Source organism: Sus scrofa, chromosome 13, assembly GCF_054392235.1.
Source record: "Sus scrofa isolate SSC_HxYL_T2T_F1_AM1 chromosome 13, Sscrofa_HxYL_maternal_Yorkshire_Landrace_v2.0, whole genome shotgun sequence".
In the NCBI taxonomy this organism is placed as follows: Eukaryota; Metazoa; Chordata; class Mammalia; order Artiodactyla; family Suidae; genus Sus; species Sus scrofa.
Window position 1 is genome coordinate 59,484,808 of NC_139395.1, and position 928,887 is coordinate 60,413,694.

The 928,887-nt window shown below is 40.4% G+C and overlaps 6 protein-coding genes and 1 long non-coding RNA gene across 29 annotated transcripts; 4 read left to right on the forward strand and 3 right to left on the reverse strand.

The window, feature by feature from the left end:
• Nucleotides 1-660: 660 nt before the first annotated feature.
• LOC106505628 (uncharacterized) lies at nucleotides 661-180,082 on the reverse strand. 3 transcript variants are annotated; one of them, XR_001300230.3, is made up of 6 exons: nucleotides 179,944-180,082; nucleotides 177,832-177,951; nucleotides 170,837-170,928; nucleotides 162,039-162,281; nucleotides 128,446-128,649; nucleotides 3,569-3,687 (listed from the first exon to the last, which is right to left on the reverse strand). It is a non-coding gene; the product is annotated as an uncharacterized LOC106505628 (long non-coding RNA). The 3 variants fall into 3 exon arrangements; XR_014823446.1 differs by lacking the exon at nucleotides 162,039-162,281 and adding an exon at nucleotides 21,363-21,419 and having other exon boundaries at nucleotides 3,615-3,687; XR_014823445.1 differs by lacking the exon at nucleotides 162,039-162,281 and having other exon boundaries at nucleotides 661-3,687.
• Nucleotides 180,083-180,235: 153 nt separating this feature from the next.
• Nucleotides 180,236-504,167, forward strand: SYNPR (synaptoporin). 2 transcript variants are annotated; one of them, XM_084988846.1, is made up of 7 exons: nucleotides 180,236-180,451; nucleotides 180,567-180,632; nucleotides 382,865-382,989; nucleotides 453,636-453,834; nucleotides 497,329-497,520; nucleotides 502,198-502,826; nucleotides 503,114-504,167. In XM_084988846.1, the coding sequence occupies exons 1-6, from the start codon at nucleotides 180,434-180,436 to the stop codon at nucleotides 502,453-502,455; spliced, it is 858 nt and encodes a 285-aa protein (XP_084844972.1). In that variant the 5' UTR covers nucleotides 180,236-180,433; the 3' UTR covers nucleotides 502,456-502,826; nucleotides 503,114-504,167. The 2 variants fall into 2 exon arrangements, with proteins under 2 accessions (XP_084844972.1, XP_084844973.1); XM_084988847.1 differs by lacking the exons at nucleotides 180,236-180,451; nucleotides 180,567-180,632 and adding an exon at nucleotides 336,961-337,115.
• A 22,582-nt stretch (nucleotides 504,168-526,749) lies between these two features.
• On the forward strand, nucleotides 526,750-539,955 carry SNTN (sentan, cilia apical structure protein). Its single transcript, XM_003132294.5, has 4 exons — nucleotides 526,750-526,876; nucleotides 529,657-529,691; nucleotides 534,914-535,053; nucleotides 538,973-539,955. Exons 1-4 carry the CDS (start codon nucleotides 526,767-526,769, stop codon nucleotides 539,129-539,131), a joined length of 444 nt encoding a protein of 147 aa, XP_003132342.1. The 5' UTR covers nucleotides 526,750-526,766; the 3' UTR covers nucleotides 539,132-539,955.
• Nucleotides 539,956-549,718: 9,763 nt separating this feature from the next.
• C13H3orf49 (chromosome 13 C3orf49 homolog) lies at nucleotides 549,719-676,968 on the forward strand. 3 transcript variants are annotated; one of them, XM_084988855.1, is made up of 5 exons: nucleotides 549,719-549,794; nucleotides 667,347-667,669; nucleotides 671,031-671,155; nucleotides 673,538-673,651; nucleotides 674,107-676,968. In XM_084988855.1, the coding sequence occupies exons 2-5, from the start codon at nucleotides 667,426-667,428 to the stop codon at nucleotides 674,302-674,304; spliced, it is 681 nt and encodes a 226-aa protein (XP_084844981.1). In that variant the 5' UTR covers nucleotides 549,719-549,794; nucleotides 667,347-667,425; the 3' UTR covers nucleotides 674,305-676,968. The 3 variants fall into 3 exon arrangements, with proteins under 3 accessions (XP_084844981.1, XP_084844982.1, XP_013837299.2); XM_084988856.1 differs by lacking the exon at nucleotides 549,719-549,794 and adding an exon at nucleotides 598,749-598,895; XM_013981845.3 differs by lacking the exon at nucleotides 549,719-549,794 and adding an exon at nucleotides 662,538-662,894.
• THOC7 (THO complex subunit 7) lies at nucleotides 675,252-695,532 on the reverse strand. 10 transcript variants are annotated; one of them, XM_084988858.1, is made up of 10 exons: nucleotides 695,493-695,532; nucleotides 692,511-692,725; nucleotides 690,703-690,823; nucleotides 682,809-682,926; nucleotides 681,355-681,482; nucleotides 680,965-681,051; nucleotides 678,443-678,500; nucleotides 676,423-676,489; nucleotides 676,270-676,339; nucleotides 675,252-675,585 (listed from the first exon to the last, which is right to left on the reverse strand). In XM_084988858.1, the coding sequence occupies exons 3-10, from the start codon at nucleotides 690,806-690,808 to the stop codon at nucleotides 675,518-675,520; spliced, it is 702 nt and encodes a 233-aa protein (XP_084844984.1). In that variant the 5' UTR covers nucleotides 690,809-690,823; nucleotides 692,511-692,725; nucleotides 695,493-695,532; the 3' UTR covers nucleotides 675,252-675,517. The 10 variants fall into 10 exon arrangements, with proteins under 10 accessions (XP_084844984.1, XP_084844983.1, XP_084844985.1 ...); XM_084988857.1 differs by having other exon boundaries at nucleotides 695,344-695,532; XM_084988859.1 differs by lacking the exon at nucleotides 695,493-695,532 and adding an exon at nucleotides 692,058-692,124.
• Nucleotides 695,533-695,805: 273 nt separating this feature from the next.
• On the forward strand, nucleotides 695,806-837,677 carry ATXN7 (ataxin 7). Of its 9 annotated transcripts, none has more exons than XM_005669703.4 (13): nucleotides 695,806-695,846; nucleotides 730,675-730,773; nucleotides 741,074-741,385; nucleotides 741,613-741,681; nucleotides 786,516-786,620; nucleotides 815,356-815,605; nucleotides 817,661-817,920; nucleotides 818,439-818,521; nucleotides 823,211-823,476; nucleotides 824,994-825,192; nucleotides 825,535-825,656; nucleotides 830,182-831,157; nucleotides 833,609-837,677. In XM_005669703.4, exons 3-13 carry the CDS (start codon nucleotides 741,085-741,087, stop codon nucleotides 833,624-833,626), a joined length of 2,649 nt encoding a protein of 882 aa, XP_005669760.2. In that variant the 5' UTR covers nucleotides 695,806-695,846; nucleotides 730,675-730,773; nucleotides 741,074-741,084; the 3' UTR covers nucleotides 833,627-837,677. The 9 variants fall into 9 exon arrangements, with proteins under 9 accessions (XP_005669760.2, XP_084844976.1, XP_084844979.1 ...); XM_084988850.1 differs by having other exon boundaries at nucleotides 831,880-836,346; XM_084988853.1 differs by lacking the exons at nucleotides 695,806-695,846; nucleotides 730,675-730,773 and adding an exon at nucleotides 740,613-740,704.
• An 8,155-nt stretch (nucleotides 837,678-845,832) lies between these two features.
• PSMD6 (proteasome 26S subunit, non-ATPase 6) lies at nucleotides 845,833-866,730 on the reverse strand. The gene is made up of 8 exons (XM_021069182.2): nucleotides 866,503-866,730; nucleotides 865,595-865,800; nucleotides 861,955-862,100; nucleotides 861,463-861,682; nucleotides 861,229-861,337; nucleotides 850,316-850,484; nucleotides 846,186-846,263; nucleotides 845,833-846,038 (listed from the first exon to the last, which is right to left on the reverse strand). The coding sequence occupies exons 1-8, from the start codon at nucleotides 866,645-866,647 to the stop codon at nucleotides 845,942-845,944; spliced, it is 1,170 nt and encodes a 389-aa protein (XP_020924841.2). The 5' UTR covers nucleotides 866,648-866,730; the 3' UTR covers nucleotides 845,833-845,941.
• Between the last annotated feature and the right edge of the window lie 62,157 nt (nucleotides 866,731-928,887).

Sequence of the window (928,887 nt, forward strand, 5' to 3'; positions counted from 1 at the left end):
GTTTTACCCCAGCCACCTTCATTGATGTATTTTACCTCAGTGAACTTTGCACTTGCTCATGTTTTTGGCTCCAGGCCCAGATCAACCTTGATCACTTTTCTGGCTCTGTTCTGGTTCTGGCAAAAACAAGATGCTCCATTTGATAGAATAGGGAATTTTAACTCTAAGTCTCCATCGAATTTGCCCAGCTATGTGACCAGGGACATTGTGCATACTTTTTATGAGTTTCTTAAATGCAAGCAAAGGTGTTTTATTAGTGTTAAGATGCCCAGAATTTATAACAGTACCTGATATCTAGTAGGTATCTAAGAAGTACTTGTCCTTTTTAACTCTTAAAAACTTTGAAATAATGATTAAGAAAAAAGAATGTCTTCCTTGTATACACTAGAAGAATCCTTTGATGTATAGACATTCTTGCCACCATGTAATTCCACTTTATGGTAGAAGCATGAGAAAAAGTGAAAGAGAGAGCAAGCAGAAGGGAGAGACTGATTGAATGGCTGAGCAGATTATGTGTTGCTTTGGGAAGTATTTTGTTTTTGTTTTTAAAACAAGCTTAGGGCGCAAGTGATAACTTAGAATATAAAAGCTGTCACTGAGAAAGGTGATCCAATATAATTTTTCTCAAGATTTCAAATCAATGTATTAAGTCTGATTATGAAATTAAACCAGTGAGATTTTATTTGGTGTTTGGTAGTGTAATCAATTATTTCACATGAACAATCAGAATTGTTTTTTTTTCTTCCATTACATCAAATACATTGTTTATACAACTACATTATTTTCTCCTTTTATTGTTTTAAGATCTCATTGTATGTTTAAAATTTTTTTCCCAGTCGCATGTTAAAAGTAATAATAGTTGCCATACGTTCAAGCAGTGAGTGCTTACTGTATACAAGACTTAGTGCCTAGTATGTAGTAAATATATGGTAGGTAGTTATTAATGTAAAACAAATGAATTCAAGACCAGTAGGGAAATGGGCTCTTGACCCTTCAACACAGACATGAATGAATACTTAGGTGGTATAGCACAGGGGAAGATAACTGGGCACTAGAATCAAATCATCCTAGATTTGAATCCTGATTTTGCCACTCGCTGATTGTCTTTTCAGGCCACCTTCTTAACTTTCTTAAAATAGGAGAATCAATCCTACCCCCTCTAGGTTAAGATTTTTTTTTCAAGTCATGCACGTTAAACCCTTAGTTCAGTGCCTGGCACAGTGTGAAAGCTCATTTGGCATTTGCTGTTGTTATTAATCTCTCAACTATTTTTCAGTGATGTTGCATTAAAAATTACCTAATTCAACGATGTACAAAAATAAACAATTTTTCTTGCCTGTGGGCCTGAGAGTCAGCTGGAGTGGTTCTGTGTTGAGCTGTAGGTTGACTTTTTTGACTCACTTGAGGGTGTGGGTTGGGTTCAGTTCTGATCATCTTCCCCGATCAGTGCCTACCTGGGGATGTTCCTCTTACAATGAATGGCAGGAGCACAAGAGGGAAAAACCAAAGCATGCTAACATAGGAGATACCAATTCCACATCCATATATTATTGGACAAAAGGAGTCACATGGTCAGGCCCAAAGTCAGTGGGCCGAGAATCATTCTGCTTAAGGTAGGAAAGAAAATATTTGCTGAAAATAATCTCATCTACCACCATTTGGAAACTTGGCATCCAAGTAAAATAGCATTTTCTGTAAGTGTCCACCTATCTTAACTGCATTTTGCTTCACAGTGACACTACCACCCCTTCTGTACCACAAATATACATTCTATGTCTTTCTCCCATGTGTTAATGGGATTTGGTTATTTTGAATTAATTCACACCAAAGCAATAGGAATAATAATGTGTTGCCTCTTCTCTGGGGTATTTGTACTTTAAAGAAAATATTCTGCAAGGAGAATGGGTAGCCCCCAGGAGTAAAGGAGTGGTGCTGCTATGTTTTGATGCTAGGGTACCAGGATGTAGGGACAGAGAGGCTCTGTGGATCAGTGAGACCCAAGGCAGCATGGGAAGGCAGAGCACTAGATCCAGCAAAGATGGACTGCTAGAAAGCTATTCTTCTGCAGTGTTGCCAAGAGGTAAAGTGCTTACTAGTAAATTTCCTTCTAGCTAAATCTCCTGGGTTTCTTGGGCTGAGAGGAGTCCTTGAGAGGAATATTTATTTGACAACTTCTGGTTTCTTATTTAATTGGAGCCGCATATCTTCTCTAAGGCCATTTATAAGTTGTACCATGCTCTACCGATACAAATTCTATCCAGAGACAAGATCTGTGTTGGAGTTAGCATTTATAACTTTCTATTTCTATTATAAATTTGGGAGAATATGTTCCATGAGAATTAATGGGAAATTCTTGCCACCAAATAGCTGTCATATGTTAGTACTCTTATTAATGTATTAATCATAATATAAACTTTACTGTGAATGTCTTTCTTTCTTTCTTTCTTTTTGCGGGAGGGGGGGTGCACACCTGTGGCACATGGAAGTTCCCAGGCTAGGGGTCAAATGGGAGCTGTAGCTGCCAGTCTATACCACAGCCATGGCAACACCAGATCCCAGCCACATCCACAACCTGCACCTTAACTCGCTGAGTGTGAACCAGTATTCTCATGGACACTATGTCAGGTTCTTAACCTGCTGAGTCACAATGGAAACTCCCAAGATATGTTTTAATTCTTTTACTGAGAATTATCTTATTTTTTATTAAAGTATAGTTGATTTATCCCAGGACATTTTAAAGCTACCTCTCTGAAGAAGACAGAAAACCATGAGACTTTTACCTTTTATGCTCAGTCTCCATTTCAGCAACTCCAGTGTGTTTCCTGGGAAACCCTACATTATCATTATGGGATGATGGCTTCAGTGAGCTGAACTATTTAATTGGTCTTGTATTAACCCTGAAGTTCTAATAAGTCACTCAGAGGATTATATAATTCATGTACAGCATTCTGTAGCTCATTTATGTTTTAAATTACTTTTGTTGCAGACATTAATATGTTTTAGTCTTTGTCACAAAGCTGGATGGTATTTCAGCGACATTTCCTTCTAAAAGTTTACTATTTTACTCCCCAGTTATTTGTCAACTCTGCATTAGATCCTGGGTATATGCAGATTTAGTATTTCAGTTATTTGTAAGTGTTCCTGACGGTCGATACTCCAAAGGAATTTTTAACTTTTCTAGGACACAAATAGGAGTTGTGTAGGGCCCAAGTCACCTAGCTGGTACATGAAGCTTGCTGAACACTCAGCATATATATTCAAAGGTGTTTGGCTGTTTTGTATGCATTGTTGCAGAAGCAATTGCTTTCCTAATGTAATTATTTTAAAGCTTTTTTTTTTAAGTAGCTAATGTATATTGAGCATTTATGAGATACCAGATGCTTAAAGGAGTATTTAAAATGAATTGTTATGTAGAGATATTGTCATTACACCATTTTCCAGGTAAGGAAACAAGGCTTATGAAAGAGAGGTCTTGTTAAATTTACACAGTTCTGAGTGGTGGATCCTGCATTTGAACCTGGAAAGTGAAACTGCAGAGCCCAACTCCTTGCCTACCTCCCCCTTTCAGCATATATGGTAGACATTCAGAGGTTTACAAAATTGGGAGTTCTTACCTGGAAATTACATGTACTGAAGACGTCAAAGGGGAGATGTTATATTCAGCAGTGAGTCAGATCTCTACTTTCTCTATTAGGAAAATAAGAAAAAGTGATTTGTGAAATTGTTTCAGTGGGTGCCCTAGCCAGTATTTATTCTAATGGGTTCGTAAATTACTTTAGTTGAATATTTATAGAATCATCCAAGACCAAGGGGATTATTTATAGTTTCTCACTTATGCTTTCCCATTTTGTGGGGGGAAGTGTAATTCCAAGAGACATATTTGAGAATTTGGTGGTTTTCAAAGGTCTTGGAATATACCCCAATGGACTATCGATGGCTATTGTATTACCATCATTATATTTTGTTTTTATGCAATAATATTTACCTGCCCAAGGTGAATATAAATGTAAAATAACACACAGAATGTAACATCAAATTCCTAGCACATAGCAACTGGTCATTTATTGGAACTCTTAGAGTCAAAGTTTGTGCCTCAAACTTGAGTTTTTGAGGCACCATATGCAGAGGTAGAACAGACTGGCAGGTTGCCCTGTGTTTAGCATTTGGAGGGATAAGTAAAAAATTGTGAGGCTTCATAGCTTGGGGACAAAAGACAGTTACTGGTAAGAAGGGATGTCTTCCACAACTGATGCCTTTCCAAAAAATTCTCATGATGCTGTGATAAATTATTAAGGCTATCAAAATATAAAGGAAGCTGTTTGGACAAGACAGAAAAATAGCAAGACCCATGAAATAGTGAGACCAAAACTCTAATTTTTTTTTTTAGAAACTTGTTGTCTCATTAATCAATTATCAATATCTCTAGCCTTAGCCCTTTCAAAGTTTCCAGTACCTAATGTTGTTTTAGGGGAATGATTTCTCCCCCATTGTGTGCCATTTTGGTGGAACTGTCACTCCACGTACATTGCTCTCTCCTTGCCAAGAAGTGGACCTGTAACACAAGCTGGACAAATTTTCTTTCTTTCCTTGTGTTCTGAAATTTTAATGACAGACATAGCAAGAAGGCAGCAAAAACCATTGGAGGTGGTTCATTTCAGCTCTGGTGGATGATAAGTCTGTCAGTTTGGTTTTTTTTTTTTTTTTTTTTGTCTTTTGTCTTTTTGTTGTTGTTGTTGTTGTTGCTATTTCTTGGGCCGCTCCTGCGGCATATGGAGGTTCCCAGGCTAGGGGTCAAATCGGAGCTGTAGCCTCTGGCCTACGCCAGAGCCACAGCAACGCGGGATCCGAGCCGTGTCTGCAACCTACACCACAGCTCACGGCAACGCTGGATCGTTAACCCACTGAGCAAGGGCAGGGATCGAACCTGCAACCTCATGGTTCCTAGTCGGATTCGTTAACCACTGCGCCACGACGGGAACTCCCTGTCAGTTTGTTTTTATTGTCACAATTCTCAGAGCATCATGGGTTCCTGGGAGCCTTTTCTCTGACTACTTCTTCCCTTAAATATGGACATTTCCCCCAGAACTTCCAATGAGTTACTTTTGTGCTCAAGTTAGATAGGCCCAATTAATTTCTGTTCCTTGCAAACTAAAAATCCTAACTGAAATAGTTGTGTTTTTTGTTTTTTTTTTTTTTGTTTTTTTTTTACAATTATGTAGAAGGGATTTAATGACATAGTTTTGGGAAATATTTAGTAAATGGTTTTCAGAAGAGGAGCACTATTTGAAATTCTCAGAAACAAAAATATGGCACGATTGCTTTCAGGAGCTTTTCAACTGTACATTTTCTTCCACATCCCAATGGACATCAGACCTGTGGAACTGAAAACTAATTTCTAAACTGATCTCTCCCTGGTGGTTCTAGTAAGGACAGAAACAGATATTCCGAATGTTTGTATGAAAGAGCTCTCTGAACCACTTCCCTGCTGTATACATACATACATATATATTTATGCTCCAAACTTCTTCTTGGAATACTGATTTTATTTCCTTACTTATGTGTTTATTCATTCAACAAGTACTTTTCTTTTTCTCTTCACATCAGGGAACAAAGCATGCTGTTATTGCTTATTCTCAGATTCTTTTAAAAGCCCATGAATCAATTGGGGGATGGGGGTAACCAAATAGAACACAAAATAGGATGATCTCTATGGCCACTGGATTGCCAAAAATACACATTCTGCAATTATCATCAGAATGACTTGTTACCATTTGAAAGTAGATGAAGAACGGAGATGCCAGTTATTCAGCCACATTCAAATCCCAAGAAATAGTTTTCTATCCATTCAATTTTGAGTAAATCTTTGGGTCTGGCTGGGTTTTGCTCAGTTTTTTCCACTCCTTCCTAGTTTCTATTCTGCCAAATATCTAATCATGCTCAGATGCATTCTGCATAATAAACTCTTTGCATTTTTCAGTGACTGTTTTTAATACAATACCCTTTAATATCAGTCTGTTCCTTCCCCACTTCCTTCTTTGGAATAACTAGCTTGATTTGGGCTGAATGCTTTTTTTCAGGGTTAATGGCAAAAGTACTAGTTAAGAGTAATACGGTTTTCACCTTCTACTTGATAGCTATTGGCATGCATGCTAGTGTCTGTATCAGATATTAAGGACTTTGTTGCAATTTAAGACTTGGTTGGTTCTGTCAGATATCTGTCTGGGACCTTTCCCTTGATGGAATCTGTCAGCATTTAATAACTCTATCAACAATGAAGCACAGCACAGGTATTGTACTAACAGGTTACATAGGTGTTTGCTTTGGACTTCCCAAGACAATGACTCTGCCTTAAGGAACAGATGGCTGCCAGTTTATAAGGGAGGTGATCTCAGCAAACAGTCAAGGAATAGGGGAAAAGCTGATGAAGGAAACTCACCTTAGCCAGTTTCTAGTACGGACAACTAGAGCTTCATAGTTTTGGGGGATTCTGAAAGACAGTATAGGACAATGGAATGCTCCAGTGAAGAAGAAGGAAGCTGGGGTATGTATTTACCAACTCCCCAGATAACACTGGTCAAGGGCAGCCCTAAGGGCACTCAGCTTCCAGTCTTCCACCTGGACACATGTGGGTGAAGTGTGCTTCCAAGAGCCAGACAAAAACCCCTCAGACAGAGACTCAGGTATTGACAGTAAGCAGCCTTTGATGTGAAGAAATTGGTACTATGGGCAGGGCACCTAAAGCATCATTTATCCACCTTGCAAATTGCAACACAAAGGAAGTAGGGGTGGATGCTTTATGAAAAGATCAGATTAGACACTGCTTATGCAGTATTCTTTGAAGAGAAAGTCATTCTTATGCCAAGGTTTCTGTTTTTCCAGAGATATATAGAGATTTCTACCTTCTAGACATACAGCATTAAAGAATAATTCATTGGGGTTAATTAAGCCAGCAGGACTCTGTATCATCTTCATCAGAATTTCCCAAGAATGCTTTATAAAAATTCAGATTCCTAGGTTTTAACTCTAGACTGGCAATCAAATCTCTGGGGGTCGGAGGACAGAAAGAAGCTCCAAGAAATATTTGCGAATTCCTCCAATTTGAAAATATCTGAGTATTTGCCCTTTGCCTGATAATCTTAACATCTTAAAATAAAAATACTGCTTTTTTTCATTATAATATTAATGCACACTCAAATCTGTGTAAGTCATCTCTGTCTTATTTCACCTCTACATCTGCAGTGCTTACCTAGCACAGGCTTGTCACATAGTGAATGCTCAATAGGTACTAGTCAAATAAGTGAATGCTTATTATAGAATCTAGAATGCAAGCATTCTTGGTGATTGAATGACTCACACCGTAGTGTGAATAAATTTGTCAACTCTTTTCCTCTAAGGAAGGATGAACAGATGCAATAATAGAACACTGGGAACCAGAGGGAAGGCACTGATAAAAATGGAATAAGGATCAGACTTCCAGCTACAAGATGATCCATCTGCACAAAGAGGATACAGTTAGCACCTGACATGTTTGCCTGCCCAATGTCCATTACTTTGCCATTGGATACATCACCATAATATTCCTTTGGGAAAACACTCCTCCCCTGTGCACAGCCCATAGTGCTTGTGAAAGCATGACTCAGATGTGGCCAGTCATCTTATTTCATCTTCAGGCTCACAGGGAAGGATCTGTGGTTCAATTGGTATCAATTAGAGGTTAGTCCAAATAAGAAATTAAAGAGGATTCTTAAATTCATGGAGAGAGAAGATAAATACCTGTTAGCTTTGCTCAAATGGTTGAATATAGGTCTATACCATCTTTACCATCGCATGGGGAAATGGTGCTTAAGAATGAAACCAAATGAGTAAGAAGGAAAACCAAGAATTGGAGACAGACTCACAAGAACACTATTGGGGTTCCTGGATACAGCCATGTCTGAAGCTCCTGTAACTGGCATGACTTGCCACTTACAGGAGCCAGTGTTGGTTATATTTTTGTCACCTGAAACAAAAAGAGTCCCAAATGTAAAAAAAGATTGAGATTAACTGACATCCAAGGAAGATCACCAGGTTGTCATTGAACATCTACAGTTGTCTCAAAGAAGTGGGCCTGAACCCCTGCTCTCCTAGTTCCTACCTGAGCGAAATTTAGCTGTTGCCTAAAGTTTCTAATCCTCAATTTATTCTTATAGAGAACTTGGAATATAATGTACCTCATGGTGTTGTGAGGGTTATATACATTAAGAATAACCATGAAGATGAAATGGTAGAGTTATTCATTAAAGTTCCTTCAGATGAATTTCCTTCACTTGTAGGGCATCCTTGCCACCACCACTTAGCTAAGAAAGTCCTCTTGATAATTCCGAAAGCCTCCATTAAATAGTATTGCTCATGGATTAAGGCATGCTACATACAGTGGGTAAATTTTCAAAGGGTGTTCAAGATATTGGACAATGTTTTCTCCTCATTGCCAAGTAATTTGTGACTATCAGGGAATATTTTGGCCTCTTGAATGGTGTTTGATCTTCTACATGATGTAAAAGGGAAAGTGTGAAGTTGAAGATTATTATAGACTGTATTTTCCAAAGATTGATATAACACTATCTCCCATTCCAGGTTTTGTTTAGCACTGTGACCTTGCTTCTGCCCATCAAGAGGTAGAAGGTAATTCCCCTTCCCTTAAACCTGGGCATTTCTTAGTGATCCACTTTTGTCACAGAATACAAAGGAAGTGACACCAAAAATGAGTCTGAAGACCTAGGTGAATGCTTGTTCTCCAGATGCTCCTATTTGGGATAATACTTATATAACTGAGCTGCCATGCTATGAGATTCCCAAAGCACATAGAAAGTCCACTTGTAGGGAGAGTCCATGGCCTCTTTGAGTCATTCTGACCCAAGTGACAGGCATGTGAGTGAATACACTTCTTGATGAATCCAGGCTCTAGACAATACAAATATAGTTCGCTCCTAGCCTCAATGTATCTTCAGCTAGGGGTGTATTTGTTCTAAGCACAGAAGAGGTATTCGTATTATGCCTTTTTGAATTCCTGACTTAGAACTTGTTATTGTTTCACACAACTAAAATTTGAGATGTTTTCTAATCATTAGCAATAGATAACTAGAACACATGGGAAAGCCTAGCTATCAAGGAACATCCCTCAGCCTTGAAGACATGATGATATTTATTGGACCAAAACTCTGTCAAACAGGACATACATATACTGGCAAAATGTAAACAACCAAATGGAAAACAAACCAACAAAACCCATCAGAACAAAACTCAGAACATTAGGTTACTAGAATTGGAAGTACATTTGATCATCAACCAGAACTATCTCATTTATAGAGGAGTATACCACCCCAAGTGTTGGTGTTGTAATGTTCAGGAGCCAAGACATAAACATCTATACATATAAGAATGTATACAATGTATAAAAATCTATACATACAAGAATGAGATAACTAATAAGGTAACATACTATCACTGGAGTCTGAGGTCAGCCAGACCTGGGCTCAAATCTCTTTACTCCAACCCTACTAGTTGAGTGATCTTTTACAAATTTTTTTAATCATCTTAAGGCTCAGTTTCCCCTATATGCAAGACAGAGGGACAAATATTTTCTTCATAGATGTATTATATTAAATAAGACAAAGCTGCACTTGGTATATTGCCTGGTAATAATAAACATTCCATGTCTTAATTATCACTGTTATAATAACTGTGTTGAATATTGTGTTCGAAGCCACTTGCAAATTATTTTTAATTGGATAAATCTGACATACAATATTGTATAAATTTAACGTATACAGCATGTTACTTTCATACACTTATATTGTAATGTGGTTACTGTAACAATGAAATTTAACACATCGCATGTTTAGAGTAGTATTATCATCTATATTCAATATACTGTGCATTAGATCTCAATACCTCACTAAGTGCCTAAGATTGTACTCTCAAATACCATTCAGTCTTATCTCCCTAGCCCTCATCTCTGGTTAACCACCATTTTACTCTCTTGTTTTTGCTGTTGTTGTTGCTTTGTTTCGTGGGGGGTTTTTTTGGTTTTTTTTTTTTTTTTTTTGGCTTTTTAGGGCCGCACCTGCAGCATATGGAAATTCCCAGGCTACAGGTCAAACTGGAACTGCAGCTGCCTGCCTACACCACAGCTAGAGCAATGTGAGATCCAAGCTGTGTCTGCACCCTACACTGCAGCTCACGGCAATGGCGAATCCTTAACCCAATGAGTGAGGCCAGGGATAGAACCCACACCATCATGGATACTAGTCAGGTTCATAACCTGCTAAGCCAGTATGGGAACTCCCTGTTTTGTGGTTTTTTTTTTTAGTTTCCATAAATAGGTGATATCCTACTGTACTTACTTGTCTCTTTGCCTGACTTATCTCACTCAGCATAATGTACTCAAGGTCCATCCAGGTAGTTGCACATGGCAAGATACCCTCTTTTCTCATGGCTGAAAAATCTTCCACTATGTATATACATACTCGGTTTTTTTTGTATGTTTTGTCTTTTTGAGGGCCCCACCCAAGACATGTGGTGGTTCCCAGGCTAGGGGTCAGATCCGAGCTGTGTCTGCGACATACACCACAGCTCACGGCAACACCAGACCCTTAATGCACTGAGCAGGGCCAGGGATCGAACCCGTAACCTCATGGATCCTAGTCTGATTTGTTTCCACTGCATCACGATGGGAACTCCTTGTTTTTTTTTTTTTTTTTTTAAACTTTATACCTTATTTTTATTTTTTTCCTTTTTTTTCTTTTCTTTTTTTAAATTGTTATTTCCCAATACAATTTTTTCCTACTGTACAGCATGGTGACTCAGTTATATGTACATGTATACATTCTTTTTTCTCACATTACCATGCTCAATCATAAGTGAACAGACATAGTTCCCAGTGCTACACAGCAGGATCTCATGGTTAATCCATTCCAAAGGCAATAGTTGGCATCCATTAACCCCAAGCTCCCAATCCATCCCACTCCCTCCCCCTCCCTCTTGGCAACCACAAATCTATTCTCCAAGTCCATGAGTTTCTTTTCTGTGGAAAGGTTCCTTTGTGCCATCTATTAGATTCCAGATATAAGTGATAGTATATGGTGTTTGTCTTTCTCTCTCTGACTTACTTCACTCAGGATGAGAGTCTCTAGTTCCATTCATGTTGATGCAAATGGCATTATGTCATTCTTTTTTATGGCTGAGTAGTATTCCATTATGTATATATACACCACATCTTCCTATTCCAATCATCTGTTGATGGATGTTTGGGTTGTTTCCATGTCTTTGCTATTGTGAAGAGTGGTGCAATGAACATGCAGGTGCAGGTGTCTTTTTTAAGGAATGTTTTGTCTGGATATATGCCCAAGAGTGGGATTGCTGGGTCATATGGTAGTTCTATGTACAGTTTTCTAAGGTGCCTCCATACTGTTCTCCATAGTGGTTGTACCAGCTTACATTCCCACCAACAGTGCTAGAGGGTTCCCTTTTCTCCACACCCTCTCTAGCATTTATTATTTGTGGACTTATTAATGATGGCCATTCTGACTGGTATGAGGTGGTATCTCATGGTAGTTTTGATTTGCATTTCTCTAATAATCAGGGATGTTGAGTGTTTTTTCATGTTCTTGTTGGCCATCTATATGTCTTCCTTGGAGAATAGTCTATTCAGGTCTTTTGCCCATTTTTCAATTCGGTTGTTGGATTTTTTTGCTGTTGAGTTGTATAAGTTGCTTGTATATTTTAGAGATTAAGCCCTTGTCAGTTGCATCATTTGGAATTATTTTTTTTAAATCCATTCATGTATTGATCCATTTTGGGCTGTTTCCATTCTTGGCTATTGTGAATCATGCTGTGATAAACAGGGGAATGCATCTATCTAGTCAAACTCCCCTTTTGATTTCCTTTGGATACTTACCCAGTATGGAATTTCTGGATTCTAAAACATAAGCTAACTTTCAATAAAGATGATAATAATATTCTATGGTGGAAACCAGAATAAGAATTCTAGTTAATATTCATTAATATGCACAATCCATGAACTAGATCAAGGTTCCTTTTAAGAATTGCCTCCCTTAATGATCACAACAACATTGTGAATCAGCTACCAGTATATCTCATTTAAGAGAAAGAAATTGAGGAATTTAAAGTATAGGTACTGTGTTCCAGGTCACACAGTGATTAAGTGGTAATCAGACGGCAGAGCAGTAGCTCTTAATCACCATGCCATATTGTGTTTCCCTGTTGGATACATTTCCTTTGAGTTTTTAAATGAGGAGCCCTCTTTTAGGTCAAGCCACCACCATATTACACTACCAGCATGGTCCATGGCACTACAGAAACATGAGGTCTCTTGGAGTTACCGCACTGAGATGCAGAACAGGTAACTGCCCTAATGTATATGCAATGGAGTCACTGAAAGAAAGGGAGACATAACTCAACAGGGAATGAAGACAGGTTCATTGTGGTTCCCCATGGGTGATTCAGCACTTTCAAGGTCAATTTAATATGGAAAATATTGCCAATTCCTATTCATTGAAGACCTGATGCCTGATGCCAAAATCACTTAAATGACTCAGGAAACTCTGTCCTTATCATTTTGCACTGAATATACCTTTTAAGGGTGGGACTGGTGTTTTGCTTTGAATTTTGGCAGGCTGGCAAACATCTCAAATGTTTTCTGAATGATCCTTAGCTTATAGTGCACTTCCTGTCCCATAGGTGTAGCACTAAAAAAAAAAAAAAAAATATTCACTAGATTCTCCCTGCTCAAAGAGTGATCCATGGACCAGCAGGATCAGTATCTCCTTGGGATTTGCTAGCCATGCAGAATTTCAAGGCCCAACCCCACATCTATTAACTCAGAATTTGCGTTTTAATATGATAAATGTGTATATTAATCATGTAAGTTAGTATGAAAACCACTTTCTAGACCCATATTTATTGAAAACTTCCTCTGTGTCACCTATTTTTCTAAGCTTGAAATAAACAGAAATTTTCTGAATTCATGGGGGGAAATGTCTAAGAATCAAGTAAAAAAAAAAAACTCTTGTGCTTACTAATTTTTAATAAGAAAGTAAGAGTAGATGAGGTTTTCTGGGAACCTTGCCCTTTATTAGCATGAGGGACAAGACTACTCCAAAGATCTGAGACCTAAATGAATGGAAGAGGTGAATGTGTAAAGATAAGAGAGAGGGATACTAAGGCAGAGAACAAAGCATGTGCTGTCAGGAGGTAAGAATGAGCCTGAAGTGTCTGGAGAATGGAAGGAAGGTCAGAGTAGTGAGTGACAGAAAAAGACAGGAGACAGGTCATTCATTCAACAAACAGTTACTAAGAACAAAGGCAGTGCTAGGAACTGTCCTAGGTGCTGGAGATATTCTTGTCCACAAAACCAACGTTCCATTCTAAAGTTCTTATTCTAGTGACTGAACCAGATAAGTGACAAATGTGACAGAAACCAAAGAAGGATCTGGTGGTAGGAAGTTATAGAAGGGGTTTTATCTTAGGGGAGGGGGTGGCAAATTATGGAACATGGGCCAAATTCAGATGGCCACCTGCTTTTATAAACAAAAATTTTATTGTAATACAGGTCCTTCTCATGAATGTATACATGTTCTACAGATGCTATCATACAACCATGGAGAAGTTGAGTAGTTATCACAGAGATAATATGGTTTCCAAAGTCTAATATATTTACTATCTGGATGTTCACAGAAAAAGTCTTTCTTAAAAGATAGAGTGTCTGGGGGTAGGGTGAGAGGATGGCTCTCTGGGAAAGCAATGATTGAGCAAAAAAAATAGGCAAGACCCACATGACATAGGGTCATTTATTTTTTATTTTATGAAAGTATAGTTGACTTACAATGTTATGTTAGCTTCTGGTGTATAGCTAAGTGATTGAGTCAAACATACATGTAATTGTTTTCATTTGCTAATCCCAAACTCCCTATGCATCCCTCTTCCACCCCTCCCTCTTGGCAACCACATTTGTTCTCTATATCTGTGAGTCTGTTTCTGTTTCATAGATAACTCATTTGTATCATATTGTAGATTCCACATCTAAGTGATATCATATAGTATTTGTCTTTCTCTTTCTGGCTTACTTCACTTAGTATGATAAGTTCTAGTTCCATCCATGTTGCTGTGAGTGGTATTATTTCATTCTTTTTTATGGCTAAGTAGTATTCCATTGCATATATGTGCCACATCTTCTTTCTCCATTCATTTGTTGATGGACATTTAGTTTTTTTCCATGTCTTGGCTATTTTAAATAGTGCTACAGTGAACATAAGGGTATGTGTCTCTTTTTGAATTATAGTTTTGTGAAGATATATGCCTAGGGGTGGGATTGCTGGATCATATGGCAATTCCATTTTTAATTTTTTTGAGGCCTCTCCATACTGTTTTCCACAATGGCTGCATCGATTTACATTCCGTGGGTTCACACAGGGCCTTTTAGACCATAGTGAGGAATTTAGGTTTTAAGTGTCATAAAATATCATTGTATAGTTTTAACTAGGGGGTAAAATAATTTACTTTTTTAAAAGCTTGCTAGCAGAACATAGGGTTCAAAACTTTAGCTGAGTTTCTGCCAGATTTTAGTCAACAAAGGCACCTGGTGTTGACAGCTGAACTGTTTTCCCTTTGATCTTGGCTCTATCTAGCTTAGGTGGATTTTTGGCCAGACTAAGAACCACAGGATGTTTAATGCAGAGGAGATGTCCCCTTTCCCACCCTTGTGTTTTCTAACAGCATTATGATTACTAGGGCTTTGTACAATTTCCTTGTGAATGACTGACTGGGAACAATTCTTTGAAAGGGATGTAGTAATTTACCCCCATTGCCTGTCTACAGGGGAACAAAGCTGCCCTTATTTTTAGCTTAATGCCATGATTACTTTTGAATGTCTTGGCTGCCTTTATTCATTCATCTATTCAACAAATATTTATCAAGTGCCTATTATGGACAAGGCCGTGCATTTGGCAGGGTAGATGAAAGCCCTACCTTAGAAAGGTCTTATTTAGTGTTGCCAAAAAGCCTGAAGAGGCAGATGTAGGAGAAATTTCCAGGCGACTATACTATTCGAAGGAATGAAAGAAATACGGCCTCTCTAAAAGGATTAGGGCTTTTATATTAAAAAGAGAAGGTTGAAAGGGGATGTAATTGGAGCCATTCCAATCCTGAAGGGCATGGATGCCTTTAACAAAGCCAGAGATATTAAAATGAGGGTCACACAACAGGATAAGATGTTAAGAGTTCCTATACCTGACTTTTATGTAGCACTTAGAACTTTTCAGGTACTGGAAAAAGGAATTGACTGATTTAATCTTCATCATAATTTTTAGTAAGATCATTATTTTAAGAATGAGGAAACAGAGAGCATAAGTAACTTCCAAGCTCACACAGCTTATAGTGGGGGAGCCAGGATTAGAAACCAGAGGTATTGGACCCTCAAGCTAATATGGAATGTTTCTCATTCATTTCTTCATATTCTTGGAATTACTGCGAGATTCAAGAAAAAGTTTGGAGAACAAGGGGCATGGAATGGAAATACTCTATCTTTACTTTTTAAAGCTGATTGTCAGGAAGACAGCTATCTCTCCTAGAGCTTTCTTCTTGTCCCTTTAACAGGAAATGAATGCCGGCCTATGGTGGAAATCTTTATAAGGTGTGGCAAAGAGAATGTAGCTACATTATGAATCACTCTAATCTCTGGCTTGGAATTGACAATCCTGAAATTCCTCATATAGATCCAGCCTAAAGGTAATCAGAGGGTACATGCTGACTCTAAGTTTATTTATTTGCAAAAGATAATGTATAAAAACATTAATAGATGTGACGAAGAAAGCTTGAGAAGCTAATGAGTAACAATGCTAGTTAAAATGTGTTGAATGTTCAATGTGAGGTCAGTTTGTGCTAAACATATTATGCACATGATGTATAATGATCTTATGAGTTAATTATTACTGTTAAGCCTGTTTCATACATGAAGGAATTGAAAATTAGAGATGTTAATCTTGTGTTAGGTGACAGAATCAGGACTTTTTGTGCTTCTAAATGTAAACAAAGTTTATATATGCACTCTATGAGACTAGTGTCATTTTCTCTGTTGCTAACTGCATATTATATCCAAAGACATATGCCAAAGTGAATTTTTAATCTTTAGTTCAACTGACCTGCTAGATTCTTGGCATGTTGGTCAAGAAAGACCATAAATGAAGCTGGTAATCTTTCTGATGTGCAATTTCTGATCAATAGCTCCTGAGAGCCTTTCAGCTGTGAACTGGAGCCATGCTGACCTTTCTATCAATGACTTGGGAAATGAGTCAGCCTGAATTACACTCCAGAGGAGGCAATGCCCATTTCAACTCCAGATAAAGCAAGACATAAATAGGGAAAAGCAGCTTGATAAATTCCAGCCATACCATTTCTGTTAGCGATGAGTCACGTTAAAGACCACAGGGAGAGAAGAGGCAGAGCCTTTCATGGCTTTGCAATAAAGAAACCACTGTTAAATCCACTTCTGTGGCCTCCTTTTATCAGGGCTTTATGCTATTGACATAGTGATGGATTTGCACTGATTGGCTGATTGATCTATCCATTTATTTATCCATCCAACAAATATTAAGTGTGTTTTCTAAATTAATATTCCATTTCATCAGGTCAGTGTCCCCAAAAGTGTGGTTCTCAGATCAGTAGCATCAGCATCACCTGGAAATTTGTTAAAAAATATAAACTCTCAGGTCCAACCTGGACAATCAGAAGCTGAGGGTAGGCTCCAGAAAATTGTGTTTTAATCAAAACCTGCCTGTGATAGATGCTAAATTATTGATCTATGCAACTCCTATGCTGTAAAGACTCATTCTTCCAGTCTTGACTGGATCCCTTGAAGGCAGGACCCTGCTTCTCTAAATCCTTGCTGGGTCTCTAGGGCTCAGTGCAAACTAAGCATATTCTGTTCTCTTAAAACCTCTTACTGAATGGATGAATGAACAAAGGTCCAGAGCTACATATGTGCAAGGAACCTTTTTTTTTCCTCCAGTCAAATTTCATGACTTGTGGACAAGAGACTCAAAAGTAGAAAGTGGGAAGGACTTAGGCAAGATCAAGAAAAGTCCCAAGGGTCCCAGGGTCCCAGGTACTAACTTAATGCCAATGCACAAAGGATATAGTTGATGTATTCCTTACCCTTCCTTCCTTCTGCAGTTTGACACAGTGACCTAGGTCTCCTTCAGGGAAAATCATCAAGACATATAAACCTCAGAATAAGTATATATGTCATGATTTATGATTCTATTAAGAGCTCTGACATGGGAGCTGCTGGCCATCTGCTTGCCATTCATCTATACTGAGAACAGAGTGAGAAGGGATACACTTTATATAGAACAAGAGAAAATAATCTTAGAGAAGACAAACTATTTCCCAACAATGAAAAAAGTAGCATGCATTCTTCACAAATTTCTCATTCATTCACTCAACTGAGTAAATATTTCCTGAGCATCTACTATGAGCCAGACACTGTGCAAGGTGCTGGAGATACAATGAGATAAAGAATCACAACAATTGATTAGCTGCAATGGAACTACATGCTATCAAGGAAAATTATATCATTCTGTGAAAGTTTTTAATCTGGGCATCTAAATACTTCTGGAAAGATTTGGAAGGTCTGACCTGAAAAGTAACAGATAGCCTGGGACCTGGAGGGTGAAAAGGAATTAGTGAAATAATGAGCATCCTAATCTCGGAAATATTTTAAGTATTCTTGTTGAAATAGTTTATCTAGGTTACAGAGGAGGTAGAAGCAGAAGGGAATTTGTGCCCAAAGGTGAAGCCATTGGCAAATTCCCAGGGCCCTATGCCACCTGAGTATTTATACTTTCTGGTTCTAGCAGTGAGAGGCAGTAGGAACTCAAGGCAGGATTCAGGCCAAGGTTAGATGTCTACTATTTTTTGATAAAGGCAAACCTTGGAATAATGACCATGGCCAAATAATCAATAGCCAGTTTCTTAAAAGACAGAGCGAGCTGTGAAAGATAAAGATGATTGGCTTTGACTTTCTCTGTCAGCTGGTGTCTTGCTTATCAGGAGAGCCCGAGGACAAAGATATGAGCAAGGAGATGGGTTTGGGGAAATGCAAAGTCTCGATTCTGCAGAGACATTTCTTGCTTGGTTATTTATTTGATTCTTTCAGAGCAAGAGTGTTTAAAGAGGCAAAGGAAATCATAAATGGAATAGAGTCTAATTTTCACACACTGCTTGCAAAAGACAGACCAAGAGAAAGAGGATTATCATAATTTGTGCTCAAGAAAGCACGTGCTGTTGACTGGGAATAGGACTCTCCCACTGGGAGTAGAATGCTCCTTATGCCAGCTACCACTGAAACATCATGTGGTTTCTAGAACACTGGTGCCAGCAACTCAGCCCATTTTTCTACTAATTCTGTTACACCTGGGGCCAAATGGTACCCAATACAATCCTAGGTGATTAATATCTGTTGCAATTGAGCCTGCCTGTAATGTGGTCATGTCCTGGGTACTAGCACTGTAATTATTCAGGAAGGTCATGGGGCTATTTCTTGCAGCTATAATTGGTGATGACTTCACCTTTTAACAACAGCAGTGTGTCTAGGTCAATCTTACTGTCAAGTGGCAGGCTAAAGTTAAGGGACACGAAAACATTTAGGCTTTTGGACAATAGCCTCTTCCTCTTTGTATCCTGTGTTCTTAGAACAATGATTGACAGTTTGGAGCCACAGTGTTAGGGAGAGGAAGACTTGTGAGGGTGGATCTAGAGAGGGAAGGAATAAAGGGAGAGTAGAAACCTGATCTGAGCTCTAGATAGATGGTTTTCAACTGGATACATATTAGACTCGTTGAGAGTTTCTGTGTGTTTTAACATTTACTGAATATAAGAAGCATAAATAGAACTGTCCACATCAATAGTATACAGCTTGATGAACACATATTAAGAAACATAGTATCAGCAGCATCTCAGAAGCTCCTCCTTTGCCCCTTTCCAGTCATTCATTACCCCCGTCCAAGGGGAAATGCTTTCTAGACTTCCAATGCCATAGAAGAGTTTTGATTGTTTTGGAACATACATATTGGAATAATCATACTCTGCTTTCTGGCTTCTTTCACTCAGCATTATATGTGTGATTTCTCCATACTGTGTGGTATTCATATGCTCATTTTCATTGTTTATTGTGTTCCTTTATGTGACTATAGCGTTTATCTCATCTTCATGGGCAATTGGTTCCTTTTCTGTTTTTGGCTATTGAGAGTAGTACTGCTGTGAACATTTTTGGATATATGTCTTTTTGGTGTACATACAGGGGCATTGCTTCTGGGATGTATTTCTATTAGGAGTGAAATTTCTAGGTCATAGGGCATGTATAAGTTTAGCTTTAACAGATATTGCCAAGCAATTTTCCAAAGTGATGGTACCACTATACATGCCCATCTGTAGTATAAAAATTTCTGGTTACGCCTCAGCTTCATCTACACTTAGTTTTGAATACCTTTGTTATTTTTACCTCTTTGGTGCATATGTAGTCATATTCCTTGATAGCATTTGGTGCACTTCCCTGATGATTAATGAAATTGAGTACCTTTTCCTGTGTGTACTGATCAGTTATATAATCCCTGTTTCAAAGTTACTGCTTTAGTCTTTTGCCCAATTTCCTACTGTGTTTTTTGTCTTTCTCTCTGATTTGTGGGAGTTCTTAATAGATTCTGGATAGGAGTCGGTGATGGATTTATATATTCTATTTTTTTGCTTTTTAGGGACACACTTGTGGCATATGGAAGTTCCCAGGCTAGGGGCTGAATCAGAGCTGCAGCTGCTGACCTATACCATGGCCACAGCAATACCAGATCCTTAATTCACTGAGGGAGGCCAGGGATTGAACCCACACCCTCATGGATACTAGTTGGGTTCATTACCGCTGAAGCACGATGGGAATTCCAGGATTTATGTATTTTAAATATATTCATCCCATAAACTTTCTTAATGCTGTGTTTTGATGTACAGAGTTCTTAATTTTAATATAATCTGATTTATCCTACTTTTCTTGATGGGTAGTGCTTTTAGTGTCAAAATTTTTATCTATTTCATGGTCATAATTTTTTCCTTTTCTCTTTTCAAAGTTTTATTATTTCAGTTTTTATTTATTTATTTTTGCTTTTTTGGGGCCACACCTGTGGCATATGGAGGTTCTCAGGCTAGGGCAGAATCAAAGCTATAGCTTCCAGCCTACACCACAGCCACAGCAACACCAGATCCAAACCTCTTCTGCGACCTACACCACAGCTCGTGGCAACACTGGATCCTTAACACACTGAGCAAGGCCAGGGATCCAGCCTGCATTGTCATGGGTCCTAGTCAGGTTCGTTAACCGCTGAGCCACAAAGGGAACTCCCTACTTTAGTTTCTTTAAATTTAGATACGAAATTCAGTTGGAATCAGCATTTGCATATAGTGTGAAATAGAGAGTCAAGATACTTTTTCCCCCCATTTGGATATATAGTTGATCCAGCTTCCTTTATCTTTTCCAACACACTAGTCTTCCTTTGTTTAAATCAGGTGACCATATATATGTTGGTCTATTTCTGGATTCCTTTTTGTTCCATCTTTCTATTTGTGTATCCTTGTACCAATAACACCTTGTCTTAACCTCCGATAAGAGTTATGGGAGTTTAAGCCATAGGGTCTTGTACTTCAAGATCGCCAAGTGTAACCCAGACTTTTCATTGATTTTAGCATCAACTATCCAACTTCGGTGCAAAAAATCTGTTGTGATTTTGATTGGGATTGTCTTGAATATGTCAATCAGTTTGGGAAAATTGATAAATTTGGAAAATTGGTCTTCATATTCATGTACATGGTATATTATGGTTTCTTGTACAGCATTTTATAATTTTCAGTAGTAAATAATCTTACACATCTTAGGTTAGATTTATTCTTTAGTGTTTGATACATGTTGATGCTATTGAACATGGTACCTGGGCAGCTTTTAAACAATGCTGAGCATAGTCTTCCCTGTCCTGAGATGCTGATATAATTCATCTGGGATGGATGAGGCCCCAGTCTTAGTGTCCTAATACACATCCAAGTTTGAGAACCTATCCTCTAGGTCTAAACCTTTGCCTGCTTTCAGCAAATTAACCAACCCTTTGAGTCATCACTTCATTATCTGAAAACATGTAATAAGAGTATTTTCCTCTCAAGGTCAAGAGTGTTCTGTGTTTACAATTCAATGCTGAATGTGAAACCAAGAAGCATAGTATTTGACCTAGGTGTTTTATTTTTAAAAGATAAGTGACAAGATTAATTTTACTTACAAAATACAGGAAAAAGCACAGTAATCTAAAGTTGATTTGATCACATTCTCCTGGGGCCTATGAAGAGAGTAAAAATAGTCATCATCAAGGAAATGTGATTCTTCTCCTGACTCATAGGAGTGTCCTCCACTATTTCATTGAGAACTGTTCACTCTCTCTTTCACAATAGTTCTAACAGGCTTAGTGATCTGGATTCCCAGACTTCAGCACAAGAGAAGAGGCAAGAAGAATAGACCAGAAGGCAAAACCACCACACCAGGCCATCAGAGGAAGTTACAGAAATAGTAAAGATAGGTGAGCTCCAAAGGACAGAAGGGTGGAGCTATTTAGTGTAAGTTAAGGGAAAAATGAGTCAGGAACACTGGATTTTGTTATGCACAGTTCTGTAACATTATTATTTAAAGCCCAAATCAGCACAAAAAATGCTATAGGTTTTTAGGATGGTAGGGAAGCGGGTAACAAATTTTTAAAAATCTTCAAAAACAATGACTAAGGTGAGATTTTTGGCACCTCTGCTATCTGAAAATATACTTAAATGATGTTGCTTTTCTTTTTAAAATATCAGATAAATTGTATTTTCCTTTATCACCTCTCTAAGGGTAAAGAGGTAAGTCCTCTTGAACTTTTCTCATTTCATTCCACCTTATGAGCAAATAGTATTACTTACCACCTGCACAGATTTGCCAGGGAGGAGGTGAAGGAAGAGGCACCTGTGAAGTCTTTCCTTGATGAGTGAATGTCCCAGATTTAGCTCTTTGCTTTATGACCTTATTTGTCTTTTAGTTAGTTTAGAGCTAATAGTTTCAATCTCGCCTGACTCACACATTTGATTTCCCTATGTTGTCCTTGGAAGCAAATTTAGAAGCAGAATATTTCCATGGGAATCCAAATTATTTCTCCCTGGAGTTACACTGCTCCAGTGTCTGCTCCAAAACCTCTGTACCAAATCCTAAAATAGAATGATCGATACTGCTTTTTATCTGTGAAATTAGACCTAGGAGACCATTGTTCAGCACCAAAGAATCCAGAGAACATGTTTACTCACACTGAGACATGAACCCCAGATAAGTGTCCTCCAAACATTTGGGGAGAGCCCAGGGATCTGGATGACAGATGTTACCATCTGCCTGCAAGCAAGCCAAAACATCTATAGGAGCCAGACTTTTGAGCACTTCTCTACCTGAACTCAGCAAACATTCATTCAGTCAACAAACAATTCTTCAGGTGTCTGCTCTGTATCTGCTGCTATTACCTGGTCCACAAGAGCATGTTCTGACCTACAGGCTTAGACTCTGGGTCCCCAACAACTTGCCATATTGTTACTGAGTATCCCAGGGCAATTTAGTCAGCATTGGAGCTGCTCTATTTTCTGTGAGAAAGATGTCTAATGTATTAGGGGAGTGGAAATATGGTTCCTCAAAAGATATATTCAGCTGGTAATTTGAGGTGGCCAGTGGTATACTATCGAAGGCCGCCTGGGTTTGTGACAATAAGCAAGACTTTGGGGCTTGGTTTCTGGGTTCACGTCTCAACTCTCTACCACCTACAAGCTATGCAATTGTGGGCACATTGCTAACTTTCTTTGCTTCTCGGTTTCCTCATCTATAAAATGGGGATAACTTGAATACCTTCCTCATAGTTGGTTGCTAAAATTATTGAGTTAACATCTGTAAAGCACTTTTGCAAGCAGCTGGTTCTTAATAAGCTGTTCCATCTAGTGGCAAGGGTGTGAGAGTGGAAATGGAAGTGATATGCCCTGGGGGTGGAGAGAAGTTTGGGATCCATGACATTATTTACAACTTCTGATGTTTGGTGATAAAAAACAGACTCATTTTAGTCTAGCTTATTATTCTTTCAAAATTTCCCACAGACAATGCACCCCCTTATTGCCTGTACCTGGGGCAAAGTGCTCCTCACCTGACTCCCTCCCTGTTCACTGGATATGCTAGGTCCCATGTTTCCATTTAAGGAAATACCCCTCTCCATATTACTCAAAGTCTTTGACTTTTAAATTATAAGCAGGCATCAATACATATAAGGGATTTGCTTGAATTGCTACCACTAAACATTTTCTATGTGTCAGTTTCTTTTTTTTTTAAGGTTTTTTTTTCTATTATAGTTGATTTACATTGTTCTGTCAATTCAGTTTCTTTATAGGCTATATTTCACCTAGATGTCACATGAATTTTATGAGGCAGATTATTTATAATCCCCATGTTACAGATGAGGAAACTAAAGTGTCATGAAGTAGTATTTCTCCACCTTGGTACCACTGGCTTTTAGGGCTGGATAATCTTTTTCGGGGGTTGCATGCCCTGGTCATTGGAGAATATTTACCAGCATCTCTGGACTCTATACATTCGATGCCAGGTTGTGACAGGCTTTCCATTGTGAAAACTGAAAATGTCTCCCAATTTTCTACCAAAAGCCTCTAGCTTGTAGTGGAGTAATAAACCCTTCTCCCTCACCATCACCCTAGTAAGGAAATATTTCCATGGAAGATAATTTCTGGATCTTCTACCAGCTAGTAAGTTGCAGAATTAGGATTTAGATCCAGGCTGTGTTAACCATTATGTAGTAGTACTCTTCTGACCACTGTGCTCTGACATGGGAGTCACTGAGGCAAACACAGCACACTCGAGTCCTGGCTGGAACTGCACCCTGCTTACATAATGAAGAGAGAGCAAGAGCATCTCCAGGGAAGGCACTGGTCCCCCTATGGCTAGAGGTGTGGGGAATCTCTCCAAGCAGCCAACACAGGGCAACTTACCTCTACGCACCCCTCTCATACCACAGCAGAAGGAACCCTTCCCCCCGCTCCCGGTGCAGTTCAGATAACTGTAGTGGGTTGGCCAGGTGCCATATCATGTATACACTTTGAGCAGAGATAAGAGGGTGCTCCTTACACTAGGAAAGATATTCCTACGTAAGATTATGAGCCCAGCACAAGGTAAGAGGGCTCTTTATTTCTCAGTAAGGAAATGTCCCAGACTGAAGCCCATTCCTATGTGGCCTAGTGGGGATCCAAAGATGGCACTTAAGAGCCTGTCTTTCCCAACAATTACATTCTCATCCAGTGCAGTGTTTCTCAAAGTGAGGTCCAGAGGAGACTGGCGGCATCGACATTACTTGCTAACATGATAGAAGTGGAAGTTCTTGCCCCCCCACTCCTAAATGTGTGGAATTAAAAGTTTTGAGGGTCAGACCCAAACCTGAGTGATTCTGAAACATGCTGAGGTTTGAGAAGCACTGGTGTAATTCAGTGGTACTCAACCCAGGCTTCACACTAGAATTACATGAGGAGCTTTCAAAAAACACTATGCCCAGACCTCAATCAAGAAGAGCTCATTAGAATCCCTGGCTCTGAATACAGACAATCAAGATATATTATGTTTTTGTTTGTTTGGATCTTAAGCTCTTCATGGTAATTATATTGTGCAGCCCAGGTTGAGGGTCAATGGCCTAGTGGAAAAAGTGTTGACTATTCAGAGACTAGGGGTTCCAATTTCTGTGTGACTTATCTTACCCTATCTGGACAGCAATTACCTAATCTTTAAAATCAAGGTGCTAGATCAGGTACTTCTTGCATTTTCTGGCTCACATTCCTAAGTACTCAACTCCTTGTATCAATTCATTGGTATTTTAAATGATTTATTGCTTCCATCTATAGTGAGCCTGGATAAAACTCTTACATTTTGTGTGACCTGATTTTTTTCATCTATAAACCAGATAGAAGTACTGGTGTTGATAAAAGAGTACATGACTTGGAAAGAGAGAATTCTGACCAAGAAAGTGCAAGTAAGGTAAGCCTTCTTGCTCTGTGGTTGATATTCAGCAACCAAAAGAATTATGAGCAGGTGGCCTGGGACATTTATGTTTGCCTGAATTGCCTTGATGTGGGCACCACTACAGCTGGAGCTGTGCCACCCAGAAGGCTCAGAGATGATTCAAAAAAACACAAACCTCTTCTGTGGGCAATATGGCTAGATTTAGACTATTCTGGACTGACTGAGACACTGTGGGCAGAGCCAATAGCTAGAATTCTGGTAAGGGGAGCCGATAAGAGAGCCTTTAATAGAGATGCCATGCCTTGGTCTCTAAAAGGCTGACATTTTTTTCTAACCAACCTGGTTAAAGTTTCTTACTTTTGTCATTTGTCCCCTGCCCTCTGTTCTTCTTTCTCAGGATATCCATGGAGTAAAAAATTGTACCAAGTCAATACCAAAACAAAGAGCTATAAGAAAGCCATTTTATTGTAGTCTTTTTGAGAAGGAATAGAGAAAGAAAAAAAATAGAAAAACCTCACCAAAAAAAGTGGAGGAAAAAATGCCTTCTGGGGAATCACCTGACTTGTTCATCTCTTTCTTTAGACAGAAGAATAACCTGATATAATTTCCTTATACACTATTAAAGGAAATTGATCCCCGACAATGGAATAGTCAGTAGAAACTCTCTAGAATCAATGCCCAAACTTCTGAGTATGAAAATCTCCTGGGAAGCTTGCTAAAATAGGGAAGTCTCAGCCTTTGCCAGCAATTCAGTTTTAATAAGTGCTTGAAGGTTTCTAATGCCAGGGTAAGGACCACATCTCTAGAAATACTTTTCTGTGGAACTTTTATCATTGAAGTTATTATATTACATCATATTACATTTTATCATTTAAGTTATTAATTATATTACACTATTATTGTAAATGACCCACAATTTCCATCTATATGACACTGGATAAAATGCTTCTACTTTTGTGTCTTGGTTTTCTTGTCTGGGAACTGGACAGAAATATTCAGGTTGGTAAAAGAGCATATGACTTGGTGAGAGAGAATTGCAATTCTTTTGGCCTTTCTCCTTTATGAGACCATATGATATTTTATAAAAGAAACTAGAGCCTAGTTCTGGAAGACAGCTGGCACTTAAGACATGTTTGTTAAATGAATTGATGCATTCTAACAAGTATAAATAAATAAAAATGATGGGATGACAGAAACCTCAGAGAACTTTTTCCCCCTTGCCTTAAATAACTTATAAGATTTGCAAATTTTATTAGAATTTCTAGGCCACTTATTTTAGCATCCCACCCTCCTAGAATAATTTCCAAGTAGTAAACTCAGATCAATACTATCCTTTACCTTCGAAAAATCTATAGTTTTTACTGATTAGAGTGATAGAAAATTATTAATAGTTTTGACCTGATCATGTATTAACAGAAGTCAAAATCTCAGAGTTGGATTTCTAAGGCCAGAAAATTCTTCTCAGCCCACACATCACCGGGCAGCCAATTATACATTTTTTTTCCTTGCTTTGAAATGAGTGATTTAAAAAGCAACAGTGGTTGAAAATCTTCTCTCTCGTTGCTTTATCTCAACCTTTTAACTCTACCATGTAAAAGACTTAGTTCCATTTTTCTTTTTTATACTAGTAGAACTTAAAAGTTCATGTATGGAGTACTACTGAGTAATAAGGAATTACTATTGATACAACAACTTGGGTGCATCTTAAAACTAAAGTTTAAAATTCCAGTCTCAAAAGTTACTTATGTTCAGTTCATATACAGAGCATAAAAAATTAATAAACAGAAACCTCAGTTACACCAGAATTGGGTGGTCAGAAGAGGGAAATCTCCTGCATCACAGGAAAAAGAAAGGGTTCGTCTTTTTGCCTGGCAAGAGCTCAAACAAGGAGAGACTGCTCCAACTTAGCTAATGAGAAACCATTCCACTTTGAACTCTCAATTCCACCAGTGGATTCTGTGTTTGCTATAGCCCTCCCAGCTTCCTTTCACCCTCTTTAAAAGAATTTTCTCTTTGTTGGGTGGGGTAATTGGGTGGGGAACTTGCATGTGACTCCTCATGAATACAGACCTCGAATTGCAAATTTTCACTGATCCCAAATAAGCCCATTTTCGCTGGGGAAACAACTGGCAGTCTATTTGTTTTAGGTCAACAACAGCCTTCTTGAAATGACAAAATTATTAAGATGGAGAGCATGAAGAGGGAAAGGGAAGGAGGTGGCTATGACTATAAAAACGTAGCATGAAAGACCTTTATGATTAACAGTTCTATATCTTGACTGTGGTGGTAATTATATGAATATACTTAAGATATAATTGCACAGAAGTAACTACACACACACACACACCAAACTGATGAAATCACAATGAAATCTGTGGACAGTGCTAATATTAATTTCATGGTTGTGATATTATACTATAGTTACCTAAGATGTCACTATTAGGGGGAACTTGAGGGAAGAATATATGGGATCTCTGTATTATTTCATACAACTCTATGAATTCTCAAAAGTGCCTCAAAATGTTTTTTCCAAAGTACATTTGTATTTTGTATGTCTATGTAGACACACAAACATATTAAAACTATTTACATATCCATCTTAAGAAAGCAGATCATTATTCCTTTGATCACCCCACTGGCCCTTTTTCTGATGCCAATTTCCCTTTCTCACCTCCAAAAGGAAACACTATCCTGAATTTTTTGTTTATAATTATCTTGCTTTTCTTTATAATGTTAACACATGTATATAAAAGGCTATATCAGTACTGGCTGCAGTAACAAACACCTGGATATAACCCAAATACCCATCAAAAAGAAATTAACTAATGTTTTAGTCAATTAATACAAAGGAAAAATCAACATGATTGAAATAAACTAGTCAGATGAGTCAGCAAGAGTGAATCTTAAAAACATAATTTTGACAAGGAAACAAGTAGAAAAAAATACATCTAGTAAGAACCAATTTATACAAAGTATTAAACCTACTTGAAGCCAAACTGTATTGTTTAGGGTAAACCATATTACTATTTTACTTTGTAAACTAAACTATCAAAAACCCTAAGGCTTTGGGGGAATGTGGGAGAATTTCTTCAATTGTGTACAGGATCATCACAGCGGTACCATATAAATGACCTTTAGAATATTCTTTTGGTGACCCTGGTTCCCTTTTAGACTCTGCTTCAATTCTCTGATGAATGATTTGAAGTGAAAATGGTGTAATTTCCTCCATTTCTGGGAAGTCATTTGAAAGACGGTTCTGGCTGCCACTTGAAAATTTCTTTACTGGTTCCAGAATAATAAAAGATCATCTGAATTTCATCTTCTTGGAATACGTGAAGAGAAGCCCATTATTTTGCAGAATTGCTGAGAACCTTTGTAACCCATCATGTGGTTAATGTAAATGCTCAGATGCAAGTGAGCATGGGCTAGGGAGTACAGGTGCTAATACAGATTGGTGCAATTTTTAAAAACTCACCAGTTTGTTTTTCTTTAGTATCAGCCTTTTCCTCTGTGAACACACATTTATATAGCTATGGCTATTCGGATGATTCATGATTTAACAGCATACTAAGAGCCCCTATAACTTTCCAGGTACGGTTCTAAGGACTTCACCTATGTTGAGTTGCTTAATCCTCACAACAACACTGTGGGGGAAACTGAGGCACAAGGGATTAGAGAATCTCTTCAAGACCACATGGCTGGCCTGAGACATATCTAGGATGCCATCCCAGCAGTCCACATTCACAATAACCACAGGTAACCCTTGCTACAAAACTGAAAACATATATATTTGTGTGTTTAATGCACAGACATATATCAGAAGAGACAATGGAAAAGGTCAGTCAGTCTAAATGGTGGAAAACCTGAAATATATATATATGATACATGTGGAAGTTCCCAGGTCAGGGATCGAATCTGAGCCACAGCTGCCACCTATGCCACAGCTGTGGCTATGCTGGATTCTTACCTACTGTGCCATAGCTGAAACTCCATAAACCCAATTTTTAGCACACATGGCTTTGTCATTCTTTAGCTCAATAAACTCATTAAGTAGTATTTATGGAGATAAAACAGGAAGTGTTGCGAACTAGGACTGTTTTCTTTTATGTTAGCCTCTGGCATACGTTGGTCTTTAAATTTCACCACATAACCACACACACACACACACAATTGACCCTTAATAATCTCAGGGAAAAATCTCCAGTGAACATGTGTTAGAAGGAGCAATGGTGGTCGGGCATCTTTATTTTTAATATTCCCCCCACCTTCCCACAAGCTTACTTCCTATCTCCCACCCCCCTTTCTCCTCCTCTCCCAGTTAACACTTAAGCTCAGCCAGGCTTAAGAATGCTGCATTGCTTAACTGCTTTCTCAAAGAGAGATCCTTGAATTACCAGAACCCAAGTCATCTAAGGTACTTGTTAAAAAATACAGTCACAGGCCTCGTGACTCAGAATCTCTTACAGATGCACACATTTGAGCATCCCTCTTTTAAAATAAGCACCATCTTCAGATGTGAAGGTGTGGTGAGAAACAGTCCCCAGCTGTGAGCAGAGTGTACAGTAATTGTAACAAAGACATTTTCTTAATTCCAACTGAGGCTGATTATTTTCTATGTTTTTAGACTTGAGAATCTAATCTAATCTATTTTAGACTTGAGAATCTGAAATGCCTGCTATTTCCCTATACAAGGTTCTCTTAATTGATTTGTCTTTCTCACACTAACTGTCAGGTATTATATATTCTCTATTTATTCAGCCTCTGGTAGATATTTACTGAGCATCGTACTGTGGTGCCAGGGCTGTTTCAGGTGCTGGGCATAGAATCCAGTGAAACACAGGAAGGCTGCTTGCTTCTCTTGTGTGGGTCTGCTCTGTAGATGTGTGGGAAAAAGTACATAATAAATGCTGTGATATTAGGTTTTGGTAACTATATGATGAAAAGTATCTTAATAGAATGAGAGGGAAAGTTACTAGTACAAGAGGGGATAGTTGCTGTTCTGGAGTCAGCTCCTGCTTGCCTGCCAGAGCTGCTGGTTACATTTGCAGGAGCTTTTTGGGCTGGTTGTTAAATGCAGCCTTTATTAAAATTTAAATTAAAATTAAGTAAACTGAATTGAAAGTAAAAGCAGTAAGTAGTCAAAACTTCATTTCCTAATGACTGCATTGCACCTCTTGTACCCAAGGGTTATGAAAAGTGTTCTTTCTTCCTAACTGCACCTTCAGGGAGGCGTGTTGGCAGCCTGAATCAGGTCATGGTGGGAGTGTGTATGCCACAGAAATTGGCAGAGGCTACAAATCAGGGCTTGGTTTATGGTTTTGTTGATTGTCTAAACTTAAAGTTATGCAGAGAATATTGATAGTACTTATTAAGCTGAAAAGCATCTTGTATCATAGCTGTTTCAAAAACAATCTTTCAGTATTTGGAAACTCTTATCCAATTCCACATTTTCTATTGACCAGGACATCAGTATTTCCTAGCCCACTCCCAAACACAAACTCCCCCAAATTCAGAATGGGTTATTGAGAACCCAAACCAGAATATCTGCTTTGAGGCATCCCCACTATCAGCTTCATAGGCTGAATCTGACAGAGCACAGTGCTGACCTCAACATGGCTTGGGTTCTTTCCCATTCCTGCTCTCAGTCAAATCTTCAGCTTGGAGACTCCACCACTCTCTCAAGTGCCTCCTGGAGATGGCTTTGATTGAACAAGCCTGAAACCATCCCTCAAGAATGCTACGGCTTGACCTATGATATTGAGCCACCATGTGGCTTCCACTCATGTTCTATTATCAGGTTTTTTTTCCAGCTGCTCTCAGTCATATTTTTCAGTGAAGCTTTTTAAAAACCTCTGTGCCCAGAAAAAAAAAAATAAATAATGAAGACAAGTCTCTGTGCCCAGGAGTGCTAATTATAACACAGGAAATCAAGACATAGAAACTAAGGTCTCTATTTTCTGAGTTATTCAGGTTGGGTTTTTAGACAAGCTGTGTTCATGTACAAGTTCAAGATCATTCTAATGGCAGGATTTAGTGGGATCTATTTAGAATCTGGGTTCAGAAAATAGGGCCATTCTGAACTAAAACCATCAGGAATGGTTTAAATATGGATTTGAAGAAAATCAGAGCTTCGATCTGGATTTGCCTCCCTTTATAGGAGGTAATTATACAGGAAAGAGGTTCAAGGAAGAGAAACCAGAGGCAGTGGGTGGGAGAGGTCAAAAACACGATGTGTGCTGGAGGGGCTGTGGGATAAGGGAAACCAGGAGTAGTTCTTGTTCTTCTCTTTTTCTTTGCCTTCCCACCCTGTCCTTCTTTTCTTATCTTGCCTTTCTGCTTCCTCGAGGCAGCAAACATGGGAGATTATGGTTAGAATTCACTTACTTTTCATCTCACTTCAACTGCCATGAGCATCAAATTCAGAGATACATCCCAATTTGGGCCCTTCCATTTCTGGACTGTGTGACCTTATGGGTGTTTAGAGGTTTTTTGTTTTTCGTGCGGTTTTTTTTGTTTGTTTTTTGCTGTTGTTTTTTGCCTCTTTGGGGTTTTTTTTTAGTTTTATTTTTTATTTTTTTTTAATTTCCCCATACGTTATTTTTTTTTCTACCGTATAGCATGGTGACCCAGTTACTCATACATGTATACATTCTTTTTTCTCAAAGACATGGAAACAACCCCAATGTCCATCAACAGATGAATGGATTAAGAAGATGTGGTATATATACACAATGGAATACTACTCAGCCATTAAGAAGAACAAAATAATCCCATTTGCAGCAATATGGATGGAACTAGAGACTCATACTGAGTGAAGTAAGTCAGAAAGAGAAAGACAAATACCATGTGATATCACTTATATCTCGAATCTAATTTATGGCAGGCACAATGAACCTTTCCACAGAAAAGAAAACCATGGACTTGGAGAATAGACTTGTGGTTGCCAAGGGGGAGGGTGAATGGAGTGGGATGGATTGGGAGCTTGGGGTTAATAGATGTTTTGTGCCTCTTTGAATCTCAGATAACTCATCTATAAATGGGGATTAAGAAGACTCCTTGCAGAGTTGGAAGGATTCATGTTACGACTGTCTATCACATTATGTCTGTCAAGGCTAACAGACAGTGGCCACAAATGTCAACTTTTCTACAATAGCCTTTCCTATGAGATATATTTATCTATGAATTTATTGCTGGAGGTTACTTTGCTCCTGCAACCTTTCTGTTTAGCTATGCTGTTCCCAAGTCTTACTCATCTTGGTTTCTTTGGTGTAGAATCTGCTACATAATTGATAGAGGGCCAGTTGACATTTGATGTATAAATGAATGAATGCATGGATGGAGAAAGGACCAGCCTGAGCTCTTGTTTCTCTAAAAAAGATCTAAGGTAAGACTGTGTATCACTTTGCTTCCTTTTGGTTCCAGTTAACACTTTGTATTTTTTTTTCCACTGTAAGATCACAGCAGGCCTTGATCACTATTCCTGATCTAACATTGCAAGCGTGGCTTCCAGGACACTGGCTAGGAGAAAACAGCAGAATTTGGCTTTGAGTTCCAGGAACAAAGGAGTTGCAAACATTGTTCTAACAGTATTTTATGACATTATTTTACCATTGTATGCTGTTTCCTACATCCTTGCTGCTACATATTGCTTGAAAGTGTCTAAAAAAGGTACTGTAAAGGGAAAAATGAAAAGATGTGTCTCCTATAAAGACTTAGAACAGGGGGTGGGGGTGGGGGTGGGAAAGGGAGAAGATATGGAATAAGGCAACTTGGGCAAGAGACAATAAGAATAAAAAAGAAAAAGAAAGAACATTATAGTAGTGGGGATAAAGGAGAAACATGTGGAAAATGTTCCTTTGTCAACTCTTAGAATGTCAGGTCCCTAAGGGAGGTTCTGAATTCTTTTTGTTTGAATGTTAGGAAGAGACTTAATTTCATTCTCATCAAGAAGGCCAGATGACAGAATTCTCAGGGTTGTAAGGAACCACATGCTCAAATGGTGCAACCACAAACAGTGATTGAGTCTTCTCCTCTGAATCACTGCCTAATAGGAATGTAAGCTGAACTTGATTGCCACCAAAGGTATGAAACTCACTACATACAGTAGAGGCTCATTTCCTACTTGCTCAACCCTGTGCTTATCTGAAATCTATTTCTCTGGAGTTTCTGCACACTCATCTCATATGCAAGCTCCAATTCCTCCTACTGGATGACCTTTGGAAAGTTATATGATCTGAGTTTACTTTCTTCAACTATAAGACTAGTATAATACTATTTAGTTCATCCAGATGTGCTAAACATTAATGAAAAACAATGCATTTACAACAAGTGTCCTAAAGGCCTTCCATGGTTTATTAATTGTGTTTTCCAGGTTTCTCCCCAATCTGAAAGCCTTTTGGTCCTATCATCCTTTAAAATCCTTCCCAGTTCTCAGATTCCATCAAAATTATTTGTGATCTTTCCCCCCATACCTAATCTTTGCATCACCCACACAAAGAACTTATGGAGTTTTAAGAATGTGAAAGGATGCAGTTGACCTGATCTGTGAATTCAGATTCCCAGCTATTAAGTTAAAGGTCTGAGAACTGCTTTGTCCCCTGTGATAGGGATCCCAAAATTCACAGAAACCCCAAGATCCTTTAGATAAGCTACCAATGATTCCAGGGAAATATATAGAGTGGAATCTCTTTGCTAAAAAGCAGAAGTGCTTTAAATTACAAACCAGTCTGGAGTATCCTGCCTCTTTCTTCAGTCTCTCACTGCCCTTCAATGAGTTTGTGAACCAGGAAGGTCTATCAGACTCACATAAACAAATTAACACCAAGAAAGAATGTACAGTCAGCCCTCCTTATCAGCAGGTTCTGCATCCATGGAGTACATCAGCCACAGCTGTAAAATAGCTATTTCCCAATTCAAGAAATTTCAAAAAGCAAAACTTGAAGTTGCCATATCTCAGCAATTTGTATATAGTATTCACACTCAAATAGGTATTGAAAATAATATAGAGACCATTTAAATTACAGGAAAGGATTTCATAGATTATATACAAATACTAGACTACTTTATATAAGGGACTTGGGACTCCACGGATTCTGGTATTTTTGGGGTCCTGGAACCCATCTCTCCATGGATACCAAGGGATGACTGCATCTACACAGTGGATAAATATGCTTATTTCCTCACATACCCTATGATTATTAAATAGAAAGAACTTAGAACGATGCTCAGCTCAATTAATGTTAAGATTGTGCTCACTGTCATGAAAACATTCTTTCCTGATGTTTTCATCATTTTCAATTTTTTCCCAGTGGTTATCTACAATGTAATTAAAAATGGACTATGTGCTTTTTCCTCTAATATCACACACCTCAAATCTCTGCCTTCAAAATCTCAAATCTTCCCCATGTTTTTCATTCTGATTCTAACGTCTTTCTCTTTCCTTATCACCTGTCAGTATCCTCCCCAGCCTTCAACGTCCGTATCATATAAGGAGACCTAACTGTTTTTGTCTTTTTTTAACCCTCAACTGCATAATCTATCTGTTCATCCTCTGACTCCCTAATAGCATTCAGAACATCTCTTTCTGAATTACAGTCACTTGCATTCTTGGTTTAGGATGGAACAGCAGTTGACCCTGGAACAATTCTGGGGTTGGGGTGATGACCTCCTCACAGTCAAAACTCCATGTCTAACTTTGCCGTCAGCCCTCTGTGTGGCAGCTGAGCACCTTGTATTCAACAACTGAAGATCATGTAGTACCACAGTAAGTATGCATTGAAAAAGATTCCACATATAAGTGGGCCTGTGCAGTCCAAACCCATGTCATTTAAAGGTCAACTGTATTAGAACACAGCTTATTTAACTAGGAGGAATGTGCCTCTTTCATAGCTGCACCCCCAGTAGTGCCCAGCACTCCAGGGACATAGTAGGTATCAAATAAACTACTGTGAAATTAAAGAGGCTAGATGCTAATGAGGTACAATCATCTAAAGTACCTTTATATACAACTGGTTGTTTATTAAAAAGAAACTAGTTAAGTAGGCATATCATCATGAAAGGTGGTTTACCACCCCTTTAGCAGTGTATGTCGTCTTTAGGGACTTTCTGCAAAGCATAGCCTCCCTTAATAATCATATTTGAGGTTGCCTTTATGGAAATTTATATCCTAGAAGATAGATTTATGCTTCTCTGGCTTCCCCAGGCTCACAAACCATACCACCCCCTCCTCTTTGTTGGTTTTGGGACATTTGCATCAAATAATCCCAGACAGTGGTGGTTTACCACAAAGAAGTCAATGAAAGCCGCTTTTGATAACAATAAGAATTCCTTGCTTGGTCATGTAAATGTTGAATTTATAAAGTGGTTTCACAGATGTTACTGCACACTTTCAAATGCCATCTGAAAAGACTGAAAACTGTGGTTAAAAAAAAAAAAGATCAACAAAGTTTTCCGTTTCTGTTGATATATTGGATAACACCGAGTTAGGTGTTTTTAGGAGCTTCTCGGCTAATATGGTCCATCCAACAGGAGCTACAAATCCCAGAACCCAGTGGCATCCCAAGTTGCACTAGAGTTCTATCCATTTAAGCACTTGCCCTGAACCCCAAGTGTGTACTCATCCTTCGGCTGAGATGAATGATCAAGTGCAGCTAAAGAGTTATCAGGCAACGTAAATACCTAATGACTGATACTCATTCCTGAAAGCCAGAGGTGGGGATCATATCTATTCCAGCCCTAAAATATGCTTTTTCAGGTCAATCTCCCAGGTCAAAATTGTTTTTGTAGTAGTAGCTGACACATGGTCCTTTTCTGAAAAGCCCAAAAGGGACCTCAGGGATTTATGGCTAGAAGTTCAGACTGGAAAGCCCCCTCAGTTCTTTTCAGTTCTATTGTCTGATGATTTGCCATTTTCCACTAGGTCCCACTATGATCTGCCGTGGCTTGAGAGATTGCCATTGAATCAATACTCACATCATAGTGTTTCAGGCTGCAGTTTCTACAGTATGGGAGGAAGGAGGCTCAGGATGGTTATTAAGCCCCCAGGAAGGGAGGAAGATATGGAGAAGAGAGGTATAATTTGTGGAACCAGGAGCCTTCTGGCCTCCAGAGTGGTGGACAAAACCCTTGCTACCTTCGTATTAAGATGTGCTTTCTATGGATTATGTAATTCTGAGGGGATAAATAAAAGGCCCACCATAATATACCTTTTATTTCTCTGTCAAATTGACCCACTTCAAAAAAAATGTTACAAAAGGAGCCTTTAAGTATATTAGCGATGTTTTATTTCTTATGTTGCGGAATGAGTACCATAGTTTTCTTTGGATTCTATTTTCTATCTTGTGCTACATCTTAAATGTCACAAAATGTATTTTAAAAGGGCAGAGAAAAAAAATCCAATTTATGCCATTCTATAGATGGCTAATAGATGGTTGATTAGTGATGTTACAATATTTTTCCCTTACACATAAATACCACTTCTGGTGATATGGACCCAGCATGGGGGAGGTAGGAGAAATAAAGAAATAAATAATTCATGTGAAAATAAGGTTTCCATCTAGTAATGGAGGCACAGTGACAAGATGCAAAGAAAGGCTTATCTTTCAGCCTTGTGCTAGGGTCCCCATTGCTGGAGCACACTGTCTGAAGAACAGTGTAAAATGTCAATGTAAACAATTACATATATACATATATCGATCATTGTTGTTCAGAATCATATACTGTATTTCTTATACTAAAAGCCTCCATACATTGGGGGAGTCTGGTCTTTCCCTGGCTGTAAAGGAGCCCTGCTAGTGACTTTTCCAGTGCAGAGGAAAAGTGAAAAAATGTTCTAGTTTCACACCAAATGGGCCATGGAAATCAGTTCTTAGAGCTTTCCTGTCTCTTCTAAGGACTCAAAGGCAATGAAATCTGTGACTCTGTTGAGTGGAGACTCCTTCAGGACTTTACGCATAATTTATATATTTTAATGATGGCTAAAGTTGATTAAACCTTCCTTCTGTTCCTAAGCTCCTTACCTATATTATCTCATTTAATTTTTCCAGCAGCCCTATGTGATAGAGACTATGATCAAACCCACTGTACTGAAGAGGACATCGAGGCTAAGAAAGGTTAAGTAACTTGTCAAAAGTTCTCCTATTACTAGTTTTCTGAGCTAGTATTTAACCTGAAGACTAATTTCAAAGCCTACATGCTGCAACAATTTGGCATCCCATCCTCATTATGAGCCATCAGAAGGCTCTGACTGACTTCTTGACTCTGGTACAGGGATGGAGGGCTCCAGACTGGCCTGAGCACAATCAGGGGTCTCTACTAACCCCTGTTATTTCAGCTTTAGCTGTGTTCCTAAGACTTATCCACATTAATCTAGAAGCTAAGTGTCATTTACTAATATGATTCCTCAACTGTATGCCTGAAATCCAGCCATTTTGTAAGTACCTGGCTAGATGTAAGAGAATGGAATAGAAGTTCTCACTGTTGTGTGATTTGATAAACCATTTTATAACATTTCTTAAGACTTTTCAGCTATATTTTGATTTTAGCAATAAGCATAAGGAGAGAGGAAGGGAAAGCATTTCAGTCATCCAATATTAAAAGGATGCATCACTTTGGGATATGTAATTCTTACCCAAGTGTCACTTTGTAAAACTCAAATGTCCTTGGGTAGGAGGAATAACAGGAGTAATTGATATCAAGGTAAGTCTAACAGAATAGTTTCATATCTGGGCTGTGGAATCATACAACTCTGGGTACAGACGCAGCTTTCTCCTAATTGATGGTTAGTGTAGAAAGAAGATGGATAAAACAATTCAAACCATCTGGTAACTAATAAGGCAAAGCAGTTGCCCTATTAGTAATTAGATGGGTACTGTCCAGACCCATCATCATTTTCTAAAATGCAAGCAATAAAAAAAATTTAATAACTTTAAATTGAGATCAGTTCCATCTTAGGCAGGGTAGGCTCCAAGCTGAAAATGATTTCATGGTGATCCAGGTTCTCTTTCTACTTCTCTTGGCTTCTTTTGTGCCCTGTTGGCCCTTCTAAGATGCACTTTCCTAATGGAGTGACAAGATGTCTAAGTCCAGCCTTACATTCAGTTTCAAGTTTGCAACTGGAATGCCTTCTTTTTTTTTTTTTTTTTCCAGAGCAAAAACTAACTGGAGTTAAGTTTTGATTAAAGATATTGGCTTGGCCTAAGTTATATCCCCATTTCTCCAGCAATCACTCAGGTTAAGAAGATAGGGGGCCTCAGGAGCTAGGTCTGTGCCTAGCTTTCCCACAAATCATGTCATGTCAGCAGAGGGGAGGTGGTTTTCTAGAGACAGTTGGAGTATTTCACTAAAAATGTGGGTTGATGAATTGTAGGCAGAAAAACAAAATTCTACACATACACTTTTTCTTTAGAAAGATCTGTGCACTACTGGATACAAATAGGGTTCATTCCCTCACTGGGGAAGAATATACATTCTTCCAAAAGGGAGGTCTGACACCACCTGATGGATGGATCTGCTGCTTTCCAGGCTGTTCTGAGCTCTGCTGTAGCTGCTGATTTGAAATGACCCTTCTTGCATAACAATTACACCTGGCACCCTTGCTTGAGAGCATGAGGGGGAATTTCTTCATCCTTTCTTAAAGATACAATTGTTTCTGACAACCAGTGTCATCTGCAGTGACAGATGTCACTTCTGACTCTCATTCACAGCAGACAGCTGAGCTCAAGGAGACTGCTAGCCTTTGATGATGGTATTAATTCTTACCTAGAAAAGCCATAATACTGAAATGTTTAGGTTTGAGGGATTTTCTTAGTAAAATATATACTAGGGCAAGGGCTTCTGAAGCAATTGCACACAACCCATGTACTTCCCCTAACACCAGCCATCACTTGATATTCAATTTATTTGTTCAAATACACTATCATGTTAATAGATGCAAACTACTGCATTTGGAGTGGATAAGCAATGAGATTCTGCTGTATAGCCCAGGGAACTCTATCCAGTCACTTGCGATAGAACATGATGGAGGATACTGTGAAAAAAAGTATATATATATGCATATATATGTGCACACATATATATATATATAAAAGTATATATATATGCATATATATGTGCACACACACATATATATATAAAAGTATATATATGCATATATATGTGCACACATATATATATATAAAAGTATATATATATGCATATATATGTGCATACATATATATGTATGACTGGGTCACTTCGCTGTGTAGTAGAAATTAACAGAACACTGTAAGTCAACTAAAATGGAAAAAATAACAGTCATAAAATGAAAAATTTATATACTACAATGCAAACTCCAAGAGGGGCAGACTTTGGGTCTTGTTGTTTGCTTTGTCTTTTGTGGCTCTTTGCAACTAGCACAATCTGGGCAGGTAGTAGAAGTTTAAAAATAAAATATGTTGAATACTTCAATTAATAACTGAATATAGGAATTTTAAAAGACGTTTGGCACTCATGTGGGTATATATTTTGTATGTGTGTGTATGGATATAGATATAGAAAGAGGTAGGTATTAAAATGTGACTGTGGTCTTTCATTTTCATCCATTCTTCATATGGGAAATTGAGGTATATTTATTAGGGAATTTGTATAAAACCCAAGAGGAAATTAATGCCATGGCTGTAACACAGATTATTTTAACACTATTGAAGTCTCTTATGGAAATTACTCAGCTGGCTCAAATATCTTCCATTTTTACAGTGTTTTCCAATCCATTTATACCTTAGGCCATTCAACATATACTCACTACAGAATTACTGTTTGAGACATGTTTACATTCTTATTTTGAGGCCAAACTTCACAACTAGCAGTTATTACTCCTCAAAGGACAAAAAGAGACTCAGCAGGTAATGTGACTTGTCCATAAGCAAAAAGAGACAATGGCAGCTAAGAATCACAATGAATTTTTCTAACCCTAGGTCCCATGCTTGTCTCCACTGGGAAATGGTACTTTGTAATCTACTCACTATGGGGTCTTACTGCCCCCTTTGCATCTCAGAAACGCTCCTCTGCCTAGTGAACATGTTGTCTGACATGCCCGTTTACTGAGCTTTGATGATGCATGGTTATAGAACAAGAGCAGTCAGGCACATTATTTTCCACAATTATGACTGATGCTGGAACTCAGTCTAGACTTGCTGTTGATTCCTCATCCATTCTTTTCAGACTCAAGTTAATGAAATGGAATATAAAACTAAAGGTCACAATAAGCACAATTCTCTTTGGGTCTTGAGATCTCTGAGTCACACTTTTTCAATGGTAGATCTGCAGGCAGAATCACAAGTCTTGATTTTGATCAGCTCATCAAAAATAAGGATAGGCAAATAATTTTTCAGTACAAGAAGGATCAGATTTCTCTGTCTATATACTCACTGGAGCTTTTTTTTTTTTCTATGCTAATGTGACAACCCTTGGGTGTCTGACTTAAGATTATAAAGAAAAATATTATTTTTGGACTCTGTGCTCCCTTTAATTTCCAAATTTTCTTAAATGTGTATGTTTTGAAGTTTTAAATCATGAATGATAGAAATAATATTGATAGTGACATGGATAAATAACTATCATTTCTTGAATCTATCTAGTATCTCCCTTCCAATGAGGTCAAGAAATTACCATGACCTATTTTATTGTTCATATATTTTGCTTATGTCCTGTGTGAACAAATTAGAGTATAGGAAGTCTGATAAAATTTCAAAAGAAGGTATTTTAGAGCCAGAGGCATGTCCCTAGATTTCTATCACTTCCATTCCACCAGACTGCTGGTTTTGGTTACACATTTTTGAATACAAGAAGCAGAGTCTTAATGAAGACAATTCAAATAAGCTAGGTGGTGAATTACCATAGGGATATTTTTGAAAGATAATAAATGAGACAGCAAAGATTACATGTAACCTCTAAGGCTTAAATACTTTGCTTTTTTTTTTTTCTATTTTTCATGAGACAGGGGTCTTTTTATTTATCACTGTATCCACAGTGCGCAGAGAACAATCAATGTTAAAGTCTCAACACATACTTAAATAATAAAAACAGTAATATGAATAAAAAAAGGTCCTATTGATTACTTACTAAGTGCCAGTTACTATGCTAAGACCCTTACATGGATTATTTATCTTTTACAACAATCCAATGAAGCTGGCTAGTACTATGTTATCCTGCTTTATAGATGAGAAAATGGCAACATAGTGAATTTTAAGTCACTAACTCAAGATTACAAAGTTAGTAGGCACAGGAACTGAGCTGAGAATATAGGCCTACAGGGAGCCAGGGCCCCTATTATGACTAGTAGAATCCAAACACAAGAACTGCTAGAAACAATCTAGGCCTGGTGAAAAACAGAATTTGAATACCAAGTATTATTTCAGAACTTATTTCTCTCTCTCTCATGGACCACATGGTCTTCTGGTATTTTTGCTAATTTTACGCTTCTTTTAGAAACAGAAAGACCTAACTTGCTTCTTCTTTCCCTCATCTGAATTTGCTTCCTGTGTTTCATGACTTCTGCTTCCTTACAGATTCTGCAGCTTCATAGCTTGGAGTTACCATGATTCTTGCCTCAGGGGACTAAATTCTACCTCAGAGGACTAAATCTACCTTATACTTCCATCTTAAAAAAAGAAAAAAAAAAACTAGTTAATACTTTCTGCTATTGCCAATAATCTTGGTTCTGGCTGCTGTTAAAAAATCTCCATAGACAAACAGTTTACAGACAATAGACTTTTCTATCTCATGGTCCAGGAGGCTGAAGGCAGAGTGCCAGCATGATTAGGCTCTGGTGTGAACCTCCTTAGGAGGGATGACTGACTTCTTGCTGTAGCCTCAGGTGGTGGGAAGAGGTAGTCAAGCAAGTTGCCTTGTGATGCTTATAAGGGCACTAATCCCATTCAAGAGGGGTGTGTCCTCATAACCTTATCTAGTCCTAATTGTCTCCCAAAGAACCCACCTTCTAATACCATCACATGGGGAGGGGGAGGGTTAAATTTTATATTATTTTGAGGGGTCATAGATATTCAGTCCCTAACATCAACCATCTCATTTCTTTAAGAGTTTTCTAATTAAAACTTGTGAGAGCAAGAATCCAGTTAGCCCAACCCACTGGCTGCCTTTACATCCAGCTCCTAACCCAGGGCCACTGGCTGGGGTTTGGGCAGAGGACGCACCATCCTTGGAGTAGAACTGATTCAATGCTTCTCTAGAGTTAGAGGGCTGTCTAGACGTTTCTATGTCTCTAAGACATTGTCCTTCTGGGAGCTTCATCAGTTTGAACTCTTTTTAACCAAACGTGATTTTTAAAAAAATATACCAATGACAAAACAGTTGAAAAATAAAACCAAGTATTTATACTTGCTTCAGAGTATAGCAGTGTTAGCAAGTACCAACATCTTTCTTTTGCTCTTGCCTAGCTTGCCTCTCTGTCACTGCCACTCATTCTCACATAAAATCCTTCAACCTATAGCCTCATACAGTGGAGGCTCAAAGCCTACGTTTTTACATGTCTAAGTTTAGCAAAAAGATAAACTATGCCTCAACCTTTCAACAAGACACAAGCCCTAGCCAAATGAACCCAGACTGTGTCTTAATAGCTCATACTGGGTTATGTGCTCAGTCCTGATGCCAACTCAGTGGTTAGGAAGAGCATGGAAATGATGAAATACTCAAATAGGTCAGTTTGAGTAACTTGCTAGCAATGAGTTAAAGCCAGTACCATGTGAATATGGTGACTCAAAGTGGATCAGGGGGATTATTCAGAAGGAAATGGGGAGCTGCCTTCAAGAAAAGACTGAGCAGTGTTGGGCCTGCAGATTTTCCAAGTACAGCTTAAGATGATATACTGAGTTTTGAAGCTGGAAGGGAAGTGGTAACAGTCCATGCTTTGCATTCTAGGTCACTAGTAGCCTCATCATGACTGAACTCAGGAGAAAGCAAGAAAATGCAGCTTTTCCCATACAATCTTGGCTCTAAGGGCTGTAGCAAGACTTCTAGTTAAGAGTTTAGTAGAATGACAGCTCCTCAGCAGAAATTAATCCATGAGCTTACTTCACAACCCCCCACTGCTACAAAAAGTCCCAGTTTCCTCCCCTCCCAAAGAAGGTTGGATGGGTGTGGCTACCTGCTACAGGAAGAAACAGTCCTTTAAAGGAAGAATTTTAAACCTCATAGGAAGTAAAGATGGAAGAACTGAAGGTTGAGGTATGAAAAAAGGCAGACCATCTGTAAAAAAAAAAAATTTTTTTTTAATTTTGGTTTCATCCTTGATTGGTTGTGTGACCTCATGTAAAATACTTAATTTGGGGCATCAATTTCTTCATCTAAAAGATGATGGAATTGGATAGTTGCTCTACTTATGTTTGGGTTTCATCTGTCCTTCCTAATAGCTTCTTACAATGGAAACTTATTCAATTGCTTTTAGAGCTCTCTCGTTTACTAATACAGGCACTGGAAAACTATATATTCCATGCTAAGCACTACTTTTGCTGAGTCCCATTAATTTTGATTTATTGCATTTTCATTTTACCTCATTTCAAAATATATTTTAATTCCCCCTGTGGTTTGCATTTTGATCCGTGATTATAAAACTGTTCTTTAATTTCCAGATATTTAAGTATTTTCTAGACATCTCATTGTTAATAGCTTCTAACAATATGGTTGTGGTAAGAGAATTTCAATCTTATGATTGGGTCATAAAATAAGTCTCTATATATTTTACATGAATGTGCCTTGTGCATTTGAAAATCGTATTTACTCTGAAACTGTTGGTATATTGTTTAATAAGTATTTATTAGATAAAGTTGGTAGACAGAATTGTTCAGATTTTCTCTACGCTTGCTGGGCTCTTATTTATTTGGTAAGTGTTCTATTAATTGGTGAAACAGAATTGTCTATTTTTTCTTTAGTTCTGTAAGATTTTACTTTGAATACTTTAAACCTTGAAATTGGATGCATATACACATTTAGGACACTTATGACTTTTTGATGAGTTGACCCCTTTAAATTAGGTCATTTGCCCTCTGATGTCTGGTAATACTTTCTCTTGAAATCTACCTTGTCTGACATTAATGTAGTCCTTACATCTTATGCTAAATGTTTGCTAGACTTTTTCCATTCTTATATTTTCAACCTGTGTCATCATATTTAAAGTGATGCTTCTTCTAACATCATTTCAAAAATCCTCTCTGGCAATCCTTTTAATTTTTAATTGAAAAACATGATCTATTTACATTTTGTGTAATTTTGATATAGTTGGGTTTAAGTCTATCCTCTTGGTTTGTTTTTTCTATTTTACCCATCTGTTTGTTTCTTATTCCTGTCTTTGGGTGAATAGAAATGGTTTTACAATTTTATTTCTTTAAAAAAATTTTTTAGTTTTGTATCTTTATGTATTTTTTCAGTGATAGCTCTAGAAGTCAAGATGCTCATTTTCTTTTTATTGTTATTTCCCTAAAACCATTTTTTTCCCCACTGTACAGCATGTGGACCCAGTTACATAGACATGTATACATACTTTTTTCTCCCATTGTCATGCTCCATTATAAGTATCTAGACATAGTTCTCAGTGCTACACAACAAGATCTCATTACTAATCCATTCCAAAAGCAATAGTTTGCATCTGTTAACCCCATGCTCCCAATCCATCCCACTCCCTCCCCCTCGGCAACCACAAGTCTATTCTCCAAGTCCATGAGTTTCGTTTCTGTGGAAAGATTTCTTTGTGCTGTATATGCAGATATGAGTGATATCATATGGTATTTGTCTTTCTCTCTCTGACTTACTTCACTCAGGATAAGAGTCTCTAGTTCCATCCATGTTGCTGCAAATGGCATTATTTTGTTCTCTTTTATGGCTGAGTAGTATCCAATTGTGTGTATATATCACATCTTCCTCATCCAATAGTCTGGCGATGGACATTTGTGTTGTTTCCATGTCTTGGCTATTGTGAATAGAGCTGCAATGAACATGCAGGTGAATATGTCTTTTTTAAGGAATGTTTTGTCTGGATATATGCCCAAGAGTGGGATTGCTGGATCATATGATAGTTTTATGTATAGATCTCTAAGGTACCTCCATACTGTTCTCCATAGTGGTTGTACCAGCTTACATTCCCACCAACAGTACAGGAGGGTTCCTTTTCTCCACACTCCCTCCAGCACTTATTTGTGGACTTATTAATGATGGCCATTCTAACTGGTGTGAGGTGGTATCTCATGGTAGTTTTGACTTGCATTTCTCTAATTATCAGGGATGTTGAGCATTTTTTCATGTGCTTATTGGCCATCTGTACATCTGCTTTGGAAAAATCTCTAAAATATACAAACAGCTTACACAACTCAACAGCCAAAAAGACAAAAACCCAATGGAAAAGTGGGCAAAAGACCTGAAATAGACATTTTTCCAAAGATGCTCATTTTTAACTTAGTACTATCAACCTTCAAATTCTATGGATCTACGTCATGGTATAGTGTGTTACAACAGTACAATTCCATTTCTACCTCTCATCTTTTGTATTCTTGTTTTCATATCTTGCTTTTGCACATTTTCTAAGCCCCACAGAATACTGTTATTCTTTCTTCTTTTAAAGAGTCAATTAAAAAATGTATTGCTACAGATATACAAGTAATAAAAAGGTCTTTACATTTACCTACATATTTAGTCTTTCTGATGTGCTCCACTCCTTCCCTATGATTCAGGCTTCCTTCTGATATCATTTCTTTTTAGCTGGAAGAATTTCTTTTAGACTTCTTATCATATAGGCACACTGAAAATGAATTCTCAACTTTTACATGTATTAAAATGTCTTTATTTTGCCTCAATTTTTCAAGAGTATTTTTTTTTCCAGTCTTTCTGCCTTTTCTAGGGCCGCTCCCTCAGCATATGGAGGTTCCCAGGCTAGGGGTCTAATCAGAGCTATAGATGCCAGCCTACAGCAGGGACACAGCAACTCAGGATCCGAGCTGAGTCTGTGACCTACATCATAGCTCACAGCAACACTGGATCCTTAACCCACTGAGCAAGGCCAGGGACTGAACCCACAACCTCATGTTCCCTAGTCAGATTCGTTAACCACTGTGCCACGACGGGAGCTCCCTGAAGAGTACTTTCATCAAACATAGTAGTCTATCTTGACTGTTTCATCTTTCAGTACTTCAAAGACAGTATTTTATTGTCTTCTGTCTCTCTTCTTTCTGAGAGGAAGTCACCTATCATTTGTATTATTCTTCATCAATATGTATTATTTATCTCCCTTTGGCTTCTTTAAAAAACTTATTTTCCTTTGTACTGCTACACCTGCAGCATATGGAAGTTCCCAGACAAAAGGTTGAGCCAGAACTGCCACTGACCCCTAAGCCACAGCCACAGCAATACCAAATCAGAACCTGATCTGGGACTTATGCTGCAGCTTGCAGCAGTGTTAGATGCTTAATCCACTGAGCGAGGACAGGGATGGAACATGCCTCCTTATGAAGACTACTATGTCCGTAGTCTGCAGCTTCAAGAAGACTATGGACTCATAACCCACTGAGCCACAGTAAGACCTCGTTAAGTATTTTTTGGTCTTTTTTAGCAGTTTGACCTCTCTGTCTAGTTAAGGTTTTTTTTGGTCTTTTTTAGCAGTTTGACCTCTCTGTCTAATAATGGCTTCCTTTTGATTTATCCTGCTAAATAGATGCGTGAGTTGATAGTCATCAATATTCAAATATTTTTCTGTACTGTTCTCTTCCTCCTTCTCTTTCTCTCTTTCTCTGCCTCTCCCCCTTTTCCTTCCTCTCTTTAGGTTTCAGCTTGGATAACTTTTCTTAGCCTATATTCAAGCTCCCTTCATTTATTGTGCTTAGTTTTCTGTTAAACCCATCAAGTGAATTTTCTACTTCTGATAATTTTTTAAAATTTTTCTAGCATTTAAATTTGGTTCTTTTTATAGTGTCTGCTAAAATTCCCATCTGTTCACACATATTGTCCACCATTTCTTGTAGATATTTATTATTTTAAACTCCCTGTCTTATATTATGAACATTTGCATCCTTTCTCTATTGATTATTTCTTATTGACCATGCTTTTCTTTAAAAGCCTCAAAAAATTGTTTTATTGTCCTACATACTGTGTGTAAAAGACCAGAAGAGATGCAAGTAAATATTATTTGTTCCCTGGAAAAGGTATGTTCCTTATACTGTGGAGCTAATAATGTTAGCAGCTGAGTCCATCTAATCCATATTTAGCCTAGACACAACTTCAGTTAGATTAAGTTCACTTGAAGGACTTCCCTTCAGAAAGACTCGTAATCTGAGCCCTGGTAAGGCTTCCTGGATCTCTCTCTGTGTTACAGCCTCTCCTAGCATTTTGGTCTCTGGGAAGTTCTCCTTGCTCTCAGTACTGCATTCTTAGGCAATTTCTCTTGGCCCTCCTTCCCCACCCTCAGCCTTTGGAGGGCCACTAAAGTACAATCTGTTCAGAGTCTGGGATCCCTTGAAAGAATTTCTATCAGCTCTCCTGAACTACTCCCAGTGTTCAGCCTCACACCTCTGAGCATTCAGTGCAAGCCTGTGGGAAAGAGCTGATGAATGGGTGCAGAACTTCTCCACAGTTGAAGCTTCTTAGGATTCTCATCTCTCCTGCCAGCTCACACACAGCCATTAAAAGTTTGTTAAATGTTTGGCTGGTTTATCCTAATCTATGTTTGAACAGGTTCTTCTCCCCAGCACTCACCCCCACCCCCCTGCCCAAGTTCTACCACGGATGAAATAACTATTTGTTCTCTTCTCTCTTAGGAAGGTCTTATCACTTCCTGGAATTTAGTTCATTAAATTTCCTTGCACCCTCAGTGCTATGTAGCTTATCCAAGAAGTCCCTTTAGGGTCATTTTACTGATAGCTTTTAAATTCTGAAGACACTGGAAATCTGAATAAGCTGTTGGAGACAAGGTGAGTATTATATATCCATACAATCAGAAATTGTCTCCTTTTTCCCCTTTTGGGTAATTTTTTAATAGTTGAATAACAGACTCAATTAACAACACAGCAGCCAATGCCAAGAAAAAAAAATTAAAAAGGTGATGTAAGATAGCATACCAATAGTCGCTTATGATGATCCCAAGCTAGGACTCAGAATGCTGAAGCATATCATGTTCTTTTGCTGATTTATTTTTGTTGCTATTGTTGTCTCCTTATAACAAATACTGTTTCATTTGAGTGAAAAAAGTCTTCATGATATGACAGATGATGAGATGGTTACTTTGGCTTTTAGCAAATGCTTAGAAGGTAAATCTAAGCTACATTCTGTAGAGAGGAAGTAACTGACTTCATAGCAAGTAGTAAGGTCATCAGTGGAGACAGTGTCCCTGCTGAGTCTCCTCACTAGGGCTCTAGTTATTTTGAAACTGTTGTGATATTGATGCAGAGGAAAGAAACAGAAAATACTTTGTACTTCAAAGAAGTGAAAGACAGAAGCTTGACTTAGGTCTCAGCCTTTTAGTAAAGCACTGTCCCTTGCTTATTCAAGAGCTCTTGCCTCTTGGCATGCTAGGTCCAACTAAAGTCCCTAATACTATGTCCCATTAATTAAGTCACCCAGTTCACACAGATATAAACGAGATTCTGCTTACTTTCCAAAAACCTCAGCTTCCTAGCACGTTCTTACATCTCTCAATTTTGGCCTTTTATAGTATAAACAGTTAGGGCCCTAGAAAATCTATTAAATCATCTACAAGGGCAAATGAATGACATTAAGTACAAGGTGAGTTTGCAGTGGAATTGATTATTTCTTCAGCTGGTATCATGGAAATCTACTGAGTCTCTACTGCACTCATGAAAAACAGATCATGTTTGACAAATGTGGCTGGATATTTTTATACACTTCCTTTATTGCCTGATAAGTAGGAGTGAAGGAAGTGGGATTTCTCTGAATATTTGTAAGGTGCATGACATTGAACCCATCAGTGGAATGATATCTAACCCTAGCAATTCTTCTTTCTTGGAAGAGTGGAAATCATCTAGCACAGGGCTTAGGAAAATAGGCTTTGAAATTAGACTTCCTGGGTTTGTGTCTTGACTGTACCATTTATTTGGGCAAATGTCTATACCTCAATTTCCCCAGGGAATAGAAGCATTTACTATCTGTCTGCCTCTTGTCATTCTCTTAAACACAGTGGTATTTGTATAGATTTCTGCACATAGCTTGGCTCGCAATTGCCAAGTGGTAACAAATTATAATATATGCTAAGTGGTAATTATAATACATGAAAATTTGATCCATGATAGAAGGCTTCAAGAAAACCCAATAGCAAGTAAAGACTCTGGAGGGCTTTCTCCAACTGTATTTGTATACGCAAGTTATTCTAGCCTGGAGGTCTGAATGGCTATTTTTTCTCCCAGTACAACTGACTAGTAGACAAGAGAATCACTTGCTCAAAATCTTTTTGTTCAACTTTGCAACGCATGATAGATTTAGCAGGACTGTATTGTGTGCTATTCTATTTTTCCCCCCACAATTCAATATTAAATAGAATTTGTACCTAGAGGGAAAGGAGGATGAGAGAAATTCATCTGCATGTTGAGGTGAAACTATGTGGAATTCAAAATGTTACTGTGGATAACTGAGAGCTGAATGTCTAAAAGTACAGGAAATGGGAGACTAAGTCAAGTGCCTGTTATTTATTTATTTATTTATTTATTTTGTCTTTTTGCTATTTCTTGGGCCGCTCGCGCGGCATATGGAGGTTCCCATGCTAGGGGTCGAATCAGAGCTGTAGCCACTGGCCTACGCTAGAGCCACAGCAACTCAGGATCCAAGCCACGTCTGCAGCCTACACCACAGCTCTCCGCAACACCAGATCGTTAACCCACTGAGCAAGGGCAGGGACCGAACCCGCAACCTCATGGTTCCTGCGCCACGATGGGAACCCCTAAGTGCCTGTTATTTTTAAAATGGCCTCACAAAGATCTCGGCTCCCAAATCTAATATTTATGCCTAAACTCAGGTGGAAATATTTCCCATGTTTAATAGTAATGAATCTTACATAATCATGCCAAATAGAGTATAAAAGTACAATTATTAATCTTATCTCTGGTAACTTAAATATTTCCTTATTCCCTTCCCAGTACCAAAGAAAAAGGCAAAAGGCAGAAAAAATAGTGCTGAAGATAACCCAAGAGGGTGAATTAAGACAACGTGGATTCAAACCTTGGCTTTGCCTCTTTGTAGATGCCAAGTCTCAGATTCCCCAATGAAAAAACCAAAGTAGTGATTACCTCACTGGGTTCTTGTGAGTTTAAAGGAGATGTAACATGATGTGTTTTATACATGTGACTCATCCTATCACTACAGAAAAGATTAAGCTTCTAGATGCTCCGTCTTGAGGCTGAAGACGCATGATGGTTCAGATGTGGCCGGGTGTGATTGTGGGCCATAAATTACACTTTCAAAGGTGGCTCCATCCATCTTACTACTTTCACCCATTTACCCATAAAGGCCATCACTTGGCAGCTACTCAAGAGAAGTAAAAAATCCAATTTGGAGGCAAGTGATGAGGTAGCATTCCCTACAGGTGTTCTTTCCTAAATTCAGATTGAGTACACAGCTCTGTGTAAGGGCTTCAAAACTTGCAAGATATCATGACCCTCAATGCCAGGATAAAATAGTGCCAAACCACTGACAGCTGGTTTGGCTGAGTCAAGCATATTGATCAGCGAAGGTCATTGAGATGCATCATGGGAGCTGCTGTAGGGGAAGAGAATCATTGTCTCCAGAGGCATCAAGTCAGCTACAATGTCCCTTTCCTTCCATCCTGGGTGCCAGGACCACTAACATGGATCAAGAGGCTGCTTGCAGCAAATACCTATGCTCAAGGCATTTCACTCTGTGAGCCCTTTTGTGGTTCCTCATCATTTCTGTACAACTCCTTATTTCAATAGGGAAAAGTTGGAAATACTGGCTCTATTCTGCTAATTACATAAAAAGTTAGATGCCTATAATGATAGAGTGGTCTTAACACTCATCTGTCTCAATTATCATTGTCCTTCTCTCGGCTTCACCCAAAGTTTAAAATGGGGGTTGTTTTTAAAATTTGTTCATCCCATACATACTCTTATCCATGTATAGGGACCACTATTCAATTCATCATGCCCATTATATCAATAAGAATAATAAGGACCAAAAAGCAAAAGGAAATTTGCTCAGATCACATCACTATTCAGTAGTTGAGCAAAACTGGAGTTCCTTGATTGTAAACAATAGCAATACAATGTAGTGACTTAAGTAATAGACACATAGACAAGTATGAACTGAAGGGAGAGCTGAAGACCTAGGCATTGGGAGAAATATGAACATGTATCTTCAGTGGTCTTGGTGGCAGGAATTCATTGGTAGTCTCTCCAGGATTTCTCCATCAGGTCATTTAGACTCAGCCACTTCATGCATGTGGTTGTCTAAGAGTCACACTCCTGGAGGGAGAGACTTAATTTGTCATCAATTCTCAGGTCCTTTACCTAAGCAGTGGTCAAGGACTCTGGATCCAGAGGTTGACTTTCCACTAGAATCACACAGTGACAGAGTCAGGGGAAATCACTAAGGGATACTGAGAAAACAGAATGAAAAACATAATATTCCCGAAACACGTGTATACCGCATATTTAAAATAAAGGCAAACTCTTTTCATGAGACAAAGCAATTTAAAAATAAATAAGTCTTAACTTTCCAGAAAGCTGAACAACAAACACTTTTTTATACAAAATGGTTTCTTTTGAGTAGTTTCAGTTTGATGGATGATGACCAAGGCCCTTGGGGCTGCCTCCAGCTTTTCTTCCTGGGATATAGCCCTGTTTCTGTATTGGGAGTAAAAGAAATTTGCTGTTCTGGGGCTTAATCTCCATTGAGAGAATGACCCAGACATGGTGAGGAAAGGCATCTGGTGTATAATACCCTACCTCTCAATGTTCATTTCAATCACTTGGAAAATCTTACTTGCAGGATTTTTCAAAGCTGTATTAATCATATGTTGGACATAGCAAAGAACTCCTGAAGTACAACCATCACCCCAGGGAAAAAACACATTGCCCAAGGACAAGGAAGACTGAGTTTCAGTTCTGTCTCTGACATTTGCTGACTTGGACAAGGCTGCTTTACCTTCCTTGACCTTAAGGCTTTTTTAACCTATAAAAGAAAGATGTTGAAATAGACACTTTCTCAAGAATTGGTAGAACGAATAAATGTGAAAATGGATAAATGTTTTAGAACTTAATAAAACTAAACTCCACACCATGAATGAGCCTTAATTTAATTCTTTTAAAACAAGTATAGGACATGCAGAAATAGAGAAGACAGACATTAGTCAAAATTACTTTAATTGTATCTTTGTTCTGGCTCCAAGTTGTCTTTGTATGAAAATTGTCACTGAGATATTATGACCACTATCATCAGCCCTGTGATGAAGGTGTGATTGTTTGGATGCCTGAGAACTCGTGGATGTTCCTTCCTGAGCTCAAAGTCATTTGGTGGACACAACTGGAGAACTAAGACACCAAAGGGTTTGCCACCCACCCCACCTCGGACCCCCATTTTTAATACTTCATCAAGAGCAGAAATTTGGGGCAATAAAGCATTGGATAAATTCCATTCTCCTCTTAATGGAAACATTAAACAGCAAGTAAGTGTAATTTTTGAACAAAGAATTTTTAGAAGGGTCTTGCAAGTATTACACATTTCATTTCCTTTTTATATCTAATTTAATTTCTTTGGTGTGGACAAGACAGTTTAACAGCCATACTTTGTTAACTTTATTCCTATTCCTTGCAGGCAAAGAGAAAATTAACCACATCAGATGTCAGTAGCTCCACAGAGAGCTTCCTCGAATAATCCAGGCACTCTGCTGGACTCTAAATATAGAGTCCGGATCTTTGCTCTCAAGAAGCCCACAGATGGTGGGGTTGGGAGAGGAGTTTCTTTCCACTCTCCAGTCAATGCATAGTCTATAGGTGTGAGCAATACCTAACTGTGAGGTTGGCTAAAAGCCAAATTTACTTGTGCAGAAGTAAGCCCAGGAAGAACCCCAAGATCTGTTTTGTCTGCTGTCTATCAGGTTAGGTAAGAGGGGAATCAGGTAGAGGAGATGGATTCATTGCAAGTTCTTTGTTACCTCTCTAAATAATCTGCAACTCTAAGGATTTTCCCTGCCCCTGTTCTAGCAGAAGAAAGAAACCAAAAATAGCCAAATGCTCAGACTTATCTGCCACTTTGATATTATTAGACTCCAGGGAGTAGATGTCTCTCATTATTATAAGAGAATTATGACTGGTTCTGTGAACCACAGACAACCTTATCTCCATCTTCATTCTCCCAGGCAGTTATGTTGAACATGTAAATAGTCCCCCTGCTGTGATCATTAGTGCAGCTGGCCAGAGATGCTCTATTTTCAAGATGCTGATTCAAGAATATAGGAGCATCAGGAGCAACGCACCAGGTAAGTCCTCCCCAGTGGCAGGTGCTGGTTCAGTTTGTGAAAACTGTGGGCCTTTGGTTAGGTCAAGGCTCATGTGGAACACTGTCTTCATTAATGTTTATATTCTGTGACAATTAACAGATGCCCCCTTGAATTAGCTGAAACAGGAAGGGGGTCATAGCACAATGATCCAGCATATCAAGCATTTTAGGGAACACTGGTGCTAATTATAGTCTGACCTCTAACGAGGCTGGGCTGAGAAATCAGCACCTACTCTCTGTCTTTGTGAGGCCATATGGTCCCTCATTTCCCCTTATTTCTGCACCTCAGCTTCATTTTTCCCCTTTCCAATACTCCTGGCTCCATCTCTGCACATGTGGCAATAGATGCCTGTGCCTCGACTTCTTCATTTACCCGCCCTTGACATTCACATGTCAAGCAGTAAGTGGAGACTCAAACTCTCATATCTTTGACTCCAAATCCCCAGGACCAGCTAAGTTGGCCCATACTCTCCACTTAGGATCAAATCAGGAATTAGGACTCCTAAAGCCCAAAGATGGACCCCCAGGAAACTCAAGCCTTGCATGAAGAACCACTTACTGAGCAAGATAGCAAGCCCTTCATGTGCATCATCTTTGCCTGAAACTCACAGAAACCCTATGAAGAGCTATGATCTTATTTTAACAAAGCAGACTAAGAAATTTGCCCAGGATCATACACTTTAATGGCAGAAATGGAATTTAAACCCAGTTCTCTTCAACTTCAAAATCGTCTCTTTACCACAGTCCTCTCCTGCTCCAAACAGGGCTTCTACAATTTAAACCAGCTTCAAATCACCCAGAAGGTTCATTGAAACCCAGATTTCTAGGCCATGTACCTGGAGATTCTGATTCTGGAGGTCTAGCAATGGGCTCAAGAATTCACATTTCTAACAAGCTCTCCTAGGAAGCTGATATTACTGGTTGAGACCCACACTCTGAGCAGCACTGATGGTTTAAGCTATCAAGAAATGAACCTTCTCATGAACTGACAAATCTCCAAGTTGTAATAATACCCTAGAAATATCCAGCGTAAACCAAGTTCTCATGACTTCATTTATGTGCTTTGTTTAACCCCAGTGTTTTATACATTCTGGTTTTCATACATGGTTCTAAGAAATAAAATTCTGTCTGACATAGGGACTCTTGGAGTTCTGGAAATATATGCACTACATCATCTTTGGAGGTCATTGTGCAAGTTACCCTTTCTCCTTTTTCCTGTTAGCCCTCCACTCAAAAAAAAAAAAAAAAAAGTCACTCTGAAACTCTTCACAGAAATAATTCTGAATCACACTGCCCAAGTGGGAGATGGCAGAGACCAGTCACTTGAACTAGGATGAATAGCAACTTTGCTCTTCTCACCCACAATTTTAAAAAGTTCTTTGTATATAGTACTAAATATGAACTAACAGCTACTACATGTCATGGGTGAATCTCACACACACATCATTGAAAAAAAAAAAAAGCCAAACATGATAATATACATGCTGCACAGTTCCATTTATACAAAGTTACAAAATAGGCCAAACTCAAGAGTTCCTTTTGTGGCTCAGCAGAAATTAAACTAACTAGTATAGTACCCATGAGGACTCAGGTTCGATCTCTGGCCTCATGCAGTGGGTTAAGGATCTGGCACTGCCGTGAGCTGTGTGTAGGTTGCAGACACAGCTCGGATCTGAAGTTACTGTGGCTGTGGTGTAGGCCGGCAGTTATAGCTCCTATTTGACTCCTAGCTTGGGAACCCCATTTGCCATGGGTGCAGCCCTAAAAAAAAAAAAACAAAAAATAAATATAAAATAGAATAGGCCAAAATCATCCATAGGGATGGAAATCAGGATAGTGGTTGCTCCTGGTGCAGGGTTTCCAACTGCAGGGTATGGGGTGGGGTTGGGGATGGGAGGATGGGAATGACCTGTTTCTTGACCTGGATGCTTGTCACATGGCCAAGTTTAGTTTGTGGAAATTTATCAACTTTCACATGTGTGAATGGACCACTTTTTTTGTACATATATTATCTTTTAGGATAGAGGTTCAGAGGTAAAACAAAACTCATTTGTAGGAAAGCAGAAATGTAAACCTTTGAGATCTTTATCACAACTGTGCTCAACTTACACACCAAGAATAAGCCTGAATGGAAACACTCCAAAATGTTAACTGTGGCTGACTCTGAGTAGTGAAAATGTGCTTGAATTTTATTTTTTTATTAATTTATCCATGAATCATGTAAATTTTTGGCAATATATATGTTATATTAATGCATACATTTTAAACTAAGCTGTAAAACTAAGTTTTTATTCAGATGCTTTTATTTAAAAACACAAATCAATTTTATTAAAGTAGAAGTAGAGGACCCAGTCCCAACAAATTCAGAAAAAAAGAAACACGTGTCTACAAAGGCCTATTTAATATAAATGTCAAAACAAAAATGTGTCATGGGATTTGAGGGACCTTGACTTTATGCTTCATAAATGTTATTTCCCAAGGGCTGCTCCCAGCTTCTATTGGCATTTGTAAAGCAAGATTCGTGAGGCAAAGGCATTTAGTAAGTGAGGAAATGATCATTTCATGAGGTTTCCAAAACAGAATATGAGCATCCAAGGACCCAGTGATAAACAGAGTGATGAATGAGATTTTAGACCCAGGCTCAGGGATGCTCAAACTCTAGGAAATCCACCTCATGTTCTTTAGGACTTTTAATATTTGTGACAGTAATAAAATAGAATAAAAATATCAATGTCTGTGATCAGAATTTTAAAAGCATTCTTTCATTTCTCCTTGAAGCTCTAGAAAAGTGAAGCTTTTCAAAGAAGTGACACTTTTTTCTGTTAGCTCAACATTTTTGACCAAAGGAGCAATAAAAGCTTCTTGAAAGTTTAAGAGAGAAAAGGAATGGTGGTGTGACCCTCTATTCTGGTCTCTCAATATTCCCTGTGGTTTCTCCAGCATGGAAACATCAAACACATGAAGAAAGAGGAAGAGCCATTGGGAAAGAGGCCAGTGCTAAGTTGACTGGCCAGGTGCGCATTACTTTGCTGCATTTTGGAGAAAAATTAAAGTCTTCATGGGTACACACACTTCCCCTAAAAATAAAGAGCTAACCCCTAAATTGACAAAGAGTTAACCAATGATCTGTATATACTATGTACACTCACAGTTATGAAGCAGTAGCTGTGATGTATACATGAGAAGTGGCACAGTGTACCATTAAAAGCATAGCCTCTGGGATTAGTCTCCTTGAGTTTCAATTTTCCTATATATGTGACTCTGAGAAAATGACCGGAATCTCAGCTTCCTCAGCCTAATGTGTGAGTAGTTTTTATTTCTTCCTTACTGGGTGTTTATGAGGATTATGAACAATTGCCCATGTGCCAGTTATTAATGTAGTGCCTCTCAGCTCCCAGATCACCCTTCAGTACTTGCTCTGGAACAATGGATGGAATTTTTAAGCATTTCTCCTTTAAAAGGAGCACAGCATTAAGCTTTCTCAGTAGAGAGACATTGTCAGGAGGAAAAGGGCTTTCCTGCTGGTACAAAGGTTGCCATGTCAGTCATTGGTATGAATGGGAGAACATCTGCTAGGGCTCTGCCCCTATGGTGAGCCTGGAAGGTGGGTTTCTCAGTGCCCTGGCAGCCCTAGTCAGTCTCACCTTCATGGCCCTTTCAACAGGACACTGACATCTAGACCTCCTGCCCACACCACCTCCTGCAAGCTTGGGTGCGTCCAGTTACAATCTTCACTCCACCCTGCCCCAAGAGTTGCCTCCAGCTTGCCCAGCAGCTGTGGACCAGCTCTGGCCCAAGAAACCGGGGAAATTTCATACCATTTAGTGAACGGCACTTGTACCTTCTCCAGTGAGGTTTGAACCCCAGCCTTGGGAAGTGGGCCAAATTTGTCCTTTTTTAGCTACTTTCCCTTAGCTCTCCTACCACATACAGTTATTTTTTTTAAAATCTTATAGTTATTTTTATCATAGGAATCAGTAACCTTTCCTGTAAACCACATAGTGATTTAAACCAAGGAACCTCAGGATCAACAAAAACAGGCCCAAAGCCCAGGGTAGCCAGTGGCCTGTTTTAAACATAGCCTATAATCTAAAAATGACTTTTATATTTTTAAAGAGTTGGGTAAAGAACAGGAAGAAGAAAAGGGAAGACCCCATGATGAAATTCCCTGCTTTCAAGGGATGTTGAACCTCTCCCATGTACATCTCTCTCTCTGTTCTGTGTGACCCACGGATGAAACTCTATTCTCTTTTCCTATTTCCATGAAATAACTCTTGGGGTCTCAGTAAGCATGGAGGACGTGCCCAACTCTGAACCCTACCGTGGTTGTTACTCAAAGGCAGATTGGTTGTACATTTTCTCATTAAGTGTTATCTTTCTTAAGCTCCCCAGTGGCAAATTAGCTAAGTTTGAAGAGTTATTATTCTATACAAGACATCATGGATGCTTTGGGATTATGATGTAACCTAGAAATATTAACCCCTTGATGTGGCCTACAGTCTTGGCAGTTTCCCTTAGCTACCCAATGTTTGAATTAAGTACATAAAAATGGTAGTAGTTCATTATTGAATATTCATTAGATGCTAAACACTGTACTATGTCCATGATATATACATTTTCCCTTTCAATCCTCAGGAGTATCCTACCAGGTAGGTATTATCATCATCTCCATATTATAGTTGAGGAAAATGAGGTTTGGATGGGTTAAATAATGTACCTAAAGACAAAGCTAGTACATGGCAAAGCCAATGTAAACCTCAGTGTGCATGAATTCAAAACCACTATTACTTTCATAATGAAGTAAGGTCCCACTCATTTAGATGCCACTAAATGAAAGTTTGAGGTAATTATTCCATATTCAGCAATTCATGACTTCTTATTTACACACTGCATTCAACACTGTTCTAATCAGCCTCTGTGTCTGGAATAAAAATGGTCTGGTCCATTCCATTTTAATTCAATCCATTAGAAGATTCATATGGCCCCTGATGTATTTTAGTTCCCAGGAGGTGAAAAAAAGATAAACATTTTCTGCCCTCAGTGAAGTCAGAAGTCTATGAAGGGATTTTGGTCTTTATCTTCTTGGAATCTGTTATTCCTCATTCCTCCTCTGTAGTTTGTGGAAGCTGGACTAGTGAAGGGATGAAGGAAGACTCTCAACTAAAGCATTATTGAGTCAACAATTCAAGGCTTGATGTGTTATTGGTAAAGAAGCAAACAGATCTCCCTTGCTCATGTGGGGATAGAAGCTATGGCTCCTGCCTCCTTAATACTGCCAACATTTTACAGGCAAAGACAGCCTTAGATAATTACACTATCATCAACACTTTCTTTGGGATATAATTAGAGAGGATGAACCTTGTTTTTCAGGGGACACTGCCATGCACCCATCCACAGAAATATTTGAGTTGTAAAGACCTCTCTCAGGACACAGCTGGTTAGTCAATACATTAAAACTAACCCAAGCTGGGCCAATCAGATTTTATCTTCCCTAGAATTTTTGTCCCCCAATTCTGTCCTTGTGAGTGGCTGAACCAGTAATAATTAAATTTGGGGGCTGTGGGGTGGTCATAAATTTGTATGTTAGAAGGAACAAATAAAATCTGTCTCCATGTAGAAGACAAAGAATACTGGCATGAAAAGGAAAACAGCCATGATAAATACAGAGAAAGTCATGAAAATGTTTCCATTTCTGGTTCCAGGATGGTTTCATACATTCTGGTCATAATTCCCAAGTCTTTGCTTTATTCTCAGAATAAGTTCCCATTCTTGGTATAAGCTAGCCAAGAAACCAGAACTGGTTTCTGTCACTTGTCATCACTGACCCTTAACTAGGTCAGAGACAAAGCTTTATCTTTCCCAGAGCTGCTGTGTACAGTGGGTCACTGCAAAATACAAGGGGGTGATGGTCACACCATAGGTTGTATTATATAACCATATACAATAGATCCTAATCTTCAAAATCACTGTAACCTTGAGCAACACATTTCCTGTGTTCAACTCAATGCATCAAGTATTGAGTCACATTTCTAAGGCAGAGATGGCACCAGGCAGAGGATACAAAGATTAACAATAAAATAGTCACAACCTAGGAAAGCAAATGAATGAAACACAATCCCAACATAACATGTTATAAATGATAGAGGAGCATGTCAGAGAAGCAAATCACTAACTTCCTTCTGGAGATAAGAGGGAGGCTTAATACAGAAGGGATATACAGGCCAAGTTCCAGGCAGCGGGAATAGCAACCATGTGAGTTGAGTAGCAGTGTATGTTTGCAAGAAGTAGGGATGGTTTACAGTGGCTGAAGGACAGTAAGGCATGGGGCAGAGCTGGAGGGAGGAGCATGGGTCAAATCACAAGGAGCTGAGTCCCTCGAACTAAGCAGCTTGTACTTTTAGGCTGCAGACTAAGGTTTCTCATATTTTAATAACATACAGTTCATCTAGGAATCTTGCTAGAAGGTAGATTTTGATTCAGTACCTCTGGGGAGTCTGTATGTTTAACGAGCTGGGTAGTGATGCCAGTGCAGCTAGTCCAAAGAGTCTCTGAGTAACAAAGATGGAAGCAAATGAGTCACTGAGAGTCATGAAGCAGGAACAATATGGAATTCCAGCAAGATCCCCCTGATATGCTAGTGTGGTTCTATCAGGCCTAGAAGGTGGGGAAGACTTAGGCAGGGGACCAGTTATGAAGACATTTCAAGATCCCCATGAGAAATGTCGAGAAGAGCAATTTATTGTGTCAGCTTGAGTGAAATGTCCTACAGAGCAATAAAAAGTCGTTCCCTTCCTCATTTTCTGGATCAATGCTACAGAATAATGAAGACTTTAAATTTATATTCTTAAATAGTACAATATGTTTGCTCAGTGTTTATTTTTGTATGCACTGCATTCTTAAACCAATTTCAAAATCATTTTCCTCTTAATGTGCAAAATCAATTCTACTCATGATCAAATAATTGGCAATCAAATGGTCCTTTCAAGTGGGCTAGATTTGGTGCTAAAATAGTTTGTAATAAAACGAATTTTTTTTGCAAGGAAATGGAGGGCACCGTCATTTTAAGTAGGCTTTAAGTGCAGCAGAAGTGAGGTGGCACCTTGGTTTGAAGAAAAAAAACAAAAAACAAAAAACAAACAGAAACAGATCATGGCGGAAGAGAGCAGACTTGCGGTTCCTGGTGAGAAAAGGGAGGGAGTGGGATAGATGAGAATTTGGGGGGGTTTTTGGATGCAAACTCTTATATTTGGAATGGACAAGCAATGGAACCTACTGTACAGCACAGGGAAGTATATGTTATTGAGTCACTTTACTAAGAGACCTTTAAACACTGTAAATCAATGATACTTTAATAATAATTCTAAAAAAACATTTAAAAGAATTACCTGGGGGCATTTATTCAAAATGCATTATCTTCCCCCATCTCTCGCCTTCCCTTATCCCCTTCCCCCCCACCCCTGCACCCCCTACCCCTCCCTAGCATGTGGAAATTCCCAGGGCCAGGAATCAAATCTTAGCCACAGCTTTGACCTACATCACAGCTGGATTCTTTTAATCCACTGTGCCTGGCCAGGGGTTGAACCCATGTGTCAGCAGGAACCTGACCCGCTGCAGAGACAACATCTGATCCTTAACCCATTGTGCTACAGCAGCCTTATTTTGAGTATCTCATATGGGCTCAGGCACCCACATTTTAAACCAGCACCTCCAAGAGAATCCGGTGCAGGTGAAATACCCCAGAAAAATTAAATACCAATCTAGCTCATTTTGGCAAAAACCAATTGCCTTCCTATAATATGTTGTCATTACCTACTGCTGAATAGTACCACCAAACACAGAAGATGATCCCTTCCTCCAAAAGGTTAGATATTCTTATGAGTTAAGTCATCAGGAGGTTTCATGTTATCTTTACCCAACATCCTTATTTCCACACCATGCTTAAAAAAACACTGGTATCTGGCAAGAGCCATACTGCAAAACTGTCGTTAACCCAAAAGTAATTTCAAAGTGTTCTAATACTCATTGTTCCCTTTGATTCTCTGAAAGAGGTAATGCAACTCCACACTTCCAGGTTTGTGTAGAAAACTTTAGAGATAGTATGGATCTTGCTTAGCATCATATTGCTGGTCAGGAGAAGAAAAACTGCAGCAGAACTTTTTCTTACCTTCAAAACAAGTAAATCTAGCAATCAGAAAATTGTTATGGTCAGCTGCCCCTCTAGGCATCCAAGAAGAGCTGAGGTTCTCAACCCCGGGTGACATCAAAATCACACTATGCGCTTTTTAAAATCGTGATGCCAAAACCGCACTCCAGACTCAGGTGGCAAACAGGCATCAGTATTAAGCTCCCCGTGTGGGGTGACTCCAATGTGCAGCCGCGTTTAGGAAGCCTTGATGTGGAACCTCTGCCAGAGGAGGCTTTGTTGCGGCACTAAAGAAGCTTCATCTCCAGGGAATCTCCATTTCCACACAGACTGCTTACAAAGATGGGTATTTAAATTTATATTCATGTTTTGGATTTATTTTTCTCAAAGAAGGCTCTTTGTGTTAGTTTGGGTCCTCTCAGATGTGGGTATCAAGAGAGTTTATTGAAGAGGACAAAGGGGAGAGAAAGCAGGAGTAGGTTGGGGGGGGTTAAATTGCAATTCAGGTGTGATACCTATGGAGAGAAAGAAGGAAAAATTGGGCTTGGGTAGGAAGAGCTTCAGAACATAGTAAAGTTCTAAGAAAGCCTTTGCCAAGCCAAGGCTCCTTGAACAAGTTTACTCCATGGAGGCATGCAGCACAAGCAGAACTGGTAGGGCTTATAATGTCTCTTGTGCTCAGTCATTGGCTGTTCGGAACAGCTGGAGGGAAGACGACCTCAGCAAGGATGTCAGGAGGTCTAAAGGTGCTGCGAAGCCCGGCAGAAGTTTATCTCTTCAAGGTGAAAGTGCGTGGTGCATCTCCATGGATACCACCCACTCATCTATAGGAGGCTTTGCCCCAAATCTAGACCTGCCCCTTCCTCTGGAGTCACGGCTGGGTTGGGGAAGGAGGAAATGCATTCAAGAGCGCTATGGTTAACTTTGACAATTTCCAGTGGTAATTCACAGGCCACATGTACAACTTCAATTTTTCTTTTAATTCGCCAGAAAGCTTGGCTGTGATATGCTAGTGTTTTCTCTCAAGTGAATAAATACCCCCAAGCGGTGATCAATCTGCCAGGCTACTGTTTTCAGGGACCTACCATTAAGGAAAACAGGTGAAACTTGGATTTATTCATTCAGTTAGTCACACAAGGATTTTCATTAAGTGCTTTTCTGTATGCCAAACACTACGGGATGCATAGAGTTCTGGATTCAAGGTCTGGATCCTATTTTCATGAAGCTTCTATTTTAGTGAGGGGAGCTAGATCAAAATCCAGGGGGAATGAGTAAGTAAATAAAATGATGACAGCCTGTAACAAGTGTTTAAGGACATGAAGTACCTTGATAGAGAGGAACCAGATTGGGTGCTATCTCAGATAAGCTTGTTAGACAAAGTTTCACTGAAGTAGGGGCCATTTAAATGGAGACTTGAACTTTGGGAATCAGAGTAGGGTGAGCAGAGGGGGGCTGTTCTAGGTAGAAAGGAACTCTTAGTTTATTCTAAGTGTTATTCTCAATCTAGTGTGCCCAGGGCACATTGAGCAATGGGAACCCTGGCACAGAATGAGTTTAGAGAGGTGAGAAGTCATACAGACCTTATGGGCTATGGCAGGGATTTTGAATTCGATTTTGTTTTGTTTGTTTTGTTTGTTTGTTTGTTTGTTTTATTTTCCCACTGTACAGCAAGGGGGTCAGGTTATCCTTACATGTATACATTACAATTACAGTTTTTCCCCCACCCTTTCTTCTGTTGCAACATGAGTATCTAGACATAGTTCTCAATGCTATTCAGCAGGATCTCCTTGTAAATCTATTCTAAGTTGTGTCTGATAAGCCCAAGCTCCCGATCCCTCCCACTCCCTCCGAATTCGATTTTGAATGTAAGGTAAGTCACAGCAGGAGTTAAAGCAATATGCCAGAGTCATTGGGAAGGATGGTTACAAGATCTAATACATGCTTTACAGGGATTACTTTGGCAGCCCTGTGAGAACAGACAAGGGGGTAGGAGGAAGAGGAAAGACCAGCTAGACTGAATCTTAACATCCGGTGTCAGGTAGATGCCAGGAGGAGAAAGGGGCATATTAAATGCTTCCAAGGATCATTTTTCTCTACAGTGTCTTGGTATCTTCATGAACATCATCAAGGGTTAAAATCTAATACCTATGAGTTCATATTCAAAATTAAAAATACTTCCTTCCCATCATTATGTTGTAAGCTTATTATTTTCATCTTGATTCATTTATTAGCTGTTTGTAATAAATGTCACTTTACATTGCAGTATTTGTAATTGCTTGTGTTATTTCCAGAGCTCTGTCTCAAACAGAAAAATAATTTATTGAGCTCCTGCTATATGCCAGGCACTGTTATATAGACACACAGATAGGTAGTTAGCTATCTTTTCAGATGAGGAAAATTAGGCTTAAACAGTTGAGAACATGGCCAAGATCACACAATTTAAATGATACAGAGCTAGGACTGACACCCTTGTCTGTCAGTTTTCAAAAGCTTGCGGGTTGTTGTTTTTCTTTTTACAGCCATGCCTGCAGCATATGAAAGTTCCCAGGCTAGAGGTCAAATCGGAGCTACAGCTGCCAGCTTACACCACAGCCACAGCAATACAAGGTCTGAGCCACCTCTGTGACCTACTCCTCAGCTTGCAGCATCCCTGGATCCTTAGCTCACTGAGCAAAGCCAGAGATTGAAGCCGCATTCTCACAGAGACACATCCTTAACCTGATGAGTCACAACAGGAACTTCTCAAAATCTTGTTTTGAACCACTAAATATATGGCCCAAAGATCATGCTGTATCCATTTTTCTTCTCTTGAACTATAGAAAGGAGAGATTTTCATGTCAATACAGAAGTCGCACAACTCTTTAAAGGATTTCTCTGCCCAAAATCTGGTTCTGCGTGTGTTAGGAAAAGTCACACTTAGTGGGTGTGAGATGTTTTGTCTCCATAAACTGGAATTCACCCATCTTTCTTGCTGATCTTACCAAACAATGGACGACTTCTGAACCCCAGTCAACATCCCTAGAATTATCCCTCAGTATCTCACTTGTGAAATGTGACCTGCTTAGAATTTACATGAAACACTTCCCAGAGCTATATTCATTTCAAACATGGTTGTTTACTTAAAACATGTTTTATCTTATTCTCTAAGTAAAACCATTTCCCTAAACACACCTTGTACTTACATGGGGCATCACAGTTTGCCAAACACTTTTGTTTTCTATCTTCCGATTTTTTAGGGGCAGCTAAGACAGGTGATAATCCTCTTTTTAACAGATGAGGAAATTGACTCAAAGAGGTGAAGTGATTCTTTCAAAACAGATTCTATATTTAAGAAGGGCAGGGATAGGAGAAGGACCTGGGCATTAAGATTTCAACACTTTTAGAAATATTAAATGAGGTTAGAAAAGGCCCTAAGCTATTATTATTTAGGGTAAGTTGGTCCTACAAATAAATTTATGCCTACATCAAGACGGACTCCTGGGCAAAGAGCTGGCTGGTGAAAAGTATTTAAGTATCTGCAAGAATGGTACAAGTAACATAAATGTGAGTCTTTTCTATGCTTAGCAGCTCCTGACAATATTACTATATTGATTTCCTGTCACTGTTTCCATCCCTTGCTCCTTTCATTCACAGCTGGCCTCTGTCAAGGATTCTTTTCCTCCCAAGAATTAAAATTCTATTCTGTTCAAAACCAGCTTGAATCAAATATAACTATGAGAGGTGCCTTATGGACAATACAGAGGCCATGCTGATGCTTTAATCTGCAATAGAACACAGGAGGAGCTGAGGAATGTTTGGGCTGCAAAAACAAAACAAAACAACAGAGTCAGAGAGGGTCATAAACTCATTCTGCAAATAATGGAAGGGATCTCATCGAGAAGTGGAACCAAGCCTAGTCAGTAAAGCCTAAAAGATGGAATCAAAAGCAACGAGTAGAAATCACTATATTTGCACACCTATTCAGCAAACTCTGAAAGGAAAGGAGAATGTACATGAAGTAACCTTTCAATCTAGTTTTAGGATTCATGGAAGGTTTTCCTGAGGAAGGGACACTAAATTGAGACCTGAAAGATGCCTTCATCGCAGCCAGATGAACCAATGGGATAAGCATTTCAAGCAGAGGGAACAGTAAAGGGGGAAAGAATTTGGTACATTCAAGGACCTGAAAGGAAGCCAATAGCCTAAGGAGAAGAGGAGACACTTGTAGAGCAAATTGAAACAGAGCAGGAGCCAGACCATGGAGATAGGCTGTGAGAGCAAATCGATTTTAGCTGAATGTAAACAATACAATTCTGTCACTCAGATCTGTCCCCATGTGAACTGGGCTCCTGAGGAACAAGGGTGGGCGAGAGGCTGGGTGAACCTCACAGAGAACGCTGGTTAAAGAAATGAAGCAGGAAACAGGGAAGAAGGGAGGGGGGAGGACTGGATTGCACGGCGTGTTGGGTCTCTTCCAATGCTGAGGGTCTGCAATTCTGTTATTCCAACAAGTGTGTGATGTAGCCCTTCTAATTTCTTACGAATTTCAAGGTTGCTAATCTTTTTACATTTAAGTTTGACATGCAACAAACCTTGGGCAAAAACAAAAGTGAGGGGGAGGAGATATATACAAGGTGGGAGGTGAAGAGGTATAAATGGTATGAGGAAGATCAGAGACTTGAGGTCAATGCTCTTAACTTGGGGGCCGAATTTCAATTATGAGATACAGGACTTACAGTATCACAGTTTGGTGGCTGAGAAAATGGACTCTTGTCTGTTTCCTATTGTATCCCCATACCTAGTGGGGCCTATCTGCTGAATGAATAAATGAATTTAAGTCTCTGTTATGGCGGTGTGCTCACAGCTGCCCCTGGTTTTTATAAAATGTTGATAACTCAAATTCTACTCATAAATTTCCAGCCATGCCTGAGAGAGGCAGAGGGAAAGAAGAGTTCATCAGCACTTAAGTGTAATCCACCCATAAAGCCTTCATTCCCAGGGAAGAAAAATCAGCCATCCTCCCTTTTCATGTTTCCCCGAGGCTCAGCTCCGGTCATTTCTCTTTCCCTTCAAGGCTACCTGTGATATTCATTTGACCTGATTTCTTCTGTACAGTGTGGCAGCTGATGATTAGGAGGCTTGTCCCTGGCTGCATTTAAGGGGCTGGCTGAAACTCTCTCTATGGAGATCCCTACTTTCAATGTGAACCGTCACCCACTTTATTGGCTCGGAGGGTAGACTGTCATTGGCAAGGTCAGCTGCAGTCACAGAGCTCTGTGCCAAGTGTCAAGACCAAGGAAGAAAATCTGGGAAAGGGAACAGTACCTGGGAGCACACACCCTAGTGTCTCCTGTTCTGGGTCAGGCATTCCAGCAAGATCTCTGCGTCAAACAGAGCTCCTACAAATGGCCAGTTAAGAGCAAGACTGACAGCCCAGTGAATATTAGGATATGGAAAGGCAGTCTTCTCTGATGGTGTGGGTTCCCAGAGGCTCCCTGTGTCCCCTGGTTTCAGTTTGGGCTCTTTGCAGGATGAGGACACAGGTAATGACATTCCCTTGTACTTACAGGGGGAGAGATCATAGCAATGCTGTGCAAAGTGGCCTGGAGCCAGAGCCAGCTCGTGGCTCTTCTTTATTAATTGCTTCAGTGGTGCCAGGCACATATATCATATGGGAGTGTGGTGAACACTGTGACGAGCCACCCAGATCCCCCTTCAAGCTGTTGCTGCAGCTGTTGTAAGTGCTTTTGGCAGACAGCATTCTCTCATCAGCCTCTTTAGGAATGCCTCTGCTGCAGAGAGCTGCCTTCCAAAGGTCATCAGCCTCCCTCAGTGACTCACCACCAATGACAGGTCAAGGTGAGCCTATCAAGGTTGGACCATGGCAGCTCTGTGTGGGGTCGGCCAAGGCTGTCATTGGACCACTTCCCTCTTCCCAATCCTGCATCCTTCCCCTCCCTTCAACATGTGTTTGTCCTAAACACCCTCAAAAAAATGTACTACATTGTCTCAGATTCTACTTCAAGGAGAAACCAATCCATGGCCATACTGAAGGATAAAAATGATTGACTGACATGCAATTTTTCTCTGCCTTGCTTTTCCCATGCCCACCAAAAAGGGTCCTGGACTTGCCCACTTAGTTTCTTGTATCTTCACCTACTGAAGTCAGGCCCACCTTCACCATAAACAGAACAAGGAAGAAGCACATGGGAAGAAAGAGAAATGAGAGGATCCGAGGTTCTGCCTGCTCACCAAGTGTTAGGTAAGGGTGGACAACCTCCCCCCACCCCGATCACATTCATTTTGCCTAATGTACAGTAAGCCAAAATTCTGAGACACTAGGCTTTTCGCAAGCGAGAAGATGGGAGAACAAACCTCAAAGCTGCCTGCTGCCCCTGGCCATGCTCCTTTCCAAGGAAAGGGGCTGAGCGTTATGTATGAGATGAATAAAGCAGCAAGGTGGTCTGAGGTGTGGGGAGGATGGGGAAGGGGACTGGAAAAAGGTGCTAGAATCCTTGTTCTGCACAGGTGTAACTAGGCTACAGGCCTCTGCATGCACAATTGGAGGCTCTCAATGCCATCTGAGAGTGTAGTTTTTGGCCCTCTGATGTCAAAAGGCCACCAAGTGGACACTCATGCATGCCCAGTTGGAGGGCTAGTGATCCTATCCAGTCTTAACCGGCTCAGCTAGAACTAAACACAGGTGACTCCAAGTTCTAGGAAAACAATTCAAACATCTTATCTTCTCGGTTGCACGCAGCTTGGAACACATACAGGCTTTTGAACCAACAACTAATAAGAGCTTGATAAGTCAAGGCAGATGAAATGGATTTGACTAATGATTACCCATGATTTCATTATCTCCATTTTATAAAGAAACTGAGGTCAGAGACGCTGCATTCTAGGATCCATTTTTGCTTCTATATGACCCTGAACTATTCTTTTAACTTTCTTTGATCTTGTGATTGAAAGACAAATATTAAATGCCAAAAACTCAAGGAAATGAACTACACATTGAAGTCCTTTAACCATTCTAAGATCTCCAGTTCTTTACAGAATTAAGTTTTTTCCCATATTATGTATGATTATGATATTAATAAGGTAGTTGAAAAGTTTACTTTTCTACATGAACCAATGCCTACATTACATAATTGGAACATCTCTAGTACCTTGTGAAATATCCAGGGATATAATGATTTCCCTGTTTTACATTTGGAGAAGCTCAAGCTCAGGGAAATTAAGTTCTTAGTGCAAATATACTGACTTAATTTTAGATCCCAAACACAGACTCACATCTCCTAAAACTTCTTCCACTAAGAGTGATTCTCTTTAGTTCTGTGTCCTTGTAATGAGCTGGAGGAAAGGAGGCAGGGCACAACCTTTTGAACAATGACTTTGCCATAGAAGATATGACAGAAAAGTGGCCTGAACCTACTAGCCCAAGGTGGAAGACTGGACGTCCAGTAGACTTTAAGCCTCATTATTCACTCATTGTCATACATTACCATGCTAATTGACACACCCACAGGCTTCAGGACAGTTCTGAGCCTGACCCTGAAAACCCAAAAAGTGGGCAGTGGCCTAATTCCTGGAAATCCCCACCCCTTCCCCAAGATAGTTAGACCATTCTTCCCACTCATTAGCCTACGAAATTATCAAACCCATAAAAACAAACTGTCCCATATTTCAGGACTGCTCTCCCTTCCGAGATGCACCACATTCTGTTTATACAATGTGTTCATTTTGCCATGGCTTGCTTCTAAATTCTTTCCTGAACAAAACCAAGGACCCTCATTTGGTGGTCTAATCCAGGGACTCACCCAGACCTGAGACATCATGTACATCCATGGTATGTACTCTCGTACCCGTTTTCCTGCAATAGTGTTCCTTAATCTATTTCTGAATAACAAGTTACCTGAACAATTAGTGGTTTACAGTAACAAACACTTGTCATTTCCCACAGTATCTAAGGGTCAGAGAGAAAGGTGGCCATCAGCTTATAGGCTGGTCCTTCAGTCATAAAGGCTTGACTGGAACTGGAGAACTTGCTTCCAACTCTCGGCTTCAGTTCTTCACCCCATGGACCTTTCCATATGCTTGCTCGAGCGTCTTCACATGGCAGCTGAACTCTCTCCCTGACACCCCCCAAAAAAAAGCTCAATCAAGAGGGGAGACAAGAGGAAACTGCAGTGCCTTTTATGACTTAGCTCAGAAGTCAAACACCACTTATCTCCCACATCTATTCATTTTCGGTGATTAATTAAGTCCAATCTACATTCAAGAGGAGTGGAATTAAGCTTTAAATCTTTAAAGGAGGAGTGACAAGAAATTTGTGGACACACATTAAAACCACCAGTCCTGCTCTTTGGTTGACTTAAACATTGCCTCCTAAGGGGGACAGTGTTGTTCCCCCAGGAAATTCAAGCCAGCACAAAGAACCAGATTGCCAAAATTTTACTGCATGACAAGTTTTCTCAGGTGTCACATTAGGTGACAGTGTGGTAGCTCTTTATTCCTTGGCCAGGGTTGGCTTTTAAAAAAAATTCTAATAATACAGTGATAATAATGCAATGGTGAAGATCTGATAGCCCAGGATCCATTCCTCTTTCTTCTAACTTTACTTGGGAACCCCCCATTCACCTCTCCCAGTCCAAGTGGAACTGGTGATTCAAATCCACTTCCTTTGGGTCTGAAGATGGTCATGTGACCTGGGCCTGGCCCTGAGCATATCCCACTACCCTGGCCACAGCGACTGGTTCTGGGACAGGCACAGAAATTATGTGGGTCTGGTGATAGTCAATCCCCAGATTTTCTTGCAACTACTGGAAGAAATTTTCCTCCTGCACGATTCTTAGGCTCCTTCCATCACATGGGCAGTTTGTTTGAAAGTGAGGTTAGCACCAAGGAGAAATGGTGTGAAGACATGGAAGGAGACTCTTAGTAATGTCATTACTTGCATCTAGAAATCAGCATGGTATTTGTCTTTCTCTTTCTGACTTAATTCACTCGGTATAAGAGTCTCTAGTTTGGGGGCGGGGGAGTAGGATGGATTGGGAGCTTGGGGTTAAAAGATACAGACTATTGCCTTTGGAATGGATTAGCAATGAGATCCTGCTGTGTAGCACTGAAAACTGTCTAGTCACTTATGACAGAGCATGATAATGTGAGAAAAAAGAATGTATTCATGTATGTGTAACTGGGTCACCATGCTGTACAGTAGAAAAAAAAAATAATGTATTGGGGAAATGAAAAAAATCAGCATGATTCAGGTCATGAAGCCAACAAAATTCCAATTTTTTTTTTTAGCTGCAGTCAAAGGGTCCTAATATACTAAGTAATAATATCTATCTCTTGGGTGTTTATAATATACCCAGTACACCTGCTAAGAGCTAAATATCATTCATTTCTCAAATAACATTTTGAGGGAGATACCATGATTCTCTCCTAGGCTCAGTGAAGGTGAAAATGTGTCCTTGGTCACCCTTCAAGGAATAAAGACATCTGAATTTGAAGGAAAAATTTTGCAGCTAGGTAGCTGAGCCACACTCCTAGCACTCCTGACTACTCTTACTGGAGATTTTTAAATATTTACTAAACCAATTAGTTAGGTGAGAGTAGTAATTACAACTGATCACTCAGAGCCTGGGGCTATGCTAAACTTGCCATTCAATCCTCATGTTGACTTTAGGATGGAAATACTGCCATGCTCTTTAACAGACAGGAAACAAACCTGAGGGCCAGTTTAGCTCTATGTCCAAGGTTACACAGCTGGCAGGGGGAGCTGGGATATGTCCCAGATATATCTAAGGAGAAGCCACACATATTCACTTTATTATCAGTAATGATTTAAGAGGTAATAGACTCCATGGGGTATTTCAAAAAACAAAACAAAACAAACAAACAAACAAACCACCAGAGACCAATTCAAGATTTTTTAAAAAATATTTTCTCTCCTTATGTGAGGGAGACCAACACATCTTGGTTCCCCCAGGACTTTCTCATTCTAAAAAAGGGAAGTTAGGCTGGTCTCCCTCCCTCCCTTTCACAAGCAGTGGCAAATGGGAAGACTAGGATATTTGTCCTTGGCTGGCAGGCAGAAAAGAGAATTGGGGCTGGGGACTCCTTGCCACCCAGTTCCCAGAGAGAACAGACCTCATCTCAGGATTGAGGAAAGAAACCAGGAGAAGCCTGCTGTCTTTGCAACTCATCCATGAGCAAAGCTTGGAAGACTGGAGCTGGGGGTGTTCCAGCTGAAGATGCCCTGAGCATCTGTTCTCATGTGCCCTGAGCCTAGAAGATATGCTTTAGTTAATCAGAACTCTCAGTCCCAGAAGGAAGTGGCCTTTGTCAATAAAGGCATCTTGTAACATGGGAAGCTCTCTTTGGAGCAGCTGAGGGTAGTAGGCAGCAAGCAGGTCAAGGAGTCAGGTGTCAGGTTTGCTGTTGCTTGGCCACACCTCCTTTGTTACTTCTGGGTCTTGGCTTCCCTCCCAAAATGCTATGGGTAGTGACTACCTTAGTGTTTTGCAATGCCTAAGAATATGTTAACATACGAAAACATTTTGTATGTTGAAGTGTTCCTGAATATAAAGGATGCTGCTAATGTTAATGTTTTTTTTTACATCACATCTTGAAATAACTATCTTTCTGGCTTAGGTTTTCATTTTTTAAGGCTGTACCTGCAGCATCCAGAAGTTCCCAGGTTAGGAGTCCAGCCTATGCCACAGCACAGCAATGTAGGATCCGAACTGATTCTACAACCTACACGGCAGCTTGCAGCAATACCTGATCCTTTACCCACTGAGCAAGGCCAGGTATGGAACCCGCATCCTCATGGACACCATGTCTGGTTCTTAACCCACTGAGCCACAATGAGAACTCTGGAGTTTTCATTTCTGTTTTAACTATTCACCCTGCTGAAAGATTCTATTCAGAGACAGCATTTACCAACAGCTCTAGGTGATAGTCAAGGATGGCCTCCCAAAGATGTTCATGTTAATTTCTCACTTGTGATTATGTAATGTTACACAGCAAAGTGAATTAAATTGGCAGATGAAATTTAAGTTGGTAATCAGCTGACATCAACAAGGATCCTCAAATGTGGAAGGGAGAGGTGGCAGAGTCAGTATCAGAGTGATACTCTAAAATGACAAAAATGTGACCAGCTACTGTTGGATTTGAAGATGGAGGAAGGGGTTACCGCCAAGGAATGTGGGGAGCCTCTAGAAGGTGAAGAAAGCAATAAAATGGACTCTCTCTAGAGCCTTCAGAAGGCAATGCAGCTTTGTTGACACCTTGCTTTTAGCTCAGTAAGACCCATTTTAGACTTCTGACCCCCACAACGGTAAGATAATAAATCTGTGTTGTTTTAAGCCAGTCAGTTTGTGATAATATGTTATAGCAGCAATATAAAATAAAAGCACTCTAAAACCAAGATAATCCAGCAAGAAATAGTCATAGGATTGTCACATGAAGGGAAACAGCTACTCTCTGGGAGGTGGATTATTTGCTCATGTTTCTCTGGGCAGCCTGACAGTGAGCCTTTTAAGAACTTAAGACATGGCATTTGATGGATGCATCTGCAGTATCTCCCTGGGTTGTTGTAATCCACAGGAAGACAAAGAGGTGGAGCCTTTGGAGGTGAAACTTGGTCAAAACAATTGCCCATCACACTTCTAGTGTATGCTTCCAAAGTCATCTAAACTGCTCTTGGCTCCCCTCTCTACTTTTATTGGAATCAGTGTTTGAGGATAAATGACAAGCCAGCTGGTGTTTCTTGGGGGTTGGTTTTTAATGTGGTATTTTTTTTTCATTCTAAGGAAGAGGCAGTCTAGCAAAATAGCAGAGGGGCTGGAATTTGCAATTAGACTGACAAGGTTTAAATTGTGCCCCTACCACTTAAACGCTGTGTGACCTTGTGCAAGTTATACAACATCCTCAAGTCCTGTTTTCTCATTGACAAAAGTGAGCTGATAAGAGTAGCTCCCTGAAGACATAGGAATGTCAAACAGAATAATGAAGGTAAAGAGTTTTGGATGGTACCTGCCTCGTGATAAATTCTCCAGAAATGTTAACCATTACCATCCATTGCCTATCTCTGATCTGAAAGAAATAAAGGAAAGAATGAAAGCAGCCCAGCTCTTGGAGTATGCTGCAGGATATAGAGGCTGAGGGTAGAGCCCAGAAAATCAAGGGATCTGTGCACAAACTGACTCAGCTGTTGGCAGATCTTTGCATGGTGGCTGACTCAGTCCCGATGAAAGCTTGTTCACTCTGCCAGTCTTCCCAGGCACCTTAAAACCTGTATTTAGAGGCAGTCAACAAGATGTGTGTATACAGTAAGTATTCATCAAAACTCATTTGCAGCCCTGGATGCTAGTTTAGCTGAGTGTATATTACTGAAGGCCTTTATGGCCTTAACAGGATCCAAAGGTTCTATTTGGAGTTGACATAATTCAGTGGGCAGGATGAGGGCTTGGGAGTCAAACAGACCTAAATTCAAATCCTGGCTCTGCCACTTTCCAGCTGCCCCTTTTTCTTAATCAATGGAAGGGAGATACTGTTATCTTTCACTAAAAACTTTAGGGTGAAATGTGATATGCAAATCAAAGGCTTCAACAGTGTGAGGTAGTCCTTGGACTTAGTGTATTACTGGTATAGATCATTTGGGTTCAGAAGATTTGACTAGCACTAGCCCCATTACATAATAGGACTTTGGGGAAATCCTAAACCAATTCCAAGATTGTTTCTCCTTCTGTACAAAGAGGTAATAAAAAGGGATACATGTACTCTTATGTAGCTGTTATGTTTGGCAAAAGAACAAGGCTTGTATATAAAAATCTTTTGAGTCAATTAGAATATTAATTTTCCTGGTTGTGCAAAAAGCCCCTGATGTCCCCATCACCCTGCCCCAGCAAATGGCACATTCACAACTGAGTTGTGTTAAGGTGGTGCGATGTTAGCACTTAGATCCTCTTGGATAATGCCCCATGGGATTTAGTTCAGTAGAGGCAGGAAGGGAAGGTGACATGAGGTAGGAAGAGGGTGCAGACAACAGACAATTGATAGCCTTCCATGTAACAAGCAGGATTGTTTCTGGATTCTAGTAGTAGAGCAGGGGACATCAGCATAAATAACATAAAAGCTAGAATATATAAGAAACTGAGCAGGAATTAAGCTTGTAGGGGCCAGGCACTAAGGCAGTCACTTTCCACAAATAATCCCAGTTTATCTACCTAACCACTTTATAGACTAGAAATCACTTTTCTCATCTTTTAAGCACAGGAATTTGAGGCCCAGACAGGTTAAGAAAACCAGCTAAGATCACCCAGAAGGCCAAGAGCTGACCCAGGATCTGGGTCCAGATACGTTCGGGCCCCAAAACTGGTATTCTTTCCATACATTCCACACTGTATCCTTAAAGTCCGAGTGTGATGATTCCATGACTCTTCTGATATCACGTCAGATCAGACACGAGCAGGATCCAATGCATAAAAAGCATGCCTAAACCATTCAATCAGTGGGCTTCAGGGGACAGATTTGAAACCTTCGATCCTGTGGGTGCATTGCAATAGGCTCAGAATTGCTCGTTTACCCGGTTTCATTGATTGTGGTGTACAAATATTGACATACTTCTCATATACCTTTTCCCAAGGTATCTTCTATAATTATTATTAATAAAACCTGTAACTACCACAATTAAACTGCAAATTCACAAACTGCTACATTGAAGATTTACTGAAGGCTTTTTGTTAACCAGGCACCAGTTAAGTGCCATTTTAAAAAAACTATCTTTTTAAATACTTAAAATGCTCTTTTGAACTAGAGACTACTATTATTATTTATTTTTTAGCGAAGAGGAAACAAAGGCTTCAAGGGGTTAATTATCATTTTGAAAAAAAGTTATATTCTAAAATGTACTTTGGAATTCCTTAATGAAGTTGAACTGTTTATTTACTGTAGGACTTCTCAGAGCCTTGAATGGACTCTTGAGAATCTCCAAGAAAGGGACACTTACTCATTCTGTGATTGCTGACTGTACTTGACACAGATTGCTTTCTCTATTGGACATTTCTTTGACTGCCCTTCTACTACTAGCTTGTCTGCTCTGAGAATCAGGTCTCATGCATTCTACTCATGCCAAGTCTTATCTGATCATCTTGCAAAATCATGATTTTTTTTTTCTTTTTCAGAAGCTCTTCTTGTTTATGGACTCTGAGAGGGATGGAGGCAAGTGTGAACTGCTTTTTATAGAGAATTGAGTCACTGATCATTTGGACTTAACATATGAGACAGTGGCTGTTTCCTCAAGAGCTGCAGAGTTTAGTTCTGAAACAAGGAGATGAAGTCAGCTTTCCATTTTGCACTGAAGAAGTCCTAGTGGATAGAAATAAATGAGAAAAATGGGTTTGCAAAGGAAAGTACATGATGTTCTGGAAAGCTTAAACCTGGAGGAAAATTGTAGGCATGTGTGGTTTCTTTATCCATTCTTAATTTACTTTACTTGCTATTTATCAAATAGCTAGGCATAGTATGAAAAATAAAAGGAGTGTGTGGGTTCTCTGCCCTCCAAGATCTTTTGATTCTAAGTTTACATGCAAAAAGCAGGACAACAGGAACAATGTTTTATTTAAATTATTCCCACATTTTGATATATTTCTAATTAATGTAAAAATCACTTCCTTATAAATCAGATATGGCTCTATGTAAAAATCACTTCCTTATAATCACTTATTTATGTAAAGTCAACTTCCTCCTTTTGAAAATTACCCAAAATTTCAAGGAACACAGAAATATAAACCCTGTTTTGGATTAAACCATGTTTAATTAAATATTTAACTCCCAAACCATACCATGTGAAGACAAAAGGCAGTAGTAGGCACGGTAAATGGCCAAGCAGAGTATCATTTATTCAGACGGCAGATTGTACTGAGTCTTTTCATGAGTAACATCATGAAAGCTCTGGAATGGAAGGCCTTTGATTTTTCAGATTGTGGCAGTCAGCTGTGACTGAAAACAAGGACTTATTTTTCAAAGTCACTTTAAGGAGGAATTGGACCTGCAGGTCCCAAGACCTCTATGACCCTTCACAAGATGCAAAGAATCATCCCTGATGGAAATAAATTGAAGAGATTTCAGAATTGGGATCCCAGGCACAGAGAACTAAGTGAAAGCCGCCTTGGTACAATTAGGTCCACAGCCCCATACCTCTGTCTGAAGGTCTATCATGAAGGTTAATGCCTGCCCAAGCCTTAGCCCCCAACTTAAGATTGGGGCATCTTTCCATGGAGAAGCTGAACCTACACCCCAGCCCCTATCCCCATAAATGGTCTGCTTGGAAATCCAAAAATCCCAAGGAATATCCAGCTGGCCATGAAAATTAAAATGAGCTCATCACGTAATAAGTCCCAATCATACCTGTGAACTTGTCATTCATCTTTTTAATACCTAATTCAAAAACTGAACAGTCAAGAATCAAATATTTGAGAGAAGTCATTGATCTGGAAGGTAAACAAAGGCAGTATGAAGAAAGAAAGCCTGAAAAAAAAAAATCTTCAAATAAGACAGTGCATCTATAAAATAAGAGGTGCCTATAAAAATGGAAAAATTTCTTGGAAACAAACAACTTGATAGTGGAAAAAAATGTAGATTACAGGTAGAAAAGATATATACAAAGAAATCTCATCCAAAAAGTAAAATAATAAAAATGGCAACAAATGAAAGATGGACACCTGGAGGTAAACAATAAGAAAATGCAAAGCTCTATCAAGTAAGCTCATTACTTGGTTAGTTAGAGTTTAGGAGTAAAGAATTGAGAACATAGGAATATCCTGGTTTGGGATCCCTCAGAAGCCAAAATTTAGATACAGGTTAGAGCTTAAATCATTTGGGAGGTGATCTCAGGAACAATAGAGTTGTAGGACAGCGACAACTAATAGGAAGGAAAGAAAGCAAATAAAGTATGTATTACCAAGCCAGTTACTATGATAGGCAATGGGAACTCAATCCAGGTGGGTGAGGCTGGGTCATAGTTTATAAGACACTTGAGAGTTATCAAAACAAGGGCAAGGAGGCTGGCATATTAATCTACCACACCTTATAACTATGCCACTGTTTGAGGGTAGCTCCAGGGATATTTGGCTTGCTCACATGTAATCCAAATGTGCTTCCATGGTCAGAAAGATGAAAAGAATCACTCGTGAATAAAGTCACAGAGATTCACAACAGGTAGCTGTGTACTTTTTCTAGGGATACTGCAACAAAAATCCGTGAAACTGGGTGCTTTAATGCAACAGATATTTATTTCCTCACCATTTGGGAGGCCAGAATTTCAAGAACAAGCAGCGGGCAGGACTGGCTCCCTCTGAAGGCTGGGGAGAAACCATTCTGTACCTCTCCCCTAGCTTCAGTTGGTGTTGACAACCCTAGGCAATTCTAGTCTTATAGCCACATCACCCCTTTCTTGCCTCCATTGTTGTATTTGTCACTTCTGTGTCTCTGGATGGTCCTTTGCTCTTCTTGTAAGGACACTGGTCACTCGATTTAGGGCTGACTTCAACTTAGTAAGATTGCCTCTAATTCCTTAACTAACTCCATCTACCAAGATTTTATCTCCAAATAAGATCGCATTCCGAAGTTACAGGTAGACATGAATTCAGAGGTTACGCTATCCCAGTTACTATAGTAATCCTTTTGTATGGAGGCAAATGCTGAGAGGATCTGGACAGAGAAATAGCATCATATGCTACAAAAATAAAGAATGCTGCTTACTTTGGAGTAAAACACACCTAGGTTTTAATCTCAGGGGAAGAAAAAGCAGTTTATATTAAGTTGGGTGAAATGACTGGACATCTGATTATTTCTTCATATTTTTAAAGTAATTTAGTATCATTCCATTCAACAAGGATTTTTACCACAGAATATGCCTTCTACTGTGAGGACCAGAGAAAATATTCTGCCATAGTTTTGAGAATGAGGACACGTACAATGTAGAAGGACAACATGGACATATATGAGACATTTAAAGGGCAGTGCAAAGCAACTGGCAATAAAGTGAACAATTAAAGCATAGACTTCACTGCCTAAAGTTTGGACAGTAGAAGAAAATGAAAAAATTTTCAGGACCGGAAAACATAAGTCCCTAGATTGGAGTGCCCCATTAGGTACCCATCACAATGGAGACAAAGAGACCTATGCTAAGGTGTCATCATGACCTTTCAGGAGACCAGGGATTAAAAAAGACAACCACCAAATTCTCCAGAAAGGGCAGAGGTACACTTCATACATTAAAAAAAAAAAAATCAAAATGGCATCAGTGAGAGTTTAGAAATAAAGAATAGTTTCCAAATTGTGGCGATTTTATTTTCCACTTTGATTTCTATGCCTGCTAAACTATCACTTACGTATAAGGATAAAGGGGGCATGGTGAAGAGACTTTTCAGACTTTCATATTTCCAAATATTCCCTTCACTGTACCTTTTTCCTTTGTTTCAGCAAAATCCAAGAATGGACTAAGCCAGAGGAATGGAATCTAGAGAAGAGGATCTCCAAACCCAGGTTAAGGGAATTTCCAGAATGTTAGCTAAGAGAGATCGTAGGGTGCCCTTTGCACTAGAGAGATGGTGGTGTAGATTAGAGACAGAACACAAGGAGAAAGTTTTGATAGTTTGTTGGAGACCTAAGATTTTAAGTTTCTCACTGGAAAAAGAAAAAGGAATTGAAAAGTATTTAAGTTATTACAAGAGGTGGAAAGATTTCATTGATTTACATAAAAGTCAGCAATAGAAAGCAGTCGGTTTTCACTCCAGGTGAGACAAAGTGGTTTAAGAGATTAAATGTAATGATGGCACACTACTTCATTTGGCAATGAGAAATATTTACATAGTCATAATAATAAAAGCACTGGTGTGCAGTTCATCAAAAATTTGTGATATCATTATAGTGAAAGGGGTAGAGGTAAGGGAAATGGAATGTAATAGAACTAACATCCTATCTCTAAAATGGAAGTGCATGGATAATGTCAAAATTTGAGACTCCAAGAAGCTCAGGCATATTTTTAAGAAATCTAGGGAAATAACCAGAAAAAAAAATAGCTGAAGAGTTTTAAGTACTTGTCCCTGAGGAGATCAAGAGCCAGTGAATGTGCCTTGGGGGTGTCGAGTATGTCCTGGTGATTTGGGGTTTCAGGTTTTTTTTGAGTTCAAGATTTCTCCAGCTCTTCTTCCAACTCTGTGAGCTGCCTTGGTTTCCTTCATTGTCACGTAGTCCAAAAAATAATTCCCTTTCAGTAAATCCACTTTGTATTGAGATTCTGTAGCAACTAAAGAGTCCAGGTTATTACAGGAAAGATGTGGATCCCATTAATGGATATAACCTGGTGACTCCCTTTAAAAGATTAGCTCTGATCCATGTCTGATGTACAAGTTCTCATTAAGATAAATCAACCAAACCCTCATTATGACATGAGCTTAACCATCCTCTTCATCTTTCCAGGCTTCCCTCCCATTACTCCCAGTTTCATGTCATGCTCTATATGTACGAAACACTTTCAGTTCCCTATGCCTTCTACCCCAACATTCCCCCTGACCAGCACTCTCTCACCAACACACTTTCTCTATAACATCTTTGCTTTTTACATCTGGTTAATTTTTTTTTAATTTCCCATTTTTTTTTCTACTGTACAGCATGGTGACCCAGTTATTATTCTTCAAGACTTAGCTTAACGGTCTACTACTTCAGCCTTCTGATTTAGCAGGTTGGCCTTAACATTCCTCAACTACACAGCTCAGTGTTAGCCCTTCAAACACTATGTTGTAATTCTGAGATTCTACCTCCATACCTCCCTTTAGACAAGAAGCTACCTAAAGATTACATCAGTGTGTTAGTTGTCTTTGTACCCTTAGCACTCATAGTGGTTTGTTCAATAAATGTATATTGAACTAACCAACATAGCTTATGTCCACATGAACAAAAATAAAGGTGATTATCTTGGTGTTTCGATGCATAAAAAAACCATCTCGAATGTGGTAGCTTAAAACAGTAACTTTTTTTTATGATTCTAACGTTCAAGCATGGCAATCAAGTACCACTTGTCACCATTTATGTGGTGTTGTCCTGAGCTCAGAATTTGGCAAGAGCTGGAACATATAAGATTTGTCATTTGCCTGGTGCCTCAGTTGGGATGGTAGTAGTTGGCTGGGGCGGACTAGAACACCCCCCATACACGTATTATTTAGTAGTATCACCTGAGCTCCTTGAGATGGGAACTAGATCCCCAAAAAAGGACAAAAGTGAAAGGTGCTAGTCATTTTAAGGACACATTGTCCGAAATTCACAGAGCCCCTTCTGTTACATTCTATCAGTCAAAGTAATTTGCAGGCCCAGCTCAGATTCAAGGAGGGAGAGTATGTCCCACCTCTAGGTGGGAGAACTGACATGACAAGGCTGGAGGAAATTGTGGGCATTCATCTTTACACACAATCTACATGTGATAACACAATCATTACAGGTAACCTCAAACCAGGTTAATTCCATGCTTACACTTTTGAACTAAAATATTTTTGTGGATTGGATTATCCCTAGAAAAATCAGGAAGTGTGATGGGGAGGAGGCACATTGTTTTGCACATGTGAATATAATGTCAAAGGTAAAAATAAATGATTCAATTCTGATATTTGAACAGCCACAAAGAACCTAGTGCTAATGTTAAACTTCATTAAAAATCACCTAGGTGAATTATATGTCTATTTTCCCTTAACACATACAACATTGTAAATTAACGATACTTCAAAATAGACTTAAAAATTACTTAGATGATATTTCTGAAAATATTTACTATCTTCAGCCAAAATGTAAAATAATGTTCATGTTTAAAATAATCCATTTTATGTAGTCATTCTTTCCTAGGACATTCTTTTGTACATTAATGCTTTTGATAATATAGAACTCTCATACATTAATGAATGGATACACCTGCATTTTAGACATGTCCATTACACTAATTAAAATCTAGTATGGCTGCAGCTTTTAATTACTTTTCATCATTGCTACAGTCAATGAAGCTAGCTTTATTACCCACTGTTGCCTCACTTGTAATAAATCTTTGTAAAACCTGAATAAGAGTTTTCAATTCTGAAATTCCAAGAGACAGGCTTTTCTGTCTAGCTTTGCTTGGAGCAGAGTGCACAAATGAGCTTTATTTACTTGTTACCTGAAAAGACGAACAATGCAAATAAGACCAAATAGGATTTGGGCTTTTTCCTATCTCTACTTGAATATCCTTTTCTTGTAGTTTATTGTCTTTTTCTTTCTTTGTTGGTAACAATTTACCATGTAGGAGAGATGAGTCAAGGCATTGATGGAGGCTTAAGAAAACTAGAGGAAAAATCAGGAATCTTGGATTCCAGTTTTCTTTCTGCCATGTACTAGCTGTTCTTAAGCCTTTAGCAAGTCCCTTCAACAAAGTGAACCTAATTTTCCCAGTTGTATCAAAGAAATCAGCTCATTTTTTCTACTTTCCTCACAAATAAGAAAAACAGTGAAAGGGCTTTACAAATTATAGCTGTCTAAGCAGATGGGAGGAAACCCTTTGGTGAAACCATAAATGAAACAGTACAAACCATCAAAAATCAAAGGTAGATTTGGTTCTTATTTACTCACTTAATATTTATTGTCTAGTATGTGCTAGGCACTGTGTTCATGGCTAGAGATTAATGGTAAATCAGACAAGTGAGTTTCCCCATCTTTGTGGAATCTATAGCCTTACAGGGGAAACATACGTTAAACAAGTAAGCAAATAGTATCTCTGTAAATGCTAGAAAGGAGAGGAACAGGACCCTGAGAAGGAAATAGAGAACTGAGTCAGTAAACCTTCCTGGTATGGGAAATAAAGCTTAGAGAGTGGGATGGAGTCATATCAGCAGATAAAGGGGCACATAGACAGGTCCCAAGCAATCTATCCAATTCAGTGAAGACTAGGAATTCTAGAAGATCCTTAACAGAGAGAGGGAATGCACATGAGGTAAGAAACTTGTAAACCATGAAGGGCTTTGGCTTTGATTCTAAGAGCCATATAAAGTGACTGAAGGCTTTTAAGCATGAGAACAATCAGGTATTATGCTTTACAAAAATCTCTTTTACCATTGGGTTTTAAGTATCAAGAAGGAAAAATGGGAGCTAATGCAAAGAGCCTGAAAAGTGATGATAATACCTTACCTTGGGGGCTAGCAGTATAAACAGTGGAGATGAGATGAACTCAATGTAGACATTGGAGGTAAACCGACACGATTCATTCATAGAATAATTATAATTAGGAAGAGAAAAAGAAGACTCCAAGATTTCTGGCTTGACCAATTGAAAGGGTGGTTCTGATGGAAATGAGGAAGCTGGAACAAATTTGTAAAGGAAATAAAAATATACCAGCATTGTGCCATGTTAAAATGGACAAAACTATAATTCAAAAAGACACATGCACCCCTATGTTCATTGCAGCACTATTCACAATAGTGAAGACATGGAAACAACCCTAAATGTCCATCGACATGATGAAAAGATGTGGTATGTATGCACAATGGGATACTACTCAGCCATAAAAAAGAACAAAATAATGGCATTTGCAGCAACATGGATGCAATTAGAGATTCTCATACTAAGTGAAGTCAGAGAGAGAAATACAAATACCATTGATATCACTTACATGTGGAATCAAATATGGCACAAATGAACCTATCTACAAAACAGAAACAGACTGACAGAACAGACTTGCGGTTGCAAAGGGGGAGGGAAAGAGAGTGGGATAGATGGGGAGCTTGAGGTTAGTAGATGCAGACTATTACATTTAAAATGGATAATGAGCTTCTATGGTACAGTACAGGGAACTACACCCAATCTCTTGGGGTAGAATATGGTGGAACATAGTATGAGAAAAAAAGTGTATGTGTGACTGGGTCACCATACTGTAGAGCAGAAATTGGCACAATATTGTAAATCAACTATAATTTAAAAAATTTTAAAGAGATTGACATTTAAATGGAGCTATGAAGAAGGCAGCTGGCTAGAGAAAAATTAAAGTCATGCTTCCAAATACCCTCTGGCATAGACTGGGTAAAGAGCCACCAACCCAAGCCACTGCTCTGGTGCCAAGCTTTATCATACCATGCCTGTGACTGGCTGGGCAAGTGGTTTTATTTTCAAGCTTTTCCCATATCCTTCTGAATAGCCCTATTTCATTTGCCAGAACTATCTGTATACCACTGACCAGAAGGGAGGACATAGTTTTCAGACAGATGAAGGTCACCCTTCATCAATCAACTGGTGGATCTTCTGCTTTTCTTTTTCTTTAACGCATTTTTCAAAACCTAAGAATACTGTGTTAAGAAGTGGTAGAATATAGTTATTAGTTTTCCAGGCCTGGGGTCAGTTCTACCAAATACCTAGCTTCAAGCAGAGGCATGCAACACAGTTGTCAAACATACTCCCCCCATTTGGCCTATTCAGTCTACCTAGTGCGGTAGAATGTAATTTTAACTTTCTGCATTTCTCCATCTATAGTTGCTGCTTTCTAGTCTTATTTTGTGATTAAGGTAAAGGAAGTTGATTCAACTGGAATACTTTATTGCTTTCCATCTTTTTCTTCTAATACATAAAACTAGAACTCTCCTATTCTGATACTGCCCATGACTTAAGTGAGGAAATATTGTCCCTGATAGGACTCTTGTAAGGAGCCATTCTAGACTTAAATCCAAGTATCCATACTTATAAACTCAGTGACCTTCAGTTTGTTGCATGAAGGTCTTAGTTTTCCCATTTGTTCAATGGTGTTAAGTACCTTACACCAAGTAAATGAAATGCATAGATCATCTTTAGACAAAGCTTTACACAGTGTTAGGGATTTGTGGTTGTTATTCGTAGATGGAGCCTAAAGCACTGATTAGTCTTGGAGCTGCACATTCCAGGGTCTTAGAGGAGTCCTGGTGAGGAACATAAGCTTATCAGATTGACAACTATCTGATAAGCTTATGTTCAACTGAGTAATGTGAAAGTACATAGTTATGTTGATGGAAGTGACGATGACCTGAGCAGGCACTGTGAAGGAGGTTTGTTTTTCACAGGAGTCTAGTTTCTGTAAGTTTTATTATAGCTTCTTCCAATGATCTGAGCTTGAGGCACTCTCCATTCCCAAGAAGGCATTGGGTATCATGAAGTCAGTATTATTTCCCTGTATCCTACATACTGGATTGGTGTCCAAGCTTACCATCTTACCTGGTAGGCCACACCCAGGAGAGGTGAGGTTAGGTTTGTTGGGGGTGAAGAAGAGAAAAATCTCGATACTTAAAGGTTATAGAAAGCAATGATCAACAAAGAAAGGAGGTGTGAATTGTAGCATACTGTATTTAGAGACAGTCAAATGCTGCTATAAATGACTTTCTTTGGATGTTTGAGTATGCCTTACTTTTATCTAGTGATTTTCCATACATAAAACTTTTTTGTCTTTCATCTTTTTAGGGCTGCACCCACGGCATGTGGAAGTTCCCAGGCTATGGGTCCAATTGGAGCTGTAGCCGCCAGCTTACACCACTGCCACAGCAACGCCATTCTGAGCCACGTCTGTGACCTACACCACAGCTCACAGCAATGCTAGATCCTTAACCCACTGAACAAGGCCAGGGATCAAACCTGCAACCTCATGGTTCCTAGTTGCATTCGTTTCCACTGCGCCACGACAGGAACTCCCATACATAACACTTTTATTGATATGCGATCCTCAACCATTTTACAAATATTGAAAAAGCACCCATTTCAGCTCTGCTAGCTTGGCAGGGAAAATTGGGGAAACTGAGTTTCACAAGGAGACAGGATTTGCTTATTGGTATCAGGTCTATTCAGAGCTCTTGTTTGGTTTCACCCTCGGGAGGTATTTCTAATGCTTTTGGGTTTAGGAGAAATGGAAAACAGTTGACCCTCAGAATTCAAAATTACCATTTCTGTTTTTGACTATTTGTGAACAACCTGAAGCTCCCTAATTTGTAGCGTGTGTGCATATATTTTCATTTTACTGAGGCATGAGTCTGAATTGCTACAAGACTGTTGTGTGGGAGTGTGCGTACTGTACATCTGTTGTTTTTGCCTGCCTGGCACCTATTCTCCATTCTTCAGTGAGAAAGCTTGAGTTTCCTTTGGAACACTGTGCTCATTGCCCTGGTGGGACTGTCCATCAGGGAACCGGAGAAGGGCATGTGATCAAAGCTCAATCAGCTCGATTCTCTTTTCTAGAAATTTGAAATCTGAAATAATATAGGATTGAAGGGAACTGAGGAAGATCTAACCCTGTGATAATATCCTGTCTATCCACTTCTGTTATTTTGAGTGGGGGTCAAATTTTTTTAAACCAGCTAGTAATTATATTGGGATTTGTGGGGCCTAATGTTTCATTGTGCTCAGTATTTCCTTTATACTCTGATCTCCCCTCTTACCCTTCCAAGGAAATTCCTTTTTGTCTTTCATGTTGGCAGAGTCAGTTTCTATAGCTTGCACCAAAGAACTTGACTGACATAAAGTGAGTCTTTTGGCTAAAGAATGAAATCTAGCTGGCTGGCCAACATCCACATACCAGTGAGGCTTTCTCTTCATGCCTCCTACTAGTGTATGGAATAACAATTGAGAAGAATAAGAGCATCTTAGTAAAAGGGCTAGGCCTGTTGATATAAGCAAAAAAAAAAAAAGTCTTCGAAAAAGAACAGTGCTTTCTCAGACATGTAGGTAAGTTTTAAAACAAACCATTAAATTTGTCAGGGCTCAATTCTGACTTGAATACAAACTTTATAATTCAAGAAGACATGATGGATTTAACACATTATTTTAGTAGTAGTTCCCAAGAGAATTTTTAAGTAATCAGAAAAATTTTAATGTTAAAAAGTAACACCTTTTTAAAAAAATATTAAAAGTCAGGCTTACATGTGGGATAGGTTCATCTTAGGAATCCTGAGCTTTCCACGTTGGAAGATGGTAAGTCTATACAAAGCTTTTTACATCCTCGATCTGGGGTTATGCGATGGTCTCAGAGTATATTCTTCCAAGTGACAAGATTTTCACTTTTGTCAATATTTCTCTTTCTATTTTAACAATAACAAAAAACTATTGTTGGACATCCTATTTAGATGGAACAGGGAAAAAAAGTTAAGTTTTTTCACAGTCCTGCATTAGAAGGACTATAAAGTGAGCACTGTTTCTGCCTTTAAATATTTGTCCATCTAGCAGAGATGAGAACATGACCCACCCAGGAAACTGGGAGTAGTGGTCTCATCAATTCAACATCAGAATCACTCAAGAGTTCTCTAATAGTGCTAAACTGAGGGATCCACTAAAACTGGCTTTACTTCAAGAAGCATCAAAATCCTAGCATTCTAGTTCCTTCATTTCCCACAGGAAACCAGAAGGTGCAGGGGGCTAAGTAACGTGGTCAGGGGTCTTTCTTCCGACTGTGGCATCAGTACATGAGAAGTTAGTGTTCCTAATTTCTAAGTAATTTAGTGACTCGCTCAATCTCACAATAATCCTATGAAAGAGATACTATGATGGTTTCTATTTTGTACAGGAGGAGAAAGGAACTCACTGCAATGTTAAGTAAGTTGTCCAAGGTCATACAACTAGAAGAGGTAAAGCCAGATTTCAAACACAGGCTGTGTGGTCCTGCATTGCATTCTTGAAAACATCTATTCTGATACCAAGAGGGTAAGTAACAGTATATTATGCTGTGACTGGACACAGTCAATTTTAAGATGGAGGAGAGTCTATTGAATATAGTTTTCCTTGTAACAATATTGTCTACTTGGATTGCAGTCTATTAAGTTAATTGTATAGATACTATCAAGTGTGAGATACTCTACCAGGTGTTTTGCTGACACTATAGTTGATTATTGCAGCAACACTGCAAAGCAAGTACTATTTTCCTTTGAGAGGAGGAACATGGACTGGTTTGTCCAAAAACACTTTAATCAGTTGAGAACCCAAGTTCAAACTGAGCTCTAGCTGTTCCTAAAGTCTGTGTCCTTTGTTGCCTTCCAAATCTAAGACTTTGGCTTCTTTAGTGCTATTTTCCAACTTACTGAGAAGGTTCTATCCCTCCTTCCTCATGCCTATAATCAGAAAGGAGTTGCATATTCTTGTTCAAAATATATCCTATTCTAGCCAAGTAGTTCAGCCCGTCAAGGTTCCCCATACCCAAATTAACCAGTATTTGGAATGGAAATCAGACAACAAACCCCAGTGTACTGGATTGAAAATTACAACCTAGCTGGGCTGGTGGCTGAAAGACTAATGTGAGACATGTAGATAATAAACAGTGCAGGTTTTGGACAGGAAAGCATGGCATTAAATAATTGCAGCCAGTGAAAGTGGAATGTGGGGCCAAGTCTATGCAGCTATTTATGAAACTGAGAAATGGAATATTGATGTTTCGTACCAGTGCAGAGAGCTTTCTGGTTAATTACATTCCTGGATGAAGCCAGAGAAAAATATGATACTTACATTTTTCAGGGAACAAAATAATTTTCCTCACTCACTGGGAAATCAGTTAACTCTGTAACTCACCTACTGTCTATGAAACTCGGAACAGCATGCTATTGAGTGTGGAACACTGAACCCGTGGCCTTGGTTATGTCCTACTTTTACTACAGATTTACTGAGCACTTGCTATGTGCCAGGCCAAGATCCTTCTCAGAGCTCAGTTAGCTGAACAGCCACAGTGACAAGACCTGTGAAAATGACTAGGTTAAGATCCCATTCCCTCTCCCATCAATCACTACCTTACCCAGGTTTGTTTTTCATAGTGTTCATCACTACTGAAAATTCTTTATTTATTTGCATTTGTGCCTACTGTTTGTCTCTTCAGGTAGAATGTAGGCACCACTAAAGCAAGCTTTTGCTTTTTGCTCTGTTCCCAATATTTAGAACACTGTCTGGCCTGTAAGAGACCTCAGTGCTGAATGCAGTGGAGGAAATAGAGGAAGAGGTGGTGCAATTTATCCAGAGTGGGCTGGAGAAGGCACTGGGGGGGACAATGTTTTGAGCAGAACCTTGGAAGATACATTGGGGTTTATCTATGGAGGAGCAGGTTATGAGCACTGAGGGGAAAAGGCAAGGTAGAAAGAAATAGGTGGATGCAGGAAAATGCATGACATGTTTAGGCAGTGAGGATGCAAAGGCTGGGTCCAAGAGAGCAACTGTAAGTGATATATAGCAGTGGCAAGATGATGCCATATACAACATAGAGATACAATGCAATATGTTCATCTCCATTCACTTGCCCCCAGCTGGCTGGGACCCACTGACTTCCCTTAGCCCTCTTTAGTTCCCAAAAGTACTTTCTCAAAGAAGCCTTCAGCACCTTTGGCTGGGCTCTAGGATACTAACTAAGCCCACAGTTCTCTTTAGCCATCTCCATTCTATCTCCTTCAAACTTGGACACATTAACTTGCTCCACCAGTCATACGGTTCTAGCAAAAGAATTTTTAATTGACACTCCCAGTGGCAGAGATTAAATAAATTGCTTTTGATGGTGAAGATTTTATTAACCTAAGATAATTAAGCCGTGTTTGAATAGATATGAAGCAGCATAAGTGCTTTCCAAATATGTCATAATCTATAATGTGTCACTTTGTAGCTTGCACTCTTTTTGCTTTTTCACTAGCACTGCTGTTTGAATGAGTGCCAAGCTGCTTAGTTTAAACTCTTCGTTGCAATTAACAGAAAGCAACAAAAGCTCAAACTATAAAAGGAGAAATTATTGAGAGAACACTGTGTTATCCATGGGACTCCAAGGCAGCTGGGCCTCTCAAATGACTTGAAAAAGAAATTTGAAACAGGCAGTTTTTAATCTCTTCATCTCTCTCTCTCACTCCCTGTCCCTCATTCTCTTTCTGTCTTTGCCTCTGGCTCTGTCTCCTTCTGTCCATATTTCTTCCTGTGTTGCTCCCTTTTCTCTCTCTCACTATCATTCTCTCCCTCTCTCACTATTCTCCCTTCTACTGGCTTTCTTTGCTGTTCCACGTTCCTGGCTAAGCCTTCCTCACACCTCTCCAGATTCTACTTTCTCCATGTAAGAGGCCAGCTCAGATGACTAATTCCCAAATTGCTCAGATTTCAAAATCCATAGAAAGTGGGAGCTAGTTAGTCCAGCTTGAGTTAGGTATCATCCATGGTCCAATCAACCATGAACAGGGAAAGTCACAGGATACAAATACGCCTAGGGAGCAGGTGTGCAGCCGTCCTTTGGGATAGTAAGGTAAAGGGTTTTTCAGGCAAATGGTATTGCTCAGAGTTGAGCATACATGCACAGAGTATGGATGAAACTTGATAGCTCTATTGTTAATTTAATGTTAGCTGATCCAGAAAGCATGGTGAGAAATATAAGGAATTTCAGCACTTCATGTAGAGTGATTCATCTCTAAGAAAGGTGATCAGACTCTGCCAACGACACGGCATTTACAGAGTTGTAAATCTTAGGCCACCAAAAGCCTAAGAAGCGGATTCATGCAACCCATTGTTGTTTTAGGGGGGACACAAGTACCCATTAGCTGATAGGCATATGCCCATGCCTAACAGTGCCTATTTGCAAAGTGGTTTCTTTTCTGTCCTTGCCTTGTTCGTCTGTGAAATGAGACAGGTAGATGTGACAGTCTGAGCTGCCTTAAGCTCTGCCTTAATTCCCAGTGGAGGCAGAAGAGGCCCCACGAAGTCTGGGCTGCTCTCGAAAGGAGCTGCCTGCCTAATCACAGCTCACATATAGCCTTGTGGCTGTGAGGCCCTCTGAATTCTCCTCAAAGCCATTACAGCTGAACTCAGGATCCTACTTTTTTTTTTCCTCTAGGTAGTCTATTATTAGATCTGCCGACTTTGCAGCTCCTGTCAGATGTCTGCTTCTCAAAGCAGACATTTTTCCGACTTGGAGCCAAACCTCTGAGCTCCCAGGGACTGCGGTTACCTTTGTCATCTCTAGGCAAAGCTTGGAATGCATGCGGGCCTCTGAGCAGGGGCTCCTGGGGCCTCTCCCCCAGCTGTTAACCACGGAGGGAGGTCCTGCATCAAGGCACCCAGCTCTCTTCTGTGGGAGCTGTCAGCATGAGAACCCTACCACTGCAGGCAAAGTCCAGGGCCATGAGGCTCAGATGGAGTGTAAATGATTTTACCTGGAAATGACAGAATTATTCAAGTGGGGCTGTGATTATGCTTAGATTCATCTGGGCACTTGGTAGAGGGTGTAAAAATAATGAAAGAGCAAGGGAGCTGCTGTCAGTCAGAAGGTTTCTTTAGTTCATTTCTCTCCTGTGGGAAATGGGATCTTCTTTCACTCACTCACTGAGCCCCGAGTATGTTCCAGAGTTTTTATATTCACCCAGCGCTCTGCTGGATATGGAGGAAACAGGAATGTGGACACAGGGCTCAGCCTCCAAAAAGGGAAGATGGACTGGCTAACACATCAACATCAGTCCAGGGCTGTGGCCAGAGTGTCTGTATTCCTTCATCTTCCCGAGCTATTTATTTCCACTTACGACTTCTCCTGGAGCCCAAACGGCACCTGCCTGAGAGGCTAAGGTGGTGGCGGTGGTGACAGATCTGATGAGCTTTTCTGGATTTAGATTTCATGAAGTATTTAGGCTTGACTAAGAAGGTGGTAGGGATTTCACAGATGGAAATCAGAGAGGCATTCCAGTGCAGGAACTAGCATCAGCGAAGGACAAGGTGTGTTTGAGGGAGCAAGTGGCTAGGGCAAGACCCATTCGTTACGGTACTGTACTCCACAATCTCTTTCCTGGCTTACCATTTGTTGAACATGAAATGATTGACCATGTATTTAGCATAAATTAAGACAAATACTACAGATACATAAAAATATACCACTCCAATCCTCACTGCATCAGTCAGGCTTCCCCACTCTATATCATAAAGCCACTCTGGCCCATTCAAGTAGAATTAAAATTTATTAAATTTATTAAATGATATTACAAAGCTCAGATAATCACTGGGAAAAATGCTCAAAACCAAGCCACAGCACTGATGCCAGGAAGATGGTGCAGGTGCCTGTACTGGGCACACACATACTACAGCTTGTCTCATAGACACCCCTAGAGCTCATTTAACATGGGATATTGCCTCCATCACTGTCACTGAAAGCGCCAATAGCTGCCATGGCTGTAGAGTCAGATCAGCTCTACTTCATACCAGTATTTCCACATTCAAGTCTGGAGTAGCCCATCTTATTCATGGAATCTAAGCCAGTGCCTGTGTCCCAGCTGTAAGGAAGGCTGGGAAAGCCAGGCTCTAGTGCCTTCAGATCCCCCTGGGAAAAGACTTGCCATGAGGCAGGTGACTCCATCAGTCACAAGAATGGATTTTAGATGCTATGTAACAACAAAATAGTGACACATGTTCCTCTGTAAGGGTGTGTTCTGTGCACAAGCTTGTTTAAAAAAAAAAAGATGCTGAATCTGACTCCAGCACACTCAGAAAACCCACACATGTAGCCCACAAATTTGTTCACCTCTACAAACATGTTTTGCTTGGCTTACATAGTTGTTTCATTTGTTCATTTTTTTTTTAATTTGTACCATATTCTTCAAATGTGTTATTTTTACATAAAGACCTAAATTTCCTTGTGGCACCATGACTTGTCTTCTAATTCAGTAACAGTTAAACATAAGCAAGTCACGGTTACCATTTGGTTTTTCCACACTCTTCACCCCTCTCTACTGTAGTCCCTTCAGGCCACTTAACTCATTCTATTAACTGCCTGCCTAGTAGGCATTGGAGTAAAAATGCTAATATTATTCATACCTTTCTGAAATTTGGTGCTTTTACTTAATAATGGATTTTTGCTAGTTTCAAGGTGTAATATTTTAAGCTACTTAACTGTATTTAGTGTCCTATGTATTCAGCTTTTTTCTTTCTTTTTTTTTTTTTTTTTTTTTTTTTTTTTGTCTTTTTGCCATTTTCTTGGGCCGCTCTCTTGGCATATGGACGTTCCCAGGCTAGGGGTCGAATCGGAGCCGTAGCCACCGGCCTAAGCCACAGCCACGCCCACACCAGATCCGAGCCACGTCTTCAATTTAAACCACAGCTCACGGCAATGTCAGATCCTTCACCCACTGAGCAAGGCCAGGAATCGAACACACAACTTCATGGTTCCTAGTCGGATTTGTTAATCACCAAGCCACGATAGGAATGCCACTTTTTAATTTATTTCACTCATGTTTTAGAGTTTTTAGCGTACAAGTCTTTCACCTCCTGGGTTAAATTTAATCTAAGCATTTTCTTGTTTTGGTGTCATTGAAAACGGAATTGTTGTCTATTTTTCTGATTGTTTTTAGTATATAGAAATGCAACTCACTTTTATATGTTGATTTTTATCTTGCAACTTTACAGAATTCAATGATTTACTTCTAACAGTTTTTGGGTAGCCTCTAGGGTTTTCTACATGTAAGATTATGTCATCTGTGAACAGAGATAATTTTTCTTATTTGGATGATTTTTACTTCCTTTTCTGATGTAATTGCTCTGGCTAGGACTTCTAGTACCATGTCAATTAGAAGTGGTGAGAGTGGGCATCCTTGCCTTGTTCCTAATCCTAGAGGGAACATGTACACCATGGGCTATAATGATTGCTCTGTACTTTCCATGCATGGACTTTACTTTGTTGAGGAAAAGTCTTTCTATGTCTAGTTTGTTTAAAGACTTTCACATGAAAAGGTGAATTTTGTTAAAGGCTTCTTCTGCATCTATTGATATAATTATATGATTTCATCCTTCGTTTTCTTAATGTGTTGAGTCAAATTAATTGGTTTTCATATGTTGAACAACTCATGCATTCCAGAGATAAATCTCACTTAATCATGTTGTATGATCCTATTAATACGCTGTTAAACTTGGTTTCCGAGTATTTTGCTGAGGATTTCTGACATCTATCTACATTAGATAGATCTACATCTAGAGATAATGGCCTTAGTTTTCTTTACTTGTAGTGTTCTTGTCTTGCTTTAGTGTCAGGGTAATACTGGGCTCATAAAATGAGTTTCAAAGCAAATTCCCTCTTTTCAATTTTTGGAAGGATTTGGTGTTAATTCTTCTTTAAATGTTTGGCAGAATTCACCAATGAAGCCATTTGGCCCTGGGCTTTTATTTAGGAGGTTACTAATTCAATCTTCTTGCTTGTCATTGATCTGCTGAGATTTTCTATTTTATCGATTCAGTCTCAGTAGGGTTTATGTTTCTAGAAATTTATTCACAAATGTGTTGGTGGATAGATGTCCACAGCAGAGCCTATGATCCTTTTTATTTCTGTGGCATCAGTTGTAATGCTTCCTAATTTTTATTTTGACTCTTCATTTCCCTTCATCTAATTAAGCACTTATCAATGTTGTTTCTTTAAAAACCCAGCTCTTAGCTGATTTTTCTGTTTTTCCATTTCTTTTGTTCTCATTTTCATTCTCTCTTTCTACTAAAATTTTCAATAAAATCTTAAAATGTGGAGGGGAAACTTCATAATGATAGTTAAGGTTTGTTTTTTTTTTTAAATATGAAAACAAGATCACAGGTAACAAAAGCAAATAGGCAAATGGGACCACATCAAGCTATAATCCACCTGCATAGCAAAGGAAGCAATAAATGGAGTGGAAATGCAACCTATAGAAAGCGAGAGAATATTTCCTAACCATTTATCTGGTAAGGGATTAAAAGCAAAAAAAATTAGGAACTCCTATAATACCATAGCACCAACTCACTTTAAAAATTAGCAAAGGACTTAACAGACATTTCTCTTAAAAAAAAAAACAAACACACACATACAAATGGCCAATATAAGTTCCCTCACTAATCAGGGAAATGCAAAGTGAAACTGTACTTGTTAATATGGCATTTATCAAAAACCAAAAGATATTAAGTATTAGTGAGGATGTAGAGAAATTGGAATTCTTGTACAAAGTTGGTGGGAATGTAAAATGTTATGCTCACTATAGAAAAAAATATTTAGGTTCCTTGAATTAAAAATAGCACTACCATACTCTCCAGCCAATTCCACTTCTGGGTATATAGAATTGAAATCAGGATCTTGAACAGTGATTGGCACTTGCATGTTCATTGTAGCATTATTTGCAATAGCCTAAACATAGAAATAACCTATGTAGGTTGTTTAGCCCATTAACAGATGACTGGATAGAAAAAAATGCTATATATATATATACACACACACACAATGGAATATTATTAGCCTCAAAAAATAAAGAAATCCTGCCATACGTGACAACATAGATGGATGGATCACATTATGCTAGGTAAAATTAGTCACAGCAGGACAAATACTGTATAGTTCCGCCTATATGAAGTATCTAAAATAGTTAAATTCATAGAGACAAAATAGAGAGGTAGTGGTTGCTGGGACTATGGGGAGGGGGCTAGAGGAATTGTATTTCAATCAGCCATCAAGACTTAGATGAACTAAAATCAGTTCTAGAGATATGCAATATTACAATACTGTGCCTGTAATTTGCTGTGCTGTGAAAATGTTAGGGAGATTTAATTATTTTTATTTTTTCCATTATTTTTGGTTTACAGTATTCTGTCAATTTCTACTGTACATGTTAGGGAGATCTTGAGTTAAGTATTCTTCCTACAATAAAAAAATCCATTTTCCCCCAAGGAAATAAAGAAGGATTTATTGTGACTTTCTACCACTCTGAAGAATTCTTGGAAGCCAAAGGCCCCATAGCCTTATGAATACTATTCTTCTAAGAAATCAAGGTATTCTTCCGGGAGGTACAGTGCCTGCTCTCTTTGACAGAAAGCAGAGCCTTCTGGATCTTCCAGGTTTTCCAAAGGTCCAGGAAGAAAGAGAAGAGCTGGGCTGAGTCTCCCCAGAGACCTTCTAGTTGTCTTTGAATTCAGGCCAGTGGCGCTTCCCCTTTGGCCTGGCTGTCAAGGAGGGCAGTTGTACCCTCATGGCATCTTCAGAGCCTGAGTTCTGAGCAGAATGATCCTCGGGTCTGCTTCAGGCTATTATTCCAAAAGACTGTGCCTTGAGGAAATACAAACGCTGCTCAGAAGCTCCATCCCCCCTACTCCTTGGGGCATCCTGAATACAAACTGATTTTTAGGCAGGGATAGGCCTCTGGCTAGAAAGGAAGGCAGCCCTGGAGTCAGAACACCAGACGTGGGTCCCTGCTCTGATAGTGTGACCCTTGCCAAGTCTCATAGCCAGTCTGGGTTTTAGTCACTTTCCTTGCATAGGAAATAGGTAATCGGCCCATGTCCTGGGCTTTACCATTGCTGGATTTTGATTTTAAGCAGAAGTGAGTTTAAATTCCTACTTCAACACCCTTATAACTTGGGAAAGTTCTATATAAACAAAATGCTTTTGTCTACTTGCTATTTCAGGTTTAAACAATTGAATGGACTTTCCACTAAATTTGGATTTTAAGTTAGCTGGATGGTCCAACTTACGATTTAAGTCAGATCACATGACCAGATGTGGATACTCTATATCCAAGGTAAGAAATGACAAGGAAGGCACACTGACTGGTTATGGTGCTCCAGACACCACATGAGGCACTCGGCATGCAGTATCTCTTATTTTCCACCAGTGTTAGGAGGTATGTACTATCATTACCTATCCTTTACAGAGAAAGTAGTAGCAAGAGAGATTTATTTAACCCTGGGGAAAACAGGTAGTTAAGTATCTAAATCCCTTAGCATTGTGCTTGGGAACTGGTAGTCATTGTTACTAAAGTTGCTTGGTAAGCAACTGATTCTAATATCATAGAAGACATAAAATAGCAGCTGTCTGTGCAAAGGACTATGTTAGAGATAATGGTTTTGTGCAGATTCATAGAAGACTTTACATAAGAAAAGATGTCTGACACTGAGCCCAGAGGAATAAGTGGAATTTTCCTATGAAGACAGTTATGCATAGAGGAGGGTGTTGTGGAAGCAATGAGAATAGCAAAGGCAGATATAGCAAGATCTAAGAACACAGGAAGGGCCTGGGGAACCTCAAGTGATCGCAGGTTGCCAAGCCGGGGAGGAAAAGCAGGAGCCCAGCCTGGAATGATAGCACGTCTCCCACAAAGGGGAAAATCTGAAATTTATCTTATGGGTTAGTTAACCTCTAGCCGCATGGCAAACATTTGTGTGTGTACTAAAGCTATTTTCTCTTAAATTTTTACTTATCAACATTTAAAAATCTGACTTTTTTCAGCCAAGAATCTCAATTTCCAGATTCAACCCCCCCACATACACTGGACTCTTTGACCATATTGATTCTCCCTTCAGCGTGGCAATGTCATTTGAACCTGAAAGCCACTGTCACCTGTAGACTGTTCATTACAATCCCCACTGTTCCCAGCTGCTGCACTTAGAAGACACCTTTCTTTTACCTCACCCTCCTGTTCATTTCTTGTGGGCATATGAATTGGCCACCACAGCCCTGGGAAATGTGGAGTAACAATCATCTAAAAATGACTATGTACTTACTGTCTTCCCCTTTGTTAGATCAAAGAAATGTATCAATCACTGTTGTCTCCTTTAAGGTCCCATCACTCTAGGGCTGGGCTGCCCAATATGGTAGCCACTTGCCACATGTAACTATTCAAAATAAATCTTAGTTTCTCAGTCATACTAGCTACACTTCAAGTGCTCAGTGACCATATGACTACCATATTGCATTGCACAGATACACAAGTTACCCTCATGACAGAAAGTTCCATTGGACAGCACTGCTCTAGATACCAGCCAGGGCTCACACACATGAAGCAGACAGAAAAAAATGCAACACAAAACACCAACCAATTGGCTTGAATCGTGCTAAAGAGGATGGAAAAAGGCAGAAATTCTCATGTCCCCTAACACAAATGAAGCATGGTAAAGGAGGTAGACTGAGAGTGGGAAGGATGAGACTGGAAGAGAGAGTATAGGATATGAAGGATATGAGGGGATTCTGTTAGGAATGCTTTGGCAGCAAATCACAGGATATAAGAGTTAGGGTTAGGGTTATGCTAAGTGAGGTTGGCTTTTCCTACACAACACAACTGGCACTGGTTCAGAGACCTAATGATGTCAGGTCCAGGATTGCCAGTGTTGTATGTCCTAGGTGGCCTTCCCTTAACTAGCAGAAGTGGAATGTTTGAGATCTAGCCTTCATGTCTTCAATAAAAATAGGACAAATGAGGAAGAAAGGTATGCTGGCAGAACATACCCCCCTTCCAATGAATATACATATTCATCGACCAGAATGGGACCCTATCATGGCACATAGTAGAGGCTCTTACAGCTTCTAGTACAGGAAATTAAGGCCAAAGAGAGCTGTTACTGGCATTTCAGTAAAGCCATCTGCCATAGCAAGGGGTCAGGGGGATGGGGTGGAAGAGGCAATGGGCTGAAACCCTGAGATTTGGGTTCTAACTGTCACTATCAACTAGCCATGTAAGATTTGGAAAATCTTATTTATGAGCCTCCCAAATCTCATCCCTTTATGATATCTAAGGGCTCCTTTCAGGAGGCCAATAGTCCATGGTATCATGAGATCCGTGAAACCATCCTTTCATCCTTAAGTAGAACATAAAACAAAGACCAGCTGAGAAAGGATGTTGTGTGTCCTAGGTGGAAACTGGAATGAAGGCCTAAAAGAAGGTGTCTGCATGACTCATTGGCCCACCCAGTCCCAGACCTGCAGTCTCTACTTTGTAGGACCTCCACAGGTCAAACCACCAAGCCCATGAAGTGGTTGGCTTTCCAAGGAGAAAGAGCCCCGAGGAGAAAGTTAGATTTTTGTACCATGATTTCAACTGCCATCCCACACCTATAGAACTCAGCCCATGACCCCTGCCTATAAAACCTGATTCTCCCCCAGCCACAGTTCCTGTCAGGATAGGGCTCTGAGTTCCTCTTTTTCAGGGCTCCTGGCCACTCTGGTGGTCAATAAATCTTGCTTGAGAGCTCACTGCTCCAGCACTCTAACAACTTACTGTTAATCAGGGAGTAGATAGTATTAGCTTTCTCTGCTGTAACAAGACATCAGATTCAGGGAAGTCAAAAACACCAATTCTTATTACCTTAAAGTTCTGCAAAAGTCTAATACAGGTCTTCCTGGACTAAAATCAATATGTTGGCAGGGATGCTTTCTTTCTGCAATCTCTAGGAGAGAATCCATTTCCTTGCCCTTCCAACTACAGGTTGCCCTCATTCTTTGGCTCATGGCCACTTCCCTCATCTTTAAAGCCAACAACTTTGCATCTCTCTGTGCCTTTCTTCTGTACTCACTTCTTCCTACTTTCTTCTCTTTACTCCCTATTTTTCTTTGAAGGATCTTTGTGATTATGATGGGCCCATCCAAATCATCCAGCATCACATCCCCTTCTAAAAATTTATCTGATTAGCCACCTTAATTCCATCTGCCACCTTAGTTCCTCCTTTCCAAATAACCTAACATTTTTACAGGTTCTCAGAATTAGGATGTAAACATCTTCGGGGAGTGAGGAACACATTCTGCCTGCCACACAGACTTCAGCACAAACCAGTTGGATATCAATCCAGAAATTCCACTTTTAAGAATTACTCAATAATATAATGGGCTATGTGCATTGCACCTTATCATGTAGATTTTATAATAGCAGAAATTCAGGAAGAAAAGCAATGTCCATGAAAAGGCTGATGGCCAAAAAAATTATATTCCATGTGTAGGCTGGAAAATTGTGCAATCTTATCTATTGCTACAAATGTTATCTATAATGTAGGCAAAAAAGCAGATTATAGATTATATGGTATTAGCCCATTAATACTAAATCTATGGGCACACAATGTACATATTTTCATACATCAAAAGACTATGGTAGATTATTTGAAAACAGTAGGTTTGAGATGCAAAGAGATTATAACTCGCTATTTTTAGAATGATTATATATATATATATATATATATATTCAGAGGAATAAGTATGTCCTTTAAAGAGGAAAAACAATGATGTTTAAAAAAATTCTTTATCACTCCTGAATTATTCACCAGTAGATATTTCTTACAGAAATCTCCCTTTTTATTTGCAAGTCAAACAATAGGGTCTAAATGAAAAACAGATTACACTGCTGGGAGCCATTGTATGTGTGTCCGCATTCAAAAATTACATACAGATCATTGGTTGTTTGTGCCATTTTAACTGTCTTCACTCTTCTATGTTTTTAAATCATCTTTCAAATGCTGTTCCCTTTGTTAATCTAATACATAGATGCTCATTACACCCAGAATCTTGGATTTCATTTGTTCATTTCTCACCCATGAGACAGACTAAATCTGAAATCTTAGGCAACATGGTATTTTGATTTCCAGGTGTCTTCAGAGGGATGTGTTTACCACCTCAACAACCAAAATGTAGCAAGGGCCTACTACATGCTAGTCTTTGATGCTGTCACTTCTGGTTCACGTGAGATCTTCTTTAATTCTTTCCTTTTAAACCTCTACTCTGTGAGTTAGTTTGCACGCATTTCCTTTTCCAACAGTACATGCCTTAATTAAATTAGCATTTCCCAAGTTGTGTGTCTTGGAACTAATGTTCCCTGTAGTGTATAAGTATTGTAAAGATAATTTTTTCCTCCAAAATTTCTCTAATACACGTGCATTTCTCAGGCATGTGCATTTAAATATATCATAAGAGAGGTAACTAACTTGGAAAATGGTGTGCCATTCTTGAGATCACAACATGAAAGGCTACATCCAATTCATCAATGCTACTAAAAAAAAAAAAATGATGCTTGAGATACACTTACCAGTTCACCCTAGAGTGGTATACCACCCTATTAAAGACCTCTGGCATCTGTTATGTATCTTATGAATATTCTTGCAAGATTATATTATATATTAAGCAGAATAGTCAAACATTAATGGTTTCTTGCCAGTTACTTCATCTGTACATCTTACTCTAATCCTATCATGAATTATAATTCATAAGCATGAGGCACCATCAATCCATTATGGTTTTAAAAGAAGTGTTATGGTCAAATAATTCTAGAATTGTTGGCTATAAGAGGTGTCAAGTTCAAGCAGGATGGTGATATCTATGTACATGGAAGTCACTGAGACATTCTCACAATACACCACATGGGTGCTCAAGCCTGAGCAACCTGGCCACACCTGGGCAGCCTCTGGTGACATACAGATGCTCATATTGTAGATCAATTCTAATAAATGTCAATGTTCTACGGAAGGAATCTAGGAACCTGTATTGCTCAAGATCTCTATAAATATTCTTCTGCACTATGTCCACAGACCTGGTTTATAATCCATGAGTATATTCCATTTTGTTAATTTTTATAAAAGAAATTACTCAAGATGAAAATAAATTTAGCTCTTTACCTATTTGAATGGTATAGCAAACCAATGAAGTCTCACAAGGGCACAAGTAAAAATGCAGCTCTTTTTGTAATGTACAATAAATGGTTATTGCTATTACAGCAAGTTTAATACCTGTTCTTGAATGGTACAGCCTACAACTCAGGTCTTAATCAAATTCTGTTTAAATTACCAAGGCAGTTGAAATGCATCCTTCTCAACAACAAAGAAGGAATTAATTATGGAATATAATCTTGGTTTGCTTTTTTAAGTACAACCCCTTTAAAAAGTGGTTTGGCCATGTGTACCAAGAATCTTAAAAATGTTTATTTGCAGCAATAATTTTTACTGCTAAGAAGATCCCTGAGGAAATAATCGGAGAAGAGGACAATGTATTTAAATGAAGTGACTTCATTTGTACTATCACAAAATGTGAAGTAACCAAAATGTGTAAGTATAGGGGACTGTTTTAAGAAATGATCCCATGTACACATGATAATGTTATGCAACCATTGCAATATTTGTAACATATTTGGTGCTAAGAGAGAAATGCTGTACAACCCAATACTGAAGCAGAAGTTTCAATACTCCAAGGATGCCACAGCTGTCAATTTTGGTAGACATAAGATGTCCAAAAGGGGGCTGGATTTTGTTTATGCAGGAAGGGGGCATGTATTAGAAAAATGCAGAGGGACGTGAGGAAGCAAAGTTATGAGGTGAGTAGAGCATCCACAGAGGCCACCCTCCACCCCATCCTACTCCACACACACACACACACACACACACACACACACACACACACCCCTGAAGGTCAAGACTAGAGTTTCTCAGCCTTTGGCTACACATTGGAATCACAGTAGAAATCCTGATGCTCAGGCTCTCTCAAGCCCATCATATTGGAATTTCTAGGAGTCAGGACTTAGGTATCTATGTTTAAGCTCACCAAGAACTGAACATATAGCCAAGTTATAAACATGATTAGAGACAGTTAACAGGAGGATTACCCTTGTGCATCACGATGAAAGGGAGTTAACAGGAGGATTACCCTTGTGCATCACGATGAAAGGGAGTTAAGTCACAGTACCTCGCATTCCTTTTTTCCCCTCCATCTTCCTTATCTACCAGTAGAGCTTTGGCAAAGTCCTCTAAAACCTTCAGTGAAGAACTACTTAAACTTTCCTCACACTTAGTCCCAGGAAAGATGGAAAGGAAGGAGGCATACTGTGGTCTTCCCCCTTTAAAAGTTCCTGCCTCATTAACAGTGGACTAGATGATCCAGGCCCATCTTCCTGCAGTCCCCTCTTAAAGACAGCTAGAGATACACACCAGGGGTTCAGACAAGCTTCCAATTTCAGCCTGCCATGGAGGCTACAGCAGCACTGAGCAGTAATCTACATATTTCTTATCATGTTAGCATATTTATAGGAATGAATCTGTAGTCTCAGTGTTGGTTCTAAGCACACACGAGCTTAGAATTACACATTTTAAACTCTAGGATAGTATATTCACCTTCCCCTTTGCTTTTAGTCTAAGAAAGTTATTTGTCATCAGGAAAAATGACCCTGATATCAGTACAAAGAGATACTGCCCAAATACCTCAGCAACAAAAATGGAGAGAAAAAAAATTAAAAAACTGAAACTAAAAATGATAAGGATGGTTTTCCTCAATTAAGATTTGCAAACTGGCATCCCCAAGCCATACCTAACCAAGAATTGTGTTAAGCTCACACTTATTTACCAAAAGCCTAAATCTGAATCCCTTTAAAAGGGGTGTGCCATCTTCAGCTCATCCCATGCCAGTCTGTATTCCTATACCACGGCCACTTGATGCACACCTGTCACATGATTGGCCTCCACAGTCTGAGTGATTCATTACTGCTAACTCTGTTTCTTGGTGTTTTCAATTCTGGGTTCTCTACAAAGGCTGACATGGAACACATCAGTGTTGCAGAGATTCCAGCCAGGAACCACCTTCTCTATCCTCTCTTTGAAGGATCTTGGACACAAACTCAGATAAAACTGTGAATCACTGGCCAATGTCACTGAGAAACAGTTTTCCAGTTCCACAGAAACTAACCCAAACTAATTACAGGATTCAGCAGGGACAGGGCCTGTGGCTCCATCTGACATCACTCCATCAGAGCACCAGCTGCTGAATTGTTTTTTGGCTACAAAGAGGTGAGCAGTGTTATCATCAACCACCTCGCAGCAGGACTGAGACATTGGGATTGGGGGCGCTGACCCCTTGCAAGGGTGAGCCATCTAACCCACCTTTTCCTTTTGCACAGAGGACCACAGTGAAAAGGCATCTCCCTCTGTTTAAGTGACCCAAGAGTTTGTAACTGTTCGCTCTGCTTTCAGAAAGCCCATAGAAAGGAAACAAATCTGCACTTTATTTGCTCTTTGTTTGATAAATAGAATTCAATATGATGTGGTTTACATTATCGCCCCACAGACCCCAGAGCATTGATCTACACACAAAAAGAATCTGACAAATGTTAGCTCCAATAAATGAATGAAGGAACCTATCCTTAGCCTAGCCTATGGAGTCAAGTATCCAGAACTCAAAGCAATATCTAAAATTTTCTGCAACTGCTACAAACAAAATCTGCTATAAACAAAGCTGTTTCGAGGAGAGTTTCTTTTTTTTTAAATTAAAAGATGTTGGGAAAGATTTTTAGAGGAAGGAGCATCTGAGCAGCAGCTGGAAGGATAAGGAAGATGCACCCATCAGCAGGAATAGAAAAGGATAGACTATTCTGACACAGAAGCAAAAGCCAAAGGAAATTGCTTTGTCATTAAAGAGAATCCACTTCAAGTGGAAACCAAAACTAAGTAAATTCAGGGAAATTTGATTAGAAATTCCTCAAAAATGAAATAAAAATTTATAAAAGTTTAATTTGCATTTTACAATGCATGTATTATAACCAAGGCAGTATGCTAAGTCTTAAGGGATCAAGACTGGGGTCTGTGTGTGCAATACTTTTGACACAAATGTACGACACTATGAAATGATTGACTTCTTTCACTTTCTATTTGACTTTTAAGGTCATGTAACATCATCACTACAGAGACTCTGACACATACCCAGGTGCTAAGGATCCCTTGTAGTTGACTTTGGCTAGAATACAAGATGTACCTTGAGATATTGTGAGTAACAAGAATGGCTAGGCTGAATGGGGCCTTGGACACTGGAATGAACAAGTGGGACTTAAATTAATGGACAATAGGAAGCCCATGACCATGTCTGAACATGAAAGTTAACAAAGCTCTCCTTCAGGAAGATATGCCTGGCAGTGCTAGGGAGGATGAGTTGCAGTGGAGACTAGAGGTGTATAGACAATCAGGAGGCTGATATCATCCATCAGCACTTGTGTTGCCTTACAGCATGTTTGTCTACAGGGAAAGGCAAAGATCCCTCGTTCATCAACGATCTCTGTCCTCCTTTGACTTCCACTGCAATTGATGGTGATGCATACCTTCATTTATCTTTGTAGGATGAGAGACATTTTTCAGAGCCATTTGCATGTTTTAAACAGCCCACACAGAGATGAATGTGATTGGCAATTTGGAACATATTGTCTTTCTTCGGCTCCAGAATCAGGCCTGAGGGAAGAAGGGTTAAGTAAGAAGCAAAACAGCTCCCCCTCACCCTTTCTCACTTCTTTGAAAACACGAAATTAATTTTTCATCTTGTGATGTTTACTTGAGAAGGCAAAATGAAAAGGCTAGACTTTTTTTAGGTTTAAGAAGCAATGGAGTCCCTGACATTAAGAAGAGCTGAATATAGAGCTGTTGTTTTTTTAAACATCTTTCTAAAGCCATTTATTTAATACAACTGTAAACATTTCAGAGCCTCAAATGAAGTCACATCAGTGAGGTGCTTTTCTCAGAATGTTACAGGCAAATCCCTTCCACCTATGGTACTTTTAAAAATGTGAATACATCCACATTTCCCCTTTATTCTCTCTTTTACAGCTCCCCAATCCTCAAATACACACACACAGAAGTGCATACTCTTTCACTAAATAAGGCATCTATTCCAGGAAGAGGATAAATGGAGGTTCAGTAGATGAAAATTAACACCTTCTACTACAAATTCTCTCACAAGTTCTGAACATGAGTACTTAGCCACCCATGAACCAGGAATGGATTTCCCAAGTAAATATTAACAATGACAGCAAGGGGACAACAGGGCAACAGGACAATGTCTCCCCCTTGAAATAAAGGTTTTAAAAGGTGTTGCTAACAAGTAGAAGGGCTTCACATCTTTGGTCCATCTCTCACTTTCTAAAGCTTCCTGGGCTAGAGACTTTGCAAGTTTTTGTTACTCTTCACTGGCTTATATCCTGAGCTTCTCTCCTATCAAAACTGAAGCCTTATGAAAACCAGGAAAATCCTAAATTTGAACATAAAGATGATTTCTTTTAATCAGGTACTTTATCCTCAAGTCTCAGCGACTCTTTCCTGGCAGGATGATGACAGCAGGAAGCACATTTCCTCTCCCCTATCAGGCAGACAGTAAATGTACTGAGCCCTTGGTGTGTGCTGGCAATGCTCTAGCCATGAATGAGGCAGAGAGGTTCCTGCTCTCAAAACATTAACTTTCCTGGAGGAGGAGAAGAAAACAAATAAGCAATAAATTCCATGACTGCTAAAAGCCAGGAGGAGAGAAAAGTACGAGCTACTTTCCACCAGGTCTGCTGGGTCGACCTCCCCGAGGAGGTGACACAAGTTGAGTTGGACTTAAAACATACACATTTCGACTTGAATTCCCATTTGAACTCAAAGTCGGGTTGAGCACATTGATTAAGGTTTAGTTTTCCCAAGACAAAAACCCTTCTTTTCAAAAATTGGTATTTAAATTCTGCGACCACAAAGGTCCTTCCTTTTCACCTTCACGGAATGGAACTATCAGATTTCTGGGCTTTCACAAAACTCTTGAGTATGAGACTCTTTCCAGGTTTACATAAAAGGTTAAATAAACTTTGTGGGGTTTATCATCCCCATATGATGGATGAGGAAATAATTCAGAAAAGTTGAATGAGTGGCCAAAGCTGGTACGTGCCAATAGGTAAGAAGAACCTTGGTGGCTTGGTACAGTATTTTTTAAAGGCTCTATAGGTTATTAAATTCTGATAATGTATTAGTTCTCTAATGCTGCATAACAAATCACCCTAAATTTAGCAATTTAAAACAAACATGATCTCATGGTTTCTCTGAGGCAAGGCCTTTGACTTGGGGTCTCTCACAAAGCTGTCACAGTATCAGTGGGGCTGTAGTCACTTGAATGCTTAACTGGAGGAGGACCTGTTTCCATTACTATTTACGCATTGGTTGGCAGGTCTCATGGGACACTGGCCAGAGCTACCAACTCCTTCTGTTGGGAACCTCTCCGTAGGGCTACTTTTGACATCACAGCCTGCTTTTCCCAGAGCCAAGACTCAGGGAGAAAGATAGAAACTGAAGTTTAGGAGCCCAGGCAAGTCATATGTCCCTTCACTTCGGCCACATTCTATCACTAGATCTGAGTCACTTAGTCTAGACCACACCTAAGAGGAAGGGATTACACAAAGGCGCAGGAACAAGGAGGGGTGCTTGGGAACTGTTTTAGAGGCTGCCTACCAAAAACAGTTATTTTGAAAGTAGTACAGTCAAAATAAATTTTTCATTAGACAGCTATTTAAAAACTCAGTATTAGGAGTTCCCATCGTGGCTCATTGGAAACAAATCTGACTAGTATCCACGAGGACACAGGTTTGATCCCTGGCCTTGATCAGTGGGTTAAGGATCCTGTGTTGCCATGAGCCGTGGTGTAGGTCGAAGATGCAGTGTGGATCTGGTATTGCTGTGGTTGTGGCCTATGCCAGCATCTACAGCTCTGATTTGACCCCTAGCCTGGGAACCTCCATATACCGCAGATGTGGCCCTAAAAAGACAAAAAAATCAAATAAAAATAAAATTTAATAAAAATTCAGTATTGTATTTTGGAGTACATGATTAGATTGAATTGCTTATCAAACTAATGATTAGAGATTAAAAATATCATTAAAATAGAAAAAACCTAAGTCTATAATCATGCTAACCTGAAATTGAAAAATCCACAGACAGATGAAACTTAAAACATGCACATCTCCATTTTATTATACTCAATTTAATACCAAAACAGAGCCATCTATCCATTAATGTCAATTTGAATTTTATAGGTTGTGTTGGATGCCCTTTTTTGTAAACTTCATAGCAATACTTCAGAGCAGGTTCTGAGATTAGCCTTGTTCGACTGAGGGGAGGGACATAGGTACTGAGATAAGGCAACTTGCTCAAGATCAAGAGCAAGTAAGAGCTAGTATTTAAACAAGAAATCTGACTCCAGAGCCCATACTCTCTTAATTTTGGTGAGAACCTGAGCTTGTAAGGAAAATGAACATTTTAATTAACATAGGTTGCCAGCTCACTTGTAAACGGATTACACCACACCTATTAAGACAAGATGAAATGGCTGAAAATTAGGTGCACTCAATTCCACTTCCATTTCCCTTCAAATGGCACCCACTTTGCATGAGCAAATAATTAAGCTAAAGGAACATCTGACCGTACACTTAAGCACACGTCCAAACACTGACTTATTCAACCACCCATCCATCCACCCACCCATTCATTCTTCCAACATTTCTAGCTCATCTGCCTTAAATCCTTATTTCAAACACTGCAGCCAGTAACACTCTGGTCTCAGTAGTCGTATCTACTTGTTCTATTGTAAATTTTTTAAATAAACTTTAAAAAATATATAAGTACTTCCTTTGACTTTAATTTGTTGTAAAATGGAAGCCTTTTATGTGTAAGTTTATTTTTTCTCCAAATATACTTCAAAATAAACTCACAGGTGTTTAAATTTAAAAAAAAAAAAAGATTAGGGGGTTTTACTTATTCCTACGATTGCCAAGCCTTGGCATTCAATCTGTCCCTGACCCGAAATGTTTTAAGAGAGGAACAGATGTGACCCTTTAAGGACCTTCCCCCACTTAGAACAGAAGGGGCCAAGTACCTGGATCCAAAGACCTAGCTTATCCTGAGGCTCTGGGGAGAGGTAATGTTGGGGGAGGTGGGGGTGGGGAGAAGGACTCTTTCCCTCCCCCACTCACCTGCCCTTTGGCTCTGTTCAATTGACTGGTTTGAAATGAGATTGCTTTCCTGAACACCTGTGGGACCAGCCTTGAGTCAATATTTGATATTCATTAACTAATAAACAGCTGGAGACGGGTAAATCTTTTCTGTGAGGGCTGCTTTCTGAGCTTGCAAAATCAATACCCTCCCCTTGCTAGTTCCCCTTGTAGCAGCTGCATTTGGCTCCCTCCTAAACATTCCCTATAAGGTGTGGACATTGCTGCCCACATGGATGTTGTCTCCTGCCAGGCTGGGGCCTCTGACATGTGTGTATTTGGGGTATCTGTGTGCATGAAAACAAAAGGAAGGTTGGCCACTCAGATCTCTAACAGCAAGAGTTCTTCCCACATAGTCTCCCTTCTTTTCCTTTAGTTGTCTGTTCTGACTTTTCAATTCCTCTCCCCATTCTTTCTTCAACCTTTTCCACTCTTGTTCCAGCCTTCCTTATCTTCATCTCTCTCCTGCCTTTCTCAGTCTGCTTCATTCAGTATAGATTTCTTAAGTAATCTGTTTCAGGTCCATCCTTATGGAGGACATTATTTAGTTCAGCGGGAAGAGGTACTAGTTAAAATGATCCCTTAGTTATAATGACTGCAGTGGTGGGGAGGGGTTTGAGTTGTTACAGAATATTAAGTCATGTTCATAGACACTTGTCTTCCATATAGACAATTGCTCCAAAAAAGTTTTATTTCCTTCTCCAAGTTTATAAAATTATTTTCTTACCACCCCTTTGCCGCTAAGCCAGTGTGACAATTATTTGTGAATTATAACAGGTTTGAGAAATATTTCTTTAGGCCCTGCCTTTTTCCTCACAGATGGACTTGGGCACTTTTGCTCTTTATCCCTCATTCACAGGGCTCCATAGAATAATTTTAGTGGCAAAGCTTTCCTAGGCTTTAAGAAAAGCCATTCAGTGTGCTATTTTCAAGTGTGTTAGAGCTACTGCTTGCTGCTACTTAAATATTCTTAGGGTGCCCTCTTCTGTTTCCTTGCAGTAATAGTACAGATTATCACCTTGTTTTAGGCTGAAAAGTCAGATGCCATTATTCTGTAGACATGGAGGCAAGTAGGGTGGTGGTGCCATCCACTCAGCTGGCATCTTGAAGATGCTGAGACTGGACTGGATGTGTAATAGCGAAGAACAAATATGACACATAAGGAAAAACAAAGCAATAGAACCTTTATATTCCATTGATTTGTTTCACGTTAGTCACTAAAAGGGATGTTGCCTGTAGCTTGAAGCACAATGGTCCATTCTCCAGGAACTGCACCTCCTTAGCTTATAGAAAACATCCTGACCAGGCCCACTTGAGAATGGCTACAGGGAAAGAAGAAATTAACACATCCCCTTCTTGAAGTCTGGCCTGAACCAGAAAATACTTGCAACAACTTATCTCCTTCTTCACTTTACCTCCTCAGCTTCCCCTTTTTGTTCCATTAAAAAAAAAAAAGCCTCCAAATTTGGGCAAGATGGTTCTTTGGGACACTAGTCCCTCTTCTCAGTCTGCTGGCCTTCTGAATAAAGTCACTATTCCTTATCCTAACACTTTTTTTAATGATTTTTATTTTTTCCATTATAGCTGATTTACAGTGTTCTGTCAATTTTCTACTGTACAGCAAGGTGACTGAGTCACACATACATTTTTTTCTCACATTATCATGCTCCATCATGAGTGACTAGATATACTTCCCAGTGCTCTACAGCAGGTTCTCATTACAAACTATTCCTTTTGGAATGGATAAGCATCTATTAATTCTAAATTCCCAGTCCATTTTGATTAACCTGTCATGTGAGCAGTAGGAGCTTGGACTTCATAACAGTCTACACAGTTGTCAGATCATAATATTGTCAAAATTCTCTACCAAGTATTTTTGGTCTTTCCTATAAACTCATAATTTGGTCAGGAAAGAAATGTTATCATGATTCGTTACTATAAGTGAAAAGGTAAGAGAAAATCTTTCCCCCCACTTATGGACCCTCCTAAGTGAGAATTACAGTTGATCCTTGAGCAAAGTGAGTTTGAATTGTGCAGGTTCCCTTACATGCAATCCTCCCCCTCCCAAAGTCAACACTATATATAGTATTACACTATCTGCAACTGGTTCAGTCAGTGAACGTACAACTGTGGACTTGGAGGAACCTCAGATACCAGGTCAGACTATAGTTTATAATTGAATTTTCCACTACGTGCAGTGTTGGCACCCCCAACCTTTGCCTTTTTCCAGGGTCAACTGTATTTTCCACTTGTTTAAGCTATGCGTAGCTGAGTATTTTCTCTCCTTTTTTGAGACCCTTTGATTGCAAGCAATTTAAACCAACTAAATTTAGTTTGAGCAAAATGAGGCAAATTATTATAAGGTACAAGGGTACCTCACAGAGCCTAGAGACCACAGGGCCTTGGGCAGAGCCTGTAACTTGGAAGAGCTGAGTCATCAAGACTGATGTTCCAATTGCCCCCATTTCTCACTCAGCTTCCATCTTTTTCTTTCCACTGTCTCATTTTCTGTGCTACTTCCAATATGCATGTCTGAGACCAACACTCTTTTCATCCAAGTCAAATTATTGAGAGACAGAATCAGACTGCCCCTGTTTGAGTCAGGTGTCTAGCTGCGGACAAGTACGGCAAGAGGTGGATGGTGATGCACAAGAAACAGGGAAGTCACTCCTACAGGCAGTTCCTGGCAAGAGTTCTTGGGAAGATGCCCCTGCAACTGATGCCTGAGGAAACTGAACAACAGACCATGAAAGCCAGAGTTGGGCTTGAGTATATTCTGTGCCTTGGGGAACTTCTAAAGCTAATGACCCAGCCCCTCCTGTTACAAGTGGCAATGCCCTGATCACTGGGGCCACTCAAGGCATGGCAAAAAGGATGTACTTTTCAGTCAGCAGCTATAAACCAAATATCCGAGGTCACCTGGGACCCTCTGAAGTTCCAAGTCTGGGAAGATCCCGGAAACATCACTGACAACTGAAATAGAGCTTTTATTGTGGGCTTACTTCTTCCCAAATGTTATTTATTATTATTATTATTACAGCAATGCAATAGTTTTCACCACCCTCAAACTCTATGGAAAGGTGACAAACTGAAATCCCCTCTAGTTTCTTACCCCATCACAGGAGACCATGAATGGTATCTGAAAATATATTACACTAAAATATTTTCCCAGAAATTACACAAAATTGTACATACAAAATATGTAAGAGCTGGAGGTGCATGAAGTGACATCCTTTTTTTTTTTAAATAATTTTTTTATTTTCCCATTGTACAACAAGGGGGTCAGGTTATCCTTTTTTTTTTTTAAAACCAGTTCAGTCACTTGCAGAGTTTGTGCGCACACAAGCACACACAGGTGAGACAAGATTTCCCTTTTCTACCTTGAAATTATATAGACATGTTTAGATTTAGTTGAGAAATATGGGGAATGGTCTCTAGTCCTCCATTCCCCAGGTTCCTTCTCCTGGTTCTCTCAGCTTTCATTGTGGTAAGTTTGAGATTGAGATTTTCAGCAACTCTGAACTCTAAGCCCTGGCCCATCTCCCTGGGGCCTTGATTTATGAAGCTTTCTCCTTTCCTAGTTCTGTGACCTATTGGCTGTTCAGGGCGGGATGCAGCTCCCTACCATTCCTAGAACTACTTAATGCTTTAATTTTGCTACATTCCAGAAAATATGCTTTATTTCTCAAATAGAGCCTTTCCATATGATGTCCCTCCCCAAAAACCCCCTTGCTGTAAAAACTAACTTTGCCTACAAGGTCTTTTGAAGGAAGCTGCCTTTTAATGAATCACAGAAATAGGTAATTAAACTCCACACAATCTGTCTTTACTGAAACCTCTGACATTTATCTATTATTTCTTGAATGTCATGTAATTACTTCAATCTATAGTTTTATGTTAATTATAACCACCACTTTTGAAAGTCTCTTATAATCCAGACACTATGCGAAGTTCTTGGCCTTCCTTAGTTTTGATCCTTACAATTTACAGAAGCAGAAACAAGTTCATTTACCAAGGTTTTAGAGTTGTGCTAACAGAAATATCATGTGAGTCACAAAATTTCAGATTGTGATTTTTTAACTTCAAAATTTAAATTTCATAGGCAATTTAAAATTTTCTAAAGCCATATTAAAAAGTGTATTTTAACTCAATACATCCAAAAGATTGGTATTTAAACATCAATGTAAAAATTTAGTTTTTTGTACCAAGTTCAGAATATGCTGTGTGTATTTCACTTATAGTACATCTTAATTTAGACTAGGTGTAAAAAATGCATTTAGATAGTTCTGCCTCAACATCACTAACCATCAAGTTAAACACAAGTCAAGACCACAATTATACACACAATACTTGTTAGAATGGCTATAATCAAAAAAAAAAATGAAATGCCAAATGTTGGCAAGGATGTGAAGAAAGGGGGAATTCTTGTACACTGTTGGTAGGAATTTAAATTGGTGCAGCTACTATAAAAAAGAGTAACCGAGGTTCCTTAGAAAATTAAAAATAGAATTACCAGCAATCCCACTTGTGAAGCAAACAAAACCACTAACTCAAAAAGATGTCTGCACTCCCGTGTTCACTTATAACAGTGAACATGCTTTATAACAGCCAAAATATGGAAGCAACCTAAGTGTCTATCAACAGATGAACAGATAGAGAAAATGTGTTATGTATACATATACACAATGGAGTATTATTCAGCCATAAAAAGTAAATCTTGCTATTTATGATAGCATAATGCCCTTCAGATCCATTCATAAGTGAAATAGAAGATAATGCATGATCTCACTTATATGTGGAATCTTAAAAAGCAACAGAACAAAGAACTCATACATACAAAGAACAGGTTTTTAGTTGCCAGAGGTAATGGATGAGGGGTGGACAAAGTGAGTGAAGGTGGTCACAAGATATCAGAAAGCTGCTAAGGGAGATTTTAAAATTTCTCATCACAAGAGAAACATTTTAACTATGTGTGGGCATGAATGTTAAACTTATTGTGATCATTTTACAATAATTACAAATGCCAAATCACATTGCACACTTGATGTTATATCAATTCTGAATCTAATAGATATTCTGCCTCATGCTTAGCTCAGTAGCATTTTTCAGTCTTTGCTTTTGTTTCTGTATGACTAGGAGAAGAAGACAACATTCTTGGCATTTTAGCAGAAGGAAATATATAGACAGCACAGAATAATAGAGATGTAATGTTACTTCTACCTCAGGTTGATTCCTATTATTTAACTCTTGAGTTTGAGTCATTAGCACACGTTTAATTGGGCGGCTTTATAGATTTGTCTCATACCTGACCCCTAAATTTGGGTCTTGTTTTCTTTCTTTCATTTATTCTCGAAGAGTTCCAGCCAAGAGGCTAATCTTTTGCTGTTAGTTTTTCTGATCTTTCTAACAAGGGGCATTTGTGGTGAAGGCCTGGCAGAGTCTAGAAGTGTAGGCAGTTGTGGAGGATAGGTTTACTCCTGCTGGTATGTTTGATATCTGGAATCTGAATCCCAGACCAGCAGAGTGGGTTAAGGACTTGGCATCACCACAGCTATGGTGTTGGTCACAGATGCAGCTCGGACTTGACCTCTGGACAAGGAACTTCCATGTCACAGGTGCAGCAAGTTCAAAATTTTTTAGATACCAAAAAATGTCATTGAGAAATGCTAGTAATTTCAGCTGTCATACCAGCCAATTGTCTGGGACAAAGACAAAAACTTCCCAGTGGTTACATGGCTAAGTGTCTTAGTTTAGCTCTAGAAGACAAGCTGGCAATTGAGCTAACATAAGCATGCTTCACAAAATTCACACTTCGTGTATGACAGCTGGAGAGCAAGGACTCCAATGTAGTGTATGTTTCTTGATGGCTAGAAAGGGTTCTTCAGATTTGTCCAGTCCTACTGAGAGTCACTATCACTTCCTGACTGTTTTAATGGAGGAGGAGGATTTACCAGAGAGGAGGATTTTTTGTTTCTGTCCTCAAACATTCAGTTCCTTTATATATTCTGGAACATTGGAAAGGCTGAAACTCTGATTACAAGTCAATCAAGCTTGACCTTCAGTGTCTCAAAAAAACAAAAAAACAAACAAAACCAGGAATAGAAAAACACTAACAGCAATAAGTGATGGCATTTATTAAACACATACTTGGTTGATACTGTGTAGAGCACTATTTTTTTATTACCTTACTCCAAAATTCCATAAATTTAGTAATATTATTCCTTTCTACAGATGAGAAAACTCAAATGCACAGAGGTTAAACAGCTTAAGGCGGCACAGCTAGTATGTGGCACAGCTGGGACTGGAACAGTCGTATTTGATGCCAAACGTATGCTATTAAGCACTACATTTAATTGGGTCTTGGGTCTGCCCATTATCCCCAGGATTCTACTTGCAGGCAATAGTGGAACTGATATGGCCCATATGCTGAACTGAATACTTTTTCTTAAGTTCTTTTTCAGGGACATTGGTAGTTTCCACTATGGCATTCTGTGGAGTTCATTTACTGTCAACTCATTTTTTTTCCCCAATACATTGCTTTAATGATATTGTATTTAACTCTAGATATTGCAGACTCTGGGTTAAACATTCCAGGTTACATGTGCACAAGAACTCTTTAGATATGCAGCTGCCATCTAATTTTGAAGCTAACTTGGATTGAATGCTCAAGTTCAAAGAAGTCAGAGACAGGAAGGGGAAGGGTACTTGCTGAGAGCTTTGATGTGCCAGCAACTAAGATGATGCTTTGTAAAGTCTCAGTTGCTTTCTCTAAATTGAGTAAATACTATTACTCTTATTTTACATAGAGGGAAACTGAAGCCCAGAATGAATGTATCCAAGGTCCCTTAGCAAGTTAAGTAGTGGGACCATGATTTAGACTCTTGTCGCATTTAAGTTTTTCAGTCTCCCCCTATACTGGACTGCTGCCTCAAGTGGAGATAAAATACTAACTTCTCCAAACTATTTATTGCCAGGGAAATGGCAGCTCCCCAAGCATTTTCAAAGATTCAATTGCTTTCTGAGATGAGAAAACATTAGGAACTGGATGTGCTTTTACGTTTGGCCCAGGTGGGCTGATACCAAAGTGCTATTAACAGAAGCAGCAAAATGGGCCGGTAGGAGGCAGATAGAACAAGTAATGTGTCCAGGTAGTTATCACTCCTATTGAATCTAGAAGAAATTCCATCTGCAAGTATGTTGTGTGTGTGCATTAGGTTCTAAGTAGCTACTCAAAGGAGAAAACTGCATAGAGCCAAAATTCTTCTTAATTCCTGAGAAACAAGAGGTTACTAACAGTTGTCTCAGGCTCCCTTAGCCTGGCTACACTCCCGTATGTTGATCAAATCACTCTCTCTTCAGTGGACTACAAGGTGCAGACACTGGTTTGTGTGAAGGGCCCATGCTGCATGAACAGTGCTTCTCTCTGTGGGTCTGTAAGGCGTGCATACTAGGACAGACGCCTGTACGTGGTCTCCCAGTCAAAGGTCAGGCTAGGGCAGAACCATCCCAGCCACAGGGTCACCATCTTCCTTTCTGCTGTGGCACAGCCTGTCTGAAAGGCTGTTGCTTAGGTGCTGAAGTGGGAATGCAAAACGTATCTGTGTGGGGCAGCAGCAATGGCAGGATGAGCTGATACTGACTTCCATAAATGCATTAATAAGGATTTTTAGCAGCCTGGATGGTAGAAAAAGCAGAGACAGCAAAACATGACATTCCTCTCTTAAAGAGGTGGTATTGATTGGGAGATACTTTCTATCTGCAAGCAGAGATTACAGAAGGGATGGAGAAAGAAAGCAAAAGCAGATACTTTTAGAGTCATTTCCTGAATAACTCCTTCACTAACAATGGAAAACCTATAATGAGTATGTTGTCAAAGGGGCTATTGTATGTTAAATTCACTTATGTGGTACATGGATTAACTAGAACATAACTTCATAGGGTGTTTTGGTTTTTGTTTTAATTGGTCTTTACTATTTGCACAATTTTCATCCCCATTTTGTTGGTTTATTGAATTAATTAGCATCACTCAGAAGGTTGTGTGCTATTGAGATTCTTGAGTTAGATTGGTTTTCTGGTGATCTTTATACTAGCTGTTTACCTCAGGGCCAAAGGCTATTAACGATTTTTTTTCCCCCTCTTTAAAGTCCCAGAAGATATTTCCAGAAAAGGTAGGCTGGGAATAAACACCTCTGGGCTCCTTCCTGACGTGCTGTCTTATCAGCTGTGTGGCTTTCTTTGGTGCCATCTGACTCTCCATGCCTTCATTTGAGCAAAATGAGCATTTTGTACCAGATGATTCCTAGGATCCTTTCCAGGTATTGTCAGTCTTGATTACAATAGCCAACATTTTCAAATTTGAGGCTATCCATTTCCAATTTCATTTGGAGATGCTATCTGAAAAAGCATCACAGTTCCTTTTGTTTAGACTCCCCCCCCACACACACACGCTTGTTGAATTGCTTGAGGGCCAATCCCTCAAATGAGGCTCAGATGGAAGAGAACAAGGGGGATTTGAACTTTACGGATTTAAGCATTTACGCGCCAGCAGGCCAGGTACTCGGGGCAGAGAATAGTAGTATGACAAGCCTTAAACCCAGGATTGGGTAGAATTTCCTGGCTTCACAAGTGGGTTGAGAGCATCAAACTATTTCTAAAAACCTTTCTGCATTCCCAAAAGTGAAGTTTTTAGTGTGTTAACAGGCAGTCTCACCTATTTCTGATTTTAGCTTAGCCCAAGGGCATTTCATGATCAGACATATTTGGGAATTGGAGTTAAATTCTTCCTTTACTGCAGGACTTTCCAGAGACTTCAACACATTAATACACATTTTAACTCCACAGGCAAGAACCACCACTAGGAAAACAGGATTTCCAACTCTTTTTGGACCACAGGACGTTTCCTAAAATGTGTTTCTCAGAACTAGTGTTCCAAGGAGCACAGTTGGGCAACATTGTTTTCAGTGGTCCAGTATTAGCAAGGACAGATACCTTGATTCCCATCATCTGAAGTAGCTGGAAAAAACTGATTAATTTGGGTGGCTGTTTTGAAATATCAGTGATCTGCAGTGCTGGCTAACTATTCTCATAGCTTCCAATGCATTTACTGAAGAAATTCAGCTGACCAGAAAAGCAGTCTGGTCTGCTCACACAGTACTCAGTCAATATTGCCTTGTGGCTTCAAACATTTAACTCCCCATTGTTCTTAAAAGAGAAAAACCTCTGACAAGACCTTCCAAGGTCCTGTGCGGTCTGGGCTGATCTGTGCTCCAACTGGATTTGATACCAGTCTTACTTCCCATGCTAGTTTCCTAGGGCTGCCATGACAAATTACAACTGGGAGGCTTTCAACAACCTAGATTTATTCTCTCAGTTCTGGAAGCCGCACATCTGAAATCAAAGTGTTGCAGGGCCATGCACCCCCTGAAGCCTGCAGGGAGCTCTTCCTTGGAGGAAGGAAAAGCTTTTCCACTTTGTGGGGTGTTCAGGTGTCCCTTGCCTCATGGCAGCAAAACTCCAACCTCTGCCTCTTTCTCCACATGGCTATTTTCCCCGTGTGTCTCTTTCCTCATAATTAACCCAATCACATTGGGTTAACCAACAACCCTACTCCTAATATGACATCTTAGCCAGTTACCTCTGCAATCACTGCTTCCAGATAAGGTCACATTTTGAGGTCTCAAGGGTTAGGACGTCAGCATGTTTTGGGGAACACGTTCAACCCCAAAAACTTTGCTGTGTCCCTCCCCGTTAGGAGTCCTCATCACCTTCCTAATTACCTGTCTCCTCCACACATCCTAACCCCAAGACCTGTACAAAAACACTTCTCCTGGCTAGTCTTCAACTGGTGTCCCTTGCCACTCTTTCACAGGCTCCTTTCTCCCCATTTCCTAGCATCTCACACTACTGTCCATAGCGTTTTACCTCACAATTTTCCATTGTGCCCGCAACTATTGTCTTCACATCATCTTCCTCACCTTCCTTCCTTATAGAAGGGAGGCTGTGACAGTTTTGCATCCAGGTGTTTCCCTGTCACTGAGCATAATTCCTGGTACAGCTCAGTGAAAACTGTGCCTTAGTATTTGTACAGTAACATTTAAATAGACGAATCACTAAAATGGGACCCTTTCTGAACAGACATTTCAGAAAGAAGTCTCTTCCACCTTCTCACTACCACCTAGTGCCTAAAATAGAAGAAACAAATACTCCCTGGGGTGGCACATTCCTCCTTCCTCATGGTGGGGTGAAGGTGAGGGTGCCTCTGCAATGCTGGGGTTGCTGTAAGCTCCTGTCATTGTTCAGGTTCACTCCTACCAAACAATGAAGTGATGGGCACATTTCTGTGTGAGAGCAAGCTCCCTTCTATAGCCTCTTTGTGGAGCCTGTTTGTTCTTCCTTTGACAGGTGCTTGAAAAGAAAAATTATCATTTTCATTCAATCTCTGAGGAATGAGGAGCTCTGATGGCAAAGCTGGCTTAATATTCACAGCCCCAGATGAGCAATAGCTCTGTTACCAGCCTGGTAGGTGTATGTAACATGCTGTCTACCTTCGTTAGAAGCTCCTCATCTGAAATGAGACGTTGCACATCCTTTCATGGGATGATTGGATAACTCTGGCCACAAGCCCCAGGAGCATATTAAATACGGTGGAGAAAATCCACTGGGAAAGTTTAGTTCCGGAATAAGGGTTTGATGGTTCTCTGGGTGGTTGAGAAAGTTTATAGCGAGGAGATGATTCCCTAGAAACAAATGCTTTTTTTCCCCCTCTTCTCCCTTCTACTTAACACGCTTCTCAAATTCTTCACTCCTGTTCCTTTAAGAAGAATTTCCTCTACAGACTCAGGTTTATTAAACAGAAGCCCATTTACAAGTGAATCACCTAGTCAGAGCATGTACAAGTCTTCTTTTCTCCTTAGGCTGCCTGAAGTAGGGAAGGATCCGATCTATGAGTTCTATGGGGGATTCTGTTTCCTAAAATGTAATGAATAGTTGAAAAGCTCCAAGAATTCTTCAGTGAATAAATTCATCCCAACAGAAAAAAAAACCACAATATTTAGATTTTATGTGATTTATCATTAAAGATTATACTTTGGGAGATTAAACTTCAAATGAAACAAAGACACATTTAAATTTAGATTCAAAAAGGAATTAAAAGTGATGGACAGAGCAATCACTTTACACAAGGAAAGGCATGATGTGAGAGGAGCAGGACATATAGACCTCTGATCCTGATCATAGCTGATGCCAAGGTAAGTAGGCACCTGACCTGAGCAGAGCCAATCAGATTCTCTATTCTAGAAATTTAGTGTTGAGAATGAGAATTAGGAGTCACGTCTAGGGCTGTGGCTGGATTGGCTTTATGAGTATCATCTTGTTCTAACTGTAGTAGAGAAGTAGAGGAAACCATGCTGCAGAAGAACAGAGATGAAGACAGCATGCACCAGGCCTTCAGGGAGAATGAGAGAGATTAGTTACCAATTTTCTATTTCAGGTGCCAGGTCCTGTGGGCAAAGTACGGTGTTTTCCGATTAAAGAATGACATTCAGGTTTTGTATTCTTAACCTCATAACCCAGGTTTTTGTTAGTGAAAGTGAAGAATTTACTGACTGATGAATGAGGTAGGGAGGATGAAGACTCAACCCATCTCATTGTGCTTATTCAATGGTGTGTACCAGGACACATGATGAGTCTTCAACTCAGTTTTCCTAATGCGTTCTTCTGATTTCACCAGTCATAATTTGATAACACTAATTCTCTTAAAAGTATATTTGAAATTAGGAACCAGAGCAGGTGGATTTAATCTTTAACTTGACAAATTTATGGCATCAAAGGGAAAAATGACTCATCGGCAGTATTTGTCACTAACAAGATTGAACAACAAGCATTCTTGAGTGCCTTTTATGTACTATGTCTATTATATGAATTTATCTGAAATAAGCCATTTTTGTATCCTAAAAAAAAAAAAAAATTACAGGATACGCATAACAATGTCGTGTGAATCTTGCTGATCTACAGGTAAAACTCTTAAAAAACAGTTTATCAGGGAGTTCCCGTCGTGGCGCAGTGGTTAACGAATCCAGCTAGGAACCATGAGGTTGCGGGTTCGGTCCCTGGCCTTGCTCAGTGGGTTAACGATCCGGCGTTGCATGAGCTGTGGTGTAGGTCGCAGACGCGGCTCGGAAGCCGCATTGCTGTGGCTCTGGTGTAGGCCGGTGGCTACAGCTCCGATTCGACCCTAGCCTGGGAACCTCCATATGCCGCGGGAGCGGCCCAAGAAATAGCAAGACAAAAAAAAAATAGTTTATCAGAAAGGAAAACAGAGACTATGATTGAAAAGCAAGTCATCCTCTGGTCTCTTTAATCCTAATATCAGAAAATGTATCTGTAATTACAGCCTGCAGCATTTTAGAAACCAAGAAAAAATTTCTATTCAAAAGCCCACCATTCAAGCATGATTAACTTTAATGGATCTAAAATACCCTGAAACCTCAAAGGCCCTTCTCCACAGCTCTACCCAGGCAAGATGCCCATTGTCCGTTATTTGGGCAATTCCAAGTTGTTAACTGAGCAGGACCATGAAAGGCCATCCCGGAATAGACTCCCCTCATTGCCATGTCCTCTGCCTGCCTCTTGTCGGTAGATAAAACTAGAGCCTCCTAGGTCTCGCCTCGGTTCCAAAAAGTAAATTTCAGAGAAAGAAAATGCAGGAAAAAAAAAAAAAAGCTTAGCCAATAAACAAAGTCAAGGATTATAGATAATATTCTGAGCCCAGTCCTTCTCTCCAGGTGGCAGAAGTCCCCACAAACACTTAGAACCTCAGACCAGAATGTTGATGTTGACTCCCAATTACCTCAAAATCAATCAAAATAAAGTCCATAAGCTCATCATCAACCTTGAAATTCCCCTCCCTTCACCCATCTTCTATAACATTTCTCCGAGAGAGTTCAGGGGAATTTGTAAGTTTTAAGCACCAGCTGCCCTGGAAGCTTTGCTTGGCGCCCTGCAATCAACACTGCACTTGCCTTCAGCACAACCAGGTGTCAGTAGACTTCAATGCACATGGGCAAGCAGACTCAAGCTGGGTTGGTAACAATTGTTGGTACTGAAAGAGTACTTAAGATATTGGGTTAGAGATGCCAAGATAGAAGTGTTCGAGTTTTATACAAAGTCATCCACTTTCACATAAACATTTGTTTCCAGAGTACAGCGTTTGTCTTAATTATCCTCATACCTTCAGTGATACCATTCTTTGAATTAAAATTGCAGCCAAGTAGACACCACACTAGGAGCTCATCAGAGCAAAATTGGCATGGGGTTTAAATCACTTGGGAAAGATGATCCTTAGCCAATTTATCGCCAGAGTTGGTCTAAGGAAAGATGTGGCTTTCTGACACTTAACCCAGGATTTCCCTAATGCTAGTCAAATCCGACACAAGAGGAGTTATTTTTCACTCTTGCGGACATATGGTCTCCTAATGATGCTTCATTAGTTAAAAAGGGCATCATCTGTTTTGTCTTCCAGAATCAAGGTCTTGTCTGGGCATTTTTAAACATATATTTCCACGAAACTCCTAAGTGTTTGGGGGCTACTTAGTACTGATTCTTATAGATAGGACCAGCATTTCTCAAAAGTCCTGTGAAATGTTCTGCTGAAAAAGTATTTTCTACCCAAGTTTGGCAAGTCCTGCAAAGGCTATTTCCCTTATGGAGGATTTTTTTTTTTTTTTTTTTTTTTTGTCATTTTGCCATTTCTTAGGCCGCTCCCGCGGCATATGGAGGTTCCCAGGCTAGGGGTCTAATCGGAGCTGTAGCCACTGGCCTACGCCAGAGCCACAGCAACGCCGGATCGTTAACCCACTGAGCAAGGCCAGGGAGTGAACCCGCAACCTCGTGGTTCCTAGTCGGATTCATTAACCACTGCGCCACGACGGAAACTCCTATTTCCCTTATGGAGGATTTTAAGTACACAAGGGACTTCGTCATTCCTAGTTATTCTTTATATACCTGGACTTAGTCTAGGATTGGTATATGGTACTTTAGTGAGAAATATAGATTCAATAGTAAATTGTGCAAGAAATCCTTCAGTAATGAAATATTTACCTTCATTTAGCCTATTTCCCCCAAAGTTTTGACCAAAGAACTTTGTACAGGAACACCGTAATAGAAGAGGAACAGAAGACCACATTAAACTGCTTCCCTCATTCTCTGGAGTATATATTCTACTACTTTAGCCCTGAATACCAAGAGTTCAACATTAGAGAAATGTTGCTTGGGCCCAAAGAGCTCCATTTAAATTCCTTTAAGAATGTTCCCATTCCATGGTGCTGGGTTAGTTATGACTTTTACCCATTGTAGCGAAGTTTGCTTTCAGCTCAGAAACTTGAAAATAACCAGAGCTAAGACTGGTAAACTAAAAGTAACTGAATGTGACGTTTTGCAGTAGCCTTGGGATCTAGCCTACGTGAGCAAGAAGAAAGGTTATGCTTCCCTTGAAGCACAGGTGGCTCAAATAAGCTTGCAATCCATTTCTACCCTTTCACCTTGAAAGCTCATGCTTCTCCTTTCTCTTAGCATTAAAGTCTAAATCAATCCTACCCCTAATAAAGATGATTCTCCAGGATAGTCTGCCATCTCCTCGGATGGCTGGCTTTCTGAGTGGAGTTGCTGTTCCTTGCCAGAACCCCTTGTATCTCTTGACTTACTCGCCTGACCTGTAGCTAGCAGCAGAGGCCTGGACTCTATCACACTATGTATTACATTCACAGACCACAATTTGATAATGATAGTGGCTCCATCCTTCTCTTAATATTCACCTTAATTCCTTCAATAAGAGTTTTAAAGAAACTTACAAACTCAGCTATTTAAAAATAGACATCCGGAATGGAAATCTACTTAGCATTTTCTATTTCAAAGGTCAATGAAACGTAAGCAATGAGACAAAGAAAATGGTTAAGCCCTTTTGCCCCAGAACCACCTATGTCACAAGTTCTAGACACCTACTACAGATGTTTGAGTAGTTTACGGGTCCAGCTTAAAACAAAATACCACTTGGGACAGCTTCTCATAGTCTTACAGGCCTGTCATCCTCAAGACCCCGTTAGTACTAACTTCTCCCTTGCTAGGGGGTTTAGCTACCTTGCTTTCCTTTGGCTCCCCTAGCACATTCTGTTCCTTCTCACCTGAGGGTCTTCAGCCAGCTGCCTTAGTAATCATCTTCCCTCTCTTTCACCTAGGTAATTTTTCCTCAATCTTCAGAAATGGGTTCAGGCATCATCACCCACGAAAGAATTCCTGGGTCTCTCATCTTATAACATCCTCCGCTTCCTAACCCCTGTAGGTTTCATCACATTTTTATCAAATAATGGGGTAATTATTAGCTTAATGGCTATCTTTCTCTATGGACTGGAAGTTCCCCAAGACATAGATGGTGTTGATCTTGTTCAGTACTTCCTGAAGTCCTGTATTTGATGGATATTCATATTTGTTTAGATTTTGCAATTAAATGCAATTTAGAGAATTCCATAGAACCTATGTGAACTAACAAGTATTTTTTTTCCCCCTCCTTAAACAGGACATTGTTTTTACTAAGAGTGAATAGTCAGCGCACAGTCAATTGTGGAATCCACTGGAGTATTTAATAAGAGTGTTAGTTTTATGTAATCAAAATAGACCTTCAGTTCAATTGTACCTGATTCACGAATGAAAATAATCATTTTCATTAGTTATCTCTGGCCAGCATTGGTTAAGTACTTGAATTCAGCTGCAAATGCTCTGGGTGCTAAGAATAATGAGAAGACTGTTTTTAGTGACCCCTTTCCTCCAAAAATAGGTATTCTAAGCCAAAAGCGAACTCATGATAATTAGGACTGATTAGGGCCTAAAAAGTTTCATACTACTAAAGTGAAATACTGTTGACCAAAGTGGTTTTTACAAGTCCTGTCCTTTGAATTTCCTTTTTTCTCTATTTCAGGATTCCGCAAGGTTATTCTCGCTCATGTTCAATGCAAGCAAGGTCGATTTGGTGGCTCTGGGTTTCTACAAACCTTATTCTCTTGCCCTTCCCTTTTTAGTCATTTTTCACAATCACCGTTCTTGCCCTTTTAAACAATTCATAAGGCTGAACAACAGGAGAATGGCTGAAGACAGGAGGTAAGACCACTTAATTTGGGTCAAAAAAAAAAAAAAACACCTATTTTGATTTTCTATAAGCAGTTTCTTCCCTTTCTTCCACCTTTTTTCTCTACATCTTTCCTTTGTATTTTCTTAAATACCTAATGGTTATTTTTAGTTGGTACCTCCTACTCTTCTGTGGGTTTTCAAGTGCCTGTATGCCTAACCCATGTTCCTATCAAAAGCTCGATGTTAAGACATGATCAACAATTCATTAAACCAGGATTTTGTTTATATTTGTCAGATCCCACATAAGATTTTCTCTTCACGATTAAACAAAAATAAAAATTTACAGCTTTCACAATTAAAAAGAATTTGTCAATAGGTCATAGGAAGCTTAAGAGATGCAATGAGGGAAAAAGTGCTACCTCACAGAAGTCAAAATCCCAACAGGTTGAGGAGAACTAGTTTTGCACTGGAAACTCTCCCATCATTAGATTCACCCTTAGAATTTGGACAATCTTCAAAGTCACTTAGTACTGTAAATTTCAGTGTTTTTAAAGCAGTGAAACCCATTTTTTGGGCACGGAATTATGATAAGTGACAAACTGGAGCTGCTTGGGTTGACTGAGGGTGTGGGATTTCTAACCTGCCCGTTTTCCTTCCTCTTCCACTCCCATCCCCTCAGTGAAGTTCAGGGCCCATTTTGAAAGCCACTGACCTAATTTTAATCATTGCTGTAGGTGAACATCACTTTTGGTAACCTTTTTGACATCCTCACGTGTGCTTCCCTGATGCCTAAAACTCAGTAAGTAACATTCTTATTGCCATCCTTCAACCTCTTCCCCAAAATCTCAGCTCATTAGTTTCAGTTTAGGCTAGTTGGAAGAGTATCACCGTGCCTTCTGTAACTTCTCATTTTCCTCTAAGGAAAGCTGAGCTTCTAGTTTTTTGCAGAAAGAGTATTCTGTTGAATCCCTTCAAGCCCTGTCTCTCTCTCCACAGATTAACTCTGCTCTTTTGCTATCTTTAGCTGCATTCTGCCTTGGTAGAGAACCGCGACCCTTAAAAGTCTAAGCAATTTTCAATTTTGTTGAAAAAAATTAGCCTGTATTTGAGCTTCCCCTCAGTACGGAAGCAGTTTCATCTTGTTCTGCCACCCTCAGCAAGCCAAAGGGCTAAAACCCAAAACTTTCTAGTAAAAAGAAAGTTTCCAAGAAAGACGAAAGAAGAAGAAACTTCACCCCCACCCTGTAAGAGCCGCAGCCTGGGAAGAGGCGGCATTTATAGGATGCAGAGTAAATCAGCTGGGCGGTCTGAGGGGTGCGGAGAGTGGGGGCGTGGAAAAAGGTGATTGGGAAAAGGTGCTAGAATCATTGTTCTGCGCAGGCGTAACTTGACCACAGGTTTCTGCCTGCGCAACAGGAGATGCTCAGCACCACCAGAGGGTAGAGTATTCAGCCTTCTGACGTCAAAAAGTCGCCCAGCTGACACTGATGCATGCTCAGTTGGAGTCAGTGGGCCTATTTGGGCCTAGCTGGCTCAGCTAGGTCTAGACACAGGTGACTCGAGGATCCTGAAAAACAACTCAGGTAATGTCTTATAGTTTAGGCTCTAGGCGGCCTGGAGGAGAAACAAGGCTTCTGTAGGAACAATGAAAACGACCTTGATGAGTGAAGGCAGGTTTCAGGTGAAATGGATATAACTAATGCCTACCCACGCTCTCATCAGGGTCTTAAATGAAAGTACTCTGCTCAGAGGTCAGGGTTTAGAAAGTAATTTGAATCTTTCTTTCATTGGGGATTTATGAACACAGACTCAATATGTGTTGTGATCTTGAAAGGACACACTGTTAAATTTGAATTTCATTTTATTTGGGGTGGATTGCCCATCCCAATCCAAAAGTATTTTTTAAACTGCTCAGGATAGGAGGATCCCTAAGGAATTGGAAATCCATGTCTTTTCTGAGGAAATCTCAGATATGTCAATCCTTAGGTCTCCCTTTTTATCACTCATTTCCTATTTAGCATCTTTATCACTCCAGTTATTTCTTTGTGGTTAGTTTTTCCCTAATTAGTTTTAAAATTCTCAAGGGCAGGGCCATGTCTTATACTCACTGGAGGGCTGAGCAAACTGTAGAGATGAAAAATTATAAAAACTCCCTAGTTGATAATTCTGTCCTCTAGTAGTTACTATGATGCATGCTGAGGTTATGCTGTCTGTATTTCTCCATTATTCTCTGCAGACTCTTACTTATTTCTTTAATACATAGGCCAAAAGGGGATAGGTTAAAGTATGGAAGCTAATATTTACTCACCTAGTGTGTGCCACATTTTAACACACGTGCTTTGTGTTTTACGTCATTATATCCTTCCAACAATTCTGAAATGTCAGAATTGTAATTGTAACCTTTCTTTAACAGATGGAAGTTAGCACTGGAATCCAATCTTGTTAGAATTCAATGACCATACCTTTGTCTCCAACCTACAATGACCCCTGGGATCCCATAAAAAGTACCCCCAAATCCTTTGCTCTTTGCATCTTGAGAGAGTAAAACTTAGTTCTAAGGACTCTGTTGTTGAAAGATGTTTTTCCTTGAGTGAAACAAGGGGCCAGAAAGGATCCCAGCTGAAAGCTTGTGTTCCCCAAAATGTGTTAACAAAACACAAGTTCTTCAAAATGTGTTAACAAAACACAAATAAAGGTATTATTTTAAGAGTGATTTTGTGTGTAAATAAGTTTGGGTATTGCTGGGTTAAACAACATTAAACTGACTTTTTGGAACTTTTATTAATTCATTCTATAAATATTTATAGAGTACCTGGCACGGTATTATTTGCTAGAATATAGACACCAGTCCTGTTCTCATGAAACTTATGGTCCAGTGGGGGTGACCTATGTCTGTCAAGGAAGATATTTATTTAAAATTTTGGCATGTCCAAAAAATTGAAATTTGGCCAGTGTGTCCAGAGCACCAAAAAGGAGAAAGACAGCATGGAGTCAGCAGAGGTGGGAAGTCCTCACATTACACTGGGCTTTAAACTTCAGAGAGTTTGCTTTTTGTTATACTTAAACCAGAAAAGCCTCTGAAGGGTTTTAAGTGGATACACAATTTAACGTCTTTTAATAGTCACTTGGCTGCTGTGTGGCAATGTAAGTGACTAAAATGGAAGTTCTACAAGGACAGGGCTTAATCTGTCTTATTTGCTGCTTTCGTCAAAGTGGGTCAGTGTCTGGTACCATAACTGGTGTCCACTAAACATTTCTGGAATAAATATGTATTTTGGAAGAGAGCAAGAGTGACTAGAAATCCCATAAGACAGGTATTGTCATAGTCTCGGTTAGAGGTTATGGAGCCTTTACATCAAGATTATGATGAGGAAGAAGAAAAGTCAATGAAATTAAGGACAATTTAGGGGTTTTCTTTCTTTTTTTTGTTGTTGTTGTTGTTGTTTTTGCCACACCCATGGCATATGGAAGTTCCTGGGCCCTGGAGAGAATCTGAGCCACAGCTGTGGCAAGCCAGATCCTTAACCTATCTCCAAGGACTACTTTGGAGAAAGTAATATTAGGACTTCCTGGTGGATTTGACGCTAGAGTTAAACAGGAAGAAAGCGCCAAGAATAATTGAAATATCAAGTAGCTAATAAGTGATGGGTTGATGATTAGGTTATTGTCTCTCAGCTTGCAGGCTGCTCTTCTACATGCTGCCATGTTGTTCTGGGGCTGGACTCTGCAAACCACCTTTCTGCTTTCCCAGCTTCTCCCTGTCAAGCTCTGCCAAGAATGAGTGTGACAAAGACTCTGAAAGCAGGGAGAAGAGCCTGGGTCCTTTCTGGTCACTTTCTGTAAGCTTTCTGCTCCCATGAACGGAGCTCCAGCCTCATCTTCCTCACTCAGGAGAAGCTCTTCCCTCCCAGAGAAGAAGCTAACCCAGTGCAATTTTAAGACACCACAAAACCATCCCCACTGCCCTCCTCTCAGACACACCAGCACTACCAGCCATTCCCACCTCAGGTGTCTGAGCTTCAACTCTAATTTTAATTGACTCTGACCTTTTCTCTTTGTTCTCCAGCTGGTGGCTCTTCCTTCAGTTGCCACTTCCGTAATAACTCAGTGTTCTGTGGTCCTTTTCCATGATCTGGTTAACAACTTTATACTTTATAGGCTCCCAGGAGACTGGAAGAAGGCCTCCTTCCCAGGAATGTGGCCATTCGAAGCTGGGCAGCAAGACACAACGGCTCACGGGAAACAACTGCCTGCAAAGATTAAGCACCTGTAAAGATTAACTGCCCCCTGGATGCCACTTGCTGTTGTTGCACTTCTCTGGTTGTGAGACTCGGACTCCAGCCATCTTATTGTTCTGATTTTTCCCTTCCCCTATAATCTTCCCTGCCACAATCACTAGATCATGGGACTCAACCCCACGCCCCTTCCCAAATTGCATAACCTTCCTTTCATTGTCCTTGCCATGAGTTCCCACCATAGACCCACGCCATGGAGTCCCACCATGATCCTTTATAAGACAAAATTCTCCTCACAGTCAGGGCTGACCCTATCTTGAGCTCAGCCCATCTGTTTCTGATGCCTCAATAAATCTCTCTTGCTTTACTGACTTGGCCTAGTGCACTCCTCCTTTGGTGAACCTAACGATACCTAGCTAACATGCTTTATATTTGAACAATTATCTGTTCAAATCCCTAGTGTGGTTCCTCTTCCCACTGGACCCTGTTCAATGCACTTGGCTTCCAATTTGATTGCATGGAGTATGAGAAAGAATGGAAGATACCCAAATCGAATGCAGAAAGTGAAGAATGTGGATTTAAATATCTTAACTTTGAAGGCCTGAGATAGCCGCAAGTGGTGATGCCAAGCAGGCACTTGGGTAAATAAGTTTAGTGTTCTAAGGAGAAAGTTAAACTTGACATATAATTTGGGAACTCAAGACTTTAGATGGTATTTAAATCCATAGGATGGGATGATTTCACCTAGAAAGATAATGTAAAGAGACAAAGTAATTTGAGATAGAGAAGAAAATGGAGCCCTAGGGCTGGGGTAGCTATTCAATATGCTTATATACATTGTGAATCAGCACTTGCTATGAGAGAGAATCTAATGTATTTGAGGAAACCTTGGTTTAATCTCCCCTTCAGGCATGCAAGGGACGATGCAGGGGAAGGCAGTCTGATGAGCAGCCAGGCCTTGCGGGGGGGGGGCGGTTTCCTCTGGACCACTGAGAACATGTTCCTCATTGCAGGCTACGTTGGACCAACAGGCATTCCTGACCCAGATGCTTAAGGGCAGCCTCCCAGGAAAGGAGACCAGGGAAAAGAATTGTTCCTGCAATCTATGAAGATATGTTGCTCTCAGCTGCAAGAGCTGATCTGCTGGCTGCATAATGTTACCCTCGACTTGACTCCCCCCAAGTTCAGTTTTACAGGTCTCAGTCTTCTCTGCAGCTTCTGGGGCAATTTAAGAAAGATACAGATGAACACCAGTCCCTGACAGTGTCTCACAGGAAGGGGAGATTCCCCTTCAGTGCCTGGTGGATAAGGCCCTAGTGTTAAAAGATATCACTGGGAGGAACTCAAAGCAGCCTAGTGAGCTTGAGAGCTGTGCAGATGGTCTGCATGACTATCTGGGCCTCTTTGGTCAGGCTGGCTGGCTGTAGCCTCATTCCTGACAACATGCTGGTGGCACAAAAGAGTGCAGATGTGAGAGGGTTTTAGCCTGTCATCATCTCCTCAGGAAGAGAGGTAACCTGGCAGCTAAAGCCTGGCTGGCAGGAAAAAAACTTTCAGGGAATCCTTGCCAGGGCCATTTAACACTGAAATCAAAGGGGAAACTCACCCGTAATGCACTAACTTTAAAATGCCTTTCCCTTTCCTGAAGTTAGGGCTATTGAATTCCTCTTTTTCATTTAAAATGAAACCCTCCAAACTGAAAAAGTAGCTCCTGTGTCGTACATTTTATGATCCTAAGCAAAGCACAAAGCAGCTAGGAGATAACAAGATGGGCAGCGGGAAGGACAATCTCAGCCCTGCACCTGTGACGCTGCCCTTCCCCATGTGGAAGTCAGTAGAGTTCTCGGGCTAAAGGCGCTGGCTCTTAGGTCAGCAAAACCAGATTTCAGTCCTGGCATTATCGTTTGGTAGCTGTAGAGCATTAGGAAAGTTTGCCTCTTCTGAGTTTCAGTTTCCTTGATCATAAAACAGAAATAAGAATTTGTACCTTACAGTGCTGTAGGGATAACAAAATTAAGTAACATCTCTAAAGCATTCAGCACAGAGCCCAGCTCATTGTTGATGATCAACAACTGGCAGCTGATGGGAGTAGTTTCCTCCAGGGTGCTGAGCAGCCATATAAACTTCTTTATTAATGGTAATTGCATGTCAAGTTTGTGCCATTTTAGAGAAAACCTTTTAAGCAAAATATTTTTCGTAATAAAGGGACTAGCAATGAATAGCTGGGAGCAAGGCCTTGGCTTTCTAGATGAAAGAGGTCAACTCCTGATTTGGTGTACTTCAAAGTTCCAGATGATTCATGGCTCAGCCAGACCCCAAAGAAAGGAGATAAATGGCAGTACCTAATAATAGAACAGTATCATGAAAATTTAGAAAGACTGATCCAGAAGAGGTAAGAACTGCTGCTATGCCTTGAGTTTGAGAACAAGGGTCTGTCTATTTTAAAATGATCCTCATCCCTTAGACGATGCCTCCTGACTTCCTTCCTCTGAGTTTAAAATCAAATGGTAAGGTGGAATTTATTGGTAGTTTAAAAGAGACCAATCATTTTTTATCTTGATGAGCAAAGAGCATTTCAAAATAAATGCTGGAAAGTTTCCGTTGCATTGGGTAGTGAAAACCCTGTAAAAGGCTACCCTAGATTTAGGCATTGATAACAACTCCCAAATGTCAGTGGTTTAACATGTTAACGTGTATTTCTTGTTGACTCAACCTGCTGTGGATAAAGTACTCCTTCAGGCTGCTGTACTCCACACAGTGACTCAGTGATCTTGGGTCCCTACCTTCTCAAACCCAGGCTCCATACCATGCCTCCAGGACAGAGAAGAGGCTCCAGAATGACACATGGAGGTTTGAGCCTAGAAGGAACACAGATGCCCTCTGCCCCACTTCATTGGCCAATATTGGTCACATCACCCTGCCTAACGACCAGGTGGTTAGGAAGTGTGTTCTGTGGCAAAGAAGGCAAGGAATTCAATGACACAAGCAGACCCTAGTAACACCTGCTGGAGACCCTGAGGTCATTCTGGACACCAGTTTCCAGTCTGTAAAACCTACTCATGTATGAATTTATCTAACATTTCTTGGAAAGCAACTCTGTTCTAGGCCCTGAATGGGGAGATTTTGACTGCTTGGCCCCTTGAATTCTTTGCTGTGTTTTGGAGTTTTCCACCCGATGGATTCATTGGGGAGGTGGGTGTGGTACCACCAGTGGTGGCATCTCATCACATGTGGCGGCCATGGCAGTGTTCTCACAAGGCTGCTACCGTGATTCTGGCCAAGGCTCTGGGCCCACTTGTTCCTGCCTGTTTTCCAAGCCTTGTTTTCCAGTCTTCTGATAATTCTATGAGTCAACAAATAGTCTTTCAGGAGTTCCCGTCGTGGCGCAGTGGTTAACGAATCCGACTAGGAACCATGAGGTTGCGGGTTCGGTCCCTGCCCTTGCTCAGTGGGTTAACAATCCGGTGTTGCCGTGAGCTGTGGTGTAGGTTGCAGACGCGGCTCGGATCCCACGTTGCTGTGGCTCTGGCGTAGGCCGGTGGCTACAGCTCCGATTGGACCCCTAGCCTGGGAACCTCCATATGCCACAGGAGCGGCCCAAGAAATAGCAACAACAACAACAACAAAAGACAAAAAAAAAAAAATAGTCTTTCAGAAAGTTCTTTCTAAAAATAAATCATTTAGAGTTGGTCTCTGTTGCTTACATCTAAGAACTCGACAGGCATAACCATGTTACTGGTACTCTGCCAGGAGACTGTCCACCTATAAGGACTCTCTCCTCTATACTCCCATAAAATGTCATTTTCTTTTTCTTCATTCTGTGGTGGTATTATGTATACAATGATTCTCCTCCACTACTGTAGGTTGAGTTCCCTAGGAGCAGAATTCATGTCTAAATATGTGAATTTTTGTACATCCCATAATACTTATCAAGGTGCCTTGTCTGTGGTAGCTGTCTGACATTTTTTTTTTTTAAGTAGATGGATTTTCTTTACTTCAAAAAATAGGTAAGGTATCATTCTTGACCTCAAAGATTCTGCTAGGGATCATTCTCGACCTCAAAGATTCTGTTAGGGAAGCCAGATGTGGAAATTAATTATAATTTGGTTCAATTAAAGGAAATGAGTGTCCTCTATAAGAGTATGGTAGAAGATGTGACTGATTTTTACCGGGAGGTTAGGAAAAAAATAAGTTCAGTAGAACAGAAGACAGTTGAACCAAGTAATACTTTTTAGGCAAAAAAAGATGGAATAAAGGAAAGGCCTGGTTTTTCAAAAGGAGGCATGAAAGTTCTTGAAAGTTTAAGAAACTTCAGGTGGTCTGGTATGGCCACAGTGTGGTCTTCAGAGCACTGTAGGAGTGTGTGGCCTGACACATAATGAAGGACAAGGCTGTGGGTCCTTGAAAACTACACCAAGGACTTCGAGCTTTATTCTCTAAGCAAAGCAGAATACTGAAGACACTGAGGAGGGAGGATGATATGGTATTATGACCCATACCATCACCCCAAGAAGTCTAAGCCTTTGGTGGCCATGCCCTTCTCAGGCTATGCACTTCCTGAGTGCACCCCAGATTGAGCAATGGGGTGCCAAGAGGCTCTCCAGGTATGCTGCTTCATTGTCCCCATCGTGTGCAAGCCCTACGGCTTCCTGATAAACAGAGTGACTCCCTTGCCAAGACCGTGATGATTGTTCTTCCTACTGCTCCCCTGGCATGATGATTCTGCAGTTCCCATACTGTAGCCATAACTTTTGCACAGACACTTTCACTATATCCTTTGGCAGAAGAGTCCCCTTTGGGAACTAGACCTTTAAACCCACAAAACCCAGAGATGGGAGCATATGAAGCATAATTTCCCCAACTGTTTCACTGAGAGTGGCACCCGCATGTTCATTGCAGCACTCTTCACAATAGCCAAGACAGGGAATCAACCCAAATGTCCACTGATAGATGATTGGATTAGGAACAGGTGGTATATATACACACAATGGAATACTACTCGGCCATAAAAAAGAACAAAATAATGCCATTTGCAGCCACATGGATGGAACTAGAGACTCTCATCCTCAGTGAAGTAAGTCAGAAAGAGAAAGGCAAATACCATATGACATCACTTATATCTGGAATCTAATAGATGGCATGAAGGAAACTTTCCACAGAAACGAAAATCATGGACTTGGAGAATAGACTTGTGGTTGCCAAGGGGGAAGGGGAGGGAGTAGGAGGGACTGGGAGCTTGGGGTAAATAGATGCAGAATGTAGCCTTTGGTATGTATTATCAATGGGATCCTGCTGTATAGCACAGGGAACTCTGTCTAGTCAATTATGATGGAACATGTAATGTGAGAAAAGAATGTACACATGTACGTGTAACTGGGTCACCATGCTGTGCAGTAGAAAAAAATATATATATAAAGAAATAAAAATAAAATTAAAAAGCCATAAAAAAGGAGAGTGACAGAAGCAAGGGATCCAAGTATTATATGTGTCATAGAGCATCAATTAAGTGTCACTCACTGGACACTTAGAGTGTACCCTGTGATGTGGACGATGGCGGCTCATCATTGAGAAGATGGTTTTTTGAGGTGCCACCTCTACTCTGCCTTCTATAGGCCACTCCCTGGCTCTGCACAATAGCAGCTTGTGGGTGATGCAGCATGAAATATGACTACTGGCTATCTATGCTCCACTTACCAAAGGTGAAGGGATACTCAGAGCCATTTGATCTAGCTTTAGACTCCCATTTTAGCATCTATTTTTCAGACCACCCTGGCACTAAGTCTTGAAAGTTTGGCTCTCTGAGAAAAGTCTTCAATAGTGATTAACATGCAAGAGGTTTATTAGGGAGTATTTGAGGGGATCAATACCTTTGAAAGGGAAGGGAAGGGGAGGGAAAGAAAGTACCAAAGTTGGAAAGTGAGAGAGGAGTTGGGCTATGACACAGGCTCAGCAAAAGCCTCATCCATCCCCACGGTAACTCTGAATTTGGAAGAGTCCTCTAAAGTTGTTCCCTATGGGGAAGGGATGTGGCTGGGATTTCCACCGCTGTGTCTCGTAGATATTGCATGTGGGCTGCCTGAGAAACAGGAAACAATGGCTTTGGGAACAATGGCTCTCTTCAAATAAGGCAATCCTTTAAGTCTAAGAAGTGAACACTGTCACTTAATCTTTCTAAAAGGAAAATAGACCTTTCCCTTTGAAAAGGAAGGTCTGGGACGTCTGTACCATGTGGGATGAGTAAGGAAGAAATGGATGACAAAATCAGAGATAGAATTTTACACAAAATTACTTTTGGCATCTTGAAACAAAAACCGGACAACTGCCACTTAACCAAATATAGGTGTATTTTTATCACAATAGGAAAAAACCTAGAGGTAGGCGGTTCCAAGCTGGTATCACATTTCATGCTAGCAAGGCCTCAAAATACTTTTATCTTATATCTTTATCTTACATCAAGCATGTAGGCTTTATCCGCAGGGCCATGAAACAGTCACTTTCGCTGTGGCTGTTACCTTCCTAATCAAGGCAGGAAGAAGACAGGTGAAAGGTAAAAGCCCCATATGAGCTGAATTTGTCCTTTTCTAAAATGATGGGGAGGAAAGCTTTCCCAGAAGGACCCTACCAAAGGTCATCTCGTTATATTTCAATAGCCAGTAATGGGTTATCTGGCTACTTCTAACCCACATGGATTCAAGGAGTTCTGAGTTTGTGACTGAGCTCATGCTGTCACTTACAGCATCAGATTTCTGTGCATAAGAAAGACAAGTACATCGATGTGGTATGAGATGGCACTAGATAGTCAAGCGGTGTTGTCTGCCATGGGCAGGCAGACACCAGACCATATAGGACCTTGCTATCCACAGGAAGGCATTTGGATTTTATTCTAAATGCAATAGGCAGTCATCAAAGGGTTTTAGGGAAGAGTGCATGATTTAATTTATTCAGGCAGCTGGGTACAGAAGGGTTACTGAGAGGGAGAGAGGAAGAGTGGAGGCCGGCTAGGAGCCTGTTGTCTTAGGTCAAGAGGGAGATGAGATGGATCATGTGAGGAGGGTGGGCAGCAGTGCACATGGGGTTTATGAAGAGTCTCTGAACTATAACAGCTAACTGCCACCTTGGCTACAAAAACCCATTCTGCTTAGAATCCTCCTACATGTGAGCAGAGAAGATCCTGATAGGTAAACAGGGGACCAATGTGATCTCCCTTTAACAGAACCTGTGCTCTGGGAGCTGGAAGCTAGCCTAAGCCATCATGTCATCCTTACCTTCAGGTTGATAAGGGATCATTATCTTCATTTTACAGATAAGGCAACTGAGGCTGCAAGTGACCAGACCGCCCTCTTTCACTAATGACTAAAGGCAATTAATTGAGTTCCTCTACCTTTCTCCTTAGTTTCATTTCTCCTTTATTTTCTCCTCATTTTACTACGCTCTCAAGATTTCCAGGTGTCTTCTTAAGTATCTTTTTATGGGTTAAACTCTGACTGAAAACATTTACAAATAGCAAAGAGGAGAGAACTCCCTGGTAGCCTTATAAGTATAGAAAATACGGTTTCTGGAAGTTTGTCTGCAAATAAATAAATAAATAAAAATAGGCCATCTGGCGCCACCAAGTGGCTACTTCAGAAGTTGCATAAGAAAAAGTAAAATCTGTGTCCTGCCCACCTGAGACCCTTGGAAGGACACAAGGTAATAAATGGTTGACATAAATCCTGGAGTGATGTTACTTCATGAGCTTCTCTGAACCCTGGGATTCTCTCATGCAGATTGGGAGGAGAGGAAATAGTCTTTATAAGCTGGGGGAAAGAATCATTGCTTCAGATCTTTCCTTGACTTGACATATTCTTATCTCCACATAATGAATGAGTCCCAGAGAGTTTCTATGATATATCCAAGGCCCTATAGCTGGTAAGCAGGAAAACTGGGACTTGATCACTTCCTTCTGGTTGTTTGTCCAGGATTATGACAACCATCAGTCACTGTTACATATAGACAACAGTGTACAGAAGGAATCGTGTCCTTTTTATTTTTTGTTAAAATAGAGTTGATTTGCAATATTGTGTCCAATTCTGTTGTACAGCAAAGTGACCCAGTCATTCATGTATATATATACATTCTTTTTCTCATATTATCTCCCATCATGTTCTATCACAAGAGATTGGATATAGTTCCTTGTGCTATTCAGTAGGACCTCATTGCTTATCCATTCTAAATGTAATAGTTTGCATCTACTAACCCCAAAACTCGTTGCCCATCCTACTCTCTCACCCCCCTCCCCCTTGACAACCACAAGTCTGTTCTCCATATCTGTGAGTCTGTTTCTGTTTTGTAGATACGTTCACTTGTGACATATTTTAGATTCCACATATAAGTGCTATCACATGGTATTTGTCTTTCTCTTTCAGACTCACTTTACTTAGTACCACATCTTCTTCTTTTTTTTGTTGACTCATTAGTGGTTTTTTATTTTTTTTTATTTTTTTATTATTATTATTTTCCCACTGTACAGCAAGGGGATCAAGTTATCCTTACATGTATACATTACAATTACATTTTTTTCCCCACCCTTTGTTCTGTTGCAACATGAGTATCTAGACATAGTTCTCAATGCTATTCAGCAGGATCTCCTTGTAAATCTATTCTAAGTTGTGTCTGATAACCCCAAGCTCCCGATCCCTCCCACTCCCTCCCACTCCCATCAGGCAGCCACAAGTCTTTTCTCCAAGTCCATGATTTTCTTTTCTGAGGAGATGTTCATTTGTGCTGGATATTAGATTCCAGTTATAAGTGATATCATATGGTATTTGTCTTTGTCTTTGTCTTTCTGGCTCATTTCGCTCAGTATGAGATTCTCTAGTTCCATCCATGTTGCTGCAAATGGCATTATGTCATTCTTTTTTATGGCTGAGTAGTATTCCATTGTGTATATACACCACATCTTCCGAATCCAATCATCTCTCAATGGACATTTGGGTTGTTTCCATGTCCTGGCTATTGTGAATAGGGCTGCAATGAACATGCAGGTGCATGTGTCTCTTTTAAGTAGAGTTTTGTCCAGATAGATGCCCAAGAGTGGGATTGCAGAGTCATATGGAAGGTCTATGTATAGATTTCTAAGGTATCTCCAAACTGTTCTCCATAGTGGCTGTACCAGTTTACATTCCCACCAGCAGTGCAGGAGGGTTCCCTTTTCTCCACAGCCCCTCCAGCACTTGTTATTTGTGGACTTATTAATGATGGCCATTCTGACTGGTGTGAGGTGGTATCTCATGGTAGTTTTGATTTGCATTTCTCTTATAATCAGCGATGTTGAGCATTTTTTCATGTGTTTGTTGGCCATCTGTATATCTTCCTTGGAGAAATGTGTCTTCAGGTCTTTTCGCCCATTTTTCCATTGATTGATTGGCTTTTTTGCTGTTGAGTTGTATAAGTTGTTTCTATATTCTAGAGATTAAGCCATTGTCGGTTGCATCATTTGAAACTATTTTCTCCCATTCTGAAAGTTGTCTTTTTGTTTTCTTTTGGGTTTCCTTTGCTGTGCAAAAGCTTTTCAGTTTGATGAGGTCCCATGGGTTTATTTTTGCTCTAATTTCTATTGCTTTGGGAGATTGACCTGAGAAAATATTCATGATGTTGATGTCAGAGAGTGTTTTGCCTATGTTTTCTTCTAGGAGTTTGATGGTGTCCTGTCGTATATTTAAGTCTTTCAGCCATTTGGAGTTTATTTTTGTGCATGGTGTGAGGGTGTGTTCTAGTTTCATTGCTTTGCATGCAGCTGTCCAGGTTTCCCAGCAATGCTTGCTGAATAGACTTTCTTTTTCCCATTTGATGTTCTTGCCTCCCTTGTCAAAGATTAATTGACCATAGGTGTCTGGGTTTACTTCCGGATTCTCTATTCTGTTCCATTGGTCTGTCTGTCTGTTTTGATACCAGTACCACACTGTTTTGATGACTGTGGCTTTGTAGTATTTCTTGAAGTCTGGGAGGGTTATGCCTCCTGCTTGGTTTTTGTTTCTCAGGATTGCTTTGGCAATTCTGGGTCTTTTGTGGTTCCATATAAATTTTTGGATTGTTTGTTGTAGTTCTGTTGAAAAATGTTATGGGTAATTTGATAGGGATTGCTTTGAATCTCTAGATTGCTTTGGGTAGTATGGCCATTTTTACAATATTGATTTTTCCAATCCAGAAGCATGGAATATCTTTCTATTTCTTTACATCTTCTTTGATTTCTTTGATTAAAGTTTTATAGTTCTCGGCATATAGGTCCTTTACCTCCTTGGTCAGGTGTATTCCGAGGTATTTGATTTTGTGAGGTGCAATTTTAAAAGGTATCGTATTTTTGTATTCCTTTTCTAATATTTCATTGCTGGTATACAGAAATGCAACTGACTTCTGAATGTTAATCTTATATCCTGCTACTTTGCTGAATTTATTAATCAGTTCAAGTAGTTTTTGGGTTGAGTCCTTCAGGTTTTCTATGTATAGGATCATGTCATCTGCATACAGTGTACCACATCTTCTTAACCCATTCATCTGTCAGTGGACACTCAGGTTGTTTACATATCTTGGCTATTGTGAATAGTGCTGCAATGTATAGCAGCTATGGATGGTGAGGAGTCATACACTATCAATTATAAAATCTGTCTTGACTATAGGTGATGTATAAAGATTAGAACTTCTCTGACTTGACTCCTGTATCACTTACTGGCATTCTTTAATAATTAGTAACCTCTACATGATGGGATTTCATCAAATGTATTTTGAATGAAGGGATAAATGAGTTTCCTTTCTTTTCCATACAAAGTAGCTGGAGTGCAAACAAACCATGTCCTAAGCCATTCTACAGATGGTCATGTACCCAGAATATGATTCAACTATTTTCCCATTGGACTTGACTAATAGGCATTTCCTTGACATAGGACAATAACTATGGAAATATGATGATTATAATGTTTGATTCCAAGAAATCAGCCATAAGTTTTCTACATCAGTTTAGTCCCTCAAATTTTCAAGTTGTTAGATGATGTCAACTGATGCTACAGAAAATATAAGTCTGAACAGTTTTATAAGCATGGGATCAACCATCAGAATCCTGTTATCATCTCAGTAGCTTAACATTTAAGAAAGCCTGTTCAGTGATTAGCAGGAGATGTGATAATGAGATCTTAGCTACTCGCTCTCAATTCTGACTTAATCCCACAAGGACCACCAATGGGCCTTAGGATTGCATCATCTCTTCTTTTAACCTCAGAGCCTTTATCTTCCTTCAAAGAAAATTCTGCTGAACTTATAACTCTTTATCCCATACTTATGTCTGTTTAGAGTTCTCTGCTTTCATTATACCAGAAAACAGGGTAGCATGGTAGAAATAGGTGTATCTGAATGCTGGTATTGCCACCTTATGGATTTGTGGCCTCAGGCAAAAACCTCAACCTTTCTGACTTTTGTTTTCATCAGCTACAAATTAGGGGTACTTGTACTTAATTTTCAGAGACACTGAAAGATTAGAGCTGCATCAAGTACTGAACACAGCATCTGATGTACACACACACACATTATATACTAAATAAATGGGTGCAATTCAATCACTATTATTACTATTACTGTTGCAATTTTTCCACAGTGTAGAAATTTAAACTGTATTAATAGGGGAAATCTGCATAGATGTGTGACCATCAAAGAAGCAACTGAACTTCTAGTATCTGTTTTTTGGAGAGTGTACATTTAGTTCAAGTACCGATGCATTCAGTAGAACTTTCACTTGAATTAGTTTAAGTTAATTACATTCATAATTGATCATGACAGAATCTATGTGCTTTTGTAAACCAGTCATATGTTTACCAGTAAGATACAGTGATTCAGTCCCAAGTCAATGCTTATGGAGTACATGAGTGCTCAGATCCTTTGTGATGATGCAACAGTCTTCTATGAGTCCACGGTCCCTGAAGGGCCTCCCTGATCTGGTCTAATCCTCTCAGTTTATAATCAAAGCTACTATGGATTAGAGGTGTGAAATGGCTTATGCATGGTCACATGGTGGGTCCATTTCAGAACCAGAAACTGGACCCACGAATCTACAGCCTTTATCATATATTGATTCTGCCATCCTAAAGTCCCCAAACTTCAATTTTTCTTGCATAACACCTTCAAAATTCTTCCCATATCTGTTTATAACTACTAATATTATTCACTGAATACTTTTATTCAAATCAGATTCAAGGTTGCTCCTAAGAAATACCCATAAAAATCACTGGTTTTTAGATACTTGTTTTTTTCCCAAAAAACTTGTTGAATTGGTGTGAAACTTTTAAAATTTATAAAAACGTATTCATGGAGTTCCCCCTCTGGCTCAGTGGGTTAAGGCCTGGAGTTGTCTCTGAAGCAGCTTGGGTTGCTGCTGAGGCTTGGATTGAATCCCTGACCCAGGAACATCCATATGCTGTGGGTGCACCCCCCAAAAATGTATTCATGTACCATCTTGCATCATCTCAGATACTGCCAGTGGTAACCCAGTACATACGCAGCCCTAGACCTCACAGCCTCCCGGAGTAGGAATTTAAGTGTTTCTCTTTCCTTCTAGGGCTTTTCTTTCCCTTCTTGCACATTTCAGTGAGCAATCTGGACAATCTTATAAAGATGGAGCTTTAAACTACAGTGAATTAAGGCACATGCCTTGATGTTCCAGAAATGTAATTTAAGATGTATCTGAGGGAACTATATTCAAAATCCTATGATAAACCATAATGGAAAAGAATATATTAAAAAGAATATATATATATGCATATATATATATATATATATATATATATATACACACACACACACACATACACATACACAAGAAACCACTCTGCTGTACAGCAGAAATTAACACAACATTGTAAATCAACTATACCTCAATAATTAAAAAAAAAAGATATATCTGAAATAACACCTGTCTCTAATGTGAATATGCACTGCCTGTCTAGGTTCTGGTCCTTTTAATATATTTGCTATTCATGCTTTCTGTTTTCAGAGATTCTGAAGGAAGGATTCCAGTCTACTACAGTAAATAGAGCATGAAAATCAGGTCTGGCTTGAATTTTATCCTAGACATTAACCCTATCTCAGCTTTTGTAGGCTCTTCTTCCTGGCCAAAGTGTGGCCAAAAATTAGCCTTTCTTCCCACTTGTCAAGAACACCTTAACTTTAAAGAGATGATAGATTCATCATATTTTAACTCTTTTTTTGGATTTTTCTAAAATTATAGCCAATTTACAATGTTGTGCCAATTTCTACCCATACATGTTTCTTTTTTTAATCATGGCATGGTGACCCAGTTATACATACATGTATACATTCTTTTTTCTCACATTAAGTGTTCCATCATAAGTGACTAGACAGAGTTCTCAGTGCTACATAGCAGGATCCCATTGCTAATTCATCCTTAAGGCTACATTCCGCATTTACCCCTAGCTCCCACTCTCCCACTCCCTCCCCTTCCCCCTTGGCAACAACAGGTCTATTCTCCAAGTCCATGATTTTCGTTTCTGTGGAAAGGTTCCTTTGTGCCATATATTAGATTACAGATATAAGTTATATCATATGGTATTTGTCTTTCTCTTTCTGATTTACTTCACTCAGAATGAGAGTCTCTAGTTCCATCCATGTTGCTGCAAATGGCATTATTTTGTTCCTTTTTATGGCTGAGTAGTATTCCATTGTGTGTATATATACCACCTGTTCCTAATCCAATCATCTATCAGTGGACATTTGGGTTGATTCCCTGTCTTGGCTATTGTGAAGAGTGCTGCAATGAACATGTGGGTGCATGTGTCTCTTTTAAGTAGAGTTTTGTCCGGATATATCCCCAAGAGTGGGATTGCTGGGTCATATGGTAGTTCTGAATAGATTTCTAAGATACCTCCATACTGTTCTCCATAGTGGCTGTACCAGCTTACATTCCCACCAACAGTGCAAGAGGGTTCCCTTTTCTCCACACCCCCTCCAGCACTTGTTATTTGTAGACTTATTAATGATGGCCTTTCTGACTGGTGTGAGCTGGTATCTCATAGTAGTTTTGATTTGCTTTTCTCTAATAATCAGTGATGTTGAGCATTGTTTCAAATGCTTGTTGGCCATCTGTTTGTCTTCCTTGGAGAAATGTCTCTTCAGTCCTTTGAACATTTTTCAATTGGGTTGTTGGCTTTTTTGCTGTTGAGTTGTATAAGTTGTTTGTATATTTTAGAGATTAGGCCCTTGTCAGTTGTATCATTTGAAACTATTTTCTCCCATTCTGTAAGTTATCTTTTTGTTTTCTTTTTGGCATGTTTCAATTTTAAATGGGATTCTGCACATAAATTTTCACTGGATACATTTCTATGCTGCCATCCTAGTGGCTATATATAAATCAAGCATAGGATAGCAGAGTGGTGAAGTACAGGCACCTGTAATCTCACTGCCTGGATTATAAGGACTCGTCTACTTCCAGTTTTTTGTATTAGTTCTTAGTCCATGTGAATCTCAATTTCATCATCTGTAAAATGGGATGAAATAATAATAATAACAACTACCTCATAAGGCTGTTATGAGAGATAAATAAGGTCCTATGGAAAAACCTCTTAACCCATTGCTTGACACTAGGAGTTTAGTGAATTTACTTTCTTCTATAACAGTGAGGCTGGTTTACACCTTGGGAAATTGGAGTTTTATGGCCCATGTTTTATATAAATGGGATGCTCAGGAGATACCATTTTAAAGGGCATGAAATGACTGGTGGTTTCCCATTAAAAAGGGGAAAATGTTAGGTTACTGACTCATGACTCCTTCTTATACCCCAATCAAGTTCCTAAGCTTCCATCTCAGGAAATTACTTCCATCCCAACATGGATGTAATAAATACTATTGCTACTCCCTCATGAGGATAATGCATTGTTGGGCTGGCCACACACTAGAACCTAGATTGAAAGTGTCAGCATCCTTCTAAGAAAAGGCCATTTTTTTCTTTTAGCAGATCTTAAGGGTGAGAACCATGCCAAAAATAAGCACATGTCTTCACCAGACACTAAGCTGTTCAGTGAAGCAAATGTCAGGGGGAAAAAAAAAAGAAGAGAAAGTTCAGCCCTTTTGCACAGATTTCTTTACCAAAGCCAAGATCACTTAAAATATAAACTGGCTGATTTACTGGAGCATTTACACCTGTTTGCCTTATTTGACAAGATGAACTAACTAGGCTCACTCTCTGTTGTCCTTTTAAACCCTAATACATTTTGTCCTTACTTGGAAGCTGTGTTGCCACCATTAAGAAAACAACATAATCATGTGCACAAGATGAAAAGGCAGAAGTCAAAGAGTTAGAACTCAGAGCTGGTTCAATCTACTGGGGAAAAAAAAAAGAAAAAGAAAAAGAGAGGTGGGGAGCTACCTCTACAGAAGATATGCCAGATTTATGAAGTCATTAAGCAGGGTTACTTCACACAGCTCTCAAAGCTGCTTCAATGAATATTTCTGACTCTTACTGGAACTATAGCTCAAGTTACTAAATATTCAATAATGCATTATTCCTTTTTCCATCGTCAGCACCCCCAAAATTATCTAAACTTTTTATAACATGACTTATAGAAATGATGGTCAGGCAATTTGGGGTCTATTCCTAACTCTACCACTAAGTGTAGAAGCCGTAAGGGAGTTTCTTCCCGGGTCTCATGTCCCTTATTTGTCTAAAATAGAGAAGGTATTATTGCTAACATCCTGTAACTGCATCACCCAGAATGACAAGGCATTAGCAACTGAGGAAATATTTCAGTGTAAGCACGTCATTGATTAAACTAGAAAAAACAAACAAGCAAAGGGGGAAAGATTCATTTAAGCCACAGTTTAGATTCGACATATAAGTGCTATCATATGGCATGTCTTTCTTTTTCTGACTTACTTCACTTAATATGAGAATCTCTAGTTGCATCCGTGTTGCTGCAAAATGGCATTATTTCATTTGTTTTTATGGCTGAGTAGTATTCCACTGAATAGCACAGAGAACTATATCCAGTTTCTTGGGATAGACCACAATGGAAGATAATATAAGAAAAGGAATGTATATATATGTATGACTAGGTCAATTTGCTGTACAGCAGAAATTGACACAACAATGTAAATCAACTATACTTTGATAAAAAAAATGTTTTAAACCCTCTGATTCTCAAAAAAACCAAAACAAATAAAAATACACAATGTAAACAAGTTTTGTTCAAAACTTAAATTTTTGATATACTACCCTCTAGTGGAGACTGGAACCAACTTTGCTAATTTCACCTGAAAGGACAGTCATAGGACAGGAGTAAGGACAGTTTTGTTTAAACTGTAATCATTTACAGTCTTCCTCAAAGTGTAATCCAAAGTCCCAGGGCCTCAGAATTAACCCAGCTTTTCAGAGTCCACTCAAGACCAACTAATCCAGGCTCTTTGAGGATAGTAGGTTCTAAGAATCTGCATGGCTAAGAGAAAACTCAGCTGATTCCTAAATCCACTGGAATTTGAAAAACAGTGTCCTGGCCCCCAAGAGGCCTGGTATGGATGTGAGCATGATCATAAACCTAGTGTGTAGTTAGAAAGCAAATCTCTAAACCTTGAGGAGAGATACAAATGCAAATCTTCTTTTCTTCAAATAAGTAGAAAGTAAATACACCATCAGTCCCCTGTCAACTCCAAGATAAGGGCCATGTTCCTTACACAGCACACAAAGCCCTTCATGACCTAGATCCTACCTCCCCAGCCACCAGCCCCTGGTGCTTCTCTTACGCTTTTCCTCTGCCCCATATTGATACCACTGCCACCATCAAATTCCACTGAGAACTTTTAAATCCCTAAAAAAATCTGTGCAACTGATTCTGCATTTTTAAACATGCTCTTCACTCTATATGGAATAGGCCTTCCTCCAACTTAAGTTTGATTGGAATTATCATGTCATTTTTACTTATCATTAAGCAAACTGGAAAGGATAACACTGCATGAAATTGAGATCATTGTTGTTCTGCAGGCTGCATTTATTCTGTCTGATTTCCATACCCCACTTTTTCCAAGTATTTGCTGTGCAGAGAGCCTATAAGCAATGTTGCCAGTGGCCATGGCCATCCCCTTTCCAATCATATGGCTGTCTCAAGCCCCTTTCTTTTTTACCTAAGTTTAGAATACTTAAGAAATAGATCCTGGGCAAGTGTAAGATCAAAATATCAACATTATTTCTGAAAAAAGCTTGGTTGGAGACTGTAGCTAGATATTTGGGTGCCTTTGGAGGAAAGGTTTATGATGACAGAATAGATGTCCTAACCAAGAACTCCTACCCTGCATAGTTTTGGGGTGAAGATGGGAGAAAAGGAATGATACTCTGCTGTTTCAGTCTTTTAGTAGTTTAGCTCTCTCCAGTTTATAAAAAGAATGAGAGTTGCCTCCAGGAAGGCCCAGCTCTATAGAAACTCTGCAGCTGCCCCTCGTTGGAATTGCTAAATGAGAAGAGTACTTTCTAAGCTCTGAAATGTATTTTTCAATATCTATTCAAATGATGACTTGCCTGTAGTCAGAGTTCTTGTTAACAGCATGCAGTATGTTCTGCTCTGGGCCAGCCAGCTGGCTTGTGCTGATCACTTGTTTCTCATAAAAGGTGTTGTTTTGGGACACGTTACTGGTGATAGGTAAATGCAGTAGTAAAAATTTCAATTATGAACGTGATAGTGAAAGGCTATTTCCTTTCTTTTTTTTTTTCTTTTTTTTTTAATTTCCTTTCTTAACAAAGTTTCTATTGATGTAATTGTAGGTTCACATGTAACTACAAGAAATAAAGAGCAATCCCTATAACACTTTACCTTGTTGTTTCTTCAGTCTGTTTTCTGAATGGGGTGAATTCTACTGTGCCCTCAAGTTCATCACATTTATCCTCTGTCATCTCCACTCTTGGGCCTATCCTGTGAATGATGCATTGGTGGTGATGTATTTTTGAGTTCTATAATTTCCATTTGTCATTTTTTAATAATTGTATTTCCTTGCCGAAACTTTCTATTTTTCCATGTGTTTCAAGAGAATTTGTGTTTGATTGCAAAATCATTTGTATGATGACTGCTTTGAAATTCCCATCAGATAATTCCAACATTTGATTTATGTCAGTGGATGTTGCCATCCGTACATCAGTTGTCTTCTTTCCTTCAAATTGTGGTTTTCTTGGTTCTTAACATGACATGATTTCAAGTTGCACTGTAGACATTTTGTCTGTTATGTTAGGAGACTGTAGGTCCTGCCTACATCTTCCATTTTAACCAGCAGTCACCTGTTTAGGTGTCACTTACTGGTCTTGGCTTACTTTGTGGGCTGTGGTTTCCATGACAGTTTAATTTTGAAAGTCTTTGTGGTATTATTCTGGTCTGCTTGGGTTATGCATGATGTTGCCAGCGAGACTCCTAATCCATTTGGGGAAGAATGACCCTACTTGGGCTACCTTGTCTTGTTAGGTCAGATTTGGGATACGGTGGGTCCAGGTCATCTGCCCCTGTTGGATGACACTGTGCCACTATCCTGTTCTGTAAGTCCTGAGGAAACCCACTCACCTTCAGGTTTACTCACAACCTTTCAGCATGCTCCTCTGTCATCTCTTACGCCGTTCCCAGGGTTTATACAGGGTTTATATTTCTGTGTCGTAAGAAGGAACAGAGGGAAACTCATCTACACTATCTTGCCCTGACCCAAAGTCATTCCATTTCATCTTAAAGAAGAAAAAAGCCTCAATTTAAAAAATAATTCAATCTTTTTTTTCTGAATCAATTTGCATCTGCCATAGGGAAGGGGCAGCATTAATTAGCCTTTTTAGTTTTGCTCCTTTTTCTCCTCAGCAGTTCATTATTTTTCCATGACCCATCTCCCCTCACCTGACCCCCATGACCCCTCCAAACTGCAGAGGTATAATTTTGGAGGGATTTTTAAACGTAAGAAACCAGTATCAGGAAACATTGCCTCCATGTTAGGTTAAATACAAAGGGAGGTAGAAAATAGGGAGGTTTAAGTACCAGCAGGTTTTTTTTTTTTTTGTACCAGCAGTTTCTGTAGTACTATTAAATGAATTCTGTGATTTCAAATAAGAAGAGATCTGACATTTTTTTCATTTAATTTTAATGACTGACGGAGCTTATATGTTTCAACATTCTTAGAGGTTATTTGTATTTAATATGGATCAAAGTGAAACAAAACGGGGCCCTAAGGGCATAATTTCAGAGAATGAAGAAATAAGGATGTTATTTCCTAACAGTGAGTTCTGAAGTGCAGTAGAGGATAATGCGGTATATTCTCATCTTGGAGGAAGCTGGAGTATCTTTAAAGACTGGATTCTAAAATTATCATTGCTCGGCTATGGGTTTTTTGTTTTTTTGTTTTTTCTATTTCTTTTTATGGCCGCACCTGAGGCATATGGAAGTTCCCAGGCCAGGGACTGAATCTGAGCTGCACTGCAACCAAAGTTGTGGCAGTTGGATTCTTAACTCACTGTGCCACAGTGGGAACTCCTTCTTTGTGATGTTTTTAATCATAATATTTCATTTATTTTGGACTTTCAAAAAGTTTAGAGTTAAGATTTTTAGGTGCGATTAAAACCAAGTTTGAGCAATATTGTTTTAGAGAATGAAGTGACACAAATTCCATTTTCCTCTGGGGTAAACCACTAATTAGGCTGGAAAGTACACGCTCTTACCCACTGAGTATAAGCTGTTGTAGCTGTTTTCCAGCTCTCTCTATAGATGTGAACTCAGCATGTCTTTGCTGACATTTTCATCTAACACTCTGGCACTGCTCCTTCAAAACCCACCTTCCCTCTCCCTTGACTGGGATAGTGTGACAGGTGTTAAAGAGCCATCTTACCATTGTCAAGCAAAGGTTTAATGCTTAAAAGACTTATGAGATATAAAAGGTTGTGAGGTGGACTGAGGTGCTCGACAACTTCTTTCCTTTCTTTCTGTTCCTATCGGGCTAAGGGAGATTCAGTTTAATGAGGTGGGGTCATATGTGAGATGGGGCAGGTGTCTGATCTACCTCTCTTTTATTCCTTTACATCTTACCTCTTCACCCCTCATGAGTTGTTTGTTTCACTATTTTTTTTTAAATACAAGACACATCAAGGCCATAACATACAAAGCAATCAATCAACATGGCAAGAGAAGAACTGACATATTTAGCAGAATAATAATGTTCAGCGGGACTTCCTGCTGTGGCACAATGGGATTGGTGGCATCTCTGCAGCGCCAGGATGCAGGTTTGATCTCTAGCCCAGCACAGTGGGCTAAGGGATCCATCATTGCCACAGATGCATTGTAAGTTGCAACTGCAGCTTGCATCTGATCCCTGGCCTGGGAACTTCATATGCTACGGGGCAGCGAAAAAAGAAAAAAAATATTGTTCAATGTACTTTAAAAACTTAGCTCTTTTGTATTTTTCACTTTTTGTTTTAGAAGCATTCATCCCATTTTAACAGGGCTCATCTCCATATTACACACTCTAGGGGAAAAACAAATGCTTTCCCTCACCAGCTAGATAATGTCAAAGGCAGTTTTTCCTTCACTCGTGGAAAGAGAAAAAACTTTTCCTTCAGCTTATGATTTGTGCTCTGGATGTATGGTCCCCTAAAATCCAGAAGGAAAAAAAGAAGAGACAGGTCTTTTGTACAGAGGGATAAGGAAGGTGTGGAAGTGTGTCTGGAGGTAGGGAATGAGGTGACTAATAAATACAAATGATCTCATACTGGGACACTTGTTTCAGAAGACATTGTCTCAACCTATCACGTGCCCAGTGAGTGAGCCAAGGTGAGGAGGATCACTGTAAAGGACACATTAAAAAGCCCATGACCCACAATGTATTGGCTTCACTGCCAGTCACTCAGTACAGCCTTCGTATGAGAATTTCCCATAATTTGTAATATACGCCATGCAGCCTGTGCCAGTTGGGACTCCAGTTTGTACCAAAAAGAACCCTGTTTAGTGCATACCAGCACATCACCAGCAAACTCCCCTGCCCTGGTAGCAACCCATTATACTATAAGACTTTATACTGTTTCCATCTGATGAATCCCTTGCAAGCACCTCAGACAATGCCATGGAAATTCTCAAAGACCAAGCTTCTAAAGCACAACAGTGATGAGTAAGGCCCCTATTAACTCATATATGGTTCAGTCTGAAGATGTTAAAAAACTCTAGGGTCTCTTACCAAACCTTCATCAAGAGTGAAGATGGTGAATATGTACCATTTTGGGGGTTTTTTTTGGTATCTTTAACATATATTCATCGCCTGTTACATTTCCATGTCTAAACATGATATGCTGCTTTTATCTCTGCACATGTAAGTGCTGAAGAACACAACTCACAGAAATAAAGTTCTACATTTGAAGATAAGGAAAAAAACAGAGTGAAGCTTAAAGGTTGTTTCCTTCCTAACATAAATAATCCATAAACATTTGAATTATTAACATTTGGAAGGTGAAAAACAATACAAAATATGTGTTCCATATAACCACACCAGAAGTGTCATATCATGTTAAGTTCCTCAGTTATGTTTATGGTTATTTTGTGTTTGCAGTGAGAAAAGTAGAAACTTGTGGAGTTTTTAACCAAATCTCCGGTTTTTCACTGCCCAACCAGATTGATGTAAAGAAGTTATGCAGGAGTTCCCGTCGTGGATCAGCGGAAACGAATCTGACTAGGAACATGAGGTTGCGGGTTCAATCCCAGGTCTCGCTCAGTAGGTTAAGGATCCAGCATTGCCGTGAGCTGTGGTGCAGGTAGCAGATGTGGCTTGGATCTGGCGTTGCTGTGGCTGTGGCATAGGCCGGCAGCTACAGCTTCGATTGGACCCCTAGCCTGGGAACATCCATATGCCACAGGTGTGGCCCTCAAAAAGACAAAAAGACCAAAAAAAAGAAGTTATGCAACAAAATATTTTGAGTTAAATGAGGACAGTGAGTCCTTTCCAAATATTCCTACACCACAAAAGCTGGCCTTCTGTATCAATAATAGATAGGCCTTTAAGTATTTCAAACCAAAGGAATCTAATACAAGGGATTGCTTGCTCAGATGATGGCAGAGCTGAGGAACTAAACAGTACTATGACACAATGCTGCATCTAGCAAAAGCAAGGAAGCAATTACCAACCTAGGGCTGGAGTGAGAAAAGCAGGGGGTGATTGTATAGAGCTCAGGAGTCAGGGTCCCTGGTGGGGACTGAGGCCGTGGAGGGCGGGAACATCCTCCAAGAACTGCAGCCACACAGGTATTGCAGCGACTACTGGACATGCCACCAGAAACTAAACAGAGTAGGGGATATCCTGGCTTTTCTTCATCTCATACTCTCCACGCTTCCACCCAGAGCTTTCCATTAGCTAAACCCATCTAAAAGCAGAAGGTAAGAGAGCCTGGGAAATGCGGTGTTCTCCAATGTAAAACTGCAGAGACAAGGGCAGAGGAGTGCAATGGGACAGCAGGCAGGCCTTTCCTCCCTGTCCTCTGCTGTAGCTCCTCTCTGAAGTAGCCAGATAATAGAATCTCATACATATTTCTTGAGTTTTCAGATGCTAAAATCACCACCAAATGGAAGAAATTAACTATTTGATGGTCTTGAGCCTGTAGCCCCTCAGACCTATTGGTGCCTAAGGATTGATTAAAGTTAACCCCTGGGACACTGCCTTGTTATCTCACCATCAACCAGTCAGAGAATTGTGCACAAGCTGATCACATACCCTGTGACCCCCTTCCTCCCCTGGCCTTTAAAAATGCTTCGCTGAAACCCTTCGGGGAGTTTGGGTTTGGGGGAGTATGAACAACAATCTCCTTGCATGGCCCACCCCTGCAATAAACCTTCCTCTGCTCCAAACTCTGACATTTTGGTATGATTTGGCCTCGTTGTGTGTCAGGCGCCATGAACTTTTGGTCACTAGCCAATGGGTATGAGAACAAAAGCCAAGTGATGAGCACAGCTCACCTCTAGCTAATGAATTCATGGTAGTTGCTTCAATAGCTTTCAGAATAAGGGCAGACTGTGGAGTATCAGAGGTCTGTCTGTTCAATATCTGCCCTGCTCTCTAACTCTCCCATCTCTTAGCTGGCTAGTCAATGTTGCCTTAAAAATATACACAATGGAGGAGTTCTCGTCGTGGTGCAGGGGTTAATGAATCCGACTAGGAACCATGAGGTTGCGGATTCGATCCTTGCCCTTGCTCAGTGGGTTAACGATCTGGTAACTGGCGTTGCCGTGAGCTGTGGTGTAGGTCGCAGACGTGGCTTGGATCCCGCGTTGCTGTGGCTCTGGCGTAGGCTGGTGGCTACAGCTCCGATTAGACCCCTAGCCTGGGAACCTCCATATGCCATGGGAGCGGCCCAAGAAATGGCAAAAAAGACAAAAAAAAAAAAATACACAATGGAGTATTATTCAAACATAAAAAAAGAACAAAATAATGCCATTTTCACCAACATGGATGGAACTAGAGATTCTCATACTAAGTAAAGTAAGTCAGAAAGACAAATACCATATGATATCACTTATATCTGGAATTTAATATATGGCACAAATGAATGTTTCCATAGAAAATAAAATCATGGACATGGAGAACAGACTTGTGGTTGCCAAGAGGGAGGGGAGGGGCGGAGGAGGGAGTGGGATGGACTAGGAATTTGGGGTTAATAGATGCAGACTATGGACTTTGGAATGGATAAGCAATGAAATCCTGCTGTGTAGCACTGGGAACTATATCTAGTAACTTATGATGGAGCATGATAATGTGAGAAAAAAGAATGTATACATGTATGTGTGACTGAGTCACCTTGCTGTACAGTAGAAAATTGACAGAACACTATAAACCAGCTATAATGAAAAAATAAAAATCATTATAAAATTTTTAAAATGGCCACCTTCATTGTGGCACCTGCATTTTGTGTATGAATGACTAATAGACTCTTCTTTTGTGCAGAGTCATTGCTTCCTTCCAATCAGAGTCCTGTTCTACAAGCTCTACAAATGGGAACTTCATTTAAGACCATCCATCTATTGAGCTTTTTGTCATACATATAGCCTCTCAAAGCTGCTATGCCTGGAGGCTAATAGTGGAATGTAAAAATAGCTTTTCCTGTTGGAACGGCTTTTCTTATTTGTATTCTAAGTAACTCATTTAGGCAGACATGAGATGCTCCTCTTATTTGCATTTATTTTGCCCACAGAAGATTTATGGTTCACATGCCTGATCAGCTTCAAAGAAATAATCAAAATACGAATTGCTTGAACTTTAAAGGCAGGCACTCAGAAAACCTAGGAGAAGGAAAAGAAATTAGGGCACATTTGAAACATAAATGAAAGCAGTTTTTGCCATGGTTATCTTCAGCTAATATCTCCAAAGCACAAATAGAACAGAATTTTGAGAATTACTTACTTCACAGCAACCTCATCCTTTCTGAAATTTTATTTTTGACTAAATGCACCAGAAAAGATATCAATGGTAAAACTCCATTTTCACGTGGGGTATATAACCAGAAACTATCACATGATTTTTCTGGAATTCCATTTAAGCAGTAACTGGTTGTCATCTTTACCCTCAAAAGAAAAGACTTTGAATGAAGAATATGCTATTAAACAAATGTAAGGAATGTTGTTTTTATTTAAAGGATATCATTGGCTATAATATTACATTTTAGCCAAAATATCTTTTTGCTCATCTTCTCTTAGCTTTGATAGAAATGAATGGTTTAACAAAATATCACGGTATTAATCTGGTGGACATTTTTGGTGACAGAATATATACTACTTTTGTTGGTGATTCGCTTAACTGTTAACTAATCAGTCCAGAATTGAGGTAAATTTTATAAACTGTCCAAGTTTCTACAAACTTTAGTGCTATCATTAGGCAATGATTTTGACTTTGAACAGCCTGTGATTATACATTCTCTATTTAATATTCAGTGCATACAGTTATTATCACTTGATCACTGATGTAAGAAAGATTGTTGAGTGTGTGTGTGTGTGTGTGTGCATGCGTGTGTGTGTGTGTGTGTGTGTGTGTGTGTGTGTGTTTCATAAAGAACATTAGCACCCTCTTCTGGATGATTTTTGAGGCTGTAACAAAAATATTCTAACAATCTTTTTTCCTTTCCTAACAATGAACAGCTTGAATATTCATTAAATTTGCTCCTGATTAAAGCACAACCTCTGAGTAATTTAATTATACTGTATATTTCAGAAACACTGGTAAGTGCTCGAGTCAAAAAACACTTCACTGCTAAATGTTACCCAGTGGGAATAAGTGTTAGCTTATGAAAAGGAAAAAAATGCTGCTTCTACATTTCTTAGAATGAGTATTTCCAGTGATTTAAATATACAGAGCTATGCAAGGAGGGAGGGAACACAAGGACAGACAAGGAGAGCAGACATTCTTCTCCCAGCTGCCAGTTCTTGAAAAAAATGGATGCCCTTGCATGCTTTAATACCAGCCACTGACACAATTAAATATTCTTTTCTTCAACTGGATTTTTAAAAGAAAATCAGACACCTTTTAAAGTCAAACTTCCTGGAGTTCCCCAGCTGCTCCTGATAAATACCGTATGAGGATGATGTTGGAGGTGTTACTGAACATGTTTGATTCATTCATTCATTCACTCACTTGCTCCTGCTACAAACAACTCAGTGAGCATCTCCTGCGTGCCAGGTACTCTTTCAGGTACTGGAGATACAGGGAACAGATCCACGTTCCTGACCTCACAGAGATAACACTTCTAGTGAAGAAAGATGGATACAACGCAGAACCATGTACATAATATGTCCAATGATAAATCCTATGTAGAAAAATGAGGCAGGGTGAAGGGGAGAAGGAGTGTGGGTGGGCACCTGGTGGGTATTTTATACAAAGTGGCTGGAAAAGTCCTCGCTGATAAGGTGATATCTGAGCAGAGACTTGAGGTCAGTGAAAGTATAAACCTCCTGGATATTTAGGGAAAGAGAATTCCAGGTGGAAGGAAGAGCATGGGCAAGCCCTCTGAGGTTGCACCTTAATTCCCTATAACTATTCCAAATGCTGTATAGGGGCTCAGCGTATTACAAAGTTAAGAGCCTGCTTGACTTTTGGAATTCAAAAACTTGGATAACAGTCTGTATATTAGCACCTGACAAATGATCTGAAATCTCCGAGCTTTTATTTTCTAATCTATAAAATGGAAATGTATGCAATTTCCTCCTGCCCAGTGTTAACTGTAAAGGCCATGTGAGAGTGTAGACAAAGAGATTAAAATTGTAATTGGCATTGTATGATGTTCAATAAATGATTGCTATGACAAGGGGAAAAATACTTCCCAGGGACACTTGAATTTTTTGCAACATTTATGTATTAATATGAATCCTGGATGTGGAAGTGGAACTATCTTCTAAATACTAGTCTCAAATTATAGCATGAGCAGCGATGTTCCTTCTTCTCTGTGGTCCTGGACAACCTGTTTTCCCTTTATGAACCTTAGGTTTTGCAAAATGAGGAAATTAAATAAAACTGGTCACTTAACTGTAAAGTCTTCACGTAGCATGAGAGCTAGAATTCCTGTTTTTAAAATCCCTGAATATGAAATTTTGTATTTACTTCTGATAAGGATAAGGAGGAACCCAAACATCAGGCTTGCATGGGGCTGAATTCTGAAACATGGAAATTTGGTGGCTAAAGCCACTGGCTGTGGAGCGTGACAATCAGGCCAAGGTGATACCCCAAAAGGTCGTTTGGTTTACATTTACCTTGAGAGCAATACTTTCCTGAAATTCTTGTCTTCCTGAGATAGTTTCAAAGGGATCCATCATCCAGGTCTAAGTCCAGCACTTGGACTATTTCTGGGCCCCTTTCACAGGGTTAATTCTCCTTCCAACCTTTCTTTCCAAATCCCATTGCTTCCCTTTCACCCTATTAAAGAAAAGCCATTTTCCCAAGCTTTTTCCATGATGAATCAGCCTAAAATGGTTAAATGGAAGGTCACCAGACCGGGGGTGGAGCTGACAAAAAGGAGAAGGCAGAAGAGGAAGGAGTCTATCTCAAGCCAGGTCTATGAGGAAAATGTGGCCCAAAATGAGGTGAGGACTCAAGCACCTAGTCTATTCCTTATAAGGCATCTTTCCCTGTGTTTGAAAAACTGTCTAAGGGTCATATAGCTCAGGCTGCTCTATCCATCCTTATAATCTTTAAATGGGATTAAACAGAACTAGGTAGAGCAGTGAAGGGAGAGCTAACTGCCCAGAGGCAAAGTAATATACAGAGGAGCCTTGGCATGGCCAGCTATTAAGTAGCAGTTCCACCAAAGTCTATTCCAAGAAATGCCACAGCTCATATTTAAAATTTCCTTGCTTTTCCCTTGCAGAATATATCAGAACTCTGAACCTGCTAATGCTGATTCTGCCCCTTACTTGGATGTTGACTTTGGGCAAGTTTTCCAACGTCTCAGAGTATCAAGCTGTATTTGTAAAGTGGGGGTAATAATAATTTCCTAGCAGTGTTGCTGGCACATAGTATATTTCAGGACATGACAGCAATTATTATCAGGATAAAGGGAAGTGTGGTTGTTGTAAGGAGTTGCTCAGACTGTCAGGTGCTTTCTAGCTGGAAGACAGGATGCTAACTTGGGTAAGATATGGGTAAGTATGAAACAGAAAACAGAAGAAATGGACAAGGAGAAGATCTGAAGAGGAAGAAGCCAGATATTGTAGATGTTACATGATTAAGATGTTGAAAAAATAATTATGCAGTTGGCAATCAGTCCTTGTTCATTTCTCCTAAAGTTCTTATGTATCTTCTTTTATTTAGCTTTTCTGTATAATTCTCACTGAGAGAAAAATTTACTATAATGGAAACTCTTTGAGGCAGTGACAACGTGAGACATTTGAAATGGATGATCTGAAACACTTGAATTGAGACCCAAACCCACTGTGCTAATTAGTTATTGGAATCTTCGTGTAATTACTGCTATCATGTGACCACTGGACCAAATGCCATTTCGATGAGTCCTAGCTCTGTGTTTGCAGAGTGGAGATATTATAACATTGTTGAAGCATAATAATTACCTCTGAGCAGGTGACTCAGTTTCTCACCTTCAGTTTTATTTTATTGTTCCTAATCCTATTTAACACTTATTCGGTTGTTGTCAAATGCAGTAAAGACTGGAAAGCAGTTGCCTTAAAATTTTATACAATCTTCCTCCCAAAACAAAAAAATCAATCAATATGTAACTTTTGAGAAAAACTCCATTTATATAACTTTAGGGTTAGTTAAAGCCATCTTTTCATGTTAATAAGCAATTGAGGGAAGATGAAGTATAAAAAGCTGAATCATCTGTAAGAATATGCTTAATCTCTCTTTTAATTAAAGACATGGGGAATCAGAAAATCAAGAGACAAAACTTTCAGCTATTACTTTGGAAACTAAATATGTGATAAAAATCTAGTGGATGACGCTATGGAGAAACAGGTATTTCTATACAAGATTGTGGTCTTGTAACGTTCTGGAGGGGAGACGTGGTGATGTCCATTAATATTTACAATATACTTGCCCTTGACCTTTTTTTCCAGGAATTCAGTGCAAGGATTTTTACTGTTAATATTTGCATATAAATTTTCAAGCTATCTGGGCAAAGATGTTTATTGTAGCTGGTAACAGTGACAACATACGGAAACAACATAAATCACTACCTATAAAGAGTCATAAACAGGATATATACACATATATAACAGTTGGTAATTTCAGCTGTTTGGGGAGGGCTATTTGCTTGAATTCCATTTCTGTCTGGTGTACCACATGCCTTCCTTCAGGGGGCAAAGGGCAGAGGAGAATGCAAATATTGAATAAGTAGAAAATATTTGGCTTTGGAGTTTCAAAAGCCTAGACCCTGATATTTAGAAGTTTGTGCAGAGAATAAGGAAACTTACCTACGTGCCCTGGTAAATAAAAACTTCCTAGCTTGGGAGAAGTGAGGGAGTCAGAGGGGAGTATATACATGCATACACATACCCTGGAAAGGGGCCTCCATTGGAGGCTGAATCCAGAGGTGGGAAGTAACACAAGCTACAGGTTATTTTGCTGAGTCTGTGAGAAAATAGAATGTGCTCCTAAGATGCCTAGAAATGACCATACCCTCACCTCTTTCCTCCCAATTTTGAGTATCCTGACATATTGTTAAAAGGGTAGGAAAGGAATGGCTATGTGGTGTGACTAAAAGATAGGTCTGAGAAAGCTGGCAAGATTTCCACCACATCACAGCATGGCACAGTAATCCCTTGTGTCTGAAAGGGACATGACACACAAAGGAGAACTGAGGATCTAATGGGACTAGAGTAGGAGCCGGGGATGGTCACTGGAGAGCTACGTGGATCAGGAAGGGAGGACTGGATGGGACAAATATATCCTGGCATCTGTCAGCATGGAAAGACAACAACCAAGAACAAGATCCTGCAGGCATGACCTCTGTTCTACATAAGCCTCAAGGAACTCAGCTAAATGCCAGGCCTGGAATTGGCAGAGATTAAGTTCTGACCACCAGAGGGAATAGAATCCTAAGATAAAACTAAGACGAATTAAGGAAAAATAAAGATAATTGAATGTCTTCCTTGCCTGAGTTAGTGGGATGAGAGAGTCTCACTCCACATACCATGAAGTAATGTGTATCTATCATAAATAATGAGGCAAAGATATATGCTCCGATGTGAAAGATTTGCAAGATAAATTTTAAATTAAAAAAGGCGAGAGAAATAATTTGAGTAGTGTGCATTTCATTTGAATAAAAATGCTGTATGTTCTAAATGTTGCCAGGATATGGAAGAAATGATTAACTGTGACTCCCTCTAGAGAGTGTAACTCGTCATCTGAAACCACTTTATAGAGATTTCTTTTAAACCAAAAGCTTATATTATTTTACAATACATATTTATCATATGTAATAAAATCATTTTCCTTATGCCCTGTTTTGTGATCCATTACATTTAATTAGAATACCATTTATGTGTAGCATTTATTTCAATAATTTCAGAATAAAGGCTGAAAATATGTGTCCTAAATATCTTTTGATAAAGCTGCCAAAGAGAATTCATTTGGTTTCCTTTTTCAGTGAGAAGGGGGTGTAGTATGGTGCCTTAAAGGAAAACTTCCCTCTATCATTTCTGAAAAAGTGGATATGCAACTTTTCTAACCATAAAGCGATAGAAAACTTTCCTAAAAATATGTCAACAACCAGAATAAAGATGTATGATTTGAAAAATTGGACAAAGTCATACATTTTCATACATTCTAGCATATGGTAAAATATGCAGGTAACAAACACTGAGCATATCATCAAAATTTATATATGCCGATAAAGAATGGATCCTTTAAAGACATCCTGTAGTTATTCAAAGCCACAGCAAACATTCATTAAGCCATTTTTTTCTTTTTGGAATTGCTCTCAAGTTTATGGCATGATGTTCTGACTGTCCTAGCAGATGCCAAATCATCATCCTTTAAGGATCAATTTTAATTTAAATTTTAATAGTGGTCAAAAGCCATTTAGAGTGAAGTATGGTGAATAAAGCAGTCACTCTATTTATTTATTTATTTATTTTTAAGTATTTTCTTTTTTTTCCCACTGTCCCGCATGGGGACTAAGCTACACATACATGTATACATAGTTTTTCCTCCCATTGTTGTGCTGCGATGTAAGTATCTAGACATAGTTCTCAGTGCTACACAACAGGATCTCATTGTAAATCCATTCCAAGAGCAATAGTCTGCATCCGTTAATCCCAAACTCCCAATCCCTCCCACTCCCTCCCTCTCTCCCCGGGCAGCCACAAGTCTATTCTCCAAGTCTATGATTTTGTTTTCTGTGGAAACGTTCATTTGTGCTGTATATTAGATTCCACTTATAAGTGATATCATATGGTATTTGTCTTTGTCTTTCTGACTTATTTCACTCAGTATGAGAGTCTCTAGTTCTATCCATGTTGCTGCAAATGGCATTAAGTTGTTCTTTTTTATGGCTGAGTACTATTCCATTGTGTATATATACCACATCTTCCTAATCCATTCATCTCTCGATGGACATTTGGGTTGTTTCCATGCCTTGGCTATTGTGAAGAGTGCTACAATAAACATGTTGGGTGCATGTGTCTTTTTCGGGAAAGTTTTGTCCGGATAGATGCCCAAGAGTGGGATTGCGGGGTCATATGGTACTTCTATGTATAGATTTCTAAGGTATCTCCAAACTGTTCTCCATAGTGATTATACCAGCTTACATTCCCACCAGCAGTGCAGGAGGGTTCCCTTTTCTCCACACCCCCTCCAGCACTTATTATTTGTGGACTTATTAATGATGGCCATTCTGACTGGTGTGAGGTGGTATCTCATGGTAGTTTTGATTTGCATTTCTCTAGTAATCAGTGATATGGAGCATTTTTTCATGTGCTTGGTGGCCATCTGTATATCTTCCTTGGAGAAATATCTCTTCAGGTCTTTTGCCCATTTTCTATTGATTGATTGGCTTTTTTGGTGTTGAGTTGTATAAGTTGTTTGTATATTCTAGACATTAAGCCCTTGTCAGTTGCATATTTGAAACTATTTTCTCCCATTCTGTAAGTTGTCTTTTTGTTTTCTTTATGGTTTCCTTTGCACATCACATCATGAACTTGATGTGAGAGAATGTTTTGCCTATGTTCTCTTCCAGGAGTTTGATGGTGTCTTGTCATTTAAGTCTTTCAGCCATTTTGAGTTTATTTTTGTGCATGGTGTGAGGGTGTGTTCTAATTTCACTGCTTTGCATGCAGCTGTCCAGGTTTCCCAGCAATTATTGCTCAATAGACTTTCTTTTTCTCATTTTATGCTCTTTCCTCCTTTTTCAAAGATTAATTGACCATAGGTGTCTGAGTTTCTTTCTGGGTTATCTATACTGTTCCATTGGTCTGTATGTCTGTTTTGGTACCAGTACCACACTGTTTTGATGACTGTGGCTTTGTAATATTGCTTGAAGTCTAGAATAGTTATGCCTCCTGCTTGGTTTTTGTTTCTCAGGATTGCTGTGGCAATTCTGGGTCTTTTGTGGTTCCATATAAATTTTTGGATTGTTTCTTCTAGTTCTGTGAAAAATGTCATGGGTAATTTGATAGGGATTGCATTGAATCTCTAGATTGCTTTGAGTAGTATGGCCATTCTTACAATATTAATTTTTCCAACCCAGGAGCATGGAATATCTTTCCATTTCTTTACATCTTCTTTAATTTCCTTGATTAATGTTTTCTAGTTCTCAGCATATAAGTCTTTCACCTCTGTGGTCAGGTGTATTCCCTGGTATTTGATTTTTGGGGGTGCAATTTTAAGAGGTATTGTATTTTTGTATTCCTTTTCTAATATTTCATTGTTAGTATACACAAATGCAGTAGTCACTCAATTTAGATAGCAAAATTTACAGTAAAAGAAAAGCATCATATAGGAGTTCCTGCCATGATGCATTGGGTTAAAAAATCTAACTACAGTGGCTCAGGTCACTGCAGAGGTACAGGTTCAACCCCTGGCCCAGCTCAGTGGATTAAAGGATCTGGTGTTGGCACAACTGCAGTGTAGGTCACAGTTGTGGCTTCCACAACTATGGCAACTGTGGCTTGGACTCAATCTCTGGCCCATATGCCATGGGTGCGGCCATAAAAAGAAAGAAAAAGGTGTGGTATAATTACAAAACAACATGATTGTTCTATAAGCTCTGAAAGAAACAATGCCTATTCCTCAAAGAAACTTGACTGTTTTAAAAAATACAGCATCATTTGAATTATGTTGCCTTCCTAATAAACTACTTTAAATTAACTTTGATGAATAAATTTTAACCTGTCTGCTAAAAACCAACCTAATGACTTATAGTAACATTCTGTTTATTATCATTGTTTTAAAATATGAGAGTACAAGATTTTTTAAGCTATATGTCTAAATACTTTAGATCAACATTTAAACTGGGTCATTAAACCAATTTAGTAGTTGCAACCAATATTAAAAATATAGACGAGGAAATACCAGAATGCCACAAGTATAGTCGACGTAAGTATGACTTTATCAAATTATTTCAGTAATATATTTTTAGTCAAGCATTCCTTATTCAGCAAAAATTTATTGGGCAAACACTCTACACCTGTCAGCCATTTGGACCACCACCTGGTATTCTCTCACCTAGATGTGTCTAACTTCTTTCAGCCTTAACATTCTCTGGAATAATGAATTCCAAGTTTAATTGCATTTTGAAAATTTTTCCAGAAAATATTTTTAAGTGATTACTGTGTGCTAGAACTTTATGTGCACTTTACTATAGTATCTCATTTAATCTTTGTTCTAGTTAAAATTGCTGCATAAAATACCATTCTAAAACACAGTGGGTTAAAACAACAATAATCACTTACCTAGTTCACAAACTTTGAGCTAAGTCAGCAATCAATAGAAAAGGCTTATGTCTGTTCCATGTTGTATCAGTTGGGGCAGCTTCACTGGGGTTGGAGAATCTGCTTCTAGTATGTGTTAATGCATGGCTGGCAAGTTGGTGCTGGCTGTCAGGTGGGAACTCAGTCATGGAAAAAGGCAAGGAGACCCCATGCCTCTCCCTGGTTTCTAGGATTTCTTCTCACCATGGTTGGATGGATGAGTTCCTAGAAAAAGCATCCCCAGCGATAGTAGGTTTCTTTTTTTTAGGTTGTGCATATATATTTTTTATTAGAGCATAGTTGATTTACAATGTTGTGTCAATTTCTGCTGTACACATAATGACCCAGTCATGTCTATGTGTATATCTATATATACATTCTTTTTCTCATACTATCTTCCATCATGTTCTACCCCAAGAGATTGGATATAGTAGCTCCTGGCACTGTATAGTAGGATCTCACTGCTTATCCATTCTAAATGTAATAGGTTGCATTACCAACCCTAAACTCCTAGTCCATCCCCACCCCCAAATTCCCAACCACAGATCTGTTCTCCATGTGCCTGAGTTTGTTTCTGTTTTGCAGATAGAATCATGTGTGCCATCTTAAGATAGCTAGTTTCTTAAACATCCAGAACCTGACACCATGCATTCCATTCATGAAGTAACCATAAAGCCCAGATTAAGTAGGAGGAGACACTGACTCTACTCCATGATGCAAGAAGTGTCAAAAAATTGGGGAACCATGACTCAAACTGCCACATCTTCAAATAGCCACATAAGGTGTATTTTCTATTGATACATCCCAATCTTACAGACAAGGCAGCTGACACAAAGAGATACTTAGTAATTTTCCCCAAAGTCACACAGCTTTTACAGGTCACCTAAGCCCTGGGCCTAGGTCTTTCTGTCTCCAAAGCCAGGCTCTTGTGACTCTGCTATTCTTCTGATTAGTGCATATAAAACTCTACATTGTTCATAATTTATAGCCAGGATTTGTTGTTTCAGGGTAAAAGCCAATAAGTGCCATAAATTGAGAAAAGTATGAGTAAGGATTTACTGATAGTAGATAAAAAGACGAAAGAGCTTAGTAATCTGTGAAAGAAATACAAAAAGGTTGGAAGACACACAATCAAGATAATGCTTGAATTTAAGCAAAATAGTAGTACACGAGAAAGTCATTCTTGACTTATTAACCTTTTTGAAAAAAACTATTCCAGATGGAGATAAACATGTTCCTCAAGTATGCAATGAAATTCTTTTAGCCTTTAAGAAGAAAAGTGCTCTAAATGAAAAGTACTTTTATTATCAGCCAAAACAACCCCTATCAACATTGCAGGAGTATGGGTGATTTTTTTCCTTATGTCTCCAGAACTAAATACTAAATAGGGTCTAGTATTCTTTTTTTCTGTGATGTTAGCTGTAAGTGGTTCTTAGATATTCAACACGAAACTCAGTTCTACCCTTTGAGGTTAACCCTTGCTCTCTAACACAAAATATAAAAATATTTAAAATTCAGAAGAGTGCGAAACACACCATTGGCTTGTTGAAAGAACAAATTTCTTCCTAGAAGGAAAACAGAGGAGCCATTCAAATTCATAGAAATAATTTAAATGTGTTTTCAAGTGTTCAGGATATAGTGGCAGTTTGGTTTCCAGTGGCATTCTTTAACTTCAAAAGGTGTGCTTTCTGCTTTAAAAAAAAAAAAAATGGAAGGACTACTTTTATTTTTCAGGCAGCAATAAAAATCTTAACTTCCATGATGTTCAATACACTAACATGTGGAGAAGCTGACAGTGCTTTTGATCACTATTTTCACACCGCATTTGCACTGCTGGGACAACGCCTGTTGTATTCACTCTTGTAACCCCAATACCTAGTATTGTGTTTGGGTTAAGACATTTGATAAACAATTGCTGAATGAATGAGACATTTCATTTGTTTTAAGAAACAATATTTAGGAGTCCCCATCGTGGCACAGCAGAAACGAATCCATCTAGGAACCATGAGGTTACATTCAATCCCTGGCCTCATTCAGTAGGTTAAGGATCTGGCGTTGCTGTGAGCTGTGGTGTAGGTTGCAGATGAGGCTCGGGTCTGGTGTTGCTGAGGCTCCGGCCTGGGAACCTGCACATGCTGTGGGTGTGCCCCCCCCCCCAAAAAAAAGGAAAAAAGAGATAATATTTAGTCATAGTCCATGTACATTTCATGGGTTGAATGAGTTTGATCAGTATGTAAAAATACATTTTTACCTTGCTTCCCTTAATAGTTAAAGAGCAGCAGGCATATTAGAGACCATCTCTTTTAAACGTTTGTTACAAATAAAGAAATTGGGCCTAGAATCAGAGAACCTAGCAAACCTGGCCAAAGTTCATGGATGCTGCTGAGAGTCAAACCAGGCAGACCCCCATCCAAGTGGACAAGGACTTCGCTACCCTCATTATCAATATGAAAGGGAAATGCAACTGCCCTTTACAGACCAAACATGCACCCGTGTTCCCCCAGATGAGGTTTAGCTTGGAAAAGAGAATTGATCACATAAATGAATTCAAGCATTTGTAATTTCTTTTTTCTCCTTAAAACATTAGCTTTGTTATTATTTTCACTATCTTTACATCACTTTTTTTTAGTACATTCAAATGTTGAAAAGACCACGGTTGTGTTTATTACCATAGTGCCTGTTACCCAGTAAGTTAATAGGAAGAAAACAAATATAAAGCTGTGTTGTTAGAACACCTCCAGGAGTCTCACTTGTTCCATATACTGGTTATACATATGGAGACTGGCTTTCCTACTCTGCTCAAGAGGCAAGATGCCTAGGAACCATGAAGATGGTTGCATTTCTTTTAAAATCAGTGGGAAAAAAAAGAAAAATAATCCAGATTGGATGTTATTCATCCTTACACCAAGAGAAGCACAAGTGTTTTAATGTTTTTATAGAGAAAGCGCTCATGAAGGCAAAACTTCTGAGGGCCCATTGGAAATCATGATGTGGCCCTTGGCTCTCTGGGGTGCTTTAAGAATGGATGATGCTACAGAAGTGCACTGAGCTCATTGAAAATCTACAGACCATGGTGAGAGTGGGCATCCTTGTGTTGTTCCAGATTTTAGTGGGAAAACTTTCACTTTTCTCTATTGAGTATTATGCTGGCTGTGGGTTTGTCACAAATGGCTTTGATTATGTTAAGATATGTTCCCTCTAAACCCACCTTAGTAAGAGTTTTTACCATGAATGGATGTTGGAGTTTATCAAATGCTTTCCCTGCATCTATTGAGATGATCATGTGGTTTTTGACTTTTCTTTTGTTAGCATGGTATTGATTTATTTGCATATGTTGAACCATCCTTATGAAACTGGGATGAATGCCACTTTGTTGTGGTGTATGATCTTATTTATATGTTGTTGGATTCGGTTGGCTAAAATTTTGCTGAGAATTTTTATGTCTATATTCATCAAAGATATTGGCCTCAGGTTTTCTTTTTTGGTGGTATCTTTACTCGGTTTTGGTATTACAGTGATGTATTAGGGTATTAGAATGTCTTTGGGAGTGTTTCTTCTTCAACATTTTGGAAAAGTTTAAGGAGGACGGGTATAAGTTTCTCTTTGTATGTTTGGTAGAATTCATCTGTGAAGCCATCTAGTCCTGGACTTTTATTTGTAGGGAGTGTTTTTATTACATATTCAATTTCATTTCTAGTAATAGGTCTGTTCAGTTGATCTATTTATTCTTGATTCAGTTTTGACAGGCTCTAGGTCTCTAGAAAGTTTTCTATTTCTTCTAGGTTGTCAAATTCACTGGCATACATTTCAACATAGTATTGGAAGTCCTAGCCAGAGCAATGAGACAAACAAAAGAAATAAAAGGTATCCAAATTGGAACAGAAGAGGTAAAATTGTCACTGTATGCAAATGACATGATACCATACATACATAAAACCCTAAGTACTCAACTCAAAAAATACTCGAACTGATCAAAAAATTCAGCAAAGTAGCAGGATATAAGATTAACATTCAGAAATCAGTTGCATTTCTGTATACGAACAATGAAATATTAGAAAAGGAATACAAAAATACAGTACCTTTTAAAATTGCACCCCCAAAAATCAAATACCGGGGAATACACCTGACCACAGAGGTGAAAGACTTATATGCTGAGAACTAGAAAACATTAATCAAGGAAATTAAAGAAGATGTAAAGAAATGGAAAGACATTCCATGCTCCTGGGTTGGAAAAATTAATATTGTAAAAATGGCCATACTACCCAAAGCAATCTAAAGATTCAATGCAATCCCTATCAAATTACCCATGACATTTTTCATAGAACTAGAACATACAATCCAAAAAAAAATTATATGGAACCACAAAAGACCCAGAATTGCCAAAGCAATTCCAAGGAACAAAAACTAAGCAGGAGGCATAACTCTCTCAGACTTCAGGCAATATTACAAAGCACAGTAATCAAGACACTGTGGTACTGGTATCAAAACAGACATACAGACCAATGGAACAGTATAGATAACCCAGAAAGAAACCCAGACACCTATGGTCAATTAATCTTTGACAAAGGAGGCAAGAATTTAAAAGGGGGAAAAGACAGTCGTTTCAGCAAGTGGGGCTGGGAAAACTGGACAGTTGCATGTAAATCAATGAAACTGGAACACACCCTCACATCACACGCAAATATAAACTCAAAATAGCTTAAAGACTTAAATGTAAGTAAGACACCATCAAACTCCTGGAACAGAACATAGGCAAAACATTCTCTGACATCAACCATACAAATGTTTTCTCAAAGTAACAGAAATAAAAGCAAAAATAAACCAATGGGACCTAATCAAACTGAAAAGCTTTTGCACAGCAAAGGAAACCAAAAAGAAAACAAAAAGACAACTTACAGAATGGGAGAAAATAGTTTCAAATGATGCAACTGATAAGTGCTTAATGTCTAGAATATACAAACAACTTACACAACTCAATGGCAAAAAAGCCAACAACCCAACTGAAAAATGGGCAAAAGACCTGAAGAGACATTGAACAGACACATGAAAAAATGCTCCATATCACTGATTATTAGAGAAATGCAAATCAAAACTACCATGAGATACCATCTCACACCAGTCAGATTGGCTATCATTAATAAGTCCACAAACAACAAATGCCAGAGAGGGTGTGGAGAAAAGGAAACCCTCCTGCACTGTTGGTGGGACTGTAAGCTGGTACAACCACTATGGAGAACAATATGGAGGTACCTTAGAAATCTATACGTAGAACTACCATATGACCCAGCAATTCCACTCTTGGGCATATATCTGGACAAAACTTTCCTTAAAAAAGACATATGCACCCGCATGTTCATTGCAGCTCTATTCACAATAGCCAAGACATGGAAACAACCCAAATGTCCATGGACAGACGATTGGATTAGGAAGATGTGGTACATATACACCAAGGAATACTACTCAGCCATAAAAAGAACAAAATAATGCCATTTGCAGCACCATGGATGGAACTAAAGACTCTCATAGTGAGTGAAGGAAGCCAGAAAGAGAAAGACAAATGCCATATGATATCACTTATATCTGGAATCTAATATACAGCACAAATGAACATTTCCACAGGAAAGAAAATCATGGACTTGCAGAATAGACTTGTGGTTGCCAAGGGGGAAAGGGAGGACATGGGGTGGTTGGGGAGCTTGGGGTTAATAGATACAAACTATTGCCTTTGGAATGGATTAGCAATGAGATCCTGCTGTGTAGCACTGGGAGCTCTGTGTAGTCACTTATGATGGAGCATGATAATGTGCGAAAATAGAATGTGCACATGTATGTGTAACTGGGTCACCATGCTGTCCAGTAGGAAAAAAAAAAAAACGGTATTGGGGAAATAACTATCAAAAAAAAAAAAGAAAAGAAATATCTTGGGTTAGCAAATGGTGAAGTCAAAGTCAGTGGCAGAAACTGTGAGGGATCTGTTCTCTCAAAGTTTGTTGAGGAAAAGGATTCATAAGTTTTTCCCATGGACTATCTATCTCTGAGCTACATTTAAAGGAGCTGTTGTGCACTTTCCTGGGATATTAATGGGCCTGAAGGGACTGCCAGGCTCCTAAGCAGCTGCAGCAGGAGTAGGTTACCAGTTGAGGCCAGAGCACATGCCTCAGTTCAAAGGGGGCCAGGAGACTGGTTCCCCACCAGGGATTGAGAGTGTCATTATAAAGGGAAATCTTTCAGGCTGACAGAATAAAGCCAGTTTACAACAATGTTAGTCAACTAACAGCTTTCCTGCACCAATGACCCCTGTTTGCTTCTGTCAGAAAGCTGTTAACAAGGGGGAGGAGAAGCCACGAAAAGGAAGAAGAAGCAAACCACAGTATCCTCCAGCACGTATAGGCTTCCTACCTGCATGAGGTCCTGACTGCTGCATCCGAGAGGAGTTAACTTTTACTCTATTTTGACATTTTGATTACTATATGGGAGTGGAAATTCCACATGTCAGAATCAAGACAATTTTAAATGACCATACAACATTTTATTAAAAGAGCAATCCAGTCATGCCTGAGGCTTGCTGAAGGGGCCTGAGGGAACTCTCCTCCCCACCCCCTGCATCAAATAAATGTTAAAGAGATCTTGAGAAACAAAACAAAACAAAACCTGGCAATTTGTTCAGTGTCATCCATTTCAGCAAAAGTATTCTGAAATAGTTAATCAGTTCAGAAATGGTTTCACAAATTGAGATTTCCTGTCACTTGAATATTCATTATTTCACCGTGTGGAATAATCATTCTTCATGTAATAAACAAACAGATAAAATGAGCACAGAATTTAATGCATGATTTTACACACCAAGCCATAAATGAGGGGAAAGAGTCTCCAAGAGAATTAATATAAAAAGGAAGGTGCCTCTTTTTATAAAGTCAATGATGACACAACATCCAGGCAGCAAAAGAAGAGGGCTGGGTGAAACTAAGCAAATCCCTATTTCATGTTGTAGGCTGCCAATCACATCAATCAATCCGTTCTTGATAAACACAAGACATGTGTTTGACTGTGATCACTTCTGTTTATATAAAAATATTCATGGAAAATATAGAAATATTTTGAAAGTTTAGGGAACTTTAATATAGAGGGGAATTGTGGAATTGTTTATCACTGAAAGTGCATATCCCAAATATACATTTTTTGGAAATATCTTTACTCTTTCAATCCTAGAAATTTCTTTCAACTTCTAAGTAATTTTATTTGTATGAAATACATGTGAAAAGATTTTTCAAATAACTTTAATAAAAATAAATAACTGAAATTCATTTATTTATTTAAGTATCTTGTGTACATCTACTCCAATTACAAAATATGCACAAATTGTTTTCCTAATAATATGAAGATATGATTTGCCTATGAATAAGGAAATTAATGAATGATGGATTTTCCTCACAAATGCTTGACCATGGAAAGGTAGGTTTTAAGAGTTCTAGTTGAAATGAATATTCACACAACTGCTTTTAAAACATGAAAACTCATCTTAGGATTGATATAATAGCCATTCCTTTATGGTTCATTTTTGAAGTTATTATTTCTAATGATCATTTCTCTGATACAAAGGGTGTTAAAAATATCTGCTGACGGGAACACTGCTAGAAAGCCTTTTGTAAGGAACATCTTCAATAAAAAATATCAATTACTTCCCTTCACAGAAGTGATATTCTAAGTCTATCCCATCTTATTCAATACTGTCCCATTCAAACCCACTTTGTAGCCTTCTACCTTTACTGGTCACCTAATAGGTACTGGACACTAAGCTTAGTAATAAATGTGCTACAAATATGAGGAATCCTTATTTTCTACCTTTAAGGAGATCATTTATTCATCTAACAAACATTGGGTGTGAGCCTATTATGCTACAGATTTCCTATGGGAGTTGGAGATACAGTTAGCAGAAATGTGGCCAAGGTTCTGTCCATGTGAAGCTTACACAGTATAGTAGGAAGGTAAATACTGAAAAAGTTAAATCTAAGCATAGTTGTTACACAGAAGTACTGGATGCGTTATGACAGCACATGACAGGGGCACCTAACTCATCTGCAATATTAGGTCAGGCTGTTATGTGGACAGCAGGCACTAAATTATAATATCTGTAGGAGTTCCCGCACAGTGGGTTAAGTCTATGGCATTGAGGCAGCTATGGCATAGGGTGTGGCTACAGCTCATATTTGATACCTGGCCTGGGGAACATCCATATGCCATGGATGCAACTGAAAAAGAAAAAAAAAATACATAAATAAAATAACTGGAATAAATCCAGAGGATTATAAGTGCTAAAAGAAACATTCCAGGGAGTTCTCATGGCTCAGTGGTAGTGAACCCGACTAGTATCCATGAGGACACGGGTCCGATCCCTGGGCTCACTCAGTGGGTTAAGGATCTGGTTTTGCTGTGAGCTGTGGTGTAGGTCACAGACACAGCTTGGATCTGGAATGGCTGTGGCTGTGGCAGAGGCTACCAGCTGCAGCTCCGATTTGACCCCTAGCCTATAAATTTCTATATGCCATGGGTGTGGCCCTAAAAAAAAAGACAAAAAAAAAAAAAAAGAAAGAAACATTCCAAAGTACAAGGAACAATGAGGTAAGAGTGACCAGTTCTAATTGGTATATGACTAAAGAAAGCAGAAATCTGGAAGCCTACCCAGATGCCATTTGAATACAGCAATGAAAGATATTTTTTCAGGGAAGAGTTTAAACCCTCAAAACAAACTTCAAAACGTAATGGCATGAACAAAGTACTACCTTTAGCTCAAATGACGCTATCATCCTCCAGACATGACTTTCATCTTTGGCTCCAAAGTAGCTGCTCCTGCTCCTGTCATCACATATGTATCCTAGCCAGCAGAAAGAGAGAAGGGAAGTAGACCGTATGAAATAACAAGGAAGAGTAACCATAATAAAATGTAAAGTGAAAAATGTAGGTTGTGTAATAATCTATATGGTATTATTTCTGTAAAATATAGCATATATACTATTTGAAATATATAACATGTGTATATTATATTGGGGGATATATACACATATAATATATGTATGTATATTTCCTGAATAGAAGAATATTCTATTCCAAATATATCTCTATTCAGGAAATTGCATGTTCCTTTGGGCAATGGAAGTAGCAGGTAGAAAGAAGGCATTTCTACCTTAAATAGCTCTATATTATTCAAAATTTTATATGTATTACTCTGAAAATAGCTCTAAAATAAAGGATACCAGAAGAGTTAATGTGCTTATATTTCTCCCCATAAACACAAATACACATAACTTACACATTAAACCAAAAAGCATTACTTTTAATTAACTTTATATAGTAATAAAAGCCATCAGAGAAAATACACTTTTCTCTTGGTTAGTTTAAAGATCATGCTAAGGAAAAAGTAATCCAACATTCATTCCATTGAATGAAGAATTTCATAAACATGCTCCATTTCTTATTCTACCATTGAGCATAATAGGTCCCCAGCTAGAGAAATAATAGTACTAAGCAGTGACTAACTTTTTTTTTGACTTCAGGATGTCAACTTAGGATTGCTAGATCTATCATATTTTAAAATTAAGACTTCATTTTTTAGAGCAGTTTTAGGTTCATAGCAAAATTGAGCAGAAGGCAGAGAGATTTCTCATACATGCCGTGGCCCCACACATGCATAGCCTCCCCCACTATCAGCTTTCACTGATGCATCTATACTCACACATCATAATCACCAAATGTCCATAGTTTACATTACGGTCACTCTTGATGTTGTATATTATACGGGCTTGGAAAATGTATAATTACATGTATCCATCATCACAGTATGATCCAGAGTATTTTCATTGCCTTAAAAATCCTCTGAGTGCTGCCCATTCACCCCTCCCTCTACCCTAATGTCTGGAAACTACTGCTGTTTTTACTATCTCTACAGCTTTGCCTTTTCTAGATTGTCATATAGCTGGAATCATACATTATGCAGACTTCTCAGGTTGGCTTCCAATATTTAAATATACATTTAAAGTTCCTCTACATCTTTTCATGAATTAATAGCTCAGTTTTCCTAGGCAAGCATATTCCTATCACCTCATTAGTATTTAACTTCCTTAACACTAAGGTAAAACAAGATTTCCTTTGGATATCTTGAAAATAATGAGAACAGTGCTTTTCTTGGGAATAAATGATGTTCCAAATATCATTAGTAGTAAGACTGAAACTAAAAGGACATAGAAAGATTGAGAATGTGGAATACATAGGAATAAACTTAACCAAGGAGGTGAAAGACTTCCTCAGTTAAAATTATAAAATGCTGATGAAAGAAATTAAAGAAGACTCAAATAATTGGAAGGACATCCATATTCGTGGATTAGAATCCTTAATAAGTTTAAAAATGTCCATAGCACCCGAAGTAATCAATCTACAACCACTGCAATCCCTATCAAGTTCCCACAGCATTTTTCACAGAAAGAGAAAAAAAAAACCCTTAAAACTCATAAGGAACCACAAAGACATTAAATAACCAAAATAACCTTTAGAAAGAAGAACAAAGCTGAAGGTATCATGCTTCCTGATTTCAAAACACTTAAAAATTAAAGCATTAAAAAGAGTTGGTGCCCACATAAAGACCGACACAGACCAACAATACAAAAGCCCAGAAACAAACGCAGTTGCATATATGTTTAACTAATCTTCAGCAAGATTGCCAGGGTTACATAATCAGGAAAGGACAGTCTCGTCAGCAAAAGGTGTTGAGGGGATTGGATACCCATGTGTTCTTACCACAATTAAAAAAAAAAAAAAAAAGGATGAAGGCGTTCCCGTCATGGCGCAGTGGTTAATGAATCTGACTAGGAGCCATGAGGCTGCAGGTTCAATCCCCGGCCTTTCTCAGTGGGTTAAGGATCTGGCATTTCCATGAGCTGTGGTGTAGGTTGCAGATGCGGCTCGGATCTGGTATTGCTGTGGCTCTGGTATAGGCTGGCATCTACAGCTCCGATTAGATCCCTAGCCTGGGAACCTCCATACGCCGCAGGAAGCAGCCCTAGAAAAGACAAAAAAAAAAGGATGAAAATGTGGGTGATCAGCTCCCTGATATTTAATTAGTCAATGGTATTGGTAACTAAATAAAAGATTCATCAGTATCTCCAATTTCCAGTTGTGGTCTGAGAGGTACATATTTTACATTCTATATAATTAGAAGGTACAAAATGTAAATTCAAACTCTTAAGAATGACTGGATTCAAACTTGGCTTCACTGCCATTTAGTTGTATGAACTTGGGCAAGCCATTCATTTGTCCATGTTTCAGCTTCATTATTTGTGAAATCATAACTAACCCCTAGTTTATAAGGAGCTTATCACACTACCTGGTACATACAGGTTCTCAACAGAAGTAACTTACCATGACTCTGTTGATGATATCTGCTGACCATGGTTTGGAGAAAGGATTCTTTCATTTTTCTGTCTCCCCTCCCTCTTTCTTTTTTTCTTCTCTCCTTTGTCTCTTTTAAGTGTTTTTTTTTTTTTTTAACCTGCATTCTATTTCTGGAAAAGAGCCTATGTAATTGTATCTTTCTTCTGGGTATTATTTGCCAAGCAGGTGTAAAAGTGTAGTGCAATATAATTTAGTAAAACCTAATTTTAGGTATTGGATTTGTACTTCTCTCTGTGTGAGCAGATCCAGCAGGGTCCTCACAGAATTGTCAAGCTGTGTGAAAGAGTACATGATCATGAAGGGCCAAAGGAGTCAATTTTCTAATGTCTCATATTTGACTTAATTTGTTTTTTTTTTTTTTTACTTAAAGGTAAGAATAGGAAGGAATAAGTAAACGAGTTCTCATAATTTCTGAACAAGTAAGGTTTCCTTTTGCCTCATTAAGAGCAGATGCAAAAACCATTTTGTCACAGTGCAACACAGGGTCTAAAGGCCATCTGGAGAATTTAATAAAATGGAAAGTCGGTAAAATTTGGATTACATACTTTTACTAAAGATGTGAAAGAATAGATCTGATCTTTCCTGTCTTCATCGTGAAATAAGAATATAATTATTAGAGACTGCAAATACTGCCAAGAAAAGTATTTTTAAGAAAAATCATAAAAATTCCTGCCAAAGTTCTACTTATAAACATCAAAGAAATAAAAAACTTTAATATTAAATTGCTTTTTTTAGGAAGTATATCAGGAAACCTCCCCCTGAAAATGTTTTAAGAATGACCCAATATTCTTACCAACCAGAAAGAAAGAAGCATTTTGGGGAAAATAAATCAGATTTCCAAAAAGAAGGCAACAAAGAGAAGCAAACACATGATTTTCCCAAAGTGTTTATTGTAAGTGGTGGTTGAATGATAACCACTACTTGGGGTCCAAATACCATACACCATCTCCTTATCACTGGGGTAGGTTCTATTTCTTGGCCTTTTAGTAGCTTTCTGTATTAGGTTCTTCTGAATGCTTCACTTGTGTTAACTCATTTACTGTTACAAAGTGATGTGGGTGGTATAGTTATTAACCCCATTTTACAGATAGGAAAACAGAGTGACAAGATTTTAAGTGACTTTTTTGCTTAAGGTCACACAACTAGGAAGTGATAAGGCCAGAATGTGATGAACTCAGTCCATCTGATTCTAGAACTTGTGTCATTATTTCTCATGCTGGACTCTTGCCTGGGGAAGAAGACTTTAGGCAAGGTGTGCCCATTCCTTGGGCTCCATTTAACTCATGTAAAAAGGGTAGTGAGCGGTATGGGATTAACTCAGTGCTGTTATGATCCATGAATCTGTGAAAACAGGGAAGTGATCCAAGGAGAACGTCAAAAATGACAAGCATTTTGGAAAAACAAAGCTAATGATGAAAGACAAAAATAACAGAATGATCGAGCCTTTGAGAAGGGAGAGTATATTTGTAATTATGTTCATGGAATAACAGCATAGTAATAATAGTAGTAGTAGCAGCAGACAATGGTGCCCATCTTTTTATTTCTCCAGAGAAATTTTGTTTATGTTTCAGCAAGAAAAATATTTTTGCCTAAAGCTTGTGACAGTTTCAGATTTGCACAGGAAACTGCATATCATCTTTTTCTTGGAAAGTTATGAGGGTGCAAGAAAAATCATGACTCTGCTGTTTACCATCCATAAAATTTCAGCTGAGATTTTTAATTTCTCTGAGCCTGTGTTTTCTTCCATACAAGGCAAGAAACAGTAGTACATACTTACATGGTTGATGAAGATATTAAATGAGTTATGTCCAGAGAGGTGCTTAGTATTCTGTCCAGGATCTACTTACCACTTAAATACATTGCAAGGGTCATTATTGTGATTACTGTTACTATTTTCCCTGGGGTCAGTGATGAATCCCTTGACATGAGTTTTGGACCTCTAATGTGCATAGATTAAAGCCTGGTCATATTTGCACATATATCTTTTGTTTAAAACAAAGATATAAATAGCAAAATATTTTGCAACTTGAATTTACATTAGCCATCCACATTTGAAGTTTTTTTTATCAATTCTGATTGTCAATTAACAATGATCCTATTTGAATGCTAAAAATTCCATAGAAAACCTATAGAATCTTTTTTTTTTTTTTTTTTGGATAAAGTTTCAAACCAAACACACATCCTTCCATGTTTTATTGCAGCCATTTAAGACTGAAACAGAGATAAACATGGCTTCACTTCATCAGTGGGTTGATAGATAATGCTACATGTATTGTAAAATCAGAGTTCTTAATGTTTCCTCACCATTTCCTGTCCTGTGTACCAGTGGCCCCATGCAAACCAAGCACACAAACGAATATTACACAGATGTGCTATTGGCCTTTGCTTTCGTGCTTACCAGTTAAGAGTTGGAAAGATCAGGTTAGCAGCAGAGGATGAAATAGATAACATTTTTCATGACTTCCACTCATTACTTATTTTCGGTAATTTTTTTTTTGGCTGCACCTGTGACATGTGGAAGTTTCCAGGCCAGGGATCGAACCCACACCACGGTTGCAACCTGTGCCACAGCTGTGGCAACAGTTGATCCTTAACCTGCTGCAGCACAAGGGAACTTTCCTTATTTTCGGTATTTTAAATAACACTAACATATGGGTGGTATTTCCTCCTGTATTAAGTTGCTATGGATAAAATTTTAAATCACTTTTTCCTTTTTGCCACAAGAGACATAGGAAGATGAAACCCAGGTATGTTATTTCCTGAGATGGAGATTTAATTTGCCTGAATAACTCAAGTTCAAGTCCATCTACAGCAGCTTGGTACTTTTTTTTTTTTTTATTTGATTCAAGGTTAACCCTTTTTGAGATTCAAAATGTTTTTTTGAAATTTTGTTTATTTGCTTGTCTTACCAAATATTGAGTGTGAACAAATTCGGTTGATAGCATATCCCACTACAAGTTAAGCCCAGTGAAGGCAGGTATTTTGTCAAGCTGTTTATAGTTTACAGAACAACACTAACTCATAATTGGCTTAAAGTCCTTACTTGTTGAATGAGTAAGTCAAGGTTTCTCAATCTTGGCAACTATGGACATTTCCATATGATTCTTTGTTGTGGGCAGCTGCCCTCTGCATTGTAAGATATTGAACAACATCCTTGCCTCTACCCTCTAGATGACAATAGTTGCCAGGAGTACCCCCTCCCTGTTGTGACAACTTAAAATATCTCCAATTCTTGGCAAATATCTCCTGGGGGAGGGAAAGGTCCACATTGCACTTTATTGAAAACCACTGCAGTAAATGAATGTATTGCCTTCACATGTCAAAGGAAATCTTCATAACTCTAAGTGCCTGGCCAAAAATGAAAGAACATGGAAGCTATCTGATTTACATAAGCAATAGAGGCCACTAAAATGGATCATTTATTCTCCATTAAAGTTAACAAGGTTGTTGAATAATTTCAATATATTTGTTAGAGCAAGAGGGAAATTATCTTTCCTTATCATGGGGCAGAAGACGAATCACCCACTCCCCAAGGTCTACAGCATCCCTCCTATCTCTCCCAACCTAGTTCTTTAAGGAACTTAATGTTGTATCCAGGTCTGAATATAAAGGTTCTAGCCCCAAAGTCTATGGAGCATTCAACATTGCAAATGGGATATGGAACTCTGGGTTATTTTGGTGATGCAGCTGTTGGCAGCTCATACATTTCTGGAACGTGAAAAGCATCCTCTGACAATGTGCAATTGTTGTCTAAGCAACTACAGTGCCACTTGCTACAATTCTGGGTTCCTATACATGTGTTTGGAAGACTTGGAAAATGTGCCACCATATTAGCAAGAAGGAATGTTGGGTGTGAAGAGAGGCCTGGGGAAATAGGCTCAGTAATCACACTTCGTCCTCTCCAAGTTCTCAGCTCAAATGAAATGCAAGTGGGTGGTATTTTAATGAAATCTACCTCTCTGTCTCAAGAGATACAAATGTTTAGCTGACCTTGGTCAAGTTACTGAGCCTTTCTAACCTGTATATGCTGTCCATAAAAGAGGGGATGGCTGTGATGTTTAAAATGATGTACTCAAAACACCTAGCACAGTGCTTGGCATGCAGCGAGAACTGAATTGATATAGCTATTATGATCATTATCATCATGATCAAACATTTGCAGGAGGTGTTATACCTCATAAGCTAGTTGACTATGATGGAAAGAGCAAGGATGCAAGGACAATGAAGTCATACAGACTCAGAGTGGAATCTTGGCTCAGCCAATTAACAAGCTGTGGGAACTCTTGTAACAATCAGTTTAGGTTATGTTGTACTGTAGTAACAGAAGACTTACACATCTCAGTTGCTTACAACTCCAAATGCATTTCTTGCTCAGGTGCAGGTCAGTTAAGATCCAGTTGCGGCTCTGCTCCACATCACTCTTATTCCAGGATCCAGGGGGTGAGAGTAGCCTCTGTGTAATACATTGTATTAGTCGTGGTAGAAGGAAATCAACAAGATGGCAAATCATGAAGGGGTTCTTAAAACTTCTGCCCAGAAATGTATTTATCACATCTGCCCACTCCCACTGGCCAAAGCAAGTAACATGGAAACTCCCAAGTTCAAAAGGGCAAGGAAATACAGTGGAGGGCACTGCAGAGAATGACAAGATGGTGCCACAATCGACCATACCTGTGATGTGGGCCTCCGAGCCTTTGTCTTTGCTTCCACAGAAGCATGAGCAGTTAAAAAGTTAACTAATACACATGGGGAGATTATGATGTGCTGGACTCTGCCCAAGATATGTTATCTACCAAATCTCACCGGGTCCTCAATAACAACCATCTAAATGGAAACTGTTGGCTGAATTTTAGAGATTTAAAAAAAAACCCTGAGGTTAAGTAACGTCACACACAAAATCACACACAAAGATTTGCAGGAAACATGCACACACACACACACACACACACAAAGTATTTGTAGTTGCATAATGGCTTATTTTTGAAACAAGTTGTTTCTAATTGTTTTAGACTCGATCTGCATGTAGGAAGAGCAGGAGGAACAAAACTGGCTAGCTGCAGATGGTGCAATGAGCCCTTTGGAGTTCTGACTCACTAACTTTCCAGTTTTTTCTCCAACACAATCCATGGGCAGGGGACATCTACACTGGGTCCTCTTTCTTTACCAAGTTTTGGCCTGCTGCCTCCCCTTCTCAGACTCCAAACTATTCATTTCTACCTTTCTCCTCAACTCCTGAATATTAGTCATCAACCCCCTCCAATTCCAAACCTTTTTGGCAGATCTTTGTGGTAAACAGATGGGCTATCTGTGTTGCTGGGAGACCACTTCGTAATGGAATTCTGTCCAAAGGGACTAAAAAGAAAGGGGACCTATCAGCTCTATGAGGAGCATTGAAGACTCCTCCTCCCCTTCCTTTCCTTTTTTTTTTTTTTTTTTTTTTTGTCTTTTTTTAGGGCTGCACCTAAGGCATATGGAGGTTCCCAGGCTAGGGGTCGAATTGGAGCTACAGCTGCCAGCCTACACCAAAGCCACAGGAATGGGGATCCAAGCCACATCTACCACCCACACCACAGCTCACGGTGCTCAGGGTGATGTCGGATCCTTAACCCACTGAGCAAGGCCAGGGATTGAACCCACATCCTCAAGGATACTAGTTGGGATGGTTACCACTGAGCCATAATAAAAACTCCCTGTCCTGACTATTTTGAATTCAACTCTGGCTTCATTCTCTGCACCTCCCTTCCATGGCCCTCTACTCCCTCATCTCTAAAATGAGAATCTTAGTACTACAGACCCATCTGGGATTTGTGAACATTTAATGAAGTAATGTTATAAAGCCTTTAACACAATTTGTGATTCATGGAAAGAAAACTGTTTTGTCGTTATATATTATTTCTGGTAAGGTTAGCAGACTAAGGGAGGAAAAGAGTATGAGTTGGGGGAGTGGCGCTCAGTCCTATTTATGATGGATTTGAGGAGGGGGGCTTCATTTGAGGACTCTATCTTAGGCAAAGGATCTTGGTAGAAACAGCATGAGTTTTACAGGAACTTGCATTCCAAACCTTGTTTAGCCTCATGAGCTAGCTGTGTTACCTAGGCTAACTTTGCCTCACTAAGTCTAGTTTCTACTTTTAAGAATGGCATAAAAATACGCCCCTGACCTCATACAGTAGCCATGCGGATTACCTGTCTGGCACACTGTCTCCTATTTTCACAATTCATTCCTCTCCCCTCACCTCTAGCCCCTTTCCCTCCGACCTGGCCCTCTGCTTACTGCTGAGGGAATGGGCAGTGTTTATCCTGTTCCCTGATGTGTCCCAGTACACCTGGAGAACGTTCCAAGAAGGCTCAGGGAATGACCAAGTCATCAGTCTTTCTTTGGTGGTCAGAAGTCACCAGAACGCACACACCTCCTTACGAGGGGTATGGGCTGCCTCTCTCTTACCTGAAACCCCCGTATGCAGGCAAGGAAGCATCTTGCTGAAGGTGCCAGCCAGCTTACCTCAAACCTACAGGCCCCAAATTACCCTGGAGCCTGAGGGCACCGAGCGCGCTGGACGACTCGGCCCCAAGGTCGCGCTTCCGCCTCGCCCACCTCCTGGCCCTCCCCTCCGGACCTCGCAGCTGGCCAATTGAAGCCTCGCCTGGGCAGTTGCGCGGGCTTCCCTCCCACCCCCACCCCCACCCCCACCCCCACCCCGCCCGCCTACCGCTCCCCCGCCCCTCCCACCCTTGCTGCTGTGCTCGCTGCACCCGCGCGCAGGCTTTTGGAGCCCATCGTTCGGGAGCCCGCACCTGGCACCCAGCTCTCCCCCGCCTCGCTCCTCCGGCTTTTCCCGAAAGAAGGCTTCTAGTCCTAGGGACAAGGACAGCGGTGGCCCTCGAACTTCATTTTCCCAGGCACCGCTGGGCGAGAAGCCCGAGCAAGACGAGCTATGGACCCCGTGAGTCAGGTAGGACCGACTGGGAGGCGCGGGTAATGCTGCGGGACCCCGGGGCTCCGGATGACGTTCCTCCAGCCCCTTCTTCACGCTGTGTCTTCCTCTCTCTTGCCTCCTTGGTCCACAGCTGGCCTCAGCAGGCACCTTCCGGGCGCTGAAGGAACCCCTTGCCTTCCTGCGAGCCCTGGAATTGGTGAGTAGTGATGTGTGTGCGGGGAGGCGAAAGAGAGAGCGAACCAGCAGGTGAGGAGAGGTCGGGTGGGGTGCTCCCTGCTCGGTTCCTCTCCAAGCGTGGGATTCAAGCCGCTTCCTTCAAGCCTCCCCACTGCCCAGGTTCCAGTCCGGGGTTGAGGGACAGGACGAAGGGACCTGGCTTGGAGGCGGGAGCTTGGTTTTGCACGGGCTTAGACGAGGTGTCTTCTCACTTCGGCGGCTTGCAGACGCTCAGGGGCTGTGGAAAGGAGCCTCCTGGGGAGACGAGGACGGGAGCAGATGGAGGAGCTGTCCTGGGCTTTGGCTGCTCACCTGGCTTTCCGCGGGGGTGAGGACCTGGGGGTGAGCAGAGTAGCGGGGAGGACTTGGCCAAAAGTCAGAAAGTTGGTCCGCACTCGGGGCAGCCCTCCGCCCCTCCTGCGACGCTGGAAGCGCTTCGCCGCTGCAGCTCCGGCAAGAGAAGCTGCGAGGCTGTGAAAGATGCTGTTATAGAGAACGGGAGTCCTTCCTCCCATCTTAGTTTCTTCACTCTGGCCACTCCTCGAGGGCTTTTCTGATTTCTCCACGAAGAACCTCCTAGACTTCTCTGTGGAGCTTTCTTCAGCGACTGGGCTTTAGGAAGTTGTAGTACTCTTCTGTTTTGTTCCCTTAAAATACAACTTGATAGTCCCAACGCAACTTATCTTTTGGCAGAAGAGTGAAGCGCAGAAACAGTTACCCAGGGGGTCACACAGAAATGTTAGTGTTGCTGGCTTGGATGATGGTTATTCGGAGTGAAATCTGTGGGTCACACATTCTCTCTTGCTAGGAGCTCTGAAAGGCAAGTGAATCTATCTGAACAGAAAGTTCAGAGCCCGTCATATAGCATTAATCACAGGTCCTATCACTGACTAGCTGGGAAATTATGTAAGAGCCTGTTCTGTCCTCCCAGATCTCAGCTCCAAGGGCCAGGATCCTGCTTTGGCAGCAAAACCGTGGTACATGCTTACTTGGATGGTCTACAGGGTAGTCATATTTGGCTTGTTTGTAAACTGCATAAAAATGCATGAATCTATCAGCTGGGCATACATTAGGGCAACGTTTGGAGGGCTGGGACTAGTGGTTCTGGTATGGCTATTCTAAAACTGTTTTTGTCACAGCAAAGTTAAAGCAAGCGGGACTCAAAGTCCAGGCAGCTTTAAGTTGACTTTCTCAGAGTTCTTTCTGCATTCATTCATTTAGCTGTTCAATAAACATTCTTTGTGGAAGAGTGATTTTTTTGTTGTTGTTTTTGTTTTTTTCTTAAAGTAATAGCTCCATTGTCAAGCCATTGCCTCTCAAAACCAAGTTCAAAGACCTGACATCATTTCTGATATAATCTCTTATTGTTTCACATTGTCATTGTCGCTGTCCTACTGTCATTGTCACTTACCTGAAATATTAGTTGGTATTCCCTTCAGTCCTGTTGCAGTGTTTTTTCATGTCACTCCCCATACACAGCCTCTATGATCGTATTTTGAAGTGTGGTAAACCTGGATGAATTTTTTTAAAATGCAGATTTTGGAAATCAAATTAAAATATTGTGAAGGTGGGTGCCTGGGAATCTGCATTTTAAACAAGCTCCCAGGATAAGTTGTATACACATTAAATTTGGATAACCAGCACCCTAAGCTTCATAAAGTCCCTCCAAAACAGCAAAGCACTTCTTACCTTAATGCTCTTGTTATTCCTGTTTATACTATATGGAGCACCCTCACAGCTCAAACTGAGAACAAATGTTTGCTTTTTAACCTCAGCTTAAATATTACCTCCTCACTGAAAATTGTGCTCATATTTGCTCCTTCCCCTTTCCTCTACCCCAAACTGACTGATTCACCCCATTCTTTGGGCTTCTGTTACAGTTACATCTTAACCATTCACTCATGAGAATGTATCACACTGCCTTATAGTTGTTTTTTTCTTGATGTGTATGTGTGTAAATGAGAGAGAACTTATTACATTAAAACTTTTTTTTTAAATCAAAGTATAGTTGATTTCCTTTCTTTCTTCTGAGGCTCTGAGGAAGAAAGGTTTTGCTTGTAAATCAGTTGTTAGGCCATTGTTTGTGGGAAAGAACCTGAAAAAAGGGACCAGAATAACCTTAAAAGATAAGTTAGTTGATCACTGCCTTTGGAAAGAGCTGAGGTCGAGAGATGAAAGCAGGGAGATAGGTGGTTTGAGAAAGTTTATCAAAGTGGAGAAAGGGAAAGAAAATACCTTTTCTGTGCATCCAATAGGTGAAGAGTTCCTCTCAGGTATTTGTTTTCTGTGAGAGATAGTGACAGTGAGAGAGTTTTAGCTCTTCAGTGGCAGGAAATGTGTTCTGTTTGTAGTCCCCACAAGTGTCTTTCATGGTTCTTGGTAAACAGTAAGTGATCAGCAAAAAGTGTAAATTGAGCACAACAAAGCACTAATAACACCCTAGTTTCTCCTGTTCTGTGGGGCAGCAGCTTTGAAGTTGGTAGTCTTTAAAGTCTTGGAACTGCAGTCCTTTTATATTTTCAGTATTCATATGCAGAAGTAAAAGTGTGTGTAAAGGTCTATGTTTAAGGTTATTTACTGTGACATCCTTTGTAGAGGATGCAACTGGAAACAATTAGTAAGTCCATTAGTAGGAAAATTGTTAACATATGATTCAGGCATGCTGTGAAATATTATACTGCCTTTAAAAAGATGGGTTAAATTAATATGCCTTGACCTGGGGTTCAGCATATATAATTATGTTTGATAAAACTAAATGCAGAAAAATGCATTTCATTCTTTGTGTTTGATGAAAGTGTTATGTGGAAGAAAGTGGTTTTCATTCAGCACATGGAAAAAGTGAGCAATCAGATTTCAGAGAAATGGATTGTATACAATATTTTTTTTTTTTTTGTCTTTTTGCCATTTCTTGGGCTGCTCCTGTGGCATATGGAGGTTCCCAGGCTAGGGGTCCAATCGGAGCTGTAGCCACCAGCCTATGCCAGAGCCACAGCAATGTGGGATCCGAGCCGCATATGCAACCTACACCACAGCTCACGGCAACGCCAGATCCTTTAACCCACTGAGCAAGGGCAGGGACCGAACCCGCAACCTCATGGTTCTTAGTCGGATTCATTAACCACTGCGCCACGACGGGAACTCCCTGTATACAATATTTTTGAAAAAAGAAAATACAGGTTTTTTTTGTGTGTGTGTGTATGTGTGATTTGTATAGAGATGTATATATCTCTGAACTGTTGAAATTGATTTTTTCCCAAAGGGTATAATTTGAGGTTCAGTGGGGAGAGGAGAGGGTGAAGAAAAGCTGTGGTCCTCAGGAACAATCATAGGCATATCACTTGCCCACAGTTTGTGCACATGAGTAATTATGTTAAAAAATTCACATTTGAAATGATTTCCTATGGATGGACCACATGAAGCAGTATTACTTCTAAAGACATCCACCACTTTGAGATTTATTGCCTTGGGGGGAAAATGCATTTTATTGATGTGTTCTTTGCTTAGGAAGGGCTTATGGATATAGTAGATTTAAAGTTTAAAAACATATAAAAGTCAAGCCTTCAAGGAAAAGCTTTAGGCAGTTTCAAAGACCTTGAGGCAAAACTTCCAAATCCTTAATCTCTACTTAAATGAGGTCGGGGACTTTTCATTATCTTTTCCATCAAACTCAGAATTCAGGAAATAGTGCTGACTCAGGTGGTCTGTTTCATTTATTCCCTGATGATAAAAAAAGGTCTAGAAAAGTGTCTTAAACCATCATTTTTAAATGTAAAACATTTTTTAGATTGAATTTACCCTGTTCTTCAGACTAAGTTGGTAGAGTCCTGCCTTCCACTGATGGTTCTTATTTTGCTCCTTCAATTCTTTGCCAGTAGAACTTTAGCCTACTTTTTTTTTTTTAATTTTTTTGTTAATGCAGTCTTTCTGCTCTCTATTATTTACAAGGCCCTGGATTTGCACATGTGGATTTAGGTGTAGTGGAAGGTAGGGGCCCCAACAGTTTCACATTGTCCAGGACTAGAATTAGTGCAGATGTAAGGGCATCAGAGAAACTTCATCTCCCCCAAATGCTGTTTTCTTGGCTGGCAGGTCCAGATTCTGTCCCTCCAGAATGAACTGCTGGGGCAACTTGCTTGATTACTCTAGTTTCTATTCTTTGACCTCCATCTCCTATTTTGCTATGCCATTTCTGCTACAACCCATGGGTTCCATATCCCCATTCTGCCTTCCCTGTCTGCCTTCCCACAGGAGGCCAGCTAATCCAAAGATGTTGGATGTCTGATGTAGGAAGTATAGAGCTATTTGATTTCAGTGGAGGCACTTGCTTCCATAGTCTTGACTCTGGAATATAAATTCTGATCTATGTTTTCCAGACATCATACTGCCTGCTTGATATTAATGGTGTTTCTTTTTTTAATGGCATTTCTGATCATGTTATTGATAATCACACAGTAAGCATGTTTATAATATATAATATAATGTAATATAGTATAGTTATCATTTTAAATCCTTAAGCAGAGAACTAACAGTAGTGACCTCTGTCATGCAGACTTCATGTGAGGCCTTATATTGCAGTGTTTTCTATGCATCATTGTGTTGAATCTGTATGACTAACTTTCCCATTTCACCATGAAATTCAGGGGATGTTAATAACTCATCAAGGACAAAACGGTAGGAAATGGCAAAGCCAAGATTTGAGCGTTCTCACTCCAAACTGTATTCTCTTAAATGCTACACTCTTCTGCTTCCTTCGATGTGGCGCACACCTGCTGTACCTTATCCCTAATCCTCAGAGAAACGTTAAAAGGCAGATGCTATCCTATTTTGCAGTGTTTATCTCACCCACTCTATATTCTTGAGGCCTTTTCTGAAAATGCCAGGGAGTGTTTATATTTAGAGACTAACTCATCAGACATCAGTTGTCTTTGACATTGCTTTTTCTTTTGATTATTAATTAACCGAGGTAGAGTAGGTTCTAATTAAAAATCAGTGTCTTTTCACGAAAAAAATATGTAGAAAAAGACTTTGATCATAAAGCCAGTAAGTTTTATTTTATGGTCTCTTTTTTGCTTTTCTTAAAAATACCTGTTCATGAGTCAGACAAGTCTTTTTTTTTTTTTCTAAGTAAACAAGACAGGAATTATATATAACTAGTTTAAATTATGAGCAGAAACCTGCCATTGAGGATCTGATGTAATTTCAAAGCTACATTAATTTGTATTTAATTATAACTTTCTAGCCACTCAGTTAGTGACAGAAATCATAGGCAACTGGGACATAAATCAATACATAGACTTTTCATAAAAGAGCAACTCCCCAGGGGGCTAATGCATTTGTCAGTTAATGCTTTTCTGAGCTTTATTAAGGCAGTTGGTATTTGGCCCCACAAGTACCAAAGATATGTAAAAACACTGTTTATAGATTTGGAATTGATTTTATTTTTTTCACTTCCTTGGTGACCTTGGACAGTTATTTAACTTTATTAGGTATCATTTTTCTCATCTGTAAAATGGAGTAGGATAATAGTTCTTACTTCAAAGTGTTGCCATAAATGATTTAATCCAATAAACCGCCTTTTTACAGTGCCTGAGCTATGAAAAGTGCTCAACAAACTATTTTGAATATGATAATGATGGTAAATAATAAATTGCAGGGACTTTGTTCTCAGGAATTTTTTTGTTGAGTTGTGAGGAGACTGTTTTCCTCATCTTTCTGAAATCATAATTCATAGACATTGCTTATTCTTGAAAGAGTTACATGTATCCAACTGAATTCTCCAGGGTATAGACAAAGGTACTTATAGACTCAACCATGGCCACTTACTAACCACATGCTAATACCCATGTACACCTGGTTCTTGGGAGTCACCTAGACAAAAATAGGATAAGAACCCTGTGCTAATATTATAAGACAAAAATAATAAAAAGTCTCTAAGGAATAGATCTACAGAACCACAGCTTTCCTTTGATTCTTCATTTCTGCAGGTGTATCTTTGATCTTGGCTGTATTTGCAATTATTCTCGTTCATTCTGTTAGCTTGGCCATCCTCTGAGAATCTCACTTCCTCATTGAATTTTGGAGACAACAACTCTTGCCTACTGTCTCACTGTTTTGGAAATTTTAAGTAAGAACAATCATGTGAAACAATTTGTAAACTATTTAATGTTCTCCAAAAGTAGAAGAGAATTGTGGTCATGATGATGACAAAGGAGTAGTTTTTTTTTCCCAATCTAGGTGACTCTGGATGTCATAAAATAATTGAGTGAAAATTAAGGTGTGACGTGATCTTTGCTTCACCATCCATTCTCCAGTCTCTGCCCCAGTCTCTTTGGTCTCTTTGGAACCCACAAGAGAGAATGATGCTACCACCTCAAGATGATGCATCATCAAAACTTGGAGGAAGTCCACCCTCAACCCTTTTAGCTCTCATACTAAAAGCCTATTTCCTGCTCTGTACACCTTTCACATCTCTGAGGTTTTTGAGGGGCCTGGTGATGGGTTCTTGCTGGTTGATGGACTTCCACACATGCCCCCTCCTCTCACTCTCCTTTTCACCCAACCCCTTTTAGCTGGCAAATTCCTCTCTTTTCAGGTGCCAGATTAGATGTTACTTCTTTTGGGAGGGCCTCTCTGAGTAGGGAGGGCCCAGTAGATGAATCAGCCTCCTGATGACTCTCAGAGCACATTCTTTAATGACTTTTCTACATTTTAGCACCTCACCCAGACTAAAGGCTCTATGAAAACAGAGATCTTGTTTGTGTTGCCCATCAGTCCATTCTAAGTACCTAACACAGTGCTTAATACACGGTAGGAACATCTCCAGGGGCATTCTTAAGTACCAGCAAAACACCTAGGCGGTAGGTGCTTAGCAAGTGTTGGTTGAAGGAAGTTGGGGGAGAAAGGAGGGAAGAGAGTGAGTAGAGAATGAAGAAGTGAATCCACGAGAACACATTGGATGGGGTTTCAATTACTTTTTGTGATCTCCATTGTGAAGAGGAATATTGGGGACTCCCATAGAAACAAGGGTACTTGTTAGTAGCTGTTAGTCTTGATGGTAGAGGAGAGTAAGTCACAGGGACTGATTCAGCTGTCAAGGAAAGAGGGCAGCTGTAGATGTATCCACTGCCCAGCAAGGGAGGAGAACTCAGGGAAATAAAAGTGTGAGGTTGGAACAGGCCCAGGCCTCAGGTCTTGGGTTCAAGGCAAACCCTAGCAGGAGTGCAGCCAGTATTGTGCCTTGGCCACTGTCCCACAGCCCTCTTTGCTTGTTGCCTTTCTGCTGCCCTTGGAGCTTATTCTTTCTGTGATTCTAATCTCCTAAGAGAAGGAGTATGATTGGTTTATTGGGTAAATTTTTCAGAGTGGACACAACTGTCAGCCCCAGGCCATATCTGGCTGTGGATGGGCTGCCCTAAGCCAAAGGTCCCCTGCAAGTCCTGTCACTAGTGGCCTGAATCAAAAGGATCATGAGATTGAAAACATGCCCCTGGACTTCTTTTTCAGCTGGAGCCATGGGACAATTCTTCAAGTCCTGGGCACTTTAGGCCCAAGGAGAGTTTTACCTGTCTGGTGGATGGATGAATAAGGAAGCACTATAAAACTTCTCCAGAACAAGACATTATGTCTTTGAGATTTGGAGAGCAGCATTCCTAGAATTCTCTCTGTTGAGGGGCCATTGGTGGGTCCATACTGATGATGTTATCTTGGTCTGTGCCTTTGCCCTGTCAGCATGGGGTTCTACCAGCTTGTAAAAGCCTCTTCGTGAAGCAAACATGGGGGTTTTTCCCTAGTGTTGGGACAGCCCATCTGTGAAGGAAAACGTGTTCCCCCCAAGCCACATGCACATCATCTTTGTTCATATATTGGTAGGTTAATTCAACACTGACACTTAATGTTAGAACACTATGTTAATTAGTACATCAGTTTATTAATGTGGTAGAAAGGAGAAAAGCATGAATGGATGGGGTTTGGGGGCTTGTTTTTAACTTAATATTCCTATGCCAATTAATTTTTTTTTTTCTTTTTTGGCTGCCCTGCAGCACATCGAGTTCCTAGGCTGGTGATAAAATCTGAGCCACAGCTGTGACCTACTCCACAACTGTGGCAATGCAGAGACAACTCCAATCCCATTGTACCACAGTGGGAATTTATATGTTTTTTTATCCTGAACGTTTATTTGTGGGAGAGTCATTGGCTTCCAGTGACTCAGTGGTCTGATGTGTCCTGTTTGTTTCAGGAAGGGGAGAGGAAGATTGGTTGAAAAGCAAGAATCACAGGAAAAATCTGGAAGGTAGCATGGAAATTAAAGTGTCATGGGCTTTGGAATGATCCCTTTGCTAAAATTCTGGCTTTTCTTTCTAGCCGTGAAGCACTGAGCATATTACATAGTCATGCTAATCTCAGGTCTAAGGTCATCAAATGAAGATTATAAGATTCATGTCTTTGGGTTGCTGTATGCGTTAAGTAAGATAGGGTTTATAAAACCCCCAGTAGAGCTTCCTTTATTCTGAGGCTCCCTAACTGTCACTAAGGAAAAGTTTGTTAAAGACAATGGTATGCCATCTAGAAATACAATTAAGCACTTCTAAAATTTCTAGGAGGGTATAAACATAAAGTTTGCTCAATGTGTTTTTGTCGTATCATTTTTCTATTATTATCTCTCTATTGGGAGAACATTCATTATGAGATGACCAGAAAATATACACAAGTGGGGAGCTCCCATCATGGCACAGTGGTTAATGAATCTGACTAGGAACCATGAAGTGAGGTTGCGGGTTCGATCCCTGGCCTTGCTCAGTGGGTTAAGGATCCGGCGTTGCCGTGAGCTGTGGTGTAGGTTGCAAACCCGGATGGGATCCCGTGTTGCTCTGGCTGTAGTGTAGGCTGGCAGCTGTAGCTCCAACTGGACCCCTAGCCTGGGAACCTCCATATGCCATAGCTGCGGCCCTATAAAGACAAAAAGACAAAAAACAAACAAAAAAACCCACAAGTAGTGGTAACACTTATATACAAAGACAGGCACTTAACCTAAGTACAATACGTGTGTTATTTCACTTTAAAAATTTTGAAGGACCAAATAATAACCTCCTCTAATATATGAAGAAACTGAGGCCTGGAGAGATCAAAAAACTTTCTTAAAAATCATGCAGAGAGTATGTGAGAGAGCTAGGACTTGAACCTAGGAAACTGGATACCAGACTCCTTAATCTTAATCATTTTACCTCCCATTAATAGCGATCATTCATTACTTCCAAATCTTGAAATTAAATGATTTTCCCAATGGAAACAGTGGGGACACTGTACATAGTTCCTTCTTAAAGTCATGTCTTCTTATTCCTAATCAGGTCCCCTTTCTACCATCTCATGCTATCAGAGCATAAAGCAAAATTTAGATGCTCAGCCCCATAATGACTAAAGATGTGCAGATCTTCTCAGGGACTTTTTTACTTCTCAAAAATACTCCTAATCCCTGAGGAAATTCTACTGATCGGTGTATATTTTCTAGCAAAATCTTTGTTCACTGGTCCACTACATAATGAAATTCAGGTTCAGGAATGTGTTGTTGAAAATTGCCTGTAAATTTTCTATAGAATTCAGAAAGGATCTGGGTATTTAGCAAGATTATGAACACATAAATTCATTTTGGATGCCTGATAAATTACTTGAGTCAAACATATTCATCATCATGGATGCAAGAAGAGCAAATCAGTTTTGTCTGCCCATTGTGTGTGTGTGTATGTGTATGTGTGTGTGTGTGAGAGAGAGAGAGAGAAAAGGAGAGAGAGAGAGAGAGAGAAAGAGAGAGAGAACAAGCACTGCCCTTCTTTGGATTTGTTTCTTTGAAGGATTTGTGTGCCAAATAAGAAGACATACCCCCTGTGGTTTTAACAAGAAGTGCTCACACATCCATCTGGTCTGCCATGAAACTGCCTGGCTCCTCGTTCATGCCCTTAATTCACCTGCTAGCTTTGCCTGCACCTGATAGACAGTTGGCAGTACCTTTGGGATCCTTCCTGAAGCTGCAATCCAGAAGAACTGAGAAGGTAGAAGGGTTAGATTAGAAGAAAGAGTGAAAACAGAAAGTTACCAGGCACAAACCCATCATCTGAATGAAGAATGGAGATCCTGGGAGATATTTAAACTAGAAAAGGGACTGTCTTGATGAGTAGAGATGGTGATTATGATTTAGAGTGATGGCTTTAGAGCCACACAAGCCTGGGTTCAAGCATAGACCTTGGGTGTGTTTAAGGGCAAAGCATCTTCACTAAGTCTCAAGTTCCTCAGGGATTTTACTCACTTAAAAGATACGTTTACATGGTGAAAATGAATTCATGACTGAAAAACCTTTGACAAACCCTTTACGTCCCTAACATTCAACTTCTTCAACTGTAAAATGAGGATAATATCCATAACACAGATTTGTGAAATCAAATGAGCTAACTTTCTGTATGAAAGTTCCCATCAGAGGGCCCAATACATACTGAACATTCCTAAATCTAGAAACTTAAAGCTCAGTTATCTGGGAGATCTTTACTATAGGAGCAATGCCTGATGTATTACCTTTAATTTGCATCTATAGCTACAGTTGTTTGAGGAAAGGAAGAAGGCGTATTTCAGGAAGAAGGCATATTTCAATGTTTCATAAAACCATACTGTATATAATATCTTTTTTCATCACAATCACATCACAGATTCTATTTATGAAGCAACTGAAAACAAAACATGATTCTATGTATTTGAAATCTGTTTTAGAAGACATGCTTCATTGGTTAAAAAAAAGTGGGGGGGAGTTCCCATTGTGGCACAGTGGAAATGAATCCACCTGGTATCCATGAGGATGAGGGTTCTATCCCTGGTCTTGCTTAGTGGGTTAAGGATCTGGCATTGCCACGAGTTGTGATGTAGCTTGCAGACTTGGCTCGGATTCAGCGTTGCTGTGGCTGTGGTGTAGGCTGGCAGCTGTAGCTCCAATTTGACTCCTAGCCCGGGAACTTCCATATGCTGCAGGTGTGGCCTTAAAAAGCAAGAAGAAAAAAAAAAACCCCACCAAAGAATATATGTGAAATTGTTTGTGGCATTAAACTCCAGATATTCCAGGGAAAATAATGTGTTTATTGGCAAGAATAATAAATTTGAAATGTAGATACTGTTTGTACCTTTTATTGTTATTTTAAATTGCTGGCTGCTTTTTGTTTTCTTTTTAATGCCTGGCTTTATTCACTCCATTTCCCTCTTTTGGTAACAGAAAGAATACTTAGGTTTGACTCTCAGCTCCACCAGTGTCAAGCTATGTGACCTTGGGCACATTATTTGACCTCTCTGGTTCATATTTACAAGAGCAAAATTAATAGTAATTAGCAGGAAGAATTATTGTGTTGGTTAAACGAGATGACATTTGCAAAAGTGATGGCTCATAGCAAGCACTCAGCACATGCTTATTTTTCGTCTTTTCCCTAAGATATGTTTTAGTGCCAATGTAAATTTCTCAAGATTTTGTGAAATTTTAAAAATTTCACAAGGGTCTTTTTTCCTCTGGATGTTCCTAAGTGTTCTTCCTGTCTCTCTCTTTGTCTCTGTCTGTCTGTCTCTCTCCCCCCACCCCACCCCCCATATGAATTCTTTTTACTAGAGGCCATAAAGACCTGGAACATAACCCATATGAATTCGAATGGGACTGTTCAATTTGGTGTGTGTGGCTGGCAAGGAAAGAATGATTAGACTGGATTGTCAAGTCCTAGATCAGTGTCCCAGACACTTTGGAGCCCCAGGCTGTCCACAGGCTTTGGGAAGGTGACCATGAATTTGTGAAGCTTTTCTGAAAGGAATAACATACTTGTTTATTTTAAAGAAAGACAAAGCCCCCATAAATAGTGGGAGTTCACTAAATGGCTGTAAATAAATGAGCTCTTGTTATGTGCCAGGCTGTCCTAAATCAGTGCTGTGTACATTATACACACGATGTCATTCAAACCTCACAGTGACCTCACTTGCCCAAAGCTACAGAGCTGATAGGTGACCAAGGCAAGATTTTAGGCCACGTCTGTCTGACTTCCTGCCTCTCCCACTCCTGCCGTGACCCAAACATACTAAGCATGTTTGTATTTGGGAGTGCATTTCTTTTGACTTGCTATTTACAGCCACTTTTATTCATAAGTTATTTGTTTAGTAATTGAAAAATCACAAAAATATAAGCAAAAGCTGATAACTAAAAATTACCTTATCCTTCTACTGAGAGAGAATGAAAGTTAATATTTTGAAAAATATTCTTTCAGACATTTTAATGTTGATGTACCTTTTCTTTCCTGAAAACAAAACAAAACAAAAAAAACCCATGATGTTCAATTGCTAGGGCTGCCATATCATAGTACCTCAAACTGGGTAGCTTTAACCACAGAAATTTACAGTCTCATAGTCCTGGAGACCAGAAGTCTGAGATCAAGGTGTGGCAGTGTTGGGTCCTTCTGTAGGCCATGAAGGGTGTTCTGTTCTGTACCTTTCTCCTAGCCTCGGGGGCTTTGCTGTCAATCTTTGTGTTCTTTAATTTGTAGATGATACATCACCTGAAATTCTGCCTCTGTCTTCACATGGTTTTCTCCCTATGTGCATATTTATGTCCAAATTCCCCCCTCTGTACGCACAGGTCACATTAGATTAGCACCCACCCAACTCAAGTATGGCTTCATCTTAACTAATTACATCTGCAGTGACCCTCTTCCCAAATAAGGTCATATTCTTAAGTACTAAAGGTATGGATTTCAACATAAGAATCTTGGAGGCACACAGTTTAACCCATAACAAATGAGTTCTTAGAATAGGCACATTTTGTCATCTGCTTCGTTCTCTTTAATGTATTATGAGTGTGTTACCATGCTACTAGTTAAAATTTCTTTCTCCATAATTTTGATGGCTATATGTTATTACACTATATGCCTATATTAGAAATTATGTAACTAATCTCAACTTTTAGTAGTTTTAAAAATGTATGTTATTTTTAAAACCTGCAAAGAACCCCTTCTGAAGTGTTAAGTATACCTCTGTTATAGTTTACTTAGTGTCTAGATGTAGAATTTCTGGTTCAAAAGGTTATGCATTTTTAAGCTATTTGAAACAAATATCAAATTGTCCTCAAATGAGGTGGTCCCACTGTGGGCATTACCAGTTAAAATATTTTCCATTTTCATAAACAAACATGAGATCTTGATTAAATTTGTACTTTTTAAATTTTGTGGTGAGATTGTGTATTTTTTTCATAAGATGGTTTATATTCTTCTTTTCATTTGGAAACATTTTAATGGACAGAATGGATTTGTAAAGCAATAGCTGAGGCTGCCAAACTCATGATGCTGTTCACATGGACTTTTACATAAGCTGCTGCCTTCATCTTTCTAGGTCACTGTACTACTCCACTATTTGGAAATTATTTACATTACTATACTCTGACTTGGTTAGAGACAAATACTGAGCTATCCTTTCTCTGAATCATGATATTAAATAGATGTATGTGATTTTTGGAATACCAGAGTTAACTTCTGTGTCATGAACCTTGAATAATAGAAATAAATTTATAATGTAAATTTAACCATCCAATTTGCATTTCTTTACATTTTAATAATACGCTTATTTATTACAAGTAACATCATTGTTTTACCTTAAATTATACTCTTAAGTGTTGGTCATACTCAGTACCTTTCTGAAACGTGCAGCTCATGTATATGTATGTTAAGTAACTCATGGATACAAATTAATGCCACACCTTTTTTGAGGCACTTGGAACTTTAATAATTCTTCTGAGGGAAAGGCAGGAGTGGATGAGATGTTATTGCTTCATTTGAAGCATACCTGGCTTGTGATTACGGAAGGCTCTATCAATGAAATAAAACAAATTCAGCAGCTGCCTGATGCCAAGGGCATTTCCGCTCTCTCGGATGACATTCTTGACCACACTTGCTATTAACAGAGATAACATTATGGACGTATTCTGCCTCTGCCTCACATATGGCTATTTTGGGCCACCTTGGCCTCTTTGTGAATTAAAATAACAGTTGTTAACATTTATTATATACTTATATACTTCTGAGCTCCAGGCTCTGTGAAATGCTTTCAACAAGGATGCCATTTAATTCTGGCAACTGTATTACAATGCATGCATCATTATTTCCTCATCTTTAGGGCAAAGAATCTGAAGATTAGGAAAATAAGTTTAAGTGGGTATCGTTTAAATGTGTGCAGTTGCTAACAGAAGAGCTAAAATTTGAATCCAGGTCTTCAGTGCTTCAAAAAGATCCAATGTGCTTATTAAGCCATCAGCTGTAGAGGAAGAAGAGTTCCATTTTCTCCCAGACACCAGATCCATATGGGAAGAACAATCCCAGCCCACCAGGTTGCCATTTATAGCCCAAAGTGAACCCAGATGAGGGGAAAGCCCAAGCATTTAGCCAGACAAATGGTATCCATGGGGCAAAATCCACCAATGTAGCAATTTGACTAAAGCTATTTATTTATCTCAGTTAGGTGGAGAATTCTGTTATGGGCTAGCAGAGCAAAATTTTTGAGTTCTCTTTGCAGTTCAATGGCAAGTACATTTTTTAAAAAATTGTTTCTTATGAGTTCACTTGATAAAACAATAAATGAAAGAAAGGATGGTTTTGATTTGCTTTGAATTGCAAAAGCAATTCTGATTTGTAGATCTCAGAACCACAGTGGCCAAAGGCAAATGATGGAAAATACTCAGAAAGAACAAGGGACCGGTTGCTCCCTACCATATCATTTTGTCAATAACTTCTCTGCCACCCTTTCACCGACCCACATCTGCTTGTAAAAATGCAAAGATCCTTGCACTTATAAACCTTTTGTTTTATTGACTTGTTTTAGGTGACATTCAGTTTCCTCTGCCATATTGATTAGCCTGCCTTTGAAGAACCTGGGGAACATGCCCAAGGCCATCTGGTTGGTAAATGTTTGGGGCAAGAATGCAAACCAGGTCTGCTGGGGGCCAGGCAAATAATGTATAAGGAAGCAAGAAGCAGGCTCCCACAATGGGCAACAGCGGCAGCCAGAGATATTGGCATTTCTGTCTACAGAAGCAGCTTCATCCACTCCAGCCAGTTGTTGCTGAGCAGGAGCATAGGCCCAAAGTGTCTAGATATTTACACTTTTCTTCAGAAAATAGCAATAAGGATTTCGGTGCTATTCTTGCGAGGTTTTAATGTTGGAAATGTCTTCCATTTTTCAAACACAGTGAGGCCCATTCTTTGCAAAATACACAAAGCATCATTTCCTTCTGGATGTAGCCCACAGTCTCCAGCTTATTCCCACCTTACCACAGCATCCTGGCCCCCCTGGAGGCTTTGTCTCCGTGCCCCCCCCCCCGCCAAGGACCCAGCCCAGTTCCTCTTGCACAGAAAGTTCTCAGGAGCCATTTGGCTGATGCATGGATGGATGGGAACTTTGGTGTTCAGAAATTAACCCTAGCTTGGTTTTTGAAATGATAGAATTAGTAAGTTCAAGAGTTCTTTTACCTTCCTCCAGATAAAATTTAAAAAATTTTCACTAATGTCTAGGAAGCATAAAAATATAGGGATTATGTCTTGGGCCAAAACCATAATGTGAATGGAGGCAGTGGCTCCTAGTAGCGACCAGGGTAAGTTAGTGACACAGCTCTGGGTACCAGACAATGCACTGAGAAGACCTGAACTTCTCAGTTAATCAGTGTAACCTCAAATAATTCTGTTCCTAAACAGTGTGGTTTAATTGTTGTTTAAAGAATCAATGAATAAAGAATCCTGATGAGGGAGGATTCTAAATATTTACTTAGAATATGACTGTCCAAGAGAATATTCTGCATGCAGTGTTCTGAATATTCTGTAGTATTCTAAATAGAACATTATATTCTTCACTGTCTGTTACAGTAGTCCCTAGCCACATGTGGCTATTGATCACTTGGAATTGAGCAACCAAATTTTTAATTTATGAGTAATTTAAATGTAAAGAGCTAGGGGTTACCATATTGGATAGCATGTGTGCAAAGAATTAGCCCATCTATCTGTTTGGCAAGGGCAAGATGCTAAACTTCAGTAAAAAACTTAAAAGGGACTGGCTGCTATGTAACAGAAAATATTCATCGTGGCTCTGTTCTTTTTTTTTTTCACTTTTTAAAAAAAATTTATTATAGTTGATTTAGTGTTTCATCAATTTGTGTGTGTATATATATATATATATACATATATATATATATATATACACACACACACACACATTCTTTTCCTCACATTATCTTCCATCATGTTCCATTACAAGTGAATGGATATAGTTCCCTGTGCTGTACAGCAGGATCTCACTGCTTATCCACTCCGAATGCAATAGTTTGCAACTACTAACCAGAGCCAGGAATCCCTAAATTCTAGAAGAGAAACAAGCAATTCATGTTTTTTTTAGTCCTACTGCCTATATTTTATTTTGAGTTAAATATAGTTGATTTACAACATTGTGCCAATTTCTGCTGTATGGCAAAGTGACCCACGTGACTCTGTTCTTTAAAACATTAATTTTTACATTTATTTTGCAACACACCTCATGCAGTTGGTGGCAGGGAGGTTTTCAAGCCAACTTCCAGAAATTTATCAGACCCTGAATCTCCCAAACTTTACCAACTCTTTAGTATGCTTTTTACACATTTTATATATATGTTTATATGTTTATGAACTTTATACATTTGTACATAAATTTTAGAGCTTGAAATAAAAAGATAAACAAGTAGCCTTTTCTGTTTGTATCCTGATATGAACAAGATGACAGTTGTTAAAGTTTGTACTAATTTGTTAGCACAAGAATATCTCATAATAGTAGTTACTGTTTTGTTTTAATGGCTGCATCGTGGCACACAGAAGTTCCTGGGATAAGGGATTGAATCCAAGACGCAGCTTCGAATTATGCCACAATGTGGCAATGCTGGATCCTTTGACCCACTGCATCAGGCCAGGGATTGAAGCCTCTGCAGCAACCTGAGCCACTGCAGTTGGATTCTTTTTTTTTTTTTTTTTTTTTTTTTTTTTTTTTTCAGACTGGTGGAGCAGTTGGATTCTTAACCCATTGCCCCACAGCAGGAACTCCAGTAGTTACTGTTTTTTAATGAGGATTGCATTTTATTCATTCAGGAAGCAGACTAAAAGCAACACAGATTGCTCGTTATTATATAATGCAGATAAATTAATTTCTTCGAGGTTTAGTTATCAAGAAATCATGGTGAGACATTTATTCTATGATTAGCAATGTAGTCTGGTAATGTTTTGACAGTGGCCGTATGAGCGTATCATTAGCATGCAAATGTACATTTAAGAGAAATAGGAGCATGGTAATCAGATTATGAGAGCAACAGTGATGCAGATGCATCATGATTGTGGTGTCAGCCATCTGAACAAGACCTGGGAATGAGTAATTGCATGTGTCTCATACCCTTCTCTCCTCTATTTGTCACCCATAGAGAGTATGGGATTTTAGAGATGGCCCAAGTGTTTTAGTTTTGTAGTGTCTTTGGGGTCCCTTGAAAGCAATACCAAATTCAAAAATGGCATATCTGAGGGCAATTAACTGGGAAGTGATGCCAGACAGCAGGAACGAGGGACCAGGGAAGTGAAATCGGGATGGGAAGGCGGCATAACCAATATAAGAGTACATTATGGAGTTGTTCATCCCTGGGGGACACTGTTGCTCAAACTTATAGGGCTTCCTGAGCAGGCAGCCTCAGGCAGTACCTGTCAGAACTATCTTGGGAACAAAAGGGTGAAATAGTAATCTTTGGGCTCCAATTCCCCATTACACAAGGGTAGCCTCATGGAAGTTAACTCCTGTGTTAGTTTGAGTTCTTCCAAAGCAAACTCTTAGGTAAGGATGATAGTTTATTTGGCAATTAATTCTAGCAAACAGTGGTAAGGGAGTGGAGAAATGAGACAGGGAATGGAAGGCAGTAGGTAATACATTATTTAAAATGTTACCACCATTGGCAAGCAGGTTAATTCCAGTGAGAGACCCTGGGTACTAGTGTGGAACACTCATTGGCTGAAATTGTCACCTGGCTACTTCTAGGAATACTGGGAAATGTAGTTTTTAGCTGTCCGTGCTATTCCCTCCAATAGAACTGCTGTTAAAGAAGAAAGAGAGAGCGGATCTTAGGGAGTTACCAGTTTCTAACACAAATGTTTTTCAGATAGTTGATGAACTCCCCATTTCGCTTTGGCTGAATTTATTTATTTATTTTAAAAATTCATTCTGATCCTTATCAGAGATCATTAAGCAGAAATCATTTGGTTGCAAGGAAAAGGAACCCATTGAAACTGGCTGAGGGAAAAAATAGGATATGTTGGAAAGTATCTGGTTCTCAGAAGGCAGAACAATTGGTCAGACTTCATGAGAGAGAGGAAGATGGAAGGGGGAGCTGGGAGTTGGGAAATTCATGAAGAGTTTTCCACCATCTTGAAGGGCTCTTGTTTCATCTGCCGTTTGCTTCTCTTAGTGTTCTGACTCCATTTCCTTGACTTTTACTGTAAATATCTTGCTCTACTTTTTGTGTTCAAGAAAGACCACCTCTGCCCCTAGCCCAATTCTAACCTCACAGTGTGAGCAGCCAATATTGCTGCTCTGGGCACAAAGTCTCAAGAGTCAGAGAGCAGCTGACTCAACCTCCACTGTGGTGTGGTTCCAGATCTGGGGAGAGGAACAGGACCACAGAGTATACAGAGGCTAGCTAGTGTTGGAGGGAGGGAGAGTCTTCTAGAAGGAGCAATGGGGAGCAGGGAGAAAATGGTTACTATCTCCACTCCCTGACAGTGACTTTTTCAAGTATGAGAAAATGCAACATTTATAAGAAAGCAGAGTCCCAAGGCAGTTGGTAATCTTTGCTGAATCACAAACTCCCAGGAGAATGGTGGTAGGCATTCCCCAGTAATTGAGAAACTAGCCCAAATGAGGTATCTCTGTGGGTGGTGACCACCACTTAGATGTTGGAGACACTCATCTTAAGACTATCTCCTATGCAGGGGTGTGAGGCACTTGCATGTTTTGAACATAGCATTGTTGAATTCATTAATCAGTAGAGGTGCTTGGTATTAAAATTAGCAGCAAATGATGAGTGTCCTTGATTGCAGACTTGGGATGTGTTTTTCACTTGTGCTCAAGAGTGATTTGAATATGTTTTTGATAACTGTTCCAAGTTTCCCTGCCAGTTTTGGAAGAACTCTTCACAGAGCTGGTTGGGGTACCAAAATGGGGAGTAGAAGGAGGGACTAGAACTCACCTCTAAGTGATGCCTTGCAAATGGTACTTTGACAGTTTTATAAAATTTGTTAACCAGAACCTCCTTTTATTTTTTAATTTTTTTTCAGAACCTCCTTTTAAAATGCTACTTATGTTCTGAGTTATAAATGTGAATTCTAGAAGGCACATTGTGTCTGTGTCTTTCTCTCTCTCCATCCATCATGCATCCATCTGTCCATCTGCCTTCATCCTAAGGTAATGTCAACATGAGTCTGCAGATTTAAATGCTTTGGTTTAAAGAAAAAGGGCATGGACTCGGTATTCACTAGGAGTACAAAGGACTGGGTCCCTTACCTCTGGCTGGCATCACATCTTTGAGCAGCCCCTTCTCTGGCTCTCTCCTCCTTCCCTCTCCTTTCCTGGAGAGCACTTCCCCAGGAACTCCAGAACAATCAGATGTCTATCTCAGGCTCTGCCTCTAGGGAACCTGTTCAAAGATAAACATGTTACTGTGGTTAGACCCTGTTTTTTAAAAAGCATATTGGCAAGGGAGCTGTCGAGGGTTGGAAATAGTTTAAGCGCAGTGAAATACGATTTAGTGAAAAGAGAACTGGTTTGAGAATCCATGCTTCAATCTCTGTTCCCCCATGTGACCTTAAACAAGTCACTTTCTGACCTCCACACCCTCATTGGAAAAATAGGAGTGTGAATTGATCTTTCCTGCACCATCTCCTACTAATCTGGTGTTGTGTAGACATAGCCCTTTATTTCAGTAGTGTTACCATGTCAAGTTGGAGAAAGAAATCCAGATATTTAGATAATGCCGTGAATAACTTTTAGATAGGAAATGTGCTTATTAGCATAATACCTAGTGTAGAGTAGGCCTTCAAAAAGTGTTAGGCATTTTGAGCAATTATTTTTAAATATTTATACTTAAAATGGGATACTTTGTAACTGTTGTAACTGTTGGCTAAGATAGCTCAAGCTGTAGGACAACATCTAAAAAAGGTTTCATTACAAGGATTTAGCTAATTTTTTTTTAAGTTGGATTGGTACAGAAGAGATAGCTAGAGGACATGGTTTACCATCTCACATTGAGTTTTATGCATATACCAATGTTCACTAGCTTGATAAATTTATTTTGGTACTGAAGTGTATCAACAATTAAAATTTCCTACAGTCTTCCTTCACCAAAGTAAATGATTTTCTGTCCTGAGGCTGTGATATGAATCTTCCGGAGATGGCATATTTTAATGTAGACAGTTCTTCCAAGTTTATTGCAATAGGCTTATGCTTAAATACGTATGATTTAAGGAGGAAAGCAAAACTATTTTAGAAAATTCTTCATAGAAACTTAGCAGTAACTAGCAGATGGATGCTGATGAAATGAATTTGTGTCACTTTTTGACACCTCTGGATTTTTTAATGTCCCCATCTTGTTTTCTGTAGGGGCTGCTCATCTGTCATTTGTCTCATGAATTAATTTCACTCTATTATTAAAGGTTACTATAAGCTTCACCGAAATATATGTTCATTGAGGATATATGTAATTCACCTCTACAATTCCATTACCAAGAGCTGGGCCTGTTTCACAGTGGGCACCCAGATGTTTCCTAAATGAATGGATGTATGAATAAAATAATTAGTTGTTTTCCCACCTTGAATGCCATTCCTCATCATTGTCCCTTGTCTCATCATTTTCTCCCCTGTTGAAATTTTACCCACCCTTCTAGAACCATCTCAGATTCTTAGATCATTCTTCTTCCTTATTTGAACTTTCATGAAAGACATTTCTTCTGTTTGGGAGACTCATGGTTTTCCTTTGTGTCTGAATGAGTTAGGCTGGTGCTTCCCAACCAAAACTAGCCTTTGCAGGAGGAATCTCTTCATATTGTTATTCAGACATAATAACATTATATCCAAATACACAGGTCTTTAAGTTTGTGGAACAGAATTAAATCTTTTTGGGCCTGACCCCAAGTTCATTATTCAGTCCTCTGCACCACTTTATTTCAATGGTCTTCAGATTATCTAGTTGTATTTTATATTCTTAAGTATAATAAAAATTTTAACATATTGTTTTTCATTATTGAAAGCATCAACAATAGTCACCAACCACCTTGAATAAATGTGCATAATTTATCATATTTTCTTTAAATTTTCCCTTAAGATAAATTTTTCTACATATAACAGTCATCATCATAAACGTAGAAAGTGAGTACAGTAATGAATTCACTTTCAAAAATTTATATTTTCAGAGGTGAAGTTCAGGTATAAAACATTGTAAAACATTCATATAGAAATACTGGCTTTGGAAATATTCTATCCCGTAATTCTGAACTCAGAAAAAAAATCTGAGAACAAAATGCTGTGCATCACGTTATCACTTATCACAAGCATCGTGGCTATTGTCATGGTTCCCTGTGTACCAAGTATCCAATTCAAGCAAGATGATGTAGAGGGAGGAAGGCCTGAATTTGTTCATCAAGACCTTGATTCTGGGTCCTGACTCTACCACGCACTAGCTATTAAGATCCTGGATGAACCACTTCTGTGTATGAGCCGTGCCTGCTAATTTCCCAGTTTTTGGAGATCAAATAGTATGTGAGCCATGTGTGTGATTATGCGTACTAAACTCTATACACACAGAAGGTAATTTATCCTGTGGAGTCAGACAGATTCATGTTCAAGTTTGAGCTCAATTGCTTCTGAGTGTAGGGAAGGTTTTTGATTTTGATCTTATCTGTAAAATTGAGAGTAATACACTTACCTCATGTATTTATTGTGACCATAACATTTTCAAATACATGTACAGTACTTAGGATAAGTACTCAACAAAGGCTAGCTACCAAAGAGTAATGAAAAAGCACTGAGTGAAGACTTTAGTTTGTTCTATTCCCCCTTTTAAAAAATCAGTTTTCCCTTCACAATCATGATCATTTGGACTCTGCCAGAAATTTGGGGTGAGGTTTTGAAAAAAGCTACATCATTGTTTGGTGTTATCTGGTCATCTCCCATAAAGCAGAATGGTCCCTTTGAGTTTTTCCAAGAGAAAGCTGAATTATCTGGAGACATTGGCCATCATGATCTGCTGTGAGGGTTAAGGGCCATAGGGTTCATAGCCCATTGAGATCCTATATAGTTAATGAACCTCTCCCAGTAATTCTGGGCAGCTGAGGAGCAAAAGTATATGGTTGCCAAGGGCTATAGAACTGATCCAACACAAAACCTGAACCAACTGAAATACTACATGAATTCTCCAATAAGTGCTTTTTTTAAGCATTAAAACTTATAAGAATAAAGTATTTTAAAGAAATATTCTGAGAGGCAGTTCTCTTAATTTTATTTTGTAGAATTATTGATAGCTATAATTTTTATAAAAGATGTAAAGAGTGTTTAAGTAGCTAAATATTAATAACAGCTTTAATATAAAATTTGTTGTGCAAATGAACTTAGATGCTGTGTTCAATATAGATTAGCAGGTTTTTTCTTTCTTTTCCACTATGGTTTATCTTAGGATATTGACCATAGTTCCCTGTGCTATTCAGTAGAATCTTGTTGGTTATCTTCCTCATTTATTAGAGCTTACATTTGCTAGCCCCAACCTCCCAGGCCAAACCTCCCCCAAACCCCTCTCCCTTGGCAACCACAAGTCTCTCCTCCACATCTGTGAGTCTGTTTCTGTTTCATAGATAGGTTCATTTGTGTCATATTTTAGATTCCACATATAAGTGATATCATATATGTCCTCTTTCTGACTTACTTCACTTAGTAAGATCATCTCTAGGTCCACCCATGTTGCTGCAAATGGCATTATTTCATTCCTTTTTTTGACTGAGTTGTACCCATTGTGTGTATATATACCACATTTTCTTTTTTTTAATTAACTTTTTTTACCTTTTTTTCCTACTGTACAGTATGCTGACCCAATTGCATATACATGTATACATTCTTTTTTTCACATTACCATGCTCCATCATAAGTGACAAGAGAGAGTTCCCATTGCTACAAAGCAGGATCTCATTGCTAATCCATTCCAAAGGCAATAGTCTGCATCTATTCACCCCAAGCTCCCAATCCATCCCACTCCATCCCCCTCCCCCTTGGCAACCACAAGTATATTCTCCAAATCCATGATTTTCTTTTCTGTGGAAAGGTTCCTTTGTGTCACATGTTAGATTCCAGATATAAGTGATATCATATGGTATTTGTCTTTCTCGTACTGACTTACTTCACTCAGTATGAGAATCTCTAGTTCCATCCATGGTGCTGCAAATGGCATCATTTTGTTCTTTTTATGGCTGAGTAGTATTCCAGTGTGTATATACACCACATCTTCCTGATCCAATCATCTGTCAATGGGCATTTGGGTTGTTTCCATGTCTTGGCTATTGTGAAGAGTGCTGCAATGAACATGCGGGTGCATGTGTCTTTTTTAAAGAAAATTTTGTCCAGATATATGCCCAAGAGTGGGAATGCTGTGTCGTATATGTATAGTTTTCTGAGGTACCTCCATATTGTTCTCCATAGTGGTTGTACCAGCTCACATTCCCACCAACAGTGCAAGAGGGTTCTCTTTTCTCCACACCCCCTCCAGCATTTGTTCTTTGTGGACCTATTAATGATGACCATTCTGACTGGTGTGAGGTGGTATCTCATGGTAGTTTTGATTTGCATTTCTCTAATAATCAGGGATGTCGAGCATTTTCTCATGTGCTTGTTGGCCATCTGTATATCTTCTTTGGAGAATTGTCTATTCAGGTCTTTTGCTCATTTTTCCATTGGGTGATTTGCTTTTTTGGTGTTGAGATGTAGAAGTTGTTTGTATACTCTAGAGATTAAGCCCTTGTCGGTTGCATCATTTGAAACTATTTTCTCCCATTCTGTAAGTTGTCTTTTGGGGTCTTTTTTATGGTTTCCTTTGCTGTGCAAAAGCTTTTCAGTTTGATTAGGTCCCATTGGTTTATTTTTGCTTCTATTTCTGTTGTTTTGGGAGACTGACCTGAGCAAACATTTGCAAGGTTGATGTCACAGAATGTTTTGCCTATGTTCTGTTCCAGGAGTTTGATGGTGTCCTGTCTTCTATTTAAGTCTTTCAGCCATTTTGAGTTTATTTTCGTGCATGGTGCGGGGGTGTGTTCTAGTTTCATTATTTGCATGCCCCTGTCTAGGTAACCTAGCAATACTTGCTGAAAAGACTATCTTTTTCCCATTTTATGTTCTTGCCTCCTTTGTCCAAGATTAATTGACCATAGGCGTCTGGGTTCATTTCTGGGTTCTCTATTCTGTTCCATTGGTCAGTATGTCTGTTTTGGTACCAATACCATTTTCTTTATCCTTTCATCTTTCAATGGACATTTAGGTTGTTTTTGTCTTGGCTATTGTGAATAATGTTCCTATGAATGTAGAGATACATGTGTCTTTTTGAATTAAGGTTTTTTCCAGATGTATGCCCACAAGTGAGATAGCTAGATTATATGGTAGTTCAATATTTAGTTTTCTGAGGAACTTCCATACTGTTTTTCATAGTGGTTGTACAAATTTACATTCCCACCAGCAGCGTAACAAGATTTCTTTTTCTCCATACCCTCTCCAGCATTTCTTCTTTGTAGACTTATTATGATGGCCATTCTGACTGGTGTGGGGTGGTACCTCATTGTAGCTTTGATTTGCATTTCTCTAATAATTAGCGATGTTGAGCATCTTTTCACTTACTGATTGCCCATCTGCATTTTTTTTTTTTTGAGAAATGTCTATTTAGGTCTTCTGCCCATCTCCAATGAGTGCCTTTGACGGTTTTTTGCTCCCATCCTTATTCTAGGACTGTTCAAGAAACCTGTTCACTCCACAGTGATAACATTTGAATGGCAAATTTTCTTGGAACAAGTAACAGCTGAATTAATTTTATATTGTAAATGACTGCTAGCAGATCCTTTTCTGCAAATGAGTTGTCTTATAAGGGAAAGCTTTTGGGAATGAAGGGGACAAAGAAAGTATCACTGATACCAGTCCAGCTCCTAAAAAAGTAAGTAAGACCCTTGGTCACCTTGAGAATCAAGTGAGAAAAGTAAGCGCACGCACGCGCGCATGTGTGTGTGTATGTGTGTAAGACATTTTAAATTGATGGTCATTTGGGAGTTCCCATTGTGGCTCAGTGGTTAACAAATCCGACTAGGAACCATGAGGTTGCGGGTTCAATCCCTAGCCTTGCTCAGTGGATTAAGGATCCAGCATTGCCATGAGCTGTGGTGTAGGTTGCAGATGCGGCTCGGATCCCGCGTTGCTGTGGCTCTGGCGTAGGCCGGTGGCTACAGCTCCAATTCGACCCCTAGCCTGGGAACCTCCATATGCTCCGGGAGCGGCCCAAGAAATGGCAAAAAAACAAACAAACAAATAAATAAATAAATGGTAATTTGAATGTGGCTTTTCTCTGTAAATAATATCAGAATTGGTAAGGTCAAAGGAGAGTCCAGACTGGAGGAATTGCCTAACTTAGAAAGGAATTGATCCTCCAAATTCCAGGACACGCTACAACTTTTCATTTATTGAGAAAATATTTTGTCTTTCTTTCAGAGCCTCCCAGTTGGAACTCTATGATTTAAAAATATTACAAGTGAGAACTGTTTGAATGACTCATACAAAATATTCAACATTTTCTTCTTCTTGGGACTATAAGTATCACAATCTCCCCTTCACCTTTTTTTTTCAATAAAAACATTGTGTGTGTCTCACTGGAAGAAAAGGAGAGGATTTGTAATGAAGGGTTGGCCTTTCTGGAAATTAAATTTATAGTAGTTAATTTTACTAATTAAGCTTAATATAAAATGTAGAATTGTATTGTTCAGTGGTAAGACAAACTAGTATCTTAGAAAATAGGATTTTGTATGGTAATTTTTATTAAATGCTTCTTGTGAAGAAGACTACGAGTGATGACAAGAGTTTTACACAAGTTAAGGATCAGACAGTTCTGGCTTGCTGTCCTGATTCTGCCATGTTACCTGTAGAAAAAAGGGGAGGGTTATATTCTTTTGGAGCCTCAGTTTTCAGATAAAGACAATGGACCCAGTTTAGGAATGACATGGTGTACTTTCTGGTCTCAGAGATGGTTCCCAGTGGCCCCACCTCCTGGTATTCACACCTTTGTGTAGTGCCCTCCCACACTCAGCTGAGTTGGTCTGCCCAGTGGAGAGGCCCAGGAGATGGGAAACTGAATCCTCCAGCCAATAGCCAGAGAGGAGAAGGGGCCTGCAAGCAGTCACATGAATGACCTTGAAAGTGGATTCTCTCCTGGCCAGAGTTGAGCCTGGAGATGCCAGTAGCCCAAGTTGACAGTTTGACTGTGATCTCCTGTCTGGTACCACCAGCTCAGCATTCCTGGGTTCCTGATCGCAGAAATTCTGTGAAATAGTAAATATTTGTTATTTTTAGTAGCTCATTTTTTTAAAGCTAATTTGCTCTTCATTGGTTGAAAACCAAATTTGCATGACGACAGGAAGAAGAGTATTCTTTATACTCTAAAAAATTGAAAGCTTGCTGAACATTTACATAGGAAGTATACGAGATTTGCGTTTTAGATTTTTTTTTCCATACTTAAACCCTATGTTTTCTGCCAGTTCTCAAACTATATTGTGATAAATAAACACCCGGTGAACTTGTTTAAAACATATACACCTAGGCTTCACTACCAATCATTCTGACTTAAAGAATCACAGGCAGAGCTTAGGCATCTTTCATTTAAACAAGCACCTACACACCACCTCTCAGAAGCTCTGCCCTTGTCAAATAGAGCCGTTACCCTTAGAACCAGTTCCGGTCCTTCTTGCATATCTTAGGATAACACCCCATCCCAGTTTGCCAAATACTTTCTCTTGAAAGTGCTCTGTCCCAGGTGATCCCTCATTTGTGGGCACACTGTGATGATTGGTCATTTAGCAGCTTCCCACACCAGCATCTATAGCTGGAGTGCCCTCATCACCCCAGTCTCTGCACCTCTGCCTGCCAAGGTCTCACCCAGCATTCAAGGCCCTGTTCAAATGCTGTGTCTCCATCCCAGATGACTTCTCAGATTCCCCTCTTTTATTCTGAGAGCTTTTAGATTCTCAAAGCATGTTTCCTTTTACAGTATCTTAGAAAAGGAACATTTGTACCTTCTTTATCCTTTGTAAATTCCTGGAGGCAAGGCCTGCTGTCTTATTCATCTCATAATTGAATGTCAGGCTCCTTGATTTGAAGTGTTGATTCAAGATCAGTTGCCAGATTGCTGAGGCCCTGAGGAGCAAACCTTTAGGGCAGGTGACAAAACATCTCTCTTTAGTGAGGTTTCTCAATATGCTCCCTTTCAGTATGTTTGAATTTAGAGAAATCCTCTATTTCTCACTCTGGCAACAGTAAATAGGCTGCCATTATGAAGAAAATGCTGCATCAAGGCAGGTGAGTTCTTCCTAACACCTGATAGTTCCTCACTGGCAGAGCTGACTGACATGTTCCTAGGGCCTTCCACTTATATCCGGCCTCTGCCTACCAGATGTGTCAATGATGAAAAACAATATAAAATTAGTTCGTAGATGGCCCATTAAGATTTGCCAGGGAGTTCATTATAATAATAAAGATCAAAGTAGGGAACTCAGCATGCTTAATTATGACTTCAAAATGCAAAGAAATCCATTCCAGCTCTCTCTTCTCTCATCCTTGAAAAGGATGAAGTTCTCTCTGCCCAGTTTCAGATGGATTCCATTCAAAAGGAAGACTGTGCTTGGGGGATAGGTGGTTTTAATCAAAGGTTCGATGTCTACTCTGTTTTGGCTGGAGGAAGGCAGGTTCATTCAGTTGATCCAGGGAAGGGAGGAAGGCTTTTCTTTTCAACTGTCGTCATTTTTATTGTGCTTGCTCTCCCAAAGTGTACAGTTTTCACTCTCCAGAGAAGTGAAGGCAGAATAACTGGAGGACATTTCTGGGCCATAGTAATAATAATAATTGTTGTAAATTGAATACTGAGTTCTAGGACCTTTGCTATGTGAAAGCATCTCTTTTGGGTGAGGTTTTTCATGGTCCCTTTGTGAATTTAAAGTAACTTTGTGCTTTATTCAGTGGTAGATAGGGCATTTTCCAACCTAGTTTTCCCAATAATACAAAGGAGGCAGTACCATTATTGTCTCCATTTTACAGATGAGGAAATAGAGGCTTGAGGTTCAGTGATTCACCCAGAGTCACACATAAGTTACATAATAGACCAGGATTCAGACCCACACAGACTTCCTTCCAAACCCAAGTTCATAACGACTGCATTACGTTCCCCACCACCCTCACCACTTTCTTAAAAAAGAGAGTTCTAATGAAACAATTTTCTTTTTGAAAAATCATTTCAAAAATGGTTACTCGGACATTAACAAAGTGCCAAGATCACTTCCTTCATTCCTTAATATATGTTTGTCTCCCCAGATGTTGTGTACTGATTATTCATATTTTCTCATTGATTGATGTATAACTTCAAAAATGCTTAATTCTCTTTTCTCTTTGCTCTTTAATTAGCAGCTTCCTCAACCTGAGCTGGAAGTTTTGTGTTCTTTCCTTCTTCCTCTGTCTTCTCCTCACCTCAGCCTTTCTGCCAACTAGTTTTTTTAAGTTGAAGGAATTCTTTATAGTTCAGATAATCAGCCCTCAATTTACATGTTCTGTAAATTTTGGTTTTTATGTATTAAATTGTCTTAGAAAGAGGTCACACATTGAGATGAAGTGAGACATCCAGTGGTGATAAGACTCCTAGGGGATGTCTACTTAGAAAGTTCACTTTCAAGAAAAAAAAGCTAGACTCTGGTCTAATTGCTGTTGAGGGACTAATAAAGATCTGATATCAGACTTGAGAAGGATATAGTTCATGGCTCACAGTAGGGAAAAATAATAAATAAGGGTTTTTACTGTAGGAAAAGACTTCGAAGGACAAAGAAAAAAGGAAGATTATCTTCAATAATACTAGGAAATATTAAGGAAGAGGAAGAACAAGGGCCTGAATATCATTAAATATATGAAATAGTGGAATTAAGTCCTTCATTTTGCTTTGGCATTGAAGTTGAGTGATAAAAAGGAACGTGACCTTTTTTTGTAATGTTTTTTAATTATTGTAACTTCTCACTGTAGTTTAAATGTAGCCTGTAAGACATTCCAGGACAAGGAATGTGTCTAATCAGTGCTGATATCCTTAGCATAGAATGATTCCAACACATAGCAGGCATTCGATGAATATATCCATAATAAAATTTTATTTACTTACATGTTTTGTTCCCTAACATTTTATTGAGATATAATTGACATATAATAAAACATATTGTTACCATTTCCACTGTTTCTCATTCCTGTGGATGGATCCACATTTCCATCTGCTATCATTCCTCTTCTGTATGACGTTCTTTAACATTTTTTTATGCTGTGTCTGCTGATGATAAATGTTCTCAGCTTGATTATGTCTGAAAGAGTCTTTATATAATTTTTTGTTTTGAAGACATTTTTGCTGGGTATGAAATTCTAGGTTGTGAGTTTCTTGCTTTCCATATTTTAAAGATGTTTATCCACCATCTTCTCACTTGTTTTGCTACTAACAAGACATTTTCTGTAATTCTTATCTTCACCCCTCTGTACATAATGTGTTTTTTTTTTCTTCCTGGCTGCATTTAAAAGTTTTCTCTTTATCATGTGTTTTGAGAAGCTTAATTGTGATATACTTTAGTGTTAGTTTCTTTCCTGTTTATTGTGCTTAGAAATTCATTAAGCCTCGGAGTTCCCATAGTGGAGCAGTGGTTAACGAATCCGACTAAGAACCATGAGGTTGCGGGTTTGATCCCTGGCCTTGCTCAGAGGGTTAAGGATCCAGCATTGCCATGAACTGTGGTGTATGTTGCAGATGCGGCTCAGATCCCACGTTGCTGTGGCTCTGGCGTCAGGCGGGTGTCTACAGCTCCAATTCAACCCCTAGCCTGGGAACCTCCATATGCTGCGGGAGCTGCCCAAGAAATGGCAAAAAAAAACCCAAAAAACAAACAAACAAAAAAAAGAAATTCACTAAGCCTCTTGGGTTCGTGGGTTTATAGTTTTCATCAAATTTGCAAAAAAAAATTTTTTTTTTTTGTCTTTTTGCCTTTTCTTGAGCTGCTCCCGTGGCATATGGAGGTTCCCAGGCTAGGGGTCGAATCAGAGCTGTAGCCACCGGATTTTTTTAATCTTCCATGCCTTTATTCAACTTCTTGAACATCTGTAATATAATTATAACTGTTGTAATATCCTTGTGTGCTAATTCTAATATCTATGTTACTTCCAAGTCAATTTCAATTGATTTTTCTTCTCATTAAGGTCTGTATTTTCCCCTTTGCATGCCTGTTAATTTTTGCATGGCTACCAAATATTTTGATTCTTACTTATATGATGCTGTACTTCAAAAATTTCTACGAATATTATTGAGCTTTATTTTGGCAGGTGGTTAATTTACTTGGAAACAGGTTAGTCCTTTTAGGTCTTGCTTTTAGGATTTGTTAGTTAGGACCAGAGGGGTGTTTGATCTAGAGCTAATTAATCCCCACCACTGAGATGAGAGCCTTATGAGTCCTCTACATGATGCCTAAGAATTAAACCCTTTTCATTCCAGCCATTGGGCCCAGGCACAGTTACTGGCCCTGTATGAACATCATGTACTCTTCCCTCTAACCTTTCAGGTGGTCCTCTCCCCAGCAGTGGGCAGCTTCTCCCATGTGTGCACTGACCGGTAGCTGCTAAATACTCAAGGAGAGCCCTCTGTGGGTTTTCCTCTGTCTCACCCTCTCTTAAGCGTCCTACTCTGCAAACTATAGAGGCTTTAGTCTCCTAGACTCTTATATGCAGTGTGTATGTGTGGACTCCAAGTGCTGGATGGATTCTTCTGGCTTTCTGCCTGGGATGGGATTTGCGTGACAGTAGACTGTATCTTAAAGTCCTGTTCTGTGTACCCACTCCCTATCTTTTAGGTCTTCTCTGCTGAGTGAATGTTTTCTCCACTAGAGACCCAGTACCCAGCTGGGTTTGGGGGGAGCTCCTTCCTTTACCCCACACCTTCCACCTCCAGGTACACACCCCAGCTTCCCCTACTTCCCACCATCCCACACTGTCTTCTTTTTCCCTTGGTGCCATTGAGACAGAATCAGCCTCACCTCTCTCTCCATCAGTCTCTTTTTCATCTGGTTTCTTCACAGAAGATATCAACTTTGAGAGGAATATGGATTCTCATTGTTTTAAGCAGTTAAAAAAATAAATAAATCTGCTTATAAAAAGGAGAGTTTATTGACTTAGAAGCCCAGAGTTAGAACTGGGTTTATGTTAGAAGTTCAATTTTTCATCTTTAACAACTTTAACTTTCAAAAAATGGAAACTTCATAATTTTAACTTCACAGTTTTTTCTGTCTCTCAGCTCTGCTTTCGCCTACATTGGCTCTACTCTCAGATTCTTTTTTTTTTTTCAGCCATATATTCTTTTTCAGATTCTTTTTCATTATGTTTTTTTTTTCAAGATATTTAGTATAGTTTCCTGTGCTGTACAGTGGGACCTTGCTTTTTATCTACTATTGGCTAATCCCAAACTCCTAATTTATCCCTCCCTCCACCTTTCCCCTTTAGTAACCATAAATTTGCTTTCTCTGTCAGACAAATTCTTGCTCATGTCAAGATGGCCGTGGCAGCACCAACCTATGCTTTCTCAAGTCCAGCCCAATGGAAAAAAAAGGTCTATTGTTGTTCTAAGTTCTTCAAAAAAGTTTCACACCACTATTGGCTCTAACAGGCTCACATACCCAACACAGAGCCAACACTTGGGCTTTTGCAGAGTGCAGGCTGGCTTAAGCCTTAGAACCAGCAGGGAAGCCTTACCCTGAACCACCTGACATGAAGATTAGGAGGGCTCATTGCCCAGGACAACTCAGGAAGGGGCCAGTGGAACAGGCTCTGACCATGACACTGTCTTGCTCCCAGTGCCTGAGTAAACACGTTCAGACCAGTGTGGGAGAGGGGCTTCTGCTGAGCTGTTCCCTGCCCTACCTTGCTACTGAAAGCCAGCCAGAATGCACATATGTGTTATTCCATGCAGGTGTCCTCCCCACATTCTGCTGAAACTCAGATGGATAAAGTTGAGTGTGCACGAGTCAACAGAAGCCAAGAGAAGGTGGTAGTATTTTTGTTGTTTGTTGCTTCATTTAAAAAAAAAAATCTTTTTGCTTTTTTTGTGATTTTAATTAACTTCTGGTTTTCCCTGTAACATCTTACTCTAAGAAGACATGTAATTTAAGAAATGTAATTATATTGATAAAAGAAGCTCAGTTGTCACTTGGAGAAATTTTTTTCTGTGCCCATGAGAAGACTGGCTGACAGTGGGAAAATGACAGTGAAAAAAATCTCCTGATTGACTTTTCCATAGAACTGCTCAATGTGGTATGTGTAGAAATAAGTAATCTCAAAGATAAAAGCAGGTAATCCACTTTAAAGTTGTGTATATGTGTGTGTGAACAAATATATAAACACACACACACACACACACACACACACACAATTTAATACTCTGTCTAAACTTAATATAGGAAGGACCCTTGTGTTGGAGTTAGGAACCCTGGGATGTATCCATCTCTGCAGATCAATCCTTTAAGACATAAAAAAAAAATCGGAGTTCCTGTCGTGGCACAGTTATTAATGAATCCGACTAGGAACCACGAGGTTGCGGGTTCGATCTCTGGCCTTGCTCAGCGGGTTAAGGATCCAGCATTGCCATGAGCTGTGGTGTAGGTCGCAGACACGGCTTGGATCCCGCGTTGCTGTGGCTCTGGTGTAGGCCGGTGGCTACAGCTCCAATTAGACCCCTAGCCTGGGAATCTGCATATGCCACGGAAGCAGCCCTAGAAAAGACAAAAAGACAAAAAAAAAAAAAAATCTTCCTCCTGGCCTCAGTTTTCTCATTTTTTAAAGGAGAAGGTAGGAAATAAATCTAACATTGAAATAAGTCACACAAAATAATTCAAACAACAAAGGATAAAGTATTCATCACAATCACTCACTCTATAGGTAGATAGTGTTTGATGTATTGGTGATGTTCCATCTGGGATTTTCATTGCCTGTGTGCCCAAAGATACATGCATATGATTTTACGTAAGTAAGATTGACTATGTTTGCTCTTCTGTAACGTGCTGGTCAAAGACTTAATTTGCTGCTATTAAAACTATAAATTCACAGCCTTCTACTAGCTGGGATCTAGGTGCTGCCCAACAAATTCTCTGTTTCCTTAGTCAGCTCTCTTCCTCCTCCCTGCTGTTTTTCAAAGGGACTGTTTTGAACTGGGCCATATTCAAGCTTCCCCTACATCCATCTTTCTCTTCCCACCAGCACATGCACTCATTTCCTACTTTCAGAAAAGACAGAAACCCTTTCATTCAACTTCTTGCAGTAAAACCTACTTATATAAATGACCTGTGTTAATGCACATCCTTTTATCATTCCTTCCTGAAAGAAGTCCTGCTCATGACCGTCCTGTCCACCTGTGTCCTGGACCCCTGCCTCTTCCAGCATGGCATAGCCCCATCCAAGTCTGTTGTACTGAGCTCCCTGAAGGTCTTCACTCGAGGGCCACTAACCTCATCTTAGTTCTTTGAGCAGACTAACCTCTTTCCAGTCTTAGGACTCATTCTTGTCCCTGTTCCTGGAATGCTCTTTCTTCCACTCACACCAGAGCTGGCCACTTCCCACCTTTCAGATTTCCTTTTGGATATCCTTCCTTTGCAAATGCTTCCCGACAGTCTCGGTAGATGTCTCTTCATCTTGATAGATTTTCCATCAGCTCCACGCTTGTTTCTTTCACAGCACTGATCACAGGAGACATTATTGGATTGTTGGTTTGTTTCTTTGTTCATCGTCTTTCTCTCTCACAAAGTTACAAACTTCATAAAGGCATAAACTCTGTTTTTATGACCAGGGCATACTCAGGGCCAAGCAGAGTACCAAAAAGTATTGCCATTATTGAATGAATGAATGGACAAATATCTTCCTAACTTGGGGAACATTTTACTTGAAGAAAAGTTGACCTGATGTTTTATCTAGGCTAATCTTGTAAGTATTTAGAGATTAAATTTGGTGGTATAACCCCAATTCTTCATGATTCTAATCCAGGTCTTCTTGAAATGTATGCACTGTTTTCTTATAACCAATTGAATTGTTACATACAAGTTCATGTGAAAAATAAGATGTGAATAGACATTTTAATATGTTATATGAATTTAGTGCTTTCCCTTACTTGTATGATGAGAAATTAATATGGAAGTGTTTCCATATGAAATTGCCTTTATTTCATGGATATAACACTGGAGAGTTCTGACATAAGACTCTGCAGAGTCAAAACTTATAGTTTATTCAAGAGGTCATAAATAGCATATTTTCCCAGACATGAATCTCGAATTTAGAAAATTAATTCTGTAGGGCCATGCATTTGCTGGTCTATTGAAGTCAATTAAAAAAAATGTATTTGAAAGACACTTATTTATCTACACAATGTTCCCCGAAAAATACTGGCACATAATTTAGTCACTAAATAAGAAATGAATACATTTCCTTTTGACTTAAATTTTTGTTAACAATGGCTGACCTAGCACAGTAATGCCATACTCACTCCTGGCAATTACTGGTTTTATAGAAGAATTACAGAAAAGATAAATGATTATGTCATCTACATCTCCTGTGAAGAAAATTTAGCTTGTACTGAAATAACCTTTATTATAGAAAACATATTTGCATCATTTAAAAAATTATATTAGGAGTTCCCATAGTGGCTCAGTGGTTAACGAATCTGACTAGCATCCATGAGGATGCCGTTCGATCCCTGGCCTTGCTCAGTGGGTTAAGAATCTGGTGTTTTCATGAGCAGTGGTGTAGGTCACAGACATAGCTTGGATCCTGTGTTGCTGGGGCAGTGATGCAGGCCAGTAGCTACAGCTCCAGTTTAACCCCTAGCCTGGGAAACTCCATATGCCGCAGGTGCAGTCCTAAAAAAGCACTAAAATAAAATATAAATTAAAAATTACATTGAGATATAGTGGATGTACAATATTATATGTTACAGTTTTACAATTCACAATTTTTAAAGGTTATATTCCATTTATAGTCATTCTAAAATATCGGCATATATGCCCTATATTGTACAATATATTCTGTAGCTTATTTTATACATGCTAACATTTTTTAATTTATATGACAGCTTTTTTATGATTACCCAAATGACACTTTGCTGTTAAAGTTTGGAAAATATAGAAAAACAGAAAGCAGAAAATAAGCCTCCCTCATAATTATAACACCCAAAGATAATGCCTGATTTTAGATATACTATGTATACATGTTCTACATGATTAGAATTATGCTGTAAGTATTTTTATAGCCTTTTTTCACATATTTTGAAAAATTTTTTATCATGTGGAATTCTCATAAAAGATTACTTTTGCTAATGGCATAGTATCATAACGTATTGCTGTATCATAATTTTAATCAGTCACTAATTATAGGAAAATTAGGTTTTAATTTTTGCTTTTTTATAAATAACGCTATAGTGAACATCTTAAGATATACGTCTTTATGCATTTTTTATTATTTCTGATTATAAATTCTTAAAGTGGAGTTAATGAGTCATTGGAAAGTCGCAACAACTAGGCTTAGTCACTAAAAAGTATGTCAAGGTAAAACAGAAGGAAGAGAATCCAAACTCATGTATGGTCACCATATATTTTAAAAATATTCCTATTTCTTCTGGCAGCTGCTTGCAGACTAAACTGAAGAAAAATATATTCAAACCTTCTAGTGGGGCACATTTTGTAATAAAGGCACATTTTATAATACAGAGAACTTTGGGGTCTAAACTTCTGGACCAGAAAGGCAGAGTCCAGGGAGAGCTCCCTGCTCTGTGTCCACTGAACTGATCGAATTACCTGGCATGTAGCAGTAAGTTAAGAGATGTCTAATCCAATGATTGAGTGAATGAACCATTATTCCTGCCAGAGAACTTTTAGACTCTAAGAGCTCATCCGTACACTTCAGGAATTGTAATTACCAATTTTTTACTGACTTCCTGCGTGGAAATGACATCACTCTGAGAAACAGATATACATTTGAATTGAAGCTTTGTGCTTCACTCTGTGACCTTGTTTCAGTTTCCTCCTCTGTAAAATGAGGATGCAGTATTTGGTTTCCCAGAAGTTCCTGCCCTTCAAAGAAAGTGTAATCCAAAATCTCTTCTCTCTTCCTCTCCTTTGATTAAATCAGTTATTAATTTTGAAAACCAGAAGCATGAACAGTGCTAGGAAACATGTGTCATGGAAAAGTCAGGAGAACTAAGGGCTTTGGTTACATAAGCATGATGGCTATAGATTGGATTCTTAACCCAAAATAACCTAATTACTTAGACTGCAGTTTTGAAGGTTATACTCCTTGGAAAATTTTCACTTATGAAAAGATTTTATGTATTTTGAACTTATTTTTTAATATCAATATTCTTTAGTCTTTTCATTTTGTCAAAAGTAGAACTGCGAGGGGCTTAGTCCATTCCTGACCTGTGAATACAGTAGCACTCTTCTTTATTATCATGGTATACAGTTAAAACATATTTTATTATAGAAAAATGTGGGTCCTGGAGAAAAGTTCAAAGAGGAGAGTGTAGTTTTTGCTCTCCCTAATCTTCCTACATTGAAAATTGTGAGAGTCGGGGTTTCTATAAGAATCCATTTACCTTTCTAGAATACATTAATGTGACGACTATAATGATGATTATGAAAGCCAAGTAGTACGTGGGCACAGAGAAAGGAGAATTTAATTTGAGCCCCCAAATGTCCCATGGTGTGTGTGTCCAGATCTCCTGTGAATTTGCTGGTTTCTTAAAAATGAGGAATATGCTTTATCTTCTCTGTCCTAATACACAATTCATTGCTTAGCACCTAGTAGGTCCTTATTCTTCACTGTCACCTAGGGCAGGAGAAACTTCTCTGCCCCTCTTATAGGGAAAAGAGTTTAAATTTCTAGCCCTGTGTATATGCACAGAAGTTTTCTGTGTGCTTATGCACGTGTCTCCACGTGGGCAGCCAGTCTGAACACAAAGAAAACTCTTGAATAAAATCAGCTGAAGGCCTCCTTGTGATGCCCATTAGAAAGCGCCCAATGAGCCCTCTGAAGTTTCCCTGACAGGAGTCAGCTGAAAAGCAGCCCTGTCAGGCTGGCTGCCAGGGAATTAGCAGTTTTCAGCTCGGAGGAGGTTGAACTTGTGCTTGTCCCTGCCACCAAGGGAGTCCACTGTTGTTACTCTCCTGTTAGGTTTGCAACAGACAGCAGTCAGTGGGGAGAGGTGTTGCCTTACAATGTCCTGCTTGGCCAGGATGCTAGGAAAGATTTTTAATGGGGAATTGTTTGACACTTGACAGTGGTTGGAAAAACACACAGCAATTATCTGCATCCATTGCTTAGAGGCATGTAGGGTTCCCATGATGTCATCCATAAACATTTGTCACGTTATTTCATTTGTAAAGTATAGCATAGACACTGAAGATGTGAACACATACAAACAGCATATGGGGACAGACTTTTGAGTGCCACATGTGGACTAGTTACTGTGGTAGGTACTTTCCTTTCTCTAATTCATTGATTTTCCATAGATTTTCAGGTAAGTGGTGGTATCTCCACTTTCCAGCTGAGGAAACAAAGCCCTAGAAAGGGCAGGCACTCTCTTGAGGTCACACAGTTTGAAGTGGATAAAAGAGCACTTGGATCCCATCTGCCTGGTCCCCCAAGATCTGCATGCTGGACCATTGACCTATTCTGCCTCCACAAATATACATTTATTTTTAAGTATTACATTACTGATCATATACAGGCTTTTTTATATAGGTCTTTAACCCTCACCATGACTCTGTGAGTTAGGTGACTCTGTTCACCCTTTTACAAAGGACAAACTAAAGTGCTAAGAACCTAGTCACTTTCCCATGACACTCAGACTTTCAGGGTTAGATCTGTGTGGGGCCAAATACCAGACCCTTTTCACTCAATCTCAACATCTCCCCTGCCCTTGAGAAGCTCAACGAAGTTCTACTGTATAGTGCAAGGAACTATATCCAGTTTCTTGGGAGAGACCATGATGGAAGATAATGTAAGACACGGAATGTATGTATATGTATGACTGGGTTACTCTTCTGTACAGCAGAAATTGGAACAACATTATAAATCAACTATTCTTAAATAAATATAAAATAAAAAAAGTTCTTCACGGAGATGAATATACACAGATGTAAAGAGATTTACAAGTCCCCATCCAAATATCTGCTCCGTAAGAGTGATCTCTTGTGGAAGAGCTTGCAGAGTCCCAGGAAGGGCCATCTGTTTATAGGGCATTTCTCCTGCATAATCATCCCTTTAAGGGGCAGGGAGAGGCCATTCACTGGGGATTATCCAGTAAGAGCTTCCTCAGGTAGGCGCTGCAAAGAAAGGAATGGAAGATAAGACCTTAAACCTCAAAGAGGCCTTCTTTTCAGAATTCAGGAAGTGCTCAGATGGAAGGGGTAGTTTATGTACATCAGTAGAATTCAAAGTAGCGGGACTCTAGCTGCAGAGTGACTGTGACATTCGTCAGGGCAGACCTTTTGACACTGGTTCCTTTTGAAGCAACAGCAGAGCTTGTGAATTCTTAGCAAGCTTTCTCTTGAGGGCAGAATGTTCAAAAAATGACTCCAGAGGAAATAACAAAGGACCAAATGGAATATTATAGATTTGACCCATGGATTTTTCTTTTTACCTCATGGTTTCATTTCCTAAACTTGTGGGTCCTTTGGAGAAACAGATGGGAACTGGTAGGAATGTAGTCAGTTCCACAGGCATTTACTGAACTCCTACTGTGGAGATGATAGAAAGATGAGTAGATTGAGTCTCTCTCCTTGAACTTGTTAGTAATTGAGATAAAATATACACAGTTTAGTGATGACTTTAAAAAAAAAAAGCTCAACCTAAATGTCGAGAGTTATATTTTATTACTGGATCTTAGTGAGGACTATGGCGAGGAGACAGCCTCTCAGGTAGCTCTGAGGAACTGCTCCAAAGAGGTCAGGCAGGAGAGAGCCAGGATATGTAGGAGTTTTTCCTGAAAAAAAAACACTTGTAATTGAACATCAAAAGATTAATGCTAATCACAAAAATCAAACATCTCAAATAAATGATTTTAGTACTTTTCTATGAATGGGAAGATGCAAGAGTCTGGGCTCATTGAAATGATTGTTTTGATATGCATCATAAAAACCTAGAGCCAGTATCCTGTTTTTCTCCATCCTGAATTCCCTTTAGGGTGCACCATCAGGGCGGCTGCAGTGGCTGATGGCTTCATGTTAGGAATGGCAGGCGGCATTCTTTGTCCATATCAGAAAGCCTCCGTTATCTTGGAGTAATTTATTCCTGAGAAGTTATTTCCTACTAAGGCACCAATAAAAGCTTCTTGGAGGAGGAAAAATTTGAGTATTTGTTTTATTTTTTTTATGCCAGGGCACCCATAGCATACGGGAGTTCCCAAGGTGGGGATTGAATCCAAGCTGCAGCTGTGGCAATGCCAGATCCTTTAACCCACTCCACCAGGCTGGGGATCAAACCTGCACCTGTGCAAAAACCTGAACCACTGCAGTCAAGTTCTTAACCCATTGCGCCACAGTGGGAGCCCCAACATTTGAGTATTTGATCTGGATTTAAAGACCATAGGGCCTGGTAAATTATAAATAGAAAGCTCATTCTAGAATAGGGGAAAAAATCAAAAGGCGAGAGTGAAAGAATGTACATTCAAAGAGAGTATATTAAAGCAAGCTCAAAGTATGACAAGAAATAATGCTTGACTTTTCCTCAGCACTTACTTTGTTCCAAGAATTATGTTAAGTTTTTCACATGCATTCTTTCATTTAATATTCACAACCTCCCCATGAGACAAGTATTATTATTTCCATTTTACTGAGGAGGATAATGAAGCCCAGAAACAGTAAGTAATTTGCTCAGGTCACACAGCAAGTAGCAGAGTCATCATTTAAGCAATATGATTGTAAAATCCTGATGTTTAAACTCTTAACAGTATACTGCCTCAGGAGTTCCCATTGTGGCACAGCAGAAATGAATCCAACTAGTATCCATGAGGATGGAGGTTCGATCCCTGGTCTCACTCAGTGGGTCAGGGATCTGGCATTGCTCTGAGCTCTGGTGTAGGTCGCAGTTGTGGCTCAGACCCCGAGCTTCTATGGCTGTAGTGTAGGCCAGCAGCTGTAGCTCTGATTTGACCCCTAGCCTGGGAACTTCCATATGCCATGGGTGTGGCCCTAAAAAGGAAAAAAACAAACAAACAAAAATAGTCCTATAATTGAGGCTGGAATATTGGCCAATAGCAATAATAATTAATATAAAAATAATATAAAAATTAATAGAATTATTGTAACTATCACTTGACTCCAGTGAATATTTTAAGAGTAAAGAAAATATTTTACTGGGCAAATTACTTTGATCTGACTTACTCCCTACACTAGTTGTATATCATTAATCACATTTTTTCTCTTTCTTTCTTAAATGGCCACACCCGTAGCATATGGAAGTGCCTGGGCTAAAGGTCGAATTGGAGCTGTAGCTGCCAGCCTACACCACAGCAACAGCAACACTGGATCTGAGCCACATCTGCTGCCTATGCTGCAGCTTGTGGCATCACTGGACCGGATCCTTAACCCATTGAGCAAAGTCAGGATCAAACCTGCATCCTCACAGACCCTATATCGGGTTCTTATCCTGCTGATCCACAGTGGGAACTCCAGATCTCATCTGAGAGAGTAACTAACTTGATAAAAGAACGTTAATGAAGTAATAGATCTCAGCTTTGAATCAGTGTCAGTGCCCTTAACTGTTACATTGCATTGCTTCCCAAGACTAGAACCAGATGTTAAGATCCTTGAATTCTAAGCCAGGAAGTTTGCATTTCTACTGGAGACAATATGGAAATATTAAACATTTGTGAGCTGGAAGGTGATATGCCTTGGTCTCGACTTTTGGATGATTAACCTGGAACTGGTACATAGAATGGAGTGTCAGAGCAGAGGGAGAAGTTATAGGATCTATTGCAAGGGTCCATGCAAGAGGTCCAATCCAGGAGAGATTGTGAACCAGGCAATTGCTCCTGAGAGCTCAATAAAGACCCTTGGGTTGGAAGCAGGAAAGTATATGGTATTCAGTTTATGAACGGTTTATGAATGATTAGGCTGCTCTTTTGGTGCCTTGAAATCTAGATCTCTTGCTAGAGACAGAGGCTGCCTATAGTGAATCAGCTGGCCAGGCAGCCTTTGGGGCTAGCAGCTATTTAGTATGGAGAGAACCTGGAGCTTTGATTATCAGACACTGGGGTACAGCTGCAGCCACCCAGATTTAGCCTAGCCAGATGGTGATGGGTAACTGGCTGTTCTCCACAGACCTCGGGAGAGAGCACAACAAATATCACAAGTGAGAGGCACATGGCTCCCCATGGACTCAGAAAACTTGCATTGTGCTTTTCTGATTCTCTTAAGGTATTTTCTTCCCATGTTATCTCAGTTACATGAATTCAGGTTGATAATGGTGAGGAATGTTTTACACAAATTAGATTTTTTAATAAGGCCATCTGGTGGGTTGTTCATATTTATATCCTAATATCCTTCGAAAGTCCTTCTAGGAGGTTAGAAGCTGAAATATTATCTGCTTGTACAGTATTAGTAGAAACTATTTATAGCATAGCAGAACAGCCATTGTAATTACAACTTAATTCTTGGGTGACAAGAGACAGGATGTTAATTAGATCTTTCAGATAGTAGTAATGACCACTTACTTATACCAGGCATTTTTCTCACATGTGATAGATATGAATTCTCAGCATCACTCAGTTGGGGGTATACAAGAAACATAACTTTAACAGCTTCTTTAATAAAGCAGTTTGAGCTCACAGTCTACCTAGTGGTCAGAACATCATCCACCTACTTTGAAGAAAGGTGTGATTCAGAAGTGTGTTAGTTGGTCCAGGTTTGGAATTCAATCATGTTCAAAATCATCCTCCCTTCTATTTATTCCTCCTTTTGACCCAGTGAGGGTACTAAGCTCAGGAGATCTTACTCAGGTGCCAACCTGGTGACAGTTGGAAGTGGGTGTCCATTTATTCATCCAGACCTGCAGGCCTACAGTCAATGTAATTCATTTAGCCAGCTCTTGATGCACCTGCAAACAGAAACTAGAAATCTACTAGTTCTGTCTGGACCCCATTAGACTCCTGGCTCAGATCACCTAGTGAGGTGAAATTCAGCCCTCCCATTATTCCCAGTGCAAACTATCCACATCACTGGCATTTGACCACTATCCTCAGCCAACTACCATTTCTCCCTCCAGACCCATGAGAAATTTTGCATGTCCTGTCCCCACAATAGCCTAGAGCTCTGGAAGTCTTGGGGCTACAAAAGGAGCTGCTTTTTATCTCCAAATCTCTTTGTGTGGGAAGCTGAGACACTGTCATTTTTATTCAGTGGTCTACTTCTGAGGAATCCAGCCCCAGGACAAATGGTGACTGGTGCCTCTCCATTTGAAGGGGGATGAGGTAGGAAGAGAAAAAGAAAAGATGAGTAATGGAATTCTGTTGTGGTGCAGTGGAAACGAATCTGACTAGGAACCATGAGGCTGCAGGTTCTATCCCTGGCCTTGCTCAGTGGGTTAAGGATCCAGCATTGCCCTGAACTATGGTGTAGGTTGCAGATGCAGCTCGGATCTGGCATTGCTGTGGCTCTGGCGTAGGCCAGCAGCTGTAGCTCCGATTAGAACCCTAGCCTGGGAGTTTCCATATGCCACGGGAGCTACCCTAAAAAAAAGGCAAAAATAAATAAATAAATAAAGGCGTCCCATTGTGGCGCAGCGGAAACAAATCTGACTAGGAACCATGAGATTTCAGGTTCCATCCCTGACCTTACTCAGTGGGTTAAGGATCCAGCATTGCTGTGAGCTGCAGTGTACGTCGCAGACGTGGCTTGGATCTGGCATTGCTGTGGCTGTTGTGTAGGCTGGCAGCTACAGCTCTGATTCGACCCCTAGCCTGGGAGCCTCCATGTGCCATGGGTTTGGCCCTAAAAAAAAAAAGAAGGGATGGGTAAATATTTCAAATGATGATTCTGTCATGCATGTGTGATCTTAAATCTCCACAGGACTTCTGGGTAGTAGGACCCATAACCTTAATGAGAAAAATGAGTCTTAGGAAAGTTAAGGCACATATGAGAGATCCCACTGAAGCCAGGAGACGTACAGACAGATCTGTTTGGACAGACCTGTCTGATGGCAAACAGTGAGCTCTTACTCATCACTCTACAGACAGCAGCTGAGGCTGGCTTATGAGACGTCTCTTAGAATTTACCTCCTAGGGTACATACTGGGACTGTTGTATGAACCAAATGACCTTGTGATAGAAAGGCTTTCTTCTTACATTGTCAAACATTAGGAGCAATAGTTAAGCCATGTCACTATTGTGAAAGTCTCCTTCATACAAATGGGATTATGCTGACATTCCAAAGGACATCACCTTTCTTGGGGATTTTCAAAGGAACTTCAGAGAGTCATTGATTGGGATTTCTCTTTGTTTACTCCAGATCATTGAGTGGCCAATCTTGTCATAAATGTGACATGCTGGCATGATGAAACTGAAAGCCTGGAAGCCTAGTTTCTGGTCCTTAGCCTTCAGTTTCTCACAGTGAAGCCCTGAAACCTGTGTCTTTTTCATCCCCCACCAGTGTCTCTCTCTGTTAAATAGCACCAAGAAAGGGAGTTGTGGTTGTTACTAACTTTGAGATCTTCAGAAGAAGGCAGAAGTTCGTGGCCGGAATTGGACTCGGTAATTCATGGAAGTAATTGAAGGGTTGTGCTTGTACTCTTCCAAGTATACACTGGGCTGGTTTTTAGAGGTGTGATATGGAAATATCTTGGATTAAAATGGCCATCAAATCCATTTCCTCACTCCCAAATGTTACCAAAATGAAGAGTGATATTTTCCCAATCCATTAGAAGACTAAATTCCTTGTAGAAATAAAATGAACCACTGACATTTTATTCTTAGCATTTTTTTTTCAGTGACTAGATATGTATTAATTACTAGCTGTGTTAAAGTTGCAATCATTTGTGCAAATTGGGAAAGAAAAAATAGCCACTGGCTATGATAAGTGGAGATAAATATATACACTATAAAAGGAAACGTGCCCCCACCAAAATGACTAAAATGAACAAAGCAATACCAAGTGATAACAAGGATATGAAAGAATGTACATCAGTTTACCTTCCCAATGCTGGTTGAGAATGTAAATTTATGTAATTTTGGATAACTAGTAGTACGAAATAAAATAAATATATAGGTAGATCGATGTGGAATGTATGTTCAAAATGTCATATATATGTAATTGTATGATATATGCATTTATTATATATTATTAATATTATTATATGTAGTGTAACTTATATAGCCAAGCAATCTTAGAAGTGAAGAGAGTAACTAACTTTGCTGGGAAAAGGGTAGGATGAAATTTCTGGGGTTCTGATAATATTCTTTTTGTTGATCTAGGAACTGAATAAATAGATGTATTCAGTCTGTAAAAATGCATTGAGCTCCTTTGCAGTTTTCTGTATGTATGTAACGTGTCCAGAAATTTGCTTTGAAAAAGGTAGTGTGTGAAAAGGACCAGGAGAGGCCCAGATGGAAAAGCAGGACCAGCTAAATATTGTTAACAAATTATTTGGATATAAATTACAAAATGTTATTCAAATGTAGAGTATCGTGTATGTGGGATCTAAAATAGATTTTAGTGGGCCTATCACTCAGTTTTAACATGACTTTTAAGAAAGTCTACAAATCTTACATCTGTCACAAGACCAGTTATATCATTCAGGATACTCCATACTAAGCTGTAAAAAAAAGTACACATCCTCAGGAAAAGTATGATATAAGCAGAGAGTTCCTTCTCACTTTTCCCTTTATCCTCAAGTTCTAGAAGCTCAAAGCCTCCTCTCCCTCTCTACATCTGTCTAAAATCTTTCTATTCAGGCTGCACATTTCACAATTAAGTGACCTGTTTAGCATTCCTAGCCCGAGTCAGTTCATTTCATATCAAATGAAACTGGTCTATATTTAAAAGGAGGAATTCATAATGTCCCAGCATGATCTAAAAACTTAATCACTGGGTTGAGAGCGCCCAGCCCCCGGTTCCCCTAACATGCCTTTTCTCTCTGGCTTTGACTCACAATCATGTGTTTTTAAAATGGACAAGAGGATGAGCATAAAAGCAAAATTGCTGGTGACTAAGAATAGTAGCCAGCGATCCTGGGAAGAAGGCAGTGCTCCAGGGCTTAGCAGGAAAGCTGTGGAGGCTTGTGCACTGTGGTCATGCAAGCCAGCATATGACTGGAGGATTGATGTGACCTCTGAAGAACCGAAATCCCCAGAGCTGGTGTCTGAATCCTCTATGATTAGATAAACTTGCCATGTTTGTTAGTGGCTTATGTGTAGATAGGAATATTATATGGTTTTACTTTCTTTCTACTTTTTACTTATTATGAAGTTCATGAGAGGTCAGGATCTGTTTTCCCAAATTTACTGCTGCGTCTCCATTTATCAAATAAGATGTACTGTAGTAACTTCACGTTGTATTTATTATCTGAATGACTTGAATACAGTCTGTAAGTCAAAGTGAACCTGAGGATTATCTCAGCTATCCTAGTTTTGGAAAATTGGGCTGGTGCTTAGGTCCTTAGTGCAAAGGTAATAGTTATTATCATTGAGCCTGGAAAAGTAAAGTACCTACTCAAGCAGATAAATGGAATACTTGGACTTTGCAGCAAACTGACTCCAGAGCACCTGATTCACAGTCAAGGGTTACTTATATATTAAAAATAATAGCTAATAACAATGAAAGTTTATGACTCAGCCACTGATCACTTAACCTGCATTATAATTTAATTACCATGATAACCCAAAGGGGTAGCTACTTTTCTTAGACCTATTTTACAGGTGAAAAAACTGAGGCATGGAGAGGTAACTTGCCCCAAATGGTGTAGTTTTTAGTAGTCAAGCCAGGATTTGAACCTAGGATCTAAAATAGGTTAATATATCTACAGCAGTCTAATCTTTTAACTGACCTGTTTGCTAACCTTTACCCTAGTCATCATGATGGAGTAATTTGGAAGAAAATGGAATGAATTTGTACTTAATCCAAATTATTTCTTGAATCAGATAAAATCTCCAAATGTAATGCAGTACATTTCTTGAGAAGAGGACAGTACTGCTTAATGACTGGTAAAGATCACATGTCTTAGGACCATCTTGATTTACCTTGGGGCCTTGAGCAATTCACAGAGTTCCTTTTCACTCACTAAAGTGTCTGTGCCCAGTAGACTATGTGGTTACCCTGTGAACATATTTGTCTCTACCAAAAATGCCCAAACTTCTCAAAGCTCAGGTGTCTAGGAGTTCCCACTGTGGTACAGCAGGTTATGGATCTGACATTGTCTCTGCAGCAGCATAAGTTGCTGCTGAGGCATGGGTTCAGTCCCCGGCTGGGCTGCACAGAGAGTTGAGGATCCAGCATTGCTGCAGCTGTGGCATAGGTTAAAACTGTGGCTTGAATTTTATCCCTGACCTGGGAACTTCCATATGCCATGGGTGTTGGGGAAAAAAAAAAAAAAAAAGCTCAGGTGTTTAGAATAGAGGCTACATCAATGAAGAGACTGGTTTCTTCATCTGACCCAGGACTTTCAGAATCAAGACCAGGCTGCTGCTTGACTACAAACGAGCTGTCCAGGCACCTCTGGATTTTATGCACAAAGGTGATCCCTGATTGGCCAAGTAGCCTCCTATCTTACTTTTCCCTTATTAGAGCAGTGAAGTAACAGCACAGTCTTCTGAAGTTGGATGGCATTCAGGGGGATATGTAACACCGTGTTCCCAGGGCTCTGGGCATCTGGGCAGAGATTTTAGCATCAGTTTGGACTTGCTAGGCTGAGAGAATCCTGTGATCTGACACGTGTTGGCTCAGCTGTTCCCGGTGTTGTCCAGAAGCTCTGTGACCCTTTCTGGGCTTTAAAGTGCTTCTCAGACCTCAGGAGCCTTTTATCCAACCCATGTACCCTACGGAAAAGCAGTCCTGGGGCCCTGTCCTTGCTGGCAGGACTGGTCAGTCTCCTCTGGTCCTTTGGGTATGTTCTTCTGAAATATACGACTTCAGGGACAGACCTTTGCATAAGAGTTAAATACCCCTCCCATGTGAGTGATGTCTCTTCTAATTGTAAATGGTAAAAGCATTGGTTGAACTGGCTTAGGCAAAACAAACAGACACACAAACAAATCCATTCTGTGTCTTGGTTCAGATTCCTGCATGAGATATGGCTAGTTACAGGATTTCAAGTGATGTCTTTGGAATCTATCTCTTTATTTCCAACTCCTGGCTGTTTTTCCCTGTGTTTGTAGATGTGCAGCCACAGTGATCAGAAGCAGGTCCAAGCTTCCATGATTCTTCATGCTTGAGACCTGAGAAAGACCACTTCTCTCTGCATGCATTTCAGCCCTTAAATAAGTGCTCTAACCAAACTGGGGATGAAGGAGGAGACAGTTAACACTTAAAAAGTTTTTATATGCTAGTTGCAGTTTAATGCTTCATTTATATATGTTAGTTGATTTAATCTCTCCACTGGCCCTATGAGAGAGGAATTAGTATTATTATCTATATTTTATAGATAAGGAAACTGAGCTACAGACAAACTAGGTAATTTGTTCAAGGACATATAGCTTGTTATTGGTGAGTGGATATTTTAACCCAGTCTTACTGTGGAGCTCATGCCCTTGACTCTACACTGTATCTTAAGACAATTAATGAGTAGTTCCACCATATGAGGAAGACACATTTTTCTAAAATAAGACTTTTCATTCAGACAAATAAATTAATAGTGATAGAGGTCACTAATGTTGTTCTATAGACCTAGATCATACTTGTGTGGGTCACTGAACTCTCTCTGATTCTTCATCCTCATTGTAAGGAAGGTATTGGTCTAGATAAGGGTGTGAAATACACAACGCCCATACCACAACACTCTTATGCCCATAATGTACCCAAGGCAGACCCTGCTAATCTTCCATCACATCATTTGTCCCTTAGATCTGGATGCAGCCTTAGGATCCTTCTCAACACACTAATCCAGGCAGCCTTATTAACTGGATATAGTTTACACGTGAAAATGAAACCTGTTGCCATTCTAAGATCGAAAGATCTCTACAGGCATTTCCAAGGCTTACATTTCAGAATTCTTCTAAGGCAGCTGAGGCAGTCAGAAAGGCTTTTAGATCACAAAGCATAATCATGAGAGTTTATTAGATGCTCCTGAGAAAGGATTCCTAAGAATCCTTCAAGAGTTCTCTAACTTCTGCTTCAGTTCATCCTGATGAAGTGTTTGGTTTGTTCCATTCTTTTCTTCCTCTTCCAAGAAATGGTGATAACATACCACAAACCTCTCTTGTTATATTCTCTCATGTGTTTACCCCCACTCTCTGAAGTGCTTTCCATCAGAACTCCTGAGACAAGCCAGCAGTTGCAAATGGGCCTGGGCCTCAAAAATAAACCCATGCACATATTTTTACCTGGGGAGCTTGAAAAAAATTCTTTAGAGGGCCTTAGCCTGTTCTCAGTAGCCCTGGGTAGTACACTCTCCCACTTTATGAGAAAATTGAAACTCCAAGAGATAAAAGACTTTTCTAAAGTTATACAACTGGAAGTAACCAACTTGAGTCCTAGATCTCAGGCTTCTTGCAACAAATCTACACATGTCTATTGAGCTTTTACAACCCAGGCTGCGTGCTAAAAGCTGAGGGTTTGGAAGAGGCTTAAGCCAGTGTTGTCTCTCCTGGCAGGTATTTTCTATTTGGCAAGATGGAACAAATATAAAACACTGATGAGATAAAAAGTAAGTGGTCTCAGACAGTGAAAGACAAACATCATAATGATATCACTTATATGTAGAATCTACTAAAAGGATCCAAAGAATGTATTTGCAGAACAGAAACAGATTCACAGACTTTGAAAAACTTATGGTTACCAAGGGGGTCAGGTTGGTGTGGAGGGCATGGACTGGGGGTTTGGGATTGACATGTGCACCCTGTGGTATATGGAATGATTGGCCAACAGGGACCTGCTCTATAGCACAGGGAACTCTACCTAATATTCTATGATACTCTATGTGGAAAAAGAATCTGAGAGAATGGATATGTGTATATGTATAACTGAATCATTTTGTTGTATGCAGAAATTATCACAACATTGTAAATCAACTATACTTCAATAAAACTTTTAAAAAATGAAAAATAAAATACAGAGACTCTTTCCCTCCAAACAAAAAAGCAGTGTTCTATGAGTCCTGAAATTCCCTTTAGCTAGTGTGTAGTCTCAAGGGTAGTGCTTTCAACCTCTCTGGGATGCATTCCCTTTCAAAACGTGTCTAGCATATAGATCTGGAGTAAAAAGTTTCAAAAGAAGCAAGACCTGTGGGAGGAAGGGAAGAAGATGGTTAAGTCTTTTCATTGCTTTCTCTTGCTCATTCTTCTGACTCATCCTTTACATGAAGCTCTAACCTCACTTCCACAGGAAAGTGTTCCCTGATGGCCACATCTCACTCCTGCACTCAGATTTGGTCCCCCTCCTGCCCAAGTGGCTTTGTCCAGCTCCTATGTTAGACTTAAGTAAGTGGCCGTTAAGCAATCTGTCTCTCACCTGGAGTGTAAACTCCACGGGGGTTAAAATACATCTGTCCCTTCTCCTTGTGTCTTCAGGATTTAGTTCAGTACTTGGTGCATAGTATCCCTTCAGTATATGTATTAAGGAAAGAAAAGAGGGAAGGAGGAAAAAAGAGAAGTATATACACCTTAGATCTTAACCTTAATAATAATTCAAAATGAGACTAAAATTCACTGAGCCCTTATGAGGTCCCAGAGTGTTTCTCTCATTTCTGTAGGATATAGGTTTTATCCTCCCTATTTTATAAATAAGAGATCATGAAACTGAGAGGGTAGAAAAAGGTGTTCTATGCATATGGAAATCAAAAGAAAGCTATTTTATCATATCAGATAAAATAGACTTTAAAATAAAGACTGTTACAAGGGAAGTTCCCTCATGGCTCAGCAGATTAAGGATCAGGCACTGTCACTCCCCTGGCTCTGGTTACAGCTAGCTATGATGTGGGTGGGTTCAATCCTTGGCCTGAAAATTTATGCATGCCATGGGTGCAGCAAAAACAAACAAACAAACAAAATGTTTCAAGAGACAAAGAGGGAAACTATATACTGATCAAGGAATCATCCAGAAAGAAGATACAGCAATTAAAAATACATATGAACCCAACATAGGAGCACCACAATATATAAGGCAAATGCTAACAGCCGTAAAAGGAGAAATCAACAGTAAAAAAGAGATCAAAGCCCAGAAAGGTTTCATAACTCACAAAGTCACCCCATTATCAGGCAATGCATAAGAGGATTTGAACTCAGTCTGTCCAACTCCAAGGTTCATTCTGGGGTGTGTATCATTCAAGAACAGAGTTTCTCAACATTGGCTCTATTGATGTTTTGGGGCACATAATCCTTTATTGTCAAGACTCCTTTGTGTGCTGTTGGATGTTTAGCAGCATCCCTGGACTCTACTCACAAGTGCCAGGAGCACCTTTCCCTATCGCTATTTCCAAAAATGTTTCCAGCCCAGGCCACATGTCTCCTGAAGGACAAAAATCATGCCTAGAGATTTTATTCATGCCTTAGAGTAATAAGCCACATCCTAAAAATAGCTGATTAAAACTCATAATTTCTCAAACCATATTTTTTCCTAATCCTTAAGTTTATCTTAACCTTCCTTGGTTGAATTCAAATTAAGGAAACTTTCAAATCCTAGTAAACTCTTTTTTGGTTACACTCTCTCTTTGGACTTTTTAGAAACTTGACAATTAGTAAGTTCCTACTAACCCCCAGCCCAGCCTGGTGTCATCTTTGAATCTGAACAGCAAAGAGAATAGCCTCAGTTTCAAGGGAAGCCAAACGTAAAAGTGATGGTTCAGATTGAAATGAGGCATTTCTGCTTTGCTACCTCTTTTTCATTCATAGCAGTCACCAGTCCAAAGACAGTTATAAAATTAAAGGTGTAACTAAATTTTGTCTTTTCTATCCAACTCATTTTTATAGGTTAATTCACATTCAGTGCAAAGGGGAATTTTTTTTAAAAGCTGAAATGTTTCATTAAGATTTTCTAAACAAACTCTTTAGAATGACACGATGGTCTATAATAATAGGGAAATTGGTGACACCTGGTGGTGGACCACATAAAACTTCTTAGAGTTTAAAGAGGGGGTTTTATTAATTTTTTTAAAAGAATACTCTGTGCTCTTTCATTCGAGTACTGTAAAGTATTTTTGGCTCACAGCTGTTTTAATGGGCAGAGAAAATGGGTTGGCTGTGGAATTCAGAACAGCTAACACATTTTTTCTTCTGGCATGTAAGAACCATGTGCAGGCAGGGACAGGAGGTAGAGGCCAATCCATGTGCTTATAAAATCTCCATCAGGAACTGGCTTTCTCTCTTACAATTAGAAAGTTAAGCTTGGGTCCTTATAGAATGTGGTCTACCTGGAAAGGCTATGGCTTGGACATAGTTGCTGCAAGGGAGAGTCTGGTGAGATGGGAGATCAGTGCCATTTGGCTGGTGTGGCAAAGGATGTAGTCAAGAGAGGCCAGGTTGGTACACATAACAGGCATTTATCACAGCTGCCTTTCACTACCTGCTCTGCTAAAGTTCAACCTGGAATTTCTAGGCAGTTGTCTCAACGGAGTGTGTGTGTGTGTGTAGATGATGGTGCTTAGAGATGCCCTTCAATAGTCACAGGCCCTCAGAGTGAAAGCTGACTGCCTCAGAGGTAAATGCTTCTCTTGTTTTTACAGACGCATTGTGTAGATTTGAATCCTGGGCTGATCCATAATGCTATTTCCCTGCAGTCAACCCTGACTCAGACTCTTGCTAATGTTTGTGTCCTTTGACTCCTTGTAGCTGCTGAAATTAGTTCCACTAGAAGATGCCTAGAAATCCTGCTACTGGAAGAGAGTTTTTATGTGGAACAGGGACAGAGCTGCCAGGAAGGGCCCTGCCTTAATATCTGGGATATAAAGCCAGCTGAGAAATAGTCCTGTATTTGGGGGTACAAAGTCCCCGGGAGACGGTGGTCATGTCAGTGTTGGGTTTGGTGCTATAGGGAGAGAGAACACTAAGTGCAACTGGTCATGAAGGAGGGCTGGGCCAGTGGAACTCACCATACCTGGAAGTGCACAAAGTTTCCACCTTCCATGAGTTTGGTTGACCCCTGTATCCTAGGAGTGGTCTTGCCTTAGGGAAACTGTTCATCTGAGGGCTTCTTCTGACCTCAGTAGCCTTGACCCAGGTTCTCTCTTGACTCACAAAACTTCCTCACCTTCCTGACCTTGTACCTTCTTTGGGGCCATTGTTCTCTGCAAACCCTTCTCTTGCTTGTCTCCTAGGCTTTTTTAAAGGCCTCTGTCCTGACCGCACTCAAGTTCCTGATAGCTTCTTAACGTCTCATTTATCATCAAGCAGAAATATTGGAAACAACCTAAATGTCTGACCATTAGAATTTGGTTAAATATATCGTGGAATAATATACAACAACAAGAAGTGATGACATAGGAAATTCTTTTAAAATATATTCACAATTATTTAGTAAGGCAGAAAAAAAAAAAGATGATAAAAGAGTATACATAATATACTCCAGTGGCCACAGCCACATCTTGCTACTTTGAGATGACACCAGAAATTGTCCCAGGAAAGTACTGAATAAAGGGGTTGAGGGGGCCTGGCTTCACCTAATAGGATTCCAAATACACAAAACACACATATACCCACACAAAATGGAGTAAAATACTGATGAAATATTCACCAAAATGTTAACAGTGATCACCTCCAGGTATTCATAAACATTTAATATTTTATAACCTAAAAAATGTATTTATAAAATCTAGCCTCAAGGCAGTCTAGTGCAGAAATAATAGTCTTTTCAACAAATGGTGCTGGAGCAACTGGATATTTATGCAAAAAAAAAAAAAAGAGAGAGAGAAAGAAACTAGCACTGAGTTTTACCTTTCACAAAACTCAAGTCAAAATGAATCAGAGACCTAAATGTAAGATGCAAAATTATTCAACTTCAGAAAGAGGACATAGGAGAAAGTCTAAATGATCCTGGGTTTAGTGATGACTTTTTAGATCCAACTCCAAAAACATGATGTGCAAAAGAAAAAAAAATGAAAAATTGGATTTTATTAAAATTAAAAACTTCTGTGAAAGGTACTGTTAAGAAAATGAAACGACAAGTCACAAATTAGGAGAAAATATTTGTAGAACATATATCTTATCAAGGACTTAATTGTATCCAAAATACATTTTTTTAAAAAATCTTAAAATTTGACAATAACAGAACAACTCAATTGAAGAGTATATAGACATGTAGCTTAGGAAGATTGTAGATGGAAAATGAACATATGAAAAGATGCTCAACATCAGATGTCATTAGAGAATTGCAAATTAAAACAACACTCAGATACCACTACATACTGTTAGAATGGCTAAAATGTAAAACACTGATAATACCAAATGCCAGTAAGGATGTGGAGCAACAGGAACTCTTATTAATTGATGGTAAGAATGCAAAATAATACAGCCACTCTGGAAGGCATTCTCTAATTATAATCTGTATTCTGGAAAACAGTTTGTCAATCTTTTACAAAGCTAAACTTAGCATCCTATGTGATGAAGCAAGTTTCCCCTAGATATTTATTCACATGAGTTGAAAACTTATATATACACAAAATATGGTCCACAAATGGTTATACACCTTATTCACAATGCTAAATACTGGAAGAAACCAAGATATCCATCAGTAGTTGGATGAATAAGCAAACTGTGGTACTTCTAAACACTGGAATATTATTAATAAAAATTAAATGAACTATAAAGCCATGGGAAACATGGAGGAACTTTAAATATATATTGCTAAGTGAAAGAAGCTAATCTCAAGAGGCTAATTTTTGTGTGATTCTAATTATCTGACATTATAGGGAAGACAAAACCATGGAAATAATAAAATGATCAGTGGTTTCCAGGGCTTCTAGAATGATGAAGGAAGGGAAGAATGAATAGGTGAATCTTAAGGGATGTTTAGAGCATAAAACTATTCTGTGTGATACTGTAATGGTATATATATGACCACATGCATTTGACAAAACCCACAGAATGTACAACTCAAAGAGTGAATCCTAGTGTAAACTATGGACTCTAGTTAATAACATTGTATCAATACTGATTTACCAGTTTTAATAAGTGTATCACAGCAATGCAAGATATTGGTAATTGGGCAGTATGTTGGTTTTTTAAATTGTCCTTAAAATTTTTTTAAATCATCCTTTTCCAACTTACTGAAATGCTAACTTCATCACATAGTAAGCTTTCTTATATACAAAAACTGATATTACTGAATGGGAAAATAGACAAATCCAGAATTACAACTGGGGACTTCAGCACCCTGCCCAGCAATTGATAGTACTACTAGATTAAACATCAGCAAGGATATAAAATATAAGATATATCTTATAAGGATATAAGAACAATGCCATTAATCACCGGGATCCAGGTGACCTTTATAGAGCACTTACTTGGTATTCATAAGACAATCAACACAATAACAGCAGAATACACATTCTTATCATGCACTGATGGGACATTCTTCAAGATAGACCATATTCTAGGTCATAAAACAAACTTCAGTGTATTTTAAGGAATTGAAATCATACAAAGTATGTTCTCTGACTCTAATGGAAATGTATTTTATGGTGGAGGGAGGGAACACATGTAAACCTAAAACTGCTCTAAGAAATAATTGTTCATTTATTTAAAAAGAAATCTGACCTCCAGTAAAGCCTTGAAAACTCTCTTCTGACCTTTGGACTCATGCAAACCAATCTGGCTTCTCATCCACTCACTACCCTGTGATAAGTGCTCATGAGAAGGCAAGCCATAGTGGTGGGAAGTCTAAATGTCTAGTCCTCTCAAAATAACCAAAGGAAGAACCTGGGGATGGGGTTGCCTGGCGTTCTTGGTCATCTCTTCTTGTCTTTTTCTGGACATCTTCAAATAATGAGTCAAGGTGAAGGTGATAGAGTAAATCTCCAGTTAGGACGTATGGCTGCCTTTGGACTCATATGCCTTCTGAATTGTTTTCAGATGTGCATATGTGAGTTTATCATTGTTAACCGCCTGAGATAAGAGCCATTAAGGAACCTTGGAAGAGATCCTCACATGAGGGTCACAGACACATGTAGTGTTATTAATTCTGTTTATGCTTGAGAAAAACTGTGGCTCAGGGAGTCTGAGTAGTTTGGCCAAGGACACACAACTGGTGATCACACACAGGGACCCTGCAGAGACCAGAAATCACAGTCTCTGCTCTGTTAAGGCGGGACTTCCACAAAAAGGGCCATTTCAGCATCCAGCAGTCCTACTACATGACAGCTCCTTTCTGGCTTCCCTTGCCTCCTTCAACTCTTACTCTACATTGAAGCTCCATCACTGCCCAGAGTAGGCTGACCTCACCAGTGAATGTTAGGATACTTTCCTCTCTACCCCTAAAGAGACCTTACTGATGATTTAAGGTCAGGCAGAGACAGTCTCTCTTCTGAATCCTTGCCTCATGTTTTTGCTTTTAATTCCCTGAAGATGATGACTTTTCTTGGTTATCTGATATGATGTCAGGTGCTTGGGTAGTACTCAATAACTTCTAATGAATTAATGAATGATACTTTTATCAAAACAGTTATTTCATGCTAACATGTCATTGTCACTTTTAGTAAGCACATTTTTATGAAGCATGTACTAATCCCAGGGAACCATGAATGAGTATACAGCAGTCAATATGACAGGTGACATCCCTGCTTGCTATCTCCTGGAGAGACAGACAGTAAGCAAATAACAACATTTGTAGTATGTTTAATTTTTTAATTGAATTTTTATTCAGATAATTGTAGATTCACATGCAGGTATAAGAAATATATATCCCAGATGTTAATATTGCAGGGTCTATATTGTTCCAGAATCCAGCTGTCTTCTAGTAGCAGGATTATAGTACACTGTCACAGCCAGGATGGTGACATTGGTACAGTCCACCTGTCTTTTTAAGAATTCCTCAGTTTTACTTGTGTGTGTGTGTGTGTGTGTGTGTGTGTGTGCATGTGTGAGAGAGAGAGAGCACATGTGTGTCTATTTCTGTACAATTTTGTCATACGTATGCTTGTGTATCTACCACTACATTCAAGAAAGAGAACAGTTCCATCACCACAAGGATCCCTTGTGTTGCCTTTTCTAACCACCTTCCTCTCCCACCTTGTCCTGAAACCTTGTGCAACCAGTGTTAATGTCCTCCTTTTCTATAATTTTGTCCTTTTTAAGAATGTTATATAAATAGAATCTTACAGGATGTAATCTTTGGGGTCTGGTTTTCTTTACTCAGGGTAATTCCCTTCAGATTTATCCAAGTTACACTGTGTACCAATATTCAGTTCTTTAAGGAGTTCCCTGGTGGTTCAGCAGGTTAAAGAACTGGCATTGTCACTCCTGTGGCTCAGGTTTGTTCCCTGACCTGGAACTTACACATGCCATGGGTGTGGCCAAAAAAAAAAAAAAAAAAAAACCCATATTCAGTCCTTCTAATTGTTGAGTAGTAAGCCATGGAATAGATGGAGGACATTTGTCTAAGAATTCACTCACGGAAGAATATCAAGACTGTTTTTGATTCATAGCTTTCAGCAATGAAACACAATTTCAGGAAACACCCATATACCTACCACCTAAATTCTACCATTAATTTTTCAATTCATAGACTTTATTTTTAGAGGAATATTAGATTTACTGAAGAAATAGCCAGTGTAGAGTACACATATACCCCTTCTCCTCTATACAGTTCCCCCTATTAGTCATATCTTGCATTCATGTGGTAACTTTGTTGCAACTAATAAACATAAATTGATATATTATTAACTAAAGTCTATAGTTCACATTAGGGTTCACCCTGTGTTGTAGTTCTATGGCTTTTGTCAAATGTTCAGTGTCATGTATACCCCTTTATAGTATCATACAAAATAGTTCCAGCACCTTAAAAATCCTCTGTGCTCCACCTGTTCATCCCTCCCTTCCTCCCACTTGGGATCCCTGACAATTACTGACCTTTTTTACTGTCTCTGTAGTTTAGCCTTCTCTAGAATGTCATATAGGTGAAATCATACAATATGTACTCTCATCAAACTGGCTTCTTTCACTCTGCAGTATACATTTAAGGTTCTTCCATGTCTTTTGTCACTTACTAGCTCCTTTCTTTTTTATTGGTGAATAATATTCCATTCTTTGGCATTTCCACAGTTTGTTTATCCATTCAACTCCTGAAAGACGACTTGGTTTCTTGAATTTCTGGCAATAATGAATGAGGTTGCTCTAAACAATTGCGGGTGGGGTGGTTTTTGTGTGAACGTGTATTTCAACTCATTTGAGTGATACCTGGGGGCACAATTTCTGGATTAGATGGTAGAGTGGGTTCAGCTTTGTGAGGAACTGCTCAGCTGTGTACAGAGTAACTTTACCATTTTGCATTCCCACTGTTGCTCCACTGCCTCATCAGCATTTGGTGTTGTCAGTATTTGAATTTTAACAACTTGGCTAAATTTATAATTTCCTAGTGATATTTGATGTTAAGCACCTTTTCATATGCCTTTTTTTGCTGTCTGTATGTCTTCCTTGGCAAGATGTCTTTTCAAACCTTTGCCCATTTTTAAGGTTATTTGGTTTTTTTATTGTTGAATTTTCAGAATTCTTTATATATCTTGTATACAAGTTCTTTTGTTTATCTTTTGAAAGTGATTTTTATTTTTTTCATTATAATTTGTTTATAGTGTTCTGTCAATTTTCTACTGTACAGCAAAGTGACGCAGTCACACACATATATACATTCTCTTTCTCACATTAGCTTCCATCATGCTCCTTCACAAGTGACTAGATATAGTTCCCTGTGCTATACAGCAGGATCTCATTGCTTATCCACTCCAAATGCAATAGTTTGCATCTACTAACCCCATACTCCCAGTCCATCCCACTCACTCCTCCTCCCCCTTGGCAACCACAAGTCTGTGTTCCATGTCCATGAGTTTCTCTTCTGTGGAAAGGTTCATTTATGCCATTTATTAGATTCCAGATATAAGTGATAGCATATGGTATTTGTCTTTCTCTTTCTGACTTACTTCACTCAGTATAAGAGTCTCTAGTTCCATCCATGTTGCTGCAAATGGCATTATTTTGTTCTTTTTATGGCTGAGTAGTATCCCATTGTGTATGGATAACACATCTTCCTAATCCAATCGTCTGTCGATGGACATTTGGGTTGTTTCCATGTCTTGGCTATTGTGAATAGTGCTGCAATGAACATATGGGTACATGTGTCTTTTTCAAGGAAAGTTTTGTCCAGATATATGCCCAAGAGCGAAATTGCTGGGTCATGTGGTAGTTCTATATATAGTTTTCTGAGGTACCTCCATACTGTTTTCCATAGTGGTTGCTGGGAAAATTGGACAGCCACATGTAAATCAGTGAAACTGGAACACACCCTCATACCATGCGCAAAAATAAACTCAGAATGGCTTAAAGACTTAAATGTAAGATAGACACTCTCAAACTCCTAGAAGAGAACATAAGCAAAACATTCTCTGATATCAACCATACAAATGTTTTCTTAGGTCAGTCTCCCTAGGCAACATAAATAAAAACAAAAATAAATCAATGGGACCTAATCAAACTGATAAGCTTTTGCACTGTGAAGAAAACCATTAAAAAAAAAAAAAAAAGACAGTCTAGGGAATGGGAGAAAATTTCAAATGATGCAACTGATGAGGGCTTAATCTCTAAAATATATAAACAACTCAACAGCAAAAAAAAAAAAACCCAACAACCCAATTGAAAAATGGGCAAAAGACCTGAATAGACATTTCTCCAAAGAAGATATACAGATAGCCAACAAGCACAAGAAAAAATACTCAACATCACTAATTATTAGAGATAATAGAATTAGAGATAATTTTGAAATGCAATCAAAACTACTATGAGGTACCACCTCACACCTGTCAGAATGGCCATCATTAACAAGTCCATAAATAACAAATGCTGAAAGCGTGTGAAGAAAAGGAGCCCCTCCTATACTGTTGATGGGAATGTAAATTGGATATAAGTTCTTTAACACATATGTATTTTGGAAATATTTTCTCCCATTCTGTGGCATGCTTTTTCATTTTATTAAATAGTATTTCACAGAGCTAACATTTTTAAACTTTAATCAAGTCCAATTTATCAATTATTTTCTTTCATGGATTGTGTTTTTGGTGTTTTGTCTAAGAAGTTTTACCAAATCCAAGATCACCTAGATTTTCTCTTGTCTTCTAGAAGTATTATAGTTTTGCATTTTATATTTAGACATATGCTTCATTCCAAGTTAATTTTGTGAAAGTTCTAAGGTGCACATTTAGATTTTTGTTTTGTTTGGTTTGGTTTTTGCTTATGGGTATTTGTTCCAGCAAGATTTGTTGAAAATGCTATTCTTTCTCCATTGAATTGCCTTTGCTCCTTTGTCAAAAGCAGTTGATTCTTGATGCAGATGTTCTTCTGGTCTAGTCATCTATTCTTTCTCCTATGCCACACAGCATTGATTATTGTAGGTGTTTTTTACCAACTTGAAGAAGTTCCTCTTTAATCTTAGTTTGCCTAGAGTTTTTAAATCATGAATGGCTCCTCTCAAGTTGTATATATAAAAAAAAAATCATGAGGCTCTTGGATTTTGTCAGATGCTTTCTCTGCATAGATTGCTATAATCATGCAATTTGATGTGTTTAGTTTGTTGATGCGGTAAGTCACATTGCTTGAATTTTGAATAATGAACCAAATTTGCACACCTAGCATAAATTCCAGGTACATACTTGGTCGTGACTAGTGACCAAGTAGTGATCGGGTATACATTTGGTCATGGTGTATAATTCTTTATTTACATTGTTGGACAAAGTTTGCTATTGTTTTGTCGAAGACTTTATGCATAAATTCAAGAAATATTGGTCTGCAGTTTTAATTCTGTGATGTCTTTGTCTGCTTTTTGTATCAGGGTGATGCTGGTCTCATAAAATAAGTTGAAAGTGTTCCTTTCTTTTCTATTTTCCTGAAGAGATTGTGTAAAATTGGTGTTAATTATTTTTTAAATGTCTGGTAGAATTTCTAGGAAAACCATCTGGGACTAGGATTTCTTTATTGGAAGCTCTTTAATTACAAATTCAATTTCTTTAATGGTTATAGCACTATCCAGATTGTTTATTTCATGTTGACTGAGTTTTGGTACTTTATTGTTTTGGAGAACCAGTCCATTTCTTCTAAGCTCTAGAATTTATGAGTACAAAGTTATTTGTCATATGCCCTTATTATTCTTTCGCATGTGCTTTTAAATAATGATAAGTATCATAAAAAAAAAAAAAACAAGGATGATAAGGGAAGGCCTCTCTAAGGAGGTGATAGGTGAGCTGAGATCTGAAGGAACCAGCCTCAGATAATTGAAGAAAGCATTCCAGGCAGAGGGAGACATCAGCACAAAGAAACAGAAAAACACCTGGAGCAGGAAAAGCAATAAGGAGAGAGTTGGAGTTGAACCTGGAGAGGACGGGGGTTAGACAGCATGGTGGCCTTGGGTCATGGGAAACTCTAAGTTGCTATTGTAGGTGAAGGGGGCATCATTGCATGGCTTAAAGCAGGAAAAACCATGCCTGAATGTATATTGATAAAAGGTCGCTGTGCCTGCTCTGTAGAGAATGGATGGTAGGAGAATCACAAATCAGAAGACAGGTATGAAACATTGGTGATTTTGTCTCCAAGATGATGGTGGCTTGGCTCCCAGGGGCAGCAGTGGGAGACAGAGCAGGAACATGGTTTGAAAGTACCATTTCTTTCACTCTTTGCCCAACAGGCCTGAATTCCTTCTCCTAAGGGCTAGGATCAGCCATACCCTTTTTGTTGTTCTTCCAGCCCAGTTACCTTTGTTCAGACCATCTAAGGTTTGTGAAATTTAAATAAAGTTCAGACTATCAAAAATCATCTCAGCTATATTTTGGCTTTTCTTCTTAGTCCATTCAAGCTGGTGGCACAAACATACCATACACTGGGTGGCTGATAAATGATAGAAATTTATTTCTCCTACTTCTGAAGTCTGGGAGATCCAAGATCAAGGAACAGGCAGATCTGCTGTCTGGTGAGGGTCAACTTCACGGCTGATAGAGGACCACCTTCTTGCTGTGTCCTCACAAGGGGTCTCTTTTTTAAGGTCATTAATCCCATTCAGAACCTTTTCACTTCCCAAAGACCCCACCTCCAAATACCATCACATTGGAGATTAGGATCTAACCTATGAATTTGGGTGGGGACAACACAGACATTCATCTGTAGTTCAGACCATCTAAATCCATGAAGTTTAAATAAATTTGAGACAGTCAAAAATCAGGACAGCAGTATTTTGGCTTCTCTTCCACCATGTAAATCACGCTAAAAATTTTTGTCTAGGCGCATGATTCACAGCCTCACGTTAGAGGGTTTCTTGAAAAGGCTTCAGCCATTTGTTTTGTCAGAGGTTCAGGCCATTGTTCAGCGTTGAGAGATAACAGGAATACAGTTTAATGTGCTACAGATGTCTGGGACGGTGACTCAGGCTCCTGGCAGAAATCCAAGTCAGGAAACCTGCTGTTGCAATTCGTATTCTTCTTCGTGTCAGTGCCGGAAACAGCCCGCGCTGTAATTGCAGAGTTTATAGTGATGTAAATGCAGCCAAACCCCAAGTGAAGCCTCACAGATGTACATCATTAGGAAAGCTCTCAGCCTGTCTTCTCTGCTGTTCAGAGGCGATTCATTTGCAATCAACTTCAAAGACTCTGTGGACGGGAAGAATGTTCTCTCATGCTGTCGAGCTCACTTGAAAATCTGCCCTCCTGACACTTTGATAAAAGGTAATAACCTAGCTTCTTGTGTTCATAGAATGTGCTTATAATAACAAGCCTGGTATTTTTAAAAAGACCCCAAGTATCTTTAAATAACGGAATACATCATTTTTCATTTGAGCCAATTGTCTGCAGCCCCTCCCTTCTCCTTACTTATTTTCTGGTTAGTAAGGAGGCAGACCCTTGAGCACACAAGTCAGAAAGCCCTGGGTCCTTATTTTAAAAGCTCTATTTCCTAATATGAAAGTCCAAAAAAAAATTTTTTTTGGTCAACTTCAGCGTATAAACTTTTTTGGGGGGGTCTTTTTTTAGGGCCGCACCCGCGGCATATGGCTAGGGTGTGACTCCTAGGCTAGGGGTCTAATCGGAGCTGTAGCTGCCAGCGTATGCCACGGCCACAGAAATGCCAGGTCTGAGCAGCCTCTGCGACCTACACCACAGCTCACAGCAATGACAGATCCTTAACCCACTGAGCAAGGCCAGGGATCAAACCCACAACCTTGTGGTTCCTAGTTGGATTCTTTTCCACTGGGCCATGACAGGAACTCATAAACTTTTTGAAATAGAAAATCGTTATATGTAATTGTAATATTAAATATGCATATTATATATCAATATTTAGCTTTTCTCCTTTTTTAATATATTAAGATCCCAGTGGGAAGTAGGTGCACAAGCAAAGACAGTTCATTACTAAGGGGGTGTTAATGAGTGTAGCTGGGTCTGGAGGGCCACCTTGGGGGTCAGTTGCCTGGGAGTGTGTAGTAGCAGAGAAGTTTTTATCATAAGCCCACAGGGATGCAGGAGGAGGCACAAGTGGGAAAAAGGAGCTGTCATGGGAGATTGGTGACCTCCAGTGAGGGGGATAGCTTGGTTGAGATACGCTTACAGGAAGTGAGACTGAGGAATCCCTCACTCTCCCCCTCCTCCCCATCCTCTGATCTTTTGCTAGGCTCCCATTGGCTGAACCTAACCCAAACTGAAGCCCAAGGGAACCCGCAGATGTTCCTCTACCTAGATCACCTCCCAGGGAAAGGGTAGGGGAGAGAAGGGTGGGAAGGGGATCTGGAGGGACAAATTCATATGTTTTTAAAAGATTTATGTCCTCACATATTAATTTTGAAATATTGCCTATGTCAACTATAGAATTTCCTCAAACTATTTTATTTGAACTCTCTTCATGCATCAGTTTTGTTTTCATCACTAGAACCATCTTTGAGTCACCTAATACAGTTTTAAGAAATCTTCACTTTTTAAATAAAGAACTTCTAAATCTTTCTGTGATCCTATTACTGGAATCTTGACCTGTCTCAAATAGACTTTCATGTATTATTATTTATTTCATTCTTCATATAGACACATGTTTATATACTCTGCTATATTACTACTCACTATTTTACTTTTTTTTTTTTTTTTTTGCCATTTCTTGGGCCCCTCTCACGGCATATGGAGGTTCCCAGGCTAGAGGCCCAATCGGAGCTGTAGCCACCGACCTACGCCAGAGCCACAGCAACGCAGGATCCAAGCCGTGTTTGTGACCTACACCACAGCTCACGGCAACGCAGGATCGTTAACCCACTGAGCAAGGGCAGGGACCGAACCCGCAACCTCATGGTTCCTAGTTGGATTCATTAACCACTGCACCACGATGGGAACTCCCACTCACTATCTTACTTCTAAAAATGATTTTAAGAGATTATTTTTAATGCTATTTGTTCTTTGCTCCTAAGAGGTCTTATTAATAGAAAGTATGACGAAATACATATTAAATTTCTTTGTTTCTCCTTTGACCAATTCTATCAGCTTGCCTTAATAAGTGTCCAAAAGTAGGATTGATAGAGGTCACTTCAGAAATGTTGTGCCACTGGAAAATATATAATTGGGGAGGTTTTGTAATGATATAAATGTAAAGCTATTCCTTTTTTCTTCAGAAATCATTTTGTGAAGGGAAACATTGTTTTTCTCAGACATACACTATGCTAAAACTCTAGACCTCAGTTCCCTCATCTGTAGAATAAGAATAATACTAGTTCTTACCTCAGAGAATTCCTGAGAAAAACCAGCACAATGTAATTAACATAAAACTGAGGATATAGTAAGTGCCCAAGTCATTTGGTTTATGTTAATTATTTATCTGTAAGGTTTCTCAGTGGCCCTACATAATCCACAGGCAAAGGGGGTTGCTCAAAATGAGGCAGGTCCTTTTGTTCTCAAGCCAGCAGAAAAAAGTCCAAGCAGAGCAGATTCAACAATAGTATACTGAGAGAAGGAATTGGATGTGTGTAAAATTTAGGCAGAGGATAAACAGGTCTTCATAAACAACCTGTAATCATCCAGGAAGTAGCCTGCCTCCTACCTGAACTCAAACTGGAAATACTGGAATTTATTCACAGCAACCAAATACAAATATTTTTCAACTACACATTTGCGTTTCATTATTGTTAAATCAGGCCTTTAATCTACTACATACTAGTCTGAATAAGAATAATCATCAATAATCTTCAGTAATTTTCTTTAAAGATAGTTCTTTAAAGAAATGGATTATGGGAGTTCCCCTTGTGGCTCAGCAAGTTAAGAGCCTAATTAGTATCCATGAGGATGCGGGTTCGATCCCTGGCCTCGCTCAGTGAGCTGAGGATCTGGCAACTCCCTTTGCCTGGTAAATGGCAGAGCATGGGTGAATCAGTGGTACAGGTCTTGGGTACCAAATGATGCTGTCTTGACTTCCTTTTGATATTGTCTTTTAGTTTCATTTTGGTTCTTTTTCTTGTCTTTCTCATAAAGGTATAATGCAGAAAATTGGAATAACCCATGGAGTTTGTCCAATTATATTTAAGCTAATCAAAGCTTAAATGTAAGCCATTCTTAATACCCTGGCATTATATTTCTAACAGGCAGGTCTTTTGTGGTCCCTTCATACTGAAACTAATAAAAAAAAGCTAATGTGTCATGATTTTCCATTTCAGTGTCTCTTCCACATCATTGTAGGAAAGAAATCTCAATTATCAGAAGACACCTTCCATAATTACAATTATACTTAGTATGTCCAAATATTAAGGGGAAGGGAAAATATGTAGGTCAGTTCTCTTCTACACACACATGTGCATGCACGCACACACACACACACACACACACACGCACACACGCGCACTTATTAACTTCTGGGTAGAGACAGAGATTTTTCCTTACAACAAGGATCTCTATCATCCTAGCTTCTCACATTCCCTAAATCCACTCTAAGGTTTGTGCTGGGAATAGGAGACAAGGAATAGGGGAGTTCTGTCTTGTTCATGGTTTTTGTTTTTGTTTTGTTTTTTTGGCAAATGAGTACTTCAGAATATATCATGATAGAAGCTATATTGCTAAAGGTGTGTGTGTGCACACACGTGTGCATGAATACCTGTGCACACTTGTGCACACATGCTTTGGGATGAAGAGGAGAGAGATGTTGCACCACTGTGCACAGCATCCCAAAGGCATTAGGCAAAAGTGTAAAGTCACATGCCTCAGGGTCCAGGCAGGTCACAGCCTGCAGGAAAGCAGACTGGCCATTGGAAATCCATCACTGTGCTCAGTGGAAATGACACATGCCCTCCATGCTGACATCACAGTCAGAAGCATGCATGTGTGCGTATCAGAGACAGGCACACTATGGCAATTTGGAGAGCCCTTGCCTCTCCTGATAGTTTAACAAGCAAATTAGGGGCTGAAGCATGTCTATAGCTTGGATCTGCCTCAGAGACCATCAGACCTCTCATCAAGGCACAGCTGCTCCTTTTACCAATGAGGAATTTGACCCCCACTGTGGTTACCTAAGGCATATCCTCATGCTCTTGGCTACCTGCCCCATATGAGACATTTTGGTTCCTTCTTGCATATTTTCCCCTCTCCTGTGTAGTCCTGATTGTTTCCTAGATTGTCTTAAAGTGACCAGTTATCCCTCATCTTTGTTGGTTTTACAGGAAGAAATATGCTCAGTGTCTCAAAGGCCAGAATTCTGAGTGATCCACTCACTTGGTCTTGGTGAATTTTTTTTTAAGTTTTATTGAAGTATAGTTAATTTGCAAGGTTGTGATCATTTCTGCTGAACAACAAAGTGACCCAGTCACACATACATACATGTCCATTCTCACTCAGAATCTTTTCCCATATAGATTATCACAGAATACGGGTAGAGTTGTCTGTGCTATACAGCCCAAACAGATAGGCACCACGCATACTGCTTGTTTATTTATGGCAGGTCTTACTCTTTTCATCTGCTTACTTCTGGTTTCAGGAGTAACAGGACGCTCTGTGCCTAATGTATTTGACAGTTTGAGTCCAAACTGCAATATTACATACTTCCAGTAGAGGGCAGGTGTGCTTTTCAAATCACAAGTGTGAGTGTGCAGTAGCTGGGAAATCATTTCAGCTGGCTTTCCCCTAATGCGCCAAGAAAAAAAGAATTCTTGGTTATTTGTTGCTTTGAAGAAATTTAGGCTAGGTTTTTCTTAGCTGAGAGAATTTAAAGTAGAAACATTGGCTTTTTTTTTTTTTTACCTTTTTTTTCCTACTATACAGCGTGGTGACCCAGTTACACATACATGTATACATTCTTTTTTCTCACATTATCATGTTCTATCATAAGTGATTGGACATAGTTCCCAGTGCTACACAGCAGGATCTCATGGATAATCCATTCTGAAGGTAATAGTCTGCATTTTTTTTTCCGTCTCAGGCAATAGAAATTAAATTTGGGGGCAGTGAATGATACACTGAGAAATATTACCTGAGATGACAGATTTCTAAATGTAAATGTGACATTTGGTTTTGTTAATCCCAGGCTGGTTTGGGAGTAAAATCATATGTAGCATAGTGTTCAAAGATTTTTTGATATTCGTGGATGCCTTTATTCAACAATAACTTGAACTAAGAACTTGCTGTGTGATAAGTAAAGTATATCCATTTCTAGAAACTGGGCATACTGCAGAGACAAGAAAAAGCTCCTCCATGAGGTCACAGAATTTACCTTATAAGTAGCAATGAAGTAAAATAAGCGACTACTTAGTAAGGAGAATCTAGTTGCATCAATATTGCTGCAGATGACATTATTTATTCTTTTTTTTAACCACTGAGTAGTATTCCATTGTGAATTAAGTCAGAAAGGGAAAGAAAAATACCATATGATATCACTTATCTGTGGAATCTAAAATATGGCACAAAAATGAACCTTTCTACAAAACAGAAACAGATTCACAGACATGGAGAACAGACTTGTGGTTGCCAAGGGGAAGGGGAGGGAGTGGAATGGACAGGGAGCTTGGGGTTAGTAGATGCAAACTATTACACTTAGAATGGATAAGCAGTGAGACCCTATTGCACAGGGAACTATATCCAATCTCTTGGGATAGGACATGATGGAAGATGGTGTGAGAAAAATAATGTATATATATGTATGACTGGCTAATTATGCTATTCAACAGAAATTGACAGAACACTCTAAATTGACTATATTATACCAAACAAACAAAAAGTCCCAAATAAGTGACCGAATGAATGATAACTGATTGGGATACTACTAACTGCTAAGAAGCTATATTAGCGAGTATGGAGGCTGAGGGGCAGTGTGGTGCAGGTAGTGTGAAAAGTGTTTTCTCACAAGGTGATATTAGAGCTGACCCTAATGAAAAGCAGGAGTCAGCCATGCAAACACCTGGGGGAGGGCATTCCAGATAGAGGGGACAGCAAGGAAGAAAATCCTGAGGTGGAAACCAGAGAAGGAATGCCAGTGAAACTGGAGTGAGGTGAGCTAGGAGAAGAGAGGATGAAATATACTGAAAGAGGTGGTGAGCAACCTTTCACCAAGATGTGCAGGCATTGTCAAGGAGCTGTAGTTTGCCCCATAAAATTAGAGACTTTTAGTATTATCCATCCCATTGTTCTCAAAAGTGACAAAAGAGTCTCCTGAAGAGCTTGTCACATAGGAGGTCTGCTGGAAATTCTTTTTTTTAATTTTTTAAAATTTTTTTCCCACTGTACAGCAAGGGGATCAAGTTATCCTTACATGTATACATTACAATTACATTTTTCCCCCACCCTTTCTTCTGTTGCAACATGAGTATCTAGACATAGTTCTCAATGCTATTCAGCAGGATCTCCTTGTAAATCTATTCTAAGTTGTGTCTGATAACCCCAAGCTCCCGATCCCTCCCACTCCCTCCCTCTCCCTCCCTCTTCCATCAGGCAGCCACAAGTCTATTTTCCAGGTCCATGATTTTCTTTTCTGAGGAGATGTTCATTTGTGCTGGATATTAGATTCCAGTTATAAGTGATCATATGGTATTTGTCTTTGTCTTTCTGGCTCATTTCACTCAGGATGAGATTCTCTAGTTCCATCCATGTTGCTGCAAATGGCATTATGTCATTCTTTTTGGTGGCTGAGTAGTATTCCATTGTGTATATATACCACCTCTTCCGAATCCAATCGTCTGTCATTGGTTGGACATTTGGGTTGTTTCCATGTCCTGGCCATTGTGAATAGTGCTGCAATGAACATGCGGGTGCATGTGTCTCTGTTAAGTAGAGTTTTGTCCGGATAGATGCCCAAGAGTGGGATTGCGGGGTCATATGATAGTTCTATGTATAGATTTCTAAGGTATCTCCATACTGTTCTCCATAGTGGCTGTACCAGTTTACATTCTCACCAACAGTGCAGGAGGGTTCCCTTTTCTCCACAGCCCCTCCAGCACTTGTTATTTGTGGACTTATTAATGATGGCCATTCTGACTGGTGTGAGGTGGTATCTCATGGTAGTTTTGATTTGCATTTCTCTTATAATCAGCGATGTGGAGCATTTTTTCATGTGTTTGTTGGCCATCTGTATATCTTCTTTGGAGAAATGTCTATTCAGATCTTTTGCCCATTTTTCCATTGATTGATTGTTTTTTTTGCTGCTGAGTTGTATAAGTTGCTTATATATTCTAGAGATTAAGCCCTTGTCGGTTGCATCATTTGAAACTATTTTCTCCCATTCTGAAAGTTGTCTTTTTGTTTTCTTTTTGGTTTCCTTTGCTGTGCAAAAGCTTTTCAGTTTGATGAGGTCCCATGGGTTTATTTTTGCTCTAATTTCTATTGCTTTGGGAGATTGACCTGAGAAAATATTCATGATGTTGATGTCAGAGAGTGTTTTGCCTATGTTCTGTTCCAGGAGCTTGATGGTGTCCTGTCATATATTTAAGTCTTTCAGCCATTTGGAGTTTATTTTTGTGCATGGTGTGAGGGTGTGTTCTAGTTTCATTGCTTTGCATGCAGCTGTCCAGGTTTCCCAGCAGTGCTTGCTGAATAGACTTTCTTTTTCCCATTTTATGTTCTTGCCTCTCTTGTCAAAGATTAATTGACCATAGGTGTCTGGATTTATTTCTGGGTTCTCTATTCTGTTCCATTGGTCTGTCTGTCTGTTTTGATACCAGTACCACACTGTTTTGATGACTGTGGCTTTGTAGTATTTCTTGAAGTCTGGGAGAGTTATGCCTCCTGCTTGGTTTTTGTTTCTCAGGATTGCTTTGGCGATTCTGGGTCTTTCGTGGTTCCATATAAATGTTTGGATTGTTTGTTCTAGTTCTGTGAAAAATGTCCTGGGTAATTTGATAGGGATTGCATTGAATCTGTAGATTGCTTTGGGTAGTATGGCCATTTTTACAATATTGATTTTTCCAATCCAGGAGCATGGAATATCTTTCCATTTCTTTACATCTTCTTTGATTTCTTCGATTAAAGTTTTATAGTTCTCGGCATATAGGTCCTTTACCTCCTTGGTCAGGTGTATTCCGAGGTATTTGATTTTGTGAGGTGCAATTTTAAAAGGTATCGTATTTTTGTATTCCTTTTCTAATGTTTCATTGCTGGTATACAGAAATGCAACTGACTTCTGAATGTTAATCTTATATCCTGCTACTTTGCTGAATTTATTAATCAGTTCAAGGAGTTCTGGGGTTGACTCCTTCGGGTTTTCTATGTATAGTATCATGTCATCTGCATACAGTGACAGATTTTTATCTCTTCTCTTCCTATATGGATGCCTTTTATTTCTTTTGTTCGTCTAATTGCTGTGGCTAGGACTTCCAAAACTATGTTGAAGAGCAGTGGTGAGAGTGGGCATCCCTGTCTTGTTCCAGATTTGAGTGAGAAGGCTTTCAGTTTTTCCCCATTGAGTATTATTTTTGCTGTGGGTTTATCATAAATGGCTTTGATTATATTCTGGAATGTTCCCTCTATACCCACTTTGGCGAGGGTCTTGATCATGAATGGATGTTGGACTTCGTCAAATACTTTTTCTGCGTCTATTGAGATGATCATATGATTTTTGACTTTTTTTTTTTGTTAATGTGGTGTATGATGTTGATTGATTTGCATATGTTGAACCACCCTTTTGAACCTGGAATGAACCCTACCTGGTCATGGTGTATAATTTTTTTGATGTGTTTTTGGATTCGATTGGCTAAGATTTTGTTGAGAATTTTTGCATCTATATTCATCAATGATATTGGGTGATAGTTTTCTTTTTTGGTGGTATCTCTGTCTGGTTTTGGAATGAGGGTGATGGTGGCATCATAGAATGTCTTTGGGAGTATTCCTTCTTCTTCAATCTTTTGAAAGAGTTTAAGGAGGATGGGCACCAATTCCTCTTTATATGTTTGATAGAATTCACCTGTGAAGCCATCTGGTCCTGGACTTTTATTTGTAGGGAGTGATTTTATGACCTCTTCAATTTCATTTCTAGTGATCGGTCTGTTCAGTTGGTCTGTTTCTGCTTGATTCAGTTTTGGCAGGCTGTAAGATTCTAGAAAATTGTCCATTTCTTCCAGATTTTCAAACTTGTTGCCGTATAGTTGTTCATAGTTTTCTCTTATGGTTTTTTGTATTTCTTCAGTATCCATTGTGATTTCTCCTTTTTCATTTATAATTTTGTTTATTTGGGTATTTGGGTTCTTTCTCTCCTCTTTTTAGTGAGTCTGGCCAGGGGTTTGTCAATTTTGTTCACCTTTTCAAAGAACCAGCTCTTGGTTTTATTAATTTTCTCTATTGTTTTTTGAATCTCTATTTTATTGATTTCTTCTTTGATCTTTATAATTTCCTTCCTTCTGCTGACTTTAGGTCTTTTTTGTTCTTCTTTTTCTAATTCATTTAGGTGGAGGGTTAAGTTGTCAATTTGGGATCTTTCTTCTTTTTTGAGAAAGGCGTGTATTGCTATAAATTTACCTCTGTGTACTGCTTTCGCAGCATCCCACAGATTTTGAGAGGTTGTGTCTTCATTATCATTTGTTTCAAGGTAGTTTTTAATTTCCTTCTTGATTTCACCATTGACCCATTGGTTTTTTAGTAGCATGTTGTTTAGTCTCCATGTAGTAGGTTTTTTCTCTTTGCTTTTCCCATGGTTGATTTCTAATTTCATGGCATTGTGGTCAGAGAAGATACTTGAGATAATTTCTATGCTCCTAAATTTATTGAGATTCGCTTTGTGTCCCAATATGTGGTTGATTCTTGAGAATGTTCCATGAGCATTTGAGAAGAATGTGTATTCTGATTTTTTTGGATGTAGTGTCCTGAAGATATCAATGAAGTCTAACTTTTCTATTGTTTCCTTTAGGATCTCTGTTGCTTTATTGGTTTTCTGTCTAGAGGATCTGTCCATTGATGTGAGGGGAGTATTAAGGTCTCCTACCATGATTGTATTCTCATCAATATCTCCCTTTATGTCTGTTAATATTTGGTGTATGTATCTGGGTGCTCCTATATTTGGGGCATATATGTTGATGATAGTAACATCCTCTCCTTGGATGGATCCCTTAATCATTAAGTAGTGTCCTTCTTTGTCTTTCTTTATGCCTTTTGTTTTAAAGTCTGTTTTGTCTGATATGAGCGTTGTGACTCCTGCTTTTCTGTCATGTCTATTGGCGTGAAATATTTTTCCCCACCCTTTCACTTTCAATCTATATGTATCCTTTGTCCTAAGGTGAGTTTCTTGTAGGCAGCATATTGAGGGTTTTTGCCTTTTTATCCACTCAGCCACTCTGTGTCTTTTGATTGGGGCATTCAGCCCATTGACATTTAAGGTGATAATTGATAGATGATTATTTATTGCCATTTTGAACCTCGTGTTCCAGTTGATTCTATGGTTCTCCATTCTTCCTTTTTTTTTTTTTTTTTTTTTGGTTGGATGGTCTCCTGTTATTATCTGCTTGAGTGTTTTTTTTGTTTTTTTTTTTCATTTTTTGCGAATGCAATATTTGGTTTTGGCTTGTGATTGCCCTGTTTTTTAAGTATGCTAACCCCTTCCTATAATTGTGTGTTTTAGCCTGATGGTCCTGTAGGTTCAAACACTTCATTACTATATTAAAATTAAGAAGAGAAACATACAAACAAACAAACAATAAGGGTTATTTATTTCCTAACATTCCTTGCCCACATTTTATGATTTTGATGACTCTTTTTTTTTCTTTTTAATTTTATTTTGTTTGAAGCATGTTCATGATTAAATCTGTATGCTGGCTTATTTGAGTGACTGCTCTCTGATTGTGGTTTCCTCAGTCCTAGTTCTTCCTCTTCTTATTTTTTTTTCCTTTTCTTTTTTCTTCCCTTTCCTTCCTTTCTTTTTGGTTTAGAGAAGCCTTTTCAGTATTTCTTTTAGCCTGGGTTTTCTGTTGCTGTATTCTTTTACTTTTTGTTTGTTGGAAAAAATTTTTATTTCCCCTTCTATTTTAAATGATATTCTTGCTGGATAGAATATTCTAGGTTGCATATTTTTTCCTTTTATCACTTTAAATATCTCTTGCCATTCCCTCCTGGCCTGTAGTGTTTCTGTAGAGAAATCAGCTGATAATCTTATGGGGGTTCCCTTGTAGGTAACATTCTGCTTTTCTCTTGCTGCTTTTAGGATCCTCTCTTTATCACTAACTTTTGCCATTTTTATTATGATGTGTCTTGGTGTGGGTCTATTTGGGTTCAATTTGTTTGGGGCCCTCTGTGCTTCCTGTATCTTGAACTCAGTGTCCTTTAGATTTGGGAAGTTTTCAGCGATAATTTCTTCAAATATATTTTCCATCCCCTTATCTTTTTCTACTCCTTCTGGAATTCCTATTATGCATAGATTGGCCCACTTTATATTATCCCATAGGTCTCTTATATTGCTTTCCAGTTTTTTGATTCGGTTTTCTGTCTGCTGACTGATTGGGTGATTTCCATTATTCTATCTTCCATATCACTGATTCGTTCTGCATTATTCATTCTGGTTTTTACTGCCGTTAGTTCAGTTTGTATCTCTGCAAATGGATGTTCTAGTTTTTCTTGGCTCCTCCTTATATTTTTTAGTTCCTTTCTTAGGGTATCTGCATTACTGTTGATATCTTCTCTTAATTCCTTCAGTATTTTCACTATTTCTCTTTTGAACTCCAGGTCTGTCAGACTGCAGAGATCTGTTTCATTGTTGACTGTTTTAGGTGAGTTCTCCTGTTGGTTTGACTGGGGGTGGTTTCTCAGCTTCTTCATCTTGGTTGTTGTTTTCTTTTTCCTGAGGGAGTTGTACTCTCCGTGAGCAGGCAGTGTTTGCCTTGTCACTGCCGTGGAATGTTTCCTGAGGGCTGGCATTGTTGGTCAGTCTTTTTTGAGGCAGTGTGGCTTTTACGGAGTGTTGATGGGGCTAACAGGGTCTCTTTGAAACAAAGGAGGACTTCCTGAGAGCAAACAGGACTGGGAGGTCCACCCCACGATGGTAGCAGATTTCACTTGGTCATGCAGAGCTTGCTCTGGTGTTTTTAGGCTGTGGGGTTCTTGAAGGGTGTTGGAGGTGTTGGGCAGCTGTTCCTCAGGTGTTCAGCACCCCCTGAGGGCTGGAGCAGCTATCTGGGTCACTGAGAACCCAAGAGGCTCTTCCCTAAGGCAGCCCAATTCAGAAGGATGGTCTGAGAATGTAGGCAGATCTTTTCACAGTCTGGCCAATCTTGTTGTAGGTTTTCTGGGCTGCAGGGGGTCCTGCGGAGAGCTGGCAGTCCTTTGCAGCTGTTCCGCGAGAGTGTGGCTCCCCCCGAGGTCTGGAGCAGCTAGCTGGGCCGCTGAAAACCCAAGATGCTCTTCCCCAGGGCAGCCCGACTCAGAAAGACTGTCCAAGAATTAGGCAGATCTTTTCATGGCCTGGCCAGACTTGTTGTAGCTTTTCTGGGGTGCCGGGGGTCCTGCCGGGAGCTGGCAGTCCTGTGCCATTGTTCCGCGGAAGTACGGCTCCTCCTGAGACCTGGAGCGGCTAGCTGGGCCACCGCGAAGCCAGGAGGCTCCTCCCCAGGGCAGCCTGACTCAGAATGACCCTCCGAGAATTAGGCAGATCTTTTCACGGCCTGTCCAGGCTTGTTGTAGCTTTTCTGGGCTGCAGGGGTTCCTGCCTGGAACTGGCAGTCCTATGCAGCTGATCCCCGTGAGCTCGGCACCCCCCTGAGGGCTTTGGCGGCTAGCTGTGCTGCTGCAAACCCAAGAGGCTTTTCCCCAGGGCAGGCCGACTCGAAAACACTGTCCAAGAATTAGGCAGATCTTTTCACGGCCTGGCTAGGCTTGTTCTAGCTTTTCTAGGCTGCAGGCCTTTTCTCAGGGGCTGGTGGTGTTTGGTGCTGCTCTGTGGGGTATAGCCCCTCCAAAGGGCAAGCAGGCCTGTGCAGGGACAGCCCCTGTGGTGGTAGACTTCAGGCAATTGTTGAGGCCAGCCCTCCCGGATGGCAGGCAGCCCCAGGTCCAGCGAGTGGGTAGGGGGTGGCGGGGGTGGGGGAAAGGGATGCACTGGGAAGCACAGCTTTCTGCTAGCTAGCTGGCCTGTAAGCTTGCTGTGGAGTGGGGAGTATTCTATGGGGACCCACCCCTTCTTCTCTCCCCTCCCCAGCACAGGTGCAGACCAGGCTCTTCTCCCAGGTTCCCTCTGATGTGGCTTTCTACTTCCCCGCCCCTAGATTATTGCTCCCTTCCTCTGTGACAGCTTTGTTTTCTAGTCTCCCAGGCAGTCTCTGCCCCGTCAAACTTGACAGACTGGTTTCTAGACCTCCCAAGCAGTCTCTGCTCCGCCCCACCCCCCCAGCCCTTTCCTGGGGACTAACCTCCAGAGCCGAGGTCTCAGTGCCCAGCCACCACCCAGGCGTCTCAATTTTTGGTGACTGTGCCTGTAGTTTAGATGATCCGTTCAGTTGTTCTCGATCTGCTTTTCAGAACTCCAACTTACTGCTATACTCTTCTCTGCATCTGGAGATTCCTCCGTTTCATTGGATCTTTCCTCTGGTAGGTGAGTTTCCAGGGTGCAGGATCCCTTTCTCCTCCTCCGTTCCCTTTCGGGAGCGCCCGTCCAGCTCAGATTCACCTTCTCTCACTCTCCTCTTTTCTCTTGTTTTGCCTAGTAATGTCACGAACTTCTTGCCGTTATTAGAGTTTAGGTTCTTCTGCCAGCGATTGGTTGCTGTTCTGTGTGAGTCATTTATCCTGTAGATGTGTTTTTTTTTGGTTGTGTTTGTGGGAGAGGGCGAGCGTGTCCACCTACTCTTCTGCCATCTTGTCTCCTCCAGTGGAAATTCTGATTTAGAGGTGTAAGTTGAGCCCTGTGGATCTGTATCTTCAAGCTCCATGGCTTAGAGATGCAAGGGGTCCATGGACCATATTTTAAAAAAATAGTGAACTTATCGGTTAGGGTTCTAAGGTTGCAAGCAACAGATTTCAACCTAGCTAAGTGAAGTAAAGAGAGAATTTATGGAAGGCATCTGGGGAGCTAATGGAACAAGGGAAAGTTGATAAACAAGACCCAAAGATGCTCTAGGGAGCTAGATGTGCAGAAAAAAAAAATGGGGTATCTTTTCAAGGCAGTATAATGTAGTGTTCAACTCCAGCCCAGGTTCTCTGCCTCCCAGTGCAGACTATTTATTCTTTCATAGTTATTAAGCATCTCCCAAGGGCCAGGCAGTGTGCTAGGCTCTGGTGATGCAGTGATAACAAGAGGGGCCTGAATCATTGTGCCCTTTCAGAATACATCTTCCTTTTTTTAATGTATTAACTCCTTTAATCCTCACAACAGCTCTGTGGATGACTGTCTTTATCACTACCCCCTGTAAAACCGTATTGTTCTTTCTCCATATACATTTATTTGTTAATTGAGGAAACACTTATTAACACCTACTGTACACAAAGTGCTGTGGGTAAAATAGAAATCCACAAAATAGTCTTCATGGTAAGGAAACATATGATTAGGGGAGAAAAGCACCCATAGAACTCAGAGGGGTAAGAGGTTGTTATCAACCCACAGGAGTTGAGATGTCCTGGGAAGAAACTGATTGTCCTTATTCATCTTCCTTGACAGTGAGGGAGACTTGCTGGGGCTGCCTAGAATTAGGCATGCCGTGGGCTCCCTGCTAAGGCGGGACCTCTGATGTTGGCCTTGGGCCTCCTGTGGTTTCAGCAGCACATTCTGGACTTATTTGACATTGATGACAGATTACAGAGTCCTTGCTCATGCAGCCCTGGAGATTTGGGATCATGATGTGGCCAGATCAGTAGGATGATTCAGGCCCTCCGCCATCCCCCTCCTGCCTGACTCACTGATGACTCCAGCCCTCCTCGTTTCAGCTCTACTCGAAGCAAACCCTCCACTTGTAAAAGCTTTCCATCACACTAAGCTGTTAGTGCAGCCAGCTAGGGGGCTGAAGCAGGCTTCCTAATGCTGTGGGTGGTGCTGTGATAGGATTCCAGGAACAGGCATTTCCTTAGCCTGGGGAGAGCTAATTTTTTGTGTGAATTTTTATGCACAAAGCTAGAGTGTTGTCAGATCCTCGTTTTTTTCACTTCTTTGCTCTTCATGCTTTGTGTGATATTTAGAAAGACCATCTGAAACTTGCAATTTGAAGGGTTTGACTTTCTTAGAAGGTTCTTTGTGTGAAAGGAAGGACACAGATTCTGAAGTTAGGCTGCCTGGGTTCCAGTCTTAGCTCTGACACTTACTGGCTACAAGAAGTTAGGCAAGTCCTCATTTGAAAATGAACTCTAATAATAATAACCATCTTAATAGAGTGCACAAGTTAGCAGTTGCCACAAAAGTGCTATGTAGCAGGGTAGCAGACCACCCTGCTACCCAGAGGTTGAGTTATCTAATAAGAATCAGGGGAGATCAGTGGATCAGGCTGATCTAAGATCAGCTCGGCTGGTTCCACACTGCAGGTTAGGGTTTGCTACACATGGCCCTCATCTACCTTGGACCAACAGATTAGCAGCAGATATACTTCTTATGGGGGTGGCAAAGCCATAAAAAGACGAACATGAGGCCTCTTAAGACACAGGCTTGGATTGCCCCACTGTTACTTCTTCCCTGTCCTGGTGACCAAAGCAAGTCACATGGCAAAACCCCAAGTCAAAAGGCAGAGAAATATATTCTTCCCCTTTAGTAAAAAGAACTGCCAAGTTCTATAGCAAAGGGAGTGGCTACACGGAGGAGTGAAGAATAGAGATAAATAATTCATATAATACATAATGTTATTGTGGGAATTAAATAATGTGTGTTAAGTGCTTCGATGCCCGACACATAGTGAACACTGTATCATTATTCTTTTTAAAATGTCTTTTCAGTCTAGAAAAATTTGCAGGTATGATCATGAGCATCTTGAGACAGATTGGAGCCTGCCTTATAAACGATGGACATGCATGTTATAATAACCACCATCAATATTTGTTGAGTGTTTTTGTATTCATTATGTAATGTGACCTTCACAGCAAAGCTGGGGAGTGGGTTTGACTTTGTCTGTTGTAAGTAAGGTGACAAAAGCTCACAAAAGCAGATTTATGGGACAGGAGATCCTAGGATTTCACCTGAGGTTTGTCTAGCTTCAAAGCCTGCTGCAGGCCTGAGACCAGCATCTACTGAAGGCCAGAGCCCCCCCACTTCCCAGATCATTCGGATTTCCAGAGCTAAGATACTGCCATTGGCCATAGCTTTGCCACTGATTGCATGTCCCATTTCCTCCCCCGCACCACTTCTCTGTCCATCCTACACTCATCAGCCAAGGCGATTCTTTAAAAATGCAAGTTTGGGGAGTTCTTTTGTGGCTCAGCAGTTAATGAACCCTGCTAGTAACCATGAGGATGTGGGTTCAGTCCCTGACCTCACACAGTGGTATAAGGATCCAGCGTTAGCTATAAGCTGTGGTGCAGATTGCAAATGTAGCTCAGATCTGGTATTGCTGTAGCTGTGGTGTAGGCTGGGAGCTACAGCTCTGATTCGACCTCTAGCCTGGGAACTTCCATATGCCAGCCATAAAAAGAGAAAAAAAAAATTCAGGTTTGACCATGCTACCCACCTGCATAGAATTTAAACAAGGCACTACTACTTTCAGAAATATTAAGATTCTTAACATCCCCTCAAAGACCCTGATGTTCCAGGGCCTGCTTCCCTTTGCATCCTCCATCCTTCCAGCCTCTCTGGGTCTGGGTGCTCTTGCCTCCCCAGCCCTTGACCAGCCCCCTTCCCTGGCACACAGACCTCTGCAGATGTTCTTCCCCACCCCTGGGCCTCTGTCTCCCTCTTTCCCTGGCTCTCCACCTGGTCAGCTTGCACTCATCTCCATGTATAAGCTGGAAGACTACTTCCTCAGGGAGACACCCCGTTCTCCCCGAAGGTCAGCTCCTGATTACCTGCTTTCTCTTAGGCCTGCGCACTTGCCTTAACAGCACTTGCCAAAGCTGTAACTCTCAGTTGGTAATTGCATGATTCTGAATATCTGTGAAACTCACATCTCTGTTTTAGGGTCTTTAGGACAGGTTTGAGGTGGCTCGTCTGCCTGGGATCTTCTCCAAATGCCCCCTGGCCTTGGGTCTCCTTCCTACTTCTCTTTGGTCTCGGCTCAAGCCCATCTCCTTAAGGAGTAGGACACAGCATTGTTAGTTATGTGAAGCCCCATCCTTCTCTTCTCTAGTGCTTTGCACACTCAGAACTGTTGTATTCATTGTCTGCCTTTTGTAGAAATCCATAAGCTCCATAAATTTAGCAGTGACCACTGTGCTCATTGATATTCCTAGCAGCTAGTGAGGAAGCTTGATTAAACTTGTGTACCCAAACCTCACTGGAATCACAAGGCATCAAGAGTGTGTTCATCACCCTGGCCATCTTGGCTAACTTCTGTGGCACCTTTGGAACTTTGTTCAAGGAACACAACAAACGCATGGCATTTATTAAACACTTACTACGTGTTAAATACTATGCCACATGCTTTACAAACAACATCTCATTTAATCCTCAGAATAACCCTCTTAAGGTTTTGTTAACATTATCTCTATTGCCAGTGGGGGAATAAAACTAGAAAGACAGATGAAACCATTTGTTCAAGGTCAGTAGGAAGTGGTGTCTTCCTTGAATCTCCAAGACTGAGTGAATGCCTTCCTAGTTTCACTGTGCTCCCAAAGGACTCATGACATTTGTCATTGTCATTATTGCCCTGTCTTATGAGACTTTGAGAGCCAGTGTCTCACTCCTCGTATTTTTTTCTTTTTTTTTAATTTTAAATGATTTTTATTTTTTTCATTGTAGTTCATTTACAGTGTTCTGTCAATTTGTACTGTATAGCATAGGTATCCAATCAAACATATATTTTCTTTTTCTCACATTGTCCTCCATCATATTCCATCACAAGTTATCAGATATAGTTCCCTGTGCTATACAGCAAGATCTTATTGTTTATCTACTTCAAATGCAATAGTTTGCATCTGTTAACCCCAGACTCGCAGTCCATCCCACTCCTCCCCCCCTCCTCCTCCCCCTCCCCCTCGGCAACCACAAGTCTGTTCTCCAAGTATATGAGTTTCTTTTCTGTGTAAAGTTTCATTTGTGCTGTATATTAGATTCCAAATAGAAGTGATATCATACGGTATTTGTCTTTCTCTTTCTGATTCACTTTGCTTAGTATGAGAGTTCACTCTTTCTTGTTCCTGTGTCTGCGTATTGGATACCCAATTCATGTTCACAGAATATGAGATATATGTGTCCTGAAACAAACCCATAAGCAGTTTTAGAAAGGGAAAAAGAAGGATTTCCCCAATAGATTAAGAAAAAATGAAAGAAAGTGATGAAATCAGTAGATGTAAGCAAAGCAGAAGTAACAATATCTAATTGAGTTGTAGTAAGAGTGAAATGATTTAACATGTTACCACGTGCTTAAAATAGTGCTTCTGACTTTTAAAAGTACCCTGCAAGTAGTGATCGTCATTATACAAATGTTTATGATGTGGCCTAGACATCAGTGCCATGTTTCTCATATCTCTGGCAGGGTTTAGATCCTTGTCTTAGCTCTGCTGCTGGTTGCGCCTGGAGGGTGAGCAGACCCAGCTCTACTGCTTCCCCAGGGATGGGATTTCCTATCTGAACTCCAAAGATCCCTCCCACATTAGATGGCCTCTTATCAGCCTCTCTGGAATCTGCATTTGTACTCTGGAGCCTGGCATTGCTGGTTTCTGGCTGAGCTAGCATGGTAACCAGGTACCTTGACATTAGGACTTCTGAAGTCTAAAAGTCTAACATAAAATTCCTCTAATACCATTTAATGTCCTTCTATTAATTTTTTTATGATACTAAGCATGCTTAATGCCTTCTCTTCTCTTTTGTATTAAGAAAGTCAGGAGTTCTCGTTGTGGCTCAGCAGGTTGTGAACCTGACTAGTATCCTTGATGATGGGGTTCGATCCCTGGACTCCTTCAGTGAGTTGAGGATCTGGCATTGCTATGAGCTGTGGTATAGGTCACAGATACGGCTCGGATCCTGCATTGCTGTGACTGTGGTGTAGGCTGGCAGCTGCAGCTCTGACTCCACTAGCCTGGGAACCTCCAGGCTCAGTGGGTTATGAACCTGACTAGTATCCATGAAGATGGGGTTCAATTCCTGGCTGTACCTCAATGTGCCACAGGTACAGCCCTAAAGGAAAAAACAAAGAAGTTCAAATATTTTCCATGTTTTTATTCAAAACATACACATTCAACTGCTGTATACCAGGCACTGTGCTGGGCTCTGGGAAGCAGAGGAATGAACATGAGATTCACCCTTCTCCTTCTAGGCCCGATGAGAGGCTAACCTTCAATAAGGAACACATAGAACCTTATCTTCCACTTCATGTAGATGAATCTTATCAGATTCTCCCAGCAAGAGAGTGTACCCGCCTCTGAGTATTTGAAAGTGAATTGAATGTCTGCACAGTAGTAGCTTTCTCCCTCCCAACAGCTCTCCTGTTAGGAAAATTCACCCCAAAGTTAGGTTGTTCGCACTTTGCGACAGAGACTCAATGTAAATCACAGTGTGCTACAAAAAAAGAAAAGAAAGACAAAGCAAACTCCCTGTTGCTTTGAGATGCCTCTGAGATTTCAGGTTGGCAATTGCTGGCTCTCCCAGAAAGATGCTCTTTTCTGTGTGTAGTCGTGCCCCTCTCTGGCACCCCCTCACCACTGAGAAGTCACTTTGAACAGCACTGTTGGCTTGAAGCCTTTGAAGACTTCTTGCTAAGGAGACTATGCAGGCAGCAGCTATGTGATCTTTCTGATTTCGGAGAGGTAGCTATCTTACAGACACACCTGGCTTCAAGTCCCAGCTCTTTGGGATTGTCTTTGTGATTTTTGTCCAGTTTTTTTACATCTCTGAACTTGTCTCCATATTTGCAGAATGAGGATGATAATAATACTATATGCATCAAGGTCTTTGGTTGCAAGCGAGAGAAACTTATTTTGGTAAATATAAGGGGACACAAGGTGGAAAATGTTTTTGAAGATTATGCAGTAACTTGTAAATACTAAGTGAAAATACAAAGAAGCAGACTCAAAGAATGAGAATTAAGCAGCCCTGGGAATTTATGAATTAGGAATTAAGAACTAGTCTCATCAGATTCTCAAAGATGAGTGTGAAAATCTCTACCTAGAGTTACGACAGGCATCTTAAAGTTAATATTTATAAAATAAAACTTGATTATTCCACCAAATCCTGGAAATCCCTATTTTTGTAACCATACCCTCTTTCATCCAGTTACTTTAGCCAAAAATCTTACAGACATCTTTGCTATCTTCTACTCCTACCTCACATCCAGTTCATCAGCAAACATTTTTTAGTCATGCCTTCAACCTATATACCTGATTCTAACTGCTTCTCACCTCCCCTGCATCAACCACAGACCAAGAAGTGCCCCTATTTTAACTGGACCCTTTGCAATGATTTTCTTTTCTCTTCTTCCAGTTTCATTTCTTGCTCCTGCTCCAGTTCTGTTCCACACCAAGCAGTCAGATTAATTATTCTAAAAACAAAATCAAAACATGTAACGTATCCTTTAAACTCTAACGACTTTCCATTTTATTAAAAATAAAATCCAATGTCTTGATTTTGGCCTGTAAGACCCAGCATCATCCAGATATTGGCCTCATCTCCATCCTCACTGTGTAGCTTCCTTCCCCTTTGCTTGGCACGTTAGCCTCCCTCCGTATTCATTGAATAGACTATGACTTCAACCAATCTTGAGTCAATGTATTTGAACAAAAATTCCAGAAAGTTCTAATAATCAAAGCTTGAATTTGCCACATGTGGGCAACTATTTAAATAGCATTTACATTGTATTTACAACTATTTACATAGAATTTACATTCTATTAGGTATTATAATCATCTAGAGATGATTTAAAGCATGCAGCATCTTAGGTTATATGCAAATATTACATCATTTCATATGAGACTTGAGCATGTATGGATTTTGGCAAGAAGGTCTAGAGGGAGGTAGCCTGGAACCAATCTCCTGTGGATTCAGAGTCACGGCTGTATACTGATTCTACTTTCTGAAATCTGTTCCTTTTAGTCCTTTTGCTCTATAGCTCAGCCTCTTATTAGACAATTAATAAGACAAAATTTCTAAAAAATTGCTCTATACCTTCTAAAAAATTGCTCTATACCTTCAGCCTCTTATTAGACAAGTAATAAGACAAAATTTCATAGAGAGTCAAAGCCATTATCTGAACGATTCCTGAGGAAAGTGACTGTTAACACCATTGTAATTCCCTGAATTCCAAATAGTTCCCTGAATATGGAGACTCCATAGTAGTATGACACAAGGATTTCTGCAATGTTCATATGCAACTAACCTGCATTGTAGCAAATACAATGTTTGGTTTTTAATATCATTTGGAGTAATGTTCTTGTGTACTTAGCTATTGGAAGCAAGCATCATTTTTCATAATTATTACTTGTTTTATTGCTATCTGCTGCTGAAAATTCAAAGCTTTTCCCCTTTACAGGATCTATATTATAGGAGGAAATATTAGCTCTTTGATGTTTAGCTATTTAGGCATTTTCTTCTAAAGAAGATCAGAGAGATAGTAATAATAATAATAAATTCTTATGTTTACTCATTTTCTCCTTCGAGTGTTAAAAAATGATAAGCAGGGAGTTTCCATTGTGGTGCAGTGAAACAAATCCAACTGGTGTCCATGAGGATGTGGGTTTGATCCCTGGCCTCGATTAGCAGGTGAGGATCTGGCGTTGCTGTGAGCTGTGGTGTAGGTCACAGACAAGGCTGGGATCCTGCGTTACTGTTTCTCTGACATAGGCTGGCAGCTGTAGCTCCAAATCGACCCCAAGCCTGGGAACTTCCAAAAAATAGAAATAAAAAAGATAAGCCTGACCAACCCCATTTTTCCTATCTTTTGAATATGAATTCTGGGACCATGGAAGTTTCTGAGATTTTACCACTGACTATCACTAGTAGGTGACTGAAGAGTGAAGCAAATTCAGTTCTTTTGAAACCATAGCTTAGAGACAGATGAGGTGTTCCTGATTTGGCTGCTGAAATACATAGGCATGGGTTGTTGTTCTTACACTGATTCTCTCTGTGATCTTAGGCAAGTCACTTTCCCTTTCTGAGCCTCCTTTTCCTCATCCAGAAGGTAGAAATGATGGCTAACTCATGGGCTATTGTAGAGTTTAAGCAAAATGAGCTGTAATCATTTAGTCATTTATTTACTTATTCATGTAAGTATTATTTGAACCCCACTTGGTGCCAGGTAATGTCGAGGTACTTAGAACACAGCCCTGAATTAAGACAGTCTTTACTTTGACTGGTAGGTAACAATGAAAGTGCTTCAAGGCTCACATAATAATATTTCCTTTTGTCTTTTTTTCAACTAACTTCCTTTATAGTATCATTGCTTGCACCAGTTTTGAAAACTGTGCATGGTAATGAAGGAGAGCATTAAGTATTAAAAGAAATTTGTCACTACCACATTGTTACTACTCTTGGTCTATTATCCCTGAAGAAGCAAGTTCTCTGATTTGGAGGGATGGAAAATGTTAACTAATACTACTGGTTAATAATAATATTGAGGAGTTCCCATCATGGCGCAGTGGTTAACGAATCCGACTAGGAACCATGAGGTTGCGAGTTCGGTCCCTGCCCTTGTTCAGTGGGTTAACGATCTGGCATTGCCGAGAGCTGTGGCGTAGGTCGCAGACACAGCTCAGATCCCGTGTTGCTGTGGCTCTGGCATAGGCCAGTGGCTACAGCTCCGATTCGACCCCTAGCCTGGGAACCTCCATATGCCATGGTAGCAGCCCAAAGAAATAGCACAAAGACAAAATAATAATAATAATAATAATAATATTGGAGTAACCATCTGCAAAAGTTTTCCCACTCTCAGATCCTGTTCTTTTTTTTCCGTTTTCTCTGTCACAAAGAAATCCACTGCTAAGTATATTGCAGTATATGAGTGAGTCCATTTGTCTATTCTAGATGAATTGTACTTTTGTGCAAGGTATTATGTGAGTTTCCCAATTTGGATATTAGTGAAAGTTTGTAAAAAGCAGGTGGGAAAGGTATGTAGATAGTATGACTTATGGATTCAGGATCTTCGTGTCAATCCAGTGCCAAATTTTAGGACAGATAATCAAATAGATAGTAGATGAGGAGATACCAAAGGAAAAAAGTAAACTAGAAGTATCAACTTCAGTGCCTCTTTAAAAATTTAAGATTATATTAAAAAAATTTGAACATATCTCAATGTAAATAAGGTATTTGGATAAGTCACTCAAGAAATCCTTGTTAGGTTGGGTAATAGAGACAGTAAATTCTGAATCAATCGAACGGTCAAGCATAAGCTGTGGATTAAAAGCGACCAGTCCAGATGATCTCTGTCCTTGGTCCTGACCCATTCACTGCCACTGATGACTTGTATTAAAACCTCAAGGAGTGGTTCCCAAACATTTGAATTACTTGGGGCACATGGGGAAAATAGGGCTGCTTGGATCTAATGTTGGAGATTTTGATTCTGTGGGCATGAGATGTTCTTCTTTAAAGAAGTTACCTTCATCAGTCTTGTAAATAACATTAAATTGGCGGATAAATCAATATATTAGGTGGCTAAATTATAATCTCAAGTGACCTGAATAAACTGAAACAAGGTCTGAGTTTAATGAAATGATGTTTTAAACAATAAGGGTAAATGTAAAGGCTTACTTTGGAGGGTCTGGAAAACCATCTGTACGGGACATGAAGGGGAGTGTGAAAGCTTAAGATCAGTCACTGCAAAAAATATTTAGATATTTAGCTGACTGCAAAGTACACATATGCCACCAGAGGGCTTTGGCTTCCAACCCCACAAATGTGAGCTGAAGCACAAGATATTTGCCAGAGGACGAGAGTTCAACTGTACAATTTATAATTGATTTCACAGGTTCCAACAAATGACACCCTGTAGGTTCAACAACCAGAATGCCTTCGAGAAATAGAATTTAGAGTTTGGAATGATCTGTAGCCATCTAGTCCAGAGTTATTCACACAGAGTTCTATGGACCTCAGAATCCTATAGGGAGGCTTCCTGACTAAGGGTTGAAGGGGGCCTCTGGGATGGGGGGACAATTGGTGGAGCTCAACACTCCTGCCCCAAATGGAGCTTCAGCCCAGGTAGTTATGCTAGTATCTCCTTTATACTTTAGGTATCCAAATAGAGATTTGTGTAAGAAATTTAATTTTAAATTTTATTAAAATTTAACAAGAGGAAATAAAGCTGAAGAATTCCTGAAAAGTATGTCACCCTTAATATTTGCTGTCAAAAATATCGCCAGGGTATATTTTCTCCAAAAGATTCTCAAAGAGGAAAGAAACACACATAGTGCTCTTTCCATTAATTTGAGGGAAAGCTGTTACCCAGGGGAAAACAAAAAGCCTCTATCTAGCTAGCTAGCGAGCTCCTGGTCAAAATTATTATTTTATTACATTTTCTATTCAGCTGAAAATCAATGCAAACATTTTGACCCTTGGTACCACTTCAGGATGCTGGGTCTATAATAGGAATACGCCTCATTTTCTGATTATTTCTCACATAAACCTGGTGAGCAAATGATCTGTGGGAAGCTTTTGATGTTCTATTCCCTGATTTCCTTTGTTGCAGCAATAGCTCTTTGCTATTTTAAATGATACTGAACATTGTCTGTATAATTCATAAATATTTGCATTTAGTAATTATATCAGTAAAAGATTTGGAAGACAATTATGCTGAATCCATTTTATTTTCTGCAAAAGAGGCAGAATCTTAATTAGTTTTACTTTTGGCACTCATTACCCCATATATAATCTCTGATTATGTATTGAATTCAAGTAGAATTTAAATCTTTTCAAGACTTTCCTGGGATAAAATTGAGGGTTTTCTTTTCTCCCTATAGGTTTCTTTTTCTTCTAAAATGCTAATTTTATCTGGGGGTGGGGTGAGAAAAGAAATGTTTATTGTCTTGCATAAATTTAGACAATCTTTATCGCTACAATTATAGGGCAAGGAGAGTAACTTCACCATGCTATGAAAGGAAAAAGGCCAAGTATGATATAAACCAAAGAAGTTCTCTCTCAGAAACTTCTGGATCAAATTTTTAAGTAAAGAGTGTGCACCTTTCAGAGCTTCCAGTGTGGTGCAAGGGGATCAGTGGCGACTCTGCAGTACCAGGATGTAGGTTCGATCCCTGGCCCAGCACAATGGATGAAAGGATCTGGTGTTGCCACAGCTGCAGCCTAAATCACCACTGTGGCTCAGATCTGATCCCTGGCCTGGGAGCTCCATATGCCACTGGGCAGCCAAAAGAGAAAAAAACAAAAACAAACAAACAAACAAAAAAAAACTGTGCATTTTTCTAGATAACATTGTCACCCGGTAGTTCATTCATTGTCATTCACTTAGCAAGGGTTTATTGTGCTTTCTCTGTGCTATTTGATTCTGTTAAGAAAATGAAGTAAATAGAAGACACAGTTCCTTCTTGTTTGGCAGCTCATCAGTCTAGTAAATAGGATATGGATGCACCTGTAACAAACTTAGTTTTACAGCCTCTATCCAGGAGTTATAATGAGTAATGCAGAGGAAGAGTCATAGGACCATCAGTTGAACTTACCTCTATGCCAGGCACTGTAACTGGCCTATATTATCATATTCACTCCTTACAACGCTGCATTTTGAAAACAAAAAACACCCAAGTCACAGAGTAGTTAAGAAACTTACCCTATTGTTAACACAGCAAGTTTACAGAGTGAGGATTGGATGAGATACTCAACAGTAAGCAGTAATAACCACAGTGCCTGACACACGAAGTGCTTCTTGAGCATCAGCTTGTAGAGCAGGTAGTATCATGGCAGAAGTAGTAGTATGTGCCAGGGTCCTTCCTACCAGCTCCATGAGTTCATTACCTGTTTTGATCCTCATATTTCTGTTGAGAAATGGGCCCTGTGAGGGTAAATGATTTTCTTGAAGACACCAAGCATGGAAATGGTGAAGCAGGAATTCACATATGTTCTTTTTGTCCAGGCTTACCAGCTCTGGAGTTTGGATTTTGTTTTTCAGAGAAGAGTATCCTTATTGAAGTATTTCTGCAAGGAGTGACAGCAACAACAGTGGTAGATAAAGGCTACGGTTGCAGTGATGTTCTGGAGAGACAGGGTGGTGAAGGTCAAAGAAGGTAGAAATTATAGGATCAGTTTGGAGATGATCACATCCATTCAGGGGTGATAAAATTGATGTCATGAAAAGCAAGCTGTTGGTTTTGAGAGCAACAAATAGTCAAAAGAATATCTGGGCCTGAGTGATATGTAGAAGGAAGGATTTATGGAAATTAATGACAGGCTGTGAGGCATGAAAAGGAGAGTTTGCCTTGACCAAGAGCAGGTGCAAGGCTGAGGGCTGTATCTCTTTCTGTCACCTGGTATCTGCATTGCTGAGCAGTGTGTGCCTCCCATCAGGGGCTCTCTAAACACTTGTGATACATTCATGAATGACCAAGCTCATACTAGGCTTCAAGCCTGAGCATCCTGCACCGAAGCAGAGAAAGTACAGGAAAGGACACTGGTTGAGGTAAACAAGGAATGTGAATTTGCAGATGCTAAGCTTGAGGTAAAGTAATTGCAGGTGCAGAGCCAAGCACTGAATATAAGAAACTCAAGTTCAGAGCAAGTTTAGGTCTGGAGATGTCACTTCAGGGCCACCCATGTAGAAGGTGATGGTTGACATTAAAAGGGCAGAGTTTTCTTAAGGAAAGTGAGAACAGAGCAGGTCAAAAGAGTAAGGAGCCCTTTGGTGTGGAAAGTCATCATCCCAAAAGAAGGAATTTATTTCCAAAAGGAGGTGGTGACAACAGTGCCCAGTCCTGCTGAATGAACTGGGGGAAGTAGAATGGAGAGATGGTCTTAAAATTTAGCCAAAGGACTTTATCAAAAAGTTCAGAAAGAGCCATTTTATTTATACAGTGTTGTTTCAAGTCAGATTGCAAAAACTTGCTATGGTGAGCATAGTGCAGTAAAAGATGACCACCCGTTGGTAAATATTCAAATCAGACCTGATCCAGGGGGGTTTCTTAGAGTTGAGTAAGACATTTTATGTGTGGATGTGGTTTATTTTCAAGATTAGGAAAAGTAAATCATCCATGCTTATAGTCTGTGTTGTGGGCTGAATCTTTTCCCCAAAAAAATATGCATGTTGAAGTCCCAACCCCCAGTAACTCAGAATGTAACTGAATTTGGAAATAAGGTCTTTAAAGAGGTGATTGAATTAAATTGAGCCATTAGGATGGGATCCAAACTCAGTATGACTGGCGTCCTTATAAGAAGAGAAATACTCCAAGGGTGTGTGTGGGACAGAGTGTGACCATGTGAAGAGGCAGTAAGCCAAGGGGAGAGGCCTCAGGAGAAACCAACAGTGCTCACATGTTGTCTTGGACTTCTAACCTCCAGAAATGTAAGAAAGTCAACTTCTGTTGTTTAACCCACCCCTTCCCCCCCAGGCTGTGGCATTCTATCATGGCAGCCAGAGCTAAGGCTGCCATTGTTGGGGTGAGAGTTAGTGTGAAAAGAGGGACAGGCAGTGGATAGATGGAAAATAACTGTGTGCACACAAAAACAGTATAAAGTTCGTTAAGATGTTGAGGTAGGTTCCCTCTTTGCCCACTTTCTGGAGAGTCTTTATCCAAAAATAGGTGTTGGATTTTGTCAAAAGTTTTTTCTGCATATGTTGAGATGATCATATGGCTTGTATTTTTAAGTTTGTTGATGTGGTGTATCAGACTGATTTATTTGTGGATATTGAAGAATCCTTGCATCTCTGGGATGCACTTGATCATGGTGTAGGATCCTTTTAATATATAGTTGGATTTGGTTTGCTAATATTTTGTTGAAGATTTCTGCATCTATGTTCATCAGTGATATTGGTCTTTAATTTTCTTTTTTTGTGTGGCATCCTTGTCTTGTTTTGTTATTAGGGTGATGGTGGCCTCATAAATAAGTTTGGGAGTGTTTCTTCCTCTGCAATTTTTTGGAAGAGTTTTAGAAGAATAATAACTCTTCTAAACTCTTCTCTGAATGTTTGATAGAATTCATCTATGCAGCCATTGCATGCTGGACTTCTGTTTTGTGGAAGTTTTAAATCACATTTTCAATTTCAGTACCTTTGATCTATTCATATTTTTAATATGGGAAAAAGAATATATTATACTTTTTATTAGAATATATATCAACTATATACTCTATATATCAACTATATTCTAATAAAAAATGAAAAAAATTAAAAAAGAAAATTATATCTCAAAGTAGATATTAAATATATGAATATGATATATTGAAAAAATCAGTTAAGAAAATAAAACAATTAAGTGCTGATTGCTGAATAACATAGACTATGTGATATTTCTTGATCACTTAATTTTCTTAAAACATATTAACTATTGTCTTCTTCTACTGAACACACCAATTTGTTCCTTTGATGTTTGGAACCTGATATTCAAACTCCTTGAAGTCTGATCTCTTTTTCTATTCTGTGGCCTTTTTTGGCTGTTGTTATTTAATTTATTACTACCTATGAATGACAGAGGTGTTGCTCTCAAGGCCTTCCATGTCATTTTTTAATGTGATCATAATTGGGATATTCATCAGTCATCTAATACCATTTTTTACTTGTAGCTTAAGCATTTTCAGACTCCTTTCTTGTTTCATTATCATTGTATGAAATTCTGAGATTGATTTAAGCCATGGTAGATGAAGCAGATTTTCCTTCCCCACCCACAGTATCCAAAGATTCAGAATCTCCAAGCTTGTCCAAGTCCTTTTCTCATCCCAGGACCATTTGTCATGGATGAATTCTTTCTCGCTTATTTGAATCTTACTTTCTAAAGCAGAGAATAAAATTCACAAGTGATTTGTGTGGCACCATCCTTGTGGATCAACCATATTCTTTCTGTTTTGTTAAAGCCTATATAATCAGCAAATGGCCGGATATAGAGGGATGGAGGAGCAGTGTACAAATGATGCACTTGTAGATGTCAGCATTAAGTGGATGTGTTAATGCTCCATTATTCTCCAAGCTCTCTGTCCCATGGGAGAAGCTTTCCCCAAATCTAGCCCAAGATTAGAACTGTGATATTTTAGAATATTTGGCAAGATTTCATTTAGGAAAACCAGGCCCTTGAGAGTGTCCTGAAAGGATTGACTCTGTCTATATCTGGGATTTCTTTAATCTTTTGACCATCCTTTAAGTAGGTTTTTTTTTTTTAATTTTAAACATATTGATAAGTTGTCTGGTGCACCAGTAAGAATCTATTGGACATTTTCTTTTAATATAACTTCATAATCTTCTGTAGAAGTCTGAATACAGAATTTGTGCTCCTCTGCAGTATTATCCTGGAACTCAACTGTGTCCATCTCACCTTGGGATGGTTAAAGTGGACCAGTACCACACGGCTTTTTATATATGATTTGTGGGCATAACTGAAAGTTTCTGGATCAAAGGCAAAACTGTAGGATGTATCTCTTAGCATGTTTGGGATTTAAAAATAAGAGGAATTTTTCAAATTTTATGTTTTATACTATGAGGTTGAACTTTGAATTCATGAGGGACAACCTTGTAAAAATTCAGTGCTGAGCAGTTGCCGTCGTGGCGCAGTGGTTAACGAATCCAACTAGGAACCATGAGGTTGCGGGTTCGGTCCCTGCCCTTGCTCAGTGGGTTAACGATCCGGCGTTGCCGTGAGCTATGGTGTAGGTTGCAGACGCGGCTCGGATCCCACGTTGCTGTGGCTCTGGCGTAGGCCAGTGGCTACAGCTCCGATTCAACCCCTAGCCTGGGAACCTCCACATGCCGCAGGAGCGGCCCAAGAAATAGCAACAACAACAACAACAACAAAAGACAAAAAAGACAAAAAAAAAAATTCAGTGCTGAGTTCAAGAATCCTATATGATAGAGTACATTAAGAAGCTAAGAAAATATCCTCCAAGCCCTGTTATTGAATTAGAATTTAAATAATCCCATTTTTGTTATATAATTAAATCACTTTTTTAAGATTTTATTATTATTATTATTATTATTATTATTATTATTGTCTGTTTAGGGCCACACCCATGGCATATGGAAGTTTCCAGGCTAGGGGTCAAGTTGGAGCTGTAGCCTCTGGCCTACACCACCGCCACAGCAATGCCAGATCCAAGACCTACACCACAGCTCATGGCAACAACAGATCCTTAACCCACTTCATGAGGCCAGGGATGGCACCTGTGTCCTCATGGATCCTAGTCAGATTTGTTTCCCCTGAGCCATGACAGGAACTCCTTAAAGCACTTTTAGACCCTGAGTCTTCAAGTCCTTCAAATCCATTTATACTTACATGATATTTTGGTTATAGTTTTTATAAATGGAAGTGCCTACCATTAGTTTTTGCTGAGGCCTTAAGTTTACAGTTAAAGTACGTTCTACACAGGCTCCCTGAAGTGCTATTTAATATCAGTATAGTGATTTCATTGGGTACTGCTTAAAAAATATTATCTGGATGTCAGTGTGTCCAAAACTATCTCCAGCCCTGACCTGCCGTTGACACCCATACTTGAATATATAATGCTCCATCAGACACGTCTACTTGGATGTCTCAAGGCATCTAGAAATTAGCATGTCTAAAAAAGGAACTCTTGGCTTTCCACCTTAAAACCTGCTCCATCAGAATTCTTCTCCTGCCAAGAAAGAGCACCACTAACTACCCGACTGAGCAGCCCCAAACCTGAGTCGACCTTGGTTTCTTTCCTTATCTCTCCCTGACTTTTCAGATCCATCATTAAATGCTGTCAATAGCATCTTTTGGATATCTCAAATTCATCTGCTTCTCTTCATCGTTTTTGCTCCTACTCTAGTCCAAGTTGTCACCATCTTTCAAGAGGGTTCCTGTAATAGTCTTCTTTTAAAATTTTTTGTGTTTCAGATTTTTATAGATTATACTCCATTTATAGTTATTGTAAAATATTAGCTATATTTCCTGCACTGTGCAATATATACTTATAGCTTGTTTATTATGTACAGAGTACTTTGTACTTTTTAATCCTCTACCCTTATCTGCCCTATCCCTGCATTAGTTTTCTTTTTTTCTTTTTTTTTTTTTTTTTTTGTCTTTTGTCTTTTTGTCTGTTGTTGTTGTTGTTGCTGTTGTTGCTACTTCTTGGGCCGCTCCCGCGGCACATGGAGGTTCCCAGGCTAGGGGTCAAATCGGAGCTGTAGCCACCGGCCTACGCCAGAGCCACAGCAACTCGGGATCCGAGCCGCGTCTGCGACCTACACCACAGCTCACGGCAACGCCAGATCGTTAACCCACTGAGCAAGGGCAGGGACCGAACCCGCAACCTCATGGTTCCTAGTCGGATTCGTTAACCACTGCGCCACGACGGGAACTCCTGCATTAGTTTTCTAACTCGGACCTTCTTCTAGTCTTGCCCTTCTAAAATCCACTCCCTTTACAACTGCAGGAACAATCTTGTTACTGTGTAAATCAGTTCACATCACTTTCCAGTGAAACCTTTTATGGTTTCTCCTTAACTTTAGAATAAAATACACACTATCATGGCCTGCAAGGCCCTGCATGATATGGCCACTTGCCCATCTCTCAACCTCATTATACACCACTCTCTCTACCTTAGTCACTGTTCTCCCATCACCTTGAGCTATTTTTGTAAATAAACAAGACATCCCATGCCATTGCCTTTGCACTTGCTGAATCTCAGCCCAAAACAGTGCCCTGCCTACCATTCCCCTTCCCTTTCATCTCTTCGTATGTTGAGTTCTTTCTCCTCATTCAGGCTTTAGCTCAGGTACCAAGTTATGGGAGTGACCTTTCTTGATCATCTCATCTAAAGTAGCTACATACATTCCCCTCTGTTTCTATCTATCACATCCCTTATGTTTGATTACTGTCTGAAATTCTTTCCTTTTTTATTGACTTCCTCCTCCTCTATAATGTACACTTTACAAAAAAAAAAAGACCATACATTTGTTATTTGCTATTATATTCCTAGTGCATCAAACAGCTCCTGGAACATAATAAATGCTTCGGTGCAGAGTCATGTCAGTATTGTATTTTTACTTTAGTGTTTTCCACAAAGCCATGCCTTAGATTAATTTCTCTCTTTATCTTTCCCTCTTAAACATCCCACTTTACCAATTACAGCTTACTTAGCTCTGTATGTGTTGAGGTGATAGTTTTATTTTGAAATTCTTAATAGAAAGGTTAAAGAAAAAACAGGAGTACAGTATGTTGATTGAGCTTATAGATTCTGATGCAGTATAAGTGTAATTTATGAGACACAGCTGCTGTTAAATGACTTAAACATTTATTTAGCAAAGGGCACATGAAAAATAAACATTTAATCACCAGAAAAATGTTTTCTTACTGATATAACCCAATAAAATGTGGCATTTTATTTCCAACTTTTTAGCCAGTGGTTCTACAATTTCCTGAAGCTTAAACAAAGTTAACAATTCCAGGTTTAAAAGGCAACTGGCTCTTAAGTTAGAAGTCATTTTCAGGTAAGAAAAGAAGTCTTATCTTATAAGTATAATTATCAGATTTAAGTGAAACTGACAGCCTGGAAAGGTACAATAAAATAGCTTCAGGACAATAGCAGATTTCAGTAGAGTAATGCCAACCTATCATCTTTAATGAAATCATGTACTTTGACTTAAAGTCTTTGTTTAGTGTACTATAAAATAAAATGAAAAAAAATTTTTTGAAGAATCAAATAGCAAGGATGAAGCAAACCAAGTGTGATACACTTTAGATGCTTTAAGAAACCCTGCTCATGAAGTCACAATGCTCCAGAAAATTGGAATCTATGTTTTTAAACAAAACATTGATTACATGGTTTTATACTTAGCAGAGCACTGTAGAGTTATTATTCAGAATGTTTCATGATTTTTTTTCCTCTTACTGACAAGTTGAATCCTTAATAAACAAGTATAGTGGAATTTGGTGGAATATAGGAAACTTGGACTGTCAGGATAAATAGACACAAAATATTAAAAGATCAACTTCACTAAGAAGTCCCATTATATTGCTTCAGAAAGTAAAGAATAAAAATTTCAGGCTAGGAGTTCCCATTGTGGCGCAGTGGTTAACGAATCCGACTAGGAACCATGAGTTTGTGGGTTCTATCCCTGGCCTTGCTCAGTGGGTTAAGGATCCAGCATTGCCATGAGCTGTGGTGTGGATCACAGGCTCAGCTCAGATCCTGTGTTGCTGTGGCTTTGGCATACGCCAGTGGCTACAGCTCCAATTCGACCCCTAGCCTGGGAACCTCCATATGCCGTGGGAGCGGCCCTAGAAAAGGCAAAAAGAAAAAAAAAAATTTCATGCTATAATTCTGTAGAGTTGACCTGTGGATCCATATTGCATTTGCTATGAGAACATAAAATCAAATATTTTATAAAGAAAAATTATGCAGTATAATAAAATATTTTCAAAAATCTCATATGTATTTTTGTATATAAATTATAGATATTTGTAATATTAGTATTATAACTTGGTTTCAAATATAATATTTCATGATGTGACATGATGTTATTCAAAGCCATAGCATTAAATAACCTTAAATCATATAGTGGAAAAATATTCATTTTCAAATTCTTTCTCTCTTTCAAACTTTTATGGGATTTTCCACTGTGGAGCAATGAGTTAAGGATCTGTCTTTGTCTATGGTGGAGTGGATTCTATCCCTGGCCCAGCACAGTGGCTTAAGGATTTGGGGTTTCGGAGTTCCTGTCGTGGCGCAGTGGTTAACAAATCCGACTAGGAACCATGAGGTTGCAGGTTCGATCCCTGGCCTTACTCACTGGGTTAAGGATCCAGCATTGCCATGAGCTGTGGTGTAGGTTGCAGATGCGGCTTGGATCCCGCATTGCTGTGGCTCTGGTGTAGGCTGGTGGCTACAGCTCCGATTAGACCCCTAGCCTGGGAATCTCCATATGCCACAGGAGTGGCCCTAGAAAAGGCAAAAAGACAAAACAAAACAAACAAAAAGGATTCGGGGTTTCTACAGCTGTAGCACAGACTGCAGTTGGGGTTCAGATTTGATCCCTGGCCAAGAACTTCCATATGTTGTGGGTGTGGCAAAAAAGCTATTATGGAATTTTGCAAGCACACACCAAACAGAGAATAGTATATTCGCATACTTATTGCCCAAGTTTATATCTCTTGCTAAATTTAAGAAATTTCCAGCCCTAATTCTTTTAAGTACTTCTAAGAACTATCCTCTTTATCCTTTCCTTCTGGGACTCCAGTGACGTGAGTGTTATATCTTTTGTTTGAGCCCTACAAATCCTTGAGGCTCTGTTCAATCTAGCAAGACAGAAAACCTTTTAGACAATAGCTATTCCACACCAGTCAAGCCCCACTGAAAACAACTGGGGCCCCCACCTTCCCCCCAACTAGCCAAGGTCAAGTGGGAAGAGGAGAGTTCCAAATCCACCAGGCTGTAATGAGGAACCCTAACCACCTGCTTCTCACCCCCTACCAGAGTGACAGAGAAGGCTGTGTAGGTGGGCAGGTCTTTCCTGCCTGTTGGGTGGTAAAAAAAGCCCCACCCCATCCACAGAGTAGCAGAAGACCACCTAGGGTGCCTGGATTTCCATGCCTGCTGGAGTGCTTTGGGAAGAAGCCTGGTAGAATCAGAAATTCCTAGTGGCAGTGTGTCCACACCCTACTCCTGTGGTGTCAGTGGAGAGAAGAGTAGCAAGACACTCCTCCCCAAGCCAGGGAGGATCATTAGAGACCTGTGCCGAAGCAGGCTTTCCCACTCCCAGCAACACTAACACAAGTCCCTTCTGTTCCTTAGCTGTTAGTGGAGGTAGGTGAGGAGCCTGGACTTCTTTCCCACCAGGCAATAATGAAATGAGGCAGCATTCCCGGCCACTCCACCCCAGCCCAGCAGTGTCAGAGGAAGCCAGTTAAAGTAGAGATTTGGAGTATCATGATACTAGACTCTATCTATTCTTTTCATGGTCCTTTGTCTAAATAGAATAGCTTTGTTGTTGTTGTTGTTGTTGTTGTTTTGTTTGTTTGTTTGTTTTTTGTCTGTACCCATTGGTATTTTCAGGGAGCTGGTTGCCTCATCTCCATGTTTGGGGTATAACAGGCAAAAAGCAAACCCAGGGAACTCACTGCCATGTTGTTTCTTCAGTTCCAAGCTCCCTAGACAGCCCGACCTTCTCCTTCTCCCCTTTCATAGTTGTCCTATGTCTGATTGCCATATAATTTCCAGGGTTTGTACTTAGCCAGAAAAATAATGAAAAAAGTGCCTCCTCCCAGCTTTACTCAGGCTGGTTTTTATGTCCTCACCCCTTCCCCTTCTCCTGCCATTTACTTGTTGGAAAAAAGGAGTGTTTTTATTTTTTGTTTGTTTTGAAGAATGTCCAGCATTCTGGATTGCTGTATTTTTATGTATCCCTTAATAGGTTCTTCCATTTCCTGTGTTTCCATAAGCTGCCAATTAGAACCAGAGACTTGATTAACTGCGGCTTTCATTCTTTAGGCAGATATTTTATAGATGGTGCTGTGACCCTCACACCAGGAGATGCTAAACATCTGGACCTCCCACTTTCAGGGAGGTACAGATTATCAGAGAACTAAGGAGTTGTGGCCTTACTCATCCATTATATAGTTTCCTATCAACTTCCTCTGATGGCGTTCACATTCACCTCTCTTTTGGTTCTAAAAAAATTGCCTGCCTTTCACCCAACCACATTCTGAACTAATTGAGAATAAAATTGAGGACTACGAAGCATGTGGCAGCCATTGAAGGGTTGAATTGGGAAAAAATAACATAGCTTGGGACTTATTAGCTCCCAAGAGAAAAGAGTGGATCTGAACCAAGACTTTACCTTTTCCTGCTCACATTCATTAAGCAGATAAGTCAGTCCAGCCCTTCTGAAGCAGCATGAGCAAAGGGATGGAAGAGGCCATCAGTTGCCCTAATAGGACTCCTGCCATATACACTGATAGCAGCCCTCCCTACAATACCAAGAAGTGTACCTTGGCTTCCTGTCTCATCTCTAGCAGTTCAATTGGCAGCTGCAATATAGTTTTACTAAAGGTTAGTAAAATGTTTGTCTTTTACAGATGACTTCTATTTATATCACAAGATACCAACTTTTAATTTTGGGAGTGATATGGGATTTCTTTTGAAAAGATATTAAAACAAAAACATGGGGAGTTCCCGTCGTGGCGCAGTGGTTAATGAATCCAACTAGGAACCGTGAGGTTGCGGGTTCGGTCCCTGCCCTTGCTCAGTGGGTTAACGATCCAGCGTTGCTGTGTAGGTTGCAGACGTGGCTCAGATCCCGCATTGCTGTGGCTCTGGCGTAGGCCGGTGGCTACAGCTCCGATTAGACCCCTAGCCTGGGAACCTCCATATGCCACGGGAGTGGCCCAAAGAAATAGCAAAAAGACAAAAAAAAAAAAAAAAGAAGTCATTTAAAGAATATAAAAAAATGGAGAATAGTATGGTGAAATACTGCTGTGACAATAATTGTCACTAAGCTTTATGTAAATGCTTAATATTTGTGAAACCCAGATTAAATATCTAATGGCATTGTATTGATGTGGACACACAGAGAGGAAAAAATGCCTTATCTAAAACATTTCAAGGCAATCATTGCTGGATGTGAACTCCAGTTACCTAAAGCCTTCTTGGCTGCTCCTTTCTGGCTCTGCTTTTTCCTGAAAGTGCTAAGAAGATTGTGTGACCTCTGCACTAGAGGCTGAGAACATTTGGTTGCAGCCCTGCAAAAGCAGTGCCTGGGTCTCTCCTATTTATTGCTATATTCCCAGCACCTGGTGGAACGTGCAGCCCATAGTGAGTGTTTAATAAACATTCCTAAAATGTGTTGGATACTAATTTATATCCTGCAAAATTTTATCTTTTACTTCTAAATAGAGTATCCTTTGTTGAGATTCAATTAAGGTCAATTTCTGACCTCCTTTCCTCCTCCAAAGTCTGTTTATGACATGATCTTTGCCAGACCAAAATGTGTGATTTCAGGTTTCCTGTATCTTAACTAGTCAGGAAAAAGTCTTATAACTCCTTAACCCTGATCAGAGTTTGTCCTAGAAAGGACATGAATAATACATCCTAAGATAGACAGATGCAAATGGTAAAAATAACCCCTCATTATAATGCTAGAATGTTTAAGCATTTGGCAGAGTTTTGATTTTAAGCCTTTCAATCAGTATTTTTCCAGTTTATTGAAGTATGATTGACAAATAAAAATGGTAGGTATATAGGTTGTACATGTGATTGTTATAAGTGTAATACATAGTGATTTAATATACACATGTATTGTGAAATGATTACCATAATCAGGAAAATGAACACACCCATTACCTCACATAGTTAGCTTTTCCTTGCAAACTTCAGGTATGCAATAGAGTATTAACAGTAGTCATGATGTTGTACATTAGATCTTCAGAGCTTATTCTTCTTATAACTGAAAGTTCGTACTCTTTGACCAAATTCTCCCCATTTCACCCACCTCTAAGCCTCTGGAAACCACCATTCTACTCTCTGCTTCTATGTGTTCAACTTCTCCACATTCCACATGTAAGCGAGATCACACAGCATTTGTCTCTTGGTGTCTGGCTTGTTTCACTTAGCATAATGTCCTCCAGATTCACGTATGTTGTTGCAAATGTCAGGATTTCCTTCTTTTTATGGATGAATGATATTCCATTATTAATATATTTAGATATATTTGTGTGTGTATATATGTGAAATGTAGTGTATACATATATATATATATATATATGTATCAAATTTTCTTTATTCACTCCTATGTTGATGGACACTTTGGTTCTTTCCATATCTTGGCTATTGTAGCATCATGGTGAATAATTCAACAGTGAACACAGGAATGCATATATCTCTCTGAGATACAGATTTCATTTTCTTTCGATATACACTCAGAAGTGGGATTGATAGATCATACGGCACTTCCATGTTTAATTTCTTGAGGAACCTCCGTACTGTTTTCCATAATGGCTGTACCAATTTACACTCTCACCCATAATGTAGAAAGGTTTGTTTTTCTCCACATCCCACCCAGCACTCGTTACCTTTTGTCTTTTTTGGTAATAGTTGTCCTAACAGATGTAAGGTGACATCTCCCTGTGGTTTTGATCTCCATTTCCTTGGTGATTAGTGATGTTGAACACCTTTTCATGTACTTGTTGACCATTTGTGTATCTTCTTTGGGGAAAAAAATCTCTATTCAGGTCCTTTGCCCATTTTTTAATTGGGTTATTACTGTTATTTTTATTTTTTATTTATTTTTTTTTTTGCTATTGAGTTTAGGAATTCCTTATATATTTTCCATGTAAATTCCTTATCTCATGTATCATTTACAAATATTTTTTCTCATTCATTAGGATGCTTTTTCATTTTTGTTGGTTATTTCCTTTGCTGTGCAGAAGTTTTTCAGTTTCATGTAGTTCCACTTGTTTATTTTTGTTTTTGTTGCTTGTCCTTTGGATATCATATCTAAAACAGTCATTACCGAGACCAATTTCAAGAATATTTTCCCCTATATTTTCTTTCAGGAGTTTTACCATTTCGGGTCTTACATTTAAGTTTTCAATCCATCTTGAGTTTTTTTGTTTTCTTTTTTTTTTTTAATATGAAAATAGGAATCCAGTTTAAATTCCTTTGTTTGTGCAGTTACAGTTTCCCCAGCACCAATTATTGAAGAGCCTACACTTTCTTCATTGGATGTTTTTGGTGCCTGTGTCACAATTTGTGGACTGTATATGCATGGGCTTATTTCTGGGTTCTTGATTCTGTTCCATTGGTATGTGAGTGTGTTTTTATGCCTGTATCATACAGTTTTGATGACCATAGCTTTATAATGCAATTTTAAATATTGTATAAATAATGAAGAGAGATGCCTCCATGTCATTAATATTTATAAATAGAAATTTATAGAGTTTCTATGTGCGTAGAGTGTGCTAAGTGCTTGCTAGTGATTTTTCTCACTCGAACATCGTAAAACTCTATGAGTTAGTTGCTGTTGTTATCTCCTTTTCTAAAAGAGATCAAGGGTTACAGGTATTAAGTAACTTGTCAGGTGAAGCATAGCTACTGCCCTTGAGACTGGATTCAATTTCAGATCTTCCTAACCGGAAAGAAGAGCTCTTAACCTCCACTCACACTTGTCCTTGGAATGACAATTATTTAGAAGGCATTCTTGAGGTGCAAAGACTAGCAAGATTTAGATTTGAAAGGACCCCTGGCCCCAGCTCTCATACTTACAGCTTTATGACTTGATGCAACCACTTCCTCCTCAGTGTTTGCATTCTACTGATACCTCTTGTACTATTATTTACTTAGTATGTACTTGATCCTCTTCTTTGAGTAGATGACTCTGAAGGTCAATACAGTGAAGAAAACAGTATTACTAAAATTTTCCTAAATACTGCCCAAAGCTTTGATGGTGACAACCATGTCCTTCCCCCATCCTTCCATTGCCTTTCCTCCCCTCCTCTCTCCTTCCCTTTCTTGTTTGGAGGTTGCCAGTAAGTATTATGGAAGTGTAAAGGCTGTGCTGAGACCAAACTGAGACTCTCTCCTGGGTGTAATAAGGAATACTGAAAAATAATTGAAAAGAAAGTAATTTTTTGATGGTGTGGATTCATCATATAACATTGTGTGTCATCATGTAATATCACCTCTCATTCTAAGTGTGTGCCCCACAGTTTGAGAATAACTGGCTTAAACTCTTTGCAGATTTTTGTCAGAATCAAATGAAAGCACAGAAATGAAATCACTCAGTAAAGTGGAAATTTCTTTTACCCCTCTTTCCTTCATTTTGGAAGAAATAGCAACTCATAATCTTATTCTTAACATTTAATAGTACCTCTGGTTCTTCTGTCTGTATATTTTTCCAAAAATCATCTATGAAATGTTTTCAAATGAGGTAGTGGCTGAGGACTGTGAGTATATAGTTAGACTTTCTATGAGACCAAGTGGAAGAAAACCCTCCATTCAAGTTCAGGGAAACATGTATTTATACTGTTTACTCTGTGAATGATGGAGTCAATCAGCATCTGTTTTGAAGCACATGCTATATGTAAGTCACTCTACAGAGAAGAACCAAATATGGTTCTTAACCTCACAGACCTAAAAGTTTTGCATAGACCAATAAAGTTGAGAGACTCAAAAACGAACATTAGCCTTATCAAGATCATGTAGGTTGAATGCCAAATTATACCTTGGGGATTGTAACTAGGTAGAAGGTCATTCACGTTTATTTCATCTTGCTTAACACCTACTGGGTCCCTGTAATGCATCCGGTCTATGGTTCATAGTAATTATTTTGGTAGCACACAGGTAATATATGCAGAGTACTTATGACAAATGAGGCTCCATGGGGGATGCCCTCACACATTTATCATAATCATCTGTTACTCATCCTTACTTTATATGTAAAAACTGGAGGCACAGAGTGTACGTATGCTAAGTGGCTAAACGGCATTTGAACCCTGTTTTAATTGACCCCATGGCTTCTGCCTTAGCTGCTGAGCCTGATTGTCTCATCCCCAAAATAAAGAAAGAAATTTCTTCTACCCTGTAGGAATCCACATGTTCCATTGCCGCCTGCCATCTTCGAAGGCATGGGGCAGTGCTGAGTTCTGGAGTAATGACAAGGTGTCTGCCTTCTTCGTTAACAAGCTTTGTTTGAATCTTTTCGATGGCATTCTTAATGTTCCTGAAACCTGCTTTGTGTTTGTTTAATTATAATATAGTCTGGCACTTTGACATTTAATTTTCTTGTTTGGTTGTAATTATCTTCTATGAGAGTAAGAGAAGAGTTGGATTATATTTACTTCCTTTCTTCCTTTTTTTTTTTTTTCTTTTTCCTTAACATGCAAATCTGACTGTGACTCACTGTGTTCCAATGAGCCTCTTTTCTGGGTGACTGACCTGGGTTCAGCCTTCAGGGACGGGGCTGTACAGCCAGCCAGAGTCAGCCATCTGGGAACTGGGAGCTGATCTTGCAGGACGCAGCATGGTGCTGCCCCAGGTCAGCATATCAGGCAGGCTGTGTCACAGAGTACACTGTCAGTATCCACAACTGATGGTGAGCCTTGGGCCACAAGAGAACCTCGACAAGACAGTGGGGACCCTGCCAAGTGACCTCTTCTCTTCTATCCACATAATTAAGATTTTTCAAAAGAAATGGTCTTGTCCCTCAAGAATCCCATTTTGCTGGGGTCAGGTTGTATTTGGCCTGGTAGACCACTTAAGAAATCAGGACAGTTCTTTAATAGATCGTGCAGTACTGCATAGAGCAAAACAAACGTCTTCCACTCACACAGTGTGTATGCTTTCTTAATGATTTGACCTGATCCCCGCAGCAGCCCCATAAGAAAGGGTTTCCTCTAATTTAGTTATTTGCATACCACTTTTACAATTTTTATTATATCTGTGTACTACTTTTTATCCAAGTAGGTGACTTTATATTTTTCTTTCAATCACTATTTTTTTAAATAAATATAAACTTATGTACCACATAGTTATGTTATAACTCCAAAATACTTAGAAAGAAAAGTACAAATCTGTGATTTTCTCATAGATGGGCTTCACATCTCTTAACCTTTAGAAATTTCCATCAACAAGTTCAAGTTAATGATCTCTAAATGCCACCAGTCATTGCAGCCCCCACTTCTTTCCATACTTAAGTTTCCCACTCTGGAGTTCCCATAGTGGTGCAGCGGAAATGAATCTGACTAGGAACCATGAGATTGCGGGTTCGATCCCTGGCCTCGGTTAGTGGGTTAAGGATCTAGCATTGCCGTGAGCTGTGGTATAGGTTGCAGACATGGCTCAGATCCAGTGTTGCTGTGGCTGTGGCGTAGGCTGGAAGCAAAAGTTTCTCACTCTGTAAAGAGAACTCTAGCATCACTATGACCATATGTGATTAGAACAACTTTGAATATATTCTCCTAAGTGTTTCTCATCCATCCAGGCTCCTGTTCACTAGCCTGGTTTCAGGGGGTAGAGTAAGACAGAGTGAGAGAATACAGGAACACAGTCTTAGTCAAAGAGGCCAAGATTACCAAAAAGCTGGGCTAAAAGGAGGAACAGAGGAAAAGAAGAAGAAAGACTCATGGGGTGGGGGCTCCTGCAGGAGATCGAGGGGTTTGAAGTGAGAAGTACAGAAGCATCTGTGGGGTGTGAGAGATTGAGGGGTGGGAAACAGCTTGGGGCTCTCCTGCTGTGTGTAAAAGGTTGGGTTTCCTGGGAAGCCGACCATGAGTCTGAGACTAATACTCAGGACATTTATCAGAGAGGACTTGGATCAACACCTGGCAAGAGGAAGCAGGATGAAGCAGAGGAAGAGGATGAGCCACAATGTGGTCATAGAAAGGCTTCAGCTGAGCCTGCAGGATTCTGAAGACAGGATGACCCTTCAGACCTGCCCACATCCCCCGTCAGCCATTGAATGTGGGTTGTCTCAGGAAGAGAGAGAGGACTCTGGGCAAGGTGGCCCTCTTCCTCTGAGGCCATCTCTGAAGGGGCTGAGAGCTGGGTGCTGCCCACTGGGCACTGAAAGCTGGCAGCATGACCCACAGCTTGGGTGATATTTCCCTTCTTCCTGAAGGAGTCCCTGGGGTCATATCACAGCATCTACCACATCATGTATTATAAACTTATCTCCATTTAAGGTTCAGGTTAAGTTTGGAGTTACTTTTTAAGCTATATGTGTATTTTTTAATGGTGTCTTTAAACAGTGACTCTGCAGAGACTGAGCCCATGAGGTCCCAGGAGTTAGAAGATTTATACCCAGAAACTTAATATTAGGTTCCCAAAGCTATTAAATGATACCTGCTCACACAAATTCCTATAAGTAGAAAAGAGGTGGGTAGGGAGATGTTTTATTTTATTTTAATAAAACAATTGTCCTGACCTCTGAAATTAGATATTTTTGGCATTTGCATGAGGAGATTTAGAATGTTGGCTACAACTGGGCTTTTATTTTTATCAACTTATGTTCAGCAACAGTAAGAGTGGTGATTTCTTGGATTTTCTGTCAGAGAAGTTGGAAATAAAAGAATATGTTTTATTGAGCACCTTGGTACACAGCAGGTTGAGAAACATTGCCTTAAATTGATGGACTGTGTGTTTGGACTCCCTTTTCAGACAAGGTTTTTTGTTTTTATTTTTGTTTTGCTCCAGATAACCAAAATGTACCTTAAGCATAAAAAAAGAAAAAGAAAAATTTTAGGTTTATCATGACTGGGACCCAGTCCAAATTATGTAACAGGTTGGCTCCATTCTCAGGCAGCCTTTCCTTAAGATGGTTGTCGATGGTCTTGGACTTACATGCTCCAAAGTACTAAACAGAGAGTGTGTTTCCTACCAATGGTTCCACCCAATGCTGTGGGACTGATGCTCTTTGGATCTGATTGGCTTATTTCAGTCATGTGCCCATCCCTGAACCAATCACAGTGGCTGAGGGGTAGGGTATCCTCATTGGCCAGGTGGATGTGATGTGCCACTCTGCAGCCAGGACATCCCATCAGCCTGTCTGGAACCTTGTGGATTGAGAATTCAGTTGGGGTGATTCCAAAAGGAAAATCAGTATGCTGTCGGTGAAAAAAGGGGTATGTAAATGCCAGTCAGATAAAAACACCTAACATCAACTATCCTTTCAGACCAAAGTGAAAATTCTGCCTCTGCTGCTTTTATTTGGTAAACTACATCAATTATTTTCCCCACTGTTGTACTATATAAAATGGGGCTGATAACCCTGATTTGGCAGGATTAGTTTATCAGTAGTTGTTGTATACATAAAAGCTCTTTGGAACATAGGAGGTGCTCACTAATTAAGAACTATAATTGTAGTTAATAGCAAGCACACTCTTGGCTCTATTCTGATGTTTCCACAAGTATTATCTCGCTTTCCATTAGGAACCTATGAAAGCTGTCAATTTGGACCAAGCACTAAAGACACCTACCTTTTCATAGGATAGTTAATGTTGTCCCAGCACCATGGAGAGAAAAATACATGATATCTCAGCAGTTTCTACCCTGCACACAAATTGGCAACTGGGAAATAGTTCTTTCTCTAAAGATCATGATCAACAAATGTGTTTTGTAGCCCACTTTTGAATTTTAATCAAAAGATTGAACAGAACTAGATAGAATATCAGGCAGGCCTTTCTCTTGATGGTGCATTTAACAAATCAGTGCAGCAAGAATACATTCTTCAAATGGTACCCAGGTGGCTTTAAATACATCAAAGGCAGGAAACTTGGAAAAGGATGAATGAGTGTGAAATTCAAGTGCGATGGGGTTTGATGTAACTGAAAGGTTAGAGATAAATGAGACTGTATACCTCAAAGAGAGGGATCTGGGCTGCTCCCTGAAAGAGAATATGGTATTATTGGTGATTGCTTTCTAAGGACACCTATCTCATTTGCCATTGTGGGAATACAATGTCAATGCTGACGGCACTGTGGGAAAGGAAATAGAGCAGTGTTAGGGCCAGACAGTCATGGGCAAGCATCCTGTTGGGTGAACTTGGGCAAAATGTTCTAATGCCCTGGATCTCCGGGTCCTCATCCCTTCACATGTTCCTAGTGATGGTCTGCCTCCAGCCTGTTTTTTTTTTTTTTTTTTTAACTCTCTTAAAAGTGCACCCCACCTCGGGGCCTTCTCTCACATTATTTCCTCTGCCTGGAATGCTCATCTCTTAACTTCTCCTTGCTGCTCATCCAAGCCCTCCTCCTCCTCCTCCTTGGAAGTTCTCCATGCTCCCTGGGTCTCCTGATGCCTCCAGGGTTCAATGTACCCTTCCAGAGCCCTCTGCCCTCTTTCTTCTATTTCCTCTTAGACTGTCAGCCTGTGAAGCTCAGTGTCGTATCTAATATATTCCCAGGTATGTGCTCAATGCCAGGGACAGTGCTGGGCCAAAGTAAGTCCTCACTATTTTTTGAATGGATTAAGTAATTATCATTTAAATTAGATATACTGAATTTCATCACAACTTGTCTGCTTCTATTAATAAACTTTTGGTCTGTTTATGGGAGAAAATATCAAGAATGGCTCTTCCTAGAATTCTCTCCATCTCTTTTGAGCACCATAGCTAAGCCAGGAAATGGTCTAAAGGAGCTCCTACCTGCTCCCCGCTTCCTTCCCTGGGGCCCATCCTCGGCCACTGCAGACTCTGCCTCACTGTGACATGGGAAGTCCATAAAACTGGCACCGGTGGGTCTTGTGATTCTCTGTTTCATAGCGGCTTTTTTTTTTTTTTTTTTTTGGCTTCCTGAGGATATTTGTATCTGTTAGTCATTTAGGTGTTGGCCATCTACTGAGTACCACTTTGCACCTCTCCCAGAATGGGGGAATCTGGCCTCGAGTTTGTATGAGTCTGAAAAATTATCTTTCTGAATGTCAGTACTATCAATATTACCACAAACATCCACTACCATTTATTGAGGACTTACTATGTGGTGCTTACAATGTTAAGGCAATAATAATAATTTCTAACACTTATGAGAATTTGTGTCATATACACACACTATATATACATATAAAAATATATACACATTATATATATAAATATACATATAAATAAGATGTGTATATCATATATATTCGTTTAAATCTGAGAATTAAATTAACCTTATGAAGGGGGACCAAGTGTAATCTCTCATACAGATGAGAAAAGTGAGGCAAAAATTTAGTAAGTAGGAAATCACAGGAAGATAGTAGCTGAGCTGTGATATGAACCCAGATAGATGGGTTCAGAGTCTGCTTGAACTCCTATGCTAACCTCATTTCAGAGTTGAGGAAACTAAACTTTTTATGTACCTGACATCTCACAGCTAGAAAATAGAGGCAAAAGTAGTAATTCAGGTGTGCCCGACTTTGGTGGTCCTTGACAACCACGTCTATTGCCCTTTCCTAAGCTGTGTTGCCTCTTTTTAGACATGAGTGATGAGCAGAGGTTTCTAAGTGTGAGCTTAGATTAGAAGTAATCTCCAACTCCATTAGGACTGGCAACTCTATTCCCTAACTCAAATGCACTATCAATAATTAATATTTGTGTAATGATAAATTTATCATGGAGAAGAGAAGTCACAAGAATCAGTTTCAGTAATGCTACCAGATGTTCCTCCTTCAGGGTCTTGCATTAGTATACTCAAAGTAGAATATCAGATTGCAGTAAGAGTCAAGTTCTCAGAAATGATCCTGCTGTCTGGTTTCAGATGTAAAAATTGAAGAGATTCTCTGGTTACACTGTTGTATACAAACTTTGCAAATTACTGGTTTCCGTCCCATATTTGCCCAACTCAAGGGATGACCATATACACAGAAGAACCTCTAAAATAAAGTTATTCATTATCCTTGAGGAAATGGCATGTGTGTCTGTGTTTATCTGTTGATGGAATCTTGGAAATCTGTTGCCTTCCCCGTGCTCTTAAGCATCATCTGGGGAATAGAGCTACATCCTTATAAGGCTATCATGAGAACCTAAGGAGGTAATGTATGGAGAAAGTACTCTGAAAAATGCTGCCGTGCTGAACAAATGGAAAGTGTTATTATCATTATCATCCCAGAATTCACTTGCTCTTAAAGGTGCCTGATGGTTCAACCATAATATCCAGCCCAAGTGGAAGCTCTTCTTTTTCTGCAAAGTAATGCTGAACCAGGCCTCCATTTTCTTATTGGGGGAATGTTGCCACTCAGAAGGCAACATTTCCTTTTCATTAGCTTTTCTTAACACAGGTAACATATGAATGAATTATTCCTGGTGGGGGGGGACTGTACTAAAATATCATAGGTAAACCTCCAGTTTTTCTTGACTCACACCCCAATTCCCATCTGGCCTTCTTCCTCAGAGAGAAGCACTGTAGTGAGTATATTTTGATTCTTATCTATATTTTTATGTATTTCTATATGCATATGGCCCTGGAAAACTAAGTGGTATGATTGGAAGTCTTTAAATAAGTAATATCATTCTGTTTGCATTGTTTTGCAATTGGACTCAACCATAAATCACTGAAAAATATGTCCTGGACATTTATTATTTTGTTACATATAGACCTACATTATTCTTTGGAAAAGCTATGCCATATTAAACAGGATAAATATACAAAAAATTAATTTTATTCTTCTTCTTAATGATAAATAACTGTGTTCCTTCCTCCCTCCCTCTCTTCCCTCCTTCTCTGTATCATAGATAAAGCTAAAATAAACAGTCTAATGCATGTCTCCTTGTGCATGTTATGTATTTTCCTAAAATAAATACTTAGTTACTGTTAGAGTAACTATAGAAATTTAAACAAATTTATAGTAAACAAATTTCCAAAGTGGCTGCATCTTTTATATTTATTCCTTTCATTGGTGTTAGAAAATGACTATTTTCCCACATTTTTCATGGAACTATTGACAGATTTCTTTATGTTTGCTAACTGAATGAATAACAAATGGTATGCCTTTGCCGTCTCCTTATTGATGGATGGCATTTCATTTCATAGCCTTTATTTGTCTACAGAACATTGTTTCATTGATTTGTGAAAGTTCTTTACTTCTTATGGCTACTCATTTTTTTGTCTGTTGTATACATATTATAAATATGCTCTAGGTAGATATAATTTTAACACTTAGATAAAAATTTTCCTTTTCATCTTTCATGTTCTTAGATAAATGTCCCTTCCTCAGGAGTTCCCATTGTGGCACAGTGGTTAACAAATCCAACTAGGAACCATGAGGTTGTGGGTTCGGTCCCTCGCCTTGCTCAGTGGATTAAGGATCTGGCATTGCCATGAGCTGCTGAGGTGTAGGTTGCAGACGTGGCTAGGGTCCTGTGTTGCTGTGGCTCTGGTGTAGGTTGGCAGCTACAGCTCCAATTCATCCCCTAGCCTGGGAACCTCCATATGCCGCAGGAATCGGCCCTAGAAAAGTCAAAAAGACAAAAAAAAAAAAAAAAAAAAAAGTCCCCTCCTCAGAGAAATCTTTTTTTGACCTCCCAGATCAGATCAGCTGTCTTGGTGTACTCCTTCAAGACACAGTGTGCTTTTCCTTCATTGCATATGGCATAATACTAATTAATTTTTTCCTAATTTTTATTTCTGTGTCTGTTTCCTGGTCAAATGTAATCTCCCAAGGTCAGGATTGTGTTCAATCTTAGCCAGGACTTTTCCCCAGATCATTGCACTAACACATAATAGGTAAAAAAAAAAAAATAAATATATGTTAAGTGATCATATAAGTTTTGGAATAGGACAGACATGAATTCAAATCTTAGCTCTTCTCCTGGCCTAGCTGTGTGACCTTGAACAAGTCTCCTAAACCTCACTTAGCCTATGTTTTTACCTAAAACACATTTTGTAATTCTCTTTTCTGTCTGTTCTTCATTTTTGTTTAATTTCATGTTGGAGTCAAGCTTTTAGTACTCATTCTAACCCAGAATTTGGTCAAAATTAAACCTTGTTTTGACTCTGTCCAAGGGATTATTTATAGAAAAAACAGAAAACTGTGTTCACTTTGAGGATCTCCTGGTTTGGTCCCTGAGGACAATATTAATTGTGATTCTAAGCTTTCTTAAAAATTGGGCAATTGCATCCACAATTTTTTTTATTATGGTGAAATCTCTTACCTTTAAAACAAATCATTTTCACCTTTTTTAGATCAAAGGAGCCATTCAGCCATCTTCTAAAGAGAAAATGCTCCCTAGATTTCCCTGGGCAGGAAGAATGTCAAATTGCTATAGGCCACACTGCTAAGATATAACCAAAGAAAGCTGAAACACCAGATCTCATTCTGTTCAGAATCACTTCTCTAGAATTTTAGCTCTGAGAAAATAGAAATGTGTTCAAAGAAATAAAAAATGCCTTAAATAATCATCCTTTAAATAGTACTTTAACCAAATGCCAATATTTATCATTAAAGCCATCCTGAGCTTTAGCATCAGATAAACTTCATGATTATCTCATTTTTATGGGGCAGAGTTTATCTAAAAAAATTCAGTTTAAATAGGCATATTTATCAGGTTATGGATCTAGCTTATACACCATGTGAAAAGCAGTGTGCTATTATAACCTACACATGGTGGGTAATAATAGGTTTAGTCAGGACTTGACTACTGATTATCAAACAGTTCTCATGCTTGAGGAGTTAAGTCATACTGGGTCCTGGTTTCTGACTCCAGTTTCTACATTATTCAGAAACTTGTTAATGCCCATCCATCTTTGCCTAAAACACAAGATTATTGAAGGTAATGCTACCAAATGCCATTTGTACTAGTTTTTGATTCGGTTGAATTATTTCCTTAAAATAAATTTCCAAAAGTGGAAATAGATTCTCTATGACTCTTAGTGTGTGAATTCACCCTAGTGTTTTTCTGGACGGGTGACACACATTTTCAGTGCTGCTAGCAAAATATGTGCAATGATAATAATAATAGTAACAAAATGACTAGCTTCTGTTTGTTGAGTAGTTATTGTGTGTTAAACACTGTGCTAAGCACTTTGCACACATTATCTTTTCTGAACCTCACAACAACCCTGTATGGGCTACTATAATTAGGCCTGTTTCCAGATGGAGATGATGAGATTCACAGGATCAGAGAGGCTAGTCAAGTTGCCTAAGGTCACACAGCTCATGAGTGTTGTCCTTCCATTATATATGAAGTAAGAGTAGTAATAACTAGCAATAATTGATCACAAGTATTGCATATTTAATATATAAACATTGTATATTGTACATACATAATCTCTTTAATGTATTTCTTTATCACTGAAACTTTATCTGTATCGGGTATTGTACTTCAAATTTTCTTCGTTCTTTTTTTCTTATTTAGTGAGTAAAAAATCATCCCTTGGGAGTTTTTTAAAAAGGTTTCTTTTTTAATTGTAAATATGAGTGCCTCTTCTATTTTACAGCTTCAGCATCTATAATCCTGAAAATGCACTACATCTATCTAAAGCCCAACTCTCTGTCTTACTTTATCTTGCTTTACTTCAATTTCCTCATCTTTCATAAAGAGTTAATGAGTGAAGACATGCAAAGCATTCAGAGCTGCTCCCAGCCCATAGTAAGCAGCCTAATAAAGTTAGGTATTACTTAATAATAGTAATAATAACCTAATAATAATCACTCAAGCATCATCAGCCATCTATGGTTAAATTCCTGCCCAGAGAGAGACACGCTATTGCTGGCAGCGTATTTACCCCCTTGAGGCTTACACCCGCCCATTGGATAGTCCCTTGTGTGACTTCAGCTCCACAATTATTTAATTCTGGGGCTGGCAAGCCCTCTCCATGAAAGGACTCTGCCCTTCTGTTCAGTGATTCATCCTATCGCAAGGCTCCTCCATCTCTTTCTTCTAAGAAAAGCTCTTAGCCTAAAAATGAAACTTCAAGAGCTCCCTTTCTGACAAAACAGGTTTTATAGAAACTCAAGGAAGGAAATTATAAAACCAATTCTGTGGACAGGTCAGTATGCCATGTCTAGAGGGAGAGGGAGAAGCTTTCAATCACTTGTTCCCAATAGCCTGAATCAGTCTCCCTTTCAGAAACAATGTTTTTTTCTTAGTCTGTCAAGAACACTTCTGGCTAAGTCACTCGGCTGTCCGGTCTTTAGTTTGAATATGATGGCGGGGGAGGGGGGAGTTCTCCCTCCAGCTCAGAGACCACCAGTACTCAAAATCTGACAAAAAGGCAAACGGTCAAATTTAAGTATTTCATACCTGTATTTAATTTTATTTTCAGTGAGAACCCTCTGATTGTGATTCTTTTTTTTTTTTTTTTTTTTTTGCTATTTCTTTGGGCCGCTGCTGCAGCATATGGAGGTTCCCAGGCTAGGGGTCCAATCGGAGCTGTAGCTGCCAGCCTATGCCGGAGCCACAGAAACGCGGGATCCGAGCCACGTCTGCAACCTACACCACAGCTCACAGCAACGCCGGATCGTTAACCCACTGAGCAAGGGCAGGGATCGAACCCGCAACCTCATGGTTCCTAGTCGGATTCGTTAACCACTGCGCCACGACGGGAACTCCTGATTCTTTTTTTAATCATTTATTTATATATTTTTTTTTCCCACTGTACAGCATGGTGACCCAGTTACACTTACATGTGTACATTCTTTTTTCTCACATTACATGTTCCATCATTAGTGACTAGAATGCCATTTGCAGCAACATGGATGATTATGATTCTTTAGTAATAGAATAAGGGCAGAGTTTGAAGCCTTGAGGACATTGACATGAAACTGCAGTGGGGTAGGTTAGCGCTAAGAAGCTTTAAAGAAGGGAGGGAATAGGGAGTTCCCATTATGGCTCAGTGATAATGAACCTGACTAGTATCCATGATGATATGGGTTCGATCCCTGGCCCGGCTCAGTGGGTTAAGGATCCAGCATTGCCATGAACTGTGGTTTAGGTCATAGACATGGCTTGGATCCCACATTGCTGTGGCTGTGGCGTAGGCTGGCAGCTGAAACTCTGATTTGACCTCTAGGCTGAGAACTTCCATATACCATGGGTGCAGCCCTGAAAAGCAAATAATAATAATAATAATATAATAATAATAAATAGAAGGGAGGGAGAAAAGAGGTTCTTTTGGGTGACAAGCTATCTGGGAGTAGTCTTGGCATTGCTATTTACTGAGGCCTGGAACTCACTTAACCTCCCTCTGGAGTCATGGATCTGGAAAATAAGGGGAGTGATTCATATTGGTAGTTTTTTTAACTTCTTAATGCAGTGGAACCCTTTAAAAAATATTTAGTTGAAACTCTGATATATGAAACAGATGGAAATCAATCTACACAAGATAAAGTTAGAACTGAGGCCCCAACGTGCTTGGGCCTTCATTTCACTTATTTCTTCCCTTTATTCCCCCTCCTCCACACCCTCCTCTGTTCTCCTCTTCTGGCAGCTTCTGAGGCACCTTTGAGGAACTCTTGGGACCCAGACTGTCACAGTTAGGAGATCATTATTAAGGTCTTACTAGTTCTGGCAATCTCTGATATCAGAAGCCAGGTGAATACTAGGCTACTGAGTATGATGTAGAAGAAAGACTATCAGCTTCGGAATTAAGCAGACCTGGGTTTCAATCCATGCTCTTCCCTGCACTCACTCTATAACTTTGGACAAGTCAGTTATCTTCTCTATAAAACCCCGTTTCTCATATGAGGAGGATGAATGATTCCTCAAAAAATGTGATAATAGCTCATGACCAGTGTTCATGAGATATTAATTCCCTTCTTTTCTGTGTCCCAAGAATTTTCTTTGAAGGAAGTGAAAAGTGGCATTGAGCTAGGCTTTCAGATAGCTTTGGCCAAGGTAGTATTTGGGGATATGTACATACATATACCATAGTGGAAAATAGGATCTCCAATTATCCTTGGAGATGGATAGAGGAGGGATTTCACTGTTTCAAGAGGATGTGATGAAGGGAAGAGTGAAAGCTTTTTTAGAAAAATCCAGGATACAAAATGACCAAGTGACCAGTTTGGCTATTGGGAGCATGACTCAGCCCCAAGTTTGATTGTTCTTCGCCATCTGTAAATAAAGTTGGCTCCCTAATCAAGAAGGACTCCCCAGGGTGTTGGGAAAAGGGAACCCTCCTACACTATTGGTGGGAATGTAAGCTGGTGCAACCACTGTGAAGAATAGTATGGAGTTTCCTTAAAACACTAAATATGGAACTACCATATGATCCAGCAATCCCACTCCTGGGCACCTATTCAGAGAAAGCCATAATTCAAAAAGATGCATGCACCCCAGTGTACGTCACAGCACTATTTACAGTAGCCAAGACATGGAAGCAACCTAAATGTTCATCAGCAGAAGACTGGATAAAGAAGATGTGGTACCTATATGCAATAGAATATTACTCAGCCGTAAAAAGAATGAAATAATACTATTTGCAGCAACATTGATGGGTCTAGAAATTATCATACTAAGTGAAGTAAGTCAGAGAAAGACAAATATCACATGAGATCACTAATATGTGGACTCTAACAAAAAATGATTCAAAAGAACTTACAAAACAGAAACAGACTCAAAGAATTCAAAACCAAACTTACCGTTACCAAAGGGGAAATGGGGAATGGGAGGGATAAGTTAGGGGGTTGAGATTGACTGCTATATATAAAATAGATTAACAAAGACCTACTGTATAGAACAGGGTATCCTACTCAATACTGTCTAATAACCTTTATGGGAAAGGAAGCTGAAAAGGAATGGATATATGTGTTGTATAACTGATTGACTTTGCAGTACACATGAAACAAACACAGCTTTCTAAGTCAACTATATGCTAATAAAATTTATTTTTAAAAAAGAAAGACTCTGCATTTCAGAAGGTGACAAAGTGGGGTGATCCCGTAGTGGCTCAGTGGTTAACGAACCCGACTAGTATCCATGAGGATGCGGGTTTGATCCCTGGCCTTGCTCAGTGGGTTAAAGATCCTGCGTTGCCATGAGCTGTGGTGTAGGTTGCAGACATGGCTCGGATCCCGAGTTGCTGTGGCTGTGATGTGGGTCAGCAGCTACAGCTCCAATTTGACCCCTAGCCTAGGAATCTCTATGCCACAGGTGTGGCCCCCAAAAGCCAAAAAAATGTGTCAGAGTGACTGCATAGTTAGAGTATGGGCAAGTGTCTTAGGAGTAGTACCTTATAAAATGATTTTGAGTGAACAGTAAAAGCAAATGGAATCTTAATCTCCATTAGCAAAAGGCTGGTCTCTGTCACAGAGAGGCACACTCTTTCTACTCTCTGTTGCTGCAAACATGCATAAAGAATCTGACCACTTGAGGATATTCTTTCAGAGGACTCTGTCAGATGACGGCAACCAAATGAGGCAGGAATCAAAAACACATCCCAGGAGGAATGTTCAAATGAGACCTAGTCTGGGAAGCAGGCAGAAAAGAAGGCACTTCTTGGGCGAGGAAGCAGGAATGCATAATTGCTTTCCTGGTAGGAAAAGCTCATCAGCACCTACAGCTAGAATGACTGAGATGCAGGATGTTGGGGAAAGTTTCTCCAGTCTTGCACCATTGAGCACAAGATGCAGAACCCAGGAGGAAACCATCTGATTAGATCAGTTAAGGTCCCCATGACTCCTCATCGAGGACCTGGCTCTGGTAGACCAGAGTCTCCTGCCAACACTAACTTCCTTCCAAGTAACAGAATTATACATCCACAGTCGTTACCCTGTTACTTTGTAGTTCCTTTCACTAAACTATATATTTTTTTGTATTTTGACTTTGTATTCAACTGTATAATTTGCTTTGACTAGTCCAGTGAGGTGGAAATGAAGTGTATCAGTTAGAAATGAAGTGTGTCATTTCTTAGATTATTCCATAAAAGGTCCCCATACTTCTGCTTGTTCTTTTGTGCCTCTGCTACTTCCTTGAGAAGACAATGCCTTCATTGCTCAATGGAAATGAGAGTCACTTGAAGCAGAGCCACATAGCTGAGTCAACCAACAAATTCTCTAGAGACATAAGAGAGTTCAGGCAAGAACAGCAAAGCCCTCCCACATGAACTATAGACCTGAGAGGAAAAGAATGCTAATTGTTCATATGCACATAAAATGTGGGAGTTCTTACATAGCAATAGCTTGTTTTCTTAATGGGAAACATTGTATTTGTTATCTATTGCTGCCTAACAAATTACCCCAAAACTTAAAGGCTTAAAATAATAGTAAGGTTTTACTATCTCACACAATTTCTGTGAGTCAGGAATCCAGAAGCAGCTTCGCTGAAAGGATCTGACCTGGGGTCTCACGTGAAGCCAGAGTCAAGATGTCAGCCAGGTCTTCACTTACCTGAAAGGCTGGCACTTAGTTTACTTCCAAGATAGCTTACTCACATGGATGAGTTGGCAGAATGCCTCATTTCCTTATCACATGGATTTCCCTGCTCATGGGTCCTCACAACCTGGCAGCTGACCTTCCTCACAGCAAGAGATGTCCCAAGAGGGAGCTCAAGGAGGAAGCCACAGGCCTTCTTTAAGTTAGTTGGAGAAATCACCCACCATCACAGTTGCAACTTCTCTTCCTTTGAAGAAAGTCACTAAGGTTAGCCCCCACTTAAGGGGAGGAGAATTATGTTCCACCGTTCAAAAGCAGGAGTGTCAAAGAATTTGTGGACATATTTTAAAGCCCTTCAGGCAGGTACTAGATTAGATGATCACTGAGTCAAACAAAATGCAGGAGCAGTAGCTCCCCAAAATAAAATAAGGTAATCCTCCCCCCCCAAAAAAAATTTAAGTAATTCCCCACAATAAAATGCTATAGGAAGGGAAGTAGAAACAGAACCATCAAAAAATAAAATAAACACAAAGGGAGGAAATGCCATGTAAATTGGGCTTAGACTCCCTTCGTATGACCCAAGGAAAAGGAATGGGATACTGTGTCTAAGAGCTATAGCAAGACAGAGTGGCCTGGATCTTGTGACTAAAGGTCCTCTGAGATTGTCCAGAAGAAAGCAAAATTGGCAGTAGAGCAACTGATGGCAGAGGGAAGGTCAGGGTATGAGAACTAGATGTAATACACACAAGAAGGTTTGTTTAATTATGATGCTAATGAAAAAGAGATTCCAGCTTGAGAAGCAGAAGTTTGTTAAACCTATGGTACTTTAAAACCTGTAATGCAGGTGGATAAAGGAAAAGAGAAGGATGGAGTTCATGCACTCATAAAGGTATTATGAGGAATTCTGAGAGGGGGGCTACGAGTGAAAGGCAAAGCAAGCATCAAGCATCGGAGAAGATAATTGGATTTGCTGATGAGTGGCCTGCGGGCGTGCCCTCCACACACAGGCCAGGAATCAAATAAATGCTTAATATGAGCCATTCAGTTAAGAGCATGCCTTTGCTGTGGTCAGTTAGATGTAAGAAGAAGAGGATGGTGATGCTTTATGGGTTTGTCACCAAGGTGAGACTAGAAAGTGCTATTCCAGTCATAGGCCAATGGGGCTCACGCCTTGCTACTTTCCATCATGTTGCAGGTGAACTGGCTTAAGGGCAAACAGCAAGAGGGTAGGGAGGAAATACAAATACGGCATCGTTATCTGCTTAATGGCTTACCTAGGTTGTCTGTGCAAAGTTTGCATATGGTTAACTGTGAACTTTGTAGAGTGTCTTGCATCTAGCCTAGAACAGAATACAAACTTGAGGATCAAGTCAGTGACTTAGCTGTTCTGTCCCAAAGAGGTAGAACATCCTTGGTACTATGCCTGCATTCATAGCAGACACCACTGGTTGATGGCTCTGTTTGCAAGTGTAAAGGAGGCCAGGGGAATCCTTATGGGAATCAAAATGGTGCTCCTAACAGCTACTACCAGTCATTCAGGGTTTATTGTGAGGAGAGCCCTGTTTGCCATCCCTAGGATCAGTCTCTCCATAGGGTGAGGAATTCTTGACCAGTATAGGATGAAGAAAGCAGTGTATTTGGCAAGGAAGACACCAGTCTGCTGATCCTCAGAGACAGCAGTGATCTCTTGATACAAAGAAGCCCATGCTATGCATCCTTAATTTCATATATCCAAGCCTCTCTGGTCATAAAAGGAGAGGATTATTACAGATGAAGGGCCTCTACTGTCCTTATTAAAGATGCAGGTGGAAGCTGGGAAAGTGGTTTGAAGAAGACCACTTTCTAGACCTGATAATGTTGGCATGTGGGGCTGGAGAATTCTTTGTTGCAGAGGAGGGGGGATGTCCTGTGCCTCATGAGATGCTCAGCATCCTCTGGACACCAAAGCATGTCCATCTAAGTTGTGACAGTCACATGTATCTCAACAAATTGTCATACTTCCTGGGGTGTTTAGAGGATGCAGAATCTCCCTCAGTTAAAAACCACTGCTCTGGTGGTTTCTGATGATAAAAATCACCAGCATGAATTCCAGCTTCCATAAAAATGTATTTTATAAGCCAATGTCCACAATGATAAGAGCAGAAAGGATTCTAGAAACTCTGTCCTTTGGTCATTTTTCTTTTCTCCATTAACCGCCCGGGCAAAACCTTTGCAGGAAAAAAGGGCCAGCCTGTTTGTGGGTATAGCTGAGGGCACTCCCCCCAATTCTGGTAATTCCAAGACAAAGAGAATGGCCGGGGGGTGGGGACTGTGTATTCACTGAAGGAAAGGGAAACCAGAAGGGCCACAAGTCTTACTTGGGTCATTCTCATCTTCAAGCCTTTGCTTTTGCTGTTCCCTCTGCCTGGATCTCTCTTCCCACAGATCTGTGTGTGGCTGGTTATTTTTGATCCAACAGGGCTCTATCCAGATGTCACTTTTTCTGAGACCACCCAACCAGAGAGCACATAGTCCTCATCACACCTTACTTCATTATACTGTTTCATTTTTCTTCATAATCTTTAACCTCTGAATTTGTTGTCATAATTTGAACATATACTTATTTCCTATTTCCAGACACTCACTGGAGTGTGAGCCCCCCTAGAGCAAGGACCTTATCTTTTTCATTCACTGCTGTATCCCTTGTGCCTGGCACTAAGTGGCAGCTTGGGAAGTATGTGTTGTGCAAACAGGTAAAGCGTGGGATGCTTGATGAAGTCATTACACGTGTGATGGTAGTGCAGATTTGGAGATACATGGGGCATGGATGTGAGCACACGGCTTGGAGACCTAAATTGTTTCATCATATGAAGGGAAAATGGCCTCAAATATGAGACCAGAAAACATTGACTGGGAGATAAGACTAAAAGAGTGAACAGCTATATATGTCTTCTAGAATGTGTATATTAACCCATTAAATCCTCCCAGTGAGCCCATGAAGTAGGTACCTTTGTTGGAGACCACCACCACTTAACAAATGAGAAAACAAAATGGTACCCAGAGGCCAAGGTAGCTTGTTCAAGGTCATACTGCTCATGGTTTGGAGAGCCAAGATAGGAAATTGAACATTCTGGTCTTAGACCCACACCCCAAACCATCACACTAATGGAGGAGGACAGATGAATGGGACCCTTGATGTCCCAGAGGTGAGAGAGAACATGATGTTGGGAAACTGGAAGGAGTCAAGATGGATTATGTGGCAAGAACAAATAAGAGGGTGGAAAGGGATAAAGTAAGCTGAATAGAAAAGAACACCATCAGGGAAAAGCCCACTCATTAGCAAACTTGGAGTCATCCTTAATCCAGCACATGTCTCACATTGCATGTTGACATCAGCCACCCCATGAGCTGTGGTACAGATTTAATTTCTTGTGACCGGGTCCAATTTATCAGTTGGTAATATTTAGAAAGGTATTCATGGTAGCTGTCCTGCCTCCAACCATCATTTACAGGGAGAACAAAAACACTGAGCCCAGGTGCTTAGCATCCTGCTTTGGTTTATTTATTTATATATTTTTTGAATAAAAGGCAACGGAGCATTCGTTTTTATCCTGGAATAGATGGTTTGTCCAGCTGTAGATGCTGTAGAAAGGAAGCTGAATGTTAATTAGATGTCAACAGTAATTATGGTGATTATGTTTTTTGAATAGCTATTGGGAATAGCTGGATCTACATCTAGAATGTGATGTGAATGACATTTTAATAGTTTTTAAGAGAAAAAGAGAGCAGCCTGTTACTAAGGAAATTACAGTGAATAGAATTATAGTAAAATAGATTCCTTAACAAAGGAATATAACAATGATAATCATCACACATGAAGTATACACTGTATATTGAGGGAAATTATGAAAAAAAGTTTTTGAGACAGGATCCATTATTTAAAAGAAAACCAATTATCTTAAATCTTTGCCTCAAGGTTTCATTGGAGTGTTTCCAACTGTAAGTATCTTTTTGATTTTTCTTGGAACTGGGTCATATCGCAGATTTTATAAACCTATCATTGTAATGATATTTTAATTACATGCTTTTTATCTACTACAGGGACTCTGGTTCTGCAACATTTCTTATGAAGTGTTCATCCACTTCATAAGAAATTTTTATTTAATTAATTTATTTTTAGTATTTTTAAAAATAAAAGTTTGGGGCATCAATATTTAAAGCAGATATTTATTCTGCTTTTTTTAATATTGAAGGAGCCCCCCCTTTGTATTTTTTTTAAGAAGTCACCTAAAAAAAATAGAGCATCTGTTTCTTATATTTAACATATTTCATGTAAACCTTGAGGGTAAGGCAAGATTAATCTGGCCTCTCAAACTGGAATTTTAAAATCCACAGAAGGGAGAGGCACTGGTCTAATTCTTTGTCATCACAAATTATCAGCCAGCAGTGTAGATGAACATACAAGTATTTATTTAGTCATTCATTCAACAAACACTTGTTGCAGGCCTACCACATGTCATGTGTCATGGGAGAGGAGTGGGCAGTAATCCACATCATTATTTGGTGACATTATTATGGGGAAAGGACATATTGACCATCCGTATTAGTGGTTCTCTACCACAGCTGCTGCAGCCCAGGTGATTGCTGCCACCCCCCAAATCCCAGGTAAGAAATGTAGTTGACAGTGATAAACAAGAGAGTCTCAGGCCCTATCTGTAACCATCCATGGGAGGTCTTTAGAATTCAGTGGGCAAAGAGTAAAGAGGATGATGATGACAGAAGAAATACCTGAAGCTGTTGGGTCACGTGGGTGGTATGAAACAGGTATAAAGGGAACCTTCTTGGGGGAAATGGCCTACAAACCAATAGGAAGGTAGTACCAAGTGCAGAGCTAGGGCAAGAGGGAGCATCATTGCAGAGCACTGAAGGCAAGAGTGTGGTACTCATCCTTGTCAGCGACAGTAGTCCTCCAAGACCTGATCTAAAGGATGGAGGAGGCTGTGTTGAGCATTGAGTTCTGACAAGTTCAGGGTCTGTGGACTATGTGAAAGCCAGGACTTTCTCTCAAGAGCAATCAGAGGCAGAGATAGGGGGTTGAGCATGAGTGAAGAGATCAGATTAACCTTTGAGGAGGCTGCTTGGGCTGCCTGTGCTGAGTGGTGTGGGAGCCCAAGGGAGAGCAGTTAGGGGGTTCCTTCCTACGAGATCCTGGGTAGGAGATGGGGCGATTGGAGCTACAGGATAGAGAATAAATGGATTTTAAGTAATATTACATATTAAATGGAATCCACAGAGCTTGGTTTACTGTCACTCGAATTCTGTGTTACTGGAGAACATTTCAGCATGTTGAATTCAACAGTAGTAACAAAATAATAACTGTAATCGTAATAATAGCATTTACTGTATTCTGCTCCAGGAAGGGCCCTTTTCATCAGCACTTCTTATTTAATCCTCACACTATCATGATGAATTAGACATAGTTGGGTATAGAGAGAGAAATCGGGGACCCAGGGGAATTGAGTCTCTTGCCCAAGATCACACTATGAGCAGGTAGCAAAGCTGGGATTTGAATGCTGATGGTCTGACTCCGGAGCCCATGTCCTTGCTGGAAATACACATCTGAGACCAGTAATGGGATTCCTAAATATCTGAATCTTCAGATATATGGGTTAAGAATGTAGTTTTTTATAACCAATACTCTGCTTGTCAGGTCCAATATCCTTGTACTTTCAGTGAGATTTATTCCTTTCGCTATGGAAAAAAAAAATGTAGGTTTTGGATAAGAAAGAGAAAAAAGAGGGAAAAAAATCAAATTTTTAACAGCATAAGCATGGACTAGGTATCCAGCACTTTCTATACCAGGTATTTTTCTAGGTGCTTTATTTTTATTCCTCACTGTCCTGGGTTCAGAGGATATATTATTTTTAATGTTCTAAGAAACTCTAGGAGGCAGGTGGTATGCTTCCATTTGATGGACTCAGAACCTGAGATGGACAGAGATTTAGGGTTATGTCCAAGGTCATTCCACTAGAATGAGGCAGAGCCCAGCCATGTTCTTATTTGCTTTCCAGGGCACACCTCCTCTCGCAAAGAAAAAAGGAAGACAGAGGTATGTAAAGCACAGAAAGAAAGGGGAATTCAAAGGGTAGAAAAGAAAAAGGAAATCTTTACAGAGTGTAGAATTTGGAGTTGGACAGCCTCACAAGCAGGCCTCATTAGAATAACTGGCTCTCCTCTCTTCATCTTGTTGCCAAGTTCCTTGAGAGTAGAAATGGTTCTATTAACTTTAGTGCCCCACTTTGAACTTCACAATGGTTGGAAGCCAGGACCAGAACATAAGTTCCAGTCTAGATATTTTTACTGCTGGCAGAAGTGATTTGGTGCCCTTTGGATTGTCAGAGATCAGTCCATGTTGAATAATTGAGACTCCAAGGAATATCAGCTCACCTCTGAATTTTCTGGGAATAGATGATCCCTGGACTCAAAGGCCACCTGTCCTAGACCCAGGATCTTAACATTGGAGGACTGAAGCACAGGCAGTTTAAGTGATTTACTTACTTACTGAGAGTCACACATGTACCTGATGGTAGAGCTTACCCTGAGTTATTTCCATTGCATCTTGGCTTTCCATGGAGAAGTTCCAGGAATAGTTCAGGACTGCAACAGCAACCACCCACTGCAGCACAGACCAGGAGTGGTTCAAGAGTAGTGATGCTGTGTCCAACTGGCCTCTTTATCCCTGTAGTTAATAGAGTGCCTAGTTCACAGCAAGCTCTCAAAAAAAGCTTGAATGAATGAAGGATTACAAGCATCATGAACAACTCAGTCCTGTATATTAAAAAGGTGTTGTAGTCTAGTGATCCAGCCTCTGGTGCTGAGATCAGATTGTCTAGGGTCAGATCATCCCAGCTACATGTTTGACATTTAGTTCTCTTGAATTCAGTTTTCTCATCTATAAAATGGAAATAATACTGTAGTAGGATATTCCACTCAAAGTACTTGATAGGGCTTGATGTATAGTAAGTATTATCTGTAACTAATTTGTTAGCTCTAATAAACATACTAGTAAAATGCCTTACTTTATAATCTTACATCATTTCCCCCAGTTACCTTTGCTCAACAAAAAGAAGAATACATGGACAGAAAACAATCTTTTGAGAGATGAATCCAGAGGTGTAATCTTATCAGGGAGCAAAACCAATGAAGTGAGTAGAAAAGGTACCCAGATATCAGCTGATAACCCAGAGTGGGTGTCTCCATTTTCCCACCCAAGTACAGATGCTAGGGCTCTCCCTGCAACACCCCATGTTGATATTGATGGCTTGTCTTTCAGAAGATTCAAGTGTCCAGGACCTCTAGACATACTAGGGCCATATTTCTGTTGAATGATTCACAGGTATCTTTAGAAAACTGGCTGCCTTGGGTTCTCAGAAAGGGGGCATGGAGGGCTCAGCCATGAAAGTTGAAAGGTTTTGGTGTGGCTTCCCCTTGACTGCCCCCCAAGAACCTTTGCAGTCTCCATGTTGACTCCCCCTCTCTTCCTCTTCATGAAGTCTCTCCTCTCTGACTCTGCTAACCTCCCTCGGATTTTGAGCCTCTCTACTCTCTTCCTCTCTTACCTACCCCTAGGGGCTTAATGACCCTTGTCTTGTCTCCCTCCTGAGGGATCAGTTGGCAGCTTGCTTTCTTCTTGTTCTGATAAAATCATAGCATAAACCCTGTCTCCTTTCTTCATTCCTCAGAGGCTTCCATTTTGATTCTCAAAAGCTTTTTCTTCTCTCAAAAATATTCCTTATATTTAAAAAGCCACGGGTTTCAAAACTATTGTTTCTGATGCAGGCTTTAAGAACATATTGGGAATTCAGAAAAACTGAACATCGATTTTTTTTTTGTTTTATTCTCTTTATATTTCTGCTATAACCACACCAGTTCTCCTTGAGGCAACGTGGTACTTCTGACTGACCAGATGAAGCATCATAGTCAAAGAAGGGAAGAAAAGCGCAAAGATTGAGGTTTCAGGATCATATCTTGCTCTGTGACATCCATGCATTCTGGGTTCTACTTTCCAGTTTCAGCAAATTGGCCCCTGTCTTTGACTCCATGTGGACATGGATCCCTGGACTCTGCTCTCTTGCCCTTCTGAAGACACCAAGTGAGGACTGGGGTGATGTGGGTCTCCCAGAGTTCACCCTTGTTCTTCACATCATCCATTGGTCCTTATTTTATAGATGAGGAAACTGAGATTCAGAAAATTTGAGGCCATCAATTTTGCTGTTCATCACATATATTCAGCTCCTCTTTTAAGCACTGTTCTACCTCCTTGGTATTCAGTGCACCTATATAATTTACTTTGGTAAATAAAATATGAATAGAAGTGGTACTTACGGGTGGAAGCTCTGAGAGCCAATGCACAGTTCACCATGCTCTCCTTCCCTGTGCCTCAACCATGTCCCACATGGTGGGAAATTCCATTCACTTACATCCTGGAATAAGGGCAATGTAACGCAGAGCCCTCTCCCACCCTTAGTGAACAGGTAGCAACATGCAAAAAAAGAAAATTTCATTGTTTTAAGCCACTGGGGTTTAGGGGTTTTTTGTTAACCTGACCTGACCTTGATCATCCTCATTAATACAGAAGTCACTCATTCATGCAATTATTTATCCATTTATTTATTCAACAGATAATTATTGCATATCTACTCTGTGCAAAATATAGGCTAGGTACTGCAAAAGTAAATCGTGTTATTATAGCCTCTGGTAACTTGTTCACCGAAGTCAGACCCTTAATTAAATGATTAAGTTGGGTTTCATACTCAACTCAATGGAACCATTGGATTGCAGAGTTTGTGTTCTGAAGTGCTACATTCTACTATTTCAAATAGAGAATTCTAGAAGAGTTCATGATTGGTTTAAAAAACCTTTCAAGGTCTGAGTCTTGTCTGTATTAGAGAGCATAACAGGCTAAATTCCTTGTGTGTTGTCAGTTCAGTTGTAATGGGCAAAGTGAATTACTTTAGACTCACCACCAAAGAGAGGTTGAACAAGACGCTAAAATTTGCGCCATGTATTATGGGGAAGGCATTGGTCATGGTTTCTGGTTGTCAATCGTATCTTTTAAATACTGTTAAGTTTACAGGATTTTTCCGCTTGATGGTTTTCACCTCCCCAGTGTAGGAGTCTGAAAACTCACTTCCATTCCATTGCAGCTAGACCACAAGGAATATATCAATTCTCCCCAAGAAAATTCATCCCCTTTAGACTTTGATTCAGAAACAAGCAATCAGGGGGTAAAGGCTTACTGTGGAATCCTTTTAGGTGGGGAGGGGCAACAGAGAGGTCCCTGGCATTGAGAGCAGTGATGGCAGGGGTGAGTGCCTGGCATGTGTGTAGTGTAGCATCTGAAATGAGGCTGCAGTGTTGAAAGTAGCTCATTCAGTAGTACCAGTGCTGGGGGGAGCACTTTTCTTCTCATCAGGCTAGTTTTGGAACATGATGTGGGGCATTATTCCTGGAAGTCTGGCATTAAGCCCAGTTCTCTAAACCTCCCAAATAATTCTGTGAACTACCCAATATCCTTTAATGAACTTGTTTTCTGCTTAATCAGCCACAGTCAGCTTCTGTTTCTTGCAAGTCAGTACCCCAGCTGATACAGTATGGAAGCTGAGTCAGAAAAGTTTCAAGCCAGATCCTGAGAAAAGAGAACAGCAAGTGGCAAATCCAAAGGTGTGCGGGTGGGTGAGTGGAGAATTAAAGTCTAGGAAATCTGAAATCAAAGATGGGAAGGGTTGAAAAGGAAGTGAACTCCTGGTTCCCCATGAACACATTGGTGTGAACAGCATCCTTCTGCAGGTCCATGACGCTCAGATCTGTTTATTCAGTCATTCAACAAACAGTTATAGAGTACATGCTATATGCTTAGCCCCATGCAGGGTAGTGGGGGATGCGATGGTGGATAAACCATTAGCCTAAAAGTTTTATGTAATGGGGAGGCTGGTCATAATCAAATGATCACACTAATCAACAAATATGTAATTACAAACTGATAATTTTTTAAAAAGTGGTATTCTGAGTGCATTTAATAGGATGACATGACTGAGTGTGGAGAGCAGAGAAGGCTTCCTGAGAAAGTGATTTTGGAGCTGAGATCAGAAGAGCAAGGACAAGCAGGGGGTGGGAGACAGCAGAAGAACATTTAGGAGATGTGAACAGCATGTGCACAGATGCTGGAGGCAGAACAAACAGGGTATATTTGAAGAACCATGCAGCAGCTGAGATTGAAGGGAGCAGAAAAGATGATAATGGAACGTGCTAAGGCTGTAGTGGTTCAAGGGAGTTAGGGAATACCATGCAGAGTCTGAAGCTCTATTAAGGATTTTAATCTTTTTCGTAAAATCAATAGGAGGCTATTGAAGGGTTTTAAGTCATGTGCTAACACTGTTAGAATTGCAGTCTGAAATGCTATGCTGATTATAGTAGTGACAGTGTGTGTGGTCGGGGAGTGGAATGAATACAAGAAAGTGGATTAGGAACCTATAACCATAGGCTGGACGTGAGTGGGTTGCTAGATCACGCCAGAGCATTGGCAGAAGAGATGGAGAACAATAGAGTGATGGGAGAGATGGAGAGGAGGAAAATCAGTGAACTTCACAATGCGTTAGATGTATAGTTAGTGGACCCCAACTTTTCTGAGTTGGTCAACTTATGCAAAGACCATTGGAATAACATTAGTTTCGACAATGGAAGAGTGGGGATAGTATCTTTTTCATGCTGAGGTGTCTTTGTACCAATAACAATAAAATACATATAGTTGAATATGGGGATCTGAAGCTCTGGAGTGTTTTGCACTAGAGGTATCTCTCTATTGATCCTAAAAATAGAATCTTCTGTTAATCCCATACCCCTAATTTGTCCCTCCCCACTTCCCTCTCCCCTTTGATAACCACGGGTTTGTGTTCTCTGTCTGTGAGCCTAGTTCTCTTTTGCATATATATTCATTTGTATTAATTTTTAGATTCTACAAATAAGTAACATATAGTGTTTGTCTTTCTCTGTCTGACTTATTTCACTAAACAAAATATTCTCTAGGTTCATCCATCTTGCTACACAAGTTTCATTGCTTCATGCCAGGTTTCATTGCTTTTTATGGTTGAGTGATACTTCATTGCATGTGTATACATAGGATTAATACGTATTAATCCTATATATAAAATAGATAAGCAACAAGTGTTTATGTCTGAATAGCCAGATACTTATACCCATTACTTTGTAATAACCTATAATGGAATATAATCTGCAAAAATAATGAATTGCTATGCTCTACACTGGAAACTAACAATATCATAAATAAACTATACTTCAATTAAAAATAAATAGCTGGGTCACCTTGCTGTACAGTAGAAAATTGACAGAACACTGTAAACCAGCTATGATGGAAAAAATAAAAATCATTAAATTAAATAAATAAAACCCCCACCACAAAACTGGGAGAGAAATCAGAATCCTCTGAAGCTACAATCTGTCTAAACCCACACTGAAAAACCCAAGTTATATACATTCGCCCACTGATTCACTTCATTTAATGGAGCATACACCTGGCACCAAGTGTGAACATAGAGAGACAAGAAGGGGGCACAGACTTAGAGGAGCATTTAGTGTAGTTGAGAAGTAGAAAGGTCAATACAAAAGCAGAATAAAATGTAATAAATGGAGTTATGCACAGAAGTCTTTAAGAAGGCACTCTTTGGAGGGCATATTTTAGGGCTGAGGTACAAGTATAAAATTGTGTTCTAGGAATTGAGAACAGTGCTGCAAAGACTTAGAGGCATCAGAAAGTATGTTGTTTTTAAGGAATCACCCATATTATTAAATAAGGCTGAAGTAAGGGCATTGAGGGCTGGAAAGTAGTAGAAGATAAGACTAGAGATTTAGACAGAAGATGGGTATCAGCGATCCTAGAAACATTTTTAACTTTAAGATTGCTCATGTCACAGAAGCATTTCAAGAATGGGAGAATGGGACCAGATCTGTGTCTTACATAGCTAACTCTCCAGTGTTGTGGTGGATAGCTTTAATAAAAGATCAATATCCAATATCCAAACTTGATTTCTGCATCCTTTTGGTAGGAGATTTTATATTTATCAGTGCCTTTAGGGTTTCAAGTGTCCATGTCATTATCTTATCTCATTTGAAGCATGACAATTAGAAAATGCTACAAATCAGTGTACTATTATACTTTATCCTTTTCATGGTTAAATTAGGTAATGCTCACAAAATAACACTGACTTGCTTACTTGTTAGAAGCCATAAAATAACCTTCCTCATTAAGCAACCATTTTCTCATCACAAAATTTGGAACAAGGTACAACATATATTAATCTCTATTTAAGTGACATATATTAACTTCTATTGTATTCTTTGATTCACCATATCTTGACCATAGGTGACTTGAACTATAAAGGTCTCTTATCTTTCTGCCACAATTTTTCGAAAAGCTCAGAGGGTAGCTGTCAATGAGAACGCTGGGCTAAAAGTTTGGGTTTGTTTGGTCTTAATGAGTAAATAATTGAGAACAAATTCTAAGGAGGAGTCCCTGGGGGCTTATGAAATGGCTTATTTGGTCCACCAATAAAGCAAGGTAGAAAATTAAGTTTTGTTAGGCTAAAACCATTTTATTTTCCTTCACTGACACAGGCGATGAGGACAGAAATTAAGACTAGATGCCTAGAGCAAATAGAGCCCCAAGTACCACTTCAACAGAAAACAGTCCTGCTAAGCTAGAACTTCAAATAGCGACACTGTGGATACTTTTAGTTTATCCCATTCAAGTCACTGTGAGCTATTGACTTACTGTGTGTTTTTATGTGTAAGTTACAGGCAGCTACTGCTACTCCTGACTGCTCTTTGGGAATAAGGGACTAAGGGTCTGGGAAGGAAGATCCCCACCGTGTTTTTCATGCTGTCCAGGGCTAAAGGTTCTGGTGCTATGAAAGTTAGGAGGCAGCTGAATATTAGAAAAACAAGTGGTCTTTTAAAAGCAGGAAGCTGGGGTATCATCATATAAGGAGAATTCTTCATTTATTTTTTAGTAATAATTGGAGGTGAGAATAAGAGACTCCAAGAGGGGAAGAAAAAAATTAGAAACAAATACCCTTCTGAAATAGAAACAAAGACCCTTGGCTGTTTCTTTCTCAGGCAGTAACTTGAGTATCTTGATTGACAATCTCTGTTATGAAGCCAATATTGTGAATAAAACAATGATTCTTGTATGGGAAGAAAAGCAAAGGAGGCTTCAGTGGTTTAATAACAGCCTTCTACTGGCTGGGTTGCTGAAAATTTAAAATATAAATTGACAGTAATTAGTTTTGTTTCTTTTATTTTAAAAATATTAAGCATTAAATATCTTTTTTTAAAAATCACGTACAATAGAAATCCATCTTATTCTTTGGAGCTTTATTAGGTTGTGAAAGCTTCACTTCAGCCTGGGTTCTAAGTCTGCTGAATTGAAAGAACTATAAAAAGAGACTTTGCACAACAGATCTGCCAAGTGCCTTCATCATGGGAACAATGATAGTGAGATGTCAGCAGTGCTGAAAAAGAAAATACAAACCTATCCCTGCCTCTTCATTATTGCAATTTAGAAATATTGTGAGTATTCAAGGTGATTACAGAAACTTTCAAAACCAACAGCCACTAATGAAAAACTGGAAAAATTATCTACTAAATATTTTGAAACAATCAAGATCAAATGCACCTGCTACGGAGTTTATTTATTTATTTTGAAGTTAAAAGAAAATGTACTAGAGGTGGAGAATGTGAGAGTCTAATTACTGACTGACTGTATAAACTGGAGCTTTTCAGCTTAGATATATAATAATTCATCCAGTATCATTTGCACATACAATGATATTGACTGGGCATTATGTTCATGCTTATGTCTTTCCTTGAAGTATGTGTGTGTATTTTGAAGTTTACCACTTTCTAATTCACAGTAAGGTAGTCAAGTACTTCCCTCTTATCTCTGAGTAGTGAAAATTTCCTAAACTTTGTGATGTGCTCCAGGAGGCTGGTTCTGACTCCTAAGTGTCAATGGTTAAATTTTCAAGGATTTTGTGAGCTGATTGTTAAACATGGTCATTATTAAAAATTAAATCATATTGACTCATTATTGAATAGGTTATATTTTAAAAGGATAGTAAACACCTGAAAGTCACCATTTTCTAATTATTTCATTGCCTCTTATCTGTTCTCTTGGGGTGATGCCTGTGTATTGTATCATGACAGTTCAGTTCACGTGATTATCTGTAGCAGGAAGCTTGACATTATACTGTATTTCATTTCATTTCATATAAGTGTGTTGCTGTGTAGATCCATATACATACTTATACATAGGGTGTATATCAAACACGCTTAAGGTATGAATGTTATCACTGTTCCACCCAGTAATCTGGAAAGTCTGGTTACAACTGCCTAGATGTGTTAGGTGTTATTCATTTGTACAGTTTGGTGGGAAAAACTATAAAGTGGCATGCTACTACCACGACACTGTGTTTGACTCTGAGTGTAGGTAGCTTGAAGCTGGTCATGCTGGGAGTATTGACACCATGGATACAGATCAGAGTTTAATTTATGGTTTCATTGATTATCTAAACCAGAGATTGGAAAACTATGGCTTGAAAGGCAAATACTGTCCCAGAGAACGAAGACTTTTTAATCTTTTTTTAAGAGTTATTTTTCAAAAAAGACAAATATTTGACAAATCATCTGTGGCAGTTTTTTGTTTTTTGTTTTTTGTTTTTCTGTAAAAGCTGGTAGTAAACGTATTGGGCTTTGTGAGATAGTATGTGTCTCTTACAACTTTTCAAATCACCCTTTCTAGCACAAAAGCAGCCACAGACAGGTTGTAAACAAATGGCCATGACTGAGCTCCAATAAAACTTTATTTACAAAATTTATTTACAGCTGATGGGGCTGATTTGACCCACAGGCTAGTTTTCAACTACTGGTGTAAGTTCTAAACAGACATAATTAACTATGTTCTGCAAGTGTCCTTCTAATAAATAAATAATAACTGTAATAATAATCATTAGCTCTAAGTAGTGCCCTTAAGGAATTAAGAGTATCAATGACCTTTCACTATAGCAAGAAGCAACACAGCTAACTGGAATCACTTGACTGTCCCATTACAGGAAACTTCCATCTCTGAAGGCTCTTTGTTCTATCATGTGATAGCAGTGGTGAAATGAAGCTTTGTGGTTTTAAAGCCCTTCAAAATTGTCTGATTCACTAGGCCACACAGGTAACTCACAAAGCAACAGAAGCTTACAAACAAGATATGTCCACTTACTCAACCGACTGGTCTTTCAAGTGATCTAAAGCCAAATGTTTAGGATGTGCTCTTAACTTTATTGAGACTCTTTTTTGTTGAATCATTGAACATGACATTTAAGTTCACATGGATTAACTCTAGTAAGTAGCCTGGTATTATATTGTATTTCCTTCTATCTTATATGAGTGTTTATATGGAGCCAAATATACATACCCATAGCAGGATGTATATCAAACATGCCTAAAGCACAAATACTCAATCTTCCCACCTAGTAATCTGGAAAGTCTCGTTGCAATTATCCAGATTTTAGGGCCATGAGCCACTTAAAATTAATGGAATATTTGGCTTAATAGAGCCTTAATAGTTTGTAGGCATTTTTTTCCATTTTTAAAGTTTTATTGAAATATAGTTGAATTTACCATGCTATGATAAATTCTGCTATACAACAAAGTGATTCACATTCATTCTTTTTCAGATTATTTTCCCACATAGATTATCACAGAATATTGAATAGACTTTCCTGTGCTATGCAGCAGGTCCCCTTTGGCCAATCATTCCATATACCACAGTGTGAATATGCCAGTCCCAAACCCCTAGTCCATGCCATCCCCACCACCTGTCCCCTTCAATAACCATAATTTGTTTTCAAAGTCTGTGAGTCTTTTTCTGATCCACAAATAAGTTCATTTGTATTCTCTTCATAGACTCTACATGTAAGTGATATCATGATATTTGTCTATAATTTCATCTTGAAGGACAATATTTATATACCTGAACATTCCTTCCACTTTGTGTAGAGTTCCTCCACATGCATCCTAAAAAGGAAGAGTCCCTCACCTGTCAATCAAACTCTTATTTATCTGAGGCCTTGTGGGAAGGGTCCCAGCCTGTCCTTCAGAGGCCCTATAAATAATCGGACAATGTAAGTAATGGTAAACCTGCTGGATGTGTGCTCAGCCCATCTGAGTTCTAGGTCTGGCCTTACCTCTAGGTCACTGGGTCAACCTGGTCAACCTGGACTAGATGTTTCCCTGCCATAGCCTCCACGTTGCTATAACCATCAAAACAGAAGTAGGACTAGGCAGACTGTAACATGCCTTACAGCTCACACTCTGTGATATCAGCTACTTAGAGCTAGAAAGTATTTCCAAGGCACATTATCACGGCCCTACCCACCTTCTGGGGCTGAAGGAGTGTGGTACAAGGGAGAGGGACTAAACTGAGAGAGGCTTGTGGTGACAGAGCTACCCCAGAGGTTGAAAACTGCCGGTCCTCACATCACATCAGGTTTCAAGGCTGATAGTTTGTCCCATATAACATTTAGTGCTTTTTTTAAAAAAAAATATTTACCAATGTTTTAAAAGTCACAATTTCACGTTAAAGTTTGGATTGTCTACTCTTTTTGAAAAATGGAAAAATCTAGCAACCTGGTCCCCACATTTCCTAATTGCAATGGGATCTGGGGCCTAGTAGCAGCTGCTTCCATTAAGTGAGTCAGGGATGCTATAGGATATCCATACCTTGAATACAGTTAGAAGATGGTTTTCCAAAAAGGCATATGAAAGTCTCATTTGAAGGATCACAACACCCTACTTTCTAAGCACCAGCTAGAAGAAATATCATTGTAGACATCGGTTCATAAGCAATACTAGTATTAGGTTCATTTTCTTTGTTGAAAGCAGTCCACTCAGTGAAATTCCAGTTTCTTCACATTAAAATTTTCCTAGGGAAATAGCTGTGATGGTTTGCATAAAATTTTAAGACCATATCTACATAGGAATAAATCCAACAAAAGAAATGAAAGATCTTTATGGGAAGAAATGCAAAATTTTACTAAGATATCTAAAAGAAGACAAGAAAAATTGGTTAGTTTAAAAAAAAAAAAAAACCCATGGGTGAGAAGGCTCAATATTGTAAAAATGCAAATTTCTCCAAATTGGTCTATAAATTCAGTGTAATTCAAATTAAAAAGTGCATCAAATGTTTTTAGATACATTTATTCTTCACTTTATTGGAAGAAGTAAAATCCAGGAAAGGTGAGTTCCCTTCATGGCTCAGCAGTTAATGAACCTGACTAGAATCCATGAGGATGTGGGTTCGATCCCTGGCCTCGCTCAGTGGGTTAAGGATCTGGCACTGCTGGACGCTATGGTGTAGGTCACAGACACAGCTTAGATCCCACGTAGCTGTGGCTGTGGTATAGGCCAGCAGCTACAGCTCCAATTAGATCCCTGGCCAGGGAACTCCATGTGCTGCAGGTGTGACCCTAAAAAGACAAAAAGACAAAAAAAAAAAAAAAAGAAGCTAGGAAAGGCCAGGATAATTTTGAAAGATACGATGAAAAGGGGGAAATGTCATAAATGTTATATGCAAAGATATTATAATTAAAACAGTACAGTATCGGTTCATTCATAATTAAATACATCAGTGCATCAGAATGGAAAGCTGAAATATTATATCCATATATATTTGAGAATTGCTATATTTGACATTTCAAATCAATGAAATAAAGATGAACTATTTCCTAAGTACAGTTAGGAAAATAGACTTTCTTTATAGAAAAAGTGTATTACTAAACCCTTCATACAAAAATAAACTCCAGAAAGATTAAAGATTTTAATGGGAAAAATGAGATGGTAAAACTATGAGGAAAAAAATTAGGAAAACATCTTTATAACAGGTTAGGGGGATTCTTAAAATAAGTGATAAAAACAAATATTTTTAAGATAAATTACTTAGACTTTATTCAAAGTTAAATTATATATGACAAAGGATGTCTTAAACAAAATTATAAAATAATAGTTGATTTGCAAAAGACTTCAAGTTGTATAATGTTAAACAAAGAATTTGCATTCAGAATACATTAAAAAAACCCTCTTACAAATCAGTGAAGAAAAAAATACAAAATAACCCAATGGCAAAAGACAGTAAGAGGCAAGTCACAGGGGAGGACACAAAGTAGGCAGTAAAATACGAAAAGGTAATCAGTCTTTACCAGTAATCAAGAAAATTCAAATTAAAATAAAAGAGATAAAAACATATATCCACACAAAGACTTGTGGTTTTTATTTGGAAACCATAAAAACATTGGAAACTACATAAATGTCCATTAATGTATAGATAAAATGTGGTATAGTCATACATTGAATAGGAAGAAACTAAGTATTGATATACAACAAAATAGGTGACTCTGAAAAATTTTGATGCTGAGTGAAAAAAACTTGCCCCTCCCAAAAGTATATCCTGAATGATTTCATTAATTTAAAAAATGTAGAAAATGCAAACTAATCTTTAGTGAAAGAAAGCAGATTTGTTGTTACCTGGTGTATTCGTTTTCCATTTCTGCATGATAATTATAACAAACATAGAGACTTACTGTTTATTTATTACCTCCCACTTCCAACAGAGTGGCAATCAGCTGGGCTGTCTGCTCAGGCTCTGGGTTCTATTTCAAGCTCTCCAGTTGTTGGTAGAATTCTGTTTCTTGCACGTGTAGGATTGAGGCTCTAAACTCTACCAGCATCTGTCTTTGTTGTGTGGACATCTGTCTCCACATAACAAAGTTGGGTCTGTCAAGGTCAACAAGAGAGCTTGTTTGCTTTTTCACATCTTTGTGGCTTCTTTATCTGACCTTTAGAACCTCTTTTAAAAGGCTCGCATGATTAGATTGACCTATCTGGGATGACCTTCCTTTGATTAACTTAAGTTAATCAACTTCATTGGGGACCTTAAGTCAACTGATTAGGAACCTTAATTACATTTGGAAAATTTCTTCACCTTTGCCACATGATCACTGGAGTGCTGTTTCTTTCCATATACAGGTCCCATTCCCATTCAGGGCAAGAGGATTACACAGGATGCTACACCACAGGAACTTGAGAACCATCTTAGAGTTTTGTTTGTCACACACAGTGTCAGAAGTTGAGAGGGATGCAAAGAGGCACTCATTACTGGAATTTTATTATTATAATATTTTATTATTTTAGTATTACCTCAGTTCCATTTGTATTGGGTAACACAACTATGGTATCCAGAATCTGTATTTAAAAAAAAAAAAGCAAGTTTGTATTGTCTGAATTTAATATGCCACTGTTCCAGGACAGGTTTTTAATCACTCTGTTAACAAACATTAAGAAAATGTATACACTGTGAACAGTCTCTTTGACAGTATGGGACAGTTTGGAGAGTGGGGCATATTCATAAGTTACATGATTAGTCAGGAGAATTTTCCCTCCTGCTCTTCTTCATAAATCCAAACCCAAATTTTATTACACCACTCTCTATCCAGTGAGAAGAGAGAACAAAGGAAAAAGTGTGTATTGAAGGTTATCTTCCTCTTTCAGTCAAATTAAGCAGGGCAGGGAGCCAAGGAGGAAGCAAGACCCCTGTGTATAAATTTGTAATGCAGGCATATCCTTCTTGCTAGTGTCTGTGCCTGATCCCAAACACATTAAATCCATCCCCTTAGGAGAGAAGAGGGAAAGGGCAGAGTCTGCCTCCCTGTCTCTTCAGTTGATCTATACCACGAAATGATGTGCCATTGAAAAATCCTGTTTTCACAGAATAGTACATGGAATGGGGGAGATAATTATGATAGAATCACCAGGAAGGAAATGCAAGATTAGGTCCTATTTGTAGAGTAATCCCCATTTTGATTAAAAAAAAAATAGGCACATATTCATTTGGGTAGAGAAAAGACTGGAAGGATCTACTCTTCACGAAAAGAGTAGTCATCTGAATGGTGGGATTCGTGAATACTTTGCTGCATGCATTTTTTTTCAGACCATAACTGACAATATTTGGAATAGAATGAAAAGCAAGTTTAAGTTCTTGTAATAGGTTTATGCACTAGGAATCATGAACAGCAAACATGGAGGGAGCTTACAGCTCTAGCAGAGGGCTCCCCATGTAAGTAATAACATCTCAAAGTACTCCTCTGCCAATAATGGTATTAGAAGCACCACTTCTGAGCTCTCACTGTTTCCAAGCACTTGGTAGAGAATATCCTATTCATTCCTTGTAGCAACTTCATAAAGACCTATTCACTCTAGCCTAGTTGCTACAAGCTTAGGTTCCACAATCAACCTGCCTAGTTTCAAATTCAGATTTTATCTCTTACTACCTCTATGACCTAGTTGAGTTCACCTTTCTGAGGCTCAGTATCTACATCTATAAAATGGGAATAACAATAGCAGCTACCTCCTGGAGTTATTATAAGTAATAGATGATATCATGGAAACAGTCCTTAAAATATCTTGGCATATGGTCAGTGTTCAGCATTCAAAAAATGTGCTATAATTATCCCCATTATATGAATGAAGACTTTAAAGCTCAGAGAAGCTGAGTTATTTTCCAAGGTCACTTGCCTCTAAGTAGAGGAAGTATCCAAACACTTGTCTTCTCAAGTGTCAAGCTTTTAATCATTATACTAGGAATTACTTTGATTGCTAAGCCACATGAAGCTTAAGACTTTACAGATAATTAACTTGGGCTGGAATTTTTCTTTTTGTCTCTGTAAATAATTTGACTTTCTTTGAGCTGGAATTTAACTTCCAAATTAATTTAAAATAATTTTAAATAATTTTAAAATGCTGTCTAGACTTCCAGCTCTATCAAAATAAATATTCTTGTTGTGATATGTCTTGACAGCTGCATTCCTTGAAGAAATTATATGACAAAAAATGTCTTTCTAAACCTCAAATTTTGAAGACAAAAAAAAACTCATGCTATTTGTTTGAAAGGATGAGTTATATGGAGCAGTAAGCTCTCTATCTAAAAAAAAAAAATGTACTACAAAGCTTCAAGGAGACAATAAAGTTTAAAAGAACCTGTTATCTTCATTTTATTTATTGCTTTTTAAAAAAAGCTAACACTGAGCTGCATATTGATATACAAGATAAACCAGTTCTTGGTATATTTCAACTTGTCTGCAAGTCAGTTACTTTGGTTACAGCTCCGAGTACATGTTCTCCATGAAGAATAAAAGATATATTCACATAAATCATTTCCTCAGCCTATAATGTTTGTATCAGTGAAGATGAAGTAGATGCTGGCCTTGGAAAGAAAAGTGCTTAGAACAGGATCTCAGCAGATTTCTGTCCTTTGATGAACTGAAGGTTGCTGTCTCAGTCATAAGCCTTATGGAAGCTGGAAGCCGTATGGCTCAGGCGTCTCAAGGTGTGCATTTCAATCCCAGATCAGCCATTGATTGACTCCATTGGAAGTCTTGAGCTCCTTATTTAATCTCTCCTGGTCTTGATCTTACACCTGATGAATGAGAAGGGGGTGGATAATAAGGCAGTGGTTTCCCACACTGGCTATGTGTCAAAAAAAAAAAAAAAAAAGCTTAAAAGATACACATCCTCAGGCCCAACTCCAGATCTGCTGCATCAGAATTCCTGGCTATGTGGCTCTGGAGAATATTATATTAAACCAGTTCATTTGCTTATTCTTGTATATCCATTTACTGCACACCAGGCACTGTGCTTGGTGAAACTAGCAGACTGCTGATTTCTTTTTGTTTTTTCTTTTTACAGTTGCAGGTGCAGCCTATGGAAATTCCCAAGCCAGGGGTTGAATTGGAGCTTCAGCTGAGGCCTGTGCCACAGCCACGGTAATGGAAGATCCAAGATTCTAGAAGAACTTCATCGCCATGTTTAGTGGTCAGCTGGCTGTTGGCTGGGCAATGAGAATGACTAAACATGGGTTTTTCCATATTATGCATCAGGCTGCCAGCACGATTCACGTGCTTACTTGAAAAACTTCCAAAAAAGAGAGTGAAAACTTTCAAGATAACTTGAGACAGGCTGGGAACAGGCAAAACTTCATTTCTGCCACATTCTATGGGCCAGAGTAAGTTATAGGTGAGGCCAGATTCAAGCAGTGCAGAAATGAACTCTATTTCTTACCTAATAAGAGCTATAAAGTCACATTGAATGAGTGTGGATAAAAGAAATAGAGCATTGCTTTTTTGCGATCGATATACCACGTATAGGAGTAAGAACTGGACAACATAACTTAAAAATGCCAAGAACTCATGTGTTGACAAGTTAGAGCTTTGGGTTTCTTTTTTTTTTTTTTTTTTTTTCTTTTCCTTCACATTTTTTTCACATAGGTAGCTATTACGTTGTTGATGGAATCAACAATGATTGAAAGCTAAAACACAGTAAGGGGAGCCACAGTGAGAAAAAGATCAACAACTTCATTATTCACTGTACTGAGAGAGTTGTATCCATAACTTGCATATCACAGATCAATTAATGTAGCTTTCTGTTCTCTAATGCATGCAGGTGAGTAACAATTGAAAGATTCTGAAATTGCCAAAGCCCAATAGTTCTCTAAGATATATCCAATGGCCTTGGATCTCAAGTGGAATTAGCCATGAGAGATCCAATTATTCTTACCACTTCTGCATACTCTGCAAATTACTTGGGCTCTCCCTATCTCAGGACTATAAACACTTTAGCAATCTCTGGAACCCTCAGGGAACAATTCTTTCTTAATAGCCATGATTTGTGATCACTGAAGTTTTGTCCATTTAAGAACCAAAGTTTTAGTCCTTTTTAAAAACCTACAACTATTTTGTATAGAAGTCGTTCTTTAAAAGTAAAAGCTGTTCATGTCCTTGTGTTTTAAAATAGAGTTGATAAAAACCATTTTAGCATAACATAGTTTTTTAAAATATTGTTCTTTGCCGTAGTGCAGTGACATCTTCAGAGCTTTGTGAAGCAAAGTAAGGTTTCTTTGCCATTACATAAAATATTCTGAGAATATTATTCTTTCAAGTTCTCATTTATGCCCTTTTTATTGTTTATGTGCTCTCTCTTGCTCCCATGGGCTCTAAGTATGCCTGCCTCTGACAGTTTGTTCCATTTTACTTGGCTTTTTCTGCTAAGCTGTCATCTTAGAAAACCAACTTTATTAAGATTATTTGTAGAATAAGAGTAATTATGCTCCACGTAAGGACCAGGAAGCCTCTAATCTGAGTAAGGGGCATAACCTTTAGTGTACCTTTGGTGACGTGTCATTTGACTGCTTATTTTCTTGGTCTTGCCTCTGTCCAAGGAAAGACAAGAGCCAGATTTGGGGATCCAAAGCACCTCATCGAGTGTCAAGGAGGTAAAGATATTAGTGACCTGAATGAATAAATAAAATACAGTCTAGACAGGCTCACTGTGCTTAGGACATAAAGCATTCCATAACCCTATTTTGCCAAAGGTTAGTTTGTCAAATTACAGACTTTTTCAAAGCATTAGCTTATTTTTACATTGTAATTCAAGGTTTAAGGTGAGTTTGCTCATTTATTCCAGACATTCATTACTCCTGCTCTGAAGATGTGCATGCATGCTAACATGTACACAAACACACACACACACACAATGATAGAGGTAGAAACCCTGTCCTTGTGGAAAGTATATTCTTGTTTGGATGGTAGAAATATAAGCACATAATTGTGAACTCTTAAGAGAGATACCATAACTGAGACATTATCAGCCACTGTGGAAGAAGAGACAGTGGAAGCAGAAAAAGACTCCCTGTATGGATCTCTCTGTCCCTATAAAGTATGGTTGATAATATCCAACTAACAGGTTTATTTTAAGGGTTTATAATAACCCTAAGTAAGGATATATAAATTCAAAACTTATTATATAAAGAATTATATATAAGGTGAAACTTGGATTCGAATCTTGACATCGTCATATGAGCTAGGTTTTTGCTTAGCCCCACATTTTTTTTTTTTTCTGGAGAATGGGGCTAAGGCCTACCTTCTGGTTTGGTGTAGGAAGAATTAAATAAAAGAACCCAAGTAAAATGCCCTACATAGTGCCTGGAACAGAGTAAGTGCTCCACAGATGTCAGCTTTTTTCTCTTTTTCTTCTTCACTGAAAGGGTGGTAAGTGAGCTGGGTTTTGAAGGATGAGTAGGAATTCACATACCAAACCAAATAACAGATCTTCCAAAGGGAAAGAGGATTTTCAACAAAGAAAATGTGGATATTTGCTTTCAGAAGTGGAGGGTGATTTGTGAAGTTGTTGCCCTTCCCTGCCAAGCCAACAGTGCTTCCCTGTTTCTTTCTCTGTCTTCAGTAAAGCTAGTTCACTGACTTAGTGGGTTCGTCAGCTCACCTGTACCACCTTACTAGTATAATATTATTTGAGCTCTCGTTACATTCTAAGAGTGTTGGGACTTTATGAAGGACAGAGAGGAAAATGCCAGAAATCCATAATACTGAATGAACGAATAGAATTTTGAAATTGTATGAAGAGGAACAAAATACCCCTTCCACAGTCATATCCTCATGGTCTGAAGGTAAATCATAGACAAGAAACTTGAAATCCCTTTATTTAGAAGTAGTCTGTTCATCTATTTAATAGACATCTATTGAGCACCTATCATTTGCAAAATGTTGGATTGAAAGGGAGAGCAAACATGACAATGGCTAACTGTGAGTCAGATGGAAGGAAACAAGGACCTTAAATGAAAAAACACAAACTGAATTGGATGGTATGGCAATTGGGTTGGTCTTTGAAGGGCATGTAGGGCTGTAGTTATGTGAGAGGAAGAGTGAAGGCATTTTATTGGAGGGAACAGCACAAGTAAAGGGGAGAGGTATTAAAGCAAATTGCTCAAAAGAGAAGCTTGGTTTGTTCTATAAATCACCAAGCCCCTTAAAAATCAAATAAACACAAAGAAAATATCACACAGGAGACACAGAGCTAGAACCAACATAGTCTTTCCCTGGTACCCTCCTAAAAATGTCTTAGTTTCCTGCTTCGCTTTTTTTTCTTTTCCTGCTGATGACTTGGGCCTTTCAAAGGTGCCTATAAACTGTGTAGCAGTCACTGCCAAGGCCTTGCTGTATCCCTGAGCTCTCACTGCTCCAACACAGGTCCTTGGCATCCTGCAGGGACCCAACTTCTCAGCCTGGGGGCCTTAGCCCCTCCCATGGGATGGGCAGGGATTGGAGGAAAACTGGGCCAGCTTCCTGCCCCTCACGATGACCTGCTCATTAATGCATTCTTCACTAGCTTCCTTCACTTCCCTGACTCAACCCTCCCCTGCCTTTCCTGGAATCATCTTCCAAATAAATGCTTTGCACTTAGAGCATTGTCTCAAGAGGAACCTTGCTTTAAGGGCAGCCAAAGACAGCACGTCAGGCTGGTTTGAGGCAAGAGAGCAGAATCTAGGCTGATTCTGTGGCATGGTTCAAGGAGCATTTCTTTTGGTTGGGAACTCTGATTTTTTTAAGTTATGTTTTCAGGAGGATGAAATGAGTTAATTCACATGAAGCATTCATGCAAGGGCTGAGCACATAAACACCCACTGTGGTCATCGCCGTTATTATCTTTATATTGGTTCCCCCTCTTATCTTTGGGGGTGAGAGCATGCTTACTAAGAGAGGAAAACTAAACATGTAGAGGTGGGCATGAGGGCTCATTAATTCCCCTCCCACCCCCATGGTACAGATTCCAGAAGACAGCCGTTCCTTCTTGAGGTGAGAGACCTCTTCCTCCTGAGAGCCTTGGTTGAATGTCGATCTCACCTTATGGGACAAGTCTCATGGCTGGGTTGACTCTAATTTAATCCAAGCTGTAGCCTAGTCCACTGTGCAGGGATTGCTAACACCTATCAAATGCCCACTAGGAAGAAGGAGGCGAGGACTCTCCCAGCTTAAGACTGAAGAGGTCTGAGTTTGGAGCTGGTAATTCATGTTTATTCTGAGCTGCTCAGGTGATCCAGGTGCACAGCCAGGTTTGAGAACTGTACTTCTCAGTGGCCTTGGTCCCCAGGATTCACATCAAAGACCTTGTGGTGTCCTAACAGAAAGGGGAGGACATTTTCTTTCCAAAGAGAATATAAGGCTGACTGCTCTTACACCACTCCAGCTAATGTGAGAACAAGTTGTGTTTCTAGTCCCTTACAGGCAATTTCTGTGCCCACACTTCCATAGAGATGGGAGGAAAAGGGCTGCTCTTAGACTTGAGATAAGTGACATTCTGGAAATATCAGAATGTCCTGTTCTTCAGCTTCACTCTCTTAATTTGTATCATTTAACAACTTGGGGATGGTTTACAAAGGAACTAACATTTTAAGGGAGACATTGGTAAAGCATTCTATTTTAAAAATAGATGCACAGCTGAAGAGGAAAACTGGTTTCTCTCTGAGTGAATGCACAAGGCATGTTGAACCATTCTAAGCAGGCCCCGCAATAATAAATAGTCAACTAGTCTAGAAAGAGCGGTTGTATTTTATGTTTATGGAAGCAGACACTGAGCACAGATACCAACAGGAACTCAGGAACTCTGTTGAGGGCTCTAAATTTCAGTTCTCAGAGTACCTTCACCAAAGATATCTCATGCTGGTATCATTGCTGCCCTGTGAGATTGGCCAGGGCTGTGGCATCTTTTTTGGTAGGCTTGAGTCCAAGGATTTGAGGAAGATATAAATTAACAATGCAGGAAGTATCCCCAGAGAGGAGGGATATTCTTGGTTTATAAAATTGTAAGAGACTTTATTGGCCAAATGGATTGGCCAACACACACTTAATTTGCTTTAAGTCAAATGGCCAAATCTTATATCATAGGAATCCAGAGGTACCTCCAGTGTAAGACATGCTCAGGCCAAAAAAAGTTATTTTCTCAAAGATTTCGAAGCCCTTAAATTCAAATAACACCCCAGATCTCATTGACAAATCCCGTTCTCCCGTTGCATCACATCGTAACTTAAGACCGGGGTCAGTATGGGAAGGAGGTAACAGAGTAAGGGAAATTGTTTCAGATGGATCCTAACCCAGTAAATCATGGCTGGTGTCCTTGGAACTTCATAAGCACACTCATATGTGACAGATTCAATGTTTTGTAAACTACTGGGGACCTCATTGTCTTTCCTATCAACACCCTGTTTTATGAAGAGCTGTAACTGGTTGTGAGTTTTGGAGGCGTGTTTGTTTTAACAGGGGGATTTGAACTCAGTTTGTTGGGAAGGAAAGAAAGGCCAGAAAGCTGTTCTGTAAGCATTTGACTCTTAATTCTGTCTTGCCTTAAGTGTTAGAGAGGAGAGAAAGTGCATGACACTTGGGTCGTTATCATTACCGTCAGGCTGCTTTCCTGTGTTTCTGTTATCACTCAGCATTATTGTTCCCATTTTACAGGTGAAGAAATTGCAGCTTAGAGAGGCTAAAAGGGCCCTACAAGGGTACACAGTGGGCTGTGACCCCCTTCATCAGTAAAGAAGTCACAGAGCTCATCATCTAATTGACTAGTCATTTCTCAGTGTACTGGACATCATTATGGAAAATGGTCCCCATGTTTTACTTCCCTCCCTCTTACTACGTTACCAACAAGATTCATGTGAAAAAAAAAAAAATGGACCTCAGCGATTCTTTCTCATACAAAGTCTTAATCCTTAATCATAGCAACAACTGTTCATCTTGTGGTTCCACACCAGGCTTTGAGAAATATGTATCAAACCTGTAAGCCTTCGCTTTGTTGATGGAGCTCTCTCTGTTATAAAAAAAAAACGATAGGAGGAAAACAGAGAGCTAGGTCCTTGCTCTTTCTCATTAGAATTATGAGTATGGACTTAAGAAAATGTCTTTATTTTCTCTTCTTGATTTAGCAAAGATGTATTGAGTACCTATTATATGCAAAGCAGTATTGGGTGCTCTGCAAAATTAACAAGAAGAATGATTCTACTGTCCAGCAGTTTAGGGTGAAACCACTGCTAACCACTAATACCAGAACAGTGGGTGTTATCACCAGAATGTATGCCTTTGAACAGCATCATCACTCTTGTTTTCCAGTAAGTATAAGCTCAGTCACAGAGGGGATGGGCGGCTGCCCTCCCTGGATATCTATTCTAAAACTGCACACATTAGCAAGGCTGGTAAAGAGATTTGCAACCAGGACTTTTGAGTCAGACAACCTAGGTTCAAACCCTAGCACTAACACTTTTTAGCTTTACAGATTTGGGCAAGTTACTGAATTGCACTAAACAATAGCTTCCTCATTTGTAAAATGAAAACACATTCTAGATCACAGGGTTGAATGATAATCACATGAGTTAGTACATGAACCGAGCTAAAGCTAATACCCAGAATAAGTATTAGCATCATTCTTTGCATCACAAAGACAATTGCAAGGAATGACACTTGCCAAATTCCTCCATTGCATCAGTGGTTCTCCATGCTGTCTTGGCTTCAGAGGTAAAACTTTTTGTTCTTGTATAACCATGCACAGAAGCCTGGGGTATAGAAGAGCAAACACCATCTTCCCCACCTCCACATATTTACTTTTATAATTAAGATGTGCATCATAGTAATTCAGCACTATTCATTGAGTTACTAAACAAATACATGTTGAGCACTGTTTATACAACAAGTTCTGGTATGTTCCAGGCTTACACAGGTAAATCCTAATGATCCTAAGTACCTTTCGGGCAGGGATCTCACTTTTCTTTTTCACCACTGTATCCACGAACTTCGCACATGCCTTCACATAGCATTTGCTCCATAAACAATTGTTGAACTGAAACTTTTAGACTAAGAAGTGAGTGTCCTTTCATTTTGGATGTATAACAAAGTTCTCATGGATTTGGGCACTGTTCTTCCCTGGCAAACATATGAGCCCCAAGTAGGCTTTAGCTATGATATAAACCCGGAGTTACCTTCTCTCCAGAGTTAAGGTCTTTCTGGGATATCGAGGGAGTTTCTAAAGGTATTCAGTCCCACCATTGGCTTCAGGTATTTAATTAGAGCAGGAAATAAAGCAGACGTTACCCAGCTTATAGTAATTCTGGAGGTATGGCCTGAGACCCAGGAGATTAAGGATGGATCTCAGGGGATCCCTAGACTGCCCTCCACGACATGTCAGAAGGAAGCCAATTCTTTAGAGACCTGATCTGAAGACTCAGTAAATCGACCCAGGTAACATAACTATTCAGAAATGCCAACACTCAAGGCCATTTCCAACGAACACTCACTTACTTTAAGCCATGTGCCTCGGCATTCCCATTGTGGCTTAGCTGGTTAAGAACCCAACATAGTGTCCATGAGGAGGCACACTCAATCCATGGCCTTACTCAGTGGGTAAAGGCTCCAGTGTTGTCACAAGCTGGCACATGTAGGTCACAGATGAGGCTTGGATCTGATGTTACTGTGGCTGTGGTGTAGGCTTAAGCTGAAGCTATGATTTGACCTCTAACCTCGGAATGTCCATATGCCACAGATGTGGCCACGAAAAGAAAAAATAAAATAAAATAAAATAAAATAAAATAAAATAAAATAAGCCATGTGCCTCAATGACATTCCTGTAACTCCTGAAACTCTGCTAAATCTTTTTGAACAGGGCATGGGCTGTCCTTTCCTTTCCAAAATGTGACAGGCTTTTCCCTCTAGAGGAGAAATGAAAGAGCTGTGCATCATCTCCCTAAAGCAAATAGAAGCTGGCAAGGGGTTTTATTATCAAGATTATAGCTGTCCCCATATTGTTATATGCCCTGTGTCCTTACACTCTGCATGCAAGTAGTTTACAAAGACCCAACAGCATAGAGTAAGCAACAGAACTGGAACTCAGATCCATCTGTTTGTGTAATCATGTTCCAGGTAGGAAAGAGCACACTCAAACTGGGTGATTAAAGGGAGTTGTGTTTAAAGGGGGAGGGGGCTTATTGAAAAGGAGAAGGTAGCACTTAAGTAGAGCAAAAAGGAATAGTGTGCACATGCAGCACCTTGAGGCTAGTAACTGAGAAGAGCTGTTACCACCCTGGGCCTGAAGGGTCAAGTGCGGGTAGGAAGGGGAAAGGAGAGACAAAGAGACAGGAGAGACAGTGTGCAGCAATAACAGTTTCACTGCCCTGGTGGTCTCTGATAGGGGGATGGAACCACCTCAGGAACCCATCAGGAGGGACCGAGAGAGTAAGTACCAGATTTCAATCTCCTCTCACCCTCTGACCTCCTGGCATCACTTCCTATTGGCTGCCCCTCCACTTGGAAGCCTCAGGGAGAGGGAGCTCGTGGATATGGTCCAGTTAGGTCAGCCTGGGACACAGAGCGGGTGGGAAGGGAATCTGGAGAGACAACTGTGTCCCTGAAGTACAGCATCTACCTGAAAGGTCATGCACTTAACCATACTTACTCTGCCCCCAAATCCTTCTGTCCTTCCACTTTTAGCAGATCATCTTTGCTTAGCTGCGTCTGTGCCAGGTTCTTTGCTTTAGAGAATTCAGAGATGAATAAGGTGTGGCCCTGCTCCTAAAGAACTTAAACTCATGGTCTTCAGAGAATATGTCAAACATTTTTCACTCGCTGGTTTTTGTTTTATAAATGTTTTTATTATTTATATTGAAGTATACTAGATTTACAGCCATTCAGGTATATAGCAAAGTGCTTCAGTGTATGTATACATAAATATATATATATAATCGTATTCAGATTATTTTCAATTATAGGTTATTACAAGATATTGAATATAGTTCCTTGTGCTATACAGTAGCTTCTTGGTGGTGACCTATTTTATATATAGTAGTGCATGTCTGTTAATCCCAAATTCCTAATTATCTCTCCCTTGATGACCATAAGTTTGTTTTCTTTGTCTGCTCCACTTGCCACTTTCACTATCATTTTTTCTCCTTTTTCCTCCCCCAGTGGGGCTACGTTTGCACCGAGACATCCACACATTCCTCAAAGCTTGTGCCATTACATTTCTTAGCTTCTCTTGTTTCCACAGACTTTTCCTCTGTGCTCAGCTTCTGTTTGCCAGCCTTGAACTCTACTGAGGAATGCTAATAACCTACTAAATGTTCAAATGCTATTGATATTATTTTATCTCATTAGGTCTTTGCAAATTAAAAGAGAGTTAGAGAAAAACACTCTCCTTCAAGAGCAAGAAAAAAAAACAAAATGTCTAGAAAGTTCTGCTAGTTCTCACCCTAGCTACCTGTCTGATGTGGACAGGTAGCTAGTTCTCACCCTAGCTACCTGTCCACATCAGAATAAATTGCATTTTACTCCTGCTAGGAGTTGTTTGCAGTCAAAGTAAGGAAGACATGATTAAAGATTTCAGGGTTGTTCCATAAGTAGATTGAATGTAAGTGCTCTCGTTACTATAGCATGAAAGAGTTGAAATTGCTTGGGAAGCAAAATGGAAGAACCTTAGCCTTGGTCATTTATTAGTATGGCCAGAGTAACGTTCTTGTCTTTGATTACCTCCCTCTCCCTCCAGCAAAGGAGAGATCCTCATGGTGCTGGAATTTTCCTTTCAGTGTTTGCTAAATGCTTAGAAAGCTAGACCTCCCACTGTCCAAACCTGCAGCAGACAGGCCTGGAAGGACCCCTTATGAGAAGCCAGATGTTTAGAAACAGAAGCTGTAAGGGCAAGGCACTGTTGCTTTTACCAGGAGGTGTGTCCACCAGGGGAGACCAGCTTGTTAGTTTAGGGAGAAAAAAGATTCATTTGAAGTTGTCTGAAGGCTGTGCTCAGTTGAAAGATTCGAGCTGAAGACCTGACCATATTGGAAATTAGCATTGCTAATGATGTTTTTAGAGAATCACAGATTATTTTAATCTATTTAACCTTCTCTATAAATACCCAACATAGAGAACATTGTACTATTTTTAATAATCTAATAATGGGTGGATGTTATTTTTTAAGACAATAGTGACAATGCTAATATTTTTTTTCAAACAAGAGCCATCAAACAATGGCATATGGCTTTAATTTTGTCAGTTCCAGTGGCATGTTAGAGAGTGGTAGCCAACTGTCTGAACTGTCTGATAGAGGAAGATAAGGACAGTCTAAATGGCTGGCTGAGATTCATTGAAGGATTGAAGGAGACGTTGACTCAAAGGTTCATTCAAGAAATATTTCGTGGGAGACAGGATTAAGATGGCAGAATAGAAGGACTGGAGCTCAACTTCTCTCCAAAAAAAAACAAAATTCACAACTAAAGACTGAGCAATCTCCACCCAAATGGACCGGAAACCCATACCCTACTCCAGAAGAAAAAGAGGAGGCCACATCCACAGGTAGGAGGGGTGATTTCATGATATAAACAACCCCATACCTCCCGGGTGGGAAGCTCCACAGACTGAAAACTAACTGGTTCACAGAGACTCACCTACAGGAGTGAGAGTTCTGAGCCCCACATCAAACCCTCACATGCTGGGATCTGTCACTGGGAGAAAGAGCCCCTGGAGCATCTGGCACTGAAGGCCAGGGGGGCTTGTGCGCAGGAGCCCCACAGGACTGGGGGAAACAGACACCCCATTCTTAAAAGGCACATGGACTTTCACGTGCACTAGGTCCCAGGGCAGAGCGAGGTCTCCACAGGAACCTAGGTCAAACCTGACTGCAGTTCTTGGAGGATATCATGGGAAAACAGGGGTGAATGTGGCTTGTTGTGAGGCAAGGACATTGAAGGTAAAGCTCTCTGGAAATATTCAGCAGCTGCCTTTCTCTGGAGGTGGCCATTTTGGGAAAATCTGGCCCCACCTGTCAGTCAGTGCTGAGAAGCCCCAGGGCAAACAACAATCCAGGTGGGGTCAAGCAAACAACAATCTAGGTGGGGTCACAGCCCCACCCAGCAGTAAACAGGCTACCTAAAGAGCCTCAGGCACACAGCAGCCCCTAATCCCATCCAGAGACTAAGCCCCACCCACCAGAGGGATTAGAATCAGCTCCACCTACCAGTGGGCAGGCATCAGCCCCTCCCATCAGGAAGCCTACAGCAAGCCCCCCATACCGACTTCAGCCACAAGGGGGGCAGACACCAGAAGTAAGAGAGGCTACAGCTCTATTATCTATAAAAAGGTCACCACACCAAAAACCTATAAAAATGAAAAGACAGAGAACTATAACTCAGATGAGGGAGAAAGGAAAAACCCCAGGAAATCAGCTAAGCAATGAGGAGATTCTCAGCCTCCAGGAAAAAGACTTTAGACTGTTGATGCTGAAGATGATGTAAGACATTGGAAATAAACTGGAGGCAAAGATGGATAACTTACAGGAAACACTGACCAAAGAGATACAAGATATGAAACTTAAACAAGAAGAGATGCAAAATACAGTAACTGAAATAAAAAACTTACTGGAAGCAGAATACAGGAGGCAGAAGAACGAATAAGCGAATAAGCGAGGTGGAGGACAGATTAGAAGAAATTACGGATGCAGAACAGAAAAGAGAAAAAAGATTGAAAAAATGAAAAGAGTCTCAGGCAACTCTGAGACAATGTTAAACGCAACAACATTCGTATTATAGGGGTGCCAGAAGGAGGAGAGAGAGAGAAGGGGACAGAAAAAATATTCCAAGAGATAATAGCTGAAAATTTCCCTAACATGGGAAAGGAACCACTCACTCAAATCCAGGAGGCACAACGAGTACCACATAAAATAAACCCAAGGAGAAACACACCGAGACACATAATAATCAAACTGACCAAAATTAAAGACAAAAAGAAAATCTTGAAAGCAGCTAGGGAAAAGAAACAAGTAACATACAAGGCAACCCCAATAAGGTTATTGGCAGATTTTTCAGCAGAAACTCTGCAGGCCAGAAGGGAGTGGCATGATATACTTAACATGATGAAAGGAAAAAACCTCCAACCAAGAATACTCTACCCAGCAAGGCTCTCATTCAGATTTGAAGGAGAAATCAAAACCTTCACAGATAAGCAAAAGCTGAGAGAATTCAGCAACACTAAACCAGCCTTACAACAAATACTAAAGGAACTTCTCTAGGCAGAAAAGACAAGACAGCAACAGGAAACAAAAATTCCGCAAATGACAAGGCTCACCAGTAAAGGTATATATACAGTAAAGATACGAAATCATCCATGCACAATTATACCACCAAAATCAGAAATCATGAGAAGAGGTGGGTACAAATGCGGGACACCAGAGATGAACTTGCAATTAAGAGAACAACAACTTAAAACAATCTCACATACATATAGACTCTTATATCAAAACTTCAGAATAACTGCAAACCAAAAATCTACAATTGATACGCAAACAAGGAATCTCTGGAGAGGAAATACATCTCATCGTAAATAAGTGCATAATCCACCATGAAGGAGGTCATTTGACATCATTCTTGGAATGCTGAAGTCTTCTTAGATCTGATTCTGATTTCCTCTCCATCAAAGAACTTATGATAATTATAATTAAATAATGCCACTATACAATTAAATAATACAGTTCTACAATTGTATTATTAATAACCATTTCTCTCCATGGTACAGTGTAAAGTCTATAATGTCTTGTTTATCACATCACCTAGAATGGTGTAATGCCTTTATTGTAGAATCAATGAGATGGAACAAATTGTGAGGACATATTTATATAGTTACACTGTTTTTTAACCAACTTATGCATTTTATATTTTACTTATTTTCAGAGGGTGTATTATTTTTGTTATGCTTACCAGTTGTTATTCTTTTTACTATGCTATATAAAATATTTAATGGTATATAAGGCTTTTTTCTTTGTAAATTTTAGTTGCATAATATAACAATTTAATATAATGCTAATTTTTAAAGAAAAATTGAAATGTAATAGATAAAGTTAAGTAGTAAAGATGAAAGCCATAAAATTGGGATAAAGTATAGAATAAATTTCCTATTTGTCTCAGCATATTTTCCATTCCACTTCTCCAGTGGGAATCACTTAATCTGTTTCTTAAGATTCATGTTATAATAATCTGTGTGAATGTAATTGTGTATAAATGTATGTATTTTATTCCGTAAAAAAATAAAAAAAAAAATAAATGGCTGGCTGACAAAACTATTTGCTCTCCAAGGACAAATGTACATTCAAGTATCCAAATATCCAAATATTGCTGTGGGCCTAGATGAACTGAACTCTGGCAACCCAGCTTCTATAAAACATCTGATCAGTATGGTTTACAGAAGAAGCTTTCCACTATCTTTGACATGGCCTCCACTGAAATAAACATGATACAGAAATCCACAACCTTTCAAGAAGATTCCCCAAAAGAGGAGATATAGTCTGTCTGCATTAATATGAATGAATCAGTCACCTTTGTTCACCTGCACTGTGTTCCAAGACCCAGCTCCCTTGAGAAGCTGGTTTCTTGGCCTCTTTCTCAAGCCTAATTTATTCTTTGTTGATTGATTCATGAGACATTATTGAGCATCTACTATGTGCCAAGTCTTCTCTTAAACACTGAGGATGTGGTATTACAGAAAACAAACAGACTTCCTACTTTCCCAGACGTTTTCTCCTAGTGAAAGATGGTAATCAATAATTAAATAAACAAATAAATAAGCAAGAATTAATTGGGTTAGAAGAAGTACCAAAAACCCCGTATCTCTCTCCCACGTGCACATACACACACCACCACCAGCACCACCACCACAACAGCAAAATAAAGGGTAATGTGAAAGAGAGTGGGGAGAGAGGGTGTCTTAGGTCTGGTAGTCAGGGAAGAAGGACACTCTCAAGAGTGGACAGTAGAGCTAAGGATCCAATGACAAAGGAACAGAGTAGGCAAAGATCTGTGGAAAGACTGTTCTAGGCAGAAGAAATAGCAAGTGCCGAGGTATACAAGACTATGGCTGAGGAGTAGGGAGGGAGAGAGTGGGAATGAGATAAAAATAAAAGGGCAGATGGGAGCCAGGGCAGAGAAGACTTTGAAATCATGGTAAAGGTTGGAGTTTTAGGAGTTCCTCTCATAGCTCAGTGGTTGATGAACCTGACTAGTATCCATGAAGATGCGGGTTCGATCCCTGGCCTTGCTCATTGGGTCAAGGATCCGTCATTGCCATGAGCTGTGATGTACGTTGCAGATGAGGCTTGGATTCTGCGTTGCTGTGCTTGTGGTGTAGGCCAGCAGCTGTAGCTCTGATTCCACCCCTGGCCTGCGAACCTCCATATGTCACAAGTGTGGCCCTAAAAAGAAGAAAGAAAGAAAAAAAAAAAGTTGGAGTTTTACTTGAAGCCTACTGGACAATGATTGAAATATTTTTCTTGAATGAGAGTTACGATCTCATTTATACTCTGAGTAGCTCAATCTAGATAACAGGTTTCTCAAGATAAGAGGAAAAGCAAGGAGATCTCTTGGGGGTCTCACAGTGGTCCAGGTGAGAGATGAGGGGAGGAGGACAGTAGAATGCTAATGCCTTATCTGAAACGAAGCAGGAAACAGGAACAGCTTACCCCAACAGGAGAGCAGAATCAAACCAACAGTCTTAGAACATTATCTAGTCAAAGTTGCCCCCAAAAGCTCTTTGGGAATCATTCAGTGGAAACTATTCAATTTAAACATGAGAAAACCTAGAGTTCCCTGGTGGTGCAGTGGGTTAAGAACCCAGCGTTGTCACCACTGTGGTTCATGTCGCTGTGGTGGCACAGGTTTGATCCCTGGCCCTGGAATTTCCACATGCCTGAGGCAAGACCAAAAATTTAAAAATAAAAAAGGTAAATACAAAAAAACCTAAACATGGATAAATGAAGGGACATGCTCAGCCTCACCGAGCAAACCACTCACAATCCCAAGAATGAGCCTCACATTGCCTATCTTCCAGGGGGCTGAATATGGTCAAGTCCACCCAGAAAGAAGCCAAGCCTGGGTGGCTAGTAGACCCCTGTCTACACCTGGGGTTCCCAGTCTCTGTGGTATGAATCTGAGGACTGGGAGGAGCAGTGGAGTTATTTCAGAGTTCATGTAGCCATATATGGATTGTACACACCCTTTGGCTGAATAAATAAAAGTGTAAATGCTGCCATGTGGCATCGAGAACAGAGAGGTTAACAGCTTGATGCCTGGCATCCAGCTAAGTTGAAATCTGGGCTGCGCCAGTTATTGACTGTGTGCCTTGGATAAGTTACTTAACTCTTTGGGTCTTGGTTCCCTCTTTGGTTAACTGGAATGAAGATTGTAACTCTTTGCAGTTTTGTGAGGTCCACATAGGATAACACACTTGTACAAAAAAGAACAAAAATCTTAGCATAGTACATGACACAAGCAGATACTTCAAGACATGATTGCCTTGGAAGACAAAACTTCTTTGCTTTCAGTAAAAACAGGGCTCTTAACATTCAAAATGAATGAAAATGCCTCATTTGCCCTCTAAAGATATGCTTAGGTATGGTTCTGCCCCACAGGTGTGTGGCTGGACCCGTGGCCTCTTAAACCCAGCTTTAATGCTATGGGTGCATCTTTCATTCATTTATCCCACAAATGTTTACTGAATGCTAACAGAAATGCCTGGTGGTTCCTAGCCTTTTTTTTTCCTGCTTTGACTGTGTTCATTTGCTTAATTTACTCCCCTGAGTGACTTCTCTCCTTGAAATGCAGTGATTTTTCACTTGGCAGGTGAGAGGTGGCAGAGAGGGGAAGGGATGTGGAAGGATGAGATTCCCATCAGAATTTCAAAGGGGCCACATACAGTTGGAAGCTCCCACCAGTATTCTGGAGCATTCTGTGTGAGAGGCAGGCACATGGCAGGAAGAGGAGAGAGGGGGCTGGAGGATGCTGAGCCCCGATCACATGTGCTTTGAAAGCACTGCCTTAGCTGTTTGTAATGTGTTCCTCTCCAGTCCACCAACAGCTCTGTGAGGAGTTATTATGCCCATTTCACAGAGGACACACTGAGGCTTGGAGACTTTGTGGTACTCCCCGCATCACATGACAAGTCAGTGGAACCCAGGTTGCTTGACAACTCATCAGGCTTGGTTTATTTGGTCCCCCAGGCTCCTCGAGTTGTTGCTGTGTGTTTAGAGAGGGAAGAAAAGAAAGAAGGAGCTGGTGACGCGGATGCTTGGTGCGGTGGTGCCAGTGCTGGTGTGTGTGCAGGAGAGAGAAAGGGAGAGGGACCTAGAGAAAGACTCAGGACAGATTCTGAATTAATAATGACCAAGATAAAGCCTGGCCAGCCCAGGGGAGTATCAGTCAGGCCATCACCAACCACATGAAAGATAAAGCAGAGACGCCAGGGCCAACCTCACACGCTTCCTGTACTGAGTGGAATCCTGAAATGAGGAGCAAAGAGGGGAAGAAGCTTGTGGATTTCTTCCTCCTTTGCTGTGCTGTTGCCCTCTGAGGGAAGGGGCCTTCAGGAAGCCAGTGTGGGGAGAGCCTCTAACCCATGGGCAGCCTCTCCATGAATCCCGTCCCAATCCCACAAAACATGTTGCCTCAGGATGTTTTCAGCCCTTGGAACTCGTCCGCTCATCTCCCTCCTGCAAAGGCCTGTTTGTAGATAAAGCAGACCCAGGTCTTATGGAAACCTCTGTCATCTTTTTGATTTTCAGATTTGGCCGGGGAGACTTGAAGTCACACTCCTGGGACAAATAATCTACCAAGTCCTCATTCTTCCCTTCCCCAGTTGCCAGAGCTTGAAAAGCCCGTCTCCCGGCACCACCACCTTAATGATTATTTATGGATGGTGTGTGGCTTTCCCAAGTGGGAATCAGGCATAACATCCATGCATTTCCATAAAAATGAGGGCCATTTTTTAAACAAACATATACATATGTCCTTAATCTATGCAAATCTATTCACAAGGATTTTATAAATCCACCGCTTCCCACCCTCACCCTGGACACAGAAGATCCCAGCTCCTTTTTCTTTCCCATTTTGTTTTTAAGCACAGGGTTGAGAGAGGAGGGGGCTTGTGGAGTCAAGGGGGAAATGGTTCTCCCTGGGTGGTGCAGCCAGCTTTGCGCAAAGCCAGCGGTCCTGCACTTGCAGTTGGGAGCAAAGAGCCAAGTGTGGGATGGTAACCACCTCCCGCAAAGCAGTCAGCCTCTCACCAGAGGGAAGTATCAGGTTGCTGTACTTCGGCTGTGGGTTGTCACTGTCTAATAATATGACCGTCTTGCCATCTCTCTGCAAATAAGGCAGAAGCTGCTACCTGATTGGTATAACATCTCACTTACCCTCCTCATTGATTTTCTTGTTCTCCTCCTTTGCTTCATAAAAAGAGGGACCAGTGGCTGGTGCTGTGGACAGAGACGCTTGGTTTTTAGTATGAGACAGCCTCTGTTTTCTTTCAGGAGAGGGAAGTTGGATTATCAATTCTTTTGTAAATGTGTATGGTGATATTTGCTCCGGTAAGTTTATATCTCTCTTGATTTACAGCTCTGTGTGTGTGTGTGTGTGTGTGTGTGTGTGTGTGTGTGTGTGTGTTTTCATAGACACATTTAGGCTGTACAGTCACTTATCTTTCCAAATACCATTTTTTGAGATATTTGGTGATAACGTCTTTTTTTTTTTTTTTCACTTTCCTTGCTTGTATTCATATGTTTCAGCCGAAGAGCTGTGCTGTGTGATAGTGTGTCACTTACCGTAGTTGTTGAAGGATGTGCCAGGTTTCTTTGAACAGAGTAAGGAAACTATTTAAGCGAACTTATATTTGGCTTCATAAAAATGTAATGTCATTCTGCCTCCCACCAGGAGTGTTTAATATCTTAAGTATATTCATTGTGCCATAACCTGCATACCATTTTAATTAAAGTTTCTTCCTCGGCATCAGACCAAGAATTTCTTAAACTCTAGAAATAGGTACTAAATACTGTATACTGTGCCAAAAGGGGTGTGCTAATTTCATGAGGTCTGTAAATCAAGGTAGGATGGATAAGATGAGTTTCCTCTAAGATCAGGTTCATGCGTCTTTAAAAGAACTGAATCTAGGGAAAGTATTTAGATCATTAAAGTAAATCTCCAGCATTCCATGAAAAGATATAATCACAAGTGGCTGTTGCTTCCCTTCTCTCTTTCTTTCCACTGTGTATTTGTGCCACCATCTGTCAGATGCCCAGCCCTGGCTGTTGTGTTTCTATATCTGAAGCTGATCAAGAGAAAAGTTGCTGTTATTAAATTCCAACTAGTGTAAAACCACGATCTGCTTATCACTGCTAATAATGATTTTTAAAAGCATTACCTGGTTAACTGCTTTGTTTTTATTTTTTTCCGGAGAGTGTTAGAGGGTCTGAATTCTTTACTGTTAATTCAAGAGTCTGAGAGAAAGTTTATTAATATAATTATCCTAGTCAGAAATGATAAGGTGATTAAGTAATTTCTCTAATAGAAACAAACTGAGGCTTTCATCTCCTCTTTTTGTTACACCATCAACAAATCTGTATAGTCTTTTTCATGATGAAAAAGAGGATATTTTTATAATGAAGGTTAAAGGCACTGTTGACTAAGAAGCAAGAGGAGATCTGGTTATATATTTTCTGGAGATTTTGAAAGTAAAGTTGGGAAGGTCATGTATGCCTAGACCTCTTAGGCATAGAATCTTTTTCAGAAAAGCAATGATTCAGATCCTGAAGTGGTCTGGGGCATCTCATGGGAATACAGTGTCTAGGAATCTAGGGATGTGGTCCTCATGTCTGTTTCTTTGGGGAATTCTGCCCCTCGCACCCTTTGCAAGATGGAATGAAACTTCTCATTCAGAGAAACAGAATTTTGAATCCTGGTTAATCTAGTTTAGCCTCAAAAAGTTCTATTTCAACAAACCCATCTGAGCTCACGTTGCCTCTTATGGTCCCAATAAGCATGTACCTAATAACGGCCTTCGATGCCATAAACCCTCACTGGAACCAAGTGATCCCTAGTTGATGGTTTCTTGAAGAAAAAAAAAAAAAAACAAAAAACTTTTATCCTTGGGCCGTTGGCATTTACTGCCAAGTAAACTCAACAGCTCTGATCATTCATCTCTGTCTCACCCACACTCACTCCCCCAACATCCCTTAATATTTTTGTCTCCTTTCTCTTTACCTGGCTGTTGTAACAGGATATATACAAAGTTTTTAGTTCTAAATGGAGTTTATCATCCTCTCAAGCTGTTTAGTAATATAAATTAATGAAAATGTGAGAGGGGAGTGGACCCCTGCTGGTGAAACATCTGTCTTTTCCTCCAGGTTGCCAGTTTGCAAAACTGTTAGGGCTCCAAGCATGCTTGCATGCACAGATGTCCTAAGGGTGATGGGGCACCTGTATCTTGAAGAGGTCAAGACCTTTTGTGTGACTTAGGATTAGTGTGCCTGGTCTTAAAAGCATCACTTTGGAAAAGTCCAGAGTGCCATAGCCAAAAAAACCGCTGTAACCTTTTCCAAGAAATAAAAACCTGTGCCATGTTGGGGAGAGTAACAAAGAAAATTTTTATTTCACCATGAGACTGTTTAATCTTTTTAGCAAGATGAAGAATGCATTTAGTGAGTATCTACTGTATGCCTGGCACTATGCTAAGCATTTTACATGGTTCATTTCCTTCCATCTTCACAAACACCCCAGGAGACAGATAACATGACCTCCCTGTTTCACAGATAAGAAAACAGAGACAGAGGGCAAGTGTGTGATTTGTTTGAGGCAACACAGTGATGATGATGAAGCTCAGAGCCAGGCTAGCTCATTCCAGAGTCAAGCTCTTCACTTCTCCCCTCAGCCAGGATCTCACATCATCAGTACAATCTACAAACAACTCCAAGGCTGCAGTGATCTACAGGGGCTTCCAATAACACACCATATTTCATGAGTGCTTTTCCCCTCCTGAAGCTGCATAGGACCCTTCTTCGCAGACTGTGCTTTTGTGACTCCAAGCTAATTATGCATTTGAAACTAGAGAACAGGTATTATATTTCCACACAACTTGGGCAGCTCAAAAAATGTGGATAAGAGGAAAAGGAGCCAGCCTAGCAAAAACTCTATGCAAAGGTGGCTAAGTTAAAATAGCTTTTTTAATTGAGCAAAAGAAATCCATCCCTTTGAGTTTTAGTCTTTTGAGCCTACAGTCAAAATAAAGATGTGACAATAACACAAATATCCATACTTCAAGGTATCTGGCTTGTCACTGATGCAAAATATAAAAAGCAACTGCTACTGAATTGATGTATTTATGGAGAATTTGTAGAATTCTTACTTTTTTTTTTTTACTCACTCCTAGTATGATTTTCGTACACCCTTTAGACATCTGGAAAGGGCTGAGGTGGTGCTTCAGGTAGAGTATTGCAAAGTGTCTATACCACCTGGGTAATTAAAAAATAAAAACAGCTGCCAATAAGGATGCTGAGAAGCGTGACAAAGTTGAAATTCAGGATCCCCAGATGCATTCTTTTGCACCTGAGCACTGAACTCCCCATTTGAAAGCCATTTAAGCCAATACAATTCAAATAGATCTTTTAGGAGGAAAATGTGACTGACATAGAATCAATGTTTGAAATGTCTTCTCCGCTGGCAGTTTGCAGACTAGAGGCAGGGCCCACCCGTTGCAAGGTGAGTCTGTGAGATGCTGCGTTTCCTTCCCTAAGTGAGAGAGAAAGGATGTTGAGTGATGAAAATGTTATTAGAGGATAGAACCTAGCCGAGGGCATTCTTGCCATATTTCACCCCAAACCAGAGGGATCTAAAACCATGAATGAACCAACAAACAAAAACAACCCATCACAAATCGGGAGCATTAAAAGTCAAGTTTTGAACTATTGACACAAGATTGACTTCTTGGTGTGGTCAGCTGCATCTAATAGCAATAGCTTTTGAGTTCCCTCTGGTGTAGTCAAGAGTTCAAAATGCAACATTCAGTAAGTTAGGTTTCCAGAATGGTCATCTTTTTTTTGTCAGAGGTTGGTAACTTATTGATTCTCTATTACCTCTTTTTCTTGCTCTTGAAAAAAATAATAGTTGGGTGGTTTAATCAGAGAGTATGGTTTTAGAGCCAGTCAGGATAAAGAAATTTAAATCAATCTGCCTTTTCCAACAGCATTTATGAGAATTTTTAAATATATTAATAGTGATCAAATGGGCACTTTTACTTTAATGAAATATGTTGTATTCAGCCCCCATGTTCATCCAATATAGGCATATCCTTTAAAACTAAGCTTAGAGACAATTTTAGAAAGTTTGTAATTCATCAGTTTCCCTCTCTAAGATAGAGCTTTCTTCCTAGAGGTGACCAAATCCAAAATAAATCATAGTACAGATTGTATTTCATCTTACCTGTGTTTCCTTCTGCCTTTTCTTTGGCTGTGGATGTGTGTAATTGAACACGTTGATCCATAAGAGCTTAAAAATGATCTGTTAAGTATGGAGACAGCATCTGGTGTTAAGACAGAATGAGTGTTGGACGAGGCTTGAATTCGTTATCAAACATTGTAAGCTGGTGTACAAACAGTGCTGGTGGTCCTTTTCCATCTTTGTCTAAGAAAATGAAATCAGGGAGGTTGTCAAGCCCAAAAGGAGCACATGAAGGCTTCAATCCTCTAGAAGAGGCTTTAGGTCAGTGATGTGTCTTGAAATGTTTAAAGATTAAGGGTGAGTCGAAAATGGAAACACCTCAGTCTCTCTGCAGACTAATGGATCTGCATAATTAATATATTTTACAGTGATCATTTTTAAACACAGATTTTAGCCAGAAGTCCTAATGGAAAATGGTTCCTGGGCACCTTCAGATGCATTCCACTACACTTTCTGGAAAACTTATTCCCAACACAGGGCATTAATTCACTGTGGAGCTTTGGATTGGCCAATATAATTGGGTAATCATGTCATTTGGGATCCTTTAGGGACTGGCATGTTGGGCTTATTGATGATCCCCATGTGACTTCTTTATCCATGCTTACAAGAATCTTTAAATCCTCCCAAATTACCATGCATTGTCTCCCTCTAGGCTTTCTGGCAATGATATGACAAATATTTTAGGCTTGTTTTATTTCTGGTACAGTATGGCTTTAAGAACATTTGTGCCCAATATAGATTATTACTGCAAGGACTTTTTTTATCTTTCTTTTTTGGTCATCCCACAGCATATGGAGTTCTCAGGCCAGGGATCAGATCCGAGCCACAGTCTCAACCTAAGCTGCAGCTGTGGCATCACTGGATCCTTAACCCACTGTGCTGGACCAGGGATTGAACCTGAGTCCCAGCACTCCCAAGGCACCATTGAACCCATTGCACCACAGCAGGAACTCCTACATGGACTTTTTAAATCACCATATTGACATCCACCTCTGAATGATTAACCTATCTAGCTTTGGATCTCCTTAAGGAAGGAAGATGGATATAATTTGGCATCCCAATTGCCTTCCTGTAAGAATGAATGGTTGACACCAAAAATCTTTTTTTTTATTTGGGAGCAGATTTGAGGGAAAGATTGGAGTGTTAATGTCACCAGGCTATTCTTTCATTCATGCACTATTTAAGGATGCCTGCCATGTGCCAGATACCATTCTGGACGTGGGAGATACCATGATGAACAGATAGACATAATATCTGCACTCTCAGAACTAAATGCCTTCATTTTCCATTTTCTCATCTAAACCTAGTTTCTTTTTCATGGCCCAGGATGTGTCTTTTTAAAAGCATAATTGAACTGTTCTAGTAAGACATTTGCAGGAAATATGTGCTTTTGGTTCTGTCTGTTCATGCTCAGTGAAGGAACGAAAGTGAATCCATTTATTTACTGATGTGATTACTGTCTGGCTGAAATGGAATGGTCTGAAGGGGGGAGCTAGGGGAGGTCTTGCAGGTGTCTTCTAAGCATTATTTATTACTCTCAGGCATCCTTGGATTTGATAGGCTATTCTCATGCTTGCCTGTGCTGGGAACGGACTGAAAGGGAAGAATCTTCAACAGGATATAAAAGTAAAGAAAATAGAAGAATAAACAGAGAGTGTGCCTAGAGGACATAAGATTTTCACTGGCAATATGAATTAGACCTAATTGGCATTATCAGGTTTTCTCTGTGTGTTCATTCAGTCATTCATTTATTCTGCAAATATATTCATAAATATATTTGAATTCAATATATATAGTGTCCACTTCGTGTCAAGTATAGCACTAGGTGCTAGAGCACTTGAATAAGTATGATATATTAGTTTCTAAATTCATCCAACTTCTAGGAAGCCAGGATTTCTTAGCTTGGACACTATGAACATTTTGGTCTAGAAAATTCATTGATGTGGGGGCTGTTTTATACATTGCAGGATGATGCTAAACGCAGCATCCCTGACTTCTACCCACTAGATGTCAGCAGCAAACTGCCCCCCACCCCGACCCCGCCAAGTGGTGAGAACCAGAATTCTCTCCAGACAATGCCAAACATCTCTTCATTAAAATCTTGCAAGAAACTGAGTAATTAGCACCAGCTCTGACTGAGTCTTCCCTGCACATTTTTACTTTTCTACTTTCAGATACTCTGCTGCATGCTTTGCTCCAGGATTTTTGAGTGGTTCTCCCCACATATTCTGTACAACTTGTCTAATAAAGACAAGTAAATCTTCTTTAATTCTTTTTCTTTCTTTCTTTCTTTCTTTTTTTTTTTTTTTCGTCTTTTGTTTTTTGAGGGCCACACTCACGGCATATGGAGGTTCCCAGGCTAGGGTCTAATCAGACCTGCAGCTGCCAGCCTACGCCACAGCCACAGCAATGCCAGATCCAAGCCATGTCTGTGACCTACACCACAGCTCAAGGCAACACCAGATCCTTAACCCACTGAGCGAGGCCAGGGATCGAACTCACAACCTCATGGTTCCTAGTCAGATTTGTTTCCACTGTACCACGATGGCAACTCCTTTATTCTTTCTTTTTTTTTTTTTTTTACTAGTCTGTCCTTTACTTCTCCTTAACACTTTACCAGGTTCACTTTCCCTACAGAGCCTCATTAGATTCCAGCAATCAACAAATGAGGTGATACTAAAATATAACCTTTTAAGAGATGAATCAATGGAAGTTTAGAATCCTTATTTGCCTACCTTCTTGCAACTAATAATGGATAGGACCTAAATTCACACTCATGTGTCCTGACTAAAAATATCTGATGTTCTTCTATAGTATTATAAACTTTAATGAGAAAACAAAAATATGTTTAAAGCACACTCTCTCTTGGAGACTGTTTTGGAAATAATGGCAGTGTAGCAGTGTCTGGAGGTCCACAGGCTTGACTCCTTACTCAATATTTTTAACCAGGTTGTTTTGAGCTCTTAGGGTTTCCTCAGTAGTTCAGGGAACGTGGACCCATATATCAAAAGAGCCACAGGAAGCCTTCAAGATGGGTAGAGTGGATAGGGCATGGCTTATGAAGTTTAGATGCACCTACGGTATGAGTCAGCGTGCCAGCAGGAAAAGATAACTTCCTCACACCATCGGACCATTTCCTGGTGACGGTGAAACATTAAAACTTAATTTTGTTAAGTTATGAAACTGAGATCCCAAAAGGTGAGTTGTATTTCTCCAGGCCTCATGGTGAATTCCATACAGAAGGATAAGAGCAGGGCTCAGTGTACTTCCAGCCCAGTGAGCTGAGGAATCATTGCCGATGGAGAAAGGCCAGTTTATGGATCTGGCACATACCAGAAATGGATTTTTAAAATAGTGGTAGACATTAAAGACAATAGTAGTTTGCAATAGTGCTTATCATGCATGCACCTGAGCTTGGGTAGATGCATGGCTTTCCAAGAGAGGGCCTCCACCTTACCTGAACCCGCATCCTTGATCATCTGATGAACTGTTAAAAGGATAAATTAGAAGTTTGGGACTACATAAACACACTCCTCTATATAAAATGGATAACCAACAAGTACCTACTGTATAGCATATGGAATTATACTCAATATTTTATAATAATCAATAAGGGAAAAGAATATATAATGTATATATATGTATATATATGTGTGTGTGTATATATACATATATATGTGTGTGTGTGTGTGTGTGTGTGTGTGTGTGTGTGTGTGTATGAATCAGTTGGCTGTGCACCCAAAATGAACCCAACATTGTAAATGACTATACTTCAATTAAAAATAAGAATAAACCCTCTTGCACTGTTGGTGGGAATGTCAACTGGTACAGCCACTATGGAGAACAGTTTGGAGATAACTTAGAAATCTATACATAGAACTTCCATATGACCCCGCAATCCCACTCTTGGACATATATCTAGACAAAACTCTACTTAAAAGAGACACATGCACCTGCATGTTCATTGCAGCACTATTCACAATAGCCAGGACATGGAAACAACCCAAATGTCCATCGACAAATGATTGGATTCGGAAGAGGTGGTATATATACACAAAAAGAATGACATAAAGCCATTTGCAGCAACATGGATGGAACTAGAGACTCTCATATTGAGTGAAATGAGTCAGAAAGACAAAGACAAATACCATATGATATCAGTTATAACTGGAATCTAATATCCAGCACAAATGAACATCTCCACAGAAAAGAAAATCATGGACTTGGAAAATAGACTTGTGGCTGCCTAATGGAAAAGGGAGGGAGAGGGAGGGAGTGGGAGGGATTGGGAGCTTGGGGTTATCAGACACAACTTAGAATAGATTTACAAGGAGACCCTGCTGAGTAGCATTGAGAACTATGTCTACATACTCATGTTGCAACAGAACAAAGGGTGAGGGAAAAAAATGTATACATGTAAGGATAACTTGATACCCTTGCTATACAGTGGGAAAAAATAAATTAAAAAAATAATATTAATAATTTTTAAAGAAAAGATATCTGTAACTATTGAGACCCTTGGCACTTTTGCCAAGATATCCAAGATACAAGACCATTCAAGCCTATTGCTCTGGCAGAGCACTGTTTTCTGCCTGCATTGTCTGAAACAACTGAACTTAGAATGAGAGGAAATAGATCCATATTCCACTTAGGGATATTCATGGTCTTAGACAAATCATTAGCTTTCTCTGGGCCTCAGTTTCTTCATTTGTAAAATGGAGATCATTAATCCCTTCCCAGAGTTTTGGAGAGGATTGCTTCCATAAATGATATGGGAAAACCCTTTTAAGACCACATAGACCTAGACAATCATATCATTATTTCTTTCCCTCTGTAATCAAAGTTCAGACTGCTATCAGTTTTCATTCGGTGCTCTTGATGAGTGCATGAGGTTAGAGGAAATGCCTCCCCATCTACCGAGAAAATGACTGTATTTATGGGATGGGTCTGAAGGAGTCTAGAAATGCTTTGATGGGTAATTCCATCTCAAGGGGAGATTTATATCCATATTATAAATTGCAGAGACAGAGTATCTTCACCGAAGAATAACTGTAATAAAACCAAACGTAATATGGATAAAGCAGTTCCCTATGATCAGCTCATCTCAAGGCATGCTTCTATATTTTCCTTTCTCCTTCCTCAGAACCCTTTCACTGCCATCTGTCCAGGCATAACACATTTGCTGTGGGGTCTTGGAGGAGGGGATTGACATGACCTCTGACCTTAACCCTCTCCTCTCTCCAGATGATTCCAAAAGCCCCTTGGAGAGCTGACAAATTCCAATTTTTTTCCTCCTCCCTAAGGATCCAAACTCAGGAAAAACATCTTGCTGGCTGCCCTGGGTTTCTCATTAGCCCCAGATGCAGGAAATTCAAAGGTTTCTCACTTCTCATATTTTATTCACCTCAAAGCATCTCCCAACACATTTCGTTGGAAAACTCAGTTAGCTCATATTTTTTCCAAGAGCATTATCTGCTGGCAGTCCCCTGCCAGACTCCTTCTCTTCAACTCACCTCTGGTATTTATAAATTCCTCATCATCCGAAGAGTTTGGAAGACACATCATCTAACCCTCCCCAGACCAGTTCCCCAGTGTGCCTACCTTTCTACTCCCACTGCCTCTAAAACCCTAAGAGTGTTTCTCACACCTTTTTTCCCCTATGGATCTCCTCAGGAAGCAAGAATGTTTTCTCAGTCATTTATTTGCTCATCCATTCATTCATGTATGTTTCTGCTGTATTTATTGAGCCAGTAAACACCTGGCCACTATACAGCCAGGCCTCGTGTTAAGGTTTAGGATACAGAGGTGACTAAAACTGATGTAGTCCCTACTCTCCTAAGATTTGCAGTCTAGTGGGGGAAGAGGCAATTTAAAAATTCCTCAAAAGTGAGTTAATTACCATTGTAGTAGGTGCTAAAAATAAAGCTAAGCCATCTTAGGTACTAATTATGTGATAGGCACAGCTCGTGTATTTCATGCATATTAATTCATTTAATCCTCGTAATAACCCTTTAAGGGAGTTCAAAGAGGGAAGGATTAGAGCCCATAAAATCCTGAAGGGCATAGTCTCCTTTCATAAATCTAAGAATATGGGAATGAGGGTCACACAGCAGGACAAGATGCTAAGAGTTCACATAGCTGACGCTGATGCAACACTTACTGCTTACCCTGTGCTCTGCACGTCCCTAGGTCTGCACCTTCACAGCAGCATCCTGAGGGGTCACTGTTATTATTTTCATGATGGGGAAAAGAGATGTAGAGACCCTGAGCTTCTTGTCCAAGGTCACACATTTTATAAGTGATGTTTCTGAAACTATAGCTTAGGTGTCTTTGACCCCAAGCCTGGGCTCTTAAATGTAATGATAACTGAAAGGCTGATTAGGATATTCCTCATTTGGTTCATATTCTGGAAAATACTCTAGAATGGGAAGAAAGAGGATTATTTTAATGCATATGTGATTAAGAAATATAATGATTTATCTTGGAGTAAATCAGAGCTTGTGTGACGAGGAGTATTGCGTCCTTAAATATCCTTAAGCATATTTCAAGGGAGACAACCAGCTGCTTTTACAGCTTCCTATTCAAAGGATGGATTGAGGACCAGCAGCGTCAGTGTTACCCAGGAGATCATTAGAAAAGCAGAATCTCTGGTTCTACCCTAGACCTACAGAGTACTAAAGTCCACATTTAGTTGATCTCCACATAGTTCAGATGCGCAAGTAAGCATTAAAGCTCATCTCTAGAACAAGCTAAAAGATTGGGCCTCCAGATCTGCTCCTGATGCTAACTGACCAGTTGTTTGTCCTCCCCAGATTTTCTTCGCTCTGCATCCTTATGGGTAGAATTAGCATTGCCCCAGAGAATAAGAGCCCGAAGCTGTTGGGAAGATTCTATAGAAACTCTGAGTCTCTTTTTTACCTCTAGAATCATTTTTTCCTAGTGTGGTCCATAGACCACTTACATCAGAATCACTTGGGGATTTTATTTAAAATGATGCTTAGATTAAAAATAGACTTCTCAGGAGTTCTTGTCGTGGCTCAGTGGTTAACAAACCTGACTAGCATCCATGAGGGCATGGGTTCGATCCCTGGCCTCGCTCAGTGGGTTAAGGATCCATTGTCACGGGCTGTGGTGTAGGTCACAGACACAGCTCAGATCCCGTGTTGCTATGGCTGTGGTGTAGACCAGTGTGTGCAGCTCCGATTGGACTCTTAGCCTGGGAACCTCCATATGGCTGTGAGTGTGGCCCTAAAAAGACAAAAAGACCAAAAAAAAAAAAAAAAGTAGACTTCTCAGAGCAGCAGCAAATGCCAAAATATATAGTGTAATGATGTCCTCAAAACCAAGAGATTGTCAAATGAACACTGAGTATCCTTCCTGAGGTGTTTATCAGGAGCAAAGACACAGTAAAGACGTTATCAGACAAACATTAAATCACATTTAATTTTTACATTTCATTAATCCTTTTTGGGAGGAATTACCTCTGTGGAATGTATACTTTGGACCATCCAAACTTTGGTTTCAAATTCTGGCGCCCATTATCTACTAGCCATGTGACTTTTTCTTAAGTGACATACATCTGTGAAGTGAAGAAAGAATTCTCACTACTGAGGTTGTGAGGTTCTCGACAGTGTATACGTATATAGCATGTAGTACTGCACTAAATAAATTGTAATTCTTATAGTTGGTTGTTGAATGAAATATCATAAAATCACTTCTCTTAAATTATCTATACTGTCATAACATAATTATGAAATTATAGATTAGTTGCCATAAAGAAAAACCTACTTTCAATACTTTACAAGTGATATTTACCTTAATCTGGCATGTATATCTTATCATTTCATTCATTTATTTATTCATTCAACAAATGTTTATTAAGATTCTACTAACGGCAAGGAATTTTCCTAGGCATTGGAAATGCAGCAGTGTTATATGTTACTGAATAGGATAGAGATGGTGGGTGGTGGGGAGGGGAATAAACAAAGAGAAAAAAATGTCAGATAGTGGAGACATAGAAATCAGGCAGAGGGGATGGGCTGTTCTTTCAAACTTGTATTTTTTTTTTTTTGTCTTTTTGCCATTTCTTGGGCCGCTCCCACAGCATATGGAGGTTCCCAGGCCAGGGGTCGAATCAGAGCTGCATCTGCACCCCACACCACAGCCCACAGCAACACCGTATCCCCAACCCACTGAGCAAGGCCAGGGATTGAACCCACAACTTCATGGTTCCTAGTCGGATTCGTCAACCACTGAGCCACAATGGGAACTCCAAACTTGTATTTTTATAAATTGAATTAAAAAGTAACTTTATCAAGGGAAGCCTACAGAAAATTTTTAGACGTGTACATAACAATTTTCCATCTTGGTGAATTTTTGGATTTTCTCTTTAGGTTTTCTTGATAGTGAAGCCTATTTGAAAAACTTAAATTGGTTTGGGACTTGGTGAGCATTGGTACCACCTTTCTATCTTCCCACACTTGACAAAGTCATGTTCATTCCATGTGATATTAACAGTAACCTCAGGAAACGAATAGATTAATTGTGTATTGAATTTTCTATCGAGTGAGGGAAACTTTGACTCAGAAACACCATTTTCAGTTGACCAGGGGTTTACCATTGGTAAAGGCTGATAGAAAGACTCAAACTTAAATCCTCTCTCCCTGAATTCAGCATGGACTCTACCATAGTACCTCTTCTTATTTTACAGCCTCTACAAAGCCTCCATGAAATAAAGGTCAGGGCTCTAGGATATTGGTCTGCATTGTGACAACTTGTTGAGGTTATTTTAGGTTTCAGCTCTTACCATTGTCTAAATATGGTGCTGAGGATGAAAATGGGATAAATAACATAATGGCAAATGGAATTTATGAGGCATGGAGCATCAGCTATAAAACCATTTGGAAAATATGGAATTTTCCCAAGCAAATTTACTTATATTTTAGAATAACCTTTGTAAGCATTTTATTCCTAATACCTCTCTTTTAACAAATTCTGCTTAAAATTTAGGAAGAGTTTATTCTTACTCACTCAAAATTGGACTTATATCCTAGTGAATTCTACCAGCCAAACATTCAAATTACCTCGAAGATGTTACGTCCTTCCTTCTCACTCTCTTGCTAGTCCACAAACAAGGCTACATTCTAATAATGAAAATATTAGAGGGAATATGTGAAAAGAGAAGAACACCAGAACTGGCTTTAACTATTTTGTGAATCTTTCCAGCACAATTAGAGCACAACTGGGCTCCAATGGAGCCATGTCTACCTCTGGATCCTAGAACAGCCTCATTAATTTTCTTATCTTATTACATCGAGGTTAAAATCCACATTACCATGTTCAAACTCTGCTTGCTAGTGAAATAATGAAATTTTCTACTGTCATAATAGGTCACATCTTTGTTACTCACACACACAGTGCTATATTTCTTTCCCCCAACTACATATGAATATAAAATTTCCAAAACAATAGGAAACACCCAGCCTATTCAGCCATCCTAAAAACATAGTGCACATGGCTTGCTAATATTTGTGGCCCCAAAGTTCTGACAGGGAAGATATTTATCCAGAACTGTGTCAACTTAAGTATAATTAAAGATTATCAGTTAAAAAGAAAGCCGTTCATAAATAATGTAATGTGATTGAAGGGCAGTTTTCCCCACAATCATAATTTTTAAGCATCTTCTTTTAGTCTCATTTTTCCAGGTCCTCCAAGCTAAGAGCGATAGTTAATCATGGTTAGCCAGGGTGTCTGCCAGGTACAGGTGGGTTGGAGCTAGAAATCAAAACATATCAAGAGTAGAGAGGAACCTGGACATAAAGTTTCAGTCAAATTAGATGAATAAGCTCTACAGAGCTGATGGCCAACATTGCATTTTAGTCAACTATCATTTTTATACACTTAAAATTTATTAAGGGAGCAGATCTCATAGTAAGTGCTCATTTCACAATTTTAAAAAAATAAAGGAGTTACCATTGTGGTTTAGCACATTAAAGGACTCAACATAGTCTCCGTGAGGATCAGGGTTTAAACTCTGTCTTCGCTCAGTGGGTTAAGGAGTTGGTGTTACCATAGCTGCAGCTCTGATACAACCCCTAGCCTGGGAACTTCCATATACCACAGGTGTGGCCCTAAAAGAAAAAATAAAATTAAAATTAAAAAATACTTTTTAGAAAGTAGAGGGACCTGATGGTGTTAGCAAATAATAATGACATTTTATAGTTTGCAAACACAGTAGAAACTCTATGAAAAACCCTACTCATTGCACTTGTTGGATTAGTCACTGTTCTTTATTCCCTCTAAAAAATTGTTAATTCTTATGGCATGTAGAATTCTTGTGAAAAGTTGGTATAGTCAAGCTCTACTGAATCCACCAAGTGATTTGTACATTTATTCACACTGTGAGTGAGTTTTTCTAAACCTCAAAAGGCATGCCCCCTTTTTTCCTCTCATTTTGCTTTGTGTATAGCTGTAAGTGTATGTTCAAATAATCTCAATGCTAAAAGTCACTTGTTTTATCCTGTTTCCATTATATTGTTTACTGTGAAATAGACCTCAAATAGACCCTGTTCTTTTTGCTGTCACTCCCGAGTCTCTGTGTCATGGTTCTTAGCAGAGAGTAGACCTTCAGAAAATGTTGAATGAATAAGTGATGAGTATATAGAATTTGCTCTTTGAGCAGGAACATTGCATTGCACCAGGATCTTTAAACTCCTCAGGTGAACCAATTTCTCTTTGGTTTGGTTTTGTGGGTGTGTTTGTTTTTATTTATATGTTTGTGATTACCTTTTGTATATTTGATGTACAATGTTATATTAGCCTAAGGTGTACAGCACTGTAATTCGGTACTTTTACAGATTATATTCCATTGGAAGTTATTACAAGATCATAGCTGTAATTCCCTGTGCCATACAATATATCCTTGTTGCTTATCTATTTTAAACACAGTAGTTTATATTTCTTAATCTCATACCCCTAAGTTGCCCCTCCTCCCTTGCCTCTCCTCTTGGGTAGCCAACAGTCTCTTTGGGTTTGTTTGTTTGTTTTGTTTTCCCCTGCCTTAAAGTCATTTACCTCAATTCATCCCAAGCCCTATCCCAGCTGTTAAAACAGATTGGAGCTATCCACTGCCAATGAAGACCAAACACAAATACCAACAAAACTGCTTTTCATTTTCTGCCAGAATCAGCAGACCCAGGGGAGCTCCCCTCTTTGCTGCGGGACACCTCAACAGTGTGCTCACCTGGGCTATGTGAAGCCCAGGTGGGTGTCAGGTGGGCAGTGCCCTGGGCCTTTGCTTGTTTCTCCTTACCTGGAGCCATCATTCTCTAAGCTAAGAATGCCTTCTCTTGCTTCCCTCAAAGTACCTCTCCAGAAGTTATCTTAGGCTCTGATACATGCCCCAAACCCTCTTGTTTTTCCTCTCTCACAGAAGAATTAGCTTTCTGGTAAACCCCTCAGTGTTTTCTTTTTGAGTAAATTCTGACTTTCCAGAGATAGTTTTCAATTCCAGTTATGTTTTTTATTCTGACGACTTCAGTCTCTTGAACTGATATTTCCACTTAGAATGATCCCTTTTTATTATTTCATTTTTCTTCTTTAAAGTCCTCATAGGTCATTGTTTTTCCCCCTAGAACTTAAGGACATGTGAGAACCCACCAGTAGGCATAGCACAAGAAGCACAGAAGGCTCGTACATTAACAAGTTCTTTGGTGAAGTTCTTGCATCTACTAAAATAAATTAGGTCAAAATAAGATTGAAGAGAGCTTCAAGTGCCCCAACATCTAACAAAATGACTTTATTATTTAGAAAATAGGAAGAAGTGAAAAGAACTTGCAGAATAAGAAAATCATTAAACTCCTGCATTTATTAAAGGGATAAAGTCTCAGTGGAGCAAATTCTAACTTATAGTACCTTAGAAAGAGGGGAAAAGTCCCCTGAAAAATTATACAGGCCCCTGGAGCTCAAACTGTATTGGGGCACGTTAAGTATTTAGCAAGTATTGGTCCAGGAAGGAAGGAGGCTCTACTGCTATATTCATGCCAGGTAAATGGAATAATTACCTTATTCCTACTGATGTCTTGGATATTATTGATCACATTCAATACAATAACTTTGGTGGTGACTTACCCAGCTTGCTTTTGTTACTCTAAATTAAGGAATTTTCAACCTACTTCTTATGAATTGTTCTCTCCTTTCAAGACCCTCAATTAATTTTCTTCTTACCTTAATCCTAATTGTGTATGTACCTTTTGTGAAAATCAGGGTATTTGGGACACTAAAACTTTATTTGGTTTTGATATATGATAAAGTAATTGAATCCTAATTGTGTATGTACCTTTTGTGAAAATCATGGTATTTGGGACACTAAAACTTTATTTGGTTTTGATATATGATAAAGTAATTGAATCATTACATTAATAGTCTCATTACTAACAAGATTAGGTCTTCCTTGAATTTATGTGATATTTCTTAGCACTATCCTCTGCTTTTCTCACCTTCATTTTCTTCCTTCCTTTCTCTCTCTCCATCTCTCTGTGTATCAGTTAGTTTTTGCAGTGTAACAAACCACCTCAAAATTTCATGGCTTTAATCCATACTATTTATGATTCTGTGAGTTAGCGTGTTGGCCTGAGCTGAGCTGGACTGTGTGTCTACTGATCTTGATGGGCTCACTCATGATGCATCTGTGGACATTTTCTAGTTAGTAAGGTGGTTCTCTTTCTAGAGATTAGCCATCTCTCAGTTGGGAAAATGGCCATGACTAGGCAACTTACCTCTCATCATTTAGGAGGCTAGCTTGAGTTTGTTCTCAGGAAAATCTTTAGACTCCAAGAGTGAGCAGGAAAGCTGCAAGCCCTTTGTAGGCTTAAGCTTGGAAACTCATAGAATGTCACTTTCATCACATTCTGTTGTTCAAAGACTATAAAGCCATCACAGATTCAAGGCTTGGAAAAAATAGACTACAACTCTTGATGAAGGTAGCACCATTTTTGCAGTGTATCCAGCACTCAACTCTGATTTCTGTGACTGTCCCTTAAATCTTGAGTCAAGGGTTCTCCCCTCACCTCCAAAGAATTCTTACTTGCCCAATCTCACCTGAACTCAGACCTCTTTAAAACAGGCCTAACTACTGTCTCCCTTTCCTCGTATCCAATTCCTGGCAATAACACTGTCATTTTCTCAGGCTTTTAATTGTACTCCTCTCATGCCCTTCTCTCTCTACACTTTCTTTATAACCCAAACCACCAAGTTCTGTGGGAATCCTTCTCAAGTATCTCTCAAACCCTCCTCTTTGACCACTCAGATTTCTCCTCGATTTCCTTGCTGCCAATGGTTCTTCCATCTCAAACATCCCATACAGTTTTCCCAACTAATTTTGACTTATTTCTTCCCTCTCCAGCTTTGAACCTTCCATGACTCTCCAAGATCTGCTACACACAGCTCAGATTTCCCTGCCAGAGCCCGTTTTTGATTTGGCCCCACATACTGGCCCCAAACACTCCAAACTGCATCTCTCCTTTATTCAGGTTATCCTCCATCCTTTTTGCCTTTTAAATGCTAAGCCACATAGAGACCAACTTTCCTTCCTCTAGAGAGCTGAAAGGCAGTAGTCAGTGATTTCTCACTTTCCTATTGTTCCATTATATGTTTAGCCAGCACTCTATATTTTGCCATGTAATTACGTTTCATCCTACATAATCCCAGTATTCATGTGCACTAGCGTTGGCTTCTCCAGCTAAGTCTGATATCTTTAAAGTAGAGAAACACATCATATCCTCCTTTTGCACTCTCCGGATCTCATAGGACAGGATGTGGGCAAAATAGTTATTCAATGAAAACTTATTCCATTGAATTAAACCTCTGATTTCATTTAATTACTCCCTTTTTGGAGATATTTTTTCTATTGTTTTAAGAAACAGAAAGGCCTTGGAATTTATCAAGTCCACACAGACTAATACTTATGGGTATGAAAGGAAACTGTGGGTCCCTAAGCTGTTCTTTACATGGACTCTGTCACCTCTTACTCCTGACAGAATGGTCTCTACTACCAAGCTGTAGGAATAGGCTGCCTTCCCTCATTCAAACAAGCCATCCTGGACACCTTCCTTACCCACCACATCCAACTCAGCACTGAATCCTATCATTTTTGCCTCTGGAGTATCCTTCAATATGTCTGCTTCTATCGCTACTCTTACCTGTCTCACTTTCCCTTGTCCCCTTGCAACTTCTCATAAAAGGTCTCACTGTTTTCCACTCTTCTGCCCACCCATATCTTCCTCCAAGGCATTTTCCACATAGTGACAAGAGTGATCATTTCTAAATTCAAGTCTGCTCACCCAGCTTCCCTGCTTAAAATGTCCCAGTAGTGTTCTACTGTTAGGGTAGAGGTCAGTATCTTTAAGAGAACTTGTAACCATGTGGCAGCTAGCCTCTGTCTGCCTCTCCAGATCAGGCCTTCTTGTCATGCCCCACACCTACCTCCATCCAGATCTGTTCCCCAAATGCTCCATCTTCCCACAGGGGTTTTGCCTGTCCCATTCCCTCTGCCAACCCTGTGTACCCTTCATTCACTTATAGACATCCTTCAGTCAACTTGGATTATTGGAGAGTGATTTAGTTAATGTTCACTCTTCCATCAAACTATAATATCCTTGAAGACAAAAGGCCTTTGTTTTTGCTCTTCAGTGCATTTACTGAGCATAGCAGTGTCTGGTACATGTTAAACATTCAATATGTATTTGAGAAAATGAGTAAACAAAAGAATGAATGAATGGCCATATGGGTTCTAGCCCTGCACTCATGCATAAATATGCAAGAGATGTGGTTTCTGCCCTCAAGAGTTTACATTTTTGTTAAGAGAGGAAGGTATGTAAGTTATAAACTATAAAGTGTCCAATAGAAACTTAAAGACAGAGGGATCTTGTGTATACAGGGAATATATATTAGTTTCCCATTACCACAGTTACCACAAATTACCGAAACCTTTCTGACAGATAACGAAAATTTGTCTTAGGGTTCTGGAGGTGAGAAACCTTTTTTTTTTTTTTTTTCATTTTTAGGGCCACATCAATGGCATATGGAGGGTTCCCAGGCTAGGAGTCAAATTGGAGCCTCAGTTGCTGGCCTACACCACAGCCACAGCAACATGGGATCTGAGCCTCATCTGCAACTTACACCACAGCCCATGTCAATACCAGATCCCTGACCCACTGAGTGAGGCCAAGGATTGAACCCTCATTCTCATGGATACTAGTCAGATTCGTTTCTGCTACACTGCAGTGGAAACTCTATGGCGGTAAGAAACCTTAAAATCAAGGTATCATTAGGATTGCATTCCTTCTGCAGGCTCTAGGGGAGGTTTTTTTGTTTTGTTTTGTTTTTGTTTTGTTTTTTGCTTTTTCCCTGATTTATAGAAGCCTTCTGCATTCCTTGTGGCCCCTTCTTTTATCTTCAAAACCTGTAGTCTGTTCTAGCCATATTTAAATTCCTTCTCTCTCTTTTATTCTCTCTCTCTCTCTCCTCTCTGCTTCTGTCATCACATCTTCCCTGACTCTAACCTACCTGTCTCCCTTTCTTATGAACCTGTATACTTATATTGAGCCTACCCAGATAATCCAGGATAATCTCAGGGTCCTTAATTTAATTACATTTGCCAAGTCCCTTTCACTGTGTAAGATAATAACATGGTAGGAGATAATTCATGGATATCTTGGGGAGGGGGCCCAGTCATTATTCTGTCTACCACAAAATTGTAAAGACTGATATAAGAATTGCTTCATGGAAAAAGTGGCACTTGAACAGAGACTTAAAAACACAGAGTTGCTGAAGGCACCCTAGGGAAAGACAGACACATAGGTGAGGGCTTATAGGCAAAGAACAACTAATAATATGGTGAGATGGATTGTAAGTAATTTGTTGTTCACAATAAGTACTGAAAGCTGAGGCCAGAGAGGGAGGCAGAGACCTAAAGACAGAAGGCAGGTGGGGATGGTGGCCTGGGCTAGAGCAGTAGCAAGTGAATAGAGAAACTGTAATCAGTATGAAGAATGTAGAACCAATGAAGCCAGATAACTGAATGATTGCGATGAAGGAAGAATGCAGGGGGCCTTTCAGGTTTTTTGACTCTTGGGGTGGGACAGAAGGAGGTACCTTGGGCTGAGATGCAGCACATTTCAAAGGAGGTTCTTCCCATGGGTTCCAAGAGTCACCTTAAAAAGAACACAGCCTTTAAATACTCATTAAGCCTGGAGTCCTAATGCCATACTGGTTAAATGGGTTTGTTGTTACATCGCCAATGTTTCATTGAACTTGCAGCATTAGTAAATGATTGCATAATCATTAATGAGATCTGCTTCCTATGAAGCAAACTCTACATTACACAGTTCTTTCTGCTTCCCTCTGGCATTTGTCTACCATTTCTTCCCAGGAAACATAAACATGTCCACCGATAAAAGCCAAATGCAGCAGCTTCCTCCTTTTGCTTGAGCAAGTCTGACACCTTCTTACATCTTTGTTCTGGCCTTTTTCTGGACTTGTGTCATAACTTTACTTCTAATCCTCTCCCCATAGACCTCTGGTTCTCTTAGGGCTTTGGATTCCATCCCAGCATCTGCCAGATTCAATGGTGAGGCCCAGGGAGATCAAAAGAGCTCAGGTCCCTCCAGGTTCTCATCCAAAGGCAGGTTCTGCTTGTCTTTGAAAGCTTCAAGGTATGGATGAAGTTCAAAAGAAGGAGGGTGTCCCTGCTTTTGGCTAAGAATTCAAGGCACATAGTCAGGTTCAACTCTTGACTTTACCACGTACTTGCTGTAGAATATTAGAGAAATTACAGTGTTATGAGCCTTAGTTTCCCCATTGCAGAATCAGGCTAGTACCTACCTTGCAGGCATGTTGACTGTTCATTTGAGATAATGCATGCAAAGCACTTTGTTCAGATCTGGCAAGTAGGAGATGCTCCCCTCACATTAGTTGCTTTTTTTGTCTATGAGTATTTTATTAATAATAATTACTGTAATGTGGCTTAGAAGTAAATACTAACAGATTTCATACGGTAAGTCCAGACTCCTTCTGAAGACCTGCCTTGTACTGACCCAAGTCTCTCATCTCACATTCTTCCTCTCCTTGCCCAGTGCAACTGTAACAGCTTCATTTCATTCCTCAAATGTTCCAGGCTCTTGCCCTTCCTAGAATCTTCTGCCTGGAATCTTCTCTTCATCCATCTCCAACTCTTCCCAAGGCTGGCTCCTGTTTAGTCCTTTGAGCCTGAGTGTTCCTTCCGTCTTCACAGAAACCTTCACTGTTCACCTTGTCACCTGAGAAAGCCCCTCTGTTATTCCATCACTTTACCTATTCATACCTTCATTTCCTTTATCACAATTTTATATTGGTTTATTGACTTATTGCCTGTTGTTCCCACAGTAGTTTAATCACTGAGAGAACAGCATCCATATACGTCTATATCTGTCATCTCTAGCACACTTAGTAGGCAGACGATAAATGTTTACATTTAGAAGATTTCTTTTTTTTTAAGGAAAAAGCCCACAGACCTCTGATAAAATTGCAATGGGTAAAAAACTATTCCAGGAAGTGCCATATATTAAATTCAACCTTGAGTCCAGTGATGTGAATTTATACTCACTAATGTCTAGTTTAGATCACTGAACTACACTTTATTCCCAGATCATAGGAAATCAGCTTCCTAGGGTTGCTGATAACAGAGGCTATAGAGGCGCCCTTTCTAAATTGTGCATTGATGGAAGATGAGCTGAGACTTAACTCTTTCAAGTGATGTTATCCTCTCACCTCTATTATGACCAGGAAGAGATGAAAACATCAGACCAAGAAAGTATTCTTTGCATACTTCAGTGTGCATCCATTAAAATATGCATTTCCAGCCCATCTCTGCCAAGGAAGTCAAACCACCATAAGGTTTTGATGTTCTCCTATTGGCCTCCGGGGCATGTATTTCTGTTTCCTGTAAGGGGAAGTGTGCTGGTGGGGAGCGTCCAGACCCAGGGCCATCAGGAAAGGGAGTGGAGTTCATGCTGCGCTTCAGGCTGCTCTGCTCTGCAGACACACAAGTTCAGCTGCCAAGGCCACTGCTAACAACATTCCTCAGAGACTGGGTTGTTCCATTAGAAATCCATTCTGTACCACACAGAGTCACTGAAATCTCTCATGTGCCAGCAGGTGCCAGCAGAAGGATTCTGCCACTTTCCCCTATAGTTGAAGGAACAAGAAAAAGTTGTTTTTATACTTTATAAAACAAAAAGTTGTTTTTATACTGTATAAAACAGAAAGTTGTTTGTATACTTTATATACTTTATACTTTACTGTGGAACATGTATAGTTTATCTTTTCAGCAAAGTGATTTACTTTCAGGTTATCCCCCTTGTAAGAAGCAGCCTGGCTCAAAAAAAATCCAGATCCAGGATTTTGTAGTAGACAGAGTTTTGGTGCACATGGAATTAGGTAATGACATAAATCTAAAGGACATGACTTTTTTTTAATAATTTTTTTTATTTTCCCACTGTATAGCAAGGGGGTCAGGTTATCCTTACATGTATACATTACAATTACATTTTTTCCCCACCCTTTCTTCTGTTGCAACATGAGTATCTAGACATAGTTCTCAATGCTATTCAGCAGGATCTCCTTGTAAATCTAAGTTGTGTCTGATAAGCCCAAACTCCCGATCCCTCCCACTCCCTCCCCCTCCCATCAGGCAGCCACAAGTCTCTTCTCCAAGTCCATGATTTTCTTTTCTGAGGAGATGTTCATTTGTGCTGGATATTAGATTCCAGTTATAAGTGATATCATATGGTATTTGTCGTTGTCTTTCTGGTTCATTTCAGTCAGTATGAGATTCTCTAGTTCCATCCATGTTGCTGCAAATGGCATTATGTCATTCTTTTTGATGGCTGAGTAGTATTCCATTGTGTATATATACCACCTCTTCCGAATCCAATCCTCTGTCGATGGACATTTGGGTTGTTTCCATGTCCTGGCTATTGTGAATAGTGCTGCAATGAACATGCGGGTGCACGTGTCTCTTTTAAGTAGAGTTTTGTCCGGATAGATGCCCAAGAGTGGGATTATGGGGTCATATGGAAGTTCTATGTATAGACTTCTAAGGTATCTCCAAACTGTTCTCCATAGTGGCTGTACCAGTTTACATTCCACCAACAGTGCAGGAGGGTTCCTAAAGGACATGACTTTTGATAAGTGTTGAGGAAATTCAGAAGACGTGGAATCCAAAACCTCAATGTATATGTGTGAATGAGGGTTGGCAGGGTAGGAGGAGGGGCATTACACCTGGAAAGTGCTTTGGAAAAGGTGCTTGCCTGAAAGGCACCTGTCCGATTAATATGAGGGATAAATTTTAGTAGGAGGTGTGGCTAATCTGTTACCAGCACCTGATAAGTTGTGCTTCTCTTTAAGAGCAGTGGTTGGCAGTGGTTCTGGAGTTCCCGTCATCGCGCAGTGGAAACAAATCCGACTAGGAGCCATGAGGTTGCGGGTTCGATCCCTGGCATCACTCAGTGGGTTAAAGATCTGGCATTGCCATGAGCTGTGGTATAGGTCGCAGACGCAGCTTGGATCCTGTGTTACTGTGCTGTGGCATAGGCTGGCAGCTGTAGCTCCGATTCCCTATCTGGGAACCTCCGTACGCCACAGGTGTGACCCTAAAAAGCAAAATAAAAAAAGAGCAGTGGTTCTTAGCCTGAGGTCTTTGGGTCACTAGATGTAGTTTATTAGGGATCCCTAGAGGGCTGAATCCACTGAATCTATATGATGTTTTAAATATATGTGGAGATGAGAATTTTCCTATAAAGTAAGTCCATCGCCTTTAGTAGCTTCCCAAAGAGTTAACAGAGGAAAAACACCAGTCCACGCATATTCCCCACATCATCTCATGAGATGACCTAGATGACCACTTTGTCAAATTTTCCCAAAAACATATTTATGTTATTCCAACTTCCACGATGATCTCACACCATGGAGTATTGTTATTTAATTAAGATAACTCTTCTTTATCTATTTTTGTCATATTGTTTCTGCTTTCTTTTCCTTTATCGCTTCATATTTTACCTGGATGGTTTTTATTCTCACATCTAGTTCTTCTAGTTCTGTTTATTTCCTTACAGACTCATTTGAACCACTTGTAGGGGACATCCTCCCCCCACCCCCAACCAGGTACTTTGATATAAACTTGTGGATCTTCCCTGTTTGGAGGGAGATAAGGGGTGTGGTTCCATTAGTTCAACAAATTACTATTAAATGTGTGCTATGAGCTTAGTATTATGTTTACCCTGATGACAGTAGTGACATGTTGGTCTTTGTTTACTTTCATCGAGAACTTTGGCTCTAACATTCTATCCTATTTTTTATCTTCTCTGTAAGTGTGTGGCAGATCCTGGAGGGTTGCTCTGGGTGAACTTGCATTAATTGAGGAGATGATTTAACTTACAGATGTGATGAGAGCACCTCAGGAGTAGGTGGGTGTGAAGGTAACCAAGAGATGGCCCCTGCTCTCGGAGGACTTCCAACCAGACAAGCAAGGAAAGAGCATAGAGGCATCCTGCCATTTTGCAAATCTTAATTATTTCATTTGCAGTTAATTTCTTTCCACCTCTTCTGTAGGTAGTCCAGCTTTTTTGTCTAGTTCCTCAAATTCCTAGTCTCCTCCCTCACTTGCACTCATTAAATGATTTCACTCAATCATCTGCTGGGAAAATTAACATCCTTCCACATAGGACTCCTCAATTTCTCTTCTTTCCAATTCGCTTTAATTCCCTGGAGCCCCATCCAGTGACTACAATCTGTCTCTTAAAGGAAGAATTGTCCTTCCCGTTCATTAAATACATTTTTATTGGGCATCTACTACTTGCAAGGCAGATTCTATTTAATTTCTATTCCCACATCTTCTAATTTCCTCTTGCCCATGGAAATCCCTTCTTTTAGAATTATGTCACTTTTGGGGGGCATAATTGTCTTTGATTCCTATGAACAAATAAAGTGATTTTCTGATGATATTTTAATCTTGCTAGATGTGATAAAAAGTGGTATGAGTTTAACTTGGGAGCCAGAAGCTAAAATGTTTAGAAAAGGTCACTGTGTCTTTTGACATGTCTAGTGATTTTGAATGGCTACATATTTGCCGACTCCTCTGCAGTGCTAGAGTTGATGGGATAATATTTATGTCTGTGCTCATGGCTACTATGGTCTATATGAACTCCACTTAACAACATTAGTACTCAGAAACTAAAACCAATCTATTAAATATTAAGTAATTTGATATTTTATTATCTCTTGCATTTGATCAATAGAAAGACATTATTGAATGATGGTGGGGACTTTTGTCTTATTGTCTAGGAAATAAGGTGCTTTATATGGAATGTATAGCCCCTCAGGCTATGGTGATCTTTCATCTCATTAAAACATAATGAGAAAAGGCTCCTCTCTCGTAATGAGGCAGAACTAAATGGGTTCTTGGAACAATCAATAAAATATTATTAAGAAAGAAAATTTTTGTAAAAGAGGAGAATATATTTTCCTCTAAGTCTTGTGATTTTATAATAATAAAACAAAATTAGACTTCCTTACTTTAAAAAATATTCCTCTCAGAACTCTTAAGATTATTCTTCAATAGCCTCTATAAGAACCATCAAACCTATTCACATTATATTAAATTTTAAAAACTATTGTATTTTATCTATACATGGACATTTATATCTACATCAGTTTATAATATGATCTCAATTTGTAAAGACTTTTAATAATGGAAGATTTCAAACATAGAAAGAAGCACAAAATAATAAAATGGGCCTGTATTTCCTCATGGCTCCAGCAATAATCAACTCATAGCTAATATTATACTCCCATCATTACCCTCTCCCCAAGCATCAGATCATTTCTCCCATAATAAATTGTTTTTTATCTCTCAAAGTTATGGAAAACAAAAACACTGAAGTGCCATTTCACACATCTTAAAAAATAGCAATAATTCAATATCATCAAATATCTATGAACTTTAAAATATGTCATTTAATCTCATGGCAAATCTGAGTTTTGCAAATCTGAATTTTTGATATATCTGTTATGACCTTTCTCCACTTCTCTGTTTCTTTTCATTTTTTGTACATTTTATAGTTTATTGTTGTTATTCTTGAAATGAACAAGGCATTTGCACCTGGAAAGTTTCTCAGGGTCTGGGTTTCGCTGATTTCATCCTTGTGGTGTCGTTTTACATGTGTCTCTCTCTCCTGCATTTTTTATAAATTGGCTGTTGGACATAGAGTCTTGGTCGAATTCAGGTGTTTCTGGTTTGTTTGGTAAGTATACTTGAAACTTGGTGAGATCTTCCATAAAAGGCACATAATACCTAGCTGCTTCTGTTTTTGTGTTATCAGTCATTAGCACTTAGATTGATTCATTAAGGGTTGTGTCTTCGCTTGGGCTGCCATAGCAAAGTACTACAGACTGGATGGCTTAAAAAACAGAAATTTCCTTTTCACAGTCCTGGAAGCCAACAAGTCTAAGATCAAGGTGTTTGCAAGATCAATTTTAGTCTGAGGCCTCTTCTCTTGGCTTGTAGGTGGCTGCCACCTTGACATGTGCTCACACGGTCTTTCCTTGGTCCGTACACATGGGAAGAGAGACAAAGAGAGGGAGAAAGCTCTGGTGTTTCTTCTTTTAAGAACACTAATCCTGTCGGAACATGGCTCCATCCTTAACCTCATTTAACCTGAATTACTTTCTTATAGGCAACATCGCCAAATATAGCCACATTAGGGGTTAGTATTTCAGCATATTAATTGGGGAGGGGCATGTATATTCAGTCCATAATGGGTTGAAAAAAAATGGGTCTAATTCTATTTTCCTTTCTTCATTATTAGGTGAATAGTTCTATGAAGGGAAACTTCCTCTCTACTGTTAGATCACTTACTTGTAGCACTCTTAAAGAAAAGGCAAGATAAAAGATTGATGCTTCCCTTTCACTCACTAGGTTCAAAAAAAAAAAAAAAGGATTTGTTCAGGAGTTCCCATTGTGCCTCAGTGGGTTAAGGATCCCACATTGTCTCTGTAAGGATGCTGTTTCGATCCCTGGCCTCACTCAGTGGATTAAGAATCTGGCGTTGACACAAGCTGCAGTATAGGTCACAGATGTGTGGCTTAGCTCCCATGTTGCTGTGAGGCTGTGGTGTAAGCCAGCAGCTGCAGCTCTGATTTAACTCCTGGCCTAGGAATTTCCATATGCCATAGGTGCAGCGGTAAAAGGAAAGAAAAAAGAAGAAGACGGGAGTTACTGTCATGGTGCAGTGGAAATGAATCTGACTAAGAGCCATGAGGTTGAGGGTTCAATCCCTGGCCTTGCTCAGTGGATTAAGGATCCAGTGTTGCCATGAGCTGAGGTGTAAGTGGCAGACGCGACTCAGATCTGACGTGGCTATGGCTGTGGCTGTGGCTGTAGCACAGCCCGGGAACCTCCATATGCCGCAAGAGAGAAGACAACGAAGAAAATGGATTTATCCACTGGTAAACTTTAACCAATTAAATATTTATTCCTTTTAGTGTAGTTCTGAATTCATGGCTTCAAACTGTCATTTTCTATCTGTGTGGCCTTGGATGAGTTCACTTAAGCCCTTTAAGCCGTGGTTTACCCAGCTCTGAAATGGGGATGATGATAACACCTTGGAGATTTCAATGAGATCATGTCTGTAAAGCAGACATTATAAATAAGTGTATTGCTGGACACTAATAGAAGTTCCCTGAGTGGTAGCAGCAGTTGTGTTTTTAAGATTAGAAATATAGTTGGAAAATATTACTTTAGAATATACTTCAAACTGTCCTTCTACTCTAGTATTTTGGGTATTTTTCAAATGAATAGTTTGCTGTCTTTTAACTGCCTATTTTAAGTTTGCATCTTTTCTATTATACAATCAAAATAATACCTGGTAGCAAGTTCTCTATTATTACAGAGATGATTTGATGACTATGCTTTGGGAGGTTCAGACATTGATTTCCTAGTAAAGAAGCACAGCAATCAAAACAACTTCACAAGGAGTTCCCATCATGGCTCAATGTGTTAAGGACCCAACGGTGTCTATTTGAAGATATGGGTTCAATCCCTGGCCTTGCTTAGTGGTTAAGGATCTGGTATTATGACAAGCTGTGGCAAAGGTGTGGCTTGGATCAGTGTTGCCATGTCTGTGATGTAGGCTGGCAGCTGCAGTTCTGATTCAACCCCTAGCCCAGGAACTTCCATATAGTGTAGGTACGACTTAGATGGAAAAAAATAAAACGTTACAAATATCTCAAAGTATGAACAGTATAGAGATGAAACTTGCCAGTGAGGAGTGCAAAGCCAGTAGAATGTGAAAAGGCCTTTGAATCTCTCCACATAGCTATTTGCATGTTTTAAAATTCTTCTGGCAATAAATGGTTTTATGACTCATTCTGGGTTTCTACCTCCTATATCATGAGCTTAAATATGATGCCTGTTTATATTCACGGCTTATAATTGGTAAGCCTTGGATGTTATTTAATATAGCCACAAGCACAGAAAATGCAAAACAAAGGAAAATCAACTCATGTTCTTTTTATGGGACCCTGTGCTTGTCTTTTTCATTCAAGTGAAGCTGCATTTAAAACAAAATTTTTTTGCTTTAATTTTTTTAAAGGGAAAAAGGAACGAGAGAAACATCTCTGTTTAATGAGCCATGCAGTCTAATGAAAAGAATTCATTGATTGTGGCCAACTGGTTATGGATCAGTATTTTTCTCCCAACTTATCCTATGTTATTCTAATTTGCTTTATGGATATAAATATAACCCTAGTTCATGAAATGTTCAAATTTTAGAGAAGACATGTCAAATATAATAAATTTATTCTGAATAGAATCCCAGCTTGACTTTCACTTTCCATTTAGAGGCCTGGTAACTAAAGCCTACTCTTTAAAAGAAAGGGGTTAAAGTGTTGTGACTTTTCTTTAGTTTAAAACAAAAAATTTTAACCATTCTAGGTTATCATGAAAGCATGACTTCTGGCAAGGAATAATTCATGTCAGCTTATTGAATTACAAAACAGTAGCTGTGTTCCATGCGTTTATTTTGTTCTAATTTTCCTATCAAGCAGAAGTATGCAGTTAAGATATCTATGAAAGATTTTATTCAGTGATATAAAATTACGATAAGTAAGATGGTTCAGGAAGTCCGTATCAGAAATTTATTCTAGAAGAATGTCAAGTTCAAAAACAATAGGCAATAAATTAATTCACAAGACTCTCAAATCAGGTATCAGAGAAATGGTGTCAGTTCTGGGTGAGAGGCTCTGTGGAATTTTTATTTTTTCTTGTTGTTCCATTATAAAGGATATGAGAGAATTGGAGCTGATGCCTTTAAAAATAATGACCATCATTGACTCTAATGAAAGATAAGTTACACTTTTACTCAACTAAGTATTGGCACTTACACTTAAACCATATATTCCCGTGGCATATTTTGAAATAGTCTTACCTTGATTGTAAACAGTGACTTCACCAAAACATTTTAATAAATGAGTGAGTAAAAAATGTGATTTCATTTACATTTTTTGAAAATGTAATTTTTAAAATTTTTAATTGAATGTAAATTCTTTAAATTCTATAGTGCTTTACAGTTTTCAAAAGTTTCATGCACATGATTTCATATAATCATATAATCACTTTTTTCCCCTACTTTTATATTCCCCCCAAATGTAAATAATTTGAAGGTATTATTAAAGATGATTCTGGCAGGGAGTGAGTTTTCTTTGATTAAACATTTTTTCCTCCAAATGAAAGTTAAAAACAGCACAGCCATCTAATGGCAGGCCTGATTTTACTTTGCTCAAGTTGCCCAGAGGTTGTTTAAATAAGCAATTTTGATAAAATCTTTTTTAAAAATTGAAGTATAGTTGATTTACAATATTGTTTAAGTTTCAGGTTTACAGCAAAGTGATTCATTTATATATTTTTCCAGAGTATTTTACATTATAGGTTATTACAAGATATTGACTATAGCTCCCTTTGCTATACAGTAAATCCCTATTGCTTATCTGTTTTTATGTATAGTAGTTTTATTTGTTAATCTCATACTCCTAATTATTCTTCCCTCCCTCCCTTTCCCCTTTGTTAACAATAAGTTTGTTTAATAAAATCTTTATTATTATTATTATTTTATATAGGGAATTTATTTTGTTAAAGTATTATTGATTTACAATGTTTTTTTCAATTACTGTTGTATAGCAGAGTGACCCAATCTCACACAGTTCCCTGTGCTGCACAGTAGGAGCCCATTGCCCATCCATTCCAAATGTTACAGTTTATGTTCACCAACCCCAAACTCACTCTCCATCCCACTCCCTCCCCTTTCCCCCAGCAACCACAAGTATGCTCTCCATGTCCCTGATCTGGTTCTATTTTATAGATAGCATCATCTGTGCCATATTTTAGATTCCAGATATAAGTGATACCATATGGTATTTTCCTTTCTCTTTCTGACTTACGTCACTTAGTATGAGAATCTCTAGTTCCATCCATGTTGCTGCAAATGACATTATTTTGTTCTTTTTATGGCTGAGTAGTATTCCATTGTATATATGTACCACATCCTCTTAGTCCATTCATCTGTCAATGGATTTTTAGGTTGTTTCCATATCTTAGCTATTGTGAATAGTGTTGCAGTGAACATAAGGGTGCATGTGTCTTTTTGAATGAATGTTTTATCTGGATATATTCTCAGGAGTGTGGTTGCTGGATTATATGGTAGTTCTATATTTCGTTTTCTGAGGTATTTCCAAACTGTTTTCCATAGTGGTTGTACCAGTTTACATTCCCATCAACAGTGAAGGGGGTTACCCTTTTCTCCACCCTTTCCAACATTTGTTATTTGTGGACTTATTAATGATGGCCATTCTGACTGGTGTGAGGTGGTACCTCATTGTAGTTTTGATTTCCATTTCTCTAATAATTAGTGATGCTGAGCATTTTTTTTATGTCACTGTTGACCATCCATGATATTTTTGGAGAAGTGTCTATTTAGGTCTTCTGCCCACTTTTCAAACAGTTTTTTTGGTGTGTGTGTGGTTGTTGTCATTGAGTTGTATGGGTTATTTATATATTTTGGAGGTTAGGCCTTTGTATGTTGCATTATTTGCAAAAATTTTTCTGCCATTCTATGGTTGTCCTTTTGTTTTAATGGTTTCCTTTCCTGTCCAAAATCTTTTGAATTTAATTAGGTCCCATGGGTTTTTATTTTTGTTTTTATTGTCAAAAAGCAAGGTGGATCAAACAAGATGTCGCTGTTATTTTAGTCAAGAGCATTCTGCCTATGTTTCCTTTAGGAGTTCTGTAGTATAGTTTGCAGAAGACATGATACTATACTTGGAAAACCCTAAAGACATTACCAGAAAACAGTTAGAGCTCATCAATGAATTTGGCAAAGTGGCAGGATACAAAATTAATACACAGAAGTCAATTGCATTTCTATATACTAACAATGAAAGGTCAGAAAGAGAAATTAGAGGAAACATTCCATTCACCATTGCATCAAAAAGAATAAAATGCATAGGAATAAACCTATCTAAAGGGACAAAAGACCTATACTCTGAAAACTATAAGATGCTGATGAAAGAAATCAAAAGACAACACAAACAGTTAGAAAGATATACCATGCTCTTAGATTGCAAGAATCAATATTTGCAAAATTACTACACTGCCCAAGGCAATCTACAGATTCAATGCAATCCCTATCAAATTACCAAAGATATTCTTTACAGAACTAGAGTGAAATATTTTAAAATTTGTATGGAAACACAAAAGACCCCAAATAGCCAAAGCTATATTGAAAAGGAAAAATGAAAATGGAGAAATCAGGCTCCCTGACTTCAGACAATATTACAAAGCTACCGTTATCAAAACAATATGGTATTGACACAAAAACAGGAGTATAGATCAGTGGAACAGGATAGAAAGCCCAGAAATAAACCCAAACACCTATGGTAAACTAATCTGTGACTGGACAGCTACATGTAAAAGAATGAAATTAGAATACTCTCTAACACCATAAACAATAAAATCTTTTTTGATTACAAAAGTTTTACATACTTACTGGAATAAATTGAAAAAATACAAAAATAATATTAAAATGAGATTTTGCTTCCAAAATTCAGTCCTCAATGTTAACAACTGATAATACTTCAGTGCTAGTTCTCTAGATATTTTCATATACCATTATAAATGTATGCGTATATAAATACTTTTATAAAAATGCAATGCATGTAGATCATATTGGCAGTTTGCTTTTTTTTGCTTTACATAAGGTTACATATAACTTTCTATATTGCTTTTCATACTTTCTAGCATTTGCATAATAGTTCATTGATTGAATGACTCCAAATTTATTTGATTATTTTTTAATAGGCATAAAGATTGTTTCCAATTTACTTTTTCTGCTACAATTATGCATTTTACTTAAAAGATTTCTGTCAGGCATTATATAGGAAAATACAATTCAAGCAGAAATTTACATTTCAGTTCATGGGTAAGTGTTAAATTTAGCATATAAAGCACAGGACTTTCTAGGCACTGTCCAGGGCAAAGGAAGTGACCTGATGCTTGGATAGGTTTGACTATGCCATCTTACCTTTATAAAATGCCACAAATGCTTATTTTACTTCTGCATCTTTTTCTCATATATATCCGGGTCAGACAGTGGCAACTAGCTAACTAAACAACTGCTCCCAGCCCTTGTACCATCGCTTACCCCCTCTGCAGCCCCTTAAAGCTAAGCATTCACTTCCCAGTTTCCCATGCATCTAAGGATGTCCATGGAAACTCAGCAGCCATTTTTTCTGGTGATGCAGCAGAGACCATGGGAACCAAAGAGACATCATCACTACCAGCAGCCATCTAGGTATGGACATCTCAATATGTGTGCAAAACCAAGTCCTCATTGTTTAAGTCACTATACCTGAAGCTTTCTGTTACCTGTATCCAAATCCTTTTCACAAACTGCTCCATCTCCACCTTGCAGGTTTAAGAAAACTATTACATTTAAAATGGATAAACAATTAGGTCCTACTGTATAGTACAGGGAACCATGTCCAATCTCCTGGGATAGACCATGATGGATAATAATATAAAAAAGAGCATATGCATATGTATGACTGAGTCACTTTGCTGTACAGCAAAAATTGGCACAACATTGTAAATCAACTATACTTTACTTTAAAAAAAAAAAGAAAGGAAAATGAAAATGGAAACTTCTTATGCTATGTAAGTAATTTGGGGTGCTCCTTCTGCAGGGCTCCATCAGAATTCTCCAGGTGATTTGTCTGAAGTACCAATTTTATGAGGCTGCTTTTTCTTGGGAAGATTTCCTATAAATCACAAAGCAGCAAGATGGGCACAGTATCCACTTTTTTGATAGGTAGCATGAAATGGAAAGCAGCGTGGAAGATGGTGGAGCTGGTTAAGAACATAGTTATAAACAATGACAAGAAAAAACATACAGCTCAATGGTAGAAAGCTTTTTGACAATGGTTTTCAATGCCTCTAAATAAGATGGAATTATACTCTCTTCCAGGGACAAGTTGCAGTTTTTATGTTCACAGCAAGGTCTCATCCAAGATTTTACAGGGTTGTTCACAAAAACCTTCTGGGTCAGAGTGGGTGCTTAGTCAGTTTCTTTGGGAAAATCCAATTATCAACAAGAGAAGAAACACTAAAAGAAAGAAGAATTGGACCAAAAATGAGTAGAAGTGGAACATTAAGTTTTAGAGGCATTCCTCAGTCAGCTGAGGGCCTTCTGGGCAGTCCCCAGGGTATGAGGAAAGCCACAGTTAATCAAACACTCTTTTTGCACCAGGAAGCATCCTGACAGTATGTATTCCTTGCTTTTCCAGGGCTACTATTGAGTAATCAGCTCCTCTAAACAACTATGTTCCCAGAAATGCCCCTCAGGGGTGCTAAGGACCAATGACTCATCAGCCCAAGACAAATCATAAAAGAAGAAGGGCCAAGAGGGGCTGGAGAGGCAGGAATTGGATCTCTTTAGCCTATAAGTTGTTGAATGATGGACAGGTATGAAAGTGAGAGACCCACAAAGCCCTCACTGTGGGTGGCTGACAATTAGGAGGGACTTGTCAAATGTAATTGGCAGAACTACTCCTGTCAGGCTTCTCCAGTGTTCCTATCATAAGAGATTCTGTCTTTCCCCACTGATGGCCTATGATGCTGCTGAGAGAAGGATTGAGTTGCTTGGGCAAAATCCACGAGCTACCATGGGCAGCCATTTGGATGATCAGGGCTTTGTCTTAGAGATGCTTTATTTCTTCTTCACTTGGCTTTCTGAGCGTTGATGTGACACAGAAAGCCTTATCCAGCCTATATTTATATTTCTGTATTATTTACCTTTCTATAGTCTTTCCAGCCAGTGGGACACCCTTCAAAGCTCTGGGAGACTTTGGAAAAACTAAGATAAACTTGAGAGAAGGGCAGATCCGAGGTCTAAGCATGACTACTTCACATACCAATAAACCATGTGATCTGGGTATGCTGTTTGGCCCAGTTTCCTCATCTGGAAGATGAGAGATTGTTTTCACTTTAGGGTGTTGTTGAGGGTTAAATGAGCTCATGTAAATAATGCCTTTCCTGAAGAGACTGGCACAGAGGACCTAATGTAGTGATTTTTTTTCATTACTATCATCATCATCACCATCCCAAAGTTTATTATTCAGCTTCGCTACCAGGGTACCCATTTCCAAACCCTTCATCATCTCCTCTTCTTTCACTCATTCATTCATATGTTCATTTGCTTGACAACATTGTTGAGCTACCTACCATATTTTGGCACAAGAAGGGTACAAAGAGAACCAAAGTGTGGTCCTACTGGCAAATCATCTACAAACTGTCTAGGGAAGCAAGACACCTGCCCATCTTCCAGCCTCTATCCCTGCCTCCTCTTGATCCATGCTCCCTATTGCAGTCAGTGTGGCCTTTCTGAAATGCATATCCCTCCCCTGCTGAAAACCCAACCCCATCCTAAAACTCAAGTTTCTTCACACTGACAAACTATTTCTGTAAGGGTCAGTTAGTAAATAGGTTTGCCTTTTGGACCATAGTGTATTTATCATTAGTACTCAATTCTGTCATTGTAACCTGAAAGCGCCATAGACCATACCTGAATGGGTAGAGAGGGCGAGGCATGGCCAACGGCCCTAGTTGTCAGATCCCTGCTAGACCAGACCTGGTGCATCCCCGCCACCTCTTGAATGGAGTCTCCACTTGCTTCCCATCTTACAGTGTCCACCCCAGTAGTACCAACTGCACAGCTCAGATGTGCTTTGCTTGCTCACTTGAGTGTCTTTAACTTGCTGCTCTCTCTGACTAGAACAGTCATGTTCTCCCTCTTACCTGGCATGCTTGCCTGGTATCTACTTGCTCTCCATTCCTCCAGACTCCACTCCTCCTCAAGTATGCACCACTTTTTCCTCTAGCATGCTCCAGTGACTGGCACCACCCTAAAATATGGTCACCTTGCCTGTTCATTCACTTGTCTGCACCCCCAAAATAGATAGCAAGTTCTCTGGAGTTGGGGGAGGGGAATATATTTACATATTTAGTCAACAGGTGTTTAAGGAGCACGTGCTTCATGCCAATGGCTGTAACGGTGGCTGAGATTCAGCAATAAACATAGAGAAATATATTACCTTTCCTCGGGAAAGTGGTCAAAATCTAAACATGTGAATACATGGTGCCAAACAAATATAGATTTTTAAATGTCTGCTCATATATATATTAAAAAAAAGAAAAACAGGGAATATGAGAGCCAGAGTGGGGATGGACGGGGTCAGGAGGCCTACTGTAGTCAAATAAGACTTGCTGTTTGCAAAGGAACTCAGCTTATTTAGAGAGTGCTGTGAAAATGAGAGTGTGGTGAGCTCGAAGCTGAGGTTGCATGAGGGAAGGTGCCCAGGGTGGTACTGGTTCTTCCATTAATACAGTCCTAGGGCCATTGAAGTGTCTGAAAAGTCATCAGTGCCTGGTCCGTGTTTGGTAACCACCTCGGTTGCCTCTCCCAAAAACAGATCCTGAGACCTGCTTTTGGGAAATGTAAGGATTTAGGCTGAAAAATGTTACCTGAGAAGCAATGTCAGGAAGCACAAACACGAGTGAGAAAAACACCAACCGTGGGCATGTTTGTGAGCAAATGTTGCCATGGGCAACAGGGGGCTCAATCCCATTGGGAGAAACTATGTTGAACACATCTCAGACTTTCCTCATGGATGGACAAGGACACCCAGTGTTTATCCACCAACTTCCATTCCACATTGTTTGGAAGCTGCCAGGGAACTGACTTGCAGTGACATGCACTGCACCTAGTCACAGGATGAGCACATTCCTTCCACCTGAGAAATCCCTCAGCAGAGAGACGAATGTTTGGGGCAGATGCTTTGATGTGTATGAGGACTGTCCCCTGAAGCTGCAGGAGGCCTCTGGGGTGGGCTAAGGGGATCTAAGCTGAGCATCAACAACCTCTGCTATAATAATGGACTAAATCAGTAAGTGAATAAATGATTGAATGGAAAAATGAATGAATGAATGACTAATTGAGGTGAATCAATGAAATAAGCCCAAGGTGAGTGATAGGAAATAAGCAGAAATATGAGATATGAAATAAGGGGAAATGTGAAATAAGAGGAGTGGATCAGGAGTTCCTGTTGTGGCTCAGGGGGTTAAGAACCCAACACAGTGTTCAGAAGGATGCAGATTTGATCCCTGGCCTCACTCAGTGGGGGAAGCATTTGGCGTTGCTGTAAGCTGTGGCTTAGATCACAGATGCAATGCAGATCCATTGTTTCTGTGGCTGTGGTGTAGTCTGGCAGCTGTAGCTCCAATCCAGCCCTTAGCCTGGGAACTTCCATATGCCACATGTACAGCCCTAAAAATAAAAATAAAAAAGAAGAGTGAATAAATGAAATCAGCCCAAGGTTCTTGCTTCAGAGGAGAGAAAGGAAAACTCCTTTGACGTCAGTGGTCTACTAGAACATAGCTGACTGTGTAGCTCTTTTCCCATTCAGGGTTCAGAGTTGTCATGTTGGTAGCTTGGAACTGGCCATGGTGGGAGTATTTACACCATGGAAAGTGGCAAATGCTATAAACCAAAGCCTTATCCCCTGGACATCTGGTTGTCAGTACACACAGCTTGATAGTAAGAGAAGTACCAATAGTTGGTACCAATCTTCCAGTCTCTTTCCACTCAGTCTCCTTACTCTCACTTATTTTTTTCTAAGGCATCTTTCAGGCCCAAGGATGTGTATCAAGCCTTGGAAAATATTTCTGCCCTGACTTCACTGCAGACCCCTGTCCCCATGAGGGCCATTAATCAGCCTAGATTCCTGTCCTCCTCCAACCTAGTGCTTTCAACTATGCCTTGCAAATTAACCAAAAGGATTAATAGCAGCTTTCACTGATGCTCCTTGTGTGGTTCAATTAATTCAAAGGAGGGAGCTGCTTGCCCTCTTTCCAAGGGAAAACTTTTGGTATCATTAACTGTGTAAAGGTATCCCTACTATGGGGGATTTGGGTTTGTGGATGCTTATTAAGCCAGAAAACACAAGGCAATGCTTCTCTTTCACCTCAATGTATTCCTAATCAAGCTGCATGTGAGGGAAATCTTTGCTGGCTAATTTCATCCATTTAGAGAGTAATTTTTGTTGTTAGGAACAGAACCGTAGATCATCCAAGATGGTAGTGATATGAGAGTTCATTGTAGGAGATTTATTTCAGTCTCCTGAACTCAAGGGAAGTGAATGATTGGGCCAGTGGTTATGATATTGATTATCTGAGAATGTGCCGGAAGGTGAAGTGTCTGCCCTATTTGAGGAGAATTGGGACTTTGAGAAAAGGTGGCAGCTCAGAGCTTTTTTTCATTGAAATATAGTTGGATTACAATGTTGGGTTAGTTTCAGATGTACAGCAAAATGAGTCAGATACACACACACACACACACACACACACACACATATACATACATATATATATATTCTCTTTTTAGATTATTTAGGTTATTACAAGGTATTGCATATAGTTCCTTGTACTATACAGTAGGTCTTTTGTGGCTATTTTACATATAGTAGTGTAGATATAATTTAATCCCAAACTCCTGATTTATCCCTTTTCCCCCTTCCTCTTTGATAACTTATTTGTTTTCTATGTCTTTGAGTTTATTTCTGTTTTGTAAATAAGTTCATTTTTGTCATTTTTTTAGATTCCATGTATAAGCAATATCATATGTTTGTTTTTGGCTTACTTCACTTAGTCTGATAGTTTCTAGATTCATCCATGTTACTGCAAATGGCATTATTTCATTATTGCTTATGACTGAGTGATATTCCATTGTGTACCATATCTTCTTTACACTTTCATATTGATGAACATTTAGGTTGCTTCCATGTCTTGGCTATTATAAATAGTGCTGCAGTTAACATAGGGTGTATGTATCTTTTCAAATTAGAGATTTATCTGGATATATGCCCAGGAGTAGTTCTATTTTTAGCTTTTTAAGGACCCTCCATGGTATTGTCCATAGTGGTTGCACCAATTTACACTCCTACCAACAATGTGGAAGGGTTCCTTTTCTCCACCCCCTCCAGAATTTGTTATTCATAGAGTTTTTGATGGTCACCGTTCTGACTGAACACAGAGCTTTTGTACTTTCACTTGATTTGAATAAATGGACCTTTACCCCTGGGTTGTGCCCCCGATGTCTAGAAAGGTGAGCAAGTATAGTGCACTATCAGAAAGAAGGTACAGGTTTGGCTGAGGATGAACATGGAGCTCAGAGCTTACAGAAAATAACACTTGTGCAAGTGCACACACATAAACACAGTATCTTTACATCTGTCATCAAGTTGCATATGGGCCTTAGAGAATTAGCCTCAGTTGAAAATTTTTGTTCTCTCAAGTTCTCTCTCATCTCTGTCTATATCTCACACACATGGGTCCCTTCAGGCTCTTGTCCCTCTTGAGTCCTCCCCCAGTTCTTCTACCATCTTGGCTGCATAATACCAAGTTTTCCCATCTCTTCCATCTCCCAGGAGAGGACACTGTTCCCCTCAGGAATAAGCATTAGTCTGGCAGCACCAAGCATCTACAGACACACAGACCATCTTCTTGCTAATATTGATGGCCTCTCCAAGCAGCAGTTGTTAAGAAAGTTGATGTCTCTTTACAACATTTTCCAAGATTCTTCTTCTAAAATCCTTTATCCTATCAAGGGTGAAAAGAAGAAGGAAGGGGGGATGGAGAGAAGGAGGCAGAGAGGGAAGATAGGAAGGAAGGAAGGAAGGAAGGAAGGAAGGAAGGAAGGAAGGAAGGAAGGAAGGAAGGAAGGAAAGAAGGAAGGAAGGAAGGACAAAGTACTCATTCTCCTTGGCCATGAGCTTGCAGTATGTGTTTATGAGATGCCAGTGGGACATATGGAAAACCTCAGGCCACTAAAAGTTTTGGGGCATAGAAGGCTGGAACATTAGACAATCTTTATTTCCACATGGCCCAAAATTGTTCTTTTTCTCATTCTAAAGTTAAATAGAAGGCTGCTGACTGAGGAAGTCTACAAACTAGGATTCTAGTTCCAACTCTGCTCTAGCTGAGTTGGGGAAGTGAATTTTCTTCCCTAGTTCTCAATTTCTTCACTAGGGTGGTGGAGGGAAGGGAGGAGGGCGAGGAGGAGAGGGGACACTTTAATGGTTTATTGAGGGTTCTGAGCCTGGTGCTTCAGTGTGTTCTCTCAGCATATGTATACAAAATCATGTGCAGTATGTTACTCTCAACCTATTTCACCATCCAGCTGCCACCTTGGCCTTTCATTGGCTCCTTGAACCTGTCAAGCCTTTCCTCCCCTGGGGCTTTGATTGAAGCTGTGACCTCTGCCCAAAGCACTTCCTGTACCCCACCCTCTGTCACACGTGGCTTCCTCTCCTTTATCCTCAAGATATTAGCATAAATGTGACATCCTCCAATATAATGCCCTATCTAGGAGAGATTCCCCTCCAAACACTGAACACAGTTCATAATTATTTTGTTTATCTGTTCTTTTGCTTCTGTTGCCATCCCCCATCCAGCATTAAGCTCCGTAGCTGGCAGACACCTACTTTGTCTTTGTCTTTTCTCTGACTTTTTTACCTTTCAGTTCCCCACCAGCTGGCACCTGGTAAATATACCATTAAACATCTGCTGAATGAGCCGGTGAATTAGTTCTGATTTAGTGGCCGTAAGCTTGAGGTTTGGAAAAGTTAACTCACTCAGTGTCAGACAGCTACAAGTTGGACTCAAGCTCAGGTCCGCCCAATTCCAGAAGGCTCCTTTCTACTACCTAGAGTAGAGCAGCTGGGCAGACTCAGGGAGGGGAATTAGGGAGTGGGTTTCCAAATTTCCCTCCACTCTGCATTTCTCTACAACACTGAGAGAATTTTGAACCCACAGAGAGTTTTGATTTCTTCTCCCCACCCTGTCTTGATGTATTCTAATTATAGGACCAGGCCCCTGGCTGATATACTCTGAAGGAGTTAATTTCACTCTCCCAAATAGGGAATCAACCATCCCTATAATATGTTATTCACTCAGCAGGATCCGACTCTTCCGATGTTATACAGACATTATCTGTTTAATCCTCACCAAACCCATGCGAGTTTGATATCAGTTACACAGTATGATTTCCCTTTAATCAGAGGGGACTGTGGGGAAGGAAAGTTAACCAGAAAGCCCGTAAGTATCATATTTAACTTGAGTACAATGTCTTATATTTTCCAAGCTCAATAGAAGTTAAAAGAAAAAGAAGTAGTGTGTGTGGTTTTAATACTCCAGTGCCTTCCTTCTATGAGGCAAACATATGGAACTAAATACATAATTATCATTCCATCTTAAGTTCACTGCATGGTAGTATTAATAATATGTTACTGTATATAAAGCACTTTAATATAAGATGAAAAACCAAAGGTAGTTTCTTTGTAGCAATTAAGCCCTGAAATGAAAGGATTTGTTCTTAGGCTCTTCACCTCTAAATCACTATGTTTTAATGTTTAAAAAATTTCTAAGAATGCAACTGTTTGAAACCATTCTGCTATTCTGCCACATTTTCACTATAGGAATGTTAAACTTCACACGTGTGCACACACACGTACACACACACTGTTGTTGACATGAGGAAATATGATCACATATGTTAAGTGCTGGGCGTGATGCCTAGTTCACAGCAGGCATTTAATAATGCTACCAACAGATAATTCCTCCTAACATTTCCTTGTACAAGTGTTGATTACACACTTAGGATTCTTGCCCCAGAGAAATGCACATGTATAAACACCACACAGACCTCTGCATTAATTAAGAAGGAACTGAACATAAATACTCCATCTCAGTGATTTGGGAAGATACAGAGGAGATCCCTGTTGTACAGGTAAGGAAACGACCATCTCTACATCATACCACAGGGCCTTGGGCCCCGCCACTCCATTCTTTCTTGTGGAAGAAGTCAAACCAAAGGTGTTATCACAACATAGCACAAAAGGCTGAGCCATCCAGTAGAGTATGATGATACCTCCATTTAAGCGTTGAACAATTAAAATCATGTCCTCCTTATTCCTACCAATACTAAGATCTGACAAGCAAATGCACACTGTGGGGATAAAGATCTGATTCCCTTCAGCCTTGGTTCTGTGTGTATCATCCCCAGATTTCACAGTGGGTTACAGTAGCTTCTAAATGCCTCCTCAAGTCCCATTGGTGATATAAACTAGACAGAAAAGCAAACAAAGCAAAAATGATTAGTTTTTCTGGATGGTTCACCAGGGCTGATGGTCATATAGATTTAGCTAGGGAGTAAGTCTAAATTTCCTCTGTTATGTCCTGCAAGATCTTGCCAGAAAGCTCATCTACTGACAGTAATAACTTTTGTTAACATTTATTGAGTGCTTTTTCTGTGCCAGGATCTATTCCAAATGCTTTACACACATTAACACATATGAACACATCTATTGTAGCTTTTGGTTAAGTTGTTTCCATTTAAAAATACTGATTTTTAAAAAGTAATAACTTGGTGGATTCTGGCTCAAGATGACACAGTAGGAAGATCCTGAGTTCACCTCCTCCCAAGGACACACAAAAACTACCACCACATATAGAACAACTATCTCCTTGAGAGCAACCTGAACACTAGAAAGAACAGGTTTTCCAAAACTAAAGCTATAAGGAAAAGGCTACCTCAAGATGGGTAGAAGGAGCAGAGACCTGGTCTAGTCAGAATCTATACCCCTGGTTTCCTGACCCACAAGAGGAAATATCAGAGCCATGGCATTTTCCCCTGAGGAGTGAGGGGTTCGAGCCCAACATTGGGGTCCCCAGTGTGAGGGACCTGCATCCAGGAAAATGAGCTCCAGAACATCTGGCTTTGAAAGCCAGTGGGACTTATGTCCAGGAGAGCTGGAGGACTATAGGAAACTGAGACTTTGTTCTGGAAAAGCTCACACACACACTCACTCTCTACAAGTCCCAGGGCAGGGGCAGCAGCTTAAAAAGTACCTGTGTCATAGGAGAAGGAATTCATTGACTAGATTTAGGGTATTCACAGGAGGGGCAGAGATCTGGTGGAACTTTCTCATGGGACAGAAGCACTGCCAGGTGCCATTTTTTTTAAACTCTGTTTCTACCTACCAGGCCTGGTACTGGCATATACCTTTTCTTTCACTCTCCATCAGCTTAGCCAACACTGTGTGAATCACCCTGACATTTTCCTGAGGACCTACCCTGCCCAACCTGCAAATCTCAGGTGATTCCTCCAAAGCAATTGCTACCACATTCCACCCAGCAGACATCCCCAGCTGGCACTGGTATCCCTTCAAAATGCCTCCTGCACCAAGGGTCCAACCCCACGTACCAGCACACCCACAATAATCTCAGTTGGGCCTCAAAGCTACTTCAGAAAGTGAAGGAATAGAAAAGATATTCTATGCAGATGGAAACAAAAAGCAAGCTGGAGTATTAATACATATCAGATGAAATAGACTTTAAAACAGTCTGTAAAAAAACAAAAAGAAGGGCATTACATAATAATTAAAAAAATAATTCAACAAGAGGCTATAACACTTGCAGATATATTTATTTTTTTTTATTTTAGGGCTGCACTCATGGCATAAGGAGGTTCCCAGGCCAGGGGTCCAATCAGAGCTGTAACTGCCGGCCTACAGCATAGCCACAGCAACACCGGATCTGAACCACATCTGCAACCTACATCACAGTTCACGGCACTGCCGAATCCTCAACCCACTGAGCAAGGCCAGGGATTGAACCTGAATCCTCATAGATGCTAGTCCGATTCGTTTCCGCTGAACCATGAAAGGAACTCCCTGTAAATATCTTTGTACCCAACACTGGAGCACCTAAACACATAAAGCAAAAATTAACAGACATAAAAGAAGAAATTGATAGTAATTCAGTAATTGTAGAGGACTTTAACACCTCACTTACATCAATGGATAGGTCATTCAGATAGAAAGAAAATCATTAAGGCCTTCCATGACACATAATATCAGATTGACTTAATATATACAAACTGTTCCACCCCATGAGAGCAAAACGTTTTTCTCAAATGCACTTAGAACATTCTCCAGGATGGAGCACATGTTAGACCACAAAATGAGTCATGATAAATTTCAGAAGACTGAAATCATATCAAGCATCTTTTTTGACTACAATAGTATAAAACTAGAATCTAGTTATAAGGAAAAAACTGGGAGAAACACAAAGACTTAAAGGCTAAACAACATGCTACCAAACAGGCTTCTTCTGATCAATGGGTCACTGAAGAAATCGAAAAATACCTGGAGACAAATGAAAATGGAAACAGCATTCCAAAATCTATGGGAAACAGCAAAGGCAGATATAAGAAGAAAGTTTACAGTGACACAGACCTACATCAGGAAACAAGAAAAGTCTCAAACAATCTAACATTATACCTATAGGAACTAGATAAAGAAGAACAAAGCCCAAAGCTAGTAGAAGAAATGAAATAATGGAGATCAAAGTGATAATAAGTGAATAGAGGCTGAAAAACAATAGAAACAGTCAATGAAACTAAGAGCTGGTTCTTTGAGAAAATAAAACTCTAAAACCTCCAGACTCATCAAGAAAAAAAGAGAAAGGGCCTAAATGAATAAAATCAGAAATGAAAGAGGGAAAGTTACAACTGACACCACAGAAATACAAAGGATCCTAAGAGATTACTATGAACCATTATATGCCAACAAAAGAAATGGATAAATTCCTAGAAATGTACAGTTTCCTGAGACTGAATCAGGAAGAAACAGAAAATCTGAACAAGACTGGTCGCTAGTAATGAAATCGAATCAGTAATCTAAATAAATAAATAAAAATAAAAACAGACCCCAACAAACAAAAGTTCAGAACCAGCCAGCTTCACAGGTGAATTAAGCACCCTTCCCATGGTCACATTCCAGAGCCCATGCACTTAACCCTTATGCAATAACTCCTCTCGCTATGTAAGGTGAGCTGGTATACCTAGTGGGGACCCTAAGCTACTGTAAGAAGCTGAATTCCAAAATTAAAATTTAAAATATTGGGAGTATTACAGCATTGATTAGTGTTAAGTGCAGTGGACTAACTTTCTTTGGAAAAGAGCAGGAAATTCTTTTGTTTGCTTGCTGTCTTTGGCCAGATGTATCTTCTCTCTGGAAGACTTATCTGAATTTCTGCTCTTAATTTTCAGTTCTAATTCCCACAGATCCAGGTTCTGTCTGTACCAGGATAGACTATGACACTAATTGGTAACCTTTTAGCAGTTGACTTAGAAAGCTAACACAGAGCTGTAACCAACAAGGGGGCTTGAGGCTGACATATACTGAGACCTTATGCTATGAAATGGCACCTCTTAAATCTTTTCCTCTACTGGTCAACTCTAAAATTCTGTATCTTTTTAAAAATTGATACTATTTCATACTAATATGTGGAGTCTAAAAGTAATAATAATAATAACCTTCATATAAATAGAAAAGACCAGATTTGTGGTTACCAGAGAGGCAGAAGGGGGGTGGGATTGTGGAATTGGATGAACGTGGTCAAAAGGTACAAACTTCTCATTATAAGACAAATAAGTCCTGGGTATGTAATTACACTATGATGACAATAGTTAATAATGTTGTATATGTGAAAGTTGCTAAGAGGGTAGATCTTAAAAGTTCTGATCACAAGGAAAAAAAATTATGTTGTACACCTAAAACTAATATAATGTTATATATCAGTTATATCTCAATAAAAGAAAAATGTTTTTTTTAATGTCAAAAAATTTTTAAAAACTATACTATTTCAAAAGACAAAAACTTTTTATGGCAGAAAATACAGATAAAAAGAAGCAAGCAAGGAGGCATTCCAAATTCTTCCCTGGTGGGTATAACCATCATTAATCCCTCCATGTGCAGCTTTCCAGAGAGATTACCTCTCTACCTTCTGAGGCATGACAGCTCTTTACACAGACAGCTGGTTTCAAACACAGACCTTTTGTCCTTTTGTTTAATTTTTCCACAAACAAAATTACTCCAGCTTTCCAGACAATTTTTTCAGACCCCAACCCTTCCTTGCATTCCACACCATCCACCCAAGACTTCATTCCAGCCTGAGCCAAACATGATGCCACACTTTAAAAACACCATAGCTTCCTTCAATGTAGATGCTAAGCCCCTATATATATCTCATGAGATAAAAGCCATCCTAATCCCCACCTTCTCTTTTGTGTGTCTTTGTTCTCCACAGCTTTTTGCCATCTTTGCATTTGCAACATGCGGTGGCTATTCCGGAGGCCTGCGGCTGAGTGTGGACTGCGTCAACAAGACAGAAAGTAACCTCAGCATCGACGTAGCGTTTGCCTATCCATTCAGGTAGGGAATGGCGACCAGTGCTTGTTCAGCTCCCCAAGAGGGAGAGCACTTCCTTCCTTCTGTGGTTTCTTTCTTTTCTTTTCTTTTTTTTTTTTTTTTTTTTAGGTTTCAATGGAGTATAGTTGGCTTACAATATTGTATTAGTTTCATATGTACAGCAAAATGGATCAGTTATACATATAAATATATCCATTCTGTTTTCCCATATAGGTTATTACAAACAATTGAGTAGATTTTAATGTGCTATCCGGTAGGCTCTTGTTAATCATCTACTTTATACAGTAGCGTGTAGATATTATACCCACCCTCCCAATTCTTCCTTTCCCCAACAGTTTCATCCATAGTAACTGTAAGATTAGTTTTGAAATCCATGAGTTTGTTTCTGTTTTATAAGTTCTTCTGTGATCATTTTTGTCCTTCTCTGGTTCTTAAAAAATGCAATCATGGAGTTCCCGTCGTGGCTCAGCAGAAACGAATCCGACTAGGAACCACATGGGGTTGCGAGTTCGATCCCTGGCCTCGCTCAGTGGGTTAAGGATCCGGTGTTGCCATGAGCTGTGGTGTAGGTTGCAGACGCGGCTCAGATCCTTCATTGCTGTGGCTGTGACATAGACAAGTAGCTACATCTCCAATTGGACCCCTAGCTTGGGAACCTCCATATGCCACGGGTGCAACACTAAAAAGACAAAAGACAAAAAAAGAAAAAAAAAATGCAATATCCCAGGGATTTCTGGGTTCCTAAAAAAAAGGATTCTGCCTGAGCCCAAAAAATACCCAAGCAAATAAAATTCCCAGCCAACACCCTGTGGAAAAGTTATTCCCTTGTATCAACAAACCACAATTAACTTTCTTACCCCACAAAAAATGCTACAAATGGCCCAGTATTGGGGTCATCAATGAGGAAACCTCAGTTGTACAATTCCTTCTTCTCCATCCATATTTCTAATCGCAGGGTCTCCAAAATTCTAGAATTGTGTCACCTCTAATTTCATATTGACTATGCAGTCCTTGCTGATGATGTGTTTAATGATGTTAATATCTAATGTTGTTTCTATGTGCCACACATTGTGCCTAGCTCTTTACCTGTTTAATCTCATTATCTCATTGCCTTTAGGGAGAGTACCTCATTTTCAAATTATTCTTGCCCTTTTCAAATCAGAAAACTGAAGCACAGATACATTAGCCCACATTCCTTTGGCCAGTAAGTGGCAGCATCAGTGTTTGAGCCCATCCAGGTTGAGCCCAGAGCTCACATCTCTATTCCTGTACTTAAATTGTTTGAGATAACTCTTTCAACCTCTTTATAAATTCACTATGAAAGATAATACCTGTCTATAAAATGATGATTAAATACCTACCAAGACTTGTCCCATATAAGACAGCTTGTGATTCTGATCCATGTACCCAAAGTAAATGAATCAAATTCAATTTTTAAATAATTTGTTTCTGTAAAGCTACCAAATACTTGGTACCAAATAACTGGTGTGATTTTTGAAAACTACTTTCAACATAATATTTTGGCATCTTATTAGTATACTCTCTTGTGTGCACTTTAATTTTGCAGACATTTATTGAATATTTGTGTTGTGCCAGACACAGTGCTGGCTTTGGAATTACAGAGAAAAGTAGAAATTAGCCCCTAAAACCTTTTATTAAACAGGCAAATACAATAAAAGGTGAATTCTGAATCCTTAGCTCCTAGCTCAGGGATACCCACAAGTAGCCAATTCTCTAATGTTCTGGATGATAAATGGCATGGATAAAAAAGCAAAGAAAATGTAATGTAATACAACAGCCTTTTCCTTATTAAAAAAAAAAAAAAAAAAAAAACAGGCAAATACAGTGTTTTCCAAATCTTTCCCATGGAGCCCTAGATGTTTAGTGTTTCTGAAAAGAAAGGAAGAGAGGAAGAAAGTAAGAAGAAATGGACAGAACCTAGAAGGGAGAAAGAGAAGGCGGGAAGAAGGGAGAGAAGGAGAATTTTTAAATTACATGATAAAGTAAGTTTAAGAAATACTTCTTGGCGCTTTGCCTTTCTAATACACATTTTGAATCACCAAGAACATCGTGTTTCCCCAAAAATATATTTGACCATAGAAACCCTTTCTCACCAAGCATCTCAGAAGATTTGTATATCTTGGAACACATCCTTAATATATTGAGTGAAGAGTTTAGAGGCTATGAGAGTAAATGTTTTCATGGCAAATTTTAGTTTTGAAAACTCAGAGTAATAAATGAATGAATAGATGTGCAAATACTTATCGCAAGGCTGTAATGTGCCAAACACTGTGCTAGACACTTTCATGTATATCATATCACATAGTTATTACACCATCTCTATGAAGGGGATTCTAGGATTCCGATTGAGAAGACTGAACTAAGAGAAATTTTGTCAACATCACAAAGAAAATCAAACCCAAACTTTGGGATGTCCTATGTTCTAAAATATAATCCCCTGATTGAATAAAAGCTAAAGAAAGCAATGTTCAGGCTGTTTGAAGTGTTATGGTAGAGCCAAAAATTATGATGGAGTAAAGCAAGAAAGTTGAAAAAGTGGTTTGGGGCAAGACTTTAGAAGACCTTGAATGCTCAAGTGATTGAATAGGGAGTAGTTAAAAATGGTAACGAGAGAGTAATAAGGAAAATCATTTCAAAGTTGGGAAGATAAGTTTAGATTTATTCCTACCCAGTTTGAGGTGTTTTCTGTCAGGAAGTTTCGTGTTCGAACCTCATATAAGAAAGAAGAGGGGAAGCTTAGAAATGGAGCTCCAGGAGTCATCTCCATGGAGTGAAAAGTGAGTCCTGGACAAAGAGAGGTCATTGAGAGAGATGGAAGAATGAGCACACAGGGCAAGATGCCCACCCATAAAAGAGGAATGACTGAGGGGGACCGAGAAGAGCCAAATGGAAAAGGGGTGGGACAACCAGCAATGGTAGGCTTCATGGAAGGTAGGAAAACATCGTGCATGAGTGGTACCACTCAGGTCTTCAAAGTGAGGGAGTGAAAACTAAGCAAAGGCCGGTGGATATAATGAATGGTGGGCATTAAGGAATTTCATGAGCTATATCAGTAGGAAAGAAAGCATGCCATGCTGGTGGAGAATGGGACATAGAATTTGGTAGGTTTTCCCTCAGACAAGTAAAATGCAAAATGTTGGAGTTCCCATCGTGGCACAATAGTTAACAAATCCAACTAGGAACCATGAGGTTTCAGGTTTTATCCCTGGCCTTGCTCAGTGGGTTAAGGATCCGGCATTGCCATGAGCTGTGATGTGGGTCACAGGCTCGGCTCAGATCCTGCATTACTGTGGCTCTGGCGTAGGCCAGCAGCTACAGCTCCAATTAGACCCCTAGTCTGGGAACCTCCATATGCCACAGGAGCAGCTCCAGAAAAAGCAAAAAGACAAAAATAAAAAAAATTTTTAAATGCAAAATGCTAAGGCTGCAACTATTTTCCCTTCGGTCTGCATGAGATGATGTTTGTGAAGAAAGACAGCAAGTTTGTTAATGACCTTCTTATAGAGAAAGTGTTCATCTCCTGCTTCTTGAAAGTAATCAGCTCATTTCATGACATGATAATAAACTTGCCACCTTAGCTAGACAGTAATAAAGGTTTCCATAATAAAGGCATAAAAATCTTCCATCACTTGAGAACAGTTGAATATAGAAAATAGTAGCAGATTCATAATGAAAAATAAATTAAGTTGTTATATCACTTCCATGTCTTGAGACCACAATCAGGATAAAAAAATAATAAGCTTTCTGTCAACTTCAAACATTCTTATAGATATGGGAGTAGTAATCACTGCTTTTGATAATTAACAAATTAGTAATCACTGCTTTTGATAATTAACAAAATATTAGGATTAATTTATCCTAATATTTATTGTTGAATTTTCCTAAGTAGTTCAAAATTATAAACAACTTATATGTCTAAAAATAGGGAATCAGTTAAATAAAATATGGTAGGCAGCCACTAAAAGTCATTTTCTCAAATAACATTTAAAGACATATGAAATGCTCTTGGCATTGTATTAGGTGACAAAGCAGACTACAAAATTATTTGTGTATAGATATATGTCATGATTCAAAACGTTGTTTTATTTTATACTGTAGTACATACTCCCATTGTCCATCTCTCTCTGTCCCTCACATTTCACATCTATACTTTTTACTGAAAGCCCACATGTCTGTGAAAGTACTTCATGTAGCCACAGGCACTTTCTTGGTCAATATGCGGGTCAGGCAAAAAAGGCTAGGGAGTTCATGTCTCCTGGAGCAACCCTCATACAAAGACATTCTAAGTGAGGATAAATACCCCAACTTCCTCACCTCCGATGGGGTGTAACTCTAAGCCATGTTCCATACCCATCTTTCAGAAATACCCAGCAGGGTAGCTCCGCCCACAGTGGAGCTGGTTATTAACAAACCTTTTATTACCTACTTTACCTTTCCTGTCTCAATTCTCCACTGCCCTAATGGTGTTTCCAGAGATGATTCCTCCAAAAACAAGTTGCCCTCAAATCTTGATCTCAGAGTCTGCTTCTGAGCAGTCCACCCTCAGACACTACCACTGTGTGAACTACAAACATTAAAGGAAGTGGATGGATGAATGCGTGGGTGAGTGGATAGATAGATGGATGGATATATAGATGGAGGCATGGATGGGTGGATGGATGGATGGATGGAGAGATGAAGAGAGAGAAGTAATAAATAAAGACAGATCACTGTTTCTTCTCACTCTAAATCCTGTTGCACAGTGTTGCTCATGTGAAAAGCAGCTTGGAAAAAATCAAAACTTTCAGAAACATCTCCTTTAGTGGTTTTCAATTCAGGTTTCATATTGGAAGCCATGATTGGTTTTCTCTGTCCGTGTTATTTTAGCATATGTGGTAGGTCTTTTCCTTTTTGTAGTCATAGTAGCATGTACTTCAACCTTAATTTCTGAAAAATAGATGATCACTTAGATTTGAAAGGTGATCCCTGAGGCCCCCAGAATGAATTTGTCTAAGACATAGTCTATACTTTCTCCATCCCAAATATCTTCTCCAAATTTGGCGATTTAACCACATAGCTTTTCTCTTAGGGTAACAACAAAAACCATGTCATATTTTATGGAGATTATGTGATGAACACTGCATCAAATGGTTAGTTTATCTCTAGGTGGTGAGATTATGAATCCATCGAGTATTCTTTGTACACTTGTCCACATTTTCCAGATTTTCTACAATAAGTTTTATGACTTTTTACACTACAAATCTACTGAAGCACATAATGCAGGTTGAACTCTAGAGATGAATTACCTAGGTTCCATCCCTACTCTGGAACTTAACTTGCTATGTTTTGTTGAAACTGTTGCTCACCATCTCTGTTCCTTGTCCATAACACAGAGACAGTGTTACCTATTTCAGAGTAGTGTTGTATTAAATGAATCATATGTAGGAAATGTTTAAAATAAGTCCTGGCACTCCATAAGTTCTCTCTTAGTGTTTTATTTTCACTTTCATGACCAGGAAACAGTAATTTAAAAAGAGAGCTGAAGAAGATGATTATTCTAGTTAATTAGCAAAATTACCCTCAAGACAATGAAATGACCCCTTTATTATGTTATATTTTACCCAGGATGGGAGCTTCCCCAACCCTCTCTCTCTTAAGATGCAAACAGAGAGAGATCTTACATATTTAATGGTGCTGCATTTATTACCTTGCTTTTTAATTCTTTAATGCTTATTTTGGTTGTCCTGGAAGGTATTATTATCATCAGGCCTGAAATTTTTTCCCATTAAACTAATGGGAGAATGAAAGCCTCCCAAGGTACAGAATGGAAGGTGTTCAGTGGCCCCAGCATGACATTCCCAGGGTTGTTGGGCATGAGCGGGATGGGCAAATGGGACTCCAAGTCTGATCCTTGTGATCCTTAAAGCAGAATTTGATGATGGGTCTTCCATGTTGAGGGAAAGGCCAGCCGGGCCAGCTTACTGGGTACTGGCTGCATGAGCAGTGTCATGTCCTCTTTATGACTCTAGCCACTTGCTCTGATTCACCCACTCTCTTTGGAATGTGGAGCCAAGTGGAGGTGGGTGCCAGAAAAGCGGCAGAGTTTAGGCCATTATCCTGTAATGCCAGCTCTGCCACAGGGGAAAGCGTTTCCCCCTGAAGATCCTTACCCTAGAGCAATGGCATTAAACTTTTTTTTATCATAATGGCCAATTTGAGGGGAATAGAAGTGTGAAGGGCTGCCATTTTTTATATCTTATGTTCCAGAAATGCTGCATTTGCAAGTATATTTGAGTATGTGTTTATTGGGTTTCACACTTTGGGGCTCAAATTTCAAAAACTTTATATAACTCCTGTATCTCATGTTATTATTATGCCTTGAAATAAATTTTGTATGTGGTGAGACCTGGTGGTTCTCTGGAGCAGAGTGCTGGGGAGAGTGGAAGGTTGTGTAGCCAAAGGATTGAGGTAAATCTCTGGCCAAACCCTTGGCTTAACCAAGCTCTACCACCCAGCAGATGGGCAAGTTAGAGTCTCCCTGAGCCTAGGGTTCTGTATTCTAAGAAATAAGAGTACTTTCCTTAGAGTACAGTTGTGACCATTCAGTTAGGTCATACAAGTTGTTTGTGTAAAGGTCTGGCCCACATCAAGTGTTCACTACATTGTATATTCCTTGTTGTTAATTGCATGGATAGACTTGGTGCAAGGAATTGGCCCAGGGTACAGTTGTAGACCAAGGACAAGGACTGTCCTATTTGGAGATATCTCCAAGGAACAAAGGATCCATCATTTTCAGGGAATGTCTGCAGAGATTACAGAAAAATGTGGCACACTGGTGGCTGCCATGGAATGGGTTAAATTAAAAAATTAGAGAATGAGCAATTAATTTATTCCACCCCTGCCACACTGTTGGCCTTGCAGTCTGAGTTACTACTAGGTGGATCATTTTGTTGCAATTCTTTGTCAAAAGGAGAGTGGTGGGGAATTCCATACAAGGATGTCTTAGTTTGGCTTCTCCCAAAAGCACACACCAAGACAAGGATCTGTAGTTTTCTTGGTAGGTAATCCCTGGAAATACCATTAAGGCACAGAGTGGTATGACAAGGAAGTGAAGAAAGCCTGTGAAGAGTGGATTAACAAGCGAGGTACCATGGTGGGCACCTGGGGAGATGAAGACTTCCATACTTCAGGGTAATTCTAGCTAGCAAGTGATGAAGCTAGGGTCATTATCCAGCAGCACCTGCTAGCCATTGGTCAAAAGCTGCACCTACAGGGGTTATGTCCCTGGCACTGCATCTAGACCAAACATACCCTAGCAGCCTGTGAAAGCCTTCAAGTTGAGATCATGATGCTTGCATTAGAAAGCCATCATTGTATACAGAAATGGTGAGTACCAGAGAGGTGTGGGTGGGCAACCAATGGCCTCTCACACAGTGAACAAACTCTTTAATCATCTTTCCTAGATCTGTGACTGATCCCTTGTTGGATCATTTATTCATTCTTTCCAAAAATATTTATTGAGTGCTTAGTCTACAAGGCCCTGAACTACATAGACACTTTGGAAGTATTGGTTGGTAAAGTGGACACTTCCCTCATAAAATTTCCCTTCCCTCATAAAATTTTCAATCATTTGGGAACAGGAAGAAGGCAGAAAAGGGGGGGACAAAGAACACAGGTGCACACACACTCACACACTTAGAGTAGAGGTGACTTACAAGAAAAGGTGTGCATTGTACAGAAATGTACAATCAGGGTCGGTGGGAATGGAAGGGGTTAAAGGACCCCTCCCTGTATAGGAGGATCCAGAAGGGCCTCCCTGAGGAGGTGGCATTTAAGCCAGTCAGAAGATGAGAGGGAGAATGTTCTAAGCCAAGGGAACAGCATGGGCAGTGTGATGATGAAGAGAAGAGGGGGAGAAGCTGCGCTGTGTGCATGAGCTGGGTGGGGAGAGCCTCTCTGATGAAGTGACAGTGGAGTTCAGACCTACAAGAATTAGAGAGAGAGAAAGAGCTATGATCCTTGGAGTTACCAGAGAGTGTATTCTAGGGAGAGGGAAGAGCCAGGGCAGGGACCTGATATCTGGGTTTGGGAAGAGTTGGGGAACCTGCGAGGGGGAGGAGGAAGGGAGGCAGGAAATGAGCTTGGAGAAGCAGGCAGCAGCTGGACCACATTGGGCCCTAAGAGCTAACAAGAGGAACTGGGATCTTACACTGAGTGCGATGCAAAGTCCTTGGAGGTTTTAAACAGTGGAACCATGCAATGTATGCTTTTAGCAGATCTTTTTTTGCAGCTATGAAAATAGTTTTTTGGGAGCATGGGGCAGGGAGAAAGTCAGGAGGCCAGTTAGACAGCTGCAGCCATCTGGGGATGGGGTGGTGGGGGCGTAAACACAAGTGGAGGCGGGGGAGAGGGAACTGTATGGTCCATCACACATCAGACTTGCCTGGTCATCCATGTCTCGCCTCTTAAGAAAATTTGCATCTACACCCCAGCCCAGTTTGTCATCTTTTCCCAGGTTTTTCCATCACTTTTGTGAGTGCTGTTGGGTAGCATTTGGTCAATATAGGGATCAACTTTCATATTTTAAGTTTTTTGTTCTTGACGTTGGCCTTGGGTACCCTTGGAGGGGGTTCACTAGTTTTTCAGCACTGTATGAGGATATCATCCAGAACAGTCAAAATGCAAGCTGCCAGCTGACTTAACTTGGATGAAAACTTACACCATCAGGACCTGTTTGTGAAGGCATTTCTTATAGCAGTAAGAAATATATGAAGTAGATAATAATCCCACTTTGTGGAGTATGGTTTGAAACAAGTCATTGACTAGTACCAGTAAGAAAGAGACCTCAGGACAGGTGATTCAATTTTAAAAATTTAACCTAGGGAACAAGGGAGGCAGGGCTTGGATGCTCAGATCAGAGGACAACCCAGAGATTAGTGACTGTGAGAATTCACCACCACCACGAGGTCAGAGCCTGGGGTGGCAAAGTTAGGCCCTTGAGCCAGATCCAGCCAGCCTGCAGCCTGCTTTTAAATAGTTCAAGAGCTGAGAATGGTTTTTACATTTTTTTTAACGATGATCTTTGAAACATTAAAGTTATATAAGTATCTACAAAATATCCTTGGTTTTTACCTTTTGGCCCATCAAGCCACAAGTATTTATTACTGTCTGTCCCTTTATAAAGAAAGGTTTACTGAGCTGTGGGAAAGAGGCATAAAGGGAGGAGGTGCTCTTATTAGAGCTTAGGATGGGCTCCTGTGTGGCAGGAGCTGGGACTGTGGAGAGAGAAGGTGTCCAGATTACCATGAGCCAAGATGCCTATTGCCCAAAGCAGCAAGAAAAAGGGGAAGGGTGATTCTGGCTTCTCCCTTGCTCCTGCCCTCCAGTCTCCCACCAGAGCTCCCCACTGGCCTAACCGAACTGGAAGCCACATGGTAAGGAAATCAGGCCCCTGAGATGCAGAGCAGGGGAGAAGCAGGTCATGGAATTGAGGCAGTGACCAGCACAGAGTGCCTCGCTAAACCTCAGTTTCCTTGTCTGCAAAATGAGCAAACTGGATTGAAGCTTTCTTAAAACCTTTCACTCTATAAAAGCAGAAATACAGCCACAGCTGCTTCTGAGAGAGCAAGAGAAAATGTAAAAATTCAACAAAATTACTTTATATACTTTTTCTTTCAGCCTCATAGGGCTTGTTCTGAGATTTGTCCTATTTCGGCAAAACTCTGAACAGGGCTTTTCAAACCAGGATTGGGGCACGTACTGAAAATAATTGTAGGTTATGTAATCAAAGCTGTTGTTTCTGTTGAGCTCCCTTAGGGAGGTGACAAGTGGCAGAGATTAAATCAGTGTATGCTGGGTGAACCTTTTATGTAGTTCTCAGTCTCACTGTGTGTAATTGTATAGAGCAGGGGTGGCCAGAACCTCATTTCCTGGGAGAAGCTCTACCCCCTAGAAAAACGCAAACATTGCCTTTCTTCCAAGTTATAAAAACACGTTCTCGTTCTTTTCAGCAGTTTTCGTTCCTAGGGGTGGGGGATGGGGTTGAGTTGCCTAGAAAAGAACAAAGGAATTCAGCTATAGCAGCAGCCTGGGAATGTCAGAAGGAAACATCCCACTCACATCTGTCTGTATGTCCCTTGGAAATGTTAGGTGCCTGCTCCATCCCAGTAACCCCCATCTCTGCTTCCTTCTCTGTGGGAACCAGAGGAATGTTGAGGCATTCTTTGCCTCCCCTGGAGCTATCAAGCACGTGACCAGAAGTCACACAGTAGACTGTAGGCGGTCCAGCTGTTGTCAGTTGAGTGCTCAGACCTGTGTGCCCCCTTCTTATCTCCACCCATCCCTGAGAGAGAGGCACATTGGTGAGCTGCAAAAGGAAGTGAATTCTCCAGGGACCAGGAGAAAAAGGAGGCAAATGTTCAAGCTGCCTGCTTGCCAGATGCTCAGCAGTCAGAACTGAAAAGGAAATATATGGGGGCCTGGGGCTTCAAATGGTGACTACTGTGAGGCTGGAATTTGCTTTCCTTCTCCCTCTTCCAGGATCCAGCTGTGGGAATGCAGAGACCTGGCTGGGAGTCAGGACTTCAGATTCTTTCTCAAAGTCAGGTTCAGGGACCTCCCAGAACCTGCATCTGTGTCACGTAAAAAGCTTGTTAAAAGTGGAGGTTGTAAGATCCTACCCTAGACCTACCTGATCAGCTTGACTGCTGGGGGAGCCCAGGATGGATACTTAGCAAGTCCCCAGATGGTTCTTAGTGACACAGAAATTGGAGACCTGCTGATCTAAGAAGAAATAAAGAGGTAGCACTTCAGTTTGCAATTGCCTGATAGTTTGTTTTAACAGTGATAGATTTTTTTGAAAAATATTTGGGATTGCACTTTGGCTTAAGCTAACACTTGCCTTATTTATTATATTTAATAGGATAAAATAGAAAAAAGAAAGTACCATAACTAAGTAAATGGATGTTTCTATTTTCTGTTATTCCCGAGTTGTCTTTTGTAGCATGTATTACTCTTAGAATGAAAACCAATACATGACGAAAAAGCAAATAATAATTTAAATTTGGTAGTAATGGGCAAACTGGCAATTTCATGGTAGTACTTTCCTTTTTTCTCTAATATGCTTTGAGCAAGTCCTCCCAAAAGAGGTTGAACTGCTAGTTGCCTTTCCTCCTTAGGCTAAGCAGCAATTAGGGTTGAAATCAAAAGTAGGATAGGTATGTTAATTGTTTTATTTTGTGTATGTATACACACGCATATGTAAATGACTGACATATAAAATGATTGATAATTATTGATAGGGTCCTTATCCCCTTGACTGTCACAACAGCACTGTAACAGAGGCAGAGTTAGAGTATTTTTATTTCCCTTTTTGTGGATCAGCACACAGAGACTTAAAACTTTATTCAAAGTCACGCACCTAGTAAATGCCAAAGCCAGAAACCTCCCCAAATCTTGTGACCTCTTTGGGTGTCTTAGTGGAGTTGTGTACCTACTACTCCAAACTTTATTTTAATAGCAAGAATGAAGATGAGGATGAAGTGATGATGATCACCATACCATCATTATCATCAAACAAAAGCCAGTGTTTATTAATAATTCTACTATAGGTGAGGAACTGTGCCAAGCACATCATGCATATCGTCTGCTTTAGTGCTGACAACATCCCTCTGAGATAACATCCCAGTAGGATAGCTGCTCTGCACCCCACTTGACAGGTGAGAAAACTAAAGCCCATTGACACTGAATAACTTGTTCAAGACCACACGGCTGTTAAGCAGCAGGACCAGACCTTGAAGAGCTGGGATGGGCTTACCTCAAGGGTCATGCTCTTCATTGTCACACTGTAGAGAGCAGCAGTGATGTCCTTGAGTTGACAAACTACCACGAGAGCAGAGAGTCTTTCCTCACTCCTAGACTTTGAGCCTGCTCCCCACCAGCAGTCAGGCTGGACAGGTAAGAGGGAGGTAGAGAATGGTTCTTGGGGACATCGTGTTCCTTGGGATTCAGAATTATTGGTCTTTATTTTTCACTTGACTTCCCAAGTCCAGGAATAAACTATAAAGCAAAACCCCCTCAGGCAGGAGCTATCATGAGCACCCTTTTTCCTTTCGCAGCTGGCACAAATTTGAAAGAAATGAGCTGTTGCTTATACAGTTTGTGGAGTGTTTTGATTTGAAAGATTCTATGCCAAAGGAGCAGCTGTCACTTGGAGACTGTTGAGGAGTCACATAAATGGCAGGGTTTTCTAAGAATATAGTTGTTCTGAAGGGTTTAGTGCTGGAGCAGATTCTCCTTTCCCAGACAGAGGGATGGATTGTGGAGGGGAGCAGAGGTTGGAAAATTGAGTTTTCCTAGGTAGTGATCGAAGGATTTGAAAATCTTTGATCACAGTGAAGGATCTTTAGTTATAACTCTCCTTAAGCCTGGTACTGAGATATCAGAAATAAGTAGAAAATGCAGAGAATCTATCTGCCTTAAGTACAGAACTGGTGCTTCTGAGATGTACTCAGCTCTAAGGATCTTTCTAAACTAGCCGAGAATTATGTTCAACAATCTCTACATACATGTTTTATTTTAACATACCTACCAGAGGGTTCATTTTTCATTCTTTCTTCCACCATTTTTTATTCCATCATCTTAAACAGTTACATTTTTTATAGCCACATGTTAAATATCTCTTTTTTATTAGAAAAAGGAACAGTATTTTTTTCTGTTCTAAAAATCCCATTGTTCAGAAATTAATGAAGTAGAATATCAGAATCCTCCTTAATGCAACTTCTTAGAGATAATCACTCTCAAGAGTTTTGATGTGTATCATTTCAGACTTTCTTTGCATGTACTTGTTTTTACTCAAACTGATTTTGTTGTAAATATTATTTTGCAAATTATTTCTTATTTTTTAAAAACAATGGTAAATATCCTCCATCAGCCCTTATGGATCTACCACATTCTTTGGCCTCATAACTTTACCATGATTTATTAAGCCAATCACTTATTGATGGATATTTAGGTTATTTTAGTTTTGCACTGTTAAAAACAATGCTACACTTTTAAATAAATTTTATTAGAGTATAGTATGCTCCACTTAAGGTAGTTTTATAACTTTATTTGTAAGGTAAGTTCCTGGGACAAAAGGTTCTTCACATTCTTCCCAATAATAGAATTGAACAAGTGAACAAAATTAATTATTAGTGAGAAGTGTGTTGTTATATAATTATTACACATTTGTATTCCTGGGAAAAATTTGTGAAGAGCAATGTACTCATCTTTCTTTATATCTAATCCCCGGTGTATGTACCTTATCACTTTTCTCCACCCCTGTTGCTTCATTAAATCAGCATTCCTCAGCACAAATCTAATGAGATTTACTAATCAAAGCAACATTCACTGTAGTGCCAGGTACAGTACCTGGCAATGATGGAAATTTGAAAAAGAAAAGAGAATATGTTTGTGCCACATTTTAGACTCCACATACAAGGGGGAGTGGGATGGAATGGGATGGACAGGGAGGGTGGGATTAGTAGATGCAACCTATTACATTCAGAGTGGATAAGCCGTGAGGTCCCACTGTATAGCATAGGGAACTATATCTGGCCTCTTAAGATAGAACATGGTAGAGGATAGTATGAGAAAAAGAATGTGTGTATATGTATGACTGGGTCACTATGCTCTGCAGCAGAAATTGGCACAACACTATAAATCGACTATAGTTTAATTTAAATATTTTTCTAATTTTAAAAAAGAATATTTTCTCTCTCCATTGAGGTTAGTTAGTCTCTTAAAAGAATACTCGATATCACAGAGAGATTACGTGGCTCGTCAGGACCCACAGCAAGTCCTTGATTATACAGGAATTGCACTAATATCCCTGAAACCCTTCCTCGGTCTGACCATCACACAGAGTCACAGTGTAGATAATTAGAAATAAGGCCCTATTCATTTTTACTAGTGACAAGGAGGTCTAGAGCAAATTGCCTAAATTAACAAATTAATATTTACACAGTGTGACCAAACTTTTTAAGAATTCATACATTAAATTAATTTATATCATGGATGCTCATCATAACAAACCCTCACTAAATGTTGGCATTGAACATGGTCTGCCCAATAGAGATTGCAAAGAGAACTCATGTACCAACCCCTGGTCCCTCGCAGATAGAAAAATATCATGAAAGAGTGTGTCTTCAAGTTTAATTTTCAAAAATTGCATCTTGCTTATCTCCGTGTTTAGTTTATTGCTTGTCAAAGTGAGAAAGGACTAGTTTCTCTGATCTTTTCACAAGTCACCACAAGCAATTGTTAAGAGAGTAAATGCTGTCAATTAACACCCAATTAAATAGGACATTTTTTTTTGTCAGTATAAATCGTCTTCTTAGGCTGACATGAACTTTACCATTTTCAAACCTGAAATTATTACTCTGATTACCATGTTCTTTAGAGATGTAATTCAGTCTCTCTGTGGAGTGACTGTTCTCTGGGAAAAAAAAAAATGATAAAGTTTAACATTTCCTTTATGCAGAGAAAAAAAATTAAAGCATAAATATTCCATATTTAAACAAATAACACCATAGAAGAAAAGGAATGTAAATGCCTTATGTTGTACAAGGCTAAATGAAAAATGTAATGTGAATTACTTTCTAGCTCAGCCTCATCATCAGTGCCCAGATGACTGTGTTTCTGTAGTTTTAAAAATCACTTCCATTTTCATCCAAATGCTGCTAGCCAAATAAACAGTGTGTCTCTAACACTTTTGATAATGCTTTCTGGACGAGAAATACAGATAGTATGAAAATAAGCAAAGCATACCCAATTCATCTTTCAGAGTCTCACTGTACATCAACCAGGAGTCCTCAGAGACTTGTCGAACTTTTGAACTTGTCCATTTACTCATTTGCTCAGTCAATGCATGCCAAGCATGCAACCAAATGAGTATAGGTTACTTGCCCTCTGCTTCACATCCAGCCCGTACTTGACCATGTTTGGGTCCTAGGGGCCCCACCCATCTTAGCTAATTGGATGATGGATAGGCACCAAATTATTAGTTGGTCACCAATCTATAAATGGTTGCTGGGACAGAGAGAGACTCATTCATTCATTTAGCACATTTTTGGAATGCCTGCACTGTGCAGGGAAGTGCTCTTGGTGCTGGAGATGAGTGGAGAGCAAGTTGCATTGGGTCTTTCTTCTGGAACTTAACATGGTGGTGAGGACAAGGAGCAGAGACAAGAAATATGCAAAGTAGACTGAGATCATGTTAGATAGGTTCGATGACAGAAACTAAACAGACTGATGTGGGAATGAGGTAGGCAAGGAGGTCCCTTTTATATTGGGCCATTTAAGCTGAGATGTGAATGACAAGAAGGATGAACCATGGGAAGATCTAGGTGGAACATGGAGATGGAGCAGCAGGTGCAAAGACAGAAGGGAACCTGGTGAAGTAGAGCAATAGATAGAATAACAGTGCATAGAGAACACAGTGGAGAAAGCAGAGAGTGGGCTGCAGTGAGTCATGCAGGGGCCAGTAACAGAGGGTCTCCTGGGCCCTGTAAGGCACTTGAATTTTATTCTGGATGCAGTGGGAATGCTTTATTTAAAACAAAAGGAGTGACATGATCTAATTTATTTTAAGAATTGCTTTAGCTACTGTGTACAAAATATATTTTCAGTTTACACAAGAGATAAGGGTGGCTTAAATAGAGTTTTAGTAATTAAGAGGGGAAAAAAACGTAAAGATGTAGGATATGTTTACAAGGGTGGTACATAGAACTGGCTCATAGAAGCTGGGAACAAGGTAAGGCAAGAGAGTGGTAGTGGGAGGTTGGTGGGACATGGATCAGTTGTTCCGTTTTGGACTTAGCCAGTTGAGATAACTACTAGATGCAGTAGTAGTTGTTTTAAAACAGATGAATGAATGGCCTGTTGTAGAAAGTGATAGTAGACCAATCAGTCCCTATTTGAGGAATTTGCACTAAGAAACTGAAGGGGGGAGTTGCAGATGATGGTGCAGTCCAAGCCAGAGAGCCCACGGAGAGGTCTGTATGAGCCAAAATTTTAAGGAAGCAAACACTGAATTAAAAAGAAAACCAGCTGAAGGAAAAAGAATATCAGATCAAAAGAGATAGATATCTCTTGAGGAATCGTCAGAGCGCATGGCCCAAGAGGGACCTGGGAGGTGAGTTGCCTATATCTTTCTTACTTTCTAGTTCTGTCTTGATATGCCCTTCTGAAAATATGCTGTTTTCTTATTGTAGCTTTGGTGGGTCACAGTTTCTTTCCAATAAATTAACCCAATTGAGATGAATACTTCAGTACACTAAGGACCACAAAGATGAGAAAGATAAAGTCATTGTCCTCAGTTGAGTTCACAGCCCAGTGAAGAAGAAAAGATAATAAAAGAATTGTTATGTAAAGTCCAAACGGAATGCTAAGGATGTTAAAATGCTATTTATTTGCTGTTTGGTATTGCCTGTTTTTTTGTAAGCCATCAAAAAAAGCAGATGTACAACTCATCTCTTGGAATCTGCATCAAGTAATAGAAACTGCAAACAACCATTTCTGTTAGGAAATGTATGGCATTATATAAGGTAGAGTTTCCCAAATTTGATCCCGGGATTTACCATAAGTGTATACCATGTAGACTCTTATTTATTTAATATTTTTGTGGGGTTAAACTCACTTTTGTAACTTATATACATACTGTAGCCTCATCCAAAGCAATAAAGCCCTCAAATAATAGTTTGTTTTGCTATTTATAGAGTTTTCTAATATCATAAAAATAAATACAGATTGTGACAGTAAAGAGCTGACCTGTGTGTAGCTAAAATCATGTCACCACCACTAGGGCTACAATTGCCAATTCTCATAAAGACTGACATGGAGAGAAGAACACTAGGCTCAGATGTGCAAGATCTGACTTTGAACTTGACTCCTTCACCAAGGAGCAAATCTGCAGTTCTGGGGGAAGGAATCTCCTTTCCCCTCAGTAATAAAATGAATATACACATTCCCTACCCACGAAGTGATTATAAGGATCAAATAAGCCAGAGGATGTTCAGATGCTTTGCAAAAGAAGAAGTGTCCAGCCAATGATGGTGCTCATTAAGAATGTAGCTGTGGACTATAATGATTATACATATGGCTTCCTGATTTAAGTGCCGCTTGGTCAGTGCTGGCACTTAAAAACCAAAAAGATTATTGTCTCCTCTAAGTTATGCTCCAGAATCCTGCAGCTCTTTAAACATGACTTCACTTATTATCAGAACCACACAAAATGGACTGTACTCCAAATAATTTCCAATTATTTCTAGCAAGCAAGCCTTGTCTTCCCAACTATATAAAGGAGCCCCCAGGGAAGGCACCTTCTTTTATCAAATGAGTTCATTATGAATAGACTGTACATTATAGTATGTGGCATGGCATGAGCAAGGATTTAGTGCCACTTATTGCCTACAGCCCTGGTAAGAAATAATTAAGCTCTCTGAATCTATTTCCTAATTTGTAAAAGGGGAATAATAATCACTGTTTTGTAAGAGTTTTGAGAACTTTAATGAAAAAATGACAGTTAATTGCTTAATGGTACCTCAGCTTTAGCAAGCTCCAAATAAATATCAGCAAGTCTCATTACATTGCATGAAGGATAAGAATTACTAATGACATTGGTGACATCTACATTAGGAGTCTATGATTTTAAGTATCACAGTACCCACCTCCTAAGGTTACTGAGAAAATTAAATCAAAGCTCTGACATGTAAACAGTGACACATGATAAGTGCTTAATAAATAGTCTTTGCTATCTTCATCAGTGTTTACTACAGAAAGTTTTACTTTGAATAAAGCAGGGTATGATGACAAGTTTCTTAGTTGTAGAAAATTCTGTGTTAAATCACAATTGATTGTCTATGTTATCTGTATTCTGTCATCCAAAAAATACTATAGGAATTTAGCTTAATGTCGGAAAATAATAGGTGTTCAAAAGATACTATGCTATAAACAGGAGATATTAGCATCTGTTTGAATACCTAGAGCTCTTTACTGATAAAGAGCTAGACATGTGGTATACACACTACCTACTTGTGGCAACAAACCCTTGAAATGTGGCTAGACTGAACAGAGGTATGTTGTAAGTGTGAAATACACACCAGATTTCAAAGACTTAGAATGAAAAAACATTAAAAATTTTATTGGTAGTGTTTGCATTGGTTAGACATTGACATGGTAACATTTGGGGTATATTGGTTTAAATAGATAGATCCATGTAAATTCATTTTACCTATTTGTTTTTGCTTTTATAATGAGCTACTAAAAATTTTTAAATTAATCACATGGTCTCATTTATGGTCTGCATTATAGTTCTCTTGGACTGCACTAATCTAAGCCATTTCATAGTTCAAATGTTGACAAAATACTGCAGCTCAACTTAACAGTAGCAAAATTTTTTTTGGAATTTTAATGTAAATTATTTTTGTACTAGTTTTTATGTGTTGAAGCCTCTTTCTAAACTTACTGTTTTGTAGCAAGTCACGACTTTAAGTGGGGAGAGATTGGTCGTCTCTTCTGTTACTGGTTTATATCTTAGTGTATGTAAAACATATTATTTTGTAAGATAAAAAATGTAAGGTAGTTGTTTTCCACTGAATTAAAGTATAGAGAAAGTAACACTTTGCCCTAAAACTAACAAAATAACAAACACAGAAATGAATAGTTTATTATTACATACATAATCTTGAGGTGGAATCAATGGCTGAAATTAGGGGATGAGTCTGAGAACAATAGTGGATTGCTTACATATCAATAGTATTTGGATTGGTTTATATTAGTAAAATATTGCTTTCAGTAGTGCCATTATGCCCCACAATAATGTTTTGATTGTAGAAGACTATCATGTCCTATATGATAGACCACATTAATTTATGAATCCAATGGATTTTTACTGAAAATAATCTTACATAACATGCTACATTTCCAAATCTCCATCAGGAAGATGGTATATATGAGAGGGTGGCCTTTTAATGAGTTGATTTAGGTGATTTTTGATATGAACACATTTTACCCAAAATGTGTCAATAATTTTTTAAATCTTATATGGATGCACATGTTTCAGCCCTGTGTAGTTCTGAGTATCCAAGCTTTTGAGCAGGTTATAAAATGAAGAGCCCTTGTCAGCTAAGGGCAGAGAGAAAACTGCTTTACTTTATGGAAATCTTCTTAACAACATTCCAGAAACTTTCTGAAGCATCCAAAATAACTTCCTATAAAGAGGCATTAAGCACCAACTTGCTTTAAGCACCAACTTGCTTTAGCTTAGAATTCATATTTCACAAAATACAACAAACAGAACATCTCTGTATCTGCAGTCCTGTCGCCTGTGCTTTCCTCCTTTGTCCTATGGGATTTTAACAACATGCCCTTTTCCAAATTTACAACTGATTTGCTCTTCCAATTTTCATCTATAAGTCTGTCTTTTTCCTTTTGGAGTGCAGAGAGTGTTAGCTTCCACAGCTAGCCCAGGAAAGCCACATGCATGGCTAAAATCATATGCATTTACAGTGACCACCACAGGTGCAAGATGGGTCCATTCAAAGAGATGCTACAGAAGTTCCCCTAGTGGCTCAGTGGACACAAATCTGACTAGCATCCATGAGGACACAGGTTCGATCCCTGGCCTCTCTCAGTGGGTTAAGGATCCAGTGTTGCCGTGAGCTATGGTGTAGGTTGTAGACGTGGCTGATCTTGCGTTGCTGTGGCTGTGGTGTAGGCTGGCAGCTACAGCTCTGATTGGACCCCTAGCCTGGGAATCTCCATATGCTATGGGTGCAGCCCTAAAAAAAAAAAAAAAAGAAAAAATAGACGAAGAGATGCTACAAATTGAATGTTGTCTCAGAATGTGCCTTGAGGGTCTATTCATGAAGAGAAGCAGTTTTAACTAGCGACTGAAAAGTGAATAAAAAGGACTTCTGTGGATATACTGAAAAGGGCTTTGGAAACTTTCAAGGACTGCAGAGGTTAACTGCAGAGCTTCTATTGTCATTGGATAGTATTTCTAAATGCTGGTCTTCTTATTGACAGGGGTATGCCCCCTGCTTACTCTTCTGCTCAGTCATGATGAGCTGCTTTTGTGGTGCAGGTAGACAGAAGGTTGTGGGGAAGGGACAGAAAAAGAGCAGGACAGCATAGAGAGAATTCTGAGATGATTTTGAAAGAGATATAAGGAAGAAAAGGGGTGTTATTTCAAGAGATGGTGTGTGTGTGAAAGACAGTAACCAAACTAAGAAGGAAGAAGGAAGAGAGAACATGGGGCTTGCTCCATGCTCAGTGATGGCAACTCTTTTCTTGAGCTTCCATGCTGTTCCAGGACTGTGCCGTGTATTTTACACACATGTGATCTTCACAGTCAAAGGTAGTACTAGTCCCATTTATGAACAGGAAAACCAAGCCTCAGAGGCCTAGATGTTAGATTGAACCATATGACATTGCCATATCCCAATCAAAATATTGGCAGCATCATATGATTCAACCTACTACTTTTCACAAGGACACAGAACTGGTAAATTTTGGAATGAGCATTCAAATGCAACTCTACCTGGCCCCAAAACACTCTATTGTCTCACTTCAATGTGAAATCTAAAATAGCTGAACTAATAGCAATAAAGGGTAAAAGGATGGTTGCCTGGAGATGCAGGGGTCACATAAAAGGGGAGATGTGGCCTAAGGTTATAAACTTCTAGATGTAAGGTGAGTAAGTTCTGGGGATCTAATCTACAGCATGGTAACTTTAGTCAACAGTACTGCACTGTGTACTTCAAAGTTGCGAAGATCTTAAATATTCTCATCCCCCCCCACACACAAAAGGTAATTATGCAACGTGATGGAGGGGTCAGCTAACCTTATTGTGCAATATCTGTATCAAATCATCATGGTGTACACCCTAAACTTACATAATGTTATATGTCACATGTATTAATAAAGCTAGAAAAATAAGTGAATAGTAATGATAGATGGGGGGGGGGGAGAAAGAATTTGAATACTTTCAAATAGAAAGGGGGTTGAAAACCACCCTTTACTGGCTCCTTTCATAAATGTACCCTGAAATAGTGAAGGCTCTGAAAAATCCGGCAGAAGAGAAATCTGTTTATCTCTCTTAACCCAGTATTTCCCAAACTCATCTGATCATAGGACCTTATCTTTAATATAACATCTATTGTTAACATCACACAACTATGCTTCCACAGGACACACTTTGGAAATGTTAAGCCAGACATTAGAAAATTTTCATTCTAATTGAAAAAGAAGAGTTCTGTCTCTTAAAAGGATCACTTAAAATTAAAAGCTTCCATGCTGCCTCAGACACATTCTCTTTCCAATTTATGGATCTGCTTTTGACAGAGGCAGAAATGGTGTTCTCTGGGTTAACCCATTCAAACCTACCATGTCCATTCATTAGTCAATGTGTTATATTGAGCACCGACTCTGCTAGCCTGACTTAGACAGCGACAGTGCTGAGAGAGGTGGATAAAGATCTAAGAGCTACGAAGCACCTCATGTGGTGGAAACATCGATCAAATGAAAATGGAGGGGAAGAAAGGGTCAAGAACGTCTCTTGTAATTTTATCTTAGGTGACCAAGTAATTAGCGGATTTTAAACTGGAGGTGTGTCTTAATCATACTCCATTTTCCTTGATTATAAAGAGATAATTCATGAGCATGTAGCCAGACAAAACTTACTAATGAATAATGACCACAGTCTTATGCCCCAGCACCTCACCCATGAAAAAGCACTAGGCTTTATTAATTTTGCTTCCTCCCTTCACCTCCTCTCTGAAGGAAGTGCAGAATCTGAGTAGTGACCAAGATAGTGATGATAAAAACACCTGGATGAACCTGAGCTCTTCTGAGGCAGTCAAGTAAATGTCCCCCAAGAATAAAGTAGGACTGGAATTTGTATTGAGTTGCTGTTGTAGAACACATACAATGTTTAAGAGAATCAAGTGCAATGATTGGGATACTAAATAAGCTACACTCAGTTATATATGACAGTGCAGAGGTGCTGGGCTATGAGAACCTTGGCTTCATAGATAATGAGCCAATTTTAGGGAGTCTGCAAACTCAAAAACCAGCAGTGTCAAGCAAGTACTACCGATGAAGTAGGCAGGGTATGAAAACACCATGGTGCAAAAGGAATGGAAAAACAGCCTCTGCCACTCAGGTCTAGAAAGAACCGATGCTAAAAATAGTGTAGAAAAGTTTTAGGAGAAACTAAGTATTTGCATAATTTCTCTAAGATATTTATAAGTTACAAAGGGGAAAATAATAAACTTGGTAGTGGAGAAACCCAACAGATGCCACCCTAACCAAGGTTAACATCACCAAAAATAAGATAACATTTACATCATGGACCCCATGATGTGAGGCACTGGGATTACAAAATTGCTTCTGTGGCCTCCCTGCTATAAAAGGCATAGCTTCAAGCCAATCATGAGAAAAAAGTAAGTCAACCCAAAAAGAGACATTCTGTGAAATAATTGACTAGTAATTATCAGAAGTGCCACACATAAGACCAGTAAAAAACTTGGAACCGTTACCCATTGTAGAAGAAAAAAGAAGCCTAATAACTAAATGCAGGAGTTCCCTTGTGGTGCAGCGAGTTAAGTATCTGGCATTGTCACTGCAGTGGGCATGGGTCGCTGCTGTGGCATGGTTTCAGTCCCTGGCCTGGGAACTTCCACATGCTACTGATACAGCCAGTGTGTGTATATATATATCAATACTATACACACACACACATATGCACACACACACACATACATACAAACAAAGAATATGGGATCTGGAACAGAAAAAGGACATTAAGGGGAAAACAGTTGAAATTTGAAAAAGATCTAGTTCAGTTTAAAATATTGTGAGATATTAGGGAGTTCCGTCGTGGCGCAGTGGTTAACGAATCCGACTAGGAACCATGAGGTTGCGGGTTCGGTCCCTGCCCTTGCTCAGTGGGTTAACGATCCGGCGTTGCCGTGAGCTGTGGTGTAGGTTGCAGACGCGGCTCGGATCCCGCGTTGCTGTGGCTCTGGCGTAGGCCGGTGGCTACAGCTCCGATTCAACCCCTAGCCTGGGAACCTCCATATGCCGCGGGAGCGGCCCAAGAAATAGCAACAACAACAACAAAAGACAAAAGACAAAAAAAATAAATAAATAAATAAATAATAAAATATTGTGAGATATTAACAATAGGGAAGGTGGATGAAAGATATATAACTACTGTCTATGCTATTTTTTTTTGCAAATTTTCTCAGTCCAAAATTAGTTCAAACTAAAAAAGTCTAGAAAAATAAAGAGAGCAGAAAAACAAAGGAAAAGAAATGATGAGATTCAGAAACTCCAACACAGCACCAACCTGTAGAAATATAGTGTGAGCCATGAATCTGAATCACATATGTCATTTTTAATTTTCCAATAGCAACTTAAAGACAAATTTTAGCAATTTAACCCAATATATAAAAAATATTGTCATTTCAGAATGTAGTAAATATAGGAAATCACTGAGATCTTTTATATTCTTTCTGGTTCTAAGTCTTCGAAATCCAGTCTCAATTCGGAGTAGCTACTTTTCTCATTCTCAAAGGCCACATGTGGCTAATGGCTACCATGTTGGACAGCACAGCTCCAGCACCATCAAGACATGGTGTATGCACCATACATTCTGTATGCATCTCTTATTTATGCTTCTTTCTATGAGGGTTTTGTTCTTTCCTAATATAGACTCCTTCCTTCCTTCCCTCACTTATGAGCTTTATATGTTCCAGGCATTGTTCTATCCATAAAATAGAGAAAAATTCCCAACTTCATGGAGCTTCCATTCTTGAGGGAGGGATTGCCGTAAACAGTAGCTATAGTAAATAAGTAAATCATACAGTAAGTAGGAAATAGTAACTGCTCTGAGGTGGGGGTGTAGGGGCACAAACCTGGGTAAGGTGACTCAGATATGCTGGGGGTAGGAAAACTGAAAGAGGCAGGACCTAAATCAAACCCACATCACCTATGACTTTATTCTGGTTCTTCCCATCCTTTAATTTCAACAGACCATTTTGAGTGGACATAATAATGAGACAGTGAAACACCTGGTTGCCACTTTCAATGTCTGGTATAAAAGAGGTGTTAGCACTCTGAACAGCCAGCCCTCCAGTTAAACAAAGCAGAAATTTGCAGGAGTTACCTTGTAAGGACTAGGGTATCTCAGCAGAAACCAAAAGGTTTTGAAATTATGCAGTCCATTGTCATTTTTTGACCTGAGTCTAAAAAGGTTTGATGAGTAAGATTTGATTCTTTCTTGCCCTGAAATTTGAATAATTACCTACAGCCTGGTGAACTTAACATATTTGAAAAATCGATTTATTTTCCTTAGAGGATGGTGAATTTTGTTTACTCCAGTTCAATGTTTTGTTTTGTTTTTTTGTTTCTGGTCAATAATAGTTACTTATTGAAATACCTCCCAATCTCAGTTCTTTCTGGTCTGGGATGTGAGAAAAGAGTAGCTCCCAGAAAGATTATAAGGAATCCTGCAACCTCTGCCTTTCAGAATCTGAGATACCTTGAAGTTAAAAGGCAGAAAGTGCAAGAGAGACAGAGAGAGATGATTTGTCTAGTATTGTGTGTGTATTCGTCCTGCCTCTGATTTTGTGAGATACTTGTCGGTGTAGATTCTTGGGCCTAACCCCAAATATTTGTAAGGTGGAGCCTGAGAATATAAGTGGTTAATAAGATTCCTGAGTGATTCTTATGCCCACTGGGTATGAGAACCATAAATCCTGGTGCTGGAAGAGCCCAGTTTTGAATCCAGATGCTTTGCTCAGTGGCTGGGTGCTCTGAGGGTCTCTTGTAAGGAAATGACACTGGACTGCCTCCTGCATGTTGGGTCCTCTGTCTGTGAAGCCTTGTAACCAGAAGACAAGAGAATTGGGATCCAGCATCCTACCAAGCCAGGCCCAGCAGGAGGATTCTTCAGAGCTCTTAGTTGTGACATTTTAACTAACTCTTCTTTTCCCATTTTTTAATGCAGCTGGAGTCGAGGCTGCTTTTGTCTCTTTGTTTTGCTAAGGAAAATGCAGGCATTTGTTTCTGCTCCTTTTCTTTTCACTTGGTTTCCTCTATGGCAGGTATTTGTAGTCCAAGGAGGCAAGAAAGAGAACTAGGACAGACTCCAGCTTTCAAGGCCTGCCTTGTGGACCTGGGAAGGGGCATGTCGGGTCTTGAAAGATGAACCAGCAACCTCTTTGTGTACACTATGAGCGTAGGCCTTTTATCAACTGTGGTCCCATCTAAATAGCTTTTTTTAAAGTATAAAGTGTATTTTCAGGGCCTAAGAGGTAACTTGTAATTATGGGCTCTCTAATGGACCCAGGTACTGTTTAAAAGCACCAAATAAAAGAGAAACCTATGAAGTTTGTGCTCTTTAACTAGACCTTAGAGTCCTGGATGAACTTACTTTTTTATGTTACAGTCTCTTATTTTTAATTCATTTTTTTAAAATTACAAAAGTAAGAGATGCCCATTGTACAATATTCAAATAAAACAAATACATTAAGTAAGAAATGAAAGATACCCTATACCAACCACTCCAGTTCTATTCTCTGCCACTCTTTCTGGATTTTTCCATACGTATATACACACATACCATACAAACACACACACACAAGAGTAATTAGGGCACCTTAAATTGTAAATAAGACCAACTCATTTCAAAAATTTTAGATAAATGAGAGGAATCTCAGCTTACATAATCGTACTTAACTGAGGTAAGACTCTGGCTGGATCCAGGGTCTCCAATAGGGTAGTCTCTCCTCTCATCTCATGATTTCTTGGCATGTCCTCTTTCTGTGTGTCTGCCTCATTCTACTCCCTTCAGTTGACTTTCCCCCCATGTTGAAGAGGATAACTAGACCCGCAGACCTGGATTTGGTCTAGATTCAAGACAAAATAGTACCCCATCTCCCTTCAAAAATGTAGACATCCTAATCCCCAGAACTTGTAAGTATGTTGCTTGACATGGAAAAGGAGAATTTAAATGGCAGATGGAACTAAAGTTGTTTATCAACTGACCTTAACATGGGAATATTATCCTGGATTATCTAGGTGGGCCCAAAGTAATCACAAGAGTTCTTAAAAATGAAAGAAGGAGGTAGAGACTCTCATACTAAGTGAAGTAAGTCAGAAAGAGAAAGACAAATACTATATGATATCACTTATATATGAAATCTAATATATGGCACAAATAAACCTTTCCACAGAAAAGAAACTCATGTACTTGGAGAACAGACTTGTGGTTGCCAAGGGGAAGGGGGAGGAAGGGGGATGAACTGTGAATTGGGGCTTAATAGATGCAAACTATTACCTTTGGAATGGATAAGCAATGAGATCCTGCTATATAGCACTGGGAACTATATCTAGTCATTTAGGGAGCATGATAATGTGAGAAAAAGTATGTATATATGTATCTGTGAGTAGGTCACCTTGCTGTACAGTAGAAAATTGACAGAACACTGTAAACCAACTATAATGGAAAAAACAAAAATCATTTAAAAAATAAATAAATAAATAAAAGCTGACTAAGAAAGAAAGAGGGAGATAAATTAGAGTTAGAAAAAGAGATGTGACAATGGAAGCAGGATCAGAGAGATGTAATGTGGGAAGGACGGACGCAAACCTCCACCGCTGGATTTGAAGACAAGCGGAGCCATGAATGGAGGAACTGGATAGCCTCTGGAAGCTGAAAAAGGCAAGGAAATGGTTCCTCCCCACTCAGTCTCCAGAGGGTAATGCAGTCATACTAACACCTTCAGACCTTGGTCATATTTCTGATCTACATAATGATAGTAAATGTGTGTTCTTTTGCACCACCAAGTTTATGGTAATTTGTTCTGGCATCCATGGAAAACTAATAAAGGGCCCCAAAGGCAAAAGATTTCTTCTCCTCAAAAAATCCAAATTTTAAAAAAATCCTTGGGAAGCTTCTTACCAGCCTAGCTTGGTTCTCAAGCAACCTCCGTCCCTGTCACCATGATCAACAAAGTTAGTATTTGATTACCCTTTATGTCAGGCAGAGGGGATCAAGAGATGTGACTGACAGCCCTTCTCCTCAGAATCATGTTAACTGTCCTGAGAACAGAGAAATTCCCCCAGGGAATATCGTGCAGGTTTGTAGTTTATAGTTTGTGGTTTAGAATGGATTTATGATGTTTATTTTGTTCTATAATTTGCTTCATTCTCTTTGTAACATATTTTGGAGATATTTCCACTTTAATTCATATAGATCCTACTTTGTTCTTTTTAGTAGCTACATGCTATTCCATTGGTTAGAGGAACCAAGCTTATTTAACCAAGTTTTCTGTTAATGGAAAGTTAGGATGTTTCCAACTGTTGCTTACAAAAAAGACCGAACAGTGTGTCCTTCAGTATGTCTCTAGGAGCAGTGGTCCCTACCAAATAGGTCCAGGTCTAAACTCTCAGTAACTGTGAGTGGGACCTTGTTTGGAACTAGGGTCTTTGCAGATGTAATTAAGTTCAGGGTCTTGAATGAGATCATTGTAGATTTAGGATGAACCCTAAATCCAGTGACAAGTGTCCTTATTAGATACAAAAAAGAAGAACACATAAAAACACAGGAGAAGGCTACATGAAGATGGAGGCAGAGATAGGAGGGATGCTAAGAATTGCCACATCCACCAGAAGCCAGGGGAGAGGCTTGCCATAAACTCTCCCTCAGGGCCTCTAGAAGGAACCAACTCTTCTGAGATCTGATGTCTGATTTATGGCCTCCAAACTGTCACAAGATAAACTTCTTTTGGTTTAAGCCACCCAGTTAATGGTGCTTTCTTAGGGCAGCCCTAGGAAACAAAAACACACGGGTTGTGGGAGCAACCGGTTCTCCTGCCTCCTTGTTTTTTTTAGCTTCTGTTCATCTCTCAGTCACCTGGGAAGACCAAGGACTAGAAGGTCAGATCACAGAAACCAGAGCCCATAAGAGTCATTTCAATCTCCATTTCTTGTGAATGGGCTTTGTGATTTTCCTTCTAGGCCCATTTTGTTTAAACAAATGATGAAATTAGTTTGCTCTTTAGAGTCAGCTCCCAGCAGCTGTGTGGGCAGGAGGCAGACCTTGTGTGAAAGGAGTGGCCAAGCAAAGGGAAGGCTTAGGCAGGATACTCCTCTCACGTGATCCATTGCACTATAGGTCTTCGGTGACTGTGCACAAGAGGAATGAGTAAATAGGCAAATGAAGGAAGGAGGGAGGGAAGGAAGGGAGGGTGGGGGAAGACAGATAAAGTCAACTATGACTATGACAAAGGGAGACCTTTCAATGAATACCCAGTAGAGCATCTTGCTAAAAATTAAGCCCTTTATATTTAATTCACAAACGTGGCTGAAAATGCTCATAATGTGCTTGGTGTGTACTACAGTCACACAGGCTAGCCATGTCCCCACTGTCACCACCCCTACCACTGCTGTTTCAAGTCACATATTGAAGTGCAGTGAGCGATACCTCAAGCAGAGAGCTAGGCATCTGATTATTTTTTTTTTTTTTTATCAGTAAAGCACTAAAAACAAAACCAACAAAGAAAGGCAGTAAGGCACACAGGTATAATCACAGTAGACAGGGGTCTTTACTGCATTGAGCTTTTTCTCATCTGGCTTCTGACTTATGTGAAAGACCATTAGGCCAAGTAGCTCATGCTGGTCATTAGCAGCTGCATTTTAACCTCAAGCTTGAATGTTTTGGGGAGGTAGGAGGAGAAAGAAAGAAAGAGCAGATGTTGATATGCCTGTTTTCAGGGTGTGTAGTGTATCACTGCCTGTCCTTAAGCCTACTGAAGGAGACAGGGTATGTGATGGAAGATCATGGGAAATGGAGCAGCTCTAAGAAACCCCTGCTGTTGTTCCTGCTAGAGCAGATATAATGCCTGAATTTGGCTGTTGGCCTCCCAGCAGGTACATGGCCTTGGGTCCTGCCACTCCCCCTTCTGGAGTCCCCTCCCCTCATCAACGCCCCTTGCAAATCCTACCTCCTGTCTTCCTACCCTGGAAAGAACTTCAAGAGAACAGTTCACAGACCTTATTAAATTGGAATAGTTGATATGAATTGTAGGAGGAGGCCACTGGGGACCAGTAATTGAATAAAGATGTAAACCAGTGTTAATAAGAATTGGACCAACCAAGAATTGCAGGGTCCCAAGTGAGCACTTTTCTATTTTCACTTTTCCTCAAGCTCCTGATGAATAACCTTCTGCCCTTAGGATGCCTGAGATTTGCTCTTTTGATAGCCTCTGATGTGCTTGTTTTCTCAATGCATTGAAATTTGGTCACAGGGCAGGAGCTAGCAGAGCTCTGAAGCTTCCTCAAGAACTTGGGTCTGTGATGTATGTTTAATGTTTTCTCTCTGTTACAGAGATAAATGTCATCAGTAATTCTGATTGGCAGGCTGGTGTTTAAGGCTTTGGGAATTATCTGAGTCCCAGGGTAGCAGAAATTGTTCTCCATCCAAATATTTACAAAACATAATTAAAGAGATTGATGATGTAGGGTTCTAGAAACAATATGGTAGTGTTACGTTTTCCAGAAGTTTTCCCTTCCTCCATTTCTACTAGTTCCATCATTTCTTTTTTCCCCGTCTCTGTTTTTTTCAATTCATGATTTTTGCTTTCAGCCTGCCAAACCTTTGCAAGCTTCTGATACCTCAGACTCTGCATTGAATTTCTCCCTTGGCCCGTCTTGTTACTGCCCCTCTGTTAATTTCATCTCCTCAATATCCAAAGGCCCCCTCAGGCTTCGTAGATTAAATCTTCCATTCTTGTCATTGTCCTCCTCACTTTGCTTAATTAGATAATGTTGGAGACAGCTTTGAAGATGCGAGGTGCTGTCCCAGTGCTAAGTGGGATGGTTATAATTATTATCTTGAAGCCTCACCGTAATCTGCTTCTTCTCTCTTGTTCTTTTCTCCCTTAGTCATCTGGGTATGAATAATGAACACAGTCTTTCCTTAAATGGAAAAATGGAAATAGAGCTGAGTTCTTTTTTTCCCCCAGGATGCCTGCTAACAGAAATTGAGGCATAGCCGTGTGCTTTTGGCCTGGGAAAAGGGACAGGGAAGGTTAAGACACTGCAGTGTGTATTTTGAACAGTCATAGGCTTAGAGGTTTTTTAAATGACTTCTGTTTTTACTACCAAACCAACAAAAAAATTGCTGTAGAGAATGTGGATAATTCAGAAAAGCACACAGATGAAAAGACATATGACATGTGTTTTCACTTCCCAGATTTTGTGTATATGTGCATATGTGTGTGTGTGTGTGTATATATATATATATATATAATGTCCATATTAATCTATTTTCACACATAAAATAGGGACAACTTGAACATAATGTTTTCTAACTTACCTCTTAAATTTACTGCACTGTGAACATTTAAATTACATTTTCTTCACATCATCATGACCACAGGACCCCCTCTTATACAAGTACCACAAGTTATTTAACCCAGTCCCCATAGGTGAACAATTAGTTGGTTCCCAAACAAGAGTTAGTCTAACAATTAATTGGACTGAAATAAACAATGCTGCAATCAGTATCCTTTATGCGTAGTGAATATAGGCTTTTTAAAATAATTATTTCTTCAGTGACAATCCCTGAAATTAGATTTGCTATTCAAAGGCTATGAAAGTTTAGTTAGCATTGGGCATTGAGTAAGACACCCACAAGGTGGTAACTCATGCTACTCATCTTGGTTTGGATAAGAAAAGGAAAACCCTGTGTTGGAGGGTCTCTTTCCTGGTCTTTCCTCAGCTTGGACGACTAACACCGGATTGGTCTTCTTTCTGGATGGACATGCTTTGGGAGTATCCATTGGATTTTTAGGATAGCTCTAAAAAATGGTCCAGGGCTCCTTGTGACTCATCCCTGAAGTCATGTGTCCCCAGGATATCAGTTGTATCAAAAGCAAATTCATGTTTAAAGAATGGCCCACTGGAAAAATTTACTCAGATTTTGTGCCAAATTAGAAGAGAAATTCTAATGAAGGAAGAAGGAATATTAGTGCTTGTTGACTACCTATGCAGTGCTGACATTGTCTTCTCCTAACGATCTTAAAAGATAGTGAAGTTGCACCCTTTTATGTTTTCCTTTTTCTTTCTTTATCTTTTTTTTTTTTTGAGGACTATACCTGTGGCATAAGAAAGTTTCCAGGCTAGGGGTCGAATCAGAGCTGCAGCAGCTAGCCTATGCTACAGCCACAGCAACGCCAGATCTGCAACCTACACTGCAGCTTGCAGCAATGCTAGATCCTTAACCCACTGACCAAGGCCAGGGATTGAACCTGCATCCTCATGGATACTAGTTGGGTTCTTAACCCACTGACCAAGGCCAGGGATTGAACCTGCATCCTCATGGATACTAGTTGGGTTCTTAACCCACAGAGCCACAATGGGAACTCCTTGCCTTTATTTTATAGTTGAGCTAGAGTCAAATCCATCTCTAACTGATGCCAAAGTCTATGGTCTTTCCTCCCCTCTATAACTCAGTTTTATAGTTTTTACCACTCAGAGCAAGTTTCAAGAGCCATGAAGAATCTGCCTCTGACTTAGCTGTTTTCATCTTCTGTCAATTTTTTCCTTTCTCTTTAAATATCAATTTGGTACATATTTGGCTTTCCGAGTATTAGAAAGCAACATTTCTCTTGTTTTACATGTGGGTCATGTTTTCATTAGAATCTCTGATGTATTAAAGTATTCTTTTTTTTTTCTCCTTACCTAAAAATGTAATATATATTCATGAAGGCTTTGAATACTGTTATATATGGGATGTCATTTAACCTGCTTTGCAAAGTCTGTTTATAAAAGCAACATCTGCTTGTTGGGGGGAATGTTAACATCTTAACTCAAAGGGAACATAAACTGTGGGCTTTAGAGTGATCTTTCTACACATGTATTGACTGAATGTTTAAGGAGATTCTTAAACAGGTGTTGTACAAACCAAACAGTGGACTAGACAAGCTTATATCCATAAATTAAGGACTGTAGCAAAGACGAGGATAATATAGTATGGGTGTTATCAACCCAGGTAGACAGCTTTAGAAGCAATCTAAACCTCTAAGTCTCAGTTTCCTTTTCTGCAGAATGGGAGATAGTAAGGTTTACGTGGACAATCACTCTGCTGGTTAAATTAGTTCATGTGCTTTCAAGTGCTTAGCACAGCACTTGGTACCCAAGTTCGATGTTGGTGGATGATGGTGGAAGAAAAGATACTTTAAGAAGCAGACAAAAGGAGTTCCCGTCGTGGCGCAGTGGTTAACGAATCCGACTAGGAACCATGAGGTTGCGGGTTCGGTCCCTGGCCTTGCTCACTGGGTTAAGGATCCGGCGTTGCCGTGAGCTGTGGTGTAGGTTGCAGATGCGGCTCGGATCCCGCGTTGCTGTGGCTCTGGTGTAGGCCGGTGGCTACAGCTCCGATTAGACCCCTAGCCTGGGAACCTCCATATGCCGCAGGAGTGGCCCAAAGAAATAGCAAAAAGACAAAAAAAAAAAAAAAAAAAAAAAGAGAAGCAGACAAAACCATAGAGTGGATTTTTATTGGGAAAGCATAAAAAGTATACAAGGATGGACTTTCCTAATGTAGACATCAAGGATCTAGCATCCGGCATAAGTCACAACTGCTGCTCAGATCTGATTCCTGGTCTGGAAACTCCATATGCTGTAGCGTGGCGAAAAAGGGGGAAAAAAGTGCTATGAAGAACCCGAATTACTCTATAATTTGTTTAGTTACACTATAAATTCTTTTGGAACCATGTTCCCTTCACCCCAATTTGAGAATCTAAGGCAGCTTTGCATTCTCCTAGAAGCATGCCACATTTTGCAACATCAGAGCAACACTCTATACCAGGATAAAACTGCCCCCAAACATGGAGGTCATAGAATACATTTTCATTTTTCTGAACAAGATCGAAAGGGAGAGGGCTCTAATGGGGAAGACCCAACCCCACAGGCAGAGATCCCAACCACAGCTGTGTGCTGGATACGTTCTGTGCCCTTGAGTACTTAGAGTGTGGAAAAGAAGACAAACAGGAAAATGAAAAAGTGCAGGGCAGAGGGGAAAAGGCAACTGTATATGCAGACACTGAAAGGAATGATTTCATGTTGCAGGTTGGGGAGGAAGGAAAGGAGGGCTGCAAATGTTATGAAAACAATGGGAGCTTGGGCTTAACGGATGCAAACTATTGCTCTTGGAATGGATTTACAATGAGATCCTGCTGTGTGGCACTGAGAGCTATGTTAGATACTTACTTTGCAGCACGACAATGGGAGGAAAAATTATGTATGCATGTATGTGTAACTGGTTACCCATGCTGTACAGTGGGAAAAAAAATTTTAATTATCTCCATAGAAAAATGCAGCAGTGGCCCAGGATCTTTCAGAATCTTGGGAATTTCTATGGACCATGTGGCATATATTACACCAAAATCAAAGTCCCAGGTCACAGGTAACTCAGAAAGTCACCCATGTCCTCTCCCATTAAGTTCATCCTCCTTCTCTTTATGAGAGAGAGGGAGTAGATGATATAGGTGAGTGGAACCTGTCAGGAGACATGCCTTCATCTCTGCTTCATAAGTTCTATCTCATCTATGTTATTCTGTAATGCCTAGAATACCTAAGCCTTCAAATGCCTGAATTCTTTTTTTTTTTTATTTGTCTGTACCCATGGCATGCGGAAGTTCCCAGGTTAGGGAACATAGCAGTGACAATGCTAGATCCTTAACCTGCTGAGCCACCAGGGAAATCCAGAAATTCCTGAATTCTTTTTTTTTGTTTTTTTGTTTGGTTTTTTTTTGGGGGGGGGGTTGCTTTTTAAGGCCACACCCACAGCATATAGAAGTTCCCCAAGCTGGAGGTCAAATCAGAACTACCGCCTATGCCACAGCCACAATAATGCAGGATCCCAGCTGTGTCTGCAACCAATACCACAGCTCATGGCAATGTCAGATCCTGACCCAATGACTGAGGCCAGAGATCAAACCTGCATTCTCATGGATACCAGTCAGATTTATTTCCACTGAGCCATGACAGGAACTCCCTGAAATTCCTGAATTCTTGATATCCAAAGGAAGGTACAGACAAACCATTTCACTATGCATATACAGCCTTGTTTGTGGAGGACTCTAACTGGGTCCCACGCCTAAAGGCCTGCTTGCTCAACAGAGGGCTCTAACATGGACAAACCAGAAAGGGGCACTACTAAGGAAATGGTCTGGTCATTCAGTGATATTTGGGTGAGGTGAAGCAAAATTAGAGCCCTTCTCCACTTTCAAGTGCATTGCTAATTCCATTTACATTAGCCCCTCGATGCTTAGTATTTTCCTTTAGACACATATCATAGCCCTATTCCAGCCTTGGACAAGTGAGCTAACCTCTTTGAAAACTGAGTTGACATGTACTGAATGCCAGCTGCATATGCGATACTGTCCCAGGTGTTTGATGGATGTGGCCTCAGCCCACTCTCAAAACAACTCTACAAAGAAGGAATTATTAGTAGTAGTATTAGATATTGCTCAAGATCACACAGCAATGAGTGGACAGAGCTGGAAATGGAACTCAAGATCTTCAGCCCCAAGGATAGAACCCTCACTGGTGCTTCCAGAACCACAGATAAATTTCAGCATTTGCAAAAAAGAGACAAGACTGATCATTCTTCAGGGCAGTGGTAAGGTGAAATTTACCACTTACTGAAGTGGTAAGCTTCAGCTATCAGTGAATAGTAGGGTCCATGCCCACAAAGGGAATTCTTTTGGAAGAATCTACAGGCATAGAAATCTGGTTGGCCACAGAAAATTCACTGTCACACATCCCTGACCATAGCAAGCCAGCCCACTTGCTACACCAACAGTGCCTTTTATCTGTTCTCTATTTTTCATCTGGCCACATTGTTCCTTTCTACATTATTCTTAAGTGACTGTTCAAATAGGTTAGAATGATGGCATTTCATTTCTCAGTGGTCTTCATTCCTGGCTGCTGTGATCCTTCTTGGTGAACAAATAACTTGGCTTTTCTACAGTTCTCTGGGTTGATATGTTTCGTTTGCAGTTGCAGTATGGTCTTTCAAAGATGAATGATCAGAAACCATCACTGGAAAATCAAAAATGCACTCGGAGGCAGAGAGCCAACATAGTTTTTCTTGTTCCTTTAATTATTGTGTAGATACGCTTAGGTTTGGAGTGTTGTTATTCTTGTGGAGGAGAATTGAAGGCACATAGCTAACTCTTCAGTAAACATTTTTGAGCCCTAGTTTTGGATACAATGCAAGGCTAACACTGGGCAAAGATAAAGGGACTCCCAGAGAAATCAGAATGGAGCTCGTCTTCAGAATGGGCCAGGTAGGGGTTGTGGAAGATTATAGGCTGAGAGAGATAAGACAAAGAGAACTACTGTCCATTAGAAATGTGAAGGAATAGGCTGGGATGATTTACCCAAGAGAAAGACTACTTCCATCTGGAATGATCACTGAAAGCTTCCTAAAGGTGGTGGCGATGGAACTGGACTTAGAAGGACATAGATCATCTAGACTAGGATATGGCAGATCAGGGAGGGTGAAGGACAGTCCAGCTATGCAGAATGTATCTGGAGAGAAGCATATGATAAAGGGAATTTATGAAGCAGATTAATTTTTATAAAGAAACATGACATCATTTGATGAGATAATGAATAGGGACTGAACCAAATTCACATCTCTAACATCATTAACTACCCTTCTCCCTGGCTTGCAATGCCTCCAATTCATTACTGCCCCAGGGCCTTTTCACTTGCCATTCCCTCTGATCTGAACACTTTTCCCAGACCTTTGCAGTCCCTTACTCTGACAAAATCCTTGTTTGTTTTATAGCAAAACATATTAAACATGTCTTGTTTAATACCCTCTGCCTGGCACAGGAAATCTCACATCCATTGTGTTCCTATTTTGTGCCCACCCGTGTGTCAATATCACTTCAAAGTACTAGTTTTTATGTGATTCTAGAAAATTGAAATTTTTTATTTCTTCCTCTGAAAATGAATTTGAAAATACTTACTTCCCTTCAAGCAATGGTTCTCAGCCTGGAGAACTTTAGAATCACCCCTGGACCTTTTGAACACCCTCCCTCCCCTCAGGTGCCCAGGCCTGGCACCAGACTAGTTAAGCCTTAATCTCTATAGCTGAGGCCCAGGCTGTGCCAATATCTTTACAAAACTCCCCTGTGGTTCCGGGGGACCACCATCCCCCCCTCCCCTGAGAACCGCTGCTCTAGGTGGAGAAATCAGGGGTGGTGGCCCTCTGTGATAAGATTTCCCTTCCTTGCTTGCTCTGGTTGGGGGGAGGGAGGGTGAGTAGCTGGATCCAAAGCAAAGAGACACAGTCAGGAAGGCAGGAAGCATGATATGTTCCTGTTATTCCAGGACGAGTAAAGGCGTGTCTGCTGTGTGTCAACAAGGCACTGTCCAAAAGGGGTTCAGGGCATCAGGAACCAGAGAGAAGGGTTGGCAATGAACATTTGGGTCCCCTGAAATGCTCCCTTCTCTTGGAGATAAGACTGCTGCCTGCAGGGTTTGGTCATGAACCAAGGAGGATATTCTGGTTAGAAGGCCAAAGGGGATTTCCTTCAGATCGTCGCTGAACCAAAAGTGTTATTTCCCAGAGTGCAGTAGCATGTTCTACAATCACCGTCCCTTTTAGACTGTGATACAGAGTCATTGCCTTAGTCCACAAGGCTTGCCATGCTCTCGTTCTCCCTTCTGTTCCCACTTCCTGGTGCTTTTCCCCTTCCTGGGGACACTCCAGCCACACTCCCCTCCTTACAGGCCTTGAGGAGCGATTCCCCTCTCTGGACCATGGCCCGTTCTTACCTGGGCCCTTTAAGACACATTAAGCTCTCTCCACATGGTTGCACAATTTGCTCTTCTTAATCTCTGCTCAAATATCACCTCTTCAGACAAGTATACCTCTTCAGAGAGGCCCTCCCTGATCTCTTTATCTAAATAGCACCCTACTTCCTCTCAGTCTCTTGGCCCTGCTTCATGTGATTTATAGCTTTTATTATAGTCTATATTGTTTGGCAGTTAATTTTCCATTTTCTCTAATGGAGTGTAAGCCCAAAGAGCTGGAATCATGTCTTTCTTATTCATTGCCATATCCCAGCTCCTACCACAGAGCCTGGTACCCAGTAGATGCTCAATAAATATTTGTTAAATGGATGAATTTAACAAGGTTTTAGTTTCATTGTATTCATTGGCATATTTATCTTCTCTAAGGGCAGGTGATACTAAACTTTGCATTCAAGGTAAATGCTCTGCTTTTTAAATGAGATAGTGTCAGGAAAGGGGGACTCCATTTAAAGCAAGTAAATGGAAGCATAAGTAGTCCACAGATGTGATATAACTCACAAGAGTGATGAGAATGACTGATGTTTGGGAAACACTGGTCTAGAAACAGATCAGAAAGCCAAGAACAAACCAGGAAGTAAGGGGACTATCATCTAGTCACCCAAGTCAGTTTGCTGAATGGTACAATTCACCTGAGATTTACTGAGCATTGGCTGTGAGCTTAGTGTGGCGGGGTAGGTGTGATGTGGAATCCAGTCCATTTTCAGAGGTAAACCTCCGAGACTGCCTTGGGCACCATGGTAGTAGAAATCTAAACATTATCCATGCTATAAGCAAGGCCCAAAGAGGCCACAGAAGGGTGGCATTTGTTTCTCTGGAGGTAATCAGGAAATCTTTCTCTGAAGAGAAGGGAGTTTTGAACGGGGCCTTGAAGAATGGGTAAACTTTCAACAGGTAGAAATGGGGGCCAAGGCATTCTGGACAGAAGAAACAGCTGGAGCAAAGCCAGACAGAATAGCAGCAAATATGGGGAAGTGAGCCCCCAGGGTACAGTGAAAACAATATTTATGGACATCAGTGGAAAACTATGCAACACTTCCAATCTGCCTGCTTTAATCTCTGTGTAACTTACTCCTCATACAAAAGGCACTTCATATGACTGTGTCCATGTCCTCATGGACAGGGGCTTTAGAAAGGCATCTTTACTTCCAAATAACCAACCTCAAATCCACTATTTTTTTAAATTGAAGTATAGTTGATTTACAGTGCGTTAATTTCTGCTGTACAGCAGTGATTCAGTTATACATACATATATACATTCTTTTTTCATATTCTCTTTCATTATGGTTGTCCCCAGGATCTGCTCTTTATTTCTGCAAAGCAGGTACCTGGAAAATACCATTCTATCATTTCCATTATAAGCAAGCAGGCAGCAATGAACCATTGCCATAGCTGTGTATTAAAACGATACCCATCCTTGATTTAAAAAAAAAAAAAACCCTCTGGAGAATCCCTCTGACAAGGGGACATTACTTGTCAGAACCCTGTTAAGCTCCATGGACTAGGAGCAGCTCTCCTTCAGCACCAGGAATCCAAATATATCTACACTTGGAACTATCAAGAGTCCACCCCAAGCAAAAAAGCTCTTAGTGAAGTCCTTTATCTCAATGGGGAAAAGAATCCTTGAAAAGAGGTTTCCCTTGATAGCCATAAGTGCATAAGCCTCCCTGCTCCCTCTCCCCAGCAGCCCCCTGATGAGTAATTAATGTCCTTTGCATGGCTTTATCCTGCTGCTTTGCAATATTCTGCCCCCCAACCCCATGTCAAGCTCATGACCTCAGTGATCATTTTTAAAAGTTAATATGATTTAATATGGCACCTTATCTTCCCAATGTGCTTGAGAGTTAACATCCTACTGAATTTCATCAAAGGTTTTTGTTTTGAGTTACAGTATGGAACAGAAAAGTCTAGGGAGGACGTTCTGATATTAAATAATGCATGAAGAAAGGAGCCATTCTTCCCAGTATTTCAGGAGCTCATGCTGGTTTCTAGCTTTTCCCACATGCTAATTCATCATTTTGATAAATCTTCCACTTTGGAGAATAACTACAGGAGAGAAATCTCTCTTTTTCTCTGCCTGTGTGGTGGTGGTGGTGGTGGTGGGTGTGTGTGTGTGTGTGTGTGTGTGTCTGTCTGTCTGTCTGTCTGTCTGTCTGTCTCTGTCTTCCTGAATTAAGAAACAGCCCATGAAGTGAATCTCTCTCTTGATCTCCTTTTATCATTAACATCTCATTTTCTACCAAAGCGTGCTTCGCGGAATGTTAACGGCTGTTACACAACCTTAATTTGGAGTCAAATAAACTTTAGGGAAAACTGAGTTAAACAGAGTTAAGCAGATATATTTACTGAGGTCATGGAATGAAGCCTTTAATAGGTGGCTCCACACGATTAATATTCAAGAGGGCTGTGTCATTTGCAGCATTTCCCAAATTGAGTGTTTCCATGGAATCTTTCCTTGATGAAGTGTCTAGAGAGACATGAGTTCATCAGCTAAGTGTTAAACCAGCAAAAAGAGGCCTGTGTTGGCAACAGATGCTCAGATGGCCCCTGTAATAGCTTGGATAGCTTGTTGCCTGAAAATCCACAGGGTAGGCCAAGTCAGGCAAGTTGTGCAGAACTGGCAAGAGGGGTGGACATACTCCCTCTGCATTTCCAGTCCAACTTCGCTCCAACTTTCTCATATGTAATGGGATGGCAATACCTACATTGCAGAATTGTTACCAGAATTGTCAAGATGACTAATTTGGAATAATGTTAAGTAAAAACTCTCAGCTCAGTAGCAGATGAGAAGCATACATTCAGTAATAGTCTCTGGTTTGTCAAGGTCCTTTGGTGCTGCCCCTCAAGTTTTACTATCTATGCAATCTCACAGAAACTTGTTACAATGCAGATTCTGATTCAGGTCTGAGATGGAGGCTGAGATTCTCTGAATTTATTCTCCTAGTGTGAGGACTGTACTTTGAGAAGCAAGCATCTCCAAGATAGCAAAGGAACAGAACATAGTCCCAACTTTTAAAGAGCTATCATATATGGAGAAAAACTAGACATGCAGGCAGCTAGCAATGTGCTGGTACAAACGATCCACTGTGGAGGACAATGTTAGAGCTCAATCAGGGTTTATGGGGGAGTTCTCACCTTGAAATGACTTTGAATGATGAATAGACTTCAAGTGGGCCCAGGATCCTGGGTTCTGGCTGTGCCGGGGAGGCAGCACACTCCCAGAGCTGAAGAAGCACATAGGAGACTCAGAAGATGCTCATGAACCATAGCGCGAAAGACTTGGTGAAGAGGAGGAGGTCAGTATAAAGTGGATCATGAACCTGGACCTGAGTCACAGGTATCAATAAAACACAATCTGGGAGAGGTTTAAGCAAACATACGTTTCCCAGGGATGCCATAACTAAGTACCATAAACTACATGGCTTAAAACAACAGAAGTTTATCATCTCACAGTTCTGGAGTCTAGAAGTCTGAGATCAAAGTGTCAGCAGGGCCCAACTCCCTCTGCAACCTACAGGGAAATCCCTCCTGCCCTCTTCCTGGTTCCTGGAGGATTGCAAGCAATGCTGGAGGATTGCAAGCAATGCTCGGCATTCCAGTCTCTGCCTTGGTCATCATGTGGCATTCTCCCTGTGTTTTTATCTTCGTGTTGTCATCTTCCTCTAAGGGCCCCAGTCATATTGGATTGGGGCCCATTCTACTCCAGCATGACCTCATTTTAATTAATCACATCTGCAGTGACCCTGTTTCCAAATACGGTCATAGTCAGAGGTATTGGGTGTTAAGAATTCAGCATCTGAGAGTTCCCGTCGTGGCTCAGTGGTTAACGAATCCGACTAGGAACCATGAGGTTGCGGGTTCAATCCCTGGCCTTGCTCACTGGGTTAAGGATCCGGCATTGCCCTGAGCTGTGGTGTAGGTTGCAAATGTGGCTCGGATCCCATGTTGCTGTGGCTCTGGCGTAGGCCGGTGGCTACAGCTCCGATTTGACTCCTAGCCTGGGAACCTCCATATGCCACAGGAGCGGCTCAAGAAAAGGCAAAAAGACCAAAAAAAAAAAAAAAAAAAAAAAAGAATTCAGCATCTAGAGTTCTGCTGTGGCTTAGTGGGTTAAGAACCCCACTAGTATTCATGAGGATGCAGGTTTTATCCCTGGCTCTGCTCAGTGGGTTAAGGATCCAGCATTGCTGTGGCTGTGGTGTAGGCCAGCAGCTACAGCTCCAATTCAGCCTCTAGCCTGGGAACTTCCATATGCTGTGGATGCAGACCAAAAAAAAAAAAAAAAGAATTCAGCATCCCTTTTTTGGAGGACTCAATTCCACCCTTAACAGCAAATAGGTATGTATTCATTGGGTCCCAGCCATCTTCTAGGCCCCATCAGATAAACCTCAAAAGTAACTTTTTCCCACTGAGTACTGGGAACAAATGCAGGGCCATAGAGCTGCAGACCTCTGCCTTCTCTATCTTCACCCCTTCCCAAATATGAAAAGATTCCCTAGGACATCCCCAGGATCACTGAACTAATAAGCTGGAAACTCAGGACACTGATGCTGGGAAAACCAGGGCAGTATTAGAATTCTCACAGATGGACACCTTCTTTCTTCATTCCCCTACTCCTCCAGGAATGCTACACCATCCTCAAGGAGCTTCTGAAAGCGTGAGCTCCAGCTGCACCCTCTCTAATGTGTTCACACAACAGGGTTCAGTACAATAACAACATACAAAGTCCTTCTCCCTGGGCTTTCTAAGAAGCGGTGGCCTTCCATTTTTTTTTTCCTCTTTGTTCTTGTCCAGTGGAAGACTAAGGTAAACAGCACCCACAATATGAATGCTGTAGGTGAGTGAAAGGGAGCTCTTGGCTACTTATTTTGTCAAATTAAACTGGACCTGAAAAAAGTGAGAACTTAAAAAAATAGGTGACTTTCTTTCTTTCAATTATACGCTTTGACTAGCTAGATGAATTCATTGTCACCCAGGTACACAACATTTTGTATTCCCAATAACACTGATTCCTAATGCCTTTGAGGTTACCAGCATTAAAGGAAAACCCCTGCCAGGGTGGCCATGAGCAGTAATAACTTTTTCAAGCCTGTTCTGTCAGGCTGATTGTCCATCCCAGATTTATTCAGAGCATCCTTTCTCTGTTAAAATGAGGAAGAACGTTGGCTGCATTATGTGAACAGAAGAAAGGAAGATGTGGAAGTAAAAGGATGTGAATGGATTATCTGTTTTCAAGGCAGCTGAACACAAGGTGCAGGCTTGGTGAAGCCGCTGTCCTCATTTGAAGGAAATAAGCCCGGGTGGCTACTTGGAGGTAGGAGTTAATTCTAAGCCATATTTAAAGACTGCTAAAAAAAAAAAAAAACACGTTGGCCTCAATCCAGGCCACAGTCAATTGTCCCTTGGTTCCACTGACTGAAAAGATACAAATACCAGGCCCCAGACCTATTAGGCACTCACCAGCAAGATTTGCCATCCTTGTGTTCTCAGTCCTGGCCTAAGCAATTCAGCACATTGCCCAAGAAGGCATAAACCTTGGAAACTGTAATACGCCATGCTAAGAAAAAAATAAACGATCCTCTGCAGGCCAGGCTTAATTTTGCAAACTCCATTTCCTGGAGATAATTGGCCACTGGGCACTTACAGGAGGATTAGTGGGCTTGAAGTCTCATCTCCTCCCCTGAAATCTTCCCCAGTCCTTCCAGCCTGAATTAATCTCCCCTCCCTTTGTGCTCCTGTAGCACTTGATCTGTACCTCAATTGTAGCTCTTATCACAGTCTCGGTTGGCATCACTGCTATTTCTGTGTGTCTTATCTCCCCTACTAGGGTATAGGCTCTCTAAGGGACAAGACTCTGTGCTCGTCATTTTTGTATTTCTAGCATCTAAGACAGGGCAGGTATGTCCTCATTAGATATTTATTGAAGAACTGGAGGATGGAAAGGAAAGAAGGATTTTCTGGCATTTTCCATCATTATCAAACATCACTTTCTTCTGTCACACATGGTCTCAATCAAATCCCTTGAAGGAGAGTTCCAGAATGCTTAAGAGATTCTGAAACATAAAAGGAATAGGAGAATTTCAAGGGAATTTACAGATGGGCCTTTTGGGAGATTAAATGAGTTGAGAAACAAATACACATGGAAAACTCCCTGTAGGTAGCCCTGCTTCTTTTGGAAGGTCCATGAATGGGCAAGGATGGAAGCAGACTTTGTGACACTAAGAGTTTTTGAGGTTGCAAGTAACAGAAATTGCCTTCAAGCAACAAGTGAAGTAATTTATTGGAAGGTTTTTAGGGACGTTCACATAATGAAAGGGAATGCTAAGCAGCTGGGCTCCAAAAAATATAGGAAGCGAGGCAGTTCAAGCACATATACCATTGAATCTAAGGAATGGCTTCAATTCACAGTTGGATTCATACACTGCTATAGGAAGGATTTGACTCCGCCCCTCATCCCAGTCAATACCCCTCAAGCTCCAAAATAAAGAAAAAAAATCTGATTGTCTAAGTTGGGCCATACACCTACCCCTTTTGTCTCAGGAATGTTCCTTTTGTAGAAGAGATGCAGTCCCCCCAAAAGATGTGATTCCCCAAAGGAAATCAGGGTGCCGTTAATAAGAGAAGGGAGAGTGAGTGCTTGGCAACCAAAGCACAGCTAACATCCGCTATAGCCTTACCTTGGAAACCTACAGATTAGAAAATGACTTCAAGGAATGAAACTCCCTTATGGCTAATGAGGAAAATGAGACACTAGAAAACTTTTATTTATTAAGTAGATTAGACTTGAAATTCAAGCACAGTACATTTGAAAGAGTGCTGTCAAGTAGTTTTTCCATCATTCATATCACACTCATATTTTAGGAGGGTTTTTTTTTAACCTGTTAAATTGCTTAGAAAACCATTGGGGTTTTTTGTTGTTTTGTTTTGTTTTTAGGGCTCCAGTTCAGCATATGGAAGTTCCCAGGCTAGGGGCTGAATCGGAGCTGCAGCTGCCAGCCTGGCCACAGCCACAGCAACACAAGACCCAAGGCACATCTGCAACCTACATCACAGCTTGTGGCAGCACTAGATCCTCAACCCACTGAGTGAGGCCAGGGATCAAACCCACACCCTCATGGATATTAGTCAGGTTTGTTTCTGCTGAGTCGCAACAGGAACTCCAGAAAAGCATCTTTTATGTAGAAAGATGAAAGGACCAACCTTAGAAGAAGTCATCAAATGATGACTAAATCAGAAATTGAAATTGCTGAGTTACTAAGGTAACTGTCAGCACTTTTCTTTCTCATGCAGGTATGGAATCAAGTTATAGCATGGAGAAAAAAAAACAAGCTGAGTTTGTTAATGAAATGGGACTCTAGGAATTGCGTTGTCCACTTCCAATTTCTTTAATGCATGAAAATTACATTTTGTCAACAGATACTCATAGTGCATCTCCTACTAATACTCTGATAGTAAAAGTAAAATAGCAAAAGTTATCAGTTGAAGCCTTTTAAATGCTTGTGTGTATCAGACATTCTACTAAGATCTTTACATGCCTTTCTCATTTAATATTTATAAGAACCCAACAATAGTAGGTACTCTCAGTATTAAGAAAATAGGAATCAGAGAAATTATGTAACTTTCTCAAGATTGCATAGCTAGTAAGTGACAGAAAGTAAAATAATAAAGTGAAATACAGAAAATACTGATGTGGAAAATGAATACACTGAGTATACATCGATACATACAATTACGAACATGGTTATTTAGAAATTATTTCTGAAGCACTTACAAAGGTCAGGTTTTCAATAGATGCATACTAAAGGCAAGAATTTATAATGTGATTCTAAAACTGTAACTTCCAGGAAATTTGTGGGTTAGGGAAAAAGATCCATCAGTATAAAAGAGCATTTGATATAGAACACAATGACCTGTTATTCCTTCTACTGGCTCTGAAAATGCTATGCAGTTGTTATATTATGACTAATTTGAGAGAAAAAAAAACTAAGTGATTAATTTTTCCACCCTTGAGTCTTTTTGCATTTGAATGGTTTATTAAAGTCAGTAGTGTAATGTAGTGTTCTGACATTTTTTTAAAAATCAGGGTAATCAGGAAAGTGATATTGGCATAAGGTTAGACACATATGTCTATAGACCAATGGCAGGGAACTCGCATTCAGAAATAAACTTTTGGAGTTCCCATTGTGGCTCAATGGGTTAATGATCCAAAGTTGTCTCCTTGAAGATGCGGGTTCAATCCCTGGCCTTACTCAGTGGGTTAAGAATCTGACATTGCCCCAAGCTGCAACATAGGTCACAGATGTGGCTCACATCCGGTGTTACTCTGGCTGTGGCATAGGTCTGCAGCTGCAGCTCCAATTCAGCCTCTAGCCTGGGAGTTCCCATGTGCTTGGGTGCGGCTGTAAAAAGAAAAAATAAAATAACCTTGTACATTTATGGCCAATTGATTTTCAACAAGGGTGCCAGACTTATTGATGGAGAAAGAATAGTCTTTCACAATAAAACTCTTTGATAAAAACATGGGAGTAAACCTGTATGACCTTCAATTAGGCAGTGGTTTTTTAGAAATGACACTAAAGCAAAAAAGAAATAGTAGGCCAATTGAGTTACATCAAATTAAGAACAAACAAACAAACAAATTTGTGCTTCAGAGAACACTGTCAAGAAAGTGAAAAGACATCCCTAGAATGGGAAAAAATCTTGCAGATCATATGTAGCAAAGGGGACTTGTATCTGCAATATGTAAAGAACTCTAATAATTTGACAATAAAAAAGACAACTCAGTTTTTAAATGGGCAAAGGATTTGAATACACTTTTATACAGAGAAGACATACAAATATCCAAAAAGCACATGAAAATATGCTCAACATCACTAATCATTGGGGAAATACAAATCAAACCCCAGTAAACTAGCTCAAATCAAAAATATAGATAATAGTTCTGTGAAAAATGTCCTGGGTAATTTGATAGGGATTGCATTGAATCTGTAGATTGCTTTGGGTAGTATGGCCATTTTTACAATATTGATTTTTCCAATCCAGGAGCATGGAATATCTTTCCATTTCTTTACATCTTCTTTGATTTCTTTGATTAAAGTTTTATAGTTCTCGGCATATACGTCCTTTACCTCTTTGGTCAGGTGTATTCCAAGGTATTTGATTTTGTGAGGTGCAATTTTAAAAGGTATCGTATTTTTGTATTCCTTTTCTAATATTTCATTGCTGGTATACAGAAATGCAACTGACTTCTGAATATCCTGCTACTTTGCTGAATTTATTAATCAGTTCAAGGAGATTTTGGGTTGAGTCCTTAGGGTTTTCTATGTATAGTATCATGTCATCTGCATACAGTGACAGATTTTTATCTCTTCTCTTCCTATATGGATGCCTTTTATTTCTTTTGTTTGTCTAATTGCTGTGGCCAGGACTTCCAAAACTATGTTGAAGAGCAGTGGTGAGAGTGGGCATCCCTGTCTTGCTCCAGATTTGAGTGAGAAGGCTTTCAGTTTTTCCCCATTGAGTATTATTTTTGCTGTGGGTTTCTCATAAATGGCTTTGATTATATTCAGGAATGTTCCCTCTATACCCACTTTGGTGAGGGTCTTGATCATGAATGGATGCTGGACTTCGTCAAATGCTTTTTCTGCGTCTATTGAGATGATCATATGATTTTTGACTTTTTTTTTTGTTAATGTGGTGTATGATGCTGATTGATTTGCATATGTTGAACCATCCTTGTGCACCTGGGATGAACCCTACCTGGTCATGGTGTATAATTTTTTTGATATGTTGTTGGATTCAGTTGGCTAAGATTTTGTTGGAACCACAAAAGACCCAAAATCGCCAAAGCAATCCTGAGAAACAAAAACCAAGCAGGAGGCATAACTCTCCCAGACGTCAAGAAATACTACAAAGCCACAGTCGTCAAAACAGTGTGGTACTGGTATCAAAACAGACAGACCAATGGAACAGAATAGAGAACCCAGAAATGAATCCTGACACCTATGGTCAATTAATCTTTGACAAGGGAGGCAAGAACATCAAATGGGAAAAAGAAAGTCTATTCAGCAAGCATTGCTGGGAAACCTGGACAGCTGCATGCAAAGCAATGAAACTAGAACACACCCTCACACCATGCACAAAAATAAACTCAAAATGGCTGAAAGACTTAAATAGAAGACAGGACACCATCAAACTCCTGGAACAGAACATAGGCAAAACATTCTGTGACATCAACATCATGAATATTTTCTCAGGTCAGTCTCCCAAAGCAATAGAAATTAGAGCAAAAATAAACCCATGGGACCTCATCAAACTGAAAAGCTTTTGCACAGCAAAGGAAACCAAAAAGAAAACAAAAAGACAACTTACAGAATGGGAGAAAATACTTTCAAATGATGCAACCGACAATGGCTTAATCTCTAGAATATATAAGCAACTTATACAACCCAATAGCAAAAAAGCCAATCAATCAATGGAAAAATGGGCAAAAAGACCTGAAGAGACATTTCTCCAAGGAAAATATACAGATGGCCAGAAAACACATGAAAAAATGCTCAACATCGCTGATTATAAGAGAAATGCAAATCAAAACTACCATGAGATGCCACCTCACACCAGTCAGAACGGCCATCATTAATAAGTCCACAAATAACAAATGCTGGAGGGGCTGTGGAGAAAAGGGAACCCTCCTGCACTATTGGTGGGAATGTCAACTGGTACAGCCACTATGGAGAACAGTTTGGAGATACCTTAGAAATCTATACATAGACCTTCCATATGACCCCACAATCCCACTCTTGGGCATATATCTGGACAAAGCTCTACTTAAAAGAGACACATGCACCCTCATGTTCATTGCAGCACTATTCACAATAGCCAGGACATGGAAACAACCCAAATGTCCATCGACAGACGATTGGATTTGGAAGAGGTGGTATATATACACAATGGAATACTACTCAGCCATAAAAAGGAATGACATAATTCCATTTGCAGCAACATGGATGGAACTAGAGAATCTCATACTGAGTGAAATGAGCCAGAAAGACAAAGACAAATACCATATGGTATCACTTATAACTGGAATCTACTATCCAGCACAAATGAACATCTCCTTAGAAAAGAAAATCATGGACTTGGAGAAGAGACTTGTGGCTGCCTGACGGGAGGGGGAGGGAGTGGGAGGGATCGGGAGCTTGGGCTCATCAGACACAACTTAGAATAGATTTGCAAGGAGATCCTACTGAGTAGCATTGAGAACTATGTCTAGATACTCATGTTGCAACAGAAGAAAGGGTGGGGAAAAAATGTAATTGTAATGTATACATGTAAGGATAACTTGATCCCCTTGCTGTACAGTGGAAAAATAAAAATATATGTATATAAATATGTAGATAATAATGGAGTTCCTGTCGTGGCTCAGTGATTACCGAATCCAACTAGGAACCATGAGGTTGCAGGATCGATCCCTGGCCTTGCTCAGTGGGTTAAGGATCTGGCGTTGCTGTGAGCTGTGGTGTAGGTCGCAGACGCAGCTCGGATCCTGCATTGCTGTGGCTCTGGCGTAGGCCAGTGGCTACAGCTCCAATTCGACCCCTAGCCTGGGAACCTCCATATGCTGCGGGAGCAGCCCTAGAAAAGGCAAAAAAAGACAAAAGTATATATATATATATATATATATATTTAGATAATAACAAGTATTGCCAAGGATAAGGGAAAATTTGATGTTGCCTATATTGCTGGTAAGATTGTAAATGCTACGGTCACCTTAGAAAATAATTTGGCAGTTTCTCCAAATGTGACATATATGAGTATGTTAATGTTTAATCATATGATCTAATAGTTCCACTCCTATCTGAAATAAAACCATATATCCAAACAAAAACTTATACAAGAATGTTCCCAGCAGAATTATTTTAACAGCCCCAAAGTGGAAACAACCCAAATGTCCATCCACAGATGAATGGCAAACAAATGTGGTATATCCACACAATGGAAGATTATTCAGCAATATAAAAGTAATGAAGTACTGACATATTCAAGGAGGAAACTTGAATGCATTATGCTACGTAGAAAAGCAAAATATTGTATGATACTATGTATATGAAGTATCTAGAATAGACAAAGTGATAGAAACAGTATAGTAGTAGTTTCCAGGGAATAAGGAATGGGAGAATGGAGTGTGACTACTAATGGATATGAAATTGCTTTTGGGGGGTGATAACAAATATTCTGAAATTAGGCAATGGCTAGCTTGCTTTATAAATATAATAAACTCTGTAAATATACTAAAACATACTATATTGTACACTTTAAAAGGTTGAATTTTATGGTATTATGATTAATTCTATTTCAAAAAAGCTGTTGCTTAACCATAAATACCATGGTCTGTCCTTATCCCTCTCAGATGGTAAGCTTATGAAATGACTTGTAATTCCCCAAACTTGCTGTTTTCATACATTGCTGTAACTATCCACACACTCTGCCCTTTGTCTATAAACATCTACCCTCTTTCCCATTACTAATCTAAACCCTCTTCCCTGCCTTGTACATTTCCTATTCCTCTTTCATGGGTTGGCTCAGATTTTATCTCTACTACAGAATCTCCCTAAATCCCTAGTTCAACCTTGAGCTGCATTTATTTGAGGGTTTCATTGAACCTTGTACACATTTTCATTCCAACCATGGATCATATCCCATGGTGATTATCCTTTTGTCTGTATGCCTCCCCACTAGTGTATAAGCTCCTTGAGGCATTTGTCTTTGTGTTTTGAGTTCTGGGACATAATGAGTGCTTAGAATATTTACTGAATGGATGCTTAAAGATAGAAAACTTGCTGTCTCCTAGTTGAAGGATTCTATGATATCAGGATATTTTCTGATCACAGAAAGTGTCTTGGATTTAGACTTTAAATAATTTTGTGTGATGAATTCAGATTACCCGTGGAAACCAAAGCTACGGTGAATAAATATTTGTGTTCTAAATGTGAGATGCTACCTCTGTCCAAAAGTGTCCCAGGGTAAGCTGAGCTCCCTGAGAGGAGCAAATAATTCTTCCCAACACATGGAATACTCTTATACAATGAACCAGCTATATTGCAGCATCCTAAAACATTCCACTGGAGTATTTAGCTTTGATTGTCAATATTTTTTTTATTTTTATTTTTGTCTTTTTATGTTCTTTTTAGGGCCACACCTGCAGCATATGGAGGTTCCCAGGTTAGGAGTCCATTCGGAGCTATAGCCACTGGCCTACTCCAGAGCCACAGAAACTCGGGATCTGAGCCACGTCTGCAACCTACACCACACCAAATCCTTAACCCACTGAGCGAGGCCAGGGATCACACCTGCATCCTCGTGGATGCTAGTAGGGTTCGTTAACTGCTGAGCCACGACAGGAACTCCTGATTGTCAATAAACTCAAGATATTTTAAGAGTTGAATTGTGGATCTATTGTGGTGGGAAATAGAGCCTCTAGTGAATAAATTTTATCAGGATTACTGTCCTTCCAAAACAGTATCTCGATGCTGCACTACTTAAGCACCTTGCTATTTGAAACATCTGAACAAAGTTATCACATAGGCAAGTAGATTAAGAATGTACAATGAATTTTGACCTGTAAGACTTTTGGACTCAAATCCCAATATATAAACAGCTGATGGCATCAGAGAGATAAGAAATCACCATCAGCGAATACAATAGACCCTCAAAAAATTGCCTCCATGGAGATTACATTATAGAAGTGGAGGAGATTTAAGGGGTCATAGTTTCAAGCAGAGAGAATTATTAGTGTAGAGGTGATAAGATGTTTGGTAGATTGAAGGGAAACAGAGTGACTGGAGCATAATGAACATTAGGCAGCAGGGTGATAATTAATATTATCCCCTGTGGCAGAGAGACTTACTGATCACAATTCTTCACTACCTAAACCAAACTCATTTTTAAAAAGCCGCCTTTTGTCACCATAGTCACATAGAAACAGAGTATATTTCCCTGCCTGTTGATGTTGAGCTTGGCAGATGACTTGCTTTCGTCAGTGGAAGTTGGGCAGAAGTAATGATAAGTCATTTTCCAGATGAGACCTTAACAGGCGTGGCGTAGTCGTGCTTGCCTTCCTGTGCTTCTACCATCATCAGGAAAATAACTCTTCCAGGTAGATGTGCCCCTTTCATCCTAAGCCCCAGGATGACATGGATATACAAAGCAAAGCTATTCCCGCCAACCCAGAGACACAAGGGCAAGAGTAGGTGCTGATTGTTTTAAGCCTCTGAGTTTGGAGATGGTTTATTATGCATCATTATTGTGGCAAGAGTTAACTGATACAGTCTTCACTACTAATCTGACACATTGTAGCATTAACATTCTATTTTTTGCTTTTTTGGACATTATTTATTGTTCGTATAATCTATGGTTGCCAAGACATATCTGCAAATGGCAGGTTGTTTGTAAGTCATAAATAAAACAGACATGAGCCTAGCTATTTTATTGGAAAGAATAAACCTCACCTGACCGGACTCCTAATTTATGCTAGCCATTTGTTTAGTGGAAGGAATACAAAGGCTTTTTCTCTTTTCTCCACTCTGTTTCCACCTCTACACCAGGACATCTGTACTTTCAGTTCCATAGTTTGAAGATTTTATATTACTTTAAAAAAAATCCACAACCCTGTGGCTTGTAGTGTATATTTTCTCATCTTTGTGTGTTAGTATTAGTCACTCAAAAGTGGGGCAATTCCTCAACAAAGTAAAATCAACCAGGCAAAGTGTGAAGTTATTTTCACAAATAAATCCAATTTATGGCACATTTTCACAAGTTGCAGTTCTGAGGTTAAATTTTCCAAAAGGGTTCAAGCTTTCATGCACATATAGTCCAAACTTGAACCTAACAGGACTACACATAGAAAATTAAGCTCATCAGCTGTGGTAAGAAATATCATAGGAATTCCTTGTCTTGAATCTCAATACTAAAACATTTTCTCAAAATGTATCAGTTACTCAGCAAGGAATTCATGGGTGTAGGTCCACACAACATGCCAAGCAATACAGAGGTGAGGAGAGAGGATGGGCAGAATGGGTGATGGCAGTCAAAAGGTACAAACTTCCAGGTATAAGATTAATAAGTGCCAGGGACATAATGTACAGCATGGCGACTGTAGTTAACAATATACTGTATCCTGTATTTGAAAGTTTCTAAGCGAGGAGGTGTTACCTAAACGTGTTGTGGTAATAAGTTCATACTGTATGCATAAATGAACTCTTCCTGCTGCACACCTAAAACTAATACACTGTTATACGTCAGTTGCATCTCAATTAAATAGAAAAAAGTTGTGGTCCCTGCCTTAAGTAAATGTAACCTGGGAGATGATTTTGATAATTGAAACTGCTGGGAGCTCTCTTAATTTGGATCCTCCCTGTGGCAGACCTTGAGGCAGACTTGGGCCTGGGAGGTCATGTGTGTGAAGTGATTCCCAAGAGGCACAAGCAAAAAAGTGGAGGAAGTGAGACAGAGAAGGGAGAAAAGCCAAAAAAAAAAAAAATGCATTAGTGAGCAGGTCACCACTATGGGCAGCTGGGGCCCAGTCCTGCTGGGATCCTCTGAGGAAAAAGACCAGAATCCTAAGACCAGGGGGCAGGGAGGCTGGCACTTTTATCCCCCCATGTTTAAAGGCTCCATTCAAGATTGTTAACCTCCACACTTCAGCAGTGCTTGCATGCAGCCAAACAGAGCTTCCTGGGCCAAGGGAGGCCTTTAGATAGAAAAGGGAGCATACAGTGGGAGGTTAATCACCATCTGCAGCAGCAGCCTGATCTCAGGCAGGTGAAGAAAAATGGTGCAGGACATCTCCTGTGTCTGCCACAGGGTGCAAAGCTGTTTATTCCATCAGATATGACAACAGTCAATATTTACTAAGCACTTACTCTGTACCAGGCAATGCTAAAAACCTCGTTATAGATATCATCTCATTTAATCTTTGTAACCACCCTGCAAGGTAGATGCTGTGATTAGCATCCTCCACAGACAAGAAAACTAAGATATTTGCTAAGGTGACAAGGCAAGTAAATAATGGAGATCTGAACACAGGTTGTCTGACTCTAGGGGCCTAAATAATACTTCACTCATGCAGGGCTAGGTGCAGGAAACAGAAGCACTGGTAACTCAAAGTGGGAGAATAGTGAGCCATGTAGTCCTCAGAAAGCCTTCAGGGTAGAAATATACTTGAGTAGTATATTAAGATTAAGTGGGAAAGTGCAGAAAAGAAATGAGCTATTGCAGGATAAGGATGGAGAAAGAGGAAGGGGGAAGATGGCTGTAACAGGCATTAAATACAGCAAAATGTCCCCATTGGAGAGTACACAGAGTTGGTTCTTATTATGGAGTAAGGCATGTATAATATTGCATGGAACTCTTCGTTCATTTGGCAAATATGTATTGAGCATCTACTTCATACTTGCCTTTAGTGGTAAGGAGATTTAAAAAAAAAAAAAAAAAAAAGCGGAAAAGATCTGCTAGAGAAGAGACCCATATAGTCGATATGTGTTGTTTCTGTTTTCTAGTACTAGAACTCTTTCTTTCAGTAAATAATCCATTCATGAAGGTCATGTGAAGTTCTGCTCCATCTCTTCTTAGCCCCTACACACACACTCACACACATACACACATGCACACGGCATCAACTGCAGCCTGGCCAATTAGGGCACCCAGCCTCTTGGCTTCAGTGACTGTTCAAGAGATGGACACATGGCCTAATTTGGATTTTTGAGCTGGGGGCAGAAAGGGAGATTGGCCTTTGATGATCAGGCCTACTGAGCTGGTGAGATGTGTGTATGAAAGTGCCACCTTGCCCACCTGGAGAAAGAGTAAAGCCAAGCAGAGACAAGCAGAGTGGAGGAATGAACAATCCTTGTCCTGCCTTTTGTTTTTGTTTTTAGCTCTTAGGCTCAGTCTTGATAGTAAACAAGAGATAAATCTTATCCCAAATTTTTCAATAGAAGCCCTTTTAACCCCATAGAGGAAGGGAATCTGGTTGGGTAAGCTTTTCTTAACATGTCGTCTTATTTAATTCAACCAACCAAAGGTGCAGAGTCACAGTGTGCTGGCCTCATCAGTCTGCAGGACATCAGAATGGACTAGTCCTGTCTATTGACCCGAGTCATCACAGATCATCAGACCTACTGAATATTTATATAGGTGGGATTCTGAAATAATTGCATATATTTCAGATGGAAATCTGAACTTGAGGCTAATTTTTCTTCGATTGAAGCAGCCAAATCAATTGAGTACAAAATTCTTCTAATTATAATCCTCCTTTTAGAAAAATCTTTCTCTCCTCATTCACTCTCTTAATCCACTTTGGTTCCTGTTCATTGACTGGATAGCCAGACTGAATGTTGGCATAGGTTGGCCACAAGTGGAATTTCTCTCACAAGACTTAGGAGCCCAGAGAAACTAAACAGAGAAATGCAAAACTAAAAATACTTTCAGAGAAGAGTGCTTTTGAATCATGGAACATATCCTGATTTAACACAGCTGCCTTCGCAAGAGGGCACTTAGAATGAAAATAAAAATCTAGAGAAGTGATACAAGGTAGCACAAAGAGAGGGTAAAGAGAAGAGAGGAGAAATGTATTTTATCAGACCTTTGAGATGGCAGTGGGTATTTCTTGATTGGTAGCTGTTCACAATAGAGGATTAAATGGGCCCCCGTTTTTATCCAGGATGCTCCAGTCCTTTGTAAAGAAGCTAGATTAAAGTCATTTGGATCACTAAGTGTTTTTGAGTACCTGCTATGTGCCAGGACCTGTGCTGGGTGCTAGGGACACAATCTAGCATTCCCAAGATCTAGGGAACTAGAATCTTTTTCTTTCTTTTTCTCCACATATTTTCTTCTATGGGCCTCATTATTTTGGAGTAGTAGGATCAGTTTTGCCTGTCTTAGGTCTTTAAGTCCAAGGAGTGAAACACAACAGTTGATCCAGGTCTAGATCGGATGTTCAAATCTGAAAAATCAAGGGAGTGTTCGGAATAGGAAGAATAGGTGCCAGGTAAGCAGGAACATCAGATGTTTACTATGTAGGGATACTAAGATAAAAAACTCTTTCTCCCATGTTGCAAATGTCTCCATCTCAAGGCCTCAGTCTGTGACTCCCTTTCAGGGATGAGATGAAGGATGGAGAGGTAATGACTATATGTGATGCTCATCACAATGCAACCTCTCAGTCTGACCTCTCTTTTCCTCCCTCTAGCCTGAGAGACCTTGAAAAATAAAATGTCAAAGACCAGGGCTCATTCGTAATCTGAGATAAAGGCATCTGCCTTCTATGAGGCATGGGCAGTCAGGTGGATAGAGAATATTTAGGTAGTATCATTTACAGCTCTAACATGAGAGCACTCTGTCTAGTATTTGCCCAGGAAAGGGAGCTGGTACACACTCTTTGGCTGATGGCAGTAAAAACTTGCTTTGTATGATGATGCACATATGATAGATATTCAGTATCAAGCCATGCAAGCCCATATTATTTGAATATCCAAAATGGGCATAAAAAGGAAACGAGCATAAGAGGAGTTTCTGCTGTGTGGTTAAGAATCCAGCTGCAGGGAGTTCCCATCGTGGCGCAGTGGTTAACGAATCCGACTAGGAACCATGGGGTTGTGGGTTCAATCCCTGCCCTTGCTCAGTGGGTTAACGATCCTACATTGCTGTGAGCTGTGGTGTAGGTCGCAGACGCGGCTTGGATCCCGCGTTGCTGTGGCTCTGGAGTAGGCTGGCAGCTACAGCTCTGATTAGACCCCTAGCCTGGGAACCTCCCATATGCCACGGGAGCGGCCCAAGAAATGGCAAAAAGACAAAAAAAAAAAAAAAAAAAAAAGAATCCAACTGCAGGTGCAGTCCAGTCCGGGGCTGCAGAAGTTCAATCCCTGGCCCAGCACAGTGGGTTAAAGGATCTGGCATTGCCACAGCTGCAACTCAGATTCAGTCCCTGGCCTGGGAATTTCCATATGCCATGGGTATAGCCATTAATAAAAAAGGCATAAGAAAAATGAAAAATTGGGGGAAAGTAAAAAAACCAACATTTAGAGCAGCCATTCTCAAACATTAAGTCCCAAGACCCCTCTACATTTTTGGAAATGATTAAGGGCCACAGAGCTTTTCATTTGTGTGTATTATGTCTATGAATATTTAAAAGACAAGATTTACATATTAGAAATCAAAACTAAAAAATGTACAAAATATAAGAGTATGCAAATATACATTCCATTAGCTATCAGAACAATGGCTATATCTCACAACACGTGGCTTCTGGAGAACTCCACTTGTGAGGGAATGAAATTTAAAATGACAATACCTTAGTATTATTGTGAAAATAGCTTTGATCTCATGCACCCCCTGGAAGGGTTTCAGATATCCTCAGGAGTCTTTGAATCACAGTTTGAGGAGTTCTGATTTAGAGTTTTCAGGAACATTAAGTATTTCCAGGGAGTTACACAAAATATTGAATATAAAATTACTTGCAAGACTTATTTGTAGCATATGATCACATGGTTTAGACACTTCTAATTATCAGGAGAAGAAGCTAGATTTAGCTTCTGTTCTCTTCCATTTAAATATTCTGTGAATTAAAAAGAAAAATAAATAGTAGAAGGGTTTTTGTTTTGTTTTGTTTTGTTTGAAATCTTTCCAATGACTAAATACTATTTTCCTTTTTCAAATCTCTTTGAATCCTTCAGTCGATAGTTTGGTGTCATTGGACTCATTGAAAAACTCAAAGTCTTAGAGTTCTTGTTGTAGCTCAGTGATAACAAACCCGACTAGTAACCATGAGGACACGGGTTCAATCCTTGGCCTCACTTAGTGGGTTAAGGATCTGGCCTTGCTTTGAGCTGTGGTGTAGGTTGCAGATGCAACTAGGATCCCACATTGCTGTGGCTGTGGCACAGGCCGGCGGCTACAGCTCCAATTTAACCCCTAGACTGGAAACTTCCATATACCCCAGGTGGGGCCCTAAAATGACAGAAAGGAAAATAAAGAAAAATTCAAATTTTTTTGGCAGAATCCTTGACAGACATTGTATAAAATGGTCTTTCATTGACTTATTTGGGTGACTTATCTGGAAACGGAAGTTTAGGAGGCTGGCTTGGATAAACAGGAAGGGATTAAGCTGGACATAGTAAAAGATTGCCTGAGGCCACAACCACATATGTAGACTAGAATGCACGAGGGCATCGTGAAGGGACAATGTCTCCTTCTCAATGTTAGCTTCAAAGGAACCAAGTCTGTCCCTAAGAATTCTTTTCCAGGGTCAGTGTGAGTTGGTCCTGAAGGTTTCTAGGTTCACTCCCATCAGAGCTAAAAATGCAAGAAAGCCATTTCTCTTGAGCCAATTTCCCAGATAATTTTGGTGAAAGATACTTCCAATGTATTATCTGCCCTGCACCAAGCCCTGCACCACACTCCAGCACACACACACACACACACACTCACACACTCTCACGCACACACGCACTCACATGCACACACTCACACACTTTTCTTACCAGTCTTCCAATTAAGGAGCATCTTCAACCTCATTCATGGTAGCAAAACAGCTGTGGTGAAATCTCCTTGACAGTTTCAGGTTAATTGATTCTTTGGCAAATTGCTTTTTCAGTCCGTTAATTTTTAACAAACTAGTTTCTCATGTATCAACCATTCTGAAAATTTGCCAAGCGCCTCCTCACTGCAAGTGAATAAGGAAGTGGCTTCGTTGAACGCCTGGTAATAGCTGAAGAACTATTTAATCTGCTGGAGAAGTGTAGCACATGTGGTCAGGGAGGCAAGGTGAAGAAAGTGTCACTGTGCAAGAAGAGACAGACAAATGCCTCTTGACATTTAACAAATTTGTACTGGGTCTTTATTAGGAGCCAGATTTGGCCTAGTGCTTGTAATAGAGAGGCAGCGGAAATAAATAGGATTCCTGCCTTCATGCTGCTTAGAGTCTAGCGGGAAAGCAGGCAAAGCGTATGTTCACAAATAAACAGGGCAACTTCCAACAGGCAGTAGAGAAATAAGCAAAATAAATTACAGCAGTGTAATGGGTTAATGTGTTAGAGAATAACTAGGACTGGGACATGCATCTTAGACTAGGTGGTCAGTGGAGGCCTCTCAGAGGCAGTAACATTTGCATTGCGGAGACCCAGACGAAGAGATGGAGCTGACTGTGGACAACACGGAGGAGGCCGGTTCAGAGGCCCCAGTGGGTGGGGGGCGGGGAATTGGATCCTGGGAAGAGAAAGTAGCAAGAGGGCTTGATGATAGCAAACAAATGGGCAAGATCTACATTAGACGGTGTTGGCCCTCAGAGGCCGTGATGGTGGCAGGAGTTGGTGGCGGGGGTGGGGGGGGGCAGTTGGATATGACCCTGAGTGTAAGGGGAAACCTTGGGGTGGGGAGTTTTATGCAGGGGAGTAACATGTTCTGATTTCTGTTTTTAAGCAATTTCTGGTCACTGTGCAGAAAATGAATTCTTACATGTCATCTTCCAAATTAGAAAAAAGTATGACTAATCCCCTGTTGCTGGCAAAGCATTGGAAACATGGGTGACATTATACTTGCTGACAATAAAGAGCATTTTTTCCATCCCAAGCTGATAAATATGTTGAATAAACTGTGTTTAGTTAACTAAGATGAACAGTGTTTACTTGTGCCTTAGACTTTTTTTTTAGAGAAAGAATTTGTGTATTTATGGTAATATTAACCACTGAAGAACTGGAAATTTATAATTCCATAGTCACTTGACAAGGCAATAACTTTTCAGTGGTTTAAAGGAGATTGCATTTTGTTCTATATGTATATACATTTCTGCCTATTTTATTATAATCTGGGAGATATATTGAATTTCCTACCCAACAAGGGTTCTGTTAGTTTCCCTATCCTGAACATTCAGCAAGGTCAGTTATCATGTGAAGAATGAAATAACAGCAAGCAACAGCAGAAAATGACCAAATAACTGCTTGATAGGGTGCCTTTTTGACAGAGCACTATAGAAATAGAACACGCCACATTTCCAAGTCTTACAATTCTGCATTTTGAAAGCATTTGGATTTAAAAAATCAACTTTAGTAATTAGACTTGCACCTTGAATTTTGAATGTTGGAAAGTATTTGCAATTCACCTAATAATAGTAACTGTAATTGCACGTTATATGCAAGCACTGCCATCAATGCCATGTATTATATTATCTCATAATGTGGGTGGGCTCCAACCAGTCAGCTGAAGGTCTGATGAGCAAAAACTGAGGTTTCTTGTTAAAAGAAAACAGGAATTGCCTTTACATCGCAACATAGAAATTATGGTTTTCCAGGCTTTGGACTCAAGTCTGTAACAGCAGCTTTTACCAGACTCTCCAGCTTGCTGGCTTGCCCTTTGAATTTCAAACTTGCCAGACCCCAAATCTCATGAACATGAATATGTAGCATATTCTGACTGTTAATGAATCAAATCATTTCCTTAACATAGATTCCTTAAATTCCTTAAAATATGTATCCTGTTAGTTCTGTTTCCCTGGAGAACACTGAATAATACACTCCTTTCCCCAGTAGTCCTTCTTCTAAAAATTTATCCAAAGTTATACAGCTATCCAGAGATACATGTTCTAGGCACTGTTTTAACAGTTAAAGATGGGAAACAATCAAAATGTCCACTACTAGGGGACCATTAAGGAAATTATTGTGCAATGTGAAGTTCCCATTGTGGCTCAGCAGAAGCAAATCTGACTAGTATCTGTGAGGACTCAGGTTCCATCCTTGGCCTCGCTCAGTGGGTTAAGGATCCGGCGTTGGTGTGAGCTCTGGTATAGGTTGCAGATGCAGCTAGGATCCCATGTTGCTGTGGCTGTGGTGGAGGCCGGCAGCTACAGCTCCAATTCAACCCCTAGCCTGAGAACCTCCGTATGCCATGGGGGTGGCCCTAAAAAGACAAAAATTAAAAATAAAGGGTTAACAAAAAAAGAAAATTATTGAGCAGTGTGTACTAATACAGGATATTCTACACAGTATGATAATTCATATATCCTGTAGGTATATTATGTGACTGTTAAGAAGGAGAAAGTAGGTCTTCCTTAAAAAAAGGTATTTACTGGTCCTATTTTTAGGTAATAAATAGCAGATTTAAGACCCTGTTTGATTTTCGTTTTTGAAGTTGTTAACACAGGGGTTGAAATTGTGAGGAAACTTCTGTTTCTCTCTTGTAAACATTTCCGTATCAATTGACTTTTTATATGTAGCATGTTTTGAGTGTTTAATGAATCAAATCAATTTGGCCTAAATTCTAAATAAGAGGTCACCTCAGCCAGATTTCTGCTGCCTTCTCCCATGCAACTTGTGTGTGTTCTGAATGTTATAAACTCCTTTTAGTCAAACCTTTTAAATTATTTATTCCTAAAACATTTCTATACTAACTAAATAAAACAAACAGAGATAGGCAGCTGTCTGGACATTCACATGTTGAAAAAAAAAATGGGACTTTTTTGTTTCATAATTCACATGAGTACTGTACCACAGTTCAAAGACAAACAAGAAGGGAAAAAAAGATTTTCCCTGAAATATACAGATAATGACCTCATTATCTATTTTAATGTGACAGTGTATAGACAATCTGAGTTCCCTATGACTCAAATTCTATTTGAAGAAACTAAAATTAATAAATCATAGCCTAACAAGAATGGCAGTGCCTCTCTGCAAGTCATTATCAGAGTTTCATAGAGTTTTTCTTCTTTCATTCTGGCTCCAGGCCATGCCCTGGCTTCCACTAATCCCTTCCTTTTTAATCACCTTGAGGTCTACCCTTTTACTTTGAAATATTCAGCTCTATAAATACAAACTTGTGGAGGGGAGATGAAATTAGAAAAGATCCTTCTAGCATAAGACACTTTAAGTAACTTGGAGAGATATCTTTGTGGCTCATGGAGATGACAGTGCTGGAGGTAGGAGGGGCAGTCATCTTCCAGGCTTATCCGCATATGAAAGCACAGTGAGTTGTGTTAAAAAGAATATTGTTTGCAGTAACCTTGATTGCATTTTCCTATGTCTAGCTCAGTCCCTCTGCCCGATATTTATTATTACTCTCCTTAAAAAAAAAAAATTATCTTCCCTAAGGGTAAAATGAAGAGCACAAAAAGTAATGGAAAGTTCCTCCCGTGGAGACAGTAAGTTTGAATACATTTAATATATAATCACATCAGGGAGAAATGCCCTTGTGTTTAAGAGAAGAAAACATACTGGATTTGGTCTGTCATTTAGTTTTGGTTTTTTCCTTATAAGAAAATATTTTTAGGAGTTCCCGTCGTGGCACAGTGGTTAACGAATCCAACTAGGAACCATGAGGTTGTGGGTTCGATCCCTGGCCTCACTCAATGGGTTAAGGATCTGTTGTTGCCGTGAGCTGTGGTATAGGTCGCAGACGTGGCTTGGATCCCTCGTTGCAGTGGCTCTGGCGTAGGTCAGTGGCTACAGCTCCAATTAGACCCCTAGCTTGGGAATCTCCATATGCTGTAGGAGTGGCCCTAGGGAAAGAAAAAAAGAAAATATTTTTAGTGAATACAGGACATGCTATTGTTGTAAGGCTTGGAGGTGAAGCTGGGAGTTCTCTTGTGGTGCAGTGGGTTAAAGATCTGGCGTTGTTACTGCAGCAGCTTGGGTCACTGCTGTGTGAAGGTTCAGTCCCTGGCCCAGGAACTTCCACATGCCACAGGTACAAGGGGAAAAAAGAGAGAGAAGGTGGTTTTGATTCAACCAAGGTTAAGATAAAAATATCTAGGAAAACAATTCTGGCTGCCTAAACAATGCCATTTACCTCGAGATAAGGAAGCTAGAAATCAGCTCTTAGGTCTAGCAGACATGAGTGTGGGAAGAATCACCAGGTCCACTGACCTTCATGGGAACAAACATCATTACAATCCCTGAGGTGCTTCTAAAAGGATGTTTTCAACGAGATTGTTTTCTATTTCTGCTTTTTTTTTTTTTGATGTTAGCTAGAGCCTAGCAATGACCCTTTTTATTAACAGAGGCATTCCAGACACACTCCTTCCAGTCTCCTTTGCAAGATGAGAACTTCAAACCTGTGTCCAGCTTCAGCAACCTGAGGGTGGATGCTGAAGCTTCTCTCAGTTCTCGCTGCAGATGGGGTATCTCTCAAGACTGTCCTCAGTCCCCACCTTGTCCCCATCCTCTGCCTTTTCCACCCCCAGATAGGTTCTGTAACTAAGGCTCTGTGAAGTCAGACACTCTCCAGACTTTGAGCACAGCATAGAAACATGCTTTAGGAGGTGCTGGAAGGATAAGGGAAAACCTTGCTCTCATCAGTGTGTTAGTCTTTAGAAAGAGTGTGAGGGAGCTCCCGGCATGTCTCAGTGGTAACGAACCCCACTAGGATCCGTGAGGATGAGGGTTCCATTCCTGACCTTGATCAGTGGGTTAAGGATCTGCTGTGAACTGTGGTGTAGGTTGCAGACGTGGATCCTGCCTTTCTGTAGCTGTGATGTAGGCCAGCAACTACAGCTCTGATTCAGTCCCTAGCCTGGGAACTTCCATATGCCACAGGTACATCCCTAGATAAAGAAGAAAAGAAAGAAGGGGTTTGAAATCACTCAGATGCCTGAGGAGTGTGGAATAAGTAATCCCAGACCCCATGCTTTCATCTTGTGACAATTCTTCTGTTGAGAAACAACTGGAAGTGGGGAGAGAGAGAAAGGAGAAAGAGGAGAGAGAGAGGGAAGAGGAGAGAGAACATGAGAATGAGCTGGCTGCCAAAGGGCCCTTAGAAAAGGAAACTGTGGTATAGAAAGTCAGTAAAAAAGTGAGTGATAAAAGCAATGAATAGTATTATATTTTTTTCACATGACAGTTTAGGAGTAAAAGCTTTGGTATCAGATAGACAGTTTCAGGGCTCTTGCTTCCATAAGTTGCATTACTGCTCTGCTCCTGACCTCCCTTGCTGCTAAAATAAGGGGAATAGTACCCACTTTATCAAGTTTGGAGGTTCAAGTGAGATAATATGTGAAAGCTGCTGGCATGGTGCCTGGCTTAGTATGTGCTCAGTAAAGATGTCATTTGGTGATTGGCATCTAGTGGTAGAAGAGGGCAAAGCACTGGCACCATCTTAAATAGCATTACCAAATGCCATGCTTTGGGTTCAGTAAGAAAATCAGGGCAAGTGACGTCAGAGAGGACCTGTCCTTTTCAGCCTCCTGGATAATCTCCACCTGAATTCTTCACAGCCCATCACCTTCCCATCTTGGCTTCTCTAATGACTGGCACACAGTGTTCCATAAACGTCTCTTGAGTGAAAGAAGGACTTGAAAGTTTAGCGGAGATTGCATCTTTTCTCTGCCAACTGTGTGACCTTTGATGATTCTTTCAGTGGCTGAGCTTCAACCTCCTCATCTGTAAAATGGAAAAGGTTGCTGGGGAGAAAACAATGAGAGGTAGTGTGTCAAAGTGTGCTTAAGCTCCCCGGATCTTATTGTGATCTATGATGTGAATCATACAGGCTGAGCAAAGCAAGTAGGAGTGTGTGTGTGAGTGTGTAAATGCACATGGAAAGGCACTTGTTATACACACACACACATGACTAGCCAATGAAAGGAACTAGAGACTCACATACTAAATGAAGTAAGTCAGAAAGAGAAAGACAAATACCATATGATATCACTTATATCTGGAATCTAATATAAGGCACAAATGAACCTTGCCACAGAAAAGAAAATCATGGACTTGGAGAACAGAATTGTGGTTGCCAAAGGGGAGGGGAAGGGAGTGACATGGATTGGGAGCTTGAGGTTAATAGATGCAAACTATTGCCTTTGGAATGGATTAGCAATGAGATCCTGCTGTGTAGCACTGGGAACTATGTCTAGTCTCTTATGATGGAGCATGATAATGTGAGAAAAAAGAATGTATACATGTATGTGTAACTGGGTCAGCATGCTGTACAGTAGAAAAAAAGCATATTGGGGGAATAACAACTGATTGCAATTTTTTTAAATAATAAAGTAAAAAAATGAATAAATAAAAGCAAATGCCAGGATTTACTATTGGAGAGAGAGAGAAATGGAATAAGAGGATTCAAGTGTCTATCAGCTGGTGAGAAGGATTGAAACAGGGCCTAGGAAAATGGCCAGGTGACAAAAAATGATTTGGCAGATGCCCTCTATAACCCTGGCTGTCAGAAATTCAGCAACAGCAGCTTGCTCCCCAACACCCTTCATGCTTCCCACATTTACTCCTGGGTGGGATCACCACCCTTGGGACATGTCATTACTGTCTTGTTCTGAATATTGTTAGGAGCTTTAGTTTCTTTTTCTTCCACATGTGGGGAGAGATACTGTCAACCATTTCAAAAGTCTTATTCCCAGATGCTTGTTATGGTACAGTGCTACCTGAACATAAATCTGTACTCTCCTTACTCCCATTCCATAAAGAACCACGACACAGAGTTCCCTGGGGGCTCAGCAGGTTAAGGATCCGACGTTGTCACTGTTGTGGTGTGGGTTCAGTCCTTGGCCCAGGAACTCCCACATGCTGCAAACATAGCCAAAAAAAAAAGAACCATGGACACTAGGATGATCACAGATCACAATTTCAGTAGTTGAGGCAGTCAGGTTCATTTGCTCTCTGCTTGTTTCTAAAGCAAATGTTAGAATAACCCAGGACAAATTTTGGAAAAAAAGGAAGATTTTAATGACTTCCCATTGGTTGATCTAAAGAGATTGAGATGATTGAGATCTCTCTTTGCAGGGTACCTTGTCCAGTGTCTCATTCATGTGCTTTAAGGTAAAAGCAGAATGAATGTTGGCTTAGACTATTATTCAGTGTAAACTATCAGTCAACCATTAGCTTAGATGGCATGGGAAAGCTGACTTACTCTTCTTTATACAAGCATTCACCTGGAAATCTAGGGATGCTGTAACTTTTGAAGCAGAGAAGCAGGAATTGCCATAGTTACTGGTATGGTTCCTCTGAAGTGGCTTGCACTCAGGACTCACCTCTGCCCTCCACTATCCACGTGACCTCTAGCAAGCTCATTACCCACCTCAGGTCCCAGTTTCTTCATCTGGATAATGGTGAAAGCTCCAGTGCCTACCTTAGAAAGTTACTATGAATATTAAAGTTAGTAAAGAAGCTAGCACAGTGCCTGGAAGTTGAAAATTGTTGGCAGTTGATGTCATAAATGTTTTTATCAAAAAAAAAAAAACAAAACCCACTTGCCTAATATTTTTCAAAGCCCTACAAACAGAACTAAAAACTATGGGTGCCTAGCAGTTCTTTAGTTTACTTGAAGCACCAGCGAAACATTTAAGCACCATTTAAAAGTATTGGTAAAAAATTTTAAAGAGAAACCTACTCTAACATGGAGTCTTTTGTGGATAGACACAATGTAGTAAAACCCAATGAAATTCAATTACTCCTTGATTGAGTCAGGCCAGCTGAGAAGGGAATTATACATTGGAAATCAACAAATTGGATTTGGTGCTTTTGCAGGCTCAGCAATTGCTCCCTGACTAGTTCCTCATAAGATCAGAGGTGGCCCCATCGCTTCCAGATTCTACCAGCTGACATGCTCTATCTGCGCAGAACAGTTTTTCCCTTGTTTAGGTTCTAAATGAATGATATTTGCTTCCAAAGTTATTCTAGCTGCCAGGCACATGCTGACTGTCAAATCTCTCCCTCCCAACTATAACATATATTTATGCATAAATATGTAACCGTTCCTTAAAAGAACCTTCCTGGTAAGACATGTATGTTTAGTAATAGACACCATCCCATAGCATTCAAACTGTTCAGTGATATGAATTATTATGCTCAAACCATTTTGAGCTGGCATGCTCTTCCTTTATAAATGTTCCCTGTTCACTCCCCCAGAAGAGGCACCAGCTTAGAGCTTTACTTCCCTTTCCCCTCTTGCTCCTGATTTTACCCCTTGTAGCCTGAGGGCTAAATTCCAAGCTATAGATCATTGGTATTAATAAGCACAGCAGATTTGTTATTGATTTATTTTTTGCCTTGTGCCAATAAGCACTACTAACATTTACGTAAATCAATACAATAAATTAGCAACGAGGAAAATGTTGCTATTCAGCTGATTGTATAAAGGAAAATGATTTTGTTCTCCCCCTCCCTGCTGCTCTCAGCATATGCAAAAATCACAGACCCAGTCTGTGCTTGTTAACTGAAGGAACTGGCCTTGGGAAGCACTGCTGATCATGACACCTGGAAAGTAGGTGTACTTGTGTCTAAATAGCTGTTGCCGGTGATGTGGCCCTGCCTAGTATTTTTGTTTTACATGTTGTTTATTGTAAGAGATATCTTTGCAGTCTATGTAATCAGATAAAGATCCACTCTCACTATTTATCCCAAAGAAAACAAACAAATTAAGTAGAAAAGATATATGCACCCCTGTGTTCATTGAATCATTATGCATGCTAGCCAAGAAACGGAAGCAACCTAAGTGCCCGTAAGTAGATGAGAGAATAAAGATGTGGTTTATATATACAGTGGGATATCAGCCATAAAAAAAGAATGAAATCTTGCCATTTTCAGCAACATGTATGAATCTAGAGGATATTGTGCTTAGTGAAATAAGTCAGAGAAAGACAAATACTGTGATATCTTATGTGGAATCTAAAAAACAAAAGAAATGATCAAACGTAACAGAAGCAGAATTATAGATAGAAGAATCAGGTGATTGCTGGAAGAGAGGAGGGTGGGGCGAGGAGAGAAATACTTTAGGGAGATTAAGAGACCAAATTTCCAGCTGCAAAATAAGTGAGTCACGGGTATGAAATGTACAGTGTGAGGAATATAGTCAGTAACTATGCAGTATCTTTGTACAGTAATGTCTTAACTACATTTATCGTGATGATCATTTTGAACTGCATAGAAATATCAAATCATTGTATCATGCAATAGGAACTAATGTAATGTTGTAGGTCAATTTTACTTGAAACAAACTCTGAGAAAAAAGATCAGATTTGTGATTACTGGGGTTGGGGGAGTTGGATGAAGACATTCAAAGAGGTACAAATGCTCAGTTACAAGAATAATAAGTTCTAGGGATGTAATGTATGCCATGATAAACATAACATACTTACATGGATGCAACTAGAGATTCTCACACTAAGTGAAACAAGTCAGAAAGAGAAAGACAAACACCATATGATATCACTTATCCGTGGAATCTAAAATATGGCACAAATGGACCTGTTCACAAAACAGAAGGAGAGGGAAATGGGATGGATGGGGAGTTTGGGGTTAGTAGATGCAAACTATTACGTTTAGAATGGATAAGCAATGAGACCCTACTGTATAGCACTACTGTATCCCCCAATTTCTGGGGATAGAACATGATGGAAGATAGCATGAGAAAAAGAATGTATATAGGTATGTATGCCTAGCTCACTTTGCTGTACAGCAGAGATTTACACAACACTGCAAATCAACTACACTTTAATTTTTAAAAAATAAAGTAAAAATAAGAACCAAAAAAAGGGAAAGTTGTTAAGAGAGTACATCCTAAAAGTTGTCATCACTAGGAAAAAATTAAAAAAATAAAGACCCAGGTCTATAACCTGACCTACAGGATCCAGCAGTGACGGTCTCTGGCTACTTCATCTCATCCTATATCACTCATCCCCTTTGCTGCCTTATTCCAGTTCCCATGCCATATTTCTTTGTTTCCCATGTGCTGTGCTCCTTGCCTATGCAGGATCTTGATACATGCTCTTTCATACCTATTTAACAGATTTATTGAAATGTAATTCACATACTCTACAATTCATTCATTTAAAATATTCTATTGAATGGCTTTTAATATATTCACAGTGTACATCCATCCCCATGATCAGTTCTAGAACATTTTCGTTGCCCTCAAAAGAAATCCTATACCACTTAGCCATCATCCCCAACCTCTTTTTGTCTCCATAAATTTGCCTAGTCTGAACATTTCATATACATGGAATCATACAATGTGTGGTCCTTTATAATGGGCTTCTTTCACTTGGCATAATATTTTCAAGGGTCATCTACACTGTAACATGGATCAGTACTTCATTCCTTCAAATTCACAAATAATATCCCATCCGCTGGATGTACCACATTTTATGTATCCATTCTTCACCTGACACACATTTGGGTTATTTCCACTTTGGGGCTATTTCTAGTACAAGTTTTTGTGCAGACGAATGTTATCACTTCTCTTAGATAGGTATTAGGAGTGCAACTGCTGGATCATATGATACGTCTATATTCAACCACTTAAAGAACTACCAGACTATTTTTCAAAGTGACTGCACCATTTTACATTTCCACCAACAATGCATGAAAATTCTCATCTTTCTAATTGGAACTTACCATCCCAAGCCCATTTCATTATTGTAATCTAATCTCATTAACTCTTGTTATTCCAATCTGGTGATATTTTTGGTTATAGCCGTACTAGTGAGTGTCAAGTTGTATTTCATTGTGCCTTTTTTCTTAACTTTTGATCGAGATAATTTCTATTCATTTTTCCAACTGCAGCTACAAAAATCACTTCCACAAGGAATCTTACCTTGACCACCCCAACCCCAAGACTAGCCTCAGGCTCCTCTCAGAACACCTGTCTTTTCCCTCTAAACTTGGGAAAGTTGAGCATGGGCAGAGACCAGCTCATCTCTCTTTATTCCCTTTATCCCCAGAACCTAGCCATCATGTGAAGCATAGAGCTTCTTGTTAAACATGTGTTGAATGGAGGATGAATTACAAAATAGTGAGAAAAATTGGTAGATTATTTAAAAATCACCTATGTCAGAATAATTGGCATAATTACCTTTTTACTCTATATCATTTTTCAGCATTCCCACAGACTAAAATATTAAGAAATACTTTAATGTATCTGCAGTATAATCATGATGAAGGCTTATATTTCCCTGAATTTTACTGAAACTGTACACTTTTCTGGTTGACAAGGAACAGGAAGAGGCTCAGTATACACAAGCAAAATCAAGTGGACTATATAAACAGTTTTCTCAAGTCAAGCAGTAAATGAAAAAGAATAGTTTTCTTAGAAAGGACTTAGAGGGACTGAACTTTCCTGCTTTGGCTGTCAACTAGGCTACACCCCTAGAGATTTCAATGCAGTAGGTGTGGAATAGGGCCTGGCATATACACTTTTATCAAATCCCATAGTTATGATGCTAGCTGTCTATGGACTCCACTTTTTTAAAAAAATGTATCCTAGTTAATATTCTCATTTAATAGAAACAGATTAAAGCAGAAGTTAAAAACTTTCTGGCCCTGTTCACTAGCTATGTGGTTTAGAGCAAATTACTTCATCTTTTCTAAGCCTTTTTCTTCCTGTGTGTGTGGGGGGGGAGGGGCAATAAAGTACCTGTTAGCATTAAATGAAATAATTCATATAAAACACAATATTGGGCATATAAATGCTCCACGGTCAGTTACTATTGGTATTACTATTTTATCATTACATTATTATTTAAATTGTAAGAGAACATCCACAACAAATCTGTTTTAAAGAAATTAAGCCTTGCTTAGTAAGAAAAATACTTCTGAGGCATAAATTGCAATGTATAAGATTCATCAGTGGCTTTATCGTCATTGTTACTTTTATAGATCAGGTGGCCCTTTACTGATATCTCTAAGCCTTCTTCATGTCTATTTCTGAGTGCCTCTCTAATACTCAAAGAATAGTTCAGTCATTTTTGAAGCAGAATTTTGGCTCCTATAATGAAATACAGATCACCACCCAGTTCACACTATGAGCTATTATACTGGATATCACATATCTTCCTTTGGAGTCATTTATTAAGCAGAAAGTACTGCCCTCCAAAATCATATTTTTCTTTCTCTTAAGTAATATATTAGGGCTGGGTGCTGTCTTGATAGAACTTATTCTGTAAAATAGAAATTCTAACAGTTTGATCAAACCAGGGCCTATCAGTCATCTTACAGAATCAAGAATGTTCATCTACTTATCCAAGTCCTGTTTTCTGAGTACCTAACAAGTGTCAGGCATTCAAGATTTACAGGGAAGAAGAAAATCAAGATCCCAAATCAAGTGGAGACAGGGGAAAAAAAAAAAAAAACGATAATTAAATACGTTTCCAAGGCAGTGTGGCTGGTGATGGGTGCTGTGAATGACACTGAATAAGGTGATATGATAGAAATGTCCAAGGGAAAGGAGCTATTTTAGATTAATGGTCAGGAAAAGACTCTTCCAGGCAATGATGTTGGAGCTGTCATCTGAATGCCACAAAGGAACCAGCCATGGGCAATGTCAGGGGACAGAGTGATTGAGGAGAAGGAAATACCCAGTGAAAAGACCCTAAGCCAGGAGCTGATGTAAGACTGGTGGGTCATGTTTAGGAGTTAAGGCTGTGAGTCCAAGTACAGTGAGAAAGTACCAGAGGATGTCATGGTCTAATCTGTCATCATTTCAGGCCCCGACCCTGTCCTTCCTCCCCTCTCTTTAAAGTGACTAGCTCTTGCACTCTTGCAAAACCCAGTGGAATGATGTCTGCAGCATCTACTTGCATGATTCCATCTACAATCTCTCTAATTTCTTTAATGAACCTGTCACAAAGGCTTGCCATGAAGATCCCAAGTCACATCTTGCTTGTGGCATCTAGTTTTCTCTCTGTAGCATTTTAAAGAATCTCTTTTCTGGTACCCTAGGTTACACCAGGTGACGTTTGAGGTGCCCACCTGCGAGGGGAAGGAGCGGCAGAAGGTGGCCCTGATTGGTGACTCCTCATCTTCAGCTGAGTTCTTCGTCACTGTCGCTGTCTTCGCCTTCCTCTACTCCTTGGCTGCCACTGTCGTTTACATTTTCTTTCAGAACAAGTATCGAGAAAACAACCGGGGTCCACTCATCGTAAGTGGTTTGCTTTATGCAGTAACTTTTTCTATCCCTTCTCATTTCTTTTTCCAGTGCTTAGAGGGCTGTGGAGTTACCTAAGCCTTCAAGGCAGGTATTTGAAAGGCAGTCACATTCTTTATCATCCACATCTCTTAGATCTAAAATGAAAACATGACGCCTGTCATTCTTTTGTGCCCCCGCACTGGAGAAGTATTGTAAGAGTTGCTAGGAACTCCTCTGAAATAAAGGGTTGGAAATCTCATGAGATCAAGGAAATACTAGTACTGAGGCTTGCTGCAGATTTATTTATAATTCCTGTATTATGGAGTTTTTCCACCATTTTTTTCTTGCTGGTTATTTAGACAATGTGACTTGTGCTTATTTGAAACATGTTATTCCTTTAGCATATGATAGACTGGTCATAGAATGGCTAAGTCTGAAGACAGAAGTGTCAATCTCTGAATCACAGTCTGTTCCCCACCCCCTCTCCCCACTACCAACCCTCCCTCGCTTTTTTTTTCTTACACAGTAGTTCATAGACTCACTCGGTAAAACCCATCTAGCTTAATATGTCCAAATAAGGACACACATACACCTAGGAGACATCCGCTCCAGAGGGCTGCTTGGGTGTGGATAATTTTAAGGAAATAATTTTAAATTAATCAGCCTTCATATGTACCTTTGACTAAAATGTAGCTTACTGAGAATGTCCTACATCTGAAAATATCTTTCTGCTTCTTTCTTAGTCACCTAGCCCCACCTCATAAAAGAAAAGCCTCATACTTTTCCATCCCAAATATTACTACATGATACATTGCTAGGATGCAAAACCTTTGAGACACTGAAAAAGGACCATTTGAAATATCAGTGTTGATACTGACCAAAGAGAGTGATTCAAATGCCTGGGTAATGTATCCTTTTGCATGTAAGGAGGTTTCCACTTCTTTTCTTTCAATAAAATAGAAAGTCCTAATCTACTGGTCAGCTGATAGATCATTTAAAAAATAGTTTTTGATGACAGATCACTATGTGGTCCGGGACATGTTACTCAGAAAGAATTCAGAGAAATTAATGACATCACTATAACAAACATCCATGTATTCTCATTTCATTTATGGAAGCAAGCCTTCTCAACACATTTGTAAAACAAAAAATGAAAATAGAATTTATGCTGAATCATGTCCCATTTTGAAAGTAAATAATATTTGTCCCTCAAAAATACATAAACCGGTTGAAGAAAAACAGTCCCAATTTCTAATAAAAAGGTTACTTTTTAAATTTAATAATTTTTGGCATTTATAATACATTTATGTTGTTTTAGAAAATTATGCATGAATAATATTTGTAATGATTACCCAACCCAAAATAAATTTTTGATACTTAAAGCATTATGGTCATGGGTAATTTAAAAGTAATTTAAATTGATATGCATATTTGTGTTGCAAAGAAATATAATAGGGTGATCAATAAAATGCTTTCCAGTATAAAAAGTGTTATATGAGGCTATAATTCAATGGTGGAAGTATAATGGAAATACAGGTTTAAAGACAACAAAAGGAACATGTAAAGTATCAACTGTTAGAGAGGAATTTATTGAACGATTTCTAAATGGATAATAGAGAGTATCACATAATGATTTCATTGGATCCATCTAAAAATGGACCAGTGAGCTATATTTTTAGGTACCAATACTTATGCCAGAACTTACATTCTTTACAACTGTTTTAAGTTTCAATAAAAACAAAATTAGATGTCCACTTTATGCAAGTGGGAATAGTTTTTACAAATTATTTTAGGAAATGTGTGAGTGAAATTAATTTTACAGATTTCTAATCTGTGTATAATAGGAGCCGGAGCCTTGAAAGGAACATGTTTTGAAGAGTAACTGAGAAAAATCCCTATTTGTTAAACATCATGATAAAGTTTGAAGGCACTGGAAAAAGATCAGTTTGTAGCACTTCAGCATGTTATTGTGGAAAAAGAATAAATCAGCAGTATTTGAACCTTTGGAAGATGTCTATTTTTTTTCTTCCCAAATTGGAGCTACTAGTCTTAATGGTTTTAAAAAGTCTTTAGGAGTTCCCATCATGGCTCAGTGGAAACAAATCTGACCAGGAACCATGAGGTTGCTGGTTCGATCTCTGGCCTCGCTTAGTGGGTTGGGGATCCAGCGTTGCCATGAGCTGTGGTGTAGGTTGCAGACATGGCTTGGACCTGGCATTGCTGTGGCTGTGGTGTAGGCTGGCAACTATAGCTCTGATTGGATCCCTGGCCTGGGAGCATACATGTGCCATGGGTGTAGTCCTAGAAAAGGACAAAAGACACAAAATAAATAAATAAATAAATAAATAAATAAAAAATCTTTAACAGAGTCACCTACTTTGGGTTCATTCTTCCCTTGATGAGCAGATAGATACACCAAAGAGATTGGTGTGTGTGTGTGTGAGTGTGTGTGCATGCACATACATATGTGTGTGCCATGAAACCAACATGCATGCATCCATTTCTGGATACATTTCGACACTCTCTCAAATTCTAAAGTCTGAGGAAATACTCTGACTTCCAGAGAGAAGTTGACTCAGCTAGTTTGCCCATAAAGTGGTAAAAGATTTTTTTTTTACATTTTGTTATATAAAACTACATTTTCCTCATACAAAGTAATCTTGTGAAGCCATCCTATTTCATCTCTGTGTAAATAGTCTTTCCCATCAAGCAGGATATAATGAAATCCTGAATTGTGTACTACATTGGATAGGTTTTGTTTTATTATTGTGGGAGAAAGGGAGGAGTGGGGAGATAATTCTAGTAATAAAAAAAGGAAAGGCTCCTTGGTGAAACTTCAATGATATTAAAAAACTGTTGTGCTCATTGCTTAGCAGATGAAAGTTAATTTAAAAGTGAGCTGAATCCTAAAAATCACAGAATGAAGGTACAGGATCAGCACAATGCCGTGTCAGCTGGTGGCAACCCTCCCAGTTCTCATCTCACTGTGAAAGGGGCCTTGAGTGGGCAAGGAGGGGTGGGCTCGAAAACCCCCCTTTAACTGTGAGTTAGCAGGGTAAAGCAAATCCATAGTGTGAGCAAGATCTCAAAAAGTTGGGCCATACCTAAGAAAACCTTCAAATACTATGTTAACAGTAATTATACTTTTTTTTTTTTTGGTCTTTTCGTCCACACCCGGGGCATATGGAGGTTCCCAGTCTAGGGATCTAATCAGAGCTGTAGCCGCCGGCCTACGCCAGAGCCACGGCAACGCAGAATCTGAGCCGCATCTGCAACCTACAGCTCAAGGCAATGCCAGATCCCTAACCCACTAGGCCAGGGATCAAACCCGCAACCTCATGGTTCCTAGTCGAATTCATTTCCACTGTGCTGTGACGGGAACTCCCTAATCATACTTTTTTAAAAAGCCAATCCTCTTTATTCAGAAAGATGGCCGCCGATCATTGCTTGTTTATGCTGGTCTTGTTCCCATCTATTCTTTTTTTGTTGTTATTGCCTTCTTTTTCACAAAACACACATTTTTTTTCTTTATTGTGTAGTTGGGAACTCTCTGTCATCCTCTAGGACGTGACAGTAACCATCACGTATGAAGATGAATGTGGAGGAAAATGACGAGGGTGGTAATGATGTTGATGATAACAGCGATAACAACTGACTGGTATTGATTGAGTTTTTATCTCTGTGTGGGGTTTGTTTAATACCCACAATCACCCTAGCTTGTATTATTATTCATATTTATAGATTAGGAAAGGAAAGCTCAGAGAAGTCGCCCAATTAATTCACCCACGTCATATCATAGAGAGTCAGAGGGTAGGGTTTGAACCCAGGTCTCTCCAAGTTTAGGGCCCACATATAACTACCATGCGAGAGGGTCCAAAATCCTGATAGGCAGTGTGCTACAAATTTAGAAAGGTGTGGGTGGCGGAGTTCCCATTGTGGCTCAGTGGTTAACGAATCCAACTAGGAACCATGAGGTTGCAGGTTCGATCCCTGGCCTTGCTCAGCAGGTTAAGGATCTGGCATTGCCGTGAGCTGTGGTGTAGGTTGCAGATGCGGCTCGGATCCCATGTTGCTGTGGCTCTGGCGTAGGCCAGTGGCTACAGCTCTGATTAGATCCCTAGCCTGGGAACCTCCATATGCTGCAGGAGCAGCCCTATAAAAGGCAAAAAGACACACAAAAAAAAAAGAAAAAAAGAAAGGTGTGGGTGGAGCTGGACAGCTGCAGTTATTTTTTTGCTCTAGATGTAGAGAAAGCAAACTCTAGGACTTTCCCCTAGACTTTTCTGCTCATTTAACTGTCATAGGGAATTGTTTTTAATTTCCTATCAGAATCCATTTGGAGTTACAGAATGGCTGCTATGCATCTATGATGCTGGGATAGATGGAGGGTTCTGCTGTTTATCTGTTGCACATGGAGGATGTCAGTGATAGAAAACAAGCTTTAAAAATGCCTAAGATCGATGGCTATTATAAATCAGAGATCGCCAGGACTGAATCCCATACATTTGTAAGCAGTTGTGAGCAATCTCAGGCAGGCTGGAGCCAAGTTTTCAATGGCTATTTTTGAATATACCTTTCTCTACTGAAGATGCTTGACAAGATCACACACCTTTAAGTGAAAATGAGAATCTGAACATCTTTAAAAGTAACATAATTGTTAATGATGCTGAATGACACAGTGGCGAGAAAATCAGGCCAAAGGAATCAGCCAGCTACTGACATCACTACACTAAGTGCCTTCTTGTACAGATGAATAAATGTCATTCTCAGAAAACAGAAGCGGCCACCTGAATGGTGTATGATTGTGGAATTGAAATGTCACCTCTGGTTATATCATTTTGTCATGTTCCTTAGAGTACAGTTTTAAAGCCAATCTCCCGCCTAGATTTCTGAGACAGGATGTTCTGAACCATTTTCAGCTCTCATGTCAAATAGTGACATTGTGAGGCTTTACTGGGGTTTTTTATATTAATATAAAGTAGGTTAAAAAAATAACCTATCTTACTGGGGCTGACAAAGTGCTCTAAGAATGAGTATCTAATAAACACCATCCCACATTTTGGTGAATCCTTATCACAAGGGGTTTGGTTTAAAGTAACTACTCTAAATAGTAAGGAGAATCAATATCCACCTTAAGATTTTGTGGGAAAGGAAGGGGCTGTGTTATTCAAACTCTTCTTTTCTGATAAAGAAGACCAGGCTAACCAAAGGCAGTTTGTGAGACTAGAAATATTTACCCATCGCACACACGTGGTGGTACCGTGGCTCACATTTGTTTTGCGCCCAGTGCATTCCTAATATTTTCATATTTGCTATCCTCCCTCAAAACAATCCTGAGAGGGAAGTAGAGCAATTACAATCAGCTTCATTCTGCAGATTCACTTTAACGCCTCTCTGTTGAGCACCAGGCACTGGAAAATGAGCTCCTGGAGATGAGGAACCTTGCCCATGGTCAGAGAAGTCAATGGCAAAATGAGGACTCAAACTCTGAGGCCAGGGATCTTGAGAATAGTGGCTAGACTCTGAAGCCCTGGATTTTAATCTCCCTGAATGATCTATTATTTTACAGTTGGAAGCCTGTTACTTTATTTATAAAATGAAGCTAATAATAATACACAAGTCCCAGAGCTGCTGTAAGATAAGGAAGAGTTAATGCACTATGTATAGTGCTCTGCAGAGGGACAGTCACTCCAGTAAGAAATCAGTTGATGGAATCTAACTGTCGCACTGTCACTGTCCTTCATTTTCATTATTCTTCTGCCCATTACTGGGTAGGACCTTTGCCCCCATGAAGGGGAGTTGCAGGCACCTCCCTTTCATTGCCTGCAGCACTCACCATTCTCCTTTCTCCAGCCCCCCAATGCCAGGAATGTTCTTCTCCCCCACGTCCAATAGGATCAAGCTTGATTCAGAACTACTTCTAAGATCATAATTGCCAGGTTGAGCCATCCAATGAACCTTTCTGTTCCTAAAACCCCATTCTACTACATGATTGGAAGGTGGATTTTTAAAACCCCCCCCAAAAAAATAAGGCTCCCATTGTGAAGGATGGGCTGAAGCCATCGCTGAGGAAAACAGGAGGCAGGCACAGAGCTGGAGGCACAAAGAATCCACCACAGGTTCTTACTGTCAACTGCATCTTTCTTGGCTGTCATCAGAGATGGAAATCAGAATCATAGTCTCCAAGCTAGTCTGGAATTGCTGAGTGACCTCTCTCTCCTCTTCCCTCTTTTATTTTCTCTTTTCTTCCCTTTCTCTTCTCTCTCTTAGCATGTTAGTTATTCTTCAAGTCTAGATGTATTTCACTTAAATAGACTCTTCAGTGGGTCAAGCAACATGTGTGTGGGGATGAAGTCAAAGCATTCAGTCTGGTGAGGAAAATTATTTAATAATTATGACTCTCCTACAAAAGACCTGCTAAAGGTAGATGGGCTTTGGCAACTAGAGGAGGAAGCGTACCTCTACCAGAAGCCAAGGCACTCCCTCCCCAGGTGGGCTGGACTAGTATTAGAGACAACTCCAGGGCATCTCGTGGTTGATGAAAGGATAGATGAAGGAGATTAGTTTTGAAGTGTTGCCCCACGAATAGTATGTTTGATCCAAAAACAATAATAATAACATCATTTGACGCCCCCAAAGTATGTCTCTTGTTAATGGTAGGGACATCTGTCAGAATCTGGCTGGTGGTGTATGTGTATGTGTATGTGTACATGTGTGCCTGTCTGTCTGTCTATATTTTCCATCACCTCACTCTTTGAACCCAGAAGTGTTGGCAAAACAAAAAGGCATGGACCTAACCTTAAGTGAACTGTTCATCTAAACTAGTATATATTTCGCATCAACAAAAACATTTTTTGGAGTTCCTGTCATGGCTCAGTGGTTAACAAATCTGACTAGGAACCATAAGGTTGTGGGTTCGATTTCTGGCCTCGCTCAGTGGGTTAAGAATCCGGTGTTGCTGTGGGCTGTGGTGTAGGTTGCAGATGTGGCTCGGATCCTGCGTGGCTGTGGCTGTGGTGTAGGCCAGTGGCTACAGCTCTGATTCAACCCCTAGCCTGGGAACCTCCATATGCCACAGGTGCAGCCCTAGAAAAGACCAAAATAAATAAATAAATAAATACATAAATAAATAAATACATTTTTTCTAGACTCAGCACCACAGATGAAGGCAAATAAATTAATCCTTTTTAAAAGTTCCCAGCACACTGTCTACACATTTGATCAGATTTTACATTCTCAGTTCTTTTCCAGCTTTCTTATGATTAGTGGGTTCTTAATTACAGTTTAGACGAGGGTTAATTCCTACCGTATTTAGTACTACGTTTCTCCAATTAACTAGTCAAACAAAGAGACGAGCTGCAATGAAGGCAATGAACTGCTTATGGAGTGAGTTTGACCGTTCTGCAGCCCAGAGCTCGTCCTGTGCTGTGTTGGAGTCGGCACCTTCCATATGTGTCCAAACCCCATCTGTCAGATTTCCTCTCATTCCAGGGAACTTCTCATTCAGTTAGAAAAATCAGGACCTAGTGGAAACTTGGCAAAGGCCCAAATATATCTTTCCTGCGTAATTTTTTTTTTTTTCATTTAAAACAACACATAATGGGAAATATGTGTGCCCCATGGCCCAGGATAGCCAGAGAAAACCCTCCTCCCTTTCTCAGAGAGACCAGTGGTTCTCAGCTCATGGGGAGACAGTTGGGAATACCTGGAGGCAGACTGGATTATCCCTGCTTGTGGGGGCGCAGGGGTATTGCTGGCATCTCGTGGGTGGAGCCCAGGGATGCTGCTGGGCCTTCCACAGTGCATGGACCACCCACCACAAGTGAGAATTATCCGGCTCAAAATGGCAGTAGTGCTGAGGCTGAGAAACCCTGAATGATGCCAACAACCGGCAGCTCTTGAGCCCTGACTGTGTGCCAGGAACTGCATAAGCACTTTTTATACGTCTTCTCTTTAAATCCTTCAGCCCACCCTTGGAGTTTGGCCTTTTAACTCCCATTCTTGAGATGTAGGAATTGAGGTGGAGGATGTTTAAGAGATGTGCCCGAGAGAAAATTCAGGCCTGTTTTACCTCACCTCAGACTTTGCTTCATTTTTTCTGACGTCTTCCCGTATGAATGACTCCCCACCCCTCATAGTGTTCCTTTCTTTTGGTCTGTGAGACTCACTGCTGTCTCTTGGCTTCCCTCATGCCCTCTGTTATCCCTTATATTCCCTTCCTTAGCTACACACACACACACACACACACACACACTCATGCTATCTGAACATCTCTGCCCTGTAGTCCTTTTTCTCCAAAGCTAGAGAAAAAAAAAATGATACCCACCCCAATTCTTTAACCAATTTTAGGTACTACCCCTAGAACTCTTGTATTCTCCAAGAAGACTTTGGGCACTTTTATATTGCTCCTGACTCCATCTTTAGCTGTGAAATTTGAGCCACTGTAAATGTTTCTTAGCAACTCAGGGCACTAGTTTAAACTCAAGGCTCCAAGTCTTTTCTTCAAGACTCCCAAAATAGCATAAAGCTGGGAAGAAAGGAGGCAAAGGTACTTCCCTAGTCAATTAATAGCTATCTACATTTTTTAAAGAAATAATTTTGTCTTATACTAGATTTCCCTATGGTACCCTCAGACATTATTAGGTTTAAGTTTTTGTTTTTTAACCAAACAAATGTTCACATGGTATTTCCTTTTTGATTACAAGACAAAACTCTTCCTTGGATTCAAGTCGTCATCATGGCTGCTTCAGTCCTGCCTGGTCCCAGCCCCCATGCTTGGTACCAGAAACACACTGCAGAAAGATGCAGCTCCTGGCCTCAAGCTACCTGCTTTATTCCTGTTACCCCTCGGGGGAAAATCTGTCATGGTAAGACAGTGGGGAACCACTGGTTCACGAATCCAGGCTCTGTACCCAGAGTACCTGTGTCCACATCTCAGCACCACTGTCTGTCATCTGTGTGACTTTAGACAGGTTACAGAACCTCTCTGGGCTTGCTTTTCTTCACCTGTGAAATAGAGGTAATAATGGTTCCTGGCCTAGAAAGCTGTCAGTCAGGTTAGATGAGTTATTGCACACACAAAGCAATTAGAACAAGAGCAGGTGCCCATGAAGGCAAGCCATTACTTTGATCATCTATCTGGGTGTCCACAATGTGTTTTCTGTGTAGCTAGAGTGTATTAATGTCAGTGGACTGACTGACTAGAAAACAAGTGGATAAGTAGAAACTCTACTAACTCTCATCTTGAGAAATGCTTTGGAAGGCTTCTTGTTGCACTGTTAACATCGAACATTCTTTTATATTGTTTTTTTGGTTCTTGGAACCTGCAGATTCAACATAAGCTGCTGTCATTACAGAGAGGTGCAATCAGCCCAATGATGGGGTCACACTGCCCCCATCACTCAGTTTCCCCCTTTAGCTCTCCCACCCCAACCCTGGCACTCGGATCTCACCCTTTAGGGAAAGAAGGGAAAAAACACAATTCCATTAAATAAACCAGGCTCCAGAGAACAGGAGCTTGAATCCCTTATCAGCTGGCAAGTCTGAAAATAGCAGGAGAGTGTGAAGAGCACAATTGTGTAACAGGAAGAAACTTGGAAAATGGGATTGTTTGGGGCATCCAACTGAGAAACTAGGTTCAGACTTCTACCTTCCTCCTATCATTTTCAGAAAGTCACGAAATATCACCCACCCCAGCCTTGCCATGATGGCAAAAATATCCTTACTCTTTGCTAAGTTTATTTCTTTGTTTCCAGAACAAGCAGATACACACACACAGCTTTGGATTCACTGGGGCTTTCAGCAGTTCTAGAATGGAGTGTCTTCCACTCATACCCATGGTTCATTAAACTTTCAAATAATTGGCACCAAATCCAGAGCTTGGATTTTTTTGCAGCCCTCTTCGCCCTTTCTCCCAGCTGGGCATCTTCATTTCCATTGCTTATTAGCAGGGCTCTAATCAAAGCCACAGAGCCATACAAGGGAGTGCTTCACTATTTGCCCTGGGAGCACAGAGAACGTGACTCGGGTAAATCTGGCCTGGATCCCTTATGAGGGATGTGATTAATTGAAAATACCTGAGAGCTTGGCCAAGTTGTGATCTTCCTTTCACTCAAACACCTACTTATCTTAGACCTGCAACTTAGAATCTATTTCCATGTTGTTCTGAAATGTCTAAGAAACATCTAATTGATTCATATACTGTCTTAAGAACAGTTGAGCCTAAATTGCAGGGAGTTTTATTTATGGTCCAGTGGGTCCACTGCCCAACTGACTAGCCACACCTGGAGGCAGAAAAGTAAAATTACAAGATCAAAACTAAGAACTTATTAACCATGGAAAAAGACAACCTAAAAATTACAGGATCAAAAGTAAGAAATTGGAGTTCCCATCATGGCACAGTGGAAACGAATCGGACTAGGAACCATGAAGTTGCAGGTTCGATCCTTGGCCTCACTCAGTGAGTTAAGGATCCAGCGTTGCCATGAGCTGTGGTGTAGGTTAAAGACGAGGCTTGGATCTGACGTTGCTGTATCTGTGGTATAGGTCAGCAGCTACAGCTCCAATTAGGCCCCTAGCCTGGGAACCTCCACATGCCACAGGTGTGGCCCTAAAAAGACAGAAGAAAAAATAAATAAATAAGAAATTATTCAACATGGAAAAAAAATTTTGGAAAAATTCATGGAAAAATTGCAGTCAAGCCTAGGGGAAAGCAGGCTAAAATGCCTTCGTTTGGGCTGCCATTTACTCCTGAGCACTTTCCACTTAAATAAGATGGAAATCTTGTTTCTCTAAAGCCCTTTAAGGTGGGTATTATTGTGCCCATTTTTTATAGATTTTGGATCAGATTTACAGAGGTTAAGTAACTTGTACCATGATGCACAGAGACCAAGGCTTCACAGACACACTCTTCACCGTGGCACTCTACTGCCATCTCATTTTTACCTGGAAGTAAGAAAATGAAAATCCAAGAATATCTATCTGCCCCTTCAGCACCCCCTGTATGCCAAACACATGGGAGCTGCGATGACATAAAATACCCAAGTCCTCACTCTGCTGGAACTGACAGTCGAGTCAGAAGGACAGGACAAAGACATATCGTGATCAAAGCACAAAAGAAATTAGTTATATTGTCGCCAATAATCAAAATGTCATGTAGGAATCAATGGGAAAGAGTGGGTGCTATTTATTGGCTTGAGTAGTCAAAGAAGGCTTATGAAGTCTGTGGGACTTGACAAAGAATAGAGACCAACTGGGTGGAAGAGAGGGCTTTCTGACCTGGAAAATGGCTTTCTCAAGACTGTAGGGGGAGATAATATAATAGTGGATGCTTTTGTTGGCCTGCCAGCTTCCTTCATAGTCTCGTTCAGTCCTGCTGAACTATCCATCATGGTGCCTCGCCAAGTAATATAAAATGGTCAGGGGACTCAAGCCAGGCAGTCAGAGTCTCCTCTGGGACTTATCTGTAGAGTGAAGTCCTTCTGGAATTGCTAGTTTAGGAAGATGTGAGTCTAGTTGGTAGGTAGTCACGTGGCCCACAATGTGGAAGGAATCTGTGAAAACACTAAAGCTAAGCAGAGATAAGCAGATCTTATATATGGAGAGAAAAAAGAGGTAGAGAGATACAGAGAGACTTTAAAAAAAAAAAGAAAAAGAAAGAACATCTGGATTTGGCCATACCTGAAGCCAGACATACTCTAGAATTTCCAGACATACTCTAGAATTTTCCAGATTTATAAATTACTGAATTTCCCCCTGTGTTTGCTAGTTTGACTTGGATTTCTCATACATACCAAATGAAATATTCTTATCTATGCTTAATTTCTATCTCCTCTATAAAAAAAAGTTATAACAAACCATATGTCAAAAGATAATTACTAAAATTAAATAATAAATATCAAGTATGATGATTAGGTACTGAGCACATAATGAATGCTTAGAAAGAGTTTTTTTATTTATAGGACTAAGAAAGAATAAGGTAGAATAACTCTGGTAATAGTTTAATATTATTATTTAACTCTAGCTCTTTCCATTTGTAATGGCTGTATTATAGTCCATTTTCATGGGATGGTATGAATTATGTAACAATATCTTATTGCTGGAATGTGAATTTTGTGTGGCTTTGAATTTTTGTCTCTTAAGCAATACTGTGATGATCTGCCTTGTGCTGCAATCTTTTTTATTAAAGTTTAGTTGATTTACAGTGTTGTACCAATTTCTGCTGTACAGCAAAGTGACCCAGTCATACATATATATACATATGTATATATATATATATGTGTGTGTGTGTGTGTGTATACACATTGCCTTATATTATCTTCCAATATGGTCTGTCCCAAGAGATTAGATATAGTTCCCTGTTCTGTACAGTGGTACCTCATTGCTTATCCATTCTAAATGTAGTAGTTTGCATCTGCTCATCCCAAACTCTCAGTCCATCCTTGTGCTTCAATCTTGACATGTATTTTAAATCATTTTTTAAAAATAGAAATTGAGTGATTTCTTGATTTTTACATCAGAAGTTTCTATTTTAGGCCCATATAAAACATATCCCTAAGAAGTTACCTCTGAATTGAGTGAAAATTTTGGATTCCAGCTTTTGACTCTACCACAGACGCTGGAGCTTATGCTGTTGGAGAAGAGCTCTTCCCAAAGAGATCTACAAAGAGAATATTCTCTTCAGAGAAGGAAAAAAATACAACTACTTGCTCTCTGAAGGCTACCACCAAAACATTTGCTTTGAAACGTGGGATACTACAGGCATATCAAAAATTCAATTCAACCTATGTTTAAGTATGCAGAAGCTCAGGCTTTAATTACCAGGGAGAATCCCCACAACCAGCATTAACCTGCATGGCGGCGTACGCCCAGCCCCAGAGCTGAGCCCTGCATTCCTGTAGCTTTGGCAGTCTCCTTTCTCACTGAGGATCACTCAGTGAAATTCAAGATCATTAACTGCTCTTCTGGCCACAAATGTAAGAAAACAAACCTACAGAAGTTCCATGTGATGATTTTTTAAAATAATGGAATGCTTTATAAGTCTCATCCTGGGCTGTCTCTAAGGCCTGAAGTTCTGCATGTAGCAAGCCAGCAGATGGTTGGGGAGCAGGAAGAGCAGCAGGCGTCTGTGTCCAGCCCTGCTGGCTGCAGTTGGCTTCCCAAGAGCTTCTGCATAAATCTGGTGGCTTCTTTCAAAACCCCAATTAAGCTATATCCCACAGCCTTCCTTCCCTCTTTTTTTCACTGATTCATCTGTAAATTGTTGATTCCGTATTGAAAAAAAACCAAGACCAAACCATAAGGGATTCATGTTCATTATTAGAGGATCTGGTTGCTGAAAACCCCGTTCTGGGCTTTACAAAATCCTCATGCCTGGAGGATTGACAGAGTTATAGGGAACAGGCCCGGGGGGACTATGGAAAGGGGAGAATTAATTCTTATTAGGTCGAATTTGTGGAGACCCACAATGAAGTGGTTGCCTTTCTTCTGTTTGTTCTCCCAATCTTCACTTCTGATACAACTGCCTTTATGTTATGGGCTGTCTCTAGCTTCTAGAAAGAGTCTTTTTTCATCCTAGCATTCAAGGCACTCCTGACCCATGACCCTTCACCTACTATCCAAGGCAAACTCCTGCAAGGTCCCATATCCCATGTTTTCTCCAAACTGGCTGCTCACTGCTCCCTAAACAGCTATTGATGGTCCTATTTATGCATAGTTACTGAGCACCTGCCACCTGGAAGGTTCTCTTCCCCACTCCCCACCACATCTCAACCTACCAGAATTGACTCATCCTCAAAGACCCATCTCAAATGCTTTCTGTTCCATTCGATATTTCTTTATTGTCCACATCCTTCGTCCAAAAGATATCTGAGTTCTCCCTCCACAAACCTCCACACCTCTGTGTGGAAATCTTTCTTTGTGCAAAAAACTATACTGCTTAGCACTTGAGTTAGATGGAGCTTTGTTGGATTCCACCACTAAACATCAAATATCTGAAGGGCAAGGACTATTTCTAACATAGCTATATGTTCCTAAAGTCAGTATGAAAGTAAAATTAATGACCTTCCAAGCTGGTCATCAAAGATAAGGTCCGGGAGTTCCCTGGTAGCCAGGTTAAGGATCCAGCATTGTCACTGCTGTGGCATGGGTTCGATCCCTTGCCTGGAAACTTCCACATGTTGTGGGTACAGACCAAAAAAAAAAAATGGATAGGGTCTATTGTTTGTATTTACTCAACATAAACTTGTTGAGAGTTGCTGCTGTGTGTCAGGAATTGTTATTAGCACTGGCTGCACACAACCAATGTGTACTTCAAGAGAAACATAGGAAAAACTGCCAGAAAATATAGAATATGCACTATCTAGATCTGGGTCTATAGATACTATAGTCCACTAGGACTGCTACATTTTAAGTGTCAGAATTTCCAAAATCACAGAAGCATCATTGTTATTGACAACACCTCAGCTCAGAAAAAAAACTGAGCTGCTAATTCAAAACACTGGACCCTGGCTTTTCTTGAATTCTGCCTACAACATGCATACTTACTGCCCAACCAAAGGACACAACTTAAAGTGTCTCTGTCATGTACTTTGTACTGATTAGGTATTTTGTAAAGGGGAAAATGGAATCAAAATATAGTCCACTGGCATCCCTGTTTTCTTTGTTCTTCTCTGAAAATGCGAAATTTGGCCTTAATTCATACCTTTCATTTAAAAGAGGTATTTAAAAGAGGTGTTTATAATTGTGCTTCATCAAGGCAAATTCAGATTTATAAACTTCTGAAGCATCCTTTCAGCTACTGGTTACTGACGCCTGTTTCTGCTTATGGGAGGTTATTTGGGAAATGTGTAATCAGAAAGCTAAAGAATTACTCTTGAATTAGATCTATCCTCTTAAAGACCTAGAGATGAATTTTCTCCAAAAAAGAAGTGAAGAACTGGTAGTAGTCTATTTTTTAAATTCACATCATTTCCATTACAGTACATTGCAAATGCTTGTAAAATAAATGTTTTTTCTATTATGCCTAATAAAATAAAGCTAATTCACCAAGATGTTATACTCTTGCTGATATAGAGTAATTTGATGATATATGAATGGATTCCTTGGGTGAGTCAAAGTTAAGTCAACTTGTTTCTCTAAAATAAATGAAATTCCCTGGGAGAAAATTTTTCCTGGCTGGACCCAGTGACTCTGACCCCATCTATGATCCCAGGACAATGCCCCATTTTACTTTTCTGCTTATATATCAGTTTCCTGTGCTGGAAAATGAGCTTCTTGTAGGAAGGACTAAGTTTGTTATCTCTGAAGAACCAGCACTAACTGACATAGCACAGGAATTCAGTAAGTGCTTATTAAAGGAGTGAACTCCATGCTCCAGTATGGGTGTCTATGGTCCTTTAACTAGAATTCCCCAGATCCCCTTGTGTGTCAGTTTAAGGCAATTTTACATCTATCTGAAAGTGCTCCATAGTTCCTGGGTTATAAGAACAAATGGCTTGTTCTGTTGTAATTCTACTCAAAATCTTTCCAGTTGATTTTTTTCTACCTACTGAACCAAATTTCTCTAACAAGCCTCCGTTTTCATCAAAATTCCATTTCTAACTATGCTTTCTTTGTATGTGCTCTTATACCTCAATGCTCTTAGATTATTCAGCCGTCTCTCCTGTCTTAAGCATTGTTCTTGCCACAGAGATTAGTGCCCGCTGCCTTGGAATAAGGCATTATGAGAGGTACCATCCTCTAAACCGGTGTCTCTCCATCCTCCTTTGCCTTCTCATTTAATAGTTTATCTCCCCAAAACAGAAATGCTTTCCTTCCACAAAGCTCTTGAATTAGGGAAAGAGGTCAGAAATTAAATGCTGTCTCATCACTCTTGTTTAGAAATACAGAATCTTTATTGGTTTGTGAAAGGGAGAAGTAGGAACCCATTTTTTTTCCATCTAAAATTGAACAACAGCTAAGCAGACGTGAAGGGATAGATTTAAATTAGAAAGGCTGTATTAGATCAGCCAAAATCAAAGCTGATTTCACTCCAGGAACTGTATGCATGAAAAGGTGTAATTATAAAATGTTGATATTCTGCTGCCTTTATGCATATTCACTTTATGAACTTAGACCTCCAGAAGCCTCCTAGGACTGCTTCCCCATTTTTAATAAATATTGAGAATGAAGCACTTCCTAAAGGAATTAAAGGAGGGAGGAGTTTTTTGTTTTTTGTTTTTTTTTTCAGGCTTAGCAGCAACATTAAAACAAAGAAGCAGCTATTCTACTGGTTTTTTGTGTGCTTTAAGATTGCTACAAATAAAATGAACTTCTGGGGAGTCAGCAAAGAAATGATGGTTTGGCATTTAGGGGGACACCTGATTCCTTAGGGGAGGGATATTATTAATTGCAAGTTCTGAATAACATCAGTGGGTCTCCATGCAGTTGCTGGGAATATTTATCTTGGGAGAAGGAAGAGGTTCCAGAGAATTCCCAGAGATCTGTTAACCTGAAGCCTAGGGCTACAAGCCAGATCATGCTCCAGTCCATAGAATGCCCTAATGGTCAACTCACAACCAGCTGGAGGAGAGCTGGGAGTTGGCTCAGACTGAGCAAATTATCACATGCATTTATTCTCCATTGCTGCCAACCTCAGAACTCTCTTCTTTGAGGTGTCATCATACATCACATCACACTATTATGGAGGGTTGTCAGGACTGCTGACAGGCTGACTTTTCTCTAACATTTCTCCCCCCTCCACCGAACCCAAAATCATAATTAATGCTGTGAACCCTTCAGTTCCATTCATCTTTAAGGATGTAAAACTGTAAATATAATCTTAATGAATACTGCCAGCAGCTTGGAAATCACTGCTTGCCCTGCCCTTTGTCTTACCCACGGAGGCCCAGAGAAGTTGTCGCTTGCCCAGAGTCACATCATTTGTTCTGGAAAGCTCCATCATTGTTCAGCACCTCTAAGTCCATGAAGAAAGGCCAACATGTGAGTCTCCTCATCTTGCCCATCGGCCCTACTGTCCCATTATTTCATGTCAGTCTGCCTCAGGGCAGAGGCTTGTAAAAGGAATAGGTGGGTTATGCTGTGAGGTTTTTGTCCTCATTTGTAACAAAACAAAGGCCCACTTGGGGATGCATGCCTCCACCAAAGTTAGGACAGATTTAACTATATTTTGCAAAGAACATTGACTTCCAAGATGCACTAGATTTCAAGCTGCCAGGTGTATACATCCGTTAGGAAAGCCATTAGTTGAATGTCAGGGCTTTTATTTTTTTCTTTCCCCTCTTAGAATCTGGGTTCTTTTCTTTCCCTGCTGTGGTGATGAAATCTAAAATATTTATGTGCCTTTATAATGACTATTTAGTATTTAATGCACCTGATATTTGCCAAAGTGCTTGACAATCAGTATTTATTAACAGGAAAATAACTGCTAGAAAATCTGCCCTGTGACATTTAGGGAGCCAGTCCTTCTGGGACTATGAAGGCTGTTTCTGGGAACTAGGTTGAGGCCAATGATTCAGACTGAAATTCGTCGGCCAAATTCTGCCTCAGGCCTCATGCTTAAATATCCCCATGGCTTATTAGACTTTGTTCCAAGAATCCTGAAGGGTAGTATGATATTATGCATTCCATTCCTTCCTCAAACACTCATTAAGGATTGACTCAGTGTTGAGGCTAAAGAATTAATAAGACTCTGCTCAAGTCTGAGTTAGGTGCTCTTCTCATGATGCCTTGGGTCCAGTCTTAATGGAGCAAGTGGTACTCAATAGTGGGGACTTTGGGAGGGGGACTTCCTTGGTTGTCACTACTGGAAGAGGTGCTACTGGCATCTGGTAGTAGAGGCCCAGGATGTTATCAGCATCCTAGAGTGCACTGGACGTTCTAACACAGCCAAGAATTAACCAGGTCCAGAATGTTTTTAGTGCTGAGGTAGAAGAACCCTCGGGCAAGCCTCCTCTCTCTGGCTTGTACTTGTTTGGTTATAATATCAGATAGAGTAGCCTCCCCTACCATATCGTAAGGCCTTTGAGCACAGAAACCAGTTCTTATTTTTCATTGTATACCAGCACCTGATGCCTATAATACAGAACTCAGTACACAGTGTTGAACAAATTAATGAAGACAGTATTCCCTCTCTCAGAGAGACCGTGGTCTCAGGGGTAGAGATCAGTAAACAGGCAATTCACAGATAAAATGTATCTGGTCTTCAAAGTATAGTCAGATAAGAGAGCTATTTTGTGTTCCCTTATAAGTTATCATCCAAACAGGTACACTTATGGAGTTCCCTGGTGGCTCAGCATGTCAAGGATCCGGTGTTGTCACTGCTGTGGTTCAGGTCACTATTGTGGCAGGGGTTCGATCTCTGGCCCAAAAACTTCCACCTAGGATCCCCAGCCCAGGAACTTTTGGCCCCAATAGTGGCCAAAAATATATACATATAACAAACAACAGCAACAACAAAACAGGTGCACCTCTGAGAATGGAAGCTAGAACTTTCAAATATTTGAGGCAGGGTAACAGGAGATACCATTCATCAGGCCTAGCCTGCAACATCCAGACACAATCATGGGAACCCCTGGCTGTGGCCACCACAGCACTGAGAACCAGCCAGGAAGCAGGTGCCAGCATTTCATAGAGTCCACCACCACACACACGAGCTAGGGAATAGATATCTGGAAGATTTCATGGTGAGCTAGGAAAGTTTACATTTCATGTCACATAAGTTAATGCAAATAAATAAGACCTTGTCAGAGGCTTGGTCTTCATTCCAGGCCCCCACCCTCTGCCAGCACCTATCTCCTCTGCTTCTTGAACTGCCCCCACCAGCCTCTCAAGGTTTTCAGAGTTTGCTTCTTTCCTGATTATCACAAACATGGAGCTCTCTAAGTTTACCTCCCCACACCCAGTAGCCTTGTTCAGTCACCCAGGCGTCCTCCCTGCATAAGGACCGTTAAAGACTGTAAATAAGAGTAACCTTTCCCAGATGTGGTTCCAATGGCTCTAAACTACACTTGGGCTTTCTACAGTGCTGTGGCTACAGACCAAAGGGCACGGCTAACCCTAGCAAGAATTACAGGGTTATCCCTTCAGAGAAGAGAGAGTGTTCAGACTCTTGTCAGTTTACTCAAAGGAAGTTTTATCATCAAGCTCATGGAAACAAGATGGAAAGTTTGGGCCTCATGCTTTCTGAGTGGGTAGAATTACCTTCAGCCACAAGCATCCTTTGGTGGCAGATCAGAAAGATCTTAGGGAGAAACTTGCTAAAGAGAGAAGCAAATGACAAGTTTGGTTTGTGATTTCTCAAAGCCTAGGCTTTGAAAGAAAGACACCGAGGCTTCAAGTTAACTTTTTATTTTGTTTTTATCCTAAACTCCATTTCAATGAAAACCAATTGTTTATAATTTTAGTGCAGTTACTATGAAAATAAACAACTACTTTATTATGATCCAAAGTGTCATAATAAATATACGAGCAGATATTAGGGACACTAAAGTTACTATCTTGAACTTTAGGTAAGATAACTTTTTCTATTCTGACACACAACTACAGCAGAAAAGTCCCCAACTGAGACTGTAACGTACTGCCTCTTCCTACACTATACTAAAAAGATTCTCCTTGACACACAGTCAACTACAGCCATCACCCTTGTATACATTTAGAGATTTCACAACTTTGTAAAACAGTTTGATAGCAAGTGGAACTTTCAGGATAAAATGTTACTGGTGAGAGGGTGTGGAGAAAAAGAAACACTCCTGCACTGTTAGTGGGAATGTCAATTGGTAAAACCACTATGGAGAACAGTATGGAAGTTCCTCAAAAACTAAATGTAGAGGGAGCTCTCATCATGACTCAGCAGTAACGAGCCTGACTAGTATCCATGAGGATGCGGGTTCAATCCTTGGCCTCACTCAGTGAGTTAAGGATCCAGAGTTGCCGTGAGCTGCAGTGTAGGTCACAGATGCAGCTTGGATCCCGTGTTGCTATGCCTGTGGTATAGCTGCAGCTCTGATTTGATCCCTAGCCTGGGAACTTCCATATGCTGCAGGTTCGGCCCTGAAAAAAAGAAAAAAACTAAATATAGAACTACCATATGATCCAGTAATCCCACCCCGGGCATATATCTGAACAAAACTTTCATTCAAAAAGATACATGCACACCTGTGTTAATTGTAGCCCTATTCACAATAGCCAAGACATGGAAACCTAACCATTGACAGATGAATGGATTAAAAAGATTTGGTACATATACACAATGTAGTACTATTCAGCCATAAAAAAAAAAAAAGCAAAATAGGAGTCCCTGTTGTGTCTCAGGATTAAGAACCTGACGTAAGTGTCCTTGAGGATACAGGTTCGATCCTTGGCCTCGCTCAGTGGGTTAATGTTCCACGTTGCTGCAAGATATAGGGTAGGTCACAGATGCACCTCGGATCTGACATTGTTGTGGCTGTGGCGTAGGCCACGGCTGCAGCTCCAATTTAACCCCTAGCCTGGGAACTCCATATGCCACAGGTTTGACCATTAAATATAGTAATAATAATAATAATAATAATGCCATTTGCAGCAACATGGATACAATTAGAGATTCTCATACTAAGTGAAATAAGTCAGAAAGAGAAAGATACCATATGATATCACTTATATGTGGAATCTAAAATATGGCAAAACTGAACCTATCTATAGAACAGAAACAGACTCATGTACATAGAGAACAGACTTAGGGTTGCCAAGAGGAAGGGGGGAGGAAGTGAGATGGACTGGGAGTTTGGGGTTGGCAGATGCAAACTATTACATTTAGAATGGGTAAACAGCGGGATCCTACTGTACAGCCCAGGGAACTATATCCAATCTCCTGGGACTGACCATGATGGAAGATAGTATGAGAAAAAGAAAAAACTGGGTCTCTAATGCTATACAGCAGAAGTTGACACAACACTGTAGATAATTCTTAATAAAAATAAAATTTTAAAAAAATATTGTAAGAGTGGAATTAAAGTTTGACCAAAAAAAAAAAAGTTATTGGTATTTGCTATACTCTATTCTAGTCGGCTTTCTCTAAGTACATGAAACAAACACCAGATGGTAATTTGTATAAAGATAAGGGAATTGGTGCTAATTTTAGAAAGTTCTTGGCCATTTCTCTCATCCAAAGTTAGGCAGGGAATTCTCAGTTGGAATGACTTTCTAAGTTCCAAAAAGCAGCTGTCTGGTTTTCGTAACACTGTGCTATCATTCTGCTTAGCAGAATGTCAAGCCAGATCACAGTATTCCATGTGTAGGAAATATGCTATCTAAATCTCCTTTCCAATCATTGGCAAACCTATTAACCAGGACGGAGGTGCACTTCAGAAGCCCGTGAACCATGTGCACATCCACACTGCCCCTAACCAATACCATTTTGAGATAGACTGGATGAACCAGTTTTCAATAGCTGATCTAAAGTGTCAGGTGACAGATCTCCCCCAAAAGGCTCGCTGGTGGGGAGAACTAAATGTAAGGTATGTGAGGCAAAGTCTGGCCAATCCAGGCTGCTGGCAATGTGTGAGACAGATGGCTATGCAAATAGGATTCTCACACTCAGTTGTAAGGTAAACTGTGAACCGGGGAGCAGCAGGTGTCTGGGTAAATGCAATGCTTAAATGCTGTCTCTATGTTTACATTTAGCTCTTAGAAACTGAAATCTTCCTAATTGAATTCAACAAACAGTTATTGAGAAATCATTATGTGCAAAACATTGTGCGAGGTTCTGAGTAAGTTGAATTATAGAGAGACCTCACTTTAGGGCTGTTTGGTGCACTCTGCCAAGGGCTATGATGAGGGGAAAGCAATGAGCAAGAAAAAAATGAACAAGGGATTGATTTCAACCAGAAAAAGGGGAATTTTTGTTGGGGAGCAGGTCAAACGTGAGAGCAAAGCTTGGCTTCTCTAAATAAATGCAGTGGGAAGCTTCTTCCATGACGGCAGAAGTAGAATGGGGGACCAGACATAGAAGAGAATGTGTACGTGTGGGTGTGAGTGTGTGTGAGTGAGAGCAAGTGTGTTTACAAATGGGGAATTAGAAGGACATGGGGTTCTGAGAGGTGGGATCAGCTTAATGGTGGAGCATAGCCTTACATGCTATGAAAGTTCTCTGACCCGTCCTCCCCACCCCCAAATATTCCTAAGGCAGGATGAATTCTAAGACACTTATCTATGCAATTGGAAGTTTTCAATTGGAGAAGGGTGTTAGGAAACCTGTGTTTTAAAAAGTTTATATTAACAATTAATAATATGGAGGTAATAGAGGTGGGGACTGAATAGCAGACAATTGCATTAATCTAAAGAGGAAGCGGCAAGTGTCTAAACATAACATCAGCTCTTTCTTGAGCAACTTTTCTTGAGCTCCAGGCATCAATCAAGGGCTTCACATGCATTACTAACGTAAAGCTCACAGAAATCCTGTGAACTAAATGTTTTTATTCCCATCTCAAGAGGGGCCCAAGCTAACATGGCTGGCGAATGGCTGGGCCAGCAGTGAAACCAGATCTATCTGATCAGGGGCCTGGGCTGGTAAACACCACCCTACACTATCCCACAGGGAGGCAGGAGGGTCTTAAGGCTCCCTGGTGTAACATGAGATCTTGCCTTCGGCCAAGCTAATACCTGCAGATGGAGAAGTAGGTTAAAGAGAGACATGGACTTCATTTTCGAACAAATTAGATGGGAGGAAAGTAGGGCATCCATATGTGGGTAGTAGCAAAGAAATGGGCTGTGGATCTGAAATTCAGAGGAGGTCGTGACAGTGAAAAGAAAGTAAAGAGAGGGGAGTGAAACAAACAGTTAGGACCTTACAAACCCCCGTATTTTAGGGATAAAGAAGAAAAGCACTCTCAGAGAGAACTCTTAAGAATTTCGAGTAATAGAAATGACCATCAGAAGATCTCCCATCTAAAAGATTTTGAAATTAATAAATGAGAGGTTTTCCTTAGCCATCCCTATTCAAAGAGAACATTTATAAATACAGTGGTACTTTTTTCATGTAATTTTAATGGGATAAACTGAACCCAAACCTGTATTTTGATCAAATAACCATGCAAGAGTCTGACATGAACCCAGAACCTCAGAACTTACTGACTTTATCAGGGTGGGTCCAGCAAGTCAACATACTGAGCTGGTAGGATTCGCTGCTGTGAAATATTCTGGAATCACAGATTCTCGGAGTTGGATCCCCAATAAATAGATTTACCATCTTCCCAGACAGAAACATGGGTATTTTCTATGATACTTTCTCTCCACCTCTAAATCAAATCCCTTATAAACTTCATTAAATCCATTTCCTTATTATCTCTTGCTTGACTCTCTGGATTATCTAGCTAATTTTCCTAGTTCTCACTTGAGAGAATCATTTCAAAGTAAGTAATCTCAAATTCTTTTTGAGGTTGGTTCCTCATATCTAGCCATGAAAATAAACGAACAAACACTTGATAGATGTCATTTCAAAGAACACTCTGGTATTTCTCTTTAGTTTTGAATGCCAAGCACGGTGGGGATAGGGTGGGGTGGAAGACCGTTCCATTTAAAATTATGAAAAATGAATTACAATTTTCAGTTGGAAGATATTCCCATTCATTAAACTCATAAATAGCTATTATATGACCCGGTTGAAGTAGGGGTTCTCAGATGACTAAGATGAAATGAGCCCTCACATCCGTCTTGTATATAAAAATGAAAAAGTCAGTGATTGTTAGAAAATGAAAGCTCTCTGCTTCATTGCTTTTTTTGTGAGCAAAGTTCTTCAAAACCTCTTCAGGACAGAGCTCAGAGTTGTTAGAAAGTTCCCCTTGTCTTGTGGAAAATATGTGTATGGATAAAATGCAGGTGGTTTAGCAAACACAACAGTATCTGTGGGAAAGGTTGCATTTCTTTCCCACATTCATGGAATTAAGTGCCCTGGAGCAATTGAAAATGTGACTCAGAAAAAAATCCTTTTATAGCTATTCTTTGCTCATTGTGATACAAATCCTAAGGCAGCCTTGGCCTGTGGGCAGTGAAATGTAGTGTTGCTCTCAGACTAAGGTGAAAAGAAATACCCACAAAAGCCAGGCACACAGAGCAGTACAAGTGCTTCAGAGGGAGAAATTCAATTGGGTAGCTACTACTGAGCGACCAGGAAGCTGAAGCCAATGTCAGCCTTTTAATTACAGTGGTGTCAAAACTATTTAGATAGATTTAGTTACCACTCAGTCCTGAAGCCAGTGGCTTGCTCTCATTCTAGTCAAGTGGGTTGGTACCCTGCATATACTGTCTCACTTCCAGAAAGGCTGTACCTTAGCCACCAGTGATCTGCTTTGGGAATTCATTCTTCTTTTTTTTTTATTATTATTAGGGTATAGTTGATTTGCAGTATTGTGTCAATTTCTGCTGTACAGGTCATATATTTATATACATTCTTTTTCTCATATTATCTTCCGTGTTCTACCACAAGACACTGGATATAGTTCCCTGTGCTGTACAGTAGGACCTCATTGTTTATCCACTCTGCATGTAGTAGTTTGCATCTGCCAACCCCAAACTCCCATCCATCCTACTCCCTCCCCCATCTCCCTTGGCAACCTCAGGTCTGTTTTATATGTCTGCGAGTCTGTTTCTGTTTTGTAGATAGGATCATTTGTGCCAGGGAATTCATTCTTGACAAGTCAGTCTCCTTTCTAAACAAGTCTGGCTTGTGTCTAGTTCACCTGAGAGGAGTAATGCTAACAGTTAATATGTATTGAGTAGTCACCAAAAGTCAGGCATTGCGTAGTTAGAATTTCTTATGTTACAAGTTATTTAATCCTCACAAAAGTTTTAGGAGACAGGCAGTCATTCCCCCCCCCCATTTTACAGATGGGGAAACTGAGGCTGAGGGGGTTTAAGGATTTGGCTAAAGTCGCACAGTGGATCAGCCATGAAAAATCCGGAACCTACTTAAGAACTATAGCAATTAATCCCTATGCTCTCCTGCCCTTCAAAGGGATGAAAAACTTAAGGAGATGGGGAAAAGGAAAGAAGTGATCACCAAGGGGTGTGTTTCCACCACTGTCCTGAATATGGTCAGAAAGGCTATGTCCTAAACCAGAAGAAAGACTCATCCAGTCTCTCTTCCAAGTTGACACTTCACAAATTGCTTCAAGGGACCACTAAGTTGAGAAGCATTCTTTTGAAACCTTTGGGTCAGGTGAGGGCAGGGCTGTTACTAAAACAAAACCAACCAACCAAACAAACAAACAAATCCTGATGGCCATTCCAAGCCCATGAACATAGTGGAGAGAACTGTGTTTGCATTATGATCACTCAATAATATGTGTTTATCAAAGGGCAAAAACTAACAAAGCATGAGCCCATATATAAGATATATAGAAAAAGAAACTTCTCCAACCTGTAGTCACTCTGTCAGCCATCCAATCAAAAAGCATCAGTACCGCACTCACTCTCCATCCCAGCTCCCTCATGGCCCTCACCGTGAGAGCATCTCCCTGAACTGCAGCTATTCCAGGGTTCAGATACATGTTTTTATCTACAGCCCCCAAACACAAAGCCCACAACCTCATGCATGCACAGCAGCAAGGACACCGCTCACTGTGGGAGATTTGAAGGGCTTATCAAAGATTATTTCCACTCTTGGTGATTTTCTCATTACAAAAAGATTTTAGACCCCATCTCCAGTTGTGCATGATTTAACGCTCGTATTTCCAACCCATTTTCAAAGGTTATTGTTACTGCAAGTGTGGATTTCTTTTTACCTTAAGCTACACACAGTTACTTTAACAGGTACCATAATTTGGCTTTCAGATTCTCTCAAAATCATCAAAACAGAGTACTTGCAAAAGGTTTATTTCGCAGGTGTTTCCCACCAGGTTCGATACTATTCACCACATTGCATAAACGGAATGGATGTGGTTCTGAGATCTGGAACCTGGATGTTGTATACTTACCTCCAGAATGGGGTGCAGCTTTCTTTGTGCTGTCCCCCAAAAAACCATTTTCTATTTGACTTCATTTTTGTAATGTTGAACAATACTTTTTCTTTTTAAAAAAGGCATGATATTCTTTCTGAGCAGCACTTAGCAGGGGGCAGCTCTGCAAACTGGTTTATTTACATCTTTAGCTAATTTCTGCAAATTTGTGTGGAATCAGGGTTCTCTTTGTGACTAAGAATATCTTATGTAAAACTTCCACTTTTTAATAGCTAATTTTTCCTCTCATCAACAGGATACAATATGGCACATAATGAGATCACATTATAACCGATTTTAATATACCATGGGTCAAATGGTGCCCTCATAGCATAACTACTCGAGACCAGATTCTAATAAATATGCAGTTTAGCTAAGTACCTATTATTGGGCTTTTGTCTGATAATGTTACTTCTAATCCCCTGATACTCATCCCCACAGGTTTCATTAAGCAGTCAGTTTGGGGCGGGGGGTGGGGACGAGCATATGCGATTCTTCGTTTGTATAATACATTTTTACTCTCTCTGCTTATGTGTATTAAGTAGAACAATGGACTAGATGCAGCAGTAGTTATAAAAATATATTTGACACCGTCTCAATAAGACACAATCTTAGCAAAACTGGAATGATTGAGGGCCCAGGCTCTGGAGTCATAGTGGGTTCATGTCCTGAGCCTCCCATTAGCTTAGTGGGTGACCTTGGGCAATTTCCACCTCGCTGTGCCCGTAGATCCTCACTTGTTAATTGATGGTAATAATAATACCTCTCTTATCACTAAGAATTAAATTAGGTTAACACTCAGCACAGTGTCTAGTATATAGAAAATACTCAATAAATGCCAGTAGAGAGAAAATAAGAAAATTATCTTAAAATTGAATTGGGAAAATGAGACCTCCCCATATGAAAATGAGACAGGACCACAAAGTGTGCAAAATAGCGTGGGAAAGCTCTTGAGAGCAGAGCAGGGAGACCAGTGATGATGGAGTGGACTGGGAAGCGTTCATGGAGGAAGTTTCCACAAGACTAGGACCTTGTTTCTCTAAGTTTGTTCATGGACCAGCAGCCCTGGCACCACTTGCAAGCTTGTTAGAAGTACAGACTCTCAGAGCTATGGAACCAAAATCTGCATTTCAACCAGAAACCCAGCTGACCCAGAGTACTGAAGTGGAAAAGCCCAGCTGTTGGACACATCTTACAGCTCAGAGTTTTCAGGCCTGCTGTTATCTCTTACCACACACATCAGCAATTAGAAAAGGAGAGCCCTGGGGGCAGGAAGGCTGTCTTCCCCAAAACTCCCACTGCAAAAAACTGTGACTGTTATTTTCTAAGAGTTATATGTTGGGAATATGATAGAACTGACAAAAATAAGTGGAATTGGCTAAATAAAGCAAGAAACATAAGTTATGATTCAATTAATATTTATGCCTCGACAGGGTACAAATCACAAATATCTATTTTATCCAGATTGAAAATGAAAACCAAGAAAACATATGATGACTCTTTGGAGTAGGGTTTGGGCAGAAGTCCCTGGTCCCCTCAGGCTTACAAAAACCATGTATTCCTACAGAATGCAGTGACATTTCAATTCCATGCATCTCCCTGTTCATTCTCCACACACACACACACACACACACACACACACACACACACACACCCCAAATGACAACACCATGCTTCCATGAAGTTGCACTATGTACACGACACACTCAGACTCACCCACACCTTGCCACATTTTCACATTTGCCTTCCTTCTGTCCCTAGGCACCTGGTTAAATCTTGCCTGCCAGAGACACAGAGCCTTTGATCTGGAATAAACATATGGGAAATAGGGTAAGAACAGAAGGAAGAACCTGTGGTGAAAATAATAATAGCTATCATTTATTAATTGCTTAAGATACTGTCCCACAGACTATCCATTTTTTTGTTGTTGTTATTGTTCTTGCAGTAACTCTCTAAGACAAGCCATTAATTCTTTACTATTTCAGTTGAGGGCATAAAGAGCTACATGATCAAATAAACTGCCAAGGGCTGTGCAGCTGAAAACCAGCATAACTAAGACTCGAACCTAGGTCTGTCTTTTCCCCAACTGACAGAATGAAGCCAACATCTTTGAATCCAGTAATCATCTTTTGGAGGAATGGCTTCTAATTTGTAATTCAAATGTAATATTTTCCCTCACTTTCACTTCGTATGATGAGTGGGGAAATGATGAAGGAATTTTCTGAAGTCAGGCTGAATTTAAGCTGTGGATGGTGAAGTGCAGGATAATTTCCTCGTTGGTATTTTAGAAGTTCTTCGTCTTAACCATCTGTTGCAGGCTGACAGATGGGTTGATATATGACAGAATAATGGGTCTTCAATTCTAGAAAGGCAGAAGGAATGCTTGAAAAATAGCAGCTCTTTTCATGAACCTAACTGTGCTAACACTGCTTGCTCACTTGCCAAAAAAAAAAAAAAAAAAAAAAAGTCAGTGGGAGGGAAGTGTGAAATATAATCATAATCATTCCCCTAAACAGAAAGTTTCTCACAATTGCCGAAGGTCAAATCCAGTAAAATATGCCTGTTCTAAAATTAGGCTAAAGTTTTCAAATCCGACTACTTAGAAGGGCATGTGCGGGGGGATGATAAACATAAAGAAAAACAATAAAAGCAAATTCCCTAAATCCTACTTTCATCCCTTTTTTCCAGTCACCTAGTTTTTTGTAGGCAGCAAGTATTATGAGTTTCTTATATCTTTGAAATAATTTATGAAATCTGAGATTTTTGAGATCCAAGTGATTTCCACTCTAAGTGACTCTGCCAAATGTGGAGTTTCTTTCTTCTTGCCTAGAGTGGATATATAACAGAGGTCAGGGAGTTCCCATTGTGGTTCAGCGGAAACGAACCCAACTAGAATCCATGAGGATGCGAGTTCAATCACTGATCCTGCTCAGTGGGTTAAGGATCTGGCATTGCTGTGAGCTGCGGTGTAGGTCGCAGACACGGCTTTGACCCCTGTTGCTGTGGCTGTGGTGTAGGCCAGCAGCTGTTGCTCCAATTCAACCTCTAGCCTGGGAACTTCCACATGCTGCGGGTACACACCTAAAAGGCAAAAAAAAAAAAAAAAAAAAAAAAAAAAAACAGAGAGAGACAGAGAGAGGTCACGCCAGATGTTTGACTAGGCACAGAAACACAGGTGCTAAAGACTGTCCCATCCATCCTCAGAGACCTTCCAGGCCAGTGAATGAGGTCAGCAACTGAGCAGAATTTCAATAGTTCATACTCTGTGCCTTCTGAGAGTGTAGCAGTGACCAAGGTATCCACTGATCATGGCAGTGGCTCATTCTCCTAGGCAGAACTTCTTCAAATGGCCTCATATGTCTTAACACAATTATCCCAGGGTTTTTTTCGATCATGTATTATAACCAGATGTAATATTCACACACACACCACACACGCACACACCTGGTTGTTGCCAAATAGATTTGAAGCTCTACCTACCAAGAACTACTGGCTTAGACTTTAGGCCGTATTAACAGAATTTTTGCCATATGAATTTAACCTCAGAAGAGTGAGTCTCTTTTTAAAAGAACGTCAGAATACAGAGTGAAAAAAAAATCTGTCATTACAGCTGAATTCGTTGTCAAATGCCATTGACCATAACAAAATCAGGCCATGACATTTGAAGATGACATTGTTTTTACCCCCATCATCTTCCCTACCATAAATGCAACAAAGAAAATTCTCCAGTCTCCATGATTAACATTGGTATTCAGTTTTAATCCTCACGCCAATCCTGTAAGGTAGGCACCCCTAATCTGTGTTACAGATGTAAACACTGAAGCCCAGAGAATTTTTAACTCTGTGATCAGGTTTGCTTTATTATATTATTTCCAGCTGCACCTACCAACTCTTCCATGTCCCATCTGGAAGATATCAGTAGTGTAGAATAGTAAGTTAAGAATAGGATTATGTTTTCAAAGGAGTGTTCGACAGCCTGAATTTATCTGCTCGGCAGTTCCTTCCTACTCTACTATTATGTAATTCTGGAGAAGGAAGATGTGCATTTTGTTCCAACTTCAAGAAAGGTGATAGCAGGAGAACAGAGAGCAGGATTCAAAGAGGAGTTGATTTGGTTCAGAAGGTAGCCACTCAAAGGTCTGCCAGCATTTTCTGAGTCACAGTTTCTCAGTGTAGCCTGCTTGAAATCATTTCCTATAAAATATCTCCATTTCTAAATATAGGTTGGTGCTAGGAGCAACTTAAATTTATTTAGACAGAAGTTCCCACTGCGGTGTAATGGGTTAAGAATCCAACTGCAGCACTTTGGGTCACTGCGGAGGCATAGGTTCGATCCCCACCTGGTGAAGTGGGTTAAAGGATCCGGCGTTGCTGCAGCTGTGGTGTAGGTTGCAGCTGTGGCTTGAATTTAGTCCTTGGCCCTGGAACTTCCATGTGCTCGGGCGCAGCCAATAAAAAAATTTTTTTTAATTATTTAGGCAAATTAAGAAAAATCCTTAGGGAGTTCCTGTCGTGGCTCAGTGGAAATGAATCTGACTAGCATCCATGAGGACGCAGCCTTGATCCCTGGCCTCACTCTGTGGGTTAAGGATCCGGGGTTGCCGTGAGCTTGGTGTACGTCACAGACCCGGCTTGGATCTGGCGTTGCTGTGGCTGTGGCGTAGGCCAGTGGCTACAGCTCTGATTAGACCCCTAGCCCGGGAAGCTCCATGTGCCGCAGGTACAGCTCTAAAAAGACAAAAAAAAAAAAAAAAAAAAAAAAAAGAAATTACTTTAGGTGACCTGATATTTTAACTATCCATGTCTACTGTTTGCCATTGTTTGGAAGAAAAAACGTAGTTTTGTGTCATCCATTTTTTAAAAACAGTGTGTATGTGGTATCACATATGAATGACACCCAATTTATATATTTATAAATATATATATACATATATATTATACATAAAAAACTGTGATGGAATAGTTTTGTTCACACAATAAAAGAACATTGTAGCCCAGGGTACGTGTGAGACATGAGTGATGAAGTTCAAAGCTGGCTGCTTTTCTTTTGACTTCAAACTTCCCACTATGTCTCCTATATGCAACATTTCCTCCAGATGTTTCATCTATGTGCTGCCTGACATCTGCTGTTTTCGAGACATGTTTACGCTGCTCCGATGTTTCATGTCAAGTAGACAAAGCTGGTGGTTAATTGTCTAAACCTGAGCATTTTCATCTAGTTTGTTCCATGGCAGGCCCAAAATATTTTGGAAATGCTAAAACATAAAAATGAAAAAGATTAGTAAGATGCTTAATAAACATCTCTGAATTCCCAGATGCATCCTTGACTAACTCTACAAATGTAATTTTTCCCAATTATTTTTAAGATATCCAGTCTAGTCTCAACAGTTGCCTCACCTCTTGTCTAGGATTTGGGCATCTTACTTGTTTCTGTACTTCTTGATGGATGTGTCAAAACCAATAAGCAGGAGTTCCCGTCGTGGCGCAGTGGTTAACGAATCCGACTAGGAACCATGAGGTTGTGGGTTCGGTCCCTGCCCTTGCTCAGTGGGTTAAGGATCCGGCATTGCCGTGAGCTGTGGTGTAGGTTGCAGACGCGGCTTGGATCCCGCGTTGCTGTGGCTCTGGCGTAGGCCGGCGGCTACAGCTCCGATTCAACCCCTAGCCTGGGAACCTCCATATGCCGCCGCGGGAGCGGCCCAAGAAATAGCAACAACAACAACAACAAAAGACAAAAAAAAAAAAAAAAAAAAAAAAAAAAACCAATAAGCAGCTCTTTGGAAAGAGTGCCATTTTCTGCATAATCTAGCAACTCACACAGAAGCATTAACAGCCTGACATTTCTCTAGGCTTACAAACCTCTAGAGTGCAAGGGTCCAGAAAGGTAGGAATACTCTTTGGCCAACATTTTGGTATGTAAACAGCTCCTCTCCAGACCTCTTCACCCCCGGTCTCACTTTGTTTACTGCTTGACCTTCTTAGAGGGAGAGTGTTACTAATAAGCAAGTGCAGGCAGCTCATAGCCTCAGCAGAGATGTGGGCCACCCAAATTCCCAATAAACAAGCTTCCCCCATCACACTTAAACCTCCCTCTGGGTGCTGACCAATGTTAGTGTGCTTCCCTCTTGGACATGGAGTAAGCAGGTGGTAGAAAGCTCTCTCTGGATTGTAAATTCACAGACCTTCCAGAGAAGTCATTTTACAGTCTGTTGGTTATTCAACATGAGTCTTCTTTGAGAATCACCCACAGGACAAACCTAAAAGGACTCTGAACACAACCAGATCTGTGCAGCCTTCCCTGTCCCTCTAGACTGGACAGTGCCCCACCTGCATTTTTTTGTTCATTTTGAAACCTCCAAATCCCTTTCCTGCAAAGCCATTATCACCATTTGCACTTTCACCTTCTTCTGTGATCATCTGAGTAAGGTCTCTAACCTCCAACTGAATGGATACTGGGACCATGTCTGTTTTTATTAACTACTGTATTCCCAAGACTGGCACCTAATCAGTTCTTACTAGAGAATTGTTGAATAAATAAAAGAACCACCTCATTTATATGACCAGCAAAACCCACTGAATAATACCAATACACTGTTGTATATTCAATTATTATACATAGAATTTGCCTTTATGCAGGTGTGCGTTGTGTGCATGTGTGTGAGAGAGAGAGAAAAAATCCATTGAAGGTTTACTGTGTTTCAAGTACTAAGCAAAGCATTTTATTGAGTTAACTCATTTATCCTTGGCAAAAAATCTCTGTGAAAAATATATTCCATTGTGCCCCTTTTTTTACATACAGAAAGACTAAGGCTCAGTAGGGTTCCAGAGCTACTTAGTAAGAGTTGAGATTTGAACCTAAGGCTACTTGATTTCAAAGACTGCAGACTGAACCACCAGGTGGTACATTTTTTTTTTTTTCCTAAAGACCTTCATATAGCCCTACCTCCTAAATCCTTGATTAAGTGGAATAATGTATGTAAAGTTCTCAGCACAGTGCCTGGCTTATAGTAAGCACTGAATCAATAGCAGTTATTCCTAGTAATATTATTACTATGACTATAATTTATTTTCAACAGTTATTAATTTTCTGTTATTACTATGAACTTGTTTTGAAAGGTTTGTGCTATTTGTAATGGAAAGTTTAGACAGGGTTGATTGGAAATCAAATCAGGTTTTAAGGAATGTCTTTAACATATGATTTACAATGCATTGCAGCACGTTTAGTGAGGACATTGCCTCCCTCCCCAGATCGCCAAACAGCCAAGAACACCTCCTTCTTGTACCCAGATTGTAAAATCAATTGTTTATGACTAAGTTAAAGGGAGCAATGCTAAGGCTCTTTCTTCAACATTTTCCTTTCTTAAGAAAAGTTTAAAAAAAGGAAAAAAACAGGAGGCCTCAGTTCCACAGCCGAGCAACCTCAAATCAATGGATAAAATTCTCTGGGAACAGACTGAAAAAGAAAAAGTGCAATATGTCAATCATAATCAAATTTAACTTAAAAGAAATGAAATCCTACATTGATTCTCAAGTGTAAGCCAGAGTCTTCACACATGGAGCAAGATGATTGATTGGTACCCAACCCCTGGAACAGAACACCAGCATCCACTGCAGCTCCCTTTCTGCAAAATCCCGATTAGCTGACAGTGTGACAATAGATTACTATGAAGGAATAACATAAAACAACCCAGAGAGTAGAGAGAAAGCAAAGATGTAAACCTCTTGAGAGCTAAGAACAGATCTTCTTTGGTTGGTACCTTCCTGCCTCTGTTCCATATTTAGAACAGTTCCCAGTGCAGAGTGAGAAAATAATGAACATTGGGAGTTCCCGTCGTGGCGCAGTGGTTAACGAATCCGACTAGGAACCATGAGGTTGCGGGTTCGGTCCCTGCCCTTGCTCAGTGGGTTAACGATCCTGCGTTGCCGTGAGCTGTGGTGTAGGTTGCAGACGCGGCTCGGATCCCGCGTTGCTGTGGCTCTGGTGTAGGCTGGCGGCTACAGCTCCGATTCGACCCCTAGCCTGGGAACCTCCATATGCCGCGAGAGCGGCCCAAGAAATATCAACAACAACAACAACAAAAAAAAAAAAAAAAGAAAAGAAAAGAAAATAATGAACATTGGACAAATGATTGGGGAAAGGGTCAAATAGAACTCTGGACAATTGAATGAATCAGGGGATATACAGTCAAACAGATCTAAGTATGGTACCCAATTCCTCTGTTTACTTACCTTCTCTCAGCCCCTCCTCCATCTGTAAAATAGAAAAATTATCGCTATTTCATAGGGTTGTGGTAAGGCTGAACTGAGATGAAACATGTAAAGCAATTAAACGTCATGATGACACATGGTGAGCTACCCATCAAAGCTGATTTGGAATATAATGAGGTTCACCTTCTGATGGAGATTCAAACTTTATTTTTTTAGGGCTGAACGTGCGGCATATGGAAGTTCCCAGGCTAGGGGTCGAATGGGAGCTGTAGCCGCCAGCCTGTGCCACAGCCGCAGTAACACGGGATCCGAGCTGCATCTGCAACCTACACCACAGCTCACCACAAGGCTGGATTCTTAACCCACTGAGCTAGGCCAGGGATTGAACCTGCATCCTCATGGATACTAGTAGGATTCATTACCACTGAGCACCATGGGAACTTCAGAGAGACACAGACTTTAAAGTTCAGCAAACCTTGTTCGCAAACGAAGGCTAGCAACTTAGTAATTCTGAGACCTCCGGCAATTTATTTGATCTTTCTGAACCTTGATTTTTTTTTTCTTCGGTGAGGTGAGGCCAATAATAGCCACCTGAAAGTGTTATCATGAGAATTTAATGAATTATATTTGGAATACACAGAGTCTGGTACATAGTAACTGCTCTATAAATGATAGCCATAGGTATGAACATTGCAAAGTAATTTTTATTATGAGTCAATAAAATCATGGACCTCTAAAGGCAACGGAGTGCTTTTCAATAGATTAAGAACACAGATTCCACAGCCAGACACCCTGAATCCATGTCCTAGCTCTACATCTTCCACACTGGGGGTAAGTCATTTATCCCATCTGTAAAATGGGATTTCACCCCATTTCACCTGTCACCACCCTGTAACATGTTTTGAGAACAGAGGGGTCAAAATCAGACTTTCCACCTACACCTGGCATGAAATGTAGCTCCCACTTTTCTGTGAGCCCATCTCCTCCCTTGAGCCACCAATACTGAAAACCCAAGCCTCCCTTTGACCACTGATCTGCATTTAGACCTCTACCAGACCACTGGGCCGATGTACTGGGCCACCATATCAACCCACTGCGGGTTCCTACAGGCCAGGGGGTACGGGGGGCGGTGTGGGATGTGAGAGGTGCGCTAGCCTTGGAAAAGCTAAGCTGAGGCATGGCTGCCAGGGCCAACTTGGGCTCAATTCCAAGAGAAACTGTGACACCAGTGACCCAAAACAGGACAAGGGACACAGTGAGTATAATAGTGCTTCCATGTGTTAATGGTGGATTTGCGATGTGCTGTCCCAGAGGGTAGCCATAGCAACATGTGACCGCTGACTGCGAAATGTGGCTGATACCAAATTAAGATGTGCTATAGGGATAAAATACACACCAGTTTTCAAAGACTTAATACCAAAAAAATAAAAGGTTTTATTTATAATTTTATATTATATGAAATAATATTTTACATATTGGGTTTTATTATATAAATACATATAATGTATTAATGTAATGAATTGTATCAGGGTGTTTGCTTTTTTTAATGTGGCTACTGTAAAATTTAAAATTACATATGTGGAGTTCCCATCGTGGCTCAGCAGAAATAAATCTGACCTGTATCCATGAGGACAGAGGTTCGATCCCTGGCCTTACTAAGTAGGTTAAGGATCTGGCATTGCTGTGAGCTGTGGTGTAGGTCACAGAGGCGGCCTGGATCTGGCATGGCTGTGGCTGTGGTGTAGACTGGCGGCTACAGCTCCAATCAGACCCCTAGCCTGGGAACCTCCATATGCCACAGGTGAGGCCCTAAAAAGACTAACTAATTAATTAAAATAAAATTACATATGTGACTCACATCTCTGGCTCTCTTTTCATTTCAGAAGAGAGCTCTGGCTGAGTCCCAGTGTTCCCAGTCCATGATGGAGCCATACAGTCCTTTCTGCACCTCAGGCATTCTCTGCCTTGCTACTCTCACTTGGGCCACAAATTATTTACTATCATTCTTTAGATTAAATTATTTTTTAAACTTCAATAAAATGCATTTTTGAAGAAAACCCTGTATGACCCTTCGATGTAGAAATCCAGTATTATTTGACATAAATAGAAAGTAAACGTAAATCAGTAAAAATGGAGCACTATATTCCAGCCAGATACCATTGTTTACCTGAAGGCTCTGAGCCTAGGGCCAATTTTCTTTGATAGACAGATGTTAATTATTTGTGAAATATGTATTAGAGACTTTTTATTTGATCAAGCACCGAGCATGTAGAAGTTCTCAGGCCAGGGACTGAACCCATGCCACAGCAGTGACACAAGCTGCTGTGCCATAAAGGAACTCCTAGAGATTATTAACATCCAGCTGAGACATTCTCCTTTACTACACCTATAAGAAGATTATTGTGAGGGAAAAAAGCCTTTCCTCCTGCATAGCTCAATGTTATTTGTTGCTCTGTGTTCCCACAGTTAAGTAGCCCAAACTTCGGAACACTTGGTCATAATGGAAAACCCGCTCTCTAAACATGGAGCCCAAGGTCCTGATTTCAAATCTCAGTTGCTTTAGACAAGTTGGATACATCATTTAACTTCCCTGAATCTGTAAAATTAGTTTAATTATCTCCACCCTTATGCAGTAATTGTGAAGATCAAATGATGGTCTGCCATAGTGAATTAAAAACTGCTAGGAAGTTGGATGTCATTATTAGTCTTTCCAAATATAACAATGAAACAAACCTTTGAGGGGACAGAATGTTATCCAATCCAGCCTCTGCTTAGCAATTCTCTCTTCCAAAACAAGTCCAAAGCTCTTCCCTGAGCTGAGATTCTATCCTGCTGTTTGATTTCTGTTTCCTGATCCACAGCTTCACTCTGGGACTCGAGGAAGCTGACTTAGCAAAGTGAATCCAGCTACACCAGGACTGAGAACAACTCGTTGCACTTCACTTTCTGGTATAGGCACTTGGTATGGGAACCAGCCACAGAAAACAAAGCAAAGCCATCAAATAGGATAGATAATAAAGTAATTGGGGTTGAGATACTGGGAATATTTGCTAATAGATAAAAATGGGAAGTTGTGTTTACCAATATCCGGTGGAGTAGTGCTGAGCCGCCATCAGGGAAAGATGGAGACCTGGCTCTAACATTAAGTTTTCTGACACCATAGACGACTCCTTCTTCTATGCCCCAGGACAAGCATCTTTAATACATTAAATTAAATTCTAGTAAAAATTAGTTTGCTAACACCAAATTAGGAGAAGTAGGGGCAACAAAAACACACCCAACAGATAAAATGGAAACAAACCAGGGAGCCAGCATGAAGCCAGGCTTCTCCCTCTGCCAAGGAAGCTGTTTTCTGGGATCACTGAAAGATACTTAACACATATTGCAGAAACACAACCATATCCATGTTCTTTGGGTAAAGAGTGAGGCCAGTAGCTCAGAGCTCATTTTATAAACCACTTAATGAACCGTGGGTACATCATTCAGCCCTCTTGGCCACAGTTTCTTCATCTTCAATATGGAGCTAGTAATACCTCTTCTGACTACTTCTTGGGGCTGCAGGGGGCAATTCATCCCAAGTATGAGAGGTTTGGGGAACCATTAAAGCACCTTTCCAATGTCAGCCTCTCTTCTCTATGGGAGGAAATAGCATAAACACAGCTAGCAGAAGATATCTTCAGAGGGTTATCAAGTGTACCATGATAACCTAACAGTAAGATTCTCATCCTGAGTGAAGTCAGAAAGAGAAAGGAAAATACCACGTTATCACTTATATATGGCATCTAAAATGTGGCACAAATGAACCTATCTACAGAAACAGATTCACAGACATGGAAAAAAAGACTTGTGGTTGCCAAGGGGGAGGGAGTGAAATGGATAGCGTGGGGTTATTAGATGCGAGCTATTATATTTAGAATGGATAAGAAATGCGGTTCTGCTTTATAGCACAGGGAACTATATCCAATCACTTGTAATAGAACATAATGGAAGATAGTATGAGAAAAAATATCCATCTATGACTGTGTCACTATGATGTACAGCAGAAATTGACAGAACATTGTAAATCAACTATACTTTAAAAAAAAATTTTTTTAAGTATGTCTTGACTTTATTCCATGCATATTCTATCTCTGTTAGGAAGTCAAGGGTAGCATTCGTAAACAACTGGATTCTTACGTACACCATCAGGAGGAGGTCACTCTCAAGTACAAGGTGCTTACCTATCCTGGTAAAGAAGATGGTTTGAGGTGGGCCACTAACACGGCATTTAATAACATGAATGGAAAAGATGCTGACTATTCAATTTAACTGTAAGCCTTCTAATTAGGTCATGCTAGTATTTCTTTAATATCCCGCTAACACTGACTGATCTCCCTTTTAACCAAGATCCTAAGTTCCAAAGCCTTGTGCCAACATACCCAGCTATAACTTAAGGTATTTTATTTTTACTGTATAGCCTTTATGTTTGCAGTTCTTCTTCTATCTGTGGCAATTTTGGTGGTTTAGTGTTTATGCTACACATATAATTTCCTTCTGAGAACCTTATTTATGTAAAATAACTAATTTTCTTTAGATAAAATATTTAATAACACCAGAAATATGTAGATAAGATCAAAATTGTTTAAGTAATAACAAATGAATAAAACTTAGAGAACATCAACTAATTACCTAAAATACGCTAAAGAACATCTGTCCCAACTTTTCAGAAAACTCATGATATGGCACAGTAATCAAGCCAGGCATTAATTGTAAGGAAAGTATTTGTTCTGTCTGTGCTTCAGTTTCCTCCTAAGAAAAGCAGGCTAACATAAGCACCTAGGCATGAGATTAAGCACCTGTGGGTGCTTAGCAGAGTGCCTGGCATAGAGGAAACACTCAGTAAATGTGACAGCACACTTAATGTGACAGCACAAAAGGTGGCATTAGCTGTTGTTGCAGTTCCTAAGACAACCACTAGTTGGGACAGCTTCTGATGGACCCTCTGCTCCTCACTACCTTGTTCTGTGTGCAGAAGCTAACTTGCATGGATCAGATGGGGTTCCAGTGGGGTGTGGCCCATGGGAGTGAAACGGATTAAATCCATTTCACCTGCCTTCATTAATCAAGGTCATTTTAAGACCTGCATGTCCTCCAAGCAAAAGGAATTTAGAGTCAGCTGTGTCTCATTCCAGCTGAGTTGGTCAAGATGGGATCAGACCAACAATCCTTCAACTGGGCATGCGTCAGTGCCCGCTAGGTGACCTTTTTGATATCAGAGGGTTGAAAAACTCCACTTGCGGAGGTTTGTAGCCTTCTTAACCTGAACAGAACAAGGATTCCTGAACCTTTTTCCAATCACCTTTCCCCAAGCTCCCCACGCCTCCCACACCTCAGACGGCCCTGCCGTTTTATTCCTCATCCCATAAATACCTCCCAAACGTTTGCTTTCTGTGGGTGGGTTTGAAATTTGTTCTCAGTGGTTACAGGCGTTTTCCTTGTAAACAAACCCTCTCTTTGCTGAAATCCTGTGCATCTCTACTTGCTGAGCATTGGGCAAAAGAACCTGGCTCGGTAACAGGAACCTCTACAGGAGATGACGGGGTGGGAGGAAAGTGGGTTCAGAGCTTTGCTCCCACATCTCAGTCTCTGAATGTAGCTTTAAACTCAGGCTTCCACTCAAAGTCCAAAACAAGTTCAGGCCAATTTATACTCTAGCTAGAGTTCTGCCATAGTTGCCTCCATTGCCACATTTTGCATAGTTAGAGAAAACCTGGCTTGAGTCTGCTTTCTGAAACCGTTGACACAGAAACTCTCAATTCTAATGACATTATTAGGTCTGAGTATACCACCTGGTACTGCCATAAGAACAAATGGGGCCACCTGAAGTTCTGTTTGGGAGAGCTGTTGATCTAATCAATCAGTACCTTGGTCACATTGCCATGCTGTTTTTATTTGGTCTAATTAAATGTTTAAAAATATACAAGCTTATATAAAATAGAAGTCCTCTCTAGTCCTACCATTACCACCTGGTAAACTCCCATAAGTTTATATAAATTATAAATTTATATAACCAAATTGGGACCTTTTGTATATTCATTTATTCTATCTCTCAACCAATGTTGCTGGCACTTCTTCTGCCAAAACCCAGCAATAAGCAAGGTAAACAGTCTCTGTCTTCATGGAGCTGACATCTTATTTGGAGAAATAGGCAAACATACACATTTTCACTCCTCACAACCATCCTATGGGATAGATACTATTATTATCCCAATTTACAGAGGGCTAAAATGAGCCTCTGTGTAGTTTAGCAAATTGCATAGGGACACACAACTAATAAGTAACAAAGTCAGGACTCAACCCCAGGCCTATCTTATGACAGACTCTGAGATTTTAACTCATATGAGATATCTCAGTATAGTACATGGATCTCTATAAAATGGTACTAGGGTGTAAAGGGTTAGATTAGCTCTCTCAAATAGCATATTTACTCCAAGGACATAGATCTTGACTTTAGTCTTAAAGTTTGTTTATGGAAAGTGATTGATTGCTAGCTTGTCATGCTGAACTTAAGCAAGACCTCAAGTCTTCCTTTTTAACTTTCTTAGTATTCCTGTTTTAAATAAAAAGATGAATATTCCTGAAAGCAGACCTAAAAGGCAGTGTAGAATATTTAAGCTCACAGGTTAACTGGAAACAGACAGACTGGCTTAGAATCCTGGTTCCCCCACTTACTAACATGACTCTGAGAATTTTATTCAACTTCTCCATGCTTCAGTTTTCTCAACTGTAAAATGGGGACAGGATCAGCATCTGTTTCACAGTGCTGTTGTCAGGATTAAAACAGTTAATTCAGGAGTTCCCATCATGGCTCAGTGGTTAACGAATACAACTAGGAACCATGAAGTTGCAGGTTCAATCCCTGGCCTTGCTCAGTGGGTTAGGGATCTGGTGTTGCCATGAGCTGTGGTGTAGGTCACAGACACAGTTCAGATCCCACGTTGCTGTGGCTCTGGTGTAGGCCAGCAGCTAGCTCCAATTAGACCCCTAGCCTGGGAACCTTCATATGCCATGGGAGCGGCCCTAGAAAAGGCAAAAAGACGGAGTTCCTGTCGTGGCTCAGTGGTTAACAAATCTGACTAGGAACCATGAGGTTGCGGGTTTGATCCCTGGCTTTGCTCAGTGGGTTAAGAATCCGGCGTTGCCGTGAGCTGTGGTGTAGGTTGCAGATGCGGCTCGGATCCTGCGTTGCTGTGGCTGTTGTATAGGCCGGCGGCTACAACTTCGATTAGACCCCTAGCCTGGGAACCTCCATATGCTGCAGGAGCAGCCCAAGAAATGGCAAAAAGACAAAAAAAAAAAAAAAAAACCACAGTTAATTCATGCAAACTTGGAAAAATAAAACACAAGAGCTCAATAAATGTTAGATATTATTACTATTATTTTAATAAGTTTGGGGTTTTTTTTGTAAGAGCTCAATAAATGTTAGATATTATTACTATTATTTTAATAAGTTTGGGTTTTGTTTTTTTTGGGTTTTTTTTTTTTTTTTGTCTTTTTGCCTTTTCTAGGGCTGCACCTGCAGCATATTGATGTTCCCAGGCTAGAGGTCTAATCGAGCTGTAGCTGCCAGCCTTTGGCAGAGACGCAGCAACGTGGGATCCGAGCTGCGTCTGCAGCCTACACCACAGCTGACAGCAACACTGGATCCCCAACCCACCAAGCGAGGCCAGGAATTGAACCCGCAACATCATGGTTCCTAGTTGGATTCATTGGCCACTGAGCGACGATGGGAACTCCAATAAATAAGTTTTAAAGAGGTGGTATTTTCTTCAGTTTCCAGTTGAGAGGTTTCCCCATCCTAACAGCCTTTTAAAGTTTCCCCATCCTAATAGCCTCTAATTTTTAAAAGGGTGGTCAGATTTCCAGGAGTATTTCCAAAATTCTTAAGGCAGTGGAAATAGAGTACTTGCAGTTTGAAGACAAAAAAAAAAGTATTTCTAACTATGATGAGCATAAATAATTCCAGCTACTCATAGTTGGAATTATAGGATATCTACTGGCTACTAACAAATAAGTAAAATCAAGAAAGTAAAACCTAGATTGTGCATTTTTAAACCCCCAAAAGACCTTACTGAATATCTGATGCATTGCTCAAAAATTACTCTTTGAAGGAATGAAGGAATGAGATAGGTACAGATTGAACATGAAGAGAAAGTTGTGTTTGGCACAGTCATCCTGGCTTGTTTATTTGCAACCATTCCTCCATTTTCTAATTCAAACCCTACCCCTTGAGTTTCTTCATTCCAAATTTCCTTACAGATAATGAAATAGCTGTAGAGACTGTATTTTTTGCCTGTTCATTTATACCTATATCTCATTCCAGAAACACTTTCACATGGCTTACAGAGACATATGAAACTCAAGATGAAATTAATTAAAGATGAAGACAACAATAGAAAATGCAGGAAGGGCATAAAAGCAAAAATAGGAGTAGGGTTAAAATACCCAGGATAGTAAAAAAGAAAGAAAGAAAAAAACCTTTGAGGAGATAACAGGTTGGCCCTACATTTTCTAAAGCCAATGTAAAATGGTCAGTTGATGAGTTACATAATTGGCAATGGCCCCTGGATAAAAAAAGACCAATTGCTCAGAAGATTCAGCCCCTTTTAGCTGTGGACCTTCTAGAACATTCTCACAAAAGACACAGTAACAAATCATTCACAACAACAATATTAAAGCATAAGAGTTCCTTCAGTGTAGATCAAGAGATCTTGATGAAAAATAATTGAATCATAGCATGAGGGGAGACTCACAGAGGAAGTGAGATGTGACACTGCCTTAGGTAGGAAAGAAACAGATGCCAAATTTTCTATGTGAGGTATTGATCATTTAAAATAAAAGAGAGGTCTGTTTCTGTTGGTATGTCAAATTTATTATTTTCCTTTCCAAGTCAGTGTTTTTATTATTCTGGGTAAACAGTATGCAGCATTTTTATAGTTGTCAAACATAAATACAGTAAATCTGAAAAATTGTCCTATGCTAGAACATGGTCTGCTGAAGTCTTGGGTGTGGGTGACTCCCACCCCCACCCCCAGTCTCTGAGTCACAAGGAAGGATATGAGAAGTAGCCCCTCATCACCAGAAGCATAGTAAGCATTCATTATTGTTGCTATTATTTATTTTCTAGAAATATTAAAAAAAATCACAAAACTTTTTTATTCGCTTTTCAGCATGGTTCCAGTGCTATGGGATCTTGGACTTTTCCAAAAAGCAAACCAAAGAGTTGTACAAATGCATCTATTTGTTTCTAGAATTCACATTTCTCTTCCTGTCTTATCTCTTTCTGTAGGACTTTATCGTCACTGTAGTCTTTTCATTCTTGTGGTTGGTGGGTTCCTCAGCTTGGGCGAAAGGGCTGTCTGACGTCAAGGTTGCTACAGATCCCAAAGAAGTGTTGTTACTGATGTCAGCTTGCAAACAACCGTCCAACAAGTGCACAGCCGTCCACAGCCCTGTGATGTCCAGCCTGAACACTTCCGTGGTACGTTGCCCTCTACATTTCACCTCCCAAATCTTTTTTTTTTTTTTTAAGGCCACCCCTGTGGCACATGGATGTTCCCAGACTAGGGGTTGAATCAGAGCTACAGCTGCCAGCCTACACCATAGCTGCAGCAATGCCAGATCTGAGTCACATCTGCAAATATGCCACAGCTTGAGGCAGCACTGGACCCTTAAACCACTGAGTGATGCCAGGGATCAAACCCTCATCCTCACAGACACTATGTTGGTTTCTTAATCTGCTGAGCCACAGTGGGAACTCCAACCTCCCAAATCTTTGTTTGCCAATGAAGGGAATCAGAAAAACATCTCAAGAGTCATCTTGGAAATTTTTGCCTCTGAAACTGTGCCCATCTAAGAGGTGACAGTTCACTCTCTGTGCAAGACAGTCCCTGGGCCTTCCAGTTTTCTATTGTCAGAACCCATAGACTTAAATGCTGCCAATTACAGAGTTCTTAATAAGAGCCCAGCAGGTACTGGCAGCTGTTGCTTGGATGACAGTCAAGTCAGAATTCTAAGCCAGAAGCAGATACATAATCTGAACTTTAAGGCTGAAATCTGCCAGAAGTTAAAAGGAATATTTGATGGCATAGAAGTTTCCTGGGAAGAAAACATTGTTCAAGCCACGCATAGGTAAAATACACCCAGTTGGCTGTCTGGAGAAAAATACTTGGACCCAGTAGTGTACAGAAAGAAATGCCGAGTATAAAAAATACGTATAATAGTTATGGTAATTTTTTTAATATTCTCCATGCTCCTGGTTTAGTTGCTTGATAACTTGGGGAAAGTTGAACTACATTAGTTGAACAGAGTCAAATATTATCATCAAGTGTATGGCTTGTAGAGGAAGACAGAACATCTGACAGTAGAGCCACTAAATTTCTTTCTTACTTTATGAGTTTTTTGTGTTGTTCCAAAGAAAGAAACTGTATCTGAGAGACAGAAGCTATAATGGCTGCAAAAAGCAGTAGTTAGCGAAGAATAGAAGGGCCAACAGTGTTTGATGAAGGAATGACATTCCTTAGCAACCCTTACAAAATAATTATCTTTGCTTCACTGTTAACTTATGTTTCTACAGCTTTCTGAAATTTAATCTGAGACTGCATTTAAGAAAGGAAAAATGGGAGCTAAACAGCTGCTGGTGATTTGACCATGAATCTTGCCTTAGTAATAAGATAGTAAACATTGAAATAAATTATGTATTAGGGCCTCACAGTAATTTTTATTTATTAATATATGAAGTACACTTTAAAATATATTATGCTGCTTCTGTACTTTGTTTATAGGCTTAATGAAAGTTATTGTAACCCTGATCTCAGAATCTGAGAACAAAAGATAAAATCATGCAGTGTTTTAGTCCTTCTAGTAAATTATGACATCATGCATAGCCTGTTGAATTCTGTTTCTGATGTCTCTAATAAGTTTTAGGCTAGCAGATGCCAATTTTGAATGAGAAACAATGTGACGTGTGTCTTAAAATCAAAAGGAGAACATATAGAAAGCAACTAATGTAACCTGTGTGGAAGGGCAGGTCTGGGGCTGTTAGAGTTCTGGATCCCTATCTGTGTCTTCATTTCCTATAACAGAAAACTCAATTTAAACTGGCTAAAGTAAAATAATCCTCCTATTCCTAAAGGCCAGCCATTCTTCATACCCCACTTCGGGTACCAGTATCCCTATGTGGTATAATAGTTAGGTCACAGGTAATAGGAGCTGACTCTGACAAACCATTCTCAGTGTATCTTTCTATTTCTCCAGCTTCACCAGGGCAATCTTTTTTTTTTTTTTTTTTTTTTTTTTTTTGCTTTTTTTGCTTTTTTTGCTCTTTAGGATGTTCCCAGCCTAGGGACTAGAGGTCAAATCAGATTTGCAGCTGCTGGCCCACGCTACAGCAACTCAGGATCGAAGCTGCATCTGTGACATACATCGCAGCTCACAGCAGCGCCAGATACCTAACCCACTGAACAAGGCTAGGGATCGAACCCACATCCTCATGGATACTAGTCGGGTTCTTAACCTCACTGAGAAATGTCAGGAACTCCCACCAAAGTAGTCTTGATACATGTTCTCAGACAAGCTAATGTCCTCTCCCCATTCTTTCTCATGTTATACACTGTCTGTTTTCAGTCTTTCTGCTGTCCCACATCTAGGCTAGAATCAAAATCCTCAGGCTGATTTCAGTTACAACAAAATGGCAAGGAAAGTACCACTGAGCTATCAAGGGGGTTGCTAGTTGCAAACTATTACATTTAATACTGATATGTAATGAGGTCTTACTGTACTGCACAGGGAACTATATCCAATGTCTTGGAATAGAACATGGTGGAAGATAGTATGTATATGTATGACTGGGTCACTATGCTGTGCAGCAGAAATGGACATAACACTGTAAATCAGCTATAATTTAAAAAAATAAAAAACAAAATTTTAAATTTTTTTTAAAAATAGCAAGGAAAAGAAATGGCAAGGAAAAGTTCAAGGGCCCATGTGCCCCTGAAATGGACCAGCCCAGAGATCTGTGAGACCACTCTGGTGGCAGTAAATTTAGACATCACCACTCTTTAAATAGATTCATGGCAATGTCACGTTTATGTACTTTTAAGTTGCATTTCCCTGATTTCTAGGTTCTTCTCAAGCATCCCTTTTTTAGAAACCAAGTAGCCGCAGGGGAAAGAGAGAGACCAAGGAATAGAAAACGTGAAATTACAGACCTAGGCAGAGCCGTCCCTTCATATCTGAAAAGATTGCATGATAACTTTTTTGTACTCATATATTGACATGTACTCACAGAGATGTAGTTTAATCATAATCTCCCCTTTGATGGAAAATATCCTAGTGATTGTATACATGGCTTTGAAGTCCTGTGTGTAAATTAGAGTTTTGTCCATGATTGCCTGATTCATTCTGATCACACAGCTGTTAAACTGTAAGTACCTTATTTATGTTTTCCATCTCTCTCAGTAAGGAGCCTAGCACATTAGGTACAAAATAATGTTAAATAAATCTCAATTAACATGAAAGGGAGGAAAGAGGATGGAATAGGGAAGAAGGGAGGGAGGGAAGCCTGGATGAATCAGTCTTCAGTGAGATCAGTTAGGAACCTAGATACTCCATTTTGGCTCTTGACATCTCTTGGGGTTACAGCCTCACTGTCAAAACCTTGCTTCAGTTTCTGCCTCAGCAAAAGAGTCATCTGAACACAATTCATAGAAATGTTTCAGAAAGTGACTTAAAGCATAACTTAGCAATCAGTAAGCATTTACTAACATGTCCTGCCGGGACTGTGTTGCTGCTTTAATCCTCACAGCTATCACCCAAGGAAGGAAATTGTCATGTCATAGAATTTTAAAATGCTCAGGTTCAGAGGCTAGCTGCCTTGTCATAAAGCGAAAAACTGCAAAGCCCAGACCACTCAGACTCCAGAGCCAGAGGGCTTGGCCCCACGGTAGTGTGCCCTGATCCACCTGCTGCTAAAAATCTAGAAGTTTGGAGCCTGTGTTCCAAGCCCCCAGGCCCCTCCAGAATATCCCAACATCCAGCAACCAAGGGATGAACTCTCTTGGCCCATCAGGGAGCTTCCAGAAACCTATTCCAGAGCTGCGGCCACTGCCCAAGTCCATTTTGATTAGTTAGTGTCATGCTGGAGTGGTTACTAAATGCAATGTCATCACAGCTTTGTATCACACAATCATTATCTGTCTCCAAGAGGGGGCTGTTAAAAGTGACCTCCTGTGGTTAATTCCCAGTCATCCAGTCCTCCTTGAAAGAGGCTGCAGAACAACTGTTCTGTTTTGGCCTCTTGAAGCTGCACGCAGTTCTGCTTCCATCCGACACTCAAGACCTGGGGAAATGACACCTGATCCTTTGGATCAATCATTGAGGACACCCTTCCAGAAAGTGAAAGCAATCTCCATATGAAAGTTTCACCCTCAGTCCTTCACACTTCTCTGAAGCCATCCCTTCATTCAGACTTCTGTCTGAGCCTTCACTTCTGAATGTGAGAGGCACAGGAAGCACAACTATTCAAACAGGCACACACTCTGGGTATGCTACCAGGTGTATGCTTGTCTGCATCCCACCTGGACCATCGCTGACTCCATCTTTTTACTTTGATTTATTTTACTTATATCATTTCCACAAATGGAAAAGTAGTATCTTTAGCATTAAAGTGAAGGTAATCTTATAAATTAATGAACCATCATTAAAATGGAAATACTCAACCCCATATGCCCTGAAGATATTTTACACACCAAGGGGATTACCTTGTTTGGGGAGATAGTGATGGATTAGGTAGGGATGCAGACTCTGGAGTACAGTGGGATAGGGTTTAACTTGTCTACTACTTGTCATGTGATCTTGAATAAGATCCTTATCTTTGCTAAACCTCAGTCTTCACATCTAAAGATGTGTATGGTTATAGTAATAGCACCTTCTTTGACTAAAGGAATGGATACACATACAGCCCTTTTTACAATGTCTCACACGTAGAAAGCATTCATGAATAGTCAGATATTGTGGATGAAAGAGTGACTCTGAATGAGAAGTTGGAAGTGGCCTCCACATTGAGGCAAAAAGTGACCTTTTGAGTTGTGAAAGATTTTTCTGAAATGGAGATTTTTCTGGGGTTTCCATCCACTCATTTACTGTGATCCTCCTTTAGGTCTTTGGATTCTTGAACTTTATCCTCTGGGCTGGAAACATCTGGTTTGTTTTCAAGGAGACCGGCTGGCATTCCTCGGGACAGAGATATCTTTCAGACCCAATGGAAAAGCACTCCAGTAGCTTCAACCAAGGTGGATACAACCAAGACAGCTATGGCTCGAGCAGTGGGTACAGCCAGCAGGCGAGTTTGGGGCCATCCTCAGATGAGTTTGGCCAACAGCCCAGTGGCCCTGCCTCTTTTACCAACCAGATTTAACAGGGTGATGTTGGAAATCTTTGGAAGATAGTCTTACCACTTTCCATGTCAGTGGCAGAAGAATTTTTTAAGAGTTTCAATTATTAATGCAGAGAGTGTTGAATGTAAATCAGAGATCTGTAGTCCTCATTAAGGCAGAAAGGCCTGAGTTGTGATAAATGGTACTGAGAGATAAGATGACATGAGGAGATAGATTATTCATTATGGATGGCTAATTGGAGAGTACCTTGTTATATACACAGGTACTTTTATGGTCGTTTTGTATGCGTGTCGAGATAGAAGCATTTTGTAGCTTGAAGTCTCTAGTATGTAATATGCAAAAAGCCAATTAAATAGCATTGAGTTTTCTTATGCATTTCGATGCGAAAGACGTTTTTTTTTTTTTTTTTTTTTTTTTTTTTTGTCTTTTTTTGTCTTTTTTGGGCCGCTCCTGCGGCATATGGAGGTTCCCAGGCTAGGGGTCGAATCGGAGCTGTAGCCACCGGCCTACGCCAGAGCCACAGCAACGCAGGATCCGAGCCGCGTCTGCAACCTACACCACAGCTCACGGCAACGCCGGATCGTTAACCCACTGAGCAAGGGCAGGGACCGAACCCGCAACCTCATGGTTCCTAGTCGGATTCGTTAACCACTGCGCCACGACGGGAACTCCCGAAAGACGTTTTAACGATTTCTCAAAGATGATTTGGTGCATCACAACGTGCATGTATTATTATTTTTAGTTGCAGGCCCTGTAGGATTGTGAATCTCTTAAGTATTGGTTTTAGACAATTACTCTGTATTTTTTTTATTTGTGAATCAATGCTCATATGATTTAGTGCATGAATAAGCATTTCCTCACACAATGAACATTTGAACTGTATTTATGAAAATTTTCCAGTTTGCACCATGAATTTGTTAAATGGACGTTTAAAGAAATATATTCACTACTTTGCATTCTTGCAAATCTGTCTCTCTGGCTTTATCCAATTTTGAATGCATTGTAACTAAGGTTTGGATTTTTTTCTCCTGATTAGTAGATATTCAGTATTCTAGATGGTAATTGCCCAATATTTATTCTATTTAGTTAGCTAAATATTTACATTCTTGTAACTTTCTATGATGTGTTGTGGTTCTTATCCTATGGACTGTGAACAATAAGCCCACTAACTGTTTGTTGATGGAGAGTTTTTTTCCTTAGAATAATGGAGATGCAGCTATTAGACACCATAATCAAGAAGATATCAAGCTGATAGATTTATGTGTGAAGGACATTCTGTGGAAGCTACACTACCAACTAAACGAATGAATCCTATTTATTTCCAAAGTTAATATGTTCCTCGAACCAATTATTAAAAATTCTCGTCTCAACTTACAAAGTCTGATTTGAATGTTACCCATAAATTAAAAATGACTTCTATGAACCACTCTGTATCCCAAAGTGTTCTCATTAAATATTCCCCAGAATGTATTAATGATCAAGAAAATGTCCATTCACCTCTTTAATTCAGTTGAAACACCAGGGCCCAGCAGTGAGGGCAAGCTCAGCATCTCTATTTTCAGATATAAGTCATTATCAATGTACAAACCCATTGTGTGATCTGTGATGCTGGAAACATTTTAGCACAAAGCAGATGTATGTCTTAGATGATATCTGTAAACAGTTTCTGGATCCTGTTGGATAAATCTGTATTGTGATATCTATTTGAACTTAATAAAGTTATTGCATACAATGCTGGTTGGATAATGGAGAATTACAACAATAGAACCTGATGAGCTTGACCAATGAGAGAACAGAGGGTGAATGCACAGTCTTTCCATCTCTCACCCTGTCCTTGTTTTATGAGCCCAGAGATGTTCATTCATTGATTCCACCATGGCAGGACCTCTTCTATATCCACGGCTATGCAAGGTGCTAGGGATATGATCAGCAGAAGCAAAAACATGCCCTACCTCAGGAAGCTTACACTCTATTGGGGAAGACAGATAGTAAAACATCCCACCCCATTTACACTGTGTGACAGAGAGGCATGGGATTCTATGAGAACATTTATCAGAGGGGACTTGAGCTGCTTGGGGAGAACTCAACGGGCTTGAGGAGCTTGAATCAGCCTTAAAACTGCACCGTTTCACAAGGATAGGAGGGAGGGAGAATACTTTCAGAGAGTAGCCTTGCAAAGTGGTCAGATGGCAGGAGGCAGGCTAGAAGTGTTGAGTTGCCAGAGTGTAATAAGCAAGAGTGGCCTTGTGAGAGGTGTAGCTGCTGATTGGGAGTATGGGTGAAATCCTGCTTGGGGGCCAGGATCAAGATTTCTGTCTTTACCCTAAAGAAGCTAAAGGGAAAGCATCAAACAATTTAAGCAGAGGAGGGACACCATTAGACTGACATTTTAAAATGACCTCAGTGGCTATGGGGTAGAATGGGCTGAAGAAGGCTAAGAGAAAGGGGATAGGAAATAGCCTTGACCTAACTCCCAAGAGCAGTGGGCTGGGAGTGGGCAGAAGGGAACGGGCATAAGTTTACCTCCATCCACCTCTGATTTCCTGGGATAGTGGCTAGATTTGATTGCTTTCTTTAGCCCTATCTGGGAGGAGAAAATGGCCTCTGTTTCTTAAATTGTCATGAACTTTCCAGAGTGAAGAAATCTTCAGAAACAGCAGTTCTTGTTACCAATCTTAACAGTCCTAAAGAACACTGGAAAGCACTGCCTGCCCTGGTTCAGAGAGAAAAATGCTTCCATAGTCCACTGCAGATTTATAGTAAAATGCTGCTGTATTCCAACAAGGATTTCATTAAGCTGGTTTTATTCATTTTTGGTTTCAAGATCATAGCAGTAGATCTGGCCTTTTTTTAAAGGGGAGTAATCAGCGTGGTAGGAGAGTTTGGGTCAATATGTCTGGTAGACCTAATTTGGAATCACAGCCTCATTGCTAACTAGCTATATTTCACCTTCTAGAGCCTTCTGTTTCCTCAGAAGAAGGTAAAGTACACAAGTGAAAACGGTGGGCTCAATGACCCCACCACCTGCGGGTTAGAACCCCTGCGCTGCCATCTCCTTGCCTGTCCTTCATCCTCTGTGCCTTCTCCGAAGCCCAGGTACTTCTCTGAAGCCACAACCTGGAGGCAGGTACAGCCTGAGAACATAAGGGACTTTACACCCCAGGGACCCCTTTCAGCCTTCAGGGTTTGTGATCAGGTCCAAAAGCCCCTGCAGGATGCTCAACTGCTCAATCCTTCACTCTCCCTGTCTCTACAGTACAGATAACAGTAAGGTCTGCCTCATCGGAAGGGTATCAAGAAGGAAAAGGTAAGCCACGTAAAGGCATCAAGACAGCTTCTGGCATAATGTAGGCACTGTCTTAGTTTGGCTTCTAGTGATTTGAGGAGGCAAGAGTAAGGGAGCAGGGAGAATGAGACCAGGAAGGAGGAAAATCTGATAAGAGGGGGCACTAGTGGTTGGTGGTAAGAGAGGTGGGAACCCTGCTCTATCAGGATGTATGAGCAGTGTTCAGAATGGCTCTGGCAATTTTCTAGCAAGGGACAGGAGTGGAAATATTTATCTATCAACCTCCATCCCCCACCAGTTGGGAGCTGCCCAGAGGGCAGGTAACTTTCTCTCATTTCCAGGTTGCAGTTGCTTGTAGGCTGAGCAGGCTCTTGCAACCTTGACTCCCAACAACCCTTAGGTAGCAGCTGACAGTAGGAGGAGGGGAACTGACATGAGTGCTGTTACTGCCCTCCCCTCCTCCACTCTTGGGGCTAGTGGCCTTGAGGAAGGGTAAGGGGGAACCATGGAAGGTGCATGCATGAAGGGGATCACTGTCAACATGAGTAGGAACTATGCCTCACAGCTGCGGCTGAAGTTAGAGAATGGACAAGAGCAATGTCACAGAGCATCAAACCTCCTACAGCAGCCACCAACAAATGTTACTGTTATTGCTGAGGGGATGCAGATAATTCACCTCAGAGGGGAGGGACAAGAACCAACCCAGTCACATGCAGAAAAGCTGATAAAACCATACAGCACTTTACAAAAGTTAGGTTGCTATTGAATGTTGAGATAACATCTTATATCTTCACACTTATATAAACCTTCGTTTTTATAAGTCAAATTTCTAATCATAGTGTGATGAGCAAAATACAGCTCCTGGCATCTTGGAGCTTACACTCAAGACTGAAGCTCAAATAATGGACAAGTAAGCAAACCAAAGACAGGCATATCTTCTTTTACTGAGCTTTACAGACATTGGGTTTTTGGTTTTTTTGGGTTTTTTTTTTTTTAACAAATTAAAGGTTTTTGGCAACACTTTCATTGTCAGATGGTGGTTAGCATTTTTAGCAATTATTTTTAAATTAAGATATTCACTTTTTTAGACATAATGCTATTGTGCAATTAATAGGCTACAGTATAGAGTAAGCATAACTATTATATGCACTGGGAAACCAAAAAAAAATTCATGTGCCTCGCTTTACTGCGGTATTTCAGCAGTCTGGAACTGAACCCATCATGTCTCTGAGATATGCCTTATGTAAGAATACATTTTGATTACTCTGAGGTGCAACAGTGCGGGGGTGGTGGGGGGGAGGGTGTGGGCAGTGGAAGCCTCTCTGAGAAAGTCACATTTAAGCTGGGATGTGAAGAATGAGAAGGAATCAGTGATGGGCAGAACATGTGAAGCAGAGAGGAAGGTACATCCAAGGCCCCAAGGGGGTAACCGTCCAGGGTATCAGAAGGACTGACAGGAGCAGAGCTGGGGGGCTGGGACATGTAAGGGAGAGCCAAGGGTTTGGGCTGCAGAGTTTGGGAGACCCAGATCATGAAGGGCCTTAGGAAGCCACTAGGCAGCTAAGCAGGGCAATGACATGCTTCAAATTTTGGTTTGAAGGAGTTACCATCATGGCTCAGTGGTTAACACGCAAGACTAGCATCCATGATGATGTGGGTTCGATCCCTGGCTTCCGTGGGTGAAGGATCCGGCATTGCCATGAGCTTGGTGTGGGTCACAGATGCAGCTTGGATCCCGCGTTGCTGTGGCTGTGGCGTAGGCTAGCGGCTACAGCTCTAATTGGACTCCTAGCCTGGGAACCTCCATATGCCGCCCTAAAAAGACAAAAAAAAAAAAAATTTGCTTTGAGGAATTCCCATCGTGGCACAGCAGAAACAAATCTGACTAGCATCTATGAGGACACAGCCTTGATCCCTGGCGTCGCCCAGTGGGTTAAGGATCTGGCATTGCCATGAGCTGAGGCATAGGCCAGTGGCTAAAGCTCCTCCTATTAGATCCCTAGCCTGGGAACCTCCATATGCCACGGGTGTGGCCCTCACAAGCAAAAAAAATAAAAAGAAAGAAAGAAAGAAAAAGAAAATTGGTTTGAAAGGATCCCTGTATCACTTTTCCTTGCTTTGATGTTATAGCTCAGTTATATAAGATGTAAGCACTGAGAGGAAGCTGGGTGGAGGGTTCATGAGACTCTGTGTACTACTTTTACAACTTCCTGTAGATGAGAATGCTGAGAATGGGTTACTGACTTCATTTCACACCTATTTCTTGTGTACTTTCCATGTGTCCAGCTCTGTTCCAGGTTGCTGGGGATACAGAGGTGAAGAAGATAGATGTTATCCGTGTGCTTGTGGAATTTACAGCCCAGTGTTGGGCAGAGGGTGTATACAGATAAAGAAATAAGGTTATTTCACATAGTGATAAATGCTAAGGAGGACATGAGAGGCTGACTTGAAGGCAGCAGGACTGAAGGAGGATGGACACAGAATGAAATACCAGAAGCCCTAAAATAAAAACATGGTAGCCTGAATTAGGATGGGGGCTCCATCCATTTTCAGCAACAGCTTAGGCTGGTTCCTGGGGCTTAAATATTGGTGTGTGGAAATCTTCAATCTGGCAGAACAGTAAGGCCTGACTTACATACAGCACTTACGCTTTGGTGTTCAAAAGTCATAATGTATATGATTTCACTTGTTCCTCTCAACAACCCAGTGAAAATGGAGAGATCGCTGTCCCCCTTTGAAAGTGAAGTTCCCACAGAAGTAGACTCTGAGATAAGAATTCAAGTACAAGTAGGGGGTTGAGGAAGGGAGGTGAACCAAGGAAGGGAGGTGAACCAATAAATCTTGCATTAGGGAGGAGGTTCCAGGTGTTGGGAACTGTGGCTCAACCGCCCTGGAGATGACAAGACAAAGAGCAAAACATATCACACAGTTTGACTAGCCCTGCAGCAAAGTACCTGTGGTGTTTATCCACCACCTCCAGTCAGTCACTGGCTGGCTGCTCTGGGGAAGTACCGAGCCCCCCATACCTTCCGACCATGCTGTGCATGGGCCAGGCGGCTACAGCAGACAGAAAAAGGCAGGGTCTCAGGTCCTGGCATTTGGGAGTCAGTGGATCAACAGGTATGCAGTGGTGAGTTCCAGAGGAGATGGTCATGGATAGTGTCCACTGCACTGAGGTTTGGCAATGCTGAATAGGTTCACTGCCTTAATGCTGGGAAAAAGACTAAAACTTAAGTCCCTTTCCTTTTATCCTAAGAGATACTTTTCCCATTAATTCCCAGACTACCCAGCATATAACTAAGACTTTAACCTCAATATGTCATGTGATTGTTATCTAACTGTCCAAAGATAAATTTTTAATAACAACTATAAAGTAACAAGGACCATTTATAGAGTGCATTGTGCCAGCCACTGAGCTAAGCATTTTACCTTTAACCACAACTGTGTGATGAAATAGCATTACTCCCATAAAACAGGTTGGAAAACCAAAGGTCAGAAACTTTAAATAATGACAAAATCCTTTCAATCACCTTCCCTAATAAAAATCGTTCTTAATTGCTATCGTCTACTGAGCATCTGGTCCACACAGAGAACTATACCACCCACTTTATATACACTTTCCTATTTAATGCAAGATGCAATACTAGTTTTATACCCCTTGAGCAGGTGAGAAAATTGAGATTCATAAACACCAGGTAACCTCTTAGCTCAAGGTGACTGAGCTGGAAGTGGGCAGATGCCAAATTCAAATCCAGGTCACTCTGAGTCCAAAACAACTTGCTCTAAACCTTGCTAAACCATAACAGTGCTACCCCACTGTTCTACTATATTTTAAGCCAGATGTGCTTTGCCTGTCTGACTGAGGCACATTCAGCAATAACCCAAATTATCAAGCGCTACTACAGGGATGCTGAGTCCTTAATAGTTATAAGGATAGTTCTTGTCAGAATCATTTGCCAGCTGAATAAAATAAGGCTTAAATCACCGAATAAGTTAATTAAGTCATTAAGACTTCTAAAGGTTCAGTTGAGTGAAGAATGATTTCTTAATATGCTTGACTTGGATTTGGAGGCTTTGCTGGTTTTTAGGGCTCAGCTGAATGCTCTTCTGAGCCTCCTGGCAGCAAGTTCTTCCAAGAACAGCCCTGGCTCCAACAGTTCCCCCTGGGACCCCATGAATAATGGACACTGGACATTAAAAGGCCAGCGTGAGAACAGAAGATTTCCTGGAAGTCCTGTGTTTTGGTAGAAAATATTTTAAGTCTACTTGAGTATTTTCATTAAAGGGGCAGGCCCCCTGGTTTCTTAAACAAAACACTTGAAGGAGGTTGTAATAAATCTGATAGGTTTCCTGGTGGCTGAGAAAGGGTTTGTCTTTGAGCCTCTGCTATATTATTCATATTTTGATTGCCTGACTGCTTGTAGTTTGAGAGAGTCTAATTGGCTTGCACTGTGAACTTGACTCACTGGCTCATATGAACATATAGTCATCTCCCTACTTACTAGAAACAATCTCATGACGTGTATTAACTCTCATACCATTTTGGCCAAGTCAAGAGAAAAGCAAAATACAAACTCAATAGTTCCCTTATTTCAAGTATTTTCCCTGCTTGCCTGTGAATTGACATTCCTCCTTATATTTTTCTCCCCTGTTCTCTTCAGACCTTCGGGTCTCTTCTGATTGATTTCCACTGCCATGTTCCTTCCAGAATGTGATACATTCTGTAGCTTACACATGGCCCTGAGCATCACGGCCTTTTTCTATAAGTCCACTGTTATTCTCACTTTCTGAAAGCTCCTAGACTGTCTATGAAAATTTCACAGTCAGTAATGACATAGGTTTCCACAGAACTTGGTAGCATGGTGCCACATGCACTCACAAGGAATACAAATACAAACAGTCACCTCAAATAAGACAAGTTTCAGATCCATGTCTTAGTAGCTGAGAGCTAGGTTGCATTTTTAAGCATTGATAGAGGTTGGCATTAGCCATATCAACATTAATTGATCATGTAAATTCCTAGCAGTAGCATGTAAGCATCAGCTTGTAGGCAGGTAGACCTGGATTTCCATCTTGGTCTCATCACTGAAACCAGGCTGTGTGATCCTGCGCAAGTGCCTCAACATCTCTGAACCTCAGATTCTCATCCATATAATGGGAAATGAGGATATCAACCTCTCTTTGTTTTCTTTGACTACTGAAACAAATTACCATAAATTTGGTAGCATAAACAACACAAATGTGTTATCACACTCTTCTGTGGGAAAGAAATCCAGCAGAGATCTCAGTGGGATAAAATCTAGGAGTGGACAAGACTCGGTTCCCTTCTGGAGGCTCTAGGGGAGAAGGCTTTTTCTTGTATCTTCCATCTTTTAAAATTTACTGCTGATGGCCCTCTTTCTCCACCTCCAGATCCAGCAACAGCAGGTTAAGTTCTTTGCAAGTTGCATACTCTGACTTCCTCTTGGCCTCTCTTTCACTTTAAAGAAGTTTTGTGATTATGTTAGATCAACCTGGATAATCTCCTAACTTTAAAGTCAATTTATTAGCAAACTTAATTCCATCAGTCACCTTAGTTCCTTTTGACAGAAACATACACATAGATTCCAGGGATTAGGATGGGGGCATGTGCAGGACAGGGTGGGATGGGTGTTATTCTACCCCCCAGCTACCACACTGATCAAGGATGAAATGATACAATGTAAGCAAATTTCATAGCAGATTTGCCTAGTCAGAGTGCTCGGTAGCTTATAATGATTAAAACGGGTAGTTGTTCCAAGCCATAGCATTAACTTTCCTGCGAGAAAATTACCCAGCCTGTAGCATTAATGTGGGGCCGCTGAAAGCTTTTCAGTGCTCATGTATTGAGATACCAGTGTTGACAACGCTCCCAGTCAGGTAGCCAATGTTTATCCCATCCCCTGCTGAAGTGCTCTAGTAAATTAAAATGCATTATTTACAGATTGAATCCTGGAGGTACCAAACATTCTTTCAGGCCAGAGCACTGAAACAGCTGGAGTTTCAGCTGAGAAACAGCTGAATAAATACAATTCTTGCCTCGATCTGTGACAGTCCAGTGGGAGAGATTATATACAGACGTGAAATTACATTATGCAGTCCTTGGTTTACTTGTCCTTTACATCTGTCCCTCTCAAATATAAACTCCATTGAGGGCTGGGACTTGATCTCCTAGACTGCGCACACCTGTGTCCTCAGCACCTGGAGCAGTGCCTAGAATATACTAGGTACTCAATAAGTATTTGTTGAACAAATATAACATGGTCCATTATACAAGCTACTATATGAAAAGTTGTTCATAAAATATGCAAACCATTATAAAATAGGTGATATATCAACTCACTAGAGCGGAAAAAGAAAATAACTCTCCTTTGAAAAGTTTCCAGTGTGCTTCTAGGGAGCTCACAGTGGGCCCTCAGAAAAGGCTTCCTGCCCTGTGGGGCCTACAATCCTGGAGCCACATTGACTCACTGACTTATGTCACCCGGTTTGCAAATTGCACCGCCCCCAGATCACAAGACAGGAATGGCCTGAAGCCCATATGTTAAAAACTATCCACTGCATCCACCCTCCCCTCTGTACCCCTGGCCCCCCAGTAGGTAGTAAATCAGCAAATTTCAGACACTGATAAGCCATGAGGGATACAAAAAAGAGGAATGAAATGAGAGTTCCTGGGGGAGTGAGACATTGGTAGGGAGGCTGCGGGCTATCACAAAACGCCCGGTGGAAGCGTACAAGTCATCTCTCCATAGTGCAGGCACTCTTAACAATAAATATGCTTTGAATGTGCCCCAGTCCACAGAGAGCCCTAAACTCAAAATTTCCCAAAACAAATCTTACCCTTACCACCTGCTGTTTTCCACTAGATTCAGCTCTGTTCCATTCCGTGGTGCTCCATTTGTTTCTTAATGCTGGTCTCCACTCAGTTGATTCACATGCATGAAAGGGTCACTAATGGTTGATCCAGATTATTAGGGGGCCAGTTTTCCATGACACATGCAGTTTTTTGACACCAGGTCAGAGGTATGGTTTAGTGCAAAAGAGGAAAACTTAGAGCCTAGAAGATGCTTATCCTGGTCCTAACCTGTTCTCTGCCATGACTCCTTCCCTCCACCTCAAATGCACACTGTTGGATCCAGCAGAGCCTTTGTTTGTAAGAAAACAAAGAGTGAGTGGGCAGTGTGCTTGGTTGGCCTGACCTCAGAGGGGATTTTGGGTCTCCAGGAGAGTCAACGGGAGGGTTAAGTATCTTCTAACAAGGGGTTAAAGAAGTCACTAAAAATCATTTCTTTTTTCCAGTTTAGAGTTGTTCGTGGGGAACAGAGACTCCTGAAAGCCTCTGATGTGGGAAAGGGAAGGAAATGCTGTCAACCGAACCACTGAAGCTGGCAAACAAGCCCTCCCACCAGATGTGAAAAATGGCAGCAGTCCTCCAACCAAGGGCTTCCTGGGGCCTGAGTCCTCATTAGCGCTCAGGAACCACAGCCAGGCCAGGACAAATGGGGGGCTCCGCAGGTGCCCCCATGGAGGGTGTGTCTCGCTCCTTCACTGCATGGTTATTTGTTTTGGCAACTCAGAGACTTTTATTTTCTCTTTTTTCTTGCAGAAAGTAATATAATAAGAGGTCTCCACATTTTGACTCTCCCAGACTGTACCCCCAGAAGCATTTTCTCAATTCTTATGCATCCTTCCAGAGATGGTCCGTGAAAATGTGAAATCCATCAATTTTCAGTGGGGGCAGCAGTGCCCCCAAAGGGGTGAAAACTGTTTCCGCAAGGGCAGACATAGCTTATTCTTTATGTGTAAAGCACAGATAATACAGTAATAAATAGATACCCTGTATACCTGCGATATTAAATTTTCATGTGGCAGGGGGCATTAGGAAAAATTATCTAAAAAGGTTCCTTAGAGTAGATGTTATGAAAAATAGGTTAAAAAACACAGATTTAATTTCATTTTTTCATGTACATCAACGGCAGCACACAGTCCTGGTGCACCCTTTTCTAGAAGGTAGCTTGTGGGAGGGTGGGATCTTGATCTTGGGTTTCAAATTGTGATTTGAATCATGGGAAATTGACCAAATTTCTTAATGTGCCCCTGCCTTAGTTTTCTCATCTGTAAAATGGGGTGATAGTGGTAACTACCTTGTAGGAGTAATTGTGATTATTAGTGAGTTAATGTAATAAAGCACTTCAAACAGTGCCTGGCACATGGCAGATACTCTGTAGGTGCCAAATCATGATTTCCTACTTAATTGTGTATCTCAGAGATTGTCCTATATTCCTTTTAATGGCTGCATAGCATTCCCTTGTATGCCCATACCATGATTTATCTAGACCAGGAGTGAGCAAATGGTAGCCAAATCCAGTCAGCCTTCTGTTTCTATAAATCCAGTTTTACTGGAACACAACTACGGTCATTTGTTTATACATTGTCTCTGGGTACTTTCCCACTATAACAGAGACCTGGTGATCCACAAAGCTTAAAACAAGTGTTATCTGGCCCTTTATAGAAAAAGTGTGCTAACCCCTGTTTTCATCAATTCTTTGCTAAAGGACATAGACTGTTAGATCAATCTTCTGCTACAACAAGTATCACAGCAATTAACATTCTTGGTCAAACAACTTTGAGCACATGTGCACGAACACCTAAAAGAGAAATTCATGGTAGTGGATTTCTTGGGTCTATATATATGTATTCTTAATTTTCATAGATATTGCCAATTCCTTCTTTAGATGTTTTATTAATTATACTCTCACTGGTGTACAATATTCCTTTTTACCTCTCCCTAGCTTAATTAGGATTCATAATGACTGTGGGTGGATGGATGGATGGATGGATGGGTGGGTGTGTGGATAGACAAATGTAAAATGCAAGAATCTATTCTAACTCATGCAGCTACAAAGAAATTATTCCAAAATATGTCCCAGTGTGTTCCTTCCAAAAGTAGCATATGTAAAGATGTACAAATCAACAATAAACACATGAAAACATTTTCAATATCATTAGCCACCAGGGAAACACAAAACCAACCCACAATAAGATACTACTTCACACCCACTCAGTTGGCTATAAACGAGGATAGATAATAAGCAGTGTTTGTGAGCATGTGAAGAGTTGGAATCCTCAGACACTGATGGCAGAAATTTAAAACAGTGCAGTTCTATGGAAAACAATTTAGTGGTTCCTCAAAAAAATTAAACATAGAATTGCCATATGACCCAGCAATTCCACTCCTAGGTGTGTATCAAAAAAAAAAAAAAGAAAAGAAAAGAAAAGAAAGAAAAGAAAAGAAAAAGCCAAAACCCCAAAAGTAACCCTTGTTCTAAAGTAGACATTTGCAAAGAAGAAATCTCAGAGTATGTGAAGAGATAGAAATTCTTGCTGATCAGGAGTGTTGGTGATTGCTGGAGGTAACCGAGGTATCAGCTCATTTTTATGTGGGTGTTATTTTTAGGTGTACTTTGTGCTCTGTGACTCCTACAAAGGGCTTAGCATCTTAAAATTGGTAGGTAGTGGGATTTGCTCGAGCAGATGTGCCGTGTAACAATTTATCATCATGACAGGTGCTAAGGAGTTCAAGGCAACTTGCTGATGCCCCACTTCCCTGAGTCTGAGCTCAGGAGGAAATATATTTTGTTAGGGAAATTAGAAACCTCCAAAGAGATTCTTCTGTGTATTAATATCTCTGCTGGGCTCAAGATTGGATATTTCTCTTTACAACCTGGTTATCTGTATTTCTATCTATCCAATTTCAACCACGCCACTAGGAAGACATATTGCCAGCAGTTTGAAGTTTTAAAAGGTCAATTTTATCAACACCATATATTTAAGCCCCCTATGCACACTATGGTGAGAAGGTAATCCAAAATACAGTAAAACAAAAGTGCTAAAAAGAAAATCGATCTTGCTGGTATTCTGGCAATCCAAGTTTCTCCAGGCTCAATCACATTCCCTTCAACACAGACGCAGCGGTGATGATTTATATCGGGTTGTATTTTACTTCTTCAGTACAGATTAGTCTCAAACTCTGACGCCAGCCTGGGAAAAAACTTCCACTGCGTTTGAAAAGTCGTGGGCTGGAGACATAAAGTGAGAAAAAGAAAGGTCTGCAGGAAGGCTGTGCCCTGCAGCTCCCTGGGGGACATCAGAGAAGAGAAAAGCAAAGGAAACAGCAGCTGAGAAAGAACTAATCATCAGAGGAGGGGGCAGCTGAGGTCCTGCCGGGACCAGAGAGAAGGCTCAAACACCACCAATGATGGAGCTAAGCAGTGCGACAACGTCTCCCACTCTCGGAAACACACAAAGTGGCTTATTAGAAATCAGGCAGCAGGCTCACGGCCTCTGAGAGGTGCACAGGAGAGAGAGAGAGAAGGGGAAACATCACTTTACCATGTCTCCCCTGGATCCCTTGTTTTTATAGTTTGAGATTTATGTCCTCATTTATTTCTGTGCCTGGTCCCCTAAAGGACTGAAGACAATCTTGATTCTGTATGAGGACTGTACATGGGATTTTCTTAAGGAAAAAAAAAAAAAATTCAGACTTTCTAACTAATTCAGACTAAGGTGGTTATAATTGGAGGGAGGAAAAAAACTGGGCAAATGGGGCACAGAGAGAGCAAGGAAATTTTTCACTATATGCCTTTTATATGTTTGACCAAAAATCCGAAAGGTTGATATTTACTCAAAAATAAATGTTTGAATGTATACTGGTAAACACTTTCAGATGAACTTTGAAAGCAAGCCTCTTCCCCACATAAGCTACCATTTTGGGTAAATGCAAGCAAGCATTGCCTCATCAGGGTCAACAACTCCTTCAATCTTTCCGTCAAATCTCTTAAAGCATTTTTTGTGAAGCTGAGCATTCTCGCCTGATTTCTTCACCCTGTGGGCTTTAAAATCCTAAATCAAGAAACGAGGATTAACCAAAGCGATTAGAGACTTCTCTTAGTGAGTGGGAGATTCCTAACAATAACAAAGCTTAAAATCTTGTTTAATTATATGCCTTAATTGACGGGGTAATGAGCATCAATTGTACATGTATGCGTGTTGGCTGCGTCATAGCAATTACCTGGCATGTTTTATTCATGCAGAGGCTACACACTGTCCAGGGACCATCAGAACCAGTTTCTCCCTCTCGAGCAAATGTCATAAAGGCCTGCATGATGACAGTCACCAGTAGAAAATGAAAGACTCTCGCTTTTTCTCCCATTCCATTGTAAGATAATTAAAGCCCAGACCAATCAAACGCCAAGCATTCTTATTCAGAAATTAAATCTCTCCTATGCCAGACAGGCAGTTAAATGCTTGAAGCCATCTGCAGGCAACTTCACTGCCCAGGCCCATAGCAGAGCCAAGGTGTTTGTTTCATTGTGTTTAGGTGATTTTCCCGCAATGATTGATCAGAGAAAGGATAGGGTCTGACAAGGGAGTCCCCTGCATTATTGACAGGCTCAGGCCCCAGTGTCTGATGGCTTCTGGGTAACAAATCCTAAAGAACCATTTGATTGAAACTGGACAAACAAAATAGGTACCATGTAAAATACATAACATGCGAGGGTCAAATTCTGCTGTGGACTCACCATATTTTCAGGAAGCTTGAATCTCTACCCATCTGTGGGAGTGTGCTGGCTGTCAGCACAGGGGTTTCACGTCAAGATCCCCCTTATAAAGACAAGACCATCTCAGTGCAGACCATGATGAGATCACGACAGCATGGGCATACAGAAAAGGTGAACAAAATGTAGATACAAACATTATTAGATACTCTAAAAAAATAATAAATAAATAAACAAGGACCCAGCTACACAGTATGTGGAGGCCACAGGGAGACTAACCACAATGCATGGCCTTCCACAAAGTCAGATAAAATTATTGGCAAGGAAACACAGTGAGGGTATATAAGCTCTAGTGTGTTAGGTCAGAAAACAGGCTCTTGAGCAATTTATTAAGCCTTCTGTGCCTGTTCATGATTATACTACATGTATTTTAATAAGCTCATGCTTCTAAAATTACACGGGAACTACCATTTCCGAGAAGATGGAGTGGACACATTTTCCCTAATCCTCCTACTAAGTACAACTAAAATCCCCAGGGAATTTTACATGAAACAAACACACGTCCAAAAGATGGAGGACAGAAGACGGACTGTGAGGGACTTCAGGACTTGAACAGCAAGGCAGAGAATTCCCTGGGATTTCTTTTTGCCTCGAGTATCCCAGGCAGGATACCACCTACCAGAAACACCAAAGGGCACAGACAATAAAGGCCCCAACAAAAGCTTGCTCTCTCTCCAGACAAAGGGACAGGAAAAGGACAGCCTAGCAGGACAGAAATCTTTTAGGAAATAACTACTCGACTGCAGCCACATACCTTTATAGACAATTATGCCCCATCCCCACCCACACCAACCAAGATCAAGTGATGAACCTGGACTCCCACCCTCTCCTGGCTGAAATGAGGGGCCCCAACCACTAAGTCAGAGTGGCATCAGAGGAATATGAAAAGGAGGCCAGGACTTTGACCTTCTGAAGGTGGTAATGAGCCCTCCTACCTGCCATGGTGTCAAGTGAGACCATGTGGGGACCCTGGACTTCTACCCTACCTGGTGGTACTGAGGCACTGTCCCCAGCACGGCTAAGAGAACTTGTTGCCAGCAGACCTACTTCAGGAAAAGGGTTAAAGGATGCTCTCTAAACATAATGCACTCTTTATTTGATGTATTTATCTTGTTTCTTGTGTGTCTTCCTACAGGAGTACATGCCATAGGAAGGCAAGGCTCTTTGTCAGTGTTATTTTTTCACTGTTGTCACCTCATTGCTTTCAATAGTTGAGACTTACAGTGAGTGCTCAATAAATATTTGGGAGAATGAATAGCATGTTAATTTCTCTATGTATATTCAAGTATAAATTTATGTTAATGACATTTCTATTCCATATTATTAAGAGGATTAAATAAGATAATGTTCAAAAACACAACTTTCCTAGGATATGCAAAGAATTCCTACAACTAAAAGAAAAAGCCAATAGCCTGACTTAAATTTGAGCAAAGAATTGGAATAGACATTTCTCCAAAGAAGATACATAAATACCCAATAGACACATGAAAAGATGTTTAAAAAAATTAATCCTTGGGGAAATGCAAACTAAAACTGCAATGAGATCCCACCTTATTAGAATGGCTACTATCAAAAAAAAAAAATAGTGAGGAGGGGAGAAAAGGAGTATTGGCAAGGATATGGAGAAATAATCACACCTGTGCACTATTGGTAAGGATGTAAAATTTTGTGCAACTGCTATGGAAAATAGTACGGTGTTTCCTCAAACAATTAAAAAAGGAATTTCCATATGCTCCAGAGATTTAATTCCTGGTAATATACCCAAAAGAGTTGAAAACAAAGATTTTCAAATATGTATTTGTACGTCATGTTCATAGCAGCATCATTCACAAAAGCCAAAATGTGGAAGCATCCTAGGGATCAACGGATGGAAGTATGGATGAATGGATGGATGCATGGATAGATGGGTAGATTTTTTAAAAGTCGGTGTGTGTGTGTAAAATGAGGAGAAGAGGAAATGGGCAATTATTGCTGAACAGCAACAGAGTTTCATTTTTCAAGATGCAAAATGTTCTGAAGATGGATGGTGGTGGTTGCACAACAATATGGATGTACTTAATGCCACTAAACTGTACACTTTCAAGTGATTAACATGGTAAATTTTATGTTGTGTATTTTGCAATACATTTTTAAATTAAAAAAAAAAAACATACCATATACCATATCGACAATATAGTAGAAACTCATTAAATGATAGAGTACAGAGGTGGGTTAACATTTATAGAAACACATTGTGTTTCTTGCCTATAATTATGGCTAATCAACAAGGATCTAGCTGCATAAGTAGGTCTCATTGTCCGTTTGCACCAGCTTGGCAAAATCAACCAAGAAAAAAGGGTGTGTCAGGGAAGGGTCAGTGTCAATGGCTACAGTGACACTTCCATCTAAAAGTTAGATTGCTACCGCCTGGCTAACTAAGACACTGTCTCAGCAGGAAAGAAAGTTTCTAGTATTCTTTTACTGCAGGAAAAATAGAGCCAGTAAGAGAATAACAGAATTGGATTACACCTTGGGAAAAAAAAAAAATCAATATGCTTTATCCCAGTGCCCATAGCCCAATTCTGTAGTTTATTCAACAGAATTTGTGACAACAAAATTGAAGAACTCAGTAAACTAAATTATTCCTATCAAATTCCCATTGAAAGAAAAGGAGCATCTTTACTAACAGAATTGAAGACCTGTCTAGTTGGAGGAGTAAGTTTCTAAGACCGAGAGGTATTCTTGCCTAGCAGGAGAAGGACCAGAGTTCAAAGAGAAGACCCAGAGGGTCAATGGCAGTTTTCTCTCAGCTGGGGGACCACAGCAAGGTTTGGAGGAAGAGTACTGTCCATGCCTTCCAAACCACAATGGTCCAAGCTGCCTGCATTCACTCTTCTCGAAATAATTCACTTACCAAAAGTTTTAATAAACTGCATTAAAATAAAATTTTCTTTTAAGTAAGAATATATACCCCCATCCCAGATCAAGATAGTCAACATTTTCATTATCCCTTCAGCAGCCAAAAGTCCCCTTATGCTGCTTCACAATCACTATCCCTTCAGAGGGAAACCACTATTTTCATATTTTTTTATAAACAATAACCTTTTTTATTTTTTCTGTTCTGTAGCATATGGAGTCCCCAGGCCAGGGATCGGATCCCTGCTGCAGCTACCACCTACTGGATCCTTAACCAGTGTGCCAGGCCGGGGATCAAACCTGAGCCCCAGCACTCGAGATGCTGCCCAGCGGGTTGCGCCCAGGGGAATTCCTGATCTATTTTTTAATTTTTATTTTTTTTACTTTCTTATTTTTTACAATTTTGAAAGGTTACTTGCCATTTACAGTTCTTACAAAATATTGGCTAAATTCCCCATGCTGTACAACACGTCCTTGAGACTACCTTACACCCAACAGTTTGTGCTTCCCACTCTTCCATCCCTATATTTTAACTTCTGTCCCCACAGACTAGTTTTCCTTGTCCTTGAATCTCATAGAAATGGAATCATACAGCATATATATTCTTTTTTTTATCTGGCTTCTTTATTCAGCATGTTGCTTTTGTGTATTTGTAGTTTGTTGTTTTCTTATTAATGAGCAGTATTCCAAAGGCGATTACCCAAGAGCCAGTAGGCATATGAAAAGTCACTTAATATCATTAGTCGTCAAGGAAATGCAAATTACGAGCACAGTGCAATGCCAGGATAAATAAAGCTTTAAAAGGCTGGCTATGACAACTGTTGGTGAGAAAGGGGGAAAACTGGAATTCTCATCCTTATGGTAGAAGTGTAAAACGAAAAAACTTCTTCGGAAAAGTATTGGACCGTTTCTAAGAAAGTCAAACATAATCTACCCCAGGACCCAGCAGGTCCACACACAGATATATAACCAGAGCAATAAGTGTATATGTACACAAAAATCCTTGTAGAGAAATGTTCATAGCAGCTTAACTCATAATGGTCCAAAACTGGAAACAATACAAATAGCCATCAACTGGACAATGGCCACATAAACTATAGTATATGGAGATCCAGTTGCACAATTGGTCAGCATGTGGTACTTCCATGGACACGTAAGCTATAGTATATGCCAACGAATTGTTTTTGAGGGCCTACTGTGTGCAAAACAATCACACAGTAGGCCCTTCTGCTTGTCATCTCTTCTCCAGTGAGCATGACACCCTCTCCTTGGGGATTCCATTTTACCCTCAGTTTCCTATGACAGCAAGCAGAGGGCACTGGACACTATATACCTCCCAGTATCAGATACATGCCCAGTTTCCCCAGTGGCTATTACATTCCAGATTCTGAGTCACACAGTAGTCAACAGATGTCTTATTTCATCAACATTTCCTGATCTTGGTGCCAGAACCTGAGAGGCAGATACAAAGATAATTAAGACAGGTCTCTGCCAAGGGGATGATGGTTGAGATGGGGCCTGGAATCAGAAAGACCTGTGCTTGAATCCCAGCTCTGATCAGCTGTGTGCTCTTGGGCAAGCCCTGATCACCTCATCTGCGTAAGGCTTTTGCACAGTGCAAACCAGAATAATAATGCCATCAAAAGAGCATTCTATGAGCTGCCTGTGAATTGCACAGCATGATGTCTGCCACTTAGGAGGTTTTTAAATCAATGTTATTTATTATTGTTGTTATTATAATGTTCACAATCTAGAGAGAAGAGACATCAATGAATTTCACATAAAAGCAGATGATCAGAATAGAGGTATCAGCTTGAACAGAGGTAAAATGAGTTTGGGGGATATGGAGAGAAAAAAGAGGCTAATACGGGGTAGAAAATTCTAGTAATATTACTCATAGAGTCGAGTGTCAGCTTAAGAATTGCAGCTCTAGGAGTTCCCGTCGTGGCACAGTGGTTAACAAATCCGACTAGGAACCATGAGGTTGCGGGTTCGGTCCCTGCCCTTGCTCAGTGGGTTAATGATCCGGCGTTGCAGTGAGCTGTGGTGTAGGTTGCAGATGCGGCTCAGATCTCGCATTGCTGTGGCTCTGGCATAGGCCGGCGGCTACAGCTCCGATTTGACCCCTAGCCTGGGAACCTCCATGTGCCGCAGAAGCGGCCCAAAGAAATAGCAAAAAAAAAAAAAAAAAAAAAAAAAAGAATTGCAGCTCTAACGTTAATGACCAAATAGTGCAGTGAGAGGCAACATGATGTCATAAAAAGAGCATCAAGATTGAAACCCTCCAGCCTTAAATTTGAATCTAGATTCATTTATTTATTAGCCATAGGATTTCAGACAAGTCATTTAACCCCCTCTAAACTTCAATTTCATCAATTCTAAGTGATGAAAATTCCCATTTATAATGGTTGTTGAAGATGAAAAGAAATATTTGTCAAACACCTGGGATAGGAGTTCCCATTGAGGCTCAGCGGTTAACGAACTCGACTAGCATCCATGAGGATATGGGTTCGATCCTTGGCCTCACTCAGTGGGTTAAGGATCCAGCATTGCTGTGAGCTGTGGTGTAGGTTGCAGACATGGCTCAGATCCCGAATTGCTGTGGCTCTGGGGTAGGCTGGTGGCTACATTTTTGACTGGACCCCTAGTCTGGGAACTTCCATATGCCATGGGTGCAGCCCTAAAAAAAAAAAAAAAAAAAAAAAGACAAAAACACCTAAGGCAAGACCAGTTACTCACTACACAAATTTTAACAATCACATGAACTGAATACTAAATTAAAGTCTTACACACACTGTTCCTCTTGGGGTGAGAATGGGGGTTCTTTACAAAAAGGCTACATCATGACCACCCTGGTGGCATTCACCTCCTGTCATAACATTACAGCAGTTTAAAGACACTTAGGGAACCTAGCAGCCTTTTCAGCCAGGAAGATGCACACCTACATGAACAATTTTGCAGAATCTAAGAGGTTCAGGGACTTCCCCAAAAAGTAATCCATGGAGTTGCTGAGTTTCCAGCCCCTGGTGAAGAACTGAGCACCTGAAAGAAGACAAAACATCCAAGGCATGTCTCTTAGAACCTCACTCCTATTACCTGCTATTTAATTTGGGCTCAGTAAGGAGCAGAAGAGTGGACCGAAGTGTGAGAGCAAACCTGGTAAAAATGGTCTCCTGGGATTACATTTTTCCTCACTCAAAGAGTTTATGAAACCTTAGCACCATTAATAACATGCTAACCTTGAGCTGACTCAGCCTGTGGAGCCCCATTGCTGCAGCCTTCGGGCAGGTGGGCTTGTGCGCTTATCAGTAAGTCCACATGGAGTCGTTTGTCAATACCCCACTTGCCATCCACACCCTTCCTTTCCCCAAGTTGATACCGACCTCAGTACACTCAAATGCCACCTCGCCACAGGGTCAGACTGATAGAGGGAATTTTTAAAAATGTTTTTTCCAGATGCTTTGTCACTGTGTACATAGCCTAAATGTTCCATGACACTGTGAGAATCTGGTATAGGGGGAAATGAAATATCATGACCTGAACTGTCTGTAGATGCTGCTTTGTCTTTCTGAGAATATGTCAACTTTGATTCAGTCTTGAGAAGAAAGTTATCAATAAAACTGATCCCCTGTATTTCCCTTCCATCATCATCACCACCACCACCACAATCGCTGCCGTCACCACCAGCGCCACTGTTATTAGTACGCTGGCAGGCTCAGAGGAGATCACTCTCTGGAGTCTGAGCCCCAAAGAAGGGTTTTCACAAGGCTTTTATGGGCTACCTCTGGCTGGTAGTGAGCTGGTAGTGAGGTCAGGCAAGGTAGGAAATGAGGAAACAAGTTTACAGAAGCAGATGTGTGGGGGAGGTGTGGTTTGGGCAGTTGGCTGGACTTTGCTTAGTCATCATGGCCAAGGTCTCTCCTTTCTACATTTTTATTGGGACAGTTTCTCTTACATCACCACTATTGCCAAAATGTGGCCTCTGTTCACTGGTGCTGAATAGAAAGCTCAGCGACAGAGTTTAGGGTGATGGAGAAAAAAATAGCTTTATTGCTTTGCCAGGTAAAGGAGGCCACAGCAGGCTAATGCCCTAAAGACTGTGCCTCCCTTGGGAGAGATGAGGAAGTGGTTTTATTGTTTGGGAGCAGAAAATAGGGCCACAGATAAGGGTCAGGGTAGATGATCCTTCAAAGTTGGTATTTAGCGGCCCCAGAACTGGTTCTGCTGGTCCTTCTCTCTGGTTTTCACTTATTGGGGGTTTTAGTTCTGCAGAAGAACTCAAAGATACTGTTATGTATATCCTTGAATGGGAAGCAGGACCCTGCCCCAAGGCTGCACTATCAGGTTTCTTGACTATTCCTCCCTTGTCTCTGCATCCCCCTCCCTTCCCTGATTAGCAACTGTTTGAACCTGCCCTTTGGAACCCAGGGAAGGTCAAGGAGGCTGAAGCTTATTTCCTAAAAAAAAAGAAAAGAAAAGAAATGGGGGACACAGGAAGCCTTGTGCCCAGGAGCCCCACAGTGTACTGCTCAGTGTCACCATCACCTCCATCATCATTGTCATGATGCTTCGTCTTGTCCATTTGTTTACCCATCTCTCCTATTCCATTCTCTGCTCCTTTATGTCCCAGGAGGATGATTCCTCAGACTCCCCCTCCCAGATTTCCTTCCTGCTGGCTTCCTGATTGGTTTGGTCAATTGGAGGTGGAGAACAGAGCACAGGGTATTTCTTCCCCACGCCCTTCTGGTTTGTTTGATTTATAGCCATGGCTGCCTCCTTTCCACCCGTAGCTTTTGTCAAGTGGCCTCAGCTCCAAAGATCCCAGCTCTGTCTGGGCTCCAACATCTGATTTCCTCTCCTTGTCCCTTCAAGACATGGGTGGTAAGTCTCCCACTGTTTCCAGTCTCTGGGTGCCCCAACACCCGTGTTTATTTTCCTGTCACCACTGGAACCATGATTCACAGTGTTGCTGGTACCATCCCAGTTAGATTCTGTGTCCTGCCTGGATCCTGGTGATCTACTGTCATCTTCTCTGTGACTATTGATGGACTGCGCTTCGTGTATCAAACATTGTGCTTTCCTTGAGGAAAGTATTATTTTACAAATGAAAAAGTAGATTTAGCCATCTTAGAAATCTTATCCCAGGTAACACAACTAGTAAGTTGCAGAGTCAGAATTCAAGCTACTCCAGAGCCTCTTTTTACATTCCCAAGAGTTCTCCAATACTGTCTGTGTCAGAATACATGTTTGCTACAGATCGAGGTTCTGAGAAACCGACTCACAGCTCCGTCGAGGAACCCGCTGTAGGTTTTCACGTGCACAAGAAAAGCTGGCTAAGGGTCATCACCTGATCCAAGGGAGCTGATTGCCTGGGCTAAGTGACCGCCTGTGGGGCAGGCTGGCATTAAAACTCTGACCAGTCCAGGCAAAAGTAATTACTTAGCCAATAAGACCTTTACCCCCTCCCATATTTAAATGAAAAATGCTAAGAGAATTAGTCAGGAGATAGAGGGAGGAGAGGAAAGAAAACTGCAAAGAGAAGCAAGCAATGAGTGACATGGCCATATGGTAGAGCAGTGACCAGAGGTGCAGCAATGATAATAATGTCCCCAGAGCCAACCTGAAGCCCAAACAATGGCTATTCTTCGCTTCACTGGTCAGTTCACCAGTGATCTAAGTAATTGTTGGTCATGTCCTGCCTGACCCAGACTCATTTGATTGAGCTGATTTCATCCAGCTTTTCCAGAACGAGCTCTCAGCTAACAGAGTGACATAGCCCTCCTACTGGTCTTCCTGAATTTACTCTGTTCTTTTCTCTAAACCATTATTCACTCTGAAGCCAGAGTGATGTTTCTTTCCAAAGCGTAAATCTAACTTTATTAACCTCCTTGCTTAAAAACTCACACAGTGAAAATTCCCTACAATAGCATGCAAGTTCCTGCATAGTCCACCACCGTGCCTCCTCTTCTTCCTTGGCTGGAGCATCAAGCCCCCTCAGCCTCTCTGGTCCAGCCATCCCGGCCTTCCTTCAGTCCCTCTTGATCAGCACACTCCCTCCTGCCACTGGGCTCAGCACGGGCTGTTCCTTCTGCTGGGACTGTAGACCCCTTGCCCTTTCACCTACTTCCACTCAGCATCAAACATCACTCCCTTGACTTCCCTGCTAGATGTCAATCTCACAGTATCCTCCCAGCACGGTGTTGTCACAGGTGTGACTTCTTACGTAATTACCTGATTGATATCAGTCCTCCCCACCAAGGTCCCTGAGATCAAGGTCCATGTCTGATTTTTCTCACTGTTGTATCCCCAGTAAATTGTAGGGTACGTGGCCCACAGCAGGCACTCAGATATTTGTTGAATGCGCAAATGATTTAATGTCTACCTACAAATAACACTAGGGAGAAACTCTTCCACAAGTGCCACTGAAATAGTTGTCATGGAGCAAATGACAATAGTAACAGTGGGCAAGTGACTGTTGCTTAGGAAGAGCCAACACACAACAGGAGACCAGAATATGTGTGGCTGTGTTCACAGTACCCAGGACCAAGTGCGCTGCTTGGAAGGGGAGCCCAATCCTTCTGCAGCCCCGACATCTACCTTAGCACCTAGGAAAATGCCCAAAAGGTCAGTGGCACTTGGCTCTCCTTTATTGAGTTCATTTGAGCTTACAGGTGTTATTTCCAAAGAGTTCATGTCCACAACTTGGTAGCCAGGATAGTGTGAGTTTGGTGCCTATGATTACCCACCTCAATCCAGCTTTAAATTCGACTGGAAAATTAAAGAGAACAAGGAGTTCCTGTCGTGGCACAGTGGTTAACAAATCTGACTAGGAACCATGAGGTTGCAGGTTCGATCCCTGGCCTTGCTCAGTGGGTTAAGGATCTGGTGTTGCCATGAGCTGTGGTGTAGCTCAAAGATGTGGCTAGGATCCCACTTTGCTGTGGCTCTGGCGTAGGCCAGTGGCTACACCTCCAATTAGACCCTTAGCCTGGGAACCTCCATATGCCATGGGAGTGGCCCTAGAAAAGGCAAAAAGACAAATAGTAATAATAATAAAGAGAACAAATTTGCAGCTCTGACTGCAAACCCAAAAGGTAATACATTAAGACAAATGTCTTTGCATCTTGGGAGACATTTGTTAATCAAAATTGGTAATGATTTTAACTGTACGGCATATTCTTTCAAATGACGGAAATTTTTTTCAGATCATTCAAATGGGTGAAATTATGGCTCATGAAAAATATTCTTCCTTATGTAATTCCCTTTAGGGAACCTACTTCGGTTCAAAAAAATTAATAGGTCTCAGGTATTCTGCTGGGCCAGAGATAGTAGGAGATACAGAGTAACCTCAGAGCTCTTGTTTTCAAGGACCTCACAGACTAATGGAGGAGATTGTAGCAATGGAAAATAACACAAGCCAGGTGTTCCTGTTGTGGAAATGAATCCAACTAGTATCTGTGAGGATACGGGTTCAATCCCTGGCCTTGCTCAGTGGGTTAAGGATCTGGCATTGCCATGAGCTGTGGTGAAGGTCACAGATGAGGCTTGGGATCCAGCTTGCTATGGCTGTAGCATGGGCTTGCAGCTGTAGCTCTGATTCGATCCCTAGCTGGGAACTTTCATATGCCACAGGCGTGGCCCTAAAAAGCAAAAAAAGAGAGAGACAGAGAAATACAGGCCATGCTGAAAGTTTACATGGTGTTCTATACACTTAGGATAAACCGTACATCATTTATTATATGAAGGAGATAATAATGGTTCACAGTATTTAGAAAATAAAAGAGCTCATCAAGAAGGCCATAAAAGGTCTAAGATATCATAGAGTCCAGCTTCCTAATTATACAAGTAAGAAACATGAGGCCCCCAGAAGTCATGATCTCTTGGCTAGTCAGTGCCCATACCAGATCTTGAACCCAAAACTTCACTTTGAAGAGCTGTCAAAGATAAGACCAAGTTGTACTGTTCTTACTGGCTTTCTCCAAACCACTCCAGCCATTGGGGGTTGAAATATCAAGCAAACATGGATTTTCTTTTTATAAGGGAGCAAGATCCATCTCTCTGCCTCCCATCTGGCCCTTTCCACTCTCCTTCTCTTATATCAGGGGAAATAACTTCCTCAAATGCAAATCTGATTATGTCATCCCCTTCCTTCCATGGCCCTTAGCATAAAAACCTGCAGCCTTCCTAAGGCTCACTCAGCAGCTCTGCTCCTGGCCCTTGACTGCAGCCTCAATTTCCACCTCTCTCTCCTCCCTTCTCCAGGTTCCAGCCACACTGTTCTTCCTCTCTTCAATCACGCCATGCTTTTCCCCCACCCTGGGGCTCAGCCCATACTGTTCCCTCTGCTCAGAACATGCTTGCTTCTTCTTCACCTAATGTTGCATGTGGCTCAGATAAAATACCGTTACCCTGAACTGTAGATGGGTGAGTCCTTCCCTGGCCCATCTGTGCTCTGCCATTGCTCTATATCAAATTACCTGTTTAACATCTGTCTTCTGCACTGGACCCTTAGCCCCAAGAGTGCAGGAATTGCTTCATCCCCACCCTCCAGCATAGTAGATTCTTAGATACGCTAAGCTGCTGGAACAAAGACACTTCAAATCCTTGGTGTTTTACAGAGCAGGAAATTGTATTTTTCATGCGACAGTCCAGAGTGGGGGTTACAGGTCCGTGGCACTTTTACTCCATGTCACCATGTAAGGACCTAGACTGATGTGGCTGGTGCCTTCAAGATGTGGCTTCCGAAGTGCCCCCAATCATTTCTGTGTTAATCATCTGGAAACGAAAAAGAGCATGGAAAAGCTTGCATGGAAAGAGATGGCTTCTCTTCTGCTCCTTTTCCACTGGAAGGCATTTCATTACACAGTCATAAGACTACAAAGAAGGCTAGGCTGTGTGGTCCAGCCATGGCCAAGCTCCTCTTCGCTATGTGACCAGGGAGAAAGGATTTTGAAAGAGAGATGGCTGCTCCAACAGAATGCTCAGTGCAAATTGAAAATAATCTTTAGGAGTTCCCGTCGTGGCACAGTGGTTAACGAATCCGACTAGGAACCATGAGGTTGCGGGTTCGATCCCTGCCCTTGCTCAGTGGGTTAACGATCCGGCGTTGCCGTGAGCTGTGGTGTAGGTTGCAGACGCGGCTCGGATCCCGCGTTGCTGTGGCTCTGGTGTAGGCTGGCAGCTACAGCTCCGATTAGACCCCTAGCCTGGGAACCTCCATATGCCGTGGGAGCGGCCCAAGAAATGGCAAAAAGACAAAAACAAACAAACAAACAAAAAAAAACCACTTAAAAAAAAAAAAGAAAAGAAAATAATCTTTAAATCATTATGTTGCTCTACTTTAGATGCTGATTATCAGTACCCAAACTCCCAGAATCATTATGTCTCTTTCACTTTGTTGGCAGAATTTCAGTATCCAAACAACTGGCTTCAATAAAAGGTAAGGCCTGGGGTGACAGAGATGTATGTGTTTCTCCTCTTCCATGAGAGCATGCCAAGAGTTAAATATCATAGGACATCAAAGAATGCCGATGATGTAAGAGACCTTGTGGATGAATCATCAAACATTTATGATGTGCTTTTTAAACATTTGGGAACATCCTGCTGTGTAGCACTGGGAACTATGTCTAGTCACTTATGATGGAGCATGATAATGTGAGAAAAAAGAATGTATACATGTATGTGTTACTGGGTCACCATGCAGTACAGTAGAAAAAAATAATAATGTTTTGGGGAAATTAAAAAAAATGCCAAAAAAAAAAAAACACATTTGGGAACAGAGATCCAGGGACAGGTATTAGCTCCCCCAGACTTAGAGGCCAAGCTAAAATAAGACATGGACCCCTGACTCCTAATTCAGTGTCCATCCCCCCATGCCCAACTTGTCTCCACGGGCAGCAGCATCAGTGTGTCCAGAACAAGACCATCAGCATCTGACTCATGAATGTTCCATGGTACTCAGGATGCAAATAAGTCCCCAGCTGCCTCTGTTGATTAAGCAAAACACAGTGTGACAAACTCCCAAGGTATAAATATTTGCCCTCAGAATTCCAGTTCATAGGTAAAATATCTTTAGAGCTAACATTATCGTCATGGAAATAACAGTATATGAAAAAAAATGTGCTCATATACTTGGATCATTTTCTTATTCCAAAATATGTGGCTTATTTACAGCATAACAAGCATAGCTGGATACTCCTATATTGCAGTTATTTCTCCTCCTGGGTGGTTAGTCTATGCATCCAAAGGATAGGCTTTATGTTTTAATTTAAATAAATCATCCTAATGAAAATAGTATTTTTATACTCTCACAACACGAGACCCATGATTTCTTTTTTATAATTTACACAGTTTCAGGTACTTCTGATAATTGTCCAGGACAAAATATTATGTCCATGACATGATAAATATCCATGACATTTCTCATGTAACAATCCTTTCTGGGGCTTTGAGGGGAGTTTGTAACTATCAGCCTCACTGCCCCTCAACAAACATACACACACATCCCGTTCCTAGCACTAGACTCCTTACATTAGGCTAGTGAGCCATATTTACTCCCACGTCCTAAGAAAACAGAATAAATATGCCTTATCTTGCCAGAATGTTTTCTTCAGTGATAAGAAATTTTAAGTGTTATTCATTGAATCAGACATGGTTAGATCATGGAATGGAAGGCAGTACCAACTACATTTTCTCTTCCAGCTACATGGGTTTAGGCCCTTAATCTCTTGGGGGGAGGTGGGTGGAGATAGGGGTTGAGAACATATTTGCCACTAGCATCCAAAGTAGTTTTATTGTGGAAAAGTTTGAGACGTGCTGGAGTTTTGGGGAAACTATTGATCTAGCAAGAAAAGAGCAAGAGATCTACTAGTTTTTAGTTTTGTCAAATACTAACAAACTTGGAAAAACCACTTTCCTCCTGTAGGTCTTTATTTTTTCATTTGCCAGAATAAGTAGTATTAGAATAAGTTCCAAAATGAGCTGATTCTGACACCTTGCTGTACTAAGGGTTGTGTTTCTACTATGCTAAAGTGTTAGGAACTCACTCGATCAAATGTTTCATGTTTCGTGTTCCACGTACCAAGGCAGGTAAGGAGAGAGAGGCAGAGAGTTGTTCTGAAGCTAAGTCAGTTAAGTCCAGTACACGTATGCTGAGGCCTACAACACACCAGAGTCAGGCAGCGAATGCAAATATAAGATGCAGTGACTGCCCTCAGGGAATACGCAGTCTGGAGCTGAACTGTCCAGTATGGTAGCCATTAGCCACATGGAGATATTGATCCACTTGCCATGTGGTTAGTGTGAATTGAAATGTGCTATAAGTGAAAAATTATGTCAAGACTTGAGAATTAGTAGGAAAAAGTATAACATATCCCAATAGTTTGTTTCTGTTGATCACGTGATGAAATATTTTTGATTCATTGGGTTAAATACTATATTTTTTAAATGATTGTATCTGCTTCATTTCACTTTGCTAATGTGACTACTTAGAAAAAAATTTCATTATAATTATGACTCGTATCTTCTTTTGGACAGCACTGATCTAGAGGGTAATTTAGACAGAGGAACAGAGTGTTTTGGTGTGAGGGTTATGATAAGTTCATGTTTAGGGAAGTAGAGAAGCACAAAGGAAAGGTATGTAGCCCAGTCCCGGGGTTTGGGAAAGAGTCCTACAGAATATGCTGCCCGAGAAGCAGCATCTCCAGGCAGTGTACATCATGGGGAAACAGCAGACAGGCTGTGTGACCTTGAGTAAGCTACTTAACCACTCTGTGCTTCAGCGTCCTCATCTAAAAAGTGCGGATGACACTGGGACTCATGTCCGAGGGCGGATGTAAGAGTTAAAGGAGTCAAATTGCGAACATCCCATAAAGAAGTGGCTGATGTAGAGTATTAGCTCCATAATCCTTTATTACTATTGTCCATCAGAATACAAGCTCCAGGGAATCAGGGATTGTGCTCTTAACATCAGCCCCTGATCTCTCCTCAGAACTAGGACAGGGCCTGGCCATAAGTAATTATTGGAAGGATAGAGGGCATAAGAAACTACAGACAGTTTTTTATATTATTAAAGAGTAGAAAGTGAGCGAGGAAACAGCAGGAGAGGGGGATATGAAGGGCCTGGTTTAATACCCTGTCCACTGCCCCCATTCCCAAGGCAAGAGAACTGAATAAAAGAAACATCCATCCTTTGCATTTTTAATAGCACTTAGCCCTTTACAATATGCTTTCACACATTTGCTCACAACTCTGTGAGGCAGACAGGGCAGGAATTAGGAGGCAACATGCTGGGTTTATTAAGGGAAGAACCCAACCATAAAAACAGGAAACCAAAAGTATCATTAGTATTGGTAGGGTAACCAGAGCTCCTTGTTATCTTTTATTTTTAATTTCTTCTAGTGCTGTTTTTGCCATGAGCATATGTTATTTTATAGTCAGGAAAAAAACGCATGCTGTGTTTAAAAGATTGGAGGAGAAGGAGGAGAAGTGGGCTGGGCCAGATGGAGTCCCCATCCTAGAAGGCAGTCAGACCTGAACTTAATCAGAGGATTGGGAAATGTCAGGATTCCACAGCCTCCATGGAGATGCTCTTAGAAGGAGTTATTCCAAAGCGGCAGATCCATCTTTCTATGGCCTTTCAAGGAAGACAGGCCTTCAAATCTTTCCTCTGCCATTTTTGAGCAATGTGGCCTGAAGGTTTTTAATTGTTTCATGTGTCAGTTTCCAATATATGAAACTGAGACACAAATAGTACCTACCTTTCTGGGTTTGCCAAGCATTAAATAAGATTTTGCTTGAAAGGCATCTGGCACCTAGTAAACAAGAAATGTGTCTGTCATTTGCAGGCTCATGCACAGCTTGAAAGTTCACCCCTTCCTTGCTAGAACGGAACTGGCAGGAGAGTAAGAGGCTATTGTCCCCCATGAGAAGTCTCAGGCCCAGTAAAACAACTCATACTAAAGCTTTCCTAATTATTCTGCATTACCAATAAATAAATCAACTGGTAAAAGTTACAGAAGGGAGGATAATGTGAGAAAAAAATGTGTATATAATATATATATATTATGTTTATGACTAGGTCACCTTGCTGTGCTGCAGAAATGGACAGAATATTGTAAATCAACTCTAATTTTTTAAAAAAAATGTTTTAAGTTACAGAAGGTTTGTTTACCTCCCAAGAAGGTATGCTGCTCCCTGAGCCTGGAACACTCAATGCAACCATCCTCCAAGGTTGCCCCACCTACCCTGTACATGGCAATTCCACCTATCTTATTGTTCTTAGCTTAAATAGTAATCTTCTTACAGATGCCTCCAAAACCACCTAAGTACTTTTCTCCCCAGACCTACTCTGTAATTTCCTATTTTTTTTTTCTGTCTCTGTACTTTCTTTGCCTCACATATCACAAGTTGCACATATGCACATTATGCATGTAGATGGAGAAAAAAGTATCATATATATGCATAAAAAAACCCATAAAAGTATACACTCATATTCTCTTGACTCTTACTTATTCCTCCACTAGATTGCAAGATAGGTGAGGGCAGAGGCCACATGTGGTTGTGTCACTTCGGGTGCTAAGCAGCTCAGGATGTACCAGGAACACAGTAGGTCCTCGATACAAAAGCCACCTTTTACTTAACTGATCCTCTTTCTTTGAATCAATGATTACTGTACGTTCTCTGGGTGGAAAGCTGTGGGATTTTTTTTTTTTTTTTACATTTTTAAAAATTAAAATATAGTTGATTTCCAATGTTGGGCCAATTATCTTGGGTTCTGTTTTTCTCTTCTTCCTATTCATTCACTCAGCAGTATATACTGGCACCTACTACATAGCAGCCATTTGTGCTGGTCACTGGGAATATGGTGATGAAAAGGAAAGCTATGATCCCCGGCCTCATGGAGCTTGCATTCTAGTTGGAAAGAAAGATGATTAAACAAGTGATAATTGTAAAGTGGGAAAAGTCCTTTTAACAGTGGATGTGATGGGGACTGAGAGAACAGAGAGGATAAGAATTTTCTCCACTGCACCTTGTAGAGTACTCAGGTTTCACTCTGTGCTCCTCACTGGAAAGAAGTGAGTTAGTGCCACCATTTCATGGAGTTTAAACCAGAAAAACCAGCTGGGAGATCACTGTGTGTGAAGTCATGAGTCAAAGAGAACACTTTTCTATCATGAAATCAAAGGACTTGTCCTAGATGTCACTCTGTCTCACTGGTGATGCTCTATCTGACATAGACTATAAACTCCACAAGAGCAGGACTTCATCTTCAATGAAGTATCCCTAATGCCAGGGACTGTGCCAAGCACATAGTATGTGCTTTATAAATGTTTGTTGAATAACTGAATGAAATTACACATTTGAAAATCAAGGCTTAGAGAGGTCAGGTGTTTTTCCCAAGGTCACATGGCAAGCAGGGGGTCGATCTCATCCTAATTCCACTAGCCACTGAAAGAATTTTTGTTCTTTATTATTTAAAGATCCAGAGTCGGACACCTCCATGTCCCACCCCCAGACAGGTGACAAAGAGCTCAAGGTCAGGCTCATACTGACACACAGCTTTCAACTTTGTCCCCAAGTTCCTGTGGAAGATAGAGCCTCATGTCTGGGGAAGGTCATTTCTAACATAGGCTACATTGTTGTACACCTCTTCTCCCATAGCTCTGCGCAAGGGCTCAGATCTGGAAAAAGCCATCGCTACTGCTGCTCTGATTTTCAGAAACTCTTCTGACCTTGACGGCAAACTTGGAAAAACTACTGCCAAAAACCTGCTGCGAACCCAATTCAGGAATTTCACAGAGGTAAGAGAATTAACAAACTGGTAGAAAGAGGGAGCCACACCATAATGGCTGACCCAAAGAGCCAACAATTCCAGCACAGAGCCCTGTTATGTTCTTTGTTCTTTCATTCAACAAATGTTTACTGAACAACTACCCTATGCCAGGAAGTGAGTTGAGCGCTGGGATTAATGTAATCAACAAGCTAACAAGCCGGCTGAGAAGAGATGTGCCAAAAAAGTGATTAGAGATGGTCAAAGACCATGAACGAGTAGAGCATGCAATGAAAGAAAAAAACAGGGACCCATCTTGGGCTTTGTGGTCAAAAAAGGGGTCCCAGAAAATTACAGGATAGCTGAAGAATGAGATCGAGGGTGAGAATGACAGCTTGGAGGACTGGGCATAAAGCATGTCAAAGGCCTCTGAGGTCAGTGAGCCCTAGTGAGAAGGTGGAGGGAAGCAGGAAGTTGTAGGGGAGGAGGCAGGGGGAGGTGGAGAGAAGCTACATCTACAGAGGCACAGCCTGAGGGCGGGAGGAAGCCGGGGATGGTTTCTACATCCATGAATGAAGAAATTACATCAGCAGCAGCAGGAGATGAGACTGGGGTGGGGGTGGGGAGAGAGACAAAGAAGAGGAGAAGAAATGTGGGGAGGGAACCTAAACAAAGGAGGACATTGGTTGGGACTAGGGTGGCGAATGTGAGAGGCATTTGCAAGGTGGATGAGCAGGGTCTGATAACTGATGGGCTATAAGGACAGAAGGAGCAAATAATAATACCCCAGGTCTGCCTGTGGGAAGTAATAGCCGGTGGTCCCACCCCCAGAGAAGAGAAAGACTGGAGAATAAGCAGATTGGAGGGAGGGAAGGGGGGGTGCAGGGAGGTGAGAAATTCCGTTAGGAGGTGTCAAATTTTAAATGTCTTTGAAACTTGCCATTGCAGAAACTCAGGCAGCAACAGGGTATATGAGCATGAAGGTCAGAAAAGAGATCTGCAGCAATGAGAGTCAGCAATATAAAAACAGATCGGAAGGGGGTGACCTAAATCATCTGGAGGCATATTCAAATCCTCAGCCATTAGAATACCATCTTCAGTATTTCTCCCACATCTGCCTAGAGCCTGTATTATATTTGACTTAGAACTTTTTAAGTTAACGCTCTACTTAAATGAAATTATTTTATAAGGAGCCTTGATCACCCTTCTAAATGTAAATTCAGTGGGTAAAAGTGGAAGGTAGTAAAAAACACAGTTGACCATTCTTATTTACTCTTTATTCTTGCATCACCTAAAATTGCATTATGTTCTACCAGCAGTATGTGCTCCAAACTTCGGAAAATACTAGCCTAGGGAAAATGTGCAAAAAGAAAAGAGAACCTCACACAGAAACTAAACCGCCAACATTTAATAGTAGCTCAAGTGAGAAAAAGAGTTAAATGGAAACAGTCTCTCAGGTTCTCTGTGTATTCTGAGAAGTTAGAAAGAACTATTATAGTCCCTTTAAAATATAAAATATATATGGTTTAGCATACTACGGTTATATAAGGTGTCATCCACTGAGAGACTCTGGGTCAAGAGTACATTTTTCTATGAAGCTATGGTTATTTCAAAAGAGTATGTATGAACTCGTCCTTTTCTTTTTAATTCCACAAATAAATGATTTTTTCTACAAACAGTGAATAGAATGTTGGTTGCTGGAGGGTGGAGGGTGGGCTGATGTAAGTCAAAGGGTACAGATTTCCAATTATAAGAAGAACAAGTTCTGAGGCTCTAATGCACAGCATGGTGACTGTAGTTAAAATCTGATCTGCATACTTGAAAGTCTCTGAGAGTAAATCTTAAGTATTCTCACCGCACATACAGAGTTAACTCTGTGAGGTGATGGATGTGTTAATTAGCTTGATCTTGGTAATCATTCCACAAAGTACGTGTATTATCACCTTGTAACCTTTAAATATATACATAATTAAATGTGTCAATTATTCCTGAATAAAGTTTTTAAAAATGTGTGTGTGTGAGAAAGAGAGAGACACACAGAAAAGTGACAGGAAAGAAATATTAATAATAGTTATCTATCTTTGGGTAATCTGTTAAAGGGTTATTTTTACATCCTCTTTTTAAAAAGTATTTTTTCTCAGTGTCCAATATTAAACATATTATTTTTGAAATAAAATTTTTTAAGAAAAACTAAGCCAGAAACATCAGGCAGAACTGACAAGAGATCAAAAGTTCTGGGGAGTCTTTACAGAAAGTGTGGGAGAACATATCCTGTATCATCAGCTTCCATCAGAAGCCAAAAGAAATGACAAATCCCAAAGAATGCTGCGTCTACCTGGCAAATTCTCAGCAAGCTTCTAACTAGTGTGCAAATGAGAACCTAGTGGATGGATCACATCATCTGAGGACCCCAGAGGGAAAGAATTCAAACCAAGGTCATTGGGAAAGGCACCTCATGTCCCTCAGGTTAGGCTGAATCCCAGAAAGGCAGCCAATTTCAGGATCTCTAGCAGCAGACATAGCCAGGCCCCATGCCATCCCACCCTCTCCTCCAGGTGAGGGGTTAGACACCAGGCACCAACTCCAGGGGACCTGAGGGGCTCCTCCCTGGTGTCCTCAGTCTCAGGAGCTTCCCTTCATGGAGCATCCCTTCAAATGCCATTGTGGTCCAGCCATCCCCTCTGCCCCATGAGATCCCCTAAGGCAGACAGGGCAGAATATTCTTCACTACTGACTGGCCTTCCTCCCAAATCCTCTCTGCTAAACTGAGCTAGACCTTCTGGCTGAGGCCTGGGTTCTGAGGGGAATATGTCCTTTCTCCTAAACCTAATGTGGGGGATCTTACTTATCCCTCTATAGCCAGCCAGAGAAAATAAAACGCAGCACCTAAAAGCACTGCTAAAAAGATACAAAAGCAAGATGGCGGGCCAGGCCCCAAGAGCACTGGAACTTGTCAGCTCCATGCTCTTATAATATGTAGAAAAAAGAGAGGAAGAGAACCTCCAGCCATCTCTGACCTCTGAGCAAACAGGGTGCTTAACATTAGTAAAAGACTTCTCTCTCTCTCTGTCTCTCTCTCTGATCTCTAGCTCTCCTGGGAGAGGCAGAGACAGCTCCTTTCACTCTCACTGGTAGGTGTGACCCCTAGAGGAGAACCAGCCCAGAGAAACATGAAATGTCCAAGCCTATAAGAGGAGTATCATCACTCCCAATGTGCCTTAGTCATTGCTATGTTGGTTTTTTCAACTAGCACATGGCTGCACGTTTGGAGTTGAACTAAATGCCATGAAGCAAATGACCTTCACATTTTTGATGCCACTTGGGAAGATAGTTCACAAACTGTGGCTGGAACTGAAAAGCATCTCCATTTATGTGCTATTCACATGTCTTACTTCAATCTGTCTATGGGGACCATGAACTTGGGTTTGATTTACAGTCACACTAAATGCTGATCCTTCTTTCAAAGCACATATTTTTCTTTTAGCATGTTTTATTCCATATTTATGAATAATCTTATGCTCAGTAGAACACACAGTTAATACCTCCAAATAATAAAGGGATTGTAGTTTGAAAATCTGGAAACATAGCAATATCTGTGTTTGTAGAGGTGGACATGGCAGTTGAGTGTGGGCTCCAGAGTCAGGCAGCTAAGCAGTCAATCCTGGTTTCCCACTAATAGCTGACTAGCTTTGGGAAAATTACGTAATTCTCACTGAGTCTCTGACACTGCATCTGTATAACAGTGGGGATAACCACAGTATGTATTCAATAAGGCCTCTGTGAGCACTCGGTGAGGTAACCCATGAAAAGGCTTAACACATGGCTAGACTAGTAGAACTGGTAGCAACTTGACATGTCGTTAATAACACGTTTACTATTGCTTATTATCTGTTACACCAAGGTGGCACCATGAATTAGGTATTTTTACTTTTTCTTCGTTATTCTGACAGGGACAAGAAACCAAACCAAGATACAAAGACCTCCTTTCTGAACTCGATGAGCATACAGAAAATAAGCTGGATTTTGAGGATTTCATGATCTTACTGTTAAGCATCACTGTAATGTCAGATCTGCTACAAGATATATGGAGTGTGAAAGTTAGGCAATAAACAGCTTTAAATATATAGTTAGATAAGTGAATGGCAAATGCCAGTGTTAAGTGATTAAAAATTTTTCTCATTTTTAATTAACTGAAGGTACCCAGCATGTATCTATGGTTGCTTGGGATGGTTCTGATTGCTGATATTCAGACCCAGTACAACTATATAAAACAAAAAAAAACCTATGCCAACTCTTCACGAATGTTTAAATAATGCAGCCTCTGGTGTTTTACAATATGATAGGTGTCATATATCGCTGAATATTACATTGCTTTTGCTGAGTCAGTAATGTCTTACAGCACTTTTTATTATAGTCCTTACAGCCACTCACTCGATCATTCATTCACTTATTAAACAATATTACTAAGCCTCTCCTTGATGGTATTGCTGAGAATACAGTAATGAACCAGCTAATCCGTGCCCTCACACATGCCTGCAGAAGTCCAGCAGAAGAGATAGACTACAAGCAAATTATCAATCAATTGTACATACAGTGTAATTGTGATAAGGTCTCCAGGAAGCTAAGAGAGCTGTTATCACTGACCTAGGATCAAAGGTCAGAAAAGCTCTACTTACATTCTGCAAAAGACAGAATTATTGGGGGGAAAACATATCAGCGTTTTCCAGGGCTACAAGTGGGAAATGCAGTTGTTCACAAATGGGCAGGAGGGAACTTTTAGGGGGGATGGGAATGTTCTATATCTTTGATTGTGGTGATGATTACAATGGCTGCACACATTTGTCAGACTCTTAGAAGTACACACTAAAAATGGTGAATTTTACTGTATGTGAATTAATCCTAAATAAACATAACTTAAAATTCTTAAATCCCATAATCCTGGTAATTTCTGGCCATGTTTAACCAACAACTCCTTGAGAAAAGGATCTAAAAGTGGCCGTGTCCTAAGGACACACATCCCCTGTGGACATCCCTGTATCCCTGAGTCTGAATTCTACAAACACGCACAGGTCAACACCTGAATCTTTGAGATAGACTTTCACAAAGATTTTTACTCATTATAAAATTATTGTAGCTTCCTGAGGAGTTCCCATCGTGGCTCAGCGGAAACAAATCTGACTAGTATCCATCAGGATACAGGTTCAATCCCTGCCCTTGCTCAGTGGGTTAAGGATCCAGTGACATGAGCTGTGGTTTAGATCACAGATGCAGCTTGGATCCCATGTTGCTGTGGCTGTGATGTAGGCTGGCAGCTACAGCTCTGATTCACCCCCTAACCTGGGAACCTCCGTATGCCGTGGATCCGGCCCTAAAAAGACAAAAAATAAATAAAATCATTGTAGCTTCCTGAGTTCCTTCCCTCATCTCCCCTTTTCTTCCCAGCCCCACACTGTAAGCCTCAGAGGCACATGTTAAGAAACGCCTTCAGGCAGGAGACCGCTGCCCCTGGTCTAGAGAGGTGTTATCTCATCCTGCAGTGTTCAAATCCACCAAGACCTGACTCCTTGGCCCTCCCCACTTTCCAAACCTTACACTGTCTCTGTCCAAGAGTTTTTATATACCATGTGAGGGAAAGCCCCAGACTCTACCCTCTGTCACCATTTTAATAGGCGGTATGAGTGTTCAACAGGACTTACCCCATGTGTCAGGCACTTTTTTTAGGGGCTTTACAAGTATTAACTCAACTCCCGTCACAACCCTATGAGATAGATACAAGTACTGTCATTTCATAGATGAGGAAACCGAAGCATAGAGTTTTCAATTTTTCCAAAGTCATACAGCTGGCAGGTTGGAGAGTTCTCTACCCTCTCTGTGGGCTCTGTTAATTTTAATATTAAACTGCATCGTGAACAATAATATAATTCAACACTTCAGGCACTGTGCAAGAGAGAGAGAGAGTGGTGCCAGCTGGGTCCTAGAGCACCATTTGGCAGTCCTCAAATAGAATCTGTGGGCTGCTCTCCCTCAAACCCCTTTGTATCTCAGTTGCAAGTAGCTGAATATGGCAACCTCAGTGACCCATTAAAGGTCAAATTCACACCTTTCAGGGAAGGAGAGAACAGATCCTGGCCAATGGTGTGAGGAGGAATCTTGGAGCCAGTCCAACCCTCTGGGCTCCCGGTAAGGATTTTTGAAACTCCATCCCAGATGGGAACTCACACTCCTCCAAGGAGGAAATCAATTATAGAATCTATTTTAGCTCAATGCAAGGAATGAAAACAGAGCAAAAGCTCGGGCAGCATCAGTGACAGATGAGCATAATGCCAAGACTCAAGATCACAGAAGCCTCACCTCTTAGTTCGAGTCCCCAGACCACGAACTAAAACAAAGTTTCCATCTTGAAATGGTACTGTCATCATAGGTGAGATTATGGATGCAAATCTGACCTGGAATCCCTTGGTTGCAAGAAGAAAGTCCACTCAAATCACATACACACACAACATACACACCCTCAAAAGAAAAAGGGATGAGTTGTATTGATGAACAAAGTACAGTGGTAAAGACTGAAATGGAAGGGCAGAGAATGCAATAACTGTTCACAAAATACTCGAAACAGTAATAGAAAGCAAAATCAAGGTTTTGCTCTTAGGATCTCTTAAATGAATTGGTTTCTCATCTCTGCTTCTGTCTGCATGTGGTCTTTCTCTCATTTCTATTTCTATCTCTGCCTCTTTATTTATCTCTACCTCTTGACTAATTCTTTCTGATTCCTGGCACAAAAGCCAAGCACAATGTCCCTGTTGCTACTTTTCTTCTGTCTTTAAATGAACAACCAACACTCAACAGCATCTCAGAAGCCCAAGGCCAGTACCCAGGAGCAAGAACCTACTTGGCTGAATTTAAGCAGGGATGACTCCAATCTAGATGTCTGCTCAGGGATGCAAGTCACATGTGCCCTCAGCAGGGCCTGTGAGAACTGACCCCAAAAGTATATGGATAGGTTCTCAAAGAAGGAAGGGAGTTGCTGGGGGAGAAATGACTGACAGAGGAGGTTATAAGAATCTCTACTACAAAATCCATAACTTGGACCAGCAGGGCAGTGTTCCTGGCTTCTCAGGGAACATGGGAATGGATAGAATAATCTCCTTTGTTATTCCAACAGAAACCTTTCTTGCATTGTCACTGGATAAAAGGAGCTAACCTGAGCCTCCCTGGGAAGTTTTCCTGTGATTAAATAGTTAAGATGTTCCAATACAAGGGCTGCAAGCACCCTTGCAATTTGGTGAGCGTGACAGGAACGTACCGAGTCCTCAAACCCCTAATTTTCTTTATTTTAGCATCTAAAAGTGGGGCCAAGTATGAGATCAGGAATTGTGCTTTAAATAGGACTTTGTGAGGAAGGGGGAAAGGGCTGGAAGGAAACCAACAGGAGGCCTGCTCATCGGCTGACCTTCGGCACTGGCAGAGCTAACGGGAGTTCTCAGCTGAATTCGGAGCCAAGAGAAGGACCAGAAAGGCCAGTTCGCTGAATCTGGCAAAGGCTGACTCAGCCTGTGCACAAGGGACGCCCATGCCCCAGTGAATTCAGGCCTGAACGATGTATTGTGCCAGTTTCCTTTCCTCTCATTTTAATCTCAGACACATGGATTCAGATTTCCCTTTGATCCTTGGGAAGGTACAGTTTTGAAATAAATTCTGGCATAAAGCGAGATCTCCACATAGTTTCCACACCAGCAGGCTTGAGGACTGCATTCCTGTCCCAAGTGTTCAATACTTCACCCACACTTTTGAATGTAACAACAGTGGATGCTCATTTCACACTCATTTTATGACAAAACATGAATTGTAACTAATCAGAGGCTCTTTGCAGTCTTGATTTCTCCCCTGCCACCAGTGTTCAGACCTTGTGGTTGGGAGGTCTATGCCCCTGGAAGAATCGCTGGCCTGGAGGAGTGGACCAGAACAACAGGGGGCTGGACTTCCACCCCAGCTCTGCCACCACCAGCTGTGTAGCTGTGGAAAAACCCTCCACCTTTTCTGAGTCAGCCTCCAGTTTTTCCAAATATCAATGTGGGATCAGGGTGGGGCCTGTTTTCTTAGAAAGTCACTGTGAGATTTAAGAAAGTATATAAACACTTCAGGAATGTAGAGTGGGCCTGCAGACATGTCTCATATCTCTTCTAATGTGTCTAAATGCTGGACAAATGGTCATCATCATTATTCTTGACCACAGCTGCCCCTATTACAGCATCTACTATACTCAAGTACTGCCAGATGGTCTTGTACTTAATTCCCTAAACAACTTTAATCGACTGGTATTATTATTTCTATTCTGCCAAAGGGAATGCAATTTAGAGTGGTCAAGTGACTTAGCAGGGTCACAGACCAATAAGTGGCAGATAAAACCCAGGATTCCAACCCCCATCTATCTTGTGCCACAGTCTGGATCCTTTCTGTGATAACAAGAGTGCATATACAACTACCTAAAACAGAGCATTACCATTATTTAAGGCTTATACCTGATTATAAATTGTTCTCCAAAACAAGGAGGAAAAGGAGGCGGAAGGGAATAAAGAAGGAGAGGAAGCAGCAGAGGCAGCATCTCAATGTCCAGAATACAAAGGGGATCAAGAAGCACTAAGAGAAAAAGCAGTAACAACAATACTTTTCCCCCCTCCTTGTCTTTCTATGTCATTGAGGGAGGGAATTTTGCCTTTGGGAAAAGGCAATGGAATTTTAAATTCTGTGTGGCCTGTAGCCACAGATGTAAATACAGATGGTTTTCCTTGAAGAAAGAATAAATGGCAGGAGAGAGGCCATGGAAGCAGGGAAGGAAGGGCAGCAGGCCTCTTGGGAGGGGGGCTGTGTCCTGGACATGAGGGCTCTTGGCGGGGATGCTGATTTGAAGGGCTGGACCTTCCCTCCTGGGTCTGCTGTGCTCCCCTTCTCTCCAGGTCTCAGATTCTTCCTTACTTCATGAAAGGGTGCCCTGTGACCAGACATACCAATCCCTTCCCATTCTGGTAATCTCTTGTACTAACTAAGACTGGTTTTTGTTGTTGTTGTTTTGGTTTCATTTGATTTTTTTTGACCACACCCATGACACAAAGAAGTTCCCAGGGCAGGATCTAACCTGAGCCATGGCAGCAAACCAAGCCACAACAGTGACAATGCCAGATCCTTATCCCACTGAGCCACAAGGGGACTTCAAAAGTAATTTTTTATTTTATTTTATTTAGGGCCACACCTGCAGCACATGGAGATTCCCAGGCTAGGGGTCAAATCAGAGCTGTAGCTTCCAGCCTATGCCACAGCCACAGCAACAGCAACACTGTGTCCCAGGCACATCTGTGACCTCCAGCGCAGCTCACAGCAATGCCAGATCCTTAACCCACTAAGCAAAGCCACAGATAGAATCCGTATCTTCATGGATACTAGTTGGGTTCTTAACCTGCTGAGCCACAACAGGGACTCCAACCAAAACTCTTTTTTAAAGAAAATTATAGCAAGTGCCAGTGAGATTATGGACAAATTTGAACCACTTAAACACTTGACTCTTCTACTCCTTGTTCCTTTCCTTTGACCTTGGCAATCTGAGCTATACGCCCAATACACAAAGGGCTAATCAGAGAGATGTCCAAGGGAACAGAGAGAGAGAAAGAGAAAAAGAAAAGAAAAACTGATGATTTTCCAGTGCTTTGTGGATTAAAAACATGCAGCTATGCTTTATATGAGTTTTGAAAGTGGCACATAAGTCACACAATTCACATGGCCACTTACTGGCCTGTAAGCAACATTTTTAAAAGCAATAGCCCTGCTTGTCTTGCAGAGAATCCTCAATGCCTAGAACAGCACCTAGAGTACAGAAGGTGCTTGATGAATATGAAATAGACAGATGAATGAATGAGTGAGCCCTTTGCCAACAGAACAGGTGAAAAGGGGAACATTAAGATATTTGCTTAGATACAGGTCAAAAAAAGAAAACATGGTATGCTTTCTTAATAGATGAGCAAGCTGGGTTTGATTAAAGACTGTGCTAGATTTAAAGATTGGTAAGAAGATTTACACTCAGTTGAAGATTGCCTTCGCTTTAGCTTAGCTCAGAATCAGCAACCCAGCAGTGCAGAGAATAGTCTCCAGATCAAAGACACAGAGAGTGAAGCATCCCCATCGTCTAGGGGCCAATGAAGCCCACGCAGAGGGGATAAGCCACCAAGTCCGAGGAGCCCAGATCCCAGCGCCACCCTCCAGCTAGGATTATCTGGAGGCAGAGCCACAAGCGCACTTCCATCCCGTTCTGTGTCTTATTGATTTTTGGACCTCAGACAGGTCCCAAGACACATTTTTGTTTATAAGATAAAGCCATTTCAAAATTCAGTCATTTATCTTTCTATTCAAAGTAACTTCCCTGGTTTCCTCTACTGCTCATGATGGTTCCTTATCCTTTTGGACCTTAAGGTTATGCTTTGACCTTGAGCAGATTCGCAGACCCAGGGGGATAGTTAATTCTGAGAAAGCTTTGGACCTTTCTCCGGGGAGGGAGAAGAGGCCTTGGAAGCAGGACTGGATTGATTTGGTCCTGGCGCAGCCTCATCCTTAGTGGCCTGGAAGAGCTGGGAACTGGCAGTTTTCTCCGAACCTCTCTTTTTGAAGGAAAGAATGTTGGAGGTCCTGGCGGTCTCTGAAGGGCTTAATGAAAATCGATAATGAAATTAAAAGCGGGAAAAGGAGAACTTTGATTTCTCTGACGCTTTGGTCTTCAAGGCAGGCGCTTTGATTCCCCCTGAAATGTCTGTGTGGAATAGTGGAGACCGGAAAGACTGGCGTTATGCGGCACCTTGTGCATGCGCCCCGTCCACAGCCAAGTCCCTCCACTCACCCGCTCCCTGAAATCAGAAAGGCAGGGGAGGTGAAGAACGGAAATCAATCCTCATCTCTGGGTGGTCGTGTGGGAAAGAACCGGGCTCTCTTGACGCTTGAAATCCTCTTGAAGTTAAGCTAGAGGCCAGTGGTCAGGCTCAGAGGAGTGGGAGGCTTTTGTCAGTGCCTGAGGCCACACACAAAGCCAAATTGACTATGATATCATCTCTGCTCTTCATTTCAACTGTTCTGAGCTGCTTTGGGACTGATGCAAAAGCTCTGGAAAAAGAAGTCGTGATAGAAATCCTATCAGTTTTCTGAGAGAACCACAGTCTGAGAAATGAGACTGGTCTCGTGTCTGTATCCTTAGGAAGAGGTTTGGTTGCCCTCATTGGCACACGCAACACACGTTCCCAAAGAGCATCTATCCCCATTGATCTGGGCTGATGTCCTAAGAGTCATATATTTTGAATGTCACACTGTAGCAAATGATGCTGCTGCCCAGCATGCATCTGCTCAGCATACCTGAGTTCCCCTACCACCTCAGGGGACCAGTTCCAGCACAATGACAACTTGCTACTGCGGATACATGTGTTTTTCTTCTCTGGAGCCCCACAAGCTTGCTCCAGAGCAGACAGGGAAAATAAGGGCATGTGGAGCGTTAAAATCCCAGAGGCAACTCTCAGCTCATGAGAAGGAAAATCAGTGGCTAAATCCTCCAGCCTCCCCACCCTATGATTATGAGGCAAGTCCCTCACAGCTTCTCAGAAGGTCCCCAAGGAGATGGAGACCTGGTTGCCATCAGTGTTAATTTACCCTTTGATGTGCCTTTATTACCTTTTCTCCTTTCCTTAATTCTTTTTCCCATTTTCCTTACTTTTGCATCCTAGGCCTGCCTTCCCATTAACTCCTGCACCTAGTTCTACATCTCAGAGCCTGCTTTGAGGGGAAAACCAAACTGAGAGAACCCCTCCCCTGACCTCTACCAGAGAGAACAGTATTTTGCACATCATGAGTAATCAAAAACATTTGTAGGTGTTTTAGGAAATCTTGCTAACGACAATTCCGGATATTCCTTAGGATCCTTTGGGAGATGGTTCACAATTGGAGATCATGAAGATGAGAAACTTTCTCCCTTATAGTGTTTATAGTGTCCATCACTGGTTGAATCTGCGTTCAAGGTCATTGACTCTCAGATCCTTCCAGCTTTTTCTGTGTGTGCTCCCTTGGTCAGGAGGAAAAGACAGTAAGAGAACAAGCACCTAGGGCAAGGGCCACAGGTGTGTATGGTAAGCAGAGTGTGCAGCATATGTGAGCACAGCATGGACAGGGGGCTTGGCCATAGGGGGATGTGGTTTGTGAAGCTCCGAGAAGGGAGATAAGGTTTATGCATTCTCCAAATGTATTTGCCCACAGTATCCTATCCTTTTCTGAGTTCCCATTGTGGCTCAGCAGCAACAAACCCACTAATATCCATGAGGATGTGGATTTGCTCCCTGGCCCCACTCTGTGGGTTAAGGATCCAGTATTGCCTCGGGCTATGGTATAGGTAGCAGAGGTGGCTGAGATCCGGCATTGCTGTGGCTGTGGTGTAGGCTGACAGCTGCAACTCCAATTCAGCCCCTAGCCCTGGAACCTCCATATGCTGCAGGTGAGGCCCAATATATATATTATACATGTTATATATATATAATATATATATGTACATATATATCTCCACAGCATTCTTTTGTATAGAGCATCCTGAAAGACTAGTAGTGTCCACTACTAGTGGACACACATTGTGAGCATTCCTTGTCTAATTCAGTGGTCAAAAAAAGGGCCAGACAATAAATATGTTTGAGCTTGAAGACTATGTGATCTCCGTTATAGCATCCCAACTCTGTTGTATCTTGAAAGCAAAGATAGACAACATGCAAATGAACGGCCATGGCTACAGTCCAGTGAAACTTAATTTACAAAATCAGGCAGGGGGCCAAAGTGACCCTTGACCTGGTCTAGAATGTTCCCATAGCCCTATCCATCTTTAAGATCCTAAGACATGTTTGTGGTTGCCCTGTGCAGCAGAAAGTTCTTATTGACTGATCTTAGCAAAATCTCTGCCCCTCCTCCCCTTGACGCTCCGTGGTAAATGTGTCTCAGATCTCTGTGCCTAGTCTCTCTGGAACCCATCCCAGTCAGCCCTCTGCAGCAGCCTCTTCATCCCATTTTGCCCACAGCCTCTCTGCTGGGGAAAAGCAACTGAGCCTAAATTTAATTATTCTGCTGGGAAAATAAAAATAGTGTTACCCTGAGGCTGTCTGGTGCCAAGAATTTTCCATGGCACGAGAAGAGAAAAATAAATAGCAGCTTGAAATAAACAAGTCCTACCCACACTTCATCAGGGGCCCAAAGAGGTGTGAAAACCCGGGGAAGCAGGAGGTAGGGGGGTCAGGTGGCCAGACCCCACTCCCTCTTCTTTGTTTTTGAGGTTAAAGACATAGGACAACAGTCCATCCTGATACACACACTTAACCTGCATTTATTGACCACCTAAGGAATGCCTGACATTCATTCTTTCATTCAATTAAACACAGTTTAAATGTCTACTTTGGGCTAGACAGAACTGGCTACAGAATTTGTGGTGTCCAATGCAAAAATGAAATGTTGGATTCTTTGTTTAGTAATTAAATTCAAAATGGTAATAGCGGAGCATTTAACCAACTATGGACTCCTATGTGTTGTCCACAAAGCCAGCTTTGGTGTTTAATGTTAATGTTATAAAGATACATATGGTGTTACAAAGAAGACCCCAGTCGCTGCCCTGGAGAAGCCTGCTTTCCAAGGAGGGAGAGAAGATGTGTGTCATAAAAGAGCCATCAGAGCTTCACCCCATCATTTTCAATTCCTTTACCCCTTTTGTCCACATCAGCTCCCAGGGGGCAATCACATTCAACAGCTAGACTCTTCGTCCCTGGGTTAGCATCTGACCACAGGCTGCTGGAGCCACTTTGCCTGCAAGCTCAGAGAACTGGATGTCCTTCGCCAATGACTGACTTGTGCTGGCGTCCATCCAGCTGGCCCCTTGCCTCTGATGGGGTCAAGTCTGCGGCCAGCTGTGCACTGACCCCGAGATGCCTCCTCTGCAGCATTGAGTCATAGCCTGGCTGTGTTGCCTTCCCTTCCTTCTTCCCATCTTACATGGCAGGTAGGATTCTATGTTCTCCCAGTTCTTCCTGAGAACCCTTCCTCATAGATCACCCTGACACAAAGTCTCATGTCAGAGTCTGCTCAGGGGGACCCAACCTAAGACACATGCATGTGAGTTACGAGGGAATGAGGTTCAGGATGAGAAGGACTCAGCTCTTACAGAGATGAAGGAAAGTGCCATCAGCTGGAGGGCCTTAAGTGGCACAGGTGGGAGGAATCCTGAGTGAGCTGGTATCCACGCTGGGTCTCCATTAATGGAGAGCATTTCAAAAGGTGGAGATGAATGGTGGCAGCTCGGGCAGGTCTCGTGCTTCTTCTCTGTTTATCCCTCCGGGTCTTCTCTGCACTCTTTTCTCCCCTGCTCTGTGTCCAGGAGGGCTGACCTGAATGGATGACAGTAACAGGTAACTCACCTTCTGGCTTCTAGTTGAATTAAGCTTGGAGAGGATAGGAAGGTGAAGGAGCATGAGGTGTTTTTCAGGTTGTTTTTCGGCAGGGCGAGGGGGTTTTGTTTTGGCCAAGCTCCTGCATGTAAAAGTTTCCAGGCTAGGGATCAAACCTGAGCCACAGAAGTGACAATGCTACACAGGGCATTCCCAAGCTCCTCTTTCTGTATCTGGCAACAGCCCCATTTCTTCCTTCTTCAGATTTTGTGGTCGTCTAGAACAACTATGGGTTCTGTCCCATCTCACGCTGGCTCGCCTCAACCCTGCCTACATGTATGTAAGTACAAAATCTCTTTTTTTTTTCAATACTTCTCTGCTGTCTGGTTTGAGGGTACCATCAGGACCTTGTGGGGACCTGACTCACACGGATAGGGAGGGGATGAGGACAGAACAGGTGAAAGGAGGGGCTGAACCAAAGGTGCCAAAGCTGTGAGGAAGAGCTGAGAGTGCTAGGATTTAAACCACACATGTCGATTACAGACAAAAACATGAAGAGCCTTGAATGTAGCCTAAGAAATTAGGTCTTGGATGAGCCACTGTAAGTCTGACCAAACTATGATGTGATTGAAAAAGTATTTGGGAAGAGTTCCCTGGACAAAAATTGGGAGTATATGGACCAATGGTAAACTGGAACAGAGCAGGATTTGGAGGCTATGCAGTGATGTAATTGGAGCCAGATTCGAGTGCAGACTGGCTGGACAAGGTGCTGTTGGAAACGTGGTGAGAGGTACAGAGTGTCTGATGCCTTTGTTCATGCTTTTCCTCTTGCCTGGCGCGCCCTCCCTCCCTCATCTGGAATTCCTTCTCATCTCCAGGTTCACCTTAAACGCTATTTCTCCTAGGAAGCCTGTGCTCCCTCCCTTCTGGATTTCCTGAGGTGCCCATGTTAATATGCTCATATAATGCCTTGTACTCACTTAAAACGGATCATACTGCATTGTGACTGTGTATTTAATTTTCCAAGTGCTCCTTTGCACTGTAAGCTGCAGGAGGGCAAAGACCATTTTATAAATGGTTATTATTCTGTATGTATTTCAGAAACATAGGAATAATTGCATTATGTATGCCTTCTGTGTTTCTTTTCACTGATTAGGTTTTGGAGGTCTGTCTTTAAAAAGTGTGTATCTAGTTTATTACTCTGTTTTCTTTTGGGCCATGGCGTGCAGCAGCTTTATGTGGGATCCCAGTTTCCAGGCCAGGGAATGAACCCAGGCCACAGGAATAAAAGCACTAAGTCCTAACCACTAGACCACCAGGGAACTCCTGACCATGTCTGTCTTGATCACTATTGTATCTCTAGAGCCCTGCCTAATTCCTTAGTACCTGATAAACATATACTGGTTGGACCAACAAAAATGGATGGGTGCAATCAGTGGCCTCAGAATGCTGCTGTTTCTGGTATCTATTTGGATAGAATCATTCGTTCATCCTCCTGTGATATTTCCCAGGTTCTGATTTAGTCCTGCAGCTGAGTTTCAGAAATCTCATTTCAGAAAGTAATTAATAGAGTCCTTTTTCTTCCGAAAAAGTTGGAATCTCTAAAGCTGTTTGTGCTCTTGGAGTAAAAGAGGGTACTGACAGGAGGAAGCAGTTGCACCAAAAAAAAAATTATGAGAAGCATTTTTCAGAGTAAACATCATTAGGAGGAAGGAATGATGAAGCTAAAATAAATGTTTCCTGTTGAAGCCTAGTTTGTATCACAAATCATGAAGCCACTTGATTGGATAGCCTGTTGGTGACAAATAGCCTGCAATTCATTTCTTTCTCCAGCTGACTTTTGGCCAACACACTGCAAGATTTACGTCACTATTATTTGACAGCCCCTTTCTACATGCTGGGAGATGAGGCAGGCCTCTGCCCAGAGAAATACCTGGTTTGGGGGACCGGGTCTACTGCATACTACCCCCAATTGTACAAGCTGTTGAACTGATCGAAGCCCTTCAAGGCACAGCTAACACACCTTGACAGGCAAATTGGACAAAGGGACCATTTACAGAAGTGTGGACAGGGTAAGAGAAACCAATAGGAGTGATGTGGCACCTGGTGACGGTGCAGACATAATATCGACAATTTGCAGTTGAGAAAACAGGCATGGATTCTTCCACCCAGGTGATCCAAGGGAGGCTCAAAGAAGAAAACTTACGTGACAGTGTTGTTAATTTTCCAAACATGTTACTCCATCACTCTCCTCTCCTTGCCTCCACCACCTTCAGTCCACGCTGCCCTCTTGCTTTTTGTTTATTGCTCTTCAAAGAAAACACATGTTTATGCCTTTGTGGTTTTAAAAAGGAGTCCCTTCCTTCTAGAAGCTTTCACTGGCTTCCTTTCCCCTGTTTCCCTAGTGTTGGTTCCCCATTCACACACCTGTACCCCCATTGCCCTTTGGCAAATGAATTGGGTGGTCCATCAGCACCCACTGAGTTTACCCTACTCCCAGAATCTGGGGTGGGCCCACAGTCACAGGGCTTGGTTCCGGGATGGGCACACAGTCAATTCAAGTGTTAGTGCTGAAAATGTGGTTGTTACTCTTTAGCAGAAGGACTTCTCTTTTAGCCAGGGTCCCTAAGTCAGTGGAATGTGATGTGGAGAGAGCTGTCTGAGGATGAAAGCACTGCAAGAGGACTTGGGACTGAGAGATGGATCCCTGAGACCTTGTGTGAGCACTTGACTCCAGCCTTGCTGGAGAGCAGCAATCCAGAAAGCCCACTTCCCCCATACCTCTCAGTACTGGAGCCAGTGAGCCCCTGCTTTGGCTTGAGCCAGCTGGGGCTGGCTTCTATCACCTGAAACCCTGCTCTTCTAGGCTCTCAGCAGCCCCTGAATCACACCTGCCAGTGCTTATCTATCAGTCCATATGGTCTGATGTTTTTTTTGCTGGTCTCTCTACCGGATTTTGAGTTTCTCCTTTTCATTTTTGCCCAGGGGCTGGAACAAGGTTGTGAGTAATAAATGTGGAGAGAAAGCAATACAAAGAGTCAGGGCTCTGGGATAAGATAACTCAATATTCCTAGTTTCTTAAAAATATGTTTGGTGATGATAACTACCTTCAATGGCTTTATAGTTTCAATGGCTTTTTTTTTAATATCATTAAAGTATTGAAACAGCTACAGCAAGTAGTTCTGTTAGACCATAGTGCTTATCAAGAAGCAAAGGCTCAGAGATTTCAAATAACTTGTCCAAAGTCACACAGCTAGAAGTGGTGGAGACAAGAAATCTGATCATCTCTGGCTCCAAAGTCCATGCTCTTGTCCACCATGTAAACAGCTCCCTAGCCTTTCTACCTCCCCACTTTCCTTAAGGTATACCCCCCCACCCCCATCCTGATTCACCACTCTTGGTTCTACCGCTCTTGAATTATAGCAGGTTAAAGAAACAGGACTTAATTTCTTTCCCTCTCCTGCCTTCCCACACCAGCCCTGGCCCTTGATGGACCATGTGGCTTCATGCCCTGTTTGACACAAAAGCATCTTCTCCAGTTCAGAAGCACTTGGGGGGCTGAGAATCACGGTGGCACCTGGACCAAGAAGTTCGGACTCAAAAGTTCTGGGAGGATAAAAAGCCTGATACCAAACTCTGCAGAACCTCTAAGTCAGTTCCCCCAAATATCGGTCCTTCCTCAGGGCCTGGAAGCAAATTTAACAGTACGTGAACATACAAGCTTTGAAGTCAAGCCCACTTGAGTTTCAACTGTAGTTTAAACACAACCTGGATAACCTTGGGCAAATCACAGCAGCTCTCAGTCTCAGTTTCCTCACCTGTAAAGTGGGAATACCTGCCGCAGAGATGGTGTTGAGAGAAAATGAACATAATTATGGTAAATTAATGGTATCTGGAACTTTGCAAATATTTCAGCAGTAGTAGCTTTAATTATTATCATCTAAATCTAATATTTTCTGGTGACTGAAATATAAAAGCTTTCAGAAGCCTGGGGAAGGGAAGTTAAAGTCCCCCAGAACTCCACACCCTGCTACCTGTTGTTCCAGATCCATCAATATATATATATATCCGAAAGTGGGGTCCAGCTGCTTGCTGCTATAAAGCCAATAAAGAGGCAAGACTGATGGAAAGTTTCCTTTGTTTCAGAGGCCAGCAACAGGGGAGGAGGGAGGAGGGCAGACTCCCCCCATCCCCCACTGACAATCAGTGGGTAAGAGATTTTAAAGGGGAGTTTCAGGGGTGTGTAGGGGGAGGGAGGGGGCTACATGCAGAACAGCACAGGCAGCTCCAACAGTCATCTTGAAATTGGTCATGCCATGGTCTGATCAGTGTCGTCTTGATTTAAGTACAGTTCATCTTCAGTTCCAGGGTCAGTTTTTTCCTATTTCTTTGAGGCCCATTCTCAGAATTATTATGGATTATGTCATGGCTACAGTCTGGTCATCATGTAGTTAACTTCTTCCACCTGGTGAGGGTTTCACCATCTACAAGACAGTTCGCAGATATGGCTCAGGATATTATCTACAGCCCTTGAGGAGGAACTAAAGGTCCTTGACTTTGCTTAATGACTAAACTCTTTTTATTTGGTCTTTGTTTCTATATTTTTTTATTTTTCTGATTAAATTTATTCTTTGACTAAAGTTTTTCTACAGAAAAGAGGCAGGCAGAGGACATGGGGCGGGGAGAGACCATAGGACCTCGGTCTGCTTCATATACATATATATAGAGAGAGAGAGAGAGCAAAGGCAATCTATTCCCGGGAGCCACAAGTTCAATTAAAATTTGGGGGATTTCAAGAGTTCCTGCCGTGGCGCAGCAGGATGGGTGGCATCTCTGCAAAACCAAGGCCAGTATTCAGTCCCTGGCCCAGCACGGTGGGTTGGAGGATCCAGTGTTGCCGCAGCAATGTGGGTTGCAGCTGCAGCTTGGATCTGGTCCCTGGCCCAGGAACTCCATGTGCCACAGGCCAAAAATGGGGAAAAAACAAACAAACACATTTTTTAAATCAGGGGTACCATGACTAAAATACAAAGGATGAATGAATCCTGAGAGGCAGCTCGCACAGTCTGCCACAGATGGACAAACTAGGTGTTTGTTTGGGAAATGTTTGTAATGTTTATGTCTTTGTACATCCCAACTATTTTTCTTCTCTTTTTTTTAAATGACATTAATTTTTTTCAATTATAGTTGGTTTACAGTGTTCTGTCAATTTCTACTGTACAGCAAAATGACCCAGTCACACACATATATATGCATTCTTTTTGTCACATTATCCTCCATCATGTTCCATCATAAGTGACTAGATGTAGTTCCCTGGGCTATACAGCAGGATCTCATTACTTATCCACTCCAAATGCAATAGTTTGTATCTATTAACTCTAGACTCCCAATACATCCCACTCCCTCCCCCACCCCCTTGGCAACCACAAATCTGTTCTCCAAGTCCATGAGTTTCTTTTCTATGGAAAGGTTCATTTGTGCCATAGATTAGATTCCAGATACAAGTGATATCATATATTTGTCTTTTTACTTCTGACCTCACTCAGTATGAGAGTCTCTAGTTCCATCCATGTGGCTGCAAATGACATTATTTTGGTTTTTTTTATGGCTGAGTATATTCCATTGTGTATATGTACCACATCTTCCTAATCCATTCATCTGTTGATGGACATTTGGGTTATTTCCATGTCTTGGCTATTGTGAATAGTGCTGCAATGAACATACGGATGCACGTATCTTTTTCAAGGAAAATTTTGTCCAGATGTATGCCCAAGAGTGGGATTGCTGGGTCATATGGTAGTTCTATATTTAGTTTTCTGTGGTCCCTCCATACTGTTCTCCATAATGGTTGTGCCAATTTACATTCCCACCAACAGTGTAGGAGGGTACCCTTTTCTCCACCCACTCCAGCATTTGTTATTTGTTGACTTGTTAATGATGGCCATTCTGACAGGCGTGAGGTGGTACCTCATAGTAGGTTTTGATTTGCATTTCTCTAATAATTAGCCCAACTGTTTTTCTAATAGTCTTCCATTGCACTTGATGTGTGAAACTATAGAAGCAATGAGAGACCTTTTATAATTCTGCCAGTGCATAATGACTAAGGAATATACCTCTTTAAGGAAAAGTGACAGGGAGGGCTTGCCTGTTCCCAAGCAGGAAACCTTTAACTCAGTACAAATGTGAAGATGTACAGACCCCTAAGCACAGGAAAAATCAGACCACGAAATTCGTAAACTGCCCACGTAACTCCCCATATGCGTTAGTTAACTAAGGATGCCAACTAAAAACTAAAACTAAAACCCAAAACATGAGGATAGGGGGATAGATGTTTATATATTATGATTATTTATATATTGTATGTATGTGTGCATATGTTTGTGTTGTATATATGCATGTGTATTTATATTGCCCACATATTTTCTCTTCCCATGTATATGTATTTCCCACCAAATGTTTGCACTAATTACAGCTTTCCACAAAATTTATCCCTATTTGTTTAGAATTGTTTTTTATAGACCTTCTCACACTAATATTCAACAAATTTTAGATTGTTCTCACATTACTCTGTTCTTAACAATGACTTTTGTCCTTCTTCAAATACTCTGTTAGGCTATCAACAGATTAGTGATGAGTCTGTTGTCCAAACTGCATTTCTCAAAGGTAATTTTGAACCCCAGGACACTGTGCTTCAGTTGCTAAAATAGTCGCTCTAGAATCTCTTGGAAGTGCCAACAGCTTCATTAACCTCCCACATATTGTTTCACACTTTCGGATTAAATGCTCCTGTCCAGTTTTATCATCCAGACCTAAACACACAAAGCATAAAGCTGGGTTTACATGCAGATTTACCATCCAGGATGACAAACAAATTAAAAATGTTTAAGTGTCAACAACATGATATTGAATTGCAAACAGCTCTGGCTTCATTTGAGTGAGTGGGTTGGGCTAAATCGAACCTGAAGCTCTGAAGTAGAATTCACCCACTGTTCCTGCTTAGCAATTATGCCAGCTTTTTTCCTTAGAGATTGGAGACTGGTTATGGAAATTGCATTTGTGCCTCTTCTAAATATGCAGACTCATACTCCAAACCTCTCATTTGTGATTCTATAATAAAGAAAAAAATAAGCAGAGAGGAAGACAACATTCTCATTTCTGAACTTAATTTGAGGTTGGCTTAACTCACTCTGAGCCACATATAAGAATTGAAACAATCCCCCCTTACATACCAATTAGAACAAACCTTTCTTATCAAGATGGTGTGGAGGTTGGGAGAATATAGATATTAAGGGTCAGTCTTTGGGGTGGGGGTGGGGCTGTTTATCCCCTGAAATTTGGGACAAATAGTTTCTATCCCTACATATAAAAACAATATCTAACATTTACTGGAAGGCTGTTATATACCAGAAACAGTGCTAAACTCTTCATTTAATCCATTAATAACATCTTTTTTTTTTTGTCTTTTTAGGGCTGTACCTGTGGCATATGGAGGTTCCCAGGCTAGGGGTCTAGTCGGAACTGTAGCCGCTGGCCTACACCACAGTTCCTGGCAAGGCCAGATCCTTAACCTACTGAGCGAGGCCAGGGATCGAATGCGCAACCGCGCAACCTTATGATTCCTAGTTGGATTCCTTTCCACTGCGCCATGATGGGAACTCTTTTTTTTTTTTTTTTTGTATAATGATTTTTATTTTTTTCCTATAGCTGATTTATACTGTTCTGTACACTGTTTCAATTTTCTACTGTACAGCATGGTGACCCAGTTGCACATACATGTATTCATTCTATTCTCTCCCATTATCATGCTCCATCATAAGTGACTAGATGTAGTTCCCAGTGCTACACAGCAGGATCTCATTGCTAATCTATTCCAAAAGCAATAGTTTGCATCTATTAACCCCAAGCTCCCAGTCCATCCCACTCCTTCCCCCTTGGCAACCACAAGTCTTTTCTCCAAGTCCATGATTTTCTTTTCTGTGGAAAGTTTCATTTGTGCCGTATATTAGATTCCAGATACAAGTGATATCATACGGTATTTGTCTTTCTCTTTCTGACTTACTTCACTCAGGGTAAGAGTCTCTAGTTCCATCCATGTTGCTGCAAATGGTATTATTTTGTTCTCTTTTATGGCTGAGTATATTCCATTGTGTATATATACCACATTATCCTAATCCATTGATCTGTTGATGGACATTTGGGTTGTTTCCACATCTTGGCTATTGTGAATAGTGCTGTAATGAACATATGGGTACATGTATCTTTTTCAAGGAAAGTTTTGTCCGGATATATGCCCAAGAGTGGGATTGCTGGGTCATATGGTAGTTCTATGCATAGTTTTCTAAGATACCACCATACTGTTCTCCACAGTGGTTGTACCAGCTTACATTCCCAACAACAGTGCAGGAAGGTTCCCTTTTCTCCATACCCCCTCCAGCATTTGTAGATATCTCCATTTTTACAAATTAAGAAGCAGAGGCTCAGACAGATTAAGTAACTTGCCCAGGTCACAGAGCTTCTGCTGGACTTTGATTTGAGGTGCAGTGAGTGTGATTCACTTATGTTTTCTTAATTTTCTTTTTTAGAGTTTTAAAACATCTTATTCCCTCTGGAATTTATTTTGCAATATGACTTGAAATGAGATATCAATATTTTGTTTGCTACAAGTATACAAACACACTTTTTCTACAAATGTAACTAATTGGCCCCATCACAAGTTTGAAAAACAAAGTTTTTAACAATTTAATGACAAGGAGAAATGTTTATGACATAAGTGAGAAAAAGGAGGAACACGAAGCTATATATTGTGTAACTACATTAATATAATCTATATGTATATATAGAGATAGAGATGGAGTGCCATTAATATGATATGTATTGAACAGCTACATAGAAATAGAGCCCTGGGATGGTTTTGAAGAGGCTTCGATCTGGCGTCAAACTGCCTGGGTGGGTCTAAATCTCACATCTACCTCTTACTCCCCCTGAGTGTCCTTCTGCAAATTACTTAACCTCTTGGTGACCAGTCTGTCTGTAAAATGTGGGTAATAATGTTACTTACCTGCTGAGATGACTCTAAGGATTAAATTGATGCACAACACTTAGTATAGGACTTCCCACTGTGGTTCAGAGGGTTAAAAATCCCACTGCAGTGGCTTGGGTTGCTGTAGAGGTGCAGCTTCATTTCCCGGCTGGGCTAAGATTCAGTCCCTGGCCTGGGAATCTCCATATGCTGAGGGTATGACCATTTAAAAACCAAACCAAACACTTAGCATAGTACCTGGCACCTAAAAAACACTGCACAAATAAATATGCCAAATCCTATATTTATAGTTGTAAATGAAAGGTGTAATTGTATATATTTTAAGTTTTAAAATTGTATCCAATCCAGTTGCTTGTTTTGTTTTAGTGTTATAGTCAGGAAAAAAAAAAAAAAGTTTAATATTTTTAAAAGTCTTGGTCTTCAGCATTCCACTCATACCAAAACACTCTGAAACCAAAAAAGTAAGCCCCTTGCAAACTTTCTTTTGAGATGCACCTTCATCCTGGAGAATCCTCCTGTGTCTCTGGCAGAAAACGAGCTCCTCATTTCCATAAATTGATGACCCAAGGAGCTTTGGTGCAAGCATTTGGTAAAAAGAAAAAGAAAGATGTCCTTAAATAAGAAATTGGAAGTATTTGGTATTAGGAAAACAAGAAGCAATAAATGTAAATAACTCCCAGGTAAATCATCTCTTCAAGTCCTCAAGGTGTTATGAGACTCGGGAATATGTTACATTGCATTATAATTTATAATTGGATCTAGAAATCTGTTCGGTAATAGGTCTAGTAACAGGGGTAAGAATTAATCCTCAATGCGCACCTTATTACATTGCTGGGAATATCGCCAAACCAGACTCCTTGTGAAATGGACTCTTCAAGCATATAAATAAGGAGGCCAGATATAGGACTCTGATTCAGGTATTTTCTTACACTCAGGGAAATGCTAAGGTAGAAAGCTGATTATTCAAAATAATGCAGTTCTCCAGCTAAACTTCCCCAGGCTTCAGATGAAGCTAATGAAGCGAAGATTTATCTGTGTTTCTTCCGAGATGATTGATGAAAAAATCAGCTGCAAATAACTGGGGAAACAATTGGGAGAAAAGCTTAATATGTTTCCTCTAGCACTGAATCTGTCCTGGCTATGAAACTGCTAATGTTCAGAAATTCAATGTGTGGAAGAAAAAATTAGGCAGCTTAGTCCTGGCAACCTGTCACTCTTCCAGGAAATGGTGGTTAAACATCTCCTTCCACATTGTTAACCACCCAGCCCCACTTCCAGCGGGGACTTAGAAGGCTAAGAATAAGTTGTAGCTGTGTGACTCTGAACCCCTTTCTTGACCTCTCTGAACTTCATTTTCACCATCTGTCCAATAAGAATACCTACCTTGGAGCAGCTCTATGAGGATTCCAGGTAATTCATTTAAAGTGCTTGCTTTAGAACCTAACAGATACCCAGTAGTTATCTGCATAACTTCCAGGATTCTGATTTCAGGAGCTTTGGAAGGGTGTCTGGACTACCTGCTCCCCCACCTAAATTGCTAATCTTGTATTCCACTGTTACAAACTAGGCTTAACCATAAAAATCTAGGAGGGACAGCAGTTAAATTTACACTAAGCTAGAAATGATTCATAGCAGATTCTAGAAGGTTCTGAAGGGCTAGAAGGGAGACAGAAAATAATGCTCAGTCATTAAGCATTTATTTAGTACCAGCTATGTGCCTGATTCACACTGGTCCCAGGGGGATGGAGACTGGACAAGTCTATGGACCTTGAAAGTGTTCCTCTCTCTCCTGGCTCCTCAATCTCATCCTTCCTACCTCCTTGGGTTAGATGCACTTCTTAGGTAACATGGGCACTCAGATTCTCTAGTGTGGATTCCAACACTGCAACTCCTACCATGGAATCCTCCATAGAACATGTAGTGGTAGTCTTAGCCCCCACGCTCAGATGGAAGACATTGCTATTTATTTGTTTTATTCAAACTCAGTTAAAATCAGTTTCCAAGCCTGATCTCCAGACTGGATAGAAATTTCATCTCAGTCCCCACTAAACATTTGCCTCTCTGAGAGTCACTTTAGAACCTAGGAGACTTTCATGGTACCCAGAAGCTAAAGGGCCCCAAACTTCCCATCCCCCGTGGCCATCACCAACCTCCTCATGGTCCCAGCTGGCAGGGATCCTTCCCACTCTCAGGAGTGCTCAGCTTCTGTGGGAGCTCAAACCCTGTGAAAGCAGGGAGCTGGGGTGTCTTCAGGCCCACCACCCCCTTGATATCTTGCTGCTGCCACTCTGCAGTGGAAGTGTCCCACCATCACCCACCCTCTGACTACAGTCTCTTCCTGAGTCCAGACAGTGCTTTCTATCCCAGGGCTCTGTACACTCTTTCCATAAAGAGCCAGATAGTAAATACTTTAGGCTTCCTAGGCTGTGCCATCTTGGTCACAGCCATGCAGCTCTCTTATAGCACGAAAGCAGCCCTAGGCAAGGCAGAAGTGGATGGATGGGCCTTTTTTCCCCATGACACTTGACTTACGGACTCTAAAATTTCATTTCCACAAAATGTTCCTGCATCACAAAATCTATTCATTTGATTTTTTAAAGACGGATTTTAAAAACTATTCTTAGTGTTCAGGATATTTAGAAAACAAGCAATGGGGCAGCTCTGGCACTCAGCCAGTAGTTAGCCAACCCCTACTCTAGCCTCTTATTTTCAGAGAAACTTAGTATCCTCTCTTCAGTGAGTGTGGCTTTTTGTTTTTAATTACATTATGAATTGCTTTATTGTTGGTTAGGTTGCTAAAACTGATACATCCTTACTGTTCAACCAATTAACTTTGAATGGCAAGAACTTTTAATAACACGTATGAGTTTATATGTGTGTATATTATCCGTAGATGTCTGCAAACAGTAATTACAAACAAGAATAGATTTTTAAATGAATCATTTCACAGCTCTTCACAAGCCTCCTAAATCCTATATCATGTATTCTATAATTCTTTTTTTTTTTTATTTTATTGCAGTATGGTTGACTTACAATGTCAAATTAGTTTCAGGTGTACAATGAATCAGGAGTTCCCACTGTGGCTCAGTGGTTAATGAATCTGACTAGCATCCATGAAGTTGCAGGTTTGATCCCTGGCCTTGCTAAGTGGGTTAAGGATCTGGCATTTCTGTGAGCTGTGGTGTAGGTCTCAGACGTGGCTCAGATCCTGCATTGCTGTGTCTGTGGCAGAGGCCGGCAGCTACAGCTCTGATTCGACCCCTAGCCTGGGAACCTCCATATGCCAGGTGTGCGGCCCTAAAAAGCAAAGAAAATAAAAAATAAAATAAAATGATTCAGTTATAAAGATATATATATCCTTTTTTGTTTCCCATTATAAGTTATTACAGAATATTGAGAAAATTTCCCTGTTCTATGCAGTAGGACCTTGTTAGTCATCTATTTTATATACAATTTAGTGTGTAAGTGTTAATCTTATCCTTCTAAAAGATCCCTCCCCCCAGTGAGTGAACCAATGCTGAATCTCATTCTTACCTATGTCACAGAATAGAACCCAGGATGGGTCATCTAGGCCTAGGGAGCAGAGTAAAGCCTTCCAGAATGGCTCAAATGTCTTTCACACCTAGAGACAACTATTGTAGTAGAAAATGGAAACATCTCAAAACCACATTATAAATATTGTGGGCTATCTTACTTGTTCAACCCTATTGGTCTGATGCTATGCTATACTTAGACATTCACTTGGACTTCATGAGAAAAGTTTAAATTTGAGGCCTTTGGGAAATGAGAGGTCCATGCAAAAGAGCTCTCCTCTTCTCCTTCACCCATACCCCAATCCCATTTTCTGAGAATTTGGTAAAGTAACACAGCCTCACCAGAGCCCCTCTCAGCCTATTCAGAATCTTAGTTTAATTAGAAAAGTTTCCCATTCTGGGACCACATGCCACAGTAGTGAGTGATGCACAGACTGGATCTTCCTCTTTCATCCCTCTGGCAGGCAGCTTTATGCAGTGTACAACCTGTGCCACCATACAAAGCCACTGTGAGACAACAGTCTGACTCCACGAAAGAAATCAGACCCCTGTCTGAAGTTGAAGGAATAGAGGAGAGTGTGAATCTAATTGCATCAGACATCTCAGGCCCCATGAGGCCACATGCTCAGGGTAACGGGGTTCCAAACTATTGTCTCTGACTCCACAGCAGTAACTTGCTCCTTAAGGAAGTGATTTCTGTCTTCAAATCACTTGTGTTTTTGACAGCTGGCTGCTTCTCGCCTATTGTGTCTTCCTGCAGTTCTACTTACAGAATGTGCCCACAAAGGCTGGGCTGAAGCATGGGTTGGGAAAGCTTTTGAAAGCCAGCCAGGCGGAAACTTGAAGACAAAAGGTCTTCAAGCAGATATTATTTGCAATCTTGGGTTAAGGCAGCTGCTGGGGGAGAATAATAAAAAGTGCACCCTAAATTAAGCTTCAGAGCGGGACTTGTTTATCTTGGCTGATGGGGGGTGGTGCTTGAAGAAGACCATGGGACAAGAGCACTTATACATCTGCCACTCCCCTCCCCCAGCTGAGAACTGTTAATCAGGTAGGGTGGCAAAGTCCCCTCTATGCACAGCATGACAGCACTGCCTGACAGCTGGTAGTCAGGTTGCCATGTCAACAGGAAGAGACCCTATTGGGGTTTTTGTTTTCTTACCAAGTTCTCTGAGTAGCTGTTAGCTGTGGGAGAAGGTATGAAAGCTGATCCTGTGACTCCCAGACTGCTCCCCTAGGCAATGGATTTCACAACAATTTGAATATACTTCATGCCACTTAAATGGTTAAAATGGTAAATTTTACATTGTGCACATTTAATATAATTTAAAATAAATATTCTTTTTCAAAAGAACACTAGAACAAATTAATATAAAAACAGATGTTAATAGTCTATATTGGGCAGTTCCCATTGTGGCACAGGAATATAGAGTAGCTATATTAACATCAGACAAAAAAGACTTCTAGATCAGCGATCCCTTCATGGCTTAGTGGTTAACGAACCCAACTAGAATCCATGAGGATGCAGGTTTGATCCCTGGCCTTGCCCAGTGGTTTAAGGATCTGGCATTGCTGTGAGCTGTGGTATAGATTGAAGACTCAGCTTGGATCCCATGCTGCTGTGGCTGTGGTGTAGGCCAGCCGCTGGAGCTGCAATTTGACCCTAGCCTGGAACTTCCATATGATGTGGGAGCTGCCATAAAAAAGCAAAAAAAAAAAAAAAAAAAAGACTTCAAGATAAAGAATATTACCAAAGATAAAGAGATATGCTTCATAATGAGTAAAGGGCCAATTCATCAGGAAGATATAACGATCATAAATGTGTTAAGAATAGAACTTCAAAATAAAGGAAGCGAAAAGAATGGCAGAGTCCCCCTGTATGCACAGCTTTTCTGTGCCTTTGGTGTGAGCTGAGTATAGTTCCCTCCATCTTGACTTTGGCCATATGACTTGCTTTGGCCAATGGCATGAAGGTGGAAGAGGCAATGGGCCAATTCCAACCTCAGACCTTAAGAGGTCAATAAGCTGCAAGGCTAATCTTCAGTGCAGCATGGAAAATTTAGAGGGTCTCCAGATTGGGATTTATATACAAAGGCATTGTTCTGAGCAACCTTGGTGTTGCTTCTCAGAGTTCTTCATAAGCATCCTTATTTGGGGTTGCTGGTTTCCATGCCCTAGACAATGGGAATTTGTTATCTTTTAGAGGGGGGTATCCCTAAATCTAGTTGCCGTGTTTGTTGATGTCAAGTTGTTCATAATACTCTCTTATTCTGGGCTTGGCTGGGTGGCTCTAAGCTGCAAGTCTCCTGGTCACTCAGGTCATTCTTCACTATGTGTCTGTCAGGTCATTATGTTAATTTCAGTGGGTCAGCTGGGGCACGTCCCTCTCCTGGGTAAGGCAGAGGAACAAGTAAGCCAGCAGATATCCGCCGAAGCATTCAGGGGCTAGAATAATATCATTATTTTGAAGTTACTCTCCCCATAGGGAAATCGGCCTCTTCTGAGAAATGTTGGTCTCATTCACTGAAATGGCTGTGGCCTCGTGGGGTGATTCCTGATGGGTGGATAAATCTGGGTTCTTGGTAGACTCCCTGAAGCAGTCCTACGAATGTGGGTAGGGGAGTGGAGGAAATGACACAGGGAATGGAGGGGTGTGTTATGGAGCAGATATTACGGTGGGTAGTAGAGCTCTGTTCTGCTGGGGAACCACAGGAGATGGTGTCAAATGTACCTTCGTTAGGTTATCCCAGCTGAGAGTTGAGGATGCTGGCATGTTTGCCCACAGGCTCCCTGTCCAGCACTGACTGAGAACTGCTCCTGAGAGCATTAGCCTGATGATGCTGTTGGCTTGCTCAGGGTCAACCTACTCCCCAGCCAGGAAAAAGCCCTCAGGCAGAAGCTGCAGACACTCACAGTCAGGATCACTGAGAAGTTATGGGTGGAGTACCAAGACCATCCACTCCAACTTTGAAAGAAGAACAGAATTCTGATACACGGAGAGAAGCAGAGAAAAGAGACTTACAGTTTGTTTTCTGTTTTCAATTTCATTAGGAGTTCAGAATAGCTACATAAATCCTGAGTTGATTTCATTTTTTTTTCTAATTCATTTTTGAACCAATACATTTCCTTGTTGAATATTTCCAACCAGGAGTCCTTTTCTTACACCCCCAGAGCAGAATGATCTGATAAAGGAAAGCTGGGGATGCCTCCAGGTCATCTTCAAGTTCTTTGCTTGATGTAGAATCAGCCAACCTGTGTTCAAATCCCCAGTGTGCCCCAAAGTAACCCTGGCACAGGCACACAGCCCACTAAGCCTCAGTTTCTTTATCTGTGAAGTGGGAATAATGCCAGCATTCCTTCTCCCTCTGAAAACATGGTAATGATTATTCACCTGCCTTCACCAATCAAGGTTAAAACTTGCTTGTCTTCCAAGCAGCACCTAGTCTAAACAATAAGGTATTTACCTGGGTTGTTTTTCAGAAGCTATGAGTCAGCTGTGTCTAGTTCTACCTGAGCTGGTTAAGACTGGTTAGGACCACTAACTAGGCATGCGCAAGCATCATTTCCATGGCTCTTTGACTTCAGAGGGCTGAAAACCCCACCCTCACATCATGCTAAGTACTTCCAATTGCACGTGAAGAGGCCTGTAGCCTACTTACACCTGCTCGTAATGACAATTCCTGCACCTTTTTCCAATCACTTTTCCCCATGCCCCCCCACACACACACCTTAGACTGCCCTGCTGCTCTATTCTTCATTTCATAAATAGTCCCCAGCTCCTTGGCATTCAGGGGTGGCGTTGAATTTTCTTCTTCTCTCCTCTCTGTCGGTCGCCTTCCAAGTTAAGCCCTCTCTTTGCTACAAACTTCTCTTTCTCAGCATTTTAGCTTTCTGAGCTTCAGGCCAAAATGAGCCTGGTTCAGTAACACCCTCTCTCTGAGTGTAAAGCTTTTCCTATGCCCCCAGGGGTGTCACATCCTGTGTTATAGCTAAAAGTTGAAAGATAATTGAGATGAGATTCTTGTTCTAAAAAATCTTAGTAATATAGAAGACAAATAACCAGGGACTCTAATACAAGGAAAGTTGTGTTACAGAGGAGCTAATTGCCTCTAAGGCTAAAAGAGCAACAGAAAAGTGGAGTGGGAGAGAAAAAGTAAGCCTGAGGGTGACACAACCTTGAGCTTCATAGTGGCCATAAAAACTCCTTTTGCAGACCCCTGCTCTGGGGGGTGTAGCTGACTGGGGGCTGTGGCTGTTCAGTCTGCTCTGGACTCCACCCCAGCACTGTCACCAAGGCCACACACCATGGGCTGACTTTGGTTCAAGACCCCCCCACCCCCCGCCCAGCACTGAACCTTCCTGAGAGCGGGTAGCCATCCAAATGCCTCCACTCAGCCTTCTCTCCCTGTGTCCTCGCTTTGCAGTCAGACAACTCATAACTTTTTCCAGCTATCTCCCAATTCCTTTTCATTCAGGCATTTGCCCTTAAAAACAAAAACAAAAACAAAAACAAAACAAAAAAACCATGGCTGTTTAATTCTATCTTGACATCTGTTTCTTGGAGGGCCCCAGACTCACTGTCTTCAAGGATAGGTAGGAGTAGCTAGGCAAAGAAATTCAGACAATATAGCGGCAGACTGGGCAAGGAAATGGGAAGAAGCTACAAGCTCAGGGAGTAGAGCCACGTACAGTACCTGATGGAGAAGGGGAAGAAGGGTTTGGAGCAGGGAGTGTCCCCTGGGCTAAGTGGTAGATTAAACAGGGGAACTGATTGGAACCAGATCTTCAAGAACCTGTTAAAGCCTTTGGAACTCGTTTCGAGAACAATGGGGAGACTGGACTCTAGAATTAGAGGAAAAAGTGCATGGCCGCTGGCAGGGAGGGAAGATGAATGAGTGGAGAGCAGGCCTGGGAGGTGAGAGAGGACACTGGTGATTCAGGTGAGCAATCCCAAGGGCATCACCTGGGGGAGGAAAGATCCAAGCGCTTTGCACAAAGTAAAATTGTTGGAACTTGTTTTTCTTGGATGCTGCTGAATATGGAGGGTGGATGAAAGTAAGGAGTTGAAAATACCCAGGATTCTGGTGGGTGTGGCCTATTACCTAGATGGCAACAGGTCACAGGAAACAAACTGGCAGAGAAGAACACAGGTGCTTTCTTTAAGCTCCATGACATTCACAACTTGTAATTCACAGGAAACTTAAAAACCTTAGATAAGTTGTTATTCCCCAACCCCCATCCCCAAATCTTCAAAAGCCATTGAAACCATCTCCTGCAACACACATTACTAGAAATTTGGTTTAGTCACATCAACATTCTGGCCACCCACCCGTGTAATGGGGTGCCTGGGATGTCGGGGGTGCCTGGAGCCCAGGTAGAGCTGTGCCTCAATCATGAGGGAAGTGAAGGTGCAGGAATCCTAGGTGTGTAGGTAGAAATTGAAGTCAGGAGGCTTTGAGTGGTTGAGCACACTCTGAAAAGAAAGGGCAGGAGGCCAGTGTATTAGTTTTCTATTGCTGCCGTAACAAATTACTAAAATCATGGTGGCTTAAAGCCAGACAAATTTATCACGACTTTCAGTTCTTGAGGTAGGAAGTCCAAAAGGGGGCTGAGGGAGTTAAAATCAAGGTTTGAGCAGAGCTGCATTACTTCTAGAGGCTCTAGGGAAAACTCTGTACCTTGCCTTTTACAGCTTCTAGAAAGTGATCCCTTAGCTCGTGTCTGCTGCCCAGCAGTGGCCTGACCCTAATCTCCTTTTTGGTCATCATAAGTTTGTTCTCTGACTCTGACCTTCTCGTCTCCCTCTTTCACTTATAAGACCCCTTGTGTTGCATCAGGCCCTCTCAGATAATCCAAGAAAATCTCCCCATCTCAAGACCCTTAACTTAATTAGATCTGCAAAGACCCTTTTGCTATTAAAGTAACATATTTCAGGCTCTGAGGATTAGGATGAGGATATCTTTGGGGGACCATTATTCTACCTCCCATAGCTAGAGACTACCTCCTGAAAAACATAACTATTTATGGCGCAGACAATCCTTGGAACAAGATGGATAAAGAACTAAAGGATAAGTTCCAAGCAGCCAGTTACCAGTGATATTTTCAGTTCCAAGATATCTCAGCTCTAGTTAAAGTTGCTGTATTGAGAAGTAAGGTCTGGGTAATTTTTTTTTCTCCTCTCTCTCTCTTCCTATCTGTGACTTAATTCACCAACTCAAAAGTAAAAAGCTATTTGGGATAGAATGCAAGCCCTTTACACAGCACGGGGACATGCATAAGAAGCATTCAGGGGCTAGAATAATATCATTATTTTGAAGTTACTCTCCCCATAGGGAAATCGGCCTCTTCTGAGAAATGTTGGTCTCATTCACTGAAATGGCTGTGGCCTCATGGGGTGGTTCCTGATGGGTGGATAAATCTGGGTTCTTGGTAGACTCCCTGAAGCCCTTAGCTTCTACCGCAGTCCATCTCTCCCACTGAGAACTCACCTCTCCATCTGTGATGACTATGTGGCTCTACAGAGCCTCTCCCTCAGTTTGCTTGGAAGAAGCTGCATTAAGGTTCACTCTGAATTTTCTCCTCTCCCAGCCTCAAGCAGGGTGCCTGGCCGTTGGAATTTTCTTGCCTCCAGAATTTCTGTCATTTTTGACAGCATAACTCAATGATGTAGATGAAGTCAGAGATCAGAATGTCATAGGTCAAATTCCCCAGAAGCAAACCTGAGACAAGGGCTCATTTGAATGTGATGGACTAAGGAGGTGTTCCCAGGAGAAGCTGGTAAGGGAGGAGGAGAAGCAGGAGAGGAAAGTGAAAAGACTAAAACTAGGCCACAGGATTAAGCAAAGGTGCATCCTCAGCCTGTTCCTTTAGGGAGCCCTGGAGGGCAAAGTACAACTCCTGTCTGTCCTGCTGAAAGCAAGGGAGCTGAGCTTCCCTGCACTGGTCACTCGCTGACTATGAGCACCCTCAGGGGGTTCCAGTTCTCTGTGCATCCCCTGAGCATAAAAGCAGTGCCTGGCACAGAGAAGGTGCTCAGGAAATACTGGTTGAAAACAATTAATATTGTGATGATCATTGGTTTTTTATTGTTGCTGCAGTATTAAATAAGGCACTACATATGAAGCACCCATTCTAGTCTCTGGCCATCCTGGTCATCTGAGAAGGGGTGCACCCTCCCCCAACATGTAACTGGGAGCATACGCATTGCCCAAGGTATATAATCCCAGTAAATGACTTGTTTTTTGGCAAATATATGAAGCAGGTGCTGCCCCCCAAAACCATCACCAATATTGTTACTGTCTATGGCTAAGCACAGGTGTGATAATGAAAGTACCAAACTAGGCATTTTACAGAGGAATTTACCTGAAAAAGAAAATGACCAAAAGTGGGGGGGCAAGAGACCCTGAAAATAACTGGCCTATTTACACCTGAGACTCAATGATTGCTTGTCACTTGCCTTGGAAATGGGGTCCAGCCTTGGAATCAAACAGACCTGAGTTGAAAAGAGCACTTATGATGTCCATGGCTTGGGTGGATGACTTAACTTCTGTAGGTCTGGGTTTAAAATGTGGGACAGTAATCATTGTACCCTCTTCCCAGGGTTATTCCAAGGAATGAATGAGTGAATGAAGAAATGCTTTTATCATGCCTCACAAAGAGTATTCAGTTGTTGTTGTTACTCAGCTTTTATTTAGTCCCTTCAAGGTCTTCCCTCTGTCTAAATCCTTAATTCACTCAATTAATATTTACTGATTACTAACTCAGTGCTGTGTACCAGAGCAGGCCCAGGAAATAGCTGGAAACAAGACAAGTATTTAACAGACTAACAGTGAACAGAGTAAGAAAGCACTTACTGAATATTTACCATAGGTCAGCTTCTATTCCAAATGAAGTCTATATACTGTGTCATTGAATGTGCTCACAGCCTTTCTACAAGGTTGGTCCTTTTGTCAGCCTTATCAAACCCAAGTCTGTGCACATTGCACAATGAGGCCAAGTAAAGCTAAGTATCAGCGTTTGGAGGAGAGAAAAGTTTATGCAAGGACCATGCGTGGAGAATGGGTGGCTTGTGCTCAAAAGACCCAAACTCCCTGATGAGTTTCAGGGCAAAAGTTTTTATAGACAAAATTGGGGAGCAGGGAAAGGGAGGATTGCACAGTGTATAACCCTCCTCTGATTGGTTGGTGGTGGTCCAGGAATCTTAAATCATCATCGGCCTTAAGGTTCCAACCAGTCTGGGGTACACATGCTTGTGCTCAGCCTGAAGTTAGCATCTTCCACCTGGGTAGGGTCCTAGTTCCTGTAGAAAAACTCAGGTATATATCAAAGAGTTACAAACATCCCCCAAGGTGGAACCAGGACCAGGCCCTCTCGCTGCACTAATGTTTCTGCTTTCCCTCCTCTATATAGTAACCGTTTGAATCTGCCCTTTGGAATTCAGAGGAGGTCTAGGAATCCAAAACCTTTTTCCTACAAGTAAGAAATGGGGGATACAGGCCTTTGTACTTGGGAGGGCCCCATAGGGTCCTGCACGTTTTCATTATTAGACAACCCAGGAACAGAGGGGCTAAACTACCCATACCATCAAGTAGTAGAACTGGGGTTTGAACCCAGGCTAGCAGGATTCATCACAACCCCACCTCTAGGGCTTCACCAGAGGGTTAGGCTGTCCTCCACTGTGTAACACCAAGTTGCCTACCAGCCTCTAAGCCTGAAATTCAGGAACACTTGGCTCTCAGCAAGCCCACCGAATTTGGAGGGCTTTCAGGGGATAACAAATTCTTCTCCTACTGGCCCAAACTTGTGACAAATCTAATTGAATGCTGAAAGCTGTATGATTGCTTGCGATTTGCCCAGGATGAATGGCTCTGCTTGTCTTCATTTCAAAGAGCACACTTCTCGCCTGTGACATATGGCCCTAGAGAATATGTGTTCTTTCCCCGAAAAATCAGCAAAAGCTAATTTCCCAAATATTTCCAACAATCCTTCAACACACAAGCTCAGCCAAATGAAATTAAATTCCACCTTTCTTGAAGGTGAATCTTTTTTCCAAAGTGTGAGCTATTGATTCATGTTTCATTTCAAATCCCCAAACATTGAGGCTATTGATCTTGGTTAAGTGCAAAGATTAATATTTCTGAAGAGTATATACATGGAGGGAAATATCCAGAAAATTTCAAGTAACATCCCATAGAGAAACATATATGTCTTTTTAGGGCCACACCTGCAGCATATGGTAGTTCCAAGGCTAGGGGTCCAATCAGAGCTGCAGGGGCCAGCCTACACCACAGCCATAGCAACACAGGATGCGAACTGCATCTGCAACCTACACCACAGCTCCTGGCAATGCTGGATCCTAAACCCACTGAGCAAGGCCAGGGATCGAAACCACGTCCACATGGATACTAGCTGGATTCATTACTGTTGAGCTACAATGGGAAATAATAAATAATAAATAATAAATGTTTAATAAGTTGAAGGAACTACTAGTAGAGAAGAGGTGGAAAATCACGTGTGTGTGTAGAGAGACAGAGGGAGAAATTACTACTGAGAACTACTCTCAAAACTTAAATTTTTATTAGGACAAGTTTGAGTCCAGTCCTAGCCCCAGAGTTTCTGCCTTTTGCCAGACTCTTCTACTAAAACTTTTAATATTCAGGCATGTGATAAGAAATTAAAGTGGAACACCTGAATTTTTACTGAGAAACGTGGCCTAGGAGCTGGCAATGTTTTATCAAGGAAGAATTCCTTCTGGAATATCTAGGGAATGAGATATGGGGAGACAAAATCGGGTTAGACCTGAAGTTTATACCCTCTGAAATACACAACACAGAACTTAACTATGGCCAGGCCTTCAGAAAAGTTAAAAATTCTCCTCAACCTGGAGAGGTGGTGGTGGGGACATCCTTTAGAGCTTCTGCCTAAGTTGTCATAAACCTAACTTGTATTTAAAAAAAAAAAATGACCACTTATCATAGCGAGGCTGTAAGAGTTAAATGGGCTAATAAGTAAAAGATCCTTAAAGAAGTGCCTGGCACCTGATAAGTGGGACATATTAGGGATGATTGGAGGATTTGAAGAAGGAACAGCAGCAGAAAAAGATTTATGTTTTAGTAAGATCATTTGGGCAGTGGGGGTGGATGAAGGTGGATTGAAGGGATGAAACTGAAGATGGGAAGACCCATTCTACCTGTGACTAGAATATGTGATGATGACAACCGTGGGCTCCTCACTGGCACTGCTGAGGCTGGAGAGGAGGCCACATATAGTGATGAGAATTGACGATGAGTGCGGGGGTCTTTGGTGGACATCCAGACCGTCTGGGTAAATGAAAGGCTTGCAGTGACATTTACTAAGATGGGAAACATAGAAAAAGAATGAACCAGTCAGAAAAATTCAGGCCCGTGTCCCAAAACCCTTCAGGTTTTCATGCCACATGATTTTGTCAAGTTGTTTCAGAATAAAGCCCGAGAGTGTGGGCTTTGAAATCCTGACAGTCTGATTTCAAATGATGACTGGGCTATTTATTAGCTCTGTGTCCTTCAATATGTTTTTGAGCCTCACTGTGCCTCAGTTTTCTCATCTGTAAAATGGGCTAATGCTCTTCCTCAGAGAGTTTATAGGCCTGAATTAAACAGCAAATGTAAGGCACATTTGCATGGAGTCTGCCACATAGAAATGTATATCCTATTTTAGTCCCTAGTATCTTTATACAATGGTTGATTACAAAGTCAATATGCATAACATTGATCTGAGTCACTCTTGGCTGAATGGAGTCAGTTGGTCTAAGCCCCTCTGAAATTAGTGGGCCTCCAAAGTACAAGGCAGAGAAGCATTTCAGGTGCTGCAGTGAGCATACCATGCTCACCTGAGGGCTTCTGTTCCCTCTTCCTGCCACACCCTTCCCTCCCCACTCACCCTTCACTTCACCATTCAAAGGTTACCTTCTCAGGGAAGCTTGCCGCGAAACCACCAGCCCTATGCTAGTGAGGAATCTTGGCTCCCATGCTCTTAGAGTACCCTGGCCCTTTTCTTTATATCATCGTCATAAATTGAATTATATGTTACTTAATATCCATCTCCCAGGCTAGACTGGAAGCCCCATGAGGGCAGGAACAATGCATTATATGATCCTATCCCTGCTGCCTGATTTAAGGTGTGGCATGTAACTGAGGTTTAGGTGGTGGCAGTTGGTCAATGGTAGAGCATTTGGCTATAGCTTCAAAGATGTTTCCAGACACATCTAGGCGCCCCCTTTCATGATTCTAAGTGGCCAGATACATATACATGCCATAGACTGTGGATCTGGGTCTGGACTCTGGGGTCAGAAAGCCTGAGGTTGAATCCCACAAGAAATAGATTGATCTTTTAGGTACAGAACATCTTTCTCCATCTCTCTATGCTTGTATATGTGTGGGGATAGGGCTGGAGATACGGGTCAAGGGGACATTTATTTCATTTCACTTCATTTCCTTCTTTTTATGCTTCCAGCTGCAATGGACCTCACCAATATTCCTTATCCTTACATTTTCCCCCTGTCCTTCTCAGGATCTTGTTTGGGTAGTAGGTAAAGCCTCCAGCCAGGGGCTATGAATGCACAGTGTCACAACAATGCCAAGGACATTATGATAGTGATAAATGAACTTAAAAGAAATCTGGGACCCTCCAAGAAAAACAGATGAAAAATAAAACTGTTTTCCAGTGTGATTTATCTAAAGTCACTTAGGGTAAGAATTTCAGGGCAAACAGACCACAGCAGAGGTGTGTATTTCTCAGGGAAATTCACCCTCAAAGGAAAACAAGATGGTTTCTTACTGCAAGGTCCTTAAACACAAGCCAACCCCTTCATCTGGGACTAAACTAAGAAATAGAAGATGCATACAGCATGAGAGGGGGAAATGACTGTAGCTTTTTAGACTTACTCAGAGACGACCAAGTATACACAAAGTGATGGAGTTTGGGGCATTTTGACGATATAAAGGATTTTCAAGGGTAATTTTGACTCCACACAGTTCTATGGTGATTTTTTTAAACCCTAATTCCCACATAAGATAGGACTCTACTCTGAAATCCTTTAGCACCTGAGGCCTCAAGAATCATTCATATTATATGAGTTTTTTGAAAGGCTCTCTGATTCTAATCGAAACTGGTCCCACTAAGTCCTAGTGCTTATGTTGGCTTTTAAATAACTCACACCTTGGTTGAAAGTGTAGGAGTTTTTCCACCATCTCATTTTGGCTTGCTTTAACATTGTGGGCCCTGGCCCCAAAGAGCTTATGGTCAGATGGGCTTTGAAGTTTAATTCTTTTTTTTTTTTTTTTTTTTTTTTTTTTTTTGTCTTTTTGCTATTTCTTAGGCCGCTCCCACGGCATATGGAGGTTCCCAGGCTAGGGGTCCAATCGGAGCTGTAGCCACCAGCCTACGCCAGAGCCACAGCAACACGGGATCCGAGCCGTGTCTGCAACCTACACCACAGCTCACGGCAACGCCAGATCCTTAACCCACTGAGCAAGGGCAGGGACCGAACCTGCAACCTCATGTTTCCTAGTCGGATTCGTTAACTACTGCGCCACGACGGGAACTCCTGAAGTTGAATTCTTAAATCAGCAGTTCTACAAGTGAGAGGAGTGAGACTCTGAAAGGAGTCCAGCAGCTGGTGGTGGGGTGAGTAAAAGGACGGAAAGCCAGAGACATAACCAAGCCGTGGACCTGGGGTTTATGTAAGCAAATGAGAAGTATCACAGTGTCTTTAGGAAATAAATAAGTGGACCTTTCTCTGTATTATTACCACTTTTGTATCGAAAGAGTGAACGTAATTCTAAAACATTGCCTGGCCATTGGGAGAGAGATTATGATGCCAGAAGGAGTTCACCACTTGGGGGACCTTGGCCAATGACTTCAGTTTTCCACTGAAAAAGAGAAGAGGGGAGTTCCTGCTGTGGTTCAGTGGATTAAGAACCCAGCGTAGTGCCTGTGAGGATGCAGGTTTGATCCCTAGCCTCACTAAGTGGGCTAAGGATCTGGTGTTGCCACGAGTTGTGGCATAGGTCACAGATTTGGCTCAGATCTGATGTTGCCATGGCTGTGGTATAGGTTGGCAGCTGCCACTCCAATTGGATCCCTAGCCTAGGAATTTCCAAATACTTCAGGTGCTGCGATGAGGAGAAAAAAACAACAAAAAGATGAGGGTCTTCTCACAGTGTGTTCTGTAGAACACCAGTTGTGAACAGTGTTCCATTATATAAAAGTCAGATAAGTCCAGCCTTGCAAGTTTCCCTTGCCACATTCCCCTCTTGGAAACTCACAATGTACATGAGCAAGTTAAAGGCTCTGAGAAGTCCTGCAGTAAAGAAACTCTGCTAAAACTCAGGATGTCCCCAAAATTCTTGAGCCTAGATAATATTTTTGGTGAAACATTTAGGTGTGTTCCAAGGAACCCATACCGAGAAAATTCAAAAGCTTCATGTAGCCTCTGGGAGGGTGAAGCCATGTCTATTTGTTCACCTTGCTCCTAGTATACAGGAAACTGGGGGGTTGCCAAACTGTGGCCAGTAGGCCAAATCCAGTCTGTGGATTAAGTATGTTTTTACATTTTAAATGTAAGTGGCTGAAAGAAAGAGACTTCTATTTCACAACACGAAAATTACATGAAATTCAAATTACAGTGTCCATAAATGTATTGGCATATAACCACACCCACTTGTTTAAGTATCTTCTATCACTACTTTCAAGCTACAATGGCAGTTGAAGAATTGTGACAAAGACCTCCACAGTCCCCACAGCCTAAGATACCTCATTCTCTGTCCTTTGGCAGAAAAAGTTGGCAGAGCTCTGGAGCAGACAATTAAATGGTACAAGTGCACTAGACCCTCCTCTTCCCACTCTCCATACTAGCTGCCTCATTTTCTGAGGAAGAGGATCAAGGTGATAACCAGTTTCAGAATGAGATAGGTAGCCCTCCATTGACTTGAGCTGAGCAACTGCTTGAATTCCAGGTCTTCCCATCCTTCAAGTTGTTCCTAGTTTGTTTTGCAAGTCTTTCTCAGATAACAGTTATGCTCAGATAGAAGAAATTAAAGTTTGGGTGGCTTTGGCTGGGATGTTAGGGTTTCCAAAAGAATCCCCCACAACTGTTGGTGGGGCAGGTAGGGATGAACATGAGCAATAAGATGAAAGATGGGAGGGAGATCCTTCAACTTAATTTGTAAACATTCCGGTAGAAGTCAGCCCACTGATAGGAGACCAACCCAACTGAAGAAGCAACACAAGGTGCTGGCATCAGAATGTGATTTGAACCCTGGTCCTCCTGCTTAGTTTCCATGTCACCCTAGGCAGAAAGCTTAATTCATTGGGAAAACAGACAAAATAGAGTCAGGTGAGAATTAAATAAGATTTTGTTCTTTTCTTTAACAATCACCATTGCAGGAATAAAGTCTAATTCTCACCACAACCCTGAGGAAGAAATTATTATTTTCATCCCTATTTTACAGATGGGAAGACAGACCCAGAGAGGTCACATGGCAGAGCCCAGATTTAAACTCAGAAATCTGACTATAGTCTCCTTGCGCAGAACTGCTGGACACACACAGACTGGCACATGTTACACATTTGATAAGTGACAGCTTTTAAATGCCTCTTAAAATTAAAAAACACATTATTAGCCGCTATTTCTGTATGTATATGAAGAGCAGGGCTTCTGGGGTTAGACCAAACTACATTTCATTTCTTGGCCTCCTAGTTAGTAACAGGATTCAGTAAATACTTACGTGAAGATCAGGCATATTACTTCACCCCCAAACTTTAATGTTACCTACAAAGTGAGGATAACAGTGCCTACCTTATGATGTTGTTTAAAGGCTGAGATAATGCCCTCTAAGTACCTATAGAGGGTCCAGAACAGGATCACCACATGCCATCTCATGAACACTGTCTTGTGTTACCCAGAACATCCTGCCTCATGAAATTCTGTTCATTCTTCTGCCTCCATCCTGCTCCCAAAATTCTCCTGGGCCCCGTATTAGAATTCCATCTCCGTTCTGTTATGGAGGGAGCTTTGTGTGGGTCTCCCCCACCACACATCTCACTCTGGTGAGTTTCTGAGGTCACGGACAATGGCCTTTTCACCTTGGCAGGAACCTTAGCAAGAACTCACCTGAAACCACCATCAGGAAGGTAACTCACTCCGATTCCTGAAGTAACTCTGCCCACTTCTCCAGCCAGAACAGTCTGACTGCTGTCATGCATGAATCATACCATTCCTTTCCCCATCCTTCCCCACCATTCCCAAGGATAAAAGCCCACATGCTGTACACAGCCCCGAGGACCTTCCCACCCCTCTCCACCATATCACTTCTCGACTCCAGCCACGCTGGCTCTCTCCTCTTCCTCAAACTTGTTGAGTCATACTTGCTGTCCTTGGGGCCAGAAAGATGGTTTTCCCCCAGTACCCACCTCCCTCTTCACCTTGCTCACCCTCCCTCATTCTCATCGATTTCGCTCATTTCAGGGAACCCCTCAGACAAGGTCACCTTCCCCTACTGGCTGCCCCCATAAGCCCTCTACTTCTTCATAAGCACTGGCACCATTATAATGACATAATTGTGTCAACATTGCATCTTATTTCCCATCTCCCTTTTAGACCAGCCCCGCACAATGGAATTATGCTGAGAATAATAGATGTCATTTTTAAATGTTCTTATAGCACACTTAAAGTGAAAAGCAGATGGAATCAATTGTGCTCATATATTTTATCTAGGCAAATATCCAAAAGACTGCTGTTTCAACATGTTGTTAATATAAAAAATTATTAAAGGTATACTTTTTATTTTTTTCATGCTAAGTCTTGAGAATTCCAGTGTATGTTATACCTGCAGCACAACCCAGTTTGGTCCAGCCACATTTCAAGTGTTCAGTAGACACATGGGGCTTGTGGCTGTCACAGTGGACAGCTTAGCTCTGGGCAGTAAACTCCCTGAAGTTTCAGAACACAATGGCCATACCTCTCTATGCACAGGACCAGACTATGCTTGGCTCAAAGTAAAGAGCCAACTAAGAATTTGGCATTAAAAAAAAAAAAAAGGAATACTTGTACAGAAGAAGAAACGGAAGGCCAGAGAGAGGAAGTGTGGCCCCAAGGTCACAGGACTATTTACTAGCAGACCACTGCTAACCCCCAATGCAGGCATTTCTCAGGACAGTCTTCCCTTCTCTGTGAGGCCAGCCCAAAACACTTTTCTTTAAAATTTGACCTTAGAAGACAGGAAAAGTTTGATTCTCTGAGAAAAGTTTTCTTTCTCTTCCCGATAGGTATTATGTAAGTGGCATTAATGCCTACAGCCCTGACTGCTGGAGATGGTATTTTGAAGTCCTTGGTGCAGCTATTACATTATCAGCAGAGATTTCCTTCAGGATTCAGCCTTCAATTTCTTTAGGCGAAGCTGCAGAAGTGAGTCAGAATGAGCCTTAGTCCCCAGGCTGCTTGTGCAGGAAGCAGGGGTGGGGACCTGTGGGCAAGAGTGAGATGGCCCAGAACATGGTCAGCACAGCTCACAATCCTAACCTTTTTGTCCTCTCCCCTCTGAAGGTCAGTTTTAGGGTCATCATAAGAAAAATCTTATTTCATTGTAAATGAAGGGACAATAATCACCGAAAAAAGAATGGAGATGCAGAAAAATAATGACTGGACCTATATTTATAAGCAGAATGAAGAGTTACACGATATCACAATATGATCTCATTTCCATTATAAAATTCATACTTCATCTATTTATAAGAAACCTAGAAGATTATTTTTCAAAATACTAATTATAGTTATCTTTAGATAGTGAAAATAGGAATGATTTTTTTTTCTCTACTCTTGGATAATCTACAGTTTTGAATTTCCTTTGGTGGATATGCAATATTTGTGTGAGAAGGAGAAAAGTGAAAATTGAAAGAAAATAAGTTCATGTACACATAAACCCACTCCTGTCTGATCCCGAATGTTCCAGTAATATGTAGGTGCTCATGATTTTTGGAGTCTCCCATGAAGCGCATCTGCTTCTAGCTTTTGAGTAAATGACTTTGCCCTTCTCATGCTCACATTAGTCCTAGAGACCAAATACCAACTCTCAGTGCTCTCAGAGGGCTTTAGAGACGCAGCCTCCTTCTGTATGTGAGCAGAAACCTGCACCCACAGAGGCCGCCTGGAGCTGAGAGGCCTTTTCAAGGACCAAGGAGTGGCAGTCAAAGGTTTGTTTTGAGATTTGGCACCACTACCAACTGACTTATGAGGAATTCAGCCTCGTTAACTAGGAAACAGGGAGTCACCCATCTTTCTTCTGGTTCAGTGATGATTAATTCAAAGCCGTTGCCCTCCTCTGAGAGAAGCACTCAGGTTGGAGATCAAGGCCCACAGAGGAGTGTTTTAAAACATGCTAAAGCATTTTATTTCCCTTGCCTGGAGGCTGCCTCCCCAGGCAGAGTTCTCAGCCCAGTAGATGGCACCCTGGGAGCCATTTGGCAAGGTCTCAAGAAGCTTTCATTTATCCCACCTGGTGGGAGGTGGGTTTTGCTGCCATTTAGTGGATGAGGCCAGGAACACTGCTAAACATCCTATAATGCTCAGGAGAGCCTCCCAGCAACAAAGGGATTATCTAGCCCATAGTGACAGTAGTGCCACAACTGAGAAACTCTGCTTAAGACGGTGAAGGAAATTACTTGAATCCTTCAAAGGAAGGCATGGGTTTTTGCTTAAATGAGTCAAGTCAGGGATAACTGGCTGTATTTTCTGTGGCCTGCAGGCCAGAGAAGGATTTGAGCTTGTCTATTTTTAGGAATTATTGGAATGTCCTGAGTATCTTGATTATATCACTCGGTGAGCACTGGCCCAAGGAAGGACAGGAATGGAAAATGGACTTAATTCCACATGCTAGTTCCGAGGTAGTTGTAATTACTACTAGGTAGGGAATCTCTAGCGGCAGACCCTGAGACCTTGAGGGTCTTGGAGTTTAGAGTCTGAGAGGCTTATTAGGGATCAACACCCGTGTAGAGAAGGAAAAATAGAATTGGGCAGAAGGAAGAAACCCAGCAGGCAAAGCAAGCCTGACAAAGCCTCAGCCAACTTCAAGTTAGAGGTGAGTGGGCCTCTGGAGCTGGCATTTCCCATCAGAGTTGTCCAAAATTGCACTGGAATGGCTGGACCTTTCTAACTTCCCCTCCCTACCCCTTCTCTAGCCACCTAACTGGCTCAACCACTAGGTGCTTGGAGAAGGGCTTGACTTCCAGGCCAGGGATGCTCGGCAGCTGAGGCTGACCTCAAAGATCCTAACAGCTAGAATGTCTGCCGACCATACTCTCTACATCTGGACAGCAAATGCTTCCTCGAAAGGGAACCTGGGTGGCATACCTTCATGTCTGCCACAGTGTGCATCCATGCTCAGCAAAAAGGCCTGCTGCAATCCATTACCAATGTCTGCCACAATCCACCTGCAGAACAGCAACATCTGTGTCAGATATTAGGCAACCCTACATTAGTAAAAGGTCCAATGGGTAAGGCCTATAATTGCCATATCATGGTGATAGCCAAAAATAAACTGGGTCTGGAAGAAAACCCAAAAGCATATAGTCAAAAGGGGGATGGAACCTGCCTGCTCACTATCAATTGGCCTGGATTGAGAATGGAAATGTCCCTTTGGTGTTCGATGTGAAATCTCACCTTCGTTTGATTATTCCACATTCACTAATTAAATGCCTACTCTGTGCCAAGTACAGGACTTGATGCTGGAGCACAGCAGAAGAGAGTGAGCCATAAGTAACCAATGGTTTTAACCTGTAAGTCTTCAGGCTTTGCACTTCTTGCCTTGCTGGATTTGGCTTTTATCCAGTTAATTTGTGCCATCAGCCCATGGGTTTCTTCCGTCTCCACAGCATGAGCTAAGAAGCCCAGAGCTACAATAACAGAGCCTCTGGGATTCTACCTGACACTCTCTGCTAAACCTCCACTAGCTTTTGACCTTGAAAGTCAGCTAAGAAGAAGGTTTATTGCCATTGTCGCATTATTTCTTGGGCTAGATTAAAACCCAGTTCTGTCTGGGAAGGAAAGAATGAATGTGCTCATAGGGAAGAGTCTGAGAATCTAGAAAGTTCACAAAACAGAGAACAGTAATAGTACTATTGGCTACTAATAGTCTAGTAATAGCAATAGTTACTAGTATAATATAACTGATAACTTTTTTCTAACACTATGCATTAGATATTTTACTACTAATTTTATGTACATTGAATAGAGATTTCCATGTTGAGTTTTTAAAACTGAAAGGATAAGAGAAAGAGCTCAATGAACATCCTTTGTCCTTGAGTCTTACCTACAATCAGGGAGGCTGGTGAATGTTAAGATACTGTGTAATGTTAAATAGAAACTGTTCAAATCTAATGTTATCTTTCACTACAATAAACACAAACTAAACTTGTTTTCAATCCATTGGAGTGTCTGGACTGGCCCTGTAACTGTGTATACTAGGAAGCAATGTTTGCAATACATCAAGCATACAATAAAAGTGTCAATTTTTCCTATTTAAAGACATCCACAGAGAGTTAAGATGATGAGCTAACAAAATGAGATGCTGTTAATTACATTCCTAGGTAATTTTGATCCAAGAGGGATCGTTTTGTTTTTTCCACCTGAAAGTAAATCATTTATTATAGATGAAGGAGTGTACTTTTGGAGCTGGATGGAATTTAAAGGAACAATGCTGAAATGGAAGCTGTTATGCAGATGTTCTGATCCATAGAAGCTTCTTTATCAGCTGGGGGAAATATGCCTGTTTTATCTAGGGGAGCTTCTTAATGAGGAAAAAAACCTCACATTTCTGAATTATTTAGTTTTGATTTCACACTAGATTTCCTCTTTGCTTCAGCAAAATAATTATAGTAAATAAGATTGTGCTACAAAGGAAAGGGCTTCCTCGAGGTGGTGAGTGCTCCGTCATGAAGATGTTTAAGCCTATTCAGGATCAACACTGGACAGGCTGTAGGGAAAATTCTTCTCAATGAGCTTTCAGATAAGGATTTGACTGAGAATATTTCAAAGGTATCTGACTTCATAAATGCTTGTTGAGCCCTTCTCTTGGGCCAGTGGCTCTGGCATGGTGGAAAGGTCACAGCCCCCTATCTTCCAGCAAAACACAGTCCTATAATCCTTTTTTAATCTGAGATTCTACAACTTCATCATAGTGCAATTTATATATGATCTCTCTTTTACACCTGCTAAATGTTTACTTTGGTCTCAACTATTTTGTTTTTGTTTGTTTTGCTTTTTAGGGCCACACCCACGGCATATGGAAGTTCCCAGGCTAGGGGTCAAATAGGTTTTTTCTTAAATGACAATTACTTTTTTAAACTTTTTTAAAAATAGAGAAATATGAAAGACAGCATCCCACATCCTTTCTGGTATCAATTAGTTGTTGCTGTACAACAAACCAGTGGCTTCAAACAACTCATTTATTGTTGTTGTTCATGTGTCTGAGGGTTGGCTAAAGATGAACTGATATATGCTGGCCTTAACTGGGCACTTCTGCTCTTTTATCCTAGACTCGTGCATCTGTAGATTGGCTGGGGGTCTGGCTTGAGGCTGGGCTTGGCTGGGTGGGGCAGCTCGGGGTGGTGTGTAGACGAGGCATGGAAGGAGTGACCAAAAGTCTGCCAAGATTTTCTTCTCTCCACACCAGAAGAGCGCCATAGGATCAGCCTAGGGGAGTCACAGAGCACGGATCTGAAAGGGAAGATCTCACTTTGGGAGCTTACACTGACTGGACACCCATTCCCCCATCCTACCAGAGAGAATAGGACATTAACCAAATAAGAGGTACCATGTCTCCCTGACCCCCAAACACCTGCAGAGGCACTGAATGGCTGCAAGACGTGGCTCTTCTGTCCCTGGAACATAGAGGCCAAGGAAAGCCCTCCTGTCATACAGGGTCCTAACCTCCCTGCCTCTGCTGTTCCATTAGAAGGCCTGGGAGAGACAGCAGTGGTTCCACCATCATGTCAGAAAAGTGCAGAGCAGCTCAACCTCAGCCCCCAAGCAGACAGAAAAGTGACAAGAAGCCCAAGGGAACCAAGGACTTTTGAGGAAGAAAATCTAAAATACTCAAAACAGACTTCCACTGAAATGGACAACAGTTTCAACAAAAACAGATAAGACAACTTAGATTGATATGTGAATTGGAGATTGGCACTTGCCATCTGCCTCTACAGGGATCATGAGCCACTGCAGCTGCTGACTATCAACACCCCCTGAAAGCAGCTCAGGAGATCAGGAGTGAGATACTCTGTGCTCTGGGGAAACTGGCAGAACAGGTCTTCAGATAGTTAGATATTTTCAGGAGAAGATTTTATGGGCCCAATTCCTGCATCTCCTCGTATCTAGAAAAGCACTAAAATCCTTCCTGGTGATGCCTTCTCCTCCTGACTAGTAGCAACCTTCTGTAAAATATGTGCTTGGTTACATATACCTCCCCCTTTACAAAAATCACATAGATACTGACCTTCTCAAACTTTTGGAGCTGTGTTTCAGAGCTATGTAAAATGCCGCCTCCCAGGTTATAGTCGCCATTTTGCTCCAAATAAAATTTAACTCTGGACTTTTAAGTTGTGCATATTTTTAAGTTGACACATGAATTATGTGCATGTGTGCACACCTGCCCTACACACACACACACACACACACACACACACACACATACATACATACATATTCCTGGGACTAAAAACATGATTTTAAAACTTAAAAAGTCAGCAGATGAGCTGAAACTGAGTGGTCACTGGTGAGACCCGAATTAGTGACCCATAAAATCCAGTGAAAGAAATCTCTGAAACAGCAGAGCAATAGTACAGTATGTTACAAACCATGAGTGGAAAAGATGAGAGATTTAGCTACTAAATCCTGGAGGCCTAACATGAGAATAATTCTATTTCACAGGAGAAAGAGAGACAGACAGAAGAGCAACAATAATTATCTCTTATAAAACTCCAGAAAAAGTATTAAAAAAGAAATGAGTGTCCTAAATACTCATCACCAGATAATACCTGCTTACATTATTAGAAAATAAAAATAGCATATGTACAAGGTTAGAAAATGTAATGGTTCATAAAACTGTGAAAAGTAAAATACTTCCTTCATCCTCTGCCTTCTCTCCCCAAGGCTTTCTCTGAAAAGATAGTCACTATTTAGAGTTCCCTGTGATTTGTCACTGCTCCCTGAAGTATATGCATATACTATCATATATATGTATATATATATATACACAGATGCTTATTTTTTGCATATTAATAAGGATTCTGTAGCTTGCCAAACTTTATATCACATTATATCTTCCATATCAACATATGCCTAATTATTTTTAATAGCCACGTTGTACATTCTGTAATATGAATATGAACACAATGTGATTTTCCAACCAATCACTTATGAATGGACACTTTGATGTTATTCCAGTTGTTTTTCTCTTAACACAGGATGCTACCATCAGCTACTATCTTTTTAAAAAAACATTGTAGCTCTTTTGTAAGTGTATCTATAGGGAAATTCCAATCAGAAGGACCAGGTCAAAGGCATCTCTGAATTTTTTATTGATAAAAGGCTTTGAAGCAATCTTGGCACACAGTAGGCACTCAATTTTTTTAAAATTTTTTAATTGTCATTTCCCCAATACAATTTCTTCAATAAAGTAAAATAGTCCTATTGTTCACCAGAAAGAGTACATTGATTTATATACCCTATATTAGAAACTTTGAAAATTATTGTAGGTTATAGAATGATAACCACCCCCCTGCCAAAGATTTACCCATGTTCTAATCCTCAGAACATGAAAACAGTGTCTTATTTGAAAAGTCTGTCCATATGTGAGTTAAGGATCTTTTTTTTTTTAACTTAATGAACTGTATTACATTTACAGTTGTATAACGATCAGCACAACCCAATTTTATAGCATTTCCATCCCAAATCTTCAGCTTATCCATGGTAACACCCCCCATCCCCCCAGTTAAGGATCTTGAGATAAGGAGATCAACCTGGACTGCCTGGGCAGGCCCTGTATCCAGTCACCACTGTCCTTGTAAGGGTGAGGCAGAGGGAAATCTGACAGACCCCTGGGAGAGAAAGTGATGTGAGGGCAGAGTCTTAGATGGGAGGGATGCAGTAAGACCAGGGCTGCCCTTGGAGCTGGAAGTGACAAGGTACAGGTTGTCTCTTAGAGCCTCCAGAGGGCGTGGGGCCTGCCAACCCTTGGACTTTACAATGTTAGCTTCCAGAACTATGAGAGGATCCATTTCTGTTTTTTTGTTTTGTTTTTCTTTTCTGTTTTTTTTTTCTTTTTGCCACCATTAATGGCAATTTGTTACCATAACCTCAGCAAACTAATACAATCATTATTAAACTAAAGTAGAAAAGAACATCTAAGAGTTCCCATTGTGGTTCAGCAGTAACAAACCCAGTTAGTATCCATGAGGATGTAAGTTCGATCCCTGGTCTCACTCAGTGGGTTAAGGATCTGGCATTGCCATGAGCTGAGGTGTAGGCTGGCAGCTGTACCTCTGATTCGACCCCTAGCCTGGGAATGTTGATATGCTGAGGGTGTGGCCCTAAAAAGACAAAAACAAAAACAAAGAAGTAGGAAAGAAAGAAAGTACAAACATCAGGAGTTTGGAGGCAAATTGATTATGACCCAGTATAGAAGTCAGATTCTAGAGTCGCAGCCCTCCACTTTCCTCCAAATGACTCCCCTAGTGTTACCATCATCCTTTCTTGGCCATGTCTCAAGGAGAGACCCCAAACAACTAAGCAAAAGGAAGTAAACCCTCAACTTAGCCCTTACGGATTTTTCTTGGTTTGGCACAAGCAGAGTAAGTAATAGTTGATCCAGTCCAGACTTTGAAAAAGAAGTATACAAATGCTGGGTTGTTTTGTTTTTTTTCCTCAAATGCTCAGGTGGGAGCAGATGGGGACTCACATATCTACATCCATCTTACCGTAATTGATCCAGTGAGAGTCTTGCTGGAGGGGAGAGCATTTTCCAGACAGTCCTTGGTCTCTCCCCTGGTGAAGAATTATCATGCCATCTGGAGCGAGGCAGTCTACTCCTCTCACAGAAGTTGTGCAGCTAATTATTGACCAATTACAACACAGATTGGCTTAGAAACATGGAGTGACCCTCTCTGTGTTCCAAGTCACTGCTCTCTGAGCACCCAATTTTGACTTAATGAAACTGATCCTATATTACACTTACATAGTGCTTACTGTTCAAAAAGTGCTGCCAAATGTCAGATCTCAATTGTATGTTGTAGGAGTTCCCTCTGTGGTGCATCAGGATTGGCAGTGTCTCTGGAGTGCTGGGACACAGGTTCTGTCCTAGCGCAATGGGTTAAGGATTCAGTGTTCCTGCGACTGAGGGGCATAGGCCACAACTGCTTCTTGCTGGAAACTCCGTATCCTAAGGGGCAGCCAAAAAAAAAAAAAAAAGAAATCAACAAAACTTAAAAAAAAAATCAGCTGTTATATGATGTTTCTTGCAATCTAACTTTGAGATAGACACAAGGCAAGAATGACTGTACACATTTTCTAGAAGAAAACCAAACTTCAGGGAGGCGATGTGACTTGTCCAAGCTCCAGACTTCAAATCTGCCTCCACCCTCCACACCAGCCCCTCCTGAAGTTTGACCCAGCTGAGCTACATACATAAAACATGAGCCCGTTTTTTTTCAGGTGCTTTCTTGTTGGGATGTAAGGTGTTCCTGGACTGAAAAGAAAACATCTGTGTGTGCACATGCAAAGGAGCATAAATATCAAGGCTTTTCTGATCATCTGAGTCCTCATTATCTATCCTCTGATTCAAATACATCTTCATTCTTTGCTTATGGTATGCTAAACTTGGAATAAGATTAGTTTAAAAAAATTATCCCAACTTGGAGTTCCCATTGTGTCTCAGTGGTAACAAACCCAACTAGTATCCATGAGGATGCAGGTCTGATCCCTTGCCTTGCTCAGTGGGTTAGGATCCAGCATTGCTATGAGCTGTGGTGTAGGTAGCAGACTCGGCTCAGATCCTTCATAGCTGTGGCTGAGGTGTAGGCTGGCAGCTGTAGCTTCAATTCGACCCCTGGCCTGGGAACCTCAGGTGGAGCCCTAAAAAGCAAAAAAAAAAAAAAAAAAAAAAAAAAAAAAAAGGGAAAAATTATCCCAAGTTGAACTCTATTTTGGGTTAAATGTGAATTTAGCCTCTACCATCAGCAGTCCTTTAGGTCTTCTGCAACCAAAGAGGAGGATCACCAGAGAGCTCATAGGTATTTTAAAACTACTTGTCTAAAAACATAGCTCTCAAAAGACTGCAGGCCAACATTTCTTTGGCAAATCATTAATAAGTAAAGTTTTCAGGTGGTCATTCTCCGTAGCGCTATAAAAAGAAAAGCAAGATCAATTGTGCTTTTTAAAAATGCTGAGAAAAATCCTGCATTTTTTATGACTTCCAGAAACCAAAAAAGTTCTTTTCTAAAGATACATTCCATTTCTAGGTCATAGGGAGTAATAAGTAATGTGAATTAAAGGCAATATATGTAAATTCATAAATTCAAATGCATTTATTCATCAAATATTCATGGAATCCCTCCTAGGGCTAAGCGTGTGCTAGGGCCACAGCAGTGATCAAAACAAAGTCTCCAGTAGTAACAAGCATACCTTCCACTGGGCAGTCAGACAGTGAACATGTATCCATTTAATCTCTAGTTGCCAGCAAAACATTATCAGAGCAGTGAATTTGACCACTCCCACTGCCCTCACTCAGACACCCTGAACTGGAAGATTACAGAAAGCTATAAACACACAAAAAAGCAGTGGCTTCACATCAACAATCTAATTGTAGATAGTCAAGGGTAAAGTGCCCATTGACAGGCAGGTACACACAAAAAGCAATCAGCCAGAGACGTAGGAAAACCCTATCCTTGCATGGATGGGAATGTTGACGGATGTAGATTCCAGGAGGGAGTATATATTTGCCAAAGACCCCCTCTGGTGCCTCGGGGGCTTCTTCTACTTTCTTGAACCTGTTCTGCTGTTATATTCATACATGTTTCCAGAGACTGTGGGGAGAAGAACCCAAAACACAGAGAAAGTGAATTATAACTAACTCACAAAGCATTTATTTCCCCCACAAAATGTTTATTGAGCATTTGCTATATACCCAGCCTAGTGATGAGTTGCTTGCCTTCTAAGTTTTACTCTGTTAAGAGAAAATTAGAAGAAGAAGTTAAAGCACACAGGACTTTCACATACATTAAACATTATCCCTTGAGTGCAAGAAAGCACTTTTGTGGTGAAGGAACAGTTCTTTATCTTGACTGTGGTTGGGGTTATATGAGCCTGTGTAAGTGATTAAATATCATAGGACTATATACCCAGACGTAAAAAATCATTGCATGTAAAAACTGGTCAAACCTGAGTAAAGGCTGTAGAGTAGTTAATTGTACTGGACCAACGGCAATGTCCAGGTTTTGGTGCTAAGGTTGTAAAAGATGTTGCCTTTGGGGGAAGCTAGGTGATGAGTACACAATCCTTTCTATACAATTTTTTGCAATTTCTTGTGAGCTTTTCATTATGGTAAACTCAAGTTTTACAAAGAATACATTGAACTATTTTTTTAATTGTCCCTGAAGTGGTGTGCCTTATACAGTGTCTGAGATTAATCAGTCAGCCCTTCATAGAAACAATAATGAAATGAGAATAATACCTGTGAAAATAAACAGGGTAAATAGAGCCTGATAATAGGTTTCTTAGGTGACTGAGGTATAATTAATAATAACAATAATAGCTGACTCCTTTAGTATTAACTATGTATCAGACTGTTTTTACATACGAATTCATTTCATCCATTCAATGACCCTGTGAGATACATACATTTTATGAGCCACATTTTAGAGACGAGAGAACAGGCTGAGAGATGTTAAGTAACCTGCCAAAGCCACACTGTGTGTAAGTGGCACACCTGGCTTTGAAGCCAGGGAGTCCAGCTGCAGTGCTCTAAATACTAACCACTAGAGTAGAGGGCCAAACTTTCTCGCACTTTGATTGGACTCCATGAATAAAACAACGCCTTATGCATCATATTCTGTGTCCCCCAGAACATTTGGTAATGATAGTATGTCCTAACACAAACAGCTAACCTTATTTTTATTTTAAAATATTTCTCTTTATAAGTATCATGTGACATTTCAATGTGTTGAGTCACCTCTCAAAAATCCATTAATTGAAAGTTGCTTCTTCCTCCAGGGCCCCTGTGCTAAGGTGGGCAATACATTTCACTTTCAGACTCCTCCCTCCATCAAAAAGAAAACACAAAAATCCGTATTATGCATAAATTGTGCATGTTGGGGGAGTTCTCATTGCGGCACAGCAGAAACTAATCCCACTAGTTACCATGAGGATGTGGGTTCGATCCCTGGCCTCACTTACTGGGTTAAGGATCTGGTATTGCCACGAGCTGTGGTGTATGTCACCGATGAGACTCAGATCCCATGCTGCTGTGGCTGTGGCATAGGCCAGCAGCTGCAGCTCAGATTCGACCCCTCGCTTAGGAACTTCCATATGTCACAGCTGCAGCCCTAAAAAAAAAAAAGAAAGAAAGAAAGAAAAATAGTGCATGTTGGAACATAAAAACTAATTGCTGAGTCACATTAAACATCTGGGTTCAAAATAAAGCCAAATGCAGGGATCTTATAGGAAATGTGTCCTCAGTACTGAGAAGACCACAGGCAATGAGTGTCATTCAAACATTGAAGGGGCAAAGAGTGATTGCAGTCTCTTGTTGTCCTTATTAGACTATGTAGACTGGTTTTGTTTCTGTTTTGTACAGTGGCGCTATCTAGAGCCCAGTGTTTGTTCATGTGTTGCTTTTTACCAGGCGTTGGTAGGAGACATCACAACTAGTGTTGGGGTCAGAGTTCCTGTGTGAGATTGCTTTTAATTCCTTTTCCTCTCACTAAACACTGATTCTCAAGAAGTTACTTTGTGTCTCTGTGCCTGTTTTATCATTTATAAACTGAGGGTAATGATAATAGTCACCACCTCATAAATAGTAGTGAGAATGAATAGTTCATATGAAAGCATTTTTATCTGTATCAGGAATTCAACAAATATTTCCTATGATTTGCTATTCGAAACACCCAAAAAATATCTTGTAGTAAGTCTGCAAATGTAGAGTTAAATATAAAATCTTTGTATGCAAGAGATGTTAAAAGTCAGTAGTTACTTAGCAGCATTAATAGTGAGAAGGTGGAAGCAATCCATGTAGCCATTGCTGTGAGAATGGATAAATAGAGGTCTGTACATACAATGGAATAATATTTAGGCTTAAAAAGGGAGGAAATTCTGACACTTGCTGCAATGTGAATGAACCTTAAAGTAATGAACCTTATGCTTAGTGAGTAAAGCCATTACAAAAGAACCATTACTGTATGATTCCACTTATAGTAAGTGCCTAGAATGGTCATATTCATAGAGCAAAAAAGGAGGATGGTTAGGGTCTGGGGGAGAAGAGGGCATGGAGAGTTAGTGTCTGATGAATTTAAACGAAAAATGAAAAAGTTCTGGAGATGCATGGGGATGATGGTTGCACAATAATGTGAATGTACTTAATATCACAGAGATGTATGTTTAGAAATAGTTGAAATGGTAACTTCTGTACATTTAACACGAGAAAAAATTAAATAGATTAGTAATTATAAGGTTCTTAGAATAAGACTGGCACATTTAAAGTACTAAATAGGCATTTATTAAATACATTAAAAAAAATGTTAGATGGAAACAAGAAATGGCATGTAGTCATTATTATTATTTTCAATAATAATAGTCAAGTGCAGGAGTTCCCAATTGTGGCACAAGGGAAATGAATCTGACTAGTAACCTACAGTTTCAATCCCTGGTCTCGCTCAGTGGGTTAAGGATCCGCCATTGCTGTGAGCTGCGGTGTAGGTTACAGACATGGCTTGGATCCTGCACTTCTCTGGCTGTGGCCAGTGGCTGTAGCTCTAATTCAGCCCCTAGCCTGGGAACCTCCATATGCTATGGGTGAGGCCCTAAAAGCAAATAATAATAACAATAGTAATATCAAGTACAAAAAAGAACTAGGAGAAGTGCTTGAAGGTCTGTTGCAGGCCACTCTGCCCTTCCTCCACCAAGAGGTCATTTAAGACCCTCCAACCAATGCAGACACATGACAGTCCTCTCACTGCTCTTGCAGCCAAGTACCTACTATCTCCAGCCAGCTGCCTCTGTCTACCATGATTAAGATTCAGTCTCTGTTCAATATCACTTATATGCATAATCTAAAATATGACACATATGGCACAAATGAACCTATCTACAAAACAGAAACAGACATGGAGAACAGACTTGTGGTTGCCGGGGGCGGGGGGGGCGTGGGGAGGAAGTGGGAAGGGGAGTTTGGGGTTAGTAAATGCAAACTATTACATTTAGAATAGATAAGCAATGAGGTCCTACTGTACCACACCAGGGAACTATATTCAAAGACTTAGGGTAGAACATGATGGAAGATAGTACGAGAAAAAAATATGCATGTACATTTATGTATGACTAAGTCACTATGCTGTACAGCAGAAATTGACTCAACACTGTAAATCAACTACACTTTAATAAAAATAAGATTCAGGAGTTCCTATTGTGGTTCAGTGGTTAACGAATCCAACTAGGAACCATGAGGTTGTGGGTTTGATCCCTGGCCTCGCTCAATGGGTTGAGGATCCAGCATTGCCGTGAGCTGTGGTGTGGGTTGCAGATATGGCTCGGATCCTGCATTGCTGTGGCTGTGGCATAGGCCAACAACTACGCTCTGATTAGACTCCTAGGCTGGGAACCTCCTTATGCCGCAGGTGCAGCCCTAGAAAAGACAAAAAATAAAATAAGATTCAGTCTCTGTTCAAAAACTCCACCAGCTTTTCCCCCTCCTTTCTTCAAAAGGAAAGAAAGCTATGTAACCCTAAACACATTTCCCGCCCTCTCTGAGCCTGTTTTGATGTACATAAAATGGCTCTAGTACTTGGATACTGAGTAATAGCCATGTTCCCCAAGCATCAGTTGCCACTGGTGACTGAACTTACTGCCTTATATGGCCCTTCTCATCATTTATTTTACTCACCTAGTCCTTGAATGTCGCTTTAGGACAGAGTCTCATTGCAAAAAGCATAATGCATCAGTACTGCATTCACATGCTTTCTCTTCCAAATGCAAAAGATAGGCAAACACCGTGCCTGGATCAATGGCTTCTCCATCAAACACAGTCTCATACACGATGGTTTCTTGTTAAAAAGCGCAAAATGTTAGCAGTAAGTCAACTTGATAAAATTAGTACTCAATACAGAATATTTTGACCAGATGATTTCTTACAAATTGCCTCATCTTCTAGCATATAAAAGGCTAGCAGGCTAGGGTCCAAAAACTTCTTGTCTCCTGCCAGTCCCAGTCCTCACTAATTCTGCCCACCATGCTCTGCCTGAACTCAGATCTTTGTATTGAGGTGAAGTCTCCCCCTTGCAGGGGAAAGTGTTCTGGGCTGTATTGAGTTCTTCCAAATTGCACATGTTCACGCCCTAACCCCCATATCTCGGAATGTGACTGTGTTTGGAGATAGGATCTTACAGAGGTGATTACAGTAAAAGGTCAATCCAAAACGTGGTGGTGGGCTCACCTGCATTAATCTAATATGTCTGGTGTGGTTATAAAAACAAGAGATTAGAACATAGACAACACAGATAAGGAAGGACAGGTGGGGACACAGGAGAAAGGCAGCATCTGCAAGCCAAGGAAGGAGAACTCAGAAGATACTAAACCTACTAACACCTCTACCCTCTAACCTTCAGAACCGGGAGAACATAAATTTCTGTCACTGAAGCCACCCATTCCTTGGTACTTTGTTATGGCAGCCTGAGCACACTAATACAGGAGACTAGCTATAGATTTCATCATCTGCTAAGAAACTCCAGGGTTGAAAGACTTATTCAACTCTAGGACATGGATAACCTATTTTCAAATCTGGATCTTACTTTTAAGAAATAGTAGCTAAAGCTGGATTTCCATTTGTCTGGAGTTGTTTTGGCATATAATGCCGATGGGAAATTTTGACCTAAACCAAATTCTAAGACTGAATCTGAAATTCCAGATTTTTAATACACAGAAACTCAGCAGAGGCAGTTGATTTGAAATGACCGTATTTCTATGATGTCTGAGTAGATCTGCCATATGTTAATATGGAAGAATTTTCGCTGAGCCATAATTCTAGAGAAAATATAGTTCTTCTTTCTGCTACTATAGGGGAATCACAAAAATGTCCTTACTGTTAATACTTCCAGTTCTTTATTTATGTTTCCAATGACAGTCTTTTCCTTTTCAGTTCTGTCTTCTGTTCAGAAAATCAATAAATGGCAGATATTGGACAAGTGGCTTTTTAAAAATCACACAATTTAAAATAATCATGTGACAATGAGCAAGCTGTATCTTACCTGTTATAGACTTTATTCTTCTGCAGGAAAAGAAAATTTGACAAAATATCAGCTTCATATGCTAATAAATGGCAAAAAATTCAATTTTTTTGTAGCATATGACTATTATCCAATCTTTTCCCACCCCATTTTTTTTAATGCTGTATGGGGAATAATAAACTGGTCTCATTAAACATCTTTACCCCCCACACTGAATTATAAATTGTCTCTACTTAGCTAATAAAAATTCATATCCAACTCTATTTTTGAAGCCATGCTATTTCGTGTCCTGAAGAATTATTTTCGGGTGATGAAGAAAGCAGCTGCAATTGCTATCCATTTCTTTGGCCTCTCTGCCCAGCCTCACAGAGATTCAAAATGGGTATGGAGAGGGTACCTGGCTTTATCACCTGCCTCTAGGCTAGTTCCCAGGGGTTGTGAAAAACCTGCCCATGAACTGCTTGCATCAAAATAGCATGGGGAGTTGTTGGTCTTGTCTCTTCATGAACTGAATTGTTTAAAATACATTCTCACAGAAAATCTTTTTCAGATGTTCTAAGATAGAAACCAAGAATATGTTGTTGCTACTGTTTGAAGAAAGCTCTCCAACTCTTTGTGAGAGTGAGTTTGGAGCAATAGCGAAATGGACTGTCGAGTTTTGTTTTAGAAGTACTTTCCTCTGTGCTCCTCAAAAGCAAAATTAGGCAGAAGCTTTTAGAGTAAGATCACCAAACCTCAACTGATTTTAACTCTTTATAACAGAAGCTTAGAAAGAAAAATCACATACCTGGGATTGGACTTGGAGACTTCCTTGGCCATTTTGTGACAGCATTGTATCTTGTTTCCATATCTCCAAAGCAGGAAACATAGCCAGGAAGCCAACCCAGCAAAGAAAATAGTCCTCAGAGTGAAGATGGAAGGAATGTACCAGTCACTGGATTTGTATGTGTTGATAGCAGTGTACTTTTCTTTTCTGGGAAATATTATTTCAAGGCAAACAGAGCCTTTAGTCTTTGTTTTCAAAGAGCATCTATTTACACATAGTAGCCTCAGTATAGAGCTATGGTCCTATGGACAGTAGGGTATTGACTCAGGCATACGGAAGTTTTTAATACCACGGGTAAAACCAAGGAACACCTGAGCCTAAAGAAGGCACCAATTTAAGGATCTGAAGACTTGAATTGCATGCAGTGACTGCTCTGTGAACTTGAACAAAATCATTTCTCCTTTTTGGCCTGTTTTCTCATCTGTAAAATCAGGGGGGTGAACTACATGGCATCCGAACTTTCTTTTAGGCGTGCATGCTGCTATTATCTACTCTACACAGGATAAACCCTTTTTCTGCAGTGTAAGAGAACAGTGTGTTCTTAAAAATCAAATATTCTGGTGGAAAGATTTATCATCCATGTTGTAAAAAGAAAAAAGCCTCTATTTCAAAGGAAAGAAGACAGTAAAATGCACTAACCATAAAGACTACTGAAAAGGCTTTATCCTTGGGTAACTATGAAGCTATTCTGGAATTTTGCAGAGGCTTTACAATTTTTTTTCTTTTTTTGGCAACATCCGTGGCATATGGAAGTTACTGGGCCAGGGATCAAATCTGAGCCACAGCTCTGACCTATGCCATAGCTGCAGCAATGCCAGATCCTTAACCTGTTACACCACAGCAGGAACTCTAACATACCTATTTTTGAAATAACAAAATACTAAAAGATCTGCTCAACTTCACAAGGTTAAATCAAAAATGAAGTAAAGATGGTAAGCCATGGAACACCATTCCTAACACATAGTAGGTGTCTATGACTATGAATAACATGATATCAATGATAGATTTCATTGATGAATGAGCCTTTCTGGTGGACAGGACATTCAGATCATTCAGGCACAATTAGTTGCTTGGGGGTTCTCTGATCCACCTGCAATTATCACAAATTCTCTCTCTCTTTCAGTGTAGATTCATGGATGTACACTCTAAAATGTCACCTGGTGGTTGGATGGGGTGGTGCCTAAGTGAAAGGCAAATGGGTGAAGGTACTGCCCTGAGTAGCTTTTTAGCCTTTCTAGATGAAATTTGAATTTGCAGTAGAACGTTTCCCACACAGAGACCCAAATTAAATTCTGTAACACCTTACTTCAGAACTAATGGTTGGAGGAGGTAGCATATTGGCTATTGCTACATAAATATCTATACCAGCGGTGCCTGTCCTGGGCTTGGAGTCTTTGCCGTATTTCAGGTTGTCAATAATTATGTGCACTACAAGATGATACTGCCACTGCAGTTCAGCTCCAGATTCAAAGTTAAAAGGATTTTTTTACAATTAATTTTGGAATAATTGAGCCTCAAGTTGGGTCTAATCCAAAATGATGGTTCACATTTCCTTTGAAAGATATAAAGAAAAAAATTACAATGATTCTAAGATATGTTAAAAGGTTTTCTCAAGCTACCTTAAATAGCTTTTGAAAGACAGCAGGTGTAAATAAATAGAATTTGATTGTTCTATGAGTCTTTATACCTATACAAGGCTTAAAATAGAATTGAAATCCAGTAAGCAATGAATTCAATGGGCTAGAAAAAAATTGTTTTAAAGGTTAAGATCATGAGTCTGATCCCCATATGTGGTCAGCAATCTTCACACTATCATCACATTATTCTGCCTAATTGCTTTTACTTCCTTTATTTCCCACACAGAGCAACTTCATCCCCACTTTCAACTTAGTCTGGATCAACATCAAATGGGCCAGTCAGACCATAAACATGTATTGAGCCTCTACTAAGATTCAAGTCAAGTCTCAATGACCCTGGAGACACTGCTGTAAACAATAAGTACATAGCCTCCACTTTCATGAAGCCTCTCATCTAGCAAAAGGAGCAGACATTGAACTAGTCTGTTATAATTAGTTGGCAATATGTTAATTTATGCCCATACTCCCTTCTTCTAGCTACAAGTCAACAGGTAGCTAGACCTCTATACTTTAAGTACTTCTTGCTATTCTCTCATTATACTCAGTAGTTCTCCTGTATAAAACTTGTCATATTTTTATCACTTTATAATTGTTGACATTACTCCTAGTCTAATGAGCCATGAATTCCATAAATGCAAGATCCATATCTCTTTTGCACACTAATGTGTACCCTCCTCATAGCCCATATTTGGTCTCCAATAAATTTCTTCCATATGTCCCAAGATTATGCCTAGAGTTGATACAGATCTGTGTAATCCAGTAATAATAAAGCAGAAAACGTTGATCCTAGTGCCTGTGTATTAGCATCACATGGAGAGATGGCTGCTATTTTTAGCCAGTACCATGGACAGCAGATGTAGTTACTCGTAACTTAACCTTCCAAGTCCAAAATCTCTTCATTGTCAAGTATCATTGAAATCACTGATAGTTCCACCATAGGAGGAATTAGATCAGACATAGGGAAGTGAGAAAAGATTCCTTGAGAAAACTTAATGCCATAGGTATGAAATGGCTTAACCTTTATAAACACAGTTGTCTCTAAGGTTATATTATTTATGTCAGAGAGGTTATATCAATTTGACACATGCTTATGATTAAAAGAAATAAGAAAATTATCCAGCAGAAAGCATTTCAAAGCACATCTCAAAATCTCGTGAATCTCTCTCGTGGCAGTTTAGCTGGAAGCCGTTGACGTTTGTCCCAGCAACAACATTGTCAAAAATGATTGCCTTGTATAGAGAGGGTGTGCAGACAGGTGCTTCATCATTCTCATCTAAGATGTCAATCGTGACCTGTCAGCAGTGAGGGAGGAAGAAACATCATATCCACGTCATGTGACTATTTATACACAAAATCAGAAATAAGCATCTGGGTAGAGACAGATCATTTAGAATTATTAAATAAAAAGTCTGGGATTTTGAGTTGGAAGAACTGTTCCTGCAGATTTAGCTTCTGGCTGTCAGTCAACTAGTCAGTTGGCTTGTTATTCCCGGGTCAACTATGACATTCAGTGTGGCCGTTAGGGAGAGCTTCGAGCTTATTAGAAGAACCTGTGGAAAGCTCACAAGTTACATAAATGATAAGGAAAGCTGAAGAATGATGCCTCTGAAAATTGGAATCCCTTGAATCCTTTAAAATATCTAGGCCTAATGGCAAATACACCCTAAGTTTGCTTCTTACTTTTCAACATAGGGGCCTCCTCTGCACCATTCTTTCAAGCACAATATGTTTTTTTTGGTAACAATATGATTACTTCAAAGTATCCTCTGACCTTAATTAAGCGCTGTTATCAACCTTTTCTTAATTAAAATACCATAAACCAGGAAAAGATCACAATATCAAGGATTTTAAAATGTCAATGATGAAATGCCAGTCAGCCTAGAAAGGTTATTTGCCCACCTCTTAGATGAGTAATAACTTTCTCAGTAACATTCACAGAAGAATGTCTGGTGTACTCATAGTTGCAAGTGTTAACATTTTTAAAATGTTTTCTGAAGATTTGAACAGCTAAATTCCTAGGGAATAATTCAGTCTTTGATGCTACTTCTATAGATTGAATATACTGTGTGTTCTATTTAATATGACTTCAGGAAGATTGCTGTGATATTATGGAAATAGCACTTGGAATCAGAACTCTTTATTAAAACCCTGGGCCTTCAGATTAATTGTCAGATCTTTTTTTGATACAAGGAACTTAATGTCAATTTCCTCCTCTGTAAAAAGATCTCAATCCTTCCACTTCTTGGATGTTGGGGGATAAATTCATCCATTGAATGAATATTTATTTAACACTCTGTGCTAAATACTGGTCTAGACACAGAAAATACAAAGGTAAATCAAGCAAAGTCCCTCTTCTATCATTGATATTTTAAAGGAGAAGGTAAAACAATTAAAAATAAACAAACAATATATCAGAAAATGTTGTATGGAAATTGGCACTCTGCAGTTTAAGGAACTAGAAAATAGCTGGTAGAAAGAATTCTTTTAATGGAATGTCGAAGAAGGCCATCCTTTCTTGACTCTCTCCTGTTTCCTTTCTCCTCTCCATATTTGATATATGTCCTTAAGCACATATGTATCCCCACAGAATATGCAGTGTTTGGTGACATGATTTTGATTTGCATAAATGATATGGTGCTGTAGATCCTTCCTGTTTCCTACTTTCTCAAACAGCACATTTTTCTCGCCTTTCCAATGTTGATATTTGTAGAACTAATTTTCTATGTTTTCTTGATTCTAGGTATCCTATTGTTTGCATGGACCATATTTTTACTTGTTCTTTCTCTTAATAATGAGCACATGGATTACTTCAAAATTCCACCATTCCACACAGCAGAAAAAAAAAACATTTTTGAGCAAGTTTCCTTTGGGCAGAAATAAGATTAAGGTAAGAATGTGAGTCATGTAGTTTTCTGGAGGGCAAGTGTTAGAGCCTTGGGCTAAGTCTCTGAGGTGTAAACATTTTTGGTGTGTTGAAGAAACTGTAAGAAATTCATGTGGCTGGATTGAAGAGGAAGAGAACTAAGGGAACACAAAGATCCAGGGTCCAGATCACATAGCACTGCAGACCTGGAAAATGACATTGGAGCTTTGGTATGTGTGATGGGAAGCCATTGGAGAGCTTTGAGGAAGAGGGTGAATTGGCTTTTGAAAGGATCCCTCTGGTGACTAGGTGGAGTAGATTGTAAAGAACATACGTGGACTGGAGATTCTAGTTAGGAGCCTGTGGCTCTAGTCCAAGTAAGGGACAATATGGCGTGACTGGAGTATTAGCTGTGGATTGGTGAGAAGTGGACTTATTCAGGATCTATTCTGAAAGCAGAGACAATGGGATTTTGCTGATGGATCAGAGAGAGAATTTAGGGTACATGACAATGCTTAAGTGTCCAGAGTTAATCCTTCTACCCCTTTCTATCTGGGTAAACTTGGATGAGTTGCTTAACTTGTAAACTTTGGAATGAAATTCTTCTACTGATAAAAAAGAGTAGCTACCTCATCAGATGGGGTTGAAGACTAAATGAGATGTCTTAGTACTTGGCATTTATTAGGTTCTCAGTAAAGGGTTGGTGGTGATGATGATGATGACAATAGCATTGATGGTGGGTTCCTATACTTTGGGATGAAAGAACTATCTTCCAGGACTTCCCACTGTGGTGCATTGAGTTAAGAATATGACTGCAGCCGCTTGGGTCACTGTAGGGGCACTGGCTTGATGTCTGGCACAGTGGGTTAAAGGATCCCCCCATTACCGCAGCTGTGGCTCAGATTCAATCCCTAGCCTGGAAATTTCACATGCCTCAGGTCCAGCCATTAAAGACAAAACAACACACACACAAAAAAACTATCTTCTCTAAACTTAAAAGTCATGTTTATCTCTTGCTGTGTATTGTTTATCTTTTCATGGGTTAAAAATTTAAGTTACCTAAAGGCATGTATGGTGTCTTAGAGTTCTTTGTAACCCGGATGTTGTATATGCAGTAAACACTCTGTAGATACTTGTTTAAAAAATAAAAGGAAGGAATGAACAACTCCTACTTTATCTTTAGTTAAATTACAAGTCCTTTTTTTTAAGAATAGAGTCACATGTAGTTTTTTAAAAATTATCTGCTTTCCCCTTTTATCAGTTGGAATAAAGGAATGATAACTGCAAGTGATATCATCCTATACAATTCTCTTGTATTTCTGCAGGAGAAACTACCCTGGGTTCCTAGGTGTAAAGATCACTCATAGGTACCATCCTGAACCAAGGCACTTATTCCTATCCACATGATTGTACTTAAGTCCCTGTAAAAGTCATTCTGACTATTGACGTGAGTAGGCCTGACGCTTTCTTCACAATGACACACTCCAGAAGCCTAATCACTACGTCATTAGCAAACCAGGGAGTTCTGTGTGGTAAGAGGAAATGTACAGTGAATCACTGGGCTGAATGGGAACCTTAAAATTCCTCAGTTCCACTTTTGTCTTTTCTCCAATGACAAAACCTTAGAGTCATTAACAACACATACCACATCATCAACACAGCAGTATTTATTCTTGATGTCTTGCAAGAATCTTTTGTTGCTAGAAATAATTTAGAGCCCCACACCTACCTCCACTGTGATGCCAAAAGAGCAAGCTTAGTTAACTATCTTCATTGTAAACATCACCTCTTGATGACAGACAGCCTGGGTGTGAGTCCAGTTCTACCAACCCTAAGTTTCCCAAATGCTGTAGTTTCCTCATCTGTAGAGTAGAAATGATGATAACATTGCCTACCTTGAAGACTTAAGGTGAAGATTAACTACATTAATAGATAAAATGTACCTAGAACAGGAAATAGCACATGGTAAGGGCTAGATGCATGTTTGCTATTATTACAATCTCGTGGGAATTATTATTATTTGACAATTTCCATTGTAATTACAACTTAACAGATCATCTCTATTACATCAAAACTGAGGGCTTTCTACTTACAATGGTGGTCACCGTGTGAGTGTGAAACCTGTCACAATCCACGCCTTTCACGGTTGTACTGCTTCATGATCTCACAGTCTGTGTGATGAGTTCAATCATTCCAGAGAGGGTGAATCGAGAATCTTTGTACAGCCGGGATGTCTCCATGAGTTATCTTATAAATTACACAGTTTGGTGGGTGGTCCTCATCAATGGCTGTCACTCTTCCAATTTTGTAGAAAGCTGCCACTAATGTTTATTAAGGTTCATTCTTGTCATGTAGTTACACCATTTCAAAAAGCTTAATGTGCCTTTGCACATTACTATTCAGACAGTACTATGCGAACAGTACTTGCCTTTGCACATCCAAACAGTACTATATTTTCTCAAAGAGTCAACCTGTGTCATTTTGGCAATGTAATGTGTTTAAAAAGTACAACTCTACATGATGGAAGGTAAATGTAGAGACAGTCCACTTTAAACTACATGGCATGAGTCAAATGGTAAGAGTTAACAGTAGCTTTATAAAAATACTATTTGGCTTACCTGTATTACAAGTTTATTTTCTACCAGGCATTATGCTAATATTAGCATCAGATAGTGGTTCACAGCACAGATTCTGAAGCCAGACTGCTTAGGATCCAAATCTCAGCTCTGCTACTCATTAGCTGTAACTCATTAGAAAATTCTACTTTTATCATTAGAAAACCTCTCGACCTCATATCCTTTATCTACAAGTGAGGGCTAATAACAGCATCTACCACATAGAATTGTGAGGATTAAATGAGTTAAAATATATAAGGCACATTGAATAGTACCTGATATATAGTAAATATAGTAAATGTTACATCAGAATTGGCTATTATTTTTACACATATCACTTGAATCCAGCCTTATAATAGATGTACTATCACTGTCCCCACTTTACAGATAAGGAAACTATAGCCCAACAGTACTAACTTGCCTAAGGTCCTAGAGCTACTGAAGTAGAGTCAGGATTCAAATCTATGTTTGCTGAATCCAGAGCCCACATATTTTTTTTTATTACTCAATGAATTTGTCATATCTGTAGTTGTATAATGATCATCACGATACAATTTCACAGGATTCCCATCCCACAGCCCAAGCACATCCCCCCACGCCCCAAACTGTCTCCTCCAGAGACCATACGTTTTTCAATGGCTGTGAGTCAGCATCTGTTCTGCAAAGTTCAGTCTGTCCTTTTTTCAGATTCCACATGTCAGTGAAAGCATTTGATGTTGGTGTATCATTGTATGGCTGACTTCACTTAGCATGATAATTTCTAGGTCCATCCATGTTGCTAAAAATGCTGGCATTTCATTCCTTTTAATGGCTGAGTAATATTCCATTGTGTATATGTACCAAATCTTCTTGATCCACTGTTCTGTCAATGGACATTTAGGTTGTTTCCATGTCTTGGTTATTCAAAAGAGTGCTGAAGTGAACATCAGAGTATATGTGTCTTTTCGAGTCACGGTTTTCTCTGGATAGATGCCCAGGAGTGGGCTTGCAGGATCAAATGGTAGTTCTGTTTTTAGTTTTCTGAGGAATCTCCATCCTGTTTTCCACAGTGGTTGCACCAATTTACAATCCCACCAACAGTGTAAGAGGGTTCCTTTTTCTCCACACCCTCTCCAGTTCTTATTGTTTATAGACTTTTATGTGGTCCTATATCAGTTGTGACATTTTTGTCTTGTGCTGCTTTCACACAAACAATAGGTTGGGCTTTTTATATTCTGGATTTGCCATAATGAAATATTAAGTTCCTTTTCACACATGCCATCTCTAGCATACTTTCCTCGGCAAAGATGGTACCATTTTCACATTTAACACCTGGCAAAGTATAACCGGAAAGCTTATTCTTCTGTAGGTGTAAAATTAACTTTCCAATAAAACTAAAAGCTATCTTGAGCATCTTTAGCTAAGTTTAGAGTAATGATGAAACTGTAACTCTGCCAAACTTCCTCATCAAAAAACTACTGAAAATGAAACATGTTTTCCTTTGTGACTTGCAGCCCAGCGTGATTTAATTTTCATGTATTTTCCTTGCAATCACTTCTGGTAAAGGATTTTTTTTCCTATGCCTCCCTCCCTCCAGAAGTTTTTGTCCATGAGACATTCAGTAATTTATCACATACCATCAGACATTTTTTTTAACTTTACAGATTCCCATAATTTTGTTAAGATAAAAAACCTCATATAGTCCTCAAAGCACACTCAAATCCTCTGTGCTATGCAACACATCATGAACAAAGACCTCCACAGTAAGAGGTTTTTAGTGTTCTCAAGGTCTATAGGCTAAATGTTTCATATTCTGGGGGAAAAAAATTCTCCTAGGAGTAGTTTTAACTTTCCAGTTTCCTCTTTCAAAGCAAATTGCCACTGAGTTATGAAGATGGTGTTTTCTCTGATGGGCCTTGCCTCAAAACGCCAGCTCTCCCTTAATTTTGTTTACTGTGTTAGGAAAGATCAAGGGATCATTTTTAAAAAAAAAAAGCAAGGGAAAGTTTCTAGCCCCTTGTAGGCACTCAATGATTGTTAGTGGTTATTATATTGTTATTATGTTATTATTGTTACTATCGGCAATGTTGTGATGGCTCTTGTTAGTATGTTATGTGGTTTAAATAACTACAATGATCAATTAATACTCAACTCTTTGACCAAGTTAATAAAAATTTCCATTGTACAAATGAGAACTAGAAGGCCTGCAGGTTACAGAGTTAGTCTAAGGTCATTTAACTAACAATGGCAGAGATAGAATTTGAATCTAGTTCTATCTGACTCCAACACTCATGGTTTTTCTGCTACGTCCTGTTGGCTTTCTTATGAAGACCTAAAAGTCTTTCCTCTGGGATGGTGGGTCAATAGCCAGCTATTTAGAAAATAGTACATATAGGAACAACTCACTTATCTCTTTGTATAAATTCTCAAAACTTGTTTTCACACTTCTGGTGACCTCAAACATCAAAAGATACCCCTGCCAAAAAAAGAAGACAAAGAAGAGAGGAGTTCCTGCTGTGGTACAGTGGGTTAAGAATCCGACCACAGTGGCTCAGGTTGCTGCAGAGGTAAGGATTCAGTCCTCTTCCCAGCACACTGGGTTAAAGGATCCAGCATTGCCAAGCTGCAGCGTAGGTCACAGCTGTGGCTCAGATTCAGTCTGTGGCCTGGGAATTTCCATGAGCCATTAAAAAAGGGTGGGAGGCAGCAGAGAACTGGACCAGGAATTTGGAAGTCTGCATTTAGCCATCACCTCTGAGACTCAGTAGCTCTGTAACCCAATTTGCTCATGTAGTGCCCCAATTTTCTCTTAGTAAAATAAAGAGGTTGAATCTTTTCATCCCTTCCAAATCGGTAGGGATGAAAATTTGAAATCCTCATCCTCAGCCATCAATAAGGTATTAAATTTTCCTTAAGAAAACATAGACGTGTTCACTACATTGAGAAAGTTTTACCTTCAAAATATAAAATTAAATTTCAGGACAACTTTGGATTGTTGGAAAAGAAACTAACACAAAACAGTTGATTCTCATAAAACCCTATTTTTTTTAAATGCCAGTCAAAAGGCAAAACTATAGAAATAGTAAAAAGATCAGATGTTTCCTGGGGAAAAGGAAGAATGAATAGGCAGAGCACAGAAGACTGTTAGGGCAGCAAAACCATTCTGCACAATGCCATAATGGTAGATACATGTCACTGTAGGTTTGTCCAGACCCATGGAACATCCAACAAGAGTAAGCTGTAGTATAAACTATGGACTCTGGGTGGTGGTGATGCATCAGTGCAGGTTGATCAATTGCAGTAAATATATCACTCTGGTAGGGATGCTGATAGTGGAGGAGGCTATGCCTGTGTGGGGAGAGAGGGTATATGGGAAATTGCTTTACTTTCTGATTAATTTTGCTATAAACCTAAACTGCATTAAAATATAGTCTATTTTTTTGAAATGCAAGTCTCTATTTTAAAATATAGATTGGCTGTTGTTAACTATGGAGGGTCATGGTATCCCTTTGATAATCTCATGAAGGCGATGGGTCATTTCCCTCAGGCACCCTCCAAACCAAGGCTCAGATCCTCTGGTCCAGATTTACAGTTTATAAGCTAGGAGATAAATTAGGAGACTATGAACTATTTAACATCTGCATAAACTCTGAATGCTCCATTAACTTTAGAACTCCCTGGAGCTAGAAGACTACTACAGAACTGGAAGAATACACCGGGAGGAAAGAAGTTGTGGTCATGAGACTCCCTTATTACTCAGAAATCAACACTGAGTACTTCCGAAATAATAGCATGAGTCCATGGGGGTTAAACCAAGATTCTATTTATAATAATTTGATTTACATACAATTTTTCAGAAATTGTCTCATATATTATGAGTCAATGTCTTATATTCCAGAACTAGGATATAAATAAGTGCATTTATTTTGCAGAGAGGCTAATAATTTGTCCAAAACTGCATGGTGAGGCAAACAAAGGATTGTAATCCAAATACATGTTTTTTTTTTTTTAATTTCCTAGTCTCGCCTCAGAACAATTGGCTAATGAATGTATTTGTCTGCCAAGGAAATAAGCTGGTTTAAAGTAGTGTGGGTTCTACCCAGTGATGTGCTAGCAAATGCTTACCAACCAGCTCTCAGAAAAAGAAACAAACCGGAAAAAAAGAAAAAAAAGTGTGTACATGTGTGTGTTTGTAAGTGTGTATGAATATAATCCACATAAGTACATAAGTTTATTATAAACTTTACTGATATAAAAGATGTATAGCATACATTTTACAAAGAGTTACAAAATATCCAATATTCTTTATGTAAATTATGTAGAGACGATGATTCTGGCAGAATGTTCTTACTGACTTGTGCCAAACTCTCCTCTCCATGGCCACTGCAACTGACAAATGAAGGTAGTTCTAACACAAATGTTAGTGGATGTTTTCCTTTGTTAGAGAGGAAAGTGGAAGTGAAACAATGTCAGAGCTTCACTAATTCATAAATTAAGGGAATGACTTCTTTGTTGAACTGGGTAACAGTTTGATTTCTAGAAGAATATTTCCACAAATTTTGTGATACAATAATAGCTTCAGACACAAGACTTTCAAGTTTAATCTGCATCAATTATATTATCACTTACTTAAGTCTAGGTAATCAAAAAACTAATAAATCAAGCCCCAATATGTACTATTTGCCTATTTCCCTGGTGTAAATACTCCCACTACTGTCAATTTCAAGCTATCAACATAATGAAACTAAGTTGGGAAGACAGTTGCAATAGCATACTACTATATATACAGAATTTACCCATGCAGATCCAATAGATGTAAATAACCTCAATGGTGACGTATTAAGTTTTGAGTATTTACTAATTTTGTTTTTCATATAATTTACATCACTAGGTTTATGTAATTTTATTTTTAATGGCAGTTACTAATAATAAGGTCACAAAATTCCTACAAACTCCCTTAAGTATTCAAACCAAGCCTGAAGTACCCACCATCCAGAGGTGCTGAGGAAGGGCTGGGTTCCTCTCTTGGATGACATAAAATGCAAATATTACCTTTGATATCCCTTCCTTGGTTTGTGCTAGCAAAGTGGTTCTAATTCATATATAATTCATGGATTACCAAGATCTTGACTCTGGACCTAAAATCTGATCTCAGATGTTCGCAGGATTTAAATTACATGAACAATGATCAAAATGTCCCTGCTTTGTTACACTTGAACCTAACTCAGAGGCAACAGGAAAGGGGGACAAATTAACATCATGTGTTTTTTTCCATTACAAAAATCCTAGATCCAACCTCAAATTAAAGGGAGTCTTGGGGAAACCATCAGAATAATACACTGAGAGCATTACTCGTGGAGATGAACTTCTCTGAACGTCCAGAGTTCCTCATCTGCTTGTGTTTTGTCAGCTAACATGCTTTTACCACCAGTCATTGATTTGAGATCTGGTAGGAGTTTCTGTGTGTACACTTTAACAACATAGAAGCTAGGGACCTCTTACCGCCTGATGTTTCTGGAGCAGAGAGTGAATAGTGCGCAGTTCTGAACACAGGGCTGAAATCATTGACAGGACCAATTTCTACAGTGATCATCACAGTTACTGAAAAATTAAACAGTAAATAAATGCTTTGTTGTGGTGCTGGTGGTATTCTACCAACTAGTTAAATGTGCCCCCAGGAAGAGGCTTAGCAGAGGATTTGGCAGATCCTTAGCAGCAGGATTCTCTCCTCCAAAATGATCCCTGTTCCTAGACTCTGCATTCTCAAGGAACAGAAAGGGATTCCGGTGCTAATCAAAGTCAAAGACATATAATATACCTCATGCCGTGTTTTATTTTATTATTTTTTTTTCTGGCCACACTCATAGCATGTGGAAGTTCCCAGGCCAGGGACTGAACCTGTGCCATAGCAGTGACCCCAGCCACTGCATTGACAATCCTGGATCCTTAACCCCTGTGCCCATGATTTATTTTATACAGCAGTGATATATATGTATATATTTTTTCTATATACCATATGTAAATGTATAACTATATACTTTACAAAAGAGAGTTTATTGTATTTTTCATGCATATAATCTCTTCCATTAGAGTTTGGTTGGGTGTCACTTTCAACCCAGCATATGACATTTTACATTCTGCTTTTAATGTATATATTAGGAGGTGGAATGGAAAGAGACTGAGAAAACCCGTATCCAAGGATTGGCTTTGACATACGCTTAGTGGCCTTGAACTAGCTTAACTTCTCAGAGGCCCAGACTCTTCATTGAAAAGGAATACCATCAGTTTCAATCTTCTATTTCATAGTGTGTAAAAAATGAGATCATGCTCAGGAAGGTTTTTTTCCCTGAAAAGGCTTGGTGATATACAGTTATTATTCTTCATTCATTTCAATCAAATGTTTGTATATCACATGTTATAAAAAACAGATTCTATTTTTCATACCAACACACTCAAACTTACAGAAAGTTGTCAAAGAAGAAATTCACTGGTCAAACACAAAAGCAAATTTCAAACTGGGAAACTTTTAATATTAAAAATAAAACAGGAGTTTCCGTCATGGCTAAGCAGTAACAAACCTGACTAGTATCCATGAGGTTGTGGGTTCAATCCCTGGCCTCACTCAGTGGGTTAAGGATCCAGCGTTTCTGTGAGCTGTGATGGAGATCACAGAGGTGGCTCGAATCCCATGTTGCTTTGACTGTGGTGTAGTCTGCCACCTACAGCTCTGATTTGACCACCTAGCCTGGGAACTTCCATATGCTGCAGGTGCAGCCCTAAAAGACAATAAAATAACATTTACTATGCAAGACACTGACTCAACATTAGTTGAGAAAATTTAATCTGGGGCCCATTGAACCTCTACTTCAGAGAACCTTTAGCATTCTTTATATTTTGGCGCATATGATTACATCTTTCTATAGGTATTGGGTCTATAGCTTTCATCAACATCTCAAATATAGTCATGACCACCAAGGAAGGGTGAGAAGCACTGTTCTATGAAGACAGGTGATTTATGTGAAAGTCTCTACATATCCCTCAATAAATTCCACTTATGTGCTGTAAGAGCAGGTGCCATTTATAGCTCTGCCAAACTATGATTTTTATTGTATCCATAAAGACTCAAAATTGTGCTAATTGTTTGGCCTATAAAAATAGACTGAACCACAGGTGGGGTGTTACATTCTTTATGAGCAGTTGCAGTGAATGTGTCGGAGTGTGAGGGCCAGAGAAGATGTGGATTTATTACCATGAGAGATTTTTTTTTCATCTCCATATTGGAGAAAGGCTCAAATCTGGTAACAGGAGCAGATTTTTTGATTAGTTAGGCCATCAGGATGAATAGATACAAGAAAAAGCATTCTTCCTAAAATATTACTTAGGCTATGTAACAGGCTTTTGCATAAAACAGTGAAATTCCACCAGTGGAGAGCAGAGAAAACACAATAAGAAAACTTCTGGGCATACTGTCATGCTGTGTGCCTGTGTCCTACAGATCATTTTTCCACAGAGTTGGGTCATGTAAGTCTCCAAATCACATTTGTAAACTGAATCCTATTAAAACTGTCATATCAAGGAGTCAAGACTTACGCTTTAAAGTTCTTTAATAAGTTCCCTTTGGTTGCCATCATATAAATGCATACCATCATTCTACCTGATTCTACCTGCTTAATTCCGGAAAACAGCACTCTTTCCCATTTTCTCTTTGCTTTTTATTTATTTATTTTATTTATTTTTTATTTATTTTTTCTTTAGGGCCGCACTTGCAGCATATGGAAGTTCCCAAGCTAGGGGTGGAATTGGAGCTACAGCTGCCGGCCTACACCACAGCCACAGCAACGAGGGATCCAAGCTGTGTCTGTGACCTACACCACAGCTCACAGCGACACCAGATCCTTAACTCACTGAGCAAGGTGAGGGATCAAACTCGCATCCTCATAGATTCTAGTCGCATTCATTTCTGCTGAGCCACGGTGGAAACTCCTTTCCACTGCTTTCTGATGTGACCTCAGAACCATTCGCAACTCAATAATCCACATGTCAACCACCAATGGATTAGAGTTAGCCCAAGAGATAAAACATAAACACCCACCTCTTCTAGGGTCTCCCTTACCAAGCGTTGATAATCTGCTACTCACCCTGTATTCTCCACCCAAACATCTACATCCTCTTGAATGTCTTTGATGACAACTGCCTCCTAAATCACTTATTACCATTCTTTCCCCCACTTTCCAAATACAACAGACACTGGGTGTTAATATTAGGTGTATCCAGAAATTTTGTGAGTCGCTATTTTCACAACTAACACTGTAGCTACAAATTCACTCTTAACGTGTGGTGATGTGTATCTGAACATGTAAATGACCTCTTGGGGCACTTAATGTGTGTTCTCATTTGTACGAAAATAAGCAGAGAGAAGCAGGTATTGGGTGGTTGACTAAGCTCACTCACCAGCTAGGTGCTCTGCTCTGGCTGCACAACACACCATTTAAATCTATGCCTGAGGGTGTTTTTCTTAGCAAAACAATGACTGTTAAATCCCAAAATGTCAAGGGACTTATGACCATGCAATCTGGGTGAACTTAATGGCAGTGTACCAAAAGCCCATTCCAGTACAGGCTGATCCAAAATGATGGAATCATTAAAAGGAGGCCAAACAGCTGAAAGGGGTGACCACTCTGGGCACTTTCATGAAGGAAAGGAGCTTTGGAACTTGGAATTGTCCCATAATTTGCATTGAAAATGGCTCTACCTATAGCATGTACAATAATTCAAATAAAATATAAAATATTTTTTAAAAAGCATCCTATTTCCCCTATGTTTGGACTACATGTTACCAAATATTTGGCTCTTTCCAAACAAGAGACGTTTGGAATCACTGAATACTAAAAACTGAATATTCGTGTCCCTCCAAAATTCCTATGTTGAAACTTATTGCCTGTAGTGGTATTAGGAGGGAGGAGTCTTTGATAGATAATTAGGTCCTAAGGGTAGAGCCCTCATAAATGGGATTAGAGCTTTTATAAAGGAGATCCTAGAAAGTTCCTCTTACCTCTTTTGTCATGCAAAGTTACAGTGAGAAGACAATCATCTAAGAACAGGGAGCAGACTATCAATAGACACCACGTCTGTCAATGCCTTGCTATGGACTCCAGAACTACAAAAAAAATTCCTGTCGTTTATAAACCATTCAATCTATGGAATTTTGTTATAATGGACTAAGACACTTGTCATTTAAGCAGTAAGTGTAAGTCTGGTCTCTAGAATCCCCAACAGCTCCCACCTTTAGCTCCAAGGATCTCTAGTCTGGGCTGTGTTTAAGAATTGTGTTTTGCTTAAGGTGCTGCTAAGAGCTGAAAAAGACTCTCAGTTATAAAGATAACTTCCAACATGAATCTGATTCTCCCTTTCTTCCTTTGCCTAATTTAACAGAACTGTGTCAAATATAAGGAATTTTTACATCTTAATATCTAAAGATATAGTCAAAAGTCACTTCTCCATGAAGAGCTTATCATGCTTACCTGTATGAGAGGGATGTACATCGTCATATACTGAAATTGTCATTTCATGGATATGTCCTGCTGCAACCATCTCTGGGTCTTCATGATTGAATTCTTTGGCAACTTTGTAGAACATTATTTCATGAAAAGGGACTGAGTTTTTTTGTTTAATGTACATATTTTAAATAAGTCATTCTGTAAAAGGCAAATCTATGGCCATTATCATCTAATAAAGATGGTGTCAGAATATGCCTGAGATTTGGAGTTCCCATTGTGGCTCAGTGGTAACGAACCTGACTGGTATCCATGAGGACACAGATTCTGTTTCTGGTCTTGCTCAGTGGGTTAAGGTTCCGACATTGCTATGAGCTGTGGTGTAGGTCACAGACACAGCCTGGATCCCTTGTTGCTGTGGCTGTGGTGTTGGCCAGCAGCTATAGCTCCAATGGCCTATGAACTTCCATATGCTGTGGGTGTGGTCCTAAAAAAAGAAGACAAAAAGTAAAAATAAAATAATATGCCTGAGATAGGCCCAAACTGACACACAGAAGTAAGCATTTTGGTGGAACAAAGGGACATCTTTGATCTCCTTCCAGAGTAGCCTACTTTTGGACAAAGCATCCTAGCAGAGTAGAAGGAAAGCATAGGTCATATCCTGTCTTCATCTCATGCTAATTGTATGACCTTGATCAAAATATTTTAAAAAGACAAAATATTTTGAAACTACTTTATAAGTGATAAATCACTACAACAAATGTAGTTGCTCCTATTAGGATAAGTAACTCACCATGTTAAAAATAATCCCTGAGGGGAGCTCCCATTGTGGCGCAGCAGAAATGAATCCACCTAGGAACCATGAGGTTGTGGGTTCGATCCCTGGCTTCACTGAGTGGGTTGAGAATCCGGCGTTGCCGTGAGCTTCAGTGTAGTTCTCAGATGTGGCTTGGATCCTGCATTGTGCTGGCTGTGGTGTAGGCCAGCAGCTGTAGCTCCAATTAAAGCCCTAGCCTGGAAACCTCCAGATGCCATGAGTACAGCTATAAAAGGCAAAAAAAGAAAAAAGAAAAAAAAAATAATCCCTGAGTACTCGTTAAATGCCAAGTACAGTTGAAGGCATTAGGAATATAGCAATAAACAGCATGATCCCACAGAAGAGACTTGAGGACAATCCTAATGTAATAGTATTAGCACGAATCTCAGCATTCATTGGAATAGGTCAGAATGACATCATGTATCCAGGTGTTTGGGAACAACCACAATTTTGAATTTAGTATCTCACTTATTGACTGATTCATTCATTCAGTCATTCATTCATTAAAGTAAATTGAATAGCTACTATTCACCAAGCACTACAGGAGATATTGGTACACAGAAATCACTCAGAAACATATATAAAGCTAGACTCTAATGAAAAAGACCCACAATTAAACAGGCAGTTAAATTAGAGTGTAATAAGGGTCTTGATAGGAGAAATAGAACTAATAATGTGAGCTCATAGCAGAGAGAATTAAGCCAGTTATGATTATAAAAGAAAGCTTGTGGCAACAATTGATATTTAAGACCAAAGGATAATTAGGAAAATATTAGTTAGATGTGGGTGAGGGGTGGAGGGAGTTGTTCAGAAGCAGAGAAAGCATATGTGAGGGCCCAAATGTTAGTTAGCATCCTGTTTACAAAACTGCATTCTTTATCCAAACTCCATTTTTTAAAATGACAGTTTGGCATTGCATTTCAAAATGAACATCAACCCAGGAAACCTCCTGGCTCAGTGCCTGAGCTTCTGAATTCACAACATTTGCAAAAGCTCAGCTTGTAACTTGTGGAGTTTTCTAGAAAATTTAGGGTTTGGACCAAAGAATGAACAAGAACATCAATGGCTTTTTCGGCCATTTCTCCTGGCTATGGGGGAGTGTTGATGATGTTTTGGTTAAGGAATAATTATGCCAACCTGACAGGGATTGGTGCTTTATAAAAAGACCTGTGGAAATTAAGAGTGAGAAGGAGGATCCTCCCAAAGTAGAATGACCTCTTGGCAAAAGAAAAAGAAAAAAAAAAAGCTTACTGTGTTTGTCCTCTGCCAAGGGAAAATTTATAATCTCAAAAAGGAGGAGCTGGTCTTCCACTCCCAATGGGAGGAGAATGAGCCATCATCACCCATGGAGTCAAACCAACTTATCTTGGGCAGATCAGCATGGTTTTTAGCCTCTGATTCATTTCCCCAGTGAAAGAGGAAGTAAATTATTTTGTGCTCATTACAAGAAGGAGAAAATGGTGGCTGGTAGCAAGATAAAGAAGGACTTGCTCAAATGCCTTCCAGCAAGACAGCAGAAGAGGCTAGACTCTGTGGCTGCTGTGTCCCAGCTCCTTTTGCTAAATCTATCAACACCCACTACACTGTGGCCATGAATGACTCGGCCCCCTTGGGAAAACTCCTCAGAGATACAGCACCTACTGCTCACCTAGATGAAATTTTCAGCACTTGGCACTTGCTCAAAGAGTTCTCCAGAATCAATTGACCCCAAGTTCAGAGCATAATGGACTGTATCAGGAGGTTCATCAAGGTCAGGACATAGGAGTTTTGCAACTACTGTATCTTTTGCAATTATCTCTTTGCCTGTGTACCTGATTTTTAAGGAAAAAAATACAACACACTTGAGATGAATAGTCTTTTAAAAGGTAATGCTTTTCCCATAAATACCCTCTAGTTTGCATAATGCACATGTGTTCTGCCCTGCTTCTCCTGGGGTAGAGAGTTCAGCTTTGGAGCATCCTCTGGAAGCCATTTCCCAAAAGGGGCTATGGATCTGGTATGACTTTCTTTGTTTTCTGGGAGTATTTCTTTCCTGCACCCAGCTGCGTACTTGTTTGGAAGTCTGTCAAGGACATTACCTCAGTGGAGAAGGCCTGAGTGGGAATCAGATAATGGTGAGACTGTTCCAGTCTAAAGTATTTGCATGATGTGGTCAAGCGGGACAGTCCTTGACATTCTGGAGTCACAATGACCTTACTTCCATCACCCATTTCTTCATTGGGATCCCCCAGCCCCAAGTGCTTAGTTTTAAGCCTTCAACCTCTAAATCCTAGTCATTCTTCAAAGACTTGGGTATAGATCTCACTCCTTTAGGAAGCTCCCCTGAATATTCTTGTCCCGCATATTCTTCCTCTTAACAACGAAAGCACCGCACCTATAATTTAGTTTAAGATCATCTTGTACGAGTTCCCACTGTGGTACAGTGGGTAAAGGACACGGCATTGCAGTAGCTGTGGCACAGGTTGCAGCTGCAGCTCAGATTTGATCCTTGGCTAGGAAACTTCCATATGCCATGGGGCAGCCGAAAAAGAAAAAAAAATTAAATCCTCTTGTATTTTTTACTGTTGTTAAATGTGTATTCATCGTATCATCCTGACAAGATACAGCCTCCTTAGAGCAAAGGAGCACAATAAATAATCCTCCTGACCCTCCAGGAGCTAGAGCACTGGGTTCAGCAAGTCGGAGATATTTGATTAATTAATTGTGATCCTGGGAGGGGGCAGCGAGAGAAGAAGGAGAAAGAAGAAGAAAAGAAAGATATGATTTCCTGAGTGCCTGCCAACTCTTACACAGAACAAATTCCAGGCATTGCTGTATTTGATCCTTAAAACAGTGCTCTGAGGTAGGTACAATTATCAGTTCCATTCGAAAGGTAGAGTAGTTGGGAACCAAACAAAACCCCATGGGTAGTAATTAGCAGAAGTTAGGCTTTATTTCTTATTAGACACTTGGGTATAAAGCTTAGGAAATGAGGTTGAGGGGGAAGCTGTCCTATGTGTAGTTGAGACATTGGTTGGAATGAGGAAGAGAGACACAGAAAAGTAACAGAAATGTAGGTTCTGTGACTGGGCTTCAAGTAATAAAAATAGCCATACTGACAGAAATGCAACCCCCTGATCTCTTATCCAAATTACAAAATCCCAAAGCCTGACGCTCAGAATTTTGTCCTAATTTATTGAGATAATCAAAGCCTGGCCTAACCTGACCTGTCAGGTCTTTCTTTGTCCCACTTAGTGTATTTATATGTTTCACTGCAGATATATTCATAGATATGAATAAGGGTATTTGCATAATATATAATACACATACCATATTACCTTTCTAAAATTCAAAAAATATATATATCTTGAAATATAACCAGTGCTGAAAGTTTCAGATAATGGATTATAAAACTGATAAACAATATTTATGAAATTCACACCACATGCTCAGCACTGTGCTAAGAATCTTTTAAAAATTATCCCATTTATTCTTCACAACCGCCCTAAAGAGTAAGTACTATTGTTAGCTCATTTCATAAAGAAAGTGAAAATCAAAGGCCTTTAGTAAATTACTCAAGATCACACCAGGATTCCAAGCCAGGTCTCTGATGCTAAAACTTAAGCTTTTAACAACTTATCAGCTGTCAGATTCAGGAAACCTAGCTTTCAACAGGTCATTTCTGAGGACCGAAATACAAGACAGAACAGGAAGTCAACATGATAATCTAACACATATCCAATTGAACCAGCAAATATATCAGCACCTCTGCTCTCCACTCTCCCAAAAGTCTTAACTCTGCTCACCCATCTCAGCTCACCTAATCAGATACTGATCACAGAAAGGCACATTGTCATTGATGCCATGGATATGGACAGTCACTATAATTGCCACACACCACCAGTCCTGGTCATAAGACTTAATGGAGAAGGAGTGGACATGTGTAAACCCAGCTCTCTCCATTTCAAGGAAGGCAGCAGTAACCATGGTCCTGTGCCTTATAACAAAACAACATATCTTTACAGATGGCCAACAAACACATGAAAAAATGCTCAACATTGCTGATTATAAGAGAAATGCAAATCAAAACTACCATGAGATATCACCTCACACCAGTCAGAATGGCCATCATTAATAAATCCACAAATAACAAGTGCTGGAGGGGCTGTGGAGAAAAGGGAACCCTCCTGCACTATTGGTGGGAATGTCAACTGGTACAGCCACTATGGAGAACAGTTTGGAGATAACTTAGAAATCTATACATAGACCTTCCATATGACCCCGCAATCCCACTCTTGGGCATATATCTGGACAAAGCTCTACTTAAAAGAGACACATGCACCCGTGTGTTCATTGCAGCACTATTCACAATAGCCAGGACATGGAAACAACCCAAATGTCCATCGACAGACGATTGGATTCGGAAGAGGTGGTATATATACACAATGGAATACTACTCAGCCATAAAAAAGGATGACATAATGCCATTTGCAGCAACATGGATGGAACTAGAGAATCTCATCCTGAGTGAAATGAGCCAGAAAGACAAAGACAAATACCATATGATATCACTTATAACTGGAATCTAATATCCAGCACAAATGAACATCTCCTTAGAAAAGAAAATCATGGACTTGGAGAAGAGACTTGTGGCTGCCTGATGGGAGGGGGAGGGAGTGGGAGGGATCGGGAGCTTGGGCTTATCAGACACAACTTAGAATAGATTTATAAGGAGATCCTGCTGAGTAGCATTGAGAACTATGTCTAGATACTCATGTTGCAACAGAAGAAAGGGTGGGGGAAAATGTAATTGTAATGTATACATGTAAGGATAACCTGACCCCCTTGCTGTACAGTGGGAAAATAAAAAAAAAAAAAAAATCTTGCTGCAACCTGGCCCATGCAGTCATTTTCAAAATTACTATGTTACTTAGTGATGGGGAAAAATAAAGTGTGAATTATGCCCCATTCATTAGAATTAAGCTGATTCAAAATGTAAACACAGTGTGTAATTTTTTATCCCCAAAATACCCTCATTAATCATATTAGCAAGTAGCAAACAATAAAATTGTTTTTGACCTAAGGGAACATGGAAGACTCTGGGATGGCCTTTATTTAGGCCTTGAAGGATCTGTAAGATAAGGACATAGTGGTGAGTGGAAATCATTCCCAGCACAGAGAACATCACACATGAAAACAGAGTGATGACAGAGTTCCCATTGTGGCTCAGCAGAAACAAACCCAGCTAGCATCCCAGAGGATGCAGGTTCAATCCCTGGCCCCTCACTCAGTGGGTTAAGGATCCAGCATTGCAGTAAGTTGTGGTGTAGGTTACAGACATGTCGCAGATCCCGCCTTGCTGTGGCTGTGGTGTAGACCGGCGGCTGTAGCTCCAATTCAGCCCCTAGCCTGGGAACTTCCATATGGCACACCTAAGACCCAAAAAAGAAAAAAAAGAAAAAAAGAAAACAGTGATGAGAACACAACTCATCAGACTTCCTTCCACACAATCCAACTATCCATTCATTCAACAAGCATACATGGAGAACCAACTATGTGTCAGGGGCTGAGCTCTGTATGTTCCACAATTAAAGCCCTGCCTTTATGGAATTTACAATCTGGGCCAAGAGGCCAATACTAAACAAGTATAAAAAATAAAATAAAATAAAATAGAGGTATTATTAAGGAAATGAAAACTTTCTCAATAATAAAAATGCCTAGGCTTCCAAGTCAGCCTAGTCATATGGCTGCAAGGTAATGATCAAGAGGAGACAAGGAACAGGATGAGGTTGGAGAGGGAGGCAGGGGCCAGAAAAAAACAGGGTCTTGGGGATGAGGTAAGAAGTACGGATTGCATTCCAAGTGCAAAGAAAAATTACAGGAGAATTTTACATAGATTTAGTCTGACTTTCCAAAAAAACTCTGCTCTTCTGAGGAGGGGGAAAGTTGGAAACTAGAAGCCCAGTTGAGATTTGCACAGTAATTTAGGCAAGAGGGGATGATGGCTATCTTGACTGAGATGCTCCCCTAGGAACAGAACCTGAGATGAGCATTTGAGAGCAAGTAGTTTATTCGGGAGGAGATCTAGGGCACTGTAGGGTGGGAGAGGTAAGACAGGAAAAGAAAGGCTGCCAGTAAGAAAAATTACATTCAGGAGTTCCCGTTGTGGTTCAGTGGTTAACAAAACCAACTAGGAACCATGAGGAAGAGGGTTTGATCCCTGGCCTCACTCAGTGGGTTAAGGATCTGGCGTTGCTGTAAGCTGTGTATAGGTTGCAGATGCAGGTTGGATCCTGCATTGCTGTGACTTTGGTATAGGCCGGTGGCTACAGCTCAAACTGGACCCCTAGCCTGGGAACCCATATGCCAAGGGTGTGGCCCTAAAAAAGACAGAAAAAGTGCATTCATTCATTACCAAGCAAGTTATCACCATGGACAACTAGAGCTGAATACTACTGGGAAACTCTAGAAGCCAGTGCAAAACATGCACTCAAAATTGTCCCTCCAAAGGCAATGAGCTGGAGTATTTATACACCAGTTCCCTTCAGCCATTGGTTGAGAGCTTGTGGGGACAGGTAGTATTTTTCCAAGATATCTAACCTGTTCTTAGTGGAGGAGGGGCAGGGTAGATGTCAGACCCTCAAGCAAAGAAATGCAGATACTGGCAATTGAAAGGCAGGCCACCTAAACGTTAAGGCCTGAGGAGACATGGACAGCATCTGCCACAATGGCTTAAACTGCAGATGTGCTAAAGATATAACCACTTTTCTTCTCTGCTCAGTCCCAGAAGAAGCCTCACATACCACAAAATCTGATCCACCCCCAGCATAAGCCATAGCTAATTGAAAAAGAAGTGAATTATTGACTTGAGAAAGTCCAATGAGATTCTCTCTCACAAAAATTTGGACTTGGAGCAGAAAGGAGAGTGAGTTAGGTCTGAACAGCTGAGCCAGAAGATCAGGGTGGAGAGCCAAGGTCATCATTCTGTAGCAGCCATGAAGAGCCAGGTTGGCTCATGAGTGGACTAGGTTTTGCCAGAAGTTAGGCAACAGATGTGTATAAGCATCTACCAAGTGCTTCTTGTAGGAGTCCTAAAAATGAAGACAAGCCAATATTTATCCTCAAGGAAGTCAGTCTTGCAGAGGAGACATAAACAGATGATAACAGTAGCATATAAGAGAGAGAATTTGCTAAGAACAATTCTCAACCTACCTTTGTCAATTGCAAAGTAAACATTCCATGGATCTAGTTCAAAGTTTATATCTCCCTAGTCATCTTCATCAGTTGCCTGGCAAACTCCAACTGTTTTCCAATAGGAATTTCCTCATCCAATGTGACATGGACTTTATCATGCAGAGTTGAGTTTATAGAGGTAACACTCAAGACAGCATTTTATATACTGAATAATCTTGTTTTAAAAGAAAAGACTATTACAGTAGCATTTGCTTGGTATGTATTGTTGTCTACCTCTTAATGTAGTGGAGAGGTAGGAGCTAGAGGTGGTAATGATGAAAGTGGAAACTATGACTGTGGTGTTCATAGCTAACCCATTTATTGGGCACTTGCCCAAGGTTTGGACACAATGCTAGGCACTGTTCACTTATTATTCACTGCAGCCCCAAGAAGCAGGTACCATTTCACTCACACACATATGGAAACAGACCTTAAGAAATTTTCAGAAGTAAATATCAACATGGTTAAGAGAGGATTTCACTCCAAGTGTATCTGGCTCTAGAGACTGTATGCTTAACTGCTGCACTCTTAGCCCCCTATTTTAAGGACCAGTTTCTTAAAAATGCTGTCCCTTCAATATGGTTTTATAAATTCCGGGGTGATAATTTTCACCAAAATTTTCCTTTAGGGTGGTGAGAGATAATACAGCCCACCACATAACTAAGAATACACCACACTAATAACAATTTTTTCTCTTGTAATTTCAATACATTTTATACCCTTAAAAAAAAAGACTTTGTGCTTTTAAGTAAGCCTTTTCTTTGGAATTTTAAGTGATTATTTATATCTTATTTATTTTCCTTCTCAGCTAAAAGAAAAAAGAAAATAAACCATTTCATTCTAAAGGAAATTCTTCTAATGATTTTCAGAGTCTACATTTTCATATTCAATTTTCAAGGCCAAATTAGAAGAATACATTATATGTTCTTATCTGCAGGTAACAGTGGGGTCCTTATTGTTGACAATGATGAGGAAAATCTTTAGATTCCCAGCAGTAAACAATCCCTCAGGATCAACCACTTTAATAACGAGTGAGAAACTGAAAGGGCAGCCACAGGAAAGACAGCTAAGATTTTATAGTTACTAACAGGCTTTTACAGAAATAAAATCTATTGGGCTTTAACTGACCAGTAAAAACAATCAATCCACTTAGTTAAAATGTCAGTCAAACCAGTTATTTTAACAGTTGGAAATGGCTAATACTTTGTTAGGAACCAAATTAGACAAACCCGATGAAAGGACAGGCAGGAACTTAGAAAAGTATGTTAATCTCCATCAATAATAATAAAATTGAAGGGAATTCCTTAGTGTGGTAGAGCAAACAAAGCTATGGTTATGGGTTCTTACCTTTAAATATTGACTTTTCAATATGGAAAACTGATTGACAAATGCAAAGAAGATGTTAACATTTCAAGACAATGTAATGACTATGAGGAATTTTTAGACAGGTTAGATGATTAAAGGGTTTTTATTTCAGCAGAGATATTTGAAGGGTGTGAAGAATGAGGATGCTGAATGTATCCTAATGGAAATATCAATGTTCATGTACATAAACTGTGATCCAGAGTCACCAATGGTCCCAATTTGCCAAGACCAGCACTGAAGGTTCCACACACATCCTAGGAACTTCCCAGACAAACCAGAACAGTTGTTCAACTTTCCAGAAAAAAAAAAAATCTATTTTAACTTGAAACATACTGATAATTGAAACCAAAATACCTGTTTTCCTTCTGTTTGTCCTAAAAATCAAACCATCTTTAAGTTTCCCTCATATATCATAACCTGTCCTCCAAGAAGATGATTACTTAGGCGATGACTCTTGACAGAAGTCATCAAGCCAATCCACTTTGATGAATAAAGATATTTCATAAAGTGAATGAGAATGGGAAGGAGAAGAAGAAAGACATTTCCTTAATAATTCTGGAAAGTCAGACTACAAGATTAGAAGAAATAAAGCATGGGCAGGATTACATTTGGTCTAGCTGGATGCTGAAGAGTTGACTGCAAGGGAGTAAAGAAGAAAGGAGCCTTGCCAACTCTTTCACCTGGATTTGAACAAGCCATTTCATGGCTTCTATGTCTCCTTTGAAGGGAGGGAACTGATAAGATTTCTTGGCCAATGAGGCATTCCAAAATTGCCTTTACTCTCACTGAAATCTGCTCAGTGACCCTGGAAACTCTGTAATTAAGAGAAAAATTAAGGAATAGTATTATCTCTGAAGAATTTCACTGAAATTCCATTTCAAATTTTAGCCAAAGAGTTTATTTATTCAAATTCCTCAAACAGAACTTAAATCTTTCAGTGCCAACTCCTCTGATTTAAAAGATACTGAGAAAAGGGAAAGCTTTAGTTTTTACTTATCAAGAAAAATGTCAGTTTCTTAAACTTTCATTAAGATTTGTTTACAAATAAAAGTTATTAAGATTTGTAAATACCTTGAATATGCATAATCCCTTTTCCATGAATATACCAGGCCAAAAAAAGAAAAAAAGGGAAACTGTGATAGAGAACATTACCCATTATTACCAATAATATGTATGAGATTTGATAAACATGGGGCAGAGGATTTTGAGAGTAAAGGGATATGGATAAAGATTTTAGCAATTTCTAACTCCCCTGCCCCAAATATATAGTGACAGTATAAATTTAGGAGTGTTCTTCTAATCTTTAAGTAGTATCCCATTTTTGAACCCTCAATCTGTTGCTAACACAGGATAATATCCCATCCTCAACTTTTTTAATTGGAAAAAAATGTCATTATGAGATTCATGAACAAGCTGATTGGAATGGTGTAAAGGTCCATTTCCTTTTTTTATAAGGCACTTTGATGTAGAACATAAGACTGAAAAGGATGGTCATAAAAAACCATTATAAAATAGAAATAATAACTATGAACCAACCCCCTTTGGCAGATGTTGAGAAAATGTCAGGCCATTAACTTTTCGAAGTTGCTGGATTACGTTGTCAATGAATTCTGTGTCCCAGCCATTTAGGGAAACGTCCTCACCACCTTCTATGGCACGTCACAAACATTCGCACTGTAATCACCTTGATGCTTGGCTCTGAAGAAAGTAGATGATGCAGAGAGGGGTCAAAATAGCCACATCTTATACCTGAACCAGTAACTGTGCAATTAGACTATAAGTGATGACTTCATATCTAAGGCAATGCCAAAAGCATCTTCACTGGGGAGCACAAAAGACCAGATGAGGTGAAATATTCTCAAAAAGAGAAATAGGAACCAAAGGGCAGGCATTTTGAGTGAATGAAAAGCAAGTAGCCATATTTACCTTCTACCTTCACTCTCAAAATTAAAAATTGCTGATGTAGAGATTGTTCCGATGCTGTTGATTGTGAAGCCAGAGCCCTCCGGGGAAAGGAAGTACTGTTTATTGGACAATACAGAGAAAGCAAAATATTGCAGAGATGCTGACACGGCCAGATTACATCTACCTCCAAGAAGCAGGCCTTAAACCTCTTTTTGCTCTAGGCCACCCCCCCCTACCCCATGTGTGAAGGTGCTCCTTAAATGTTGGCTAGTAATGATAACGATGAAACTGTACTCCATTCAACTGACTTCAAGTCAGATAACTTGCCCTTAAATATTAAAAATAGATTTTCCTAATCCCTTATATTCAGTTATCTGACTATTTCTCACAACACTCCAACCGACCAAAGCTAAAATTAAATAAAAAGGAGTTACATTTTAAAAACACGCTAGGAATTCCCTTGTAGTGCAGCAGGTTAAGTATCTGGCATTGTCACTGAAGCAGCCCAGGCTGCTGCTGTGGAATAGGTTCAGTCCCTGGCCCAGGAACTTCCACATGCTGCAGGTGCAGCAAAGAAAGAAAGAAGGAGGAAGGGAAGAAAAGGAGGAAGGGAGGGAGGAAGGAAGGAGAGAAACAGAAGAAAACATGCTATTTAATGAGAACTTGTAGAAATTATTTTGCATTTGTTTGGTCATGTTCAGGGTACACTTTTGGGGCTACAAAGAGCTACAGAAGGGGAAAACAAATATTGGGGTGTCTCTTCATCTCATTTTATGGTGCAGGAACAGGCAGTGCTTAAGTTGATATTTTTTTAGTATCTTATTGACTTTCGTTTATATTATCTTCTAGTTTTCTGTTAAATGATGCAAATACTTACCTTCTAATGATGACAGCAACTCTGTCATAGGTGCTGATATTATTCCCCATTTCAGAGAGGAATACTGAGGCTTAAAAAAATTAGAAGTACTGGTGGCAGGAGGGGGGCTGCCTCTCTCTGAGAGCTGAACTTCTCGTGATACCTCTTTGCTCACCACACTGAATCCTTAAGACAAAAGAAAAAATTTTTTTTCCAAAGAGTGTACTTGAAGCCAAGTTTTCTAGGATAGATAAGAATCAAAGATTAGAAAAAGCTGGGGCAAGAATCCATTTGAGGATTAATATCAGGAGTTAATTATACTGAGCACTACTGGCTTAATAATTGTGTAGACCCAGAGATAATTTAATAGAGAAAATTAAACTCAGAAGGATTGCAAAGCAGCCTAAAAATCATTTGGAGAAATTTGTGACCTTTTAATTTATTGATTTTCTGATGAATCATGGTGTTCTGATTAATTGAAATTCATACCATCCATTTCTACACATATAAATAAGATGGAATTGAGTTCTGCTTTTTCTGTAAAATAATATTGTAGGGCTTAGCATTCAGGAACTGTGGGAAAAATCCATCACATATTTACTTTGAGGGCAAACACAGGACTAATGATGCCCATTTCATGGTGGAAAAGGATGGTTGGTGGCTACATTATCTAAGAGGGCTCAAAAGCACTGGTAATATATAAAAATAGATAATTTTTTGAAAAACACCCACATTTATGTTTGTAACCACCCACGAATTTCCGTTCTCACTTCAGCTTCTGTAATACAGAGTTGTCAGCAATTGTTTGGGAACAACATATATTGGGGAGTTGTATTTTTTTACGAAGTTTAATTTTTCATAAAATGAGACAGTCTTTAAAAAAAAAATTGATGGCACTGATATGAACTCCTGCCGTTGTTCGGAGAAGGTTGGAGCTGCTGGTTGCTAGGCAGCCGGGGCTATCACAGGGAAAGCCACCTAAATGAATGATCCCCTGAACAGGAAGGCAGTCCAAGGATGAGAAATTAACTCTCTGTGGGACCAGGAAACTTCAATTCATTTTCCCCCATTTTCTCTACAATAACATCATCAACTAGTAAAGAAAAAATCTCAGCCAAAAGGGTAAGAATGGCAGCCTCACTCCCAGCTTCAGAGATATGACAATAGCATACAGGGAGAAGTACGGCCAGGGAGACTTCTGCCTGGATAGACTTATCTTCAAAATCCAGTTTTTTCCCTTCTCTGAAGGCTCATTCATGACTGTTTGCTCTCAGAGAAACTTGGGAATTAGAAATGTCAGAGCCCAAAGTGCAGGCCAAGCTCAGCAAGGGGAGAGTTATAGATTCCATGCTTCAAGAGTTATAACACAAGATTCTTTTAGATTCTTCTATGTTCTTAGCATGAGTGATAATAAAAACAACGGTAGTGGCTCCCTGTTACTCTGACCCAGATTTGTGTGCTCAGCATTTTTTCCTGAACTGTCTCATTGAATCCTTAAAATGATGCTAAGGGATCCAGGTGAGGAAGCTGAGGCTTATGAAAGTTCAGGAAGCAGTCCAAGAACATAAGCAGTTAAGCTGAACCTCAAATCCAGGTCTTTCTGACTCCAGAGCTATCGTGTTAATACCGTCCAGGTTATGGGAGACTCCTCCTGGGAAAAAGCAGTATACATTTCTATCTAAAACATTTTATTTAACTTGTTCTTAAATGTTTAGGGAGAGGATTGGAAAATCTAGGTGAGTGAAGACAGAGTGACAGTAACTCAGTGTTGCTGTTTACAGAGGAGGGAAAAGAAGCGAGGACAAGGAAAGACAAAGATGAAGCCCAGAAAAACTCTCAACATTTGAAGGTTGAAGGCTCAACAGAGGAGGATGAACCAGGAAAGAAAAGGACTAGACAGAGAAGAACCCAGAGGGCTTATTATCAGAGGAGAATTCTAACATTATCTAATAGTATTGTGTACTACCTGCCAAGCACTATACTAAGCATTTTGCATGTATGACATTATTTAATCTTCATAATGGCCCCAAGGTAGGTTCTACTATTAACCTCTTACAAATAAAGAAACTGAGGCACAGAGAGTTTAAAAGCCGAGGTCACAAAGCTAGAAAGTGGCAAAGTCTGAACTTGAACTTAGGCTATATGACATTCAAATCTAAGCTCTTTGCTGATACACTGTGTATGATTTGGTAGTTTGTCCCAAGGTAATATTTTCTTGGAGGAAATTAGTACACAAGTAAGATCTGGGCTAAATGTTTGCTATACAACAAGACATTCTGTGCTGTTTTTAAAGCACAAGTACTGGCTAATCACAGTTCACCTACAAAACCTTTTTTAGGAGAGATATGTTTTCAAGACAAGATCTTCCAATTAGAAACACAGATAGGACTTTAGAATAAACATTGGTTATTTTTATTGTACCTTGCATTTTAGTTGTATTAGAACACTCTGGGAATTACTGTTGTGGCTCAATGGAAATGAACCAGATTAGTATCCACGAGGATGAGGGATTGATCCCTGGCCTCGCTTGGTGGGTTAAGAATCCTGCATTGCCACGAGCCGTGGTATAGGTTGAAGACGTGGCTTGGATCTGGTGTCACTGTGGTTGTGGTGTAGGTGGGCAGCTGCAGCTCTGATTCCATCCCTAGCCTGGGAACTTCCATATGCTACATGTGAGGCCCTAAAAAGCAACAAAACAAAACAAAACAAAAAACAAACACTTTGCTACATTCACTTTATAAATAATAGAAATATTTTGCTACCTATACACTTATTCTGGACTATCAGAGCCCTCATTCTTTCTAGACCAAAGCCTTATTAACCATGTCTCATTCACTGTCCCAGCAGCTAGCTAAAGTTTAAGAGACTTCTGTGTAAGCTGGGAACACAGTATCTTTACTGGCTGAACCTAGACTGCCTCAGACTCCTCCTTGATCCATTAGAGAGGTTATGCAATTTGAAACTTATTTGCCATCCTGACTAAGCCAGATGTTCCCAGTGGACTTACCAAGGTATTTATTATACACTTGGTAGTCATTACAGCATCTGAAAAAAAGCTAACTTCACAAACCTTTTTGACATGGTTCTCAGCCGATGGCTCAAGGATCACCTACACATTAAGAATCTTCATCCACAAGTTAATTGCTGAAGCTGGAAATCAGCAGGAATTATACTGTTCTGTCTACTTTTACATATGTGTGAAATTTCCACAAATGTTTATTATATGTGCAAACCGACTTGATTCAAATGCCTGAAAATGTAGATTTTTAGCAGGCTGACCAGAGTGATATTTAGGTTCTCCGAAGTCAGTTCTTTTAGAGAGCTTCTCAACCTTGGCTATACAGTAGAGTCCCTTGGGAAGCTTTAAACAAGCCAGTGTTCAGACCACATCCCTGATGGATGAAATCAGAATCTTTGGGGGTTCAATCTGGGCATCTGTATTTTTTGGAAACTCTTTGGATAGCTGCATGATGCAGCCACATCTGAGACCTACTGATACAGCACACCCTATCTCTCCTCATACATCAGTAGTCTGTTAAGGTCCCACATTTCTCAGTGATTGATAGGTACACAGGTAAGGGATCTGGGAAGAGCGTGGATATTTCCTCATGCTATCTCTAAAATGGGCTTTGTGATAGCAGCTGAAAAACAGTTGTTACGTTGACTGGTGCTAGAAAGCAGAGCAAGTTACCACACACACTCTTTCACATGTTTCCACCAGATGACTGAACTGCTGTGTGATTTAAAGCCTGGTTAATACAGAGGCTCCTAGAGCCCAGTGGCCTCAGGTTTTAGCCTCTGGCTCAGGAGTTCCCCAGAAACTAATCCAGAGGTGAACATTTCTGTGCAAGCGATTTATTAATAAGTACCCCAGGAAAACTAGGGTGGAGGCGGAGGAAACAGGAGAGAGAAAGGGAGGAAGCCCAGCAAATTGCTATAGAGCCCACAGAGGCAGTTTTAGCCTGATCACACAGGGGAGCTGCAGAGGGGACCTCTTACCTCTGAATTGTCCCCACCCAAGGAAAAGGAAATGGGGTTTTCCTTATCTGCATTTGGTGATGAAGGGCTACTCCAGAGAGATATAAATTTCCAGGACCTTCCTGCCCTTTGAAGTGCAAGGAAACTCCAAGATCGGTCCTCTTCTTGCTGAAGGAAGCAAAAGCATCTTGAAGTTAGCAAGAGCCAGGGAGCATCACACAGAAAAGGTTCAAAGGTATTCAGTGGGATCTGGAAAGAATATGAATATTATTCCCTATAGTCTCCAAAATGACCTTTGTTAGAAGCAGCTAAAAACAATTGCCTGGGTGAGTTGTGCTAGAAAGCAGAGTTAACCATTAAGAAAACCTGTCACCTTCTGTGGAACAGTTCACCCTGTCCAATATTCTTTGATAACGCAGATAGCAAATAGGCTTCAATTCAACTCTGAATTGATTGGTAAGGGCTACCTACAGCATTTTATTGTGCAAGGACTGTGAGCTCCCCTTGGAAGTGTCACATTCAATTAGCGATGCCTGCTGTGAGTAGTTACTGTTGCAATCACAGTAGTTACTGTCAGAGAACTGTTATGTCTAAGGTATCACTAGAATGCCTGGGCAGGTTTTTTAAAATACTGATGCCTGGATCCTCCCTCCAGAGATTCTGCTTTAGTTTGAGGAGGGGAACCCGGCAGCTATGTTTTGTTAAAGCATCCCAAGTGATTCTATTATCGCTGCAAAGGCAAAGAAGCCCAGCAATGTTCTGCTAAGTCACCATGCTACTTCCCAGTTGTTCCAGGAAATATTTTCAGGCACACTTAAAAAGAGTGAAATAAATCCTCCAAAAAGCAAATATTTTATTTATATTTCCGTTCTTAGACTCATAAAAATGCCTTTTCAAACATGAACAGCAGAACACTTGTTTTGTCTTGAAACTTCATTATGGTGTGGACCTTGAGTAGGCTAGGCATGACCAAAATCTTCATTTGCCTTGTATGAAGAGACATAAATTATTGATTTCTTTTCACACATCCCTCAAATAATTACATTTCCATATGCATATCATCATAAGGCAACAGTATTTAACTACAGAAAACATTGCTTAAATGTATATATTTGTAATTCCTAAGGCAAAAATAATAGCTTATGTGTGATGTAGTTCAGTGTTTCTGCTCATTACAAGATGATTTAGCAACAGTATGACTACTTGCTAAAACTATGTTACAAACTTGCATGCCATCTTGTGGAAGATGGTGCAAGTGGTGTAATTACAAAGTAAATATTCCAAAAATATATTTAATAAATTATGACTGTGGTTTTCTCCAAACATCTGCCTTTCATGTAGAGAGTTAAAGGTGTTTTTCTAGGTAATTACAACTTTTCTTAAAATCACTTTTTTCCCAATTATATACTGTTTCAAGCCAAATTATTCTTTATCTTGAATAACCCAGGTAATTGCCTCAATTCTCAAATTCATTTAGCTAGTATATGCCTATACAAAATATTTCAATACATATCAGGACTTTCCAAGAATGTCATAATGTATGATTTAATCCTTTCTCTCTTTTCTCCTGGTGTCACAAAGAAATGAAATTTTAAGTGAAGACTAGAAGACCAGGCCATTGGGCCAACTCAGAAATTAATATTTTAGATACATACCCAGAAGTGAGATTGCTAAACCATATGGTAGTTTTCTTTTAAATTTTTTTGAGGAAACTCCATACTGTTTTACATAGAGGCTGAGCCATTGTGCATCCTCTTCAACAATGTACAAGGTTTCCAATTTCTCTACATCCTTGCCAGTACCTGTTGTCTGTTTTTTCAATAATAGCCATCTTGAGTATTATGAGGTAATAACTCATTGTGGTTTGGATTTGCATTTCCCTGATGATTAGTGACATTGAGCACTTTTTTAACATTCCTTTTGGTCATTTGTATGTCTTTTTTGGAGAAATGTCTTTTCAAATCCTTGGCCCATTTTTAAATTGGGTTATGCTGGGAGTTGCTATTGAGTTATAGGAGTTCCATACATATTTTAGAGATTAACCACTTATCAGATATGTGGCTTGCAAATATTTTCTCCTGTTCTATAGGTTGCCTTTTCATTTTGTTAATTGTTTACTTTTCTGTGTAGAAGATTTTTAGTTCAATGTAGACCAGCTTGTTTATTTTTGCTTTTGTTGTCTATGTTTTTGGTGTCATATCCATAAAATCATCGCCAGGATCAATGTCATGAAGCTTTCTTCTCTGTTTTCTTCTAGGAGTTTTACTGTTTCAGGTCTTACTTTCAAGGCCTTGTTATGTTTTGAGTTGATTTTTTGTGTATGGTATAAGATAAGTGTCCATTTTCATTTTTTTCAATGTGAATATCCAGTTTTCCCATTTGTTGAAAAGACTATTCCAGCTTCATTCTTCTTTCTCAGGATTGTTTTGGTAATTCATGGTTTTTCGTGGTCCCATATGAAATTTTAGGATTATTTTTTCCATTTCTGTAAAAAGCACCAATGGTGTTTTGATAGGGATTGCATTGAATCCATAGAATTGAAATCATATTTTGAAGAGATAACAGCCTTCTCAAACTGCAGAATTACTCACAATAGCCAAGACGTAGAAATAAGCTGTATGTCCACTGACAGATAAATATATAAAATGAGTTATATACACATAACGGAATATTATTCAATTTTCTAAAAGGAGAAAATCCTGCAGTATGCAACAATATAGATAAAACCTGGAGGCATTATGCTAAATGAAATAAGCCAGTCACAGAAGGAAAAATACTCCATGATTCCAGTTAGATGGGTATCTAAAATAATCAAATTCATAGAGGCAGAGAGCCAAGTGGTGGTTGTCAGGGACAGGAAGGAAGGGAAAATGGAGAGTTGCTAATCATTGGCTTTAAAGCTTCATTCACACAAGATGAGTGAGTTCTAGAGATCTGCTCTACAACTTTTTGTCTATAGTTAATGATATTGTATTATACACTTAAAAATCTATTAAGAGTGTAGAACTCATATTGTGTTCTCATAAATGATGAAATGAATTTTCAAAGTTATCCTACAAAAATGTTGAGAGTCTCCTATAAATCAATAAGAATAGCCACTGCTTATTTGAAAGACACAAATGCAGATAACACAAGAGTATTGATACATCAACACTACCACAAACCAGTTAGGCAAAAACTAGTCATTCCCTTGCTGTCTTAATTGACATCAAGCAGCCAGGAAAAAAGTTAGTTTTTCTACTAGGCGCAAAAGATTTTCCTCTTACTGAGTTTGGGTGAAGATTTGTGTAGAATAGGCATTACCCAAGTGCAGTGATGTTAACTTCTGATTAATTTTTCAAATATGGGTGGCAGAAGATTTGACTTTGAAGAGGATCATTAGTGCATAATTTTCTTTTGTGTGTGTGTGTGTAAATAGACTTAAATTATGGATTCCTGTGTAGTGGCTCCTGGGATGGCTGCCCCTCCCTAATCTTTTGACACTGACCACAGCAAGTTTTAGAGTTCCTCCTACTTCCAATAAGGCAACCACCTTTTTTCTCCTCTCAGGGGTGATGACGTCTTAGAACATTCCTAAGAAAGCAATCTCAGACAATAGTTAAAATTGATGAAGATTATGAACATCCTGCCCATTTAAGAGACCATCAGGACATGTCCCATCAATGCTTACATACTTCAGTGACCCCAAAAGCTTAATCCTCATCTCCAGGACAATTGCACATCCTTCCCAATACTCCTCAACCCTCCCAAGATGCCTTTAGGAATTCACTCTCTCCTCCCAGAGGCAGCAAATTCATGCCTTCTTCCCTCTCTTTCAATCTCTAGCACTCCCCACCACCTCTTCCCTCTCCCTACTCTCTGTTGCTCACCTTGCTACCTACTTCACTGAGAAAAGTAGAAACAACTAAAGGAAAACATCCAATGGCCTCTCTAGTTAAAATTATCAATTATAGTTTTAAAAATTAGCAACTTCTTCCTTAAAGATGTCCTTAGCTCCTTCCCTGCTCTATATTCCTCTGTCACTTGGCACCATCTGATGCATTGAAATAAGCAATCTTTCTTCTCCCACTAGAAAGAACATAAGCTTCAGAAAATCAGGGGTTCTCATTTTCCTTACTAATGGAGTCCCACTTTCTAGAACATTGCTTGTCTCTAGTAAGTGCTGAATAAATAACTGTTGTACAGGCAGAAGAATGAATAAGAAATCACTATTTCTACTAAATTTTTGCATATGCCCCCTGTATTCTTCCCTGTTTCTCTAGATGAACAAACTGTGCTTCTTATGCCAAGCTCTCCACCTAAACACTGAATGTCATCACACTTTGCCTATGCAAGGCCATCACTCCAGTAATTGTTGCCACTCTCTCCAACATTATTTGTTTTCTCCTCCATACTAAATTATTCCCATCAGCAAAAAAAGTACTGAAATATTTCTCATTATTCAAAACTGAAAATTTCCCTTGATTCCACATCCTCAGGATACCGCCCAATTTCTCCACTCAGCTTTTTACGAAAACTCATTGAAAGTGGTCTCTGAATGCTGTTCCTGCTTTCCTCATCTCTGATTCTCTTGAAGCTTCTCTAATCAGACTTTGATTCTCACTGCTCTACTGAGCACATCTACTTATCAAAGTCACCAAAGATATCCATTCATTCATTCACCGAAAACTGCTATGTGCCAGGCACTCTCCTGAGTTCTGGAAAATAACACATTGCCACCTTCAGTGATCAGTAATCTCAGTTCTCAACTATCTTAGCAGTCAGCAGCACTTGATCAATCCCTTCTTCTTGAAATACACCCACTTGTGCTTCTGGAAGTCAGTCCACTCTCCTGATTTTAGCTTACTGGCCCTGCTTAGTCTGATTTTCTCAATCCTTTTCCTCTTTCTAATTTCCAAAAGTTGGAATACCCCCAAACTCAGTTCTGAACTTTTTGCTCTTCCCTCTTGTATCCACACTTACTCCCTACATAATCTCATCTGGTCCTCAGAGGTAATTACTATGTGCAAGCTGATGACTTCAAACAATGCACCAACCCCCTGTCTTTGCTAAGCTCCAAATATTTTAATCTAGATGACTTCTCTTCCTGCATGTCTGGCTTCTGTATCTCAAGAGGTTCAAAATGAAGCTTAATTTTCCTCCTCAACCCCACTGCTCTTTAACAACTTGCTCTGTCCAAAAAACCTAGAAACTCTCTTGATCTTCTCTATGCTTTACACGCTACATCCACATTTGTCTACAAGTCTGTGAACATTACCCTTAAAATACATGCAAATTACTCTACTTAGTGAAATTTACTATGTCTGCTGCTTACTTTGAAGTACATACAAAGATGGGAAGGATAGACAGACGAACACAAGGATGGATGGCTATGTGACAATGCAGATGTAGTTGAATATTAACTATAGAACCTAGTGAGGGTATATGGGTGTTCACTCTTTCCATTTTTTCAGAGCCATGAAGATGCTTTGAATTCTTGGGGAGGGAGCTTCAGATGGGTCTAAAACTGTTACGGGCAGGGTTTAGCATTCCTGCCATCATTTGTTACTAAATGGAAAACAGAGAGGAATGAAGTTTGGAGGTCCAGCAGTGAACCTGTTTATGTCTGTCCTGATTATATCACATGAACCCAGAATTCAGTTGTCTTGGAAGCCCAGTCTTTTCAGTTATTGCAGCCACAAGTCTCATTTGAATCAAGTTTTCTCTAACCCCAAAGATCCTAATATACTTTTTAAAGTGATTAAGTTTCCTAAAAAGACAAAAAAAAAAAAAGTTCCCATCATTGTGGCTCAGCAGAAACAAATCTGACTAATATCCATGAGGATGCAGGTTAGCTCCATGGCCTCACTCAGTGGGTTAAGGATCCAGAGTTGCTGTGAGCTGTGGTGTAAGTCACAGACATGGCTCAGATCTGGCGTTGCTATGCCTGTGGCATAGGTCAGCAACTACAGCTCTGATTGGACTCCTGGGAACCTCCAGATGTCACAGGTGAGGCCCTAAAAAGACAATTAATTCATTAGTTTAGTGGTTAAGGCTCACAAAAGGAAGAAACATACTCCTATTTATTAACTTTATCTGCAAAACATGTACAGAAATGACTTGACCTAATACCACCAATGATTGGATACATTTAACCTGTTTGATGTGTACCCCTCACACACAAAAAACTTACAAAAATTGAAAATGTAGATGCTATTTAAGGGAAGCATGGGCCTTTTCCCTAAAATGATTATACTTAAAAACAGGCCATTTGTACCACAATTGCCACCCCAAATTATAAAGCAAAATTTACATATTATGGTTTCTAACTCAATAGTTTCATCCTTTTCTCCCCTCTAATGTTTGTTTTACAGCTGGGTTATAAAATAGGAGTATATAATTAAAATCCTCAGGTCTATAATTATAAGCTCTATCAAAAGTTAAGTCTTTTGATGATCCCATCACTAATTATGCCCCTTGGAATATCTAAATAACACTTTACCATAAAAATCTGATCATTGTCAGCTTTCAGTCAATATACTTGACCAAATGGAAAATACTGTTTATTTCCACATATAATCTGTGGCCTACATTGAGTCATTGAGGGAAAAATAATATATAGGTTTCTAATCGTCATTAAATAATATATATTTTATATTTCAAGGGCTACCATGAAACATCCAGAAATTATTCTTTATCGGAATTTTTTAAAAATCTTTCCAGCAAGTTATTAGAATATTGGTTTAGTTAGCTAATTATTTCCTTATCTTATTATATAATGCTCAGGGATTTCCCTTCATGGCTCAGTGGTTAATGAACCCAACTAGGATCCATGAGAATGCAGGTTTGATCCCTAGCCTCGCTCAGTGGGTTAAGGATCATCATTGCCATGAGCTGTGGTATAGGCTCTAGACGAACCTCGGATCCCATGCTGCTGTGGCTGTAGGTGTGACTGTGGCCAGCAGCTGTAGCTCGGATTTGACCCCTAGCCTAGGAACTTCCATATGCCACGGGTGCAGCCCCCCCCCAAAAAAAAAAATATATATATGTATGTATGTATAATGCAAAAATGAAAATAAAAATTTATTAGTAGACAGCATATATCTAAGCTCTATATTCTGACTAATTTTGGGATACCTTGAATGAGATATTTTACCTTGAAATGGAGTTATTAAATCTTCATGAAAATAGTCCCATTTTATCCAAATTTCATCATTTCCACCCTCAACCCTACTCTCATCCCTCCCACTGGCCCACCATTGCTTGTGCTCAAAGCCAGGGCTTATTTTCACAAGGTGCTAATTAACTGTTTTGACACCGTAAGGCACAACACACTACTTTGAAAACTACCTTATAGGGAATATGTTTATTTTACCATTCAGAAAGGAAAGGATGAAATACATATTGAGGAAGATAACTCCCCTAGCCCTCCACTTCTTATTTATGACAGTCAGAGGCATCTACACTTCCCCAGGAAGTAGGATTCTTAAAGCAGAATTGAATTGAGATGATGTACATAGATTTCCAAAACTGACTTTCAATGTAATAAAGAAAAGAGAAAGCTACAATCGACGTCCTTAGCACCCCTACTCCAACCACGATGAAACAAGGCAAGTTAAGATGGTCATTTGGGGGATGGGGGTTGCAATATAGATGAGATGTGACATGGAGAGTTGGGGTAGAGTTAAGGCCCAGGGAAGAAATGGAAAGACTTCTGTGAGGAGGAGTAGAGTCAGCTTCAATTCACCCAGGGATCCCATTATTGCGGGGTAGGAAAGAAGGGAGGTGGGGTCTTCTATCTGCAGCCATTTTTTTAGTCTTTCCTAGATGGACCCCAGGTATTGCCACCTTGCTCTTTCTGGACCTTCCCTGGCTGCCTACTCCCCACTTTTTGTTTCAAATTTGCTTTCCAGGGATTGGTATTAACATGATGCATCTTTTTCCATCCCTTTACTTTTAGCCTATTTGAGTTTTATATTTAAAGTCTATTTCTCGCAGACATCATACAGTTGGTCCTTGTTTTTGTTTTCTTCATCCACTCTGACAATCTCTGTCTTGAACTGATGCATTTAAACCATTTGTCTTAGTTGAACTAATGTCTTGTTTGAACTGATATCTATCACATTTGTAACAGTTTTCTATTCATTGCAATTGTCTTTTATTTCTTCCTTCTTTGTTTTAATTGAACATTTTATATGATTTCTTTTTGTCTCCACAATTAGCATGTACATTTTTTTTGTTATTGCCTCAGAGTTTCAGGCATTATTATTAACTAATCTAAATGGAGCTTCAAATAACACTTTATTGCTTTTTAGAGAGTATAGCAATAACGGTAGAGGTAGTTCATAACAGAGTATCCCCAGTTTCCCTTTCTTGCTACTTGTGATATTGCTGACATTCATTTCACTTATCAATATACTATAATCTTCTACTATATTGTTATTATTAAAATTATCCTTTAGATTAATTAAAAATAGAAAATTATTTTACCTTTGTGTATTTCTTCTCTCATGTTCTTCCTTTATGTAGATTGAAGTTTTTTACCTATATTATTTTCCCTTTTGCTGATGAACCTCCTTGCAGGCCAGGTATGCTGGTACTCAATTTCCTCAGTTTGTATTTGGCTGAAAAAGTCTTTATTCCACCCTAGCTTTGAAGGATAATTTCACTGGATATTTTCTTCTTGTTGATTTTTTTTTTCTTTTCAACATTTAAAATACTACATTCCACTCTTTTTTTTTTGCTTGCATGGTTTCTAACTAGAAGTCTGCTGTATGTCTTATCCTTGTTCCTCTCTAAGCATGGCAATTTATTTTTCTATGGTTTCTCTCAAGATTTTCTCTTTGTCTTTAGGTTTTTGAGCCTTGAACATGATTTGCCTGTACGTATGTGTGTATGTATGTGTGTCTATCACAGACGAGATACGGTTCAGGAAAAGTCATTTCCCCAAGAGTAGGCTTTGTTAGGAGAAAGATTTATTTCCGCAATGATTCCCTTCTCTCCCTCTTGCTATCTCCCCAAAAGATGATCTTTTTTGAATCTTTCCTGTGTGAACTTAATCAATGGAGTTCCTGGTGTTAAAAAATATGTACATGTAGGGTTCCCCTAAGACTGTGGCATCCAGCAGTTTGTCACTCTCATAGTAGTCCACACTCAGCCTCCAGCAATTCACCAAAATTACCATGTTAAGTCTCTATACCTGCTTATGGCTCTAGTAGTTTCTGCTCCAAGTAAGCAGAACTTGGCTGTGACTCTCTGGATTCACCAGTCTCTCGATATTTTGAAGTGCTGATTTGTTCTGATGGGTCCAAGAGAAGTCTTGGATTTTCAGCTTGTTTAGGATAAGAGGTCTCACTTTTTCTATCTCTAAGAACAACTCATGAGCCAGAGTTTCAGGGTTCTTTGAACACATACAATAGCAATGGTAATACAGCATGGAAAATCTTAGTCCTAGAACTTAGTGGGTCTAGATATGGATAAAATCCACTCTTATTAGATTAATTGTTATGGGCTAGGTCTTCAACTGAAATTTCATCTTTCATCATTATAACAGCTCCAGAGATATGTCATGTTTTATCAATCTTGCAGCTGGATCTAGTATAATCTTTCTATCTTGTGGGATTCTAGTTATGCATTACATGAAATATTAACAGGTGTTAACTTTCATTTGAAAAGTGCTATGGGGTGTTCCTGTTGTGAATCAGTGGGTTAAGAACCTGATGAGTATCCATGAAGATGCAGGTTTGATCCCTGGCCTTGCTCAGTGGCTTAAGTATCCAGCATTGCCATGCACTCTGGTGTAGATTGCAGACGTGGCTCATTGCTATGGCTGTGGTATATGCCAGCAGCTGCAGCTCTGAATGTACCACTAGCATGGGAATTTCCATATGCCACAAATGTGGCCCTTAAAGAAAGCAAAAAAAAAAAGTGCTATAGACAAATAATTAGAATAAATCTGATTAAACAATCATCTCTCTATTAGAGAATTCCTCAAGGCATTTAATATGGTATGAATTGTGAATTCAGAGGAGATAAGTAGATATCATTTCCCCAAATCATTTGCCCATAGGATCTTTATTTTTTTCATGGAACATCTGTTAGGGCTTGCGTTTTAAAAAATACACTTTAGTATGGTTTTGGTAGTATGAGAAGAAACACACTGGCTTTAGAGCAAAATGGACATGAGTTTGAATCTCAACTATATTATTATTCTTTAGGCAAATTGCTTAATCCTATTAGCCTAATGTTCCTCATCTATAAATTAAAGGCATAATATTTTTACTTATTGATCCACTCATTAATATCATAGTAAACAGTAGCATCCACTTCAGGGATTAGCATAGAGGTTCAACAATATAAGGTATGTGCCTGTCACATGATAAACACTTAACAGTTATTAATACTATTGTTATTGTTATCATACATCAGACTCCAATGCAGTGGTGAGCTTTTTCCCAAGTTAGAATCAATTGTATGAATCAATGTGCAGTCAGATACAAATGAGGGTTGTTGTCCAGTCATGAGTACTTGAATAACACATCTGGCCTGGTCTACTGTGTTAGAAGGATGTGTGTAGGCGTGTATCTCAATTTAAGTCTCCGCAGCCTATGTCAACACTGAAATGTCATTCCATGTTTGGTAAAATTCAACAAAGAACATGGCATGAGACTTCCAAATACAGCTCAGGAACAAGTTCTCATCTGAGAAAAGTATAGGATCACAGCCAGAAGCATTTAATCTCTATGAGCAAGCATTTGGGAGTCTTTCATTTGAAATGAATTACTTGCATTAATTGGCTAGTAAGTCATTGTGATTGCATATCAAAGGCCCAGCTAAGCCCTATTGGACTGTGATGTGTTTTCCACCCTAAAATGTCAACATGGTGAGTGAGCTTCCATGGAGAACACCAAGGAAGCAATTGCAATATGATATCTGATTCCCATGTGGTTGGAGTTGCTCAGTGCTGGATTCAATACTATAATCTTCAACATGTTGATTCGGAGCAATATCCATGATTAGGTGGCTTAATTGCACGTTGTAAAGGAAGCTGTGACCTTTCCAGTCCCATCCTGGATGTGGTGGTATTGTGCTCTTGGGAGGACAAGACAAATGTGTGTGGGAGCTTGACAACAGCAGTATTCATTCCTGTAATTACTTGAGTCTATTCAAAACTTTAAAAAAAACATACGGACAATGCCTCAGACATTAGTGGCCATCTATTGTTTAAAGGAAATGTTGTAAAAGTCAAGTTGCCTTGGATAAAGACACAGTAGCATTACCTGTAAAATGTCAGCATTGGAAGTACAGCATCAACATGTACAATTCTGTAATTTTTCACCAATTTGGAAAATTAATACAAACATTAAAAATTAAAGGCCTATCAATCCATTAGGTAAAAATGTTACAGCCTAATAATGCCATATCCATTCATCAAAAATTAAGATAGTAATATTAATCCTGTCATTTGCAAGGTATTTTATAGATTAAAAGCAACTTTTAAGTTGATTGCAACATGAGAGAAAGCGTAGGAGAGAAAACAAAGCAGAGAAGCAGGCATGATAAATGACTTACAGCAGATGAAGTTGGAACTTAAATCCAAGTCTCTTGGCACTAAATCTCTTCCCTCCCCCTCACAGCCCCCCTCCCCCGACATGCAATGTGTAAGTAGAGGTCACCTATTCTGAGCAAGTGCATTCCTGGGGCATTCCAAGCCTGAGGACTGAACCTAACATGTTGAAATACAAATTAATTCTGCCAGAAAGTTGCATTGTTTCTCAATACCATGTGCAGCCAAAACCCACAAGAATGAAAGGAAATGCTTGGCATCTTCTGTGAAAAGTTACCTAAGGATTAGGCTGGGCCTGCCTGCATGCAGTGGAATGTATCAGCATGGAAGCAATTACCCAGACAACCCAGCCATCAGTAATTTTCACCTGAAATGTCTCTAAAATTGAGGCAAAAGTTATGTTTGGGACGTGAATTGCAGGTATAAATGATCTGGTTATCTTCCTGGCTTCGTATGTGACTGCAGTCATACATAAAACCACCAGGCATTCTCTTCCCCAAACCATAAATTACCTCTAAAACAGCATGCTCTGGATCCTTGGCCACTGCTCTGTAATGACTGTGCCAGGGGCAGTGTCTTCTAGAATATAAATCTCAGTAACTGCCAGGAAATGTAAAATAAATGTGCTTGAATGAGTGTCATCATTATAAGCCCAGAAACAATTCATTCAATCCGGGATTTTTTTTTTTTTTTTTTTTTTTTTTTTTTTTTTTTTTTTGGCCACACTCCCGGAATATGAAAGTTCCCAGGCCAGAGATCAAATCTGAGCCACAGCTATGAATTTTGCCGTAGCTGCTGCTACACCAGATTCTTAACCTGCTGCACCAGAGTAGGAACTCCAATCCTGGATTTTAAATAAAACTAAAGGCATTATTCTTGGAGTTCCTGTCGTGGCTCAGTGGTTAACGAATCCGACTAGGAACCACGAGGTTGAAGGTTTGATCCCTGGCCTTGCTCAGTGGGTTAAGGATCTGGCTGTGGTGTAGGGTGCAGACGCAGCTTGGATCCCGCGTTACTGTGGCTCTGGTGTAGGCCGGCGGCTACAGCTCCGATTCCACCCTAGCCTGGGAACCTCCATGTGCCGCGGGAACAAAATGAACAAAACAAAAACAAAAACAAACAAAAAAAAAAAAGGCAAAAAGACCAAAAAAAAAAAAAGTGTTAAGGCATTGTTCTTGTTCCCTACAGATATTTTTTTAGGGTGATTCCCATTAATCATAACAACAACAACAATAATAATAGACACCATTTATCAAGGGTCTATTATGTTTCAGGTATATAGCAAAGAAATTTATAAATTTAAACTAAATGGTAACAATGTCGAATATTTCCTGAGTGGTTATAATTGCTAAACACTCTGAATCATTGGTGATTTTATTTTTTCCTTTTTACTGAGGATTAGAAAGATACCAGCTGACTCAAGGTTATACAGCTAACACATTAATATTGTCCAATTATTTTATTAAAGCCTGTCCGTTCCTTAAGTTTGCCCTCTCTCTATCCACTCTTTAAAACAGTGGGGACCACAAATTTGCAAATTTACTTATAAAACCACTCTTCTGGGGTCAGGAACACTGGGGCAGAGGGAGATCCCTTAGGGCCTGAGAGAGGACTCATTCCCAGAGAAGCCGATACACCATTTTGCCAGAGCAACGGGACTTGTGGAATAAAAGAGTCCACAGCCTGCTTGACTCTAGCTAGGACACTGGCCAGGCCATCCCGTAAACAAAGATGCATGGAGTGTCCACCAGCAGGCTGGCATCAGGCTCACTGATAGAGAAGTCAGAAGAGCATGATTTGACCTTGGAACCACCGTTGAGGAGTTTGTCATCTGCTTGGAAAAGGGAATGAAATGAAATTAACATGTATTCAGCATCTCCTCTGTGCCTGGCACTGGGGTTGGCCCATTAACACTCTGTCTTAGGGGGGCTTCATCAGGAAGGGACCAATATCTCAGTTTATACAAGTGAGGACACTGAGGCTCAGGCAGGATGAGTAACTCTTCCCAGTCAGTGAGCACTCCAACATCTATGCCCTCAATTTTTTTTTTTTTTCTTTTTAGGGCCACACACAGAGCATATGGAAGTTCCCAGGCTCAGGGTCTAATCAGAGCTACAGCTGCTGGCCTATACCACAGCCATAGCAACTCGGCATCTGAGCTCTGTCTGCAACCTACACCACAGCTCACAGCAACGCCAGATCCCTAACCCACTGAGCAAGGCCAGGAGTCAAACCTGCAACCTCATGGTTCCTAGTCAGATTTGTTTCCACTGCACCATGACGGGAACTCACTAAGCTTCAAATATTTATGGTTTTAATAAAGAGCACATATCATCCACATGTGGCGATTAATTATTTGCCTACATAGCAAAAAACAGAGTTAGGAATAAATAAGACAAGAGTGGGATAAAGAGATTCACATGTGGTGAAAATCAAATAGAGAGGGGTAGGGAGAGAGAAAGAGAACAACAAGGACTTGATCCCTGCCTTCATGAAACATCTAACTTTAAAAGACATAGACACACTGTTAATTAAGTCATCACATCAGTAACGGAATACTTTTAGTACACAATAATCAAACAGATAAATGAATTTTTTTTAACAGTGAGCAAGCTACTTCACTTTTCTAAGTCTGTTGACTCATTTATACAATGGTTACTAACAGAACCTACCTCCAGTGCTTTTAGCATTAAATAAACGTATCCATCTGAAGCTCTTAGGACAGTGCCAGCTACATAGTGCCCAGTAAGTGGCAGCCATGTAGCTTTACTTTAGCTATCACTTCTACAGCCACGACACTATTAGAGGACACAGGGCATAACTATGGTCCACAGGGTCCTTCTTTCCCCAAGAGAACAGCTCTGTACCTTGATCTCCCTGAGCAAGGGCTCCGGTGAAGGTGGGTGGCTCATTCTCATCGGCAATCTGGATTAAAATGGTCTGTGATGCTGTAGCCCCTTGGTCATCTTTGGCATAGATTATCAGGGAGTTGAGATACATGGTCTCAAAGTCCAGCTTGGGTACACCAGTGGTGAAGAGCTAAATTTGTTTTTAAAGTTAAGACTAACAGAGTGAATGACTGGCTTCCTAAGGATGTAGAAAGAATACTTAAATCTATAATCTCCATAGTGGGAGAGCCTGCTGTGGCACAGTTGGTTAAGAATTCGACTGCAGCAGCTTGGACCACTGTGGAGGTGAGGGTTCAATACACAGCCCAGTGCAGTGGGTTAAAGGATCTGGCATTGCCTCAACTGTGGCATAGTTTGCAGCTGTGGCTCAGATTCAAGCCCTAACCCAGGAACTTTCATTTGCCACAGGTGCAGCCATAAAATCTTTTTTGAAAATCCCTAGCATGAATCAGCATTTTTTCCTTCTTTAAAATTTTATTTTATATAAAATATATATTATGTTTACATATTTTATATAACATATTTATATATGACCCCCGCCAGTCTACCCCAAGGCCCTTACACAAAACAACACCACGTCCAGCAGTAACACCTTAACACCTGAGTGTTTTCCTCTCCCTACCATAAGTCAGTAATATGTTCATATATGACAGTGATTCTCCACTGAACACTTACCACAGACTGGACACTCTATCTTTTACATTCTCATAATTTTCCCCTGGAGAAAACACTGTTAGCATCCTCAATACCGGTGAGGAAACTGAGGTAACACAGCTAGGAAGTACAGAGCTAAGATTTAAAGCCAGATTTAAAGTCCATTAAAACCTGTTTTCTTTTTGTCACAGCCTGATGAGTCCTGAAAAGTTACTGTTTAGCCTGATTTGAAGACATATAGGATTTTCAAGCTGATGTTCAGCACAGTCTTGTTCTTAAGGACTCTCTTACCCAAGAAACACAGCCCTGAGCTCAAGCTGGCCCTCCTGGCCCTGGTGCCCTCTGCCTTGGGAGACCCATGGGGATAGTAACTATGTCCTTCTTGCTCCCTAACACCTTCCACAGTATCAGGCTTTTCACCAAATACTTGCTGAAATTTTTTAAATGCAAATGCTATTCTTTACACTTTACAGTGGAAGACGACAGGAGGATGGTTTAAATCTTCCTCTGGTTGATTACTCCCATCCAGGAAACAGAAAATATACACCCAAAGGGTAAACTTGAATCCTGCCTGGACAATACTATTTAGATTATTCAATGACAGGTAGCAATTTGAGGATTATATAACCAGAGCCTACCTTGTTTCATTTCGCTGATATATCTACATAATTAGGTCATTTCCAGCTCTCCTATTGTTTTTCCAAGAGACTAGTTTGGCTTTGGTTTTGTTTTGTTTTTTAAATTCTTTTGAGGTGGGTTTTTTTTTTTTTTCCCACTGTACAGCAAGGGGATCAAGTTATCCTTACATGTATACATTACATTTACATTTTTTTCCCCACCCTTTGTTCTGTTGCAATATGAGTATCTAGACATAGTTCTCAATACTACTCAGCAGGATCTCCTTATAAATCTATTCTAAGTTGTGTCTGATAAGCCCAAGCTCCCGATCCCTCCCACTCCCTCCCTCTCCCATCAGGCAGCCACAAGTCTCTTCTCCAAGTCCATGATTTTCTTTTCTGAGGAGATGTTCATTTGTGCTGGATATTAGATTCCAGTTATAAGTGATATCATATGGTATTTGTCTTTGCCTTTCTGGCTCATTTCACTCAGGATGAGATTCTCTAGTTCCATCCATGTTGCTGCAAATGGCATTATGACATTCTTTTTTATGGCTGAGTAGTATTCCATTGTGTATATATACCACCTCTTCTGAATCCAATCATCTGTCGATGGACATTTGGGTTGTTTCCATGTCCTGGCTATTGTGAATAGTGCTGCAATGAACACACGGGTGCATGTGTCTCTTTTAAGTAGAGTTTTGTCTGGATAGATGCCCAAGAGTGGGATTGTGGGGTCATATGGAAGTTCTATGTATAGATTTCTAAGTTATCTCCAAACTGTTCTCCATAGTGGCTGTACCAGTTGACATTCCCACCAATAGTGCAGGAGGGTTCCCTTTTCTCCACAGCCCCTCCAGCATTTGTTATTTGTGGACTTATTAATGATGGCCATTCTGACTGGTGTGAGGTGGTATCTCATGGTAGTTTTGATTTGCATTTCTCTTACAATCAGCGATGTTGAGCATTTTTTCATGTGTTTGTTGGCCATCTGTGTATCTTCCTTGGAGAAATGTCTATTCAGGTCTTTTGCACATTTTTCCATTGATTGATTGGCTTTTTTGCTGTTGGTGAGGTGGATTGTTTGTTTGTTTGTTTGTTTGTTTGCTTGCTTGTTTGTTTTTTGTCTGTCCAGTCACCCCTCCAAAGCTTAGTCTTTTGCAAACCAAACATATATCTTGCGGAGAAGGAAGTTCAACAAAGGATAATGATAGGCTAAACCTCAAGTAGAACAATACATGCCCTTTTAAACAGTGATGTTGGAAAGACAGATATTAACCCCCTTAGTTGTGCCTTTATCTATAGATTTATTTCCATGCTATGAAACTGTTTCATCTTTGAATTTTTTCTGAAGCTATCTGGAGCTGGTTTATGACATAATTATGGTAATGTGACGATCTTTCTTACAGTTTTTTATTCTCCATAATTTAACTACAATAGCGCTGAATATCGAAGTATAAATATATTTTTATCATAATGTCTATAGTGTGTTAATTGTTCGTTATGGCCAAGCTCTAAATAGCATTTTGCATATATTATCTTATAAGATCTTCTTAACAACCCCTAAAGTGAAATTATTATTACTAATCCCTCTGTACAGAAAAGAAAACCAAAGTGCAGAAACATCAAGTAACTTTTCCAAGGTCACACTGTTACTAACTGGAGGGGCTGTGATTCAAACCTAGGTTTCTTGGACCACAAAACCTATGCTTAGAACAGTTATGATTCACTTTTTCACCAAAAAACAAAACAAAACAATAAGCATAACTACTGAATAATTTGCTGCCATTTGGAGGTTTAGACTTCTAACAAAAATCAAATGAACAAGCATTAGATGGCATTTTGCCCCAACTGAGGTTGGAGGCAAATGTAAAATCTGACAAAACCAAGATTTGGCAAGGATAGTCAGTTAGCCTCCTAATGGGTGTCCTTTGTCCCCCTCTAGTCAGTTCTCCTTATAGCAGCTGGAGTGGTCCATTTAAAATGTAAGCAAGTCATGTATCTTTTCTGCAAAATTCCTCAAAGTTTTCTTAGATGTGTGTTGTGGATTTGATGTTGCCACTTCTTTAGCCTTTCCTATGTTCAAGTCCTTTGCCGTGTGATTTCATGGTCCCTTCCATTCAAAGCAGCATCTACGTCTCCACACCATGACATGGATATGTGACTTGCTTAACCAGTATGATGTCAGCAGACATGGGTCTTGAAATGTACATGTGGGCTTGGGTGTGTCCTTAGCATTATAGGGTGAAATGCAGGAGAAACAGACCTGAATCCAACACACAGCCTAGAGCCAGCTAGGGTACATCAGCTCACCACAGGCCAACCCACAGGTACATGAGAAAGAAACAAATGCTTACTGATGGGTGCCAGGGAGTTGTGAGGTGGTTTGTTATTCAGCATTGTTGCAAGGATAGATAAATAATGCCACACCTGATTCAGGATACATCTAACATCCTAGCCACTCCCCATACGCTTTATAGGCCCACCTAAGTGACCCCTTCTCTTGCCATTTCCCCTTGCTCACTTCCCTTAGCCACAGTAACTTCTTGCTTTTCCAAAGCCTGTGACTGTGCTTTACAAAGTATTTTACATCATTTGATCCTCTTAATAACCTGACGAAATTATGAAGAAATAGAATCCTCTTATCCCACTTTTCAGATGTGAAAACTTCTGATCCAGGCATTGCAAAAGGCACGGCAACTATTTACTGATAGCCTTTGGGCCAGCAGTCTGTCCACTAACCTTTGTATTCCCCCACAGGTTTTATCTGTTTTCATTTTAGGATATTTTAATAGCATGTACTCAACTATATTTGAAACAATGAATTAAAAAAATTAAAGTGGGGATGTACTATGTCTCCATATACAAATGGTGCAGCCATTTAACTGACAGTTGCTATATAGCCTGGGGGTCACCCAGGGCTATAATTCTCTCTGACAGGGTGTATTTCCTCACATCTTTATAATAGTAGGCATTAGCAAGCTTAATTAACTTTGCCTAACTTTATTAACTTTTGCCTAACTTTCTGGTAGGCAAAAAGATATCTTCAGTAAGTTCAAAATTTTTTTATTCATTCTTAACTTATTTACAGCTTTCAGTGGTCTTTTTCAGTGCCTAAAGGAGAAAGACTAATCCACTTAGCAAAGCTTTCATTTACTCACTGAAATTTGACTGAGCACCTACTATGTTTCAAGTACCATGATAGGTACTAGGCACACAAAGATCAATAAGACAAGGCACTTGCCCTCGAGAAACCCACAGTCTAGTTAAAGAGATAAATATCTGCACGGGGAATGATAATACCCTGTAAAAAGAGGAGTAATAGAGCCTATGGTGGACATTCGTTGACTACCACCCAATCTTTTCTCATCCTTGCTGTAACAGTCCCATTTTCAGTCCAAATTTTCATTTGCAATTCAACCTCTTTCTCCACTGGTCCCAACCAGGGTGAAAGGCAGTAACCCAACTTTATGTCAATCATCACATCTCATTCTACCGGCCTTTGTGGTTGGTTCAGAGTAAACACATGACCCAACCCAATCCAATGAGCCTGGAGGATGTAGCCCTGAGAGTTGAGAGCCACCACCTTGCATTCACGTGGGGAGAGCCTTCCTGAGAATGTAACCATATAGAGAACACTAGAGGGGAACCAAGTCCCAATTCCATTACTTGAAGCATGAACCAAGTTGCACCTAAAGTAATATTAGATATACTTTCATGAAAAGTTCAAGTTTTATTTATTTATTTATTTATTTTGTCTTTTTGCCTTTTCTAGGGCCACTCTGGCGGCATATGGAGGTTCCCAGGCTAGGGGTCCAATTGGAGCTGTAACCACTGGCCTACTCCAGAGCCACAGCAACGCGGGATCGAGCCGCGTCTGTGACCTACACCACAGCTTACAGCAATGCCGGATCCTTAACCCACTGAGCAAGGCCAGGGATTGAACCCTCAACCTCGTGGTTCCTAGTCGGATTTGTTAACCACTGAGCCATGATGGGAATTCCTGAAAAGTTCAAGTTTTAAACAAGACCTTTTTTGTCAAGTCAGAATGAGTTGTGTTCCTATTATTTTCTATTGGAAAAATGCTAACCAATGTAGAGGAGAAAAGAAGCTAACCCTGGCTGAGGATTTCAAGGATAGCTACCTGAAGAAGGGGAAACACAGCTGAATCTTCAACTATGGAAGGGAAAGAAGACCGAGAGTATCTAAGCCAAGAAGGCAGTGTGTTAGGGACACTGCTTGCTGGGAGGTAGAGTTTGAGATGCACAGACCCCTTTGGGATGTGATTCCACCTACCTTTTCATAACTCACCTCTGGCTATTTCCTCCCTCACTCTTCCAGTCATACTGATACCCGGCCTTTAAGAAATGGCATATTTATACTTCTACACTCTTGCTAATGCTATTTTCTCTAATATATGCCCTTTCCTTTGCGTCCTCTTTTTTTTTTTTTTTTTTTTGCTTTTTAAATTTCTTTGTAATGAATTATTTTTTCCATTATAGTTGGTTTACAGTGTTCTTTCAGTTTCTAATGTACAGCAAAATGACCCAGTAACACACACACACACACACACACACACATATATACACATTCTTTTTCTCACATTATCCTCCATCATGTTCCATCATAAGTGACGACATATAGTTCCCTGTGCTATACAGCAGGATCTCATTGCTTATCCTCTTGAAAGAATGTTATATCCTTAACAGAGGCTCTCCCAGGCTTTCTCAGTTTGGATTTCTCCTGAGTTACGACTGCTCCTTGTGTCAAACTATCTAGCCCAGATCATCATTATAATAGCATAACTAACACTGATAGAGAACCAACTGAATACCAGGCAATGTTCAAGCACTTCTTTTACTTAATACTGTGAGGGAGCTCTTGTTCTTATCCACATTTTACAGATGGCAAACATGACAAGAGCAAGGTTAAGTCATTTGCCCAAAGTAGTACACACAAAGCTAGGATCTGAACCCAGGCAGGTAGGCTCCAAAGTCTGTGTGCTTAGCCACCATCTCATACCGCCTCCCCTGATTCACCACAACTGGTCATGTAGGTGTCTGTTCACCCTACCAGTTTCAGAATCTCTTAAAGTCAGGAGCCAAAGCAGATTCTCCTACATCAGGCTTTTGGTGGAAATCACACACTGCCCTTTAGGATTTCATTACCCATAGCACAACAAGCAGCATGTGCTTCGTGTTCATGTGGTTCCCCTTGCTTTTGAGTCCCAAGAAGGAGACACAAGGCATTCCAAGTGAATGATGTGTATGCAGTGGGTTTGCGTCATATTTGAGTAACCTTGAGCTTAGGAAGCCCAAATCTTATAAGATGAGCAGTAAGCCTGCCTAAAATTTGCCCCAGAGGAGGAAATTGGCTTTATTTTACTGGGTAATAAACACAACTTTCTAACATGGCTCACAGGCCCTGCAGGATCTATCCCTCCCACCCACTGCCTTTATAGTCTAATCACTCTACATTTCCCCTTCAGCTCCTGCTACATGGCCCCCTCTCAGTCTCTTCACCTTGCTATATTCTTTGCTGCCACAGGGCCTTTGCACATGCTGTCCTCTTTCTTCGTCTATTTAATTCCTATTCATTCTGAAGATTCTCTCATGTAGTTCTTCCTCAGGGAAGCCTAATTCAAATGTCCCCTTTAGGTGCTCTCACAGACCCATGGGCCTGTCTTTTGAGGCTCCTATTGCACTTATAATTTTTCACTTGTCTGAGTACTTAGTGTATTTCCCTAGGAACTAGTAAACACCATGAAGGCAAGGACTGTGTTCCATGAGAGCCCCACTGTCTTGCCCTGTGTCCGAGAAAGTCCTCAATAGATACCTGTAAAATATATCTTGATGCCCAAGAGGATTTTTTGACACATATCAGGGTCCCACTGGGTAGGTGCTAAATTATTAAAAGACAGTAGAAGTAAGAGGGAGAAGATGATGGTTTCCTTTTAGAAGTCCTGTGATGCCAAGTGATGATACTCTTTGCCTGTATACTTCCCATTGATGTGTGGATCTACGGGAAAGTACAAACGGATGAACCACAGGATCTGCAATGATGATAATAGGATCTCCCATCAGAGAAGCGTGGGGTGAGACAGACACAGTGATGATGGCCACCCCTGTGTGTTCAGAGGCACTTTCCAGAAGAGGAGTGGCATTTTCAATGACAAAATTTGGAAAAGCTAGAACATCCTAGAGAAAACACAAAATTGGACTTTTTAATAGGGATTTCTGCAGTGCTTCCCAATCTCTTTCATATTTCAGAACCACAAAGAAAAAACACAATAAATACTTACAGCTCCTTTTTAATTAAAAGTCTTTAAAATCCATTGAGCAAAAAAAAAGGAGTTCCCGTCATGGCACAGTGGTTAACGAATCCGACTAGGAACCATGAGGTTGCGGGTTCGGTCCCTGCCCTTGCTCAGTAGGTTAACAATCCGGCGTTACCGTGAACTGTGGTGTAGGTTGCAGATGCGGCTCGGATCCCGCGTTGCTGTGGCTCTGGCGTAGGCTGGCGGCTACAGCTCCGATTCAACCCCTAGCCTGGGAACCTCCATATGCCATGGGAGTGGCCCAAGAAATGGCAAAAAGACAAAAAAGATACACACACACAAAAAATCCATTGAGCAGGCATGGTAGGATCATCAAAGGCTGTGAAGGCTCTGAGAACTTACCCTACTTCCCAGATAACAGGTTAATTGGCCACAATTTCACAGAGGCTGGCAGAAGACATGAGACTCCTGGGTCAGAAACTGTGATGGTTAATTTAATGTGTCAGCTTGACTGGACCACAAGATGCCCAAACATCTGGGCAAACATTTTTTCAGATGTGTCCATGGGTTAACTTTTAAATTAGGGCCGTTGAATTAGGGCAGAATGTTATGGACTGAATTGTGTGGTCCCAAAGTTCATATGCTGTAACTCCAACATGTACATACCTGGAGTTAGGATCTTTAGGAAGTAATTAAGGTTAGTGAGGTCATAAGAGTGAGGCCCATATCCAATAGGATTGTGGCTTTATTGGAGAGGAAGAAATCACTGTCTCTCTCTTTTTTGGACACATCAGGGCACAGCAAAAAGGCCAGGAAGAGAAGTTCCCGTTGTGGCTCAGTGGTTAACAAATCCGACTAGGAACCATGAGGTTGCAGGTTTGATCCCTGGCCTTGTTCAGTGGGTGAAGGATCCAGCAATGCTGTGGGCTGTGGTGTAGGTCGCAGATGCGGCTCGGATCCCTCGTTGCTGTGGCTCTGGCGTAGGCCAGCGGCTACAGCTTGGATTCAACCTCTAGCCTGGGAACCTCCATATGCCACGGGAGCGGCCCAAGAAATGGCAAAAAAAAGACAAAAAAAGGAAAAAAAGGCCAGGAAGAGAGCCTTCCCCAGAACTGACCATGTTGACCCTCTGATCTTGGACAACTGTAAGAAAATCAATTCATTTAAGCCACCCAGTCTATGGTACTTTTTTATGGTGGCCTGAGCTAATTCAGAGACATGGGACTTTATTATTCCTGGTACAGCAAGCAGCATGAACTTAATGTTCACATGGGTTCCCTTTGCTCCTTAAGCTCCAGTGGGGGCAACAAAGAAGAACCCGGGTTGATGCCATGCTTGCACTAGGCTTCTGACACATTTAAGGAACCCCAAATCTTTAAAATGAGCTGTAAGCCTGCCTGACCTTTACCCTGGAAGAAGAAGAAGCTGGATTTTATTTTATTACATAATAAGCAGACATCCTCTGCTCCACAGAGAGACACTATCTCTACCACTATTTAAACATCCTTGAAAACATAGTCCAGACACAAGCAGTCAGCACCTTGGCTCACAAGATATACAGAATGCAAGAGACCAATGGAGAACTGTCTCCTAGACAGAGTTGGTCTTTTTCTTTATTTTTTTTTCAAACTTGTTTAAAAATGTATATAGATGCTCAGTGTCCTGCCCCCATCCATCCATATTCACTGCTACCTCCTGAAGGCTACTTATTAAGAGCGTTTCCAGGGCGAGCCAGAGTGCCAGAGATTTTACACCCCTGGAAGCAACCTTCTACTGATGGACAACAGGGACCTGGTGGTTAAACTCCTCAGCTTCTTCACCCTTGAGAACTTGAGCTATGTTTTCCACACTGGATGCCTGAGTCCCCATTGGAATTAGCTCTGGTTTCCCTCAGTGCTGACACATTTGATTACACACCTTTTTTTAGCTGCCTTCCTGTCTTCATTGTCTTATCCCACTACTGGTGTTTTCTGGGATCACTTCCCAAATAAATTGACTCGCACTGGAACCCTTCTCTTGGGTTCTGCTTCCAGGAGGATCCAAACTGGGACCTTACGAGATGATTCTTTTACAATGTACAACAACACATAAAGACTACTGCAGTGCCATTCACAGTAGGAAAAGAGCATGAGGTGGGCAACACAGAGGGTCTGGGAGGCTGCCATGCCTGCCCTGGGCTGGCCTCACACTTGAGAAACTCTCTTTATGTCCTCTGTTCCAGTTATCCAGACCTTGCTTCCATTTCTCTTGACCATCTCTGGACAATTAAAGGTTTCTAAAATACTTTTTGCTCAGACTTTTCCTTGTAGCATAGCGGGTTAAGAATCTGGCTTTGTCATAGCTCTGGTGCAGTCACAACTGTGGCACAGGTTCAGTCCCAGGACCAGGAACTTCCACATGCTTGGGACTCAGCTAAAAAAAAAAAAAAAAAAAAAAAATATATATATATATATATATATATATATATATATATATTTGCTTTCCCGAATTCTACCCGTTCTTTGATTGCCTCTTAGATATCACTTCCTTCAGAAAGCCTGCTCTGACCTGCGCTGCTGGATTAAACACTCCTTCTCAGTGTTTCCTTGTCAACTCATCATAACATTGGACACATTGTGTTATAACTTCCTTTTACTTAAGTGACAACCCAGGGGATCACAAATTTTAACTGCAAGGAATATGTCCATTTTTGACACTAAATAAGAGTACCTGATATATATTGTTTGAATGAAAAATAATATTAAGGACCATTTATAGGACACTTGCGGGAATTTTTTTCATTTAATTCTCACAATAGTTTTAAGAACTTGAGCTATGGAAGGATACCAGTATTATCACTTCCATGTTTCACATAAGAAAACTAAGGCACAGAAAGTCTATCTGGCTTAAAATTACATAGCTGATAAACAGTAGAGCCAGGATTTGAATCCCAAAGTTGATGGATCCAAATCACATATTCTTTTTTTTTGTTTTTTTGTTTTTTTGTCTTTTTGCCATTTCTTGGGCCGCTCCCACAGAATATGGAGCTTCCCAGGCTAGGGGTCTAATCGGAGCTGTAGCCAATGACCTACACCACAGCCATAGCAACTCAGGATCCAAGCCACATCTGCAACCTACACCACAGCTCACAGCAACGCCAGATCATTAACCCACTGAGCAAGGAGCAGGGATCAACCCACAACCTCATGGTTCCTAGTCGGATTCGTTAACCACTGCGCCACGACAGGAACTCCCAAATCACATATTCTTAAATGATGGAAACGTGTTCATGATTCAGAGTGAAGTTCTTTGGGATAAAAATTGGGAAAGGCCAAAGTCCTCAGAATTTCACATTTTGAGAAGGCCCTCGCCCAACTAGCACTCATCCTGGGGAGATAGGAGAGAGAGACCTCATTAGGAATGGACTTTTGAACCAAGCAGACCTTGACTGACATCCCTAATCTACCTCTCACTGGCCACATGACCACTTGGGCAAACAATGCATCCTCTCTGAAGCTGCAAGTCAACTGCTCTTTGATGAGAAGCTTCTTTGGCTGAACTAGGTCTAGGAGCATATCACTGTATTTAAGAAATAAGTGATGTAGATTATTGGCCATTATTGTAATAGTAATGGGCCATTTACTCTAATGGAAAATGTAGGATTCCTTTTTATATCAATTCATTATAAATTTTATTAGACATGATGAATGAAATATGGGCAAAAACAGTTTCCTAAATGATCTTCTTCCATAACGTCTATCTAACCTTACAGTGACAGAAAAATTACTCAATGCTTGACGTCGTAATTCATTCAGAGACATAAGTCATTTTCTGCCCTATGGGACTTGATTCTGTTTTTCCATCTTCCTTCTCTCCCTCTCTTTTATTTGTTCTCTGCTGCCCTTGAATTTCAGCTGAGCCTCTTCTTTATGATGAAGAATTTAGCTAGGTGGACTAAGGCTAGACTCTCAAAAACTTCTTTGGAAACATCAAAGAAAAAGACAGTGCCCTGAATGCAGGTCCTATTGTCCCTCCACTCTCAAATTAAAACTCTGTTCGGGGAGTTCCCATCATGGCTCAGTGGTTAACGAATCCGACTAGGAACCATGAGGTTGCAGGTTCGATCCCTGGCCTTGCTCAGTGGGTTAAGGATCTGGCGTTGCCGTGAGCTGTGGTGTAGGTTGCAGGCGAAGCTCAGATCCCACGTTGCTGTGACTCTGGTGTAGGTTGGCGACTACAGCTTGGATTCGACCCCTAGCCTGGGAATCTCCATATGCAGTGGGAGTGGCCCAAGAAATGGCAGAAAGACCAAAAAAAAAAAAAAAATCTATTCCACTTTAATTGGGGCAAACCATTATTAAGTGCTAAGGAGGTAGGACAGGTGTTGGTATATAATCATTTTTTCCATTGAGCAACAAAACATAAAGGACATTACAATGGCCATTCACAGTAAAATACATACTCTAAAATATATACTCTTATACAATGATGAATAGGGCATTTTATCTGCTTCTTCTCTCCCACCCCAGGCACTGCCAGCCTAATAGGAGGTATGATGTATCTGGGAAGAAGAAGGAAGCAGTTTTAGTGCCCTGCTCATGTTTCTTTGTCCCCTCAGCTCTTAGCATTTCCCTGCACACAAGCCCAACCACCATTTGCCCACCCTGGCACCTCCCTGTCCAAAGGTGCCCTCTACCTCTGCAGTGCTGGAGAATTAATGCTCCTTCATTTTTTGTTTCCAAGATTCTCTTTCTAAATATGTTTGTATGGGGAGTTCCTGTTGTGGCTCAGTGATCAACAAATCTGACTAGGAACCACGAGGTTGAGGGTTTGATCCGTGGCCTTGCTCAGTGAATTAAGGATCCGGCGTTGCTGTGAGGTGTGGTGTAGGTCACAGACTCGGCTTGGATCCCGTGTTGCTGTGGCATAGGCTGGCGGCTACAGCTCCGATTAGAGCCCTACCCTGGGAACCTCCATGTGCTTCAGGTGTGGCCCTAAAAAACAAAGACAATAAATAAATAAATATGTTTGCATGGGATGGATGGGGAGTTTAGGGTTAGCAGATGCGAACTATTACATTTAGAAAGGATAAGCAATGAGGTCCTGCTCTAGCACAGGAAATTCTATCCAATCACTTGTGATAGAACGGACAGAACATGAGAAGAATGTATATATGGGTTGCTTTGCTGTAGAGCAGAAACTGACGAAATATTGTAAATTAACTACAATAAAATTTTGGTGTTTTTTTGTTTTTTTGTGGGTTTTTTTTGCTATTTTAGGGCCACACCCGTGGCATATGGAGGTTCCCAGGCTAGGGGTCTAATTGGAGCTACAGCTGTTGGCCTACACCACAGCCAGAGGAATACAGGATCCAAGTCTGTGACCTACACCACAGCTCATGGCAATGCTGGATTCTTAACCCACTGAGCGAGGCCAGGGATCTAACCCACAACCTCATGGTTCCTAGTTGGATTCTTTTCCACTGCACCACAACAAGAACTCCTATAATAAAATTTTTTAAAAATAAATAAATGTTTGCAAGTTTCTCTCCAGTCATAGGTATTTCATCTCTTTCCCACATCAGCAAATTCTATTCTGCTTCCAAATGTGTACTTCAGATGACAATACAAGAGGCTTTCTGTTTAAGAAATGATCCGAAAATTTCTGAACCATGAAATTTATAAGTGGAAAATTTTAATTTCTTCTCATGGAGCTCCCCCTGAAACAGCATTTCCAAGTCTTATTTGGAATTTTATTTTCATAGCTGTAAATTGCATTGTGTGAAGGAAATACATGTATTCTAAGGTAGAGGATTGTGGTTATTTAGCAAAGTAGAATGCTTGAGGTTTTTGATAGAAGAATGGCCCCACCTCAAGGAAGTCCACTTTCTAGTCCCCAGGACCTCTCAGTATGATACGGTACAAGGCACAAAGGACCTTAACAACATGGTCAATTTAGAGACCTTGAGATAGATCATCTGGATGAGACCAATGTAATCACAAGCCTCCTAAAAAATGGAAGTGGGAGGCAGAAAAAGAGACTGAGAAGGAGAGCTGATGAATGGTCACAAAGATGCAAAGTTGCTGGCTCTCACATGGAGGAAGGAGTGACTAGCCAAGGAAGCGGGTGGCCTCGAGAAGCTGGAAAAGGCAAGCTTCTGGGTACAGCCCTAGAGACTCAAGCACAAAACACAGCCATGCCGACACTCTGATTTTTAGCCTGGTGAGACCCATGTCAGACTTCCGACTGTAGAACTGTAATGTCATAAATTTATGCTGACTTAGGGCACCACCAAGTTTGTGGTAATTTTTTATAGCAGCAAATGAATGAGAAAATGATTCTTTTTAGCTAAGTGAAATAGATAATTTAGATACCATTGACCTATTCATCAAGGCCTTATTATTTTCTGACACTGTATGCATTTGAAAGCTTACAGTTACATGTCATTTCATTGGTTCAGATTTTCTATTTAATTTACAGGTTGGACCCTGTTAATAACGCATTTCTGCATTTGATTATGCCTCTTTGCCATTGCATTAAAGAATGAATTGATTTTAGGCTTTCTCCCTGCTAAGAGATTTGGGAATACTTAGTTTCCCACTAAAGGTATATTCTGAAAAATAGCTCAATACCTTGAACGTATAATAATCTAGGAAAGAGGACAATTATTTTAAGAGCATATCAACCCATCCATCAAACCGATATTTAAATAAGTAGAGTTGGCGTTTTATTATGCATTTCTTGTCGGAATAATTACAAAATGAATACTTCACTTTCTGAAATTAAATCAATAAGTCAAAATAAAAGGTACAAAAAAACATGGTAGGTGCATCATTGGATCATAGGGAGAAATTGTGAAAAATTACTTAAAGCTATGTTAAAATCCAGGCATGTGACTTCATGGAATGATGGAGAATTAAGATGCTACATAGTTGTACCTAAGGACAAGCAGAGATTTATTAAAAACTATTTGTACTCTTTAAGTAGCAATTGTATATAATGTCTAACAACTTGTTGTAGGACATAAGGGAGTAGTGGGGATTGCAGTGAAACTGAAAACCTAAGGGAGGCAGCTGCTTCTCAACCCACATAGAAATGTGGGATGAGTTGCCTGATCTTCTTACTTTTTTGTGAGGATCCTAAAATGGAGGTTGTAATGTAAAATCTTCTGTTATTCAGAACATCTTGTATACCAAATGCAGATGAGAGTCTGTAGTTTGTGACCCCAGGTTTAAGATAAAATATTCACCTAAACACCCAAGGAAAGCAAAACAGAACAAATAAAGTCCTTCTTAGACTTCCTTATATCCTTACTTTATTAAATGTCCTACCTGCTGAGTCGATGTGATTAAGTCATCTGTTATTTCAATTTCAAAATTCAGGTTCATGTATAAAACAGGAATAGTGGGTTCAAGGAGAGTATTCCATACTTTAAGAAAAAATCTGTTTGCAGAATTTTGAGGACTCTATATAGAACAGCCCTGTCCAGTATGCAATTTAAAATTTTCTAGTAACCACAATTTTAAAAGTTTTTTAAGGTGAAATTAATTTTGATATTATATTTTATTTAACTCAAGCATTTCAACCTATAATCACCATTTTTAAATATAAGATATTTTACATTATTTTATTCACTCAAGGTCTTCAAAATCCTGTATGTATTTTACACTTCCAGTACATCTCAGTTGCGACTAGCCATGTTCAAGTGGTTAATAACTGTGAGTGGATGGTGGTTACCATACTGAGCACTAGAGCTGTAGAAGTTCGTTGTTTTTACAAATACTATTATTCATTTTTTATTGGAAAAATCAAATCTAGTCATGGATAAGAAGGTGAAAATTATTTTAGAGAACTTTTTCAGACACACATCATTTATTCTTAGAATGTTAAGCATATTTTGTACAGCTTTGTTGGCAATAATGACAGTTTGACTTTAGTTCGGGAGGTGACTGATTCTAAAGGAAAAATCATCAGTTGAGTTATTTTATGAAATTAGTACATGCATCAGTGAGGGAAATCCACCACTTCCACAAGTGTCTTGGTATTATGCATTCAAAATTAGGATAAATAATTTTTAAATTCTTGGAGTTGATTTTTTAGTTAAATGTTATGCATTTTTTTAAATCAAACAATATAAAGTGAAAAATTTTAAATCTCCTACATATTCCTCCTGCTTCCACTGCTCTGCCACCACTTCCACTCTCAATTGCCAAATATAACCACTGTTAAATCTTTGGTAAATATTCTTCTCAAAATTTCTCTGCCTGTTTGCATGTGAATATTGTTTTGCTTTTTGTCTTTAAAGGAATCTTCTTGTGTTCATAGTTTTAGGACATCCTGTCTCCACTGCATAGCACCTATGAATTATCTTTTTACTTCCTCATCGGAACACATAGATCTCCCTCCTTCTTTAAATGGCTGCAATGTCCATAGGATGTCTGTAGGACCATTTATTTATTCTTCTATTGATGGCCATGTAGGTTGCCTCTGCTTTCTGCCATTACAAGTAAACCTACACATACCCTTACATCATTATGTATTTCTGTAGAATAAGGTCCCAGAAGTGACATGCTGGCTCTGAGACTGTGCAGATATCAAACGCTGGTAGATTTTACCAAACTACCCTCCAAAGAACTTGCACAAATTTATACTCAGATCAACCACATCTGAGAGGTCATTTTGATCGAAATGTCAACTTTGCAATGTGGCACATCCCAGAGCACTTGACATCTTCTGAAGAGTTAGAATTACTAAGGAGAGTAAAAGCAAAGCAAATGATTATTTCAGAGCTATATGAATAAGAGTCTAAAGTTATAGATACCAACCCGGGGCAGCAACCAACACCAAAAGCAAATGGAAAAAAAGGCATCATTTCTTGAAAAGCCTCTTGCTGCTTAAGAAACACTGTTCTCCAGCCTGTGCCTTCCCCTACCACTAGAAAGTGATACCGCCTTGGTAAGGAATCCTTGGCTGCAACATTCTGTCTCTAGGCACCCAGTATATACTTCCTCATGACGCAGTTCTTGCTAAGTTATCTGTAAAGTGACACCTTCTCTCAAATGGGCGAAAGCTCCAGGAAGGGGATTTACTCGAGCAAGGAGAAAAAGTCCCCAGTTCATATTCCTCTACATGCAGAGGCCTTCCAAACCCTAGTAAATCTGGAGCTGCCAGAATTCATGAGGACTCTTGAGCTTGCTAGGTTCATTCATTTTCAAAATGATTCAGTTTTAAAATGACTCCGGGTCACTAAGACACATCGTCCTGCATTGTTCTATATGTTGATTCCTCCCAGATTAGAAATCACACCTGGAATCTCTGCTTACCAGGTTTCCAGAGAATTTACACATTGCTAGATGAAGTTAGTGCAAAACCAGAGAGAAGTACAAAAACAACTGAATCATTTGCCCCAAGCAAATAAAATGCAAGTTATTACGTTTAAATTAAAACTTGGGGGCTGGGAGGCAACCAGACTTGGGATCACTGATGGGAAAGACCTGGCTGGCTGAATTGAGAATATACCTTAAAAGATCTCTGGGGCCAGCAAATAAGTGACCCACAAGCTAAATACACAGGCTACATTTTTAAATGAAGAATCTTAACAGTGTGAAGGTCAAAGGCATTTGATTGGCCCAGCACTCTACAGTTGACTACAGTTGCTGCCCCTCCCTGTTAAACCAGCTTCTCCAATTTACCTGCCTGGCTCCACAAGCTTTCATGTTCATAATCTCTGACTCAGTGGTTTCAGTCAGTTGCTACCTCTTAGGAGTCAACGGTTGATATGATTACCCAAATAGAATTAGGTGATCCCAGAGGTGTTCAAGAGAAGGATAGTATTAAGAACTAGGGAGGTTGTGATTTGCCTGGACTTTGCCCACCTCTGGCTTTTTAAAGAGTTAACATTTACAAATGTCTAGGAATGATGGGGTGGGCTTGACTCCAAGCTCTATCCCGTGAAGGACAGGTGAAAAGAGGACTTCTGGGGGACTCTTGAATTGGTGCCCTTCTCTTCAGCTCCATCACCCCTATTTAGTTAAACCATTCCCATCTCAGACTTGAACCACTGGAACAAGCTAACTTCTCCATCTAGTATTTCCCTCTCTCCACTCACCCCACCCCCCTACCCAATTCATGTCAGTATTATGCCTCCTAAATACTCCCTGAATCTGTGCCCTTCTATCCCACTCTACTCCTAACAGTAGCATCTCTGTCCTGGACCAATTGCTTCTTCAACAAATGTACATTTTCCTGTCCAATACACACTCCAAGCAGCACATGGTAGTCTTTTTTTTTTAAATCCTTTTATGGCCACATTCACAGCATATGGATGTTCCGACCATGCTGGATCCTTTAACCCATGGCACCAGTAGCACTGGGCTGAGGATCGAACCCATGACTCCCCAGCTATCTTTTTTTTTGTTGTTTTTTTTAAACACAAACAGAACATTGCCTTCCTTTGTCACTTATGTTCCCACTACATGGGTCTCCTTCCTGCCTGCAAACATGCACTAGTTCCCACCCACCTCAGAACTTTTGCTCTGCTAGTTTTCCATCTTTGGAACACTTTTCTTTGGAATATAGATCTTACCATAATTTGTGCCCCTTTCAACCTGAAATGTCTCACCTCAAATGTCACTTCTTTGAGAGGCCTTTCTTAATCACTCTGGCAGAAGCAACCGTTTCCACACACTTTCTACCATGCGTTCCTAATTTTTCATAGCATTCCTTATCAATTGTGTCTGAAATGCTTGATCAATTTGCTAACAAGTGTGGTATCTGTCTCCTCCACTAGATTGTAAAACCTGGACAGTAATTGTTTTGTTCAACAGTGGATCCTCATTGCCCAGAATAACTATGTATTGACTAGCTCCTTCAAAACAATCATCACATTCATACAGACAGAAAAGTTATTGGGAGTTATGGTTTAATGGGGACAGAGTTTCAGTTTTGCAAGATTTAAAAAAAAAAAAAGTTCTGGAGAGAATTCCCATTGTGGCTCAGCTGGGTTAAGAACCTGACATAAGTCCATGAGGACAAGGGTTCAATCCCTGGCCTCCCTCAGTGGGTTAAGGATCTGGCATTGCCACAGCTGTAGTGCAAGTTGCAGCTGCAGCTCAGATTTGCTCCCTGGCCTAGGGCCCAAAAAGAAGTGGTTAAGATGGTAAGTTTTATGTGTTTTACCATAACTTAATTTTTTAATGATTGAAAAAAATAACTTTCCATTATTCTGAAGATCAAGACCAAAGTCTTTGGATTGTTCTATAGGATCTCATGGATGTGGCCCAGCCTGTCTTTCTAGCTCAACACACACATCCATCTCTCTTCTGCAGCCACCCTGCCTATTTTGTAAACTTTCAAAGCCATCAGACTCCTTCCAGTTCAGGGCTTTGGTACCTGCTATTTCATCTGCCTGGAACAGACAGATCTGCGCACAACTGACGCATTTATCTTATTGAGCTCTCAGGCCCAATGACCTCCTCCATCGGGCCTGCCTTTGCTGATTCCTTGTCTAAAATTGCTCCTCCCCTTCGATGGTTCTATCCTATTTTCCTCAAATGTTTTTCATCACTCTTACCACTAACCAAAGCTAATTATTTGTTTTCTTTGTTGCTAGCCTCTCTTACAGCATGTTAATCTATATTTGTTCCTGGATTTTGTGTATATGGTTCACTGCTGTATCCCAGATGTCTAGAGAACAACTAGACATTCAAATAATTGTTGGGTAACTGAATGAATAAAACTTCCCAAAACTAGAATTTTCTATTCTTTTTAAGATAAGAAAATGCAGGTTCAGGAGTTCCCTTCATGGCTCATCAGTTAACAAACCCAAGTAGGATCCATGAGGACACAGGTTTGATCCCTGGCTTTGCTCAGTGGGCTAAGGGTCCAGTGTTGCCATGAGCTGTGGTTAGGTTGCAGACATGGTACAGATCCTGTGTTGCTGTGGCTGTGGTATAGGCCGGCAGTTGTAGCTCCGATTCAATCCCTAGCCTGGGAACCTCCATATGCTGTGGGTGTGGCCCTAAAAAAAAAAGAAATGCAGGTTCAGAGGGGTTTTGTCACCTGCCTTTTAGCTTGTAAGCGGCAGAGCTAAAATTTAAAAACAGATCTGGCTCAAAATCCATGCCTGTCTGTGCTCTTTGCCTGGCTCTTCCCTCTCTTCCACATTTGCAAGCTCCATCACCTGTTTTAAGACTCCTTGGAGAACCCATACATCTTGTAATGGAAGCCAGAGCAACACAAGTTTCAGCCTGTTACCTGCACACTCACAGTCACGTGCAAACACAAATAAGAACCAGCTCTATTTTCCTATGTAAAATTAATCCCATTCATGCAGGTATTTGGCAAGGTACAAGAGAATTGACAGCTATTCCAATAATTGATAAAAAAAAAATTGGTCTATGGTTAAAGAAAATGCTCATTCATTCAAGCACCTTTTATATATTGTCCTCTGGAGAGTCTAACAGATGAAGAAAAACAGACCAGTAGACCCACATACCCATTTTTGCTAAAGCATATCAGGTATGCTGTACTTCAGTGATTCTCAAAGGACCACCTGCACCCACTCTCCTATGGTTGAGTCAGTTAGTTTCCCTACTTTACAGATGAGAAAACAAGCACTGAGAGGTTACATGAATTGATGTATGGAGCTTGGCTGGAACAAGAACCCAGGTCTAACTCTCAAAACTGCCACCTTCTAACCCCTTAATGTTACACATTTCATTCTTGACCATTTTAAGCTCTTTCCCAAGTACAAGAATATAAAAAATTCTCACTACTCCAAATGCAATCTACGGACCAGCAGCATCAGCATCATCTGGGAGTTTGTTAGAAATGCACATTCTTAGGTCCCACCCCAGATCCACTACATTGAAATCTGCATTTTAATAAGATCCCCAGGTAGTTTGTGTGCACACAAAAGTTTGAGAAGCCAGCTCAAGATTACCAAGTATAAATAAATACAGAAAACAGAGTAATTCTTGAGTTTTCCTTCTTAGCTTCTGGTTAGTTCAGACTGAAAAACTCAAAGCACCAGAGAGGGCTGGTAATAAATCCTAGTGTCTGCTGCCACCTTGTGGTGAGAAGTTCCAACCCAGCCAGAATTTATTTCTCCAGGAAATGTTAGAAGAAAGGGGTGAACGTCTTCAGCCACATGTTTTGGAGTCCACTGCAAAATACCAAATATGATAAAACATTCCATGGGGTGTACTTTGAAAAGGACAGATAAAAACTGGAGAGAGAGACCATCAGCTCTAGCTGAAAGATCGAACAAAAGCTGCCCTCTTTGGAATTCTGTTTCTGCCCTCCCTCTTTGGAATGCAAACACGCACATCTGAAGGTGATAATCAATTGGTGATTATTTTATCACCAACCCAAATGGAAGTGGTTATACAATCAGGTCACCTGTTCTGCATTTGCCTTGCCCAGGCATCCACAACAAGAAAGGGAATTTCCCACTCCTCCGTCAAATGCATCACTGGTGACCTCTGAGAAGTGGCAAACAGGGCTGGTCCCACAAATGATGTCTCTAACACTTGGAAGGGAATAAGGAAGCCATTCCAAAAATTTCCTACATACTTTACCCCAAACAGCCCAGAAGTTAAAAGTGCCTCAGTTACTGGACAATTTGGTTTTGAAGTTAATGAACTCAAAAGCCAAAGAAATCCAAAAACGGCTACCGCAGGTGAAGGTGACAGCAATGGACCGCCCTCAGCTCTATAAGCCAGAGCCCTTTAAGTTTGCTTGTGGAAGAGCTGGTCAATATCGAAGGTTTCAGCAACCCAGAAAAAAAAACGGCTCATTGAAAAGGAAAGGGATTGAAAGGTAGGACATTGGGACTCATTTTCTTCTCTCTTAAGTGAGACTCTTTGGATTTTGCATGAAACAATACTCTTTGTGATGATTTAAAAAGGTAGCATCTCTTTTGAATCATTGTATTTAGAACGCAAGTCTCTGTATGGCTTTGAGCAGGAGGGGACCACATTTATATATTGGATCCAGAAATCTAGTGCCACGGGGAAGCTTCATTTTGTGATTAGAAAAGTCTTTTTATTTTTTTTCCTTTTGTCTTTTGAGGGCCACACCTGCGGCATATGGAGGTTCTCAGGCTAGTGGTCTAATCAGAGCTGTAGTCGCCAGCCTACACCAGAGCCACAGCAGCACCAGATCTGAGTCGGGTCTGCAAACTACACCACAGCTTACACGACAACACCAGATCCTTAACTCACTGAGCGGGGCCAGGGATCGAACCTACAACCTCATGGTTCCTAGTCGGATTCGTTTCCACTGTGCCACAACGGGAACTCCTAGAAAAGTCTTCATTGTTGGAGTTCCCATTGTGGCTCAGCGAGTTAAGAGCCCAACAAATGTTCCTGAGGATGCAGGTTCAATCCGTGGCCTCATTCAGTGGGTTAAGGATTCCGAGTTGCCACAGCTGCAGCTTAGGTAGCAACTGTGGCTCAGATGTGATCCCTGGCTGGAGAACTCCATATGCTGTGGGGTGGCCAAAAAAAAAAGCAAAAAGAAAAACTTTTCTTTCTACCTGTTTTAGTGTTGCATATTGTGCTAAAATAAGTAGATACTAAGTTAATAGTTCCATCTCATAATTTTAGACAACAAATAATATTATTCTGAAAATTCACTAGTGCATTTTTCAAGACAAGTCCATAGTCAATGCCCCTTTGGTTCCCTTGCCCAGCAGTGTTGTCTCCTAAAATATGTACACCACATGTATTTCCCCATGTGCATACACTTTAAGTCAGTGAGATGGTTTATTTTCCAATTTCTTTTGGCTTCTTTCTTAGCAGGTTTGTAAGCAATCGCTCAGGTAGGTCAAAATGTGTTTTCTTGAGGCCCAGAGCCTCAAAGACCTGACTTTTAAACTTCGAAGGGCAAAATGAAATTATACAGATTTCCACCGTCAATGAGAAATAAAGGGTTAAAAGGAGAGGCAGTACAACCAAATAAATTCACAACCAATTGAGATTCTTAAAACTTAGGAAAGAAAGAATTCTTTCCATAACAGAAATTGCAACTGTTTTCTTCCTAGGTCCTAGAGCAGAATCACCTTTGTTAATCCTGTTATAAATAGATTGGGAATGAGGGCGTGGGGGATGGGAGTGAGCGATGCATTCTCCAGATTTCTAGAGATCAGAAACTGCTTGGAGCTGGGCTTTTTACCTGAGGAGATTACATAGATGGCCTTGGGGGTTCTTGAACTTACTAAGCTTTTATTTCTGTGTGTGTGTATTTATGGTCGTAGAAATTGATGGCTTCATTAGAGGATTCTCATAGGGGTCTATGAGAGATTAATCCTGTCCTATAAATGATCTTTGGGCAAATTATAAAACGGTATCCCTTCCTTAGGACGTTTCACAGCCTTTGCCAGAATGTTAGTTATCTTAGTAACTAAGCACAACTATACTAACAATGTTAATAGCACCCTCTTGAGATTGTGTGTATACAGCTGGCAGAACTCTTTGTCCTTGGTCCCAGAGGGGAGGCTGCTAGCCCACCAGAACTCCTTTCTTTTGACTTCTAGCTTGTGCTGCCTTCTTCCCTTTAAATTTTCCCCACACAGATCTGCTCCACAAAGGTAATAAATGTTACAAACTTATCAAATGTTTTATCAAGTTCCAAGCACCTAAATTATTTTTTTATTTGTACATTTCTGAGAATAATGTACCTATTTTCAAATGAGAAAACTGAAGCTTCTAGATGTTAAATAACACACCCAAGATCACATGGCTATGAACTGTGCTGCTGGGTTGAACCAAACCATTTAACTCCAGTACCTGGGCTAAATTACTTCTCATGCATAATTATAGAGAAGCTGAGCGAATTAGGTTCAGTTGAGAACAGTATTTTCCTGGAGAATAGTATTGAGATGCTGGTGGGACTTGAGATATTTCAAGTTGTACATGAAGAACATTTTTAATAGTTATGAATTTATTTATATCCACATTAAAAATACATATTGCATGGCATTCTCTGGTGACCTAGCAGTTAAGGATCTGGTGTTGTCATTGCACTTGGGGCACTGCTTTGGCTAGGGTTAGATCCCTGGCAGGGGAACTTCTGCAGGCCATGCGTGCAGAGAAAGAAAAAAAGAAAGGTTGATTGTGTGTATTATAAATATAACATAATGTGATTTTAAAAACCTGGGATTTCACCAAGAAAAATAAAAATTTATGTTCACATAAAAACCTGTACTCATATGTTTATAATAGATTTACTCATAGCAGCCTCAAATTGGAAACATCCCAAATGTCTTCCAATGAATGAATGGTTGGACGAAGTGTGGTACATCCACACTGTGGACTATTTACTCAGCAATAAAAAGGAACAGGTGATTGACAAACACAAAAATGTGGATGAATATCTGGAAAATTATGCTAAGTGAAAAAAGTAAATCCTAAAAGATGATACAGTTGGCCTTTGAACAAAGTGCGGGTTAGGGATGCCAGCCCTCTGCACAGTCCAAAATTCATGGATAACTTAAGTCAGTCCTCCATTGGTGGTTCCTCAGTACCCAAGGTTTCACATCCACGGATTCAACCAACCTTGCATTATGTAGTACTATAGTATTTACTACTGAAAAAAATTACGTGTAGTTCAAACCCATGTTCCAGGGTCAACTCCATGCTATTTTATTCTACTTATAATACCTTCTTGAAAGGCTGTAAATGACACAATGGAGAACAGCTTAGTGGTTGCTAGGGTTTAAGGAAAATGTGGGGGTGAGTGGGAAGTAGGTGTGGCTATAAAACAGGAAGGATCCTGGTGGTGCCAGAAATGTTCTGTGTCTTGACAGTATCAATGTCTGTATCCTGGCTGTGATCATGTATTCCAGTTTTACAGGAGGTTACCATTGGCAAAAATTGGGTATATAAGAATATACGGAAAATCTCCCTGTATTCTTTCTTACCACTGCATGTGAAAGTACAATAATCTCAAAATAAAAAGGTTATTTTTCTTAAATCCTTGGTTTGGGGGGAATAAAAGGGAGTTCCCTGGTGGCTAAGCAGGTTAAGGATCTGGTGTTGTTCACTGCCATGGTTCAGGTTTGATCTCTGGCCCAGGAACCTCTGCATACCACAGGCACAGCCTAAAAAAATTCCCTGGGATTTCATGGATATTATTGCTTTGGATAAAACTAACAAAAAAACAGTTAATTAAGGAAGAATATTAGGTAAATAAGGCTATCATGGCATGGATAATCTTCACCTAGCACAGAGGATAGAGGCACAAACTTTGGGGTCAGATTGGGCATAAATTGCTTAATCTTGCCAAGTTTTAATCTCCTCATTTGTAAAATTGAGATGACAGTAGGAGTATTAAATTACAATACCCAGGAAAGAATTCAGATCAGTGTTTAGCACACAAAAGTCTCTTAAGAAATATTACCTATTTTTATTACAAAAATATGCAGAAATTATGATCATGGTCTATGGCTATTTGGACTTTGGGAAACATACATTTAGACTTATTCTCCCTACATGAATATTCTATGTAAATATAGTGCTTATAGGACCTTGGAGACTCTGTGTGTGTGTGTGTGTGTGTGTGTGTGTGTGTGTGTGTGTGTGTGTGTGTGTGTGTGTGTCTTTTAGGGCTGCACCCGTAGCATATGGAAGTTCCCAGACTAGGGGTTCAATCATAGATGTAGCCACCAGCCTACGCCAGAACCACAGCAATGCAGGATCTGAGCTGTGTCTGCGACCTACACCATAGCTCACGGCAACATCGGATCCTTAACTCACTGAGCAAGGCCAGGGATGCTAGTTGGGTTTGTTAACCACTGAGCCATGACGAGAACTCTGGAGACTCTATTCTTCATTGATTACCCTAGCGGATGCTCATCTCTCATCACTGTAGCCTTGGAACTACCAAATCCAGCAAAAACTATCTCCAACCATAGCCAACCCGCCCATGTGAGATCATATATTCTGACAGTCACAAACTGAGATTAAAATCTACATTCTATGCTGGATCAATTAATCTCTGTCTGAGTTTACTCATTAGATAAATGAAGATAATAATATACCCTCCCTGCTATGAAGGTTAAATTAAATAGAGGCCAGAATATTCTTCTAGAGTTAGGCAGCAAAACACCAAGTAGTTGCTTTGGCTTTATTTTTCCTGTGATTTGATGTTTGGTCTTCAGTTTTTTTTTTTGGAAGTATATATTCACATTTGCAGCAGAGTTTCACAACGTAAGTGATTCATTTTTCACTTTATAGTATCCTTGATGCTAATTATTTTTATTTTGTTCAGATGGCATAGAGCTGTGTCTACCAACTTAGTGAAACAAAAGGTATTGGTCCCCAAAGAGGAATCACCCAGTGACAGTGACATGGAATTTCATGAAAGCCAGCGAAATCCGAAAAAAAATTTGGTGAAGAAAGTGAAGACTGTTTTGGGGAGGATGCTGCTGTGCAAGCACAGAAGCAAGCCAGCAAGTGTCCACGGAGGGGGCTCCACTCCTCATAAGGAAACCCTCCTTTCAAACACTCAGAGCCTTCTTCCCAGAATCGTCAAGGAGCTGCCATCACCCAAGTTATTTACTAAACCAAGAATGAGAAAGCTCTCACAGAATGGTAATCAAAGGCAATATGTGGTTGCGTGTCAAAGCCAAGAGGAAAAATGAAATTAGAATGGATTCTCTTTTTCTTTTTTTTTTTTTTTTTGAGGGCCGCACCCGCAGCATATGGAAGTTCCCAGGCTAGAGGTCGAATCGGAGCTACAGCTGCTGGCCTACACCACAGCCACAGCAATGCCAGACCCTTAATCCACTGAGCAAGGCCAGGGATCAAACTTGAGTTCTCATGGGTATTAGCCAAAGCAGTGCCCCAAGTGAGCCATTATGGGAACTCCCAAGATGGATTTTCTGGTTACCCAAAGCATGGCATCTCCTGGGAGCTTGTCTGAAATGCAGAATCTCATGCCCCACCCAGGTCTACTGTGTCAGAATCTGCATTTTAGAAAGATTCCCCGGTGACATGTATGTACATACATTTTGAAAAGCTTCGAATTAGATTGCCTTTGAGGCTCCTCCCAGTTCAGGCAGTCAGTTGTCTAATCAGTCTAAAGCCACTTTTTATTTCAATGCATACGTATACACACATGATTAGAAAAATAAATGAAAGTAAGCCAATTTTGCTGTGTTTCTGGATAAAGTACTGAGTCACACTTTCAAATGACTACTTCGAACAGAGGAAAGTATGGTGAGAATTCTATTTTTAAAAATTTGTGATTGGGTGAGTCATAAAGGAAGTTTTCTTGTATCTACTTCCCTTGTTTTTTGTGAAGAATCAACGTTTGAACTTTTTTGCAATGTAGTAATGCTGTTTTGGGGGAGTCCTATGAGCGATGACTAACTATACCACTACTATTTGCATTCTCCTCTGTAACTTTTAAAAATTAATAGATCTTTTTTTAGAGCAGTTTTAGGTTTACTGGAAAAATTAAGCAGAAAACACAGAAAGTTAGTTCCCGTAGATATGCTGTCTCCTTTTCCCATCCTCACAATTTTCCGTCTTGTTAAAATCTTGCCTTAGTTTGGTACATTTGTTACAATTGATGAGCCAATATTAGTATATTATTATTAACAGAGTTCATAGTTTACACAGGATTCACTCTTTCCCCACACACACAGTTCTGTGTGTTTGAAAAACCCACCATATCATGTGTCTATCACTACAATGTCATAAGGAAGAGGGTCACTGCCATAAATATCCTCTGCAGGTTTTTAATGCCCTTTACAGCACAGCATTTGGAAACCTGCAGAGTCCTTGTTTATAGGTAAGGAAACCTAGACATAATGTCAAATTTGACACAGCCATAAAGGCTGCAAACCAGGTTTTTCCAGAAAAGAAAAAAAAAATTTTGATGGCTTCCAGCTAACTGATAGCCCTTTCAAACTCTCTCTTCTGAGAGGTGGTCACTAATACAAGCATCCAAGCATCTAGCAATTACCTGGTATGGATTGACCTGCCTATGTCTGTTGATAGCAACAAAGAGGACATACTATACTAATGGGGCTGGAGTTGGATGGTCCAGCAGAAAAGAGAGGACCCAAATCTTCCCCTTGGCCCATGCAGTTTGGCTTCTTTTCATCTTAATTGGAATAGCAAATATCTGCAGTAAGATTTCTCCAAGAAACTTGCCCATCCTTCAGGCTACGACTCTAACTTGATGACCCTGTCTTAGCTATGGCCAAAAAAGAGTTCCTTGACCCTCTTAATCCTCATTAGACTTTTAAACCAAGTATTTACTAAATACTTATTATAGGCCAACTACCGTGTTGGGGATAAAGTAGCAGATAGAACAGACAAGGTCCCTACCCTCATGGAGGAACAGCACAGAGGGATATTCCAACATTATGCAGATAATTACTTCTGATGCAAAGTGGAAGCACAGAGCACTATGGGTACACCTCACAGATGTAAGCTTGAGGGAAGAGGGCTCAGAAAAGGGCTCCCCGAGGAAGGGACAACTCAGTTGGGATCTGAAAGACAACAAGAGTCAAAAGGGAAGAGTCATGAGAACACTTGCTCAGGAAGGGGGAAAACATGTTCAGATCCCAATATCAAGAGAATGCTGGGTATAATTAAAGAAATGAAAGTAATCCAGAAATGAAAGTTGATGAGTCAGGCAGGGTAAGGGTGTTTCTAAGCCCCATGAAGAAATGTGAACTTTTCTTAAGGAGGATAAGAAACCATCAAATACTTTCAAGCTGAGGGATTTATATAATCTGATTTGCATTTTTAAAAGGTAGCTGAGAGTGGAAACTGTATTGGAGGAGGGGGCAAGAGCAGATGCAAAAGCTCTTCCTTCCATTCAGGCAAGGGATGAGGTTAGTTTGGGCTGGTTGTGGTGGTGGGGATGGCAGGATTAAGGGAGAAATCTTCATAGGTAGAAGGTGCACGATGTGGTGAAGAGCTGGACATGGGAGGGTGGAGAAAGGGAAGAGTCCTTGAGTTGAGCATCTGCTTTGAAAGTGGGACTTCTGTCACTGAGATGTGGAGCCATGGTTCCTAGGTGTAGTTATCATTGGACCTCAAGCATGAGTTGATCTTAAGTGCTGCACACAGCATCACAACACTGAAACACAAAGTGCAAAACACTTTTTTCCCCCCAATGGCCCAATCAATCCTTTTGACTACACCAAGGAGAAAGTCTCATTTCTTGCCTTTTTCTATTTTAATCAAAAAAAAGTAAAGTTTAGTGCCTCCTATAGGCAATAACATGGTTTTATTTTTACTGTCTTAGTCTCAGTGCCTAGGTATGAAACTCGTTTTTGATTTATGGTAATGTTTTAAATTTCCTTTATGTTTATTGTATTAAGAATTGAATTGCTAGAGAAAAATATTAAGCTCTCCAGGATTACCTAGACTCCTGGAATATGAGAAAATTATTAAGGTATGTGAATGACAGAGCCTTGAGCCACTTTGCTGCAAAGTCAAATTAAGCTTGGCTTCAATCAATAGCAAATACTTGAGGGATGGCCTTCCACATTAGAGAGTTACTTTTTTGAATTCCACAGGAGTTAGAGGGAAAAGGAAGACAGGGCAAAATTGCAGTCTCAAAGACAGGTAATCAATCACCTTGTCAAGACAGGTTGGTGAGGACTTCTCTTATGGCACAGTGGGTTGGGGTCATTGGTATGATGTAGGTTCGATCCCTGGCCTGGGGACTTCCACAGGCCACAGGCATGGCCAAAAAAAAAAAAAAAAAAAAAAAAAAAAAAGTTGGTTACTGCTGAGGTTATGACAACAAGAAAAGGCAAATGTTCAGGAGAAAGTGTAAAACAAATTCATTTAAAATTTTTTACCCCAAAGTTAAAAAGCTACTGAGGCAGCATATGACGCTGTCTTTTCAGGATACTTTCTAACAGGGAGACTATGTTTATAACTGTGATCCTTCAAAATCTTCTTTTTCTTCCCACTGCCTTTTAAGCAACTATACAGCTTGACGTTGTAGAAGCAGAGACAGAGGAAATAACCCAAGGAAATACGCTCCTTCGAGCCAGGAGAACCACCAAGCGGTTATCTGTGACATCCCTCCCCTCAGGAATGCAAAAGGTAGAACGCTAAGCTAAAACAAACTCACCTTTAAAGACCTACCATGTTTTAGGGAGGTTGTAAAAATCAAGTTCTCTCTGACCACAAATCCTCATAATAAAGCCTTTAAATCTACTGCTTGTGTCTCCACTCCCAGAATTAAGGACACAGAAAGTAGGCTAGCCAGGTTTGATTCCTCTACTTCTGAGCTCAAACTGTTCAGCTTCGGCTACAATCTGGGCAGGAGTGGAGTTTGCCGTCTACTATGGACTTTGTCAGCAGTTTAAATATCACATTAGTGTATTAGCATCTGGTGTATCATGCATGCTATGTGCAGAGGAACTCTGTAGTCCAAAAGAATTTCTGTGAGGATGCAGTTATACATTTGTCCAAGATGGTAACCATTAGCATGTGTGGTTTTTAAGACTTTGAAATGTGGCCAGTGCAACTGAGGAACTGAATTTCATTTTAATTGAAATTAAAATATAAGCAGCCATGTATAATATAGATAGTGCAGCACCAGATAATCCAGGATTCTCTAACCTAAAACTCATCCTTATCGGCAAGTATATATATTTGAGCCTTAATTACCCAGACTATTTTTTTTTAATAGGACCCTAAAATATCATTATTACTTAAATATAATAGGCATATGCTTAAAGCTATGTTCCAGGCCCTGTTCTAAGTACTTTAAAAACATCAACTCAGAAAATCCTTACAACAGTGCTTGAAGGTACATAGCAATAGAATACTACAATAAGTAGGACATCATTTTAGTGATAGCAATGAGAGATTTGCCCAGATAATTGGAAGAGCCAAGCTTCAGACCTGGCCAGCCTTGGCTCTGGAGTGCTTCCTCCTAATTAGAGTGCTAGGTATTAATTGTACTGTCCAATATGGTAGCCAATAGCCACCTGTGACTATTGAGGTTAATTAACACTAAATTAAATTAAAAGTCCATTCCCTTAGCTGCACTTGGTACATTTCAGTATGTACCCAGTGAATACATAACGCCAGTGGCCATTGTTTTGGACAGCAGAGATCCAGAACACTTCTGTTTCTATAGGAAGTTCTATTGATCGTTGCTTTAGAGTATCATGGCCAGAGCATGCCCTAGTATTAGTTTTGAATTTTGCCTCTTATGCACTAGGTTCGTGTTTATTGTATTCCTATTATGTGCTGGGAAATTTCTAGGTTTGGGGACTACAAAGATGATCTGATAATCTTGGTTCTGACCTCTGGAACCTAGAGTTTGATAGAGGAGCGAGGTGTTAAACCATGGCACTGCATGTTAGCTCTCAGAATGTTCTCAAAAATACATTTGAGTTCATTGGCTACATTTAAAAATTAGAATAACTCCCAACAAAAATCAGGAGGACTTGGAAACTCTAGTCCTGCATTTCCTCTGACAAGAGCAGGAGCCACACAGAAGCTCCACCTTTGCAGGCGGCATGCTCTCTCCAGTTCACACCAGCCTCAACAGAGCCTGTTTTATGAAAGCTGCCTGACCTTGCTAGGCACTGGACTTTTTAATAGTGGTACTCAGCAAACACAGAAATAACTTAAATAATTACCACGTGTAGAAAGTGCTAAGTAGAAAAAATGCACTAGTTTTCATGAAAGAGAAGAAAAGAGGATTCCCCACTCTAGATGGATTGGGTAAGTCCTGCAAGTGCTATTGGCAAGCTGGTAGGGCAAAGCAGTAGTTCAGGAGACTTGCTGTAAACCCAGGCAAAGGGCAAGACCCAGGTGTGGCCCCACATCCTACCTTGTGTAGGTCTCACAATAGTCCTAGTGCTCATTAGTAAGCACAAGGGGAGGGAAGATTGAACCCCATAAGTCTAGAAAGGGCATAGTAGCCAGGAAGCATGACCTAGGAATGGTTTCCAATAGCACAGGTACTTGTAACCAGCAAGTCAGGGAGAAGAGGAAGAATATCAGGCACGCAGTGAAAAGAACCCAGAGCTTTCTTTTTATGTTTGGAGACATGTCTGTCATGAAAATAGGAAACCTGCAGAAGAGAGACCAAATTAACAACTGGATCCAGTGATAATGAGCTTTCTGAGGCAAAACATCCCCACATTCTAACTGTGCTCAGCAGTGGCACAGGCAATTTCTTCTTCTTCCAAATGACCTGTTTTTTTCCCCCTGACACTGTATATTTCAGAACCAGACAATCTCTTTTCTCTGCACCTTATAGATCTCTTCAAAGAGAGCTCTGAGCTCAAATGAGATACCTGGGGAGTGGAGAGTAGTATGAATAGGGCCTCCAACCCAACGTTATTACATGGCAAATGGTCGGTTTATAAGAGAATGTCCCAAGGGTAAGAATTCTTATTTAAGCAGTCACAGAAATAATGTTGGCACTTCCTAATCTGATGTGTTTTTGCATTTTTACAATAGGTTCCATATTTATCAAAAAAGAGACCACATTTTCCAGCACTTAAAAAAAAGAAACATAGCGTGGAAAACATCCTCCGAAAATCAGATCTAACCATAGGAAAGCTTCAAATGCAGGTAGTGGGCCAAGGGTTTTACTTTTGTGTTTCACAAGCATCAAGGGTCGGGCTTAACCAAATGCAACTTAACTGCTAGACAGCACAGATGTGGAATGAAATGAATGATTAGCATGAAGGAATCCTGTTTTGGGGTGGAGGGGACATTGAGAGTGGCTGCAAGATAGCTGAGGCTGCTGAGGAGGATGCTTAGTGCCTAATAAATATTAACTGAATTCAATTAAAATGAAGGCATACACATGGGTTTCTTCTGAGAAGAAAGGAGATGTCTTTACCGCTGGGTGGTAAATGTATGTTTTCAAGCTCTGTTTGCTATGACTTGAATTAGAATAATACTTGGGGACTTGTAAACGTTCACCAATTCCTGAACTCATCTCTCCGGAAAAGCAGCCCTCCCTGGGTTTGGACAAGGCTTTCTAACACATGGCTTCGTTTCTTTGTATCTGGCTGTCATAGGTGGATGACCTCCTAGAAACAGTGACAGATAAATCCATGAAGTTATTGGCCCAAAGACATGCTGAGCTTCAACAGTGTGAGTTTCTAGGGGATGAAATTCTTCAGTCTTCTAAGCAGTTCCAGAGGATATCCAAGAGAACCAAAAGGAAGTATAAATTGAAAAATGTGTGTTTTCCATGTACCTGCTGCTGCTTCTGATTTTCTTCCTGATTTTGCATCAAAGTTATATTCATAGAGATTCTTATCTTTTGGTACATAATCCTTTATAAATTTCTCTTAATCAATAATGGGGGTGGGTTAAAAATATTCTGCCCAATAGTTCTTAAAAAAGATCCTTTTTGAAAAAATGATTTTTAATTCTGAGTCAAGATATGTAATTTTTTGCTTCATAATTCTTACTAATAATAGAAATATTTATCAGGGCATGGAAATTCTCCAAGAAATTTCTCTCTTAATTTGCCAGATGAAATTAGAGGAAGTACGTAAAGATATTATGATGCTTTAATATGACTTCTATTGAGCTAATTTTAAACCTTTATTTTTATAGATAAGAATTTTTATTAAAATTACAGAAATGTAACATTATTAAGGTATGATTCATGTAAAGTGTCATGTTTCTGAACTAAAATAAATGGATAAGGATAGAGCCCAATAAGATATAGACATGTAATTCAATACTTAAGAAAATTATAAGTGATTCAGCCTGAGCTTAACTTTTAAAAAGATCATGAAATCATTTTTGCAAGACTCTTAGAAATGACCCCTATAGAACAAAATGATAGAAAATATTTCAACAAAACATTGAACAACAACATTGCTCAAGCACTAAGGACAGAGATCTAGAAATGCATATTGATTTACTTTGCATCTTGTAATTAGGTCTTACACCAGTGATTCTTAATATCATGGAAACTCTCCCACAAATAAGCTTTCACCACAAACATTTTGTACAGAATCTCACAAGTTCACAGCCCTCCTGAGAGCCTGTTCATGGACTTCATTTTCAAAAATGGTAACAATTTCCAGAAACTGACTCATTTTCTCATGTACATCCTAGAAATGCTGTGTTCTCACTATCTTCCATTTGTTTGGTGAGCAAAGGAACCAGTTAAAAACTACCTAAAATACCAACGAGCACACACATATCTGGCTGGAAAACATTTTATTAAACATTTTTGGATGTTGCTTCCTTTCAACTTTAAGAATAAAAAAGGCATTTCAATAAAAACAAATCTATGATGAAGGCATCTTCCTTAGTGTGAAAAAATGTGAATGAACCGTGCATTAATATTTAAAAGCCAAGTAGTTCACTGCCAAAACTTTAAATATCTCAAGAGTACAACAAATGCTAAACACAGTAAGCTCACGTTGCTACTTCAGTATTCTTGGGAATGGTGAGTGATTAGCTGGTCTATGGTTTAGGATCTGTTTCCATGCTTGTTTCTTGAGCTTCTTCTACTTCCGAGAGCTTTTCATCATCTGCATTTGAGAAAGAAACATAAAACCTTAGTCAAATAATGAATACATGAAAACATTTTTATCCTTTATTAGTGAATATATTTAAAGCAAAGATGGCAAAATGGCAACCTATTACTATAACTGACCCACAAGTGTTTGGTTTTAAAAGTACTACTTTGGTTGTTTTTATTAATTCAATCAAAAATTATGTTATAGACGTCACTTTAAAAAATCTAGCTCTTAGGCTTTTTTTGGGAAACAATCAGAAGATGAGATAACATAAAAATTTGGATCTGGTCAATACAAGGAGCAAGTGTCCAGGTCTCTAAAGCACTTAGTTCATTAAGTATGCAAATGTGCTTATGCACTGATTATTTCACTCACTTATTGCTTGTCTGGATCCTGAATTATTACTTTATAGCAATAAACTATAATAAACCAAGAAAAATTCCAAAACTATCATGCTTGAATTTCTCTTAATTTAAACCACTGGCTATGAATTCAAATTATACACTATTATAAATTCAGACTTCTGTGCATATAATTAGAAAGCTGAACAACTAACATAAGTTATCTTCTAATGCCCTCCCGCTATATTCCTGTTCTGAAATTGAAGGTGTAGTCTCCAAGATGTATATTTTAGAAGACATACACGAGCATTTAAGGATCTTCATAAACATGCGTTTTTCGACTCTTGTTACTTACTTTCCAGTGTTTGCTGAAGTTCATGGATAGTACTCAGAAGAACGTGAAACTGTTTCCTTCTTAATTCCAGCTGTGTTAATAAGAAAAAAATTAATCCCCATTGATCTCTAAACCTATACAGAACACAAAGGCTATCATATTATATGCAAATACCTTATCTTCAACACTTTCTTTAATATGTGAAAGATGCTCTAATTCTTTTCCCAGAGCCTCTAGTTCCCTGAAAAACAAAACAAAACAGTGTTATATTTTACTAGTTGGGGAACAGAATTCATAATTAATATCTAACTTTTTAGTTACTTAATAGTATTTTAAAAATAAAGGATAAGGAGTTATTCTATTACAATGAAACTTAAAACTAAGGAAGATTTCTTCTAAATGTGCACTTATTTCATTAAAATTAAACCTTTTAGATAATTTTTAAAGTACAGGAAAACTTGACAGTGGTAAATTTTAACATTTTTTTCATACTTTTTTTTTTTTGCAAATTGAAGGTTAACTTGAAATACCCTTTGAGCTTTACCCCCAGTCCTCTATTCCCAACTCTGATAATCATATCATTCTAATCCTTTTTTTTTTTAACGCATTTATTTGTATCTCTAAATAATATACAGTATCGGTATATATTTGGGGGGCTCTAACTTTTATAAATGGTTATTATCTGTATGTATTTCAGAAACAAGAATAATTCAAAATTCATTCTGTGTCTTCTGTCTTTCTTTTCACTGATTGTTTTTGAGATCCATATGTCAAAAGGGGACATTTAGTTTATTCTTTTTTATTTTTATTTTTTGGCTGCACCCATGGCATGCAAAAGTTCCCAGGCCAGGGAGCAAACCTGCGCCAAACAGTGACAGTGCCAGATATTTAAACCACCAAGCCACCAGGGAATTCCCTAGTTTATTCTTTTTTTTTTATTTTTAGCATTTTTCAGGTTTATTTTTATAAGAATATAGTTCAGTAGATAAAGGTTATCCAGTTTTTAAGCATCTGTGACCTAATCCATGACTGAAATTGAGCGTGTTCTCAATTCTCTCACACACTAGCTGAGAACAGACGTCACTCTTCCCATCCTGGAGATGACCTACCTGCCAAGAACTGTGGATTTCTACAGGGGTAGGAATATCTTATTTTTTTAATTACTCAATGAATTTTATTACATTTATAGCTGTACAACAATCATCACAACCCAATTTTATACCATTTCCATCCCTAACCCCCAGGCCATTCCCCCACCCCCCCAACCTGTCTCCTTTGGAAACCATTAGTGTTTCAAAATCTGTGAGTCAGTATCTGTTCTGTAAAGAAGTTCATTGTGTCCTTTTTTTAGATTCCACATGTAAGTGATAGTATATGATGTTGGTGTCTCACTGTCTGACTCACTTCACTTAGCATGATAATTTCTAAGTCCATCTATGTTGTTGCAAATGCCATTGTTTCTTTCCTTTTAATGACTGAGTAATATTCCATTGTGTATGTGTACCACATTTTCTTTATCTACTCCTCTGTCGATGGACATTTAGGTTGTTTCCATGTCTTGGCTATTGAATGAACACTGGAGTGCATGTGTCTTTTGGAGTCATGGTTTTCTCTGGGTAGATGCCTAGGAGTGGGATTTCTGGATCAAATAGTAGTTCTATTTTTAGTTTTCTGAGGAATCTCCATACTGTTTTCCACAGCGGTTGCACCAATTTACAATCCCACCAACAGTGTAATAGAATAGGGTTCCCTTTTCTCCACACTCTCTCTAGTATTTATTGTTAGTAGACTTTTTCATGATGGCCATTCTAGCTGGTATAAGGTGGTATCTCATAGTGGTTTTGATTTGCATTTCTCTAATAATCAGTGATGCTGCACATCTTTTCATGTGTTTTTTGGCCATCCTAGTTTAATCTTTATAACTGCTATTTAATATTCTACTATGTGAGTAGATGGTATTCTATTTATTCATTTTTGCATTGATGCATATTACATGCATTTATTTTAGAACTGTAGCCAGAAAGGTTGGAAGAAGGAAAAACCTAATCAAGTGGCATTAGAATATGGAATATTAAAGATCGGACCCTACTTTTGAAACATATGACATAGTCCCATAAAAATGGAATGCATAGACTAGTATGTAAACATTTATGTATGATGATTAATTCCTTTCAAAATAAAGCTCTAAACTTACTTTAATGTCTCATGCCTGTCTGGATGATGCTGGATCACTTTTGCCAAAGCATCATATTCTGAAAGATGAAAATATTTTTTAAGTTAAAAAATTTTTTGAATTTGGTTATCAAAACAAAATGTGTAACATCACAAATCCCTCATAATCACTTTCCCAGTAGGTAAAGAAATAGAGGAGTTCTTTTGTGGCTCAGTGGTTAATGAATCTGACTAGCATGCATGAGAACGCAGGTTCGATCTCTGGCCTTGCTCAGTGGGTTGAGGATCTGGCATTGCCGTGAGCTGTGGTATAGGTTGCAGACGTGGCTCAGATCCTGAGTTACTGTGGCTGTGGTGTAGGCTGACAGCTACAGCTCTAATTCGACCCCTAGTCTGGGAACCTCCATATGCCGTGGGTGAGACCCTAAAAAGTTTTTTAAAGAAAAAAAAAGAAGAAGAAGAAATAGAAACACTGAAGAATGGACAGAGTATTGCCAGTTTCAGTTGATTCAATTATAACTGGAATGATACATGACATCAAAAGTATTCTAAACTAGGATTTTAGTTTCCACTGTTTTTCCATTTACATATCTCCTGGCAGAATACAAAAAGCTACTATAAGCATAAGTGAACTTAAGTCATTATTGATCATCAGGTGGATTGATTCTGAAGAGAATCTTATTCACTATCTGTCCAGCAAATAAAAATATAAGCAAGGTATATTTATAACACCATTAATTTCAGATCTTAGACAATAACAAATTATACTTCTCATCTCAAAGGGAAAGATTTCAAAAGAAACTATTTATAATTCAGGAACTTTATTTCTGCTCTGCTGAAACCTCCAGGATAAGTCATGTATCTCCTAACTTTTCCTATGAAATGATACGTGGCAGCTTTTACTTAAAAGTCCCATTAATCAACAAAAACACTGTAAGACATTTTTAAATGATTTTAGAATTGATACTCTTTTTTTGTTTTTGTTTTTGCCTTATTAAGGCTGAACCTGTGGCATATGGAGGTTTCCAGGCTAGGGGTCGAACCTGAGCTGCAGCTGCCAGGCTACGCCACAGCCACAGCAACACAGGATCTGAGCTGCATCTGTGACCTACACCACAGCTCATGGCAATGCCAGATCCTTAACCCACTGAGAGAGGCCAGGGATTAAACCCACGTCCTTATAGATACTAGTTAGGTTTGTTAACTGCTGAGCCATGACAGGAACTTCAGAATTGATAGTCTTAAATAAGTTGGTATATCTTGCTCTAAATTGGCCACTGCAACCTGAACACATGTATTTTAGATTGAATTCCAAATTATCTTTTAAAAATAAGGCATTAAATGTCATCTTAATTAGCTCATTAGAAAGTAAAATTCATGATTTTGGAAATCAGTGTATTAATTTAAGTGTGATTTTTTTCATAAAAATTTTTTGGATTACAAAATAATATATGCTCAGTATAAAAAAACAAACAGAAGTTCCCAGTGTGGTACACTGAGTTAAGGACCCAGCACAGCATTCCATCCTTGTCCCAGGAACTTCCACATGCTGTGGGAGTGGCCAAAAATAAACAAAACCCCCGAGTCATAAAAACCACAACCCCAAAATTAACCATTTCTATTTCCTTCTAGTTTTTTCATCTATATGTAATGATTGTGACTATACATTATATTTCTTATCTTTCAGTTTATATCATAGGAGGAGCAGTGACATTACAATTATTTTGGAATAGTTGTTACAGACTAAAATAAGACAGATCCTAATTTAAAAACAAAGGACGCTAGAACAAAACTAAACTTTAACCTTCCTCTTATCAGACATTTAGCAGCTTGTAAATATTCTCTTGCTTTGTACTAAACAATAACTCACTGGGCTTAAATTCTTTTTACTTTTTTTTCAAAAGTAGTTCCATCAGACAAACAAAAACAAAACAAAGAGAAGCCGAAATCTAGTGTACTTATATAAATTGCGCTTGCTCATTAACCATAACATTATTCAGGCAAAAGGATATGAGCACAGTAAAAAAAAATGAGTACTTAAGAAATACTTGTTTAGGAGTTCCCTTCGTGGCTCAGTGGTTAACAAACCTGACTACGATCCATGAGGATGGAGGTTTAGTCCCTGGCCTCACTCAGCGGGTTAAGGACCCAGCTTTGCCATGAGCTATGGCGTAGGTCACAGACAACTCAGTCCCATGTTGCTGTGGCTGTGGTGTAGGCCTGCAGCTGCAGCTCTGATTTGACCCCTAGCCTAGGAACCTCCATATGCTGCAGGTTTGGCCCTAAAAAGCAAAAAACAAAACAAAACAAAAACTTGTTTAATCAACACAATCCAACACCCCCCCAAAATTTTTTTATCATGGCCTTCCTTCACTGCTATTTTAAAGAATAATATAGTTTTAAAGAATTAATTTTGGCTCCTAATTATTTTTTAAAATTCAGGTTGATTCTAGTTGAAGATTTCACCTCACAATGTTAAAAACTGCATGAAAATTCTAGTCAGTAATAAAGTATTTGCACACTAAAATCTCACAAAATCCTTACCTTGGCGATTTTTTCGTATTCGTTTTGCCTGAAGAATTTGCTTTTTGCACTCAGCAATTTTTTCATGTGCTCCAGCAATACTACATTCTACATGAAAGGGTTTTTAAGATAGTTAAAACATACATAATCTCCATTCATTTTCAATTTTAAAATGTGTTTTTAAATAAAGTTCCATTGCTAATAATATAGATGCTGGCATTTAAAAAATATCTGTAACCCAAAGTATTGTATCATATTAGGATAATTTTTTGTAGCTAACATTTACTGTGTTTTTTATATTAATACTATTATTATTTTACCACTAACCAAAAAAATTAGCAGATATTTTTCCCTTAGACCATAAAAAATATAATTACAAATTGAAACAATAATTATTTTAAATTTCTTTACCTATTTCTTTGTAAATTTTTTCATAATTTTCCATTTCTCTGAGATTCATGTCATATACCAGCAAAGTTTTACCCATTGAAAATTCGCATTGGGACAGTGTGCTCAGCATACGTTGGTATTGGCTGTATCTAATGAAAAAGAGAGAAAAAGAAGATAAAAGACTTTTATGAATCTCCAGTTGAATTATTATAGTACAGACACAGATTTACTAAGCAAATTATACCACATTCTGGGAGAATCATTTGCTTTATTTAAAATAATTTAGAATATCTGTCCTTTATGTTTTCTTTTTCCAAATGTCATTTACTTGAATTTATACACTGTATTAGTTACAAATGCAAAGAAAGGACTATAGTTCTTAGCAATATAAGCTTAAATCAAACAACTATTTGTTGAATTTTGTTTAAAATACTATTTAAAATGTTTTGATTAAGATGGTTTTTTCTTCACAATTCTGTTGTCAGAATTTTTTCACTATGCAATTATTTATCTATGTGAAAAGCTAATTCAAATTATGAAAAAACTTTTTTTTTTTTTTTTTTTTTTTGCTTTTTAGGGCTGCACACATGGCATATGCAAGTTCCCAGGCTAGGGGTCAAATAGGAGCTACAGCTGCCAGCCTACACCACAGCCACAGCAATTCAGGATCCAAGCTGTGTTCGAAACCTATACCACAGCTTAGGCAATGCCGGATCCCCGACCCACTGAGCAAAGCCAGGGGTTGAACCCACATCCTTATGGATATTAGTCGGATTTGTTTCCACTGCCCCACAAAGGGAACTCCTGAAGAAACATTTTTAAGTTAAAAAGTTATTATACATAAAACCTTTCCAGCACCTTTTTATTAGTGTGTTTTAAAAAGGAGAAAATTTCAGTTAGCTGTTTTATTTTACTGAACATTTTAAAACATTTAAACCTTTAATTTTTTATTTTTTGTCTTTTTGCCATTTCTTGGGCCGCTCCAGTGGCACATGGAGGTTCCCAGGCTAGGGGTCGAATCGGAGCTGTAACCGCCGGCCTACGGCAGAGCCACAGCAACGCAAGATCCGAGCCGCGTCTGCGACCTACAGCACAGCTCACAGCAACGCTGGATCATTAACCCACTGAGCAAGGGCAGGAACCGAACCCGCAACCTCATGGTTCCTAGTCGGATTCGTTAACCACTGTGCCACCATGGGAACTCCAAAACATTTAAACCTTTAAAAGCAACCAAATGAATGAGTCTGAACTTAATCTTCATTTCTTCTTACCACTACGTAGGCCTTCTACACATTTTAATAAACATAAAGCAGGCCTCTAAAGATAAGGCCAGAAAAAATCTACTCTGGATTAACTGAAAGTTGACTTCATTGGACATTTAAGGCGAGTGAAAAATCTGAAATAGTAACAGGACTGGTATATAGTCTAAAATCACATCAAGACATTAGCATAGAAACAATAGCAAAATGAAATACCCTTCTTCCTGGGATCCAGAGTTGCACCATTTAATGAAACTTTTCACTAGCAGATTAATTCTCCGATCATCTCCAGCACCATCTCCATCAATTAGGAGACGCTTCCTTATGACTTCGTCTGGAGGAAAGAATAATGTGACTTAAGATGACTGTCTGGCTCTTCTTAACTTTCAGGGACAAATAACCCAAACCACTACTCATTCATTCATCCAAAAGAAAATTACTGAAATGTAAATATTCTTAGTGCCACTTAAGTACACTTAATGCACACTTAAAATGATTAAAATGGTTAAATATTGTTAGGTTTAAATATAATTTTTATATGTAAAATTATATATTTTAAATATGATATGTATATGCATATATACGGAACATTATTAAGTATCTATTGTGACAGGCAGTGTTCTAGGGAACTGGGGTTACAGCAGTGAAAAGTCTTGCCCTCACAGAGCTAGCATTCTTCTGCTAGGTTGTTGAATACAAATAATTTTCAGTTACAACCAGGGCAATAAACCAATAATTCTTGGAGAACTTTTTTTTTTTTTGTCTTTTCTATGGCCGCACTCACGGCATATGGAGGCTCCCAGGCTAGGGGTTGAATCGGAGCTGAAGACGCCGGCCTATACCACAGCCCACAGCAACGCCAGATCCTTAACCCATGAAAGAGGCCAGGGATGGAACCCACAACCTCATGGTTCCTAGTCGGATTCATTAACCTCTGCGCCACGACAGGAACTCCAGAGAACTTTTTTTTTTAACCTGTTCAGAAAGAAAGAAGTCTGAAGCACTCATGCATCTGACTAGTGTAAGGTACTGGTAAAAGGAACAGAAAAGATTGAAAAGATATAGTGGCAGACTAGGAAAAGAGAATGAGAGATGGATCAGCAAAAGAATAGGTTTCTTCTTCTTTTTTTAAATTGTAATTTAGTTATTGTATCAGTCATGTTTCTTTCCCCATGAGGGCTTTGTTTTTTAAAATAAGTTTGTTTCATTTTTGCGCCAAGGAAAAGAAAAAGAGAGAAAGGAATAGAAAAGCAGTGCACACGATGATGATCAACAAGTGGGGTCCCAAAGGGCCGGCCTGGCAGCTCTAAGCAAATGTTCTTCCTGGACAAGGTAATGCTGGATCATAACAAGAGAAAGGCAAATTGAAACCACAGTAAGATTATCATCTTCATCTATCAGATTGGCAAAGATCAAAAGACCTGATAATACGTGTTGGCAAGGGTGTTGAGAAATCGCACTTAAACACACTGATGGAATGTAAACTGGTGCCCTCTTTGCAGGGCAGCTGGGCAATAGCAAACAATATTCAAAATGCACATAATTTTGAACCCCATTATGCCAGTTCTAGGAATTCACCCTATAGATACATGCACACCTGTGCACAAAGATAAATGTGAAGGCATGTTCTTAACAGTGCTGTTTGTAGCAGAAAGACTGCAAACCTAAACATTCACCAGTAAGAGACTGGCTAAATTATGAAACATTTATTAAATGTAATATTATACAGCCAGAAAGATAGCATGGATGTATACACTGATACAAAAAAAAAAAATCTCCTTAGATATTAAGTAAAATTAAAACAGAACAGGTGCAGAGAAACATGTCGTTTGCTGCCATTTATGTAGAAAGGAAAGAGGCTGTGTGTGAGCACAATTACACCCACCACACTTATATGTGTTATGTATTCAGAGAATATCTTTGGAAGGATACACCAGAAACTGGTAATAGTGGCTGTTTTTGGTGAGAAGGATTGAAGATGGAAGATAAGAAAAGATTTAATTTTTATGCGACTTTTTAGGATTGTCTTTGTTTTTTATCATGTTCATGCATTAAAAAAATTTTTTAAAGAATAATTCCTGGAGGAGTTCCCGTTGTGGCACAGTGGTTAATGAATCCGACTAGGAACCATGAGGTTGTGGGTTCGATCCCTGGCCTAGCTCAGTGGGTTAAGGATCCGGCGTTGCCGTGAGCTGTGGTGTAGGTTACAGATGCGGCTCGGATCCCGAGTTGCTGTGGCTGTGGCATAGGCTGGTGGCTATAGCTCTGATGAGACCCCTAGCCTGGGAACCTCCATATGCTGCAGGAGCGGCCCTAGAAAAGGCAAAAAGACAAAATAATAATAATAATAATAATTCCTGGAGAGCCTGAATGATGAATCAACAGCACAATCTTTATAAACAATGGTTCCTGTGTGTAGGCAGAAGTATTTTTGAGTGCAGGTGTAGTGGACATAAACTTTGGAAGGCAAATGGCTCCAGTTTTAAAATCTATTCTGTGACAGCATCAGATAAACATTTTTTAGGACTGGGTTTTTTCCTCAGAGTCATGGCATTGACTGCTCAAGCTACAGATTCATCAGGTGTTTTAATTTTACACTTTAAAATGTAAACTAGGGGAGTTCCTGTCATGGCACAGCAGAAACATGAGGACGTGGGTTTGATCCCTGGCCTCGCTCAGTGGGTTAAGGATCCGGTGTAGCTGTGAGCTGTAGTGTAGGTCCCAGACATAGCTTGGATTCCGCATTGCTGTGGCTGTGGTGTAGGCCCGTGGTCACAGCTCCAATTCAACCCCCAGCCTGGGAACTTCCATATGATGCTGGTGCGGCCCAGAAGAAGTCAAAAAATAAAATGAAATAAAAGGTAAACTAATGCTTTCTATTTTTAAACACCAACAATGTTACTTGAGGAGACTGAGACAATACACAGTCCTTGAAGTGATTAAAATACAGAACATGAAATTGATTTTTTAAAATTACCAACTTTTTAACCTTACCGAAAGTAAACATCCAGTAGGTAAGCAGACCAGTGGTCAATTGATGCTGTGTAGTTTCTTTTTGATTTTATCTCTATTTGTCCAAGCCCCTGAAAAATCCTATCTCCCTCCCAGTTACCCAGGCACACTATTTTGAGGACCAGGGATTTCAAATGTAAATGCAATTTAGAAAATAGGGAGTAGGGGCATGAGGTATGAGAACCTAAAAAAGCTATTACCAGATGGTTTGAAAGAGATTTTTAAAGTTGGGTGACTAACTAAAAATGTTTCAAACACATTTTGTGGTCATTTTTGCTGTATTCTTAAGATATGTGCACTTTATATATGTGGGTGTAATATCCCAATTACACAAATTTTTGAAAAATGTTTAAAGCATTGCACAGGCCAAGTAGACTTGGGAAAAAGATTTATGAGGGCCTATCCTATGTCTTGTTCATTCTGTTTCCTATCTAGCTCCTCACACTGTGTCTTGACATTTCTGATGCTCAAAAAATATTTTTGAATTAGATTTGTGGTACCTGCCTGGGACCATCTGCCCTTCAAAGGGCTTTGTCTCAAAAAAACACTGCTCATTAGGACTAGCAGGCAACTATCTTATTTTCAGGCCCAAAGCAGAGAATTCTCTTCTTGTACAAATGACTTGAATATTTGATTAATGAGCAGATGTGTCCATAGGTACCACAGTAAGTTCTGAGGACAGGAAATAAAGGACCTGAGATCTTTCACTCTAGTTGGAGAAATAACACATAAATGAATATACATATACACACAGAGGAGTGACACAGACAACAGCAAGAGATTAGAAGGAGAGCTTTCTTTAACCTGGGGGGGAACAGGGAAAGACGATTTTGAGCTGCTCTTTTGATGCTTGAAAATCAACAATCAAAAAAGCAAAAAGGGAGTTCCCGTCGTGGCGCAGTGGTTAATGAATCCGACTAGGAACCATGAGGTTGCGGGTTCGGTCCCTGCCCTTGCTCAGTGGGTTAACGATCCGGCGTTGCTGTGAGCTGTGGTGTAGGTTGCAGATGCGGCTCGGATCCCGAGTTGCTGTGGCTCTGGCGTAGGCCGGCGGCTACACCTCCAATTCGACCCCTAGCCTGGGAACCTCCATATGCCGCGGGAGCGGCCCAAGAAATAGCAACAACAACAACAACAACAACAAAAGACAAAAAAAAAAAAAGCAAAAAGGCATTTTAACAATATCTATTAAAATGTCAAATAATGCATACTGTTCGACCCAACAATCCTAGATATACATGCACCTATGCAATATGACATGTTCATCAATGGGAGACTAGATAAATAAATTTTGGTGTAAGAGTATGATGGAACACTATGAAGCCACAAAAAACAAAGAATGAGGAAACAGCTGTGTACTGATATAGAGAGAACACTTAATATAACTTGTTAGAAGAGCAAGGTGAAGAATAGTATTTATGGCATGTTTCCTTTTCAGATAAATATGGGGAAAATAAGAATATATACTCATATGTTTATATTTACACAGGTATCCTGGAATGACATATAAGAAACTAATAAAAGGGGTTACCATGGGATTGGGGCAGTATAAGTTGGGTAGATGGAGAGCAGGCCGAAAGTCGGGCAAAATATTTTTTATATCATTTGAATTTTGATCACACAGAATCTGTCAGTTGCTGTTTGAAAAAGAAAGCCATGATTGTGGTGATGTGGTATGGTGATTGTGGTATCATAGGTGTTTGTATATGTCTAAATGTATTGAATTGTACACAAAAGTGCAGTTCTTCATAAATCGATTACACCTCAATAAAGCTGTTTGAAAGGAAGGAAGGAAGCAAGCAAGCAAGCAAGCAACCTAAAGTCCTTTCCCTGTCCCCTGCTGTAGGTGGGGAGACAGTTGGGAGCTGCAGCAGAAGTGAGGAATGAAAGGCTGGGTCTGGGATGTGGGTACACTAAAGCACTAGGGGAGGCAGGGCTTGTGAAGACAAATGTAGAGATCCAAGGACATAAGGGCAGTTAGAGGTCAGATTGTGGAAGTCCACTCCAGTAGATGCCATACTGGTAGACTTGGACCTTGGTGGTGGGCAACTGAGAGTTGCTGAAGATTCATGGGTAGGACTTTCTAGGAGAGTCAAGCTGAGGGTAGTATACAAAATAGATTGTCACTGGGAGTGTTCAAAGGCAGGGAGGCTGGCTAGGAGACTACTCAGGCAGATGCACACAGTGGGAGCTAAACTGGCATGAATTAAAGCAGAGATTAGTATCACAGGTCCTGGAAGGCAGATTAGGACTAAACAGAGACTTGGTTAGGAAAAGGCAGGGGCCAAGGCCAGTGCTGAGCAGCACGAGTAGGACTGGTCTCATTAGTACAGATAGCACAGAGGATTCACTATCCAGGCACTCACAGGCCTTTTTCCTACTTTAGTCCTATCCCTCTTGTCTACAGAGCACTTCTTCACAGGCAAACCCTGGGCCAGAAGTCAAGAACTGGGGCCCATGTTCTGGTTAGTCCACAGTGGTGTTTTTGCGTGTGTTACCAGCCTCATCTATAAAAAAATGGGAATAAAACTTTCCACTTCATGGGACTGCTGTGAAACTTTACAGATATAAAAGTTTACAAAGGAGCATTTTCATGATAGGAAAGCAAAAATGAAAAAAAAAAAAGGTTATTCTTATCTTAATGTTAAATTTAAATCACAACTTAATGTTAAAACATGAGCAAACCTTGGAGACAAATTTATGGATCCATCTATATACCATTATAGATATATATTATGCATTTACATATACAAAGTTTTGCCCAGTTGTGATTTCTCACAAATTGCTTCTGTCTCAAGCTTCTAATGTGAGGTCATGGTATTTTTAGCATAAACTACATAGATAGATGCTACCTAGGAAATTTTCTGGGGATGAAAATGACTGAAATAACATATGTGTATGTATATGTATATATATATATATATATATATAGTACAGAGCAGAGCAGAGTTCCAACAGCAACAAAATAAAACAGAAGGGTAAGTTGTCAGTTTGAAAATAGCTTCTGTTCTTTTAAATTGTAAAGATGGCCACCTGCTGACAATTCCCAACTGTCAGCATTATTATTTTTAATGGTACTTTATCAGTTGGCTCTAGACTGAACACACCTAAAACATGTTCTGTTTACTGTATACACTGACTTCATAAATTACTATCATGCCTGAAGCTCTCTGTAAGCAATTTGAATACTAATTAATTCTGGTGGGCCTTGGTCCACCTGTAAAAACAGTGAAAATGGCTTAGACACTATTTCAGTGATGTTATCAACATCATTCCTTAGTTGTCAGTTACCTTCTCTACTGACTACAAGGATCAAACCCATTTGGAAAAAGCTTTGAAACAAAAACACTTAACACCCTCTCTGAGAATGGTGGTTTTCCACCTGACTTTAGGCTTGTAGGAAGACTTTCTACCTGATTCAGTTATGCATTGTACCATAACTGTACCTACAAAATGTCTGCCATGCAAAATTACTTTCAAATCAGTTATGACACATGTATGGTGATAAGTAAATACCTACTTGCAAAATCAGCATGCATTTTACACCCTTTCCTGTCTTACATGCCACCCTATACCTCGGGTGTATCTTAATCAATAATTTTTTTTTCTTTTATCTTTTTAGGGCCACACCCACAGCATATGGAGGCTCCCAGGCTAGGGGATGAATTGGAGCTGTAGCTGCTGGCCTACGCCACAGCCACAGCAGCGCGAGATCGAGCCAAGTCTTCAACCTACACCACAGCTCACAGCAACACCAGATCCTTAACCCACTGAGTGGGGCCAGGGATGGAACTGGAGTCCTCATGGATGCTAGTTGGGTTCATTAACCACTGAGCCACAACAGGAACTCCTTAATCAACAAAATTGATTAAGATACTGAATAAGTCTCAAAAATCCTTTTAAAGGGTTAGATTTTAGTACCTGATTTTCCATAAGTAGAGAGGCTGGAAGAACTATCTCCTTTACAGTAACAAAACCAGCTCACCATTTCCAAGCCTCTGGTCAGATGACACAGACATCTTAGTTGTGGAAAGGACAAGTTCTCATAAACCCAAACTAACATTCCTTTCAAAGCCCCTAATTGTTATCTCCTCAAAGTAGCTATTAAAACTTTGACTACAAAACAAGTTTTCATAGCATCTTGGAGCAAATATTCAAAAAAGGAATGAGAAGAACAATCTGGAAAATGATGGTAGGCAAAGTTGCAAAACACTTACTTTACGGACAGGTCAAGGCTTGACAGTCAGTGGTGAGAGCCTGTTATGCAACTTCCTCCTGGGGCTAAGCTAGTGTCAAATGTGCCTCCCCATGTGCTAGACCTCACAGCACCCAATCTCTCCTGCTTTTAAGAAACAGCAATTCTGTGATCTAACTGTGAGGATCAGCATTTCCTTTCTAAAGGCAGTTTAGCAAGAAATTCTGCAGGCACACAAACCCATTAGTGGCTTTTTCTTGGTGTTCCTAAGCACTCTTGATCCAAACTGAAAACCACAGGAAGGGCTAATTGGAGAAAAGATTACAGGGGAAAAGACAGCTAGCTGGCTACTAGGAGGCCAATGTAGCAATACTTATTAAAAACACATCTTCTAGAAATGATTCCCACAGGTGTCAAAGACATCTATGCATATATCTCCATTGTCATGCTATTTCTACAAAACCTGGATGTAAAAAAAAATGTTTAGAAGGGGACTAATTTTAAAAAAACAGAACATTATGAAAGAATAAGGTAGAAAGAGCTTCAAAAGGTAGTAAAAAGTTTCAAGATATTAATTATGTGTAAAACTTTAAACTGTATATATGTCCTGGCACACCAACTAACATATACATATGCTAACAATATGCTAAGTAAAGTTCTAAGTGCTTTTCACATATTAAGACACTTAATCCTCAGAGTATGCCTAAAAAGTAGATACTATTACCCATATTTTACTAATAAAGGAACTGAAAGTTACTTGTCCAAATTAAATCTCACAGGAGGTAAGGAGGAGTGTTAGGACTCAAACTCAAGAGTCTTGGCACTAGAGAAGGTGGTTTTTACCTTTTATGGCATTTCAAAATCATTCTGGAAGGGTACACAAAAACCCTTTACAGTAATTACCTCTCAGGAGAGGAGTTAGCAGTGGAGGGTGGAAAGGAAGGTTTTCACTTGCCACGTGATGCATTTCTTCTTCAATTTCCTGAAGTGTATTATTTTTCTTCACCATATCAACAGTGATTATCTGGATAGAGAGCTTAATTTTGAGTGATCTTTCTTTTCTGTATTAAAAATTCTAATCAGTGTTCTTTAATACATCTGTGATGTGTTAAAAAAGAAAACTGGCTTGACTTGACCTATTAACAAGAGGAGAGACTACGGCCATGTAAAAACAATGTGTGTGCAGATTCCTGTTAGATTTATCACTAGATCATCATTGCTTATGGGTTATTAAGCTGAATTACATATATCCCATTGTGTTACATTCCTCATGGTAAAATAACACCTAGTTCCTCCTTTCAAAAGGACTAAGACCAACAACATTAAGACACAAAAAAGGCAGGTGGAATGAATAATAAATAAGATGGTTTGATTCCTCCATGTAAATATTGATCTCTCGTGAGATACTTAGGCCCAGTCTAAATAAATTGCTGATGCCAGAGTAAATTACATAAACCAAAATTAAATTAAAAATTAAAAAAAGAAAAGCAAAAAAAATTAATGTTGAGGTCCTTTGTTTTTCTCTAGATTTAAAGGTTTAGAGTATAGCCCTAATAAAGTCAAGGTTCAAACTCCCATCTTGCTTTGAGATACCATTTATCTTGGGTAAAGAAATATTTAATAATTGAACTGTTTCACTAACTCCTATGCTGGGATCAGAGATGAGGGAACAAAGTAGGCAAATCCACTGGCACTAGCGAAAAAAAAGCCAAACAAACCCTTTGGCCACATATGTCTAATTAACATTGGATCAGCAACTGAAATCACAGTAACAGCAGCAGCAGACAGTGTTTATACGCTCCTATTTGATGACCATACCTTTTGTTTGTTTTCCTTCACTCTGAAAAGTGTTCTGGTTTGGACAAGCAATTAAATGGTCACTCAACTTTGAAGTGCCTTACTATATTATCACACTTCATCCTTGGAAGAAACCCTAGAAAGTATGTATTATTATCCTCCTTTTACAGATGAGAAGTGTCACCTCTTTAAGTCAGAGGCAAATATACACAGTTATATTATTAGAAAGTCATAGTGCCATTCCATTACTCTGTCATATTGTTCATGGACATATTAAAAGCTATTATTTCAAGTTTTAAGCAGCATATTATCCATGCATTACACCTTCTAATTTAAAACAAAACAAAAAAACGATACTGTCAAAACCACCAAGCTCTATTAGATGGAATGTACAGCCATATCCCGCTCCCCACCACCCTTCTCAATTCCCATCTGTTTCTCCGGCATGTCAAGATACATACCTAATGTTCTCTGTGCTGCAAAAGTGCTTCTGAAATTTCTATCAAGGTACTAACACTGTTTAACACCCTTTAAATTAACACATACAAAATACAAACTGTGAACATAGTTTAAATTAACAGTGACAACATCTAAACTATTTTTCAGTTAGCCAAAATGCTAGGGTGCAACAGAGAGAGAATGGCTTTGCCAATAACTAGCTATGTGACAGTAAGCCACCAACCTCTGAGGATCTCTGTTTGTCCATCTAAAGATGATGGTACTGGTGATAATATTTATAGTTCAGTATCTATAAATAACAATACAGTATCTCTCTCCTTCCCTTTGAGGAGGACAGTTCCTCAAATTAACCAATGTGTCTTTGTACAGGAAATAGTTTCTCCCCCAAAGCTCCTAGACCAATTGGATATGCAGAATAAGGATTACAAAGGCATGGCACCTTGCCCGGTACTCACATTCGTAAAGGGACATCAGCCCCCCTCTAAGCGCCACAAACTGGTATTGGTACTCCTCCAAGAATTTTGCAGAAGGATGATAAGAGATATGGAGACCACCCACTTCTCAGTCTTCTCCACCACCATCATCATAATCCAAGCCCACCTCTTCTCTCACTTGGAATACTCCTCGTTGACCTCTCTGCTTCCATTCTTGCCTTCTTAGAATCTGTTCTCTACAGAGCAACTCAGAATGATCGAAAAGATGATTCTGATCACTAACTCTTCTGCCTGAAATCCTCCAATCATTTCTGATCCTGATCCTCCTTTCCATGACCTGCAAAGCTCTTCAAGAGCTGTTTATTTCTCTGACCTCCTTTTGTACCACTGGTCCACCTGGATCCAGTGGCCTTCCATATCATCCCTAAAGGGCACAGAGCTTGCTTTCACAGTACTTTCCTGGGCTCTTCACACAGGTGATCACTTCAGGCCTTAACTTTAAATGTCACTTTTCAGAGGTCATACTTAATTACCCGTTTTAACCTGTTGGCACCATGCCATTACTTTCATATTCCATCTAGTTCATTCCCAGAATCTAATTATGTTCTTTCTCAGAAATTATCTTACCTATTTGATTGCATGCTATTCCTTCCCTCCCCTAAGCAAGAGCTTTGTACCATCTACAGTTATAACCAGCACTGTGCCGAGAAGGCGTGCAATAGATATTTGTTGACCTATTACACATATTACTCACTCTTGCTTCATTCTTACCAAAAGCTCAGTTGAGGATAACCAAGTTTACAAGTGGTTCTCCACCTGGAATACCACTCTGTCTACATCTAGTTATCCTTCAAAAATGGGATTATAGAGTTCCATTGTAGATACAGCACTGTCACTGCAGTAGCTCAGGTCGATGCTGTGCCAAGGGTTTGATCTCTAGCCTGGTAACTTTCTTTTTTTTTTCTTTTTTGTCTTTTTAGGGCCACATTCACGGCATATGGAGGTTCCCAGGCTAAGGGTCGAATCAGAGCTGTAGCCACTGGCCTACGCCACAGCAATGCCAGATTGGAGCCTCATTTGCAACCTATACCACAGCTCATTGCAGTGCAGGATGCTTAACCCACTGAGCAAGGCCAGGGATCCTCATGGATACTAGTCAGATTCGTTTCCGCTGAGCCATGAAGGGAACTCCTGGGAACTTTCATATGCCTCCAGCACAGACAAAAAAAAATTAATAATAATGGGACTAAGAGTAAATTTTTTTGAGGAGTTCCTGCTGTGGCACAGTGGGTTAAGAATCCAACTGCAGCCGCTTGAGTCACTGTGGAGGTCTGAATTGGATCCCCTGCCTGGTGCTGGGTTAAAGGATCCCAGTTGCTACACCTGAGGCTTAGATTCAATCTCTGGCCTGGGGCTTCCATATATCATGGGTGCAGCCATTAAAAAAAAAAAAGAAAGAAAGAAAGAAAACCAAAAAGTAACTTTTTGAGGAGTCTTTCTGATCTCTGAGAATGGATAAGCCTTCTTTGTTACATGCTTCTGCAGTTCTCAACCTTGAACTTCCTCTGTGGTAACATTTGGACCCTTAAAACCAATTATCTCATGTGTCATTCCCACTAGACTGGGTCCTCAGAGGAGAAAAAGGTCTCGCCTCTTGGTTCTGAGCAGTAATCCCAAGGACTAGCTGAGGTAGGATAAAAACCTGCTGAATAAATGACACTGGAATGAAGCAAAGTTAAAACTTCCCATAAAGCTCCTGAACCTCGAAGAGTTTGCACTTTACCACTCCTTATCATGATCACAAATTTGGGCCTATTACTCTTCTTCCCATGGCCGGGTCCTTTAATTCGGAGACCCTGCCAACCTCCAACTCTTAAGAAATGTTATCTCTATAGGCACGTAAGGTTACTGGTCATTCTTTCTTCACATAGATCCATCGCCCCTAGGTCTCCCCTTCCCAATGTCAAAGGACTTCCTCACTTCCTAACTGGATAACTTCTTAGGTTCTCCCTCCAGTTGCTCACCATGCTTGTCCACCTTCCCCAAAGTGTCACTTTATTTCTGCTCTCAGTCTGGAGACCACCCCGTGGGCCTCTCCTCACATGGGTCCACCTTCCTCAACTGTCCTCACAACTTTACAGAAACGCAGCTCCCGCCCCTCCCCCACTCTATTCCAGCTGACAAACCACCCTCCCCTACACACAGACACACGTAAAGGAATCTTTTGTTGCCCTGATATATCCTAGGTCTCCTGCCTTATACTGGCTCCACTTAATCCCCCTGGCACAGTCCTTGATGGTCCTTCAGACACCCCGTTCGCATCTATTCTTTTCAGAATTTGTCCCCAGATCCCTCTGCCTACTCGCAGTCCAGGGCCAGTTCTCAGGCCCCAGTGTCATTGTCTGGGGAACGTTCAGTCTGTCCAGAGGACTCCTCCAGGTGTCATCCTCTGTACATTGACAACTCTGGTACTCTCGTCCTGGGACTTCTCCCTTCTTTCTGGATTGCTCAGAAACCCCCGCCCCATCCCTGGAGTTCCCACTATCTACCAGCCCTCTATAGATCCGGACCCCCAGCTGCAGGGCCTCTACCCTTACACCCCTTCGCCGGCTCTTGGACCCTATCACCGCACCAAGGGCTCCCTCACCACATCCTCCGACAGACTGGACCCCTTCCGGCTACCACCCGCCGGCGCACCGCTGCCAGCCTCCCCGGGCCCCCACGTGGGCTCCCGGCCCACCGATGACCCTCCCAGTGCACCCTCCCCACGTCCGGCGAGGCCCCGGGGAGCCCGAGGGGGATGGGGAGGGCTCCGGGAGAGGCCTAAGAGCTCGGGGGGAAGCGGTTGGGAAACCTTGGGTCTCCGAGGGGGCTGATCGCAGAGGCGAGGGGCTCCCGGAAGCCGCGGGGAAGGCCAAGGGTCTTGGGGGAGGCGGCGGCTGGGGGCCGGGGAGGCCGCGCGGCTCGGGGGAGCGGGCCGGGGCGATGGCGAGCGGGCCTCACCGTCAGTCACGGCTCCCATGGCGTGCGCGGCGGCGGCGGCGCAAGCTGAGGCGGCGGTTGGCGGCGGCGGAGGTCAAACTCCCACAATGCAGCCGGGTAAACAGCCATGGAGGAGGAGGCGGCGGCGCCCGCGGCCGCCCGCTCCGCCGCCTGAGCCGTGCCGCGCCGCCGCCGCGGGACCCGCGCTCCCCGCGCTCCCCGCAATTCCCCGGGGCGGCCGCGGCCGGCGCGTGGGGGGCGAGGACAGGCGGGCGGCGGCGGCCCCTGTGCAGCCCCGGCCCCCGTCACCCCCCCCCGCCGCCCCCGCCCGGCCCACGCCCAGAGGCCGCCCCGAAGGCCGCCGCCAGCCGCCAGGTGAGTTCGCCCGCGCGTCGCCGGGGTAGCGGGGCTGCGCTGGGTCCGAGCCCCCCGCGCCTCCCCGGGGATGGCGACCGCGGCCCCCGCCACCCCATTCCCGCCGCCGCCACCGCCGCCGGGGGTGGGCTGGCTCCCCTGGGGGGCGGGGCGGGCGGCGAGGGCGCCGGGTCGCGACTGAGCCCGGGAGTCTGGGGACCCGGGGCACGCAGGGGGCGCAGCGTGAGGGTCCCCGCGAAGTTGTAGCCCACGCGCGCCCGGTCGGGTCTCGCACGCGGGCACTTGCGCGGGGCGCGGCCGGCAAGCGAAAAAGGCCCCGGGTTCCAGGTGGCGCGGTTCCGGCCCCGGCGGCCGCCCCCTTCCCCTTGGGACACACACGAGTGCTAGGAAAGGGGGACCGAGGAACTTAGCGATCTCCGGGTGGAGTTCGCGTAGCCACTGGGAGTCGGGTGCCTGCCGTCTTTCCCGTGCGCAGGAACCCCGGTCGGTGATCGGGATGGGGTGCTTTCATTTATTTTTCTCTCTGCTTTTCCAAAACCGACCCTGTGACGGTCCCCATCTTAAGGGGAAGTCGAAAGTGAAGGGGGAGGGAGGTGCTCAATGAGAAACGTTGCCTTGTGTGTAGAGTTAACACATTTCCGGAGCACACTGCCCATGATATTGGCATCTCGTCCCCAAAGTCGCTTTGATTCAACTTGGATGAGTTTCTCGTAAACGGCAATATTTCGGTGGTGAGAGGCGAGAGGAGACGAGCACCTGATTTGAGTACGGACTGATTTGATCACCTGTGGGATAGCTTCAATGAGGCTCAAGAAGCAGGTCTGAGTTTTGAACTTAGCTTTGATGTTTTATTGAGTTATAGTCCCATTTTTCTGTCCCACGAATTCCCTGCCTCTTCATATCTGGGAGGAAGCAATTATGGAAGATGGATTTGGTTGGTTCCTTAATCAAATTGGGTTCAGTCTCCCAGTTATCTCTCAGTTGTTCAGAGAGGAAGAGTTAGGCATGCAAATGTGTGACAGTGAAGGGTGTATCACCACTAGCTAGAAATCAGTGTGCATAAAATTTTATTTATATATATGAAGTTGAAACTTTAGTAATGCTCTTCAGTTGTGCTTTAAAGAGCACCTTTGACTTTTAGCACAAAGGCGAAAACAAAACCAACTTGAGTGAATATTTTGAGGTGTTGCCCTCCTCACAGTGAGAAACGTCCTGGCTTTGAAATAATATTGGCCTCAATGTTGGCCATGCATGGGTTTCAGTCTGTTCATTTTCTTGGCTTACAGGGATAGAAGACCCTCTAACCAAAAGAAGAATTACTTTAAATCTTAAGTACTGCATACTGTAAATTGAAAGTGTCAGTTGCTATCTATTCCACCTGCCATTTTGGCAGGGATCCTTGTTTAAAAGGTAATTGTCAGGAGTCCCCTTGTGGTGCAGTGGGTTAAGGATCTGTCATTGTCACTGCAGTGCAGATTTAATCCTTGGCCCTGGAACCTCTACATGTTGGGGGCGCTGCCAAAAAAAAAAAACAAACCCAAAAAACAAAAAAACCCACAACAACAACAACAAAAACAAGGAATTGTCAAATGGTAAAATGATGTACTTAACTTTTTGACTTACTTGTTACTTAGCCTTATCACCATAATACTGATTTGAAAACAGTATCTAGTAACTTCATTAAAGTAATCTGTGATGTTTATGGGAAAGTATCACTTCCCCCTTTAAGTTTTCATGAGACAGTCTATCCATCAGTCATAGATGGGAGTCCTGCCTGAATGCTTTTCTAAAGTCACTTGGTATTTTGTTGGACAATGCCTGAAATATTCCTAAGTAATAAGACTGAAAGAGATTGTAAAGATCTGAAAGTTTGAGATATACCACAAAAAACACATTCCTGAAAGTTCTTGACTCAAGTAATGGGAAACACAGCAAAATTTGAGCTTTTCTGAACTTTTAATAGTCTACGTTGTCAGTCATGTTAACTTGCAATTGCATTGACACAGATCTTTGTGTTGAACATTAAAGAATTCTTTTAATTGACTTGTCTCGTGTAATTAGAGAACATCTTTTAATCTTGCAAGAGGTCTTTTCATATGATTTATTATATATTAACATGTTCATGAATGTTAAAGTAGGATAGACTCAAGCTCTATGCCATACTGACATTTCTTCCTTTCCTAGAGAAAACTCTGAGGGTAGAAAAAGTGGCAGGTTTTAAACTGTAACAAAACTGATTTGGGGGATCCTGTTGTGGTACACTGGAAACCATCCAACTAGGAACCATGAGTTTGTGAGTTTGATCCCTGGCCTCTCTCAATGGGTTAAGGATCCGGCATTGCTGTGAGCAGTGGTGTAGGTTGCAGACTCGGCTCGGATCTGGCGTGGCTGTGGCTGTGGCTGTGGCTGTGGCTATGGCTGGCAGCTGCAGCACTGATTTGAGCCGTAGCCTGAGAACCTGCATGTGCTGTGGGTGCAGCCCTAAAAAAAAAAAGGCAAAACTGATTTGGGCTTTGAATATGTATGACTTAAGATTTGGTGATTTACTCAAGTCATTAGATTCCTAGTTTCTTTGAGAATATGAGAGTCTAGTTAAGGAAATTTCTTTGAATATTTATTTAATATTAGACTCTGATGCTATAAAGGATGCTAAGAGAGCTAGCTATTTGTCCTGGTCCTGTAAAATAGGCATTTCTGTAATATGTTTTTAGTGCAGGGATTATCCTGAGGTCTGTGAACCTCAAGGGATCCATGAATAGGCTTCTAGAAATTTCTGAACTCCCCTATAGTTATAACCAAGACATTTTTGCATATGTATATTTTTCTGGGGAGGAGTGCATGGTTGTTTGTAAAAGAAGTCCTGGGGTCCCCTAATTAGAGATGCATGTTTTATTAAATAAAATGAGAATAATTATTGAGGGAAAAAAATAAGAAAAAAGTTGATCTTTGTACTTAGTGTTTGCCTTTTAAAGTTATCTTTAGCCTAGTCATGTGGTCTTAGAGGTGCAAAAGTGCGGCCATTTTGTTCCCACAGCAAAGTGTTGTCTGTCAGTTGATAAACCATGCACCCACATAAAGGGCTTGACATGCTAATCCTGGGTGCATTGTGCCTGTTTTAAAATTATATTTAAAAATTTAGATCAGGAGTTCCCATCTCTGCTCAGCAGTAATGAACCCAACTAGTATCCATGAGGACGTAGGTTCAATCCCTGGCCTCACCCAGTGGGTAAGAATCTGGCAATGCTGTGAGCCGTGGTGTAGATTGCAGATGTAGCTCGGATCCACATTGCAGTGGCTGTGGTGTAGGCTGGCAACTGCAGTCCCTGTTGGACGTCTAGCATGGGTACTTCTCTGTGCCTTCGGTGCAGCTCTAAAAAGCAGAAAAAACCCAAACAAATCAAAAAACATTAGATCAAATGGATTTATTGTCGATACGCAGAGGCTTTAGCCCAGTAACCACTCTTAGAGCTAATCGTTTATTCAACTCCACACCCTTACTGCTCTCCAGCAAATTTGACTGAGAGATAGTCTAAGGAAATGTGTTGGTGCCTTGGCAGAATGCTATGGGAAAAACACAGTTTCTGAGTCAAAACAGGCTTAAGTCCAAATCTGGGTTCTTTCGTTCTCATTCACTGTATGTACTTATCCTGCCTGACCCTGAGGTTCCTCATCTAGATAAAGCCTACCTAGTAGAAGTGTTGGGAGCCTTGCAGGAAGTTCCCTGTATGAAACTCTGAGCCCCTCATTTGGTGCACAGGAAGAACTTGGGAGCTAGATGTTGGTAACCATTCATAAACACCCAAGTAAATATGTACAAACATGTTATATAATAATGGTATACGTTATCTGCAAATAAGTATGATGAAAATATCAACCAAGTGAAACTTCTTAAAAATCTGGTTTTCACAAAATGAGTTAGGATTGAGTGGTTCTTATAATTGTAGGCTTTTTGGAGAACTTGAAGGAAAATGGTGGTATAGTTGGCAAAGCAAAGAACATGGATCCTAGTAAGAAAGATTCAGCTGCCTACCAGCATCATAGCCCTTTCTTTGAGTAAGATTCATTTAACTGTTACTCCTCATTGTACTTTAAATGAAAAATCTAAATTAAACTGTATATGTGCTTTCTAAACCATTGCCTCAAAAAATGTTTCCTCACCCCCTTCTTTTGGAGACCCTTACACATTGATTGCATTTAGTAGAAGTTAGATCTATAACTTTGATGGTGACATCTTTAAAATGTCTCCATGTTTGAGTACCTGCATCAGTTTTTCTCAACAAGCAAGTTCCTGGAAGAAATAAGTTGCATTTTACTTTCTTTAAAGGAAATGATGTTACTATAAGGAGAAAGAGGGAGAGGGAGGAGAGAGATGAATAGAACACTTCTGATGCTCATGGCCATAAAATAACCTTCCACTGTTCCTGTGGTCTTTTCCTCTCTTTTAGTCCTGGTGAACATTGTTGTCTTGTGCTTTTAAGTCAGGGAGTGGTTAGGAACACAGGCTTAGACTTGAACCTGGGTTTGAGATTAAATGAGATAATAAAGGCAAAAGGCTTTGCTCAGTGCTAAGCTCCTAAAGGTAGTAGTCATTTTGAGGACGGTTTCATTCTCTTGTCCAAGGAGATAGCTCATGTATTCTTTCAGAGAGAAACCTTTAATCCTACTCACCCCAACACACACCTTCTGAGACCATTCTACTTTCAACTCAAAAAACCTTTCACATTTTTCTGGTTACTATTTGGCTAGTACCCCAGCATCCATAGAACCAATTAGACCTGCCTGCTGTTCTTAAAAATGGGGCTGCATTCTCTGTTAGGCTAGCAGGCTATGTCTAAATTCTGGGTATGTCAGGGCCAAACTAACAAGCATGAAGCATTTAGAGCCTCCCAACTCAGTGCATGGAGAAGGTAGCCATTGACCAGGAGTGGGCATGGCTGTGTTCAGTAAAACTTTGTGGACACTGATGTTTGAATTTCATGAAATTTTTGTATGCTGGGAAACAGTTTTAAGAATTTTTCAACCATTTAAAAGTGTTATATATAGGTAATGGCTCATAGCATAAGTCAGAATTGGATTTGACCCATTCAAGGGCCATAGTTTACTGAGCCCTTGCCTAGAAGAATGTTAGACCCCAAGTCCTATAGGTGTGTGGTGTTAGCAAGCAACAGTACCTCCTCTTACCCCTATACACACTGCCATTTTCCATCTTAAATGTTCAGTGCTTTTGTTATGGTTGCTTTATCTAATGTCCCTGCCTTCCCCATTAGGATGAAACTCCAGTAGATTAGTTATAATATGTGGCCTTCCCCTCCTAGGCACAAACATGGTGCTCTCCAGTAAATTATTTGTTGGTAAAAATAGTCTCACCTTGCCCAGTTTGCCAAAGAACTTGATGATTGAGCCTTGTCATTTGTGTTGGTTTTGAAGGGAATAAGTGCCTTTGGAGCTGCTTTATGCCTCAAGTTCCTGTTACCCTCCTGGTGCCCAGGAGGGGAAGTAGTTGATACTAGGCCCTCAAGCTGCTACCTAGACACTCTTCCCTGTATCTGGCCTCCCCCATCCCCTTGTACATGATGTTTGGTTAAATAAAGCACACAAAGGTTCCTCTTGTGTTCTAACCCCTAGAGATTAGCTTCAGGATTGGTTCTATACAGAGCATGTAGATGTATATGTCTGTGTGTAATTTAATCCAGCCATCACTGAGTCTCTGAAAGCTGTTTCTTTTAGTTGTCACCTTTTCTCTTTTTCTTGATGCTTCTTTCTCAGCCCTTGTATAGGATTCAGATTTGGTGACCTGGTGGCTGCTATAACTGATTAGTGTATTTTTTGCCTCTCTCCTTGCCTTTTAGTTTTCCCTACTAATTTGCTTGTTTTATAGCAAGTATATTCTTTTCAGAGTTTAAGTTTTCAAATTAATAAATGCTGAAAACAAAACCGGTTTATTAGGTATTTTAGAATTCCCCCCCTCCAAATGTAATTCTAATGCAATATCAGAGGCATGAATTGATATTTTAGATTTTTAGAGATAAATTGAATTTTTAAAGTTTTTGGTTGCTTAATCTAAATATTAGAAATGTAAAATATGCTATTACTCTTAAATTTAAGGGTTTCCTTCTTTTGAAAAAGGTAAATTTGGTATGTATTTTATGGGTGACACTTGGGGCAATATGGATCCAGAGTTATAAAATGACAAGCTATCGTCTAGGAATTTATCTTAAAGAAACAGTCATATGTACCAGATTGCTCATTGCCCTGTTTTTTGCAACAGCAAAACATGGAAAGTAACCTAAACCCCTATTAATAAAGGATTGATTAAGTCATTAGGGCCTATCCATATAGTGAAATACTGTGCAATCTTTAAACAGGATGGTAGAGGCCAATATTTATTGATATGGAATGATATTTAGAAAAACAGAATGGGATGAGAATATGCTTAATGTATGATTTTTTTTTTTTTTTTTTTTTTTTTTTTTTGCTTTTCAGGGACACACCTTTGGCATATGGAAGTTCCCAGGCTAGGGTGTTGAATCAGAGCTGCAGCTGCCAGCCTACGCCACTAGCCACAGCAATGCAGGATCTGAGCCTCATATTCGACCTACAGCACAGCTCACAGCAATGCCAGATCCTTAACCCACTGAGCAAGGCCAGGAATCAAACCTGCATCCTCATGTATGCTAGTCGGGTTCATAACCCACTGAGCCACAATGGGAGCTCCCTAATTTTCTTTAATATGGACAAAAGCTCTGTATATAGAAATCTTAAAAGAAAGTATGTATGCCAAATACTAATAAGAGCTTATTATCTCTAGGTAATAATATTGTGGGTGATCTTTTTTCTCAATTTTTTTTACCTAGGATGTACTGCTTTTATAATCTCGGAAGAATGATGAAATTATTAAAGAATAGACATACTAATTGAAAACCTCTCCTGTTTGTGCTAAATAAAACTTCATTCCCTGAGGTGACCAGTTCCTCTCAATGGACTGTGTTGTATTGAATGAGAAGTGAAATATACTTTCTCATATGCCTTTAAAAATCTTTTCTTATTTAATTAATTAATTAATTAATTGTCTCTTCTGGGGGCCACACCTGCAGCATATTGGAGGTTCCCAGGCTAGAGGTCTAATTGGAGCTATAGCCTCCAGCCCTCACCACAGCAACACCAGATCTGAGTCGAGTCTGCAACCTACACCACACTCATGGCAACGCTGGATCCCTAACCCACTGAGCAAGGCCAGGGATCGAACCCACAACCTCCTGGTTCCTAGTCGGATTTGTTAACCACTGAGTCACAAGGGGAAATCCTAAAAATATTTTCTATATTACTAATAAGCAAGAATATTTTCTAGACTCTTATAACAGGAAAGAAAAAAATTATATAGAGGACCAAACAAATATCAGTTTTTAGAACAAACTCACTGAAAAAACACTCAGGCACATAGACATTTACATTGCTAAAGAGAATAAGTTGTGCCTCATTTCTTACTATGAAGGATTTTTTCCCCCTGTTAAAATTCTCATTAAAATATGAGGAATTCATATGTATGGTATGAGTAAAGGCTAGTGTTTAAAAGCATGAGCTCCAAGACTTTCTGTGTTACTTTTGAGGAGTTAGACCTCAGTCTCTTCATCTGTAAAATGTGGGTAGTACTTTGCTAAGCTGTTGGGAGGATTAAATTAGATAAGTGCTTACTTAGCATGGTGCCATATACTTAGCAGTAACCAAGGAGAAAGAAATGGTGGGAGGGGTATGAGCATAATAATAACAGTAATGATGGTGATAATATTGGTGCTGATAGTAATACTAGTTATTATTTGCTCCCTTCTCAATAGAGGTTTGCATGAGGGCAGAGGCTTGTTTGCCACAGTTATCAGCCAGTCCAGTTACCTTGACCAAGACAGATATGTGGTCTCCTTTTAGCCCATTGTGCTCTCTTACCCTGGTATCTATAGGTACACTATCCAAAAACAAGGGGGAAAGAAAGTGCTTAGGGTCTCACAGGCATAGTTGGTGCTCTGTAAATGTTGTTGAATGAATGGTGACCTAAAGCAAGCATTTTCTATAGACAGTGTGTGGTGAACTTTTAAAAGAGGGGTTTGATCATCTTTAAAGTATATGGAAGGGGAGTTCCCTGGTGGCTCAGCAAGTTATGGATCTAGCATTTTCATTGCTGTGGCACAAGTTCCATCCCTGGCTTGGGAATTTCCGTGTATGCTGTGGGCATGGCCGGAAAAAAAAAAAAAAAAGGAAATTAAAGTATATGGAAGGAAGTTCCAGGTACGAAACTATTAAAGGGAGAATCTGTTTTGGAGTTCCTATTGTGGCACAGTGGAAATGAATCTGGCTAGTAACCATGAAGTTGTGGGTTTGATCCCTGGCCTCACTCAGTGGGTTAGGGATCTGGCATTGCAGTGAGTAGTGGTGTAGGTTGCAGACTCTGCTCAGATCTGGTGTTGCTTTGCTCTGGCATAAGCTGGCAGCTACAGCTCCCCTAGCCTGGGAACCTCCATATGCCTCCGGTGCTTACCACTCCCCCCCCCCAAAAGAGAGAATCTGTTTTGAGTTCTCTAGATTTTAAATGAATCATAGCAAATCTGCTTCATTTTCGTTTACTTAGCCAGTTCCTTTCTTTCTTTTTATTTTTTTAGGGCTGCACCCATGGCATATGAAGTTTCCCAGGCTAGGGGTTGAATTGGAGCTGTAGTCCCTGGCCTATGCCACAACCATGCCAGGTGTGAGCCACATCTTTGACCTACATCACAGCTCATGGCAACACCAGATCCTTAACCCACTGAGCGAGGCCCGGGATTGAACCTGCATCCTCATCGATACTAGTCAGATTCGTTTCCGCTGAGCCAACACAGGAACTCCATTAGCCAGTTTCTTTCCTTTTTTTTTTTTTTTTTTTTTTTGCTTTTTTCTAGGGTTGCTCTCCTGGCATATGGAGGTTCCCAGACTAGGGGTCGAATCGGAGCTGTTGCCGCCAGCCTACACCACAGCCAGAGCAATGCGGGTTCTGAGCTGAGTCTGCGACCTACACCACAGCCCGCGGCAACGTTGGATTCCCAACCCACTGAGCGAGGCCAGGGATCGAACCCTTAACCTCATGGTCCCTAGTCGGATTCGTTAACCACTGCGCCACAACGGGAACTCCGAGTTTCTTTCAATATCAACTCAACTCTGTTTGTACCTGCATCCTTGTGGTATAACTATGATAATTTGAAAAATGTTTTACTTTATTTGCACTTAAGCTATTTTGACTTTGGAGTATGTTCTACTCCCTGCTTAAAACCTCTGTGTTCTGACCGAGCTACATTTCATTGTTTCTGTGGAATTAGAACATTGACTTGGCAGTGAAGAATAAGTGTAACCACATCTGACTGTGACAGAGTTATTTGGAAACGTTGGAGTATTAAATTTGTTCATAGGAAATTTTCAGAAATGAGTAGAATAAAAGAATGTAGAGGAGTTCTCGTCATGGCTCAATGGTAATGAAACTGACTAGGATCCATGAGGTTTTGGGTTTAATCCCTGGCCTTGCTCAGTGGGTTAAGGATCCGGTGTTGCTGTGAGCTGTGGTGTAGGTTGCAGACTTGGCTCAGATCTGGTGTGGCTGTGGCTGTGGCTGTGGCTGTGGCTGTGGCTGTGGCTGTGGTATAGGCCAGCAGCTACAGCTCTGATTCGATCCTTAGCTTAGGGATTTCCATATGCTGTGGGTGTGGCCCTGAAAAGCTATATATATATATATATATATGTATGTATGTATATATATATAAAAGAAGAATGTAGAAATATTGTGATAATTCATGAAGCACATCTGTCAGTTATCTATTGATGATAATAACAACCCACTCCCAATACTTTATTGCTTGAAATTGATTATTTATTTGCTCCCGATGAGGGCAGGTGCACTTCTCTGTAAGTCTTGCCTGGCTTGAAATCAGATCCTAAAAGTTAAAGAAAGTTACTCTTTTTGCTAGTGCATCTTAAACCCATTGCTAAAGAAACTTGCATGGGGCAGGGAGAGAGAGTGTGAAGTGGGAGAAAGCAGATCTTTAAAAATCTACACACACACACACACACATCCAGTATCTTAACATTCTAAATGAATTTTTTATTTTACTCCATGTTGCATATCTTTAAAGTTAATGGTCTAAAGTACTTGCCAATCAAATGAAGTTTTATCTCCCAAACTTTTGAGAAAATATAGTCTTCTAGACTCAAAGTAATAACTAATCAACTTGGAGGTTTTTGGTTGTAAGCAATAGAAACTAAATCTGGCCACTTTAAGCAAAAAAAAAAAAAAAAAAAAGGAGAGAGAGATTGCTGGAAGGATGTGGTGTGGTGTAGCTCCAAGCTTTTACAATAGAGCTGAGGAACCAGGCCTCGGAATGGATCAGATCTGGAGCCCCTTCAGAGATCTAGGTAGTGAGAGTCAGTGTTAAGCACCTCAGGGTGCTAGACTTTGTAACTTCTCCAACTGTTGTTAACCTCTCTCTCTACTGAGAGGGTATCTCTCAGGTTCAGACAGGGTGCTGGCAGGTATCTTGGTTCCTCTCTTACCAAGAAAGTACCTATTGGGGCAGTTGTCATTCCTCAGCAGGGCAGGTGGAGGCAGGGCTGGTAAAACCAAAGATGTCCATGATCCAGACATGTGTGAGCCTGTGTGTGTGTTATTTTGTGCATTATCTATCTCATTTAGTGTTTGCAATATCCTTCTCTCTCCCAATCCCATGTGCCTCTTAAACCCCCGGTTTGAGACCCAGTCTGGTGGCTCCACACCATCAGTGTTCCTTCCAGCCAATCAGCACTTACCATGGTAAGTGCAATATCATATTTATCCATTTTTTTATATGGTAATATTTTGTAAAACATGTTATGCATATCTCTAATATTTTAGAAGAGAAGCACATGGATGGTAGTTTAGCCCGTATCTGGTAATTGGGATCCTGTTAGGAACATTTTTTTTTTTTTTTTGGCTACACCTGAGGCATATGGAAGTTCCCTGGCCAGGGAATCATTCCAAGCCACAACTGCGACACCACCAGATCCTTAACCTCCACAGCAGGAGCTCCAAGAACCTTTTTACCTAGTGCACAGTGATCCCTTTAGGGCACCAGTGATTTAAATATAAATTTATTGGCCTCTTCATGAAATGATCCCAAATGCCCTGCATTTGTTTCTCTCTCTTCTCATAGTGTCTGGCCGGTTTTATTTTGCCTTTACTAATACCTTAAAATAAATATTTTAGACTTTCCAATTTATAAACTGAAGGGACAATCTACATTTATATAATCTTTAGAGTATTCGTTAAACCATGTTTCAATCAGTAAATGCGCAAATACAATGTGGTTTTATTCAGAGCATTTTCACGTATTTTCCTGTTTTATTTTATACTCTTATCCTTTGAAGTCAGAGAAGAGCATATTCCCCCCTATTTTTTAGTTGAGAATGTGATTTAGAAAAGGTGAGCTATTTCCCCTGCAGCATAGGACTGTTGGCAGGGGAACCCTTGGGTGCTTTGACTACCTGTGCCTTTAAGGGACGTTCTAGACTGCAGAAGTCCTTTTCTTGGTTCTTCAAGGTTCAGGAATGAATTAGAGATGGGTGACCCTAGGATTAGCCTCTTTCACTGTGGGGACATTGGTGTATGATGCAGTTATCTAATAGTCATTGTAGCCATTTGCATGTACTTTTGTTAATTCTTGCTTTGGAGTGCCAGCATCTTTTTATTTCCCCCAGGAGATAACCAGTGGAGGGAGGAGCCAATTTAATTTACCCCACCTTTTCTTCCCATGATTAGCTGGTTTTGAAGTACCTCCTGGAGCCCTTCAGTCTGGCCTTTTTTACTTCCCAGGGTGTAATTACCGCCTTTGGTGTAGTCACTTGTCCTCCCAACCCCTGGACTCTTCTTTTAAATGGCCTGCTCTGTTTTTTGCTGTTTCAGGTCCACCACTACAAGAGATTTTGAGAGGAGCTCTTGACACTTTTGTTTAATTAGGGTCTCCAGACAGTTTTCTGTTAACAATAGCTTTGTATGTTAGGCCCTTTCCCCTTAGGTTTTAAAGTTTTATTGTCATCTCAACCATCAACAGGATGTAATGGCGGTATGGTGGTGTTTCTTGTTTGGCCAGACCTTTTTCATAGAGATTTCCCAAGACTTTTCTGTAGCTTTATAATCTCGTACTGGTTTTTACATTGTCTTTTTCTAATTTGTTTCTGCAGCTTCTAAACATTTTCTGTTAACACTTAACACTAGTCAAAAACCTAATTTTCTCATGGTTTCCTACATTTTTAATTTGTCTCATGGTCTCATTTTTGCAGACATTTTGAACCTTTAGAGTCCTCAACTTAATCCTGAAGAGTGCTAGCAAAGTTCTGCATTGTTTCTTTTTATTTTATTCACTTTTTTTTTTTTTTTTTTCTTGGTCCTATTTTCTTTTAGGGCCGTAATTTTGGCATATGGAGGTTCCCAGGCTAGGGATCCAATCGGAACTGTAGCTGCCAGCCACAGCCACAGTCATGCTGGATCCAAGGTGCGTCTACGACCTACACCACAGTGCATGGCAACGCTGGATCCTTAACCCACTGAGCAAGGCCAGGGATCAAACCTGCATCCTCAAGAATGCTAGTTGGGTTCGCTAACTGCTGAGCCAGGACAGGAACTCCCACTTTTTTTTTAAGTTTTAACATACTGAACACAAAAGGAGATTTAGTAACTCCTCTTAGGTGCTCTGAGATGTTTAAGACTCCATTCTCTGCTCTCTCCACTGCTCTCCTTTGATTATTATTGTTCTGGTAGTTATACCTGTAAGTCATTTGGAAATCGAAATTAGAAAAGAGGCCATTTACCATTACATTAGGACAGTTTAAAAGGAATCACTTGTTCACATTTACTAGCTTCCTGAAGCTAGTAAAGATGCTTATGGTTTCCAAGATTCCATGTTAATTTATTTCAGCACTATAAGACAGTGAATAACACATGTTTAGCTATTATAGATTATGAAAAAGGTAGCTCTTAGAAAAGCTAGTACATATTCCAGGTTTCTGTTTAAATGGCACTAAATTGAAAAATCAGTTATCGTAGTAAACAGCAGTCATGATATAGTAGTAGGCAGGTTTCTGAGTGTGTCTGTTGCTTTAGCCAACAGCCAACAACGATTAGCTTTCTTTTCCAGAGATCTGGTGTCAAGTATTAATCAGTTGTAGACTGGAAAGTTTTTATTGGCTAGCATTTGTGGTGGAAGGAACACTAGTCTGCTGTTTTTTGTCTGTAGTCTCTTAGCCATATCACTGCATATGATATCGTTTGCATGGTCTTAGAAAAAGAAGCAGTTCCACTTTTCATCTGTATTGGGAGGGCTTCAGAGTATGAAAATAGTAAATTGTGACCTTGAAGAGTCTAAATTATCTCAGTTAAGGTTGTAATTGTGTACCAGAATAATTTTACATGTTAAACCCAATTTAGTATCCTTTTTTACATTTTGAGTAGTTTCCTAATTTTAAAACATAGTTCATAAAATGATTGTAGTACTGAAAATCTTAAATTACGCAAAAGCTAAGAAATGTAATTTGGATTTTGAGTTATAAAATTTATAAAAACTTGATTCTTTTTTTTTTTTTTGTCTTTTTAGGACCACACCCATGGCGTATGGAGGTTCCCAGGCTAGGCATCTAATTGGAGCTGTAGCTGCTGGCCTGCACCTCAGCCACAGCCATGCAGGGTCTGAGCTGTGTCTGCAACCTACACCACACCAGATTCTCAACCCACTCAGTGAGGCCAGGGATCGAACCTGCAACCTCATGGTTCCTAGTTGGATTGTTTCTGCTGTGCTATGATGGGAATGCCTATATACACTTGATTCTTATGAAAAACTGAAATTCCTGAATGCTTATAGTTTTTGTTTAATCATTTTTCCCTGATTGCAAAAATCATAGGTGTTTGTAGAAAATTTGGAAAATTTCATGGAGTTCCTGTCATGCTTCAGTGGTTAACGAATCTGACTAGGAACGATGAGGTTGTGGGTTCGATTCCTGGCCTTACTCAGTGGGTTAAGGATCCAGCATTGCCGTGAGCTGTGGTGTAGGTCGCAGACGCGGCTCGGATCCCGAGTTGCTGTGGCTCTGGCGTAGGCCAGTGGCTACAACTCCAATTCGACCCCTAGCCTGGGAACCTCCATATGCCGGGAGCAGCCCAAGAAATGGCAAAAAGACAAAAAAAAAAAAGACAATTTGGATAATTTCAGAAATATACATTAAGAAATAAAAGTTACTCATACCTACTACCTAGAGACACCACTACTAACATTTGGTGTATATCCACCCAGCTGCTTATAGAGTTCACCAATAAAAATAAACTTTGAAATGAACACTTAAGGGTAACAAGAGTTAGAAATGGATATACCGCAGCGTGAACCACATTTTGTTAATCCTACTGCTTCTCAGTGTTGCCTTCAGGCTGAAGAGAGGGATCTGCCTGTCTTTGTTTTAGCAACTCTTGCTGTCTGAGTGCTTTGCTGGTTGCAGAGGGTGATGTTTGGAATCCTTGTTGGAGTGCTTTGTTGACATAAGCCACATGGGTTCTTATCAACCTCCTAGAAGAATTCTTTAAATAGGCTCTTGATTGATCGAAAGACTGCCCCAATATTCAGAAATAGAGTAACTCCCAGGATACTGGTGCCAAGAGAAAGCAAGGTGAAGGGGTTAGAGACTCCCAGGTGATTTCAATTAACATCTAACCTCAACTTCAGTTGCCTTGGTACAAGAAAAATCCAAAGAAGGAGCTCAGAGCAGATTATGGTATAAGCATATGCCAGTCTTCTCCAGGGGAAAAGAAAAATGCTAATCTGGTCAGATCTGTTAAAGAGACAGGCCAGGCTGTGCAAAGCAGAACTTTCTCATCCTGCTCATCTTTTGCTTACTGCAGAAGAAAGGTTTATTCTGAGATGAAAGAAAGAAAGAAAGATCACAAACATGTGGCTAGTGATATAAGATGGTTGGCTCTCTTTCTGGATGCTTGGCTAGTGGTAAGCAGATCCTCAGGTCTGAGAAACTAGCCAAGAGAAGTGACACACACAGGACAGCTTCCTCAGGCAGTGATACAACTTGTAGGTATTTGGTGTGAAAACACAATGCTGACTTTGATTCTAAGCTCTCAGCTAGAGGAAGCTCAGGGAGAAATAGGAAGTGGCATCTCTTTGGAAACATTTTATTCTTGACATGTAGCAGACTCCTGCCTGGAGAATTGGTTAAGTGTTGGCCCTTCCATTCTGCCAGCTGTTTTGCAAGAATGCCCTCCTACACTGACCAGTTTAAAAGGTGTCATTTCTGCCTGAGAAACCTGAGAGCTCACATGCCGAGCTTGGTGTGAAGGAATTGCTCTGGAAGATGAATAACCTTTGTGATAACTGCTCAGATGCAAAGGAGGAAGATTGCTAGCTTTATAGGTCTGTGGTTTGAATTCTTCTGGCAGGAAACAGTATGACTCTGATGGTTCAGGAGACTTTTAATGAAGGGATTATTTTCAGAGAGTTAAGGGTAACATGGGGTTCTTGTCACCCAGAAACTAACTGCGGTGGGAAGCCATTATCATTACTAGGTCCAAAGGAGCAAAGAGAAGAAATAGCATTCCTTCCTAGAGCTCAGTGAGAGAGCTGGAGAGAGCTGGAGCCATAGAGGAGGGGCTGTCTGACAGAAACTATAGTCCTGGAGGGATCCAGCCACTGCCAGAAAATACAGCCAGACCAAGGAAGGAATAAAGAAGCAACACTCCCCTCCCCCACTTTCTTTCCTCCTCCTTTGATCTCCTTCCAGGGCTTTCTATTGGTCAAACCCACATAGAAGCCTGCCTGCATGAACCCAGTGACGCTACCCATAGAGGTCAGCTTTTGGAGCACAGAGCAGGGCCACAATGGTGGAAAATTAGTCTGGGGATGGAAAAAGGACCAAACAGAAAATTACTAGCAAACTCTAGTAGCATATTCATAATCCCACTTTCCTCATTTTATCTTATCATCCTCATCTCCTGAAATCCCAAAATAAACCTTAAAGTATGTGAACTATTGATTGACTCAGTTCCATCTTTTAATAGCCTAAGTAGTTACGCTACCCTGATCAGAGTAATGAAATATTCAAAGGGAGAATCTGAACAATTCTCTGAAGAATTGGAAAATCACTGTAAGGCCTTCTGTTGGTGCGTTTTGTTCTTGGTTATAATTAACTAAATTTTTTTTAATTTTATTTAAAAATTTTTTTTGTCTTTTTTCCTTTTCTAGGGCCGCTCCTGCTCCTCCAGGCTAGGAACCTCCAGGCTAGGGGTCGAATTAGAGCTGTAGCTACCGGCCTATGCCAGAGCCACAGCAATGCAGGATCCAAGCTGCATCTGCAACATACACCACAGCTCACGGCAATGCTGGATCTTTAACCCACTGAGCAAGGCCAGGGATCGAACCCGCAACCTCATGGTTCCCAGTCGGATTCGTTAACCACTGAGCCACCACGGGAACTCCTAAGTTTTTTTTTCTCTTAAAGCATGTGAACTGTACAAGTGATTTATCCTAAAATGTAAAAATTATTCTTTTAATCACACATTGGTGAAATGGGTTTTTGTTGTTAAACTTAAGCTGCAATGGAGTTCCCGTCATGGCGCAGTGGTTAATGAATCTGACTAGGAACCATGAGGTTGTAGGTTTGATCCCTGGCCTTGCTCTGTGGGTTAAGGATCCAGCATTGCCATGAGCTGTGGTGAGGTTGCAGACGCGGCTCTGATCCCACACTGCTGTGACTCTGGCGTAGGCCAGTGGCTACAGCTCCAATTCGACCCCTAGCCTGGAAACCTCCATATGCCGTGGGAGTGGACCTAGAAAAGGCAAAAAAAAAAAAAAAAAAAAAAGCTGCAAAAGGAAAGCGGAACCCCCACCCCCACCCCTTAAGTCCTTGCCTATTATTCCTTCATATCTATTTTACTAGGGTAGGATGAATTAACAAGAAGATTGTTACTCAGGCAATCTAGAAATAATAAGAGGTTTTTAGCTGTTAAAAGAGGGTCTGTTTCATTTCGCAACTGTGGAGCATTTGGCTTTGAGAGATAGAAAAATAAGATCTTTACTTTCCAGAAACTTATGAGCAAACAGTGAGAAGAGGTCAGCACCCATCTATAATAATCATCAGTGATAGGAACTTTAATAGAAGCATCAGGTATGGAATTAAAAAGGAGAAATGGTTTTAGTTTATTTTCAAAGATTCTTTCATAAGGCTCAAATTTATCAAAAATATACTTGCTGTGTCCTAGAAAAACAGGAGGTAGAAAGATACCAAATGGCCCTGACCTTAGGGAATGGAGCTCAGAATAAGTGTTTTACTACTGTTTCATCAAGGGCAGCCAGTCTTTTGGTGCCTTCCCATTACTTTAGTGATGGATGACATCCAAAATCCTTACTATGTTCTGCTGTGATCCTGTGATCTGGCCATGCCTATATCTTCAGCCTTCCAGGATCTCTGGCCTTTTAGTTACTCGGATTTCCCTTAGTAACTCAGGATCCCTTGCCTATAGACCTACTGCCACCCTCATGTCTGAACACTTCTTCTGCTTCCTTGGTCCCAGTTTAAATGCCACCTCTTCATAGAACCCTTCCTTGATGTTCCAGACAAATTCCAGGGATTTTCTTACTTGCTGTTAAGCCTGTAGGTATTCAGGCACCCTGCTCTTATTCCTTCAAGCACCTTTCTACTTCTTGTGTAGGAATTGGTGGCTGTCTTCTCTACCAGAAGGTAAGTACCATGAGAGCAAAGTACCTGTCTGTCTGTTTCACAGTTGCGTCCTCAGCCCCAAGCATGGTGCTTAATATTGGTGAAGAATAAAGAGTTGTAGAAGGAAGGAAAAAGAATTGGTTTCTAGCCCTGACCCTCCTGCTCACCAGCTCCGTGACTTTTGGTATTTCACCACTAGAGTCTCCATTTCTTATCTGTAGAATGGGAATAATGATGACAGTGGCACTTGAATGTGCTAGGCACTGTGCTTTACTGGTCTTACCTCCTCCATTAAGCCTCATGGGAGTGGTGAACTGATTTTCTTGAGGTCACACAGTTTGAAATAGAAAACAGGATTTAAATCCTGGTCTAATTCCAAAAACTGATTGTTTTTCTCCACGCCTATGATTGTCCTGGGGGTAAATCCAGGAGGGGAGAAATTCCTTGATACAGGATTGTATGGATGCCCCGGCTGGGAATGTTGACATTAATGAGGAAGCCAGCTGGAGAACTCTTAAACCAGTTTTAGGGACAATGTGTGGGATTAACTCCATTTATTTATTTATTTTTTATTTGTGACAGCAGAGGGCATTTTTATTTTTAACAGATTTTTTCCCCCAACATATTAAATTTTTTATTATACTTAATTTACAATGTTCTGTCAATTTCTACTCTAAGATTAACTCCATTTAGATGAAGTGACTTGTAAACTGAGCCTTGACTTCTAAACTGTAGTCAGTTGGATGTAGAAGAGGCTTGTAGTGTGAATGCCCTGAGGCAGTCACTGGGGCTGCTGAGTGAAGAGCCTTGCAAGTTGGGCCCAGAGTTGCTGGTAAAATGCTTTAGGGAGACGTCAATGGGTTTACTTACTAAAAATATTTTGGAAGCAGAAAGTCTCAATTTGGAGTCTCTTTGGGGGCACAAGTGTCCAAAGCCCTCCCAGTTTGCATCTCTGTAGCAAAGGATGCATTTCAGCTGATTTTTTCCTTCCACTGTAGTACCCAGCACCAACGGTGTTTGAAAAGGAATCGCCAGTGTGAGGTAAGGGATGGATGTTTTTGTTCAGTTGTTTGATATGATTCTTTTGTTGTTTGTTATGGTTTTTCTTCTATAAGAGTAGGTTACCTAGCCCAGATAGGTGGCACCTGTGCACAGGTTACCTTACCTTTGTAGCCTCAGTTTCTCTTTTGGGAATTAGGGACAGTTAAAATATCTACATCAAAAAATAATAATAATAGAAAAATAAAACATCTACGTCATAGGCCTGTTGTGTAATATCCACACAGTGCATGGTACAAAATAAGCTTTCAGGCAGTGTTAGCTGTTATTGTTGTTAATACTTCCTGTCCATTCCCGTCTGCGGATGGACATTGTTTATTTCTCAAAGACAGGTTGACTGGGGCATAGAAACTGACTTTTTTTTTAAAGTTTAGGGTTTACAAAGATAGTAAAATTGGCAATGAAAAGAAGGCAATGAAACACCTTAGCTGAGCAGTCCCAGTGTTTCCTAGTTGTGTTTATGATGAAATGTAAAATGTGATCACAAGCCGATTCTTACAGAATCCATTGTGGGCTAGGGCTGTGCTCTCCATGTATTCTCCCTGAGAAGTAGTTTTGATTTTATCTATTTTATAGATAGGAAGTTATGATCTTTTCTAAGATGTTCTCAGACAACTATAGAAGTAGCTGTTAACCATTTGCTTCTCCAAACCCATTTTGCACCTTTAGCATTGTAAAGACCTGACTTATCTTCCAACAACTTCAGCAGCTTGGCTGAGGGGGGAAAATGGGAACAGAGCTCTTAATTTTTTCTGACTCTATTGAATTAATTGCAAGCACTAGGTATAGTGTGCTAGTTAATGCATAGAAAAGGCTCAAAAATGTTTATTGAATATAAATTTTAATCAGATTGAGTGAGAAAAAGATGATAGAGAAAAGCAGTATTAGATGCTGGTCTTGCCCTATTTTGTATTAAAAAAAAAGAGTGATGGGAGTTCCTGTCATGGTGCAATGGAAATGAATCCAGCTAGGAACCATGAGGTTTGCTGGTTGGATCCCTTGCCTTGCTCAGTGGGTTAAGGATCTGATGTTTCCGTGAGCTGTGGTGTAGGTTGCAGATGTGGCTTTGATCCTGTGTGGCTGTGGCAGTGGCATAGGCTGGCAGCTGCAGCTCTGATTAGACCCCTAGCCTGGGAACCTCCATGTGCCATGGGTGCATCCCTAAAAAGACAAAAGACAAAAAAAACAAACAAACAAACAAACAAAAAAAACTGAGGACACCAAAGATTTTATGAGCATAGTCTGTTTATACAGACTAACAGTTGGAATCTGAGGTGGAGAATTTTCTTGTATGTATTGCATAGTATTAACTCTAGTCAGTGTGGTTCAGTTATCTACAGAAATCTGTTTACTTCCCAGTAGGTGCCTCTACTGCCCACGAAGCTCCTGGTTCTCTCTTTGTGTCGGGCAGATTAGTTTAGTCTCAAGGAAGATAAACTATATAACATTAAAATATTCAGGCCAGGAGTTCCCTGGTGGCTCAGTGGGTTAAGGATCTGGCATTGTCACTGCTGTGACACTGGTTACAGCTGTATTGAGGGTTTGATCCCTGGCCCAGGAGCTCCCACATGGCATGGAGTGCGGCCAAACAAACCTCAGACCAAAAATAAGAAGGTGTAGCTACTGCTAGAGGTCATCATCAGTGTATTTCATAGTTAGATCTGACTGATATTAGTGTTTTCCTTTAACTCAAAGTAATTAAGAGCAGACCTAAAGTAAATAGCATGTAATGGTAATGGGGGGAAAGGAGGAAACCTTGCATACAACAGTAGGCCAGCTACATGCATTTAATTCTAGATTTTCACTCCCTCCCCACAACAACAGGAAAAAAAACCTTCATTCCCTCCCTTTCTTCCTTCCTTCCTCCCTTCCCATCCCTTCCCTTCCCTTTCATAGGAGCTTCATTGCAATAAGGCATTTATTGGTCTTATCAAACCTGAAAGTTTGGCCAGTCAGATGATAGTTTGATTACTAAGCATCTTCATGATTTATCATGTTATGCCATAAAACGAAGATAATATTTGAGATAATTGTGTTAATTTACTATAGAACTAGTTCATGTAGAAATTTAAATGTGTCCGACATTAGAAGACTTTGATAAGCACCAATTCCCATATCTTGGTTTCTAATACTATTTTCCAATAAAAGGAACCAGACATGACTTAATTCTGTGGCTAGGGCAGGGAAATAAGCAAGATGAGGCTGGAGCCTCCTCTAATGCCAGAAAGCGAGAAAGTAACAAAACAACACAAAACAAAACACACAGATATATAGCACAATGATGGAGTAGTCAAAGGGACACAGGAGCCAGAGAGAGCTCCCAGTGCTCACAGTTGAGGTGATTTATAAATAATATAGTTTTAAATTGTAGCCCAATATGTAAAACAAATAAAATATATAATGTACATATAATGCTAATATAAATATATGTAATATAAATATAGAAAAATAATATAGAACACTCACGAGTCTGTTCTGATACAAATGAGTGATTGAATAAGCAAATAATAAATTTTCCACATGCAGGAATTCCAAGTGGTTTTTGTCGATAATCCCTCAAAAGGAAGTGAAACCTGACTGCCCATCCCATCAGTGTGGGCCTTGTATAGTAACTTCCTTCCCTGGAGCACAGTGTGGAAAGGGGAGGGAGAACCTTTATAGTGGAGAAACCTGACAGACACGACAACGACTTCAGCTACATGATCAAGTTAACATGAACAGTGATGATGTGCGCTTGATGTGATGTAATGAGGGTGGCACTTTAGCTGTGGGTCTACCACCCCAGTTCTGATAATCCTGTTATAATCATGAGAAAAACCTTGGACAGACAATTTAACACTTGCCACAAAATACCTCACCAGTACTCCTTAAAACTGTTGTAAGATTATCATAAAAGGAAAGTCTGAGAAACTCTCAGGGTCTAGAGGAGGTGTAAGGAGACATGACAACTAAGTGTAACATGATAGAGATGGAATCCTGGTGCAGAAGAAGGGCATTAGGCAAGAACTGGGGAGACCTGAATAGAGCATGGACCTCAGTTATTAATAATGCATCAATATTGGTTCATTAGTTGTGACACATGTGGCCCACTAACATAAGAGGTGAACAATAGGGGAAACGGGGTGCAGAATATGTAGAGAATGTAATCTTTACACCTTCTCAGCAAACTTAAAATCATTCTAAAATTAAAGGTTTATTTAAAAAAAAAAAAAAAGAATTTGGCAAGAATGAGTTCAAGTTTAATTTTCATCATTCCGAAATTTTGAAGTAAGCAAAACAGCCCGAGGTGGTCTAGGCTGATTATGGTGTAAAGTGGGACAACTTCCTTGCTGTTGTCTTGTAAAGCTATGACAGTTTGTTTACAGAATCAGAGAATGCAGCATTTCTAACTGTTCTCCTGTGGAATTTCCTACTGCCAAGACTTTTTTCCCCCTTTGCTTCTGCCCAGTAGCAGTCCCTTGAGTGGCATTTGCTGTCCTAGTTAATCAGAGGGTAGGAGAAAATGAAAAACTCTCCTCTTCCCCCTCCTATGAAGTTTCAATGGGCACTGAAAATGTAGGTCAAATTGCATCACTGTAGAAAGGAGCGAACAGGAAGGTATTTATGAAGTGCTGCCAAGCTCTCTTTAGATTCCGAGTCATGGTGAACCAGTGTTGAGCCAGCTTAGGTGTGAGATGCAGGGAGTCAAGGAGTCAGGTTTTGATGTAACCCCAGAATGTTACTTTTTAATCAATGATAAAAAAAGATCTCTGTCTAAAGCCCTAGTGAAAATAACTTACACTGGCATTGTTTAATTTGCATTTCCCATCTTCTGGAATTCTTTTTGTCTCATATTTGTTAATTGGCACATTGCAGCAATTTATATCAATTTAGCCAGAGAGGTGTTTGAAACTATTGCTGTGTGTACATAAAATAAATTTCATATTTGTTAATCACATCTTACCAAATAATCACATAAATCTGAGTGTATTTTGCAAATTATATATAATCGTATACTCAGTGGGATCTTGATTAGCATATAGAAATCATAAAAATAGGTTGTTATATTTAAAGTATGCTGTTTCATGGCTCTTTACTTTTTTTAATGGCAGAATCTTACAGATTTAAAATAAGAGAAGTCTTTACATGTTCTATACATGTTCTTGTTTTTTATGTATTGTAGACTACCTGCCCTTTTATGTCTGGATGTTGGCTGCCAGAGTGGCCTATGTTACAGACACTGTCCTGAACAGTAAGCATCCCGACAGTAAAAATCAATTCTAAAGCCCACCCCATTTTCACTCTCTTCTTACCTCTGTGAGGATGATCAGTAGTTCGTTTGTATATGAAATGGACAATTAGATAAAATATTTTTTCATAGGCTTGGATATTATTATTATTATTATTATTTTATGGATGCACCCACAGCATATGGATGTGCCCGGGCCAGGGATTGAATCTGAGCTGCAGCTGTGACCTACACCACTGCTGCAGCAGTGCTGGATCCTTTAACCCACTGTTCTGAGCTGAGGATTGAACTCCCTCCTGTGCAGTGACCCAAGCCACTGCAGCTGGAGTTTTAACCCACTGTGCCACAGCAGGAACTTCAGGCTAGGCTTGGATATTATTTAATCTTACAGGTTGAATAAATTGTTCCATGAAATATATTTATAATCCAATATTTAGCTATTTTTTTAACTTTTTTTTTGAAATAATTTGAGATTCATAGGAAATTGCGAAGATCATACATAGAGGTCCTAGTTACTCTTCACCCAGTTTCTCCCATTGGTTACATCTCACTTAGCTAGAGTATAGTATCAAAGCCAGAAAACTGACCTTGATACATCAAGTATGTGTACATTCTGTGTTACTTTCTCTCATGTGAAGATGCATGTAGCCACTAAGGTAATCAAGATACAGAACTATTCCATCACTGCAAAAATCTCTTTATAGTCACAGTCATTCCTGTTACCCCCACTTACATAAATGGGATCTTTTGAGATTGGCTTTTTTCACTCATTTTTTAAAATAATTTTATTTAAAAAAATAAGAGTATTTATGTTAAACATTTTTAAGGAATATTTAAACGAAGTTATTATCCAGAGTTTGCTTCACTGATTTTCAAACCTGTATTTTTCTATCTTGGATGTTCTATACTCTGTGTTGCTATATTTGAACAGCAGCTAAAGTCGTATGTGCCGACGTAATAGCTGATTATAGCATTAACCTTATTGCCTACTGTTAAGGACGATACCATGAAGTTAAAGGGAAAATTACCTTGCGAAAAGCCCATTCTGTCAACAAAGTAAATATTACAGTTGATCACTGAGCAGGAGTAAGAAGTCCAAATAGATACTTTAACCATAACAATTAACTGACCCACATTTGTGTTCCATTTCATCTTCAAAGAGCTCTTTAAAGAAGAGAGATTTTTTGGGAACAGGATATTTAAATTGAACAGTAGTTGAAATATTTACATTTATGAGGTAACGAAAAGAGCATGTCACAGATTTGCTGTATGTGGTTAGTATGAAATGTCACCATAAGAAAGCCAGGGTCTAGAGTTCTTGTCATGGCGCAGTGGAAACGAATCTGACCAGGAGCCATGAGGTTATGTGTTCGATCCCTGGCCTCATTCAGTGGGTTAAGGATCCAGAGTTACTGTGAGCTGTGGTGTAGGTCGCATATGCGGCTCGGATCTGGCGTTGCTGTGGCTCTGGCATCCACCAGCAGCAACAGCTCCGATTAGACCCCTAGCCAGGGAACCTCCATATGCCTTGGATGCAGCCCTAAAAAAGAAAAAAAAGAAAGCCAGGGTCTGTATCATGTTAATAAGATTGTTTGTTGACTTGGAAATGGAGTCCTGTGGGTAAATGAAGGCTGGGAACAAACAGCCTCAGAAGGAACAACTCTTCCTCAGATGCTGGTTTGTTGTTTTCAACAAAATAAATATTCTAGGAGCTATAGGAGGGCACCTTAGTGTTTGGCTACAAATAATGATATCATGGCTCTAGGAAATCCCATGTGGCCAAACGTCTGGAGTTGTAATGGAGCAAATAGCTGGTGGGTCCCAAGACACCATGATGAGCTCGAGAGCAGTGAAGGTCAGAGAGTGAACCCTGCTCCTCGGCTTGCCCAAAGTTCCTGTTCCTGCACAGGTTTTTATAGATGGGAAACTCTCGTAACTGGTATTTAATCTCCATTTGACTTCTAGCTCCTAATATTTTAGACAGTCTTCCTTCCAGATAGGGAAATATTCTTTGTAATTGAAATTAGCCTCTATTTACCTACTTAATATTTTTCTTTTCTTCAAGCAGCATGTGATCCTCCTTGAAGTAGTTATTGGGAAGGAGGAGAAGGGAAACAATCATTTATTGATCATTGAATATATGCCAGTCACTGTACTGTTTACATATATTCACACATGTAATTACAGTATTGAAAACTTGCATTAATGATACTTATTGAGTGATGAGTCTGGAATAAACAACATACAATGTAACTGGCAAATAAGCCAGTATATAAATACATATATATACATACTAATTTTTTTTTTTTTTTTTTTTTTTGTCTTTTGTTGTTGTTGTTGTTGTTATTTCTTGGGCCGCTCCCGTGGCATATGGAGGTTCCCAGGCTAGGGGTTGAATCGGAGCTGTAGCCACCGGCCTAAGCCAGAGCCACAGCAACGCAGGATCCGAGCTGCGTCTGCAACCTACACCACAGCTCACGGCAACGCCGGATCGTTAACCCACTGAGCAAGGACAGGGACCGAACCCGAAACCTCATGGTTCCTAGTCGGATTCGTTAACCACTGCGCCATGACGGGAACTCCTATACATACTAATTTTAATCTTTTTAATTTTTTTTATTAAAGTGTATTTGATTTACAGTGTTGTGCCAATCTATTCTACGGCAAAGTGACACAGTCATACATATATACACATTCTTTTTATATATATTATTTACCATCATGGTCTATCCACCCAATTTTTTTTTTTTTTTTAATCCAGGGATTTTCTTTTAGGCTGAGCCCCAAACCTAATTTAAATCAAATTTGTCTTAAAATTGTACACACTAATTTTTTTTTCTTTTTTTTTGCTTTTTAGGGCCCCATATGGAAGTTCCCAGGTGAGGGGTCAAATCAGAGCTATAGCTGCTGGCCTATGCCACAGCAACAGCAGTGCAGGATCTGGTCCACGTCCACGTCTGTGACCTACACCACAGCTGACGGCAAGACCTGATCCACTTAGACCAAGAATCGAACCCACATCCTTATGGATACTAGTTGGGTTCGTTTCTGCTGCACCACAATGGTGACTTCCTATACACACTACTTTATATAGAGAGATTAATTTAAAAACTATGTATCTATTAACATATTTATATAGTGTGAAAAGGCAATATGTGAAGTGATACGGAATTTAGAGATGTAAGACCTCTCCTTCCTTTTAGCCCCATTATATCCAGATGCGGAAAGTAAGTTATAAGTAGAAGAAAAACCAACTAACTTCAGGAGTGAAAACTGCTTCATCTGTCAGTACAACAGGTATAATATGGCAGTCCATAATTAATTACTAAATAAAGCTTTCAGGTTGTAAATGCTATAAATGTTCAGAGGAGAAAATGATTATTGATCTCCGAGTCTTGATTTTGTCACTTGTAATATGCAGAAAATACCTCCCTCATAGAGAGAAATGAATAAAATAGATATGTACACTATTAGTACGCTCAATAAATTTTAGCTGTGCTGTTGATAATGAAAATAATGATGATATAGTAACAACAATAATACTGTCTTAGGGTAGGTTGACTGCTGTCACTACCCAAAACCTTGGTAGCTTAACACAATGAATGGTTTTTTTTCTCACTCAAGTCACAGTTCATTGTGGGTTGGCAAGGAGACCCTTGCTTCACCCAGTCATTCAAGGGTGAAATTTTGTGGCAGTGCTTGGAGCCCTCTCCATTTGACCAGTAGAGGGTATGAGAGACTTGAGGATCAAGACAAGGAGGTTTGTATGGGCCAAGCCTGAAAGTGGCACCCAGCATTTCTGTTAACATTTTAGGACCCACTCATATAACTACACATTACTACAATGAATATTGGGTCATTTCATCTAATTTTGTGCTCAGGAAGATGAGACTGTGGATATAGGTGAGCCTTGGCACCCTATCACAAATTATTTACAAGGGCTTAATGGAAGAAGAGGGATTTTCCCTGGTTCTTTTAGAAAAGAATGTGAGATTTGCAATAGGTTACTCAGCCTGTCTTTACGTGGCATTAGTTCCAGAGGAAGGACAGAAGGCCTTAAAAAGCCTGCAAGCATTTTTAATAAAAATTACACATTTGTCCCACTGCCTTTACTATAAGCCATTTAGTGATCTTGGGCAAGCCATTCAATTTCTTTAGGCCTCTATTTCCTCACTTACAAATACTCATGATAGGATTGTGGTGAAGATTAAACAAAACTTTGCATGTTAAGTGCTTATTAGCATAGGGTCTGATCCAGGGTAAACACTCAGTAAAAGTTATTACTGTTGATAATGTTAATATATGTGGCCCCACAGCTAAATACTGGCTAGCCATTTGTTTGTCATCTTTCCTAAAGGACCACTTGGGAGTAGCAAAAAAAATGACTTGACTGAGTATATTTATATGAATTTTAGAATTCTGTAACCCTAGTTCAGTAATAGGAGGTTAGTGTTCCCCTGGCAGAATACTGAGAGAGAAACCCTGTCTATCCCCCAGGATCTCATCCTCCCATTCAACTCTACAGACTTATTTCCCTCTGAAGAGGACAGCAGGAGTACCGGGCTATAATTTACCTATTCCCTCCTTCCCAAAACTTCCTCAGTGTTGACATGTATCAGTAAGTTTGTCTGGGAAGAGTGAGGGTAAATGTCAAAACAGCTACTTTTTGCCCAGGCCTAATTGTAAGTTCTTAGCAAGGCAAGAACATCTCTTTTCAGGCCCATGTTACCTTGAGTGAGCTGGCAGAGCCTGTGGTTCCATGTAACCTAGTTCTATTCAGCAGGCCTGGGAATGCAAGGATGAAATGCTGCAGACCTTGCCTCTAAGAAACAATCTTAAGGAGGCTGGGTTTTTTTTTTTTGCGGGGTGTGGCTGCAGCAGCGGCATATGGTTGAATCACAGCTGTAGGTGCCGGGCTATGCCACAGCTACAGCAACGCCAGATCCGAGTCCCGTCTGCAACCTACACCACAGCTCAGGGCAATGCTGGATCCTTAACCCACTGAGCGAGGCCAGGGATTGAAACTACAACCTCATGGTTCCTAGTTGGATTGTTTCCGCTGCACCACGACGGGAACTCCAAGGAGGGTGGGTTTTTTGGAAGGTAGGAAGAAAGGAGTTCCTGGTGGTGAGAAGAGCAGTTACGGAGGAACAGAGATAAGGATTGCTCTCCTGGGCAGCAGGGGAAGGCATGGTTTAAGCTCAGCTCTAGTATGCGCCTGCCTCAGGTCTGCCCCTTTTTTACCTCAGCCTCACCTTGCAAGCCTCAGTTTTCTCTCTGTTAAAGGTTGGAGTAAGTTCTGACATCGGTAGACCTGGGAGGATTAAGTGAGATGATACATGTAAAGAGTTTATTATGTGTTAATACTAAGCACATTGTAAGTGCTCAGCACATGACCTACACTACTATTGTTATACTTTTGTGTGCTTCTGTAAATCGACTTCCAAATGCACTGACTCAACCAAGGATTTTGCACAGACATGTAAGCAACCTACTGAGAAATTTATTATTTTTTTGGTTCTCTCTTAGGCTACTGGTGAAATAGTGTACTGTAGTCACAATTGATGGGAAAATGACCTGCTGACCCTTCAGCTAAAAGGATTGGGAGCCCAGTTCATCTCAGTGAAGTCTGGGAGAGGTGGGACTTGAGATGGGAGAGCCATGAGACTTGAAATCATGAAGGGAATAAGGAATGGCTATATTGAACGCTTTGGAAACAAAAGAGAGGCTTAAGTGTGCAGATATGTAGAAGCTGTCAGAAAATAGAGGCTCCTGGAGTTCCCGTCGTGGCTCAGTGGTTAACGAATCCTACTAGGAACCATGAGGTTGCAAGTTCAATCACTGGCCTTGCTCAGTGGGTTAAGGATCCGTCGTTGCTGTGAGCTGTGGTGTGGGTCACAGACGTGGCTCAGATCTGGCGTTGCTGCGGCTGTGGGGTAGCCCAGAGTCTACAGCTCCGACTGGACCCCTAGCCTGGGAACCTCCATATGCTGCAGGTGCGGCCCTAGAAAAGACAAAAAAACAAAACAAAAATGGAGGCTCCTTTTAAAATATTAAGATTCCATGTAAGGAGTTTCGTAGAGGGTCAGGAAAGCCCAGGACTGACTTCAGGCACTAAAATATATCTCTGGAACCTAGGCCAGAGTTTTTCCCAGGAGGTGGTTTCAGCCTCTTCATTACCAGTTAGCTTTGCAAACTCTTACTTGGTTTTCAGTGGCATCACCCTTAAAAGCAGTCTCTGTAACCCAGTAGGCAGAAAAAATCAATGGTATCCATGGGGTATTAGTTCCAGGACTGTACTGTGGATGCTTCGGTCTTACAGTACCCACGGATTCTACAGATTTCAGTTTCAACTGCAGTTTTTAAACATTGTACCTAACAATGGCTGATTGGACTCGACCGATGGAACCTGTGGATATGAGGGCTGACTGTGTAGAGTTTAATTCTTCATCTTCTTCTTTTTTTTGCTTTTTAGAGCTGCACCTGTGGCAAAGGGATGTTCCCAGGCTAGGGGTCCAATTGGAGATGTAGCTTTAGGCCTACACCACAGCCACAGCAACACCAGATCTGAGCCTTGTTTGCCACCTACACCATACCTCATGGCCACGCCAGATCCTTAACCCACCAAGCGAGGCCAGGGATGGAACCCACGTCCTCATGGATGCTAGTTGGGTTCGTTACCACTGAGCCACAATAGGAACTTCCCAGAGTTTCATTCATAAGTTTGCTTTGCCAGGGAGGAAACCTGTCAAGGTGAAAGCAAAGTGGAACTTGGGTAAGAGGAGAATGAGTAAACTGGGGACCATACCGAATCACATTTTTGGAGAATATGCCAACAGTTGACAGTAGAACCTGCTTTAAACATTTTGGTTTGTGGTTTTTCGTTTGGGAGAAAAGATATAGAAAAACAACATAGGTTTAGGTTCACAAGCTTGGCTGCATATGGGAGACAAACATGGAAGGAAAGTAAGTCATGCAGCCCAGGTGTGTACTTTGGAAAGTACATGCCCAGTACATGAGACAGCCCCAGCCAGTTATCCCCATGCAGGAGAGCTGGCCTCAGAGGCCAATTCTTGGACCTTCCTAGAGAAAATGGAAATATGGAATGTTAAGTGACTCTTCCCACCTTTAAAATATTAGCAACAATTTCCTTTTTTTTCCCCCAAGACCATGGTCTTTGCACTGAGTCAAAGAGTGAGAAAAATGTGTAACCTGGGAATTAGGTGGTTCAGCTGCATGTACTCCTGCCTCTGGTGCTCGAGAGGCACAGTACCCCATTTGCGGTGCACGCTCTACACGTTTTCATTGATAGATAAAATATATCATATATGTATAAAATAAACAGGTGGGGTCAACCTCTTGGTTTTCAGTCTTTTCCTGTTTTGGATGGAGGAGGGAGTCAGCCTTACCTCACTTCAACTTAGAAGATCGAATCAAGTCAGAATCTGTGCTGTCTTCTTTGTAGGGCCCACCTTTCTAGCCCTTTCTCTTTGCTTTCACATCCTCTCCAAACACGTGAGGTGCATTTTCACACTAAAGCTCCATGGTTTGCCTAGAATTTAAGAAAGTTTAAGAAATAAAGTGTGTACTGTTATGCTTAAAAACAGGACCAAGTCAATTTAGCCTGTATTTTCTTTCCTCTGTCCTAGTTAGTGCATTTTTACTTAATTTTGACAGACTCATTTCTATAACAAGAAGTGATCCAGATTATGTCTTAAATTGCAATAAGCCTCTCAGTCTTAAAAGGAAATGTTACTTCTAGAACATAAAGTTATTTTCTTTTCCTTTTTTTTCATTCGTTTTAGGACCACACCTGTGGCATATGGAAGTTCCAGGCTAGGGGTCAAATTGGAGCTATACCTGCCGGCATACACCACAGCCAGAGCAACGCCAGATCCAAGTTACTTCTGTGACCTACACCACAGCTTGTGGCAATGCCGGATCCTAAACCCACTGAGTGAGGCCAGGAATCGGACCCACATTCTCACAGAGACAACTTTGGGTCCTTTACCTGCTGAGCCACAATGCAAGCTCCCATTTTCTTTGTAAAAGTTGATGTAACACTGCCCCCGTGACTGTGGGCTTTTCACTGTTTCAAGTTAATGAAAGGATTTTTCTGAACTTAAATTCTGCTGATATTTGCTGTTTTATTTTTTTAAATATCAAAGTTTTACTGTCTTTAGCAAAATATTTTTGTCGTGGTTATCTGAAATCAGTTCCAAAAAAAATTAAGCTCAGATGAGGGGGGGGGCATTTACCCTACAGGTCCAGGGGAGTCTTAAAACTTTAGGGAAGGATGTGCTTGGTCCTCTGGGGGACTATGATATTGGACAGGAAAGCCCTTGAACCTCCTGGGCAGAAACTGCTGCCCTTTCTGTCCTCTGGGGCTCTTTGCCCTCCTGGGTCTGATTCATTGAGCATCATGTTCATTCATCAGTCTTTGCTGCCTGGCTTTTTCCTAGAGACCGAGAGCACATGGGGGAGCTTGCAGCCTAGACCAGGGTAGACCCTCTTCATCCCAGATTCTGGTTCTCAGAAGAACAAATTAAATGTCTTAGTCTGGGAGTTTCCATTGTTGCTCAGTGGTAAAGAAACTGACTGGTATCCATGAGGACTCGGGTTCCATCCCTGGCCTCACTCAGTGAGTTAAAGGATCCGGTGTTGCCCTGACCTGTGGTGTAGGTTGCAAATGAGGCTGGGATCTGGCGTTGCATATGGGAACTTCCATATGCCATGGGTGTGGCCCTTCAAGAAAAAGTCTCAGTTTTAGTAAGTGTCCAGCTTAGGCCAAAACAGGAAAGGAGTTTGGAGCCGCCTATTATAAACATGACTTGACATTGGGTTGTATGGTACTTGCAGAAAGGGTCACCATGAGCTAGACAGCTACTCTAGAAGATTTTAAAGACTTTTCTGCAATCTCCATCTTCCCCCTCCACCCAAAAAAAGAGTAAATAAATTAAATGTATGCCTCTCAGGACTTCGGAGAACATTCAAATTAGGTCTTTTCTTTCTTTTTGTTTCCATCTCCTACCTCTAATGAACTGTCATTTAAAAAAAAAATCTTTTAAAAAATTATATTTATTGAATGCTGGTTACATAATAGATGGCAAATGAGTAAAAGCTATCAAGTTTTATGTTTCTATTCTTAGAAAATGTTCTCCTGTCTTCCTTTTAAATTATTTCTCTTTCTCTTTGCAAAACAAAATTAAGTTGCTGTTTAGGCAGTTTGGTGTGCTGGAAAGGGAACTAAATAGCACCAAAGGCCTCCATTCTGGTTCCAATTTCAAACCATTTATTTGCTGGGTAATCTTGAGCAAATTATGACCTCTCTCAGTTTGTTTCCTCAGTAGTAAAATGGAGATCATAATAACAGCTCTTTTGAGCACAGTGTTATTGTGAAGATAAAATGAAAGAATATATACAATCATATAATAGTTCTTTTTCTGCTAAGGAAAGATTTCTGACCCCTATTCTAAGTAGAAAAGTTACTATTTTTAAATGCTTATTTTTAGTAACTGCCACTGCCATTTTTCTCTAAGAAATAAGGTTTCCCTGAAAGCATTTTTGCAGTATTCAGGCTAGTAAATGGTGACTTCTTTTAAAGGCAAACACTGTCTTGGGGGGAGATTTCATAGCACCCAATATCTAATGACTTTCTTGGATACTCTGGAGATACAGCTGGACTGTCCTGATGGAAAGTGAAAACTAGCTTGACCTAGAAAAGTAAGATCAAGCACAATGATCCCAGAGTTGTTCTCTTTGCACCTTCAGCCTACCTTGAAGGAGTCACTGTCAAAGAAGTGGTTATCTCTAACATAGCATCTTTATTGGTTGCCTCTACCCTGGGAATTTGTAGCTTCCTTTGAATGATTTTGCATAGCTGTAAAATGTTTAGGATGCAAAGAAATGAATTTCGGTTCAGTACAGATATGTTAAACAAAATAGTGACTTTTATTGGAAATAAGGCAGAAAAGGAACACTAAAATGGAAATCAGAGAAAAATTTTAAAAGATATGAGACAGAGAAGCAATTAGAAATCTGAGAAATAGAAACAGCTGGCTTATAAAGATTGTAGGAATGATTACTTTATTGAAAATTTATATTACTGAATAACATTTTGTGGGTAAATAAAACAAACTGTTTAAAAAAAGGAGAAGGTGGGAGTTACCATTGTGGCTCAGTGGTAAGGAACCCAACTAGTATCCATGGGGATGCACATTCGATCCCTGGCCTCGCTCAGTGGGTTAAGGACCTGGCGTCACAGTGAGCTGTGGTGTAGGTCACAGATGTGGCTCAGATCTGGTGTTGCTGTGGCTGTGGCGTAGGCCAGCAGCTGCAGCTCAGATTCGACCCCTAGCCTGGGAATTTACATGTGCCATGGGTGTGGCCCTAAAAAGACAAAAAAATGAATAAAAAAAATATTAAATGGGAGGAGAGTTTCCTGGTGGCCTAGTGGTTAAGGATTTGATATTGTTACTGCTATGGCTCAGTTTTGATCCTGGGAACTTTTGTGTGCAGCCAATAAAATAAGAGACGAGGAGTTCCTGCTATGGAGCATTGGATTGATTCTCATGCTGCAGTGGCTTGGGTTGCTGCAGTGGTGTGGGTTTGATCCCTGGTCTGGAGCAGTAGGTTAAAGGATCCTACAGTGTATATTGCAGCTGCGGCTCAGATTTAGTCCCTGGCCCAGAAACTTCCATATGCTGCAGGTTTGCTGCATTTTATGCAGCCATAAAATTTTTTTAAAAGTGGGGTGGGAAGAGGGGAAGGATATGATCCAGTAATAACTTAAAAGCCAATACAGGTGATTATCAATAAATGTTCAAACATGGCATAGAATTTCAGCTACTGTCTTTGGGAGATAGTTTATTAGTACTCAAACCGTGGAACTATTTAGCTTACCATCTTAGAGTGTATGGTAATAAATAAAGATTGAGCAAAGCAGTATTCCTGCCACCAATCTTGGTATATAGCCAGTGAGGATTATATAAAGAAAAGTGAATTTTTTTGTATGAAATCAGCCTGTCTTGTGCTTTACACTTTGACAGTATCTGTTCCATAACTGTGTCATTGTCCACATTTGCTGTTCTTTTTCTCTTGCTGCATGTCAAACTTGAAAACTAGTTTAATCTCTAACTCTGTTTTGTTAATCTCCAATCCCTTGATTCCATAACTCAATGCTTCTCCCTAGATTAATTTGAATAGCACCCACGTTCCACTTGCAATATATATGTATGCATATGTACAAAAATGTGTAGATAAGGGAACAGATAATTTCTTTGTGCTTTTTAGGAGGATAGTTTAATTATAAAGTTTTTGTTTCCTATTTGTAATATTATGAATTGCTTGTATAAACTGCTAAATGATAAAGGACAGAGTGAGCTTTCCAAATAATATCCTCACTCAGTGGGTTGTGTGTGTGTTTAAATCCTGATTCTGACAGGTTTCATAGGAGCAGGCTTTCTGAATAGCCATTTTAAAAATTAAGTGAAAACTCATTAGGGGCAAATTACACACAATGATTTTAAGCCCCAGGAGACTGACTCTATATACATATTGAATAGTCATTTGTTCTTAGATTATTGTATAAATATAGCCAATTAAGTTCATTGTAAAAAAAAAAAAAAGCTGAATTGCATTTGTTGTAAAATTGGTAAAGTGCCTTGAATTTTAACGCTTTGACATTTTAAAATGTGTAATAATTTTGAGGCATCTGGCGACTAATGAGATAGTTGATTTCTGATTAGTTTTATCTATTGTTTCATCTCTTTGCCCCTTTTCTTTTTTTTGTAGGTCTGAACAGAATTAAGAAGAAAAAGCTTTCACAGTCACAGCAGATGAAGATCCACTGGTAAATTGATTAGGATTTTTGGCCTGCCCTCCAAAGAAAAGGTAACTAGCTCTTTCAACATTAGTACATCTGAATAAATGCTGTAGTTGTAATGGAGTTTGAGTTTTACCAAAGGCTGATAATTTTTAAAATTTAAGATATCTGAGTAAGATCTCCAGTTTTAAGCATAACCCTGAATATGATCTTACTCATATGAAATGACAGTGACTTTCAGAGTACAGTATTATTTGATGTTTGTCAAAATAAAATCTGCTAAATAATCTTTCTCCCCAAATTCATTAAAATTGTAGGAATACTCTAGAGATAGGAACCCACCCCTCAGTCCGAATCTACCTTTTCCTGCAAATTTGTCTACAGGTGCATAGTTTATTCTGTTCTGTTCCACTTTTTTTCTTCTCTCTGCAAGCAATATAATCCCAGCTACTCAGGGCAGGGAAGATCCTAGGGAAATTGTAAAACAGGCAAGAGTACCTCAGGCACCCTTTCTGGGCCCAGTGCCTTTGCCCGTCCTTAAGATTTCTGGCCCAAAGCTGAATGCCTGGCTATACAGAGATATACTTCAGTGATCATCAAGAGTCATCACAGAGGATGGCATTCACTGTGGAGTGTCTGGAGAGTGCCAGAGAAGAGAGAAGCAGTGCTTTCCTAGGTGTTGGTCAGCAACTGGCAGTGGTAGGATATGAGGGGGTTAGAGGGGAAGATAGAGAGGAAACGTATTTAACAGAAATGTGAAAGGAGCTCTTTAGTCCATAACTGTTTACTGTCCTACTATGTGCAGAGGGATTATCCTTGAGGAGGAAAAGAGAAGAATAGGAGGTGATTTTCACAGACTACAGTTATGACTTAACTTTTTAAAATGCTGTTCTGATGAAAAGACAAATAGGATACCAGGAATCCAGTGATAGGTAAAGAAGTGTCACAAACTCAGGTCTGCATGGATCAGACAAGTAGAGGAATGAAATGAACGAGGTGAGGAACTTGAATTCATGGCCACTCTCAAAGGCTTACCTTCCCAGTCCCAGCTGACTGTAGGCTCAAAATCCATCCAACAAATATTAATGGAGTACCTACTTACGTGTTGTGCTCTTTTGGGCACTGGGAAGAATTAGAAAGCAAAGGGGCAAAAGTCCCTGTGATTGTGGCACTTAGCTTTTAATGAAAAGAAACAGATAATAGCTAATGTTATAAGTAAATACATTGATCTGACTTCTGTTTTAATAAAACCACTGTGGTCACTATATCGAGATAGGATATGGGGGCAAGGGTAAAAGCAGTGAGAGCAGTTAGACTGTGGTTATTGAAATAATCCAGATCTTTCAAAATTTTAAGGGAAATGAAATCTTAACTTTAATGAGTCTTCTTGTTTTTTTTTTTTTTTTTTTTTTTTTTCTTTTTCAGTTTAAGAAAACAATTTGAGGGAGTTGCCGTTGTGGCATAGTGGAAATGAATCCAGCCAGTATCCATGAGGATGTAGGTTTGATTCCTGGCCTTGCTCAGTGGGTTGGCGATTTGACATTGCCGTGAGCTGTGGTGTAGGTCGCAGATGCAGTTCGGATCCCACATTGCTGTGGCTATGGTATAGGCTGGCAGCTGCAGCTCTGATTTGACCCCTAGCCTGGGAGCTTCCATATGCTGCAGATATGGTCCTAAAAAAGGAAAAAGGAAGAAAAGAAAACAATTTGAATCAACCTAAATAAGTCTGTGGGATTCTGTCATACTGTGAGGTTGCTATCTCTTAATACCTCCAGAATAGAAGTGATAAAGTCAGTTAGAGAAAGGTGAAGATTTTGGGTCAAGCTAAGCTGTTAGGGAAGGTAAGAATTGATTTGAAACTCATATAAAAGCTTGGCCTTGATTAGCACATGAAGCTGAAGGAAGGGAAAAGATAATGTTATGTAACTATTCACAATAACAAAAAGGTAGAAACAACCCAAACGTCCATAAATGGATGAGTGGATAAACTGTGGTATATCCACACAGTGAAATTTTATTGAACCATAAGAAGAAAAAATTACATATATGTGCTCCAACATAGGTGACCCTTGAAAACATATTAACTGAAAGAAGCCAGACTAAAAGGTCACATATCATATAGTTTCAACAATGTGAAATATTCCAAACAGGCAAATCTATTAAGAAAGAAAACAGATGTGGTTTCTAGGAGGAAGCATGAGAGATGGGGAGTGACTGTTTAGTGGGAGCAGTGTTTCCTTCTAGGGTGATGAGAAGTTCTGGAACAAAATAGTGATGATGGTTGCACGACATCGTGAATGTACTAAATGTCACTAAGTTGTATACTTAAAAATGGTTAAAATGGTGAATTTTATGTTATGTGAATTTTACCTCAATTAAAAAAATGAAATGAATGACGTGTGGAAAAGCATTTGAGGAATGTGTATTTTATGTCTTCTTTAGCTGGAGCGGAGTCTTTGTAAGGAGGACTGATGGGTGATAAAACTAGAAAAAGAAGGATGTTGGGCCAGATTGTGAAAGTTGTTGACTGCCAGGCAAGCAGTTTAGAATCTCGTCTGTTGGCAGCTATTAAACATAGCAGTGTATACTCCATAAGGAAGACTATAAAGAGGTCAGAGCTTTGGGAATCTCAGCCTCTGGGTTTCAAAGCATGTCAGATGGTCTATGGTTTTAATCAGTCTGTGATGTTGCTGCTCACCTCATGGAATTTTGTGATAATATCACTGAAGTCTCAAACAAGATTAAAGTTTCTTCATCTTTTTAAAAAATATTTTTATTATCATTCCACATTATGAAAGTTTATTTTAAAAAATTAGGTAACTATGTGAAGTGATTTATATGTCAGCTAACCTTGTTGTGGTAATCATTTCAAGATATATCTATACCTAGGAGTTCCTGTTGTGGCGCAGCAGAAACGAATCTGATTAGGAACCATGAGGTTGCGGGTTCGATCCCTGGCCTTGCTCAGTGGGTTAAGGATCTGGCTTTGCTGTGGCTGTGACTTAGGCCAGTAGCTGTAGCTCCCATTAGACCCCTAGCATGGGAACTTCCATATGCTGAGGGTGGGGCCCTAAAAAGACAAAAAGAAAAACAAAAAAGATATGTCTATATCTATATATCTGTGTCTATATCCATCTCAATCGAGTATCTCAAATCATCACACTGTACACCTTAAGCACACATAGTGTTGTCAATTGTATTTCATTAAAGCTGGAAAATATGTAAACATTATGTAACTATGTATGTTAATAAAAAGCCCCTTTAATTACATTCCTTCCCTCTTTTACCTGTAAGTCCAGAGTTATCTAGACTGTCTTTTTATTTTATTTTTATTTATTTATTTTTTTTAGGGCTGTGCCTGTGGCATATGGAAGTTCCCAGGCTGGGGGCAGAATCAGAGCTATAACCACAGGCCTATGCCACATCCACAGCAACACTGGATCCGAGCCGCATCTGCGACCTACACCCCAGCTCATGGCAATGCCGGATCCTTAACCCACTGCGTGAGGCCAGGGATTGAACCTGTGTCCTCATGGATGCTAGTTGGGTTCATTACCCCTGAGCCACAATGGAAATTCCAGGTCTCCCCCTTTAAATGAGAAAATATGTGTTTGGGTTAGGGGTTGCAGAACTAACTGTATTCAATCATAGCCTTTCATTCACATGTTAGTGAAATAAAGTTAAATCTACATGTCATCTATCTCTACCAAGAAAAGGAAGGTTTTATTTTAGAGGTGGAAAGGGGATGCAAGCCTTTGTGGAACACTCTTTTCAGAAGCAATACAAACCCAGATGGGCTATTGGATCAGGGCGCAAACAATGTGGAAAAGTTGTGTTGGCTGTATCTGTGACTTGACTTAGGGCTGGAACTTTGCTGCAGAAAGGGGAATAAAGAGCTATGTTGTTCCTTCTTTCTTTCTTTTTTTTTTTTTTTTTTTGACTTTTGTCATTTTAGGGCTGTACATGTGGCATATGGAGGTTCCCAGACTAGGGGTCTCATCAGAGCTGTAGCTGCCGGCTTACACCATAGCCACAGCAAAAGGGGGTCTGAGCCACGTCTGTGACCTACACCGCAGCTCAAGGCAACTCCAGCCCTGACCCACTGAGTGAGGCCAGGGATCCAACCTGCAACCTCATGGTTCTTAGTTGGATGGGAGCTCCTAAATGAAGATTTTTAAATGAAATTTGTCCATCATTTAAAATCACGGGCTAGAATTAAGTTCCTAGAAACATTTGGGTATTATTCATTTTAAAGTTACAGGTTAATGTCTTTTATATGGGAATTGTTAAATTTTCTCTCTTTTCAAGCAGTTTACTAGTACTGGTGAATGATTCTTTGGGAGTTTTTTTTTTGGTTGTTGTTGTTTTTGTTTGTTTGTTTGTTTTTGCTTTTTTTAAGGGCTGCCTGTGCAGCATATGGAAGTTCCCAGGCTAGGGGTTGAATTGGAGGTACAGCTGCTGGCCTACACCACAGCCACAGCAACTAGGGACCTGAGCTGGGTCTGGGACATACATCACAGCTCGTGGAAACACTGGATCCTTTAACCCACTGAGCAGGACCGGGTCGAACCCATGTCCTCATGGATACTAGTTGGGTTTGTTTCTACTGAGCCACAACAGGAACTCCTCTTTGGGAGAATTTTGTACATAGCTACAGACATATGATTAAGAAAACAGACCAGGAGTTCCTATCGTGGCTCAGTGGTTAACAAATCTGATTAGAAACCATGAAGTTACGGTTTGATCCCTGGCCTCGCTCAGTGGGTTAAGGATCTGGTGTTGCGGTGAGCTGTGGTGTAGGTCGCAGATGCTGCTCGGATCCCACGTTGCTGTGGCTCTGATGTAGCCCAGCGACTACAGCTCTGATAAGACCCCTAGCCTGGGAACCTCCATATGCCACGGGTGTGGCCCTAAAATGACAACAAACAAACAAAACAAAACAAAAATTCAAAGATTTGACCTTTTGGGCAAATGACAGTTAATAGAATGACTTTGTGTACAAGTTAAGACTTTTAAAATATAATCACCTTCATATTTAAATCTCTACTTTTGTAATCACCATTATTCCTAATTTTGCACTTGGTTGTCAGCAATTCCAGCCACTGAGCTGATGAATTAAGTTTCTTCCATGTTCTCCCCCTACTGGAATACTGATGTATTCTCAGTGAACTGTAAGGTATTTCACTAGAGAGAGCACAGTTAAGGAGGGGCTTTGCCTGCCATACCCCATATGTAGAAGGGAGCCCAGGCTCTGTCTAGAGAAGAAGGAAAGGGAAAGGTGTGGTCAGAGGAGGGTGAGAGGAAATGAACAAAGGCACAGCCAATTTTAGGAGGAAATCAAGAAACTCAAGGCCACGTATTCCTAATTCAGTGGATCTGAGTTTCTGGTTAATCAAATGACTGCAGCGCTTTGGGGATGATAATGGAGGATTTCTACTACCAACCCTGAAATTTGCACATATAAATACACTGTAGTTCTTGGCTTTCAAGTTTATTAAAATATATTGGGACTGGTGCTTCTTTCCAAATAAAAAGGCTGGTTGTGCGAGGTGTTGCATCTTAGAAAAGTATTGGACAGTTCCAGCCATTTTACGTTAAACTGAATTTAAAGGTTTTTTTTTTTTTAATTTTTAAAATTATTTTATTTTTTAATTTAGTGATGCCTTTGAACAAAGCACTTTACAAGTAAATCTGCTGTGCAGAGAATCCTTTTTGTAAAGAGAGACCTTGTTACCCTTGGCACTTAATGGGAACATCCCTAAATTTGGATGGTGAAGTAAGGCCACCTTTTAAATACATCCCTGGAAGGGATAAAATGCTCAGAACTTGGCAGCATTTCACTTCTGATGGCCTAGTTCTTAAGCCACATACAATCTAATTGGTGGTGACAGGTTTTTCCATAAGTGCATTTTGATGAATTAAAAAATTTTCCCTACCTCTCCCTCTTCTCACTTCCTCAATGAAGTTACTATGTTGTGTTCACCCTGATGCCCAGCACTTAGGCTGGTAGGCACTTAGGAACTTTTGACAAATTGTATCCTCATTATTACAGAATGTATCATTTATCTGTGCAGACAGATACTGAAGATCTTCAGAACTAAAAGACATCATCAGAAGTACACCTGTAGGAGAAAAGATTGATAGCATACTAGGAACACACTGCATTAAAATAAATGAGTATAAATTGTATTGTTTATTTTCTTTTTATGTCTTTGGGGGTGCTGAGGAGAGGTGTTTAGGTAAGAAGTCATCAGGTTTTTTTATTATAAAACCAAGTGTTTGACTTTCTGTTTTACTATTGTTTATAGATAGTGCCTGTTGTATAAGAACACTTTTAAAATGTTGCCCAAACTTGAGTATCACAACACTGTACTTTCTCAATAGCAGTTTGACTTTTGTTGGTGACTCATTTGAACTTTTGGGAAACCCAAACCAACTATGGATATCAGAAACTGCCTTTTCTGGAAGGGTTTAGGGCTTTCTCATACGGGTGAAGAGAGTGTGGGGAGATGTTGGGAATTGCCTGCCATTCTCTTGGTTCCTACACCTTCTTGAACTTGGTAAGACATTTCTCAGATAAGAATTGATCTGAATTGCTCAGTTTGATATAAGATACTTATTTATAATGTTTGTTTTGTGTTGTTTTGTAGTTTCCATGAATCTTTTAATGTAATTCTCAGAAGAAGCTTGGCTTTATCTCTGTTTTACAGATTAGGAAACTAAGATCCAAATAAGTTAGGTGACTTGTTTATGTTACGCAGTTTTTACATGAAAGAGCCAATATAGGGACACAGAAGGAATTCGAGGGACTGGCTCCAGAGCCCTCCCTCATTTTCCTTATCTATAAAAAATAATGCAACTCCAACCTTACACAATTGTGAATAGTTATAGAGGTAATGCAAAAGAGCACCCACAGCAATGCTTGTCACCTAGTAGGTGTTTGATCTTTGATAGCTGCTATTGGTAATATACTAAGAAGATATTTAATTTTTATTTTAAACCTTATTTTCTTTATGAAACCAATCAAAAGGGGTTGGTATAAAACAGGAATAAGGACAGAAGTTGAAATGTTACAAACTGCCATATTGACCCCCATTAGCTCAAAGTCATAGTAGTGAATCTTGAAGAATTTTCACATGTAAACGGGGAAATCAAACAATGTCTTAAGGAAATGGGATTGTACGTATGTTTGCGCTTCTTTCCCTTACTTTCATTCTCATTCTACTCTCAGGGATCAGAAGGGTTGTACTCAATGGGCAAGCTGTCCTTAGTAGCTATATAGGTAGATGGCCCAAAGCTTTTTTTCTTTTTTTTTTTTTTCCGGCTGAGCCCATGGAAATTCTGGGCCAGGGATTGGATCCCCCATCACAGCAGGGACCTGAGCCATAGCAGTAACAACTGGCCCTAAACTTTTATTTATTTATTTCTTGCTTTATTTTTTTTTTAGGGTCATACCCATGGCATGTGGAAGTTCCCAGGTTGAATCAGAGCTGCAGCTGCTAGCCTGCATCACAGCCACAGCAACACCAGATCTGAGCCACATCTATGACCTACACCACAGCACACAGCAACAATGGATCCTTGAACCCATTGATCGCGGCCAGGGATTGAACCTGGATCCTCATGGATACTGGTTGAGTTAGTCACCACTGAACCATAACGGGAACTCCTGCCCTAAGCTTTTATTAATGGCAGCTCCAAATGTCATTCAAAGTCAAATTTTTATTTATCTTAAATGTAGAATTATAAAAACGAAAATAATTTTTAAAATGTATACTTTAATCTTGGAAAACCAAGAAGTTGGATTTTTTTTATATATTTCTATAATTCTACAGATTTTTTCAGTAATTTGGATAAATGAAAAATTGAAGATCCACGTTGGTGACGTCCAAGATGCCTATGTTAAGAGTTAGGAACCTTATTACGAAGGGAATTATATGTTTTACCCATGCATTTTTTTTTCTCATTGATGCTTTTATGTAGGAAGTTAAAACATTAGAAATTTTTTTTTTTATTATCAAACATTTCTACTATTTTTGGTTATTCTCTTTTTACTGCTTCTTAGATAAGGACAGGAAATATCTATCCATAGTTTCTGGGGAACTTTTGTTTGCATTCAATCCAGGAAAAATTTTACGCACTTATTCCTAAACATTTTTAAAATTAAAAAAAAAAATCATGGAGTTCCTTGGTGGCTCAGCAGGTTAAGGATCTAGCATTGTCACTGCTGTGGTTCAGGTCTGTGTGTAGGACGGATTCAGTCCCTGGCCTGGTAACTTTTGCATGCCATGAGTGCTGCCAAAAAGAAAAAAAATAATGTAAAAATTCGTATATATGTGGAGTTCCCGTCATGGCTCACTGGTTAACGAATCCAACTGGGAACCATGAGGTTGAGGGTTTGATCTCTGGCCTTGCTCAGTGGGTTAGGGATACGGCTGTGGTATAGGTTGCAGACGCGGCTCAGATCCTGCGTTGCTGTGGCTCTGGTGTAGGCCGGCAGCTGCAGCTCTGATTCGACCCCTACCCTGGGAACCTCCATGTGCTGCGGGAGTGGCCCAAGAAATGCCAAAAACAAAATATATATATGCGATTTCTATATAAAGCATGTATATATATATATTATTTTTTTTTCAGTAAAGCTTTTAAATTTTGAACCTAAAACAAACTTACTACAGGAATCCCGTGTTGCTTTTAGGTTGCAATAACATTTCCTTATTAATTTACTTTTTAGAACATTTTTGTTTCTGCTAGTTGGACTTTGTTTCTTTAGCAGAGAAATTGGTCACCTCTATGACACCAGATGTTCTAGATAAAAAAAAAAAAAACATGAATAAACCGGCTTCCTTCCCACTTAGAGAAAGCACCTCTAAGCAAGCAACTATGACACATGCCTCAGGAGTGCTGATATTACTACTGTGTGAAACGTGATGATTAAAATCATTGTTTCTGTCTCAGGCTGCAGGTTTTCACATCAGTTTGAAATAACAGTAACCTTGGTGTGGTCTGCTACTGTTTGAAATACTTAGCATGCTTTCGTTCATTAAATAGACTTATTTTACATTTTTATCTATCACTTGAGCAAAAACTTTGCACGCAGTGTGGTGTGTTGGGGAGGGATGCTCAGTTTTGTGGGCCAGTGCTTACTTTGGTGAACAAAATGTAACAGAAAACAGTATTTTCTAGGAATACTGTACATTCACCTAAGCCGTAAGTTCCTGCCTTGCCCAAGCAGACACCATATAGAGGGAGAAGCCAACAACTCGTATTTACAACGAACGAGTTTTTTTTTTTTTTTTTAATTAAAGGATAAAGGAATCACTTCCACGAGCAATGGAAGGGGCAGTAGAGAAATTTGGGGTGGTGTCTTCGAGACAAGTAAACGGATTCGCCTCGGTCTCTCTCTCAACTCCATCTTATTCTGATTTCATGGTCTTCTCTTTGCTGGACGAGTTCAAGTCGCCCGGGGGCATGCTGTGACCTCCAGTGGTGGGCGTCGGGCGGACACCGGGCTTCGGGCTGACACCTGGGACAGCACCTGGGCCGCATTTCCTTGCCTGCCCGCGGTTTCCTCCACGCTAGGAGTCCGCTCCGCAGCGGCTTCCCATTCATGCTTTTGACAGCTGCGCGGCAGCCCGCGAGCTGAGAGTGAAGTGCTCCCTGAACCCGCCCCTGCGCCCAGGGTCCGGCCCAGAGCCGGAGGGCTCGACGGCGACGCCGCCCGCTGGTGCCCCGAGGCGGGCCGGCCGGCTTCTCCATAGGTGGCTGCGTTTCCGACTTCGCCCTGGCTCCACTCCGGGGGCTTGACGTGCAAACTTCGCCGGAGCGAGCTGAGAGGGAGGGACCGGCGAGGGGGAGGAGGCGGCGGGAGGCGCCTCGGCTTAAGGGAGCCAGCCGGGCGCCGCCGCTCGGACGGACGCGCGGACGGAAGGAAGGAGCGGGGCCGCCGGGCCCGGCCCGGGGATGCGAGCGGCCTCAGGGTGGGCAGCCCGAGGGCCGGGGGTGCGTCTCGGGCCTTCCTGCCGCGGGCCGCCGCGGCGGGGCTCGGGGCAGGGGCGGGGGCAGCGCCGGGCCCCGGTTTCCGCGGCGGAGGCAGGCTGGGGACCTTGCGCCGCGGTGGCGGGCCGCTGGCGCTCGTCCCCTCCCCCGAGGGGCCGCTGGAGTCGAAAGCGAAAGCGAGCCCGCGCCGCGGACTTTGCGCCCGGGGCGGGGGTTGGCCCAGGAGGAGGCGGGCTGGGGGGCTGGGCGGCCGGGGGCGCTGTCAGCGCGCCCCACCCGGCCCGCGGGCCGCGCACGCCGCCGGAACTCCCCGGCGCCTCCTTAAAAGCGGCCCCCGCACGACTCTTTTCCCCCTTTTTTGTTACATTGTAGGAGCGGAAAGAATGTCGGAGCGGGCCGCGGATGACGTCAGGGGGGAGCCGCGCCGAGCGGCAGCGGCGGGCGGAGCAGCGGCCGCGGCCGCCCGTCAGCAGCAGCAGCAGCCTCCGCAGCCTCCGCAGCCCCAGCGGCAGCCGCCGCCGCGGCGCCTACGGCCGGAGGACGGCGGCCCGGGCGCCGCCTCCACCTCTGCCGCCGCCGCAATGGCGACCGTCGGGGAGCGCCGGCCCCTGCCCAGTCCCGAAGCGATGCTGGGACAGTCGTGGAATCTGTGGGTCGAGGCTTCCAAACTTCCTGGGAAGGACGGTGAGTGTCCACGCCCTCCTCTTCCCCACGCCCCCGGCTCCCCCATCCTCTGACCCTTCTCCTCCCCTCCCCCGTCCCTTGGCCCGCCCCCTCGGGGGTCAGAGATGCTATCGCTCTGTTGGGGAACGCGGAGGTGCCCGCACCTACTCACTGCGTGCGTGAGCGTGCGTCACACTCCTGGCCACTGACCTGCCTCTCCCCTCCTCCTGTGTGTGTATATCTCCTAGGGACGGAATTGGACGAAAGTTTCAAGGAGTTTGGGAAAAACCGCGAAGTCATGGGGCTCTGTCGCGAAGGTGAGTTAAGCCCCCTGAAAGGAGTGTACAAGCCCTGGGGAAGTATTCTGGCAGGCTGACCAGAGCGGGAGCTTGAGCCCACTAGACCCACTACGCTCCCCATCTCCCTATGCAAGGATGCTGCCTGAGGAAGAAAAGGGAGGACGGAGCTTTAGGAAAATCCAGTTTCTGGGGGCTTCCTGTAACGGAGAGGCCAGAACCCTTCAGTGGAGGTCTGGCTGAGTGCATTTTGAGCAGCATTGCTTAGTGATGAGCTCTGGGGACTGTAGTGAGTTTAACCCAGATCAGGTGTGACCCCCTTAAGGGTAAACACTAGTGGAGGAAGGCGTCAGCTTTCAAAAGCATTTCCACGAATGCTTTGAGGGGTTCTGGAAAGGAGACCTTGCCACTTGAAATTCTCTGCCGGCAATCAAAATGAATTTTTAATTTTAAAAAAGACGCCTTACCTGTGCAGCCTTATTTCTGCGGGATTTAAATTACAAAGATTCATCGAAAGGATCATCACAGCGGAGGAGCACTTGGTTGGAAGTTTTGGAGGAAAGTGGGGTGAGCTACCAAGATGAGGATAGGGCGCAGAATTTTCTATGGCAAAATAAGCCTTTAGTACTCTTTGGTAGTGAAATCAGAATCTAATTTTTGGTCAGTTTTTAATAAAACTGGTATAAGGATACTCTCGGGAAATATGTGTCTAAAGGTGTGCCTCCAAATTAAAGGTCTGGTATCTAGGAACGATCAGACTTTTCCTTCAGATTTTATTTTTCTGTGAATACGTACTTTTGCTGTCAAATTCTTATACCAGACCTGGGCACACCATGCTCAGAAAGGACTTCTGGAGGCCAGTCAACTTTAGATTCAGTTCAAAGTGTTCTTCAGTGGTAGTATGGACAAGGACTTGAGTGAGGTTTGGTATCCAGAATACTGAGTTTATATTCCCAGTGCAATGTTATTTCTTAGTGAGGCCATTTATTTTGGCATAGTTACTGTTAAGTGTACAAGAATAGGTAGAACTTTGGCAAGTGGAACATTTTTAAAGTCCAGAGTTTGCCCATTGTTACTCTGTCTCCACGTTTCTTGTTTTTAGTGTCCATCTTGTCTTTGAATTCACTGTTTTGGTGTTTTGAACTGCCCATTTGTTGGCCTTTTGGCATGAAGAGGAAGAGTAATACCAGTAGCAGCTCTCTGAGAGCTTCCAATTGGAACAGATTAGAGAGCAAATTAGTTAATTTTGAGACTGAGAATTGCTGTTTGAGAGCAAAGGAAAGAGAGGGAAGGCACAGGACTTGCTGGTGATGTTGCAATAGGAAAAATCAGTTGTTAGTCCGGTTTTAGTGTTGAATTGGCAGCCTGCCTGGGCTTAAAAAATTAAAATCACTTGGTGGTAACTCTCATAGAAAGCACTTGGAGTAGAGATTTAGAGGACCTGACCCGCTCCTGTTCTTAGTTTTTATTCTCTGGGTGTGGATGCATTTCCCATAAAGGATTTCTAAGTGTGTTAAAACATGGTGCACATTATTGGTAATTCCTCTATAGAGGATGAGTAAATATAGTAGCATTTCACCGGGCAACTTGGTTTCAACCGAGATTCAACTAAATTTAGTTGCTTGGACTCACTTTTTGCTATATCTATTATTTTCTGTTGGGACGTAGTCACGAATAGATTTTACCAAGAAGGTCTAGGACCTCTTAATTACTTTATTGAGTCACAAAGGGACTGTAGATTTGCTTGTGTGTGATTCTTACCTATCAAATTATTAGTGACTTTTAGAGGTGCCGTTTTGGTAAGCTGCTCTAACATTCAGAGGATGTGGAAGCAGCCAGGACAGCTGAAACTGCATGCCAGTTTCGAGACTGAACTTTTAAATTCAGTCAGTTCTCAATTCACTTGTGACTTTGTGGATTTTCCGCAGCAGTTGAAAACCTGAGCATAAAGATGTTCAGCACTAACACAGTAGGCCTTTTGTTTTTGTAACAAATAGTTCACGTTGTGCTGCTTAAGAAATAAAAAGATATTTTTAAATTATCAGAAATTATTAGGCAATTCTCGTTTGTCTTTGGTTGAGATTATCTCTTACCAATAAAAAGTCTTTTGGAATTAAATAAATGCTAATTCCATTTGTCAACAAAGTTAAATAGAAAAATACGTTGATAAATTGAAAATATGAATGATGTACTAAGTCAGAAAGTTCCCATCTTGGAATATGTTTCAGAATATTGACCAGACTTTGAAATCTCCAGTTCATGATTGTGTACCTAGACGTTAGAAATCTGATTATGAGATAATGTTGCTTAATCTTGAATTTTACCTTTCAGAATCTAGCTTTCTGTAAAAGGAGATGATAATTCCTACCTCCCATGGTTGTTGTAAGGATTGAAATTAATTTAGGTAGTATGTGGAAAATCACTCAATATGTACTAATTTTAACCTTTGGTAACTGCTGATGATACTAGGTCCTATCTCCTAATTTGGTATTTATCTAGGTCGAAGGTTTTTAACCTAGGGCATCAGTGGGCTTCAGGAGATCATAATTACCCTGAAATTGTATGCAAATGAATATGTGTATCCATTTTTGAGGTCAAGGGTGCCCGGCTTCTCTTGGATTGTCAAGGATTCCTCGCTACCTCCCAGATTCAAAACTGCAAAACTAGGATCCCAGTGTTTTTTCCTTCTCTGTTTTTGCTCTTGTAGCTTATTTTGTCCAACTCCCTCTTAGATTAATGTTATGGGAGCGGTGGGAACTATCGATTTTGATGGGAGTGAGATTATGTGTGGTTTAGCTAACATATCATCCTCATCTTCCTGTTAGTGTAAATGGGCAAATGTTAGGATAAAATTCAGGTATCTTTCAGAGGTCAGCCTGTTTTTTTATCTGCATCCTCATCTTTTTATTGCTTGTTTTATTCTGTAATTTGTAAATTTTTTTGATAGCCCAAGTTGGTTTTGGTGGGAAAAATTAATAATGTATTTTTAAATTTTTTCAGAAGAGTAAACTCAGAAGAAAATTACAGTTTTCCTAAAGATAATTTTCAAAATGGTGGATTTACCAAAAAAAATCTTTAAATGAAATTAATTGGTATGAGTAACTAATATTTCCATATTAGTACCTAAGCATGTAAGGAGTCTTACAAAGTGAAAACATGAAATGCCTTAATTTCACAGCAAATTGAAACAAAATATAGTGTCACTCTGAGAGTCAACAGTAGAATTGAAAAAATGATATTTTCTTTGAAAAGTTATTCTTAACTTCTCTTAAGCCCACCTTTTGTACGATATCAAAGTACCCTGTACTTGTCCATTCTCCAAACTCAGGTAGTAATCACCATTTGAAAGTGTGTCTTAGGTAGTGGCTCTTCTATTAGTGTGCCGAGTCCCAGAGGACAGGGATGTTATTGATCAAGACATATTCAGTGTGGAGTTCCCGTAGTGGCTCAGGGGTTAAGGAACCAGACTAGTATCCATGAGGATGCAAGTTCGATTCCTGGCCTCGCTCAGTGGGTTAAGGATCCAGTGTTGCCATGAGCTGTGGTGTAGGTCACAGATGTGGCTCAAATCTGGTGTTGCTGTAGCTCTGCTTCAACCCCTAGCCTGGGAACCTCCGTATGCTGAGGGTTTGGCCCTAAAAAGACCAAAAGAATCTATATATGTGTGTGTGTGTATTCCATGAATATTTGCCCCCAAAAGGAATGAACTGGGCTGCTAGGAAGATTGTAGGGTTCGAATGAACAATTTTCCATTGTGTTGTGACTCCAAAAAAGAAAAAAAGATACTGTTCTCTGGAGAGTTGTGCTTTCTGGACGAAGGGGAAGCCAGAGACTGTCTTTCAGCACTTCCTGTGTCTCCGTCTTGAGTTTAACAACCCATTTACACTCTCCCAAGAGTGCAGACAAGACACCACCTCTCATATCTCTGATATTTAGGCAGGGGAGTAGGATGGCAACCTAGGGTGATAGACACAGTTGGTGACAGGTGACCGCCCTCTCAAAATAACAGAAACATAAATGAGTCTAGGGCAAGATGGAAAAGAGATTGGTTAGTACCTACAGGCAGCTAGGTAAAAAAAAAAAAGCGAGGGAGGTGGGTAGCCTCAATCAACACAGACTGAGTCAGCATAACAGTACTACCTTTTTCTTTCCTAGGGGAAAAAATTGTTCATAGCAGTTAACTGAAAACAAATTGTATTTGTGAGAAAGACTTTTAAAGTAACTACCTTATAGGCATAAAATCTTCTCGCTGAAGTAAAGAGCATTTCTGTTTTCCTCTAGGATTTCTCTTACGCCACCCCCCCAACTTTTTCTTATGGACAATTGGAAATACACAAAAGTAGAGAAAATATTTTAATGAGCCTCCTCATGTCTTTGCTACAACTTAAATAGCTAACAGGTCCCTGCCCAGTTGTGTTTCATCTCTTCCCCACTCTCCACACACAGTTATTTTGAAGTATGTCCCAGACATCATATCATTTCTTTCTGGTTTTCTTTTTTATGCTTGCATGGACTTCAGCTTGTCTCCTGCAGAATGGAGTCTTTTATGTGTGCTACGCCTTCTTTTGAGCCCGGCTGTCATTTGTGATCCCCTCAGTGAGTGTGTAAGGGTTCTGCAGGTGGCAGTGTTTGCAGTCCAGCCAACATCTCAAGTGGAGTCCGAAACTAAGCCTTAGACAAGAATCAGTTCAATCCAAGTTCACTGCATCAGAATCTCTTTAATACACGTTGAAAGGGCACTCAGTTGATTTGGTTGCAGATTGCCCACACTTGACACTCCCTGGATGAGTGCTGGGGCTGCAGTGATAGTGAGCAGTGTCCATACTGTGACAGTTATCCTGTAGCTCTCCAACTGTTAAGTCTGCACCAACCCAGGAATGAGAGAGCCCCTTAGACCTAGAGAGACACTTAATAGGAAGGATTCTTTTCCTGAGTGTGGCTTCTTAGCTATTTTAATGCAAACTACAGCCTGTGGGCCAAATCCTGTCTCCAGCCAAGCTAAGAATGCTTTTTACATTGTTGAATGGTTGAAATAAAAACTCTCAAAAGAAGATGATTATTTCATGACCTTTGCAAAAATATGTGAAATTCAGATGTCAGAGTCCATGAGTAAAGTTTCATTGGAACATAGCCACAGCCATTCATTCAATGTCTGGCTGTAGCCTCCATACAGTGAACTGTGGAGTTGAGTAAGTGCCACTGAGACCTTGCAGTCCATCAGGCCCCCACATCACCAGCTGGCTCTTGACGGACAAAGTTTGCTATTTCTGTTTTTATGGGTGTCATGGTTAATGAAGGGAAACTCATTCTGCAGAATGTGATTCCCGTACTCCTTGAACTTTGTTTTGAGGGGGAGGACCTTCAAAATAGTAAAAACCACTATTCTTTCTTTTTTTTTTTAGGGCAGCACCCTCGGCATATGGAAGTTCCCAGGCTGGGGGTCTAATCGGAGCTGCAGCTGCCAGCCTATGCCACAGATCTGAGCTGCCTCTGTGACCAATACCACAGTTCACGGCAACGCCAGATCCTTAACCCACTGAGCGAGGCCAGGGATCATGGATACTAGTTGGGTTCCTTACCCCTGAGCCATTATGGGAAATCCTAACACCCACTATGGTCTTTTTAGGGCCACACCTGCAGCATAAGGAGTTCCCAGGCTAGCGGTTGAACCGGAGCTGAAGCCACTGGCCTATGCCACAGCCACAAGCAACACCAGATCCAAGCCACGTCTGTGACCTACACCACAGCTCACGGCGATGCCGGATCCTTAACCCACTGAGCAATGCCAGGGATCATACCTGCATCCTCATGGATGCTAGTCAGATTTATTTCTGCTGAGCCACGATGGGAATGCCACAAACCACTATTCTTAAACCAAAGTTTAATTCAGCATTGAAGAAGTGTATTGAGCTAGAAGAATACATGTAAGGCTTTGTGTAAGAAGGCTCCTATTTTTGTCACTTTTGTCATTCCCTGCCACTTTTCTAGGGCACATGCCTGTTTCAGGGCAATTCAAATATAGAACATCAACAGAGCTCTTACTGTCCCAGCTTCCCAGAGCCTTGGACTGTGAAGATAGCGCTTGGCTTTTGTTCAGCCCTGTATAGTATATAAATCCTCGGGAGAAGGAATCTTGACCTTTCATGGGATTTTCAAAAGGGTACCCTGATGCAAATTCTTGAGAATGTCTGCCCTTAAATTGGCTTAAAGGATTTGAAGCCCTGTTGAAGGCCTTGGGACTTTATGACCAGAAGGGCTTTATGACGGCTCCCTCTTCACCAGGAGACATGTGTCCATTTTGACTGATGTGGAGGGCTTATCACAATCTTCGATCTCACATCTTTATGATATTGTGCTTCTGACAAGCATCGCTTCTGACAAGTATCCCATCTGTCACAGTCCATGGTGAATTCCTCAACCTGCAGAGCTTCTCGGTTAATGGAAACCTTGCACATTTCCTGAAGCAGAATGGGGCTCTTAATGCTGAATGTACCCCATATACAGTTCTGTGTGTTCTCATGGATGTTAGTCTCAGGAGGAAAGAGAGGGAATTTACGCATCATTGTTGAGTGGGACCTACATGTTATGTGCTCTTATTTTTCTCTTATAACAACATCTTACTTCCTTGGTCCACATCTCACAGTGTTCCTACATGTATGAGGACAGCTCAAGTTCAGTGAGAACTTTACTCTCTGCCAGCACAGGTTTTACCTTATGCATTCTTCATAGCTGTCTTATGATCTGGGTGTTAGCATTATCCCTCTTTTAAAGATGAGGAAACTGAGGCCCAGAGAGATGAGTTACCTTACCAAGATCACAGAGACTCTGTAACCCAGATCTGCCTGACTCCACAGCCTGCGTTAGCTTACCCTGCTGCTGTGCTGAATCTTGTGCAGAATGTGCACCCACTTTTCATGAGCTAGAAGAGATTGCTGTGACCTTTGTTTTCCTTATCTTTGGCTAGAAATACTTTTACCAAAAATTAAAAAAAAAAAAATTGAAGATAGCAGCTTTTTTCTTGGTGTGCTTTACAACAATCTTTATGTTGTTTTGGCTGTTCTTTTATAAATCATTTCTTTGTGAGGGAGGGCAGGCATGCACAGTTTGCGTTAGAAGTAATTGGCTTTTTAAAAAAGATTAAATGAAAGCTAAAGTTGCAGCAGATAGCAAACACAATCACTTGGGATTTGTACTATTAAAAAAAAAGTCCTTTAAAAAAAGAAGTGAAATTTCACCATTTAAATGGCACTTCAGCACAAGATTGCTTTTAATCACATTGATATTCAAGGTTTGTGGCAGTATTTCTAATAAATGTGCCTCTCTGATTATTAAAGTATTTTTTGATTGAAGTTCCAAGAAGAAAAAGAAGCCTGTTAGTAGCCTTAACAGTTGGAGTTACTGTACTTTTGAGAGGAAGGCAGAGGATTACATTTATATTCATCTTGTACAGCAGGGATTATTATAAATGAGCAAAAGAAGAAAAATGATTTTTTGCATTTCAGGCATTCATAACATAAAACTAGATTAAGTGTTCTTGTTCCTCTTTGTAATAAAGACCCTGCTAACATGAAATACTTTTTTTCTTATATGTAAGCTTATGGCAAAGAGAAAGTAATAGTTATCAGTTGGACTCATAATATTAACACAGAAAATATTCCCATTCCAGGTTATACAGATTTTTTTCCCCCCACAATCCTGAACTCCAGTAATGCAGAAGTTTAAAAAAAAAAAAAAAAAAAGAGGAAGAAGAACACTTTTAACCACTGGTGCCAGTCTTTTTTGTTTCAAACCAGAAAGTTTCTGCAATAAATTGGGAAGTTGAAGTAAATTGGGGAACAAAGTGCCTAATTATAGTATGTATAATTAGATATAACATATATATAAGTCTTGAAGTATGAGGGCCATTGTTTGGGAGTAAAGGACAGTTCTTTAAATTTGAAGAAAGTTTCAGTTTGGGAAAGGCTCATTGCATTGTCCTTATTTTTCTCATTTCTTCATGGATTTTTTTGGAGATCACTGTGTATTTTGGTGTTTAATAATCACTGCTTTACATCAGCCTCCCAAAGTGTCTTTCTTGTAACCCTGCTTCTGTGTGCTATGAGTAGGTACTATGCAGAAAAGGGGTTCCATGTGGTAAGTTTGCAGAAGACAACTTTAAATAGATGCTATACTCAGAACTCCAATTCTGGAGTTAAACAAACCTGTCTGCACATTCCAACTCTACTAGGTGAGTAACTTAAGAAAAATTTCCATAGCTTGGCTAAGCCTCAGTCAACTTCCTTGTGTAATGGGACTGTAGTAGTAGTAGCTCACAGTGACTGGGAGGATGAAATGGTATAGTGCTCTTTCAGCCCTTTGTACAGTGTCTGGCAGAGTTACTGTTCAATAACATTACTTGCTAGATTTATTATTTTTATCAATTATGAAAGTGCAGTGTTGTGAGCATGCCTCCAGTCAGGTAGTTAGCCAGGACTCTGAGAGGAGCAGCAGGAAGTGAAATGCCAGTTGTCCTTTTGCAGGCAGTGTACAGGCAAACCTCAGTGTGCTCAGGACAACAGAGTGTTGCACATGAACCTGAGCTCCCAGCTTTCATGGACTCCAGTGAGAATGAGAAGTGGGTGCTGACATTTCTTGTTTGCTCCTTTAGTCCTCTCTTTTGACTGGCAGAGGGAAGCCCAGTGTGAGGATTGACTTTCCCCTGCCTGTACCCACTTGCACCTGCTCCTCTCCTGTGGTTCGCCTGTAGTTTGTTTCTTTCTGTAATGTTTTACAAAGCTCTTTTTCTGGACAAGAAAAGTAAATTACAGCCTACAAGATCAAGTCATCTGTACTTAGTTGGGAAATGGGTCCGAGGTAGCAGAGGCTACTATTATTATAATTTTATGTATGTGTGCTGGTAGTCTTGGAGTTTTCTGCCTGATGAGAGAATCTTAAAAACAGCCTTTTCAATTTTCAGAAATTTCCATTTTGACTTGAAGCAATTCTCCCTTTAAATTACCTTGTTCTCTTTGGACACTATATAGACAGATAAGTTTTAATGGAAAAAATATTATTTCTTATTACTGAAATTAATACATATTTTCTATAAAGATTTTACTAATAATGGTAGTATGGAATATGAAGGCCATCACTCTATAATCCCACTCTAGAGTCCAAGGGTATAACTGCAAACAAGGTAAGAAGGCACAGCCCTGTCAGGCAGTTGGTTAGCAGGTGTTTGTGGAGTTACCCACTAGTTACTAGGTTCTCTCATGGGTGTTGGGATAGAGCAATGCCAGTCAGTCTAGTGAAGTAAGATACAGTAAATACACAAACATTTTTCAAGGACATTGAGTAGTGGAAAGTCAATAAGCTAGGCTGGTGAGTTGGGGCTGGAGGGAGGAGGGTTCAAGCTGACATGATCAAGGAAGACTTATCTGAGTTTTAACATTGAGCTGATGGGAGTTGTGAGAAGTGTCCACTGAATCTTCTGGAAGGAGGGGGAAGTGTTCCAAGCAGAAGGAAAAAGCCAAGTGCATAGCCTCTGAGATGGGCATGGACCAGAGAGGAGCGAGATGAAGCTAATGAAGGTCAGCTCACAGAGGCCAAGGTCAGGAATTTGGGCCTATCCTAAGCGTGATGGGAGCCTATTAGGGGGGTAGTAGCTTCAGCAGGCAAGTGGCCTGATCTAATTTGTGATTTGTAAAGACCACTGGCTGTTGCGTGATGAATGGATTGGGGAGAGGTGTTGGTGGCTTAGATCCTGGTGGTGACACTGGCAGGGTAGAAAGGTTGCCCTTTTTAGGTTATATTTCAGATGTGGAGTTGATGGTTTAGTGGAGAGTTGAATGTGGGTGAGGGAGAAAAGTAAGGGTTGAAATCTGAGGTTTGAGCATCCAAGTGGTACCATCTAATGAGCTGAGGTATGGGGAGGCTCAGAGCCAGGAACTCTGTGGCCACACTGTGTGTGATGTACTTGCCATCCTCAGGGAGCTGTGGAGTCAGCAATTGAATATGTAGCCTGGAGCTGGTGGAGCAGCCTGGGCTGGAGCCCCTGGGTGAATCTGCATCCTCATTGGACAGAGAATGAGGAAAATTGGGGGATGTGTGAGTTCCCCTCAGGTACAAGGGTCAGCACAGAATAGAAGAGGGCTAGCTGCCGACCCCTCCTTAAAGGGATGCGTGGGTGATGGGGGATCTGCAGGGGGGGGAGCAGTCTCCAGAGAGGTAGGGAGGGAACCAGGTGAGCGTGGGGATTCCAGAGAAAGCACCTCAAGTGAGGAGTGAGGACCTATCTCATGTGCTGTGGTGAAGTAGAGTAAAGCCAGGTCAGGGATTTGATCTCTGGCTATGGCAGTGTGGAGGTCCTTAGTGACCTTCTTCAGGAGAGTTGGGGAGGCAGATAGCTGGTAGGAGAGTTGGAGAAGGGGAGAGGGCAGTGTGGGCAGGTCTTCAGTAGCTTTGTTTTTTTTTTTTTTTAAATGGCCGTGCCCATTACATATGGAGAGTTCCTGGGCCAGGGATTGAATCTGAGCTGCAGCTGTGGCAATGCCAGATACTTTAACCCACTGCACCTGGCCAGGTTCGAGTCTGCTGCTCTGCTGTGACCTGAGCCTCCACAGTTGGATTCTTTTTTTTTTTTTTTTTTTTTGTCGTTTTTCCATTTCTTGGGCCGCTCCCACGGCATATGGAGGTTCCCAGGCTAGGGGTCGAATTGGAGCTGTAGCTGCCAGCCTACGCCAGAGACACAGCAACGCGGGATCCGAGCCGTGTCTGCGACCTACACCACAGCTCACGGCAACGCCGGATCCTTAACCCACTGAGCAAGGGCAGGGATTGAACTCGCAACCTCATGGTTCCTAGTTGGATTCGGTAACCACTGCGCCATGATGGGAACACCCACAGTTGGATTCTTAACCCATTGAGCTACAGTGGGAACTCCAAGAGGGTTTTGCTTTAAAGAGAGTGGAGAAATGAGGCTGTAGCCAGGTGGGGCATAGATAAAGGCAATAAAGGGAAGGGTTTTTTAGTTTTGTTTCAGGTTATTTATTTCAAATGGTATTGGAACATATTTGTCTGCTACGGAAATGATCCAGGAGTGAAAGATAATTGATCACCTGTGAGAAAATGGATAATCACAAAGACAGTAAATACCTTGTGAAGGCAAAAGGTGGTGGGATCAGAGCCCAAATGGATAGGTCAGTTCTGGGTTGAATCTGAGACTTTTCTGTGGTAATGAGAGGAGGAACATGGGGACCAGTTGCAGGTCAAGACGTGGAATTGTGGGAAGATAAGGTAAGGGGTTCTTTCCTGTCATTTCTGTGAAGTAAGAGCCAAGTTAGTTGAGAGTAGAGTCATCAGTTGAGAGTGGGTGGAAAGAATATTGTATGCCTTTTTCTCGAAGTATCAAGATACGGGTGATGGGGAGGTGTTAGTCAAGTAAACAGCAGTTCGGTATCCTTCAGAGGTCTCCCAGTGTGCTAAGAAGGAAATCGAAACTTCCTATCAAGAGCTTTAAGGCCTTGGATGGTGGGAATGTGAGCCCCAAAAGTCAGGAATCTCAACAGCTTGAGGGGGAGTAGAGTCGGAGCTCAGGGTGGGGAAGCAGGGGTCAGGCAAGGAAGCCTCCCCCGAGGTGGTGAAGGGGAGATTTGGATCTTCTGTTAAGCCGTGAAGGGGGAGTGAGCTAGTGTGATGAAGAGCATATTCTGCAGTGGGGGCATCTCTGGTGTGGGGTCGAGGGGAAGCCTGGAACTCCGCTGCAGCCCAGGGACGTGTGTGCTGGAGGGCATGAGATAGAGCTGGATGCAGCAGGAGAGAAGTCATCCTGAGGAGAGGTTTGTTTGTGTCCAGAGGCTGGGCTCTGAAAGAGCACCATGGTAGTAATTTGGACAATGAATTGGCAGTAGCTGAAGTAGAAGTAGGAGGCCAGTGGGGCCTGTAGCCACTTCCTTAGTGTGAAATCCTCAAGGGTCTAGGTAGTTGTAAACTGAGGAAGTGAGGTTTTAAAATAGAGCTTAAATATCTAAAGTAGATTGTTTCTCTCTTGTAAAACACTTCCCTGGTTTCTGTTTGTTTGCCTTCATTCATTGATTTGATTCAGTGTGTGTTTGTTGAGCATCTACTTTGTCCTAGGTATCCTAATTTTTAGGAAAACGGCAAATGTTCTAGAATGCCTCACAGAGTTTCTGTTTCAGTGGGGAAGAGAGTTTTTTTTTTTTTTAAGTGAAAAATATGGTTTTTAAAGTGAAATATATGTTAGCTGGTGATGAGTGGTGTGGAGAAGGATTAAGTTGGAGGCATACAATTTAAAATAGGGTGAGGAGTTCCCTGGTGGCCTAGCAGTTAAGGATTTGATGTTGTCACTGCTGTGACACAGGTCCTGTCCCTCTCCCAGGAACTTCTGCATGCCATGGTTGCAGCTAAAAAAATGGGGGTCAGTTAGGGGTGGAGGATGGGTCCCCAAAAAGTGGGTGGGGCAGAGAGAAGGCAGTTTTCTGACCTAGACTTGCAGGGTATGAAAGCCTGAGCCAGTGGACATGGTAGATGGCCTCAGGCAGAAGAAAGGGCAGGTCCAGAGGCTATGGTGGAAGAGGATCCTGGCGAGACCCACAGGGGCTGGAGAAGTGCCAGTCGGGGAGTGTAGCATCAGAAATCAGCTGCTGAGGGTGTGGGAGTGAATTGGAGAGGCAGATTACATAGGGCCTTGTGGCCCATTGAAAATCCAAATCCCTTTACTGTGGCACACAGGGCCCTCTGGATCTAGCTCTGCTGGCCTCTACTGGGCCGGCCAGCATCACTGTCTGTGCCTCCTGGCACGCTGGCCTCCTTCCAGTCCTTCCTGCAGGCTAGGCTGGTCTCCACTTCTGAAGTCTGGCTCTTGCCTAGGATCTTCCCTCTCCCTATGCTCCTACCCCTCCCATAAGTCAGGTGTCACCTTCTTATAGGAGCCATCTGCATCACTGTCACTTTGTAGCCCTTCTCAAAAACCATCCCTTAGTGTCTTGTGTCGAGAGAACACAAGCCATCACTCTTACTAAAATGTCATTACTGTTAGATGGAGGTATAAATGTTGGCTAGAAGGAATTTCATAGCAAGTTTTTACATAAGTCTTGGCTAAGTTTGCAAATTTGACCTAAAGGGGAAAAACAATATAGAGTAGCCACTAATGATATTCTTCAGCCTCTGGTTGATAGTGTATACTGCAGTAACATTTCATTCCCCTGTTGATTATAAAGTTTGATAGTCCATTGTTCATCTTTATTCCCAGTGTTCCAGCACCCTGTTTTTGGTTGAGTTAACAATATGTTGTAGAGAGAGAAATGGTTTTGGTTTTGGAATAACTGGTTATGTACAAAAAAAATGACAGTGTGCCTGAATCCTCCTGTTACATCACTGGGGTTTTCTTTCCCAAGATAAACTCTGTGCTTTTTTCAGTCTCTGAATAGGAAATTTATTTTCTGCCTTCCCTTTATTCCTCTTTCTAGGGCTTTTTCTGTCTCCTCTGATGCACCACTGTACTGGGGACAGGCTCAGAGTTTACTGTAGATTCTATGTACTGCGCTTTCTATTCCTCTTATCTTACTCAGCCCATGTCTCATGAGGTTTCTCATTGTTAACTGGCAGCTGCAATGGCTATTTCTTTAAAAGATCTTGTGTTTGGTAGATGTTTTCTTAAAAGCTGGTGGCTGTTGCTGAGAATGATCTGTGTTGTGTGAGTTTATAATCTATCCGTGAATCATAATCTTCTCATTGAAGAGAGTGTTATGGCAGGGTAATACATAAAACAACTGATTTTGTAATAATTTAAAAACCAAACCACATTAATAAAGTTGGTAAGTACTGGTATTCATGAAGTGCTGAGGAAAGTTGGAAAGCACTCCTGTTCATCAAGTTCTTTGTAGAAATTTCAGTCTTATTTTTCCTCACTAGTAATTCTAAAATAAGATCAGTTTCTTAAAGATAGGAATTCGATAGAAGGCTTTTAAGAATTAAGAAAACATGTCAAATCTTGATAGCTATATGGTTTGCATACAACTTTATTTGAGTGGGAAAATGTTTTTTTAAAAGTATTTGATCAGATTCAATCCCTGGCCCAGGAACTTCCATATGACATGTGTACAGCACCCCCCACCCCGCAAATTGACTTTTTTGGTGTGTCAGTTATATCTCAAAAAATAATTTTAATGTACCGTACAGAGAGAACTGATAAAAAAAATACAAATAATACTTTATCAGTTTGAAGCCTCTTATTTCAAATAAAAATTCCTGAAAAAAATTTTTAAAAATTACTAACTACTGTACTCTTCAAACTTAGAAATTATAAGGACCTTGTATGCCCATTTGTACTTGAAATATTGACTATCTCCTTTTATAATTTATAGGTAAATTCTATTAATCATCTGTGTTTTTAAAAGCTCAAGTAATGTTTTTTTGATATGCTGTCTAGAAAGGCCAAACTTTAAATTAAAATTAATAACTATAAAGTAAAATGGGTTTAGGTTCTGAGATCCCTGTGTAAAATCAGATAAATTCCTGATTTTGTTGATCATTAGGATTAGGAGGAGTGAACCTTTCAGTTTTTAGCTTTGTATGCTACTCTCTTCCCTCTTTACAAGATATTTTAAAAGTACAGTTCAGTGTTTCTGATGTATGACCCCAATAACATTAATATCATTACTGTATATTCCTGAAGAGCTTTTTTAAAAAATTGGTAGTCAATTGGTAATTGTGTGTATGGGTGTATTTTAAGACCTGTGATTAGATAAACCAGGTTATACCAAGTAGAGCAAAAAGAGCTCTAGACACAAAACTGTATACTATTTTTACCTCTAAATATAAATGTGATAATACTCTTTACATGTATAACTTTTACAAAAAGAAAAGAACCTCGGCTCAAATATCATCTAAGTCTAGTTTCAGATTGTGATCTTGTCATTTATTTACAGTGTGTTCTTGGTATTATTACTTGCCATTCAAAGCTTTAGTTTCCTATTCTGTCAATTACATTGTAGTCATGTGGTTACTGTGGAAACATAGGAGTTAATACAAATAAAGCTGTTAATACAGTGGCAAAAAAAAAAAAAAATTATTTGAGGAGTTCCTTTTGTGGCTCAGGAGAAACAAACCTGACTAGTATCCATGAGGATGCAGTGGGTTAAGGATCTGGCTTTGCTGTGACTGTGGTGTAGGTCTCAGATGCGGCTCAGATCTTACATTGCTATGGCTGTGGTATAGGCCAGCAGCTGTAGCTCCAATTCAACCCCTAGCCTGGGAACTTCCGTATGCCACACATGCAACCCTGAAAAAAAAAAGTATTTGAGAACTGGGAAAACTCTTTTGAAAATTAGAATCACTAGTTTTCTACTATCTAATTTACCAAATCCTAGTTGATATTAAGTAGCTAAATTGATTGATCTGAACTCTCATTCTTTTTTTTCCCCCTGTCTCTGCCTGTCTTGCTGGTGGTGCTTCTCTAAAAGGGAAATAGGTTTCAACAACAACAAAACTTAGTGTCAGGTATTTCTCTCTGCTTTGGTTGTGTTGCATTACTGTGGTCTTGCCTATGTGTGACACGATTGACACAAGGCAGTGGAGTTTGCTTGAAGGCCATACAGCCAGCTCTTCCCCCTCCCAGCATCCTGTCTACTCTGCACAAAGTAGGCTCATACAACCTCTCATCAGGGAGACAACTGACAGGTAGTGGAGAGATGATTGAGAGGCTCCCATTCATCCACAGGAACTGGGAACTACCTGCTCAGGAGCCTTTGGCAGGAACCTAGGGTTTTGAAATGGTTATGGCTAAATTGGACCTATTTTTTTTCCTGCAGGAAAAATAGGTCTTAATGTATATTTTAATGGTTTTCAAATAGAGCTGATTACTTTGTGAGGTTAGACTTTAATACTTAATTTCGCTAAAATTTAGCAGCTCCTGTTCAGGGACAGCTTTCCTTCCATTTAAAAAGATAAGTTTTTATTTTTATTCTCAAATCCCCCAGAAATGTTCAGTGCTGCCAGTTTTATGAAAAGGTAATTAAGAAGTGAGTAGGGAATATATCTTGCAAGTGGTTGGTTTGGCATCATCACTCACGTTCTTATTTGCCTGATGAAAATATCTCGTAATAAGATCCCTCTGTGTGCAGCCCCTCTACAGCTTTCCCTGGAAGGCCTTGGCCATAATTACATCTATATATGGGCACTGTCAAGGGAAGAGAGGAGCTAGAGTGGAAGAGTAGCCACCTGATCTTTTTCAAACCCACAGTTTAAATTTGGGGCTGGGTTCTAACATACCCCTGTTGCTTAAGGATTTTTGTACCAACTTTCAAGGCCCTGAGCAGGTGGCTGCTTCTGCAGAGAGCTAGTAAGAGCTTGCACAGCGGTTTTGTTGACTCTGGCTCTTGAGGGCCACATGAGGCTCTAGTGGAGATGGAGCAGTGCTATTGCAAAGAACTGCTCCGGAGTTCAAGTGAAACGGGTCTGGTAGAGCTCGGGAGTCAGTGGGGTGTATGTTGGAAGTTTTAACTTCATCTTGCTGCTGCTTACTTATAAGCATCCCCTGAAAAAGTAAAGGGGAAAGCATGAAGCTTAATTTCTTAAGATGCTAACTTGCCTCTGATAAAGGTTTGGTGAATGGTACCCATGGTGGTCCCATATGTGGAGTCACTGTTCAGAATGTGTTTGGCCTTGACTAGGCTGTCAGGAAGGAAGAGCCCCTGGAGACCTGAGAGGGAGCTCATGAACTTTATCTTACTGGCCTGTGAGGCCACTGAGAGGCCATTGGTCAGTGTTCCTTCTTCCTTAAGGCCTTCTGTCTTCTCTTCAGAAAGAAGATACATCGTTGCCATCTCTTCCTCTGCTTTGTTTCCAATGCTCTTGGATGCATTTCTTCGGTTTAGGTAGTCTCCTTTGTACACCCATACCCTCTTTAATTTGACCCCCTACATCTCTGTCTTATTTCAGGAAAATAATTCACATTAAACCTTTCTCTGGAGTTCCTGTCATGGCACAGCGGAAACGAATCCGACTAGGACCTATGAGGTTGCAGGTTCCATCCCTGGCCTCACTCTGTGGGTTAAGGATCCAGCGTTGCCGTGAGCAGTGGTGTAGGTCGCAGACTCCAGCTCAGATCCTGTGTTGCTGTGGCTCTGGCGTAGACTGGCAGCAACAGCTCTGATTAGACCTCTAGCCTGGGAACCTCCATATTCCTCGGGTGCGGCCCTAAAAAGACAAAGGACAATAAATAAATAAACCTTTTTTCCTTTACTGTCTCTCATCTTATGTCATGACATGGGTGATGGATGGTAATAGTGACTGTGATAAACCTGTGTCAGAGGGAAGAAAAACCTTGAGTGTCGAAGGGAAAACAGACATACGAAGAACTACTGTGTGGACTTTGGAATCAGGGGTTCTCAAGCAGGGCTTATTTGAGCAATGTGGAGACCTTGAACCCCTTCATAGATTTATGCAAATGCTCTCTGTGTTTGTATAAGTAAAGTGTTCTAGGGGGAGACAATAAGCATTTCACAGATGTTCAAAGGCCGTCACGATCCAGTAGTGTTCAGCACCACCAATGAAAACACCCCATGTCGTCTTTAAAGACCCTAGCATGTCTCCATTATTATTTTATTTGTAGTTAAAGCAGGTTTTTTTTTGTTCAAGTTCCCATATTCAAGAGAGGTATTTTTAAAATTTCCTATTCGGTTTCTAAATTTTTTGTTTTACTTAATTAGTACTTGACATCAGTATTGTTGATAATTTCCATTAGAAATGTATAATTTTCTGACTGCATTAAAGGTTAAGAGTCATAAGTGGGCCAGCCTGAAAAGATGTCTAAGAGTATTTATGATGGCTTACATGACTGGCTCTTGCTTCCCTGACTTAACTCCTTCCCCTGGCCCTTAGAGTAAAGCTAAAACTATTTCCTGTGGCTGATGGATAAAGTTCTATTTGTCTGAGGCCACGTTAGCCTCTCAGCTCCCTCGTGCCTCCCTCCAGGTTCTATGCTGTCCCTGTGTGGGGACACTGTCCTCTTTCCCCACACAGCCTCCCCTGTCCTGCTTCCTTCTTTCCCCTAACGCTCTTCCCCAAAAGGAGGAAAACTAAGCTTCATCTCTTAGGCCTGACACCTTCAGCACCAGTTCTTCCCTGCAGCCCTCCTTGGCCCTGGGCCTGATTTATGTCTGCAGTGTGCTTTTCATCTTCATCCACAAGGATGTCTCCCCATGTCATTGCATACAGCTCTGCCTAGGTTTGTTTAATCTACTGCATAGTATTTTGTATTATGAATATACTATGGTGTGTAAACTCGGCCTTTCTGAATGGATATTTAGGCTGTTGTCAGTTTTATTGCTTTTACCAGCAGTGCCACAGTTAAAGTACTTGGACAAGCTTCTTAGCACTAGTGAAGTTCTTATTTCCTTGTTTTTTGTTTTTTTAATATATAGACAAATGGAGAATGTATTTAGGTGGATATTGCCAAAGTACCCTCCAGAAATGCTTTTCAAGTGACAGAGGTCCACCTAGGTGATAGAAAAGTATGTTCATGGCTGGGAACACAGTTTTTTTTTCCTTGGAGTCTGTCTTTCCTTAAAGGACTGGCAGGATCCAGCTGTTTGCACTGTCTTCCTATTCCCCAGGTTTTGGGCTGTTGGAATTATAGACTTCTGTTTTATAGAAACTCAGAGCCCTGTGCCTTGAAAATGCATGACCTTCAAAGTGTTATTAAAGGAAGAATCAATTGTAGGCTTCCAGTTACAAATGAGATTCAAAAAGTACCCAAGGTATTCTTTAAGCCACCCAAAATCCTGGGTACCATTTTTGCAACATTACTGTTGACTTTCTCCATCTATTCTGCAAGCCCTGGGCTCCACAGTCTCCAACAAAGGCAAAAGCTTTTTTCCACCTCCCTTGAGAAAATCCACAGTGAGTGGACATCTTACAACCAGATTTGGGGTTGAATACGGAAGAGAATGTTAACTGACTATAGTCTAAACTACTTTTCTTTCAAAAAAAAAAAAAAGAGGAACTATAATTTCCCTGTGACTGTGGTAATCACCCCATCCTCCCTCTTGATAGTGATATTCTTTATTGGGTATTGAAATAAACCTATGCAAAGTAGTTGGTTAGATAACCTCTCTGGTGAGAAGGTAATGGTTCCTGCCGAAAGGACAATAAAGTTGTTGCCTTGCCGGTATCTGTTGGAGGGAGTGGCTAGTTTATTGTCTTTTTTTCCATGTAAGTTTGTATAGTATTTAAGATATGACTCTCAGTCCCCTCCCACCCAAGAAAAAGGTATTTCAAAAAGCTAAAATGATTAAAACAAGATTTTTGTTTAAAAAATGTTTGTGGCAGTTGAGTCGGTCAAAATTTATTCACAGATTTAGTGCTTAAAAAGTAACTGGTACTCATCTTTGCTTTCAGAACCATTTATCCTAGCTCCTTTGCAGCTGATGGCCAGTACTACAGTTCGTATTGAGAGGCCAGACACTAATTCCTCCAGGGGCTGGGAAAGTCTTGAAAAACACCCCCTTGTATCCTGCCCTTTCATGTGTGCCTGCCAGTTGGTAGCCTCCCACTTCTCACAGCTGCTTCATTCCTGCAGAGGCTGTGATTGAGTCTAACTTCTTTGGCGTACCGTATACCAAAGTTTCTCCACTGTTGGAAAGAGAATTCACATAGAGAAAGAATTACCTGCTTCCCAGGGCTCCTGGGGGCAGGGAATGTTTTTGTTTATGTTTATAGGACCCACTCTGGACAACAGATGAAAAAATCAGAGATCAGACAATCATCCTACTTTTCTATCTCTTTGTAATGATCAAGGTGGGCTGTGGGAGAACTAGTAAAGAGATGACCTGTGTCAGAGGCAGAAAGGGAATACTTTTGGATGGGAGCTGGGGGAAGAGGGTGAATGAGTATTGTGCCATGATGACTCAGTTTTTTAAGTAGTTCCTCTCTGGGTTTCTGTAATCACACCAAGAGTTTTGCAGAGTATTAATGCATGTTGCACAGCATCGCATTTCCTGGGTCAGAGTCCCTGCTCCATAGCTTCTCTGACGACCCTGGGTGAGTTATTTATCACCTTCTAGGGCTTCAGTTTCCTCACAGGTGGGCATAGATTAGAATAGTGTTTCCCCTGTAGGGCTTTTTTGAGAGTGTTTTGATTAATGCAGGGTTACTCAACCTCATTGTTGCTGACATTTGGGGTCAAATCATTCTTTGTTGTAGGGGAGTGTCCTGTGCATTGTAGGATGTTTAGGAGCATGTGATTTCTCTCACTGGATGCCAGTAGCACAACCCTCTCCAGCTGCTACCAAAAATGTCTCTCAACATTGCCATTGTCCCATAGGGGGCAAAATTGCCCCCAGTTGAGAATCAGCACTTAGAATATAGGAATGTTCTTCAGTGTTTGGTGTATAGGAAGAGCTTGATAAAAGTTTGAATGGGTAAATGTTGGTATTGCTGGTGTCATGCTAGTGGAAGGGTGCTAGGCTCCTTCTGTAGAAATCACGCCGGGGGCAGAGGGAGGGGTCCTTGTTTAGATTCTTGTGGCACTACAATAACTGAAATCTTTTGTGTGACTATCAAGAGGAGCCCTACCTTCCATCCTGAGTTGCACTCATGTTGCGTAGCAGCTCTCAGGAAGTGCCAGGGTAGCCACTACTGAATATCCTTGATTTCAAGATGCCTATTTTTCTTGTTTCAATAATTCTGAAATCAGAGTGGATTATAAAGTTGAAGGACACGTTTTTTTTTTTTCTCTTCTTTCCCAAAGGCTGGTATTGATGCAGACCTGATGGCAGCTTTGAAATTAAGAAATGTGGTATTTCCATGTGTGTCTGTGCTTTGCAACTGAATCAGGACCTCTTTATGAGCAAAAGCCGTTTTACCTTGCCATTTTTTTTCCCCCAGTATTCAACAACAGTGCTTCAAACACAGTTTCAAATGTTTGAACAGCTTGCACTTTCCACTGTTCTGCGATGATGCCTTTAAACTGCCTTTCATACGGTTTTGGACCTTTACACAGTTCAGGACAAAAATCAGTTCAGTCTCTCACTGTTCTCAGTACCAACAGTGTTTTTTTCAGTGGTCCCTATTTGCCTTTGCAGCAGTGTGTTTGAGTGATTATTTGACTGCTTTACTGCATTTTCCTTACTATAAAGATAAGTACACAGTACAAACTAATTTTCTAACGCTGGTAATAAGAAACATTTCTCAAAATTTTATTATGATAGTTGCACAATAAGTGCTTGTAACTTACATGAATTCTATGGTAGTACAAAAGAGAAATATAGTGTGACTAATTGCACCAGTCATTCAATGCCTGTTGCCCTGAATGTGTGCTTGAAATAGGAGGCATGAATCAATAAAGATGTCAGGAGGGTAAAATTTTGCTCACTGCTCTATCTTGAGCATGCTGAAAGAGTGCTTTGAGCATAGTAAGCACACAAATAATTATGGAGTATGATTACTTTCCTTTATTTGGTCTCAGTTCCTGCAAGGGTGTCAGAGTGTAAACATCTCATTGTCCTGTTATGGTGGTGTTTAATTACATGGAGTTTTTCATACAAGAAGGCCCCTAAACACAAGCCAACTATTTCATCTGGTAGAAACAGCCATCTGTTCTGACATCAGTGGCACAACTGGCTGAGTAGGACTTAGTGAGCGGGCTCCATGTGGTGCCTGAGAAATTTTCAGGGGTGGTTTCAACTGACTTTAACCAACAGATTCCTCTCTAAAATGGAACTCCACCATCACAGTCTAGATAGATGAAAACCATTAGGCTGCAGAAAGCAGTGACATCAGTGGTACCTTAGGTGGGCTTAAGCTGATCAAGGGACTTTGTGTTTACCTTTGAAGAGCCAGAATTACATCCCCAGAGACTGGGTTTCAAAGGTGATCCCTAATTAGAAATTCTGTGGCTTGTGGTGCTGAGTATGGGATCCCAGTAACCTCCTGTTTGACTTTCTCATGTATGGTTCTGTGTAGGAGAGCAGGGGACTGCCAGTGGTGGGTTCTAGGCAAATATTCGTCGATAGATTAACCTCAGATCTGACATGATGAAAGAGATGAAGGTCTCTCCCGGAATAGAGTTGGGTATTTCTTCATCCATGATTCTCTTCAGCCCAACTTAGTGTCTTTGACTTGTTGGTCAGTTTTCTTGTCTGCCTCTTTCTGTCCCGATATTCATGCTGTAGGAAAGAATGGAAACATTATCATTTTCTAATGACCTTAATCTGATTTACAAGTGTTTTACAACTCAAACCCATTTAAAGAAAGGCAACAGACCCCGTGATAAGAAATCGCAAAAAGGAAAGTGAAAATGTTCCCTCTTTAGCTTAGTGTAATTATTTTTGCTGTTGAGTTGCACAGGCTGGCTGCCAGAAGATAGGGGTACAAATTAATTAACCAACTGTTTGCAGAGATATGGCCATGTCATTACTGATAAGCATAGAAGTAAGGCAGGCAGTGTGTCGGCTGTTTTTCTAAAATGTGGGAGGACAGAAATATGTCACCTCAAATAAACTAGACTGAGTGCTTAGTGGGGGAAAGTATAGTTTTTGTTAGTTTCCGCTTGTTAGCACATACGTATTTTTTTCCTTGTTGTCGTAAGTGCTTCCAAATGCGCTGAATGGGGAGAGAAAATCTGGATTGTCATGTTAGTCTCTTTAAGATATAGTTCAATGCTTTGTATCTCAATATTTGGATTCCACTTCCACTAAAATCATTTCCAATATAACTTTTATACCTCATAATTTAGAGTATTTGGGATTTATTAAGCCAATGGTGAATTTTAGGTACTGTCATGTATAAAGAATGTATGTGAATAGTTTTGCCCAATCAAATGTCTTAAAAGTAAACAATTTTCATAATGGAAGAAGCTGTCAGAGTTCCCTTGTGGCACAATGGTTTAAGGCTCTGGCATTGTCACTGCAGTGGCTCGGGTTGCTGCTTTGGTGCAGGTTTGCTCCCTGGCCCGGAAACTTCTTCATGCTCTGGGCGTGGCCAAAAAAAAAAAAAAAAACAAGAAGCAGCAGCTTTATCAGTTCTGTAAGGACCTACACTTTGTTGTTTATTCTTAGTTAATACTTGTTGGAGGAAAGACAGAAGCTCTGTGACGGGTGACATGTCATTCCATGCTGGTTAGGGACTAGGTCTGGAGTCAACCAGATTTAACCCTTAACCCTAGCCCCACCTCTTGCTGGCTGTGTGATCTTGTTAATCCTGCTTCCTCATTTGTAAAACTTGGGCTAATAATAGTACCTATACCGTAGGGTTGTTGTGGGGATTACATAACATAAAGCCTGTAAAGTACGTAGCATACTCTCTGGCCTAGTAAGTTCTCCATAAATATTTAACAAGGTGTCTGTTGTTGTTATATCATATTAAACATTTGCCTGACCTTTTGCTTTAGAAGCTCTCTAGCATACAAACAGACAAACAACTGGGCAGAAATGGGTGTTGAACTTGAGGCATCACTCTGAACTGTGGCTGTGGCTGGGTCTTATCTGCCAACCACATCTGTTTGCATATGGTTTTGGTAAGTGAGCTTTGAGTCTTTGTTCAGGTATGTTGCCAGTTTCCTCTGGAAAGACAAGGAGTGAAACTACAAAGTCTGAAGAAGTAAAACTGAAATAAGAGAGTGCATAAAACTTTCTTATGAAAGTATTGTCCATTAGATGTAGTGATTGAAACAGAAATAAGCAAATGAGTTAACTATCAAAACAAACTTGAAATACTTCAATATTTCCCAGTGGTAATAAACTGTACCTCATCTGTTTAAACAGAACAAGCCTTTGTAACATTAGGAGAGATGAGGCATAGGAGTAATTAATCAGCAGTTGACCCCCCCCTCCCCCTCACTGTTCCCTTACAAATCTTTCCCTTCCCAGTTCTGACCAGAAAAAGCAGCTGTACAAGTGAATTTTGTGCATGAAAGTGAGGCCTAATGGAAATGATTACAGAAGCAAAAAACTATGATATTCAGACAAGTTGGAGTTGAGACCCAGAGAACAATTCACACTTCAGGGACCTAGTCTGACCTATTCCCAGCTGTCTCCTAGGTCTGACCAAGTGCTGTCGAATAGAAGGCACGGGAGTATTTGTGGAATGAGTGGAGGCATGAACGAATCTGATTGATTTTGTTTTTACAGGCATCATTGAGAGTATTAAATTGACATGTGTTAAGAGTGCCATAGAATCTGTTTAGACACAGGAAAGATTTATCTTTATTTTTATTGTAACTTCTCTTTAAATAGAGCTGCCTTTGGGGAAGCTTTAATTCACTTGTGTGTAAGCAGTGAATAGTTTTAGACATTTTTATGCATGATTCTAATGGTTCTTGGGACCTTATTTTTAATTCCTGGATTACTTTGAATTATTGGCACTAGTATACATTCTTTGCCTGTTTTTGTTTTTTTCATATAGAGGAAATAAAGTTTTAGGACTTGATTTATAAAACATTTCTCTAAAACTAGGGGAGAGTCTTCAAAATGTTGGCTTCCTTGGTATCTTTTTAGAAATCTCAGAAGCAACTGAATTTCAAATGTCCGTGGCGTATGTTCCTCATTCTCAGACTTGGCATTCTTTTAGGCTTCCTTCTCAGAGGCTGGTACCACTCATCTATCCTGTTCTACAAGGCAGGAAAGTTGGCATCATTCTCTGCACCACCCTTGTATCCAGGCCATTACCAAATCATGTCAACAGTTCATTCTAAATATCTCTGAATCATTTCTCTATCTCACTGCCATCTCCAAGTCTATCTCCAAGTCCATGTCTCTCACCTGTACTACTGCAAATGCAAATCACTGGCTTCTCACTTATGCTTTTGAACCACAGACCTGCCTTCTCCATAGTATAGGCTGAGCAGGGTTGAAAATACTAAAAAAAAAAAAAAACTAATGATAATTGTCCTCTGTTCAAGTATTTCCTATAAGCATTTCCAAATGATGGAGTCAGGACTTCTCAAAATATTCTCTATAAAAGCAGTGAGAACACTGGCAAGAGTTGATGAAATTAACTTTTTCAGAATTCTAAAAATTAAAGGCCTGCAGGATATATTGAGCATTTATTCAAGAAAAATAGCTGAATTGCTGTGAAAACAGCAGACTCACCTTATTTTAATGCTGCTCCACCCCCATCTCCCAGCTCCACAGTAACTTTGAAAACCTGCAAGTATCACAACTATGGTAGCTGTGAAAACTAGTGGCCTAGTAGCTGTTAAGATGGAAAGAATGGGCTTAGAGCTTCCCTATAGCCGCATGCCCAGAAAATTGTCACTGTTTGAACTCTTGGGTAGCTCCCTAAAAAGCTCCATTCTCAGAACTTGTTTGTATTTGAGTTCACTCAGACCTTACACTGTGCCCTCTCTTTAGGGTGTTTGTAAAAAAAAAAAAAAAAAAAAAAAATTAGTAGCCCTTATTGTACATTGCAGTTATCCGATGTGGAGATAATAGTTCAGGCTTACAAGAGGCTGACCAAAAAGCAAAATAGGAAGAAACAATTAATTGGAAATGAGGTGTCAGTTAGGTTTCTTAAAAAAGCTTCAACATATTCCTGGGAATCTAGAAAACCACATGCGATAAATCAACCATTTTTCAATTAAAAAAAATTAAAAGGATATGGATATATAAGACTGTACACATGCCCGAGAATGACCTCTTATCTCTGGCTGACTTTGAGGCACTGTGCAAGCAGGAAGTGAAAGCTAACACAGAGTTGTAAATTTCTTTCAAGAGCATTGAAGGCACGTCCCAACATATGCACAGAACCCCTCAGCAAAGACTGGGAGACTTCTTGGTTCAGGATAATTTAAGGAAATCCCTTAATTGGCTAACCAAGCAGAGACTTGACTTAAGCCCATATAAAGACTACAGATTTTACACAATTGGACTAGGTAAATCATTAAACAAACCAAAAAGACTGGTGGACCTGATTTTAGAATTGCTACATTATGTTACTTATATTTGGCAGTTTTCAACCAAAAATTACAAGACAGGCAAAGAAACAGCAAAATATGCCCCACATTCAGTTCATTTTATTCAACCTATGTTGTCCGAACTTTAGATGTTAATTGCAATTCCCAGGACAACCTTTAAGAAAATAACTTGGGGAAAAAAGTAAAATAACTTAGGGGAGTTAGAAAGGTATATTAGAGTCTATCAATTGAACATAAAAGGATTCAGCAGTAGAATACAGGGACAGAAAAAGATATAATAGAAGTTCCCATCCTGGCACAGCGGAAATGAATCCAACCAGTAACCATGAGGTTTCTGGTTCGATCCCTGGCCTTACTCAGTGGGTTGAAGATCCCGCGTTGCCATGAGCTGTGGTGTAGGTCGCAGACGTGGATCAGATCTGGCATTGCTGTGGCATAGTCTGGCAGCTACAGCTCCAATTGGACCCCTAGTCTGAGAACCTCCATATACCTCGGTTGCTGCCCTAAAAAGGCAAAAAAAAAAAAAAGATGTAATACATGTATTAAAGAAACAGCAAAATTACAAACATAAATTCTCCCTTATCAGTAATTACATTAAATAGCGTAAATAGACTAAACACTAACCAGCAGGCGTAAACAGACTAAACACTAACCAGCAGGCAGAAATTGGCAGAATGGATTTAAAAAATTGCAATCCAGTGATATGCTATCAACAAGAGACATACTTTAGATTCAAAAGTTGGAAATATGTTGAAAGTTAATGGAAAATATAACATGCAAACAGTGGTCAAAAGAGAGCTAGACTGCCTACACAAATAGCAGACAAAAGAGACTTAAAAAAATGTCATTAGAGATAGAGGAGGACAATTTTATAATCATGAATCAGTCAATCCATTAGGAAAAAATAACAGTTATAAAGATAGGTGTACCTAACAACAGAACTTTAAAATATATGAAGCAAAAAACTTAACACTGTGACAGGAGAAGTGGACAATTCAACCAATAATAAGTGGAGATTTTAGTAACTGTAAAGAGTGGATACAAAGCTCGGCAGATCAACATGGATGTCAAAGACTGTAAAGTCAAACCTATTTAGATACAACCATGGAATAGACATTGTTTTCAAGTGCACCTGGAATATTCTCAGAATGTTGTTAGGCCACAATAAAATCAGCCTAACTAAATGCAAAAGGACTGAAATCATACTAGTACAAAGTATGTTCTATACCCACAATGGAGTAGAATAAGGAATTAACAACCAAGAGAAATTTGTGAAATTCACAAACATGAAAATTAAACAGCACACTGCTAAATAAGCACTGGATCAAAGAAGAAATCCCAAGAGAAATTAGAAAATACTTTTAAATTAATGAAAATGGAACACAGCATACCAAAACTTATGTACTGCAGCTGAAGCAGTACTTAAGGGAAAATTTATAGCTGTAAATTATTACATTAAGGAGTTCCCATCGTTGCTTAGTGGTAATGAACCTGACTAAGGTCCATGAGGATGTGGGTTCGATCCCTGGCCTGGCTTAGTAGGTTAAGGATCCAGCATTGTCGCAGATGAGGCTCAGATCTGGCGTTGCTATGGCTGTGATGTAGGCCGGCATCTGTAACCTGGGAACTTCCATATGCTGCAGGTGCGGCCCTAAAAAGCAAAAAATCTAAAAAAAAATTATGTTGAAAAGTAAGAATGATCTCAAATCAGTAACCTGCCCTTCCACCCTAAGAAACTAGAAGAAAAAGAGTAACCTTAACACAAAGCAAGCAGGAGAAAGAAAATAATAAGTATTAGAGTGGAAATTGATGAAATGGACAATAGGAAAATAAAGGCTAAAAATGAATGAAACAAAAAGTTGACTCCGACAAGGTTAGATTGCTTTGATCTTGATAAAATTGACAAACCCTAAAATCTCACATTACTCATATAATTAAAATCAGGAATTAAATAGGTAAGATCATTACTGACCTTACAGAAATGGGAAATACCATGAACAATTATATGCCAACACATTGAATAACCTAGATGATATGGACAAATGCCTAGAAAGATAGTACCAAACTACCATAACTAACTCAAGAAGAATTGGAAAAACCTTAGACCTATTACAAGAATTTGAATTAATAACTTTAAAGCTTACCCCCCCCCCCCACACACACAAACCCCACCTAGGCCCAGATGGCTTCACTGATGAATTTTTTTTGGTGTGTGTGTGTGTCTTTTTTTGCCTTTTCTAGGTCTGCTCCCATTGCATATGGAGGTTCCCAGGCTAGAGGTCAAATCGGAGCTGCAGCCACCAGCCTATGCCAGAGCCATAGCAACTCAGGATCCGAGCTGCGTCTGCGACCTACACCATAGCTCACGGCAACGCCAGATCCTCAACCCACTGAGCAAGGGCAGGGATCGAACCCTCAACCTCATGGTTCCTAGTTGGATTCGGTAACCACTGTTCCACGACGGGAACTCCAATTTTATTAAATGTATAAAGAATTGGGATCCATCCTACACAAACTTTTTTAAAGATTAGAAAAGGGATGGACTGGAAGTTTGGGGTTAATAGATGCAAACTATTGCCGTTGGAATGGATAAGCAGTAAGATCCTGCTGTATAGCACAGGGAACTGTATCTAGTCACTTATGATGGAGCATGATAAATGTGAGAAAAAGAAGGTATATATGTATGTGTGGCTAGGTTACCTTGCTTCACAGTAGAAAATTGGCAGACACTGTAAACCAGCTGTGATGGAAAAATAAAAAATCAGATAAAAAAAAGAACACTTCTCAACCCATTCTGAGGCCAGTACCCTGATACCAAAACCAAAGACATCACAATAACTGAAAACTACAGATTAATGTATACTAAATATACATTATGCAGTGTAATTTCTCCATTATTGGTCACATTATTCAGATTTTAGTCCACATTTTATGATGCTCTGTTTTCAGCACTTCTCAAGTATGTATATACGTCAAGCGTACCATGTTAAAATGCAGATTCTGATTTGGTAGGTCTGTGTTGGGTCCTGAAATTATGTAATTCTAATCAGTTTCTCAGGGATATAAAGACAGTTGGTCCGTGGACCATACTTTAAGTAGCAAGGCTTTATCTATCTTTTTTTTTTTTTTTTGGCTGCACTGGGGCATGCAGAAGTTCCTGAGCCAGGGATCTAACCCATGCCACAGCAATGACAATGGTGGATTCTTCACTGCTAGGCCACCAGGGAACTGCTGCAAAGGTTTATCTTGAGTTTAAACATAGAGTTAAGTGTACCTTTTACATTGTGACCATATAGAAGATCTAAATAGCATTTTCCTTCTGATTTGAGGAATCTGAAACAAACTCAAGATAGTTATTACATTTAATTTTCTATTAAAAGTTCTGCACCTCCTGAGACATGCTTTTTAAAAGATATTTAGAAACTTTACAAACATGAGATTATTTTAACATTCCCTTAACAGTAATTATGAGAGATATAGATCCCTGGTTTGCTACATTCATCACAGCTACATGGCTGTCGGAATAATACTCAGCTATACCATAGGGTAAATAACATCCTTAACATATTGTGCCAGCTAAGTCTAGCCATTTCATTATTTTGGTTTTCCTGTGTTCATATACAGAAAGACAGTTGATTTTTGTATGTTGATCTTGTGTACAGACTGAATGACTGTGTCCCACTGCAAAATTCATGTTTTGAAACCTAATCTGCAGTATAATGATTTTTGGTGGCAGGGCCTTTGGGAAGTGGTTAGGTCCTGAGGGTGGAGCTCTTATGAAGAGATTAGCACCCTTGTAAAAGAGCCTCCAGAGAGCTGCTGCTCCTCTTCCTCCATGTGGAGGATCCAGTGAAAAGATGACTGCAAACCAGGAAGCAGGCGCTTACCAAACACTGAATGTGCTAATGCCCTAATCTTGGATTTACCAGCTCCCAGAACTGTGAGAAATAAATGTTTTTGTTTATAAGCCACCCTGTCTATGGTATTTTGTTACAGCAATCCAAACTAAGGAAATTTAGTATCCTGTGGTATTGCTAAACTGATTAATTCTGGGAGGTTTTTTGTAGGTTCCTTGTGATTTTCTACATAGATTATCAAGTCATCTGTAGATGGAGGAAATTGTATTTCTTTCTTTCGAGTCTATATGCCTTTTATTTCCTTTTTTTTTTTTTTGCCTAATATTTGTGACTAGAACTTAAGTGCTGTGCCGTGAGTGGATATCCTTGCCTTATTCCTAACCTTAGGAGGAAAGCATGCATTCAATTGTAGAGTTTTTTGTAAATATTCTTTTTTTTTTTTTTTTTTTTTTTTTTTTTGCTTTTTGGGGCTGCATTCGAGGCATGTGGAGGTTCCCAGGCTAGGGGTCTAATCACAGCTGTAGCTACTGGCCTACACCACAGCCACAGCAATGTCAGATCCAAGTTGCATCTGTGACTTACACCACAGCTCAGGGCAATGCCAGATCCTTAACTCACTCAGTGAGGCCATAGATCCAACCTGCAACCTTATGGGTACTAGTCAGATTCATTTCCATTGTGCCACAATGGGAACTCCTATACATATTCTTTATCAAGATAAGGAATCCACTCTATTCCTAGTTCTCTGGGTGGTTTTTGTTTTTAATAATCATGAATACTTTTTCTGCCTCAGGTATTACGGTAGTATGATTTTTCTTCTTTAGCCTGTTAGTATCACAAATTACCTAGTTTGGTTATAGGTTATTTGAAAATGTCTCATTTCCAAGTGTTTGGGAATTTTCTAGTATCTTTCTGTTACTGCTTTCTAATTTGATTCCATTGTGGTCAGAGAACATACTGGGTATGATTTCAGTTCTTTTAAGTTTATTGAGGTTTGTTTTCTGGCCTAGGATATGGTCTGTATAAAGCTAACCACTTAAAAGTATGAAGAAGGTCAGTAGGCAATACCATACCATAGTTAATGCTGTGTTTCCTTGTATGAGAGCTCTGGGTTTTCTGTGCACAAGATACTTGGCAGATGTGGTGTTGCTATATTGACTGTCTTTTGAAGAAAAGAATGGTGTTCTTAACATGAATCGTGATTTGATAACCATAACCTTGACAATAATAATGGTAATATTGACACTGCTCTTTGTTAAGTCCTTACATATATACTCTGCTTACTGTGTTTAGGCAGATGTAGAACTAAGTATTTTACATGAATTATCTCATTCTGTCCAACAGTCTATTGACATAGATACCATTGTTTTCACCATTTGTCAAATGCAAGCACTGGGTAGAGGTAAGTATCTGTCTTGTGGTTACAATACCAGCTAAGTGGTAAACTCTCTTATAGCTCATATCTTATAATAGTTTACAAGCTTAGCTGAATGCAGTAATGCAGATAAGATTTCCTGAGGGTTTCAGCAGGTGCTTCTAGATTTAGGACACATTTTAGGCTTGGTTTCTGATTGAAAGGTTCAAATTTGCTGACAGTATTTTGAGTAGCTAAAGGTACATGTGAGGTAGGCTGATCTCATTTTTCTTTTTTCTTCTATTTATTTCTTTTATTTTTTTGCTTTTTTTTTTTTTTTTTTATTAGGGCCACACTGGCAGCATATGGGAGTTTCCAGGCTAGGGGCTGAATCAGAGCTGCAGCTGCTGGCCTCTGCCACAGCCACAGCAGCACCTGATCTGAGCCTTGTCCTTGACCTACACCACAGTTCATAGCAATGCCAGATCCTTAACCCACTGAGTGGGGCCAGGGGTCAAACCCAGGTCTTCATGGATACTAAGTCAGGTTCTTGACCCCTGCTGAGGCCACAACAGGAACTCATTTTTATAAAAATTTATTATTATTATTTTTTTATTTTAGGGCCACACCTGAGGCATATTGAGGTTCCCAGGCTAGAGGCTGGCCTACACCACAGCCACAGCAACACCAGATCCTAAAGCGAGGCCAGGGATTGAACCCACATCCTCATGGATCCTAGTCGGGTTCATTAACCACTGAGCCACGAAGGAAAGTCCTCTATTTTTTCGTCGTCGTCTTTTTTTTTAATTTTTTTATTACTCAACTGAATTTATCACATCTGTAGTTGTATAATGATCATAACAATCCGGTTTCACAGGATTTCCATCCCATGACCCAAGCACATCCCCCTACCCCCCAAACTGTCTCCTCTGGAGACCATAAGTTTTTCAATGTCTGTGAGTCAGCATCTGTTCTGCAAAGAAGTTCAGTCTGTCCTTTTGTCAGATTCCACATGTCAGTGAGAGCATTTGATGTTGGTGTCTCATTGTATGGCTGACTTCACTTAGTATGAAGATTTCTAGGTCCATCCATGTTGCAAAAAATGCTGGTATTTCATTCTTTTTAATGGCTGAGTAATATTCCATTATGTATATGTACCACCTTTTCTTGATCCACTCCTCTGTCAATGGACATTTAGGTTGTTTCCATGTCTTGGCTATTGCAAATAGTGCTGCAGTGAACATCAGAGTACATGTGTCTTTGTGAGTCATGGTTTTCTCTGGATAGATGTCCAGGAGTGGGATTCCTGAATCAAATGGTAGTTCTATTTTTAGTTTTCTGAGGAATCTCCATCCTGTTTTCCACAGGGGTTGCATCAATTTACAATCCCACCAACAGTGTAAGAGGGTTCCTTTTTCTCCACACCCTCTCCAGCACTTATTGTTTGTAGACTTTTTGATGATGGCCATTCTGGCTGGTGTACGGTGGTATCTCATAGTGGTTTTGATTTGCATTTCTCTGATAATGAGTGATGTTGAACATCTTTTCATGTGTTTTTTGGCCCACTGCATGTCTTTTTTGGAGAACTGTCTGTTTAGATCTTCTGTCCATTTTTTGATGGGGTTGTTTGTTTTTTTGGTGTGGAGCTGCAGAAGGTATTTATAAATTTTGGAGATGACTCCCTTGTCAGTTGATTCATTTGCAAAAATTTTCTCCTGTGGGTTATCTTTCTGTTTTGTTTAGGGTTTCCTTTGCTGTGCAGAAACTTTTCAGTTTGATTAGGTCCCATTTGTTTATTTTTGTTTTTATTGTCAATACTCTGATAGGTGGATCTGAGAAGATGTTGCTGTCATTTATGTCAGAGAGTGTTTGGCCTATGTTTTCCTCTAAGAGTTTGATAGTGTCTGGTCTTATATCTAGGTCTTTAATCCATTTGGAGTTTCTTTTTGTGTATGGTGTTAGGGAGTGTTCTAATTTCATTCTTTTCCATGTGACTGTCAAGTTTTCCCAGCACCACTTATTGAACAAGCTGTCCTTTCTCCTTTGTATATTCTTTCCTCCTTTGTCATAGATGAGTTGGCTGTAGGTGCATGGGTTGAATTCTGGGCGTTCTATCCTGTTCCACTGATCTATATTTCTGTCTTTGTGCCAGTACCATATGGTTTTGATGACTGTAGCTTTGTAGTATATTCTGAAGTCTGGGAGCCTGATTCCTCCAGCTCCATTTTTCTTTTTCAGGATGTCTTTGGCTATTCTGGGTCTTTTGTGCTTCCAAACAAACTTTAAAATATTTTGTTTGAGTTCTGTGAAAAATGTCCTTGGCAATTTGATAGGGATTCATTGAATCTGTATATTGCCTTAGGTAGTATAGTCATTTTGATAATATTAACTCTTCCAATCCATGAGCATGGTATATCTCTCCATCTATTTGTGTCATCTTTGATTTCTTTCTTCGGTGTCTTATAGTTTTCAGAGTACAGGTCTTTTGTCTCTTTAGGTAGGTTTACTCCTAGGTATTTTATTCTTTTGGATGCGATGGTAAACGGGATTGCTTCCCTAATTTCTCTTTCTGCTTTTTCATTGTTAGTGTATAGAAATGCTGTCAATTTCTGTGTATTAATTTTGTATCCTGCGACTTTGCCAAATTCATGGATGAGCTCTAACAGTTTTCTGGTAGAGTCTTTAGGGTTCTCTAGGTATAGTCTCATGTCATCTGCAAATAGTGATAGTTTTACCTCTTCCTTTCCAATTTGGATTCCTTTTATCTCTTTTACTTCTCTGATTGCTGTGGCTACAACTTCCAAAACTATGATGAATAGTAATAGTGAGAGCGGACATCCTTGTCTTATTCACGATTTCAGCGGGAATTCTTTCAGCTTTTCACCATTGAGAATGATGTTTGCTTTGGGTTTGTCATATATGGCCTTTATTATGTTGAGATAGGTTCCCATTATGCCCACTTTCTGAAGGGTTTTTATCAGAAATGGGTGTTGGATTTGGTCAAAGGCTTTTTCTGCATCCATTGAGAGGATCATATGGTTTTTATTCTACAGTTTGTTAATGTGGTGTATCACACTGATGGATTTGTGGATATTGAAGATCTCTTGCATCGCTGGGAGAAATCCCACTCGATCATGATGTACAGTCCTTTTAATGCATTGCTGGATGTGGTTTGCTAGTATTTTGTTGAGGATTTTTGCATCAATGTTCATCAGTGAAATTGGCCTGTAATTTTCTTCTTTTGTGGTATCTTTGTCTGGTTTTGGTATCAGGGTGATGGTGGCTTCATAGAATGAGTTTGGGAGTATCCCTTCCTGTGCAATTTTTTGAAATAGGGGAACTCCTTTATTTTTTAAAATTTATTTATTTATTTATTTATTTTTTGGTCTTTTTGCTATTTCTTTGGACCGCTCCCACGGCATATGGAGGTTCCCAGGCTAGGGGTCGAATCTGGAGCCACAGCCACTGGCCTACGCCAGAGCCACAGCAACGTGGGATCCGAGCCACGTCTGCAACCTACACCACAGCTCACGGCAACGCCGGATCGTTAACCCACTGAGCAAGGGCAGGGACTGAACCCGCAACCTCATGGTTCCTAGTCGGATTCATTAACCACTGCGCCACGACAGGAACTCCTCCTTTATTTTTTAATCTAAATTTATTGACTCCTTTTTTTTTCCAGACAGGATCTCTAACCATGTACATTCTCACAAATCAAAAGGTTGATTGGCCTTTTTTTGGTCTGATTGGTTCCATCATTTAGTGTCTTAAGGTCAGAGGAAAATCCATTTTTCTTTAATTATTAGAGCAGAGAATATGAATTTGGGAGAAGTATGTGTGAAAGTAGAAATATAATTCTATTTTTTCCCAGTTGAGATGTTCAAGCTCATTTAACACCAGTTAAAAAACTTCTTAAATATATCATTGATAGTCCTTTTGATTACCCTGAATTAACAGTTACCATTTGAAATCAATTTGGGACTGATTGTAGAAACAGCTCAGTTATGTGCAGACCAGTCTTCCATGTCGGTCCATCATGTTACTTAGAAGTGTTTCAGACACTGATGGGGCTGAGAGTCCTCATATCTAAGGAAACCTTTTAGTAGTAGTAGTGAGAGGATACAGTCCAGAGATAGCCTTGGAAGTCTCCTGCCCAATAGGGTGCCTTGGTTGACTTTGTTTACACAAGGCGGGAGAGGCAGGGAGGGTGCTGAGCAGTGGAGAAGCCCTTGAGGTGTTGAGGAGCAGTCCTTGGGAGTAACCTACCTTCAGATCCCAGCTGCTCCATGTAGCAGCTCTGTAAAAGGTAATCTTGTTCCCCACTTGGTTTATCTATAAAGCGAGGATGGCAGTCGGGAAAGGTGGGTGGTATTGTGAAGATCAAATGAGTTAATACCTAGCCCTGTGCCCAGAACCTAGGAAGCTCTCAGTAATAGCAATTTTTTTTTTTTATTCTGTGTCATGTATTGCTGGTGGTGGTGTGATTTTTGTTCACAGATGTATACCCAGTACCAAGAATTGTGTGTAGGCATAGTAGGCATTCGATTCATGAAGAAATGATGTATATGGAGAACTTGCTATGATACCTGATATACAGTGAGTACCTAATACATTGAGTTATGAATGCTGGCTGTGGACCAGCAAAGATTAGAAGCATTGGACAGTATAAAACCCCACTGACAGTAAAAATAGAAATAATGATGATCACAATAGATAAGACAGACCTAGCATATTCTTTGTGCCAGGCATAGTTCTAAGAGCTTTATGTATATTAACTCATTTCCTTCTCATAGCTACCCATTAAGGTAGCTACTATTATCATCTTCATTTTGTAAATGAGATACCAAAGCTGAGGAATTTGCCCAAGTGCATACCGTTAGTGGATGCTGGCAGTGGGATTCAAAGTCTGATTTAAAGGCCTTTCTCAGATTGTTTTGTTGAGGACCTACTTCGTGCTAGGCACTGTGCTGTGCAGACATGGCCTCTGCCTCCAGGGAGTTTATATCTTAGGGAGATAGCCAAAACACGAATTACATATAACTCATGAACTAAGAGAGAGATTGCCTGAAGAGACAGGGTCCTTTTTTAAATTGGGTGGTCAGGGAGGGTGTTTCCAATGTCATGTAAGCTGTAACCTGGAGCCAGCCAGGCAGAGCGTTCCGTCCAGAGGGAACGCAAAGGGCCTGAGGTGGGAGAGAGGTTGGCATGTGAGTGTAACTGTCAAGGAGATAAAATTCTATATGGATGAGGAGAATACCATGTCTTGAGGTTACAGAGATCAGATAGGGCCTTCTAGGCACTGGTTTTCATTCAGACTTACATTGGAGGACCACTAAGGGGTTTAATCAGACCAGATGACATTTACAATTTAAAAACATCATTGGTTACTGTGTGTCTGTGGGGAGGGTGCGTTGGAATAGGCAGAGGGGAGAACAGCCGCTGTTTAGACCAAACACTAGAGGACAGTGATCTGAAAGATTAAAAAATGGCTCATGTTTACAATCACTGCGTTGTTCTAAGCCTTTTACATCTATTCATTAGTCATTCCAACAACCTGTAAAGTAGGTGCTCTTACTTTACCCATTTGTAGAAGAGGAAGCTAAGGTAAAGGCTTCCAAGTGGCAGAGCTGGGACTTGAATGCAGCCAGTGTGGTTCCAGCAACTGTGCCTTTAACTGCCAGGCTCTGTTGCCTCAGCAAGCTGGGTGTTCCATCTGTGTCTCCCAGCATCCATGCCACATTAGCTGTAGTGATCAGGGAACAAACTGCAGGCCATCTTTGGCTTCCTCCCTCTGCCTCACGTCCCATTCATGGTCTCCTGAGATTTTCACAGGGTCCTCCAGAGCATGTCTTCAGTCGAGTCTCCCTCATCTTCATCACACAGGCCCTTCTTTTCTCACTCTGACTTTTGTAGCAGCCCTTGGGACTACCCCTGCCCCCTTATATCAGTAGATCCACACTACACCCAAGTGACCTTTTGTATCGTGTGACTTCCTTGCTTAAACCTGTGGGTTCTGCCAGGCTTACAGGGTAGAGCTTAAACTCCAAAGCTGGGGTCTTAACCTTCTGTAGGGGGAGTGCCAGCAAGTCTCCTTTGCCCCTCCCCTGTCTTTCCTTGCTTTCAGGGAGGAGTGTGCAATCAGCAGCAGGGCCAGGACCACTTGAGAGTTAAGCTCACATTGTAAAATAGTTGTCACTTGGTGTGTACGTCAATCTCCGGTGAGCTTAATTAGTGAAAATTGGGCAGAACATTTCTAGTGGTTTTGTTTATTTTGCTAACACTGAGTGTTTACTACGTGTTCGGCACAGGGTGCTCTCCACAGATTAGTTCATTTCTTCCTCAGAATAACACTGTGAAGTGTAAGTCCTGTTAACTGTATTTTATAAATGAGGAAACTGAAGTCCAGAGAGGCTAATAATTTAACCCTGTTCACATAGCTATTAAAAGCAAGAATAGGGACTTGAAACTTAGTAGTCTGACTCTGGAACTGCTCTTGTTACTGTGCTGCACACACTAGCAAAAGAGAATTCACCAGTGTGCATATTTGAGAATCAGACCCTGGAACACAAAATTTTGCCAGAAACTGCCACCAGGAATAGGATATGTTCAAGGCAGCTTTCTCACCCTTGAACTTCTGTTTCACTGACTGGATATCCGATTCCAGTGGGTGACTATATGCCATTATACGATATAAAGGCACCACTATACCCTTGACTTATGGTGGTACCACAGGGACTTTATCCAATACTTGGGTTACTATCTGCCCAGTGTTCTTTAACTCATTCATTTGCTGTCTTCTATCCATCAGGTTAGTTGTTGGTCAGCACTGTCACTAGGCAGAAAACAGGACAGATGTGGAACATAGTCTAGCAGAAGAAGATGAAGGCTCACAAAGTTGGATGAGTGGTCACGAACAGGGTATGGTGCTGTGTGGCAAGACTAAGTCAGTGTTCTGAAAGCAAGTAACAGGGCCTGCCTGGCCAAGTCTCCAAGAAAGTGACATTGAGGCTGAGACAGAATGAACTAAAGCAGCAAGCCAGGTCGAGATCTAGAGGAAGAGGGAAGAGCAAGTAGTAGGTGCTGTGACAGGAGAGAGCATTGTATGTGCCCAGGACAAAATGAAGGCCTGGGAGCCAGATGCAGGGAGCCAATGAGGAGAGAGCCTTGTCAAGGAGTTTAGTTTTTATTTTAAGAGTAGCTGGAAGCTCTGGGACAGTTCCCGATGCCAGTCATTATTTCACAGTCACACAGTGAGGGCTCACTTCTTAGGATCTGTGCGAGGCAAGGCAAGGAGTGTCCTCTCAGGGCAACAGAGGCATCCACTGGTAAAATCACCATTCCATGTGCCATAAATCAGTGAGTAAAATACTGATGGAGATAGAAATAGTCTAAGTAAGAGCACAGCGCTTATTGAATTGTGGGAATTCCAGAAAGAAGAGTGAAAAGCTTTTCCATGCTGCTGGAAAAGTTGTGGCCAAAAGGTAGGACTGTGGAAAACAAGACAGGTTCTGAGAAGGGCCAGATAATCTTGAGTCTGGAGCGGGTTGACTCAGCCTGGAGAGGAGGCAGGAGCCAGAGTGCCAGGTCCTTGCTTACAGAGAGGTTGCTCCAGGGTCCCAGTCCCACCTTGGAGCCAGCAGAGGGCTTCAAGGAGTGAAATGGCTTTATTGTTTTGTAGGGTGGCAGCTTTGGCAGCAGAGTGGATGAGGCTGAAGTGGGAAGAAACTCAGACCCTGTTAGGAGCTCTGTACTGGGGTGCGGAGGCCACCAGGTCTGACCTTGCAGGGATCGTGGCATAAGGAGGCAGATTCTGGCAGTGTTTCTGGGATAATGTTGAAAATTGCCTGGGCTTTTGGGCCCAGCAGACCTGGGTTCAGCTCTTAACTCTGCCATTTACTAACCTGTGAGATCTCAGTGTCTCTGTGGCTCAGTTTCCTGAGTGATACAGTGGGTCCGCATGACCCTAACTCACAAGCTGTTGTTGGAGGGCACCGAGTGAACACTTCCAAGGTTTTGCATGTATCAGCTTTGTTAATCTTTCTACCCCAAGAAGTGCCTGGTGAATTGGTTATTGTGATCATCTCCATTTGACACATGAAGAAACTGAAGTTCAAAGAGATCCTGTGGGATTGAGAGTGCTAGGGAGTGGTGCACACTGTTAGCCACTCTGTTAAAATACCTGTGACAGTGAGTAACTAATGGGGAGGAAGTGGGGGTAGTCCTTTAAAGAGATGGCAGCTGAGCTAAGACCTGACGTGTGAGAATGCACCAGGCCTCTTATGACGAGCAAGGGCAGAGCCTGGCCAGGGAAGAGCTTTCTAAGGAGAGAAGGGAGGTCATTGTGCCTGGAGCAGAGTGAGCCCAGGGGAGGGGAGCAGAGGGTAAGGGGACAACTAGTGGAGGGAGGTTATAAACCTTGGGTGATGCCTCTTGGGCTCTGGTAGAGGCTGGGATTTTTATTCCAAGAGAAGTAAGAAGTTGCTGGGGAAATGTTAACGGTAGTCATGCCATCTGTTGGAGGATTTCAAAGAATCACTCTGGCACCTGTGTGGAAGGGATTATCATTCATGTGGGAGTTTTCTTCCATGGTCCATGGGAAAGGTTCTGGTGACAGGATCTCAGTGGTGACCTAGATAATGGCAAGAGGTGAAAAGAGGTGTTGGAGTAGAGCTGACTGGACCTGCTGCTGACCTGAGAGAGGAAAAGAGGAGTCAGAGGTGATTATCTGGGGTTTTAGTTTGAGAAGATGGATAGGGTCATTTGCGTGAAAGGGGAAAGATCTAGGGGACAGGATGCAGGGAACAGGGCAGGTTGGAAAGCAAAGCTCTTGGACGCGCTTGTTCGATTTGGGATGCATGTAAGACATCCAGATGGCAGTGTCTAGGAGGCAGTTGGATATGTGAGTCTAGACAGAGCTCGGGAGCTGTCTAGGCTAGAGATGGAAATGTGGGCGTCATTGGCATGCTGAAGTTGGAGTGCGTGGGAGAAGGGAGACGCCTGGGCTACTGCAAAGGTGCAGTGCTTTTTTCCATTGCTCAGGTTTTGTTGGGCACAATCCTCAGAATGGGGAGGGCAGCACTACAGTAATTGCTGGGGTCTGGCTTTGGGCTGAAGGTTCTGCACACCTTAGCTCATGTGCCATGTGCTTAACTCAATCCTCCCTACTCTTGCTGGCTTGGGTCTCCTAAGTACATGGGAGCCTAGATGTGGGTACCTGGTCACTCACTAACTGGGAGATTAGGATGACCTGAATCCTGAGAAAGACCTAGGGGTTATGCACTATGAAATCCATTTTTCAAATTAAATTGAAGCCTGTGGGGTCAAGAGCAGTTTTAAAACTTTTTATTATATTTCATATAATGGCTTAAGGTGTTTATTTAAAGAATATTTTGTAAACTTTAGTTTTTTTCTTAATTTTTTAAATTATAATTGATTTACAATGTTCTGTCAATTTTTGTTGTACAACAAAGTGACTCAACTATACATATATATACATTCTTTTTCACCATCATCCTCCATGTTTTTTGTTTTTATATTAAATTCAGGGGAACTCATTTTAACACATTAGCAACTGTGTTTTGTTTTCTGTCTTAAATGAGTCCTGAGTTTGAGTCCTTGCATTTGGTTGGGCAAGTTCCATATTTAATTTGTAGATGGGCTGATTGTGAACTTAAACTTTAAAAATATTCTGAAACATACATACTGTCTCTTACAAAAATTATTTCATTTTCTCTGTTGCCACAACATTCCACATGCTGCTCCTGTTGCTAAGGCCCCTGGAATGTTCCAGTGCAGAAAAAGGATATAGAACTCCCTTTTTTTTCCCGGAAGAAGACATTTTATTTAAATTACTTTGTATCTTCTAGCTTACATCCAAATGTGGATATCTGAAAGTAAAGAATTTAGAAAGCTAAAATTAAAGTTGCTTTAGGTTCTTCTCCAGGAATTCACTTTCATAGAGTAGCATGAATTCATAGGGTACCATGTTTCTTTTCTTTCCACCACGATTGTGTGTGTGTGTGTCACACATGCATGTGTACACACAAAGGCTTTTTAGGGAGATGTGATGTGCTTCTAAGAGGTTAAGAACTGAGTTCACAGATAATGCATACTTGAGTTTGAGTCCTGGTCGTGCTTTTTTTGCTGGTTGATAGTAGACAAGTTCTTGTCCCCATTGAGAAGATGAGGATTATATTGTAGGTTAAACATTATACAAATTGCTTAGCTCAGAACTCGGCACATAGCAGTCTCTCAGAAAATGCCCCCTGTTTATCATTATGATTATCATCAGTTGCACATAATCATACGTTATTGAGGAAATAGAACTTTTTATGGAAGTATAGGTTCCTGGTCCCTCACAGAATGACCCCTTCTCACTTAGTTTTTTTTGTTGTTGTTGTTTTGTTTTAGGTGTTTTTTTGTTTTGGTTTTTGGTATTTTTGTTTGGTTGTTTGTTTGTTTGTTTTTAATGGCTGCGCCCATGGCATATGGAAGTTTCCAGGACAGAGATTGAATCTGAACCACTGCTGTGGCTTAAGCTAGTGCCACAGCTGTGACACTGCTGAGCGAGAGGTTGAATCCATGCCTCCACAGTGACCTGAGAGTCAGATTCTTAATGCACTGCACCACAGCAGGACCTCTCCCTTAGTTTTATTAGTTTCTACGTCTCCCAAAAGGACCAAAGGAATCAGAGCAAAAAAAGAACAGTTTTCTACCTAAGATTATTGTGACAAATTGAATTCTTTTTATTTAAAGGGATAGGTAGGAAGTTTCCTTGTGGCACAGCAGGTTAGGAATCCGGTGTTGTCACTGCTGCAGTGCAGGCTGCACCTGCATTGCAGATTGGATCTCTGGCCCAGGAACTTCCACATGCTGCGAGTGTGGCCAAAAAATAAATAAAAGAATTGGTACAGTTTTTTATTTTTTACAATCATCTTATTTATAAAGGGGTGGGAGGCTATCCCCAGTAGTATCTGGTATCTGGCAAAGTAACATATTTTAAACAGCATTGTTTGACATTGAGTTCTGTGGGAAACTGTACAGACCAGGCACATTGCAGAAGCCTAAGTCTAAACTGACCACTTATTTTAATGCTTTAACTACTCTTTAATTATTAAAACTAATTGAGTTGACTTCATTAATGAAACTGTTGATTTGATATTTAGAGACATTTCATACTTTTCTGCTGTTAATTATGGTTAACAAAAAAGTTCTAACAGTGAATAACTAATTGTTAGTACAGTTTAGATCCAGAATCTAAATCTTGTAAGTATTTTTGTTTGTGCTTTTTTTTTGGCGGGAGGTGTTGGGGGGGAGCACTCCAAGGCATATGGAGTTCCCAAGACAGGGATTATGTCATTCCTGTATTTCAGATTTTCCATCTTAATTGTCCTATATTAGAATCTTTTAGCATAGGGTTATATGAAACTTAAGGTAAATTTCTTTAAATTTTTCTTTTTAATGAAATGTAAGACAAGTAGCTGTGGAAAATGGCTTATTACATGTTGATCATTGCATGGATATAACCTTTCCCCTTCTCGCAAATGTATTGTTTTTAACTCTATGTGGGCATGCTTTCAAAGAAAATAGCACATTGTTTGGTTTTTTTTTTGTTTTTTTTTTGTTTTTTTTTTGTTTTTTTTGTTTTTTTGTTTTTTTTTGTCTTTTTGTCTTTTCTAGGGCCACTCCCGTAGCATATGGAGGTTCCCAGGCTAGGGGTCTAATACAAGCTGTAGCCACCAGCCTATGCCAGAGCCACAGCAACATGGGATCCGAGCCATGTCTGCGACCTACACCACAACTCACGGCAACGCCGGATCGTTAACCCACTGAGCAAGGGCAGGGACCGAACCCGCAACCTCATGGTTCCTAGTCCGATTCCTTAACCACTGAGCCATGACAGGAACTCCATGTTTGGCTCTTATTTTTCATGAAATTTTTAAGCTTAGCCACAGAAGACAGCAGTCTACTGCAGCCTTCTTAGGATATTTTATCAGTTTATGTGGTCATAAGTGTTCCAGCTCTGCCTTTCAGCTTATTGGAGTTGGAATCTGGAAGGAGTTTCCAGAAATCATATTCCTCTGGTCTTCCAGGGACCAAGTTCAAGCTGTTGTTAAGAATCAGTATCAAATCCCAACTCTTAGAGGACTTGACCTCTCTGTGAGTCAGTTCCACCTTTCTGGAGTGGGGTTATAATGGTGTGGACCGAAGTAGTTGTTCACATAAAGTCAGATCATGGCATGTATAACCTGCCTGAGGCCATTCCTGCATCCCAGAATTGTGTGTCCCTGGTATATCTCAGATTTGCAGCTAGCTGTTGGTGCACTTCAGTGTACTAGAAACTGTTAAAGAAAATCTGAGCTGTAGCCATATGTGGATATTAGATCTGTAATTTGATATTTTAGAGATTATCATCACTTTATATTACCTCAGGACATTGTCTGTTTCCTTTAAAACTACTAAGCTTACCCAAGCTGGAGGAAGTGTGAAATTAAATCTTAAAAGAAGGAAAGCAGATGCTAATCAGCCTTTTGGATCATTTTTCCCCTTTTTAAACTTAGTATTTGGTTTACGAAAATATTTACCTAATAGAAATAGGTGAATTATCCATTAATTGCAGATATTCTAAATAGTGCATATAGTGTAAAATACAAATTTTGAAATATTCAAAATATTTGGGACTTCCTACAATGGCACCTTGGGATAGGCGGCGTCTCTGGAGCACTGCGACACAGGTTTGATCCATAGTCTTGCACAGCAGCTCAAGGATCCATGTTGCGGAAGCTGCAGTGTAGGTTACAACTGTGGCTTAAGTCTAATCCCTGTCCTGGGAACTCCATATGCCTTGGAGTGCACCCCCCCCAACCCCCCGCAAAAAAAAAAAGCACAAACAAAAATACTTACAAGATTTAGATTCTGGATCTAAACTGTACTAACAATTAGTTATTCACTGTTAGAACTTTTTTGTTAATCATATGTTACCAGGTATTGAGTTGCTGTACTTTCTGCAGTTTTTTTTTTTTTCATGTATATACAGAGTTCAGTTTTATATTTGTGTTTTAATTAACTTCTTACTATGACAAAAATCCAACTTGTATTTTGTCCTGAACTGAGTAACTAAACTGAGATTAATGCATGAAATGTGTTTGTGCTGAGGTTCTTCCTGTCCATTGTCATCAGTATGTAAGCAAAGGGACTAGAGGTGGTTGTGACCTGAAAATAGAAGTATGAAAATAATTATCTTTGTATTACATGCTGAGGAAACCAGCAATTTTCACTCCTCAATGAAACCTCTGCTTCTTTTCTTAACTGTTCCATAGAACTCTGAGACCAGATGGCTGGAATAGAATGAATAAACAAATAAAACCATTAGATGGTACAGCTTTGTGAATTGCTAAACATTTTATGTGGTTGCAGATTCTTCCCCATGACCCTTGGTAGAGTTCATGTAAAGTTGCTTTATCGTGTGAATCTATTCATTGCTTTCGTTTTAGTAGATTTGTCTGTTTTACCTCATGCTGATGTTTTTCACACATTTTATTTTAACCCTTTATGATGGTGTTTCTGTAAGCCTGATTTGATTTCTCTTAATAGTCAGTTATTTTTAAATGGCAGTAACTTTTATCCTGGTGTGTTTTATCCTAAGGCAGCTCCTTTAGAAAGTATTGCCACCTCAAATGGTTTCATATTAATGAGAACCACATTAGTGAATGATGCTCTTTCTTTATTGCAGACATGCCAATATTTGGTCTCTGTCCAGCCCACGATGATTTCTACTTGGTGGTGTGTAACGACTGTAATCAGGTTGTCAAACCGCAGGCATTTCAATCACATTATGGTAAGTGCTTAAGCATTTAAAAATCATTATTAGAGGGTAAGAGGTAAAGCAGGATTAAACTGAAGGCAAGTGACAGCATGGGTACGATACAATACCCTTCCTCCTGTCAGGAGTAGGTTTTCTAATTCATTGAATGGGTTAATGCCTATCAGATGTTGGATATTTTCTGAATTTTATTGAAAGCAATGTGCATTTTCTGATTTTATTAAAATTAGGCAGGGAAAATGTATTTTGTAAAATCTTTATTGTAATATTGTGTTGGTATAATGAAAGATTTGTTTCCTTCTAGATCCTGAGGTTGTGAATTTAGTGGATGGTAAAATTATATACGTATATATACACGTACAGTATGGAGACATGGCTCTTTGAAAGGAAAGGTGACTTTGAAATGTCCAAGTTTAGTAGTTCTAAATCTATCTTGATATTCTAATTTGTGAATATGATAAAGCTGTGCTTTCTTCCCCCATCAAAATGTGCGTGTGCCTAGAAAGGCATTGTGACTTGAGGAGTTTCGTGATCCCCTCAGCCATCCCTGGGCTTTTAGGCTACACAAGCCTATGTTGTTCTCTGCTAGATCCTGGGAGAATCCAAATAAGGTTGTTTTGAGTTGTTGTGATGCGGCCTTAGGTGTTTAAAAATAATTCTGATCAGGAGTTCCTGTCATGGCTCAATGGTTAACAAACCTGACTAGGATCCATGAGGACGTGGGTTCGATCCCTGGCCTTCCTCAGTGGGTTAAGGATCTGGCACTGCAGTGAGCTGTGGTGTAGGTTTCAAACCCTGATGGGATCGTGTGTTGCTCTGGCTGTAGTGTAGGCTGGCAGCTGTAGCTCCGATTGGACCCCTAGCCTGGAAACCTCTATATGCTGCGGGTACAGCCTTAAAAAGACAAAAGGCAAAAAATTCTAATCGCAAAATTTAATTTTATAACCAATTAGATTTAGTAACAACTCAGAAGTATTTGGGTGCCCACTTTGTTTCAGGCCCTGGGGATATGTGATATGATTCCTGCCTCCCTGGAGTTTAAAATCGGGCTGGAGGGAAAGGGAAAACTAACTACACACATTTTAAAAAATAACTGCAAGTCGTTTCCTCATTGCCCTCACCACTACAAATGCAAGCTTGCAACAGGGAGTAGCAGTAGGGCCTTTCTGTAATAGAATGTTTGAGCAAAGCCTCCGAGGAGATGACCCTAGTGACCTGAGCCCTAAGTGATTCTGGGGGGCACCCATGCATCCATCTGGAATAAAGGCATTCCACACAGCGGGGAGAGCCAAGCACACATGAAAATGGCTAGTAAAGTTAGTGGAGGGCGTAGAGACTAGGGAAGTCTGGCCTTTGGGGCTGGGGCCCTGTTCACACCCAAGCTTGTAGGCCATAGTGGAAAGATGTGTGGAAGCATTGGGAGGTTTAGGTAAGGGAGTAACACAGGGCTGTCTCACAGGTTGATCTGCTGAGAATAGACTGGGGGAGAAAAGTAGAAGCAGGGAGGATGGTTCAGAGGTAAAGATAATAACAGACCAAGGCTGAGGCAGCATAGTAGAGCTGGGGATACAGCCTAGCTTTGAAATACGTTTTAAAGCTAGACCTTTCCAGGCTTTTTTTGGGGACAAGCAGTTGTTTTAAGAGTCACAGTATCATAATCAACATCCCACTTTTTTTTCTCAAGGAATCTTTTATGTAATCATAAAAAGATTCTTTGAGGTTTTGTTTCTGGGTGAGGCCCTGGAGTAGGCACCAGCGTGAGTACAAAGCTGAATAAGAGATTGTCTCCCTGCTTAAGACTCTTAACTGGCTAGTATTGGAAAAGGCAATCAGTCAGTTGCCAAGTATTTTTGTGTTAAGGATTTTGAAGCCAGACGAGGCTGGATTTAAACTTGAACTTGGAAGAACCATGGTTAGTTCTTTGCCGAACAAGTTTTCAGCCTCCTTTGTTATGATGTGAGGATGGTAATAGCAACCTCATTTGTTCCCAGAGAAGATAAGTGAAACAGCATGGTGAAGCCCCTCATGCAAGGCCTAACATTTGATAGGTGTGACAGATGAAGGTACAGCTGTAGATAAAGCAAAGTGTGCGTACCTGTAAAGTCCAAAAACAGTTCAAAGTTTTAAGACAAAGAGGAGTGCAGATTGCATCTTGGAGATTAACTCAGAGAAGCCTTCTTAAAGGAAATGGCCTTCACATTAGACTGTTCTGAAGAGTAGAATGGATTATTTTTCCCATGTGCAAATTTTTATGCTCAATTTTTAGGTGTGTAAAATAGTGAAAAATACAGAAAATACTTTTGAAATAATCACCTGTAATGGGAAGTGTTTGATGAGAATAAACAGGGCTGACACATACAGCTACACAGTTTGTGCACTGAACAACCATATTTGGTGGCTCCAGGTTGGCAGCAGGGGTGATGGGAGGAAGCACAGAGGCAGGAAATTCCAGGCTGTCTGGAATGTATTCCACCAAGTTTCCACTGGTGAGAGCTGATGTGTCCGCATGCGGAAGTGCTGTGTTCGAAGGTACGCTGAGGCTGCTCAGAGAGATGCAGTGCCATCAGACACCCCAGGCCTTGATATGTCGGTAGAGACTTGTTGCAAATTTTTTTTTTTTTTTTTTTGGTTGTTGGCACCTGACCGATGTGACTTAGTGGTAGAAGATCAGTGAGCAAAGTGGATTCGAAGGGAGTGAGAGAGGAAGTGGGAGTATGAAAACAGCTGCTGTTTGGATCAAGGCCCACTTAAAGGTGTAACCTTTTCCAGGACTTCCTTAGGTAGAAAGAGGCCCTCGTGGTCCCCTCTTCCAGAAGCAATCCACTCTGTACAGCACATTTCATGGAGATGATTTTCTTTATCTTCCTCTGTCTCTCTTTTACAATGTCTGGGTATTAGGAGCAGGGGAGGAGAGTGTCTTAAAATTATATTTCCACTCTGCTAATATGTAGCATACATACTGTTTTCTAATAAGACTTTTTTTTTTTTTTTTTTTTTTTAAATGACTGCACCTTTAGCATAAGGAAGTTGTAGAGCCAGGGACTGAATCTGAGCTCTGTGGCAGTGTTGGATCCTTTAATCCACTGCACAGAGCAGGGGATTGAACCTGTGCCTCTGTAGCACCCTGCACTGCTGCAGTCAGATTCCTAATCCACTGTGCCACTGCAGGAGCTTGTTGAATTTGAAGACTTGTTGTAATTTCCAAAGTAGAAGAAGAAGATGTGGTGGGAGTGCAAGATTCATGTACATAGTCAGGTGACTTCTGTGGCCAGGCAGGAAATGCAGCCCATACAGGCCACTGGGTGGGGGCTTTGGTCCCTCTAGTGGCAGAGAAGTTACTAAAGCTGCAAGAGAGAAGAAAGTCTCTGTCAGAAAGATGAGGGCCAGGTACTGAGAGAGGGATTCAGCTGCGAAGTGTGAAAAGAGCCCCTCTTTGAGGGAAGCAGCCAAGAAGAAGGCTGCTGGAGTGAACAGGAGGTTCGGAGAAGGATAGATGTATGGTCTTGGGGGCTGTGCCACTAAGTAGAAGAAGGCACCATGTGATGGCTCTGGGGTGCATTGGGAGTGACACCCCACTCACTGCAGAAGGAGAGGTGGCCAGGGCACCCAGCACCCAGAACCGTTCCCAGTGCTGCGAGTGTCTTGTCTGTCTTTGGGGTGAGTGGTTGTAACAAGAAGTAGTATTTGGAGTCTGTTTCAAATACTTTTGTTGTAATTCCAGAAGGCCTTTTGCTACATGTTTGTTTTCCAGAGTTAACATCAAAAAAACAAAGCAAATTTTTGAAATACAAGAATTTTCTAAGTAGCCATTGCAGTCCATTTATTACTGTATTAGGAAGAACTCATGCCTGCTACAGGAAAGATTCTGCTTTCTTTTGATGAAACTGGTGAAAATGTGTGGGCAGTCTTCTGGAATATGTAATTCACATATTGCTGGTGCTCATCTGTGACTTTTATCAACAAATGAGCAGTTGCTACAAAATTCAACAGGCAGTTCGTTTTAAAACCGCTGCTGCCTGGCAGTGACAGGGAAGGAAGCGACTCTGGCAGCAGTGTAGGTGGTAATATTATTCTGAATTGGTGAGCTGGTTATCTCCCAGAGTAGTGAGAGACCTACAGACATACCTTACTTTCTATGGCTTGATTTATTGTTCTTCACAGCATCTTCTAGAGATTGAAGGTAGGGGGCAACCCTGCGTTAAGCAGATCTCTTGGTGCCATTTTTCCGGGGGCATTTGCTTGCTTCATGTCTCTGTGTCACATCGTGGGAATTCTTGAAACATTTCATACCTTTTTCGTTGTTATTATGTTTGTTACTGTGATCCTTGATCAAGTGATTTTTGTTGCTACTACACCTGGCTAAAGGCTCAGATGATGGTTAGCATTTTTTACAAATAAAGAATTTTTAAATTACGTGCATGCTTTTTATAGACATGATGCTGTTGCATCCTTTATAAGCTGCAGTATTGTATAAGCATAACTTTAAGCACTGGAAACTAAAAAATTCGTGTGACCTGCTTTATTTTGATATTCACTTCATTGTGATGGTCTGAAACCAGATCTACAATGTAGTATCTCCAGAATGTACTTGTACTTTTTTGCTAGCTGAGCTGTGTTTTGGGGAGTTGACTGTTAACCAGGTTTTCCATTTGAACAATGATGGTGAGTGATTGCAGCGTCGTTTTGGCATTTCCATTTTCATAGTCTGATTGCTTTCTTTCTTGGAAACTGCATAGTAATACCATGCTTTCTTGATGTTGTTTTGATATTTTGAAATAGTCCAGCAGGCCTCATACCTCAGTTATTCACTATTTTTAGATGTTTCTTATTGCTAATTTCAGATTTAAAAATAAAATTGAATCAGTGGATCTCAGACCCCCTGTGCATCTAAATCAAAGAGGAGCAGAGTCTAAGTGGCCCACTCCAGACTAGCTGGCTGGGAGTTGCCAGGGGTAGGACTAGGAGTCTGCATTCTGAACAGCTCCCTAGGCTGCTTCTGACTCATAGACTAACAAGGGTGCATTATACTCGCAGCAGATCCCCTCACTCTGTGGTGATATGCTTGGCATGGTGACCAATGTGATTGGCCTTCAGAGATTCATTGAGTCTAGCAAAGATGGCATTAAAGGAAGGCCCTGCTCTTTTTAACCGATTTTTAACTTTTCATATTATGTGCGGGAAATCTCCCATCAGTTGCCTCTAAATCTTTAAGTAAGAAGGAGGGCTGAGATGGTGACATTACTTGCGGCCAGAAGCACCTTTCTTTTGAGGTTGTTAACCAAGTTGGATATCTGAGTTGATCATTTAGTTAGTAATGAGTGTGTTGGTCCTAAACTGGCCACCCACTGGAATACACTGTGTGTTCCAGTTTACATATGTGTACTGTGGATCTGACCAGGTAGGCTCAGCTGATGACTTGCGGGGCCCTCAGGGTTCTGTGATGAAAGAGCTTCCCAGGTGGTTCTGAGGAGCTGTGTGCTTATGCTGCTCTGTGCTTTGCCACCTGTCTCTGAGTCTGCTTGTGAAGAACACCATAACTTCTTGCAACCTTTCTGATTCAGGTGAAATAAGTGTGTGATGTTAATTCAGCTCAGACAGGTGCCACATTTAGCATCTCTATAATTAATCAGAACCTTGCTCGAATGTCAGCTGTTGAAGTTTTACCTCAGATGAGTTAGGCTGACCCACTTTTTCACCTTTTGGCTCAGCCCCAAGTCCCTGACCAGGTGCTTCTGCCACCTCTTCCCAATTTTAATCCATCGAATTCCATCTTTATGGTTTATTTAATTCCATTTAATTTTTTTTCTTTAAATCAAACCACTTGTAGTTAAATAATCTTTTACAAAGGAAACCTTCAGGAATCATCAACGGAAAAAGTAGTGTTCTTTGCCATGGATGGTCAGCGTGAAAATAAATATAGTGAAAAGATTAAATTCTTTGTTGCTACTCTTACCATTGCCACCACTGAGCCCAAGGCCTGCTTCCTTGGTTAAAAAGGAGGCAGGCACGTCTTAGGCAAGTGTCAACCGCCCCCCGCCCCAGTAGCTTAATGTTTTCAGAAAAGTGAAAGAGATTTGGAGGGGGAATAAGTTTTCATGTGAGATCGTATGTTATTAATGTTGCGGAGTGATACCCATTCTATGTTTGGGGAAACAGCAGCTCAGGGTATTGGATTTAGTTTCCTTTGATGTTAAGGGAGCTGTTTCCTGAGGCCAACCCTAGCCTTGGAAATAAATGCCTTACTTATACGCAGAATTGTCGCATTTCATGTTGAGCTTCAGATAAATCACAGGTAAATATCCTTTGCCATTTATCCATTGATATTACATGTTAATCACTTCCTAGTTGCTATAAGTGGCATATGAGTCTGGGCTCAGTATAAAGCATCTCTGCCCTTTTCTCAGACTCCTCTTTCCAGATGGGATATCATAAAGCTGTATTTTTTATAACTTTGTGAAAGTAGCTTTAGCTGAAACGCCTCTGCAATCTTAGAGCTTTCTCTACTTGTAGATATCATGAATCCTGTAAAATTAACAAACAGCTAATGCATTGCTTTGACTGAATGTTCCTTGAGTGCACTGAGGTGGTCTGGATTCTTTGAGATGCCAGCATAAATTATATTTTCCTAAAATGTCGTTTTAATCAGAAGATGAGTAAATAGAAATTACTCATACTTTTTGAGCTAATTAATTGGTTTCAAAGAACATTAGTGTAAGAGCAAAATGAATTTTACTCTGTGAGATCCCCTGGGCTGTTTCTGGCAAAAATGCTGATCGCACTGTTGACACCAGTTTCACCTAGCTGTGACCAGTGATTGCCATCATATAATTAAATTAATCTACATCACAAAGCAAAGGTTTTGCTGTTTAATAAAGAACACCTTCTCCCTTTTGTCATCTGATTGATTTAGACAAGGAAAATAACAGATTCAGGTATTTGGGGGGTTTTTGTGGGGGGCTCACTTGCAAGGGCATATGAAAGTTGGCCAGGCCAGGGATTGAATCCAAGCCGTAGCCGTGGCCAGGCTAGATCCTTTAACCCACTGCTCCAGGCCGGCAGTTGAACCCAAACCTGTACAATGACCTGTACCACTACAGTTAGATTCTTAACCCACTGCACCATGATGGAAACTCCTCAAACTCATTCTTTATTTGTATATGCACATTCATGTGAAATATAGTTTTATATACCTTAGAAGGAACATTACATATTCAGTCCATCCACATTTGTCTCTGGGTTCCAGAGCAACCTAAGGCACTGCAATCAGATTTTTAACCCACTGTGCTGCAGCAGGATCTCCAGATTCAGGTATTTTGAATGAGTTACTTTGTTTGGCTATCAAGTAACTTTGTTTTTGGATGAAGAAGAAAATGTTTCTTTTTTGCTTTCCAATTGTTAGCTAAATTTGGCCCCTGCAAATTTGTAATCTGGGTTTTATTTTACTTTGTCAGTGATACTTAATCTTTTTAGGGTTGGCACTCATTTAAAGTCTGTGGACTAATGATAGTTTTTAATAGTACTTGATGATTCATAAAGTGTTTTTGCATGTATTATCTTATTTTCTGTTCTTAGCAACCCACTGAGTGGATGGTTTTATTCCCAGTTTACAGATCAAACTCCTAAATTAAATATCATTCACACAGATAAAATGTCCCAGGCTAGATTTTCTGTCTACTTACATGTGTTTCTTTTGCATGTAATAAGGATGTATAGAGTTAAGAGGAAATCTACAGAAGATGTAATGAAGTCCACATGTCACAAAACTGTCATTAATTACAGATGTTCTAGCTCAGGTAGAATTTTAGGTTTGCTTAGAGTGGCTGGGTCAGCACTGTAACCCATTACCTCAGAGAGGACATTTAGTAATTTGAAGACGTAATGGTAGTAGGTAGATACTTGATTTAGCATAGTCATTGGATTTCTCTTAGGGCTCTTCTGTTTTATTTAACCCTAAATCATAGTAGCTATCCAAAGCCAAACTCCTCCTCTTTTTGTTCCAGCCTCATAACATCTTGTAGTTTCTTTAGAGAATTGGTTAGCATATTTCTGCAGTTAGTATAGAGACTGCAGTTTGTTGCAGAGCCAAAAATACTTCACTCTTTTGCTTCAAAGACACATGCCAGGCCTTTCTCCAGCAGTTGGGGGCTGAGCCAGGGAAGGGAGCAAACTAGAGCAGGCACATCAAAATACAAGCATTGTCAGGGTAGACCTCAGTTTAACTCTTGAAGGAAATTCCAAGTTGACCATTTTGATCTAAGATTTTTTTTCACTGAATAGTATGATGTAAAATTAATGCAGTGAGTTCTCTTTTTCTTTGCCACAAGCCAAAAAGTGCTCATTAAAATTTTCAAATAACTTCAGGAGCATCAGATAAAGGATCACTTTCTCCCTAGCTAATATAATTTAATCTTTTTTTTTTCCCCTTTTTTCTTTTTTCTTTGTCTTTTTAGGGCCATGCCCATGGCACATGGATATACGCAGGCTAGGGGTCCAGTCGGAGCTGTAGCTGCTGGCCTATGCCAGAGCCACAGCAACGCCAGATATGAGCTGCATCTGTGACCTACACCACAGCTCACAGCAACACCAGATACTCAACCCTCTGAGTGGGGCCAGGGGTCAAACCTACAATCTCATGGTTCCTAGTCGGATTCGTTTCTGCTGTGCCATGATGGGAATGCCTAATCATTTTTCTTAGGTGTGTGTGTGTGTGCATGTGCATGTTTGTATATAAAAATGGTGTTATTTATTCCATTTATAAGAGTACCATTTTCAATTTTAGTTATAAAATGTATTGATTTTTGCTTTATACTAAAATTTGTGCCTTTATTAATAATCGTGCCTTTGGGGTTTCTTTCTTTAAAAAATTTTAAAACTGGCCATGATATTATTCATGCATTTAGTAGATATTATTGTCTCTTGTTCAGGCATTGCTCTCCACTCAACTAGGAAAGCAGTGTCTTTTATTTCATGAAAATTCTATTCTGTTTAAGGAGGGTGGAGCAAGCAAGATGAAAAGTAGAATAAGATGATTTTAGGTAGTGGTAAAGGCTAGGGATAGTATGAAAGAATAACTGGGGCAAGATATTTCAGATAAGGCTAGTTAAAGGAAGCCATTCTGAGGAGTTGATATGGAAGGTCAGTCAGCCATTTGAAGATGGTGGAGGATCAGTGTTCCACAGAGAAGATAGCAGGTGCAAAGATCTGAGGTGGAAATGAGCTTGGCAGAAAGGCCAGTGAGGAGGTAGAAGAGCAGTATGCAAAGAGGAGAGGGTCCAGGTTGAGGTTGGGCAAGCGGTTGCTGAGGCCAGATGGAGGGGATCAGTATTGGATGGTACGAGACATGTGAAGCCACTGGAGGATTTCAAGCAAGGAAGAATCTTAATCTGCTTTATGGTTGCTCTGTGGCATGGTAGAGGGAAAGAGTGGAAGCAGGGAGACAGTCAGTGGGCTGTATTGCACTTGTCCAGGTGAGAGTGGGAGTGGGAAAGAAAGCTTGGGTGAAGGTGGTAGCAGCCAAGGCTTGATGGAATAGGATTGCGCACAGGAGTAGAAAGAAGGAGGGCCCACTGACTGGCTGGGGTTGAGCAGTATGGGAAAAGAAGGGATGAGGAATGATTAGGGATGGGGTGGAGTGGCCTCAAGCAGGTGCATGAATCTTCTTAGCTTATGAATTATGGGGTTCTTTCAATTTGTACATCTCCCCCCCCTTTTTATTTTTAATGAGGTGTATTGACCTGAATGAAAGGCCTTGATGTATTATATTCATTAAGTCTTTAGACATTTTCTCACAGTTGTGGAGGTAGAAAATAGTTATTGCAGCAATGCCAGACTTTGGGGTCATGGAGTTCCTGTTGTGGTTCAGCAGGTTAAGAACATGGCATAGTGTCCATGAGGATGTAGATTTGATCCCTGGCCTTGATCAGTGGTTAAGGATCCGGTGTTGCTGTGAGCTGCGGCATAGGTTGCAGATGACACTTGGATTTGCTGTGGCTGCGGCGTAGGCCAGCAGCTGCAACTCGATTGGACCCCTAGCTTGGGACCTTCCATGTGCTTTGGGTGCAGCCCTAAAAAACAACAACAACAAAAACTTCAGGGTCATTTGTTCTTTTGGTATTGCTTTTTTGTTTTTTAGTGAGACAGTGATCTGGTCATGTAAGCCAGGAAACAAAAGGATGCTCTCATTTGGGTAACACAAACTTATTGATTAAAAAGCAGAAGCCTCGTGTATTCTGACTTTTCATTATTAACATCGTAATACACAATGTAAAAGAAAAAAATTAGCCAACCACTCAAGGATGAATATGCAGTCAGAATAAGTGAATCTTCTCCATCTCTTCAGGGGTACAGGTTGACATATGCCTTTGGAAGGTTTCTAGACCCTGGACAAAGAAATATTTGGCTGCATACTTCTTGTTCCCTCATACATATGGAAAATTAAATTTATTATGTGTTTACATATTAAAATTAATGATCTACCTGCTATATATATAGCACAGGGAACTATGTTTAACCACTGATGATGGAACCTGATGGAGGATAATGTAAGAAAAAGAATGTATATATGAATAATTGGCTCACTTTGCTGTGTAGCAGAAATTGAGAGAACGTTGTAAATCAACTATAATGAATTTTTTTTTTTTTTTAAGGGCTGCACCTGTGGCACATGGAGGTTTCCAGGCTAGGGGTCGAATCAGAGCTACAGCTGCCAGCCTATACCACAGCCACAGCAATACCAGATCTGAGCCGCGTCTGCACTCTACACCACAGCTCACGGCAGTGCCAGATCTTTAAGCCACAGAGTGAGGCCAGGGATTGAACTTGCAACCTTGTGATTCATAGTCAGATTCATTTCTGCTGTGCCACGACTGGAACTTCGCCTATAATTTAAAAATTTTTTTAATAAAATAAAGATCTAGCTTATTTTCACATGTTTAATATGTATTACTCCCTTCTCTTTAAAGACTGTCTATTATTCCACTTTATTCATGTACTTAATTTAGCCTGCCCCCTATTGGTAGACATTTAGATTGTTAGTGTCTGATTGTTAGTATTATCACATGCAGTGCTATAAACACATTCTTTGAGAATGTCTGTTAGTATTTCAGTGTATTATTTTTCTATCTGGAGGCTGGTTGGATCTGTCCTCCCAAGTTAGCCTTACTGTGATTTAATGAACTACTTCAACAGTCTGATTTGTGTCACCAGAATGAGGCCATGAAAATATGAATTTCTAGGTGTCTGAATAAATCAATAAATAAAAATTGTTAATATTAATCAACTGTACATCAATAAAATTTAAAAGAGAAGTTTAAATTGTAATATTCATCAGGACTACTCTTGACTTGGTTGCTACATATGGAAATCATTAAGATGGCTGTGCATAAGATTCTGAAGGGGATATTTCAGAATATAAATCCATATTTTAGTTATACTTGCTGGAAGATGTATTTCTTGACAGTCATTTCATAAGACTAACTTGTGTTTTGACTAGTTAAGATAAACACACACAGCCCTGCTATATCAATCCTGTTAAGCTGTGGTCTTATATATGACCAGAAGAGGGAGTTTTTATTGCTTTATGCTGTAGCACCTACAGCCTGGCTGGGGTAATTCCTTCCACAAATGTTCAAGCCCCTAAAACTGGTTTGGGGTGGAGGGCAAGGGCTAAATTTAGCTGTTTCTTTTTGCATCTAGAAATTTCAGTCTTTAGAGTTACTTATATATTTTGTTTTTAAGAAAACATTTCTCAAATTGAACTTCAAAGAAATTGTATACCTTTTCTTCTTGTGTGTTTGAAAGGTAATAAAAAGATCAGAGAAGGAAATTATCTCAATTTGAAATCAGTTAAAATACAAGCATTCAGCCCCTAATCATACATGATGCAGTTCTTAATTCGTAATCTCCTAAGGTAAAAAATAAACTCTAGTATGAAATTTGTTTCATTGCCTTTTATGCTTGATATTTTAAAAAGACTCTTAAAACTAATACAAAGATTTGTAGCGAGATTTAGAAAGTTTTTTTTTTTTTTTTTTTTTTTTTTTTTGCGAGAGTGGCTAATAGGACTTTGTCTGTGTGATTCTTACTTTGCTCATCTGTGTTATTAGACTCAGTCTACATAGCCAAACGAATGAAATGGGTACCTTAATCAGGATAAAGTACTTTGATGGAATATTAGAATTGTATGCTGTTTAAATTTTTCTTCTGCTCTTCACATGGTATTTTTTTATAACAAAAACTTGTTAAATCAGTTTCTTTATGGATTTTTTTTACTGTCACACGAGAGAGGTATGTATCCTCCTATGTATTTATATAGATACACAAATGTAGTAATCTTAAACATGCTATTTTCAATTCAGTCTACTTCTAATTTCATTGGCTCTTTCTGCCTCCCCAACTTTTTCTGACTATAATAGTCCTCTGCACTCTGATCCATCCATGTAACTTGGTACATTGTTAGCACATAACAGTGTGCCTCCTTCTGCTTTTTTTTTTTTTTCTCATGCTCGTAACTCTTTACTGGCACATACAATCTCACGTTTTATTAGCAGGGGCACAGTTTTACAAAAATGGATCCTATTATGTATACTTTCACTTCTTTTCTACTCAACAGTACCACATGGACATCCATTCACATCCCAGGATAACACTGATCCCCTTTTTATTTATTTATTTATTGCTTTCTTTTTAGGGCTGCACCTGAGGCATATGGAAGTTCCCAGGCTAGGGGTCAAATTGGAGCTATAGCAAAGCCACCACAATGCAGGATCCTAGCCACATCTGCAACCTACACCACAGCTCACAGCATCACTGGATCCTTAACCCACTGAGCAAAGCCAGCGATCGATCCCATGCCCTCATAGATACTAGTCAGGTTTGTTACTGCTGAGCTACGGCGGGAACTCCTTGATCCCCTTTTTAATGGTTGCTTGCTGTTCTAAGGTGTGGCTGTGTGGTGACTTCCTCAGCCAGGCCCTCTGTCTGTGGACATTCTCTTTGTTTCCTACTTTTTGCTTCTGTGAGCAAAGCAGTAGCCAGCCTGCTGCCTACATCCTTAACTGCTAATGGTTTTGCTTCTGTGGCATAGAGACTCAGGAAGGGATTCTTCTGGGGTCAGAAAGGATATTTATTTGCATTTTAAATAGCTGCTACTAGGTTTGTTTTCCCAAAAGGCTATTAATACTTTGTATCTCTACTAGCCATGTAAGAAAGTATGGCCAGCAGGAGTAGGTATTTATTATTTATTTTTCTAAACTTCCACTTCTTTTTTTCTAAAGCCTCTTACAGTGCTTTATATACATGTGCACAAATGTGATTAATCGTAAGTTGACTTTGACGTCAATTTCTCAAACAGGTGCAAACGTTTATGTTTTTACTCCCCGCGTTATCACATATCTTCTGAGTGTAAGTGATAATGATATGAGGCAAATAGATCTTTTGAAATGAGTTACAATTTTTAAAATATTCATTTAATCAGTTTCAGGCAGTTTTTCTGGGAGATTTCTGTTCGTTTGCTATGGAATTTACTTTAGGGAAGAAATCTACTTCTCTTAGGCTGAGATTCCTCTGCAAAATACGTTGCCTCCTAGAGGACAGCTTCCATTGAATTTAATTACAGGGCCAGTGAAAAACTACTGTCAGTTTTATTTCTGATCATTATCCTTGAATTTGGTGATTGGTCACCTTTTAACTGTTCACTTTGTGTATCAAATAATGACTAGGCTGAGGTCAGACTGTGGCTCATATGAAGCCTGTGTAAATCAGGCTGTGAGGTTATACTTTATTTGCCTGCCTCTGAACAATCTGAACAGCTGAAAAGGGGCACACACACGAAGTATGGCCAAGCCCTGAAGGAGCATGTCCCCAAAAGATCAGACAGTGTCCAGCAGAGGAAGGCTGCTGCTGCATTACCTCCAAGGTCAGTCGTCCCCATTTACATGTCATCTCCCACCTCTCCTGATCTGGTGGGAGCACCTAATGAGCATTGGGTAATAACCTCGCCGAGTTTCTTGGTGAAGCTAATCTGATTGTAGATAGCAGGCTTGCAGGCCCACAGCTGAATGAATTGCTTGGTATTTCCTAGTTTGAAAATATTTTCTCCCCCTTTCAAGTGCTCCTTGGCAGCAGGTAAGGAATGTTAAAGCTCCTGTAAGTGCCAATTAAGGCCAATTATAACTCGCCCGGCCTGCTGAGACAGTGAAGTGGAGTCAGTGGAGGCTTGTTGTGCTCCTGTAAACTGGAAACTGGCTGCCACCAGTGACAGGAACACAGGATCTCCCAGCTGCCAACAGCTTGTTTGTTGCCCTGCAGAAAACCAAGTGACACCTCAGCTGGCTTCTCGGGATTGGATTTAGGAAATCCCAAGATTTGTTGAGACGTCAGTAATTTCTGTAATAGAAACTGCTGTCTTTCTTTGACTCTTTCTTTATGTCAAGTGGTGCCCACTGTCCAGTTTCTCCTCCTTTCTAAAAGTAAGGGCTGAAGTGTATTGAACATTTGAGATAAACTGGGCACTGCGTTACATGTGTCATGGCCTGTGCTCCTCACCAGGGCCCTGCTCCAAGAGGCAGACTTGGTGCTTCTCAGGGGAGGCCAGAGGCCTCTTGCCCAAGGCTGCCCAGCTAAAAGTGCTGAGGTGGCGCCGAACCCCAGCCCTCACTGCCCCTCCTAGCTGCTGCCTGTGTGCTTGTTTGCTGTGAGCGGGCTAATTCACAGAAAGATTTGTGTCAGTTCAGGACTCCCTTTGTGCACACAGAGTAAAATTGATGAGTGCACACCATCCACACCACAGCCAATACCTATAATTTTTGGTCTGTAAGGCATGGATGTTATTCTATTAAAATGGTATTTTAGTCTGTAGTCTTTTTTTAGTCTGTAGTCTGTTTTTTCGTAAGAAAAAAGAAATGTGACCATGTCCCCAGACCTAGACCCCAAAATATGAGCCATCAGTGAGAGCGTCAGTATCAATATAAACTTCATTTGGATGGGATATTGGGAAATGGCTTGAAGAAAATAGTAATAATGCTTTCCAAGCAGAACAGGGCAGTATTTCGTTAAACATTTTACTGAGGGCATTAAGAGAGGTTTTTAAAAGTTCAGTCTGAGCTTTATATGCCCAGTTTTTTTTTGGTTGGTTTTTGTTTTTGGTCTTTTAAGGGCCACACCCATGGCCTATGGAAGTTCCTGGGCTAGGTCAAATTGGAGTTACAGCTGCCAGCCTATGTCACAACCACAGCAATGCCAGTTCCTTAGCCCACTGATCGGGGCCAGGGATTGAACCCACATCCTCATGGATATTAGTCAGATTCTTAACCTGCTGAGCCACAATGGGAACTCCTGTATGCCCAGTTTTTGTGGATTTGTGTATATTCCTATTGCACACATTTATCACCTTTTTTTTCTAGTTTGCAGTATCATTCATCACTTTTTTAATGTGGGTCCTAAGAATTAATTTGGATTGTTTCTTTCTGGTTTATATATGAAATTAGACATAGCCATGTGTTTGTAGCATTTTAAAACATTTGCTGAAATTCACCCTGAAATTCCTCAGGATTAGAAAAAGACCTTGTTCCCCAAATTGTCATGGGTTGGCTGGTTCTCCTGAGGATTGTTTCCCCCACTAGCACCATCACCATTTACAAAAGGGAACATTAAAAAGGCAAGCATTTGTGCTGGGAGGCCAGCAAGGAGTCTGGGGTCCAGTCTGAGGAGTGCAGCAATGCAAAACTGAGGCTTAGTCTGAAAAAGGTCCTCTTATCCCAGTTCATTTGTGCCGGACTCCTTAGCTGCCCCTTGGGAGCGACAGGGTGGGTGGGTGGGTGCAGTGAACAGTGCTAAGACTTGTTGCAGTCAGGTAGTACAACAATAGAAATTTTTTCCTGCTAGCTTAAGAAACCAACACTTTGGTAAATGTCTTATTTTTGCTAATTATCTCTGGAAAGATTTGCTCATCCTGTGCTTCTAAGCCTCGCTCATGGCTCTTTCCTTGTGTTCTTCTGATAGTTAAGGACCACCACAGTTTTACACTGTTTGAATGGGAAATATTGGGAGTGGGGCAGTTTTCAGAAAACCATCGGGATGGAAATATCACAGCAATGGTTAGGGTATGAATGCTTGCTGTGAAAATAAAACAGTGTGGCTACTAGTCTTTCGTTGTACAGTAAATTTAGAATTTGTATCTAGTCTACTAGAAGCCATTTCCTATGCCTCACAACTCTTTCCCACCCCTTCCAGGCCAAATCTTTTCCACACATGTAATTCATGACTTTTTGCCAAATATTCTGTGTTGGGTGATGGTATTCTGCAGAGGAATTTCCCCCCTCCTTTTGACATTTAAAAGTGTTCATTCTGAACTATCAGGCATCTGAGTCTATTTATGTGTGCAGCCTTTATAATCATAAAACTCAGATCAGTTGGCTGCTTTTTTTCCATGTCTATTTGACAGTAAGATTTGGCGATTACAACAGGGGAGTAGTGGTGTGGGGAGTGTCATAGCGCTGAGATAAGCAAACAGCTAAACCAGGGAAGACACTGTTTACAAAGAGCCACTTAGAGAAGTTTTTGGATTAAAAGTGTAAAAGGCCCCCAGCTATAGGCAGTCATCCAGTGATTGAACTCTGGATAATAAGGTGTATATTTTTCTGGAAGCAGATATATTTTACACATATGCACAAAAAATGGGTTAAGATTTTTCTTAGTAGATTTAAGAAGGAAAATTATGCTTAGGCATACCAAACTTCTATTTTTTAAAGTATAGATAGTAGGGAAATAGAATGTGGAGAAAGACTGCTGATATTTGTAAAAATGTGTAACATTAAAACTTGTAGGTCCGTCAAGGCTTAAAATGTAGATGTATAATGAATTGTGTAAATTTTCTAACATACCTGGTAGTAGGTGTCAGTTTAAAGTTACTTAGATAAATCAGAGTGTAATTCACATTTTAGCAGGTTAAACTTGTAAATTCCATCTTCCTCAGTTTTGGCCAGCTGCCTTTCAAAGAGAAGGATTAATTTACACCAGCCAGGACGCCTTGTATGACCATATTAGATGAAATTAGACTCCACCCCTTGTTTTCTGTTGATCTGCCAGGACCTTTGTATTTCAAGTGCTTTTTACAGTAGTAGCAAATGTTACATAAGACCAAACATGGAGCATATTTGGAGTTGGTGGGCAGACCCAAATCATGATGCAAGCCTGCAGTAGCAAGTGTGCAATGAAGCACAACCAAATTATGTGAATGGAAGGTAACAAGAAGCCTCTCCAGAACAGCCCTTCCTCCGCACAAGGGCTGAGAGCTTCACTGGGTAAGTTTTCCGAGGCAGTTTTCCGAGGCTGGGCTTGGCTCAGGGCCCAGTTCTGGAGGAGCTTGCAGAAGGTGGGTTAGGTCTTTGCGAACGTGACCCAGACCCACAGTGGTGGGAAGAGTTTGCGCAGGCCTCTTGCCTTCTGGCGCCCGTCCTGCCCCGCCAGCAGGCCAGGCCAGCTTGCTGCTGAAGTGGTGAGGAGTGTGCTCTGCAGAGCTAGGATCAGAGGGGTAATCGCAGCAAGAGGGATTAGCTGCTGCCAGCCGTCCACAGGAGCCATTCTGAAATGTCATTTGAGTGATCTGGCCAAAGGTCAAATGCAGGCAGGAGTGGAGTTTGCTATTAACTCCAACAGAATGCTGAGGTTTGCACCCAACAGTTCCCCGTATCTCAAAACAGGGAGAGCATTGGTTACGTAGCTGTCTAAAAATGGAGGGACGTTGTAGCACGCTTGAACTGTTCGTTTTTTATCTCACTTGTGGTAAGCGAGGTTTCATGACGGGCAGTTCACAGTGTTTCCTGTAGAATGTATTTGAAAACTGTTTTGTCAGATACTTCAAATCCACAGCAAAGTTGCAAGCAGAGCCCTGGGTCAAGGGGAAGAAAAACTTCAAAATACAAACAGTAACCCTGGGAAGTCATTCAGTAACTTAAATTGAGTGTATAAAAATTTAATTACTGACTGACTGCCAAAGACTATTTTTTTCAGTTGTGTTATTAAGGTAGCCAGTACGGCTAAGCGGATTCTTCCTGGGCGGGTTGAGTGGCTGTTCTCAAAGTTACCTTAACTCTCTCCTGCCTTGGCTGCAGGCAGGAAGTGCGGTGACAGTTGAGTTTTTTAGTTTTCACTGGATTCACATTTCATGCCTTCTGCAATAATGCGGTGCTTGACCGATGGTGTTAATCGAGGTTGAAATTTAGCTACCGGTTTGTAGGACTTTAAATACAGATTTATAAACCTTGGTTCAGATTGCTGTTAATTCCCTGAAATTGATTTTTCTCGAAACTCTTATTTCTTGTCAGACAGTTTTAGTGTTGCTGATTCTGGTTTCATTTTTGAATATCGAGTTTGGTGTTGATTAGTGGACAGCCCCAGCCTGTAGGCGGGGCAGATGCTGTTTTCTGTCTTCAGAAAGAATAAACACGTGCTGCAAACTCATTGAAAACATTGGCATTGTTTAGTCATGAATCAACCATTCCTTATTAACGGAGCACTTAATGAGGAGGCTTTTTTAAGCCTGTGTTGGGAGTTTGAGGTTTTTGTTATTCCCAGGTTCAAGATCTTGTCACCCCCTCCCTCCCCAATAAAGTGAAATATAAAGACCACAAAACTAATGGGAAATAGCAGTGTGGGGTGACTGATTATAGACTCAACGCAGTACTCTGCAGCAGATGGTGCTGTCATTCCGTTGCACCTTGGACTTGCTGTGTGGTTTTAGGCCTCCAAGGACAGTGCTCCTGGAGAGGATTCCTACACAGAGATACTCATTTTAAAAAGCAAATGAGCAAAACAAAAACAAAGAGAACTCCTCTATTGAGTTCTGTCGGGTTCCCTTAATTCTCTCTCCCCTACCCTTGTGTGCCTGTGTGTAAAAAAAAAAAAAAAAAATTGAATTGGAGTGGAAAGGCATAGCTTGTTTTTTCTTAATTCTCTTTTGGCATTTTTATGATCGCCTTGTATCTTTCATTAGGGAAAAGACTGGGACCCAGACCCAAGCAAAAAATACGATGATGGAGGTGCTTGTATAAGCCTGAGAATGTTGATGCTGGAACTGCACATACTGTTAACAAATGGGCTGCCCAAACTTGTAATGATAAATCACTGAGTGTGCTTTTTCCCCAGCAGATAAAGGATTAAACCAAAGGTTGCTGTAGACTGGTGGATTTTTGGTTTTGGGTCTTTGTTTCTTCTCACGTGTTGAAACCTGAGACATACAAACATTTCAGGTCAATAGGTGGAAGGAGGAGAGACAGAGGAGCAGATTTGGGGAAAATGCTGTGCATCACCCAGAGCAGGAGAGCGCGTTTGTTTCAGGCAGGGTCAGTGCTTGCTGCTTTCTGCCAGTGTCATAGGGGTAACACTGGGTGTTCTGAGGACAGCAGAGAGAGGTGCTTATGCCTGTTAGCAGAGTGGAAGTGTCAGCCAGCATGTCGTCCATTGCATGGTATGCCCTGGTCAGGAATGGTAAAGGCTGGATCACAACAGTAGCAGTGTGGTGGCTGTGTTTTGCTTCAGGCTGCAACAGCCTTCTCCCCAACGGTACATTTGCTAAAAACATCTGTGTGTGTCTGTTTGAGATCATGATGATAACCATCGGTTCAAAGTCTGCACCTTGAACGGGAGCATAGGAAGGGGCCCCTTTAAGGAAATGAACCGGTTATTCAGACCATTCCTTTTCCTTAAACAAGATAGCTTATGACAACAATTTTGAAGAAATGATAGTATTCTCCCAACTGAGGTGATCAGTTGCTATACTGTTTAGTATCCCCTCTTTTTCTGTATCATTCCATCTCCTTTAATAAACTATTTGGAGTTTTTAAAAGCCATTTTTTAGAAAATGTTTTCCCTGAGCTACCAGTTAAGATGGTCAGGGGAGGACTGCCCCCAGATATTCAATACGTTTTTCATATTTCTCACATACTTGAAAGCAGAGTTTAGAAAGAACAGTCCCCATGAGAAGAATTCCTGGCAAGAGGATTATTTGAGGTTGCCATATTTGTGCTCCTTTCTTAGCAACATTATTTACAATCCATTCACGCCTGTCCCTTCCCCCACTGGAGTCTGAGTCGCTCTCCCTTGTAGTCTGCCCTTTGTGATCTGTTCTCTTTCATCAGCCAGTGTGAATGGGGATGCTGCAGTGCTGCCCTGCCCAGAGACCTGGAAATGCCAAGAGACCTGGGATACTTTAGCAGGGCTTTTATTTCCGTCATAAAGCACTGACTTCAAGAGCTTGATAATTTGATTATAGACCTTGGCGAAAAGTTGTTTCAAGTGGCCCAAGTGCTGTAAATGACTCTCTTTTCTGCACTTTCCCCTTATGTTTTAATTTAAAAGCACCTCTGCATCAGGGGGAGGAGAAATGCATTTGGCTGAAGTCGCAGTTGGAGACTAATTTGTTAGGGCAGCCAGTGTTGAAATCATCCTTTTCAGTTAAATCTCTCTAGTGGAAATGATGCCGAGGGCTTTGTGGTGAAGACTTTTCTTCCTTGCTGTTTTCCAGTGTCATTTGTAACCCACCTAAGCATCCTCTGAGGCTGCCTCCTGGTGCCACTTTTGGCTAATTGTCCTTTGAGGCACAATGTGTCAGAGGTCAGCCCTGGATTCCCCAACTTGAGATTTGAACCTTCCAGAGACAATCTCACCAATTTGCTTCCTGTTTAGTATCAGACTATGCCTGGCTCACTCTGGAGTAGTCCATTTCAGTCCCTGGGGACCTCCAGAAATTGGATCAAAGAAAAAGCAGATTTAGGATTAAAAAAGAATGTGTGACAAGGAGTGGAGTTAGACCATCTTTGCTAGTCAGATGCACGAGAGTGCTTCTGGAAAAGAACATTTACAGGGAGAAGTTGACAGTGAAAGTAGTGAGTGGACATTAGTAAATGCTTTATGTCTGTGGTGTGACTTTAAAGTGTGCCAAGTTTTTTTTTCTTTCTTTCTTTCTTTTTTTTTTTTAAGTTACTAGGATAAAGATAATGTCAAACCCAAAGTCATGGTTTCACAGATGTTGCTTAGGATACTGTTTGCTTGTATTTTTTTCTTTTTACCTTTTCTAGGGCCGCTCCCTTGGCATATAGGGGTTCCCAAGCTAGGCATCTAATTGGAGCTGTAGCTGCCAGCCTACACCAGAGCCACAGCAATGTGGGATCTGAGCTTCATCTGCAAGCTACACCACAGCTCATGGCAATGCCAGATCCTTAACCCACTGAGCAAGGCCAGGGATCGAACCTGCAATCTCATGGTTTCTAGTCGGATTCATTAACCACTGAGCCACGACAGGAACTCCCAGGATACTGTTAAATTGAGTATACCTGGTCAGCCACCGAATTTTGAAAAATAGATTAATAGTTTAGATAATGTGTAGATGATGATGAAATATCTGGAACGTGATTCAGTTTTGAATCTCAAAAGTCTAGGGAAAACACTGATGTGGAGAAAATTAGATAAGAAGTTCTGAGCTTTAAAAAAATATATATGTATATAAAAATGTTTGTATATGTGTTAGTGTATAGGTGTATGTGTGTGTATACATACACATATATACACCAACACATATATGTATATATACACATAAATATGTAATCTTTATACATATATTGTCTGCCTCAGGTCCCAAACTTAGATGTGTCATAGGTGGGGTCATAAACCTTTTGAAAGACAGATGATGCCAGTTTGACCACTTATGAGTTGTGTTTGGTGGGTTGAAACAGAAGTATGATGGTTATTTGGGTTAACTGGGAGCTGTGTAATAGCACACTGCAGTTATTTTCAACCCCAATGTCAAAATAAACAATTTTGTGAAGGGGCTGCCCAATAAATGATCCACTGTTTTCTAAACTGAGCATTTAATGTATGTAATTATTACTTGTTATGCCTGACCAAAGATTCTGTATATGTTTACCTGTGTTTTACATTTTATAGCCATGTGTAAGTTTGATTATTAAAAATCCTTGTTTTAAATGGGAACAGTTGTAGAGCATTAGTGGAAGGGGCAGTTAGAGACCCCATGAAATCATGCATTCTAGGTTGGTATTTCTCATTAGGCCTTTTTCTAACAGAGTATGCACTCTGTTTAGCCTTACCTGACCAAATCCATCCAAAACTATGAGTATTATCTAAAGAGAAATTTGTGAGTGTTAGGAATCATTGCTTTGATAATCTGCATAAAATTGCCACCTTTGGATCTAAACTTGATCTTCACTTTCTTCCTTTTTACCTGCAGTTCTTCCTTAGTGATTTGGTGGCTCAGTTCTGTCAGGAAAATGAGCTAACTTTACTTATGAGCGTCTTTTTTGGTTGGTGTGTGAATTTGCGTATTTTTGATGAATTGTAAATTTATTCTCCTGAGCTCTTGGCTGAGAAGAGCTTATCATCTTCCTGAACTGACATATGAACTAGAGTAAAATGGATTTTTTCCTTCAGTGATTTCTGACTGCTTGGATAATCAGCAGGCCTTTCTCACTTGAGTCTATAACTGGCATCACCTGAACTAACAGGGGCCTTGTCTTACTCCCTATGGAGTTGCCAGTTCCTGGTCCACACTCAGCCCTGGGCTGCAGGCTTTACAATTCTGTCATTTAATCCCCACAGCCCTGCAAGCTAAGGCTGGGCTGCCAAAGTAGATGGAGTTGGGTCTTTGCCCAGGGTCACCAGCTAGTAAGTGGCAGGGCAAGGATTTGAACCCAAATGTCCCTGATTCCACATGTCTCACCTTTCAAGTGATCTATTTAAAAAAGTATTTTTGTTTTACTTTGGATTCTATTCACGTTGGCTAGTTAATCTAGACTGTGCTCTGCTGGGAAGGTGACCAGGATCCCAGAAGACCTAGAAGCATGCCTTAACGGTGTTTATCTGTGGGGGCCAGCCTAATCCTACAGAATAGGTGTTTTCTGCTCCTCCTCATGGGTTCTTCTAGAGTGTATCCATCTGGGGACTTTGTAAGTAATTCTTTTTACCCGAACCAGAAAGACAGCACTTTTCGACAAAACTTCAGTCTTCAAACCATCTTTCATGCTTCCCTTAGGAAAAAAAAAAAAAACAAATGCTACACTGGCTGACAGCCATAGCTAATCTTTAGGAGAGCAACTTCTAAAATAGAAAGATTAAATCCACAACAACTTGGATTTCCCTTAAACAGATTCTAGATCCCTACCCCAAGTTTACCACCAATCTGTCTTGAACTCGTGGTGTGTTGTAACTGTGCATCCCTTTGTGCTAATAGCCTGCGTTTGCTGAGCACTTGGAAAGACAATATATGCCCTAACCCCCATCTTCACCCCTCCCATCTGCCTGCCTTTGGACCAGGTATGTCTCCTGCTAGTAATGTCACTTGAGGGCAGGTGGGCTGTAACATGGACCAGCCTGGGCACTAGAGTCAGCCTGCGTGGGATTATATCCTGATCCTGCCTCTTCATTAACTGGATGCCATTGAGCAGCCAGGTGACTTGAGTCCTTTAAAGCCTTGGCTTTCTCATCTGGAAAGTGGGGATCATGACAATATATGCTCTGTAGAAAGTGGTTAGGACTCAGTGTGATAATACCTGTAAATTTCAGAGCATGGTGTCTGCTGTGTGATCGCTGCTGGATAATCAGTAGTAGCCACTGCTTTTGTTGTTTAAAGTGAGACTTTCCATCAGTCAGTTATTCAGATGATAAAAGATTAGCAAAAGGTTTAATAAGATACCAGAAGAGGGCCCTAAGTAAAAATAGTCGTGTTGAGGTTCTCTGAGCTGTTAGCTACTCTGCCTGCTCTTGCATGATGCGCATTGAATGTGGGACAAATTGATCCTATGCTCATGAGTAGTAATAGTTCCTACTTTATTTTGGCACATGTGAAATTGAGGCCAGAATGCCAAATGAGCTCTCTTTTTTAAAAGTATGTATATGATAATCAGGTAAACTGTATTTGTTGTAGAAAAATTAGATAATATGCAAAAGTTTTTCAACAGTAGAAGTACAGTCCCAGAGATATACACTTTTAAAAAAACTGGCAAATATTTTTTTAGAGGTTTCTCAGGCATGAACGATTTGAAGTTACAGTCACAATGTGCTTTTACTCCTGTCCCAACTTTGACATTTGTACGTTAAAGGTTAGGTTTAGTTTTTTTCAAAGCAGTATATATGACTTTAAAAGATCTAATTATTTGCTTTGAACTCCTTTTTCGTTGGTACCTAGGTGTCATCACTTTCATATATATGTTTTAAAACTTCAGCATGAATTCAGAATCATGAGCTCAGCATTCCTGGTTGATTTCTATTTTGGAAGACTTAAAACTGTCTTCTCCCCTGCCCACCCCAATATCTTACCCTTGCCTGCAGAGATGTCACATGTTCAAGCCACAAGGGAAAGAAAGACTGATGTAGCCATGTCTTGGTCTCTTTCTCTCTTTTTCCCTCTGTCTCTTTCTCCATATCTCATTGTCTGCCTGGTCACCCTCTGCCCCACCACCACACACACACACACCACACACTCACCCATGTCTGTCTTCCTATCTCTGCTCTGTCTGTTGCTGTATCTGTGTTGATCTGTCTGTTGGTCTGCCTATCTCGCCCTCTTGCTGAAGCCATTCACAGTGCCCTCCTCATTCAGGGACAGAGTGTGCTTTCTCCGGGCTGGTGCCAGACCCTGGAGAGAGGAGTGCTTTGAAAACTCAACTTGGACTCCTCACCAAACCACATTGCAGTTATGCTTAGCATCTGGCCACTAGTTTGTCCACTTAATATAAGGTCCCTAGCCCTACCCATAACTTGCCCATTTCTCTTTTGATCTAGAAACAAACACTTTTTTTAAAGCTGGAAGGCCAGTTTAAAATCTTAAAAAAAAAAAAAAAAAAAAACAAAAAAACAAGGGCCTAACGTGAAAGGTTGGGGAAGAGTCCAACTGAACTATAATTAAATTTTCTTTTTCCTCTTTGCTTTCTTGTGAAGGGAAAGCCAGATGCCGCCCTTTCCAGAGAATAAGTCACCAGACCATGATGTGAAGGAACAACTTAATTCAGCAGCATGACAAAGATTTGAGCTGGCAGTTTTCAGCCAGAACCTCAGTTACACACACACACGCAGTCTGTTTCAAGTTTTAGTCAATGAAAGAAATTCACATGAGAGATTGCCATTCTTAGTTAAATAGCTTTTATTGTTGTAGTAGAAAATACAACTTTTTTGAAGTGTTATTGATACATCAGCTGACCTTTAATGTTAGAAAGCTTTGAATTCTTGATTTTCTAGTGTGAAATCCTGCATCAAAAGTTACTAGACAAGGGGAAAAAGAAAGCATTAACTGAAGACAGGGAGGGTGGACTATGTATGGTGGGACTAGAAAATCGAGGGGACAAGCTTGAAGTTGGAGCCAGTTCTGCTATAACACAACACGCATTCCTAAAAAATTACTGCACTAGGCGTAATTGTGCAGTAAAAACCATGTGACACTCATTGAAAAAATGGGGTTATGGACACAATAATCAAAACTTCATCAGTGACACACACAGAAAAAAGAAACCTAACAAAAATAGTAGAACAGTTTTATGAGTATTAAATGGTTAAAAATACATAAATAATCCTCACATGACACTTTTCCTTGAAACAACCTGACATTTGCTTCTGGAGTTAGGTGTTGAAAGGGTCTCAGTTTGCGATCAGTTGTGAAATGGTGGAAGGAAGGTTATCTGACGTGCAGGAAAGTTAGTCACGGCGCTTGTGGATGGGTGGCTTCCAACATCCGTGGTGAACTGAGCCGGATAGTGTATGTTTGGAGCGGGTGGGGGATGCAGACTGAGGGGTTGGATTTTGTTTATTCTCGCCTGGCTCAGTTCAGCCAGGGTGGTGTTTTCTGCTACTTAACTAGAGCTTCTTACAGCTGGAATCATGCAAAAGCAAATGAAAAATTTCATTATCCTCAAATTGTTCCTTGGTAGATGAGTAGTTTCAGAATAAGCTTTCATTTTCAAAACAAGCATTGTAGCAGAACTGACTGTGATTAAATTAAAAATTTTATTTATCTCATTTATGTAAGAAAAAATACATCACTTTCATTTTGAGACACTTGCTTAAGAATTCTGATACCCCAAGAATAGTAGAAGGAGTCTATTGCCTAGCAGTAGAAGTTCTGGTTGGAATTTTTCCCCCCCTCTTTGTATCACAGACATGGTATTATTCCTTTGGTACACTGCCACTGGGGGTATATATAAGATGATTTTTGTGGATGAATACGGTTGAATATTTTAATATTTAATTATTTTAATGTATATCAAAAATACATATTTATACACTTTTCAAACATTGTTTTGGAAAAATATCTCCCAGCTGAGAGTGGTCCCTGCTTTACATTGGGCCATCTAATGTGTAGTGTGGGGAACTGTGTCCAATTGCTTGTGATGGAACATGATGGAGGATAGTGTGGGAAGTGGGGAGCTTGTTTGTATGGCTGGGTCACTTCGCAGTGGAGGTTGGGTGGAACATTGTAAATCAACTATTGTAAAAAAAAAAAAAAAAGATTGCGGGGTAGTTTCAGATTACCCCTGGTAGAGTGGCACTGCTTACTGTGACTAAGCTCTGTGGGACAGGAATTCTAACCATTCTGAAATCCTGTACAAAAATTGTTGTGTCCAAAATACCAGTGATACCCCCACAAGAGACTGGAGAATATTAGATTAAGGAAGAGGAGGAAACAGTAGAGTTGATCATTTAAATCAAAGTGTTGAGTAGTATCTTATGTGCCTTCGGTAAGATTGATGAAAATAGTTTGCAGTTGATGGAATTTTGGAAAACACTAGTTGAGGATTAGTAGTAGCAGTGAGCCTTAGTTAACATACCCTGAAATACAGTGCCACGTGCTGGGCAGTGTTCTCAGTGATGTGCAGCTGTGAACTTAGCTGTGGTGAATGGTTCTTGAGGTATTAGCCTAGTCTAAGGCAGGCTCTCAACACTGGCTGCACTTTAGAATCTCACAGAGGAGCCTGTAAGGGTCTGGATAGCCAGGCCACACCCCAAACCGGTTAAATCAGAATCTCTGAAGGTGGAACTTGCATATTAGTATTTTTAAAACTCATTAGGTTATGCCCATATGTAGCCAAGGTTGAGAACCTCCGGTGTCTGACCATTTGAAAGTCACTCCTCTTCCCAAGAAGAGCTATGCCAGTTGGGCAGATGTTAACTGAGGGTCTACTCTGTGCCATGTGGCACAGGGGTGGATGACTGAGACAGGAAGCTCTGCCGCCCAAAGGAGCTAGCAGAACTGGAAACAGATTTTGGCTGTCCTTGCTGACAAATGCTGCTGCTTGAAAGTATATTCAGAGTGTTTTGAGATTACAAAAGAGAAGGAAACTAAATTTTTTTTTTTTTAAAGAAAACCTCAGATGCCAAATTTGGAAAATACTTAAACTTGGGTTATTTTAACTTTCACTTCCTACATATAACTTTGATATCTGGGGCACTTATAAATAACTATCAATTTAGTCTTCCTAACTTGGTCATAGCCTTTTTGTGGTCTAGTTGGAGAATTTGAATTCTGCCTGTAGATAGCATAATAATTTTGTCCTGGTGGAGAGTTGGCTCTTAAGTACCTCATAAAGCATCATTGAGCTAATGTCCTTCTAGGAATAAGTCATTACAGCTTCACAGAATCTCAGGAATGGACTAAAAAGAACTTTGGAAATAAAGCATTTACATGATGATTATAGTCACATTGTTTCTAACATGCTTAATTTTTAAAATACTCATATAGCTTCTGTATCGTGATAAATAATTGTTGGCTCATACATTTTAAAATTTAGAGTTAAGCAAATGTGTCATTTAAAATGAAAAGTTTAACTGAAGGCAGCTACTAAGCTACCAACATAAGGTACTTAAGCAGATGAAGTTACTAAATAATTTGTTTCTGGATAGTAACATTCTTCACCAGCTCTCAGTTTGTTTAGTATGTATGGATTGCCTTACTTTGAGAAAACCTGATTCTCTAGTGGATAGACTTACTTTCAATTAAACCTGTGTAGTCTGTACTTAACCACGAAATACTTCCTGGTTTAAAAAACAAGCACAGCTATTTGCAGTATTTTTGTCTTGCGCCTTTGGCATCTTAGTGGTGTGAACCAGAGCTGTGCCATCTGTAGTCGAGTGAGATTATTTTTAAAAAGGGAGGTGGGGGGAGTAAAGTGATTCACTGGAAAATTTCAGCACAGATTCTTAAGGAGCGATAAGATAACCCTAGAAACATTCTTACTTGGTGTCATATGTTGGTGGGTAGTGACAAAAAAAAAAATGAAGGTACAACTTGTTTCTTAACATTTTGCTATTTTGAAAATTGGAGAGGTACTATGCTAGAAAGGAAGAAGGGATTCTGTGCTGTGTGCACTGCCAATTAGCAGGGCTCTGCAGATGAATGAATAATTTTCCCCCCTCTGGCTGCAAGTTGGAGTCAGTGAGGTTCATTTCTAAAATGCTGAACCCAAAATTCTCAGGTTTAGAATGGCTGTTTAATTTCCTAATGGTTATCTATGTATGATAAACCTCTTTATGCTGAGACGTTTCCTAAGCAGAAGGACCAGTTCCTAGAATCCAAAATAAGGCTGTGGGGCATAGATAAGCCATTTCTGAAAGCTGCCGAGTTTAATTTATTTTCACGTAGTGACACATTTGAACTTAAATGTGTTGATTTGAGGGGACTCTTCCTGGGTTCTATTGGAGACTTGCCTGAAACACTGTGTCTTTTTTTCTCTCTCGCTTTTGTTTTTCTTTTCAGAAAGAAGACATAGCTCATCCAACAAGCCTTCTTTGGCCGTTCCTCCCAATTCAGTATTCTCCTTCTTCCCTTCTCTGTCCAAAAGCAAAGGAGGCAGTGGAAGTGGAAGCAGCCGTTCTTCCAGCGGAGGTGTTCTAAGCGCATCCTCATTAAGTTCCAAGTTGTTGAAATCGCCCAAAGAGAAACTGCAGCTCAGGGGGAACAGGCCAATGCATCCCATTCAGCAAAATAGAGTCCCCCATGGTAGAATGTGAGTATGGCCACAAGGGTTCTTAAAAGCTCACCTGCCGGAAGTGGAACTGTGTACACAAGTAGCATCTGAGAGTGTCTGTGAATAATGTGAAAGAGAGCCCGCTTGGGGGAAGATTCAAATATATGTTGCTGTTTCTTTTTGTTTCCCTATTATATCTTGGGAGACTTTACAGAGTCACAATGTCAATAATAATAAGGCTGATAATACCTATTTATCGACCCTTTCTTGTGTGCCAGCAGCTATTGAAATTTGGCTCTCTGTGTATTGTCATTTTCTTACGACAACAACCCTCTGAAATAGTTACTGTTGTTCTCTCCACTTTCCAGATAAGGAGAGGGAAGTGTAATAAGATTGAAGAACTTTAGCCAAGGGGCCCTGACGTCAAACAGGCCTGTGTCCAAATCCCCATCTGTCTTCCTAGCGAAGGGACCTTGGACAAGGCCCTCTTGCTCTCTGAGTCTAAGATAACAGCCCCGTGCAGGGTTGTTGGGGGTGGGAGGCTTGACGTATGTGAGTCGAGCACCTGGCTAGAGCCTGGCCCATGAGAGACCACGAGTGAAAGGATGCTGCTGCTCCTGCTTCTGCTGATAGTAGGAATAAATGGTGAAGGGATCCCCAGAGCTGTTCTAGGGTTTTCTGGGGCCTGCAAAACAAGTAAGGAAGCAGTGCTTCCTCCCACCCCGAGTCTTGGGTGCCCTTCCAAGCAGTGCTGAGGGGAGGCTGGAAGAAGTTCACACCGCCAGGCAAGGAGGCCTTGGCGAGTTTCTGCGGTGGCTCTAAGGCTGGCAGGCTCTCATTGGTCACGTGAGGGAGCAGCCGGGCACTCCTGTAGAAACATATCTTGCCTTGTCACTGCTTCCCTCAGCCTTAGTGGCGGGTGGCTTTTCCCCTGGCCTGGTTCCCTTTTAGAGGGTATGCAGCACGTCTCAGTCCCCAGGTCTGATAACTCGGTTAATCTCCAGGCAGCAGCCAGCACCTGCCTCTACAAACGGCCTTGCCAGCTGGGAAAGGCTGTGGCATCTTGCAGTGTCTCTGCTGCTGTTGGGCTGTTCCAGGTACAGCTGTTTGGTGCTATTTGTCCTGGTTGCTAAGCCCCCAGCCTCTGCCCATCTGTCAGAAGTACAAGTACAGCAAGCTTGGCTTTCGTTCTGGAGCTCTCTGGGAGCCAAAGAAAATGCCAGTGCAGTGTGTAAGTCATTCACCAGCTTAACAGCTGTTAGAGCCCTGAGTCCAGTGGACAAAGTTTATAAAACCTCATCAATCCAGATCTTCTCTGTTTGGAGCTGGGCTTTGGATGGGGATCAGGCCAACTGTTAGCTTCATTCCAGTATTTGCCACCCAGATGATAGTGTCACCAAGATTCCCAAAAACCTCAGTTCTTGCTTGGGGATGCAGGTGTCCAGTGGCCCCCGGCTGAGTGCCAGGCACTTAGATTCCAAGCTCCTGTCAGAGAAACGTTTTTGGCAGACGAGAGAATTGTCACTTCAGTGATACCTCGTATCCTAATTAAACGTTGGTCTTACTTGTTGACAGGCAGGGAACCCCTTCTTGGAGATACATTGTTAGACACTTTAAAGTTCTTCTAAGTTCTCTAGTTGTTCTTTTCTCTGCTCACTCATTTGACTTTATTTTGATGGATCATTTCTTAAAAATGACTTTTCTCAAAAGATAATTCTCTAAAGGTCCTGCAGTAGGCTTTGGTCCTTTTAAACCTTTTCATATTTTGCTTTGTGCAAGAACTGCATTGGGTAACAGGCCTAGATGTCCTGTTGGCTCATGTGTAAGATTGTTCTGGAATGATGAAAGATCAAGTAAATTTGATGGTTCTATTGGAGCTTTTGGCCTCTCCAGAGGGGCTTATAGACTGAATAAAAGTGAACCTTACTGAGTTTTCTGCACAGTCCTAACAAATTTTCCTAAGGTGCCTTTGGGAGCCTAGCTCTGTGCGATGTACAGGTAGACCCAGGCTCTGCCCTCCTCCCTCTGGCTCACCACTCCCCTGGGGCTGCTGAGGCACTCAGGTGCTGGTGTTCTCACTTCCCCCTACGACAGCATGACGCCCTCTGTCAAAGTGGAAAAGATTCATCCGAAGATGGATGGCACACTACTGAAATCCGCGGTGGGGCCAACCTGTCCTGCTACTGTGAGTTCCTCAGTCAAGCCTGGCCTTAACTGCCCCTCAATACCAAAGCCAACCTTGCCTTCACCTGGACAGATTTTGAATGGCAAAGGGCTTCCTGCACCGCCCACTCTGGAAAAGAAGTCAGAGGATAATTCCAATAACAGGAAATTTTTAAATAAGAGATTATCAGGTAACTTCATATTTTCTCCCTCCCAATTTCTTTCTGTATCAGTTGGGCATTCACAGGGGAACCAGTGAACTGTTACCTGTAAGTCCTTTTTTCCAAACTGGCCAACTTCAGCTTTAGGATGAAGTTCCTTAAGTGGTGTCCTTGACTTCTTCATTCTTGGTTTTAAAGTGTGTGAGGGGTGTGTGTGAGTGTGAGTGTGAGTGTGTGTGTGTGTGTGTGTGTGTGTGTGTGTGTGTGATGTAAATATAGCTTTCCAGTGGTGTGTTCTTGAATGAAGTGATGAGTAATGCTGCCTTAAACAGCCTCTTTCCTGTTGCTGGTGGCTGTAGAGTCCTGTCTGTTTTAGTGATGTCGTGGCTCTTGGGCGGTGTGCCCACATTGTATATTTGTTGATAATGTGGTAGGTTTGCTTCAAGTTATAATTTGAAATGGGAAAATCTCAGATTTCTCATATTATTTTCAAAATAAATGAAGGAGTGTTTGGTGAGCCCATTGTAATGTCTGTGTGTTTTTGACAGAAAGAGAGTTTGATCCTGACATTCACTGTGGGGTCATCGATCTCGACACCAAGAAGCCCTGCACCCGGTCTTTGACATGCAAGGTAGGGGCTCCCGGACAGAGCTGGGTCCTCCGGGGAGCACGGGGACCTGGGCTGCTCAGCACTGCTCCCCAAGCCTCTCACTCCGGGAGGGTTGTTCCATATTTTGAAAGGAATGACTCCATTTCAATGAAGGATGCCTCAAGTTCAGAAACAGTGGAGTCTGTTGTTATCAATTGCTATTTTAAGAGGGGTTTTACCTCCTGTAAGCTGTGTTGTATCCAGAGGAATAGTGTTCTTTCCTAGTCAGTCTATTATTTTCAAAGACTTTTAATATTTCCTCAGAGAAATTTAATTTGAGAGGTTCCCCTTCACTCTGATTTAAATTATACTGACTTAAGTTCAGAAACTTCCTTTGTACATACATGAATATTCTTAAAATGTTTGTATAATCCATGATTCTTAGATTTTAGAGCTACTTTTTAAAAAATTCTGTGACTTTGAGGTAGCCTTATTTTTTAAGTTTAAAAAAGATATGTGGTAACATATAACCATATATGTATATATATAAAAGCTAAGAAAGTGTAATGATCTCCTTTCTGTCCTGAACTTCCCTTTCTGAAATGCCAGTATGCTAGTGGGGAGGCAGTGTATGTGCTATAAAATAAGGGCTGACACAAGGGTGGCTTCTGTAGACTCCCTGTGTAATGAGCATATATGCTTATGTCCCCAGTCACCATTCAGAAGGGTTCAAAAAGTATTGAGTCATTGCTTTGAAGTAATTTTAAAACCCTTGTTTGGAGGAGGAGATAAATATTATAAAAATTAGTTTTCTTTAAAGATTAATAAAACTCTTGATGTATTATTTTAAGTTGTACGAAAGATTACATTTGAATAAAGAACATCAGGCCCCGCTCCACCCATAAACAGTGGAGATATGTTAAAAATCTTCAGAAATGGGAAATGTTATTTCTGCATAGTTCTTATTTTAAATGTCTAATTTAATTTTAGTGTGTAGATTTTATCTTCACCAGTGTACTGAATTTTTTGAGGAAATATGTTGGTCAAAAACACCTTTAAATATCTGATTTTTAAAAAACTATGGATCTTCTTCCCACAGGAAAGCATGTATACCCATATAGTGGATTTTGCATTTCATTTCAGAGGTTGATGGTAGTTCCCACTCCAAATGCACTTTTGAATCTAGGTTAAAAACTCCTCGAGACAGATTGCTTTGTTTTTTGGGTTTTTTTTTTGGGGGGGGGGTCGGTCTTTTCTAGGGCTGCACCCACGGCATATGAAGGTTCCTGAGCTAGGGGTCTAATCGGACCTGTAGCCACCGGCCTACACCAGAGCCACAGCAACTCAGGATCCAAGCCGCGTCTGCAACCTACACCACAGCTCACGGCAACACCGGATCCTTAACCCACTGAGAGAGGCCAGGGATCAAACCTGTAACGTCATGGTTCCTAGTCGTATTTCTAAACCACTGCGCCATGATGAGAACTCCCCAGATTGCTTTGTTTTATCCAATATTAGTTGACCACATGGCGTGGCATTTCATAAGCCATTTGAGCTCTGTGGAATTAGGTCCCATTCAGGTACACCTGTAGGAACTTGTGAATATGCGCCTTATACCACGTCACACTTGCCAGCCTCTCTCCGCTCTTCCTGCCCACCAGGCTCTCAGTAACACAGATTTCTCAGTATTACGATGCCTGTGGTCAATGAAGGATGTTTGCTTTGCCCAACGATGCTTTTTTTTCAATCATCTGTGAAGCACGCTGGTGAACCAGAAGCTTTATCAGCTTAAAATCTACAAATGGTTTACCAGCCTTCTTCCTGAACCTTCATTGGAGTTCTGTGGATCCTGCATTTTTCTCCCATCATCCTTTTCAAGTTATATATGCTCTCCGTGTTCTGTTGAGGGTGTCATTACCATCTGAGCTGGGTACTAAGCCCAGCTGCACAGTAGTGTGTGTCTTCACCCAGGCATGCCATGAGTACAGGATAGAACTGGCAGAAAATGCAGCATTGCAGCTGGCCCACCCTTGCACAGAGCGCCCTTACTTTCTTCCTGTGTTGTGCTTGTTAGTGCTTCTCCCTAGCCCTGCCTCCACTGCAGCCTGCATCTATTAAGGTGTGAGGCTGGACCCCCTTGAGTGCCCCAGCTTGATGTCCCTCACACTGCTGCACACATCTCTCCTGTCTTAGACTTTGGTCATCTTTGTCTTAGACAAAGAGAATTGTCTGTTCTCTTCACTATCAGGGCACCTGTTACCCAGTCCTGTCACTGTCATCTGTCTGCCATCCTCACTGTCTGTTCCTTACTTCCTCATCTGTCCAATGTCCTGTTCGTTGTCCTCTGTGCCTTCAGTGGAAGTAGATTTTGGCTCCTTTCAGCGGTTGTAGAAACGTCTTCTGTACACATCTGTGGGCACAGGCCTCCTTGTGGTCCTCAAAAGATACAGGCTTGAACAAAATCAAGGCATGGCTCCTACCCTCCTAGGGCTTTACAGTCTGCTGGAAGAGATAGAGATTAAATTGGTAATGACTCAGATGTATAAAAGTTAACACTAATGGGTAACCAAAAAGATAAGAGACCTATGTATAGACAGCCTTCATTAGGACAACTGGGTAAGGAAGGGATCCTTAGCTGAAGAAGACTGGGCTTAAATGCATATGATTTGGGCAGAAGAGGGTGGGAGAGGCTGAGAAGTAGCCTGTGTGAACCAGCACAGAACAAACAGCTCAGAGTCTGAAAGGCATCCAGAGGGTGAGCAGAAGCAGGGCGCCATGGCACTTGGTGCCAGAGAAGCGGGGAGCAGCGGGCACAGGTATTAGTGTGTACAGGGACCTGGGGTCTCCTTAAGAGTTAGTCTTTATCCTCTGCACCTTGGGAAGCCCCCACAGGGTTCTGATGGGGAAAGGGGGCACCGTATTTGTGATTGGAAGCTTCTTCAGAGAACCATGGAAGTCCTGTTCACGCTTTAAACCCAGCTGGGAAGATAGTGATTGGCTCTGCCTGCTTGCCTCCCTGGGTCTTGCTGTGCTAAGCACCAAGGGCCACTTGAAGGTGAGGAGAGGCTTCTGCTTGTCTGATGAGATAGGCAACTGGACCAGTGACATCAGTGACATTGTATATCTGTTCGTTCATTCAACACATAATGGAGGACTTTTTTTTTTTTTTTTTTTTTTTGCTTTTTAGAGTTGCACCTGTGGCGTATGTAAGTTCCTAGGCTAGGGGTCTAATCAGAGCTACAGCTGCTGGCCAATGCTACAGCCACAGTAATGTCAGATCTGAGCTGCGTCTGCAACCTGCACCACAGCTCACGTCAGTGCCAGACCCTTAACCTACTGAGTGAGTCCAGGGATTGAACCCACATCCTCATGGATACTAGTCAGATTTGTTTCTACTGAGCAACAGTGGGAACTCTGGAGGGCTCTTATTTTTATCTAATTTCTGTTTGAAGCATTTACAGGGTGCCAGGAGCTATACTAGGTGTTGGTATCGCACTGAACAAAACAGAGGTGTTTGTCTTCCTTTAGGTTACTTTTTTGTCGATATATTACATATTAAAGAAAAACACTTAAAAATATGAAAAGAAGCTAAACACATTTTTCTAACTATCTATGCCAGCTTAGATTTGGGGTGTACATGGTTTGCAGTATGCAGGTTGTATTATTGAATTGCAAGAGTGAATGAGAAGCCTCATGCCCCTTAAATCCCTTAAAATGTAGCAAACATGTAAACCTGTAGAGGAATACATTTGTATAATGTGTACATACTCAAAAAGTCTCATTTGTAGTATTGTCATAACATGGTAGAGCGAGTTACTTAGATGAATTCACTCATGTTTGGGAGGTGTGATTTGGGGCCTCTGTGGTTAGTGGCTCTTTGCATGTTGTACAGACTGAGGCCCTAACAGTATGGAATGGTCAGGTTTATCTGACTTTTCTTTTTCCTGAAGAGTAATTTCAAGTTTCTTGAGAATGTTACCTTTTTTTTTTTTTTAATTTATGAGATTAGAATTGTGTCAAAATCCAAAAATGCTCTCTGTCCCATTTTCTTAATTTCCATAGTGAGTGTCTGTTGATGTGGATTCACTCTGCTTTGCATCTCTTCTGTTCACAGCCTGTCTTCTTTCAGCCTCATACTCTTTAATTCCCCCAAGTTTTCTTCGACCACAGCAGCCCCTGTCTCCAGGATGTTTGGCATCACTTTCTCTCTCTGTATATATGGCATTGTCACTGCAATAAAGAAACGATTGTGTTTTTTGCTGACAGTTAGTGAAAGAAAACTTTCTGCTATATATTTTATGGAATGTTTCTTTCCTTTTAACATTCAAAACTAAATGGTCCAAAGAGGGGCTTTTCTAGTGAAGGCGGTAAGAATCCTGGTGGGTGAATTGTTCCTATGGCTAAAACATGAGGACCTGTCACCTCTTTGTATCCACTGTTGTCCCTCAGTACACACAGGGTGGCGTGGTTAACAGTTCTTTCTTCTGGTGGAAATGACATCACCAAATTCTTAAATATTGGAGCCTGGAATATGTGCTTCTAGCTGAAGAAAAGAAAAAAAGATCATAGTCTTAGGACTTTTAGCTCATCACATGCTGATCAGCCTTTGATTATACTAATGTTCTAGATTGCATTTTTATTGGCATTGGTGTTTTTGATATGTTACAGAAAAAACTATTAGCAAGTTTCTCCATTTCTGGTTTTGTTTTTGTTGTTGTTTTTTATCTGTAGACACATTCCTTAACCCAGCGGAGGGCTGTCCAGGGTCGAAGAAAACGATTTGATGTGTTATTAGCCGAGCACAAAAACAAAACCAGGGAAAAGGAATCGATCCGCCATCCGGACTCTCAGCAACCAACGCAGCCTCTCAGGGACCCGCATCCCACCCCTCCTAGAACTTCACAGGAGCCACACCAAAACTCTCACGGAGTGATTCCTCCCGAATCAAAGCCTTTCGTAGCTAGTAAACCTAAACCTCACACCCCCAGTCTTCCAAGGTAAGCCACATCCACCAGCTCTCCCCTCCTTCAGAGAACAGATGCACAGGGGGTAGAGCCCCGGCTGTCGTGATGTTGAGGATAGACATCAGGCTCGCTCTGAGCAGAGGAGACATTTGTCTAATTGGGTTTTGCTTTGACCAAAAAAAAAAAAAAAAAAGTGTTGATGAGTAAGTTTCAAGCAGGGCTCTCCATGGCCAAACACAAGCAGCAGAGTAAAGCGAGAATGATTTGCTCCACCCCTGCTCAGCGTTGGGTGACTCCTAACCCTGTTGTGCAGGGCTGAAGCTCAGGTCCTGCCTGCAGGTTAGAGATGGGAGCATTTCTCATGGCTTTGGCAGCACGTTCCCATTCATTTGTCTCGCTTCTTGCAAAATACAGCAGTTGAGATTCTTGCTGGAGACAGGCATTTGGCCTGAATTTTTACAACATCCATTTATCAACATGTTTTTTCATTCATTCATTTGGGACTCTGGCCTAATCATGTATTAGGCATTTTAGCTGCATTGTGAGCAGCGAGTGGATCAGAGTGTTTTACCAAGAACTTAGATGTGTCCCTTGGAGGCATTGATGGTGGGCTGAATATATATGTATGTCTCTGCTTGTATATTTAACCAAGTTCAAGTAAAGGACTTTGTACCCACTCTCTGGAGAGAAGGGAAAGATGAAGGCATAGAGGATGAGGGTATTTAGTTTGGGCTGTCGGCAACAAGGGCTTCTGCTTAGGAATGTGCTAAAACCCTTGGTTGCCATTGCTTATTTAACCTTTTACTCTCACTTGTCTGATCCTTGAAATGGTCCAGTGAGGGCTGGACGTGCCTCCCTCATGGAAACCCGAGTGCGTGCCTGAGCCTGTCCCAACACGAAGGCCTTCGTTTCTGAACAACACGGTGGAGCAGTGATCAGAGGAGGTGGCCAGGCCCAGGCCATCAGTTCCTCAGCAAGTCCTTTGGCCACCCACCTTTTCATTAAAGTTTTTCCATCTGTAAAAAAGAAGGCTCAACTCTAGAAACCCCAGGCCTTTATATATGTTGGGGAACATATACTGCTGTCCTTCAGTAACATGCACTTGATTATTCACATAAAATGCTAAAGCTACCTTGTTCTTTTATCACCTCTTGGCACCCTTAGGTTGTTTTAGAGCACATGACCAGTTATTTCATTTATTGCCTTAGTAGTCTAATTCTAGGTGAAATTTGAAGAAGAACCAAAGAAAGGGTTCTCTTAAATTCCACATGTCTCTCACCTTCTTTGAGGAGAGTAGGAGGAGGACCAGGTGGCTCTGGAAAGGAGTAGTTGTGTTCTTTTGTTTAGACCTGGCAGGCAGCTCCTTTTGACACTGCAGGGATGAGAAAGAGGACTCCCCCGACTCTCAGTCCCGGATCCGCACCTGTTGCCAGTGGTGGAGCCCAGACCTCCCCTGGTGGTTTTGGATACATTGTTGTATCTGAGTTAAGGCAGCTGATTCGCAGATGTGTGATGTGATCTGATCAGTGCTGCACTTTCTGCTCACCAAGGCCTCCAGGCTGCCCTGCTCAGCAAGGTGGGAGTGCCCCCATTGACCCTCCTCCAGTCCATGAGTCTCCACACCCTCCCCTGCCTGCCACTGAGCCAGCTTCTCGGTTATCCAGTGAGGAGGGAGAAGGCGATGACAAAGAAGAGTCTGTTGAAAAACTGGACTGTCATTATTCAGGTCATCATCCTCAGCCAGCATCTGTAAGTTCCACATCCACCCCCGCGCTGACCCTCCCCACGCAGCAGGAACAGGGCACTGCAGGGGGGCGCGCCGGGGACCGCGGCATGCCCTCCCTCCCGTCCGTGCGGGGCACGGTCAAGGTGTGAGGCAGCTCAGAGCAGGGTGCCCTGAGGCGGCATGCACTCTGCCCAGCACGGCTCCTGCTTCTCCCGTTCTCGTCCATGGCATTCAGGGCTAGGCATTGTCATGCTCATGCTTCACAGCCCACGGTACTCAGTCAGCGCTGTCTTGTTCTGGTCACTCCTTCCTGGGCCACTCCATCCAAGTTAGCAAGCCTGAGCCATGTGCTCTTTCTCTTGCAGTTTTGCACATTTGGGAGCCGGCAGATTGGACGAGGCTATTACGTGTTTGACTCCAGGTGGAACCGGCTTCGCTGCGCCCTCAACCTCATGGTGGAGAAGCATCTGAACGCGCAGCTGTGGAAGTGAGTGCCCATCCCACCTCTGGGGCCCGGTAGGGCTCAGTTGGTGGTGATAATTGTCTCTGAAATGAGTAGTAGCCTTTGACCATCCCTGAGGGGAGGTCCTCATCATCCATTCATTCACCCTTGCAGTGAATATGTCCTGAGCTCAGTGCTGGGGTTTCAGGCTAAGGGACTCCCACGTGGATGGAGTTCATGTTCTCCGGCAAGCAGAAACACAAAAGCCAGTCAGCAGAAAATAGAGATCATGGCTTACCATGAGGGATATGACAGAAACACTGATAACAGGCAGCACTGAGACTTTCTATAGGCCAGGTAACTTAACAATTGTTTTAATTTTCACAACTCACAGTGTCAGGTGACCTCGATTATTCCTTTTTCTTTTCTTTTCTTTTTTTTGACAGATAGTGAAACTGAGAAATAAAACCATATAGAAAGTTAGTGATAGAGCTGGGGTTTAGGCTCAACTAAGAGCTGAGATGGGGAAATAACAGGCAGGAGAGATTCATGAGGAGCCTCTCTGAAGAGGCCCTTGACTGAGACAGATGGATGAGAAAGCAGCCATGGGGCTGGTGGGGAGGAGTGGGCCATCCAGACAGAAAGAACCATAGGTGTGAAGGTCTTGTCAGAAGACTTGTTTGAGAAAAAGCAAAAAAGCCAGCCTGGTACCAGAGGAGATCTGAGAGGCCAGCAGTGGCCAGGTGACACTGGAATCAACTAAAGGCCCTGGGGAGCTGCTGAGGGTTTAGGTAAAGGAGCCATTTCCCCTGATTTATAGTTGAAAGTAAGCCGATCACCTTTCGTGGTGTCACACATGCCAGTGTTTACCAAATGTGTTTTGAGTGGAAGAAGATTTCTATGGCCCAGAAGATTTATTAGCTCAGCCTTTCCTGAAGTAAAATATTCTTCCTTACTGCAGGACTTCTCAGAGGCTTTAATGGACGCTGTCTGTTGTAACTCTCAAAGGTTATAATGTATAAAGTGAACTGTCTCCCAAGCTCTTTGGACCTGGGAACCTCTTTTAGGGGAGCATCTTGGGGACTAGTGTTTAGTGGAACCTACTTTGCAAAACGAGCTTTGCTCATGGGGAATTCCAGTGATACATAGTCATCCCAAACCCTCCACTGGGCATTGTTTCCCATTGCCTCCATGGATGGACTCTTCAGGTACATCCATTTGCTTCTCTGCTATAGTTTCCTAATAAAGGTAGAGCAAGCTGTCAGAGACCTCAGGTAATCCAGTTCAAAGAACTGTCTTCATAGTTGTTAACAGGGCTTGCATTTGTTCACTAAGACCAGCCCCACAGCAGTGTTTCTCTGCTTCCTTATTTCTCGTTTCTTCCTGGTTCTTGCTCAATAAGAACCTTTATGAAGGAACAGTGTTCTGACCCAGAGACAGACCCGGGCAGTGGTTTGCTGGGATTCTTGGGGTCGGGGGGAAGGGGGGACCTGGCTTCTCCATATCAGAAAACCTTAAGATGCATGAAACCTCACCTTCTTACCTCAACCTCCCTAGTGGGACTCGGGTTGCTTGTTGAGCTCATTGAACTGTGGGTTTAATGCACTCCTGAGAGTTTAGAAGGGTCCTCACAACTTTTACCTCCATTATATTGGTGAGTGGTTTATGGTCAGCAGTTGGGGTGAAGAGCGTTTCGGTTCGTAGAGGCTTGTGTGGAGAGCTTTTCTTCTTTGTGCTTTGAACTTCTGAAGAAGCGGGATCCTGAGCTTGCCTCCACTCTCTGTTCTGTCGGAGGCTGACTTGCGTTTTCAGTCGCTTGCTTCCAGTGAGGAGGAAACCCCCTGTTAATATGACCTTTGGTTTTCAAAGAGTTAGTTAATTCAGCAGGAGCAGACATGCTGCTCAGAGATGGTGCAGGTAGGAACTTGGAGGGGGGTGCCAGGCCAGATGCTTGAGGAAATGAGTACTTCTGACACAGGAGTGAGGGAGGCTGGCACAGGCAGCTCCTGAGATTTGTGGGCAGTGGCTCAGCTCTTCTCAGCCAGAGGAGAAATGCTCTTCGGATGGCATCTTTGAGGTAAGGAGGCTCTCAAATTGGTCCAGGTTCCATCATCCCAACCTAGCTGAAAGCTTCCCTTCTGGGAAGAGCCCCAGTGCAGGTAGCACTCTTCTCAGGCCCTTACTCTTCAGTTACTTACTGTAGTTTAATTTGGGGACAAGTGGAGGTAGGGTTTGAGCCCTGACAGTGAAGTAAGTCATCTTCAATGTGTGCAGTATCTGATTGACAGTGAAATTAGGCCAGCTCTTCCTCTGGAGCATGGCTGTGACCCAAAGGGCTGTTGACAGGCTCCCATGAGCTCGATCAGCCACTTGCGTGCTATAACTGGGGACCATTATTGCACTTCCCCAAGGAGGAGCTGGGATGGTTTTCAAAGGGTTTTTGGTTTGGGTTTATTTTTCTTTTCTTTAAAAAAAAAATTATTATTATTATTATATATATATTTTTTTTTTTGGTCTTTTTGTCTTTTCTAGGGCCACACCCATGGCATATGGAGGTTCCCAGGCAGAGTTCTAATCTGAGCTGTAGCCTCTGGCCTACACCACAGCCACAGCAACACTGGATCCTTAACCCACTGAGCAAGGCCAGGGATCGAACGCACAACCTCATGGTTCCTAGTCGGATTTGTTAACCACTGAGCCACGACAGGAACTCCTATTTTTCTTTTCTAATTCAATTTTTAGGCTGGTAATAAATTCACTTGGCTGAAGAAAAATGAGTATGAAGAGGTATATAGTGAAAACTTTTAGCTCCCCTAGGCCCCCACTTTTCCTGTTTCCCACCCACTTCTCTAAGACAGAAGCATTTTTATTAGTTGCTTGTATCTCTGAGTTCATTTATGCAAACATAGGTCAGTGTGACTACCTATTCTTTTTTTATGTCTTCTTTATGCAAACAGGAGCATGACATAAAAGAACTTTTATTTTTATTTTTTGACTGTGCCTGTTGCATGCCCAGGTTCTCAGGCCAGGGATCTATCTAGCCTTAGCCATAGCCATGACCACACTGAGCTGCCTGAGACCACCGGGGAGCTCCAAAAGAGCTCTTTTTAAGAGAAACCAGTGATGCTGTCCGGTGAGGTCCACATCTCTCCCCACATGGAAGCCTTTTCCTTTTCCTAGGACTTGGTTCCCGCAGCAAGGCCGTTACGATCTGTCTTCCTAAGCCACCTGGTGGCCATGTGAAGCCACTGCTCTCAGGGAGCACGAACCCTTGTACTACCTTTCCAGCTGGGCTTCTCCCAGGTGCTGGTGCCCACCACTTGCCTGGGGATCTTGTTGAGATACACTCTCTGAGGTCTAGGGTGGGCTCAGGGGCTCAGCAGTTCTAATAAGCATCTCAGGTCCTGTCAGTGCTTATCCTTCATAAGCAGCATGGGGATAGAGACCAGTTTCTCAACCTTGGTTTCACGTTGGGATCTCCTGGAGAGACTTAGAAGTTACTCATGCCTGGACCCCCACCCCCGTGATTCTGGTGTGGTCCATCTGGGTGTGGCCTGAACGCCACAGGTGATTCTGATGTGCAGCCACTTCGGGAAGCAGTGACTGAGGGCCAGAGCTACACTCTGGGGGTTTCAGGGCTGGTGCAAACTCTTGTAGTATTTGTTTCCTTTTATTAATAGCTATATTCTTTCTCAAAAAGCATGTGGAAAGCACTTTGGCAGCAGTCTAAGCCACCTCTGCCAACTGAAGGTGAGGAGCTGGAGCCTCACTGGTTCAGGGTCTGGCTTAGCCAGAGCTGGTCCCTGAGCCAGGAGCAGGGCAGTCTCAGCACAGGCCATTTTCTGTTTTGCCACCCCAGTGTGAATCATGCCATAGGGGTCTTAGAAATTTTGGTATTGTGGCATTTTGAAAATCAAAGCTAAAATAAAAGGAGCCCTCCCCCACCACCACTATTTGACTTTCAATATATACCTTACCCAGACATTATTACCAGAATACACTTTTAGGACACTGTGGTTGAAAATTCCCTGAGATCTGGGGGCTCCATTCCCTTGTACAGTGATTCAGGCCAGTAGCTTGGATCTGGCCATTGTTATTGATTGGCTGTGCCCTTCTTTTTCCCTCATTCATTTATGAGTTCTTTTAGTGTTGGAGTGCCTTCTGTGTTGCAAGCACTGTCCTGGATACTGGGGTTACAGTGGTAAATCAGCTGAGGATTGGACCCTATGCAGACACGCTATATATACAGTGGTCATCAGTCATACATGGAAACTGCCAGGGTCTTCCAAAGTCTAGGAACAGGGAGCAGTGTGGGAACTACAGGTCAGGGCAGATTTCCTAAGGAAGTGATGTGGATGGGTTGAAATGGAAGGATGGGCAGAAGTTGGGTGAGGGGGCTGTGGGTGGAAGATACACAGTGTCTCAGCAGCAGAACCTGCTGCTGCAGCAGTGGGTGAGGCCTACGGGCTTATGGACTGCTCTGAGTGCAGGAAGGTGTTCAGAAACTTCTAAAAGTTTCCAGAAAGGGCTGTGGAGGAGCATTTATCCACTGCCCTCTTTTGTTTTGCAGGAAAATCCCGCCAGTGCCCAGTACCACATCGCCCGTCTCCACACGGGTTCCTCACCGGACAAACTCTGTGCCGACATCCCAGTGTGGGGTCAGCTATTTGGCAGCAGCCACTGTGTCTCCATCCCCTGTTCTGCTCTCTTCCACCTGCATCTCCCCCAGCAGCAAGTCGGTACCAGCTCATGGAACCACACTCAACGCCCAGCCTGCCGCCTCTGGGGCAGTGGACCCGGTGTGCGGCATGCAGTCCAGACAAGTGTCCTCCTCCTCCTCGCCTTCCACTCCCTCTGGCCTGTCTTCCGTGCCCTCCTCCCCCATGTCCAGGAAACCTCAGAAGTTGAAATCCAGCAAGTCTTTAAGGCCCAAGGAGTCTTCTGGTAACAGCACTAATTGTCACAACGCCAGTAGCAGCACCAGCGGCGGCTCAGGAAAGAAACGCAAAAACAGCTCCCCGCTCTTAGTTCATTCGTCCTCCTCCTCGTCCTCCTCCTCCTCTTCTTCTCATTCCATGGAGTCTTTTAGAAAAAACTGCGTGGCACACTCTGGTCCTCCCCTCCCCTTGGCGGTGGCCTCGTCCCACAGTGTGGGCCCCAACTGTGTGGCCAGCAGGGCAAACTTGGTGGGTGCCCGGCATGAGCAGTCGGGGAGGGGTGCCCCGGGTGGCAGCCCCGCCGAGCCCATCAAGAGGATGAGCGTGATGGTGAACAGCAGTGACTCCACGCTCTCCCTCGGCCCCTTCGTGCACCAGGCCGGCGAGCTGCCCGTCAACTCTCATGGCGGCTACTCACACCCACACACTCCCCTGGACAGACTCATAGGAAAGAAAAGAAAGTGCTCGCCTGGCTCGGGTAGCATCAGCAATAGCAGTGGCAAACCCAGCAAGGTCGCCAGGTTGCCAGCCGTGAACAACGTGCACGTGAAGCACTCGGGCCCCAGCCCGGGGCCACCGGGGCTGATGAACAGTTCCCTCCTCCATCAGGTAGGACAGGGCCGGGGAGCCCCGGCGGCAGGCTCGTGGCCTCTCCCTTGAGATCTTTCGCCAGCTTGGAGGTCCACGGGGTTGGGTTGGCAGGTTCGCCTGTGAGAAAGTGTCTGGCTTCATGGTGTCTTTTTAAAAACGAATGAATTGATGACCACTTGTGCTCCCGGATAAGGAGGCCACCCCACGCGGGTGAGTTTTAGCAGACGGGGCTGTGGCACATCCTGCGTGATGACACAATCCCCATTGTGGCCAGGAGCATGGTTCTGAGTGGATGGCATGCATCCTGGACTGTGGGCCGTGCTTCCCAGAGGAGTTCTTGAGTATGTTTTTCTGAAGAAAGCTCAGATCAGACTCATCTAGAAAGGGATAGTTTAAATTTGAAAAAGGTGTTTTAATATTTTTTCCCTTCATAGAATTTCAGATTTTTCCCTATATTTTCTCTTCCCTGTTTTCCAAAGAGGCAGGAAAACAGCATTTATTATGGTCAGTGCTGGAGACTAAAACCTTGAGTTAATAGATTGAGACGAAATCTGAATGTGGCCCTTCTATAGAGCAGGACATTGGGTTTATACCTGATCGTGGTGTTCTCAGGCTGTACCTTGTCTTTTCCGCAACCTCCACCTGCTGCTGTCCCCTCCTGGCCTTCCCTCCTGTACTGTCCCCTCTAGCTTCCTTTCTCTCACCTCCGGCTCCTCTCGTCTTATTATTTCCTTCATCAGGGGATACCTCCCGTCCTCGCTTTCGAGCAGGAATTTTGGCAGCATCACCCCCAGAGCGCTGGTTTAAAATGTGAGGCTCTTTTTTGTTCTGTTTTGTTTTCCTTCCTCATCTTCAGAACTTAAATGCCAGGTTAGAACTTTTTCAGAAAATATCAAGTAGTTTCTTAATGTGATCTGATTTTCTTTACAGTATCTGTATGAATTAATACTTGGTGCCAAAGGTATGGGGAAAATAATTATGCAGGAATTTAAACAACACCACCTTACATTCTTCTTTTTGAGGCACAAATACATAGGGGCTATTTGTGTGTTGTTTAGATCTTTGAACAGGGGTTTCCTGGACAAGTGAAACCTTCTTGGTTTGAAGTTAGTCATTACAGTTTATGATAAGTATAAAAATGCAGTGTAAACACTGTAAGAATCAGTCCACCCCTTCAGAACTCCCTTCTGAGTGTGGTCCCCTGATTGTCATGACTCCCACTGTCTGTGATGCTGAGCACACCCCATCTTCATGCAGACCTGGCTGCAGACCTTACTGCCTGCCAGTAACAAGAGGTGAGGAGAGTCTGGGTGGGTGCAGCAGACGGGAGCAGAGCCTGTGGGAAGTTTGGGGCAGGAGCCCCATCTACACAGAGCAGCTGCTCCCAGGGGCCTGTTACCAATTTCAGATCTGGACTTGCGTGAGAAATTTGACCATTTTCCAAAAGCTCTGTAATTTTTTGTTTTGTTTTAATCTGGTATTTCCTACACATTTGTCAGCAACGTTTGGCTCCTGAGCTCCCAGTTTGCCAACCTTGATTCCCCTGTCTTGGGGGACTATGTCCCACTAGGACACATAGCCTAAGTATGGGTTTTTTTCCTTAAAATTAGCTTCACAGTAAGTTTGTATTAGAGGAAGATTTCCTCTGTGCATCGGAATACTTTTTATTATGCTGCACAAATCCTGTGGGGGACCTTGGCTACAGATCAGAGGATGGGTGAGTCCCCAGAAAAGTATTGCATATTTTTACATCTGTGATTGCTTATCTGCAGAAGGAATCCTGTAGTTTTCTTCAGTTTAGCAAAGGGACCCGTGACTCCAAAATTCTGGTCAGAAGGCTGCTCTTAGAAAAGTAGGGACCTGAGCTTGCTCTTGTCCGTGGAACTGATTTTAAGGCAGAAATAAATGAGCTGGTCAGAGTCCTCTCAACAGGGGACTCAGTGGGACCTGCTGGGGAACCTAAGAGATGGGGCGAGGTGCCAACCTGGCCGCTGAGTCTATGTGTGGGCTCTGCCACCAAGGAACTTAAAAATAGCTCACTGTGGGACAGTGAAGGCCAGCGATCCCTCTCCCAGCTCGGCAGTGCCTCGGGTGTGAGTTTTTACACCTGTGTGTGCTGGCCCATTTGACCTTGTTCACATCTCACTTGACAACCTGGAATACCTTCAAGGAAACACCATCAGTAAATAAAACCAAAAGGCAAACATGTGAGCCTTTTCTCTCAGCTAGAAACCCAGCCTGCATCTCTTCTGGACAATTTTCTAAAAGCCACTCTTTTAGAATGATTGTGCCCGAGGGCACTGAAGGTTTTTGAAACCTAAAGCCAAAATCTAGAGCTGCCCATTCCTGGCATCGGCCAGTGGTGGAGCCGCGAGTGGCCTTGGGCATACCTTGTTTAGCGTCGGGGCTGGGCCGTGTACAGCCACTTACTTACCTTTCGTTGTCTCCTTACCCCCTCTTTTTTGAAAGCCAAAGGCACGTCCCTGACAGCTGAAAATAGCACGGGGAGGAATAATCTGGACACTTTTGACGACAAGTTACACCTCCACTCTGCACTCTGGACTCCACGATGCCTTTGAGTCTGTTTTCCCAACCTCCTGTGGGCCTCGCGGGTAGAAATCGGCCGGGCTGTTGCTTTAACGAGGATGGCCCTGAAGCTATGTCTGTAGCAGTGAGTACTCGTAAAGGACACTGGATCAAGTTCGGCCACCGAATTGCTTTTATCAGTGTTAAAGTGGTCTGGACTGCTTGCTACAATCTTTGAGAAGTTCCGTCTTGTTGCTGAACTTGCAGTATATCACAGAGCCACTCTTGGAGGAGGTTGGCTGGCACAAGAGTGTCTTGGCAAGAGCGTGACTGTAGACTTTTCTTCCTCCCTCTCCCTGCCCCAGTTCTTTTTCACACTGTCGCCTGTGGGTTCCTCTCCAGCAGTCAGACACCTTGACTAGAGATGCCTCCCAGGGGTGAGCAGTGCTGCACCCGAGCAGCCCTCTGGAGGAGGGGGTGTGTGGTTAGGTCTTGTAGCACTGTGCCAGGAGTGGAACACGAATCTTAGTGTAGGGCACCATGACAAAATAGCCTGTGTTTTTGGCCAGCCTTTTGCAAGTAATTTGGGATCAGAAGCCGTCAGAAGTTTCTAACATACAAACTGCTTTAAAGCCATTATTGGTCAGGAGCAAGTAGACACCATTTTAGAGGCTTACTTTCCATGGTACAAAAGCAATTCTGTGTGATTAAAAAGAAAGAAAGAAAGAAAATGCAAACAGCTGATAGTGGAAAGCCAAATTTTGGTGGGGGTGGATAAAAATCACTATGGGGGGAAAATTTTCCAAAATTTCCAAAGAGATGGGATTTTTTTAAACCTTTGTTTTTCATGTTAAACAATACGCCATTAGGTTGGTTGTCCTGCCCAGTCTCCTGTTTTTAAAAATTGCCTTTGTAAAGTGTGACATATTGGCCTGCAGCAGAAACTGTCCTTGACAAAGTCACAGATAGAACGTAAATGTTTCCAAGGCACTCTGTGCTTTACCCTCTGCTTCTTTGGATGCTGTCCTGGGGCTAAGTGTAAATTTCCGCTTGGAACAATCCCCACAGCAGGTGTCTCCACATCCCTTCCTGCCCCTATGTATGTTTCTGTGGATGCCAGTGGGGTGGGAAGCAGGCACCCGGGGAGGGGCATTGGTTAGCGTGCCTCCTTTCTGGGGATTCATGCCTACCATACTCCTGAGAGTTTCTGAGACCCTCCAGGATATTTTTTCGGCATACCCCACTGCAAAAAGAAAGGGCTTGGTAGGTTGAAACATCGTTACTTGAGAATTGGGGGGCATGAGCTGGAACTTTTTAGGAGATAATTCCACCACTACAGCTCTTGAAAGGAGGACCAGGCACTTTTGCTTAGAACCCACAAAGTTGCCGAATGCAGGGTGGATTTCCCGAGGCCCTGGTCATTGCCCTGGGCAGGGCCGGGACAGAGCCAGTCAGTGGGTCTGTTTTCCTTATAATTCTTGGGTTACAAACTTCAGTTTCAGGGAATTTTAAGTCAACAACAGGTAGAATGAATAAATACTTGGTTACCTAATAATAATGTGAATTGCTACAGAATTATTATTATGTAAGATAACAAAAACTTTATGCAGATACTTTAGTTATAAATTGATGTAAAATATTGACCTTTTTTTAAAGGAAGGGGAGAACAGTATCTTGTTCACTTATTATGCAATCAATCAGTAAATGTTTTAAAATGATACTGTAAGAGAGTTTGTAAGAAGAGAGCATGGATGGGCCAGTCGGGGTAGTTAGGAAGATCAGTCTGGTTGTTCCATCCCAGAAGAGGGAGAGAAGGAGGTGAGAGGGAATCAGAACGTACTAAGTTGATTCCTTGGTGACATGTGCAATGGAGAATGGTAGAATTTATTTTGAGAGCCAAGGGGACTTGATGGTTATAAATAAAGTTGCTTTTAGTGATGGAGTTTATAGACAGATCATGTTGTTCTGAAAGATGTGAATAGGATCCATGATAGCAAGTTGATTCAGAATAATGTAGATATTTAGATTAGCAAGTCTTGATCATTTGATTTCTTAGACTGAGGTTTTAATTGAATTTCATTATTGTCTCCCGGTAGTACACAAAGCATCGGGATTAGGAAATTAGCCATTTTGGATTCTGCCTGCCACAAACAGACCTATTCTAAACAGTGCTATTAAATTTTAGACTGTTGTTCAAATATTTTATTTTCTCCTACAACTTTTTATTACGATGAACAATTAAGACCATTTAAAACATGGGAGTACAAGTATTTTTTTGAATTAAATTAACTTGCAAAAACCAAATTTGCAGTGGTTGGGTGGTTTCTAGACAGACTTTGGTATCAATTTAAAACCAAGATAATTTTTATATTCTTTCCAACAGAATTTCATGACAACTCCTGCAGTTTTCTTAACCTACAAAAAAAAAAAAAAAAAAAGTGCTGCAAAGATGAACAAAGAATTATACAAAACCTACTTTTGTATCTTTATTTTGGAATTTCTTGTTCTATTATAAATATGGAAGTATCCCTATTTCAGAAGACATATTTTGTTAAAAATGAATTGTACATATTTAAATATGTATTTTTGCACAGGTCTTTTTTTCTGATATCCTGTTTTGGTACAATTGAGATCATCTAGTATTTATTTATTAATTAATAAAAGTAAATACCTTTTTATAATTTGAAGTGGTTCACTGCCAAGCCAATAGTTCTAGAACCTGCCTCCTTCACAGTTTAAGGGATGCCTCTGTTCTGTGAAAGTCTTTTGTCCCTTTCAGTGTCTCGGGAGTGGATTCATACAGATGAAGTGGGCATTGCTTCTCCCTAGTTGCCTGATTTCCCTGGTAGACTACATGTAATAAGTGACACACTGCTTTTCTTTTGTTAGCGTTTTATGTGTGAGAGAGTGTGTGTGTGCGCGCGCGTTTGTGTGTGTCTATGTGTGCGCCCTGAGCACATGTGTGTTAGAATGTGATGTCATTAAAACTAATGGAAAAAAAAACTGAAAGTGCCTGAACCTAGTTTTAAGCTTAGACAGATACTTTAAAAAGACTTGAATGTTCAGTTGAACTTTTGGAGTTTGCTTTTTCCACCTAAATATAATGTTACTAAAATTTTAGGGGAGGAGTTGAAAACCACCAAATACTGGTAATTTTATAAGGTATTTTAAAATTAAGACCTTTTGGTTCACAGGAATTCAGCTGGTAATGAATTGCCCAGCGGCACCAAGGGTTGCAAATTATCTTGTCAGCCAGCACCTTACATCATGTGTCCGTTTTGTTATTCACTCATGAAATGCAGAGCTTGAAATAGAATATTTAAAATATTTTGTATTCCAAAAATATAATACAAAGTACCTCTGAGAACAATGAAAAAAATGTATAATTTGAAAAAATGTAACTTATAAAGGCAGCTGTCTTCCTGCAAGAGTTCTGTTGCCAAGGAATTTCTTATTATCTCATTCTGTCCTGCGGGGGAAAACGTTGGGCTTTAGAAAATGATTGTTAAAAGTTTTATTGTTTAGCAAAAAATAATCGTTTTTACATTTTCAGATCATTTAAATGAGCACTACATACTGTCAGTGTGAATGTAGGGCCTTGAAAGCATTTTACTGTTTTTTTTTTTTGTTTGTTTTTTTTTTGTTTTTTTTTTTTTGTTTGTTTGTTTTGTTTTTTTTTTTTGAGCTTGGTCATGAAAGCAATCTCCTGTGTTAAAATGTGTGAATAGTTTGATCATTTGTACACATAATCAAGAGCATCTCAGCTGGACTTTGTGTTGGCTGCTGTATAGAACATGAACAAATGTCAAGGGATAGAAAATTACTTTGGATATTTAAAAGAGAAGAAATATATAGTCTATTTGTTTTGTAACAAGTTTCTGTAAATAAAATAATTTATACTATTTATAAGAAAAAGTTGTGCTTTGCTTTATGAGAAATTAGTTTGTGGAACAAACATGTTAACGGGCAATAAAACTAGGACTTCTCAATAAATAAGGTTGGCTGCATGAAATATTTGACATGTTTCTGCCTCGTTGTGATACTAAACCCCTTTTGATCTAGTCTGACTTTTCTTCATTTTTGGCACCAGACACCCTTGTGGAAAGCACCTTCCTTCAGTTTCCCTTCCATACAAGCTAAAAAATTCTAAGGGCTTTAGGGTATTTCCGTTCCTGGGCACAAAGCTTTGCTTTGGATCAAGTGATAACTTTCTAAATAGTGAACACTACTGTATTCTTGTAGTAGGTTTGTCAACAAAGGTAAGTTGATAGATTATGTTTGTATTTCCTTATATATAAATTTGAGAGTATGTGGTCATGTTTTGATTAGAGGTAAGTGTTTTCTACCCAGAGCTAGTCTGGTTTCTTTCCTTTTCTATACCTTCCTTACTGGAAATACCAGTGCATTTTGGTATTAGTCAGTGCACAGCATAACAATCTTTTATTTCTAGAAATCTGGCCACTTTTACCATTTGCAAATCATTCTTATAAATTTTGTTGCTTAAGTAATAAAGGAAACAGCGGATTTGTATACTGGAGAAAATGTGTATCCACTCTATGACACAGTCAGGCTGGCATCAGCCACTCCCCGCCCTGCCCCGTGGGCTTCAGTTCCATCCTTAGATCAGCCAGCTATTCAAACTCGTTTTTTTTTTTTTTTTTTAAATTAGGGCCCCACCCGCAGCATATGAAAGTTCCCAGGCTAGGGCTTGAATCAGAGCTACAGCTACTGGCCTGTGCCACAGCAACACGGGAACCGAGCTACATCTGCAACCTACACCACAGCTCCCAGCAATGCTGGATCCTTAACCCACTGAGCAGGGCTAGGGATTGAACCTGCATCATCGTGGATACTAGTTGGGTTCGTTACTGCTGAGCCAAATGGATAACTTCTTTCATCTTTGGATGTCTTCTTAAACTTCCCAGGTAAAGATTCAGCCACTCAATCTCTTACCCCTTTTACTTCCATCCCCTTGCAGGTAACCTGGCTGTGAATAGCAAGAGATTATTCCAGTTCACAGAACTGGGGTTGGCAGCTTTGGATCCTGGCTTGTGGGAACTGACCAGCAGAGAAGCAGGGTAAGGTCGTTTTAGACAGAGGGAGCCAACAGGTGTGAAGAAATGCAGACTTGAGGATAGTTCTGGGTGAAACTTGCTGGGAAGGAGGGGCTGGCAGGTTGGAGAAGTTGGCAGCAGGTGGTCTAGGATCTTACATGTCATGGGCCCTTCATATCCTCAGGAATATAGTTTAATCAGGTGTAACTATCTGAGCCCAGAGATTTTCATGGTCCAGTCCCAGCACTTGTAGCTGTGGAAAGTAAAAGCCATTCAAATCTTAACTGGCAGCTGTGGAAAGTCCAAGAAGCACTTAAATCTCTTTACCTTTTTCTTGCATTTTTATTCTTACCTCAAACTCTGTCTTTAACCCCAGGTCTACCCCCTAAGTCCTAATCAGAAAGCTGTCCCCTAAATCAAGCCTGAGGTCCTCCTCCTCCTTACTCCACTTTCTACTGTCTTATCTTTCTAGTAAGAAACTCTTGCCCCTGTTGCTAGTAGGGGTTAATTATCCTAGTCTTTCACCTTGTAAGGCTGTGATTCTTAGAACCTGTTATCCTCACTTTGTACCACCAGGGACCATAGACCAAAGGTGCACAGGAAGGACTATCTCTTCCAGGGGAGCGTGAGGCTTTCAGCCAAAGAAGTTTTTAGGGGAAAGGGAGAATTTAACACAATTTTTTTTTTCTTAAATCCCCATCACATAGGGCCCTCCAGTAACTATGGAGGACCAAATGGACAGGTGACAAACATAATTTATAAAGCTGTTGCAGTAATCCAGGTAACTTTCCAAACTAAGATAGTGACCATGTGGATAAAAGGGACTGATTGCAGGGGTCTTGTGAAGGTAGAAACCAATAGAACTGAGCTCTGATTATATTGCACATTAAAGAAGAAGAGTGAGTGAGAGATTACTAGCTTGGCCAAACTGGCTGATGAGCCTTAAGTGAAATGCATGCAATAGAGAAGGGAAAGCACACTACAGTGTGTTTGAGCTGCTGGTAGGAAATTCAAGTGTAGCACCCAGTGGCTTATGTACAATCTAGAGCTGAAAAGAGAGGTTTGACCCTAAAGTAGAGCTGGAGGGTTGTCTTTGGAAGTGGGTGTGTTCACCTAGGAAAAAGCAGTGGCTGGCTGGCTTCTTACCATGTTATATACATATAAATAATGCCTATCTAGTTGAGGGCCTAATGTGCCAGACATTGTACCAAGCCCTTTACATGCCTTCTCTCTCAAAAAGCCCCTACAGAGTAGATATTTTAATCTAACCCTACTGATGAGGAACTCCTAAAAAGGTAGGTGTCTTGCCAAAGGTCCCGCAACGAGCAGGGGGTATGGCCAGGCTTGAGTTCAGGTTAGTGAGATCAGTGGTTCTTAATCTTTTTTTTTTCTTCCCTACTTTCTCAGAATCACATGAAAGAAATTATAGGTTCTCTCTGAGTGAGGCACAGGCACCCCACATTTTCTCTTTCACTTCCAGGATTTACAAACTTGAAGCCCATCCTCTGGGGCCCAGGGGGAGAAGACAGACCAAGATGAAACCCTGAAGAAGAGAGTATTTTGAAGATGGACAGAGAAGCAGGACTGAAGGAAGAAAGCAGGTGTGGAAGGTGGGGACGATTCCGTCTTAATCACTACCCCCATCAACCCACTCAGGTAATGCTTTTCTCTTGCCTCTTTCTCCAGGATAATTGGAACAACAGGTGTTCACTGAGAGGGAGAGTTAGAAGATCCTGGGCAGGGAGACTGTGGAAGAATTAAAGGTATGAATGACACTGTGGCTCAGTGGTGGCCTCGCCTGGGTATTCAGGGAAGAACAGGCACCCTGAAGCGGCGTTTTGCAGTTTCCCTCTTGCTACATCTTAACCATCCTCCGAGGTAACTTGCCTATATTCAGACCAGTTAAGTGACTGGTTCTGAGTTACAAAGCAAAGTCCATTTTCAATTTGTTATGACCAAGAATGAAGAAAGGAAGTGTATAAGGCAAATCAAGTTATGGTGGTGGCACAGCACTTTTAGGATCAGGTCAGAAACAGGATAATAGGGTCTGAGTGGCAGTCCAGGTGTCACTTTCAGAAACAGACGTGCTTGTGATTCCTGGGTCCTAGGTGAGAGCGTGGCTGGGGACAGAAGAGGCGTGGCAGAGAGCACTGGAGTTAAGGATACTAAGACTTAGTATCATACTTAGTGCTTACTGTACAGGCTGTGCATTTCAGCCTCGGGGGTGGAGGAAGCGGGGTCACTGCTCTTGTCTGGAATGAGCAGGTCACAGGAGCTTGGTGTTCTGAGGGCATTGAGCACAGTGGGTTGGTGGTATTGCTGGGTGGTGAGCAGCTTCAAAGAGAAAGTGTTCTGAATGAGGGTGGAAACATAATGGCCAGGAGAGAGAGCAAGGGAGTAGGCATCCATGGACTTCGTCTTGGCTACAAGTTCCTGATGAATGAAGAGCCTCTATGCCAGAGGACTTCGTGAAAAGTAGAGTGCCCAAAAACCAAGAGCACAGTTTTACCGAGACTGATACTACACTAATTCTTACAGAGACACTTTGGAAAAGCAGGTCTCTGCTAACTTCTAAAAGGGAAGATTGGTATAGCTGTCAGGACGCCACCTGCTGGTAGTCTAGACTAAGTGGTCACTTCCTGAGGCTATCTGAAGATTTGAAGGGTGATCATTCACGGAAAAACTGTGCCTTTTATTCCTTACATCCAATCTGCACGGGGAAAATTATGCCACTGCAAGAGGCTTCTGAATGATAAGAGGTAAACAGCCCCCTTGACCATGTACTTCAAGGTCTGGACCAAACTGGCACACATTTTTGACATTCTTTGTAGGTCTTCAGAAATAGAAGAACAATGCAAAATTGTGGCTCTATGGCTTTGAAACCAAAACCAGTGATTATTTAGAGCCTTTCACGTTTTCCAGACAGGAATCTAACTTCCCTTCCCCCTTAGCCTTGGTGGAGGTATGAGGTTTGTTATTAACAACTGCAAGTTTGTGTAGCATTAGGAAGATGAAAGATTATCACAGCCCCTCTCCCCTTTTCCCCCCATAATCAGGGGCACAGATAAAACTTCCTGTATCAGCTATTAATCCTCTTTAAAAACAAGTTTAAAAGAGCACCCAGGATTAATTTAGAATTAAATATGATTGACTTGCTAATGATCTGTAGCCTTGCCCTTGATCATTTACCATTAATGCTTGGTCAGGTTAACAAGTCTCAGTGTGTTCAAGCATGAAATCTTAAGTGTATTGCAGTGTATGTGCTTGGTGAACAAATGAGGTAGTAGGTAATCCTTTTAGCCATTAGGTTAGGTCAAAGTTAGTTGCAAATATTTAATAACAAAAAGGGTCTTAGACAATTTGTATTCCTTTTTTTTGGGGGGGTCTTTTTGCCTTTTCTAGGGCCGCACCCGTGGCATATGGAGGTTCCCAGGCTAGGGATCTAATCGGAACTGTAGCTGCCGGCCTACACCACAGCTCACAGCAACGCTGGATCCTTAACCCACTGAGCAAGGCCAGGGATCGAACCAAAACCTCATGGTTCCTAGTTGGATTTGTTAACCACTGAGCCACAACAGGAACTCCAGTATTTGTATTCTAAAAAATTGATCTAAAGCTATTCTCTTATAAAGGAAACATTACCAAAATTTGACATGCTTATAAATATTTATCTCACTGGATAAATGTGATACATAATTAAACCTTATTAAGAAATTGGCATTATTGCCTTAAAAAGTAGTCTCAAAATTGTTCATGCCAGTGACTTAATTTCATACTTGGATAGTGTATTATGGGTAAGACTAGGATTGATAAAAGTGATGAGTTTCCAATTTTGATAAAAACATTTACCAATATTGAAGAGACTTAAACACAAAGTGTTTTAACACTTGATCACTTAGCATATAAAACTTATTTGACAAACTTATTTTCATATCGTGATAACCTGAAAGGGTTATCATGATATGAAAACCAGACCAAAACCAGAAAATGAAGTCAAGACCTTAATGATCTGGATGAATTTCCCTGGGTGGTTAATGGAGGCTGTTGCCCATTACTCCCAGATGTACATGTCAGGGTAGCACCAGAGAGTAAACCCAAATGCTGGTGGGGCGGATAGTGGAAGGTAACAGGGCAGGTCTGGTGAACAGGACCCTGCTGGAGGAGACCTGCTAGCCATTTGGCTGGACTGGAAATGTGAGCCCAGAATTAACCTGATCTGCCCATTTTTCCAGAGAAGCTAGACAGTTGGTGATTTTTGAATTGCCTTTTAATTTTTGAATGGCAATCAAATTTTTTCCTTAAAAAAATGTGGGTGGGCAATAGTTGCAGCCCGTAAGTGATCAGTTTGCAACTTGGTAGTATCAGGAAGCCTCCATGCTTTGGTTTCCTGAGTCTTATAATCTCAACTGCAAGAAATAAAGGCCTGGACCTAAAAAACTACCTGGTCAAAAAGCAGAGAACCAAACTTTGAAATTAGCATTCTAAGTAGTCTTACTATATACCAAACACAAGTGGAAAAACATAAACTCAATGAGATTAAATTAAAAAAAAAATTCTAAAAATTCTTGGTCTCTTGTATAAAATGTGGTTTTGATGGCCCAATATTAATTTTATGTAACAATAGTTTTCTACCAACATTCATACTACTGTACTAAGAAATACATGTTTTAGTATATACTGCTTTACAACTTGCAGTGTGTTCATATAAAGAAACCTCCTAATCAGCCTGATTTTCTCCTTGGGTTTACAGGTGAGGAAATGGGCTGAAAGAGGTCATTTCTCCCAGTATCAGGTGGCTAGTTTGAGGAGAGCTGGGATCAGAATTTGCTTTTCCTAGCTGCAGTATCCACTGCTGTTCCTCCTATACAGTATGGCCTCATTAAAAAAAGAGCATGAGCATGTTATTTTTCAGATAAAAGGAAAAACTCTCTCACCTCAGAATTGTATTGTTTATTTCATCATAAGGTAATGATGAATAAACAAGATAAGGCAGATCTTTATCTGCAGTCTTGGAGTTTTTGGTTTCCCTATCTTGCTCTGGGAATGAATAGTATCTCTTGTTTCTTTCGGCATCTCTTACCTGCCATCCTCATCTACTGATTGGGGTGGTGGTGGAGGTGGTGCTAAAATGGCAAAAAAGAAAATCAAGTACATTTTAAGCCAGGAAGGGGGAAAACTAAGGTGTCTGTGATTTCGCTCTCCTCCAGGCCAACAGTCCATGTAACTCTGGACTGAAAAGCCATGGCTCTGGTATGATCACCTCAGCCCAGATGGTTCTATAGGTGGGACTTGAGGAAAAGGGTTATTTCAAGAAACTGGCATTTCAATCCTGCTTTTCCCCTCTAGCATGAACTGCAATGAGAGAACTTGCCAAAAACAGAATCCTACTAATTTTTAATTGGGCAGAAGGAACACCGTAAGTTCTTAATGACCATATGTTGGATTTAACAGATAGCACTGATTTTCAGGGTTGTATGTTTTGTTAAAAAATACTTATATCCCCAGTGTCTTCAAGAAATTACAGTGATTATGGTTCATAAGGTTTGTTTATTTGTCTTTTTAGGGCTGTACCCCTAGCATATGGAAGTTCCCAGGCTAGGGGTCGGGATGGAGTTGTAGCCATCGGCCTAAACCACAGCCACAGCAACACGGGATCTGAGCCACGTCTGCAACCTACACCCATAGCTCATGGCAACGCCAGATCCTTAACCCACTAAGCGAGGCCAGGGATCAAATCCCATCCTCGTGGATACTAGCCAGGTTCATTACCACTGAGCCATGATGGGAACTCTCAATCAGGTTTTGAAATTACATTTTTACAAATCCATCCAGCATTTTAATAGCCTCTGACCCACCCCACAGCACCTGCAGAGGAGCAGTCAGTGGCTCCTCTTTGAGTACAAAATTGATGATCGCCAATATCTTGATATTTAAGGCAATGCTTCTCATACTTTGCCGTTACGGATGACATTTGTAAGAGGGCTTTGATTTCCTATCCTGTTATTACTTGTATTTACTTAAGTTTGAAACAAATGAATGCTGAATGTCTCCAATTTGACAAATTACAGATCCACTGAGATCATGTGTTTTCTCCTCTAATGTGTAACGAAACACTGCCATCAGCATGTGAACCTGCTCTCTAAAAAAGCATCAAAACCTCATGCTTCTCTCCCTTTCCTTTTACAGTAAAATGCCTCCTCCCATTTCTTTTTAATTCAGCTCGAGCCAGACTGCTCTTGCCAGGATGACCATTCAGCAAGCCTGGGATCCTCCTCCAGCAAATCCAGCTGCCTCTAGGGTTCATTCCACCGTTATCCAACGCCTATCCAGCTCAGGTCCATGATGACACTTAAAATCAGGCCATTCCTCTGCTGCCAACCTCCAGGGACTTTTCTCTTTCCTCCCCTAGATAATTTTCTGCATGATCTCACCCTCCTTTTTATTTAAATATCTCCTTACCAGAAAGGCCTTCTGTGACACTGATACAGAGCTCTTCACACCCTGTATCACTTTGTCACCTATATCCAGCTTTGTATTTCTTTTTTCATAGCAGCTGTCCCAATCTGACCACATTTATAATTGGGAAAAAGATTCCCTTTGCCAATATCTATATAGGTTTTTTTAAAAAGCTATATTTAGTAAGATTGGCTTTGGCAGATTCTAGAGTCTTAGGTTATGGTATCCTTCTAAAAAGGAGTAACTTCCAGTCTTTTATAGGTACTTATTTCTGAGGGAAAGCTTCTGATACATTTCATTTCTCACCTTTTAAGTACTAAGCACTGTTTTTAATTATGGGCTTCTACTCTGTAGCATTTTTCTCTTCTTTTTTTACCCAAGGCACATGGAAGTTTCTAGGCCAGGGATCTCAGCAGTGACAATGCTGGATCCTTAACCCACTGAGCCACCATGGACCTCCATCTTCTGTTTAAAGGTAAGAAACAATAGGCTTGTCTTAGCCTATTACACTGAAGAGGCAGGGTCAGGATTTAAGCTGTAGTACTGTAGTCTCTATAAGCATTGTATCATAAAGCAGAGATGTTCAAATGACAGAAAAGTGACATAATTTTAACATTACTAGGGTATATATATGCTTAAGAGAAAAGTAAACTGAAAGAAACAACAATGCAGTATTTATTTTATACAGCTGAACTGGGCACATAGTAAAGTAAGCTATAAAAATTCCAAATAATTACTCTAAAGGAAATTCTTTGTGAACGTGGTTTTACATGTTAATTACTCTGGAAAGTTTCTGAACTCTGTTTAATAGCAGATCTCCTTTCTTGATAGTTTCTTGGTACTGCCAGTTCTTGCTATCAGGTCTATAAATAAATTCAAGAAAAAAAAATGAATTATTTACCAGTCACATTACTTCATAACAATAGTTGACCTACTTATAAAAGAATGCCTTCTTTTAACAACGTCCTTTATTCTGAGGAGTATTACAAATGATACACAAGCAAGAATACCTGTTAGTTTCCACTATTTCATTCACTTTATCTATTTTGCAGTGTAGCCTCCCAGCAGCAATAAATCTGGAGAGTTCCCTAGTTGAGGGAGAAGGAAAAAAAAGCCTTTAGCATTAGTCTTATAGAGACTCTTGGAAAAATAAACTGCAGTAAACACATGACTCAGTTGTCTTTCAAGATAACATGTTGCTGCGTACTGCTTGAGAAAATGAGCTCTGGTATACTGCAGGACTATCTCATCTACAAGAGCAGGTAACTCAATGTTCAAAATCCTTCAGAGAATAGAGTGAAACAAGCTTTCAAATTAAGACAAGTAATATGCCCCAATAAATTAGGGTTAGGAATTCAAACCTGATGTATTCCTCTGAGGTAGATGTGAAAATACATTACTGAGTATCTATTCCAGCCACAACCCAAATCCTAAACAACACAGTTACACATCCACCTCAACCACAGCACTGGTGTGAAACTCTGTCTAGCACACTGTGGCATGGGGCAAAAAGTTAAAAACCTAGAAATGTATGAGAGCTATATGAAGACAATTTTCTAATGCTACCAAGGAGAATAAATGCAAAGTCGACTCCGTTAAAATAAAAATGTATTATGTTAAATTTAGAGAATAATATAAGGGAATCCTCCTAATCAAGAAAAATCAGATTGCAAATAAAAATTATGTGACAGATTACTCTCCTAAAACATCTTGATCCTAGCACATAAACACCAAAGAAAAAGGAACTCCAAATCTTAAGAAGCAAACTCCTAACAAAGATGCCATTTCAAGTCAACAGGGAAAGGTTGGCTCAGAATGGTATTTAGGGATCCTAATTATGACAGATCTCAGAAACCATGTTAAGAACAGAAAACAGTAAACCAAGATCATATCCAAAACTAAATGAAAATGTAGATAAAAGATATCTGCAGTATGTAGTTGCCACTGGTCAGTCAGTGTGTAAAGGTCCCACCGTGCCTTTAAATAAAATACTATTGCAAATAACTACTTTAATAAATTAAATATTATTGAAGATTTTAAGCTAGAGGTTATCTTAAACTAGTAAGAACAGTAAGTTACATGTTCATAGAGCATGCTTTATTTCTGTATCCTCATTAGAAATATATTTGCTGCAATTGCTACAATGTTCATTCCTTCTTTTAACTATTAGTTTTTGAGTTATGTTATTGACTGGCTTAAGTAAAAATTAAAAATTGTTTCTGTTTTCCAGGTACTTAAAATAGTTGTATCTCCAAACTACAGTTACTAAACCCATTTGCACCTGTTATTCTGGGACTAAAGTACACAGAGAAAATGACACAGTCAGATAGATATAATCAACCTTATCAGTCCTACCCCCTATCTAAGAACAGGGGAGAACCCTCCAAAGAATCTTATTTTATCATTTAGGAGCAAGATATAGAGATCAACACTGGACTTGACTCACCAGATTAGTTCAGCCCTTCACTTACTCCCTAGCCTATTAGAAGAGACTCTAAAGTTTTAAACTCCTTTAAGACACTGCTTTAGATGCACCATGGTGTCTTTCCAGGCTTAACCCTGGGGACCTCCCTGTACACACCACCACACAGGCCAGTACAACCAAGTAATGGTTTTTCAAACATCCCCCTAAAATATATCTGTGCCATTTCTTCCATCAGCAATGTCCTTTTTCCCCACCACAGCCTATAAAAATCCTAAGTATGCAGTGATAGTCCAAATTTTCTGATCCCTAGTTCTACTCATTCTGAACCATGTGCATGCACCAAGAAAAATCTGGATATGGTTTCGTATCTAGTTACCACAGCAAAGTTTAACTCCTAACACCCTAAACTGGCACCCAAGTCCCATTCCCTGCTTTAGACCCATCTTGCTGTGTGCTAATCAAACACATCCCAGGAGGACTCATCTTCACCAGCTACTGGTATTTCTCCAGGTCCCCAGTGTGGTCCCTTAGAAACAGGTGTCCAATTACAATGAACGGAGTACTTGCTGAATAAACAAAATCTAAAAATCAGATCTGCACCCTAAGTTTCAAAAAAAGGCCTACCAACAAATCACAAAATACAGTCCATGTCAACAGAAGTGGGAGTCTTTTCTCCAACAATATCTTCCTGAGTCGAAGTGGAAGAATGATAAACAACTCTTGTTCAAACTTATTAAATCAGCCCATTAAAAAAAAAAAAAAAAACTCACCTTAAATCATTTTATAAAGGAAGAAAAAGAATCCATGAAAACCCAGAAAGGAATCAGGAATACCAGAAATTTAAAAGCCCTTTTTAGGTAAAAAACAACTAATGCTCAGTGTGTACTCATAACCTCCACCCCTACAGCTGGTCTGAGAACATGCAAGAAAAAAAACTGTAACATTTCAAATACCACCTGAAATGTATCATAAACCATCATTTCCAGTGTCATCACAATGACATAAATGAATACTGCGGCCTCTCTAACAGATACCTCCTGCTTCAGTTCATTTTTATCCACAATTTCAGCAGAGCTTCAATCTGCCCCAAGTGGTCAAGGCTTCAGCACCACACAGCACAGCTAAGAAAGTGAGGAAGGGATGAACCTGACTAGGGCTGCAGAGTTGCAGTAAGAAGCCAGACCAGCCCCTATTTTTCTGGTGTTGTTCACCATGGTAAGCCACTCATTACACCCCTGCATGAAAAACCCATTTCTACAGTCCTCCACTCTATCCAGTGGTCACCAAACTTATTTTCACAGACTACTTCAATTCAGAAATCAAATAAGATGAAACCAACCTAAGAATACTAACCTTCTATTTCGGTATGGCTAATAAATAGAAACCACCATCACTACCTTTTTTCTTCCAAAGAAAGAGAATGAAGCAATTTCTTGCCCGATAGTTTGGGTATACCTAAGAACTGGGCATTTTGCTAAATGTAAATATTGCCTTAAAACCAACCCATAAATAAATATTGATAAGCATGCTCAGTGTGGCAGGATGAAATGTACTGGTGTCTGAAAGTTACTCTGAAGTAGTTATAAATAGGATGGATAAGTGATAAAGCAACTTTAACAAAATGTTAATTATAGAATCAAGGATATATGTATAATTCTTTACAATTTTTCTGCATGTTTGAAATTTTTCAGAATAAAATATTAGAGAAAAATGTCTAAAGGAGCATGGTGTTTCAAAATGAAATGCAATTTCATTAAAAACTCCTCTCTAGCCACCACTTTTTTCATTGTGGGCCACTGGATACAACATCCATTGTTTGGGAATGACTTGTCTAGATACCATCTGAACAGCTTCTCTTCTGAATGTACTTCTCCCCAACTCAACACCCACTATCATAGTCCAAGACGCCAGAACATCTCCAAGGGCTACTGAATAGCCCATCCGGTGTCCCTGTCCCCTTGGCCATGTAAGACACTATGAAATCATGGTACCCCCAGGCTTAAAATCCTCCAGTGGCTTCCCAGGGCACCTAGATTAAAACTCAGGCTCCACACCACGACCCGCCGGGTCCTACACAAACACTCACCTACCTGACTCTCCCTCAGCCACCCCTCTACCCCTGAGACCACTATGCTGCAGCTACGAATGTCTCTGTGCCATTCTGCTATCTCTGCAAACTCACTTCTGTGTGAAATGACTTAAACACTTGCTTCCTTGTCTACTTTCCCCATAACTAGAATGAAACTCTGTGAAGACAAGAGACCTGAAACATGCCAACCATATAGTAACGGCTTACTACCTATGTAATGAATCACTGATTCACAGTCGGAGAGTTCCATTTTTAACAATCAGCTTGCTTAGAATTGCAGCAGCAACCAAAAAATTGAAGGCACTGTCAGAGAAAATAAGACCTAATATGAAATACAAGATAGAGAGCTAAGGGGCATTACTATAGTAGTAGCATGGATCACAAAGATGCACCAGAGATGACTTCTGCTCTGGTTGTTGGCAAAAGTAGCCTCTGTTCCATCTCTGCTACTGTAGTAGCAAAGTAGAAGCAAATCATGAAAACAAAAATACAATTGTTTTGATAATATTTAAAGAAAAATTCTTAAGAGTGCCTTTAATTGAAGACAGCAATGTAAACGGAGAAAATGTACAAGTTCACACATTAAATCTAAGTGTAAAAATTAACACGACGTTACTGAAACTTACTGATCAATGAACTCCACACCAACACCAAAGGCTTCTGCCATGTAGCCAAGGGTTAATGACCTGTATGATTCCAGCAGCTGGCTGTAGGCATGAATCCTCATTTCTCTTACATAGTATCGATAATGAGGAGCAAAAAGCCAGTCCTTTTTCATTTCCTGTTCCACAACAGCTGCAATTTAAAAGATGATAAATTATTATAAGAATATCCCTTTCAATAAACAGGTGAGCTGGAGGGCAGATACATAAGAATTAAAAGCCTTGGTCTACAAAAGGTACACAGACTATTATGCACACAATGCACACAAGTCCAAATTATTTTACCAAGTACTATATATCACCACTCTTGAATCATGAGGATATGGCAGGAAACCAAAAGACAAGATCCCTGCCACCACAGCCACTAAATTTTCAAAGAGCAAAGATAAATGAACAAATAAGATACTATCTGGGAATAGTTCTGTGAAGAAAATAAAATTGTGATAGAGACTGGTCAGGAAGCCTTCCCCTGGATTGGGGTGGACAGGGAAGGCTCCTCTGCAGAACCAGCCATGTAGAGATGAGGATGCTTAGAGTGATGCAAAGATTCAAGGCAGGAAGACCAGGCCTAGCTCAAGAATAGAGGACAGATTCAGAATGTAGCACTAGACAGCTATGGGGATAAAGAAGGTAACCAAGACAAAAGATGTTTTCTGGCTTGAACAAGATAAAAACCCCTGGAGAAAGAAAACTTTTGTTTCTGAGATTTGTTTCTATATTTGCAGGAGAGGGAGGGATTCAAATATTACACTTTGGCAGTGTTCCGGTGGACTATCCTATGAGACATCCATGTGAAGCCATCAAGGAGATGTTTAGGCATGGGGTCTGGTACTCCCGGGCATGTCTGGGGCTGGAGACGTGAATTTGGTAATCACCAACATCCATGTGTATTTGATGATGGAATGGAGAGAGAGAGAAGGGTCATGACCAAGCCTGGGCCAGTTAGTCACTAGGAGGCCTAACTAAGGATGAGGCAGTAGGTCTGAAGAAAACAAAGATGTGTTGTAATTCAAGAGAACAAAGTTGGGGCAAGAAGAAAAGGATGGTCAACATTCAAGCAGAGGAGGATGAGTAAGGGAACACAGACTATAGATGACTGGAACAGGATAGAAAGCCCAGAAATATGGTCAATTAATCTATGACAAAGGAGGCAAAAATATACAATGGAGAAGAGACAGCTTCTTTAACGAATGGTGCTGTGAAAACTGGACAGCTTTTTGCAAAAGAATGAAATTAGAACATTTTCCTACACGATGCACAAAAATACACTCAAAATAGATTAAAAACCTAAATGTAAGGCAGAATAAAAGTCTCAGAGCAAAATACAGGCAGAACACTGAATAACTTGCAGCAATATCTTCAGGGATCTAGAGTGATGAAAATAAAAATAAACAAATGAGACCTAATTAAACTTAAAAGCTTTTGCACAGCAAAGGAAACCATAAAAAAAATTGACAGCCCAAAGAATGCAAGAAAATTTTTGCAAATGAAGTGAAAATGGATTTATCTCCAAAATGTAACAAACATCTCCTACAGCTTTATATCAAAAAGATAATAAAAAAATGGTCAAAGATCTACACAGACATTTCTTCAAAGACAGATGGCCAAAAAGCACATAAAAGATGTTCCACATCACTAATTATTAGAGAAATGCAAATCAAAACTACAATGAGATACCACTTCACACCAGTCAGAAAAGCCATCATCAAAAAGTCTAAACAATAAATGCTGGAGAGAGTGTGGAGAAAAGGGAACCCTTCTATACTGTTGGTGGGAATGTAAGTTGGTGTAACCACAATGGAGAACAGTATGGGGATTCCATAAAGTAACTGAAAATACAATTACCATATATGATCCAGCAATCCTACTCCTAGGCATATACCTGGAGAAAACCATAATTTAAAAAGATACAGGCACCTCAATGTTCACTGCAGCACCATTTACAATAGCCAAGACATGGAAGCAACCTAAAAGTCCATCATCAACAGAGGATTGGATAAAGAAGATGTGGTATGTATACATAGTCAAATATTACTTGGCCATAAAAAAGAATGCCATTTGCAGCAACTGGATGGACCTAGAGATAATCATGCTAAATGAAGTAAGTCAGACAAAAATAAATATCATATGATATCACTTTATGTGGAATATAATAAAAAAAGATAGAAAAGAACTTATTTACAGAACAAAAACAGACTCAAAGATTTCAAAACCAAATTTATGGTTACCAAAGGGAATATGCTGGGGGGAAGGATAAAGTGGGAGGTTGCGAGTGGCAAATGCACACTGCTGTACACAAAATTTGTAAGTGACAAGGACCTACTGTATAGCACAGGGAAATCTATTCAGTACTCTGATAGCCTATATGGGGAATCATCTAAAAAAGAATGGATATATATGTACATGTATAAATGAGTCATTCTGCCATATACCTAAAACAATCACAACACTGTAACAGCAGGGAGACCAGGGTCTTAAACATGAGATGGTGCTCACTAACAATAAAAGAAATGCATAAATATCAAATCATTGCGTTGTATATTTTAAATTTATACAATGTTATATGTCATGTGTATCTCAATAAACTGGGAAACCATATGGCAAAGAAAACTTACAGAACAGGATGGGAAGAAAAATGTTGGTCAGGATGGGTCACATCCATAAGCCCAATGTAAAATAGCTTCTCCAGTCTATTATGTGCCATTTAAAAAAGGACTAAAGAAGACAGGATTAAGATGGCACTCAACTTCTCTCCTAAAACCAACAAAACTCACAACTAAAGACTGAGCAATCTCCACCCAAATGGACCGGAAACCTTAAAAAAGATACCCTACTCCAGAAGAAAAAGAGGAGGCCACATCAAGAAGTAGGATGGGTGATTTCACGATATAAACAACCCCATACCTCCGGGTGGGAAGCTCCACAGACTGAAAACTAACTGGTTCAGGAGTGAGAATTCTAAGCCCCACATCAAACCCTCATGTGCGGGGATCTGGCACTGGGAGAAAGAGCCCCTGGAGCATCTGGCCTTGAAGGCCAGTGGGGCTTGTGCGCAGGAGCTCCACAGACTGGGGGAAATGGGGACCCCATTCTTAAAAGGCACACGGACTTTCACGTGCACTAGGTCCCAGGGCAGAGCGAGGTCTCCATAGGAATCTGGGTCAATCCTGACTGCAGCTCTTGGAGGACATCCCGGGAAAACATATGTGAATGTGGCTTGCTGTGAGGGAAGGACATTGAAGGTAAAGCTCTCGGGAATATTCAGCAGCTGCCTTTCTCTGGAGGTGGCCATTTTGGAAAAATCTGGCCCCACCCTCAGTCAGCACTGAGAAGCCCCAGGGCCAAACAACAACCAAGGTGGGATCACAGCCCCGCCCCTCAGTAAACAGGCTGCCTAAAGACCCCTCAGGCACACAGCTGCCTCTAATCCCATCCAGAGACTAAGCCCCACCCAACAGAGGGATTAGAATCAGCTCCACCTACCAGTGGGCAGGCATCAGCCCCTCCCATCAGGAAGCCTACAGCCAGCCCCCCATACCGATTTCAGCCACAGGGGGGCAGACACCAGAAGGAAGAGAGGCTACAGCCCTATTATCTGTAAAAAGGTCACCATACCAAAAGCCTATAAAAATGAAAAGACAGAGGACTATAACTCAGATGAGGGAAAAAAAAAACCCAGAAAATCAGCTAAGTGAAGAGGAGATTTTCAGCCTTCAGGAGAAAGACTTTAGATGGTTGATGCTGAAGATGATGCAAGTCATTGGAAATAAACTGGAATCAAAGACGGATAACTTACAGGAAACACTGACCAAAAAGATACAAGATATAAAACTGAAACAAGAAGAGATGCAAAATACAATAACTGAAATAAAAAATGCACTAGAAGCAGCTAACAGCAGAATACAGGAGGCAGAAAAATGAATAAGCGAGGTGGAGGACAGATTAGTGGAAATGATGGATGCAGAAGAGAAAAAAGATTGAAAACAAATGAAGAGAGTCTCAGAGAACTCTGGGACAATGTGAAACACAACAACATCCGTATTATAGGGGTACCAGAAGGAGAAGAGAGAGAAGGGGACAGAAAAATATTCCAAGAGATAATAGCCGAAAACTTCCCTCACATGGGAAGGGAACCACTCACTCAAATCCAGGAAGCACAATGGGTACCATATAAAATGAACCCAAGGAGGAATACACTGAGACACATATTAATCAAACTGACCAAAATTAAAGAGAAAATCTTGAAAGCACCTAGGGAAAAGAAACAAGTAACATACAAGGAAACCCCAATAAGGTTATCAGCAGATTTTTCGGCAGAAACTCTGCAGGCCAGAAGGGAGTGGCATGATATACTTAACATGATGAAAGGAAAAAACCTCCAACCAAGATTACTCTACCCAGCAAGGCTCTCATTTAGATTTGAAGGAGAAATGAAAACCTTCACAGATAAGCAAAAGCTGAGAGAATTCAGCAACACTAAACCAGCCTTACAACAAATACCAAAGGAACTTGGCAGAAAAGACAAGACAGCAACAGGAAACAAAAATGCCACAAATGACAAGGCTCACCAGTAAGGGCATATATACAGTAAAGATACGAAATCATCCACGCACAATTATACCACCAAAATCAGGAATCATGAGAAGAGGTGGGTACAAATGCAGGACACTGGAGATGAACTTGCAATTAAGAGAACAACAACTTAAAACAATCTCACATACATAGAGATTCTTATATCAAAACTTCAGAATAACTGCAAACCAAAAATCTACAACTGATACACAAACAAGGAATCTCTGGAGAGGAAATACATCTCATCGTAAATAAGTGCATAATCCACCATGAAGGAGGTCATTTGACATCATTCTTGGAATGCTGAAGTCTTCTTACATCTGATTCTGATTTCCTCTCCATCAAAGAATTTATGATAACTATAATTAAATAATGCAACTGTACAATTAAATAATACAGTTCTACAATTGTATTATTAATAACCATTTCTTTTCATGGTACAATGTAAGGTATATAATGTCTTGTTTATCACATCACCTAGAATGGGGTAATGCCTATATTGAAGAATCAATAAGATGTAACAAATTGTGAGGACATATTTATATAGTTACACTGTTTTTTAACCAATTTATGCATTTTATATTTTACTTATTTTCAGAGGGTATATTATTTTTGTTATTCTTACCAGTTAAATTATTTTATTATGCTATATAAAATGGTATATAAGGCTTTCTTCTCTATAAATTTTAGTTGCATAATTTACAATTTTAACATAATGCTAATTTTTAAAGAAAAATTGAATGTAATAGATAATACAAAGTAGGATAAAGTATAGAATAGATTTCCTATTTGTCTCAGCATATTTTCCATTCCACTTCTCCAGAGGGAGTCACTTAATCTGTTTCTTAAGATCCATGATATAATAATAATCTGTATGAATATAATTGTGTTTAAATATATGTATTTTATTCTGCAAAAAAATAAAAATAAAATTTCAAAAAAATAAATTAAAAAAATAAATTAAAAAGGACTTAAGAGTTCAATTAAAAACTATCCTTGGTAAGCAATGAGGTCCTACAGTATAGGACAGGAACCATACCCAGTCTCTTGGGATGGACCATGATGATGGAAGATAATATAAAAAAGGGAATGCATAATACATACATGTGTGACTGGGTTCCTTTGCTCTACAGCAGAAGTCAACACATTATAAATCACTACAGGAGTTTCCATCGTGGCTCAGTGGTTAACGAATCCGACTAGGAACCATGAGGTTGTGGGTTTGATCCCTGGCCCTGCTCAGCAGGTTAAGGATCCAGCATTGCCGTGAGCTGTGGTGTGGGTCTCAGACGCGGCTCATAGCCTGAGTTGTTGTGGCTGTGGCGTAGGCTGGTGGCTACAGCTCTGATTAGACCCCTAGCCTGGGAACCTCCATATGCTGCAGGAGTGGCCCTAGAAAAAGACAATAAATCAACTATACTTTAATTTTTAAAATTTTAATTAAAAAAAAACTATCATTGGCACAAACAAAAAAATGTATAAAACGTCAATAAAATAATTTTTCTCTTCTCAGACTGGCTAAGAATATGGAGGACAAGGAGCTATGTTCTCTGAAATGATGTAAACTGAGAGATGTAGAAGGAGGGCAACAGTTGTCTAAAGGTGATGTATTCGCCCTCTGCAAAATTCACTTTTCTGGATTTTTTCCTAAGAAAATAAGCAGATGTGGAAAAGCATTGTAAAATGTAGCAGTGTTCACAACAGGGTTACTTGTAATAGGGAAAAATTGGAAACAACATAACTTTGTAATCAGGAGAGGATAAATTATGGCACATTCAATACACTGAAATAGCAAAGTCCTTAAAGGATAAGTGGAAGTTTCAAGGAGTTCGGCCTCTTTGATCTACCACTACTTACACAATGTCTGATACATGACAGCCTCTTAAAAATATTTACTGGCTCAGTGATTTGTACAGAGACATGAAAAGATGCATTTTATTTTGAAAGAAAAAAAGCTACTTAAAAAACTGCATGTAAAATACATGAACATATGTTTAAACGTGTTAAGAGTGCTTGTATCTGAATATGAATGCCCTTGATGGATACATGAAATGTGCTGAAGGTAGTTCCTCTATAAAAAGGATCTAGGCAATCACTAGAAGAAAGCGTTTTCTTCTTTAAATGATACTATTTGGAACTTTCCCGTGTGTACCTAAAACCTTGGGGATTTTATGTGTGTGTGTGTGTGTGTGTATTTGGAGGCTGTTTTCCAATTTTTAAAATACATATAAATGAATAAAAAGTCCTGGGAGGATATATAACAATCTTAAAATGGTTATTTTGGGAAGAATCAGAAGAATCTTATGAGTAAGTGAATGTGTATATGAATTATGGAAATTAACACTTTCTCATCTCAGAGGTCTCCTGTGGCACAGTGGGTTAAAAACCTGTCATTGTTACTGCAGCACCTTGGGTTGATGTACAGGTACAATCCCTGACCTGGGAACTTCCACATGCTGCAGGCATGCCCCTAACCCCCCAAAGACTTTTTCATCTCGATTTTTAGTTTTTAAAAACAATCAGGTATTACCTAGAAAAGGATGCTATTTCTTTTTTCAAATGCGATTTTTTTTGAATGACTGCACCCACAGCATATGGAAGTTCTCAGGCCAGAGACTGAATCCTAGCCACAGCTGTGACCTACATCATAGCTGCAGCAACGCTGGACCTTTAACCCACTGTGCTGGGCTGGGGATCAAACCTGCACCTCCACAGTGACCTGAGCTGCTGCAGTTGGATTCTTAGCCCACTGCACTATGGCAGGAACTCCTAAATTACAATATTTTAAAGTACTTTTAAAGTACATAGAGTTCCCGTCATGGTGAGCAGAAATGAATCCAACTAGGAACCATGAGGTTGGGCATTCGATCCCTGGCCTTGCTCAGTGGGTTAAGGATCTGGAGTGGCTGTTGCTGTGGTATAGACCGGCAACTATAGCTCCAATTAGACCTCTAGCCTGGGAACCTCAATATGCTATAGATGTGGCCCTAAAAAGCAAAAAAATAAAAATAAAGTACATAGTCTATGAATATTTGGAGAAGCAAAAAGGCGTACAAAACCAAATAAACCCTACATGTCTCACTACATGAGAGCAGAGAGTAAATGATATGACTGATGACTGTAGTCAAAAGACTTAACTATTATGTCTTCTCCATTTAAAATATTTAGGAAATGTGTAGATTTGGAAAATATAAAAAGTTTCAGGAGTTCCCAATATGGTACAACAGGATTGGTAGTATCTCTGCAGCACAGGATGCAGGTTTGAACCCCAGCCCAGCAGGGTAGGTTAAAGGATCTGGCATTTCAGCAGGTACAGCATAGGGTGTAACTGCAGCTCAGATATGATCCCTGGCCAGGGAACTCCATATGCTGCAGTGCAGCCAAAAAAGAAAAAAGAAAAGAAAAAAGTTTCACCCCAATGTGTTAAGGTAAAAGGTAAATAGGGACAGGGAGGAGGTTACCTTAACCACTCAAAGATTTCCAAAAGCCATTAATTTCATTACATTAGAATAATTTTTCTATTTTTCTCTTAAATTACAGACATTTACACAGAGCTCTCAATAACATACAGGCACTGTGCTGATCTCAAGGTCATTACAAATTTTAAAAAAGCATAATGTCTGCTCCTAATTAATTCTAGGTAGCACAAGAGAAAAACTCTAAAAAAGAATCAAAATAATTTGCTCTTTTAAAAAAGAGCATATGACCAATAAGTACATGAAAAGATATTCGCCATCCGTAGTCATCAGAGAAAAGCTAATCAAAACCACAAGATACCACTTCAACCGACCAAGATGCCTACAATCAAAAAGACACACAATAACAAGTATTACATGTGGGGAAAATGGGACTCACACCCTGCTGGTGGGAATGTAAAATGGTGTAGCTGCTTTGGAAAACAGTTTGGCAGCTCCTCAAAAAGCTCATCAAAGATTTACCATTTGTGCCAGCAATTCCACGACTAGGTATATACCCAAGAGAAATGAGATCATATGTCCACACAGAAACTTGTACATGAATGTCCACACAGCATTATTTATAATAAGCAAAAGGTGGAGACAACCTGAATGTCCATGACCTGATGAATGGATTAACCATTGTGATGCAACCATACAATGCAGTACCATTCAGCATAAACTGAATGAAGCACTGATACATGCCATGGCATGGATGACGGTGAAAGCACTATGAAAGCAGCCAGGCATGAAAGGCCATATACAGTATAATCCAATTTATATGAAATGTCCAGAATAAGCAAAGTGAAGAGATAGAAGGACTAGTGGTCACCGGAGGGGAGGAATGGGAAGGGAGTGCTAGTGGATAGAGGTCATCCTCTAGGGTGAAGATGTTTTGGAATGAGTGGTGTGGTTGCATACCTTGTCAGTATACCCAACCACTGAATTATACACTTTAAAATATTGAATTTTATAGTGATTTATATCTCAATTTAAAAAATGAGGATGGAGCATAAATAAGAGCTCCAAGAATACAGAGGTTTTGTTTTGTTTTGTTTTTGTGGTCTTTTTCCAGAGCCACACCCGAGGCAAATGGAGGTTCCCAGGGGTCTAATCGGAGCTGTAGCCGCCGGCCTACGCCAGAGCCACAGCAACTCGGGATCTGAGCTGTGTCTGCAACCTATGCCACAGCTCATGGCAACACTGGATCCTTAACCCACTGAGCGAGGCCAGGGAACAAACCCTCAACCTCATGGTTTCTAGTCAGATTCATTAACCACTGAGCCATGACAGGAACTCCTATTTTGTTTTTTAACTGAAGAAGAAAGGAAAGGCCCCAATTTTAAGCAGAGTAATGACCAGGAGATCCACAAGCATAACAAAGGGAGAAGGGCAGTTCTACAGTGCAACCTTGTGTGCAAACCTATCATGCAAGTATGGGAAGATAAGGCCAAGGACGTTCTTCATACCTTAGAAGCCCTGTTCTCAGAGTTCATGAAACAAATAGTATGAATACCCATAAAGCAGCCTACTTTCTAGATATGGAGAAAGCACTTCATGAACCCTGGAACAAAACCCACTCTAAAGATAGAAGGATCATCATGAGTCTTCCTTTCCCAATTATTATTAATCAAATACTTTCTGAAATTTGCAGCACAAACAAGAGAATGTATCAATGCTAAGTTTTTTTTCTTTTTTCTTTTTATGGCCTCATCTGCGGCACATGGAAGTTCCCAGGCCAGAGGTCAAACGGGAGCTGCAGCTGCCAGCCTTCACCACATCCAAGGCAACAACAGATCTGAGCTACATCTGTGACCTGCATGGCAGCTGGTGGCAACTCCAAATCCTTAACCCAGTGAGCAAGGCCAGGGACTGAACCTGCATCTCATAGAAACAAGATCAGGTCCTTAACCTGCTGAGCCACAACAGGAACTCCTCAAAGCTAAGTTCTTTAAGTTTAGGGAAAATCATTTGGGAAGGACCCCTGGGTTGAATACCACGAGTACTTCCAAGAGATTACTTTCTCAACCAACATCCCTTGAAAATGATTTGCAAATTAGCAAAAAGATTTAGCTACCGCATAAATAATCCACTGCTGAATTCAAGGCTCAATTAACATCAACTCAATCAAAAGGAGATTCAGGATTCCTGCACATCATTCCCCATTAAACTCAATACTTAGAACCATTTGCTCATTTCTGCCTTACATGTCACACCCTCATAAGACTCTAAACCAAGAGTTCCCGTCACGGCGCAGCAGAAACAAATCCAAATAGAAACTATGAGGTTTCGGGTTCAATCCCTGGCCTCACTCAGTGGGTTACGGATCTGGCTTGCCGTGAGCTGTGGTGTAGGTCGCAGATGCAGCTCAGATCTGGTGTTGCTGTGGCTCTGGCATAGGCTGGCGGCTACAGCTGATTAGACCCCTAGCCTGGGGAATCTCCATATGCTGCGGGTGAGGCCCTAAAAAGCCAAAAAAAAAAAAAAAAGACTCTAAACCAGGGGTCAGGCAACGTTCCCTCCATAAAGGGTCAAAGAGTAAATATTTTTCACTGCTGAGAGCCACATAGTTGTCACCTATTTTTCTTGGTTCTATTTTGTTAAACAACCCTTTAAAAATGTAAACATCAGTCTAACCTTCTAGACCATACAAAAATACTTGATCAAAGTCTGCTACCCCAACCCCTAATCCCAAACAAGAACGGGCAATTGATTAGTCACACTGATTAAAGACCTGCAGTTATCGAGACACTATTTTTCATGTATGCGAAAAATCATCTCAGGTTATCTGCACATAAGATCAGGAACAAGATGACGACAGATGGTCAAAATGAGCAACTCTATCCTTACCTAATGACTGGAAGAAAACTGAGTAACGGCATTCATAGAGTGAAAACAGATATTGCCGAACTGCTGGAAGACTGTGCAGCACTTCAAGAATCTCTGCTCCCTTAATTACCTAGGAGTTGAAAAAAAAAAAAAAAAAAACAAACCCACAAGTGTTTTGCTTTAATGATTCTGTGTTTTAAATTAGAAAAGCACGGGGTATTCTTTAAATATGAGTACTCAAGATTCAGTCCTTACCTTTTCCCTGAGATCTGGTCTTTCTAAGGCTATCATGCTGACATAAACAGTGTAAGTCACGAAGGTTTTATAGTCCATGAGTTCATAGGATGTAAATGTTGACACTGTGTCAAGGAAGAGTTCGGCTGCCTGTTTGAAATCACGAATAGCCACACAGTAAAGGCCCTGATATACTTTTAGGCGGTTTCTCCGGTCCCAGTCTCCTCCTTCCTCTATTAAGCTATAAAATGAAAAACAGTAAGTAAGGTCATACTCTGGAAATAAACAGTGCCACTCTTTATAAGTTTTGTGTTATTTTAAAAGAGAAAGCATCTTATAACAACTTAAACCAAATAAAAAAATATTTAAATTAAATATTTTCCTAAATAAGGACATCAATTATTTGACCCACTTTACTAGCTAGAAAAAAGAAAGCAGGCAAATTTCTTAAATCAGTTTCTTATTTACAACATCATAATTGAGAGGGAAAATATCCCCACTGCTAACAAGTACCTTTTGGCCTTCTCTGTGTTCCGTGTAATGAGGTCATTATCCATGTAAAACAAGCCAATCCTAAGGAGATAGAACACAATATCCAGTCGGTGACCCAGGGCCACGGTTTTGTCGTATGTCTTGCGAAAGGCTGTCAGAGCACCCTCCTGTCAAGAGAACCAAGGCAACAGGTGAGAAAAGCTTAGAAGTTTGAAAGTGTTCAGCTGGCTGTCTAGGATTTTCTCAACAAGGAGTGGGGGGAATAGGTAAGAGTAGAGATAGAACAATATGGTTGTGAGATTATTTAATCTTTGGAGCCAGGTGATAATTGCATGGGGGCTCCTTATACTGTTACCTGCACTTTTATATCATAAAAATACACAAAATGTGCCTCAGCATATACTTACGTTCTAGAAAACAATATAAGAAACACATTCATAATTTACTCATGATTGTTTCAATATTCTTTATATTCGAGAACAATTTTTTTTTTTTTTTTTTTTTTTTTGGTTTTTAGGTCCACACCCATGGCACATGGAAGTTCCCAGCTAGGAGGTGAAGTGGAACTACAGCTGCTGGCCTACACCACAGCCACAGCGACTTGGGATCCGAGCTGCATCTGCAACCTACACCATGGCTCACAACAATGCCAGATCCTTAACCCACTAAAAAAGGCCAGGGATTGAACCCACATCCTCATGAATACTAGTCAGGTTTGTTACCACTGAGCCACAACGGGAGTGTAGATATACTATTTTGTATTTATATTGTTCTGTATATTCAATATTTTTTTAACAATTACAATACACTACTTTAAAAATTACTGTTATCAATCCTATCACCTAAAGGGTAATAAAAATTTATCTTAATCACTGACTATCAGAACACAACTGAGTATTTAAAAATACATTTCTAGGAGTTCCTGTCGTGGCTCAGTGGTTAACAAATCCGACTAGGAACCACGAGGTTTTGGGTTCGATCCCTGGCCTCGAACTGTGGTGAGGGTTGCAGATGCGGCTCGGATCTGGTGTTGCTGTGGCTCTGGCATAGGCCAGCAGCTATAGCTCTGATTAGACCCCTAGCCTGGGAACCTCCATATGCCATGGGAGCAGCTCTAGAAAAGGCAAAAAGACCAAAAAAAAAAAAAAAAACATAAAAATACATTTCTACCTCAAAGCATTGTGAGATAAAATGTTTTTATTGCTGTAAAAACATGAAAATGAATAAAATCATTTGTTTATATTTTGTACTTTTCAGTAGGTGTCTGGCTTTGTTTTATGTACTTATTAATGATGCCTCATAAATTTATAAAAGGGACTCGCAAGACAGCAATGGGCACATCCAGCATTCAGATCTTGGTTTTTATTTTTTTCATGGCTACATGCGGAAGGTCCCAGGCTGGGGTCAAATCAGAGCTGCAGCTGTGGGCCTACACCACAGCCACAGCAATGCTGGATCAGAGCTGCATCTTCGACCTATGCCACTGCTTGTAGTAATGCTGGATCTTTAACCCACTAAGTGAGGCCAGGGATTGAACCCACATCTTCACACTATGTCATGTTCTCAACCCACTGAGCCACAACGGGAACTCCCAGATCTCAGTTTTTAAATACTCTCCCCAAACAAAACAAACTAGGGATTCTAAAAAAAAAAAAAAAAAAAAAAAAAAAAGATGATAACAGGTGAGCCTGACATCTTTTATGAGAAAAATAAGGAAGATCAATGAGATCATGTCAAAAGGACAAAGAAGCCATCCTGAAGGAGCTTCCACTAACAAATTTTTGACAAACTGAGCACCATGAAGGATGACTATAATCAATAACATGGTAAATAATAAAGACTCAATGGGTCCCTTACTTTCTTAAAAACAAGAAAGTATGAATCCCTGCTGTGGCACAATGGGATGCACAGCATCTCTGCAGCGCTAGGACGCAGGTTTGATCCCTGGCCACGCACAGTGTCTTAAGGATCTGGTGCTGCCACAGCTGCAGTGTAGGTGGCAACTGTGGCTCGGATCTGATCTCTGATCTGGAAACTCCATATGCTGCAGGGGAGCTACAAAAGAAAAAGAAAAAAAAAAAAAAAGGAAAAAAAACTAAGAAAGTCAACAGGAGGTAAAAAAGAAAACTTTTTAGAAAAATGCTATTTAATAAACATGGAATATAATATTAAAACATCACCAAATTACAACCCCTGATGTTAATTCGAGCATATTCTTCTTGAAATTCTCCAAGACCCAAATCAAAAGCTTTAGGTTTCTCATTTCTATGTAATAATGCATCCTCTTTAAAACCAAACCAAATCACAAACCTGACCTAGAAAACCACACAATTAGCTATTTTTAAACTGTTTTGTACGTCCCAAATTTTTACAATGACCAAATCTTAAATTTATAATCACAAGAAAAAAAATTCTGTTTAATTTAAACACTAGCTCTTATTAACATTTTAGCACTTTGTACTAGGTACCAGCTCTTTGCCCCTAGGAATTATATTATCCCTGTCCAACAAATGAAAACACTCATACAGATGCCTAAATCATAATTACTGAAGCCAGAAATAGTACCTACCCAATCTGATCCAAGAGCCAACACTATTTTTCTTTCTTACACTGACACCATGTCATCCACCGTTTCAATACTTCAGAGTAAACTGCTTAAAATTAAGGACATTCAAAGCCCATCCTCTTAATCACTAGTACACAACTATTGAGATACAAAATTTAAAAGATCAAATACTTGTGGGTATCCTTCTTGTGTTTTGACTGTGGCGTATACATTAGGTCGGCTGCTGTGCAAAAGAATACATACTAAGATAAAAACTGTTCTTTGTCCCAGCAATTTCATTTCACAGAATACACCTTAGAGAACCACCAGCATACATACACAAGAGGCACCCACAAGCGTGTTCTTATAGCAAGGGCTTGTGCTAATGAGAACAGCTGAAAACAACAAGAGAAAGGTCCAACCACTGAAGAGCTAAGTCAACTACAGAACAGCCCTACAATGGATTACTTTCTAGCAGTCAACCTGCATGAGCAAGATTCATGCATATTAACATGGAAAGTCACTCAGATATAATGGTGAGTGAAAATGTAAACAGGACCATGTCAATACACTGGGACCCCATCTATTTAAAACAGTTTTAGAACCAATACCACCTAATTTCTACGGGTACATATACATGCCTATAAATGTATAATGAAAGAACTAAAAAGGTTATCTGCGAAAAGGTAGGGAATAAAGAAAGAGCAAACAAAACTTTAGCATTAATCATAATATTTTACTTCCTTGAGGAAATATTTCTTGGATAAGAAATAATTTTTAAAATGCACCAGAACCAATGATTCCCAAACAAGATATGCTACAAAAATCAACTACTGGGAATGATTCCCATTTTATAAAAGCAGTAAACAAACATCTCTGGATGAACACTTATTTAAAGGGCAAAGAGAGAGAACGGGGTTAGATGACAGAAAGAGTGAAGCAAGAAAACTCTTTCTTTTTCTTTATTCTCTTTTGATTTCACTAGCTCAAGTAATTTCTTTAAATTACTTTGTACTTTTCGTATTTCTTGAAAAGGAAATTTTTTAAATAAGACATTATTAGCCCTGGACAGCGCCCACTTCAGACCATACAGACAGGGGAGATGACCATCCTCACCTTGTCACCGATGCGGCAGAGGTACTCAGCCTTTGCCATCATCGCGTCTCGGATTTCGCTCTCTCCCAGATTCTTCTCTGCATCTTCCAGCTCCTCGTCCAAACGTTTCAACTCATCTTCATTTGCTTTCTTCATTTTATTGAGCAGGTCCACGTCCATCTGCCAGTCAAGGGATTTGCACAAAGCTTCATAATAAGGAGCCATGTCTGAGAGGGAAAAGAGGGATGTGACTTAGGAGCGCCGCCCCGCCGTCCTAATGTCAGTGTCCACCCACCTGTCTCCTACCCCACTACCAAGAACGGATGGGACAGAGCGTGGAAAAGGTCTGGGCAAAAAGTGAATGCCTGATGCTGGGAGGTTGGCATCACGGCCAGTCCTGCCACCGCCACCCTCCCCTAGGGCCGAAGAGAGAACAACCCTCGGTTTGCTATTTGGCGATTCCTGTTCCCAGTCTTCCAGGGAGGGAAACGGTAAGCCTGTTGACACACAGACTCGCAGACCTCTGCGTACAAAAACACGGAGCCCAGCGACATTCACGGCTAGGAATACGAAAAGAACCGACCCCGTTTCCCCCGCACCCGCAATGCTTAAGCGCCCGTGACCGGTCGCTAATGACAAAAGTCATGCCTCTGCTCCACGCCTGGCACCAAACTCAATGTCTCGGGATCCCCCGAAACTGGCCCCAGAGGTGAGGCGCAGAGGTGCAGACCTCCCTGAAGACAGGGCCAAAGAACCTCGAGAGCGCCCCCCGACAAAAAGGCAAGCCCGAGGGGCGGAGGAGACAGGCCTGGTCTCAAGGAGCCCGATGCGGGGGAGCGCCCGGGGGTCTGGAGCCCGGTCGGGGAAAATCTTGGAGCGCGGGGCCGCCCAGGCCTAGGCCGCTGACTCGGCGCTCCCGCGGGCCTCACTGTTATCACGGACGGCTGCCATCAGCTCCTCGCGCACAGCGGCGTCCCCGCGGTGCTCCGGAAGGCTGAGCAGGAAGCGCAGCTGCGCGATGCGCAGGTCCGGGTTCTTGGGAAGACCCTCCTCCTCCAGGTTCTCCAGCGGCATCTCGGCGGCGGCGGCGGCGGCGGCGGCAGCAGCAGCACAGGTTCTCCCCAAGCTGAAACTCAGACCGGAGCCCCGGAGGTAGCAGGAGCGGCGGAAGTGGGAAGAACCCGTGAGTGCCCTCATTCGCCTCCAGCCCGGCTTCCGGTCCCGAGTCCGCCTCCGCCCGCAGCGTCCCCTGCTGGACATGCTTGGAAACGCCTCACCCGGCCAGGGCGCGGGCGCCCCTGTGTGGTCGCCGAGGGCTTTTCCTCGCTCTTGGCCTAGCTAGTCCCAGAGGGAGGGATGCCCATTTCCAAAGTTGGATTTCCTGAACCTCTTCCTTCCTCCCTTTTTAGCTATTTTATTTTTCATTCCGTTTGTAATTAATAATGGCTGGAAGTCTTTTGAGAATTTTGAAAATATAATAATAATGACAGTAACAGTAAAAACAACCAGCACATTTGTCTAGTCCTTATTCTTTTTGTCTGTTTTTTTTTTTGTTGTTGTTGTTGTTGTTGTTGTTGTTGCTATTTCTTGGGCCGCTCCCGCGGCATATGGAGGTTCCCAGGCTAGGGGTTGAATCGGAGCTGTAGCCACCGGCCTACGCCAGAGCCACAGCAACGCGGGATCCGAGCCGCGTCTGCGACCTACACCACAGTTCACGGCAACGCCAGATCGTTAACCCACTGAGAAAGGGCAGGGACCGAACCCGCAACCTCATGGTTCCTAGTCGGATTCGTTAACCACTACGCCACGACGGGAACTCCTTTGTCTGGTTTTTAACTTGTTTAAAAAAATATTCATTTTTTAACAATTGAAGTACAGTTCCTCTACAATATTATAAAAGTTATAGGTGTACAATATAGTGATTCATAATTTTTAATTTTTTTATTTTAAAGGCCACACCTACAGCATATGGAAGTTCCCAGAATAGGGATCCAATTGGAGCTGCAACTCTCAGCCTACACCACAGCCACAGCAATGTGGGTTCTGAGCCACATCTGTGGCTCACACGAAGCTTATGGTAATGCCAGACTCTTAACCCACTGAGCTAGGCCAGGGATCAAACCCGCATCCTCAGGAAGACTACAGTGGGTTCTTAACCTACTGATCCACAACAGGAACTCCTCTTAATATCAGGAGGCACTGCTATCAGTCCATCTTGTAAATAAGAAAACACAGATTAGGCACAAAGAAGTTAGCGAATATGATTAACCAAGGTTATATGACAGCTATGCCTGAATAAAAACCTCCATCTGCAGCTCTAAAACCGACCTTCTTTCTGCTTGTCTCAGAAATTGGCTCCCAAAATTCCAGTCTTAATACAAAAGCATCACCCCTTTGTTTATGTGTAATTTAATCATTGCATGCCTGCATTTTCAGCCTCTTTTTGTTCCTGTTGCTATTCAGTCTTCTGAACTGGTAATGTTTACATGGAATTCCACCTATTGGATGTCTATAACTTATTTTTACTCATCTCAATTAAAAGTGTCCGACCTTGTCCGGGGTTGTTGTCTTCCTAGGATTAAAGACTGAGATGAACACTTTGGGATGCACAAGTCATTTCATATTTTGCATTTTTTTTTTTTTGTTTGTGGCCACCTGTGGCATATGGAATTCCAGGACCAGGGATTGAATCCAAGCTGCAGCTGTGCAACCTATGCCACAGCTGCAACAATGAGAATTCCCTAACCCACTCACCAGGCTGGGAATTGAACCCATACTACACAGAGACAACCCTGGATCCTTAACCCGATGCACCACAGTGGGAACTCAGTGTTTTGCATTTTTTTCATTAGCATAAATTCCCATGCAATATTAACAGACACAAGAAAGGAACATTTTGTGATTTTTGGATATTGAATATCAAATGCTGTTTCAGAAAGAGTTAAACCAGTTTACACAGCCACTGAAGCATTTGGAATTGTCACATTCTCACCAGCAGTAGGCATGACCATATGTTTTTAATAATGTCTCGGTTTTTGTAAAAATAAAATAATCATTTCGAAGGCAACTCAAATGATAGAGAAAATACAGAGAGCAAGGAAAAAAGTTAAACTTTTGGTAAAGAACTTTGTAAACTGCGTTCATTCATTCACTCATTTGACAAACATTATTGCATGGCTGCAAATTACCAGCTGTGGTTCTAGCCACTGGGAACACAGCAGGAAAGAACCTGAAGGCCCTGTCCTCATGAAATGTACATTCTAGAGACAGTTAACATCACTAAAACTCACCTAGATATATATTAATAGGATCATTGTACCTCGTAAACTGTTTTGTTCACCCCACCATGTACTGTAGCAATCTTTCAATGCCAGTGGATAGGGACTGACACCATCACTTTTTTTTTTTTTTTTTTTTTGTCTATTTGCCATTTCTTGGACCACTCCCGCGGCATATGGAGGTCCCCAGGCTAGGGGTTGAATCGGAGCTGAAGCCGCTGGCCTACACCAGGGCCACAGCAACGCTGGATCCGAGCTGCGTCTGCAACCTACACCACAGCTCACGGCAACGCCGGATTGTTAACCCACTGAACAAGGGCAGGGATCGAACCCACAACCTCATGGTTCCTAGTCGGATTCGTTAACCACTGCGCCACGACGGGAACTCCGACACCATCACTTCTAATGAACACTTAGGGTTCCTTCATTATTATTATTATCAGATAATTTTATGGCCACACCTGTGGCATATGGAAGTTCCCAGGCCAGGAATTGAATCCAAGCCACAGCTGTGGCAAAACTGGATCCTTTAACCCACTGCACCGGGCTGTTTGAAAGGATTCCCCTTTCAATTCTTAATTGATATCCATTTGAATCATTTTTATTTTTCATTCTTATAAACACACCTAGGTAATTATTTCTTACCTCAAATCCATAGAAATTAATTGCTAAATAAGAGGGCTTTACATGTTGACATAGTATATACAGACTATATATAAATCTTTTCTAAAAATTATATACCAACTTACATTCCCACCAGTATTAAACAGAGGGCCTCCCTCCTTGCCAATATATTTTTATCACCTATTTTAATCTTTGGCAACAGAAACAGTGTTGCTTTTCCTTTATATTTCTTTTATTATTATGAGTTGAATTTCTTTGCACAATTGTACTGACTACATATATTTCCTCTTCAAGGAAATGACTATCTTGCTTTGTCAATTCCTCTGTGAAATCTTTCTTATTCATCTGCAAGCATTCTTCATACCTTAAGGATGCTAATTGCTTGTCAAGGGTTGTAAAATTTCCTCAATTATTTTTGTACATTTTTTGGGGCCATCCCCATGGCATGCAGAAACTCCCAGGGCAGGGATCAAACCTAAGCCACAGCAGTGACAATACTGAATTCTTAACCACTAGGCCACCAAGGAACTCTACCTTCCCTCTTCCCTCCCTTCCTTCCTTCTTCCTTCTTTTTCTCTTTCTTCACTTAAATCTGATCCATCCAGAATGTACATCTAAAGAGTAAGATATGACATATCATGTTTAAACTTTTTTCTTTCTCTTTTTAGGCCACACCTGCGGCATGTGGGAGTTCCCAGGCTAGGGGTCAAATTGGAGCTGTACTCGCTGGCCTACATCACAGCCATAGCAACGCAGGATCTAAGCCACATCTGAGAACTACGCTGAAGCTTCTGGCAATGCTGGATCCTCAACCCACTGAGAGAGGAGGCCAGGGATCCAACCTGCATCTTCATGGATTCTATGTTGGGTTCTTAACCTGCTGAGCTGCAATGGGAACTCCTACAATATTTTTACAATTTACTAAGCAGAAAAAAAAAAAAACCCCACCAAAACTGTACCCATATTTTTGAGCCCTGAATCTATTAGTTGACATAAAATTTGATAGCAAAGTGTATTTGCTATTAGCTTGCTCTCGATGAAATAAGTCTGCTCCCAAATGTCCACCCACCCCGGCTTCTGGAAACTGTCAGGAGTGGCAGCTCTGTCATGTGACCCAAAGCTGATCAGAAGAAATGAAGGTGAGGGAACCTGACTCAGTGGCTGGTCAGAAATTTGTGACTAATTTGGCTGGTCTCTGCTAGACAAGCTGGTTGGGAAAATTCCATTTTCTTCTGGAGAATCTGAACCAGGAAACTCCCTGATGCTGTTCAGACAGAAGCACTAAAGAGAGCTAGCACCTGAATAAGAGTTCTAGGAAGAGAAGATAGAGGAGAAAACTAAGAAAGACCTTCTATAAATGAAGGCTGTGGCATTTCTAATACCAAAGAATCCACTGACTACCCAGCAATAAGGATTTTTTTTTTTTTTTTTTTGCATTTTAGGGCTGCTCTGGCGGTATATGGACGTTCCAGAGCTGTAGCTGCCGACCTATGCTACAGCCACAGCAATGCCAGATCCTTAACCCATGGAGCAAGGCCAGGTATTAAACCTACATACTCATGGATACTAGTCAGGTTCATTACTGCTGAGCCACAAGGGGAACTCCCAACAATAAGGATTTTTTAAATAGGCACCTCATTGTTAAAACTCAGAACAGTGGGCCCCAAGAAAATCCCAAATGTTTTCCAAGAGAAGAAAAAAGCTCCCTTAACAAGGACTAAGAATCAGAATGACTCCTATCTTCTGAAATGCCACATGGGGGACCAGAAGACCATGGAATCAGGCTGTAAGAAGATCAGGGTAAAATGATTTCCAGCCTAGAATCCCATTCTCAGACTCGATTCTGGAATGAAATGGGCATTTAAGACTTACAACATCTCAAACGTACCTCTGATGCACCCATTTTTAGGAAGGAAGTTACAGAGATAAACTCTACTAGAAAATGAGGAATCTCAAGTTCCCATTGTGGCTCAGCAAGTTGAGAACCCAACTAATATCCATGAGGACATGGGTTCAATCCCTGGCCTCGCTCAGGGATTTAAGGGTCTGGCGTTGCCGTGAACTGTGGTGTAGGCTGCAGCTGTATCTCAGATTCAATGCCTGGCTTGGGAAATTCCATATGCCTCAGGTACAGCTCTTAAAAGAAAAAAGAAAAAGAAAAAAGAAAGAAAACAGAGAATCCAACTGAGAGGAATCCCTGGGATGGTATAAGGAGAGGTCTCAGGATGATTACCTTGCTGATGACCTGGAAGCCTCCAGAAAGACTGGGGCAGGAAGTGCGCCCTTGATTTTGATTACTTTTAAAAGTAATACATCTGCATTGATTTTATTTACTTATTTATTTATAAATGTTTTGGCCACGCCTGAGGCATGTAGAAGTTCTTGGGCCAGGGATCCAACATTTGCCACAGCAGTGACCAAAGCCAGGGAAGTGACAAGGCCAGATCCTTAACCCACTGCACCACCAGGGTTCTCCCCGATATCTCCTTTTCTCCCTCTCTTTCCCTCTCTCTCCTCTTTAGAGTCAACTGAGTAGGAAATCTTACTGTAACGTCAGAACCTGCCCAGGGTCTGACCACTTTCCACCATTTCTCCTGCTGACCGCCTGGTCCCACCCACCATGATCCCTGGCCCCATTCACTGTGTTCTCCTAACGGGGCTCCCTTGTGCCAGTGTGGTGTGATCTGTTGACAGTTTACCTTCCCCTGTTCATGGCCCAAGGACCTTGGAGATGCTGTTTCCTATCATCTCCCCGCTTCCTCGTTTACTGTTCTCCCCTCACTCACTTCAGGCCCATCTCTTAGCTGCTGCCCCAATGCTCCAGGCACAGTCTCACATCAGAGGCTTCGCCACCACCACTCCCTCTGCCTGGGTGGACTGTGTCTCCCCAGGGCCCCCTGACCCCTTCAAATCTGCTCGAACGGCACTTCTTCCTACCTCTGTATTTAGAATTTCAGCATGCCCCACTCCTTGACCACCCAACCCATCTTGCCAAGCTCAATTTTTTCCCCCATACACTTTCCCATCATCTAAAATTACTATTATTATTATTATTGTCTTTTTAGGGCTGTACCTAAGGCATGTGGAAGTTCCCAGGCTAGGGGTTGAACTGGAGCTGCAGCTGCTGGCCTACACCACAGCCACAGTAACGCCAGATCTGAGCCATATTTGCAACCTACACCACAGCTTATGGCAACACCGGATCCTTAACCCATTGAGTGAGACCAGGGATCAAACTTGAGTCCTCATGGGGACAGGTTGGGTTCATTTTCGCTACATCACCATGGGAACTCCCTAAAATTATTTTTTTAAATTATGCTTATTGCTATTACCACCCCCTCGCCCCCGTAAACTCCAGAAGGGCAAGAATCCATCCGTCATGAGCATCTGGGGCTTAGAAGACAGACTGGCACCTAGTAGCACCCACAACTGCTTCTGGAAGGAGTGATGTGTGAATAAACTGTTGGAGGGCCACCAAAAGGGAGTCTTCAGGAATAAGATACAAATCAAGTATATGATAAGTTTGAAAATATTGAAAATCTATTTATATACTAGTCAGAGAGTCTGGGGTGAGATTATTAGAGGAACTCAGAAAACTTGGAGTTCCTTGGTGGCTCAGTAGGTTAAGGATCCAGTGTTGTCACTGCTGTGGCTCAGGTTCGATCCCTAGCCAGAGAACTTCTGCATGCTGAGGGCGCTGCAAAAAAAAAAAAACAAAACAAAATCAAACAAACTATGCAAATATGCCCCAAACCACAAGACAGTTATTAACACCAATTATACCAAAGTTGTGCAAGACAGAAAGTCCAATTCTGAAATACTTCATGGCTCAATTGTGAACAATGGAATAACGTGTATGTTGTTATAACGCTGTAAAAGCTGGACACACACACAAAAAAAACAAAGCTAGGACAAAGGCAGAATGGGAAGATGGAGAGCAGGCGTGGAGGAGGGAGGGCAGGATGGGAAGTCTGTGACAATGACAGGCCCAGCAGTTCGGGATGAGGCCCAGATCACTACGCTCTCCATTCTCCATCAGATCAGCACAGATTTCCCTGGGTTCACATCCTCCTTTTTTTTTTTTTTTTTTTCCTGCCAGGACTGAAATTTTCTCAGAAGATCCGAGAAAAATATGTGTCTGCATGGAGCTTTACCCTTCATGTTGGGAGGTTAAAAGTTAATATCTAAGGCTGGACTAGGTTAAAAGTGGTGGCCTCTGAATGTGGGATTCTTTTGGGAAGATACTGGAATCCCGGCCCTGTGGTTTTTCAAAAGAAACCTTTAAAAACCATGTCATACTGGAAAAATGTGAAGAACATAGTTAAATATTTGAGAAAAGGAGACCAGGCTCTGAGCTTTTGTTTAAAGGCTCTGCTTTTGAATTTATAATTGCAAAACTCTTTTTCTCTCAAAATAGTCCCTACTCCTGGATACAGGGTGGGCATGTTTTCTTAAATGCATTACCCCACCATGGACACTTCTAGAAACCTGGATCTCTGGTGGAGGTTTTCCCCTTGAGGAATTACTTTAACCCCACAGAGAGGATTCTGATGGCAAGGAGCATTCTTGGATGAAAATAGCAACAGACTGATTACTACGGATGCAGAAGAAATTTGGATTTTTATACTTGGGATGCTTTGAGTTGTCATTTTTCTTTTTCTCACCTCACTTTTCACATTTTTACGTGAAGATAAATCTCTCAGGTATTTATGTGAAAATCCTGATTCCTGTAATTTGATTTATTATTTCAGGTGAACCTCAGCTTTGAATAAAAGCCAAAATAAATATTAGCCAATGTTCTGAAATTTAAGAGCTAAGATATGAAATATTTCAATTCAAAGGAGGTGGGAATGATAAATTCAATTCCATCAGTAAGGATATAAGGGAGCCCCAAAATGATCATCAGGGATTCAGGTTTATGACACAAATTGGATATATGGGAGCTCCCATTTTGCTTAGCAGATTAAGAACCCAACACAGTGTCTGTGAGGATGAGGGTTTGACCCCTGGCCTCACTCAGTGGGTTAAGGATCCCATGTTGCTGTAAGGTATAGATTGTGGGTGCACCTTGGATCCTGCATTGCTATGGCTGTAGCACTGGCCTCAGCTGCAGCTCCAATTTGACCCCTAGCCTGGGAACTTCCAAATGCCTCAGGTGCAGCCTTAAAAAAAAAAAAAAGAATTGGATATGTGATTAAAACTCATTATGAGGTGCCGGGGGAGGGAGGAGTTTCCATGAGGCTCAGCAGTAACGAACCCGACTAGTATCCGTGAGGATGTTGGTTTGATTCCTGGCCTCGCTCAGTGGGTTAAGGATCCAGCGTTGCCATGAGCTGTGGTGTAGGTCGCAGAATCGGCTCAGATCTGGCATTGCTGTGGCTGTGGCATAGGCTGGCAGCTACAGCTCTGGTTGGACCCCTAGCATTGGAACCTCCATATGCTGTGGGTTTGGCCCTAAAAGGATGAAAAGAAAATTATACAAACAACAAAAAAAAAAGATTGGGGGAAAACCTGCATGCATCACCATTCATGCAGAGAAGGGATTTTTAATGATATACAACTGGTATTTTCTGGTTTCCAACTCTTCCTAGTGTAGAGTCATCAGCAAACTTGGCTTGCAATTTTGGGGGAGACTGAAATTACAAGGGACCCTAGGACTCCTCACCATCTGGGCACCAATACTCTTGGGGACCACGTGCCCAGCTCCCACCATGAGGCTCTCCGCTGGTTTTTTTCTCTCTCTCTCTTTTTTTTTTTTTTTTTTTTGCTTTTCAGCTCTGTTACCACTAATTGCTGAGAAGGCACCGGGGCCTTGAACGGTTACTCTGGCTTCATCAGAGGAGTTCTTTTTCCAGTATTGACAACTCATTATTGACCAGCAAATCACCCATTCCATCCACCTCTTGTAGCCATTAACCTAATTGGACTGGATTAACTGTTTTGATGAAGAACTTTGAGACGCTAGAAGTCTGGAGTCTTCCTTGTCTTATTGAGAGAAAAAAAAAAGTCAACATGTCTCTTCTTTGTAGAATCCCACCTCCTAGAAATTAAAATGTTTAATTGACCTGAGCTATGATGAGCTCAGGGCACATAGGTCTTCTTTATTTGCTCTGCTTCTAGGGTTTATTTTAAAATCATCCTTTCTTCATGTGCTATGAGTGTTACAAGCTCTTAGCTAGTGGAGCCTGGTTTTATTTAGAGATCCGATCAGGCAGGCCCTCCTCCTTCTGCTCAGTCTTTGTACTTTCCCTTTATATGAGAGCATTTGGCTCTGAAGAGGATGTTCTGTTTCAGAGGACTGGATTCTTTCATTCTGAGCTGAGCATCGTCAGCTCCCTGTACCAGCCTCGCAGGCTGCTGATGGTGACGACTACCAGGCCCACTGCATTAAAAAAAAAAAAAAGAAAGAAAGAAAAAAAAAAAAGGTCCTCAGCGTATAATTAACTTTATCTGCTTGGCTGTGGCGATGCTCACTTTTAATTACATGCGCTTGCAGTTTTTTTCATTGAATTTCAGAGACTTGATATGAGAGGTCCTGATTACAGCTTCCCCTCACATGTCCCAGATGGGTTTCCTGCCAGCCTCCTTCCTGGTGGGTGGTTTACCGGGGGCATCTTGATATAGGGCATCTGCTCAGAACACACCAAATTCCAGTGTTACTGCTGCGCAGGCCGCTTCCGCAGAACCCGCTCCTTCCACGCTCGCTCACCTTTGCAAAAAGAGCAGACGTTCTGGAAGAAGAGGAGCGCCTAGCAAATGCTTTTTTCCTGGAGCTGGTTATCAAGCTGGAGTAACTGGTGTAGACACCATCAGTTTTCTTTGGGGATCACTAGAAGTCACTGGCACAGAGCAGGAAGTGTCAAGGGTGTCACGTGGCAGCGCAACGCTTTTCCACCACCTGACCCCCAGTACACTGATTTACTGACCAAATAGTTCTAAGGTCCTACATGGGCCAAGCACTGGCCTGGGTGCTGTGGGTACAGCGTGCTGGCCGCTAAGTTCATGGAGCTCGTGTTCTGCTGGGGAAGAGATGGGGAAAGGCAAATAAACAGCAAACCGTTAAGAAAACTATTCAGACAGGGGCCAGAATAGTGAGGAGGTGAATACATGAATGGGATAGACATGGTAAGGAGTAAAAGGTAAACCGTTTTTTTTTGGTGAGGAGACACTTAGGGTAAGAAGGTAAAAATGGTGGACTTGGTTTCCTACCCCCTTTCAAGAAAGTTACCTTGTACCAATTTTCTTAGTTCCATTAGTAACTACCTCCCTTCATATACAAAACAAGTAGTGATGAAATATATTACGGCGTTTTCTTCCTCTTCACAGTTTAAAAACAAGAGTGTCCTAGGGAAAAGCAGGGATTTAAAATTGGCCTTGGGGGAGTTCCCGTTGTAGTGCAGTGGTTAAGGAATCCTATTAGGAACCATGAGGTTGCGGGTTCGATCCCTGGCCTTGCTCAGTGGGTTAACGATCCGGCATTGCCGTGAGCTGTGGTGTAGGTTGCAGACGTGGCTCGGATCCCATGTTGCTGTGGCTCTGGCATAGGCCAGAGCAGCTACAGCTCTGATTCAACCCCTAGCCTGGGAACCTCCATATGCCGCGGGAAGCGGCCCTAGAAAAGGCAAAAAGACAAAAAAAAAATAAAATTGGCCTTGGGTAGCTTTTGAGAACATGATGGATAAAATCGTAAGAGTAGCCATACTGCCATTTCTGGTGATTTGCTCAATTACATAAATATCACCCTTGTTACCTGTCATATCTCCAGTCCCACCTAGAACCCCTTTGGAGAGGCTGACACATGACACCTCTTGCGAACTGCCCAGGAGATGCTCGGCCAGACCAGTTCTGTCTCAAAGGGAAGGTGTGGGGCACTCAGACTTTTACTTATGTGAATCTGAATTAGAAACTGAGGACAGCCTCCCCAGTATGTAGAGGACACACATGTAGTAGAGAGATAGTGTGGGCAGAACAGCCATCCTTAGTCAGCAAGTTAAGAGCAGGCTGAAACCAGGCAAGAAGGAGCAGGAGGAAGGGACGCACCACTTGCAGAGCCAAGGGGAAGAGAAGACAGACAGAAAAGTGTGGCTTCACAAAAAATGCACAGGGGAGTTCCCGTCGTGGGTCAGTGGTTATCGAATCCGACTAGGAACCATGAGGTTGTGGGTTCAAGCCCTGGCCTTGCTCAGTGGGTTAAGGATCTGGCGTTGCCATGAGCTATGGCGTAGGTCGCAGACGTGGCTCAGATACCGAGTTGCTGTGGCTCTGGTGTAGGCTGGCAGCTACAGCTTCTATTAGACCCCTAGCCTGGGAACCTCCATATGCCGAGGGAGTGGCCCTAGAAATGGCAAAAAAAGACAAAAAAAAAAAAAAAAAAAAAAGTACAGGCATGCTGGAATGAACATTCATCACCCCAGGCTGGGCAGGGACCCAGCTCAGCCTTAGGTCCAGAACTAGAGTAAATCTGTCTCAGGATGTCCAAGTCTACCATTTCTGATCTTCCCAAGAGTTCTAGTGCATGGCTGTTCCTCCCCCACCTCACCAACAAGAGGATTCTCCTGAGTCCTCAAGAGTCAGAACCATGGTTAAAATTCCCGTGGCACCTCCCTCCCTCCTTCTCATCTTCCCTTCTCCTCTTTCTTTCTTTCCTTCCTTCTTCCCTCTTCTCTCTCTCCCTCTCTCTCCCTCCCCTTTTCTTTCCCTCCCTCCTTTTCTTTCTTTCTTTCTTTCTTTCTTTCTTTCTTTCTTTCTTTCTTTCTCTCTCTCTCTCTCTCTCTCTCCTTTTCTCCCTCCCTTCCTTCTTCCCTTCTTTTCTTTCTAAATCACAATTATCCTCACACACACACAAAAAAATGCTAGTCACTAACAATCTCAGAGTCAGGCTCTGACCCTTTGAAGCTCACTCTGGTAAAGCTGAACAAAGCTACACATGCACTCACCCTTTGACCCACAAACGTCACTTCTAAAAACCTATCCTGAAGATACACTTCCAGTCACACAAAAATATACATGCACAAGCTTATTTGTGGAAGCATTATTTGAAATTGCACAGTATTGAAAACTCAAACACAGGAATGCTCAAACACAGGAAAGTGGTCGAATAAACTGTAGCACCTAATACACAATGAAGTATGAGGTTACAGTAAAAAAGAATAAAAGCGATCTTTATGAACTGAAATGGAGTGAATTCCAGAAATCAAAGTTATCATTTAATGGCAAAAATGATCAAGAGGACTAAGGTGAAAGGTTTATAAAGGGCATAAATTCAGAGGTATCCACCAGGAAATGAAATATCAAAAGAGAAAAAAAGAGTGAGTCTCTGATTTTTGGCATCAGGAGGCCAGGGTTCAACCGCAGAGCACTGCTGGAAGATCCTGCCACCCGTCTAGAACAAGCGATACCTAAATTCCAATTTCTTCTAAAGGTAAATTTGAAAAAACTATACTGACCATATTGAAATGGCGCTGAACCCACCTCAGGAAAAGTGAACTTTAGGAAAGACTTAAGTAGTGAACATTTCAACAAGAGATGTGGTCTAATGGTGGGAAAAATCAGAACTGTGCTAGGCTTCCTATTGCTCATCTATACAACCTAATACTGCTTTTATTTTGAAATTTTTTTCAAGGCGCAGGGAGAACCTGAGGGGAGGTGGGAACCTTGAGGGTTCAAGGCTTCAGGGATTTTCAAGGGTGTTCAGTCGCTTTCCTCAGAGAAGCCCCAGTGAAGGGAATGGAATGCGGTGTTTCACCCATTCACCAGCAGAGGGCAGCAGCGCCCACTAAGTCTGTACAGCTAGGCCTGTGGCTGAGGTGGCTCCCTGGGCCCCAGGCCCGCCTGGCGATCAGGAATTCTAAGCAGCTCGGCCAAGAGGAAGGGTGTGCCAGATGGAGGCGCTTGATGTTAAGCACAGCCAATTTAGACGTCTACTGAATTTCACAGGAGAGAAATCATAGGAAAACTCACTCCTTTAAAAGCTGAATATGTCCTTCAAAGCCCTGCCCCTGATTTTAGTTACAAGTGAAGCAAAAGATCCTGAGAAATCTATATTCCTAATTTTAGATGTTGATGACTGGGAAGTATAAAGATAACTTCCTACTTCCTTAGTTTAGTCAACCATATAGTGATTTAGCCCCTACTATGTGCCCAACTCAATATCAAATGCCCTAGACCAAAAAAAAAAAAAATGTGATTCAGCTATGGAGATAAACAATTTACAAATTGTTTAAAACAACCCGATCAAAAAATGGGCAGAAGACCTAAACAGACATTTCTCCAAAGAAGATGCAGATGGCCAATAAGTACATGAAAAGAAACTCCTCATTGCTAATTATTAGAGAAATGCAGATGAAATCCACAACAAGGGGAGTTGCCACTGTGGCTCAGTGGGTTAATGGTCCAGCTTGTCTCTTTGGAGGTGCTGGTTCAATCTCTGGTGCAGTGGATTAAAGGATCCGGCATTGTTGCAGCTGTGGCATAGGTTGCAGTGCTGGCTGGGATTTGATCCTTGGCCTGGGAGTATCCATGTGCCACAGGTGCAGTCGAAAAAGGAAAATAATAATAATAATAAGGTATTGCCTCACACCAACGAGAATGGTCATCATCAAAAAGCCTACAAATAAACGCTGGAGAAGATGTGAGAAAAAGGAACCCTTCTACACTGTTGGTGGGAATGTAAACTGGTGCAGCCACTATAGAAAACAGTATGGAGGTTCTTTAAAAAAACTAAAAATAAAATTGCTACATGACCCAGCAGTCCCACTCCTGGGCATATATCTGGATAAAACTAAAACTGGAAAAGATTCATGTCCCCCTATGTTTATGGCAACACTATTCACAATAGCTAAGACATGGAAGCAAACTAAATGCCCATCAACAGAGGAATGTATTAAGAAAATGTGGTACATATACAGGGGAATACTACTCAGCCATAAAAAAAGAATGAAATAATGCCATCTGCAGCAACATGGATGGACCTAGAGATTATCATACTAAGCGAAGTAAGTCAGAGAAAGACAAATGTCATGTGATATTACTTATATGTGGAATCTAAAATATGACACGAATGAATTTAACTTTGAAATAGAAACAGACTCACAGACATAGGGAACAGGCTTGAAGCTGCCAAATGGGAAGGGCTGTAGGGGGAGGGATGGAGTGAGAGAGATTAGGAGAAGCAAACAATTATATAGGGAATGGATAAACAACAAAGTTCTAATGTGTAACACAGAGAACGATATTCAATATCCTGTAATAAACCAGAATGGAAGAGAATATGAATAAGTATATATATGTGAATATGTATAACTAAATCAGTTGGCTATACAGCAGAAATGAACACAACATTGTAAATCAACTACACTTAAATAAATTTAAAAATTTTAATCTATTACAAAAAGTCCAATTCAATGAATTTTTATAAATGAATTATGATGATACCAATTATGTATTTTATTTTACACTTAACCAAAAACTGAGTAATTAACATTGATGTGGAAGACAGTGTTCTTGGTTAACTCAAACTACAGAAAATAGATACTTGAGCCATAGCTGCTTCTAAAACTTTGTGATTTCTTCATATCTGATTTGCTTGGTCAACTAAGTTGTTCAAACTTACAGGAAAACTTTTATTTTGGTTTACATTTTAAATTAGCCTAATAAAAAAAATAATAATGGCACCAGAACACTTACACAGCATTCACTTGAGCAGAGTACTTCGTTACACTCAACAAAGGCTAAGCCATTTAATCTGTACGACAACACAATGAGATACTCTTATTACTCCATATTACACAGGTTCTGAGAGGTGAAGTAGCTTGACAAAGGCCACACAGCTAGTACACAACAGAGTAGTATCTGAACTCAAGAAGTCTGAATGCACAGTCTAGGACTTTAGGTATGCCATCGCATTTACTACTGTCAGACATTATTTCTCCGTGAGTATTGATCTCCCACAAAGAAGTAATTCACTCTCCCTCCCTGCAGTGTTACTTTCCATCACTCCAAAGTGATGGATTACCCATCCTTTCTCCCTCTTTCCCTTCCTATGAAGCACTTCCTCACATGAACCCCAAGGTTTCCGAGAAGGTAAAATTCTTCCCTTCTTTAATTTGGGTTTATCATGAAAGAACATCATCTCTCATTCTGACCTTTTTCTTGTATTCCGTGTTGATCATTTAAATCACTGTTGTTGTGATTTAAAGGCTTTTTAAAGGAAGCGCAATTTAAATGTAGCTTAAAAATTAATCACCCAAGTTACCCAGACACCAAACATCTGGTATCCTTCCTCCCCTCATCCCCAAGGTAATCTTTCCAGGTCATGTGTTGGCTTCCTCCTGGACATTCCCTAAAATGTCTCCTAAATCTTCTTTTCCATTCAGTAGCAGCTTTGACTGCTCCTTAGCACCAGCAGGGGGCTTTGTAACAAAGACTCTCTCCACTGTGGAGCCTCTCCACAGTCTCCAGACCCTGATCCAGCCCACAAACCTCTGCCAGATGAAGCCTCTGAAAGTTTTGTTCTGATCAGTTCACATTTCTTGCTCTGAAACTTTGTAGGGCTTCGCTTGCTTACAAAATGAAGTACTGAATCCATTAAGAATTAGTCTTTTCACCCAAGCTTCAACTTAGTTTTACCTCTCCGTGGTTCACAAAAACACTTCATTCCAGGAGAAATTCATAAAGACAGAAAGTAGAAGAGAGGACACTAGGGACTGGGGGAAGGGGAAAGTGGGAAGTTAGTGCTTAATGGTTACAAAGTTTCTGTTTGGGGAAATGAAAACATTTTGGAAATAATCGTGAAGGTGATTCAACATTGTCAATGTAATTCATGCCACCCAACCATATACTTAAAAATGGAGGCAATGTCATATTTTATGTTACATTTATTATACCACAATAAAAATTTCTCTCTTTTTCTGTTTTTGTTTTTGTTTTGCTTTTGACCAAGCCTGTACATGTGGAAATTCCCCGGCCAGGGATGGAACCCACACCATAGGAGTGATCTGAGCTGCTGCAGTGACAACACCAGATCCTTAACCTGCTGTGTCACAAGAAAATTCCAAAAAATTTCAAAAAAGTATAATTTATTCTGGCACAACTATTGCTTCCTCCTCTCTGAACCCTATTCCCCAATTAATTTTTAGCTTTACACAAGGCAGAGATGAGTGGTCTCTCCATATCCTCAATGATTTCTCAAAACTTGTGAGGCTTCCTGCTTCCTCCCCCTGAGCAGTGAATATTAGAACACAAATTTCAGACTATGTCTTACAGCTTCTATTTCTTTTCCATCACAAGTTTATGGAAACATTCTTCTCTTTCTTCTTGGTGAGCCTAGGCCTGCTGATAAAAGCACACAGAAATAGCAAAACAAGTTTTTGTCATGAATGCTGCTTTCTGATCAGATGGTCTCTCTTGGAATACTTCTCCAATGAGGACCTGAATGCTCTGGACCATCCCAACACACACTGTGGTCTTATCTTCCCCTTTTCAAAAGCAAGCTGGCCGTAGACTGTGTGGAATAGCCAAATGCCTGAGATTTTCAGCATCCCTCTTTATCCCCCCCCCCCAATGGAGAAAACTGATTCCACACATTAAGCTTTATTTTAGGGAAAAATAATTGAGTGCCTAATCTGCTTCAAAGGATGCTGTTGTTATCATACGACAGCTTTACTGTCACTGTGGGATCTCTAGATTTGAAGGGTTCACATGTCTGGAGGAAGGATCTTAAGCAAGCTTTACTCAAAGAATTCTACACTCAAAACAACAAGGTCCTACTGTACAGCACAAGGGACTATATTCAATACCTTATAATAACCTATATTGGAAAAGAATCTGAAAAAGAATATATAAATATATATGAATATATATATATATATATGAATCACTTTGGTGTACACATGTAACACAATATTATAAATTAAATACATTTCAATTAAAATGCAATAAATAAACAAAAAGTAAAAAGAACTCTACACTCAGGGAAGATAAGGGGGACTCTGGGAACATGGCACCAAGAAAGCAATTCCCTAAAGAAGATGTGGTACTTATATACAAGGGAATACTGCTCAGCCTTAAAAAAGAATGAAATAATGCTATTTGCAGTAATGTGGGTGGAACTAGAGATTCTCCTACTAAGTTAAGTAAATCAGAAAGAGAAAGACAAATACCATATGATATCACATATCTGGAATCTAAAATGTGGCACAGGAGTTCTCTGTGGTGCCTTGGATAAAGGATCTGGCGTTGTCACTGCAGTAGCCTGGGTTGCTACAAAAGTTAAAAAAAAAAAAAACACAAGAAACAGCACAAATGAACCTATCTATGAAACAGAAGCAGATTCTCAGACAGAGAGAACAGATTTGTGGTTGCTGAGGAAGAGGAGTGATGGGGGAGGGAGGGACTGGGAGTTTGGGGTTAACAGATCCAGACGATTACATTAAAATGGATAAACAAAAGGTCCTACTGTATAGCACAGTGAAATATATTCAATATCCTGAGATACATCATATGTATAACTGACTACTTTGCTGTATAATAGAAATTAACACAATATTGTACATCAACTATACCAAAAAAATTTCGCATCACAAGAAAAAAATTGTTAAAAAAAAAAAAGAAAAAACGAAAGCAACCCCCTTTGTCTCCATGCCCACCTCCATTGCTCTGCATCTCACAGGTCATCCTGCAGAAGCCTAACAACACTGGGGTCCTGATGAGGCCATCAGCTCTGTTCAAGCCTTGGTAGAGAAAACCAATGAAAGTTTTAACTCCATGGGCTGGGCAAGTACCAGGAGCCCAGGCTTGGAAAGGCCAAGGATGGAGGACAAGATAGTGGTAGGTGCTGGCAAGAGTTTGACCTGCAGTTGTCTATGATTCTTGTAATGAAAGCTGATATGGATGGTGTCTCCTGGTGTTAAATAAGGTGAGAGCCCTGGTTGATACTTTTCTCCCAGCCCTCAAACTGCAGCCACCTCCCACCAACATATACAAGGAAAAACTCAGCAGAATGACCTGAGATGTCTCACCTGCCCCTTTGACTCAGGGAAATCACATCTAAGGGGGGAAGAATTATGACCTAAGAAGCTATATCCAATCAAGCCATCCTCCATCTGTCAGGCGAAAGAAAACTATTTGAAGACAAGCAAATAGCCAGAAACTATGATACCAAAATACCCCTTTCCAAGGAAATAATTAAGACTCAAACCAACCACAGATGATCCAGCAGAGAGATCTCAAAATGGAAGAAGACAAATAGGAGAGGTCAGGATATGCAGTCCATTTTCTAAAACACAAAGCTGACATTTGTTAAAGCAATGTAATAGACACGGCACTTATGCACCAAACTCTACAATCTAAGAGCACAAAGGGAAAAAGATGCTGAATTCAAGAATGATTTGATAAAATTATTATTATAATCAGTCTTCTAGATATCTCCCTTAGCATCTACAGCAGTAAAAAAAAAAAAGTAAGAATAAAGAGGAATTAAAAAGTAAAATCAATAAACTTGATGTAACTGGTACTCATAGAACCTCCATCTATTCAATAGGGAGTGTACATTATTTTCCAAGGTCCCAGAATATCTATTAAAAGTCATCATGGGAGTTCCCGGCATGGCTCAGTGGTTAACGAATCCGACTGGGAACCATGAGGTTGCGGGTTTGATCCCTGCTCTTGCTCAGTGGGTTAAGGATCCAGTGTTACCGTGAGCTGTGGTGTAGGCCGGCAGCTACAGCTCCGATTCGACCCCTAGCCTGGGAATTTCCATATGCCACGGGAGTATCCCAAGAAATAGCAAAAAGGCAAAAAAAAAAAAAAAAAAGACAAAAATAAAGTCATCATAAAGAAATGACTTAAGTCCACAGTTAAAACCTTAAAAAATCAAAAGCATTGAGATCTTACAATCAACTTTTTGATTCATAATCAAATAAAATGAGACATATATAACTTTAAAATGATCAAAAATCTTATCCATATGAGAACGAAAAAGGAATTGTTGACAATCTGTGGACTAAAAAGGAGCCCCCAAAGAGAAATGACCAGCTATTTAGAAAACAACAGAAAGCAGTGCACAGCATACAAAACCATTAAGATACAGTGAAACCCATCCTCAGAGGTCATGGTCTTGAATGTTCTCATGGTTTAAAAAACAAAAACAAAAACAAAATAAAAAAAAAATCCCCAAAAGGCTAAGAGTTTATAAGAATGTGCTTTCAAACTTCCCAAAGAAGAACAAAAGAAACTAGGAAGAGAGATAAAATAATAGTAAAACTCCAGAGTAACAAAAAGATAGCAGAGAAAAAAATAAATCCAAATGTTGCTTGTTGGCAAAGACTAATGAAATAGATAAATCCCTTAAGATCCTGATTAAAGAAAGAGACGGCAAGAGAGATAAAGAGAGTATGAGCAAATATAGGCAAGATCAGAAAGGAGAAGTAACCCCAGAGACAGAAGTGACTAAAATAATTTAAGAAAATACAATCATCAAGTCTATAGCATCAGTTTTCAAAATTTAAAAGGATGAATTCCCAACAATATGATATCATATGAAAACTGACCCAGGAAAAAAGTTTAAAATTTTGAATTATCAAAGAAAAGCTGGAGATATTAGAAAATGATCTATCATAAATGCTTTTAATGTTTAGGGTGCAGTAAAAATATGTGAACATGGATTGAATATTAAATAACATTTGGAGATTATCACTAATTTGCTTTTATAAGTGTGACAAAGCCCTTGTTCTTAACATTTTCATGGTGAAAATGTTTCGGGATAAAATATCATGATGTCACACACACACAAATATGGCAATGTCACTATAAACTATGGTAATCAAAACAGTAGGGTAACGATATAAAGATAGACAAAGCGATCAGTGGAACAGCCTACAAAGTCCATGAATATACCCACATCTATATATAGACAACTGATTTTTGACCAAAGCACAAAGGCAATGCAACCAATGGTGACTTTTCAACAAATGATGCTAGAAAAACTGGGTATCCATATCCAAAAAAGTGAATTTGGATCTCTACCTCTCAATATGTTAAAACCCAAGACTATAAAATTTCTAGAAGAAAACATAAAAGAAAAACCTTTCTGACTTTAGGTTAGACAAAGATTTATTAAACAAATTCATAAAAATGAATTTATACATTAGGCTTCATGAAAACATATAATCTCTTGTTTTTAAAAGACTCTGATAGGAGAATGAGAAGACAAAGGACAGATTGAAAGAAACTCTCTAGAAAGTGTATATCTGATAGAAGACTTGTCTTCAGATTATATAAAGAATTCTCAAATCTCAACAAAAAGAAAGCTAACCACCCAATAAAAACTGGCAAAGTCTGTTAAACAGACGCACCACCAAAGGAGATATATCTAGATGGCAAATAAGCATTTGAAGAAATGTTCCACACCATTAATTATCGGACAAATGTAAATTAAAACCTCTGAAGATATTTGTTACAATGGCCACAATTAAAAAGGCTTCCTGTGTCAAATGCTGGCGAGGAAGTAGAGGTACTGGAACTCTAATCAATGGCAGGGTGGGATGTAATATAACACTTCAGCAAATGGGTTGGGACATTCTTAAAAGTTAAACATGTTATCCAGCAATTCTACTTCTAGAATATTTACCGAAGGGAATAGGTAATATATGTCCATTCAAAAACATGGACACAACTGTCATAGAAACTTTATTTGTAGTAGCCCCAAACTGGAAATGGCCCAAATTTTCATCAGTAAATGAACAGATAAACAAATTTAGGTATAAACAAACAACAGAATGTGATTCAACAATAAAAAGAAGTTTGCATACAAAAGCATGGATGATTATGCTGATTGAAGGAAGCCAGTCACAAAAGATCACATATTAAGGAGTCCATTTATGTGATATGTACAGATCATTCAAATCTCTACAAATGAAAAAATAGATTAATGTTGCTTAGGGCTGGGAGGGATAGGGAAGTTGGCAGTGACAGCTAAAAGGCATGGGATTTCTTTTTGGGTGATGAAAATATTTTAAATTCTGGTGTCAATTGCACAATTACTAAAAGTAATTGCACAGTACTTTGAGTGGGTGAATTGTATAGTATATGAATTGTATCTCAATACAATTGTTATGAAAATACAAAAGTAAAAGACTTACTCCCTTGTATTCTCTTAACAGGTATCCTGATAAGACTTTATGTATCCTGATTTCTCAACTGATTGATACAAAATTACAGCACTCTACTCTTCAATACTTTGTGTCCTCTTTTCCCTACTATACCCCCCCCAACACATGCCTTATCTAACATACCACATATCTACCTCCTCTCATTTAGTGCCTATCTTTCCCAGTAGAATTCAACTCTATGAGTGTAGGGATTTTTCAGTGGTTTATCTGCTGCTGTATGCCCTTTGTGGAAACCAGTGTCTGGCATATAATAGGTGCTCAGTAGGTATCTGTTGAACTAGTGAGTAAATCAATTATATATATATAATTGATCAATTATATATATATAATTGATATATTTCCACTGCTTCTGACATAATACTTCTGAAATGATGTCCCCTTTTACCAGCACATGATAATCATGGCTTTAACATCAGATGCAGCAGCCAACTATCCATCTCTAATCTCAAAATTGATACATTTAAATTTAACACACTGAACCACCTGTGAGGAAATGGGTGGCTGAAAATCTCAATCAACAACAGCCCATGACATTCCCCAAAGAGTGGTGATCAATGTGTTGTATCTGCTGTTTCCATCTCTGCCTCCAGGGTCTGATTCCACAGGTGTTGTATTGACTAAAGCTTTGGACTGTAATAAACAGACTCTAGTGGCTTTAAGCATAAAGGAAAATTATTTGAGTGAGATGTGGATCCTCTCAGGATGCAAGTAAAGCCTGGAGACCAGTTTCATTATGGGAGCACCAAAGAACTCCAGCCATCTGGCCAGTTACTTCAGGAGTGAAAGTTGGGATGAAATAATTTTAGCATCTGTTCTTCCTTATAGCACTTTTCTCATGATTCCTAAAGTGGGGAGAGCCCAATTGGTCCAGCTGGGCCAATGCTTGACCTTGGAAAGGCAAGCATCCTAATGGACGGTCTTCCAGAATGATGAGCTGTGGAGGAAAAGTCATTCCTCAATAAGATATCAGGGTGGGTCACTAGCAGAAGAGCGAACATTGCTGGAGAGGGGGGAGTAATGGTGGTCACTGCTGTCAGCTTTCTGCTTGGGATCTTTGCATGATTAGATGATTGGTGCTTTATAAAGGGTGTGATTTCTCTCAATTTCCAATCAGCAAGCTTGGGTAGGGTGTGCAAGTCATCTCATTATGTTGCAAATTAATAGTAATGGTCAAATCACATGATTTATATCTATCTACTCCTGAATCTCTTTCGAGCAGATGTGGCTAGAATTCAGTTGAATCATTCCTGGGCAAGGGATTTGGGGGTGGTGGAAAAAGTGGAGCCTTGTGTCTTCTAGGTAAGAGTCCTGCAACTCGCTGAGCTGGGTGCTCTTCTGATCTTAGAGAATCCTCTGTGCCATCAGCCTTCTGAACTTCTGTCGTTCCCCTGCTCCACTATATTGAACTTCATTCTCTCTTCCTAAGGTAATTCCTCAGTGAACTTCAACTTTGAGGGGAAAGCCAAGCAGAGAAGCTGTTTTCAGGCAATTTCTACTTAAGCTTCTGAATACAAACCTCTCTGGTATTATTGCTTTCTCAGGGCCAACGCTTGACCTTGGAAAGGCAAGCACCATAGGGTGGTGGCTTAAGCACCAGAAATTGATTTCCTGATCGATCATCCTGGAGGCTGGCAGTTTGATATCAAAGTGTTGGCAGGGTTGATTTTTTTGAGTCCTTTCCATGTGGCCAGCAGATGGCTCACCTTCTCTCTCTGTCTTTCCTCTGTCTGAGCATGTGTTCTAATCTTTTTTTTTTTTTTTTTTTTTTTAAGGGCCACACTGGTGGCATATGGAAGTTCCCAGGCTAAGGGTTGAATCAGAGCTATAGATGTTGGCCTATACCACAGTCACAGCAACACCAGATCCAAGCCACATCTGGGACCTACGTACACCACAGCTCAGGGCAATGCTGGATCCTTAACTCACTGAGCAAGGCCAAGGATCGAATCTGCATCCTCATGGATACTAGTCAGGCTCATAATCCATTGAGCCACAACGGGAACTCCCTAATCTCCTAATTTTACTTTAATTACCTCATTAAAGGACTAACCAAATACAGTCACATTCTGAGATACTGGGGGTTAGGATGTCAACATATCAGCTTTAAGGGGCAATCATTCAACCATCACACAATGGAAACACACAGGGAGAACATTCTTGGAGCGGAGGAGGAAGAAATCAACCACACAAGTCAATATGCCTCATTGATTTAGCCAGGGGCATTCTCAAAGGGCTGGCAGTCACCTCCCCCGCTACCTGTGAGCCCTGCTTCATCCTCATTTTGGTTTTCTGCCTTCTTAACCAAGTCAGGGAAAAACAAACATGTCTGATGTGGCTGATGCTTGCAGGTCAGAAACTCAGTCCTCCTTTGCAGAGTCCTGATTGCATCTGAAACCTGATTCTGCTGCTCACAGACCTAGCATCCTTGGAAAGAGTTACCTCCTGATGCTTCTGATTTCCTTTCTCTAAAATGGGTAATGAGAAGACTGTCTGGTGTTCCCGTCATGGCTCAGTGGAAAGGAATCTTACTAGCATCCATGAGGACATAGGTTTGATCCCTGGCCTCGCTCAGTGGGTTAAGGATCCAGCATTGCCATGAGCTGTGGTATAGGTCACAGACACAGCTCAGATTCCGTGTTGCTGTGGCTGTGGTGTAGGCCAGTGGCTACAGCTCTGATTCGATCCCTAGCCTGGGAACTTCTATATGCCTCAGGTGAGGCCCTAAAAAGACAAAAAGAAAAAAAAGAAAAAAAGAAAAAAAAGAATGCTGCCGGACCTGTAGTACTAGCAAGCTGAATCCAAGTGATGTCACACGAGCTGTGCTTAGAACAGGGTCTGGTCCATACTAAGTGCAAGAAGTGTCAGCTATTATTTATTATGGGGCAGCCAAGATATTTTAAAATCTGACCTTAAACATTTATAATCACCTGATGACTTGAGGGAACCATTTTATTCTCAAAGTTGCTATTAAAAATAGAAATAAATACATCTGGCTCTCTGAATGCCAGATCTGCGAAAATCCTCATCCATTTAAAATGAGAGCAGTCCCAGAAGCAGCCAAGGGTGCAGTGACAAAGCCTGGGACTTTATAACACACAGTGGTCCTTGGCCCATCACTTCGCCCCTATAGACCCTTGCCTTTCATACATTTCTACCCACCTTGCCTCTTGGGTTTTCCAGAAGCAGCAAATTAGAAAGTAAGAGAGGAAAATGCTTAAAAGCAGGAACACTGACAGTAGCAAGAAGTGACAGCTGACAGTTTGTCAGCTAAGGAAGAAGCAAGAAAATTAAAAAGCCGACCAAACAGTCCCACATAGCTCAATAACCCCCGGGGGCTTCCCTGTACAGCACAATGATTGATGTTCTCAGGATGACCTGAAGACCCGCCTTCCTCGTCTCAGTAATGGCCTCTCCATCCATTTGGCTGCCTGGGCTAGAAAAATCAGCTCCCTCCTCACTCTTTCCTCCTATATGTAGCTGGTCACCAAGTCCTATTAATTTTCTCTTAAATGGATCTTCAGGCTCTGGCATCTGACAAAAATGGATGGTTGTCCTGAAATATTAACCCATGGTTCCTGAAGCTCTACCTGATTTTGGCTGCTGGACAATTACACAAGAGACTTCCACCTAGCCTCCTGGCCTCCCTGCCTCTAGCCTCATTGTCTAAGGACAGTAAAATCACAGTGAAGATGTGTGTGTGTGTGTGTGTGTGTGTGTGTTGGGGGATATTCAGAGCTGCCTGTCCTGTGTCAAGCAGCCTAGGCTCATCATATTGTTCTAATCAAAAAACATACCTCTTAACATAAGCACAAATTTGAAGTTATTTTAGAAATTCACACTAAGTAGATGCATTTAGAGTAAATTAGAGAAAGCAAGGTTATTAGCTTGATAATTCAGACCCCAAATACCCCTTTCACTTCTACTGCAGAGATAATTGAGGGAAAATTGAGAGAAGGGGATGGTGGGCTGGAGCAGCCCTTAATGCTTCACTGTGAATAGACCAAGTTTGGTTTTCCTTCTCTTTCTGTATCTCATTTTATTCTTCTCTTCTTATGCCATCAAGGACTTGAGGAAATATTAACCAGGGGGTTTTCCACCCACAAATGTAATGTCTCTACATTGCCTCCCTTTTGATCCACGTCAAGCCCATTGCTGTGACTTGAATGCAGAGCAGGACGCGGCAGGGCAGGGCAGGGCAGGGCTGTGTTGCGGTGCTGGGTGTTGGCTGTGTGAGCTGCTTTTGCTGGTGAGAGAGAGCTTAGATGGGAATGACTTGAGCTGCAGGAATCACTGAATTCTTTGTACTGCAGGAGGCAAGGTCCATGATCACAACTGGGTTATTCTCCCCCTACTTCATCCAAGGCTAAACTCCAGAAGAGCCACTAACACAAAGGCCACAAAGAACTTAAGATTCATATCTTAAGAGAAATCCTTCTTATTTTCACCATAACTCTGAACTGAATGCAAATGTGCTTGGCGTCTTTCATGCAGGCATTTCTAATAATCAGCATCCTCCTGATCATGAGGTCGATAAAATGCCTTCCAATTACAAATATTTAATGGACCATTTTGTCTGCACTGCAGCAGTTTGCCTTTTAGGTTGAAAACCTTTGAATAAGGATATTAGCTGGCTGCATTTAGGTATGCCTTGTTCCGGTTTTTTCTAGGGAGCACCCCTTAATAACAACTGCCCATCATTAACAAAACATGGCTGTTCACATACTGCTGCCAGGGCATAGAGGGCTGGAGTTTTTCCTGTGCTGTGTGCTCCCCAGACATGCTGAGAACCTCACCCATCTCAGTGGTGCCATGTCCTTTGTGTGCTGTCCTGATGAATCTCTTGGTCACCAAGCAGTGCCGCAGGCAGGCGTGTCTCACTGCCTGGAAACAGACGGCCCTTACAATGTGGCATTTTCCCCCATCGCACCTCTGAGCTTTGAGGTGCATGTTATAGGACGTTACAGAGCCATGTGAGAGCACCACTGCCCCAGGAAAGCAAAGAAGAGGGTGGGCGCAGGGCCACAGACAACTCAGCAACCAGGAAGAGATCTTAATTCTTAACATCTATCCACCCACCACCCACTCTCAGCTTTCCCTTGATTTCCTGAGATAATGCCTATTGAAACTCCAGCCTTCTTGTGCTTTCTTTTAATGTGTGATGTGCTCACATTCTGAGCAAAAGACAGAAAAAACATGAGAGCGCTTTTGGATGGGTTTTTTTTTTTTTTCTTTTAATATTTTGGGCTGATTTTATACTTGTACAGAGTAGAAATTGATTGCAGATAAAATAATTTTGCTTAGAGTTATCAGTGTTTTTTTTTTTGTTTGTTTGTTTGTTTTTTTAATGGCTGCACCCATAGCATATGGACATTCCCAGGCCTGGGATGGAATTCAAGCTGCAGTTGCAATCTATATACCACAGCTGTGACAACACCGGGTACTTTAATCCACTGCACCAGGCAGGGGGTCAGACCTGCACCTCCACACTGACCCGAGCCATTGCAGTCAGATTCTTAACTCACTGTGCCACATTGGGAACTCTTTCAGTGTTTTTTTTTTTTTTTTTTTTTTTTAAGTGTTGCTTTTGACCTAAATAGGTTAAATAAGTGCCTAGATCTTGCTTAAATCACTTTCCAAGCCTCTAGACATTTAGAAGACAGCCAGTTTTTGAATGTCTCCATGAACAATTCCTTTTTATCCTGTCTTTTCCCTCTTTTTGCTGGGTTTTATCTTCTGATTCTTTTATAAACAATCTAGAATACATGTAAGCGATGCCAGAGAAATATACAGTCCACCTCCTCAGAAAGCTTGGGAACACAAAGAAAAGAGTCTCTTTCCATAATTTATTTAAAAAGGTTCTTAAAAATAACATTTAATTTTTTTTTCTCATTAGACTTGGTACTGTTATCCAAGAGAAGAAAATTAAAGTTGTCTGTATTTCTGCCTTTCAGGGATCATCACTGTTGCCATGTTAGTATAGAGCCACCTATTCTCTTATAAACATAGAGAATGTGGTAAAAGCTTTCCACAAATTTTTAAAGTCAACATTAATGGTAAAAATGAAGTCAAGACTTGGTAGCACATTGAAATACTTCCAAGAGTTGAATAAAAATTACCTTAAAATGAACTTATTCCTAAAAAGCTAAAGTCAACTCTGATGAAGCTGTCTGGAAAGATCACCTAAAATTAACAATTTCAAGGTTCTCACTATGGTGTGTATGCTAAGTATTCTATAATGAAGGTGGAAAAGCCTAATCCCCAAAGGGTAACAAGCTTAGAAACACGCACGAAGCCTATATTTGTGTAACAGGAGCAGAAGCTTATGTCCTATAAGAAATAGTCCAACAGGGAATTATTTTTAAGGATTGTACTTCCATGTATTACCATTAAGCAATTTCTTTCATATTTTTGGTCAATGCTTAAAATTGTGATCTTTTATTGGGAAGGGTATATACACCTTTCCATTGAAAAACTAAGGAATGTCAATTTCCTGTTTTTGTACATTTAAAACAGGAAATTGAAAATATGAACACTTGGATAAATTTGGATAGAAATAGGTAGCCCTTTTACATTTTGGGGAGCCAGAGTGTTGTACATATTCCCTATAACAGGCGACATTTCCAAGAATAGACCTAGGTTTCCTAAGAGTTTCACTGACTTTACCCAAATATTTTTGGCAGGAATCAGTAGCTCAGTCTGGAAAAGAATGCCAGTATATTACATATATTTTCTGTTCTAGATAACATTTCCACCAGTAACTAATAGGAACAAACAAAGGCAAGGGATATTGTTGCCCCAAATAATTGGTTCTTTGGGCCAGTCTCCAGGTAAAGATTGTAGCTAAGGACCAGTTCCATTTGGGAAGCCTGTATTAATACACAGAGGAAAATTTAAGAGGCCTATGGGCTGCTGTGAACCGCATCTGTGCCTAATTATTTCACACATTTATAGACATCAATGTTGCTGCCTCTATGCAATAGCTGCTGTCTTACTCGGGACTGCCATGTGCCATAGTGAAACGTCACTGCTGTTCCAGAGAACAAGAGCAGCTATGGACTGGGGTGTAACCCGAATAACCAGCTAAAGCAAAATGCAACCTGCAGAGATCCCACAGGGCTGCAGCTCTGGGCCATGCCCTATCCAAAATACAGTGGTCTGAAAAAAATGCACATCAAAAGCCATTGAAATCTCTACTCAAGTCTTATAAGAAAACATAATAATTATCATACTAACTGTAGTAAGTCATAAAGAGAAAGACAAATACCATATGATATCCCTTATACATTGAATCTAAAATATGGCACAAATGAACCTATCTACAAAACAGAAATAGACTCACAGACATGGAGAACAGACTTGTGGTTGCCAAGGGGGAATGGAGAGAGAATGGGATGGCCTGGGAGTTTGGGGTTAGTAGATGCAAACTATTGCATTTGGAGTGGATAAGCAATGAAGTCCTGCTGTATAGCACAGGGAACTATACCGTTCTCTTGGGACAGAACATGATGGAAGATAATATGAGAAAGAAAATGTATTTATATATGTATGACTGGATCACTTTGTTATACAGCTAAAATTGGCACACCGTTGTAAACCAACTATACTTTAATGAAAAAGAAAAAAAGAAAAAAACTAACAGAAGAGAACATTTTGAGGGCAAAGCAAATTTCCCTTGAAAAGCCTTTCTAGATGATATCCCACTTGCAAACTCCTTTTCACTCTGGCCAGTGACCTCTATCAAAACACTATCTTCTCTCTCTCCTCTTCCAAGGACCTTAAGCCACATCCACACTGCAAGGGTTCTTCCACCTCTGCTGTCCCTGGCTTCACTCCCTGCCTTTTTCCCGTTATCACCTGGATGCACTTCTCCTTTGTTGCTTGCCTTTTGTTTTTCCTTCCCCCCCAAAATAGAAATCTGCTCAACCAAGCATAGTCTGAAAGCTGACCAAGCAAACAAAAATCAAGAATACAAGAATCCTTTCCTTTTTGATGGAGCTAATAGGGACAAAATTGTCAGCTTATAGAATCACAGGCCTGCCTGTTTCCTACACATATTTGAAGAAGCCAACATTCTTTCCACCTGTCTCCTTGCTTCAAAGACTGTTCTCCAAGAAAAATGCTCTGTATCTCTGCAGAAGGCCATTGCTTCACACCCATCCAATTTCTTGGATAGTCCATCTAATTTATTCAATACGCATTTTGTGCTGGGTGTTGGATTACCAAGAGGAACAAGTCATATGATCAAAGGGTAACACATTCAGACGGCTGCGAGAATCTGCATTGTGTTCTTCTGTCTTTATACTTACACCTGGAGGACATGGGTAAAATATTGTGCAAATTACTCAGATGGGGGAAGGCATCTTGAGAAGGGAGAGATCTGAATTAGAACAAGGAGAACATGAGTGGGGAAAGCGTTCTAGACAGAAGGAACAGCATTTGCAATATCTCTCTTCTTACAACCCAAGGAAGAAAGTCAAAGAGGGGCATGATAATTACCTTCAGACATTCAGAGGGTAGCAATGTGGAAGACAAAACAGCTTTGGTTTGAGCTGCTTCAGGGACTGAGAAATGGGATAAACAGGCAGGGGTAAAAGAAGCCAAATGTACTCAATCTGAAAAGGGACTTTCTTATACATGGAACAACCTAATGATAGTGATAATAATAGAAAATACTTATGTCTGTTATTATAGACCAAGCATTGTTCTTAGTGACATATACCCTTTATGAATAAAGAAATATATATGTAATAGCTACATATACATGTTATATATATAGCTATTACATATATATTATATGTAAATATAATATATATAAAATTAATCCTCATAATAACCCTCTCCTAATAATAACCATTCCCATTTTATAAGTACAGAAACTGAGGCACAGAGATATGAGGCAACATATCACAACCAGTAACTGGTGGCCCCTGGATTTAAACCTAAGAAGTCTGACTCCAGCTTTCTGTTCTCAACTAGTCTGCTATACGGCCAATGCAAGAGCACATTTCCTATCACTGAAGGTTTCCAAGTAAAGGTTGGCTGGAATGCCGTAGAAAGATTTTCTACATTGAATGAGAGGCTGAAGCTCTATCACTTCGAAGGCCCCTTTCACCCCTCAACCTGTGAGGCAGGTGACTCCTCTCAAATCTTCCCGATAGCCACACGCTGTGGTATGTGGACTGGCTGGCCAATGAGGACCTGCTGTATAGTGCAGGGAACTCTAATATTTTGTGATCACCTAAATGGGAAAAGAATCTAAAAAAAAAAAAAATGTATGTCTATGTATGGCTGAGTCACTTTGTGGTATGGTAGAAATTACCACACATTGTAAATCAACTCTATTTCAATCACATTAAAAAAAAAATCACAGCAGGAAAAAAAAAAAATCATCCTGATAGGTCCCTAGCTCATCACCACACTTATCAAAGTCTCCTTTCTTTCTTTCTTTTTTTTTTTTTTTTTTGCCTTTCCTAGGGCCGATCCCGCGGCATATGGAGGTTCCCAGGCTAGGGGTCTAATTGGAACTGTAGCCACCGGCCTACACCAGAGCCACAGCAACACGGGATCCGAGCCGCGTCTGTGACCTACACCAGAGCTCACCGCAACACCAGATCCTTAACCTACTGAGCAAGGCCAGGGATTGAACCTGCAACCTCATGGTTCCTAGTCGGATTCATTAACCACTGCGCCACTACGGGAACTCCTCAAAATCTCCTTCCTTTCCTCCACAATTCAAGAGCCAGGGGCTTACCCAACCCTAAAACTCCCTCAGTCCCAGCAGCATGATTTTGCCTGCCCACTACCCACTGGCTAAGAAGAATAAGAACTGTGGTTCACAGTTGATGGACTCAGCCTCTCTGAAAAACTCTTCCTACCATCCCCTCCTGCCTCTCAGTTTCCCTTGTTTGCATTCTCTCCCTGTCCCCCATTCTCCCAACTGTGTCACCAAGGTCTAGGGGTCAGTCTGGCAGAGGTGCAGTTTACCTCTGAGATGCTGAGGAAAAAAACAGGATGGATATGGCTGGTGGGCATGGGTTCATAGGGCCCTTTCCATGACAGGACCCCTCTGGGGGCATCTTGCTGTTGTAACTGAGACCTCAGGTTTCGAGGGCAGAGCAAGAGGATGGTGGAAAAGGAAAACGTGAGCTCCAGGTGCCCAGCGTGGCCACTCAGGCCTGGAGAGCTTTCCTCTGAAGGGTCTCTCAGCCTTGGCTCACAACAGCTCCCCCGCCCCTTGTCTCCACAGAACCAGAAGAGACTTCAGACATTTCTGTGTGTCTTAGGAACAGCTGGTCGCTCCTATGTGAATCTAATTAAGCATCTTCCTGGCTGCAAGCACTTCAAGTTCTAATTTTAAGATGAAGAACATCGCCCAAAATGTATCTCGCAGACGACTGATTTCAGACATCTTATCCCCAACACACCATTTTGTGGCCCAGGGCAAATCACATTACAGAAATTACTCCAACCTGAAGCTCGGCCAAGTCAATAATATTGATTGATGAACCCGGAATGTCAACCGTTGGAATACAATGCCTCAGACCAGCCTCATTGTCCTTTAACCTTGTCATATTTGTGGCTAATGTCCCTTCCCCTGACAGCCTCTCCCCCAAATAATAAATGTCAGAGAAGATGAAAACTGATTGCATGTGCTTCAGTCAAATGAAGCAAGAAGCAGATGTGTTTCGGTCTGGAATCTAGGCTGGATACAACTCTGTCACTGGAACTTGGGCAGGTTTGGTCATTTATTTCCTGCTCTCCCTCACAAGCACTTCTAGCACCTTTGTTCTGCGCCACTTGTGGAGACCCACTGTAGGACACACTAAGCAAAAGAGACCTGCAAAGAGCAGGATGCCTAGTTTGGGAAAGCAAAAGTCAGAGTCAAAGAAAGACAACTGGGATGTAAATTCCTGGGCTCTCCTTGATTCACTCTTTTTCATTTTTTATTTTTTCTCACTTTTCTTTTCCAGGCTGCATGTGCAGCCCAGAAATTCCTGTGGAAATTCCTAGGCTAGGGGTCGAATCAGAGCTGCAGCTGCCCACCTACGTGACAGCCACAGCAACATGAGACCTGAGCCGTGTCTGCAACTTACACCACAGCTCACTGAGCAAGGCCAGGAATCGATCCTGCAAACTCATGGATACTAGTCAGGTTCCTAACCTGCTGAGCCACAACAGGAACTCTGATTCAGTCTTTCTGCTCATCAATACATACCCAAACCAAGAGATCCCCCTAGAACTCTGGATGAAACCCCACCTCTCTGCTGCCATCATTGTGAAAGAATGTAATCAGGTCAGAACCTATCCCTCACCCCCTAAAGGGCGGCAGAAATCAAAGCCAGCGAGGTTGCCATTACCAATAAATTTTCCTACCTCGAAAAAAAAAAAAAAAACCACAAAAATAAAATAGTCATCAAGGGCTATATAGAAAAATACATTTTTTTTTCTCCCTAAAGAAAAAAAGAGATAGAAAGAAAGTTCAGGCAAGTCAGAGTGGAAGGCTGCAATATTAGGGGTCTCCTGTTCATCTAAGCAGAAGATGAGGGGGTGGGGGGAGGGGACTAACACTGAGAAATGAAAGCAGAATAAGGGCACAGAGCCAGACTGCAAGAAAGGGGGAAACAGTAAAAGAGCCTGAAATTCTTCTTTCGGAATTCTTTCTTTTCAGCTGAGTGGAGCCAGGATTTCCTGTAATTATCCAGCCATGGGCTGGTGTGGATATTAAGTGGGGCTTCCCTTCAGAGAAGGGAGACAGGGACAAAGATGATCAGCTGTGGTCGGGTTCTGTCTCCACAGCAAAATCAATGTCACCAGATCTCACTCAGCCGCTCCCTGAAACCACTGGGTAGGCTGGCCCCAGAGACAAAGCTTAGATATCCTTGGTAATTGCCAAAAGGTATTTTGGTGAGCAAAACCATTTCCCAGGACGCTGCTAGTCCATAAACCAGAAAGATGAGTGTGGGATGCTGAAAAGTCAGCTCTGCCTTGGGTTGACATGGCAACGCAGCCTTGGCTTCCTTCTGTTTTCCAAGTTTCTAGGCTAGGCTTGTCTGTGAAAAGGAGCAGCCCTCATATATAGAAGACAGTGAAAAACTGAGAAGATCTTTCTTTGGGCATAATGGAAACAAGGTCAAAGAGTAGGAGACAGATAAACAAAAATGGGTCAAAGAATGGGAGATCTAAATAAAACCCACTTCAAGGCCACTTCAAAAAGAGGAAGCGATATAAACCTTGATGGAAAGGGTGGTGACACTGAAAACTAAAGAAAAGAGCAATTGCAGAGAGATATTTGCCTGGGCTGCTGTAATAAGCACTCTTAATATTCTGTAATTGACAATTTCATATTGTGACATCATGGGCCAATCAGGCAAAGTTGTTTACATCCATACTATCCCTGGGTTTCAGGAGTACACAGAATTCATGTTATAAACTCTTTAACCACATAGGAGTTCCCATGGTGGCTCAGGGGGTTAAGAACCTGACATAGCATCTGTGAGGATACAGGTTTGATTTCTGGCCTTGCTCAATGGGTTAGGGATCCAGCATTGCCACAAGCTGTGGTGCAGACCACAGATGTGGCTCAGGTTCAGTGTTGCTGTGGCTGTGGTATATGCTGGCCGCTGTAGCTCTGATTTGACCCCTAGATCAGGAACATTCATATGCTGCAGGTGTGGTCTTAAAACAGACAAACAGACAAACCCTTCAACCACAAACCCCAAGACCTGTGTTTCATTTCTATCCCCAGAAGGGACATCCCACCCAACAATCTCCCACCACTTTAGTAACAAAGGCTTCTGCCATGCTTTTACCTCACTCCCACTGCCTCCTGACCTGGTGCTTCTCCATGTGGCCCTGCATTGTTTGGCGTGTCCCATCCTCTTGGGAACAGTGAGTAATAAACTCTGCTTTCAAAGGTGGTTGTCTCTGTGTTTGCCACTGTAGCATACCCTATTAAAGTAAACCCCGGGTACATTTTACAGCAATTCCAACACATCATTCTGGATCTTCAAAAGTGTATGCTCTTCTAAATTGTATTGGCATAGCAGCAGTCTGTGAGACAGGCTTTGTGCTCACAGCCTATGTGATTTCGAAGGAGGAGTTCATGAACCAGCTTATGGTGACAAGAGTGAACTTTGTTTGTCTACTTGCAAACAACAAGTGCTTGGCATGACTCAACTCACTTCATCCTCACCCCAGCTCTGCAAGGTAGGTGCTGTCTTCATGCCCATTTTACATATGAGGAAACAGACTTGAAGAGGGCAAGTAAGGAACTTATAGTGACCCAGCTGGTGGGCAATAGAGCTCAGAGGCAGGCTGGTTGCAGTCACTGGGTTTTTTATGCTATATTTATATTATATTTATTCTTTTTTATTTTTTAAAATTTTATTTATTTATTTATTTATTTATTTTGGTCTTTTTGTCTTTTCTGGGGCTGCAACCATGGCATATGGAGGTTCCCAGGCTAAGGGTCTAATGGGAGCTGTACCTGCCAGCCTTCACCACAGCCACAGCAACGACAGATCCGAGCCATGTCTGTGACCTGCACCACAGCTCAAAGCAATGCCAGATCCTTAACCCACTGAGCGAGGCCAGGGATCGAACCCACAACCTCCTGGTTTCTAGTAGGATTCGTTAACCACTGAGCCACAACGGGAACTCCTATATTATATGTATTCTTACCTCAAACCCACTTGCTACACATTAGTTCTTTCCCATTGTGACTGTCAAAGAGTCATAAGCATGACCAAACATTTAGGGAGAGCCAAAGCCATACATTGACCTAGGAACCAGGAATGTGGGAATAAGAAAAAAATTAACCCTATTCTTAGGGAATTCAATAAACATACAAGAGTCACTAGGTTCTCTCACTGAGATCCAGTTAAGAGACAATAGTTGCCCTTGAAGATAAGAGAGGGGAAGACTCACAGGTTTTGAGGTGGTTGGAAAAGTGTGGGGGGGGTGCAGAAAAGAGAAGGCTGATTAACCTGGACCTTATAGGAAGGAGAGGGGCCAGAAAAATGGAGAGCTGAGGGGAGGGCATGAAAGCGAGGTGAGCAAAGGAAGACTGAGCATGGAATATCTATAGTTCAGCTGTTATGACCCATTTTTGACTTGAATAAGGGGTTAGGTTGAAATTGAAGAGGTTGATACAGAGTAATGAAGGCTCTTACATGGTGAGGCTAAGGAACCCAGTGCATGGAGGAAGACCTGTAAGTAGCCAGGAGGGAAGGAGAGCATGGGAGTGGAGGGTGGGAGGTCCATAGAGGAGGACCATGGGGTTCACTAACCAGAAGTCCCTGGGAGCAAGAGAGAGGGTGGAGAAAGGGTGGAGTGACCAGCTCTTTGATCCAGATCCTCTTCGTTCTCCTGTCTCTGGGATCACAGATCTTAGAATTATTAGTGTGAAAGGAAATGGCATAAAAACACTAAAGAAACTCTTGCCTCCTTTCCTATTCCAGGTCCTATTTGAGGCATATTTTTTTTTAAAGAACAAACAAACAAATCTATTTTTAAAATCTTTACGTTTCCTTTATTTACATGATTACTCTTCTGCTAATGACACACTTTCTAAATTACTAACTTTTTTTTTTTTTTTTTTTTTTTGGCTGTGCTCATGAAATGTGGAAATTCCTGGGCCAGGGGTCAAACCTGAGCCACCAGAGTGACCTGGGCCACTGCAGTGACAAGGCCGGATCCTTGACCCACTGTGCCACAAGATAATTCTAGAGGCTTTTTATTATATTATATTTTATTGTTTTGTCTTTTTAGGGCTGGGTGTGGCATGTGCAAGTTCCTAGGCTAGGGGTTGAATTGGAGCTGCAGCTGCCAGCCTACACCACAGCCACAGCAATGACAGATCCAAGCCACATCTGTGATCTACACCACAGCTCACGGAAACACCAGATCCTTAGCTCACTGAGTGGCCAGGAATTGAACCTGAGTCCTCGTGGATACTAGTCAAATTTATTTCCACTGAGCCATGAAGAGAACTCCTCAGAGGCATTTTAAATGCTGGTGTAGGCAGAGTCTCCTTGCCTGCCTGCTTGCATCTCTCACATGAGTCTTATTTTAATAAATCTATTTCTTGCTGAAATAAATAAATAAATGCTGGTATATAGTGGGGTTTTGATGACTTGGATCACTAACAGTCCAGGCTAGTGTTATATTTGTCAGTAAAGGTTTTGCTCTGAGTAATTTGCCTTTAATTATTTTTTATGTTTTACCAAGTAACTAATATGCTATGAAAGAAAACAGAAAGTATAGGTATTAAAAAGGAACATTCTAGGAAATGGGTATGTGTTTATGTATGACTGGGTCACTTTGTTGTACAGCAATTATCACAGCCTTGTAAATCAAGTATACTTCAATAAAACTTTAAAAAATTAAAAATAAAAATAAAAAAATAAAAAGGAACATTCTAAGAGTTCCCTGGTGGCTCAGTGCGTTAAGAATCCTGTGTTGTCACTGCTGTGGCTTGAGTCACAGCTGTGGCGCAGGTTTGATACCTGGCCCAGGAACTTATGCATGCCACAGGCAAGGCCAAAAAACAGAAAAAAGAAATATTCTAAATCACATGTAGTCCTACCAGCTAGAGATACTGATAGTAATTTTGTTTTGTATTAGTTAACCTTCCGACAGAGTGTATGTTTACCCATATGTGTGTATATACTTATATTTTAAGTGTATTTATATATGTGTATGCTTATATAAACATACTTATACTGTGTAGAGTTCATTTATAATGTGCTATTACTAAATTTCTATGCCAGTAATTTTATATGCACATACATACAAAATGTTTCTGACTTAATACTTTCATGAATATGAGTTAGTTTGTGTATTTGACTTGCTTTCTGTATTGATGTATTGTAAGCAGTATAGAGATAAATATTTTTGCATGTATCTCTGAGTACTTATGTGACTATTCAGGTAATTTTCAAAAATACATGAAAAATGTTACTTTCCAGCCTCTTTTTCCTTTGGTGTATTCAAGACTTCCTCTTCACCTCTACATAGCTGTCAACCATAATTTTCTCTTTGGCTAAATTTCTTCTGCAGTCTCACTTGAAAAGTGACTCTACTCATCTCTCAGGAAGAAGAGTTCCAGGAGTTCCCATTGTGGCTCAGCGGGTTAAGAACTTGACTAGTATCCACGAGGATGTGCGTTTGATCCCTGGCCTTGCTCAGCAGGTTAAAGGATCCAGCATTGTCTTGAGCTGTGGTGTAGGTCACAGATGTGGGTCAGATCTTGTGTTGCTGTGGCTGGGGGTGCATAGGCCAGCAGCTGCAGCTCTGATTCGACCCCCTAGATTGGAAACTTCCATATGCACAGGGAGTGGCCATAAAAAGAAAAAAAAATTCCAAACTATTTGTTTAGCTACTTCATCTCGAGAAGGGGGCAGAGCTCCCCATCCATTAGAGGTGGGCTGTACCTCCATAGAACAAGGTATGGAGATGGCAGTGGGGGTGGGGGGATAGAGGAAATTTATAGTGGAGAAACCTGACCAACCAGCCTAGCCAGGGGATCAAGGTCAACACCAGCAGTCACAATCCAGTTGACAACACCAGTTGACAGCATGTCTTCATCAGACATGAAGAAATGGCACTCTACCTCTGTGAACTTCCTCCCCATAACCCACAACCCCAGTCTTAAGAAAGACATCAGAAGTTCCCATTGTGGCTCAGCAGAAATGAATCTGACTAGCATCCATGAGGATGCACTTTTGATCCCTGGCCTTGCTCAGTGGGTTAAGGATCCGGTATTGCTGTGAGCTGTAGTGTAGATCACAGACTTGGCTCAGATCCCGTGTTGCTATGACTGTGACTTAGGCCAGCAGCTGTAGCTCCCATTAGACCCCCAGCCTGGGAACTTCCATATGCCTGGGTGTGGTCCTAAAAAGACAAAAAAAAAAAAAAAAGATAAGAAAGGCATCAGAAAAATTCCAATTATCAGCCACCCTACAAAAACACCTAACCAGACTCCTTTAAACTGTCCAGGTCATAAGAAACAAGGAAACTGTCACAGCCAAGAGGGGCCTAAGGAGACATGGTGATCAACCATAGAGTGGCGTCCTGGGGCACGAGGTAAGAACTAAGGCCATTGGAATGAAGTGTAGACATTGGGATTAACCCTCTACACACACATGAAGAAAAGAGGCATCAAGTAAAAACTAAGACAATTTGAATAAAGCATGGAGTTTAATGCATTTTAATAGTTGTGTCTCAACATTAGTTCACTAATTATCAAGAAGGTATCATATTGGTGTCAGATGTTAAGAGTAGGGGAATTTGGCACCTGGAATATTAGAACCTTCTGTACTATCTGCTCAATTTACCTGTAAATATAAAGCTGTCCTATAAAATGAAATCTATTGAAAACAAGCATAAGAACACCCTACACATGGTTAGAGACAAATGTTACTTCCTCAGAGCTGTCCAAAGGTCCAAATGCACAGGTGTGGGTGGAGCTTCAGGTCATCCTAGGTAAGGACTCTTCAGGGCTTTCCCTGTGGGGTGGGGGTGGGGGTTGGGGGAAGAGTCAATCATGTGCTGGGTGCAGTACCTGTCCCAGAGGGAGAATTCAGTGAAGCAGAGCCACTGTTATCATTTCTTCTTTCTCACCTCACCTCAGCCATTACCCTTTTCTGAGACCAGATTTCTTGAAGCCTGAAGGTATGGGTTTAATTTCGGAGATACTAATAAAACATTGTAGAAACACTCTGCTCCATGACCATCACTACCATCAATTACTACTTGCTTTAAATTCAAAACAAGCAGCTTCCTAACCCAGCCATCCTCTTTCTTCTAGCACTTTCTGAAATTCCAACCCTGCTTGAATATGTGTATCCAGGCTAGAAATGCCATACTCTTTCTTTCCTCCCAGTAACACCAACAATGAAAAACAAATGTTCAAAGTAGAGTAAAACTCTACCAACAGGACCATTGGTCACTTTGTTGTACAACGGAATGTGATGAAACATTGTAAATAAACTAGACTTTAATAGTAATATTTTTTAAAATGTAAAAAAGATAAATAAAACATACTTTTTTTTTTTTTTTTTTTTTTTTTTTTTTTCTGACAAGCTGAAGGCTTCAGGCAAGTACGTGAACCTGGCTAATTCTGCATGAGAAAACCCTGGGCTCAGAGAATGTGGCAGTAGATGGCCACCACTGATTCATACACTCCAACAGGAACAAACCATAGGATGCTGTTACTATTATCAATTGGCAGATTGTAAAACACACTAATAGCTTAAAAGTTTGTTTGCTAGTGATTCACTTTTTTAAAATATGGGTTATTTGGACTACTTCTAATAAAAACAGTTAACATTTACTGAACACTTACTATAGGCCAGGCTGTTTTCAGCACTACTTACTTAACTCATTTGATCATCACTCTAATCTATGAAGTGGTGGCTATTATTGCTCACATTTTACAGACAAGAAAACTGAGACGCCGAGAGGTTAAGTAACTTAAAGCCACACAAGAGGGAAAATTCATATCATGACAGTTTGATTCTAGAATCCATACTCTTAACCTGTATGCCATAAAGCACACATGTATCCTTACATACATATATGTGCACAAATGTACATGTACATTTAAGCATATATGTGTGCATATGCTTTTGTGACTACACACAAACACATATCTTTACTATAAAACATTCTGATATTGGGGATTTCCCATTATGGCGCAGTGGAAATGAATCCGACTAGGAACCATGAGGTGGTGGGTTTGATCCCTGGCCTCGATCAATGGGTTAAGGATCAGGCGTTGCCATGAGCTGTGGTGTAGGCCAGTGGCTACAGCTCCAATTAGACCCCTAGCCTGGGAAACTCCATATGCCGCTGGTACGGCCCTGAAAAGCCATAAAGCCAAAAAGCCAAAAATCCAAAAAAAAAAAAAAAAAGAAACAAAACAAAACAAAAACAAACCCAAAATTAATAAGTTTTTTGTAACAAGTTATGTTTCAGTTGAAGCTCTAAATAGAAAATCATTGACTTATTAAAAGTTCCTAACAACACGTGTCGATAATATTGTGTACAGATGACACAGCAAAAGTAATAGTTTGGTACTTAAAGATGAATTCTGAAGTAAAATCCAATTTTCAAGCCAGTCTTAGCAGATAGAAGCCTTTGAAGATGATTTGAATGTTATCCAGAAGGAAGAAGTCCTCTCTTAGGATAGCTATTACCAGAGACACAATACTTAAGTTCAACTGGAAAATTCAAAATCCCCTTGGAATTGGAAGGAAGTACATTTCTCTAATGAATGCTATTTCCAATTCTCCTACAAAAAATAATAAAGGCCAGATCGATTTTCTTTTGGATTGACTGCATAGGCATTTCTTAAACCTCACCCACAGGTAACTGACCTCTGACTTGGTATTTGGAGTCTATAGGTCATAGACATGTCATTTTCATGAGTGAGTACATAAAGAACTGGAGAAGCTGATTCTCCTGGCATTTTGAAGCTTTTTTCAACTACTTTTAAAATGATACATAATTTCAAATACCTTTAAGGTACAGCAGAATAGCTTAAGTTATTTCTACACTAATGTCACCTAAGTGGGGAAAGGCCCCATTCATAGCAGCTGGTAGAGTCTTAGAGGAAGGCCTTTTTCAGCATCAAGGACCAGGCTGAGAGCGGGAGCCCTGTGGTCCTGGGAGAAGGCTGATTGAAATGGCAGATAAGAGAGAGATTAGGAGCAACCAAACATAAACAGAACCGAGGAGGTTATTCAAGCATCATATGCTGTAATGGTCCACATGGTGACTAAAATCTCCCCACAGGTGTGTATCACACAACTGCAGGTTTTCCCTAAGTGATTAGGAATACTGCCTCTGTTTACATTACCATGGTGATGCCAAGACCCACAGAAAGGGAGTTCTCTAAAGTATTCTGTGTTCTGTGTCTGTGTGTTCCTCTGTGTGTATAAATGAGAGGTGATGCACACACTCACAAGTGCACACACAAGCCAAATGCACTTACTGATTCTTTTGTTGGGTAGGAATTTGATTCCAGTGTTGACTTATTTTGAATCTTACTTCTTATAAGTGGGTCACCAGTGGGAGGTAGGAAGATTTATTCTTACACAGGAATTTTCACTATAACTTTGGGCCCCTCAAAGGCAAAGTTCTCCCTTCAGGAGACCAGAGGCGAAATAGAAGATGGAAAAAGGTGAAATGTAAATATGTGGACTGTTTTAAGCCTTTTTCTTTTCTTTTCTCCCTTTTTTTTTGTGGGGAAAAGTCCACTGGAACTTTAACGAATTCTTGAAAGGAGATACTGTGAAGAGGTCAAATAAATTTATCCCCTCTTATTTTATATTTTGGTTAAAGGAATCACATGGTTGCCCAAGCTGAAATTCTCAGTTATCCTGGCTCTTTCTTTTTCTTCTGTCCCCAGCATCACCAGGCACCCAGATGCTCATATAATCCTCAGTGGTCCTTGCCTTCTAGCCTTATCCTGACCACAACATTCACTGTGTCTCTAAATTCAGTTTAGCTCCCATTTCCAGCCTATTAAATCAAACCTCCTTTTTCCATCTCCATAGTCAACAGCATTAACTGAAATCCTCTTCATCTCTACTAGGACCATTGCAGTAACCTCTTAATGAACTTGCCTAGTCCTGGTGTCCCCTGAGCCATCACCCACACTACCACCACAGCACAATGTAAAAAAATACATACAGAATAAAAAAAAATGGACAGAAGATCTAAACAGAAATTTCTCCAAAGAAGACATATGGTTAAAAAAAAAACCACACATGAAAAGATGATCAGGGAGTTCCCGTCGTGGCGCAGTGGTTAACGAATCCGACTAGGAACCATGAGGTTGCGGATTCATTCGATCCCTGCCCTTGCTCAGTGGGTTAACGATCCGGCGTTGCTGTGAGCTGTGGTGTAGGTCGCAGATGTGGCTCAGATCTAGCATTGCTGTGGCCCTGGTGTAGGCTGGTGGCTACAGCTCCGATTGGACCCCTAGCCTGGGAACCTCCATATGCCTCGAGAGTGGCCCAAGAAATGGCAAAAAGACAAAATAAATAAATAAATAAAATTTCCATAAAAAAAGAGAAAAGATGATCAGCATGGCTAATTATCAGAGAAATGCAAATCAAAACTACAATAAGGTATCACCTCACCCCAGTCAGAATGGCCATCATCAAAAAATCTACAAATAATAAATGCTGGAGAGGCTGTAGAGAAAAGGGAACCCTTCTACACTGTTGGTGGAAATGTAAATTGGTACAAGCACTGTGGAGTATAGTTTGGAGGTTCCTTAAAAAATAAATATAAAACTAACCTATGATTCAACAATCCCACTCCTGGGCATATATCCAGAGAAAACCATAATTTGAAGTAATATGTGAACCCCAATGTTCACTGCAACACTATTGACAATAGCCAAGACATGGAAGCAACCAAAATGTCCAACGACAGAAGAATGGATAAAGAAGATGTGGTACAAAACAAAACTTATGGTTACCAAAGGGGAAAGGTAGGTGAGAGGGATGGACTGAAGCTTTGGACTAAGCATATCTACACTGTTGTATTTGGAACAGATGGTCAATGGGGACCTGTGTATAGCACAGGGAACTCTACCCAATATTCTGTAATAACCTGCATGGGAAAAGAAGTGGAAAAAATAGATATGTGTATAACTGAATCCCTTTGTTGTACATCATAAATCACAACATTGTAAATAAACTTTACTTCAATAAAACTTTTTTAAAAAGATCTTTCTAAGACAAATATAGTACTTTCACTGCTTTACTCAATGGCATCCTTGACAGAACAGTCAAGACACTTTACCATCACACTCCCAGGTGTTTTTCCAATTACAAGAGGCCAGCATGCCCCTTGAGACTTAACCAAAATTCAACTTACAGTCTGGGTTCTGAGGAATGTTTGCCATTCTTCCCAAGATGTTTTCTAATTATTCTGGTTTATAATCTCTTGGTCTAGATGCACTAAGGATGATTTATGAAATTAATATACTGTATCATGAGCTTACTGTACAGGAAGCACTATGGTAAATGTTGTACACACATTATTTCATTTAACAATCCCAAAACCACAGAGATTACAATTGCTATTCATTCTGTTTCATGGATAAGGAAACTAAAAGCTTAGTGAGAACCAAGCCCAAAGAAACTCTACTCTATGGTAGAGTCAGATACATCCTTCCCCTTTCTTAATTTCTTGGCCATTCATTTATTCATTCAGCTATGAATGAATGCCCTTGGGTGTCAAGTAGCATGCTCTGCAAGGGGGCAGATAGTGGGAAGAAGAAGTGATCCCTACTCCTAAAAGTATAGTGTTCACTAGGTCATGATGGCATCTGAAGAGCAAAGGTGAACCTGACCACAATGTGCCCTGAGCCACTCTGGCCCTCAGCTCTTCACTGCTCCCCTGGCATCCAAGATCTTCCATCATCTCCCTCTTCTCTCCACCTTCATCTACCTGTCTATTCCAATACATCAGCCTCTGTTCTCTCTCCTAGATAGGCCAGTTTCCTCTGCAAACATGTTGGATCACTGCCACTTCTCTGGCTATAACATCTTTGATGTTTCCCTGCCTGGATTATTTTCTGCCTCCCTCAGTCCTGTCTACTCTTCAGTACCCATCTCAAGTCTTACCTTTCCAGATGACACCTGGTGACAAGGATCTCTTCGAATCTTACATAACACCTTGTTTTCATCATTTTGGTCCTCTTTCCCCTCCCCATTTGACCCCGATCCATTACTTTATGACTAAGTCTTTTATTCCTTCCTGGTATCATTTGCAAAATTTCACCCATTTTCAGAAGGAAGATAGCTCAGCACAGTGTTTAACAATGTAGACTGTTCAGCTGAACAAGCCCAAATATGAATTCTGAGCCTCCTGGTGGTTAGCTATGTGTCTTGGGACATGTATGTACCCTCACCAAGTCTCAGTTTCTTCATCTATAAAATGGTAATAGTAATAGGATTTATCTCTTCAAGTTGTCATATAGATTAAAGTCTGTTACACTTTAGAGAAAGCTGAGATACACCCACACACCCCTCAGAGGGGAGTACTGCTATTAGATGATATTCATGAAGTATGTATTGTAGATAAAGTTATAAAAAAAAAAGCCTAGGTAACATCACAACCTGGAGGGATACAACTCTGAACACACAAACAAGGAAAAATATATGAATATGACCCAAACTCCAAACTGAAGATTTATGATCATTTGGGTGACAGGCATGAGCTGTGCACATCATACGGATGTTAGCTGGGTCATCATGTTTGAACCAGACCTGCCTCTCATAGATTTTGAGAGGTCTGATGCAGTCACCAAGATTTCTCTAAATTCTTTGGGGGGGACTTAGGTATTTGTGAATCCTGATTCTGCTGAATTAACCCTGCTTGTATCAGTTCCCACACCTTGACAGTTGTTTCTTCTTAATTTCCATTAATTGAATCTCTCACACAACTAGAACAGTTTACTGAAAGTCTAGAGAAGACTTAAGAGAATTCCTACTGCAGAAATTTAAACTGCTAAAAATTGAATAAAAGACAATCCTGTTCTTAAAATACCCATTGCCATTTTCACGGTTGAGTTGTAGCCTCCTTCCTGTTTACCCATCTTTAAATTCTTGCCACTACCATGTCCATTATTATATGGAATTCTTTCCAATACACTGATATTTAACCAAGGCCTGTCTTCACTCTTGCAAAATCTATGCTCTTAGGGCCTTATCTTTTTGGAAAAATACCAAAAATACCTTGTAAACTCATCAAGGTATTTTTCCAAACAGAGACAGTTATCTTCCTAAGAGGGACCATGGCTTCTGCTACTTATGCATTTTTTATTTTTTAATAATGATTTTTATTTTTTCCATTATAGCTGGTTTACAGTGTTCTATCAATTTTCTACTGTACAGCAAGGTGATCCAGTCACACATACATGTATACATTCTTTTTTCTCATATTATCATGCTCCATCATAAGTGACTAGATATAGTTCCCAGTGCTATACAGGAGGATCTCATTGCTTATCCATTCAAAGACAAGAGTTTGCATCTATTAAACCCAACTTCCCAGTTCATCCCACTCTCTCCCCCTCCCCCTTGGCAACCACAAGTCTGTTCTCCATGTCCATGATTTTCTTTTCTGTGGAAAGGTTCATTTGTGCTGTATATTACATTCCATATATAAGTGATATCATATGGTATTTGTCTTTTTCTGACTTACTTCACTTAGTGTGAGAGTCTCTAGTTCCATCCATGTTGCTGCAAATGGCATTATTTTGTTCTTTTATGGCTGAGTAGTACTCCATTGTGTACATATACCACATCTTCATTCACTCGTTTGTTGATGGACATTTAGATTGTTTCCATGTCTTGGGTATTGTGACTAGTGCTGCAATGAACATGAGAGTGCGTGTCTTTTTAAGGAAAATTTTGTCTGGATATATGCTCATGAGTGGAATTGCTGGGTCATATGGTAGTTCTATGTATAGTTTTCTAAGGTACCTCCACACTCTTACATAGTGGTTGTACCAATTTACATTGCCACCAAAAGTGCAGGAGGGTTCCCTTTTCTCCATGCCCTCTCCAGCATCTGTTATTTGTGGACTTATTAATGATGACCATTCTGACTCGTGTGAGGTGGTACCTCATAGTACTTTTGATTTGCATTTCTCTAGTAATCAGTGATACTGAACATTTTCTCATGTGCTTGTTGGCCATCTGTATATCTTCTTTGGAGAAATGTCTATTCAGGCTTTTGCCCATTTTTCAATTGGGTTGTTGGCTTTTTTGCTGTTGAGTTGTAGAAGTTGTTTGTATAGAGATGAAGCCCTTGTCAGTTGCATCATTTGAAACTATATTCTCCCATTCTGTAAGTTGTATTTTTGTTTTCTTTTTGGTTTCCTCTGCTGTGCAAAAATTGTCACTTTGATTAGGTTCCATGGGTTTATTTTTGCTTTTATGCCTGATGCTTTGGGAGACTGAACTGAGAAAACATTCGTAAGGTTGATATCAGAGAATGTTTTGCCTATATTTTCTTCTAGGGTTTTGATCGTGTCTTGTCTCACATTTAAGTCTTTAAGCCATTTTGAGTTTATTTTTGTGCACAGTATGAGCACGTGTTCCAGTTTCATTGATTTACATGCAGATGTCCAGTTTTCCCAGCAACACTTGCTGAAAGGACTTTTTTCCATCTTATATTCTTGCTTCTTTTGTCGAAGATTAATTGACCTTAGGTGTCTGGATTTATTTCTGGGTTCTCTATTCTGTTCCATTGGTCTGTCTGTTTTGGTACCAGTACCACAGTGTATTGGTTGCTGTAGCTTTGTAATATTGCCTGAAGTCTGGGAGAGTTATGTCTCCTGCTTGGTTTTTGTTCCTCAGGATTGCTTTGGCAATTCTGGGTCTTTTGTGATTCCATATAAATTTTTGGATTGTTTGTTCCATTTCTGTGAAAATGTCATGGGTAATTTGATAGGGATTGCATTGAATCTGTAGATTGCTTTGGGTAGTATGGCCTCTTTTTACATTAATTTTCCGACCTAGGAGCAGGGAATATCTTTCCATTTCTTTGAATCCTCTTTAATTTCCTTGATTAATGTTATATGGTTCTCAGCATATGTCTTTCACCTCCTTGGTCAGGTTTATTCCCAGGTATTTGATTTTTGGGGTGCAATTTTAAAAGATATTCTATTTTTGTATTCCTTTTCTAATATTTCATTGTTAGTATACAGAAATGTGACTGATTTCTGAATGTTAATCTTATATCCTGCTACTTTGCTGAATTTGATGATCAGTTCAAGTAGTTTTGGGGTTGAATCCTTAGGGTTTTCTATATATAGTATCATGTCATCTGCATACAGTGACAATTTTACCTCTTCTCTTCCAGTGTGGATACCTTTTATTTCTTTTGTTTGTCTGATTGCTGTGGCTAGGACTTCCAGTACTATGTTGAATAACAGTGGTCAGAGTGGGCATCCTTGTCTTGTTCCAGATTTTAGTGGGAAGGTTTTCAGCTTTTCTCAATTGAATATTATATTTGCTGTGGGTTTGTCATAAATGACTTTTATTATCTTATGTTCCTTCTATACTCACTTTGGTAAGAGTTTTTATCATGAATGGATGTTGGGTTTTGTCAAATGCTTTTCCTGCATCTGTTGAGACGATCAAGTGGTTTTTGACTTTTCTCTTGTTAATGTGGTGTATGATGTTGATTGATTTGTATATGTTGAACCTTTCTTGAGAACCTGGGATGAATCCCACTTGGTTATGGTTACGATATTTTTTATGTGTTTTTGGATTCGGTTGGCTAAAATTTTGTTGCAAATTTTTGTGTCTATATTCATCAAAGATATTGGCCTATAGTTTTCTTTTTTTTTTGTGGTATCTGTCTTGTTTTGGTATTAGGATGATGGTGGCATCATAGAATGTCTTTTGGAAAAGTTTAAGGAGGATGGGTATAAGTTCTTTGTATGTTTGGTAGAATTCGCCTGTGAAGCCATATGGTCCTGGACTTTTATTTGTAGGGAGTGTTTTTATTACATATTCAATTTCACTTCTAGTGATCAGTCTTTCTTTCTTTCTTTCTTTCTTTCTTTCTTTCTTTCTTTCTTTCTTTCTTTCTTTCTTTCTTTCTTTCTTTCCTTCTTTCTTTCTTTCTTTCTTTCTTTCTCTTTCTTTCTTTCTTTCTTTCTTTCTTTCTTTCTTTCTTTCTTTCTTTCTTTCTTTCTTTCTTTCTTTCTTTCTTTCTTTCTCTTTCTTTCTTTCTTTCTTTCTTTCTTTCCAAACTTTAGTCTTGGAGGGCTACTTATATGCAAGAGCACCCATTTGTATTTTGCAGAGCATTACTATTTATTTTTGGCATGGGAGTTTGGATATTTACTGTCTCTTTCTTTGAGGTGAGCAGGCTGTTATCCCTAGGGCTGAGTGTGTTTCCAAGGAGAAGGAGGCAATGGGTAGGGCTAGTAGTCAGTGCCTGGTTGCTGGGCTCTTAACAGCAGGAAGGACCTGCAGGAAGGTGGCATGGGCTACTCCTAGTTTCAGAGCCCTGGGTAGTGGTAATGAGCCTTAGGCAGATTTACAAGGTGCCCAGAGCATTTGGCAGTGGCAGCAGCATGGTGTGTGTGTTCCCAGGAGAGTGAGAGCAACAACAGGTAGTGTTCAATTGCAATGTGCTCCTCGAGGTGACTGGAGCTGCAGGTGGTGCCTGTTCAGGAACCCCTAGAGGTAGTGGGCCACGCTCACCTCTGGAGTCAGTGATAACTGCAGTGGTTTGCCCCTGCCACCTGCAGACCATGCAAGAAGCACCCCATCTCAGCACACACAGAAGATGCTGCACATGCTGGTCCTAGTTGCAGGATCCTTGGAAGTGACAAAGATCAAGTGCATGGGCACTGCCTGGAGCATTCAGCAGTGGTAGCCACAGAGGGGGTGTGCTCCCAGGGGTGCTAGAGCAACAATAGGTGGTGTTAGGTCATAATGCCCTCCTCTGTGGTGCCTTGAGGTGACTGGGGACACAAGTGGTGCCTGTTCACAGATCCTTAGTAGTGGCAGGCCATGCCCACCTCTGGAGTCAGAGATAACTGTGGTGTTTTGCCCCCACCACCTGTAGACCATGCAAGAAGCACCTTGCCCCACTTAGCCCCCACAAGAGGTGTTATACCAGCTGCTCCTAGTTGTAGGTTCCTGGGAAGGGACAGTGATCAAGTGTCTGGGCACTGCCCAGAGTGTTTGGCAGTGGCAGCAACATGGTGGGTGTGCTCCCAGGTAGTGTTCTATTGCAATGTCCTTCTCTGTGGTGCCCTCTGAGGTGGTTGGGGCTGCAAGTGGTTCTTATTCAGGGATCCCCAGTGGCAGACCATGCAAGAAGCACCCCTTCCCACTTAGCCCATCAGCTGCTCCTAGTTGTAGGGTCTTAGGGAAAGGACAGTGATCAAGCATCTGGCACTGCCCAGAGTGTTTGGCAGTGTTAGCTGCTGGGCGGGTGGGTTCCTAGAGGGGTGAGAGCAATAATGTGTGGTTCTTGGTTGCAGTGCCCTCTCTCTCTCTCTCTCTCTCTCTTTTTTTTTTTTTTTTTTTTTTGCAGTCAACCCCTGAGGTGACTGGGGCTGCAGGTGAAGCAGATTCACAGGCCACAGTGGTGGCAGGCCACGCCTCCCTCCAGCCTCTAAGAAAACCACCACGATCCATCCCTGCCACCTGTAGATCATGCAAGAGGCACCACATCGCACTTAGCCCCCTGCTGCCCTTAGCCCACGCAAGAGATGCCTGGCCACCTGTAGCCTTCACAAGAAGCACTCAGTCTTCCATAGCCTGAGCAAGTGGCTTCTCCTCAACTGTAGCCTGCACCAGAGGTGCCCCCCACCTTTGAGAGCCTGTGATGTGCACAGGGAGATTCCTATGGCAGTCCACCCCTCCTCCTCTCGCCCTCCCCAACAATGGTGCCTTGCTTCTCCTGGGTTCCCTCTGTTTTGGTGTTCTACTCCCCAGCCCGTGGCACAGCACTCCTTAGCCTCTTAGGCTGTCCCCAAACAGCCAACCCTACTCCACTCCCCAGGACTGACTTCTGGAGCCTAAGTTTCAGCACCCAGCCCCTGCCTGAACGTCTCAGGCTATGGTGTCCAGGCCGGTGGTTCAGATGATCTGTGCAGCTCTCACTCTACTTTGCCCTCCTCAGTCCAGCTGCTGCGCTTTTCTTGGCAACTTTGGGGTACCTCTGTCTCAGCTGATCTCCCGGTTGGTTAGGTGGCTTCCCAGAATATGGGTTCCTTTTCACCTTCACAGCTCCCTCTCAGGAATGCTAGTCCCATCCTGATTCCTTTTCTCTCTCTCTCTTTTGTTCTATCCAGTTATGTCAAGAGTTTCTTGCCCTTTTTGGAGATTTAAGTTCTCCTGCCAGCATTCAGTTGATGTTCTGTGCAAATAGTTTTACATGTAGATGTGTTTTTTTTTAATGCATTTGTGGGAGAAGGTGAGTGTGACATCTTACTCCTCCGACATCTTGATCCGCTCTCTGCTACTAATTAATTTTTTAAAACCATCATATCTAAATTATGGAAATTATCCATCCTGATGAGAATACTGCATCTCCACAGTGAACTATCATCTGCAACACAGCTAGGCCACTTTTGACATATCTATAGAATGCGATAATCAAAATGATTGAAACTGTCTATCATACCATATGTGACAATTGTACAAATGAAAAATAAAAAATAATTAAATCTGTCCAAAGGAAGTTAGGGAATTGCTTTTGTTACCAATATACCCGAGAGGAATGTATTATTCACTAGCCATCAAGAGAAAAGGTGAAGAACTAGTTGCTAAGTTATCAACAAAGTTATCTTTGCCATGGAATCAAAAAATATTTATGATGTCACACAGTTTCTTAGGAAGAAGGAGTGGCTGAGCTGGACAGTTCTATTTCAGAGTCTCTCCTGAGGATGTAACAGGCTGCTGGTTGGGACTACACTCATCTGAAGGCTTGACTAGGGCTGAATCTATTCGCAATAGGTCTCATTTCTTTGCTGGTTCTTGGGAGAGGCTATTCATCCCACAGACTTCTCCACAGGATTGCCTGAGCAACTTTACAACATGGCTGTTGGCTTCCCTGAGACTGAGTGATGAGAGAGAACGAAACTCTGACTTTTATGACTTAGTTTTAGAAGTCTCACACTGTCACTTCTGCTATATTTCACAGTTAGAAGTGAGTCATTAGGTCCAACTCACAGTCAAGGGAATGGATTATTAGGCTCTTTTTTTTTTTTTTTTTTAGGGCTATACCCACAACATATGGAAGTTCCCAGGCTAGGGGTTCAATCAGAGCTACAACTGCCCGCCTATGCCATAGCAACATCAATGCCAGGTCTGAGTCACATCTGTGACCTACACCACAGCTCATGGCAATGCTGGATCCCCAACCCACTGAGTGAGGCCAGGGATCGAATCTGCATCCTCATGGATGCTAGTTGGGTTTGCTACTGCTGAGCCACAATGGGAATTCCTAAGCTCCATTTTATTTTTTTATTTTTTTGTCTTTTTGCCATTTCTTGGGCTGCTCCCTCGGCATATGGAGGTTCCCAGGCTAGGGGTTGAATCGGAGCCGTAGCCACAGGCCTACGCCAGAGCCACAGCAACGTGGGATCCGAGCCGCATCTGCAACCTACACCACAGCTCACGGCAATGCCGGATTGTTAACCCACTGAGCAAAGGCAGGGACCGAACCTGCCACCTCATGGTTCCTAGTCGGATTCGTTAACCACTGCGCCACTTCAGGAACTCCCTAAGCTCCATTTTAAAAAATGAATGTCAGTCTGGCCTTGTTCAGTAGGTTAAGGATCCAGCATTGTGGTGAGCTGTGGTGTAGGCCAGTAGCTATAGCTCTGATTCGACCCCTAGCCTGGGTACCTCCATATGCTGTGGGTGTGGCCCTGAAAAGCAAAACTATATATATATAACATTTTAAAAATAAATAACAAAAAAATGAATGAGTGAATGTCAGAGAGTATATTTAAAACCACTGTGAGAAAAATTTTAATCTCATAGGACCACTTATAGGCAAACTTCAGGTGAAAACTGAATCAAATATTGCAGAATATAGGAAGGACTCACTTTCTTCTCCCCTCTCGCACAAGTCCTTGCAGCACCCTGCCCTGGCTCTACAGGGAAAATCTGACAGAAATGGATAGGGGACAGGATGGAAGAGAAGCCCATGAATGTGGGCCATGCCAGTTTTTAATATCCTGTACCATCCAGAATTATGTCAGAAGCAGAGTAAGATTAATTGGGGAATTAAATTTCCTCTTTTCTTATTCTACTTGTTCCCCTCCCAAACTCTTATTCTTAGCCACGGAGGTTATCAAACAACATGCAGGGTTTTCTCCTCCATTATTCCTAGCGCTAAAGACCCACTAAGCAGCACTGATGCTTCCAGGGATCCAGCAATCAATCATTTCTTTCTCTGAAACAGGGCCAGAGTGATCACACATTTTGCTCTGCTTGATAAAGGCTATGGCTGGGGAGCTAGCTCACACATGATAAAAATACTTTCCAATTGATATGCCACTATTATTAGAGCTGGTGTTTACTTAAACAAGTTGTGTCACCATATTGCATTTACTGTACTGTGTCAAAGAAGGAAGGTTGAGCTCCAGAAAGAAATTTCTTTTTTTGATGCTAGGAAGCTGCTCTGATTTACATCTGCAGTTTACAGTCCCTGCTTCCTCCTCCTAGAAAAAAACACCCCTCCCTTTTAAAAACAAATAAATAAAAGTTTTCATTTAAAGAAAAGAATTCTGGTTTGAAATTAAAGTTCTCATTCAGAACTTTTAAAATGTTCATTATAAAATAATCTGGCATAATATTAATTCAGAGTTTTGCCAAAGACCTTTACCTGAGTATTTGATGAAACAAGGTTTCAAATTAGATGCAGCTGGCCAAAGGAATTTTTTTTTTTTTCTTTTAAGCAAGGAGGGTGATATAAGATGCAGTCATAGTTTCAGTCATGAACACAGAGATAGATGACTCAGAATTAGGGAGGTAATGCTGACCTTCCTATATGAATTCCTTCAACAGATTTCCACTCTCACCTCCTGTGCCTGGTACCCTTTTAAAATGGAATTCAATGGTGACTTGCTAAGTCAAAGGATTACCATGTTGCCCCAGATGTGAAATCACATTTATAGTAATTGAGACTGACCCCGTAAACACAGCTCCAGCTGTGAAGCACATTTAAATAAAGAAAAAAATAGAAGAGCACAAAGGGTTTGGGGATATCTGTCTGAACGCTTTAGATGAAATGTAGCCCAGGAGACAAGTGTCAGGAGGGAAAGTGGGAGTGACTCGGGTTCTCCAAGGAAACCATACCATCTGAATAAGATAACATGCTTCAAATAACACCATCATGATGTGGTATCCGGCACAGAGGAGAGGCTCATTATATATTTTGCGAGTGAAAGAACTTAAATCGGTTTGGTGGAATTATGGCATTTTTGAGCTAGATCTTGAAAAACAGATACCCTATTCCCCAAGTAAAAATTAGATATCTTAGAGAAATTTCAACTATTCCAGGAATGAGAAGGATATGTCATCACTAAAGGACTATGACAATATTTTGGAGTTTAATTGAATTACCTCCCCCCATGAAATTTCCTGCCTTTAAAAACATTTCTTAAGATGAAAAATTCCATACAGGCTCCTTAGAGAGAATATGAAAAATACATAAACATATAAAGAAAAAAAACAAACGTAATGCCTTGACCTAGGAATAGACATTATAAACATTTTTTGGTATTTCTCCCCAGTAATTTTTTAAGCACATTGTTACATTCCAAGGATAATACTGCAAGTAAAACTTTGCATCCTGCTTTTCAGAATTGACAAAATAACATTTCAGCCTGATGAAAAAGCAAGCACATGTGCTTTGTGGAAAATCTGGGACAAACTAGAAAAGTATAAAGATGAAATGAAAAATTGCTAGTAATCTTGTTGCTTCACATAAGCCTTGTTATATTCTGGTGGCCATCCCTTTCAGGTTTTTTTTCTTTTTTTTTTTTTTCTGGCCCTTAACAAATATGTAGGTTCACTTGAGGAAGTTGGAGAGTTGGGGTCATTCCTTAATTGTCTGTAATTGTCCAATTACTGTTTAGCAAGATTTGAGATAAACATCCCTGGAAAATCAGGTCATTTAATAAAACTCAAGTGGATTTCTTTTTCCAGCTGACATTATTGTGACCTTGGGTATTGAGGAAAAGTATAGAATCACCTGGAAACAAAGATGCTTTGAGAGTTGTAACCTATCTGCTTCTCCCAGATGGGAGCCTACGTGTCCCCACTTTTAGAGAAGGGCTGAGCCAAAGAAGAGACAATGGGAGACAACAGAAAACAATGTATGAAGGAACATTTCAGGGCTAAGAGGTAGCTTGAAATGTCATGAGTGCTGCAGTCATCAGCTCTCACTCAAAATGCCTCTGCTACCAAGATTTCTATTTAGCTCATAAAACTTATATTGAACAACAAATGGCCCCTGTTTTCCTCCCAGAGGACTCCCCCCCACCACCATTTCTCTAAACTAGGACCACAAAGATTACAGCCAAGGAAAATGAAACTCAAAGATTTCACAAAAGCAGAAATAGAAACCCAATGGTAATTATTCTGGACCTTAAGTTTCCCCTCAACACAATTTTATTAAGCTAGTTTTCTGGAGGCAGTGTGGTACAGAAGGGGCACAAATTCAGCTCTGTCACATATTATGTGTGATCATGGTGAAGTCACTTACTCCTTCTGAGTTTTGGATTTATTAATAGAAATATTAGGGCTAATTATGCCTTCTCTGTATAGGTAGTAAGAGGCTCAAATTGGCTGACAAGGGGGAAAGAGCCTTGCATATACAAAAGAGTCAATGTTTGTTCCTTGTTTTAAATTCAAGACTGCCTCTCACAAGAGCAGGTACAGTATATGGTGTGGCAGTGGTCACGCGCATCCATGTCATTGTGGATTAATTTTACTGTGGAGGATAACTGTAGTCTTTTGGTTTATTGCAGGTCTACAGAATTAGAGACAGAGAGGGAAAACAGACAACACAGAAAAGCTGTTTTTGTTATTAATCCTTAGGAAAAGAAAATATAATGGCAATTGTAATCTCTACCACTAAAAAGCCAAAAACATCAGTATACTATATGAAGAGCAAAGGCACCCAGCCCTGTCACGTGCACCTCCACAGAAGTGACTGCCGTTATCAGTTGTATGAACATGCTTCCAGAACTCTTTCGATTCATCGCACATACATATATACACATACTTGTGTTTTCACAATACTGTGTTTCGTGCACCAAGGTATCATCTTCAGTTTTTTAAACAGCTGCAGTACTTTCCATGAATTGGATGAATAATAACGTAACTGACTCTTCAGAAAAGAGAGCTTTGCCACTGTATCAGAGCAACTTTGCAAACAGTAAATACCTCAAGCTCTTTAAAAATGCAACAGTTTCACCTGTAAAATAGACAATACCACCACCACCCCAGAGGTGTAAAGCAAAACATGATGTTGCTTTTTCCTCAGCCCTGTATGGGAAGAGACAGAGAAAGACTAAAACTGAGCACAAGCACACCGGGCAGGCTTATTTTAGCTGTTTATATACCGCATGTTAATGTTTCATGGCAGAGCTCTGGGCAATTCATCAATGAAAAAGTCATGACAACGTGTTTTATGCTAAAGCTGACTGCTTTAGCAGTCAATTCTAGTCAGGTCTATATTGACAGAACTCCAAAGATCCATGCTCTCCTCTTTTATAGGGTGGCCCATTGTTCAGGTAGGCAGAAACCACTGCATTGGAGGGCTCATTTTACTAGTCAAGAGGAAATAGGAAAAAGGCTATTTTTCTGTCTGCCCTCTGAAGATAGAAGAGAAGCAGGAGTCATTTCTAGCGCCCTTCAGAGAGGTGGGCTGGCAGTTGGTCTGGATAACTTAATAAATGGTTAACACCAGTGAGATGCAGAAGATAAGAATGTGAAGGGACAGTCACCCAGGGGTCAGATTAATAAGGGCCCTTTCCGAGCTCTCTCTCTCTCCTGAGATACTGTGGCATCTCGCTTCTTACTAAGACAAGGCTATTCCATCCTTTTGACAATAAGATAAGTTTGACTTGGCCTTTAGAATGGCCTGCAGCTCTGTCTCTAGGTCACTGGTTCATTTGCACATGGCACCACTTTGTTCTTGCACTGGACATAAAAAAAGACCAAGACACAAAATCAAGGCCTTTTGGTTTTAAGGTGGAGGAAAGGAAGGAGAGTGGTTCTATTTTTCCAAGTTACCTCCACAGCCATCCTCCACAGACCTCATACTACAGGTCAGGTTTAAGGGCACATTTAGTTGAGCTGAAGGAAACTGGTCATCAGACAGATTGCTGATCAATGAGATCAGCTGTCCTTGTGGTTCATTAAGGATTTTTTTTCAACTTAATATCTACCCTAGATAATCAATCTCACCCTATAATAATTCAAGTGTTCCCCCCCACCACCCCTTTTTAGGGCTGCACCAGCAGCATATGGAAGTTCCCAGGCTAGGGGTTGAATCGGAGCTGTAGCTGCTGGCCTATGCCACAGCAACACCAGATCCAAGCCATGTCTGCAACCTACACCACGGCTCATGGCAATGCTGGATCCTTAACCCACTGGGCAAGGCCAGGGATCGAACCCACATTGTCATGGATATTATGTCAGGTTCTTAACCTGCTGAGCCAAAATCGGAACTCCCGATTCACTGGCTCTTAAACAAACAAAAAAAAAATACTACAGATCATCCAAATCGCCCAACTGAATATCCTAACCTGAAGCCCCCCTTTTTTTCTCCACTCTTGATGGCCAGTGAACATATTCTACTTCTTACCAGTTGCTCACGCTTGGTAAATACTTTGAAAATATAGTATTGGGGCTTTCCATTGGGAAAATGTTTCTATGAGCAAAAATCAGACCTTCCTATTTTGTTAGGAACAAAAATCCATGCCCCAGGGTATTCTTTTGGCAGTGATGATATTCTCCCGCTGCCTATGGGCCTGGCTCTCTTCCTCACTTTGTTTTTTTCAGATCAGGAAGGTTTTCCTGAACTGGAGAACTACACTCCTATCACACATTTCAAGACACTTCTCTGTTTTCACTATCAGGTGTGGTATTGTTTGTTCTGCTGGCTCAAAAGCAACTTTGAAACCCATTGTTCAAATGTCCCCAGAATGAAGAAGACAAACCATCCCATCAACAGAACAATAATTTCCATTTAGGGGTAAAAATACATCTTGTCAATTTCAGCTCGCATTCTCCCTAACACATTTGGTAAAACTCTCTGCCCTAAATAATCTGTAAAACAGAGAGTATAAAGCGAACCCCCCCACATGTAATGACTAACAAAGGCAGATGTAAAAGCTCCCAGTGAAAGCAAACACAAAAATAAAACTGCATGCCCCAAGGGATTTTTCAATCACAAGAATGTTGTTCACATCCCATCATCAAAGATTAAAGGCTGGATATTGAAGGAAGGGAAAAGACGGTGTCCTTTAACAAACAATTTAAGTGAGGTGAGGAGGCAGCGCGGTAGGTACGGGGAAAAAAGAAATTTGCAATCAGACTGGGGTTGGAGTACCATTTCTTCTACCATGAAGGAGTTGGGCCTGAGGAGGTCACCTAACTAGTTTCCCAGCCTCTTTCCCACCATCTCTAGATGGGGATGAAATCCACCACAGCGCTACATCCACCTTGTTGGGAATTAGAAAGAATCAAAGGAGGTAATGGACATGAAGTCATCACACAGAGCCTATATGAATTTTTTCATCTCTAAAGTAAAAGATGGATTGGAAAGAGCAGGGGTGGCAGGTGAGCAGAAGTGACTGTGGTCCCTGAGAGCTGGAGGTGGCCTGCACCTTCAATCTCACCTCCCACATCCCCCTCCCAGCTCTGGGAGGTCCCAGAGATTCAGACCTTGCCAGTGGGGTGCAGGAGAGACCGTGGGCATGTCACTGAGCTTCGGAGACCTGGGATTTCCCTCTTGTTCACCCTGACAGACCCTCCTCACTGCTTGGGGGAGAAAAATCAGATGCATCCAAACTGGAAACAATCATGAATTGAGTTAGCGTCAGACTTGGTGACACTGATGAGAGCCATGTTAATGGCTTTGAGATTCTCTAGGACTTTAATTGGAACCTTGAATGGGAGAGTAATAACCAAAAATGGTTTCTTTCCAACTCTGGCTATGTATACTGCTCCAATGATCTTGGGGCCTCAGAGAGAGGTAGAAAAGAAGGAAAAAGAAAAAGGGAAAAGCACAGAGGAAATTAAAAAAAAAAAAAAAAGGAAAAGGAAAAGAAGAGGAGATGCCCTAGAAAGAGCAAGTGGCCACTCGGATTTGAAAAACCAGGGGAGTGTCATTTCTTTCCTTCCCGCAATTCACTTGAGTCACAGACAGTACGGAGGTACCCCAATTTATTTTCCAATTCACTTCTTGAGTGATGGACTTTCAACTTTTTAAATGGATTTTTTGTATCTATAAACAATGCTCATGTAACAAAATTCTTTTATTTCCGCAGGATAGAATCTGGGGAGAAAGATTACTGGGTGCAACAGTATGCTTATTTGTAATTTTAACAGATGCTGTCAGATCATCTCTGAAGGGATTTTTTATTGCTTAAAATAAACTCTCAGGGTAACCCTGGCACTGCTGGATCAGCTCTAATCAGCGAGAGTGCAAAGATTTAACTTCTCCTTCTTATGTCCAGGTCAAAATGTTTCCAAGTAAACGTCTCTAGGGCTGAGACCCCAAAACCTTTCTCAATGGGTATGATGATAACTTAGGTCAGCATATTTGAAAACCGATGTTAACTTCATATGACCCACAAGCATGAAATTGGTGCTGTGGGAAGAAGACAAGAAAGCTTGGGTACTCCTGCTGGATCCAAGTCAAGGAGGGTGCACCCTCCTTAACTGACTTCGTTGTTACCTTTGCACCTGCTGGATAATATTTTCAGGTATTATTTTTTTTCTCTCATCTGTCCTATTCTTTCCATTCTCTTTATTTAAGGCAAAAGCTTCAGGGAGGCAGATGCCTAAGAAGAAAGTAGAAGTGGCCTGGAGATTTCTTATCCCATACAGAATGTAGGAGATTTCTACAGTGTTACGAGGAAGGGGGTTTGCAAGAAAACAGAGTGACAGAAAAAGCAGGGGGCAGAGATAGATCAAAGGACTCCCCCAAGTTAAGGCAGAAGAGGAGAAATGGCTGCAGCTCTTGAAGCCATGGAGCTCTCACTAAACCACGTGGCAGAAAAGCAAAGACTTCAAGGAACAGCAGCCGGAAGTCAGGCTACAGTTGATGGGACCTTTGGCTGCCTCCCCAGAGATGCTCTGCTCCAAGCATAGCACCCCCATCCAACCTTGATTTAGCCTAACACTGCAGCACTATGGTATATCCCTGGGTCAAAACCCTAATAATAGCTGACATTAATCATAAAGACATTAATCTTTAATGACATAAGACATTAATTGTTTTGCCAGTGGAATGGGAGGCTTTCAGTAGAAATGATGCTGATTTATGTCAAACTATGATTTATGAAGAAATTATGTGGGAGGTTTCTCAATCTTGACACTACTGATTTATTTTTTTAAGGCTGCAGCTGTGGAATATGGAAGTTCTCAGGCTAGGGGTTGAATTGGAGCTGTAGCTACAGGCCTACACCACAGCTACAACACTGGATCTGAGCCACATCTGTGACCTACACCACAGTTTGTGGCAATGCCAGATCCTCAATCCACTTAGCAAGGCCAGGGATCGAACTTGTACGCTCATGGACACTATGTTGAATTTTTAACCTGCTGAGCCACAATGGGAACCCCACTATTGATATTTTGAGCTGGGTGACTTTTTGCTGTTGGGTCTGTCCTGAGCATTGTAAAATGATGGCATCATTCCCAGTCTCTACTCACTAGATACCAGTAGCATCCTCTCTCTGCCCTCAGTTTTGACAACCAAAAATGTCTCTAGACACTCCTCATTGTCCCCCGAGGGCCTATATTACTCCTGATTGAAAGTCACTAATTTAAGAGAAAGTAAAAAACGGTTATATTTCTTGAGTTTGTGGGCAGAGATTCTTAGGAGCTGCACGCAGTGACATCAATTTGTTAATCGTGCTACCAGAGGCCAGTGAGACATTGTGCTGCGCCCAGATTTGCCTCCCTGACAATGTATTGCTTGGGCTAATTACTAAACATTAGCTTTCATTCTCTGAGCAACTTTTCAACAAGCGGATGACATCGAGAAATGGAAGGACATGCATCTTAATTATACCTACAGTGGTTAATGGGTCAGTGAGGCATTCAGAGCATCCTGCGCCCTACTGACCTTTCCCAAGCTGGAACCTGTCAGCTCTATGGCTGTGCCAGACAGAAAAGGATGCCTGTTCTGGAAACTCTGGCTGCCCTTCAGGGCCTTTTAGTTTCACACTAATAAGCCTGATTTAGGTTTTGCATTACAGAGCAGCCACCAAATGTTATTGCCAGCAAGGGCAAATTGCTGATGGCCGTGGTCTTTTCCAGTCAAGCAAATGAACGTGATATTTTCTCCGCCTCCTCTCTTCTCACTGAGAAGATGATTCTTGGAGATAATCCACTTGGTTATCTATGGACGGGAACATAATTTGGAGGCAGCAGTCATGCCAGATGGCCAGCTGAAGCTGGGAGCCCTGAATGGATTTCTGAGCCAAATTCTTCCCTCCCTAGAGGAGCAGAGGAGAGGGTGTGTTGGAACAGTGAAGGCTAAGCTTTTCTTTTCGGGAAAGGAAGACTGGGAGAGGCCAGCATGAATGGCCGCTGTCTTTGCCAAATATGCATGGCATGACTTAGGTGAATAGTTAAGAAAACTTCCCGAGGGCTGGTGTGGACAAATTCTGGAAACAGGATGCCCAGGTCAGCTATGGAATGCCTTTCCCTGGAGACTGTGCTGCCTGGGTGGTTCTGACTCACTTGCCTTACTCAGCCAGCCCAGATGCTCAAGGTGACCTCTCAAGGTGTGCCCCAACCCCTTGAGCCTTAGATCTGTGTGGGCTCTGGAGTTTGGGTGGTGGGTGAGACATGGGACCAGTAACATGGGTTGGTGACTTCAGTGAGCACACAAGGAACTCTGGAGAAGCTCAGCTCTTAGAATGTGTATCAGAATTCACTGAAGGAGTTCCTGTCGTGGCTCAGTGGTTAACAAATCTGACTAGGAACCGTGAGGTTGCAGGTTCGATCCCTGGCTTCACTCAGTGTGTTAAGGATCTGGCGTTGCCATAAGCTGTGGTGTAGGTCACGGACGCAGCTTGGATCTGGCGTTGCTGTCGCTCTGGTGTAGGCCAGTGGCTACAGCTCCGATTGGACCTCTAGTCTGGGAACCTCCATATGCCATGGGTATGGGCCTGAAAAGACAAAAGACAAAAGACAAAAAAAAAAAAAAAAAAAAGAACTCACTGAAAGAGAAGCTCTAGACTGAGAAGGAAAGAGAAGCAAAGAGAGAATGGAAAGAGAAGGGAGACAAATTGAGTGGGAGGATATTTAGAAAAAATCAGACAGAAGACAAATGAAGGGCCATCAAGACTTGGATAGTGACATTTAGACTTAACATAATGGAAAGGAAGAAAAGGAGGCTTCAAGGTGATGAAATATGCCTATTTCATCCCATCAATTTTTAAAACATGGATTTCTTTTTGATCGCTAATTCATTACTGAAATATATCAGATTGTCATCTTTCATCCTGCAGACAGGGTCCTGGGGGAACAAATCTCCTTGGCTTTGGTCTTAGAAGTTATAGTCCTGTCATTTAGCATGTGACTTGGGGAAAGTCTTATTTCCTCTGTGAGCCTCAGTTTTCTTCCTCCCTCCCTCCCTCCCTCTTTCTTTCTTTCTTTCTTTCTTTCTTTCTTTCTTTCTTTCTTTCTTTCTTTCTTTCTTTCTTTCTTTCTTCTTTCTTTCTTTCTTTCTTTCCTCCTTCCTTCCTTCCCTCCTTCCCTCCCTCCTTCCTTCCTTCCTTCCTTCCTTCCCTCCTTCCCTCCCTCCCTCCCTCCATCCTTCCTTCCTTCCTTCTTTCTTTCTTTGCCTTTTTTTTTTTTTAGGCATATGTAAGTTCCCAGGCTAGTGGTCAAATCAGAGCTGCAGCTACTGGTCTATGTCACAGCCACAGCAACATGGAATCCAAGCCGAGTCTGTGACCTACACCACAGCTCATGGCAAAACTAGATCCTTAACCCACTGAGTGCGACCAGGGATTGAACCCACATCCTCATGAATACTAGTCAGGTTTGTTACTGCTGAGCCATGACAGGAACTCCCTGAACTTCAGTATTCTGATATTCAAAATAAATACATGCAATACCTGACTCCTAAAGTGTTATGAAAGTCAAATGAAAAAAATGTGTTTACAAACTCATAAAGCACATACAACTGGTAAATATACTTGTTTACAACAAGAATACAGTCTTCTCCAATTCATTCTTCACCCAGGTTTCAAAGTGAAAATACACATGATTAAGGGGTTGTCATGTCTAAAATGCTCCTTGGATCTTTAGCAAGTGGTGCTGGGAAAGGTGGACAGCCTCATGTAAATCAATGAAGTTAGAACATACTCTGACACCACACACAGAAATAAACTCAAAATGCCTTAAAGGCAGATATAAGACAAAACACTATAAAACTCCTAGAAGAGAATATAGGCAAAACATTCTCTGACATAAAT

Bases quoted from the DNA above. Each gene is read 5' to 3' on its own strand.
- SYNPR (XM_084988846.1), top strand. The intron at 453,835-497,328 runs GTAAGTGGTTTG...CTCTTTCTGTAG, and splicing joins ACAACCGGGGTCCACTCATC to GACTTTATCGTCACTGTAGT. The intron at 497,521-502,197 runs GTACGTTGCCCT...ATCCTCCTTTAG, and splicing joins CCAGCCTGAACACTTCCGTG to GTCTTTGGATTCTTGAACTT.
- SNTN (XM_003132294.5), top strand. From the start codon at position 526,767: ATGTGTGGCTGTGTTCACAGTACCCAGGACCAAGTGCGCTGCTTGGAA. The intron at 526,877-529,656 runs GTCAGTGGCACT...CTTTGTTGGCAG, and splicing joins CCTAGGAAAATGCCCAAAAG to AATTTCAGTATCCAAACAAC. The intron at 529,692-534,913 runs GTAAGGCCTGGG...CTTCTCCCATAG, and splicing joins ACAACTGGCTTCAATAAAAG to CTCTGCGCAAGGGCTCAGAT.
- C13H3orf49 (XM_013981845.3), top strand. From the start codon at position 662,713: ATGAACTCAAAAGCCAAAGAAATCCAAAAACGGCTACCGCAGGTGAAG. The intron at 662,895-667,346 runs GTAGGACATTGG...TATTTTGTTCAG, and splicing joins AAAAGGAAAGGGATTGAAAG to ATGGCATAGAGCTGTGTCTA. The intron at 671,156-673,537 runs GTAGAACGCTAA...TTTTTACAATAG, and splicing joins TCCCCTCAGGAATGCAAAAG to GTTCCATATTTATCAAAAAA.
- THOC7 (XM_084988858.1), bottom strand. From the start codon at position 690,808: ATGGTGAAGAAAAATAATACACTTCAGGAAATTGAAGAAGAAATGCAT. The intron at 676,490-678,442 runs GTAAGTTTAGAG...TTTGTTTTTCAG, and splicing joins GACAGGCATGAGACATTAAA to GGAACTAGAGGCTCTGGGAA. The intron at 676,340-676,422 runs GTATTTGCATAT...TTATTAACACAG, and splicing joins AAGAAAGTGTTGAAGATAAG to CTGGAATTAAGAAGGAAACA.
- ATXN7 (XM_084988850.1), top strand. From the start codon at position 741,085: ATGTCGGAGCGGGCCGCGGATGACGTCAGGGGGGAGCCGCGCCGAGCG. The intron at 786,621-815,355 runs GTAAGTGCTTAA...TTTTCTTTTCAG, and splicing joins GGCATTTCAATCACATTATG to AAAGAAGACATAGCTCATCC. The intron at 818,522-823,210 runs GTAGGGGCTCCC...TTTTATCTGTAG, and splicing joins CCCGGTCTTTGACATGCAAG to ACACATTCCTTAACCCAGCG.
- PSMD6 (XM_021069182.2), bottom strand. From the start codon at position 866,647: ATGCCGCTGGAGAACCTGGAGGAGGAGGGTCTTCCCAAGAACCCGGAC. The intron at 861,683-861,954 runs GTACTTGTTAGC...TTCATTTTATAG, and splicing joins AACACAGAGAAGGCCAAAAG to CTTAATAGAGGAAGGAGGAG. The intron at 850,485-861,228 runs GTAAGGATAGAG...TTTAAATTGCAG, and splicing joins AGTTTTCTTCCAGTCATTAG to CTGTTGTGGAACAGGAAATG.